Source organism: Hordeum vulgare, chromosome 2H (genome assembly GCF_904849725.1).
Source record: "Hordeum vulgare subsp. vulgare chromosome 2H, MorexV3_pseudomolecules_assembly, whole genome shotgun sequence".
NCBI lineage: Eukaryota > Viridiplantae > Streptophyta > Magnoliopsida > Poales > Poaceae > Hordeum > Hordeum vulgare.
In genome coordinates this window covers 240,177,356-241,330,788 of record NC_058519.1, presented here as the reverse complement: position 1 = coordinate 241,330,788, position 1,153,433 = coordinate 240,177,356, and the positions used below count along the sequence as shown (strand labels likewise).

General features: G+C 44.9%; 1 protein-coding gene across 1 annotated transcript; it reads right to left on the bottom strand.

Moving 5' to 3' along the window:
- Positions 1–312,370: 312,370 nt before the first annotated feature.
- LOC123426262 (multiple organellar RNA editing factor 2, chloroplastic-like) lies at positions 312,371–313,985 on the bottom strand. Its single transcript, XM_045110061.1, has 5 exons — positions 313,950–313,985; positions 313,123–313,292; positions 312,838–312,935; positions 312,664–312,729; positions 312,371–312,405 (listed from the first exon to the last, which is right to left on the bottom strand). Exons 1-5 carry the CDS (start codon positions 313,983–313,985, stop codon positions 312,371–312,373), a joined length of 405 nt encoding a protein of 134 aa, XP_044965996.1.
- Between the last annotated feature and the right edge of the window lie 839,448 nt (positions 313,986–1,153,433).

Here is a 1,153,433-nt window from a genome sequence, read left to right as displayed (position 1 = left end):
GAATCATATCACTGTCACATCCCTGACACCTTAAGCAAGTTAGTCTTGTGCTCATGTCTTCTTTGCATTTGCATCTAAGAATTTTCAACAAGAACAAGAAAGTGGCAAAGGAAAAAAACTAAAAACCCTAGCCACTACTTTAAATAAAGAACATCTCAAACTAGTTAAAATCAATGAACCCAAAATGGCCTCAAGAAATGTTCAAACTTTCTGATAAATCATGAAAGTAAATGAGCATTGGAGAAAACTATTTTCTTGACACTTTAAGCATTTTAAATTAATGCAAAAGCCACTTGTTTCAAACTTTAAAATTTGAAATCAGAAACTATAAACTTTCAAAAATGTTGAAAACTTTGGAAATGGTTGGGAATATTATAACAAATATTCAGGTGTGTTTAAAATAATTTTTTACCACCATTTTGGAGCTGAAATAAATAGCAAATCAATGTTAGAAATTAACACAGAAATAAAACAGAAGGAAATGAAAAAAAAGCTTACCTGTCGCCTAGCCTGGCCCGGCCCATGTCCCCGAGTCGTCCCCTCCCTCGCGCCACTAGGAGCAGGAGGTGGCCGCCGCCTCCTCCGGCGCGGTCACGCACCTGTGCGCCTGCCTGGCCGCCGCCTCGCGCTGGCAAGGCCGGGGATAAGCTCCCCGAGGCCTCCTCTATGCATTCCTAGCGATAGCTCTCTCCCTCCTCTCGGATCTTTTCCTCCACCTGCTGCCGCCATTACCACGAGCTCGAGCTTGAGCCGCAGCCCTTCTAGCCACGGGAACATTCCTCCGAGTAGTCTGTTAGCTCCGCCTTGTCGTTCTGGTCCTCTCTGTAGAAGCCAAAGCTTCCGCGAGCTCTGCATCGCCCCAACGCCATCGTCTTCCACCTCCGGCCGCCGGAACTCTCCCGTCGATTCGCTCCCTCCGGCGCACCCCCGAGCCCCTCAACAACACCATCGGAACCGCCGTGAGCTCGTCGTCGTTTCCCCTCTCGCCCCACGCTCTTACGTGCATCATAGCCCCGTTCCCCACCAAGGCCGAGAGCTCCTCGCCGCCGGTCATGTCGTCGCCGTCGCTGTGGTGTTTGATCCACGCGCTCGAGCTAGGGTTCGAGCTCCTGGAGCCTCCAGGAGCGTGATGAGCCCCTCAGCTGCCCTCCCCGTGCCCTAGAGCCATCGCTCCTAGAAGGCCGAGCTTCGGCCGCCGCTTCGGCTCGTCGCCGACGCCTCTTCCGGCGACCCTAGCCACCCCTGATGCCCCTGCCAGATCGGCCACTTCGCCAGTGTTCCGTGGCTGCAAACCGCGTTCGATTTGGTGCTGTGCAGCGCCGTTTAGGTCGTCTCCGGCGAGCCTTCCGCTGCGGGCTTGGTCGCCGGCGACCACCCTCCGGTGGGCGTCGACGTGGCCGACCATTAGGGCGTAATTGCCCTCCCCTCAGTCGCTGCCAGAGGGCCCCACGACTGGTCAAACCCCAATTAGGGGCTGGTCAGCGCGGGGTTAGCCCCTGGGTCACTGACCAGAGGGGCCCCCCTGTCAGGTTTGACCTGAACAGGTCGGCTGACCTGCTGACGTCAGTCTGATGCAATAAAAAGAATTTCCAGTATAGAAATAATTCCAGTAAATTGCTAAAACTTGTAAAAATCATAGAAATTAATCTGTAACTCCAATGAAAATAATTTATATATGAAAAAGTATCAGAAAAATTCAAGGATTCTGATTATGCTATTTTCAACCATGTTTGAAAAAGTTACAGAACCCTAAAATGTGGAATAAGGAATAATTCAATTCTTATAATTACTTTTTAAATGGAATTTGGAAAATTATTCAAATTTCATTATGAATGCAATGATCATACACTGTCCTAGTTACAAATCAGTACCCTAACATGACATCTCATGCATGCTAACTTCAAGTTGATCTGAGCATCAGGTCGAATCAATTAAAACGGTACCCGTGAATACCCCGTTTGAATTGATATTCGAATGTGATTCAAATCAACTCTAAACCTAATACATGTTGAAAATAATAACTTATCACTTTGCATTCTCATGCCATGCTCATGCATCATTTTGTTTGCATGTGATTGTTATTGAATGTTGCCATTCATTTCGGTAGGCTCCGCACCCTCGGATTCCACCTAATATCCGTTTGACGGATATCGTTCCTCCTCTGAGCAACAAGGCAAGCAACCCTTTTGATCACCCCGATAAATCCCATGTTCTTGCTCCTGCACCTATTTATTGCATTAAGATCAAATGCTTCAACTGCTTTTGCCACGATAGTTGAACCAACTTCGTTTGCATGACCTAACCTTGTCACAGTAAATAGCCGAACCTTGCAACCTAGCATACCTGATAGTTGCTTGAGCTATGATGTGCCTTATCCTGCTATGCATGCTATGCTTAGAGTTGTGTATGGTCTGTCACCTGGGAGATGAACAGAATTGTGAGAACGTGTTCGGTGAGCAAAGGTTGTGTGTTGAACTTGATTTGGTAAAGGTACCGGTGAAAGGCTGTGTAGGAGTACATGGCGGGTTGTTTCATTGGAACCGTCCATAGGAACTGAGTCCCGTGTATGTAATCCAAGACTAGATACTACCACATGCTGGGCCCTGAAATATGACCCCGCTCGGCCCATTAATCGCGTAGTACTCGGTCCAGGAGTTGCAAGTAGTTTCTGGTGTTTATAGTAATGCTGGAGGCCGTGCATGGAGCTGACCTGAGAGGTGGGCTGTGATGCGGTAGGCAGTGGCACGGTGTACCAAGTGGCACCCGGATGGTGGGCTTGGGAACCCTGCGCACATCGTTTGAGGCCGTGGCGGAAACCCCGGCCGGAATTCCGTACGGGTTACTCTCAGATAGGCGATAAACCTAGACTAGGTACTAGTGTGGTTAACGGTCGTGGCCGACTCCCTCGCTGGGCTTCCGCTTGAAGGTTGCCGAGGTGCATGCCGTGCACATGGCGATAAGTGGCGAGAGCGTGTGTGACGAAGTACACCCCTGCAGGGTTATGATCTATTCGAATAGCCGCGTCCGCGGATATGGACTACTTGGAGACATATGTTGTTCATAGATAACTTCAATGGCTACTCATAAAATTGCCAAGATAAGCGTGAGTGTCGTGGACAGCATTTCCGTACGGAGACAGAATGATTCCACGATAGTGTATTGTTGTGGTGTTAGTGGACTCGTGTGCGAGAAATCAATTTGTCAAAATTATTTAAAAATGCAAGTTGTCTAGCCACGAGTCAAATGCTGGCTTTCCGCATGAAACCCCACAATACCTTTTTGATACCTTGCATGAGTAGTTAGTTATCCTAAAGTCTTGTTGAGTACCTTCGTACTCATGTTTGCTTAATACATGTTGCAGAGGTTGCTAATGACCCTAATGGAGGGTTTTTCGTAGACATCGACGACGACGAGTAGCTGGTGTCCCAGCTACGATCTGGCCCTACGTTGGATCTGTAGTATAGTCAGGCCATGTGCCTTCTAGTTGCCCTATCTGTACTCAGACAGTTTAAACTCTTCCGCTGGCTTGTAACTGAATGACTGCTATTATGGGTCGTGAGACCCTTAATGTGTAATATTATGTGTGTGGCTCTTCCGAGCCTCCTAAATAAAGCTTGTATGTTTATGGTTATGTTGTGATGCCATCGATGTATCTTTACATATCGGTATGCCATGCGTACGTGTGTCGTACTTGATATGTATGGGGTTCGATTACCTAGTCGTGAACTTTAGTAGAACTCCTTACGAGGAAATGCCCCTTTGTGATCCAATGAGCCTTGGTAGTTCGCTACTGCTCGGGACACATTGGTTGACCGGCATGTGTCCTTCTTAGCTGCTGTGTCTGTCCTCTTTGGGGAAATGTCACGCGATGTAATGGAGTCCTTGTAGCTTGCTACGACTCGTCTACATTCGCTGATGACTGACACCTGCTTTGCTGGGTCATGTATGCATGTCCTTGTGCGGTACTACCACTTTGGTTTATGACTAGACATGTCGATCCGGGTTCTTTGACATGGGAATGCTAGCGACACTATTGCATACGTGAGTCAAAATACGCAAACGGTCCCGGCTAAGGTAAGGCTGCAGCCGAGGAGTTAACCGTGCGTGAGACCGCAAAGGGATGCGATGTGTTACAGGCTAGATTCCTATGGCTTAGGATCGGGGTCCCGACAGCATTGGTATCAGAGCCTGACTGACTGTAGGATTACTAAGCCAAACTGGTCGAAGTTGAGTCTAGAATTGCTTTAGTTATATATAAGGGAATTGTTTGTGAAAGGGAACGTAAGACTCTTGTTCTCTTCTCAAGTTATTCTATTCTGGTCATCCTCATCTCTCTGCGGGAATTAAGGACTAGGTTACTCATCTTCTTCTAGGCTCGTGTTCTGATCGGTAGATTATAGGACTACGGGTCAAGAGACATTGGGTTTCTTCTATTCCTACGAAAACGGAAGTAAGTTGATGATCAGAGAGTTGAACTTGATAGTTGAGTGGTTACGCAATTCCATTTTGGGTTGTCTCAAAATTTGTTTTTGAGCATTTACAGCCGTTATGCTGCCCAATTTTTCATTCAGAGCTCTAATGCTTTTGCATTACTCTCTATTTACAGATGCCTGGCCGTCCTTCTCGTCAGGTGGTACGTCTGACCAGGTGCATTGATGTGCCGGGTCATACGGCCACGCTGGTCAGGGTGATGTCCGTGTGCGGTTACCGCTGGTACCCCGAGTACACAGTAGAGGAACAGTACCGAGACTTCAACTAGAGCCGGTACTTTTGCACTGTTAGGGTATTTCCAGATTACCCTGGAGCTAAGAAGCCAATCCATTGGTCCTATGGGTTGGGGGTCAGCGTTGACATGGCAGTACAGGATGCTGCCTATTCAATGCTGACCATTATGAGAGCAAGACATGCACTGCTGCAGAATTCAGAGTTCTGCTATGTTCCGGCCTCTCAGCCTGGTGAAGAGGGATACCTCAGTGGAGTCTATTTTGATTCTTCTATGGAGGATCGACTACTGCAGTCCACTGTTGAGATGTTAGAGAACAGAGACAGGGATGCTCGTGCTCTCCGCATGGAGCTTTATGCTACCCGTGCCCGTCTGTGGACAGCTTTGACGCAGCTGGCACCGGTAGTCCAGACAGGGTATGGAGAGATGGAGATGTTGAACCCTGTTAGGACCCATCTTCCGGCCCACGTTGACTGGCCAGCTATAGGAGGAGTCACACCTCTTCGGGGACCCCTCTTACCACCAGTCAGGGGACCAAGGCTACATCCGTGTCCTTATGGATCCCAGGGATCTCAGGCTAGAGTGTTTCCTGATTCGCAGGTTGAGCTTCCAGGCCATGGAGGTAATCTCTATGAGATGTTCTATGCGGATGCCTGAGCTGTGAGCGGAAGGATAGTATGGTAGTAGCCGTACGTTCACAGTCTTGCGTGACTTGTGAAGTATGTATGTAATGTGAAATGAATTCCGGAGGCCTAGATAAATAATGTATAGGCAGCTTGTAAGCCTCTGATGAATAGTTTCACAATTTCAGTAGTTTGCTCTTCGGTTAAGGTTGTACTGAACTATGTAAGGGTGTGTATGAACCATGGTGTATATATAGCAGTTGCTTGTTACCATGCTGTTTGGATATTCATTTCCGCATTCCGTGTGTTCAGTACATTCTTAATCCATAGCTAGTATTGATATGATGTTGGTCTAAGCTATGAGTTTGTTTGTGAGGATGGTGTTCACCAGGTTGAACCGTGCCCCTGCTCACGAGCAAGGTGAGGGTAGTCAAGCGTCGCAGGAAGACCTGCCTCACCCACCTTCTCTGGTAGAAGTGATTCTTGAGGCAGAAAGAAACAAAAGGGAGACCAACCGACTGCTAGAGCGTATTGAGCAGAATACGGCTCGACAGCCTAGGAATGCTGAAGTGTCCCTCAATGACTTTGCGAAGCTGAATCCTCCAATGTTTCATCATTCCGTCGATCCCCTCGACGCTGATGACTGGCTGTGCAGCATCTCACGCAAGATTCGCTCTGCGAATGTGTCTGAGGCCGACAAGGTGACCTTTGCGGCGTATTTCCTGGAAGGACCCGCCAATCTGTGGTGGGAGAATTTTCAAGCTATGCGTCCCGCTGAACCAGTGGCCACATGGGCAGACTTCAGTGCAACTTTTCGTCTGCACCATATTCCAGAGGGCCTGATGGACAGAAAGAGAGAGGAGTTCTGTGCCTTCACTCAGGGCAAGTTGTCTGTGGATGCCTATAGCCGCGAGTTCGGTAACCTCACCTGCTATGCAACAGAGGAGGTGTCTACTGACGCCAAGAAGCAAGCAAGGTTTCGTAAGGGTCTGAGCCCTGAGCTCCGTCATGATCTGCGCCTCCATGAGTGTGCAAGTTTTCAAGCCCTAGTCAACAAAGCGATCAGTGCCGAGACTGGTCATACTGACTTCAAAGCCACAAGGAAGCATTCCCGTGACTTTGGCTCGTCTTCTGGTTCCGCGTTCCCGAAACGCAGGCTGTGGGTTCCAAACAGTTCTCTGCCACCAAGATACACTCCGAGGCCATCCTACATGGCGCCTCAAACGAATCAGGCCAACCCTCCAGCAAAAGCTTATGGTGGTCCAGCTAGCAATGCTGCACCACGTGCCAACCAGGTGATATGCTACAAGTGTGGAGAACCAGGGCACAATTCCCGTGAGTGTCCTCAGAATGTGGGTGCCAAGCAACCCGGAACGGGTAGGCCAAGTCGGGCAAATCTTTCTATGTGAAGCCAACTCCTGCACGTGGCCCTGTGAACTATGTGTCAGCAGAAGAAGCTGTAGAGGATCCCGACGTCATGCTGGGTATGCTTCTTGTTAATCATCACCCAGCGTCCGTTCTCTTTGACACTGGGTCTTCTCCTAACTTCATTTCAGAAAGTTATGCACAGTTGCATAACATGTCTTTTTGTGATATGCCAATCCCATTGGTTGTCCAAACCCCTGGTAGTAAATGGCAAACCTCTAGGATAACCTATGACAATGAAATTCTAGTAGATAGGCTAGTTTTTTTAGCCTCATTGATAGCATTGAAATCTTCGGATATTAATATCATCTTGGGCATGGACTGGATGTCAGCTCACTATGCCAGGATTGATACTCATTCTAGAAATGTCCAGCTTACCCATCCCTCGGGTGAGATAGTAAATGTCTCTACTCGAGTTGCCAAATGCCAACTTTATTCCCTAAATGCCAACCCTCTTCCGGAACTTGAAGACATTCCGGTAGTCCGTGACTTCCCGGATGTTTTTCCAGAGGAAGTGCCAGGAATTCCACCTGACAGAGATGTAGACTTTGTGATAGATCTTGTTTCAGGAATTGTCCCAATAGCCAGAAGACCATATAAGATGGCACCCCTGGAGCTGGCCGAACTTAAGAAGCAATTAGATGAGGCCTTGAACAAGGGTTTCATTCGTCCTAGCTCTTCTCCTTGGGCTTGCCCCGTCCTCTTCGTCAAGAAGAAAGACGGAACGGATCAGATGGTTGTAGATTACCGACCAGTTAATCTGGTCACCATAAAGAACAAGTATCTGCTCCCCAAGATCAATGATCTGTACGATCAGCTCGCTGGATCCTCAGTCTTCTCCAAAATGGATTTGAGGTTGGGATACCATCAAATCAAGATTAAGAACGGGGACATTCCAAAAACGACTTTTGTTACTCGTTATGGCCAATATGAGTACACCGTTATGTCCTTCGGTTTAACCAATGCCCCAGCCACCTTCTCTCGACTGATGAACTCAATCTTCATGGAGTATTTGGATAAATTCGTCGTGGTATACCTCGATGATATCCTCATCTACTCGAAGAATGAACAAGAACATGCCGTGCATCTAAGGCTGGTATTGATGAAACTTCGAGAGCATCGCCTTTATGCCAAATTTTCAAAATGTGAATTCTGGTTACCAGAAGTGACCTATCTAGGCCACGTAATCTCTGGTAAGGGTATTGCTGTCAATCCTGAGAGAGTTCAAGCTGTCCTTGATTGGACTCAACCTGAATCGGTTAAGCAAGTTAGGAGTTTTCTTGGTCTAGAGAGCTATTGTCGCCGCTTTGTCGAGAATTTCTCCAAGGTTGCAAAGCCTCTAACTGAACTCCTCAAGAAAGATAAAAAGTTCGAGTGGACACCACAGTGTGAGCATAGTTTTCAGGAACTGAAAAGTCGCCTGACTTCCGCACCTGTGTTGCTACCACCAGATTTTTCTAAGGACTTTATTATCTATTGCGACGCCTCGCGACAAGGATTAGGTTCCATTCTCATGCAAGATCATCATGTGATCGCATATGCATCTCGACAGTTGCGTCCACATGAGGATAATTATCCCACACATGACCTTGAGCTTGCAGCTGTGGTCCATGCACTAAAAACCTGGCGACATTACCTTCTGGGTAATCGTTGCGAAATATTCACTGATCACCAAAGTCTGAAATATATTTTCACCCAGCCGGATTTGAATCTTAGGCAAAGACGGTGGGTTGAGTTGATCTCGGATTACGACTTAGGGATAACTTACACCCCGGGGAAGGCCAATGTTATGGCCGATGCGCTAAGTCGTAAATCTTATTGTAACAATTTGATGCTACAACAAGGTCAACCACATCTCCATGTGGACTTTCGGAAGTTGAATCTTCATATTGTTCCTCAAGGATTCCTTTCTACCCTGGTGGCGAAGCCTACTCTAAAGGATCAAATTATAGCTGGCCAAAAGCGTGACAAGGGTATATCACGGATCAAGGAGAATATTTTCAGCGGAAACGCTAAAGAATTTTCCATGAACGATCAAGGTGTTGTGTTCTTCCAGAATCATTTAGTGGTTCCTAAGAACCCACATCTAAGGCAGTTAATCCTTAAGGAGGCTCATGATTCTCCTCTCACCATTCATCCCGGTAGTACTAAGATGTATCAGGACCTACGCCAAAGGTTCTGGTGGACTACGATGAAGAGAGAAATTGCTGAGTTCGTTGCTAACTGCGACGTTTGTCGTCGAGTTAAGGGAGAACATCAAAGGCCTGCTGGCACCCTTCAGCCTCTAGCTATTCCTGAATGGAAATGGGATAAAGTTAGCATGGATTTCATTACCGGATTTCCCAAGACCAAGAAAGGAAATAATGCTCTCTTTGTGGTCATTGACCGTCTCTCCAAAGTGGCTCATTTTCTTCGCGTTCGTGAGAGTATAACAGCTAGCCAGCTAGCAGAATTATATATCTCTCGAATAGTGTCTCTTCATGGTGTTCCCCTGGAGATTAACTCGGACCATGGAAGTATCTTTACTTCTCGCTTCTGGGAAAGTTTTCAGAATGCCATGGGGACTCACCTATCTGTTAGCACTGCTTTCCATCCCCAATCAAGTGGTCAAGTAGAAAGAGTGAATCAAATCCTAGAAGATATGCTCCGAGCTTGTGTTATTTTGTTCGGTATGAATTGGGAGAAGTGCCTTCCATTCGCCGAATTCGCTTATAACAATAGTTACCAATCAAGCTTGGGCAAAGCCCCTTTTGAAGTTCTCTATGGACGAAGATGTCGAACACCTCTAAATTGGTCAGAAACCGGAGAGAGGAAACTCTTTGGCCCGGATATGATCCAGGATGTAGAAGAGCAGGTTCGCATTATTCGTGAAAAGTTGAAAACAGCCCAGTCTCGTCAAAAGAGCCAACATGATCATCATCATAAGGCTGTGACCTTTGAAGTTGACGAGAAGGCTTACCTTCGGGTTACACCTTTGAAGGGTACCCATCGATTCGGTATCAAGGGAAAATTGGCTCCTCGTTACATTGGTCCTTTTCGCATTCTTGCCAAACAAGGAGAAGTTGCCTACCAGTTGGAACTTCCTCCGCATCTTTCCAAGGTTCATGATGTTTTCCACGTCTCGCAACTCAGGCTTTGCTTTTCGGATCCTATCTGTGAAGTGGACCACGAAACACTTGATCTCCAACATAACCTTTCATACCGAGAATACCCCGTGCGTATTCTTGATCAAGCTGAGCGTACCACTCGACGTCGAAACCTCAAGTTTCTTAAAGTTCAATGGTCAAATCATTCTGAAAAGGAGGAAAATTGGGAAAGAGAGGATCGTCTCTGACTTGAGTTTCCTGCGTTATTCCCGACGACTTCTAAATCTCGGGACAAGATTCTTTTGAGTGGGGGTGAGTTGTCACATCCCTGACACCTTAAGCAAGTTAGTCTTGTGCTCATGTCTTCTTTGAATTTGCATCTAAGAATTTTCAACAAGAACAAGAAAGTGGCAAAGGAAAAAAAACTCAAAACCCTAGCCACTACTTGAAATAAAGAAAATCTCAAACTAGTTAAAATCAATGAACCCAAAATGGCCTCAAGAAATGTTCAAACTTTCTGATAAATCATGAAAGTAAATGAGCATTGGAGAAAACTATTTTCTTGACACTTTAAGCATTTTAAATTAATGCAAAAGCCACTGGTTTCAAACTTTAAAATTTGAAATCAGAAACTATAAACTTTCAAAAATGTTGAAAACTTTGGAAATGGTTGGGAATATTATAACGAATATTCAGGTGTGTTTAAAATAATTTTTTGCCACCATTTTGGAGCTGAAATAAATAGCAAATCAATGTTAGAAATTAACACAGAAATAAAATAGAAGGAAATGAAAAAAAAGCTTACCTGTCGCCTAGCCTGGCCCGACCCATCTCCCCGAGTCGTCCCCTCCCTCGCGCCAGTAGGAGCAGGAGGTGACCGCCGCCTCCTCCGGCGCGGTCACGCACCTGTGCACCTGCCTGGCCGCCGCCTCGCGCTGGCAAGGCCGGGGATAAGCTCCCCGAGGCCTCCTCTATCCATTCCTAGCGATAGCTCTCTCCCTCCTCTCAGATCTTTTCCTCCTCCTGCTGCCGCCATTACCACGAGCTCGAGCTCGAGCCGCAGCGCTTCTAGCCACGGGAACATTCCTCCGAGTAGTCCGTTAGATCCGCCTCGTTGTTCTGGTCCTCTCTGCAGAAGCCGAAGCTTCCTCGAGCTCTGCATCGCCCCAACGCCATCGTCTTCCACCTCCGGCCGCCGGAACTCTCCCGTCGTTTCGCTCCCTCCGGCGCACCCCCGAGCCCCTCAACAACACCATCGGAACCGCCGTGAGCTCGTCGTCGTTTCCCCTCTCGCCCCACGCTCTTACGTGCATCGTAGCCCCGTTCCCCACCAAGGCCGAGAGCTCCTCGCCGCCGGTCATATCGTCGCCGTCGCTCTGGTGTTTGATCCACGCGCTCGAGCTAGGGTTCAAGCTCCTGGAGCCTCCAGGAGCGTGATGAGCCCCTCAGTTGCCCTCCCCGTGCCCTAGAGCCATCGCTCGTAGAAGGCCGAGCTTCGGCCGCCGCTTCGGCTCGTCGCCGGCGCCTCTTCCGGTGACCCTAGCCACCCCTGATGCCCCTGCCAGATCGGCCACTTCGCCAGCGTTCCGTGGCTGCAAACCGCGTTCGATTTGGTGCTGTGCAGCGCCGTTTAGGTCCTCTCCGACGAGCTCTCCGCCGCGGGCTTGGTCGCCGGCGACCACCCTTCGGTGGGCGTCGACGTGGCCGACCATTAGGGCGTAATTGCCCTCCCCTCAGTCGTTGCCACAGGGCCCCACGCCTGGTCAAACCCCAATTAGGGGCTGGTCAGCGCGGGGTTAGTCCCTGGGTCACTGACTAGAGGGGCCCCCCTGTCAGGTTTGACCTGAACAGGTCGGCTGACCTGCTGACGTCAGTCTGATGCAATAAAAAGAATTTCCAGTATAGAAATAATTCCAGTAAACTACTAAAACTTGTAAAAATCATAGAAATTAATCTGTAACTCCAATGAAAATAATTTATATATGAAAAAGTATCAGAAAAATTCAAGGATTCTGATTATGCTATTTTCAACCATGTTTGGAAAAGTTACAGAACCCTAAAATGTGGAATAAGGAATAATTCAATTCTTATAATTACTTTTTAAATGGAATTTGGAAAATTATTCAAATTTCATTATGAATGCAATGATCACACACTGTCCTAGTTACAAATCAGTACCCTAACATGACATCTCATGCATGCTAACTTCAAGTTGATCTGAGCATCAGGTCGAATCAATTAAAACGGTACCCGTGAATACCCCGTTTGAATTGATATTCGAATGTGATTCAAATCAACTCTAAACCTAATACATGTTGAAAATAATAACTTATCACTTTGCATTCTCATGCCATGCTCATGCATCATTTTGTTTGCATGTGATTGTTATTGAATGTTGCCATTCATTTCGGTAGGCTCCGCACCCTCGGATTCCACCGAATATCCGTCTGACGGATATCGTTCCTCCTCTGAGCAACAAGGCAAGCAACCCTTTTGATCATCCCGATAAATCCCATGTTCTTGCTCCTGCACCTATTTATTGCATTAAGATCAAATGCTTCAACTGCTTTTGCCACGATAGTTGAACCCACTTCCTTTGCATGACCTAACCTTGTCACAGTAAATAGCCGAACCTTGCAACCTAGCATACCTGATAGTTGCTTGAGCTATGATGTGCCTTATCCTGCTATGCATGCTATGCTTAGAGCTGTGTATGGTCTGTCATCTGGGAGATGAACAGAATTGTGAGAACGTGTTCGGTGAGCAAAGGTTGTGTGTTGAACTTGATTTGGTAAAGGTACCGGTGAAAGGCTGTGTAGGAGTACATGGCGGGTTGTTTCATTGGAACCGTCCATAGGAACTGGGTTCCGTGTATGTAATCGAAGACTAGATACTACCACATGCTGGGCCCTGAAATATGACCCCGCTCGGCCTATTAATCGTGTAGTACTCAGTCCAGGAGTTGCATGTAGTTTCTGGTGTTTATAGTAATGCTGGAGGCCGTGCATGGTGCTGACATGAGAGGTGGGCTGTGATGCGGTAGGCAGTGGCACGGTGTACCAAGTGGCACCCGGATGGTGGGCTTGGGAACCTTGCGCACATCGTTTGAGGCCGGGGTTACGGGTTACTCTCAGATAGGCGATAAACCTGGACTAGGTACTAGTGTGGTTAACGGTCGTGGCCGACTCCCTCGCTGGGCTTCTGCTTGAAGGTTGCCGAGGTGCATGACGTGCACATGGCGATAAGTGGAAAGAGCGTGTGTGACGAAGTACACCCCTGCAGGGTTATGATCTATTCGAATAGTCGCGTCCGCGGATATGGACTACTTGGAGACATATGTTGTTCATAGATAACTTCAATGGCTACTCATAAAATTGCCAAGATAAGCGTGAGTGTCGTGGACGGCATTTCCGTATGGAGACGGAATGATTCCACGATAGTGTATTGTTGTGGTGTTAGTGGACTCGTGTGCGAGAAATCAAGTTGCCAAAATTATTTGAAAATGCAAGTTGTCTACCACGAGTCAAATGCTGGCTTTCCGCATGAAACCCCACAATACCTTTTTGATACCTTGCATGAGTAGTTAGTTATCCTAAAGTCTTGCTGAGTACCTTCGTACTCATGTTTGCTTAATACATGTTGCAGAGGTTGCTAATGACCCTAATGGAGGGTTCTTCGTAGACATCGACGACGACGAGTAGCTGGTGTCCCAGCTACGATCTGGCCCTACGTTGGATCTGTAGTATAGTCAGGCCATGTGCCTTCTAGTTGCCCTATATGTACTCAGACAGTTTAAACTCTTCCGCTGGCTTGTAACTGAATGACTGCTATTATGGGTCGTGAGACCCTTAATGTGTAATATTATGTGTGTGGCTCTTCCAAGCCTCCTAAATAAAGCTTGTATGTTTATGGTTATGTTGTGATGCCATCGATGTATCTATACATATCGGTATGCCATGCGTACGTGTGTCGTACTTGATATGTATGGGGTTCGATTACCTAGTCGTGAACTTTAGTAGCACTCCTTACGAGGAAATGCCCCTTTGTGATCCAATGAGCCTTGGTAGTTCGCTATTGCTCCGGACACATTGGTTGACCGGCATGTGTCCTTCTTAGCTGCTGTGTCTGTCCTCTTTGGGGAAATGTCACGCGATGTAATGGAGTCCTTGTAGCTTGCTACGACTCATCTACATTCGCTGATGACCGACACCTGCTTTCTTGGGTCATGTATGCGTGTCCTTGTGCGGTACTGCCACTTTGGTTTATGACTAGACATGTCGATCCGGGTTCTTTGACATGGGAATGCTAGCGACACTATTGCATACGTGAGTCAAAAGACACAAACGGTCCCGGCTAAGGTAAGGCTGCAGCCGAGGAGTTAACCGTGCGTGAGACCGCAAAGGGATGCGATGTGTTACAGGCTAGATTCCTATGGCTTAGGATCGGGGTCCCGACAATCACTCCTCATTTCATGCCATGTTCATGCATCATGATTGTTGCATATGATTGCTATTAATTGTGGTTGTTAATTGGTAGGCCCCGCCCCTCCGGATACGACTGAATATCCGACTGATGGATATTACCCCTCTGCTGAGCACCAAGGCAAGCACCCTTTTGATCATCCCGATATCATCCCGTGTTCTTGCTCCTGCTCCCACTTATTGCATTAGGACAAAATATTTCAAATGCTTTACTTCGATAGAAAATCCTATTCCTTTGCATGACCTGTCATTGTCACAATAAATAGCCAAACCATGCAACCTAGCATACCTGGTATATGTTTGAGCTGTGATGTGTTTATACCTGCTATGCTTGTTATGCCTAGAAGTTGTGTCAGGTCTGTTTCATCTGGGTGATGAACAGGAATGGATGAATGTGTTCTAGTGACATAGTTTAAGTGTGGAACCTGATTTGGTAAAGGTACCGATGAAACGCTATGTAGGAGTACATGGCGGGTTGTTTCATTGGAACCGTCCTTAGGAACTGAGTTCCGCGTATGTAATCCAGGACTAGATACTACCACACATTGGCCTACTTAATTGACCCTCTTGACTTTTTAATCGCCTAGTACCCGGTCCAGGAGTTGCAAGTAGTTTATTGTGTTTGTTGGCACGTTGGAGGCTGTGCATAGTGCTGACCTTAGAGGTGGGCTATGATGCGGTAGGCAGTGGCACGGTGTACAAATTGGCACCCGGATGGTGGGCTTGGGAACCCTGCGCACATCGTTTGGGGCCGTGGTGGAAACCTCGGCTGGACTTCCGTGCGGGTCACTCTCATATAGGCGATAAACCTGGTCTAGGTATTAGCGTGGTTAACGGCCGTGGCCGACTCCCTCGCTGGGCTTCTGCTTGAAGGTTGCCGAGGTGCATGACATGCACATACCTATAAGTGGCGAGAGCGTGTGTGAAGAAGTACACCCCTGTAGGGTTATGATCTATTAGAATAGCGGCGTCCGCGGATATGGACTACCTGGAGACATATGTTGTTCATAGATAACTTTAATGGCTACTCATAAAAGTATCAAGTTAAGTGTGAGTGTCATGGATGACATCTCCGTAGGAAGACGGGAATGATTCCATGATGGTGTATTGTTGTGGAGTTAGTGGACTCGTGTGCGAGAAAACAAAGTTGTCAAAACTATTTAAAAATGTAGTTTTGTCTAGCCAAGAGTCACAGCTGGCTTGTTGCATGAAACACCACAACCCCCTTTATTGATACCTGAGCATGATTAGATATATCTGTTCTAAAGTCTTGCTGAGTACTTTTGTACTCATGTTTGCTTAATAATTGTTGAAAGGAAACCCACGAGCCAACAGGTGGGTTCATTCTAGACATCGATGATGATGAGTAGCTGGTGTCCCAGCTACGATCTGGCCCCTTTCAGAAGGGATCTGTAGATAGTCAGGCTTTTTGCCTTATCCTTTCATCTGTTTGTACTCAGACAGCTTTTATGATTCCGTTGGTTTGTATGACTTTGATTGTAAGACTTTGAGTGTCGGGTCGTGTGACCCCTGATTGTATGAACATATTATGCAAGACTCTTCCGAGTATTCTAAATAAATGTCGTGATGTTGTATGGTTATGTTGTGATGCCATTGTTGTATCTATACATATCTAGTATGTCATGCGTACGTGTGATGCACTGTGATATGTATGGGATTCAACACCTAGTCGTATGCCTTAGTAGCTCTCTATACAGAGAAATGCCCCTTTGTGATTCCACCGAGCCTTGGTAGTTCGCTACTGCTCCAGACACATTGGTTGACCGACATGTATCCTTCTTAGCTATTGTGTATGTCCCTTCGGGGAATTGTCACGCGGTGTAATGGAGTCCTTGTAGCTTGCTATGACAGGTCTACACTCGTTGTTGACCGACACCTGCTTTGCTGGGTTATGTATGCCTGTGTCTGTACAGTCGAGCCACTTGAGTTTATGACTAGATATGTCGACCCGGGTTCTTTGACATTGGAATGCTAGCGACACTAATGCATACATGAGTCAAAAGGCGCAAACGGTCCCGGCTAAGGTAAGGTGGCATCCGTGGGGATAACCGTGCGTGAGACCACAAAGGGATGCAATGTGTTACATGCTGGATTCCTATGGCTTAGGATCGGGGTCCCGAAAGCGTTGGTATCAGAGACTGACTAACTGTAGGATTACCAAGACAAACTGGTCGAAGTTGAGTCTGGAATTACTTTAGTTATATATAAGGGAATTGTTTGTGGAAGGGAACGTAAGATTCTTGCTTCTCTTCTCAAGTCATTCTATTCTGGTCATCCTTGTCTTTTCTGCGGGGATTAAGAACGAGGTTACTTATCTTTCTCTCAGGATCGTGTATTACTAATCGGTAGATTATAAGACAATGAGTCGAGAGTTACTCCGAGTTCCTTTTATTCCAAGGAAAATAAAGTAAGTGTTGATGACCATGGAATTGAACTTGATAGTTGAGTGGTTATGCTATCCTATCTTTTGTGGGTTGTCTCAAAATTGTTTTTGCGCATTTACAACCGTTATGCTGCCCAATTTTGTCTCAAGAGCACTAACGCCTTTGCATTACTCTTTATTTTCATATGCCTGGCCGTCCTTCTCGTTAGGTGGTCCATCTGACTAGGTGCATTAATGTGCCGGGTCACACGGCCATGCTGGTCAGGATGATGTCAGTAGCCTGTTACCGTTGGTACCCACAGTATACAGTGGAGGAGCAGTACATGGATTTGAACCAGAGTCAGTACATGTGCACTGTTAGGGTATTCCCAGATTACCCTCGAGCCGAGGAGCCGATCCATTGGTCTTATGGATTGGGGGTTACTGTTGACATGGCGGACAAGATGCTGCCTATTCAATGTTGACCATCATGAGAGCGAGACATGCACTTCTACAGAACTCAGAATTCTGCTATGTTCCCGCCTCTCATCCAGGAGAAGAAGGATACCTCAGTGGGGTCTACTTTGATTCCTTTATGGAGGATTGGCTGCTACAGTCCACCGCTGAGATGTTAGAGAATAGAGGCAGGGATGGTCATGCCCTTTGTATAGAGCTCTATGCTACACGTGCATGTCTGTGGACGGCTTTGACACAGCTGGCACCTATAGTCCAGACAGGGTATGGAGATATGGAGATGTGGAACCCTGTTAGGACCAATCTTCCAGCTCATGTTGACTGGCCTGCTATAGGAGGAGTCACCCCTCTTCGGGGACCTCTACTACCACCAGTCAGGAGACCAAGGCCACACCCGTGTCCTTACGGTTCTTCAGGGGTCTCAGGCTCGAGTTTTTCCTGATCCGCAGGTTGAGCTCCCAAGCCATGGAGGCAACCTTTATAAGATGTTTTATGCGGATGCTTGAACCGTGAGTGGAAGAGTAGTATGGTAGTAGTTGTACTTCCACAGTCCTGTGTGTCTTGTGGAGTATGATTATGTCGTAAGATGAGTTCTGGAGGCATAGATAAATAATGTATAGGATGCTTGGAAAGCCTCTGATGAGTAGTATCATCTTTTCAGTAGTTTTCTCTTCGGTTAAGGTTGTACTGAACTATGTAATGGTGTGTATGAACCATGGTGTATACATAGAAGTTGCTTGTTACCATGTTGTTCGTATGTTCATTTCCGCATTCCATGTGTTCAGTGCATTCTTAATCCATGGCTATTATTGATGTTGATATTAGTCTAAGTTGTGAGATTGTTTGTTAGGATGGTGTTCACCAAGCTGAACCGTGCCCCTGCCCATGAGCAGGGAGAAGGTAGTCCGGCATGGCAGGAGGAATTGCCTCACCCGCCTTCTCTGGCGGAAGTTATGCTTGAGGCAGAAAGAAACAAAAGAGAGACCAACCGTATGCTAGAGCGTATTGAGCAAAATACGGCTCGTCAGCCGAGGAATGATGCAGTGCCCTCAATGACTTCGTGAAGTTGAATCCCCCGAAGTTTCATCACTCCATCGATCCTCTCGATGCTGATGACTGGTTGTGCAGTATCACACGCAAGATTCGCTTTGCAAATGTTTCTGAGGCCGACAAGGTGACCTTTGCGGCGTACTTTCTGGAAGGACCCGCCAATCTGTTGTGGGAGAATTTTGAAGCTATGCGTCCTGCCGGACCAGCAGCTACATGGGCAGACTTCAGTGCAGCCTTTCGTCTGCACCACATTCTAGAAGGTCTGATGGACCGTAAGAGAGAGGAATTATGTGCCTTCACCCAGGGAAAATTGACCGTGGATGCTTATAGCCGCGAGTTCGGTAATCTCGCTCGCTATGCAACTAAAGAGGTGTCAACTGATGCCAAGAAGCAAGAAAGATTCCGCAAGGGTCTGAGCCCTGAACTGCGTCATGACCTGCTCCTCCACGAATGTACAAGCTTTCAAGCTCTTGTCAACAAGGCGATCAGTGCCGAGACTGGTCATACCGATTATGAAGCCACGAAGAAGCACTCCCGCGAGTCTAGCTCCTCATCTGGTCCCACGTTCCCAAAACGCATGCTGTGGGTTCTGAATAGCTCTCTGCCGCCAGGATATACCCCGAGGCCATCCTATGTGGTGCCTCAGGTGAATCCGACCAACCCTCCAGCAAAGACCTATGGTGGTCCAGCTAACAATGTTGCACCACGAGCCAATCTGGTGATCTGTTACAAGTGCGGAGAACCAGGGCACTACTCATGAGAGTGTCCTCAGAATATAGGTGCCACGCAACCTAGAAAGTCCGTTGGGAAAGGCAAGTCGAGAAAAGCTTACTATGTGAAGCCAACTCCTGCACGTGGCCGCGTGAATTATGTTTCAACAGAAGAAGCTGAAGAGGATCCTGGCGTCATATTGGGTACGCTCCTTGTTAATCATCACCCAACATCTGTCCTTTTTGACACTGGGTCATCTCATTCCTTCATTTCAGAGAGTTATGCACAGTTGCATAACATGTCCTTTTGTGATATGCCAATCCCATTGGTTGTCCAAACCCCTGGTAGTAAGTGTCAAACCTCCAGGATAACCTATGACACTGAAATCCTAGTAGACATGCTAGTTTTTCTAGCATCTTTGATAGCCCTGAAATCTTCGGATATCAATATCATCTTGGGTATGGCCTGGATGTCAGCTCAGTATGCTAAGACTGATACTCATTCTAGAAATGTTCAGCTTACCCATCCCTCGGGTGAGATAGTTAATGTCTCTACTCGAGTTGCCAAATGCCAGCTCTACTCCCTCAATGCCAATCCTCTTCCAGAACTTGAAGACATTCCGGTAGTCCGTGACTTCCCAGATGTTTTTCCAGAAGAACTGCCAGGAATTCCACCTGACAAGGATGTAGAGTTTGTGATAGACCTTGTTCCGGGAACTGTTCCAATAGCAAGAAGACCTTATAAGATGGCACCGCCGGAGCTAGCCGAACTTAAGAAGCAACTAGATGAGGCCTTGAATAAAGGTTTCATTCATCCTAGCTCTTCTTCTTGGGCTTGTCCTATCCTCTTCGTCAAGAAGAAAGATGGAACGGATCAGATGGTTGTAGATTATCGACCAGTTAACCTGGTCACCATAAAGAACAAGTGTCCGCTCCCCAGGATCAAGGATCTCTATGATCAGCTTGCTGGATCCTCAGTCTTCTCCAAAATGAATTTGAGGTTGGGTTACCATCAAATCAAGATCAAGAACGAGGACATTCCAAAAACGGCTTTTGTCACTCGTTATGGACAATACGAGTACACCGTCATGTCCTTCAGTTTAACCAATGCCCCAGCCACCTTCTCTCGCTTGATGAATTCAGTCTTCATGGAGTATTTGGATAAATTCGTCGTGGTATACCTCGATGATATTCTAACCTACTCGAAGAACGAACAAGAACATGCCAAGCATCTAAGTCTGGTATTCATGAAACTCGAGAGCATCCCCTTTATGCCAAGTTTTCAAAATGTGAATTTTGTTTACCAGAAGTGACCTATCTAGGCCACGTAATCTCTGGTAAGGGTATTGCTGTCAATCCCGAGAGAGTTCAAGCCATCCTTGATTGGACTCATCCTGAATCGGTTAAGCAAGTTAGGAGTTTTCTTGGTCTAGCAAGCTATTGTTGCCGCTTTGTCGAGAATTTCTCCAAGCTTGCAAAGCCTCTAACTGAACTCCTCAAGAGAGATAAAAAGTTCGAGTGGACACCACAGTGTGAGCATAGTTTTCAGGAACTGAAAAGACGCCTAACTTCCGCACGTGTGTTGCTACCACCAGATTTTTCTAAGGACTTTGTTATCTATTGCGACGCCTCACGACAAGTATTAGGTTGTATTCTCATGCAGGATCGTCATGTGATTGCATCCGCATCTCGACAGTTGCGTCCACATGAGGATAATTATCCCACACATGATCTTGAGCTTGCAGCTGTAGTCCATGCACTTAAAAACTGGCGACATTACCTTCTTGGTAATCGTTGCGAAATATTCACTGATCACCAAAGTCTGAAATATATCTTCACCCTGTCGGATTTGAATCTCAGGAAAGACGGTGGGTTGAGTTCATCCCAGATTACGACCTAGGGATAACTTACACCCCAGGGAAGGCCAATGTTATGGCTGATGCACTAAGTCGTAAGTATTATTGTAAAAATTTGATGCTACAACGAGGTCAACCACATCTCTATGAGGAATTTCGGAAGTTAAATCTTCACATTGGTCCTCAAGGAGTCCTTTCTAACCTGGTGGCGAAACCTACTCTTGGGGATCAAATCATAGCTGCGCAGACATATGATAAGGGTATATCCCGGATCAATGAGAATATTGCTAGCGGAAACGCTAGGGATTTCTCTATCAATGAGCAAGGTGTCGTGTTCTTTCAGAACCGTCTAGTGGTTCCTAAGAGCAAACATCTGCGACAGTTGACCCTCAAGGAGGCTCATGATTCTCCTCTCACCATTCATCCTGGTAGTACTAAGATGAATGAGGACCTACGCCAGAGATTTTGGTGGACTAGGATGAAGAGAGAAATTGCTGAGTTCGTTGCTAACTGCGACGTTTGTCGTCGAGTTAAGGCAGAACATCAAAGGCCTACTGGCACCCTTCAACCTTTAGCTATTCCTGAATGGAAATGGGATAAAGTCAGTATGGATTTCATCACTGGATTTCCCAAGACCAATAAAGGAAATAATGTTATCTTTGTATCATTGACCGTCTATCCAAAGTAGCTCATTTTCTTCCGGTTCGTGAGAGTATAACAGCTAGCCATCTAGGAGAGTTATACATCTCCTCGAATAGTGTCTCTTCATGGTGTTCCTCTGGAGATTAACTCTGGCCGTCGAAGTATTTTTACTTCTCGCTTCTGGGAAAGTTTTCAAAATGCCATGGGGACTCACCTATCTTTTAGCACTGCTTTCCATCCTCAATCAAGTGGTCAAGTAGAAAGAGTGAATGAAATCCTAGAAGATATGATCCGAGCATGTGTTATATCGTTCGACATGAATTGGGAGAAGTGCCTTCCATTCTCCGAATTTTCTTATAACAATAGTTATCAATCAAGCTTGGTCAAAGCTCCTTTTGAAGTTCTCTATGGACTAAGATGTCGAACACCTCTTAATTGGTCAGAAACCGGAGAGAGGCAACTCTTTGGTCTGGATAATATTCAGGAAGCAGAAACAGTAAGTTCGCATTATGCATGAAAAGTTGAAAACAGCCCAGTCTCGTCAAAAGAGCCAATATGATCGTCATCATAAGGTTGTGACCTTTGAAGTTGATGAGAAGGCTTACCTTCGGGTTACACCTCTGAAGGGTACCCATCGTTTCGGTATCAAGGGCAAGTTGGCTCCGCGTTACATCGGTGCTTTTCGCATCCTTGCCAAACGAGGCGAAGTTGCCTACCAGTTGGAACTTCCTCCGCATCTTGCCAAGGTTCATGATGTATTCCACGTCTCACAACTCAGGCATTGCTTTTCGGATCCTATCCGTGAAGTGGACCACGAAAAGCTTGACCTCCAAGATAACCTTTCATACCGAGAATACCATGTTCGTATTCTTGATCAAGCTGAGCGTACCACTCGACGTCGAAACCTCAAGTTTCTTAAAGTTCAATGGTCAAATCATTCTGAAACAGAGGCAACATGGGAAAGAGAGGATCGTCTTCGACTTGAGTATCCCATGCTATTCCCGACGACTTCCAAATCTTGGGACGAGATTCTTTTGAGTGGGGGTGATTTGTCACATCCTGAATCCCTAATAGAGTTTAGCGAGATTGTGCTCATGTCTTTTCCATTGCATCCAAGAAAATGAAATGAAATCAAAAGCAAAGAAATAAAAACAAAAGAAAACCCTAGCAACTCTATTTTCAACAACAATTCAAATTTGGTAGCAAATCAATGAACCCAAAATGGCCATCATAAAAGTTCATTTGTTCTGATAATTCTTGAAAACAAAATATCAAGGGTAAAATATTTTTTCAAAATCCTTTTGGGATTTTATTTTAAATTTGAAAGTGACTGAAATCAATTATATATTGATTTCAAATAATTCAAATTCTCATAAATTGTTAAAACTTCTATATGTGCTTGGAAATATTCCAAATAACACTCCAGCATTTATCAAACTATTTTAGAAATAGTTTGGAGCCAAAAATAAAATAAACTAAATCAGAAATGATAAAACAGGAAACTGTAAAAGAAAGAAAAAAATTAAAAGAGCTATACCTTGCTTACCTAGCCCAAGCCCACTCCCCTTCTGTCGTTTTCCTCCTTCGCCAGTCGAAGCAGCAGCTGGGCACCGCTTCTCCCGGTGCGCTCTCGCACCTATGTGCGTGCCTGGCTCGCCCCGATGAGATCGAGAGGGAGGATAAGCCTCCCCAGACTCGTTCCAATCCTCTCCCCCTCCTCACTCGCCCCCTGCGTCTCCCTCTTTCTCGGCCGCCATTGCTGCGAGCTCGAGCTCAAGCTAGCCATCGCTCCGGCCGTCCTCCCTCGCCTCTGAGTGCGTCGTTCGCTCCGCCTCGTCGAGCTGGTCGTCCCTGCCAAAGGAGAAGAGCCACCGAGCCCTGCATCACCCTCGTCACCGTCGTCTTCCACCTTCGGACGCCGACAAGCCGCCGTTGGTTAGTCCGATCCAATGGTCCCCGAGCAGCCTGAGCCTCCCCTCGACACCGCAGTGAGCTCCGGAGTGTTTCCCCCCATCTTCCCCTCTCTTTCTCGAGCTCTAGGACCAGTTTCACCAGAGCCCGACGAGGACTGCCGCTGTAGCTCGTCGCCGGTGACCCTACGGTGACCGGTTGGTCCACCCGAGGCCTGCAACAGTTCCAGCTCGTCGCGTAGATGCTCTAGGAGCCTAACCCCACGCGTTTTGCCCTCGATTTCGATGTCCTCAACGATGGCCGAGCTCCGGCAGCCATCGAGCTCGTCGCCGGCGTCGATTCCAGTCATCTCAGTCCCAGAGGCTTGCTCCATCTTGCACACGGTCGAGTGGCCGATCGTTTGAGCCCCTCGCCGCTCGTTTGGTCGCCAGAATCAGAATCTCGACGCCCTCCGCCATTCTGGTGGTCGTGGGAGCCTCGCCGCTGGAGGGTTTTGCCCCATCGCCGGTGGGGGTGACTCCCTTGAGTCACTGGCAAGTGGGGCCAGCCCCCTGACTAAGTGCGATTAGTAAAAATAAAAATGAAATTTATATTAAAATTTAATCAGACACTGACAGGTGGGTCCAGCTCTGTTAAATACCTAATTAAGTTTAAACTTAACTAATTTCTGGCCAGAGTCACTGACTAGTGGGTCCCACTGGTTAGGTTTGACTTTCAAACGGCCAGCTGACCTGCTGATGTCGTGCTGATGCAATAAATCCAATTCTGGGTTTGAAATAATTCCAGAATAATTGCAAACTTTGGAAATTCATAGAAACTTGATTATAACTCCAAATCAGACAAATCATATATGCAAATTGATCAGAAAAAATCAATGAACACAATGGTGCTACTTTCATGAATGAAAAACAAAGTTAGGAAACAGCATCACGTCAAATCAATTAAATGATTAAGATCAATATGCCATTTCAAATAGTATTTGAATTTGGGTTTCAAACCAGATGCAAACTAAGGTTTTACCAACCACATTGAATCATATCACTCCTCATTTCATGCCATGTTCATGCATCATGATTGTTGCATATGATTGCTATTAATTATGGTTGTTATTCGGTAGGCCCCGCCCCTTCGGATACGACTGAATATCCGACTGACGGATATTACCCCTCTGCTGAGCACCAAGGCAAGCACCCTTTTGATCATCCCGATATCATCCCGTGTTCTTGCTCCTGCTCCCACTTATTGCATTAGGTGAAAATATTTCAAATGCTTTACTTCGATAGCTGATCCTATTCCTTTGCATGACCTGCCATTGTCACAGTAAATAGCCAAACCATGCAACCTAGCATACCTGGTATATGTTTGAGCTGTGATGTGTTTATACCTGCTATGCTTGTTATGCGTAGAAGTTGTGTCAGGTCTGTTTCATCTGGGTGATGAACAAGAATGGATGAATGAGTTCTAGTGACATAGTTTAAGTGTGGAACCTGATTTGGTAAAGGTACCGATGAAACGCTATGTAGGAGTACATGGCGGGTTGTTTCATTGGAACCGTCCTTAGGAACTGAGTTTCGTGTATGTAATCCAAGACTAGATACTACCACACATTGGCATAATTAATTGACCCTCTTGACTTATTAATCGCCTAGTACCCGGTCCAGGAGTTGCAAGTAGTTTATGGTGTTTGTAGGCATGCTAGAGGCTGTGGATAGTGCTGACCTTAGAGGTGGGCTATGATGCGGTAGGTAGTGGCACGGTGTACCAAGTGGCACCCGGATGGTGGTCTTGGGAACCCTGCGCACATCGTTTGGGGCCGTGGCGGAAACCTCGGCCGGACTTCCGTGCGGGTTACTCTCAAATAGGCGATAAACCTGGTCTAGGTATTAGCGTGGTTAACGGTCGTGGCCGACTCCCTCGCGGGGCTTCCGCTTGAAGGTTGCGGAGGTGCATGACATGCACATACCTATAAGTGGCGAGAGTGTGTGTGAAGAAGTACACCCCTGCAGGGTTATGATCTATTAGAATAGCCGCGTCCGCGGATATGGACTACCTGGAGACATATGTTATTCATAGATAACTTTAATAGCTACTCATAAAAGTATCAAGTTAAGTGTGAGTGTCATGGATGACATCTCCGTAGGAAGACGGGAATGATTCCATGATGGTGTATTGTTGTGGAGTTAGTGGACTCGTGTGCGAGAAAACAAAGTTGTCAGAACTATTTAAAAATGTAGTTTTGTCCAGCCAAGTGTCACAGCTAGCTTGGTGCATGAAACACCACAACCCGCTTTATTGATACCTAAGCATGAGTAGATAGATCTGTTCTAAACTCTTGCTGAGTACTTTTGTACTCATGTTTGCTTAATAATTGTTGCAGAGGAAACCCACGAGCCAACAGGTGGGTTCTTTCTAGACATCAATGATGACGAGTAGCTGGTGTCCCAGGTACGATCTGGCCCCTTTCAGAAGGGATCTGTAGATAGTCAGGATTTATGCCTTATCCTTTCATCTGTCTGTACTCAGACAGCTTTTATGATTCCGTTGGTTTGTATGACTTTGAGTGTCGGGTCGTGTGACCCTGATTGTATGAACATATTATGCAAGACTCTTCCGAGTATTCTAAATAAATGCCGTGATTTTGTATGGTTATGTTGTGATGCCATTGTTGTATCTATACATATCTAGTATGTCATGTGTATGTGTGATGCACTTTGATATGTATGGGATTCAACACCTAGTCATATGCCTTAGTAGCTCTCTATACAGAGAAATGCCCCTTTGTGATTCCACCGAGCCTTGGTAGTTCGCTACTGCTCCAGACACATTGGTTGACCGGCATGTATCCTTCTTAGCTATTGTGTATGTCCCTTCGGGGAATTGTCACGCGGTGTAATGGAGTCCTTGTAGCTTGCTACGACTCGTCTACACTCGTTGTTGACCGACACCTGCTTTGCTTGGTTATGTATGCATGTCTCTGTACAGTCGAGCCACTTGAGTTTATGACTAGATATGTCGACCCGGGTTATTTGACATTGGAATGCTAGCGACTCTAATGCATACGTGAGTCAAAAGGCGCAAACGGTCCCGGCTAAGGTAAGGTGGTAGTCGCGGGGATAACCGTGCGTGAGACCGCAAAGGGATGCAATGTGTTACAGGCTGGATTCCTATGGCTTAGGATCGGGGTCCCGACAACGTAGGGTTTTACGCGTAAGCAGCCCGAGCCTGGGTAAAAAGGCTTGCCGGGTTCTGATCGTTAGATGTGCTCTTGACGTTGTCCTTCCCCGCCCTACGATCACAAGGGTATCAAGTTGATCCTCATAGGTGTCGACCTAGCATCGCGGACAACTCACCACACAAGGAAACTTCTCATTCATAATAGTGGGATAAAATTCAACGAAATAACTATCATGAGGTACTTGATTGACATAACCACTTTGAATATTAAAATCATGATAACAAGTTTCATGGTTAATATCGATCTTTATAGCATACATTTCATCGCAATAATCATCATACAGAGGAGGCATGCTATAATCATAATAGTTTTGCTCATCAAAACCTGGGGGACTAAAAATATCATATTCATCAAGCATAGCATCCCCAAGCTTGTGGCTTTGCATATCATTAGCATCATGAATATACAACGAATTCATACTAACTATATTTCTACCATGCTCATCACTCAAATATTTACTACAACATTTTAATAACTTCTTCTTCTAACACTTGAGCACAATTTTCCCTTCCATCATTTTCACGAAAGATATTAAAAAGATGAAGCATATGAGGCAACCTGAATTCCATTTTTTTGTAGTTTTGTTTTATAAAACCAGACTAGTGAAAAACAAAAAACTAAATGATTTATTTGCAAGATCTAAAGATATACCTTCAAACAGTCACCTCCCCGGCAACGGCGCCAGAAAAGAGCTTGATGGATGGGATGTGAGTGCCGCTTACCTAACCTCCCCGTCAACAGCGCCAGAAAAGAGCTTGATGTCTACTACACAACCTTCTTCTTGTAGACTCGTGTTGGGCCTCCAAGCACAGAGTTTTGTAAGAAAATATCAAGTTTCCATCAAGTGGATGACATAAGGTTTATCAATCTTTGGTAGGCATAGGATGAAGATGGTCTCTCTCAAGCAACCCTGCAATCAAATAGCAAAGAGTCTTTTGTGTCCCCAACACACCCAATACAATGTCAAATTGTATAGGTGCACTAGTTCAGTGAAGAGATGGTGATACAAGTGTAATATGGATGGTAGATATATGTTTCTGTAATCTGAAAAAATAAAAACAGCAAGGTAACAAATAGTAAACAGCGAGCAAAATGTTGTCTAAATGCTTGGAAACAAGGCTTAGGGTCCATACTTTCCCTAGTGCAAGTTCTCCCAACAATACTAACATAGTTGAATCATATATAAATCCCTCACATGCGACGAAGAGTTCACTCCAAAGTCAAAAATAGCAGAGAAGAAACGAAGAAATTATTGTAGGGTACGAAACCACCTCAAAGTTATCTTTTTCGATCAATCTTATGAGCTATCCCTGTAAGTGTCACGAACAACCCTAGAGTTCATACTAAAATAACACTGTAAGATACACATCAACCAAAACCCTAATATCACCTAGATACTCCAATGTCACCACAAGTACCCATCGGCTTGATTGTACAATGTCACACAATTTCAGACTCATCACGTTCAATCCAACACAAAGCACTTCAAAGGGTGCCCCAAAGTTTCTACCGGAGAGTCAAGACGATAACATGTGCCAACCCCTATGCATAGATTCCCAAGGTCACGGAACCCGCAAGTTGACCACCAAAACATACATCAAGTGGATCAATAGAACACCCCATTGTCACCACGGATATCCCATCACAAGACATACATCAAGTGTGCTCAAATCCTTAAAGACTCAGTCCGATAAGAAAACTTCAAAGGGAGAACTCAATTCATCAGAAAAAGATAGAGAGGGGAAAACTCCATATGATTCATCTATATTAATAAAGCTCGCATACATGAAGATCGTGCCATCTCAAGAACACGAGAGAGAGAGATCAAACATATAGCTACTAGTACATACCCTCATCCCCGAGGGTGAACTACTCCCTCCTCATCATGGAGACCACCGGGATTATGAAGATGGCCTCCGGTGATGGTTTCCACCTTCGGTAGGATGCCGGAACGGGCTCCCGATTGATTATTCGTGGCTCTAGAGGCTTGCGGCGGTGGAACTCCCGATCTAGGTTTCTTTTTGGGGTTTTGGGATTTATAGGAATTTTTGGCGTCGGCCTCACGTCAAGGGGACTCCCGAGGGACCCACGAGCCAGGGGGCGCGCCCCTAGGCTTGTGAGTGCATCGGAACTCCTCTCCGGTATCTTTTTTCTCTGGTATCTTTTCTAATTCCAAAAATAATCTCCGTAAATTTTCAGCCCATTCCAAGAACTTTTATTTCTGCACAAAAACAACGTACCACGGTAGTTTTGCAGAAAACAACGTCAGTACGGGTTAGTTCTTATAAAATCATACCAAAATCATATAAAATTATTGTAAACATGGCATGAATACTTCATAAATTATAGATACGTTGGAGACATATCAAATATTCGTGAGATTATATTAAGTTCCTTGATGGTCTTTCGTATATATGCATGATTATGATAGCTTTGTAATTCTCTCTCATCTATTTATATGGTTTGGCAAACTAGATTTATTTATCTTTAGTGGGAGAGGTGTGTTGTAGTGGGTTCAATCTTGCAGTGCTCAATGCCAGTGACATAAAGGGACATGAAATATATTGTATTACTTCCACTAATGGTAAAATGATGGGGTTCCTTCATATTAGTTGGATTTACTTTGTCTACACCATGTCATCATTCTCCTGAAATTACTCTGTTTTCACTTAATACTCTGGATGCATGCTGGATAGTGGTCGATGGGTGGAGTAATAGTAGTAGATCTAGGAAAGAGTAGGTCTACTTGTTTATGAACATGATGCCTATATGTAAAGATCATTGCCATGAATAAATATTGCATAACTATGCGCTTTTCTATCAATTGCTAATAGTAATTTATTTACCCACTCTATGCTTTCTATGAGAGAGAAGCCTATAGGGAAAACTATGGCCCCGGGTCTATTGACAAATATATTTACAAAAGCACAAAATACCTTGGTGTTCTTATTTACCTTTTATTTATTTTATATTTATATTTATCGAACTATCCAAATACACTACTTATTCCTTGTAAGTAACGAGTTCAAGGGGATTGAGAACCCCCTTGTCCGCGTTGGATGCAAGTGTGTGCTCTTTTGAGTGTAGGCGCTAAAGACGGGAAATTGTGTGGTCCTCCTATTGGTTTGATAACCTTGGTTCTCATTGAGGGAAATACGTGTCTATACTGTGCTGCATTATCCCCTCCTCTTCGGGGAGGAACCCAACGCACATCACAAGTATCAGGAATGATTTTTGGCGTCGTTGCCAGGGAGTATCCCCAAATTTATATCAAGTACCTTATAAAAAATTATCATTCACTTATTAAACTTTTTATTTGTTGTTATATTTTGTTTGCTATAAAAATCAAAAATACCAAAATATTTAACTATGCTAGTTTACTTGTTTGCTTGCTATACCTGATAGTCTACTTGTTCTCCTTGTTACTTTGTTTGTTTGTTCACCATGTCTCAAAACAACACTAAGTTGTGTGACTTCTTGAATTCTAATAAAAATGATTTTATTGGTAGTATTCTACTACCCACCACTAGTGCAGAGTTTTATGATATTAATGATGCATTGTTAAATCTTGTGATGAGAGAACAATTTTTGGGAGTCCTAATGAGGATCCCGCTTCACATATCAACACCTTTGTTGAATTATGTGATATGCAAAAGAAAAAAGATATGGATAATTATATTTTCAAATTAAAATTATTTTATTTTTTAGTACGAGAAAAAACTAAGTCTTGATTTTCATCTTTACCACGTAATAGTATTGTAACATTGGATAAATGTAAAGATGTTTTCATTACCAAGTACTTTCCTCGTGCGAAGATCATTTCACTTAGAAATCAAATTACAAATTTCAAGCAACATGATCAAGAACATTCTACACAAGATTTTGAGAGGATGAAATTCATAATTAAAAAATGCCCTACTCATGTGTGGGCACCCTGACTCATATGTCGTGGTCACCGAATGCACGTGTAAAGTGATCCCAGAGATCAATGCTCATTGAACACACAGAAGCTGAAATACAATAGTCTTACATCCTTACATACCGTCTGATACAAATAAAGACCATTACAGTAAAGTATTAGATAGATAGGGCCTTGAAGGCTGACACATCAAAGATAACTAGCATGGGAAATCTTGGTCAAAAGCGTGAACCCATGCCATCTACCTTAACCAACACGCATTCTGAGTGGGAAGCGTCCTGGATCGCATGTTCGTCACCGACGAAATCTTCTCCAAGTTCCCCGCCTTCCATGCTTGACCAACTAAATAACTAGTGGTACGCGAATGAGTACTTTGAATGTACTGGCAAGCAACCCATGATGTGGAACAAGGCAATAATGACATGATATAACACTAATAGGTAATTTGCGGAAAGAAAAATTTTCCCTAGTGCAATAACATGCTCAACTTCTCATGCGGACATGCATCATGAGGTAAGTGATAACCATGTGAACAAGTTACAAATATCAATATCAACTGAGGGCTGAATCACCCATGTTCACCCATCATGCCAAGTCGTTCGACTTAGCTTAAGTATCATATTACTCACATAACCACCTTTCTCACACGCGCACACTGTTTGGTAAAACATGGACGTAGCCGAAGGGCGGTCATCGAACTATACTAGACCATGGACACAACTATTTGAATAGTTTTACACTCTACAGAGGTTGCACACTTTACTCACAAGACCTAGGAAACTTCCGGGTCAAGACACGACTCACTATATTTCTCACACCCGAGGCAAGTACTCGAACATCACCTTTCACATGATCATACTAGAAAAGAGATCATACTAGCAAAGAGACCACTTGTTGGTGGCAATCCCTCGTGATACACATCTCAAGTATCATCCATGAGGGCCCGCAACGGTTTTCCCATTGTCTGTGAAAACGGCCCATGGTCGCACTATCTTGGCACGACCCCGTGTAAAGAGTGACCATGTCACTCCCGCCACTAGTAATGCGGGCTCCCTACTAGCACCAACCATAGAAATCAGGAAAGCCCCGTCCCATAAGGGGTATCGTGGTTGTACATGTAAGGTTGGAGTAACAGTCGCAACTTAAGCCAATCCGATATTGTAAACGACACACTCACTAGCCTCGGTACATCACTTCTTTCTCAAGTGGATACCTAGCTCACACCATCTCCCTCGGGCATTAGTGGCACCCAACGGGTTTTCGTAAAACCTTTGAAATCACTTTCCTTTTTTGCCGCATGAATGCTCCCATCCCAAACATAGCAACTACTAGCATCCTAACTACATTCCACCCGCACAACTGATAGGAACGTAGGGTCATTCTCAAGTGCAAGTGTCAATGAGAGGTCATCGGAAACTTCCCACTAAGGTAGTCACCGATTCAACATGATCTCATACATCATAACAAAGTGCTATATATGACATGCATGAAAATAATTTCTTAGACATGGTCAAGGGGCTTCTTGCCTTGCTCAACAAAGTCTTCGGGTTCTTCAAAGTCTTCTGGTCAAAGTCCCTCGTCAACAATGCAATCTATCATTGCGATAACAATGGGCAAAAATAAGAACTCAACCAAAAACAGAGAAATAATCTACTCAGAAAAATATAAACCATTTTTGTAAAATACTAGGGTGAACATAGGTACTACCAAAATTGGTGGGTTTTATTTTTGAAGTGTAAAAAGTTGTAAAAATCATTTTAACAAAGTGTTAAACTGCCATAAACAAGGTTTTAAACTAAAGCAGTGCATGCAACCTTCTATAGAAATTACACAAGCGACATCATAAAATATACTACACAAAATTACAAGATTTTAGGTGAAGGAATATTCTATTTGGAAAAATATTTGTCCCTCTGGGATGTTTGCAAAATGGAGCTAAAAAGAAAAAGAAAAAGGGTCGCAACACATGGGCCAGAGTCGGCCATCAGCTAGGCTGGCCCAGAGGCCAACCAGTCTAGGTTAGCGAGGCAACCGCGCGGCACCAGATTCAAACCTAACGGGTGGGGCCCGGGGGCGAGCGAGAGACAGAGAGAAGAGGGAGAGGCGAGGGAGGCTAACGGTTGGACCCCACCTGTCGGGTCCAACGTCAACCCCTCGCGAGAGGGCGGCGAGGCTAACCGACGGTGACAGGGGCCACGGCGAGGCAAGTTGACAATGTGAATGGATTCAGGGGCGAGTTGCCGATCTTGTGGAGGTGTAATGGGCCGCGGGATCATAGGTAGCAGCCGCCGAAGATATCCCACGGTGGAGCACCTTCGGGTGGTGGTCGCTGGGGCCATTTCCGGCAGAAAAATGGATGAGGGAGAGGGGGAAATGAATGAGATGTGCACGGGAGAGCCGAAGGAGTAAGAAGGAGGGCCAGAGTGGCTTCCTACCGCGAGATCAACGACAGGCCGAGGCGGCGGAGCTCCGGCTCGATCTTGAGCTCAAGGAGCTTTGGGGGTGAACTGGGGGTTTATGTGTGATTTGCTAGAATTTTCCTTGAATTTATTGATAATATTTCTTATGGAAACATTTGAAAAGCCTGAAATAGACAGAAAGGCTTTTGAGGGGGTTTGTCCAATATTTTTAACACAACCATGTGTTCAAACTCTTATGTATGGAAAATATATGCCCACTGAGTTTCCCTAAATTTTCTCAAATATTTTTGAAGTTATAAAATATTTTTTCCCTATGAAATACCATTTATTTCTCCAGAAAGATGTGTTTAAATAAAATACGAAAATAACTTTTAAAATAATTATTTTGTTGTTTTAGGAAACCTTTTTGATAATATGTTCCAAATAAAAACTTTGGGGTAAGACATCTCTCCTAAATTGGACTGCAAATATCAAATCAGGGGTTTAGAAAGCTTAAAAATAAATAAATGCCTTTTCCCGAAATAATAATTTATAAAAATAGGTTTCTGGTCCTATTCATATGGCATGATCATTGAGAAAGGGTTTGGGGTCAAGGAGGTGAGTTCTCAAGAGGAGGATAACTATAGTGATTCAAAACTCAATCAGGCACACAAGCAAGTAGCAACCAAATCAACCATCACAAACTTGCAAAAAGTTTTAATTGGCTCCAATTTTTCTAAAAACAACATGTGGAAAAAGTGGTACAAACACATGGTGTGACATACCTACCCCCTTACAAGAATCTCTTCCGCGAGATTCCTAGGTTAGTCGCTAAAAAGAGAATGAAACTCTGATATAAGGTAGTCTTCACGCTCCCATGTTGCTTCTGCTTCCGTGTCGTTGCTCCACTGGACCTTGAAGTACTTGATGGTGCGTCTTCTAGTGCAACGCTCGGCTTCATCCAAGATGCGGATTGGTCTCTCACGATAAGTGAGGTATGGCTGTAGATTGATGGCTTGATGATCGATATCCTTGTAGAGCTCAGGGTGATTGGGAACTTGGAGGCACTTCCGTAGCTGCGACACATGGAAGAAATTGTGCACATCCTAGAGCTTGGAAGGTAGCTCCATCTGATAAGCGACTTCTCCCCACCTGTCGGTGATCTTGAAGGGGCCGATGTATCTCGGTGGAAGCTTTCCCTTGACGTGGAAGCGCTTTGTTCCCTTGAGGGGCATAACCCGAAGATATACATAGTCCCCAACACGAAAACTCATGTCTCAGTGGCGGGAGTCAGTGTAGCTCTTTTGTATTGACTTGGCGGCCTCTAGACATTCTCTGACGAGTTGAACTTTCTCTTCTTCTTGATGGAGGACATCTGGTCTGAAGACCACCCCTTCTCCGGTTTCTGACCAGTTGAGGGGAGTGTGGCCACCTCGCCCATACAACACCTCAAATGGTGCCATCTGAAGGCTAGACTGATATCTGTTATTGTAGGAGAACTCGACAAAGGGAAAACAACATTCCCACTTGGCTCCCTATGCCAAGACACAAGCCTGGAGTATGTCCTCGAGTATATCATTTAGTCGTTCCGTCTGTCCGTCTGTCTGAGAGTGATAAGCGGTGCTGAAACATAGCTTGGTCCCCAAGGCCTCTTGGAATCTGTTCCAGAACCTCGTGGTAAACTAGGTACCTCGATCTGACATGATCTCCATAGGGACTCCATGGAGGCTTACAATCGGGTTGATGTAGATACTTTCCAACTGGTTCCGAGTGTAGGTTGTCTTGATGGGAATGTAGTGGGCCACCTTGCTCAGGTTATCGACACTGACCCAAATGGAATCATGTCCCTTGCTTGATCTGGGGAGACCAGGGGTGAAATCAATTCCGACCTTATCCCACTTCCATTCACACGCCTTGAGAGGTTACAGCAGTCCAGCGGGTCATTGATGCTCAGCTTTAACCCTTTGGCATACGTTACACTTAGCGACATAAGAACATATCTCTCTTCATTCCATGCCACCAGAATCTTGCGTGAGGTCTTGGTACATCTTAGTTCCTCTAGGATGGATGGAATATTGACTGTGATTTTCTTCTTGCAATACCAGGTTCTTGAGCTCCACTTTGTTGGGTACGCAAAGGCGATTCCCAAACCATACAACTCCTTGTTCATCCATGGTGAATCCTGGGGCCTTGCCATTCTTGATCTTCTTCTCGATACCTTCGATTCTCTCGTGTCCCTTGTGAGTTTCCTTGATGTCATCCACCAGCGTAGGCTCTTCTTCGACGTTGGCCGGAAATCCCGGTGCGACTAGCTCCAACCTGAAGCTCTCAAGTTGGTCATACAAGGCATGTACCCTTTCCTTGATCATAGCATTCAAGGAACAAGCCTTTCTGCTCAAGGAATTAGCTTCCACATTGGCCTTCCCAGGGTGGTATTGAATACTGAGGTCGTAATCTTTGGTCAAATCCAACCCTCTCCACTGCCTCATGTTCAATTCCTTCTGAGTGAAAATATACTTTAAACTGTTGTGGTAATTGTATACCTCACATCATCGTGGTGTAAGATGTGCACACAAACACCTATGGGACCTTTGTGCCCTTTGTGGTTTGGCAGGAAGGTCATATGGCACAAATAACAGATGCTACAAGGAAATAAGATGATGAGGCTCTGGGATTTCTACCCAGGTTCGTTCAGTTCTGAAGCATAAAACCATAAACCTACTTTGGTGGATTGATTGAGGAAGATGGAGTATGCACGTATCTCTACCCGGCATGTGTTGCCATGGAGAGCCATCATGTATGTACACTTACAATTGATTCTAATCCTTTCGGGACCTAATCTACCAAGTGTCAAATCTCCAAGTGTCCGGATCCTTTGCTAGGTTGCCTCGGGCCTCCTTTTATAGCTCAAGGGCGTCCACTGTGGCAAACAATCATGATCAGATAGCTAACAATGATATCATACCTAACTCTGGCACTTAATACAACGCGCCATAAATGCGGCCCTAGGTGGCGAGTGGAGGTGCGTTCCCGACAGGCTTCTACCACCTATGAGCTGGCCATGGCTTAGGGTATTGACACGCCTCTGGACTAGGGTCAACTGGTTGTAACCTGTCTTTTGGCGCGCCACCATGTATCCAGCGAGAGCTGCCTAGTCACCTGGGAGCTCGACACCACATTGAGAAGTGACTGGAGTAGCGATGAGGTGGAGCTGTGGCAAGTTGGCCCACACTTGCCGGGGAGGCGCCCTGCCGGGTCTTGTTGAGGATTCTTATGCCTTCTTCCCCGGTATGTGCCAGGGGTTCTTGGCATGTCTTGAGCTGTTGGTGTAGGTCTTACTCGCATCTGGTTCCGGCTTTTCTCTTTGGTTGGTGGTTGCTCGTGACGGTTTATGCTCTCAACGCCTTTGCAAAAGTCAAGGGCACTAGATACCCTATTACTAGTTCACTGACTGGAGCCCCTGGGCCTGGCCCAGACATGTTGGCCTAGCGGTGCTGGGTCGGGCGCAAAGTTTGTGCAAGGGCGTGAAATTCGCAAAGAGGTAACCGCAACCCACTGTTTCGCACTGTCCAACCACTTAAGGTCTTTTCTGCCATGCGCGCCGCGTGCTTTGCACGAATCTTGCTTCGGGTGCATGTGGCTTAAGGGCTTGGTTGTGGCAGGAGCTGCAGCATCATGGATTGGATTGATGGACAGCTACCAGTTTTCCCATGATAGCGGGAATGACATAGGTGGAGATGGGCGGCGACCCTTGGAGTGTAGGAGAGCCAACCGCCGCACCCTCCCTATAAAAGCGGGAGGGGTGCGGTAGACGATGCTCATCCGCCCTCCTCCTCTTCTCCAACCAAGGGTTGCCCGGTCTACTCTTATTTTCTATATCTTTGAGGTGGCTTCAGTCCTTGGCCATGGTGGGGAAGCGTGGGCATCCCCTATCCTCTGTGGAGGCAGCAAGAGCTTCCTGTTCGGATCATGCAGCCGGTTCAGTTGTGGTTCCGGAGTTTGAAAAACTGAATGGAGTGTGCCCCCGCATGTGCGGTGGCCTGAGGGTGGAGGCAGCGACAGTTCTCTAGTTATCACAGCAGGGTCCCCCGCCCACGGCGCCATGTTCTGCATGCGTGGGTAGGAGATTTTCTCCTGCGTGTTCTTCTCGAAGGTAGGGAGGAGTCCCCGCCCTTGGCCGCTAGGGATGACCATGCTCTCTCTGAGGGATTCAGAGAGCATGGCATCTCCTTCGACCGTGGCGGGGGATCCAACGGTGATGGAGGCATCTGCGCGAGTGACGGAGATGATGGAGGCCGTGATGGTGGCGACCTCTGGTGCTCCGGGGCCGGGGGAGGAGACTCCGACCCGTCGTGATCGCCGGCACCACCATCATAAACAACTGGCCTCGGCAGCACCATCATCTGCACTTGCCCACTTCTCCCTTAACGGCTTCGTACGCCCCTCCAGGGCATAGGGGTCTCTTGATCCTAGAGGGGAGGCATCCTTCTGGTCCTGGAGGGGAGTCACCGAATCCGAGTCGGGCGCACCTTTCGCTCGACTTCCCTTCATCATCCAATCTGTAAAGAAAAAGGGATAAGGAAGGCGTTATGGGGCACACATATTTTTATAAAGCAAAAGTTTGTAGTCTTTCGCTAAATTTTTACTAGTGGAAATGTAATCTATTTGATCCATTTCTCACTAAAGAAATGAATAAAATGATTCATATTCATCTTTCCCTAGTACTATCCCTTCGTCCTTCTATCCGCATTGTGTTGTATGTTTGTGCCGCACAGGGTTCCTCACCGGGTTGGAGCGAGGCCCAAGTGTCGAAGGAGGAGCAAGCCCCCCTGGTGATAGACGGTCATCATCCCCTACAAGGCCCCTTGTCGTTATCGGCGCGGTCCTCCCCCCGAGTCTAATAAGTGATGGGATACGAAGGATGGCTCGTCCCGACAAGGGTCCCTATCATGCAGAGAGTTCCATTGTACATAATAGAAAAAGGAGCGACAAGGATTTCCTAAAGAAAAGAATGGAACCACACTTAAGATAAGGTAGTTTTAAACTTATATCCTTGGGGGAAGCCCCCTTGAAGGTGTGATGGATAATCGTCCCTGCCTTTGCGATGTGTCCCGTTCACCAAGAGGCAAAACATACAGAGGAAAAGAGAGGCTCAATCCTCTCGAAGAGAGGGGAGACCCGATAACAAGGATCATAAGCCCATGAAGCACTCTTAATAACTAGTAAACTAGGGGAGTAGTAACAACACAACACAAGTAAATGTGTAACGCATGATGCATATGCAAATGGTGATATGATGTAGTACCTTGCTTTATTTATGAATAGGGTCTGCGCCTGGCTTTGTGAAAAGGGTTATATGCAACTTCGGGAAGGCTTGTACAAAAGGTGGTTGCCGAGGACTGGGCACAACAACCGCGCCTTACGGGTAGAACTTACGAAGATGCTCAATATTCCATGAGTTAAGCACTTTGATGGCATCTTCGCAGACCAGACGGACTGCGCTAGGTCTGGTGACTTGTACTACCCGGTAAGAGCCTTCCCACTTTGGTGTCGACTTGTTGGAACCCTTGGTGGACTAAACGTACCTAAGGACAAGGTCACCTTCCTCAAAGATCCGGGCATGGACCCTGCTGCTATGGTAGCCGCGCACGGCCTGCTCGTAGTGTGTAGCATGCGTAACAGCCCAGAGACAATCTTCCTCGAGGAGCGTGGCATCGACATGCCGCAGCTGCTGTTGCTAAACTTCATAGTAGGCTAGCATTAGAGGTGACCCGTATATGAGTTTCGTGTGGATAACTGCTTTTGCTCCATATACTAGGGAGAAAGGTGTGTGGCTGGTAGCTCGATTTGGTTTCATTCTGAGGGACCAAACAACCACCGGCAACTCATCAATCCAACGCTTGCCGCATCTTCGTACTGTATCGAAAGTTCTTATCCCGAGTCCCCACAATACTTCAGCATTCATCCTCCCTACTTTGTCGTTGCTCCTTGGGTGTGCAACAGAGGCGAAGGAGACCTTGCATCCAAGGCTTTGGATGCACTGTATGAATATGTGGCTTGTGAACTAGGTGTCGTTGTTAGTGATTATTCTGTTGGGTATTGCAAAGCGACACACCAGTCCCTTCAAGAACTTGATAGCTGACTGCATGGTCACCTTACTCACTGGCTCCACCTCAGGCCATTTCGTGAACTTCTCGATTGCTACGTGCAAGAACTCGAAACCTCTCACATCGCAGGGAAAGGGTCCCAAGATATCGAGCCCCTAGACCGAGAATTTCTAGGATAAAAGGATCGTCTGGAGGGCTTGCGCCGGCTGATGGATGTTCTTGGCATGGAACTGGCACGCTTCATACTTGGTGACTAGCTCATTTGCATATTGAAGGGATTCGGGCCAATAGAAATTCTGGCGAAAAGCTTTCCCACAAGGGCCCTTGATCCTATGTGCGACCCACACATGCCTCCGTGAATCTCTGTCGATGGCTTTAGTCCTTCACCCCGGCAGATGCACCTTAATTTCACATCTTTGGGTCTCCTTCTGTACCGAGTGTCCTCGACAAACTGGTACACACTAGACCGACGGGCTACTCTTTCGGCCTCTTCCTCCTCTTCGTGGAGTTCCCCTATTTGAAGGAATTCGACGATATGCTGCGCCCAAGACGGAGCGTGCGGCTCGATGGAAAGGACTAAAGGCATTTCTTCGTTTGTGGGAGCGCTTGCCTCTACCGCGAGAACTTGGGGTTCCGCGGGAGGGATCGTCTCACCACGCGAAACGGAACGGCCTCCGGCAACTTATGTATCGGGGGCTTCAGGGAGCTCTGTTGGGGAATGTATGTCCGAGTTTATTTTTCTTCTCTTTCTGGTCATCATTGAAAGGGATACAGACGGTTGAGTGAGGTGAACGACAAAAACCCCTGGTTCCACAGGGAGCTTTTGCGCATCACACTTTGACAGGTGATCGACAATACTATTTTCCGCACATGGTACATGTTCTGCCTGTAGCCCGTCAAAGCGTTCTTCTAACTTCCTCACTTCCTCCACGTAAGACTCCCTCAACGGACTCTGATAATATTTGTTAACCTTCTTCACCACAAGCCACGAGTCTCCTCTAATGATCAGCTTCTTGATTTCCAACTCCATCGTGATTCCGAGTCCCGCAAGGAGCCCTTCATATTCGGCAATATTGTTGGTAGCTTCTTCCCGGGGAAAATGAATTTGGACCACGTAATTGAGGTGCTCTCCGATGGGGGCGATAAGGAGCACACCTACCCCGTCACCATGGAGTGAGAAGGCACCATCAAAATACATGACCCATTCCTTGGGTGTTTCCATGTCGGGGAGAATGATTTCTTGGACTTCCACGTCTCGTGTGGGCATACATTCGGCAATGAACTCCACCATTGACCTGCTTTGGATAGTGGAAGTGCTTTTGTACTTTAACCCAAAACTTGACAGCTTCAGCGCCTGCTCGACTATTCTCCCTGTGGCTTCGGGGTTTCTCAGGATGTGTTGTAGTGGGAAATGGGTGACAGACGTGATCTCATGGGCTTCGAAGTAGTGGCGTAGCTTCCTCAAGGGCATGATGAGGCCAAAGATCAGCTTTTGCACTCCAGAGTACCTTGATCTAGCCCCCTCCAATAGGGAGCTGACAAAGTACACTAGCCGCTGCACCACCTTCTTCTTGGCCAATTCCTCGGAGCCTTCCTTGCTAGCGTGCGGGGTTTCCTCTAAGTCGGTGTTGGGCGTTGCTGCAGATACTTTGTCTTCATCCCTGATAGCATGTGTCACGATGGTTGCATCCTCATTCACCTCCTGCTGCGCCACCAATGCTACGCTAACCACTTGGTTTGTTGCTGCCAGATCTAGCAACAACAACTCTAGAGGCTTGGGAACGACCAAGGTGGGAGCGAAAGAGAGATATGTTTTCAGATCTTGCAGCGCCTTGTCTGCTTCCGAGGTCCACTTTATCAGGCCAGACTTCTTCAGGATTTTGAAGAACGACAAGGCCCGTTTAGCGGATTTGGAGATGAATTTCTCAATGCGGCAACGCATCCGGTTAGGCGTCTCACGTCCTTCACTGTCTTGGGTTCTTGTATCTATTCGATAGCTTTGATCTTGTCGGGACTGGATTCAATTATCGCCGAGACACAAAGTACCCAAGTAGCTTGCTGGACGGGACATCGAACACACACTTCTCTGGGTTGAGCTTCAGGTTGATCTTGCGCAGGTTCTCAAAGGTCTCTTCTAGGTCTTGCATGAGGGTAGCTTCGTCTCTCGTCTTGACCACTATGTCATGCATGTAAGCTACCACATTCGTATGCAGATGGAGTCCGAATACAATTTGCACAGCCTTGGCGAAGGTAGAACCAGTGCTCTTTAACCCGAAGGGCATTCGTACGAAGGAGTATGTGTCGCATGGAGTTATGAACATGGTCTTTTCCTCATCCTCTTTGTCCATGAATATCTGGTGGTACCCGGAGTATGCGTCCAAGAAGGAAAGCCGATTGCACCCGGAAGTGGCATAAACTATCTGATCAATGTGCTGCAAGGGAAACGGGTCCTTCGGGCATGCTTCATTTAAGTCCGTGAAATCAATGCAAAGCCTCCATTTCCCATTAGCATTGCGTAGCACTAATTGGTTAGCTAACCACATTGCATGCAATACTCCTCGGGCCAAACTAGCTGCTTCTAGCTTCTTGATTTCTTTGGCAATAAATTGTTGCCTCTCCAAGGCCTATTTTCTAGCCATCTGCGTGCCTGGCGTGGCATGATGGCAGACAACAAGTTGGTGCTCAATTACCTCTCCGGGAACACCGGGGATGTCAGAAGGTTGCCAAGAAAACACATCGACATTTGCCCACAGAAAGGCAACGTGTGCGATTTCCTATTTGTCACTAAGGGTGGCACTGATGGTGAATGTATCATCAGAGCCATCCTCCCATGTCGGGACCGTCTTTGTTGCAGGGTAAGAGACCTTGGATTTCCTGCTATTGGAACTCTCCAGAAGGTCATCGACGGGCGCAGCGCACTCCGCGAAGGCGCGCTTCCTGGAGTCATTTTTGCGGTTCCTGCTAGACTTCTTCTCCTTCTTCTGGCTTCCGGCAGAAGCGGGTCCTCCTGCGACTTCAGCCACCACTGTGTCTCGATACATCTGGTCTACGCAAATGATAGCGTCTTTTTTGTCGGACGAGATGGAGATCACTCCCATGGGGCCTGGCATCTTGAGAACATTGTAAGCATAGTGGGATGCTGCCATATATTTTACCATGGTTGGGCGACCAAGAATTCCATTGTATGGCAAGGAGATCTCAACCACATCAAATATGACCTTTTTGGTCCGGTAGTTGAGCTCTCCATGGAATGTAATCGGCAAGGTTATCATTCCCTTTGGTTGGCCTTTGGCGAGGTTAATCCCTTGGAATGAACCCGTAGACTTGAGCTCGCTGTCAGGTTTTTGTAGTCTCTTGACCACCTCAGGAGAAATCCGGTTCATCCCTGCCCCATCGTAAACTAACATCTTACTGACCTTGAGGTTGCGGTTGTCGGAGAAACCAAGAGTGGAAGGCACCCGACCACAATAACGCAGTTGGGGTGATCCTCTCCGTCAAACATGATAGGCGTGCGGGACCATTCGAGTGGTTTTCGAGACCCTGCCTCTAGCTCCATAGCATTAACTTCGTGCACCCACTGCTTGAGCTGGTGGCGAGAGGAATGCAATGATGCACCCCCGTCAACACACATGGCATCGGTTGCCTTTTGGAACTCACTGTCGCTGGAATCCTCTCCATCGTCTTCGTCATCACTTGCGTCGTCATCTTCTTTCCTCTCGCGGCCTATGGCAGGTTTTCTTTATGCGGTAGGGCCTTGCCGCGTCAGCCTCCTCTACCACCGCGGCCCTTCCCGGCAACACCGTCTTGGTACTTCTCCCTATTTCTAGAGATCATTGAATGGATGAAGAGGCGGAGCTCCAGTCCGATCTAAGAACACGGGCCTGCAAGGGTCCAATGGGTGGTACGAGCACTCAATTAGAAGGAGGAGGGGCCGATAGGGAAGTCAAGAGATGCTCAGGGTAGCATTTATAGGCGTATCATGAGCAGAGCTCACGGGTGTATGTGGAGATGGCCATGGTGGTCATGGGAGAGGTCTAACGCAGCTCTCTGGCATTCGTAGGGGTATTCCACTACCAGGAGAAGAGAGAGGGAGAGGACAGAGAGTGCGAGGCGGGCCAGAGGTGCAAGCGGTTACTGGAACACACGGGCGGCGCTCGTACATGCGTGACAGGGGTCACTCAAGAGAGGAAGAGGAGGAGGCCGACCGCCTAGCATGTCACGTATGCCGAGGCTCCTTGACTAGTTAAATGGAGGGGCTTGAGGTGGCCAAGGCCGAGAGGTCAACCCTTTGGAGCACGACAGCATGCTCTAGTGCACTACTTTGGCTAGTATGATGGCGCTTTTGGCGCGCCCTGATGTGGCCACTTATGTCCATGCATTGCAGGGAAAAGTAAAGAAATAGAAAGTGGCTTTGGATGCTCTTGAAAGGCCATGAGTGGGAGAGAGCAGAGAGAGAGAGAGAGAGAGGGAGTTGTACCTGTCCAGAGAGGAGGAGGTTTTTTTTCACCCATGCAATCATGGAATTTGTTGGGAAAGTTACTCGAGGTGGCTGGTGACCAGGAGGGAATGTGGTAAAACTTTCAGCCCAAGGAGAACTCTTGTGGTGCCTCAATTTCTGATCTTGGGATCCCACCAACAGGCATTTGATAGGTGTTTGGGCTAGCAAAAGGATTCCCCTTGATATGAAGCTTGACAAGTGTGAAACATAGGTTGAAATGAGGTTGATCACAAAGTTTGAGCTGGTTTGAAGAAAGTTGGCCATGTAGACTTGGAAAACCCTAGAAATCCACAAAATCTGGTTTCTGTAGATCTAGCTAAGAAATTCTATTCCTCCAAATGCACAACTTGGTGTGGAGGCATTATTTGGTTATTTGAGGACGCCTAAAAAGTTTGATATCAATTGGGAAAACTTGGCAATGCAGAGTTGCTCAAATTTGTTTCTCTCTCTCGAGAGGGTTTTGGAATATTTTGGTGGATCAAATATATCTGGATTGAGATGGAACTTGGAAATATCATCACGCATATCAGGTGTGACTTGCTAGAATTTCCCCGCAATTATTTGAGAATATTTCTTATAGAAATATTTCAAAACTTGAAATAGGCAAAAAGGGTTTTGGAGGGTTTTGTCCAATATTTTGAACATGACCATATGTTGAAACTCTTATATATGGAAAATATATGTTCACTGAATTTCCCTAATTTTTCACAAATATTTTGGAAGCATAAAAATATTTTACCCATACAAAAGTCAATTTCTTGCCTTAGCAAAAGGTATTTAATTAAAATAGGAAAATAACTTTAAAAATAGTTACTTTGTGGTTATCTAAAGTCCTTTTGATAATAGGATCCACAAATATAGTTGGGCAAAACAACTTTCCCAATTTGAGGACTTGTAGTGCAAACCGCAATTGATGGTTTTTTGAAAGTTTCAATTAAATCAAAGTTTTTTGGCCGAAGTAATATTTCACAAAAATAGTTATAGGTCCTATACATGTGGCATGATCATTCGGCAATGGTTTGGATCAAGGAAATGAGTCTTGAGAGAAGGAGAGTTTTTCTGATTTAAAAAACAAATAGGTAGACAAGCATATAGCAACCAATTCAATCATCACAAGCATACAAAAGATTTAAATTGTTCCATGTTTTATAAAAATCATAATCTGGCAAAGTGGTTCAAGCACATGGTGTGACAGGCCTACCCCCCTTACAAGAATCTCGTCCTCGAGATTCCTCGGCTAGGTGCTAAAGAGATAAGGGAACTCGAATCTAAGGTAGTCTTCACGCTCCCATGTTGCTTATGCTTCCGTCTGGTTGCTCAACTGGGCCTTGAAGTATTTGATGGTGCGGCTCCTGGTGCAACGCTCAGCTTCATCCAAGATGTGAATTGGCCTCTCACGATAAGTGAGGTCTGGCTGAAGATCGATGGCTTGATGATTGATGTCCTCGTAGTAATCCGGGCGGTTGGGAACTTGGAGGCACTTCCTGAGCTATGACACATGGAAAACATTGTGCACATTTGATAGCTCAGAAGGTATCTCTACCTGGTAGGCAACTTCTCCTTGCCTATCGGTGATCTTGAAGGGGCCGATATATCTCGGCGCTAGCTTTACCTTGACGTGGAAGCACTTTGTTCCCTAGAGAGGTGTGAATCGAAGATAGACATAGTCCCCAACACGGAAACTCATGTCTCGGTGATGTGAGTCAGTTTAGCTCTTCTGTCTTGACTTGGCGTCCTCCACACGTTCTCTAGCAATTTGAATTTCCTATTATGCTTCTCGAAGGATATCTAGTCCAAAGACTAATCCTTCTGACCAGTTGAGGGGAGTGAGGCACTTGTGTCCATACAACACCTCAAATGGTGCCGTCTGAAGACTAGACAGATAGTTGTAATTGTAGTAGATCTCGACAAAGGGTAAGCACTATTACCATTTGGCTCCATACACCAAAACACAAGCACGAAGCATGTCTTCAAGTATTTGGTTTACTCGTTTCGTCTGTCCGCCTGTGTGAGGGGGAAAAGTGGTGCTGAAGGATAGCTTGGTTCCTAAAGATTCTTCGAATCTGCTCTAAAACCTTAAGGTAAACTAGGTACCTCAATCTGACACGATTTCCTTGGGAACTCCATGGAGGCTCACGGTCCTGTTGATGTACAGGTTGGACAGTTGGTTCACATTGTAGGTCATAGTGATGGGGATGAATTGGGCTAACTTGGTCAGGTGATCGACAATGACCCAAATGGAATCGTGCCCTTTGCTAGACCTGGGCAATCCGATGATGAAGTTCATCCCAACTTTGTGCCACTTCCATTCAGGCACTTTGAGAGGTTGTAGCAATCCTGCGGGTCGCTAATGCTCAGCTTTTACTCTGTGGCATATGTTACACTTGGCGACATAAGTGGCTATTTTTCTCTTCATGCCATGCCACCAGAATCTTGCGTTGAGGTCTTTTTACATCTTGGTTCGTCTAGGATGGACGGAATACATAGTGTTGTGGGCTTCTTGCCAGATTTGACACTTGAGCTCAAACTTGCTGGGTACGGAGATGCGATTCTCAAACCATACGAGTCCTTGTTCATTCACTCGATATCCAAGGGCTATGCCTTTGTTGATCTTCTTCTTGATGCCTTCAATGCATTCATGTACCTTCTAAGCTTCCTTAATATCATCCATGAACGTACGCTTTCCTTCAAGGTTGGCTAGAAATTCTGTCGCAACTAGTTCCATTCCGAAGCTTTCAAGTTCCTCATACAAGGCGGGTAGCATTTCCTGAATTATAGCATTCAAGGAACAAGCATTTCTCCTGAAGGTATTTGCTCCCACATTGGACTTTCCGGGGTAGTATCGAACACTGAGGTCATAGTCTTTGATCAACGCCAACCATCTTTGCTGCCTTATGTTCAATTCCTTTTGAATGAAAATATACTTCAAACTCTTGTGGTGTGTGTATATCTCACATTGCGTTTCTAGAAGGTAGTGTCACCATATCTTCAAGGCATGAACCACAACTGCCAACTCAAGATCGGGAGTGGCGTAGTTCGCTTCATTAGGATGTAGCTGTTTGCGTAGATATGCTATGTGTAACGTCCAAGATGCGACACTTTCCTTATTTGGGGGCGAGGCCTCAAAAGGGGAAAGAGTCGCATCTAAGCGTTTTGCAAGCAGGATAAACATTGCATTACATAATAGATGGAATGGTAATAAGATTCAGCTTACACTCGCCACAAGCTAAATAACAGATCCACATAGTCATACATTAATCTGATAGAAAAGAGGGTCTGTCTACAGACAAGATAAACATCAAAAGCCAATGCTATCCCGCCTTTCTAGGCCCACGATCACGACCAATTGGCTCTAGTCCTTGGGATACGTCACGTACAACGTGCCACTGTCCTCGTCGAACTCCCACTTTAGCTGGGTATCCTCGGAAGCATGTGTATCTGGGGTACCTGTACCTGTGGGTGGTTGTAGTAATCTATGAGCCACATAGACTCAGTCATCTCATGACCATGGTATCGAATCTAACTAAGTCATTAGGTGAGGATGGCGTATGTGTTTGAGTTTGCAGCAACCTAAGCATTTATGGTCGCTGGCTTACGTTGAACAAGAAATAAAGATATCGTGGTCTACTCAAAACGTTCATTAACTAAGAATAATCACTAAGTGATCCTGAACACCTACTTACGTGATACCGCCATTGAATTCCTGGGGTTTTTCTACCCCAAATCCATATATCATACTGCTATACTTGCATGCATAAAAACACCACAAAACTAAAAAAGGAAATCTACCCCGAATCGTAAATCACTTATATCAAACAAAGGTTGACCTGCATATGCCAGATCTGGCATATTCCTCTTCTAGAATATTCCAGGTATGGGAAAATACACCACGAACAAAAAAAACACACAAATTAACAAGGAGCTCACTGGTCATAGGCACCACGGACCCCTGGTGTATGACATTTGGGCCCTCTGGCCCACTGTCAGTGACTAGCTACAGTACACAGAGGAAATCATACACACAGGAATAAAAAGGACGAGGGGTAGAATCGAACCAACAACCCCCTGGTGGGATTTACACCGCCCCATCACTAGGATACCGGAGTGGAGCTGGACTACCACAGAAGGAAATAACCTATCTAGCTATTCTGCCACGAGTTACAGAGGGGAAAATCCCAATATATAAAAGGGGCGTGCCAGGGCTTGAACCCTGGACCTCTTGCTCTCATTCTGGCTCTGGTGCCGCCGCGCTCGCTGCATGCATATTCTCTATTAGGGACAACACCCAAGACATACTAGACACAGCCAAGAGCACTATAGAGGGTAAACCAGAAATTAAAAAGGGTTTGCGCTGGGTTCGAACCCACGACCAACATGTCGCTGCGCACGCTTCGAACCAGTAGGCTAGGAGGGGGGAGTATGCTCTAGTGGGGAGGCTAATGTAGGTATAAAGGAAAAAGGGGTGTTGCGGCAACAAAAGTCCTTCCTTGGTGCTTGGAATTCTTCTTGTTACTTCTCTGGTTTGTGTCGGTTTTTCCCTTGAAGAGGAAAGGGTGATGCAGCACAGGAGCAGTAAGTATTTCCCTCAGTTTGAGAACAAAGGTATCGATCCAGAAGGAGAGCCTCGTCAAGTCCAGAGTACCTGCGCAAACACAAACAATCTTGCACCCAACGCTTCAAAGGGGTTGTCAATCCCTTCAAGATTGTTTGCAAAGTGAGATCTGAAGGCGGAAAGTGCAACGAAGTAAAAAGTGTAAGGCTGAAAATATGGTGTGGAGTAGACCCTGGGGGCCATATTGTTCACTAGAGGCTTCTCTCATAATAGCAAATATCACGGTGGGTGAACAAATTACTATCAAGCAATTGATAGAACCGCGCAAAGTCATGACGATATCTAAGGCAAAGATCATACATATAGGCATCACGTCCGAGACAAGTAGACCGATACTTTCCACATCTACTACTATTACTCCGCACATCGACCGCTATCCAGCATGCATCTAGTGTATTGAGTTCATGACGAACAGAGTAACGCCTTAAGCAAGATGACCTAATGTAGAGGGATAATCTAAAACCAATGATGAAAACCCCATCTTTTTACCCTTGATGGCAACAACATGATGCGTGCCTTGCTACGCCTTCTGTCACTGGGTGAGGTCACCGCACGGTATGAACCCGAAACCAAGCACTTCTCCCATTGCAAGAATCATAGATCTAGTTAGCCAAACAAAGCCCACAACTCGAGGAGAATTACAAGGATATGAAATCATGCATAAGAGAGATCAGAAGAAACTCAAATAAGATTCATAGATAATCTGATCATAAATCCACAATTCTTTAGATCTCGACAAACACACCGCAAAAGAAGATTACATCGGATAGATCTCCATGAAGATCATGGAGAACTTTGTATTGAAGATCCAAGAGAGAGAAGAAGCCATCTAGTTACTAGCTATGGACCCATAGGTTTATGGTGAACTACTCACGCATCATCGGAGAGGTCATGGTGTTGATGAAGAAGCCCTCCGTATCCAAATCCCCCCTCTAGCAGGGCATCAGAACGTGCCCCAGATGGGATCTTGCGGAGACAGAAGCTTGCGGCGGAGGAAAAGTGATTTCGATGATCTCCTGCTTTTTTTGGGCTTTTTAGGAAACTTATAGGCGCAACTCCTAGGTCACGGGCGCTCAGGGGGCCCAGAAGCCTGGGTGGCACGGACTACCGCCCTGGCCGCAGGGTGGGTGGCTTGTGGGGCCCCTGAGGCTCCCCTGCCTTGGCTCCCAAGCTTCCCGATCTTCTTCCGGTCCGAAAAAAATCTTTTCGGGGATTTTCTTCCGTTTGGACTCATTTCAAAATCTCTTCTGAAAGGGGTTAAAAACATGGAAAAAACAGGAACTGGCACTTGGCACTGAGTTAATAAGTTAGTCCCAAAAAATATATAAAAGGCATGCAAAACATCCAAAGTTTGACAGGATAATAGCATGAAACCATCAAAAAATATAGATACGTTGGAGACGTATCAAGCATCCCCAAGCTTAACTTCTGCTTGTCCTCGAGTAGGGAAGTGATAAAGAATGAATTTTTGATGTGGAATGCTACCTAGCATAGTTGTCCTTTGCAACTTATTTCACGTGACATGAATGTTCAGATCCGTAAGATTCAAAGCAATAGTTTGCTATTAACATGAAAGCAATAATACTTCAAGCAAACTAGCAAGGTAATCATGAACTTTCAAAATAACAAGGCCAAAGAAAGTTATCCCTACAAAATCATATAGTCTGGCCATGCTCCATCATCCTCACACAACTAATGTAAATCATGCAGAACCCCGGTATTGGCCAAGTGATTGTTTTCGCACTCTTACTTTCTCAAACTTTTTATAACTATCACGCAATACGTGAGCGCGAGCCATGGATATAGCACTATAGGTGGAATAGAGTGTGGTGGTGGCTGTGAGACAAAAAAGAGGAGATGGTCACATTGATTCGGCGTATCAACAGGCTATGGAGATGCCCATTAATAGATATCAATGTGAATGAGTAGGGATTGCCATGCAAAAGGATGCACTAGAGCTATAAGTATGTGAAAGCTCAAAGGGAGAACTAGTGGGTGTGCATCCAACTTACTTGCTCACCAAGACCTAGGGCAATTTTGAGGAAGCCCATCATTGGAATATACAAGCCAAGTTATATAATGAAGAATCCCACTAGCATATGGTGGTGACGAAGCAAGAAGCTCTCAATCATGAAGAACATGGTGCTATTATGAAGCACAAGTGTGGAAAAAATAGTAACATTGTCCCTTCTCTCTTTTTATCTCTTTTTTCATTTGGGCTCTTAGGCCTCTCTTTTTTTATTTTCTTTTTTCTTTTCTCCCCTTTTTTTCTTTTTGGGCTCTTTGGCCTATTTTTTTAATATTTTTATTTCCTCACATGGTACAATGCTCTAATAATGATGATCATCACACTTTTATTTACTCACAGCTCAAAGATCATAATCATGATGACTCCATAGGAAATGCCTTCGGCAGTGTAGCGGGATGTACAACGATCTAGCATGGTGTATGACGTTGAAACATCTCGCTAGCTATCTTATGATCATGCAATGGCAATGTGAGAGTGACGGCACAAGTCATGAGACGGAACGGTGGGAGTTGCATGGCAATATATCTCGGAATGGCTATGAAAATGCCATAGTAGGTAGATATGGTGGCTGTTTTGAGGAAGGAATTTGGTAGGTTTGTGCACCGGCGAGAATTGCGCAGAACTAGAGAGGCTAGCAATGGTGGAAGGTGAAAGTGCATATATACCACGGGCTCACATTAGTCGTGAAGAACTCACATACTTGTTGCGAAAGTTTTTATTAGTAATCGAAACAAAAGTGCTAAAAGCATACTTCGAGGGGAAGGGTTGGTAGGTGTTAACCATCGCGCGATCCCGACCTCAACACAAAGGATGACAATCAATAGATCAATTATGCTCTGACTTCCTAACATAGCTCTCACCATACGTGCATGCTACAGGAATCACTAACTTCAACACAAGTATCTCTAGAGTCACAACATCCTACTAACATAACTCTTAATATTACCAAATCCATGTCTCAAAACTATTTGAGAGGAATCGAAACTTCTCTTTCTACTCAATGCACATGAAGATGGAGGTGTTTGCATCCTCTTTAGGTATCTATCACTTTTGGGACTACTTTCATAGCATAAGCCAACTACCAAATAACGCACCGCCGTGCTCTAAAAGATATAAGTGAAGCACAAGAGCAAAAGTACCTAGCTCAAAAGATATAAGTGAAGCACTATGAGCATTCTAGCAAAATCACGATGATTGCATGTCTCTCTCTATCAAAAAGGTGTGCAGACAGGATGATTGTGACACAACAAAAAAATACTCCTACGATACAAGACGCTCCAAGCAAAACACATATGATGTGGTAAATAAAATAATAGCTCCAAGTAATGTTACCAATGGATTGAAGACGAAAGAGGGGATGCCTTCCCGGGGCATCCCCAAGCTTAGGATTTTTGGTGTACTTGAATTTTGCTTGGGATGCCTTGGGCATCCCCAAGCTTGAGCTCTTTCCACTCCTTATCTCATCGTCCATGAGAACATCACCCAAAACTTGAAAACTTCCCAACACAAAACTTAAACAGAAACTCGTGATAATGTTAGTACAAGAAAACAAACTACCACTTCTTTTGGTACTGTCGAAAACATGAATTCCATCTATATTGCTGTTGGGCTACTGTATTATCACTTTTCCATGGCTAGTACCCCCTGATACTAACCATAGATTCATCAAAACAAGCAACCAACTCAACAAAAACAGAATCTGTCAAAAACAGACCAGTGTGTAGCAATCTGTATACTTCGTATACTTATGGTACCTCAAAAAATGTGAAAAAATTCGAGTGCCCGGGAAAAAAGCATATCAACCAGCAGCAAAAAGAATCAACTCAAAAGCTCTTTCTGAATAAAACTGAAAAATAATCTCATGAGCAAAAGTTTCTGTCTTTTTCCAGCAGGATCAAACAACCATTACCAAGACTAGTCATAAAGGTTTTGCTTGGCTCAAACACAAAAAGAAACACAAAAACACAATCACAACAGAATTGTAATGGTGTAGACGCAACAAAACATAAAGAAAAAAGATAAATTCATTGGGTTGCTTCCCAACAAGCGCTATTGTTTAACGCCCTTAGCTAGGAACAAAAGCGATAGAATCACGTATCTTTGGTGCTCAAACCATAAGTGGCCCTCATCATGGATTCATAAGGCAATCTTATTTTCTTTCTAGGAAAGTGTTCCATGACCTTCCTTAAAGGAAATTGAAATCTAATATTCCCTTCCTTCACATCGATGATAGCACTGATAGTCCTTAGGAAAGGTCTACCAAGAATAATAGGGCAAGTAGGATTGCAATCAATGTCAAGCACAATGAAATCCATGGGTACATAGTTCCTATTTGCAACAATAAGAACATCATTGATACTTCCCATGGGTTCTTGACAATAGAATCAGCAAGATGGAAATTAAGAGAACACTCTTCAATCTCATTAAAACCCAGAACATCACATAAAGACTTTGGAATCGCAGAATCACTAGCACCTAAATCACACAAAGCATTGCATTCATAGTTTTTGTTTTTGATTTTGATGGTAGGTTCCCACTGATCATGAAGCTTCCTAGGGATAGAGACTTCCAATTCAAGTTTCTCTTCCAGAGATTTTATCATAGCTTCGACGATATGATCGGCAAAGGCCTTGTTTTGGCTATAAGCGTGTGGAGAGTTTAACATGGATTGCATCAAAGAAATGCATTCAATCAAGGAGCAACTATCATAATTGAATTCCTTGAAATCCTCGGTAGTAATTTCATTACTACTCAAAGTTTTAAAATCTTCTACTCCACTTTCAATTCTTTTAGCATCAAGATAGATGGACTCTGAATCATTGGGGCACTTTTCAACTAAAGTGGATTCATAGCCAGCCCCATAATCATTAGGTTTGACACAAGAAAACAAAGATTCAATGGGAGGCACACCAAGCACTTTAAGATCTTCGTGATTCTCATCACGAGAACACGCCTTTTTAAGCCATTCATATCTAGCACGAATTTTGGTGGTTCTTTCTTGGCTCTCAATCATGGAAACACGCATAGCTTTCAAAGTTTCATCCATGTTGATTTTGGGAGGAGCACATCTAACTAGACATTCTGTCAATGCTCTTAGCTAAATCATCAATTTTGAGTAGCTTTTCCTCTATGGACGCTTTGAAAATCTTTTGAGAGTTGATGAACTCTTTGATATTACTCTCTAAATCAGAGGGTAATCTATTGAAATTTCCATGGGTATTGTTGTTGGTGTTGCCAAAGTTATTAGAGGAGTTACCAGGAAAATGCCTAGGAGCATAGTTTCCTCTAATAGCATTGTTGTTGCCAAAGTTATTCCTACCAACAAAATTAACGTCCAAGCTAGCGTTGCTACTCCCAATCAAAGAAGACAAAGACATATCATTAGGATCCAAAGGAGCACTTCTATTAGCAACCAAATTCATTAACTCGTCCATCTTAGCACTCAACAAGTTAATTTCCTCTATAGCATGTACCTTCTTATTATTAGGTGACCTTTTAGTGTGCCACTGAGAGTAGTTCATCATGATGTTTTCTAAGAGATTTGTGGATTCTCCTAACGTGATTTCCGTGAACGTTCCACCTGAGGCGGAGTCCAAGATATTTCTAGAAGGGAAATTCAAGCCAGCGTAAAAGATTTGAATAATCATCCAAAGGCTCAAGCCATGAGCGGGACAATTTCTAATCATTAATTTCATTCTCTCCCAAGCTTGTGCAACATGTTCATGATCAAGTTGCTTGAAATTCATGATATCATCACGGAGAGAGATGATCTTAGACGGTGGAAAATACTTGGATATATAAGCATCTTTGCACTTATCCCAAGAATCGATACTATTTTTGGGCAAAGAAGAAAACCAAGTTTTTGCGCGATCTCGCAACGAGAAAGGAAAAAGCTTCAATTTAATCACGTCATTATCCACATATTTCTTCTTTTGCATATCGCAAAGCTCAATGAAGGTATTGAGATGGGATGCGGCATCTTCACTAGGAAGGCCAGAGAATTGCTCTTTCATAACAAGATTTAGCAAAGCAGCATTGATTTCGTAGGACTCCGCACTAGTGGTGGGAGCAATCGGAGTACAAATAATATTATCATTATTATTAGTATTCGAGAAGTCACAAAGTTTGTAGTTTTCGTTCATGGTGACTTCAGCAAGGAAGCAAGCACACGAGCAAACGAAAAGGCAAATTGGTGAAGTGGGGGGGGGAGGAAAACGAGAGGCAACTGGCAAACAAAGTAAATGCAAGAGATGAGTTTGCGACACCTACTTGGATGAGTTCTTGACTTTATCTTCCTCCCCGGCAACGGCGCCAGAAAGTCTTCTGCTGCGGCAACAAAAGTCCTTCCTTGGCGCTAGGAATTCTTCTTGTTACTTCTCTAGTTTGCGTTGGTTTTTCCCTTGAAGAGGAAAGGGTGATGCAGCACATGAGCAGTAAGTATTTCCCTCAGTTTGAGAACCAAGGTATCGATCGAGAAGGAGGGCCTCGTCAAGTATAGAATACCTGCGCAAACACAAACAAGCTTGAACCCAATGCTTCAAAGGGGTTGTCAATCCCTTCAAGATTGTTTGCAAAGTGAGATCTGAAGGCGGAAAGTGCAACAAAGTAAAAAGTGTAAGGCTGAAAATATGTTGTGGAGTAGACCCTAGGGGCCATAGTGTTCACCAGAGGCTTCTATCATAATAGAAAATATCACGGTGGGTGAACAAATTACAGTCGAGCAATTGATAGAACCGCGCAAAGTCATGACGATATCTAAGGCAATGATCATACATATAGGCATCACGTCCGAGACAAGTAGACCGATACTTTCTGCATGTACTACTATTACTCCACACATCGACCGCTATCCAGCATGCATCTAGTGTATTGAGTTCATGACGAACAGAGTAATGCCTTAAGCAAGATGACATCATGTAGAGGGATAATCTCAAACCAATGATGAAAACCCCATCTTTTTACCCTTGATGGCAACAACACGATGCGTGCCTCGCTACCCCTTCTGTCACTGGGTGAGGTCACCGCACGGTATGAACCCAAAACCAAGCACTAGTTGGACAAAAAAACCCACAACTCGAAGAGAATTACAAGGATATGAAATCATGCATAAGAGAGATTAGAAGAAACTCAAATAAGATTCATAGATAATCCGATCATAAATCCAAAATTCATCGGATCTCGACAAACACACCGCAAAATAAGATTACATCGGATAGATCTCCATGAAGATCATGGAGAACTTTGTATTTAAGATCCAAGAGAGATAAGAAGCCATCTAGTTACTAGTTATGGACCCGTAGGTCTATGGTGAACTACGCACGCATCATCGGAGAGGTCATGGTGTTGATGAAGAAGCCCTCCGTAACGGAATCCCCTCCTACAGCAGGGCACCAGAACATGCCCCATATGGGATCTTGCGGAGACAGAAGCTTGCGACGGCAGAAAAGTGATTTCGATGATCTCCTGATTTTTTTGGGATTTTTAGGGAATTTATAGGCGCAACCCCTAGGTCAGGGGGCGCTCAGGGGGCCCACAAGATTGGGTGGTGCGGCCTACCCCCCTAGCTGCGGGGTGGAGGCTTGTGGGGCCCCTGAGGCTCCCCTGCCTTGGCTCCCAAGCTTCCCGATATCCTTCTGTTCCGGAAAAAAATCTTTTCAGGGTTTTTCTTCCGTTTGGACTCCGTTTCAAAATCTCCTCTGAAAGGGGTCAAAAACATGGAAAAAATAGGAAATTGCACTTGGCACTGAGTTAAGAACTTAGTCCCAAAAAATATAAAAGGAATGCAAAACATCCAAAGTTTGACAAGATAATAGCATGAAACCATAAAAAATTATAGATACTTTGGAGACGTATCAAGGGGCAACTACCCCTATTTCACCGAATCACTGGCGACATCTCCTGGAGTACATGCACACGCACGCACATCATAGGGAAACTGCTAGCCTACGTATGAGGCACCTACACGCTATGCGAGCGGCAAGCTCCAGCAGGCGCCTATCATGGTGCGGAGGTGGATCTGGAGGTGGCCCTGACAGGACGAGGGGAGAAGGAGAGGGAGAAATGGAATGCGAGGGTTCAGAGGGCACGGGTGGAGCTTAATAGCTCGAGGGTCGCACCAGGAACCGTCTGATAGAGGTGGGAGGTCGATCTCGTGGTGGCTATGGAGTCGTACAGGGGATGACGCCGGGAGGAGGAAGAAAACGGTTGCCAGCGAGTCATGGGCCGATTGCTACAGGACATGGGCGTGATGCTCTCTCTCTCTGTGCGTTAAATGTTTTTCCAAATTATCATAACAGGGTTTTGGTTAAACCCTAGGGGTTAAAATGAAAAGGATTTTTGACAAAATATAATATCTTTGGTCTTCTAAAATGTTTCCACTATTTATAAAAATAAGTAGTGCATTTTAGAAGAACAAAATCAATTCCTTTTATTTAATATGGGGCTCTGTTTTAAAATAAAAACAAAAGGAAAGTTAACCCAAACCAGAGGTTGTTGCACACCACAAATAGTAAGAAATTTTTAGGAGTGGGGGAACATTTATTTGACCCAAAATAGAAACTTGAAACTTACCGACTAATTAAATTGGAAGAAAGGTTTTAAAAAAGGCTATGGTACAACAAGTGGTTTTGAGAGGAATCTTGTTGCACCCAAATCACAACAACAATCATAGTCACTTACACACATTGCACTCACACTTCATACCAAGGTGCAACACAAGACAGAACAAAAGGAATGATGCTATGCATGATGGCATGATGCACAAGAGATGAAACCAAACTTAAACTCTTTACTCAAATCCAACATGCCAACATAGGAAGGTTGCCATACAAGGAAAGATATTACAAGAGGGGGGAAGGAATGCATTGGGCCTGTTACAACTCTCCCAAACTACAAGTGGATCTCGACCCGAGATCTATGACCAGAAGAACTCTGGAAATTCAGAACGGAGGTGGTCCTCGCATTCCCAAGTGGCTTACTTGTCGGAATGATGTGACCATTGCACTTTGAGGAACTTGATTGATTTATAGCGGGTCTTGCGCTCAGTCTCTTCAAGAGTTGCTACAGGATGCTCATGGAAGGATAGGTCTGAATGGAGATCAATATCTTGGAGATCAACTATGCGCTCGGGAGTTTTGACGCATCTCCACAGCTGAGAGACGTGAAACACATCATGCACATTGGAGAAGTTGGATGGAAGCTCTAGTTGATATGCAAGATCGCCTCTCTTGCCAACAAATTTCAATTTACCAACAAAGCGAGGAGCAAGCTTGTCTTTGATGTCGAAGCACTGAGTGCCCTTCATGGGAGACACTTTGAGATACACAAAATCATCGAGCTGCTTTGAGATTATTCGGAATGACACATCACATTTCTTCTGCTTCAGCGATCATGTCATTCCCAAGAATTTGACACTCGTCAGTTTCTCACCAATTGAGCAGGGTACGACACTTCTTGCCAATACAGAATCTTGAATGGAGCCTTGCGTGGGCTCACTTGAAAGATGTTGTTGTATGACAACTCGGCAAACAGTAGGAAATCTTCCAACTTCATGCAAAAAGAAATCACACAGGCCCTAAGCATATCTTCAAGGATTTGATTGACTCTCGCAACTTGACCACTTGTGTGAGAATGGAAAGTTGTACTGAAACGAATCTTAGTACCCATCGCAGTCTGAAAGGAATCCTAGAACTTGTAAGTAAAGATGCTTCCATGATCTGAAGAAATGAGCATAGGAACACCATGCAAAGAGACTATCCTTGACGTATACAACTCTAGAAGCAGAGCTGCCGAGATAGATTCTTTAACCGGGATGAAATGAGAAACTTTGGTTAACTTGTCGAGGACGACGAAGATGGAATCTTTGGCCCTCTTGAGCTTCAAAAACCCAATGACAGAATCCATTTCCACATGATCGAATTTCTACTCTGGTATGGGCAAACGATGAAGGAGGCCTACTGGATGTTGATGCTCCGCCTTCACTCTGCGACACACATCACACTCGTTCATCAACTGAGCAATTTCACGTTTCATGCGAATCCACCAGAAGATCTACTTCCGTTTTTGATACATTTTGGAGCTACGTGGATGTATCGAGCGGAGGGAATTATGGGCTTCATCCATGATAACTTTCCTGACCTCTCCTTTCAGAACAACAAGGCGGCCCTCAAGGAACAAGGTATCTATGTCATCAACATGGAAGCACTTATATTTCAGAATGCTCTTTGCCAAGCCAATCCTCACTTTCTTCATCATCACATCAAGAAGTTGAGCTTGGCGGACTTGGTCTTCCAAGGTAGGATAAATCTGGAGATTAGCAAGAAATCCCTGAGGTACTATCTGAAGGTTGAGCTTCTTGAAAGATTCACAAAGATCAAGCTGGATACGTTTCAGAATGTGACTGTTGTAGTAAGCATTTCTTCTCAAAGCATCTGCAATGACATTTTCTTTCCGTGGAGTAAAGTCAATGCTTGGATTATAATCTTGGATCATTTCTACCCAAAGAGTTCTTCGAAGATTAAGACTAGGTTGGGTGAAGATGTATTTGAGACTCTTGTGATCGGTGTAGACTTCAACCCGTCTTCCCAACAAGAGGTGTCTCTAAGTCATACAAGCATGGACCACTGCCACCAACTCAAGATCGTGAGTGGGGTAGTTCTTCTCACTTGGCTACAAGTGCCTCGAGGTATAAGCTACCACTTTCTTCTCTTGCATCAGGACTGCACCTAGACCTTGGAGAGAGGCATCATAGAATACTTGATAATTCTTGGAATCATCAGGAGGAGTCAAGACCGGAATTGAGGCGAGCTTCTCTTTGAGTGTATCGAAAGACAATTGACACTCTAGAGACCAGACATACTTCATACTCTTCTGAAAAAGGTTGGATAGAGGCTTAGCAATCTTGGAGAAGTTGTCAACGAACCTTTGGCAATAGCTTGTAAGCCCGAGAAAGCTTTGAAGCTGCTTCACATTCTGAGCAGACGCCCACTCAACAATGGCCTGCACCTTTATAGGATCAACTTTGATACCCTCGACACAGATGATGTGCCCAAGGTACACAACTTCCTTCAACCAGAATTCACATTTGGAATACTTAGCATAGAACTTATGCTCTCTTAGCTTATCGAGCACAAGTCGGAGATGTTCTTCATGCTCTTCCTCAGTTTTAGAGAAGACCATAATTTCATCAAGATACACAAAGACAAATTCATTTTTGGAGGGCGAGAAGATATAATTCATGATCCGAGAGAAAGTCGGAGGAGCATTGAAGACACAAAAAGACATCAATGTGTACTCATAAGAACCAAAGTTTGTCCTGAGTGCAGTCTTGGGAATATATTCTTCGCGAATTTGGATATGATGATAGCCCATCCGGATATCAAGCTTAGAGAAAATCTTGTCCCCTTTCAATTGCTCGAACAATTCATTGATGTTGGGAAGTGGATACTTGTTCCTCATTGTCTTCTTATTCAATGGACGATAATCGATACAGAGTCGGTCCGTGCCATCCTTTTTCTTGACAAACAGAACACCACAACCCCAAGGAGATGAACTTGGTCTGATTAGACCGAGACGTGCTTGCTCATCAAGTTGCTTCTTCAATTCTTTCAGCTCTTCGGGACCAAGTTTATACAGACGCTTGCAAAACGGTTTCGTTCCACGTTCAAGTTCAATTACAAACTCAACTGGCCGGTGCGGACGCATTCCTGGCAACTCTTATGGAAAGACATCTCCATACTCATAGACCACTAGAACTTGAGAAATGGGAGAGATTTCACCCTTCTCATTGAGGGAAAAGAGACGGATCGTGTCATCGCAAGCAACGAAAATGATCACATCTTCCGAAGGATGAGTCAACTTGACTTCTTTGGCTTCACAATCAATAAATGCCATGTTCATTGCCAGAAAATCCATGCCAAGGATCAGAATACTATTCTACTTACCGAGGACAATTGGAGAAGCGAGAAAGCAATAGTTGCCCATCTTGACAGAGACATGTGGATTGACCACATTTGAACTCATCAACATACCCGGGGAAACCACATGGAAAGTTTTCTCCAAAGTTTTTGAAAGGAAATCATCCTGCCATGCAAACGGTCTAGACATGAATGAATGAGATGCACCAGAATCAAATAAAACTCTTGCAGGACTAGAATTAACCAAGAGATTGCCCATGATTACATCTCAGGAGATATCTGATTCATCTGCATTCACCCTTTTACCCTTTCTCACCTCGGGTTAAACATCACAATTGCATTGCTTGGAGGCCTGATTGGAGGAGGAGGCGGAAGACGCCGATGGTTGGTGCATTTGTTAGAATAATGACCCTTCTAACCACACTTGTGACAAGTAACCTCTAACAGAGGACGGAATTGCACTCGAGGATTCCCTTGCTTATGTTGCTGATACTTCTGCTAGAAAGCTGGGTTGGGTGGGTGGGAAGAACCACGACCACCAGACTGGGTGAACTGCTGAAGCTGCCGAGGAGGAGGAGAAACCTAGAATTTTTGTTGCTTCGCAACAATCTGAGTTGAGGAAGAGGAACTGGAGTCTCTGAAACTCTTCCTTGAGTTCTCAACTTTGAGCAAGGCCGACTCAGACCTGAGAGCCAAATTATAGAACTGGTCGAACTCACTGGGATCGTGCAAGGAAAGGGCTAGCTGCAAGTCTTCCTTCAGACCACCACAGAACTGATAAATCTTGGTCTTCTGATCTAGAATGTCTTGCTTAGCATAATGAGCCAGCTCCTAGACCTCGACATTGTAGTTGTACACAGACAAACTCCCTTGCTTCAAGCGCCTGAATTTCTTACGCATCTCTTCCACAAAACTTGCTGGAATATAGTGAGCCTTGAAAGCCCTACAGAAATCATCCCAGCTAATCACTCTATCGCCTCTGGAATCCTTCAATTGCTGCCACCGTTCTGATGCGTGCCCCTTGAGCTAGAATGTTGAAAACTTGACAAAGTCCTCTAGCATGACATTACTGCACTCAAAGTGTTTGCTCATTTCATGAATCCAGTCATCTGCATCAAATGGACGGTTACAACAGGTGAAGGACTTTGCCTGGTTTGCCAGGAATTGATTCAGGGATGCAAACTGCTGGCACCATTTTTTAAATTGCGCTGGTGCCCTTCGTTCCTCTATTGCAACAACTAGAGCAACATCTGAGTGTTTGCATTGGTTGAAGCAATCAAAGCTTACCATTTCTTTTGAGGAGGAGGTTGTGGCGGAGGGGGTGTTGGAGGGTTTGACTGATAAGTCTCATGACCCAGATTCTAGCGAGTTGGTGGCGCCATCCTCGAGAGGGACAACAACATTAGACCGGAGATGAAAATTCAAAGGTGAAGCTGATTCAATGGACAGAAATATCTGAATAAGAATTCTTAGCAACTGCACTCGAACTAAAGTTAGTAAGAATACTTGCACAAACTTACTATCGACAACATCTGATTCAAAGCCACTTGCAATTGTCATGTATGAGCTAGGATTGCTCGGAACAAATGTATATTCCCAACATACCTCTGATGAAAGAATTGCTAGGTTAGTAATGAAATTCCCACCAAAGTACTTCCGAAATATCTGGTCATGCAATCGGGTCCATGAATACAAGGACAAATTCATCACTCAACTCCTAGCATCTAACCCATCTAGTGTATCACATCCGTGAACACATAACCAGAATCTCGGAACCTCATCTATCTCAGACCCTCGTAATCGCATTGATACTAAGTATGGTGATACATCCGGACCTATCTGCACCAGTACTGGGGAAGCCAGACTCCTGTCGCCACTACTAGTATTGAAGAAATTTTGAGCATCCTTTGTCCTGAGATACTAAGAAATCTGAATGATAACGATGTGCTCAAGAATCCCCTGGAGCACAACTCCCTAGAAGAAATCAAGTCCGGCATGAGGCACCAAGACAGAACTCCGTCACATCGGCATCATATAGATTCCAAAATATCTGCGTGATCCTAAAATACATTTGAGCGAGAAGAGGAGTAGAATTAAAATTTCCTAAGTCACGAACCTCAATAGACCATAGAAGAGGGGAAAAAAGAAACCTACTCTCGGATATAACTAAGACTAAAAATAGTTTTCACTAGACTCGTCTCGGCAAAGTTCGATGAACCAAAGGGTACTATGGTCGTATGGTTGTGATTACCAAATTGTAATGTCCAAGATGCGGCACTTTCCTTATTTGGGGGCGAGGCCTCAAAAGGGGAAAGAGTTGCATCTAAAAGTTTCGCAAGGAGGATAAACATTGCATTATAGAATAGATGGAAGAGTAATAAGATTCGGCTTACACTCGCCACAAGATAAATTACAGATCCACACAGTCATACATTAATCAGATAGAAAACAGGGTCCGTCTATGGACAAGATAAATGATCAAAGCCAGTGCTATCCCGCCTTGCTAGGCCCACGATCACAACCAAGTGGCTCTAGTCCTTGGGATACATCACATATAGCCCGCCACTGTCCTCCTCGAACTCCCACTTCAACTGGGTATCCTCGGAAGCATTTGTATCTGGGGTACATGTACATGTGGGTGGTTGTAGTAATCTGTGAGCCACAGGGACTCAGCAATATCATGACCTTGGTATCGAATCTAACTAAGTCATTAGGTGAGGATGGGGTATGTGTTTGACTTTGGAGCAACCTAAGCATTTTTGGTGGCTATCTTACGTTGAGCAAGAAATAAAGATATGGTGGTCTACGCAAGACGATCGTTAACTAAGAATAATCACTAAGTGATCCTGAACACCTACTTACATCATTCATAACCCCATCGTGTTCCCGTTCAACGAATGAGCTCTCAAGGTAACAGTCCGGTAGCGCACACAGTTGGTAGGTTTTTTAATTAAGTTACTTTAAGTTTTCTAGAAACGGATGTTAACAAAGTATCCATGATTGCCACATAATCGGGGGCACAACTTTCCGAAAGATTTAATCCTGCAGGGGTGCTCCAACTAGTCCATCACAAATTACCACAAGCCTCATATAAATCCTCAATCAAGATACTTGCGACCTTGTTGGATTCTTTAGTGGAAAACCTCAACTCTGAGAAGGCCCAAAGTCTCACCGGAATCACAATGCACAAGATATATCGTTAAGGCAAGACAAGTCCAGCAAGACCACCCGACGTGGTGACGACCACGATAAGAGCCGCGTATCTCAGTCTCAGGACACATCCGATAAACTACACGTACGGTGGCCTGATAAAAATCACCCAAGTTGTCGTGGGTTGGCCCCGCACAGTGCTCTAGTTTGGACCAACAGTCATGAGGAGCACTGGCCCGGGTTGTTGATTAAGTCTTCTCGGGGTAGCTATTCCCTATGCTTTAATTATCAAGTTATTAGCAAATTTAACACAAAAGTTGGGTCTTGACAGACAAGCCTTAACGCTAAACGAATTACCAAGGGGGTTCCCATAACAACACCGAACGTGTTAGGAGCACTCAGTTATGGAATAGAACACCGGTAGCCGAAACTAAGGCGACAAAAGTGGAACAAATCACCTGACAAAAGGCCAGACCCTCCGCCTCTTACCAAGTATATGTGCATTAATTAAGTAGCATTTAGTAAGATGATCATCAAATTGCCCATGTTATCACATGGACCAGCTTGCACCTGCAACTAGCAACACTAATGAAATGGTTGAGCAAGCCTAACTTAGCCAAACAAGATTTGTTAGGAGGGGAAGTATTAGATGTTTGATGGCAATGTTTGATGGCCTATATATCAGGTGGTAGGCAGCAGGGAATAATGATGGCATGAATCAACTATGCATAACAAAGCTAGAAACACTGTCAAGGTCACGATCATCTTGCCTATGAAATCTTAAGAGTGGAACTGCTCCTGATCTTCTTGAATGAACTTACCGGACTCCTCAAACTCATTTCCCGCACCCGTTGCTACCCAAAAGAAACAATCACCCACTAAACACCAGCAAGTGATAAGGCAACAGACAATATGATGCATGTATGGAACACACTTCAAAGCACACACAAAAATAATCCTACTCAAATGACAAAGTTCCACCTCATCACAAAATGGCACTTTTACAGAACTACTCAAAACTGAAATCCAGTGCCACCATTGGATTCCTTGGGTTTTCTGCCTCAAATCCATATATCATAGTGCTATACTTGCATGCATAAAAACACCAAAACACTGAAAAAGGAAATGTACCCAGAATCATAAATCACTTATATCAAATAGAGGTTGAACCTCCATATGCTAGATCTGGCATATTCCTCTTATGGAATATTCTAGGTATGGGAAAATACACCACAAACAATAAAAAAACACAAATTAACAGGGGGGCCATTGGTGATAGGCACCAGGGACCCCTAGTGTATGACATTTGGGCCCTGTGGCCCACCTGTCATTGACTAGCTATAGCACACAAAGGAAATCATACATAGAGGAATAAAAAGGACTAGGGGTGTAATCGAACCCACAACCCCCTGGTGGGATTCACACCGCCACACCACTGGGCTAACCTAGTGGAGACACACTAATAGGGGAGGAAATAACCTATCTAGTTGTATTACCATGAGGTACACAGGGAAAAAAATCCCAAAATATAAAAGGGGTGTGCTAGGGCTCAATCCTTGGACCTCTTGTTCTCACTCTCGCTATGTTTCCACTATGCTGGCTGTGTGCGTTTTCTCTATTACGAACAACACTCAACACATACTACCCACATCTAAGAGCACTACACAGGGAAAATCGGAAATAAAAAAGGATTTGCGCTAGGTTCAAACCCATGACCAACATGTTGCTGAGCACGTTTCGAACCAGTGGGCTAGAAGGGGAAGTCTCCTCTAATGGGGAGGCTAACGTAGGTATAAAGGAAAAAGGGGCAACTTCCCCTGTTTCACCGAATCACCGGCGACGTCTCACCGGAGCACATGCACACGCACACACATCACAGGGAAACTGCTAGCCTGCGTGCGAGGCACCTATGCATTACACGGTCACTTCTACTGCTGCTACTGCAAGATGCTTCTGCTGCTGAAACTTTGAAGGCGCTGCTGCTACTGCTCTGTTATGCACTACGCAGCCACTGGTGCAACAATGCCAACATATGAAGCAGAGAAGGCATGGTGAAGAGGGAGGAGGTTTTGCGCTCATCCTAGTGCGGAGGAGAAGATCCCGACGATGGAGTGGAGGGAGGTCTACGCTGATATGCTTCGGGAAGCTCGCCGGAGGTGGAAGAAGAGGCTCGTCGACGGGGGCTGCTACTGCAACAAAAGACCTTCCAACGGCGCCAGAAACACGTGCTGACGGGAGACTATTCTTGTCTTGATTCTCCTCAGCAACGGCACTAGGAATCCTTCTACTACGCCTACGCCTTTAGGGTCTTGGAGCCTTGCGTTGGTGTTCCCTCGAAGCGGAAAGGGTGATGTAGCACAGCGGTGGTAAGTATTTCCCTTGGTTTTAAGAACCAAGGTATTGATCCATTTAAGGAGTATCACAAGTACCTGCACAAACACAAAAAGCTTGCTCCCAACGCTATGAAGGGGTTGTCAATCCCTTATATATTATTTGCCAAGTGAGAACTGAAAGCAACAAAGTAACAAAGCAAAGTAAGAGCGAAAGTGGAAACGATATGTGTGGATAGACCCGGGGGGCGTAGTGTTCACTAGTAGCTTCTCTCATGACAGCAAGGACACGATGGGTGAACAAATTACTGTCAAGAAATTGATAGAACCACACAAAGTCGTGACGTCATCTATGGCAATGATTATATCTATAGGCATCACGTCCAAAACAAGTAGACTGATACTTTCTGCATCTACTACTATTACTCCACACTCGTCCCCTATCCAGCATGCATCTAGTGTATTAAGTCCAAAAGAACAGAGTAACGCCTTAAGCAAGCTGACATGATGTAGATGGACAATCTCATATCTACGACAAAGCCCATCTTGTTACCCTTGATGGCAACTACACGATGTGTGCCTTGCTGCCCTTTCTATCACTCGGAAAGGTCACCACACGGCATGAACCCAAAACCAAGCACTTCTCCCATTGCAAGAATCATAGATCTAGTTGTCCCAATAAAACCCAAGACTCAGAGAGACTTACAAGGATATCAAGTCATGCATATAAGAAATCAGCAAAGACACAAATATATATCATAGATAATCTGATCACAAATCCACAATTCATCGGATCTCGACAAACACACCGCCAAAGAGGATTACATCGGATAGATCTCCATGAAGATCATGGAGAACTTTTTATTGAAGATCCAAGAGAGAGAAGAAGCCATCTAGATACTAACTACAGACCCGTAGGTCTGAAGTGAACTACTCACGAGTCATTGGAGGGGCGATGATGTTGATGTAGAAGCCCTCCAACTCCAAAGTCACCTCCGGCAGGGTACCGGGAAGGGTCTCCAGATGATATCTCGCAGAAACGGAAGCTTGTGGCGGCGGAAAAGTGTTTTCGTGGATTCCCTGATTTTTTTCTGTATTTTAGGGAATATATAGGTGATGGAGCTAGGTCAGGGGGCACCAGGGAGGCCACAAGCCTGCTAGCCGCCGCCCCCCTAGTGGCGGCTACCGGGCTTGTGGGCCCCTGTAGCTCTCCTACCTTGGCCTCAAGCCCCCTGATCTTCTTCCGTTCGGGAAAAAATTATTTCTGGGATTTTATTCCGTTTGGACTCCGTTCCAAAATCAGATCAGAAAAGAGCCAAAAACACAGAAAAAACAGGAACTAGGACTTGGCACTGAATTAATAAGTTACTCCCAAAAAATATATAAAAGGTACTTAAAACATCCAAAGATGACAAGATAAGAGCATGGAACCATCAAAAATTATAGATACGTTTGAGACGTATGAAGCATCCCCAAGCTTAACTCCTGCTCGTCCTCGAGTAGGGAAGTGATAAAGAATGAATTTTTGATGATTTCATGCTACCTAGCATAGATGTCCTTTGTAACTCCTCTTATGTGACGTGAATGTTCAGATCCATTAGATTCAAAACAATAGTTTTCTATTGACGTGGAAACCATAATAATTCAAGCAAACTAGCAAGGTAATCATGAACTTTCAAAATAACAAGGCCAAAAGAAAGTTATCCCTACAAAATCATATAGTCTGGCTACGCTCTATCGTCATTGCACAACGAATTTAAATCATGCACAACCCCGGTATTGGCCAAGTAATTGTTTTCACACCTTTACTTTCTCAAACCTTTTCAACTCTCACACAATACATGAGCGTGATCCATGGTTTTAGCACTATAAGTGGTGTGGAGTGTGGTGGAGGTTGCAAGACAAACAAGGGGAGGATGATAACATTAACTAGGCATATCAATGAGCTATGGAGATGCTCATCAATAGATATCAATGTGAATGTGTAGGGATTGCCATCCAAATGATGCACTAGAGCTAAGAGTATGTGAAAGCTCTTAAAGAAAACTAGTGGGTGTGCATCCAACTTGCTTGCTCACGAAGACCTAAGGCAAATTTGAGGAAGCCTATCATTGGAATATACAAGCCAAGTTATGTAATGAAAATTTCCCACTAGCTATATGGTGGTGACAGAACCAGAGACTCTCAATCATGAAGATCATGGTGCTTAATAAGCACAAGTGTGGAAGGATAGTAGTATTGTCCCTTCTCTCTTTTTCTCTTATTTTATTTTTGGATGGACCCTTTGGCCTCTTTTTTTAATTTTTGGTGGGCATATTTGGCCTCTTTTATATCCTCACATGGGACAATGCTCCATCAATGATGATCATCACACTTTCAACTCAAAACATAGAGCAACGATGACTCTATATGAAATGCCTTCGGTAGTCTACCGTGACAATTATCTACAATGATCTAGCATGGCATAGACATCAATGGAAACATCATGCTAGCTATCTTACGATCATGCAATGGCAATGTAGAAGTGGTGGCACATGTCATGGTGGTAGTTGCCTGGCAATATATCTCGGAATGACTTTGAAAAAGCCATAGTGGGTAGGTATGGTGGCTGTTTTGAGGGAGGCTAATGGTGGGTTTTGTGCACCGGCGAAAATTGCACGGCACTAAGAAGATAGTGATGGTGGAAGGTGAATGTGCATCTAAACCATGGAATCAACATTAGGCATGAAGAACTCATATACTTGTTGCAAAAGTTTTATTAGTAATCGAAACAAAGCATTCAACGCATACTCCTAGGGGAAGGGTTGGTAGGTATAAACCATCGCGCGATCCCGACCGCCACGCAAAGGATGACAATCAATAGACTAATCATGCTCAGATTTCATCACATAGTTGTTCACCATACGTGCATGCTACTGGAATCACTAACTTCAACACAAGTATTTCTAGATCCACAACACCTTACTAGAATAACTTCAATATTACCACAACCACAACTCAAAACTAATTGAGATGAATCAAACTTCTCTAACTATTCAATGCACATGAAGGTGGAAGTTTTCGTATCCCTTTGGATAACTACCCCTTTTGAGACTACTTTCATAGCATAGATCAACTACCAAGCCACGCACTGTTGTGCTCTAAAATATATAAGTGAAGCACACAGAGCAAAAGCATCTAGCTCAACAGATATAAGTGAAGCACATGTGAGCTGAATTGTCTACCAAAGGATATAAGTGAAGCTCGACAAAATCACGGTGAGTGCATGTCTCTCTCTAGGTGTGCAGCAAGGATGATTGTGACACAACAAAAATAAAGGACTCCTACAATCAAGACGCTCCAAGTAAAACACATAACATGTGGTGAATAAAAATATAGCCCCAAGTAACGTTACCGATGGATTGAAGACGAAAGAGGGGATGCCTTCCCGGGGCATCCCCAAGATTAGGATTTTACGGCATCCTTAAATCTGTTGGGGTGCCTTGGGCATCCCCAAGCTTGAGCTCTTGCCACTCTTTATCTTTTTTTCCATAAGAACTTCACCCAAAACTTGAAAACTTCACAACACGAAACTTAAACTGAAACTCGTGATAACATTAGTATAAGAAAGCAAACCACCACTTCCTCAGATACTATAGCAAAATTAAATTCTACTTATGTCGATGTTGGGTTACTGTATCTTCAATCTTCCATGGCTAATATCCCCTGATACTATCCGTAGTTTCATCAAAATAAGCAACCAACACAACAAAAACAGAATCTGTTAACAACAGACTAGTGTGTAGCAATCTGTATACTTCGTATACTTCTGGTACTTCAAATTTTTTGAAAAATGACGACAGTCTGAAGAATTTGTGTAGAAATCAGCAGCAAAAAAATCAACTCAAAAGCTCTTACAGAAAAAAAATGAAAATTCTTTTCGTGAGCAGAAAGTTTCTGTCTTTTCCAGCATGACCAAACGATCATCCCCAAGACTAATCATCACGGTTTTGCTTGGCACAAACGCAAAAAGAAACACAAAAAACTCAATCATAACAGAATTATGAAAGTGTGGAAAACACAAAACAGAAAGAAAAAGGATAGATTCGTTGGGTTGCCTCCCAACAAGTGCTATTGTTTAACGCCCTTAGCTAGGCATAAGGTGATGGAATCTAAGTATAACATACTTCCTATGCATAGGCATTTTATAGGAAAACAAATTGGCAAGACAACCAATAGTTACCAAATGCAAGGAAGAAGAAAGAGACAATAGCAATCTGAACATAACGAGAGGTAATTTGGTAACAAGAGAGTTTCTACCACAATATTTTCCTCTCTCATAGCAATTACATGTGGGATCGTATTCATATTCAACAATATAGCTATCCCATAGGAAATTATTTTCATGATCCACATGCATGCAAAGTTGACGCTCTTCAAAACTAGTGGGATTATCATCAACTAAAGTCATGACTTCTCCAAACCCACTTTCAGTATTATTGCAAATATCATATTCATCATGAGGTTTGAACAAATTTTCAAGATCATAAGAAAGATCATCACCCCAATCATGATTATTGCAACAAGTAGTGGACATAGCAAAACTAGCATCCCCAAGCTTAGGGTTTTGCATATACTTAGCATGATTCTCACTAATAGAATTTATAGTGAAACCATTGCAATCATGCTTTTCATCCAAGGAGCCCTCATGAATCACTTCATGAATTTCTTCATTACGATTTTCAGATTCACGCATCTCAAGCAAAACTCCATAAAGATCGTCAAGTGCACTCAACTCTCTAGAAATTGGATCAACATAATTGGATCTCTTAAAGAGATTAGCAAGTGGATGAGGATCCATATCACTAGACTTTTAGCAAGCGAAGATGCAAGCATATTGAAGGCACATAGCACACAAGCAAAGGAAAGGCAAACATGAAGTGGGGGAGAGGAAAACAAGAGGCAACTGGCAAAAAAGGTAAATGCAAGAGGTGAGTTTGTGACACCTACTTGGATAGATCTCCTCCTTCCCCGGCAATGGCGCCAGAACTACTTCTGCTACTGCAACAAAAGACCTTCCAACGGCGCCAGAAACACGTGCTGACGGGAGACTATTCTTGTCTTGATTCTCCTCAGCAATGGCACCAGGAATCCTTCTACTACGGCTACGCCTTTAGGGACTTACTAGGAAAACATGCAAAGGATTTCCCCCGTGGCCTTGGAGACTTGCGTTGGTGTTCCCTCAAAGCGGAAAGGGTGATGTAGCACATCGGTGTTAAGTATTTCCCTCGGTTTTGAGAACCAAGGTATCGATCCAGTGACGGAGTATCACAAGTACCTGCACAAACACAAAAAGCTTGCTCCCAATGCTATGAAGGGGTTGTCAATCCCTTATAGATTGTTTGCCAAGTGAGAACTAAAAGCAACAAAGTAACAAAGCAAAGTAAAAGCGAAATTGGAGTGTGAATAGACCTGGGGGCCGTAGTGTTCACTAGTAGCTTCTCTCATGAAAGCAAGTAGATGGTGGGTGAACAAATTATTGTCGAGCAATTGATAGAACATCGCAAAGTCGTGACGTCATCTATGGCAACGGTTATATCTATAGGCATCACATCCAAAACAAGTAGACCGATACTTTCTGCATCTACTACTATTACTCCACACGTGGACCGCTATCCAGCATGCATCTAGTGTATTAAATCCAAAAGAACAGAGTAACTCCTTAAGCAAGATGACATGATGTAGATGGACAATCTCTTATCTACAACAAAGCCCATCTTGTTACCCTTGATGGGAACTACACGATGTGTGCCTTCCTGCCCTTTCTGTCACTCGGAAAGGTCCCACAAGGTATGAACCCAGAACGAAGCACTTCTCCCATTGCAAGAATCATAGATCTAGTTGGCCAAACAAAACCCAACACTCGAAGAGACTTACAAGGATATCAAATCATGCATATAAGAAATCAGCAAAGACTCAAATATATATCATAGATAATCTAATCAAAAATCCAAAATTCATCGGATCTCGACAAACACACTGCCAAAGAGGATTACATCGGATAGATCTCCATGAAGATCATGGAGAACTTTGTATTGAAGATCCAAGAGAGAGAAGAAGCCATCTAGCTACTAACTACGGACCCGTAGGTCTAAAGTGAACTACTCACGAGTCATTGGAGGGGCGATGATGTTGATGTAGAAGCCCTCGAACTCCAAAGTCTCCTCCGACAGGGCACCGGGAAGGATCTCCAGATGAGATCTCGCGGAAACGGAAGCTTGCGGCGGCGGAAAAGTGTTTTCGTGGATTCCGTGATTTTTTTCTGTATTTTAGGGAATATATAGGCGAAAGAGCTAGGTCAGGGGGGCGCCAGGGAGGCCACAAGCCTGCTAGCCACCGCCCCCTGGTAGGGGCTACAGGGCTTGTGGGCCCCCTGTCGCTCTCCTGCCTTGGCCCTAAAGCCCCATGATATTCATCCGTTCGGGAAAAATTTATTTCGGGGATTTTATTCCGTTTGGACTCCGTTCCAAAATCAGATCTGAAAAGAGCCAAAAACAAAGAAAAAACAGGAACTGGCACTTGGTACTGAATTAATAAGTTAGTCCCAAAAAATATTTATAAGTTACATAAAACATCCAAAGATGACAAGATAACAACATGAAACCATCAAAAATTATAGATACCTTTGAGACGTATCAGGGGTGTCGTGGAGGAAGGAGACGTCCTCCTACACCGGTGACGAGATCGAGAAGGCGCCGGTCATGGCGCGGTGGTGGATCTGTAGGTGGCCCTGACAGCGCGAGGGGAGAAGGAGGGGGAGAAATGGAACGCTAGGGTTCAGAGGTCGCGAATGGAGCTTAATAGCTCGAGGCTCGCGCCTGGAACCGTTTGATAGAGGTGGGAGGTCGATATGGTGGTGGCTATGGAGTCGCAAAGGCGATGATATCGGGAGGAGGAAGAAAACAGTCGCCAGCCAGGCCTGGACCGATTGCTACAGGACTTGGGCCTCGTGCTCTCTCTCTGCGTTAAATGTTTTTTTCCAAATAATCATAACATGGTTTTGGTTAAGTCCGAGTGGTTAAAATGAAAAGACTTTTTAACCAAATAAAATATCTTTGGTCTTCTAAAATGTTTCCACTATTTATAAAAATAAGTAGGGCATTTTAGAAGAACAAAATAAATTCCTTTTATTTAACATGGAGCTATGTTTGAAAATAAAAACAAAAGGACAGTTAACCCAAACCAGAGGTTGTTGCACACCACAAATAGTAAGAAGATTTTTAGGAGTGGAGGAACATTTTATTTGTCCCAAAACACGAACTTGAAACTCAGCCACTAATTAAATTGGAAGAAGGTTTAAAAAAGGCTATGGTGCGACAAGTGGTTTTGAGAGGAATCTTGCTGCACCCAAATCACAACACCAATCATAGACACTTACACACATTGCACTCACAATTCATACCAATGTGCAACACAAGACAGAAAAAAGAAATGATGTTATGCATGATGCCATGATGCACAAGAGATGAAACCAAACTTTAAATCTTTACTCAAATCCAACATGCCAACATACGAAGGTTGCCATACAAGGAAAGATATTACAAGAAGGGGAAGCAATGCATTGGGGCTGTTACACTATGACCCTGCCTTCTTGCATCAGAACACCACCACGCCCGATTCTCGATCCATCACAATATATCACAAAATCCTTGTGAATTTAAGGGGTGGCCAAAACTGGGGTTGTCGCCAGCCTCTTCTTGAGATCTGGGAAGCTTTCTTCGCAGTTTGGTGTCCATTCGAACTTATTGTCCTTCGTGAGGAGGTGAGTCATAGGTCAGGCAATGCTTGAGAATCCTTCGACAAACTTGCGGTAATATCCTGTGAGTCTGAGTAAGCTTCAATGTTCCTTGACGTTTCTAGGAGATTACCATTCAGTCATGGCTTCAATCTTGAAAGGATCCACCAAGAATCCTTCTACCGTCAACACATGACGCAAGAATCCAACTTCATGCACCCATACTTCACACTTACTGAATTTGGCATAAAGCTGGTGCTCTCGAAGCTTATCCAGGATCATCCTCAAGTGTTGCTGATGCTCTTCTACACACTTGGAGAAGACGAGTATGTCGTCGACGAAGAAAACGACAAACTTGTCCAAATACTCCATGAAGGCTTTTTCATGAGGTACATGAAGTAGGCTGGGGGATTGGTTAACCCAAATGACATGACCGTGTATTCATACATGCCATACGTGGTCATAAATGCCGTCTTAGGAATTTGTTGGGCTCTGATCTTTAACTGGTAGTACCTAGACCTAAGATCCATCTTGGAAAACTCCTTGCCACCATTCAGTTGATCGAACAGGACTTCAATCTTGGGGAGTGGGTACTTATTCTTTATCTTGACCTCTTTGAGAGAACGACAATCAAAACCGAGACAGATAGTTCCGTCCCTCTTTGACACAAATAGAATATGAGATCCCCAACGAGAGGCACTAGGGCGAATAAATCCTTCTCTAAGCTTCTCAGCTAGTTGCTTCTTCAGTTCAGCCAACTCTTCAGATCCCATTCTATAGGTCTTATTATAGATGGGTCATGCTCCGGGCAGTAGCTCAATAATCAACTCAATGTCATGGTGAGGAAGCATTCCGGGCAGCTCATGAAGAAAGACATTCAGGTATTCACATACCACTAGCACTTGATCCAACTCAATTCCCGTCAAACAATTGCCGTGTGGGGCTTGAGAGGACATAGGGTTGGGAACATACTTCACTTGAACTCCCTGGCTATTGGTCTTGGTAACTGTCCGCTCGACACAGTCTAGCAAGCCTCCTTGCTTTGTCAACCAATCAATGCCAAGGATCACATCCAAGCCTAGCAACTTCAGGATGATAAGATCTTCTAGGAAGTCTACCCTATTGATGTTAATCCCAACTCCTTTACATCCTATCCTGGTCCTTATAACTAATCCCGGGATTTGTACCAATATATGACTACCTAGGTGTGTAGGCTTCATACCACTTCTAGCACAAACTTTTGGGTAACGAAAGAATGCAAAGCACCACAATCAAACAGAATGGTTGCTGGTGTTGAGTTGACTACGAACATACCTAGTATAACATCCGTGTCCTCTTGGGCTTCCTCAACGGTGACATGATTCACATGACCCTTTCCATTGTTGGGCTAGTTGCGGGGTGCTTTGTTCCTAGGTGGCATTCCACGGCTTTGTCCTTGGTTTGGCACATTAGTTAGCATCGTATCTGGTTCTTGTTGAGGCACTGCTTTGAGATGTGTCCAGGCTGACCGCACCCCAAGCACGTGACCTTCCACAAGTTGTTGGTATTGCCACGAGTGTTGTTATTGGGGTTGTTGTATGTTGTCCTGGGGTTGACATACTCTGGAGGCTGGTAGCTGAGATGAGGTGCACGAGTCGTGGCCTACTCTGGCTGATAGTTTGTCTTTCCTGGAGCTGGTTGCCACAAGCGAGGCTTCTGGTTGGTGGAACATCCCTTGATGATCATCTTGCACTTGTGAGTGTATTCCATGGCACGACGCTTGTGTTTGAGTGAGGGCCTTGTTCACAAGGTTGAAGAAAGTCCGACATTCGCAGACAACAAGATGATACTTCGAGGGTGCTGGAGTCCTTCCATGAAGCATTCTATCTTGGCTGCCTCAGTGCTGACATCTTCAGGTGCACACCTCGACAGGAGGTTGAACTTCTGCATGCACTCCTTGACAGAGCACTTCCTTGCTTCAGCGCTCAAATTTCCCGCTTCTTGATAGTCATAATATCAGAAGGAATGTGGGCCATGCGGAATCCTTCCTTAAAATCAGCCCAGGTGATCACACGGTCTCCTTGCATGACCTTGAATCTATCCCACCAAGCTCTCGTAGTACGTCCGAGGTAGTGAGGGGCATAGAGAACCTTCTCACGATCCTCATTACAGTTGACCAATGCAAGCAGGTCGTCGATGGTGCGGATCTAGTCATCGGCATCTAGTGGTTTACCACTCTCGGTGAAGGTTGGGGGCAAACTCCTCATGCACTCTCACAAAGTGGAGCGGCCATTGTTGTTCCTACCTTGCTGCTGGTTGTTCGGAAGGACTTGAGGCATTTGCTGGATAGCAGCTGAGTTGGCTTGGTGTTCCTCCTCGAGAACATGGAGAAACTGAGCTATATTCATGTTCTCCGGTGGAGGTGCACTAGTAGGAAAAACCTTATAGGTACGAGCCTAGTAGTAGCGCTGTAAAATAGCCAGCGCTGCTGCTACTTAGCAGTAGCGCTGGAAATATTAAGCGCTACTGCTAATGACCTTAGTAGTGCGCTCGAACTATTTACAGCGCTACTGCTAAAAGGGGCCCAACGAGGCTACCGACAGTAGCTGTAGTAGAAGCGCGCACTTGTGTAAAGCACTACTGCTAAGTGCCATAGTATTAGCGCTCCTCTAGAACTAGCATTACTGCTATTGCACCCACTTAGCAGTAGCGTTAGCTTGACAAAAAGCGCTACTGCTACACGTGGCTGTGGGCAGCTTTTCACCCACACACACCCCCTCTTCCCCTTCCTCCCCCTTTGCCCTCTCCCCTCCTTTCTCCTCTCCTCTCTCTAAGTTACTTCACCATTCTTTCCCTTCTTCTCTCTTCCTTCTACCTAACTTCACTCCCCATTAATGCACCCTCTACCCTAATTAATTCTCCTCCATAAATATGGCCTTCTCACTCTAGCTACCTTCCACACTTATTTGGTTCTCCCTCCTTCCATACATATAGATCTAGCTAGCTAGGTCATCTCTTTCCCTCTCCCCTAGTTAGCTAGAGTCGTCTCTCCTCACAACAACTAGATGGGAATATGTGTGTTATTTATTTAGCCATGCACAATCTCTCTCGGGATATATATAGGTGAGTAAAAAGTTGAGCATTTCAATAATGGGAATATGTGTGTTTGCGATATGAAGAGTCCGAACATGGCGGCGGCGAAGAGTCCGGATACAGCGGCGGGAAGAGTCCGGATATGTCGTCGGAGAAGATTCTGGACACGGCAAAGAAGCAGAGTCTGGACATGGCGGAGAAGAGGCGATGGACACGCCGCATATTTCAACGCTACTAAGTTTGGTCTTTAAGGACCCTCATGTTCGAGACCTCCTTCGCAAAAGTACGAATAGCAACAAAGTTGCTTCTAGAGAGAAGGCCAATCTGGCGCAACTTGAAGTAGAGTCGAAGACTCCATTATATGATGGTTGCGATCCCAAGGTTACCCGCTTGAGTTTCACGCTCGAACTTCTAAAGAAGCATATGTCAAAAGAAGAATCAAGACTACATTACCTAAGAAAGATCGTACTCCATGGTACCGGAAAAGAAGAATCAACAAAATGATCAAGAAAGGAAAGAAGCTCAATGTGAAACGTCTTCAACGCAGCTAAGAAACAATCATTTATATATATGTATGTATTTTGTGTATGAATAAACACATGGTTCTGGTAATATTCACGCAGTGTGACCGGGAGGGAGACGTTCTCGTCGTCGACTCCGTGCGAGGCTGTCAGGATAAAAACAACAAGGAGAAAGCAATACAAAATAAAAACAAAAGTAAATAGAAAAGGAAAGGAAAATAATAAATAGAAAAACTAATAAAGGAAAATAATAAAAAGAAAAGAAAAATAATAAATAGAAAAAAATAAAGAAAAATAATAATAAGGAAAAATAGTACAGTAAATAATGTTAGAAGTACCGTTGGATTTGTCCAAGCGCTGCTGCTAAGTTAGCAATAGCGCTGGTTCTGATCCAACGCTACTACTAACTACCCTAGGGCATTTATTAGTAGCGTTGGATCAGAACCAGTGCTACTTCTAACTTAGCAGTAGCGCTCGGACAAATCCAGCGCTAGTGCTACGTTTACTAAACCTGCCAAAAAAAATTCCTCTCCCTCCACTCCCTCCCACTAGTGCCTCCAACTCCCTCCTGCAGTCGCCGCTGCTACCGTCGGACGCCACCGCCCCTCGTGCAGTCACCATCGGTGCCGCCGAACGCTGCCGCCCCCTCCTGCAGTTGCCGTCGTTGCCGCCGGACGCCGACACCCCTCTCTTCCGCTCCAGGTAACCCTGCCCCTGTCCTACACTGCTGCTATAGAAGATGAGGAGAAGAAGAAGATGAGGAGAGGAAGAAGAGGAGGAGGAGAAGAGGAAGGAGAGGAATAGGAGGAGAGGAAGGAGAGGAAGAAAAGAAGAAGAAGGAGAAGAAGAAGAGGAAGATGACGAAGAAGAGGAGGAGGAAGGAGAGGGAATAATGTTTTTAAAAAATAAATAGATTAACTCTGTTTTTTTTGTTAGAATTATTAGGGTTAGTAATATTTAGAATTAGGTTTTAGGTTAATTATGTTTTAGAATTATTAGAAGAAGAGGAGGAGAGGAAAAAGAGGAGGAGGAGAAGAGGAGACGACAAGAAGAGGAGGAGGAGCAGAGGAGGAGGAGGAGAAGAAGAGGAGGAGAGGAAGAGGAGGAGAAGAAGAAGAGGAGGGGAGGGGATTTCCATTTTTTTATTTTTTGTCATTTAATTGCTATTGTTATTAGGTAATCCAATGTGCTCTATTTGTGCTGAGTTTGTGGCAAGTTTTGTCGGAATGTCCGAGTAGATTAAGTTTTGGCGGAATGTTGATTCATTTCCGTTCTGGCAAATTTCAGGCGCTCCATATGTCCACTTTTGAGCAAAGGTCATGTCAAAAATTTCCGTGAATTTCGGCATGACTACTGATGGAAACTAGGACATATGGAGTGCCCAGGTATTGTCGGAAATGGGAATGAATCAACATTCCGACCAAATATAGGTCCCTTTTTATTATTCATGTTATTCGTCCTAGAATTAAACTATTATACTTAAATACTCGTAGGAAATTAATATGTCTAGCCACGACGAAGCTGAGGGTTCTGGTCGGGCCGTATATGTATATTTTCAGGAAGCAGATGACTATTTTGATTACCTGGACCAATGCACGTTGGGGACACAGAGTGGCAGTGAGACCAACCCCGACACCGACGCTGGCACCGGCACCGACGATGGCACCGACACCGACAGTGGCATCGACACTAACACCGCCCCCAAGACCGCCAACGATGCCAACTTAGTTGGTGAAGGACCGAAGCCGAAGAGGGCAAGAAAAACAAACGAGCTCGGCATCAGACCAATCGTGGTCACGATGATGCACCCCACAAAATTAGAGCCAACGGAGCCACAGAAAGCGCACAAGTGCTACGACAGTCTACTTGGATGCATCCTTAGGGAAACCACCAACATCAACAATGAAAAGTTAAAGAAGATACCACATATGAAGCATCCGCTCCTAATGAAGTTGCACAATAGGTTCCTGTTCCTCGGGCAGACTGAAAGTGAAATTCCATGGGACAACGAACCCATGACAAGTGTAAATAGCAAGGCAATGATGACGTTCACCAACACATTGTCCTCCTGGAAAGTACGGGTGAAAAAAGCCATTCTGAAGAATGAACCGTGATCCAAGATTCATGCTAAAAATCTGTCAATAATGGAAGAGGACTTTGAAAAATTTAAAGAGACTTCCACTACAGAAGAAGCCCAACAAAAGTCAGAGAAAATGAAGGAGCTCCAAGTCAGGAACACACCTGCGCACCGCCTCGGAACCCGTGGTTACGAGGGGAAGAGGAGCACATGGGACAAGGAGGACGCCGAACGTGAAAGTCACGGAATCCCAGACCCCTAGGTGGAGTTCGCCGACCCGTGGGAGTGTGACTCGATCAGGGCCCGGCACCAGTGGGACCCCGTCAATAAGGTCTTTTACACGGACCCGAACACGAGGGAGTTCATGAGACTACTGGTAATTGTTCTATTACCACCTTATATTAATTAGCTTCCAATCAATTCGACAACAAGTTTTGTCACATTTATAAACCATCCACGTTCCTTTTGCAGAAAGAGCAGCACCAAAAGGCAACCGAAAGTGAGGAGTCGTCTAAGTCGTCAGCGAGGCCCAAATGGGACAACCCATTCAACCGGGCCATGAACATACTAAAAAATGTCGTGGTGGACAAACCTCCATCTTATGGAAGTGTGCACAGCGTCGGAGATGGCGCCTCGTGGATGAAGTGCTACCATGAGAAGCCAGAGGAAAGGAAGAAGAGACAGGAGCATACTCAACTGACCATCGATGAGCAGGTCGCGCGGGCGGTCGATCAGACCAAAGAAGAGTTGAATAAGGTAGTCTACGATAAGGTCAATGAAGTTGTGGCAGCTTCCTTGAGCCAATTGGTTCCGGCAGTTTTTGAGTATGTGCGGAGGAATCTAGAAAAAAGGCCATAGGACTTTCCACTTCTCAGCTTTGTTGTGAGCAATTCGGTGAACACGGCAGCATGAGCACTTGCTCACGCAACCGTAAATGCTCTTGTACCTGGTATTGCTCCGGTTCATAGCAGCCTGTCCTCCGTCTCTGGCGTGCTCGGCGGGGCTTCGTCTTTGGCTGAGCTCGACGCCATCACGGTAATTATGCGTCTTACACTCTTCACCAGCATATTTATATAGTCTTCCGTTTCAGTGGCCTTTCAGATGTCTGACATCGTAATCATGTCTTCGCAGGCCGACAAAATCCAGTGCACCCTACTATACAATATCAACGGCCAGAAGCTGGACGTGGGAAGGCAACGATCATCATGCCAAAGAACCGCATGCTCCACAACCGATAGATGCATCATGGTCTCTTCAAATTTTGCGTGGCCAGTGTTAAAGCGGGTTTCGAGGATTTGCCTCTTCCGGCACCAGCCGGTGATGACGAGACCCCTCAACAGATTGGCGCATGCAAGAGCTGGTTCTTGCCTTGGCCGGAGACGCACCTCCGTGTCGAGGCGCCCGGTAGCACACCACCAACAACTCCTCAACAAGGTATGAACACCACCCCACCTACCCAATTTCCTACACCTGGCGTGCGGGGAGATAGTGGACCACGCGGCGAGGGAGAGCCTCCATTAGTGTGGGATGACGTCGCCTCCGTCGAAGAAGCAAATGCTGATGATGTCATTGAGGAGGATGATGATGACAACCCTAACCAGTATTTCAATACCGGCGGTGACGATGCTCGGCACAATGACTCAGGCTATGAGCGTGTAGATGACTTGATGATGCCTGATTTGCTGCAGCCGGAACGTCTGACGGGTGATTGCAAAATGTCTCTCTTCATGCGATCCTTGCAGGAGACGCCTCTAGATGCCGCCTCTACCCAGCAAGAGCAAAATAGGGGTCGTCGACTGATAATTAGCCCGACGACGCTAGGGGTGGTGGTTAGCGAAGGTATGGCAGGCTCACTACCGCCACCCGCGAAGAAGCCAACGAGGAGACCAGACAAGAAAGGTTGTAAAGGCGCTAGAGCTTCTTTGAGCAGCGAGCCGAAGCCCCGGGAGGTAGACAAGATACCTGTCGTAGGTGCGGAGCGTTGGTGTGGAGCGTTTCAATGTCCCCGGCCACCGGATCCTACCTCAGAAAGCGGTAGAGAGGATAATGATCGATGATCCAAGGAGAGTTCATGATGATGTGCTACCATAGAGATGAGACTTCTTAGCTCGGAAAAACTAGGTTACCCGATTTACCCTGTTCAGGTTCCGGGTGCTAGTGAATACGTCGACACATGGCATGCGGACAAGTTCATCCTGTGATTTTACTACATCTACGAAATGTTCCACATGACCAAGCTGAATTTTCAGTTCATCCGCCTATATGCGTTGCATCTCAACTACATCATCAGGCACGAGAACATAGAATATATGTGTGTCGCGGACCCGTACTATATGCACGAGAGCATCTTGGCACAATACAAAGAGTACCGGGACTCTACGAGCAAGCAGGTCAGCGATTTCATGATCGATAATAAGGAAAAGGAAATTATTCTCCTGCCTTATCATCCCATGTTAGTTATCCGCGGATATCCTTGTAAGTTTTGATCATTCCTTTGCAACATGGAGTCTAATTTGAGGTGTGATTATTTTGCACAACGCGCGGGGGGGGGGGGGGTCCTCATCTGTCTGTACCCACAATACTCCTATGCTCTATACTTGGAATCATCGATGAACATCAAGAAGAAGGATTACACGCACATAAAGAGTGTTGTTCTCGATATTTCCATTTTCACCTACAACCTTACTAGTGGATATATCCAGTTGAAAAAGTACAGGAATAAAGCACCGACTTTCGGCCATAAGATCAACTTCTGGTGCATCCAGCAACCAAATGGTATTACGGCTGATGGATTCTACCTCATGCATCACATGATCGAGTTTAGAAGGGATAGACAACACCTTCGCATGTCATCTAATTCCGGCGACACTGATATTCTCAACTGGGCCACAAGCATAGGAACCACACCGGATCATCGAATCCGAGATAAATTTTAACACATCCAGTGTGAACTTGAACAGATGATCATGAAGCAGGTCGTCGAACAAGGAGGGATGTTATACCATGGGCTAGTGAGGCGGGAGACTGTCCGAGAGGTGCTACGGGCTGAGGGTTTGGACCTGAATCCTTTCAAGAAGCGCGGGTCCTTCATACCATATTATGAAGATTGGAGCTTCGACATGGAATAGTGATTGACGATGACAATTCGTGTGTTTAATTATAATTAATACTACTACTCTTTCTATGAACTACCATACAACGCTCTAGTTAATTAGTTTGTGTATGAGGAACGTCGTTATTTATGTTTACTGCTTGTATTCTGTTAACTATGCCTCTTTGTGTTTCTCAAGTACATTATGTTGCATATTATATATCGTTGAATTAATTAACTTATGATGCAGGTACATAGATCGGAGATGGCGAAGGACTGCTACGCCGTATTCATTGGGAGGGTTCTAGGAGTGTACGACCACTGGCCAGACGCTCAGGCCCAGGTGAACAGGTACCCGGGCGCTAGCCACAGAGGGTTCGACAGCAGAGCCGAAGTGGAAAAGAGTTACTTGAGGTGGATGCTACGGCAAGAGACAGAGCAAAACCGGTGCCTCAAGAAATACTACATAGTCACGCTCATGCTCATTTTGATCGCTCTTGTCTTCTATATGATGGTTTAGATAGGGATGATGAAACTTGTGGGTGTGCCATGACTGGTGTGTATCGCTATTTTCGAGATTTGATGATATTTGTGTTGGATAATGATGATGATGATGATGGTATGAATGACGAGACTACTTTATGTGTATGATGTGATGACAATAATGCATGTTTATTATGATATGATGAAACAACTGTATAGAGCATGCACAAATACGTAGGGCGGGCATAAATATGACGGGAATTAAATATTGGAAGCAGGAATATTAACAGTAGTGCTGGAATATTAGCAGTAGCGCTGGCTTAGCATTAGTGCTTTATTTATTCCAGCAATATTGCTAATGTGTATACTAGTAGCGCTTAATATCCAGCGATACAGCTAACAGGTTAGCTGTAGCACGTTAGCAGTAGCGTTAGCCCTAGTGCTACTAGTAAGGGTAAAACCAGCGCCACTGGTAGCCTTTCTCCTACTAGTGCTGGGGGGGGGGGAATGTCGCCTTGTGGCTTCTCCTGGTTAACTCCAGCCTGAGCGGACCCACCAGGCGACGACTGCTGGCTAGAGTTGCTGGCGATGGGGTTGCCAAAAGTGCTGATGCGGGTTGTAGTCACCATCTTGTTTGAAGCAGCCAAGTCAAACAACTAGAATAGGAAATAGGGAAAGTGACAAGAGGAGAATGAGCCTAAGGGTGTTGGTATATGATAACCCACAAGTGTAGGGGATCGTTTTTTGCCTTTTTCGATAAGTAAGAGAGTCGAACCCAACGAGGGGATAAAGGTAGAATTAATATTCTCTCAATTTCTATCGGCCACCTATACAACTCTACGCATGCTAACACTTACTTTAACTAGAACGAGTATGATACTACTTCATGGGAAAGAAACTAGAATTACTTAGTAGATGTAATAGTTAGTTTTGCAAGAAAATAAAGAGAAAGTATATGATAGTTAGGGGCTGTTTAGTACAAAGCTTTTTGTGTAACGCAAGAGAAAGATTGTCCGTAGGCAATTGAATATAACATGATAGATACTTATCATATGCAATGAGGGAGAGGCATATGCAAACACACTTTCCGTACTTGGATCATATGCACTTATGATTGGACCTCTAGCAAGCATCCGCAACCACTAGAAATCATTAAGGTAAACACAACCATAGCATTAAACATCAAGTCCTCTTTACTCCCATACGCACACAACTCCTTTACTCGGATGTAAGCTTCTATCTATAGCCACTCACTATAAGAGAATCATGAACATATAGAAAACTCTCCAACGTTAAGCCTTCATGCGTGTGCCTCACGGAAGGCACCTTAGAACAACACCATATCAACACACAACTCATATCAATAACATCATATCACAAATAAACCGTACGACAATAACATCATAGGATAGCCACACATCAATAGGTAATAAGATATAGAATTAAGAGCCATGTTCAAGTAGATATTACAGCGGGGAAGAGAGGTTTTACACTATTGCATAGAGGAGGAGAGAGTTGGTGGTGAGAGTGGCAAAGTTTTTGGTGTAGGTTGTCGTCATGATGGTTGCACCGGTGGCCCTCGGACGCCACCGGGAGAGAGGGGGAGAGAGTCCCCTCATTTTTCTTCTTCCTTGGCCTCCTCCCTAGGTGGGAGGAGGGTTTCTCCTCTGGTCCATGGCTGCCATGGCACCTGGAGAGCAGCAGCGCCTCCGGGATTGGATCTCTCTCTCTCTCTTTATTTCTCTCTTGTTTTGGCGACCTGTTTTCTGGCCCTTCACCATTTATTTAATATCCGTAGATCCTTAAGTACGATTAGGTTGCAATTTTGAGGGGATTTTTACCAGAAAATTATCTTTCTTGCGCCCAAAGGAGAGCTCCAACCGAATGAACGGGTGGGCACAAGCCATCAGGGCGTGACCCCCCACTTGGATCCCGTCCTGTTGGCCTGTGCCTCCCTTAGGCAACGTGTTGTGTTGATTCCAACTCCCAAAATTCAATATATTCCAAAAAAATATCCGTTAATTTTTATCGCGTTTGGACTCCGTTTGATATGGAATTTCTGCAAAAAACATACAAAAAACAGGAACTGGCATTCGGCACTGGATCAACAGGTTAGTTCTCAAAAATAATATAAACTGGTTAGTATTTAATAAAAATTATCATAGAATAATATAATAGCATGGAATAATCAAAAAATTATAAAAGCGTTGGAAACGTATCAAGCATCCCCAAGATTAATTCCTAGTCTTCCTCGAGTAGGTAAATTGGAAAAATATAATTTTTATGTGACATGCTACTCAATATCTAATCCTTTGCATGTATGCTCATTGAGAAACGATGAATTAACAAACGTTCAGATAGTAATACTTATAACCACAAGCAACAAAATCATCAATCTTTCATAGTATACGATCCTCAAATATTATTTACCCCCATTCGTCTTATTATATTAGCAAGGCATGGCTCCATCTTTACCACATTAAAACAAATGTCGAGCACCAGGGTTCCCAAGCGAGGCAATTGGATTGTACTTTTTCAATATGCATCAACTTTTTATTCTTCATGCAATACATGAGCGTGAACCATGGACATAACAAATAGGTGGAATAGAATGTGGTTGTTGGTTTCAATGGAGTTAAAGTGGAGAGGAAAGTATCGCATCAACTCGGTGTATCAACGGGCTATAGAGATGCCCATCAATTGATATCAATGCGAGGAGTAGGGATTTCCATGCAACATACACACTAGAGCTGTAAGTGTATGAAAGCTTGACTAAAGCTAAGTGGGCGTGCATCCAACTAACTTGCTCATGAAGACCTCGGGCATTTGAGGACGCCCATCATCGAAATATACAAGCCAAGTTCAATAATGAAAAATTCCCACTAGCATATGGAAGTGACAAAACAAGAGATTCTCTATATGAAGAACATGGTGCCAAGTGTGGTAAAGGATAGTATCGAAGTCCATTCACTCTTTCTCTCTCATTTATTTATTTATTTTCATGGTGGGATTTTTTCTTTTTTTGCCTCCCCCATTTTTTTATGGTGGTCTCATTTGGCCTCCCCCATTTTTATGTGCTCACTTGGACAATGCTCTAATAATGACGATCATCACACTTTTATTTACATACAAATCGATATGAAAAACTGATTAGAATATATGACTCTATATGAATGCATTTGGCAGTTTACCATGATGTGCATTGGTCTAGAATAGCAAAATATATTTAAAAAATGGAAAAGCCATGGAAATATCCTCTAGCTATCTTACGATCATACTAAGCAATATGACAATGGAAGTACAAGTCATATGAAGTGACAGTGGAAGTTGCATGGCAATATATCTCGTAATGGCTTTGCAAATACCATGGTACGTAGGTATGGTGGCTGTTTTGAGGAAGATATAATGATGCTTATGTGCAACAAAGTGTATCATGTTGGTATGTCTCTGTCGTATCTATAATTTTTGATTGTTTCATGCCAATATTCTACGACTTTCATATACTTTTGGCAACTTTTATCCTATTTTTAGTTTCACAGAAGATCCATATCAAATTAAGTACAAACGTGATAAGAACTTATGGAGATTGTTTTTGCAATATATGTGAATTTTTGGAAGTGGAATCAACACAAGGCGGTGCCCGATGGCCCTACAAGCCAGAGGGAACCCTCTTGGGGGGTATGGCGTGCCACGCTGTCTTGTAGACACCCCGTAAGGCGGTTGGTGCCCTTCTTTTGCGGCAACAAACCTAATATCCAGATTTAAATGTTGTTAAAATTTCATCCCAATCGGAGTTACGAATCTCCGGGAACATAAAAACCGTGAAATGCGAGAATCTGAAAGGCAGAAAAACGCAGAAACAGAAAGAAACAGAGAGATCCTATCTCGGAGGGGCTCTCGCCCCTCCACCGGCATGGAGGCCAAGGACCATAGGGGAATCCTCCTCCCATCTAGGGGGGAGGCCAAGGAAGAAGAAGAAGGAGGGGTCTCTCTCCCCCTCTCTCCCGGTGGCACCGTAATGCAGACGGGGCCATCATCGTGATGGCGATCTACACCAACAACTTCGCCACCGTCATCACCAACTCTCCCCCCTATGCAGCGGTGTAGCACCCCTTCTCCCTGTTGTAATCTCTACTCAAAGATGGTGCTCAACTCTATATATTATTATCCAATGATGTATGGATATCCTATGATGTTTGAGTAGATCCGTTTTGTCCTATGGGTTGATTGATGATCATGATTAGTTTGAGTTGCATGTTTTATTATTGCTTCTATCCAATGTTGCTCTCTGTGTCGTGCAAGCATGAGGGATCCCCGCTGTAGGGTGTTGCAATGTGTTCATGATTTGCCTATGGTGGGTTTCTTGAGTGACAAAAGCATAAACCCGAGTAGGTGGGTTGTTCTATATGGTAGTAAAAGAGGACTTCATACCTTATAATTCTATGGTTGGGTTTTACCTTAATGATCTTTAGTAGTTGCGGATGCTTGCTCGAGTTCCAATCATAAGTGCATATGATCCAAGTAGAGAAAGTATGGTAGCTTATGCCTCTCCCTCATATAAAATTGCAATAATGATTACCGGTCTAGTTATCGATTCCCTAGGGACAAATAAACTTCTTGTGACAAAAAGATCTCTACTAAGACTAACTTAGTTGTTTCTTTATCTAAGAAGCCCCTAGTTTTTATTTACGTGCTTTTTATTTTCTTGCAAAGCTATCCTATAACACCTACAAAGTACTTCAAGTTTCTTATTTGTTCTAGGTAAAGTGAACGTTACGCGTGCGTAGAGTTGTATCGATGGTCGATAGAACTTGATGCAATATTTGTTATACCTTTAGCTCCTCGCTGGGTTCGACACTCTTACTTATCGAGAAAGGCTACAAGTGATCCCCTATACTTGTGGGTTATCAAGACCTTTTCCTTGCGCCTTTGCCAGGGAACAATAGCGTGGGGTGAATATTCTCGTGTGTGCTTGTTTGCTTTATCACTAAGTAGATTTTATTTGGTGTTTAAGTTATTCTCTATCTTTTATTATGGATATGGAACACGAAATACCGAAACAATTAGGTGTACTTTCTACTCATGGAGATGGGGAACCTCTTAAAACCCTCGATGCTCATTATGTGGAAGGTATTATGCACTACTTTAATAATCCTGAGAAAACCCCATTCAATTATATAATGGGAGATGATATGTCTCCATCGTATCTATTTTCCAAACTCTTTTGCCCTTGTTTTGGACTCTAATTTGCATGATTTGAATGGAATTAACCCGGACTAACGCTGTTTTCAGCAGAATTGCCTTGGTGTTGTTTTTGTGCAGAAATCAAAGTTCTCCAAACGTCCTGAAAATTTACGGGGGACATTTTTGGAAAATATGAAAAATACCAGCGCAAAGATCCACCTGAGGGGGTGGGCCAGTGGGCCACAAGCCCTACCACCGCCACCCCCCTGGTGGCGGTGGGCAAGCTTGTGGGGCCCACACGGCTCTGCTGCCCCCAATCTCAGCTCTATAAGTTCACTTTCGTCCCAGAAAAAGAAAAAGAGAACATTTCGTCGCGTTTGCGGTACGGAGGCGCCGCCACATCCTGTTCTTCATCTAGAGGGTAGATCTGGAGTCCGTTTTGGGCTCTGGAGAGGGGAAATCGTCGCCATCGTCATCATCAACCTTCTTCCCTCTCCAATTCCATGAAGCTCTTCGTCGTTCGTGAGTAATCTATTCGTAGGCTCGCTGGGTGGTGATGAGTAGGATGAGATCTATCATGTAATCGAGTTAGTTTTGATGGTATTGATCCCTAGTATCCACTATGTTCTGAGATTGATGTTGCTACTACTTTGCCATGCTTAATGCTTGTCACTAGGGACCAAGTGCCATGATTTCATATCTGAAATTATTATGTTGTCACCAATATATGTGTGTTTTAGATCTGATCTTGCAAGCTGTACTTACCTACTACGTGTTATGATCCGGCAACCCCGGAGTTACAATAACCGGAACCACTCCCGGTGATGACCACAGCTTGAGGAGTTCATGTGTTCACCAAGTGCTAATGCGTTGGTCCGGTTCTTTATTAAAAGGAGAACCTTAATATCCCGTAGTTTCGTTTTGGACCCCGCTGCCATGGGAGGGATGGACAATAGATCTCATGCAAGTTCTTTTCCCTAAGCACGTATGACGACACACGGAATGCATGCCTACATCACATTGACGAACGGGAGCTAGCCACATATCTCTCCGTGTTATAACTGTTGCATGACGAATATCATCCAAACAAATCACCGACCCATTGCCTACAAGGTTGTCCTACTGTTGCTATTACTTGTCTTGGTCTGATGCTACTGTTTCTACTACTGTCGCTTGCTACTGTTGCTACTAGCTACTGCTGTCACTACTAATATTCCTTGCTGCTGCTATTACTCGTTACACTGCTGCTACCTGCTACAATTTTGATTCGCTCGGCGTTGATGGGAAAAGACCATTTCCGTCAACGGGCAACTTGGCGCCATTGATACAATCGTTAGGAATAGTCTGCCGTCAACAGATCGTTTCTGACACCGTTGTTATCATACTACTTTGCTTGCAGATATTAATCTTTCAGGTGTGGTTGAATCTGACACATTCAGCTGCTAATACTTGAGTGTATTCTCTCACCTCCTGATTGGCGATCAACAAATTTGGGTCGATTACACTACCATCGAAAACTGCTGCGAACCCACGCGCTGGTGGGCCATCAACAACATTCTTCTAGTTTCGTTGTCGGGGAGTGCTAGCAGCATTCTTCTGTGCCGTTGCAGGGGAAGGTTTGTTGTCACAGAATCAACATTCATCTAGCTATTGCCAGAGAGTGTCAGTCAACATTTTTCTGGCACCGTTGCCGGGGAGGTATTGCTATATTCTCTAAGTCACTTGGGATTTATATCTGCTGATCACTATGAAGAATTTGAAGGATCCGAAAACCAAAGTCTTGCCCTCAACTACGAGGGGAGGTAAGGAATTGCCATCTAGCCCTGCACTTGATTCACCTTCAGTTATGAGTAAGTTTGTGACATGACATCCTGCTAGAGATCTTGATATGTCGCATGTGCTTGATGATGCTTATGATGCTACTGCTAGAGATGCTATGCTTGATACTATGCCTGATACTACTTTGCCTGATATTACTAGAGATGCTATGCTTGATACTGCTTTGCATGATGATGCTAGAGATGCTATTTTGCCTGATGATGCTATGCTTGATACTGCTAGAGATGTTATGCCTGATGATGCTATGCTTGATACTACTAGAGATACTACTTTGCCTGATGTTCCACTAGGAGTATTCCTTGATGCTCATATTGCTAGAGTTACTGCCAATGCTCGTGATGCTTCTGAAACTGCCGATACTATTGAGATAGAACCTGCTTTTGCTCCTGCTAGATCTAGCTCTCCTAGATATGAATTGCCTGATATACCTGAGGGTTACGTTATGGAGGGAGAGATAGCTGAGGATTTTCTTGCGTGTAAGGATGCCTATGACGCTGAGAAATTACTTCTCAAGTGGAAGGAAAAAATCTCTGAAAGCTAGGATGAAATACGACCCGAAGTTTGCCACTTCACCTATCTTTATCACCGATAAGGATTATGAATTCTCTGTCGATCCTAAGATAATCTCTTTAGTCGAATCTGATCCTTTTCACGGTTATGAGTCTGAGACGGTCGCAGCCCATCTTGACAAACTACACGATATAGCCACCCTTTTCACTAATAAGGAGAAGATCCGCCACTACTATATCCTTAAGTTATTTCCTTTCTCTCTAAACGATGACGCTAAAGCCTGGTTCACCTCTCTTGCTCCTGGATGTGTGAGTAGTCCCCAGGATATGGTCTATTACTTCTCTGTGAAATATTTCCCTGCCCATAAGAAGCAAGCTGCCTTGCAGGAAATATACAACTTTGTTCAACTCCAAGAAGAGAGTCTCCCACAAGGTTGGGGGAGGCTCATTGAGCTACAGAATGCTTTGCCTGATCACCCTCTTAAGACGAATGAGATACTTGATATCCTCTGTAACGGACTTACCGATGCCTCTAGAGGCCACTTATATAGTTGTGCCGGTTGTGTTTTTAGGGAACGAATTGTATAACAAGCTTAGACCCTACTGAATAACATCTTGATCAACGATAATGCTTGTACTATTCCCGAACCACCTCCTAAGCCAACTCCTAAGAAAAGAGGTATTCTATTCCTCAGTCACGAAGATATGCAAGAAGCCAAGAAATCTATGCAAGAGAAAGGCATTAGATCTGAAGATGACAAAAATATACCACCTATCTAAGAGATCCATGGTCTCGATAACCCAATACAGGTAGTAGAAGTGAATTGTCTGCGTAAGTTTGATGAGAGTGATATTCCTTTTGACAAACCTGCTAGCCTATGCTTTGATGAATTTGACAGCTTTGTTGTCAAACAACAGCGTTTCAATGGTTATGTTAGCAGACACTTGGAACAAAGTACTCGTATGCTTAGCCATTTAAGTGCTCGTGTAGACACAAATGTCAATGATCTGAAGCTTCTGAGTAAACATGCCTCTATGATTACTACTCAGGTAGAACAAGTACTTAAAGCTCATAATGACTTGCTCAATGAATTAAATGACAACTCTGTCAGAGTCATCACTAGAGGAGGCAAAATGACTCAGGAACCTTTGTATCCTGAAGGTCATCCTAAGAGAATTGATCAAGATTCTCAAGGAATCAATGCTGATACACCCAGTCATCCTAAGGAGAAGAAGAAGGATGATAGAAACCTACATGCTAGTTCACCAAATACTATCACACCTGAAGAACCTAATGATATTTTTGCGTCTGATGCAGAAACACAATCTGGTGATGAACATGAACCTGGTGACAATATGGATAGTGATGTTCATAATAATGCTCAACCTAGCAATGATGAGGATGTGAAGATTGAACCTACGGTTAATCCTGATAATCCACAACCTAAGAGATATGAGAAGAATGACTTTACTGCTAGGAAGCATCGTAAAGAAAGGGAGCCATGGGTTCAGAGATCTATGCCCTTTCCTTCTAAGCCATCCAAGAAAAAGGATGATGAAGATTTTGAGCGCTTCGTTGAGATGATAAGACCCATCTTTCTGCAGATGTGGTTAACTGATATGCTCAAGATGTCTCCATATGCCAAGTACATGCAAGATATCGTGACTAATAAACGGAAGATACCAGATCTTGAGATCTCCACCATGCTTGCCAACTACACTTTCAAAGGTGGAACTCCTAAGAAACTTGGTGATCCCGGAGTGCCCACTATACCTTTCTCCATTAAAGGAAACTATGTAAGAACTGCCTTATGTGACCTTGGAGCCGGTGTTAGTGTTATGCCGCTCTCTATTTATCGTAGACTTGAGTTGGATAAGTTGACATCCACTGAAATTTCTCTGCAAATGGCCAACAAATCAACCGCTTTCCCCATCGGCATTTGCGAGGATGTGCCTGTTGTGGTTGCTAACACCACTATCTTAACAGACTTTGTTATCTTGCATATTCCCGAGGACGATGCCATGGTTGTCATCCTCGGAAGACCCTTTTTAAACACTTCAGGGGCTGTTATAGATTGCAACAAAGGTAATGTGTCACACCCTGTTTTTCATCACAAGTATTTTATGTTGCAAAAATCAGAGCTTGTTAAAACTTTTTCAAATAATGTTGTGAGTGCAATGTCAGCCCTTCTATGAGTGAATGCTTGCTTGCTTGATGACTCAAACCCATGAAAACCTTATTATTTTGCTCTCTTCAAAAACCCTTTTTCCTTTATATCAAGATCACCCTCATCATGTTGGGATACACTACTAGCTCATGTAGCCAAGTGGCACTTCGAACCAAAGTTGGTGATCTGATCCAAATATTATTTTCATTCATTAAAAACATTAATTGGTGATTTAAAATATTATTTTTCTATTTTATATTTATGTCTATTTCTAAAGCCAGGAAGGATATTCCCACATGGAAAATTGCTTTCCTGCCTTAGAAAGTTCTGAGTAAATTCATGGAAGCTAAAAAGGACATATATTTTCCATATATAAGATTTTCAACCCTATTTTATATTAGTATTATTTGAGTAAAACCCTGAAAACCATTTCTGTCTGTTTTAGGTTTTTGAGATGTTTCCAAAGGAAATGATCTCAATAAATTCCCATAAAATTACAGGAGCCCTCCCAAGCCATATTAGGTGCTCACATAAAATCTCACCTTGATCCAAGGTGGGGAAGTGCACCTAATGAGCCCAAAACCCTCTTGATCCAGAGAAGAGTTGGAACAACTCTACATTGCAAAGTTTCTGAAATCGAGCTGAAACTTTGCAGAGGTGTTTGACACCCCAAATGAGGACTCCACACCAAAGATGGGATTTGTGAGACTGTGATTGGCCACACTTCCTTTGTAAAGGACAGTACTGGTCATTTTGAAGCATTTTCTAGTTTACAAAGCTAAACCTGTTCAATGGAGCTCACATTTGGTGAAATCCCATGTTTTTACCCCAAGACCAAACCTGTTAAGTTTCAGTTCCAGTGGTGGAGTGGAAGCACACCAAATCACTGTCGAACACCTACTGACACGAAGGTAAAAACCCTGCTAGCCACTGTTTTACCAAATGTCAAAGCCCCAAACTTGGTGAGTTAGAGCCCCAGAACAACCTGAGCACCCAGTCAACCAGCCCCTCCCCAACTCCAAGCACTAGTGACAAGATCTTCAATTTGAGCCGCAGGCCAGTACTGGCAACACTGGGTTCCTTGCCTCCTTTGACCAGCTCGTGCTCCCACTAGCACACAACGGCTAGGCACACTCCCAGCAACACGCAGGACATGGAGGACACGTCCAAAGGGCCCCAGAGCACGCCAGCATGCCGTGGCATGCCAAAACCACGCTCTGGACGCGCTAGAGAGAACCTCCAGCAAGGGGACGTCGCCCCGGCCAGTTCCAACCCCCCAGTAATGTCCAAACGCTCCCCCAACACCCTCTCTGTGCAAACCTACCATCAGGGGGCCCCTCTCCTCGCGCAAGAGCTCACGCGACGCGTGCCCGCGTGCGCCCGATGCGGCCGAGCATGCACGATCGCTGCGGCTCGACCCCACTCGCTTTCCCTCTGCGGCCGATGCACCAGGAGGTCCTAAACCACGTCTCGAACCCGTGGTTTCGCGGCCAGCACCTCACTGTGCACGCACGCGCGCCACGGTGAGTCACCGGCGCGCCCGAGTCGGCTCACCGCCGCTGGCCTATAAATAGGTCCCCCGGCACCCCAGCACCCCCCAGGCAGCTTCAGCACAACCACTAGACTCCCGCTAGCCGCCCAATCGAGCTCGCAGAGGCCCGGTGCTCGATATCGACCGAGGCCCCTCCTGTGCCGCCCGACCCCCATTGCACTCCCCTTGACGCCAGGAACATTTCCCCCAACTTCCCCGAGCGAATCCGTGCCCCTAGCCACTAGCTCGACGCCAACCCAAAACCTTTCCGCCATGATCACCTCGTCGCCGGCGACCCAGACCACCTCCAGTGACGTCCCGACCACGAGCAGGTAGGCGGAGGAACGAGGGACCCATTCCCGCTCCTAGATTGGCCTGAGGGCAACGGTAGCCTCACCGGCGTCCATCTCCACCTCTCTGGCTGGAGGTAGGGGAAGGACCCGACAGGTGGACCCACCTATCGGTGTACTGGGGCAGTCAGCGCGCGCAGCCGCTGACACTGACCCCAGGGGCCCGCAGGTCAGGTTTGAACCTGGCCCGCCGCGCCTGGTGGCCGGTCTGCTGGCTGGGCCGACTGGGTCTCCCCCCTGGCCTTTTTCTTTTATTTTTTAACCTGCAACTTAAATGATTTTTATTAAAATATTTAGCTAGTAGAAAAATATGATTCTTCCACCAACAATTTTCTAAAAATGTGTAGTAACTGATTCTGTAGAGTTTGACATTTATCAAAAAGAGAATCTGTTTTGGTAAAATAAAATGATATTAAAAGCATTTGTTTGCTCGTGTTTGCTTTAAAATAAATATGCTTAGCTAATAAAAACCCTAGGAAACATTTTCCAAAATAATAAACTGAATTTATTCAAGCTTTGCAACATTTTTAAAAGCACCTTGTGATCTGTTTTGGTGTGAGCTATTATTTATTTATTCCTTTCTCGGCGGTAGAGTTACCGAGTGACGGAGGATCCGGAGCGGAATACCTCGAAGACCCCGGATACCTAGCTGACCAAGGCAAGCAGCCCTTTGACCATGACTTGAGCACAAACATTGTTGCATGATAGTATAGTTGGTATTTTCCCGTTCCATGTGATCACGATGCCGGTTCATCATTGTGGTGATGGCACTGGAGCCTTCTTCAAAGCCCTTGCATGTTGACGATGTTATTCATGTGGCTCCTCGGAGCACAAACATGATGAGCTTGACCCTACCACTTATGAGGATCATGCTACTGTCATGTTGACTAGTAGAGTAAGATCATTGCATTGAGCTTGAACCTACCCCTTGAGGGTCATGTTATACCATGATGACAAGTAAAGATAGAGCTTGTTATCATGAGCATGATGATGAGTTAAATAAAGAGTTTATGAAAACCCCATCGGGTGCCACTAATGCCCGAGGGTGATGATGAGTTGGTGGCCACTTTTGGAGAAGTGGAGCACCGGGTATTTTGCGTGTGTGGTTTCGGAAATGGGATTAGATTTATGATGTGTCGACCATCCCATCCTTACCAGTACGACCACGTTACCCCTTTATGGGACAGGGCTTTGTTGATTACTCTGGTCGGTACTAGCAAAGAGCCACATTATTAGTGGCGGGAGTGATCGGTGTCACTCTCGTGATGGGGTCGTGCCAGGTAGGACGACTATGCCATTATTATGAGTTGCAGGCACACCGTTGGTCCCCGCATGGTTGACACTATCCAGAGTCGGTGCTCGTAAGACGTACAACGTGTGGGCTGGGTACCAATCGAGTGGACCTCTTTGTCTAGTATCGTCAGGGGAAAGATGATGATCGGGTACTTACCTCAGGCATATGTGATATACCGCGATTCGTGGATGACACGGAAGTTTCCCGTTTCTCTTGGGTCCAGCGTACTACCTCTGAGGAGTGTAAACTATTCGAATAGCCGTGTCCACGGTCAAGGACAGTTGGGTGGTGCTGCTTAAACTACGTCCAGCGTTTCCGCATAAACCAAGTGTGAGTAAGTGTGTGTGGTGTTAAAAAGGTGTTGTTATGAGAGTAATAATATGACCAAGTTCGGTGACTTGGCATATAGGGTAAACCCAGATGGTTTAGCCCTCATTAATACATTGAGGTTATGACAAGTCCGATGACTTGGCATATAGGGTAAACCCGGATGGTTTAGCCCTCATTAATACATTGAGGTTATGACAAGTCCGATGACTTGGCATATAGGGTGAACCCGGTGTGTTCAACCCTTAGCAGATATGTTGATATCTGTAACCTGTTGTTCAGGAGTAGTTCTTAAACTTGTTGCATTTACCTGATCATTCCACCAAATTGTATTCCATCATGGATACATGTTACTATTATTCTTCACTATCAATGTTCATATCATGGGCTGTTTGCGAGTACATTCAAAGTACTCATTGGATTGCCACTCGTTATATTATTGACCAGACATGGAAGGACCGGAGTTTGGCGACGAGTATGCCGTCGGAGACGAACCTGCGATCTAGGACGCTTCCAAGTCAGAATGCCTGTCGGTGTAGGCTTGATGGCACGGACACCGCTTAGCCCTTACGAGTTTCCTCTACTCGATGTATCTGTTTAATTTTGCTTTAGGCCTCGCTCTTGAGCCTGACCTTCTGGTCGTTTGATGTAATAATTTCGGTACATGGATCGAAGACTCTATTATTCAGTATCTGTGTTTAGTGAACATTGATCCTTGGGGTCACTGGGCACGGCGAACTCGACTTGCTAGTCGGGGTCCCCACACAATGTCACTTCCCATGTCAACGGTAATGAGCACACAATGCACTTTCCGAAGAAACGATATCAAGTACATTGCATTAATGCTATCGAAAAGACTTCATCGATTCTTATTGGGAGCTTTGAATGCCCTATTCCTCGTGTCAAGATGAAGTATGATTTCCTTGTTGGGGAGATACATATCCCCATTGAGGTGAGTTAGTGGCTATTCAAAAATTCTCCGTTCTCTCTTGAGAATCAAGAAGGTTTTGTCATGAGGACTTGATCAACCCCATTGACGGATTTCTTTCGATGACCGTGAAATGGATGAATCAAAGAGTCACATACCTCTGTTTTGAGCTTTCATTTTCTTTTGCTTAGAAGAAAAATGATAGGTTTAGTTTAGCTTTCCCTATTTTCTGTTTTAGCGTCCCGAAGAAAAATACCTCGAAAATAAAAGTTCTCCGATGGTCCTGAAAATTTAGTATGATTTTTTCTGGAATTTTTGGGCCTGAGAGCTAGCCTGGGGGCCAGACCAGTGGGCCACAAGCCCTGCCACCGCCACCCCCTGGTGGCGGAGGGCAAGCTTGTGGGGCCCACAGGGACCCCCTCCACTCATTCCAGCTCCCAGCCTCTTCTTCCACCTCCAGAAAAAATTGTTTCGCAGCTCATACCCTTGTTCTTGCTCATTTGGCTGTGATTTTCTATCTCCTTGCTCAAAGCACCATTCTCCGAACCGTTTTGGGGAAATTACTCCTTGGTAAGTTACTCCTCCATTGGTCCAACTAGTTTTTGCTCTAGTGCTTTATCTTTCGCTTATTCTTGCTACCTTGGTGACCCTGTTCTCGAGCTACAAAGGTTGATTTTAGCTGGTCCCAAGTAGTTTTAGCGCGTGATACGGTCTCTAGCCACTAGTAGGAGTAGTTGCTACAAGTTGGGTTAATCTTTATTCATTTTTCTTTCGAAGTCTCTAGAGAAAGGAAAAGATGAAGAGGTTCTTGAGAGGCTCTTCAAGCCGTAACCCCAAGGAGGATGAGAAGAACCACCCCAAGTACGTAGTCCCTCGAGTCACAGAAGTTCGAGTGTGCGAGTGGCCAAGTGATGAATTTTCGTGCGCCGCTGGGCTTTATGAAGACTTTTATTACTTGGTGGAGAACGCAGGTCTTACAGCGTTCGTTGAAGATAAGTGCTCACAATACCTCCTCCTCACCAATATTTTCGTTCAAAGCTTCTTCTTTTATCCGAGGAAGAATCCTCCCATGGTTGAGTTCATGATAAACGACATCCCCCACTGCATGACACTACATGATTTTTGCAATGTATGCAAATTACCTTATGTTGGGGATATCTGTGACCCTCGTCCACGGGACTTGGAGGATTTCATTGGTTCTATTGCTGTTGGAGAGGAGAGAGGAGTGTCTCGCGCTAGAATTGCAAGCATACATTTTCCTGTGCTTCGGTACTTCTCATTATTTGTGGGAAAATGTTTGATTGGCCGTGGGGAGGCTGGATCACTTAGTTCTCCAGACCTCGTGGTTTTGCGCAAAGGCCTTTATAACGATAAGACTTACAACCTAGGTGCTATAGTGGCCCAGTGGTTGAACATCAACCGTTCCAAGGGTGTCGTCTATGGAGGTATCTATGCGACCCGTCTTGCCAGATACTTTGAGATACCCATTAGACTGGGAGAGGAAGGAGAAATACTTCTCCCCGAAAAATATCTGGATTATGAGAGCATGGTTTGCCATGATTTTCTGCATAGAGATGCTAGTAGACGGATGATTTATAACCTGGTATTTAGTCAGGGTACTCGAGAGACTATTCCTTTGCTTGCTCCTTCTTTGTTCGATCTTCATGCAGGCAGGTACACTATTATGCCCTCGGACATCTACGCATATTGGGGCTTGGCCCAACCACATGCGCCCATGCCCGAGCCGCCAATCGAGTACTAGACGCGAGTTTATCAGTGGGAGCCAGAGGAGCTCACACAGCAGTGGCATCCACAGTCTGCTTCGGAGTATCCTGGAGCTGGTGATTTCCCACCATGGGAGTAGAGCAAGCTAGGCAAAAAGCCTAAGCTTGGGGGAGTACGTGTTCTCACCGACTTTACATTCATGCTTATGCTTTCACTTTGTTAGCCGGTGTTCACACTTTGCCACTGTATTATCCATGCTAGTTTATTTTTGTTTTCTTGTTTTCTTGTTTTGTGTCCTTTTGAGAAAACCTAAAAAGATTTTTCTTTCTTCTTTTGCTTGTTGGGAGCTTTCCCGTGTAAATAGTTTTATTTTTCTTTGGGTCAAGGTAGAAGATATTGTTTACAATGTTTAGTGGCTCTTGCATGCATACCTGTTTAGCTTTCAAAGAGCCATATTACTTTGTCTTCTCCTTTGTGTTTGCTTGCACATTCATCTTAGTCCAATGCATGAGCACTCTTATTATTGTTCACAACGTTCGGTCGTGCAAATGGAAGGCAATAATGATGATATATGATGAAGTGACTGAGACTGAAAAGATGGTATGAACTCTATGTATTTTGTTTTTGGAAATATGACTAGCTTGTCGACCCAAATTCAGCTTTGTTGTGAGAGAACAATGTTTGCAATTACAACTTAGAGATCATAGTTTCTGATGCCATGCTTATTTAGCTAGGAGCTTATAATGGTTTGTCTTGAATGCAAACATTGATTTTTAGATGACTATGATGTAGTATGATAGGTTGGTATTCTCCTTTGAATGTTTCAAGTGGCTTGACTTGGCGCATGTTCATGCATGTAGTTGAAAAAAATCAACATAGCCTCTATGATGTACGTGTTCATGGTGATTTATATCCTGTTCATGCTTGCATTCAATGTTAGTCAAACTCATTGCATCTTGATGACTGTTGTCGCTCTCTAGTTGGTCGTTTCCCAGTCTTTTGCTAGCCTTCACTTGTATTAAGCGGAATACTACTTGTTCATCCACTTCCATAAACCCAAAAGTTTTCCATGAGAGTCCACCATACCTACCTCTTTGCGGTATCTACCTGCCGTTCCAAGTAAATTTGCATGTGCCACTCTCTAAACCTTCAAGAAATAATCTATTTTGCATGCCTGAACCACTCATTGAAATCTTCAAGGGCTATTGGTATCTTCCATGCTAGGAGTGTTATCCTCGACATGTGTTTATTCACTGTCATTCACGAAAGGGGCCGGTAATTGGAATGCCCAGTTCCATGCTTAAATCGAAAGCATAACTGTAAAACTAGACTCCCCCAGGTTGATGTTAGTATGGACGGTACCCGAAGATTCGGCTAGCCGTGGAGTGTGATTGATTGGTGGTGGGGGCGTTAAAACTTTACTTTTCTGTTTGGGAACCGCCTATAGCATGAGTAGCATGGAAGATATTGAGAACTCTTGGTCATTGCGTTGACAATGAAAGCATGCCACCCAAAGTTATTATCTCTGTTTTCAAAGCTTGAACTTTGGCGCCTCTGCAAATCAATCCTTCCCTCTATGAAGGGCCTGTTTATTTATTTTCCTGTCGAGTCTTCCTACTCTTTCACAAGCACCAATTAGAGAGCACTTCTGTCATTTTTATGATTTGCTTTTGATTGATATTGAGTATGACTATGACTGGATCTTCGTTGCTATGAATTACAATGTTTAGTCAGCCCTTGTTCTTTGAAAGTGCTCTACATTTATGTTTTGCGGTCTCAGAAAGAACTAACGAGATACCACCTATTCATATTGCTTCATGCTTGTTTTGATTGAAGTGTTGGTATTTCAAACTCATTATTATTTGCTCGTTAGCTGATTATGCCATTGCTATTAGTTTACCGTGTGACCTTTGTGTCATTTGCTTATGTGGTTAACTTGTGATCTTGCTGAAATTCTCGTTATGAGTTAGACATAGTTGCAACAACAAGATCAAATAGAGTTTTTCAAAGTTTTTCTTTCTCTCTCAGTTTGTCAACTGAGTTGCTTGAGGACAAGCAAGGTTTTAAGCTTGGGGGAGTTGATACGTCTCCATCGTATCTACTTTTCCAAACTCATTTGCCCTTGTTTTGGACTCTAATTTGCATGATTTGAATGGAACGAACCTCGACTAACGCTGTTTTCAGCACAATTGCCTTGGTATTGTTTTTGTGCAGAAATCAAAGTTCTCCAAACGTCCTGAAAATTTACGGGGATCATTTTTGGAAAGTATGAAAAATACTTGCGCAAAGATCCACCTAAGGGGTTGGGCCAGTGGGCCACAAGCTCTGCCGCCCCCAATCTCAGCTCTATAAGTTCACTTTCATCCCAGAAAAAATAAAAAGAGAAGATTTTGTCGCGTTTGCGATACGGAGGCGCCGCCACATCATGTTCTTCATCTGGAGGGCAGATCTGGAGTCCGTTTTGGGCTCTAGAGAGGGGAAATCGTCGCCATCGTTATCATCAACCTTCTACCCTCTCCAATTCCATGAAGCTCTTTGTCGTTCGTGAGTAATCTATTCGTAGGCTCGCTGGGGATGATGAGTAGGATGAGATCTATCATGTAATCGAGTTAGTTTTGATGGGGATTGATCCCTAGTATCCACTATGTTCTGAGATTGATGTTGCTACTACTTTGCCATGCTTAATGCTTGTCACTAGGGCCCGAGTGCCATGATTTCAGATGTGAAATTATTATGTTGTCACCAATATATGTGTGTTTTAGATCCGATCTTGCAAGTTGTAGTTACCTACTATGTATTATGATCCGGCAACCCCGGAGTGACAATAACCGGAACCACTCCCGGTGATAACCATAGTTTGAGGAGTTCATGTGTTCACCAAGTGCTAATGCGTTGGTCCGGTTCTTTATTAAAAGGAGAACCTTAATATCCCGTAGTTTCCTTTTGGACCCCGCTGCCACGGGAGGAATGGAAAATAGATGTCATGCAAGTTCTTTTCCCTAAGCACGTATGACGACACACGGAATGCATGCCTACATCACATTGACGAATGGGAGCTAGCCAAATATCTCTCCGTGTTATAACTGTTGCATGCCGAATATCATCCAAACGAATCACCGACCCATTGCCTACGAGGTTGTCTTACTGCTCATGTTACTTGTCTTGCTCAGCTGCTGTTACTTTTCTTGCTCTGCTGCTACTGTTGCTACTACTGTCGCTTGCTACTGTTGCTACTTGCTACTCCTATCACTACATCTATTCCTTGCCGCTGCTATTACTCGTTACACTGCTGCTACCTACTACAATTTTGATTCGCTCGGCGTTGACGGGAAAAGACCATTTCCATCAACGGGCAACTTGGCGCCATTGATACAATCGTTAGGACTAGTCTGCCGTCAACAGATCATTTCTGACACTGTTGTTATCATACCACTTTGCTGTTACTACTTTGCTTGCATATACTAATCTTTCAGGTGTGGTTGAATCTGACACTTTTAGATGCTAATACTCGAGAGTATTCTCTCACCTCCTGTTTGGCGATCAACAAATTTGGGTCGAATACTCTACCCTCGAAAACTGCTGCGAACCCACGCGCTGGTGGGCCATCGACAACATTCTTCTAGTTCCGTTGCCGGGGAGTGCTAGCAGCATTCTTCTGGTGCCGTTGTAGGGGAAGGTTTGTTGTCACAGAATCAACATTCATCTAGCTATTGCCAGAGAGTGCCAGTCAGGAGACACGTTGGTTCCACGTGAATACTTTAGGGATTATTGCTTGACTCAAAAAGGGAAACTGTTATGTGATCAAATTCATATGTTGAAATGGTATGCTTGGAATCTATGCTTGAGATATGATATTACTTGTTGCTCTAGGATGAAGGTTGAACACCTTCCCTTTTCATGTAAATTTAATGATAATGAAACCTTGGCTTGTTATGCTAATGATATATATGATTACTATGATGTGGAACAAATAGGAGAGATTGTTTCTTTTAAGGGTGCTTATGAAAATGAAGCTTTGTTTGAAAAGTAGGAAGATTATGATGATGTTGTTTACCGATCTCAAAATTTGGCTATGCTTCGTTATTGTTATGCCAATTATGAATATAATGCCCATATTGATTGATTCGTACAGAAAGTTTCCGCTATCCAAGAAGAGACTAATATTTTGCACGAATCTATGTAAGCAGAAATTGATGACACCGTGAGCTCATTGGATGAAAAAGATGAGGAGTAGAACAAAGAACAAAAGGAGGAAGAGCGGATTAGCTACCCGTGTCCACCTTCTAATGAGAGTAACTCTTCAGCTCATACATTGTTTAATTTCCCTTCGTGCTTACCGAAGGATGAATGCGATAACCCACAAGTATAGGGGATCACAACAGTTTTCAAGGGTAGAGTATTCAACCCAAATTTATTGATTCGACTCAAGGGGAAGCCAAAGAATATTCTCAAGTATTAGCAGTTCAGTTGTCAATTCAACCACACCTGAAAGATTTAGTATCTGCAGCAAAGTATCAGTAGCAAAGTAGTATGATAGCAGCAGTAGCAACAGTAACCAGTAGCAGCAAATTGACAGCAGTAGCAACAGAGTAATAGTAGCAGCAGTGACAGCAGTAGCAGCAAAGTAACGTAGCAAGGACCAATAGGAAAAGACTTGTAGGCATTGGATCGATGATGGATAATTATGTCGGATGCTATTCTTCATGTAACAGTTAAAACACGGAGAGATATGTAACTAGCTCCAGTTCGTCAATGTAATGTAGGCATGTATTTCGTATGTAGTCATACGTGCTTAGGGAAAAGAACTTGCATGACATCTATTGTCTATCCCTCCCATGGCAGCGGGGTCCTAATGGAAACAACGGGATATTAAGGTTCTCCTTTTAATAAAGAACCGGACCAACGCATTAACACTTAGTGAATACATGAACTCCTCATACTATGGTCATCTCTAGGAGTGGTTCCGGCTATTGTCACTCCAGGGTTGCCGGGTCATAACACATAGTAGGTGACTACAACTTGCAAGATAGGATCAAGAACACAAATATATTGGCGACAACATAATAGGTTCAGATCTGAAATCATGGCACTCGGGCCCTAGTAACAAGCATTAAGCATGGCAAAGTAGTAGCAACATCAATCTTAGAACATAGTGGATACTAGGGATCATTCCTCGTCAAAAGTAACTCGATTACATGATAGATCTCATCCAACCCATCACCGTCCAGCAAGCCTACAATGAGATTACTCACGAACGGTGAAGAGCATCATGGAATTGGCGATGAAGGAAGGTTGATGATGACGATGGCGACGATCTCCCCTGTCCAGAGCCCAGAATGAACTCCAGATCTGCCCTCCAGAGGAAGAACAGGAGGTGGCGGTGCCTCCGTATCGTAAAATGCAATGAACTCTTCTCCTTGATTTTTTCCGGACAAAACGGACTAAATAGAGCTGGATTTGGAGGCGGTGGAGCGTTGTGGGCCCCACAAGCCTGCGAGGCGCGGCCAGGGGGGGCCCACGCCTAGTGGGCTTGTGGGCTCACAGCTCCACTTCCTCCGCTGATTCTTGCGCCAATATTTTTCATATATTCCACGAAAATTCTCCGTAAATTTTCAGGTCATTCTGAGAACTTTTATTTCTGCGCAAAAACAACACCATGGCAATTCTCGTAAAAACAGCGTTAGTCCGGGTTAGTTCCATTCAAATCATGCAAATTAGAGTCCAAAACAAGGGAAAAAGTGTTCGGCAAAGTAGATACGACGAAGACGTATCAACTCCCCCGAGCTTAAAGCCTTGCTTGTCCTCAAGCAATTCAGTTGACAAACTAAAAGACACAAAAGAAAAACTTTTACAAACTGTGTTTGATCTTGTTGTTGCAACTATGTCTAACTCATAACCAGAATTTTATCAAGACCACCAGCAAACCACATAAGCAAATGACATCTAGGTCTCATGGTAAAGTCGTATCATTGGCATAATCAACTAGCGAGCAAATAATAATAAGTCTCAAACGTAAACACTTCAATCAAAACAACATGAAGCAATACGAACAGGTGGTATCTCGCTAGGTCTTTCTGAGACCGCAAAACATAAATGCAGAGGACCTTCAAAGACCAAGGGCTGACTAAACATTGTAATTCATGGCAAAGAAGATCCAGTCACAGTCATACTCAATAACAGTTAAAATCAAAGCATAAAAATGACAGAGGTGCTCTCTAATTGGTGTTTTTATAAGAAGAGGATGACTCAACAGGAACATAAATAGACAGGCCCTTTGCAGAGGGAAGCATTTATTTGCAGAGGTGCCAGAGCTCAAGCTTTGAAAACAGAGATAATAATTTTGGGTGGTATGCTTTCATTGTCAATGCAATGACTAAGAGTTCTCACCATCTTCCATGCTACACATGGTATAGGTGGTTCCCAAACAGAAAAGTAAAGTTTTGACTCCCCCATCACCAATCAATCGCACTCCACGACTAGCCGAATACTCCGGTGCCGTCCATACCAACATCAATCCAGGGGGAGTTTTGTTTGCATTTATCTTTTCGATTTTAGCATGGAACTGGGCATTCCAATTACCGGCCCCTTTCTCGTGAATGATAGTGAATAAACACATATCGAGGATAACACACCTAGCATGAAACCGATAGCCCCCTGTCACCACATGAGCGGTTCGGGCATGCAAAACAAATTATTTCTTGAAGGTATAGAGAGTGGCACATGCAAATTTACTTGGAACGGCAGGTAGATACCGCACATAGGTAGGTATGGTGGACTCATATGGAACAACTTTGGGTTTATGGAAGTGGATGCACAAGTAGTATTATCGCTTAGTACAAGTGAAGGCTAGCAAAAGACTAGGAAGCGACCAAGTAGAGAGCGACAATGGTCATCAAAATGCATTGAGATTAACTAACATTGAGTGCAAGCACGAGTAGGACATAAATAACTATGAACATGAATATCATAGAGGGTATGTTGATTTTGTTTCAACTACATGCATGAACATGCGCCAAGTCAAGCCATTTGAATAATTCAAAGGAGGATACCATCCTATCATAATACATCATAACCATCTCAAAATTAATGTTGGCATCCAAGACAAACCATTATAAGCTCCTAGATAATTAAGCATGCCATCAGAAACAATGATCTCTAAGTTGTCATTGCAAATATGTTTCTTTCACGACAAAGCTGAATCCTAAACGATGAGCTAGTCATATTTACAAAAACAAAATAGATCGAGTTCATACCAGATTTTCCAGGCTCCGTCACTTCATCATATATCATCATTATTGCCTTTCACTTGCACGACCAAATGATGTGAACAATAATAAGAGTGCTCGTGCATTGGACTACGCTGGAATCTGCAGGCAAACACGAAGGAGAAGACAAAGTAATATGACACTTTAACAAGTAAACAGATATGCATGCGAGAGCCACTAAACATTGTAACCATGGTCTTCTACCTTGACCCATGGAAAAAGAAAACTATTTACACGGGAAAGCTCCCAACAAGCCAAAGAAGAAAAAGAAAATCTTTTTGGGTTTTCTCAAACTAGACAGACACACGAAAGGAAAACGAGAAAAAGAAATAAACTAGCATGGATGATACAGTGGCAAAGTGTGAACACCGACAAACAAAGTGAAAGCATAATCAAGAATATAAAGTCAGTGAGAAACACGTACTCCCCCGAGCTTAAGCTTTTGGCCTAAGTTGGTCTACTCCCAAGGATGGTCCGAGTGATACCCAAAATCATAATGGGGGTTATAAGGGAGCGCTGCAGCCACTGCCTGAATAGCTGCCTCACGGAGACGAGCAGCCTTTGCCTCCCTATCATACTCCTCTACCTCTCCTCTGGTTATGTAATATCTTCGTTTTACCTAAAATTCAAATAAGGTAGGAGCAGGAAGCGTAAAATGGAAAACACACTACCGGTTAAATATTAAACGGTATAGGAGGGATTCATACTCCCTCTCAAGGAACTGGTAGCGTGTCAAAGCGACGTAGTCAAGGAAAGTTGTATGGAGCGGGGGTTCTCCTTCGCGGATGGGTACTCCAAGAAAATTTGCTATGCGAGTGGCATAGATCCCACCAAAGAAATCCCCTTCATTAGCATTATTATTCAGCCTCCTTGCTATTATAGCTCCCATGTTGAAACTTCTATCACCAGTTACTGCGCTCTTAAGAATACTAAGGTCAGGTGCTCAGAGGTGACAATGCTCAATCTTACCGTTAATGCATCTGCCTATGAAGAGGGCAAAGTAATACAAGGCAGGAAAATGAATGCTGCCCATGGTAGCCTGCGTAATATCTCTAGTTTCTCCAATAGTTATACCAGAGAAAAAAATCTCTAACCGAAGATTTAGGAGGATCATTGAGACTACCCCAAACATGTATCTTGCAAATTCTATTGAAATCCTCTAAATCCATGGTATACTATTTTTCATAGAGATTAAACAATACAGATGTATCGCAACCAACTGAAAATTTGAATCTACGAACAAAAGAGGCAGTGAGAGCAACATAATGTTCACATTTAACGGACATGAATTCTTTGAGTCCGACGTTGTGAACAAGAGTATCAAACTCGTCTTTGAAACCTGCCTCAATCATGAATTCATAAGAAGGCCATTCACATGGTTGTACGTGTGCGTTCCTTGGTTGGTAAGGATCGGGCTCCCGAATCGCGAGACGGGTGTCTCTCTTGCTTGAGGAACCACCATGATAGTTTCTCCTGAACATCTCCCTTTTTTGGAATTTTCAGTGACTCTAAGGAAAAGTGAACAAGGCTCAACTAAACTCGTAGAAACTACTCCAACAAGTGCCTAGAGGCCATATTACGCATCAAGACTACTTGGGACCAGCTAAAACTAGCATGCAAAGCTCAAGAATAGGGTCACCAAGGCAGCAAAGTTACGCGAAGTATAAGGCACTAGAGCAAAAACGAATTGGACCAATGGAGGAGTCACTTACCAAGGAGTAATTTCCCCAAAACAGTTTGGAGAATGGTGCTTTGAGTAAGGAGATCGAAAATCCCAGCAAGAAGAGAAAGAACACGGGTTTGAGCTGCGAAACGATTTTTTTTCTAGAGGTAGGAGAACCAGATGGGAGCTAGAATGAGTGGACGGGGTGCACGTGGACCCCACAAGCCTGGTAGGCATGGCCACGGGTGCCCGCGCCTCCAGGGCTTGTTGCGCACTGGTGCAGCCCCCAGACTAGCTCTTCGTCTCAGTATTTTTCAAAAATTCCAAAAAAAATCATACTTGATTTTCAGGACGTTCGGAGAACTTTTATTTTCAGGGTACTTTTCTACGGGACGCTAATACAGAAAACAGGGAAAACTAAACTAAACGTATCATTTTTCTTCTAAGCTACCGAAGGTGAAAGCTTGGAATAGAGGTTTGTGCCTCCTCGATTCATCCATCTCATGGTCATGAAAGAAATCCGTCAATGAGGTTGATCAAGTTTCCTCGACAAACCTTTTCAAATCGCAAAAGAAGACGGAGAATTTTCGAATAGTCACTAGGTTACCCCAATGGGGATGTGTATTTCCTCAACAAGCAAATGATACTTCATCTTAACAGGAGGTATAGGGCATTCAAAGCTCCCAATAAGAAACGATGAACTTTTTTCGATAGCATTGACGCAATTTACTCGATATTGTTTCTTCCGAAAATGCACCATATGCTCATTACCGTTGATATGGAAAGTAACATTGCCTTTGTTGCAATCTATAACAGCCCCTGCAGTGTTCAGAAAGGGTCGTCCAAGGCTGACCGCCATGGCATCATCCTCGGGAATATCCAGAATAACAAAGTCTGTTAAGATAGTGACATTCGCAACCACAACAGGCACATCCTCGCAATTGCCGATAGGGAAAGCAATTGATTTGTCGGCCATTTGCAGAGAGATTTCAGTGGGTGTCAACTTATCCAGTTCAAGTCTACGATAAAGAGAGACAGGCATAACACTAACACCGGCTCCACGGTCACATAAAGCAGTTCTAACGTAGTTGCCTTTAATGGAGCAAGGTATAGTGGGCACTCCGGGATCACCTAATTTCTTGGGAGTTCCACCCTTGAAGGTATAATTGGCAAGCATGGTGGAAACTCAACCTCAGGTATCCTCCTCTTATTAGTAACAATATTCTTCATATACTTAGTATACGGAGACCATTTGAGCATATCTGTCAAACGCATTTGCAGAAAGACATGTATAATCATTTCAACAAAGCACTCAAAATCCTCATTATCCTTTTTCTTGGATGGTTTGTGAGGAAAGGGCATGGGTTTCTGAACCCATGGTTCCCTTTCTTTACCATGCTTCCTAGCAGTGAAATCATTCTTATCGTATCTCTTATTCTTAGGCTATGGGTTATCAAGATCAACAGGTTCAATCTCCACATCCTTATCATTGCTAGATTGAGCATCTTCATGAACATCACTATTGATATTATCATTAGGCTCATGTTCATCACCAGATTGTGTTTCGGCATCAAAGGCAGAGACATCCATTGGACTCTCTGGTGTATCAGCAATAGGGTTACTGGCGTGCAAATCCCTATCATCTTTCTTCTTGTTTCTAGGATGACTAGGTGCATCAGTGCTAACTCCTTGAGAATCTTGTTCAATTCTATTAGGATGACCCTCAGGATACAATGGTTCGTGGGTCATTCTACCACCTCTAGTGACGACTCTGACAGAATTGTCATTCAACTCATTGAGCAAGTCATTCTGAGCCTTAAGTACTTGTTCTACCTGAGTAGTAACCATAAAAGCATGTTCACTCAAGAGCTTAAGATCATTGACGTTTCTGTCCACACAAGCACTTAAATGACTAAGCATACGAGCATTCTGTTCCAATTGTATGCTAACATAATCATTGAAACTTTGTTGTTTGGCAACAAAGTTAGCAAATTCATCTAGGCATAAGCTAGCAGGTTTATCAAAAGGAATATCACTCTCCTCAAGTTGTTTACTTCTACTACCTGTATCGGGTTATCAAGACCATGGATCTCTTCGATAGGTGGTAGATTTTTGACATCTTCAGATTTAATATCTTTCTCTCGCATAGATTTCTTAGCTTCTTGCATATCTTTAGGACTGAGGAATAGAATACCTCTTTTCTTCGGAGTTGGCTTAGGAGGTGGTTCGGGAATAGTCCAAGCATTCTCATTGCACAAAATGTTATTCAATAGGATGTCAGGTTGTTCTACAGTTCGTTCCATAAAAACACAACCGGCACAACTATCTAGGTGGTCTCTGGAAGCATCGGTAAGTCCATTATAGAAGATATCAAGTATTTAATTCTTCTCAAGAGGGTGATCAGGCAAAGCATTCAGTAGCTGGACGAGCCTCCCCCAAGCTTATGGGACACTCTCTTCTTCAGCTTGAGCAAAGTTGTATATTTCCTGCAAGGCAGCTTGCTTCTTATGGGCAGGGAAATATTTTTTAGAGAACTAGTAGACCATATCCTGGGGGCTACGCACACAACCAGGAGCAAGAGAAGTGAACCAAGTCTTACCATCATCCTTTAGCGAGAAAGGAAACAGCTTGAGGATATAGTAGTGGCGGATCTTTTCCTGACTAGTGAATAGGGTGGCTATATCGTGCAGTTTGGTAAGATAGGCTACAACCGTTTCAGACTCATAACCGTGAAAAGGATCAGATTCGACTAGAGTGATTAACTCAGGGTCGACAGAGAACTAATAATCCTTATTGGTCACAAAGATAGGCGAAGTAACAAACTTTGGGTCGTATTTCATCCTAGAGTTCAGAGATTTTTCTTTCCACTTGAGCAGTAATTTCTCAACATCATAGCTATCCTTACAAGCAAGAAAGTAATCGGCTATCTCTGCCTCAATAACATAACACTCACGCATATCAGGCAATTCATATCTAGGAGAGCTAGTTCTAGCAGGCAAAATAACAGGTTCTACTTCAATAGTATCAGCAGTTTCAAAATTATCATCACATCTAGCAGCAACTCTAGCAATTTGTGCATCAAGGAACGCACCTAGTGGCAAAGCAGTATCAAGCATAGCATCATCACAAGCATCATGGGCAGCAAAAGTAGCATTATCAAGCACAGGGACATATCAAGATTTCTAGCAGGAGGTGGTGTCGCAAACTTACTCATAACTCAAGGTGAATCAAGTGCAGATCTAGATGGCAGTTCCTTACCTGTCCTCGTAGTTGCGGGCAAGACTTTAGTTCTTGGATCTGTTGGATTCCTCATAGTGACCAGCAGATGTAAATCCCAAGTGACTCAGAGAATATAGTTGTGCTTCCCCTGCAATGACGCCATAAAAATGTCTTGATAACCCACAAGTATAGGGGATTGCAACAGTTTTCGAGGGTAGAGTATTCAACCCAAATTTATTGATTCGAATCCAGGGGAAGCCAAAGAATATTCTAAGTATTAGGAGTTGAGTTGTCAATTGAACCACACCTGAAAGATTTAGTATCTACAACAAAGTATCAGTAGAAAAGTCGTATGATAGCAGCAGTAGCAACAGTAACCAGTAGCAGCAAAGTGACAACAGTAGCAACAGAGTAACAGTAGCAGCAGTGACAGCAGTAGCAGCAAAGTAACATAGCAAGGACCAGTAGGAAATGACTAGTAGGCATTGGATCGGTGAAGGATAATAGTTATAACACGGAGAGATATGTAACTAGCTCCAGTTCGTCGATGTAATGTAGGCATGTATTCCGTATGTAGTCATACATGCTTAGGGAAAAGAACTTGCATGACATCTCTTGTCTATCCCTCCCGTGGCAGCGGGGTCCTAGTGGAAACTACGGGATATTAAGGTTCTCCTTTTAATAAAGAACCGGACCAACGCAATAACACTTATTGAATACATGAACTCTTCATACTATGGTCATCTCTGAAGTGGTTCCGGTTATTGTCACTCCGGGGTTGCCGGGTCATAACACGTAGTAGGTGACTACAACTTGCAAGATAGGATCAAGAACACACATATATTAGCGAAAACATAATAGGTTCAGATCTGAAATCATGGCACTCGGGCCCTAGTGAGAAGCATTAAGCATGCTATAGTAGTAGCAACATCAATCTAAGAACATAGTGGATACTAGGGATCAATCCCCGTCAAAACTAACTCGATTACATGATAGATCTCATCCAACCCATCACCGTCCAGCAAGCCTACGATGATCTTACTCTCGTACGGTGAAGAGCATCATGGAATTGGCGATGAAGGAAGGTTGATGATAACAATGGCGATGATCTCCCCTCTCTAGAGCCCAGAACAGACTCCAGATCTGCCCTCCAGAGGAAGGACAGGAGGTGGCGGCGCCTCCGTATCGTAAAACGTGATGAACTCTTCTCCTTGATTTTTTTATGGACGAGACGGACTAAATAGAGTTGTATTTGGAGGCGGTGGAGCGTTGTGGGCCCCACAAGCCAGCCAGGCGCGGCCAGGGGGGGCCCGCGCCTGGTGGGCTTGTGGGCTCACAGCTCCACTTCCTCCGCTGATTCTTGCGCCAGTATTTTTCATATATTCCACAAAATTTCTCCGTAAATTTTCAGGTCATTCTGAGAACTTCTATTTCTGCGCAAAAACAACACCATGGCAATTCTCCTGCTATGATAATTGCTAGGATCCCTTAGAATAATTTGAAATATCCCTTTTTAATGAACTTGATGCTTGCTATGCTTGTGGCCATGATGCCAATATGAATGATGATTATGAAGATGAACTTGCTATAGTTCCTTATGCTAAGAATGAATTTGTTGCTATTGCACCCACACTTGATAGTCCTATTGTCCTTTTGAATTCTCCCAACTATACTATATTGGAGATTATATAGATGGGTTGCCTTTTACTATTACACATGATGATTTTGATAGATATAATATGCATGAGCTTGCTGATCGTACTTGCAATTATTATGAGAGAGGAACTACATATCCACATCTCTATGTTTCCAATACGATAAAATTGCAAGAAATTGTTTGCACTATGCATTGGCCTTTACTTTGTGTGCATGAATTGTTCTTTTATGACATGTCGATGCATATGAAGAGAGTTAGACTTTGTTGTTGTGTGATATATGTTACATTGTTCTCACTACTAAATTACAAATCATTGTTAATTAAAATTGGCTTTCATATACCTTGGGATCCGGGTGGATCAATTACTTGAGCACTTTATGCCTAGCTTAATGGCTTTAAAGAAAGCGCTGCTAGGGAGACAAACCGGAAATTTTAGGGAATCATTTTATTCTATTGTGTGCGTTTATATTGTTTAAAAAAATAAAAATAAATAGGGGAACCTGAAACTTTAAAAAAAAGAAAAGTGAAAGTGAGAGAGACGAGCATTGTTAAAATGGGAGCATGCCTTGAACTTTGTTCATACCCATGGAAACCTTGCGAATCTTAATTACAGAAACTTTTCAATAAAAGTAATTATCCCCTTGTATAAATCCATTGTATTATAAAAATAATGTGCCAAGATTTTCCTTTAGGATGATCAGATTGCTTGTTTGGTCCTTGCAGTGCAAAAACACAAACTTTGGCTGTAGTGAGCGAATTTACATTTTTTACTGGAATGTCAAAGTTCCTGAAATTTTTACACAGTACTGCTATGAAAATTGTTTATTTCTTCCTAATGTTTTCGAATTTGAAGAGTTACAGAAGTATGGTGAATGTACGGATTACTACAGACTGTCCTATTTTTGATAGATTCTATTTTTGATGTATTGTTTAGCTCGTTTTCATGAAACTATCGATTGTATCGGTGGTATAAGCTATGGAAAAGTTATATTACAGTAGATACAATGAAAAAAATGAATTTTTTGGCAACAATAGTTAAAGTTGTAATTTTCTTTATCATTACTAAGGGATCTCATGAGTATTTCGTTAAGTTTTGTGCGGTTGAAGTTTTCTAGTTTTGGGCGAGATCACAATGAATGAAGGAATAAGGAGTGGAATGAGACTAAGCTTGGGGATTGCCGTGGCACCCCAAGGTAATATTCAAGGACTCCCAAGCCACTAAGCTTGGGGATGCCCCGGAAGGCATCCCCTCTTTCTTCTAACAACAATCGGTAATTTTACTTGGAGCTATATTTTTATTCGTCAGATGTTATGCGTAAATGTGTGGGGACCCCGACTTACAAGTTGAGGCCGCCGAATGCACGTGTACCGTGACCCCAGAGATCAATGCTCACTGAACACACAGATACTTAATAGCAAGAGTCTTAAATTTGAATGTAACGTTTGACACATTAAATGACCATCATGGTCAAGTCTTACATAGATAGGGCCTAAAAGGCCAATCACACCATCACAACTACTAGTAGAATACTTGGTAGTAAACGGGAAACCATGCCATCATCCTTCACCAACAGGCATTCTGACTGGGAAGCGTAATAGTTCGCGTGTCCGTCTCCGACGACGAATTCTTCTCCATACTCTAGTTCCTCCATGTCTGGTCAATAAATTAACCAGTGGCAAGTACTTTGAAGGTACTCGCAAACAGCCCATGATATGGATAATGCAGTTGGCACGGTAATAAAGTAATATGCAGCCTTTGCAGAAAGCATGTTTTACTTAAGAATAAGCATGGTAAATTACTTGTATGGATATGCATCATAAGCTAGATGGTAATCATAAGAATAGGTTGCAGACACCAACATATCTGACGAGGGCTGAATACCTAAGGTTCACCCTATATGCCAAGGCACCAAACTTCTCATATCGTCTTTCTCGGATAACTTCTTTAAACACACACTCACACACATACACACACTTGGTTTATGCGGAAAGGACTAGACATAGTTTAAGAAGGATTACCCAACTGTTCGTGACCGTGGACACGACTATTCAAATTGGTTTACACTCTCCAGAGGTTGTACGCTGTACCCACGAGATCCGGGAAACTTCCGTGTCATCCACGACTCGCGGTATATAACATACCCGAGGTAAGTACCCAATCATTGCCTTTCTCCTGGCGACACTAGATAAAGAGTCCAATCAATTGGTACCCAGCCCACATGATGTAGGGCTTACGAGCACCAACTCTAAACCGTATCATCCATGCGGGGACCAACGGTGTGCCCGGAACACGTAAAATGGCATAATCGACACACCTGGCATGACCCCATCACGAGAATAACCACATATCAGTCCCGCCACTAGTAATGCGGGATCTTTGCTAGCACTTCCCAAAGTAATCAACAAAGCCCCGTCCCATATAGGGGTATTGCTGTCGCACATGTCAGGTTGGGATGGTCGAAACATCATAAATCTAATCCCATTTCCGAAACCACTCACACAAAACCTTTCCGGTACACCACTTCTTTCACAAGTGGTCATCTGTCTCAACACCATCACCCTCGGGCATAAGTGGCACCCGACGGGGTTTTCGTAAAATCTTTGATATCAACTCCGTGTTACCATCGTCATGCATATGCTCATCCCATGCGTAGTACTACTGTCTAATTGTAAACATTTATCAGCGCGACCCTCATAGATGGTAGGGTTATGCTCAATGCAAGTGCTCCATAGGAGCAATCGGAAACTCCCTACCGAGGGGTTACCGACTAATTCATGATCATATGCATCGGAGTAAAGTTTTCAACATGGCATGCAATTTTTTTCTCAGACATGGTTAAAGGACTGCTTGCCTTGACGAGCTAGGTATCTGGGGTCTGCGGGGTCTTCGGGTCCAAATCCTTCGTCAAACGCGTGACCTATCGTCGTAATAAATATAATAGTAATAAGAAGCACCCTCAAAAACAGAGCACAAACTTATTTTGAAAATGTTAACCTATTCTTAGAAATCCTATCTATAGTTTTAAAAAGGTTTGTTTCTATTTTTGAAGTAAAAACATATTTCTAAAGTCTTTTAACACAAGCTAAAAGTAGTCAAACTAGGTATATAATTGAAGTTAAGCATAAAGTATTTGCAAAAATTTCCACAACAACACTAATAAATACTACACGTTTTTAGAAAAAAATAAAGTGGAAAAATATTTGATGTTAACTAAATATTTGTCCAGTGAAATTATTTAAAATCCAATGTTACATAAAATAGGAAAGGGCCTCAGCCCCTCGCCTAGCTGGGCCAGCAGCTGGGCCGGCCCAACTGGCCAACCGGCCAGCTAGCATACTGCCAGCCCAGGCGCGTGCGCCATGAGGTTTAAACCTGATGCGTGGGCCCCTGCGGTCAGTGGCAGAGAGGCGAGAGAGAGGGTGAGACAGGCCATCGAGAGGTGGGCATGTCTATCGGGGTCGTCTTCCACCTCTGGACACAAGGGAGGGGAGGCACCCCGGCGGCGGCTCCGAGACCCTCGTGGCCAGGGGAAGGTAGAAACGGCACCGTGGCATCACCGCCTACCTGGTGGGGGTTGAAAGACTAATGGGGAGGACTTGAGTCACCAGTGACGACGTGGCCGCGGTGGAGGTGCTTTCGATGGTGATGGAGATGGGTGCTACTGGCAGGGAAACGCTCGGGGAAGAGGTGGAGAAGATTCCAGAGCTCACTACAGTCACGAAGGAGGTGACAGGAGCGTGAGAGCTCGCTTGTAGCCCGTGATCAACTGAGCTCCGAAGCCGCAGCGCCTCGGCCGATCTCGAGCATCGAGGCTCTCCTTGCTCTAGTGAAGTGGCTAGGGCTTCGATTGATAGTTTGGAGGAAAGGCGTGAGGTGCTGGAGTGAAGGGGGAGGGTCTATTTATAGGCCAGCAATGGTGCATCGAGCGGCGGAGCACCGGTGGTTTCACCACGGCTGTAGGAGAGGGAGAGAGAACTCGGGGCTGAAACCACGATTTCGTGGACGTGGTTTGAGACTCCAGAGACTCAAGGGGAGGGAGCAGGGCCCTGTGCGTGCTTGTTGCGGGGCCGCGCCCAACTGACAGAATCGCGCGCGTGCGGGCACGCGTCGCCTAAGTCTGTAGAAAGGGGGAGAAGAGGCCCCAGAGGATGTCATGAGTCGTAAGGTTGTTGTGGACGTGGAGAGACATCGAGGGGAGGTGAGAATCAGCCGGGGTTGGCCTCCCTTGCCTCGGGTGCGCCCTGTAGCGTGCCGAGAGCGCAGCTTTGGCAAGCCATGACATGCTGGCATGCTCTAGCATGCTTTGGCCCTGTCTGGCACCTCTGAGGGGTGCTTAGATACCCCTCGGTTACTAGGAACCGAGAAGAGCAAGTTTGGTCAAAGGGAGAGGTTTAAAGAGATGCTGTCAACTTTGAACCAGAAAATAAATTGGTGATTTTGGCTTACTCACATCAAATTAAAGAGGGGCCACTCATCTGTAGTTGAGGAGTGGTGCCGGCAACCTGTGTTGGGAATTTGGAGAGAAGGGTGTGGGTGTAGAGAGTGCTAGATGCTATTTGACCAATCTGGATGAAGGTGTTTGATTTGGGTTTGGGGTAGCTAGCCTTTACCAATGATGTTGAAAATTAACAGGATTGGATTTTAGGCAATATTGGGATGCTCTACCAAATTTGAGCTCCATTGGACAAGTTTTAGAATGTAAACTTGAAAACACCCCCAAATGGACATTTGTGCCTTATTAAAATAGAATGTGAGCAAATAAATCCCCACAAATCCAATTCTTGGCAGGGTCTCATCATTTGAGGTATTGAGCACTCATGCAATGATTTAGGCCATTTGGACAAACTTTGCTATGTAGAGTTCCTTCAACTTGATTCTGGACAAGAAGGTCTTCAGGACTATTTGATGAAACAAACCACCTTGGAATGAGGTGAAACTTCACATGACCACCAAATATAGCTTGTGAAACATGCTAGAATTTTCTGGGAATTTATTGAGAATATTTCCTTTGGAAATATTTTAAAAGGTCAAAACAGACAGAATAGGTTTTCAAATGTTTGCTCAAATATTTTGACCATAAATAGGGGTTGGAAATCTTATGTTTGGAAAATATATGTCCTATGAGTATCTCCAAATTTTCTCAGATTTTTATAAGGTAGAAAAATAATTTTCCACCGAGAAATAACATTCCTGGCCTCACTAAAGGACATGCAAATAAAACGGAAAAATATTTTATAAAATAATTATCTTATGATTTTGGGAAGTTTTAATAGTGCTAAATCATAATACAATCTTTGGGTGAAGGCACCCCTTGAAATCAGGGACTTGTAGTGTAAACCCCAAAGGAAGGTTTTGAATTAACAAAAACGAGAAAAGGGATTGTCATGGAAATATTATGCTATAAAATTTTAATTTAGACCCAACACTCAAGCATACATACAATCAATGACAATCATGGCACTCATAGCATTTTCTTAAAAAGTTTTAATAACTCCAACTTTGAAAAGAATACAGTTGAGGCAAAGTGAAAACAGGGTGTGACAGACCTATCCCCCTTACAAGAATCTCGTCCACGAGATTCCTAATTAGCTAGTTGCTAAAAATGTACGGGAATTCGGATCAGATATAGTCTTCATGCTCCCTCGTTGCTTCTGCTTCGGTGTGGTTGCTCCGCTGAACCTTGAAGTACTTGATTGTGCGGCTTCTGGTACAGCGCTCGACTTCGTCCAGGATTCGGATCGGTCTCTCACGATAAGTGAGGTCAGGTTGAAGGTCAATGGCTTGATGGTCGACGTCCTTATAAAGACCTATACGGTTTGGCACTTGAAGGCACTTCTGAAGTTGTGACACGTGAAAGACGTTGTGCACACCCGAGAGTCCCGGAGGTAGCTCCAACGGGTAAGCAACTTCTACATGCCTTGTTGTGATCTTAAAAGGTCTAATGAACCTTGGAGCAAGTTTCCCCTTGACGTGGCAATGCTTAGTCCCCTTGATAGGTGTGACGCGGAGGTACACCTGGTCTCGAGGGTTGAACTCCACTTCTCTGCGGTGGGAATCCGCATAGTTTTTTTGTCGCGACTTGGCTGGCTTTAGGTGCTCCCTAACAAGTTGCACCTTCTCTTCACCTTCACGGAGAATGTTTGGCCCAAAAATCCACCCTTCACCAGTTTCGGACTAGTTGAGCGGAGTGCGGCACTTGCGTCCGTATAGCACTTTGAATGGGGCCATTTGGAGACTAGACTAATATCTGTTGTTGCAAGAGAACTCAGCGAACGAAGGACAGTCTTCCCATTTGGATCCATGTGGCATGACACAAGCGCGGAACATATCCTCAAGTATCTGATTCACTCGCTCCGTCTGTCTGCCCGTCTGTGGGTGAAAGGCGGTGCTGAAAGAGAGCTTGGTTTCGAGAGCTTCTCGTAACTTCTTCCAGAATCTTGAGGTGAATTGCATGCCCCGGTCGGATACAATTTCCTTGGGAACTGCATGGAGTCTAACAATACGCTAAATGTAGAGACTAGCCAGCTTGTCACCACCATAAGTGCTGCTGACACCATGAGTTCAACCTTGTTGGGTACGCATGAACGTTTCCCAATCCACACAACTCCTTGTTCATCCACTGAGAATCTTGGGGCCTTGACTTCCTTGATCTTCTTCTTTATGCCTTCAATGCTCTCGTGTCCCTTCTGGGCCTCTTTAATGTTGTCGGCCAGAGTGGTTTTGACTTCGAGGTTAGCGAGGAATCCTGGTTCAACCAGCTCTAACCCAAAGCTGTCCAGCTCTTCATACAGGGTGGGTAGCCATCATCATGGCATTCAAGGTGCAAGCCTTCCGGCTCAAGGCATCGGCCACCATGTTAGCCTTACCGGGGTGGTATTGAATGTTGAGGTCGTAGTCTTTGATCAGTTCCAACCATCTTCGTTGCCTCATATTCAACTCCCTTTGGGTAAACATATACTTCGGACTCTTGTGGTCAGTGTATATTTTCCACCGCTTCCCCAGAAGGTAATGTCACCATGTCTTCAAGGCATGCACTACAGCTGCCAACTCGAGGTCATGAGTGGCGCAGTTATCCTCATGCGGGCGCAGTTGCCGTGACAGATAAGACATGACCCTGTCGTCTTGCATCAGGACGCCACCGAGCCCGATTCTTGAGGCATCACAGTATATCAAAAACTCCTTGTTGACATCTAGAGTGGCTAGTACTGGGGCGGTGGTCAATCTCTTCTTTAGTTCCTGGAAGCTTTCTTCGCACTGCAGCGTCCATTTGAAATTTTTTCCCTTCTTCTTGAGTTGAGTCATTGGTCGGGCAATGTGGGAGAACCGTTCCACGAACTTGCGGTAGCATCCTCCGAGCCCGAGGAAGCTTCTAACTTCCTTCATGCGAATTGTGACTCCTACTTGATTGTTGTAGTAATCTTGGTGGGGTCGACCGCCAATCCATATGTCGTCATGGTAAGACCCAATAAGAAAACTTTTAGCACACATAATTTTCATTTGCTAAACTTGGCATAAAGTTGGTGCTCTCGAAGTTTTTCCAACACCAGCCTCAAGTGTTGCTCATGTTCTTCTTCGGATTTGGGGAAGATTAATATGTCATCGATGAAAATGACAACAATCTTATCCAGTTATTCCATGAAGACTTTGTTCATGAGGTACATGAAGGATGCTGGGGCATTGGTCAACCTAAAAGACATGACCATGCACTCATACAGACCGTACCTGGTCACGAACGCCATCTTAGGTATGGCCTCGGGCCGAATCTTCTGTTGGTAATACCCAGACCTGAGATCGACCTTGGAGAATACCTAGGCACCATTTAACTGGTTGAATAGGTCCTCAATCTTGGGGAGTGGATTCTTGTTCTTTATCGTGACTTCATTGAGGGAACGGTAATTGACGCAGAGCATGATAGTCCCATCCTTCTTGGACATAAATAGAACAGGTGAACCCGAAGGTGATGCACTTGGATGGATGAATCACTTCCTGAGTTGCTCATCCAACTTCTTCTTCAATTCTGCTAGTTCCTAGGATCCCATCCTATAGGGATTCTTATATATAGGCCTTGACCCGAGCATGAGCTCAATGATGAACTCCATGTCTCGGTTAGGAGGCATCCCAGGAAGTTCATCAGGAAAGACATCCGGGTATTCGCATACCAATGGTACTCGGTCCAACTCTTTTCCGAAAGGCAATTAACTTGAGGGACTAGAGCGGAGGTAGGCTTAGGGACATATTTGACTTTGACCCCTTGGTCACTTGTCATGCCAGTAGCCCTCTTGGCGCAGTCCAGTATGCTTTGGTGCCTGGCCAACCAATTCATACCAAGTATCACGTCCAAGCCTTGCGACATAAGGACGATGAGATCTGCTAAGAAGTCTATCCCATTAATGTTGATCCCAACTCCTCTACATCCTACGTTGGTCCTTTCCACAGCTCCCAAGGTATGTACTGCCATTTGCCCATTTAGGAGTAGGCTTTGAACCACACTTTGCGGAAAACGTTTGGGTGACAAAAGAATGAGAAGCACAACAATTATGTTGGAATTATGCCCTAGAGGCAATAATAAATGTATAGTTATTATTATAATTCCTGTATCAAGATAATAGTTTATTATCCATGCTATAATTGTATTGAATGAAGACTCATTTACATGTGTGGATACATAGACAAAACACCGTCCCTAGCATGCCTCTAGCTGGCTAGCCAGTTGATCGATGATGGTCAGTGTCTTCTGATTATGAACAAGGTGTTGTTGCTTGATAACGGGATCACGTCATTGGGAGAATCACGTGATGGACTAGACCCAAACTAATAAACGTAGCATGTTGATCGTGTCATTTTGTTGCTACTGTTTTCTGCGTGTCAAGTATTTATTCCTATGACCATGAGATCATATAACTCACTGACACCGGAGGAATGCTTTGTGTGTATCAAACGTCGCAACGTAACTGGGTGACTATAAAGATGCTCTACAGGTATCTCCGAAGGTGGTAGTTGAGTTAGTATGGATCAAGACTGGGATTTGTCACTCCGTGTGACGGAGAGGTATCTCAAGGCCCACTTGGTAATACAACATCACACACAAGCCTTGCAAGCAATGTAACTTAGTGTAAGTTGCGGGATCTTGTATTACGGAACGAGTAAAGAGACTTGCCGGTAAACGAGATTGAAATAGGTATGCAGATGCTGACGATCGAATCTCGGGCAAGTAACATACCGAAGGACAAAGGGAATGACATACGGGATTATACGAATCCTTGGCACTGAGGTTCAAACGATAAGATCTTCGTAGAATATGTAGGATCCAATATGGGCATCCAGGTCCCGCTATTGGATATTGACCGAGGAGTCTCTCGGGTCATGTCTACATAGTTCTCGAACCCGCAGGGTCTGCACACTTAAGGTTCGACGTTGTTTTATGCGTATTTGAGTTATATGGTTGGTTACCGAATGTTGTTCGGAGTCCCGGATGAGATCACGGACGTCACGAGGGTTTCCGGAATGGTCCGGAAACGAAGATTGATATATAGGATGACCTCATTTGATTACCGGAAGGTTTTTCGGAGTTACCGGGAATGTACCGGGAATGACGAATGGGTTCCGGGGGTTCACCGGAGGGGGGCAACCCACTCCGGGGAAGCCCATAGGTATTTGGTGGGTCACACCAGCCCTTAGTGGGCTGGTGGGACAGCCCACCAAACCCCTATGCGCCAAGGAAGAAAAAATCAAAAGGAAAGAAAAAAAAAGGGGGAAGTGGGAAAGGGGAAGGACTCCCTCCCACCAAACCAAGTAGGACTCGGTTTGGGGGGGGAGAGTCCTCCCCCCTGGATCGGCCGACCCCTTGGGGTTCCCTTGGACCCCAAGGCAAGGTCCCCCTCCCTCCTCCTATATATATGGGGCTTTTAGGGCAGATTTGAGACGACTTTCTCACGGCTGCCCGACCACATACCTCCATAGTTTTTCCTCTAGATCGTGTTTCTGCGGAGCTCGGGCGGAGCCCTGCTGAGACAAGATCATCACCAACCTCCGGAGCGCCGTCACGCTGCCGGAGAACTCTTCTACCTCTCCGTCTCTCTTGCTGGATCAAGAAGGCCGAGATCATCGTCGAGCTGTACGTGTGCTGAACGCGGAGGTGCCGTCCGTTCGGTACTAGATCGTGGGACTGATCGCGGGATTGTTCGCGGGGCGGATCGAGGGACGTGAGGACGTTCCACTACATCAACCGCGATCTCTAATCGCTTCTGCTGTACGATCTACAAGGGTACGTAGATCACTCATCCCCTCTCGTAGATGGACATCACCATTATAGGTCTTCGTACGCGTAGGAAATTTTTTGTTTCCCATGCGACGTTCCCCAACAGTGGCATCATGAGCTAGGTTCATGCGTAGATGTCTTCTCGAGTAGAACACAAAAGGTTTTGTGGGCAGTGATGTGCGTTTTGCTGCCCTCCTTAGTCTTTTCTTGATTCCGCGGTATTGTTGGATTGAAGCGGCTTGGACCGACATTACTCGTACGCTTACGAGAGACTGGTTTCATCGTTACGAGTAACCCCCTTTGCTCAAAGATGACTGGCAAGTGACGGTTTCTCCAACTTTAGTTGAATCGGATTTGACCAAGGAGGTCCTTGGATGAGGTTAAATAGCAACTCATATATCTCCGTTGTGGTGTTTGCGTAAGTAAGATGCGATCCTACTAGATACCCTTGGTCACCACGTAAAACATGCAACAACAAAATTAGAGGACGTCTAACTTGTTTTTGCAGGGTATGATTGTGATGTGATATGGCCAATGATGTGATGTGATATATTGGATGTATGAGATGATCATGTTGTAATAGAAATATCGACTTGCACGTCGATGGTACGGCAACCGGCAGGAGCCATAGGGTTGTCTTTATACTAACATATGTGCTTGCAGATGCGTTTACTATTTTTCTAGGATGTAGCTTTAGTAGTGATAGCATAAGTAGCACGACAACCCCGATGGCGACACATTGATGGAGATCATGATGATGGAGATCATGATGTGGCGCCGGTGACAAGAAGATCGTGCCGGTGCTTTGGTGATGGAGATCAAGAAGCACGTGATAATGGCCATATCATGCACTTATGAATTGCATGTGATGTTAATCCTTTTATGCACCTTATTTTGCTTAGAACGACGGTAGCATTATGAGGTGATCTCTCACTAAAATTTCAAGACGAAATTGTGTTCTCCCCGACTGTGCACCGTTGCTACAGTTCGTCGTTTCGAGACACCACGTGATGATCGGGTGTGATAGACTCAACGTTCACATACAACGGGTGCAAAACAGTTGCGCACGCGGAACACTCGGGTTAAGCTTGACGAGCCTAGCATGTGCAGACATGGCCTCGGAACACATGAGACCGAAAGGTCGATCATGAATCATATAGTTGATATGATTAGCATAGGGATGCTTACCACTGAAACTACTCTCGACTCACGTGATGATCGGACTTGGGATAGTGTAAGTGGATCATGAACCACTCAAATGACTAGAGAGATGTACTTTTTGAGTGGGAGTTCAGCATATAATTTGATTAAGTTGAACTCTAATTATCTTGAACATAGTCTATGTCCACTTTGAATATATTTGTGTTGTAGATCATGGCTAACGCAAATGTCATCCTCAATTTTAATACGTTCCTAGAGAAAGCTAAGTTGAAAGATGATGGAAGCAACTTTATAGACTGGGCTCGTAATCTTAAGCTAATCTTACAAGCTGGAAAGAAGGATTATGTCCTTAATGCTGCGCTAGGAGATGAACCACCCGCTACGGCTGATCAGGATGTTAAGAACGCTTGGCTAGCACGTAAGGAGGACTACTCAATAGTTCAATGTGCAAGTCTTGTATGGCTTAGAGCCGGGACTTCAACGTCGCTTTGAGCATCATGGAGCATTTGAGATGTTCTAGGAGTTGAAGTTTATCTTTCAGAAGAACGCCCGGATCGAGAGGTATGAGACCTCCGATAAATTCTATGCTTGCAAGATGGAGGAAAGCTCGTCTGTCAGTGAACATGTGCTCAAGATGTCTGGGTACTCAAACCGTCTAGCTGAACTAGGGATTGAACTCCCGCAAGAAGCTATCACTAACAGAATCCTCCAATCATTGCCGCCAAGCTATAAAGGCTTTGTGTTGAACTACAACATGCAAGGGATGAACAAGTCTCCCGGCGAGTTGTTTGCGATGCTGAAAGTCGCAGAGTCTGAACTCCGTAAAGAACATCAAGTGTTGATGGTGAGCAAGACCACTAGTTTCAAGAGAAACGGCAAAGGCAAGAAGGGCAATTCGAAGAAGAGCGGCAAGCCTGTTGCCAATCCGCCGAAGAAACCCAAGGCTGGACCTAAGCCTGAAACAGAGTGCTTCTATTGCAAGGGTATGGGTCACTGGAAGCGCAATTGCCCCAAGTATCTGGCAGATAAGAAGGCGGGCAAAGAAAAATCAGGTATATTTGATATACATGTTATTGATGTGTACTTAACCGGCTCTCGTATTAGTGCCTGGGTATTCGATACCGGTTCTGTTGCTCACATTTGCAACTCGAAACAGGAACTGCGGAATAGACGGAGGCTGGCGAAAGACGAAGTGACGATGCGCGTAGGAAACGGTTCCAAGGTTGATGCAATCGCCGTCGGCACCGTGTCACTTCAACTACCATCGGGATTAGTGATGAACTTAAATCATTGTTATTTAGTGCCTGCGTTGAGCATGAACATTATATCTGGATCTTGTTTATTGCGAGACGGTTACTCTTTTAAGTCTGAGAATAATGGTTGTTCTATTTCTATGAGTAACATCTTTTATGGTCATGCACCGAATGTGAGAGGATTGTTCATATTGAATCTTGATAGAGATACGCATATACATAACATTGAGGCCAAAAGAGTTAGAGTAAACAATGATAGCACCATATTTTTGTGGCACTGCCGCTTGGGTCATATTGGTGTAAAGCGCATGAAGAAACTCCATGCTGATGGACTTTTGGAGTCACTTGACTTTGATTCACTTGACACGTGCGAACCATGCCTCATGGGCAAGATGACCAAGACTCCGTTCTCCGGAACAATGGAGCGTGCAAGTGACTTGTTGGAAATCATACATACCGATGTGTGTGGTCCAATGAGCGTGGAGGCACGCGGCGGATATCGTTATTTTCTCACCTTCACTGACGATCTAAGTAGATATGGTTATGTCTACTTGATGAAGCACAAGTCTGAAACATTTGAAAAGTTCAAGCAATTTCAGAGTGAAGTGGAAAATCATCGTAACAAGAAGATCAAGTTCCTACGGTCTGATCGTGGGGGTGAGTATCTGAGTTTCGAGTTTGGTACTCACTTAACACAATGTGGAATTGTTTCGCAGTTAACACCGCCTGGAACACCACAGCGTAATGGTGTGTCCGAACGTCGTAATCGTACTTTATTAGAAATGGTGCGATCTATGATGTCTCTTACTGATTTGCCGTTATCGTTTTGGGGTTATGCATTAGAAACAGCTGCATTCACTTTAAATAGGGCACCATCGAAATCCGTTGAGACGACACCATACGAACTGTGGTGTGGCAAAAGGCCAAAGTTGTCATTTCTTAAAGTTTGGGGATGTGATGCTTATGTCAAAAAGCTTCAGCCTGAAAAGCTGGAACCCAATGCGGAAAAATGCGTCTTCATAGGTTACCCAAAAGAGACAGTTAGGTACACCTTCTATCTCAAATCCGAGGGCAAAGTGTTTGTTGCTAAGAACGGAACTTTTCTCGAGAAGGAGTTTCTCTCGAGAGAATTGAGTGGGAGGAAGATAGAACTTGACGAGGTTGTCGAACCTCTTATCCCTCTGGATGGTGGCGCAGGGCAAGGGGAAACCTCTGTCATTGCGACGCCGGTTGAGGAGGAAGTTAATGATGATGATCATGAAACTCCAGTTCAAGTTTCTGTTGAACCACGCAGGTCGACGAGATCACGCGCTGCTCCAGAGTGGTACGGTAATCCCGTCTTATCAATCATGTTGTTAGACAACAATGAACCTGCAAATTATGAAGAAGCAATGGTGGGCCCAGATTCCAACAAATGGCTAGAAGCCATGAAATTCGAGATAGGATCCATGTATGAGAACAAAGTGTGGACTTTGGAGATACTGCCTGAGGGCCGCAAGGCTATTCAGAACAAATGGATCTTTAAGAAGAAGACGGACGCTGACGGTAATGTGACCGTTTATAAAGCTCGACTTGTGGCAAAGGGTTTTTCACAAGTTCCAGGAATTGACTACGATGAGACTTTCTCTCCCGTAGCGATGCTTAAGTCCGTCAGAATCATGTTAGCAATAGCTGCATTTTTTCGATTATGAAATCTGGCAGATGGATGTCAAAACGGCGTTCCTTAACGGTTTCCTTAAGGAAGAGTTGTATATGATGCAACCCGAAGGTTTTGTCGATCCTAAAAATGCTGACAAAGTGTGTAAGCTCCAGCGATCCATTTATGGACTGGTGCAAGCATCTCGGAGTTGGAACAAATGCTTTGATGAGGTGATCAAAGCATTTGGGTTTATACAAGTGGTTGGAGAATCTTGTATTTACAAGAAAGTGAGTGGGAGCTCTGTGGCGTTTCTAATATTATATGTGGATGACATATTACTGATTGGAAACAACGTAGAGCTTTTGGAGAGCATACAAGGTTACTTGAATAAAAGTTTCTCTATGAAGGACCTAGGAGAAGCTGCTTACATTCTAGGCATTAAGATCTATAGGGATAGATCAAAACGCCTGATAGGACTTTCACAAAGCACATACCTTGATAAAGTTTTGAAGAGGTTCAAAATGGAACAGTCCAAGAAAGGGTTCTTGCCAGTGTTACAAGGTACGAGATTGAGTAAGACTCAGTGCCCAGCAACTGATGAAGATAGAGAGCATATGCGCTCCGTCCCCTATGCTTCAGACATAGGTTCTATCATGTATGCGATGCTGTGCACTAGACCGGATGTTAGCCTGGCCATAAGTATGGCAGGTAGGTTCCAGAGTAATCCAGGAGTGGATCACTAGACGGCGGTCAAGAATATCCTGAAGTACCTAAAAAGGACTAAGGAGATGTTTCTCGTGTATGGAGGTGACGAAGAGCTCGCCGTAAAAGGTTACGTCGATGCAAGCTTTGACACAGATCCGGACGACTCTAAGTCGCAAACCGGATACGTATTTATTCTTAATGGGGGTGCAGTAAGCTGGTGCAGTTCCAAGCAAAGCGTCGTAGCAGATTCTACATGTGAAGCAGAGTACATGGCTGCCTCGGAGGCGGCTAAGGAGGGTGTCTGGATGAAGCAGTTCATGACGGATCTTGGAGTGGTGCCAAGTGCACTGGATCCAATAACCTTGTTCTGTGACAACACTGGTGCCATTGCCCTGGCAAAGGAACCAAGGTTTCACAAGAAGACCAGACACATCAATCGACGCTTCAACCTCATCCGCGACTACGTCGAGGAGGAGGACGTAAATATATGCAAAGTGCACACAGATCTGAATGTAGCAGACCCGCTGACTAAACCTCTTCCACGGCCAAAACATGATCGACACCAGAACTGTATGGGTGTTAGATTTATTACAATGTAATTCACATGGTGATGTGAGGGCTAGATTATTGACTCTAGTGCAAGTGGGAGACTGTTGGAATTATGCCCTAGAGGCAATAATAAATGTATAGTTATTATTATAATTCCTGTATCAAGATAATAGTTTATTATCCATGCTATAATTGTATTGAATGAAGACTCATTTACATGTGTGGATACATAGACAAAACACCGTCCCTAGCATGCCTCTAGCTGGCTAGCCAGTTGATCGATGATGGTCTGTGTCTTCTGATTATGAACAAGGTGTTGTTGCTTGATAACTGGATCACGTCATTGGGAGAATCACGTGATGGACTAGACCCAAACTAATAGACGTAGCATGTTGATCGTGTCATTTTGTTGCTACTGTTTTCTGCGTGTCAAGTATTTATTCCTATGACCATGAGATCATATAACTCACTGACACCGGAGGAATGCTTTGTGTGTATCAAACGTCGCAACGTAACTGGGTGACTATAAAGATGCTCTACAGGTATCTCCGAAGGTGGTAGTTGAGTTAGTATGGATCAAGACTGGGATTTGTCACTCCGTGTGACGGAGAGGTATCTCAGGGCCCACTCGGTAATACAACATCACACACAAGCCTTGCAAGCAATGTAACTTAGTGTAAGTTGCGGGATCTTGTATTACGGAACGAGTAAAGAGACTTGCCGGTAAACGAGATTGAAATAGGTATGCGGATACTGACGATCGAATCTCGGGCAAGTAACATACCGAAGGACAAAGGGAATGACATACGGGATAATACGAATCCTTGGCACTGAGGTTCAAACGATAAGATCTTCGTAGAATATGTAGGATCCAATATGGGCATCCAGGTCCCGCTATTGGATATTGACCGAGGAGTCTCTCGGGTCATGTCTACATAGTTCTCGAACCCGCAGGGTCTGCACACTTAAGGTTCGACGTTGTTTTATACGTATTTGAGTTATATGGTTGGTTACCGAAAGTTGTTCGGAGTCCCGGATGAGATCACGGACGTCACGAGGGTTTTCGGAATGGTCCGGAAACGAAGATTGATATATAGGATGACCTCATTTGATTACCGGAAGGTTTTTCGGAGTTACCGGGAATGTACCGGGAATGACGAATGGGTTCCGGGGGTTCACCGGAGGGGGGCAACCTACTCCGGGGAAGCCCATAGGTATTTGGGGGGTCACACCAGCCCTTAGTGGGCTGGTGGGACAGCCCACCAAACCCCTATGCGCCAAGGAAGAAAAAATCAAAAGGAAAGAAAAAAAAAGGGGGAAGTGGGAAAGGGGAAGGACTCCCTCCCACCAAACCAAGTAGGACTCGGTTTGGGGGGGGAGAGTCCTCCCCCCTGGATCGGCCGACCCCTTGGGGTTCCCTTGGACCCCAAGGCAAGGTCCCCCTCCCTCCTCCTATATATATGGGGCTTTTAGGGCAGATTTGAGACGACTTTCTCACGGCTGCCCGACCACATACCTCCATAGTTTTTCCTCTAGATCGTGTTTCTGCGGAGCTCGGGCGGAGCCCTGCTGAGACAAGATCATCACCAACCTCCGGAGCGCCGTCACGCTGCCGGAGAACTCTTCTACCTCTCCGTCTCTCTTGCTAGATCAAGAAGGCCGAGATCATCGTCGAGCTGTACGTGTGCTGAACGCGGAGGTGCCGTCCGTTCGGTACTAGATCGTGGGACTGATCGCGGGATTGTTCGCGGGGCGGATCGAGGGACGTGAGGACGTTCCACTACATCAACCGCGATCTCTAATCGCTTCTGCTGTACGATCTACAAGGGTACGTAGATCACTCATCCCCTCTCGTAGATGGACATCACCATGATAGGTCTTCGTGCGCGTAGGAAATTTTTTGTTTCCCATGCGACGTTCCCCAACAAATTAATCAATATTCTTGCTGGAGTGGAGTTGACGAGGAACGTACCCAGAATGCAGTCCGGGTCCTCCTGGGCCTCCTCAGCGGAGATGTGATTCACACATCCCCTGTTGTGGTACTGCTGATTGCGGGGAGCCTGATTCCTTCTTGGCGCTCCATGACCTTGTCCTTGATTTGGCGCATTGGGGTGCGGTGTATCGGGCTTCTTGTTGGGGCATTGCCTGGAGTAGTGTCTAGTCTGACCACATCCAAAGCACGCGACCTACCCTGGGATGTTGGGATTGAACCCACTGTTGTTGGGCGGATTGATTGTTGTCTTGGGGTTGGCCTGCTGCTGAGGTTGATAGTTCGGGAAGAATGCACGAGCCTTGTACTGCTGCTGCTGATAGTTACGCCTTGCCGGGGCGGATTGCCACAGACGTGCCTTCTGGTTGTTGGAACCTCCATTCCCATCAGCTTATGCTTGCGAGTATCATCCATTGCACGACGCTTGTCTTCCAGCCGGAGAGCCTTGTTCACCAGATCACAGAAGGTCCGACAGTCACAAACAACAAGTTGATATTGTAGCGACTGCTGAAGCCCTTCCATGAAGCGTTCCACCTTAGCGGCTTTAGTGCTTATGTCTTATGGCACATACCTCGATAAGATGTTACACTTCTGCAGGTATTCCTTGACTGTTCTACTGCCTTGCTTTGTATCACAGAACTCCTGCTTCTTGACAGTCATCATTCCTGGGGGAATGTGTGCAGCGTGGAACCCATCGTTGAAGACAGCCCAAGTGATAGCCTTCGCGTCTCGCATAATCTGGAACCCATCCCACCAAGCCCTAGCAGTGCCTCCGAGATAGTGAGAAGCACAAAGGACTTTCTCGCGATCATCGGTGCACTTAACCAGCACGAGGATGTATTCAATGGTGCGGATCCAGTCATTGGCATCCAAGGGATCAGTTGTCTCAGTGAATATTGGGGGAATAGTCCTCATGAACCCAGACAGAGTGGAGCGACCATTGCCATTTCCGCCCTGTGGCGGGTTGTTCACTAGGGCCTGAGCTATCTGCCGGATGGTGGCATTGTTGGCTTGGCGTTCCTCTCGGAGAGCTTGAAGGAACTGAGCCTGAGTCACGTTCTCTCGAGGAGGCGATGGCGGGGGAATGTCACCTTGCTACTGCTCGGGGTGATCTCCAGCTTGGGCAAACCCACCGGCTGCTGGCTGCTGGCTAGAGGTGCCAGTGTTGGCGTTGCCAAAGGTGCTGGTGCGAGCAGAAATCATCATCCTGTTTGGAGCAGACAGGTCAATACTCCGAAGTGGTCAAGAGGAAAGCATGAAGGAATGGCGTGCCTATATAAGGGGGCATTGGTATAGTGTAAGTGTGTCAAACAAAAAAAGTTGAAGAACCCTATGCAAAACATTAATTAAGATAGGTGATGCAGTCACTTAGATGTTTCCTAAGGCAAAAGTCTGGCTTGCATCGAGACACAAACAGAAAGCACACACACAACAAACATGCATGGTTTCCTATGAACCATTACACAGACTAGACTTCGCATGGGGGACTCCTAACTTGTCCCGAGACATCCATCTAAGCGACGAATTGCTCGGTCTCGTACACAGGTCTTGAGGGTCTTCCTCTTCATCCTCATCTGTGCGGGTATCTTCTTCCTTCAGGGGTGTGGGGGAAGGAAGAGGTCCATTACGACGATGCTTCGTTGGTGAAGCGGTGAGGAACTCAGTGTATTCTTCTTGGTCAGACGACGACTTTGTATAGGAGTGGCCTTGAGTGGTGGTATTCCTCCTTGGAAGGCGATGGAAGATTGCCCTCCGAGTGCTCCTTCCTTCTTACCCTTGTGTTTCTTCATATTCTCTATGCGGAGTAGGTGCTTGACTTGGTGAAGTTCTTGGCGGAGTGTCACAGATTTCTTGATCAGAAGGTGAGCTAGAGTGTCGGCGGAGAGGCTGTAGTATGTCTGAAACCTGAGTGGCATTCCATCCTCTGTGGATGGGTTGAGTGTCCAGCTCCTATCAAGTTCTTCCTTAATAAAAGGCAGGTGAGGAGTAGCCGTCTCATTGGCCATCTGGGGAAGGAAGTCACGGAGATGCACGAGCGCCTCTCGTGCTGCTGTCTCCACTGCCAGCACCAGGGTTACCATCCGTGGTCCCTCAAAGAACCAACCAGCTGGGGAGTTGTTTTCCTTCACAATCACGTCCACGTGATATTCCTTGGTGTCGGCATTCACCCAGTGCTCGTGGTAGAGAATAATGGGCATACGACGTACTTGACACTTCTCCAACCTATCTCCCAAGAGTAGGGGAAAGCCAGTTTCCAGAAGCGTCTGAAGTACACGACCATCTACAAGGTTTTTAGGAGAGGGTTAGAAATTAGTGGGCGGTATGATGTAGAAAATCTCAAGTGTAAGGGATGAGAGTGTTATTCATCTCGACTATCGTACATTCTACCTAAGGATTCCTACAGTCAGGATGGCTCTGATACCATCTCTATGGGGACCCCCACTTATGAGTCGAGATCGCCGAATGCACGTGTACAGTGATCCCAGAGATGGATACTCACTGAACACACAAATACTGAAAAGCAAGAGTCTTTCATCCAAATGTAACGTCTGATACAATAAAGTACCATCATGGTCAAGGCTTACATAGATAGGGCCTAAAAGGCCAACCACACCATCACAACTACTAGTGGAGTAATTGGTAGTAAACGGAACCCATGCCATGAGCCTTAACAAACAGGCATTCTGACTGGGAAGCATCGTAGTTTGAGCGTCCGTCTCCGACAACAAATTATTCTCCATCCTCTGGTTCCTCCATGTCTGGTCAATAAAATAACGAGTGGCAAGACAATGAGTACTTTGAATGTGCTCAGAAACAGCCCATGATATGGATAATGATGTTGGTACGGTAATAAATTAATGTGGAGCCTTTCCGGAAAGCAAGTTTTACATAAGAATAGCATGGTCAATTACTTGTATGGATATGCATCATAAGCTAGATGGTAATCATAAGAACAGGTTGCAGACATCAGCATATCTGCTGAGGGCTGAACACAACAGGTTCACCCTATATGCCAAGTCACCAAACTTGTCATATCGTCTTTCTCAGATAACTTCTTTAAACACACACACACACACAAACAAACACACACACACACACACTTGGTTTATGCGAAAAAGACTGGACGTAGTTTAAGCAGGATTACCCAACTGTTCTTTACCGTGGACATTGCTATTCAAATAGTTTTACACTTTGTAGAGGTTGTACGATGCACCCAACAGATCCGGGAAACTTCCGTGTCATCCACTACTCGCGGTATATAACATACCTGAGGTAAGTACCCGATCATAGCCTTTCCTCTAACGACACTAGACAGAGAGTCCACTTGATTGGTACCCAACCCACATGATGTATGTCTTACGAGCATCAACTGTAGACCGTATCATCGATGCGGGGACCAACGGTGTGCCCGGAACACGTAAAAACGGGATAGTCGACCTAACTGGCACGACCCCATCACGACAGTGACCACATATCATTCATTCCACTAGTAATGCGTAGCACCGACCAAAGTAATCAACAAAGCCCCGTCCCATAAAGGGGTATCATGGTCGCACATGTAAGGTTGGGACGGTCGACACATCATAAATCTAATCCCATTTCCGAAACCACTCTCGCAAAACCTTTCCGGTACATCACTTCTTGCTCAAGTGGTCATCTGGCTCAACACCATCACCATCGGGCATAAGTGGCACCCGACGGGTTTTTTGTAAAACCTTTGATATCAACTATGTGTTACCATCGTCATGCACATGCTCATCCCATGCGTAGTACTATTGTCTACTTGTCAACTTTCAGCGCGATCCTCATAGATGGTAGGGTCATGCTCAATGCAAGTGCTCCCGAGGAGATATGAGGAACACCCTACCGAGGGGTTACTGACTAAATCATGATCATATGAATCGGAGTAAAGTATTGAACATGGCATGCATAAAAATGTTTTGTGAGACATGGTAAAAGGGCTGCTTGCCTTGATCAGCTAGGTATCTGGGGTCTTTGGGTCAAAATCCTTCGTCAAATGTGTGATCTGTCGTTGTAATACATATAATATTAATAACAAGCACACTCCAAAACAAAGCACAAACTTATTTTAAACAAGTTAACCTATTCTTAGAAATCCTATCTTTAGTTTTAAAAATGTTTGTTTTTGTTTTTGAAATAAAAAGGTATTTTTAAAGTCATTTTTGGAATTAAAAGGTATTTTTAAAGTCATTTTAACAGAAGCTAAAAATACTCAAACTATGTATTTAATTAAAGCCGAGCATAAAGTTTTGCAAAAATTTGCACAACAGCACTAATAAATTCTATACATTTTTAGAAAATTATGGTGGAAAATATTTGATTTTAACGAAATATTTTATAGAGTTAAAATTACTTAAAAATCCAGTTTAAAAGAAAATAAGAAAGGGCCTCAGCCTGTGGCCTGGCTTGGCCGGCCCAACTGGCCAACCTGCGAGCTAGCCAATCTCCAGCCCAGGCGCGCGCTACCGTCAGGTTTAAATGTGAGGTGTGGGCCGTCGATAGGTGGGGCATGCCTGTCGGGATCGTCTTCCACCTCTGAATAGATGGGAGGGGAGGCACGCGAGAGGCGGCTCCGACACCCTCGTGGCCACCCGAAGGCAGAAACAGCACTTTGGCATCACCGCCTACCTGGTGGGGGTGGAATGACCGACAGGGAGGACCTGAGTCACGGCGACGACGTGGCCGCATCGGAGTTGCTTCAGATGGTACTAGAGATGGGTGCTACGGGCAGTGATGTGCTCGGGGAAGATGTGGAGAAGCTTCTTGATTTCACTATGGTCACGGAGGAGGTGAGAGGAGCGCGAGAGCTGGTGTGTAGCCCGATATCAACTAAGCTCCAAAGCGGCGGCGCCTCGGTCGATCTCGAGCACCGGGGCTCTGCTTGCTTAAGTGGAGTGGCTAGGGGTTCGATTGAGAGTCTAGAGGAGAGGGGTGAGGTCCTGGAGTTAAGGGGGAGGGCCTATTTATAGGCCAGCAGCGGTGCACCGAGAGAGGGAGCGCCGGTGGTCTCACCACGGCTGCAGGAGAGGGAGAGAGAGAGCTCGAGTCTGAAACCACGGTTTCACGGACATGGTTTGAGACTCCAGAGACTCAAGGGGAGGGAGCGGGGCCTCTGTGCATGCATGCTGCGGGGCCGCACCCTACTGACCGAACCGGGCCCCCACGGGCACGCGTCGCATGAGTCAGTAGAGAGGGGGAGAAGGGGCCCCTGAGGCTGCCTTGAGTCGGATGGTTGTGGGGGACATGGAAAGAAACCGAGGGGAGGTGAGATTCGTCCGAAGTTAGCCTAACTTGCGTGAGGTGCGCCCTGTAGCGCGCCCAGAGCGCAGCTTTGGCATGCCACTCCATGCTGGCGCGGCCTGGCGTGCTTTGGCCCTGTCTGGCTTGTCGGAGGGGTGGCTTAGATACCCGTCGGTTACTAGGAACCGAGAATAGCAAGTTTGGTCAAATGGAGAGGCTTAAAGAGATGTTGTCAGCTTTGAACCAGAAACTAAATTGGTGATTTTGGCTTACTCACATCAAACTAAAGAGGGGCCACTCGTCTGCAGTTGAGGAGTGGTGCTGGAAACCTTTGCTGGGAGTTTGGAGAGAAGGGTGTGGGTGTAGAGAGTGCTAGATAATGTTTGACATCAAACTAAAGAGGGGCCACACATATGTAGTTGAGGACTCATGCTAGCAACCTGTGCTCGGAGTTTGGAGAGAAGGGTGTGGCTGTAGAGAGTGCTAGATGATGTCTCACTAGTGTGGCTGAAGGTGTTTGATCTGGTTTGGTCTAGCTAGCCTTTACTAATGATGCTAAAAATTAACATGATTTTATTTTAGGAAATATTAGGATGCTCTATCAAATTTGATCTCCATAGGACAAGTTTGACAATGTAAACTTGAAAACACCCCCAAATGGACAGCTCTGCCTTATAAAAAGAGAACGTGAGGAAATAAATCCCCACAAATCCAATTATTGACCGGATCTCCTCATTTGAGTTACTGAGCATTCCTACAAAGTTTTAGGCCATTTGGACAAACTTTGCTATGTAGAGTTGCTTCAACTTGTTTCTAGAGAGGAAGGGTTTTAGGACTATTTGGTGAACCAAACCACCATGTAATGAGGTGAAACTTGGCATGACCACCAAATATAGCTTGGGAAACATGCTAGAATTTTCTAGGCATTTATTGAGAATATGTGCTGTGGAAACATTGCAAAAGGTCAAAACAGACAAAATAGGTTTTCAAAGTATGCTAAAATATTTTGAACATAAATAGGGGTTTAAAATCTTATGTATGGAAAACATATGTCCTTTGAGTATCTCCAAATGATTTCATATTTTTCTAAGGTAGAATAATAATTTTCCACCCAGAAATATCATTTCTGGCTTGAGGAAAGGACACGCAAATAAAATGGAAAATATTTTAAAAAATAATTATTTTTTGATTTTGTAAATTTTTTATAGTGCTAAAATCAGAATACAATCTTTGGGTGAAGGCACTCCCTTGAAATTAGGGACTTGCATTGCAAACCCCAAAGCAAGGTTTTGAATTAACAAAAATGAGAAAAGGGATTTTCATGGAAGTATTAAGCTGTAAAAAATAATTTTATACCAAACACTCAAGCATACATAAAATCAATGACAATCATGGGACGCATAGTATTTCCTTAAAAAGTTATCATAACTCCAAGTTTGAAAAGGCTACACTTGAGGCAATGTGAAAATAAGGGGTGACAAAATCTTGGAGCATCGTGTTTTTTTAATGATGCACCATGCTGGTATGATAAAGTCCTTGGTTGATTTATAGAAGGCTCTTTGCACCTCACTTATATCTTTTGAGTATGGCTTTATAGAATGCTTCATGTGCTTCACTTATATCATTTGAAGTTTGGATTGCATGTTTCTCTACACATGGAAAACCTCCATTTGTAGAATGCTCTTTTGCTTCACTTATATTTGTTAGAGCGCGGGCATGTCTTTTGTAGAGAGAATTCAACTCTCATTCTTCACTTATATCTATTTAGAGAGTTAATTGGAGTTTGTCATTCACATGGTTAGTCATAAAATCCTACATAAAACTTGTAGATCACTGAATATGATATGTTTGATTCCTCGCAATAGTTTTGCGATATAAAGATGGTGATATTAGAGTTATGCTAGTTATTTATGGTGGATTGGTATAAATATTTGTGTTAAAGTTTGTGATTCCCGTAGAATGCACGGATGGTGGACCGTTATGTGAAGAAGTCAGAGCATGATTTATTTATTGATTATCATACTTTGTGTGGAGGTTGGGATCGTTCGATGGTTAATTACTACCAACCCTTCCTCTAGGAGCATGCATGTAGTACCTTGTTTCGATGACTAATAATTTTTTTCAATAAGTATGTGAGTTCTTTATGACTAATGTTGAGTCCAAGGTTTATACGCACTCTCACACTTCCACATTTCCTAGCCTCTCTAGTACCGCACAACTTTCGCCGGTGCATTAAACCCACCTTCCAAAAAACATCCACCATACCTACCTATTATGGCATTTCCATAGCCATTCCGAGATATATTTCCATGCAACTTCCACCATTCCGTTTATTATGACACGCACCATCATTGTCATGTTGCTTTGCATGATCGTAAGATAGCTAGCATGATGTTTTCATGGCTTGTCCGTTTTTGATATGATTGCTATGCTAGATCATTGCACATCCCGGAACACTTTCAGAGGCATTCATATAGGGTCATATTTTTCTCTACTATCGATTTGTAATTCTTGAGTTGCATGTAAATAAAAGTGTCATGATCATCATTATAGAGCATTGTCAGGAAAGGATGATGGAAGCTATGGTTGCCTCACAAGTTGGGATGAGTCTCTGGACTTTATGAAAAATAAAAGAGACCAAAGAAGCCCATATAAAAAAAGAGGCCAAAGAAGCCCACCAAAAAAAGGAGAAAATAAATATAAAAACAAAATGAGAGAAAAGAGAGAAGGGGCAATGCTACAATCCCTTTTTCCACACTTGTGCTTCTAAGTAGCACCGTGATCTTCATGATAGAGAGTCACCTATATTGTCACTTTCATGTACTAGTGGGAATTTTTCATTATAGAACTTGTCTTGTGTATTCCAATGATGGGCTTCCTCAAATTGCACTAGGTCTTCGTGAGAAAGCGAGTTAGATGCACACCCATTTCGTTTCTTTTTGAGCTTTCATACACTTATAGATCTAGTGCATCTATTGTATGGCAATCCCTACTCACTCACATTGATATTTATTGATGGGCATCTCCATAGCCCGTTGATATGCCTAGTTGATGTGAGACTATCTCTTTCTTTTTGCCTTCTCCACAACCTCCACCATATTCTATTACACCTATAGTGCTATACGAATGGCTCATGCACATGTATTGCGTGAAAGTTGAAAAAGTTTGAGAATACAAAAGTATGAAACAATTGCTTGTCTAAAACCGGGGTTGTGCATGATTTAATACTTTGTGTGATTTTGTAGGGATAACTTTCTTTTAGCCATGATATTTTGAGAAGACATGATTCGTTTCTTAGTATGCTTGAAGTATTATTCTCTTAATGTCAAATGATAGACTATTTCCTCGAATCACTCGTGCCTTAATATTCATGTCATGATTAGATTATATTATCAAGATTATGCTAGGTAGCATTCCACATCAAAAATTATTTTTTATCATTTAGCTACTCGAGGACGAGCAGGAATTAAGCTTGGGGATGATGATATTTCTCTATCGTATCTATATTTTTTATTGTTTCATGTCAATATTGTACAACTTTCATAAACTTTTGGCAACTTTTTATACTATTTTTGGGACTAACATATTGATCCAGTGCCCACTGCGAGTTCCTGTTTGTTGCATGTTTTTTGTTTCGTAGAAAATCCATATCAAATGAAGTCCAAACGGGATAAAATTTTGAGGATATTTTCTTTGGAATATATGTGAATTTTGGGAAGTGGAATCAACAAAAGGCAGTGACCGAGGGGCCCACAAGCCAGAGGGGCGCAACCTGGGGGTGGGGGGTTGGGTGCGCCAGGCTATCTTGTGGACACCCCGTAAGACGGTTGGTGCCCTTCTTTCGGCACAAGTAGTTAATATCCGGGAAAAAATGGTATTAAAATTTCAGCCAAATTGGAGTTACGAAACGCCAGAATCTGGAAGGCAGAAAAACGCAGAAACAGAAAGAAACAGAGAGCGAGATCCAATTTCGGAGGGGCTCTCGCTCCTCCGCCGCCATGGAGGCCAAGGATCAGAGGGGATACCCTCCTCCCATCTATGGGGGGTCCAAGGAAGAAGAAGAAGGAGTAGGGCTCTTCTCCCCTTTTCTGTTGGTGGCACCGAGACTCCGCTCGGGCCATCATCGTGACGACGATCTACACTAACAACTTCGCCGCCGTCATCACCAAATCTCTCCCCCACTATGCAGAGGTGTAAGACCCCTTATCCCCGCCATAATCTCTACTTAAACTTGGTGCTCAATGCTATATATTATTCCCCAATGATGTATGGCTATCCTTTGATGTTTGAGTAGATCTGTTTTGTCCTATGGGTTGATTGATGATCATGATTGGTTTGAGTTACATGTTCTATTATTGGTGTTGTCCTACGGTGCTCTCCATGTCGCGCAAGCGTGAGGGATCCTGTAAGTGCATCTAGTGCCCCTTAGTGATTTTGGTGGTTTGAAGACTTATAGGTTAAGTATCTAATGTGTTTATAAGTGTACACAGGATCTATAAGTCATTGAGGAGTTTGAGATATTTGAAGAATATTGACCTCTAAATATATATGTCTTCAATTGAAGAAATTGGCCTGAAGCTGAAGAAATGAATCACGAGAAATCTGCGATGAAATTGATATTCCTCATGAAGATATTGATATTGAGAAGACTGGTGGTTCCTGAAGAAAATCATTCTGAAAAAATTGAAGCGTGAAGATTTTCTTTTTCTATTTTACTTTCCTCGCATTTGATGAATAGGAACACCGTACTGTTAAAGGGGGTAAAAGTAACACTATGGAATGAATTTCCTCATGATGCTCAACCCAAGCCAAATCCTACCAAAAGCCTCAAATGAGGAATATGAGTGACATGAGGACTCTCACAGTTGAGGGTCCCGACCGTTCCGATAACCACGCCAAGTCACTGGTCTTATCCACTCCAACGGTCATATTATTTAAGGGCATTAGTGTCAAATCATGTCGGGATGCTCCCAGGCTATAAATAGCCGCCCCCCACAACCACTAGCTGGTTGGCTGCTCCGTTAGAAACTGACACTTGACATAAGAGCAACCCAAATTTCTCAGAGCCTTCGAGAGTAAATCATCAGTGAGGAAATACACCACACACCGAAACCACAAACCAAACCTAGTGATTGAGCATCACTGAAGAAGTTGTTCCTGTGTGGGACTGAAGCCTTTTACCTTTGAGGACTGTGCATCCTCCAGACGGTTAGGCGTCATGGTCTAGAGCAATCCATCAGTCAATTGTGGATCGCCGGGTGACCGAGTTTGTGAGGGTTTGGAAGTCTGCCCTGAAGACTTACCACGAGTGTTGGGCGAGGACTGTGTGTCCTTAGCTCAAGGAGAGTACGGTAGGGACTGTGTGTCCCGGGACTGGGTGTCCTTTGGTTTCAATACCAAGCCGCTCCAAACCAGATGTACAACTGTCACAGCAGTTGGAACTGGGTCATCAACAACAGTCTTCACCAAGAATCGCGTTCTAATTCCTCAACTCTTTACATTCTCTGTATTATGTGTTGATCACTTTCACTGTAACTGTTTGAAGAATTTGCTGAAGACTTTCTCTGAATTTCCTCAACCCCAAATTCTTCACTTGAGTTAATCATCATCTGTATTCTGCGTGCCTGCTTGCTGTGCAATCTGTTTTCATAATCTTCACTCTGTAATACTGCTGTTGTGAACGATTGCACAACTGATCCTTAACTGTTTCCGCTGTAAGTTAGTCATCAGTGAGGAATTTCCTCAAAAGGAATTTCCTCAGTGATGAAATTATAAAAATCTCCTATTCACCCCCCCTCTAGTCGATATAACGCACTTTCAATTGGTACCAGAGCAAGGTACTCCCTTGTTCTGTGTGATTTTGGTTTAACCACCTGGAGTTTTAGTTATGTCGACTGCAGGCATGTTTAAGGTGACTGCAGCATGTCCTACCTTCGAAGGAAAGAACTTTCCCTTCTGGAAGAACAAAATGGAAATGCATTTACAAGCTATTTATAATGATCTCTGGTATATTGTGGAAAATGGAGTCCCCATCATCTCTGCTAGTGTCACTGTAGCTGATGTGAAGAAATTCAAGCAACTCGATTCTCAAGCGAAGAACATCATCTCTGGTCATCTGAGCCCTGGCCAGTTTGGAAGAGTAAGTGCCTTGGGCTCTGCAACACTGATCTGGGAGAGACTTTGCAAGGTAAATGAAGGAGTATCAACCCAACGTGACTCTCGTGTTGATATTCTTCGCAATCTCTTCAATCGCTTCAAGAGACATGACAATGAAAGCTGCCAAGACACCTTTGATCGCCTCACTGACATATCAAATGAACTGCAAGCACTGGGAGCTCGAGACATCCCTGATCACGAAGTTGTGAAGAAACTGCTGAGATCCTTAGATTCTTCATTTGACACTCTAGTTTTGATGATTCAAGAAAGACCAGACTACAAGATGCTAGATCCAGCTGATATCCTCGAAAGGCTAAATACTCATGAATTCCAACTAGAAGAAAAGAGAGATCTATATGGACAAAGCTATTCGAGACCACGTGCACTGAAGGCAAGAGCAATTTCCTCATCTGAAGAAGAAGACACAGATGACAGCAGTTGTGACCCTGAAGAATTTGGTCAGGAGCTTGCAATGCTTCTGAGGAAATTCCAGAGATTTACACGACGAGGCCAGTTCGGTAAATCATCAAGAAGAGACATGAGGAAATCAGAATCTGCATCTGAGGACTACAAGAAACGGACCTGTCACAAGTGCAAGAAATCAGGTCATTACATTGCTGATTGTCCCCGCTGGGGAAAGGAATCAAAGAAGAAGAAATACAAGGATGACAGTTCTGATGACTCAAAGAAGAAGAAGAAATCTTCAAAATCCTCATCTTCAAAGTCCTCCTCACACAAGAAGACTAGCTTCAGAAAGGCTCGGGCACTTATTGGCAAGGAAATGGATTCCGAGGCAGAATCAGAGGAATGTGATGAAGAAGACGGCTCTGGAGAAGACTGAGAATCCGGACAGGCTAGTCTTGCACTAGCAACCAATTTCGTCAGCAAGTCAATCTTCAATCTTGAAGAAAATAATTGCACAATCCATACTGATGACTATGCTGATGACTTCGCTCCAACCTATTGCTTCATGGCAAAAGGTTCAAAGGTATCAAATAATGCCTCCTCCTCTGATTCAAGTGACTGTGAACATGATGATTACCAAAAACCCAGTTACAGTAAACTTGCCATCATTGCCACTAAACAACAAACCGATCTAGAAAAGCTTCAAAAACTGCTAGACAAAAGTGATGATCTGTTGAATGATGAAATGAATCTTAATCAAATCCTCGCTGATGACATGAAAAATCTTCAGTCTAGATTTGATAATCTTCAGGATCGTCATGATACACTCCACACTGATCATGAGAAGCTTTCCTACGAATTCCTTCAAAGAAAGCTTGATCTTGAGAAGCTGAGGATGTCTCATGATGATCTTCGTATGGAAAATGATTCATTACTAGCTCAACAGATTAGCGCTAGTCAAGTTGAATTTATTCCTCCATGTCTCAAATGCATTGAACGTGAAACTGCTAATTCCTCACCAGAATCATCAAATGCCACAAATTCTTCAACTGCACCTACTGTGTCTATTTCCTCACTTGAGGAAAACTCAAATGTTACTGATGAAAGTGTTGGGTTGAAGGAATTGTACGTGACAGACATGTACAAAATCCTCAAAGGACACCAAACCCTTTGTGATGTGCTCAAAAAGCAGATCTTGAACAGGAACCCGAGGAAAGAAAGAATTGCCTTTGAGAGGAAATTAAATGCTGATGGATCTTATTGGAAACCTGAGCAGTATCCCAAATCCTCATGGGTTGCTGCTACTGGGCCTCCTTTTGATCCATCTAATCTAACTGGCTTCTCATGTGAATTATCCTATTCCTCAGATGAGTCATTTGATTCCAACTATAAACTGTTCAAAAATCAATCTGGTGAAGTATTTGCTCGATATGTTGGAACTAAATGCAGGAATGGCCCTCCTCTGAGGAAAATCTGGGTTCCCAAAAGTTGTCTTGAAAATCTTCAAGTGAATGTCCTCATGGCATCACCTCTGAAGAATCTGAACCCCAGATCAAATTCCTCAGGAGGACCAAAGTCTTCAAGAGGATCAAAATCCTCAACTGGTCAAAACTATGCTCGTACCCGTGCTTATGCGTCTAACATGCAGGGAAACTACAAGGAATATGAATATGAGCTCTACTCCTCAAATAATTATGTTCATAAATCCTCAAACCAGTTCTCTGCATACTCATATGAGTAATTTAACCCCCCTACTGTTAAGAGAAGTGCATTAGCTTCAATGCCACCTTTCTCATATGGTGCTCGCAGGATGATGAACGCTTTGCCACCCCTTCAGATGTGGGTGGTGAAGAAATCAAACTGATCACTTCTGCAGGTCAGGTCTCTAGATGAAAATCATCATTTGAAGAATTTGCTGGAGACCTGAGGAAATGCTTGATAGGACGCAAGCTAATGATTGATGAAATAGAGATATTTCACACGTCCTTATATTTCTGTTATGATGAAATTCTGATCTGATGAAATTAATATCATATTCTTCAAATCTGAAGCATATGAGATGGTAAGCTGTACTAATTCATCTGCACGATGACAAACCCAAGAATACTGAGTGGGTTCTTGATAGTGGCTGCACACATCACATGACTGGTGATAAAAGCTTACTGATGAATATGCCATTAACTTCATCACCTCTGAAGCAAATCACATATGCTGACAAAGGTAAAAGCAAGGTATTGGGACTTGGCAAAGTGGCTAGTTCCAAGGATAGGCATATGGACAAAGTGATGCTTGTTGAATCCATTGGTTTTAACCTTATGTCAGTCTCAATGCTTTGTGATCTTGATATGATTGTTATATTTGGTAGATATAGATGTGTAGTCATCATGGAATCTGATAGATCCAAAGTCTTCGAAGGTGTAAGAATAGGGGATTTGTATATTGTTGATTTCTCTACAGGTCCTCAACCATCCACTTGCTTACTAGCAAAAACCTCAGAAGGATGGCTGTGGCACCGAAGACTAGGTCATGCAGGCATGAGGAATTTGCACACGCTCGCTAAGAAGAAGCATGTCATCGGCATCGAATCAGTCAAATTCCTCAAGGACCATCTCTGCGGTGCTTGTGAATCTGGGAAAATGACCAGATCCAAGCATACCTCTAAAACCATCATGACTACTACACGTCCATTCGAATGGGTTCATATGGATTTATTTGGACCTACTCACTATGCCACACTAACCAATGCAGCATCTCTATATGGCTTTGTCATAGTTGATGATTATTCCAGATACACTTGGGTGCATATTATAGTGTATAAAACTGAAGTGCAGGAAATCTTCAAACGATTTTCTTCAAGGGCCTCGACGAACTTCGGCATCAAGATCAAACATATCAGGAGTGATAATGGAACCGAGTTCAAAAACACTGGTCTTGATGATTATCTTGATGAACTTGGTATAACTCGCGAATTGTCTGCTCCTTATTCTCCTCAGCAGAATGGTGTCGTCGAAAGAAAGAACAGGACTCTCGTTGAAATGGCAAGAACTATGCTTGAAGAATATCAGACTCCTCGTCGCTTCTGGCCTGAAGCAATCAACACTGCATGTCATATCATCAACAGGGTATATCTTCACAAATTCCTCAAGAAAACCTCATATGAACTCCTCACTGACAAGAAACCCAATGTAAGTTATTTCAAAGTCTTCGGTGCAAAATGCTAGATCAGAGATCCTCATCATAGCTCAAAATTTGCACCTAAGGCACATGAAGGTTTTATGCTCGGTTATGGAAAGGACTCGAACACCTACAGAGTCTTCAACAACTATCACAACAAAGTTGTTGAAACTATAGATGTGCGGTTCGATGAAACTAATGGCTCGCAAAGAGAGCAATTGCCTTCTGATCCAGATAAGCTGTCTCCTGAGGAAGCAATAAAGCTTAAGCCTACTGAAGACATTGTCCCCACTGAGGAAATTGGTGAAGAAACGATCCCCATCGCTGATAAAAACCAAGAAGATGCTCCTAAGGAAATTGCAAGAGCACCACTTCCTCAGCCCAGACAAAATCCTCAACCAGCTCATCCGAGGATTGCAAATGAAGTAGAACTTGACAAAATCCTCAACGACATCAACGTGCCAGGTCCTCTCACTCGCTCAAAACCTTCACACTTAGTTAAATTTTGTGGGCATTTTTCCTTTGTATCCATCACAGAACCCTCAAAAGTAGCTGAGGCTTTTCTGGAACCGGAGTGGATCCAAGCCATGCAAGAAGAACTTCTTCAATTCAAGCTGAATGACGTATGGGAGCTCGTCAAACGACCAGATCCTCGTAAGCATAACATCATCGGCACCAAGTGGATTTTCCGAAACAAGCAAGATGAGGACGGTCAAGTGGTGAGGAACAAGGCACGACTTGTAGCCCAAGGCTACACCCAGGTTGAAGGAATAGATTTCGATGAAACTTTTGCACCTGTTGCTAGACTTGAAGCTATTCGAATTCTACTTGCTTATGCTAATCATCATAACATCACCTTATATCAAATGGATGTGAAAAGTGCATTCCTCAATGGTAAGCTTGAGGAAGAAGTATATGTTGCTCAGCCCCCAGGTTTTGAGGATCCAAAGAATCCAGACAAAGTCTTCAGACTCAAAAAGGCTCTGTATGGCCTCAAGCAAGCCCCTCGGGCATGGTATGATACATTGAAGGAATTCCTCATGAAGGAAGGCTTCAAACCTGGTTCACTCGATCCAACTCTTTTCACAAAATCCTATGATAATGAGCTGTTTGTATGTCAAATATATGTTGATGATATCATATTTGGCTGTACTGACAAAAGATACAGTGATGAATTTGCCTACATGATGAGTGAAGAATATCAGATGTCCATGATGGGGGAGCTGAAATTCTTCTTAGGTCTTCAAATTCGTCAACAAAGCAATGGAATCTTCATACCACAGGACAAATACCTCAAGGATGTTCTGAGGAAATTCGACATGCACGAATGCAAAGGTGCCAAGACTCCGATGCCTACCAACGGCCACCTCGGCACTGATGAAAATGGTAAAGATTTCGATCAGCATGTATACCGTTCTATGATTGGCTCTCTATTGTATCTATGTGCATCTAGGCCAGATATAATGCTTAGTGTTTGCATGTGTGCACGTTTTCAAGCAAAACCAAAGGAATCACACCATAAGGCTATGAAACATATTCTTCGATACTTAGCTCAGACACCAACACTAGGATTATGGTATCCCAAGGGCTCCAATCTTCTTCTGGTAGGGTATTCTGATTCAGACAATGCTGGTGACCGTGTGGATCACAAGTCAACATCTGGCACATGCAATTTCCTCGGAAGATCACTAGTTTGCTGGTCCTCAAAGAAGCAGAACTACGTATCACTCTCCACTGCCGAAGCTGAGTACATTGTTGCTGGTTCTTGCTGTGCTCAATTACTATGAACGAAGCAAACCCTCAAGGACTACGGCATCAACATGAAGAATGTGCCTCTCTACTGTGACAATGAGAGTGCTATCAAGATTGCATATAACCCAGTACAGCACTCGAAGACCAAGCACATCCAGATTCGTCATCATTTTCTTCGGGACCATGTCCTCAAGGGCAATATCCTCATCTACCATGTGAAGACTGATGATCAACTGGCTGATATCTTCACTAAGCCCTTGGATGAGAAAAGGTTTTGTAAGTTGCGGTGTGAGCTAAATATCATAGAGTCTTCAAATGTTTTGTAAAAACATGCACACATCCTAACACTTATGCAAAGTTGATGACTTAGATGTGCAACACATGATGAAACGATTTTCTTCAACTAATGAAGAAAGTCACTCTGAATGTGAAGAAATTAACGAAGAAATTGATTCTCAGGGCCCTACGACAATTGTACGCGGCGTCTGTAATCAACATTCTTATATGGTGGGTAACGCCACCGCCCAATGTGAAATTCCTCAAGTTGATTTTCTTCAAATGATCAATTTCCTCACAATGCATTTATTCCTCAAAATAGTTATTCTTCATTGTGATGATCTATTACAAAATCTTCAAAAACACTTGATGACTTTCATTTGCCTAGGTAGACTATGATTTCTAGTCCTCAACAGCATTCACTTGTTGCTATTTCTTCAAGTTGATGTTTCTGCTAAGTGAATGTGATCGGACCCTACTTTCCCTCTATGCTATACTTATCCAGTCTATTCAATTCTTCATATGCGTTCTACTTGAAACTATGTTCAAAATCCTCACTGCATCCTTGTCAGCTGATGATTTTGTAACAAAAATCCTCAAATCTTCAAAAATTGTTTTCTTCAAAGGAATAGTAACTGAACCCCCACTTCCCACGATCGGATAACCACGATCTCCACTATCTCCACCGCATCGTACGGGAGCTACACGTGTCCCGCGGAGATGTAGAGGCAGGGGCTATTCGGTCCGAAACTTTCGCGCCAAATAGTAACTTTCGGGCTATAAATAGATCCTTATCCCCCTTGGTATGCTCTTCTTTGCCTCATCACTGTTCTGCCATCGCACTCTCCATCGAACCCTAGCGCCACCGCTGGTAGTCTTGTCGCTTGTAAGGAAGAGCTTCACTGCTTCGACCTTTTCGTCGCCACGATCACGCCGGAGTCGGAACATCTACGTCCGACGCCGCCGTAGACGTCCTCTGCTACCAAGTTAGGGTGCATTGGACACTCGACCGAAGAGCCTCTCCAACACTACTTTATGTGTTCTTCGTTCGCACCTTCCAGGGTAAATATATCCCATTTTTACAGCAGATTAGATCTGAAATTTTACCCCTTCTATGAGAAATCTGTTTTTCCTCAAGATACGATGTGCATGTGATTCCTCAAACACTATCTATCACCACAATCATTGATGAACTAGCTAAGCATCTAAGATTTTCACGAGATTCCTCAATTGTGCAAATTTTCGGATCTGTACAACTCTGGAACCCAAGAAAAGTATGCTTAGGCAAATTCCTCAACCACTGGTTATATTCCTCAAACTGTCAAACTTTTTCATTTTCTTCAAATCTGAGAACGCATATGACCTCTCCAAATTCCTCGCAACTATACTCTGTTCACAGGTACACACATGTCAGCTGATGAATCTCTCGGTTCTCATCACATTAACTCATTTGCAGCATTTCTGGAAGAAACTCTTCAAGGCTCATCAGAATCCTCAAGAGTTCAAAATCATCAGCAAATTCCTCGTCTGAAGAAAATGGAGGAAGAAAGGAAACAAAAGGGAGGAAAGAAACTGGAGCAGAACACAGCTGTTGATATTCCTGAGGACGTATACTTGGACTATTGTACGCCTGGAGAAGAACCTGAGACAATGGCCAAGAGAAAGATTAGGCTGCAGAAGATCGAACGCAGATGGGCGAAGGAATGGAAGGAGTATAGGTTTGTGACTCCAAAATATGCGAAGGAATTCGCTTTGAAGCCTCCTGGCAGAAGGGCTCCACTTGAGGATCATCAAGTTGCTCATCCTTCAAGTCTTATGACACTTGATGACTACGAAGATGAAAAAGAAAGGCATCTGGCCAAGCTCAAGAAGCAAGCTGAAACTGCAGTGAAGAAATTTAATGAATCCTCAGCTGCTGCCTCCGGTGCTGCTCATTCCTCAGCAGCAGAAACTTCAGGCTCAGAGATTCCTCAAAAGCAGTCTGCGCCAACAAAGCCAAAGGCTTCAAAGCGTCAAGAGAAGTCTGCACACGCTTCTGTCACAAAACCCTCAGCTCCAAAACCCTCGGTTCCAAAACCGTCAACACCAAAACCATCACCGCCAAAACCCTCAGCACCCATCTCATCTACACCAAACTCCTCAGCTCCACCTCTAAAGCCAGTACAGAAGAATGTCCTAAAGCCTACGACCGCTAGCTCCAGCTCCTCACTCGCAGCTGCAACTAGCTCGGAGACAAAGTCTTCAACACCACTTGTGAAGACTTTGGCAACTACTGAACGTGCACCTCTGCCAAGCCCCAGCAAAATCATCACAATCCCGTCTGCATCAGAGGGAAGTGATGAGTATGATGATGAAACCCTGCAAGCCATCATCAGAAACAAGCAAGAACGGGTAGCACAAGCATCAGGCAGTGCTATTCCTCTGGCCATGGACCCCAAGGTCCTCCTCGACTTCATCAATGTATGGTATGAGGACCCAAACACACCCATTGATGATTTGAAACTTCCTCCTGGCATCAGCCACATGGTGGCCACCTTCATAAACGAAGCCAAGTGGAAGGAACAGAAGGCCAAGCAGGCAAAGATTACAAAGGCCAAAAAGGAGAAATTCCTCAGGCAAAATCTCCTCAAGCTGACTCCTGAAGCACTGGTGTCAACCCAGGCAGAGCTGCAAGTCTTGACTGACAAGTGTGACAAACTGTCAGACCGCAATGGCATCAAACGCAATTTCATCAAGCTAGCCACTAGTGTTGTTGATGACTACAACAAACGACACCCACCACCAGCACCAACTCCTCAGCCCCTGGTTGAGCAGCTAGAAGATGCATCTCCTGACAAGGAGGAAATTCCTCAAGCTGAGGAACTACACCAACAGCGCCGTGCTGATGAGCCGGCCATTGAAGAAATCATCACCAAGACCGCCACTAATGAAATTGCAACCCCTGATGCAACTGCTCCTGATCCAGCTACTTCATCAAAGCAGGCTGATGACTCTGTTCCAGCTGGTTCCTCTCTACCAGCTGAAGATTCTGCAGAAAGAACACCTTCACCAAAAGCTTCAAAGGTGAAGAAGACAATCCCATCTGCATCAGACGGGAAGAAGACAAGAGCTGCTGAGAAGGAAGCAAAGAAGAGAAAAGCTTCTTCAGCAGAAGAAAAGATAGAGGCAAAGCGCCTCAAGGAAACTGAAGAATCTGCCCCTCTGGACCCGATGCCTCTAAATGTTGCACCTTCATATGAAATGGTCGTCATTGGTGACCAAACTACAAGGGCAGATGAGGAAATGAAGGATGTTGCCTCTGAGGAACACACTGATGAGGAAATCCACATTGATGACAGTCCTGAACCTCATGTTCCTCAGACAGAGATTCCTCAAGCTTCAGCTGCAGCAGCTGATGAAAATGCCTCTGCCACAAAGCCAGTTGAAGAAAAACAAGCTGATGAAAATGTCCATCCTGAGCAGCCTCCTCATTTTGAAAATGCTGACCAAACTCCTCCAGCTGAGAAAGAAGCAGAAATTCCTCAGTCTGAAGCTCAGCCAGAGCAAGAAGTTCCAGCTGATGAAATTCCTCAACCTGAGGAAAATGCTGAAGAAAATGCTCCCGCCCCTGACAATGAATTCATTGTGCTCAACTCAGAGACTGCCATGGTTGTTTCCCCTCCCATTCCTCAGCACAATATCAAGCCAGTTCAGCGCCAGCCATTCTCGAAGCGGCCAAAGTTTCAGAAAGAAAATTTCTTTGAGGAACGCATGTATTTCATCGGAGAGAATCCTTATGATAAGCCTCAAATGAGGCATCTGAAGTTTTGGACAAGGACTCACATGAACTACTATGCTTCTGTGCTCTGTGGACGCAACAAGATATTCCAGCACAGGCACATTCCTCATGATGAGCTTGAAGCAATACCCTGCATGGAACCAGTCCTCAGTGTACTCCACGATGTAGGTTTGCTCCCTATGTGCTCAGATATAACAGACTGGAATAGTGAGCTTATTCTTCAATTCTATGCAACTCTGCACATCTATGGCAATGCCGATGACATCAACACCTGGGTGTTTGATTGGATGACCCAAAACACTCACTACAAGGCTCCTGCTTCTGAACTCCTCAGAGAACTGCCCGTACCAATTCCTTCAGATGGGGCAGTGAAGCTTTATGGTGAGCGTGAGCTGCCAAATGGAATGATGGAAGTCCTCATGAAGCCTTTGGCTGCAGGAAAACCCTCAAGAACCACATTCCTCGTCCATGAGCTCAAGTACACACCCCGGTCTGTCTACCGCATTCTCTGGAGTGTGCTCGCGCCAATCAAAGGCCATGACAATGAAGAAGATGTTGTCGGCCTCATGAAGAATATCCTCTTCAACATCATTCATGGTATTCCTATGAATATCCATGATTTCTTCTTGAGGACTTTGGCCGACAATGCCATGTGCCCCTTTGATCTCAAAATTTAGGCCCCATGGATCATGAGATTCATCAGGACAAGGACAGGCATCAACTTCCACGCTGATTTCCAAAACCATGTTGGTTATATGCCTCCTATCCGGGTCAACAAGAAGACTATAGAGCCCATTGAGGGAAAAGGAAAGTCTGTGATTGACGAAGGCAGCAAGCCCCTTGATGGCCAGTTTAAAGAACCAGACGCTTATTCTTCATGGGACGATACTGAGACTCGTCCACCCAGCCCTGTTCCTCCTCGCGTGCTAAACACCAGAGAGCTTCTCCTCAGTCTTCATCAGAAGGTGGATCACAACCACAAATGGGTCAAACGCCAGTTTGGTGCCATTGTGAAAACCCTCACTGAGACACAGAACTCTGTGAAACTTAATCATGACTATCTGCATGAGATTTTCGATCGCACCTGGGCTACTCTTGCACATCTGAAGACCCAGACTGAGCTTGAAGAAATGCACTTTGAGCAAGACTTTGAGTGGTCGTGGCCTCCCAAGAAGAAGTTCAGGCCCATTCCTGTGCCAGATCTTGAAGACAGCTCCTTCTCTTCATTCCGTACCGCTGAGTCTGATGAGGAACAACTCGACACTGCAATCGGCCCAAGGAAGAAGACTACACCAAAGAAGCGTCAAGGATCTTCATCAACCGCCAAGAAATGAAGTCTTCACGGGCGTTAGTCCTCCGTTTGTCCCTTTTTGTCACTTGATGACAAAGGGGGAGAAACTTGAGAGTTAGTCTTCAAACGGGATTCATTTTTGGGGCCTATGAACTATATTTAAGTTACAAACTCTTGGCTCTTCTGAAGTTTTTATGTAATGAGTCGTAACTTAAGACCGATGGTACTCTGACGCTTTTGAACGTTTTTCTTTGCATGCTTATTCCTCAAGTTTTAATGCACGCATGCTGGAATGCGTGAGATACCATTTGCCATCGTGCATTTTCATTTTCTTCATATGATATGCTATATGTATGCATGATTTACAAGATTCAGGGGGAGATCTCCATGATATAAATCATCAACGTGCATCTGCTATAAAAGCAGAATCCTCAAGGTATGCACATCTTCAGGGGGAGTCTATGTGAATCTTGTCTTCAAATTCCTCAATTGAGTATTTACACTCCACATTTTTATTCCCTGTTGAAGACTTAACCTAATTGTCATCAACCACCAAAAAGGGGGAGATTGTAAGTGCATCTAGTGCCCCTTAGTGATTTTGGTGGTTTGAAGACTTATAGGTTAAGTATCAAATGTCTTTATAAGTGTACACATGATTTATAAGTCATCGAAGGGTTTGAGATATTTGAAGAATATCGACCCCTAAAAATATGTCTTCAGTTGAAGAAATTGGTCTGAAGCTGAAGAAATGAATCACGAGAAATCTGCGATGAAATTGATATTCCTCATGAAGATATTGATATTGAGAAGACTGGTGGTTCCTCAAGAAAATCATTCTGAAGAAATTGAAGCATGCAGATTTTCGTTTTCTGTTTTACTTTCTTCGCATTTGATGAATAGGAACACCGTACTGTTAAAGGGGGTCAAAGTAACACTATGGAATGAATTTCCTCATGATGCTCAACCCAAGCCAAATCCTACCAAAAGCCTCAAGTGAGGAATATGAGTGACACGAGGACTCTCACAGTTGAGGGTCCCGACCGTTTCGATAACCACGCCAAGTCACTGGTCTTATCCACTCTAACGGTCATATTATTTAAGGGCATTAGTGTCAAATCATGTCGGGATGCTCCCAGGCTACAAATAGCCGCCCCCCACAACCACTAGCTGGTTGGCTGCTCCGTTAGAAACTGACACTTGACATAAGAGCAACCCAAATTCCTCAGAGCCTTCGAGAGTAAATCATCAGTGAGGAAATACACCACACACCGAAACCACAAACAAAACCTAGTGATTGAGCATCACTGAAGAAGTTGTTCCTGTGTGGGACTGAAGCCTTTTACCTTTGAGGACTGTGCATCCTCCAGACGGTTAGGCGTCATGGTCTAGAGCAATCCAGCAGTCAATTGTGGATCGCGAGGTGACCGAGTTTGTGAGGGATTGGAAGTCTGCCCTGAAGACTTACCACGAGTGTTGGGCGAGGACTGTGTGTCTTTAGCTCAAGGAGAATACGGTAGGGATTGTGTGTCCCGGGACTGGGTGTCCTTTGGTTTCAATACCAAGCCGCTCCAAACCAGATGTACAACTGTCACAGCAGTTGGAAATGGGTCATCAACAACAGTCTTCACCAAGAATCGGGTTCTAATTCCTCAACTCTTTACTTTCTCTGTATTATGTGTTGATGACTTTCACTGTGACTGTTTGAAGAATTTGGTGAAGACTTTCTCTGAATTTCCTCAACCCCAAATTCTTCACGTAAGTTAATCATCATCTGTATTCTGCGTGCCTGCTTACTATGCAATCTGTTTTCACAACCTTCACTCTGTAATACTGCTGTTGTGAACGTTTGCACATCTTATCCTTAACTGTTTCCGTTGTAAGTTAGTCATCAGTGAGGAATTTCCTCAAAAGGAATTTCCTCAGTGATGAAATTCTAAAAATCTCCTATTCACCCCCCTCTAGTCGATATAACGCACTTTCAGATCCCCGTTGTATGGTGTTGCAATGTGTTCATGATTTTCCTATGGTGGGTTGCTTGAGTATCAGAAGCATAAACCCAAGTAGGTGGGTTGTTGCATATTGGAGTAAAAGAGGACTTGATACCTTATAATTCTATGGTTGGGTTTCACCTTAATGATGTTTAGTAGTTGCCGATTCTTGCTAGAGTTCCAATCATAAGTGCATATGATCCAAGTAGTGAAAGTATGTTAGCTTATGCCTCTTCCTCATAAAAAATTGCAATAACGATTAGCGGTCTAGTTATCGATTGCCTAGGGAAAAATAACCATCTTGTGACAAAAAGATCTGTACTAAGACTAACTTAGTTGTTTCTTTATCTAAGCATCCCCTAGTTTTTATTTACATGTTCTTTATTTTCTTGCAAACCTATCCTATCACACCTACAAAGTACTTCTAGTTTCGTACTTGTTCTAGGTAAAGCGAACGTTAAGCGTGCGTAGAGTTGTATCAGTGGTCGATAGAACTTGAGGGAATATTTGTTCTACCTTTAGCCCCTCGTTGGGTTCGACACTCTTACTTATCGAGAAAGGCTACAATTGACCCCCTATACTTGTGGGTTATCACATGTCACGGGGTTTTGATGCACTGACGAAAGTTGCACCAATCCTTGAGGTGAGAATGGGAAATGCATGATACCAAAGAGGCTAGCAGATATGAGGAGGTGAGATTGCGTATGTCCATGTTGTCACATTATTCATAAAGAACTCATATACTTATTGCAAAGTTTTATTAGTTTCATCACAAATTCAAGTACTACTCAACTGCTCCGAGGGAGATGGTTGTGAGGAATTAACCATCACGCAACTCATACTTGAAACAACACTAGGATTTCAACGAGGAATGGAAGTGCTCACACACATCCTCACCATGCCTTTTTAACTTTTAGACAAACAAGAAGTTAACACCTCTTAATACGAACACTTCTACGAATCAACAATGATGCCCTCAAACCCTTTCACATTACCACATCAATATCATTAACCCATAATTTTTCTTTAATGTGCTACATGAAGGTTTTGTTTATCACTCCTTGAATAACTATTATTTTTGTACTAGTCTTATAACCCATGCAAATTACTCACTGTTTATTAACTCACAAACAAATATAAGTGAAGAATGCAATTTTAATTCATTCTAAAAAGACCACACTCTAATACATACAAGTGAAGCAAAAGAGCATTCTACAAATATCGGTTTTCTATATGTAGAGAAACATGCATCAAACTTGAAATTATATAAGTGAAGCACATCAAGCATTCTATCAATCCAAACTCAAAAGATATAAGTGAAGTGCAAAGAGCATTCTATAAATCAATAATCTAAAGATATAAGTGAAGTGCAAGCAACATGCTATAAGTCAACCATGGACTTTTCCATACCAGCATGGTGCATTTGTAAAAGTAAAATAAAAAGGCAAACGATGCTCCAAGAATTTATGCATATCGTTTTTGTTTTGTTCCATTTTTGTTTTGTTTAGATGATATGCATAAATTCTTTGAGCATCGTCCTGCTCACTTTCACTTTTCTTTTTTAAAAAGTTTTAGGTTCCCCAATTTACTTATTTTTTAGTTTTTATTATTTGAAAATCACAAAATATAAATAAATGACTCTAAAACTATTGGGTTGTCTCCTTGGCAACGCTTTCTTTAAAGCCATTAAGCTAGGCATAAAGTTCTCATGTAATTGTTCAACCCGGATCTCAAGGTATATCAAAGAAAAATTTAATTAACAATGATTTTTAATTTAGTAGTGAGCACAAAGTGATATATATCATGTGACAACAAAGTCTAACTCTCTTCCTATGCATTGGCATGTCATAGAAGAACAATTCATTCACACGAAGTAAAGGCCAATACATAGAATAAGTAGTTTCTTGCAATTTTATCGTATTGGAAACATAGAGGTGAAGATTTGGTTCCTCTCTCATAGTAATTGGAAGTAGGACAAACAAGAACATGCATATTATATTCATCAAAACCATCATGTGTAGTAGTAAAATGCAACCCATCGATAAAATATTTAACGAGTGCAAACTTCTCCGATATGGTGTAGTTGAGAGAATTCAGAAATATAATAGGACTACCATGTGCGGGTGCAATAGCAAAAATTTCATGCTTAACATAGCAAGTTCATCTCCATAAGCATAATTCATATTGGCATCATGGCCAGAAGGGATATATCAAACGAATCCATGGGATCATAGCATTCATCCTTCGGTAAGAACAAAGGGAAATTAAATAATTTATGAGTTGAAGAGCTACTCTCATTAGAAGGTGGGTACGGGTAGCTAATCCTCTCTTCCTCCTTTTGTACGTCGTTCTCCTCCTCATCTTTTTCATCTAATGAGCTTATAGTTTCAGCAATTTCTTCTTCCGTAGACTCCTACAAAATAATAGTCCCTTTGAAGGAAGTAGTCATTCTTTCAATAAATTCATCAATACCATCATTATATTCATAATTCTCATAGCAATATTTAAGTATGGAAAAAAATTCAGATTTCTAAGGAATTTCATCATGCTCACTACAAGGATTTCAGTCTATTGCAACGAAATCGTTCGTCGCAATACATGACGATTTGTGGCGATAAGTACCTATTGCCACAAAACGACATTCGTTGGTAGCCGTTGCGACTGGACGCATGGTAATAGGTTATTGCCACAAAAAATCAATCGTGGCAATAAATTTATCTATTGCAACATCCATTGTGGGAAGTTGCCACATGTTCCCCCGTCGCAATACTTACCTGATGCCATAATTTGATTTGTGGAGATAGCTTTAATGCAACATGCCACAAATCGTCGCGCCTGGTAGTTCGTGGCGATAGACATTTGTGGCAAGAACCTATAACAACGACAATCATTTCGTGGCGCATACTCTTTCGTGGCAATAGTAAATTGTGGCAACAAACTATGGCAACAATCCTTATTTTCGTGGCATTAGGAATTTTGCCACGAACCACTACACTTGTGGCATTAACGTATCCCAACAAATATTCCATTCGTCGTAACAGGAAATTGCAACAAAATCATGTTGGTGGTGATAAAAAGGTATCGCAACGGATGAAATGTTTGCAGCGATAAACTATTGCACCAATTTACACATTTCGTGGTGATACTGTATTTCAACAAAACTTAGTTTGGTGGCACCAAATAGTTATCGCAACGTCAACATGTCTGTAGCGAGAAGCTACCGCGACAATGTAAACTTTTCGTGGTGATACTCTATTTCAACAGAACTTGCTTTTGTCGCGCCACACAGTTATTGCATCATGGGGAAAAATTGTGGTGCCAAAGCTATTGCCACAATATAAAGGGCTCTATTGCAACACTATAATTTTCGTTGTGCAAACATGTGGCAACCAAAAGGGGGTCGTGGTAATAGCCTATTGCAACCATAAAAAAATATGGCATTCAATTACACTATTCAAAACCGTACATATAATAGATTCATAAAACTCATAATTCTCATAGCAAACCATCAAATGAAACTGGCCCAGTCATAGACTAAATTGTGCGTGGTCTCGAGTCTAGTCCAGGTAGTTTTTTGGATCCTCCGTCATCTCGAGTCCAGTCCAGCTAGTTATTTGGATCCTGCAATCAAGAAATCAAAAAAAACATCCAGTTAATGAGCCTAGTATAACATACCTTGAAAATCATATCGATGGTACTGCAATAATCCAAAAAACTCTTTTATAGAGACCTAGTACTAATAAGAAAGGACACATCATTTCGATGAGATATTTTCTAGGACTTAGTATGTGACTGCTAATATTTACTTTCCAAAGATCTGTGAAATCTTCTATCTATTATATACTTAAAACGATAGAAAACGAATGGCTAAGATGTAACAGTAAAAAAAAAGCTTGAAAGAACGATCAGGATTAGTTTTAAAGTACACGTATGCATGATTCCTGTTCACGTGCATGTCCACATCGTGAGCATTGTAAGACTGAGGGAAGGTGTCCAGGAGACATATGCTATACTCGAACTAATAAAGGATTCCTGAAGGCACACTTATATTGATTTTAAAACATCCGATCTTCACAAGGAAAATATTTCAGAAATATAATTAGGAAACAGAAAAAACAAGGAAAGAAAACACGTAATGTGAGCAATCAGATCTTTTCCTTTTTATGGTCAATAATGTTTACAATTTTAAGAATCTGACACGTGCAAGTTTTAACCATATTTACAAAGAAAAATTCCTATACATGTTGGTCTAGGATACGCGGCAGCTTTCTAAAAGAAGATACAAGGCACCTAATCAATCGGTTTACGATCGGCTGTACAGAACTTTTCTTAACACTTGCGGAAAAAACAGAACCGGCAAGGTTGATGTCATGTTACGGACAGCCATCCATGAAACCCGTACGTGCAGAATTCGTGTTTCTCACATAATGGGTGATGTCAACATCATCTAATTCTTTTTCTTAGCAATCAGCAATATATAATTAATCACATATTTTTCAAATGATAAAATATTTCTATCTTTGTTTTTGTTTACATGCTCTACGGATGAGACGGGATATTTTTTGAGGGGTAAATCAGACGCGATGTTGATTCTGAGTGTCACCATCGACGAAGTAACAGATTATTAAATATATTTTTATAATCAAATACCCAATCGACTGAGATAATTAACTTAATCTAAACCTTAGAGTTACCTTTCCCTAGACAATAAGCAATATACTATGCTTTCGGAATACTATGTAACATGTCCTGCAGAAGTACATGCATGCACACTTTTAATATATTAATGTAACATGTCATGATTTTTTATGTCAATAAATTCATATAAGATATCCAAGGCCTCATGGGTATTGCTACACTCCTTAATCCACGGTTTAAGATTCATATGCTGCATGTGTGCTTTGAAATGCTCCTTGGTGACGAGTCCATTATTGATGCTGAGAGTAAAGTTTGGGAAAAAAGCTGGGCTAATAGTCTTCACAAAAATATTTTTGGGCTTGTTGTCCCAGCTAACATGGCCAGCTATGTTATTCTTTTCTTTCCTAGTATTCGAATTCCAATCGGAACCAGCTGCACGTCAATCCCTTCGGAAAACAAACCCTTTTAAAAAAAACTGCAACGTCCCTTGTCCCCCTAAAAAAAATTAGCATCCCTAGTTTATAGTTTATACGTGTCCTTCTCCTATACACAAACCTGATTGCAAATTTCAATGTACAAACAAACACGACATACATGCATGTCCAAAAGAATATATGCATGCACCCATACATATCAGGACCATCATGCGGGCTTTAAAAGGTAATTTTTAAAGTAGGTATCCTAATTAATATCCATCGTTAAAATATCTATGGCTTTCATTGTTCAATCTTCACCGTTCCTTTTCTATTTTATTAATAATATAATAGATAGATAACATTGTAGGTGAAAATGAAGAGAAAGCAAAGTTGTGACTTACAATTCCTTTAAACATTCGATAATTTCTTGTTGAAGCATGTATGAGCGCATTTGAAGAAATAACAGTTGGCGTTGCACCTGCTGCCTTATTAGGACTAGGTCTGTGTAAAAGAGTTTTTTGGAAGTTTGGATTATTATTTTGTTTGTCAATCCTGTTCGTAAACACCTGTAAATAGAAGTGCACTTTTAACAATGCAAGTAATCAACATAAATCTTAAGCGGTTTGAAGCATATGCATGTAATCACGTATTGGGTTCCCATCTGTTTGCTGAATTCTGCTAACTTTGCCATCATGTTTTTTTCAAATTTCAATCTTGATGTTCGCTCCGCTTCCAACAATCTTTCTCTTTCAGCACGCTCTTCTTTTAACTACCCCTCAAGTTGTTCTCTCTCAGCGTGCTCCAAGTTAATAATCTCTTGTGTGTTTACACGCTCAGCTTGTAGTTGATCTTGTAAATCATTGACCTGGTGGCTGAGCTCAGAGTTTCGCTGCTGGAAGGCTACTGTAGCACGAGCTTGCTCTTCAATCTGGATACGAATCCTTTCAGAACCAGTTGATGGTTTGGCCATGTATCCGTACCCACGAGGCTGCGATGACTTGCATTGCAGAGTGCCTTTGTATGTGGTCTGGAAAATATTGTGTCTTTGCTCATCTGAAAGTGGACCTTGAGTTTCAGTCTCTTTGTTTTTAACCTCTACACATGCTTTGTCCTGAAAATGGAAAGAACAATTATAAATATGGTATTATTTTAACACTATAAAAGATGAAACAAGAATAACACGATCCAACGCATGAATAACCCTAGCTGATGATGAAGCATGTCGAATGCACATCATTGAATAACTATAGAATATCAAAAGTCAGTGTACTCACATAAACATCCTGTGACTCTATGTTAGACCATATTCCATTCTTCGTGTGGGTGAGTTCCCACAAAGTAATACAATCTGTCTCTTCTCCAGTTTCCGGGTTTCTCTGCAAGTGATATAACAATGAGAAGATTGAAACATGAAACCATGTTTAGCAGCGAGACATAAATAATTAGTTAGACACATACCTTCTCAAAACTAACTTGCGAGTAAGATTTTGATCCAATTCTGTGTTTTGTCTTCTGTTTCTTATGGTTATCGGTGTTCTTTTGGCTGCGTTCCTATCAATTCATTAAAAACCAAATATAACCAATCAAACAAGGCATTTCATCACAACACATAGTAGACAAACCGTGGTCTTAGAGATGACCTGGAATTTTGAATCTTTGCCAAAGTACTGAATCATCCATTCCCACTCTTCTGGTTGTATATAGATTAGCCAATCTAGCTGCATCGGTTTTGTATGCCTTGTAAGCGGAGCTTAGAGTTGATTGCCAACCTCTGTATCGTTCTTTCGCGATTTTGAGTACCTTCTCTTCTGTGTTTGGTGTATTCTCTAGGTCCCATCTATCCTGTAAAGCATAGAGCAAATGAACATACATATGCACTGCATTATCGATAGTAAAGTAAGATAACACATGTAGAAAAGATTGTACGCACTATAATATCTGCAACAATGAGTCGATGGATGGTAGGGTGAATGTCCGACCACCACCTTACTCCAATGAGTGGTAACTTTCTTTTCATTATGACTACCACGTCATCCTTGAATGAACGATAGTTCATTCCAACTGTACCACCCAATGTTTCAGAGAATGCAATATTTAGCTTTGTAGATCCATTGGCCAAACGCTTCTTAGATGCTTTGAAACCTTTTAGAACACCTCTCCCTTTCTTCTTCTGTCCACCAGCTTCTACAGCCCACATCATACAAGAACTATTGTATTACTGGGTATTATATTGTAAGAAATGATGACACAAATATAAACAAAAGAAAGTACCATCCTGTAGTTGCGCGCGGTTGCGGCGAGCATGGGATGGCCATTCATCCAGTGCACACATGCCATTAGAAGATACCGGAGTGTTAGATTGGTCTTGAGTTCCTGTATAATGTTTAATAGTTTTCAAGATTAAGCAATTCAGAATTTTCTGCATTATAGGAAATGTTAGAGATAGATTAAGATTGTGTTTGATAGCAAACTGTTATACAAACCAAAGTATCAAAAACTGCAGTACTTTTTCTGTTGGTATGAGATACAATGGTTTGTGTAGCCCACGTGCACTTGCTAGCACATGCAGCTGGCTTGACGACTATCTTTTAGATGGGCAGTGCGGTGCCAATATGGATGGGTAATTAACTTTAGGTTTACTAATTGCACAACTAGGGGACAAACTAAGGAACTGTAACTTTGCGCTAACGCTATTCATTTTGCTTTTGGAAGATGTGAAAAATATATTTCCTAGATCATTTGTAGGAGTACTATTTAGAATGGCAGTTTTAACATTAATCAGTCCAAGAACATACCATTAGTCAGTCCAAGAACTACTTTGCATTCTAGATTCAAATTTCTTTTTATAAGTCTATCCATGGAGTTACGTATCTCTCTGGACCTCTCGGTACCTCAAACATATACTGCACTCTTATAGTTACGGTGACATTAAACATGGCTTTGCACTTTCAATGATGTCTTGTGATACAGTGAGAGACATGCATAAGTTTATCTTCTTCCTCGTAGGCCATTATATATAACTATATATCAATTGGGCTACTTGCAATCACAACAATGTATTTTGCATATTGCTATAATGTATATATTAAGGGCCCCAGGTTTTACTTTCGCCTTGGGCCCCTGAAATTTCCGGACCGGCCCTGAGCTAGATGGCTAGCTAGCTTTAGTATACTATGCAAAGAATAAACCATAGTTTAGCTCATACTACAGTATTAAAATCATCATTGTTTGAGACAACCAAACACCTCCTTGTAATCAAAACTATGATAATCTGAAAAACTGCAGTATTCTCAGAATACGTTAAAAATGTTGAGCTACCAAACAGGGCCTAAATGTCATAAACTTTTTACCAGATCTCGGTTGTCGATGTTGGTTTTGGTAAGTTGTTATGCTTTCCAACCTTGTTACCAGAACAGATCCTTTCTTTACTGGACACAAAAAAATGAAGGGACTTAGCATTATCAATGTGCACATTCATATAAGTGATTAAGAATTAAGGACGTCGTGTATCTTATAGAAAGGAGTCATGTGCATCATCTCTTTCCTCTTGTGTTGAATTCATCATTGTGCCATTCTGTAGGTAATATCATAATTTAAAAAAATATCAAAAGAAACACAATACTTAAAGTAGGCATAAAAAATGACCGGAAAAATATCTATGATGGTCTTCTTTTGATACTGTGTGGTTGCTAAACTTTTCACAAAGCATCACCACCTACGGTGACTATAGTGTGAGGATGTGCTTGACTTAAACACATTAACACAGACGATAAAAAGTCTCACGGGCAAAAAATAGTAGACTAGAGCAAAGGTATGAGTATGAAAAGAGAACATAAGTATCCATTCAGTGGTGGCAAAGATAAATCCAATGATTCAGGCATAACATCTCACTAAACCTACCAATTGAAGTTTGCGATGTCAAATTTAAAATAATGTCATGTAAACCGATGCATTGACAAATACATCAGGATCCCGCTGCTTGGTATTCCACAGTTATAAAAATTGATGCATTGACAAAACAAAACACCTTCATCTGTAACTTTTGACACGAATGACACGCTTTGTTGCCTTGACTGTATGTCACTTTGTCAAGGCCCAAGCATAGGTGTGTTATCAAATTCCTAATGCACAATCTAAGAAGGCAGCAGCAGCGCCCTAAAACCAAGACAACACAGACGGAAGTAAGCGCATCCTGAAGGAAAAACATGGATAGAGTAGCGGCCCAAGCATCAGCCAATTTAGAATAATGATTCAGGCATAACATCTCACTGAACCTACCAATTGGTGGCGTTGATTTTTTTAGCAGAAAAATACCACACAACCCATCTTGCTCTGGAGAAGACTAATGTAGGGAATAGGGAATACCAAAAAGAATAAGACTAATGTACATGGCTGGCTATGGAGGTTCAGAACCGATGAACCTTGCTCTGCTTCTTCTCTGTTCTACAATGCTGCAGTGTGAGACCAAACTCGGAGGTTCAGGGATGCGGCGAGAAACCTCGACGTGGGCAGGCCAGCAGTTCGCTCGCGATGCAGGGAGAACTCCAAAACTACGCCGGCGCCGACGTTAGACCGCATCGCTGCCGCCGGCAGCATGGATAAGGACACGGAGACACAGTTCGCGTCGGCGGGCGCGAAGGAGAGGGAGGGCGATGACCCTGGAGTGCCGAGGCGGGTGAGCCCACTGCGTGCGGCGGCGCACACCACATCACACACAACCAGTGGCCGGCGGAGGAATCCAGACATGGCCGAGGACGCGAGGCCTCTCTGGCCGCAGCTGCGGGGTGGGTTTTTAAGGTAGCAGAGCCGACAATTGGATTGATGGATTTCTCTGCTACGGAGGAAATAGAAGGGAGGAGGATTGATGGATTTCTCTGCTGCCGGCCGTAGCTACTCCTCCAATCCATTCATATACTGCTGCTACTCCGTGCCCGTGGGGAGGAGGAGATGGGGGAATTTGGGGGATTTCTGATCTCTCCCTCACGCGGTGGGGGAGGCGGAGACAGAGGTGCATGCGGTGGCACAGGCGGAGGAGGAGAGGTGCGTGCGGTGGCGCTGGCGCAGACAGAGGTCAGTGCGGTGGTGCAGGCGGAGGAGGAGATCGGGGAAAAGAACAACCTCAGACGCGGTTCGCTGTGTTGACGCCGATGTCGTTCCCTGTGTTGTTTACGCCGTCATGACGCCGTCGGGAGGAGAGCTTAGATCCAATCGCCCGAAAAGACGCGGTTTAGAATAATAATCGGGGTTAAATATAGTCTTTTTTTGGAGGGAACGAAAGCACTAATTCAGGAACTTTTAGCAGGAGGCTAAATTTTTTTTGGCGCCAAAAAAAATAGTCCATGCGACCCTCTATTTGTTTACTCCCTAGGTACCATTTTTTTCATCATGGATCTATAATTATGTATATTTGTTTACTCCCTAGGTACCATTTTTTTAACTTAGGATATGTCAAATATTTGTGTTTTTTTGCATTGTTCGTCAAAGGAGCATAAATTTGATTAGTTTTGAATTATCGCTCGCACAAAACTCATGGGACTCGTCTCGCGGTGGACCACCAAGTATTGAGCGATTCCTTGCCATCAGGTGGGCGACAGGGAATCCTTAGCCAGGCCAGGGTTTCATGCCATACTTGTCGGGAGAATGGGCAGGGAAGGAGGAGGTGGTGCATAGTTTCCGGTTCTTGGTCGCAAAGGAGGCATCGTGGGTGGTGCTGCAGATCCCGGACGCCGAGGCCACCCAAGGAGATTGGCCGCGCAACGCGTTGCCAATTGACGTGGCAGTTACCTCCCTTGGCATTGGCGCGCCCCGCCCACAGGAATCCTCGCTGGATCTTTACCAGCGCTTGGATTGTCTTCTTCGGTGGAGCCAGCACGAGGAGCTGGTGGATGGGGATCGCGCTCAGGACGGCTTTGACGAATGCGAGGCGACCGGCCTTGTTCATGTGGGGTGCCTTCCAGCACGGGAGCATGCCGGTGGTTCTGTCGATGACGGGTTGTAGCTGGGCAGTAGTTAGGCGCCGCAGCGCCAGCGGGATGCCCAAGTAGGTGATGGGAAGATCCACGATGGGGCACCCCAGTAGGTCGACGACAGGCGTGGCTGTGGCGGGGTCGCAACGGATCAGCGTGGCTGTGCTCTTCAGGAAGTTGACCTGGAGTCCCGAGGCGCGGCCGAAGAGTTGCAGGATGCTCTTTATCGCCTCGATGTCCTTGTGCCAGGGGTGGCAGAAGACGATCACGTCGCCGGGGTGCATGTCGAGGGATGCGCACAGCAGCTCGGACACTTCTTCCGCGGAGACGGCGGGCCGCGTCCCGGTGATGGTTGCCACCATGGCTCGGCGTAGGATGCCTTCCGTTTCCTCCATCTGGATGGAGCGGGCGAGGATCACCCGCACCGGAGTGGACGAGGTCTCGGGGCGGTCCGGGGCCTCCATGGGGGTGGGCAGCGGCGGTGTGGTGGTCGCCAAGGTGCGCAGCGGCGCCGGCAGCGCGACCCTAATCGCAGGCGGCGCGGGCACCACCACTGGCCACCCCCATACTCGCCGAAATTTTTACATGTGATTGAACCAAAATTCATTTCTATACTCCTATATAGTATACTAGTTTTGAATCGAACTCAAAGCGTCCATCGGAACCGTTGATTTCCTAAATCTAGCGGCTGAGATGCTCAGGATTCATAGTGAACAGTGGCATCAGTTTAGTCCACGGTCCTCTAGAATCATCCTGAAAGAAGGGCCCCATGCATCGTGTGCTCGTGACCTGGTACGTACGAACCTCTTGATATAGTCTGAGAAGAAAACTGCAAGGAGATAGGAAAATAGTGGGGTACGTGGATATATCTTTCTATTTTTTTTTGTTCCGTTCTTAGTCATCAATTAATAAGTATTTATTTTAAATGACTCGGATTGATCGTCATGCTGGTCCATCGGAAATACAACAAACAAAATAAAATTTACATGAGCCAGAATGAGCCATTGACACGTTGTTTATCATCGTTTTCGTGTCACATCTAACTTAACCTTGTTGTTGATAACCGGGATGTCTTCATGCACGACTAACGCACGATAAAAAATTCTAATCTCGCCGTCCCAAGGAGTCCGTACAATTGTACGTCGGAGCTCCATCTAATCCATCTCTACAAACGAACTTGAGGACTACCGAATCCCGGAAAATAAACACGAAGATGAAGTGCCGCCCCTTATGAAGGTTAAAACCCTAATCTTTCTACTAGCTGCAGCTTTGTGCCAATATCACTTGCTAATTTTAAGTCGTACATTGCACATGTATTCATACTAGTATATATGGTTGCCAATTCAGACAAATTGTGTCACACTCACACCCATTCAGAAAAAAGAAATTCACTCTTGACAAATAGTAGTAATTATAGGGAACATCAAAGATATTAATTCCACACTCATTTAGGAATATCTTACCATGGTTTTGCTTGATCTAAACCTTCCTCCAGATGAAGATTCTGACGAGTCCAGTACTGTAGGACGAGGGAGAGAAGTAGGAATAGGTGGAGGAGATGGCAGAAAAGATGTCGGAGCATCCCGTGTCGCTGTCCACACGGTAAGTGGGGCGAGGAAGGTATGGTCTGACCGGGCATATGGTCGGGCCGTATCATGGTCTTCCAGGACGTCAGACTCTACGGCAGGTGGAGGTGGCCACTCGCACCGCCCCCTTGGACTCGTCGGTCGTGGGCGTGGCCAGTTCAACACGGGAGCTGGAAGCAGCATGTTTGAAGGAGAAGTTGGTCGCGTACATGGCCGATTCGTCCTCGCTGGGCGCAAGGCTATGATGCGTGTGGGCGACGCCTTCGTTGGCAGCGGGCGAGGTGCCGGCGGTGCATGCGGTGGCAACGGGCGAGGTGCAGGCGGCGCATTCGTTGGCGGCGGGCGAGGTGCAGGCAGCGCATTCGTTGGCTGCGGGCGAGGTGCCGCCGGCGCAGGCGGTTGCGGCGGGCGAGGTGCCGGCGGCGCGTTCGTTGGCGGCGGGCGAGGTGCCGGTGACGCATTCGTTGGCGGGCGAGGTGCCGGCGGTGCAGGCGGTGGCGCCGAGCGCGGTACCGGCTGTCTTAGAGCTACGGTGAACGACGAAGTAGATGCAGAGACGGACGTAGAGGCAGAGACGGAGGTGGACAAGCATGCGTCGGACGTAGAGGCAGACACTAAGGTGCATGCAGAGGCGGAGACAGACGCGCATGCAAACAGATCAGCCGACCATATTGACATGGACATCGACACACATATTGACACTCGCATAGATCTCAGTAAATACAGTTTGCTGCATGTGATCATAGGCTTTTTGCATGGTTTGCTGCATGTGATCATAGGCTTTGCATGTCTCGCATATTTTTTAAATGTTTGCATTATTTTGCATGTACATATCGTATTACTAACAAGAGAAAGAGGGGTTGGTACCTTCACGACGACAAGAGAAAAAATAGGGGCCGAGGCACGTTAGAGACAAAGGTCCTTCCTAAAGTTAACATGCAAGTTAATCGTGAATATCTCATCAACCATGTCTAGCCTGCGATCAAAGCGAAATGGCCAGCATAGGATTGTCATCAAACTATTTGGATCCAGCAAGACAATGCACCCAGTCATGTTCACATCGATGATGAACAAGTGATGAAGGCAGCATGTGAAGGAGGCTGGCACATCAGGCTCAAGTGTGAGCCACCGAACTCTCCTGATACAAACATTTTGGACCTTGGTTTTTTTGCTTCTCTTCAGGCTTTGTTCTACAAGGAGATGCCAAAAAACTTGCCACATATTGTAGCCAAAGTTCTACTGACATTTGAGAAGTATCCTGTTCAGCGGTCAAATAGGATTTTCCTACGTCACCAAGCATGCATGAGGGAGACACTCAAGGTCAAAGGCGCCATCAACCTGCGAGAGGAATTTAAGTGGCAGATGCATCGGTTAGCTCGTTTGGCCTTATATAGATGGAAAAATAAAATTTGAGGTTAGGCCTTATATAGATGGAAGGAGGGAGTCGGTTGCAAACTGGATCAAAAAAATACACGCATGCAGGACTCAACTTGACATAGGTTGCAAACTGGATGGGTCCGGTCCGTAACACATGTCATGTTGTGCTCAGGAGTTTGCACCGTGGCCCAACACGGATTAACAAATGGGCTGGGACAAACCACGGATCCTCAAAAGGAAATACACACAAGAAAATACTATCCCAGATCCTCAAAAGTACTACCCCAAATCCCGTGCTTCGCCGCCGTACGACCCGATCTGAGCGCTTGCCGCATCCAGCAGCCACACCATGGCTGCGCAACGAAGCAGCCCGTGCTGGCACCTCCCTGACGCTCCCCTCTCCCTCTAACCTTGATCCGGCACCCTTCGCTCGGCGCCTTCTGCCTTCGGCCTTCTCTTCCCTGGATCTCTGCTGCTTGATCCTGCCAGTGGGCGCATGGTTGGATGGCCTGATGTATGAACTCCGGCGCCAACCGGCTCTGGTCCGGCTCTTCCGCCATCCTGGTCGGCTGCCCGGGACTACCGTGCGCATGAGTGGAACGCCCTGCAGAAGCTCTCCCCTGGTCAGCCGTCCCTCTCCTGAGAGCAGCAAAGTGCAGCAAATTCAGAGTAAGCAAAGTGCAGCAAATTCAGAGTATTCCCCTCCCTGTTTTCCTCTGTACTATTTTTCATTGCATGTGCAGCAAAGTGCAGCAAATTTAGATTCCGGCTTCAACACTAGTGATTCAGGCTTCTACACTTGTGATTCAGGCTTCAACACTTGTGATTTAAAGCAGGCTATAATGTTATTGTCTTGTGTCCTTTGTCTTGTCTTGTGATGCAGCTAGTGATTCTATTGATTGTAGTGCAGGGACTAATGCAATTGCTATGTTTTTTTAACAGGACAGGCTTTACGGAGATAAGGCAAAATGACACGAGATAAGAGTTGGATGGATAAGGAAAGAGACTCTATTGAGTGGCAAACTGGCATGAAGAATTTCTTGAATTTTGCTTTCGATGGTCCTCATCCAAAATAAGCTATACCATGTCCATGTAGGAAATGTCTGAATAGTGCTCAAAGAAATAAAAAGGAGGTTCATACTCACTTGCTGTACTATGGGATGGATCAGAGCTACACTCACTAGATATACCATGGTGAACAACCTAATGTGGGCATCATGTATGAAGATTCTGATAATGAAGATGATGTAGATGATGGTGCTGGAATGTGTGACATGCTCCATACTCTCATAAGGGGCACGGGCATGGAAAGTAATGCAGATCATGATGAAGGTACAAGAGACATTCACATGGATGATTCCAGCGGTGATGGAAGAAACCAGGAGCCAAATGCAATAGCCAAGGTGTTCTTCGAACTATTGAAAGAGGCAAAAAAAGAGCTGTACCCAGGTTGCGAGGATGTCACAAAGCTATCTTTCATTGTGAAGCTTTACCAAATCAAGTGCGTGTCTGGGATGACCAACAGAGCATGTGATTTAGTTCTGCAGATGTTCGCGCAGGTGCTGCCAAAGGGTCACTGCATTCCTACTAATCTCGCAAAAGTAAGGAAGGTGACCCGAGATCTTGGATTGGATTACAAGAAGATACACGCGTGCGTTAATGATTGTGTGCTATTCCGTAATCATCATGCTGAGCCAAAGAATGCCCTGTCTGTCACGCGTCTCGATGGAAATCTACTCCTACCAGTGACGAAGACAATACATCAAGTCGTAAATCAAGGAAGCCAGTGCCACAGAAAGTTCTAAGGTATTTCCCACTCATTCAAAGACTGCAAAGGTTGTACATGACAGAAGTTATGTCATCACATATGAAATGGCATAAGGATGGTCGGGTGGATGATGGCGTAGTGAGGCATCCTGCAGATTCAAAGGCCTGGAAGCATTTTGATAAGAAAAATTCTAAGAAATTCTCAAAAGATGCTCACAGTGTTCGGCTTGGCCTTGCTTCAGATGGATTCAACCCTTTTGGGCTCATGAGTTTATCACACACTACATGGCTGTCATTCTTATCCCATATAACTTGCCACCTTGGATGTGCATGAAGCAACAAAATTGGATTATGTTAATGGTTATTCCAGGACCAAAGTCAGCAGGAAATAACATAGATGTATACTTGCAGCCCTTGATTGATGAACTGAATATTCTATGGAAGGATGGTGCTTACACATATGATGCTGCAACTAAAAGAAATTTCCAGATGTATGCATGCTTGTTATGGACCATCAATGACTACCCAGCTTATGCAATGCTGAGTGGTTGGAGCACAAAAGGGAAGCTAGCATGTCCATATTGCCACAAACATACAGATTTTTTATGGCTAAAGTATGGTCGAAAGCATTGCTACATGGGACACCGACGTTTTCTGCCAAGGACCCACAAATCGCGTTGAAACAAGTGCTTGTTCAACAACAAGACAGATAATAGAGAAGCTCCAGTGGCACTTACTGGTGAACAAGTTGTGCGGGAGCTTGATAGCATTCAACATGCACCGTTTGGATGGTCAAATAAGAGAAAACGACCGGAAACTAATTGCTGGCATAACTGGCGGAAGACAAGTGTATTTTTCTAGCTCCCATATTGGAAGCACTTGCTCGTTAGGCACAATTTGGATGTTATGCACATGGGGAAGAACATTTGTGAAAGCATTATGGGGACTTTGCTTGAGATGGATAAGAAATCAAAGGACGGTGTGAAGGCTCGTCTTGATTTGGAGGACTTGAAAATTAGGAAGGACCAGCATCCAAAGCCCGGTAAGCATAAGTATGAAATAAAGAAAGGTTGCTACACTTTAAATAAGGAAGCGAAGATAATGCTCCTCAAGTTTCTGCAGAGCATTAAGATGCCTGATGGCTATGCTTCACACATTAAGCAATGTGTGGTCCTCGATAAGTGCAAAATTAGTGGACTCAAAACTCAAGACTGCCATGTTATATTTCAGAAACTTCTTCCTATTGCGTTGCGCAAGCTTTTGCCAGAGAATGTTGTTAACCCATTGCTTCAGCTGAGTAAATTCTTTTTTGATTTATGCTCGAAAGAGTTAAGGGATGAAGATTTGGAGAAGTTGAGCCAAGCAATTCCAGAAAATCTATGTCAGCTCGAGATGATCTTTCCACCAGCATTCTTTGATATTATGATGCATCTTCCAATTCATCTTGCTGAAGAGGCCCGGTTGGGAGGGCCTGTCTTGTATAGATGGATGTATCCAATTGAGCGATACTTGCGTACGCTCAAATGATATGTGTGTAACAAGGCTCAACCAGAAGGTCCTATTGCAGAGGGGTACATACTTGAAGAGTGCATGACTTTTTGCAGTCGATTCCTTGATGGAATGCCTACCAAGCTAAGTCAGTCCGAACGTCATGAAGATGGAGGTACAGATCAACCACCAACAGGGATTAGCATAATGAGTACAGTTGATTACTCCAAGAAAGGTTTTGTTTGTGAATCATTCTCTTTGGCTGAGATTAATAGAATGAGGCATTTCATAATAACAAACTGTGAGGAAACTGCGCCATGGATGGAGTAAGCATACTTGTGTATTTATTTCACATCGTGATATGCATTAATAATTTGCTTTTGAACTAAAAATCATTTCTCTTTCAAGTGAACATCTTCAGGAGCTCACAAGTAACAATTCTCCTAATCCTCAAAAACGACACAAGGAAGAGTTTGTTGGATGGTTGGAGAGACGGGTAAGTTTCTTTCGTATTTTCACTAGTGTTCCTCATAATAATGTATCAACGCTGTACATTACACTCACACATATTCTATTCGATGAAACAGATCACAGAACTCCACAATGATGGCAAGGCCAGCAGTCTTATTTATGCACTAGCTAAAGGACCTGATCACCTAGCTCGTGTATACAACCGTACAATTTTGAATGGATCTTTTCTTCGGAATTCCTATATAGAGAAGGATTTGAGTACCCAAAATAGTGGCGTCATAGTTAAGGGTGATGCAACCACGGGCAATATTGATTATTACGGGGTGATCAAGAAAATCATATTTCTTGACTTTCCTCCTGATAAGGAGGTTGTTCTATTCCAGTGTGATTGGTTTGATGTGCCTCCTTCCAATAGAACTGAGAGTAAGGGGTATAAGAAGGACACCAAATATGGAATTATTGAACTCGACACTACTCTAGACAGATTCAAGGGGGACCCTTACATTCTAGGCTTCCAAGCTCAACAGGTTTTCTATGTGAGAGATGTGAAGAACCCTGATTGGGCAGCTGTTATTAAAATGAATCCACGCAATTTGTTTGCTCCTTCTGTTCTAAATGGTGTAGGCCTTGATGAAGCTGTTGAAGACGATGAAGGTGGTGAGGCAGATGTAATGGATGTCATAGATGTAGAAATTACAGTGCCAAATATTACACTACCTGAAGAGATCACTAGTTGGAGTAGATATGATGACGAAGGATCAAGCGTTGATGTTTCAGTCACAACAAATATAAAACCTGTTGAGTTTGAAGATGTTCAATTCGAATCTGATGATGATACAGATGATGATGAGGCTTATGTAAATGATGGCCACATTGCTCCTTTGGGAGAAGAAGAGTTGGATGATGATGAGGGGTTCTTTGTGTAGACTTAAATCTCTTGGTAAGGTGCTTTTCACATGTTTAAGCCATGAATATGAATTCCTGAACTTTTTTTATGGTTACCTACGAGTGCTACTCAAGAAACTATGCTGGTGTACCAACCATAAGTTTAGCCAGTCAGCTTCTATAGGGAATGCAAAACACTTATGAAACAAACAAAGAAATAAATCTATGTACCAAACCTAGAAATAAGTTTAGCCAGTCAGCTTCTATAGACAATGTTAGATCAACTGGCAGAAATAAATCTATAATGGCCCCCAACTCGCAGAAATAAGCAGCATGGGTCGGAATTCGACGCGCATTTCTGAAGATCCCGGTCCTTACTATTTCTGGCACCAAAATCTCCACAACTACTTCAGATTAGTAGCACTTTACTCTTTACTCTTATCTGATTTGCCATGTCATGTCATATCAAAAGCCATATAAATTTCTCACATATCTTACAGTAGGTCTTGTTGTAGGGACTTATAGTACGCGATTGATTCAACAAGAAGCAATCAAGTTGCCATGCCCTGTTACGATCGCCAAGAAATTCTTATGGCCGAAGCGAAATGAAATCTGCATCGGGGACGACGGCGGCCGGAGATTGGGAGAAGGACGTACCGTATCCGAGGAGCACGGAGTTGAGGGAGGCGAAGATGGAGCAGGCGAAGACGTATCGGGTGCTGCTCCGGCGCCGGCCGCCACGAATGCCTTTCTCCTCGTGCTCCGGCGGCTGCATATCTTACTGAACGATTTAACAGAAATGAGCTCGTTGCATTTAGGACACAGGGCTTACTGAATGAGACATAGGATCCCCTAAAACAAAAATTAAGATATCAATTATGGAAGCGCGTTTACTGAACTGTAAGGCTATGTTTGGTAGCAAAGTATTAATACCACAGTTTTCACTCATAGCCAAACAGCTCAAAGTAATTAAAACTATGGTATTTAAAAAAACTGTAGTATTCCTTGAATACTTCAAAAATATTTTGTTATCAAACAGTGCCTAAGTGAAAGCTTCTGCCAATTTCCTCTCCTGAAGGATAAACATTTTTCTCGGTCACACCGGAAAGAGCTAAAATTATCTTACAGTGAAATGCATTTACCTCTCACAGTTATAAGCAAGCGAAGCCTTTGCCAAACGGTTCTTCTCTACATCTGTACTTGTGATGCTTCCAGTTGTAAGAGCCGTAGCATCTCCATATGTACTTCTGATGCTTCCAGTTGTAAGAACTGATGCTCCCGAGGGGCGAGCATGCCTTCAGTTTAGCCACTGCCATGTAAATAAAAGCATGGAAAATGTGAAATTCCTCTAGTAATCATATCAGAAAGTTCAGCCCAGCAAAATCTTGGCCACTGGCGTCTACACTTCAGTTTGTATTGTGAAAATACAAAGAACACTCGACAGATTCATCATGTTTTTAATAACTGGATATGATACTAGCTGATGCAAACTAGATATGAACAATCCGATGTCGTATTCAAAACTCAGTACATGCGTCAAACAGAATTTAAATACATCCAATTCAAACGGCAATAGACATGGATATCCCTATAGTCAGGTAATACACAAGCAGGCTAAACTAATTACAATAGTCTATGAAGATCATATGCTATACATCAGTAGATTTTGATTGACATGAACCTTGCTAACGCTAAATATTGCCATCCTTTGTACAATAATCATGTATAAGCAGCACTTGAATAATATTTCAATCACATTCATGCTTTGATTTTGTGTGGACAAATTATGCAGCAGTACCTTTCCAACAGCCACACATGCAATACAAGCGAGTCCACAGTAACTGAAAAGCAGCCATATCAGGAAGCCCCATTTTTGTCCTTCCTGTGGCAACTGTATACGGAGTGAATGTGCGGTGAGTAACAATTCTCCATATATTTGCATCCACAATTAAAACAACTTACACAGCTCCTTGCACTGTTAAACCACAATGTTCCTATCACAGTCCAAACCCACAGAAAGGGGTAGAGAAGAAGTACAAGGACTAAGAGAACAACTATCCTCCCACAGAAATGAGTATATCTCTGTTGCCATCCAAGATCCCTGAAATTTGTTATAAGGAAGAGTCACTGATGTATAGAAAACTTTTGAGGATAACCTAGTTCTTTCCAGAAAGAAAGATAGAGAACTAGATATCTTAAAACACTGATATCTCTCCCGTGTCGAAAATTCTGTTGCCTACAGAAAAATCGAATCGAGCCGTAGGTCCTTCTCCCCCCTCCCACTCCCCTCCATGAACCCATTGGTACCAACTATGATTGCGATTTTGCCTCCCCACTCTCGATTTTCCCTCGATTTTGTTCCAATTTGCTCCCAAACCGAATCCACCTCCCCGTCATGCTCGTATTCCACAGAAACATGTAGGAGGGAGGGGGAAATGGCTAGCATCAGGTGGCCGGAGAAAAGCTGACCTGTGGTTTCCGTGGATGCGGCGGAGACGACTTGGATCTCCGTCGGCCCACATCCCCCGAGTGCAGAGCAAACTTCCTTGCTCCCCCCCCCCCCGGACGAGCGCGGCGCAGGGTCTGCCACGCCGATGCACTTGTTGCGCACCCCCAATTCCGCTCCCTCCCGTCGACGGTGGGCTCTCCTGTCAGTGGTGGGCTCTCCCGTCGGTTGTGGACTCTGCTGCTAGGGATTTGGCGGAAAGAGTGAGGGAGGGGAATGGGTAATGGGAAGTGAAGTGGAGTGCAGAGAGAGTGTGGGCATTGCCCTAGACATCAATTAGGAAAAAAACCTAAACTGTCCGTGTAGAAAAAAATTAAAGGGGGAATCTATTATGCGCATGCTACATTGTTGCTTTCTCATGCGGCGGCAGCACGCGCACGTCCGATTCCACACAGACGCTTGTGATTAAGAGCCTTATTTTTTCTCCCCCGCAGCACCGCTGACGTACAATGCACTGGCGCATTATACTGGGAGTTTGGGACATGATAAAGTAGTAAAATCGCATGTTTTTGCCAACACATCCTTGCATATGTATTGCTACATGTACAATTTATGAAACAAAACGTGTGATAATCTGCATGATTGAGCTGGATAAAAAGTAATCAGTTTGGCAGGTGGACACAAATTTTTTAAAACGGCTTATATGACAAATGCGCTTAGTACTGCCGGACAACTTGATAGCCACTAACTTTTGTGCATGAATCTCTATTGATCGAGAGTACATACACAATAACCAAATTTGAGAACCGTTTGGTAAACAAGTGACTATGTTTTTAAACAGCCTAAAAAATTGTCTAGAAATATCGAAAATTATTGTAAAGACAACATGATAGTCAGATAGAACAATCTGGCAATTGCTCACGAAAAAGGTTGGTAAGTGTATGAAAACAGCTTGGTAACTAAAATCAAGAAATTTGGCAATTGCTTTCAAACAACCCGGTAACCGTACCAGACCAATCTGGTACCTGCATAAAAAAATGACAATTTACTTTTGGAAAACTCGGTAGTTACATCAAAGAATTTGGCAGTTGCATGTGAAAATTGTAGTAACTATCAAAACAACGTGGTAGCTACGTCAAATAATTTGATCACTACCATAGAAAACTGGAAACTGTATCAAAACACACCAATGAAACTTTGGCAAGTCTACCACAAATATCTAACAAACCACAAACTGAAAATCTGACAATTGTACCTTAAATTTGTGGTAAATGCATCCCTAAAATATGGAATTATACATTTAAATCTCCGAGAAACTATTTTTCAAGTGATGTTTTTTCATGGACATCAAGCCAGCAACTATTTTTCAAGTGATACTTTTTCATGGACATCAAACCACTGCAAGTTGGCTAGCACATATAAAAATTCCAAGAGATGGGGTAGTGTGCGCCATCATCAAGCAAGTACACTAGCATTTAATACAAGTAGCATCTCTCTAGGACCCACCCTGCTTCAGATTTTTCTTTGAGAGACAATCCTACTGTAGATTTTCTTTTCAGCCCGTAGCAGATAATAGGTCGAGAGATTTGGAGATGCTGCCATGACTTTTTTCTCGCGCGGGTGTGTTGAACTGGGCGGTTAGCGAGCCGCCGCACTGGAAGTCGGCCGTGCGGCGCCGCTACGTAGTGCGCTCCAAAATTAGATTCCATCTCCTTGTACACATATCTCTTGAGTTGACTGGTTAATCTCCATCGTTACTTTTCTATTGTTTTTATAATAATATAATAGATAGATATGCATTCCTATCAGAAAAATAAAATTGATATTTTTAGCAGAAATTGTGTTATATCCATTTGTAAACTTTGTTCATTGTTTGTTTAATTAAAATTTATGCAATTAATAAATACTTTAATTCCTACTTAAAACTTGCAAAAAACTTCACTTAATATCTATAAATCCGAATATTAATTATATGTCTATAATTAAGACGAAAATGCAGAGATGTTCTATTGCTCCTTTTTTGCATCACTAGGGATTGTTGCAACATGTTGTAGATATTACCATGATTGCACAATTTGTCGCAATATATAATAGTTATTGCAACACAATGAAGGTGAGGCAAAAACATCATCCTATTACAACCAATAAATGTTTTGTCGCAATACAAAGCCATTTGTTTGCAACAATGTCTATGTCTAGTGCCTCACTTCGAAATTGCTGCAATATGCGCCAGAATATTACCACAAAGATTTACTTTGTTGCATTACCTAAGCCTCTATTGCAATAAAACGACTAATTCCCGCAACAAAACTTATTTTTTGCAATATCACTCCATATTACAACGGTGATCCAGTTTGTGGCAATACATGATTTCTATTGCAACAAAACGGAGTACTTTGAGCAACAAAACTGAAAAGTGGCAATATGTAGGGAATATTACCACGAACTGAAAGTTTGGGGTAATATAGCGTTTTATTGCCACGAAAGATTGTTGTAGAAATAAATTTTGTTGCAATAGACCGTATTCCTTGTAGTGACTTTTCAATCAAAGAAGCAATTTCATATGCACCCTTAAAAGCAACACATACTTCTATGTGTTCCACATCATAGTAATCATATATACCATTAGCATAAGAAGCCAAGGTTATATTATCAATGAATTCACATTGAAATGGAAGGTGGAGGCCGATACTCTTAGAGCAACACGTATAATCACTCCTCACGCATAAATCCCAAGAATACCAATGCAAAATTTTAATTTGATCCCATAAGTGTTTCCCTTTTTGAGACAATCATAATCCCTAAAGTACTCACGTTGATCCAACATGTCTCCCATTATCAAATTGAATGAGGATTTCTCAATATTATCAAAGAAGTTATTAGTGTGTTTGACATAACCAACATCAAGTGTTTTAAGAGGTTCCCCATCTCCATGAGTAGCAAGTACAACTAATTTTTTGGTGTTTCATGTTCCATATCCATAATTAAAGATATAAAACAACTGATAGCAGAAAATAAAATTACTTACTGATAGAGGAAACCAGCACACACGAGAATATCAACCTCTATGCTACTGCTCCCTCGCAACGGTGCCAGAAAAAGGTCTTGAGAACCCACAAGTGCAGGGATCGTTTGTAGCCTTTTTTGATAAGTAAGAGTGTCAAACCCAACATGGAGATAAAGGTAGAATTAATATTCTCTAAAGTTCTATCAACCATCGATACAAGTCTATGCACCCTACCGCTTACTATAACTAGAACAAGTAGGAAACTACTTTGCACGAAATAAACTAGAAGTACTTAGTAGGTGTAATAGATAGTTTTGCAAGAAAATAAAGAGCAAGTAAATAAAATTTAGGGGATGTTTAGTAGAAATCTTTTTGTGTAATGCAAGAGAAAGATTGTCCATAGGAAATTGAATATAACATGATCGATACATGTCATATGCAATGAGGGAGAGGCATACGCTAACACACTTTCCGTACTTGGATTATATGCACTTATGATTGGAACTCTAGCAAGAGTCCACAACTATTAGAAATCATTAAGGTAAACCCTACCATAACATTAAACATCAAGTCCTCTTTACTCCCATAAACGGAAAACTCCCTTACTTGGGTGTAAGCTTCTGTCACTCTAGACACCCACTACAAGTGAATCATGAACATATTCCAAACCCTCTAGCATTAATCCTTCACATGTGCACCTCACAGAAGACACCTTAGGAAAGCACCATATCAACACACAACTCATATCAATCACATTGTATCCCAATTAACCCGTAGGACAAAACAATTCTACTCCAACATCATAGGATAGCCACATATCATTGGGTAATAATATATAGCATTAAGCACCATGTTCAAGTATATATTACAACACAGAAGAGAGGTTTTACACCACTGCATAGAGGAGGAGAGAGTTGGTGGTGATGGCGGTGAAGTTTTTGGTGTAGATCATCGTCACGATGGTTGCCCCGTCGGCACTCCGGCGCCACCAGGAGAGAGGGGGAGAGAGCCCCCTCCTTCTTCTTCTTCCTTAGCCTTCTCCCTAGTGGCAACCGACGTATTTTTAGAAGTATTTGAAAACACCATAGCTTCTAACAGCATGCATAATCGCATCCCATTTGCGTAGAAACTACATAGCATCCGAACTACTTCCCACCCGCACAACCCTGATAGGAATGTTGGGTCATTCTTAGTGCAAGTATCAACGAGGAGTTATCGGAGACAACCCACCAAGGTGGTCACGGATTCAATATGATTTGAATGCAACGAAGTAAAATGCCTTATGACATGCATAAATAAAATTTCAAGTCATGGACAAGGGGACACTTGCCTGGCTCGACAAATTCTCTAGGGTCTTCAAAGTCTTCGGGTCCAACTCCTTTGTCAACAACACAATCTATCTTCGCGATAATAACATGGACAAATAATACCACGACAAAAGAGGAAAAATATAACACTCAGAAAAATATCAAACCATTTTTGTAAAATACTAGGGTGAATATTTGATTTGTGAAATTTATTAGTCTGTGGTTTTCAAATGCAAAAATTGGTGAAAAGCATTTTAAGAGAGAGTTAAATTATTTGAAACAATGTTTTAAATAATAAAAGTGTATAAAACCTTTTCCAATATTTTCAGGTGTGGCATAATGAAATAGGTTGTAATTTTACAAGATTTGTGGAGTTTGAATTACTAGATTTGGACAAATAATTAAAGATCTTGAATTTTTGTAAAATTGCCACAAAAGGAAAAGGAAAAATAGACTCAAGGGGTTGGGACAGAACAAGGCATAGTTGGCCCAGGCCGGAGTCTTAATAATCCACGGGTGAACTGGCCCGTGCGGCGCCCACGTTCGGACCTGACTCAGGGGCCCCGACTTCTAGTGACCCACAGAGGAGAGGACAGAGGGAAGAGTATGAGAAGCGCCCCCCGCATGTCATCTGTAACCCGACCACCAGGGAGGCCGGAGGAGCTCACCCACAACGATTTCGGCGATGGTGAGGTGAGCCCATAGCAGAAAAGGAGTCAGGGGGTCATCGCCTATTGGGTGGAGGTGGTGGTTGTCACCGGAGATGACGGGAACGACGATGTCGGATCTGAACGGCACACCTCTAGCCTGAGGTCGAATCACTTGCTCCGCACTATGATAGATACGTGGAAGATGAGGGAACACATCAAAGGTCAAGGGGAAACAAGGGAAAGGAAAAGAGCGTTGGGGGGGTATACCCACAGATTGCCAAACTGTCGAAGCGGCGAAGCACCTGTCTGATCCGGCCAAACGGGCCTTCGAGAGTCCAATGGGTCGTATGGGCGCTCGACTGGAAGGAGGAGGGGCCGCCAGGAAAGGAAAGGGAGGCTCAGGACGACCTTTGTAGGTGAGGCCACGACGCACCGTGAGGAGAACTCACGGGTATCCGCGGAGATGGCCATGGTGGTCACAGGAGGGTTCTAATGCTGCTCTCTGGCATTGGTAGGGGTAGTCCACAACTCGGAGAAGAGAGAGCGAGAGGAGAGAAAGTGCGTGGCGGGCCAAATGCACGGGCGGTTAGAAGTGCACACGGGCGGCACTCAGACACGGGTGATAGGGTATGCCGGAGAGAGAAACAGGAGGGGCCCAACCATTGGGCATGTCACCCACGCCGAGGCTCCTCGATTGGCACAAGCGAGGGGCTCAAGGTGGCCTTGGCCGAGAGGTCAACCCTGTGGAGCGGCAGCATGCTCCAGAGCGTGACTTTGGCCAACACGATGGCGCTTTTGGTGCGCTCTAGCGTGGTCACTTGTGTCGATGCACTGTTGGGGGGAGTAAACAAGTAGAAAGTGGCTTTGGATTCTCGAGAAAGGCCACGAGTGGGAGAGAGCAGAGAGAGAGAGGAGGGAAATGTGGTTGTCCACAGAGGGGGAGATTTTTCTTTCACCCATGCAATCATGGAGTTAGCTGTTGGGAAAGTTACTGGAGGTGGCTGGTGACCAGGACGGGCCAGCCCAAGTAGAACACTAGAGTGCCTCTATTATTGATCTTTGGATCCCACTAGAAGGTGTTTGATAAGTGTTTGGGCTAGCAAAAGGATTACGTAACCTTGCAATGAAACTTTAGAAGAGTGAAACATAGGTAGAAATGAGGTTTATCACAAAGTTTGAGCTTGTTTGAAGAAAGTTGGCCATGTAGACTTGGTAAACCATAGAATTCAAGAGAATTAGGTTTTTGTAGATCTAGCTAAGAAAATATATTCCTCCTAATCCACAACTTGGCCTTGAGGCATCATTTGGTTATTTGACCATGCCCAAAAATTGTGGGATCAATTGGGATAACATGGAAATGTAGAGTTTCTTAAATTTGGCTCTGGACATAGAGGGTGTTGGAATATTTTTGTGGATCAAATCAATTGGAATTTACATGAAACTTGGCAAGATCATTAAATATATCATGTGTGACTTGCTAGAATTTCCTTGGAATCATTTCAGAATATTTCTTATAGAAATATTTTAAATTCTTGAAATAGGCAGAAAGGGTTTTGGATGGTTTTGTCCAATATTTTGAACATGACCATTTGTTGAAACTCTTATATATGGAAAATATATGTCCACTGAGTTTCCCTATTTTTTTCAAATGTTTTGAAAGCATAAAATAATTCCCCCCTACAAAAGACCATTTATGGCCATAGAAAAAGATACTTGAATAAGATAGGGAAATAAATTTAAACATAATAATTTTGTAGTTTTGGTAAATCCTTTGCTAATAGTATCCAAATAAAATAGTTGGGGCAAAACAACTCTCCCAATTTAGGGACTTGTGCAAACCTCAATATAGGGGTTTTTGAAAGCTTGAATTAAATAAAAGATTTTTGGCAAAAATAATATTTCATAAAAATAGTTTTAGGTCCTATACACATGGTATGATCATTGGGAAAAGGTTTGGATCAAGGAAATGAGTCTTGAGAGAAGGAGAAATTTTGTGATTTAAAACACAAATAGGCAAACAAGCATATAACAACCAATTCAATCATCATAAGCACAGAAAAGTTTTAAAAGGTTCCAAATTTTATAAAAATCATATTGTGGCAAATTGGTACAAGCACACGGTGTGCCAGTACTGGAGCCCACAGTAACGTCCTTAAACTACCTCCAACTCTACAAATACTCTAAAATCCCAGAAACCCTAGAGGAGTCGACAATATACTTCTTTCGCCGCTGGAAGTAAAAAAACCACGAGATCAAATCTAGAGGTGTTTTATGGCACTCTGCCAAAGGGGGAAACGATCACGGAGGAGTTCTTCATCCTTGCTGCCCCTCCGATGATGCGTGAGTAGTTTACCATAGACCTATGGGTCGGTAGTTAGTAGCTAGATGGCTTCTCCTCTCTTTTTGGTCATGAATACAATGTTCTCCTCGATGTTCTTGGAGATCTATATGATGTAACTCTTTTTGCACTGTGTTTGTTGGGATCCTATGAATTGTGAGTTTATGATTTGATATATCGATGAACATTATTTGATTCATCTTTGAACTCTATTTTGCATGATTGTTATAGCCTTGTATTTCTTTTGTGATTTATTGGTTTTCTTTGGCCAACTAGATTGATTTATCTTGCACTTGAAGAGGTGCTTTGTGATGGGCTCAATCTCGGTGACAGAAAGAGACATGAAACGCATGTATCATTTCTATTTAGGGTAACAAGATGGGGTTTATCCGTACGTGAGTTTATCTTGTCTACATCATGTCATCATTCTTAATGCATTACTCCGTTTTCCATGAACTTAATACACTAGGCACATGTTGGATAGCGGTCGATGTATGGTAGGAGTCGGTCTACTAATCTTGGACATGATGCCTATATACATTATCATTAACTTGGATGTTGTCATGATTATTCCTTTTTCTATCAATTAGGCAATAGTAATTTTTTTACCCACTGTATGCTATTTTCTCGAGAGAAGCCTATAGTGAAGACTATGGCCCCTGAGTCTATTTTCTATCATATGTTAAAGTCAGAAATACCTTGCTGAAAATTTATTTTATTTATAATATTTTCTGCTTTAGTTTGATCTATTTATCAAATCCTATAAAATTGAATCTATCACAATACCATTGAGGAATTTACAACCCATCTACGCATTGGGTTGGAAGTATTTGTTGTTTGAGTGTAGGTGATATTTACATGGTGTTTCTTGGTTCTCATACTAGATTAATAACCTTGGTTTCATAACCAAGGGAAATGCTTATCTCTATTGTGCTGCATCATCCCATCCTCTTCTGGGAAATCCAAACACAGCTCACAAGTAGCGAATCACTAGACTCCAAATGTCCTAAAATTTCATGGGGATTTTTTTTGGAATATGTAAGAATTATTGGACTAAAAATATACCCCCTGACCATGCCCTGTTGCCACGTGGGGGCCTAACAGGTCACCCGACCCCCCTCTTCTCCTATGTCATGTGTTCTGACCTAGAAAAAAAATCATAAGCATTCTTTCGAAATGAACCACCGCCGTCTTGAGGCAGAAACGTGGGCAGAGGCCCTTTTGCTCTCCGGGAGAGAGATTCTGCCGGGGGAATTCCTCTCCGGGAGGGGGAGATCAAAGCCATCGTCACTACTAACCTTCCTCCTTCATGGGAAGACCAATGTTCATCAACATCTTCACGAACACCATCTCATCTCCAACCCTAGTTCATCTCTTGTATTCAATCTTTGTCTCAAAACCTCAGATTAGTACATGTGGGTTACTAGTATTGTTGATTACATGTCGTAGTTGATGCTTGTTGGATTACTTGGTGGAATATATTATATTCAGATCCTTGTTCACCATTAATAAACCTCTAATCCTGGACATGTTGATAATGTGTAAGAGGTTAATATTTTTCTCGAGGACATGGGAGAAATGTTGTTATAAGTAATCATGTGAAGTTGGTATTCATTCAATATTTTGATGATGTATACGTTGTTGCTTCTCTTAGTGGTGTCATGTGAACATCGACTACACGACACTTCACCATGTTATGGGCCTAAGGGAAGGCATTGTGGAGTAACAATTAGATGATGGTTTGCGAGAGTGACAGAAGTTAAACCAAAGTTTATGAGTTGCTTCATTAGGGGCTGATTTTTATCCACATATTTCATGCTATGGTTAGATTTATATTAATTCTTGTTTCATAGTTGTGGATGCTTGCAAGAGGGGAAATCATAAGTGGGTTTCTTGTTCAAGTGAGAACAACACCTTAGCACCGGTCCACCCACATATCAAATTATCAAAGTAACGAACGTGAATCAACTTAACATGATGAACATGACTAGATTGTAATTCCCATGTGTCCTCGGGAGCGTCTTATTTATATAAGAGTACTTTTAGGCATGTATTTTCTATAAAAATTTATTGGGATACCTTGATGCACACCTAATACTATTATTACTTGTCACTTGTTATGAATTATCTTGCTACAAAACTTGCAGAGAATACCTTGCTGAAAATTGCTTGTCATTTTCTTCTTCTCCTCGCGAGGTTCGACACTCTTAATTATCGAAAGGACTATATTGATCCCCTATATTTCTGGGTCATCAGTTTGTTGCACATAAGATACCTTATATCTTCCTCGAAATAAACACCATACCTACTTATGATGGCATTTCCATTGCCATTCCGAGTATATTGCCATGCAACTTCCACCGTTACATCACATCACTTGTGTGTTGATCATCATATTGCTTTGCATGATTGCAAGATAGTTAGCATGATATTTTCATGGCTTGTATATTTTTTGATATATTTTCTATGCTATATGATTGCACATACTAGTACAGTACCAGAGGCATTCATATAGGGTTAGTTCTTTCATCATCATTGAGTTTCTATATCGAGTTGTAAGTAGATACAAGTGTGATGTTGATCATTATTACATCAATGTATAACTGGGTAAAGAATGATGGAGAGTATGATTCCCAAACAAGTCGGGATGAGACTCCGACCAAAAAATTTAAATAAATAAAGAAAGAAAAAAATAAAGAAAAGGAAATACATGAGAGAAAATAGATACGGGACAATGCTACTACCTCTTTTTCCACACTTGTGCTTAGAGAAAGCACTTTTTTCATATAGAGAGTCCCATGGGTTTCCATTTTCATATGCTAGTAGGATTTTATCATTATAGAACTTGTCTTTCATATTCTGTTGTCAGGATTCCTCAAATTCCTAAGCTATTCATGAGAAAGCAAGTTGGATGCACACCCACCTATCTTCCATTGAGCTTTCATACACTTATAAATCTAGTGCATTTGTTGCATGACAATCCCCTTACTAATCACATTGATGTCAATTGATGGGCATCTCCATTAACGCATTGGTCCGCTTAGTTGATGCAAGACTATGTTCTCTACTTTTACTTCTTTGATACCTGCCACCATATTCCATTCCACCCATATGCCATGTCCATGGTCAATGCTAATGTATTGACTGAGGTTGGAAATGGTGAAGCGCGTTAAAAAGTACGATCCAATTGCCTCACTTAACACCATCATACTCAACATTTGTATTTATGTGGTGAAGATGGAAATATGAGAAAATGAATGGGGAGTAACATTATTTAAGGATCATATATTTTGAAAGTTAATGATTGTGTTACTTATGTTTATGGATATTACTATGTTGATGTTTATTGGTTTAACATTCCTCAATGGTCAGACCAGAATAAGATTACATGTTTAGTAGCTTGTCACAATTTTTTTTGTTTTTATCATTTACCTACTCGAGGACGAGCAGGAATTAAGATTGGGGATGGCGATACGTCTCCAACCTATCTATAATATTTTATTAATGCATGCTATTATATTGTCAATCTTGGATGCTTTATATGCAATTATATATAGTTTTATGTCACTTATGGGAACTAACCTATTAACATAATGCCTAGTGCCAAATACTATGTTCTGCCTTTTTTTGGATTTTCAGGAAAATAGTACCAAAAGAAGTCGAAATGGACCGAAACTTTTTGATGATTTTTTTCTGGACAAAAATAAGACCTCGAAGCTTTGGAGCGACACGAGAGGCCACACATGGAGGCGCCAATCTAACAGGGCACGCTTGGGAGGGTGTCGTGTCATGATGGCTTGGGACCATCTTCTGCAACCCCGTGACCTAATTGTGCCTCTTTAAATACAATAATATTGGGAAAACACTAGAGAGCCACCCAAAATACTTTTTCCGCCACTTCAAGTTTCTGTTATGCCGTGATCCCATGTGGAGCCCTATTTTGGTTCCCTGACGGAGGAGGGATCAATCATGGAGGGCCTCTACATCAACCTTTCTGCTCCCATGGTGATGTGTGTGTATTCTACCATAGACCTACATTTTCGTACTTAGTACCTAGATGGCTTCCATGCAGAGATCAACGTGTTTCCCGTGGTGATCTATCCTATGTAATACGCTCTGTGGCATGTTTGTTCGAATCCAATGAATTGTTCGAATCCTAGCAGGAGGAAAATATTTAGCAATAAAGGTATCCTTACACGTAGCAATAAAATTATGTTTACACTTATGTCAAGAATTGCCCTAAGCATTCTTGATGTGTGTTGTTTAACAAGAGTAACTCTTGTTCTACTGTTTGAATTAATACATTTTATTAGAATACGGAAAGCTTCTTAAGTTTTTACACAGTACTTTCCTACAAATTCATTATCATGTGCTAAATTTTCCTAATTTTTGGAGTTCCGGAAGTGCACGTTTGAAAAAGATTGCTACAGACTATTTTGTTTGGACAAATTGGTGTCATAGTTTTTGTATCTACCTGTCGTATAGTTTTCATAGTTTTTGTATCAAATTGATATACATATGAAGTGCATGTTTTTGATAGAATACAGTACCTAATATTTGAAACTTATTATGCAAGTTATCTTGGAAGTACATGAAGTGTTGATTTATTGTTAAGTGTACTAACCTATATCACGATTTCTTTTGAATTTCTATGTGAATGAAGTTTTTGAGACTTAGGAGAAACCGGGATATGAGCGGATTGACTGATACACAAAAATTCAAGCTTGAGGATGCCCAAGGCACCCCAAGTAAATATTACAAGAAGTCTCAAGCGTCTAAGTTTGGGGATGCTACACATCCCACCTCTCTTCCTCATCAAATATCTATTAGCCTATGTTGATCCTAAATTTTGATCCATTCACATGCTACGTTCTATTCTTGGACTGTATTTGGTTTTCTTTGCTATTTGAAATGAATCTCAGATCTGAAAATATTTATTAAGAGAGAGTCCTCAAACTTAGACCAATATTGATTGTTTGGCTACTGATTGTTCTTCACTTATATCTTTTGACACTAGTTTGATGTTCACTCTTATGCCCCAAGAGAAACTTGTGAATGAATGAAATATCATAAATATAAAATTATCAATGTGATATATTCTTAGTAACAGGTTCACATTAGGTTTAGAAAGTAAAATCTTTTAAAGTTTGACAATCACAATATTGGTCATACAAGCAATTCATGAATGATTAGTATAATAAAAAAGAACTTTCGCATACAAATATTATATATTGGACATCTTTTATGATTGTGAGTACCCATTAAGTAGTTTTAACCTTGATCAAATTGTTGAAGTTGGACAAGGAAGACAATATAATGGTTATGTTTGGGTATATTGCATAGAAGTTATATTGTTATGGATCATCCAACATGTGGTGCTTGTTCAAAACTTCATACTAAGTAGATATACTACTTGTGAATCTAAGTCAACCAAGTTTCTTCCGTGAGAGTCCACCATACCTACATATATATGGTATTTCACTGTCATTCCAAGTAAATTTGCGTGTGCCACCTCTAAAACCTTCAAATAAACATCCATGTTGTGTGCAAGTAACTCTCATGGAGCGATCGGAGTGGTCAATACCTTTGATGCCAAGCAGGTTATTCTCATGATGAGTGTTTATTCACTTGTCATTGCATGATAGAGGCTGGTAAAAAGGATGACCAGTGCTGCATAATACAAAAATAAAATAAACAAGAACCCCCACCTAGAAAGTTGATTGTCTGGAGGCCACCCGTCGATACGACTATCCATGAAATCTGTTTGAATGGTCGAGGTGGAGTAAAATTTTAATTCTGTTAGGGAACCGACAATAATGTGATTAGCATCGAACATTGAAATACATTGTCATAAAATCGATAGGAAAGGCACACTGTTGGGGATATTAACTATTGATAACCCGCCCTAGTTGGGCCGGGTCACCAAATCTGGCGATTCATCTAAGCATGGTTCGGGCCTTGGCCTGGCAAGACCGAAGGTTGTATGGCGGTTTACAACTTCCGGAAGGTTTCCAAGGTTTGGAAAGATGGCGACTTAGAGATCTTAAGAGTCACGGTTTGTAGAAAGGAAAGTACCCTTGTGAACCCTAGGGACTCGACCTGTATGTAAAGGCGAGTCCCAGGGAAGAAGAGGGTAGGTTAGAAATCATCGAGTGCTAGATCTGATGAGTTACGCCCTCCTTGTAATCGAAACTCCATCAATATAACTGAAAGCAGGATGTAGGCCTTTACCTCCTCACAAGGGGCCGAACCTGGGTAAATCGCGATCTCACTCCGATTCAACCCCTTTGAGTCGCCACCAAAGTGCGATGGCTCCAATACTAAGTCCTTTCACGAGGACATCTGCCGTGACAAAACCACGAGAGTTGGCGCCCACTGTGGGGACTGCGCACGGTGGAGTTGAGTTCTCAAAGGGAGCCCTACGAGGGTTTGGGAGCTATGCGACAGGGCTCATGACTCGGAGCCGCCGTGGGAAGTACTACATCAACAACCTGCAATGGGGGCCCGAGGCAGATTCGATCGAATCTGGTTACAGGGTCCCCTTGGGCAAGATCAACGTCTTCATCGGCATGATTGGATCATCCGTGCCTGAGCCGGGCATCTCCACTGACATCGTCGAGCGGGCCAGGTACGTCTGCCCAGTAACGACGCCAAATCTAACTCGCCCGGTCTTTGTTGTGTTCACACATGGATCGGAGGAACCAGAACAATCAGCGACTCAGGAAACCACACCAATCAACACTGATGCCGAATCATCCATGGGCGATTCAGATTCAATCCAGTCTCTACACGGGGATTGTCTTGGGGGCTTGCCGCTGGCCATGGACCTCGAAGTCCTTGACCGAACCCGCCGTCAGATCGCCATCTACATGGCTGGGGTGACTCAACCCTCGCCAAACCCAGCACGCGGGGATGGAACTGGCGAGACATCTAGAAGCCCGGCCGCTGTCTTGGTGGAATTAGCAGCGGAAATTACAAGGCTTATGACGACCCCCATCACACCGGAAAACCAGGAGGCAGTAAACACGGAATTGGCAAAACTAAGAAAAGAAGTGGCAAAGGCTCATCGGGATGCCGAGGTGGAGTCCGCCAGAATCGAGTCCCGGCAAGCTCAAATTACCGCCGAGATAACTCGCTTAAATACCGACAACTGGCGACACCAGCGCGCATCTGACGCCGTCCATTAGCGGAGGCACCAGGGTCGCCTGCCCCCTGATCTCAACCCGACCCACCTGTTCGATACTCCGCGAACTCCCGGGGCGGGAGCCGCCCCAGGGGGAGGACCGGGCCAACCGCCTAACCCGCCGGCTCAACCAATTGTGGATTGCATTCCCCGATTCCGTACACCTCAAGGTCACTTTTCCAACGCAGTGGACAACGTCCTCGCCGCAACTCGCCATTTGGAATCTCTTCCGATTCACAGCAATACTCCTGCCCAGATAGAAGCAAGGAACGCCATTGAGATGTTGAAGACGGTTGTGGTTCAAAACGACCAGTTCTCACATAGCCTAGATAGGCTGCATTCCACTCCCCAGGCGAGTCACACTAGGAGTCGGCCAGAGGACTAGCCCGCTGTAAACAGCGGACCGCGACTCATCCCCTAGGATAACCCGCCTGATCATCAAAACCTGCCGGGCTAGGATCTCGCGGACATCCAAGTCGCCCCAGCCCCTCTCGTCGGGAGGGGTGGACGAGTGGGGGTGCCGTGCTTGGCCCCCGTCCTTCGCAACGAACGAATGCCCAAGGATTTGAGCCTAACTATACCACGGACCTTGAGCCGGCGTCGTGGGTCGAGAGTTATGGAATCGCCAAGGACATGCTCAACGTAAACGAAGCAGTTTGTGCTAGATACTTCACGATGATGCTCGAAGGGACAGCGCGTAGTTGGTTAACAAACTTACCCCCCTACTCCATCCAGACATGGGCTGAATTGAAAGAGCACTTCATCGAAAACTTCCGAGGAACCTGCAAACGTCCAATGACGATTGTCGATCTGCAGCACTGCGTTCAGCGCCCCGATGAGTCGGCCCACCATTGGTCACGGGGGGTCGCAGAAATTATTCGTTCATCAGACGATATTACGGCGGCTCAGGTTGTGTTGATCCTCGAGCAGAATTGCCATTACGAACCTCTGGTGCAGAAGTTTGGGTGACTCAAGCAAAAGGTACAAGACATGTGGGAGCTAATGGATACCCTCACTAGATACGCTGAAGCGGACGACACCAAAGATCCCCGTGAGGACGGTAAAGCTAACTCGCCAAGGAAGGGCGAGTCATCCAAAAATCATACCCGGTTCCAGGGACTTAACCGCCACAATCAGGGAGCCAATGGCAAGAGAAGGCAGCAGGAGGAATCTTCGGATTTAGTCACCAATACCAACACCAACAATCGAACCAACGCCAGAAGAAAAACACGGGATACAGTGGTAAAAAGCCGCGTAACTATGAAGAGTTACTCAAGGGCCCTTGCCCGCACCATGCCATGGCAGACGGACCGACGACTCATTCCTGGGAGAACTGTTACGTGATGCGGGAGTTTCGGGCGGAGGTGATCAAAAAAGGGCAAAATGGTGACCCGGACCAACGGCAGGAGCAGTTTGTTGCACCCAACCAGCGTCAGAACCCCTTTGGCGGTTTTACCGAGCCGGGAGCTCAGGGGGGCTCGCACCCAAGCAATGCCCAGTATCCGGTGCATCACCAGCGGCGGTATAACCCGCCCAGAGTTTTTCAGCAACCGCCCCCACAAGGGGCTTCGCAGGGCCAGGATGACAACGGCGGCTTTCGCAACAACCCCAAACAGTTAAGCAATGGGCAGTACCACATTTTCACCACCAACGCTTGCAGGCGTGATAGAAAGGTGAGTCACCGGGCATACAGTGTGTCTGAGCCAGCACTTCCCGGGTACCTCCACTGGTCCGAGCAGACCATATCATGGAGTAGGGAGGATCATCCGCCAAGAGTTGACAATCCTGGCGACTTAGCGTTGGTCGTAGCTCCCCAAGTTGGGGGGTACACCCTGTCGAAAGTACTAATGGATGGTGGCACCAGCATTAATATCTTGTATTTTGACATTTTCCAAAGGATGAACCTATTGGAAAAGGATTTTATGCCTTCAGCCACGATATTCCACGGAATCGTCCGGGGCACGTCGGCGTACCCCATAGGCCGAGTCAGACTCACAGTTGCATTTGGAACAGCATATAACTACAGTAGTGAATCGCTGATGTTTGAGGTGGTCAAATTGAAAAGCCCCTACCATGCGCTATTTGGGCGGCCGGCTTACGCCCGGTTCATGGCTCGCCCATGCTATGTTTACCTTAAACTCAAGATGCCTGGTCCTAAGGGACCCATCACGGTTGACGGTGATAGAAGGATTGCAAAGGAATGTGAAGAAGGGGACGCGGCTTATGGGGAAGTCGCCTGCGCTGCAGAGGAGCTCGAATATCATCGGGCCAATGTTCATCCGGCTGACATGTCACCCTTAAAGAAGCCAACGACAGATGATGAGCCGCCCCTCAAGTTCAAACCAACGGATGACACTAAAATAGTTAATTTCGTTCCTAGCGATTCATCCAAGCAGTTCACCATTGGGACGGGTCTGGATCCCAAATAGGAAAGCGCGCTCATCGAATTCATCCGTGAGAATCGGGACATCTTCGCATGGAAACCTTCTGACATGCCTGGTGTGCCGAGAGAATTCGCTGAGCACCATCTTAATGTTGACCCAAAGGCAAAACCTATCCAGCAGTATCTTCGCAGGTTTAACGAGGAACGGCGCAAGGCAATCGGGGAAGAGGTTGTCCGTCTCTTAGCCGCCGGATTCATCGTAGAAGTTTTCCACCCCAAATGGTTGGCTAACCCGGTCTTGGTACTAAAAAAGAATGGTACTTTCCGTATGTGCATTGATTACACGGACCTCAACAGAGCTTGTCCAAAAGATCCTTTCGCTCTTCCCCGCATCGACCAGATTATTGACTCGGTGGCGGGATGCGAACGTTTGTGCTTTTTGGATGCCTACTCTGGATATCACCAAATCAAGATGGCCGTGGAGGATCAAGAGAAAACAGCTTTTATAACCCCCTTTGGGGCTTTTTGCTATGTGTCCATGCCGTTTGGACTCAAGAGTGCAGGGGCGACTTATCAGCGCTGCATCCAGAATTGCCTCCGCAGCCAAATCAGACGCAACGTCCACGCCTATGTTGATGACATTGTGGTTAAAACCCGCCACGGGGAGACACTACTGGAGGATCTCAAGGAAACTTTCGATAATCTGCGGGTGTATCAGATGAAGCTGAATCCCACCAAGTGCGTTTTTGGTGTTCCTGCAGGGAAATTGTTGGGCTTCCTGGTGTCTGAGCGTGGCATTGAAGCTAACCCGGACAAAATCGAAGAAGTTACGTCCGTTGGAAAACCGGCAAATGTTAACCAAGTCCAATGAATGGCGGGTCTCATTGCGGCTTTAAGTCGCTTCATATGCCACCTGGCAGAAAAGGCGATTCCCCTTTATCAATTACTAAAGAAATCTGACCATTTTGTTTGGACAGATGAAGCAGATGAAGCTTTCGAAGCCTTGAAACGGCAACTTGTCAACCCGCGGGTCTTGGCCGCCCCGGCTGAGAAAGAACCCATGCTTTTGTATATTGCGGCAAACTCTAAAGCAGTAAGTGTGGCGGTGGTCGTTGAAAGGAAGGAGGAAGGGAAGGAATACCCAGTGCAGCGCCCGGTGTATTTTGTCAGCAAAGTGCTAACTCTTTCCAAGCAATGGTACCCACATTGGCAGAAGTTACTGTATGGGGTGTTTATGGCGAGTCGGAAGCTTAAGCATTATTTTCAAGAACATCCCACCACGGTGGTTAGTTCCGCCCCCCTTGGGGACATCATCCGGAATCGGGAGGCAACAGGGCGGATTGCCAAGTGGGTGATTGTACTTGGCCCGCATCACGTACGATACACCCCTCGCACAACCATAAAATCTCAAGCCTTAGTTGATTTCGTCAATGATTGGATGGAGTTGCAAGCCCCGGAAGACAGGCCTGATCTTACATACTGGACTATTTATTTTGATGGATCCACACAGCTGGAAGGCTCGGCGGCTGGTGTGGTACTGGTGTCCCCTCAAGGAGATAAATTCTGTTATGTCCTCCCACTCATGTTTCCATGCACTAACAATGTTGCGGAATATGAAGCTTTGCTTCACGGCTTGCGACTCGCCAAGGAGATGGACCTTACGCGGGTCAGATGTTTTGGCGACTCTGATCTGGTGGCGCATCAATTTTCAGGCACTTGGGATTCTCGATACCCCATGATGGCGGATTACAGAAGAGCTGTGTCCAATGTGACGGGTCATTTCCATGGCTATTAGGTTGATCACATTGACCGGTGCCTTAACAAGGCAGCTGACGCCCTTTCACGTCTTGGTTCCCAGCGAAAGCCGGTTCCCCCCAATGTTTTTCTGGATATTTTGCATAATCCCTCCGTAAGTTTGCCGTCAGAGGAGCAGTTGGCGATACCAGATCCTGAGTCTCAATTCGTGGCGGCTCTCCACGTCATGCCGGATTGGGTTCTTCCCTATCTGGCCTATCTCGCCCGGGGCGAGTTACCAACAGACGAAGTTTCGGCCCGCCAAATTGTTCGGCGAAGCAAATCCATGGTGATCATCAATGGCGAATTATATAAGCGGAGTGCCTCTGGGGTTTTTCAACGATGTGTTTCCTCCGAAGAAGGATGCATAATCCTAAATGACATTCATTCCGGAGATTGTCGGCATCACGCCGGGTCACGCTCTTTGGTTTCAAAGGCATTCCGTCATGGTTTTTTTTGGTTGACGGCTCATGCAGATGCAGAAGAGATAGTTCGTCGATGCGAGGGATGCCAACATTATGGACGATAGGCTCATGTGCCGGCTCAAGAACTAAGAATGATTCCCATCACTTGGCCTTTCGCGGTCTGGGGGTTAGACATGGTTGGCCCTTTTAAAATGTCATCCAACAAGAAAACCCATTTGCTGGTGGCGGTTGATAAGTTCACCAAGTGGGTTGAGGCAGAGCCTGTTGGAACTTGCGATGCGGAGACGGCGGTCAAATTCTTGAAAAAGCTGATCTTCCGGTTCGGATATCCACAGAGTATCATTACTGATACTGGCACTAATTTGTCTCAAGGGGCAATGTAGGAGTTTTGCCGTCGAGAGCATATCCGGCTTGATGTTTCTGCGGCCGCTCACCCGCAATCTAATGGGCAGGCGGAACGGGCGAATCAGGAAGTTTTACGGGGAATCAAGCCCCGGCTCATGGTTCCCTTGGAAAAAACCCCGGATGTTGGGTTGAGGAGCTGCCTTCGGTGTTATGGAGCATCCCAACCACCCCGAACCGGTCCACGGGTTTTACCCCTTTCTTTCTGGTCCATGGAGCAGAAGTTGTTCTTCCACTGACATCAGGCATGACTCGCCCAGAGTCGCCGCTTATGTGGAACAGGACAACGAACTGGCGCGTCAAGACTCTTTGGACGCCTTAGAGGAGGCGTGTGACTTGGCTGCGGCCCGATCGGCCATTTATCAGCAGAATTTACAGCGTTATCACAAACCGCCGGGTCAAGAGGCAAACCTTTCAGGAAGGCGACTTAGTGCTTCGGTTGATACAGGATCGTGCTGGCATGCATAAGTTATCACCACCATGGGAAGGACCGTTCGTCGTCAGCAAAAATCTTCACAACGGCTCTTACTATCTGGTGGATCTCCGGCCTAACCGGCCAACCACGGAGGCTGAGTCGACTCGCCCCTGGAATATTGCCCACTTGCGGCCTTACTACACTTGAGCTTTTAAGCTCTGCATTTTGTAAGTTTTTCAGTTCTTGTTATAAAGCAATAAAATTAAAACGCCTCCCGACTTGGGGGCTTCCTCTCATTGAGATCAATTTTATTATCTATTTGGCCTCTGAAATTATTGTCTTGGGTGGCGCTTGAGTTTGTTTGACTCGCCCTATCGTGCCGCGATCTTATGAGCCGACGAAATCATTATCTTGGGTGGCCCTTGAGCTTGTTTGACTCGCCCTATCCTGTCGCGACCTTATGAGCTGACGAAATCATTATTTTGGGTGGCGCTTGAGCTTATTTGACTCGCCCCTATCCAGTCGCGACCTTATGAGCCGACGAAACTGCTATTTTGGGTGGCGCTTGAGGTTTTTTGACTTGCCCTATCCTGTCGCGACCTTATGAGCCGACGAAATCATTATTTTGGGTGGCGCTTGAGCTTTTTTGATTCGCCCTATCCTGTCGTGACCTTATGAGCCGACGAAACTGCTATTTTGGGTGGTGCTTGAGCTTTTTTGACTCGCCCTATCCTGTCGCGACCTTTTGAGCCGACGAAATTGCTATTTTGGGTGGCGCTTGAGCTTTTTTGACTCGCCCTATCCTGTCGCGACCTTATGAGCCGACGAAATTGTTATTTTTTACCTTCCCGGCACTGCCGCAAGGTTGTTCAGACTTTTTTCTGATTCGTCTCAAAATATTTTGGGGCGACTGCTATTTGTTATCACTTATTATTCATTGAGATGGTTTCATATATGTTTTTCAAGCTTAGAACAGGTTGATGATCAAAATCACTCTATCCATGGCGGATTAAGCATCATAAAAAGGCCTCAATGGTGGGTCAAGTATTATGATAAAAAAGCCTCAACTGGTGGATCAAGCATTTCAAAACGCCTTAAGGGCGACATAAGGATTTTTTAAAGGTGCCACAAAAGCAGTGTCGATTCCAAAAGGAGACCTATTACATGGCTCTCATGGCCAAATCAATGAAATTTTATTCTGCTGATGCCCTTGGATCAGCCTTCTGGGAGCTTTGCCAACCTCAATCTGCAAGTCGCCCAGTACCCAGTTACACTTGGATAGAGCGGCAAATTCATCTTCATCGGTCAGGATTGATGAGAGGTCCGCGTCCAAGTCAAAAGGATTCTTGGGTCGACGCGGAGTTAAGCTGGTAGTCACAAAGGTTGGCGGGTTGACATTCTTGTTCTTATTGTCATAGGCGGCTTGATATTTTGATAAGTCCAAGCTTGCAGCGAGTTGAGTTGCCGCCAGACGGGAGTCCTTGACAACACGCTGGTAGTCCTCTTCGGCGAATTGTGACCCATCATCCTTGAGTTGAGGAAAGCCCGCTGCTACTTCTTCTGGGTTTATCTCTGAAGCATATGCTAAGCATCGACTTAGTGTAGTCAGCACTCCTTTCCGGGCGGCTGACCGAGTTAACTCGCTAATTTAGAGAGGAAGCGTGGATAGGCAGCCAAGCATCTTCTTTATAGATGTTATAGGCTCCTTGGCGCCCATCACCGCTTTCACAGACAGTACGCTGCCGGTGTATAGCTGCTCCATCAGCGTGTAAATCGCCTTCAGCGTCAGGACGCAATCATCTTGAAGGTTGGCGGTTTCCGGACATGTATAAGGGGTAATGATAATGAGCGACTCAGATAAAAGTTATTTGTTTACAGAGGTCAAGAGTTAGTCTTTTACCAAAGAAGGCTTGCGCCATGTTTGAGATATGTCGTTTTAAGCCGGACAGCTCTTGTTGCACAGTAACCAGCTTGGCTTCAGCCTTTTCTACTTGCTTTGTTAAAACATCTTGGTCAGCTTGAGCCCTTTTTAAATCAGCTTTTAGCTTTTCCATCTCAGCTAAGACCAGTTGATACTTCTCCTCTGATTTGGCCCGGGCATCCTGCTGATCAGATAAGCTTTTCTTCAAGTCGCCAAGTGCTGATTCAGTCTGGATAAGAGATTCCTGTTGAAGCATATGGTTAAGGGGCAAGTTTCAGAACTATTGCAAGCAACATCCCTGACACTTGGGGGCTAATGTATAATTTTTTTCAGACAAAATTATACAGCATCAAGACCCGACTCATCTTTTTACTAATGACCCGGACCTTGGGGGTATCTGGTCGAAATTTTTTAAAGTCATCAAGACCCGGTTCATCTTTTTACTGATGACCCGACCCTTGGGGGTTACTGGTCGAAACTTTTTAAAGTCATCAAGACCCGGTTCATCTTTTTACTGATGACCCAACCCTTGGGTTTACTGGTCGAAATTTTTTAAAGTCATCAAGACCCGGCTCATATTTTTACTAATGACCCGGCCCTTGGGGGTTACTGGTCGAAATTTTTAAAGTCATGAAGACCCGGTTCATATTTTTACTGATGACCCACCCTTGGGGTTACTGGTCCAATGTTTTTCAAGTCATCTAGACCCGGCTCATCTTTTTACTGATGACCCGGCCCTTGGGGGTTACTCGTCGAAAGTTTTTTCAAATCATCAAGACCCGGCTCATCTTTTTACTGATGACCCGGCCCTTGGGGGTTAATGTGGATAATATAGTATACAACAAAACGTACCTCATGTTTGTTTTTCAGCATCCGAAGCAGGCTTTTCTCCATCTCATAACTCGCCTCCAGGCGACTTGCAAAACCAGAGCAAAGTTCTTTGAATTCCAGATGTTCATATTGAGAGAGCTTAGCCTTGGAGAGTTCATACTCAGGAACAGTTTGAGCTGATGATGATACATGCTTCGATAAAACCGCTGTGGCCGGTTTAGAGAAGCTAGTACCAGTGATAATTACAGTGTCCGGGTCTTCTGCTGTTGTCAATGGACTTGGCGGCTTGGGGGTATCCATTGTTTCCTTGGGAGAGCTAGGGAGATCCACTTGATCCTCAGGTTTGTCTTGTTCCGAGTTGTCTTGGATCGGCGCCGGCTTTTCGATAGGCTCCGAGATTATCATGGGAGGTGACCCGCCAGTTTTTCTTTTCTTCGCCTGTTCCCTGAAAGGAGAAGGGGGTGCATTTAAAGGACTGAAAACTTATGACCATCAGATTCAAAGTAAAAATTATCAAAAGATTTACCCAGGGACACGGATCATTGGCGGAAGTGCCGACATTACTGAGTCGCCAGATGTAGGAGGAGAACTCTGCAAGAATTGTACGTCGCAGATATAAGCAGGTTACAAATGCGATCCAAAAAGACATGAAGTGTTGTTAAAGGATACCTCATTTGGCCTTTTCTTGTTCCTTGTTGGTAAACCGGACACCAGATCGCCGGAATGACTTTGGGTCTTCCGATTTGAAGTGTGTTGTGCTTTCTTCAGAAGAAAATTTGGGTCCAAACAAGCATTTGGGTGTGAGAAGGGAACTTTCCCAAAAATTCGCCTGGCCGGCTTAGGTGGAGAAGGAGATGAATCGGAGGAAACAGAAATTACCTCTACGGAATCCTCTTGGCTTTCATTGTCTTCATTCTATTCAAGAGATGCAGATGCATAAATACAAAGTTATCAGTAATGAATGGCGAGTTAAGAAAGGATAGGTTTTTACCTCCGAAGGTGCGTCGCCGACTTGGGATTCATCGGCCTCGGATGGTTCAGTCACAACAGCTTTGCCCTTGCCCTTGGATTTCTTTTTTGGAGGCGGCCTAGCTTGCTTCATGGCTGACTTTTTTGTCCTCTTGGACCAAAATTTATCACCTTCCTGAAATGGCATATTCTATAAGAGGCCATAGTCCGAATGATATATAAGAAGTAAAAAACAAAAGGCGGGTTAAAGTTGTTTACCTTGGGTGCCGGATTAATCTTGCGGAAAGGTTTCAGACCTATTTGGCCGCATTTTCCCGTGGGCTCGCGAGTCAGCTTCTTGATGATGGTCACAATATCACTTTTCGTTAGAGCCGCGTGGAAGTAGCATTGAGGATGATCTAGAGTGCCGTCGAATTCACACATTAACCCGTCCCGGCGATTTAAAGGGAGGATGCGCCATTCGACCCAGCAGCGGATCAAGTCAACTCCAGTAAGGCCGTTGTTTGTCAAAGATCTTAACTCGGACAATACTAGGATAAAATCTGACTCTTCCTCTTCGGTGAGCTTGTCCGGGAGCTTGAAATTCGTTGGAAGGCGATCTTCCCTATAACCCAGAAGTTTGTTTTCACCTACAGGCGAGGTTTCTTGACAATAGAACCAACACTCGCCCCAGCCTTTGGGGTGGCTTGGCATGGAGTGTGACGGAAATGGGCTATCCCTGCGGCGCTGAACATTTACACCGCCGAGCTCCAAGCTGGGGCCATTGTGAAATTCTGTTTGGCGATTTAAGTGGAAGAAATACCAGAATAAGGGAACTTAGGGTTCCATCCGCAAGTAAGCCTCACAAAACACCTGGAACTGGCATAGGTTGCTTATCTAATTGGGCCCTAGATCTTGGAGGCGGACATTCATGAAAACCATGGCGTATCTGAGGAACTTCGATCCAGGTGGCTTAAAACCCCGCTCAAGGTGTTCAACGAAAACAACTATTTCCCCTTCTTTGGGATTGGGGATTTCTTCTCCGAACCCGGTACGCCAACCGATAACATCCTGGGGGTCCAAATTTCCCGTTTTCACATAATCCTCTAGTATGGCATCATTAACCTTGGTACGGAGCCAGTCACTTTTGAAGACGGCGACCATGCTACAAAGGGATAAAGTACGGGTGAATTGACACGCCAAAACATCTACTGTAAGAGGTGAAACGATTTTGTTTGACTTGCCAAGTAATTTGTCCGCTGGCTGAGGAAATTTTTTGATCCGCCAATGAAGGCCCGGGTCAGGTTGCTAGGGCGACTTACGAAACTTTGACTACTTAAGGGAGCGGTGTTTCAAGGCGTCAGAGGCATTTATCCAAAAATGGCGAAGTATGAAGACTACAAACAGTTTTCACATAACAAGCGGTAGATTATGGATCTACTGGATAGATGGAAATAAACGCGGAAAATGACCGGATACGGCAACCTACGACTAAGATGGGATAATACTGTTGATTTGGTGAAATACTACTCTAAGTGTGCAAATCGAGAGCGGACAGATCAAGGTATCAAAGTCATTGGTTTTCTCGTCATCGTCGCCATCAATTAATTTGGAACAAGTAACAACTGTTTGGGAAACTCCAAGAACAAGGCAGTGATGAACTTCAAAAGAGAACTGGGATCTGCTCTTGAATAATGGAAACCTAACCTGGTGGATTCGACTGGAGATGGTCGACGGTGATGAAGGCTTCTGGATGGGCTCGAAAACCTTGGGCGACGACGAAGTATTCGGCGGCGACGAAGTGTTCGGCGGCGACGAGGTGTTCGACGACGACGACGAGATAGTCGATAACGGCGGACTGCTCGGCCGCGGCGAAGTGCTTGGCAGCGAAAAGGTCCTCGGGCGGCGCCAAAGTTTTTGGACGACGGCGAGGACCACGGTTGGTGGCGGAGCTCTCGGAAGACGATCAGGGTTTTCGGTACGATAATGGGGAGAAGGGCGACAAGACTGGTAGGTGGAATGCGCCCAGTCCTCTCCCCCACCTATTTAACAGGGCAGGCGATGGAATCGAGGCGCCATAAGCGGGAACCACCAAAAGATAAAGATTCACCATGATGGCGCTCCGAAAATTTTGGGATAACGATACCGAATAATCCATTGGGATTACATCATTATCTTTTCCGGAAATCAAGGGATAAGAAGGTATCAACGAGAAATGGTTTGGCGACTTAAGTCTTTCCGCAACAGATGGCGGGTTAAGTTCATGGCGTATAGAAGAGGATGAAAAATGAATCGCCCTTAATTGAGTAAGAATATTGGCGTGAAGAAAATTCAATTCAATCTGGGGCCTAATGTTGGGGATATTAACTATTGATTACCCGCCCAAGTTGGGCCGGGTCACCAAATCTGGCGATTCATCTAAGCATGGTTCGGGCCTTGGCCTGGCAAGACCAAAGGTTGTATGGCGGTTTACAACTTCCGGAAGGTTTCCAAGCTTTGGAAGGATGGCGACTTAGAGATCGTAAGAGTCACGGTTTGTAGAAAGGAAAGTACCCTTGTGAACCCTAGGGACTCGACCTGTATATAAAGGCGAGTCCCAAGGAAGAAGAGGGCAGGTTAGAAATCATCGAGTGCTAGGTCTGGCGAGTTACGCCCTCCTTGTAATCGAAACTCCATCAATACAACTCAAAGCAGGACGTAGGCCTATACCTCCTCACGAGGGGCCGAACCTGGGTAAATCGCCGTCTCACTCCCGTTCAACCCCTTTGAGTCGCCACCAAAATGCGATGGCTCCAATACTAAGTCCTTTCACGAGGACATCAGTCGTGACAAAACCACGACACACACCACCCAAAATATATTATTATCTGTTTTAAACAATGAGCTTTGTCACCTCTTGACACCTTGCTTCCCTGTGCGAAGGGACAATCTACTTACTTTCATGTTATCTACTTTTCATGTTTTTTCAAATTATTATTTAACCTCAATATATTAGTTGGCAAGAATCATGTTGTGTGGATAGATCCAGGCATATATATCTAGTCAAATGTATTTGATCATGATTCATTGTTGTTGACAATTATCTTTATGGTAAGTGCGTTGGGAGGCGAAACATTAAGCCCATCTTTCTATGTGTTCGATGGAAGTTGTTTGTTCTAAAAATATGCTATGAGTATTAGCAATCATAGAAGTCAATATGATAATTGAAATAACCCAGAACATGGGTTTTTAAGTTTCAAGAGAATGCATTGTTTGAACCATAACATGTGTATTGATTGGTACTTTATCATGATGAGTTTTATGAGAAAGAGTTACTGGTTATGTTGCTAGAAAAGTGACTGAAGTTCTAATCAATCAAAATTATACACTATGCTAGCATTCACACTTCATAAATTACATCTTTTATCATTTAGCTACTCGAGGACGAGTAGGAATTAAACTTGGGGATGGTGATACATCTCCAACGTATCGATAATTTATGAAGCATCCATGCCATATTTACCCATGTTTACAATACTTCTATACGATATTGACGCAACTTATAAGATTTAATTGATCAAATCAGGACCGACGCTATTTTTAGCACAATTACCATGGTGTCGTTTTTGTGCAGAAAATAGAAGTTCTCGGAATTCCTCAAAACCTTTTGATGTTTTTTCTGGAACAAATAAGAAATACTGGAGCGAAGAACCACCAGACGGGGTCCACCAGGTGCCCCCAAGCTATCAGGGCGCGGCCACCCCCTAGGGTGTGCCCTGATGGTTTGGTACCACCTCGTGGCTCTATTTAGCATGATTCCAACACTGAAAAATCATATAAATATAGAAACCCTCATAAATAAACCAAGAATTTATGCTCCGCTGCCACAAGCCTTTGTTCCGAAGTGATGTCATCTGTATCCCTTGTTCCGGACCCTTTCGGAGGGGGAAATCATTGTCGGATACCATCTTCATCATCCCGATGGTCTTCATGATGAGGAGGGAGTAGTTCACCCTCGGGGCTGAGGGTATGTACTAGTAGGTATGTTTTTGATCTCTCTTTGTCTCTCTCTCTATTGGGAAATGGCTTATAGGTGAACCCTAATTAGTGGCGAGCATGTTGAGCTACCCGCCGCAGCTACAAGTGAAAGCAAGCAGCGGAGGCTAATACAGGCCACCTGCCATAGTTAGGATCTCAACTGTGGCTGCCAACTTGTGGGAACTGCCACTTTTAAAATCTCCCGCATGGTACTTATCTGCGCAACTAGTGTGTGATGGGCGACAACTGCTGCCTGCCACAAGTAGATGAACTATCATTGGCGACCAGTGCAAGCTATGTGCAACTACATATTTTTGCATGGTCTCCAAATTTAGCAGATTATAGCTGTGGCGGTGTAGGATCCGAAGTATGTCTAGCGGGGGGTGATTAGACTACTTGACCTAGTAAAAACTTAGGCTTTTCCCAATTTTTAGTTGTGGTGACTTTTAGCTGTTGTTGTAAGTCAAGCACACCGTACACATGCAAGTCTAAGAGTATAATAGAGGAAAGTAATGACATGCACATGTAAGTAGAGGGTAGGGATAGGAAGATCAAACGCGAAGGTTGATACAACGATTTTTGGTGCGGTTTCCATAGGTGTTTCTATCGTATGTCCATGTTGATGGAGACTTGAACCCACGGAGGGTAACGACCGCGTGAGTCCATGGACTGCTCAATCCACGGAGGGTCCACGGAGAAGCAACCTTGTTTATTACATCTGTGCTTACATCCACGAAGGATTAGCCTCACTCGGGGTAGATCTTCACGAAGTAGGCGATCTCCTTGCCCTACTTGGTTCAACTCCACAACAGGAAGTAGGAGGCTCCCAAGTGACACCTAACCAATCTAAGAGGTACGACCCTCCAAAAGGTGAGAGATGCGGTAGTATGATGAACTCCTTGCTCTTGTGCTTCAAAAGATAGTCTCCTCAACACTCAATCACTCTCTCATAGATTTTGCATGGGTAGAAGAGATTGATTTGGTGGAAAGAAACTTGGGGGGGCTAGAGATCAAGTTTCAAATGGATGGATTGGCATATCTTGATCTCAGCACATGAGTTGGTGCCTCTCTCCTAGAAAATGGATATGGAAAATGTATGTATGTTCTGAGTGCTTCCTCTGCGAATGGGAGGTAGTGGATGAGTATATATAGGCATCTCCAAAAATCCATCCGTTACAACATTATTGCCCAACTTGGTGTCACCGATTTGCACAAAACGTGGCAACTTTCGAGTTGTCGGTGAGACCAATATGGGTGACCTAGGGAAGTTTCCAAACCTCGGTGACACTAATTCCAAGACTTCTAATTTCCAATTCTTGGGAACGACATACCATAAACTTGGTGACTAGTTTTGGTGGCACCGAAAGGAATCTTGGTGGTGCCGAGACTCTAGGGTTTGGCAAATGTTCTGTCATGTGAAAGATCGGTACGCCCGAGTTGAAAATCTTGGAGGCACCGATTTTTCTGTTTAGGCTTTGGAGAAAGAACTTTTGTGGGAGAATGGATGAGTAGTTTTGGTCTATACACTTCTCCTCCATTGGCAACAAGTTACCAAAAAGTTCAAAGGTCTAGAACTATGCATCACTCTGGGATCAATCTCCTCCGGTAGCAGTTGATGGAGTCGAAAGGAGAGCGTGGGCGAAGGCTTCAGTAGATCTCCTATGAGGTGGAGGTGTAGACACTGGATGTGCAGGAGCTGGTAGAGCTGATGGTGCTGATGGTTAATCTGATGAAGATGGTTTGGCTTTCGGAACCGACACAATTGCAGATGTGGCTTGAGTACTTAACTGAGTGGTGGTGGGAAGAGACGTATCACCATCTTCATCACTATTGGAGCGAGGTGTGTGGACTACATCAACTTCATGCTATAGCTTCTCAACAGTTGTATCCAACTCTGTCACCTTGATATCGAGGTCAAGGAATTTAGTCTCCACAATCCTCTCAAGGTTCTTGTGGTTCAAATTTTTTTGAGATGATGTTGTCCATCCCTTGGATAGTGCTGAGAAGATAAGACATTTGTACCTCTATGGTCCTCAATTGTGGAGATGGAGTTTCTGTGATAGCCTCTGTCTCTGCTGCCGCCTCTCCTTGCTGACGAGCTGTAGGTGAGCTGAGACAGCTTGGGTCCATCACTACTTCGTCGTCTTTGAACTCTGGCTGAAGTGGCAGGTGTGGACGATCAACATGATATGCATGCTTCCAAGTCTTGTCATTGATGAGCATCTGAATGTACGGAGCATATCCACATGATATCTTCTGATCAACATTTGTCCTCCTGACTGTCTCAACTATCAGATACATCACTCTAATCCTTTTGTGAGAATCAACGTTGTGCAGCATATTGATGGAATACCCTCTAATCATCTTCTCATCTCCTGACTTGAGCAATAGGGTGTACCTCATAATGGTGGTAGTAGTGGGTATCCGAGCTTGCAAAAAGTAAAATGGGCCAAACTTGTGAGCCTTCACGTATTTGTGGGGAACATGATTGTACAAGCTAGCCATAGTGGTGTGATTCATTTTAGGATCAGAGTAGACATCCAAGTAACTCTCTTGGGATTTAGGAGCACCAATAATCGTAGCTCACTCCTCCATAGTTGATTCACACATGTGACCTTCAATAATCCATACGATCCTACCATGTGGATAAAAATGTGAAGTGGAGTAGAATTGCATGATCATCTCATCATTCGAGGAAGTCATCTCTTTGCCAAGAAAATCTTTATTGTCAATTGCCTTGAAATTCTCTATCACACGAGGAAAGAAATACTCATGTTCCTTGATGTAATCACAGTCAACATATCTCATGTCACTGACTGCAGGACTCTTGTCTAACAACACTGTCTCATAGAAATCTTGTTGCTCCTTGGTTTCAAAACGAGGATCAATAGTTGTTCTCCTCCTAACAACATAGGGATCTGCAGTTCTCTAATATCTCAGACCATGATCCCTTCTCTGCTTCATTTACTCAACAACTGGATGAGCATTATTGTCCAGTGGAAAATGAGCTCTCAACTTCCTCAGCACAAAAGCATCTTCTTCCTCCTGTGCAGCAACATCTCTCGATGCAGAGCCCTTGTTCTTCTCTCATGCAGGTATGTCCCTGGTAGTCTTCCTGGGAGCTACTCGCTCCTTGGACTTGTGAGCAGAAGGCTTTGTATTGGATGTAGACCTTCTTGCCATAGCATCTGCCATAAGCTCCTTATTCCTGGAAGGAGGTGGATTGGTAGTTTCCTCTTCCCCTTCTTCCTCATAGGCTCCTGCTAGATCTTCATACATGGAAGTTGGTCCTCCAACAACATGCACAACACTCTTCATGTCTCTCTTCCGCCCTAGCTTCTTAGACTGCTTGGAAGAGGGGTTCTCAAGGCTAAGTTTCATCCCTTTCTAAATTGTCCCCGGAGCTCTCATTGAATCAGTCCTGGCATACTCCTTTCTCATAGTTTTCCTCACTATGACTCTCTCCTTTTGCTTTTTCTGAATTAAGCTTCTTCCTGGACCTGGTAGCTGCCTTGGGCATATCATGGGAGCTTGGAGTACTTGGCTTAGGAGTTGTCTTCTTAGGGCTAGTGATTGAGTCCATTTCCACACTGGGCTCTCTTGGAACATTCCGGCTATCCGATGAACATGACATAATGACAAGCAACCAAGCAAACAAGCTGACCGTACAAATGGAAAGAGAAGAGCAGGAGTGGATGAGCATCACAAAATGCAGAAGTTTTGAAAATTTTGAACCAAAAAATCTTAAGTTTGACATTATGCAAAAGGGATTTCGGTTCCATCGAGTCAAATATTTTGTAACAACCAAGACAGACAACCTCCTTCATAGAAACATGGCACACTTTTTCAGTTTCACTGAAAAGAGTAACTCGGTTGCATCGAGATTGTTCTCAGCTGTCCAAAACTAAAATCAGTCAGACCAATTTTTCTCACTCGATGACACCGAGATTCCGTTTTGTGATGGTTAACCCTAAGAGTTCTTTGTTCTCCAATCTAATGGAATCTTGTACAAGACAGGACCATTGCAACCTTACCCTAATTTGGTGAAGGGCAACGATGGCGGATGAGATTCCCGTCAACAGCGAGGACTCCTGCAGTGAGGGGGCGTAGGAGATGAAGGCGATGTCTTGGGGACGATGCCTCAGCAGCGAGGAGGTACATAACGCGACGATTGAGGAAGTATTTCAAACATGAGGTCTCTAGAGTATATATACCCCATGGCTGTCGGTGATACCGAGTTGAAGATTTCGGTGCCACCGAGTTCCTTAACCGTCAGGTGATAGTGAAACTCGGTGAGGCCAAAAATATTCTATAGGTGGTACCGAGATGGAAAAACTAAATCAACCCTAGGCATCAGTGGGACCGAGATTTTGGAGTTGGTCTGACCGAAATGCACATGGGAGGTTTTGGAAGTCAACTCTTGTCAATAAGGATCTGACAGTGCTCCTCACATAGAGTGTCCCTAAAGTGCTTGCTCAAATTTTGTGATGTAGCATGAATAGAATTTGAGATGAGAAATCATAGATAGCTAGAGGCAGGTATTTCGGTATTCTTGTATATCCAATTGGCCAAATAAAAATAGAAAATCAAATAATAACAATTGGATATCCTCGAATGAAAAAAATATGCATACCAACATGCTCAAACAATAATATATCAAATAAAAAATGGCAAACATGCACAACCACTTCAGTACCTACTAAGAACTTTAGTGATGACAAAGTCATCTATATATGAGTATATTGACATAGGAGCCAAGCGAGAATACATGATCATAGGTGTCGGTGCACTAAAGATTGGGGTCTCCAGTGCTCCAGACTTGTGCGCTGACACCGGCACGCCCTCCGCAGCGGCAAGGCGCGTCGCTCGGGCTTAGGGCGAAAGCGAGACTCAGAAACCACCAAGTGCAGATTCCAAGCCCCGACAAGCACTCGCTTGCTGGGAAAGAAGAAGAGACCCCGGCAGGAGTTCGCTGCCGGTGAGATAGACAATGCCACGGTGGGGACCTCCCGACAAGGAAGAAGGACTGAGCCCTAGCAAGCCACCCTTGTCGGCAAGGTTAAAAAGGCCTCGGCAGGACATCACCTCCCTGACGAGAGGAACAAGAAGGCCCCGACAAGGTCACCCTGCCGGGAAGAAGAGAAAGGCCCGAGGAGAGGCGCGGGCCCAGGGCGCCCTCACGACCTGCGAACGCCTCCATCGATGAGCACGCCACCGACGATGCATGTGCCACACGTCCGCCCGCACGCGAGCGCAACACCCCGGAGTGTCCATGTGTGGGTACGTGTCCAACCCCCTTGACGAAGTCAGGGAAGTCAGTCGAAGCGTTTGTTGCACCTCTGACAAGGCAGTAATACTGTAACTTTCAGTCTGCACTGTTTCACCCGTGAACCCACCTTTCACCCACTAAGCCACTGTGGTGACCCCTTCTCCTATAAAACGAGGCCTAAGGCGTAGTAGTAGTGGATTTTTAGCAAATCGAAAGGCTGTAAAAAGGGACAGATCTACAGTAACCCAAAACGAATAACTAAGCGCATGTGGGACTAGGTTTTTATGCACCACGCGGCCCAAACCTGGGTAAAAAGATCTTGCCGGGCCCTGACTGTTGGTTCTGCTCTTGCCGCAACCCCTCTCCCCGCCAAACCAGCAAAAAGGGGACCGTTGAGGCCCCCAAAGGTGTCGATCCTTCACCGACATCCTTGGCGCGCCAGGTAGGGGGATCGCCGGAAGTAGGCCTGCGTCAACGCCACACCGATCCGACGAGCCGCTCGTCGGCTCCATGGATCCCAGTTCGCCGCTGCATCTTCCGTGAGTGGGAGGATGCAGTGGCTGCTCTGCCCGCGCAAGAGCTCATAGCACCTCCATAGGTGCTATGCGAGCGCGGGTGGAAGGAGCGGAAGCCCTGAGCTCCGCATCGCCCGGTCAACACACCTCCTTGGAACGCCGTGCTGCTGCCGAGGGCGTGACAGGGTGCTTCGTCTAGGCCTCCGACGCTTACTCCGATGGACGCACCTCTGCAGAGTGTTGCATGGTCGTCGAGGACGTGTCCGAGGCCTCGAACTGCCCATTCACGTGACCTTCGGCTCGCATTTCTCCTTGCAGCACTGTGACGCCATAAAGATGCGCCCAGGGGCCTCCCCAGCAAAACTCTTGCAAATTAGATAAGAAGGCATTACACCCCACCGTGCCTCTTTTCTCAAGAGTGTCCAAAGGCCACTGGTGAAAACCTCATCGGCAAGAAGGCCGCTGGACACAACGTCAGCTTGTTGGGGCTATGGATACTCTTCCCCGGCATCACCTTCAGACGCTGCGGCTAGGAATGCCACAACGTGGGAGATAAGTACAGAATCAAACTCCTTATGAGACTTTTGGTAGACTAGTTGTATCCTTTTGATGTATCGCCTTTTGTATGACAACCCCATGCGCAGATGGACCTTGCTAGGATTAGTGCACTCCGACTCCATTTCGAGATTGTTCAACGACTTGAGCGGCCACAGAGCGCCCTTATCTCGTTTGGAACTCGCTCAACGTTTCGGACGGCTATGTAGAACCTTATTTCGCCTCGAGCCGCGCTCAACGATTCAAATGGTTGCACTGTGTGCAGCAAGGAGTCTTGTTGGTGATGACCTCCTCTGTTGAGTTTTCTGAGGATCTGCTCCTCTAAGGGCTCGCGGCAGGATAAGTCAAGCCAACAAACTTCCGAAAAGTGCAAAGAAATAATCATACAAAATGAGAGTCGAATAAAGGATGCAACTATTCATTCATTTGTCTGGACACATTTGATACCACTTACAAAGCATTGTTGTCCTAACCTAAAGACTCTATCTTGTAACGAGGAGATACTTATGTGGAGGAATTGGAGTTCATGAAGACAAGACGTGGCAAGGTTCGCGGTACATCCATGATGGCTCCTCCGGGACGAGCACTCTACCGACGAGAGCAGGTTCGACCTCGTCAAGGCAAAGGAAGGGGCGAAGGATCTAGAGCCGGCGAGCGCGTCTCCTCCTGGCTACACAGCCAACCCCTGCCCCGGTGAGGTGACACAAGAAGGGGGGCTAGAGAAGTTAGAGCTTGCGGAGGTGCCTCCTTCTCGAACACGGGGCACCGGCGCCAGCTCCAGCTAGATAACCCCGCCAGGCGGGGGAGAGGCGTGAGAGGGCCTCGGCGGCAGGGCCGGCGGTCAGTCAAAACCCGGGGAATCGTACTCCGACCTGACCCCCTAGGATCCTGACCTGCCAAGGGCACCACTGCCGCCGCTGTCCTCCTTGTCACTTTCACTCGAGGAAGGACACTCGGCGCCGCTTGAGCTCTCTTTGTAGCAGCCGAGACACACACCTAAACGCCCGTAAAACTTGACGGATAGCATATCGTCCTTTGTTATCTTGAAACGGAGGGTATGCCCATCCTCAAGGCTATGGGCGCGAGCAAAAGCTTTCCAGCCCCGCCCAAGCACCATGGAGTGGCGCTTCGGGTACTCCACGCACACCGGCATAGCGCCGTGGGAGCAACCGTACGCCGGCAACCACAAAACAGGGGGCCTGGCAATCTCCATCGCCCTAGCAAAAGGGCGGGGGAGATGCAGTTGGCCCCGAAGAACGTCGTGCATCTCCACGACGAACTCCAGCGTTGTCCCGTCTGAGTACCCGCCAAGCCTCGGAGAAGGCGGAGACGCTGGGGTAGCACTCCGCCTCCCTCGTCCTTGACCCCGGCGTCCTCGACCCCTCGAGCCTCTCCCACCATGGTCGACGGGGCTACCGCTGGCTGCGGTTCCTGAAGCTGTGGCATGATCTGAACGGGATCCCCTTGCCGCCCTGGCGGCCGATGGAGGCCGGCCCCGTCCCCAAACAATGGTTAGGGGCTGGCACTACTGGCAAAGGTGAAAGAAACCAGAGAAGGCAAGGCGATAGACGTTGAAGGCTTAGAGAGTGAAATGGATGGGCGAAACCTCCGCACAAACACCATAATTTATAAGGCAAAGCTCGGAGGCCCACCCTCCTCGCTCCAGAAGCCACCGCTCCTCTCGCCCAACCGCCCTCGAGTCACGACCGGAACAGGGAACCTCCCTGCTGCACCAATGCATGCAGGGATGGGCCCATCCACGTCCGCCCATTTTGAGGCCACGATCTCCACTTGCCCGACCGCTGCTACGCATGTCCTTCATGTGGTAGAGGCGTTTTGAAGGGGTAAAGAGGCCACCACGTGCACACCGCGTACCCTCCTACTTCGCGCGTTCAATGCGCGCGGTGTGGAAAGAAAGCCTGTAACGGCTCGATTCCGATAAGCCCGGAGCCCGCGAGTCCGCGCACCACTTTGGGCCTTGCCCAACAACGCCTCACATGCATCTATGGCCCAGTCCCGAGGGCTCCTGTGGGTGCACTAAAGACTGGGGTCTCCAGTGCCACAGACATGTGCGCGGACACCGGCAGCCCCTCCGCAGCGCCAAGGTGCGTTGCTGGGGCTTAGGGAGAAAGCGCGACTTAGAAACCACCAATTGCAGATTGCAAGCCCTGGCAAGCACTCGCTTGCTAGGAAGGAAGAAGAGACCACGGCAGGAGTTCCCTGCCGAGGAGATAGACAATGCCACGACGAGACCCTCCCGCTGCAGAAGAAGGACTGAGCCCCGGCAAGCCACCCTTGATGGGAGGGCTGACAAGGCCTCGGCAGGACATCACCTCCCTGCCGAGAGGAATAGGAAGAGCCCCGACAAGGTAACCCTACCGGGAGGAAAGAGAAAGGCCCGAGGAAAGGCGTGGGCCCAGGGAGCCCTCATGACCCGCGAAACCCTCCACCGACGAGCACACCACCGACGATGCATGCGCCACGCGTCCACCCGCACGCGAGCGCAACGCCCCGGAGTTTCCACGTGTGGGTACGTGTCCAACCGCCCTGAGGAGGTCGGGGAAGTGTGTCGAAGCATTTATTGCACCTCTGAGAATGCAGTAACACTGTAACTTTCGGTCGGCATTGTTTCACCCGTGAACCCACCGTTCACTCTCTGAGCCACTGTGGTGACCCCTTTGCCTATAAAAGGAGGCCCGAGGCTTAGTAGAAGTGGCTTTTTGGCAAATAGAAAGGTTGTAAAAAGGGACAGATCTATAGTAACCCAAAACAAATAACTAAACACATACAGGAGTAAGGTTGTACGCACCACGCAGATCGAACCTGGGTAAAAAGATCTTGCCGGTCCATGACTGTTGGTTCTGCTCCTTGCCGCGACCCCTTGCTACCTCTTGAGCTTGCGTTGGGTTTTCCCTTGAAGAGGAAAGGGTGATGTAGCACAGTAGCGAAAAGTATTTCCCTCAGTTTGATAACCAAGGTATCAATCCAGTAGGAGTATCAAGATGAGGCACCGATGTACCTGCGCAAAAACAAACAAATTTGCACCCAACGCTATAAAGGGGTTGTCAATCCCTTCACGATTATTTGCAAAGTGAGATCTGAAGGTGAAAAGTGCAACAAAGTAATTTTGAAGATCTGGATATATGATGTGAACTAGACCCGGGGGCCATACTGTTCACTAGAGGCTTCTCTCATGATAGCAAGTATTACGGTGGGTAAACGAATTACTGTCGAGCAATTGATAAAATCGCGCAAAGTCATGATGATATCTAAGGCAATGATCATATATATAGGCATCACGTCCGAGACAAGTAGACCGATACTTTCTGCATCTACTAGTATTACTCCACACATCGACCGCTATACAACATGCATCTAGTGTATTGAGTTCATAACAAACAGAGTATCGCCTTAAGCCAGATGACATGATGTAGAGGGATAGATTCCTGCAATATGATATAAACCCCATCTTTTTACCCTTGATGGCAACAACATGATGCGTGCCTCGCTACCCCTTCTGTCACTAGGTGAGGACACCGCACGGTATGAACCCAAAACCAAGCACTTCTCCCATTGCAAGAATTATAGATCAAGTTGGCCAAACAAAACCCACAACTCGAAGAGAATTACAAAGATACGAAATCATGCATATAAGATATCAGAGGAGACTCAAATAATATTCATAGATAATGTAATCAAAAATCCATAATTCATCGGATCTCGACAAACACACCGCAAAAGAAGATTACATTGGATAGTTCTCCATCAAGATCATGGTCAACTTTATATTGAAGATCCAAGAGAGAGAAGAAGCCATCTAGCTACTAGCTATGGACCCAAAGGTCTGTGGTGAACTACTCACGCATCATCGGAGAGGCAATGGTGTTGATGAAGAAGCCCTCCGTGTCCGAATCCCCTTCCGGCAGGGCACCAGAATGGTCCCAAGATGGGATCTTGCGGAGACAGAAGTTTGCGGCGGTGCAAAAGTATTTTCTTGGCTCTCTAGTGGTATTGGATTTTTGGAGAATTTATAGGCGAAAAAGGTAGGGCAAAGGAGCCACGGGGGGCCCACGAGCCTGCCAGTCACGCCGCCCCAGGCCATGGCTAGGGGGCTTGTGACCTCCCCCGAGGTCCTTTTCCTTGGTTCTCAAGTCCCTCGCGTATCTTCTGTTATGGAAAAATCATCCCGTGGGTCTTATTCTGTTTGGACTCCGTTTAATATTCTTCTCTGAAAAAGGTCAAAACACGGAAAAAACAAAAACTGGCACTTGGCACTAAGTTTAAAGATTAGTCCCAAAAAATATATAAAATAGCATATTCATGCATACAAAACATCCGAAGTTGACAAGATAATAGCATGGAATCAACAAAAATTATAGATATGTTGGAGACGTATCAAGCATCCCCAAGCTTAACTCTTGCTCGTCCTCGAGTAGGGGAGTGATAAAGACTGAATTTTTGATGTGTAACTCCTTTCTTATGGCATGAATGTTCAGATCCGTAAGATTCAAAACAATAGTTTACTATTGACATGAAAACAATAATACTTCAAGCATACTAGCAAAGTGATCATGAACTTAATAACAAGACAAAAGAAAGTTATCCGTACAAAATCATATAGTCTGGCTATGCTCCATCATCCCCACACAACGAATTTAAATCATGCACAACCCCGGTATTGGCCAAGTAATTGTTTTCGCACCCTTACTTTCTCAAACTTTTTCAACTCTCACGCAATACATGAGCGTGAGCCATGGATATAGCACTATAGGTGGAATAGAGTGTGGTGGAGGTTCTGAGGCAAAAAGGAGGAGATGGTCACATTGACTCGGCGTATCAATGGGTTATGGAGATGCCCATCAATAGATATCAATGTGAATGAGTAGGGATTACCATGCAACGGATGCACTAGAGCTATAAGTGTGTGAAACCTCAAAAAGGAAAAGTAGTGGGTGTGCACCCAACTTGCTTGCTCACGAAGACCTAGGGAAATTTTGAGAAAGCCAATCATTGGAATATACAAGCCAAGTTATAAAATGAAAATTCCAACTAGTATATGAAAGTGACGAAACGAGAGACTCTCTATCATGAAGAACATGATGCTATTTTGAAGCACTTGAATATGGAAAATGTTATTATATCCTGTTTGGATGCCTATCATCTTTAGGACTACTTTCATAGCACACGCCAATTACCAAGTAACTTAGAGAGAGCACTCTCAAAAAGATATAAGTGAAGATCGAGAGTTTTTATTTCTTCAAAATATGACACCGCCGTGCTCTGAAAAGATCTAAGTGAAGCACTAGAGCAAAGTTATCTAGCTCAAAAGATATAAGTGAAGCACATGCGAGCTAAATTGCCTAACTCAAAAGATATAAGTGAAGCTCATTGAGTATTCTAGCAAATTCACGATTAGTGCATGTACCTCTCAAAAAGGTGTGAAGCAAGGATGATTGTGACAAAACAAATAGAAAAGACTCCTATAATACACGACGCTCCAGGCAAAACACATATCATGTGGTGAATAAAAATATAGCTCCAAGTAACGTTACCGATGGATTGAAGACGAAAGAGGGGATGCCTTCCCGGGGCATCCCCAAGCTTAGGCTTTTCGATGTCCTTGAATTTGGCTTGAGATGCCTTGGGCATCCCCAAGCTTAAGCTCTTTCCACTCTTTGTTCCGTTGTCCATGAGAACAACACCCAAAACTTGAAAACTTCACAACACAAAACTTAAACAGAAAACAAACCACCACTCTTTTTAGGTACTATAGTAAACTTTATTTCTATTTAGATTGATGTTATATTACTGTATTCTCACTTTTCCATGGCTAGTACCCCCGATACTATCCGTAGTTTCATCAAAATAAGCAATCAACACAACAAAAACAGAGTATGTCAAAAACAGACCAGTCTGTAGCTATCTGTATACTTCGTATACCTCTGGTATCTCAAAAATTCTGAACAATTACGACAATTACGGTAATTCACATATCAACCAGTAGCAAAACGAATAAACTGAAAACCTCTTTCTAGATAGGAATTAAAAATAATTTCTTGAGCACAAAGTTTCTGTCCTTTTCAGCATGATCAAACAACCATCACCAAAACTGATCATAAAGGTTCTACTTGGTACAAACACAAAAAGAAACATAAAAAAACACATTCATAACAGAATTATGATGGTGTGGACACAAAAAAACAGAAAGCAAAAAAGCAAAGATAAATTCATTGGGTTGCCTCCCAACAAGCACTATTGTTTAACGCCCTTAGCTAGGCATAAGGCGAAAGAATCAAGTATCATCGTCTTTGGTGCTGAAACCATAAGTAGCCCTCATCATGGATTAATAAGTCAATCTTATTTTCTTTCTAGGAAAGTGTTCCATGCCCTTCTTTAATGGAAATTGAAATCTAATATTGCCTTCCTTCATATCGATAACAACACCAATAGTCCTAAGGAAAGGTCTACAAAGAATGATGGGACATGTCGGATTGCAATCAATATCAAGCACAATGAAATCTACGGGTACATAGTTCCTATTTGCAATTATAAGAACATCATTGATCCTTCCCATAGGTTTCTTAACAGTAGAATCCGCAAGATGCAAATTAAGAGAGCACTCATCAATGTCATCGAAGCCTAGAACATCAGATAAAGACTTTGGAATAGCGGAAACACTAGAACCCAAATCACACAAAGAATTGCATTCATAGTTTTTAATCTTGATTTTGATAGTAGATTCCCACTCATCATGAATTTTTCTAGGAATAAATATCTCCAACTCAAGTTTCTCTTCAAGAGATTTCATCATAGCATCAACGATATGATCGGTAAAGGCCTTATTTTGGCTATAAGCATGTGGAGAGTTTAGCATGGATTGCATCAAGGAAATACATTCAATCAAAGAGGAACTATCATAATTGAATTCCTTGAAATCCAAAGTAGTAATTTCATCACTACTCAAAGTTTTGATATCCTCTACTCCACTTTCAGTGCTTCTAGCATCAAGACAATTAGACTCCGAATCATTGGGGCGTTTCTCAACCAAAGTGGATTCATATCCAGCCCCATCATCATTAGGATTGACATTAGAAAACAAGGATTCAATAGGAGTCACACCAAGCACTTTAAGATCTTCGTGATTCTCATCACGAGAGCATGCCTTTTTAAGCCATTCATGTCTAGCACGAATTTGGGCGGTTCTTTCTTTACTCCCATTCATGGAAACATGCATAGCTTTCAAGGTTTAATACATATTAATATTGGGAGGAGCACATCTCAATTTCAAAGATCAATATCAAGAGACATTCTATCAACGGTCCTAGCCAAGTCATCAATATTGAGCAATTTTTCTTCTATGGATGCATTGAAAATCTTTTGCGAGTTGATAAAATCTTCAATATTACTCTCAATATCAGAGGGTAGTTTGTTGTAATTTCCATGAGCATTGTTGTAGGAATTGCCAAAGTTATTAGAGGGATTACTAGGAAAACGCCTAGGAATAAAGTTACCTCTATAAGCATTGTTGTTCCAAATTTATTCCTACCAACAAAATTAACATCCAAGCTCTCATTGCTATTCTCAATGAAGGAAGACAAAGGCATATCATTTGGATCTAAAGGAGTACTTTTACTAGCAAAAAATTTCATTAACTTATCCATCTTAGCACTCAAAGAGTTAATTTCTGCTATAGCATGCACTTTTTTACTAGTAGGTGACCTTTCAGTGTGCCATTGGGAATAGTTTGTCATGATATTATCTAGGAGTTTTGTGGCTTCTCCTAGTGTGATTTCCATGAAAGTTCCACCGGAGGCGGAATCCAAGATATTTCTAGAAGCAAAATTCCAACCAGCATAGAAGATTTGTATAATCATACAAAGACTCGGGCCATGAGCGGGACAATTTCTAATCATCAATTTCATTCTCTCCCAAGATTGTGCAACATGTTCATGATCTAGTTGCTTAAAATTCATGATATCATTACGGAGAGAGATAATCTTAGCCGGTGGAAAATAATTGGAAATATAAGCATCTTTACACTGGTTCGAAAAATCAATACTATTTTTGGGAAAAGATGAAAACCAAGTTTTAGGTACCTGCGCAAAAACAAACAACTTGCACCCAACGCTATAAAGGGGTTGTCAATCCCTTCACGATTATTTGCAAAGTGAGTTCTGAAGCTGAAAAGTGCAACAAAGTAATTTTGTAGATCTGAAAATATGTTGTGAAGTAGACCTGGGGGCCATAGTGTTCACTAGAGGCTTCTCTCATGATAGCAAGTATTACGGTGGGTGAACGAATTACTGTCGAGCAATTGATAGAATCGCGCAAAGTCATGATGATATCTAAGGCCATGATCGTACATATAGGCATCACGTCCGACACAAGTAGACCGATACTTTATGCATCTACTACTATTACTCCACACATCGACCGCTATCCAGCATGCATCTAGTGTATTGAGTTCATAACAAACAGAGTAACGCCTTAAGCAAGTTGACCTTATGTAGAGGGATAGATTCATGCAATAAGATATAAAACCCATCTTTTTACCCTTGATGGAAACAACATGATGCGTGCCTCGCTACCCCTTCTGTCACTAGGTGAGGACACCGCACGGTATGAACCCAAAACCAAGCACTTCTCCCATTGCAAGAATTATAGATCAAGTTGGCCAAACAAAACCCACAACTCGAAGAGAATTACAAGGATACGAAATCATGCATATAAGAGATCAAAGGAGACTCAAATAATATTGATAGACAATCTGATCATAAATCCACAATTCATCGGATCTCGACAAACACACCGCAAAATAAGATTACATTGGATAGATATTGAAGATCCAAGAGAGAGAAGAAGCCATCTAGCTACTAGCTATGGACCCGACGGTCTGTGGTGAACTACTCACGCATCATCGGAGAGGCAATGCTGTTGATGAAGAAGCCCTCCGTGTCTGAATCCCCCTCCAGCACAGCACGAGAACGGTCCCCACATGGGATCTTGCAGAGACAGAAGCTTGCGGCGGCAGAAAAGTATTTTCGTGGCTCTCTCCGGTGGTTTTGGATTTTTAGAGAATTTATAGGCGAAAGAGGTAGGGCAAAGGAGCCATGAGGGGCCCACAAGCTTGCCAGGCGCCCCCCTCAGGCCGCGGCTAGGGGTCTTGTGACCTCCCCCGAGGTCCTTTGCCTTGGTTCTCAAGTCCCCTGCGTATCTTCTGTTATGGAAAAAATCATCCCGCAGGTTTTATTCCGTTTCGACTCTGTTTAATGTTCTTCTCTGAAAAAGGTCAAAAACAAGGAAAAAACAGAAACTGGCACTTGGCACTGAGTTAATAGGTTAGTCCCCAAAAAGATATAAAATAGCATATTCATGCATACAAAACATCCAAAGTTGACAGGATAATAGCATGGAACCATCAAAAATTATAGATACGTTGGAGACGTATCACCCCTCTCCCCGCCAAACCAGAAAAAAGGGGACCGTTGAGGCCTCCAAAGGTGTCGATCCTTCACCGACAATAGGTCATACTTATCGTTTAAGCATAGGTGGGGTTTCCACTTTTACTTAAAGCTTTCAACGTGTTCACACCTTAAGAGATGCTTATAATCAATTCTTAGAGTAAAGGTCCCCCTTGATGTGACATCCCCCCTAAGAGGGATAAACTAACCTTGGGTTTTCTCATAGAAGACTTCATGTATGTAGTAGTGGTGGATGCTCATTGTCGATGAAGATCATCTTGAGTTGGGAGCAATCCTTGTTATTTCTTACTCTTCTCACCTACATGGGTTTGTCTATGTACATGGAGTAAAGTACATGTAAGATGATGTTCAATGATACATTAATTACCTTGTCCCTTTCTTACCTTTCACGGAATGTGTGAGTCCTTGAACTAATGCGTAAGGTTGGAGTTGATTGCATATAGTGCTTGCCAAAATAAATAAGAGTGAATTTCATTGGCGGATTTATACCTTAAGAACTCGTCTAGTTCTTCTTCTTGGGGACCAACAACAACTTCATGGATAACCTTGGAGTTGTGGTAGCACTAGATGAAGTAGAGCTAGTAGTGGCCTTGGTAATTCACTTGACCATCACTTGGGGTTCTTCCTCAAATGAGTCAATCTCCTCTTGAATATTGTCCTTGCCCTTGTGGTCTTGTGATGGAAGGTCATCATGAGAGCTTGTTCCCATGGGGAGAGTAGGATCATACTTCTCCTTTTGGGGAACAAACTTTGGGATGGGGTATTGACCTGTTGGAAATATGCCCTAGAGGAAATAATAAATTAGTTATTATTATATTTATTTGTTCATGATAATCGTTTATTATACATTCTATAACTGTATTGATTGGAAACACAATACTTGTGTGGATACATAGACAAAACACTGCCCCTAGTAAGCGTCTAGTTGACTAGCTCGCTGATCAAAGATGGTCAAGGTTTCCTGACCATAGGCAAGTGTTGTTACTTGATAACGGGATCACATCATTCGGAGAATCATGAGATGGACTAGACCCAAACTAATGAACGTAGCATGTTGATCGTGTTATTTTATTGCTACTGTTTTTCTGCGTGTCAAGTATTTATGCCTATGACCATGAGATCATATAACTCATTGGCATCAGAGGAATGCCTTGTGTGTACCAAACGTCACAACGTAATTGGCTGACTATAAAGGTGCTCTACAGGTATCTCCGAAGGTGTCCGTTGAGTTAGTATGGATCAAGACTGGGATTTGTCACTCCGTGTGACGGAGAGGTATCTCGGGGCCCACTCGGTAATACAACATCACACACAAGCCTTGAACGCAATGTGACTTAGTGTATGTCAAGGGATCTTGTATTATGGAACGAGTAAATAGACTTGTTGGTTAACGAGATTGAAATAGGTATGCGGATATCGTCGATCGAATCTCGGGCAAGTAACATACTGAAGGACAAAGGGAATGACATACGGGATTATATGAGTCCTTGACACTGAGGTTCAACCGATAAGATCTTCGTAGAATGTGTAGGATCCAATATGGGCATCCAGGTCCCGCAATTGGATATTGACCGAGGAGTCTCTCGGGTCATGTCTACATAGTTCTCTAACCCGCAAGGTCTGCACACTTAAGGTTCGGCGTTGTTTTATGCGTATTTGAGTTATATGGTTGGTGAGCGAATGTTGTTCGGAGTCCCGGATGAGATCACCGACGTCACGAGGGTTTCCGGAATTGTCCGGAGACGAAGATTGATATACACGATGACCTCATTTGATTACCGGAATGTTTTCGGCATTACCGGGAATGTACCGGGAGTGGCGAATGGGTTCCAGATGTTCACCGGGGGGGGGGGGGGGGCAGCGCACCCCGGGGAAGCCCATAGGCCTTAGGGGTGCCGCACCAGCCCTTAGTGGGCTGGTGGGCAAGCCCAAGAAGGCCCCTACGCAGGAGATAAGAAAATCAAAGAGAAAAAAAAGGGGAAGTGGGAAGGAAGGGAAGGACTCCACCTTCCAATCCTAGTTGGACTAGGATTGGAGGAGGAATCCTTCTCCGCCCATCGGCCGAACCCCTTGTGGCCTCTTGAGCCCCAAGGCAAAGCCCCTCCCCTCCCACCTATATATGCTGAGGTTTTAGGGCTGATTTGAGACAACTTTTCCACGGCAGCCCGACCACATACCTCCACGGTTTTAGCTCTAGATCGCGTTTCTGCGGAGCTCGGGCGGAGCCCTGCTGAGATTAGATCACCACCAACCTCCGGAGAGCCGTCATGCTGCCGGAGAACTCATCTACCTCTCCGTCTCTCTTGCTGGATCAAGAAGGCCGAGATCATCGGCAAGCTGTACGTGTGCTGAACGTGGAGGTGCCGTCCGTTCGGCACTAGATCGGAGTGGATCGTGGGACGGATCGCGGGACGGTTCGTGGGACCGTTGCGGGGCGGATCGAGGGACGTGAGGACATTCCACTACATCAACCGTGTTTCTGAACGCTTCCTACTGTGCGATCTACAAAGGTACGTAGATCCAAATCCCCTCTCGTAGATGGACATCACCATGATAGGTCTTCGTGCGAGTAGGTCATTTTTAGTTTCCCATGCGAGGTTCGCCAACATGACCTTCTTCCCATTCAACTCCGTTAGCATTGAAGTAGCCAACACCTTGCTTCTTTCGGTGTCCTTGTTGCTCACATACATTTTCCTTGAATAGCTTACTTCCAGCAATACTCTTGAAGGCACGTCTCTCAATAATTTGTCTCAATATTATTTTCTTGATCAAGTGTAACATGGCTAAGAGAATCATTAGTGGAATCAAGAGAGCTACTAGCAACAACATCATTTTAATTAGCACTATAATTGTTGTTACTATTGGAATTATGCCCTAGAGGCAATGATAAATAAGTTATTATTATAATTCTTGTATCAAGATAATCGTTTATTATGCATGCTATAATTGTATTGAATGAAGACTTAGATACATGTGTGGATACATAGACAAAATACTGTCCCTAGCAAGCCTCTAGTTGGCTAGCCAGTTGATCAAGGATAGTCAGGGTCTTCTGACTATGTACAAGGTGTTGTTGCTAGATAACTGGATCACATCATTGGGAGAATCATGTGATGGACTAGACCCAAACTAATAGACGTAGCATGTTGATCGTGTCATTCTGTTGCTACTGTTTTCTGCGTGTCAAGTATTTATTCCTATGACCATGAGATCATATAATTCACTGACATCGGAGGAATGCTTTGTGTGTATCAAACGTCACAATGTAACTGGGTGGCTATAAAGATGCTCTACAGGTATCTCCGAAGGTGTCCGTTGAGTTAGTATGGATCAAGACTGGGATTTGTCAGTCCGTGTGACGGAGAGGTATCTCGGGGCCCACTCGGTAATACAACATCACACACAAGCCTTGCAAGCAATGTGACTTAGTGTAAGTTGCGGGATCTTGTAGTACGGAATGAGTAAAGAGACTTGCCGGTAAACGAGATTGAAATAGGTATGCGGATACTGACGATCGAATCTCGGGCAAGTAACATACCGAAGGACAAAGGGAATGACATACGGGATTATATGAATCCTTGGCACTGAGGTTCAAACGATAGGATCTTCGTAGAATATTTAGGATCCAATATGGGCATCCAGGTCCCGCTATTTGAAAGTGCGTTATATCGACTAGAGGGGGGGTGAATAGGAGATTTTTAGAATTTCATCACTGAGGAAATTCCTTTTGAGGAAATTCCTTACTGATGACTAACTTACAGCGGAAACAGTAAAGGATCAGATGTGCAAACGTTCACAACAATTTCAGAGTGAAGAATGTGAAAACAGATTGCACAGTAAGCAGGCATGCAGAATACAGATGATGATTAACTATCGTGAAGAATTTGGGGTTGAGGAAATTTAGAGAAAGTATTCGGCAAATTCTTCAAACAGTCACAGTGAAAGTCATCAACACACAATAAAAGGAAAGTAAAGAATTGAGGAATCAGAACCCGTTTCTCAGTGAAGACAGTTGTTGATGACCCAGTTCCAACTACTGTGACAGTTGTACATCTGGTTTGGAGCGGCTTGGTATTGAAACCAAAGGACACCCAGTCCCGGGACACACAGTCCCAACCGTATTCTCCTTGAGCTAAGGACACACAGTACTCGCCCAACACTCGTGGTAAGTCTTCAAGGCAGACTTCCAAACTCTCACAAACTTGGTCACCCGGCGATCCACAATTGACTACTGGATTGCTCTAGACCATGACGCCTAACCGTCTGGAGGATGCACAGTCCTCAAAGGTAAAAGCCTTCAGTCCCACACAGGAACAACTTCTTCAGTGATGCTCAATCACTAGGTTTGGTTTGTGGTTTCGGTGTATAGGGTATTTCCTCACTGATGAATTACTCTCGAAGGCTCTGAGGAATTTGGGTTGCTCTTATGACAAGTGTCAGTTTCTAACGGAGCAGCCAACCAGCTAGTGGTTGTGGGGGTGGCTATTTATAGCCTGGGAGCATCCCGATATTATTTGACACTAATGCCCTTAAATAATATGACCGTTGGAGTGGATAAGACCAGTGACTTGGCGTGGTTATCAAAACGGTCGGGACCCTCAACTGTGAGAGTCCTCATGTCACTCATATTCCACACTTGAGGCTTTTGGTAGGATTAGGCTTGGGTTGAGCATCATGAGGAAATCCATTCCATAGTGTTACTTTGACCCCCTTTAACAGTACGGTGTTCCTATTACTCAAATGCGAAGAAAGTAAAACAGAAAGTGTAAATCTTCACGCTTCAAATTCTTCAGAATGAATTTCTTCAGGAACCACCGGACATCTCAATATCAGTATCTTCATGAGGAATATCAATTTCATCGCAGATTCCTCGCGATTCATTAGTTCAGCTTCAGACCAATTTCTTCAACTGAGGACATGCATTTTTAGGGGTCGATATTCTTCAAATATCTCAAACTCCTCAATGACTTATAGATCCTGTGTACACTTATAAACACATTAGATACTTAACCTATAAGTATTCAAACCACCAAAATCACTAAGGGGCACTAGATGCACTTACACTATTGGATATTGACCGAGGAGTCCCTCGGGTCATGTCTACATAGTTCTCGAACCCGCAGGGTCTGCACACTTAAGGTTCGACATTGTTTTATGTGTATTTGAGTTATATGGTTGGTTACCGAATGTTGTTCGGAGTCCCGGATGAGAGCACGGACGTCACGAGGGTTTCCAGAATGGTCCAGAAATGAAGATTGATATATAGGATGACCTCATTTGATTACCGGAAGGTTTTTGGAATTACCGGGAATGTACCGGCAATGACGAATGGGTTCCGGATGTTCACCGGGGGGGGGGGGGCAGCCCACCCCGGGGAAGCCCATAGGCCTTAGGGGTGCCGCACTAGACCTTAGTGGGCTGGTGGGCAAACCTAGAGAGGCCCCTACGCAGGAGATAAGAAAATCAAAGAGAAAAAAAAGGGGAAGTGGGAAGGAAGGGAAGGACTCCACCTTCCAATCCTAGTTGGACTAGGATTGGAGGAGGAATCCTTCTCCGCCCATCGGCCGAACCCCTTGTGGCCTCTTGAGCCCCAAGGCAAAGCCCCTCCCCTCCCACCTATATATACTGAGGTTTTAGGGCTGATTTGAGACAACTTTTCCACGGCAGCCCGACCACATACCTCCACGGTTTTAGCTCTAGATTGCGTTTCTGCGGAGCTCGGGCGGAGCCCTGCTGAGATTAGATCACCACCAACCTCCGGAGAGCCGTCATGCTACCGGAGAACTCATCTACCTCTCCGTCTCTCTTGCTGGATCAAGAAGGCCGAGATCATCGGCAAGCTGTACGTGTGCTGAACGTGGAGGTGCCGTCCGTTCGGCACTAGATCGGAGTGGATCGTGGGACGGATCGTGGGACGGTTCGCGGGGCGGATCGAGGGACGTGGGGATGTTCCACTACATCAACCGCATTTATTAACACTTCTGCTGTGGGATCTACAAGGGTACGTAGATCTGAAATCCCCCTCGTAGATGAACATCACCATGATAGGTTTGCGTGCGCGTAGGAAAATTTGTGTTTCCCATGCGACGTTCCCCGACAGTGGCATCATGATCTAGGTTCATGCGTAGATGTATTCTCGAGTAGAACACAAAAGTTTTTTGTGGGCGGTGATGTGCGATTTGCTGCACTCCTTAGTCTTTAATTGATTCCGCGGTATTGTTGGATCAAAGCGGCTCGGACCGACATTACTCGTATGCTTACGAGAGACTGGTTTCATCGCTACGAGTAACTCCGTTGCTCAAAGATGACTGCCGAGTGTCGGTTTCTCCAACTTTAGTTGAATCGAATTTGACCGAGGAGGTCCTTGGATGAGGTTAAATAGCAATTCATATATCTCTGTTGGGGTGTTTGCGTAAGTAAGATGCGATCCTACTAGATACCCATGGTCACCACGTAAAACATGCAACAACCATTAGAGGATGTCTAACTTGTTTGCAGGGTATGCTTGTGATGTGATATGGCCAACGTTGTGATGTGATATATTGGATGTATGAGATGCTCATGTTGTAATAGTTAATAACGACTTGCACGTCGATGGTACGACAACCGGCAGGAGCCATAGGGTTTTCTTTAAACTAACATTTGTGCTTGGTGATGCGTTTACTATATTGCTAGGATGTAGCTTTAGTAGTAATAGCATGAGAAGCACGACAACCCCGATGGCGACACGTTGATGGAGATCATGGTGTGGCGTCGGTGACAAAGAAGATCGTGTCGGTGCTTTGGTGATGGAGATCAAGAAGCACGTGATGATGGCCATATCATGTCACTTATGAATTGCATGTGATGTTAATCCTTTTATGCACCTTATTTTCCTTAGAACAACGGTAGCATTATGATGTGATCTCTCACTAAAATTTCAAGACGAAATTGTGTTCTCCACGACTGTGCACCGTTGCTACAGTTCGTCGTGTCGAGACACCACGTGATGATCGGGTGTGATAGACTCAACTTTCACATACAATGGGTGCAAAACAGTTGCACACGTGGAACACTCGGGTTAAGCTTGATGAGCCTAGCATGTGCAGACATGGCCTCGGAACACATGAGACCGAAAGGTCGAACATGAATGATATAGTTGATATGATTAGAATAGGGATGCTTACCACTAAAACTATCCTCAACTCACGTGATGATCAGACTTGAGCTAGTGGAATTGGATCATGAACCACTCAAATGACTAGAGAGATGTACAATTTGAGTGGGAGTTTAACAAGTAATTTGATTAAGTTAAACTCTAATTATCTTGAACATAGTCTAAGTCCACTTTGAATATATTTGTGTTGTAGATCATGGCTCACGCGATAGTCACCTTGAATTTTAATATGTTCCTAGAGAAAGCTAAGTTGAAAGATGATGGAAGCAACTTTGTAGACTGGGCTCGTAATCTTAAGTTGATCCTACAAGCTGGGAAGATCGATTATGTCCTTGATGCTGCGCTAGGAGATGAACCACCCGCTACGGCTGACCAAGATGTTAAGAACGCTTGGTTATCATGTAAGGAGGATTACTCAGTAGTTCAATATGCAGTCTTATATGGCTTAGAACCGGGACTTCAACGTTGCTTTGAGCGCAATGGAGCATATGAGATGTTCCAGGAGTTGAAGTTTATCTTTCAGAAGAACGCCTGGATCGAGAGGTATAAGACCTCCGATAAATTCTATGCTTGCAAGATGGAGGAGAATTCGTCTGTCAGTGAACACGTGCTCAAAATGTCTGGGTACTCAAACCGTCTAGCTGAGCTGGGGATTGAACTCCCGCAAGAGGCTATCACTGACAGAATTCTTCAATCACTGCTGCCAAGCTATAAGGGCTTTGTGTTGAACTATAACGTGCAAGGGATGAACAAGTCACCCGGCGAGTTGTTCGCGATGCTGAAAGTCGCAGAGTCAGAACTCCGTAAAGAACATCAAGTGTTAATGGTGAATAAGACCACTAATTTCAAGAGAAACGGCAAAGGGAAGAAGGGTAATTCAAAGAAGAGTGGAAAACCTGTTGCCAATCCGATGAAGAAACCCAAAGCTGGACCTAAGCCTGAAATGGAGTGCTACTATTGCAAGGGTATGGGTCACTGGAAGCGCAACTACCCCAAGTATCTGGCTGATAAGAAGGCGGCCAAAGAAAAATCAGGTATATTTGATATACATGTTATTGATGTGTATTTAACCAGCTCTCGTAGTAGTGCCTGGGTATTCGATACCGGTTCTGTTGCTCATATTTGCAACTCGAAACAAGAACGGCGGAATAGGCGAAGGCTGGCGAAAGATGAAGTGACGATGCGCGTGGGAAATGGTTCCAAGGTTGATGCAATCGCCGTCGGTACAGTTTCACTTCAGTTACCATCTGGATTAGTTATGAACTTGAATAATTGTTATTTAGTGCCTGCGTTAAGCATGAACATTATATCTGGATCTTGTTTATTGCGAGACGGTTACTTGTTTAAGTTAGAGAATAATGGTTGTTCTATTTCTATGAGTAATATCTTTTATGGTCATGCACCCAATGTGAGAGGATTTTTCATATTGAATCTTCATAGTGATAATACACATATACATAACACTGAGACCAAAAGAGTTAGAGTTAACAATGATAGCACCATGTTTTTGTGGCACTGCCGCTTAGGTCATGTTGGTGTAAAGCGCATGAAGAAACTCCATACCGATGGACTTTTGGAGTCACTTGACTTTGATTCACTTGACACGTGCGAACCATGCCTCACGTGCAAGATGACTAAAACTCCGTTCTCCGGAACAATGGAGCGTGCAAGTGACTTGTTGGAAATCATACATACCGATTTGTGTGGTCCGATGAGCGTGGAGGCAAGCGGCGGATATCGTTATTTTCTCACCTTCACTGACGATTTGAGTAGATATGGTTATGTCTACTTAATGAAGCACAATTCTGAAACATTTGAAAAGTTCAGGCAATTTTGGACCGAAGTTGAAAATCATCGTAACAAGAAGATCAATTTCCTACAGTCTGATCGTGGGGGTGAATATCTGAGTTTCGAGTTTGCTGCTCACTTAAGACAATGTGGAATTGTTTCACAGTTGACACCGCCTGGAACACCACAACATAATGGTGTGTCTGAACGTCGTAATACTTTATTAGAGATGGTGCGATCTATGATGTCTCTTACTGATCCGCCGTTATCATTTTGGGGTTATGCATTAGAAACAACTGCATTCACTTTAAATAGGGCACCATCAGAATCCGTTGAGACGACACCATACGAACTGTGGTATGGCAAAATACCAAAGTTGTCGTTTCTTAAAGTTTGGGGATGTGATGCTTATGTCAAAAAGCTTCAGCCTGAAAGCTGGAACCCAAAGCGGAAAAGTGCATCTTCATAGGTTACCCGAAAGAGACAGTTGGGTACACCTTCTATCTCAAATCCGAGGGCAAAGTGTTTGTTGCTAAGAACGGAGCTTTTTCGAGAAGGAGTTTCTCTTGAGAGAATTGAGTGGGAGGAAGATAGAACTTGATGAGGTTGTCGAACCTCTGATCCTTCTGGATGGTGGCGCAGGGCAAGGGGAAACCCCTGTCGTTGCGATGCCGGTTGAGGAGGAAGTTAATGATGATGATCATGAAACTCCGGATCAAGTTCCTATCGAACCTCGCAGGTCAACGAGACCGCGTACTACTCCAGAGTGGTACGGTAATCCCGTCTTATCAATTATGTTGTTAGACAACAATGATCCTGCGAATTATGAAGAATCAATGGTGGGCCCGGATTCCAACAAATGGCTGGAGGCCATGAAGTCCGAGATAGGATCCATGTATGAAAACAAAGTGTGGACTTTGGAAGTACTACCTGAGGGCAGCAAGGCTATTCAGAACAAATGAATCTTTAAGAAGAAGACTGGCGCTGACGGTAATGTGATCGTTTATAAAGCTCGACTTGTGGCAAAGGGTATTTCACAAGTTCAAGGAGTTGACTACGATGCGACATTCTCACCCATAGCGATGCTTAAGTCAGTCAGAATCATGTTAGCAATAGCTGCATTTTTCAATTATGAAATATGGCAGATGGATGTCAAAACGGCGTTCCTTAACGGTTTTCTTAAGGAAGAGTTGTATATGATGCAACCCGAAGGTTTTGTCGATCCTAAAAATGCTAACAAAGTATGCAAGCTCCAGTGATCCATTTATGGACTGGTGCAAGCATCTCGAAGTTGGAATAAACGCTTTGATGAGGTCATGAAAGCATTTGAGTTTATACAAGTGGTTGGAGAATCTTGTATTTACAAGAAAGTGAGTGGGAGCTCTGTGGCGTTTCTAATATTATATGTGGATGAAATATTGCTGATTGGAAACAACGTGGAGTTTTTGGAGAGCATAAAGGATTACTTGAATAAAAGTTTCTCTATGAAGGACCTAGGAGAAGCTGCTTACATTCTAGGCATTAAGATCTATAGGGATAGATCAAAACGCCTGATAGGACTTTCACAAAGCAAATACCTTGAGAAAGTTTTGAAGAGGTTCAAAATGGAACAGTCCAAGAAGGGGTTCTTGCCAGTTTTACAAGGTACGAGATTGAGTATGACTCAGTGCCCAGCAACTGATAAAGATAGAGAGCATATGAGCACCGTCCCCTATGCTTCAGCCATAGGTTCTATCATGTATGCAATGTTGTGCACTAGACCGGACGTTAGCCTGGCCATAAGTATGGTAGGCAGGTTCCAGAGTAATCCAGGAGTGGGTCACTGGACGACGGTCAAGAATATCCTGAAGTACCTGAAAAGGACCAAGGAGATGTTTCTCGTGTATGGAGGTGACGAAGAGCTCGCCGTAAAAGGTTACGTCGATGCAAGCTTTGACACAGATCCGGACGACTCTAAGTCGCAGACCGGATACGTATTTATTCTTAATGGGGGTGCGGTAAGCTGGTGCAGCTCCAAGCAAAGCGTCGTAGCTGATTCTACATGTGAAGCGGAGTACATGGCTGCCTCGGAGGCGGCTAAGGAGGGTGTCTGGATGAAGCAGTTCATGACGGATCTTGGAGTGGTTCCATGTGCACTGAATCCAATAACCTTGTTCTGTGACAACACTGGTGCCATTGCCTTAGAAAAGGAACCACAGTTTCACAAGAAGACCAGACACATCAAACGAGGCTTCAACCTCATCTGCGACTACGTCAAAGGGGAGGACGTAAATATATGCAAAGTGCACACGGATCTGAATGTAGCAGACCCGCTGACTAAACCTATTCCACGGGCAAAGGATGATCAACACCAGAACTGTATGGGTGTTAGATTTATTACAATGTAATTCGCATGGTGATGTGAGGGCTAGATTATTGACTCTAGTGCAAGCGGGAGACTGTTGGAATTATGCCCTAGAGGCAATGATAAATAAGTTATTATTATAATTCTTTTATCAAGATAATCGTTTATTATCCATGATATAATTGTATTGAATGAAGACATAGATACATGTGTGGATACATAGACAATATACTATCCCTAGCAAGCCTCTAGTTGGCTAGCCAGTTGATCAAGGATAGTCAGGGTCTTCTGACTATGTACAAGGTGTTGTTGCTTGATAACTGGATCACATCATTGGGAGAATCATGTGATGGACTAGACCCAAACTAATAGACGTAGCATGTTGATCATGTCATTTTGTTGCTACTGTTTTCTGCGTGTCAAGTATTTATTCCTATGACCATGAGATCATATAACTCACTGACACGGAAGGAATGCTTTGTGTGTATCAAACGTCACAACGTAACTGGGTGGCTATAAATGTGCTCTACAGGTATCTCCGAATGTGTCCGTTGAGTTAGTATGGATCAAGACTGGGATTTGTCACTCCGTGTGACGGAGAGGTATCTCGGGGCCCACTCAGTAATACAACATCACACACAAGCCTTGCAAGCAATGTGACTTAGTGTAAGTTGCGAGATCTTGTATTACGGTACGAGTAAAGAGACTTGCCGGTAAACGAGATTGAAATAGGTATGCGGATACTGACGATCGAATCTCGGGCAAGTAACATACCGAAGGACAAAGGGAATGCCATACGGGATTATATGAATCCTTGGCACTAAGGTTCAAATGATAAGATCTTCGTAGAATATGTAGGATCCAATATGGGCATCCAGGTCCCGCTATTGGATATTGACCGAGGAGTCCCTCGGGTCATGTCTACATAGTTCTCAAACCCGTAGGGTCTACACACTTAAGGTTCGACGTTGTTTTATGCGTATTTGAGTTATATTGTTTGTTACCGAATGTTGTTCGGAGTCCCGGATGAGATCACGGACGTCACGAGGGTTTCCAAAATGGTCCGGAAATGAAGATCGATATAGAGGATGACCTCATTTGATTACCAGAAGGTTTTCGGAATTACCGGGAATGTACCGGGAATGACGAATGGGTTCCAGATGTTCACCGGGGGGGGCAGCCCACCCCGGGGAAGCTTATAGCCCTTAGGGGTGCCGCACCAGCCCTTAGCAGGCTGGTGGGAAAGCCCAGAGAGGCCCCTGTGCAAGAGATAAGAAACTCAAAGAGAAAAGAAAAAAAGGGGATCTGGGAAGGAAGGGAAGGACTCCACCTTCCAATCCTAGTTGGACTAGGATTGGGGGAGGAATCCTCCTCCACCCCATCGGCCGAACCCCTTGGGGCCTCTTGAGTCCCAAGGCAAGGACCCTCCCCTCCCACCTATGTATACGGAGGTTTTAGAGCTGATTTGGGACAACTTTTCCATGGCAGCCCGACCACATACGTCCACGATTTTTCCTCTAGATCGCGTTTCTACGGAGCACGGGCGGAGCCCTACTGAGATTAGATCACCACCAACCTCCGGACCTCCATAACGCTGCGGGAGAACTCATCTACCTCTCCGTCTCTCTTGCTGGATCAAGAAGGCCGAGGTCATCGTCGAGCTGTACGTGTGCTGAATGCGGAGGTGTCGTCCGTTCGGCACTAGATCGGAGCAGATCGTGGGACGGATCGCGGGACGATTCGTGGGACGGTTCGCGGGGCGGATCGAGGGATGTGAGGACGTTCCACTACATCAACCGTATTTATTAACGCTTCTGCTGTGCGATCTACAAGGGTACGTAGATCTGAAATCCCCCTCGTAGATGAACATCACCATGATAGGTTTGCGTGCGCGTAGGAAAATTTTTGTTTCGCATGCGATGTTCCCCAACAGTTACAATATTAAGGACCTTTCTTTCCTTTGTTACTGTTGTGCTTAGGTTTAACTTGTGGAATAAAGATAGACAAGAGTAATCATTTGGCTAACTAAGAAGAACTCTTTTGTCGAAGATCATCATTAATTGCTTTTAGAAACTCATGTTCTTGCCCTAAATTTAGCTTCTTGAAGCGTAACTTCTCATGCTTTCTTGCAAGCTCTCTATGATCTTCTAGAGTATATTCTTGAGCTAAATTAAGAATGTTTAATTCCTTAGTTAGTCGTTCAATATCTTTCTTATCATCATCATACGACTTCTCTTGACTAGCATGATTATCATCAAGTTCTTTTTATCATTGTCACTATTTTTATCAAAGAGCAAGCCATCTTGTCCTAACAAGTTATCCTCATCACTAGCAAAGTCAAAGTACTCGGGGTGTGATACCTTGGAGTCTATGTCCATGAAGCAGCTTCCAATCCCTTCATTTGGTGAATAAAATATGTCGTAGGACTTCGAGGATATGAGTGCAAGACCGGCAACACCTTCATCTTGACTATAGTCGGAGTTGGAGTGGTAGCTAGCTTCTCTCGGATTGGTTGTCAGACTTGGAGCCGGATACCCTTTCACCAATATGATCTTGATGTCTTCTTCTTGATTGGCTCTTGGTGTACTTGTTATTCTTCTCTGATTCCTTACTTCTGTGGGAGTGTCTTCGTTCATAGCGATCTTCTCTAGTCCTTATCTCTCTGCGAGGTGACTCTTATCTTGAGCTTCGTCTTCGAGGTGACTCTTCTATTCATTTGTGGAGAGCTGATCACTCATTGGAGTAGTGATCGACCTTGACACAATAGTAGCAGTTTCTGTCACGACTAGATGAACGCTTCTCTTCATATCTTGACCTAGAGCTTCTCTCTTTGCCTCTACTCTTGTAGAACTTGTTGAATTTGCTTAGCATGAGGATTATCTCTTCATTGATAACAAGGTTGTCATTTGAAGTAGTAGGAGAATCACTTGAAGCTTTATAAACACCGCTTCACTTGTTGTGTAGCTCTTCTTTGTCCTTGAGTGACATTTCATGAGCGACAATCCTTCCAATGACTTCTGTTGGCTTGAGATCCTTGTAGTTTGGCATCATTTGGATCAATGTGCACACGATGTCGTACTTCCCATCCGATGCACTAAGTATCTTCCTGATGATGAATTTGTGTGTCATATCTTCGCTTGCCAACCCAGCAATCTCATTTGTGATGAGAGCTAGCCTAGAAAACATCTGAACGACTCCTTCAACATCTTTCATCTTGAACTTGTCAAGCTCACTTTTTAGCACATCCAACTTAGACTCCCTGACGGATCCACTACCTTCGTGCATATCAATCAATGTATCCCAAATTTCTCGGGCATTCTCAAGGCGGATGATTTTATAGAATTCTTCGTGGCACAAGTATTTGAATAGAATATTGCATGCTTGATCATTGTATTGCAAGATATTCAATTCTTCTCCAGTCGCTTCGCGATCCGGTTCCTTGCTGTAACGCCCAGGATACGATTCTATCCTTAATTTGGCAGCAGGGCCTCAACAGGGATAGAGGTGCATCTTGTCATTTCACAGGAATGGATATCGTTACAAGTACATGTACAGAAGATATGAGTATACGGAATTGTCTTACACTCTCCACAAGCTACATCAACATCACATCAATACAACAACATGTTCAAACACCATGTAGAAGAGCAGGGTCCGACTACGGACGAAAATAGACGATAAAAGAATGACGTCCATCCTTGCTATCCCATATTGCCGGCCTGGAACCCATCTTAGATTGAAGAAGAAGAAGAATAATAATAAACTGCAAATAGCACAATCATCGCGCTCACGTCAAAATATCTCTTTACCTGTACCTGCAACTATTGTTGTAGTAATCTATGAGCCAAAGGGACTTAGCTACCTCATTTCCAAAGGTATCAAGACTAGCAAAGCTTAATGGGTGAGGTATGGTTTAGTGGTGAGGCAGCAACAAGTAACTAAGCATTCATTTGAGTGGCTAACTTACGAGTACAAGAGTAAGAGGGGGACTAATCTACTCATAAATGGACGTAACTAATGATGATCAAATGAATGATCCTGAACACCTACTTACGTCAAACATAACCCCACTATGTTCTTTTCCGGATGCAGAACCCCACAAGAAGAGACAGTCATGGTGACGCACTTAGTTGGCATGTTTTTATTAAATTTACTTCAAGTTATCTAGAAGCGGATGTTAAAAAAAGTTTCCAAGTTTGCCACATAACCGCAGGCACGGCTTTCCGAAAGATTTAACCCTCCAGGGATGCTCCAACTAGTCCATCACAAACTACCACACGCTGCATCGTAAACCTCAACTACGGAAAACGATTGATCTCCTTGGAATCCCTCGCACAAGACGCTCGATAAAGGTAAAACAAGTCCACCAAGGTCGCCCGACATGTAAATGATCCCGATAGGAGACGTGTATCTCGTTCTCAGGACATGAGGGATAAGCACAACATACATGGCCTGATAGACATCACCTCAGTTGCCCCGGATTGCCCTGTACACGACTCTGTTTAGGACCGGAACCATCAGCACTGGCCCTCTGTTTTATACTTATTGAACTTTTTGGTAACTTGTTGCCAAAGGGGGAGAAATGTACAGATCATAGACTTCGTGTGAGAGAGAGCTTTTGTTTCTATTTGCTCTAGTTTGTTTTCAAAACTTTGATCGTTTGGATGACCTTATCTTGTGTGTGACCGTACGCTTTATCCTGAGTGATGCTACTTTACTATCTTTTAGCTATCCATGAGATGATCACTCACTTATCTTGTTGGTGTCATGTGCTTACTATCCATTCTTAACTTGTTTACGCACCACCAAGATGTATGTGACATGGAAGAGTGACCCATGATCCTATATCATTGCGCATTTGCATTCAAATGCAAATTTTAAATAATGCACAAATTTAGGGGGAGCTCTTGCTTTTCACATACTTCTCAAAGTGTCGATGCTAATCATTGACTATATCTATTGTCGAAGCTTTGATCTATATCTTGTCATCAATTACCAAAAAGGGGGAGATTGAAAGCACAATTTCTACCTAGGGTGGTTTCGATAATTTATCACAACATATGCATCATTGGACTAACATGTTTTTCAAGTATATTTCAGAAAAGTTCAAAAGATTCTTTGGCGAACACTTTATGTGGAGATGCCCCTTGATGCAAGAAATAAATAATATTGGCTCAAGACTAAAGCTAGAAGACTCTTCATTTTTTATTTGTGATAAATCACATTTGAGTCTATAGGAAAGCCAATACTATTAAAAGGGGGTGAGGTAGTAAAATGAACTGATTGCTAAAGTGTTCTAAATTAGCCACCAAAATACCGAGTCATTTTTCCAACATAACCATTCTATCACAATCCACATACACAAATTCGGTGTCACCAACTTCCATATTTCAGACTCACCGAGATTGACCTCAAACAGAAAGAATAGCCACTGACACCAAATCGGTGCAACCGAATCCATATCGGTGCTACCGAGTTTGGGTGACCAACTTTCGGGTGCCTCGGTACACAAAATTGGAATTTCAGACTTTTAGTATCGGTGCCACCGAGTTTTTCCATCTAACGTTAGCCACCTGTTCGGTGCCACCAACCTTCATATATCGTTGTCACCGAGATTCAGAAGTTCACACCTTTGTGCTAATCAGTACCACCGAGTTTTCAACTTCGGTGTCACCGAGTTTGCCACTTTGTGTGTACCGGTTGGATTTTGGTTGCTACCTCTATATACCCTTTCACCCACCTCTCATTCGTCGGAGAAGCACTAAGAACACACAGTTCATATCCAGATCCTTGTTCTGAGAGAGAACCACCTAGTCTTGTGTTGAGACGAAGATATTCCACTCAGTTCATTTGAATCTTGATCTCTAGCCTCCCCAAACTGCTTTCTGCCAAATCAACCTCTCCTACCCATCCATATTTTGTGAGAGAGTGATTTTGTGTTGTGAGACTATCTTTAGAAGCACAAGAGCAAGGAGTTCATTGATCTACCACATCTATTACCTTTTGGAGGATGGTGCCTCCTAGATTGGTTAGGTGTCGCTTGGGAGCCTCATACTTCATGTGGTGGAGTTGAACCAAGATGTTTGTAAAGACAAGGAGATTTCCTACTTCATGAAGATCTACTGCGAGTAAGGCTAATCCATCGTGGATGGAAGCCGTGTTGGAATAGACAAGGCCGCTTATTTGTGGACCATTCGTGGGTAGAGCCAGCCGTGGACTCTTAGAGTCGTTACCGTCCGTGGGTTGAAGTCTCTACTAACATGGACGTACGATAGCCCCACCTATCGAAACCATGCCAAAAATTTCCATATCAACCTCATGCATTTGATCTCCCTACCTTAGTCCTTTAGATTACACTTGCGTGTTTTACTTTCCGTTGCTACACTCTTACAACTGCTTATGTAGGGTGTACTTCACTTGTTATAACTTCCATAGAGGCCTCCCAACTAAAATTGAGAAAAGGCAAAAAAATATCTTGTCAGGTAGTCTAATCACCTCCCTCTAGACATACTTTTGATCCTACAGGTAGGTAGCGAGACATAGCAAAAGAAATGATAAAACTAGCATGCCAATGTAGTAATTGTATCTAGGGAAATGGTCATCTTGCATGTGATCTTGCTTGGAAGAAGAACGAACCGTCAAGCAGACGAACCAACATAGTCGATCGGATCCTCACACTCTGAAGTGGTTCGGAACTCTATCGAGAACAAACAATTCGGAACAACAATTAACACATGATGACACCACAAATATTCATGACAAGGTGCACAAACACATATTATGCATGCCCGGTTTAATTATGCATGGCACGACAAAGCACAACAATTTATTACTACACATGAAATGAAGCTCAATATGGAACGAGTTGCATATCGACGAAACTCCATATTTGAATATTTAGTTCACTCCCATTTAGGTAAAAGACAATATTAAATGTTGTGAAGCATGGCAAGAGGTGAAGCATAAATAATCTACACTAGCTAGGCAATTTAAATGAGGTCGGAAACAACTTATAGTATCTCCGAAACGACCCACATGTTAATTTTGAAATTTGTCCAGATCTGAACTAAGCATATTTTATGTTTATTAAACAGAAAAATAAAGTGGAGCATGTGATTCTACACGTCATTCCAGTCAATTTCACATAGAGATCATTTGAAATGGAGATATGGTTTAAATGATATGACCAACACAAGATGATATGTGATGAATGCAGAATGCATGCAAATGGCAGCCACAACATGTTAATCATGGATGCAACAATATATTATGAAGCTACATGATATTTTACACAATTTTAAATGAGGCCGGAACAACACATAACAATTTCGTAAATTCCCCCATTTGTAATTTAGAATTTGCTACAAATCTGCCTAAACACAATTTTAGAGTTGTAAAACAGGAAAAATAAATGTCACCATGTTATTCTACACATTTTTCTAGCCAAGTTACATATATAAAACATTTTAATCGGAGCTACGGTTAAGTAGTTATGGAATAAATCATTTTAACATGGCATTAGGAAATTTTTCATGCAAACAACAAGTTAAACAGTTTCAACATGGTTGCAAGTTGGTTATTGAGAAACTACACAAAATTCTAAGCACTTCACATGTTGAAATCATTTTAATCAGGTGCACAGTTAATGAGAGAGGAATGAAATCATTTTAATATGGCATATATTCAAAATTAATTAAACAACACATTTAAATATTTTTAACATGCATGAAGGCATATTATTGCTCTACACAAAATTCTAGTCCTTTTTCATGTATAAATTATTTTCATCCGACGCACGGTTCTCAATGCCTGCGTTTAGGGGGTTTTCTGTAAAACTATAATTCACAGGATAAATCCTAAAATAGTCCAGAGTGGAAAAAACACATCCGGACCGAATCTAGTGGCTACACGGGCTGGCATGAGTGAGGGTTGAATATGTACTACACACAAGCACTGGATAGGGAGAGGAGGGGCAATCACCTTGTGGGACTTGGGGAGGTCGAGGTTGGACCAACTAGCATGGCCCAAGCGGGGAGGCTTGGGAATGGACCCGGACCGGCTGGATCTAGTGGCTGGCGAACTAGAACGGCGGCAGCCACGAACAGCAAGGTGTTGGCGGCCATACATGGGGAAAAAGAGGGAGGGAGAGAGGTTATTGGATAGAGAAAATATGAGAGGAGAGGAAGAAGGAAATAGGACGCAATGGCGTGGCTCACATGCTGGGGCCAGTCGCCGGTGCTGTGCCGACGAGCTGCTGATGCGGTGGTCCGGTGGGTGACGAGGGGCGTAGTGGGGGTGGGGGACCTATGACCATTGGGGCATGGGAGCTGTGGGGCTGCTAGCTCGGGGAGCGGCGACGGGATCCAGGCCCAAGGCCGGCCTCTGATCTGCTCGTCGGTCCCAGCGCGGCAAGAGGTTGTGGGTGGCGGGTGGGCTGATCTGGCGTGGGGCTCGAGATGGAATTACAACTTAGGTCAAAATAGGCACGGGAGGCTTCCTTTTTGTAACAAGCTATCTAGGGTTAGTTGTCTAGGGTTGGTGGGCTGTGTAGAGTGGAATGGGCCAAGAAGAAAGGGAAGTTGTGAGGCCCGTGACACGAGTATTAAAACCAAAAAACTTCCGACGAATAAAGCGATGTTGGTGCCGCTATGGTCGAGCATTCGGGTATCAAACGGACTTTGATTGCGACGAAATTTGGCAAGCGGCCTACCTACATTAAAATAAGACCGCACACCAAATTTAGACCCTATCCGAGAATTGTTTCACGCAGTTTTGAAAACAATATTTTAACAATGTCGCGGGCGCGTGCGTGTGTGGTTGGTTTCGAAATGGTCAGTGACAAAAACGGATAAAACCGACAACTAATAATGGATGCAAGTTTTGAAAAATGGCGGAAATGCGGATGATGCATATTATGCGATGATGAATGCGACAAACAATATAATCATACGACAACAATGGAATAAATAGGGAATCTTCTCGAGCGTGAGTTCCAGGATGTTACACTTGCCATCACCAAAGAAATCACCTTGCAATCCAAAAAGAACAATAGCCCAAACGGAGGGGTTATGACCAAGAATATGCATTTTCATCTTATGCTTCCAACTATCAAAGTTTGTACCATCAAAATATGAACCTCTATGGTGGTATTTTCCCTCACTAGATGCCATACTTTCCTTTCACAAGAAGCCAATGCAATGGAGACCAAAGCTTACATACCGCTTGTATGATCCGAAGTATGTGTAGAGGTGGGTGACTAGACTACTTGACCAAATAAAAACTTAGATGTTTACCAATTTTAGTTGTGGGCCACTTTTAGCAGTTGTAACAAGTCATGCACACCCTACACATGCATATCTAAGAGTATTGCAGCAGAAAGTAAAGACATGCAATTGTAAGTAGAGGGAAGGGATAGGAATATCAAACGCAAAGGTTGACATGGTGGTTTTTGGCGAGGTTCCGAAAGGTGGTTCTATCACACGTCCACGTTTGTGGAGACTTCAACCCATAGAGGGTAAGGACTGCGAATGTCCATGGAGGGCTACACCCACATGGGGTCCACAAAGAAGCGCCCTTGTCTATTCCGCTATGGCTTACGTCCACACAGGACTAGCCTCATTCGTGGTAGATCTTCATGAAGTAGGTGATCTCCTTGCCCTTCCAAACTTCTTGGTTCAACTCCACAACATGAAGAGGAGGCTCCCAAGCTCTTGTGCTTCAAAAGATAGTCTCCTCAACACTCAATCAGTCTCTCACATTTTTGGCATGGGTAGAAGAGATAGATTGGGTGGAAAGAAAGTTGGGGAGGTTGTAGATCAAGTTTCTAGTGGATGGATTGGAATCTTGATCTGAACACATGAGTAGGTGGCTCTCTCTCAGAAAAATGGATATGGAAAGTGCGTGTGTTTATGTGTGTTCAGAAGGCTTCCTCTATGAATGAGAAGTGGTGGAGGGGTATATATAGGTATCTCCAAAAATCCAACCATTAAATCATTATTTCCCAACTCGGTGACACTCACATGACTCTCGGTGGTAGCGAGTTGCACTAAATGTTGCAACTTTTGAATTCCCGCTGAGACCGATATAAGAATCTCGGTGGTACTTATATGGTGATACGTCTCCAATGTATCTATAATTTTTTTATTATTCTATGTTGTTATATTATCAATCTTGGATGTTTTAAAATCATTTTATAGCAACTTTATATCATTTTTTGGGACGAGATAGTGCCCTATGCCAGTTGCTATTTTTTCTTTTCGCTGAAAATCAATACTAGATGGAGTCCAAATACCACGAAACTCTTCGCAGATTTTTTTTGGACCATAAGGAAACTTGTGGACCAAGGATGCCAACTAGGGCAGGTCCATGCGACCAATTAGGCATCAGGGCACGCCCTAGTGGGTAGTAGGGGCCTCGGGCACCTCCTCCACCACCTATGACCTCTATAAATACCCCAATATTCCAAAAACCCTCGAGGGGAAGACGAAAAATCATTTTAGCTGCTGGAAGTTCCAGAAGCCAAGAGATCAAATCTAGAGCATGTTTCAGAGGGGAATAAGGTAATGGAGGGGTTCATCATCCTCATTGGGGCTCCTCCCATGATGCGTGAGTAGTTCATATCTGACCTACGGGTCTCTACGCAGTAGCTAGATGGCTTTCTCTCTTGTTTTGCTTCTCAATACAATCGTCTCATGGAGATGTATTTTATGTAACTCTATCTTCTGCGATGTGTTTGTTGGGATCCGATGAATTGTGAATTTATGATCAGATCTATGAAATTATATCCATGCTTGATTATTATAGCCACGTATTTATTCTCCGATATCTAGGTTTTGTTTGTCCAATATGATCTTTTTTTCTTGCAATGGGAAGAGATTCTTCGTGATGGGTTCGATATTACGGTGCTCAATCTCAGTGACAGAAATACACATGGCATGCATGTATCGTCGCTATTAAGGATAAAACAATGGGGTCTATTCTTACATGAAAAGTTCTTGTATACAACATGTCGTCATTCTTAAAGCATTACTCTATTTATGCATGGACAAGAACACTAGATGCATGCTCGATAGTGGCTGATGTGTGGAGTAATAGTAGTAGATTCACGCACGAGTCGATCATTGTCTTGGATGTGATGCCTACATACATGATCATTGTCTTGGATATCGTCATAATTATTCGCACTTCTATCAAGTGCTAAACAGTAATTTGTCTACCCATCGTTTGCTATTTTCTCGAGAGAAGGCACTAGTGAAACCTACGACCACTGGGTCTATTCTACATCATCTATTTGCAACATATATTTTTTATTCATGTTTCTAATTTATTTCCTCTCTTTTTTCAGATCTGTATTATCAAAAACCCAAAAATACCTTGTTGTGTCTCATTTACAATCACTTTATTTGCATCTATCTTTTTACCGCTTTATTTTACCTAGGAGGGATTGACAACCCCTACACATAAACTCTCATATCCTTGCAATTACATTATTTGCCAGTTGACTCTCATTTTCCACTCCCCCACTTCACAAAAAAATACCTTTTTATTTTCCTTCTTTCCATTTGTCGTTTTCTTCGCGGATCTTTTGTTTGTTTGCGTTCTTGTTTTGATAGTCACGATGACTCAAGAAAACACTAAGTTGTGTGATTTTCCAATACCAATAATAATAATTTTATTAACACTCCGATTGCTCCTCCAACCACTAGTGCGGAGTCTTATGATATTAATGCCACTTTGATGAATCTTGTTATTGTGCTAAATTATTTCCGTTCTCTTTGCGTGATCGTGCTCAAATTTAGTTTTCTTCTTTTCCATGCAATAGTATCGATTCTTGGAACAAGTGCAAAGATGCTTTTATCACAAATTATTTTCCTCCATCAAAAAATATTTCTCTTAGAGATGAGATTATGAATTTTAAACAACATGAGCATGAGCATGTTTCCCAATTTTGGGAAAGGATGAAATTGATGATAAGAAATTTCCCTACCCATGGTTTGAAGTTGTAGATGATCTTACAATTTTTTATGCGGGATTGAATTTTTATATAGACATCTTTTAAATTCCGCCATGGGTGGTACTCTTATGTAAATCACTTTGGGTGATGCTACTAAATTGCTTGATAATATTACGACTAATTATACACAATGGCACACTGAAAGAGCTCCTACTAGTAAAAAAGTTAATTCGATTGAAGAAATTGATTCTTTGAGTGATAAAGTTGATGCTTTTATGAAATTGATTGCTCGTAAACATGCTCATATTCATCCTGATGATGTCCCTTTGTCTACTTTGTCTCACGAAACAACTTTAATAATAACGCTTATAGGAGCAATTTTGATCCTAGGCTGTATCGTGGACGTTCTTCAAATAATTATGGTAATTCGTGTGGTAATTCTCATAATAGTAATACTAGGATGCCCTATTATCTTGAGAATAATATTTATGAATTTATCAATCTGTAAAAAGCTTTCAATACTACGATAGAACAAAAGTTGAATAAGATTCATGATTTGTCTAGAAACATTGATATAATTTCGCCTGATGTAGAAAGTCTCAGGAATAGTTTTTTCCCTAAGGTTGATATTAATTAATTAATTAAAGCTTTATATGTTTCCATATATGAAAGTATGAAAAGAACCGCTATGCTTCGAGCTAAAAGAGAATTTTGAGAAAGACCGTATCCCGATTGCTTTCATAAACATGATGAGGAAATTAAAAGGATTGGTGTTTCTTCTATTGATTCCTTGTTTTTTAATGTTAAAATTAATGATGAGGGAACTTAAAAAGAGTCAACTCTAGATTTAAGGCGTTCCAATGATTTGGAGGGTGAAAATCTTGTTGAAATAATTGATCAAAGTGAGAATGTAAGAGGTTAAAACTTTAACTAGTGATCCACCCACTATTTTGAATTACAAAGACTTCAGTTTTGATAAATGCTCTTTTATTGAGTGTATTTCTATGTTCCAATCTATGATAAATTCACCCAATGCCTATGAACAATATAAAGCTTTCACTACACATATTTTACAAGCGATAATAAAATCTTTGGTATAAAGTTGGAACTAGAGATTTCAATTCCTAGAAAATAATATGATGAATGGGAACCCACCATTAATATCAAGATTAAAAAATTTGAGTGCTATGTTTTATGTGATTTGGGTGCTTGCGTTTCCACAATTCTTAAATCACTTTGTGATGTGCTTGGTCTTACCAATATTGAAGAATGTTCTCCAATATGCACTTGGCGGATTCTACTATTAAAAATCCTATGGGAAGGATTAATGTTATTATTCTTGCAAATAGAAATTATGTGCCCATAGATTTTATTGTTCATGATATTGATTGCAAGTCGTCTTCTCCAATAATTCTTGGTAGACCGTTTTCTTGGTATACAGGCCATGATTAATATGAAAGAAGGGAATATTAAATTTCTGTTTCCACTAAGAAACAGTACACACCACTTCCCTAGAACTAAGTTAAAATTACCATATAATCAAATCTTGAAGGCAACCTATGGATCACTAAAGATAACAATACTTGAATAGATGCTTTATGCCTAGCTAGGGGCACAAAACGATAGCGGTTGTTGGGAGGCAACCCAATCAATAAAATTTATTTTTCACTTTTGCTTTCTGTTCTTGAGTGTTTTCAAAATTATGTAACTGTTATGATTGTGTTTTTTTATGTTTTAATTTGTGTTTGTGCCAAGCACACACTTTAGGATCATATTGGGTGATAGTTGCTTTTATCTTGTTGGAAAATAGAAACTTTTGCGTCGAGTAGAAGAAATTCTAAAATCACACAAGCGAGAAATTGTATGAAGGTTTTACACAAGGTTTATATATAAATTCCCTATGTTGTCTTAATTTTTCAGAAATTTTGCAGTTACAAAAGTATGACTAAAATTTGAGTATTTACAAACTGTTCTGTTTTTGAAAGGTTATTTCTTTGTGTTGTGTGCTTATTTTCATGATTCTATTGTTTGTATCGGGTGGTATAAGCCATGGTAAAGTTAGAATAGAGTAGGTATAATGAAAAAGAAAAATTGGAATGGGTTATCAACAGCACCTAAAGTAATGATTGGTTTTCTTTTACTAATAGATCTCACGAATGTTTTGTTGAGTTTTGTGTGATTGAAGTTATCATGCTCTGGGTTAGATTACGATGGATAAAAGAATAAGGAGTGATAAAATCCTAAGCGTGGGGGTGCCCCATGGCACCCCAAGGCAATATCCAAAGAGTATGAAGCAACTAAGCTTGGGGATGCCCCGGAAGGTATCCCCTCTTTCTTTTAAAAACCATCAATAATTTTACTTGGACCTATATTTTTATTCGTCACACAACATGAGTTTTGCTTGGAGTGTCTTGTGTTATACGAGTCCTTGTTTTCTTTGCTGGTTAATTTGTCCTAACAAACCTTGTTGGACAAACCTTTTTGAGAGATCCAAATTATGCTATGATTTGTTAGAGTCGCTCTTTATGCTTCACTTCAATTTTTTAGAGCCATGGAATTGCTCTAGTGCTTCACTAATATCTTTTTCAGCACAGTGGTGCTATTATTTTGAAGAATTTTTCTCTGATGCTTCACTTAGTTTATTTTTAGAGTTAGAAGAAATTTTAAAGAAATCCTCTCATGCTTCACTTAGATTATTTTGAGAGTTGAAATTTTGAAGAAACTTGTACTCTCGTTCTTCACTTATATTTGTTTGAGAGCTTGTAATTAGCAATGGCAATTTTCTTTAAATGAAATTGATCCCAAAGTCATATATATCTAGGGTAGATATAATAAAAACTTTCATGAAGATCATTCGTTGTTAAACTTTATTCTGTGCAATAGGTTTGCGATATGAAGATAGTGATATGTGAGTTATGTTGATGAGTAATTATGCTTTAGTAAGAATATTGGTGTTAAGGGTTGTGATTCCCTATGCATGCACATGAAGTCAATAATTATGCTATGAAATTACATCCTACTTGTGTTGCATTATTCGGTGTTAGTTATGTTTAATGTTCGCTTATGATGGTTTTCATTCCTTGGTTGTGTGTTTCTCAATCTATTTGCTAGCCTTCACTTGTTCTCAGCGGGAATACTGCTTGTGCATCGAAATCCTAAACCCAAAGTTGTGCCAAATGAGTCCACCATACCTACCTATATGTGGCATTTCAGCGCCGTTCTAAGTAAATTTGCCAGTGCCAACTCTAATGTTCAAAATAAATTTCTATTTTTTGTGCCCATACTGCTCATGAAACGGCAAGGGGTGGACGGTATCTTCCATGTTAAATAGGTTATTGTCAAGATGGGTGTTTATTCACTTGTCATTGCACAAGAGTATGGCGGTAATAGGGATGCCTAGTCCCGAAATGCAAAGAAAAATTATTTTATGTTATCAAATAATAAATTCCTTGGAAAGTGTTGGTATGGACGGTACATGTGGATGCGGCTAGCCGTGGAGTGTGAAAGAATGGTGGAAAAAGTAATAAACTTTATTTTCAGTTTAGGAACCACATATGATTTGTTTAGCATCGAAGATATTGGAAACTCTTAGTCGTTTTTGTTGACAGGAAAAGCATACCAGCCAAAATATTTTATCTCTAATTTTTTTCGCTTTGAGCTCTCGCACCGCTACATATCTTGGCTTCACTCAGGGAAGGGCCTATCTATTTACTTTATGCAATTTTATTTTGAATTTGAGTCTCCGTCTTCTCTTATAAAGCACCAGTCGAGGAACACTGTTACCATACTTGAGCATTGGATGTAGCTAATATCTAGGTGTGTTTCTTCAATGGATCAATGATGGAGCATAATGGGCAAGGGATAGCATTCTATAGCGTTGATATTTTGAAAGACTTGGTTGCTTGTTGATATTCTTGAGTACTGTAGTTTTCATGAAAAATTATATGTTGTTGCTTTGCATCATCTACAAGTACATATGTCCATGCTAAAAAGAAAAGAATATGATGAACATGTTAGACAACATTCCACATAAAAAATTCCATTGTTATCATTTTCCTACTCGAGAACGAGCAGGAACTAATCTTGGGCATGCGGATAGTCTCCAATGTATCTATAATTTTTGATTGTTCCATGAAGTTATAGTATCATTCTTGGATGTTTTATAATCATTTTATAGCAACTTTATATCATTTTTTGGGACTAACATATTGACATAGTGCCAAGTATGAGTTCCTGTTTTTTGCTTGTTTTTTCATTCGCATAAAATGAATACCAGAGGAAGTATAAATGCCACGAAACTTTTTGGAGATTTTTTCTAGACCAGAAGGAAACTTGAGGACCAAGGATGCCAACCAGGGGAGGGCCAGGCGGTCCACTAGGCACCAGGGTGCGCCCTGGGCCCTTGGGGCCCTAGTGGGTAGTGGGGGCCTCGGGCACCTCCTCCATCGACTGTGAGCTCTATAAATACCCTAGTATTCCAGAAACCCTAGAGGAGAAAACAAAAAACTGTTTCAGCCGCCGCAAGTTCGAAAAGCCACGAGATCCAATCTAGAGCCCGTTCTGGAGGGGAACACGGTCATGGAGGGGTTCATCATCCTCATTGGTGCCCCTCCGATGATGCGTGAGTAGTTCATATCACACCTACGGGTCTGTAGGCAGTAGCTAGATGGCTTTCTCTAATTTTTCTTCTCAATAAAATGGTCTTTTGGAGATTTATTTGATGTAACTCTACCTTTTGCTGTGTGTTTGTTGGAATTGGATGAACTGTGAGTTTATGATCAGATCTATGAAATTATGCCCATACTTGATTATTATAGCCTCGTATTTCTTCTTCGATATTAGGTTTTTGTTTGGCGAACTTGATCTTTTTATCTTGCAATGGGAAGAGGTGCTTTGTAATGGGTTCGTTCGATCTTGTTGTGCTCAATCTCAGTGATAGAAACAGACATGACACGCATGTGTCATTGCTATTAAGGATAAAACGACGGCTTCTATTCCTACATGAATAGATCTTCTCTACATCATGTCATCATTCACAAAGCACTACTCCATTTCTCCATGAACTTAATACATAGATACATGCTGGATAGCGGTCGATGTGTGCAGTAATAGTAGTAGATGCAGGCAGGAGTCGGTCTTCTTGTCTTGGAAGTGATGCCTATATACATGATCATTGTCTTGGATATTGTCATAGTTATTCTATCTTATATCAATTGCGCAAGAGTAATTTGTCTACCCACCGTTTGCTATTTTCTCGAGAGAAGGGACTAGTGATACCTATGGCTACATCATCTATTTGCAAGATCTATATTGCTATTCGCATTTCCAATTTATTTCCTCTTTTATTTTCAGATATATATTATCAACAACTCAAAAATACCTTGATGCATCTTATTTACCATCACTTTATTTGCATCTATCTTTTTACCGCTTTATTTTACCCATAAGGGATTGACAACCCCTACATGTGTTGTGTTGCGAGGATTTGTTGTTTGTGTGCAGGTACCACTTACATAGTCTCGTGGATCTTCCTACTGGATTGGTACCTAGGTTTCATAACTGAGGGAAATACTTGCCATCGTTGTGCTACATCACCCTTTAAGCTTGGAGGGAAACCAACGCAATCAGTGGGGAGTCATATGGTGAACTAGGGAAGTTTCCGAATCTCGGTGAGACCGATTTAAAAAATCTTAAATTCCGATTGTTGAAGTCGATAGACCAAAAAGTTGGTGACTGATTTTCGGTGGCACCGAAGTGATATTTTGTGGTACCGAGATTCTATGGTTTGGCATAGGATCTATCTCTGGAAAAATCCGTAGGGCCGAGTGGGAATTGGTTTTGGCACCAATTTTGATATTTAGTCTTTGGATAGAGACTTCTGTGGGAGAATGACTGAATATTTTTGGTGGCTATCTGATGACGAGTTGATGGATATACTTCTAGTCCCTCGTTGGTTACCCCAAGTGGAAGGTGGAGATGTAGTCAGCAACAGATTTCCCTTACAAGGGGACTGTAAGGTTTATCGAACCCGGAGGACTCCGAAGATCAACAAGTAGGTGTTCGCTACTTTGGCGCTAGCACAAGACATGGACGTGCACACAAAACAAATAACTTTGCTCCCAACGAGTTCAGAGAAGTTGTCAATCTCTCCGGTCTTGTAGTTTGCAAAGGATCAGAACACAAGCAGGAATTGTGATAGTGATTGCAACGGAAAAGTAAATAAAAACAGTAAATGGTGGATGTGTAAACAATGGTGGTAATATGGACCAGAGTCACATGATGTTCACTAGTGATGTCTCTCTCCCAAAAGATGATAAACAACTATGCTGGGTAAACAAATTACAGCTGGGCAATTGACAGAATTATAAATGCACCGCAATGCTAATCATGCTACTAGAAAGTTAGAGGCTAAAAAAGTAATGGACAGTACGCCAAGACAAGTAGATCGTTTATCCATCAACATCTACTCTCTAGTCATCCACCTTGAGATATCTATCTAAAAAACCTCGGTGGTATTAAGTTGCGAGCCCCACCCAAAGTGTAAACTCAAAGCAACGGACAACTGCATTAACGAAATTTGCGTAAGATAAACAATCCTTGCAACTATGGTCACAAGGACCGTTTTTTTCTCCCTCGTGGCAACAACACATCCCTAGTCTCATGTTTCTATCACTCAAGCTAGACATCAGGGGGCATGAACCCACAATCATGCATAACGCTCCCTTTTGGAGTTTCAATCTACTACTCGGCCAAAGCAATGAAAAGCAACAGAGAACATGCATGAATTACTCAAGAACATAATATAAAAGGAGAACCAAATGTATAACTCATCACAATCTGAATATAATCTCATAATCCATCGGATCCTAGCAAACCAACATAGCAATAACAGGAAAATTATATAGAAGCCTTGATCATGTAGGGTAGCTAACAAGGGCTATGCATTGAAGCACTAGATTGGAGAGAAAACATCACATAGCTACTGGTCATGGACTCATGGTCCAAGGAGGATTACTCTCGGCACGTCCGGGAAGAGTCCATGGTGGTGGCCAACATCCCGGAGGTGAATCCTCCCTCTGGCAGGGTGCCGGGAAGAGGTCTTCTGACGCTCCCGATCTCGGAAGCGCTGCGGCGGCGGAAGGATGGAGAAATTCGCTATTCTGGATATGTTCTAAGGGTTTCCTATAAGAGAGGTAAATATAGGACGAAGGAGGGCACTAGAGGGTGTGGGACTCACCCATGCACCCTGGTGGCACGACTAGGGGGTGACAGGCACAGGGAGGTCGCCTGGGCAAGCCCTGGCTCCCCTCTGGCCCACCTTGGTGCCTCGTGAAGCTTCCGTCACGCTGATTTTTATATATTTTTCTCGGGATTTTTTGGGCTCTGTAAATTGGGGTAAAAATCCCTGCAAAAAAAAAATCAGCCAACAGAAACTGGCACTGGGTGCACTGAGTTAGTAGGTTAGTCCAAATATGTGTAAACAAAAATAGTAGTGTAGAAAAACATGTAACAATGTCACCCAGAAGCCCATGGAACAAACATAAATTATAGATACGTTTGGGACGTATCAACATCCCCAAGCTTAATTCATGCTCATCCTCGAGTATGTAAATGATAACACAAATAATTTCTATGGTGACATGTTAACACACATATAAGAACTTCAAAGTAAAGCAAGTAAGATATTCAATTCAAGTCAAGACAATAACAAGCAAGAGTCTATATATAGTATTGAAATTACAAAAGTAAGAACATAAAGGTGCAAGAGCTCTTGCTGTCCGTGACTCGAATGTCTCCAAATGGTGTTTGCGTGCAAAAAGTGGTAGAAGGGTTTAGAGCATAAAAATGTTTTAGTTGTTTAATTGAGAACTCAATCTACTAAAACATCACACTTGGTCTCCTTCGGAATCTTGTTTTCACTCATCCCCCAGACCACTAGTCAGGCACAACTCAAAATGATCCTCTCCCTTTCGACTTTGAGCAGTCATGCAATGGATGAGCGCAAGCAAGCTATGTTGGCACTTAGGATGGCAAAGAGAATAATGATGGGGAAGGAAGACAAACAGTAGTGAAAGGCTCACATCAATGAGAACAATCATAGGCGAGATAAAGCCAAATGATATATATGATGTGAGGAGTAGGAATTGCCATGCAATGGATGCTCATCTGAGCTAAGGTATGCTCTCCAATGGAACTAGTGGGGGTGCATCCAACTTGCTTGCTCATGAAGACCTAGAGCTCATTTGAGGAGGCTCATCATTGGAATATACAAGCCAAGTTCTACAGTGTATAGGGTCCCCACATAGTTATGCATGAATTATATTCTCTATGGAGTACAAATATAACAATGGGGTACGAGTGTGGATATTTCAAATGGAATAGTAGTCCTTTTTTTTGTTTATTTTTTGTGGCCTCTTTAGCTCTTTCCATTTATCTCTAATTTTTCCACTTTGGGATATTTTAATTTGTCCTCTTTGGGATCTTTTAATTTTTCCTCTTTGGGATCTTTTCCTCACTTAAGGGCAACACTCTATATTCTACAAGAATAAAAAGATCTTCATACTTTATAAGAAGTACTCAACATAAAGATAAATGAAAACTATCATGATGTATGCAAATGTATGCCTCTGCTAGTGTAGCAGGATATGCAATGAAACTAGCGCGTCATGTAGCAATAATAAGGGCAAGGCCCAACTAGCATGCGGTTCCTCGATCATGAAAAAACATGTATGACATGAAGATCTAGTCATGAGATGGTGGATGTTGCATGGCAATGTATCTCGAAAAAGCTATGGAAATGCCTTAATAGGTACGTATGGTGGCTGTTTTGAGGAAGGATATAATGAGGCTTATGATGACAGAGCGTATCATGCCAAGGGTTTGGATGCACCGACGAAGTTTGCACCAACTCTCAAGATGAGAAAGGGCAATGCACGGTACCGAAGAGGCTAGCAAAATATGGATGGTGGAAGTGCCAACAATCGAATACTCGCATTAGTCCGAAGAACTCATGCACTTATTATTGGTAACTGTCTATCTAGTCAGGAATTCACAAAGAGAAAAGTACACCGGGAAGGAGTGTTTGGGGGGTTGGTTATGTTTGCGCATCCTCGACCCATGATAACGTGAGGGTACTCTATATATTCCAACCCCTCCACACGTTAGCGATCCATCTAGTAAGTAGAGTTCTCAACTATTTTTTTGTTTTTGAAAATACACACGTATTTCCAAAAATACGAAAGCTATCACTAATAGGCTCAAGATCTTGGCACCAATAGTCCAAACATTACTCAAATCAATACCTCAAAACTATTGCAAGTTACTACTATACTTAAATAGCAACCTCAATTACCTACTCATGCAAAACACACAACTCAGTGCAACAAGCCAACTCTCTAAACAAGATAAGCATGATAACTCAAGAAGTTCCAAAATAAATCTAAATAAAATCTCTTAAAAAGATAAAGCATGAAAACTAAGAGCTAAACATGACAGCAGCTATGAAAAGATAAAGAACACACAAAAAAGATAAGCATGGAAACCTATGTTGTGTTCTAGGGTGGAGTGGAGCGTGTTTCTCTCCCAAACAAAGAAGGCTAGGTCCCAACTTTTTATGAAAAGCAAGCAAAACTAAAACAAAGTAAAAGGTAAAGAGCGGGACGCTCCAAGCATAGCACATAACATATGAAGTGATAAAAATATAGCATGGAGAAGGACGAACTGATGATTGTTGATGGAGAAGGGGATGCATGGGGGATCCCCAAGCTTATATGCTTGTGTCTCCTTGAATATTTATTGGGGTTCATGTGGGCATCCCCAAGCTTGAGCGCATGACACTCCTGAATCTTCTTTCATCATCTTCCATCGCATACTTGAAAACTCCCTTCATACGAAACTCATGATAAGCTGATTAGAGTGGTTAGTGCCCATAATAAAATAATTTATTCTCTACTGGAAATACAGATTTTCATGAAGAGATACTTTTTCTCAAGATTTCCAAAAGGTCTTTGCAAAGAAACATCAAGCTTAAGATTTGCAAAACAATGAAAACGCAAAAAGGGGCATAATCTGTGAAAAACAGACCAACAGGTAGTAAATAATTTTTTTGGGGCACTTCTGCACTCAAATAAAAAAACTCAAAACAGACATGAGAAATACAATTATATAGAGCATACTTTCAAAACAATTCAGATCAAAAAGATGATCTGGTTATTTTTGGCGATTTTTTCCGTCAAGCAGACAAAATCTGTTTCTCGACACCATGTCACAACTTTTGAACTTTCTTGCAATCGGACGCTAAAACTTGGTAGAAAGCTTGAAAATAAAGATACGAAGATGTTGCTACAATAGTAAAAAGAATAAATACCACTAAAACTGAAAGTAAAAACAAATTGGTTGCCTCCCAACAAGCGCTTTCTTTTATGCCTTTGAGCTAGGCATGATGCAAATAGATTAAGTATTATCAACTCCAAAAGAGTAACTTGCCCGAGTAAAGAATTCATAAGCTAACTTAATCTTCTTTTGAGGGAAGTGTTCCATTCCCTTTTTAAGGGGAAATTGGAATCTAATGGTCCCTTCTTTCATGTCAATGATAGCACCAACGATGCGGTGAAAAGGACGTCCCAAAATAATTGGACATGAGGAATCACACTCAATGCCCATAATAAGAAAATCATCAGGAAAATAATTATCATTAACAACAATAAAAACATCAGCAATTCTCCCTAAAGGTTTCTTTATGGAAGAATCAACAAGACGAACACCAAAAGAACTTTGATAAAAAGGTTTTAAATCAAGCATATCATACATTCTTTTGGGCATAACGTAGGCACTAGCTCCAACATCACATAACGCGAAGCAAGATATATTATTAAATTAAATACTGACCATAGGATCCCAACCATCTTCTAGTTTTATAGGAATAAAAATCTATTGCTTGAGCTTCTCCTCCCTAGCTTTGATAATAGCATTGGTAATATGCTCAATGAAGGCAATATGGACTGTACTTGTGTGCGGGTCTTTAGCCATTCTTTGCAAAAAACTGATAACTTCGGAAAGACTACAATTATCAAAATTAATATCATCGCTATTAAGTAAAATTGTAGTGTCATCCTCTATATTTGATTTTCTCTTTATTATAAAAGTCTTTATGTCTTCCCAAGTTTGGGACATTTAGGAGCAACTTCAAACCAAAGATCCGGTTCCTTCCCGGGAGACCATGCCAAGGGCATAATTCTCCATTATAACTAACATAGTCACAAGGTCTATTACTTCTATAAATACCCACAGTGGCAATTGGAGAAATAGAAGTGAAGGTAAAGTCATTGTTGTTGTGACTAGTGGAGTCACACAACTTGGTGTTCTCAGTGGAACCCATAGCAACAGCAATAAGCAAAAACAAAGCAACTAATTTTTTTGTGGTTTTTGGTATAAGACTCTAAAGCAAAAAACTAGAAAGCAAACTAGCAAGACTAAAAATCAAAGGTAAAAGATAGTGTGCAACTCCCCTATCTTGAAGATTGGAGTCCCAGGCAACGGTGCCAGAAATTTGCTTGATGAAGAGTTGATGGATATACTTCTGGCCCCTTGTTGGTTACCGTAAGTGGAAGGTGGAGACGTAGTCAGCAGCATATTTCCCTTACACGGGGACAGTAAGGTTTATCAAACGAGGAGGACTCCGAGGGTCAACAAGAAGGTGTACGCTGCTCTGGCGCTAGCAGAAGACGTGGACCTACACACACAACAAATAACTTTGCTCCCAACGAGTTCAAAGAGGTTGTCAATCTCTCCGGCCTTGTAGTTTGTAAAGGATCAAAACACAAGTAGTGATTGCAACGGAAAAGTAAATAAAAACAGTAAACGGTGGAGTTGTAAACAATGGTGGTAATATGGACCAGAGTCACATGATATTCACTATTGATATCTCTCTCCCAAAAGACGATAAACAACTATGTTGAGTAAACAAATTACAGCTGGGCAACTAACATAATTATAAACGCACCGCAATGTTAATCATGCTACTAGAAAGTTAGAGGCTCAAAAGTAATGGGAAGTACGCCTAGACAAGTAGACCATTTATCCATCAGCATCTACTCTCTATCCATCCACATTGAGATATCTATCCTGAACATCTCGCTGGTATTAAGTTGCGAGCCCCATCCAAAGTGTAAACTCAAAGCAACGGACAACTACATTAACGAACTTTGTATAAGAAAAACAATCCTTGCAACCGTGGTCACAAGCACCGTTGTATTCTCCCTGGTGGCGACAACATATCCCCTAGTCTCATGTTTCTGTCACTCAAGCTAGACATCAAGGGGCATGAACCCACAATCATGCATAACTCTCCCTCTTGGAGATACAATCTACTACTCGGCCAAAGCAATGAAAAGCAACGGAGAACATGCATGAATTACTCAAGAACATATTATAAAAGGAGATCCAAATATATAACTCATCAGAATCTGAACATAATCTCATAATCCATCGGATCCCAGCAAACCAAGCATAGCAATAGCAGGAAAATTACATAGATGCCTTGATCATGTAGGAAAGCTTACAAGGGCTAAGCATTGAAGCACAAGGTTGGAGAGAAGACATCACATATCTACTGGTCATGGACTCATGGTCCAAGGAGGACTACTCACTTCACGTCCGGGAAGCGTCCATGGTGGTGGAGAAGCTCCCGGAGGTCAATCCTCCCTCCGGCAGGGTACATGGAAGAGGTCTTCTCACACTCCCGATCTCGGAAGCGCTGCGGCGGCGGAATGATGGAGAAATTCACGATTCTGGACTCAGGGTTTCCTATCAGAATGGTAAATATAGGCAGAATTAGGGCACCAAAGGGCGTGGGACCCACCAAGGCGACCTGGTGGCGCGACCAGGGGTGACCCGTGCAGGGAGGCCGCCTGGGTAAGCCCTGGCTCACCTTTGGCCCACCTTGGTGCCTCGTGAAGCTTCCATCACGGTGATTTTTTTATATTTTTCTTGGGATTTTTTGGGCTCTGAAAATTGGGGTAAAAGTCCCTGCAAAAAAGACATGAGCAGACAGAAACTGGAACTGGGTGCAGTGAGTTAGTAGGTTAGTCCAAATATGTGTAAAAAGATATAAAAGTGTAGCAAAACTTATAAAAATGCCACCCAAAAGAGCATGGAATAAACATAAATTATAGATGCATTTGGGACATATTACTATCTCTAAGCACTTGAGCAACCAATTGATCAAAGACACCTCACCCCCTTTTAATTGTATTAGCTTTCTTATGGACTCAAAAGTGATTTCTCACAAATATAAAATGTAGTGTCCTCTTGCTTAAAGCTTGGCCAATTCCAGTCCTTTGTTTTTATTAAGGGGCTTGTCCTCACAATCCTTTAGCCAATGCATCTTTGAACTTTTACGCAGTATACTTGGATAGAATCATTAGTTCAATGACACATATGTTGTTATTAATTACCAAAACCACCTTGAGTAGAAATTTTGCTTTCAGCACAGACTACCTGGAAGTCGACAAACCTTTGGGCATGCCCAAGGATAGACACATTGGCAGGCTCAAGGGCATAGGTCACAAGAAAAGAACAAAGAATTTGCATGTGATCTTTGATGATCCCAACAGGGTGTCCGGCTTCATTAGAGCCCACACTGTTGTGTTACAATACATGAAGTGTGTCAACCCATATCCTAGGAAGAACATGTTGAAGTTGAGAACTGAATATAGGAAACGTGGGATAAAATGCTCCGATGAGCAACTAACAAATGAGGACAACAAAAAATTTGCAGCTTGGTTCAAAACATATATGCAAAAAATACATTGTCAAAAAAATGAGAAAGTGGTACTGAGCGGTTATCCTTGGAATCGAGACCCACATTGAATGTGACCACCTACCAAGCCTATGACATCAATGGATACACTTTCAATATGGAGGAGAGATACAAGGTAAATGGTGTTTACCAGAATTCAGGGGTGACACTACATGCATACGCTGGTAAAGAAAAGAACAAACACTATGGGAGAATCAAAGAGATTTGGGAACTAAGTTATGTGGTTGGGCAAAACTAGTACTTCAAGAAAACAACCATTACATTACCATGGTTATACCACCATGAAATGAGTCCATGAGCATGCTTGCAATAAGTTCCTTAAATGAGCCATGGGACTATTTCACCAAGTCTAATACACATTTCAGTCGTCGAATGCCAGCGAGTAGCCTACTCGAGACAATTTTTCAAAACAGCCTCATAAACTATTGATTATGTGTTGAGACACACATGTTTTTCCTTTGAAACTTTTTATACTCAACTCTTTTACTTGAATATTAATCTTATTTATTACAGTGACGTTGTAATAATTAATGTACTGTATGATTGTTTGAATGATGAGATTACATTCTATATTTGTATTATGATGTAATCATTCAATATGAAATACCACTTAATTAAAATGTCGCCATGGCAGCAAAAAATGTTGCCGCGACAACATTTCATCTATATGCCTAGACCATTACCACTCGTGGGCGGGGAAATCAGTTGTGGTGGGCTCTACGCGCCACCACCACTTAGTCTAGTAGTGACACTAGCGGGCACACATATTAGTTGTGGCGAGTAAGGAACACCACCCACCACTTCAGTGCACCCACTAGTGGCGGCGGGCACCCTCCACTTATGCCATAATAGGAGGGACAAGAGGTCATTCGCAGGCAGCCATCGGAACCTTGCTCACCACTGTTGGCCTTTTCCCACCCGCCACCGCTTGGCATTCCTACAGCAGTGTCTCATGTTCTTGAGAGATCGCGATCTTGATGTATCATGGGCTTTGTTAATATAGTTGGATAATATGGTGTTTTTCTTTGCTAGATTGATGTGATTAATTGAATCTTTCCCTTGAGATTTTGTTATGTCAGACGAATTATTGGATTTGAGATCACTTGATGTATGTCTTGCATGTGGATACCCGTGGTGACAATGGGTGTTCTATTGATTCACTTGATGTATGTTTTGGGTACTCAACTTGCGGATTCCCGAGGTGACATTGGGGTAATCTATGCAAATGGGTTGATATGTGTTCTTGTCCTACTTTCTCCGACAGAAACCTTGGGGGTACTCTTTTTAGTTTTTTGTGTTCGATTGCATAAGATGAATCTGAAATTGTTTATTGCCTGTCGAATAATTGACCCACGGATACACAAGGTTGCATTGGAGTATCTAGGTAACATTAGAGTTAATTGATATGTACCATAGGTGTTATTTTAGTACGAACTCTAGGGCTGTTTGTGAAACTTGTAGGAATGGCTCAATAGATTGATAAGAAATATTAACTTTGTGGTGGTTTTTCTACCTACAACAATTTCATCTTATTTCTCTTCTAAATATAAACTTCGGAGTGATTCTTTGTCACATGTTAAAGGATCATCATATTATTATATTATGTTAGCATTGTTAATAGATTTCACTAGTTAAATTATGAACCCTAGGCTTTATTTCTAAGCTTTGAAATACTGTCCATGATCATGTTTAATTACTACTTGTTACCTTGCTGAACTAGTGCACCGTTACAATTTATCATTGTATTGGGTGTGTTGGGGACACAAGAGACTTCTTGTATTTGATTGCAGGGTTGTTTGAGAGAGACAATCTTAATCGTACATCTATCAGAGATTGATAAACCTTAGGTCATCCACTTGAGGGAAATTTGTTGTTGTCCTACAAAACTGTGTAAATGGAGCCCCAACAACGTTTACACGAATAAAGTTGTGTAGGAAACATGAAGCTCTTTTCTTGCGCCTTTGCCGGGGAGGTGAGTGATTTAAGGTATATCTTTAGATCTTGTAATTTAATATTATATTGTCTTGTATATCATTAGTTTGGTTCATAAAAATAAAAATACAAAAAATGGAATTGAGGTGGCCTCAAATGCTTCGTCTTTATATTGCCTTTCATGAAAATGATGGATCAGAAAAATGTGCCAAATTGTTAGAAGAAAAGTTCAATAAAATGTTTGGCATTAGATATTTGAATAATGAGCATGATAACAATGTTTTTAGTATGAATTCCATGAATATCCATGATGCTAATGATATGCATAGCCATAAGCTTGAGGATGCTATGTTTGATAAAGATGATATTTTTAGTCCCCAAAGTTTTGATAAAAAAATTATTATAATGATGGCATGCCTCCTCTCTAGGATGATTATGGTGATGAAATGTATGTTATAAAGAGTAATGATAACCATGAAACTTGTCTCATTATTTTAATATTCAAAGTGGTTACATCAATCAAGTGTCTCATTATAGTTATTTTGTTGAGTTTTCTCCCACTACTATGAATGTGAAGGAATAATTTATGTGATTGTTATATTATCGAATTCCTTCATTACGACACTCAAATTATTATGAGAGCAGAAGATATGGTTATTTGTAGTTCAACAATATTAAGTTTCCTCTCTATGTGTAAAGTTTTAAAGTCATGCTTGTTTTGCCTTCCTATGCAAGTTGATTCTTGCTACAATAAATTGTTGGCTTGAAAAATCCCTATGCATCGGAAGTAGGTTAGAATTAAATGTGCTTTTCATGCGATTTATGATGTTCTCTCGGATGTTCAATTACTATTCTGATGTGAGCATCAATGAAATCACCATGACTAGCTAAAAGGCATTAAAAATAGCTTGTTGGGAGACAACCCGATACGTATCCCTACTTTTTTTTTGTGTTGTCACATTATTAAGCTACTGTATTAATCATATTTTGTGTCTTTTATTTCAATAATGTGCCAAGTAAATCCTTTGGGATAGTGTGGATACTTGTTAGTTTGATTATATGCAAAAACAGAAACTTTTGTGTCTAGTCAAAACATTCTACGATTTCACCAGAGCTTAAACATATGCTGAAATTTTTACACATTTTTCTTGCAAATTTACTATGTGTTTCTAAAAACTAGATTTTTCAGAGATAGCTAAGTATGGTTTAGTTCAGATCTTTATAGACTGTTCTAGTTTTGACAGATTCTATTTTGCCTTCATAGTTTGCTTGTTTTTGTGTTTCCGTAGCTTATATTTGGTGATATAAATTATGGGAATGATATAATATAGTAACTATTATGGTACAACAATAATAAATCTTGTCTTGGCCGCACCTAAGTGAATGATCTATCTCTATTACACTACCCCATCTTATGAAGTTTTGTGTGATTGATCTTTTCATGGTTTGGGCAAGATATCAACATGAGGAGAATAAGGACTGGAAATACCCTAAGATTGGTCATTACCAAGTAACCCACAAGGTAATACGTAATACTCAAGTGAGACTCAAGCGTCTAAGCTTGGGGATGCCCCGGAAGGCACCCTCTCTTTCATCTTCAATACTATCGGCATATCTTACTTAGAGCTATATTTTTTATTTGTCACATAATTTGAGTTTTACTTGGGGAGACATTTTATATACGCTTAATGTTATTTATAATCATGTTTTTGAATTAAAATTATAAAAATTGCCTTGAGGATGCTTGAATTGCATGTTTGATATATGTTTTAAAAAAACTTTTGTTGCAATGTTTGAATTTATTTATTTTACTGAAAAGTGGAAATTTTCTCAAAAATTTTACATAGTAGTTTCATTTGCTAAATATTTACAATTTTTTGAGATATATAAGTGCACTTTTGAAATAGATTTCTACAGATTGTTATGTTTGGACAAATTGTTGTCATCATTTTATTTTCTACTTATCCTAGAGTTTTCATGGATTATATTGGTAGATATAAATTGTGGAAATGAAACTATACAATACCTAATTTTTGAAAATTATTATGGAACTATTCTTTGCAGTACATGAAGTGTTTATTTATTCTTATGTGCACTAACCTATCTCATGAGTTCTTTTCAAGTTTTATAGCGATTAAGTTTTTTAGACTTAGGTGAAACTGGCATTTGAGAGGATTGAACGTGATACGAATACTCAAGCTTATGTATGCCCAAGGCACTACAAGTAAAGATTACAAGATGTCACATCCCTATTTTTAGCATGCATTAGGGTTCATGGTTGTGATTGCATCATGTTTAATTTTTTCTTTAAACCTGAAATGGGGATCATCAAAAGCCCTAGCAGTATTGAATTCAAATAGGCTCACGTAAAATGATTTTCGATGAACCAGAATGGCTCTTTACAAATGTTTATCATCTCTCGAAAAATGTGGCAACATCGACCACATGTGACTTATATTTTTACATGCCATTTTTTCTCATTGAATTAAATGAATAACTATTTAAATTGGATTTACAAAAAAATATAAATAATATAATAGCTCCAATAAATATGAAACTTGGCCACGGCCTTTGGAATATTTCCGTTAGTGCCCAGAAAAGGTTTCGTATTTTTATAAATTGTTTTAGTATTTATTCTAACTCACAAACATATTTTAAATAATAGAAAAAAATAAAACAAATAAAAAAGGAAGAAGAACCTACCTGGGCTTACCTGGCAGAAGAGGCTCAACCCATGAGGGGCTAGACCGTCTTCTTCCTCGTACCAGTAGGCAAAGGAGATGCGTGGAGAGGCCACCGAGCTCCTCGGCCACCTCCTGCCTGCCTGCTCGCCGCTGGAGGTTGCAGAGAGCGCTAGCGCGACGCCCTCGCCTCATGCTCCTCTTCTTTTGCCCTCTGCCTCATCTCCTCGCAGCTCTCTCCATCTCTTTTTGGTTTGGTCCGCTCTCTCTCTATCGCCCGAGATCACCGTCGTGCGCTACCACAGCTACAGCCAGCTCCGAGGCCCTCCATCGTGTCCTAGCGCTGCACCTCGAGCTCCCCGTCCTCCAGCAGGAGGAATCGAGCCTAGAGACCCCGAGGCAACGCCATTTTCCCCCATCAATGTCGGCCATCGGAATTTGCCGCCATCGATTCACCCGTTACAGCTCGCCTCCGACCCCACCTTCAACGCCATCTGCTTCGAGGTGAGCCCCGGTTCCATTTCCCCCTTGCCACCGCCTTTTTCCTCTCCTCTAGGCCACTAGCCACCGGAGCCGAAAGCTCGTGCCGCCGGCGACATGGCCGAAGTGGCCAAAGCACCTCCCTTGCTCGTTTGAACACTCCGGCTTGTTCGTAGGGATCGGTAGAATCCTCCCCAACCACAAGCTCCTCCTCTCGTGTACCCTAGTATCGAGCTCCATTTGGCCGAGCTCCGGCCGCTGTCGCCGACGTTGCTGCCACCAACTCCGGCCACCCCATGCCTCCCCGCGAGTCCCACACGACATGGGCGACCTGGGGCTATGCTCTTGTGGCCTCAGCCGCCGCTCCCAGGGCCGGCAGCACGGACACCACCGCGACTAGAGGTCGCCGGCGATGAGCCGTTTTCTGAGCTACTGGCCGGTGGGTCCCATAGGCCAGAAGATTTAATAAGCGCTAACCCCCTGTTAATTAAACTTTGGGTCTTTCACAAAGGGCCTCACCTAATTATTAACGGAGGGTTGAATTTAAAATAAACCATGTTAACCCTGAACCAATGACACATGGGGCCGAGCCACAGGTTTGACCTGGGCTGGTGCCTTTGACCTGCTGATTTTACTTTGACATCAGGCTGACACAGTAATTACTTTGGGGGTTTAAAACAATTCCAGAAAGTGTTAAACTTGGGAAATTCATACAAATCCAATAGTAACTCCAAATAAAATATATTATATATGGAAAATTATCAGAAAAGTCCAAAGAATCCATCGGTACTATTTTCATGCGTGATAGAGCAACCTAAATAAGAGTATTTGGACATTTCGTTCAAATTGCAATATGTAACCTCACATATGGAGTTGAATTTGAACCTGGGGTTCAAACCTACTTCATTTAAATCTGTTGCTAGGTGCATTAGGCCAAACCACATCATATTGCCATGTCATATACATGCATCATATTGTTGCATCTGATGAGTAATGATTTGTTCCCCATTGTTGGTTGTTTCTTTGTGTTAGGTACAATTCCGGAGGGTACGGTTGAGTATCCATCCAAGGAGCAGTAACGTGTTGAACTTTTATCAGACAAGCAAACCCACTTGAGCATTCTCATACAATCCCACTCTCTCGCTCTTCCTCTCATTTATTGCATTAGGAAAACACGCTTCAACTGTTATCTGCTTTGGTAGTTGACCCATTCATGTGCATGACCTGTCGTTGTCACAGTAAATAGATGAACCAAGCAACCTAGCATACCTGGTAGATGCTTGAGCCAAGTTATGCCTTTTCCCTGGCATTCTTGCTATGTTGAGAGTTGTGTCAGGTCTCATCCATCTGGGTAATGGTTTTGAATGAATGTGATCATGTCCTAAGGATAAAAGCTAAGTGTGTGAACCCAATTTGGTCAAGGTAGCGATGAGAGGCCATGTAGGAGTACATGGCGGGTTGTCTCATTGGGACCATCCTTACGAATTTAGTCTTGTGTATGTTATCCAAGAAAAGCTACTAACACACATTGGGATCCTTAACTGACTCTCTCGACTTATTAATAACATAGATCGATGTCCAGGAGTTGCAACTAGTTTCTGGTCTTTGCAAGCCATGTTAGCAGTTTACCGAGTGGCACCCCGTACAAGTGGGATTCAGATAGACTAGGCATCATGTCCCGGTGTACCAAGCGTAGAACCATCCGTCGCGGTGGGCTTGGGAACCCTGTACACATCATTTGGGCCATAGAGAAAACTTCAATCAGACTTCCTTGCGGGTTCAGTCTCAAATAGGAGATAAACCTGGACTAGAGTCTTGAGTGGTTAGTCAGGTCATGGCCGACACCCACGCTAGTGCTTCCTCTTGAACGTTGCCGAGATGCATGATGTGCATATGGTGATAAGTGGTGAGAGCGTGTGTGAAGAAGTACACCCTACAGGGTAATTTAATCTATTCGAATAGCCGCTTCCACGGATATGGACTACTTGGAAACTTATATGGTCATAGACAACTTGAAGTGGATACTATAAAATGCGCAAGATAAGTGTGAGTGATATGGATAGCCTTCTCGTAGGGAGATGGGAGTGGATCCATGGTGGTGTATTGTTGTGGTGACTAGCTAGTGGACTCGTGTGTGCTTCCTCACATTATTAAACTCCTCGTAGTCGTAGTACATGATAGCCAATGAGTCAAAGCTGGCCTGCTGCATTAAAGCCCACAACCCCCTTGTTGATACTGATGCATATGTAGTTAGTTCTGATGTAAGTCTTGCTGAGTACCTCTCTACTCACTGTTTCTTAATTTATGTTTGTGTAGAGGAGTCTCCAGTCTCGCTAGTGATTTCGACGATAAGATCGATGTTGACCGAGTAGCTTGGGAATCCCAGACAAAGGTCTGATTCCTATGGAGGATCTTGTAGATAGATAGGCTCTCTCAGCCTTTTTACTTTCTAGATTTCTTTACCCATACATGTTAGGCTTCCGTTTGTTGCTTGTATGACTTGAGTGATCGGTCTTGTGACCCCTGCTTGTAATATCAAACTATGTTGACTATTATGAGTCTTCAATAAATACTTGATTTGTAGAGTTATGTTGTGATGCCATGTTGTATCTACACATATCGTACAATTGTGTGTATGTTTTAAATGCATTGTTATGCGTGGGATTCAACCCCTAGTTGTGTGCCTTTAGTAGAACTCTTTACAGGGAAATACCTCTTTATGATTCCACTGAGCCTTGGTAGCTTGCTACTGCTCCAGACACATCGATTGACCGGCATGTATCCTTTTTTCTATTGTGCCTATCCCCTGAGGGAAATGTCACGCGGTGTAATGGAGTCCCTGTACCCTGTCCCTTAGGTTTTACTTTTTTTCAAAGGAGTGAAACATTTTTTTTATTTTTTTATTTTCTTAAAAGCCTTTCCTTATTTTAAAATTTTTGTTTAGAAAAAAAAGGGTTTAAAAAAAACAAAATAGAGAGAGGAGGACCCCAGGCCAAGGCCCAGCCGGCCAAGGCCCAAGGCCTCCCCTCCCGTGCCCTAGCCACCGAGCCCCCGCCCCGTAGCGTTTCCCCTCGCCTCCTGTCTCCTCCTGTGCTCGTCGTCCTCCCCAACTCTCCTCCTGATCCTCTCCTCATCCCGCGGCGCCATGGCCTCGAGCAGCCCCGTCACCGGCCTTCGCATCCTCCTCCCGCGAGCCCCTGCCCGCGTGCTCTGCCCCGCGCCCCGCCGTGGTCGCCGAGACCGGCTCGCCCCCGTGCCCCGTTGTCTCCCCGCGCCCCTGCTGCCGCCGTCGCCGCGCCTCTGGCCGCACCTTGCCCGCCGTCGCGCGTCCTCCTCCCGAGCCGCGCCTCCCCGTCGCCATGGCCGCCTCCTTCCCCTCGAGCCGCCCCGTGCTCCTCCCTCGAGCTCGCCGTTTCGCCGCCTTGGCCGTCCCCTGCGCCTGCGCCGGTCGCCGCGCCCTACCGGCCCTGCTCGCCATGGCCTCTCCGGCCACCGCGCCCGCGTCCCGCTGTCGCCTCCCCGAGTCTCTGCGCCGCCGCCGCCAAGTTCCCGAGCTCGCCGCCATGGCATTCGCCCCTGGCCTCCCGAGCCGTTCCCCGCCGGCTGCTCTGTCCCGAGGCGCCGCGCTGCTGTTCTTCGCCGTCCCCGTGCGCGCCTGCCAGATGTGCCGATGCTGCTGCCTGGTGTGCTGCGCTGCTGCCTGCTGCCGTGTGCAGTTGCTGGTGCCAGTTGCTGTTGCTGCATTTTATTTTCCTGCCTGAGCTGTTGCTGTTGTTGCCGGCGTGCTGGCTAGCCGATGCGTGCCGTTGTCCTGTTGCTTGTGCTGCCACAGCTAGCTAGCTTAGATGCTGCTAGGTGTGCCTTCCGCCGCTAGGTAGTTGTTGTGCGTGCGTTTGCTGTTGCTTGTGCATGCTGTTGTAGCTTGCTCTGCTGCTGCTAGCTTGTGCCGGTGCTGACCGTTGCTGGTTGCTGTTGACTGTACCCTTGATGTGCTGTGCTATGCCGCGCTATTGCTTTCCCGCTGCTAGCTGCTTGCTGGCCTGAAGTTTGCCGTGGCCGTAGCTGCTATGCTTGCTGTTGCTTTTGCTATTAGATGCTAGGCTTGATTGCCGTGCTTCTTGCCGTTGTCTGCCGGTGCCGATGCATTTGCTGTGGTGCCGCGTGCGTCGCCGTGTGCGCCGTTCCCCTCCCCATGGAACCGACAAGATCGCCGAGTACAACAACGCCCCGACGACCCCCGGACATCCACGTATTCGTGAACGACTACCGACGCCGAAGACCGTCTGCCGACGCCGAGAGTACTATTACCGTCGACGAGACCGTGTACCACTACTTCAACTACCGACGCGTGTACGACTACTTCCACGACAACCACGACGTCCGCTTCGACCGATCCGCTCTGATATGCACGCGTCGAAGGTATACCGAGGGGACATGTCATGCACCGTATGCATGTGATGTATGTGTTGAACAAGTTGAATGCATGTATGCACCGTATGAATGCACCATTTATTTGTCGTGCACGTCGTCTTCCTTTTCGTCGAGCCCTCAACACATGGGAACCCGAGATACGGGATCACCCCATCTTTATTTACCGTTCCCGCACGTGTTCGTATACGTTGGCACCGGTTTCTCCTCGAGTTATCGGGACCGGAACGTTGTCGTGGCATCGTTTCTGGTTTGCCGCCATGGTTTCCTCTCGCTTGCCATGGCGACACCATGCTTATTTCCCTCCTTGATGTGATTTGTTTGAACTCTCATGCATGACGCATTCATGGCATATGATCGTGTGTTGCATGTCTCTCATGCTGTAGCTCCGTTCTATGCTCCGCGTGATAACCGACTAGGACTTGTAGGATCATCGCTACACCCTTGCCATGATAACCACAATGTAATATTGCCGTGATAATTAACGGGAGTGAATTAAATAATTAAACGTGGAGTATCGTTGATATGCAACCCGTTGCATATCGAGCTTCATTTAATGTGTAGTGTTTGCGTGAGGTGTTTTGCCATGCCATCCCTTGCATCATTGAACTGATCATGCATCATGTCTTGCTCTTGTTGTGGTGAATACTTGTGTTGATGTTTGTCTCCGGTTTGATCCGTCTCGATAGAGTTCCGCAAGCGTGTCGGAATGTGAGGACCCGTTCGACTACGTTGGTTTTCCGACTTCTCCGAGTTGTTCTTCTTCCAAACAGGATCTCAGGCAAGATGATCATTTCCCCAGATACCATTACTATCATTGCCATGCTAGTTATTTCGATGCTGTCGTTTATGTCTCGTTGCCTACCACTTGTTAAATATCAGCCTCTCAACAATGCCATGACAACCTTCAACCTGTCCGACCTAGCAAACCACTGATTGGCTATGTTACCGCTTGCTTATCCATGTTGTTAGCGTTGCTAGTTACAGGTACAGATGCTTCCATGTGAAGACATGAGTTCCTTGTTATATCACCATATGTAAATGCTATTTAATTTAATGCACCTATATACTTCGTAAAAGGTGGAAGGCTCGGCCTTTCTAGCCCAGTGTTTTGTTCCACCTTTGCCCCCCTTAGTTACCGGCTACCGGTGTTATTTTCCATAAACGAGCGCTCCTAACACGATCGGGGTCGTTATGGGGACCCCCTTGATAATTCGTTTTAGATTAGAGCTGGTCTGGCAAGGCCCAACTTTGGTACTACATTTGCCTAATAACTAATGAACTGCATAGGGAGTAATTAACCCGAGGAAAATTTAATCAACCCCCGGGCCAGTGCTCCTCATGAGTGTTGGTCCAAAATAGAGCAGCTTATTAACGCTACCCGGGGCAACTCGGCGTTTGGCGTGGTAACCATCGCTCATCCGTCGTGTCCTGAGAACGAGGTACGTGACTACTGTCGGGATCGTCGACACGTCGGGCGGCCTTGCTGGATTAGTTTTACCTTTGACGGAATATCTTGTGCATCGGGATTTCGGTGATGCTTTGGGTAATCTCAGAGTTGAGGTTTTCCACTAGGGAATCCGACGAGATCGCGAGCTTCGTGATTGAGGATTTCTATGCGGCTTGTGCTAATTTGTGATGGACTAGTTGGAGCACCCCTGCAGGGTTAAATCTTTCGGAAAGCCGTGCCCGCAGTTATGTGGCAACGTGGAAACTTTGTTTAACACTGGTTCTAGAAAACTTGAAGTTAATTTAATTAAAACTTGCCAACTGTGTGCGTAACCGTGACTGTCTCTTTCATGAGTTCTTTCTCCGATTTAGGACACGGTGGGGTTATGTCTGACGTAGGTAGGTGTTCAGGATCATTCTCTTGATCCACCGTAGTTCACGTCAATTATGCGTAGATCTTCCCCTCTTCATTTTCTTGTACTCGTAAGTTAGCCACCAAATAAATGCTAGCCGCTGTTGTAACCTCACCACTTAACCATGCCTCACCCATTAAGCTTTGCTAGTCTTGATACGTTTGGAAATGAGATTGTTGAGTCCCCTGTGGCTCACAGATTACTACAACACCAGTTGTAGGTACGGGTAAAGGTGACGTGATGCGAGCGCGTTGATTGTTCATTTGGAGTTGCTTCTTCTTCTTCTTCTTCTTCATCGATCTAGGATGGGTTCCAGGCCGGCAGCCTAGGATAGCAAGGATGGACGTCGTTCATCTTTTGTCGTTTGTTTTCGTCCGTAGTCGGACCCTGCTCTTACTCTTGATGATTATGTAATGTACTGATGTGACTCTGATGTAGCTTGTGGCAAGTGTAAGCCAACCCTTTATATATCTCTTCTTTTCAGTACATGTACTTGTAACGATATCCATTCTTGCGACACGACGAGATGCGCTTCTATCCCTGACGAGGCCTTCGGGCCAAATTGAGGATAGGGTCGCATCTTGGGCGTGACAATACCCCTTCGTTTCTCCTCTCTCATCCAATCAAATAGATCATTTCCACCCAATTTTCCATTCGTGAAGCTGAAGCTGGATAAAAGCCAAACATTCTCTTTATAAAAGCTACAACTTCTATATGAAACTGCTCCAAAGTGGATTTGATGTAACGGAGCTGTTTTTGATGGAGCAGAGCGGTCCCAAACAGGGCCTTAATTAGCGCTAACCCCTTGTCAATTAAACTTTTGGTCTCTAACGAAGGGGCCCACCTAACTAATTAGCAAAGAGTTAAATTTAAAATAAACCATGTTAACCCTGACCCAATGACACGTGGGTCCTAGCCACACATTTGACCTGCTGATGTCACTGCAAAGGCTGACGCAGTAATTACTTTCCGGGTTTAAAATAATTCGAGAATTTGCTAAAACTTGTAAAATTCATAGAAATTCAATAGTAACTCCATATAAAATATATTATATACGAAAAAATATCACAAATATCTAAAGAATCCATTTGTACTATTTTCATGCACGATAGAGCAACCTAAATAAGTGTATTTGGACATTTTGTTCAAATTGCAATATGTAACCTCACATACGGAGTTGAATTTGAACCTTGGGTTCAAACCTACTTCATTTAAATGTGGTTCTAGGTGCATTAGGCCAAACCATGTCATATTGCCATGTCATATACACGCATCATAGTGTTGCATCTGATGTGTAATGATTTGGTCGCCTTCGTTGGTTGTTTCTTCATGTTAGGTACTGTTCCGGAGGGTACATCGAGTATCCATCTGAGGAGCAGTAACATATTGACGTTTGATCACGCAAGCAAACCCCCTTGCGCATTTCGATACAATCTCACTCATTACCTCTTGATCTCATTTATTTCGTTAGGACAATACGCTTCAACTGTTATCTGCTTCAGTAGTTAACCCATTCCTATGCATGACGTGTTATTGTCACAGTAAATAGTTGAACCAAGCAACCTACCACACCTGGTATATGCTTGAGCCATGTTATGCCTTTCCCCTTCCAGGCTTGCTATGCTTAGAGTCGTGTGAGGTCTGATCCATCTGGGTGATGGTTTGGAATGAATGTGATCATGTTCTAATGATGAAAGCTAAGTGTGTGAACCGATTTTGGTAAAGGTAACAATGAGAGGCCATGATGGAGTACATGGTGAGTTGTCTCATTAGGACTGTCCCGTAGAACTGAGTCCTATGTATGTTATCCAAGACTAGATACTACCGCACATTGGGATCCTTAATTGTCTCTCTCAAGTTATTAATGACCTAGATCTTTGTCCAGGAGTTGCAACAAGTTTATGTTGTTTGTAGGTCATGATACTAGTCTACCAAGTGGCACCCCATACAGGAGGTCTTGGGACAGAGTAGCCATCATGGCCCGGTGTACCAAGCATAGAACCATTTGTCGATGTGGGCTTGGGAAACCTGTACACATCGTTTAGGGCCGTAGAGGAAACTTTGGATCGGACTTCCTTGGGGGTTCAGTCTCAAATAGGGCCGTAGAGGAGTCTTGAGTGGTTAGTCAGGTCGTGTCCAACGCCCACGCCAATGCTTCCGCTTGAAGGTTTATGGGATCGATGGCATGCATATGGTGATAAGTGATGAGAGCGTGTGTGAAGAAGTATAGCCCTACTGGGTAATTTATTCTATTCGAATAGCCGCGTCCACGGATATGTACTACTTGGAAACTTATATGGTCATAGACAACTTGAAGTGGATACTATAAAATGCGCAAAATAAGTGTGAGTGCTAAGATTGTCCTTCTCGTAGAGAGATGTGAGTGGATCCACACTTGTGTATTGTTGTGGTGACTAGCTCGTGGACTCTGTGTGCTTCCTCACATTATTCAACTTCTGGTAGTTGTAGTACATGATAGCCGATGAGTCAAAGCTGGCTTGCTGCATTAAACCCCACAACCCCCTTGTTGATACTGATGCATATGTAGTTAGTTCTGATGGAAGTCTTGCTGAGTACCGTTGTACTCACTCTTGCTTAATTTATGTTTTTGTAGAGGAGACTTCGGTCTCGTTAGTGATTTCGACGATAAGATCGATGTTGACCGAGTAGCTTGGGAATCCTAGATAAAGGCCGGGTTCCTATGGAGGATCTTGTAGATAGATAGGCTTTCTCAAACTTGTTACTTAATAGATGTGTGTATCCAGACATGATATGCTTCCATTTGTTTCTTGTATGACTTGAGTGATGGTTCTTGTGACCCCTGCTTGTAATATCACACTATGTTGACTCTTATGAGTCTATAATAAATACTTGAGTTGTAAAGTTATGTTGTGATGCCATGTTGTATCTACACATATCGTGCATATTGTGTGTATGTTTGAAATGATTTTGTATGTGTGGGATTCGAAACCTAGTTGTGTGCCTTTAGTAGTACTCTTTACGGGGAATGCCTCTTGGTGCCTCTACTGAGCCTTGGTAGCTTGCTACTGCTCCGGACACATTGATTGACCGACATGTATCCTTCTTTGCTGCTGTGTTTCTCCCCTCGAGGACATGTCACATGGTGTAATGGAGTCCCTGTAGCTTGCTACGACTCGTCTACACAAGCTGTGCTGGGTTATTTATGCATGTCCCTATACGGATGTGCCACTTGGGTTTATAACTAGTCATGTCGAACCGGGTTCTTTGTCGTTCAAATGCTAGAGCCACATTCATATACATGAGCCAAAAGACGCAAACGGTCCTAGTCAAGGTAAGGTTGCAGTCGTTGAGTTTCCGTGCGTGAGGCCATAAAATGATGTGATGTGTTATAGGCTTGGTTCTTATGACTTAGTATCGGGGTCCCGACACAAGAACTCTCAAGCATCTCATCTTTGGGATGCTTCGCATCCCACCTCTCTTCGTCAACAAATATAAGTTATCCTATGTTGATTCTAAGTTTTATTCGTCCACATGATATGTCATATTCTTGGAATGTATTTATTTTCTTTGTTTTTTCAAATAAATCTCAGATGTAAAAATAATAATAGAGAGAGAGTCCTCACGTATCTACTTGATTGTTTGACTAATTTGTTGTTCACTCATATCTTTTGAGAGTAGTTTGATGTTTACTCTTGTGCTTCACTTATATCCTATGAGTAAATTGTGAATGAGTGAAAAATAATAAATATGTTATTATAAATTTGCTATGTTCTTAATAGAAGCTTCACATTCGGTTTATAAAATAAAATCCTTTTAAGTTTTACAATCACAATATTGGTCATAAAAGCAATTCATGAATGGTTAGTATAAGAAAGAGAACTTTCACATATAAATATATTATCTTGGACATATTTTAGGATTGTGAGTACCCATTAAGTATATGAAACCTTCATCAAATTACTGAAGTTCGACAAGGAAGACAACGTAATGGTTATGTTTGGGTATATTTGTATAGAAGTTATATTGTTATGGATCCTCCAACATGTGGTGCTTGTTTAGAACCTTTTTCTAGCAAAAAATTTGTAATAAGTAGATATACTACTTGTGCATCTAAGTCCTTGAGGCAAGTTTCTTCCATGAGAGTCGACCATACGTACTAATATATAGTATGTCATTGCCATTCCAAGTAAATTTGCATGTGCAACATCTAAAACCATCAAATAAACATCTGTTTTGTTTTCCTGTATCATTCAAGGAGCGACCGGGGCGGTCAATATCTTCCATGCTAAGCTAGTTATTCTCATGATGATTGTTTACTCACTTGTCATTGCACGAGAGAGGCTCGTAAAAAGGATGCCTAGTCCTGAATAATACAAAAATAAAATAAACAAGAACTCCCCCTAAAAAGTTTTTTGTTTCGATGGCACCCGTGATACGGCTAGCCATGGAATGTGTTTGAATAGTCCAGGGGGGAGTAAAATTCCAACTCTCTTTAGGAACCGCCAATAATGTAATTAGCATGGAATATACTGAAATCCCTTGTCATAACATTGACATTAAAGGCACGCCACCCAAAATATATTCATCTCTATTTTAAACCATGAGTGTGGCAGCTCTGCAAATCCCTACTTCCATATGCGAAGGGACAATCTATTTACTTTCATGTTATTTATTTTTTGTGTTGAGTCAACTTCTTATTCCAACCTCAATCTATTAGTTGGCAAGCATCATGTGGTGTGGATAGATCTAGGCATATGTATCTAGTCTAATATATTTGATCATGATTCATTATTTTTGACATTTATCTTTATGATAAGTGCGTTGGGAGGAAAAACATTATGCCCCTATCTTCGTATGTGTTAGATGAATGTTGTTTGTTCTAAATATAAGCTTTTAGTATTACCTATCACTACTAGAAAAAGGGCTATTACCGGCGCACCTACTTTATCTATTAATGGCGCACTATAGGTGTGCCATTATTATCACGCCACTACTAATAAATAGTAATGGCGCACCCCTGGTGCGCCACTCTTAATATACATAACAGTGGCACACCACCTGGTGCGCCATTACTATCCAAGACACTAATGGCGCACCACCTGGTGCGCCATTACTATCCTAGATACTAATGGTGCACCTCCTAGTGCGCCACTAGAGTGCAACTTGGTGCACCACTACTATGAATATTAGGAATTTTTTTTCTGATATTTGTACAAGTTAAAATATACATTATTGCATAGAATATAAACAACACAACATATATATAAACAACAGATTTATCGAATACAATAGAAGATTAGTATCCAAATACAATTCATCATATTAGTCTCCGAATTCAAAATACCAAACAAAGTTAGAACATTATAAGTCTCGAGACCGGGAGTAGCGAGTTTGTCTTCACATTACAAGTCAATATCTAAAGTACCATCACATAGAAGAGTGTTGCGGTCATGATGAGCATCATCGCGATCAATCTAATCTTCATCCGGTTCCTCCTCCGCTCCCTCCTCTCTCCCGCTAGATAGCGCGCGTATCTAGCTTCCGCCTCCGCCATAGAGGTGTACCCTTTGTAACTATTATCGCTGAAATGGTGAACCTGTCTCCAACACCCCTCCCAGTCGTCATAGACCCAGGGAACCTCACCCTTGTACACAACATATGACGGCATCTCTATGCACTAGGCAAACAAAAGCAATTCATAGATAATATATAAGCAATCTATAAGTATGCAACAAAAGGATCGGAAGAGAAAAGAAACACATTAATAGCACGATTCATGGTCCTACTAATAAATAGCATTGACTACACATATAAGTTGAACGACTGTCCAAACTAAAGAGACATACAAGTTCATCAATGTTTAATTACAACATAGCATCTGTACTTTCGACTCGACTCATGGACCGGAGCGTGGATGAAGCCGCCGTCTTTCGTGATGGTCATGAATGTGCGGTCGTTGTCAGCCTGCATTTGTAGCGTTGTGTCAATATCACTGTTGGACGATGGACATTTTAGGTAGAACTGCCCCGATCTAGCAAGGACATCTTGATAGATGATTTCCGCGAACTCCAACTCGATGCGAAAGAATTCTTCTCTGATGTCCTCGTCCTGGATTGCCGACAAGCGTGCGGCCCAATATTTGAGCTCATTTGGTAGCATACGGTGATGTTGGTCCCGTACGATCGCCCGGATGTGATGGAGGGCGTAGTAGGCATCCTTCTGACTGCTAGGCGGCTGCTTGACGCAGGGGAACGTCGTTATGTGGGTGAACACGTGCTTGCCATAACTAAGAATTGGCCTCCTGAAGGTGCCTCCGGATTTGGCGTAGCCGGGGAGGACATCATCAAGAACTTTCTTGATATTTGTGTATCTCAAAAACCTATTGACGATGCCTTCGGTCATCGTGTGGACCATGGTCGCCTGCGGGGTAGAGCAAAACGATATGTTAGAACCAAATTTTTTTTGGCATGACATTGCCTAAAAATAAGACCAAAAAGAATGCATAGTGCCAAATTCTCGTCGAAACGGAAATGAATCAACATTCCGGCAAAATATTGGCAACTATCGGATTTCAAATACCGGTACCTGCAAACACAAACATATGCAACACAACAAAGATACGTAGATCTAGGCCATAAAAAGTGTGTACACGTGTTGGAGGGAGAAAAAAGTAGATCTAGAACATAAAGAAAGCTTCCCCTTACTTACCTATCAAAAAAAGGAAATTTAACCACTTAATTTGGGTGAATATATGGTGCAAATGAGGTGAGGAGGAGGAGGCAACCGAGACTTGTGAGTGTGAAGTGGTGGAGAGAATGAAGTGGCGGGAAAGTGAGTGTGCAGTGGGTTGTCAAAAATATCTACTGCTCCCAGTTTACCAATGGCGCACCCAGAAAGAATGTGCCATTAGTAACCAGGGTTACTAATGGCGTATTCTTGGTTACTAATGGCGCACCTGGTAAGAATACGCTATTAGTAGTTTTAAAAAAAACTGAAAAAATGTTAGTAGTGCCGCACCGTGGATGTGGTGCTTCATTAATAGTTAAAACTAGTAATGGCGCACTTTCCATGGTGCGCCACTGATAAGTGTAGGAAAGGGTGTGGGGCCAGGACAAAGATAGTAATGGCGCATGACACACAAGGTGCGCCACTGTTATATAGAACTGGTGCACCACATACATGGTGCGCCATTAATGTCCATATTAGCTATAGGTCTTTTTCTAGTAGTGTATCATAGAAGACTATATGATAATTTAGTACATGGAGCTCTTACTTAGACTTTGCTGAAAAATAATTTGCATCGAAATATTTTGGTTACTAAGAATTGGTTGTTAAGTTTCAAGAGAATGAATTTTTTGAACCATAACATGTGTATTGATTGCTACTTTATCATGGTGAGTTTCATGAGAAAGACTTGTTGGTTATGATGCTACAAAGGTGACTGATGTTCTGATTGGCCAAAATTATACACTATACTGGCATTCATACTTCATAAATTACATCTTTTATCATTTACATAATCGAGGACGAGTAGGAATTAAGCTTGGGGATGTTGATACATCTCCAAAATATCAATAAATTTATGAAGCATTCATGCAATATTTACCCATGTTTACAATACATTTATATGGTTTTGATACACTTCATAAGATTTAATTGGAAATAATCCACACTAACATGGTTTTTAGCAGAATTACCGTGGTGTTATTTTTGTGCAGAAAATAAAAACTCTGAGAATCGCCCAAAATTTTTTAATGCTTTCAGAGAACAAATAAGAAATACTGGAGTGAAGAACCACCCGACGGGGTCCACCAATGTCGGGACCTCGATCCTAAGTCATAAGAACCCACACTTGTAACAAATCACTTGGGTTGAATATGGAACCGTATTGATAGACGATCCACCATTAGGCTTGGGTGGAGCTTACAATGAAGCTGGGCGAGGCGCCACACAAGAGGGCGTCGATACATATCTGGCTGGGAGTGCTGAGTTAGAAACCCAAATCCGACGCTTCTGAGATCCAGAACCAGAAGAAGAACAATTGCCACGGGTGTGCTTACAAGTCTTTTCATAAGTTGTCTCAGTTGTCTCTACATTGATGTCCTTGTTCACCAGAACTTGGAAGGTAGCGCAATCACGTAAGTGAAGCTCACGACGCAACTTTGGGTTCAGACCCTTCCTGAACCTAGCCTTCTTGTTGGCATCAGTGGACACTTCTTCTATGGTGTAACGAGCAATGTTCCCAAACTCTAGACTATAAGCATCAATAGTCATCGTACCCTGGATGAGATTACAGAACTCTTCCGTCTGGCGATCAATAAGACCCTGAGTAATGTGGTGCTCCCAAAAAGCCTCAGAGAAATCTTTCCAATAAGTGATATGTCCAGATGCACGCATAGCCTCATTGTTTTCCCACCATAAGCTAGGAGTACCTTCTAGATGGTATGCATCAAGGGTGACCTTGTCAGCTTGGTCTACGCTAGCATAACGTACCTTACGTGTGATACTGCAGAGCCAGTCATCTACATCAATTGGCTCAATGGAGTGATGGTGGGTTGGTGGGTATAGCTTGATGAAGTCCTGGATGGTCATTGTCCCTTTACATTGATGTGCGGTGTTTTCCACAATACGTGCCAACAAACGGTTGGACTCTGATACGTCCATTTTGTATCATGTTTTCATGTTGATATTCATCGCTTCTTGGGCTGTTATTTCACTTCATGGTACAATTCTTATGCCTTTTCTCTCTTATTTTGCAAGGTTTACATGAAGAGGGAGAATACCGGCAACTCAAATTCTGGCCTAAAAGTGGAGCAAAGTTGAGATACCTATTACGCGCAACTCCAAACGCCGTGAAAATCAACGGGGATTTTTTTCCCAATTTATCAAAAATACTGGGCCGAAGAAGTGCCAGAGGGGCACCAGGGGGTTCCCATAAGCCTGCACGGCGCGGCCACCCCCCCAGGTCGCGCCATGGGGGCTTGTGGATAGCCCACTAACCCACCGGACCCCTCTTTTGCTATATGGAGGGTTTCGTTCAGGAAAAAAAATCAAGGAGGAGCTTTTTCGTGGTTTCGCCACCGCCATGAGGCGGAACTTTAGCAGAAGCAATCTAGAGCTCCGGCAGGACGATCCTGCCGGGGAAACTTCCCTCCCGAAGGGGAAATCATCGCCATCGTCATCACCAACACTCCTCTCATCAGAGGGGACTCGTCACCATCAACATCTTCATCAGCAGCATATCATCTCCAAACCCTAGTTCATCACTTGTAACCAATCTCCGTCTCGCGACTCCGATTGGTACTTGTAAGGTTGCTAGTAGTGTTGATTACTCTTTGTAGTTGATGCCAGTTGGATTACTTGGTGGAAGAGTTTATGTTCAGATCCTTGATGCTACTCATTACATCTCTGGTCATGAATATGATTATGCTATGTGAGTAGTTACTTTTGTTCCTGAGGACATGGGATAAGTCATGCTAATAGTAGTCATGTGAATTTGGTATTCGTTCGGTAATTTGATGTGTTGTATGTTGTTTTTCCTCTAGTGGTGTTATGTGAACGTCGACTACATAACACTTCACCATTATTTGGGTCTAGAGGAAGGCATTGGGAAGTAGTAAGTAGATGATGGGTTGTTAGAGTGACAGAAGCTTAAACCCTAGTTTATGTGTTGCCTCGTAAGGGGCTGATTTGGATCCACTAGTTTAATGCTATGGTTAGACTTTGTCTTAGTTCTTGTTTCGTAGTTGCGGATGCTTGCGAAAGGGGTTAATCATAAGTGGGATGCTTGTCCAATTAAGGCAAGTACGCAAGCGCAGGTCTACCCACATATCAAACTATCAAAGTAACGAACGCGAATCATATGGACATTATGAAACTAGCATGACAGAAATTCCCGTGTGTCCTCGGTAGCGTTTTTCCTCCTATAAGACTTTCTCCAGGCTTGTCCCTTGCTACAAAAGGGATTGGGCCACTTTGTTGCACCATTGCTACTTTTGTTACTTGTTTCTTGCTACGAATCATCTCACCACACAATCACTTATTACCGACAATTTAAGTGCCTGCAGATTTTTCCTTGCTGAAAACCACTTGTCAGATCCTTCTGCTCCTCGTATAGGTTCGACACTCTTACCTATCGAAAGGACTATGATTGATCCCCTATACTTGTGGGTCATCAAGACTCTTTTCTGGCGCCGTTGCCGGGGAGTGAAGCGCCTTTGGTAAGTGGAACTTGGTAAGGAACATTCATATAGTGTGCTGAAATTTATTGTCACTTGTCACTATGGATACTAATCCTTTGAGGGGCTTGTTCGGGGTATCTTCACCTCGAACGGAAGCACAAAGAGTTGATACTCAACTTGCTGCACCTACTGAAAATATTTGCTTTGAATTTCCGTCGGGTATGCTTGAGAAACTGCTGGCTAATCCTTTTACAATAGATGGAACATCACATCCAGACTTGCATCTAATGTATGCAGATGAAGTTTGTGGTTTATTTAAGCCTGCAGGTGTGCCCGAGGATGAGGTCAAGAAGAAGGTCTTTCCTTTATCTTTGAAGGATAACGCGTTGACATCGTACAGGCTATGTGATGATACTCGACCATGAGACTACAATCGGTTGAAATTGGAATTTCATCAAAAAAATTATCCTATGCATTTAGTACATCGTGATCGGAATTATATTTATAAGTTTTGGCCTCGTGATAGAGAAAGCATCGCTCAAGCTTGGGGAGGCTTAAATCAATGCTATATTCATGCCCCAATCATGAGCTCTTGAGAGAAATTATCATTCAGAACTTCTATGCTCGGCTTTCTCATGATGATCGCACCATGCTTGACACTTCTTGTACCGGTTCTTTTATGAAGAGAGATATTGACTGGAAATGGAATTTATTGGAGAGAATTAAACGCAACTCTGAAGATTGGGAGATTGAAGAAGGTAAGGAGTCAGGTATGAATTTCACGTTTGATTGCGTTAAATCCTCTGTTGAGACAAATACTTTTTGTGACTTTAGCCCTAAGTATGGACTAGACTCTGAGATAGTAGCTTCATTGTGTGAATCCTTTGCTGCTCATATTGATCTCCCCAAAGAGAAGTGGTTTAAATTTCATCCTCCTTTAGAAGTCAATGTAGTTAAACCCACTCCAGTTGAAGAGAAAGTCATTGCCTATAATGGTCATGTTGTTCCCAGTGCTTACATTGAGAAACCACCTTTCCCTGTTAGGACAAAGGATCATTCTAAAGCTTCAACTGTGATACGTAGAGGCTATATTAGCACACCTACACCCCCTGAGCAAATTAGTGTTGAACCTAGCATTGCTATTATCAAAGATCTTCTATCTGAAGAAGTTGAGGGACATAATATTCACTTCTGTGAAGATGCTGCTAGAATTGCTAAACCTCACGTTATAGACAAACATAGGCCTGTTGTTGGCATGCCTGTGGTTTCTGGTAAGATAGAAGATCATTGTTATCATGGTTTATGTGACATGGGTGCTACTGTTAGTGCAATACCTCAATCCTTATATGATGAAATCAAAGATGAGATTGCACCTGTTGAGATATAACCTATTGATGTCACTATTAAGCTTGCCAATAGAGATACTATCTGCCCTGTGGGAATTGTTAGGTATGTTGAAGTCTTGTGTGGTAAAACGAAGTATCCTGCTGATTTCCTCGTTCTTGCTACCGCACAAGATAGCTTTTGTCCCATCATATTTGGTAGACCTTTTCTCAATACTGTCAATGCTCATACTGATTGTGAGAAGCAAACTGTCACTGTTGGCTTTCAAGGTGTGTCACATGAGTTCAGTTTCTCTAAGTTTGGTAGACAACCTCATGAAAAGGAGTTTCCTAGTAGGGATGAAACTATTGCCTTAGCCTTTATTGCCATGCCTCCTACTGATCCCTTAGAGCAATACTTGCCTGAGCATGTAAATGATATGCATATGGATGAAAGGGATGAAATAGATAGAGTTGTCTTAGAACAATATCCTATCCTTACAAATAACTTGCCTGTTGACCTGCTTGGGGATCCACCCCCACCAAAGGGTGATCCTGTGTTCGAGCTTAAACAGTTTCCTCATACTCTTAAGTATGCCTATCTTGATGAAAAGGAGATATATCCTGTTATTATTAGTGCTAGCCTCTCGGAGCATGAAGAAAATAAGCTACTAAAAACTCTGAGGAAGCATCGTGCTGCTATTGGATATACTCTTGATGATCTTAAGGGAATTAGTCCCACTCTATGCCAGCACAAGATTAAAACTGATCCTGATTTCAAACCAGTCGCTGATCATCAAAGGAGATTGAATCCTAAGATGAAAGAAGTAGTAAGAAAAGAAATACTAAAGCTCCTGGAAGCGGGTATTAACTATCCTGTTGCTCATAGCGATTTGGTGAGTATGGTGCATTGCATCCCCAAGAAGGAGGCATTACCGTTGTCCTTAATGATAAGGATGAATTGATCCCACAGAATATTATTACTGGCTATAGGATGGTGATTGATTTTAGGAAATTGAATAGAGGCACTAGGAAAGATCACTACCCTTTGTCGTTTATCGACCAAATGCTAGAAAGGCTGTCTAAACACACACACTTCTGCTTTCTAGATGGTTATTCTGGTTTCTCCCAAATACCAGTTGCACAATCTGATCAGGAGAAAACCACTTTCACCTGTCCTTTCGGTACCTTTGCTTATAGATGTATGCCTTTTGGCTTATGTAATGCACGTGCCACCTTTCAAAGATGTATAATGGCTATATTCACTGACTTTTGTGAAAAGATTGTTGAGGTTTTCATGGATGACTTTTCCGTTTACGGGTCTTCCTTTGATGATTGCCTCAGCAACCTTGATCGAGTCTTGCAGAGATGTAAAGACACCAATCTTGTCTTGAATTGGGAGAAGTGCCACTTTATGGTTAATGAAGGCATCGTCTTAGGACATAAAATTTCCGAAAGAGGTATTGAAGTCGATAAGGTTAAGGTTGATGCAATCGAGAAAATGCCGTACCCCATAGATATCAAAGGTATAAGAAGTTTCCTTGGTCATGCTGGTTTCTATAGAAGGTTCATCAAAGACTTCTCTAAGATTTCTAGGCCTCTTACCAATCTCTTGCAAAAGGATATTCCTTTTGTTTTTGACGATGATTCTGAGGAAGCCTTCGAAATACTTAAGAGGGCTTTGATAACTGCACCTATTGTTTAACCACCTGATTGGAAGTTACCTTTTGAGATCATGTGTGATGCTAGTGATTATGCTGTTAGTGCCGTTCTAGGGCAAAGAGTTGATAAGAAGCTGAATGTTATTCCTACGCTAGTCAAACTCTAGACAGTGCCAAGAGAAACTATGCTACTACGGAGAAGGAATTTTTAGCAGTCGTGTTTGCATGTGAAAAGTTCAGGTCTTACATAGTTGATTCCAAAGTTATTATTCACACCGATCACGCTACTATAAAGTAACTCATGGAGAAGAAGGACACTAAACCTAGACTTATCAGATGGGTTCTCTTGCTACAAGAATTTGATTTGCACATTGTCGACAGAAAGGGTGCTGATAATCCAGTAGCAGATAGCTTGTCTAGGTTGGAGAACGTTCTTCATAACCTATTGATGATAGCTTTCCTGGTGAGCAATTGAATGTCATGAACGCTTCACGTAGTGTACCGTGGTATGCTGATTATGCAAACTATATCGTTGCCAAATACATACCACCTAGTTTCACGTACCGGCAAAAGAAGAAATTCTTCTTTGACTTGAAACATTACTTTTGGGATGATCCTCACCTTTATAAGGAAGGAGTAGATGGTGTTATTAGACGTTGTGTACTTGAACATGAACAGGCACAGATCCTACAGAAGTGTCACTCCGAAGCCTACGGAGGACACCATGCGGGAGATAGAAATGCACACAAGGTGTTGCAATCAGGTTTCTATTGGCCCACTATCTTCAAGGATGCCCGTAAGTTTGTCTTGTCTTGTGACGAATGTCAAAGAATAGGTAATATTAGCAAACATCAGGAAATGCCTATGAACTATTCACTTGGCATTGAACCATTTGATGTCTAAGGCTTTGATTATATGGGACCTTTTCCAAAATCCAACAGGTATACGCATATCTTAGTTGCTGTTGATTACGTCACTAAGTGGGTAGAAGCTGTCCCCACTAGTAGTGTTGATCACAACACCTCTATCAAGATGTTGAAAAAAGTTATCTTCCCTAGATTTGGAGTCCCTAGATATCTAATGAACGACGGTGGTTCACACTTCATTCATGGTGCTTTCCGTAAAACGCTTGCTAAGTACGATGTCAACCATAGAATTGCGTCTCCCTATCACCCTCAGTCCAGTGGTCAAGTAGAGCTAAGCAACAGAGAAATTAAACTAATTCTGCAAAAGACTGTCAACAAGTCTAGAAAGAATTGGTCTAAGAAGCTCGATGATGCACTGTGGGCTTATAGAACTGCCTATAAGAATCCCATGGGCATGTCTGCGTACAAAATGGTGTATGTAAAGCATGTCATATACCTCTTGAGCTAGAGCATAAAGCTTATTAGGCAATCAAAGAGCTCAACTTTGATTTCAAACTTGCTGGTGAGAAGAGGTTATTTAATCTTAGCTCATTTGACGAATGGAGAACTCAGGCATATCAAAATGCCAAGTTGTTAAGGAAAAGGTTAAGAGGTGGCATGATAAGAGGATACAAAAGCGTGAGTTTAATGTAGGTTATTATGTCTTGCTATATAACTCTCGTTTAAGATTCTTCGCACGCAAGCTTCTCTCTAAATGGGAAGGTCCCTATGTTGTTGAGGAAGTATATCGTTCCGGTGCTATCAAGATCAACAACACGGAAGGTAATTGTACGAGAGTTGTAAATGGGCAAAGAATCAAGCATTATATCTCAGGTACTCCCAGAAATGTTGAAAGCAATATCATCAATACCATAACTCCGGAAGAATACCTAAGGGACATTTATCAGCCTGTTTCAGACTCCGAAAATGAAGAGGTATGTGATTCGGTAAGAAAACAAAGTCATAAACTTTTCCAGTAGGAAATTTTCTCCGTTTTGGAATATTTGAAAAAATACAAAAATTGGAAGTAGTCCGGAAAGTGCGCGAGGAGGCGACAAGCCTGCACGGCGTGGACCCACCCCCTGGCCGCACCGTGAGGGCTTGTGGCCACCTCGTGCGCCTCCCGGACTCCGTTTTCATTTGGGGTACTCCTTCTGGTTTGAAAAAAATCATTATATATACTCCCGTTTGGTCTGACCCCTGCATCACGCAGATTTCCTCTGTTTTTTGTTTCGAGCCTGTTTCTGTTGCAGATCTAGATCGCCATGACTTTCCCAAAAGCTCCGAAGGACAAGATCTTCGAGAAGGTCATCAATCCCTACCTCGTGCGAGTGCTGCAACACCCTCAATCTATCAAGATGCATGAGGGGATGTTGCACATCCATGATGTTGAGGGGCCTAAGAAGATCGGAAGCATGGAGACGAGGCTCGAAGCAATGGAGCAACAAGTCTTCAAGTGCCAAGGGATGGTGGAGCGTGGAATCAACGCCAACCACATGATGATCATGGAGTTCACTAACAAGCACAGGATTGATGCCAATGACATTGGGAAGCATCTCTCCAGGCTCTATGACAGGATTGATCAACTCCAGGGCCCGATCTATGACCAGTAGAACCAAAACTGTGAGTATGAGTATAGATTTAAATCAATACGGTTGGCTGCAGATTTGAGCATTCCGGAGACTCGTTCATGTTTCCATTATGGAGCACCTATGCCATGGAAGACGGAGGATCAAACGCATGTTGCAATAACACCACCATCACCACCGAAGGAAGACAACCGAGCATTGGTATGGGCAACCCCCTTGGCTTTTGCCAAGCTTGGGGGAGTTGCCCCGGTATCATATCACCATCACATCTTTTGCCTTTACCTTTGTTTTAGTTTTGCTTTTCAGTTTTCTTTTTCTCTAGTAGTTTAAAAGTCTTAGTGTTTTAGTCTTGAGTTTTGCTTTGTGTCACCCCCAATGTATTCCTGCTCGTGAGCCATATAAAAAAGAGTGTCTTAGTTGAAGGGCTTTGCCTCTTGCCATGATAAAAAGAGTGAGAATAAAACAAAAGCATGAAAGATCATGTAATGATCTTATGGGAAGTGATGGCTTCACATATAAAAAGAATGAGGATTGAAACTTGTTGAGGGTAGGCAAACGTAGACCTTGGTCATTGTTGAAATTAATAGGAAGTGATAAAGAAGGAGAGGTTCACATATAAATATATCATCTCTGACACCATCGATGATTGTGAATACTCACTAAACTATTGCATGCCTAGAAGTAGATCTTGGACAAGGAAGACAACATAATGAATTGTGTTTGGTTGGCTCCGAACAATGTTATATGATTAGAGATCCCTTAGCATGTGACGATTGCTTCCACCTCATATTAGCCAAAACTCCCGCACCAAGTAGAGATACTACTTGTGCATCCATAAACCTTCAAACCAGTTTTGCCATGAGAGTCCACCATACCTACCTATGGATTGAATAAGATCCATCAAGTAAGTTGTCATCGGTGCAAGCAATAAAATTGCTCTCTAATATGTATGATCTATTAGTGTGTGGAAAATAAGCTTTGTACAAACCTGTGATGAGGAAGACATAAAAGCGACAGACTGCATAATAAAGTTCTTTATAACAGGGGGCAATACAAATTGACGTTCCTCCGCACTAAGAGGACACGCATCCAAACCTCAAAAGCGCACGACAACCTCTGCTTCCCTCTGCGAAGGGCCTATCTTGTACCTTTTTGCCCTTGAAAGAGTCATGGTGATCTTCACCAATTCCTTATTTTGCCTTTGTCTTGGCTACCGTCACATGCTTGGGAAAGATCTATATTCATATGTCAACTTGGAGGTAAGTATTCACGAATTATTATTGTTGACATTCCCTTGAGGTAAGCACTTGGGAGGCAAAACTGTAAGCCCCTATCTTTCTCTATGTCCAGCTGAAACTTTGATCTCATGAGTATCACGTGAGTTGTAGCAATTGTAGAGAACGAAAGAATGATTGAGTATGTGGATTTGCTTTACAAGCTCTTACTTGACTCTTTCTGATGTTGTGATAAATTGCAATTGCTTCAATGACTAAAGGCTATCCGTTGTTACTTCTCGGTAAGGTTCTTGATGGAATTATCACTTTAGCATGAGAGATTATATGTTGGTATTGTTGTTCTGATCTTGATCATGATGCATGCATGTTCGTATCTTGTTTTGTCGACACCTCCTAGAGGAAAACTATGAAGTAGAGGTTTAGGGTTGCACGTGGCAAAAGTTGTGTCACAAAACCCTAAAACCTCTAGTATATATAGGAGGAGGGGAGGGGCTAGCCTTGTGGCTCAAGAGAGCCCCAAGGGTGCTGGCCGAGAGAGCAAGAGGAGGACTCCAACTCCAATTTGGTTTGGAGGAGGAGGAGTCCCCTCCTTCCTTGCCACCTCCCTCTTTTTTTTCTTTAGTTTTTCATTCTCCTAGCTGACATAGCCCACTAAGGGCTGGTGCACCACGCTTGGGCTATTAGGCTCACTCCCGGGTGGGTGGGCCCCTCTCGGTAAAAACTCGAAACCCATTCGTCACTCCCGGTACACTGCCGGCAATGCCCGAAATCTTTTCGGAGACCAAATGAAACAACCCTATATATCAATCTTCGTTTCCGAACCATTACGGAAACCCTCGTGACATCCGTGATCTCATCTGGGACTCCGAACAAGCTTCGGTCAACAACACCTATAACTCAACTATACCGAAACGTCACCGAACCTTAAGTGTGCATACCCTGCGGGTCCGAGAACTATGCAAACATGACCTGAGACAGTCCCCGGTCAATATCCAACAGCGGACACCTGGATGTCCATATTGGATCCTACATATTCTACGAAGATCTTATCGGTTTAACCTCTATGCCAAGGATTCATATAATCTCGTATATCATTCCCTTTGTCCTTCAGTATGTTACTTGCCCGAAATTTGATCGTCGGTATCCCTATACCTATTTCAATCTCATTACGGGCAAGTCTCTTTACCTGTTCCGTAATACAAGATCCCGTGACTAACACTTGACTCACATTTCTTGCAAGGCTTATATGTGATGTTGTATTACCGAGTGGGCCCCGAGATACCTCTCCGTCACACGGAGTGACAAATCCCAGTCTTGATCCATGCTAACTCAACGACACCTTCGGAGATACCTGTAGAGCACCTTTATAGTCACCCAGTAACGTTGCGACCTTTGACACGCACAAGGTATTCCTCCGGTGTCAGTGAGCTACATGATCTCATGGTCATAGGAATGAATACTTGACACGCAGAAAACAATAGCAACAAAATGACACGATCACATGCTACCTTTATAGTTTGGGTCTTGTCCATCACATCATTCTCCTAATGATGTGATCCAGTTACCAAGTGACAACACTTGCAACTGTTTTGTCTATATATCCACACATGTATCTATGCTTTCATTCAATATAACTATAGCATGGATATTAAACGATTATCTTGAAACATGAAATATAATAATAACTATTTTATCATTGCCTCTAGGGCATATTTCCAACAGTTGCCACATTTTTCAAGAAATGATCAGCATTTTTAAAGAGCCATTCCTGTTCATTGAAAATCATTTTAGGTGAGCCTATTTGAATTCAATAGTGCTAGGGCTTTTGGTGATCCCAATTTCAAGTTTAAAAAAATTAAACATGATGCAATCACAACCATGAACCCTAATGCATGCTAAATGTAGGGATGTGACAACGAGGTTCCCCAAGCCAAAAGTGTGTGGCTACCGTCGTAGGGTGCGCCCTGATCGCTTGGGACCACCTCGTGGATCCGTTTAGCATGATTCCAACACTAAAAAATCCTATAAATATACAAACCCTCAATAATAAACCAACAACCAGCGATTGAGATTGTGGTGGATTCCGATCTATGTGCCGGATCACGGCACCTCCACGTTCAATACACGTGCAGCCCGGTGACGTCTCCAACACCTTGAACCAGCAAGGAGGAAGGAGAGGTTGAGGGTGAGAGCTCCGGCAGCACGAGAGCGTGGTGGTGGTGGAGCTACGTGCGATTCCGACAGGGCTTCGCGAAGCACCGCGGAGGACGAGGAAGGAGAGGGATAGAGCTCCGCCGAGAGAGAGAGAGAGTTCATGTCTCAAATTAGCCCCAATACCCCGGGTATATATAGGAGGAGAGGGAGGAGGGTGCGCCACCTCTCGGGTTCCCACCCTAGGAATGGTGGAAGCCCCATTCGCGCCACAAGGTGGTGGCCAGGGCAGGCAGAGGAGGGTGGCGCCCTCTGATGGGCCTAGGGCCCATCTGCGCTAGGGTTTTCCCCTTCCCTCTCTTGCTGCACCTTGGGCCTAGGTGGGAGGCGCACCAGCCCACTCTGGGTTGGTTTGTGTAACGCCCAAGATGCGATCATATCCTTATTTTGGCCCAAACGCATCTCGTCGTTTCACAAGAATGGATATCGTTACAAGTACATGTACTGAAGACAAGAGTATATGGAATTGGATTACACTCGCCACAAGCTACATTAGACTCATATTAGTAAAATACATAAATATCACGAGGAAGAGCAGGGTCCGACTACGGACGGAGATAAACGATAAAATAACGATGTCCATCCTTGCTATCCTAGGCTGCCGGCCTGGACCCATCCTAGATCGACAAAGAGGAAGAAGAAGAAACTCCAAATGAACAATCATCGTGCTCACGTCCTAATATCACTATACATGTACCTACAACTGGTGTTGTAGTAATCTGTGAGCCACAGGGGACTCAGCAATCTCATTTCGAAAGGTATCAAGACTAGCAAAGCTTTATGGGTGAGGCATGGTTAAGTGGTGAGGCTATAGCAAGCGACTAAGCATATATTTAGTGGTTAACTTACGAGTACAAGAATAAAGAGGGGGATGATCTACGCAAAACGGACGTGAACTACTGATGATCAAATGAATGATCCTGAACACCTATTTACGTCAAACATAATCCCACCGCGTCCTCGATCGGAGAAGGATCTCACGAAAGAGACAATCACGGTTACGTACTCAGTTGGCATATTTTAATTAATTTAAATTCAAGTTATCTAGAACCGTATGTTAAACAAAGCTTCCATGTTGCCACAAAACCGTGGGCACGGCTTTCCAAAAGATTTAACCCTGCATTGGTGCTCCAACTAGTCCATCACAAACTACCACACGCTGCGATGGAATCACCTCGATCAGGGAAACCCGTGATCTCCTTGGGTTCCTATTGGAAATCCTCTACCTCGAGTTATCTCAAAGCATCTTCGGAATCCCTCGCGCAAGACGCTCGAGAAAGGTAATACAAGTCCAGCAAGGCCGCCCAGCGTGTCGACAATCCCGATAGGAGCCGCGTATCTTGTTCTCAGGACACGACGGATAAGCACAGCATACGGTGGCCTAATAGACATCACACGAGTTGCCCCGGGTTGGCCGTGGAAACGGCTCTGTTTTGGACCAGCACCATCAACACTGGCCCTCCCTGTATTATGTTGAATTACTCCTAGGGTTCATGACGCCCTATGTTTTCCAGTATTAACATAATTATTATGTTGGGCTAATATAGTACCAATGTTGGGCCTTGCCAGACGAGCTTTATCCTGAAACGAGAATCTAGGGGGTCCCCATAACAACCGCAAGCATGTTAGGAGCGCTCATTTATGGAACAAAATACCAGGCTAGAAAGGCCGAGCCTTCCACCTTATACCAAGTATATAGGTGCATTAAATTATTTAGCAATAGTATGATCATATGACAAGGAACCCATGTTATCACAAGGAAGCAATTGCACCTACAACTAGCAATGCTAACACATGGTTAAGTAAGCGGTAACATAGCCAATCAGTGGTTTGCTAGGTGGTGAACAGGTTGAAGGTTTTCATGGCAATGTTGGGAAGCTGATATTTAACAGGTGGTAGGCAGCGAGAAATAACGATAGAAACGATAAAACTAGCATGTCAATGATTGTAATGGTATCTAGGGAAATGGTCATCTTTCCTGAGGTCCGGCTTGGAAGAAGAATGACTCCGTGAAGCAGACGAACCGATGTAGTCGAACGGATCCTCACTTTCCGACCCGATTGCAGAACTCTATCGAAACAAAGCAAACCGAAAACAAGCATCAACACATGATATTCACTAGACGATGCACAACAGATATAATGCATGAACGGCTATAGTTATGCAGGGTATGACATGGCAATTCACACAATCAAACACTACACATTAAGTGAAGTTCAATATGCAACGAGTTGCATATCGACGAAACTCCATCTTTAATTATTTAGTTCTATCCCGATTAGGTACATAGCAATATTAAATGTGGTTAAACATGGCAAGAGGTGAAGCATAATTAATCTATCTACCTAGGCATTTTAAATGAGGTCGGAAACGACTTATAGCATCTCCGAACTTACCTCATACGTTAATTTATAATTCTGTCCAGATCTGAACTAACACATTTTAATATTTGTTAAACAGCAAAAATAATAGTTTCACGTGAAACTACACATCGTTCTAGTCCATTTACATATATGAAACATCTCCAACGGAGCTACAGTTCAAAAGATATGATCACCGCAAGATATGATGGCATGAATGCAATATGTATGCAATGACAACAACAAGCATCCCAAAACATCCAAACAGGAAGATAATATGAACCTACACGAGATTCTAAGAAAGTTTCGTATAGGACACGATCAAAACGGAGCAACGGTTCAACAAATACAAGCAACACAAGAAATAGTCATAATCTGCCCAAAACAGCAACATGGCATTTTCTACACCCCAAAACAACAAGCTACATAAATTAAAATGCTCAAACAAGGCATGAGACAGTAGAGGACTATAAATATTGTAGCATCTCAAAATCAGCACTATTTTCTAGCATATTGACAACAAGCAAACAACACCTAAACATGGACTTCTATTGCAACCAAAATTACCAGGGGCTAGCCAACACATCCAAGAGCATATCTCTAGTTCACAACTCATTCATATCATGCACGGAATAAATCCTACAAATGGACAAGAGGGCAACATGGCAAAATATCATGCACACCAACTTGCTCGGAAGGCAAAACTAAATGCACAGTTAAATTCTATGGATTTTTCTACCCTGAAAACATATATAATTTGTGGGGTTCGAAAAGTAAAACAAACATCACACGTATATGTGAGAATATGTCCTAAACACGACAAAGCAAAACTATTCACGACACCTACATGCAAAATAGTGAGACACTATCTAAAATACATGGCAAAGGGTCCCGAACAACATGAACATTTTTTCTATGGGACTTGAACAATCCGGGCATGCACAAAAATAACTACGGGATATCTAACATATTAGGACAACATGCAAAACTAGGCAACTAGTGGGTCAAATCACTTGAAACAAACATGAAAGTTGCAAAATATGAATCTACGCGGAAAACTACACAAGATACATATATAATACGTCGCGATCCGATGCACGAATAAAAATCTACGGGCATTCTAAAATCAGTTGTTTTCCTGAAAATTAATAAATTCTGAGGGTGGGAAAAAATATGCTCGTGGGCCGAATCTGTGCATGCGCAATTTAATATGTAGCACCCAGGGCGCGGGATAGGGCGGCAGGGGCTAGCTCACCTCGTGGGCTTGGCCCGGTCGGATCTGCAGTCGGCTTGGGGCAGAGGCAGAGGTGGCCGGGGGCGAGCTAGGCTTGGAGGAGGAGGCGGCCTGGCTTGGGGGTGGATCTGGGCCTTGCATGGATGCTCGGCCGAGGGGCGCGCGGCCCACGGGGAGGCGGCTGGCGGGTGCGTCGTCCTCCTCCCATGCCTCCGAGGAGCACGAGATTTGGCAGAGCCGGCGGGACTTGGAGGTTGGCGGCGCTCCGGCGTCGCCCAGATCTGGCGAGGCGAGGGCGGCGGCTGACGGATCCGAGCGGCGGCAGCCTCGGATCTCGCCGGACTCGAGGGCTGCTGCGAGGAGGCTCGGCGACAGAGCAGGGCGGCTTGGACATGGATCCAGGGGCAGCATCGGACATGCGGCGATGGGAAGCCGGTGGCGTGGGTCGGCGCGATGAGGGGGAGGCAGCAGCGTGCGGCGGCACAGGCGACGGCCCGCGGCAGGGAGGTGCGCGGGAGGAGTGGGTCAAGAGCACGGCTCGAGGCAGCTCGGGCGGGCCCTATCTGGGCCCCGCGGGCCGACGACGTTGAGGAGGAGACAAGAGGTGGGAGGAGGAGGTTGGCTGTGCTAGGATTAGGGTTAGCACGGGTTTCGAGGAGGAGAGAGGATGGCTAACTATTTATAGACAAAGGGGCTAGGGTTATCCGAATCCGGTTCCGTTTTCGTCCATAGAATCACGATTGAACGGCCACGGACGCGGGAAGTGGCTAGATGGGCTTTGTAGGGTGGCTAGCCGGAGACGAGAGGAAAATCGAGCGACCGGGCAATGCGTTTTAAACCGACAAAACCATCCGACGAATAACTGAAGACGGTGCCGCTACGGTCGACCGTTCGGGTACCAGACGGACTCCGATTGCGACGAAAATTAGGAGGCGATCTACCTATATTATAATAATACCGCACGCCAAGTTTCATCCCAATCCAAGAATATTTTATACGCACTTTTATAAACAAGGTTTTGACGATGTTGCGGGCTTGTGCGAGTTTGGTTGGGCTCAAAACGGACAACGACGAAAAACGAAGAGAACTGACAACTAATAACGGATGCATGTTTTGAAAACTGGCGGCAACGGAGTGCCGATGCAATGCAGACGATGCGCATGATGCAAAAAATAAAATAATAACACGACGACAATGGAAAAGAGGGGAATCTTCTGCGGCGTCGGTCTCGGGCTATCACAACTCTCCTACACTACAAGACGATCTCGACGCAACATCCAAGAATGGAAGGGGAAGAGAAAGAGCAAGAGCAATAGGTTAAACTTAGTTACTTCTTTGGCAAATGAGTGAAAATAATAATTCTTGAACGTTGCAAAGAAATGACAAATGATATGAGAAACAAGCAAGAATAATCAAAATTTCGACAGCACTTCGGTAGGAAAAGAGGACAAAACTCGATACAATGGAAAGATCTTGAGAAGATTCCCAACAAACTAACTAAATTAACAAGGGTACAATATGATCTTGAAAAGAAAAAATGATAGATTGAGAGAGCAACATCACAAAGCCTCCGTTACAAGGAATAGAAACTAGATCTTGGCAACAAAAGAAGGAAGAAGAAAATGAGAACTACTACCACAAGAATCTTGAAGAGCACTTTGAGAATGAAGAGATCTTGAACCGCCTTACAGAAAACTGAACAAGGCACCGGAATAACTGAGAGACGAACGAAGAGACAACAATTGAGAAGAATTTGAGAACAAAAGTTGAAAGCTGAGAAAGAAGAAATCTTCGGAAATGATGGCCCTCGGAAGATCAAGAATGAAAACAACTCAGAAATGCACCGGATAGCTGAAAGCTGAAATGATGATGCCACAAAGCTGAAATGAAAATCTTCAAAAGAATGGAGCAAGATTTAAGAGAAACCTCGTTCGGTCTTCCAAGCTGAAAATGATGAGGAGAACACCACCAAGAATAACTGAGACACTCCGGAATAAGAATCTGAAAGGTTAACCAATGATGAGCATTAATTTGAATAGATCTTGAAGAAGGAATATGACTGATGGAAATCATTCTTATGTCACATTGAAAAAGAATTAGGATCTCCGGAAAGATTACAAGAGCCGGATAAGATCCTGGGAAAGAACATGTGGGTTATGGGCCACTCAAAAGAAACTGCCGTTGAAAATATTTCTTAGAAAGAGAGATATTACACCGGTAAAAAGAAAACTTGATGAGGTTAGCACCTCGAAATAATTGAAAGAATTGAAAACAAGGAACTTCTGAGATAACTTCAATGCTCCGGATAGAGTAGAGAGAAATGACCACAAGAAGACTTGATAAGAACTTTCAACATGGGAAAGCATTTAAAGGATGAAAAGGATATGATGAAGACGGATAACTAAATTGAATTCACCGAAAAAGGTAACAAGATTGAAGAAATGATGAGCTAGAAACTCCTGAGAATCTTCACAAGGAATCACCGGATAAGACAGAAAATAAAAAGATAACGGAAGACACAATTAAAAGAAGACACTTGGATGAAGATTGAGTAACTAAAGAAAAAGGGCGGGAGGGCGGGGAAAGACAAAGACAACTTGGGACCGATGAGATGAACTTTGGAAAGAAATGAGAGATTGATCTTGCAAATTGGAAAGATCGAATTCGCTTGAAGGAAGCACACCGGTTGAAAAGAATTGACACGATGACTCCGGTTGAAAAGGAATTGATATGACAGTTGATTAAGGAAAAAGATTATCACTCTCAAAAAAATATGAGAACACCACTTAGGAAAGATCTGAAATCACCACTTGACATGAAGCAACTCGAATTACCATACTCCAAAAAAACAAAGGATTAGGATTACGAGATAAGCCAGAACAAATTCATGAGAGAGATTTTGTCCGATATTTTCGTGGATGAGGCTCGCGCGGGCTCTATCCTATAGTAGCCATCATGTGCAAGGCAGTGCACATGACATACAAAGCGTTCCTGAGTCTCGTAGCAAGCTACAAGGGCTCTTTAAGACACAAGGAGGACCACTGTAAAACGACCGTGAACAAACGAATCCACTAGATGTCGAACCCCAACCTAACATCATGCATTTGTTGGAAGATTGTCCTATAAGTAACTACTTAAATTCCCACTTAAGAACTGCCGAAATTTTTGATCATGCAATCTGGTCCACGGATACAAGGAGTAATATATCAATCAACTCCTATACTAACCCGTCCAGTGTATCACATCCGTCCACACATAACCAGAATCTCGGAACTTCATCTATCTCAAACACTCGTAATCACAATGATACTAAGTATGGCAATAAATCTGGATCTATCTGCACCAGTACTGGGGAAGCCGGACTCCTCTCGCCACTACTAGTATTGAAGCAACTTAGAACATCCTTCGTCCTGAGATACTAAAAAATCTGAATGTTAGCGATGTGCTCAAGAATCCCCTGGAGCTCAACTCCCCGGAAGAAATCAAGTCAGACAGGAGGCACCAAGACAGAACTCCGTCACATCGACATCATATAGATTCCAAAAATATCCGTGTGATCCTAAAACAAAATTGAGTGAGAAGAGGAGTAGAATTAAATTATTACGTAAGAATTCTCACCAGAGCATAGAAGAGGAGAAAAAAGAGTCCTACTCTTCTATATATAACTAGACTCAAAGTAGTTTTTTCACTAGACTCAACTCGGCCAAGTTCGATCAATCAAGGGGGCTCCTAGGTCGGTACTTCTGTGATACCAACTTGTAACGCCAAAGATGCGATCATATCCTTCTTTTGGCGCGAAGGCCTCGACAGGGATAGAAACGCATCTCGTCGTTTCGCAAGAATGGATATCGTTACAAGTACATGTACTTAAGAGAAGAGTATATGGAATTGGCTTACACTCGCCAGAAGCTACATCAGAGTCATATCAGTATAATAGATAAATATCAAGAGGAAGAGCAGGGTCCGACTACGGACGAAAATAAATGATAAAAGAATGACTTTCATCCTTGCTATCCCAGGCTGTCGGCCTCGACCCATCCTATATAGATGAAGAGGAAGAATAAGAAACTCCAAATGAACGATCATCGTGCTCACGTCTTAATATCACTTTACCTATACCTTCAACTGGTGTTGTAGTAATCAATGAGTCACAGGGGATTCAGCAATCTCATTTCCAAAGGTATCAAGACTAGGAAAGCTTTATGTATGAGGCATGGTTAATAGGTGAGGCTGCAGCAAGCGACTAAGCATATATTTAGTGGCTAACTTATGAGTACAAGAATAAAGAGGGGGGTGATCTATGCATAATGGACGTGAACTATTGATGATCAAATGAATGATCCTCAACACCTACTTACGTCAAACATAACCCCACTGTGTCCTCCATCGGAGAAGGAGCTCACGAAAGAGACAGTCATGGTTACACACTCAGTTGGCATATTTTCATTAAATTAACTTCAAGTTATCTAGAACCGGATGTTAAACAAAGTTTCCACGTTGCCACATAATCGCGGGCATGACTTTCCGAAAGATTTAACCCTGCAGGGGTGCTCCAACTAGTCCATCACAAACTACCACACGCTGCGACGGAATGACCTCGATCAGGGAAACCCGTGATCTCCTCCGGTTCCTATTGGAAAACCTCAACCTCGAGTTAGCTCAAAGCATCCTCGGAGTCCCTCGCACAAGACGCTCGAGAAAGGTAAAACTAGTCCAACAATGCCGCCCGGCATGTCGACGATCCCGATAGGAGCCGCGTATCTCGTTCTTAGGACACGACGGATAAGCACAACGTACGGTGGCCTGATAGACATCACCTGAGTTGCCCCGGGTTGGCTCCGCAAACGACTCTATTTTGGACCAGCACCATCAGCACTGGCCCTCCCTGTATTCTGTTGAATTACTCCTCGGGTTCAAGACGCCCTATGTTTTCCAGTATTAACAAAATTATTATGTTGGGCAAATATAGTACCAATGTTGGGCTTGCCAGACGAGCTCCATCCTAAAACGAGAATCTAGGGGTCCCCATAACAACCCCAAGCATGTTAGGAGCGCTCATTTATGGAACATAACACCGATAGACGAAACTAAGGGAGCAAAGGTGGAACAAAACACCAGGCTAGAAAGGCCGAGCCTTCCACCTTTTACCAAGTATATAGGTGCATTAAATTATTTAGCAATAATATGATGATATTACAAGGAACCCATGTTATCACATGGAAGCAATTGCACCTACAACTTGCAACGCTAACACATGGTTAAGCAAGCGGTAACATAGCCAATCAGTGGTTTGCTAGGTGGTGAACTTGTTGAAGGTTTTCATGGCAATGTTGGGAGGCTGATATTTAACAGGTGGTAGGCAGCGAGAAATAATGATAGAAACGATAAAACTAGCTTGTAAATGGTCATCTTGCCTGAGATCCCGCTTTGAAGAAGAAAGACTCCGTGAAGCAGACGAATCGATGTAGTCGAACGGATCCTCACTTTCCGACACGCTTGCAGAACTCTATCGAGACGAAGAAAACCAGAAACAAGCATCAACACACGACATTCACCACATGATGCACAACACATATGATGCATGAACGGCTACAGTTATGAAGGGTATGACGTGGCAATTCACACAATCAAACACTACGCATTAAGTGAAGTTCAATATGCAACGAGTTGCATATCGACGAAACTCCATCTTTAATTATTTAGTTATATCCCGATTAGGTACATGGAAATATTAAATGTGGTTAAACATGGCAAGAATTGAAGCATAATTAATCTACCTACCTAGGCATTTTAAATAAGGTCGGAAACGACTTATAGCATCTCCCAACTGACCTCATACGTTAATCTATATTTCTGTCCAGATCTGAACTAACATGTTTTAATATTTGTTAAACAGAAAAAATAATAGGTTCACGTGAAACTACACATCGTTCTAGTCCATTTACATATATGGAACATCTCCAACGGAGCTACGGTTCAAAAGTTATGATGACCGCAAGATATGATGTCATGAATGCAATATGTATACAATGAAAGCCACAAGCATCCCAAAACATCCAAACAACAAGATAATATGAACCTACATGAGATTCTAAGAAAGTTTCAAATAGGACACGATCAAAACGGAGCAACGGTTCAACAAATACAAGCTACACAAGAACTAATCATAATCTGCTCAAAACAGCAACATGGCATTTTCTACACCTCAAAACAACAAGCTACGTAAATCTAAAATGCTCAAACAAGGCATGAGACAGTGGAGGACAATATGCACTACAACATACTATTAATAACATCTATCATGGCAGCATGGATCACTAGGGAAAGAACTCACAAAACTACATCTCGCTCACAATTTCAGATTCAGTGAAAATATCAGTTTTGACAGTGCAGTTTTCGATCTGAAGGCGTATTTAAAGCAGAAAAACTATATGCTACAGGGCTCCGGATGGCATGAAAATTTACAAATGCTAGAGAATCTGAAGGACTACAAATAACTCCATTGCACGAACCTCAAAAGAGCTATAGATCACTAGCAAAACTCATGGCAAGACAGCAACACAATATAACAGATTTTAGACTTAGAAATATTTCAGCAGCTCCAAATCAGCACTATTTTCTAGCATGTTGACAACAAGCAAACAACACCTAAACATGGACTTCTATTACAACCAAAATTACCAGGGGCTAGACTACACATCCAAGAGCATATCTCTAGTTCACAACTCATTCATATCATGCACGAAATAAATCCCACAAAATATACAAGAGGGCAACATGGCAAAATATCATGCACACCAACTTGCTCGGAAGGCAAAACTAAATGCACAGTTAAATTCTATGGATTTTTCTACCCCGAAAACATATATAATATGTGGGGTTTGAAAAATAAAACTAACGCCACACGTATATGCGAGAATATGTCCTAAACACGACAAAGCAAAACAATTGACGGCACCTACATGCAAAATAGCGAGACACTGTCTAAAATACATGGCAAAGGGTCCCGAACAACATGAACATTTTATCTACGGGACTTGAACAGTCCGTGCATGCACAAAAATAACTACGGGATATCTAACATATTAGGACATCACGCAAAACTAGGCAACAAGCGGGTCAAACCACTTCAAACATGCATGCAAGATGCAAAATATGAATCTACGCGAAAAACTACACAAGTTACATATATAATACGTCGCGATCCGATGCACGAATAAAAATCTACGGGCGTTCTAAAATCAGCTATTTTCCTGGGCCGAATATGTGCATGCGCTATTTAATATGTAGCGCCCAGGGCGTGGGATAGGGCGGCAGGGGCTAGCTCACTGCGTGGGCCTGGCCCGGTCGGATCTGCATTCGGCTTGGGGAAGAGGCATAGGTGGCCTGGGGCGAGATGGGCTTGGAAGACGAGGCGGCCTGGCTTGGGGGCGGATTTGGGCCTCGCCTGGCTGCAGTGTCGAGGGGCGCGCGACCCACGGGGAGGCGCGTGGCGCGTGCTTCATCCTCCTCTCGTGCCCCCGAGGAGCACGAGCTCTGGTGGCGCTGGTGGGACGTGGAGGCTCGCGGCGCTCCGGCGTCGCCCGAATCTGGCGAGGCGAGGGCGGCGGTTGACGGATCCGAGCGGCGCCAGCCTCGGATCTCGCCGGACCAGAGGGCAGCGGCGGGGAGGCTCGACGGTGGAGCAGGGCGGCTTGGACACGGATCCAAGCGGCAGCACAGGACACGCGGAGAGGGGAAGCCGACGGCGCGGGACGCGAGGTGGTGTGGGTGGCACGATGAGGGGGAGGTAGCAGCGTGCCGTGGCGCACGTGGAGGCGGGCGGCAGGGAGGCACGCAGGAGGAGCGGGACAAGAGCATGGCTTGGGGCAGCTCGGGGCCAGGGCGAGCAGGCGGCGGCCGATTCGGGCTCGGGCGGGCCCGATCTGGGACCCGCGGGCCGATCGCGCTGAGGAGTAGACAAGAGGTGGGAGGAGGAGGTTTGCTGCGCTAAGGTTAGGGTTAGCACGGGTTTCGAGGAGGAGAGAGGATGTCTAACTTTTTATAGAGAGAGGGGCCTGGGTTATCCGAATCCGGTTCCGTTTTCGACCACGGAATCACGATCGAACGGCCACGGACGCGGGAAGTGGCTAGATGGGCTGTGTAGGGTGGCTAACCGGAGGCGAGAGGGAAAACGAGCGACCCGGCAACGATTTTTAAACCGACAAAACCGTCCCACGAATAACCGAAGACGGTGCCGCTACGGTCGACCGTTCGGGTACCAGACGGACTCCGATTACGATGAAAATTGGGAGGCGATCTAGCTATATTAAAATAATACCGCTCGCCAAGTTTCATCCCAATCCAAGAATATTTTATACACACCTTTATAAACAAGGTTTTGACGGTTGAGCGGGCACATGCAAGTGTGATTGGGCTCAATACAGACAACGACGAAAAACGGAGAGAACCGGCAACTAATAACGGATGCAAGTTTTGAAAACTGGGGGCAACGGAGTGCCGATGCAATGCACATGATGCGCATGATGCGATGATGATACGACAAATAACATAATAACACGATGACAATGGAAAAGAGGGGAATCATCTAGGGTGTCGGTGTAGAGCTATCACAGTTCCCTTCCACCTTTTGGCCCTTTCTAGCCTTTGGGGCTGGTGGCCCCTTCCAGTGGACCCCCGGAACCCTTCCGATGTTCCCGGTACATTACCGTTGTTGCCTGAAACAATTCCGATGACCAAATCCTCAGTTCCTATATATAATTATTTTCTTCCGGACCATTCCGTAACTCCTCGTGACGTCCTAGATCTCACCCGGGACTCCAAACAACCTTCGGTAACCACGTACACTATTTCCCTATAACCCTGGCGTCATTGAACCTTAAGTTTGTAGACCGTACGGGATCGGAAAGCATGCAGACATGAACGAGACACCTCTCCGGCAATAACCAACAACGGGGTCTGGATATCCATGTTGTCTCCCACATGTTCCACGATGATCTCATCGGATGAACCACGATGTCAAGGATTTAATCAATCCTGTATGCAACTCCCTTTGTGTATCGGTATGATACTTTCCCGAGATTCAATAGTCGGTATCCCTATACCTATCATTACCAGCAAGTCTCATTACTTGTTCTGTAACACATCATCCCGTGGCTAACTCCTTAGTCACACTGAGCTCAATATGACGATGGATTACAGAGTGGGCCCAGAGATACCTCTTCATCACACGGAGTGACAAATCCCGGTCTCGATTCGTACAACTCAACAGACACTTTCGGAGATACCCGTAGTGCACCTTTATAATCACCGAGTTACGTTGTGACGTTTGGTACACCCAAAACACTCCTACGGTATCCAGGAGTTGCACAATCTCACGGTATAAGGAAATGATACTTGACATTGGAAAAGCTTTGGCAGACGAACAACACGATCTAGTGATATGCATAGGATTGGGTCTTGTCCATCACATCATTCCCCAATGATGTGATCCTGTTATCAATGACTTCCAATGTCCATGATCAAGAAACCATGATCGTCTATTGATCAACGATCTAGCCAACTAGAGGCTTACTAGGGACACATTGTGATCTATATATTCACACATGAATAATAGATAATTATCATGAACTAGGAAATATAATAATAACCAATTTATCATTGCCTCTAGGGCATATTTCCAACAGTCTCCCACTTGCACTAGAGTCAATAATCTAGTTCACATCACTATGTGATTACAATGAATCCAACACCCATACAATTTTGGGGTTTGATAATGTCTTTCTTGTGAGAGAGGCGTATTAGTAAACGGGTCTGAACCTTTCAGATCCGTGTCTGCTATACAAATCTCTATATATTCATATAGATATGCTACCATGCACCATTTGTAACTATTCCAAATGACTGCTCTACTATACGAATATGGTTTACTACTCATAGTCATCCGGATTAGTGACAAAGCTTGCATCGACGTAACCCCTTTACGACGAACTCTTTAATAACCTCCATAATCGAGAAAAATTCCTTAGTCTAGTAGTTACTAAGGATATATTTGAGCGTTGTCTAGTCATACATTCCTGGATCACTCTTGTAGCCCTTGACTGACTCATGGCAAGGCACACTTTAGGTGAAGTACACATCATATCATACTATAGAACCTATGGCTAAAGCATAGGGGACGACATTCGTCCTTTCTCTTTCTTCTGTCGTGGTCAGGATTTTGAGTCTTACTCAAATTCACACCTTATAACACAGCCAAGAACTCTTTCTTTTGCCGATCTATTTTGAACACTTTCAAAAAACTTGTCAAAGCATGCATTTTGTTGAAAGTTCTATTAAGTACTTTGATCTATATCCATAGATCTTGATGCTCAATGTTCAAGTAGCTCATCCAGGTTTCCTTTGAAAAACTCCTTTCAAACAACCCTTTATGCTTTCCAGAATTTCTATATTATTTCCGATCAACAATATGTCAACCCCATATATTCATCAGAAATTCTATAGTGCTCCCACTCACTTCTTTGGAAATAAAAGTTTCTCATAAACTTTGTATAAAACCAAAAACTTTGATCATCACATCAAAGTGTATATTCCAACTCCGAGATGCTAGCTCGAGTCCATAGAAGGAACGCTGCAGATTTTGCATACTTGTTAGCACCCTTTAGGATCCACAAAATATTCTGGTTGTATCACAAAAATGATGCAGCAACTACTAACATAATTCCAACAGACTTTCAGCATCGCTATGAGTGAGAAAGTCTCATTGTAGTCAACTCCTTGAACTTTGTCGGAAACACCTTTGCGACAAGTCAAGCTTTCTTAATGGTGACTTTTTACCATCATCGTATGTATTCCTTTTAAAGATCCATTCACAGTTAATAGTCTTATGACCATCAAGTGGTTCTTCCAAAGTCTATACTTTGTTTTCATACATGGATCCTCTCTCAGATTTCATGGCCTCCAGCCATTTGTTGGAATCTTGGCCCACCATCGCTTCTCCATATCTCGTAGGATCATTGTTGTCCAACAACATGACCTCTAAAACAGGATTACCGTACCACTCTTTAGTAGTACGCGTCATTGTCCACCTACGAGGTTTTGGCAGTGACTTGATCCGAAACTTCATGATCACTATCATAAGCTTCCACTTCAATTGGTGTAGGCGCCATAGGAACAACTTCCTGTGCCCTTCCATACACTGGTAAAAGTGATGGTTCAATAACCTCATCAAGTATCCACCATACTCCCACTCAACTCTTTTGAGTGAAACCTTTCCTCGAGAAAGGACCCATTTCTAGAAACCAACACCTTTGCTTCCAGATCTGAGATAGGAGGTATACCAGACTGTTTTGGGTGTCCTATGAAGATGCATTTATCTGCTTTGGGTTCGAGCTTATCAAGCTGAAACTCTTTCGCATAAGCATCACAACCCCAAACTTTTATAAAATGGCAGCTTAGGTTTCTCTAAACCACAGTTCATACGGTGTCATCTCAACGGAATTACGTGGTGCCCTATTTAAAGTGAATGGGGTTGTCTGTAATGCCTAACTGATAAACGATAGTGGTAATTTGATAAGAAATATCATAGTATGCACTATACATAATAGGGAACGACTATGACATACAGACACACCATAAGACTATGGTATTCCAGGTGGCATGAGTTGTGAAACATTTTTCACGTGAAACAATTTTCACATTGTCTTAAATGTTTACCAAACTCGTAACTCAGATATATATATATATGTTTACCTCCATGATCACAGTGTAGACCTTTCAATAATTCAGATTTATGTTTCGTCAAGTAAATACAATAGTTTCTACTCAAATCATATGTGAAGTAAGAACATAATGATATCCACTACATGCCTCGGTATTCATTGGACAGTACACATCAAAATGTATTACTTCCAACAAGTTACCTTCTTGTTCCATCTCACAGGAAAACGAGGTCTTCAGTCATCTTGCCCATGTGGTACGATTTCCATGTCTCAAGTGATTCAAAAATCAAGTGAGTCCAAACGATCCATCCGCATGGAGTTTCTTCATGCGTTTATACCAACAGGCATGGTTTGCATGTCTCAAACGTTTCAAAAATGAGTGAGTACAAAGATCCATCAGCATGGAGCTTCTTCATGCATTTTGTACAAATACGACTCAAGCAGTAGTTCCACAAGTAAGCGGTACTATCATTACTACTTTTTATCTTTTGGCAACAATATTATGAACATGTGTATCACAATGATCGAGATTCAATAAACCATTCATTCTAGGTGCAAGACCAGTGAAGGTACTATTCAAGTAAACAGAATAACCATTATTCTCTTTAGATGAATAATTGTATTGCCATTAACATAATCTAATCATGTCTATGATCAACGCAAACACCAAATAACAAATATTTTGGTTTAACACTATTTCTCGATGCTAGAGGGAGCGTGCAATGTTTGATCATATCAACCTTGGAAACACTTCCAACACACATCGTCACCTCGCCTTTGGCTAGTCTCCGTTTATACCATAGCTTTCATTTTGAGTTACTAACCCTTAGCAATCGAATCGGTATCTAATACCTTGGTGCTATTAGGAGTACTAGTAATGTACACACCAATATCATTTATATCCAATATTCTTCTGTTCACTTTGCCATCCTTCTTATCTACCAAGTATCTAGGGTAGTTCCTCTTCAGTGACTCTTCCCCTCATTACAGAAGCACTTAGTCTCGGGTTTGGGTTCAACCTTGGGTCTCTTCACTAGAGCAGCAATTGTTTTGTCGCTCAATGAAGTATCCCTTCATGCCCTTTCCCTTCTTGAAACTAGCGGTTTTTTACAAACCATCAACAATTGATGCTCCTTTTTGATTTCTACTTTCGCGGTGTCAAAGATCATGAATAGCTCAAGGATCATCATATCCATCCTTGATATTTTATAGTTCATCACGAAGCTCTAGTGGCTTGGTGTCAGTGATTTTGGAGAACTAACACTGTCTCATCTCGAAGGTCAACTCCCACTTGATTCAAGCGATTGTAGTACTCAGACCATCTGAACACATGCTCAACGATTGGGCTTTTCTCCTTTACTTTGTAGACAAATAATCTTGTCGGAGGTCTCATACCTCTCAACAAGGGCACGAGCATGAAATCCTAATTTTATCTCTTGGAACATCTCGTATGTCCCATGACATTCGAAGCGTCTTTACCGCCTCAATTCTAAGTCGTTTAAGCAATATGCAATGAACTATCATGCAGCTATCAAAAACATGTATGTCGGATGTTCGCAAGATCTATAGACCATGCTTGGGGTTCAACACACCGAGCGGTGCATTAAGGACATAATCCTTCTGCTTAGCAACGAGGACAATCCTTAGTTAACGGACCCAGTCTGCACCATTTCTACTTCTATCTTTCAACTAAGTTTTCTCTAGGAACATATCAAAACTCACGTGGAGCTATAGCGCAAGTTATAACATAATTTGCAAAGACCTTTTGACTATGTTCATGATAATTAAGTTCATCTAATCAAATTATTTAATGAACTCCCACTCAGATTGACATGCCTCTAGGCATCCAAGTGAAACATGATCAATGTCAACTAGCCCGTGTCCGATCATCATGTGAGACGGACTAGTCATCAATGGTGGGCATCTCCATGTTGATAGTATCAACCATACGACTCATGTTCAACCACTCAGTCTCCCATATTCGAGGCCATGTCTGTACATGCTAGGATCGTCGAGTCAACATAAGTGTTCTGCGTGTGTAAACTGGCTTACACCCATTGTATGCTAATGTTAGAATCTATCACACCCGATCATCACGTGGTGCTTCGAGACAACGATCCTTCGCAACGGTGCACACTTAGGGGAATACTTCCTCAAAATTTTCATGAGGGATCATCTTATCTTTGCTACTGTCGTTCTAAGCAATAAGATATAAAACATGATAAACATCACACGCAATCATATAGTGACATGATATGGCCATTATCATCTTGCTCCTTTGATCACCATCTTGGAGACACCATGATCATCATCGTCACCGGCATGACATGATGATCTCCATCATCATGATCTCGATCATTGTGTCTCCGTGAAGTCGTCACGCCAATCTATTACTTCTACTACTATAGCTAACGTTTAGCAATAAAGTAAAGTAGTCAACATGGCATTGCATCTCATACAATAAATTACGACAACTCCTATGGCTCCTGCCGGTTTTCATACTCATTGACATGCAAGTCGTGAATCCTATTACAAGAACATGATCAATCTCATACATCATATATGCCACATCACATCCTTTTGTCCATATCACATCACATATCATACCCTACAAAAACAAGTTAGATGTCCTCTAATTGTTGTTGCAAGTATTACATGGCTGATTTGGGTTTCTAGCAAGAACGTTTCTTACCTATGTGACAGCCACAAGGTTGATCTGCCAATGCTCTTTACCCTTCATAAGGACCGTCTTCATCTAATCCGATCTGACTAAAGTGGGAGTGACAGACACCCGCTAGCCACCTTATGCAACTTGTGCATGTCTGTCGGTGGAACCATTCTCAAGTAAGAGTACGTGTAAATTCGGTCTGGGCTGCTTCATCCCACGATGCCGCCAAATAAAGACAAGACTAGTAGCGACAAGAAATTGACATAAACAACGCCCAGAACTTTTGTGTTCTACTCCTGCATAGAATCTACGCATAGAACGTTGGCTCAGATGCCAGTGTTGGATAATGTAGTAAATTCGAAATGTTCCTACGCCATGCAAGGTTCTATCTATGGATAAACCAGCAAGAAGCAAGAGGGAAAATCATCGTCATACCTTTGAAGAGCACAAAGCGGAAGCGTTACTATGAACGCGGTTGATGGAGTCATACTCGCAGCGATTCAGACCGCAGTGGATTCCGATCTATGTGTCGAATCACCGCACCTCCGCGTTCAACACACGTGCAGCCCGGTGACGTCTCCAAAACCTAGAACCAGCAAGGAGGAAGGAGAGGTTGAGGGTGAGAGCTCCGGCAGCACGACGACGTGGTGGCGTTGGAGGTACGTGGGATTCCGACAGGGCTTCGCCAAGCACCGTGGAGGAAGAGGAAGGAGAGGGGTAGGACTGTGCTGAGAGAGAGAGAGAGAGAGTTCGTTTCTCAAATCAGCCCCAATACCCCGGGTATATATAGGAGGAGAGGGAGGCGGGTGCACCACCTCAAGGGTTCCCACCCTAGGGATGGCGGCAGCCCCAACTGCAGCAGGAGGTGGCGGCCAGGGCAGGGAAAGTAGGGTGGCGCCCTCTGATGGGCCTAGGGCCCATCTGCACTAGGGTTTGCCCCTTCCCTCTCTTGTTGCGCCTTGGGCTTAAGTGGGAGGCATGCCAGCCCACTCTGGGCTGGTTCCCTTCCACCTTTGGGCCCATGCTAGCAACTGGGGCTGGTGGTCCCGGTACATTACTGGTATCCGCCCGAAACAATTTCGGCGACCAATTCCTCATTTCCTATATATAATTCTTTACCTCCGGACCATTCCAGAACTCCTCGTGACGTTCGGGATCTCATCCGGGACGCCAAACAACCTTCGGTAACGACGTGCACTATTTCCGTGGTGTCATCCAACCTTAAGTGTGTAGACCCTACGGGTTCGGGAAGCATGCAGACATGACCGAGACACCTCTCCGACCAATAAACAACAGTGGGGCTGGATATCCATGTTGCCTCCCACATGTTCCACGATGATCTCATCGGTTGAACCACGATGTCAAGGATTTAATTAATCCCGTATGCAATTCCCTTTCTCTATCTATATGATACTTGCCTGAGATTCGATCGTCGGTATCCCTATACCTTGTTCAATCTCGTTACGGGAAGTCTCTTTACTCATTCCGTAACATATCATCCCATGGCTAACTCCTTAGTCACACTGAGCTCAATACGATGATGGATTACCGAGTGGGCCCAGAGATACCTCTCCATCACACGGAGTGACAAATCCCAGTCTCGATTCGTACAACTCAACAGACACTTTCGGAGATACCTGTAGTGCACCTTTATAATCACCCAATTACGTTGTGATGTTTGGTACACCCAAAACACTCCTACGGTATCCGGGAAATGCACAATCTCAGGGTCTAAGGAAATGATAATTGACATTAGAAAAGCTTTAGCAGACGAACAACAAGATCTAGTGTTATGGTTAGGATTGGGTCTTGTCCGTCACATCATTCCCCAATGATGTGATCCCGTTATCAATGACATCCAATGTCCGTGATCAAGAAACCATGATCATCTATTGATCAACGAGCTAGCTAACTAGAGGCTTACTAGGGACACATTGTGATCTATATATTCAACATGTATTACGGTTTCTTGTTAATACAATTATAGCATGAATAATAGACAATTATCATGAACTAGGAAATATAATATTAACCAATTTATTATTGCCTCTAAGGCATATTTCGAACAGTCATACGTGGAGGAAGTGAGGAAGTTGGAGGAGCGCTTTGATGGGTTGCACGCAAAACATGTGCCACGAGTAGAAAACATCATTGTCGATCACCTGTCAAAGTGTGATGCGCAGAAGCTTCTTGTGGAACTAGGGATTTGTTTCCTCCACCTCTCTCAGCCGTCTGTATCCACCTCAATGAGGATCAAGAAAATAAGAAATCTAAACTCAGGCAAACATTTCCCGGCAGAGCTTCCTGAAGCCCCCGGTAGAGAAGTTGATCGAGGCGGTTCTGTTTCGCCTGGTGAGCCGCTCTCTCCCGTGGACCCTCGGGTTCTCGCGGTAGAGGTAGGCACTCCCACGAACGAAGAGATGCCTTTAGTCGTTGCCCTCGGGCCACAGGCTCCAGCTTTGGCGCAACATATCGTCCGGTTCCTTCGAACAGGAGAACTTCCCAAAGAGCAAGAAGAGGCCAAAAAAGTATCCCGTCGATCTAGTATGTACCAGTTTGTCGACGACACTCTGTACAGAAGAAGACCTGACAGTGTGAAGTTAAAGTGTATCTACCGGGAAGAAGGAAGGAGGCTGTTGGTAGAGATTCACGGAGGCGTGTGTGGGCCACACATAAGATCAAGGGCCCTTGTCGGGAAAGCCTTCCGGGAGGGTTTCTATTGGCCCACAGCCCTCCAAGATGCAATTCAGCTAGTCACGAAGTGTGCAGCCTTCTAGTTCCATGCCAAGAATATCCATCGGCCAGTGCAAGCCCTCCAAATGATCCCTCTATCCTGGCCATTATTGGTCTCGGGGCTCGATATCTTAGGCCCATTTCCCTGCGCTGCCGGGGTTTTTGAGTTCTTGTATGTAGCAATCAACAAGTTCATGAAATGGCCTGAGGTGGCGCCAGTGAGAAAGGTGATTGCGCAGTTAGCTATCAAGTTCATGAAAGGGCTGGTGTGGCACTATCGAATACCCAACATAATAATCACTGACAACGACACCCAGTTCACAAGCCGCATATTCATCCAGTACGTCCAAAGCCTTGGAAGCATGGTCTCCTTGGCCTAAGTTGCTCGCCCAAGGAGCTACACGCTAGTTGAGGGGTTGAAAGCTGAAGTGTTGCAAGGGCTCGAAACAACAACTTTCCATAGAAGATGCGGCAAGCGCTGGATCGATGAGCTGTCGGTGGTTCTTTGTCCCTCAAAATGACACCGAATCAAGCTAACGGTGAGATACCATTCTGCCTAGTATATGGGGCAGAAGAAGTTATCCGCACGGTACTCATATACAGGTCACATCAAGTGTTTGCCTACGATGATGTAGGACAACAAAACCTGCGGCATGATAATGCCACGCTGAAGATCGTCTCTGGGCTGCTGTGTGTGTTGCACGCTACTAGGAGACCCTGCATCGCTACCATAGTTGCATGGTCCACTCCTGAAGCTTTGAGGAAGGTGACTTTGTCCTTAGTCGCGTTCAGTCCGCCAAGGGTTCCAACAAGTTGACGCCAAAGTGGGTAGACCCTTACCGGGTACTACAAGTCACCATACGTGGCACAGTCCGTCTAGAGACCGAAGATGTCATCAAGGTGCTTAACTCATGGAATATTGAGAATCTTCGTAAGTCCTACCCGTGAGGCGCGGTTGCCGGGCCTAGTCATCGGCAACCACTTTTTATACAAGCTCTGCCGCAGTTACGTGGAACCCTTTGTACAAAGCCACACACATAACCTATGCATAAATAAAACTAGGCATTGCATCATACCATCATTTGCATGTGCATTTACACATTACACATTTACTTGTGTTATGATGTCACTACTGCCCTAGTTTACCGGTTATTAAGAGTGCTTGATGGACTTGTGATCCTTGTTATCACGTATCCCCTCTCTTCAAGGGGACGGAGCATCTCTTTTGCTCCGTGTTGACCTCTAGGTAAACAGGAGGCAGCGGAAAGGCAAAGATGGCGAACCATTGCTCCTTTAAAGGGGCCTCCCCTAAAGAGATAAGTTTAACTACCTTATCTTAAGATCGGTTCCATTCTCTTCCTTTAGAGAATCCTTGTCGCTCCCTTTTATATTGTACAGTGGAAATCTCTACACAGCTGGGACCCTTGTCGGGATGACCCGTCCTTCATCTCTTGTCGCTTATTAGCCTTGGGAGGGACCACGCCGATACCGACAAGGGGCCTTGCCGGGGAACGGTGCCCGCCTGTTGTCAGGGGGCTCGCTCCCTTGCATCCTGCGCCAACCTGGCAAGGTACTGTACATGGTGAAAACGTACATACAACATGATGCAAATAAAAGGACAGAAGGACAGTACTCGAGAAGGATGGATGGCGTTCATTTTATTCATTCTTCAGTACAAAATGGATAAAATAGATTACATTTCCACTAGTAAAAATTTAGCAAAGTCCTACAACCTTTTGCTTTATAAAAAGATGAGTGCCCGTAACGCCTTCCTTGCCCCTCTTTCTTTAGAGATTGGATGATGGAGGGAAGCCGGGTGGAAGGAGAGCCCATCTGGGATTCGGCACCTCCCCGCCAGGACCGGAAGGACGCCTCCCCACCACGACCAGAAGACCCCTGCAACCGGGAAGGGTGGACGAAGCCGACAGGGAAGAAGCGGGCAGGTGCAGATGATGGCAATGCTGAGGTCAGTTGTTGATGATGGTGCTGCTAGCGATAATGACGAGTTGGAGTCACCTCCCTCGGCTCTGAAGCACCAAAGGTCACTACCATCATAGCCTCCATCATCTCCATCGCTGGCGTGGACGCCTCCGTCACCGCTGGATCCCTCGCCATGGCCTAGGGAGACGCCATGCTCTCTGGATCCTTCACATATAGCATGGTCGTCCCTAGTGGCCAAAGGAGGGGAATCCTCCCTATCTTTCAGAAGAACACAAAGTGGAAAATCTCCCACCAATGCTCGCCAAACATGGCGCCATGGGCGGGGGGGGGGGGGGGGGCTGTCCCTATAGCCAGAAAACCGCCGCTGCATCCACCAATAGACAACCCTGGGCGTGGATCCACACTCCCTACGGTTCGTCGACCTCCATCACCCTAGCAAAAGGATGGGAGAGGCATAAAGGACCGCTGGAAGGACCGTGCATCCTGACGACGAATTGCAATGTCGTGCCTTCGGTGTGTCCCAGCAAAGGCGGTGACGATGTCAGTAGAGGAGGGTCGGGTACAACACTACATCTGCCTCGACCACAAGCTCCTCAGCGACCCCGGTACCTTCTAGAGGCCCCGCCTCGACCACTGGTGCCGCCCTCCGTCACCATGACTGAAGTGGATGCATGATCCGAACGGGAGGCTCTTACTGCCCCCACAGAAGATGGGGGATGCCCGCGCTTCCCCTCCATAGCCGACAACCGAAGCCACCTGAAAAGACAAGAAGAGAAGAGCAAGCCGGATAACCTTAGTTTGGGGGAGAGGAGAAGGATGGATGAGCATCTCGTACCGCACCCCTCCCGCTTTTATAGGGAGGATGCAGGGGTATGGCTCTCCTACGATCCAGGGGCCACCGCCCTCCACCCATGTCGTTGCCCACTATCATGGGCGAATAGGTAACTGCCCCATCCACCCAATCCATGACACTGCGGCTTCTGCCACGACCAGACATTTAAGCCACACGCCATGAGATTCGCGCAATAAATGTGATGCGCGTGGCGGAAACGGCTTGAAGTGGTGGGACAACGCAGGACAGTGGATTGACGGTTACCCCTTTGCAGTTTCACTCCCGTGCATGAACTTTGGGCGTGACCCAATCGTGTTGGGCAAGCACGTATGGGCCAGGGCCGGTGTGATAGCCTGGCTTATTAGGGATGATAGACTACTCATATCAATAAGGAATTCCTTCTTTTCTGGGAGCCCATTCGAACAGAACTCTCAGGGTAACCATGCTCGGCTTGGAGTACTTCTAGGATGGGTCACCGGCCGGGAAGTTGATCCCAGGTGCACATGAGTGAGGAGAAAGTGCGCAGAAATACTAGTATTGATACGTGGGGCCAGTCTAGATCCCGCCAGGAGTAACGATCGTCGGCGGGTGTGTCCGGGGTGTTACAAGTTGGTATCAGAGCCGACCCTCACGGTTACACGGATGTTTGCGAACAGGTTTGCGATCATATTGTTCATGACATTTGTGACCCATCGTGGCACACGGCATGGCACATGTAATGGACATGATGAACCCGACGAGGATGTCGGTTCCTCGGAGTGGTTGTGTATGTGATAGCCTGGCTTATTAGGGATGATAGACTACTCATATCAATAAGGAATTCGTTCTTTTTTGGGAGCCCATTCGAATTGAACTCCTAGGTGACAAAGTGCGCAGAAAGACTAGTATTAATATGTTGGGCCAGTCTAGATCCCGCTAGGAGTAACGACCGCTGGTGGGTGTGTCCGGGGCGTTACACCCGGGGGCTCCTGTCAGTGTACTCGTAATGGGGTACCTAGTGCCCCTGACTTTTGCACACACGTAGGAGCATAACCTCTCAAGAGCAATCACCAACCCAATCAAAGAGCCAGATCCAGACGCCGGCAAGACCTAAACAAGCAACCCAGAGCGAGGACAAGATGTGCCAAGAATCCCTTGCAGCTGTCAGGGGCAGAGGGACATACATCCTCAACAAGCGTGAGTCAATCTGCTACATCTCCACCTCATCGCCATACGAGTCACTTATCGATGAGGTGTCAAGCCCTAGATGGATAATTGGCTCTCGCTAGATACATGGTGATGCGCTGGGAGACAGATTGCGAACAATTGATACCCATCCAGAGGCGTGACAAGACATCAAGCCAGGACCATCTAATACGTGGAAGGAGCTTGCCAGAAATGCACCCCCGCTCGCCACCTAAGGCCATATTTATGACGCTTCGTTCTAAGTGCCAGAGTTAGGTATGATAGCACCGTTGGCTATCTAATCATGTATGTTTGCCACTGTGGACGCCCCTTGAGCTATAAAATAGGCCCATGACAACCTAGCAAAATATTAAGACACTTGGGGATTCGACACTTGGTAGCTTCCGACCCCTAGGGGATTAGAACGAAGTGTATTTGTAGATACGTGATAGCTCTCCACAGCAACCCTCGCAGGGCAGAACTCCATGCGGAATTCGTCTTCCTCAATCAATCCACCAAAGAAGGAGTTGAGTTTTAATATTTTTTTATTTTTCTTCTGACATGTCTTTCCAAACAAATCTTAACAAGTAAGCTACAGTTTATACTTTTCTCTTATGGCTCACACCGTGGAATTGGCATCAGTGAGATAATTCACTACATCATGGAAACAAGTTAACATGAGCAACCTTCCACAAGGCCAAGAAAGGTGAAAATTCCATATGGAGAATAATTACCCAGTTGTAGTGACCATGGACTCTTTCCAATCAATATTCCATGCCTACATACACTCTAGCAACAACAGTTGTGTATTAATCGAATAAGAATTTGTATATGCCAGAGAAAATCAGAAGAAACGGATGGACAATTGACGACAATGCATTTATATGAGCCAAATGAATCAATAGATAAATATTATTCTACTTTGTTACCACAAACCAGGTGGATACTCATCTAATACTTGGTACATAATTATTACTTATCATATAAAATATATCAATACATTCTGAACTCTGGAAATGATACGAATGGTAACTCTGATGCACATACAGTGCATGTCTTGTATTTTGGTCATAAGAGACAGTGGTATTGAAGCTTACAAGGATTTATGGAACACACACTATTTAGTACTAGTAATGGTATATTTAGATAAGCATGAGCAGTACAATAGCTAACCAATTAGAAGAAAACTAAGATATATGCAAACCAAGCACAATCGAAGGTATGGTGAAAATGTGTTTCAACAGCCTCAAAATTTGGTGTTCATTTTCCAGCTATATGTTTGCATACATTACAATTTTCATTGGACAAGAAGTTCATGCTGACCAAATATACGATCGCTGGCAACTTTAGAGGAATATAACAAGGAAGGGTTCAAATATTTTTATTGACTTCCTTCTCTCAATCTAAATGACATGAATGCATCTCCAAATTAATTAATTAAGAGTGTTCTATGTATAAATCACATCTAGACTGCAGAAGAAGAAGGAAAATAAGTACATATACCTCTAAGTTCCGTCGAAGACACCAGTCAAGAGTGAACTATGTGAAATAAGCATTACAAAAAATATGCACGAGCATGGTATCTTGAAGTGTGTATCTACTGATAAAAATTGCAAAATCACCATTTCTTATTACTAACAACACAATGATTTTATTCATCTCATATCTTGAGGTGTAGGTAGTGAAGCTCGTGTGTTGCTTCCTATGCTCCTAGCACTGCGTGGCCGATATGTGCACATGTTCGTGGCTATGTGTGAGGGAATATACGTACTACAAATAGTAGTCCAATTTGATTTACTCCATTGGTTTAAGAAGTCGGGAAATAGCTCATGAACCTAAAGTGGAAGGATATACTCTTGTACTACAAGTACTGAAAATGGAATCATTTAAATGCTAGAACTAGACAATAGATATATTTTTGGTTGGAACAAAACAATAGATATACAATTGTACTACAAGTATATAAAATGGTTGTCGGTTTAAGCAGTCGTAATCCCAAAGAGAACACAATAGTCTAACTATCTTCCGTAGATGTCGTATCAAATCAACAGGAACGTGGCATTTTTCAAACATTCATGCAAAAAGTACCACAAAGGTTGTTGGATATGTATACTATGTCCAGAATTACCTGCATACTCCTTGTGTTCAGGGTCAACATAGGAATCTGGGAGCATAAAGAGAACACTAGGAATCCCTGCAGCACAACTACTAGATGTATTTAGACATCTTCCCATCGACGGAAAGGAGAAGGAGACATGTTAGCTCTGATAATTTTAGATGTAACAAGATAACAAAGAAGGACCTTCAAGATTGTTGGATATATCCTCGTTAACCTCACACCTAAACCCTAAGTTGCTCTCAAACGAGACATTATAAATCTTCTTTTTGGCCTCTTCGTCACTGCGGCACATTCAGAGATAGAACAATATCATACTATCAGGCTTACATGAACAATACTTCAAAGAAAGTAACACTAGGCTAGCCATCCAAACCAAACAAGACTCGAATTTGCAGTTTTTATCATTCATTTCTGAACAGTGAGACTGACTAGGACACTCTCACAATGGGATAAACACTGGACGGGTACCTTCCGAGGACCTTAGCGAGGGTACGGATGTAGCAACCGATCACCTGGTTCTCGGAGGGCCCCTCGCCAGTGGGCTTGTCTATGACGATCAGCCAGGGCATGTAGTCGCACCCGGGGAATAGCGGCGCCATCTCCGTGGGCGCTCGGTCCCCCACGCCGCCACTACTAACCTGCGAACGAGTAGGCGAATTTATCCCAAATAGTAGTGGCGTGAATTCTAGGTGGCTCTCCACTAATAATGATACAGCGGTGATGTACAAAATATGCGAACGCCACCACTATTTCAAAAAAATAGTGGTGACGTGCGTTAAAAATGAGGCGCCATCAAGTAAAGTTGTCGCTAGCTATTTCTTTACTAGTGATTAGTCCACCAATCGACCGTTATCCACCATGCATCTAGAGTATTAAGTGAAAATAGAGTAATGCTTGGAGAATGATGACATGATGTAGACAAAGTAAATCCAATTAATATGGTGTTAGCAATATAATATGTGTCATGTCCCTTTCATTCACTGGGATTGAGCACAAAAAGATTGAACCACTACAACACACCTCTCCCGATGAAGATAACTCAGTCAAGTTGGCCAAACCAAATCATGCATATATATGAAAGGACAGCAAGGAGCTCAATATAATCTCATGAATAATCTGAACATAAACCCACAATTCTTCAAATCCAAACAAATGCATCGCACAAGAGTGATTACATAAGATAGATCACTGCGGGAATCACGGCTATCTTGGCAATGAAGAACATAGAGAGAGTGATAACCGTCTAGGCACTAAATACGGACCTGTAGGTGTGTGGTGAACTACTCATACATGACCATGGGAGCAGCAACATTGATGTAAAGGCCCTCCATGCTGGATCCCCCCTTCGGCAGGCCACCAAAACACGGCTCTGGATTGGCACATGGTGCAACGAAGACTTGCAGCGGGGGGAAAGTGTTTTGATGGCTCCTTTGGGTTTTGGGGATTAATGTGAATTTATAGGACACACACGAGGGCCTGAGGCCAAGGGAGGTGGCCCCAAGGTATCAGGGTGTGAACAGCCCCTAGGTGCGCCCTATTTTCTTGGATCCACCGTGTGGGGCCTCCAATCTCCTTCCAAAGCTTCTAGGTCCTTATTTTGTCCAGAAAAAATAATCAAAAAAATTCGGGGTATTTCGATTTTGTTTGGTACAATATTCTTGAAAATAGGAACTGACACTTGGCACTTGGTTAATAGGTTAGTGATCAAAAATAATAAAAATCAGCAAGTAAATGCCTAAAAAGCATCCTAGAATGATAATATAATAGCATGGAACAATAAGAAATTATAGATACGTTGGATACGTATAAGGATCCCTAAGATTAATTCCTGCTTGTCCTCGAGTAGTTAAATGATAAAAATAGGACTTTTGATGTGACATGTTGTCCAACATGTGTTCCTTTGTAGGTATAAACATGAGAAATGATGAATTAACAAACATCAACATAGTGATATCCATGAACATAAGTAACATAATCATCAATTTTCAAAATATACGATCGTAATACATGATTACTCCCCATTCATTTTTATCATATTAGAACGGCTAATATTCGTCTTCACCACATCAATACAAATGTCAAGCACCACGGTGTTAAGATAGGAAATTGTCATACTTTTTAACTCGCTTCATCCTTTTATTCCTCACTCAGTACATGTGCGTGAACCATGGACATAGTATGTTGGTGGGATAGAATATGGTGGTAAATTTCAAAGGGGTAAAAGTGGAGAAGAATGTCTCGCATCAACTAGGTGCATGAATGGCCTGTGGATATGGCCATAAATAAATATCAATGCAAGGAGTAGGGATTGCCATGCAAGGGATGAACTAGAGCTATAAGAGTATGAAAGCTCAACTGAAGCTAAGTGGGTGTGCATCCAACTTGCTTGCTCATGAAAACCTAGCGCATTTGAGGAAGCCTATCATCGGAATATATAAGACACATTCTATAATGAAGAATGCCCACTAGCATATGAAAGTCAAAAACATGAGACTCTCTATATGAAAAACATGCTGCTACTTTGAAGCACAAGTATGGAAAAATAGATAGCTGCATTGTACCTTATCTCTTTTCTCTCATTTATTTTTCACTTCAATTTGTTTTTATTTAATTTTTCTCTCCCTTTGTTTTCTTTTTCTTTTTGTTTTTTGTTTTTGTTTTTTCTCTTATTTTTATTTCTATTTCTTCTTCTTTTTTTCATCCGGAGTTTCCTCGTGACTTGCGGGGGAATCATTGTCTCCATCATCCTTTCCTCACTAACACAATGCCCTAATAATGAAAAGCATCACACTTCTATTTACTTACAACTTGATATGAAAAACTACAAAATAATAAGATCCTATTTGAATGCCTCTTGAAGTGTATCAGGATGTGCAATGATCTAGCGTAACATGTATAACAATGATGAACGGTGGATTTGCCACACATACTGTGTAAGCTACATGATCATTCAAAGCAATACGACAATGAGTGTACTGGTCATATGATGTAATGGTGCTAGTTGCATGGCAATATATCTCGGAATGGCTATGAAAATGCCATGATAGGTAGGTATGGTGGCTTTTTAGAGGAATATATAAGGTGGCTTCTGTGCAACCGAGCGTATCATCTCACAGGGTTTGGATGCACCAACGAAGTTTGCACCGATCCTCGTTGTGAGAATGGGAAATGCACAGTACGAAAGAGGATAGAAAATATGAGGATGTGAGAATGCATACATCCATGGATTCATAATAGTCATAAAGAACTCACATTGTTATTGCAAGGTTTTATTAGCTCTCTTGAAGCAAAGTACTAGTCGCAAACCCCTAGGGAGGAGGTTGGTAGGATTTGACCATCGCGCGCGTCCGACCTAAACAACGCTATAATTTCAACAAGGAATAAAATGCTCACACATTTCAACAAGGAGTTAACCATCATGCTCCCCTGACCTAAAAAAACCCTTTAACTATCGATATATTTACTAACCAAAAAACATGCACTCATGCCCTTTCATATTACCACATCAATATCATTAACCCACAATTTCTCTTTTGTATGCTACATGCAGGCTTTGATTATGCACTCCTTGAATACCAATTATTTTTTGTACTATTCTTATAACCCATGCAAATTACCATCACTATTTGTTAACCCTTAGACAAATTTAAGTGAAGAACAAGAATGAAATTATTTCGATAAAATATATATGCCACCATGCTCCGAAAGATATAAATGAAGTACTAGATCAACTACTTAGCTCAAAAAATATAAGTGAAGCACAAAGAGTATTCTACCAAATCATTTTGAATTTTTGTTTCTCTCTAGTCCTTGCATTGATATCTATTAATGGAGATCCCATAGCCCGTTGATACGCCTAGTTGATGCAAGACTTTCTTCTCCACTATTACCCCTTTGATACCTACCACCATATTCTATTCCACCTATAAGTTATGTCCGTGGTTCATGCTCATGTGTTGAGTGAGTAATAAAAAGCTTAAGCACGTTAAAAACTATGACCCAATTGACTGGATTAACACCATGCGCTCATCTATTCTGTGACGCCGACAAAGTGTGGCTATATTGGAGGTGAATGTATGTCTGATCGGCGTCGACTGCGGCTCGGCGAGGCAACACAGTGGTCGCACGGTATGTGCCACCTGTCATGGCAACAAGTGTGACAGTAGAAGATAGGGGTACGTAAGGAGAGGGTAGAGTCCTAGCTACAGCGAGATTGTACACACGGATGTATGAGTTTCGGCCCCTCTCATAGAGGTAACACCCCTACGTCTCAGTGCTCAGGAGATTTTGTCATGTGAAATGTGTAGGTTACAAGGGATGCGAACCCTTGTGCTAGAGGGGAGGGGTCGCTTATATAGAGTGTGTTGCCCCTCATCAATCCCGGCAACCATAGGTTCGATCATGGTAATAAAGCTTAACATTACTAGTAACATACATAATAAATGCTACTTATGGCGACGAGTCGAATGCCTGACCATTGGCCTTCTTGGAGTGGCTTCTGATCTTCTGTGGTAGACTGGCTTCTGGTTCTTTCAAGTGAAAGGCAACTATCGAATGAGGAAGAAACCTCCGAGTGGCTCTAGTGTCCAGGGACACATGCGCCATGGTGATTCCAGTCGAAGTCTTCCCTGTAGTCTTGAAGTCCTCCAATGATGTGTCCTTAGGTAGGACATGTTGGCGAGGCCTATGATCCTACCTTAGGTACATAACCCCATCATTAGCCCCCAATTGGATCAGGGTTTGAGTGGAAAAAGGATCGATGCAAATTCTGATAGGACACACAGATCCCGAACGCATTTTAGGGCTTCATAGAAGTATGCGTCGATTGATGTATTTGTCATTCACCCTGATTGATTCTGTCTTGACATGCGTCCGAGTGAACTTGAGTATGGAATCTGGCTCGAGCGGTAAGAAGGGTCCCTTGATGCGATGGGTCGCTTCGTCATGTCCAGATTTCACGGGATTCAACAATTTGGTAAGCGCGCGTCGCGCGATGATGACGCAACAACCGTATTTAGCGCCACGTACTAAGCTTCCTGTGAAATCGGGATACACAGGGATCCCGCGGCCCCGCAGGTCATCAAATCACTCGGACAGTTATAAAGCGGGACGGCGCTAGGGGTGGAACAGTATTCCTACGCCATTCCCATCTTTTCCTCCGCCCTTCTCTACTCCACGCGTGCCGCTCAGCTCCGCCCTGACGACCGTTGTCGCGCTCATGAAGGGGAAGAGGAAGAAGGTCGTGTGCGCCAAGAAGGGAGTCAGGGGGAGAAAGTTGTCAGACGCCTAGTCTTCAGTGGCACCAGGGTGGATCCAAGGAGATTTCCTTCGGCCGACCGTCACGTCGTAGGACGTCAAGAATCTCGTGTTGAAGGGCTGATAGCTGACAAGTCATGGAGATTGCCGGAGGGATAGACCGAGATGGAGCCGCACGAAGGGGAACGTATCCTCCTCCTCTCCCACGTCGAGCGAGAATTTTCTCTGCCTCCCCATCTGTCCTTCCATGGGTTCTTGAATTTCTTCAGCGCACAACTTCATCATTTCCCTCCAAATGCAATTTGCATACCTCCCTGTGTTCATAACATTGTGTGAATGTTTCCTGGGCTGTTCACCTCACTGGGGTCTGTTCGAACACATCTTCACCATTCGATCTCAGTCGGTCAAAAAAGCCAAATCTAGTGACAGAAAGACCCATGTCACCCAGCTATGCGGTGGCTTGGGACTCCAAAAGAGGAGAAAAGCGTGTTTCCGGCAATGACTCTTCCTGAATCCGTTCAGGTTTGCAGTTGACTTGATTTTATTGTAAGGATGTTGCATCTCCCAATATGTCGACTGGCCTTCTTCCCTTCACATTGGAGTGCCCCACTACTCCCAGAATGTTGAACGTGGCTGAGGAAGAAAAAGTCCAGGTAGGAATTTTAGTGAATGTAGTAGTAAATTTGATCCGTGGCGGGGTGCGGGTATGGACCTACTAGAGGCATTCCTCAGCAGGCGAATCCAGGCACTTCAAGCGAGGGATCAGACTATGTGGCATTACTTGGGCGTCGAAGATACCACTCAGACACATCCGGAGGAAGTCTCGAAGGAGATTGTTGCGCAGCGGCTTAGAAGCATCACTGGAGCATGTGACAACCCTCTGGGAAACAAGCGAATCCTGCCCTTTTCCGCCACGAACCCGCCGCCAAACCTGGTGAGTTATATCTTTGTCGAATTCTTTCATATTTTGTCGAGTGATGGGATCTTCAGCCGACTGAATTTACTGTTTGTAACTTGCAGGAGTTATCGAACATGTACTCGCACGTACCAAACGGAGGACAGTCTGATGACGGAGAAGAAAGCAAGGGTGGCAGCCTAGACACTGACTATGACGATGTAAGTGAAGGTGGTGATGACGGCTTAGAGGAGAGCGAGGAAGATGTTTAGTGTCCTCCCCGCACCGAGAAAAGATGCAAGCAACACTAGGACCCAACAGCTTTCCCAACTAGAACCTTGGCATCGCACACCACGACTCTGAAGCGCGATCATGCCACAACCTCTGAGTCGACTGAAAAGGCTGCGAAGCATCATAAGTTTGTCCTGCCAAACCCTTGGGAGGCTCTGCCTCATATGAAGATCACCTTTCCTGTCGCCTCAACGTGAGTGTTCATTTTCGTTCTTCTGCTGTTGTGGAACTTCATGTTTTTACTGAACGAGTGAAATTTGCTTTCCATAGCTGCTACCTCGGCGATGTCACCTCTGCGAGACGAAGATGAGCACATGGAAGTGGAAACTTCTGACGTGGCCACTTCTCAACCAGGTATAACAAATCTTCACCCTGCTCTATTTTTTCAAAATGATTTGTCAATTGACTAAGTTAACGTTGTTGATTGGCAGCTACAGACGTCATCCACGTGGACGAGGACGAGGAGCCTCGCAGGTCGGCTGTTGCATTGTCTCAAGAGCTTGGCGACTCTTCTAGATATAAAGCTAGACCTGAGGTTCCGCTGTCGAGTGTCGCGCGAGCACATTCAACTCTTGTGGTTTCAGCGTTAATTCCACAACTTCAGACCACTCTTGTGACCTCAACTACAACACCAACTCACCCAACGCCCGTGTTCTCTCTGCACCCCGTCCCAGAGGACCAGACCGGAGCTGGTAAAGAAGCCATGATCCATGCTGAGCAAATGATGCTGCGAGTGAAGGAGGCCTACAAGACCAGCAAGTTGGCTTATGATGCCAGCTCAGCGCTTCGTGCCAATGTCCGAGTAAGTGCGATTGTAAGTACATTTCTGATTGAATTCCTATCCATATTGACTCTACACTCACTCGGTGTTTTCTTTAGGTGTATACTTTCTTGTTTTCTCCTCGAGTAAAATCATGTATTAGTCAAGTAGTTTCTAGTCCAGTGGGGGCACGCTGAGTGCACCCACTGGGTGTAGTCCCCAAGATCGTTGTCCAATGGAGATGACATCGACATGGGTCTTATATTTGTTTTTGATAGTCAGTTGGCACTCGACAAGTCGGACCTGGTCGAGTGATAGTAGGTCCTGTGAGGGCACGCTGAGTGCATCCACTGGGTGTAGTCCCCGAGACCACCAACGAGTGCTTGCATCAGCAGGGGTCTCAGAGAGACAATTTTGCATCGTTGCTCTCTCTCTCTTTTTATTACTCGGACAAGTCGGACCTGGTCGACTCGTGTTGTATCCAGTGGGGGCACGAAGACTGCAACCATTGGGTGTAGTCCCTGAGACTACCGTTGGTCGTTTATGATTAGCAGTGGTCTTATGAACTTTAACTCGGCGTCCTTTTTCATACTTGAAGAACGCTTGTCACTCGGTGTGTCGAGTCAGTTATTTTTCTTACTGTCTCCACCTCTGAAACCTTATCTTAGGGATGGAAAGGTCTGAATTAGCAAGACTTACCCTACAGGTTTCATAAACATCATTTCCATCGACCATGATATGATGCTTTGCAGGGTAGTGGGGTGGGGCGGCGGGCCGCCATCCAGTCGACTGAAGTTGCTCTTTTCCACTCGGGAGTGGATGATAAATACTAATGTTGACTTGAAAGTGCGTTATATCGACTAGAGGGGGTGAATAGGAGATTTTTAGAATTTCATCACTCAGGAAATTCCTCATTGATGACTAATTCACAGCGGAAACAGTAAAGGATCAGGAGTGCAAAGTTTCACTACACCAGTTTTTCAGTATGAGGAATGTGAAAACAGATTGCATAGTTAGCAGGCTCGTAGAAAACAGATGAGGATTAACTTGCGTGAAGAATTTGGGATTGAGGAATTTCAGAGAAAGTCTTCAGAAAATTCTTCAAACAGTGACAGTGAAAGTCATCAACACATAATCTGAGGAATATAAAGAGTTGAGGAATTAGAACCCGTTTCACAGCGAAGACAGTAGTTGATGACCCAGTTCCAACTGCTGTGACAGTTGTACATCTGGTTTGGAGCGGCCTGGTATTGAAACCAAAAGACACACAGTCCCGGGACACACAGTCCCTACCGTACTCTCCTTGGGCTAAGAACACACAGACCTCGCCCAACACTCGTGGTAAGTCTTCAGGGTAGACTTCCCAACCCTCACAAACTTGGTCACCCGGCAATCCACAATTGACTGCTGGATTGCTCTAGACCATGACGCCTAACCGTCTGGAGGATGGACAATCCTGGAAGGTAAAAGACTTCAGTCCCACATAGGAACAACTTCTTCAGTGATGCTCAATCACTTGGTTCTCCGCTTGTGGTTTGGTGTTTGGGGTATTTCCTCACTGATGAATTACTCTCGAAGACTCTGAGGAATTGGGTTGCTCTTAGGACAAGTGTCAGTATCTAACGGAGCAGCCAACCAGCTAATGGTTGTGGGGGCGGCTATTTATAGCCTGGGAGCATCCCCACGTGATTTGAAACTAATGCCCTTAAATAATATGACCGTTGGTGTGGATAAGACCAATGATGTGGCATGGCTATCGAAACGGTCGGAACCCTCAACTGTGAGAGTCCTCATGTCACTCATATTCCTCACTTGAGGTTTTGGTAGGATTAGGCTTGGGTTGAGCATCATGAGGAAATTCATTCCAAGGTCTTATTTCGACCCCCTTTAACAGTACGATGTTCCTATTACTCAAGTGTGAAGAAAACAAAAAAGAAAGAGTAAATCTTCATGCTTCAAAGTCTTCAGAATGATTTTCTTCAGGACACACCGAATTCCTCAATTTCAATATCTTCTTGAGGAATATCAATTTCATCGCAGATTCTTCGCGATTCAATTCTTCAGCTTCAGACCAATTTCTTCAACCGAAGATATACATTTTTAGGGGTCGGTATTCATCATATATTTCAAACTCCTCAGTGACTTATAGATCATGTGTACACTCATGAACACAATAGATACTTAACCTATAGAGGAACTCGTTGAAGAACAGAAGGTGGCGAGGGAGAAAACCGAGGCTGCTGAGAAGAAGCTTGCTGGAGCTAGTGAGTTGGAAGAAGAAAACACCAAACTCAAGCAAGAACGGGCCGATTGGATGAACAGGGCTGAACAAGTGACCCTGAGAAGGAGCGGTCTAGAGAACTACTTGGTGGACTTTGCGAAGAATATGTTCGGCATGCTTGAAGGTAACTTTTCTTCCGTCGAGTGAATTTCCTTAATTTCCTTAGAACAGTGGTGCGACTAACCTTTCATTTCCCCTTTTTGTAGAATTCTGCCACGACTTTGACAAGGAAACAGAAGATATCGAGCCAAAGCAGGATCCTACCAAGTCACCCGTCGGAGACGTTGTGGCCATGAACATGTTCCGCCTTGATGCTTGTATCAGAACTGTTCAAGGGTATGTCACATGACTGAAAGCTGTGCCGGTGAAGATCGACAAGAAACTGTGGCTAGAAGACACCCTCGAGACCGACCTTGAGTCGATGATAGTTGGCCTCAACGAGATTCCGAGCAAGCACTGGCATGGAAGAAATCTGCTGCTCGCTATGGAGCCGGCGTGGCACTTTCACTGATCAGGGTCCATTGCAAGGAGGTTCTCCAGGTGGCCAACATGAAGAAACTTCAATTTGAAAACTTCATGGAGACCTTCATCGAAGTAGCCACTCGGATAGATAACGGGGTTGATCTGGATACCTTCGTCGAGCCCGCGAGCCCCAGCGGTGCTTGAGAATTGTTTTACTTGGAGTTGAACCATTATTTGCCTCGGTATACCTAGAGATGGTGTAACCATTTAAAACTTCGTTCAGGCCTTAAGCCTGAGTACTTTCGCGCGCATGGACGACTTTTATCCGTGCTAAAGATCTTGGATTTATCTACATTTTGCTTTCCAATTCTTTGTTTGGCTAAGTCTATTTGGTTTCCGAATGATATTAATGCTCATTACTTGGAAATATTTTGAACTTACGTGAAGAATGATTCGCAACTAAGTTTTTGAGTTAAAGTGTTGCTTGTCACTCGACAGGGTTTTAAACTTAGGCGAAGACTGGTTCACAACTAAGCCGAGAGTGAAAAGAATGTTCGTCAATCAGAGTATTTTTTAAACTAAGGCGAAGACTGGTTCACACCTAAGCCCTCGAGTGAGAAGAATGTCCGTCAATCGGAGCATTTTTTAAACTTAGGCGAATACTGGTTCACAGCTAAGCCTACGAGCGATAGGAATGTTTGTCATGCGGAGTATTTTTCTAACTTAGGCGAAGACTGGTTCGCAGCTAAGCCCCCGAGTGAGAAGAATGTTCGTCACTTGGAGTATTTTTTAAACATAGATAAAGACTAATTCACAGCTAAGCCCCCGAGTGAGAAGAATATTCATCACTCGGAGTATTTTTTTAAAACTTAGGCGAAGATTGGTTCGCAGCTAAGCCCCCGAGTGAGAAGAATGTTCGTCACTTGGAGTATTTTGTTAACTTAGGCGAAGACTGGTTCACAGCTAAGCCCCCGTGTGAGAAGAATGTTCGTCACTCGGAGTATTTTTCAAACTTAGGCGAAGACTAGTTCGCAACTAAGCCCCCGAGAGAAAATAATGTTCGTCACTCGGAGTATTTTTTAAACTTATGCAAAGACTGGTTCGCAGCCAAGCTCCTGAGCGAGAAGAATGTTCGTCACTTGGAGTATTTTTTGAACTTAGGCGAAGAATGGTTCGCAGCTAAGCCCCCGAGTAAGAGGAATGTTCGTCACTTGGAGTATTTTTTAAACTTACGTTAAGACTGGTTCGCAGCTAAGCCTCTGAGTGAGAGGAATGTTTGTCACTCGGAGTGTTTTTTAAACTTAGTCGAAGACTGGTTCGCAGCTAAGCCCCCGAGTGAGAAGAATGTTTGTCACTCGGAGTATTTTTTAAACTTTGGCGAAGACTGGTTCGCAGCTAAGCCCCCGAGTGAGAAGAATGTTTGTCACTCGGAGTATTTTTTATACTTAGGCGAAGACTGGTTGGTAGCTAAGTCCCGAGTGAGAGGAATGTTCGTCACTTGCAGTATTTTTTAAACATAGGAGAAGACTTGTTCGCAGCTAAGCCCCCGAGTGAGAGGAATGTTCATCACTTAGAGTGTTCTTTGAATATGAGATTGTGCTGTAGAAATCGAAAACAGACCGCAGGAGTCATAACTTGATAAACAACATTGTCTAGAGTACACTTATTACATCAAACAACTCAATCGTCAAAGTAAATCTTCGTTCGAGGCACGTGGTTCCTAGATATTCTTCTTGAGCTTGAAGAGGTGGTAGGCTCCATTGTTCAGCACTTTGGTGACGACGAAAGGACCTTCCCATGCGGGGGAGAGCTTGTGAGGCCGCTACTGATCAACTCGAAGAACAAGATCACCTTCGTGAAACGACCGACTCCCTACGTGCCTTGCATGGAAGCGATGCAGATCTTGCTTGTACACAGTCGACCATATCAGAGCTATTTCACGTGCTTCTTCTAGGAAATCCACACCGTCCTGTCGAGCTTGTTCATCTTCAGCTTCTGAGTAAAGATCTACACTCGGAGAATTGTGAAGGAGATCACTCGGCAAAACGGCCTCGGCTCCATACACCATAAAGAAAGAAGTACACCCAGTCGACCGGTTAGGAGTCGTCCTCAAACCCCACAGAACATATGGCAATTCAGTAACTAAATCTCGAGCTGCATGATCAAGATCTCGCATGAGTCGAGGATTCAACCCCTGAAGGATAAGACCATTTGCTCACTCTACTTGAACATTAGTTTGGGGGTGTGCAACGGATGCGTAATCGACTAGAGTGCCTTGGGTGGAGCAAAAGTATGTGAACTCTTCCGAGTCAAAGTTTCAACCATTATCTGTGATGATACTGTGGGGGACTCCATAACGAAACATTATCTATTTTAGGAATTTGATAGTAGTGCGTGAATCTATCTTCTTTATGGGTTTAGCCCTAATCCACTTGGTGAACTTGTCAACTGCTACAAGCAGATTTGTCGGCGTTCTGGAAACGGGGGTACCCAGACCTGCTTGCGTGCAGCCTAGGGCTGGCCCACTTCGTTAACACAAGATTTGCAAGGAACAACACCACCTTAAACAAGGCCTCACGGGGAAGAGCAGCATCAAGACCCGCAGGGGGGCCTCGTCAGGACCCCTACGGAGCGGTGGATGATCTGAGGCAAGGCTGGGCCTCAGGAGTCATGGGTGACACCAGGAAAGGGCAGGCGATCAGAAGGTGGCGGGATAGGAGAGCTTTCCCTTTTGGTGCAAAGAAGGCGGGAGCAAATCAGGACTCGAAAGGCATCTTCTAAAGGTTTCCCTTTCGGTGCAACAAGACTGTGGTCGCCCGCCGGCAGGATGGACGTCATCCCCGCGCTCACCTCTATGGTGCTGGCAGTGGCTTTGCTGGCAAAGACCACTTTTGATAGAGAAGGCATGTCCCCTTGTTTCCCACCGAAACTGGCCGTTGTGGGATCCCTTCCCGCCTACGATAAGGGAAGAGGACCCTGTCCTCTGCTATAAATAGAGAGGGTAGGATATCTGAGAAATGGGGGGAGGATCAGAACCCCAGAGCAACATACCAAGACACTTGGCTTTCGGAGGCACAAAAGAACTGTACTATCTCGTTCGTCAACCTCCGTGAGAGAAAATCCACCAAAGCAGGAGTAGGGTTTTACGCTTTGCAGCGGCCCGAACCTGTGTAAACTTATGTGTTCTGTGTTGTCCTAACCTTCGATTGAGTTTTTTTGCCATTCCCATCGATTAAAGGCTACGCGAGGTGAAGCAGGGAGGACCCAATGCACACGCCCTTGTATTCGAATCCTTAGAGTTTTCCTGATCCCGAAATCCGACATTTGGCGCGCCAGGTAGGGGGCGTGTGAAGGTTTTCTTCCAGCTTCCTCTGTCCCAGAATGCTGCACCAATGCCCGGGGACCAACCGGTTTCCCCGGGCCTCGTCGAGCTGATCTCTGACCACCACGTCACAACGATGGAGGCTCGTATACCAGCGTCGCAGGACCACGCGACATGTACAAGGCCGTCAACATCATCTCTGCCGTCACGGCCACCCGTGCCACCCATGCGCATGGGGGCTGGGCGGTGGCCCGGGCACCTGCAGTGCGCCGCATCGACTCGAGGGACCTCAGTGCAGACGATGTGTTGCGGAAGGCAAGAGAGACGTTTGGGCGGACCACATCATGAAGCTAATCGCCATCGCCCAGAAGATCACCCAACCTGGTACATCTTCAAGGCCACAGGCGCCGGTCGCCGGGGGCTCGCACCGCATACCGGCCCCTGAACCTGCAAGCCTCGGGGCCCTTACCACTCTGGGCGAGCCAGGAGAGACGCGTTCTGCGCTGCCCTGCACCTCCTCCAGACCGTAGTGACCGACCCTCAAGCGCACCACACCGACAACCACCAGGGGCGCGAAGACAACTGCGGGATGATCGATGTGCATGCTGGCACACCTCACCGAGACCAGGTCGGCCCTGGACAGCCAGGGGTGGCCTGACAGGAGCGCTCAATCCGGTGCAGCCAGCAGAGGGCGAAGGCGACGATGCGAATGAACTACGACAGCGGAGGCGCGACAGGATATCTAGGCGGAAGTCAGCACCGGTTGGCGCCGCGACTAGCCGACGACGTCAGCAGGAACAAGCGACCCCACGCAGAGGCCTAACATAGGAAGATCTTCAAGCAACACGGCCGGGGGGATCCCCCTCCGCCACCAAGAGTGACAACCACCATTGCGTTGAAGTCCGGACACGGGGGACAGGCAAGCGCCTACGAGGAGCCATATATGCCAGAGCATGCGGCGCTACCTAGCCCTCCGGACGAGGAAGAGTTTCAGGCATCCCCCCGAGGCACCTACCCTCCTTAGGAGTAAGGAGCATTCGGGGGCTCCTCCCTGAGGCGGAACCAAGGGGCCCGGGCAGGAGGGCACCTTCAAACCGCGGGGCATGGCACTATCTACCTCTCCCCGCGGAAGAACTACGCGAGGCCAAACTCGCGGGCCGCAGGAGGACGAGTCGAATGCCGCGACAAGACGCTAACGGCATGGATCAGCCGCGACGACCAAGGTGCAGGCGTGGGCGTCGGAGGCCAGGCATCACACGGCGTCCCTGAAGTGCAAGGGGGCTTAAACTATTCGGTGAGGTATTTTTTTGGAATACCTACCTTAAGAAGTGTCTTCTTACCACAGGGACTCAAACTCCCTAGGGCATACTCCTTCAAGTCGCTCCCTTTACAATTTTCGTTACAACCACTTGGCACCCTAACACGCTACCAAGATTGCGTCCTTCGGCGACCCACCTTCTGTGCTTGGGAGCACCTGTCGCGATGCATCGCCTCAACAAGAGGATAAGGGAGCCCCCGCTACTCCCTAGGACCATGATCGGCAAGCACAAAATCAGAGTCACTTGAGCATCCAAGGGGGCTTAAGAGCATGGTGCTCCAGGAGACTTACCGGTCATAAGGCCACCTGCCGCCCTTGATATCGTCCTTGGCGATCCGGTCGTTATCATTGGAGGCAGGGCCTGACCCCGTGGCCAAGATCGTCTATTCCGTCCCACGCAGCGGCGGTTGGGAAATGTGCGGGACTAGGTCCTGGCGACGGAGAGCCACTCGAACATCAAAAAGGGGGCTCTGGAGCATGGCGCTCCAGGAGCCTTACCGGTCGTAAGACCACCTGCGGCCCTTGACAACGTCGTTCATCAAGCCATTGTCGGGGGAGGCAGGGCCTGACCTCGTGGCTACATCTGTTAACTCGGTCACATGTAATGGCGATCGGGAAATGACGGGACTGGATCCTAATGATGTAGAGCCGCTCGAACATTAAAGGGGGCTCCGGAGCAGTGCGCCTGAAGAGCCTTACCGGTCAGAAAGCCACTTGACCACCCTGGTGCTACCCAAGCTTGGTCGGCATCGGGGGTTGTCGTGGCCTTGCCTCGTGAGGCGCCTCACGACGGCAGGGATATGTGCGGGACTCGAACCTGTCAATGTAGAGTCATAAAAAAGAAATATAATAGGCCTCCCGGGAACGAGCGCAAGCATGCAAGACCCGCATTGACCCGTCGCACCTCTGCATCGTCCTTCAATCCTTCCGGAACCTACATCACCCCTTGACACTCTCACGTAATAACGAGCCGAGGTTATATACGCCCAGGGCCTCCCAAGGACGCGGAAGGGGTCTACCCCACGCCAAGTGGAAGACCTTAGCTCCGCGCTGGGTACAACATTGTCCCCAATGACTCCAGAAGTTCAGGACCCAATGCCTCGGGGGTAGGTACACTCGCGAGGCCAAAGAGTCCCCGCGAAATCCCATATACACCCCCACCGTGACACTCTCACGTAATAAGGAGCCGAGGCTGTATATGCCCAGGGCCCCCCGAGGACGCGGAAGGGGTCTGCCACATGCTTAGTGGAAGACCTTAGCTCCGTGTTGGTTACAGAGACAAAGGCAATCAGCATGGCCTGCCAATAACCATGCTCACAGCTGGCAACAAAACCCATATAGTCGGCACATGACTATGCCAGCTTTAAATACCGGACGCGAAACTTGCTTTCTTTTGGATTCACACTATTTTTAAACGAGTTTGAACTGGCTGATTTCTTAAATTGGCTTTCTTTTGTGTTATGCCTGATGTTTGAAAAATGAAAACAAGGAAAAAAACTCTCTCCGACATTTCTTATTTCACTGGATTTGAAACCTCCCGTACGGAAGATGTGTTTGGAGACAACTACCCCACGCCATCATAAACATCCTCGGGAGGCCTTAGGGCCTCTCCCGGGGCGATGACCAAAGGGACGAAGTGCGCAATCGCTCGGGCGCCAGAAAGGGGGTTCCTGGGCGTGCCTCAGGAGCCTACTGGTCATCAAGACTGGGGACTGACGATGCAGACCTGCTCGAGTGTCAAAGAGGGCTCCTCAGCAGCGCGCCTCATGAGCCTTACTAGTCGCAAAGCCACTCGGCTCCCCCAGGGTGCCAGGGGCTTGCCCCGTGAGGGACAGCCTTGATAACGGCTGGGTCTCAAGGAGGCGAGGAAATGTGCGGGACTGGGACCCACAGACATAGAGTGTCGAAAGGGTCTTCACCTCGTCCCGTTCGCGCAACAGGAGCTGCACCGGAGGAACTACGCGAGGAACCGACGCAAGCCCATAAGCTAAGCGCCTCACAGGCCCTGACCTGGACCCTCCCGCTCTACGATAAACTAACAATGAATCGAAATATGTGAAGTAAATAAGGATGCAGGACCTAAGGATTCGGCGGCAGCAAGGAGCGAACCCAGCGCCCAAGCACGCGGCGGCACGGGATGTGCCTCAGGAAGGGAGAACTCCTAGAAGGTCACGCCTCCCTCGTCAAACCCAAGCAACGGCAGCTGCAGTGACGGGACCTAAGCTTTGCAGCTCCGCTACAATAACCACCAGCACGCAAGCCATCGCCTCAAGAGCAAAAAAATATGAGAGCAGCAAAGGTATTATCAACAAAAACATAACACCCAGTCGGGCAGGATTTTCTCTAGCATCCAATGAATAGGCGGGCAAAATATGAAGGACACCTAGAAGGAGGGATCGCCGACCACACCCTTGATGACCACGTGCTTGGTGTCAGAGTCTTCGTTCTCACTTGAGATAGGCACCTGGGTGCACCACGCCTCCAGGGAGGCCACGTGAGGGCGAAATTCGCCCGAGGAGAGACGACGGGACCGTGTTGGGTTTGGCGCGACAACGCGTCGAAGGTCAAGTTCCAGAGCAAGGCGACGCAGGTTGGAAAAAACAAGCGTCAGGGCGAGGCCCAGAAGCTCGCTTGCATCAGCCGTGCTATCCTCCTCGGCGCAGGGAATGTCGGTCTCTAGCGACTCCACCACCCCCTCGAATAAGGTGAGGTAGCCCCCGTCGCTCGTCACATTGGGTAGCGCCGGGGCCACCACCACCAGTCGGTACGTCGCGTCGACCACTCGGCCAGCTACGCTGGTGAGACGCATGGCGCGCTGGTGGTCAATCGTTCGGGCGTTCGACGCCTCACAATCGGCAGCCAGGACGACGTTGGACGCCTCTTGGACCTGCTTCCGTAGTGACGCCAGCTCTACTATGACCTCTGCCTCCTCCCCACGAGCGGTCCAGAGGGCGGCTTCGGTGTTCGCAAGCTGGGACCGCAGCCCCTCTGCCTCCTCCTGAAGCCCTCCCAACTTCGGCTCCTCAGAGGTGGGCGCGTTGAAGAAGAAGAACAATCAACCCAAGGACAATGGAGAGGACAACATAGGAAACGCAACGAAGGACTTACTCGTCAGCCAGCACCTAGTGGGGGTGGAAGCGCGAAGGCCCCGAACGCTCTCCGCCACTGCCCCCCGGGGCGGACGAGGGTGCATGAGGCGCCACACGCTTTCCCCGGACATAGCCATCTCGGGGGGATACCATGAAGACGAAGAGCGAAGAAGGGGAAGAAGTATCCTCGCGGTGGATGGGTGAAGTATAGAAGGAGCCCAAGGCTTTGGTGCCTTCCCCCATAGGGACAGGGCGTACTTATGGGCGAGCCCTAGCCACCAACCGTCGTGGGAGCGTGGGCGTCGCACGCCTTGCGAGGGTCGCGAGGTGGGCCGACGGAAGTGCTGCCACTCACGTTGCCTCACCTGTCCATCGATCGGTCACATCCGCTAGGGCCGTTGGGCGTGGTCGCGCTCAATGGGCGAAATTATGGCCTGCACTAATCTTGGGAATCTCACCGTCGTGGCCTGGCTGTTGGGCAACATTGCATGGGAAACAAAAAAATTCCTACGCACACGAAGACCTATCATGGTGATGTTCATCTATGAGAGGAGATTAGATCCACATACCCTTGTAGATCGCTAAGCGGGAAGTGTTAAGAAACGCGGTTGATGTAGTAGTATAGCTTCGTGATTCAAATCACCGTCGTCCCACGATCCGTCCCATGAGTCCGTTCTGATCTAGCATCGAACGGACGGCACCTCCTCGTTCATCAGAGCTACAACTCGATAATGATCCTGGCCTTCTTTATCTAGCAAGAGAGACGAAGAAGTAGTTGAGTTCTCCGGCAACGTGACGGTGCGCCGGTGGTGGTGATCATCTACTCCTGTAGGGTTCCGCCCAAGCTCCGCAGAAATCCGATCTAGAGGAAGAACTACGTGTTATAGGTTTGAGTTGCACGTGGGAAAAGTTGTGTCTCAAAATCCCTAAAACCACCAATATATATAGGAGGAGGGGAGGGGCTAGCCTTGGGGATCAAGGGAGCCCCAAGGGTGTCGGCCGATGGGAGGAGGTGGACTCCCACCCCAATTCAGTTTGGGGGAAGGAGTCCACTCCTTCCTTCCAACTTCCCTCTTTCCTTGTTTTTTTTTCTTTTCCTTTGGTTTTTTCCACTTGTCGCACCATAGCCCTATTGGGCTGGGCTGGTGCACCACCCTAGGGTCACTCGGCTCACTCCCGGGTGGGTGGGCCCCTCCCGGAGAAAACCCGGAACCCATTCGTCACTCCCGGTACACTACCGGTAATGCCCGAAAACTTTCTAGTGACCAAATGAAACCATCCTATATAACAATCTTCATTTCCATACCATTCCGGAAACCCTCGTGATGTCTGTGATCTCATACGGGACTCCGAACAACCTTCCGTCACCAACACATACAATTCAACTATACTAAAACATCATCGAACCTTAAGTGTGCAGATCCCGCGGGTTCGAGAACTATGTAGACATGACCCGAGACACTCCTCGGTCAATATCCAATAGCGGGACCTGGATGTCCATATTGAATCCTACATATTATACGAAGATCTTATTAGTTGAACGTCTGTGCCAAGGATTCATATAATCCCGTATAACATTCCCTTTGTCCTTCAGTATGTTACTTGCCCGAGATTTGATCGTCGGTATCCGTATACTTATTTCAATCTCGTTACCAGCAAGTCTCTTTACTCGTTTCGTAATACAAGATCCCGTGACTTACACTTGAGATATCCGACGGTATCCGTAGAACAACGCTTGTATGTGATGTTGTATTACCAAGTGGGCCCGAGATACCTCTCCGTCACACGGAGTGACAAATCCCAGTCTTGATCCATGCGAAATCAATAGACACCTTCGGAGATACCTGTAGAGCACCATTATAGTCACCCAGTAACGTTGTGACGTTTGATACACACAACGTATTCCTCCGGTGTCAGTGAGTTACATGATCTCATGGTCATAGGAATGAATACCTCACACACATAAAACAATAGCAACAAAATGACACGGTCACATGCTACCTTCATAGTTTGGGTCTAGTCCATCACATGATTCTCCTAATGATGTGATCCAGTTATCAAGTGACAACACTTGCGTATGGTCAGAAAACCTTAACCATCCTTGATCAACTGGCTAGCCAACTAGAGGCTTCCTTGGGACATTGTTTTGTCTATATATCCACAAATGTATCTATGCTTTCATTCAATACAATTATAGCATGGATAACAAACGATTATCTTGAAACAGGAAATATAATAATAACTATTGTATCATTGCCTCTAGGGCATATTTCCAATAGTCTCCCACTTGCACTAGAGTCAATAATCTAGTCCTCACATCACTATGCGATTTATTGTAATGCATCTAACACCCATACAGTTCTGGTGTTGATCATGCTTCTCTCGTGGAAGAGGTTTATTCAGCGGATCTGCTATATTCAGATCCGTGTGCACTTTGCAAATATTTACGTCCTCTCCTTCGACGTAGTCGCGGATGAGGTTCAAACCTCGTTTGGTGTCACTACAAGAAATACGATCAATTTTGACCCTCAATTTTGGTCATTGAATCGTCATTGTTGTCTATTTATGACCTTTTTATGACCAAATTCGCAAGGTCAACAGTTGGCCATCAAGAACGATAAAGCATGACCTTCCTAAAATTTTGGTCATGGAAATTATGACCAAAACATCTTTGTCATGAAATCTTTGACGAAAATTTTGGTCATTACTCATACACGTAAACTACATGGAGGCTGACATGGCTAGCTGATGTGGCATCATTCATTTGGCAAATGTGATGATGTGGCAAACTTGATGACGTGGATGCCACAGAGAATCTGACCTTGCAGGATCCAAATTAAGCATCTAAATGGGCCAAGACCAATTTTCCAGCCAATATATTTCCTTTACGAACAGTTTTTTGCAGGCCAAATCTACATGTTAGGCGCATATCGCATGTTTATATTTTTCATCTAATCTGTTGGCATGTCCCATTTTATGTTGGGCAGACGCCTTGATTTGAAAAGTTTAGGTCCATGATCAGAATAAGCCCATCAGAATAGGTGTATCACAGATAATTCAAGCAAAAATTCAATATATTACAAATAAATAGTTATAGTATTTATGAAATAGACATCACAGAAAATACTTTATCCCTCAACTCCTCAGCAGGCCCAACAAATGCCAATAGAATACTTTTTCAATATTAACTTAAACAAAGGAGGAAATACTACTGCTTCATGGAAACAAAGAAAAGGAACACAAATTTCATATGTTCGCATGTATCAACAAATGAGGAACAGCGGATTGATTTGTCTTCCACTTCTTCTGAGTAGCCAGTTCTTTTGGATTGCAGAAGATCCTGACATTTACAAGGAGCAAACATGAGAAAAACATACAAACCACAAGGGAAAGAAAAAACATATTGCACCCCCTCTCTGCAGACTACCAAGAACATAAAGAACTCCTCGAGTGGATACCACTACAGGCACAAACAAACAAAACTAGACGTACAATTTTGCCCATTGTATATGAATTGGGGTTTGCTTCCAGTTCGCATTAGGTAAGAACCACAACAGTAATTCGTTTAATTTGGGTGTACCTGATGTATTACAATCAACTCATTATGCTTATAAATATATGGAGCAGTATAGAAAGTATCAGCAAACTAACTAATTAAAAGCAAGAAGGCCAAACACATAAATATAAGATACTCCCTCCGTCCCAAAATAACTACATGAACTACAGGAACTGAAGGATCTCTCACACTAGAACGAAAGGATTTGACCTGCAATGCTCGCATGTAGTTTTTCGAGTGGCAGTTGCTGGCATCAGCTAATCCACCTTCAATTCCTTCGCCTTGCCATGGTTTCCGATATCTGCGTTGAAGCTTCAGCCTAGAAGAGAAAATCAATAATATGATGCATATGTATATGAGTGACGTGGCATGCATCATATACCAAAATTACAAGGGCTGATGTTTAAGTATGGGAACAGATATTTATACATTGGAAAAATGATACGTTTTTTGCCACAATAGAATAAAATTCATATTAAACTGTCATGCAGTTAGTTGGAAAAACTGTATTTAATAATCACTTGTCTTAGTTATAATGACAAAAAGTTAACAAACTAAGAGAACTCATGGATTAACTAAGATAACTCATGATTTATTACAAATATATTACTCACAAATTTCTTACAAGGCATTATCCAAAACAGTATATGTTTTTCCTCCAAAATAGTATATGCTTTTACAAATATACTCCAAAATGCATACTCACAAAATAGTACATGCATTTACAAATATAATCACAAATTTCTTAAAAGGTTAGGATCAACCAAGATAGCTATAGACCTATTTAAAGTTAACAGTATATTCTTTTCCTCCAAAAGAGTATATGCTTTTACAAATATACTCCAAAATGCATACTCACAGAATAGTATATGCTATTACGAATATAATCACAAATTTATTAAAAGGCAGGGCTCAACCAAGATAGCTAAAGACTTACATAAAGTTGATAGTGTATTCAGTCCTAAATATAAAGAAGGGTTCTCGGTCAGCCTCAAATTTGGTAGAGAAGGAAGATGTATTATGTACAACTCTTACAGCAAAACACTAGCATCAAATTTGATAGAGAAGGAAGATGTATTATGTACCAGCAAGCAAAGTCAGTCTTGCTGAATTCACACATCTTGCTAGGGTCATAATTCCGCTGCAAATCTAAGTTGAATAAAATTATCAAAGTTGTTTCACTTAAATGTAAGTAAGAGAAGAAAGACGTACAATGTAGCAGAGACCAACAAATTAAAGACCATATATTAAACCAAAGCTCCTCATACTGAGTTGTCTTATCTGTTTGGGTAAATTTCACTAGTGAACAAGATCACCCCATAGCTCTGGTACTGGAGATAAAACAAAAAAAATGTGCTTTCCTTTGTACAACTCAAACTAATGTAGAGCTCAATCTGTAAACGTAAAAACAAGCATAGCCAACAACTTTCTAGTGGCCGACAAGGTAACAGGGCTGAGATATTAACACACGGCAAAAGCAATCTAATCATGTGATGGATGAGGAAAGGGAACAGGGACACACTGGCTACACCTAACTAACTATACATGAAAAGGGGAACAAATACAATGAGCCTATAGGACAACACTTTACAGCAGCCTTATAGACGTACAAGATCTTTTCTGATGCCCCAACAATGAATGCTTCAGATTTAGATTTATGGAGACCAACGCTCTCCCGGATCACCAAATGTCCATGTCACTGAGTCACCCTAACCCTAGGAAGATTCACCCAAGCTAACTCCTCGACTCAGACTTGACAATAGTTCATTGGTATGCAAGGGATTATGCAAAACAAAAATTAATGATGCATCATCGGTAACCCTAATTGAAACTGAAAGTGACAGTAGCATACGGGCGCGCAAAATCACGCTGAATATCATCGGTAAAACACAAAGCCTACACCACGAATCGTCATCAGTTGTGGGATAAAAATATTCATCTTGATTATTTGCATGTAGCTACCATCGTGGTGATGTTGGACCTAGGGTTGCGTCGACCAACGTTGCCGCAGAAGCGAGCGGCCGGCGCCGACTGCCAGACGGCGAGCCCAACAACATCAACAGATCGGAGCATCGCCATGGAGAAACTGTCTCGTGCGCTCGATGGATAGTTAGATGGAGACCGAATTTTGTGGAGTGCTATGATTTGGACATACAGAATATGTGGAAAAAATTCAGCTAATGATGGAGATGCATCTCCATCTCCATCTCCTCATTAGAAGAAATAATATGTGTTGGCAAGTGCTAAATCGGTCTATGCCTCCAGGCTGAGAGAGAGTGAGCAAACACGTGGCCTTGGTACTAGTACTCATAGGTGCACAAGGAACAGCAGTACTACTACTCTAAATTGACTCACTAATACATGTGCTTAGTACACAAATTAACATGTTTAAACCTCTATATTCTTACTGTTGGTACCCTGCTTTTTATATCTACTTGGTACACTGCAGTGTACAAGATATAGATGAAATTCAGAGAAAATTTAGTGTTAAAGATTCAGAGAGGAAGCACACACAAAACACAGCGGCTGGTGTACCAAAGCCCTCGGTAGAAGTGTCACATCCCTGAAACCCAAATCAAGTTAGCATTGTGCTCATATCTTCTTTGCATTGCATCCAAGAAAATTTCAACAAGAACAAAGCAAGTGGTGAAAGAAAACTCAAAAACCCTAACCACTTCTCAAATTCAAAGGAATTATAAACTTGCTCAAATCAATGAACCCAAAATGGCCTCAAGAAAAGTTGAAATTTGCTCATAAATCATGGAAGCAAATAAACAATGAAGAAAACCATTTTCATCACACTTTTGGCATTTTAAATAAATGCAAAAAGCTACTGGTTTCAAGTTTAAAATTTGAATTCAAAAACTTTAAGTTTTCAAAAATGTTGAAAACTCCAGGAATGGTTGGAAATATTCCAACAAATATTCTGGTGTGTTCAAAATACTTTTTACAAACGATTTTCGAGATGAAATAAATAGCAAATCAAATAGTTAGCAAAACGAAAACAAAACAAAAAATAAAATGAGAAAAGTCTTACCTGTCGCTCACCTGGCCCGGCCCATCTTCTTCCTGTCGTCTTCCTCCCCCGCCAGTGGGCAGCAGGAGGTGGCCGCCGCGTACTCCGGTGTGGCCATGCACGTGTGCGCCTGCATGGCCGCCGCTCTACACTGGCACGCGAGGGGATAACCCTCCCGAGGCATGCCCGAGCTCATCCTCTCCTCATTCTCCCCCTCTGCCTCGTTTCCTTCTGCCGCCATTGGAGCGCGAACAGAGCTCGAGCTCGCCGTCATTCTAGCCTACCCTTCTCGCTCCTGAGCGGCGCAATAGGTCCACTGCAACTCCCTGAAGCTTTCTAGCCACGAGCCCGAGGCCAAGACGCAGTGAAATGACGAGACGCAAGCGTCTTCTTCCTCGGGTCACTGAAGTTCGTCGCCGGCGTTCTTCCTCTCCAAGCTGTCCCCGAGCAAGCTAGCGCCACCACTACACTCCCCGTGAGCTTGCGCAGCTTTCCCCCAAGTTTCCCCCTTCGATCCCTTCCTCTAGCTATGATTTCACTGGAGCCCAACAAGATCCGCCGCAGGAGCTCGTCGCCGGTAGCCCTCCGATGATCAGCTTCAGGCCGTCGCGTAGATGTCGTAGGAGCTGAGTCCCGTGTGTAGCTCCCTCTGTTTCGATGACCCCAATGACGCCCGAACTTTGGCCGCCGCCAAGCTCGTCACCGGCGTCATCTCCGGCCAGATCAGCCCCGGCTAAGTGCAAAAATGAACCCACGGGAGACGTGTCGTTCCTCTGGTGCTCTCCGCACAGAGTTTGGCCCCCCTGTGCGCCGTTTCCGAGCCCCTCCGCCGTACTGGTGGTCGCCGGAGGCTCCCCGCCGGTGAGGACGACCTCGCCGCCGGTGGATCTCAGCTGGCTTGATTCACTGACGCGTGGGGCCAGCCTCTGGGAGTTTAGGATTAACAAAAATAAATTTAATTAATTTGATAAGTCACTGACATGTGGGTCCAGTGAGGTTAATTAGCTAATTAATATTAAAACCAATCTAAAAATGACCAGAGTCACTGACTAGTGGGTCCCACTGGTCAGGTTTGACTTTCAACGACCAGTTGGACCTGCTAATGTCATGCTGATGCAGTAAAGAGTTTTCTGATTTAAAAGAATTCCAGAAAAATGCCAAAACTTCTAAAAATCATAGAAATTAATCTGTAACTCCAATGAAAATAATTTATATATGAAGAAGTATGAGAAAAATCCAAGGAATCTGAATATGTCATTTTCAAACATGTTTGAAAATGTCACTGGACCAAACATATAGAATAATGAATAAGCTAAATTTTATAAATGCTTTGGAGATGGAATTTGAAAAACATTTGAATTCCACTTCAAATGTTATGATCAAACATTGTTCAAACACAACCAGAAACTTAGCATATCATTTCCATGCATGTTAAAAACAAGTTGATGTGAGCATCAGGTCGAATCAATTAAAATGGTATTCGAGACGACCTCGTTTGAAGGGATATTTGAATCTGATTCAAATCAACTTCAAACCTAATAAGTGTTAGCTATTTTAGAAAACCACCTTGCATCCTCATGCCACGCTCATGCATCATCTTGTTGCATATGATTGTTATTGATTGCTGTCATTTCTTTCGGTAGGCTCCGCTCCTCCGGATTCCACTGAATATCCGACTGACGGATATCGTCACTCCTTTGAGAAACAAGGCAAGAAACCATTTTGATCATCCCGATAAATCCCATGTTCTCGCTCCTGCACTTACTTATTGTATTAGGATCAAATTCTCAAATGCTTTTGCCACGTTAGTTGAACCCACTTCCTTTGCGTGACATGTCCTTGTCACAGTAAATAGCTGAACCTTGCAACCTAGCATACCTGGTAGTTGCTTGAGCCATGATGTGCCTTATCCTGCTATGCACGCTATGCTTAGAGTTGTGTATGGTCTGTCATGTGTGAGATGAAGAGAATTGTGAGAACGTGTTCGATAAGCAAAGGTTGTGTGTTGAACCTGATTTGGTAAAGGTACCGGTGAAAGGCTGTGTAGGAGTACATGGCGGGTTGTTTCATTGGAACCGTCCTTAGGACCTGAGTTCCATGTATGTAATCCAAGACTAGATACTACCACATGCTGGGCCCTGAAATATGACCCCGCTCGACTTATTAATCGCTTAGTAGTCGATCCAGGAGTTGCAAGTAGTTTCTGGTGTTTATAGTCATGCTGGAGGCCGTGCATAGTGCTGACCTGAGAGGTGGGCTGTGAGGCGGTAGGCAGTGGCACGGTGTACCAAGTGGCACCCGGATGGTGGGCTTGGGAACCCTGCGCACATCGTTTGGGGCCATGGCGGAAACCTCGGCCGAACTTCCGTGCGGGTTACCCTTAGATAGGCGATAGACCTGGACTAGGTACTAGTGTGGTTAACGGTCGTGGCCGACTCCCTCGCTGGGCTTCCGCTTGAAGGTTGCCGAGGTGCATGACGTGCACATGGCGAGAAGTGGCGAGAGCGTATGTGACGAAGTACACCCCTGCAGGGTTATGATCTATTCGAATAGCCGCGTCCGCGGATATGGACTACTTGGAGACATATGTTGTTCATAGATAATTTCAATGGCTACTCATAAAATTGTCAAGATAAGCGTGAGTGTCGTGGAAGGCATTTCCGTATGGAGACGGAATGATTCCACGATGGAGTATTGTTGTGCTGTTAGTGGACTCGTGTGCGGGAAATCAAGTTGTAAAAAGTTGTTGTAAAAATGTAAGTTGTCTAGCCACGAGTCAAATGCTGGCTTTCTGCATGAAACCCCACAATTCCTTATTGATCATTGCATGAGTAGATAGTTATCCTAAAGTCTTGTTGAGTACCTCCGTACTCATGTTTGTTTAATAATTGTTGCAGAGGTTGTTAATGACCCTAACGGAGGGCTCTTCCTAGACATCGACGACGACGAGTAGCTGGTGTCCCAGCTACAATCTGTCCCTAGGTTGGGTTTGTAGTATAGTCAGGCCATGTGCCTTCTAGTTTCACCTGTGTGTACTCAGACAGTTCTAAACACTTCCGCTGGCTTGTAACTGAATGATTGCTATGATGGGTCGTGAGACCCTTACCGTGTAATATTATGTGTGGCTCTTCCGAGCCTCTTAAATAAAGCTTGTATGTTTATGATTATGTTGTGATGCCATCGATGTATCTATACATATCGGTATGCCATGCGTACGTGTGTCATGCTTGATATGTATGGGGTTTGATTACCTAGACGTAAACGTTAGTAGCACTCCTAAGCCATCGTAGCTCGCTACTACTCCGGACACATTGGTTGACCGGCGTGTGTCCTTCTTAGCTGTTGTGTCTGTCCCCTTTGGGGAAATGTCACGCGATGTAATGGAGTCCTTGTAGCTTGCTATGACTCGTCTACATTCGTTGGTGACCGACACCTGCTTTGCTGGGTCATGTATGCCTGTCCCTGTGCGGAATTGCCACTTTGGTTTATGACTAGACATGTCGATCCGGGTTCTTTGTCATTGGATTGCTAGCGACACAATTGCATACGTGAGTCAAAAGGCGCAAACGTGGGGTTAACCGTGAGCGAGACCGCAAAGGGATGCGATGTGTTACAGGCTGGATTCCTATGGCTTAGGATCGGGGTCCAGACAACATTGGTATCAGAGCCTAACTGACTGTAGGACTACTAAGCCAAACTGGTCGAAGTTGAGTCTATAATTGCTTTAGTTATATATAAGGGAATTGTTTGTGGAAGGGAATGTAAGACTCTTGTTCTCTTCTTTGCGGGAATTAAGGACTAGGTTACTCATCTTCTTCTAGGCTAGTGTTTCTGATCGATAGATTATAAGACTACGGGTCGAGAGATATTTTGGGTTCCTTTTATCCCTAGGAAAAAGGAAGTAAGTTTGATGATCAGAGAATTGAACTTGATAGTTGAGTGGTTACGCTATTCCATTTTTGGGTTGTCTCAAAATTTGTTTTTGAGCATTTACATCCGTTATGCTGCCCAATTTTGCATTCAGAGCTCTAATGATTTTGCATTACTCTCTATTTTCATATGCCTGGTCGTCCTTCTCGTCAGGTGGTACGTCTGACCAGGTGCATTGATGTGCCGGGTCATACGGCCATGCTGGTCAGGGTGATGTCGGTGTGCGGTTACCGCTGGTACCCCGAGTACACAATGGAGGAACAGTACCGAGACTTCAACCAGAGTCAGTATATCTGCACTGTTAGGGTATTTCCAGACTACCCTCGAGCTGAGGAGCCAATCCATTGGTCCTATGGGTTGGGAGTCACTGTTGACATGGCAGTACAAGATGCTGCCTATTCAATGGTGACCGTTATGAGGGCGAGACATGCACTGCTGCAGAATTCAGAGTTCTGCTATGTTCCTACCTCTCAGCCAGGTGAAGAGGGATACCTCAGCGGGGTATATTTTGATTCCTCTATGGAGGATCTGCTATTACAGTCCACTGCTGAGATGCTAGAGAACAGAGACAGGGATGCTCGTGCTCTCCGCATGGAGCTTTATGCTACCCGTGCCCGTCTGTGGACGGCTTTGAAGCAGTTGGCACCGGTAGTCCAGACAAGGTACAGAGATATGGAGATGCTGAACCCTGTTAGGACCCATCTTCCGACCCACGTTGACTGGCCAGCTATATGAGGAGTCACCCCTCTTCGGGGACCCCTATTACCACGAGTCAGGGGACCGAGGCCACATCCGTCTTCTTATGGATCCCAGGGATCTCAGGCTAGAGTGTTTCCTGATCCGCAGGTTGAGCTTCCAGGCCATGGAGGCAATCTCTATGAGATTTTCTATGCGGATGCCTGAGCTGTGTGTGGAGGGATAGTGTGGTAGTAGCCGTACGTTCATGGTCCTGCGTGACTTGTGAAGTATGCCTATGATGTGAAATGAATTCCGGAGGCCTAGATAAATAATGTATAGGAAGCTTGCAAGCCTCTGATGATTAGTTTCATAATTTCAGTAGTTTGCTCTTCGATTAAGGTTGTACTGAACTATGAAAGGGTGTGTATGAACCATGGTGTATTTATAGCAGATGATTGTTACCATGTTGTTCGGATATTCATTTCCGCATTCCGTGTGTTCAATTCATTCTTAATCCATAGCTAGTATTGATATAATATTGGTCTAAGCTGTGAGTTTGTTTCCCAGGATGGTGTTCACCAGGTTGAACCGTGCCCCTGCTCATGAGCAAGGCGAGGGTAGTCAAGCGTCGCAGGAAGACCTGCCTCACCCGCCCTCTCTAGCGAAAGTTATGGTTGAGGCAGAGACGAACAAAAGAGAGACAAACCGACGGTTGCAGCGTATTGAGCAGAATACGGCTCGTCAGCCTAGGAATGCTGAAGTGTCTCTCAACGACTTTGTGAAGCTAAATACTCCAAAGTTCCATCACTCTGTCGATCCCCTCGACGCTGATGACTGGCCGTGCAGCATCTCACGCAAGATTCGCTCTGCGAATATTTCTTAGGCCGACAAGGTGACCTTTGCGGCATATTTTCTGGAAGGACCCGCCAATCTGTGGTGGGAAAACTTTGAAGCTATGCGTCCTGCTGACCCAGCAGCCACATGGGCAGATTTCAGTGCAGCCTTCCGCCTGCACCATATTCTAGAGGGCCTGATGGACAGAAAGAGAGAGGAGTTCTGTGCTTTCACCCAGTGCAAGTTGACCGTGGATCCCTATAGCCGCGAGTTCCGTAACCTTGCCCGCTATGCAACAGAGGAGGTGTCTACTGACGCCAAGAAGCAAGCAAGATTTCGTAAGGGTCTGAGCCTCGAACTTCGTCATGATCTGCGCCTCCACGAGTGTGCAAGTTTCCAAGCCCTGGTCAACAAGGCGATCAGTGCTGAGACTGTCCATACCGACTTTGAAGCCACAAGGAAGCACTCCCGTGACTTTGGCTCATCATCTGGTTCCGCATTTCTAAAACGTAGGCTGTGGGTTCCGAACAGTTCTCTACCGCCAAGATACTTTTCGAGGCCATCCTACGTGGCGCCTCAGACGAATCAGACCAACCCTCCAGCAAAAACTTATGGTGGTCCAGCTAGCAATGCTGCACCACGTGCCAACCAAGTGATATGCTACCAGTGTGGAGAACCAGGGCACTATTCCCGTGAGTGTCCTCAAAATGTGGGTGCCAAGCAACCCGGAAAGTCCGTCGGGCAAGGCAAGTCGGGCAAAGCTTACTATGTGAAGCCAACTCCTGCACGTGGCCGTGTGAACTATGTCTCAGCAGAAGAAGCTGCAGAGGATTCCGACGTCATTCTGGGTATGCTCCTTGTTAATCATCACCCAGCGTCTGTTCTCTTTGACACTAGGTCTTCTCATTCCTTCATTTCAGAAAGTAATGCACAGTTGCATAACATGTCTTTTTGTGATATGCCAATTCCATTGGTTGTCCAAACTCCTGATAGTAAATGGCAAACCTCTAGAATAACCTATGATAATGAAATTCTAGTAGACAGACTAGTTTTTCTAGCCTCATTAATAGCCTGGAAATCTTCGGATATTAATATCATCTTGGGTATGGACTGGATGTCAGCTCACTATTCCAAGATAGAATACTCATTCTAGAAATGTTCAGCTTGCCCATCCCTCGGGTCAGATAGTCAATGTCTCTACACGAGTTGCCAAATGCCAACTCTATTCACTAAATGGCAACCCTCTTCCAGAACTTGAAGACATCCCGATTATCCGTGACTTCCCGGATGTTTTTCCAGAGGAACTGCCAGGAATTCCACCTGACAGAGATGTAGAGTTCGTGATAGATCTTGTTCCGAGAACTGTCCCAATAGCCAGAAGACCCTATAAGATGGCACCCCTGGAGCTAGCCGAACTTAAGAAGCAACTAGATGAGGCCTTGAATAAAGGTTTCATTCGTCCTATCTCTTCTCCTTGGGCTTGCCCCGTCCTCTTTGTCAATAAGAAGGATGGAATGAATCGGATGGTTGTAGATTACCGACCAGTTAATCTGGTCACCATAAAGAACAAGTATCCGCTCCCCAGGATCAACGACCTGTACGATCAGCTCGCTGAATCCTCAGTCTTCTCAAAAATGGATTTGAGGTTGGGTTACCATCAAATCAAGGTCAAGAACGGGAACATTCCAAAAACGGCTTTTGTTACTCGTTATGGCCAATACGAGTACACCGTCATGTCCTTCGGTTTACCCAATGCCCCAGCCACTTTCTCTCGTCTGATGAATTCAATCTTCATGGAGTATTTGGATAAATTCGTCATGGTATACCTCGATGATATTCTCATCTACTCGAAGAACGAACAAGAACATGCCAAGCATCTAAGGCTGGTATTGATGAAACTTCGAGAGCATCGCCTTTATGCCAAGTTTTCAAAATGTGAATTTTGGTTACCAGAAGTGACCTATCTAGGTCACGTAATCTCTGGTAAGGGTATTGCTGTCAATCCCGAGCGAGTTCAAGCCGTCCTTGATTGGACTCAACCTGAATCGGTTAAGCAAGTTAGGAGTTTTCTTGGTCTAGCGAGCTATTGTCGCCGCTTTGTCGAGAATTTCTCCAAGGTTGCAAAGCCTCTAACTGAACTCCTCAAGAAGGATAAAAACTTCGAGTGGACACCACAGTGTGAGCATAATTTTCAGGAACTAAAAAGACGCCTGACTTCCGCACATGTGTTGCTAAAACCAGATTTTTCTAAGGACTTTGTTATCTATTGCGACGCCTCGCGACAAGGATTAGGTTGCATTCTCATGCAAGATCATCATGTGATCGCATACGCATCTCGACAGTTGCGTCCAGATGAGGATAATTATCCCACACATGACCTTGAGCTTGCAGCAGTGGTCCATGCACTAAAAACCTGGAGACATTACCTTCTAGGTAATCGTTGCAAAATATTCACTGATCACCAAAGTCTGAAATATATCTTCACCCAGCCGGATTTGAATCTCAGGTAAAGACGGTGGGTTGTGTTGATCTCGGATTACGACTTAGGGATAACTTACACGCCGGGGAAGGCCAATGTTATGGCTGATGCACTAAGTCGTAAATCTTATTGTAACAATTTGATGCTACAACAAGGTCAACCACATCTCTATGAGGAATTTCGGAAGTTAAATCTCCATATTGCTCCTCAAGGAATCCTTTCTACCCTGGTGGTGAAGCCTACCCTTATGGATCAAATCATAGCCGTGCAGGCTTATGATAAGGGTATATCCCGGATCAAGGAGAATATTGCTAGCGGTAACGCTAGGGATTTCTCCATTAATGAGAAAGGTGTTGTGTTCTTTCAGAACCGTTTTGTGGTTCCTAAGAGCAAACGTCTGCGGCAAATGATCCTTAAGGAGGCTGATGATTATCCTCTCACCATTCATCCCGGTAATACTAAGATGTAACAGGACCTACGCCAGAGGTTCTGGTGGACTAGGATGAAGAGAGAACTTGTTGAGTTCGTTGCTAACTGCGACGTTTGTCGTCGAGTTAAGGCAGAACATCAAAGGCCTGCTCGCACCCTTCAACCTTTAGCTATTCCTGAATGGAAATGGGCTAAAGTTGGTACGGATTTCATTACCGGATTTCCCAAGACCAAGAAAGGAAATAATGCTATCTTTGTGGTCATTGACCGTCTCTCCAAAGTAGCCCATTTTCTTCCAGTTCGTGAGAGTATAACAGCTAGCCAGCTAGCAGAGTTATATATCTCTTGGATAGTGTCTCTTCATGGTGTTCCCCTAGAGATTAACTCAAACCGTGGGAGTATTTTACTTCTCGCTTCTGGGAAAGTTTTCAGAATGCTATGGGGACTCACTTATCTTTTAGCACTGCTTTCCATCCTCAATCAATTGGTCAAGTAGAAAGACTGAATCAAATCCTGGAAGATATGCTCCGAGCTTGTGTTATATCGTTCGGTATGAATTGGGAGAAGTGCCTTCCATTCGCTGAATTTGCTTATAACAATAGTTATCAATCAAGCTTGGGCAAAGCTCCTTTTGAAGTTCTCTATGGACGAAGATGTCGAACACCTCTTAATTGGTCAGAAACCGGAGATAGGCAACTCTTTGGCCCGGATATGATCCAGGATGCAGAAGAGCAGGTTCACATTATTCGTGAAAAGTTGAAAAAAGCCTAGTCTCGTCAAAAGAGCCAATATGATCGTCATCATAAGGTTGTGACCTTTGAAGTTGACGAGCAGGCTTATATTCGGGTTACACCTTTGAAGGGTACCCATCGATTCGGTATGAAGGGCAAGTTGGCTCCTCGTTACATTGGTCCTTTTCGCATTCTTGCCAAACGAGGAGAAGTTGCCTACCAGTTGGAACTTCCTCCGCATCTTTCCAAGGTTCATGATGTCTTCCACGTCTCGCAACTCAGACGTTGCTTTTCGGATCCTAACTGTGAAGTGGACCACGAAACGCTTGATCTCCAAGATAACCTTTCGTACCGAGAATACCCTGTGCGTATTCTTGATCAAGCTGAGCGTACCACTCAACGTCGAAACCTCAAGTTTCTTAAAGTTCAATGGTCAAATCATTCTGAAAAGGAGGCAACATGGGAAAGAAATGATCGTCTCCGACTTGAGTATCCTGCGTTATTCCCGACAATTTCTAAATCTCGGGACGAGATTCTTTTGAGTGGGGGTGAGTTGTCACATCCCTGAAACCCAAATCAAGTTAGCATTGTGCTCATATCTTCTTTGTATTGCATCCAAGAAAATTTCAACAAGAACAAAGCAAGTGGTGAAGGAAAACTCAAAAACCCTAGCCACTTCTCAAATTCAAAGGAATTATAAACTTGTTCAAATCAATGAACCCAAAATGGCCTCAAGAAAAGTTCAACTTTTCTGATAAATCATGGAAGCAAATAAACAATGAAGAAAACCATTTTCATAACAATTTTCGCATTTTAAATAAATGCAAAAAGCTACTGGTTTCAAGTTTAAAATTTGAATTCAAAAACTTTAAGTTTTCAAAAATGTTGAAAACTCGAGGAATGGTTGGATATATTCCAACAAATATTCTGGTGTGTTCAAAATACTTTTTACAAACTATTTTGGATCTGAAATAAATAGCAAATCAAATAGTTAGCAAAACAGAAAAGAAAATGAGAAAAGTCTTACCTGTCGCTCACCTCGCCCGGCCCAGCTTCTTCCTGTCGTCTTCCTCCCCCGCCAGTGGGCACCAGGAGGTGGCCGCCGCGTACTCCGGCGCGGCCACGCACCTGTGTGCCTACCTGGCCGCTGCTCTACGCTGGCACGCGAGGGGATAACCCTCCGGAGGCGTGCCCGAGCTCATCCTCTCCTCATTCTCCCCCTCTGCCTCGTTTCCTTCTACCGCCATTGGAGCCCGAGGAGAGCTCGAGCTCGCCGTCATTCTAGCCTACCCTTCTCCCTCCTGAGCCTTGCAATAGGTCCGCCGCAACTTCTTGAAGCTTTCTAGCCATGAGCCCGACGCCGAGACGCAGTGAAACGACGAGACGCAGTCGTCTTCTTCCTCGGGTCACCGAAGTTCGTCCCCGGCGTCCTTCCTCTCCAGGCCGTCCCCGAGCAAGCTAGCGCCACCACTACACTCCCCGTGAGCTTGCGCAGCTTTCCCCCAAGTTTCCTCCTTCGATCCCTTCCTCTAGCCATGATTTCACTGGAGCCCGACGAGATCCTCCGCGGGAGCTCGTCGCCGGTAGCCCTCCGGTGATCAGCTCATCCTTCTGAGGCCACCAGCAGCTTCAGGCCGTCGCGTAGATGCCGTAGGAGCTGAGTCCCGTGCGTAGCTCCCTCTATTTCGATGACCCCAATGACGCCCGAACTTTGGCCGCCGCCAAGCTCGTCGCCGACGTCATGTCCGGCCAGATGAGCCCCGGCCCTAGTGCAAAAATGAACCCGCGGGAGACGTGTCGTTCCTCTGGTGCTCTCCGCGCAGAGTTTGACCCCTGTGCGCCGTTTCCGAGCCCCTCCGCTGTACTGGTGGTCGCCGGAGGTTCCCCGCCGGCGAGGACGACCTCGCCGCCGGTGGATCACAGCTGGCCTGAGCCACTGACGCATGGGGCCAGCCTCTGGGAGTTTAGGATTAACAAAAATAAATTTAATTAATTTGATAAGTCACTCACATGTGGGTCGAGTGAGGTTATATAGCTAATTAAGATTTAAACCAATCTAAAAATGACCGGAGTCACTGACCAGTGGGTCCCACTTGTCAGGTTTGACTTTCAACGGTCAGTTGGACCTGCTGATGTCATGCTGATGCAGTAAAGAGTTTTCTGATTTAAAAGAATTCCAGAAAAATGCCAAAACTTCTAAAAATCATAGAAATTAATCTGTAACTCCAATGGAAATAATTTATATATGAAAAAGTATCAGAAAAATCCAAGGAATCTAAATATGTCATTTTCAAACATGTTTGATAATGTCACTGGACCAAACATATAGAATAATGAATAAGCTAAATTTTATAAATGCTTTGCAGATGGAATTTGAAAATCATTTGAATTCCACTTCAAATGTTATGATCAAACATTGTTCAAACACAACCAGCAACTTAGCATATCATTTCCATGCATGTTAAAAACAAGTTGATCTGATTCAAGAATACCTCATTTGAAGTGATATTTGAATCAGGTCGAATCAATTAAAATGGTATTCGAGAATACCTCGTTTGAAGTGATATTTGAATCTGATTCAAATCAACTTCAAACCTAATAAGTGTTAGCTATTTTAGCAAACCACCTTGCATCCTCATGCCACGCTCATGCATCATCTTGTTGCATATGATTGTTATTGATTGCTGTCATTTCTTTTGGTAGGCTCCGCTCCTCCGGATTCCACCGAATATCTGACTCACAGATATTGTCACTCCTCTTAGCAACAAGGCAAGCAACCGTTTTGATCATCCCGATAAATCCCATGTTCTCGCTCCTGCACTTACTTATTGTATTAGGATCAAATGCTCAAATGCTTTTGCCACGTTAGTTGAACCCACTTCCTTTGCATGACCTGTCCTTGTCACAGTAAATAGCTGAACCTTGCAACCTAGCATACCTGGTAGTTGCTTGAGCCATGATGTGCCTTATCATGCTATGCATGCTATGCTTAGAGTTGTGTATGGTCTGTCATCTGGGAGAGGAACAAAATTGTGAGAATGTGTTCGGTAAGCAAAGGTTGTGTGTTGAACCTGATTTGGTAAAGGTACCGGTGAAAGGTTGTGTAGGAGTACATGGCGGGTTGTTTCATTGGAACCGTCCTTAGGACCTGAGTTCCGTGTATGTAATCCAAGACTAGATACTACCACATGCTGGGCCCTGAAATATGACCCCGCTAGACTTATTAATATCTTAGTACTCGGTCCAGGAGTTGCAAGTAGTTTCTGGTGTTTATAGTCATGCTGGAGGCCGTGCATAGTGCTGACCTGAGAGGTGGGCTGTGATGCGGTAGGCAGTGGCACGGTGTACCAAGTGGCACCCGGATGGTGGGCTTGGGAACCCTGCGCACATCGTTTGGGGACGTGGCGGAAACCTCGGCCGGACTTCCGTGCGGGTTAACTTCAGATAGGCGATAGACCTGGACTAGGTACTAGTGTGGTTAACGGTCGTGGCCGACTACCTCGCTGGGCTTCCGCTTGAAGGTTGCCCAGGTGCATGACGTGCACATGGCGATAAGTGGCGAGAGCGTGTGTGACGAAGTACACCCCTGCAGGGTTATGATCTATTCGAATAGTCGCGTCCGCGGATATGGACTACTTGGAGACATATGTTGTTCATAGATAATTTCAATGGCTACTCATACAATTGTCAAGATAAGCAAGACTGTCGTGGATGGCATTTCCGTATGGAGACTGAATCATTCCACGATGGAGTATTGTTGTGGGGTTAGTGGACTCGTGTGCGAGAAATCAAGTTGTAAAAAGTTGTTTTAAAAATGTAAGTTGTCTAGCCCCGAGTCAAATAGTTGCTTTCTCCATGAAACCCCACCATTCCTTATTGATACATTGCATGATTAGATAGTTATCCTAAAGTCTTGCTGACTACCTCCGTACGCATGTTTGTTTAATAATTGTTGCAGAGGTTGTTAATGACCCTAACGGAGGGTTCTTCCTAGACATCGACGACGACGAGTAGCTAGTGTCCCAGCTACGATCTGGCCCTAGGTTGGGTCTGTAGTATAGTCAGGCCATGTGCCTTCTAGTTTCACATGTCTGTATTCAGACAGTTCTAAAAACTTCCGCTGTCTTGTAACTGAATGACTGCTATGATGTGTCATGAGACCCTTAACGTGTAATATTATGTGTGGCTCTTCCGAGCCTCTTCAATAAAGCTTGTATGTTTATGGGTATGTTGTGATGCCATCGATGTATCTATACATATCGGTATGCCATGCGCACATGTGTCATGCTTGATATGTATGGGGTTCAATTACCTAGCCGTAAACATTAGTAGCACTCCTTACACAGAAATGCCCCTTTGTGATCCAACGAGCCATGGTAGCTCGCTACTGCTCCGGACACATTGGTTGAGTGGCGTGTGTCCTTCTTAGCTGCTGTGTCTGTCCCCTGTGGGGAAATGTCACAAGATGTAATGGAGTCCTTGTAGCTTGCTTCGACTCGTCTACATTCGCTAGTGATCGACAGCTGCTTTGCTGGGTCATGTATGCCTGTCCCTGTGCGGAATTGCCACTTTGGTTTATGACTAGACATGTCGATCCGGGTTCTTTGTCATTGCATACGTGAGTCAAAAGGCGCAAACGGTCCCAGCTATGGTAAGGCTGCAGCCGTGGGGTTAACCATGCGTGAGACCGCAAAGGGATGAGATGTGTTACAGGCTGGATTCCTATGGCTTAGGATCGGGGTCCCGAGAAGAAGCTGGCTCCACATTGTTTGCACGCACACACAACACACCGTTATAGATAGAGACGACAGTAGCCATGCTAGGAAATCAACATTGACAGTGTTAGACATTGTTATCAATCTATACAAGAACAGAGGTGAAGCGAGTGTCCAAATACGCGTGAGTCATTAAGTACTATTTATATAGGAAGAAACGGGATTAATAAATCGACTACACCAATAGGCACCAAGAATCTAATATTGGAAAGCATTATAGTATATAGCGATTGGGGAAAAAACTCATCAATATGATTATAACTTGGTATATCACTCATGACGTCCCTCTCTCAGGTACATCAGCGATTGAAAAGATGGCCATCAATTGGACAAGCCGACAACATACTCTAAAACCAAAGAGTACATACAGAGTAGTGGGTCAATCAAACTCAAGCACAAATTTGCTGTTGGAACTGTTGTCAAGACCGAGAGAATGAATTCATAAGGTTATTCACTACAAGCAAAATGGAAAATTACGTACAACTGCTAAGATTTCATCCTGTAACATACTGCTGATCGACAAGTTGGTCCTTGAATGCCAAGTACTCGAAAACAATTCACGAATTGTGAGGTTCTTGAACACTTCCTGCACGCACGCATCGCGGGATCAGACCAAATCACGGGAGGTAGGTTGGGGACCATCAGGGATGGGGTCATTGTGATCTTGGTCGGGCGGGGCACTAACCTTGGTAGAGAAAAAGGTGTCGCCGACGACGGCCAAATGTTGGTCGCATGCCGCTAGACATTGGACATCAACAGCTGCAAGGTGGGTGCGAGGGGGCAGTGTGTGGATGGAGGGGAGCTATCGGAGACCCGTTGTGTGGACGGAGAGGAGCTGCAGGAGATGTGCAGGGCTGGACACGATGCCGCGGCCGAAACCCTAGCCATCGCTAGTGGTCAAGGACGAGCACCGGGGAGGAATGAACGAGTGGGGGATGTGACCGATCTGGTAGTTGCCAGAGCTGCGAGGTGAGGGTAAGGGACGGGGAGAGCAAGCGGTGAGCTATGGGCAAAGGGACGCGAAGAGGTGGTGGGTGGCGGCGTGCTGTGGGAGACGATGGAGTGGGTTGTGGAGGGAGAGAGGAGGGGACGAGGAGGTGCATTTAGGATTAGCGTTTTATGCGGAAACAGTTACACGGGCTTGGGTGGGCTTTTAACGGGCTTGCGCGGCTATACCAGCCTCTCCATGACAGATTTTGAAGCTGTTGTCAGGAATCCGCCATAGATTAATAGACTTCTTGTAGTGATGCCAAGCTAGTACTTCCTTCCCAAAGCTTCTAGCGGAACAAAACTTTGGAAATTTGCTGAGGATGATTTAATAGGAAAATAGAGCTAAAAAAATTCATGAGGCAATGATTTGGGTAGGAAAGAGAGCACAAAAATATTGAGGGCAATCAATAAAATATAAATTCCGACCTGTCAATATAATTATACTTTGTGGCCTAGTCGACACCTATACAAGATATGTAGGCGAAATTGTCGAGCTTTCTGCCAAGTCACCTCTATTAAGCCTATGACCTTCTTAATTTTGTCATGGAGGACCTACAATGCGGGCATAAATAGAGGTACACATGCCAGTGACCATTTTGAGCAATGGGATTGTGACCTTCTTGATAGAGATGGTCAAATTTTCTATGGTTTGGACCCTCTTAGACACCTCATGACGTTTTTGTAAATTTGAGTCATAGATCTATGACCAATAAAACCGTCGTCATTATTTTTTGTCATAAACGAGCTTATTTCTTGTAGTGTGTGTCTAGTCTTCTTGTGAAACTCTGGTTCCTTTGGTAAAGCAATGCCACCAGTGTTGTCACAGAACAGAGTTACTGGATTAGTGCGCTCGACACAACTCCAAGATCCATCATGAACTGCGTCATCCAGACACCCTCCTTAGCTGCCTCCTAGGTAGCCATCTACTCCGCTTCATATGTAGAATCTGCTATGATGCTTTGCTTGGAACTGCACCAGCTTACTGCACCCCCATTAAGAATAAATATGTATCCGGTTTGACACTTAGATTCATCCGGATCAGTGTCAAAGCTTGCGTCGAGCTAACCCTTCACGATGAGATCTTTGTCACCTCCATAAACGAGAAACATTTCCTTAGTCCTTTTCAGGTACTTCAGAATATTCTTGACAGTCGTCCAGTGATCCACTCCTGGATTACTTTGAAACCTGTCTGCCATACTTATGGCCAGGCTGACGTCCGGTCTAGTGCACAATATTGCATACATGATAGACCCTATGGCTGAAGCATAGGGGACGGTACTCATCTTTTCTCTATCTTCCGCAGTTACTCGACAGAGTCTTACTCAACTTTATACCTTGTAATACTGGCAAGATACCCTTCTTGGACTGTTCCATTTTGAACTTCTTAAAAACTTTATCAAGGTATGTGCTTTGTGAAAGTCCTAACAGGCTCCTCGATCTATCCCTATAGATCTTAATGCCTAGACTGTAAGCAGCTTCTCCTAGGTCCTTCATAGAAAAACATTTGTTCAAGTAATCTTTTACGCTCTCTAAAAAATCCACATTGTTTCCAATCAGCAATATGGCATCTACATATAATATTTGAAACGCCACACAGCTCCCACTCACTTTCTTGTAAATACAAGATTCTCCAACAACTTGTATAAATCCAAATGTTTTGATCACCTCATCAAAGCGCTTATTCCAACTCCGAGATGCTTGCACCAGTCCATAAATGGATCACTGGAGCTTGCATACTTTGTTAGCATTCTTTGGATCGACAAAACACTCAGGTTGCATCATATACAACTCTTCCTTAAGAAACCCGTTAAGTAACGCCGTTTTGACATCCATCTGCCAGATTTCATAATCGAAAAATGCAGCTATTGCTAACATGATTCGGATGGGCTTAAGCATCGCTACCGGTGAGAATGTCTCATCGTAGTCAACTCCTTGAACTTGTGAAAAACCATTTGCCACAAGTCGAGATTTATAAACGGTTACATTACCGTCTGCGTCCATCTTCTTCTTAAAGATCCATTTTCTTCTGAATAGCCTTGCAGCCTTCAGGTAATACTTCCGAAGTCCACTCTTTGTTTTCATACATAGATCCTATCTCGGACTTCATCACATCCAACCATTTGTTAGAATCCGGGCCCACCATTGCTTCTTCATATTTTGCAGGTTCATTGTTGTCTAACAACATGATTGATAAGATAGGATTACCGTACCACTCAGGAGCAGTACGTCATCTTGTCGACCTGCGAGGTCCGATAGGAACTTGATCCGAAGCTTCATGATCATCAACATTAGCTTCCTCCTCAACCGGCGTCGTTTCGACAAGGGTTTCCCCCTGCCCTGTGCCACCATCTAGAGGGAGTAGATGTTCGACAACCTCCTCAAGTTCTATCTTCCTCCCACTCAATTATTTCGAGAGAAACTCCTTCTCAAGAAAAGCCCCGTTCTTAGCAACAAACACTTTGCCCTCGGATTTGAGATAGAAGGTGTACCCAACTGTCTCCTTTGGGTAACCTATGAAGACGCAATTTTTCGCTTTGGGTTCCAGCTTCTTAGGCTGAAGAATTTTGACATAAGCATCACATCCCCAAACATTAAGAAAATACAACTTTGGCCTCTTGCCATACCACAGCTCGTATGGTGTCGTCTCAACGGATTTTGATGGTGCCCTATTTAAAGTGAATGCAACTGTCTCTAATGCATAACCCCAAAATGATAACGCCAAATTGGTAAGAGACATCATAGATCGCACCATTTCTAACAAAGTACGATTACGACGTTCGGACACACAATTACGTTGTGGTGTTCCAGGCGGTGTTAACTGTGAAACGATTCCACATTGTCTCAAGTGAGCACCAAACTCGAAACTCAGATATTCACCCCCACGATCCGAATGTAGGAACTTAATCTTCTTGTTGCAATGATTTCAAACTTCACTCTGATATTGCTTGAACTTCTCAAACGTTTCAGACTTGTGCTTCATCAAGTAGATATATCCATACCTACTCAAATCGTCAGTGAAGGTGAGAAAATAATGATATCCGCCGCGTGCCTCCACACTCATTGGACCGCACCCATCGGTATATATGATCTCCAACAAGTCACTTGCACCCTCCATTGTCCCGGAGAACGGAGTCTTAGTCATCTTTCCCATGAGGAATGGAGTTTCTTCATGCACTTCACACCAATATGACCTAAGCGGCAGTGCCACAAAAACATGGCGCTATCATTGTTAACTCCACATCTTTTGGTCTCAATGTTATGTATATGTGTGTCATCACAATCAAGATTCAATATGAACAATCCTCTCACATTGGGTGCATGACCATAAAAGATATTACTCATAGAAATAGATCAACCATTATTCTCTGACTTAAACAAGTAACCGTCTCGCAATAAACAAGATCCAAATATAATGTTCATGCTTAACGCACGCACTAAATAACAATTATTTAAGTCCATAACTAATCCTGATGGTAACTGAAGTAAGACTGTGCCGACGGCGAATGCATCAACCTTGGAACCATTTCCCACGCCCATCGTCACTTCATCCTTCGCCAGCCTTCTTTTATTCCGCAGTTCCTGCTTAGAGTTGCAAATATGAGCAACAGAACCGGTATCAAATACCCAGCCACTACTACGAGAGTTCGTTAAGTACACATCAATAACATGTATATCACATATACCTGATTTTTCTTTGGCCGCCTTCTTATCAGCCATATACTTGGGGCAGTTGCGCTTCCAGTGACCCATCCCCTTGCAATAATAACACTCTGTTTCCGGCTTAGGTCCAGCCTTGGGTTTCTTCGTCGGATTGGCAACAGTCTTGCCGCTCTTCTTGGAATTACCCTTCTTGCCTTTGTCGTTTTTCTTGAAACCAGTGGTCTTATTGACCATCAACACTTGATGCTCTTTCCGGAGTTCTGACTCTGTGACTTTCAGCATCGCGAATAACTCGCCGGGTCAGTTGTTCATCCCTTGCATGGTATAGTTCAACACAAAGTTCTTATAGCTAGGTGGCAGTGATTGAACAATTCTGTCAGCGATAGCCTCTTGCGGGAGTTATATCCCCAGCTCAGCTAGACGGTTGGAGTACCCAGACATTTTGAGCACATGTTCACGAACAGACGAATTCTCCTCCATCTTGGAAGCATAGAATTTATCGGAGGTCTCACACCTCTCGATCCGGGCGTTCTTCTCAAAGATAAACTTAAACTCCTGGAGCATATCATATGCTCCATGACGCTCAAAGCGACTTTGAAGTCCCGGTTCCAAGCCATACAAGACTGCACATTGAACTACTAAGTAATCCTCCTTACGCGATAGCGTTCAAAACATCTTGGTCAGACGTAGGGGGTGGATCATCTACTAGCACAACATCAAGGACATAATTCTTTTTCCCAACTTGTAGGATGAGCCTAAGATTACGTGCCCAGTCTACAAAGTTGCTTCCATCATCTTTCAACTTAGCTTTCTCTAGGAACGTATTGAAATTCAGGGTTTCTACTGCATGAGCCATTGATCTACAACATAAAATATTGCAAAGTGGACTTAGACTATGTTCAAGATAATTAGAGTTTAACTAATCAAATTACTTAATAAACTCGCACTCAAAAAGTACATTCGTCTAGTCATTTGAGTGGTGCATGATCCAAATTCACTAACTCAAGTCCGATCATCACGTGAGTTGAGTATAGTTTTAGTGGTAAACATCTCTACGCTAATCATATCAACTATACGATTCATGCTCGTCCTTTCGGTATCTTGTGTTACGAGGCCATGTCCGCACACGCTAGGCTCGTCAAGTTTAATCCGAGTGTTCCGCGTGTGCAACTGTTTTGCACCCGTTGTATGTGAACGTTGAGTCTATCACACCAGATCATCACGTGGTGTCTCTAAACGACGAAATGTCGCAACGGTGCACAGTCGGGGAGAACACAATTTCATCTTGAAATTTTAGTGAGGGGTCACCTTATGATGCTACCATCGTTCTAAGAAAAATAAGGTGCATAAAAGGATTAACATCACATGCAATTCATATGTGACATGATATGGCCATGATCTTATGCTTCTTGATCTCCATCACCAAAGCACCGGCATGATCTTCTTGTCACTGGCGCCACACCATGATCTCCATCATTGTGACACCATCGAGGTTGTCGTGCTACCTATGCTATTACTACTAAACCTACAACCTAGCAATATTGTAAACGCATATGCAAACACAAACGTTAGATTAAAGACAACCCTATGGCTCCTGCCAGTTGTCGTACCATCGACGTGCAAGTCAATATTAACTATTACAACATGATCATCTCATCCATCCAATATATCACATCATGTCTTTGGCCATATCACATCACAAGCATACCCTGCAAAAACAAGTTAGACGTCCTCTAATTTCTTGTTGCATGTTTTACGTCGTTGCTATGGGTATCTAGTATGATCGCATCTTACTTACGGAAAAACCACAACGGAGATGTGCAAATTGCTATTTAACCTCTCTCCAAGGACCGCCACGGTCAAATCCAATTCAACTATAGTTGATGAAACCAACACCCGCCAGTCATCTTTATGCAACGAGTTGCATGTCACTCGATGAAACCAGTCTCTCGTAAGCGTACGAGTAATGTCGGTCCGGGCCGCATCAATCCAACAATACCGCCGAATCGAGAAAAGACTAAGGAGGGTAGCCAATCAAACATCAACACCCACAAAACCTTGTGTGTTCTACTCGAGATAACATCTACGCATAGACCTAGCTCATGATGCCACTCTTGGGGAATATTGCATGGGAAACAAAAAAATTCCTACGCACACGAAGACCTATCATGGTGATGTTCATCTATGAGAGGAGATTAGATCCACATACCCTAGTAGATCGCTAAGCGGGAAGCGTTAAGAAACACGGTTGATGTAGTGGTACAGCTTCGTGATTCAAATCACCGTCGTCCCATGATCCGTCCCATGAACCGTTCCTATCTAGCGCCGAACGAACGACACCTCATCGTTCGGCACATGTACAGCTCGATGACGATCTCGGCCTTCTTGATCCAGCAAGAGAGACGGATAAGTAGACGAGTTCTCCGGCAGCGTGACGACACGCCGGCGGTGGTGATGATCTACTCCTGCAGGGCTCCACCCGAGCTCTGCAGAAATCCGATCTAGAGGAAGAACTACTTGGTATAGGTTTGAGTTGCATGTGGCAAAAGTTGTGTCACAAAAGCCCTAAAACCACCAATATATATAGGAGGAGGGAAGGGGCTAGCCTTGGGGCTCAAGGGACCCCCAAGTGCTCCGGCCGATGGGAGGAGGTGGACTCCCACCCCAATTCGGTTTGGGGGAGGGAGTCCACTGCTTCCTTCCCACCTCCCCCTTTCCTTGTTTTTTTTCTTTTCCTTTGGTTTTTTCCACTTGTGGCGCCATAGCACTCTTGGGCTGGCGTCACCAGCCCACCAAGGGCTAGTGCTCCACCCTAGGGTCACCGGGCTCACTCCCGGGTGGGTGGGCCCCTCCCGGTGAATACCCGGAACCCATTCGTCACTCCCGGTAATGCCCGGAAACTTTCCGGTGGCCAAATGAAACCATCCTATATATCAATCTGCGTTTCTGGACCATTCCGTAAACCCTCGTGACGTTTGTGATCTCATAGGTGACTCAAAACAACCTTCGGTCACCAACACATATAAGTCAACTATACTAAAACATCATCGAATCTTAAGTGTGCAGACCCTGCGGGTTCAAAAACTATGTAGACATGACCCGAGACACTCCTCGGTCAATATCCAATAGCGGGACCTGGATGTCCATATTGGATCTTACATATTCTACGAAGATCTTATCGGTTTAACCTCTGTTCCAAGGCTGCATATAATCCCGTATAACATTCCCTTTGTCCTTCGGTATGTTACTTGCCCAAGATTTGATCGTCGGTATCCGTATACCTATTTCAATCTCATTACCGACAAGTCTCTTTACTCATTCGGTAATACAAGATCCCGTGACTTACATTTGAGTCACATTGCTTGCAAGGCTTCTATGTGATGTTTTATTACCGAGTGGGCCCCGAGATACCTCTCCGTCGCACGGAGTGACCAATCCCAGTCTTGATCCATGCTAACTCAACGGACACCTTCGGAGATACTTGTAGAGCACTTTTATAGTCACCCAGTAACGTTTTGACGTTTGGTACACACAAGGTATTCCTTCGATGTCAGTGAGTTACATGATCTCATGGTCATATGAATGAATACTTGCCACGCAGAAAACAATAGCAACAAAATGACACGATCACGTGCTACGTTCATAGTTTGGGTCTAGTCCATCACATGATTCTCCTAATGATGTGATTCAGTTATCAAGTGACAACACTTGCGTATGGTCAGAAAACCTTAACCATCCTTGATCAACTGGCTAGCCAACTAGAGGCTTCTAGGGACATTGTTTTGTCTATATATCCAGACATGTATCTATGCTTTCATTCAATACAATTATAGCTTGGATAATAGACGATTATCTTGAAACAGGAAATATAATAATCACTATTTTATCATTGCCTCTTGGGCATGTTGCCAACACTGCATCGTCGGGGCACCTCAAGGAGCGAGGGCGTCACTGCGTAGCTTCGAGACACGTGGGTCACCAGAACCGTAGGCAAATGGGGCCCCTGACGTTTCGGGCCGTCTTCAAGGCTTCGCCGGGAACCCAACCCAGGCGCGCCCTGGGTCCGGGGGCTATGGTCGGCATTCTGGGAACGGGGGTACCCAGACTTGCTTGCGTGTGGCCCAGTGTTGGCCCAGTTTGTCAACACAAGATCGGCAAGGACAAGGCCCACGCGAGGGGCCAAGCCTCACGGGGAAGAGCAGCATCAAGACCCATAGGGGGGCCTCCTGAGGACCCCTCCAGAGCGGCGGATGTTCCGAGGCAAGGCTCGGCCTCACGAGTGAAGGGTGACGCTAGGAAATGGCAGGCGATCAGAAGGTGGCAGGACAGGACAGCTTCCCCTTTTGGTGCAAAGAAGGCAGGAGGGAATCAGGACTCCAAAGCCATCTTCTAAAGGTTTCCCTTTCGGTGCAACAAGATCATGGTCGCCCACCGGCAAGACGGACGTCATCCCGGCGCTCACCTCTGTCGCTCTGCCAGTGGCTTTGCAGGCGAAGACCACTTTTGACAGAGAAGGCATGTCCCCTTGTTTCCCACCGAAACTGGCCGTTGTGGGATCCCTTCCCGCCTACGATAAGGGAAGAGGACCCTGGCCTCCGCTATAAATAGAGAGGGTAGGATATCTGAGAAAAGGGGGGAGGATCAGAACCCTAGACCAACACACCAAGAAACTTGGCCTCCAGAGGCACAAAAGCATTGTACTATCTCGTTCGTCAACCTCCATGAGAGGCAATCCACCAAAGCAGGAGTAGGTTTTTACGCTTCGCAGCGGCCCGAACCTGGGTAAAATATTGTGTTCTATGTTCTCCACACCTTCGAGTGAGTTTTTTCCCATTCCCATCGAGTAGATTCTAGGGGAGGCGAAGCAGGGAGGATCCTACGCACATGCCCCTATGTGCGAATCCTTAGGGTTTTGAGGAGCCCAAAATCCGACAAGATGTGTGAATCCACTCTGACCCGTTCGAAAAGGACCGACAATATCTAAACACCATACAGAGAACGGCCAGACGAGTTGAATAGTCTTTAGGGAGGATGCAGGCTTGTGACACAAGATTGCGTAAAGCTGACATCCTTCACAGCGTTCAACAATTTCCTCAGCTATTTCAGTGGCACGCAGCCAGAAGAAAACACCTCCGTATGCTTTGGCAACAATCGTCCGAAAGGATGCATGATGACCATAGTTCCTCGAGTGAATTTCTTCTTGAATCAGTCGACCTTCTTAAGGAGACTAGAATCAGTCGACCTTCTTCGGGAGAGATACAACCCTGAGTTACGCTGGTTACACTTTCTTTGTAAAGCTGTCCATCCATCACAGTAAAGGCCTTGGACCCGGGGACGATCTGTCGAGCTTCAACCTCGTCTTCTGGGAGTTCTTGCCTCAATATGTATGCAATATATGGCACATTCCAATCGGGCGTAATCACCAGAATCTCCATGACTAGATCTATGACTGATGGGACGTCAACATCAGTGGGACTGGAGGCAGTTATTTCTTGCGGGGGCTCTTTAGTGAAGGGAACTTCCTACACCGAAGGAGAATGTAGGTGTTCTAGAAACACATTGCTAGGTACTGGCCTACGAGTGGATCCGATCTTTGCTAGATCATCAGCTGCTTGATTCTTCACTCAGGGAATATGGTGGAGTTTCAAACCTTCAAATTTCTTCACAAGCTTCCTTACTGCATAGCAATATCTAGTCATGGTAGGATTCTTGACGTCCCACTCCTTCATCACCTGATTAACCACAAAATCTGAATCACCGTATATCATCAGGCGCCTGACACCGAGTGAGATGGCCATACGTAACCCGTAAAGGAGTGCCTCGTATTCCGCTTTGTTACTGGAGGAATCAAAGTGAATCTGGAGAACATAATTGAGCTTGTCACCCTTTGGAGATACCAATACCACGCCTGCACTTGACCCATTCAACATCTTAGAGCCATCAAAGAACATGGTCCAGTGTGCCGAGTGGATTTGAATTGGCTGTTGTTGTTCTATCCACATGGCCGTGAAGTTAACAAGCACTTGAGAATGGTTAACTTCTTTGCTTTGAACTAAATATCAATGTATATGAGCTCAATAGCACATTTGGCCACTCGACTAGTCACGTCTCGATTGTTGAGGATCTCACACAAAGGATCATCGCTGACGACTGAAACCGAGTGATCTTGGAAGTAGTGTGCCACATTCTTCGCTAAGAGATATATACCATATACGAGGTATTGATAATGAGGGTACCTTTGCTTGGAAGGAGTCAATACCTCAAATATATAGTAAACAAGACGCTGGACTTTATAAGCCTTGCCCTCTTCTTCTCTCTCGATAGTGAGAATCATACTAAGGAATTGATAGTGGCTGCAAGGATTCTTTGCTGTGTGGAGGAGCAAGCACTGGCTGGGCGGAAAGCACGGCTTTGAGCTCAACAAACACTGCTTCTGCCTCAGGATTCCACTCGAACATATCAGACTTCTTCATCAGTTGGTATAAAGGCAAAGCTTTCTCTCCGAGGCAAGAAATAAACCTACTCAAGGCCTCCAAGCAGCCTATGAGCTTCTGGACATCATGCACACGATCAGGGCGTTATATTTGGACAATGACATCGATCTTCTCAAGATTGACGTCGATTCCCCATTCGGAAACGAGAAAATCAAGTAACTTACCACTAGGAATTCCAAAAGTGCACTTGGTTGGATTTAATTTGATATCATATTTGCTCAAGTTGGCGAATGTTTGCGCCAAGTAAGTCAGCAGGTCGGAACCTTTGTGAGAGTTGACTACAATATCATCCATATAAGCCTCGACATTCCGACTGATTTGGTCGAGCAGGAATTTCTGAATCATACGCTTGAAAGTACTGGCAGCATTTTTCATACCAAAAGGCATGGTGATATAACAGGAACACCCGAAAGGGGTGATGAAGGCATTCTGTATTTCATCGGGACCAAACAGACGGATATGATGGTAACCATAGTATGCATCGAGAAAAGATAAATGCTCGCATCCCGCAGTTGAGTCGACAATCTGATCGATGCGGCGGAGCAGAAAATGATCTTTCGAGCAGGCCTAATTGATATGTTTAAAGTCAATACATATGCAGAGTGACTTGTCTTTCTTGGGTACCATGACGACGTTCGCGAGCCACTCGGGGTGGTAAACCTCGCATATGAACTTATCCTCCAAGAGTCGAGCCACCTCCTCACCGATTGATTTCCGGTTCTCAGCCGCCGACCGAGGCAAATGCTCTTTGACGGCCTTGGCCTTAGGGTCGAATCTCAATCGATGCTCAGCCATTTCCCTAGGTACACCCAGCATGTCAGAAGGCTTCCATGCAAAGATGTCCCAGCTCTCACAGCGCAACTGGATGAGTGCGGCTTGCTATTAGCTGTCGAGTGTGATTGAGATGTTAGTCGGGGCTGTGTTGGGATGTGTCGGGTGAATATTCACTTTCATCACGTCACCCACAGACTGAAAAGCAGACTCAGAAGCAGTCTTCTTGGAACGCAACAGATCAGCGGGATCAGTATTCTTCTTGTATTCTTCCAACTCAACAAAAGCCATTTGATGGTCGGCACTCTTGGAGCCTTGCCGAAGGCACTCCTCAGCCCTTTGTCGATTCCCTGTGACAGTGATAACACCCTTGCGCCCCAACATCTTCAACTTGAGGTACGCGTAACATGGACCGGCCATGAAAGGGACATAAGCCGATTGACCAAGGATGGTGTGATATGCGCTCTAGAAGTATACAACTTCAAACGTCAACTTTTCTTTGTGAAAATTTTTGTCGGTGCCGAACACCACATCCAACGCGATCTGACCGATTGATCTGGCCTTGTTCCGAGGGATGACTCCGTGGAATTGCAAGTTGCTCTCACTGAGTCGGGACACCAGAATACCCATCCCCTTAAGAGTATCTGCGTACTAGATGTTCAAACCACTCCCTCCTTCCATGAGAATTTTGCGGAGACGAGTGCCTCCCACAACAGGATCTACAACCAGGGCTTGCCGACCGGGAGTAGCGACATCAGATGGGTGATCCGACTGGTCAAAGGTTATCGGCGTCTTTGACCACTTGAGGTACATCGGGGTGGCAGGAACATCCATGTTGACTTCACTGTTTATAACTTTCAGTCGACTTTTGCTTTCTATATCGGCAAAAATCATCAATGTGGCATTGACCTCATGAAACTCCTCCTTATCCTCATCGTCCTCATTTGCAGAAGTTTTCTCACTTGAGTGCTTTTCCTTTAACTTCTCGATCAATAATCTGCATTGCCGGGTGGTGTGCTTGGGCAATATCAAAATTGCCTTCATCATCTTTCTTCGTGTGGATTGCACACGTCATATCTAGAACGTCTATTCCTGACTGATTCTTCAATTTCTTTGGGGTAAATTGTCCTTTGGATTTCCCCTTATTCTTCCCTTCTGCTGCCAGAGCAACTGCTTCTACCGGAGCAGAACCATCATTTTTGCGCTTTTGTTTCCAATTGGAATTGTCGTCGCCAGCATCATTGTCGACTGCTTTTCCTTTGCCGTTGCAGAGGCAGTCCTCCTCTTCGCCATTGGCGTATTGGGTGGCAATCTCCATCATCTTGCTCAAGGACATATCTCCTGTCCGACCGAACTTCAAGTAAAGTTCTCTGTACCCAACACCAGCCTTGAAGGCGCGAATGGCTTGGTGCTCGGAAACATTTTCCACCGTGCGATGGAGGGTGGTCCAATCCTGAATGTATTCCTTCAAAGTTTCATTTTGTTTCTGCACAAAGTGTTGCAGCTCAGATTAACCGGCGGGACGTTTGGACGTGCTCTCGAAAGTTCTCATGAACACTCGGACAAGGTCCTAGCTCCCAACAGTAGATGCTAGAAGGAGCCAACTGATTAAGCCATGCTCGAGTTGAACAGTCCCGCATCAAAGACAAATGCTTCATGGCTACATTGTCATTGCCTCCACCAATTTGCACCGCCACTCGGTAATCGTCTAACCATGTTTATGGCTTTGACTCACCAATGAACTTGCTTATTCCAGCCACCAACCTGAAGTTGGGGTGAATCTTAGTGGATCGAATAGCTCTGTTGAAACATTCAAGGCCGGAAACGACGGCACCAGTTCCACTCGGATGATCTCTATCATAGACAACTCTGTGAGCCATACCTCTGTAAATCCGCCTCTGGGCGAGTACATCCCTCGCATCGAACCCAGGATTCCGGTCATCGCCGAACGGGCGCCTATCATCATAGCGTCGAGGCACATATGTACCACTCCACGGAGGAGTAAGTGCTCGACGGCGGTCATCGCGGTGATAACGAGGAGAAAACTGATCTCTCCCCTAATCTCTATACTGATCTTCACGGCAACCTCCGCCTCTGTGATGCAAAGGTGACACCGGGCTCTGAGTCGATTGAACTGTGTCTTCCCTTGGTGACTCACTGTGTAACCTATTGTGCGACCGAGAAACAGCTGAATTCAGCTGTTGTCCTTATTGAAGCAATGCTCGGATCTGCTCCAAACCTCTGCAATCCTAGCAGCGACCGCAACATTTAGAACTGGAGTACGAAATACCTGGACGTTGTTCTGAGATCCACTCAGAAATAACTATCGCTGACGTCGACTGGAAACTGGTAGACGCTGGCGGGTGCACACGTTGAGAATATCCTCATCTCGGCGTTGTTGCGCGCTCGATGGTTTTCCAGCCTCGCGCCCGCTGCGGCCAAAATCAAGCGGGCTTTGATGTGAAGCCGCCATGAAAACCTCAGCTGCAGGATCACAGCTCTCCCACTCGGAAGGAATGGCGAATTGATCTGACGCTGAGTCGAATGCGCCGTGAAGTGATTCGGCAGGCTCGATGGCTACAACCTGTGGATATGATGCTTGGTGAGACGCCGCATGGTTCACCCAACGCCGGAGCCTCGAGCGACCTGATTGCTTGCGGTGAGAAACTACGGGGAGAGCAAATGATACCGCAGTCGTTAGTTGCCGAAGAAGAACGCCGCAGGAGCTTGCACGGAAGTGCGTCGCCCCGCGGATCGGGAGCACCTCTTGACGCTTCTTGAAGCCATGCCAAGTCATCCTCGACGAAGGTGAGCGCACCAAAATGGATCTCGTGGACCAGGAACAAACCGCCGCTGGAAGACATGATGAAGTTGAAAATTGCGCTAACTCGCCGGAAGTCGCTTAGTTTCCTGCCCCATGGTGGGCGCCAACTATCGTGGTAACAAGTCTGACAGTAGAAGTTAGGGGTACATAAGGAGAAAGCAAAGTCCTAGCTACGGCGAGATTGTACACACGAATGTATGAGTTCAGGCCCCTCTCGTAGAGGTAACAGCCATAAGTATCAGTGCTCACGAGCTTTTGTTGTGTGGAATGTGTAGGATACAAGGGGTGCAAACCATTGTGCCAGAGGGGAGGGGTGGCTTATATGGAGTGTGCTTCCCCTCATCAATCCCAGGCAACGAAGGGTTCGATCATGGTAATAAAGGTAATTGTTATTGGTAACATACGTAATAAATGCTACTTACACCGACCAGTCGAACGCCTGACCATTGGCCTTCCTGGAGTGGCTTGTGATCTTCTGCGCTAGACTAGCTTCTCGTTCTTCCGAGTGAAAGGCAACTATCGAATGGAAGGAGAAACCTCAAACTGGATGCAGTGTCGAGTGAGACATGCGTCATTGTGATTCCAGTCGGAGTGTTCCTTGTAGTCTTTAAGTCCTCCAATGTAGTGTCCTTAGGTAGGCCTTGTAGGCCAGTCCTATGACCCTACCCTAGGTACATATCCCCATCACCACCCCGTGGCGTCAACGACACGTGCCAATGGGGCGGCCAGTCGGTGGGCCCCCGCATCGACGGGAGCCAGCAACAGGCGGGCCCCATGACCAGCCAGGGAGGCTGCCAGTCGGGGCGCACTCCTAGTATACTCAAATATTGTAAGTCGGGGGGTTAGACTATGAAACACCCCGGTACTACCGCAGGGAGAGGGGCTCGACCACCTTGAGATATAGTCGTCCCCATAGTTGCACACTCACACGGGAGAGTGAGAGAGTGCCCGCCAGACCATCTCTTCCTCTTCCAAGGAACAATTCAAGGAGCATCATTGAAGTACTTGCTCATGACATACTAGATCAGACAGGACTAGAGTTGTTACCTCCCACGTAGGGCCTCGAACCTGGGTACATCGTGTGTCTCACACCATTTGTCCCCAATCACGCTTTTGCAGCCCGACAATACTCTCTCGACCCAACCAAACTGGATAAGCCACCCCATGGCATCCATTGTGACGAAACGACGACAGTTAGCACCCACCATGGGGCCAACTGCAACATCGGTTGGAGCCACACTCCGAACGGGGCTTTTCACCCACTCTGACGAGCGCATCGCACCCGGACTACTTTACATGATTGTGGCATCCATTTCCACGGGACATGGTGCTTCGCACGATGCCGGCTCCGCCTGCCCCACAGACGTGCTATCGCCCCCCTTGACGAGTCGTGCGGCCGTGACTTGCCCGTCAGCATAGACCGCCTGTGCGCCCACTTTAGCGACCTGTGCGTCACTGATGAACCCACCCCTATTGAGTATCCTGCCAAAGTGCAACCTGTCTTCGACCAGCTATGAACCGCCGGCGGCGTGGCACCCAGTGACATCGATGACCTCTACACTTGCTTCGGCGAACAGCCCATCAGCACTCCGCTATTTCCCGACGAGTACCACGAGGGGGTGCTTGACTCCGGTGACTCGATATCATCTGCATGCAGTAGCACTCTTGACAGTGCAGACGACCTTTGTGTCTGCGTTGAGTTGCTAACCACTACCTCAACCACGAACTCGGCGTGCGGCAGAGCACCGGCTGCGGTGACCGCAGCTATGTCTCATGCTGGCCAGTCCAACCCCTTGTGAAGCGCTCTGGAGGGCCTGCAAACTCCCATCGCACCGTCTGCTAACATGGCTGCTGCCATGCAAGAGCTTGAGGCAGGCTCGCAAAGCAGCATTTAGCGAAGGCCACTACACTCGCCACAACACTCGCAACACCGGTTAGAGTATGCAAGTCGTGAGTACAACATCGTCTACAACGTCAACCTAGCCGGCACCGAGCCTAGCTGACATGGCGAGCTGCGTTTGCATGGCCGCGTTGTCGCTGAAATTCTCGGCTGAAACATCAGCACCTACGACACACTGGTGGATAACATGAAGGATGTCGGCATAACCATGGCATACTTGGACAACCCGGAGGGCGAAGAACGCGTGTTGCAAGAGCAGCGCATCCACGAGCTCATCACCACCACCAACACGCTGCAGGCCCAGTTCGAGCCGACCTAGGTCGGCTCCGAGTTCCCCTATCTCCAAGGCGATGGCCACCTGCCGATGGATGGGCCTCGATAGACATAGAACACGTCCTCTCTTCCTGGCTACGAACTCCGAGCCCGAAAGGCCAAGACGATCTGCCACGGTGTCGCGACGACCAGCCAGCTGTCACCAACCAACTTAACGAACGACAGGAAATCGGCCTCCTCCGGACGGATGCCTGCGCCCCACCTTCGCATCGAGATCGGCCAGCCTTATTCGGGTCAACCGTACGACCCGAGCTTGCCGCCCGGCTGGGACCCTGTGTTCTCGAGGACGAGAACGAGGCTCATTGTCGCTCTGACTGGTTGGCCAAGTCCATCCTCTGGGAGGAGGAAGCATCGGTAGGGCCAGCGCATCTGCAATGAGCCATTCCCCACCAGCTTCAAGCTACCCCATGACACACCCAAGTAGAACAGCTCTACCAAGCCGGAGGATTGGCTGGTCGACTACACCACTACAGTCGGCATCGCTAGAGGCAACAATCGCATCATCGTGCGCTACATCCCACTCATGCTCCTCAGCTCAGCTTAGACGTGACGAACAACATGTCGGCTGGCGTCATCAATATCTGGACGAACTTCGAGGAAGCATTCGTGCAAAACTTCACCAGCACCTACATACGTCCCGGCCAACCCCGCGAATTGGCCATGTGCCTCCAAGAGCCGGACGAATCCCTCCACGACTAGCTCACACCCTAGATCGAGATGCACAACTCCTCTGAAGGGGTGCATGATACGCAGTTCATCTAGTATTTCTCCGAGGGCTGACGAAATGGCACCCTGCTCAAGCATAAGCTCATGTGCTCCAAGCTGTCTACGTTTGCGAAACTCATGGTCAAGGCGGACAAGTACGTTGCAGCCGACTCCATAATGCGTCTCAAGGTCAACTAAACCGGAAAGCGCATGTCGGCCCAGCCGTCCAACTTGAAGCCGGACGGCGACAACCGGCAGCAACAGAACAATGACTCTAGCAACAATAAGCGAATGGACGACCAGCCGGAATCTCTCTACAGCAGCTGGTAGGTCACGACCGTCCAGGATGAGCAGGAGGCCGCTCAAGGTGTCGACCAACGATAGCGTACCGGCAAGACCCCTTGGCAGCCCAAGCTCACCTTCAAACATATGCTTGATGCCCCATGCAAGATGCACAGCGATGCGAAGCCACCCACGCATACACTCCGGCAATGCAGCTTCTCCCAGCGATTGTCTTGTGGGGAGGGCCTTCCGGTGCCTCTTCTCCCGGCTTCACGAGCCCTCGCTCGGCTTCGGCTGACGACCTCCTCCTGGACCGCTTCCTCGAATGGGATGGACCATAAGTCGTGTTCTCCAGCGATGATGACGGAAAGCACAGCCAGCGCAAGCTCAGGCATGAGGTGAATGCCACCATCCGCCTGGTTCCTCAACTCGTGCATTGGTCAGAGAAGCTGATTGCTTGGAGCCGGGAGGACAAACCTACCGTGATACCGAACCCCGGCAGCTATTCCTTCATCGTCGACCGTACCTTTGCATCTGAAAGACTCACCGTATGGTTTTCTAGGGTGCTTGTCAACAGTGGCAACAACATCAACATACTCTACTACCACACCCTATTCTCGCTAGACCACACGGAGAGAGATTTGCAACCAACTCGGACGATTTTCCATCAAATTGTGTCGGGGTAATTCTGCTCCCCATCGGCAAGATCTGACTCGATGTTCTCTTCGACACCAAGAGCCACTTCTGCCCGCTAGCCGATTTGGTTGGAGGTGGTGGACCTGAGTAGCCCCTACCACGTGCTATTGGGTAGGCCTGCTTTGGTGAAATTCATGGTGATCCCCCACTACGCCTACCTCAAGATGAAGATGGTAGGCCCCAGGGGAATCATCACCATCGATGGGGACTACAAGAATTCCACCGAGTTGCCAAACTAGCAGCCAGCTGGCTGAGTCCCTGGTCATCACCGAAGAGAGGTATCAGCTCGACCGACTCGTAGCACTGGCCGGGGCGCATTTGACCATGTTGACGCAAATGAGGCGGCCATCACGCCATACAAGGACACCAAGCAGGTGCCACTCAACCCGGTCAAGCACAAACAATGTGTCACCATCGACACTAACCTCAGTAGTAAACAGGAAGGCAAGGACGTCGACTTCCTCCATGAGAATAGGGATGTATTTGCATAGTCCCTAAAGGACATGCCGGGTGTGCAGAGGAAGTACACTGAGATCAAATTCCATGTGCAGCCGGTCAAGCAACCCCTCTGCGGCTTCTTCAAGGAGAAGCGATGAACCATAGACGAAGAAATCGCTCGGCTGCTCGTAGCCGGGTTCATCATGGAAGTTTTCCACCCGAACTAGATGGCAAACCCAGGCTTGGTACTCAAGAAGAACAACACTTCGCGCATGTGCATCGTCTATACTAGCCTTAAGAAGTTATGCCCCAATGATCCTTTCGCTCTACCTCGGATCGATGATGTGATCGACTCCACTGCCGATTGCGTTTTGTTGTCCTTCCTAGACGCCTACTCCGGCTAAAACCAGATCAAGCTGCACCCGGCGGAGCGGCTCAAGACCTCCTTCATCACTCCTTTTGGAGCCTACTGCTAGATCATCATGTCGTTCCGCTTGAAGAATGTGTGCGCTACTTTCTAGCGCTGCATGCAGAAGTGTCTCCAGCCGCAGATCGGTGGACCATGCATGTCTATGTGGAGGACATTGGCGTCAAGAACAAGAAGCATTTCAGCCTCCTCGATGACCTCTGAGAAACCTTCGCCAACCTGGGCGAGTACAAGGTCCGGCTCAACCCGGAAAAATGCATGTTCGGTGTGCCAGCCGGTCATCTCCTCGGTTTCTTCGTTTCCGCCCGCGGAATCAAAGCCAACCCATAGAAGATCAAAGCCATCGATTGCATGGACAAGCCGGCCCGGCTGCACGGCGTCAAGAAGTTTTTCGGCGGCCTGGTCTCGCTTAGTCGGTTCCTTCAACCGGCTGGGCGAAAGGGTGTTGCCCTTGTACCAACTCATAAACAAGACAACACCATTTGAGTGATCAGACTAGGTGGATGAAGCCATCCGCGACCTCAAGAGCATGCACTCCACCATGCCCTTCTTGGCTGAACTCGCTGAGAAAGAAAACCATGCTCGCGTACATCACGGCGATCACGCATGTGGCCAGCGTCGTGCTAGTAGTGCAGCCATCGGAGGATGGTAGGGCGCTGTCGGTCCAGCGACCCGTCTACTATCGGAGCAAGGTCCTCTCCAATCGCAAGCAGAATACCCCCACTACGAGAAGATGTGCTACAGCTAGCACTTTGCCACCAAGAAGCTAAATCAATACTTCAAGGAGCACACCAATATCATTGTGAGGACGCCTCTGCTTTCACAGATCATGGGCAGCCGGGACGCCATCGGTCGGGTCACCAAGTGGCCATCGGCCTTGCCAACCAAGACATCCAGTATGAGCCCCCCACGGCCATCAAGTCCCAGACGGTAGACGATTTCCTCGTCCACTGGGCAGAGACCCAGTACGTACTGCCACCTCCCAACTCGACGCACAAATGCATCTACTTTGCCGACTCGAAGATGCACACCGGCTTGGGATCCGGCATCATCCCGTACTCCCCCTAGGGAGATTAGCTTAAGTACATGTTGCAAATCCACTTCGCCTCCTCCAACAACATGTCCGAGTACGAGGAACTCGTGCAGGACTCAAGCTTGCCTAGGAGATCAGCATCCTCGTGGTGCAGCAAGTCTCTGGCAAATGGGACACTAGAGATGCCAATATGGCAAGCTACGTGTTTCTCATCCAACAAATCACTGGATCCTTCGATGCTGGGAGTTCCACCACATCCCCTGAGTGGACAACGATGCGGCCAAGACACTGGCCAAGATAGGTTCCACCTGCGAGGCCATCCCGTCGGCGTGTCCCTCGAGCGGCCACTCAAGCAGTCAATCAAGCCTTCCCCCGAGTCGGAGTCACTCTTCCTTATGACTTGTCCAATTGCTCCTCCGCCTCCCCTCACAGCCTCCAGAACTTCCTTCTCGAGCCAGGTGATGCTGGATGTAGTCCTCCGGCTATCCTCGCGGTGGGAGAAATACTTCCGGTTGGCATGGACCCGGGGACTGCCTGCTCGGTCCCGGGGACAATTTTCCCAACACCAGACTCCAGTGGTGGAGCCAGGTCAAATTTATAGCGTGGGCAAGATATACATGATGCCAAGTTAATTAGATTTTTCCCAAAAAACTATGAAGTAAACCATGTTTCACTACAAGAGCTCCATTCACATGCCCCATGGGAGCCCGGGCAGCAGCCCCGACTCGCTGCGTGCTATCTCCGCCACTGCCGGACTCCTACAGCTCCGAAGTCGTGCCGGCTCCTATTGTAATTTCAACACTTTTATGGTCTCAACGCATCCTTGCGTTTATCTTAAACCACAACCTCCCGCATGAACAAGTCGCATCCTCGCAGTTGCAATGCCAGGCTCCTGCCTATACCATCATCAACCATGAGCTCGTAAAGCATAGCGCAACCAATGTCTTCCAGCGTTGCATCATGGTGGACAAAGGACAAGAAATCCTTCAGGACATCCACCAGGGCGAGTACGGGCACCTCCCAACCTCAAGAGCCCAGTGTCAAAGGCGTTCCGCCATGGTTTCTACTGATCGACGGTTTTGTATGACGCCAAGGTAATTGTGGGCAAGTGCGAGGGTTGCCAACACTTCAGTAGTTGAAGCACCTGCCGGTCGCGACTCTCCAAACCATTCAAATCTCATGGCCCTTTGCCGTCAAGGGGCTTGACATGGTGGCACAACTCTAAACTGTGTGACGAGGCATGACGTACCTTTCGGTATCCGTCCAAAAATTCAATAAGCAGATCAAAGCCAAGAACATCAAGAATTTGGATGGCTCGACGGCCATCACATTCATCAAAGGCATCATCGTCCAATACGGCATCCCGCACAACATCATCACTGATAATGGCACCAACTTCGCCAAGGGAGTGCTGGCTCGCTTCTACTCCGCCCAGGGCATCCGGCTCGACCTTTCATTGGTAGCCCACCCCTAGTCAAATGGCAAAGGAGAGAGGGCCAACAACATGATCGTAGTCGGCATCAAGCCCCGACTCATCGAGCCGCTCGTATGCTTGGCAGGATGCTGGATCAAGGAGTTTTCGGTTGTGCTATGGAGCCTCAAGACCGCACCCAACCGATCAACCAGTTTCAAACCCTTCTTCCTCATGTATGAGTCCGAGGCGGTCATCCCTATGGACATCGAGTTTTACTAGCCTTGCATCAAGCTTTACACGGAGCCAGAAGCCAAGGAGGCGCAAGAAAACGGTGTCGACCTGCTTGAGGAAGCACAAGAGTTGATTCTGAGCCGGTCATCCATTTACTAGCAGAAGTTGTGGCGCCACGCCGTAGGAAGTTCCGGTCCATTCCTTTCCGCGAGGCCGACCTAGTGCTCCGGCTGGTGCAGTGGATGACTGACCGACACAAGTTGGCTACCCCGTGGGAAGGCCCATTCATTGTTAGCAATCCGCTATGCAAGAAAGCGTACTATCTCATAGACGCATATAAGTCACAGAAGGGCAAGAGGGATGCCTCCAGCAAGGAGAAGAAGCGCCCTTGGAAGCGACACTCCTTCACCCTCCAGAATCTCGGGGGCTACCTTTTCACCATCTCTCTCGAGTATTCTCCGCCACCATTTTTCTCATGGCACCCGGTCCCGGGGGCTTGTCGGCTGGCCCGAGTTCCCTCCCCCCATGTCGGCTAAGTAAGGTGCACAACGCCTAGGTCCACCCTTCACCCAGGGACAAACTGGCTTGTCGATGTTTGGCTAGCAAGAGTCAAGGACCTAAGGCGCTACCACACAAAAAATGACAGGGAAGGGCGACCGACTCAGACTCCCCGACTATGCCAATATTGTTCTAACACCCACCGGCTGCCCCAGCAGGCCTGCCACATGCTCGTCCTAGGCGAAGTCCAGATCTTCAAGTACCATGCTACCTTATTCGAAGTCGACGCCTCGTCCAAGTCGTAGGACGGCTTCCGGCTACCTCGCTGGTGGGAGGGAAATCAGGGAGAAGAACGAGTGAGAAAATGGGGCCAGACCATGCATTTCGCTAAGAAAAAAACATGCATTCATACTTAAACATAAGCATGAAGTACACCCAAAGTGGGTGGAACCTTGCACTAACAAACTAGAGCTCAAATAAAAGGCGTAACTTGCAAAGAACAGGGAAGATAAACCCTTCGGCGACAAGCGGGCCGACATCCTGCTTCGGGTGCTGGCTGGCCTTCGTGGCAAGCCTAGAAGTCATGATGGTGTCCAGGCCGGCAATCGGCGGATCCACCACGGCGCATCCTCGTTGGAGTTGGTCCCTTTAGCATCATCCTCGAGGGGAACACCAAAGGAGTCCTTGGGGATTTTCTCTCCATCTTCGTCCAAACCTGGAATGTACGCATCAAGGTTGACATACGACGCCAACGCTCCGGCCCGGACCCCCATGGCCTTATCGCGATCCACGAGATGAGCCACCAAGCCGGCACGCATGGTCGCCAGTTGGCCCAGGTCCATGTCTAGGTACCAGGACAGGACAAAACTCAGGGCCATGCACGCTCCAGCCTGTGCCATGGAGGCCTTCCAAGCATCAATGCGTCCCCCGCCGTGCTCCAGCCACCTGGCCACCCGGACACTCGGGGATCGGTTTCGTCCGGACTATCGAAAAAGTGAATCCGCTCCATGCCGAAAGAGTGAATCCGCTCCATGAAGGCATTTTGATGGTTCAGCCGGGTCTTGATGGCGAGGCCAATCTCCCCGAGCGACCAGCATGCGGGTTCGTACTTCTCTTCCCCGAGTTGCGCTTGCCGATCCGAGACGGCCCGTTCCGCGTGGGCGTGCGTCTCAGGAAAATGTCCTCGGAAGAAAGGAAAAGAACAAGAAGAACAAGAAAAAATCAATACACAAAAGACCCAGAAAGCGAAACCAAAATGTCCAAAGAAGAGCGTCAACCTCGATGGAAAAGTTGAGCACCATCGACTACATCTTCGCTACCGATTTCTATGCCTGGACGCTGGCTGCCTCTTACTTCTGGAGCTCGTTTCCAAGCCGAGCCACATCATTCCGAAGATCCTTTTCCTGCCATCTTGTTTTGTCCAGCTACTTCAAAGCATCCTCCATCACCGCTGTCCATCTGCACAGTTGCGGTGAGGCGCTCTTGCACAGACTGGGTGTCAACAACTAGCTCACCCTGTAGGCCCCGCTCCCCCATCGAGGTCCTTCATCAGCGAGATCCCTCTCGCAGGCAACTTCATCCCACTTCAGTCGGACCTGGCCCAGGGTGGCGACCTCTTGTGCAAAGGACAAATGCCAGTAGTAAAACGCCCGGACACTACCAAAATATCCGGCCCAGTAGCCACGCAGCCATGTAACTCGTTTGAATATGGGGGACTACACCCAACGGGTGGGCTGGCGCACCCCACCGGAAAGGACATACCGCACGCCTTCTTCAGCTCCTTCTGGGTCTTATAATTGGCTTTTTTGCCAACGCGATACATAATGACGACCTCGTTGAAGAGCGCCTCCCACTTCGTGTTTTCAGCCTGCACCATACCGTGAAGCAAGGGTCAGGGCAAGAGTTGCCAAAACCCGGCTGCCATGCAGCCACACAGCCGACCTGAATCTTGGGGACTACACCCACTAGGTGCGTTAGGCTGCTCATAGTGGGGAGTAACATCTAGTAGTATAGTATCATAAACTAGTATCACATATGTTCTCATTTATTGACATGCATGACACATAGTACCATAGCATTTAACTTGATACGGTATCTACCTATGTTACTATAACCCTCTCTCTCTTCTTTAATTACTTTCCACATCACCATGTTTGCTAGTCCCAAGACTATGTTACTAGCTATGATAACCCCACTATGGCCAGCCTTAGCGCGCACCCATGGGAAAGGAAAGGAAAAGAAAACATGAAAGCAAGAGGAAGCCCACCTCGACACCCTCTTTGAGGCGCCAAAAGTTGCTCTCCATGCCCTCGGCGAACCGGGCGAGCCCCTCGCGATAGTAAGCCATGATGCGGGACAACTCGGCCAACACAAGAAGTTGCTCGCTCACCAGCTCATTTGGCACGGTCGGAGCACGGGTCAGCTCCACCATGTCCTTCACGATGTCTAAGAGCATGGTTAATAGTATAGCCAACTGCTAGCAATAAGCCATATTATAGCCCATCTTATAGTTAGCTTGTACAATAGTTAGCTGTAAAAAAGTACTACTTTTATCATATATGACCCACCTTTCATTCTCACAAAGCACCTAGGAGCACGTGCTAGAGCTAGCTCTTCATGAAGAGCCCGCTTCCCTTCTCTCTCCTCTTCTCTCTCCTCCAACTCAGCAAAAATATAGCATTTCAATCCTTACAGCCTGCTGACTATACCTTATTGTACTTGTTTCACCCTTTTATTTTTGGAATTAATTATAAATTTTCGAAAAAATGCAAAAGGAGCCTTGTTGGAGGACACCCAGACTTTCATGAAATCTATCCACAAACAATTTTGGAGATCGTCAGTTTGACTCCTGAAGAGGGCATCAAATGGAAAAAGCTAAACTAAGAAAGTGTTGGGACTTTTATGGTAATGATTCTGGACTAACAATTCGTTCAAAACAGAGTTCGTATGCGATCTGGAGACCCGTTGTACTGAAGGAAAATATGTGCTTACTGTATCACTAGAATTGTTGACGTGATTAAGTCTAACTCTTAACATATCTGATATATTCGTCCAATAAATGACTTTGGAGACTCATGAGGGCTGTGAGGAGCCCCTAGGAAGGTTCTAGAGGTGACCGAGAGCCATTGGCTCACGGGTCCATCTATCAAAGGACCATAGAGGACCACAAAGGCACATATAAGGAGAGAAAAACCCTAATTTTGGTAGAGCCACCAAGAGCCACGAATTTGCCTCTCCCTTAGCAGCCGCCAAGAAGGGGAGAGGCTCCCCCATTGCAGGACCAAGACCAAGGAAGAAGGAGGGGTAAGGGGCCGTCGCCCGTCGCCACCACCGCCGCCCATTGCCTGTGGCGTGGCCGCCGTCGCCTCCATCTCTTCGGGGCTGCACCTGTCAATCAACAAATCTCTCTTTCTCACCATGATAATGTGTGAGTGATCCTGCTCGGAGCTGAGGGTATGTACTAGTAGCTATGTGTTCAATCTGTTTCTCTCGTGTTCTTGAGATGGCACGATCTTAATGTATCGCGAGCTTTATTAATATAGATGAATCATATGGAGTTTTCCCCTCTCTATCTTCTTGTGAAGAATTGAATTTTCCCTTTGAAGTTTTACTATCGGATTGAGTCTTTAAGGATTTGAGAACACTTGATGTACGTCTTGCAATGGTATATCTGTAGTGACAATGGGATGTTCTTTTGATCCACTTGATGTATGTCTCGGTGATGAATTTGCGGTTTCCGTGACCTTGGTAACCTATGCATAGGGGTTGGCACATGTTTTCGTCTTGACTTTCCGATAGAAACTTTGGGGCACTCTTTTATGTTCTTTCTGTTGGATTGAACATGATGAATCTGAAATTATGTGATGCATATCATATAATCATGCCCAATGGTACTTGTGGTGACATTGGAGTATCTAGGTGACATTAGGGTTTTGGTTGATGTATATCTTAAGGTGTTATTTTAGTTCGAACTCTATGGCTATTCGTCACACTTATAGGATAGCTCATAGGATTGATTAGAAAATATAACTTTGAGGTGGTTCTGTACCCTACAATAATTTCTTCATTTGTTCTCCGCTATTTGTGACTTTGGAGTGAAGTTTGCTGTACTCTGATGGAATTGGGAATCAAGAATTTGATCGTCAGAGGAGACTCTCAACTCATCGTGAAGCATATCAGCAAAGATTATTAGAGCCCGTTGATGGAGTCATACATGGAGGAAGTGCGGACGTTGGAGGAGGCCTTTGACGGGTTGCAGGCAGAACATGTGCCACAAGCAGAAAACATCATTGTCGATCACGTGTCAAAGAGTGTTGCGTAGAAGCTTCCTTTGAAACTAGGGATTTTTGTCCTCCACCTCACTCAGCCGTCTGTATCCCCCTCAACGATGACCAAGAAAATAAGAAAACTGAACTCCGGCAAACATTTCTCAGCAGAGCTTCCTCAAGCCCCGGGTAGAGAAGTTGCCGGAGGCGGTTCTGTTTCGCCTGGTGAGCCGCTCTCTCCCGCGGACTCTCAGGTTCTCGCGGTAGAGGATAGCACTACCACAAACGAAGAGATGCATTTAGTCCTTGCCCTCGTGCCATAGGCTCTGGCGTTGGCTCAGCATATCGTCCGGTTCCTTCAAACAGGAGAACTTCCCAAAGAGCAAGAAGAGGCCCAAAAATTAGCCCGTCGATCTAGTATGTACCACTTTGTCGACGGCACTCTCTACAGAAGAAGACCTAATAGTGTGAAGTTGAAGTGTATCTACCAGGAAGAAGGACCGATGTTGTTGGTAGAGATTCACGGAGGCATGTGTGGGTCACACATAAGATCAATGGCCCTTGTCGGGAAAGCTTTACGGGAGGGTTTCTATTGGCCCACAGCCCTCCAAGATGCAAGTGAGTTAGTCACCAAGTGTGAAGTCTTCCAGTTCCATGCCAAGAATATCCATCAGCCGGCGCAAGCCCTCCAAATGATCCCTCTATCGTGGCCATCATTTGTTTGGGGGCTCGATATCTTAGGCCCCTTTCCCCGCGCTGTCGGGGTTATTGAGTTCTTGTACGTAGCAATCAACAAGTTCATGAAATGGCCTGAGGTGGAGCCACTAAAAAAGGTGATCGCGCAGTTAGCTATCAAGTTCATAAAAGGGCTGGTGTGCCACTTTCGAATACCCAATAGAATAATCACTGACAACGGCACCCAGTTCACAAGCCGCATATTCATGTAGTACGTCCAAAGCCTTCGAAGCAAGGTCTCCTTCGCCTTAGTTGCTCACCCAAGGAGCTACGGGCAAATCAAGGGGATGAATGCTGAAGTGTTGCGAGGGCTAGAAACAAGAACTTTCAATAGAAGATGCGGCAAGAGATGGATTGATGAGCTGTCGGTGGTTCTTTGGTCCCTCAAAAAGACACCTAATCAAGCTACCGGACAAATACCGTTCTCCCTAGTATATGGGGCAGAAGAAGTTATCCCCACGGTACTCATATACATGTCACCTCGAGTGTTTGCCTACGATGCAGTAGGGCAACAACACCTGGGGCATGATGATGCCATGTTGAAGATTGTCTCCGGGCTGGTCTGTGTGCTTCATGCTACCAGCAGGCTGTGCGCAGCTGCAATAGCTTTACGGTCCACGCCCAAAGCTTTGAGGAAGGTGACTTTGTCCTTAGTCGCGTTCAATCCGCCAAGGGTTCCAATAAGTTGACGCCAAAGTGGGAAGACCCTTACTGGGTAGTACAAGTCACCATACGTGACACAGTCCGTCTAGAGACCGAAGATGGCATCAACGTGCTTAACTCATGGAATATTGAGCATCTTCGTAAGTTCTACCCGTGAGGCGTGGTTCTCGAGCTCAGTCCCCAGCAACCACTTTTTGTGCAAGCTTTGCCACAGTTGCATGTAACCCTTTGTACAAAGCCAGGCACACAACCTATGCATAAATAAAACTAGCATTGCATCATACGATCATTTGCATGTGCATTTACGCATTACACATTTACTTGTGTTATGATGTCACTACTGCCTCGAGTTTACCAGTTATTAAGTGTGCTTGATGGACTTGTGATCCTTGTTATCACGTCTCCCCTCTCTTCAAGGGGACAGAGTATCTCTTTTGCTCTGTTGTTGACCTCTAGCTAAACAGGAGGCAGCGGAAAGGCAAGGATGGCGAACCATCGCTCCTTTAAAGGGGCCTCCCCTAAAGAGATAAGTTTAACTACCTTATCTTAAGCTCAGTTCCATTCTCTTCCTTTAGAGAATCCTTGTTGCTCCCTTTTCTATCGTGTACAAAGGAAATGTATGCACAGTTGGGACCCTTGTCGGGAAGACTCGTCCTTCATCTCTTATCTCTTATTAGCCTTGGGAGCAGCGACACCGATACGGACAAGGGGCCTTGCCGGGGAATGGTGCCCGCCTGTTGTGAGGGGGCACGCTCCCCCTTCGACACTTCTGTCCTGCGCTAACCCGACAATGTACTATAGACGGCGAGAACGTACATATAACATGATGCGAATAGAACGACAGAAGGACAGTACTCGAGAAAGATGGATGGCGGTCATTTTATTCATTCTTCAGTACAAAATGGATAAAATAGATTACATTTCCACTAGTAAAATTTTTACCAAGGGCCTACAAACTTTTGCTTTATAAAAAGATGAGTGCCCCGTAACACCTTCCTTGTCCCTCTTTCTTTAGAGATTGGATGATGGAGGTAAGTAGGGCGGAAGGAGCTCCCACCTGGGATTCAGCGCCTCCCCGCCAGGACTAGAAGACCCTACGCCCGGGAAGGGCGGACGAAGCGTGCAGGGAAGAAGCGGGCATGTGCATATGATGGCGCTGTCGAGGCGGGATGTTGATGATGGTGCTGCTAATGATAACGACGAGTCCGAGTCACCTCCCTTGGCCCTGGTGCACCAAAGGTCGCCACCATCATAGTCTCCATCATCTCCATCGCCTGTGAGGACGCCTCCGCCACCGCTGGATCCCTCGCCTTGGCCAAGGGAGACGCCATGATCTCCGGATCCTTCACATAGAGCATGGTCGTCCCTACTGGACAAAGGCGGGAATCCTCCCTATCTTCAAGAAGAACACATGATAAAATCTCCCACCCATGCGCGCCAAACGTGGCGCCATGGGCGGGGGGGGGGGCTACCGCTATATCCAGAAAACCGCCGCTGCATCCACAGACAGGCAACCGTGTGCGCGATCCACCGACAGGACGAGAGAGGCATAGAGGACCGCCTGGAGGACCGTGCAGCATGACGACTAACTCCAATGTCGTGCCTTCAGTTTGTCCCGGCAACGGCGGCACCGATGTCACTAGAGGAGGGTCGGGTACAACACTACATCCCCTTCGACCACGAGCTCCTTGGCGACCCCGGGACCTTCTAGCGGTCCCACCTCGACCACTCGTGCCTCCCTCCGTCGCCCCTGCTGAAGTGCCTGCATGATCCCAACGGGAGGCTTTTGCTGCCGCCACAGAAGATGGGGGACGCCCACGCATCCCCTCCATAGCCGACAACCAAAGCCACCTGAAAATACAAGAAGAGAAGAGCAAGCCGGGCAACCTTAGGTTGGAGGAGAGGAGAAGGATGGATGAGCATCGCCTAAAGCACCCCTCCCACTTTTATAGGGAGGATGCAGGGGGTTGTCTCTCCTACGATTCAGGGGCCACCGCCCATCTCCAACTATGTCGTTGCCCGCTATAATGGGCGAATAGGTAACCGCCCCATCCATCCAATCCACGACGTTGCGGCTTCTGTCATGACCATACCTTTAAGCTACGCGCACCCGCCGCGAGATTCGTGCAATACATGTGATGCGCGTGGCGGAAACGCCCTGAAGTGGTGAGACAACACAGTATAGGGGATTGACGGTTACCCCTTTGCAGTTTCACTCCCATGCATGAACTTTGGGCCTGACCCAGCCACGCTAGTCAGGACGGGTGACCGTCCGGGAAGTTGATCCCGGGTGTGCATGAGTGATGACAAAGTGCGCAAAAAGACTAGTATTGATATGTGGGGCAAGTCTAGAACCATCGAGGAGTAACAACCGCCAGCGGGTGTGTCCGGGGCATTACAAGTTGGTATCAGAGTCGACCGTCACGGTCACAAGGATGTTTGCGGACAGGTGTGTGGTCATGTTTTTCATGACGTTTGTGACTCATCGTGGCACACGACATGGCACATGTAATGGACATTATGCACAAACGTTTGTGCCAAGAAAAAACGCTCATGTGGCCCGATGAGGACGTCGATTCCTCTGAGTGGTGGTGTATGTGATAGACTGGCTTATTAGGGATGATAGACTACTTATATCAATAAGGAATTCCTTCTTTTCCGGGAGCCCATTCGATCCTAACTCCCAGGTTAAGCGTGCTTGGCTTGGAGTATTTCTAGGATGGGTGACCGATCGGGAAGTTGATTCCGGGTGCGCATGAGTGAGGACAAAGTGCGTAGAAAGACTAGTATTAATATGTGGGGCGAGTCTAGATCCCGCTAGGAGTAATGACCATCGGTGGGTGTGTCCGGGGCGTTATCCCCAGGGGCTTCTGCCGATGCACTCGTAATGGGGTACCTAGTGCCCCTGACTTTTGCACACGCGTAGGAGCATAAGCGCTCAAGAGAAAACACCAACCCAAGCAAAGAGCAAGATCCAGACGCCGGCAAACAGTTGACACCCGTCCAGAGGCGTGTCAAGACACCAAGCCAGGACCATCTAATACGTGGAAGGAGTTTGCCAGGAATGCACCCCCGCTCGCCACCTAAGGCCAAATTTATGACGCTTTGTTCTAAGTGCCAGATTTAGGTATGATAGCACCGTTGGCTATCTAATCATGTATGTTTTCCACTTTCGATGCCCCTTGAGTTATAAAAGAGGCCCAAGGCAACCTGGCAAAAGATTCGGACACTTGGGTATTCCACACTTGGTAGCTTCGGACCCCTAGGAGATTAGAACCAAGTGTATTTGTACGTACGTGATAGCTCTCCACGGCAACTCTTTCCAGGGATGAACTCTGTGCGAACTTTGTGTTCCTCAATCTATCCACCAAAGCAGGAGTAGGGTTTTAATCATTTTTATTTTTCTTCTCACATTTCATTCCAAACAAATCATAACAATTAAGCTATAGTTTATACTTTTCTCTTATGGCTCACACTGTGCAATTGGCATCGAGTGAGCTAATTCACTACATTATGGAAACAAGTTAACATGAGCAACTTTCCACAGGGCCCAGAAAGGTGAAAAAAAATCAATATGGAGAATAATTACCCACTCGTAGTGACCACAGACTCTTTCCAATCCATATTCCATGCCTACATACACTCCAGCAACAACAGTTGTGTATTAATCAAAGAAGAATTTGTATATGTCACAGAACATGAGAAGAAACAGATGGAAAATTGACGACAATGCATTTATATGAGCCAAATGAAACAATAGATAAACATTATTCTACTTCATAATTAGGCCGCCCCAGGGCTTCACCAAGAAGCCAGCCCAGGCGCGCCTTGGGCCCGGGGGCTACTGTCGGCGCTCTAGGAATGGGTGTACCCACAGCTGCCTGCGTGTGGCCCAGGGCTGGCCCACTTCATCAACCACAAACCAGCAGGCCTAGCACCGCTCAAGACAAGGCCGTCGCGAGGTACCAAGCCTCTGAAGGAGGAGCAGCATCAAGACCCGCAGGGGTCTCCTCCATACCCCTCCGGGGTGGTGCATATTCCGAGGCGAGGCGAGGCCTAAGGAGTCAAGGATGACGTAGGGGGAGGATAGGCGAACAACAGACAGCAGGACGGAGCAGTTTCCCCTTTAGTGCAAAGGGGCAAGGATGTACCAGGGTTCCGAGGGCATCTTCCAAAGGTTTCCCTTCTAGTGCAACAAGTCCATCACCGCTCGCTAGTAGGACAAGCGTCATCCCCGGGCCCGTCCCTGCACTGCGGGCAGCCACTTTGCAGGCGAACACCACCTTTGGGCAGGGGAGCATGTTCCCCTGTTCCCCTTCAAAATTGGCGGCTCTGGGATCCCTTCCCGCCAAACGATAAGGCAAGAGGACCGGGGCCGCCACTATAAATAGAGGATAGGTTCCTTCATAGAGGGGGATCTAATCCTTTCATTCACCCACTAGCATCACCCATAGCTACACACCCTATGGAGGCTCCCGAGCACTGTACTAGTTCATCACCCAACCTCCACGAGAGGCAATCCACCCCAAGCAGGAGTAGGGTATTACGCTTCCGAGCGGCCTGAACCTGGGTAAACTGCCATGTCTTGCGTCTTCCTCACCATCGAGTGAGTTCTCTGCCTTGTCCATCGAGTAGCGAGTCGGGTGAACCGAAGCTGCCAAGTGGTCTCCGAGCGTGCCCCTGGTTATGAATCTTTAGAGTTTTGCGGAGCCCGAAATCCGATAGTTTTTACCTCCCATTGAGGGCCCCTAACCTGGGTACATCGTGTGTCTCACACCATTTGTCCCCAATCACGCTTTCATAGCCCGACAATACCATCTCGACCCAACCACACTGGATAAGCCACCCCATGGCATCCATTGTGACGAAAAAACGACAGTTGGCGCCCACCATGGGCCGGCCACGGCATCGGTTGGAGCCACACTCTGAACGGGGCATGTCACCGACTCCGACGAGCGCATCGCACCCGTACTACTTTACATGATTCTGGCGTCCATTTCCGCGGGACACAGTGCTTCACACGATGTAGGCTCTGCCTGCCCCGCAGACGCGCTATCGCCCCCCTTGACGACTCGTGTGGCCGTGACTTGCCCATCAACATCAACTGCCTCTGTGCCTGCTTTAGCGAGCTGCTCGTCAGCGATGAACCCACCCCTGTTGAGTATGCTACCAAAGTGCTAAATGTCTTCGACGAGCTATGAGCAGCCGACAGCGTGGCACCCAGCGACATCGATGACCTCTACACTCGCTTCAGCGAATTGCGAATCAACATTGCGCTAGTTCCTAACGAGTACCACGAGGGGGTGCTCGACTATGCTGACCCGATGCCATCTGCTGGGAGCAGCACTCTTGACAATGCGGACGACCTTTGTGTCTGTTGAGTTGCTAACCACTAGCTGAGCCACCAACTCGGCATGCGGTAAAGCACATGCTAGGTGACCGCGGCTAAATCCCATGTTGGCCAGTCCAACCCCTTGTGCAGCGCCCTGGAGGGCATGCGAACTCCCATCGCACCATTAGCTAACATGGCTGCTGCCATGAAAGAGCTCGAGGCGGCTTGCAAGTAGCTTTTTGAGACGTTAGTACAATATCATCTACGGCCTCAACCTAGCTGGCACCAAGCCTAGCCGATGTGGCAAGCTGTGTTTGCATGGCCGTGTTGTCGCTGACATTCTCGGCAGAAACTTCAGCACCTATGACACACCAGTGGCTAACATGAAGGCTGTCAGCATAGCCATGGCATACTTGGACAACCTAGATGGCGAAGAGCGCGTGTTGCAAGAGCAGAGCATCCACGAGCTCATCACCACCACCAACGCGCTGCAGGCCCAGTTCGAGACGGCCCAGGTCGGCATCAAGATCCCCCATCTCCAGGGCGATGGCAACCTGCCGGCAGACGACCCTTGATAGACATAGGACATGTCCTCTCCTCCTGGCTCCAGACTCCGAGCCGGAAAGGCCAAGATGATCTCCCTAGGTGTCGTGACGACCAGCCAGCTGTCACCAGCCAACTTAACGAACGCCAGGATATCGGCCGCCTCAAGACGAATGCCAACGCCACACCTTCGCATCAAGACTAGTTCGCCTTATTCGGGTTGATCGTACAACCTGAGCTTGCCACTCGGCTGGGAACCTGTGTTCTCGAGGACGAGAACGACGCTCAGTGTCGCCTTGACCGGCTCGCCAAGTCCATCCTCTGGGAGGAGGAAGGATCGGTTAGGCCACCGTGCTTTTGCCCGCCCATCTGCAATGTTACCCCGTGATACCCCCAAGTAGAACAGCTCTACCAAGCCGGAGGATTGGCTGGTCGACTACACAACTACAGTCGGCATCGCCAAGGGCAATAATTGAATCATCGTGTGCTACATCCCACTCATGCTCCTCAGCTCAGCTCAGACGTGACCAACAGCATGTCGGCTGGCATCATCAATATCTACATACGTCCCGACCATCCCCGTGAACTCGCCATGTGCCTCCAAGGGCCGGACAAATCCCTCCACGACTACCTCACACCCTAGAGCAAACTGCACAACTCCTCTGAATGGGTGCACGATATGTAGTTCATCCAGTACTTCTCCGAGGGTTGCTGAAATGGAACCCTGCTCAAGCACAAGCTCATGTGCTCCAAGATGTCTACGTTGGCGGAAGTCATGGTCAAGGCGGACAAGTACGCTACAGCCCAATCCATAATGCGTGTCAAGGTTAACTGAACTGGAAAGGCCGCGTCAGCCCAGCCGTCCAACCTGAAGCCAGACGACGACAACCGGCAGCAGCAGAACAATGACTCTAGCAACAACAAGCGAATGGCTGACCAGTCTGACCCTCGCTACATCAGCTGGTACGTCACGACCATCCAGGATGAGTAGGAGGCCGCTCAAGGCTGAGACTAGCGGTAGCGTTCCGGCAAGACTCCTTGGCAGCCCAAGCTCACCTTTGAACATATGGTCGATGCCCCGTGTAAGATGCACAGCGGGGCGAAGCCATCCACGTATACACTCGGGCAATGCTGCTTCTCCCAGCGATTGTCTTGGGGGGAGGGCCTTCCGGTGCCTCTTCTCCCGGCTTCACGAGCGCCAGTTTCGGCTTCGGCAGATGACATCCTCTTGTACCGCTTCCTCGAATAGAATGGAGCATATGTCGTGTTCTCCAGCGATGATGACGGAAAGCACAACCTGCACAAGCTTAGGCATGAGGTGAATGCCACCATCCGCCTGGTTCCTCAATTCGTGCATTGGTTGGAGAGGCAGGTCAATTGGAGCCGGGAGGACCCGCCTATCGTGATACCGAACCCCGGCAGCTACTCCCTCATCCTCGACCCTAACTTTGCATTCGAAAGGCTGACCTTATGGTTTTCTCAGGTGCTTGTCAACGGTGGAAACAACATCAACGGACTCTACCACCACACCCTATTCTAGCTAGACCTCACGGAGATCCATTTGCAACCGTCTCAGAAGGTTTTCCATCAAATTTGGGTAGGGTAATCCTGGTACCCATCGGCAAGATCTGACTCGACGTTCTCTTCAGCACTAAGAGCCCCTTATGCCTGCTAGCCGATCTGGTTGGAGGTGGTGTACCTGAGTAGCCCCTACCACGTGCTATTGGGTAGGCCTACTCTGGCAAAATTCATGGTGCTCCCCCAGTACGCCTATCTCAGGATTAAGATGGTAGGCCCGAAGGGAATCATCACCATCGATGGGGACTACGAGAATTCAATCTAGTGTGCCCAAACTGGCTTCCAGCTGACCGAATCCCTGGTCATCACCAAAGAGATGTATTGTGGGGACCCCGACTGGTAAGTCGAGATCACCGTGCCCAGTGATCCCAAGGATCAATGCTCACTGAACACAGATACTGAATAATAGTGTCTTACATCCATATATACCATTTGATACAATAAATGACCACTTCGGTCGAGTCTTACATATATAGGGCCTTAAAGGCCAAAGCACCAAACTAGACCAATAGCGGAATTATTGGTTGAAAGCGTGAACCCATGCCATCAGTCTTAACCTACACGCATTCTGACTGGGAAGCGTCCTACCTCGCAAGAACGTCACCGAGTTAATCTTCACCGTATCCTGTCTTTCACACCTGGTCAATGAAATAACCAGTGGCAAGCCAATGAGTACTTTGAATGTACTCGCAAACAGTCCATGATACGAACAATGAAAGTGAAGGATAACAATATCATGCATCTTTAGTGTAACTCATCTGGGTGGAAAGATCAGGTATATGCAACAAGTTAAAGAGCTACTCTTAAGGAACAGTTACAGATATCAACATATCTGCAAAGGGTTGAACCATCCGGGTTCACCGTATATGCCAAGTCGTCGGACTCATCATAACCTCAATGTATTAATGAGGGCTAAACCATCCGGGTTTACCCTATATGCCAAGTCATCGGACTTGTCATAATCTCAATGTATCAATTGAGGGCTAAACCATCCGGGTTTACCCTATATGTCAAGTCACCGAACTTGATCATATTATAGTGATTATTATAACAAGACCTTTTTCACACCACACACACACACACACTTTTGGTTTATGCAGGAACACTGGACGTAGTTTAAGCAGCACCACCCTACTATCCTTGACCGTGGACATGGCTATTTGAATAGTTTACACTCTGCAGAGGTAGTACACTGGACCCACGAGAAACGGGAAACTTTCGTGTCATCCACGACTCGCGGTATATCACATATACCCGAGGTAAGTACCCGATCATCATATTTCCCCTGACGATACTAGACAAAGAGGTCCACTCGATTGGTACCAAGCCCACATGTTGTACGTCTTACGAGCACCGACTCTGGATTGTACCAACCATGCAGGGACCAACGGTGTGCCTGGAACTCATAATAATGGCATAGTCGTCCTACCTGGCACGACCCCATCACGAGAGTGACACCGATGACTCCCGCCACTAGTAATGTGGCTCTTTGCTAGTACCGAACAGAGTAATCAACAAAGCCCCGTCCCATAAAGGGGTATCGTGGTCGTACTAGTAAGGTTGGGACGGTCGACACATCATAAATCTAATCCCATTTCCGAAACCATACTCGCACAAAAACACCAGTGCATGACTTCACCAAAAGTGATCACCAACTCATCATCACCCTCGGGCATTAGTGGCACCCGACGGGGTTTTCATAAACTCTTTATTTAACTCATCATTATGCTTGTGATAGTATGCTCTATCATGACTTGTCAACATGGTATAATATGACCCTCACGGGGTAGGGTCAGGCTGAATGCAATTATCTTACTTTACTAGTCAACATGAGAGTAGCATGATCCTCGTAGATGGTAGGGTCATCTCATCATGTTTGTGCTCCGAGTAGCCATGTGAATATCATTACTATCAATGCAAGTGCTTCGAAGAAGCCTTCGGTACCATCACCACAATGATGAACCGGCATCACGATCACATGCAACGGGAAAATACTTGCTATACTGTCATGCATCATTTTATATACTTAAGTCATGGCAAAAGGGCTGCTTGCCTTGCTCACGTAAGTCTCGGGGTCTTCGAGGTCTTCCGCTCCGTCTACCGTCAACTATTGTCGGAAATAACCATAGTAAGCCACGCATCAAGCAGAAATAAAAGTGTTCTATAAATAGAAGTTTTATTTTTCATGGACCTTTCTGGTCATAAGAAAAATACTTGAAGCTTCTCAGAGGAGATTTAAATCATCAAGGATTTTTGAATAGGTGAAAGGAGAAATAGGGGGCCATTGAATAAGCCAACAGAAATCTTTCTCTTAAAAATGAGTGGAGGCACCCATTTAACAGAGAATGATTTTAGAAATATTTAGGAAGTGATTTCACTGGATCGGGAGATGGTATGAATATTCTAGAGATTTTACAAGGAGGAATAGATAGCAATAGAAGCTATTTATTTATTGCAACAGAAGTAAGTCACACAAAAATGTTGACCAAGGTTCTAAAAATGGATAATGATTTTAGAAGTCTCTGGAAGTTTGAATCACTCCATTTGGAGTTGAAATGAAGCCTATGGGATTTTTGAAAGTTGGGGTTAATAATATCCAGATGTGGATTTTAATTAACACACCACAGAAACATGACTTGGAAAAATGTGCAAAGCACATGAGTGGATACAGTTTGAATTTAGGAACCTGCAGAAATTTGAACCAAGTGATTTGGAGTTAGAATGATTTTACAATGGAATTAACAAATTTAAGTGAAAGGGAAAAGGAGAAAAAGAGCCCCCTTATCGGGCTAAGTATCGCACAGGGCGCTAGCAGGCAATGGGCCGGCCCAGTGGCTCGGCCACCAGCGAGGAAGGCTACACCAAAGGCGCACTCCACCTTTTACGCCTTCGGCGTTGGGGAAGCGTAGTTCTGAGGTGCGCTTCCACTTAAAACGAGGGGCCCCGCCCATCAGCTTCATCCCTAACCTCCCGCTCAAGATGGGAGAGAGGGGAGGCAGGACAGGGCCGAGAGCCAGCGCCGATCCCGGTGGCCCAGGCTGCTGCTGGCGCTGCTCCGGCCACTAGGGCACTCGGGGGAATGTGCCGCGTCGGCCTGGGGGGTCTTCTCTTGTAGGCAGAGCGAGGGCGAGCGGGGTCTAGGGGAGACCCCGGTGTTCTGGGTGACTGAAGAAGGCTCAAGGGAGAGGAGAGCGTCCTGGGGGAGCTCGGATTCGGGCGAGCCGAATCAGTAGCCTTGCGGCCATGGGAGGAGGAGGCAAACTAGGGAGCTCAAAGGGGAGTCTCTGAGGGTGGCTAGGAGCGAGGAGGGAGGAGGGACTCGGGGGAGATGATCTGAGGCTCTGGGCGCTCGGGGGGAGCCATATGGAGAGGGGGAAGAGGAGAGAGCTCAGGAGCTCTCTGGAACTCTGAGAGCACGGGGTTGACAAGCTTGCCAGAAGGGTTTTGGAGGCAAGCTGGCGTCGGGGAGTCGTTGGACTGGTCAAATGGAGGTATGTGGCATGCTGAGACATGTTGTAATGGCCACACACAGCCTGCAGTAGGAATACAAGGTTCAGAGCACCAGTACTACACGCTAGAGTGGTGGTCACCACCCCACCTGGTGTCCTGGGGCACCCCTTGGCCAGGCCAAGGTCTCTACCGTGCAAGGCATGCTTGCCACGATGCACTGGAGGAGTTTGGAAGCATCTGGGGCTGGTTTGAACCTGCTTTGACTGCTGTTAAGTTTCTAACAACAAACTTGGAGCTGATAAAAGTGGGTCTTAGGAGGGCAGCCTTGGGGAGAAATTATGTCTACCACACTGCAAAGTTTCAGCTCAAGAAAGCAAGTTTAGCTAGTACTTGCCGTTCAAAGCCTTGATTCAGCCAGAAATCTATTTGAAGAAGTGCTACTCATTTTCTCCACATGAGCATGCCATATCTTTGCTCTAAATGAAGCCTTGGCATATATTAGATGCTCTGGAAAGAGTTGGGAGTGATAGCTTAAGCAGAAGAATGGAAAGAGAGGTAAAACAGTGCTGCCAAGGGTAAAAATGAGAGAAAGCTACAAAGGGTCCGTCCCCAATAATTGACCAGTGGCCAGGGGAAAGTTACTGGAGGTAAAATATGACTATGAGAGGGTGTGGTAGAAAGTTGAGCTCAAGGGTAAAAGTAGAAGGGGCAATAGAAGCTAAATTAGTGAGTGCACACAAGGTGTTTGATCTGTCGTTAGGCTATCAGATGGATTCCAATGGCTATGAAACTTAACAGGATCCAATAATAGATGAAAATAGGCTTGCACACCAAATTTGGGATTTGCTGGATAAGTTTTCCAATGTAGACTTGGGAAACCATAGGAATGGGAAGAAATGGGTTTCTGCTTAGAACCCTATTCAAATAAATTCCCACAAATCCAATATTTGGTGAGGGGGCATTATTTGATAAATAAGGCATGCACAAAAAGTTTTAGGTCAATTGGACCAACTTTATAATGTAAAGTTTGTCAAAGTCAGAAATCAACAGAGAGGGTTTTGATGGTTTTAGGACAAGTTCCTCTATTCTCCTTGGTGTACCATTTGGTGTGGATGCCTCATTGGAGTACTGGAGCATGTCCACCAAATTTGAGCACAATTGGAGACACTTCACAATGTAGAGTTGCTCAAATTTGATTCTGGACAGATAGGGTTTTAGAGTGATTAGGGGAGCCAAATCAACTTGGACTGAAATGAAACTTGGCAAGATCATCAAGAATATCATAGATGACATGCTAGAATTTTACTGGAATTTATTGAGAATATTTCTTATAGAAATATTTCCAAAAGCTTGAAATAGGCAGGAATGGTTTTGGAGGGGTTTGCCCAATATTTTGAACATGACCATGTGTTGAAACTCATAAATATGGAATAAATATATCCACTGAGTTTCCCTAAATTTTCTGAAATATTTTGAAGGCAATAAAAATAACTTTCCTTCATAGGAGACCATTTCTAGCCTCAAAGAAGGGCTTTTAAATAAAATGATAAAATAACTTTTAAAATAATAATATCGTGGTTTTTGAAAGTCATTTTGATAATGGTTTTAAATAAAACAATTGGTGCAAAAAGAAACTCCCTAATTTGAGGACTTGTAGTGCAAACCTCATCTCAGGTGTTTGAAAGCTTAATTCAAAGAACAGCTTTTTGGTGAAAATAGTATTTGGTAAAAATAGATATTTGTTCTAAACACATGGCATGATCATTAGGCAGGACATCATGGAGTAACGAGGTGATTAGGAGAGTGACAAGATCCATTAGGTATCAAACACAATCATGCAACAAGCAAGGCAAACATTAGTCACTTCAAGCATCACAAACATTCACAAAAAATTTAATTGGTCCTAAGTTTTGAAATAAGTTAGTTAGTGAGGAAAGCCAAAATTGGGGTGTCACATGTATCAGCTAGACCGACTCATAGCGCTGGCTGGGGCGCATCCGACCATCTTGGTTTTGCCTATCCAATGGGCAAATGAGGCGGCCTTCATGCCATACAAGGACACCAAGCAGGTGCCACTCAACCCGGTCAACCCCAAACAGTGCGTCACCATCGGTGCGAACATCAGTAGTAAACAAGAAGGCAAGCTTGTCGACTTCCTCCATGTGAATAGGGACATATTTGCATGGTCCCAAAAGGACATGCCGGGTGTGCAGAGGAAGTACACCGAGAACAAACTCCATGTGCAGCCGGATGCCAAGCCGGTCAAGCAACCCCTCTTCCGCTTCTCCAAAGAGAAGCAGTGAACCATAGACAAAGAAATTGCTCGGGTGCTCGTAGCCGGGTTCATCATGGAAGTTTTCCACCCGAACTAGGTGGCAAACCTAGTCTTGGTACTGAAGAAGAACAACACTTGGCGCATGTGCATCGACTATACCAGCCTTAAGAAGGTATGCCCCAATGATCCTTTCGCTCTACCTCGGATTGACGACTTAATCGACTACACTGCCGGTTGCGATTCGCTGTCCTTCCTGGACGCCTACTCCTCCTACAACTAGATCAAGCCGGACCCGGCGGAGCGGCTCAGGACCTCCTTCGTCGTTCCTTTTGGAGCCTACTGCTACATCACGATGTCGTTCGGCTTGAAAAACGTCGGCGCCACTTTCCAGCGCAGCATGCAGAAGTGTCTCCTGCCATAGATCAGTGAAACATGCATGTCTATGTGGAGGACATTGGCGTCAAGACAAAGAAGCATTTCAGCCTCCTCGACGAGCTCCGAGAAACCTTCGCCAACCTGGGTGAGTACAAGGTCCAGCTCAACCCGGAAAAGAGCATGTTCGGTGTGCCAACCGGCCAGCCCCTCAGTTCCTTTGTTTCCGCCAGCGGAATCAAAGCCAACCCATAGAATATCAAAGCCGTCGATCGCATGGACAAGCCGGCCCGACTGCACGGCGTCAAGAAGTTTGTCGGTGGCCTGGTCTCGCTTAGTCGGTTCCTTCAACCAGCTGGGCGAAAGGGCGTTGCCTCTGTACCAACTCATAAACAAGACGACACCGTGTGAGTGATCGGACCAGGAGGATGAAGCCTTCCGCGTCCTCAAGAGCATGCTCTCCATCGTGTGTTTCTTGGCTGAACCCGCTGAGAAGGAAACCATGCTCGCGTACATCACGACGATCACGCATGTGGCCAGCATCGTGTTAGTATTGGAGTGGTCAGAGGACGGTACCGCGCTGACGGTCCACTGACCCATCTACTATTTGAGGGAGGTCCTCTCCAACTCCAAGCAGAACACCCCCAATACGAGAAGATGTGCTACAGCTTGCCCTTTGCCGCCAAGAGCTAAATAAATACTTCGAGGATGAGATATTATCATTGTGAGCACGACTCTGCTTTCACTGATCATGGGCAGCCGGGACACCATCGGTTGGGTCACCAAGTGGGCCATCGCCCTTGCCGACCAAGACATCCAGTATGAGCCCCGAATGACCATCAAGTCCCAAACGCTAGATGATTTCCTTGTCGACGGGGCAGAGACCCAATACGTACCACCACCTCCTGACTCAACCCACAAACACATGTACTTTGTCAACTCAAAGATGCACACCTGCTTGGGAGCCGGCATCATCCCGTACTCGGATACGGGAGATGAGCTTAAGTACGCGTTGCAAATCCACTTCGCCCCCTCCAACAAGATGTTCGAGTACAAGGCACTCGTGCAAGGCCTCCAGCTTGCCTAGGAGATCGGCATCAGGCGTATTCTCTATTTCGGTGACTTGGACCTCGTGGTGCAGCAAGTCTCTAGAAAATGGGACACTAGAGACGCCAATATGGCAAGCTACGTGTTCCTCATCCAACAAATCACCGGCTTCTTCGAGGCTGGGAGTTCCACCACGTCCCCTAAGTGGACAATGAGGCGGTCGAGACACTAGCCAAGATCGGTTCCACCTGCGAGGCCATCCTGTCAGCGTCTCCCTCGAGCGGATACTCAAGCTATCAATCAAACCCTCCCCCGAGTCAGAGTCATTCTTCCTTACGACTTATACAACTGCTCCCCCGGCTCCCCTCACGGCCTCCAGCCTTGCCTCGAGAACTGCTTTCTCAACGCAAGTGATGCTGGATCTAGTCCTCCGACTATCCTGGCAGTGGGAGAAGTGCTTCTAGTTGGCATGGACCCGGGGACTGCCGGTTCGGTCCCCCGTACAATTGGCCCGACACCGTACTCCGACGGCTCCGAAGTCATGTTGGCTCCTATGGTAATATCAACACCTTTGTGGGCTGAACGCATCCTCGCGTTTATCTTACACGGCAAGCTCCCGCGTCACCAAGTCGCATCCCCGCGGTTGCAATGCCAGGCTCCTGCCTATACCGTCATCAACCATGAGCTCATCAAGCGTAGCGCAACCAACCTCTTCCAGCGTTGCATCCAGGCCGACAAAGGACATGAAATCCTAAAGGACATCCACCAGGGCAAGTGAAGGCACCTCCCAACCTAAGGATCACTAGTGGCCAAGGCGTTCCTCCATAGTTTCTACTGATCGATGGTTTTGTATGACGCCAAGGTAATTGTGGGCAATTGCGAGGGTTGCCAACAGTTCAGTAGTCGAAGCACCTTCCGGCCGCGGCTCTCCAAACCTTTCCCATCTCATGGCCCTTTGCCGTCAAGCAGCTTGACATGGTGTGACAACTCAAAACCGTGTGAGGCGTCATGACGCACCTTTTGGTGTCCGTCGACACATTCAGTGGATCAAAGCCAAGGCCATCAAGAATTTGGACAGCTTGACGGTCGTCAGATTCATCAAAGCATCATCGTCCGCTATGGCATCCCGCACAACATCATCACCGATAATAGCACCAACTTCGCCAAGGGAATGCTGGCTCGCTTCTACTCCGCCCAGGGCATCCGGCTTGACCTTTCATTGGTAGCCCACCCCCAGTCAAATGGCCAAGGTGAGAGGGCCAACGGCATGATCGTAGGTGGAATCAAGCCCCGACTCGTCGAGCCGCTCGTATGCTTGGCAGGATGCTGGATCAAGCAGTTGTCGGTAGTGCTATGGAGCCTCAAGACCACACCCAACCGATCAACACGTTTCACACCCTTCTTCCTCATGTATGAATCTGAGGCGGTCATCCCTATGGACATCGAGTTTGACTAGCCCTGCATCAAGCTTTACACGGAGGCACAAGCCAAGGAGGCACGAGAAGACGGTGTTGACCTTCTCGAGGAGGCATGAGAGTTGGCTCTGAGTCGGTCATCGATTTACTAGCAGAAGTTGTGGCACTATCACCATCGGAAGATCCGGTCCCTTGCTTTCTACGAGGGCGACCTAGTGCTCCGGCTGGTGCAGTGGACGACCGACCGACACAAGTTGGCTACCCTGTGGGAAGGCCCATTCATTGTGAGCAATCCACTGTGCAAAAACGAGAACTATCTCATAGACGCGTATAAGTCACAGAAGTGCAAGAGGGATGCCTCCAGCGAGGAGAAGGAGCGCCCCTGGAAGCGACACTCCTTTTCCCGTGTTACACCTAATCCACCATATGTATGTATCCCCCGGGCTTCATGAATACATCAGATGCCTCAAGAATATCGGGGGCTACCTTTTCACCATCTCTCTCGAGTATTCTCTGCCACCATTTTTATCATGGCGCCCAGTCCCGGGGGCTTGTCGGCTGGCCCAAGTCCCCCCCCCCAAGTCGGCTAAGTAAGGTGCACAACGCCTAGGGCCACCCTTCGCCCAGGGACAGACTGGCTCCTGAATGTTTGGCTAGCAAGAGTCCAGGATCTAAGGCGCTACAACAAAAAAGATGACAGGCAAGGGCGACCGACTGGGACTCCCTGACTGTGCCAATCTTGTTCCAACACCCACCGGCTACCCCAGCAGGCCTGTCACCTGCTCGTCCTAGGCGAAGTCCAGGCCCTCAAGTAACACGCCACCATCTTCAAAGTCGATGCCTCATCCAAGTCGCAGGACGGCTCCCGGCTGCCTGGCTGGTGGGACGGAAACCAGGGACAAGAACGCGTGAGAAAATGGGCCAAAGAACAAGACGACGAGCGAGACCGCACATTTCACTCAAAAAACATGCATGCATACTTAAAAATAAGCATAAGTCCCACGACCATTGGTTCATTGCATTGAATACAATCAAAGTGGGTGGAACCATGCACTAACAAACTAGAGTTGAAAGAAAAGGCGTAACTTGCAAAGAACACGGAAGATAAAGCCCTAGGCGACACGCGGGACGGCATCCTGCTTCCCGTGCTTGCTGGCCTTCGTCGCTAGCCCAGACGTCATGATGGTGTCTAGGCTGGCAGTCGGTGGATCCACAGCATCGGATCCTCACTGGAGCTTGTCCGTTTAGCATCATCCTCCAGGGGAACACCAAAGGAGTCCTTGGGGATTGTCTCTCCATCTTCGTCCAAACCTAGAACATACGCATCAAGGTTGACCTACGACGGCAACGCTCCGGCCCGGACCCCGATGGCCTTATCGCGATCTGCGAGATGAGCCGCCAAGCTGGCACGCATGGTCGCCAACCGGTCCAGATCCATGTTTGGGTACCAGGACAAGGCAAAACTCACGGCCATGCGCGTGCCACCCCGTGTCACGGAGGCCTTCCAAGCATCAATGCGTCCCCCGCCGTGCTCCAGCCACCTGGCCCCCAGACACTGGGGATCAGTTCCATCCGGACTGTCGTGAGACCTCAACAACCTCCGTGTCAAAAGAGTGAATCTGCTCCATGAAGTACTTTTGATGGTTCAGTCAGGTCTCGATGGCGAGGACAATCTCATCCAGCGACCAGCCAGCGGGTTCGTTCATCTCTTTCCTAAGTTGCGCTTGCCGATCCGAGACGGCCCATTCCGCGTGGGCGTGCGTCTCAGGAAAACGGCCCCAGAAGAAAGGAAAATAAAAAGAAGAGCAAGAAAAAAAATCAAAACAACAAAGACCCAAAAAGAGAAACCAAAAGGGCCAAAGAACGACGTCAACCTCGATGGACAAGTTGAGCACCATCGACTACCTCTCCGCTACCTATTTCTATGCCTGGACGAGGGCCGCCTCTTACTTCTAGAGCTCGTTTCAAAGACGAGCCACATATTTTAGAAGATCCTTTGCCTGCCAGCTCGCTTTGGCCAGCTGCTTCATAGCATCCTCTATCACCACTCCCCATCTGCATGGTGGCGGCGAGGCGCTCTTGCATAGACTGGCCGTCAGCAACTAGCTGGACCAGCTGGTCCCGCTCATTCGTCACCACATCGAGGTCCTTCATCAGTGAGATCCCTCTCACTGGCAACCTCATCCCGCTTCAGTCGGACCTGGCCCAGGGTGGCGACCTCTTGTGCAAAGGACAACTGCCAGTAGTAAAACGCCTCGACGTCGCTAGAATATCCGGCCCGACAGCCACGCGGCTGTGTAGCTCATTGGAATTGGGGGCTACACCCAACGGGTGGGCTGGCACACCCCACCGGAAAGGATGTACCACATGCCTTATTCAACTCATTCTATCTCTTATAATAGGCTTTTTTCCCAAAACGATACATAATGACGGCCTTGTTGAAGAGTGCCTCCCACTTGGCGCTTTTAGCATGCACCATACCGTGAAGCAAGGGTCGGGGCACCAGTTCCCAAATCTCGGATGTCGTGCAGCCAAACAGTCGACGTGAATCTTGGGGACTAGACCCACTGGGTGCGCTAGCGTGCACCCATTGGAAAGGAAAGGAAAATCAAACGTGAAAGCAAGAGGAAGCCCACCTCGACCCCCTCTTCGAGGCGCCAAAAGTTGCTCTCCATGGGATCGGCGAACCGGGTGAGGCCCTCGTGATAGTTAGCAATGATGCGGGACAACTCAGCCGACACAAGACTTGCTTGCCCGCCAGATCATTTGGCACGGTCAGACCACGGGTCAGCTCCACCAACTCCTTCATGATGTCTAACATGCACTGCTTCATCGGGCCTGACCGGCTGCCCTTCGATCCCACCATGAAAGCACCAGCTGGCGCTGGGCTCGCCGTGACCACAAGGGATCGGAAATCGGCCCAGGACCCCCTCCCGCTTGCAATGCGAATAGCACGGCAGCCAACCGGCCTTCCTCGGTGCTGGCGACAAGTGACATTCCTCCTCCTCCAAACGCCGCCTCAGCGTGAGCAACAACGGTCCGAGCCAAGGTCTGTCTGGTCGCGACCGTCTCGCGGGGCCATTCGGACACGACTTCCTCAAGGACAGGTATATCCACGGCCGGCTCCACGACCTCCTCCAGCAACAGCACTCTCGCCGGCTCCTGCTCCGGCGCTTGGGGAGGGTCCATCTCTGATCTCGCGGCATGCTATGGCTCATGCCGCTTCTTGGAGCACCGCTTTGAGGGCGGCACCGAGTCTGCTACCACACCCTTCATCTCCACCCTTGCGGCCTTCGCGGTGGTAAGGCGCTTCTTCACCTACCGCTTCATGGCCGCGTGCTCCTGGGCAAGCAACCTGCCCGCATCTGTCACGCCTGAGTCACCAAGGGAAAGAAAAGGGGCATAATGTAAAATACTAGCTCTTCAACAGAGAAGAAAAATCTTGGAGCAAAAAGTGAACTTACCCAATGGTCGTGGGAATCTGGCATCAGGCCCAAGGTGGTCGCCGCATGCCCGGCACGGATGAGAGAAGAGAGTGTTTTCTTCCAGGTCGTTGGATGCGCTGACGGTTGCTTCGTACCTGCCATCTTCCCGCGTCGGGAGGCGTCAAGTCTCCTTCCTGACTGCAGGGGAGGCGCGTAGAAGGTCCGACGTCATCATCATGATCATCATCTTCGTCGGTCCAGTCCCTAACCGTAAGTTCGGGGTGGGACTCACCAGCCGCCTCGGACCCTCCGGCTCTGGGGCTGCCTAGCGCATCATCCGTGCCAAGTCTCCCGATGGGACCCAGACTCGTCGTCGTTCGGCTCCCCTGTCCAACTCCCTCGTCAGACTCCCCTTCCGTCCGGCTCCCCCATCTCAAGGTCCACCGCCACGGACTCCTTGCACTTTGCGGCAAAAAAATTTGGTTCCAGCCCGTCCGACGTCATATGCCTCACAAACAGATGTGGCCAGAGCCAGTGTAGCACATAAATACAAGAATAAGTGAAAGAAATCAAAATATGGGTCTCCGTGAAAAATACCGCTGGCACAGGATCAAACAGGTTATACGACACCTTGCCATAGTGCTAGGTAGCCGGGTCAAACTTGAAGTTGTGATGAGGTTCAGCCGGGTAGTTATCTGGGCCGGCGGTAGCTCGATGGTTGAAAGCCGGCTCGGATCCAACTAAGCCGCCATATTACACATTCTGTGTGGCCGCGCCTACAGCCACAACACCCGCAGTCCATAAATGTCGCTACCAGATCTGCGACAACAAGCCCCTCGCTGCTAATAAACTCTTGTAGTCAGCCCACCGTCCAGCTAAGCTCGTCGCTCTTCGTGTTCAACGTCCATAGGCACATCGACGAATTCTGGCTGCCGAATGTAATCCCAGGCCGGGTTGACGTTCGTCACGTAGAAGAACGACTTCTACCACATCCTGATTGAAACGATGAGCATGAGGTGGGGTAGATCCCCCACAGACGCACACCACCGCTCCCCCATAGGCATATGGAACGGCGCCGCTCTTTTGCCACTTGAGATGAAATAGTTTCCTTCAGAGCTCGGTGAAGGGAAGGAGGCTGAGGTGCGCCTCCCAGAAGGTCACGAAGCCCGAATTCTGCAAGATAGAGTTAGGCCCCAGATGGTGCGGCTGGATCCCAAAAGTTTCACGGAAGAGCCACAAGAACCTACTCCCAGGCAGGCTAAAGCCTCACCAAAAGTGTGAGGCAAAGACGATGAACTTCCCCTCCTTGGGCTGTGGTGTCAACTAGGAAACCAGGGCCTAGAAGGTGATGTGGTCCTCCACCAGGATTATCCAAGCGCAGCATAGGCTTTTGATGTCCTCTAGACAGACGGATGAACCCTCCAACCTGCTGGAGAGAGGCCCGGCCATCTTTGGGCCCATCAGACATAGCAAGGTGAGGACATCATGGAGATGGGAGCGATGGCTGCCAAGAAGGGGAGAGGCTCCTCCATTGCAGGACCAAGACCAGGAAAGAAGGAAGGGCAAGGGACGCCGCCCATCGCCATAGCCGCCGCCCATCTCGCCAGTGTCGTGGCCGCCATCGCCTCCATCTCTTCGGGGTTGCACCTCTCCATCAACAAATATTTCTTTCTCACCATGATAATGTGTGAGTAATCCTCCTCTCGGGGCTGAGGGTATGTACTATTAGCTATGTGTTCAATCTCTCTCTTGTGTTCTTGAGATGGCATGATCTTGATGTATCGCAAGCTTTATTAATACAGATGAATCATATGGAGTTTTCCCCTCTCTATCTTCTTGTGATGAATTGAGTTTTCCCTTATCGGATTGAGTTTTTGTGGATTTAAGAACACTTGATGTATGTCTTGCGATGGGATATCTATGGTGACAATGGGATGTTCTATTGTTCCACTTGATGTATGTTTTGGTGATCAACTTGCGGGTTCCGTGACCTTGGGAATCTATCCATAGGGGTTGGCACATGATTTTGTCTTGACTTTCCGGTAGAAACTTTGGGGCACTGTTTGAATTTCTTTGTGTTGGATTGAACATGATGAATCTGAAAGTATATGATGCATATCGTATAATCATGCCCAAGGGTACTTGTGGTGACATTGGAGTATCTAGGTGACATTAGGGTCTTGGTTGATGTATATCTTAAGGTGTAATTTGATGACCCATAAGTATAGGGGATCTATCGTAGTCATTTCGATAAGTAAGAGTGTTGAATCCAACGAGGAGTAGAAGGATCTGACAAGTGGTTTTCAGCAAGGTATTTTCTGCAAGCACTGAAATTATCGGTAACAAGTTGTTGTGTGGTGAGATGATTCGTAGCAAGTTGCAAGTAACAAAAGTAACAACCGTGCAGCAAAGTGGCCCAATACCTTTTGTAGCAAGGGACAAGCCTGGACAAAGTCTTATAGGAGGTAAAACGCTCCTGAGGACACATGGGAATTTCTGTCAAGCTAGTTTTCATCATGTTCATATGATTCACGTTCGCTACTTTGATAGTTTGATATGTGGGTGTGATACGTCTCCAACGTATCTATAATTTTTGATGGTTTCATGATATTATCTTGTCAAACTTTGTATGTTTGGTATGCCTTTTAAATATTTTTTGGGACTAACTTATTAACTCAGTGCCAAGTGCCAGTTCCTGTTTTTCCATGTTTTTGACCCCTTTCAGAGCAGATTTTGAAAGAGAGTCCAAACGGAAGAAAATACCCGAAAAGATTATTTTTGGAACGGAAGAAGATCGGGGAACTTGGGAGCCAAGGCAGGGGAGCCCCAGGGGCCCCATAAGCCCGCACCCCGTGGCCAAGGGGGGGCGCGCCATCCAGGCTTATGGGGCCCCTGGAGGTCCCCTGACCTAGGTCTTTCCCCTATATAATCCCATAAATTCCAGAAAAAATCAAGAGATCATCGCAGTTGCTTTTCCGCCGCCGCAAGCTTCTGTCTCCGCAAGATCCCATCTAGGGCACATCCTGGTGCCCTGCCGGAGGGGGGATTCGGACACGGAGGGCTTCTCCATCAACACCATGACCTCTTCGATGATGCATGAGTAGTTCACCATAGACCTGCGGGTCCATAGCTAGTAGCTAGATGGCTTCTTCTCTCTCTTGGATCTTAAATACAAAGTTCTCCATGATCTTCATGGAGATCTATCCGATGTAATCTTCTTTTGCGGTGTGTTTCGACATCCGATGAATTGTGGATTTATGATCAGATTATCTATGAATCTTATTTGAGTTTCTTCTGATCTCTCTTATGCATGATTTCATATCCTTGTAATTCTCTTCGAGTTTTGGGTTTTGTCTGGCCAACTAGATCTATGATTCTTGCAATGGGAGAAGTACTAGGTTTTGGGTTCATACCGTGCGGTGACCTCACCCAATGACACAAGGGGTAGCGAGGCATGCATCGTGTTGTTGCCATCAAGGGTAAAAAGATGGGGTTTTCATCATTGGTTTGAGATTATCCCTCTACATCATTTCATCTTACTTAAAGCGTTACCCTGTTCGTCATGAACTCAATAAACTAGATGCATGTTGGATAGCGGTCGATGTGTGGAGTAATAGTATTGGTCTACTTGTCTCGGACGTGATGCCTATATGCATGATCATTGCCTTAGATATCGTCATGACTTTGCGTTGTTCTATCAATTGCTCGACAGTAATTTGTTCACCCACCGTAATACTTGCTATTTTGAGAGAAGCCTCTAGTGAACACTATGGCCCCCAGGGTATACTCCACACCATATTTTCAGCCTTACCCTTTTACTTCGTTGCACTTTATGCCTTCGTATCTCACTTTGCAAACAATCTTGAAGGGATTGACAACCCCTTTAAAGTGTTGGGTGCAAGCTTGTTTGTGTTTGCGCAGGTACTCTGGACTTGACGAGACCCTCCTTCTGTATCGATTCCTTGGTTCTCAAACTGAAGGAAACACTTATTTCTCCTGTGCTGCATCACCGTTTCCTCTTCAAGGGAAGAACCAACGCAACCCCAGCCTCTGTCAACGTGTCAACTTCCGGCGTTGTTGTCTGTGGGATAGCAGGGTTGTCCGTCGCTTGGATACTGCCCTTACTTGGACAAGCATCCCACTTATGATGAACCCCTCTCGCAAGCATCTGCAACACCACTAGAGGATCTAAATCAGCCCCTTACGAAGCAACGCATAAACTAGGGTTTAAGCTTCTGTCACTCTAGCAACCCATCATCTACTTACTACTTCCCAATGCCTTCCTCTAGGCCCAAATAATGGTGAAGTGTTATGTAGTCGACGTTCACATAACACCACTAGAGGAAAAACAACATACAACACATCAAAATATCGAATGAATACCAAATTCACATGACTACTTATAGCATGACTTATCCCATCTCCTCAAGAACAGAAGTAACTACTCACAAAGCATAATCATATTCATGACCAGAGAGGTAATGAGTAGCATCAAAGATATGAACATATAATCTTCCACCAAATAATACAACTAACATCAACTACAAAGAGTAATTAACACTACTAGCAACCTTACAAGTACCAATCGGAGTCGCGAGACGGGGATTGGTTACAAGAGATTAACTAGGGTTTGGAGATGAGATGGTTCTGATGAAGATGTTGATGTTGATGAGTCCCCTCCGATGAGTGGAGTGTTGGTGATGACGATGACGACGATTTCCCCTCCGGGAGGGAAGTTTCCCCGGCAGGATCGTCGTGCCGGAACTCTAGATTGGTTCTGCTCAAGTTCCGCCTCGTGGCAGCGGCGAATCCTCTGAAAAGCCTCCTCCTAATTTTTTCTGGAACAAAACCCTTCTGGTAGCAAAATAGGGTGGCCAGAGTGCCAGCTGAGGGCCCACAAGCCCCCTAGGCGCGGCCAGGGGGAGGCCACGCCTAGCAGGCTTGTGGCCTCCTGCTAGCGCCCTTCTGGCACTTCTTCGGCCCAGTATTTTTTATAAATCCCCAAAAAAATCCTCGTTGATTTTCATGGTGTTTGGAGTTGCGCAGAATAGGTATCTCAAACTTGCTCCTTTTTTAGGCCAGAATTCCAGTTGCCGGCATTCTCCCTCTTCATGTAAACCTTGCAAAATAAGAGAGAAAAGGCATATGTATTGTACCTTGAAGTGTAATAAGAGCCCAAAAAGCGATAAATATCAACATGAAAGCATGATGCAAAATGGACGTATCAACTCCCCCAATCTTAGACCTCGCATGTCCTCAAGCGAAAGCCGAGATCAATAAACATGCCCACATGTTTAGAGAGAGAGAGATGTTGACAAAACAAAATATGAACATGCATGCATCATGATCATAGTCAGAACAACAATACCATCATATGAACTCTTATGCTCAAGTGATAATTCCTTCACAAAGTAAAGTATGGATCAAGAACTTAATAAGAATTAACAACTGATAGCCTTTAGCCATTGAAGCAACTGCAATTTATCATAACATCGGAAAGAGTCAAATAAGAGCTTGTAAAGAAAATCCACATACTCAATCATCCTTTTGTCTTTTACAATTGCTACAACTCATGTGGTACTCATGAGATCAAAGTTTCAATCGGACACAGAGAAAGATAGGGGCTTAAAGTTTCGCCTCCCAACTATTTACCTCAAGGGTAATGTCAACAATAATAGTTCATGAATACTTACTTCCAAGTTGACATATGAATATAGATCTTTCCCTAGCATATGACGTTACCAAGATAACGGCGAAATAAGGAATTGGTGTAGATCACCATGACTCTTTCAAGGGCAAAAAGTAAAGGTACAAGATAGGCCCTTCGCAAAGGGAAGCAGAGGTTGTCATGCGCTTTTGAGGTTTGGATGTGTGTCCTCTTAGTGTGAAGGAACGTCACTTTATATTGCCTCCTGTAATAAAGAACTTTATTATGCAGTCTATTGCTTTTATGTCTTCGTCATCATAGGTTCGTACAAAGCTTATTTTCCACATACTAATAGATCATACATATGAGGGACCAATTTTTATTGCTTACACCGATGAGAAGTTACTTGAGGGATCTTATTCAATCCATAGGTAGGTATGGTGGACTCTCATGGCAAAACTGGGTTGAAGGTTTATGGATGCACAAGTAGTATCTCTACTTGGTGCGGGAGGTTTGGCTAAAATGAGGTGGAAGCAATCGTCACATGCTAAGGGATCTCTAGTCATATGACATTGTTCGGAACCAAGCAAACACAATTCATCATGTTGTCTTCCTTGTCCAACATCTACTTCTAAGCATGCACTAGTTTAGTGAGTTTTCACAATCATAGATGGTGTTAAAGATGATATATTTATATGTGAACCTCTCCTTCTTTATAACTGCATATTAATTGCAACAATGACCAAGGTCTACGTTTGTCTACTCTCAATAAGTTTGAATCATCATTCTTTTTATATGTGAAGTCATCACTTCCCATAAGATCATTGCATGATCTTTCATGCTTTTGTTCTTTTCACATTCTCTTGATCATGGCATGATGCAAAGCCCTTAACTAAGACACCCTTTATTATATGGCTCACGAGCTCAAATACATCGGGGGTGACACAAAGCAAAACTCAATCCTAAAACACTAAGACCTTTAATCTACTAGAGAAAGATAAAACCGAAAAGAACGAACTAAGAAAAGGTAAAGGCAAAAGATGTGATGGTGATACGATAGCTGGGCAACTCCCCCAAGCTTGGCACAAGCCAAGGGTATTGCCTATACCCATGCTTAGTCGTCTTCCTTTCGAGGTGATGGTGGTGGAGTTGTTTTGTCCTTTGATTCCAAGAGAGCCATCAATCTTTGATTTATATCTTGGAGATCTGTGATATGTTTCTTGAGCAAAACAACTTCATGAGTGAGATAAGTATTGCGAGCACGAGTTGTTTTACAAAACCTCAAGAGTTCCATCAAGGATGGATATAATAGGTGGAGGTAGGGTTGGAGGAAATCCACTTCTTCAACTTCTTCCTTGTTAAACACAGATTGTACTTCGTCCCACGCCTGATTCTTCTCCTTATTTCTGTCCTTGGCTTCCGTGACTTCCACTCTTTTCAGATCAGCATCTACCTGTTCATAGACTTGAGGGAAATTGTTCTCCCCGACAGATTCCTGAGACGGCATCCTAGCTCTAAATCTGCGGCAAAAAACACGCTCGAAACGAAAACAGAGGAAATTTGCGTGATACGAGGGTCAGACATTTCGGGCGAATATATAATGATTTTTTTCCGACCAGAAGGAGTACTCCGCAAGAAAACGGAGTCCGGGAGGCACACGAGGTAGTCACAGGCCCCCCAGGCGTGGCCAGGGGGTGGCCCGCACCTGGCAGGCTTGTCGCCTCCTCGTGTGCTTTCCGGACTGCTTTAAATTTTCTATTTTTCCAAAAATTCCAAAATGGATAAAATTTACTACTAGAAAAGTTTTGGAGTTTGTTTACTTACCGAATCACATACCTCTTCATTTTTGGAGTCTGAAACAAGCTGATAAATATCCCTTAGGTACTCCTCCGGAGTTCTGGTATTGATAATATTGCTTTCAACATTTATGGGAGTACGTGAGATATAATGCTGGATTCTTTGCCCATTTACCACTCTCGGAAAATTACCTTCCGTGTTGTTGATCTTGATGGCACCGGAACGATATACTTCCTCGACAATGTAAGGACCTTCCCATTTAGAGAGAAGCTTTCCTGCAAAAAATCTTAAACGAGAATTATATTGCAAGACATAATCACCTACATTGAACTCATGCTTTTGTATCCTTTTATCATGCCACCTCTTAACCTTTTATTTGAACAACTTGGCATTCTCATATGCCTGAGTTCTCCATTCATCAAGAGAGCTAATATCAAATAACCTCTTCTCATCAGCAAGTATGAAATCAAAGTTGAGCTCTTTGATTGCCCAATAAGCCTTATGCTCTAGCTCAAGAGGTAAATGACATGCTTTACTGTACACCATTTAGTACGGAGACATGCCCATGGGATTCTTATAGGCAGTTCTATAAGCCCATAGTGCATCATCGAGCTTCTTAAACCAATTTTTCTAGACCTATTGATAGTCTTTTGCAGAATTAGTTTAATCTCTCTATTGTTTAGCTCTACTTGACCACTGGACTGAGGGTGATAGGGAGACGCCATTGTATGGTTGACATTGTACTTAGCAAGCGTTTTACGGAAAGCACCATGAATGAAATGTGAACCACCGTCGGTCATTAGATATCTAGGGACTCCAAATCTAGGGAAAATAACTTCTTTAAGCATCCTGATAGAGATGTTGTGATCAGCACTACTAGTGGGGATAGCTTCTACCCACTTAGTGACGTAATCAACATCAACTAGGATATGAGTATACCCGTTGGATTTTGGAAAAGGTCCCATATAATCAAAGCCCCAAACATCAAATGGTTCAATGACAAGTGAATAGTTCATAGGCATTTCCTGATGTTTACTGATATTACCGCTTCTTTGACATTCGTCACAAGACAAGACAAAACTACGGGAATCCTTGAAGAGAGTGGGCCAATAGAAACGTGATTGCAATACCTTGTGTGCAGTTCTATCTCCAGCATGGTGTCCTTCGCAGGCCTCAGAGTGAAACTTCCATAGGATCTGTCCCTATTCATGTTTCGGTACACAACGTCTAATAACACCATCTACTCCTTCCTTATAAAGGTGAGGATCATCCCAAAAGTAATGTCTCAAGTCAAAGAAGAATTTCTTCTTCTGCTGGTATGTAAAACTAGGTGGTATATATTTGGCAACAATATAGTTTGCATAATCAGCATACCACGGTGCACTACGTGAAGTATTGATGACATTCAATTGCTCATCTGGAAAGCTATCATCAATAGGTTGTGGGTGATCAAGAACATTCTCCAACCTAGACAAGTTATCTCCTACTGGGTTATCAACACCCTTTTTGTCGACAACATGCAAATGAAATTCTTGTAGCAAGAGAACCCATCTGATCAGTTTAGGTTTAGCTTCTTTCTTCTCCATGAGGTACTTAAGAGCAGCATGATCAGTGTGAATAGTGACATTGGAATCAACTATGTAAGACCTGAACTTTTCACATGCAAACACGACTGCTAAAAATTCCTTTTCCGTAGTAGCATAGTTTCTTTGGGCACTGTCTAGAGTTTTACTAGCATAGTGAATAACATTCAACTTCTTATCAACTCTTTTCCCTAGGACAGCACCAACAGCATAATCACTCGCATCACACATGATTTCAAAAGGTAAGTTCCAATCAGGTGGTTGAACAATAGGTGAAGTTAGCAAAGCCTTCTTAAGTATTTCGAAGGCTTCCTCACAATCATCGTCAAAAACAAAAGGAATAACCATTTGCAAGAGATTGCTAAGAGGCCTAGAAATCTTAGAGAAGTCTTTAATGAACCTTCTACAGAAACCATCATGACCAAGGAAACTTCTTATACCTTTGATATCTGTGGGGTATGGCATTTTCTCGATTGCATCAACCTTAGCCTTATCGACTTCAATACCTCTTTCAGAAATTTTATGTCCTAAGACGATGCCTTCATTAACCATAAAGTGGCACTTCTCCCAATTCAAGACAAGATTGGTATATTTACATCTCTGCAAGACTCGATCAAGGTTGTTGAGGCAATCATCAAAAGAAGACCCGTAAACGGGGAAGTCATCCATGAAAACCTCAACAATATTTTCACAAAAGTAAGAGAATATAGCCATCATACATCTTTGAAAGGTGGCAGGTGCACTACATAAGCCAAAAGGCATACGTCAATAAGCAAAGTTACCGAAAGGGCAGGTGAAAGTGGTTTTCTCCTGATCAACTTGTGCAACTGGTATTTGGGAGAAACGAGAATAACTGTCTAGAAAGAAGAAGTGTGTGTGTTTAGATAGTCTTTCTAGCCTTTGGTCGATAAAAGGCAAAGGGTAATGACTTTCCTAATGGCCTTATTCAATTTCCTAAAATCGATCACCATCCTATAGGCAGTAATAATCCTCTGTGGGATCAATTCATCATAATCATTAGGGACAATGGTAAGACCTCCCTTCTTAGGGACACAATGCACCAGACTCACCCAATCACTATGACCAACATAATAGATAATACCTGCTTCCAGGAGCTTTCGTATTTCTTTTCTTACTACCTCTTTCATATTAGGATTTAATCTCCTTTGATGATCGGCAACTTGTTTGAAATCAGGATCAGTTTTAATCTTGTGCTGGCATAGAGTGGGACTAATGCCCTTAAGATCATCAAGAGTATATCCAATAGCAGCACGATGCTTCCTCGGAGTTTTTAATAACTTCTTTTCTTCATGCTTTGAGAGGCTAGCACTAATAATAACAAGATATATCTCTTTTTCATCAAGATAAACATAATTAAGAGTATCAGGCAACTGTTTAAGCTCGAACACAGGATCACCCTTTGGTGGGGGTGGATCCCCAAGCAGTTCAATAGGCAGATTATTCTTAAGGATAGGATATTGTTCTAAGACAACTCTATCTATCTCATCCCTTTCATCCATATCCACATCATTTTCATGCTCAAGCAAGTTTTGCTCTAAGGGATCAGTAGGAGGCATGCCAATAGAAGCTAAGGCAATAGTTTCATCCTTACTAGGGAACTCTTTTTCATGAGGTTGTCTACCAAACTTGGAGAAATTGAACTCGTGTGACACACCTTCAAAGCCAACAGTGATAGTTTGCTTCTCACAGTCAATATGAGCATTGACAGTATTGAGAAAAGGTCTACCAAATATGATGGGACAAAAGCTATCTTGTGTGGTAGCAAGAACGAGGAAATCAGCAGGATATTTCGTTTTACCATACAAGACTTCAACATCCCTAACAATTCCCACACGGCAGATAGTATCTCTATTCGCAAGCTGAATAGTGACATCAGTAGGTTCTATTTCAACAGGTGCAATCTCGTCTTTGATTTCATCATATGAAGATTGAGGTATTGCACTAACACTAGCACCCACGTCACATAAACCATGATAACAATGATCTCCTATCTTAACAGAAACAACAGGCGTGCCAACAACAAGCCTATGTTTGTCTCTAGCATGTGGTTTAGCAATTCTAGCAGCATCTTCACGGAAGTGAATATCATGGCCATCAACATTGTCGGACAGGAGATCTTTGATAATAGCAATGCTAGGTTTATCTCTAATTTTCTCAAGGGGTGTAGGTGTTCTAATGTAGCCTCTACGTATCACAGCTGAAGCTTTATAATGATCCTTTATCCTAACAGGGAAAGGTGGTTTCTCAATGTAAGCACTGGGAACAACAGGATCATTATAGGCAATGACTCTCTCTTCAACTGGATTCGGTTTTACTACATTGACTTCTAAGGGAGGATGATATTTAAACCACTTCTCTTTGGGCTGATCAATATGAGCAGCAAAAGATTCACACAATGAAGCTACTATCTCAGAGTCAAGTCCATACTTAGCGCTAAAATCACAAAAAGTATTTGTTTCAACAAAGAATTGAACGCAATCAAACACAAAATTCATACCAAACTCCTTACCTTCGTCAAGCTCCCAATCTTTAGAGTTGCATTTAATTCTCTCTAGTAAATTCCATCTGAAGTCAATATCTCTCTTCATAAAAGAACCGGTACAAGAACTGTCAAGCATGGTGCGATCATCACGAGGAAGCCGAGCCTAGAAGTTCTGAATGATAATTTCTCTCGGGAGCTCATGGTTGGGGCATGAATATAACATTGATTTAAGCTTCCCCCAAGGTTGAGCGATGCTTTCTCTGTCACGAGGCCAAAATTATAAATATAATTCCGATCATGATGTACTAAATGCATCAGATAAAACTTTTGATGAAATTCCAATTTCAACCGATTGTAGTTCCATGATCCAGTATCATCACATAGCCTATAGCATGTCAACGCCTTATCCCTCAAAGATAAGGGAAAGAGCTTCTTCTTGACCTCATCCTCGGGCAAATCTGCAAGCTTAAATAAACCACAAACTTCATCTACATAGATTAGATGCAAGTCGGGATGTGATGTTCCATCTCTTGTAAAAGGATTAGCCAGCAGTTTCTCAAGCATACCCGAAGGAAATTCGTAGAAAATGTATTCAGTAGGTGCATCAGGTTGAGGAGCAACTCTTCGTGCTTACGTTCTAGGTGAAGATACCCCGAACAAGCCCTCAAAGGATTAGTTTCCATAGTGACAAGTGACAATAAATTTCAGCAAACTATATAAATGTTTCCTTACCAATTTACACTTACCAAAGGCGCTTCACTCCCCGGCAACGGCGCCACAAAGGAGTCCTGATGACCCACAAGTATAGGGGATCTATCGTAGTCCTTCCGATAAGTAAGAGTGTCGAACCCAACGAGGAGCAGAAGGATCTGACAAGTGGTTTTCAGCAAGGTATTTTCTGCAAGCACTGAAATTATCGGTAACAAGTAGTTGTGTGGTGAGATGATTCGTAGCAAGTAGCAAGTAACAAAAATAACAACAGTGCATCAAAGTGGCCCAATCCCTTTTGTAGCAAGGGACAAGCCTGGAAAAAGTCTTATAGGAGGTAAAACGCTCTCGAGGACACATGGGAATTTCTGTCAAGCTAGTTTCCATCATGTTCATATGATTCACGTTCGCTACTTTGATAGTTTGATATGTGGGTGGACCATCGCTTGTGTACTACCCTTACTTGGACAAGCATCCCACTTATGATTAACCCCTCTCGCAAGCATCCGCAACTACGAAAGAAGAATTAAGACAAAGTCTAACCATAGCATTAAACTAGTGGATCCAAATCAGCCCCTTACGAAGCAATGCATAAACTAGGGTTTAAGCTTCTGTCACTATAGCAACCCATTATCTACTTACTACTTCCCAATGCCTTCCTCTAGGCCCAAATAATGGTGAAGTGTTATGTAGTCGATGTTCACATAACACCACTAGAGGAAAAACAACATACAACACATGAAAATATCGAACGAATACCAAATTCACATGACTACTTATAGCATGACTTATCCCATGTCCTCAGGAACAAAAGTAACTAGTCACAAAGCATAATCATATTCATGACCAGAGAGGTAATGAGTAGCATCAAAGATCTGAACATATAATCTTCCACCAAGTAATCCAACTAGCATCAACTACAAAGAGTAATTAACACTACTAGCAACCTTACAAGTACCAATCTGAGTCGCGAGACGGAGATTGGTTACAAGAGATGAACTAGGGTTTGGAGATGAGATGGTGCTGATGAAGATGCTGATGGTTATGAGTCCCCTCCGATGAGAGGAGTGTTGGTGGTGATGATGGCGACGATTTCCCCCTCCGGGAGGGAAGTTTCCCCGGCAGGATCGTCCTGTCGGAGCTCTAGATTGGTTCTGCTCAAGTTCTACCTCGTCACGGCGGCGAATCCTCCGAAAAGCCTCCTCGTATTTTTTTATGGAACGAAACCCTTCTTGTAGCAGAAGAGGGGGGCCAGAGGGCCAGCTGGGGCCCACAAGCCCCCTAGGCACGGTCAGGGAGGATGTCGCGCCTAGCAGGCTTGTGGCCTCCTGCTGGCGCCCCTCTAGTACTTCTTCGGCCCAGTATTTTTTATAAATCCCAAAAAATCCTCGTTGATTTTCACGGCATTTGGAGTTGCGCAAAATAGGTATCTCAAACTTGCTCCTTTTTCAGGCCAGAATTCCAGCTGCCAACATTCTCCCTCTTCATGTAAACCTTGCAAAATAAGAGAGAAAAGGCATAAGTATTGTACCATGAAGTGTAATAACAGCCCAAAAAGCGATAAATATCAACATGAAAGCATGATGCAAAATGGATGTATCATTATTGTACTATGAACTCTATGGTTGTTCGTGACACTTATAGGATACCTCATAACATTGATCAGAAAAGATAACTTTGAGGTGGTTTCGTACCCTACAATAATTTCTTCATTTATTCTCCGCTATCCGTGACTTTGGAGTGAACTCGTTTTCGCACATGAGGGATTTATATATGATTCAACTATGTTAGTATTGTTGAGAGAACTTGCACTAGTGAAAGTATGGACCCTAGTCCTTGTTTCCACGCATTTATACAATGTTTTGCTCGCTGTTTACTATTTGTTACCTTGCTGTTTTTATATTTTCAGATTAGAAAAACCTATATCTACCATCCATATTACACTTGTATCACCATCTCTTCGTCGAACTAGTGCACCTATACAATTTACCATTGTATTGGGTGTGTTGGGGACACAAGAGACTCTTTGTTATTTGATCGCATGCTTGCTTGAGAGAGATCATCTTCATCCAACTCCTCCCACGTATTCATAAACCTTAGGTCATCCATTTGAGGGAAATTTGCTACTGTCCTACAAAACTCTGCGCTTGGAGGGCCAACATGAGTCTATAATAAGAAGGTTGTGTAGTAGACATCAAGCTCTTTTCTGGCGCTGTTGCTCGGGAGGTTAGGTAAGCGGCACTCACATCCCGTCAACAAATCTCTTTTCTGGCCCGGTTGCTTGGGAGGTGAGTGCTTGAAGGTATATCTTTAGATCTTGCAATTAAATCTTTTAGTTTCTTGTTTTTCACTAGTTTGGTTTTATGAAAGAGAAATAAAAAAATGGAATTGAGGTTGCCTCATATGCTTCATCTTTTCAATATATTTCATAAAAATGATGAAAAGGAAAATTGTGCTCAAGTGGTAGAAGTAGAAGTTATTAAAATGTGTGGCACAAAATCTTTGTATGATGAGCATGATTACAATGTTGTTAGTGTGAATTCCTTGAATATTCATGATGTTAATGATATGCAAAGCCACAAGCTTGGGGATGCGATGTTTGATGAAGATGATATGTTTAGTCCCCCAAGTTTGGATGAGAAAATTTATTATGATGAAAGCAAGCCTCCTATTTATAATGATTATTGTGATGAAATATATGGTATAAAGAATTAAGATAACCATGAAACTTGTCATCATGATTTTAATTTTCAATTGGATTATGCTTCCCATGATAGTTATTTTGTTGAGTTTGCTCCCACTACTATTGATGTGAATAAATTTCCTTATGTGGTGAGTAGTAAAATTTCTATGCTTGTAGATCATGAAAATAATGCTTTATGCGATGGTTATATTGTGGAATTCCTTCATGATTCTACTGGAAATTATTTTGAGGGAGGAACATATGCTTGTGGCAACATAATATCAAGTTTCCTCTCTCTGTGTTTAACGTTTTGAAGTTATGCTTGTTTTCCTTCCTATACTAGTTGATTCTTGCTCCCATTAATTGTTTGTTCACAAAATCCCTATGCATATGATGTGGGTTAGACTTAAATGTGCTTTTCATGAGATTCAGGATGCTCTTTTGCATGTTATAATTATTATTCCTATGTGAGCATCAGTGAAATCATCATGCCTAGCTAAAAGGCTTTAAAAAAGTGCTTGTTGGGAGACAACCCAACACTTTTAATTTATGTTTTTATATGTTAATATGATTAATCTACTCTAGTAATCATGTTTTATAGCTTTTGTTTCAATAAAGTGCCAAGTAAATCCTTTGGGATAGTGTGGATGATAGTTGAGTTGATTCTGTGCAAAAACATAAACTTTTGCTCCCAGTCCAGGAATTTCATAAATTCATTGGAACGTGCTTTTGATCTGAATCTTTGACACATGATTGGTACACAATTTTTCTGGATTGTTATAATTTTTCACAAATTTTAGAGACACGGAAGTATGATTACACTACAGATCTTCACACACTTTTCTGTTTTTGACGGATTCTGTTTTGCATGTATAGTTTGCTTATTTTAGTGTTCCCATAGCTTATATTAAGTGATATAAATTGTGGTAATAGTAGACTAAAATAAGTATCATGTGGGAACAATTATGAATCTTGCCTTGACAATACCTAATGAATGATCATTATTTATTATACTAACCCATCTCACGAAGTTCACTTAAGTTTTGTGTGATTGAAGTTTTCATGTTTTGGGTGAGACACCGATATGAGGAGAATAAGGAGTTACAAGAACGTAAGCTTGGGGATGCCCAAGGAACCCCCAAGTTAATATCCAAGGAAGACTCAAGCGCCTAAGCTTGGGGATGCCCCGGAAGGCATCCCCTCTATCGTCTTCAACATTATCGGTATATCTTACTTGGAGCTATATTTTTATTCGTCTTCAACATTATCGGTATATCTTACTTGGAGCTATATTTTTATTCTTGGAGCGTCATTTTATTTTGATTTTCTCTGTTAGGTGCTATTTATAATCTTGTTTTCAATAAAAAGTTCCAAGAATTTCATTAGGATGCTTTCATTGCATGCTTTCATTGGTGTTGTGTAAAAACATAACTGGTGCTGTAGTGTTTGAATTTTCATATTTTACTAGAACGTGAAAAGATTCTGAAATTTGTATACATTGTTGTCATATGAATTTTATAGCATGTCCTAAATTTTTATAATTGATTGAGTTACATAAGTACACTGTTTTCATAAATTTCTACAGACTGTTCTGTTTGGATAGATTGATGTCATAGTTTTGTTATCTACTTATCCTGTAGTTTCCATAGCCTATATCGATTGATATAAATTGTAGAAATGATAGTAAAGAGTAGATAATGTTTGCAATTATTATGCAACTAGTCTTGGCAGTACATAAAAGCCTGATTTATTATTATGTGCACTAACCTATCTCACGAGTTCTTTTCAAGTTTTGTGTGGATGAAGTTTTTGAGAATAGGTGAACCTGGGGTATGAGAGGATTGGAAAAAGATACAAAGGCTCAAGATTGGGAATGTCCAAGGCATCCCAAGTAAATATTTCAAGAATCTCAAGCATCTAAGCATGGGGATGGTACACATCCCACCTCTCGTTGTCAACTATCGGTTAGCCTATGTTGAGCCTAAATTTTTATTCGTTCATATGATGCGTCCTATTCTTGGAGTGATATTTTTCTCTTGATTGCTGTTTAAATAAAATGTTCAGATCTGAAAATAGTTTTTTAGGGAGAGAGAGTCCTCACATAGATCCTTAATTGTTTGACTGCTCATTGATCTTCACATATATCTTTTGTGAGTAGCTTGCCATTTCCTCTAATGCTTCACTTATAACTTTTTGAGGGATGAAATCTTTATGCTCTTGTGCTTCCTTTAAATTGGTTTGAGCATGTTAAAAAGGAATTAGAAATATATGAAACTAGTCCCAAAGTAATAGATATCCAAGAGGGATATAATAAAAACTTTCATGAAGATCATGGGACAAATTAAACTTGATTCTTTGTAATAGTTGCGAAACATGATGATATTAATATGTGAGTCATCTTACTGAGTAGTTATGCTTTAAGTAGGAATATTGGTGTTATGGTTTGTGATTCCCTATGCATGCACGAAAGTCAATAGTTATGCAATGAAGTTACATCCTACTTGTGGTGCATTATTCAGTGTTAGTTATGACGCAATGCTCACTTATGAGATTTTTTGTTCCTCGGTTTGGTTGCTTCCCAATCTATTTGCTAGACTTCATTTATACTAAGTAGAATTACTACTTGTGCCAAAATCCTTAAACCAAGTTTTGCCTCACGAGTCCACCATATCTACCTATATGTGGTATTTCCATGCCGTTCCAAGCAAATTTGTATGTGCCATCTCTAAATTTCCAAAACAAATTTTCTCTTTTGTGTACCCGTACCGCTCATGAAACGGTGGGGATTATCCAATATTTTTCCATGCTAGGTGGGTCATTCTCACGATATGTGTTGGTTCACTATCATTCACGAGAAAGTGGCTGGTATTCGGGATGCCCAGTGCCATGCTAAAAATCAAATCAAATATAATGAAACAAAAATCCCCTAGGAATGTTGTTGGTATGGATTGTACCCGTGGATTCGGCTCGCCGTGGAGTGTGATTGATGGGTAGAGGGGGAGTAAAACCTTTGCCATTATATTTGAGAACCGCCTATAATGAATCTAGCATGGAAAGTATTGTGAGCTAGTTTGTCGTTTTCGTTGACAGGAAAAGCATGCTACTCAAAATAATGTTTCTCTCTTAATTTAAACCTTGAGCTCTGACACCTCTACAAATCCCTACTTCCCTCTGCCAAGGGCCTATCTATTTACTTCATGCAATTTTTATTTTAGCTTTGAGTCTCCATCTTCTCTTATTAGCACCAACTAGGGAACACTATGATCGTACTTGAGCATTGGGCATAGCTAATATTTGAGTGTGTTTCATGAATGGATCAATGGTTGAGCATTACGGGCTAGGCTTAACTTCCTTTAGTGTTGATATTTTGAAAGGCATGGTTACTTGTTGACATGCTTGAGTATTGAAGTCATTATGTTAAAACTAGACTATTGCATCGAATCACTTACAAGTCCAAATGCTATACAATGAAGAAAAGAATTTGATGAACATGTTATACATCATTCCACATCAAAAAATCTGTTTTTATCAATTACCTACTCGAGGACGAGCATGAATTAAGATTGGGGATGCTGATACGTCTTCAACGTATCTATAATTTTTGCTTGTTTCATGGTGTTATATTATCATTCTTGGATGTTTTACAATCATTTTACTACAACTTAATATTATTTCATGGGACTAATCTATTAATGGTTGAAAAATTGCACAAGTTCTTGTTTCACACTTTGATTTATAGGAATTAATTAGAAATTGTCGAGAAAAATGCAAAATGAGCCTAGTTGGAGGAGTACTCTGAATTTCCTGAAATCTGTGCACAAACCATTTTTAGATATCGTCAGTTTTACCCCCGAAGATAGCATTAAATGGAAAAAGCTAAAGCTAGAAAGATGTGGGGACTTCTATGGCAATGATTCTGCAGTACATATTCGCCCAAGGCGGAGTTCCTATGCGATCTGGAGAGCCATTTTACTGAAGGAAAATATCTGATTACTGTATCACGAGAATTGTTAACGTGATTGAGTCCAACTCTTAACATATATGATATATTTGGCCAAGTCACAACTTTGGAGACTCATGAGGGCTGTGAGCAGCCCCTAGGAAGGTTCTAGGGGTGACCGAGAGCCATTGGATCAAGGGTCCATCCATCCGTGAGCCATAGAGGACCATAGAGGCACATATAAGGAGAGAAAAATACTAATTTTAGTAGAGCCACAAAGAGCCACGAATTTGCCTCTCCCTTGGCAGGCCCCAAGAAGGGGAGAGTCTCCTACATTGGAGCACCAAGATCAAGGAAGAAGGAGGGGCAAGGGGCCGCCGCCCGTCGACACCACCACCGCCATTGCCTCCATCTTCTCGGGGCTGCAGCTCTCCATCAACAAATCTCTCTTTCTCATCATGACAATGTGTGAGTAATCCTCCTAGCGGTTGAGGGTATGTACTAGTAGCTATGTGTTCAATATCTCTCTATCTCGTGTTCTTGAGACGACATGATCTTGGTGTAGTGCGAGCTTTATTAATATAGATGAATCATGTGGAGTTTTCCCCTCTCTATCTTCTTGTCATGATTTGAGTTTTTCCTTTGAAGTTTTCTTATCGGATTGAGTCTTTAAGGATTTGAGAACACTTGATGTATGTCTTGCGATGGGATATCTGTGGTGATAATTGGATGTTCTATTGATCCACTTGATGTATGTTTTGGTGATCAACTTGCGGGTTCCGTGACCTTGGGAATCTATGCATAGGGGTTGGCACATGTTTTCGTCTTGACTCTCCCTTAGAAACAGTGGGGCACTCTTTGAAGTTCTTTCTGTTGGATTGAACATGATGAATCTAAAATTATGTGATGCATATGGTATAATCATGCGCATGGGTACTTGTGGTGACATTTGAGTATCTAGGTGACATTAGGGTTTTGGTTCATGTGTATCTTAAGGTGTTACTTTAGTACAAACTCTATGTATGATCGTTACACTTATAGGGATAGCTCATAATATTGATCCGAAAAGATAAATTTGAGGTGGTTTCGTACCCTACAGTAGTTTCTTCGTTTATTCTCCGCTATTTGTGACTTTGGAGTGAACTCGTTGTCGCACATGAGGGATTTATAGATGATTCAACTATGTTAGTATTGTTGAGAGAACTTGCACTAGTGAAAGTATAGACCATAGGCCTTCTTTCGAAGCATTTATACAACATTTTTCTTGATGTTTACTATTTGTTACCTTGGTGTTTTTATATTTTCATATTACAAAAACCTAAATCTACCATCCATATTACACTTGTATCACCATCTCTTCGCCGAACTAGTGCACCTATGCAATTTACCATTCTATTGGGTGTGTTGGAGACACATGAGACTCTTTGTTATTTGATTGCAAGGTTGCTTGAGATAGATCATCTTCATCCTACGCCTCCCACGGATTGATAAACCTTAGCTCATCCACTTGAGTGAAATTTGCTACTGTCCTACAAAACTGTGTGACTGGAGGCCCAACAGGAGTGTACAAGAAGAAGGTTGTGTAGTAGACATCACAGCGCACGACGGCTACAGGACCAGCTCGCCCGATCAGGGTCAACGATACCCGTGGTTCTGTAGCTTCTACTTGGTCACGTCAGCAGGTCCTGTAGCCATCTTTGCTCTGTCAAGGATTCCTATATCCATACAGGTTTCATTCGGGAGGCAATGTCTTGTCATTGCACGCTTGGTACGGGCAAATGGGACGGGCGCTGACCCACCAACCGCAGCCATGGCCGGCTAGAGGAGGTGGACAACGACCAACCAGCCCATGGTCTGGCACACGCCCCGATGCCCCCCACGTCCCCACGTCCTCATCTGCCCGAGGCCCTGTAGCCGACCAGGGAGGTTGTGTAGCGAGGTGTTTTTCAGAAAATAATTTCCAGAAAATAGGTCTTTGTGTTCACTAGCCCGAGGACTACTGTTAGCTCATAGACACTCACTTGATACAGAATATCCATGAAAAATACAAAATCTAGGTTACATGACCATGGAGGTCAACTGGGTTGGACAAAAGTCTGAGGTTGACGGGGGAAGCATCTCGAGGAATTCTCCAGTGCCTACGGGGCTCCATTCCCACAGGAACAACTGACTTGGATAAATTCCCATCTCATAAGGCTGGTATCCTTGACTCCTAGGTTCCGGGGGTTGAGGGCATCGTGCTCCTCTCTGAACGTGATTTGGCCAAGACAATAGCCAGGGACAAGCCAGTGAGTAATTTGAATGTACTCGCAAACATCAGGAAAATAGAAAAGTTAAGCTGGTGAGATGCATGCAATTTCCACTAACAATTATATCATGCCATTAGAGTTTAACTCATGAATGCATTCATGGAGATAAGGAATTTTTCCACCAACGTTTTATAAACAAGCAAGGAAGCTAATAATGAAAAATATGCGTGCTGCAGTCGGGCGTCAGAGCTAAACCACAGAAGGGCTTAAAACAAATAACAGGCCAAAGTCGGGCGTCTTGGCGACACCACATAAAGGGCATAAGAAATAACAAAAAGCATGCCTCACTCGGGCGTCTGAGCAGCACCACGTAAAGGACTTATAAGAAATAATGATAAGCATGCCGCAGTCGGGCGTCGGAGCTACATCACAGAAAGGGCTTACAAGAAATAATAATAAGTGAAGACTATCCAGGACGTAGAACCATCCCTGGGATATTCAACAAACATCATCATAGGGGTTAGTCGAGAGTAATAATAATAATATGGTCATCCACCACATTTCTAGATTAGTCTCACGTTTTATTTAACTTCCTCTGAAGACCGACACTCAGACCGACACTTGACTAGTCAACCAGAAGTCCTTGACCGTGGACATGGCTACTCCAATATTTTTGACTCTGCAGAGGGGGTACTCTTTACCCACAACTCACGGGTTCTATTAGTCACTTGGACTAATCCCGCGTACGGTATTTTAGAAGCAGACGCTCAGAACCAGCACACACCAATTTCACCTCCATGAAGCCCGGCTTCACCCGGACTACGCTGCCAAGGTAAAACCACAAGATAGGGAGGTTCCGACCTCGACTAGCATGGGATAAAAATTTGTATCGCGCGCCAACGGGGAGTGCCCTCCCGTCCGGTCCCAGACCGGAAACACCCATGCCCCCTGACCGGATGATTGGATTTAGTCCAGGGCTCTAGATACATTCATCCCGGTGCTCTACTTGGTGTGTGACTAATAATAGGTCTACAACTGACTATACCGAATCCATTATCCAGGAAACTATGGTAGCACAAATGGTAAGGTGACACACAAACAAGACTCGATCTACGGTCGACTTAGGAGGTTGAATATTTTTCCAGCAAGGATTAGTACCAGACAATCTTGCTGAAGAGATTATTTCCGGGTTAATACCATCACACCCCGACATGCTATCACTGACCACTCTCGTCCCACGAGGCGTCATCCTATGGTCTCATTTCCACCAAACACACCTTAATTCGAGGTTCTCTAGACCAACGTAACATACGAAGTATGAGGCAGTCACCCCTAACCACTTACCTTCCACAAACTTGGCAACAACAATATCCATCACATGCTATCATGCAACGTATTGTTTCATGCGAGATTTTTATCAACATAACCTAAATTCATGCAATATTTGCACCACCACAATCATCACACACCTTTATGCAAATTTGGATTCAAGATGCTTGCCTTAGGGTTTGGGCGGGTGATGTGTATCCTAACATCTTGGAGCACGTATCCTTTCTTCAAAATCATGTTCTGAAAGTATTTGAATTAACACACACATTCAAAACAGCACATAACAATTGTTTGAATATTTTTGAAATAAACATGTACATAAACTAGAGTAAATTATAAACATGCAGGAAAAATAATCAATGGATTTGGAGTTTCCTATAAAAAGTTAGAGCCATTTTAAGTTTCTATTTAAATATATTTTGAAAAATTATTATAAAAAACACTTTGGCAGGAAATTTGTAAACGCGAGGGAGAGGTGTACTTGGCGGAAGGCGTCTCCACTCACGCGGGCGGCGGCTCGGTTGTGTCTCTGACGCGCCGGGCCCAGCGACAGGTCTGACGCTGGTCAAACCGCTCGTCTCACTCCTCTGGTCAAGGGGAGGTGAGGCCTCCGGCGATGCCCGCCGGCAACTAGGGCCACCATACGGGCACCCGGGGGTACTAGCGTTCTGAATGGCTCACGGCGGATCGGGGAAAGGTACAACACGACTTCCACGGGCTCAGGAGCTACAGCGACGACGAGGCCACCTAACGGCGGTGCGGCAAGCAATGGAAGTTCGCCCATGGTCTACCTACAGCTCACCAGAGAGAGGGAAAACGATCAGCACACTCATGCGGTTCCATTCCAAGGAAAAACGACGGTGGAAGGGTATGGCTGGTCAGTAATTTAGGTTGGCTTGGAGGCGGCCGAGGTCTGTCGGAACTGAAGAAGATCGCCGCTTCTGGTTAAATTGGGTGAAGGTGATGTTTCCTATGGCTCTGCTCAAGAGGTTGTTGAACCAAAACGAGCTCAAAAGGAGGGTTAAATAGGCGGCCCGAGGCGTTTCCCGGCCTCTTGCAGATAATCTCGTCAGAGATAACTTCCTGACAGGGCAGTAGGGAGAGCTAGTGGCGCAGTAGGGGCAGTAGAGGGGTCAGCAACAGGGGGAAGAGAGGCAGGGGAGGGACCGCGACCAGCTAGCGATCGGAGGAGGATTGGACGGCGTCGGCCACTACAGCAACAGAGAGGACGCCGGCTAGCCGCCATGGCAAATGCGCTGATACGGCACTGCGCGCACAGGAGTTGCGACAACCTGTCGGGGGAGAGGGAAGTTGACGCGGCCCTGCAGTTGATTCAGGGTGCAAGGACACGCAGTTGGTGGGACGCGGCGGCTCAGTTGCTCGCTTGCAAAATGTGTTCTCTAGACGTGCTCTGGACACGCACCCAGGGTGCTCGACAAATTGCCAAAGCGTCCAAAGGATCTCCAAGACCTATGAAACTACACACGACCAGGATGGAGACACAGAAGAGGCTAGTGGACAATGTTTTGGGTTAGAGGCGCAACTTCACAGTGCAGCTCAAAGCCCATGCCAAATCTGGCCATGCACCAAAGGTGCTCGATGAAATGCCAGAGGCTCTATATGATCTCCTATGCAATCCAAAAACTCCAGATCAGGGTCTCTCTAAAAGTTAGCCAAGATTATCATGTTAATTTGGCAAAAAGAGAAACTTGTTAATGTAGTTGTTAGAGAAATCCATTTCTGGTCAGACAGTTCGAGGTATAAAAACGTGGGCTAAAAATCTTCCAAAGGATCTCCTCTCTGTAACTTAAGAGTTTGGTAGGGAGAATTATTGTGAGTAAAAAATTTCAAGACCAATGGAGCAAGATAACACACAGCTGTATTTCAAACCACCAAACTGGACCAGAACAGAAAAATGATTGCCTTGCTAAAATTTTCCAAAGCACAAGGTTGCATTTTTGCATAAAAGTGAATCTCATGCATAACTTGACATCCCCAAATCTTTATAGAATTTTTGAAATGTTATTCCTAGGGGATGTAGTACAAACTCAAATCTGGACCAGATTTGCAAACAAGTTAATGATATCAAAATTTTCAAAACACTTGGGTAAGTTTTTGCATAAATGTGATCAAGGGACATCACAGGTCATCTTCAAATTTTTCTAGAATTAAAAAAATATATATAAGGGTTGTAGTGCAAAATAGGCCCTTGAATAAAAATATAGGTCATTTTGAATAAAGAAACCTTGGCAAAAATATTAAAATAAATTCTCCCATGAAATTGCGAGAAGAAAAGAAATGACTTTATGCAAGTACTCACGTTCCAACATAAACTTTCAAAAACATTTATTTAGGGAAGGCATATTTATAAAGGAGTGTTTCAAAGCTTAATTGAAATCCATAGATTCATGTTTTAAATAAACAAGTACAAAATAATATTTCCATCTAATTAAATAAAGAATTCAAAATGGTCTCAAGTAAGGGCTCAAGCACTAAATGATCCTTAAAAATGCCACTTGAAAGGAAAAGTTCTTTTTTGTAAAGAGGCTTTGAGAAGAGTTATGAAGCAAATTATTTCTAAAAACTTTTGTTCTAGGAAATCTTTTATTTCAGAAAAATATAATTAAATTTTTGTGGTGTGACAAACACTACCCCCCTTAAAAATAGATCTCTTCCCCGAGATTTGTTTAGGGAAAGAAAAAAATACACTCACGAAAACACGAAACATGGTCACTCGAGTGCACACGCAAACAAGGCAATCATATAGCAAACAATCATTCATATGCGGTGCAAACAATGCAATCAAATAGCACATCGCAACTCACCTAGCATCGGGAAAACATACTGCCGGACTAACTACACTCCGAGGACGGTTAACGGGATATGGGCAAGGGGTTCCCGAGAAAATACTCTCGGTCGAGGAAAACACATTTCGCTTCTCCTAGAAGGAGTTTTTGAGAACGTGTCCCTTTGGTGTGACAACAATTACCTAGCAATGGAAAAATCTGAAAAAATTTCCACTAGTCTGGGTGGGAATTACTCCACCCGTTGATGGGTCAACACCCTTGGTGATGACCTGAAGGGCAAGGGATGGGCAAACCAGGGCTCCTCTATACTGGGCTGCGAGGCAACACAGCTACCTATGTGGGTTTGTATCCAGAACTTCCGGATGAATCCCAGTGGTTACTCATGGGGATTACTGGCTTGGGGTAGCGCACTTGGTGATAAGTGCTAGGAGCGGTCATGGGTGGCCTCAAAGGTACCTGGTTTAGGGACACATAGTATGACACTGATGTGACCTGGTTCATCGGCGTAGAAACTCGGGTGTCAACTCCCAAGTGATACATCACTTGGGTAGCTGGCTTGGTGGCTAGGTGGTCACGCCCAAAAATTTAATCTAAGGCCATGCAGACTAGTCTACATAAATATATGCCTAACAACAAGGGCGTGCAGGCATCCTGCTATTTTATTTAAAACACGTCTATCATAAACACGCGGATACAACGTTACATGGTAACACGGTTACTAGGGCCTGACAGCTACTCTGACGGACTTGCTCTGCCTTCACTCGCCTCCGAGCTGTCGGGCTCAGTAACCAATAAGGCTCCTCCATTTGTCGAGGCTCCTTAGTCAATAGGGCCATGGAGTTGTGCTGCAGGGTTGCGGTGGCGACGACGTCTCGGACGATGCACTCTTGGCACAACTTCATTACAGAAGGCATCCAAACTACGGTGAAGTTCTGCCGGGGTCATGGTCGGTTGATGCAAACCTTAAGGATCCAATAGGTCTTCCAACCAAGATATGCTGCTTGATGGAGGCGGTTGCGGCTTCATGGCTTGCCTGGGTCCGGCGAGCAGTTGGCGTGCGGCTCATGACCAAGTCAGAGGTGATCTGATCGATGATTGCCTCATGTCCTCTCAAATAGCATACAACCTGCACCAAGGCAGGTCTGCCTCAAGGTCTTCGCTGGCAACTCGGGTTAGACTACCATAGCCTTCACAACTAGGATAGTAGCAGAACGGTCGGCTATTTATCCATGGCAACAGACGTCGCAACTGGACTATAGCCTCTCGGGCTGTAAGGTGACGGTCTTGGGCTTCGTTGGTGCTGCTCTACCACTAAAATAGTGAGGGCACTACAACAAAGGATCTCGTCCATAAATGTGCACCGAGGCCCAAAAGTAACGAATAGCATCACTCGTAGGCTCCTCATGTACAACATACACTAGAGATTCTTCTATACCAAAAACTTGACGGCTGAGGTCGGCGAGGATGACTATGAAGTCTCCACGCGCCGGCACGGGGATCTCGTTGCAAAGAATGCGGCCAGGCATCTTGCAAGTCAAGGGGGTTTACTAGGGTAGCGATCTGAAGGTTGCGGTTTGCTGGGTTGAGGCAAGGCCTTCCAATATAGGCTAAGGATTGTTTCATCGCACGCTAGAGGGTGCGACAACTATGATCTCAGTCATAGACACACAACTTAAAGGCTGGGCTGACAGGTTAGGCATCGACTGTCAAAAGGTGTCGGATGGCCACTGTGGTTGGCTATTGGGTAGGCTAGGCTGGGGTGTGGATATATAAATATCCGGTTTAGGGATAGCGACCGGGCTAAGATAGGTTTAGCCAATGGTCAACCTCGCTCTAATACCAAGGTTGTAGCGACTTGGTTTTCCGAAAATAATTGCCAGAAAAAAGGTCTTTTTGTTCACCAGCCCTAGGACTATTATTAGCTGGTAGACACTCACTTGATATAGAATATCCAAGCAAAATACAAAATCTGGGTTACAAGACCATGGAGGTCAACTGGGTTGGACAAAATTCTGAGGTTGACGGCGAAAGCGACTCAAGGAATTCTCCTGTGTCTATGGGGCTCCATTCCCACAAGAACAGCTGACCTTGATAAATTCCTATCTCACGACGCTTCTATACTTGACTCCTAGGTTCCGGGGGTTGACGACATCGTGCTCCTCTCCGAACGCAATCTGGCCAAGACAATAGCCAGGGACAAGCGAATGAGTACTTTGAATGTACTCACAAACATCAAGAAAACAGATAAGTTAAGCAGGTGAGATGCATGCAAATTCCACTAACAATCATATTATGCCATTAGAGTTTAACTCATCAATGCATTGATGCACATACGCAATTTTTCCACCAATGTTTTAGAAACCAGCAAGGAAGGTAATAATGAATAATATGTATGACACAGTCGGGCGTCGAAGCGACACCACAGAAGGGCTTAAAATAAATAATAGGCCACAGTCGGGCATCTTGGCGACACCACAGAAAGGGCATAAGAAATAACAATAAGCATGCCTCAGTCGAGTGTCTGAGCGGCACCACGGAAAGGGCTTATAAAAAAAATAAGCATGCCGTAGTCGGGCGTTGGAGCAACACCATGGAAAGGGCTTATAAGACAAAATATAAAGTGAAGAATATCCAGGAGGTAGAACCATCCCACGGATATTCAACAAACATATTCATAGGGGTTAGTCTAGAGTAATAATAATAATATTGTCATCCACCACATTTCCACATTAGTCTCACGATTTCTTTAACTTCCTCCTTAGAGCGGCACTTGACTAGTCAACCAGTCGTCCTTGACCGTGGACACGGCTACTCGAATATTTTTGACTCTGCAGAGGGAGTACTCTTTCCCATAGCTCACGGATTCCACTAATCACTCGAACTAATCTCGCATACGGTATTTTAGAAGCAGAGGCTCAGAACCAGCACACACCAATTTCACCTCCGTGAAGCCCGGCTTCACCCGGACTACGCTGCCAAGGTAAAACCATAATACTGGGAGGCTCAAACCTCGACTAAGATGGGATCAAAATTTAAATCGCGCGCCAACGGGGACTGACCTACCTTCCGGTCCCAGACCGGAAACACCCATGCCCCCTAACCGGATGCATGGATTTAGTCCAGGGCCCTAGATACCTTCATCCCAGCCCCTCTACTTGGTGTGTGACTGATAATAGGTCTACAACCGACTATAATGAATCCATTATCCAGAAAACTGTGGTAGCAAGAAGGGTAAGTTGACACACATACAAGACTTGATCTACGGTCGACTTAGGAGGTTTAATATTTTTCCTCCAAGGATTAGTACCACACCATCTTGCTGAAGAGATTATCTCTGGGTTACTACCATCACACACCGACATGCTATCACTGACCACTCTCGTCCCACGAGGCGTCACCCTATGGTCTCATTTCCACGAGACACACCTTACTCCAAGGTTGTCCAGACCAACGTAGCTTATGAAGTTTGAGGCAGTAACCACTCACCACTTGCCTTCCACAAACTTGCAACAACAATATCCATCACATGCTATTATGCAAGGTATTATTTCATGCGTGATTTTTATCAATATAACCTAAATTCACGCAATATATGCACCACCACAATCATTACACAACTTTATGAAAATTTGGATTCAAGATGCTTGCCTTAGGGTTTGAGGAGGGTGATGTGTACCCCAACATCTTGGAGTAGGTATCCTCTCTTCAAAATCCTATTTTGAAAGTATTTGAATTAACAAACACATACAAAACAGCATATAAAAGTTGTTTGAATATTTTTGAAATAAATATGTAAATAAACTAGAGGAAATTATAAAGATGTAGGAAAATAATCAATGGATTTAGAGATTCCTATAAAAAGTTAGAGCCATTTCCAGTTTCTCTTTAAATTTGTTTTGAAAAACCCTATCATAAAAGAAAACGCTTCGGCAGGAAAAGCATAAGCGTGAGGGAGAGGCGTACTTGGCGGAAGGAGTCTCCACTCATGCGGGCGACTGCTTGGTCTTGTCGCTGACGCGCTGGGCCCAGCGACAGGTCTGACGCTGGTTAAACCTGTCGTCTCCCTCCTCTGGTTGAGGGGAGGTGAGGCCTCCGGCGAAGCCCGCTAGTGACTGGGGCCACCATACGGGCACCCGGGGGTACCAGCATGCTCAAGGGCTCATGATGGCTCGGGGAAAGGTATAACATGACTTCCAGGGGCTCGGGAGCTCCATCATCGACGAGACCAGCGGATGGTGGTGCACCCAGCAAGGGAACTTCGCCCATGCTCTACCTAGAGCTCACCCGAGAGGGGGAAAACAATCACCACACTCATGCGGTTCCATTCCAAGGAAAAATGGTGGCGGAAGGGTATGGCTTGTCACTAATTTAGGTCGTCTTGGAGGCGGATAAGGTCTGCTGGAACTGAAGAAGATGGCGGCTTCTGGTCAAATTGGGTGGGGGTGAGGTTTCCTTTGGCTCTACTAAAGAGGTTGCTGAACCAAAACGATCTCAAAGGGACACTACTGGAAAAACATAATTTGCCGACAGCTTTCAGCTTTGCCGTCAGCAATTTCACGGGGCTGACGGCAAAGAGACTTTGCCCTCAGCCAAAATAAATGATGACGGCATAGGAGAGGCTGACGGCATAGATAATCTATGCCGCCCGCTTTATCTAAGCCGTTAGCCAGCTGACGGCAAAGGAGAAAAACAGTGACGGCATAGGGAGGCTGACGGTATAGGGAGCTAACCCGGTCCCATGTCCGACCAGTTCTTAACGAGGCACCGCTTTGCTGACAGCTAGCTGACGGCAAAGCCTAACGGCTGTCTTTGCCGACAGCCAGCTGAGGGCAAAGACTAACTGCTGTCCTTGCCGACAGCTAGCTAAGGGCAAAGCCGCGTGCCTTATCCATCCACACCTGATCGAGAGCATCTCTCCGTGCCCACCTTTCCCTCGCGACCTCACCTCTCGCAGAGCTGCTAGGATTCCCCACCGCCGCCGGCCTCCTCGGTCGCTGCCGCCAGCCTCCTCGGTCGCTGCCGCCGGCCTCCTCTGTCTTCGATGCTACCCTACCGGTGGTTTCCGCCCTCACTAGTCGTCGTCGTCGTCGGTCTCCGCTCCGTTCCCGCCCCACCGTGAGTGAGGAGACCGACCGGTTCGCGCCTCCCCGCCAGTCGCCATCCGCTGCCGCCCCTTCCCGTTCATTCACGCGGCAAGCTCATCTGCGAGAGGTCATCCGCCGCCCCTTCCCGTAAATTCAGTTTATGTCTTTGAATTTTGTATCTTGAGGTAATGATTTTGTTTGTGCTGTTAAACTCATTTTATTTGTGTTGTTGAACTTTATTTACAAATTCATTTTATTAACAAATTTATTTGCTAATGATTTTGCTTCAAGTAGCTAATGTCTTTGCCATTGTATTTTGTTCTATAGATTCAGGTTTTACTCATAAAACTGCACTCAACACAGTATAGATTCAGATAGATGTTTCCAAAATAATGAATTACCTACATGACAGGATAGAATAGAATTCACATGCACATCAACACATAGTGCTTCCCCTTCTTTTCACCATGCAACCTCCTTCCTGCTGCCCCAGCTAGAAACATGATTTAGACAAAAGAAACCTCAGCTAAAGAAAGCAATAAACAGGAAGGGGGGCAGGTATCACTTCTTAGGAATGTTGTCATCTCCAACTTCAACATCCATCTTTGGGAGCATCAGGCTCACTTTAACATAGGATCAGAAGAACTTAACATAGGATCGCAATATTTAGAGCACTCTGTTTCAAACTTGAATAATAAATTATTAATAATAGATGTTGGTATTAGTTAGCTTAATTACCGCGAGTGCGTATTTGTGCTGATTGAGTGCATTTAAATGTGCACTAGCTTCTCGCGAGGGTTTGGTTTTCGACGACCTCCCCTGCATTCGAAAGTGAGCACATTTGTTAGCTCCTCCTCCACCCCCTTTATTTTGCTCTATTCTGGCTTTCGTGCTGATGACACTATCTAGCTAGGTATTTTTAGTAGTAAAATGCAAAGTTGTTACGTAACCAATATGTGTCTCCTGTTCGAAAGGATTCCTGTTATAAATATGCATGCATTTGCATATTTATAACATTGATTCTTTCGAATTGTCCAACGTTATCCATGGACAGCCCGGGTATGTGTAGATTGGGTCGTTTCCGACGCTTTGCTCCGGATCCCATGCTGAGTTTCGACAGCTCCTCCTTGTTGTTCTCCGGGTACACATCCTCTCGGTTAGTTGTCGAGACGTGTCTCAGGAGAACAGCGGGGAGGTGCTGCCGAAATTTTGCGTTGGATCGGGAGCAGAGCATGGGGAAATGACCCAATCTACACATCCTCGGGTGGGATTAGAACCCATCCTTACCTAGTAGCTGGTAGGTGTGCATGCCATGCATCCCAATGTATTAACCTTTATTAAAAAATTACCATAATTAATTTAACATACTTGATGAACTGATAAGTTATATTGTTTATATGTGGATACTATGTAGCTAGTTTGCCAGAATGACTGATCGTGAATGGATGTACACCGGTCACCATAGTCAGAGAGATATGACCGATGAATGGTTGAGCAAAACCGATGAATTCGTGGAAACGACATTTTCTAAAGGCCAGCCAAAAACATGGTGCCCCTGCACTAAGTGCAAGAATTATTCGCGACAAACAAAGGATGTAATGGGTAAGCACCTGTAGATGCGTGGTTTTACTCCCGGCTATACCTTGTGGACATTTCATGGTGAGTCGGCCCAATGTAACAGAGACGAGGTGTTGCGTCGGCGCACCGATGATTATGGTATAGGGATTGAAGACATGGTGAATGACTTTGATGATGCTCGGAACAAGGACGAAGAGATGGAGGAATCCGCGAAAGCCTTCTATGTCATGTTGCAGTCTTCAAAACGTCCTCTTCACGAGCACACTAAGATTTCTCAGCTAGATGCCATCGCACAAGTAATGGCTCTGAAAGCCCAATTCAACATTGGAAGAGACCTCTTTAACTCAGTGATAACCCTATTTGTGCAGTTTCTACCCGAAGGTCATATTATGCCTTCAAACCTATGAGTCAGACAAAATCCTTAGTGCACTCAAGATTCCGTATGAGCAGATACATGCTTGTGAAAAAGGATGTGCCTTATTTAGGAAAGAGTATGCAGACGAAACATATTGTCCATTTTGCAAGTCCTCTAGATATGTTGAGGTAGAAAACGGTGAAGGTGAGAAGAAGCAGAGCAAAATCCCCGTGAGTGTCCTACGGTATCTGCCGATCCTACCAAGACTGCAATGACTTTATATGCTCGAAGAAATAGCAAAACAAATGACATGGCACAAACATGGAATTAGGAAAGAATAAGATGAACACGGAGTTCCGATGTTGGTACACCCTTCAGATGGTCACACATGGAAGGCATTCGATAGTATACATAAGGAAAAAGCTAAAGAACCAAGGAATTGTCGAATCGCCATCAGCCTCGATGGGTTCAATCCTTTTGCTATGACGGCTACCCAATATAGTTGTTGGCCTGTATTTGTCATTCCCCTAAGTCTTCCACCATCATCCATTATGCAAAGAAAGCACATATTTCTGACGTTGAAAGTTCCAGGGCCAAAATACCCGGGGAAGAATATGAGTGTGTACATGCAACCGCTGATGGATGACTTGAAAGAAGCTTGGGTGAATGGGGTCAACACATAAGACACAGCTAAGAAAGAGAACTTTCAAATGTATGTTTGGTACCAATACTCGTTGCATGATCTGCCGGCTTTTGCGCTTTTCGTTGCCTGGTGTGTGCATGGAAGGTTCCAATGCCCACAATGCAAGGCAGCTCTTAAGTTTCATTGGTTGCCGGCGGGTGGGAAGTATTCCTGCTTTGACTTGCATAGACAGTTCTTGCCTATGGACCATCCATTCAGAAAAGACAAGAAGAATTTCATGAAAGGTAAAGTTGTCAAACACTCGGCACCACCTGCGTTGACGGGGGCACAAAATGATGAACAGTTAAAATCTACGGAGCCTGATCCAAACCGTCCAGGGTATTTCTTGGGTTATAATGAGGAACACGCCTGGACCCATAGGCCATGCATATGGGATCTCCCCTACTTCGAAGACCTCTTACTTCCACACAACGTTGACATGATGCACACTGAAAAGAATATAGCCGAAGCCCTTCTTGGCACATTTTTCAGCACTGACAAGGGCAAAGATAATACAAAGGCTAGAGTTGACCAGGAAACTCTGTGTGATAGGCCATCACAAAACATGCGAGAACCGAAAGGAAGAAAAAATTGGTCCAAACCACCTGCTTGGTACAATCTTGAGAAGGGAGCAATAAGGGAATTCCTCTTGTGGGTCCAAAAAAAGTTGTTGTTCCCCGATGGGGATGCTGCGAATCTAGCGAGGGGAGCGAGCATTGAAAAAATGAAAATTTTTGGGCTCAAGAGTCATGATTAGCACATATGGCTTGAGCGGATAATGTCGGTGATGTTGCACGGCTATATCCCCGAGGCTGAATGGCTAGTATTGGCCGAGTTGAGATATTTCTTCCGTGTTCTTTGTCCTAAAGAGTTGTCGTGTGCCTTGATAGATGACATGGAAGAGTTGGCGCCTGAGTTGCTCTGCAAGTTAGAGAAGATTTTTCCACCGGGCTTCATTAATCCGATGCAACACATGATTTTGCATCTCCCAACCGAGGCAAGATTGGGTGGCCCTGTGCAAAATCGTTGGTGCTGCGCAACTGAAAGAATGCAGAAGACACTTCGAGGAAAATGTAAAAATAAACGTAGAATTGAAGCATCGATGGCCGAGGCGTTCATTACCGAGGAGGCGGCAAACTTCGTAACAGCACACTATGATGCCACTATGCACAACTTGCATAATCCAAAGCCTCGGTACAATCTGGGCGACCCCAAATGACGTGAATCCACTGTCAGCCTCTTCAAAGGGAAGCTCGCACCTTCTGGTGTGGGAAAACCAAAGTTGTTGTGCGTCGACGAGTGGCGCACACTAACGATGTATATATTGAACAACTTAACAGAAGTTCGGCCATACATCGAGTAAGTGCTCTGTACATTGTTTTGCAACTTTTAACAAGTTTTGTGTCTAACAACTATTATTAATTGATATATTCGATACGTCGAACAATTCACGAATGGTGTTGCAATCGAAAAAAAAATCCATTCTCGAGTATGAACTTCTTGAAAAGACAGGAGGCGGCTATCCCGGTTTCATCTCTTGGTTCAAAAAAGGTACCTCCCTTATATATAATAGGTGATTTCCTTTGTTGCTATTACTCATGAGTAACACACCAAATTCTATATTTTCCTAACTTCTAGGCTAATTCAGATGAGCAAGTCGATGATGAATTGAGACAAATAGCTAATGGTTTTGACTTTAAGGTCCGTACATTTCAGAAGTACGACATCAACGGGTATCGCTTTCGTACTGCTAGCAAAGAGCTTTCAATGCCCGGTCGAAAAACAAACAATTCCGGTGTCTCTGCTATAGGCGAGGGAGGTGTCGAGGATTATGGAGGACTTGAAGAAGTCTATGAACTTCATTATTATGGTGAAAATCCTCCGAACGTTGTTGTGTTCAACTGTCATTGGTTCGATCCTACTAAGACAAGACGGACTCATGAACATCTTGGGATTGTCGAAATTCGACAAGACAGGCAGTTAAGCGGGGCTGATGTCTATATTGTGGCTCAACATGCCACCCAAGTTTTCTATCTGCCATACTGTCGTCAAAGTGTTAAGAACCTGGAAGGTTGGTATGTTGTGTTCGATGTGCCGCCACATCTTAGACCACCTCTCCCAAATGAAGATGATTATGAACCTCAAATTGACCCAATAACATATGATGGAGAATTCTTCCAAGAATCACGTGGCGTGAGACATCGTACCCGAAACTGCTCTACGTCCACCCTGAACACGGAGGAACAAGAATCACATGATGATGAGGAAGAAGTGGAAGTAGAAGAGGTTACCAATGTGGATGAGCTATCAATGCTTGATCGATTACAAAAAGGCCTTCCACATGATGTCCCTGAACCCGATGACGAAATCAGTCATGACGACACGTGTGATACTGATGATGATTTTGCTTTAATTGACCATGGAGAAGAGACAGATGATCCCGTCTATTAGTACTTTGTATGCATCTAAACATTGTTGTTTAATTATTCAATTATTAGTTGAATTATTCATGTATTTATTATTTTTTGTTTAATTATTGTCCTTGAATTTGTACTAATTATTTAACTATTTATAGTTATAGGTGGTGAGACATGGCAGGCGGGGATAAGTTGAGGATAGCACCTGGGCAGCTACGGAGAACTTTGTTGCAGAGCTTTGCCGAGGAGCCCCGTGGGAGAGGCGGAGGAAAGAAGAGAGGTAGAGGACGTGGTCGTGGGAGAGGGAGGCTACCTTATAGGAGCCAGTCACCACCACCCTCGGCTACTTCTATCTCAGCCACTTCACCCTTGTAGAGAAGGGTGTCACCGGTGCGGGATCCTCCCGTCCAGGAGCAGACACCAATGCTGGGGGCTAAGGCAGAGGCTGAGGCGGAGGCTGAGGAGGAGGCTGAGGCGGAGGGGGCTGAGGCGGAGGCTCAGGCGGAGGGGCCTGAGGCGGAGGCTGAGGGGGCTGCCAGCAAGTCGGTCTACCAACGTGGTATGACACAAATTCCAGACCGATTGGAGTTGCAGCACAGGGCGTTCATTAAGCCAGATGGCGAGAAGTAAGTTGATATATATTGTGTACCTTATATCATTATATTTCACCAAGTAGCTAATGTCTTTGCCTTATCATTATGTACGGGTGGGATTACCCGAAGAATACCCGGAAACCAAACTGCCTCCTTGGTGCTTTACTTAGGGAGCACTTCCCCGGGATAGTGCAGTTGCCCGGTCAGGGTATGGTTCCCGAGCGAGGACTCAAGTGGGAGCACTACCAAGTCGCTCTGCTCCCGGAAAACACACATGTGAATGGTGTTGTTTGCGTGAGCGTAGCCGACAAGGTGTTGGCTGATTTTTGGGTAACTATTATTTTACCCAGTAAAAAATATACAATGTTACATATTGTTATTTCCTTCCAAATCATTTCACTATTCATCTGCCAACATCAAGCAGTACGCCAAAAAATGGGTATGTGTGCCTTGTTTTGTTTCATCAATAATTCATTCGTTCATGATTTTTGTTGTACTAATTCTTTGTCTTTTCGTGTAGGCCAAACACAATAACGAGCCCGAGCCTCAGGGATACACCGCGTTTAGCACGGCCCATAAGAGCTCGTACAAGATGGTGAAGGCATATTCTGAGGGGGACGGGCCGTCGGCGTACACAAGCATGTCCGCCTATAACAAGATGACGTCTTATTCTGAGGTGGTCAAACAGCTGTGTGGGCCTGACTTTGACCCGAGCCAGAATCCTATCGATCCGGAGGCGTTGATGATCTCTGGTGGGGTAAGAGTCATGACACGCTGGCCATGTGTGATGGCTTCGTCCCTATCACTGAGACTCTATCTCAGATCAAGGCGAGGAAAACGAGCTCTGCTCTTGTAAGACGGCAACGCGCGAAGCCAGTTGATCTTGCCATCGAGGTTAGTTTAGTTCATTATTTCTTTCGTTCATTTGTCCCTGGATGGATGATGAAAATTCCTTTTGAGGAGTGGTTGCAGGCCACACTTATGAAGGAGAGGGAGGGCACCAGGCTCTTGTTGGAGGAGAGGGACCGAAATACGCAGAGGTTGCTTGAGAAGGAGAGGGCACGCAATAATGCCCATGCGAAAGCCATGCACGACTTCGTTGCGGTAAGTTAGTTGTGTGAGAAGCAAGGCTATGTGTGAGACGCAACAAGGCTATTTCTTTGACTACTTGAAAACTAATTTGCAGGCTATGTGTGAGAAGCAAGGTTTTCCGCCCCCTCCGCCGATGCATTCTCCGGTGGGAATGGTGAGTTCCCTTTCAATGACCAACCTTGCACGGTCTTATACCATTGTCTGTCGCCGTGCTAACCACATATTTTAACTCTTGCCTTGTTACAACATCATTCCAGAGTTGAATCCCACTATCCCTTTACTTCTCCTGGTGAGAGCCCTAGCAACCCAGCGACCAACGGAGATGGAGCTTATTCTCTGTTTCTTGGCATTCGGTAAGTTATTCCTCTCCTTCTTATTCTTCTTCTTGTTTAGATCAACTTAGATTATGCCATGCTTTAGTTAGCTTAGTAAATTCTAGTTGATATTAGCCATGCTTTAGTTAGCTTAGTAAATTCTAGTTGATATTAGAGCTCAAAAATGACATAACTAGTTCAGCAATTTTTAAAAGAAACCATAAGAGAAGAACAAAGAAGATATGAAGAAATGAGAGACGAAGAAAGAGGAGAAAAAGATAACTTCTCTTGTTTCTTTTTCTCCATCTTCTTCTTCTTCTTCTTCTTGTTCTTCTTCTTCTTCTTCTTCTTCCACTTCTTCTTCTAATTGCTTAGCTTAATTTAGATAACTTCTTTCTTATTGTATTCTTCTTCTAACTTCTTTCTCATTATCCAGATTTTGATAAAGCAGCATGGCATATGGATGGATGCTCCAGGGACTTTGTAATGCACTTGTGTAGTCTTATATGAACTTTTAATACACTTGTATTTGCGGATGCACTTGTGATGCTCTGTAATACTTTGTGATTTTGTTTGCACTTAAATTACATATATTTGTGCTGTTTGCACTTTGTGATGCACTTGTGTTGTGCTGTTTGCACTTTGTGATGCACTTGTGGTGCTGTTTAGGGCATGGGCAAAAATATATATGTTGTTGTTTGTATCTATGTTTTGCAAATGCAGGGAATTAACAGAAAACAAATATGAAAAAAAGCAGAGAGGGTCTTTGCCTATAGCTTACTAATGGCAAAGGATTTGCCGTCGGTGGACTGACGGCAAAGAAGGACACGTGGCGACAACCTGTGTAACCTAGCAACTCTCGGAATACCAAATTTTCCGAGATTTTCGGATTTGCCGTCAGCTGTGCTTCGGCTGTCGGCAAAGAGGGGACAGAGGGGACCCAGGTTTTCGGCGTTGCCGTCAGCTTTGCTCCAGCTGTGGGCAAAGAGGGGACCCAGTGGACCCAGGGTTTCGGCTTTGCCGTCAACTTTGCTCCGGCTATGGGCATAGCCTGTCGTTAACCTTCTAACTGGGCTCGGCCTGCGCCGTTGCCACCATTGCTCTTTGCCATCAGCTCATGCCACAAAGCTGATGGAAAAGTCTTCGCCGTCGTGATTGCCGATAAAATCTTGGCCGGTTCCTTTGCCGACCGCACACTGACGGCAAAGCCTTTGCCGTCCGTTAAACTGTCTATTGCCGTTAGTTCTGGCTGTCGGCAAACCGGCAAATTCCAGTAGTGGGAGGGTTAAATAGGAGGCCCGAGGCGCTTCCCAGCCTCTTGCGTATAAGCTCATCAGAGATAGCTTCCTGGCAGGGTAGTAGGGCGAGCTAGCGGCGTAGCAGGAGCAGCCGAGGGGCTCAGCAGCAGGGGGAAGCGGGGCAGGGCAGGGACCGCGACCAGCTGGCAATCGGAGGAGGCTTGGGTGGCGCCGTCCACTACAGCAGCAGCAGAGAGGACGCCGGCTAGCCGCCACGGCAAATGCCCTCATACGGCACTGCGCGGACAGGAGCAGCGACAACCTATCGCGTGAGAGGGAATTTGATGCGGCCCTGTAGTTGATCCAGGGGCAAGGACACGCGGTTGGTGGGACGCGGCGGCTCGGTTGCTTGCATGCAAAATGCGTGCTCTGGACGCGCTCTCGACATGCACCCAAATTGCTTGACAAATTGCCAAAGCGTCCAAAGGAGCTCCAAGACCTAGAAACCACACATGACGAGGATGGAGACAGAGAATAGGCTAGTGGACAAGGTTTTGGGGTTAGAGGAGCAACTTCACAGTGCAGCTCAAAGCCCATGCCAAATCTGGCCATGCACCAAAGGTGCTCGATGAAATGCTAGAGGCTCTAAATGATCTCCTTTACAACCCAAAAACTCCAGATCAGGGATTCTCTAAGAGTTAGCCAAGACTATCAAGTTAGTTTGGCAAAAAGAGAAACTTCTTAATGTAGTTGTTAGAGAAATTCATTTCTAGTAAGAAAGTTGGAGATATAAAAACATGGGCTAAAAATCTTCCAAAGGGTCTCATCTCTAGAACTTAAGAGTTTGGTAGGGAGAAGTACTGTTAGTAACAATTTCTAGACCAATATAGCAAGATAACACAGAGTTGTAGTTCAAAGCACCAAACTGGTCCACAACAGAAAAATGTTTCCTTGCTAAATTTTTCCAAAGCACAAGGTTGGGTTTTTGCATAAAAGTGAATCTCATGCATAACTTGACATCCCCAAAATTTTATAGAATTTTAAGAAAATATATATAATGGGTTGTAGTGCAAAACATGCCCTTGAAGAAAAATATAAGTCATTTTGAATAAAAGAGACCTTGGCAAAAATACTAAAATAAATTCTCCCATGAAATTGTGAGAAGAAAAGAAATGTCTTTTTGCATGTACTCATGTTCCAACTTAAACTTTCAAAAACATTTATTTAGGGAAGACATCTTTATAAAGGAGTATTTCAAAGTTTAATTGAAATCCAGAGGTTCAGATTTTAAATAAAAAAGTACAAAATAATATTCCCATCTAATTAAATAAAGAATTCAAAATGGTCTCAAGTAAGGGGTCAAGCACTAGATGATCCTTAAAAATGCCACTTCAAAGGAAAAGTTTTTTTGTAAAGAGGCTTTGAGAAGTATTATGAAGCAAATTACTTCTCAAAAATTTTGTTCTAGGTAATATTTTATTTCAGAAAAATATTATTTAATTTTTGGGGTGTGACAGGCTGCCAGGTGGGGCCCTCTCGTGGCATACTTGAATATTGTAAACTCGGGGGTTGCCCTATAAAACCGCTCCATAGTCCCCCAAGTAGAGGGGCTCAACCACCTTGAGATGTAGGCTCCCCCATAGTTGCACACTCACCAGAGAGGCAAAGAGGTCCAGCCAGACCCTTTGTTCGTCCTCCAATCCACAACTCAATGAGCGCCATTATACTACTTTCTCATCACATACTAGATGAGACAGGACTAGGGTAGTTACCTCCCATGAAAGGCCCAAAACCTGGATACATAGTGTGTCTCACACTGCTTGTCCCCAATCCCACATGCGGAGCCCGACGACGCCCTCTGGCCGCATCCACACTCGATAAGCCAACCCATGGCATCTGTTTTGACGAAACAACGACATTACTTACGTTCATAGATATTACTGTGTTGATGTATGTTAATTCATCATTTCTCAATGATCGCACCAGCAAATAGATAACCAGTTTGGTAGCATGTAACATCAAAATTTATGTTTTTATCAATTACCTACTCAAGGACGACAAGGAATTAAGCTTGGGGATGCTAATACTTCTCCAACGTATCTATAGTTTTTTATTGTTCCATGCTATAATATTATCATTCTAGGATACCTTTTGGACATTTATTTACCAATTCACATTATTGTTTAGCACTACCCTATTAACCTAGTGCCAACGAGAAGTTGCTCTTTTGTGCATGATTTTTTCTTCTTCGGTGTACAGTACCAAACAGAGCCCAAATACCATGAATTGTTTTGAGATTTTTCTGGACCAAAAGAAGACGTGGAAGCTTCTGGAGAATACAGGAGGCCGCATGAGGGCACCACAAGTCAACAGGGCAGGCCCAGAGGGGGGGTAGTCGCGCTCTGTTAGCTTGTGGGCCGCCCTCGGCTCTCCTGACCTTGTTCTCTAGCTTATAAATTCTCATATATTCCAGAAACCCTAAGAGAGCTCCCAAAACACTTTTTCCACCACCTCAAGTCTATTTTCTGCCGTGTGCCCATCTGGAGCCCTATTCTGGTGCCTTGCCGGTGGGGGATTGATCATGGAGGGCTCTAAACCCTAAGGCAATTAAGTTAGCCTCGACATCATTGTGTAAGCTCTAAACTCTAAGGCTATTAAGTTGGCCTCTATGGATTAAACCTCTGAGCTTATAAATACACCCAGGGGGTAGGTTACATGTTTAGGTCGTATGGAGATATGCCGGACATAGAGACGTCCTTAGGGTACACGCCAAGTCTTCGAAGGTTCCCTTCTGCCATACGGGTGAACCTTAACTCTTCATCATTATCCATGAGGTTACTTAGCGGGCTCCCATATTAGTCCATAGGGGATGAACACCTTGGATTAGGACACCCTAATCTAGGACACCATGACCTCCATCGCAGATAAATTACTTCGAACGAGTACCGAGGCAAAAAACCATGGATTAAATTCATGAGATTATTTGTTCCAAAAGCAAGTGTGCTTAAGCTAATGAGTTTTCCCCTATATTTAGTGTGTGGAAATAAAGGGATTGATGATCAGCACATACATTGATTCCTCGATGAATAAGGCTCTCCAGAAGTTGAATTTTCTTTTGGAAATTCAGGTCAGAGATTATTTCGAAGTCATCCTGTCAAGCCCATTCATGATTTTTGAATGGATGATCCCATTGCAGAAATATTTAAATAGAGAAACTAAATATTAGTTTGAACCTTTTGAACTCTCATGTTCAGCTGACTAGTACAAGCGCCTACAGCTGTGTGATGAAGGTTCTGTAGAAGCTCAATTATAATTTCTAATATTAGTTTGAACCTTATAATATTTGAATTTGAGCCTTGTTATACTAAAATTTGAACCTTGTAATATTTACGATATTTGTGATACAATCATTAAAATGGAATTGTCTTCTTTTTTCTTTCAAATGCCTTGCTGCAATTTATACATATGGAGTAGTGTCCGACTACAGATGCAAGCGGATGGTGTCTGAATGACCTCCACCTCAACATTATCAAAAAGGCAAAGTTGTTCGTTTCTATGAGATGAACAACTTTCTTGTTGAAGACATTTTAGATTAAGGATATGTCGCCAACGTGTCTATAATTTTTTTGTTCCATGCTATAATATTATCATTCTAAGATACCTTTTGTGAATTTATTTGCCGACTCATCTTATTTCTGAGCATGAATCTATTAACCCAGTGTCAGGTGGCAGTTGTTGTTTTCTACATGTTTTTGGCTTTTCAGGTTTATAGTACCAAATGGAGTCCAAATACCACGTAATTTTGTGATGATTTTTTGGACCAAAAGAACACCTCGAGGCTTCGAGAGAAGATCAAAGGTCACACGAGGGCCCCACAAGCAAACACGGGGAGCCCTCGGGGTGGTCTCATCTTGTTAGCTTACGGGCCCCCTCATCTCTCCTGACCTCGTTCACTGGCTTAATTTCTACTATATTCCAAAACCCTAAGAGAGCTCCCAAAACACTTTTGTCCAATTTTCGTTTGTCCAATTGGAAATATTTGCTTTTGTTGATCTAGTAACATTAGCATTTGTCAACATTATAAGACTGACATTTGTCAAATTTTGCAGGAACAAAATCACTATTATAGTGCAATTTTGCAACTAAAGTTCACTAAACATAGATTAAGGAGTGGTCTCCGTGCAAAACAAGCCAACTCAACAGGTGAACCGAACAAACTTTTCCCCAATTGTTGCCAACCACACACTGAAATAGCTAGTTAACTATATATACTAGCTAATTTAAAGTATGGAGTATAGTTCAACCATATCTATAGTTAGATGAACTAAAACAATTGCCCCTAAATGCTACTATAGAGTAGCTTTGTACTAGTTCCAGCAGTATCTCCTGTGTCGAGCATGTTCAGTAAGAGGCAGAGGTGGAGGAGCCTACAGATGAGCTGGAGGAGCTGAATTCGTCGCCTACCGGTGTTGCCCTCCACTGCTCCATACATGCCTCCTTTAAGCGGCGAGACTCAACGTAGTTCTCCTCTTTCCACGCCACTGTCGCAGTATCTTCAGTGACCACGGCGGCGATGAGCCTCTTTGCGGGCTCGACCTGGAGCTCCTCCTCCTCATGTCGGAAGTAGATGTAGCACGTAAGGGCACTGAAACCAAAGTCGAGTAGTAAGTCTTTGGTGGCCTCCTCCTTCCACCTTCAGGTTGCGGTGGTGGAGTCGGTGATTTCCGTGGCGGGTGATGGTGGGGAGGCACCCATGGAAGATAATGGTGTGGTGGCCGCCAAGGCGATCGCTAGTGTGGTGAGGGCCAAGGAGACCGCTAGTGCGCTGGCGGCAATGGTTGTCGACGGTGGGGTCGAGACCACATCGGGGGCATGTAGTAGCTACCTTTGGGCAGTGATGTTGGGGCATATGGTTGGAGGCTTGTGCACACTCAACAAGGACACCTCATGCACTACATGCTTCTGGGGACTGCGTCGCCGATGCAGTGCAGCCTCCCAGGTAGAGTTGTCCCGTGGCTGAGTGGCGGAGCAATGACGACGGACTGATCCCATTGGTGATTGGGGGAGAAGAAATTAGAGAAAGTACGGGGATGGAGGGGATGCATGCGATGTTGAATCACCGTACATGAGGGTTTATAAAGCAGGCCGCCAGAACTAGGGGTTTGAGGATTTTGCTGAGTTCAGAGGGAAGCTGGCATGGGAACCTCTACAGTTGTGCGGGACCCCCTCGAGCTGATGCGTGGACAAAATACATGCATGTTGAGTGCTAACACAAATATTTAAGAATAATAAAATGTTTACATTTTATTACATAGCAAATGTCCATTCTATATGCACCGTCGTGAACTTCTCTACGCATGAGGTTGCTCGCAGTCGAGGCGGACGCGGCATGCTCTACTCGCGTTCCTCCGAGCACGCTCAGCCAATGTCCCTCCACGCGTGAATGATCACATTGTTTAGAGTGACATATGCATGTCATTGCATGGAACCTGGTGCCACCATGGTGTTATGAGCGCCACCATGCATTTAACCGTTGTAAAGACTACCATGTGTACGTGCAAAAATTCCAGGCCATACGGTGCCCACCCATTTATCTTATGGACATTTACCTTCATATCTTCAACATTCTAATCGCGCCGCACAACACAAGAAGCACACCCACGATGACAAATAGTGAGAGGATGCACATCTCTTCATCTCTTCAACCTTCCTGCACGGATCTAATGTCGGCGATCCCAATGAGTGTCGCTGCCGAGCGGTAGTTCACCATTCTTACCAAAGTCGAAACTCACATCAGGAAGACAGACCTCTCAGTGGTGTACACCAACATCTCGATCATGCTGGAGAACTCTAACAACACTATTGAGTAGCTGCTTGCTAAGGATGACAAGTACAAAGTGGCCGACTTTGACCTCGAGTACACGGGCGGTCATTCCGGGTACTATAAGAACGTTGTCGTCACCCAGTTGTGCATGTGCTATCACATCCTTGTCTAACACTACTACCTAGCCACAAGGCCTTTCGAGCGTTTCGCCCGGTTGTTTAACAGCCCTAACTACACATTCGCAATGTTGGACATGACCAACGATCTAAAGATGCTAAAGACCTTGGGCTTGGCCTGCCAAAAGCTTGTCGACATCCAAAGTTAGTACTGGGTCTATGGACGTGAGAAGAATAACCAAAAGGACTCCCTGGTTGACCTGTCCACGGCCATCATCGAACCCTATGATAGAGACATGAAGGCTTAGTGTGACAAGGATAAGTTTGTCTGGCACAAGGCCTGAGTGAACGAACTATATGAAGAACATATCAAGTAAGTGGCCAAGGATTCATACACAAGCTACAAGATGTATAGGAGGATAATTGATATGAGTTAGTGCCTCCTTCTTGCAGACAGCGAGGGATAGCCACAAGGAGAGCAATGACGGTTGTCGTTAGAAGAACAATATGATTTGACGATCATCTACTTCTTGTAAGTTTTTATTGAGGAATGTACATGTGTTGTGTAGTCACTTATGCAATTGGATGTTCAAGTTGGTTATTCAACTATGGTTTTGTTCTGTACTCGGAGCATAGATGTTGTGCAAACAGAGCAAATCACATCTCATATAATTATTTACCAGCAACCATCTACCCACAACCGACATAGCTTGCCAAGATCCATGATTGTTGAACTGTTTGTTGGGTATCACACACACCTTCTCATGCTAAATCATTTGTGTTCTCCTGGATCAACACAAACAGTTTATCCAATTCAAATGTATGCAATACTTCACACACATATGTATTCTTTCAACATTTGTGTTATGTTGTCTAATCACAAACAGTTCATGAGGCCCAACTATTTGCCACGCATCGCACATGCAACTCTAATCTGAATTGTTGCTATTGGGCCAGCCATTGGACACAGTTCGTGTTATTGGCGATGGAAGTATAACTATATCATTTTTTGATTGATGGATCAGACACATTTTGGTGGAAGGGTCTTAGATTCATGTGTTGTCTTAGGACCTTCCTGTAGTAGTGCCAGCTCCGCCTTGCACAATGCTTACATTAGGCAATGTTGTGGTCGAAGAATAAAATTTGTCTATGAAACATCCTAATCCAAACAACCTCGCATTTGATGATGGATGGCAACACCAGTCTACGAGGATCATCTCTTTTTCATCTGAGTCAACTCAAAGGTCATAATAACGAAAATATGGATGTCTTTGAGGACCAACAACAAGGAACAACTAATGCTGATCTACTTGTAAATTGATACTTCTTTCTTGAATAATATTGTGAATCAGCTGCCATGTGCAATCTTGATGGACCAATAGCCACTGATCATGTCGAAGCATTCTTCATGCCTCTCGCTGGACAAGAATGTGTTGTTCTTTAGGAGAAGAGACTATTCAGCGCTGACTTCACACCATGTTACTTCCCCAATGTATCTATAATTTTCGATTGTTCCATGCTATTATATTATGCATATTGGATGCTTTATATGCATATGTGTGCTATTTTATACATTGTTCAAGAATTCATCCGACTAATGAGTTAACTTATTAACCTAGTGCAAAGTGCTAGTTGTTGTTTTCTTCGTGTTCTTGGCTTTCCAGGAAACTAGTACCAAATGTAGTTCAAACGCTACGAAACGTTTTGATGATTTTTAAGAACGAAAATAAGTCCCTAAAGCTTTGAAGGGAGACATGATGACGCATGAGGAGACGGTAAGTCAACAAAGCGCTCCCATGGGGTTAGGAGTGCCCTCTTGCCTTGTGGGTTCCTCGTGGATCCGCCTGACCTTATTCCACCCCTATAGATTCTCATATATCGGGAAACCAAAAGAGAGCCACCTGAAACACTTTTTCCTCTACGGCGTGTCTTTGTTCTGATGGGAGGCCATCGGGAGACCTTTTCTGGTGCCCCACCAGAGTGTAAATCGATCATGGAGGCCATTTACATCAACCTTGATACGTCCATGATGTTTTGTGAGTAGTCCACCATAGACCTATGGCTCCATAGCTAGTACCTAGATGGCTTCTTCTCTCTCTTTGATCTTCAATACGAAGTTCAAGTGATTCCCGCGGTGATCTATTCGATGTAATCTTCTTTGCACTGTGTTTGTTGAGATCCATTGAATTGTGGGTTTATGATGAAATTACTCATGAATATTAATTGATTCATCTAAAATTCTTTTATGCATGATTATTATAGCTTCATATTTCTCTCTGATCTATCGGTTTGGTCTGGCTAACTCGACTGATTTATCTTTGGTGGGACTGGTCTGTTGTGATGGGTTCAGTCTTGTGATTCTCAATCCGAGTGACAAAAAGGGACATGACACATATTTGTATTTCTGCAGTTAAGGATAAAACTATGGGGTTTATTCATATTGCTTGAGTTTACTTTGTCTACATCATGTCATCTTAATCCAAGCATTAGTCCATTTCATACTTAATATTCTAGATGCATGGCGGATAGAGGTCGATAAGTGGAGTAATGTAGTAGATGCAGGCAGGAGTCGGTCTACTTATTTATGGACATGATGCCTATACATATGATTCATGAATAAAGTTTTCATAACTATGATATTTTCTATGTTTACCCACCGTATGATTTGTTCGAGAGAGAGGCCTCCAACAAAAACTATGGATCCCGAGTATACTCAAATTGTATTACTAAAACCACAAAAATATTTCTTCCATGAATTATGTGTTATTTAATTTTATGTTTATATCATCCACATATCACTATTTTTCTTTGCAAGTAACGAGTTCAAAGGGCTTGACAACCCTCTTGCACGTGTTGGGTGCAAGCGTTTGATTCTATTTGTACGTGCTAACAATGAGAGTTTTCATGATTCTCTTATTGGTTGGATAACCTTGGTTCTCACTGAGGGAAGTACTTATCTCTACTTTGTTGCATCTACTCTCTTCTTCAGGGAAAATCCCAACGCAATTTACAAGTAGGAGGAAGAATTTCTAGCGTTACGTTGCAGGGTAGTATCATCAAATTTTATCTGGTTCCTTCACACTAATTATCATTCACTTATTCTACTTTATTTGCATTTATACTTTTTTGGTTAAAAATATCAAAAACACACAAATCTTTATATTTGCTAGTTTACTTGCTTGCTTGTTACTATGGCTAGTTCTTCTCTTATTCCTTGCAGTCTCGAGAATGAGGTTCTTAATTTTAAACAAATGGAAAGAGAAAGTTTAAAAGATGCTTAGCATAGGATTCGCTATGCTCAAAATAGATCAACTCGTAGCCAATCAACCAACATTTTTCTTCATACTTTTTATGTGGGTATTACTACTTGGTATAGATTTGTCCTTGATACTATTACCTGTGGTATTTTCTTAATGAGTTGTACTTTGGATGCATTAATTGCGAGGGAAAATTTAGAGGGATCACCACCTAATAGTATTAAGGAAACAACATTCACTTTGGATCATGTTATGAAAATAATAGAATTTATTGAAAATAAAATGCCTTCCATAGAACACATTGAGGATTTAGATAAATATATTTATAACCATATTACACAAATTGTAACAAAGGTAGGGATTACTTTGAGAATACTAAAAGAGAAGGATACAATAATTAATGAGAGGGTGGAGTAAGGTCTCGTTAGTATAGATAAAATGGAGAAAGTCATTAATAAAATGGGTTCCCCTTGTACCTCCACTAAAACTAATGCTAGGACTCGTCTCAATAAAAATCCCAAAGTTATGGATGTTCTGAAGCATACAGGTGTCACACCTAGTAAAAGAAACGAAGATCTTAAATGATTAGTGTGCACCCCAATTTTATAAACATGATAAAGGAACATATCATCAAGTATCCTCTCTTTATTCCTAGGAAGCATGGTTGTGTGATTGAGGAGATGGATAAGGCGGATGACCACAGTTGAAACTATGTATTATGCCTAGCAAGGGGCATAAAATAATAGCACTTATTGGGAGGCAACCCAATAGTTATCTTTAATTTTTGTTTTACTTCCTGTTTTAGTGTATTGCCATGATTTTTATGATTTAATGATTGTATTTTCATATTATAATAAGTGTTTGTGCCAAGTAAAGCTTTTGGAATGATGTGGATGATAGTAGAATTGATTTTGTGCAAAATTTCTTTGATTTTACTAGAACATGCTTTTAATCTGATTTTTTACATAACATTGATACAAAAAATTCTCAGGTTGTCCTAATTGCTCAGAATTTGAGGAGTTGCAAAAGTATAATTTTAGTAATGATGACTACATATCGTTCTGTTTTAGACTAATTCTATTTTTACTTGCGTAGTTTGCTTGTTTGGATGACATAATAGATTATATCGGGGGTACAAGTCATGGAGATGTTAGAAAGCATTACCTTTTGCAATAATTAAATACGAATCAATTTATAAACGCACCTAAAGTTCATAATTAGCCTATTATACAAACGGATCTCACGAGCTTTCAGTTGAGTTTGGTGCGCGGAAGTTTTCAAGTTTTGGGTGAGATAACGATGGATGAAGGAATGAAGAGTTGCAAGACCCTAGGCTTTGGGATGCCCAAGGCACCCAAGGAATATTCTGGAAAGACCCAAGCATCTAAGCTTGGGGATGCCCCAAAAGACATTGGTACGTCACTAGGTGCAATATTTTTATTCATCACATGATATGTGTTTTCCTTGGAGCGATATGTATTGTAGTTTTCTTTTATTTCAGTTTGCCACAATTCTTGTTTGCTCGACGTGCCAATTTCAGAGAGGCACATATTCGTCATAATTTATTACAATACTTTATGAGCTTCACTTATATCTTTTGACCTGGGCAGTTGTTCTAGTGCTTCACTTATATCTTTTAGAGCATGGAGCATGTAAATTCTATATAAATAATTGTACTCTCATGCTTTACTTAAATATTTTTGAGAGTCGTTGGGATTGTAATGCCAATATGCATGGGTTATAGCAATAGTCCAAAAAGGATAGGTATTCTACGAGGATATAATAAAAACTTTCATGTAGTTCACTAAAAGAGAACTTTGGGTTAATTATATTATGTAGTAATATATAAGGACGTGAGTACATTATTATTTGTTAGTATAAATATCAGTACTAAATCATGTTATTAATTAGTCCTCTAAATATTGGTTATATCATGATGATGATGTGTGAGCGTTCGTATGTGTGAATAAAATCCTATGTGTTGTTTGGGTCAAAAGCGCGCAATGGTTAACTCCTACCAACCTTTTCCCTAGGGGTACGCTATATAATTCCCTTCGAGAGAGATCATAGGATTTGCAATAAGTATACGAGCTCTCTATGACTAATGTGAATCCATGGATATGCGCACCGTCACCTTTTCATATTTGCTAGCCTCTTTGGTACCGTGCATTTCCCGATATCACCTCAAGGATCGATGCAATCTTCATTGGTGCATCCAAAATCCGTGACATGATACGCTCTATCACACATAATCCAACCTATATCTTCATTAAAATAGGCACCATTGCTACCTATCATGGCATTCTATCGGAATGAGGGCTCCGGGGACCCAAAGAGGTTCAAACTCTTGGATGTGAAGGTTCTCCTGCCTTACTCTACCGCACAACCTCGCGACAACACTCCGGTGAGCTCTTGCTAAGGAAGAAGAATAGTGTACGTGGTAGTATTAACCAGGTTTAGGACACCTGGTAGTGTAAAACCATACTTCGTCTTGTTTGGATAGCTTGATGATGAGAGAGAGTACAAGGGAGAGTTCTATTTTCCTGTGGGGTCGATCCCCCTCTGCGGCCGCATTCCTGTCCTATCTTATACTGGCCGCCGTCCTTTTCCCCCAAAATAACAAGGCGATAAGGGTTGCCAAAACATCTAGTTTGAAGGGGGGACAAGACTGCATCTTATCCTGACAAAATTAGTCTTTGCGTCCAAAAAGCCTTCTCTCGTGACGCACTGGTGGGCTCGGGGGTCACTTCCGTCCTGGTGAGCCCCCAGCTTTGGTCTTCTTACACCAAATGGGAAACCTTTGGGGATTGCTTCAGGAATCGACGACCTGGCACGCTCCATTAGCACAAAATAGGAAAGCCACCTCATCCGTGCCTGCTGGCACAGGTCCTCACGCCACTCGGAATGGTGTGCATCACCCGTGTGGCAGCACAGTGCAGCGCGACCACTCTAAGACTCCCTTGACTAGTCCACCCTGCGAGGGTCTCAAGCTCAGCCTTGGGAGGCGACCCCATGGGAGAGGGGGGCTTCGGGTGACTCTTGACGATGCTTGCTGATGTGCGCCTTGGGAGGCGGGGGTCACTCGCGAGGGTCTTGCCCATGAAGTTCAATGATGGCCTGAGCTGGACCGATGGTATGCGTCGCTTCTTGGGCCGCATGCACACAGGCTGAGGTACCCCGAGTCCCACGGGCCTGACAGTAACCCCCGGCCTGCGGCATGCACAATTCCACCAACTAGAGAAGAGAAATGGTTCGGGCACCACCCGCGTGCAGGTCAGGCATGACATGTGGCACATGATGGGGCGCAGGGCAACCCCACTTCCCCACAATGCCTTAGGAACCATCAAGGTTGGCACAAAACTCGTGCGTGGTGCGGATCCATCATTGGTCTTCCTTGCTTTGCAACTATCCTTGTACATCTTCGTTCTCACACAATCATGCTTCCCTTTCGCTGGACTTCTGCCGCCTTCCATCCCGTCGTGCGATGGACAAGAGAAGCAATGCGACAACGGCGGCGAACGAACGGCCGGTGCTGGAGGTCGCCCTGGGCAGTTCCATGGTGCTCAACCTTGAAGGGCTTGAAAAAGTCTTCCCCATGGTTGTAGGTGCTACCCCTTGAGCTTGCGTTGGTTTTTCCCTTGAAGAGGAAAGGGTGATGCAGCACAGTAGCAGTAAGTATTTCCCTCAGTTTGAAAACCAAGGTATCAATCCAGTAGGAGTATCAAGAGAAGTTTCCAAAGTACCTGCGCAAAAACAAGCAAACTTGCACCAAACGCTATAAAGGGGTTGTCAATCCCTTCACGATTAAATGCAAGGTGAGATCTGAAGGTGGAAAGTGCAACAAAGTAAAAGTGTAGAGCTAAAAATATGATGTGAAGTAGACCTGGGGGCCATAGTGTTCACTAGAGGCTTCTCTCATGATAGCAAGTATTACAGTGGGTGAACGAATTACTGTCGAGCAATTGATAGAACCTCGCAAAGTCATGATGATATTTAAGGCAATGATCATACGTATAGGCATCACGTCCGAGACAAGTAGACCGATACTTTCTGCATCTACTACTATTACTCCACACATCGACCGCTATCCAGCATGCATCTAGTGTATTGAGTTCATAACAAACAGAGTAACGCCTTAAGCAAGATGACATGATGTAGAGAGATAAATTCATGCAAGAGATATAAACCCCATCTTTTTACCCTTGATGGAAACAACACGATGCGTGCCTTGCTACCCCTTCTGTCACTGTGTGAGGAGACCGCACGGTATGAACCCAAAACCAAGCACTTCTCCCATTGCAAGAATTGTAGATCAAGTTGGCCAAACGAAACCCACAAATCGAAGAGAATTACAAGGATACGAAATCATGCACATAAGAGATCAGAGGAGACTCAAATAATAATCAGAGATAATCTGATAATAAATCCACAATTCATCGGATCTTGACAAATACACCGCAAAAGAAGATTACATCGGATAGATCTCCATGAAGATCATGGAGAACTTTGTATTGAAGATCCAAGAGAGAGAAGAAGCTATGTGGCTACTAGCTATGGCCCCGAAGGTATGTGCTGAACTACTCACGCATCATCGGAGAGGCAATGGTGTTGATGAAGAAGCCCTCTGTGTCCGAATCCTCCCTCCGACAGGGCACCAGAACGTGCCCCAGATGGGATCTTGCGGAGACAGAAGCTTGCGGCGGCGGAAAAGTATTTTCGTGGCTCTCTCTCGTGGTTTCATATTTTTAGGAATTTATAGGCGGAAGAAGTAGGGCAAAGGAGCCACCGGGGGGCACAATCCTGCTAGGCGCCCCTCCCCAGGCCGCGGCTAGGGGGATTGTGGCCTCCCCCGGCATCCTTTGCCTAGATCTCAGGTTCCCTGCGTATCTTCTATTCCGGAAAAAAATCTTTCTGGAGGTTGTATTTTGTTTGGACTCCGTTTAATATTCTTCTCTGAAAAGGGTCAAAAACACGAAAAAAACAGGAACTGGCACTTGGCACTGAGTTAATAGGTTAGTCCCAAAAAATATATAAAATGCATACAAAACATCCAAAGTTGACAAGATAATAGCATGAAACCATCAAAAATTATAGATACGTTGGAGACGTATCCGCAGGCGACACAAACGAGTGGGGACCGACGAAGATATGGTCAGCCTCATGACCCTTTGTTGAGTTCGATGCCACCACGACCACCATTTACCTTCACGTGCTCTTCTTTGGCTTGCTATCCCCGATTTTGGACTTGTTCAACACCTTTCTCTTGCATTACCAGGTCCATGCGTTGCACTTCTCTTTCCTCAGCAAGGCCATCCTGGGCATAGCCCCCTCGATGGCGCTGCTTCGGCATTTCTTCTGCCTCCGATTAACCGCAGCCAACTAATGCTCTAGGTGCATGTCGTTCCATGTTGTGGGTGCGACGGCGGGTGAATGCATTGACATGGAGATTTCCCACGAGGTGGAGGGCTTCAGGCGATAGTGGGTGTACATGGATGCGGCTCAGTACAGACCCCTGCTGTCAATCCTGTTATCCCCGACGGTCCCAAGCTCCGGATGGGGGCACGAGAGGCTCAATGACCTGAGGCAATGGCATGTGCTGAGGATATTGGCCGAACTAAGGGCGGCGGGGTGATAGTGGTGATGAAGGGATTCCTGAGGTGGAGGATACCCCCTTCAACGCAATTTGCGCGTGACGTGGGCTTTCGCTGGTTCGGCGGATGCCATGCGGCCCCGTGCAGCCCCCTGCCACCAGACCTGCTAGGTGGGGTGCTCAAAATTCTGACTGGCAAAGAGGCTGGCATACTTTCCCGAGGGGGGATGTACGACTACATGAACAGTGAGGCCTTCGTCGCGGGGATACCCCATTTCAATCAATGTGGGCTGCCCCCGGAAGGCCACGAGGGGCCTCGGGACAAATCAGTAGGGGCTCGAGCCTCCAATTGAAACCACGGGAGGCGGAGAGTGCCCTTCTCAGCTAGCCAGCCACCAACTAACCTCGGCACCCGCGGGCGCCAACGATGCCAACACGCTCGAGGGTCTGGTTGCCTCTCCTCTCGCGACGAGCGGCACGAAGTGCTCCGGGACGAATGTCTCTGGACCCCCCTCCCCCGTCAAAGAGGGCGCCACGAGTGCACCCCATCATCCTCCCACGAGGGGAGCGGGGTCTGGCTTGGAGGCCACGCGATCACCTGCCGAGGCCGGCCGCACGGGAAAGCCCCGGCTAGAGGTCGATCCAATGTACTCCCAAGAGTGTTAAAGAAGAGAAAATGGACCTCCAAGGACGAGTAAGCCTCACACATTCGCCCTATCCATCCCAGAGTGCTTGAGGTGTCTAATCCTTTCACCATGCAGGCTTTCTTCGAGAAAAAAATGTTGTGGAGCATTGACGCGTGGCGCATTCTCCCCTGACGCTTGTCGTGGCCAGGGGGCACGGGGAAGGCGTGTCCAGCCAAGGCACAAAGAGCATGACGGGCAAGAGGTTGTCCTGCCACCGTATGTCGGGAACGTGGGGCGTGGGAAGACCACTCACCCTTCGGCCCTAGAGGGAGGCCCGACTCATGGGAGTGTGCCGGCGGACCATCTGGACACACCCTCGGGGATCCATTCCCCGGCTTCCAGGGTGCGTGCTTCGAGCAACGAAAACGGAGTCCTCGGCTGCCATAACTACTCAGCCCAACACTGCGGGCAGCCTCGGGAACACTACCATCTCAAAAGTGGCAGAACGGGCGTAGGCGAGCCCCAAGCCTTCGTCGGGCGACGCCGAAGCTCCCAGGGCCTCAACAGTGGACACAGGCCTGGGATCCAAACCAAACAAGGCTCTGGCGCTTGTGAGCTCCTGTACCACGATCCAGCACGTCCTTTTGCAGAATGTGACGGGCGTGCTGAGCCAATTCAGGACGGAGCTCCAGGACATCAAAGCACACTTCTCCAAGGAGTGGCTGCACTTGGCTCATGGGTGGCATCAACTTGATGTCGCCGTCAAGCTAAGCCACCGCCAGCATGAAGCAGCATTCTTCATGGGTCAAAAGACCACTTCTGAGGTGGAGGAGACACTGCAGCTAGCCCTCCAGGAGGCTGCGGAGACAAACCGGCATTGTGAAGCAGCACAAGCCTGTGAGCGGGAGCTCCTGGCCTCGAGCGCCCTCCTGGAGCAGCAACTATAGGAATGGAAGAATTCCCTCTCCTCCTACGATGAGGAGCTAGTAGTGCGCGAAGCGAACCTCTGGGCCATAGAACAGGAACTCACCCAGATATCGTCGGAGCAAAGCTTGGAGCGCGAGGAGAGGTTGCAGCACAAGATAGACGGCCTTAGGAAAGCGTTGTCCAAGGCAGAGGGGAGATAGGAGGCCGCACTAAAAGCCCAAGTTGCTGCCAAGGCCAAACTGACGTTGCTCCACGAGCAGGTAGGTGGCGTCGTGTCCCTCGTGGAACGGGCGATGAACCACATGAACCGGGCTTGGGGGCGGCATCACACATTCTCCAAGATGTTCCAAAGACTTGAGCGACGGGCTCAGCATGGCCTAAGTTCCATCTGCAAGAAGGGCATCTCCATCCCTCTCCTACCCAATGATGCTAGCTACCCCGACATTTTCACCAGTGTAAGGGAGTAGCTCGAAGTAAGCACTAAGAAGGTGGGCACAATCGTTGAGGAGGAGTGATGCAATCTTCTTGCCCAGGAATTAACATGCGTCTTCAGCCACCGTCATTCACGCCGACCCCCACTTCGAATTCGAGGCCGTGATGGCCCGTGTACCTGAGGCGATTCCAGGTGCCCGAGCGGAAGTGATTGAGTACCATGTGGATGGACTGAGCGTGTAGTTCGCCCCTAAGGGTCATGAGGTACATGGGGGAGAAGAGGAGCATGAAGACGATGATGGCGATGGAAACAGCGCATCTCCCTCTCCCTAGATTGCCTTTTTGTCCTTCTGTAATCACTTTTGTACTGGGTACTTGTGCTCCCTTGGATATTCCTCTGATGCTTGTTTTTCGTTCACACTCGCTTCCATACCTCGCATTCTTAGGACGTACCTTAAACGTGAGTCTCAGTCGTCGCTAGCAAGCCAGGTCATGGTGCCTGAGCAATAACCAGGAGGTGCGGGATCTTGAGGAAGAATGCCCGATAGGCCACCCTTAGATTGAAAACAGCCCGTGTGTGCACGGGCCATGTGCACAGGGTTCCACCTCGGGGGAACAACACACTCTCACCGGCTCGCTCATGAGTGTCCGCGAGGAGAGTATACCCAAGGCCTTGGTGAGGTGGTGCACATGGGATCAGGCCCTCGGCCTAGGGTCAATGCTGTTGGGGCTAATTCGAGCGTTGGCGTCGTGGCCAGCCCCCACTTGTGTGAGGCTTAAGAGGGAGACATTGAGCATGGGCAACTCTCAAACAAGAAATTCAAAAAAATGCCACAAGACTCAAAAAACTTAAGCTTTTAATTAAGGGCAAGGACAAATTTGTTTACACGCAAAAATAGGCGTGACTGTCGCATCAGACGCGGGTCGGCCTGAGGTTCGTGCGGCCCGTGTGGCACCCTCGTTGATTGTTCCGCCAGCGTGGGCATGGTTTTGATTCAACCATTCTACCAGTGCGGAGCATAGGACTTCCACTTTGGATTGGGCATAAACGTTGTTTGACCTTTCCGCCAGTGTGGAGCTGGCTTCCACTTGGGCGTTGGCGGAGTCTTCCCGAAGCCAACGGGTGGCGTACCATGATGCTCCGGGGTGCGTACAGGGCCACCGCATTCTTACATCAGATGGTCATGGTAGAACTTGCAGAGGCTCTGGATCTTCTAGGCGTTGGGCATGGATACACCACCCTCCGTCTCGACGTGTGCCCCGCCGGGCGTGGAGACATGGGCGATCCTAAAAGGGCCTTCCACATGGGCGAGAGCTTCTAGAGGCCCTCACTAGAGAGGATCCGCTATAGGACAAGATCCCCAACCTCGAGGATACAAGGGCGGATGTTGCAAATGTGGTAGCAGTGCAAGGCATGATAGTACCTCGCGGCGCGAAGGGCGACCTGGCGGTGGGCCTCCTCGAGCAGCAAAAGATCTGTGCCCCGTGAGTCGCCCTGACGTGCCTCGTCGAATGCCAAGACCAACGGGGATCCATGCTTTAGCTTCGAGGGTAGGACAAGTGGATGAGGAAGAAGGGGGCTTTGCCTGTGGGCTTAGACGCAGTGGTGCGAATAGACCAGAACACAGACTGCAGGTCATCCAACTAACCCTTCCTGCATTCCTCCATCTTCTTCTTGAAGCTTTTGGTCTTGAGGACCTTGGCGTTGGCAAGCTCGGCCTGGTAGTTACTTCCCGTGTGCGCCACGAAAGCGTAGCATATGTGCATACCAAGGTTAGCACAGTATGACCTAAAGAGGCCACTTGTAAATTGGGAACCGTTGTCGATGATGGTGTAGTTGGGGACGTCGAATCGACATATGAGGCCGTTGATGAACTTGATGACCGAGATAGCCAGGATGGTGCACACGGGCTCAACCTTCGCTCACATGGTCAATTTGTCGACGGTGACGTAGAGGTAGCAGTATTCGCAGGCCGCACAGGGGAAAGGACCCAGTATGTCCAGCCTCCATAATGCAATGGGCCACTAGAGCAGAATCGTGTGTAGCCCTTGCGCGGTCTGATGGATCTGCTTGGAAAGGAACTGACAGGCCTCGAAAGATTGGACCAATTCTGCGGCGTGGTGCAGCGCAATAGGCAAATAAAAGTGGTTGTGGAATACCTTACGAACAAGGGTACACGATAAGGAGTGATGCCCGCAATCCCCTCCATGGGTGTCAGCGAGCAACTCGCACGCCTCTTCCTCGGAGAGGCACCACATCAGGGTGTCATTGGGCCTCCTAGGGTACAACTCACCGTCCCACAGGGTAGTAAGCGGTGGCTTGCTAGGCAACATGTTTTGCTTTCGCCTCCTTCCCAGGGTGGTTGTCGTAAAGCAAGTAAGTCTTCAGCTCCATGGCCCAACTGCCCACTTGTGGTTCCAAAACAAATAGCACACGGTATCCCGAGAGCGGTCCACAGTCCAGCGCGCCTGTTGGTGGTGTGGGATGTACCTCCTCATGCAGCAGCATTGTGCTGATGTGGAGCGGCACAACTGATGGCTGGCGGAACATTTCTTTAATTATGCAGGGGCTTTGGGACTAGTGGCAATATGGCCACTTGGCGATGTCATTGGCTTCTTTATTGGCTCCACGGGGATGTGCTGCAACTCCAGGCCAAGGAAACATTTCTCAAGTTTCCATACCTCCTCCGTGTAGGCTACCATATGCTCATCCTTGGGTTTGTAGATTTTGTTGTAGAAGTTGACATGGAGTTTGACGACGAGGAACTTGATTCCGAGGGTGGAGGCAGCTTTGAGGTCAGCGATGAGTCCCTCATATTTTGCGATGTTGTTGGAGACCTTCTTGTTGTGCCTGAAACGCAGCTAGATCGCGTAGTAAAGCTTATCTCCCGTTGGTGAAGTGAGTACGATGCCAGGCCCTGTGCCCAGCCTAGAGAAGGCTCCATCTAAGCATATGGCCCATCCGCAATGCGCCTCGTCCCAAGGTAGTAGGGATTTATCTTCGCAAGGCTCCTCCTCGCATGAGTCCATCCATTCTTCCCCAAAGTCATCTAGGGAAGTGCTTCTAATGACTCTGGTGTTATATAAGTCCTGCTGGAACACCTGCGACTCAATGTTCCATTCGATAACTCTGCCAACGGTGTTGGTACTGTGCAATATTTCCTCCAAGTGGTAGGTGGAAATAAACTTAATAGGATGGCCTTGGAAGTAGTGGTGCAATTTCATGGAGGAAACGAGGAGCGCGAGGAGGATCTTCTTCTGCATCGAGTAGCGCTCGAGTGCATCCCTCACCATGGTGCTGCTAAAGTAAACATGATGCTCGACGTGGTGTGTGACTGTGGTGTCCAAGTTGTCCTCATTAAAAGAATCGGTAGTCGGGGCCGCGGGGGTAATCGTAGGCATGACGTCATGGGCGTTGAGGACCTCCGGAAGCATGGTGCAATGGGCCTTGGGGACGCCAGGCTTTCCCTTGGCGCGTGCATGCTCTTCCCGCTCCACCACAAGGGTCGCGCTCGCTGTCTGGGGGTGGTTGCCAGGTACAGCACTAAGCGCTCGTTGTGCTGTGACGCAAGCATGATGGGGGGTCTTGAGGTATCTCTTGAGATCCTCGAAGGTCGTGTCCATCTCACGGGTCCATTCAAAGTGCTAAACCATTTCAGAAGTTTGAAGAACGACAACACCCGCTCGCTGAACTTGGAGATGAAGCGGCCGAGGGAGGCCATGCAACCTGCCAATTTCTTCATCTCCTCGAGGGTTTGATGGGGAGCATTTCCTCGATGGCCCTAACCTTCTCCAGGTTGTCTTCAATTCTTCGGTGAGATATAACGAATCTTAGGATCTTGACCGAGGGGACTCCGAAAACGCACTTGTCAGGGTTGAGCTTCGAGTTAACCTTGCGCAGATTGGCGAACGTCTCCTCTAGATCTTGGATGAGCGTGCTAGCTTCACGTGGCTTGACCACGATGACATCGATGTAATACTCTGTATTCCTTCCCAGTTGGGGCCCTAGCGTGTTGCACATCAACCTCTCGAAGGTGGCGCCTATGCTCTTCAAGCCGAAGGGCATGCACACATAGCAGAACACCCCGCAAGGAGATATGAACATTGTCTTCTTCATGTCCTTTGCCGCCATCTTGACGAAGTAGGCGGTATCCTTGCCCTTACAAACTTCTTGGTTCAACTCCACAACATGAAGTAGGAGGCTCCCAAGCAACACATAACCAATTTAGGAGACACCACTCTCTGAACGGTAACAAATGCGGTAGTATGATGATATCCTTGCTCTTTTGCTTCAAAAGATAGTCTTCTCAACACTCAATCACTCTCTCACAGATTTGGCTTGGGTAGAAGAGATTTATTGGGTGGAAAGCAACTTGGGGAGTCTAGAAATCAAGATTCAAATGGCAGGATTGGAATATCTTGATCTCAACTCTCCGTCTCTCAGAAAAATGGAAATTGTAAGTGGTGAGCCATTCTGAGTGCTTCCACTGTGAATGAGAGGTGGTGGAGGGGTTCAATAGGCATCTCCAAAAATCCAAGAATTACAACATTATTCCCCAACTCGGTGAAAGTGAAATGAAATTCGGTGGCACCGGCTAGTGAAAAATGTGGCAACTTCTCTCTATTCGGTGAGACCAAGATATGAATCTTGGTGGTACCAATTTTGGCTCGCCTAGTGAGTTTCCACAACTTGGTGATACCGATTCTCAAAAGTCAGGAATTCCAATTTAAATAAGTTGGTTACCCACACCGGGGGTGCTAATTTCGGTTGTAGTGAAATAGCACTTGGAGGTACCGAGCTCCTAGGGTTTGGCATGGGATCTGTTTGAGGTAAAACTCGGTAGGGCCGAATAGAAAAAGTTGGTGGCACCATATTTTAGACTTTGTGGATTTGGATAGAATATTTGTGGAAGAATTTCAAGAGTATTTTTGGTGGTTATCTTTAAGCACTAGAGCAACCAGATCATCATCGTCTCCTCATCCCCTTTTAATATTATTGGCTTTCCAATGGACGCAAATGTGATTTCTCACAAAATATAATATGTAGAGTCTTCAAGCTTGTTCCTAATAGATTTTCCTTGCATTTAGGGGTTCCCCTCACAATCCTTAACCAATGCATCATTGAACTTTTCCAGAAATATACTAGATGGAATCATTAGATCAATGACACATATGTTATTAATTACAAAAACCTCCTTAGGGAGAAGTTGTGCTTTCAATCTCCCATTTTTTGGTAATTGATGAGAACATATAGATCAAAGCTTCAACATAATATATAATAAATGAATAGCATCATCTCTTTGAGAAGTATGTGATAAGAAAGAGCCCCCCTTAAATTTGTCTATTATTTTAAATTTGTGCTTGAATGCAAATGAACAATCGATTAGGATCATGGGTCATTCTTCCGTGTCACATACAACTTGGTGGTGCACATAAATGATATAAATGAAAAGTAATAGACATAACACCAAACAAATGAGCGAATGATCATCTTATAAATAGCTCAAAGGTATGAAATAGTAGCATCAACAATCGAAGCGTATGATCAAACACGATGAGGTTTAAGATATCCAAGAGAATCAACTTTATTAGAAAACTAAAGATAGTAACAAAAACAACACACACTATCTCTCGAAGCCCTCTTGATCTATATACTTCTCCCCCTTTGGCAACAATTTACCAAAAAGTTCAAAGTTCTATAACTATGCGTTGCTCTGGGCTTGATCTCCTCCGACAGCAGTTCATGGAGTCAAGAGGAGAGAGTTGGTGAAGGATTCAGAAGATGTCCTATGAGTTTGTGTAGTCGACACTGGAGGTTCGGGAGCTAGTGGAGATGATGGAGGTGATGCTTGGGACGCTGTAGAAGGTCTGTACTCCGGAACTGTCACAGTTGCAGATCTGGCATGGGTCCGAAACTGAGTGGTACTTGGGATATATGTATCATCATCATCACCATTGCTCGAGCTGGGAGTTTGCACTTCATCAACTTCAAGCTTCAAGGAATTAACAGTGGTTGTCAGCTCTCTCACCTTGATATCTAGGTCACGGAATTTGGATTCCACGATCCCCTGAGAATCTTATGATTTAGCAAGATACCTGTGATGTTCTTCTCCATCCCTTGTATAGTTCCGATGAGAAACGACATTTAATCCTCTTTGGATCTCATCTGTGGAACTCTAGCTCCTCTGGCTGCCTTTGCCTCTGCCTCAGCACATATCTCTGCTTGTGTTGTAGCTGAAGTAGGATGACTAGGATCCATCACCACTTCATTATCTTCAAAATCTGGTTCGAGTGGAAGGTGTTGACAATCAAGAAGGTTGTCATTCTTCCATATATTGGAATTGATCACCATCTCGATTTATGATGCATATCCGCAAGATCTCTTCTGATCTGTAGAAGTCCTTCTGATTGTCTCTGACACAATCAGGTCCATAACCCTAATCCTGGTGTGGGTGTCTACGTGGTGCAACATGTTTATGGAATACCCCCTGATCATCTTATCATCACCTGATTTAGGCATCAAGGTGTATCTCTTATGGTGTTGCTGGTGGGTAATCCTGCTTGCAGGAAGTAGACAGAGCCAAGCTTATGGGTGTTCAGGTATTACTTTGGCACTGGGTTATACATGTTGTCCATAGAATTGTGGTTCATCTTAGTCTGAGTATAAACATACAAGGCACTCTCTTGTACCTATGGGATCCTAAGATGGTAGACCACTCTTCCACTATGGATTGGTACCTGTTGCCTTCAGTCACACATACAATTCTACCATGAGGATAAAATTGATATGTGGAGTAGAATTGCATGATCATTTCGTCATTCTAAGCTACCATGTTTTTGCCAAGAAATCTTCAATGTCAATGGCTCTGAAGTTTTCTTGCACATGAGGGAAGTAATCCTAATTTTCCTTGATGTACTCCAAGTCTGCATATTTCATATCGCTGAGAGCTGCACTCTTGTCCAAAAGCATTGACTCACAAAAATCCCGTTGCTCCTTTGTATAGAAGCGAGCATCGATGGCAGTCCTCCTCCTGATAGCATATGGATAAGTTGCTCTCCACTTTCTCATCCCTTGATACTTCCTCTCCTTCACATTCTCTGCAACACGGTATTCAGAGTAGTGCTAAGAAAGGTGAGGTCTCATCTTCCTCAATATAGCAATATCTTCCTCCTCTGAAACAACATCTCTTGATGCAGAATCCTTGTTCTTCTCTACCGCATGTATATATCTTGTAGTCCACTTAGATTTAGGAGCTACATGCTTATTACGCTTCAGAGAAGATGTCCTAGCCTTAGTTGCAGGCTTTCTGGGCATAGCATCTCCATTAACTTCTTCATCTTAGAAGGAGGTGGATTAGTAGGTACCTCTTCCTCTTCTTCCTTAGCTTCTACTGCATATTCATAAATGGATGTTGGCCTTCCAACAAAATGCACAATACTCTTCCTGGCTTTATTTTGTCCTAGCTACTTGGCTTGCTTGGAGGTTTTAGCAGCCACTAGAGTGTTAGCTCCTCTAGCTGTGTTAGGAGATCTCAATGCATCAGGATTGACATACTCCTTTCTCATAGTATTCTTGACAAGGACTTTCTCCTTCTCTTGTGAGAAGTGCCTTCATGAGGGACGAAATCAGCATCTTCTTCATCTGAGTTGACACTCTTCCTTCTCCTGGTTGTTGTCTTGGGCAGATCTAGAGAACTAGGAGTTCTAGGATCAGAATCACTCCTCCGAGGACTAGTGCCTGAGTCCACTTCCAAACTCTACTCTGTGTAAGCATTCTGGCTACCCTCAGACTCTGACATACTAACAAGCTAACAAGATGACCATGCGATTAGATATAGAAGAGTAGGAATGGATGAGCATCACAAAACACAAATGTTTTCAAAAACTTCAACTCAAAATTTTAGTTTTAAGTTTCAGCTATCTGTGTTTCTGTTCCACTGAGTTAAGAAAATCAGAGCCTCCAAGACTGACTATCGCATTAACAGTAACTTGGCCACTCTTTTCGATTTCACCTAAAAGAGAGACACGGTCTCACCGATACAGTCCTGAGAAGCTCAAATCGAGGAATTGGTGACTCTAATCCAATACGACTAGGTGACTCCGAGACACAAAGCGGAGACCTAACCCTAAATTTTTTCGTTCGTGTAATCTATGGGATTCATTTTGTGGTTGGATATATCCCAGTCTATGGAACGATTAACAATAGTTCCTAATGCGCAAGATTTGATAAGGAGGAGCATTATAGGGGTGACATATTTACCCTAACTAGGTAAAGATCCCCTACGGTAGCGACGACAGGGTTGATTGCGGACAATAGCGAGGACTCCGGTGGCGTGGGCGCACGAAGATGAGTCGAAGACATTCGTAGACATGAGTGTGGCAGCATGGTTTTGCGGGAGGACGACGTTTGAAGGGTAATTTCACAAGTCGGGTCCGCTGCATATATATATCCCCAAGCTGTTGGTGAAACCGATTCGAAAATTTTGGTGCCACCGAGTTTTTTAACTGTCTAGGGCGGAGAAACTAGCTGAGGTCAAGATTTCAAAATCGGTTGTACCAAGGTTCAAAAACTAGATCAACCCTAGTCCTTCGGTGGGATCGAGTTTGTGGAGTTGGTCACACCGAGTGGCACATGGGAGGTTTTGGAAGTTATCTCTTTGTTGAGAAGGAACTCCGAGTGCACCCCACACAAAGTGTGTGAAAAGTGCTTGCTCAAATTTTGTGATGAAGCATGAATAGAATTTGAGACGAAATAGCATAAATATCTAGATAGGGGTACTTTGTCATTCTTGTATATCCAATTTCCCAAAGAAATAAAAAGCCAAATAAAAACAATTAGATATCCTCGAATGAATAAAAAATATGCATACCAACATCCTCACACAATAAGATGTCCAATAAAACATGGCAAACATGCACAACCACTCTAGTATCTACCAATCACTTTGGTGATGAAGAAGTCATTATGAGTATATTGACTTAGGAGCCAAGTAATACTACTTGATCATAGGTCATACTCATCGTTTAAGCAACGTGGGTTTGCCACTTTAACATAAACTTTCAATGTGTTCACATCGTAAGAGATGCTTTAACTAAAGTCTTTGAGTAAAGCTCTGCCTTGATGTGACATCCCTCCTAACAGGGATAAACTAACCTCGGGTTTTGTCATAGAAGACTTCATGTAGGTGTAGTAGTGGTGGATGCTCATTGTTGATGAAGATCATCTTGAGTTGGGATCTATCCTTGATGTTTCATATTCTTCTTACCTACATGGGTTAGTCCCATACAAATAACAAATACAAGGATATCTATGGACATGAAGTGAAGTACATATGATGTCCATTGATACATTAATTACCATGTCCCTTGCTTACCTATGAGGGAATATGTGACTCCTTGAACTAATGCATAGGGTTGAAGTTGATTGCAAATAGTTCTTGCCAAAATGAATAATAGTGAACTTCATAGCGGAGTCACCCCTCAAGAACTTCTCTAGTTCTTCTTCTTAGGAACCCACATCAACTTGATGGGGATCCTTGGAGTTGAGGTAGAGCTTGATGAAATAGAGGTAGTGGTGGCCCTAGGAATCCACTAGACCATGGCTTGGGATTCTTCTACAAATGTGTCAATCTGCTATTGAAGCTTGCCCTTGCCCTTGAGCTTCTGGTCTTATGATGGAATTCCATATTTAGCATTTGCTCCTTTGGGGAGAGTAGGATCATACTTCTCCTTTTGGGGAACAAACTTCGGGTTGGGGTATTGACATTCTTTCCATAGAACTCCATTGGCACTGAAGTAGCCAATACCTTGTTTCTTCTGATGTACTCCATTCCTGTGTACAGTCTCCTCGAATTGCTTACTTCCGGCATGAATCTTGAATACACCTCTCTCTTTAATTACTTTAAATAAAACATTTTCTTTCTCAAATATAACTTGACTAAGAAAATCATTAGTGGAATCAAGATAGATACTAGCAACAACATTATTAGATTAAGCATTAGTGTTGTTGTTACCAGATGAAGAAACTTTCTTGCCTTTGTTACTAGTTTGCTTAGATTTAACTTGTGGAACAAATGTAGACAAGAATAATAGTTTGGTGAGATGAGAAGAACTCTTCTTTGGATGATCATCATTGATTGCTTTTAGAAACTCATCCTCTTTCTCTAAATTTAGCTTCTCGAAGCGTAGCTTCTCATGATTCTTGCAAGCTCTAGATGATCTTGTAGAGTAGATTCATGGGCTAAATTAAGAGTGTTTAATTCTTTAGTTAGACGCTCAATCTCCATCTTATCATCATCACACAACTTATCTTGACTAGCATGATTATCACCAAGTTGATTTTCATTGTTATCACTAGTTTTAACAAATAACAAGTCATCATTTCCTAGTAAGTCATCCTCATCACTATTAAAGTCAAAGTACTTGGGGTGTCATACCTTCGGGCCTTTAGCCATGAAGCAGTAACCAATCCCTTCATTTGGTGAATTAAACATATCATAGGGGTTAGAGGATATGAGTGCAATATAGACAACATCTTCATCTTCACTATAGTCGAAGTTGGAGTGTTAGCTTCTATCCGGATTGGTTGTCCGATTCTGAGCCGGATACTCAGTCACCAACATGCGCCTCATGTATTCCTCTGGTATTGCACTTGGTGTAATTGTCCTTCTTCTCCGATTCCTTTCTTCTCTAGGAGGGTCTTTGTTCGTAATGATCTTTTCTACTCCTTCTCTCTCTCTGAGGTAACTCATCTCTTGAGCTTTGCCTTCTAGGTGACTCTTCTCTTCTTTTGTGGGGGGGGGGGGGGGCAAGCACTCATTGGAGTAGTGTCCGGGCCTTCCACAATTGTAGAAGTATTGGTCACGACTAGATGGACGCTTCTCTTCATATATTGAGTTGGAGCTTCTCTCTTTGCCTCTACTCTTGTAGAAATAGTTTAATTTGCTGACCATGAGGCTTATCTCTTCATTGGTGACAAGGTTGTCATTCGAAGTATTGGGAGTGTCTATTGAAGCTTTGTATGCACCGCTTGACTTGTTATGAAGCCCTTATTTATTCTTGAGTGACATCTCATGAGCAACAGTCCTTCCAATGAATTCCGTTGGCTTGCGATCTTTGTAGTTTGGCATCATTAGGATCAATGTGCACATGGCGTCGTACTTTCCATTAAAGGCTCTAATGATCTTCTTGATGATGCATTTGTTGGTTATCTCTTTGTGTCCTAAGACGGAAATCTCATTTGTGATGAGAGCAAGCCTAGAGTACATTTTAGTGACTCCTTCACCATCCTTCATCTTGAACTTGTCAACCCGACTTTGTAGCACATCCAACTTAGATTCTATGAAGGATTCGGTACCTTCGTGCATATCAACCAAAGTACCCAAAATTTCCTTTGCATTCTCAAGACGACTAATCTTTATAAACTCTTGGGGCATAGGTAGTTGAATAGAATGTTGCATGCTTGAGCGTTGTATTGCAACATCTTCAATTCATCCTTAGTCGCTTCTCGATCTGGTTCCTTTCCATTACCAAATAATTGACATTGCAAACCAACACAAACAACAACCCAAATGGCGGGATTATGACCAAGAATATGCATTTTCATATTATGCTTCCAACTAGCAAAGTTTGTACCTTCAAATTATGGATCTCTATGGTGGTAATTTCCCTCACTAGACACCATACTCTCCTAGGTTGTGAAACCAATGCAATGGAGAACAAGGCTCTCATACCAGTTGTAGGATCCGGAATATGTTTAGGGGGGTGATTAGACTAATTGACCAAATAAACTCAAACTTTTCCCAATTTTAGTTGTGGGTAAGTTTTAGAAATTGTAGCAAGTCAAGCACACCCTACACATGCAAGTCTAAGAGTATAGTAGCGGAAAGTAAAAACATGCTTATGTAAATAGAGGGTAGGGATAGGAAGATCAAACGCAAAGATTGACATAATGAATTTTTCATGGTTCGGTTTGATGGTTCTATCGTAAATCCACGTTGATGGAGACTTCAATCCACGGAGGGTAACGACCGTGTGAGTCCATGGAGGGATCAATCCACGGAGAAGCAACATTGTCTATTCCATCATGGCTTATGTCCATGAAGGAATAGTCTCACTCGGGGTAGATCTTCACGAAGTAGGCGATCTCCTTGCCCTTACAAACTTTTTGGCTAATCTCCACAACATGAAGTAGAAGGCTCCCAAGCGACACCTAACCAATCTAGGAGACACCACTCTACAAAAGGTAATAGATGCGGTAGTATGATGAACTCCTTGCTCTTGTGCTTCAAAATATAGTCTCCTAAACACTCAATCACTCTCTCACGGATTTGGATTGTGTAGAAGAGATTGATTGGGTGCAAAGCAACTTGGTGAGGCTAGAAATCAAGATTCAAATGGTAGGTGTGACAGCCCGAGACCGACGCATCACAAGATTCCCCATTTATTCCGTTGCCGCCGTGTTATTATTTTGTTTGCTGCATTCATCATCGCATCATTCGCATCATCCGCATTGCATCGGCATCTCGATGACGCCAGTTTTCTAAACTGCATCTGTTATTAGTTGTCGGTTCTCTCCGTTCCCGTCGTTGCCCGTTTAGAGACCTACCACACTCGCACGCGTCCGCGGCATCGTCAAATTGTTGTTTTTTAAAGTGTGTACAAAATATCCTCTGATTGGGTTGAAACATGGCGTGCGTACTTGTTTTAATATAGGTAGGTCACCTGCCAAATTTCATCGCAATCGGAGTCCGTCTGGTACTCGAATGGTCGTCTGTAGTGGCACCGTCTTCGGTTTATTCGTCAGACATTTTTCAGTATTCTAAAACGCATGTCACCGGTCACACCATTTCCATCTCATCCCCACCTAGCCACTCTTCCCAGCCACCTAGACCGTCCCCGCGTGCGAGTCCATTCGATTCCGATCGCACGGTTGAAACCAGGGCGAAAAACCTGCTAACCCTAGCCCTGTTTTCCTTATTTATAGAAAACATAGTTTCCCCACCTCCCTCAGCCGCCAGGCCCATCCAAGCCCAGATCCGGCCCGCCCGGGCCCTGATTGCCCCGCCGCCGCCATCGCAGCAGCCTCCCACACTTCCTACCGCCTCGCGCCATCCCTTGCGTCGGTCGCTCACGCACCCGCGCCTCCCTGCTCCCGCACGTGTCCACTCCGTCGCCGGATGTTGCATCCTCTCCACGCCACCACGGAAGCCACAACGAACCTCCCGAGCTCACCGCCGCCCTTGCTGCCTCGCCGCCGGCCCTTCCACCGCCAGGAATGGGCCCCTCGAACCAGGATCCCCCCGGATCTGCCAGCCTCCCAGCCCCTCAGCGCCGCCCTCATGCCCCTCACCGGTCCCTGCCGGGAGCTGCTGCCGCCATCAAACCCTTTACTCGCGGGAGGAGAACGACGAGCAGAGCGAGCTGGTCACTAGTGCCCGCATGGGCCACGAGGAGCCGACCCAACTCCAGGTCGTCGGCCTTCACAGCCCCACCTCTGCCCCGGCCTGCTCCACCTCTCCACCAACCCGACCCATCTCAGGGACGCCCAACGTGAGAACACCCCGCCGTCAGCCGCTCTATTTTGCGCCCGAGCGCGTGTTTGCTATCCAGCGCCACCAGATTTCGAACAATTTAGTTTATTTTAGGTTTTTCTGGGGTTTAATAATTTCAGGACATATAGATATTTAAAACGTTCGTATCTTTTTTTCTCGTGCATCGAATCGTGGCGAGTTATAAATGTAACTTGTGTAGTTTTTGCGTAGATTCGTAGTTTGCAACTTTCATGCATGTTTGAACTTGTTTGACTTGTCTTTGCCTAGATTTACGTGTTGTCCTATTAGGTTAACATTGCCGTAGCTATTTTTGAGGGCGTCCGGATTGTTCAAATCCCGTAGATAAAATGTTCACGTTGTTTGTAACCCCTTGCCATGTATTTTAGAAATAGTTGTCCTTTCATTTTCATGTAGGTGGCATCAATAGTTTGCAATGTCGTGTCTAGGACATGTCCTCGCATATATGTGTGACGTTAGTTTTATTTTTCAACCCCACATATTATATATGTTTTCAGGATAGAAAAATCCATTGAATTTAACTGTGCATTTAGTTTTGCCTTCCGAGTAAGTTTGCGTGCATGACATTTTGCCATGTTGACCTCTTGTCTATTTTGTGTTATTTATTTCGTGCATATTATGAATTACTTGTGAACATGAGATATGCCCTTGGATATGTATGCTAGCCCCTGGTAATTTTGGTTGCTTTAGAAATCCATGTTTAGGTGTTGTTTTCTTTTTGCCAAGATGCTAGAAAATAGTGTTGGTTTGGAGATGCTGAAATATTTCTAAGTCTGAGATCTATTATATTTTGTTGTTGTCTTGCCATAAGATTTGTTAGTGATCTACAACTCCTTTCGGGTTGGTGCAATGCAGTTATTTGTAGTCCTTAAGATTCTCTAGCATGATGTAATTTTGATGCCATTCGGTGCCCCGTAGCATATAGTTATACTTCTGTCAATATGCCTTCTGGTTGAAAAAAGCACTGTCAAAATTGTTATTTTCTCTAAGTCTGAAACTGTGTGCGAGATGCCATTTTGTGAGTTCTTTTCCTAGTGTTCGTGTCACATCCCTACTTTTAGCATCCACTAGGATCCATGTCTATGTTTGCATCATGTTTAACTTTTCCTTAACCTGAATTGGGGTTGATCGAAGCACTATCATTATAAAATTCAAATAGGACCAACTGAGAATATTTTTCAATCTACAAGAAGGGCTCTTTAAATATGTTCATATCTATGGAAAAATGTGGTAACGCCAACGAGAGGTGACCTATGCTTAATCAATAACTAATTGATTTGAAGATACAAAAATTATGGAAATAAGGTTATAGGTCCAATAAATATGAAACTTTGATCGGGCCTTTGGACTTTTTATGTTAGTGCCCAGACAAACTTTTCATATTTTTATAATCTGTTTTCATATTTTTACTAACTCAGAAACACTTTTGCAAATAATAAAAAAACAGAAACACAAAAATGAAGAAATATAAGCTTACCTGGCGCCACTTGGCCGGCCCAGCACACCAGGGGCTAGGAGGTCATATTCCTCCTCTGCCAACAGGACGTGCAGAGCCGTGGCGAGCTTGCCGTCGTGCCTTGCCACCTCCTGCTTCCAGCAAGACGTCAGGAGCTCGCTAAGGACGCCACACACCCCCCTGACCTCTCTCTCCTGCTCATTCCTTCCCTGGACCCTCCTCTCTTGCTTGTTCTCTCCATGCTCGAGACCAACGAAGGCCGCCGGAAGTCGTCATCGATTCGCCGGCCACATGTCGTCCCCGAGCCAGCCGTCTAGTTCCCTCAATCCGCCGTGAGGTCTTCCTCCTTTTTCCCCTATTTTCGGTGAGCCTCCCCTCCTCTAGCTTCCTCACGTCGTGGAGCCCGAGCTCCAACCGCCGGCCATGGCGCCGCCGTGGCAATTGCCCCCGAGAGCCGCTGTTGAGCACATCAGAGTGCTCAAGGAGCTCGCAGGAGCCCGAAGCCACCCCTGGCTCTTCCTCCCTCATCACCTCGCCACGACCCCATCTTGGCCGAGCACCGGACGCCGCTCCATCGCTGCCGCCGCCGTCTCCGGCGACCCCCACGCCCCCAAAACCGCAGGAATGGATGCAACCTAGCGTGGGCTACCTCCTGGTGGTCTCCGCGCGTCAAACCATCGCCGTTCACGCGATCCCATGTATGGGTTATGTATGGATGTCCATGTATGGATGTACACTTTGGGTTTATAACTAGTCATGTCGACCCAGGTTCTTTGTCGTTTGAACGCTAGCGACACATTCATATACGTGAGCCAAAAGACACAAACGGTCCTGGCCAAGGTAAGGTGGTAGCCGTGGAGTTTACCGTGCGTGAGGCCGCAAAGTGATGTGATGTGTTACAGGCTGGGTTCTTATGATTTAGGATTAGGGTCCCGACAGCGTTGGTATCAGAGCTTGACTGCATGTAGGATAACCAAGCCAAACTTGTCGATGTTGAGTCTAGCAACGCTTTAGTTAAATAAGGGAATTGTTTGTGGAAGGGAATGTAAGGCTCATTTTACTCCTTTCCTCGTGTCATTCTTATTCTATTTCACCCTCTTCTTTATTCTACGGGGTTTAAAGAATTAGGCTTTCTCATCTATCTATTAGGATGACGGGTTACTATGCTGGAGACTTATAGAAAGTTGTTGTCTTCGTTGATCGATGTCGCCATCGGAATTCATTGTTATGTTGTCAGTTTTCATGCAGGTTGCCTCATATTTCATGCCTGCACAGCCGTTATGCTGTCCAATTTTCCCTAGGATTTCTTTGAAGATCTAATGCTTTTGCATTCTCTTCTATCTATCTGGAATGTCACCCTGATCAATCCTAGTTTCTGATCATCAGGATGTCACGTAGTATCCAAGCTTCCATTGGTCGCAAGAAGGGCCAGAGACATGGAACCAAACATGATGAAGTTCTTTCTGATTCACCCTCGTTGGCACAGTTTATGCTAGACGCTGATAGGAACAAGCGTCAGTCCAACCGCCTGTTGACACGTATTGAGGAGAACACCACACATCAACGTAATGGGTCAGTGACCATCCGTGACTTCATCAAGCTATGCCCACCAACCGACCATCACTCCACTGAGCCACTCGATGCAGATGACTGGCTCTGTAGTATCACACGTAAGCTAGGTTCTGCTAGCGTAGCCGAAGCTGACAAGGTCACCTTTGCTGCATACCATCTAGAAGGTCCTGCTAACTTATGTGTCCAACTGGACCGGTCACCTCTTGGAAAGATTTCTGTTAGGCTTTTCGGGAGCACCACAATCCCAGGGTCTTATTGATCGCAAGACGGAGGAGTTCTCTAATCTCAACCAGGGCACAATGAGTGTTGATGCTTACAGTCGAGATTTTGGGAACCTTGCTCGTTATGCCATGGAACAAGTGTCCATCGTTGCCAAGAAGCCGGCTAGGTACAGGAAGGGTCTCAACCCAAAGTTGTGTCGTGAGCTTCACTTACACGATTGCGCTACCTTCCAAGTTTTGGTGAACAAGGCCATCAATGCAGAGACAGCTCAGACAACTTATGGAAAGTCTCGTAAGCACACTCGTGACAATGGTTCTTCCACGTTTCTGGATCTCAAGAGCGTCAGATTTGGGTTTCTAACTCAGCACTTCCACCTAGATATGTATCGAAGCCCTCTAGTGCGGCGCCTCGCCCAGCTTCATCGTATGTTCCTCCCAAGCCTAATGGTAGACCGTCTGTCAATATGGTTCCACGTTCAACCCAAGTGATTTGTTACAAGTGTGGAGAGCCAGGACATGTTGCTCGAAACTGCACTCAGTCTGGGAAGTCTATTGGTCATGACAAGCCATCAGTCAAGACAACCCATGTCAAGCAAGCCATCAGTAAATATGGATGCATGAATCACGTCTCAGCCAAAAAAGCACATGATGACCCAGATGTCGTCCTTGGAACACTTCTTCTCAATTGTCATCCAACATCAGTTCTGTTCGATGCTGGTTCATCATATTCTTTCATCTCGGAAAACTATGCCCGGTTGCATGACATGTCATATTGTGATATGCCAACTACTCTTGAAATTCAAACTCTAGGGTCTAGATGGCAAAGCACAAGAATAATCCATGGAAATGAAATCCTTGTTGATATACTGGTATTCCTTGCCTCGTTGATATCTCTGAAACCTTCATATATTAACATCATCTTGGGTATGGATTGGATGACATCCACCAGGTCAGTTCAGCTTACACACCCGTCTGGCAAAATAGTCAATGTTTCAACACAAGTTGCAGAGCGATAACTTTATTCACTAAATGCCAACCCTCTTCTTGATCTTGAAGATATTGCGGTAGTCCAGATTTTCCGGATGTCTTTCCAGAAGAACTGCCACGCATTTCTCCTGATGGGGATGTAGAGTTTGTGATAGACCTCATCCGAGGAACTGTTCCAATTTCCAGAAAAACTTATAAGATGGCACCCTTGGAGTTAGCCGAGCTTAAGAAACAACTTTATGAGTCCTTGCAAAAGGGTTTCATCCGTCCCAGCTCCTCTCCTTGGGCTTGTCCTCTTCTCTTTGTCAAGAAGAAGGATGGAACAGATCGGATGGTTGTAGATTACCGGCCTATCAATCTGGTCACAATAAAGAATAAGTATCCGCTTCCCAGGATCAACGACCTGTATGATCAACTTGCTGGATCCTCGGTCTTTTCCAAAATGGACTTGAGGTTAGGCTACCATCAAATCGAAATCAAGAATGGAGACATTCCCAAGACAGCTTTTGTTACTCGTTACGGACAATATGAGTACACGGTCATGTCCTTTGGTCTAACCACTTCTCCAGCCACATTCTCTCGTCTGATGAACTCAATCTTCATGGAGTACCTTGATAAGTTTGCCGTGGTTTACCTTGATGATATACTGATTTACTCAAAGAATGAAACAGAGCATGCTGAGCATCTCAGACTTGTGCTAGAAAAACTCAGAGAGCACCGTATTTACGCCAATTTTTCCAAGTGTGAATTTTTGTTACCGGAAGTGAACTATCTGGGCCATTTGATTTTTGGAAAGGGCATTGCAGTCAATCCCGTGAGAGTTCAAGCCATCCTTGACTGGACTCCACCTAAAACAGTTAAGCAAGTTAGGAGTTTCCTTGGTTTAGCAAGTTATTGCTCCCGTTTCGTCGAGAATTTTTCCAAAGTTGCCAAGCCTCTGACGAAACTTGTCATGAAGGATAAGAATTTCGAGTGGACGCCACAATGTGAGCATAGTTTCCAGAAATTGAAAAGATGTCTCACATCAGCTCCCGTTCTTGTGCCACCTGATTTCTCCAAAGACTTTGTCATCTATTGCGATGCCTCAGGACAAGGACTGGGATGTGTTCTTATACAAGATCGATAGGTGATCGCCTATGCATCCCGACAATTGCATCCACATGAAGAAAATTATCCAATGCATGATTTGGAGCTTGCATTAGTAGTCCATGCACTGAAGACATGGCGACGTTACCTTCTTGGTAATCATTGTGAGATTTACACCGATCAACAAAGCCTGAAATACATCTGCACTCAGCCAGATCTAAATCTCAGACAAAGGCGATGGTTAGAGCTGATTACGGATTACGACTTAGGAATTACTTACACCCCACGCAAGGCCAATGTCATGGCTGATGCGTTAAGTCGTAAGTCCTATTGCAACAATCTTATGCTGCGACAAGGTCAACCACTTCTTCATGAGGAATTCTGCAAGCTTAATCTTCACATTGTTCCATGCAGATCCCTTTCTACCTTGGTGTCGAAACCTACCCTGGAGGATCAGAATATAGCTAGCCAACAGTATGATACGGGTATTACCCGGATCAAGGAAAATATTGCAAAATGAGTTGTTGGAAGTTTCTCCACGGATAATAGAGGTGCAGTATGTTTTGGAAACAATTTGGTAGTTTCGAAGAAGCAACAACTTCGAGAGTTGATTCTCAAAGAGGCTCATGAATCTCCTGTCACAATCCACCCCGGCAGCACTAAGATGTATCAGGATCTATGCCAAAGATTCCGGTGGACCAGAATGAAGAGAGAAATCGCTGAGTTCATTGCTAATTGCGACGTTTGTCATCGTGTCAAGGTGGAGCATCAAAGGCCCGCTGGCATCCTTCAGCCTTTAGCTATTCCTGAGTGTAAATGGGATAAAGTTGAAATGGATTTCATCACTAGATTTCCCAGGACCAAGAAAAAAATTAATGTTATCTTTGTGGTTATTGATCGCCTTTCCAGAGTGGCTCATTTCCTTCCTACCCGAGAGAGTATCACTGCTAGTCAGTTGGCTAATTTGTATATTTCTCACATAGTGTCCCTGCATGGTGTTCCATTGGAAATAAATTCAGACCGTGGAAGCCTTTTACCCCTCGATTTTGGGTAAGTTTCCAGAATGCTATGGGAACTCATCTTTCTTTAACACTGCTTTTCACCCTCAGTCTACTGGTCAAGTCGAAACAGTCAATCAAATTTTGGAAGACATGCTCAGAGCTTGTGTTATCTCATTTGGAATGGATTGGGAGAAGAGCCTTCCCTTTGTGGAATTTTCTTACAACAATAGCTACCAATCCAGTTTGGGCAAAGCTCCTTTTTAAGTTCTTTATGGACGAAGATGTGGAACACCTTTGAATTGGTTAGAAACAGGTGAAAGATAATTCTTTGGGCCAGATATGATCCAAGAGGTAGAAGAGCAAGTTCGCATTATTCGTGAGAATCTTAAGACAGCTCAGTCTTGTCAGAAGAGCCAGTATTATCGCCATCATAAAGAACTAACTGATGAGGTTGATGAAAAAGCTTACCTTGGGGTTACTCCTTTGAAGGGTACCCATCGTTTCGGTATCAAAGGCAAGTTGGCTCCTCGTTACACTGGTCCTTTCCACATTCTTGCTAAATGAGGAGAAGTTGCCTACCAATTAGAATTGCACCCTCAGCTTTCCAGAGTTCATGATGTTTTCCACGTCTCGCAACTCAGGTGTTGCTTCTCGGATCCTATCCGTGAAGTAGACCACGAAACGCTTGATCTCCAAGAAAACCTTTCATATAGAGAATATCCTATTCTAATTCTTGACCAAGCTTAGCGTGTCACCCGACGTAGGAACATCAAGTTTCTCAAGGTTCAGTGGTCTCATCATTCCGAGAATGAAGCTACGTGGGAGTGAGAAGATCGTCTTCGACTTGAGTACCCCGCCCTTTTCCCGATGACTTATGAATCTCGGGGCGATGTTCTTTTAAGTGGGGGTGAGTTGTCACATCCCTATTTTTAGCATGCACTAGGATCCATGTCTATGTTTGCATCATGTTTATCTTTTCCTTAACCTGAATTGGGGTTGATCAAATCCCTAGCATTATATAATTCAAATAGTACCAACTGAGAATATTTTTCAATGTACAAGAAGGGCTCTTTAAAAATGTTCGTCGTATATGGAAAAATGTGGTAACACCAACCAGAGGTGACTTATATTTTTACATGCCATTTTTTTATTGAACTAATCAATAACTAATTGATTTGAGGATATAAAAATTATGGAAATAAGGTTATAGCCCCAACAAATATGAAACTTGGCCACGGCCTTTGGAATTTTTATGTTAGTGCCCAGAAAAAGGTTTCATATTTTATAATCTGTTTTAGTATTTTTAGTAACTCAGAAACAATTTTGCAAATATTAGAAAAAAAAGAAAAAAAGAGAAGAAAGTTAAGCTTACCTGGCGCCACTTGGCCGGCCCAGCCCACCAGGGGCGAGGAGGTCATCTTCCTCCTTTGCCAGGAGGACGGGCACAACCGTGGCGAGCTCGCCGTCGTGCCTTGCCACCTCCTGCTTCCAGCACGACGTTGGGAGCTGGCTAAGGACGCCACACGCCGCCTGACCTCTCTCTCCTCCTCATTCCTTCCGTGGACCCTCCTCTCTCGCTTGTTCTCTCCATGCCTAAGATCACCAAAGGCCGCCGGAAGACGACGTCGATTCACCGGCCGCAGGTCGTCCCCGAGCCAGCCGTCTATTTCCCTGGATCCACCGTGAGCTCTTCCTCCTTTCCCTTTCTTTCTGTCGAGCCTCCCCTCCCCTAGCTTCCTCCTACCGTGGAGCCCGGGCTCCTGCCACCGGCCATGGGGCCGCCGTGTCTAGCGCCCCCGAGAGCCGCTGCTGAGCACATCAGCATGCTTAGGGAGCTCGCATGAGCCCATAGCCACGCCAGCTCTTCCTCCCACATCCCCTGGCCCCGACGCAGTCTTGCCCGAGCACCGGCTGCCGCTCCATCATTGATGTCGCCGTCTCTGGCGACCCCCACGCCCCCAAAACCACAGTAATGGATGCGGCCCAGCATGGGCTACCTCCTGGTGCTCTCCATGCGTCAAACCATCGCCATTCACGCAATTCCGGCACGAAGCCGCAATCAGATTGGTCGTCGCCGGCGAAGCTCCGGCGACGTATGACGTGGCTATCGTTAGCACTAACCCTGTGCCTAATTAGCCTAATGGGACACTGACATGGGGCCCCACGTGCTTAATTAGTAAGTTTTAAAACTAAAACAAAATCAGGAAACCAGAGTCACTGACATGTGGGTCCCAGCCACTAGGTTTGACCTGGGCTGGCATTTTGACCTGCTGATGTCACTATGACATTAGGCTGATGCAATAACTCCTTTTCTGGATTTTAGGTAATTCCAAAAAAATTCTAAAACTTGCAAAAATCATAGAAATTCAATAGTAACTCCAAATGAAATAAATTATATATGAAAAATTATCAAAAAAATGCAAAGAATCCATTGGTACTAATTTCATGCATGATAGAGCAACCTAAATAGGATTATTTGGACATTTTGTTCAAATTACATTATGTAACCTCATATGTGGAGTTGACTCCAAACCTAGAGTTCAAACCTACTTCATTTAAATATGTTGCTAGGTGCATTAGGCAAAACCACATCATATTGTCGTGTCATATTGATGCATCATACTATCGCATTTGATGAGTATTGATTTGTTCCCCTTCGCTGGTTGTTCTTCGTGTTAGGCACTGTTCTGGAGGGTATGGTCGAGTATCCATCTAAGGAGCAGTAATGCATCGACGTTTATCAGGCATGAAAAAACCCCTTGAACATTATGATCAAATCTCTGGTTCTCGCTCATGCTCTCATTTATTGCATTAGGACACATCGCTTCAAATGTTTTACTTCGATAGTTGAACCCATTCCTTTCCATGGCTTGTCCTTGTCACAGTAAATAGCTAAACCTTGCATCCTAGCATACCTAGTAGTTGCTTGTGCCATGATGTGCTTTACCCTTTTATGCTTGCTATGCGTAGAGTTGTGTCCGGCCTGTTTCATCTGGGTGATGAACTGGAGTGGATGAATGTGTTCTAGTGACAAAAGGATAACTGTTGAATCTGATTTGGTAATGGTGCCGATGAGAGGCTATGTAGGAGTACATGGCGAGTTGTCTCATTGGGATCATCCTTAAGAACTGAGTCATGTGTATTTATCCAATACTAGCTACTACCGCACATTGGGATCCTTAATTGACTCTGTCGACTTAATAATTACCTAGATCTATGTCCAGGAGTAGCAACTCGTTTCTGGTGTTTGTAGGACATGCTAGTAGTCTACCGAGTGGCACCATGTACAGGTGGGCTTGTGACAGACTAGGCCTCGTGGCCCGGTGTACCAAGCGTAGTACCATCCATCAAGGTGTGCTTGGGAACCCTATACACATCGTTTGAGGTCGTAGAGGAAACTTCGGCGGGACTTCCTTGCGGGTTCAGTCTCAAATAGGCTATCAACCTGGACTAGAGTCTTGTGTGGTCAGTTAGGTCATGGCCGACGCCGACGCCAGTGCTTCCTCTTGAAGGTTGCCGAGATGTATGACGTGCATATGGTGATAAGTGGTGAGAGCGTGTATGAAGAAGTACACCCCTGCAGGGTAATCTAATCTATTCGAATAGCCGCGTCCTCGGATATGGACTACTTGGAAACTTATATGGTCATAGACAACTTGAATGGATACTAGAAAATATTCAAGACAAGTGTGAGTGCTATGGATGGCTCTCTCGTAGGGAGACGGGAGTGGACCAATAGTGGTGTATTGTTGAGGGGACTAGCTAGTGGACTCGTGTGTGCTTTCTCACATTATTAAACTACTCGTAGTCGTAATACATGATAGCCACAGAGTCCAAGCTGGCTTGCTGCATTAAAGCCCACCATCCCTTTTTGACATTGATGCATATGTAGTTAGTTCTGATGTAAGTCTTGCTGAGTACCTCTATACTCACTGTTAGTTATCCACCTTAAAGGATGGACGTCGTTCTTTTATCGTTTTGTTTCGTCCGTAGTCGGACACTGCTCTTCTTCATGATGATTGTATGTATTGTACTGATGTGACTCTGACGTAGCTTGTGAGGAGTGTAAGCCAATTCCATATACTCATCTTTTGAGTACATGTACTTGTAACGATATCCATTCTTGCAAAACGACGAGATGCGCTTCTATCCCTGTCGAGGCCCTCGCGCCAAAATAAGGATAGGACCGCATCTTGGGCGTTACAAGTTGGTATTAGAGCAGTACCGACCTAGGAGCCTCCTTGATTGATCGAACTTGGCCGAGTCGAGTCTTGTGAAAAACCGTTTTGACTCTAGTTATATATCGGGGAGTAGGATTTTTTTTTCTCCTCTTCTTTGCTCTGGTGAGGAATCTTGACGTAATAATTTTAATTCTAATCCTCTTCTCACTAAAAAAAATAAGATCACGCGGATATTTTTGGAATCTATATGATGTCGATGTGACGGAGTTTTGTCTTGGTGCCTCATGTTTGTCTTGATTTCTTCCGGGGAGTTGAGCTCCAGGGAATTCTTGAGCGCATCGTTATCATTCAGATTCCTTAGTATCTCAGGAAGAAGGATGTTCGAAACTGCTTCAATACTAGTAGGGGTGAGAGGAGTTCGGCTTCCCCAGTACTGGTGCAGATAGGTACGGATGTATCGCCACACTTAGTATTACGAGGATCTGAGATAGATGGGTTTCCCAGATCTGTGGTTATGTGTTGACGGATGTGATACACGGGGGGGGGGGGGGGGGGGTTAGTATAGGAGTTGAGTGATATATTACTCCTTGTATTCGTGGACCAGATTGCATGACCTGAAATTTCGGGAGATCTTAGGTGGGAATTCAAGTAGCTACTTATAGGACAATCTTCCAACAGATGCATGATGTCAGGTTGGGGTTTGTCACTAGTGGCTTCATTTGTTCACGGTCGTCTTGCAGTGGTTCTCGTTGTGTTTTAAAGAGTCCTTGTAGCTTGTTATGACTCGGGGAAGCTTAGTATGTCGTGTGCACTCCCTTGTACATGATGTCTACTGTAGGATAGAGCCCGTGCGAGCCTCGTCCATGAAAATATCGGACGGAGACTTTCTCATGAATTTGCTCTGGCTAATTTGCAACCCGCATCCTTTGTTTTGTCAGAGTATGGTAATTCGAGTTGCTTCGATGTCAATGGTGATTTCATATCGTTCCTAAGTTGTGTTCTCATATTTTTATGAGCGTGCTAATCCTTTTTCTCAATCAAATTGTCCTATCAATTATTTTCAACCGGAGTCATCATATCAGTTCCTTTCTACCGGCGTGCTTCTCCAAGATTTGCACGACCAAAATCTTTTTTTTCGTTCCAAAGTTTTCCCTTCTGTCCCACGTTGTCTTTGTTTTTTCCCGCCCTCCCACCCTTTTCTTCAGTGATTCATTTATAATGGAAGTTTCTTCTTTTCTTTGTCACTTCCACTATCTTTCTTCCGTGTTCTATCCGGTGATTCTTTGTGAAGATTCTCAGGAGTGCAGAGTTCATCATCTCTTCAGTCTTTTTTTTCTCCGGTGGATTCAATTTAAGCTTTCGGTGTTATCATATCCTTTTTCATCCTTTCATGATTCATGTGTTGGAATTCTTATCAAGTCTATCTTGTTTTTTCATCTCTCCTTAGCCTATCCGGTGTGTTGAAGATATCTTGGAAGTTTCTTGTTTTCAATCCTTTCACTTATTTCGAGGTTCTCAATCTCATCAAGTTTTCATTTGTACTGTTGCAATATCTCTCTTTCTGAGAAATTTGTTCAACGTTGTTTCTTTTTAGTGGGCCCATAACCCAAAGGCTTTTCCCAGGATCTTATCTGGCTCTTGTAATCTTTCTAGAGTTCTCTAAATCTTTTCAACTATGACGTAAGTATGAATTTCATCAGTCATATTCCTTCTCCAAGCTATATTTGAATTCATTCTCTTCATTGGATCAACTTTTCATATTCTTATTCCGGAGTGTCTCACTAATTCTTGGTGGTGTTTGATACGTCTCAAACGTATCTATAATTTTTGATGGTTTCGCGTTGTTATCTTGTCAACTTCGGATGTTTTATATTAATTTTATATCTTTTTTGGGACTAACTTATTAATTCAGTGCCAAGTGCCAGTTCAAGTTTTTTCTGTGTTTTTGACTCTTTTCAGATCTGATTTTGGAATGGAGTCCAAACGGAATAAAATCCCCGATATCATTTTTTCCAGAACAGAAGAAGATCGGGGGACATGAGGGCCAAGGCAGGGGGCCCATAGGGAGCCCACAACCCTGTTGCCGCGGCCAGGGGGGGCCCGCGGCAACCAGGCTTGTGGCCTCCCTGGCGCTCCCCTGCCCTAGCTCTTTGGCATATAAATTCCCTAAAATCGCAGAGAAAATTAGGGCATCAACGAAAACACTTTTCCGCCGCCGCAAGCTTCCGTTTTCGTGAGATCTCATCTGGAGACCCTTCCCGGTGCCCTGCCGGAGGGGACTTTGGAGTTGGACGGCTTCTACATCAACATCATCGCCTCTCCAATGACTCGTGAGTAGTCCACTTCAGACCTACCGGTCCGTAGTTAGTAGCTAGATGGCTTCTTCTCTCTCTTGGATCTTCAATACAAAGTTCTCCATGATCTTGATGAAGATCTATCCGATGTAATCCTCTTTGGCGGTGTGTTTGTTGAGGTCTGATGAATTGTGGATTTGTGATCAGATTATCTATGAATTATATTTGAGTCTTTGCTGATTTCTTATATGCATGATTTGATATCCTTGTAAGTCTCTCCGAGTCTTGGGTTTTGTTTTGCCAACTAGATCTATGATTCTTGCAATGGGAGAAGTGCTTGGTTTTGGGTTCATACCGTGTGGTGACCTTTCCTAGTGAGAGAAGGGGCAGCAAGGCATGCATCGTGTTGTTGCCATCAAGGGTAACAAGATGGGCTTTCATCATTGATTTGAGATTGTTCATCTACATCATGTCATCTTGCTTAAGGCGTTACTCTGGTCCTTTGAACTTAACACACTAGATGCATGCTCGATAGCGGTCGACGTGTGGAGTAATAGTAGTAGATGCAGTAAGTATCGGTCCACTTGTTTTGGGCATGATGCCTATAGATATAATCATAGCCTTCGATAACTTCACGACTTTGCCCGGTTCTATCAATTGCTCGACAGTAATTCGTTCACCCACCGTCTACTTGCTTTCCTGAGAGAAGCCACTAGTGAACACTACGACCCACGGGTCTATTCACAACTATCGTTTCCACTTTCACTTTTACTTTGCTTTGTTTAGTTTTCGCTTTCGGTTCTCACTTTGCAAACAATCTATAAGGGATTGACAACCCCTTCATAGCGTTGGGTGCAAGCTCTTTGTGTTTGTGCACGTACTTGTGACTTGAACGCTCCTCCTACTGGATTGATACCTTGGTTCTCAAACTGAGGGAAATACTTACCGCCGCTGTGCTACATCACCCTTTCCTCTTCAAGGGAACACCAACGCAACGCTCCAAGGCCACGGGGAAATCCTTTGCATATTTGCCAAGGAAGTCCCTATAGGCGTAGCCGTAGCAGCAGGATTCCTGGCGCCGTTGCCAGGGAAGGTCTGTTGTCGCAGTAGTAGTGTTCTCCGCGTCATTTTAAGCTTGGAAGACCGAAGGAGTGTTTCTCTCAAATCTTGGTCCATTCTCTTGAAGTCACCATTTCAGCCTTGTGGCATCATCTTGAAATGTTCCCAATAACGAGAATCCCTTTCTTGCTATCCGGTGCATTTCTGAGTTGTTTTCATTCTTGATCCACCAAAGGCCATCATTTCAAAAGATTTCTTCATTCTCAGCTTTCATCTTTCGTTCTCAAATTCTTCTCAATTGTTGTCTCTTCGTCAATTATTCCAGTGCCTCATTCAATTTTCTGTTAGGCGGCTCAAGATCTCTTCATTCTCAAGGTGCTCTTCAAGATTGTTGTGGTAGTAGTTCTCATTTTCTTCTTCGTTCTTTCTTGTGAAGAGATAGTTACTATTCTTTCTAACCGAGGCTTTATGATGTTGCTCTCTTCAATCTATAATTTTTCTTTCCAAGATCATATTGTTCCATTGCTTATCAATTTAGTGGGATTGTTGTGAATCTTTTCAAGTTCTACCAATCTTATCAATTTTGTCCTCGTTTGCTATCGAAGTGCTTCCGAAATTTTGTTTGAATTCTTGCTTGTTCTCATATCATTCTCATCTCTTTGCAACCTCCAAAAGTCATTGGTTTCACTCGTTTGTCGAGAAGCAACTAAGTTTACCTATTGTTATTCCTCTTTCTCTTAAATTTTCATTCTTGGATCTCGGGTCGAGATCCTCTTGTAGTATAGGAGAGTTGTGACAGCCCGAGGCTGACGCTCTAGAAGATTCCCCTTTCATTATGTTGTTGTCATGTTATTTTTTTGCTGCTTTAATCATCGCATCATTCGCATCATCTGCATTGCATCGGCATCCCGTAGCCGCCAGTTTCCAAACCTCCATCCGTTATAAGTTGTCGATTCTCTCCATTCCTGTTGTTGCCCGTTTTGAGACCTACCACACTCGCACGCGCCCGCAGCATCGTCAAATCCTTGTTTTTAAAAGTATGTACAAAATATTCTCTTATTTGTTGAAACTTGGCGTGCGGTCTTGCTTTATTATAATAGGCCGGCTGCCGAATTTCGTCGCAATCGGAGTCCGTATGGTTCCCGAATGCTCGTTCGTAGCAGCACCGTCTTCGGTTTATTCATGAGACGTTTTCCGGTATTTTAAAATGCGGGTCACGGGACGCACCATTTCCCTGTCATCCCCACGTAGCCACTCTTCGCAGCCACCGAGACCGTCCCAGCGTGCGAGTCCATTCGATTCCGATCGCACGGCTGAAACCGGGGCGAAAAACCTACTAACCCTAGCCTGTTTTCCCTATTAATAGAAACCCTAGCTTCCCCACCTCAAATTTCGTGCACAGCCCCACTCCCACACGACCTCTCTCCTCCCTCAACCGCCAGGCCCATCCAGGCCCAGATACGACCCGCCCGGGCCCGGATCACCCCGCCACCGCCGTCGCAGCAGCCTCTAACGCTCCCTGCATCCTCGCGCCGCCCCTAGCCCCAGCCGCTCCCGCACCCTCGCCTCCCTGCTCCCGCACCTGTCCACTCCGTCGCCGGATCCCCGCCGGCCAGCCGGATCCAGTCCGTCGCCGCGTGTTGCGTCCTCTACACGCCGCCACTGAATCCATAGCTGAGCTCCCGAGCTTGCCACCGCCTTGCCGCCTCGCCGCCGGCCCTTCCACCGCCGAGAACGGGCCCCTCGACCTGGATCCCCCCGGATCTGCCGGCCTCGTAGCCCCTCGGTGCCGCCCTCCTGCCCCTCGTTGGTCCCTGCCAGGAGCTACTTCCGCCGTCAACCCCCTTTGCTCGCGGGAGGAGAACGGCGAGCAGAGCGAGCTGCTCGCTCATGCCCGCGTGGGCCACGAGGAGCCCCGCCTCTGCCCCGGCCAGCTCCACCTCTCCACCGACCCAGCTCAGCTCAAGGTGGTCCAAGGTGAGAACCCCCCGGGAGCCTCTCTATTTTGCGCCTGAGCGCGTGTTTGCTATCCAGCACCCCCAGATTTCAGCCCGTTTAGTTTATTTTAGGTTTTTCTGCGGTTTAATAATTTCAAGAGATATAGATATTTAAAACGTTCGTATATTTTTACTCATGCGTCGGATCACTGCAAATTATATATGTAACTTGTGTAGTTTTTGTGTAGATTCATATTTAGCGGCTTGCATGCATGTTTGAAGTGGTTTGACCAACCGTTCGCCTAGATTTGCATGTTGTTCTATTAGGTTAATATTGTCGTTGCTATTTTTGAGCGCATCCGGATTGTTCAAATCTGGTAGATAAAATGTTCACATTGTTTGTAACCCCTTGCCATGGATTTTAGAAATAGATGTCCTGTCATTTTTATGTAGGTGGCATCAATAGTTTTCTATGTCATGTTTAGGACATGTCCTCACATATATGTGTGGCGTTAGTTTTATTTTTCAACCCCACATATTATATATGCTCTCGGGGTAGAAAAATCCAAAGAAATCCATTTTTAAATCTGCATTTAGTTTTGCCTTCCAAGTAAGTTTGCATGCATTACATTTTGCCATGTTGCCCTCTTGTCTTTTTGTGTGAATTACTCCGTGCATGTTATAAATTACTTGTGAACATGAGATATGCCCTTGGATGTGTATGCTAGACCATGGTAATTTTGATTGCTTTCGAAATCCATGTTTATGTGTTGTTTGCTTGTTGCCAAGATGCTAGAAAATAGTGCTGGTGTGGAGATGCTGAAATATTTCTAAGTCTGAGATCTGTTATATTTTGTTGTTGTCTTGCCATCAGATTTGCTAGTGATCTACAACGCCTTTGGGGTTGGTGCAATGGAGTTATTTGTAGTCCTTAAGATTCTCTAGCATGCTGTAATTTTCATGCCACTCGTTGGCTTGTAGCATATATTTGTACTACTGTCAATATGCCTTCTGGTTGAAAACTACACTGTCAAAATTGTTATTTTCTCTATGTCTGAAACTGTGTGCGAGATGCCATTTTGTGAGTTCTTTTCCTAGTGTTCCATGCTTCCATGCTAGTTGTATTTTGTAGGGTATTGTTGTGCATCTTGACCACTACTGCATCATGTCTTGTTTGAGCATTTTAGAAATACGTAGCTCGTTGTTTTAGGGTGTAGAATATGCCATGTTGCTGTTTTTTGTAGATTGTAGCTATTTCTTGTTTTGCTTGTAATTGTTGAGCCTTAGCTCCGTTTGGAACGTGTCATATATGAAAATTGCTTAGTATGTCGTGTATTTTCATAATATGTTGCTGCCTTCTTGGTTTGGAATGTTTGTGGCTGTTACTCGCATACATATTGCATTCATGGCGTCATATCTTGCGGTGATCATATCTTTTGAACCGTAGCTCCATTTGCAATGATCTCTACATGTAAATTGATTGGAACGATGCATAGAATCACATCAGCCACTTTATTTTGCTGTTTAACAAGTATCAAAACATGTTAGTTCAGATCTGGTCATAATTCTAATTTAACGCGTGGGGTCGTTTCAGAGATGCTATAAGTCATTTCTGCCCTCATTTAAAATGCCTAGATATGTAGTTTAATTACGCTTCACCTCTTTCCATGTTTAACCAACATTTAATATGGCCATGAAAAATAAATGGGAGTGAACAAAATAATTAAATGTGGAGCTTTGTCGATATGCAACTCGTTGTATATTGAACTTCACTTAATGTGTAGTGTTTGATTGTGTGAAGTGCCATGTCACACCATGCATAGTTGATACCGTTCATGCATCATATGTGTTGTACATCATGTGGTGAATATCGTGCGATGTTTCTTGTTTCCGGTTCGCTTTGTCTCGATAGATTTCCACAAGCATGTCGGAATGTCAGGACCCCTTCGACTACGTCGGTTCATCTGCTTCATGGAGTCGTTCTTCTTCTCAGCGGGATCTCAGGCAAGATGATCATTTCCCTAGACACCATTAGTATCATTGCCATGCTAGTTGTCTCATTTCTTTCATTATTTCTCGTTGCCTACCACCTGTTAAATATCAGCCTCCCAACGTTGCCATGATAACCTTCAACCTGATCACAACCTAGCAAACCATTGCTTGGCTATGTTACCGCTTGCTTAACCATGTGTTAGAATTGCTAGTCAAAGGTGCAGTTGCTTCCATGTGAAAACATGGGTTCCTTTTTTATATCACCATATTAATGCTATTTCAATCTATGCACCTATATACTTGGTAAAAGGTGGAAGGCTCGGCCTTTCTAGCCTGGTGTTTTGTTCCACCTTTTCCGCCTTAGTTTCGGCTACCAGTGTTATATTCCATAATTGAGCGCTCCTAACACGATTGGGGTTTTTATGGGGACCCCCTTGATAATTCGTTTCAGATTAAGACTGGTCTGGCAAGGCCCAACTTTGGTACTACATTTGCCTAATAACTTAATTAAATTGCATAGGGACTTTCCAGACCCCGTGGATAATTAATCAACCCCCGTGCGAGTGCTCTGCATGAGTTATGGTCCAAACTGGCAGACTACGGGGCCACCACGGGGCAACCCGAGGTTTGGTTTTACTCCTAGTGTGACCCATCTGCCGTGTCCTGAGAACGAGATACGCGACTCCAATCGGGATCATCGACAGTCGGGCGGCCTTGCTGGATTAGTTTTACCTTTTACGAAATATCTCATGCATCGGGATTCTGGTGATGCTTTGGGATTTCTCAGAGTTGAGGTTTTCCACAAAGGAATCCGACGAAGTCATGTGTTTCATGATCGAGGTTTTCTATGCGGCTTGTGGTAATTTATGATGGACTAGTTGGAGCACCCCTACAGGGTTAAATCTTTTGGAAAGTCGTGCCCACGGTTATGTAGCAACATGGAAACTTCGTTTAACATCCGGTTCTAGATAACTTTAAGTAAGCTTATTTAAAATATGCCAACTGAGTGCATAACCGTGACTGTCTCTTTTTTGAGCTCCTTCTCCGATCGAGGACACGGTGGGGTTATGTCTGACGTAAGTAGGTGTTCAGGATCATTCAGTTGATCATTAGTAGCTCACGTCCTCTATGCGTAGATCACCCCCCCTTTTATTCTTGTAATCGTAAGTTAGCCACCTTAAATACATGCTAAAAGCTTGGTGCAGACTCACCACTTAACCATAGCTCACCCATTAAGCTTTGCTAGTCTTGATACCTTTGGAAATGAGATTGTTGAGTCTCTTGGCTCACAGATTACTACAACACCAGTTGCAGGTACACGTAATGTAATACTAAGGCGTGAGCGCGATGATTATTCATTTGGAGTTCTTCTTCTTCGTTGTCGTCGATCTAGGATGGGTTCGAGGTTGGCAGCCTGGGATGCCTAGGATAGACGTCATTCTTTTATCGTTTGATTTTGTTCATAGTCGGACCCTCCTCTTCTTCATGATGATTCTATGTATTGTACTGATGTGAATCTGATGTAGCTTGTGGCGAGTGTAAGACAATTCCATATACTCATCTTTTCAGTACATGTACTTGTAACGATATCCATTCTTGTAAAACAACGAGATGCGCTTCTATCCCTGTCGAGGCCCTCGCGCCCAAATAAAAATAGGATCGCATCTTGGGAACTACAGTTTGATTGGTATATCTTGATCTCAACACATGACTAGGTGTCTCTCTCTTAGAAAAATGGCTATGGCAAGTGTTGGGTCGTTCTTATTGCATCCATTTCGAATGAGAAGTGGTGGAAGGGTATATATAGGCATATCCAAAAATCCAACCGTTAAAACATTATTACCCAACTCGGTGAAACCGAAGTAAAACTCGGTGGCATCGACTAGTGCAAAATGTGGCGAGTTTTGTCTTTTCACTGAGACCGATATATGAATCTCGATGATACCGATTTCGACTGGCCTAGTTAGTTTTCACAACTCGGTAAGAGCGATTCCCAAAACTCGGTAAAATTCCAATTTTAAGAAGTTGGTTACCTGAGTCGAGGGCATTGCTTTCTGTTGCACCGAAATGGCACTTGATGGTACCAAGAGTCTAGGTTTTGGCATGGGATATGTGTGAAGTAAAGCATAGTAGGGCCGAATGGAAAAGTTGGTGGCATCGAGTTTTGGACTTTGTGGATTTTGACAGAATATTTGTGGGAGAATTTCATGAGTATTTTTGGTGGCTATCTCTAAGCACTTGAGCAACCAGATCATCATAATCACCTCATCCCCTTTTAATAGTATTGTCTTTCCTATGGACTCAAATGTGATTTCTCACAAAATATAAAGTGTAGAGTCTTCACGCTTGTTGCCAATAGATATTCCTTGCATCTAGGGGTTCTCCTCACAATCCTTAGACAGTGCATCATTGAACTTTTCCTGAAATATACTAGATGGAATCATTAGATCAATGACACATATGTTATTATTTATTACCAAAACCACCTTAGGGAGAACTAATGCTTTCAATCGCCTTGTCTCCAGCAGCCGGGAGTGTAATCGCGGCAGCTTTGTATGTACGTTTGAGGGAGCTGATCGCATCCCTTTCGTCCCATTTGACGGTAATGATATCGTGGCAACCAGGCATCTTGACGATATTGTAGCCCATGGGAGTTGCCGCAATGAACTTGGCAAGCGTCGGGTAGCCCAAGATGGCATTGTACGGGAGGGCGATGTGTGCCACGTCAAAGTCGATGAGCTCGGTGAGGTAATTACGATGGTTACCGAAGGTGGAAGGGAGGCGTATCTGGGGCAGTGACCCCATCTGCCACCCCAGAGAAGGGCTTGGTGGGCTTCAGCTGGTTGTAGGGCATCTGGAACGCCTCAAAGGTTGTGACAAAGATGACGTGGAGTCCGGCAACCCCATCTATGCATGCCTTTGTGACCAAGATGTTGCAATGGTGGGGTGCAGAACATGGGGAGTGCGCTCGCGGTGGAAGCTGACCCCGGGATGGTCCACGACATCGAAGGTGAAGTCGTGTTGCACCCAGCCTAGCAGTAGCGCAGGCCGGCACTCCCTGAGGGCGACGTTCACCCCGTGAAAGGACGGCTTGAAGTGACGTTCGTTGGTGGGGGCTTGGGCCCCGCCGAGGATGCATGCCACCATGCATGGATCCTATTGTGCCCCTCCGGCAGTGATGAGCTCAACGATGCGACCGATCCAAGCGTCACGACCATTGTCCGTCGGATGGTAGCAAAGCAGCTTGCGTGCCACTAGCAGTGCAGCCTGCACCTCCCCGCTCCCAAGGCGGGTGTGAGAGGAGGATTCTAGGGCAATGCGGCCATCCCGCTACAAGGAAAGGGGTGAGAAGGAGGCTTGTTGCCCGTGGGCAGTAGGGTTGGGGGCGGCGGCATCTCCGGCGGTGGTGGCGGGCGTTGCGGCCGGTAGCCGCGGCATGAGGCACACGGGACTCCCGACGCTCGTCACACGCACGACAAGCATCAGCCATTGGGTTGGCGAAGCTGGAGCTAGAACGAAGCCGGAGAACAACGGCGCACCCCTAACTCGTGCACCAAATGTCGGAATCTAGGTTCCACGTGCCCAAAGAGGTTCAAACTCTCGGGTGCGCAGGTTCTCCCATCCTACACTACCGTGCAACCTCACGGCAACACTACAACAGGCTCGAGCTAAGGAAGAATAATAGTGGAGAAGGCAGTATTACCCACGTTTAGGACACCTTGCGGTGTAAAACCATTCTCCTGCTTGTGTGTATTGCTTGAGGAAGAGATATAGTACAAGGGACAGTTCTAGTTTGCTCTCGGGTCGATCCCGCTCTATGGCTGCAGCCCAGTCCTATCTTATACTAGCTAAGGTCCTCTTCCCCGAAAACACAAAGAGGGAAGGGTTTCCAGCATGGCCAGTTTGAAGGGGACACGACTACAGCTTATACTGACAAAAGTAGTCTTTGCATGCAAAAAGCCTCCTGTCATGACGCACTGGTGGGCTCGAGGATGACCTCCGTCCTAGCAAGCCCTGAGCTTTGGTCTTCTTGCACCAAACGGGAAACCTTTATGGATTTCTTCGGGAACCAGCGAGCTGGCCCCGCTCCCTTAGCACAAAATGGGAAAGCCTCCTCATATGTGTGTGTTGGCACGGCTCCTGGCGCCGCTCGGCATAGCGCGTGTCACCCGCATGGCGGCTCAGGGCAGCGCGGCCTCGCTAGGACTTCCTTGACTAGTCTGTCCCATGAGGGCCTCGAGCACAGCCTCGGGAGGCGACCCCGTAGGGGCTTCGTGTGACTCGTGACGATGCTTGCCAACGTGTGCCTCACGAGGGTATTGCCCATGAAGCCTGATGGTGAGCGTTGCGTATTGGGCCACACGTAGACGGGCCGAGGTACCCCCAGTCACACGGGCACACACATTTCCGTTGCCATTTCAATATATATTGTCATGCAAATTCCACCATTCCATCACATGATTTTGTGTGTTCATCATTATATTGCTCTGCTTGATCATGTCGCTGAAATAGAATTTGTGGCAAAGCCACTATTCATCATTACATGTTATGGTAGATCATCACTGGTACACTGCTAGAGGCTTTATATAGAGTCATCTTGTATAGTAGTTTTTCATATTGAATTTTAAGTAACTAAAAGTCTGATGATCATCATCATTAGAGCATTGTCCCGATGAGGAAAGGATGATGGAGACTATAATTTCCCCACAAGTCGGTATGAGACTCCGGGCGGAAAATAAATGGAAAAAATAAAGAAAAAAAGAGAAGAAAGAAAAAAGAGAAAAAATAAATACATACAGGGGCAATGCTACTATCTTTTTTGACACTTGTCCTTAGAGGGAGCACCATGTTCTACATATATAGAGTCTCATTAGTTGTCTTTTTCATATACTAGTGGGAATGTTTCATTATAGAACTTGCCTTGTATATTCGGATGACGGGCTTCGTCAAATGCCCAAGGTCTTCATGAGCAAGAAAGTTGGATGCACAGCCACTTAGCTTCCATTGTGCTTTCATACACTTATAGCTCTAGTGCATCCGTTCATAGCAATCCCTACTCCTCATATCAATATCGATTGATGGGCATCTCCATAGCCCATTGGTACGCCTATTTGATGTGATACTTCCTTTCCACTTTGACTCCTTTTTATCCCTACCAAAATATTATATTTAAGCCATATGTCATATCCATGGTTAAGGCCCATGTATTAAGTGAGGTTGAAAATGCTCAGAGTGCTAGAAGTACGATCCAGTTACCTAACATGACACCGAGATGATCAAGATTTATAATTATGTGGCAAGGACGGAGTCATGCCATGCAAATATTCTATATCTAAATAGCTATCCCCCACTAACTACTTCTCTCAACAAGCAAGAATGCCAAATCATCCCACAACAAGCATGAAAAAAGGGCCCACCCCACTATCATATGTTTCTCAACGTGCAAGCATAACACTTCAGCATTAAAGATGCATGAAAGAAAGACGCATCTCAACATGCAAACACACATAATAATTTTAATTTTATTATCCTACTCATATTTAGTAAACATTTTACAACTATATAGTAATCGAACATAATAACTTATACGTATTTTCACTTTTAGCTTTTATATTATTTCTTCAGATATTCGTATTTCATATAATGAACCATATTGAAAAAAAAATATTCCTCCAACAACGTGTGGGGCATCATCTAGTATTATAAAGTGAATAGGGAATAAGATTCTTTTAGGATAATACATTTTGAATATGAATAATTATGGTGTTTATGTTTATGGATATTATTATGTTGACATAATTTAGTTCATCGTTTCTCAAGATCATACCTTAAAGAGATTACATGTTGGGTAGCATGTCGCGTAAAAAATCTATTTTTATCATTTACCTACTTGAGGACGAGCAGGAATTAAGCTTGGGGATGTTGATACATCTCCGGTGTATCAATAATTTTTATTGTTCCATGTTATTATATTATAGATCTTGGATGCTTTATATGAATTTATATGTTATTTTATATTATTTTTGGGAACTAACCTATTAACCCAGTGCCAATTGCTATTTTCTATGTGTTTTCGGCTTTTTAGAAAACCATTACCAAACGGATTGCAAATGCTACAAAACCTTTTGATGATTTTTTCTAGACCAAACTAAGACCTGGAAGCTTTGGAGGGAGGCAATACGACACACAGGTAGACGACAAGTCAAAAGGGAGCGCCTAGGGGAGTAGGCGCGCCCTCTTGCCTTGTGGGGCCTCTAGTGGCTCCGTATAACCTAATTCCATCCATATAAATTCTCATATATCAAAAAACCAATAGAGAGCCACCCGAAACACAATTACCACCGCTGCAAGTCGCTATTTCGACGAGAGGCCATCTGGTGACATTTCCTGGTGCCTTGCAGGAGGGAGAATCAATCACGGAGGCCATCTACATCAACCTTGCTGCCTTCGTGATGTTGTGTTAGTAGTCCACCATAGATCTACGAGTCCATAGCTAGTACCTAGATAGCTTCTTCTATCTCTCTGATCTTTAATACAAAGTTCACCGCGATTCCCGTGGTGATCTATTTGATCTAAAGTTCTTTGTGGTGTGTCTGTTTAGATCTGATGAATTGTTTGTTTATGATCCGATTATTCATAAAAATTAATTGAATCATCTATGAATTCTTTTATGTATGATTATTATAGCTTCATATTGCTTGAGTTTACTTTGTCTACATCATGTCATTTTGGTCCAACCATTACTCTGTGTCACACTTTAATACTCTAGATGCAACCTGGATAGCGGTCGATGAGTGGAGTAATAGTAGTAGATGCGGGTAGGAGTCGATCTACTTTTTTATGGACGCGATGCCTATATACATGATCATTGCCCTGAATAAGATCGCATAACTATGCACTACTTTGTCAATTGCCCAACAGTAATTTGTCTTCCCGCCGTATGCTATTTTGAAGATAGAAGCCTATAGCAAAAACTATGGCCACCGGATCTACTCAAATTATATTGCTAAAACAACAATAACATTTCTGCCACATATTTTATATTATTTACTTTTCTATTTATATTATCGATTTATCTGTATTTGATCTTTGCAAGTAATGAGTTCATGTGGCTTGAGAACCCTCTTGCCCGTGTTGGGTGCAAGCGTTTGATTTTTTGTGTGTAGGTGTTGACGATAAGAGTTTGCGTCATTCTCCTATCGGTTCGATAAACTTGGTTCTCACAAAGGTAAATACTTATCTCTATTGTGTTGTGATACGTCTCCATCATATCTACTATTCCTAATGCTTTGCTGTTGTTTTGGACTCTAATTTGCATGATTTGAATGAAACTAACGCGGACTCATGTTATTTTCAGTAGAACTACCATGGTGTTGTTTTTGTGGAGAAATAATAGTTCTCAAAATGGAATGAATCTTTTTGCAGCAGAATAAAAAATAATTTCTGGAACCAAGATCCATTGGAGGGGAGGCCATAGGTGCCCACTAGAGATCACGGCGCGACAGGGCCCCTCGCGCGGCTTGGTGTCTAGTGGGGCCCACGTGGCTCTGCTAACCCAGATTCTAGCGCTATAAAATCTTGTTTTCCAAGAAAAAATAGGAGAGGATGTTTAATCGTGCTTCACGATATGGAGCCGTCACAACCTCCTGTTCTACATTGGGAGGCCTAATGTGGAATATGCTTGGGGCTCCGGAGAGCGGAATATTTGTTCTTCATCATCCCCAACCCTCCTCCATTGCCAACTCCATGATGGTATAGACCGAGACTGGGTAATGCCTTCATAGGATTGCTGGTCAGTGAAGAGCTGCATGAGATTCATCATGTAATCGAGTTAGTTTTGTTAGGGCTTGATCCCTAGTATCCACTATGTTCGGAGATAGATGTTGCTATGACTTTGTTATGCTTAATGCTTGTCACTAGGGACTGAGTGCCATGACTTTAGATATGAACCGTTTACATTTTCACCATCACCTATATGTTCTTGATCCAATCATGCAAGTTATATGACCCTATTACGTATTAGGATTCGCATACCTGAAAGTGACAATAATTGGGATTCTGTCTGGTGATTACCGTAGTATGAGGAATTCATGTATTCACTATGTGTTAATGCTTTGTTCTGGTTCTCTATTAAAAGGAGGCCTTAATATCCCTTAGTTTCCTTATGCAACCCGCTGCCACGGGAGGATAGGACAAAATATGTCGTGCAAGTTATTTTCCATAAGCACGTATGAGTATTTATGAAATACATGCCTAAATTATATCTATGAATGGGAGCTAGTTCTGTGTCGCCCTACGTTGTGACTGTTATATGATGAATATTATCCAGCAATATCGTTGATTCAGTGCCTACGAGTCTTCCACGTATTGTACTTGCTAAGTTACTATTGTTGCTCCTGCTATTACAACTGCTACAAAACTGCTATGACTGTTACCGCTACTCGTGCTACTATTACCATTATTGCTGCTATTGTTACCACTGCTATCAAAACTATCATATTACTATGCTAGTGATCACGCTGATGTTGATACTAAATCTCCAAGTGTGGTTGAATTTACAACTCAACTAATAATACGTGCAAATATTCTTTGGCTCCCCTTGCGTCGAATCTATAAATTTGTGTTGAATACTCTACCCTCCAAAATATTGCGATCCCATATACTTGTTAGCTATCAAGAACATTTTCTGGCGCCATTGCTGGGGAGCATAGCTTTATTTGCGAAGTCACTTGGGATATCTTTTTGTTGATCACTATGAAGAATCTGAAAGATCCAAGAACCAAGATTGTTCCCTCCAAGATGAGGGGAGGTAAGATACTGCTATCTAGCTTTGCAATTGATTCATCCTATGTTTTGAATAGACTCGCAACATCACCACCACATATTGTTAATCCTGATATGTCATGAGTAATTGATGATGCTACCTCTGCTATGAAACGATCCTTATGATGATGCTAGTACCTTCCTTGATGATATTGTGCCACTAGGTGAATTTCTTGATGAACAACTTCCGAGAGCTAAAGAAATTGAGCATGCTCACATTGATGATACTATTGAAACTGATGAAGTCTTTGGTACTGAAAATATTGAAATACCTTTTAGACATGACTATCCTAGAACTGAGATGCGTGAAATACCTGAAGGTTATGTTATGGATGAAGAGATTGCTAGAGACTTTCTTGCTTGTGAGGATAGAGAAGATCTTAAGAAATTACTATGCAAGTTGAAAGAAAAATCCTTGAATGCTATAATGATATATGATCCTAAGTTTTCTACTTCACCTGTCGGTCCAGAGGTAATTACTTTAGTTGAATCTGATCCTTTTCATTGCTATGAAACTGAAACTATTGTGGCACATATCACTCAGCTAAATGATATAGCCACCCTATTTACTAATGATGAGAAAAATTGCTACTACTATATTCTCAAATTATTTCCGTTCTCATTAAAGGGTGATGCTAAGATTTGGTACAACACTCTTGCTCCTCGTTGTGTGCTTAGTCCCCATGATATGATTTACTACATCTTAAAAATATTTTCCTGCTAATAAGAAACAAGCTGCCTTACAGGAAATATTTAACTTTGTGCAAATTGAAGAGGAGAGTCTCCCAAAAAATTGGGGGAGGCTTCTATAATTAATTAATGCTTTGCAGAATCATCCTCTTTAGAAAAATGAAATACTTGATATATTTTATAATGGACTAACCGATGCTTCTAAGGACCACCTTAATAGTTGTATTGGTTGTGTTTTCAGGGAACGAATTATCAAACAAGATGAGGAATTATTGACTAATATATTGAAGAATTATGATGAATGGACACTTATTGAACTACCGCCTAAGCCTACTCCAAATAAGAGAGGTATCTTATTCCTTAGTCCTGAAACTAGGCAAGAGGCAAAGAATTGTATGATACAAAAAAGGCATTAAAGCTGAAGATGTTAAGAATTTACCCCAATCGAAGAAATACATGGTCTGCAAACACCAGCATGGGTGGTGGAGGTAAATTCTCTTTTAAAGTTTGATGAAGGTGACACCCCTTACAATAAACGTCTTAGTCAATGCTTATATGAGTTTGATAATTATATTATAAAGAAATATCATTTGAATTCCTATGTCGTGAAACAATTGAAACAAAACTCGGATATGATTGCTCGCTTAAGTGACTTGTTATTTAGAATCACCAATGATGTAAGAGGTGTAGGAAAACATGATTATCTGGTTCAAAGCCAACTACAATGGGTTGCTAAATCCCAAAGTGAGCTACTTCTTGAAATGACTAATAATATGAATGATCATGTTGTTAGAGTAACATCTAGAGGAGGGACAATGACTCAAGATCCATTATATCCATAAGGTCACCTTAAAAGAACGGAACAAGACTAACAAAGAATTGATTTTGATGCTCCTAGTCCTTCTAGGAAGAAAAAGAAAAAGAAAATGATAGGACCTTGCATACTTCTAGTGAACCTGAATTAGAGGAACCTTCTGCTAATGCTAATGATATCTCTATCTCTGATGCTGAAACTCAATATGGTAGTGATCATTCACCTAGTGAAAATGATAATGATAATGATGATGCTCATGTATATGTTCAACCTGACAATGATAAAGAACGAGATAATGTTGTTGTGATAGAACTTGTTGTTGATCTTGATAACCCACAACCTAAGAATAAATGTTATGATAAAAGAGATTTTTTTGCTAGAAATCATGGAAAAGAAAGAGACCCATGGGTTGAAAAACCCATGCCGTATCCACCCAAACCTACTAAAAATAAAGATGATGAAGAATTTTAGAGCTTTGCTGCAATGCTTAGTGTTAGAGCATATATCTCCATATGTGGTTTTGGTAATTGATGACAATTCCTATGGACTAATGGTTGCCTTAAGTTATATTTATAGGATTTGTCCATAGGCACTTCTTGAAGTCCATCTGTTGGGTTCAAGGAGTTTATATGATGACCAAGGTGGTATTCAAGGTATTATCCAAAGAATGGTCATAGAGACACATGGTTGATCAAGATCTCAGACAAAGAGTAAATCAAGATGATCAACACACAAAGCGTACAAGATGTACCGAGAGGGATCAAGTGATCCCATGGTATGGTAAGCATTGTCCATTACGTGTTTGTGTACTAACCCATGGTCTTCGTGAGAGTTCTATGTGGGGGTTAGGTGTGTTTCCATGGGCTTGCGTCAAAGGGAAGATCTCATACAACCCATGAAGTATGACGTCAAGTTGTGATCGTATTATCCAAAGAATGGTCATAGAGACACATGGTTGATCAAGATCTTAGACAAAGAGTAAATCAAGATGATCAACACAAAAAGCATACAAGATGTACCGAGAGGGATCAAGTGATCCCATGGTATGGTAAGCATTGTCCATTACGTGTTTGTGTACTAACCCATGGTCTTCGTGAGAGTTCTATGTGGGGGTTAGGTGTGTTTCCATGGGCTTGCGTCAAAGGGAAGATATCATACAACCCATGAAGTATGACGTCAAGTTGTGATCGTCATCAAGATTGCGATGTGCAAGTTCAAGTGGATCAGCACGAAGATATCATGCTTGAAGCTTGCCGTCCATCGTGGTGGCAATGGACTTGTGAAGATATGCTGAAGAGTGGCTCACCCATAGTGAGTATGGGGGAGCAATCAATTAGTCTTCATCAAGCCAACGCAATCAAGAAAGGTGGTCCATCTTGAGGAAGCCAAGATCATCATCATCTAGCTCAAGAGGACGAGGTGCAAGGTATAGGTTTGCCCTTGATAGGTTTTCTGTTTAGGATAGATTGCCATACTATCAAGGGGGGCTCTCAAGTGAGTAGCTTGATCGTATCGTTCGTTGAGAGCTCAAACCATTTGCATCCTTGCATCATACTTATTGGTTCGTGTTTGGTATTTCTCTTTGTGAGTTTTAGAGCTTATGGTCATCTTCGTGACAAGCTCGAGTTCATCGAAGCGGAGTCCATGTGCATCTACTATGATGTTTTTGATGTTGGAGTTTTTGCCAGTTCTTCATTCATAGAGGACTCACATCTCTATATCATTGGCATTTTCATATCTGCATGCTCGCTGTTTGGATAGCTCTTGTCGTCCTGAATCCAACAAGCTTGGGTTTGCTCGATTCGGAGCTCGTATGCGAAAGTTATGGTTGTTTCAGTGGCGAGCGATAGTACCGCTGGACCTAGCGGTAGTACCTCTAGAGTTGGCGGTAGTACCGCGGGCCCTAGCGGTAGTACCGCTGGCTGGCGGTAGTACCGCCCCTCGTCAGCGGTAGTACCTCTCCAGGAGCTTAGTACCGCATGCCTACCGCCTTTGCACTACCAGGGGCCCAACGGTAGTACCGCTGGGGCCAGCGGTAGTACCGCTGGAGTGCCAGCGGTAGTACCGCTAGCTGGCGGTAGTACCGCTAGCTGGCGGTAGTACCGCTGCAGTCAGGGGTAGTACCGCTGCAGCCAGCGGTAGTACCGCTGGAGCTCGGGCAGAGAGTGGGGGTAACGGTCTGATTCCTTCCCGCACTATATAAAGGGGGTCTTCTTCCCCCTTGGCTTTATCCATCCGTTGAGCTCTTGTTCTACCTCCATTGTTGACATTCTTAGAGCTTGCTTACTCTCAATCCCTCCAATGATTCTTGCTTGTTCTTGAGGGAAAAGAGAGAGGAGATCTAGATCCACATCTCCACCAATCACTTTCTCCTCTATGTGAGGGGAACCCCTTGGATCTTGATCTTGGAGTTCTTTGTGAGCTCCTTGTTCTTCCTCTCATATTTCTCCATAGCTTTCGTTGTTGTGGAGGGATTTGAGTGTGAGGGACTTGACCACTTCGTGTGTTCTTGCCATTGCATTAGTTGCATCGGTTTGAGTTCTCCACGGTGATACATGGAAGTGAAGTTTGAGAAGCTTATTACCTTTGGTACTTAGTACCCTAGATATTGTTCTTCGTGGATGCTTTGGCGTCCTAGAATCTTGGTGGTGTCTCGGAGCTCAATCATTGTGGTGTGAAGCTCCGGGCAAGCATCGGGGTCTCCAATTAGGTTTTGGAGATTGCCCCGAGAAATTTGTACGGGTACCGGTAACCGCCCCCAAGGATTGCCACGTGTACGGGTTCGGTGACCGCCCCCAAGGATTGCCATTTGTACGGGTTCGGTGACCGCCCTCAAGGGTCCCTTAGTGGAATCACGACATCTTGCATTGTGCGAGTGCGTGAGGAGATTACGGTGGCCTTAGTGGCATCTTGGAGAGCATTGTGCCTCCACACCGCTCTAACGGAGATTAGCATCCGCAAGGGTGTGAACTTCGGGATACATCATCGTCTCCCGTGCCTCGGTTATCTCTTACCCGAACCCTTTACTTATGCACTTTACTTTGTGATAGACATATTGTTTGTTGTAATATATCTTGCTATCACTTAGTTGTTTATCTTGCTTAGCATAAGTTGTTGGTGCACATAGGTGAGCCTAGTTGTTTGTTGGTTTTGTGCTTGACATATTAAACGTTAGTTTTATTCCGCATTTGTTCAAGCCTAAATCTTAATTATTTTAAAGCGCCTATTCACCCCCCCCCTCTAGGCGACATCCACGTCCTTTCACTTAGGCCAGTCTTTTTGTGTACTCATTTAAACGATCTTTTAAAGATGGCCCCTTATGCCAAGTACATGAAAGACATCGTCACTAATAAAATAAAAATACCTGAAGCAGAAATCTCTACCAAGCTTTCTAATTATACCTTTAAGGATGGAGTACCTAAAAAACTAGGAGATCCAGGAATACCAAATGTACCATGTTCCATCAAAAATAACTATGTAAAAATGTCGGGACCCCGATCCTAAGCAATAGGGATCCAGCCTTTAACACATCGCATCTCTTTGCGGTCTCACGCTCGGTTATCCCCACGGCTGCAGCCTTACCTTAGCCGGGACCGTTTGCGTCTTTTGACTCGCGTATGCAATTGTGTCACTAGAAATCCAATGTCAAAGAACCCGGATTGACATGTCTAGTCATAAACTCAAGCGGCAGTTCCGTACGGGGACATGCATACATGACCCAGCAAAGCAGGTGTCGGTCATCAGTGAATGTAGATGAGTCGTAGCAAGCTACAAGGACTCCGTTACATACGCGTGACATTTCCCAAAGGGACAGACATAGCACCTAAGAAGGACACATGCGGGTCAACCAATCTGTCCAGAGCAGTAGCGAACTACCATGGCTCGATGGAATCACAAAGGGGCATTTCAACGTAAGGAGTGCTAATAAGGCATACGACTAGGTATTCGAACCCCATACATATCAAGTACAACACACGTACGCATGGCATACCGATATGTATAGATACATCGATGGCATCACAACATAACCATAAACATACAAACTTTATTTAGCAGGCTCGGAAGAGCCTCACACATAATAATACACAGATGGGGGTCTCACGACCCATCATCACAAGCCAGCGGAAGATTAAAACTGTCTGAGTACAGACAGATGGAAAGATAAAGGCACATGGCTCGACTATCTACAGGCCCAACCTAGGGCCAGATCGTAGCTGGGACGCCAGCTACTCATCGTCACCAACGTCTAGGTAGAACCCTCCATTAGGGTCATTAACAACCTCTGCAACAATTTATTAAGAAAATGTGAGTACAAAAGTACTCAGCAAGACTTTAGGATAATCTATCTACTCATGCAATGTATCAACAAGGAGTTGTGGGGTTTCATGCGGAAAGCCAGCATTTGACTCTTGGCTAGACAACTTACATTTTCAAATAACTTTGACAACTTCGATTTCTCGCACACGAGTCCACTAACACCACAACAATACTCCATCATGCAAACATTCCGTCACCCTACGGAAATGCCGTCCATGACACTCACACTTATCTTGACGATTTTATGAGTAACAATTATAGTTATCAATGAACAACATATGTTTCCAAGTAGTCCATATCCGCGGATGCGGCAATTCGAATAGATCATATCCCTGCAGGGGTGTACTTCTTCACACACGCTCTCGCCACTTATCGCCATGTGCACGTCATGCACCTCGGCAACCTTCAAGAGGAAGCCCAGCGAGGGAGTCGGCCACGACCGTTAAGCACGCTAATACTTATTCCAGGTTTATCGCCTATCTCAGGGTAACCCGCATGGAAGTCCGGCCGAGGTTTCCACCACGTCCCCAAACGATGTGCGCAGGGTTCCCAAGCCCACCATCCAGGTGCCACTTGGTACACCGTGCCACTGCCTACCGCATCATAGCCCACCTCTAAGGTCAGCACCATGCACGGCCTCCACAATGACTATAAACACGAGAAACTACTTCCAACTCCTGGACCGAGTACTAAGCGGTTAATAAGTCGAGCGGGGTCATATTTCCGGGCCCAGCATGTGGTAGTATCTTGTCTTGGATTACATACACGGAACTCAGTTCCTAAGGACGGTTCTAATGAAACAACCCGCCATGTACTCCTACATAGCCTTTCACCGGTACCTTTACCAAATCGGGTTCAACACACAACCTTTACTAACTCAACACATTCTCACGATCCTGTTCATCACCCAGATGACAGACCATACACAACTCTAAGCATAGCATGCATAGCAGGATAAGGCACATCGTGGATCAAGCAACTACCAGGTATGCTAGGTTGCAAGGTTCAGCTATTTACTGTGACAAGGAGAGGTCATGCAAAGGAAGTGGGTTCAACTAACGTTGTAAAGCATTGAAAGCATTTTGACCTAATGCAATAATTAAGAGCAGGAGCGAGAACATGGGATTTATCGGGATGATCAAAATTGTTGTTTGCCTTGTTGCTCAGCAGAGAGGTGATATCCTTCAGTGAGATAATCAGATGTATCCGGAGGGGCGGAGCCTACCGGAATAACAACAATCAATCAATATCAAACGTATGCAACAAAATGATGCATGAAATGCAATGTAGCACGGTTTAAGATGACTAGCACAACCCTTTGTGTTGATCTTGATTCGAAATCATAATTCAAATATCATTTGAATTATAATTTATCAAAGTCTTTTAATTGATTTGACCTGATGCTGTTTCATAACTTTATTTTTCATGCATGAAATTAGCACCACTGGATTCCATGATTTTTTTTTATCCTTTTACACATATTGTTTGTCAAATTTGGAGTTATATTCAATTTTCTATGAATTTCCAAAGTTTTGAAATAATTCTGGAATTATTTTTAAACAGAAAATGAGTTATTGCATCAGCATGACATCAGCAGGTCAATTTGGCCGTTGAAAGTCAAACCTGACCATTGGGACCCACTGGTTAGTGACTCTGGCCAGGTTTTAGTTAAATTTAAACTTAATTAGCTAATTAACAGGGTTGGACCCACATGTCAGTGTCTGTTTAAGTTAACTAAATAAGTTATTTTTAGTTTTACTAAACTTAATTAGCCACGGGCTGGCCCCACCTGTCATAGGCTCAGGGGGGTTGAACCCAGCGGCGACGAGGTCGATCTCGCCGGTGGTGAGCCTCGGGCAGCAACAGAGACGGCGGAGGGCATCGGAAACACGTCTCCGATGACCAAATGCACGGTAGACACCACAGGAAGAACGGCCACTTGACGGCGCGCACGATGGAGCAAACCCCAGGGGCTGGGGTGGCCGGAATCGACGCCGGCAATGAGCTTGGCGGCGGCCAAAGCTCGGCCATCGTCGAGGTCATCGAAACAGAGGGCATTTCGTGCGGGGCTCGGCTCCTAGAGCATCTACGTGATGAGCTGGAACCATTGCAGGCCTCGGATGGACCAACCGGTCACCGTAGGGCCACCGGCGACGAGCTACCGCGGCGGTCCTCGTCAGGCTCCGGTGAAACTAGGCCTAGAGCTCGGAATCGAGAGGGAAAACAAGGGGGAAAGGACCCTGAGCTCATCGGGGTGAAGCAGGCGTGCACGTAGGTACGTGGGCGCGCCGGGAGGAGCGACCGCCACCTCCTGCTCCAAACTATTCCTAAAATAGTTTGGATGATACAGGCGTCGGGGTGGGCTGGGCCTCAGGTGAGCGACAGGTAAGTTTCTTTCATTATTTTCCATTTCTGTTTCTGTTATTTACTTACTGACTTTGTTTTGTTTTATTTTTGGCTCCAAACTATTCCTAAAATAGTTTGGATGATACTGGAGTGTTAGTTGGAATATTTCTAACCACATATAAAGTTTTCAACATTTTTGGAGACTTTGAAATATTTGAAATGAAATATATAATTGATTTCAGTAGCTTTTAACTTAAATTTAAAATGCCAAAAGTATTTTGAAAATATGTTTCATCTCTCATATCTTTTTTTCAACATATATCCGAAATATTGAACTTTTATGAAGGCCATTTTGGGTTCATTGATTTGGCACTACTTTGGTTTTCTTTTGAATATAGAGTTTGTTGACGTTTTGCTTTTATTTCATTTCCTTCCTTGAGTGCAATTCAAATTCTTAAGATGCAATGGAAGAAAACATGACCTCAAACTTGCTAAACCCTAATGGGGATCAGGGATGTGACAAAAAACTGCTTTATATGATCTAGGAGCTAGTGTTAGTGTTATGCATTTCTCTTTATACAAAAGACTTTACTTGAATAAACTCACACTTACTGAAATTTCATTGTAAATGGCTGAAAAATCAACTGCCATACCTATTGGTATTTGTGAGGATGTACCCGTTGTTGTTGCAAATGTTACTATCTTGATAGACTTTATTATGCTTGATAGACCTTTCTTGAATACTGCATGGGCTGTTATTGGTTGCAACAAAAGGAAGGTTGCTTTTCATGTCAATGGTAAAGAACATATGGTGCATTTTTCGAGAAAGCAATTTCAAGTGAATGGTGTTAATGTTATTGAGAAATCTCCGACTACCATCAGCGAAAGTTTCCAACTACCTCTACCTACTGCCAAAAATAAATATGAGATGCTTATTGTTGGGGTATGCACATCCCCATTAAGGTAACTTAGTGTTTTACGAAAATTATTCGGGATCTTGCTCATTGAAAGGGTTGTTAATAAGACTTGATTGACCTTGTTAATGAATCATTTTCAAGAGGCATGAGGTCGATGAATTCAGTAGGCACAACTCTATGTATTCATTTTACTTTCCGTGTTATTTTTATTTTAATGCAATAAAAGTCATGATTATTGTGTTTCCTAATTTTCCCGTGCAATAAAAAAGTGCCCAAAAATAAAATTTCCCCAAATGATCTGAAATTTTTACACGAATGTTTTCCCAATATTTGAGAATTTCAAGCACTACAAAATTACAAGGGGTGTCCTAGGTGACCACTAGACACTAGGGCACACGAGCCCCCTGGCACGGCCAAGTGCCTAGTGGACCCCTCGGGTGTCCCCTCACTTGTTCCTTCATCCCACTTCATCACTCACCTCCAGAAAAAAAAATCCCTTTAGGTCTCTCTCTCTCTCTCATGTTCTTACTCTCAAACCCGTCGGTTTTGATATCTTTGCTCGAAACTCCGTTTCTGAAACTGTTTTGGGGGATTGCTCCTTGGTATATAACACCCCCACTCCTCTAGTTAGTTTTTGCTCTAGTGTTTTATCTTAGGAGTAATTTGCTACTCCAGGAGCTGTTGTAGATGAGCTTGCATGTTGAATTCTTGAATTTCCAAGTAGTTTGAATGCTTGTTTTAGGCTTTAGGCATCCCTGTGGGTAGTTGTTACCATTCTTATGAAGTTTTGTTAACTTTAATTTTTGACCCAAAAACTTTCAAAAAATTGTTCTTGGAAAAATGAACCTCTAGAGGAGGAGTTCATCCAAGAAGAATGCCAAGGGGGTTGTTGGTGAATCATCTGCCGCTGGACTCACCACCCCGCGATTGACGGAGGTTCGGCTGTGCGAATGGCCACACACTCTTTCATGGAACAAGCCGGATTGCACCATGAGTTTGTGCAATTCGTGTAAAATGTCGAGTTGAACAACTTCATCGCAGATGAGTGTGACCAATACCATACCCTCACTAATTCATTCGTTCAAAATTTCTATTTCCTAAATAAGCATGATCCACATTTAGTACATTTTAAATTATATGCTGAGACCCACCAAATACAGCTTACTGAATTTCGTGAGATATGTTTAATTCCCTCTCACGGGGAGTTAGGAAAACCCAAACAGGTTGAGTTTGAGGATTTCCTTCCCACCTTAACAGTCGGTGAAACGAGAGGCGTGTCAAAAGCCACAGCCCCGAGCCTATGGTTTCCTTCAGTAGCATCATTAGCGCTCCTGACCTTGCCATTTTGCGCCGATCACTCCGTAATGATCACACCTTTAATTTGGGATCTATTATTGCTCGACAATTACACAATAACGGATCTAAGGGTAAAACCCACGATGGTATTTATGTCACTCGCTTAGCGAAATGCTTTAATGTCCCTTTTCATCATGATGACTATCCTTTACCACAAGCTTATCTAGATTGCCACCCTATGGTTGATCACCAATTTATTGACAATGATAATTCTCGGGGTAACCTCCCGTATAAATTAGTCTTAGTGAGGTTATCTCAGATATTATCCATTGCATGCACCTTCTTTGTTTGATTCTATTGCCATGAACGGATACATGATCATGCATAAGGACATTATTCCCTACTAGAATGCCCATGCAGCATCCAAGCAGGAGCCCAGGAGTGGGACTCTCTGGCGCCGCCACCCAAACACTTCAAAATGAGGCCATGAAGTGACATAAGTTCATAAAGGTCACCGCTACTGATTATAACTACAAACTAATATTTAATAAGAAATCTATTGTGCCTATTATTTTCCCTTCAGCTTCCCTCTTTGATTATCAAGAAAAAATAAGATATCATGTCTATGAGAGGGAGGCACACGAGTACAACGCGGCAGTGGAGGCTACCCGTCAAGCCGTAGAGGCTGCACCAATGGCTTCCATGAGTTACCACACAAACTATTACCTAGGCTACTACGGGTGGTGATTACCAAGCTAAGACAAAACCTAAGCTTGGGGGAATATGTGTTTCCATCGACTTTACATTCATGCTTGCATATTCTTAAGGTCGGTGTTCAAAATCTTGCATGGTTCTATCCTTGTTAGATTTATTTTCTTGCCTTCTTGTGTGTTTTAAAAACTTGCAGAATATCTAAAAATATTTCTCACTTCTTTTCGGTTTTTCTTTCTAGCATAATTTAGTTATAGTATTAAAATAAAACCCAAAAATATTTCCCTTTTCTTCATTTACTTGTTGGGAGCTATCCCTTCTAAATAGTTTTTCTCGTTTTAGTATTCCCTTTTTTAATTTGTTATCTTCTTGAAAAACTGAAAACTCCAAAAATATTTTAGCACGTTTCTCTGAATTGCTTTTCCGTTCACTGAGTTGTACCCAAGGGGAATACCACGTTGAAAATATTGAGTGGATCTCATATGCATTGTTATTGATCTAATGAAGAGCCATATTACTTTGTCTTCAACTTTTGAATGAAATGTTGCAGATTCCAGCTTAGTCCACGCCACTCTTGCACTATTATTATTTTCTTATCATTCGGTCATGCAAGTGAAAGGCAATAATGACGATATTTGTTGAAGTGACTGCGCTAAAAAAAAGCGGGTATGAACTCAACTTGTTTTCGTTTTTCTAAATATGTTTAGACCAGTATCCATGATTCAGCATATTATGATCAAACATGTTGGAATCAAAATTAGAGATTATAGTTGCTCATGCCATACTTAAGTAGCTAGGAGTGGATAATGATTTATCTTGGAGGTCAACATGCATTAAAATGGTTGTGATGTAGTATCATGATATGGTATCCTCCTCTGATTGTTCGAGTGGCTTAACTTGGCACATGCTGAGGCATGTAGTTTATTCAAAACCAACATAGCCTCGACGATATTTATGTTCATGGTGTTTATATCCTACTCATGCTAGTGTGCAACAATGATTGTTCATAAAGCATGTGCATGACCGTCTTTGCTCTCTAGTTGGTCGCTTCCCAACCTATTTGCTAGACTTAGCCTATACTAAGCGGGAATACTGCTTGTGCATCGAAATCCATGAAACAAAGTTATACCAGACGAGTCCACCATACCTACCTATATGTGGTATTACCCTGTTGTTACAAGTAAATTTGGATCTGCCACCTCTAATATTTCAAATGAATTTCTGTTTTGTGTGTCTGGACCACTCATGTAGTGACACAGGTCGGTCAGTATCTTCCATGCTAAGCGGGTTATTCTCATGATGTGTGTTTATTCACAAGTCCTTGAATGAGAGGGGCTGGTAAAATGGGACTCCCAATCCTGAATCATAAATCACAAATAATTAAACAAAATTCCCCAAGAGTTTGTATTATTCGTGGAGGGGGAGTAAACCTTTATTTTTACCGCTTCGGAAGCGTCGCTGATTTGTTTAGCATGGAAGATAACGATAACTCTTGGTCGCAAATTTGACAGGAAGGGTGCACCTCCCAAAATATTTTGTCTCTTACTTTGACTATGAGCTCTCACACCTCTGCAAATACATTCTTTTCTCTACGAAGGGACTTTCTCTTTACTTTCATGTTATTTTATTTTTACTTTGAGTCATCACCTTCTCAAATAAGCACAAGACCTGAGAGAACTGTTGTAATCCTCATGATTTGTGTCTAGTTAATCATTGTTTCCAGCATGACTGGATCTCTTTTACCAAGAATTACAATGTGTAGTCGCTGCCAGAACTTTAGAGGTGCTCTGCATTTATGTTTTCCAGTCTCACAAAGGGCTAGCTAGATACCATTGTTGTGATATTATATCATGATTGTTTTGACAGAGTGTTGATGTTTGAGCTATCTTATTATTGCTCGCTAGTTGATTATGCCATTGATATGAGCTAATATAGTTTCTAAGGGTTATTTTTTATAAGATTACTTATGATTTATGCTGAAAGCATGGGTGCTCCCTGATGTCCCACAAGTATAGGGGATCGTGTGTAGCCTTTTCGATAAGTAAGAGTGTCGAAGCCAATGAGGAGCTAAAGGTATGATAAATATTCTCTCAAGTTCTATCAACCACTAATACAACTCTACACATACTAAACGTTTACTTCATCAAGGAGATAAAACTAGAGTGACAATACGGGTATGGGAGAAAGCTTTGCAAGATAATAAATACAAGAAAGTAAATGTTTGTGCTATAGCGATAAAATATACTAAGTAACCATAAGCTAACAGTACCATGAGTGTGGAAAAGTGGTGGTAATTGTGATGGATTTGTCCATGATCAAATAGTCAAATACAAGGTTGATATTCCTCTTTTATGTGGGAGAGGCAAAGTTAACAAGCTCTTACTATCCAATGATTGCAAGTACTTATTATTGGAACTCTAGCAAACATCTGTAAATACTAGAAGATACGTTAAGGTAAAAATACCCAACCATAAAATTAAGATTAAAAGGTCCTCTTTATCACATATGCTTTGATCACTAGATTGGGTCAAATGTTTGTCACTCAACAAGCCCACCATCTAGCTTTCTCCACATACTACAAACCCTATGATGTGATCCATGCGCGCATAAACATATGATGGGCACCATAGGACTTTAACAAATTCAATATATAGTTCAAATCATCCATGGAGATTCAACAATCAATCATATGACAAAAGGGAACTATACAAACATGACATAGATGCAATAGATCATCTGCAAATAATTTATAACATCAAGCACAATGTTTACATAGGTGATTACAGAGGTTTGTGGGAGAATGGAACGTTGTAGCTATGGAGGAGATCATGATGGAGGTGTTGGTGAAGGCGGCATCATGACGGAGAGGATGGAGAAGGGACAGCACATGAGGTGTAGGGCGGCGCTGGGGGCTCCTCCTGCGTCGGTCGGCCATCATGGTGGAGCGCCGCACCTTAGCCCATTTCCTCCACGAATTCTTGGTGTTGTAGATGAGCCCTCCACCATGGATATGAGGGCATGGGGGAGGCAAAATTCGTGGCTTTTGGTGGATATCCAGAAATCAGGGTTTTCCTCTCCTTATATGAGCTGGGACGATTATCCTTGGCCCTCTGATGGATGCCCCATTGATCCATGGGCTGTTGGGAACCTCTAGAACCTTCCTAGGGACCGCTCTCAGCCATAATGAGGTCCAAAAGTCGTGGCTTGACCGAATCCATCAAATAAGGTAAGAGTTGGACTCAATCACGTCACCGATTCCCATAATCCCGTAATCAGATATTTGTCCTCCGGTAAAATGAGCTTTCCTGGAGTGTCCGGAATCCAAATGGGCCTACTTTTATGTCTAGAATTATAAGCATAAACTTACCCACACTTTTGTCTTATGTGAGATTTCCGTTTGAGGCCGTATTCGACCCGTAAGGTGGCAATCTTTAAAAGGTGTTTTCAGACAGATTTTAGGAAAGTCCCAATTCGAATCCAACAAGGTTTCCTCTTCTATTTTTTGATAGTTCCTACAAATAACAGTGTAAAACAAGAACATTGTGCACTTTTACAACTATTAATAGGTTAGTCCAAATAAATCATAAACTTAATATAAAACAATTATCAAAAGCATAAAAGTAGCATGAAACCATCAAAAATTATAGGTACATTTTGGACGTATCAACATGCCCAAGCTTAGTTCCTACTCTTCCTCGAGTAGGTGAAACGATAAAAACAAAAACAAATTGAGGTGATGTAGTACCAACATAATCTTGATCATCATATTTGTAAAACCATCTGTAAGCTGAGATCATAGCACTCTAAACATAGGCATGATAGATATAATTCTAACAATGAAACTTAGCAACCATGTTGCAACATGAAAGGTAGCACAAACAAAAGATCATGAATAATAATGCACTTGAAAGTTATGCATTTGTTTCGAGGATAAAGAAACCATAGCAAAGTGGTATTTCGGTTGTCCTTAAGAGTGGGGCAAAACATAAATGCCAGGAGACCTTAAAAGTTCAAGGTCATGACTAGAACAAATAATTTGAGAGCAAGTAATAACACATCATGAATCAATCAATAATAAATTTTGGGACTAAGCACAGTATACTCAGAATGAAAACTATGCTCTATTAGTTGGTGCATAAAGTTAGAAGATGAACACTCAACATAAAAGTAAAAGAAAGGCCCTTCACAGAGGGAAGCAGGGATTACTCATGTGCTAGAGCTTTAAGAGATTTTTGAAATGAATAAGATTGTCAAACAAGCTTTTGGGAGGTGCATAATTCGTCAATGAGTGCTAGCAGATAGCCCAATACTTCTCATGTTGGACAAGTTTTGGGGAACGGCTCCCAAATTGGGGACGATCGCATCCCCTTAGTCTCCTTTGTTTATCACTATTCTGATTTCTCATGAACAAAGCGTGAAGGAGGTTTTCTTTGTTGCTATTATCTTTTACGAGCTGGGCGCACTCATGCCAATCCCTCCTCGTATTAGGGGTTCGCAGGTTAGACATGCAACCCAAGATAAAGCTTGTCGAGCATGAGAAGATCATGAATTATCTACTACTTCCTCATCAGCTAAAACAGAGGCACAAAACAGAAATAATTTTGAAAGTTTTAAAGGTAGCACATGAGAAATTTACTTGGAGTGGCGGTTAAATACCACATGTAGGTAGGTATGATGGACACATTTGGTGAACTTTGGTTTTTGGGAGTTGGATGCACGAGTAGAGCTCATACTCAGTACAGGTCGCGACTAGAAAAGGACTGAGAGCGACAAACTAAGAGAGCAATAATTTTCATAATCATGCATAGCGACAAAAACATTATTAATCAAAGCATAAATGGTATTACAAGTCAAAAACTAAATGATCATAGAGGCTATAAGTGACTGGTTTGTAGTCATAACATGGTGGGAGCATGCGCCAAGTCAACCCAAATGAAGTAGTAAAGGAGAATACCACAATATTATGCTTCGATATGATAAAAACGACACATGATTCTTTCAATGGCACATTAAGAACTCTCAGATATTTGAGACAAGTCATTCTACATCAATAACTACTAATCATATATTTAACATAATATCTAACATGACTTGTTAAAGTCTAAGCCACAGTCTAAACAAGCTTCCTATTGCACCACTATAAGCATGAAATATTTTACTCTTCTTCATCACCAGTCAACTTTCTTGAAAGAACTCTCATAGATAATATTAATTAAAGACTAGAGAGATAATCATATATAACTGAAGCAAACTAACAAGCTCTAAACAAAATATGAGTGGAAAACAAGAGCTAAACGCAGTACTAGCAAAAATTGAACACTCACAAAACAATAAGAGTGACAACTCGAGTGTTCTAAGCAATTAAAACGGAGCGTGTCTCTATCCAAACTAATATGCTGGGATCCAACCATTTATGACAACAAAGAAAAATAAACAAACTGAGAAGTAAAGAGCGGGACGCTCTAACCATAGCACATAACATATGAAGTGATAAAAATATAGCATGGAGAAGGACGAACTGATGATTGATGATGGAGAAGGGGATGCATGGGGGCATACCCAAGCTTAGACGCTTGAGTCTCCTTGAATATTTCTTGGGGGTGCATGGTGGCATCCCAAGTCTGAGTGATCGAAACTCCTCGATCTTCTTTCATCATCTTCCATCGCATACTTGAAAACTCCCTTCATACGAAACTCATCATAAGCTGATTAGAGTGGTTAGTGCCCATAATAAAAGAATTTATTCTCTACTATAAATAATGATTTTCAGGAAGAGCTACTGTTTCTCAAGATTGCCAAAAGGGTTTTGCAAAGAAAAAGCAAGATTAATATCTGCAAAATAATGAAAACACAAAACAAGGCAGAATCTGAGAAAACAGACCAACAGGTAGTCAATGATTTTTTCGGGGCACTTCTGCAACTCAAATAAAAAACCTCAGAACAAACGCCAGAAATTCAGTTATATAGAGCATACGTCCAAAAATATTCAGATCAAAAAGATGATTTGGTGATTTTTGATGAATCTTTCCGTCAAGCAGACAGAATCTGTTTCTAGACAGCATGTCACAACTTTTGAACTTTCTTGCAATCGGAGGCTAAAACTTGGCACAAAAGAAAAAAAAGGATAAGGAGAGGTTGATAGAGAGGTTACAACTTCGAAGACTCAAAGAAAACAACGTGAAAACATAAGGAAAACATAAGGAAAAATAGTGGGTTGCCTCCCACAAGCGCTTTACTTTAACGCCTTATAGCTAGGCATGGAAAAAGGAGGGATGCCTTGGGAGTCCCCAAGCTTTGATGATTGAATATTCTTGAATACTTCATTGAGGTGCACTTGGGATTCCTCAAGACTGAGATTTTCTCTTGTCATTTATCTCGTATCACCATCTCCATTGATTCTTAAATACTAGATTCACATAAAACTTGACGAAAACTCATTAGTAGGGTTAGTACTCATTAAATAAAATCCACTCATGTTCAAGCATTGACAAGTTTCATAATATTCACTCAACATTAGCCACTGTATATACTAAGGTGTTCATGATTTCCGTTGTCCGTCGAAAAACTAATGAAACTAATAACGCCAAGTACAATATTGAATAAACTAAGAAATTTGTCAAAACTGAACAATCTCTAAAGATGACACTCAACAAGATAGTTAGGTAGCTCAAATCTAAAAACTCAAAACTAATGAGAGACATATCATAATCTCAGGTTTATGCACAAAACATTTCAGATCAAAATACTACACTGGGATTTATCACGATTTTTTACAGTGAAGCACATGAAATATGTCTAAAAAGAATAGTCAGTAAAGATCGAATTATTAGACCTATCTACACACCTCAAATCAGAAAACTCAAAGATAATGAAAGTAATGTAATAAACAGTACTTTGGACTCAAGAAATTTCAGATCAAGATCATGTTCTGGTGATTTTTCAAATTTCTACGGTGGAGCACGGAAATCTGTTTCTAGACAGCAAAGTGGCAAACTTGCATCATAAACAAACTAGAAGTTATCTAGACATTTTACTTTTATGGTATAGAGGAATATGTACAATATATACAAGTTTATAACTGAAAATCTTCCATGGAAAAATATTTTTTTGTTTGATAGGCATGAACACAAGTGTTTAAGGTCGACCCCCACTTAACCATTACTCATCTTTCCAATCACTTTCCTTTTTGAAAACGTTTTTAGATAACAAGTACAACTTTTTTTATTCGCATTCCCTATCCATATAAAGGTAGAGAACAACTTAAAACTTAAAGTAAAACTACTTAGAGATAAAGCAAACAAGTGCACACCAGAACATTCACCCCACGCTATTGCTCCCCGACAACGGTGCGAGAAATGGTTTTGATATCCCACAAGTATAGGGGATCGTGTGTAGACTTTTCGATAAGTAAGAGTGTTGAATCCAACGAGGAGCTAAAGGTAGGATAAATATTCTCTCAAGTTCTATCAACCAGTGATACAACTCTACGCATACTAGATGTTTACTTCATCTAGGAGATAAAACTAGAGTGACAATACGGGTATGAGAGAAAGCTTTGCAAGATAATAAATACAAGAAAGTAAATGGTTGTGCTCCAGCGATAAAATATACTAAGTAACCATAAACTAATAGTACCATGAGTGTGGAAAAGTGGTGGTACTTGTGATGGATTTGTCCATGATCAAATAGTAAAATGCAAGGTTGATATTCCTCTTTTATGTGGGAGACGCAAAGCTAACAAGCTCACACTATCCAATGATTGCAAGTACTTATGATTGAAACTCTAGCAAACATCCGTAAATACAAGAAGATACATTAAGGTAAAATACCCAACCATAGCATTAAGATCAAAAGGTCCTCTTTATCCCATATACTTTGATCTTTAGATTGGGGCTCATGTTTCTGTAACTCAAGCAACCCACCCTCTAGCTTTCTCCACGTACTACAAACCCTATGATGTGATCCATGCGCGCATAAACATATGATGAGCATCATAGGACTGTAACAAATTCAATATATAGCTCAAACCATCCATGGGGTTTCAACAATCAATCATATGACAAAAGGGAACTACACAAATATGACATAGATGCAATAGATCATCTGCAAATAATTTATAACATCAAACACCATGTTTACATAGGGGATTACAGAGGTTTGTGGGAGAGTGGACCGCTGTAGCTATGGAGGAGATGATGATGGAGTTGTTGATGAAGTCGGCATCATGGCGGAGAGGATGGAGAAGGGGTAGCAAGTGAGGTGCAGGGCGGAGCCAGCGGCCATCGTCGGCACAGGGGGCTCCTCCTGCGCCGGCCGTACATCATGGGGGAGCGACGCCCCTTAGCCCCCTTCCTCCATGGCTTCTTGGTGCTGTAGATGAGCCCTCCCCCATGGATATGAGGTCCTGGGGGAGGCAAAATTCGTGGCTTTTGGTGGCTGCCCAAAAATCAGGGTCTTCCTCTCCTTATATGAGCTGGGACGATGATCCTTGGCCCTCCGATGGATGCCCCTTTGATCCAAGTGCTCTTGGGCACCTCTAGAACCTTCCTAGGGACCCCTCTCAGCCCTAAGGAGGTTCCAAAGTCGTGGCATGGCCGAATCCATCAAATATGGTAAGATTTGGACTCAATCACGTCACTCATTCCCGTAATCCCGTAATCAGATATTTGTCCTCCAGTAAAACGGGCTTTACTGGAGCGTCCAAACTCCAAATGGGCAGACGTTTATGTCTAGAATTATAAGCACAAACTTACCCACACTTTTGTCTTGTGTGAGATTTCTGTTTGAGTCTGTCTTCGACCCGTAACATGGCAATCGTTAAAAAGAGTTTTCACACAGATTTCAGGAAAGTCCCAATTCGAGTCCAACAAGGTTTCCTCTTCTATTTTTGATAGTTCCTACACATAAAAGCGTAAAACAAGAACATTGTGCACTTTTGTAAATATTAATAGGTTAGTCCAAATAAATCATAAACTTAATATAAAAACAATTATCAAAACATAAAATTAGGATGAAACCATCAAAAATTATAGATACGTTTTGGATGTATCACTCTCTAAGCATGTATATGTAAAAAAGAACAAAAGAGTTCGTAAAAGTTTTTCTTTATCACTTCCAGTTTGTCAACTAAATTGCTTGAGGACATGCAATGGGTTAAACTTAGGGGAGTTGATACGTCTCCATCGTATCTACTTTTCCTCACGCTTTTCCTCTTGTTTTGGACTCTAATTTGCATGATTTCATTCAAACTAACCCGGACTCACGTTGTTTTCAGCAGAACTACCATGGTGTTGTTTTTTTGCACAAATAAAAGTTCTCGAAACGCAACAAAACATTTTGGAGATTTTTTATGGAATAAAAGTGTATTTCTGGAACCAAGATCCACCAGAGGAGAGGCCACAAGCGCCCACTAGACATTAGGGCGTACTAGTGCCCCTGGCGTGGCCTGGTGTCTAGTGGGGACCACGTGGCTCCACTGACCCTAATTTGAGCGCTATAAAATCCTATATTCCGATAAACAAATAGGAGAGGAAGTTTCATCGCATTTCACGATATGAAGCTGCCACTACCTCCTATTCTTCATGAGGAGGCCTAATCTGGAGATTGTTTGGAGCTCCGGAGAGGGGAATCTTTTGTGTTCGTCATCACTAACCATCCTCCATCGCGAATTCCATGATGATCTATAATTTGTTTTGTTCCATGCTATTATATTATCGATCTTGGATGCTTTATATGCATTTATATGTTATTTTATATTATTTTTGGGGACTACCTATTAACCAGTGCCAATTGCGAGTTGTTATTTTCTACGTGTTTTGGTTTTTCAGAAAACTAGTATCAAAAGGATTGCTAATGCTGCAAAACCTTTTGATGATTTTTTCTGGAGAAAAATACGACCTGTAAGCTTTGGAGGGAGACAAGAAGATGCACGAGGAGACGACAAGTCAAAAGGGCGCGCCTAGGGGAGTAGGCCCGCCCTCTTGTCTTGTGGGGCCCCTTGTGGCTCCGTCTAACCTAATTCAACCCATATAAATTCTCATATATCACAAAACTAACAGAGAGCCACCCGAAACAAATTTACCACCGCCGCAAGTCGCTGTTCTGACGAGAGGCCATCTGGTGACATTTCCTGGTGCCTTGCCAGAGGGAGAATCGATCACAGAAGCCATCTAATCAACCTTTCTGCCTTCATGATGTTGTGTTAGTAGTCCACCATAGACCTACGAGTCCATAGCTAGTACCTAGATAGCTTCTTCTATCTCTCTGATCTTTAATACAAAGTTCACCGTGATTCCCGTAGTGATCTATTTGATGTAAACTTCTTTGCGGTGTGTGTGTTTGGATCCGATTAATTGTTGGTTTACGATCAGATTATTCATTAAAATTAATTGAATCATCTATGAATTCTTTTATGTATGATTATTATAGCTTCGTATTTCTCTTTGATTTATCGGTTTGGTTTGGCAAACTAGATTGATTTATCTTCAGCGAGAGTGGTGTGTTGTGATTGGTTCATTCTTGCGGTGCTCAATCCCAATGACAGAAAGGAATATGACACATATTTATGTTGCTGCCATTAAGGATAAAAAGATAAGGTTTATTCATATTGCTAAAGTTTAGTTCGTCTACATCATGTCATCTTGGTCCAAGCATTACTCTGTGTCATACTTAATACTCTAGATGCAACCTGGATAGCGGTCGATGAGTGGAGTAATAGTAGTAGATTTGGGAAGGAGTCGTTCTACTTGTTTATGGATGTGATGCCTATATACATGGTCATTTCCTTGAATAAGAAGTCATAACTATGCACTACTCTCTCAATTTCCAAACAGTAATTTGCCTTCCCACCATATGTTAGTTTCAAGAGAGAAGCCTACAGCGAAAACTATTTCCACCGGATCTACTGAAATTATAATGCTAAACACAAATATTTCTGGCATTTATTTTATATTATTTACTTCTCTATTTATATTATCGATCTATCAGTATTTAAACTTTGCAAGTAACGAGTTCAACGGCCTTGACAACCCTCTTGCCCGCGTTGGATGCAAGTGTTTGATTCTGTGTGTGTAGGTGTTGGCGACAAGAGTTTTCGTGATTCTCCTATCGGTCGACAACCTTGGTTATCACTGAAGGAAATACTTATCTATATTGTGTTGTAGTACATCTTCATCGTATCTACTTTTCCTAACGCTTTTGCTCTTGTTTGGACTCTAATTTTCATGATTTGAATGAAACTAACCTGGACTGACGATGTTTTCAGCGGAACTACCATGGTCTTGTTTTTGTGCAGAAATATTAGTTCTCAGAATGGAACGAAAATTTTTGCAGATTTTTCATGGAATTAAAGATAATTTCTGGAACAAAAATCCACAGGAGGGGAGTGCACAAGAGCCCACTAGACATCACGGCGCTCCAAGGCCTCCTAGCGCGGCCTAGTATCTAGTGGGGCCCACGTGGCTCCGCTAACCCTAATTCTAGCGCTATAAAATCATATTTTCCAGGAAAAAATTAGGAGAGGAAGTTTCATCATGCTTCACGATACGGAGTCGCCGCCACCTCCTGTTCGTCATCACGAGGCCTAATCTGGAGTGTGTTTGGGGATCCGGAATGGGGAATCTTCGGTCTTCATCATCACCAACCCTCCTCCATCGCCAATTCCATGATTATCTCCAACTCCAACGGGAGTGAGTAATCCCTTCGTAGACTTGCTGGTCGGTGAAGAGCTGGATGAGATTCATCATGTCACCGAGTTACTTTTATTTGGGCTTGATCCCTATTATCCATAATGTTCGGAGATAGATGTTGCTATGACTTTGCTATGCTTAATGCTTGTCACTATGGACCGAGAGCCATGATTTCAGATCTGAACCATTTATATTTTCACCTTCATATCTATGTTCTTGCTCCAATCTTGCAACTTATATGCACCTATTACGTGTTAGGATCCGCATATCCTAAAGTGACAATAATTGGGATTCTTTCCTGTGATTACCGTAGTATGAGGAGTTCATGTATTCGCTATGTGTTAATGATTTGTTCCAGTTCTCTATCAAAAGGAGGTTGTAATATCCTGTAGTTTGCTTATGGACCCCGCTGCCACAGGTTGGTAGGACAAAAGATGTCATGCAAGTTCTTTTCCATAAGCACGTATGACTATTTACGGAATACATGCCTACATTATATCGATGAATGGGAGTTAGATCTCTGTCGCCCTATGTTGTGACTATTATATAATGAATATTATTATCCAGCAATATCGTTGATCCAGTGCCGACGAGTTTTCCGCATAGTGTGCTTGCTAAGTTACTTTTGTTGCTACTGCAACTACAACTGCTACAAAACTGCTATCACTGTTACCTCTACTGCTGCTACTGTTACCATTATTGTTGCTACTATTATGAGTGATATCAAACGATCATATTACTGTGCTACCGAACACTGTACTGTAGATACTAAATCTCCAAGTATGGTTGAATTGACAACTCAGCTGCTAATACATGCAAATATTCTTTGGCTCCCCTTGTGTCGAACCTAGAAATTTGGGTCGAATACTCTATCCTCGAAAACTTTCGCGATCCCATATACTTGTGGGTTATCATGTTGCATCCTCTTTGTGGAAAATACCAACTTAGTTTACAACTATCATGCCACCAGACAAACGAGTGACACCGGCCAGGGGAGCGTTGATGAGTCCAAACACACTCAGTGTGAGAGTCGAAAAGCTTTGTCACGCAATATAGCCATGCTAACCCGACAGGCAAGAAGAGAAGGCGATCGGGTAAGAAGGGTATTCCGAGCCAGTTGGTTCAGAATAATAAACATGTTCGTCGTATTGCGTAGTGGGGTTACCATTCGACTACCGAAGGCTCTCAGCGATGTTCTGCTCACATAATTGAGGCTTCTACATGGAAATAGATTTCGCCCAATTTTTCAGTGATTATGCCACCAAATCTTTGATAGTGCCACAATTTTCCTCTAGACAAATTGAGGCTTTGGATATACGAGTGTCCTTTCGACTATCTTGTGAACATGTGCGGAGCCACATGACATGATTGAACTCGACGTCGACGTCCCCTATATAGTTTGAGAAGTGTTGAAGCATGCTCCGACTCCCAGCCGAGTCAGCATCAAGGCCAAGAATCCCGTGGTGCACGAGGCCACCTCGGCTAGGACGTCACTTGGACTGTACCCACTGACCACTTCGTTGTCTGTCCCCAAGGATCGCAACATCTTCCAGCTCCACCATACCCCGGAGAACCTGGAGGGGGCGCGCAAGGAAGCCTTGGATCGGCTGGACGTGATAGTTGGGCGATTGAAGGAGGCGTACGACGGGAGTGAAGTCGTGGAAAAGAACATTTGGGTAAGTCCTTTACGTACACATTTGTTTCTGAATCTGTTCCCTAGTAGGAATCCCGACTGGGCAGTCCAGAGGCAACCCAGTGGGTGTTTGCCTTCAGTGGGAGCGCGATGAGTGCACCCACTGGGTGAAGTCCCCGAGACTACCAACGACTGGGCAGTCGGCGGTAGTCTTATTTTCTTTGTATGTTCGACAGAGTCCAGTAGGGTGTGGAGCCCTTTTCTCTCTTCCATCTTTCTAGTGGGGGCGCGCTGAGTGCATTCACTCCGTGTAGTCCCCGAGGCTACTGTTGAATGGAGCAGTCGGCAGTAGTCTCAGTTTCTTTGTTTTGATTGATAGAGGTCGGTCGGGTGTGGATCTCTTATACTCTATCATTCTATTGCGGGCGTGCTGAGCGCACACACTAGGGGTAGTCCCCGAGGCTATCGTCGACTATGGAAGTCGATGGTAGTCTTAGAGCTGTGATATTATGTTATGCCTTACTTGCATTTGTTGATGGTGCAGTGCTTATGGGACCGTGGGCCGCGATGATGCCATGGAGAAAGAGTTGCAGGAACTCCGATTGAGCCTCGATGCAGAAAAATCCAAGAACAAGAGATTGGAGTAGGAAAAGCGAACAGTTGAAGGTATGTTCTCGCCATCCGACTAATTCTCCCTTAGGTTATCTTTTCTTATCTGACTGAAGTTGTCTTGTGAGATCTCCTTTCTAAGAGACTGATTGTGATAGCCTGGCTTATTAGGGAAGTTGATCCTGGGTGCGCATGAGTGAGGACAAAGTGTGTAGAAAAGACTAGTATTGATATGCGGGGCCAGTCTAGATCCTGCCAGGAGTAACGACCGTCGGCAGGTGTGTCCGGGGCGTTACAAGTTGGTATCAGAGCTGACCCTCATGATTACACGGATGTTTGCGGACAGGTGTGCGGTCATGTTGTTGATGACATTTGTGACCCCTTGTGGCATACGGCATGTCACATGTACTGGACTTGATGCGCAGACGTTTGTGCCAAGATGGAACGCTCATGTGGCCCGACGAGGACGTCGGTTCCTCTAAGTGGTGGTGTATGTGATAGCCTGGCTTATTAGGGGTGATAGACTACTCATATCAATAAGGAATTCCTTCTTCTCCGGGAGCCCATTCGAACAGAACTCCCAAGTTAAGCGTGCTTGGCTTGGAGTAGTTATAGGATGGGTGATCGACCGGGAAGTTGATCCCAGGTGCACATGAGTGAGGACAAAGTTCGTAGAAAAGACTAGTATTGATATGTGGGGCCAGTCTAGATCCCGCCAGGAGTGATGACCGTCGGCGGGTGTGTCCGGGGTGTTACGCTGATGAATTCCATTTCTCTAGTTACCATGAAGGATGCCCTGGAGAAGAGGGATGAAGAACTCGCATCCCCTTGGAAGGATGCGAAGCAGAAGACCTAGGTAGTTGAGGCCTAGCTCAAGACGGTTGGTACTTTGGAAGAAGAGAATCGGCTTCTAAAAGCCGGTGTGCAGAAGACTGCGGCGGAGCTTGCCGAGATGAAGAAGCACTATGCCGAGTGCGAAACCAACCCCGAGAAGTTCACTGCCAAGAAAGTTGAGCTCAAGAAGTTCGTCGAGGACTTCAGCGTGGAACTCTGTGAGAAGCTTAAAGGTATGTCAAGCGTGTGAATGCTAACCCATGATCACTTTGAAATTTCCGAGTGACGTATCTCATCCTCTATTTTCCGTTGAGTGTAGCCTTTGTCGCCAATGTTCAAGAAGAGATGATGTGAATAGAGAAAGAGCTTGATCCCAAGAGAGGGCTTTTGAAGGACAACGCTGCTTTGTCTCTCCTAAGGTTGGAGGATCGCGTTGATTATGTACTCGCTTGTTTCAAGTTGCTTCAGTCAGCTGTTGGGGAGATTGATCAGGAGAAAGGCCCTGATAATGCTCCAGTGAAGGATGCCCATACAGTAGTGAACCGTGTGAAGGAGATTCCCAATAAACTCAAGTCATGGAAGAAGTCATCGGCAAGGGCCGGAGCTGACATTGCCATTTTTCTCGTTCGCATCCATTGCAAGGGGGTGGATGAATAGAAACTGAAGAATCTTTGGGTCATCAACAGCAAAAGGGCCAAATTTGAAGACTTCATCGAGATGTTCATGGCGGTTGCCACACTCATCGCATAGGGAATCGATCTTGACACCTTTGTGGAAGCGGTGGAATCTTCGGCCTCCGAGTGATGCTTGGAGGAAAAACACTTACGCTTTAATTTGCCTCGGGATGCCGATTGATTTTATGTAACCCCAAACTTTGAGTCGGCTCTAGGCCCTCTCTTTTGCGTACCTTTAGAGTAACATAATCCCATTTATCCGTATTTGAGTTTTGGATCTTACTTGCTTGGCCGTCTTTATTTGGGGTCACTTTTATTTGTCCAAAAACGGGTTTGCGTCCGAGTCCCAGAGCATGGAAGTTGTCCACACTCGGGATTATTTTTGACTTAGGCGACAGCTTGTTCCCAGCAATGTTCCCGAGTGAGGAGGTTGTCCTCACTCGGGAATGTTCGTGACTTAGGAGAAAGCTGGTTCGCATCTAAGCCCCCAAGTGAGGAGGTTGTCCTAACTGGGGATCATTTCTCCCTAGGCGAAAGTGGAATCGCTGTTTGGGATAATTGTCTTGTTCATCTTGGTGTCTGAATGAAGATCTTGCCTTCATTTAGAACCGCTTTAAGTTAGGGGAAGGCTATTTCGCAGCTAAGCCCCCGAGTGTGGATGATGTCCACACTCGGGGAGTGGTTTACCTTAGGCGAAACGGGTTCGCTACAGAAAAATGTTTGTTTTGTTCATCTTGGTGTCCAATTGAAGATGGTTCCTTCATTCTGAACCGCTTTAACTTAGGCGAAGGCTGGTTCGCAGCTAAGCCCACGAGTGTGGAGCTTGTCCACACTCGGGGAAGGATTTTACCTTAGGCGAAACGGATTCGCTACCAAGAAAAGTTTTTTTTGTTCACCATGGCGTCCGAATGAAGATCTTGTATTCATTCTTAACCGCTTTAACTTAGGCGAAGGCTGGTTCACAGCTAAGCTCCCGAGTGTGGAGGCTTCCAAGAACACTCGGGGAAGGGTTTACCTTAGGCGAAACAGGTTCGCAACCAAGATGGTTTTGTTCTTGCAAACATGTTGATGGTATGTCCATCTTGGTGTCCGGAATAAGATGTTGTCTTCATTCAGAACCATTTTAGCTTAGGCGAAAGTTGGTTCGCAGCTAATCCCCCGAGTGAGGATATTGTCCACACTCGAGGCAGGTTTTACCTTAAGCGAAAACAGGTTCGCAGTTATGGATTTTCCACCAACTAGGTGTTACACCCATTGGGTGTAGTCCGTGAGTGAGGAGATTATCCGCACTCGAGGCAGGTTTTACCTCATGCGGAAACAGGTTCGCAGTTAAGGATTTTCCACCCATTGGGGGTGTGTTTCACCGGAGTGAAGTGTCTATGGGCACTTGAAGAAAGTAAGCAGTTTATTCTTCTAATCATTCGGATTCATTACAGGAATGAAAAAGGAAAGTTCTATGTGTAGAACTTGCGGAGCAGGTCCGCGTTCCAGGTTCTGGGTTCCTCCACGTCGTTATCAATGTTGTACAGTCGACAAGCTCCATTATGCAGGACTTTGGACATGGCGAATGGCCCTTGCCACAGGGGTGCCACCTTGTGGGATTTATGTTGGTCCAGTCGGAGGACCACATCTCCCTCTTTTTTGACAAGCTACTGTAGGGAAACACCCCACAGCTTTTATTATTCCATTAAGAGATTATATGTACATGAGAGGGTTAGGATATACAAATAGGGAGGGGGTGGAGAGATACAAACCTAAAGGATGTAAAAAATATATCCACTTAAGTAAATCATCCCTAAATCTAGCCTTAACCCTGTGAGCTAAAAGGGATATATCATGAGTAAAACCACACTTCCATTTCCAGAATCTAGGGCGCTCATTGTTGAAAATCCTAGCATTTTGGACTGTCTAAATATTCCAGCAGGCAGTAAACACTACTTCAGAGAAAAAATGATGATGATAATCCTTTCTGGCTGATGATGACCCACAAGTGTAGGGGATCTATCGTAGTCCTTTCGATAAGTAAGAGTGTCGAACCCAAAGAGGAGCAGAAGGAACTCACAAGTGGTTTTCAGCAAGGTATTCTCTGCAAGCACTAAAATTATCGGTAACAGATAGTTGAGTGATAAGATAATTCGTAGCAAGCGGCAAGTAACAATAGTAACAAAGGTGCAGCAAAGTGGCCCAATCCCTTTTGTAGCAAGGGACAAGCCTCGACAAACTCTTATATGAGGTAAAGCGCTCCCGAGGACACATGGGAATCTCTGTCAAGCTAGTTTTCATGATGTTCATATGATTCGCGTTCGCTACTTTGATAGTTTGATATGTGGGTGGACCGGTGCTTGGGTGCTACCCTTACTTGGACAAACATCCCACTTATGATTAACCCCTCTCGCAAGCATCCGCAACTACAAAATAAGAATTAAGACTAAGTCTAACCATAGCATTAAACTAGTGGATCCAAATCATCCCCTTACGAAGCAACGCATAAACTAGGGTTTAAGCTTCCGTCACTCTAGCAACCTATTATCTACTTATTACTTCCCAATGCCTTCCTCTAGGCCCAAATAATGGTGAAGTGTTATGTAGTCGACGTTCACATAACACCACTAGAGGAAAGACAACATACAACGCATCAAAATATCGAACGAATACCAAATTCACATGACTACTTATAGCAAGACTTATCCCATGTCCTCGGGAACAAAAGTGACTACTCACAAAGCATAATTATGTTCATGACCAGAGAGGTATTGAATAGCATTAGAGATCTGAATGTATGATCTTCCACCGAGTAATCCAACTAGCATCAACTAAAAAGAGTAATTAACACTACTAGCAACCTTACAAGTACCAATCGGAGTCGCGAGATGGAGATTGGTTACAAGAGATGAATTAGGGTTTGGATATGAAATGGTGCTGATGAAGATGTTGGTGGTGATGAGCCCCCTCCGATGAGAGGGGTGTTGGTGATGACGATGGAGACAATTTCCCCCTCCGGGAGGGAAGTTTCCCTAGCAGGACGACCCTGTCGGAGCTCTAGATTGGTTCTGCTCAAGTTCCTCCTCGTGGCGGCGGCGATTCCTCCCAAAAGCATCCTCCTAATTTTTTCTAGAACGAAACCCTCCTTATAGCAGAAGATGGGAGCCAGAGGGGCAACAGGAGGCCCACAAGCCACCTAGGCGCGGCCAAGGGGGTAGGCCGCGCCTGGCAGGCTTGTGGCCTCCTGGTACTTCTTCTGCCCAGTATTTTTTATAAAATTCAAAATAATTCCTCGTTGATTTTCACGGCTTTTGGAGTTGCGTAGAATAGGCATCTCAAACTTGCTCCTTTTTCAGACCAGAGTTCCAGTTGCCGGCATTCTCCCTCTTCATGTAAACCTTATAAAATAAGAGAGAAAAGGCATAAGTATTGTTCCGTGAAGTGTAATAACAGCCCATAAAGCCATAAATATCAACATAAAAGCATGATGCAAAATGGACGTATCAACTCCCCTAAGCTTAGACCTCGCTTGTCCTCAAGCGAAAGCCGAGATCAATAAATATGCCCACATGTTTAGAGATAGAGGTGTCGATAAAACGAAATATGGACATGCAGGCATCATGATCATAATTAGGACAGCAATATCGTCATATAATCTCTTATGCTAAAGTGACAATTCTTTCACAAAGTAAAGTATGGATCAAGAACCTTATTGAGAATTAACAACCAATAGACTTTAGTCATTGAAGAAATTGCAATTTATCATAACATCGGAAAGAGTCAAATAAGAGCTTGTAAAGAAAATCCACATCTTCAATCATCCTTTCATCTTCTACAATTGCTAAAACTCAAGTGGTACTCATGAGATCAAAGTTTCAGTTGGACACAGAGAAAGATAGGGGCTTATAGTTTCGCCTCCCAACTACTTACCTCAAGGGTAAAGTCAACAATAATAATTCATGATTACTTACTTCCAGGTTGATATATGAATATAGATCTTTCCCTAGCACATGACGTTAGCCAAGATAAAGGCGAAATAAGGAATTGGTGTCGATCACCATGACTCTTTTCAGGACAAAAAGTAAAGGTACAACATAGGCCCTTCGCAGGAACGTCACGTTATATTGCCTCCTTTGAGTTTTGGATGCGTGACCTCTTAGTGCGAAGGAACGTCACGTTATATTGCCTCCTTTGATATAACGCTTTTGAGAGGTTGTCATGCGCTTTTGAGTTTTGGATGTGTGACCTCTTAGTGCGAAGGAACGTCACGTTATATTGCCTCCTTTGATAAAGAACTTTATTATGCAGTCTGTCGCTTTTATGTCTTTCTCATCACAGGTTCGTACAAAGCTTATTTTCCACACACTAATATATCATACATATATAGGGAGCAATTTTTATTGCTTGCACCAATGACAACTTACTTGAGGGATCTTCTTCAATCCATAGGTAGGTATGGTGGACACTCGTGGCAAAACTGGGTTGAAGGTTTATGGATGCACAAGTAGTATCTCTACTTAGTGCGGAAGTTTTGGCTGATATGAGGTGGAAGCAAGCGTCACATGCTAAGGGATCTCTAGTAGTATAACATTGTTCGGAACCAGGCAAACATAATTCATTATGTTGTCTTCCTTGTCCAACATCTACTCCTAAGCATGTAATAGTTTAATGAGTGTTCACAATCATAGATGGTGTCAAAGATGATATATTTATATGTGAACCTCTCTTTCTTTATTACTTCCTATTAATTGCAACAATGACCAAGGTCTATGCTTGTCCACCCACAACAAGTTTCAATCATCATTCTTTTTATATCTGAAGCCATCACTTCCCATAAGATCATTACATGATCTTTCATGCTTTTGTTCTTTTATAATTCTTTTCTTTAGATCATGGCATGAGGCAAGGCCCTTAAGTAAAACACTCTTTATTATGTGACTGACGAGCTTCGAATACATTAGGGGTGACACAAAGCAAAACTCAAGCCTAGAACATACTAAGAACTTTATTCTACTAGAGAAAGATAAAACCAAAAAGGTAAAGGAAAAAGATGTGATGGTGATACGATGCCGAGGCAACTCCCCCAATCTTGGCACAAGCCAAGGGGAGTGCCCATACCCGTGCTTAGTTGTCTTCTTTCGAAGGTGATGGTGGTGGAGTTGTTGCAATATGGGGTTGATTCTCCGTCTTCCAAGGCATAGGTGCTCTATCATGGAAAGATGATCGAGTCTCCGGAATCCTCAAATCTGCAGCCAACTCTACTGATTTAAATCTATACTCATACTCACAGTTTCGGTTCTGCAGGTCGTAGATATGGGCTTGGAGGTGATCAATTATGTCATAGAGCCTAGAGAGGTGCTTCCCGATGTCATTGGCATCGATCTTGTGATTGTTGGTGAATTTCGTGATCATCATGTGGTTGGCGTTGAGTCCGCATTCCACCATCCCTTGTCACTTGAAGACTTGATGCTCCATTGCTTCGAGCCTCGCCTCCATGCTTCCGGTCTTCTTGGGCCCCTCAACATCAAGGATGTGCAGCACCCCCTCATGCATCTCGGTAGATTGAGGTTGTTGCAGCACGCCCGCGAGGTAGGGATTGATGACCTTCTCGAAGAACTTGTCCTTCAGAACTTTAGGGGACACCATAGGGATCTAGATCTGTCTGCACATTAGCTCGAAACGAAAACAGAGGATATTTGCGCGATACGAGGGTCAGACCTTCCAGGAGAATATATAATGAATTTTTCCCGACCAAAAGGAGTACTCCGCAAGAAAATGGAGTCCGGGAGGAACACGAGGTGCCCACAAGCCAGCCAGGTGCGGCCAGGGGGGCAGGTCGCGCCTGGCAGGCTTGTCGCCTCCTCGTGCACTTTCCGGACTACTTTAAATTTAATATTTTTCTAAAAATTCCAAAACGAAGAAAAATTGCTACTGGAAAATTTTGGAGTCGGTTTACTTACCGAATCACATACCTCTTCGTTTTTGGAGTCTGAAACAGGCTCATAAATATCCCTTATGTACTCCTCCGGAGTTATGGTACTAATAATATTGCTTTCAACATTTATGGGAATACCTGAGATATAATGCTTGATTCTTTGCCCATTTACCACTCTTGGAAAATTAGCTTCCGTGTTGTTGATCTTGATGGCACCGGAAGGATATACTTCCTCAATAATGTAAGGACCTTCCATTTAGAGAGAAGCTTGCATGCAAAAAATCTTAAACGAGAATTGTATAGCAAGACATAATCACCTACATTGAACTCACGTTTTTGTATCCTTTTATCATGCCACCTCTTAACTTTTTCTTTAAACAACTTGGCATTTTCATATGCGTGAGTTATCCATTCATCAAGTGAGCTAATATCAAATAACCTCTTCTCACCAGGAAGTTTGAAATCAAAGTTAAGCTCTTTGATTGCCCAATAAGCCTTATGCTCTAGCTCAAGAGGTAAATGACATGCTTTACCATAAACCATTTTGTATGGAGACATGCCCATGGGATTCTTATAAGCAGTTCTATAAGCCCACAGTGCATCATCAAGCTTCTTAGACCAATTCTTTCTAGACCTATTAACGGTCTTTTGCAGAATTAGTTTAATTTCTCTATTACTTAGCTCTACTTGACCAGAGGACTGAGGATGATAGGGAGATGCAATTCTATGGTTGACATCATACTTAGCAAGCATTTTATGGAAAGCACCATGAATAAAATGTGAACCACCATCAATCATTAAATATCTAGGGAGTCAAAATCTAGGGAAAATAACTTCTTTAAGCATCCTACTAGACGTGTTATGATCAGCACTACTAGTTGGGATAGCTTGTACCCACTTAGTAACATAATCAAGGGCAACTAGGATATGAGTATACCCGTTGGACTTTGGAAAAGGTTGCATATAATCAAAACCCCAAACATCAAATGGTTCAATGACAAGTGAATAATTCATAGGCATTTCCTGACGTTTACTGATATTACCTATTCTTTGACATTCATCACAAGACAAGACAAACTTACGGGCATCCTTGAAGAGAGTAGGCCAATAGAAACCGAATTGCAATACCTTGTGTGCAGTTCTATCTCCCGCATGGTGTCCTCCGTAAGCCTCGGAGTGACACTTCTGTGGGATCTGTCCCTGTTCATGCTCAGGTACACAACGTCTAATAAAACCATCTACTCCTTCCTTATAAAGGTGAGGGTCATTAGTAATGTCTCAAATCAAAGAAGAATTTCTTCTTTTGCTGGTATGTGAAACTAGGTGGTATGTATTTGGCAACGTATTAATTTGCAAAATCAGCATACCACGGTGTACTACGTGAAGCATTGATGACATTCAATTTCTCATCAGTAAAGCTATCATCAATAGGTTGTGGGTCATCAAGAACATTCTCCAACCTAGACAAGTTATCCGCTACGGGGTTCTCAGCACCCTTCCTATCAACAACATGCAAATCAAATTCTTGTAGCAAGAGAACCCATCTAATAAGTCTAGGTTTAGCATCTTTCTTTTCCATGAGATACTTAATAGGAGCATGATCAGTGTGAATAGTAACCTTGGAATCAACAATGTAAGATCTGAATTTTTCACATGCCAAAACGACTGCTAAAAATTCCTTTTCAGTAGTTGTCGTTGGTATAACCCTGACAGTAGATGTGTAGGGTACGAAAAGGATGGGCAGAGCCTTAGCTACGGCGAGGTTGTATGAGTTCAGGCCCCTCTACGGTGGAGGTAATAGCCCTACGTCTCAGTGCTCAGGGAGCTTGTTGTCGAGTGGAAATATGGAATACAATGAGTTGCTAAGCCCTCTACCAGCGGGGGAGGGTGGCTTATAAAGAGTGCGCTACCCTCCACAACGGTTCCGGTACAGGGGTGGAGTAGCGGCGATTGAACGCATACGTTACAGGTAACGTCTGCCCTAAATGCTAATAAATGCACCTGGAAACATACGACCGTTTCCCTCCAGGGAGGTTGCGATGTACCGAGTGGTAACCAGTCGGTCAGCTTGATATCCTCCGAATGCTAGTCTCCGACTGGATAGCTGAGGACCTGTTACTGACTGGATGATGGGGAGTCCTTAATTCAGTCGGAGCTGACTAAGGGCCTTGTCCTTTGTGAAGGGTAGTCCTTGGGTAGGACCTACAGGGCAGGCCTATGACCCTACCCTAGGACTATAACCCCATCATTAGTCCCCGAATGGATTGGGGTTGGAACGACGAAGCGATGCTTGAAGTTTGGATCTGACTGGAGCGGGCTTGGCTTGGGCGTTGCTTGCCTCAATCCATTTTATCTTTTCTGACCAACGATCCGAGTGGAAGTACTCGTGAAACAGACTGTCGGAAGTCGAGTGCTTCTCCGGCATCTTTTGACGCGACCGGTCAACTGACAGCGGCGGATTTTTCGGGATCTCAAATTTCGGGTCTCGCGCGCTCAGCGGGGATGACGCCATCGCGCTCGAGTAGCGCCTGACGCCTCGATTCTCGCGCCTTCAACCTCTCCACTAATATCGCCGCGGTGGGTCGGGGGATAAGGTTTCGGGCCCACCTGCCAGCGACCCAGTCGGAACCCTACTTAAATCTCGGCGGCGAGGGTTCTTCGTTACGCTCGCCGAATCTCTTGCCATCGCCTGCTCCGTCTCTCTCGCCACCTCCAGCACCTCTACACTCCTCCCTCCTCCTTCCTCCCGCGGGTTAGCAGTTGCCGCCATGACCAAGCGTCAGACCAGCAAGATGGAGGCGAGGAAGAAGAAGGGGAAGGCGGCGTCTCCTGCTCAGCGGCGGCAGGGGCCGCTGCCGACGGGGTGGATTCAAGGCGACTTCCTCCCCTCCATGGTGACGAAGGGGGATCTGCTGCAGCTGGTTGAGCACGGGATGATCGTGCACAAGTCTTGGAGGCTGCCGGCGGAGAACGAGGTCGAGTCGGCGCCCCGGGAGGGGGAGCGCGTCTTGCAGGTCAGCCACGTCTATTGAGGTTTCTCCTTGACCCCGCATCCTTTCTTCAAGGGCATCATGAATCACTTCGGGGCACAACTTCACCACTTTCCCCCGAACGCCATTGCCCATCTCTCCGCTTTTATAGTTCTGTGCGAGTGTTTTATTGGCTGTCCTCCCCATTGGGGGCTGTTCAAGCACATATTTTCTGCTAGATCCCAAACCATCAAACGACTCAGCCAGTCAGATGATAAAACACATCTTCTCCAGCTGTGCAGGGGCCTAGGTTTCCAGGAAAAGAGTCAGAGCAGTTATCCTGCCCTCCAGCTAAGTGAGTCGGTCAGGAACTGGCAGTCGACGTGGTTCTACTGCTAGGATATCGCCTGTCTGAATGCTTCGAGAGGGCTGCCTCCCTTTAGCTTAGATCGGCCCGCCCCACCTAAGAAACTCGCGCTCACGAGGGCGGAGAAGAACGACATCCAGCCTCTGGTCGGGGTGCTTGTAGATGTCGTCAGGAGGGGGTTCACTGGCATAGACTTGCTGGAGGTCTTCCTCGGTCGGCGTATCCGACCCCTGCAGGCTCGCGACCACGCCATGGGGCATTATACGGGGCCCGAGGATTCCACTCGGACCAATGTTGTGGGCGTGACTGAGGAAAAGGTGACCTCGTGGGTGCTCCAGATCACAGGCCCCTGCGAGAATCCCAAAGGATCCCGGCGAGTGAAGCCTTTCTGTGCGGATAGTCCTCCTCCGAATCAGGTGAGTGGCACTTGTGGAGTGCTCCTAACTGTCTTAATCTTATCGTTTGCTTGAATCTCTGTGTGACGTCTGATGTCGCCGACTGAATTTTATGCAGGAGTGGACCAACTGGTTTTCTCCCGTCTCGAACGGGAACCCGGCCGAGGAGGAGGAAGGCAGCGTGGAGAGCGCCGAATATGTCTCCGACAGCGGGTTGTCGGAGGAAGAGACTAGCGAGGAAGAGGAGGAAGACGAAGAGCAGGACTCGCCGCCTCCGCAAACAGAGCATCAGACCAAGCGCCGACAAGAGCCTGCCGTTCCCTCGGCCCCTCCAGCATCTTCGAGTGCTCCGCCCACTGCCCTGGTGGTCCCGAGTGCTCGGAGCACCAAGAGGGTCAGGGATGCTGCCGCTGAGCCTGTGGGTCAGCCTTCCAAGGCGGCCAAACCGAGTGGGTCCAAACCTCGGAAGGCTCTGCCGCGGATGAGGGTTGTTGTCCTAGTCACCTCCACGTAAGTGTATCGATCTTCTAATTTCTTGTGATATCCGAGTGAATTCCTGTTCATTGGTCGAATGGATTTCACTCGACAGAGTCGCTACTTCTGCCACCTCTCCGGCGCGCCAGGAGGATGACCCCATGGACACGGACAACGTCATCTCGTCCCAGCCAGGTGCGTTGTAGTGACTTCGAGTATTTTATTCTATCATAGGTTCTGCCTCTTTCTTTTTCTGAGATCTTGCGTCGTTCAGTCTATCAGGGGCGATTTGCATGGACGAGGGCGATCAGGGGAGAGCTGAACAGGCTGCGGAGCCCGTTCTTGAGGCTGCTCCGCCTGTTGCTGCTTTCGCCGCCGACGTGCCGCCGACTGAGGCGCTGCGGCCGACTGAACCGGCGCTGGTGGTTGAGGTGCCAACTGGAGCGGACCTTGGGATGCCTCAGGAACTTCTGACGAGCCAGGCTCGTCGAATGTCGAGTTCAACATCCAGCGTCTCCCGGAGGAGCAGGTGGGAGCAGCCAAGGGAGCCATGGTGCAGGCGGAGCTGATGGCTGGAGAAGCCAAGAGGGCCTACGACTCCGTCGCGTCCTTGTACCAGCGGAGCTTGGAGCTGCGGGATGATATCCGAGTAAGTGGGCTAGTAAGTATTTACTTTTCTCTTGTAACCCACTGGGTGTTTTTGGAGAGCATGTGTTGTTTGCAATGGGTTCAGTCTGAGTGAACCCAGTGGGTGTAGACCCCGAGACTTCTGTCGAGTGCTTGCACCGACAATTGTCTTTATACATAATGTCTTTGCTTTGATCGGATCTGTAAACAATATGACCGACTGCGAGCAGTTGTGGCACTCGGAGTGCACTTACTGTAAGAGTCCCCGAGAGTAATTTGTACACAGGTCGGGTAGAATTGGCCTCATAGGCGTAGGTGGTAACATGCATCTCAATAGGGCGGGCCTGCTTGAGTTGCGTGCCAGTGGGGTCACTCTCGGTGAACCCACTGGGTATAGTCCTGGAGACCGCTCTCGACTACTTGCGTTAGCAAGGGTCTGAAGAACTTAGACCTTTATTGTGGAATTTTCTGATTGTCTGTTGGTGTTTGCTGGCAGAAAACTTGTGAAATGGGAACAGCCTATGAGACTCTCAGGGCGGAGAAAAATTAGTTAGCTGGTGAGCTTGATGCGGCACTGCTTGCAATGGCTGGCATGAAGGATGCTCTGGCGGGACGAGAGAAGTCATTGCAGGAGGCTCGCGAAGAAAACAGGGTGTTGACTGAGGAAGTTGAAAAGATGGGGAAACAAAGGACTGCTCTGATGGGACAAATGGACGTGCTGAACAGACGGTGCAGAGCACAGGAGAAATACGTCAGCGACTGGGCTCGGCAGATGATGACGTGTCTGGCTGGTAAGTCCTGCTCTCTCCGAGTGGTTGTGTTATGCGCGTCACACTCGGCGCTTATTGTCTGCTTGTCGTGTTGTCGCAGATTTTTGCTTTGACGCTGAAGCTGAAGCGGCTGATGTGGAGCGGTCGATTCTCGAGAACGTTCCACTCGGCGAGGATGCCAATCGGGATCTGCTCTGTGCGCACATCCGCGTGGGCAAAGTTGGTCCTTTCATCGGTCGACTGAGAGAAGTCGTCGGCCGAATCGACAAGGAGCTTTGGCCAGAAGATGAGTCGCGGCAGGAGATGGAGAACCTGATGACCCGACTGGAAGAGATTCTGAACCGAGTGCAGTCGTGGAAGAAATCTGCAGCTCGTTGTGGTGCAGATGTTGCTCTGTCCCTGGTCCGAGTCCATTGCAAGGAGGTGCGCGAGGAGAAACTGAAGACGTTGAAGGTCGCCAACACGAAGAAACTTCGATTCGAAGACTTCATGGAAACCTTCCTTGAAAGTGCCACCCGCATCGCCGACGGTATTGATCTAGACACGTTCGTAGAGCCCTCCAGTCCTGGTGTTAATCCAGATGATGCGTAAGAACACTTTTATCCTCGGTATGCCGAGTGTTTATCTGTAAGAAACTTTTGGCCACTGCTGTTGGCCGTCACATTCTTGTTTCGGTGTGGGTAAGCTTGATCCACACCGAGCCACTATCTTTGGTTGAACTTTGAATCGAATCTTTTGCTCTTCTGTTGCAATTTTGACTCGAGTTTTGGTTTGGCGTTTCTTGGTGAAGCCAAAGGGAAACATTCGGAACATGTCAATTGTCTTGACATCTGCATGAGCCTCATTGAGGGTCCGTGGAATTTCCGATTGGATCTGTATTATCACCGAGTTGTATTTTTGGATCGCAGCTATGTCCCCGAGTGTGACGTTCAGTGCACACTCAGAGAAAGTTAATACTTAGGCAATTCTGGATCGCAACGAAGTCCCCGAGTGTGACGTTAAGTTCACACTCAGAGAAAGTTAAAACTTAGGCGATTCTGGATCGCAGCTAAGCCTCCGAGTGTGACGTGAAGTGCACACTCGGAGAAGGTTAATACTTAGGTGATTCTGGATCGCAGCTAAGCCCCCGAATGTGACGTTAAGTGCACACTCGGAGAAGGTTAATACTTAGGCGATTCTGGATAGCAGCTAAGTCCCCGAGTGTGATGTTAAGTTCACACTCGGAGAAAGTTAAAACTTAGGCGATTCTGGATCGCAGCTAAGTCCCCGAGTATGACGTTAAGTTGACACTCGGAGAAAGTTAAAACTTAGGCGATTCTGGATCGCAGCTAAGCCTCCGAGTGTGATGTGAAGTGCACACTCGGAGAAGGTTAATACTTAGGCGCTTCTGGATCGCAGCTAAGCCCCCGAGTGTGACGTTAAGTGCACACTCGGAGAAGGTTAATACTTAGGCGATTCTGGATCGCAGCTAAGTCCCCGAGTGTGACGTGAAGTGCACACTCGGAGAAGGTTAATACTTAGGCGATTCTGGATCGCAGCTAAGTCCCCGAGTGTGACGTTAAGTTCACACTCGGAGAAAGTTAAAACTTAGGCGATTCTGGATCGCAGCTAAGCCTCCGAGTGTGACGTGAAGTGCACACTCGGAAAAGGTTAATACTTAGGCGATTCTGGATCGCAGCTAAGCCCCCGAGTGTGACGTTATTTGCACACTCGGAGAAGGTTAATACTTAGGCAATTCTGGATCGCAGCTAAGTCCCCGAGTGTGACGTTAAGTGCACACTCGGAGAAGGTTAATACTTAGGCAATTCTGGATCGCAGCTAAGTCCCCGAGTGTGACGTTAAGTTCACACTCGGAGAAAGTTAAAACTTAGGCGATTCTGGATCGCAGCTAAGCCTCCGAGTGTGACGTGAAGTGCACACTCGGAGAAGGTTAATACTTAGGCAATTCTGGATCGCAGCTAAGCCCCCGAGTGTGAGGTGAAGTGCACACTCGGAGAAGGTTAATACTTAGGCGATTCTGGATCCAGCTAAGCCCCCGAGTGTGACGTGAAGTGCATACTCGGAGAAGGTTAATACTTAGGCGATTCTGGATCGCAGCTAAGCCCCCGAGTGTGACGTGAAGTGCACACTCGGAGAAGGTTAATACTTAGGCGATTCTGGATCGCAGCTAAGCCCCCGAGTGTGACGTGAAGTGCACACTCGGAGAAGGTTAATACTTAGGCGATTCTAGATCACGGCTAAGTTTTTTTTTTTGAGACCGGAGTCTGCGAACGCGAAAGAACTTTGAACCTGCAAAAAACTCAATCTGCTTTATATTATTTCATCAATACTTGTTCTTTACATTGCTTCAGTCGACGGTCACGTGTAAAATCGCTTGAGGAGATCTCCGTGCCATGCTCGCGGCTCGTCTGTCTCCCTGTCGACGTTGTAGAGTCTGTATGCCCCATTGTTCAGCACCTTGGAGATGATGAAGGGTCCTTCCCAGGCAGGAGCCAACTTATGAGGTCTTTGCTGATCCACTCGGAGCACCAGGTCGCCTGCTTGGAACGTACGACTCCTGACGTGTCGCGCGTGAAAACGCCGCAGATCTTGTTGATAAATGATTGAGCGAGTCAGTGTCATCTCGCGCTCCTCCTCTAAAAGATCCACTCCGTCTTGCCTTGCTTGTTCTGCTTCAGCTTCGGAGAAGAGTTCAACTCGTGGCACATTGTGAAGCAAGTCACTCGGAAGGACCGCTTCTGCTCCATAAACGAGGAAGAACGGTGATCGCCCTGTAGATCTGTTCGGGGTTGTGCGAAGTCCCCACAGCACTGAAGGTAGCTCGGTAACCCAAGCGCCAGCAGCATGTCCTATCTCTCACACGAGTCGGGGCTTCAGACCTTGCAAGATAAGTCCGTTCGCCCGCTCTGCTTGTCCATTGGACTGCGGGTGCGCCACGGAAGCAAAGTCCACTCGGATACCTTGGCTTGCACAGAACCCTTTGAATCTGTCCGAATCAAAGTTTGTCCCATTGTCCGTGATTATGCTGTGAGGTACACCGAATCTAAAGATGATGTCCGTGACAAACTTGACGGCTGTTGAGGCGTCGAGCTTCTTGATGGGCTTGGCTTCGATCCATTTCGTGAACTTGTCGACTGCCACCAACAGATGTGTGTATCCACCTTGGCCTGTCTTGAATGGGCCGACTGTATCTAATCCCCACACTGCAAACGGCCACACAAGAGGGATCGTCTTCAATGCAGACGTCGGCTTGTGGGACTTGTTGGAGTAGAACTGGCAGCCCTCACATCGGTTAACCATATCTTTAGCCATATCGTTAGCTTGCAGCCAGAAGAAACCAGCCCTGAATGCCTTGGCGACGATTGCTCTCGAAGAAGCATGATGACCGCACCCGAGTGAATATCCTCCAGAATCAGCTGCCCCTCCTCTGGGGAGACACATCGTTGAAGAATGCCTGAGATACTTTCTTTGTACAATTGGCCATCAATGACAATGAATGACTTCGACCTGCGGACTATTTGCCTAGCCTGGACTTCGTCTTCTGGTAGTTCCTGCCTCAAGATATATGCAATGATCGGCACAGTCCAATCGGGGATGACAGAAAGAATCTCCATGACCAAATCAACCACAGCAGGTACATCGACTTCAGTCGGATCCATTGAACTCTTCGGTTGTACCGGCTCCTCTGTAAAAGGATCTTCTTTGACTGAGGGAAGGTGGAGGTGCTCGAGGCAGACGTCACTCGGGACTGGTCTCCGAGTGGATCCGAGTTTTGCCAACTCATCCGCTGCTTGGTTCTTCAGTCTCGGAACATGGTGAAGTTCTAGACCTTCAAACTTCTTCTCAAGCTTCCTCACTGCATTGCAGTATGTAGTCATGGTGGGGTTCCTGACGTCCCACTCTTTCATCACTTGATTGACCACCAAATCCGAATCGCCGTAGACCATCAGGCGACGGACGCCGAGTGAGATGGCCATACGCAACCCGTAGAGGAGAGCTTCATACTCTGCCTCGTTGTTGGAGGAATCGAAGTGTATCTATAGCACGTACTTGAGCTTGTCCCCCTTTGGCGATATGATCACAACGCCAGCGCTGGAGCCATTCAACATCTTGGACCCATCGAAGAACATTGTCCAATGAGCCGAGTAGATGTGGGTCGGTTGCTGTTGTTCTACCCATTCTGCTATGAAGTCAGCCAGGGCTTGAGACTTAATAGCTTTCTTGGCCTCGAACTTGATATCACAGTACAGCATCTCCATCGCCCACTTCGCCACTCAGCCTGACGCGTGTAGATTGTGGAGAATTTCCGACAATGGAGCATCAGAAACGACAGACACCGAGTGGTCTTGGAAATAATGGGCCACCTTCTTCGCAGTCATGTAAATCCCGTAGATAAGTTTTTGATAGTGGGGATACCTCTGCTTGGAAGGAGTCAGGACCTCGGAGACGTAGTACACTGGCCGCTGAACTTTGTATGCTTTGCCTTCTTCTTCTCATTCGACTGTAAGAACAGTACTGACGACTTGATTTGTAGCCGCGATATACAGAAGAAGGGGCTCTTTACTGAGCGAAGCAGTAAGAACCGGCTGGGTGGAAAGTAGGACTTTGATGTCGTCGAACGCGACTTGGGCTTCGTCTGTCCACTCGAAGGTATCTGATTTCTTCATGAGTCGATACAGAGGAAGCGCTATCTCGCCGAGTCGACTGATGAACCTGCTCAAAGCCGCTAGGCAACCTGTGAGCCGTTGAACGTCGTGTATTCTGACTGGCCTCTCCATTCGGACGATGGTCCCGATCTTTTCGGGGTTGACATCGATCCCTCGTTCGGAAATGAAGAAACCGAGTAACTTTCCGCTGGGAACGCCGAATGAACATTTGGCGGGGTTGAGCTTGATATCGTACCTACGAAGGTTGGCGAATGTTTCTGCCAAGTCAGTCAGCAGGTCGGAACCTTTGCGTGACTTGACTACGATATCATCCATATACGCCTCCACATTCCGACCGATCTGGTCGAGGAGACATTTTTGGATCATGCACATAAAGGTAGCTCCTGCATTCTTCAAACCGGATGGCATAGTGATGTAGCAGAAGCACCCGAATGGGGTGATGAAGGCTGTTTTTAACTCATCGGGACCATACAGACGGATCCGATGATAGCCCGAGTAGGCATCAAGAAATGACAGACGCTCGCAACCCGCAGTCGAATCGACAATTTGATCTATGCGGGGGAGCGGAAAATGGTCTTTCGGGAAGACCTTATTGAGATGCTTGAAGTCGATGCACATTCGGAGCGACTTGTCCTTCTTGGGCACCATGACAACATTGGCGAGCCACTCGGAGTGGTGAACCTCGCGAATGAAGTTGGCCGCCAACAGCTTGGCCACCTCTTCCCCGATTGCCTTCCTCTTGTGCGCGGCGGACCGGCGCAGGCGCTCTCGGACAGGCCGAGCAGTGGAATCCACGTGCAGTCGGTGCTCAGCCAACTCCCTGGGTACACCCGGCATGTCAGAGGGCTTCCATGCGAAGATGTCCTAGTTCTCACGGAGGAATTGAGTGAGCTCGGCTTCCTATTTAGGATCGAGGGTGGTGGAGATGTTCGTCGGGGCAGCAGTGGCATCCGTCGGGTGGATGCTGACCTTCTTCGTCTCTCCCGCCGACTGGAATGCAGACTCTGAAGTTGGCTTCTTCGAGCGCATCAGGTCGGCAGGGTCGACTGTTTTCTTGTACTCGTCGAGCTCGAGGACGGCCATCTGCTGGTCGGCGATTCTTGATCCCTGCCGCAGGCACTCTTCGGCCCCCTGCCGATTGCCTGTGATGGTGATCACACCCTTCGGGCCTGGCATCTTCAGCTTCAGGTATACGTAACATGGACGGGCCATGAAACGCGCATACGCTGGGCGACCCAGAATCGCGTGATAAGCGCTCTGGAAGTCGACCACTTCGAACGTCAGCTTTTCCTTGCGGAAGTTCTTGTCGGAGCCGAAAACGACGTCCAACGCGATCTGGCCGAGTGACTTGGCCTTCCGTCCAGGGACGATTCCGTGGAACTGCATGCTGCTCTCGCTGAGTTTGGATATCGGGATGCCCATCCCCTTGAGTGTGTCGGCGTACATGATGTTCAAGCCGCTGCCGCCATCCATGAGGGCTTTGCGTAGTCGGACTCCTTCTACCACCGGGTCGACGACCAGGGCCTGTCTTCCCGGGGTGGGTACATGTGCTGGATGATCCGACTGGTCAAAGGTGATCGCAGTCTGAGACCATTTGAGGAACTTGGGGCTAGCAGGTGTGGCCATGTTCACCTCTCTGTTCACCAGCTTCAGTCGACTCTTGCTCTCGACGTCAGCAAAAATCATCAGGGTTGCATGGACTTGGGGGAACGGATCCTCCTTATCCTCCTCATCCTGTTCATGGTCCTTCTCACTCGGTTGCCCTTCGCTGAACCCCTGGATCAGGAGGCGACACTGTCGAGTGGTATGCTTCGCATATATGGGGTTGCCCTCTTCGTCCATCTTCGTATGAACCAGACGTGGCTGGTCCAGGATGGGGTTATTGAACTGCTTCTTCTTGGGGGTGAACTGAGCCTTCCCTTTGCCCTTGAACTTGGCATTGGTTACGGCTGCAGCTTCTGCTTGCGGAGCGGTCGGAGCTTTCTGCTTCTGCTTCCGAGTGTTGCTCCCGTCTCCTTCAGCGACTGTTTTGTGCTTGCCGCTTCGGATGCGGTCCTCTTCTTCGCCATTTGCATAGCGTGTCGCTATCTCCATCATCTTGCTCATGGAGATGTCGCCTGTTCGGCCAAACTTAAGGTACAGATCCCTGTACCGCACGCCTGCCTTGAAGGCGCAGACTGCTTGATGCTCGGTGACGTTCTCCACCGTGTGGTAGAGAGTTGTCCAACGCTGGATGAAGTCGCGCAGGGGCTCATTCTGCTTCTGGACGCAGTGCTAGAGCTCCACGAGGCCAGCAGGGCGCTTGCACGTCCCTTCGAAGCTCCTGATGAACACCCGGGCCAGATCTGCCCAGTTGTAGATGGTTGAGGGGGCCAACTCGTTCAGCCACGCTCGCGCCGAGCGGTCGAGCATCAGAGGGAGGTACTTCATGGCGACATGGTCGTCTCCTCCTCCGATCTGGACTGCCACTCGGTAATCAACTAGCCACGTTTCTGGCTTGGACTCCCCTGTAAATTTGTTAATGCCCGTCGCCAATCGGAAGTTGGGAGGGATATCAACCGAACGGATGGCTCGACTGAAATACTCGGGACCAGAAACGATGGCCCTGCTTCCACTCGGACGGTCAATATCGCGACCATCGCAGTGGGCCCGGCCCCTGTGGACCCTCCGTTGGGCGATATGCCCTCTTGCGTCGGGCCTTGGGTCGTAGGTGTCACCGACTGAACGCCGATCATCATGATGTCGAGGCCCGTAGGGCCCACCCCGCGGAGGGGTGCGTGAACGGCGGCGATCTTCGTGATTTATGGAACGGTTGCCTCCTCTGTGCGCTGATGGGAACCTGGGCTGTGAACCGACCGATGCGTATTCGCATGAACAGAACTATTATAGATCTTGTTGTGCGACTGGGAGACCGCCGAATTCTGTTGCTGCGCCGTGTGCAACAGGGCTTGGGTCTACTCGATCCCTCTACCAGCCTCTGAATCAGTCGGCTGGAGGGAATCGGCTATCTTGGCAGCTGCAGCCAAGTTGAGGAGAGGTGTGCGGAACAGCTCCACGTTGTTCCGCCGAGTGTGCCGACTGGCAGAACGGCGAGGTGGACGGCACGCGCCGGACGCTTCGCCGATCTCGTGCTCGTTCTGGCCAGCTTGACGGGGGTCTTCATGGGAATTGGCCATGTGTACTTCTGCTGCAGGCCCGCGACCCGCGTACTCGGAAGGAAACTCAGTGGGAACCGAGCCCGAGCGCTGGGACGGCGGGGCAACCACAACTAACTCTAGAACCGCCACTTGTGAAGATGCGTTCTGGCGCGCCTGGGCGTGTTGCACCCAACGCTGGAGCTGCGGACGGCGGGACCGCTTGACGCGGCGCGTGACGGCGGTGTAGGTCGACACCGGAACCGACTGCTGGAGAAGAAGAATGCCGCGGGCGCCAGCACGGAAGTGCGTAGCCCCGCGACGGGGAAGCGCCTCGACGTCGAGGGGAGCATCCCGAAGCCACGCCGAATCGTCGACGATGAAGGAGAGAGCGCTGAAGAAGATCTGGTGACCCATGCTCGAATCCCCACCGGACGACATCACGAAAGGAAGTAGTCGCAAACTCGCCGGAAGTCGCTTAGATGCCTGCCCCAAGGTGGGCGCCAACTGTCGTGGGTATAAGCCTGACAGTAGATGTCTAGGGTACGAAAAGGATGGGCAGAGCCTTAGCTACGGCGAGGTTGTATGAGTTCAGGCCCCTCTACGGTGGAGGTAATAGCCCTACGTCTCAGTGCTCAGGGAGCTTGTTGTCGAGTGGAAATATGGAATACAATGAGTTGCTAACCCCTCTACCAGTGGGGGAGGGTGGCTTATAAAGAGTGCGCTACCCTCCACAACGGTTCCGTTACAGGGGTGGAGTAGCGGCGATTGAATGCATACGTTACAGGTAACGTATGCCCTCAATGCTAATAAATGCACCTGGAAACGTTCGACCGTTTCCCTCCAGGGAGGTTACGATGTACCGAGTGGTAACCAGTCGGTTAGCTTGATATCCTCCGAATGCTAGTCTCCGACTGGATAGCTGAGGACCTGTTACCGACTGGATGATGGGGAGTCCTTAATTCAGTTGGAGCTGACTAAGGGCCTTGTCCTTTGTGAAGGGTAGTCCTTGGGTAGGACCTACAGGGCAGGCCTATGACCCTACCCTAGGACTATAACCCCATCAGTAGTAGCATAGTTTCTTTGGGCACTGTCTAGAGTTTTACTAGAATAATGAATAACATTCAATTTCTTATCAACTCTTTGTCCTAGAACAGCACCAACAGCATAATCACTAGCATCACACATAATTTGAAAAGGTAAGTTCCAATCAGGTGGTTGAACAATAGGTACAGTTATCAAGGCCTTCTTAAGTATTTCAAAGGCTTCCTCACAATCATCGTCAAAAACAAAAGGAAAATCCTTTTGCAAGAGATTGGTAAGAGGCCTAGAAATCTTAGAGAAGTCCTTAATGAACCTTCTATAGAAACCAGCATGACCAAGGAAACTTCTTATACCTTTAATGTCTGTAGGACATGGCATTTTCTTGATCGCATGGACCTTAGCCTTATCGACTACAATACCTCTTTTAGAAATTTTATGTCCTCAGACGATGCCTTCATTAACCATAAAGTGGCACTTCTCCCAATTCAAAACAAGGTTGGTATCTTTACATGTCTGCAAAACTCGATCAAGGTTGTTGAGGCAATCATCAAAAGAAGACCCGTAAACGGAGAAGTCATCCATGAAAGCCTCAACAATCTTTTCACAAAAGTCAGAGAATATAGCCATCATACATCTTTGAAAGGTAGCAGGTGCATTACATAAGCCAAAAGGCATACGTGTGTAAGCAAAGGTACCGAATAGGCAGGTAAAAGTGGTTTTCTCCTGATCAGATTGTGCAACAGGTATTTGGGAGAAACCAGAATAACCATCTAGAAAGCAGAAGTGTGTGTGTTTAGACAATCTTTCTAGCATTTGGTCAATAAAAGGCAAGGTGTAATGATCTTTCCTGGTGGCTTTATTCAATTTCCTAAAATCAATTACCATCCTATAGCCAGTAATAATCCTCTATGGGATCAATTCATCTTTATCATTAGGGACAACAGTAATACCTCCCTTCTTAGGGACGCAATGCACCGGACTTACCCAATCACTATGAGCAACAGGATGGATAATACCTGCTTCCATGAGCTTTAGTATTTCTTTTCTTACTACCCCTTTCATCTTAGGATTTAATCTCTGTTGATGATCAGCAACTGGTTTGGAATCAGGATCGGTTTTAATTTTGTGCTGGCATAGAGTGGGACTAATGCCCTTAAGGTCATCAAGAGTATATCCAATAGCAGCATGGTGCTTCCTCAGAGTTTTCAATAATTTCTTTTCTTCATGCTCTGAAAGGCTAGCACTAATAATAACAGGATATATCTATTTTTCATCAATATAAGCATACTTAAGAGTATCAGGTAACTGTTTAAGCTCGAACACATGATCACGCTTTGGTGGGGGTGGATCTCCAAGCAGTTCAACAGGCAAATTATTCTGAAGGATAGGTTGTTGTTCAAAGATAACTCTATCTATCTCATTCCTTTCATCCATATGCATATCATATTCATGCTCAAGCAAGTATTGCTCTAAAGGATCGGTAGGAGGCACATCAATAGAAGCTATCGCAATAATTTCATCCTTACTAGACAATTCTTTTTCATGAGGTTGTGTACCAAATTTGGAGAAATTGAATTCATGTGACACACCTTCAAAGCCAATAGTGATAGTTTGCTTCTCAAAGTCGATATGAGCATTGACAGTATTGAGGAAAGGTCTGCCAAATATGATGGGACAAAAGCTATCTTGTGTGGTAGCAAGGACGAGAAAATCAGCAGGATACTTATTTTTACCACACAAGACTTCAACATCTCTAACAATTCCCAAAGGGCAGATAGTATCTCTATTGGCAAGCTGAATAGTGACATCAATAGGTTCCATATCTAAAGGTGCAATCTCGTCTTTAATTTCATCATATAAAGATTGAGGTATTGCACTAACACTAGCACCCACGTCACATAAAGCATGATTACAATGGTCTCCTATCTTAACAGAAACAACAGGCGTGCCAACAACAGGCCTATGTTTGTCTCTATCATGAGGTTTAGCAATTCTAGCAGCATCTTCACAGAAGTGAATATCATGGCCATCAACATTGTCGGACATGAGATCTTTGATAATAGCAATGCTAGGTTCAACTCTAATTTTCTCAGGGGGTGTAGGTGTTGTAATGTAGCCCCTACGTATCACAGTTGAAGCTTTAGAATTATCCTTTGTTCTAACAGGAAAAGGTGGTTTCTCAATGTAAGCACTGGGAACAATAGGATCGTTATAAGCAATGACTTTCTCTTCAACTGGATATTTAAACCACTTCTCTTTTGGGAGGTTAATATGAGCAGCAAATGATTCACGTAACGAAGATACTATCTCAGAGTCAAGTCCATGATTAGCGCTAAAATCACAAAAAGTATTTGTTTCAACGAAGGATTTAACGCAATCGAACTTAAGATTCATACCTAACTCCTTACCTTCATCAAACTCCCAATCTTCAGAGTTGCATTTAATTCTTTCCAATAAATTCCATTTGAAGTCAATATCTCTCTTCATAAAAGAACCGGTACAAGAAGTGTCAAGCATGGTGCGATTATCATGAGAAAGCCGAGCATAAAAGTTCTGAATAATAATTTCTCTCGAGAGCTCATGGTTGGGGCATGAATATAACATTTACTTAAGCCTCCCCCAAGCTTGAGCGATACTTTCTCTATCACGAGGCCAAAAATTATAGATATAATTCCGATCACGATATACCAAATGCATATGATAAATTTTTTGATGAAATTCCAATTTCAGTCGGTTGTAGTTCCATGATCGAGTATCATCACATAGCCTATACCATGTCAATGCTTTATCCCTCAAAGATAAGGGAAAGACCTTCTTCTTGACCTCATCCTCGGGAAAAACTGCAAGCTTAAATAAACCACAAACTTCATCTACATAGATTAGATGCAAGTCGGGATGTGACGGTCCATCTCCTGTAAAGGGATTAGACAACAGTTTCTCTAGCATACCCGAAGGAATTTCATAACAAATATTTTCAGTAGGTGCAGCAGGTTGAGGAGCAACTCCTTGTGCTTCAGTTCGAGGTGAAGATACCCCGAACAAGCTCCTCAAAGGATTAGTTTCCATAGTGACAAGTGACAATAAATTTCAGCACACTATATAAATGTTTCCTTACCAAATTCCACTTACCAAAGGCGCTTCACTCCCTGGCAACAGCGCGAGAAAAGAGTCTTGATGACCCACAAGTGTAGGGGATCTATCGTAGTACTTTCGATAAGTAAGAGTGTCGAACCCAACGAGGAGCAGAAGGAACTGACAAGTGGTTTTCAACAAGGTATTCTCTGCAAGCACTGAAATTATCGGTAACAGATAGTTGAGTGATAAGATAATTCGTGGCGAGTAGCAAGTAACAATAGTAACAAAGGTGAGAAAAATGGCCCAATCCCTTTTGTAGCAAGGGACAAGCCTGGACAAACTCTTATATGTGGTAAAGCGCTCCCGAGGACACATGGGAATTTCTGTCAACCTAGTTTTCATCATGTTCATATGATTCGCGTTCGCTACTTTGATAGTTTGATATGTGGGTGGATTGGTGCGTGGGTGTTGCCGTTACTTGGACAAACATCCCTCTTATGATTAAATCCTCTCGCAAGCATCCACAACTACAAAATAAGAATTAAGACTAAGTCTAACCATAGCATTAAACTCGTGGATCCAAATCACCCCCTTACGAAGAAACACATAAACTAGGGTTTAAGCTTCCGTCACTCTAGCAACACATCATCTACTTATTACTTCCCAATTCCTTCCTCTAGGCCCAAATAATGGTGAAGTGTTATGTAGTCGATGTTCACATAACACCACTAGAGGAAAGACAACATACAACGCATCAATATATCGAACGAATATCAAATTCACATGACTACTTATAGCAAGACTTATCCCATGTCCTCGGGAACGAAAGTGACTACTCACAAAGCATAATTATGTTCTTGACCAGAGAGGTATTGAATAGCATTAGAGATCTGAACATATTATCTTCCACCGAGTAATCCAACTAGCATCAACTAAAAAGAGTAATTAACACTACTAGCAACCTTACAAGTACCAATCGGAGTCGCGAGACGGAGATTGGTTACAAGAGATGAACTAGGGTTTGGAGATGAGATGGTGGTGATGAAGATGTTGATGGTGATGAGTCCCCTCTGATGATAAGGGTGTTGGTGATATCGATGGCGATGATTTCCCCCTCCGGGAGGGAAGTTTCCCCGGCAGGACGGCCCTACCGGAGCTCTAGATTGGTTCTTCTCAAGATCCGCCTCGTGGCGGCGGCGATTCCTCCCGAAAGCCTCCTCCTGATTTTTTCTGGAACGAAACCCTCCTTATAGCAAAAGATGGGAGACAGAGGGGCAACAGGGGGCCCACAAGCCACCTAGGCGCGGCCAGGGGAGTAGGTCGTGCCTGGCAGGCTTGTGGCCTCCTGGTGGCTCCCCTCTGGTACTTCTTCCGCCCAGTATTTTTTATAAAATCCAAAATAATTCCTCATTGATTTTCACGGATTTTGGAGTTGCACGGAATAGGTATCTCAAACTTGTTCCTTTTCCAGACCAGAATTCCAGTTGCCGGCATTCTCCCTCTTCATGTAAACCTTATAAAATAAGAGAGAAAAGGCATAAGTATTGTACCGTGAAGTGTAATAACAGCCCATAAAGCGATAAATATCAACATAAAAGCATGAGGCAAAATGGACGTATCAACTGACAAAGAAGTGGTCCACATAGAAGTACCCTGCGAGAAGATGTGAAGGTAATTCCATACCCTCCTGTTGAAGAGGCAGTTAAAAAAGAGATGATCTCTATCCTCTTTGACCCTAGCATGAAAAAGAACACAAAGATTTGACTCAGACACCTTCCAGTGCCTTCTTTCCAGCATATTGTGTGTGTTAAGTCTGTCCATGATGAGCATCCAAGCAAACATCTTGATTTTCATAGTGCAACAACTTTTCTATATCCAACCAAGTAGGTGGTTGGGAATAATGGGTAGATGAACTTGGATGTAGTATTTCTTGGCAGTATAAGTTTTACAATCACTACTCCACAGCCAAATATCATTGCAGGTTGGATCATTATCAAGATTCTGAAGCAAGGAGGTGGTTGATTCCAACTGTTGATGGGCCCTGTCATATAGAGGCAGGTGAAACATGTTGAGCAAACTGTCAGCTTGATGAGCCTAGAACACTTCTTCAGCAGTGCAGAAAGTGTCAATGACAAAGGAGAACAATCTTTGGAAACGAAGAGCTAGAGGAATTGTAGAATATCCTACTGCCCAGGAATCTGACCAAAAAAGAAAAGTGTCTCCCCTGTTGGGCTGGACATATGTGAGAGCTCTGTAATTATCCATTTTTTGCAGATATCTTTCCACCAAAAGGAGCCACGGAGGTAGGTACCCTGAGAAACTGTAGTATGGTAATAGGTTTTCCAGATTAAATGCACCCAGGGTATATCAGCCTTGTTTAAGAACTTATCCACATGTTTAAGCAAGAGGGCCTCATTCTGGACAGACAGATTCATAATGCCCAAACCCCCTTCATTTTTGGTCTGCATACTAAATCCCAAGCAGCAAGAGAAGGGGCATGGTCTTGTCCATTTTTTCTCCACAAACATTGTCTCTGTATACTTTCCAACTATTTAAGAATCCTAGGTGGTATATCCAAACTGAAGAGGAAAAAGATGGGAATAGAGGACAAGGCAGAATTGAGGTATTGCAAGTGCCCCCCTGAGCCAGGAAAGGAGGACCTAGCAGAAAGTCTTCTTTCCATACTGTCAACCAAGGGTATTAGGTCAATAATTCTTGGTCTGGTTGTCCCAACAGGGAAACCAAGATAGGTGAAAGATAGTGATCCAACCTTACAACCAATAGAGGCAGCAAGTGTCTCATGTTCTCCCTGAACAATGTTGATGGGCAACAGAGCAGACTTGTCATAGTTGACTTGGAGACCTATGGATTGGGAGAAAAGGAGGAGCATCTTTTTGAATTCTTGCAGCTGAGACTCCACAGCAGGCATTATGATAAGTGTGCCATCTTCATATTGGACAATTGGAAAGTCTTTTTCATGACAGGGTATTCGTAGCTGGATGAGGCCATCCTGCAACAACTGATTGACCAATGTTTGAAGAAAATCAGCAGCAATGACAAAAAGGAGAGGGGACATGGGATCCCCCTGCCTGACCCCTTTTTTGCACATATTTTTTTTACCCGGAACTCCATTGAGAAGAACAGAGGAGGAGCCAGAACTGAGCAACTGGTGTACCCATAAAATCGACTTAGCATTGAAACCTTTGTGCTTGAGAATCTGAAAGATGAATTCCTGTTCCACAGAGTCAAAAGACTTTTCAAAATCAAGCTTGAGGATGACAATTGGTTGTTTGGAATGGTGACATTGATGTAAATATTCCAGTGTCCATCCAACACAATCTTGTTTTGTTCTGGACTTGATGAAACCATAATGATTTTTATGAATGCATTTCATGATATGCAACTGTAGCCTATTGGCAATCATCTTGGAGAGGAATTTAAGACCCATACGAGTAAGTGAGATAGGTCTGAAATCACCAACTTGTTTAGCGTAGCTGGTTAAGTCACGCCCTCGCAAACCCCTCCAACATGAGGGGCACATGCTTCATAGCAACGTAATCATCATCGCCGCCTATCTAGATGGCCATTCGGTAGTCCTCCAGCCAGGTCTGTGGCTTCGACTCGCCATTGAACTTTTCGATCCCCGTGGCCAACCGGTAGTTGGAGGGGATTTTTGTCTCTCCGATGTGTGAGGCAAAGCACTTGAGGCCGGACACTCCCCATCCAGCTTGCAATCAATCAACCACGTGTTGCATAATTATAGATTGTGCGCTGAACTCGGGGGGCCGATAGTCGTCGTCCCATTACCCCAATGGCGATTGGGGCTTGGCCTGCGGTCATGGGGACGGCGTCTGTGTGAGCCTCTCCCCGACGGAGGTGACCTGCTTTAGTCTCGCTGCCCTTGCCTCCAGTCCTCGTACGGGCCTCTCGGAAGAGGAGAGACCTTTGGCGCCTTCCTTGTATGTGTAGGCTATGAGCCGACTGCATGGTGTCCGCTTGGACGGACTTGTTGTGAATGCGATGCAGCGACTACAACACTGGAATTCTACTGCATGGCAGTCTTCAACACAGGTTGGATCTGTCGAATGCCCTCCCCGGTCGCACTGTCACTCGCGTGAATGGAATCAGCAATCTGAGTGGCCGCGGCCAGGTTCAACAAAGGTGTCTGCATCACCTTGATGTGATGTTGGCGGTCGTTCATGAACAACTGTCGGCGAGTGCGGGAGGATCTCGGCTGGTCCCTCGCGGCCCGAGCTTCGAGCGACTACTGGAGTCGCTCAAGTTGCTCGCGCTCGGCCAGATTGGCAAGGTGCGCGTTCTCCAGTATGATCTCCTCCGGGGTGTTCTCGGTGATGGGGGTGCGGAGAGCTTGATCGCTCCTCCACCGAAGTTCCTCCCGTTGCTGCTCGGTGAGCGGCTACGGAATGTGGTGCTTGCCATCGTCATGACCACCCTCTCCGCCATCGCGCACGGGAGAATTCTCCGCAACGAAACCTGTATTGCCTCCCCTGTTCGTGTCGGCCATCAAGACCTCCATGACACCCCTGCTGCTTTAACAGTCGAAGTCGCAGAGTGACTCCTCGCTTGATGACGGATAGAGGCTGACAGTGGGCTCATCGGAGCTAAGCATAGCCACCTTCCCAGAAATGGCCTGATTGGCCATGGCGTGTTTGATCCACTACTACATCCACGAGCACCCGGAGCGCTTGGGACGAACAGCGAGGCGCGAGGGCGCCGAGTGATACCACACCGACGGCTCTCGCATGAGGGCTTCATGCGCGACTACGTTAAAATGTGACGTACCTCGAGCAGGGAGGGCGTCGGTGTCCAGTGGCGCATCCTGTAGCCACGCCGAGTCATCGACGACAAAGCTGAGGGAACCGAAGAGGATCTCTCCACCGATTGTCATCATGTTGACAAAAAGTGCAATAAACCTCCAACTGCACTGGATTTGCTAGATGCGCAACGCCACAGTGGGCGCCAACTGTCGCGGGAATGACCACGAAAATAGTACCTAGGGGTAACAACGGAGGGGCGAAGTCTAACTAGGTGCAGCGGATACACTCGGATGTATGAGTTCAGGCCCCACTCGGAAGTGGTAGTAGTCCTGCGTCTCGAGCCATGAGGCTGATGTTTTCTTATGGGGCATGAAAGATTACAAGATGCTGAACCCTTGAGCTCGAGCCAAGAAGTGGCTTATATAGTGTACGCCACGACTGGTCGAGCTTCATTACAAGGTGAGTTAATGCTAATAAATAGGAAAGTTACTAGAAACGACATCTATAACTCTTGGTGTTACTGGTAACGTAGGTCTTCACTGCACTTCATGTGATGGATTAAGTACTTAGTCGTTGCAGCCTCTTCGGTACCTTCACCTTGATGTGGTCCGAGTGCGAGGATGCATCCGACTGATACAAGGAGATCGGAGTGACTTCAGGCAGGCCGAGCGAAGGTATGCTGTACTGAGTGAGGTCGAGACTACACCTGTCACTTTAAGGAAACTCATGTCCGTAAGGGGTCCTAGGTGGGCCTAGGGAAACAGGTCCGTAGGCCTACCCTAATGTACAACCCCATCACCTACATTATCAAACGTGACCCCTACCACATGCAGGAGGCCAACCTCTGGTCACCGTCAAACCATGAAGAGGTACCTTACAGACTTCATGATTGCCAACATGGACAAATATTGCCTTCTCATGCACTACTTTGCAAAGTAAGTCATTCGCTATCGAGTATAATTTCTTACAATTTTGTTTTGCTCGCACGTAACTCGCAGATAGTGGGTCTTTTCTATTTTTGTGCAGGGAACATTGTGTCCTCATCATTAGTACCGGGAAATTTGCCGATACTTGTTTCTTGGATTCAACGTGGAAAGTCAAGAAAGACTATAAAGGCATCAAGGAGGTTCTGGATGAAGCACTCGTCGAGTATATCACCAAAGAAGGAATAATCACACAGGGATGTCGCATGTTTGACAAATTTAAAGTGCTACTCTTTTGCCATGAAACTTGTGTCATGCAGCAACCGAAAAAGAGTGATTCGGATAGCTACTATGTCGTCCACTATATGAAGGAGTACATGAACGAGGGAGAACACGTGAAAAGTCACTTTGACGTCACAACATGGATCAAACTAGTCCGGAAGATCGCAGAGATGACTTCAGAGACAGGGAGGCGAAGTTTTCTAACATCCTTAATAAGGATGTCATCAGTCATAGGACGGGGTTTCGATAACGACGAACCTACCGGCCCGAAGGAGATACAAACCCACATCCAAGCTTGATGGGTCGCCAGACACATCATTAAGCAGGATGCACGATGAAGCCAACGTCAACAGTGTCAAAACACAACCTCAGAAGCGAGGCGGAAAACCAAGGTGTCAAAGTAGGTCGAGGAGAAAGTCCGACTGCACCGAATTAAAAAAAAATCAAGTTTGAAGAGCGTTGAACGAAACTTCTAAAAAGTTATTGCTGAATAGATAGATCTGCTTCGTGTGATCCTTTTTCTATAAAGGTTGTTTTTTTCTTTTCCTTTTGTGAATGGAGTGGTAGTGCTCATACGAAACAAAATCTCAAACGAGACGTCAACGGCTGCACACTGTCCAAAGCTGCACCGATGGAACCATTGAAGGGCGCCATGATTGCAGTGACTCGCTTTGTACACAATTTATGGGCGTACTGTACATGGGAGAGATGCGAGACCTGGAGTTTAAAAACTTTAATTTGCATTGGTCGGTACATCTCTGCCGGTTGCACACAATGCATACACCCGTCATTGCACCTGCTGCGCCTGATGCGGCGCTTTCTGAGGCTGGTCGTAATGATAGTATTATATGTATGCATGTTAATTATATAATTTTGATAAGGTGGTATAGAATTAAAAGACAAAAGAGAGGGTTGTTGAGTATCATATTTGATACCGTATCGTATTAAATGTTGTGCTACTATGTGTCATGCATGGTAATAAATGATACTTCCTCCGTTTCTAAATATAAGACCTTTTAAAGATTGTACTATAAATTACATACAGATGTACATAGACATATTTTAGAGTATAGATTCACTCATTTTGTTCCGTATGTAGTTTTTTAATGAAACACCTAAAAGGTCTTATATTGTGGAACGAAGGGAGTATATCTTATGATATTAATATATGATACTATGCATTACGAGTATAACATCATGCACTAATATCATATGCATGATACAACTATATAATACTACTCGTTATAACCAGCCTCAAGTGGAAGAGTAAAGTCAAAGGGATCAAGGCAACAAAAACAAGAGATCATGGACGGCGGAGTCATCACCACACGAGATGATGGCATCGACCTTTCGCTATATGAGGCTACTCATAGTAGTATCATGTATATATAATATTATTACTATATGATACTATCTTCATAACACATACTTCCTTTATCACAGTATATTGAACATATCTCACATGGCTTTTGGACCTAGATGTTTTTCTATTGATAGGAAAAACCGAGCCGACGAGCTGTAAAAGGGTCTAATTAATCGCAAAACTGACGCATTAGTAACCCCCATCCACTAAACGAGCGACTTCCTCGCATGCATTGACGGAGACGGTTTATAAAACCATCCAACTAATAGGCTAATTAATGTCATGCGTCTTATTTCCTTCTAATTACGAAAAATTATCGTTTTGAAGATACGTCCAATATACTGTGGTGGAGAGATTAGTATTATAAGTTACTAGGAGTAGTATCATAGATGACCTCATTTATTAACATACATGACATATAGTAGCATATCATTTGATACGGTATTTATTTATCTTACTCTAATCTCTTTTTAATTGTCTATCACATTAACATGTTTGCTAATTACAAATAAATAATACTACCAAAATTAATCCCATTATAGCCAGCCTCAATAGCTCGATCGTGTTAGTTTCTGCTAGCACGGGCCACCGGAACCGAGGGAGCACAGTAGGTGGATCGCTACGTTTTGTCAACGGTTGGAGGAGGCGGCATAGCGAGCTGTTGTAGAGCCCGCAAATCTTTCTGCGCAGTGCTGTCCGTTCCGTGGATATACTATTGTCAGATTTTGCGTCTGCCGAGGGAACCACACGGGCCTACCTCGCAAGCTTACGGGGCCTCACGTTGAACATGGTTGGTTGCGTGCATTAATTTTAGCTCGCTTGGAGTATCTATAATCGATCCCTCAAACGCTTCGCAAACGCTCGGATAGGCCATTCGGTCACTGTCACGTCATAAAAATTTGATCCAGACGGGCCTTTCAAAACGGTCTCAAACACTCGGGCTGACAGGCACCCGACATATCTAGCCCACATATGGGGCGCACATGGGAGCCCGACCGCGTGACAGGTCTGGCCCACCGTTGACCCACCGCCGTGTCAGTCCGTCCACCACGGACCCACTAAATACCCCAATCTGGAAACCTTAGACATCCGGCAGTTCACTCTCCATCCATTCAATTTTCAATCCCCCACCCTCCGATCCAATGGCCGACGACGGAAGGAGCTCCGACGGATCGACCGTCGATCTGGAGGAGGTGAGCCTCCGCATCGCGTTGCGCCGGTTGCTGCAGGACCAAGGCGGCCTCGACGACGGTGGATTTGCATCCTCCGTGCCGTTGCACGTCGACGGAGTGCCGACTACGATGGATTTGCATACTCCATACCCGTTGCACGCCGACGGAGTGCCGACGGCGGTGGATGTGCATCCTCCGGGCCCGTCGCGCGCCGACGCTGCACCGGCGACGTCGCAGGAACTTCCCGAGAGGTGCAGAGCTCCGGTCGCTCCCGCTTCGGCCGGCCCGCTCCATGTCAGGTACGCCGCCCACCTCCACCACCTTCTGCTTCAGAAGCGGTGCCCGGCCACCATTGGGTCCTCGTGCTCGCGCCAGGGATGGGGCGCACAAGAACGCTTCCACCTCCGGCTCGGATGACGGCGACGACGTTCCACAACACGCCGACGCCGACACGGAGGATGGGCACAACACCGTGGACGAACGAAAGGGGAAGGGGCAGCGAGGAAATGGCGATTTCCTCCGCCCTTCCCCGTGTTGTGTACATTTTAATTATGCTTAAGTAGTTTGTAGTATGAATTTGCCGACAAAATTCCGATGAACTATGATCCTTTTGTTCGGCGAAGCAATCCGATCGGACGGAAGATGTTGCTCTCTTGTTTTACGTAGAGTTGCATGCGTTTGTATGGATAGGAGGGTTCGGATATGAGGGATGCGGATGTGGAAGGCAAACATCCATTTGAAACTTGATCTCTAGCCTCCCCAAATTGCTTTCCACCCAATCAATCTCTTCTACCCATGCCAAATCTTCGAATGAGTGATTGAGTCTTGAGGAGACCATCTTTTGAAGCACAAGAGCAAGGAGTTAATCATACTACCGCATCTATTACCTTTTGGAGGGTGGTGCCTCCTAGAATGGTTACGTGTCGCTTGGGAGCCTCCTACTTCGTGTTGTGGAGTTGAACCAAGAAGTTTGTACATGCAAGGAGATCGCCTAATTCGTGAAGATCTACCCCGAGTGAGGATAGTGTTGTGTGGACGTAAGCCATGGTGGAATAGACAAGTCCGCTTCTTCGTGAATCCCTTGTGAGTGGAGCCCTCCGTGGAATCTCATAGTTGTTACCCTTCGTGGGCTGAAGTCTCCACCAACGTGGACGTACAATAGCACCACTTATCGAAACCATGCCAAAAATCGTCGTGTCCATCTTTGTGTTTGATCTTCCTAAACTCTAATCCTTACCTTACATGTGCAAGTTCACCCCAGGGTCATAGGGACGGGGGCCACCGAGAGTATCAACATCAAGACCAGGGTCGGAACCAGTTTCCCCCTAGTTATCATCGCGATGACTACCGTCGAGTGTATTCTCCTCCACGGAGCGGCTCGTATGTGTCCCGGCACTATGATGACCGGTGCCCGTTCGGTGAGGAGCGGAACCCCGGATTTGATGTAAGAGATGTACTTGCACAAATAAGGATCGACAGAGGCAGAGCCTATCGGGATATCTACCGAGTGGAAGTGGAACCCCAGTTTCCGATTCCGAGTGTTTCCGTAGGGCAATCCGCTCTGATGATATTCCTCCCAACTTCAGGTTGGCGGATGGAGTTAGTAAGTTCACAGGCGAGTCCAAACCCGAATCTTGGTTGGATGACTATCGAGTTGCAGTACAGATTGGTGGCGGTAACGACAACGTTGCGATGAAGCACTTGCCTGTGATGCTGGACGGTTCGGCCCGCGCATGGCTGAATCAACTCGCGCCGTCAAGTATATATTGTTGGGCAGATCTAACTCGAGTGTTCATCAAGACCTTCGACGGCACTTGCAAGCATCATGCTGGCCTTTCTGAGTTACAACACTGCGTGCAAAAGCCGAGTGAGTCCTTGCACGATTATATTCAGTGCTGGACCACTCTTCACCACACAGTGGAGAATGTTACTGAGCACAAGGCGGTCTGCACCTTCAAGGCAGGGGTCAGGTATCGGGAGTTGTATTTGAACTTTGGTCGCTCGGGCGACATGTCAATGAGTAAAATGATGGAGATAGCTACCCGTCATGCAAACGGGGAAGAAGAAGACCACCTTCGTAGCGGCAAGGGTAATGCAGTCGACAACAATGACGCTAATTCCAATCGGAAGCACAAGCGGAAGGTTGAGAATGCAAACCCAGTAGAAGTTTCCGCTCTGGCGGCAGGAAAGTTTAAGGGAAAGGCCAAGGCACCATTCCCTCCCAAGAAGTCCAAGATGCAGTCTGATGTTTTGGATCAGCCGTGTGTTTTGCACACAAAGAAAGATAATGAAGGCAACCTGATATTGCCAAAGCATACCACTCGATAGTGCCAACTTTTGGTCCAAGAGTTCAAGGTCCAGTTGGGTGGAAAAAACGTGAAGAAGAAGATAATGAATATAAGGATGACTTCCCCAAGGTCAATGCAACTCTGATGATTTTTGGTGATGTAGAGAGACAAAATCGATTGAAAGTCATCAATAGGGAGGTCAACATGGCAGTACCTACCACCCCAACATACCTGAAGTGGTCGCAAACTCCCATCACATTTGATCAGTCAGACCATCCAGCTATTGTTTCGACTCCAGGTCGCTAGGCTCTGGTGGTCGACCCAGTTGTCGAAGGTGTTCAGCTTCCAAAAGTCTTGATGGATGAATTGAGTGGACTCAATATCTTATACACAGAAACTCTCAAGGGCATGGGCATTCCAATGTCCCGTCTCAGCAAGAGCAACATTTTCTTTCATGGAGTTATCATAGGGAAGAAGGCCAAGTCACTCGGCCAGATCGTACTGGACGTTGTTTTCGGCTCTGACAGAAATTTTCGCAAAGAGAAGCTAACATTTAAGGTGGTGGACTTCTAGAGTGCATACCATGCTATTCTGGGTGGTCCTGCTTATGCACGTTTCATAGCCCAACCATGTTATGTGTACCTGAAGATGAAGATGCCAGGCCCTAAAGGGGTCATCACTGTTTCCGGCAATCGGTAGAGAGCTGAAGAGTGTTTGCAACAAGGTTCGAAGATTGCAGATTAGCAGATGGTCATGGTGGAATTGGAAGAGTACCGGAGGACTGCTGACCCAGATGACCTAATGCGCTCTAAGAATCCTGCTTCTAATTCCGCTTTTCAGTCGGTAGGAGAGTTCAAACGTCCATCCGACTGATCCCAATGCCGCTCCAACCAACATATCCACGACACTCGATAGAAAATAGGAAGCCGAGCTCATCCAGTTCCTCCATGAGAACTGGGACATCTTCGCATGGAAGCCTGCTGACATGCAGGGTCTACCCAGGGAGCTGGCTGAGCCACATTTGCAAGTGGATCCAAAGACGAAGCCAGTCACAGAGCGCGTGCGATGATCTGCATCAGAGAAGAGTAAAGCAATCGGCAAGGAGGTAGCGGAATTCTTGGAAGCCAAATTCATTCGCGAGATTTACCGCTCTGAGTGGCTCTCGAATGTTGTCATGGTTCCCAAGAAGTACAATTCCCTTCGCATATGTATCGACTTCAAAAACATTAATAAGGTCTATCTGAAAGACCACTTCCCGCTCCCGCGCATTCAACAGATTGTCGATTCAACTGCGGGATGCAAGCGTTTGTCTTTTTTGGATGCTTACTCGGGTTACCATCAGAACCGTCTATTTGGCCCAGATGAAATAAAAACAGCCTTCATCACCCCTTTCGGGTGTTACTGTTACATCACTATGCCTTTTGGTCTGAAGAATGCTGGTGCAACCTTCATGCGCATGATCTAGAAGTGTCTGCTCAACCAGATCGGTCGGAATATTGAAGCATACATGGATGATATTGTTGTCAAGTCACACAAAGGTTCCGACCTACTGACTGACTTGGCAGAAACATTTGCTAATTTGAGGAAATACGACATCAAGCTAAATCCAACTAAGTGCACTTTTAGCGTTCCTGGGGGCAAGTTACTCGGTTTTCTCGTTTCCGAACGAGGGATCGACGTTAACCCCGAGAAGATTGGCACCATCATCCGAATGCAGAGCCCTGTGCGAGTGCATGACGTATAGAAACTTACAGGATGTCTGGCAGCATTGAGTCGGTTTATATCTCGTCTCGGTGAGAAGGCACTGCCTTTATACCGACTGATGAAGAAGTCGGATGTATTCGAGTGGAATGATGAAGCAGAAGCAGCGTTTGTAGAGCTCAAAACTCCGCTTTCCACCCAGCCGGTGCTTGCTGCTCCGCACAACAAAGAACCACTACTCCTAGACATCAGAGCCACCAATCAAGTCGTCAGTACAATCCTGATTGTCGAGAGAGAAGAAGAAGGTAAATCCTACAAGGTTCAGCGTCTAGTCTATTATATTTCAGAAGTGTTGACTCCTTCGAAGCAAAGGTATCCCCATTACCAGAACCTTCTTTATGGAATATATTCTACAGCAAAGGAAGTGGCACATTACTTTCAGGATCACTCCATAGCAATCGTTAGTGATGCTCCCCTATCAGAGATCCTTCACAATCGGGTTGCAATGGACCGAGTGGCCAAATGGGCTATGGAGGTGTTGTATTTGGATATCAAGTTTGAAGCAAACAAAGCCATCAAATCTCAGGCCCTGGCTGATTTTATGGCCGAGTGGGTGGAACAGGAACAGCCAACCCAGATTCACTCTGCGTATTGGACTATGTTCTTTGATGTATCCAAAATGTCAAATGGGTCTCGTGCTGGTGAAGTACTGGTGTCTTCAAAAGGCGACAAGCTTAACTATGTCCTTTAGATCCACTTTGACTTATCCAACAATGAAGCTCAGTATGAAGCTCTCCTTTACGGGTTGCATATGACCATCTCACTGCGCGTCCGACGCATGCTGGTCTATGGCGACTCAGACTTAGTGGTCAATCACGTGATGAAGGAGTGGGACATCAGGAACCCTTCGATGATAGGTTACTGCAATGCAGTGAGGATGCTGGAGAACAAGTTTGAAGGCTTAGAACTCCATCATGTACCCCAACTGAAGAACGAGACAACTGATGAATTGCTAAGATCGGATCTACTCGGAAGCCTATACCCAGCAATATATGTTTGGAACACTCGCACACTCCATCTGTGCAAGAGGATCCTCTCACTGAAGAGCCCCCATAGCCAACAAGTACATCCGATCCGACTGAAGTTGATGTTCCAGCAATCGTCGATCTGATCATGGAAATTTTGGTGATTACGCCCGACTGGACATTGTCGTCTATTGCATACATCTTAAGGTGAGAGCTTCCAGAGGACGAAGACGAAGCCCGACAGATTGTCCGCAGGTCAAAGGCCTTCACAGTAATGGGTGGTCAGCTCTACAGGGAGAGCGTGACCGGCGTAGCTCAACGATGCATCTCCCCTGAGGAGGGCCAACTGATTCTGGAACAAATCCACTCGGGGACCTGTGGCCATCATGCGTCCTCTCGGACCATTGTTGCCAAAGCATACCGATCTGGATTCTTGTGGCCACGCGCGAATGAAATGGCCAAAGATCTGGTTAACCGTTGTGAAGGCTGTCAGTTCTACTCTAACCTGTCTCACAAACCTACATCTGCCCTGAAGACAATCCTTCTCATTTGGTCATTTGCTGTCTGGGGCTTAGGTATGGTCGGGCCTTTCCGGACAGGTCAGAGTGGGTTCACGCACTTGCTCGTTGCAGTCGACAAGTTCACCGAATGGATCGAAGCTAAGGCAATCAAGAAGCTGGATACCCTCAGAACCATCAAGTTTGTGAAGGAAATTACATTCCGGTATGGAGTCCCACATAGCATCATCACAGACAATGGGTCAAACTTCGACTCGGATGAGTTCAGAAGTTTCTGCACTAATCAAGGGACCCGAGTGGATTATGCATCCGTTTCCCATCCGCAGACCAATGGCCAAGCAGAGCGAGCGAACGGTCTTATCCTACAAGGATTAAAGCCTCGACTCATGCGAGACATTGAGTATGCCACATGCGCTTGGGTGACTGAACTACCTTCTGTTCTCTGGGGTCTGAGGACAACACCGAACCGGTCGACTGGGCGAACTCCTTTCTTCCTGGTCTATGGAGCCGAAGCCGTTCTACCAAGTGACTTGCTTCATAGTTCCCCCCGAGTGGATATCTATTCAGAAGCTCAAGCCGAGCAAGCACGTCAAGATGGAGTGGATCTTTTAGAGGAGGAACGCGAGATGGCGCTGATTCGGTCCACAGTTTATCAACATGACCTATGGCGTTTTCATTCAAGGCATGTGAGGAGTCGGGCGTTTCATGAAGGTGATATGGTACTCAGAGTGGATCAACAACGACCTCATAAGCTAGCTCCTGCTTGGGAAGGGCCTTTCATCGTCACCAAGGTGTTAAACAATGGAGCCTACCGACTCTACAATCTCCAGAAGAGGACTGATGAACCACGCACATGGAATGCGGATTTGCTCAAACATTTTTATGCTTGATCACTGGAGTTTGCTGAATAAAGTTTCTTGTCAAAGTAATAACCTCTTCATTTTTTGTCTATTCCGGTCGAGTGGCTACATGCTCGAATCCTACTCCGAGTGGAGGGCAATCCTCACACTCGGGGGCTTAGTTGCGAACAAGATTCGGCTAAGTTAACAAACTCTTCCGGGTGGATAAAAAGTATTCACTCGGATGCTTAGCTGTGAACCAGTCTTTGCCTAAGTACAAAATGTACTCCGAGTGGAGAGCGATTCTCACACTCTGGGGCTTAGCTGCGAACAAGATTCGCCTAAGTTAACAAACTCTTCCGAGTGGATAAAAACTATTCACTCGAATGCATAGCTGCGAACCAGTTTTCGCCTAAGTACAAAATGTACTCTGAGTGGAGGGCGATCCGCACACTCGAGGGCTTAGTTGCGAACAAGATTCGCCTAAGTTAACAAACTTTTCTGGGTGGATAAAAACTATTCACTCGGATGTTTAGCTGCGAACCAGTCTTCGCCTAAGTGCAAAATGTACTCCGAGTGGAGAGCCATCCTCACACTCGGATGCTTAGCTGCGAACCAGTCTTCGCCTAAGTGCAAAATGTACTCCGAGTGGAGAGCCATCCTCGCACTTGGATGCTTAGCTGTGAACCAGTCTTCGCCTAAGTACAAAATGTTTAGCTGAACACGATTCACCTAAGTAAAAATATAGTACGGGTGGAAAAAAGAATTCACACTCGGAAACTTAGTTGCGAGCAAATCGCAAGAGTAACATCAGATGTGCACCGAGCAGCGGATTTCTTCCACGCTTGGACTCTCTCAGGAACCCGACCCAAGCGCTCCACCAAAGCTTCCAAATCGATGAGGAACGTATCTTCATGCCACAACTCTTTGTCGATTCCCCATAGCAGCTCGCAGTCGAGTGAGATATCCTTGAACTTTCACGAGACGACAGTTGAAGAGATACATATTTATGGCCAAGTGATCAGGCACACCAAACTTGATGGGATCCAAGTATGGCTCCACCTTGAAGGTCTCTTTCTCGAAGTCCTGACAGAATTCAGTGGAAGAAGAACAATGAAGCATCGGCTGCATTTCATTCGGCAAAAAGTGTAAAGATTCACTCGACAAAGAGAACATACCAATGAGGAACGCAAGCATCTTTGCCAGGAAATCTTTTACAAAACATTCTGTAGTGTTTCCCCTCTTTGCCATAGAATGAAGTTGTGATGGATGACACTCATCTAAGATCAGCTACAGCTAGAGAGGCTGCAGAGGCAGCTCCTGTAGAGGCCGCTAAGAATGCTCCAGCTCCACCACCCTAGCTTAAAACGAGAGAGGAACAAATGTCGTTCTTGTTCAGCACCATCCCAGGGATGTAGAAGAATATTTCTAAGATTACACTAAACCAAAAGAGCCTAGAGAGAATCGTGGAAACAAAGTTCCATGACCTCTATGTGAAGGTTACGGAGTTGACCACTATAGTTAAGCAGCTTCAGCATGAAGTTGACTCAGTGTAGATTCCACGCTTTGATGACGATGATGATGATGATTCACCTCTTTGTACTACCACACGTTTCTCGACCCAGATTAGGCCAGCATCCATGCCAGTACCAGAAGATATACCGTCTTCATCAGCTCAAGCTTTAGCTCCTGCTCCACCACCTCAAGTGTCTACACCTCTAGCTCCTGCTCCAGCGACATCACCCGAAGCCTTCGCCGATGCTCTCTTGTCTACTCCAACATCTGCTACTGGAGGAGATAATGCCCAGAGAGGCAATTAGATTAGGCATTTGAACTTTTTGGTACTTGTTGCCAAAGGGGGAGAAGTGTATAGATCAATAGGGCTTCGAGAAAGGGAGAGATTTTGACTTAGATCTTTTTACTTATTTGCTCTCATTTGGTTTTTGAAACTTTACTTGGTCTTTTGGATGACATTATCTTCTTAGATGTGTGTTTGATCATACGCTTTGGTTGTTTGATGCTAGTACATTATTACCTTTGAGCTATCGACATCATGATCATTCACTTGTTTTTGGTGCTATGTGCATTGATATTCATTCCTATCTGTTATGCGCACCACCAAGTTGTATGTGACATGGAAGTGTATCCCATATTCCTAATCGATTGTGCATTTGCATTGAAACACAAATTTAGAATAATGCACAAATTTAGGGGGAGCTTTTGTTTTTCACATACTTCTCAAAGCATCGATGCTAATCATTAATCATATCTTTTGTCAAAGCTTTGGCATTTATATTGTCATCAATTGCCAAAAGGGAGGAGATTGAAAGCACAATTGCTCCCTAAGGTGGTTTTGGTAACTCATCACAACATATGCATCATTGGAATAATTAGTTTAGTCAAGTACTTTTTAAAAAAGTTCAAAGATGCTTTGGCTATAGGATTGAGTAGAGATGCCCATTTGATGAAGGAAGGAATAGGATTGGCTAAAGCTTCAAGCAAGAAGACTCTTCATTTTACACTCTGTGCGAAATCACATTTGAGTCCATAGGAAAGTGAATAATATTAAAAGGGAATGAGGTGTTATGATGAATTGGTTACTCAAGTGCTTAGAGATAGCCTCTAAAAATACTCAGCCACTCTTCTACAAAATATATATGTCCCAAGACAAATATCGAAAATCAGTGCCACCAACATTTATCACTCGGCCATACTGATTTTAGACAAAGACAGATCCCAGCCAAACCCTACCTCTTTGGTGCAACCGAAGCTTAATCGATGCTACTGACTTTAGGTGAACAACCTTCTGTCGCCTCGGTACACAAAATCAGAATTTACAAGTTTTTGTATCGGTGTCACCGAGTTCTCATATGTGACCGTTAGTCAGCTTTTCGGTTCTACCGAGTTGTGTACATCGGTTCCATCGAGATTCAAAGTTACTACCTTTTGAGCAAGTCGGTACCATCGACTTTATAACTTCGGTGTCAATGAGTTGGTCAATGATGATGTAACGATTAGATTTTGGAGGTTGCCTATTTATACTCCTCCACCTACCTCTCATTCATAGAGGAAGCACTCAGAACACACTTACACTTGCCAGATCCATTTTTCTGTGAGAGAGCCACCTACTCATGTGTTGAGATCAAGAGATTCCATTCCAACCATTTGAACCTTGATATCTAGCCTCCCCAAGTTTCTTTCCACAAGATCAATCTCTCCTACCCCTGCCAAATCTGAGAGAGAGTGATTGAGTGTTGAGGAGACTATCTTTAGAAGCACAAGAGCAAGGAGTTCATCCATCTACGACATCTCACTACTGAAATTCAGAAATTTGCCGTCTGCCAAGGCGGACGGCAAAGGGGGCAACCACGGACGGCAAAGGCTTTGCCGTCTGCCCCCTCATGGCAAAGTAGACGGTAAAAAAAAATTCGGTGAAGAGGCTCTTTGCCGTCTGCTTTAACAAAGCGGACGGCAAAGAATCTTTGCCATGAGGGGGCGGACGGCAAAATAAGTGGGACGGCATATATTGCAACGTCCCCGTTAAGTGTTAACGGCAGGCCTCCTCTCTTTGCCGTCTGCCTCCACCCCTTTACCATGTGGGGGCAGACGGCAAAGAGGGGAGAGAGAGGGGGACAGATTCTCTCTTTGCCGTCTGCCTCCCCCCCTTTGCCATGTGGGGGCAGACGGCAAAGAGGGGAGAGAGGGGGCAGATTCTCTCTTTGCCATCTGCCTCCCCCCCTTTGCCATGTGGGGGCAGACGGCAAAGAGGGGAGAGAGAGGGGGCAGATTCCCTCTTTGCCGTCTGCCTCCCCCCCTTTGCCATGTGTTGGCAGACGGCAAAGAGGGGAGAGAGAGGGGGCAGATTCCCCCTTTGCCATGTGCCTCCACCCCTTTGCCATGTGTTGGCAGACGGCAAAGAGGTGAACCAGCCCCTTTTTTTTTGTTATATCCAACATTTTTAACAATAATCAGGATATATATATATATTTGACATAAATAAATTTCTTTCCATACTCATAACCATATTAAAATAACTCTCATCCATAGTGCATACATATTATGGAAGTTACATCCGTACCAAACCATATATTACACCAGTTTCATCCACGTGCATACAAAGTTTCATATATTCATATACTACAATAGTTTCAATACAACCCATGGTACAAGAAATCATCTTCAAGCAATCCATCAACCAAGCTTCCCGTGAAGTGAAGGTAATCTGCAAAATGACAAATAAGAAAGTTAGAAAAATAATACTAGATGAAGTAGTGTATATATAGGTTATTTCGGAGAGAAATTAGCTAAGTATAGACCATTTAGGAGCTAACTAAGCTAATTATGTCATTTCGTAGGATAATTAGCCAATTTAGCCTTTCTTGGATAAGTCTAAGCTACGTAGAAGAAGAGATAGAGAAGAAGAAGTAAAATAAGGAGGAGGAGGAGGAGGAGGAGAAGAAGAAGGAAGAGGAGAAGAAGAAGAAAAGAAGAAGGAGAAGGAGAAGAAGAAGGAGAAGGAGAAGGAGGAAGAAGGAGGAAGAAGAAGGGGAAGGAGGAGCTCCTTCTCCTTCTCCTCCTTTTCTCCTTCTTCTTCTCCTCCTCCCTCTCCTCCTTCTTCTCCTCATTTTTCCTCTTCCTTCCTTTCATTTTCCTCTTTTTCTCTTCTTGTCCCCTTCTTCGGGCTAAATTGGCTAAGAATGCCTTTTTGGAGCTAATTATGTCATTTCGAGGATAATTAGCTAAGTATAGGTCATTTTTTATTAAATAGGCCATTTTGGAGCTAACTAAGCTAATTATGTCATTTCGTAGGATAATTAGCCAATTTAGCCTTTCTTGGATAAGTCTAAGCTACGTAGAAGAAGAGATAGAGAAGAAGAAGTAAAATAAGGAGGAGGAGGAGGAGGAGGAGAAGAAGAAGGAAGAGGAGAAGAAGAAGAAAAGAAGAAGGAGAAGGAGAAGAAGAAGGAGAAGGAGAAGGAGGAAGAAGGAGGAAGAAGAAGGGGAAGGAGGAGCTCCTTCTCCTTCTCCTCCTTCTTCTCCTTCTTCTTCTCCTCCTCCCTCTCCTCCTTCATCTCCTCATTTTTCCTCTTCCTTCCTTTCATTTTCCTCTTTTTCTCTTCTTGTCCCCTTCTTCGGGCTAAATTGGCTAAGAATGCCTTTTTGGAGCTAATTATGTCATTTCGAGGATAATTAGCTAAGTATAGGTCATTTTTTATTAAATAGGCCATTTTGGAGCTAACTAAGCTAATTATGTCATTTCGTAGGATAATTAGCCAATTTAGCCTTTCTTGGATAAGTCTAAGCTACGTAGAAGAAGAGATAGAGAAGAAGAAGTAAAATAAGGAGGAGGAGGAGGAGGAGGAGGAGAAGAAGAAGGAAGAGGACAAGAAGTAAAATAAGGAGGAGGAGGAGGAGGAGGAGGAGAAGAAGGAAGAAGATAAGAAGAAGAAGGGGAAGGAGAAGAAGAAGAAGAAGAAGAAGAAGAAGAAAAGGGGAAGGAGAAGAAGAAGAAGTAAAATAAGGAGGAGGAGGAGGAGGAGGAGGAGAAGAAGGAAGAGGAGAAGAAGATGAAAAGGAGAAGGAGAAGGAGAAGAAGAAGGAGAAGGAGGAAGAAGGAGTAGGAGGAGCTCCTTCTCCTCCTACTCCTTCTTCCTCCTTCTCCTTCTTCTTCTCCTCATTTTTCCTCTTCCCTCCTTTCATTTTTCCTCTTTTTCTCTTCTTGTCCCCTTCTTCGGGCTAAATTGGCTAAGAATGCCTTTTTGGAGCTAATTATGTCATTTCGAGGATAATTAGCTAAGTATAGGTCATTTTTTATTAAATAGGCCATTTTGGAGCTAACTAAGCTAATTATGTCATTAGATGGAAGTCTAGCTATTTTGAAGCTAACTAAGCTAATTATGTCATTAGATGGAAGTCTAGCTATTTTTTATTAAAACACCAGAAATAACATACCTAAGTTAGGGTGAAGCACGGTGGCTCTGGCTTGTTTCACCTGGAGAAGGCTGCCCTGGAGAAGGCTCGACTGTAGAAGGGTCGTGCGATGCGTTTCGGGACATATTCTGCACCAAACATCGTTTGCAATGTGTAGTTAGCATGAGGACACTCTTAAGATCACTCCACTGAAATGAAACTCACCGTTCCCGCCACGTTAATGACTGGCATCGGCGGAGGGACTTGGCCGTTCTTCTCGCACATAGACTGTACATTTGGTTTCGACAAGTCAAACTTTTTATTTATTAATGAAACGGACATTCAAATGCAAGATTTGAAATAACATGAAGAATAAACTTACCACGAAGAGCTCGTATATGGCCCTGGTAGATGCTTCATTCTGTGCCCTCTCCGCCTCCACCAATGCAGTTGTCCTCTCCTCCAGCTCCCTAATTTCCTTATCCTTCTCCGCCATAGCCGCCTGCATTGCCGCTCTCTCTTTCTGAATAGCAGCCTGCAACACAACTCATTGTTAGCAATGTAATCATATTGGTTCCAACGCACAACATAATGCGGAAAGATAGTTGAGTCCATTAAACTAACCTCGATGGCGAGCTCGACTGGCCGTGGACGACGTGTTATCTTCGGACAAGAGCTCGTTTGGCGTGCCTTTATCTGCCGGAGAGTGCTAGGACAACGTATAAGGCCGTCTCCAATGGCGATCGAGCCATGGGGCCTCCCCTTTGCTCGCCTTCCCGTGATCTCTGTACTTCACGAGCTTGTCGTGGGAGGAGATGTTGGTGAGGTTTTCGGGATGCTTGAGGTCAGACTCAGAGAATGCCTTGACCTTCTTGTACGAGGCAGTATGGGCCATCGCATACAGGTCGTACATCTGTGGCGCCTCCGTCTTATTGTGACGCGCCTAAAAGAGAGAGAGCAGAAAATTGTATTGGTAAAGGGCTCAAGATAGCATTAAGAATGAATTGCATGAGGCATGAAGCAAACAACATACCCAGTTCTCGCCAAATTGGATTAAGTTGACGCTCCCTTGATGGTGTGGCACGCTAACCATTTTGCCACGCCTCTCTTTGGCGTTGTTGTGGCTGGTCTCCCACGTTTCGGAGCACCACTGGTCCACCAAGGCCTCCCAACAATCCATCTTATCCACACACCATCTCGGGGGCACCTAAGTTAATAAAGAGAAATTTTAGTGCGTAAGAACCAAATCAAGGAAACTAACTACAAAGCCTTAATAATATGTAATTACCTTCATGTAATGCTCCTTCTCCATCTTAGCATCACGGCACTTCGCCTTATCAATCCTAATACGCCGCGTGGCATAGTAGTCTCGAACAGCCTGCACCCGAGCCTCGTGCCGAAAGTTTTGAAGTAGGCGGCGACATTCGGTTTCGATAACCTTTGCCGCGTCATCCTCGTATCCCTCCTCACACCTGTAGAAGGTCTGCAAACGAGACAACACCGATTAGTACAATAAATAGCTATGGTTAATTTATAATTGTGTGAAAGAGAAATTACCCAGAACTTTCGGATCACCATGTCCGCCCTCGTGTCACACAAAACACCGTCGATCTCCACCTTCGGCGGGGCCGGGGCACCCAAGTAGTGCTCCCAGGTCATCCCTACCTCTCGCTCCCGACCGGGCAACGTAACAAACCCTGGGAAGTTTTGACGGCAAAGAACACCGAGGACGCTGTTGGGCTTGCGGACACCCCTGGCAACAATCCAACCCCTACAGTATGACAAATTAAAGCCAAAACATTAGATATTTGAGAAAACGTGAAGGCAAAAGGTTAAATAATAGTAAATTAACTTACTTGTCCCCATTTGGCCTAATCGAGCACCTCTGCTCGGGGGTCGCTGGCACGAGCGGGAGCCCCGAACTACCACGCTGGTAGACGGTATCCCCCTCACCCAGCTCCTCGTCGCTACCAGCATGGCCATTGGCTCTGGCCAGGGATCCCACTGGGTCTCTTGGGACGTACCCTCATCCCTGCTGTGCTCCGCAGTCGTCTGGAAGGAAGCCTCTGGGACACGAGTCTCGTGGGTCAAAGGCTCGTCGACCTGAGGCTCGTCGACCCGAGGCTCGTGAACCGGAGACCATGTAGCCTCCACCTTAGACGAATCCACCCTAGAAGTCCTCCTGTGCTCAGGTGAATCAGCTTGGGGTGGTGGCGGAGACCGTGTAGCCCTACCTCTCCCGCGGCCACGTGTACCTTTAGTACAACATAAATACCAACATGAGTAATAAAATGTATATAAATACCAATATGCATACAACATGAGTACAACATAAATACCAACATGAATACAACGTGTACCTTTAGTGCCTCTCGGCTTCACGGGTGGTCGACCTCCTCTCACGGGGGCCGCTCCTTGCATAGTAGAGAGCAACACTCTCCGAAGAGGCGAGGCAGGAATGGAAGTACCCATCCCATCACCCGCCGATGAAGAAGCAGCCGCGGCGTGCTTTCGACCCTTTCCCACCATCTTTCAACACCTGTCATGACAAAGAATAAATGAAATTAGTACAACATAAATACCAACATGACTAATAAAAATTGAATACCTAACATGAACTCAAAATTTATATATAGTATAATAGTTGAATACCTGACATGAACTAATAACAATCGTCCTCGTCTATATATGCTTCGGGGTCAATAAATGCATCATGATCATCACTATCATCAATAAATGCATCATCATCATCACTATCTAGAAGAACATGTGGAAGGCCACCATTATGTAATCGGTCAAGAAGTGACAGGTCATCCGCAGCAGTAACCTCTTCTTCTTCCAGCTCTTCCTGTTCGGGCTCAGGGGTTAAGATGGATTCACTGTCGCTGTCTACTTCAATGTTCTGGGGTGAAGTAGAGCGGTTCTTGAAACGTTTCTTGGACATACGTGTTTCTTGGAAGAATTCTCCTTCATATGTGTCTGGGTTAATGTGAGGTTCGTAATCCTCTTCATTGAGGGTAGGTGGTCTAAAATGTGGTGGCACTTCATAAACGACATCCCAACCTTTGAGATTTGGATCAGTTTGGCAGGCCCACGGTAGATAGAAAACTTGTGTCGCCTGTTGAGCCGTAATATAGACATCGGGAACATCTAAGTGGGTGTTTTGGTTGATTTCGACTAGTCCTATATGTTCATGAGTCCTTCTAGTCTCCCTCGGCTCAAACCAATAACATTTGAAGACTACGACGGTCGGTGGGTTTTCACCATAGAATAGAAGTTCATAAATTGCTTCAACCCTTCCATAATACTCGGTGTCTCCTTCGCTGATAGCAGAGACAGAACAATTTGTAGTCTTTAGCTCGGGCATAGATAGCTCTTTGCCAAAGGTACGAAAGTGATACCCGTTGATGTTGTATTTGTCAAATGAACGAACCTTATAGTCAAAACCATTAGCCACTTGTCTCAACTCGGCGTCCATAGACTCTGCATCAGCCTACAAGTTTAATACGAAAGAATGGATGCATTAGCCGCAAATTAGACCAATAAATCAAATGGGCCCTTAATGGTAATTAATTACCCTTTGTTTGAACCAAGGGATGAGACCAGGATAGTCGCCTCCATGCTTTGCGAGAAGCTCATACTCTTCGACGGAATCCTTTTCGATGACCGCTCCATCCGAGAATTCGGCGACGTATCTACTATATCAAATATCCGGGAATAAGAGTAGTTCAAAGCAATTAGAAGTTGCGGAACAATAAATTACCGAGAACTTACTCGATATACGGCCGCACTTCTGTTAGGGTGGTGAAGATATACAATGAAATGGTCCGCCATTCTTCGACATCCAACGATTTCCCTTTCGAAGCACCGGATGGTGCGAGCTTACCTTTGAATAGGCTGAGGTTGGATCAAGCTTTTTCTCGATCGCCATTATTGTACCGAGGCTTCGGGTTATGCAAATGATGATTTTTGGCTTCGTAGTGTGCTGTCACGAAGTTTGCCGCCTCCTCAGTAATGAATGCCTCGGCCATCGATGCTTCAATTCTACGTTTATTTTTACACTTAGCTCGAAGCGTCTTCTGCATCCTCTCAGTTGAGTAGCACCATCGATTTTGAACGGGCCCCCCATTCTTGCCTCGGTCGGGAGATGCAAAATCAAATGTTGCATTGGATTAAAGAAGCCCGGTGGAAAGATCTTTTCTAATTTGCAGATCAACTCCGGCGCCAACTCTTCCATTTCATCTAGCACGCCAGGCGATAGTTCTTTCGCACAAAGAGAACGGAAGAAATAGCTCAGCTCTGCCAGTACTAGCCATTCATCCTCACGGATAAAGCCACGCAACATCACCGGCATTACCCGCTCAATCCATATGTGCCAATCATGACTCTTGAGCCCAAATATTTTCAATTTCTCAAGACTCGCTCCCCTCTTTAGATTCGCAGCATACCCATCGGGGAACATCAACCGCATTTTTACCCACAATAGCATTTCCCTCATAGCTTGCCTTTCAAGATTGAACCATGCTTTTGGCTTCGCTATGCTTTGCTTTCCTTTCCGTTGTCGCAAGTTTTGCAATGGTCTATCACATAGAGCCTCCAGGTCGATTCTAGCCTTAGGATTATCTTTTGACTTCCCCTCTATGCCGAACAATGTACCAAAAATGGCCTCCGCAATATTCTTTTCAGTGTGCATCACGTCAATGTTGTGTGGGCAAAGGAGGTCTTTGAAGTAAGGGAGATCCCATAAGCATGACTTGTGAGTCCAGGTGTGTTCCGTATTATACCCTTTGAAGTATCCTGGACGCAAAGGATCAGGCTCAAGAGCGTTTAACTGATCAAGGGTCTGTTGGCCTGTCAACGCAGCTGGTGCAGTGTTTTTGACAACTCTACCTTTGATGAAATTCTTCTTGTCTTTTCTGAACTTATGGTCAGGATCCAGGAATTGTCTATGCATGTCGAAGAAAGAATACTTGCGACCAGCCCGCAGCCAACAGAACTGAAGAGCTGCCTTGCATGTGGTGCACGGGAACCTTCCATGCACACACCAGCCAGGGAATAGCGCAAACGCCGGATAATGATGCGTCGAGTACATGTAGCACACATGCATTTTGAAATTTGTTTTGGTAGCCGCGTCGTAGGTCTTGATCCCATTATCCCAGGCTTCTTGCAACTCATCCTTAAGCGGCTGCATGTACACATTCATATTCTTCCCCGGATAGTTGGGCCCTGGAATTATCAACGTCAGGAAAATGTTCTTTCTTTTCATAATCTCTCCGGGTGGAAAATTTAGTGGAATGACAAATACAGGCCAACAACTGTATTGTGCTGCCGTCATACCATACACATTGAACCCATCCGTGCTGATGGCAACTCTAGGTTGCCTTGGATCTTCCGATTTATCCTTATGTAATACATCGAAGTGCCTCCACGCAAAACCATCTGAAGTGTGTACCAGCATCTTCTTCCCATCCGCATCTAGTTCGGTTCTTTTGCCCAATTTGTGCCATGTCATCTGTCTGGCCGTCTCTTCGACCATGAAAAGACGTTGAAGTCTTGGTACGATTGGCAGATATCGAAGAACACTAATGGGGATTTTGGTCTGATTCTTCTCACCCATGCCGTTGTCTACCACAATATACCTTGAAGAATTGCAAATGGGGCAATAGTTCAAGGCCGCATACTCAAGCCTAAATAAGGCACATCCATTCTCACAGGCATGTATCTTCTCATAGGGCATCTTAAGTACACGGAGGATTTTCTCTGACTGGTACAGGTTTGCAGGCAGTACATGGCCTTTGGGTAGAAAGCGTCCAAATATCGTCATCATCGCGTCGTAGCATTCTCTGCCTAGGTTGAATTGAGCCTTCAGAGCCATTACTTGTGCGATGGCATCCAGCTGACAAAGCTCAGTCTGCTCGTGGAGAGGACGTTTTGAAGACTCCAACATTTCATAGAAGGCTTTGCAGATTCCTCCATCTCATCGTCCGAATCACGAGCATCATCAAAGTCTTGCACCATGTCTTCAATCCCGGTAGCATGCTCGTTGGTGCGACGACGAATCACCTCAGCTCTAGCACGTTGGTCAGACTCACCATGAAAAGTCCACACCGTATAATTAGGCGTAAAACCCCACTTCTGCAGGTGTTTACCCATTTCAAACTCTGTCTGCTTTTTCCAGTTGTCGTAGTTGGGACAGGGGCACCATGTTTTATGCTGGCCATTTGCAAATGCGGCTCTCACAAACCCCCTGGTTTTTGTTAACCATTCATGGGTCATGTCTTTCTGACTAGGGTGACCAGTGTACATCCAAGCACGATCACTCATGTTGCCTAGCTACCTATGGGGCACAAGAAATAAATATATAATTCATTATCTATATTCATACGCTAATCAAGTTTGTCAGTTTTATTACTTCCATGCAACCTACACGCTAATAGTTAAAGATAGGTCCTAATCCCACCCGAGTATGTGTAGACTGGGTTCGTTTTCCCATGCTCTGCTCCAGATGCGACGCAGAATTTCGGCAGCACCTCCCCGCTGTTCTCCTGATACACGTCTCGGCAATAAGCAGAGAGGATGTGTACCCGGAGAACAACAGGGGAGGCAGTGACGAAATTTCGCATCAGATCTGGAGCACAACATACGTGAAAACAAACCCAATCTACACATACTCGGGCTGTCCATGGATAATGTTGGACAATTCGAAAGGATGGCGGTTATAAATATGCAAAGAAATGCATATTTATAGATGTCGCCCTTTCGAATGGGAGCCGCATACTGGTCACGCATACTCTTGATTGAAGAAACCTATAGCTAGCAAGTTTCATCGGCACGAAGACCGGGACAGAGCAAATTAAGGGGGTAGGAGGAGAAGTCATTTGTGCTCACCAACAACGCAAGGGCGGAGCTCGTCCAACGCACGTGGAGGTCGTCGAACAACTGCACATTGAAATTCACCCGATCAACACAAATATGATGTTTTTATAATTAACATAACTATATGACCTAACTCATAACTATGTGGGTCAGTGTCATCGGGGGTCGAAGGTCACTGGCGTCGGGGATTGGGGTCTTTTCGGTCAACAAGAGGCCGAAGAGGTGTCGGGGCTCGGGGGTTGGGGGTCAGTGGCGTCGGGGATCGGGGTAGGGGGTCGGGGGTCGAGGGTGAGTGTTGTCGGGGGTCGGGGGTCGGGGGTCGAGGGTCAGTGGCGTCGGGCGTCAGGGGTCGGGGGTCAGTGGCGTCGGGGGTCGGGGTAGGGGGTCGGGGGTCGAGGGTGAGTGTTGTCGGGGGTCGGGGGTCGAGGGTCAGTGGCGTCGGGCGTCGGGGGTCGGGGGTCAGTGGCGTCGGGGGTCGGGGTATGGGTCGGGGGTCGAGGGTGAGTGTTGTCGGGGGTCGAGGGTCGGGGGTCGAGGGTCAGTGGCGTCGGGCGTCGGGGATCGGGGGTCAGTGGCGTCGGGGGTCGGGGTCGGGGGTCGGGGGTCGAGGGTGAGTGTTGTCGGGGGTTGAGGGTCACTAGCGTCGGGGGTTGGGGTCTTTTCGGTCAACAAGAGGCCAAAGAGGGGTCCGGGCTCGGGAGTTGGGGGTCATTGGCGTCATGGTCGGGGTAGGGGGTCGGGGGTCAAGGGTTAGTGGCGTCGGGGGTCAGGGGTCAGTGGTGTCAGGGGTCGGGGGTTCGCGTACTACGGCATCTCCTCCAACTTCATCAGCTACCTGACCGGCCCGCTCGGGGAGAGCACGGCCGCCGCCTCCGCCGTCAACGCCTGGTCCGGCGCCGCGTCCATGTTTCAAAATTTCATTGTTTTGTCCGGTGGAAGCACACACACCACAACATAGTGCTTCCCACGTCGCTGTGCTCATGAATCAGCTGGACCGGGTCGATCTTTTTTTTGGGAGGGTACCGGGTCGATCTTCGAAGATAGAATAATGTGCTCAACCCTAAACCTTTTTCTTTTCTAATGACACCACTTTTTTCTTGAAACACATCATCAGGGGCATGATAGTAATCCACATGCGAAATCACGTTTTAGCTCCCGTGCACCTGCGACACAATTCTCTAGGCCTTCTCATGGACAACAGCGGCATGTATGTGCCAGATGCATCGGCTTTTCTCTTCCAGAAAAAAAATAAGGGGCGAGATGACATGCAAGCTCACGCATATAAAGGGTCGCAAAAGTCCAAAACGAGGAGCATGCATTGCATGTTAGAGCTAGGTAGAGTCGGCAGCCAAGTTCTTGTCAAGTTAATTATTGCATGATTGGTTGTATTATTGTACTTGTCAAATTAAAAATATTTAGTTTCCAAATTATAAAGTGATTAGTTGCCACATACATAAATACTAATTGGCTGCTAGCTAAACGTATTAGTCACCAGATTATAAAGTGCTTAGTTGCCAAAAAAATTAAACATGTTAAGTTGCATTAAATGTTCTCAGTACAGGATTGGCATGATTAAGCAAGTGTAATTGTCAGATTTAAGTGCATACGGTTGTCACATATTTACACATGGTTATCAGTTTAAATAGATGTAGTTCTCGGACTTAAGCGATCGTAGTTGTCAGATTTAAGCAACAAATCAGTGTAGTGACCTGTTGAAGAAAGTTGTAGTTATCAAATTATTATCTCAGTAATAAAATGTTTTCAGATTAATTATCATAATTTTTTGTCAGCTACTAAACTTTTCTCGGCTAGGTTCCAATAGCGAGTACTGATTAGACAAGCCAACTGTAGTTATAAAAAGAAGCAAGCCACTGTAGCAGCTGTTACTGTAGCCATGAGGTAATACGCGCTGGAGCCAGTAATGATGTTGTGGGCCCACAAAAAGAGAGATTTTTTTATCTAAAGCCACACTGCTGCGCTACAGCTGCATGTACCCATAAATATTTAAGATAATTGCACCGCCGCACGGGAAGGAAGCAATGCGCACGCCTCCACTTAGATTTTCCCCAAACTAATTACCACAAACTAATTACCATGAACCTAAAAATGAAAAAAGAGAAAGAAAACAAAAAAACAGAAATAAATTTACCTATCTTGGAAGGGCGGTGCAGGGAGGAGGGGCGGCGCAGGGAGGAGGCGCAGGGAGGAGGGGTGCCGCAGGGAGGAGGGGCAGCGCAGGAGGGGCGGTGTGGGAGGGGCGGCGCCGGGAGGGGCAGGCGACAGGGGAGTGGGCGGCGCACGGAGGAGGGGCGGCGCGGGGCAGGCGGCGGCGCGGGGCAGGGAGGAGGAGCGGCACGGGGCAGGCGGCGGCGCAGGGCAGGGAGGAGGAGCGGCGCGGGGCAGGCGGCGGGGCGGGGCAGGCGGCGGCGCGGGGCAGGCGGCAGCAGGCGGCGGCGCGGGGCAGGCGGCGGCGCGGTGCAGGCGGCGGCGCGGGGCAGCGGCGGCGCAGGGCAGCGGCGGCGCGGGACGTCGGTAGGCGGCGGGAGTTGGAGGGGGGCTACGTGGGAACGGTTGGAAGGGGGGCGGGGGTGCGCGTGGACGTGGCTAGGCTGCCGGCCCTTTGCCGTCCGCCGCGCTCCTAGGCTGACGGCAAAGGCAGCCAAGGCCGACGGCAAAGGTCCCTGGGGGGGGGGGGGAGGGCACCGGGTGGGTGGTTGGGTTGGTGGGCGCCGACACCTTTGCCGTCCGCCGCGCTCCTAGGCTGACGGCAAAGGCAGCCAAGGCCGACGACAAAGGTCCCGGGGGGGGGGAGGGCACCGGGTGGGTGGTTGGGTTGGTGGGCGCCGACACCTTTGCCGTCCGCCGCCCTCCCAGGCGGACGACAAAGGGCCCCAAGCAGACGGCAAAGGGAGGGGAGTGTGGGGTGACGTTTCGGCCGTTGTGTGGCGGGGCTTTGCCGTCCGCCTCCCTTTGCCATCCGCTTAGGGCTTCTTTGCAGTCGGCCAGCGGACGGCAAAGAAGTGGCAGACGGCAAAATAATCTTTTTCCATCTGCCACCTCTTTGCCGTCAGCACTGTGGCAGCTGACGGCAAAGAGTACCTTTGCCATGTGTGAGCTGACGGCAAAGGCCAAGCAGACGGCAAATTTCTGGATTCCAGTAGTGTCTATTACCTTTTGGAGGGTGGTGCCTCCTAGATTGGTTAGGTGTCGCTTGGGAGCCTCCTACTTCGTGTTGTGTAGTTGAACCAATATGTTTGTAAGGGCAAGGAGATCGCCTAATTCGTGAAGATCTACCCTGAGTGAGGCTAGTCCTTTCTGGACGGAAGCCGTGGTGGAATAGACAAGGCCGCTTCATTTTGGGCCCTTGTGGGTGGAGCCCTCCGTGGACTCTTGCAGCCGTTACCCTCTGTAGTTTGAAGTCTCCACTAACATGGACATACGACAGCGCCACCTATCGGAACCAGGCCCAAAATTGCAGTGTCAACATCTTGCATTTGGTCTCCCTACCCTACCTTACTTTACACTTCCATGTTTTACTTCCCGCTTTTATATTCTTAGATGTGCATGTGTACGGTGTACTTGACTAGTCATAGTTGCTAAAACTGGCCCACGCTAAAAATTGGGAAAAGGCTATGTTTTTATCTTGTCAAGTAGTCTAACCACCCCCTATACATACTTTTGATCCTAAAAATGGGATCAAGCTTTCAAGTAAAGAAGTTGTTGAAGAGCAGAATAAACACAATCCTGAGGGCACGAATTGTAGCAAAGCTACAATGAAGACGCGAAGGACTGGGGGCAGCAAGAAAATCCAAAGATCGATGCGAGCACAACCAAAGAAAGCAAAAGCCGAGGCAATCATAAAGGTAAAAAGCCGAAAGTCACTTTCGCCCAGCTATTGGAAAAATATCAAAAGATAAGTAAGGATAAGAATGCTTGTCAGCCAAGAAATTCAAAAGCATCAAGATTACCCCCTAGGCGCAAATCTGAAGATTGGTATTGGCAAGGGGAAAATTTCAATGCTTTATTCATATCCATAGTTTGGGCCGCAATGCCAATGCCATGGATAACCCCCATGCTAATGTCGATCCATATCTATCATGGGACAGATATGATACAAGGGAACGTTCTCCATCTTATGTAAAACCATCTCACCAATATTATGCAGCCCCAAGAAGATCAACATTTGAACAATGACATGCCAAAGACTGTTTCGATCATAACAAATGGGTTTGGCGCTCTGGAAATAAGAAAGAGGTGGTGAAGCAGGTATATCGAGTGAAGAAAGATGGTCGCAAGTGTAGTTCATATTTGGTTTCAAGTGTAAAGGAGAAAATTGAGATGTTGACATTAACTTCTTAAAGAAAAGTGATGCAACAAACAATTTTTGGAAGTCAATGTGCCAAATCGGAAGAAAAGATGTTAAGAGTGCCCTCGGCCAAAAAAGAATTGACATTGGTTGAAACAAAATCAAAGCCGAGGTGCCCAATCGGCTTATTGTATTGGCAAAATAAGGAATTACAAAAACTTAGTGCGCAAGAATTATGAAAGAAGAACATCGCATTGGTTCCCAAGAGGAGCAGTCAAAATAGAAATTATTTTCAGCCTTCAATTGCAACAATTGTTACAAAAGTAAAGAAAGAGAAGGATGGGAGCAACAAAAAATTAAGCCGAAGATTTGCATCACAACATCAAAATGTTCGTTTAGCACACCATACATATTTTTTGACCATGCCATTGATGCCTTTGCCATGGAATTCATCCCTAAGTATGATCAATTACCCTCCATGGATTTATGTTGATCCATGGATGCAACATAATTCTCTACATCACGAGAAGGCATTACCAAATCACTATAAATTTGATTAGCTACGAGTTTCTTTCTGGTCCAAAGAGCTGAAATACTTGATTTGTTATTTCATTTGTTTATTTTGGCTATACATGATTTTTGTGGATGGAGTTTACATGGACTTTATGATTATAGCCAATATGGATGTATCGCCGTGAGAATATATCTAAATGTGGATGATGTAATATTCTTGCATCGTCCGTAGTCCTATTGGAAACTGAGACATTACCTAGTGCCGGGTGCTTTCATAGTAGCTTGTCAAACTGATGTCATTAAGTACATGTTGCATAGACCAATTCTTAGTGGTAGAATTGGCAAATTGGCTTATGCTCTGGTTGAATATGATTTGGCCTATGAATCCCTGAAATCCATGAAAGGCCAAATGGTTGCTAGTTTCATTGTTGAGCATCAGATTAATAACAAACACAATGTTGATATAAACATTGTCTGAGTAGTACCGTGCTGAATATATTTTGATGGTTCAGTTTGTAGCAATGGCCAATGAGTTGGTATTGTTTATATATCTCCTCATGGTACTATTTTTGAAGCCTCGTATCGCTTAGAATATTTTTGTACAAATAATAAAGACGAATATTAAGCATTGTTATTCGGCCTAGAGATATTGCTGGCTATAGGCGCTACACATGTCGATGCTTTTGGTGATCCGTTATTAGTAGTACAACAAATATACATAGTTTTTCAATGTTTTGACAAATCACTTAATATTTATCTTGATAAATATCTAGATATAATTTCTACTTTGGATTGTTTTAGCATTGCTCATATATCTAGACATGAAAATTTAAGAGCAAATGATTTGGCACAACAAGCATCCGACAATTATGTTGATCATGGCATGTTTCATATTTCCCAAAAGCCAATGTCTAGACTTGCCAGTATGGGAGAGGCCGAACCGGAACCCTCCACTTCGGGTGCTCACAAAGAGTCTAGTACAGGTGAAAATATAGACTAGAGGAGAGTAAAAGGGTGGATGGGGCTGTTCGGCGCATGGCTTCCAAATATATGATGAGAGATGATGAACTTCATCGCTGAACAATTGATGGTCTTCTTTTAAAGTCCCTCAGCAAAGATCAAGCTAGAGTTGCTATGGGAGAGCTGTTGGGTAACGTAGCATAAATTCAAAAAATTTCCTACGCTTATTCAGATCTTCCTATGGAGAGACCAGCAACGAGAGAGGGTTAAGAGCATCTTCGTACCTTTGAAGATCGCTAAGCGGAAGCGTTGCTAGAACGCGGTTGATGGAGTCGTACTCGCAGCGATTCCGATCTAGTGCCGAACGACGGCACCTCTGCGTTCAACACACGTGCAGCCCGGTGACGTCTCCCTCACCTCGATCCAGCAAGGAGGAGGGAGAGGTTGGGGAAGAAGTCCAGCAACACGACGGCATGGTGTCGGTGGAGAGACGAGGTCTCCCGGCAGGGCTTCGCCAAGCGCCGGCAGAGAGGAGGAGGGAGAGGAGCAGGGCTGCGCCGAGAGAGAGAGATTCAACCGTGTCCTCCAAAGGCCAAAAGTGCCCACTATATATAGGGGAAGGGGAGAGGGGGTGCCACCCCTAGGGTTCCCCCCCTAGGGGGTGCGGCAGCCATCCCAGATGGGGTTTGTGGCGGCCAGGGCAAGGAGGAGGGGTGGCGCACCCCTCTGGTGGGCCTAAGGCCCACCTAAGTTAGGGTTCCCCCCCCTTCCCCTTTTTTCTGGTGCACATGGGCTGGGTGGGGGGCGCACCAGCCCACTTTGGGGCTGGTTCCCTTCCCCACTTAGCCCATCTAGCCTCCCGGGGTCGTCACCCCCCTTCGGTGGTCCCCCGGGACCACCTCCGATGGTCCCGGTGGTCCCGGTACGTTACCGGTGATGCCCGAAACACTTCCGGTGTCCGAAACCATCCGTCCTATATATCAATCTTTACCTACGGACCATTCCGGAGCTCCTCGTGACGTCCGGGATCTCATCGAGGACTCCGAACAACTTTTGGTAATCTCGTACAACAATTCCCTATAACCCTAGCGTCATCGAACCTTAAGTGTGTAGACCCTACGGGTTCGGGAGACAGGCAGACATGACCGAGACACCTCTCTGGCCAATAACCATCAGCGGAGTCTGGATACCCATGGTGGCTCCCACTAGCTCCATGATGATATCATCGAATGAACAACGATGTCAAGGATTCAATCAATCCCGTATACGATTCCCTTTGTCTGTCGGTATAGAACATGCCCGAGATTCGATCGTCGGTATACCTATACCTTGTTCAATCTCGTTACCGGTAAGTCTCTTTACTCGTTTCATAGCACGTCATCATGTGACTAACTCCTTAGTCACATTGAGCTCATGATGATGTTCTACCGAGTGGGCCCAGAGATACCCCTCTGTCACACGGAGTGACAAATCCCGATCTCGATTCGTGCCAACCCAACAGACACTTTCGGAGGTACCCGTAGTGCACCTTTATAGTCACCCAGTTACGTTGTGACGTTTGATACACCCAAAGCACTCCTACGGTATCCGGGAGTTGCACAATCTCACGGTCGAAGGAAAATATACTTGACATTAGAAAAGCATTAGCATACGAACAATACGATCTAGTGCTAGGCTTAGGATTGGGTCTTGTCCACCACATCATTCTCACAATGATGTGATCCCGTTATCAATGACATCTAATGCCCATGATCAGGAAACCATGATCATCTATTGACTAACGAGCTAGCCAACTAGAGGCTTGCTAAGGACACATTGTGATCTATTCATTCACACATGTATTACTGTTTCCTGTTAATACAATTATAGCATGAACGATAGACGATTATCATGAAGAAGGAAATATGATAATAACCATTTTATTATTGCCTCTAGGGCATATTTCCAACAGTCTCCCACTTGCACTAGAGTCAATAATCTAGTTACATTGTGATGTATCGAACACCCATAGCATCATGGTGTTGATCATGTTTTGCTCGTGGAAGAGGTTTAGTCAACGGGTCTGCAATATTTAGATCCGTGTGTACTTTACAAATATCTATCACTCCACTCTGGACATGGTCCTCGATGGAGTTGTAGCGGCGCTTGATGTGCTTCGTCTTCCGGTGAAACCTGGGCTCCTTGGCTATGGAAATGGCTTCAGTGTTATCACAGAAGAGTGTCATAGGACCCGACGCGCTTGGAACCACTCCAAGGTCGGTGATGAGCTCCTTCATCCAAATTCCTTCATGAGCTGCTTCTGAAGCAGCTATGTACTCCGCTTCACATGTAGATGCTGCCACGACTGCTTGCTTGCTGCTGCACCAGCTCAATGCCCCACCATTCAACACATATACGTATCCGGTTTGTGACTTAGAGTCATCCGGATCTGTGTCGAAGCTAGCGTCGACGTAACCCTTTACGACGAGCTCTTCGTCACCTCCATAAACGAGAAACATTTCCTTAGTCCTTTTGAGGTACTTAAGGATATTCTTGACCGCTGTCCAGTGTTCCGCACCGGGATTACTTTGGTACCTCCCTACCAAGCTTATCGCAAGGTTTATATCAGGTGTGGTACACAACATGGCATACATTAGAGAGCCCACGGCTGAAGCGTAGGGGACAGAACTCATCTTCTCTCTATCTGCTGCCGTGGTCGGCGACTGAGTCTTACTCAATCTCATACCTTGCAAAACTGGCAAGAACCCTTTCTTTGAGTTTTCCATATTGAACTTCTTCAATATCTTGTCACGGTATGTACTTTGCGAAAGACCTATGAGGCGTCTCGATCTATCTCTATAGATCTTGATGCCTAATATGTATGCAGCTTCTCCAAGGTCCTTCATTGAAAAACTCTTGTTCAAATAGGACTTTATGCTCTCCAACATCTCTATATCATTCCCCATCAATAATATGTCATCCACATATAGTATGAGGAAAGCTACAGAGCTCCCACTCACTTTCTTGTACAGATAGGCTTCTCCGTAAACCTGTATGAACCCAAACGCTTTAATCACCTCATTAAAGCGAATGTTCCAACTCCGAGATGCTTGCACCAGCCCATAGATGGAGGGTTGGATCTTGCACACTTTGTTAGCACCTTTAGGATCGACAAAACCTTCTGGTTGCATCATATACAACTCTTCCTTAAGATTCCCGTTAAGGAACGTTGTTTTTTTGTCCATTTGCCAAATTTGATAATCATAAAAGGCGGCAATTGCTAACATGATTCGGACTGATTTCAGCTTCGCTACGGGAGAGAAAGTCTCTTCGTAGTCAACTCCTTGAATCTGTCGAAAACCCTTTGCGACAAGTCGAGCTTTGTAAACGGTTACATTTCTGTTTGCATCAGTCTTCTTCTTGAAGATCCATTTATTTTCTATGGCTCGCCGGTCATCGGGAAAATCCACCAAAGTCCATACTTTGTTCTCATACATGGATCCTATCTCGGATTTCATGGCCTCAAGCCATTTGTTGGAATCCGGGCCCGCCATCGCTTCTTCATAGTTCGAAGGTTCACCGTTGTCTAACAACATGATTTCGATCACAGGGTTGCCGTACCACTCTGGCGCGGAGCGTACCCTTGTGGACCTTCGCGGTTCAGTAGTAACTTGATCCGAAGCTTCATGATCATCATCATTAACTTCCTCTTCGGTCGATGTAGGCACCACAACAACAACTTCTTGCGCTGCGCTACTTTCCTGTTCGAGAGGGGGTGTAATTACCTCATCAAGTTCTACCTTCCTCCCACTTACTTCTTTCGAGAGAAACTCTTTCTCTAGAAAGGATCCGTTCTTGGCAACAAAGGTTTTACCTTCGGATCTAAGATAGAAGGTATACCCAATAGTTTCCTTAGGGTATCCTACGAATACGCATTTCCCCGCTTTGGGTTCGAGCTTTTCTGGTTGAAGTTTCTTCACATAAGCATCGCAGCCCCAAACTTTAAGAAATGACAACTTAGGTTTCTTGCCAAACCACAGTTCATACGGTGTCGTCTCAACGGATTTAGACGGTGCCCTATTTAAAGTGAATGCTGCAGTTTCTAATGCGTATCCCCAAAGTGATAGCGGTAAGTCGGTGAGAGACATCATAGATCGTGCCATATCTAATAAAGTGCGATTACGACGTTCAGACACTCCGTTGCGCTGCGGTGTGCCAGGCGGCGTCAGTTGTGAAACGATTCCACACTTCCTTAGGTGTGTGCCAAACTCGTGACTCAAATATTCTCCTCCACGATCAGATCGTAGACATTTAATTTTTCTGTCACGTTGATTCTCAACCTCACTCTGAAATTCTTTGAACTTTTCAAACGTCTCAGATTTGTGCTTCATCAAGTAGATATACCCATACCTACTCAAATCATCGGTGAGAGTGAGAACATAACGATAACCACCGCGAGCTTCAACGTTCATTGGACCACACACATCAGTATGTATTATTTCCAATAAGTCGGTTGCTCTCTCCATTATTCCTGAGAATGGAGTCTTAGTCATCTTGCCCATGAGGCACGGTTCGCATGTGTCAAATGATTCAAAGTCAAGAGACTCTAATAGTCCATCAGTATGGAGCTTCTTCATGCGTTTAACGCCGATATGACCAAGGCGGCAGTGCCACAAGTACGTGGGACTATCATTATCAACTTTGCATCTTTTGGTACCCACGCTATGAATATGTGTAACATCACGATCGAGATTCATCAAGAATAAACCATTCACCAGCGGAGCATGACCATAAAACATATCACTCATATAAATAGAATAACCATTATTCTCTGACTTAAATGAGTAGCCGTCTCGCATTAAGCAAGACCCTGATACAATGTTCATGCTTAAAGCTGGTACTAAATAAAAATTATTAAGGTTTAAAACTAATCCCGACGGTAGATGTAGAGGTAGCGTGCCGACGGCGATCACATCGACCTTTGAACCATTCCCGACGTGCATGGTCACCTCGTCCTTGGCTAGTCTCCGCTTATTCCGCAGTTCCTGTTTTGAGTTGCAAATGTGAGCAACAGCACCGGTATCAAATACCCAGGAGCTACTACGAGCGCTGGTAAGGTACACATCAATAACATGTATATCAAATATACCTTTAACGTTGCCGGCCTTCTTGTCCGCTAAGTATTTGGGGCAGTTCCGCTTCCAGTGACCTTTTCCCTTGCAGTAGAAGCACTCAGTATCAGGCTTGGGTCCGTTCTTTTTCTTCTTCCCGGCATCTGGCTTACCGGGCGCGGCAACAGCTTTGCCGTATTTCTTGAAGTTCTTCTTACCCCTGCCTTTCTTGAAACTAGTGGTCTTGTTGACCATCAACACTTGATGCTCCTTCTTGATTTCTACTTCTGCAGACTTGAGCATCGAGTACAACTCGGGAATGGTTTTCTCCACCCCTTGCATGTTGTAGTTAAGCACAAAGCCTTTGTAGCTTGGTGGGAGAGACTGGAGGATTCTATCAATGATAGCATCATCCGGAAGTTCGACTCCAAGTGAAGTCAGACGACCGTGTAACCCAGACATTTTGAGTATGTGCTCACTGACAGAACTGTTCTCCTCCATCTTACAGCTGAAGAACTTGTCGGAGACTTCATATCTCTCGACACGGGCATGAGCTTGAAAAACTAGCTTCAGCTCTTGGAACATCTTATATGCCCCGTGTTGCTCAAAACGCCTTTGGAGCCCCGTTTCTAAACTGTATAACATGCCACACCTGACTAGAGAGTAGTCATCACTTCGCGCTTGCCAAACGTTTAGAACGTCCTGGGCTGCTATGGGAGCGGGAGGGTCACCTAGCGGCGCATTAAGGACATAAGCCTTTTTAGCTGCTTGAAGGATGAGCTTCAGGTTGCGAACCCAGTCCGCATAGTTGCTACCATCATCTTTCAGCTTGTTTTTCTCTAGGAATGCGTTGAAGTTGAGGTTGACGTTGGACATCTACAATTTTTATAAAGACAACTTTTAGACTAATTTCATGACAATTAAGTTCATTTAATCAAATTAAGTATGAGCTCCCACTTAAATCGACATCCCTCTAGTCATCTAAGTGATACATGATCCATGTTGACTAACCCGTGTCCGATCATCACGTGAGACGGACTAGTCACCATGGTGAGAAACTTCATGCTGATCGTATTCAACCATAGGACTCATGTTCGACCTTTCGGTCTCTTGTATTCGAGGTCATGTCTGTACATGCTAAGCTCGTCGAGTCAACCTAAGTGTTTCGCGTGTGTAAATCTGGCTTACACCCGTTGTATGCGAACGTTACAAGCTATCACACCCGATCATCACGTGGTGCTTCGAGACAACGAACCTTCGCAATGGTGCACACTTAGGGGAATACGTTCTCGAAATTTTAAGAGGGATCATCTTATTATGCTACCGTCGTTTTAAGCAATAAGATGTAAAACATGATAAACATCACAATGCAATCATATAGTGACATGATATGGCCATTATCATCTTTGCTCATTCGATCTCCATCTTCAGGCATCGCGTGATCATCATCGTCACTGGCATGACACCATGATCTCGATCATCATGATCTCCATCATCGTGTCTTCGTGAAGTCGTCACGCCAACTACTACTATCACTACTACTATGGCTAACCGTTAGCAATGAAGTAAAATAGTAAGCACATGGCGTTGCATCTCATACAATAAATTAAGAAAACTCCTATGGCTCCTGCCGGTTGTCATACTCATCGACATGCAAGTCGTGAAACCTATTACAATAACATGATCATCTCATACATCATACATGCAACATCACAACTTTGGCGATATCACATCACATGTCAAACCCTACAAAAACAAGTTAGACGTCCTCTAATTGTTGTTGCAAGTTTTACGTGGCTGATTTGGGTTTCTAGCAAGAACGCCTTCTTACCTACGTGACAGCCCCAATAATGATATGCCAAAGCTATTTACCCTTCATAAGGACTCTTTTCATCAAATCCAATCCGACTAGAGTAGGAGAGACAGACACCCGCTAGCCACCTTTATGCACGATGTGCAAGTCTGTCGGTGGAACCAGTCTCACGTAAGCGTACGTGTAAGGTCGGTCCGGGCCGCTTCATCCCACAATACCGCCGGCAAAGAAGAAGACTAGTAAAAGCAAGCAAATTGACAAACCATCGCCCACAACTTTTCTGTTCTACTCGTGCATAGAATCTACGCATAGAAAACCTGGCTCGGATGCCACTGTTGGGTAACGTAGCATAAATTCAAAAAATTTCCTACGCTTATTCAGATATTCCTATGGAGAGACCAGCAACGAGAGAGGGTTAAGAGCATCTTCGTACCTTTGAAGATCGCTAAGCGGAAGCGTTGCTAGAACGCGGTTGATGGAGTCATACTCGCAGCGATTCCGATCTAGTGCCGAACGACGGCACCTCTGCGTTCAACACACGTGCAGCCCGGTGACGTCTCCCGCACCTCGATCCAGCAAGGAGGAGGGAGAGGTTGGGGAAGAAGTCCAGCAACACGACGGCGTGGTGTCGGTGGAGAGACGAGGTCTCCCGGCAGGGCTTCGCCAAGCGCCGGCAGAGAGGAGGAGGGAGAGGAGCAGGGCTGCGCCGAGAGAGAGAGATTCAACCGTGTCCTCCAAAGGCCAAAAGTGCCCACTATATATAGTGGAAGGGGAGAGGGGGTGCCACCCCTAGGGTTCCCCCCCTAGGGGGTGCGGCAGCCATCCCAGATGGGGTTTGTGGCGGCCAGGGCAAGGAGGAGGGGTGGCGCACCCCTCTGGTGGGCCTAAGGCCCACCTAAGTTAGGGTTCCCCCCCTTCCCCTTTTTTCTGGTGCACATGGGCTGGGTGGGGGGCGCACCAGCCCACTTTGGGGCTGGTTCCCTTCCCCACTTAGCCCATCTAGCCTCCCGGGGTCGTCACCCCCCTTCGGTGGTCCCGGTGGTCCCGGTACGTTACCGGTGATGCCCGAAACACTTCCGGTGTCCGAAACCATCCGTCCTATATATCAATCTTTACCTCCGGACCATTCCGGAGCTCCTCGTGACGTCCGGGATCTCATCCGGGACTCCGAAAAACTTTCGGTAATCTCGTATAACAATTCCCTATAACCCTAGCGTCATCGAACCTTAAGTGTGTAGACCCTACGGGTTCGGGAGACAGGCAGACATGACCGAGACACCTCTCTGGCCAATAACCATCAGCGGGGTCTGGATACCCATGGTGGCTCCCACTAGCTCCACGATGATCTCATCGGATGAACCACGATGTCAAGGATTCAATCAATCCCGTATATGATTCCCTTTGTCTGTCGGTATAGAACTTGCCCGAGATTCGATCGTCGGTATACCTATACCTTGTTCAATCTCGTTACCGGTAAGTCTCTTTACTCGTTCTGTAGCACGTCATCGTGTGACTAACTCCTTAGTCACATTGAGCTCATGATGATGTTCTACCGAGTGGGCCCAGAGATACCTCTCCGTCACACGGAGTGACAAATCCCGATCTCGATTCGTGCCAACCCAACAGACACTTTCGGAGGTACCCGTAGTGCACCTTTATAGTCACCTAGTTACGTTGTGACGTTTGATACACCCAAAGCACTCCTACGGTATCCAGGAGTTGCACAATCTCACGGTCGAAGGAAAATATACTTGACATTAGAAAAGCATTAGCATACGAACAATACGATCTAGTGCTAGGCTTAGGATTGGGTCTTGTCCACCACATCATTCTCCCAATGATGTGATCCCCTTATCAATGACATCTAATGCACATGATCAGGAAACCAAGATCATCTATTGACTAACGAGCTAGCCAACTAGAGGCTTGCTAGGGACACATTGTGATCTATTCATTCACACATGTATTACTGTTTCCTGTTAATACAATTATAGCAGGAACGATAGACGATTATCATGAACAAGGAAATATGATAATAACCATTTTATTATTGCCTCTAGGGCATATTTCCGACAAGAGCTCCATGAAGGTATTTGTGGAACTCATCAGTTGGCTGCCAAGATGAAGTGGGTATTGTGACGTGTTGGGTTTTATTTGCCGACGATGATTCATGATTGCTTCGAATATTATAAAGGATGTGAAGCTTCTGAAAAGTTTGGTGATATTCAATTGGCTCCTGCTATCATGTTACATCCTATTATCAAACTGTGGCCTTTTAGAGGGTGAGGTTTAGACTTCATTGGAGAAATCCATGCGTCTTGAGTAAAGGGGTATCGGTTGGTATTAGTGGTAACTAATTATATCACTAAATAGTCCGAAGCCGTACCTCTCAAGAACATGTAACATGCGGAGGTAATTCAATTCATAACCGAGCCCATTATTCATAGATTCGGCATTCCTCAAACTTTAACTACAGATCAAGGTTCATCTTTCATGTCGCATCAAGTTAGAGAAATGGCCGACTTTTATAAGATAAAGTTGCTCAATTCCTCTCCTATTATGCCCAAGCTAATGTACAAGCTGAGTCTAGCAATAAAATATTAATCAAGCTCATCAAGAAGAATATTGAGGATAATCCAAGAAAATGGCATTAGTTGTTGTGTGAAGCTTTGTGAACACATAGAATCTCAAAGCACGGTGCTACAAAAGTAACCCCTTATGAGCTAGTATATGGTCAAGAGGCTGTTTTGCTAGTAGAAGTGAATTTGAGTGCTTTCAGAATAGCCAAACAAAATGATTTATCGATAGTGGACTTTTATAATTTGATGATGGACAATATTGATGAGGTTACTTTAAAGGTCATAGAGAGAGAAAAGTTGAGAGTGGTAAGAGCTTATAATAAAAAGGTCAAGTTGAAGAATTTTCAAGTTGGCGATCTCGGGTGGAAAGTGATCATGCCGATTGGTTCAAGAGATAGAAAATTTGGGAAGTGGTCTCCAAACTGGGTAGGTCCTTATAAAATTACAAGAGTAGTTCCTAGAAACTCATATTTGATGGGATCCATTCAAGGGACAATGTTACCTCCAGCTCTTAATGGCAAATATCTGAAAAATACCATCCTTGTGTGTGGCAAGAACCCTAAGTGAGCAATGGCCGATATACGATTGTCACCTTAGTACAAATATGTTCGATACATTATTATCGCCCTGAGAAGTATAAATGGCCCATGGAGTGTTGACATCGTCCTTAGAATAAATACATTGCTGATTATTTCTTCACATACAAATTTACCGAAAAACAGGGGGGGCATGTGTTGACACTAGATTTTGGCATGGAATAAATCAAGATTAAGATGGCTTCAAATAAAGCAGTGCTCCACATGAATTTTTTTGTGGTGTTGACATGAACATTTTTGAAGTTTGTTCGTAGTATTAAGATTTCACATTTAGAGTACTATTCAGCCGATTAAGCCCACAAGATATCCTCATATGGAAAAATGTTCAACACGAATTGTTTTCATCTCGTCGAAACGATCGATTTTGATATAAAAATCATGTCGGTCGGGGATCGTATACAAAATTTAGAGCCATCACAGCGCGTCCCTACCACAATGTGAAATATGGCGCGAGGGATCACACAACCGTGTGATGGATGGCGCGAGGGATCACACAAGTGTCTCATGGGTCTTGAGAGGGATGAGACAGCTGTCTGACGGGTCGCGTGAGCTGTTCGGCCCTCTATGAAGTGATTTTCTATATTTTTCTTGTAATGAAAGCCTAGATGAGTCCCTTGGTTGTACGGGAAGTCCAGCCGCCTCCTATATATGGTGGAGGTGATGGCCGATTGAAACAACACACAATCGAACAAATCAATCTACTACTTTTTCTGTTCATCTACTTTCGTTTGCTACCCTTGTATCTTCTTCCTCGTTCTTTGTTCGTTCTTCTCTTGGAGGACAGCGAGCCACGAGGCACTAGAGGTTGTCAGGCTGACCTAGGGCAGCCAATAGTTTCCGCGTGCCCTGGCGGGGTCCCTCTCGAGTGTGTGGGGTTTCGGATGTAGAAAAGCACCCTTCAGATTTCTTGCATACCGCGCTTCCGGACGGTGTCCTTCGACGTGAGCTGCAGTGCATCAGCCTCGACATTGGAGGTACACGGTGACGTGTTCGTGTGTGAACAATATGTTGTATTGAGATGTTCATGATTAGTTTGTGGCGAGTGTAAGTTGATTCCATATACTCATATCTTCTTTATATGTACTTGTAAAGATATCCATTCTTGTGAAATGACGAGATGCGCTTGTATCCCTGATGAGGCCCTCGTGCCAAATTAAGGATAGGATCACATCTTGGACGTTAGAGAAGACGTGGGGGCATGGAGATTAACTACGCTCACGACCCATCATGGCCCGTGATGTGCGTGCATATATGAACATGGCAAGTATCATCCCCAACTGTCGGACCTCGCCCGGAGAGGATTCCGCTCATGGGCCAAGGCAGAATGGGCTAGGCCTTTGGTGGCATCCTATCACACACGTGGCGGCGAGATCCGCCCCATCATGGGATGTGTGTCACGCGCCTAGGCTAGTGAGAGAACCGAGGCGATTCCGTGACACCCCAAGAACCGGCCGACATTGGTGATCCCCCAGCCGTAGCCGGCCTGTCCTCCTCTCCCACAAAGCACATGTTTCGGAGAGGTACAAGGCGCTGACTCTCTTTCTTCAGGAAACTCAAAACCCCATCGGATTTAGGTTCTACGATTGGGGATATGACCCCGAGTATACCAAAGCAGGGGAACATGGCTTCCAAAACATTGAGGCTGACTAGCCCCCTCCATGTCGTCTAATCGTCCGACCGACTGCCAATGACGTCTAGCCCCCAGTCCACGGGCCGGCTGCTCGGCGTCCGACTCCTCTGGTCGATCATTGTTGCACCCGGCAGGTCAGAGCCCGTCCCATCCAGTCTTACCAACATGCAGTGACAAGATAAGACCTCCCATAGTCAGGCCTGTATGGCTACATGGGCGCTTCACATAGCACGGATGGCTTCAATATCCGCTGACGCAACCAAGGCAAAGCAATACTGCTGCGGGTATCGTGGACCCCAACCAAGCGGGCGAGTCCTGTAGCCGGTGTGCGCCCACCCACTCCATGACGTTAGCAAGGCGTGGCTATAGTGGAGGGGACCGTACTACTGACCGGCGCCAACGGTGGCCTGGCGAAGCCGCGCAGTGACCACATAGTAGGTGCCACATCATGGCATCAACGACACACACCAACAGCAACTGTTAACCGACACGGCCCCACATCAACAGGACCCTGTAGACGAAAGGTGAAAGCACATATGCTCCCTTGGATGTTTTGATAAACCATGACAACATACATTGTCTCTTGGACTATCACTTTTACCTAGTATATTTCAGGTATAGTCCACAAAGAGCCTTGGCTATAGGATTGTGAGCAGAAGCCCCTTGATGCAAGGAAGGAATAGGATTGACTCAAGCTTCAAGATAGAAGACTACATTTTACATTTGTGAGAAATCACTTTGAGTCCATAGGAAAGACAATACTATTAAAAGGGGATGAGGTATTATGATAAATTGGCTTCTCATGTTCTTAGAGGTAGCCAGCAAAACTATTCACCCATTCTCCCACAAAAAATCTATGTCCAAAGCCAAACCTGAAAAGTCGATGCCACCAACTATTCCATTAGTCCCTACTGATTTTACACATGACAAATCCTATACCAAACCGTACCATCGAGGTACCACCAAATTTCACATCGGTGCCACCGAGATTCATTGACCAACTTTCTGTTGAGAAGATTTCAAGAATCAGAATTTCCGAGTTTGAAATCGGTCTCATCGAGAGTTTGAAACCGGTCTAGGTCATCGTATTGGAACCACCGATATTCCTATATCGGTATCACCAATAATTCAAAAGTTGCCACATTTAGTGCAACTCGGTACCACCGAGATTCATTTTGGTGTCACCAAGTTGGGCAATGATGTTGTAACGGTTGAATTTTGGGGGATGCCTATATATACCCCTCCACCTAACTTTCATCTGCAGAGGAAGCACTCAGAACACACTTCCACTTGCCATATCCATTTTCAAACAGAGATCCACCTACTCATGTGTTTAGATCAAGACATTCCAATCCGACCATTTGAAACTTGATATCTAGCATCCCCAAGTTGCTTTCCACAAGATTAATCTCTCCTACCCCTGCCAAATGTGAGAGACAGTGATTGAGTGTTGAGGAGACTATCATTTGAAGCACAAGAGAAAGGAGCTCATCGTTCTACTGTATCTATTACCTTTTGAAGGGTGGTGATGGGGTCCTAGTCCTAGGGTAGGGTCATAGGACTGCCCTACATGTCCTACCCAAGGACTACCCCACACAAGGGACATGACCTTAAGTATGCCCCGACTGAATTAAGGTGCCCCCATCATCCAGTCGGTAACAGGCCCAGAATCATCCAGTCGGAGACTAACATTCGGAGAGCACCGGGTCTACCGACTGGATACACTCGGTACGTCGCGACCTCTCGGAGGGAAACTGCTGTACGTTTCCGGGTGCATTTACTAGCATTTAGAGCATACGTAACGTATGCATTCAATCGCCACTACTCCACCCTTGAATCAGAACCGTTGTGGAGGGCAGTGCACTCTATATAAGCCGCCCTCCCCCACTGGTAAAGGGGTTAGCAAAATCTTTGTACTCCATATCACACTCGGTAACAAGCTCCGAGAGCACTGAGACGTAGGGCTGTTACCTCCACCGCAGAGGGGCCTGAACTCATACAACCTCGCCGTAGCTAGGACTCTGTCCATCTCATTCGTACCCTACACATCTACTGTCAGGCTTATACCCACGACAGTTGGCGCCCACCGTGGGGCAGGCGTCTAAGTGACTTCCGGCGAGTTTGCGACTACTTCCTTTCGTCATGTCGTCCGGTGGAGGTTCGAGCATGGGTCACCAGATCCTCTTCGGCGCTCTCTCCTTCGTCGTCGACGATTCGGCGTGGCTTCGGGAGGCACCTCTCGACGTCGAGGCGCTTCCCCGTCGCGGGGCCACGCACTTCCGTGCCGGTGCTCGCGACGTTCTTCTTCTCCAACAATCGGCTCCATTGTCGGCTTGCACCTTCGTCACGCGCCGCAGCAAGCGATCTCGCAGTCCGCGTCTACAACGTTGGGTGCAGCATGCCCGAGCGCGTCAGTTCGCGTCCTCTCAAGTGGCGGTTCTGGAGTCTGTTGTGGTTGCCCCGCGTCCCCAGTGCTCGAGCTCAGTTCCGACTGAGCTCCCTTCCGAGTACGTGGGCCACGGGCCTGCAGCAGAAGTTCACATGGCCAACACCCATGAAGATCCCCATCAGGCCGGCCGGAACGAGCGCAAAGTCGGTGAAGCATCCGGTGCACGCCGTCCGCCTCGCCGTTCTGCCAGTCGGCACACCCGGCAGAGCAACGTAGAGTTGTTCCGCACACCTCTCCTCAACTTGGCTGCAGCAGCCAAGATCGCCGATTCCCTCCAGCCGACTGATTCAGAGGCAGGAAGAGGAATCGAGCAGATCCGTGCTCTGTTGCACACGGCGCAGCAGTAGAATTCGGCAGTCTCCCAGTCGCACAATCGGATCCACAATAGTTCCGTCCATGCAAACACGCATCGGTCGGTTCACAGCCCCGGCTCCTATCAGCACCACAGGGGAGGCAGTCGTTCCATGGTCCGTTTAGATCGCCGCCGTTCGCGCACCCCTCCGCGGGGTGGTCCCTATGGGTCCCGACATCATGATGATCGGCGTTCAGTCGGCGACACTTACGACCCGAGACCGGGCGCAAGAGGGCGAATCGCCCAGCAAAGAGTCAACAGGGGTCGAGCCCACCGCGATGGCCACGATTTGGATCGTCCGAATGGCAGCAGGACAATCGTGTCCGGCCCCGAGTGTTTTAGTCGAGCCATCCGCTCAACTAACATCCCGCCCAACTTCCGATTGGCAGCGGGAATCGGTAAATTTATGGGAGAATCCAAGCCTGAAACATGGCTAGACGACTACCGAGTGGCAGTCCAGATCGGAGGAGGGGACGACCATGTCGCTATGAAGCACCTCCCTCTGATGCTCGACGGCTCGGCGCGAGCTTGGCTGAACCAGTTAGCCCCCTCAAGCATTTACAGTTGGGCAGATCTGGCCCGAGTGTTCATCAAGACCTTCGAAGGGACGTGCAAACGCCCTGCAGGCCTTGTGGAGCTTCAACACTGTGACTAGAAGCCGAATGAGCCCTTGCGCGACTTCATCCAGCGATGGACAACAGTCTACCACACGGTGGAGAACGTCACCGAGCATCAAGCAGTCTGCGCATTCAAGGCATGCGTACGATACAGAGAGTTGTACCTAAAGTTTGGCCGGACAGGCGACATCTCCATGAGCAAGATGATGGAGATAGCAGCTCGTTATGCAAATGGCGAGGAAGAAGACCGCATCCGGAGCGGCAAACACAAGACAGTCGGCGATGCCGACGGAGGTAACACTCGGAAGCAGAAACAGAAAGTTCCACACACACCGCAGGCAGAAGCTGCAGCTGTGACCAGCGCCAAGTTCAAGGGCAAAGGGAAAGCGCAGTCTGCCCCCAAGAAGAAGCCGTTCAACAATCCCATCCTGGATCAGCCTTGTCCAATTCACACGAAGATGGACGAAGAAGGCAATCCCATATACGCGAAGCATACCACTCGGCAGTGTCGTCTCCTGATCCAGGGGTTCAGCGAAGGACAACCGAGTGAGAAGAATACTGAACAAGATGAGGAGGATAAGGAGGATCCGTTCCCCCAAGTCCATGCAACCCTCATGATTTTGCTGACGTCGAAAGCAAGAGTCGACTGAAGCTAGTGAACAGAGAGGTTAACATGGCCGTTCCGACTGCTCCCAAGTTCCTTAGATGGTCTCAGCCTGCGATAACCTTTGATCAGTCGGACCATCCAACGCATGTCCCCACTCCAGGAAGACAGGCTCTGGTCATCCACCCGGTGGTGGAAGGAGTCCGTCTGCGCAAGGTCCTCATGGACGGCGGTAGCGGACTGAACATCATGTACGCCAACACCCTCAAGGGAATGGGCTTTCCGATGTCCAGACTCAGCGAGAGCAATATGCAGTTCCACGGAGTCGTCCCCGAGCGGAAGGCCAAGTCACTCGACCAGATTGCGTTGGACGTCACTTTCGGCTCCGACAAAAACTTTCGCAAGGAGAAGCTCACATTTGAGATGGTGGATTTCCAGAGCGCTTACCATGCAATTCTAGGCCGCCCAGCGTACGTGAGTTTCATGGAACGCCCGTGCTATGTGTACTTGAAGTTGAAGATGCCAGGTCCAAAAGGCGTTATCGCCATCACCGGCAACCGTCAGTGAGCCGAGGAATGTCTGCAAGAGGGATCAAGGATCGCCGACCAGCAGATGGCTGTACTCGAGCTCGAAGAATACAAGAAGACAATCGACCCTGCCGACTTAATGCGCTCAAAGAAGCCAGCTTCTGAGTCCGCGTTCCAGTCGGCGGGAGAGACTAAGAAGGTCAGCATCCACCCGACGGACGAGTCTGCCACACCGACAAACATCTCCACCACCCTCGATCCTAAATAGGAAGCCGAGCTCACCCAATTCCTCCGTGAGAACTGGGACATCTTCGCATGGATACCTTTTGACATGCCGGGTGTACCCAGGGAGTTGGCTGAGCACCGACTGCATGTGGATCCCGTTGCTCGGCCCGTCCAAGAGCGCCTGCGTCGGTCCGCCGCGCACAAGAGGAAGGCAATAGGAGAAGAGGTGGACAAGCTGCTGGCTGCCAACTTCATTCGCGAGGTTCACCACTCCGAGTGGCTCGCCAATGTCTTCATGGTGCCCAAGAAGGACAAGTCACTCCGAATGTGCATTGACTTCAAGCACCTCAATAAGGTCTGCCCGAAAGACCATTTTCCGCTCCCCCGCATAGATCAAATTGTCGATTCAACTGCGGGATGCGAGCGTTTGTCATTCCTTGATGCCTACTCGGGTAATCATCAGATCCGTCTGTATGGTCCCGATGTGTTGAAAACAGCCTTCATCACCCCGTTTGGGTGCTTCTGCTACATCACTATGCCTTTCGGTCTGAGGAATGCAGGAGCTACCTTTATGCTCATGATCCAAAAATGTCTCCTCGACCAGATCGGTCACAATGTGGAGGCATACATGGATGATATCGTAGTCAAGTCACGCAAAGGTTCCGACCTGCTGACTGACTTGGCAGAAACATTCGCCAACCTTCATAGGTACGATATCAAGCTAAACCCAGCCAAATGTTCATTCGGTGTTCCCAGCGGAAAGTTACTCGGTTTCTACGTTTCCGAACGAGGGATCGATGTTAACCCCGAAAATATCGGGACCATCGTCCGAATGGATAGGCCGGTCAGAATACACGATGTTCAACGGCTCACAGGTTGCCTAGCGGCTTTGAGCAGGTTCATCAGTCGACTCGGCGAAAAAGCACTTCCTCTGTACCGACTCATGAAGAAGTGAGATAACTTCGAGTGGACAGACGAAGCCCAAGTCGCATTCGACGACCTCAAAGTCCTACTTTCCACCCAGCCGGTTCTTACTGCTCCGCTCAGTAAAGAGCCCCTTCTTCTAAATATGGCGGCTACAAATCAGGTCGTCAGTACTGTTCTTACAGTCGAGCGAGAAGAAGAAGGCAAAGCATACAAAGTTCAGCGGCCAGTGTACTACGTCTCCGAAGTCCTGACCCCTTCCAAGCAGAGGTATCCCCATTATCAGAAGCTTATCTATGGGATCTATATGACTGCGAAGAAGGTGGCCCATTATTTCCAAGACCACTCGGTATCTGTCGTTTCTAATGCTCCTTTGTCGGAAACTCTCCACAATCGAGACGCGTCAGGCCGAGTGGCGAAGTGGGCAATGGAGATGCTGTACTGTGACATCAAATTCGAGGCCAAGAAAGCTATTAAGTCTCATGCCCTGGCTGACTTTATAGCAGAATGGTAGAACAACAGCAACCGACTCACCTCTACTCGGCTCATTGGACAATGTTCTTCGATGGGTCTAAGATGTTGAATGGATCCGGCGCTGGTGTTGTGATCATATCACCCAAAGGCGAGAAGCTCAAGTACGTGCTCTAGATACACTTTGATTCCTCCAACAACGAGGCGGAGTATGAAGCTCTCCTCTACGGATTGCGCATGGCCATCTCACTCATCGTCCGTCGCCTGATGGTCTACGGCGATTCGGACTTGGTGGTCAACCAAGTGCTGAAAGAGTGGGACGTAAGGAATCCCACTATGACAACATATTGCAATGTAGTCAGGAAGCTGGAGAAGAAGTTTGAAGGTCTAGAACTTCATCATGTTCCAAGACTGAAGAACCAAGCAGCTGACGAGTTGGCGAAACTCGGATCCACTCGGAGACCAGTCCCGAGTGATGTCTGCCTTGAGCACCTCCATCTTCCTTCAGTTAAAGAAGATCCCTTCACGGAAGAACCAGTACAACCCAAGAGCGCAACAGATCCGACTGAAGTCGATGTGCCTGCTGTGGTTGATCTGGTCACAGAGATTCTGGTAGTCGTTCCCGATTGGACTGTGCCGATCATGGCATTTATCTTGAGACAAGAACTTCCAGAAGATGAAGTCCAAGCCCGGCAAATAGTTCGCAGGTCGAAGGCATTCACTGTCATTGACGGTCAATTGTACAAGGAGAGTGTTTCAAGCGTCCTCCAACGTTGCATTTCCCCATAGGAAGGACAGTTGATCCTAGAGGATATCCACTCGGGAACCTGCGGCCATCACGCTTCTTCGAGAGCAATCGTCGCCAAGGCGTTCAGAGCTGGATTCTTCTGGCTGCAGGCTAACGAGATGGCCAAAGCTATGGTCGACCGATGTGAAGGCTGTCAGTTCTACTCCAACAAGTCCCACAAGCCAACATCTGCACTAAAGACAATCCCACTCGTGTGGCCATTTGCTGTTTGGGGATTAGACACAGTCGGACCATTCAAGACAGGCCTAGGAGGCTACACACATCTGTTGGTGGCAGTCGACAAGTTTACAAAATGGATAGAAGCCAAGCCCATCAAGAAACTCGACGCCTCCACAGCCGTTAAGTTTGTCAGGGACATCATCTCCAGATTCGGAGTGCCTCACAGCATAATCACGGACAATGGGACAAACTTCGACTCGGACAGATTCAAAGGCTTCTGTGCGAGTCAGGGTATCCGAGTGGATTTTGCTTCCGTAGCACATCCGCAATCCAATGGACAAGCTGAGCGTGCGAGTGGACTTATCCTTCAAGGTTTGAAGCCTCGACTCTTGCAAGAGGTAGGACATGCTGCTGGTGCATGGGTCACCGAGTTACCTTCAGTACTTTGGGGCCTCCGCACCACTCCAAACCGATTAACGGGGCGATCGCTGTTCTTCCTCGTCTATGGAGCAGAAGCGGTCCTTCCGAGTGACCTGCTTCACAATGCCCCGCGAGTCGAACTCTTCTCCAAAGCCGAAGCGGAACAAGCAAGGAAAGATGGAGTCGATCTTCTAGAGGAGGAACGCGAGATGGCACTCACTCGTTCAACGATTTACCAACAAGATATGCGACGCTTTCATGCACGTCATGTCAGGAGCCGCACGTTCCAAGCAGGCGATTTAGTGCTCCGAGTGGATCAGCAAAGACCCCACAAGTTGGCTCCGGCCTGGGAAGGGCCTTTCATCATTTCCAAGGTGCTGAACAACGGAGCATACAGACTATACAACATTCAGAGGGAGACACACGAGCCGCGTGCATGGAACGGAGATCTCCTCAAGCGTTTTTGTACGTGATCGTCGACTGAAGCAGTGTAACGAACAAGTTTGAAGAAATAATATATTCAGCAGATTCAGTTTTGTGCAGATTTAGAGTTCTCACACACAAAAAAAAAACTTAGCTGCGGTCGTGCATCGCCTAAGTACTCACCTCCTCCGAGTGTGCACTATGCGTCGCACTCGGAGACTTAGCCGCGATCCTGCATCGCCTAAGTACTCACTTCCTCCGAGTGTGCACTATACGTCACACTCGAGGACTTAGCTGCGATCCTGAATTGCCTAAGTACTAAACTCCTCCGAGTGTGCACTATACGTCACACTCGGGGACTTAGCTGCGATCCTGAATCGCCTAAGTACTAACCTCCTCCGAGTGTGCACTATACGTCGCACTCGGGGACTTAGCTGTGATCAAGAATCACCTAAGTACGCACTTCCTCCGAGTGTGCACTATACGTCGCACTCGGAGACTTACCTGCGATCCCGAATCGCCTAAGTACTAACCTCCTCCGAGTGTGCACTATACGTCGCACTCGGGGACTTAGCCGCGATCCTGCATCGCCTAAGTACTCACTTCCTCCGAGTGTGCACTATACGTCGCACTCGGGGACTTAGCCGCGATCCTGCATCGCCTAAGTACTCACTTCCTCCGAGTGTGCACTATACGTCACACTCGGGGACTTAGCTGCGATCCTGAATCGCCTAAGTACTAACCTCCTCCGAGTGTGCACTATACGTCACACTCGGGGACTTAGCTGCGATCCTGAATCGCCTAAGTACTAACCTCCTCCGAGTGTGCACTATACGTCGCACTCGGGGACTTAGCTGTGATCAAGAATCACCTAAGTACGTACTTCCTCCGAGTGTGCACTGTACGTCACACTCGGGGACTTAGCTGCGATCCTGAATCGCCTAAGTACTAACTGCCTCCGAGTGTGCACTATACATCGCACTCGGGGACTTAGATGTGATCAAGAATCCCCTAAGTACGCACTTCCTCCGAGTGTGCACTTTACGTCGCACTCGGAGACTTAGCTGTGATCAAGAATCACCTAAGTACTAACTTCCTTCGAATGTGCAGTATACGTCGCATTCGGGGACTTAGCTGTGATCACAAATCACCTAAGTAATAACTCCCTCCGAGTGTGCACTATACGTCGCACTCGGGGACTTAACTGCGATCCTGAATCGCCTAAGTATTAACCTCCTCCGAATGTGCACTATACGTTGCACTCGGAGACTTAGTTATGATCAAGAATCACCTAAGTAATAACTTCCTCCGAGTGTGAACTATACGTCACATTCGGGGACTTAGCTGCGATCCTGAATCACGTAAGTCTTAATCTCCTCCGAGTGTGCACTACAAGTCGCACTCGGGGACTTAGACGTGACCAAGAATCACCTAAGTCTTAATCTTCTCCGAGTACGCACTAAGTGTTGCACTCGGAACAACATTTCAACAAAACACTAAATGTTTTCATTCCGACAACATAAGTTCATAAACTATAGCTGACTCAGTGCGGATCAAGATTACCCGCACCGATTTAAAAGTATGACGGCCAACAGTAGTGGCCAGAGTATCTTACAGGTAAACACTCGGTATACCGAGGATAAAGTTTGATCACGCGTCAGCTGGGCCGGCCTCAGGACTAGAGGGCTCCACAAAAGTGTCCAAGTCCATTCCATCAGCGATGCGGGTAGCAGTCTCAAGGAACGTCTCCATGAAGTCTTCGAATCGAAGCTTCTTCGTGTTGGCGACCTTCAATGCATTCAGCTTATCTTCCCGCACCTCCTTGCAATGGACTCGGACCAAGGACAGCGCAACGTCAGCACCGCAACGCGCTGTCGATTTCTTCCAGGATTGCACTCGGTCCGGAATCTCCTCCAGTCGCCCCAACAGAGTCTCCATCTCCTGCCGCGACTCGTCTTCCGGCCAAAGCTCCTTGTCAATGCGGCCGATGACTTCTTTCAGTCGGCTGATGAAAGGACCCACTTTGCCTACTGGGATATGTGCCCGGAGCAGATCCCGGTTGGCGTCCTAGCCGAGTGGCACATTGTCCTTCATGGACCGCTCCACAGCCGCCGCTTCGGCTTCGGCGTCACCACAAAAGTCTGAACCAAACGAGCAAACAGATAGTAAAAACCGAGTGTTCGTCACACGGTACAACCACTCGACAAAGCATAAGACTTACCAGCCACACGAGTCATCATCTGGACAGCCCAGTCGTTGACATACTTCTCCTGAGCTGTCCATCGTTTGTTCCGAACAGCCATTTGATTGTGCAGTTCAGTCCTCTGTTTCTTCAGTCTCTCCACCTCCGCCACCAACACCGTGTTTGCCTCCAGCGCCTCCTCCAAGGACTTCTCTCGAACTTCCAGCGCGTCCTTCATGCCGGCCATGGCGAGCATTGCAGCTTCCAGTTCACCAGCATACTGGTTCCTCTTCGCTCTCAAGGCTTCATAAGCAGTTCCCATTTCACAAGTTTTCTGCACCGAGAAACAAAGGGTAATCAACAAGTTTATTAGTTCACAGGCTAAGTTCTTCAGACCCCTGCCGACGCAAGCAGTCGACAACGGTCTCGGGGACTATACCCAGTGGGTTCACTAAGAGTGACCCCACTGGCATGCACCTCAAGCAGGCCAGCCCTATTGAGATGCATGTTTTCACCTACGCCTCAGGGGCTAATACTACTCCACCTGCGTGCAACTTACTCTCGGAGACTCTTACCGCAAGAGCGCTCCGACTGCAATAAGTACTCGCGCTCAGAAATCTTGTCTACGGACACAACCAAACTAAAGACCAAATGTATAAAGACAACTGTCGGTGCAAGCACTCGACAGAAGTCTCGGGGACTACACCCACTGGGTTCACTCGGAGTGAACCCATTGCAAACAGCAGACAACACCCAGTGGGTTACAGAAGAAAAGTAAGTACTTACTAGACTACTTACTCGGATGTCATCGCGCAGCTCCAAGCTCCGCTGGTACAAAGCCGCAACGGAGTCATAACCCTCTTGGCTTCTCCGGCCATCAGCTCCGCCTGGATCATGGCCCCCTTGGCCGCTCCCACCTGCTCCTCTGGGACACACCGAATGCTGAATTCAGCATTCGACGAACCAGGAATCGTGGGAAGTTCCTGGGGCATCCCAAGATTCGCCCTAGTAGGTTCCTCACCCATCGGTACTGGTTCAGTCGGTGGAGGCACTTCGGTCGGTGGAGCGTCGGCGACAGGGGCGGCAGCAGGAGGAGCAGCCTCAGGGACAGGCTCCACGACAGGCTCCATGGCTGGGTCGGCTCTCCCCTGGTCGTCCCCGTCCAGACAAGTCGCCCCTGACAAGCCGAATAACGCGGCGCCTCAGAAAAAGTAAAGGATGGCGCAGTCTACAGGAATAAAATACCCGACTCTCCCACAATATACCTAGCTGGGACGAAACGACGTTGTCCGTGTCCATGGGGCCGTCCCCTTGGCGGGCTGGCGAGGTCGCAGAAGTGGCAACCCTGTCGAGTGAAGTCCAATCGACTTGTAAAGCAGGAGTTCACTCGGTCAACAGAAAGAGCCGAAAGTTAGATTCACTTAAGTGAAGGTGACGGGGATGGCCATCCTCATCCGCGGCAGAGCCTTTTGAGGTTTGGGCCCACTCGGCTTGGGCGCCCTGGAGGACTGGCCTGCAAGTTCAACGGCTGCGTCCCTGGCCCTCTTGGTGCCTCGAACACTCGGCACCGCCGGGGCAGCAGGCGGAGCACTCGACGACGCAGGAGGAGCTGAAGGGACGGCAGGCTTATGCCGGCGCTTGCTCCGATGCTCTGGCCGCAGAGGTGGCGAGTCTGGCTCTTCGTCCTCTTCTTCTTCCTCGCTGTGTTCCTCCTCCGACTCCCCGCTGTTGGAGACGTATTCGGCGCTCTCCACGCTCCCCTCCTGGCTGTCGTCTTCCTCCTCCTCCTCCGGATTCCCGTTCGAGACGGGGGAGGACCAGTTGGTCCACTCCTGCATGAGGTTCGGTCGGAAACGTGATATAAATAAACGACTGGAATCAAGACAGTTCAATGCACTCGGCTAATGCTACTCACCTGATTCGGTGGAGGGTTCTTCGCGCTGTAAGGCGTCACTCGGCGGGCTCCTTTGGGGTTCTCACAGGGACCCGTGATTTGGAGCACCCACGAGGTCACCTTCTCCTCGAGTATGCCCTCCACGTTGGTCCGAGTGGAATCCTCGGGCCCTGTGTAGTGCCACATAGCGTGGTCGCAGGCCTGCAGAGGCTGGATTCGCCGACCGATGAAGACTTCCAGCAGGTCAATACCGGTGACACCCCTCCTGACAACATCCACGAGCGCCTCGACCAAAGGCTGGATGTCGTTCTTCTCGGCTTTCGAGAGGCGAGTTGCTTGGGTGGAGCAGGACGGTCTAGACTAAACGGAGGCAGCCCAGTCGACGCATTCGGACAGGCTATGTCCTGGCAGTAGAACCACGTCGACTGCCAGTTCCTAACCGACTCGCTCAACTGGAGAGCAGGGTATCTGCTCCGACTCTTCTTCTATAACCCTAAACCCCCGCAGAGCTGGAGGAGATGCGTCTTGTCATCCGACTGACTAAGAAGTTTGATGGTTTGAGAGCGGGCGGAGAATATATGTTTGAATAAACCCCAATGGGGGGGCAACCGATAAAGCACTCGCACAAAACAATGAAGGCAGAAAGGTGGGCGATGGCATTCGGAGGGAAGTGATGGAGTTGAGCACCAAAATGATTCATGATGCCTTTGAAGAAGGGATGCGGGGGCAGAGACAAACCTGTGTGAACATGGCTGAGGAGCAAGACGCGCTCCCCCTCCCGTGGCGCTGACTCGACCTCGTCGTCCGCAGGCAGCCTCTAGGACTTATGCACGAGCAGGCCATGCTCTACCAGCTCCAGCAGGTCCCCCTCCATCACCGTGTAGGGGAGAAAGTCTCCCTGGATCCACCCCGCCGGCAACGGCCGCTGCCGCCGCTGAGCAGCCGCCGCCTTGTTCTTCTTCTTCCTCGCCTCCATCTTGCTGGTCTGACCTCTGGTCATGGCGGCGACGGTGAGCTCTCGAGAAGGAGGGGAAGAGAAGGGTGTATGAGCGCAGGAGGTGGCGAGGAAGACGGAGCAGGCAAGAGCAAAGGATTCGGCGAGCGTAACCGAAGGGTCTCGTCGCCCAGAGTTAAATAGAGCACCGACTGGGTCGCTGGCGAGCGGGCCCGGAATCTTATCTTCCCAACCAGCCGCGGTGATATCAGTGGAGGAGTTGAAGGCGCAAGGATCGAGGAGTCAGGCGCTACTCGAGCGCGCTCACGTCGTCCCCGCTAAGCGTGCGGAACCCGAAATTTGAGGTCCCGGAAAATCCACCGCTGTCAGTTGACCAGTCGCATCAAAAGATGCCGCGAAAGCACTCGGTTCCTGACAGTCTGTTTTGCAAAACACCTCCACTCGGATCATTGGTTAGGAGAGATAAAATGGATAGAGGCAAGCAACGCCCAAGCCGAACCTAGTCCAGTCGGATCTGAACCTCGAGCACTGCTTCGACGTTTCAACCCCAATCCATTCGGGGACTAATGATGGGGTCCTAGTCCTAGGGTAGGGTCATAGGCCTGCCCTACATGTCCTACCCAAGGACTACCCCACACAAGGGACAGGACCATAAGTATGCCCCGACTGAATTAAGGTGCCCCCATCATCCAGTCGGTAAGAGGCCCAGAATCATCCAGTCGGAGACTAACATTCGGAGAGCACCGGGTCTACCAACTGGATACACTCGGTACGTCGTAACCTCTCTAGAGGGAAACTGCTGTACGTTTCCGGGTGCATTTACTAGCATTTAGAGCATACGTTACCTGTAACGTATGCATTCAATCGCCACTACTCCACCCTTGAATCAGAACCGTTGTGGAGGGCAGCGCACTCTATATAAGCCGCCCTCCCCCACTGGTAAAGGGGTTAGAAAATCTTTGTACTCCATATCACACTCGGTAACAAGCTCCGAGAGCACTGAGACGTAGGGTTGTTACCTCCACCGCAGAGGGGCCTGAACTCATACAACCTCGCCGTAGCTAGGACTCTGCCCATCTCATTCGTACCCTACACATCTACTGTCAGGCTTATACCCACGACAGGTGGTGCCTCCTAGATTGGTTAGATGTCGCTTGATAGCTTCCTACTTTGTATTGTAGAGTTGAACCAAGAAGTTTGTACGGCAAGGAGATCGCCTACTTCATGAAGATCTACCGTGAGTGAGGCTAGTCCTGTGTGGACAGAAGTCGTGGTGGAATAAACAAGGCCGCTTCTTCGTGGACCCCTTGTGGGTGGAGCCCTCCGTGTACTCTCGCATCCATTACCCTCCGTGGGTTGAAATCTCCACTAACATGGACGTACGATAACACTATCTATTGGAACCATGCCAAAAATTGCCATGTCAACTTCTTCGCGTTTGATCTTCCTAAACTCTACTCCTTACTACATGTGCACAGTCATTACTTTCCAATTCCATATTTGTTGAGTAGCATGTGTAGGGTGCACTACACTTGTTAGAATCGCTAAAATCTGTCAACCACTAAAATTGGGAAAAGTCTAGGATTTTAATTTATGCAAGTAGTCTATTCACCCCCCTCTAGACACCTCTTCTATCGATCCCACAATTGGTATCAGAGCAAGGTCTTGATAACCTTGGTTTAATCACCATTGGAGGAAGATGGATGTGCCTAGTTTGGGTAATACTAGTTGTAGAGTGCCTATTCTTGATGGTGAATATCATAGACAATGGAAACACGAAATGCTTGATATATTTGTTGAATTTCATCTGGGCAAGTATATTGAATATCCATATGAGCCTCTCATTGATCCTTACATCCTTCTCATGATGAAGAACTTGATATGCTTGGTCATCTAAAAATTGTAAATCAAATTATTAGAGGACTGCTAAGAAATGTGCTTAATCAACTGCAAAATTTCGAGTCTGCTCATACCTTGTGGAAAAACTTAGAGAAATGATATCCCGACTATTCACGAAAAAATCTTGAGATCATTTTCTGTAAATGCATTGCCTTTCATAAAATGAAGCCAACTGATCCTAATGTTGATAAATGTTGTTTTGAGATTCGTGACCTCATGCGTGTTGAAGGAGATGTCATTACCATTAACAATGTCATTATTGAAGCCATTTTTATTCATAAATACGAAAATTGTCATAGTCAAAACTCCGATGAAATTCTTGTTTCTTATGATGATGATATTTTGCCCGACGATGACAAGGTAGAGCATTGGTACTACGATGAAGATGAGGAGTTTTACATCGAGTATGAGAAGACCATGAAGAACCTTAGTCTTATGGTGAAGCTTAGAGACTACATGGCTGGAGGAAAGGAGTGGATACTTGATAGTGGATGCACCGATCACATGACCGGAGATAAATACATGTTCCATGAGATCACGCCAAACCGTGGACCTCAAAGATATGTGACCTTTGGAGACAACTCCAAGGACAAGGTAATTGGTCTTGGTAAGGTGGCCTTATCTAATGATAGTTCTATTCAAAATGTCATGCTTGTTGAATCCCTTGGCTACAATCTTCTTTCCATATCTAGACTAGCGGACTTTGGTTTCAATGTGCTATTTACGAAGGTTGATGGCCATGAGTTTCGTCATGATTATAATACCATGGTCTTTATTGGTTTTCGCAAAGGTTATTTATACATTGTAGGTTTCACTACAAAATCGAAAACCCGTACATGTCGTATTGCAAAATCTTCTAAAGGTTAGTTATGCCATAGAAGGTTAGGACATGTAGGTATGTGTAACCTTGACATACTTATCAAATGTGATTGTATTCTTGGTGTTAGAGATGTTATTTTGACAAAGATAGACTTTGTAGTGCTTGTCAAGCAGGAAAGAAAGTCGGTGGAAGTCATCCCGCAAAGAACATCATGAGTACAAGAAGGCCACTCGAGCTGCTACACATGGATCTTTTTGGTCCCAATGCTTACGTGAGACTCGGTGGAAATTCTTTTGGTATAGTCATTGTTGATGAGCTTTCCAGATTTACGTGGGTATTCTTTCTTGATGGCAAGTCACAGGTACAAATGATCTTCAAGAACATCGCTTGAAAAGCTCAAAATCTGTTCGAAGTGAAGATCAAGAAAGTTTGAGCGATAACAGAACAGAGTTCAAGAACACAAATGTGGATACTTTTGTCGATGAAGAAGGTATCTCACATGAGTTCTCAGTGGTGTACACAGCTCAACAAAATGGAGTTGTTGAGAGGAAGAACTAGACTCTCATAGAGATGGCCGGAACAATGGTTGAAGAATATAAGATGCCAAGACACTTTTGGGCAGAAGTCGTGGAAACAACTTGCCATGCCATAAACCGACTCTCCTTGCACAAGCTTCTCGGTAAAATGGCATACGAGATACCTACGAGTAACAAACCCCAAGTTGTATACTTTCTAGTATTCGGCTTAAAGTGCTACATTCTTGATAAGCATCATCGCACTAAATTTGCTCCTAAATCTCATGAAGGTTTCCTACTTGGTTATGGATCAAACACTCACACTTACCGTGGCTACAATAGCTTCACTCGAAAATTTGAAGAGATGGTAGATGTGAAGTTTGATGAATCTAATGGTTCGGAAGTCAAACAAATGCCAAATGATGTAGGAGATAAGTAACCTTCGGAAGCCATCAAAGATCAACCTATCGGATATATTTGTACCATGGAGGTGAAGGAAAGTACTTCATTAATCCAAGTGGAAGCTCCTACTTCGCGTCAAGGCGAACCACAAAACAACATGGAGGCATCCACAAGCGGTACATGACATGATGAACAAGAGCAAGAAGTACATCGTGATGATCCACCTCAACATTCCTAACCACCACCTCAAGGAGATTGCACCATTAACGAAACATGAAAGATGATGAGGATGATGAATCTCCACCATCCAACAAGAATAATCTATCACGAGTTCGAGCAAGAGTGGACAAAGATCATCCACTAAATCAAATCTTTGGTGACATACAAACTTGAAGAATCACTCGCTCTAAATCTCATTTAGCTAACTTTTGCAAGCATTATTCATTTATCTCTAGCATTGAGACTTTCAAGGTTGACGAAGCCCTTCAAGACCCGGATTGGGTGAATTCCATGCACGAAGAGCTACACAAATTCGAAAGGAATCAAGTGTGGGTACTTGTTGATAAGCCCAAAGACGAGCACAACTTGATTAGTACAAGATGGGTGTTTCGCGACAAGCAAGATGAAGATGTACAAGTTTTATGCAACAAGGTGCGACTCGTAGCCCAAGGATACACGCAAGTCGAAGGTCTGGGCTACAATGATACCTATTCCCCCATTGGTAGATTTGAAGCTATTTGCATTCCTGTCGCTTATGCCAATCACCATGGTATTACTCTTTACCAAATGGATATCAAAAGTACTTTTTAAATGGTTAAATTGAGGAGGAGGTTTATGTCAAACAACCTCCCGACTTTGAGAACCCCAAGAAACCAAATCTTGTTTACAAACTTCGTAAAGCTTTATATGGTGTGAAACAAGCCGCTAGAGCTTGGTGGAAATGCCTAACAAAGTTTCTTATAGAAAAGGGTTTCGATATTGGTAAAATTGATGCAACCTTATTCACAAGAATATTTAATGGAGAACTATTCGTCTGCCAAATATATGTTGATATATTAGTTTTGGTTATACTAACCCACATTTTAGTGAAAAAATTGGAAGGTTGATGTGAGAGAAATATGAGATGTCTATGATGTGCAAGATGAAATTCTTCCTTGGATTGCAAATCAAACAATCGAGAGAAGGTATGTTTATCTCTCAAACCAAGTACACCAAGGACTTAATTAGGAAGTTCAATATGCAAGAGTTCAAAGGTATGAGAACCCGCATGCCTACTAGTGGACATATTGACCTTAATAAGGAGCACAACCCGGTTGATGGGGTTATAGTCCTAGGGTAGGGTCATAGGCCTGTCATCTAGGTCCTACCCAAGGACTACCCCTCACAAAGGACAAGACCCTTAGTCACTTCCGACTGAATTAAGGAGTCCCCATCATCCAGTCGGTAACAGGTCCTCGACCATCCAGTCGGAGATTAACATTCGGAGGATATCAAGCTAACCGACTGGATACCACTCGGTACATCCCAACCCCCCTGGAGGGAAACGGTCGTACGTTTCCAGGTGCATTTATTGGCATTTAGGGCGTACTTTACCTGTAACGTACGCATTCAATCCCGACTACTCCACCCCTGTACCGGAACCGTTGTGGAGGGCAGCGCACTCTATATAAGCCACCCTCCCCCACTGGTAGAGGGGTTGGCAACTCATTGTATTCCATATTTCCACTCGACAACAAGCTCCCTGAGCACTGATACATAGGGCTATTACCTCCACCGCAGAGGGGCCTGAACTCATACAACCTCGCCGTAGCTAAGGCTCTGCCCATCCTTTTCATACCCTACACATCTACTGTCAGGCTTATACCCACGACAGTTGGCGCCCACCGTCGGGCAGGCGTCTAAGCCACTTCCGGCGAGTTTGCGACTACTTCCTTTCGTCATGTCGTCCGGTGGAGATTCGAGCATGGGTCACCAGATCTTCTTCGGCACTCTCTCCTTCATCGTCGACGATTCGGCGTGGCTTCGGGATGCGCCCCTCGACGTCGAGGCGCTTCCCCGTCGCGGGGCTACGCACTTCCGTGCCGGCGCCCGCGGCATTCTTCTTCTCCAGCAGTTGGCTCCGGTGTCGACCTACACCGCCGTAACGCGCCGCATCAAGCGGTCCCGCCGTCCACAGCTCCAGCGTTGGGTGCAACACGTCCAGGCGCGCCAGAACGCGTCTTCCCAAGTGGCGGTTCTAGAGTCAGTTGTGGTTGCCCCGCCGTCCCAGCGCTCGGGCTCGGTTCCGACTGAGTTTCCTTCCGAGTACGCGGGTCGCGGGCGTGCAGCCGTAGTACACATGGCCAATTCCCATGAAGACCCCCCGTCAAGCTGGCCGGAACGAGCACGAGATCGGCAAAGCGTCCGGCGCGCGTCGTCCACCTCGCCGTTCTGCCAGTCGGCACACTCGGCGGAGCAACGTGGAGCTGTTCCGCACACCGCTCCTCAACTTGGCTGCGGGTGCCAAGATAGCCGATTCCCTCCAGCTGACTGATTCAGAGGCTGGTAGAGGGATCGAGCAGATCCGAGCCCTATTGCACACGGCGCAGCAGCAGAATTCGGCGGTCTCCCAGTCGCACAACAGGATCTATAATAGTTCTGTTCATGCGAATACGCATTGGTCAGTTCACAGCCCAGGTTCCCATCAGCGGCACAGAGGAGGCAGCCGTTCCATAAATCACGAAGATCGCCGCCGTTCACGCACCCCTCCGCGGGGTGGGCCCTACGGGCCTCGACATCATGATGATCGGCGTTCAGTCGGTGACACTTACGACCCAAGGCCCGACGCAAGAGGTCTTATCGCCCAACGGAGGGTCGACAGGGGCCGAGCCCACCACGATGGTCACGATATTGACCATCCGAGTGGAAGCAGGACCATCGTTTCTGGTCCCGAGTGTTTCAGTCGAGCCATCCGTTCGGCTGACATCCCTCCCAACTTCCGATTGGCGACGGGAATTAGCAAGTTTACAGGAGAGTCCAAGCCAGAAACATGGCTGGATGACTACCGAGTGGCAGTCCAGATCGAAGGAGGAGACGACCATGTCGCCATGAAGCACCTCCCTCTGATGCTCGACGGCTCGGCGCGAGCGTGGCTGAACCAGTTGGCCCCCTCAAGCATCTACAGCTGGGCAGATCTGGCCCCGGTGTTCATTAGGACCTTCGAAGGGACGTGCAAGTGCCCTACTGGCCTCGTGGAGCTCCAGCACTGCGTCCAGAAGCAGAATGAGCCCCTGCGCAACTTCATCCAGCGTTGGACAACTCTCTACCACACGGTGGAGAACGTCACCGTGCATCAAGCAGTCTGCGCCTTCAAGGCAGGCGTGCGGTACAGGGATCTGTACCTAAAGTTCGGCCGAACAGACAACATCTCCCTGAGCAAGATGATGGAGATATCAACAGGCTATGCAAATGGCGAAGAAGAGGACCGCATCCAAAGCGGCAAGCACAAAACAGTCGCTGATGGAGATGGGGGCAACACTCGGAAGCAGAAGCAGAAAGCTTCGACCGCTCCGCAAGCAGAAGCTGCAACCGTGACCAATGCCAAGTTCAAGGGCAAAGGGAAGGCTCACTTCACCCCCAAGAAGAAGCAGTTCAATAACCCCATCCTGGACCAGCCATGTCCGGTTCATACGAAGATGGATGAAGAGGGAAACCCCATATATGCGAAGCATACCACTCGACAGTGTCGCGTCCTAATCCAGGGGTTCAGCGAAGGGCAACCGAGTGAGAAGGACCATGAACAGGATAAGGAGGATAAGGAGGATCCGTTCCCCCAAGTCCATGCATCCCTCATGATTTTCGCTGACGTCGAGAGCAAGAGCCGACTGAAGCTGGTGAATAGAGAGGTGAACATGGCCACCCCTACCAACCCCAAGTTCCTCAAATGGTCTCAGACTGCGATCACCTTTGACCAGTCTGACCATCCGGCACATGTACCCACCCCGGGGAGGCAGGCTCTCGTCGTCGACCCAGTGGTAGAAGGAGTCCGACTGCGCAAAGTCCTCATGGATGGCGGCAGCGGCTTGAACATCATGTACGCCGACACACTTAAGGGGATGGGCATCCCGATGTCCAAACTCAGCGAGAGCAGCATGTAGTTCCATGGAGTCGTCCCTGGACGGAAGGCCAGGTCACTCGGCCAGATCGCGTTGGACATCGTTTCCGGCTCTGACAAGAACTTCCGCAAGGAAAGCTGACGTTCGAAGTGGTCGACTTCCGGAGCACTTATCATGCAATTCAGGGTCGCCCAGCGTATGCGCTTTTCATGGCCCGTCCATGTTACGTATACCTGAAGCTGAAGATGCCAGGCCCGAAGGGTGTGATCACCATCACAGGCAATCGGAAGCGGCTGAAGAGTGTCTGCAGCAGGGATCAAGTATCGCCGACCAGTAGATGGCCGTCCTCGAGCTGGACGAGTACAAAAAACAGTCGACCCCGTCGACCTGATGCACTCGAAGAAGCCAGCTTCAGAGTCTGCATTTCAGTCGGCGGGAGAGACGAAGAAGGTCAGCATCCACCCGACAGACGCCACTGCTGCCCCGACGAACATCTCCACCACCCTCGATCCTAAATAGGAAGCCGAGCTCACCCAATTCCTCCGTGAGAACTGGGACATCCTCGCATGGAAACCCTCTGACATGCCAGGTGTACCTAGGGAGTTGGCTGAGCACCGACTGCACGTGGATTCCACCGCTCGGCCCGTCTGAGAGCGCCTGCGCCGGTCCGCCGCGCACAAGAGGAAGGCAATCGGGGAAGAGGTGGCCAAGCTGCTGGCGGCCAACTTCATTCGCGAGGTTCACCACTCCGAGTGGCTCGCCAATGTTGTCATGGTGCCCAAGAAGGACAAGTCGCTCCGAATGTGCATCGACTTCAAGCATCTCAATAAGGTCTGCCCGAAAGACCATTTCCCGCTCCCCCGCATAGATCAAATTGTCGATTCGACTGCGGGTTGCGAGAGTTTGTCATTTCTTGATGCCTACTCGGGCTATCATCAGATCCGTCTGTATGGTCCCGACGAGTTAAAAACAGCCTTCATCACCCCATTCGGGTGCTTCTGCTACATCACTATGCCATTCGGTTTGAAGAATGCAGGAGCTACCTTTATGCGCATGATCCAAAAGTGCCTCCTCGACCAGATCGGTCGGAATGTGGAGGCGTATATGGATGATATCATAGTCAAGTCACGCAAAGATTCCGACCTGCTGACTGACTTGGCAGAAACATTCGCCAACCTTCGTAGGTACGATATCAAGCTCAACCCCGCCAAATGTTCATTCGGCGTTCCCAGCGGAAAGTTACTCGGTTTCTTCATTTCGAAACGAGGGATCGATGTCAACCCCGAAAAGATCGGGACCATCATCCGAATGGAGAGGCCGGTCAGAATACACGACGTTCAACGGATCACAGGTTGCCTAGCGGCTTTGAGCAGGTTCATCAGTCGACTCGGCGAGAAAGCGCTTCCTCTGTACCGACTCATGAAGAAATCAGATACCTTCGAGTGGACAGACAAAGCCCAAGTCGCATTCGACGACCTCAAAGTCCTACTTTCCACCTAGCCGGTTCATACTGCTCCGCTCAGTAAAGAGCCCCTTCTTCTGTATATCGCGGCTACAAATCAAGTCGTCAGTACTGTTCTTACAGTCGAACGAGAAGAAGAAGGCAAAGTATACAAAGTTCAGCGGCCAGTGTACTACGTGTGTGAGGTCCTGACTCCTTCCAAGCAGAGGTATCCCCACTATCAAAAACTTATCTACGGGATTTACATGACTGCGAAGAAGGTAGCCCATTATTTCCAAGACCACTCGGTGTCTGTCGTTTCTGATGCTCCATTGTCGGAAATTCTCCACAATCGAGACGCGTCAGGCCGAGTGGCGAAGTGGGCGATGGAGATGATGTACTGTGATATCAAGTTCGAGGCCAAGAAAGCTATTAAGTCTCAAGCTCTGGCTGACTTCATAGCAGAATGGGTAGAACAACAGCAACCGACCCACATCTACTCGGCCCATTGGACAATGTTCTTCGATGGGTCCAAGATGTTGAATGGCTCCGACGCTGGCGTTGTGATCATATCGCCAAAGGGTGACAAGCTCAAGTACGTGGTACAGATACACTTCAATTCCTCCCGCAACGAAGCGGAGTATGAAGCTCTCCTCTACGGGTTACGTATGGCCATCTCACTCGGCGTCCGTCGCCTGATGGTCTATGGCGATTCGGATTTGGTGGTCAATCAAGTGATGAAAGAGTGGGACATCAGGAACCCCACCATGACTACATACTGCAATGCAGTGAGGAAGCTTGAGAAGAAGTTTGAAGGTCTAGAACTTCACCATGTTCCAAGACTGAAGAACCAAGCAGCTGATGAGTTGGCAAAACTCGGATCCACTCGGAGACCAGTCCCGAGTGACGTCTGCCTCGAGCACCTCCAAATTCCCTCAGTCAAAGAAGATATTTTCGCAGAGGAGCGGGTACAACCAAAGAGTTCAACGGATCCGACTGAAGTCGATGTACCTTCTGTGGTTGACCTGGTCATGGAGATCCTTGCCGTCATCCCCGATTGGATTGTGCTGATCATTGCATATATCCTGAGGTAGGAACTACCAGAAGACGAAGTCTAGGCCAGGCAGATAGTCCGCAGGTCGAAGTCGTTCACCGTCATTGATGGCGAATTGTACAAGGAGAGCGTTTCAGGCATTCTCCAACGATGCATCTCCCCAGAGGAGGGACAACTGTTCCTGGAAGATATTCACTCGGGAACCTGCGGTCATCACGCTTCTTCGAGAGCAATCATCGCCAAGGCGTTCAAGGCTGGTTTTTTCTGGCTGCAGGCATACGAGATGGCTAAAGATATGGTCAGCCGATGTGAGGGCTGTCGGTTCTACTCCAACAAGTCCCACAAGCCGACATCTGCGTTGAAGACAATCCCTGTTGTGTGGCCGTTTGCTATTTGGGGATTAGATACAGTCGGACCATTCAAGACAGGCCAAGGGGGATACACACATCTGTTGGTGGCAGTCGACAAGTTCACGAAATGGATCGAAGCCAAGCCCATCAAGAAGCTCGACGCCTCAACAACAGTCAAATTTGTCACAGACATCATCTCCAGATTCGGTGTACCTCACAGCATAATCACGGATAACGGGACAAACTTTGACTCGGACAGATTCAAAGGTTTCTGTACAAGCCAAGGCATCCGAGTGGATTTTGCTTCTGTGGTGCATCCTCAATCCAATGGACAAGCAGAGCGGGCAAACGGACTTATTTTGCAAGGTTTGAAGCCCCGACTTCTGCAAGAGGTGGGACATGCCGCTGGCGCATGGGTCACCGAGCTACCTTCAGTGCTTTGGGGTCTTCGCACAACCCCAAACAGATCAATAGGGCGATCACCATTCTTCCTCGTCTACGGAGCAGAAGCAGTCCTTCCGAGTGATTTACTTCACAATGCTCCACGAGTCGAACTCTTCTCCGAAAGGAGAACTAGCAAGGCAAGACGGAGTGGACCTTCTTGAGGAGGAGCGCGAGATGGCACTGACTCGCTCAACCATTTATCAACAAGATCTGCGCCGTTTTCACGCGCGACACGTCAGGAGTCATACGTTCCAAGCAGGCGACCAGGTGCTCTGAGTGGATCAGCAAAGACCTCACAAATTGGCTCCTGCCTGGGAAGGACCCTTCATCATCTCAAAGGTGCTGAACAATGGAGCATACAGACTCTACAACGTCGACACGGAGATAGACAAACCGCGAGCATGGAACGGAGACCTCCTGAAGCGCTTCTACACGTGATCGTCGACTGAAGCAATGTAAAGAACAAGTATTGGTGAAATAATATAAAGCAGATTGAGTTTTTTGCAGGTTCAAAGTTCTTCTGAGGTCACAGACTCTCGTCTCAAAAAAAAAATCTTAGCTGCGATCCAGAATCGCATAAGTATAAACTTTCTCCGAGTGTGCACTTAATGTCACATCGGGGGCTTAGCTGCGATCCAGAATCACCTAAGTATAAACTTTCTCCGAGTGTGCACTTCACGTCACACTCGGGGGCTTAGCTGCGATCCAGAATCGCCTAAGTACTAACCTTCTCCGAGTGTGCACTTCACGTCACACTCGGGGGCTTAGCTGCGATCCAGAATCGCCTAAGTACTAACCTTCTCCGAGGGTGCACTTCACGTCACACTCGGGAACTTAGCTGGGATCCAGAATCGCCTAAGTATTAACCTTCTCCGAGTGTGCACTTCACGTCACACTCGGGGGCTTAGCTACGATCCAGAATCGCCTAAGTACTAACTTTCTCCGAGTGTGCACTTAACGTCACACTCGGGAGCTTAGCTGCGATCCAGAATCGCCTAAGTATAAACTTTCTCCGAGTGTGCACTTAACATCACACTCGGGGCCTTAGCTACGATCCAGAATCGCCTAAGTATAAACTTTCTCCGAGTGTGCACTTAACGTCACACTCGGGGACTTAGCTGCGATCCAGAATCGCCTAAGTATAAACTTTCTCCGAGTGTGCACTTAACGTCAGACTCGGGAACTTAGCTGCGATCCAGAATCGCCTAAGTATTAACCTTCTCCGAGTGTGCACTTCACGTCACACTCGGGCGCTTAGCTGCGATCCAAAATAGCCTAAGTACTAACTTTCTCCGAGTGTGCACTTAACGTCACACTCGGGAACTTAGCTGTGATCCAGAATCGCCTAAGTATAAACTTTGTCCGAGTGTGCACTTAATGTCACACTCGGGGACTTAGCTGCGATCCAGAATCGCCTAAGTATAAACTTTCTCCTAGTGTGCACTTAATGTCACACTCGGGGACTTAGCTGCGATCCAGAATCGCCTAAGTATTAACCTTCTCCGAGTGTGCACTTCACGCCACACTCGGGGGCTTAGCTGTGATCCAGAATCGCCTAAGTATAAACTTTCTCCGAGTGTGCACTTCACGTCACACTCGGAGGCCTAGCTGCAATCCAGAATCGCCTAAGTATTAACTTTCTCCGAGTGTGCACTTAACGTCACACTCGGGGACTTAGCTGCGATCCAGAATCGCCTAAGTATTAACATTCTCTGAGTGTGCACTTAACGTCACACTCGGGGACTTAGCTGCGATCCAGAATCGCCTAAGTATTAACCTTCTCCGAGTGTGCACTTAACATCACACTCGGGGACTTAGCTGCGATCCAGAATCGCATAAGTATTAACCTTCTCCGAATGTACACTTAACGTCACACTCGAGGACTTAGCTGCGATCCAGAATCGCCTAAGTATTAATCTTCTCCGAATGTGCACTTAACGTCACACTCGGGGACTTTGCTACGACCCAGAATCGCCTAAGTATTAACTTTCTCCGAGTGTGCACTTAACGTCACACTCGGGGGCTTAGCTGCGATGCAGAATTGCCTAAGCACCCACATGCGTTCGACTGTATCCTACAGGTACACTCGGGTAATCGGAAATTCCATGGACCCTCAATGAGGCTCATGCAGATGTCAAGACAATTGACATGTTCCGAATGTTTGCCTTTGTCTTCACCAAGAAACGCCAAACAAAAACTCGAGTCAAAATTGCAACAGAAGAGCAAAAGATTCGATTCAAAGTTCAACCAAAGATAGTGGCTCGGTGTGGATCAAGCTTACCCACACCGAAACAAGAATGTGACGGCCAACAGGAGTGACCAAAGTTTCTTACAGATCAACACTCGGCATACCGAGGATAAAAGTGTTCTTACGCATCATATGGATTAACACCAGGACTGGAGGGCTCTACGAACGTGTCCAGATCAATACCGTCGGCGATGCGGGTGGCACTTTCAAGGAAGGTTTCCATGAAGTCTTTGAATCAAAGTTTCTTCGTGTTGGCTACCTTCAACGTCTTCAACTTCTCCTCGCGCACCTCCTTACAATGGACTCGGACCAAGGATAGAGCAACATCTGCACCACAACGAGCTGCAGATTTCTTCCACGACTGCACTCGGTTCGGAATCTCCTCCAGTCGAGTCATCAGGTTCTCCATCTCCGGCCGCGACTCATCTTCTGGCCAAAGCTCCTTGTCGATTCGGCCGACGACTTCTCTCAGTCAACCGATGAAAGGACCAACTTTGCCCACACGGATGTGCGCACGGAGCAGATCCCGATTGGCGTCCTCGCCGAGTGGAACGTTCTCGAGAATCGACCGCTCCACATCAGCTGCTTCAGCTTCAGCGTCAAAGCAAAAATCTGCGACAACAGGACAAGCAAACAATAAGCGCCGAGTGTGACGCGCATAACACAAGCACTCGGAAAAAGCAGGACTTTCCAGCCAGACGCGTCATCATCTGTCGAGCCCAGTCGCTGACGTATTTCTCCTGTGCTCTGCACCGTTTGTTCACCACGTCCATTTGTCCCATCAGAGCAGTCCTTTGTTTCCCCATCTTTTCAACTTCTTCAGTCAACACCTTGTTCGCTTCATGCGCCTGCTCCAATGACTTCTCTCGTCCCGCAAGAGCATCCTTCATGCCAGCTATTGCAAGCAGCGCCGCATCAAGCTCACCAGCTAACTGATTCTTCTCCGCCCTAAGAGTCTCATAGGCTGTTCCCATTTCACAACTTTTCTGCCAGCAAACACCAAGGGACAATCAGAAAATCCAACAACAAAAGTATAAGTTCTTCAGACCCCTGCCGACGCAAGCAGTCGACAGCGGCCTCGGGGACTACACCCAGTGGGTTCACTAAGAGTGACCCCACTGGCATGCAACTCAAGCAGGCCCGCCCTATTGAGATGCATGTTACCACCTACGCCTACGAGGCCAATACTACCCGACCTGAGTACAAATTACTCTCGAGGACTCTTACAGTAAGTGCACTCCGAGTGCCACAACTACTCGCACTCGGTCATGTTATTTACAGACCTGACCAAAGCAAAGACAATATGTATAAAGACAACTGCCGGTGCAAGCACTCGACAGAAGTCTCGGGGACTACACCCACTGGGTTCACTCAGAGTGAACCCATTGCAAACAACAGATGCTATCCAAAAACACCCACTGGGTTACAAGAGAAAAGTAAATACTTACTAGCCCACTTACTCGGATATCATCCCGCAGCTCCAAGCTCCGCTGGTACAAGGAAGCGACGGAGTCGTAGGCCCTCTTGGCTTCTCCAGCCATTAGCTCCGCCTACACCATGGCTCCCTTGGCCGCTCCCACCTGCTCCTCCGGGAGACGCTGGATGTTGAACTCGACATTCGACGAGCCTGGCATCGTCGGAAGTTCCTGAGGCATCCCAAGGTCCGCTCCAGTCGGCACCTCAACCACCAGCGCCGGTTTAGTCGGCGGGAGCGCCTCAGTCGGCGGCACGTCGGCGGCGAGAGCAGCAACAGGCGGAGCAGCCTCAAGAACGGGCTCCGCAGCCTGTTCAGCTCTCCCCTAATCGCCCTCGTCCATGCAAATCGCCCCTGATAGACCGAACGACGCAAGATCTCAGAAAAAGAAAGAGGCAGAACCTATGATAGAATAAAACACTCGAAGTCACTACAACGCACCTGGCTGGGACGAGACGAAGTTGTCCATGTCCATGGGGTCATCCTCCTAGCGCGCCGGAGAGGTGGTAGAAGTAGCGACTCTGTCGAGTGAAATCCATTCGACCAATGAACAGGAATTCACTCGGATATCAGAAGAAATTAGAAGATCGATACACTTACGTGGAGGTGACGGGGACAACAACCCTCATCCGCGGCAGAGCCTTCCGAGGTTTGGACCCACTCAGTTTGGCCGCCTTGGAAGGCTGACCCGCAGGCTCAGCGGCAACATCCCTGACCCTCTTGGTGCTCCGAGCACTCGGGACCACCGGGGCAGTGGGCGGAGAACTCGAAGATGCTGGAGGGGCCGAGGGAACGGCGGGCTCGTGTCGGCGCTTGGTCCGATGCTCTGTTTGCGGAGGCGGCGAGTCCTGCTCTTCGTCTTCCTCCTCTTCCTCGCTAGTCTCTTCCTCCGACTCCCCGCTGTCGGAGACATATTCGGCGCTCTCCACGCTGCCTTCCTGGCTGCCTTCCTCCTCCTCGGCCGGGTTCCCGTTCGAGACGGGAGAAAACCAGTTGGTCCACTCCTACATAAAATTCAGTCGGCGACATCAGACGTCACACAGAGATTCAAGCAAACGATAAGATTAAGACAGTTAGGAGCACTCGACAAGTGACACTCGCCTGATTCGGAGGAGGACTATCCGCACAGAAAGGCTTCACTCGCCGAGATCCTTTGGGATTCTCGCAGGGGCCTGTGAGCTGGAGCACCCACGAGGTCACCTTCTCCTCAGTCACGCCCACAACATTGGTCTGAGTGGAATCCTCGGGCCCCGTATAATGCCACATGGCGTGGTCGCGAGCCTGCAGGGGTCGGATACGCCGACCGAGGAAGACCTCCAGCAAGTCTATGCCAGTGACCCCCCTCCTGACGACATCTACAAGCGCCCCGACCAGAGGCTGGATGTCGTTCTTCTCCACCCTCGTGAGCGCGAGTTGCTTAGGTGGGGCGGGCCGATCTAAGCTAAAGGGAGGCAGCCCTCTCGAAGCATTCAGACAGGCGATATCCTGGCAGTAGAACCACGTCGACTGCCAGTTCCTGACCGACTCACTTAGCTGGAGGGCAGGATAACTGCTCCGACTCTTTTTCTGGAAACCTAGGCCCCCGCAGAGCTGGAGAAGATGTGTTTTATCATCCGACTGGCTGAGTCGTTTGATAGTTTGGGATCTAGCAGAAAATATGTGCTTGAACAGCCCCCAATGGGGAGGACAGCGAATGAAACACTCGCACAGAACTATAAAAGCAGAGAGATGGGCAATGGCGTTCGGGGGAAAGTGGTGAAGTTGTGCCCCGAAGTGATGCCCTTGAAGAAAGGATGCGGGGGCAAGGAGAAACCTCGATAGACGTGGCTGAGCAGCAAGACGCGCTCCCCCTCCCGGGGCGCCGACTCGACCTCGTTCTCTGCCAGCAGCCTCCAAGACTTGTGCACGATCATCCCGTGCTCAACCAGCTGCAACAGATCCCCCTCCGTCACTGTGGAGGGGAGGAAGTCGCCTTGAATCCACCCCGCCGGCAGCGGCCGCTGCCGCCGCTGAGCAGGAGCCGCCGCCTTCCCCTTCTTCTTCCTCGCCTCCATCTTGCTGGTCGGACCCTTGGTCATGGCGGAAACTGCGAACCCGCGGGAGGAAGGAGGAGGGAGGAGTGTAGAGGCGCTGGAGGTGGCGAGAGAGACGGAGCAGGAGAAGGCAAGAGATTCGGCGAGGGGTAACGAAGAACTCTCGCCGCCGAGATTTAAGTAGGGTTCCGACTGGGTCGCTGGCAGGTGGGCCCGAAACCTTATCCCCCGACCCACCGCGTCGATATTAGTGGAGAGGTTGAAGGTGCGAGAATCGAGGCGTCAGGCGCTACTCGAGCGCGATGGCGTCATACCCGCTGAGTGCGCGGAACCCGAAATTTGAGATCCCAGAAAATCCGTCGCTATCAATTGACCGGTCGCGTCAAAAGATGCCGCAGAAGCACTCGGCTTCCGACAGTCTGTTTAGCGAGTACTTCCACTCCGATCGTTGGTCAGAAAAGATAAAATGGATTGAGGCAAGCAACGCCCAAGCCAGGCCCGCTCCAGTCGGATCCAAACTTCAAGCATCGCTTCGTTGTTTCAACCCCAATCCATCCGGGGACAAATGATGGGGTTATAGTCCTAGGGTAGGGTCATAGGCCTGTCATGTAGGTCCTACCCAAGGAATACCCCTCACAAAGGACAAGACCCTTAGTCAGTTCCGACTGAATTAAGGAATCCCCGTCATCCAGTCAGTAACAGGTCCTCGACCATCCAGTCGGAGATTAACATTCGGAGGATATCAAGCTAACCGACTGGATACCACTCGGTACATCGCAACCCCCCTAGAGGGAAACGGTCGTACGTTTCCACGTGCATTTATTGACATTTAGGGCGTACGTTACCTGTAACGTACGCATTCAATCCCCACTACTCCACCCCTGTACCGGAACCGTTGTGGAGGGCAGCGCACTCTATATAAGCCACCCTCCCCCACTGGTAGAGGGGTTAGCAACTCATTGTATTCCATATTTCCACTCGACAACAAGCTCCCTGAGCACTGAGACGTAGGGCTATTACCTCCACCGCAGAGGGGCCTGAACTCATACAACCTCGCCGTAGCTAAGGCTCTGCCCATCCTTTTCGTACCCTACACATCTACTGTCAGGCTTGTACCCACGACACCGGTTGATCAAAGAGTTTATCCATCAATGATTGGTTTATTGCTATATCTATGTGCCTCCCGTCCTGATATCATGTTGAGTGTTTGCATGTGTGCCCGATATCAAGCAGCACCTAAATAGTGTCATCGATTGGCTATGAAAAGAATCATGAGATACGTGATACATACACCAAACGTTGGTATATGGTACCCCAAGGGATCTTCTTTTAATATTGTTGGCTATTCCGACTCGGACTATGTCGGAGACAAGGTTGATAGAAAATCCACCTCGAGTACATGTAAATTTCTTGGGAGATCTCTTGTTTATTGGTCATCCGAGAAACAAAACTCTATATCTTTATCTACTCTCGAAGCTGAATATATAGCCAGCGGAACATGCTGTGCACAATTACTATGGATGACTCAAAATCTTCATCATTATGGCATTCTTATTTAAAATGTTCCATTGTAGTGTGACAATGAAAGTGATATTAAAATTTCCTATAATCGTGTGCAACATTCTCGAACAAAACATATTCAAGTGTGACATCATTTCATTCGTGATAATGTTGGTAAACGAGATATAGATCTTAAACATGTTCGTACTGACAAACAATTAGTTTTTATCTTTACCAAATCACTCGATGAAAAAGTGTTTTGTCATTTGAGGAGTGAGTTTAACATCATTGATACTTCAAAATTGAGGTAGACTCACTCAGATGCATGCAAGGGCATGAGCTTGATTGTCTATTCCTTGATGCTATTGATATGATACTGTCTTAGATCGTGGAAAACTATGCTCCCTTGTATTGCATCTAACCCTTTTGTAGGTACTTGGAAGAGATACACTCCATAAGATTGCCATCAACTCACATCAAAAGCAATCTTGACCTAGCCAAGTATCAACAACCCCTTCTTCGGAGATGGAGGAAGAAGACAACAAAATCTTATCCTTGACAATTATATGATAATGAAATTCACTCATGTCATTTGGATATATTATGTTCTTCCTTGCATGACTAGCCAATGTAGGTGAAAAGTGAACCAAAATGACAAGGATATCTCCCAATTCAATATGATCATCATCAACTTTGAGCATCCACGACAAGTTCACCTACATGCCACGTCATCAACATCATTCGAAAGTATGTACTCATATCCTTGATAAAGCTTTGCACCATGTCATGATGTAAAACAACTCAAGCAATATGAAGACATTAAAAGCTTAAACGAATAATGGTAACCCCGTTATGCGCTTAACAATGAGTATGCCCTATGATCAAGCATTCTTGCTTGACTTCTCAAGTCAATATACTCTAATATAGGTGAACTAGTCACCGCCCTACATCTAGATGGAGATTCTTGTATGGTTCACATTTTCCTTGAATGATTTCTTGGAAGCATCCAACTCCCATCTACATGTATGCATATATTAAAAAAACAAAAATGGTTTCTCTTATTTCCTTTTTAATATTTTGATATTTCCTTTTTCAAAATTTGTGGATATTTTGTGTCTATTTAAGTTAAGAAGTGAATTTTCATTGCAACTCGGTCTCACAGATATGGGAAACTTAGTCTAACCGATTTCTCCCAGAGTCCTGCTATCATTCTTGGTTGTATCGAACCATATTGCCTCGGTGACTCCGAAAATTATCACTGCCTAGGATTTTTAGATCTTTCTGAACTTTTGCCTTAGGGGGAGAAAGTTTGTCAATGATTCCAAATTTTATTACCTCCTAATATCTTATTGAAAATTTCCATTTTTGCCGAAGGAGGATATATTCTGGTTTCCCATAGTTTTCGAGGGGCAGAAAACTTCTCTATGAGGGGCAAACCCTAGTGATCCCATAGAACATAAGAGGTAGAAACATCCAGGATCCCTAACATAGGGGGAGATTGTTCAAGGAACCCTTATCTATTCTTAAGGGGGAGAAAATTTAAATTCAAGGAACCCTTATCAAAGAGAGACGAATAAAGGATCCCTTTCTCTCATTGAGCCCTTACCCTCTTACCTTTTTGGAAATTGATGCCAAAGGGGGAGAAATATCAAAGCTTCCAATAAGCTTGCATAAGGAGGAGAAATATCAAAAGGGAGTGAAATATGTTCCTAAACGAAGGTCTACCTAAGGGGAGATCTACCAAAGGGGGATATATAAAACCCTACATATTCATGGGGAGAAATATCAATAAGTGGGAGAGAGATAAAATTGTTTAAGATAGCAGTAAAACAAATGTCTGCATACTATCACTACCTTTGGATTGAACTTGTCTTACCGTACCTACTTCCAATATCTACATTGAATGATTCAGGGGGAGAGGAAGTTCTTACATATTCATTCTTAGGGGAGAAAGTTCTAGAATTCTCTTCGATACATATATATCATCAAATACTATTCTTCAATATGTCTTCAGTATCTTGGTACTTTTGAAGATCTTTGCATCTTTACAATAGAGTACTCTTGTGTTATCTAACATTTGTTTTCCCAATTGTAATCCTACTTCTAAGACGCTCAATGTAAGTGCATCTAGTGCCCCTTAGGGATTTTGGTGGTTTGAAGACTTATAGGTTAAGTATCTAATGTGTTTGTGAGTGTACACAGGATCAGTTGAAGAAATTGGTCTGAAGCTGAAGAAATGAATCGCAAGGAATCTGCGATGAAATTGATATTCCTCATGAAGATACTGATATTGAGAAGTCCGGTGGTTCTTGAAGAAAATCATTCTGAAGAATTTGAAGCATGAAGATTTACACTTTCTGTTTTACTTTCTTCGCATTTGAGTAATAGGAACACCGTACTGTTAAAGGGGGTCGAAGTTACACTATGGAATGAATTTCCTCGTGATGCTCAACCCAAGCCTAATCCTACCAAAAGCCTCAAGTGAGGAATATGAGTGACATGAGGACTCTCACAGTTGAGGGTTCCGACCGTTTCGATAATCACGCCAAGTCACTGGTCTTATCCACTCCAACGGTCATATTATTTAAGGGCATTAGTGTCAAATCATGTCGGGATGCTCCCAGGCTATAAATAGCCACCCCCACAACCACTAGCTGGTCGGCTGCTCTGTTAGAAATTGACACTTGTCATAAGAGCAACCCCAATTCCTCAGAGCCTTCGAGAGTAATTCATAAGTGAGGAAATACCCCATACACAAAAACCACAAACCAAACCTAGTGATTGAGCATCACTGAAGAAGTTGTTCCTGTGTGGGACTGAAGCCTTTTACCTTTGAGGACTGTGCATCCTCCAGACGGTTAGGCGTCATGGTCTAGAGCAATCCAGTAGTCAATTGTGGATCGTCGGGTGACCAAGTTTGTGAGGGTTTGGAAGTCTTCCCTGAAGACTTACCACGAGTGTTGGGTGAGGACTGTGTGTCCTTAGCTCAAGGAGAATACGGTAGGGACTATATGTCCCGGGACTAGGTGTCCTTTGATTTCAATACCAAGCCGCTCCCAACCAGATGTACAATTTTCACAACAGTTGGAACTGGGTCATCAACAACTGTCTTCACTGAGAAACGGGTTCTAATTCCTCAACTCTTTACTTTCCTTGTATTGTGTGTTGATGACTTTCACTGTGACTGTTTGAAGAATTTGCTGAAGACTTTCTCTGAATTTCCTCAACCCCAAATTCTTCACGATAGTTAATCATCATCTGTATTCTGTGTGCCTGCTTACTGTGCAATCTGTTTTCACATTCTTCACTCTGAAATACTGCTATTGTGAACGTTTGCATTCCTGATCCTTTACTATTTCCGCTCTAAGTTAGTCATCAGTGAGGAATTTCCTCAAACAGAATTTCCTCAGTGATGAAATTCTAAAAATCTCCTATTCACCCCCCTCTAGTCGATATAACGCACTTTCAATTGGTATCAGAGCAAGGTACTCCCTTGTTCTGTGTGATTTTGGTTTAACCACCTGGAGTTTTAGTAATGTCGACTGCAGGCATGTTTAAGGTGACTCCAGCATGTCCTACCTACGAAGGAAAGAACTTTCCCTTCTGGAAGAACAAAATGCAAATGCATTTACAAGCTATTGATAATGATCTCTGGTATATTGTGGAAAATGGTGTCCCCATTATCTCTGCCAGTGTCACTGCTGCTGATGTGAAGAAATTCAAGCAACTCGATTCTCAAGCGAAGAACATCATCTGTGGCCATCTGAGCCCAGGCCAGTTTGGAAGAGTAAGTGCTTTGGGCTCTGCAACAATGATCTGGGAGAGACTGTGCAAGGTAAATGAAGGAGTATCAACCCAGCGTGACTCTCGTGTTGATATTCTTCACAATCTCTTCAATCTCTTGAAGAGACATGACAATGAAAGCTGCCAAGACACCTTTGATCGCCTCACTGACATATCAAATGAACTGCAAGCACTGGGAGCTCGAGCCATCATTGATCACGAAGTTCTGAAGAAACTGCTGAGATCTCTGGATTCTTCATTTGATACTTTAGTTCGGATGATTCAAGAAAGACCAGATTACAAGATGCTTGATCCAGCTGATATACTAGAAAGGCTAAATACTCATGAATTCCAGCTAGAACAAAAGAGAGATCCATATGGACCAAGCTATTCCAGACCACGTGCACTGAAGGCTAGAGAAATTTCCTCATCTGAAGACGAAGACACAGATGACATCATTTGTGACCCTGAAGAATTTGGACAGGAGCTTGCAATGCTCGTGAGGAAATTCCAGAGATTTACACAACGTGGCCAGTTTGGTAAATCTTCAAGAAGAGACATGAGGAAATCAGAATCTTCATCTGAGGACTACAAGAAACGAACTTGTCACAAGTGCAAGAAATCAGGTCATTACATTGCTGATTGTCCTCGTTGGGGAAAGGAATCAAAGAAGAAGAAATACAAGGATGACAGGTCTGATGTCTCGAAGAAAAAGAAGAAATCGTCAAAATCCTCATCTTCAAAGCCCTCATCGCACAAGAAGACTAGTTTCAGAAAGGCTCGGGCACTTATTGGCAAGGAAATGGACTCCGAGGCAGAATCAGAGGAATGTGATGAAGAAGAGGGTTCTGATGAAGATTCAGAATCCGGACAGGCTAGTCTTGCACTGGCAACCACTTTTGTCAGCAAGTCAATCTTCAATCTTGAAGAAAATGATTGCACCATCCATACTGATGACTATGCTGATGACTTCGCTCCAACCTATTGCTTCATGGCAAAGGGTTCAAAGGTATCAAATAATGCCTCCTCCTCTGATTCAAGTGACTGTGAATCTAATCATTATAAGAAACCCAGTTACAGTAAACTTGCTATCATTGCCACTAAACAACAAACTGCTCTTGAAAAGCTTTAGAAACTGCTAGGCAAAAGTGATGATCTGTTCAATGACGAAATGAACCTTACCCAAATCCTCACTGATGACATGAAAAGTCTTCAGTCTAGATTTGATAATCTTCAGTATCGTTATGATACACTCCTCACTGATCATGAGAAGCTTTCCTATGAATTTCTTCAAAGGAAGCTTGATCTTGAGAAGCTGAGGATGTCTCATGATGATCTTCGTATGGAAAATGATTCATTACTAGCTCAACAGAACAACGCTAGTCAAGTTGAATTTATTCCTCCATGTCTTAAATGCATTGAACGCGAAACTGCTAATTCCTCACGAGAATCATCAAATGCTACCATTGCTACAAATTCTTCAACTGCACCTGTTGTGTCTATTTCCCCACTTGAGGAAAACACAAATGTTACTGATGAAAATGCAGGGTTGAAGGAATTGTACGTGACAGGCATGTACAAAAGCCTCAAAGGACATCAAACCCTTTGTGATGTGCTCAAAAAGAAGATCTTGAACAGGAACCCGAGGAAAGAAGGAATTGCCTTTGAGAGGAAATTAAATGCTGATGGATCTTATTGGAAACCTGAGCAGTATCCCAAAACCTCATGGGTTGCTGATACTGGGCCTCCTTTTGATCCATCTAATCTAACTGGATTTTCATGTGAATTATCCTATTCCTCGGATGAGTCATTTGATTCCAACTATAAACTGTTCAAAAATCAATTTGGTGAAGCATTTGCTCGATATGTTGGAACTACCTGCAGGAATGGCCCTCCTCTGAGGAAAATCTGGGTTCCCAAAAGCTGTCTTGAAAATCTTCAGGTGAATGTCCTCATGACACCACCACTGAAGAATCTGAACCCCAGATCAAATTCCTCAGGAGGACCAAAGTCTTAAAGAGGATCAAAATCCTACACTGGTCAAAACTATGCTCGTACCCGTGCTTATGCGTCTAACATGCAGGGAAACTACAAGGAATATGAATATGAGCGTTACTCCTCAAATCATTATGTTCATAAATCCTCAAACCAATTCTGTGCATATTCATATGAGTACTTTAATCCCCCTACTGTTAAGAGAAGTGCATTAGCTTCAATTCCACCTTTCTCATATGGTGCTCGCAGGATGATGAACGCTTTGCCACCCCTTCAGATGTGGGTGGTGAAGAAATCAAACTAATCACTTCTGCAGGTCAGGTCTCCAGATGAATATCATCATCTGAAGAATTTGCTGATAGGACACAAGCTAATGATTGATGAAATAGAAACATTTCACACGTCCTTACATTTCTGTTATGATGAAATTACTGATGTGATGAAATTAGTATCATATTCTTCAAATATGAAGCATATGAGATGGTAAGCTGTACTAATTCATCTGCAGGATGACAAACCCAAGAATACTGAGTGGGTTCTTGATAGTGGCTGCACACATCACATGACTGGTGATAAAATCTTACTGATGAATATGCCACTAACTCCATCACCTCTGAAGCAAATCACATATGCTGACAAAGGTAAAAGCAAAGTATTGGGACTTTGCAAAGTGGCTATTTCCAAGGATAGGCACATGGACAAAGTGATGCTTGTTGAATCCCTTGGTTTTAACCTCATGTCAGTCTCGATGCTTTGTGATCTTGATATGATTGTCATCTTTGGTAGATATAGATGTGTAGTCATCATGGAATCTGACAGATCCAAAGTCTTCGAAGGTGTAAGAAGAGGGGATTTGTACATTGTTGATTTTTCTACAGGTCCTCAACCAGCCACTTGCTTACTAGCAAAAACCTCAGAAGGATGGTTGTGGCACCGAAGACTAGGTCATGCATGCATGAGGAATTTGCACACGCTCGCGAAGAAGAAGCATGTCATCAACATCGAATGAGTAAAATTCCTCAAGGATCATCTCTGCGGTGCTTGTGAATCTGGGAAAATGACCAGATCCAAGCAGCCCTCCAAAACCATCATGACCACTACACGTCCATTCGAATTGCTTCATATGAATTTATTTGGACCTACTCACTATGCCACACTAACCAATGCAACATCTTTATATGGCCTCGTCATAGTTGATGATTATTCCAGATATACTTGGGTGCATATCATAGTGTATAAAACTGAAGTGCAGGAAATCTTCAAACGATTTTCTTCAAGGGCCTCGACGAACTTTGGCATCAAGATCAAACATATCAGGAGTGATAATGGAACCCAGTTCAAAAACACTGGTCTTGATGATTATCTTGATGAACTTGGTATTACTCACGAATTGTCTGCTCCTTATACTCCTCAGCAGAATGGTGTCGTCGAAAGGAAGAACAAGACTCTAGTTGAAATGGCTAGAACTATCCTTGAAGAATATCAGACTCCTCGTTGCTTTTGGCCTGAAGCAATCAACACTGCATGTCATATCATCAATAGGGTATATCTTCACAAATTCCTCAAGAAAACCTCATATGAACTCCTCACTGACAAGAAACCCAATGTAAGTTATTTCAAAGTATTCGGTGCAAAATGCTGGATTAGAGATCCTCACCATAGCTCAAAATTTGCACCTAAGGCACATGAAGGTTTTATGCTCGGTTATGGAAAGGACTCCCACACTTACAGAGTCTTCAACAACTATCACAACAAAGTTGTTGAGACTGTAGATGTGCGGTTCGATGAAACTAATGGCTCACAAAGAGAGCAATTGCCTTCTGATCCAGATAAGTTGTCTCCTGAGGAAGCAATAAAGCTTAAGCCTACTGAAGACATTGTCCCCACTGAGGAAATTGGTGAAGAATTGATCCCCATCGCTGATAAAAACCAAGAAGATGCTCCTGAGGAAATTGCACCAGCACCACTTCCTCAGCCCAGACAAAATCGTCAACCAGCTCATCCAAGGATTGCAAACGAAGTAGAACTTGGACAAAATCCTCAACGACATCAACGCGCCAGGTCCTCTCACTCGCTCAAAAGCTTCACACTTAGTTAACTTTTGTGGGCACTTTTCCTTTGTATCCATCACAGAACCCTCAAAAGTTGCTGAGGCTTTTCTGGAACCGGAGTGGATCCAAGCTATGCAAGACGAACTTCTTCTATTCAAGCTGAATGACGTATGGGAGCTCGTCAAATGACCAGATCCTTGCAAGCACAACATCATCAGCACTAAGTGGATCTTTTGAAACAAGCAAGATCAGGACGGTCAAGTGGTGAGGAACAAGGCACGACTTGTAGCCCAAGGCTACACCCAGGTTGAAGGAATAGATTTCGATGAAACTTTTGCACCTGTTGCTAGACTTGAAGGTATTCGAATATTACATGCTTATGCTAATCATCATAATATCACCTTATATCAAATGGATGTGAAAAGGGCATTCCTCAATGGTAAGCTTGAGGAAGAAGTATATGTTGCTCAGCCTCCAGGTTTTGAGGATCCAAAGAATCCAGACAAAGTCTTCAGACTCAAAAAGGCTCTGTATGGCCTCAAGCAAGCCCCTCGGGGATGGTATGATACATTGAAGGAATTCCTCATGAAGAAAGGCTTCAAACCTGGTTCACTCGATCCAACTCTTTTCACAAAATCCTATGATAATGAGTTGTTTGTATGTCAAATATACGTCGATGATATCATTTTTGGCTGTACTGACAAAAGATACAGTGATGAATTTGCCTACATGATGAGTGAAGAATATCAGATGTCCATGATGGGGGAGCTAAAATTCTTCTTAGGTCTTCAAATTCGTCAACAAAGCAATGGAATCTTCAGATCACAGGAGAAATACCTCAAGGATGTTCTGAGGAAATTCGACATGCACGAATGCAAAGGTGCCAAGACTCCAACGCCTACCAACGCCCACCTCGGCACTGATGAAAATGGTAAAGATTACGATCAGCAGGTATATCGTTCTATGATTGCCTCTTTATTGTATCTATGTGCATCTAGGTCAGATATAATGCTTAGTGTTTGCATGTGTGCACGTTTTCAAGCAAAATCGAAGGAATCACACCATAAGGCTGTGAAACATATTCTTCGATACTTAGCTCACACACCAACACTAGGATTATGGTATCCCAAGGGCTCAAATCTTCATCTGGTAGGGTATTCTGAGTCTGACTATGCTAGTGACCGTGTGGATCGCAAGTCAATGTCTGGCACATGCCATTTCCTCGAAAGATCACTAGTTTGCTCGTCCTCAAAGAAGCAGAACTGCGTATCACTTTCCAGTGCCGAAGCTGAGTACATTACTACTGGTTCTTGTTGTGCTCAATTGCTATGGATGAAGCAAACCCTCAAAGACTACGGCATCAACATGAAGAATGTGCCTCTCTACTATGACAATGAGAGTGCTATCAAGATTGCATACAACCCAGTACAGCACTCGAAGACCAAGCACATCCAGATTCGTCACCATTTTCTTCGGGACCATGTCATCAAGGGCAATATCCTCATCGACCATGTGAAGACTGATGATCAACTGGCAGATATCTTCACTAAGCCCTTGGAGGAGAAAAGGTTTTGCAAGTTGCGGTGTGAGCTAAATATCTTAGAATCTTCAAATGTTTTGTAAAAACATGCACACATCCTAACACTTATGCAAAGTTGATGACTTAGATGTGCAACACATGATGAATCGATTTTCTTCAACTGATGAAGAATGTCACTCTGAATGTGAAGAAATTAACGAAGAAATTGATTCTCAGGGCCCTACGACAATTGTACGCGGCGTCTGTAATCAACATTGTTATATGGTGGGTAATGCCACCGCCCAATGTGAAAATCCTCAAGTTGATTTTCTTCAAATGATCAATTTGCTCACATTGTGTTTTTCTTCAAAACAGTTGTTCTTCATTGTGATGATTTATTACAAAAATCTTCAAAGACACTTGATGACTTTCTTTTGACTAGATAGACTGTGATTTCTAGTCCTCAACAACATTCACTTATTGCTATTTCTTCAAGTTGATGTTTCTGCCAAGTGAATGTGATCGGACCCTACTTTCCCTCTATGCTATACTTATCCAGTCTATTCAATTCTTCATATGCGTTCTAATTGAAACTTTGTTCAAAATCCTCACTGCATCCTTGTTAGCTGATGATTTTGTAACAAAAATCCTCAAATCTTCAAAAATTGTTTTCTTTAAAGGCACAGTAACTAAACCCCAACTTCCCACGATCGGATAACCACGATCTCCACTATCTCCACCGCATCGTACGGGAGCTACACGTGTCCTGCGGAGACGTAGAGGCAGGGGCTATTTGGTCCGACATTTTCGCGCCAACAGTAACTTTTGGCTATAAATATTTCCTTATCCCCCTCGGCATCCTCTTCTTCGCCTCATCACTCTCCTGCCACAGCGCACTCCACCGAACCCTAGCGCCACCGCTGGTAGTCTCATCGCCGGTGAGGAAGAGCTTCACTGCCTCAACTTCTCCGTCAACAGAACCACGCCGGAGTCAGACCATCTTCATCCGCCGCCGCTGTAGACGTCCTTTGTCGCCGAGTTAGGGTGCATTGCACACTCGAACGAAGAGCCTTTCCACACACAACTTTCTGTGTTCTTCGTGCGCACCTTCCAGGGTAAATATATCCCATTTTTACAGCAAGTTAGATCTAAAATTTTACATCCTCTATGTGAAATCTGTTTCTCCTCAAGATACGATGCGCACTTGATTCCTCAAACACTACCTATCACCACAATCATTAATGAACTATACTAAGCATCTAAGATTATCACGAGATTCCTCAATTGTGCGAATTTTCGGATCTGTACAACTCTGGAACCCAAGAACAGTATGCTTAGGCAAATTCCTCAATCACTGCTTATATTCCTCAAACTGTCAAACTTTTCCATTTTCTTCAAATCTGAGAACGCATATGACCTCTCCAAATTCCTCGCAACCATACTCTGTTCACGGGTACACACATGTCAGCTGATGAATCTCTCGGTTCGCATCACATTAACTCATTTGCAGCATTTCTGGAAGAAACTCTTCAAGGCTCATCGGAATCCTCAAGAGTTCAAAATCATCAGCAAAATCCTCAACTGAGGAAAATGGAGAAAGAAAGAAAACAGAAGGGAGGAAAGAAACTTGAGCAAAACACAACTGCTGATATCCCTGAGGACAGTTACTTGGACTATTGTACGCCTGATGAAAATGAGATAATGGCCAAAGAAAGATACGGCTGCAGAAGATTGAATGCCGATGGGCGAAGGAATGGAAGGAGTACAGGTTTATGACTCCCAAATATGCGAAGAAAATCGCTTTGAAGCCTCCTGGCAGAAGGGCCCCACTTGAGGATCATCAAGTAGCACATCCCTCAAGCCTCAAGACCATTGGTGACTATCCAGATGAAAAGGAAAAGCATCTGGCCAAGCTCAAGAGGCAGGCAGAAGCTGCAGTGAGGAAATTTAATGAATCCTCAGCTGCTGCCTCCGGTGCTGCTAATTCCTCAGCTGCAGAAACCTCAGGCTCAGAAATTCCTCAAATGCAGTCTGTGCCATCAAAGCCAAGGGCTCCAAAGCCTCACGAGAAGTCTGCTCAGGATTCTGTCACAAAACCCTCAGCACCAAAACCCTCATTACCAAAACCTTCAACACCAAAACCATCATCGCGAAAACCCTCAGTACCAATCTCCTCAGCATCAAAAAGCTCAGCTCCACCTCCAAAGCCTCAAGAGAAATCAGTACAGAAGCAAGTCGTGAAGCCTACGATCGCCAGCTCCAGATCCTCACTCCCAGCTGCAACTAGCTCGGAGACAATGTCTTCAACACCTCCTGTGAAGACTTTGGCAACTGCTGAACGTGCACCTCTGCCCAGCCCCAGCAAAATCATCGCAGTCTCTTCTGCATCAAAGGGAAGTGATGAATATGATGATGAAACCCTGCAAGCCATCATCAGAAACAAGCAAGAAAGAGTAGCTCAAGCATCAGGCAGTGCTATTCCTCTGGCCATGGACCCCAAGGTCCTCCTTGACTACATCAATATCTGGTATGAGGACCCAAACACTCCTATTGATGATTTGAAACTTCCCGCTGGCATCAGCCACATGGTGGCCACTTTCATAAATGAAGCCAAGTGGAAAGAACAGTAGCCAGGTAGGCAAAGGTTGCAAAGATCAAAAAGGAGAAATTCCTCAGGCAGAATCTCCTCAAACTGACTCCTGATGCACTGGTGACAACACAGGCAGAGCTGTAGAAATTGACTGACAAGTACGCCAAGCTATCAGATCGCAAAAGCATCAAGAGCAATTTCATCAAGCTGGACACTAGTGCTGTTGATGACTACAACAAGAGAACCGCACCCCCAGCACCAACTCCTCAGCCCTTGGTTGAGGAGCCAGCAGATGCAACTCCTCATGAGGAGGAAACTCCTCAAGCTGAGGAAGTACACCAAGAGCGCCGTGTTGATGAACCGGCCATTGAAGAAATCATCATGGAAACTCCAACTGATGAAATTGCTGCCGCTGATAAGACTGCTCCTGATCCAGCTGCTTCATCAAAGCAGGCTGATGACTCTGTTCCATCTGGTTCCTCACTACCAGCTGAAGAAACTGAAGAGAGAACACCTTCACCAAAAGCTTCAAAGGTGAAGAAGATAATTCCGTCTGCATCAGACGTGAAGAAAACAAGGGCTGCTGAAAAGGAAGCCAAGAAGAGAAAAGCCTCCTCAGCAGTAGAAGAGACAGAGGCAAAGCGCCTCAAAGAAATTGAAGAAACTGCCCCTCTGGACCCGGTGCCTCTCAATGTCGCCCCTTCCTATGAGATGGTCGTCATTGATGACCCAGCTACGAAGGCAGATGAGGAAATGAAGGATGTCGCCCCTGAGGAACACACTGATGAGGAAATTCAGATTGACGACAGTCCTCAACCTCTTATTCCTCAGACAGAAACTGCTCAAGCATCAGCTGCACCAGCTGATGAAACTGCTTCTGCCACAATGCCAGTTAAGGAAAAACAAGCTGAAAATCCTCATGCCGACGAAATTCAACATTCTGAGAAGACTCCTCAAGATGAGGAACAGGCTGACCCAACTCCTCCAACTGAGAAAGAAGCAGAAATTCCTCAGCCTGAAGCTCAGCCACAGCAAGCATCATCTCCTCACCATGAAGTACCAGCTGATGAAATCCCTCACCCTGAGGAAAATGCTGAAGAAAATGCACCCGCCCAAGACAATGCATTCATTGTGCTTAACCCAGAGACTGCTATGGTTGTCTCCCCCCCTATTCCTCAGCAAAATCTTCAGCCAGTTCAGCGTCAGCAACTCTCCAAGCGTCCAAAGTTTCAGAAAGAAATTTTTTTGAAGAACACATGTACTTCATCGGAGAGAACCCTTATGACAAGCCTCAAATGAGGCATCTAAAGTTTTGGACAAGGACTCAGATGAACTACTATGCCTGTGTGCTGTGTGGACGAAACAAGATATTCCAGCACAGGCATATTCCTCATGTTGAGCTTGAAGCAATAACTTGCATGGAGCCAGTCCTCAGTGTACTCCACGATGCAGGTTTGCTCCAAATGTGATCAGACATATCAGACTGGAACAGCCAGCTTATTCTTCAGTTCTATGCCACTCTTCACATATCTGGCAACCCTGAAGACATCAACACTTGGGTGTTTGACTGGATGTCACAAAACACTCACTACAAGGCTCCTGCTTCTGAACTCCTCAGAGAACTGCCCGTACCAATTCCCTCATATGGGGCAGTGAAGCTTTATGGTGAGCGTGAGCTGCCAAATGGAATGATGGAAGTCCTCATGAAGCCTTTGGCTGCAGTCAAATCTTCAAGAACAACCTTCCTCGTCCACGAGCTGAAGTACACACCTCGGTCTGTCTACAGAATCCTCTGCAGCGTGCTCGCACCGATCAAAGGCCATGACGATGAAGAAGATGTTGTAGGCCTCATGAAGAATATCCTCTTCAACATCATTCACGGTATTCCTATCAATATCCATGATTTCTTCTTGAGGACTTTGGCCGACAATGCCATGTGCCCCTTTCATCACAAGATATATGCCCCGTGGATCCTGAGATTCATCAGGACAAGGACATGCATCACCTTTCACGCTGATTGTCAAAACCATGTTGGTTATATGCCTCCTATCCGGGTCAACAAGAAGACTTTCGAGCCAATTGAAGGAAAAGGAAAATCAGTGATTGAAGAAGGCAGTAGGCCCCTTGATGGCCAATTCAGAGAGCCAGAAGCTCATTCTTCATGGGACGATACTGAGACTCGTCCAGCAAGCCCAGTTCCTCCTCGCGTGCTGAATACCAGAGAGCTCCTCCTCAGTCTTCACCAGAAGGTGGATCGCAACCACAAATGGGTCAAATGCCAGTTTGGTGCCATTGTGAAAACCCTCACTGAAACACAGAACTCTGTGAAGATTAACCATCACTATCTGCATGAGGTTTTCGATCGCACCTGGGCTACACTTGCACATCTGAAGACTCAGACTAAGCTTGAAGAAATGAACTTTGAGCGAGACTTTGACTGGTCGTGGCCTCCCAAGATGAAGTTCTGGCCCATTCCAGTGCCAGACCTTGAAGACAGCTCCTTTTCTTCATTCCGCACTGCTGAATATGATGAAGAACAGCTCGACACTGCAACCGGCCCAAGGAAGAAGACTACTCCCGAGAAGCATCACGGCTCTTCCTCAACCGCCAAGAAATGAAGTCTTCACGGGCCTTAGTCCTCAGTTTGTCCCTTTTTGTCACTTGATGACAAAGGGGCAGAAACTCAAGAGTTAGTCTTCAAGCGGGATATTTTTGGGGCTTATGAACTATATTCAAGTTAGAAACTCTCGTCTCTTCTGAAGTTTTTATGTAATGAGTTGTAACTTAAGCCCGATGGTACTCTGACGCTTTTCAACGTTTTTTTGCATGCTTATTCTTCAAGTTTTAATGCACGCATGCTGAAATTCATCAGATACCACTTGTCATCATGCATCTTCATTTTCTTCATATGATATGTTACATATATGCATGATTTACAAGACTCAGGGGGAGATCTCCATGATATAAATCATCAATGTGCATTTGCTATAAAAGCAAAATCCTCAAGGTATGCACATCTTCAGGGGGAGTCTCTCGGAATCTTGTTTTCAAATTCCTCAAATGAGTATTTACACTTCATACTTTTGATCCCTATTGAAGACTTAACCTAATTGTCATCAACCACCAAAAAAGGGGGAGATTGAAAGTGCATCTAGTGCCCCTTAGTGATTTTGATGGTTTGAAGACTTATAGGTTAAGTATCTAATGTGTTTGTGAGTGTACGCATGATCTATAAGTCAATGAGGAGTTTGAGATATTTGAAGAATATCGACCCCTAAAAATATATGTCTTCAATTGAAGAAATTTGTCTGAAGCTGAAGAAATGAATCGCGAGGAATCTGCGATGAAATTGATATTCCTCATGAAGATACTGATATTGAGAAGTCCGGTGGTTTGTGAAGAAAATCATTCTGAAGAATTTGAAGCATGAAGATTTACACTTTCTGTTTTACTTTCTTCGCATTTGAGTAATAGGAACACCGTACTGTTAAAGGGGGTCGAAGTTACACTATGGAATGAATTTCCTCATGATGCTCAACCCAAGCCTAATCCTACCAAAAGCCTCAAGTGAGGAATATGAGTGACATGAGGACTCTCACAGTTGAGGGTTCCGATCGTTTCGATAACCACGCCAAGTCACTGGTCTTATCCACTCCAACGGTCCTATTATTTAAGGGCATTAGTGTCAAATCATGTCGGGATGCTCCCAGGCTATAAATAGCCACCCCCCACAACCACTAGCTGGTCGGCTGCTCCGTTGGAAATTGACACTTGTCATAAGAGCAACCCAAATTCCTCAGAGCCTTCGAGAGTAATTCATCAGTGAGGACATACCCCATACACCAAAACCACAAACCAAACCTTGTGATTGAGCATCACTGAAGAAGTTGTTCCTGTGTGGGACTGAAGCCTTTTACCTTTGAGGACTGTGCATCCTCCAGATGGTTAGGCGTCATGGTCTAGAGCAATCCAGTAATCAATAGTGGATCGCCGGGTGACCTAGTTTGTGAGGGTTTGGAAGTCTACCCTGAAGACTTACCACGAGTGTTGGGCGAGGACTGTGTGTCCTTAGCTCAAGGAGAATACGGTAGGGACTGTGTGTCCCGGGTATGGGTGTATTTTGGTTTCAATACCAAGCTGCTCCAAACCAGATGTACAACTGTCACATCAATTGGAACTGGGTCATCAACAACTGTCTTCACTGAGAAACGGGTTCTAATTCCTCAACTCTTTACTTTCCTTGTATTGTGTGTTGATGACTTTCACTGTGACTGTTTGAAGAATTTGCTGAAGACTATCTCTAAATTTCCTCAACCCCAAATTCTTCATGATAGTTAATCATCATCTGTATTCTGCGTGCCTGCTTACTGTGCAATCTATTTTCACATTCTTCACTCTGAAATACTGATGTTGTGAACGTTTGCACGTCTGATCCTTTACTGTTTCCGCTGTAAGTTAGTCATCAGTGAGGAATTTCCTCAAACGTGATGAAATTCTAAAAATCTCCTATTCACCCCCTCTAGTCGATATAACGCACTTTCACTCAAGAACCTCAAGGGAAGTTTATGCATCATATCCTTGTTTATGATCATCTCTTGTCTCTTGCACACATTGTTTGCAAGAGTGAGTCTTGAACATGGAAATTCTTCATTCACATATGTTTGATTCATATAGCTAAGATTTATGTGACCCGTCTTGTCCTTCTACCACGTGTGTGTCCTTATGCAACTATACTTTAAAAAAAGGGATTGCACACATTTAGGGGGAGCTTGTACTACACATCATCTTGAAAAGCTATCATATTCTAATGCCTATCTTTATTTGAAGCTTTCTTTGTATGTTTTTATCAATCACCAAAAAGTGGGACATTGAAAGCACATATGCTCCCTTGGTGGTTTTGATAATTCATGAAAATATATATTGTCTCTTGGACTAACACTTTTGCCTACTATATATCAGGTATAGTCCACCTAGAGCCTTGACTATAGGATTGTGAGGAGAAGCCCCTTTATGCAAGGAAGGAATAGGATTGGCTCAAGCTTCAAGCAAGAAGACTCTACATTTTACATTCATGAGAAATCACTTTGAGTTCATAGGAAAGCCAATACTATTAAAATGGGATGAGGTATTATGATAATTGGTTGCTCAAGTGCTTAGAGGTAGCCACCGAAAATACTCAGCCATTCTCCCACAAAATATCTTTGTCCAAAGCCCAACCTGCCAAATCGGTGCCATCAACTATTTCCAGTCAAGCCTACCGATTTTACACTTGACACATACTATACCAAACCCAACCATGTCGGTGCCACCAACCTTCACATTGGTGCCACCGAGATTCATGACGAACTTTCTATTGAGAAGATTTCATGAACTGGAATTTCCGAGTTTGAAATATGTCTCACCGAGATTTGGAAACTGGTCTAGGTCATCGTATCAATACAACCGAGATTCCTATATCGGTCTCATCGAGAATATAAAAGTTGCCACATTTAGTGCAACTCGGTACCACCGAGATTCATTTTGGTGTCACCGAGTTGGGCAATAATGTTGCAACAGTTGGATTTTGGGGGATGCCTATATATACCCCTCCACTTACCTCTCATTCGTAGAGGAAGCACTCAGAACACAATTACACTTGGTAGATCCATTTTTCTAAGAGAGAGCGACCTACTCATGTGTTGAGAACGAGATATTCCAATCCAGCCATTTGAAACTTGATCACTAGCCTCCCCAAGTTGCTTTCCACAAGATAAATCTCTTCTACCCCAACCAAATCTGAGAGAGAATGATTGAGTGTTGAGGAGACTATCTTTAGAAGCACAAGAGGGAGGAGGTCGTCGTTCTAGCATATCTATTATGTTTTGGAGGGTGGTGCCTCCTATATTGGTTAGGTGTAACTTGGGAACCTCCTACTTCATGTTGTGGAGTTGAACCAAGAAGTTTGTACGGGCAAGTAGATCGCCTACTTCGTGAAGATCCAACGTGAGTGAGGCTAGTCCTGTGTGGATGAAAGCCGTGGTGGAATAGACAAGTCCGCTTCTTTGTGGACCCCTTGTGGGTGGAGCCCTACGTGGACTCTCGCAGCTGTTACCCTCCATGGGTTGAAGTCTCCGCTAACATAAACGTAAGATAGAACCACCTATCTGAACCCTGCCAAAAAATGTCGTGTCAACTTCTTCACATTTGGTTGTCCTAAACTCTAATCCTTACTACATGTGCAAAATCTTTACTTTACAATGCCATACTTGTTGACTAGTATGTGTAGGGTGCACTAGACTTGTTAGAATTGCTAAAATCTGCCAACCACTAAAATTGGGAAAAGGTTAGATTTTTAATTTATGCAAGTAGTCTATTCACCCCATGTAGACTCCTCTTCTATCGCTCCCACAATTGGTATCAGAGAAAGGTCTCTATAATCTTGGTTTAATCACCATTGGTGGAAGATGGATGTGCCTATTTTGGGGAATACAAGTTGTAGACTGCCTATTCTTGATGGCGAATATTATAGAAAATGGAAAGATAAATTGCTTGACATAGTTGATGAATTCCATTCGCGTAGGTATATTGAATATCCCTACGAGCTTCTCATTAATCCCTTACATCCTTCTCATGATGAAGAACTTAATATGCTTGGTAATCTTAAAACTGTAAATCTGATCATTAGAGGACTGCCAAGAAATGTGCTTACTCAACTACAAAATTCTGAGTGTGCTCATACCTTGTGGAAAAACTTAGAGAAAAGATATCCCGACTATTCACTGAGAAATATTGAGATCATTTTCCATAAATGCATTGCCTATTTTGAATTGAGATCTCGTTATCTTGGATTGATTGTTTTGGTTTGAGAACACTTGAAGTATACCTTGTATGTGGATACCCATAGACATTGGGCTATTCAAGTGGCTCACTTGATATATGTTATGGTATCAACTTGAAGATGCCGATGACCTTGGGGATCTGTGAATAGGTGTTGATTGCACTATTTCAAACTATGTTCTCCTATGGAAATCTTGGGGTGCTCCTTGAAGTTCTTTGTGGTGGACTGAATATGAAGAATCTAGAATTGTTTGATGCATGTGGTATAATTAGCCCACGGATACTTGAGGTGACATTGGGTTTCATTGATATGTATCATGGGTATTATTCTAGTACGAACTATAGGGTTGTTTGTGACACTTATAGGAATAGCTCAAAAGATTGATTTGAAAGAATAACTTTGAGGTGGTTCTACTATCTACAACAATTTCATGTTATTGTTCTCCGCTAGATAGGAACTTCACAGTGATTCTTTGTTGCACGTTGAGGGATGATCATATGATTCTATTATGTTAGCATTGTTGAGAGATTGCACTAGTGAAAGTATGAACCCTAGGCCTTATTGCAAAGCATTTATACAACGCTTTGCTCGCGGTTTTACACTTGTATATCCATACTACACTTGTATCACCATCTCTTTGCTGAAATATTTCACCTATACAATTTTCCATTGTATTGGGTGTGTTGGGGATAGAAGATATTTTTTGTATTTGATTGCAGGGTTTTTTAAGAGATACCATCTTCATCCTACACCTCCCACAAATTGATAAACCTTAAGTCATCCACTTGATGGAAAATTGCTAATGTCCCACAAAGCTCTGCGCTTGGAGGCCCAACATAGTCTACAAGAATAAATTTGTGTAGTAGACATAAAGGTCATTCCTGGCGTCGTTGCGAGGGTGGTGAGTGCTTGACGGTATATCTTTAGTGAAAATGATGGTTCAGAAAATTGCTAGAGGAATAATTTATGAAAATTCTAAATGTGAAGTCCTTGAATGATGAGCATGATAGCAAAATTGTTGGTATGAATTCTCTGAATATCCGTGATGCTAATGATATTCAAAGCCACAAGCTTGGGGATGCTATGTTCGATGAAGATGCTATTTTTAGTCCCCCAAGTTTTCATGAGCAAATTTATTATGATGAAATCATGCCTCCTATCTATGATGATTGTTGTGATGAAATTTATTCGATGAAGATTAAGGATAACCATGAAATTTATACCAATCAAGTATCTCAAGATAGTTATTTTGTTGAGTTTCCTCCCACTACTATGAATGATGATAATTTTGTTTGTGTGGTTAGTAATAAAAATTCTATGCATGTGCATCATGAAAACAATTCTTTATGTGATACTTATTTTTCCATTCCTTCAAGATGCTACTGAAAAATATTATGAGGGAGGAACATATGCTTGTAGCAATTGCAATAATACGAAGTTTCCTCCCTATGTGTTAAAAGTTTTGAAGTCATCCTTTGGTTTGTCTTCCAATGCAAGTTGATTATTGCTACAATAAATTGTTCGCATGCAAACCCCAATGCATAGGGATTGGGTTATAGTTAATTGCTCTTGTCATGATGCTCTCTTGGATGCCACAGTTACTAGTTTTTATACAAGCATCATTGGAATCATCATGCCTAGCTAAAAGGCATTATAGAAAAGTGCTTGTCGGGAGACAACCCTACACTTTAATTTCTATTTTTGTGTGTTCACATGATTAAGCTACTGTGGTAATCATGTGTTATAGCTTTTATTTCAATAAAGTGCCAAGTAAAGCCTTTGGGATAGTGTGGATACTTGTTTGTTTGGTTCTGTGCAAAAACAGAAACTTTTACATCTGATGCAGAATTTCTATATTTTTAGTCGAGAGTCAAAAGTTTCGTAAAGTTCTATTCGGTTTTCATTTGCAATTTTTTTACCTTGTTGTAATTTTTAAAAAATAGAGATAGGGAAATATGAATTTAATGCACATCTTCACAAACTGTTCTATTTTTGACGGATTCTGTTTTCCATGCATATGTTGCTTCTTTTAATGTTTCAATATCTTATATATGGTAATATAAATTATCGAAATGATAGAATACATTAGGTATTATGTGAGAACAATTATGAATCTTGTCTTGACGGTACTTAAGTGAATGATCTATCTTTATTACACTAACGCCTCTCACGAAGTACCGTTGAGTTTCATGTGATTCAAGTTTTCAAGTTTTGGGTGAGATACCAATATGGGGAGAATAAGGAGCAGAAAGAACCTAAGATTGGGAATTCCCAAGGCACCCCAAAGGAATACTCAAGCGTCTAAGTTTGGGGATGCCCGGAAGGCATCCCCTCTTTTGTCTCCAACATTATCGGTATATCTTACTTGGAGCTATATTTTTATTTAGCACATGATATGTGTTTTGCTTGGAGCATCATTTTATTTTTTTGTTCTCTCTTAAATGTTATTTATAACCTGGTTTTTTAATAAAAAATTTGAAGAATTTCCTTTAGAATGCATGAATTGCATGTGCGATGTGTGACGTACAAAATCAGAAACTTTTGTTGTAGTATTTGAATTATTATAATTTACGGAAACGTGCAATGCTACTGAATTTTACGATTAGTAGTTTACTACAAATTATTTATCATGTCCTAAATTTTCAGAATTTTTTGAGTTACAGAAATAAACTTTTAAAATGAATTGGAACAGACTGTCCTATTTGGACAGATTGTTGTCATAGTTTTGTTATCCACTTATCCTATAGTTTCCATAGCCTATATTGGTAGATATAAAATGTGGAAATGATAGTATACAGTACCTGATCTTGGAATATTATGATGCAACTTGTCTTGGCAGTACATGAATTGTTGATTTATTCTTATGTGTACTAACCTATCTTACGAGTTCTTTTAAATTTTTATGTTGATAAAGTGTTTGAGACTTAGGTGAAACTGGGATATGAGAGGATTGAACGAGATATAAAAGCTCAAGCTTGTCTATGCCCAAGTTACCCCAAGTAAATATCACAAGAAGTCTCAAGCATCTAAGCTTGTGGATGCTATGCATCCCACCTCTCTTAGTCAACAACTATCGGTTAGCCTATGTTGATCCTAAGTTCTTATTTGTGCACATGATATGTGCTATTCTTGGAGTGCATTTTTATTTAGTTTTCTGTTTGAATAAAATACTCAGATCTAAAAAAATTTATTGAGAGATATTCCTCACATGGCTACTTAATTGTTTGACTACTCATTGATCTTCACTTATATCTTTTGAGAATAGTTGATTGTTTACTCTTGTGCTTCACTTATATCCTAAGAGTAAATTGTGAATGAATGAAATATCATAAATATGAAAATTTTAATGTGCTTTATGTCTTGTATTAGTTTCACATTTGGATTAGAAAGTAAAATCTATTGAAGTTTTATAATCACTATATTGGACATATGAGCAATTCACGGAAGATTAGTAGAAGAAAGAGAACTTTCACATACAAATATATTATCTTGGACATATTTTATTATTGTGAATACCCATTAATTATTTTCAAACTTGAACATATAGTTGAAGTTGGACAAGGAAGACAACATAATAATTATGTTCGGGTATATTTGCATAGAAGTTATATTGCGGTACTTGTTTAGAACCTTTTGCTAGCCAAAACTTCGTACTAAATAGAAATACTACTTGTGCATCCATATACTTGATCCAAGTTTCTTCCATGAGAGTCCATCATACCTACCAATATATGGTATTCCACCTCCATTCCAATTAAATTTGCTTGTGCCACCTCCAAACATTCAAATAAACATCTGTTTTGTGTTTATTCACTTATCATTGCATGAGAGAGGTTGGTTCAAAGGATTCCCAGTCCTGCATAATACAAAAATAAATAAATAAGAACTCCCCTATAAAGTTGATTGTTTGGAGGGCACCGTGGATACGGCTAGCCATGGAATGTGTTTGAATGGTGGAGGCGGGGGTGAAATTTCAATTCTATTTGGGAACAACCAATAATGTGATTAGCATGGAAGATATTAAAAACTGAGATGTGACATTTACATGAAAATCACACCATCCAAAATTATATATTCATCTCTACTTTAAAACAATGAGTTATGGCACCTATGTGAATCCCTGCTTCCCTCTGCGAAGGGACAATCTATTACTTTCACGTTGCGTCAACCTCTTATTCCAACCTATGTCTATTAGTTGGCAAGCATCATGTGGTGGTAAAGATCCAAACATATATATACACTGAAATATATTTGATCATGATTCATTATTGTTGACAATTATCTTTATGATAAATATGTTGGGAGGTGAAACATTAAGCCCCGATCTTTCTCTGTGTTCGATGGATGTTATTTGTTCTAAAAATATGCTTTGAGTATTAGCAATCATAAAAGACTATATGATAATAGAGCATGTGGAGATCTTACTTAGATTTTATGATACATTTAAATTGATTGATTACGAAGAAAAAATGTTGTTAAGTTTCAAGAGAATGCATTGTTTGAACCATGACATGTGAATTGATTGCTACTGAACTATGATGATTTTTATAATAAGTTGCTGGTTATGATAATAGAAAAAGTTATTAGAATATCATTGATCAAACTTATATTTTATGCTAGCATTCACACCTCCAAAATTATCTTTTGTTATCACTTACCTACTCGCGGACGAGTAGGAGTTATGCTTCGGGATGCTGATACGTGCCAAACGTATCTATAATTTTTTACGCTTCATGCTTGTTTTCTACCATTTGTCCTATGTTTTTTCTATGGTTTTATGATTTATTGGGACTAACCTGTTAATAATTGCAAAAATTCACAAGTTCTTGTTTTACACTTTGATGTTTATAAATAATTGGAAATTGACAAAAAACACAAAAGGAGACTTGTTGGGGGAGAACTCTCACTTTCGTGAAACCCGTCCACCAACAGTTTTTGGTGATCGTCTGTTTTACCCCTAAATACAGCATCAAATGGACAAAACTAAAACTGTAGACATGTGGGGAATTTTATGACATCCATTCTGGACTATCAATTTATCCAAAACGGAGTTCGGATGCCATCTCTAGACCCATTTTACTGGAGGAAAACATCTGATTACATGATTACCAGAATTGATGACGTGATTGGGTCCAACTCTTACCATATTTGATATATTCAGATGAGCCATGACTTTGGAAACTCATGGGGCTGTGAAGAGTACCTAGAAAGGTTCTAGAGGTGTCCAAGAGCGATTGGATCAAGGGTCCATCCATCGGAGGGCCATAGAGCACCGCACAGACACATATAAGGAGAGGAAAACCCTAATTTCGGGGCAGCCATCAAAGCCACGAATTTTCCTCTCCCTTGGCAGCCGCCAAGAGGGAGAGAGTCTACTCCATTGCAGCACCAGTATCAAGGAAGAAAGTGGCCAAGGGGCCGCCGCCCGTCGCCAGCACCATGGCTGCTACCGCCACCGCCTGTCTTCGACGTCGTGGCCGCCATCGCCTCCATCTCTTCGGGGCTGCACCCACTAGTAGAAAAAGGGTCTTTCGGCCGAGGACCGAAAGACCATTAGTCCTGGTTCAAACAAAAACCGGGACCAATGCCAAGCATTGATCCCGGTTCGGTTTGCCGGGGCATTGGTGCATGTTCGGTTCACCTCATTAGTCCCGGTTCGGGGCAAAAAGCGGGACTAAAGATCCAGCGACTGCCACGTAGCATGCCGCGGAGCATTAGTCCCGGTTTGTGGCAAGAACTGGGACAAAAGGGTAGGCTGTTAGTCCCGGTTTTAGACAAAACCCGGGACTAAAGTGATGCCTATATACACTCTCGCCCCTGCCCACCCTCTCCTCTGTTTTTTGGCTGTTGAAGTGTGGCCATGCCATGCTCTTGCCACTCTAGTTCATGCACATGACGTGTTCGATGAAATGCCCGAGCCACACTACTTAAGCTTTATCCTCTCCAAGCTCGACCTCCAAGCTCAATTTTTCTCAATATTTGTCTAGGTTTGGCCGTGAACCAACTGCACAAGTGTTTTAAAATGTTAGCAACTTCATCCTTTCATCTGTCACTCCTAGTTTAGCTCATTTCAAATGCTCAAATTAACTTCTTAGAGTCTGCACATGTGTAGGGTGTCGTCCCGTGCCCGTCCTCACCGTTGTCGATCGCCCCGCGCCGATCTCGTCGCGAGCACCACCATGGTGAGACTCTTGTTCTTATCTTCTTTTTAAAAGAAAAAATCTTACTTGTATGATTAAGATACATACTTGTATAAATTACTTACTTCCATTATTTTTTGTTATTATATAGTGCGATGGTTTTGGTATCCGCCTCCGTCGGCCCTCGTCCTATCTATGATTCGGATGTGGTATATATTATCTTTTATAACTATTTGTTTTATTTATTGTTTATGACAATTATGAAGACCAACGTGACATATATTTTTTAATCTAGGAGGTATGTGAACTAGAAATTCCAACCCATATAGAAATTCTTGTCGAGAAACTAAATTTGGTTGAAAAATAAAACAAATACTTGAAGGAAAAATTGTAAATAATTGAGGATAAGAATATGGAACTGGAGTTGCATGTCGCCGATGTCATCGATGATCGCAAGATGAAGATCGATGCGATGCGGTTCAAGATGGATGCAATGCACTTGAAGATAGATGAATTGCGCTTGAAGATTACGAATATTAGGAAATATGCCATTGATAAATAGGCTTGGTATCATTATGCCGTTGGGTCAATTGTTACCTTAGTTGCGATTTTGATCGCATTTGTTGTTGCATTTAAATGTTTTACATAGTTGTATGTTGTTTTATGAGAGAACTTTATGTATTTATTTTTTGCAATTATAACATTTGATCACTAATGTGCTTTGGTTTTAATATGATGATGAACTTGTATTAATTTGGTCATATGTTCTGCAATCGTTTTTTGATATACTTAATTTCATAATAGAGATGAACCGCCAAGGGATGTATAGTGACCGACGAACTTCGGAGTACATTACGAACCGGGAATAATTCCCGAGTCACACTTAAGTTCACACAAAATGGTATCCTCGACCGATGTTAGCAACCTTATCCTTTTCACCTGTAATTGATACAAAAATATTGCATGTGTCAATGTACGGTGGTCATTTTACTATTCATGTATGATGCCGGATCGATGCACGAAAGCGATGGATGTACGGTGAACGACGCGGTTCCGTATTTATAAAAGGCTTGTATAAATTTATTAATCTGGCTGAGGCAAACAAAGTGGATAATTTTATGCCTTGTCCATGTGTTGTCTGTCAAAACGTGAAGCAGTACTCTAGATCAAAAAACATTCATCTCCACTTGCTTCAGAGAGGTTTCATACCCACATATTATTGTTGGACCATGCATGGAAAAGAGGGGTTAGGATGGAAGACAATGAAGAAGAAGAAGAAGATGATAACTACAATGAAGACAATGAAAAAGAGGGGTTAGGTTCACTGAAGAATACGTTGATACTACAATGGAAGACAATGAAGAAGAAGGAGGTGAAGAACAACCGGTATCAGATGAGCCCGCTGATGGTCTTGGTCGGGTCATTTCTGATGGAAAGAGAGAATGCGATATAGAAAAGGAGAAGCTGAAATTGGAGGCCATGCTAAAGGATCATAAAAAGTTGTTGTACCCAAATTGGAAAGATGGCAGCACAAAGCTCGGTACCACACTGGAACTGTTGAAATGGAAGGCAGAAACTGGTTTATCTGACAAGGGATTTGAGAAGTTACTGAAAATATTGAAGTCGAAGCTTCCAAAGGATAAAGAATTGTCGGAGTCTACGTACGAAGCAAAGAAGGCTATCTACCTTCTTGGATTAGATGTGCAGAAGATACATGCATGCATTAATGACTTCATCCTGTACCACGGTGAGAAGTACGAGAATATGGATAAATGGCTGGTATGCACTGCATGCCGGTACAAGATCAGACAGGATGACCCTGGTGATGTTGAGGGCGATGACGAGCCCCCCAGGAAGAAGGTTCCTGCTAAGGTTATGTGGTATGCTCCTATAATACCACGGTTGAAACGTCTGTTCAGAAACAATGAGCATGCCAAGTTGATGCGATGGCACAAAGATGAGCGTAAGAAAGACGGAAAAAGTTGAGACACCTCGCAGATGGGTCGCAGTGGAGGAAAATCGAGAGGGAGTGGTCGTACTTTGCAGATGACACAAGGAAATTATGGCTTGGTCTAAGTACAGATGGCATGAATCCTTTTGGGGAGCAGAGGTGTAGTCACAACACCTTGCCTGTGACTCTATGTATCTACAACCTTCCTCCTCGGTTGTGCATGAAGCAGAAGTTCATTATGATGCCAGTGCTCATGCAAGGACCAAAGCAACTCGGCAACGACATTGATGTGTACCTAAGGCCATTAGTTGTTGAACTTTTGCACTTGTGGGCCAAACTAGGTGTACGTGTGTGGGATGAGCACAAACAGCAACAATTTGACCTATGAGCATTGTTGTTCGTAACCATCAATGATTGGTCTGCTCTTAGTAACATTTCAGGACAGACTAACAAGGGATACAATGCATGCACGCATTGTTTAGATAAGACTAAAGGTACATTTTTGGAAAAATCTAAGAAGGTTTTCTACCTGGGGTGTCGTCAATTTCTTCTGACCAATCATCACGTAAGGAAGAAAGCAAGCATTTCAATGGTGTGGCAGATCAACGGAAGAATCCTAACCTGCCAACTGGTGATGAGTTATTGGCTATGGTCAAGGATTTGGATCAAATAGTAATCTTTGGAAAGGATCCTGGCAGTCAATCTGTTCTGAAAGAAGATGTTACTAGACACGTGCCCATGTGGAAAAAGAAATCTTTATTTTGGGAGCTATCCTACTGGAAACACCTAGAGGTCCAGGCTTCAATCGACGTGATGCACGTGGCGAAGAATCTTTGCGTGAACATGCTAGGCTTCCTGGCAGTGCATGGAAAGAGAAAAGATACAACATAAGCACAGGAGGAGGAGCAACGTATGAAAGACACATAGGACAAGAAGACTGATAAAGCACGTCAATATTTAAGCAGCTACGCTCTTACCAAAGCAGAGAAGGAAATCTTTTTTTAATGCCTTAGCAGTATGAAGGTCCCCGCTGTCTTCTCGTCTAATATAAAGGGAGTAATAGAAAGGTGTCTGGGGCGGTCAATGTATCCTAGCCCCAGTTAGTAGCCGTGCGCACCTTTTTTTGTTTTAAGAATCATAAAATGAGTCCGTCCTGTCAGCGTCGTATAGTTGAAAAACATGATTAACAATAAGTACATCAAAACAAAAGAATTTGCAACACATATTTGGCGAATAATTTTTACAATTCTCGGCCCCACGGCCACTGTGTCCAGAAAACTATCAACATTAACCAACACCAACCCTGTAGCCGTTTTGCGAGAGACTTGACGTACATCTGGCTTTTTGGCTGCGCTAAGTTGAAACAATAGGGGAAGGGAGATTTTTACTTAAAAGGTTGTTGAAGATGGCACACGGGCTTTCCACCGAGGAGCTGTGAGAAGCTGCCGATGAAATATAGCTGACGCTTGGGAGGGCCTTTACGGTATCCCTTATTTATCGAGGAGCAATTTGGTACCGTAGGTTGGCCTAGCCGGGCATAAGGTGTTTGTTCGGGTCTCCCACAGTACCACATAGTATTTGGAGAACGAAAATTGTGTAAACGAGAGACATACCTTGAAGGTGCTTGGGGGATGTTGTGGGAGAGGTGCCCTTATGCATGTTGGGCCGAGGAGTTCTCCGTGGGACCTGATTGAGCTCGGGATCGCTTGCCTACTTGTCTTGGCTTGACCTGCTTGTGACTTTCACCTCCGTGCTCGCCTTCCGCTGCCAAAGCCACGGTGTGTTCTTCGGTCCCGAGAGATCGTTCTGTGTTGCCATTGATGGTTATGACTCCTTGTGGTCCGGGCATCTTCAGATTGAGATAAGCATAGTGGGGTACCGCGTTAAATCGGGCAAAGGTGGTGTGGCGGAGTAGTGTGTGGTACCCGTTGCAAAAGGGGACAATGTCGAAGATCAAATATTTCCTGCGGAAGTTTTCAGCGAGCCGAACATGACTTCCAGAATTATGGTTCCAGAGCAGCGGGCCTCGATGCCTGGAATTACTCCTTTAAAGGTAATGTTGCCTGGTTTTTTTCTTGATGGGTCAATGCCCATATTTTTCACCGTATCTGTGTAGATCAGATTAAGTCAACTTCTACCGTTCATAAGAACTCTGGTGAGGTGGTACCCATCTATAATGGGGTCAAGGACGAGGGCGACCGACCCTCCATGACGGATACTGCTCGGATGGCCCGTGCGGTCGAATGTGATCGGGAAAGCCGACCATGGGTTGTACTTTGCTGCTATAGGATCTACGGCATAGACTTCTCTGAGTGCTTGCTTCCACTCCTTCTTGGGTGTGTGGGTCACATAAATAATGTTTACGGTGTTTACCTCGGGAGGGAACTATTTTTCGCCCCCGTTGTTCACGCCACGAGGCTCCTTATCGTATTTCCTTCGAGGGCTCCGACCTTGTTCCTCAGTTGCTACTTTGCCGGCCTGCTTGAATACCCAATAGTCACGGTTTGTGTGGATGGCTGGCTTATCTTGGGTGCCATGGATTTGACAGGGTCGTTCCATAATTTTTTCCCATTGGGTTGGCCCATCTTTGTTCCATTTAATGGGTTTCTTCCGCTGTGCTGGCTTAGAGCTGCGGAACCCAGCATTGACTGCCATGTCATCGGCATAGCTTATGCGGAGGAGGCGCTTGTTCTTGTTTTTCCTAGGCTTTCGATTCTCGTCCTGAACTTCGGAGGTTCCAGGATCTTCGAAGTTGTGGTTGTGCCGAACTAGCCAATTGTCTTCACCCGCGAAAAAGCAGGCCATGAGAGAATTGAGGGCGGACATTGTTCTTGGCCTGTCCTGTCCGAGCTAACAGGCCAACCACTCGTCTCGGATGTTCTACCTAAAATAGGCTATTGCCTCGGCGTGTGGGCAATCCATGATTTTGTTTTCCTTTGTTAAGAATTGGTTCCAGAACTGTCTGCCCGACTCGCCCGTCTTCTGAAGGATGTTACTGAGATCGGAGGAATTTGGGGGCCGGACACAGGTCCCCTCCAACTTAGACAGGAAGGCTTCTTCAAGTTCTTCCCAGCTTCCGATCGAGTCTTCACGCAAGCTGTTTAACCAGTGCCATCCTGGCCCTTTCAACTTACGGGGCAAATATTTGATGGTGTGGAGATCATCTCCTCTCCCCATGGGAATGTGGAGAAGTAAGTCTTCTTTCGACAATGCAGGATCCATAGTTCCGTCATACAGTTCTATGTTAACGGGTTTGAGTCCCTCCGGGAACCAATGCTGCATTACTTCGTCACCGAATCATAGTGGGTGTGCGACGCCTCTAGCCCGGACTAACTTGTGTTGAAGATAGGATTTGGGTTGAGCTTGGTATGAATACCGATCTCTAGTGTAGTACGGGACCCAAGGAGGCTCTCCGTCCCATCCAGTGGGGGAGTACTTTCTTGACCCATAAATGGATCTTGTCACACCCTATTTTTACTACCACTTGTGTGTAATGCAAAAATCCGAGATTTTTAAAACTTTTTCAAAACTAATGATGTGAGTGCCATGATTGTCATTGTATGCCTGTGTGTTTGATCATGTGATGATTAAAACCGCATTTCACAATATTGATTTATTTCCAAAAACCTTTAATTGTTTCTCATCAAGGTAAAACCCTACTTTGAGTTGCACTACATGTACTTGATGGCAAGAATTGTTTCTACCCAAAGTTGGTGATCTGATTTTAATTTTAGTGCTTCAAAACCACAAAATAAATATTTTTAGAATTAAATTACATGTCCATTTCTGAGGCGAGAATTGGTATTCCTACTTGGAAAAATTCTTTTCTGCCTTAGCAAAATCGGATTAAATTTGGAGATGATCGGAAGGACATATATTTTCCATACATAAGATTTTAAACCCCTATTTATATTACAATTATTTGAGTAAAACCCTGAAAACCATTTCTTTCTGTTTTGACCTTTTGAAATATTTCCAAAGGAAATATTCTCAATAAAATCCTAGAAAATTCCAGTGGTATCCCTAAGCCATATTTGGTGTCCACATAAAGTTTCACCTTGATCCAAGGTGATTAAGAACCCCAAATAACCCTAAAACCCCTTTTGTCCAGATTGGAGTTAGAGCAACTCTACATAACAAAGTTTGTCCTTTGATGCTGAAACTTTGCAGGAGTGCTTAATACCTCAAATGAGGGTTCCACACCAAAAATGGGTTTGTGGGACATAGTTTGCCCACACTCTCTTTGGAAGGGACAGATGTGGTCAAATGGTGGTGTTTTCAAGTTTACAAATCTAAACTTTTCCAATGGAGCTCAAACTTGGTGAAACCCCATGTTTTAGCACCAAACCCAAACCTGTTAAGTTGCAGCACCCGTGGTGGCATTTAACTGTCCCAAACCACTGTCGAACACCTTCTCACAAATGGGTAAAAGCCCCTTTAACCCATAGCTAAACCCAAACCCTTTGCTCCAAACTCTCAGATTAGGTGGATAGTATCAATGTGCAACCCCAGTCAACAGTCCCCTCACTGGGTCAAAGTGGAAATGACAAAAACCCCAATCTAAGCTTTAGTTTAAAGCTGACAGCACCAGTATTCCTTGTGTCCCTTGACCAGCTGAAGCTCCCACGGGACCCCAACGGCTAGCCTAACTCCCAGCCAGTGCCAGGACATAGTAGACACATCCAAAGTACCTCAGAATGCAGCAGCATGTCGTGGCATGGCAAAACTGTGTTCTGGGCGCACTACAGGAAGCCACCAAGGTGGGGGCGATGCCCTCACCCAGTTCTAGTCTCCCCCGAGGTGTCCAACTTCTTCGCCGACAACCCCTCTACATCGAGCAACTATCAGGGCCCCTCCTCTCCCCCGCTAGAGCTCGTGCGACGCATGCCCGCACGCACCAGAACTGGCACGATTGCGCGGCCACTGATGCTCGACTCCTCTCTCCCCCTCTGTTGCAGATGGTTCTGGCTGTCCAAAACCACGTCCTGAGACCCTGGTTTCGACCCCAGCCCCTCTCTGCACCCCCATGCGCGCCGCGGTGAGTCACCGGTGCTCCCGAATCGGCTCACTGTCGCGGGCCTATAAATAGCCCTCCCCCTCGCTCCTGCAGCCCTCGGATAGCTTCGCCACGACCACTAGCACCTCCCTAGCCACCCCAGCAAGCCAGCAGAGCCCCGAGGCTCGAGATCGACCGAGGCCCCTCCGCCTCGGAGCTCCGGTCGATCTCCGGCTACACGACGGCTCCTGCGACCCTCGACCCACCAAACTGACCCCCTCGACCTCAGGAAGCTTTCCCCCAACTTTCCCGAGCATTTTCGTGCCCCTAGCTACCTTCTCGACCATCTCCCGAAACTCCTCCGCCACGGCCTCCTCATCACCGGCAAACACATGCCTCTCTGTCGTTGTTCCGACCACCAGCAGGTAGGCGGCGACGAGCTGAACCCATTTCTGTCCTCGTTGGGGCTCGAGAACGTCGACAGCCTTGCCGTCGTTCTCCTCCTCCTCTTTGTCCAGAGGTAGGAGACGGCCCCGACATGTCTGCCCCACCTGTCGGTGGCCCAGCTCTATCCCCCTCGCTGCACGCAACCCCTGACCGCACGGCCCCGCACGTCAGGTTCAAACCTGGCGGCGCGCGCGCCTAGGCATTCTGTCGACTAGCCTTGGGCCGGCCCAGTTCCAGGACGAGCCAGGCCAGGGACTTAGCCCATTTTTCTTCTGTTTTTAAAATCTGATTTCAAAGATTTTTACAATAATATTTAACCAGTGTAAAAATATAATTTTTCCACTTATATTCTTCTAAAAATATGTAGTATTTAATAAGACCTTGGGATGAATTTTTTAGTAACTATTTTGTTTTACAATAATAAAAAGGACTAAATTGGAATAGTTTTTCTTCTGCTTAGTTGGTTTTAAAAATGTTCCTTGATTGGAATCAAAGGCATATATTTTTCAAAATAGCCACTTAGATTTATCAGTAATAAAGAACATTTTTAAAATGGCTTTGTGATCTGTTTTTGAGTGAGCTATTTCTTATTTATTCTTTTGACGACGATAGAAAATCCGTGCGATGAGGGAATCGGAGTGGAAGACCTCGAAGACCCCGGATACCCAGCTAACCAAGGCAAGAAGCCCTTTGACCATGACTGAGCATATGTTATGTTGCATGTTAAGATAGCATGTATTTCCGTTCCATATGATCATAAGTGTTGGTAGATGACTAAGGTGATGTTACCGATGGCTCCTCCAGAGCACATGCATTGAGCTTGATCTATCCCCTTGAGGATCATGCTAGTATCATGTTGACAAGTAATGCTAGAGTAAATAGCATGAGCATGTTGTTGGTATAAAATAAAGATTTACGAAAACCCCGTCGGGTGCCACTAATGTCGGAGGGTGATGATGAGTTAGGTTGCCACTTTTGGTGAAGTGGTGCACCGTGTATTTTGAGTGAGTATGGTTTAGGAAACGAGATTAGATTTATGATGTGTCGACCATCCCAACCTTACCTGTATGACCATGTTACACCTTTATGGGATGGGGCTATGTTGATTACTCTGGTCGCTGCTAGAGAAGAGCCACATTACTAGTGGCGGGAGTGATGTGTGGTCACTCTCATGATGGGGTCGTGCCAGGTAGGACCACTATGCCATTTTTATGAGTTCCAGGCACACCATTGGTCCCCGCATGGTTGATACTATCTAGAGTCGATGCTCGTAAGACGTACAACATGTGGGATGGGTACCAATCGAGTAGACCTCTTTGTCTAGTATTGTCAGGGGAAAGGAATTGATTGGGTACTTACCTCGGGTATGTTATATACCACGATTCGTGGATGACATGAAAGTTCCACGGATCTCGTGGGTCCAGCGTACTACCTCTGTAGAGTGTAAACCTATTCGAATAGCCGTGTCCACGGTCAAGGACAGTTGGGTAATCCTGCTTAAACTACGTCCAGTCGTTTCCGCATAAACCAAGTGTGTGTGAGTTGTGATCAGAAGGATTTATTATCAATGTGACGATATGACCAAGTTCGGTGACTTGGCATATAGGTTGAACCCGGATGGTTCAACCCTCAATAGATATATGGATATCTGTAACCTATTCTTCAAAAGTAATTCGTTATGCATAATCATGATCATTCCACCAAGATGAATTCCACCCAAGATGCATGTTCTTATTATTCTTAACTTTCATTGTTCATATCATGCTGTTTGCGAGTACATTAAAAAGTACGCATTGGCTTGCCACTAGTTATATTATTGACCAGACATGGAAGGACCAGAGTTTGGAGATGAGTACCTCTTCGGAGACGCCCCTGCGAACTAGGACGCTTCCGAGTCAGAATGCGTGTCGGTGTAGGCTTGATGGCATGGGCACCCGCTTAGCCCCTATGATTTCCGCTATTAGTTGTATAAGTATGATTTGGCCTTAGGCCCAACCTTGTGAACTTGACCATTCGGTCATGTGATGTAATAATTCGGTACTTGGATGTAAGACTCTTTTATTCGGTATCTCTGTTTTCAGCGAGTGCTACTGCAACAAAACACTTTCCAACGGCGCCAGAAACAAGCGTGCTGACGGGAGACTGTTCTTGTCTTGATACTCCTCAGCAACGGCACCAGGAATCCTTCTGCTACGGCTACACGTTTAGGGACTTCCTAGGCAAATATGCAAAGGATTCCTCCGTGGCCTTGGAGCCTTGCGTTGGTGTTCCCTCAAAGCGGAAAGGGTGATGCAGCATAGCGGCGGTAAGTATTTCCCTTAGTTTTGAGAACCAAGGTATCAATCAAGTGAAGGAATATCACAAGTACCTGCACAAACACAAAGAGCTTGCTCCCAACGCTATGAAGGGGTTGTCAATCCCTTATAGATTGTTTGCCAAGTGAGAACTGAAAGCAACGAAGAAACAAAGCAAAGTAAAAGCAAAAGTGGAAACGATAGGTGTGAATAGACCCGGGGGCCGTAGTGTTCACTAGTGGCTTCACTCATGAAAGCAAGTAAACGGTGGGTGAACATATTATTGTCGAGCAATTGATAGAACCGCACAAAGTTGTGACGTTATCTATGGAAATGATTATATCTATAGGCATCACGTCCAAAACAAGTAGACCGATACTTTCTGCATCTACTACTATTACTCCACACGTCGACCGCTATCCAGCATGCATCTAGTGTATTAAGTTCATGAGAATAGAGTAATGCCTTAAGCAAGATGATATGATGTAGATGGACACTCTCATATCTACGATAAAATGCCATCTTGTTACCCTTGATGGCAACAACACAATGCGTGCCTTGCTGCCCCTTCTGTCACTGGGAAAGGTCACCACACGGTATGAACCCAAAACCAAGCACTTCTCCCATTGCAAGAATCATAGATCTAGTTGGCGAAAGAAAACCCAAGACTCGGAGAGACTTACAAGGATATCAAATCATGCATATAAGAAATCAGCAAAGACTCAAATATATATCACAGATAATCTGATCACAAATCCACAATTCATCGGATCTCGACAAACACACCGCCAAAGAGGATTACATCGGATAGATCTCCATGAAGATCATGGAGAACTTTGTATTGAAGATCCAAGAGATAGAAGAAGCCATCTAGCTACTAACAACGGACCCGTAGATCTGAAGTGAACTACTCACGAGTCATTGGAGGGGCGATGATGTTGATGAAGAAGCCCTCCAACTCTAAAGCCCCCTCCGGCAGGGTACCGGGAAGGGTCTCCAGATGAGATCTCGCGGAAACAGAAGCTTGCGGCGGCGGAAAAGTGTTTTCGTGGACGCCCTGATTTTTTCTGGATTTTTAGGGAATTTATAGGCCAAAGACCTTGGGCAGGGGAGCGCTAGGGGGGCACAAGCTTGGTTGTCGCGGCCTCCCCCCTGGACGCGGCAACAGGGCTTGTGGGCCCCTTGTGGGCCAACTTGCTTGGCCCCCAAGCCTCCCTATCTTCTTCCGTTCTGGAAAAATTCATTTCGGGGATTTTATTCCGTTTGGACTCCGTTCCAAAATCAGATCCGAAAAGAGTCAAAAACACAGAAAAAAATAGGAACTGACACTTGGCACTGAGTTAATCAGTTAGTCCCAAAAGGATATAAAAGGTAAACAGAACATCCAAAGTTTACAAGATAACAGCGTGAAACCATAAAAAATTATAGATACTTTTGAGACGTATCAGTGAGCATTGATCTCTGGGATCACTTAGCAAGTTCATTCGGCGATCTCGACTCGAAGTCGGTGTCCCCACAGAACTGGTATCAGAGCCATCCTGACTATAGGAAGCCTTAGGTAGAATGGACGATAGCCGAGACGACTAGTGCACTTAGACCTTAACCTGAGATTTTGCACCCACTAAAAACTTTCTAACCCTCTCCCCTACACCTTGTAGACGGACGCCGTACCTGAGATGCTTTTGCAGACGGGCTTTCCTCTACTTTTGAGTGATAGCCTTGAGAAGTGCCAAGTACACCGCACAACCATATTCCTCTACCACGAGCGTTGGGTCAATGCTGACACCAAAGAATATCACGTGAACGTGATAGTGAAGCCTAATGACTCCCCGACAAGCTGGTTCTTCTAAGGACCACAGATGGAGGATTTGTTGTTGGCAGTGGAGACAGCAGTACGAGAAGCGCTCGTGCGACTCCACGACATCCTTCCCGAGATGGACGATGAGCCAGCTACTGGTCACCTACCCGTTGTTAAGGATGGTATAGACGGCAGTTGGACACTCAACCCATCTTCCGAGGACGGGACGCCACTGAGGTTCCTCACCTACTTCAGTCTCTCCTCCGAAACTTTGACGCACCTTTTGATCAAAGTGTCAAAAAGATTCGCCAACAGCTGCACCAAGTCCAGGATCTACTTCACATGGAGAAGATGAAGAAACCGCAAGGTGAAGAAGGAAGGAGCACCCAAAGGAACACCTGGCATCGCTTTCCAAGGAGGAATACCACCACTTCAGGCCACTCCTCTTCAGAGTCGTCGCCTCACTCCGGAAGAGTACACCGAACTCTTCGCTACCTCGCCAACCAGGAGACGCCACGATGGACCGCTTCCTTCCCCTACTCCGTCCAAGAAGGGAAGCACTAATGAAGATGAAGACAAAGTTTCCGCAGAATCTTCCTATGGGACCACGCAGTCTGCCGCTTAGTATTATCAAAGTAGTAAAGTAGGAGTTACTCCTCGAGCGTAGGAGTTCATGTATCAGCTCAGTGAACCATGAGTGTTGTGTAAGTATGTTGGATGCAAGTCGCATTCTGCCTTAGGCAGCTTGTCAGCGACTACATCGCTTGTTTTAATCTAATGCATTAGCTCTTTCAAAAACCTTTTGGCTTAAAAAATTCACACCAGCACAGCACCACACCCCCTCTTTAATAGAGCATCATCCCTCATGATTTCGACTGGTTCGGCAAATTCACCTGTCTAATCCCCTGACAGGATGGTGAATGCTACTCACAACAGCACCTTCGGCAACCCCGGGTCTGCCTCTTCAGGTCAGCAGTAGGGAACCGGAGGGGAAGCTCAAGCTGGAAATCACCACGAGCAGCAACACGATGTTCCACCGCCACCGCCTCCTCTCGAAAGCTTGACTATGTCTCAGTTCCTTGAAGCTCTTAGACAGGAATATCAAGCCAACAATGCCGCTATTCAGCAACTGACTCAAACCTTGGTGAACAACCCTTCGCAGAACGGAAATGGCAATGGTCGCTCTACTCTCTATGAGTTCATGCGTTCTACGCCACCCATATTCACGGAGACGACTAAACCTTTGGATGCCGATGATTGGATCCGTACTATCGAAGACCTCCTCGCGCTGGTCAAATGCACTGATGATCATGAGACGGTCCTCAATGCTTCTCACTGTCTCAGAGGCGCAGCCAGAGCTTGGTGGGATGGACTTCAGATCATGCGAGCAGGACAAGGACATATATTTTCCATACATCAGATTTTAAACCCCTATTTATATTATAATTATTTGAGTAAAACCCTGAAAACCATTTTTGTCTGTTTTCCCTTTGAAATATTTCCAAAGGAAATATTCTCTATAAAATCCTAGAAAATTCCAGTGGTATCCCTAAGTCAAATTTGGTGTCCACATAAAGTTTCACCTTGATCCAAGGTGATTAAGGACCCCAAATAACCGTAAAACCCCTTTTGTCCAGATTGGAGTTAGAGCAACTCTACATAGCAAAGTTTGTCCTTTGATGATGAAACTTTGCAGGAGTGCCTAATACCTCAAATGAGGGTTCCACACCAAAAATGGGATTTGTGGGACTTAGTTTGCCCACACTCTCTTTGGAAGGGACAAATATGGTCAAATGGTGGTGTTTTCAAGTTTACAAAGCTAAACTTGTCCAATGGAGTTCAAACTTGGTGAAACCCCATGTTTTAGCACTAAACCCAAACCTATTAAGTTGCAACACCAGTGGTGGGGTGCAACTGCCCCAAACCATAGTCGAAGACCTTCTGACAGATGGGTAAAATCCCCTTTAGCCCATAGCTAAACCCAAACCCTTTGCTCCAAACTCTCAGATTAGGTGGCCAGTATCAATGCCCAACCCAAATCAACTGGACCCTCACTGGTTCAAAGTGGAAATGGCAAAAACCCCAATCTAAGCTTTAGTTCAAAGCTGACACCACCACTATTCCTTCTCTCCCTTGACCAGCGGAAGCTCCCACGGGACCCAAACGGCTTGCCTCACTCCCAGCCAGTGCCAGGACATGCTAGACATGTCCAAAGTGCCTCAGAGCGCACCAGCATGCCATGCCATGCCAAAACTACGCTCTGGGCGCGCTACAGTATGCCACCAAGGTGGGGGAGACGCCCTCGGCCAGTTCCAACCTCCCCTGAGGTGTCCAACCTCTTCCCCGACAACTCCTCTGCATCGAGCGACCATCATGGCCCCTCCTCTCACGTGCTAGAGCTCGTGCGACGCGTGCCCGCGCGCACCAGAACTGGCCAAGGTTGCGCGGCCACTGATGCTCGACTCCTCTCTCTCCCCCTCTGTTGTAGATGGTTCTCGCAGCCCAAAACCACGTCCTGAGACTGTGGTTTCGACCTCAGCCCCTCTCTGCACCCCCATGCACGCCACAGTGAGTCACCGGCGCTCCCGAATCGGCTCATCGTCGCGGGCCTAAAAATAGCCCTTCCCCTCGCTCCTGTACCCCTCAGACAGCTTCGCGCGACCACTAGCACCTCCCTAGCCACGCTGGCAAGGCAGTAGAGCCCTGGTGCTGGAGAACGACCGAGGCCCCTCTGCCTCGGAGCTCTGGTTGATCTCCATCTACATGACGGCTCCTGTGACCCTCGACCCACCAAACTGATCCCCTCGACCTTAGGAAGCTTTCCCCCAACTTTCCAGAGCATTTCCGTGCCCGTAGCTATATTTCTCGACCACCTCCCGAAACTCCTCCGCCCCGGTCTCCTCGTCGCCGGCGAACCCGTGCCTCTCCGTCATTGTTTCGACCACCAGCAGGTAGGCGGCTACGAGACGAACCCATTTCTATCCTCGTTGGGGCTTGAGAACGTAGGCAGCCTCGCCGGCGTGCTCCTCCTCCTCTCTGGCCAGAGGTAGGAGACGACCCCGACACGTGTGCCCCACCTGTCGGTGGCCCAGCTCTCTCGCCCTCGCTGCCCGCAGCCGCAGACCGCAGGGCCACGCACGTCAGGCTCAAACCTGATGGCGCGCGCGCCTGGGCAGGCTGTCGGCTGGCCTTGGGCCGGCCCAGTTCCAGGACGAGCCACGCGAGGGACTTAGCTCATTTTTCTTTTGTTTTTAAAATCTGATTTCAAAGATTTTTATAAAAATATTTAACCAGTGTAAAAATATAATTTTTCCACTGATATTCTTCTAAAAATATGTAGTATTTAATAAGTCCTTGGGATGAATTTTTCAGCAACTATTTTGTTTTACAATAATAAAAAGGACTAAATTGGAATAGTTTTGCTTTGTTTGGTTGATTTTAAAAATGTTCTTCATTGCAATCAGAGGGATTTTTTTTTCAAAATAGCCACTTAGATTTATCAGTAATAAAGAACACTTTTAAAATGACTTTGTGATCTGTTTTTGAATAAGCTATTTCTTATTTATTCTTTTGACGACGATAGAAAATCCGTGTGACGAGGGAATCAGAGCGGAAGACCTCGAAGACCCCGGATACCTAGCTGACCAAGGCAAGAAGCCCTTTGACCATGACTGAGCATATGTTATGTTGCATGTTAAGATAGCAAGTATTTATGTTGCATATGATCATACGTGTTGGTAAATCACTAAAGTGATGTTACTGATGGCTTCACTGGAGCACATGCATTGAGCTTTATCCTACCCCCTTGAGGATCATGCTAGTATCATGTTGACAAGTAATGCTAGAGTAAATAGCATGAGCATGTTGTAGGTATAAAACAAAGATTTACAAAAACCCCGTCGGGTGCCACTAATGCCCGAGGGTGATGATGAGTTAGGTGGCCACTTTTGGTGAAGTGGTGCACCGGGTATTTTGAGTCAGTATGGTTTTGGAAATGGGATTAGATTTATGATGTGTCGACCATCCCAACCTTACCTGTACGAAAATGTTACCCCTTTATGGGAAGGGGCTATGTTGATTACTGTGGTCGGTGGTAGCAAAGAGACACATTACTAGTGGTGGGAGTGATGTGTGGTCACTCTCATGATGGGGTCATGCCAGGTAGGACAACTATGCCATTTTTATGAGTTCCAGGCACACAGTTGGTCCCTGCATGGTTGATACTGTCCAGAGTCGGTGCTCGTAAGACGTACAACATGTGGGCTGGGTACCAATCGAGTGGACCTGTTTGTCTAGTATCGTCAGGGGAAAGGAATTGATTGGGTACTTACCTCATGTATGTTATATACCGCGAGTCGTGGATGACACGGAAGTTTCCTGGATCTCGTGGGTCCAGCGAACTACCTGTGTAGTGTGTAAAACTATTGGAATAGTCGTGTCCACGGTCAAGGACAGTTGGGTAATCCTACTTAAACTACGTCCAGCCGTTTCCGCATAAACCAAGTGTGTGTGAGTTGTGATGAAAGGGAGTTATTATGAAAGTAACGATATGACCAAGTTCGGTGACTTGGCATATAGGGTGAACCCGGATGGTTCTACCCTCAACAGATATATGGATATCTGTAACCTGATCTTCAAAAGTAATTCGTTAACTTGATGCATATTCATGATCATTCCACCAAGATGAATTCCACCCAAGATGCATGTTATTGTTATTCTTCACTTTCATTCTTCATATCACGGGCTATTTGTGAGTACATTCAAAAGTACTCACTGGCTAGCCACTGGTTATATTGTTGGCCATACATGGAAGGACCGAAGTTTGGAGATGAGTACGTCTTCGGAGACGCCTCTGCGAAGTAGGACGCTTTCGTGTGAGAATGCTTGTCGGTGTAGGATTGATGGCATGGGCACCTGCTTAGCCCCTACGATTTCCGTTGTTAGTTCTATCAGTATGATTTGGCCTTAGGCCCAACCTTGTGAACTTGACCATTCGGTCATGTGATGTAATAATTCCGTACTTTGATGTAAGACTCTTTTATTCGGTATCTGTGTGTTCGGTGAGCATTGATCTCTGGGATCACTAAGCACGTTCATTCAGCGATCTCGACTCGTAAGCCGGGTTCCCCACAGATCTGTTGCGGCATGTCTTCTTATCCAGGTTGTATCGTAGGTCATTTCTTCCATGACGGTGTGCTTTCTCCTTCACCTTTCCACGGGGTGGCCCGGGGTAATGTTCGGCGTCCGACGCCACCCTGTCGCGCCGTTGAGGCGGGCGTTCAGGCTGGTCATAATCTGTTCGCTTGGGGGATGCGGGCCTTGGGGCCTCTCCATCGAATTGTGGAAACAGTCAGTGACGTGGGTAAGTTTTCTTCTGATCCAACCATCCACCCCCGTGCTCTTCCTCGATGGCCAGTACCTTGGTCCATCTGCTGTTTATAGTGTCTTGTTCGGCCTGGAATTGACGCTCCCTTGCCTTTAAAATTCGAGCGGTAGCTAGAAGTAGCTGCCAAAATTCATCGTGGCCTTCAAGGTCATCGGGTATCACAAGGTCTTTGTTCTCCGGGTAGTCGTCGGGAGGAAGATAATCATTGTCGTCCGACCTGTTGATGTCGTCGGGATCAACCTGCTCCTCGGGTTGGTCCACATCCTCGAGCGGGTGCTCTGGCATACCGAAGTTGTCGTGGTCTTCTAGGGTTTTATTTTACCCAGTGCCTTATGCAGGGACTTCTCCTTTATTGGCCTTAGCATGCTTACGCTGCTTTCGGCGCTTTGAATTCTCCTCCCCGGATTTGTCATCGTTCGGCTAGGGGGAAGGTCACCGTTGTTACCGGGCATGTCCACCATGTAGACGTCATAAGTGGACGTTGAGGTCCATCGCCTTGTGTTTGTGGGAGTGGGTTCCTCGGCCTCCTCGTCCATGCCCTCAACCTCCTCAGAGTCGTAGTCTAACGCATCAGTTAAATCTTTGATGGTTTGTACTAAGTGGGTGGTGGGTGGGCCGTAAAATTCCCCATATTCCGAGCCGTACTGAGAGTGGTTCGGGATGTTTGAGATGTGCAACGATTGGATCACGCAGAGCATCTCTCTTAATACCGAGGTCTCATCCTGATGCATCATCGGATGATTTTCAGAGTTAACCTCCATGTCCACCATTAGGGAGGCATGTTCAGTATAAGACTTTGTTGCGATCCCGTCGTTCGGGTTAAGTCTGATCTAGGGGCTGATTCTTCGAAAGTAACGGATCCGAGGACGTGGTCGGATGCGGGGCCCAAAGTTAAAGCTTCTGGGTTTCCACTCTCCCCGGCCGAGGCCGGGATCCTTGTGAGGACCATATTGGTTTGTGGACGGGTTGGGGGTTCGAACCTTCTGATCTGGCCAAGACGTCTGGTTGAGTTTGCGCGCAACGTTATGCTGCCGAACGATAGAACCTGTCCGGGGACAAAGATGTCACCATTGCTTATTCTGCCAATGATGATTAAGCGAGCCATCAAAACTTTTGGTGATCCTACAATAGAACTCTCAATGAAAGCACCAATGTCGGTGTCAAAACTGGCAGATCTGGGGTAGGGGATCCCAAACTGTGGACCTTGGATCGATGGGTTGCAGGAAGAGAGGGGAGACATCACTTTACCCGGGTTCAGGCCCTCCCGTGGAGGTAATACCCTACGTCCTACTTGATTGTATTAACGAAAATTATTACAGAATAGGTCTACCTCAAGATCGTATTTGCTAAACCCTAGATGATTCAGCCTCCTCTATACTGATAGGCCTCCCTGGTTTATATAGACACCAGGGCCCCTTGGCTTTACAAGATACCGACTATAATCGGGAATAGATGAGCTGACCTAGTCTTTTAAGCTTGGAGTACACGCCGATCTTCGGGATATTCCTTCCAGGGGAGAGGTCCTCATCAAGCCCGGTCTTCTCCAGCGCAGCCCAATGGGCTCATCCAATATTGACTAACCGGACACCCGAGGACCCTAGAATCCCGGACTCCTCAAGGGAGACCAAGGAAGAAGGAGGGGGCTCTCTTCCCCTCTCTCCCGATGACACCGGAATGCCACCTAGGCACCTATCCTGACATCGATCTGCACCAACAACTTTACCGTCGTCACCAACAACACTCTCCCCCTCTATGCGGTGGTCTAACTCGTCTTTTCCTTACTGTAATATCTACTTAAACATGATGCTTAATGCTATATAGTATTACCCAATGACGTGTGTAGATCCTATGATGTTTGAGTAGATTTGTTTTGTCCTGTGGGTTGAGTGATGATCGTGATTGGTTTGCATTGTATGTTTTATTTTGGTGCTGTTCTTTGGTGCCCATCATATGAGAGCGTGAGTGGATCACACCATAGGGTTAGTTGTATTTTGATAGGACTATGCATTGGAGGGCAACAGTGACAGAAGCTTCTTCCTAACATAGAGATTGATTCATATGGGATTGAAGCAGGGCCAATATATCTTATGCTATGGTTGGGTTTTATCTTAATGAACGTTAGTAGATCGACATTCTTGCTAGTAGTTCCAATTATTAGTGCGGAGAAGTCCAAGTAAGGGATGACATGCTAGCACTGGCCTCTACTTTATATAAAACCGCTATAATGATTACCTATCTAGTTATTGATTGCCTAGGGACAAATCTGTTGGAAATATACCCTAGAGGCAATGATAAAATAGTTATTATTATATTTCCTGTTTCAAGATAACGTTTATTATCCATGCTATAATTGTATTGAATGAAAGCATAGATACATGTGTGGATGTATAGACAAAACAATGTCCCTAGTAAGTCATAACCCACAAGTGTAGGGGATCGCAACAGTTTTCGAGGGTAAACTATTCAACCCAAATTTATTGATTTGACTCAAGGGGAAGCGAAAGAATATTCTCAAGTATTAGCAGCTGAGTTGTCAATTCAACCACACCTGAAAGATTAGTGTCTGCAAGAAAAGTATCAGTAGCAAAGTGGTATGATAGCAACGATGCCAGAAAGTTGTCTGTTGACGGCAGACTATTCCTAACTTCTTGTATCAGTGGCGCCAGAAAAGTGTTGCAGCAGGTAACAGGAAAGTAGCAGGTAACAGCAGTAGTGACAGCAGTAGCAAGGAACAACAGTAGTGACAGCAGTAGCAAGTAACAGTAGTAGTGACAGCAGCAGCAAGTAACAGCAGTAGCGACAACAGTAGCAGCAAAGCAACATAGCGAGGACCAGTAGTAAAAGACTCGTAGGCAGTGGATCGGTGATGTATGATTATGCTGGATGTGATTCATCATCTAACAGCTATAACACGGAGAGATAAGTAACTAGCACCCGTTCGTCACTCTAATGTAGGCATGTACTCCGTATGTAGTCATACGTGCTTAGGGAAAAGAACTTGCATGACATCGATTGTCCATCCCTCCCGTGGCAGCGAGGTCCTAATGGAAACTACGGGATATTAAGGTTCTCCTTTTAATAAAGAACTAGACCAACGCATTAACACGTGGTGAATACATGAACTCCTCATACTATGGTCATCTCCGGGAGTGGTTCCGGCTATTGTCACTCCGAGGTTGTCGGGTCATAACACATAGTAGGTGACTACAACTTGCAACATAGGATCTAAAACACACATATATTGGCGACAACATAATAGGTTCAGACCTGAAATCATGGCACTCAGGTCCTAGTGACAAGCATTAAGCATGGCAAAGTAGTAGCAACATCAATCACAGAACATAGTGGATACTAGGAATCAATCCCCGCAAAACTAACTCGATTACATGATAGATCTCATCCAACTCATCACCGTCGAGCAAGCCTACGATGAGATTACTCACGAACAGTGAAGAGCATCATGGAATTGGCGATGGAAAAAGGTTGATGATCACGATGGCGACGATTTCCCCTCTCTGGAGCCCAGAACGGACTCCAGATCTGCCCTCTAGATGAAGAACAGGAGGTGGCGGCGCCTCCGTATCGTAAAACGCGATGAATCCTTCTCTCTGATTTTTTCCGGGCGAAACGGAATATATAGAGCTGAGTTTGGAGGCGGTGGAGCCTCGTGGGCCCCACAAGCCCTCACGGTGCGGCCAGGGGGGTGGCCGCGGCCCCTGGTCTTGTGGCCCACTGGCTCACCTCCTCCGGTGGATCTTTGCGCAGGTATTTTTCATTAATTCCAGAAAAATTCTCCGTAAATTTTTAGGTCATTCCGAGAACTTTTATTTATGAACAAAAACAACACCATGGCAATTCTGCTGAAAACAACGTTAGTACGGGTGAGTTCCATTCAAATCATGCAAATTAGAGTCCAAAACAAGGGCAAAAGAGTTCGGAAAAGTAGATACGACGGAGGCGTATCAGTAAGCCTCTAGTTGACTAGACAGTTGATCAAGGATGGTTACGGTTTTCTGACCATATGCAAGTGTTTTCACTTGATGACTGGATTACATCATTAGGAGAATGATGTGATGGACAAGACCCAAACTATGAACGTAGCACGTGATCATGTCATTTTGTTGCTATTGTTTTCGGCGTGTCAAGTATTCATTCCTTTGACCATGAAATCATGTAACTCACTAACACCGGAGGAAAACCTTGTGTGTATCAAACATCACAACGTTACTAGGTGACTATAAAGGTGCTCTACAGGTATCTCCGAAGGTGCCATTAAGTTAGCATGGATCAAGACAGGGATTTGCGACTCCGTGTGACGAAGAGGTATCTCGGGGACCACTAGGTAATACAACATCACATATAAGCCTTGCAAGCAATGTGACTCAAGTGTTAGTCACGGGATCTTGTATTACAGAACGAGTAAAGAGACTTGCCGGTAACGAGATTGAAATAGGTATAGAGATACCGACGATCAAATCTCGGGCAAGTAACATACTAAAGGAGAAAGGGAATGTTATACGAGATTATATGAATCCTTGGCACAGAGGTTCAACCGATAAGATCTTCGTAGAATATGTAGGATCCAATATGGAAATCTAGGTCCTGCTATTGGATATTGGCCGGGGAGTGTCTCAGGTCATGTCTACATAGTTCTCGAACCCGTAGGGTATGCACACTTGAGGTTCGGTGACGTTTCGGTATAGTTCAATTAAAGGTGTTGGTGACCGAAGGTTGTTAGGATTCCCGGATGGGATTACGGACATCACGAGGGTTTCCAGAATGGTATGTAAACAAATATTGCTATATATAGGATGGTTTCATTTGGTCTCCGGAAAGATTTCGGGCATTACCGGAAGTGTACCGGGAGTGACGAATGGGTTCCGGGTTTTCACCGGGAGGGGCCCACCCACCCGGGAGTGAGCCCAATACACCTAGGGTGGCGCACCAGCCCTTAGTGGGCTGGTGAGGCCAGCCCAAGTGGGCTATGGCGCTAGAAGAAGAAAACCAAAAGAAAAGAAAAAAAAAGCGGGAGGTGGGAAGGGAGAGGAGGACTCCTCCTTCCCCAAACCGAATTGGAGTTGGAGTCCTCCTCTCCACTTCGGTCGGCGCTCTAGGGGCTCCCTTGAGACCCAAGGCTAGCCCCTCCCATCCTCCTATATATACTAGAGGTTTTAGGGTTTTTTAGACACAACTTTGCACGTGCAACTCAAACCTATACCTCATAGTTATTCCTCTAGATCGGATTTCTGCGAAGTTCGGGCGGAGCCCTGCAGGAATAGATCATCACCATCACTGGCCCGCAGTCACGGTGCCAGAGAACTCATCTACTTCCCCGTCTCTCTTGCTGGATCAAGAAGGCGGAGATCGTCATCGAGCTGTACGTGTGCTGAACGCAGAGGTGCCGTCCGTTCGGTGCTAGATCGGACGGATCGTGGGACGGATCGTGGGACGATCGTGATTTGAATCACGAAGCGGTACCACTACATCAACCGCGTATCTTAACGCTTCCCGCTTAGATATCTACAAGGGTATGTGGATCTGATCTCCCTCTCGTGGATGAACATCACCATCATAGGTCTTCGTGTGCGTAGCAAAATTTTGGTTTCCCATGCAACGTTCCCCAATAGTCGCATCATGAGCTAGGTTCATGCGCAGATGTAATATCGAGTAGAACACAAAATTTTTTGTGGGTGTTGATGCTCGATTTGCTTCCCTCCTTAGTATTTTCTCGATTCGGCGGTATTGTTGGATTGAAGCGGCCCGAACCAACATTACTCGTACACTTACGAGAGACCGGTTTCATCGACAAACATGCAACTCGTTGCATAAAGATGACTGGCGGCTGTCGGTTTCTTTTAATTTAGTTGAATTGGATTTGACCTAGGTGGTCCTTGGAGAGAGGTTAAATAGCAATTTGCACATCTCCGTTGTGGTTTTTGCGTAAAGTAAGATGCGATCATACTAGATACCCATAGCAGCCACGTAAAACGTGCAACAACAAATTAGAGGACGTCTAACTTGTCTTTGCAGGTTATGCTTGTGATGTGATATGGACAAAGATATGATGTGATATATTGTATGTATGAGATGATCATGTTGTAATAGTTAATATCAACTTGCACGTCGATGCTACGGCAACCGACAGGAGCCATAGGGCTGTCTTTAAACTAACGTTTGTGTTTGCAGATGTGTTTACTATATTGCTAGGTTGTAGCTTTAGTAGTAATAGCATAGATAGAATGACAACCTCGATGGCGGCACGATGATGGAGATCATGGTGTGGCGCTGGTGAAAATGAAAATCATGTCGGTGCTTTGGTGATGCAGATCAAGAAGCACAAGATCATGGCCATATCATGTCACTTATGAATTGCATGTGATGTTAATCCTTTTTATGCACTTTATCTTTCTTAGAATGACGGTAGCATTATAAGGTGATCCCTCACTAAAATTTCAAGATAAAATTGTGGTCTCCGCGACTATGCACTGTTGCAATAGTTCGTCGTTTTGAGACACCACGTGATGATCGGGTGTGATAGACTCAACGTTCACATATAATGGGTGCAAAACAATTGCACACGCGGAACACTCGGGTTAAACTTGATGAGCCTAGCATGTGCAGACATGGCTTCAGAACACAAGAAACCGAAAGGTCGAGCGTGAATCGTATAGTTGATATGATTAGCATAGAGATGTTTACCACTGAAACTATACTCAACTCACGTGATGATCGGATTTGAGTTAGTGAATTTGGATCATGGCACACTCAAGTAACTAGAGGGATGTCTATTTGAGTGGGAGTTTCTTAGTAATTTGATTAGTTAAACTCTAATTATCCTGAACATTTTCTAAAGTCCACTTTGCAATATTTTATGTTGTAGATCAATGGCTCACGCAGTAGCAACCCTGAATTTCAATACGTTCCTAGAGAAAGCTAAGCTAAAATATGATGGTAGCAACTTTGTACACTGGCTTGTAATCTTAGGCTCGTCCTACAAGCTGGGAAAAAGAATTATGTCCTTGATGCTGCGCTAGGGTATGAACCACCCGCTACGTCTGACCAAGACATATGGAGGACTACTTAGTAGTTCAATGTGTAGTCTTGTATGGCTTGGAACCGGGACTTCAACGACGCTTTGAACGTCATGGCGCATATGAGATGTTCCATGAGTTGAAGTTTATCTTTCAGAAGAATGCCCGGATCGAGAGGTATGATACCTCCCAGAAATTCTATGCATGCAAGATGGAGGAGAATTCGTCTCTCAGTGAACATGTGCTCAAAATGTCTGGGTACTCAAATCGTCTAGCTGAGCTAGGGATTGAACTCCCGGAAGAGGCTATCACTGAGATAATTCTTCAATCACTGCCACCTAGCTACAAGATATTTGTGTTGAACTATAACATGCAAGGGATGAACAAGTCACCCGGCGAGTTATTCGCGATGCTGAAAGTCGCGGAGTCAGAACTCCGAAAAGAGCATCAAGTGTTGATGGTCAATAAGACCACTGGTTTCAAGAGAAACGGCAAAGGCAAGAATGGTAACTCCAAGAAGAGCGGCAAAACGGTTGCCAATCCGACGAAGAAACCCAATGCTGGACCTAAGCCGGAAACAGAGTGCTATTATTGCAAGGGGATGGGTTACTGGGAGCGCAATTGCCCCAAGTTTTTGGCTGATAAGAAGGCGGCCAATGCCAAACCAGGTATATGTGATATACATGTTATTGATGTGTACATAACCAACTCTCGTAGTAGTGCCTGGGTATTTGATACCGGTTTTGTTGCTCATATTTGCAACTCGAAGCAGGGACTACGGAATAAACTAAGGCTGGCGAAGGATGTAGTGATGACGCGCGTGGGAAATTGTTCCAAGGTTGATGCAATCGCCGTCAGCCCAGCCTCACTTCCATTACCATCCGGATTAGTTACGAACTTAAATAATTGTTATTTAGTGCCTGCGTTAAGCATGAACATTATATATGGATCTTGTTTATTGCGAGATGGTTACTCATTTAAGTCAAAGAATAATGGTTGTTCTATTTTTATTAGTAATATATTTTATGGTCATGCAACCAATGTGAGGGGTTTGTTTATATTGAATCTTGATTGTGATGACACACATATACATAACATTGAGACCAAAAGATGTAGAGTTAACAATGATAGCACCACATTTTTGTGGCACTGTCGCTTAGGTCATATTGGAGTAAAGTGCATGAAGAAACTCCATACCTATGGGATTTTGGAGTCACTTGATTTTGAATCACTTGACACGTGCGAACCATGCCACATGGGCAAGGTGACTAAGACTCCGTTCTCCAAAACAATGGAGCGTGCAAGTGACTTGTTGGAGATCATACATACTGATGTGTGCGGTCCAATGAGTGTGGAGGCGCGCGGTGGATATCGTTATTTTCTCACCTTCACTGAGGATTTGAGTAGGCATGGATATATCTATTTGATGAAGGACAAGTCTGAAACGTTTGAAAAGTTCAAGCAATTTTAGAGTGAAGTTGAAAATCATTGTAACAAGAAGATCAAGTTACTACGATCTGCTCGAGGGGGCGAATATCTGAGTTTCAAGTTTGGTGCTCAATTAAGACAATGTGGGATCATTTCATAGTTGACACCACCTGGAACACCACAACGTAATGGTGTGTCCGAACGTCGTAATCGTACTTTGTTAGATATGTTGCGATCTATGATGTCTCTTTCCGATTTACCGTTATCGTTTTGGTGTTATGCATTAGAGACAGTTGCATTCACTTTAAATAGGGCACCGTCAAGATCCAATTAGACGACACCGTATGAGCTATGGCATGGCAAGAGGACAAAGTTGTCATTTCTTAAAGTTTGGGGATGCGGTGCTTATGTCAAAAAGCTTTAGCCTGAAAAGCTGGAACCTTAACCAGAAAAGTGTGTCTTCATAGGTTACCCAAAGGAGCAGTTGGGTACACCTTCTATCTCAGATCCAAGGGCAAAGTGTTTGTTGCTAAGAATTGAGCTTTTCTTGAGAAGGAGTTTCTCTCGAAAGAATTTAGTGGGAGAAAGATAGAACTTGATGAGGTTGTGGAACCTCTGCTCCCTCTAGATGGTGGCGCAGGGCAGGGGGAAACCTCTGTCGAGGCAACACCGTTTGAGGAGCAAGCTAATGATGATGATCATGAAGCTTCGGATCAAGTTACTATCGGAGCTCGCAGGTCAACAAGATCACGTCTTGCTCCCGAGTGGTATGGTAATCCTGTCTTATCTATCATGTTGTTGGAGAACAATGAACGTGCGAATTATGAAGAAGCAATGGTGGGACCGGATTCCAACAAATGGCTGGAGGCCATGAAGTCCGAGATAGGATCTATGTATGAAAACAAAGTGTGGACTTTGGAAGTATTACCTGAAGGTCGAAAGGCTATTCAGAACAGACGGACGCGGACGGTAATGTGTCTGTTTATAAATCTCGACTTGTGGCAAAGAGTTTTTCACAAGTTCAAGGAGTTGACTACGATGAGACATTCTCACCGGTAGCGATGCTTAAGTACGTCCGAATCTTGTTAGCAATAGCTGCATTTTTCGATTATGAAATCTGGCAGATGGATGTCAAAACGGCGTTCCTTAAAGGTTTTCTTAAGGAAGAGTTGTATATAATGCAACCCGAAGGTTTTGTCGATCTAAAGAATGCTAACAAAGTATGCAAGCTCCGGTGACCCATCTATGGACTCGTGCAAACATCTCGGAGTTGGAATAAGCGCTCTGATGAGGTGATCAAAGCATATGGGTTTATACAAGTTGTTGGAGACTCTTGTATTTACAAGAAAGTGAGTGGGAGCTCTGCGGCGTTTCTAATGTTGTATGTGGATGACATATTTCTGATTGGAAACAATGTGGAGTTTTTAGAGAGCGTAAAAGATTACTTGAACAAATGTTTTTCAATGAAGGACCTAGGAGAAGTTGCGTACATATTAGGCATTAAGATCTATAGGGATAGATCGAGGCGGCTAATAGGACTTTCACAAAGTACACACCTTGATAAAGTTTTGAAGAAGTTCAAAATGGAGCAGTCCAAGAAGGGGTTCTGGCCAGTATTACAAGGTATAAAGTTGAGTAAGACTTTGTGTCCAGTAACTGCGTAAGATAGAGAAAAGATGAGTACCGTCCCCTATGCTTCAGCCATAGGGTCTATCATGTATGCAATGATGTGCACAAGACCGGACGTCAGCCTGGGCATAAGTATGGCAGGCATGTTTCAAAGTAATCCAGGAGTAGTTCACTGGACGACGGTCAAGAATATTCTAAAGTACCTGAAAAGGACTAAGGAAATGTTTCTCGTTTATGAAGGTGACGAAGAGCTCGTCGTAAAGGGTTACGTCGATGCAAGCTTTGACACTGATCCGGATGACTCTAAGTCTCAAACCGGATACGTATTTATTCTTAATGGGGGTGCGGTAAAGTAGTGGAGTTCCAAGCAAAGCGTCATAGCAGATTCTACATGTGAAGCGGAGTACATGGCTGCCTCGGAGGCAGCTAAGGAGGGTGTCTGGATGAAGCAGTTCATGACAGATCTTGGAGTTGTGCCAAGGGCACTATATCCAATAACTCTGTTCTGTGACAACACTGGTGCCATTTCTTTAGCAAAGGAACCAAGGTTTCACAAGAAGACGAGACACATCAAACGATGCTTCAACCTCATCCACGACTACGTCGAAGGAGAGGACGTAAATATTTGCAAAGTGCACACAAATCTGAATGTTGCAGATTCGCTAAGTAAACCTCTTCCACGAGCGAAGCATGATCAACACCAGAACTGTATGGGTTTTAGATTCATTCCATGTAAATCGCATAGCAATGTGAGACTAGATTATTGACTCTAGTGCAAGTGGGAGACTGTTGGAAATATGCCCTAGAGGCAATGATAAAATAGTAATTATTATATTAACTGTTTTAAGATAATCACTTATTATCCATGCTATAATTGTATTGAATGAAAGCATAGTTACATGTGTGGATGTATAAACAAAACAATGTCCCTAGTAAGCCTCTAGTTGACTAGCCAGTTGATCAAGGATGGTTAAGGTTTTCTGACCATATGCAAGTGTTGTCACTTGATGACTGGACCACATCATTAGGAGAATGATGTGATGGACAAGACCCAAACTATAAACGTAGCATGTGATCGTGTCATTTTGTTGCTATTGTTTTGTGCGTGTCAAGTATTCATTCCTATGACCATGAGATCATGTAACTCACTAACACTAGAGGAATACCTTGTGTGTATCAAACGTCACAACATTGTTGGGTGACTATAAAGGTGCTCTACATGTATCTTCGAAGGTGTCCCTTGAGTTAGCATGGATCAAGAGTGGGATTTGTCACTCCGTGTGACGGAGAGGTATCTCGGGGCCCACTCGGTAATACAACATCACATATAAGCCATGCAAGCAATGTGACTCAAGTGTTAGTCATGGGATCTTGTATTATGGAACAAGTAAAGAGACTTGTCCGTAAGGAGATTGAAATAGGTATAGAGATACCGATGATCAAATCTCGGGGAAGTAACATACCGAAGGACAAAGGGAATGTTATACGGGATTATACAAATCCTTGGCATAGAGGTTCAACCGATAAGATCTTCGTAGAATATGTAGGATCCAATATGGACATCCAGGTCCCCCTATTGGATATTGGCTGGGGAGTGTCTCATGTCATGTCTACATAGTTCTCGAACCCGCACGGTCTGCATAGTTAAGGTTCGGTGACGTTTCGGTATAGTTGAGTTATAGGTGTTGGTGACCGAAGGTTGTTCGGAGTCCCGGATGAGATTACGGACATCATGAGGGTTTCCGGAATGGTCTGGAAACAAGGATTGATATATAGGATGGTCTCATTTGGTCTGTGAAAAGATTTCGGGCATTACCGGTAGTGTACCGGGAGTGACCACTACTAGGGAAAACCCTAGTACTAGCGCTGGTTTTACCCTTACTAGTAGCGATGGGGCCAGCGCTACTGCTAACGTGCTACAGATAACTCTTAGCAGTAGTGCTGAATTGAAAGCGCTACTGGTATCTACGTTAGCAGTACCGCTGGAATAAATAGAGCGCTACTGCTAAGCCAGCGCTACTGTTAATATTCCAGCTCTACTACTAATATTCCTGCTTTTAATATTTAATTCACATCGTATTTATGTCCCCCTACATATTTGTGCATGCTCTATACAGTGGTTTCATCATATCATAATAAAGATGCATAATTTGCATCACATCATACACATAAAGTACTCCCTCCGTCCCAAAATTCTTGTCTTATATTTGTTTAGATACGAATGTATCTAGTCAAATTTAGTATTTAGATACATCCATTTCTAGACAAAGCTAAGACAAGAATTTTGGGACGGAGGGAGTATCATGTCATAGAACTCATCATCATCTTACGTACTCGTCTAACAACTCATCATCATCTTAATCATATACCAAGTTATCATATGATACACATAAAGTAAAACAGAAAAACATCATAATAGTCATCATATGCATGCATCCTAATCGATCATGTCAAGTTAATATAAACCAGAATAACTTGTCTCTCATAAGACCTAGTCCTCGCTCCTAGGAATAATGTCATAAAACATAATAACACCAATGTCTCCATGATGAAGCACAGAGATCCAACGGTCTCCAACTTGTGGCTTGCGATCCTTCTTTATTTCTCTCCATGCTTCAATTTGGAGCCTTTTTTATTTTGATTTGCGGTTACTCGTGTATGGAGCATCGAACTCAGCCCTCGACGGGCTTTTAATTTTCATATGACCTTCTGGGTGCATCAACAGAGGCACTACATCATGTGGCAGTTGTTGTTGAAGAACATAATAATAACCTAGTTAGCAATGTAATCAACACCATTTATGCAATAGTAGAGCGTACTTGATTAGGAAACTCTTACCAAGATATTTCGGCGAATGTCTTCCGGCCTCAACCTATGCACTAGTGGCATGTAAAATGTATAATTTTGGCCAATTCCCAAATTATACAGGAAGTTATCCCTAGAAACCAGAACACCAACAAGAAAGTAGAGAAGAACATCCTTCTCCTCCCAAGTTAGATGTGATCCACATGTGTAGTGTGTCGTGTCAATTAATTTCCGTAATTCACTCGAAGAAACGAAATAAGCTGTAAATTATAATTTCACAAATTTAATATATGGATGAACACCAATTATATCTAAATATAGAATGCAAATTACTTGACAAATATGGTTGAGGAACTCACATGGAGGTAAAACAGGAAGCATATCGACAACCACCCAAATGTCGATGTTGCCTCGCCTATAATCTTCAGGACGAAGATCGAAGGTTATTTCCATACCCTCCTGAAATCCATATGCCTTGCAAAGATCTTCCCAATTTGGGAACCCAAATTCTGTGTGAAAAACTGAATTAAATACTTTGATAACAAATGTGTGACCATGTATACTCCTCAGGTTAGCGCTCCTCGTCTCCATTCTCTCGTGGTCGTCGAAACCGAGTATCTCCAACATATATCTTCTTTCATGGCAAGGGAGCAACATATCTCCATTCTCGTCAAGCTTCATGCTAAAGAACCTATCGTCTCCCAGGTGAGGCGTGTCGCACATACCCCGACAGTCGTCGCAGTATTCACACTCCCAATATTCATCGTCACACATTTCCTATTTTAATGTGGTAAATGTGTAAACAACAACCATGACACTATATTGAAAGAATCGAACATATATATATATATAAACAGAAGCATGAATTAGAAAAAGGGACCTATATTTGGTTTGAATGTTGATTCATTACCCTTTCCGGCAATTCCCAAGCACTCCATATGTCCGAGTTTCTAGCACTAGTCATGACGAAATTCATGGAAATTTTCGGCATGACCTTTGCTAAATAGTGGACATATGGAGGGCCTGAAATTTGCCGGAACGGAAATGAATCAACGTTGCGGCAAAACATAGGCCACTCGGACATCCGGCAAAACTTAGTACAACTTAGCAAGCAAAAGTGAGAAACGCATTACTATTTTATGCATTAACACCGACAAAAGGATGATATTTGTAGGTTGGTGAAATACATATATGCCCTTTTTCCTCTCCAAAGTTTAAATAAGTTGTTTGAAACCTTTGATTGTCTAATTCAAACCTAATGTGCTTACTTAGATGAAATTTACAAACATGAATGATTTATTTCACATTCTTTACATAATATTCAAGTGTGAATCATAAGATTTTTTCCTTCTTTCTAGTTAGCCCATCAAAAGATCTTCAAGAAACATATCTTGATTTTCTTATTAAAATGCATCTCAAGATGACATCTTGAACCAATGGCCCTAAAATCAAAATGGCAGCAGCCTTGGGCTTAAAATCAAAATGGCAGCAGCCTTGGGGTGCCAAGAGCGGGAGGGGAGGGGGCGGCGACGCCTGGAGGGGGGTGGGGGGCTTACCGGAGCGGGATGGGGAGGGGGCTTACCGGAGCCAGAGGGGAAGGGGGCTTACCAAAGCGGGAGGGGATGGGGGCTGTGGCAACATCGAGGGAGGCGGTAGCGACGACGACGACGACGGCGAGGGAGGTGGCAGCTACGACGACAATGACGACGGCAAGGGAGGCAACAATGGCTTGAGATCGAGGAGAGAGGGGGGGTGGGGGAGTGAGGGAGAGTTAGGAAATTTTTAGGCACGGCGTGGGTTAACTCAACATAGTAGTAGTGGTGGTTTCGGAGGAGCGCTACTGCAATTGTATTTAGCAATATCGCTTTTACCAGGCCGGCGCTGTTACTACAGCTACTGTCGATACCTCGTTGGGCCCCTTTTAACAGTAGCGCTGGATGCAACGCAGCGCTACTGCTATGGACCTTAGCAGTAGCGCTAGATTAGGAACGACACTGCTACTATAGCTACTTCGGGTGGCCTCGTTGGTCCATGTTTATCAGTAGCGCAGAATATAAGGCCAGCGCTACTGCTAAGGACATGAGCAATAGCACTGCATTGCGTCCAGCGCTACTGCTAAGTGGCAGCAGTGCTTTCTACTTTCTAGTGCTACTAATAGGCTCCTACATATAAGGTTTTTTCTAGTAGTGGACGAATGGGTTCCGGGTTTTCACCGGGAGGGGCGCACCCACCCGGCAGTGAGCCCAATAATCCTAGGGTGGCGCACCAGCCCTTAGTGGGCTGGTGAGGCCAGCCCAAGTAGGCTATGGCGCTAGAAGAAGAAAACCAAAAGAAAAGAAAAAAAGAGGGAGGTGGGAAGGGAGAGAAGGACTCCTCCTTCCCCAACCCAAATTGGAGTTGGATTCCTCCTCTCCACTTCGGCTGGCGCCCTAGGGGCTCCCTTGAGCCCCTAGGCTAGCCCCTCTCCTCCTCCTATATATACTAGAGGTTTTAGGGTTTTTGAGACACAACTTTGCAACGTGCAACTCAAAACTATACCTCGTAGTTCTTCCTCTAGATTGGATTTCTGCGGATCTCGGGCGGAGCCCTGCAGGAATAGATCATCACCATCACCAGCGCGCCGTCACGCTGTCGGAGAACTCATTTACTTCACCCTCTCTCTTGCTGGATCAAGGAGGCGGAGATCATCATCGAGCTATACGTGTGCTGAATGCGGAGGTGACGTTCGTTCGGTGCTAGATCGGGACGGATCGTGGGACGACGGTGATTTGAATCACGAAGCTGTACCACTACATCAATCGTGTTTCTTAACGCTTCCCGCTTAGTGATCTACAAGGGTATGTGGAGCCGATCTCCCTCTCGTAGATGAACCTCACCATGATAGGTCTTCGTGTGTGTAGGAAATTTTTTGTTTCCCACGCAACGTTTCCCAACAAAATCTTTCTCTTATGTTACAAAAATCATTCTACTAAACAACTAACTTAATTAATCTATATTTGAACATCCCCTAACTTTTAAGTTGTTCTTTATTGAAAGTGCGTTATATCGACTAGAGGGGGGTGAATAGGAGATTTTTAGAATTTCATCACTGAGGACATTCCTTTTGAGGAAATTCCTCACTGATGACTAACTTGCAGCGGAAACAGCAAAGGATCGGGAGTGCAAAGTATCACTACAGCGGTTTTCAAGGTGAAGAATATGAAAAGCAGTTTGCATAGTATGCAGGCACAGAGAACACATGTGAAGAATAACTTGCGTGAAAAATTAGGGGTTGAGGAATTTCAGAGAAAGACTTCAGCAAAATCTTCAACATACCATGTGAGAAATTGAAAGAGTTGAATAAATAGAACCCGTTTCACAGTGAAGACAGTGGTTGATGACCCAGTTCCAGCTGCTGTGACAGTTGTACATCTGGTTTGGAGCGGCTTGGTATTGAAACCAAAAGACACACAGTCCCGGGACACACAGTCCCTACCGTATTCTCCTTGAGCTAAGAACACACCGTCCTCGCCCAACACTCGTGGTAAGTCTTCAGGGCAGACTTCCAAACCCTCACAAATTTGGTCACATGGTGATCCACAATTGTCTGCTGGATTGCTCTAGACCATGACGCCTAACCGTCTGGAGGATGCACGGTCCTCAAAGGTAAAAGGCTTCAGTTCCACACACGAACAACTTCTTCAGTGATGCTTAATCACTTGGTTTTGGTTTGTGGTTTGGTGTTTGGGGTATTTCCTCACTGATGAATTACTCTCGAAGACTCTGAGGAATTTGGGTCGCTCTTATGACAAGTGTCAGTTTCCAACAGAGCAGCCAACCAGCTAATGGTTGTGGGGGGGCTATTTATAGCCTGGGAGCATCCCGACATGATTTGACATTAATGCCCTTAAATAATATGACTGTTGGTGTGGATAAGATCAGTGATGTGGCGCGACTTGCGGTAACGGTCGGGACCCTCAACTGTGAGAGTCCTCATGTCTCTCATATTCCTCACTTGAGGCTTTTAGTAGGATTAGGATTGGGTTGAGCATCATAAGAAAATTCATTCCGACATGTTACTTTGACCCCCTTTAACAGTACGGTGTTCCTATGAAACAAAAGTGAAGAAACTAAAACAGACAGAATAAATCTTCATGCTTCGAAGTCTTCAAATTGATTTCCTTCAGGACACCCGGAATTCCTCATTTTCAATATCTTCATGAGGAATATCAATTCATCACAATTTCTTCGCGATTCAGTTCTCCAGCTTCAGACCAATTTCTTCAGCCGAAGATGTACACTTTTAGGGGTCGATATTCATTGAATATTTCAAACTCCTCAGCGACTTATAGATCCTGTGTACACTCATGAATACATTAGATACTTAACCTATAAGTCTTCAATCCACCAAAATCACTAAGGGGCACTAGATGCACTTACAATCTCCCCCTTTCTGGTGGTTGATGACAATTAGGTTAAGTCTTCAACGGGATAAAAAAATGAAGTGTAAACACTCATTTGAGGAATTTGAAATCAAGATTCAGAGAGACTCCCCCTGAATATGTGCATATCTTGAGGATTTTGCTTTTCATGGCAAATGCACTTTGGTGATTTATATCATGGAGATCTCCCCCCGAGTCTTGTAAATCATGCATATATATGACATATAGTATGAAGAAATTGAGAATGCGTGATGAGAAATGGTATCTGACGAATTCCAGCATGCGTGCATTAATATTTTGAGGAATAAGCATGCGAAGAAAAACATTCAAAAACGTCAGAGTACCATCGGGGTTAAGTTACAACTCATTACATAAAACACTTCAGAAGAGCCAAGAGTTTGTAACTTAAATAAAGTTCATAAGCCCCCAGAATATATCCCGCGTGATGACTAACTCTCAAATTTCTCCCCCTTTGTCATCAAGTGACGAAAAGGGACAAAACTGAGGACTAACGCCCCGTGAAGACTTTCACTTCTTGGCAGTTGAGGAAGACGCGTGAGGACTCTTGGGAGCAGGCTTCCTCCTTGGACCAGTGGCAGTGTCTTGTTGGTCTTCATCTGATTCTGTAGTGCGGAATGAAGAAAAAGAACTGTCCTCAAGGTCTGGAACTGGAATTGGACGGAATTTCTTCTTTGGTGGCCATGACCAGTCGAAGTCATGTGTAAACTCCAATTCTTCAAGTTCCGCTGGAGTCTTGAAATGAGCCTGTGTGGCCCAGGTGCGATCAAAAACCTCATGAAGATAATGATGATTAAGCTGCACTGCATTCTGAGTTTCATTCAGGGTTTTCACAAGGTCGCCGAATTGGCATTTGACCCACTTGTGATTTCGATCAACCTATTGATGAAGACTGAGGAGAAGCTCTCTCGTATTCATCACCCTTAGAGCAACAGGACTTGGCGGCTAGGTTTCAGTATCATCCGATGAAGAATATGCATCTGGCTCTCGGAACTGGCGATCAAGGGGCCGACTGCCTTCATCGATCACAGACTTGCCTTTTCCTTCAACTGGCTCGAAAGTCTTCTTGTTGACCCTGATTTGAGGCATATATCCAATGTGATTGTTGAAATCAGCATGATAGTTGATGTCTGACCTGCGTCTGATGAATCTCATGATCCATGGAGCGTTAATCTTCAGGTCAAAAGGGGACATAGCATTTTCCGCTAGAGTCCTCAAGAAGAAATCGTGAATGTTTATGGGAAGGCCATGGATGATGTTGAAGAGGATATTCTTCATGATGCCTACGACATCTTCTTCATCATCATGGCCCTTGATTGGCGCAAGAACACTGTAGAGGATTCTATAAATAGTCCTGGGTTCATACTTCAGCTCATGGACTAGGAAGGTCATTCTTGGTGGTTGCCCCTTGGCCAAAGGCTTCATGAGGACTTCCAACAGCTTATTGGGAAGCTCCCGTTCATCATACATCTTCATAGCCTGTTCTAAAGGAATTGACACAGGAAGTTCTCATATCAGCTTATTTAAACAGGCCTTGAAGTGTGTGTGGTGCGTCATCCAATCCAGCACCCAAGTGTTGATATCTGTGGGATCTCTAGAGATATGCAGAGTTGCATAGAATTGAAGAGCGATGTCGATGTTCCAATCGCAGATATCAGAGCATAGAGGGAGCAGTCCTGCTTCATGAAGAACGTTGAGGACTGGGCAAAGCAAGGAATTTCTTCAAGCTCAACATGAGGAATATGCCTGTGGTGAAATTTTTTGTTTCTACCACAAAGCTTAGATGCATAATAGTTGAGGTGAGTTCTTGTCCAAAACATCATGTGCCTAGTGCGAGGCTTGTCGTAAGGATTTTCTCCGATGAAATACATGCATTCTTCAAAGAACGCTTCCTTCTGAAACTTTGGTCGCTTGGAGAAGGGTTGACGCTGCATGGGCTGAAGGTTTTGCTTCTTCCCTTGAGGAGAGATAATCATTGCAGTTTCTGGATTGATAACTACAAGAGCATTCTCTGTATTAGGCGCAGGGGCATTATCTTCAGCATGTTCCTCACGATGAGGAATTTCATCTTCCTGTGCCTCGGGCTGAGGATCTTGCTCTGGGCGAGGAATTTCATCAGCCTGAGCCTCTGGTTGAGGGTTTTTCTCCAGAGGAGGAATCTCTTCATCCTGAGCCGCTGGTTAAGGATTTTGCTCAGGATTTGGAATTTCTTTAGGCTGAAGATCTTCTCCTTGGTTTTCCTCAGCTTGCGGAGCTTTCTTGGTGGAGGAGCCAAATTCTTCAGCTGGTGCACCTGATCCTTGAGCAGGTTCTTCAGGGGAATGAATGTTTGAGGACTGTCATCAATTTGTATTTCCTCATCAGTGTGTTCCTCAGACTCAGCATTCTTCGTTTCCTCATCAGTCACATGCTCCTTGTCTTCGCTTTCAAAGGGAGTCATTTCATAGGAAGGAGCAATATTGAGAGGCACAGGATCCGACGGAGCATTTTCATCAAGAGATTTGAGCCGCTTGGCCTCAGTTGATTCTTCTGTTGAGGAAGTTTTTCTTTCCTTAGCTTCCTTTTCTACGGCCCTGGTTTTCTTCACGTCTGATACAGACGAAGTCATTTTCTTCACCTTCGAACATTTTGGTGAAGGCATTTTCTCTTCAGGAGGCGGAGTCGTATCCGTCCTGACAGTTTCCTCAGCTGAAGCAGTTTCTTCAGCTGGAGCAGAGTCATCAGCTTACTTAGAAGCATCAGCTGGAGAAGTTTCATCAGCTGGCTTAGAACCATCAGCTGGAATTTCCTTGGTTATTTCCTCAATAGCCGGTTCATCAGCACGGCTTTCTTGAGGTATTTCCTCAGCAGGGGCAGGTTGTTCTTCATCAATCTCAGGCTGCTAATGTGTTGCCGGAGGGGCAGCCTTTTTGTTGTAATCATCAACTGCATTGGTAGCAAACTTGATGAAATTGTTCTTGAGACTTTGACGATCAGATAGCTTGGTGTACTTGTGTGTCAAAGTCTTCAACTCTGCCTGAGTGGACACAAGTGCATCAGGCGTCAAGCTAAGGAGATTTTGTGTGAGGAACTTCTCCTTTTTCAGCTTCGCAGCCTTTGCTTGTCTGCCGTGCGTCTCGTTCCACTTGGCCTCGTTGATGAAAGTGGCCACCATGTGGCTGATGCCTGGGGGAAGCTTCAAGTCATCAATAGGTGTGTTTGGGTCATCATACCATACATTGATGTAGTCCAAAAGGACTTTTGTGTCCATGGCCAGAGGAATGGCGCTGCCTGAAGCTTGTGATACCCTGTCCTGCTTGTTGCTGATGATTGCCTGCAGAGTCTCATCATCATATTCATCACTGTCTTCTGATGCAGAAGGGACTTTGATGATTTTGCCTGGGCTTGGTCTGGTTCCTCTCCCAGCAGTCACCTTAGTCTTCATTGGAGTTGGTGAAGACTTTGTCTGTGAGCTCGTTGCAGAAGGAACGGAGGTGCTGGAAAGAGTCAGTAGTTGATTCACAATCTGCTTGTGTTCAGGCTTTGAAGCCTTTGGTGGTGTTGAGGGTTTTGTTGTGGATGCAGGTGCAGCCTTCTAAAGCAATTTCTCCTGAGGCTTTGAAGCCTTTGGTTTCGGTGGCACAGACTTCACTTGAGGAATGCCCATGCCAGAAGTTTCAGCTGCACAGGAGGTGGCTGCAGTAGCAGCAGCAGCAGATTCTTCAATAAATTTCCTCACGGCAGCTTCTGCCTGCTTTTGAAGCTTTGACAAGTGTTTTGTCTTTTCCTCAGGATAGTCATCAATCGTCTTGAGGCTTGAAGGATGTGCATCCTGATAATCCTCGAGAGGAGGTCGTTTGCCAGGAGGCTTAAGAGTGAATTTCTTCACGTACTTTGGAATGACGAATCTGTATTCTTTCCACTTGTTAGCCCATCGGCGTTATATCTTCTGAAGCCTTATCTTCCTCTTGGGCATTGTTTCTTGCTCATATGGTGTGCAGTATTCTAGGTATCTATCATTAGGAATATAGACATCAATGTTCTGTTCAAGCTTCTTTCCACCTTTTGCTTCCTTTCATCTTCCATTTTCTTCAGCTGAGGCTTTTGCTAAGGAAATTGAACTCTTGAGGATTCTAATGACACTTGAAGATTTTCTTCAAGAAACGCTGCAAATGAGTTAAGTTGATGTGAACCTAGAGATTCATCACCTGGCATTTTTGTACCTGTGAACAGAGTATAGGTGCGAGGAATTTGGAGATGTCATATGCATTCTCATATTTGACGAAATTAAAAAATTTAAAGTTGAGGAATTTGACTAGTGGGTTGAGGAATTTGTCTAAGCATTCTGATCTTGGGTTCCAGAGTTGTATAGATTCGAAAATTTGCACAATTGAGGAATCTCGTGAAGACTTTTAGATGCTTATTGAAATTCATCAACAGTTGAGGAATAAGCAGTGTTTGAGGAATAGAGACTGATAGACACTTGAGGAAAAACAGATTTCATGAATCTACGGTAAAATAGTAGATCGAAAGGGGCTGTAAAAATAGGGTTTTATTTACCTTATATAGCGCGCACGAAGAACAGAGGAAGAAGCAATAGTAGATGATGTTCGGTGCGAGTCCACTGCGCCCTAACTTGGCAACAGAGGACAGCTACGGCGGCGGCGGACGAAGACGTTCCAGTTCCGGCATGATTTCGGCGACGGAGAGGTCGAGGCAGTGAAGCTGTTCCTCGCCGGTGACAAAACTTCCAGCGGTGGCGCTAGGGCTTTGCTGTAGCGGAGAGGAGGTCGAGAGAGAGAACGAAGAGTTTTGACCGGAAGGGGTAAGGACATATTTATAGCCCAGGTGACAACTATCTGGCCGATTCTTTCAGACCGAACTACCCCTGCCCTCTCGTCTCCGCAGGACACGTGTAACAACTGTTTAAAGCGGTGGAGATCGTGCTTATCTGATCGTAGGAAGTGGGGTTCAGTTACTATGTAACAATATAAAAATCATTTTTGAAGATTTGAGGATTTTGTTACAAAATCATCAGCTGACAAGGACGAAGTGAAGATTTTGAGCAAAGTTTCAAGTAGAACGCATATGAAGAATTAAATAGACTGGATGAGAGTAGCATAGAGGGGAAGTAGGGTCCGATCACATTCACTTAGAGGAAATATCAGGTTGAAGAAATAGTTATAAGTGAATGTTGTTGAGGACTTTGAAATCACAGCCTATATATACATCTAGGCAAATGAAAATCTTCAAGTGTTTTTGAAGATTTTGATTAACTTGAGGATTTTGTGACAAAGCGTTATGTTGATGAATTTCAGCTTTGAAGAAAGACAAGTACGAAGAACAACAACTTTGAAGAAATTCAGCTTTGAAGAAGTTTGGTGGTGGCGTGACCCACCATATAAGAATGTTGTTTTCACACGCCGCGTACAATTGTCGTAGGGACCTGAGAATCAATTTCTTCGTTGATTTCCTCACATTAAGAGTGATATTCTTCATTGGTTGAAGAAAATCGATTCTTCGTGTGTTGCACATCTAAGTCATCAATTTTGCATAAGTGTTAGGATGTGTGCATGTTTTTACAAAACATTTGAAGATTCTAAGATATTTAGCTCACACCGCAACTTGCAAAACCTTTTCTCATCCAAGGGCTTAGTGAATATATCTGCTAGGTGATCGTCAGTCTTCACATGGTCGATGAGGATATTTCCCTTGTGGACATGGTCCCGAAGAAAATGATGACGAATCTGGATGTGCTTAGTCTTCGAGTGTTGTACTGGGTTGTATGCAATCTTGGTCGCACTCTCATTGTCATAGTAGAGTGGCACATTCTTCATGTTGACGCCATAGTACTTGAGGGTTTGCTTCATCCATAGCAATTGAGCACAGCATGAACCAGCAGCAATGTACTCAGCTTCAGCAGTGGAGAGTGAAACGCAGTTCTGCTTCTTTGAGGACCAGCAGACTAATGATCTTCTGAGGAAATGACATCAGCCAGAGATTGACTTGCGTTCCACACGGTCACCAGCATAGTCTGAATCAGAATATCCCACATGATGAAGATTTAAGCCCTTGGGGTACCATAATCCTAGTGTTGGTGTGTGAGCTAAGTATCGAAGAATATGCTTCACAGCCTTATGGTGTGATTCCATCGGTTTTGCTTGAAAACGTGCACACATGCAAACACTAAGCATTATATCTGGCCTAGGTACACATAAATACAGTAAAGAGACAATCATGGAGCGATATACCTGCTGATCGAAATCTTTACCAATTTCGTTAGTGCAGAGGTGGCCGTTGGTCGGCATTTGAGTCTTGGCACCTTTGCATTCATGCATGTCGAATTTACTCATAACATCCTTCAGGTATTCCTCTTGTGATATGAAGATTCCATTGCGTTGTTGACGAATTTGAAGACCTAAGAAGAAGTTCAGCTCCCCCATCAAAGACATATGATATTCTTCACTCATCATGTAAGCAAGCTTGTAACACATCACATCACTTTGCGGCCTCATGCATGGTAAACTCCACGGCTGCCACCTTACCTTGGCCGAGACTGTTTGCGTCTTTTGGCTCAAGTATATGAATGTGTCGCTAGCATTCAAACAACCAGAACCCGGGTCGACATGGCTAGTTATAAACCCAAGTGGTACATCCGTGCAGGGACAGGCATACATAACCCAGCAAGTCAGGTGTCGGTCATCAGCGTGTCTAGACGAGTCGTAGCAAGCTACAAGGACTCCATTACACCGCGTGACATTTCCCCGAAGGGACAGACACAACAGCAAAGAAGGATACATTCCGGTCAATCAATGTGTCCGGAGCAGCAGCAAGCTACCAAGGCCCGGTGGAAACACAAAAAGGCATTTCCCCGTAAAGAGTACTACTAAAGGCACACAACTAGGTGTCAAATCCCACACATATAATGCATTTCATAACATACACACAATATGCACGATATGTGTAGATACAACATGGCATCACAACATAACTCTATGACTCAAGCTTTTATTAAGGACTCATAAAAGTCAACATAGTATGATATTACAAAAAGGGGTCTCGTGAACCATCACTCAAGTCATACAAACATCAAGCGGAAGCACAACATGTCTGGGTACAGACATCTACTAAAAGTGGCTGGAAGAGCCTGAAAAGCTACCACGACCCTACCAAAGGAGCCAGACCTTTGTCTGGGATTCCCAAGCTAGTCTGGTCAACATCGAACACATCGCGTAGAACCTTTTAAAGAGACTAAAACTTCTCTGCAAAACATAAATAAAGCAACCGTGAGTACAAAGGTACTCAGCAAGACTTACATCAGAACTATCTACATATGATTCATGTTTCAATGAAAGGAGTGTGGGGTTTGATTGCAGCAAGTCAGCTTTGACTCTTGGCTAACCTATACTACGACTGCAAGTTCTTTCTTTGAGGTGGGATAGCGCACACGAGTTCACATGTTCACCAATCAACACACCACCATGGATCCACTCTCGTCTTCCTACGAGAAGCCATCCATAGCACTCACACTTATCTTGCATGTTTTAGAGTATCCATTTAAATTGTTTATGTACCACGTAATGCTTCCAAGTAGTCCATATCCGAGGACGCGGCTATTCGAACAGATTGATTCACCCTAGAGGGGTATACTTCTTCACACACGCTCTCACCACTTAGCACCGTATGCACATCATGCATCTCGGCAACCTTCAAGCGGAAGCACTGGCGTGGGTGTCGGCCACGACCGTTAACCACACAAGACCCTAGTCCAGGTTTATCGCCTATTTGAGATTGAACCCGCAAGGAAGTCCGGCCGAGGTTTCCTCTACAGCCCCAAAGGATGTGCGCAGGGTTCCCAAGCCCACCATCCGGGTGCCACTTGGTACACCGTGCCACTGTGTATCTACCGCAGAGAAGCCTACCCCGTCGGGCAGAGCTAAACATGGCCACCAACACTTTTCCTACAAACACCAGAAACTAATTGCAACTCCTAGACAGAGATCTAGGCAATTAATAAGCCAAGCGGGGTCATATTTCAGGGCCCAATGCATGGTAGTATCTTGTCTTGGATAACATACACAGAACTCGGTTCTTAAGGACGGTCCCAATGAGACAACCCACCATGTACTCCTACAGGGCCTCTCATCGCTACCTTTACCAAATCGGATTCACACAATTACTCTCACACGGTAGAACATGAACACCACCATTACGATTCATAACCCAGATGGATCAGATCAGACACAACTTTAAGCATAGTAGGCATAGTAAACAAGCATGGATGAGTACGCACAACAAGGCTCAAGAAGTTGCTACTCATGCTAAGTGGTTTTAACTATTTACTGTGGCAAAATTAGGTCATGCAGAGGAATAGGTTCAACTACCGAGAACATGTAACAGTTGAATCATGTTTGTCCTAATGCAATAAGAGAGATCAGGAGCGAGAGGGTGGGTTTATATCGGTATGCTCAAGGGGCTTTGCTTGCCTGACACGTCTGAAGATAGAAATGAGTCTTCATCAATGTCAATGATCACATCGTCGGAACCATAGTCTACCGAGAGGGAACAACATCGGCAAACAAGAAAGGAACAACAATTACTTCACGGAAATGCAACACTATGATGCATGATCATGAAATGGAAATGAAATGTGGCAGGGCCAATATATCTACCATTTCTTAGGTTGACGCTGGATTTGAATTTGAGTCCAAAAATCACTTCAACAAGGTATTTTTCCAAATACCCTTTTAATTGATTCGACCTGATGCTCAGGTAAACTTGTTTTAACATGCATGAAGATGGAATTTTGGGGTGCTGAGTTTCCTAGATCATTGTTTGGTCATAGTAATTGAAGTGGAATTCAAATAGGAATCAAATTCCAACTCCAAACTATTTATTAAATTTACCCTAATCATCATTTTTCCTATTTGGTGATGTTAGCTTTCTCAAACCAGCATGAAAATGCCATAATCAGATTCTTTGGATTTTTCAGATCATTTTTCATATATAAATTATTTTCATTGGACTTACAGATTATTTTCTATGCTTTTTAGAAGTTTTAGCAATTTTCTGGAATTATAATAAATCAGAAAAAGCTATTACTGCGTCAGCAGGTCAACGAGCCGTTCTAGGTCAAACCTGACTAGTGGGTTCCACCGGTCAGTGACCCAGAAGCTAAACCCGCGCTGACCAGCCCCTAATTGCGGTTTGACAAAGCGTGGGGCCCTCTGTTAGTGGGTGTGGGAGATGTGGTTAGGCGCTAATGACTTTCCACGTCGACGGCTACCGGAGAGTGGTGGCCGGCAACTGAGCCTCGGCGAAGGGCTCGCCGCAGTTGTGCTAATTCGCGCTACACGGGTCCAAATCGAGCGTGGTTTGCAGCTACGGGACGCTGGCAAAGCCCCCGATCTGGCAGGGGCATCAAGAGAAGCTAGGGTGGCCGGAAAAGGTGCCGGCGACGAGCGTGCGCGGTGGCCGGAAGTCAGGCTCGGCGGGGAGGAGCTCAGGGGGAAGCTATCGCGCGGGGGAGAGAGGGGAAAGGAGCAGGGGCTCACTGCAGCTCCATTTTTGGCATCGGGAAGACCGGAGAGGGTCGCTGGCCGGTGAATCGAAGCGAGGAGCTCTGGCGACCGGAGGAGGAAGAAGGTGGCGATGGCTACGCTGCGGTGGCTTGGGTGCTCGGGGAGGTTGACGTAGAGGAGCGACTCGTCGAGGCAGAGCTGATCAGCCGATCAGGGGGGCGAGGGGTTGCCGGAGAAGCTCTGGAGATGAGCTCGAGTATATCGGCAATGGCGGCGAGATGAGCAACAAACAGAGGAAGAGAGGAGGGGAATGGACCGGGGAGGAGATAAGGAGGGGCTCGACGTCGCACTGGCGAGAGAGAGCAAGGGGGAGGCGACACGGCAAAGCAGGAGGTGGCTCCTCGGGCTACCGCCGTGCCCAACTTCTCCCTTGCCTTCTGGCAGGAGGAGGGAGACGACAGGGAACCCCCCCCCCTGGTGGGCTGGGCCAGGAGGTGAGCACAAGGTAAGGTCTTCCCTGTGTTTTTCCTATTTTTGTTTTATTTCTTTCTAACATTTAGGTTTTGGTTTTTAAATAAATTGTTTAACCAATTTATAAAATCCTAAAATAGTGTTATGTGACAGTGATAAAAATAACCAATGCCACATTATAGTTTCAACATTTTTGAAACTTTTAATTTATAAAAATAAAAATAACTCCATTCCAAAGAGTTATTTGATCAAATCAAAAATCCATTTCAAAATTTTCCTGTGACCTAAAATTTTGGTTTCACAAATTTATTTCATGTCACTCTTTTCTGAAATATTAGGAACATCTTCCTCGTTCATTTTAAGGTAATATTTTTATTGCCTTTTTGTCAAGTTTCAACTCATTGGGGTTGATCACTTCCCATTTTCAGATTCAATGCAATTTGAATGCATGCATGAAAATGCAATGGCAAGCAAGGCAAACTTGGGCTGTGACACAGAGTTGGATCGAGTGAACCAGGTTTGAAGCCTTTCTTCATGAGGAATTCCTTCAAGTTATCGTACCACGCCCGAGGGGCTTGCTTGAGACCATACATCGACTTTTTGAATCTGAAGACTTTGTGCTTATTCCTCATCACTTGACCATCCTCATCTTGCTTGTTTTGGAAAATCCACTTGGTGCTGATGATATTGTGCTTGTGAGGATCTGGTCATTTGACGAGCTCCCATACGTCATTCAGCTTGAATTGAAGAAGTTCGTCTTGCATGGCTTGGATCCACTCCGGTTCCATGAAAGCCTCAACAACTTTTGAAGGTTCCATGATAGACACAAAGGAAAAATGCCCACAAAAGTTAACTAAGTGTGAAGCTTTTGAGCGAGTGAGAGGACCTGGCGCGTTGATGTCATCAAGGATTTTGTCAAGTTCTACTTCATTAGCAAACCTCGGATGAGTTGGTTGAGGATTTCCTCTGGGCTAAGGAATTTGTTCTGGAGCAATTTCCTCACGAGCATCTTCTTGATTTTCATTAGTGCTGGGAATGATCGCTTCATCAATTTCCTCAGTGGGAACAATGTCTTCGGTACCTTTGAGCTTTATTGCTTCCTCGGGAGACAACTTATCTGGATCAGGAGGCAATTGTTCTCTTTGTGAGCCATTAGTTTCATCGAACCGCACATCTACAGTTTCAACAACCTTGTTGTGATAGGCGTTGAAGACACTGTAGGTGTGCAAGTCCTTTCCATAACCGAGCATAAAACCCTCATGTGCCTTAGGTGCAAATTTTGAGCTATGTGAGGATCTCTAATCCAGCATTCTGCACTGAAGACTTTGAAATAACTTACATAGGGTTTCTTGTCAATCAGGAGTTCATATGAGGTTTTCTTGAGGAATTTGTGAAGATATACCGAGTTGATGATATGGCAGGCAATGTTGATTGGTTTAGGCCAGAAGCAACGAGGAGTCTGATATTCTTCAAACATGGTTCTTGCCATCTCAACCAGAGTCATGTTCTTTCTTTCGACGACACCATTCTGTTGAGGAGTATAAGGAGCAGACAATTCGTGAGTAATACCAAGTTCATCAAGATAATTATCAAGACCAGTGTTTTTGAACTCTGTTCCATTATCACTCCTGATGTGTTTGATCTTGACGCCGAACTTCGTCGAGGCCCTTGAGGAAAAACATTTGAAGACTTCCGGCACTTCAGGTTTATACAAAATGATATGCACCCATGTGTATCTAGAATAATCATCAACTATGACAAAGCCATATAAAGATGCTACATTAGTTAGTGTGGCATAATGAGTAGGTCCAAATAGATCCATGTGAAGCAATTCAAATGGACGAGTAGTGGTCATGATGGTCTTCGAGGGGTGCTTGGATCTGGTCATTTTCCCAAACTCACAAGCACCGCAGAGGTGGTCCTTGAGGAATTTGACTGATTCGATGCCGCTGACATGCTTCTTCTTCGCGAGCGTGTGCAAATTCCTCATGCCTGCATGACCAAGTCTTCGATGCCACAGCCACCCTTCTGAGGTTTTTCCTAGTAAGCAAGTGGCTGGTTGAGCACCTGTAGAGAAATCAACAATGTACAAATCCCCTCTTCTAACACCTTCGAAGACTTTGGATCCGTCAGATTCCATGATGACAACACATCTATATCTTCCAAAGATAACAATCATATCAAGATCACAAAGCATTGAGACTGACATGAGGTTAAATCCAAGGGATTCAACAAGCATCACTTTGTCCATGTGCCTATCCTTGGAAATAGCCACTTTGTCAAGTCCCAATACCTTGCTTTTACCTCTGTCAGCATATGTGATTTTCTTCAGGGGTGATGGAGTTAGTGGCAGATTCATCAGCAAGCTTTTGTCACCAGTCATGTGATGTGTGCAGCCACTATCAAGAACCCACTCGGTACTCTTGGGTTTGTTATCCTGCAGATGAATTAGTACATCTTACCATCTCATATGCTTCAGACTTGAAGAATATGATATCAATTTCATCAGATAGGAATTTCATCATAAACAGTATTATAAAGACGTGTGAAATAGTTTCATTTCATCAATATTAGCTTGCGTCCTATCAAGCATTTTCCTCAGGTCTCCAGCAAATTCTTCAGATGATGATTTTCATCTGGAGACCTCACCTGCAGAAGTGATTAGTTCAATTTCTTCACCACCCACATCTGAAGGGGTGGTAAAGCATTCATCATCCTGCGAGCACCATATGAGAAAGGGGCTATTGAAGCTAATGCACTTCTCTTAACAGTAGGGGGGTTGAAGTATTCAAATGAATATGCAGAGAATTTATTTGAGGATTTATGAACATAATGATTTGAAGAATAACTCTCATATTCATGTTCCTTGTAATTTCCCTGCATGTTGGAAGCATTAGCACGGGTATGAGCATAGTTTTGACTAGTTGAGGATTTTGATCCTCTTGAAGACTTTGGTCCTCCTGAGGAATTTGATCTGGGTTTCAAGTTCTTCATAGGTGGTGTCATGAGGACATTCACCTGAAGATTTTCAAGGCAACTATTAGGAACCTAGATTTTCCTCAGGGGAGGCCCATTCCTACAGTTAGTTCCAACATGTCGAGAAAATACTTCACGAGATTTGTTTTTGAACAGTTTATAGTTGGAGTCAAATGACTCATCTGAGGAATAGGATAATTCACATGCAAAGCCTGTTAGATTGGATGGATCAAAAGGAGGCCCTTTAGCAGCAACCCATGAGGTTTTGGGATACTGCTCAGGTTTCCAGTATGATCCATCAGCATTCAGTTTCCTCTCAAAGGCAAATCCTTCTTTCCTCGGGTTCCTGTTCAGGAACTGCTTTTTGAGCACATCACAAAGCGTTTGGTGTCCTTTGAGACTTTTGTATATGCATGTCACATACAATTCCTTCAGCCGTGCATTTTCATCAGTGACATTTTTGGTTTCCTCAAGTGAGGAATTTGACACTACAGGAGCAGTTCAAAGAGTTGTAGAAATAGAATCATTTGATGATTCTGGTGAAGAATTAGCAGTTTCACGTTCGATGCATTTAAGACATGGAGAAATAAATACAGCCTGAGCAGCACTGACCTGTTGAGCTAGTAATGAATCATTTTCCATACGAAGATCATCATGAGAAATCCTCAGCTTCTCAAGATCAAGTTTCCTTTGAAGACATTCATAGGAAAGTTTCTCATGATCAGCGAGGAGTGTAACATGATGATCTTGAAGATTATCAAATCTGGACTGAAGACTTTTCATATCTTCAGTGAGGATTTGGGTAAGATTCATTTCATCATTCAACAGATCATCGCTTCTATCTAGCAGTTTCTGAAGCTTTTCTAGGGCAGTTTGTTGTTTAGTAGCAATGATAGCAAGTTTACTGTAACTGGGTTTTTTATACTCATCAGGTTCACAGTCACTCAAATCAGACGAGGAAGCATCATTCGGTACCTTTGAACCTTTTGCCATGAAGCAATAGGTTGGAGCGAAGTCATCAGCATAGTCATCACTGTGGATGGTGTTATCATTTTCTTCAAGGTTGAAGATTGACTTGCTGACGAATGTGGTTGCAAGTGCAAGGCTAGCCTGTCCACATTCTGAGTCTTCATCAGAACCCTCCTCTTCATCACATTCCTCGGATTCTGCCTCAGAATCCATTTCCTTACCAATAAGTGCCCGAGCCTTTCTGAAACTAGTCTTCTTGTGCGATGAGGACTTTGAGGATGAGGATTTTGAAGATTTCTTGTTTTTCTTCGAGTCATCAGAACTTTCATCCTTGTATTTCTTTTTCTTCGAGTCATCAGAACTTTCATCCATTTCCTTACCAATAAGTGACATGATTTCTTGCATTTGTGGCAGGTTCTTTTCTTGTAGTCCTCAGATGAAGATTCTGATTTCCTCATATCTCTTCTGGAAGATTTACCAAACTGGCCACTTCTTGTAAACTTCTGGAATTTCCTCACAAGCATTGCAAGATCCTGTCCAAATTCTTCAGGATCACCAATGCTACCATCTGAGTCTTCTTGTTCAGATGAGGAAATTACTTTGGCCTTCAGTGCAAGAGGTCTAGAATAGCTTGGTCCATATAGATCTCTCTTTTCTTCTTGTTGGAATTCATGAGTATTGAGTCTTTCGAGTATATCAACAGGATCAAGCATCTTGTAGTCTGGTCTTTCTTGAATCATCAGAACTAAAGTATCAAATGAAGAATCCAAAGATCTTAGCAGTTTCTTCACAACTTCATGATCCGTAACATCTCGAGCTCCCAGTGCTTGCAGTTCATTTGATATGTCAGTGAGGCGATCAAAGGTATCTTGGCAGCTTTCATTGTCAAGCCTCTTGAAGTGATTGAAGAGATTGCGAAGAACATCAACACGAGAATCACGCTGGGTTGATACTCCTTCATTAACTTTGGACAACCTTTCCCAGATAAGTTTTGCTGAGCCCAAAGCACTCACTCTGCCATACTGACCCTTGCTCAGATGGCCACAGATGATATTCTTTGCTTGAGAATCAAGTTGCTTCAATTTCTTCACATCAGCGGCAGAGACAGTAACAGTGACGATAGGGACACCATGTTCCACAATATACCAGAGATCATTGTCAATAGCTTGTAGATGCATCTGCATCTTTCTCTTCCAGAAAGGAAAGTCCTTTCCTTCTAAAGTAGGACATCTTGCAGTAACCTTGATCATGCCTGCAGTCGACATAACTAAAACTCCAGGTTGTTAAACCAAAATCACACAAAACAAGAGAGTACCTTACCAATAAGTGCCCGAGCCTTTCAAAGTGCGTTATATCGACTAGAGGGGGGTGAATAAGAGATTTTTAGAATTTAATCACTGAGGACATTCCTTTTGAGGGAATTCCTCACTCATGACTAACTTGCAGCGGAAACAGCAAAGGATTGGGAGTGCAAAGTATCACTACAGCGGTTTTCAAGGTGAATAATATGAAAAGAAGTTTGCAAAGTATGCAGGCACAGAGAACACAGGTGAAGAATAACTTGCGTGAAGAATTTGGGGTTGAGGAATTTTAGAGAAAGTCTTCGGCAAATTCTTCAAACAGTAACAATGAAAATCTTCAACATACAATGTGAGGAATTGATGATTTGAAGAAATAGAACCCGTTTCACAGTGAAGACAGTGGTTGATGACCCAGTTCCAACTGCTGTGACAGTTGTACATCTTGTTTGGAGCATCTTGGTATTGAAACCAAAAGACACAGAGTCCCGGGACACACAGTCCCTATTGTATTCTCCTTGAGCTAAGAACACACAGTCCTCGCCCAACACTCGTGGTAAGTCTTCAGGGCAGACTTCCAAACCCTCACAAAGTTAATCACCTGGCGATCCACAATTGACTGCTGGATTGCTCTAGACCATGACGCCTAACCGTCTGGAGGATGCACAGTCCTCAAAGGTAAAAGGCTTCAGTTCCACACAGGAACAACTTCTTCAGTCATGATTCACTTGGTTTTCGTTTGTGGTTGGGTGTTTGGGGTATTTCCTCACTTATGAATTACTCTTGAAGTCTCTGAGGAATTTGGGTTGCTCTTATGAAAAGTGTCAGTTTCCAACGGAGCATCCAACCAGCTAATGGTTGTGGGGGCCAGCTATTTATAGCCTGGGAGCATCCCAACATGATTTGACATTAATGCCCTTAAATAATATGATCGTTGGTGTGGATAAGATCAGTGATGTGGCGCGACTTGCGGTAACGGTCGGGACCCTCAACTCTGAGAGTCCTCATGTCTCTCATAGTCCTCACTTGAGGCTTTTAGTAGGATTAGGATTGGGTTGAGCATCATGAGGAAATTCATTCCGACGTGTTACTTTGACTCCCTTTAACAGTACGGTGTTCCTATGACACAAAAGTGAAGAAAATAAAACAGGCAAAATAAATCTTCATGCTTCACAGTCTTCAAATAGCTTTCCTTCACGACACACCAAATTCCTCATTTTCAATATCTTTATGAGGAATATCAATTTCATCGCAATTTCTTCGCGATTCAGTTCTTCAGCTTCAGACCAATTTCTTCAGCCGAAGATATACATTTTTAGGGGTCGATATTCATCGAATATTTCAAACTCCTGAGCGACTTAGAGATCCTGTGTACACTCATGAACACATTAGATACTTAACCTATAAGTCTTAAAACCACCAAAATCACTAAGGGGCACTAGATGCACTTACATTTATTTTCTTGCAAAACTATCCATTACTCGTACTAAGTACTTCTAGTTTTATGCCCGCAAACTAGTTTATTTCTTGTACTAGGTATAGTGAATATCGTTGCGCAATGAGTTTTATCGGTCGTTGATATAATTTAGGAGAATATTAATTCGTCCTTTAGCTTCTCTTTATTTTCAAAACTCTTACTTTTTGGAAAAAGGCTAAAAATAACCCCCTACACTTTTGAGTTATCAGGGCACCACCCTTGGCTTGTTTCAAGATTGGGGGAGGTGCCCGGTATCGTATCATCATTACTTTTACCATCATTACCTACTCCACCTAGATCCTTAGTTATTTTATGATAAATTTTTAGTATGATTTAGTTTTGAATGCTTTAAATATATCTTTATAATCATTGTGATAGTTAGATAATAAAGAGTAGTTTGTGCTTGGTTGCTTTACCCTTGTGTTTGTATATTAATAAAAGGTAATATAAATATCATACACTAATCCCATGAGGAGTAATGACTTCACATAAAAGAAGTATAATTCAAAAAAAATATTGGAAGTTGACAAACATTGCCTTGGTGATTGATGCAATTCATGAAAAAGTAATAATGGAAGATAGGTTTTACATATAGATGTACTTGTTGGGGAACATCGCATGGGAAATAATTTTTTTCCTACGCACACATAAGATCTATCCATGGTGATCACCATCTACGAGAGGAGAGATTGGATCCACATACCCTTGTAGATCGCTAAGCGGAAGCGTATATAACACGGTTGATGTAGGGGAACATCTTCGCGATGCAAATCGCAACCCGTCCCACGATATCATCATGATCCGTCCCGCAATCCCATCACGATCCATCCCCATCCAATGTCGAACGAACGACACCTCCAAGTTCAGCACAAGTACATCTCGATGACGATCACCACCTTCTTGATCCAGCAAGAGGGGCGGAGAGGTAAATGAGTTCGCCAGCACGACGACGTGGTGGTGGTGGTGAACTAATTCGGCAGGGCTTCACCAAGCTCGACTGAACTAATCTAGAGGAGAAAAGGACCTAGAGAGAGAGAGATGGCAACACGTGGCTTATTAGGGTTAGGGCTGCCCCAAATCCTCTAGTATATATAGGAGGGACGGAGGGGACGAGGCAGCCTCAAAACTCTCAAAGGGTACGGCCGAAGTGGAGGAGGTGGAACAGTCCACCTCCAATCCTACTCCTAGTAGGATTCCACCCTTCCCCACTTGGGTTTTTTTCCTTCTTTTGCACCTTGGACGAAATAGACTTATTCGGATGGCCGCACCATCACACTAGGGGCTGGTGCACCACCTTTAGGCCTACTAGATTCTCTCCCGGGTGGGTGGCCCATCCCGATAAAACCCCGGAACCCATTCGTCACTCCCGGTACTTTACGGGTAATGCCTGAAATCTTTTCGGAAGCCAAATGCAACTTTCCTATATATCAATCTTTAACTCTGGATCATTCTGGAGCCCCTCTTCATGTCCGTGCTCTCATCCGGGAATCCAAACAACTTTCGGTTACCAACACACATAACTCAATAATACCGAAACGTCACCGAACCTTAAGTGTGCAGACCCTGCGGGTTCGAGAACTATGTAGACATGACCTGAGACACTGTACGGTCTATAACCAATAGAGGGACCTAGATGCCCATATTGGCTCCTGCATATTCTAAGAAGATTTTTATTGGTTGAACCTCTATGCCAAGGATTCAGTTAATCCCGTATGATGTTCCCTTTTTCCATTGTATGTTACTTGCCTGAGATTCGATCGTCGGTATCTCTATACCTAGTTCAATCTCAATACTGCCAAGTCTCTTTACTTGTTCTGTAATACAAAATACCGTAACTAACTCCTTAGTCACATTGCTTGCAAGGCTTGTCGCGATGTTGTATTACCGAGTGGGCTCCGAGATACATCTCCATCACAGGTAGTGACAAATCCCGGTCTTGATCCATGCCAACCCAACACACACCTTCGGAGATACCTATAGAGCACCTTTATAGTCACCCAGTTATGTTGCGACGTTTGATACACACAAGGTATTACTCCGGTGTCCGGGAGTTGCATGATCTCATGGTCATAGGAACAGAGACATTGACATGCAGAAAACAGTAGGAATAAACTTACACGATCATACGCTACGTTCATAGTTTAGGTCTTGTCCATCACATCATTCTCCAAATGATGTGATCCTGTTATCAAACGACATCTGATGTCTATGGTCAAGAAACATTGACCATCTTTGATCAATGAGCTAGTCCTTCAAAGGCTCGCTAGGGATAGTGTGTTGTCTATGTATCCACACAAGTATTTGAGTTTCCAATCAATACAATTCAATCATGGATAATAAACGATCATCATGAACAAGGAAATATAATAATAACTAATTTACTATTGCCTCTAGGGTATATTTCCAAAAATACTATCTTGGACATCTTTTATGATTGTGAGCCCCTATTAAATATTCTCTGATTGATCAACTAGTTGATGTTGGACAAGGCATACAACACAATAGGTCATATATTCTTATATTCACATAGAATTTATATTTCATGGATCCTCTAACATGTGGTGCTTTCTCATAATATTTTTCTATCCAAACTTTGCACTAAGTAGAAATACTAGTTGTGCATCCATAAACCTGTAAAGCCAGTTTCTTGCCATGAGAATCCACCATATCTACCTACAGATTGATTAAGATCCTTCAAGTCAGTTGTCATTAGTTTAAAAGCAATAAAAATTGCTCCTAAAGATGTAAGGTAAAGTAAAATAAGCTTTGATAGATCTTGTTATCGGAAAGAGATAAAACGAAACAGCTCGTAATAAAGGTTGCTATCACAAGGGGAAATACAAAGTGGCACTCCTTTCCATTAAGAGCATGCACGTCCAAATGAAAAAGCACATGAGAACCTCTCCTTCTCTTTGAGGAAGACATATGTTTTAATTTTTTGACCTTAAATATATGCAAGAGTCAATAATATTTATTCATATTGCACTTTCATTTATTCTGGAAATCAACATACGGTTGGGAAAGATATAGGCATATATATCGAGTTGGATGTAGGTAATCATGAGTTATTATTGTTGACATTATCCCCAAGATAAATAAGTTGGGAGGTGGTAACTATATAAACCCCCATCTTCCTATGTGTTTGACTGCCACTTCTTTCCCCATAAATATAATTTGAGTGTTAGAAATCATGGAAGAATAAATGATAGTTGACTATGTGAACTCTCTAAATAATTTTTTTTGCGTAGACTCTTGTTGAAAACATGATGGATTGTAATTGTTTCAATGACTTAGGTCATAGTTTGTCAGTTTTGAAAAAATGTTTATGGTTTATACTTTCGTTTGGGAATAAATTCTCACTTGTTCACGAGAAGATTTATGTTTAGATATTGAAGCAATGATAATCATCATGATTCTTTGAAGTCTGTATATTTTGTTATCGATACCTCTTGCTCTAAACATGTGGTCATGATTATCGAGTTCAGCTTTCGCTTGAGGACAAGCGCGGTCAAAGCTTGTGGGAGTTGATACGTCCATTTTGCATAATGTTTAACCATTGGTATGTATTCTGTATTGGATCATTATTTCATTTTATGATGCAGTGCTAATGCCTTTTCTCTCTTATTTTGCAAGTTTCATATGAAGGGGGAGATTGCCGACAGCTGGAACTTTGGACTATAAAAGGCTATGGTAGAGTTGGATATTCTATGGAACTACAAAATACATGAAAACTTCCATAGAATTATTTTTGAATATATAAAAAATACTGCAGAAAGAATTACCATTAGGGATTCACGAGCCCATGTGGTGGGCCCTTCCCCACGGCACGCCATGGAGGCTTGTGGCCCACCTTGCCGACCCCAAGTCCCACTTTCTCCTATACGGTGCTATTTGACCTAGAAAAAATAGAAGAAGACTTTCGAAACAAAGTGCCATCATCTCAAAGCGGAACCTGGGTAGGAGCACTTTCGCTCTTCCGCGGAGTGATTCCGTTGGGGAAACTTATGTCCATGAGGGGGAAATTGTGGAGATCCCAACTTACCGCGTCGAGATCGCCGAATGCACGTGTAAAGTGATCCCAGAGATCAATGCTCACTGAACACACAGATACTAAATAACAAGAGTCTTACATCCGAATTAAACGTTTGATACAACCAAGTACCCTCATGGTCAAGTCTTACATAGATAGGGCCTAGAAGTCCAATCACATCATCACAACTACTACCGAAATAATTGGTAGTAAACGGGAACCCATGCCATCAGCCTTAACCAACAGGCATTCTGACTGGGAAGCATCCTAGTTCACGTGTCCGTCTCCGATGATGAATTCTTATCCATGCTCTGGTTCCTCCATGTCTGGTGAATAAAATAACCAGTGGAAAGCCAATGAGTACTTTGAATGTACTTGCAAACAGCCCATGATATGGATAATGAAGTTGGTACGATAATAAAGTAATATGCAGCCTTTGCGTAAAGCAAGTTTTTACTTAATAATAAGCATGGTCAATTACTTGTATGGATATGCATCATAAGGTAGATGGTATTCATCAGAACAGGTTATAGATATCAGTATATCTGTTGAGGGCTGAACACAACAGGTTCACCCTATATACCAAGTCACCGGACTTGACAATATCATCTTTCTTAACCACACACACACGCACACACTTTGTTTATGGGGAAATGACTGGACGTAGTTTAAGAAGGATTACACAACTGTCCTTGATCTTGGACACGACTATTTTAATAGTTTTACACTCTACAGAGGTTGTACGTTGTACCCACGAGATCTGAGAAACTTCTGTGTCATCCACGACTCGCGGTATATAACATACCCAAGGTATGTACCCGATCATTGCCTTTCCCCTGACGACACTGGACAAAGAGTCCACTCAACTAGTACCGAGCCCACATGATGTACGTCTTACGAGCACCAACTTTGGACCGTATCATCCATGCGGGGACCAATGGTGTGCCCGGAACACGTAAAAACAGCATAGTCGACCTATCTGGTACGACCGCGTCATGAGAGTGACCACATCACTCCCGCCACTAGTAATGCGGGCTCTTTGCTAGCACCGACCAAAGTAATCAACAAAGCACCGTCCCATAAAGGGGTATCGTGGTCGCACATGTAAGGTTGGGATGGTCGACACATCATAAATCTAATCCCATTTTCTAAACCACTCACACAAAACCTTTCTGGTACGCCACTTCTTTGTCAAGTGGTCATCCATCTCAACACCATCACCCTCGGGCATTAGTGGCACCCCATCGGGTTTTCGTAAAACCTTTGATATCAACTCTGGGTTAAAATCATCATGCATATTCTCATCCTATGCGTAGAACTAATGTCTGCTTGTCAACATTTATCAGCATGACCCTCATAGACGGTAAGGTCATGCTCAATGCAAGTGCTCCGGAGGAGCCATCGGTAACACCATGCCGGGGTGTACCGGTTAGTCTTAACTACATGCATCGGAATAAAATACGCAACATGTCATGCATAAAACATTTTCTCAAACATGGTCAAAGGGCTGCTTGCTTTGATTAGCTAGGTATCTAGGGTCTTCAGGATCTTCGAGTCCAAATCCTTCGTCAAACACGTGATCTATCATCGTGATAATAATAATAAGAAACACACTGAAAAAAGAGCACAAACTCATTTAAAAAACATTAACCTATTCTTAGAAATCCTATCTTTTGTTTTAAAAATGTTTGTTTCTGTTTTTTAAGTAAAAAGATATTTTAAAGTCATTTTACAGAAGCTAAAAATACTCATAATAGGTATCTAATTAAAGCTATGCATAAAAGACTTTGCAACCTGGCCTGGCTCGGCCCCTCATTAATACCTAATAATTAAAGAATAAATAAAAGGGCTCAGCCCCTGGCCTTGTATTAATTAAAGACTACCTAATAATACTAGGTATTTAATTAAAGCTAGGCATAAAACTCAGATTAAAGAATAAATAAAAGGGCTCAGCCCCTGGCCTGGCTTGGCCAGCAGCTGGGCCAACCCAACTGGCCAATCGGAAAGTTAGCCAACCCGCCAGCCCAGGCGAGCGTGCGCCGTCAGGTTTTAAACCTGACGTGTGGGCCCCTACGGTCAGCGGCAGAGAGGGGAGAGAGGGGGTGAGACAGGCCGCCGACAGGTGGGGCCTATTTGTCGGGGTCATCTTCCACCTCTCGACAGAGGGGAGGGGAGGCATGCCGGCAGCGGCTCCAACGCCCTCGTGGCCAGGTGAAGGCAGAAACGACACCAAGGCATCACCGCCTACCTAGTGGGCATCGAAGGACCGACGGGGAGGACCTGAGTTAGCGATGACGACGTGGCCGCGACGAAGGTGTTTCACGTGGCGGTGGAGATGGATGCTGCGCACAGGGAGAAGCTCGGGGAAGAGGTGGAGAAGCTTCATGAGCTCACTACGGTCACAGATGAGGTGAGAGGAGCGCGAGAGATGGCATGTAGTCCAAATCGACTAAGCTCCACAACGGCGGTACCTCGGTCGATCTCGAGCACCAGGGCTCTCCTTGATCAAGTGGAGTGTCTAGGGGCTTGATCGAGAGTCTCGAGGAGAGGGTTGAGGTGCTGGAGTGAAGTGGGAGGGCCTATTTATAGGCCAGCAGCGGTGCACTGAGCGGGGAAGCGCTAGTGGTTTCACCACATCTGTAGGAGAGGGAGAGAAAGCTTGGGGCCGAAACCACGGTTTCACGAACGTGGTTTGAGACTCCAGAGACTCAACGGGAGGGAGTGGGGCCTCTGTGCACGCTTGCCGCGGGGCCGCGCCCTACTCACCAAATCGGGCACGCGTGGGCACACGTCGCCTGAGTTAGTAGAGAGGGGGAGAAGGGGGCCCTAAGGATGCCCCAGGTCGGGTGGTTGACGGGGACGCGGAGAGACATCGAGGGGAAGTGAGAACCGTCCTGGGTTAGCCTCCCTTTCCTCGGGTGCGCCTTGTAGTGCGCCCAGAGCGCAACTTTGGCATGCTGGCCCGCTCTGGCGTTCTTTGGCCCTGTCTGGCTTGTCTGAGGGTTGGCAATGCTTGAGACTCCAGATGCCCCTCAGTTACTAGGAACCGAGAGAAGCAATGTTGGTCAAAGGGAGGGGTCTAAAGAGGTGCTGTCAGCTTTGAACCAGAAACTAAATTGGTGATTTTGGCTTACTCACATCAAACGAAGGAGGGGCCACTCATCTGCAGTGGAGGAGTGGTGTTGGCAACCTGTGCTGGGAGTTTGGAGAGAAGGGTGTGGGTGTAGAGAGTGCTAGATGGTGTTTGACCAATCTGGCTGAAGGTGTTTGATCTGAGTTTGGGGCAGCTAATCATCACCGATGACGCTAAAAGTTAACAGGTTTGTCTTTTAGGAAAGATTAGGACCCTCTCCCAAATTTGAGCTTCATTGGACAAGTTTGACAGTGTAAACTTGAAAACACCCCAAGATGGACAGTTCTGCCATATTAAATAAAAATGTGAGTAAGTAAATTCCCACAAATCCAATTCGTGGCACGGTCTCCACATTTGGGGTATTGAGCACTCCTGCAAAGTTATAGGCCATTTGGACAAACTTTGCTATGCACAGTTGCTTCAACTTGATTCTGACGAGGGAGCATTTAGGACTATTTGGTGAACCAAACCACTTGAATGAGGTGAAACTTGGCATGATCACCAAATATAGCTTGGGAAACATGCTAGAATTTTCTGGGAACTTATTGAGAATGTTTCCTTTGGAAAAATTTTAAAAGGTATAAATAAATAGAATAGGTTTTCAAAGGTTTGCTCAAATATTTTTAACATAAATACGGGTTGAAAATCTTATGTATGGAAAATATATGACCTATGAGTATCTCCAAAGTTTCTTAGATTTTTCAAAGGTAGAAAAATAATTTCCCACGCAGAAATATCATTTCTGGCCTCACGAAAGGACATGCAAATAAAATGGAAAAATATTTATAAAATAATTATTTTTGGATTTTTGGAAATTTATAATAGCGCTAAAACAGAATACAATCTTTGGGTGAAGGAACCCCCTTGAAATCAGGGACTTGTAGTGCAAACCCCAAAGCAAGGTTTTGAATTAACAAAAATGAGAAAAATGATTTATGGAAATATTATGTTATAAAAATTATTTTTAGATCCACACACTCAAGCATACACACAATCAATGACAATCATGGCACTCATAGCATTTGCTTATAAAGTTTTAATTAACTCCAAATTTGAAAAGACTACACTTGAGACAAAGTGAAAACACGGTGTGACAGAAATTGAAGACATCATCATCACCTACGTGCCCTCTTTTGTGTGAGGGTCAATCTTGATCAACATACTCATGAGCACCATCTCATCTAAAACCATATTTGATCTCTTTTCTTCACTCTTTTCCTAAAAACCTCAGATTGGTACATGGGGTTGCTAGTAGTGTAGATTACATCTTGTAGTTGAATCCAGTTGGTTTATTTAGCGGAAGGTCATATGTCAGATCCTTAAGCATATTCAATACACCTATGATCTTGAAAATGAATTTGATTTGTGAGTAGTTACTTATGTTACTGAGGACATGGGAGAAGTCTTGTTATAAGTAGTCATGCCATGTTGGTATTTGTTTATTATTTTGATGATATATATTGCTCTTCTCTTAGTGGTGCCATATGAACATCAACAACATGAAACTACACAAATCTCGGGCCTAAGGGCAAGCGTTTGGGAGTGATAAGTAGATGATGCGTTGCGATAGTGACAAAAAACGTAAACCTTAGTTTATGCATTATTATGTAAGGGGCTGATTTCGATCCATATGTTTCATGTTGTGGTTGGATTTATCTTAATTGTTCATTCGTTCTTGCAGATGCTTGCACGAGGGGTTAATCGTAAGAGTGTTGTTTGTTCAAGTAAGAATAGTGATGGGATATGTACCTACGGTAGGGTCACAGGCCTGACCTAAATGTCCTACCTAAGGGTACCGCATTATCAGCTGGAAGGTCACAAAGAAGATTCCGACTGGATGGCCATAGCATCTAAAAGTCCCTCGATAAGAAGTCACTCGGAAGATACTTCACTTCACTCGACAACCAACTTCCACTCGGAAGACACCAGTCGACACAGAAGACCAGAAGCCACCTCCAGGGAGGCCAACGGGCGAGCGTTCGGCTAGTGTTCATGAATAACATTAATTACATATATAAGTTATGAGTAACGTACACCTTTAAACCCTATTGATCGAACCCTTAGATGTTGGGGCCTTGATGAGGGGTAGCGCACTCTATATAAGCCACCCCTCCCCTCTGGCACAAGGGTTCACACCCCCTGTTACACACATTCCATACTGCAAGAGCTCCTAAGTACTAAGACATAGGGTTGTTACCTCTACGAGAGGGGCTTGAACTCACACATCTTGCATACAAGCTTGCTATAGCTAGGACTCTGCCCTCTTCATTCGTACCCTACACCTCTACTGCCAGGTTCATTCCCACGACAGTTGGCGCCCACTGCAGGGCAGGTGTCTAAGCGACTGTCGGCAAGTTTGCAATCTTTACTCTCCCTCATGTCTTCCGGCTGCGGTTCGTTCTTGGGTGGCGAGATCCGTTTCGGCGTGCTCATCTTGGTCGCCGATGACTCGCCTTGGCTTCAGTAGGCGCCTCTCGACATTGAGGCTCTCCCGATCCGCGGAGAAACGCACTTCCGTGCAACCTCCTTCAACGCACTCATTCGGCAGCCATCGACTCCGTTGTCGAACGTTCACTCCGCTGTTCGTCGTCACAAGCGATCCGGTCGCTAACGACTCCAACGATTGGTGAAGCACGTAGTGGCTCGCCAGGCATCATATCCATCTTCTCCGCAGGTTGCTGCCATCGAGCCTACTGAACCTCTTCAGAACCCGATCCACTCGGCGTCAGTTCAGTCTGATGTTCCTTTCGAGTGTGAGATCTGCAATCCAACAGCAAAGGTCTTCATGGCGGATTCTACGGAGAGCCCACCTGGGTTCGGTCGTGGCGAGCACAAGGTCGGCGAACCGTCGACTGGACACAGCCGTCATCGTCATCCAACTTCGAGTCGGCTTCAGCGACAACTATTCTCGAGTGGACGGCAGGACAACATTGAGGTATATCATACTCCGATACTAAATGTTGCAGCCGCCGCAACAGATTCTATTTAGCCACCAGATTCAGAGGCTGGTAAAGGCTTAGAGAAGATTTGCACTTTGCTTCAAGCACCGCAATAATAAAACTAAGCTCTATCGCAGTCGCTCAATAGGTTGCATAACAATTCACCCAGAGCAGATACAGTCCATTCAGTTTATAGTCCAGGGTCACCTCAGCGTCGCAGAGGCGAGGGTTACCGAGAGAGTCAACACAGAGACCAGGGGTGAAACAAGTTCATTCCCAGTTATCACCGTGATGACCACCGTCTGGTGCATTCTCCTCCAAGGAATGATACGTATGTGTCCTAGCACAACGACGACAGGCGCCCGTTCGGTTATGAGCGGAATCCAGGATTTGATGCGAGAAATGTACTTGCCCAGAGGAGGATTGACACGGGCAGAGCTCACAGAGCTGGTTTCGACAGAGATCGTCCGAGTGGTAGTGGTACTGCAGTTTCTGGTCACGAGTGCTTGAGTAGAGCAATTCGTTCTGCTGACATTCCCCCCAACTTCAGGTTGGCGGCTGGAATTAGTAAGTTCACACAGGAATCCAAGCCTGAAACATGGCTTGACGACTACCGAGTGGCTGTGCAGATTGGCGGAGGCAATGACAGCATCGCGATGAAGCATTTGCCTCTGATGTTGGATGGTTCGGCCAGGGCGTGGCTGAATAAGTTGGCTCCTTTTAGGATCTACTGCTGGGAGGATCTCGCCCGAGTGTTCATCAAGACATTCAAAGGCACATGCAAGCGTACGGACCGTCTATACGAGCTGAGCTCTATGCAGAAGTCAAATGAGTCTTTGACAGATTACATTCAGCGGTGGACCACCCTTCATCACACAATGGAGAATGTTTTTGAGCACCTGGTAGTCTGTGCCTTTAAAGCTGGCGTCATATACAAAGAGTTGTACTTGAAGTTCATTCGTACATGCAACATGTCCATGAGTAAGATGATGGATATTGTCGCCTGATACGCCAACAACGAAGAAGAAGACCGCATCCTCAACGGGAAAGGGAAAGCAGTAGACAACAATGCCGGCGGCAATTCCAATCGGAAGCAGAAGCGCAAGGCTGATGGTTCCACTCTAGCAGAAGCAGCCTCCCTGGCGGAACAAGGAAAATTCAAGGGAAAGTACAAAGGACTGTTTCCCCCAAGAAGTCCAAGGGTCAGTCGGATGTTCTGGATCACCCGTGTGTACTCCACACGAAGAAAGATGAAGATGGCAATCTGATATTGCCTAAGCACACCATTCGTCAGTGTAAGCTGTTGATCCAACAGTTTAAAGAGGACCAGTCGAGTGAAAAAGGATCCTGAAAAGGATAACTATGAAGAGAAACATGATTTCCCAAATGTTTAAGGAACCGTGATGATTTTTGCTAACATTAAGAGGAGGAGTCGATTGAAGGTCATCAACAGAGAAGTCAATATGGCTATGCCCTCCACCCCCACATACCTCAAGTGGATCACCCACCTCTTGTCGCTACCCCGGGTCGATAGGCTTTGGTGGTCAAACCAGTTGTGGAGGGCGTCCGGGTTCGCACGGTCCTGATTGATGGAGGGAGCGGTCTGAATATTTTGTATGCATAAAGTCTTAAGGGGACGGGCATTCCGATGTCCCGACTCAGTGAGAGCACAATTCAGTTCCATGGAGTCATTCCCGGAAGGAAGGCCAAGTCACTCGGCCAGATTACTTTGGATGTCGTTTTTGGCTCCGACAAGAACTTTCGCACGGAGAAGTTGACATTTGAGGTGGTAGATTTCTAGAGTGCATACCATGCCATCCTTGGCCATCCGGCCTATGCTCATTTCATGGCCCGACCATGTTACATATACTTGAAGATGAAGATGCCAGGACACAAGGGAGTCATTACAGTCACACGCAATCGACAGAGAGCCGAAGAGTGCTTGCAACAGGGCTCTAAAATTGCTGATGAATAGATGGTTGTGATTGAACTCGAGGAATATCGGAAGAATGCTGATCCTGCCGACCAGAGCGCTCCAAGAAACCCGCTTCTGAGTCTGGTTTCCAATCGGCGAGTGAAGTCAAACCGGTGAGTATCCACCCATAATACCCAAATGTTGCTCCGACCAACATCTCCACAACACTCGACAACAAATAGGAAGTCGAGCTCATCCAGTTCCTCCGTGAGAACTGGAACATCTTTGAATGGAAGCCTACTAACATGCCAGGTGTACCTAGGTAACTTGCTGAGCACTGACTCAGAGTGGATCCGAAGGCAAGGCCTGTCAAGGAGCATTTGCGACGGTCCGCAACAGAAAAGAGAAAAGCAATCGGCAAAGAGGTGGTGCGACTCTTGGAGGCAAAGTTCATACGCGAGGTCTACCACTCCGAGTGGCTCGCGAATGTCGTCATGGTCCCTAAGAAGGACAAATCCCTTCGTATTTGTATCGACTTCAACAACATTAATAAGGTCCGCCCGAAAGATCATTTCCCACTCCCCCGCATTGATCAAATTGTTGATTCGACTGAGGGGTGTGAGCGTTTATCTTTTCTTGATGCTTATTCTGGCTACCATCAGATCCGTCTGTTTGGTCCAGATGAAATAAAAATGGCCTTCATCACCCTTTCAAGTGTTTTTGTTATATCACCATGCCTTTTGGTCTGAAGAATGCTGGTGCAACTTTCACGCGTATGATCCATAAGTGCCTGCTTGATCAGATCAGTCGGAACGTTGAAGCATACATGGATGATATTGTGGTCAAGTCTCGCAAGTGTTCCGACCTGTTGACTGACCTAGCAGAAACTTTCGCTCAATTGAGGAAGTATGACATCAGACTGAACCCAGCTAAGTGAAATTTCGGAGTCCCTGGAAGTAAGTTACTCAGTTTCCTCGTTTCCGAACATGGGATCGATGTCAAACCTGAGAAGATTGGTGCCATCGTTCGAATGCAAAGCCCCGTGCGGGTGCACGATGTCCAAAGGCTCACAGGCTGTCTGGCAGCGTTGAGTTGGTTCATTTCTCGTCTCAGTGACAAGGCATTTTCTTTATACCGACTGATGAAAAAGCTGATGTGTTCGAGTGAATGACGAGGAAGAAGCAGCGTTTGTCGAGCTCAAAGCCTGCTTTCCACCCAGCAAGTGCTTGTTGCTCCGCACAGCAAAGAACCACTACTCTTATACATCGCAGCTACCAACCAAGTAGTCAGCACGGTTCTGACCATCGAGAGAGAAGAAGGCAAATCCTACAAGGTCCAGTGACCAGTCTTTTACATTTCTGAAGTATTGACCCCTTCGAACCAAAGGTATCCCCATTACCAAAAGCTCCTTTATGGAATATATTTATCAGTGAAGAAGGTGGTGCATTACTTTCAAGCTCATTCTATATCAGTCATCAGCGATGCTCCACTATCAGAGATTCTTCACAATCGAGACACATCGGGTCGTGTGGCTAAATGGGCCATTAAGCTGTTATATTTTGACATCAAATTTGAGGCAAAGAAAGCTATCAAGTCTCAGGGCCTTGCTGATTTCATGGTTGAGTGGGTGGAACAACAGCAATCAACTCAAGTTCACTCGGCACACTGGACTATGTTCTGCGATGGCTCCAAAATGTTAAATGGGTCTGGTGCTCGTGTGGTATTGGTGTCTCCAAAAGGCGACAAGCTCAATTATGTTCTCCAGGTTCATTTTGATTCCTCCAAAATGAGGGTGAATATGAAGCCCTCCTCTACGGGTTGCGTATGGCCATCTCACTCAGCGTTTGACGTCTGATGGTATATACGGCGACTCGGATTTGGTGGTCAATCAAGTGATGAAGGAATGGGATGTCAGGAACCCCGCCATGACTGGATGCTGCAATGCAGTAACGAAACTTGAATAGAAGTTTGAAGGTCTAGAGCTCCACCATGTTCCTCGACTAAAAAACTAAGCAGCTGATGAACTGGCCAAGATTGGATCCACTTGGAAACGTTTCCCCAACAATGTGTTCCTGGAGCATTTGCGTACTTCTTCGGTGCAAGAGGATCCTTTCATTGAAGAGCCCCCACAACCGATGAGCACCTCCAATCCGAGTGAGATTGACATCCGAGCAGTGGTTGATTTAGTTATGGAAATCCTAGTGATCACACCCGAGTAGACAGTACCATACATTGCATACATCCTGAGAAGAGAACTCCCTGAAGATGAATTTAAAGCTAAGCACATTGTTCGCAGATCGAAGGCTTTTACTGTGATGGGCGATCAGGTGTACAGAGAAAGTGTGACCGGCGTGGCTCAACGGTGCATCTCCCATGAGGAGGGCCGTCTGATCCTAGAAGAAATCCACTCGGGGACCACTGGCCATCATGCGTCCTCTCAGACTATTGTTGCCAAAGCATACCGAGTTGGGTTCTTCTGGCCGCGTGCAAATGATATGGACAAAGATATCGTTGATCACTGCGAAGTTTGCCAATTCTATTCTAACTTGTCTCGCAAGCCTGCGTCTGCCTTGAAGACCATTCCGCTCGTCCGGCCATTTACTGTTTGGAGTTTGGATATGGTCGGCCCCTTCCGAACAGGTCAGAGTGGATTTACGCACTTGCTTGTTGCAGTCGATAAGTTTACGAAATTGATTGAAGCCAAGCCAATAAAGAAGATGGACTCACGCACAACCATAAAGTTCATGAGAGATATAACATTTTGGTATAGAGTTCCCGACAATATCATAACAGACAATGGCTCCAACTTTGCTTCAGAAGAGTTCACGCGCTTTTGCTCTGCTCAAGGCACTCGTGTGGATTATGCGTCTGTCGAACACGCCCAAACTAATGGACAAGCTGAGGGAGCAAACGGCCTTATCCTTCAAGGGCAGAAACCACGAATCCTTCGGGACTTGGAACATGGAGCTGGAGCTAGGTAACTGAACTGCCATTTGTCCTGTGGAGCTTGAGAAAAACTCCTAACCGGTCAACTGTACGCACAACCTTCTTTCTTGTGTACGGAGCTGAAGTTGTGTTGTTGAGTGATATGCGTCATAATTCTCCCCGTGTGGATTTGTACTCGGAGGCTGAAGCTGAACAGGCGCAGCAAGACAGAGTGGATATCTTGGACGAAGAGCATGAGATGGCCTTAGTACGGTCTGCAGCGTATAAACTGGATCTTCAGCGCTTTCATGCAAGACATGTCAGGAGTCGGGCGTTCCACGAAGGCGATTTGGTACTCCGAGTGGATCAACAGAGACCTCACAAGTTAGCCCCCACAAGGTAAGGACCATTCATCGTCACCAAGGTACTGAAAATGGAGCTTATCATCTCGACAACCTCAAGAAGAGAGCCGATGAACCCCGAGCTTGGAATGCAGATCTACTCGGACGCTTTTATGCTTCACAACCAGTTGGACTGATGTAATAAGAGAGTTTACTGAACAATGTTGCTTGTTGAAATCATAATTTATTCAATTTGTGTCGATTCCAGTCGAGCAGTTTTACACACCAAAACATAATCCGAGTGAAGAGCAATCCTCTCACTCGGGGGGGGGGGGGCTTAGCTGTGAACCTGTTTCGCCGAAGTTAAAAAACCCTTCCAAGAGAATAACAATCTATTCACTCGGATGCTTAGCTGTGAACCAGTCTTCGTCTAAGTATAGAAACTACTCCGAGTGAAGAGGAATCCTCTCACTCGGGGGCTTAGCTGCGAACATGTTTCGCCTAAGTTAAAAAAACCTTCCAAGTGAATAACAATCTATTCACTCAGATGCTTAGTTGCGAACCAGTCTTCACCTATGTATAGAAACTACTCCGAGCGAAGAGCAATCCTCTCTCTCGGTGGCTTAGCTGCGAACATGTTTTGCCTAAGTATAGAAACTACTCTGAGTGAAGAGCAATCCTCTCACTCGGGGACTTAGCTGCGAACATGTTTCCCCTAAGTTAAAAAACCATTCCGAGTGAATAACAATCTATTCACTCAGATGCTTAGCTACAAACCAGTCTTTGCTTAAGTATAGAAACTACTCCAAGTGAAGAGCAATCCTCTCTCTCGCGGGCTTAGCTGCGAACATGTTTTCGCCTAACTGAAAAACCCTTCCGAGTGAATAACAATGCATTCACTTGGACGCTTAGCTGGGAACTAGTATTCACCTAAGTACAGAAACTACTCCAAATGAAGAGCGATCCTCTCACTCGGGGGCTTAGCCGCGAACATATTTTTCCTAAGTTAAAAACTCTTCCGAGTGAATAGCAACCTATTCACTCTGATGCTTAGCTGCGAATCAATCTTCGCCTAAGTATAGAAATTTCTCCAAGTGAAGGTCAATCCTTTCACTGGGGGCTTAGCCGTGAATCAACCGTTTAAGTTAAAAACTTTTCCGAATGAATAGCAACCTATTCACTCGAGAACATTCAAAAATCAATGAAACTCCAAATGCAGATAAATTGAAAGGACTCCATCACGGATTAAAGTCATCCATGTAGACGGAAAGTACTCGGGTTCCACACCCGAACGAAGTTGTAATGATACAGTAACACTCGGCATACCGAGGCTAATTAAAGTTTGGCAGTGATCATAGTTTCATCTAAAAACTCACCAGGATTTGCAAGCTCAACAAAGGTATCAAGGTCGATCCCATCAGCAATGTGAGTCGCAACGTTGATGAAGTTCTCCATGAAATCTTCAAAATGGAGCTTCTTCGTATTCACCACATGGAGTGCCTTCAGCTTGTCTTCTCTAGCTTCCTTACAATGGACTCTGACGAATGAAAGGGTCACATCGGCTCCGCATCACGCAGCAAACTTCTTCCACGCATGCACTTTGTCGGGAATCTGACCCACGCGGCTCATCATAGATTCTAGATCAGTCTAGAAAGTATCTTCAGGCCACAACTCCTTGTCAATCTTCCCCACAACAACTCGCAGTCGAGCAATATACCCTTGGACCTTCAAGAGGCGAGCCTTGAGGCGGAACATGTTGATAGTCCATTTTGCATCATGTTTTCTTGTTGATATTTATCGCTTCTTGGGCTGTTATTTCACTTCACAGTACAATTCTTATGCCTTTTCTCTCTTATTTTGCAAGGTTTACATGAAGAGGGAGAATACCGACAGCTGGAATTCTGGCCTGAAAGTGGAGCAAAGTTGAGATACCTATTCTGCGCAACTCCAAACGCCGTAAAAATCAACAAGGATTTTTTTCCGAATTTATAAAAAATACTGGGCTGAAGAAGTGCCAGAGGGGCGCCAGCGGGTGGACACAAGCCTGCATGGCGCGGCCACCCCCCAGGCCGCACCATGGGGGCTTGTGGGCACCCTGCTGGCCCACTTGCCCCCCCCCCTCTTTTGCTATATGACAAGTTTCGTCCAGGAAAAAATCAAGGAGGATCTTCTTCGTGGTTTCGCCGCCGCCACGAGGCGGAACTTAAGCAAAACCAATCCAGAGCTCCGGCAGGACGGTCCTGCCGGGGAAACTTCCCTCCCGGAGGGGGAAATCGTCGCCATCCTCATCACTAACACTCCTCTCATCGGAGGGGAATCGTCACCATCAACATCTTCATCAGCACCATCTCATCTCCAAACCCTAGTTCATCTCTTGTAATCAATATCTGTCTCGCGACTCCGATTGGTACTTGTAAGGTTGCTAGTAGTGTTGATTACTCTTTGTAGTTGATGCTAGTTGGATTATTTGGTGGAAGAGTTTATGTTCAGATCCTTGATGCTACTCATTACCTCTCTGGTCATGAATATGATTATGCTTTGTGAGTAGTTACTTTTGTTCCTGAGGACATGGGATAAGTCATGCTAATAGTAGTCATGTGAATTTGGTATTCGTTCGGTTATTTGATATGTTGTATGTTGTTTTTCCTCTAGTGGTGTTATGTGAACATCGACTACATAACACTTCACCATTATTTGGGCCTAGAGGAAGGCATTGGGAAGTAGTAAGTAGATGATGGGTTGCTAGAGTGACAGAAGCTTAAACCCTAGTTTATGCGTTGCTTCGTAAGGGGCTGATTTGGATCCACTAGTTTAATGCTATGGTTAGACTTTGTCTTAATTCTTCTTTCGTAGTCGCGGATGCTTGCAGTGGGGTTAATCATAAGTGGGATGCTTGTCCAAGTAAGGGCAGTACCCAAGCTCCGGTCCACCCACATATCAAACTATCAAAGTAACGAACGTGAATGATATGAACATGATGAAAACTAGCATGACAGAAATTCCCGTGTGTCCTCAGGAGCGTTTATCCTCCTATAAGACTTTGTCCAGGCTTGTCCCTTGCTACAAAAGGGGATTGGGCCACTTTGCTGCACCGTTGCTACTTTTGTTACTTGTTGCTTGCTACGAATCATCTCACCACACAATTACTTGTTACCAACAATTTCAGTGCCTGCAGATTTTACCTTGCTGAAAACCACTTGTTAGATCCTTCTACTCCTCGTTGGGTTCGACACTCTTACTTATTGAAAGGACTACGATTGATCCCCTATACTTGTGGGTCATAAAGACTCTTTTCTGGCGCCGTTGCCGGGGAGTGAAGCGCATTTGGTAAGTCGAACTTGGTAAGTGTTGGGAATTTTACATGTGGGTAACCCGCCCTTAATGGGCCGGGTCACCAAAGGGGCGACTCATCTTTGGCCATGCGTCCCATGGCCCAGGAGTTATGGGGCGGTTCAAGAAGATCATGCGGATGGTGGAACGTCAAGGAAGCTCCTGGTCGTGGGGAGCACGGCGACTTAGAGATAAGGAAAACTACCAAGTGTAGGATAGCAGGACTTTGTAAACCCTAGGGCCTCGACCTGTATATAAAGGCGAGTCCTAGGGAAAGGTCAGGCGAGTTAGAGAGAATCGAGAGCTAGGTTAGGCGAGTTACGCCCTGCTTGTAATCGAAACCACCATTAATCTACATAAAGCAGGACGTAGTCTTTTACCTCCTCACGAGGGGCCGAACCTGGGTAAATCTGAGTCCCGCTTTCGCTCACCCCCTTTGAGTCGCCACCAAGGTGCGATGGCTACATCTTTAAGTCCTTTCACGAGGACATCTGCCGTGACAAAACCACGATAGTTGGCGCCCACCATGGGGCTAGCGCACGGTGGATTTGAGTTCTCAAAGGGAGCCCTATCAGGGCTAGAAATCTATGCGATCGACATCATGACCAAGAGTCGCCACGGGAAGTACTACATCGACAACTCACTATGGGAATCGGAGGCCAATTCCGTTGAATCTGGCTACCGAGTCCCCTTCGGCAAGATCAACATCTTCATTGGCATGATCAGGATGCCTGTTCCTGACCCGGACACCTCCACCGACATCGTCGAGCCGGCCAGGTACATCCTCCCCGTCACACGGCGGAACAAGAGACGCCGGGTTTTCGTCGGCTTTACGCAGGGAGGCGACTCGCAAGACGAAGAGGCGGGCCAGGACGTCACCCCCGTCAATTCCGATGGCGAGTCATCCATGGGCGAGACGGCGTCGATCCTCCCCCTTGAGGAAGGGCAGCTCGGGGGGCTATCGCTGGCGATGGATCCCGAAGTCCTCGAGAGGTCTCGCCGGCAAATCGCCATCTACATGGCGGGATCAGCACAGCCTCCTCAGAACCCGACTGGCAACAACGAGACCGGAGGGACGTCCAAGCCTCCGGCGCAAACCATGACGGAACTAGCAGCGGAGATAGCCAGCCTTATGTAAACCCTGGTTACATGTGAAAATCAGGAGTCGGTCAATGCCGAGCTAACCAAACTGCGGGAGGCAATGGCCAAAGCATAGCGCGACATGGAAGCAGAAGCCGCCACGATCGAGACACAGCGGGCTGCGGTCGCCGCAGAAACCGATCGGCTGAGCACCGAAGGATGGCGGCTCGGGATACAACAACGCGCGTCCGACACCGTCCACCAAAGAAGACACGGCGGGCGCGTCTCGGCCGACTTACACCCAACTCGCCTCTTTGACACTCCACGCACCCCTGGGGCGGGTCCTGATCGGCCTCTCCAAGCCGCCCCGATGGGAGGAATGATTCCACCACCCAATCTGCCGCCGGATCAGCCCATGGACGCTCATGCGACTCGATTCCAGACACCGCGATGTCACTTCTCAAACCCCGTCGACAACGTGCTGGTTTCAACCCGCCACCTGGAGTCTCTTCCGATTTACAGAAACACCCCGGCCGAGATAGAAGCTAGAAACGCCATTGAGATGCTGAAAACGGACGTGGTTTATCACGCGCAGTATTCCCATAGCCTTGATCGGCTCCACTCTACACCTCAGGCGAGTCACACCAGAAGTCGCCACGAGGATTTCCCCGCAGTGACCAGCGGGCCGCGGCGGCTCCCCCAACATGATCTACTTGGGATGCCTGACACACGAGCCCAGGATATTGTGGACGCAGCACGGGCCGCGCGGCACATGGAGCCAACAGCCATGGCGGGTCAGGTATATCCGGCCTATGTACCACCGTCGCCCGCGCCCCAGGAAGGTTCCCAACTACTCGCCGGATCTCGAGCCCGGGTCATGGATTGAGAGCTATGAACTCACGATGGATATGCTGGACGTTAGCGAGGCGGTTTGCGCGAAATACTTCACCATGATGCTCGAAGGGACAGCACACACTTGGTTGAAAAACTGTCGCCCAACTCTTTCAACACTTGGGCGGAACTGAAGGAGCGCTTCATCAAGAACTTCAGAGGGACCTGCAAACACCCGATGACCATCATCGACTAACAGCACTGCATTCAGCGGCCGGATGAGTCGGCTCATCACTGGACCCAGCGAGTTGCGGAAGTCATTCATTCATTGAAAGGTATTTCAGCGGCTCAGGAGGTGTTAATCCCGGAGAAAAAATGCCACTACGTGCCTGTGGTGCTGAAACTAGGGAGACTTAAGCAAAAGGTACAGGACATGGGCAAGCTAATGGACGCCCTTACCAGATATGCTGAGTCGGATGACACTAAGGACCCCGGGGAGGGCGACGATAAAACTGTAGCTATCCACAAGGGCGAGTTACAAAAGGGCCAATCCCAGTTCCACAACCAGGGAAATAACCACCATGGCGGGCATGGCAAGAAACGGCAGCAGGAGGGTCCTATGGAATTTGTAGCTAATACTAATACTAGCAACGCGAACCCGCGTCAGAAGAAACGGGTCTTATGTGGGAAGAAACCGCGTAACTACCATGAAATGCTTAAGGGCCCGTGCCCGCAGCACGCCACAGCTGATGGACCGGCGACTCACTCATGGGAGGATTGCTATGTGATGCAAGAGTTCCGGGCCGAGGCGCTCAAAAGGAGTCAAGGCGGCGAGCAGGGCCAGCGGAAGGAGCAACCCGGCCCATCCGGGTCACGACAGGTCACATTCGGGGGCTTCCCCAACAAAGGACCACAGGGCGGGTTGCAGCATAATGCCGGTCAATACCAAGTTCATAACCAGCAATATCACCCACCGGGAATATTCCAACAACCTCCCCCGCAAGGAGACCCCCAGCAACAGGAGGACCGGGGCGGGTTCCAAAACAACCCCAAGCAGTTGAACAGCGGGAAGTACCACGTGTTCACCACTAACACCTGTAAACGGGACCGCAAGGTAAAGCACATAACTTTCATAGCTGAGTCGGCGCTTCCTCGATACCTTCACTGGTCAGAGCAACCCATAACGTGGAGCTGGGAAGACCATCCACCCCGAGTCGACAACCCTGGCGACTTAGCTCTGGTCGTGGCTCCTCAAGTCGGAGGATACACCCTCTCCAAAGTCCTTATGGACGGGGGCAGCACCATCAACATCTTATACTTCGACACTTTCTGGCGGATGAACCTCCTCGAGAAGGACCTGATGCCATCGTCGACGGTTTTCCAAGGTATTGTGCCTGGTAAGTCGGCATACCCCATTGGGCGGATCAAACTTAATGTGGCTTTTGGCACGGAATCAAACTACACGAGTGAGTCTGTCTTGTTCAAGGTAGTCAAGATCAAGAGCCCCTACCATGCGTTGTTTGGATGACCGGCTTACGCCAAGTTCATGGCCCGCCCATGCTATGTTTATCTCAAGCTCAAGATACCTCGACCCAAGGGTCCCATCACCGTCCACGGCGACAGGAAAATATCCCAGGAATGCGAGGAAGGAGATGCCGCCTATGCCGAGTCAGCTTGCGCGACCGAGGAGCTTAAATTTCACCAATCCCGCATCGACCCGGCACACATGACGCCGCTCAAAAAGCCGACTATTGATTCTGAGCCGCCCCTCAAGTTCAAACCAGCATACGACACCAAGGTCATTGATTTTACGCCGGGCGACTCCACCAAGCAGTTCACTATTGAGGCGGGACTTGACCCCAAATAGGAAAGCGCGCTCATCGAATTTATCCGTGAGAATCGGGACATCTTTGCATGGAAACCTTCTGACATGTCGGGTGTGCCCAGAGAATTCGCTGAGCACCATCTCAATACTGACCCCAAGGTTAAGCCGGTACGGCAGTACCTCCGCCGGTTTAACAAAGAGCGTCGTAAGGCAATTGGAGAAGAAGTGGCCCGGCTCCTTGCCGCCGAGTTCATCATCGAGGTTTTTCACCCGGAGTGGCTGGCTAACCCGGTCTTGGTACTAAAGAAAAACGGCACTTTCCGCGTGTGCATCGATTATACGGACCTTAATAGAGCCTGCCCAAAGGATCCATTCGCCCTTCCTCGCATTGATCAAATCATTAACTCGACGGCGGTTTGCGAACGTATGTGTTTCTTGGACGCTTACTCAGGATACCACCAGATAAAAATGGCCATGCCGGATCAGGAAAAGACATCCTTCATAACCCCTTTCGGAGCTTTCTGTTATGTGTCCATGCCATTTGGGCTTAAGAGCGCCGGGGCGACTTACCAGCGCTGCATCCAAAACTACCGGGGCTTAAGATAGGCCGTAACGTCCACGCTTACGTGGACGACTTTGTGGTTAGATCTAACCGCAAGGAGACGCTGTTGGAGGATCTCAAAGAAACATTTGACAACCTGCGTGTCTACCAGATGAGGCTTAATGCCACCAAGTGCGTATTTGGTGTCCCCGCGAGGAATCTATTGGGTTTCTTGGTGTCAGAACAAGGAATCGAGGCCAACCCAGAAAAGATTGCAGCGATTACTTCGCTTGGGAAACCAGCCAACGTTAACCAAGTACAGCACATGGCAGGTCGAATCGCGGCCTTGAGCCGTTTCATAAGTCGCCTGGGGTAGAAGGCCATCCCTCTCTATCAGCTGCTCAAGAAGACCGATCGTTTCGTATGGACAGATGAGGCCAACGATGCTTTCGAAGCCTTGAAGCAGCAATTAGCTAACCCGCCGGTGCTAGCGGCTCCGGCAGACAAAGAGCCTATGCTTCTGTACATTGCGGCCAATTCCAGAGCAGTCAGCATGGCAATAGTTGTCGAGCAAAAGGAGGAAGGGAAGGAATACCCCGTCCAAAGGCCGGTGTATTTCATCAGCGAGGTCCTTACCCTCTCCAAGCAACGTTACCCGCATTGGCGAAAATTGGTTTTGGGGGTATTCATGGTGAGTCGAAAGTTGAAGCACTACTTTCTCGAACACCTGGTCACGATTGTCAGCTCCGCTCCCCTCGGTGATATCATACCTAACCGAGAGGCCACTGGACGGATTGCTAAATGGGCCATTGAGCTGGGTCCTCATCAGATTCGGTATACACCTCGGACAACTATCAAGTCTCAAGTGCTCGTGGAATTCATCAACAAATGGACCGAGTTATAAATCCCTGAGGAAAGACCAGATCTCACATATTGGACCGTCTACCTTGACGAGTCCAGACAGTTGGAAGGCTCGGGGGCTGGTGTGGTGATAACTTCACCTCATGGTCACACGTTTTGCTATGTCCTCCGACTCATGTTTCCATGTACTAACAATGCAGCAGAATACGAAGCTCTGCTTCATGGTTTGCGACTCGCCAAGGAGATGAACCTCACGAGAGTGAGATGCTTGGGCGATCCCGATCTGGTGGTGCAGCAGGTTTCTGGCACTTGGGATTCACAAGACCCTTTGATGGCAGCTTACAGACGGGCTTTGTCGGATGTGGCTGGTCATTTCAGTGGCTATCAAGTGGATCACATCGATCGACGGCTTAACGAAGCAGCGGGTGCTCTTTCCCGCCTTGGTTCGCAGCGTAAGCCAGTTCCCCCCCCCAATGTCTTTTTGGATATATTATATAACCCGTCAGTAAAACTGCCTTCGGAAGAGACCTGGCGGTACCAGACCCCGAATCTCATCTGGTGGCGGCTCTTCACGATACTTCGGATCGGGCGATTCCCTGCATGGCGTATCTCACCACAGGCGAATTACCTGCCGACGAGCTGCTAGCTCGCCAAGTTGTCCGCTGGTGCAAATCTATGGTCATACATAATGGCGAGTTACATAAGCGAAGCACCTCAGAAGTATTTCAAAGATGTGTTTCTTCTGAGGAAGGATGTATGATCCTCAACGAGATTCATGCGAGCGATTGTGGTCATAATTCTGGATCCCGATCCTTGGTTTCTAAAGCCTTCAGGCATGGGTTTTATTGGTTGACGGCTCACGCAGACGCGGAGGAAATCGTTCGCCGATGTGATGGATGCCAAAAGTTTGGGCGTCAGACGCATGTGTCGGCTCAGGAATTGCGGATGATACCAATCACTTGGTCGTTAGCAGTCTGGGGGCTCGATATGGTCGGCCCTTTCAAAATGTCGTCTAATGAAAAGACCCATTTGTTGGTGGCGGTTGACAAATTCACCAAATGGATGGAAGCAGAACCTGTTAGCAGTTGTGACGCCGAGACGGCTGTCAAATTCTTGAAGAAGCTAATTTTCCGGTTCGGATATCCACATAGTATCATTACAGACAATGGTACCAATCTTTCCAAAGGTGCAATGCAAGAGTTCTGCTCACGAGAGCATATCTGACTTGCTGTTTCCGTGGTGGCGCACCCCCAGTCTAATGGACAGGCAGAGAGGGTGAATCATGAGATATTACGAGGGATCAAGCCCCGACTCATGGTGCCCTTGGAACGCACGCCAGGATGTTGGGTTGAGGAATTGCCATCAGTTCTGTGGAGTATTAGGACGACTCCAAACCGCTCCACGGGTTTTACTCCCTTCTTTCTGGTCTACAGGGCGGAGGCGGTGTTACCAAGCGACATCAAACATGATTCTCCGTGAGTCGCCGCATACGTGGAGCAGGACAACGAGTCAGCACGGCAAGACTCGTTGGACGCGTTGGAGGAGGAACGTGACTTGGCCGCTTCACGATCGGCGATTTACCAACAGGATTTACGTCGTTATCATAGTCGTCGGGTCAAGAGCCGAGCTTTCCAAGAAGGCGACTTAGTGCTCAATTTGATTTAAGACCATACTGGTATGCACAAGTTCTCACCTCCATGGGAGGGACCGTTTGTCGTCAGCAAGAATCTTCGGAACGTCTCCTACTATTTGATGGATCTTCGTCCAGATCGGCCAACTACGGAGGTTGAGACAACTCGCCCATGGAACATAGCTCACCTGCGGCCATACTATACATAGAGCCATGAGCTCCCTTTCTCTCCTTTATCATTTTTTTTGTAATCCATGAATTATGAAAGCAATAAAGCCGGCACCCACGAATTTCGGGGTCCTTTGTCGTTTCAGCTTTTGAAAGCATGAGTCTTTATTGTTCTATAAGTCGCCCAAACATGGACGCTATCGGCATCAGAGAGCATAAGTCGCCATGCTGCACTTATTTCAAAACTGGATGTTGGTAAGCCAAAGAGGACCAAAAGTTGCCATGTCGCATGGTTCAAACATAGGCACCTTATATGGTTTTGAGAAGTGAACCGGCTTACTTAGGGGGCTACAAGTCCCCAAGTCGTTTTTCAGTAAGAGCGTATACGCTTCTGTAATCCTATGCCTGGTTTCTTCCTCAACCATAAGTCATTTGGGGGCTTCCACTCATTGAGTTCAGCCTAAACACCCTCTTGGCTAGCGAAAAATTACCGCATTACAAATGGTTATGCTGGACTATGTGTTGAACAAGTCGCCACAAGGACATATGTACTCGAGGCGAGTCAATCCATTATTTGGAGCTTGAACTCGCCTTGGTTAAAACAAAAAAGGTACCGGCCAGAGTCACATATGGAAAATAGAGAAACCATTGGTTCATTGAACCTGCTTCACAGAAGCTTGACTCGCGCCTGATCAGCCGGTGTAAAATAACAAGGCTTTTTTGAAAAGCTTCCTAAGAGTTACACTAGAGTTATGCAGACACGTCTTATCCTATCAAAACTCATTGAGTCGAAAAAAATTTCCTTTGAACTGGTCTTGATTATAACTCGCCCTGGTTCATGCTTTTCCCTAACCCGGGGGCTGATTTATCTCTCGCCATGATTCAGGGGGCTGGTTTATTCCTGGACATACACTTTCTGAAATAAAGTTACTGTTTTCCTAACATACCAGGACAAATTTGGAGCCATTGCTTGGTTCATGAAAAAGTTGCAGGCGAGTCATGAAAAGGTTCAGGGACTACAAATGGTTCCATCCAAAAGACAATATGGCATGCTTGGTGTTTCACACACACTAGCAAGACAATTATATGGCTCTCATGGCCAAAATGTGTATCATTCCCCAGCGAAGGAAGAATCCATGGGCGAGTCAAGCCGCCGCCGAGTCGCCTTGCCTTGAGCTTTCTCCGCCTTCAATTCGTAAGTCGCCCAGTTTCCAGTTACACTTGGACAAGGCGATGAACTCATCTTCCTCAGCCAGGAAGTGAGACAGGTCCAAGTCAAGATTAAAAGGATTCCTGGGGTGGCTGGGAACCAAGCTAGCAATTTGATATGAAGGAGGCGTCACTTTCTTTTTGTTTTCATCATAGGTGGCTTGATACTTCTTCAGGTCCAAACTTGCCGCCTGTTGAGTCGCTGCATAGCGAGATTCTATGATAGTCCGCTGATAATCCACTTCGGCGAATTCTGACCCATCAACCTTCAGCTCAGGGTACCCGGCGACTATTTCCTCGTTTTTGAGATCCAGGGCGTACGCAAGGAACCTACTTAGGGTGTTCAACACACCTGTTCGGGCAGCTGATCTCTTTAATTCTTCTACTTTAGGAGGCAACATGGACAAGAAGCCGAGCATTTGCTTGATGGTCATTGTTGGTCCCTTACTGCCCATCACTGCCTTGATTGATAACAAGCCTCCCGTGTACAGCTGCTCAGCAAAGGTGTATATGGCTCTCAATTTAGTCATACAGTCGTCTGGTAGCTTGACGGCTCGGGCACCTGCAATAGGGAAATAAGTATTTGGAGATTTTTGAATCCCAACCTGGTTAGTCAAAAGAGTTCAACGATCAAGCTTACCAAACATGGCGACTGTCATATTGGATACATGCTTTTTCAAGCCAGCCAGCTCCTGTTGGGCGGCTGCCGGTTTCTCTTCTGCTTGTTCAGCACGCTTCAAGATGGCGGCTTGGTTGGCATTGGCTTTCTTCTCAAATTTCTCCTGGCCAGCCTTCATTTTTTCCAACTCGGCCTGCAGCAAGCGGAATTTAGCCTCCAGCCCAGAGTAAGCATCCTGTTGACCAGTGAAATACTTCTTTAAGTCGGCTACCGCCGCCTCACTCTGGTCCATAGACTCCTACACATAATATTTGGGGAGACAAGTCTCAGAATTTTTGCAAGCAATACTCCTGACACTTGGGGGCTAATGTATGATTTTTTATCAAACAAGTCATACGACATACAAGACCCGGCTCATCTTCTCAAAAGATGACCCGGCCCTTGGGGGCTACAGGTTGAAGTTTTCTATTACAAGACCCGTCTCATCTTCTAAAAAAGATGACCCGGCCCTTGGGGGCTACAGGTTGAAGTTTTCTAATACAAGACCCGGCTCATCTTCAAAAAAGATGACCCGGCCCATGGGGGCTATAGGTTGAAGTTTTCTATTACAAGACCCGACTCATCTTCTAAAAAAGATGACCCGGCCCTTGGGGGCTACAGGTTGAATTTTTCTAATGCAAAGATCCGGCTCATCTTCAAAAAAGATGACCCGGCCCTTGGAAGGATAATGAGTATAGGAACATATATCCGCATACCTCGTGTTTGGTCCTCATAAGGCGGAGCAGGCTTTTGTTCAGCTCAAAATCCTTCTCCAGGTGAGTTGTGAAGCCGGAGCATAGCTTGTCGAATTCCAGCTTCTCGTATTGAGGAAGTTTGAGGTGTTCTGAGTCGCCATCAGGGGAAAGGCGACTTGCCGGAGAGCGCGGCAGTTGAGGGAGTAGAGTAGCCAAAGCCGGTAACCACGACGTCTGGGTCGTCGGTCACCTTGAGAGGGCTTGGCGGGTTACTCTTGCCAGCGGTCTCTTTCAAAATGATGGGCGGGTCATCCCGAGCGTCAGGAATATCGCCTACAGGAATATCGCAAGCCGCTTTTTGCTCCCCTTCAGCTTCAGGAACGGATATACCCGTGCCTAAGGCATCAGATGTTTGTTGTGCAGAAGGAGAGTCGCCGGTTTTCCTCTTCTTTGCTTGTGCCCTGCGATAAAGCGCCAAGGTTAAAAGCACATGTTATTGTTTAGGAAGCTTGTGTTAACAATGAAGACTTACCCTTGCACACGAACCATCGGTGGAAGAGGAGAGATGGCCTAGCCGCCAGATGTGGGAGGAGAAGTCTGACAGGACAAAGACTTGAAGGTCACAAAAATGGCGGGTTATATTTCACACGGCAAAAGATATAACAAGACAAAATTGTACCTCACTGGTCCGTTTCCGACCGGTCGTCTTCTCGGGCAGTCCAGTGACCAAGTCGCTAGAGCGACAGTGGGTCTTGCGAGAGGGGGTGAATTTTGCTTTCTTCAAAAGGAAATCAGGGTCCACATAAGCATAAGTATGAGATATGGGCACTTTTCCGCAGATCCCCCTGGCTGGTCTAGGGGAAGAATAAGGTGAGTCGGAAGAAATGGAAAGTACCTCGACTGCATCATTCTTTCTCTCATCGTCATCGCCCTACATGTAAAGATAACATGGTATAAGCTTAAGTAGGAACATATAGAGAAGGGACGAGGAAAAAGCCTTACCTCAGAATTTGCCTCGTCTGCGTGAGAGTCACCAACAAAAGATGAATCTTTTGTGGCGGTTTTCTTCCTGCTCACCGTCTTCTTCTTCTTACTTGGCACCTTGGTGGACTTTGGGGGACGGTTTTGGGATCCCTCCGCCAAAACACATCGGTTTTCTGATAAACAGAGGCAGGTCTTTAACCACGAAGGATTGCTAAGTATAAACAAGACAAATGGCGGCTTAGATTCTTACTGGTGGCACCGGGTTGGCACGACAGAAGCCTTTAAGGCCGATCTTGGCGCATTCTTCTAGAGACTCGCCGGTCAGCTTCTTAATGACTCCGACGATCTCGCTCTCTGAGAGTTGGCGGCGACTGGCGCGCTGTGGATGGTCTAAAGTACCATCATACTCGTACATCAACCCGTCGCGGCGACTTAGGGGAAGAATATTTCATTCTATCCAGCAGCGGAACAGGTCGATTCCGATGAGCCCATTGTTGTTCAGGAATTTCAGATCTGAAAAAAGCGGGATGAACTCCCACTCTTCTTCTTCAGTAAGCTTGTCAAGGAATTTGAAATCCATAGGAAAGCGGTCTGCCCTGAAACCCGGAAGAGGGTTCTTGCGTGATGGAGTAGTGTTTTGGCAGTAGAACCATGACTCGGCCCATCCTTTGGGGGTGGCTGGGCAAAATAACTGCCGGGAATCCACGCTCGCGGTGTCTCTGAACGTTGACTCCTCCAAGCTCATGGTTGGGACCGTTGGAGAACTCGGTCTGGTGGTTTAAGTGGAAGAAGCTCCATAACAATGGGATCGAGGGTTCTTTCTGTAAGTACACTTCACAGGATACCTGTAACTGGCATAGATTGGTGATGGAATTGGGTCCTAGGTCTTGAGGATGGAGGTTGAGGAAGTGCAGGACGTCTCGCAAAAACTTTGACCCAGGCGGCTTGAATCCACGCTCGAGGTAGTCGGTGAAGATCACCACTTCTCCTGGAGCAGGGTTTGGAATCAACTCGCCCGGGGCGGTTCTCCAACCAATAGTTTCCTTACTGTCAAGGAGACCTGCCTCGACGTATTTCTCGAGTGTGGCATCGTCGACTTTGGTTGGCAACCAATCACACTTCGTGATGGTCATGACTACAAAAAAAACCGGAGTGCGAGGCGACTCAGCAAAAGATTAGAAAGTATTCTAACCCGCTGGTACGGGTCTATGGTGTTCACAAAAGGGTTTGGTAACTCGCCCAACAGTTAACGTGCATCAAAGCCCATTATCCGGGCGATCTACGAATATACCTTCGGGCGTTGTTCTAACTTGCGCTCCAGACTGAAAGAAAGGGCGTCCTGACTACAGTAATAAAACTGAGTCGCCATGAAGGCTGAAGTTAAAAGGCGACTCTCGGAAACGTTCTTTTCCTTAGAGATATTCTCAATCGGTGAAAAACATGTTTCTATGGACAGGCGGTAAGCTATGGATCTACGGACAGATAAAAATAAGAAAATATCGTCTGAAGTAATGACGATGAACTGCGCATATAGTACGACTATAGTGTTGGTCAACAGAACGTGAGTTTGAACTAGCGGGAGGCCGTGATTAAAATGGTCGATGCATGTTGCAATCTAAAGCTAATCGCTGCAATGGGGAACAAATCTAATATAGGTGAGCTAGACCATAAAGCTTATTGGGCAATCAAAGAGCTGAACTTTGATTTCAAACTTGCCGGTGAGAAGAGGTTATTTGATATTAGCTCGCTTGATGAGTGGAGAACTCATGCATATGAGAATGCCAAGCTGTTCAAAGAGAAGGTTAAGAGGTGGCATGATAAGAGGATACAAAAGCGTGAGTTCAATGTAGGTGATTATGTCTTGCTATATAACTCTCGTTTAAGATTCTTTGCAGGCAAGCCTCTCTCTAAATGGGAAGGTCCCTATGTTGTTGAGGAAGTATATCGTTCCGGCGCTATCAAGATCAACAACACGGAAGGTAATTGCCCGAGAGTGGTAAATGGGTAGACAATCAAGTTTTATATCTCAAGTACTCCCATAAATGTTGAAAGCAATATTATCAATACCATAACTCCAGAAGAATACCTAAGGGATATTTATCAGCCTGTTTCAGACTCCGAAAACAAAGAGGTATTTGATTCGGTAAGAAAACAGAGTCCAAAACTTTTCCAGGAGGAAATTTTCTCCGTTTTCGAATATTTGAAAAAATACAAAAATTGGAAGTAGTCCGGAAAGTGCGTGAGGAGGCGACAAGCCTGCACGGTGCGGGCCCACCCCTGGCCGCGCCGTGAGGGCTTGTGGCCACCTAGTGCGCCTCTGAGACTCCGTTTTCATGCATGGTACTCCTTCTGGTCTGGAAAAAATCATTTTATATAACCCCGTTTGGTCTGACCCCTGCATCACGCAGATTTCCTCTGTTTTTCATTCCGAGCCTGTTTTCTACCGCAGATCTAGGTCAAGTTGTCTTCTCAGGATTCAGAGGGGGAGAGCTATGTGGCTGATTAGCTTGCTAACCCCAAGGTCTATGTGGACTTTGATCCATATGGCTGGACCACTGATGAGGAAGAAGACTATGATCCCAAGGGGAAGGAACAAACAAGTTCCGATGAAGACGAGGCTCCTCTACCTCAACCTGGACACACACATGTGGAGTTCAAGAAGTCGAGCCTCCCTGACTCAAGGAAGAGGCCTAGGGCTTTGTTTATCCCTTCTCGTTTCTTGCAGGAGAGTAAGCAGGAATTATGCAAAAGGGTGTTGAAGCTTGAAGAGCAAAACGATGATCTGAGGGAGCAGAATTTTATGCTAAAGTGGAAATTAAACAAGCTCAAGACCTCTTCAACAACTCCTCCACCTTCACCACCAAAGGAAGACAACTGAGCATTGGTATGGGCAATCCCCTTGGCTTGTGCCAAGCTTGGGGGAGTTGCCCCGGTATCGTATCACCATCACATCTTTTGCCTTTACCTTTGTTTTTGTTTTCCTTTTCAGTTTTCTCTTTCTCTAGTAGATTAAAAGTATTAGTGTTTTAGTCTTGAGTTTTGCTTTGAGTCACCCCCGATGTATTCAAGCTCGTGAGCCATATAATAAATAGTGTCTTAGTTGAAGGCTTTGCCTCTTGCCATGATCAAAAGAGTGAGAATAGAACAAAAGCATGAAAGATCATGTAACGATCTTATCGGAAGTGATGGCTTCACATATAAAAAGAATGAGGATTGAAACTTGTTGAGAGTAGGCAAACGTAGACCTTGGTCATTGTTTAAATTAATAGGAAGTGATAAACAAGGAGAGGTTCACATATAAATACATCATCTCTGACACCATCTATGATTGTGAACACTCACTAAACTATTGCATGCCTAGAAGTAGATGTTGGACAAGGAAGACAACATAATGAATTGTGTTTCCTTGGCTCCGAACAATGTTATATGATTAGAGATCCCTTAGCATGTGACGATTTCTTCCACCTCATATTAGCCAAAACTCCCGCACCAAGTAGAGATACTACTTGTGCATCCATAAACCAACAACCCAGTTTTGCCATGAGTGTCCACCATACCTACCTATGGATTGAATAAGATCCCTCAAGTAAGTTGTCATCGGTGCAAGCAATAAAAATTTCTCTCTAATACGTATGATCTATTAGTGTGTGGACAATAAGCTTTATACGAACCTGTGATGAGGAAGACATAAAAGCGACAAACTGCATAATAAAGTTCTTTATCACAGGAGGCAATATAAAGTGATGTCCTCCGCACTAAGAGGACACACATCCAAACCTCAAAAGCGCATGACAACCTCTGCTTCCCTCTGTGAAGGGCCTATCTTGTACCTTTACTTTTTGCCCTTGAAAGAGTCATGGTGATCTTCACCAATTCCGTATCTCGCCTTTATCTTGGCTAACGTCATATGCTTGGGAAAGATCTATATTCATATGTCAACTTGGAAGTAAGTATTCATGATTTATTATTGTTGACATTACCCTTGAGGTAAGCAGTTGGGAGGCAAAACTATAAGCCCCTATCTTTCTCTGTGTCCAGCTGAAGCTTTCATCTCATGAGTACCACGTGAGTTGTAGCAATTGTAGAGAATGAAAGAATGATTGAGTATGTGGATTTGCTTTACAAGCTCTTATTTGACTCTTTCTGATGTTGTGATAAATTGCAATTGCTTCAATGACTAAAGGCTATCGGTTGTTACTTCTCGGTAAGGTTCTTGATCCATGCTTTACTTTGTGAAGGAATTATCACTTTAGCATGAGAGATTATATGTTGGTATTGTTGTTCTGATCATGATCATGATGCATGCATGTTCGTATCTTGTTTTTTCGACACCTTGCTCCCTAAACATCTGGACATATTTATTGAGCTAGGCTTTCCCTTGAGGACAAGCGAGGTCTAAGCTTGGGGGAGTTGATACGTCCATTTTGCATCATGTTTTCATGTTGATATGTATCGCTTCTTGGGCTGTTATTTCACTTCACGGTACAATTCTTATGCATTTTCTCTCTTATTTTGCAAGGTTTACATGAAGAGGGAGAATACCGACAGCTGGAATTCTGGCCTGAAAGTGGAGCAAAGTTGAGATACCTATTCTGCGCAACTCCAAACACCGTAAAAATCAACGAAGATTTTTTCCCGGATTTATAAAAAATACTGGACCGAATAAGTGCCACAGGGGCGCCAGGGGTGGCCACAAGCCTGCACGGCGCGGCCACCCCCCTAGGCCGTGCCATGGGGGCTTGTGGGCACCCTGCTGACCCACTTGCCCCCCTCTTTTGCTATATGAAGGGTTTCGTCCAGGAAAAAATCCAGGAGGAGATTTTTTGTGGTTTCTCCGCTGCCACGAGGCGGAACATGAGCAGAACCAATCTAGAGCTCTGGCAGGACGATCCTGCCGGGGAAACTTCCCTCCCGGAGGGGGAAATCGTCGCCATCGTCATCACCAACACTCCTCTCATCGGAGGGGACTGTCACCATCAACATATTCATCAGCACCATCTCATCTCCAAATCCTAGTTCATCTCTTGTAACCAATCTCTGTCTCGCGACTCCGATTGGTACTTGAAATGTTGCTAGTAGTGTTGATTACTCTTTGTAGTTGATGCTAGTTGGATTATTTGGTGGAAGAGTTTATGTTCAGATCCTGGATGCTACTCATTACCTCTCTGGTCATGAATATGATTATGCTTTGTGAGTAGTTACTTTTGTTCCTGAGGACATGGGATAAGTCATGCTAATAGTAGTCATGTGAATTTGGTATTCATTCGATAATTTGATATGTTGTATGTTGTTTTTCCTCTAGTGGTGTTATATGAACGTTGTATACATAACACTTCACCATTATTTGGGCCTAGAGGAAGGCATTGGGAAGTGGTAAATAGATGATCGGTTGCTAGAGTGATAGAAGCTTAAACCCTAGTTTATGCGTTGCTTCGTAAGGGGCTGATTTGGATCCAGTAGTTTAATGCTATGGTTAGACTTTATCTTAATTCTTCTTTCGTAGTTGCGGATGCTTGCGAGAGGGGTTAATCATAAGTGGAATGCTTGTCCAAGTAAGGGCAGTACCCAAGCTCCGCTCCACCCACATATCAAACTATCAAAGTAACGAACGCGAATCATATGAACATGATGCAAACTAGCATGACAGAAATTCTTGTGTGTCCTCGGGAGCGTTTTTCCTCCTATAACACTTTGTCCAGGCTTGTCCCTTTCTACAAAAGGGATTGGGCCACTTTTCTGCACCGTTGCTACTTTTGTTACTTGTTGCTTGCTACGAATCATCTCACCACACAATCACTTGTTACCGACAATTTCATTGCGTGCAGATTTTACCTTGAAGAAAACCACTTGTCAGATCCTTCTGCTCCTCGTTGGGTTCGACACTCTTACTTATCGAAAGGACTACGATTGATCCCCTATACTTGTGGGTCATCACATGTCTACAGCCATAGCATCTGGAACAGGTGACTTGGTGGGATCCAGATACGGCTCCACCTCTTCAGTCTCCTTGTCAAAGTCCAGGAAGAACTTTGTGCAAGGGGAAAAGTGAAAAATCAGTCTCAGTTCATTCGGTAAAGTTCGTAAATTTTCACTTGGTGAAGGAGGCATACGACTAACCGTCGCGAGCATCTTGGTCAGGAAGTCCTTTAGAAACTTTTCCATGGCGTTTCCCGTGTTCGCCATTTGATTGAGCTATTTTCCCCATTTGACTCGTTCTTTCTTCAACTTCGTGTTTTCTTCTTCCAACTTCCAAACGTCCAAGAGCTTATTCTGAGCAGCTTCAGACCTTTCCTTTACCTCTACAAGGACCTTGTCCTTGTCTTTGACTGTCTTCTTCAAGGCATCAAAGTCATTGGTCTTCACCTCCAAATCCAACTGAAGATGGTTCTTCTCCGATTCCACCTTGGCGTACTTAGATCCAATATCACATGCTTTCTAAAAAACATCAAGGGAATAATTCAGTCGACACTAGTATTTTTTCTACTTCCGAGTGGATAAATACAGTTCATTCAACCAAATGGCCTTTGTAAACGATCGACATTAGTCTCGGGGATTACACCCACTGGGTGCACTTAGCGTTCCCCAGTAGATATGAAACCACTCGAACAGGTCCGTCCTAGCCGAGTCACAAAAAAGAAATGGAGCGTGTTTTCCAATTAGACCCCTGCCGAGGCAAGCCCTCAACATCGGTCTCGGGGACTACACCTAGTGGGTGCACTGAGCGTACCACCACTGGATACATAACAACCCGACCAGGTCCGTCCTGGCCGAGTCAAAAACGGAAAATAACTTTTCAATTAGACCCCTGCTGATACAAGCATTCGACAGTTGTCTCGGGTACTACACCTAGTGGGTTCAATCAGCTTGCCCCCACTGGAATAAAGACAAACAACCACACAACATACCTCAGTGGGTGTAAAAGCAAAATTGACAAGACTCAATCAGAAAGCAAGATTGACAAGACTCAATTGGAAAGAAAGATTGACAAGACTCAATCAAAGAGCAAGATTGACAAGACTCAATCGGAAAGCAAGATTGAAAAGATTCAATCAGAAATTAACTTACAATTGCACTTACTCGGATGTTCGCTTGAAGCACCGAACCAACATTATATGCCAACTTACTAGCCTCGTACGCCTCTCTGGTCCACTACATCATTAGTCCGGCTTGAATCATAGCTTATTTCGCGGCTCCATTTTGATCCTCCGGGACATGTTCATAGAATAAGCAACAAAATCGATCAAGGTGAATGACGAAGATTTTAGTCGACACGAAGTTCTTTCAAACCCACAAGTATGGTCAAGATCAGTATGGCTCAACAGAATCAGCATCGACCCCTTCCTCACTCGAACCCCGATCCATTCGGGGGCTAATGATGGGGATATGTACCTACGGCATGGGTCACAGGCTTGACCTAAGTGTCCTACCTAAGGGTACCTCATTATTAGCTGGAAGGTCACAAAGAAGATTCCGACTGGATGGCCATGGCATCTAAGAGTCACTCAAAAAGAGGTCACTTGGAAGATATTTCCCTTCACTCGACAACCAACTTCCACTCGGAAGACACTAGTCGACACAGAAGACCAGAAGCCACCTTCAGGGAGGCCAACGGGCGAGCGTTCGGCTAATGTTCATGAATAGCAACAATTACATACATATGTTATCAGTAACGTACACCTTTAAACCCTATTGATCAAACCCTTAGATGTCGGGGCCTTGATGAGGGGTAGCGCACTTTATATAAGCCACCCCTCTCCTCTGGCACAAGCGTTTGCACCCCATGTAACACACATTCCACAGTGCAAGATCTCCCGAGCACTGAGACGTAGGGTTATTACCTCTACGAGAAGGGCCTGAACTCATACATCTTGCGTACAAGCTTGTTGTAGCTAAGACTCTGCCCTCTCCATTCGTACCCTACACCTCTACTGTTAGGTTCATTCCTACGACAAATAGCACCCTAGCACCGGCCCTCCCACATATTAAATTATCAAACTAACAAATGTAAATCAATTAAACATGATGAACGTGACTAGATGAAAATTCCCATGTTCCCTCAGGAACTCTTTGCATCCTATAAGAGAACTTTCTAGCTTGTCATTTGCTGTAAAAAGGATTGCGCCACCTTGCTGCACGTTTGCTACTATTGTTACTTGTTACTTATTATGAATTACCTTGCTACAAAACTATCTATGACTGCGACTTTCAGTACTTGAAGTGAAGGCCTTCCTGAAAACCACTTATCATTTGTTTTTGCTCCTTGTTGGGTTCGCATTCTTTTCGAAAGGACTACTATTCATCCCCTATACTTTTGGGTCATCTTATCTTCACTGGATCTTTGTATTTTCTAATGCGTCTATGTTGAAACCATCTTCTACCTTTTGTTATTCTCCTATGAGTGGCTATTCGGTGAGTGTGCCATCTTTCATTCGGCCTCTTATGATTGAAGGTCACATGTCATCTACCATCTGCCAGTTGTGCACGAATTTCTGCGCTATCATATGTCAGTACTCCCGTAGCATTCTGGGTTGTGCCATCTCTTAATTACTTGGGGTTTCTCAGGTTAAGACTATTTGCACCGGCTTCCATCTCCTTCGTAGGTGAATCCCAATAATAACACCGTCTGTTATAACATTGATATGATTCATTGGAAAATTCCAATGATGGTTCCGATGATCGTTGATCCTTCTTCTTTCGAACCATGGATCACAAAATTCCATACCATGGATCACAAAATTCCATACCACGGACAACAAAATTCCATAGCATGGCATGGTCCTCTGATATATCGATCCTTCTTGTTTTTTCGGTCGGCTCTTTTCTCACCCTTTGACCTACGTATGTCAATGAATGTTTCTTACAGGGTTGCATTCTATTCCCTCTAAGTGTTTGGCTTATGTAACTTCTCGTCTATAGTTGTGTCTCTCAAGACTTTCTGCTCCTCACAGTGTGGCTAAAAATAAGAATAGGCATCATGGCGATGAACTCATGGCATACACAAAGCATTATCAACCATGTGGTTTGGAAAATCTTCATAATCTAACACTCGGTCTTCCTCACAAGTATTTCTTGAAGTACTTCTAATTCCATTCTCCAATCTGTACTTTCGAAGATCCTCCAGTCTAGCATTAACGATGTCTATTATCACCTTACAACTCTCAAGGGAAAAATATTCCTAAGGCGTTGTCTATGACATAGTTGCTTCCTCACGTGTCTAGTTTCTGACATAGCAAACTCAGTTCTCGTCCTCCAAATTGCTAGTTGTATCTGATACTCACATTATCTTGCTTTCTAACAATCTGCTACCTCCACATGGGTTCTGGCGTTTTCGTATATCGTTATAGTCCTTTCCTTACTGTTCCATTTAGTCTTACTTATTCGGGATTTGGGTTTCCAGTGTGTTTTATTCATGTCCTTTTCCGCTTTTGGGAAAAAATAAAATTTTGTACCCCTTACTTGTAGCGACCCGACTCAAGACAAGTTAAGCTTGTGCGCTTTCTATGCCATCCTCGGATCGGTATGATGGCACACACATTACTTTGATGAAATACCATAACATGACAGGTCAAATAAATATCATAAATCCATAGTATTCCTTTTACCACAGCAGAAAGAAAGGATGAAGGGTGTGGATTCACATCAACACCAATTAGAAGTTGAGTGTAGACGATAACCCTCAATTGTAACTCTTACTCATCATAGAAATCCTGGCAAGATCACAAAATAGAAAGCAGAGGATACGTTGCAGCCGTGTAGTTCAGTACATTGAATGTACCGACAAGATCACAAAAGAGAAAGCAGATGAAAAAACTATTCTATATGCAATATGGCTTTATGGTTGTGTGTCTAATTTTTGCATAAAAGCTGGTTTTATTTTCTTTCTCCTAGAAGAAAGGAATATCATGAGTTTTCACTATAGAGTTCTCTAGTATGACATGGTTTCGCCAACCGATCTCTCATAGCCCACAAGTATCGTAAGCTGCCCACAATTAGTTATCAATCCGGTGTTGAGAGTTCAAATATAGATCCAAGTCGAGAGGCTCAAATTGTCCATAACCGGGGACACGACTAATCGATTAGGTTTTATGCAGAGTATTGTGCACTTTACCCACAAGAATCATTCCCTCCATGCAAGTCCTCACACTTCTAGGTGTTTGACAAGAGGACGAATGAAACATGCACTACTAGGGAAAACCCTACTAGTAGTGCTGGATATATGAGTAGTAGTAGCGCTGGTGCAAGCGCTACTGCTATCGCGCTACAGCTAAAAACTAGTAGTAGTGTCGATACCGGCATCGCTACTGGTAAGTTTAGTAGTAGCGCTTACTCATAGAAACCGCTGCTGCGAAGCAGCGCTTCTGCTAATATGTTCCAGCGCTACTTCTAACTTTTACTATCAGAATGCATCATCATCATCAACAATATTAGCAGTATTCAGAATATTCACAATGCATCATCATCGACAATATTAGCAGTATTCAGAATATTCAGAATATTTTCAAGCTCTACGTATCTAGCATCATCATCATCATCATCGACAATATTTGCATCATCATGATCTATATCAACAACACGGGGATCGGATTATCAGTAGCTCATACTCATTTAACTCATATAACGCATACTCATTTAACAACTCATATAACTCATATTCATATAAATCATAATCATACAACTCATACTCATATAGCTCATACTCATATAGCTCATACTCATATAACTCATACTCATAGAACTCATATTCATATAACTCATACTCATATAACTCATACTCATATAGCTCATACTCATATAACTCATACTCATATAACTCATACTCATATAACAATACCACTAACAATAATCCAGTTGACGCCTCACGGTGCAGGCGGTGGCAACCCAAAGATAAGGAACCACCACCGGATCATAGCTCGGGTGATGTCCCTAGAGAACCTGCCAGGTATTGGAGATGCCGCATCCAACGCAGCCTTGTAGCGATAGACGTGCTCGTCCTCCTCCCTGACACGACGACGTACCACCTCCGTGGGGGAAGGCTCCCTCGTCACCTATAATGGCCCACGCGACCGCCACCAAAGAAGCTCTGGGTCAACGATGAGACCCGGATTCCGCACCAAGGTGCGCCCCCCCGGAAGGTAGCATCTCCCAGTGCCAGCCCGGCGGAGCCCAATCCTGCACATGCTGGCGCCTATCAAGCAGGTGGTCGCCACCGATTCGACGACGAGGATGCAGGATGGACATCATCGACGTTGAGACAAATTCCTTTGAGAATTTTTTCTTATTGTTTAATGTTTCAACCAAATATTACATGGCAACATCATATGACAAATTAACCAAATATTACATAGGTTATATCAAGAGAACATGTCAATATCATATGAAAAATTAACCAAGTTCATATGACAAAAACTAATTAGCTCATGTTCAAGGGATCAACGCTCATGGCAACGTCATATGACAAATTAACCAGATATGATTGTGCATGTTTGCAAGTTTGAGGTAGTATGAACTAGAGGGGAGCGAGAGCATGGTAGTACCGTCTGGGGGCAGGGTCGGAGGTGGCCTGGGGCGACGTAGGAGGTGGCCGGTGGCGACGTCGGAGGTGGCCGGAGGCGGCGGCGCTAACCCTAGGAGAATGAGAATCGCCGAGAGGGGATGAAAATAAGTTGTCAATTGAAATTAGTTGTCAAATATTTTCAAATAAACGACATAAATTACTTAATAAATATGGTTGAGGAACTTAAATAAACTACATATGATGGACACTCTTCTCTCATGTATGGTGGACACTCCCTCACCGATTTTTCGACCGTCGATGATGGTCGCTACTCCTACTTCCCCTAGTGCGTAACAAATATCTAGCACAAGGAGAAGGAGGAGAAGCGACCCCCACGACAATAGTCGGCATTCTTCTTCGCTCATATATGGTGGACACTCCCTCACCAATTTTTCGACCATCGATGATGGTCTCTACTCCTACTTCCCCTAGTGCATAACAAATATCTAGCACAAGGAGAAGTAGGAGAAGCGACCCCCACGACAACAGTCGGCATTCTTCTTCTCTCATATATGGTGGACACTCCCTCACCGATTAAACTATTTCTATTAAACACTTACTAAATAAACTATTTCTAATGAACACTTACTAAAAACAGTAGAAAAACTACATTATACTTATATTGAAATATAATGTAGCACAAGGAAATAAACGAAGAAATTAGTGATTTTCCCACTATAAGACTACTGTTGTGATCCTCATTATACTTATATTTCTATTATACTTATATATTCTTAGTGATTTTCCTTTCCTTCTAATTTTTCTGTATAATTATAAAAAAGAAATTGTTGTATATTTATATGCTACAAGTTCATATCAATAGCATATCTAATAGGATTAAGTTCCACCTCATATAAAATATATCATCTTTTAAGCCTAACCCTAACTACTAGGAAAAACCTTAACTACTAGGATTAAGTTCATATACCTAGAATATCTAATAGGATTAAGTTCATATACCTAGGGTCATATCAATATGCTACATGTTCATATCAATAGCATATCTAATATGATTAAGTTCATATACCTAGGGGCAGCACAAAAGTGAAGCATATTTCCCATACAAAAAGTTGAAAGGAAAAAGATACTGATTTCACATATACAAGAACGACATTGATGAACTTGAACGGGAGGAGGTAGGAGAGAGGAGTAGGAGGGAGGAGGGAGGAGGAGAACCAGGAGCGGCGGCGGCGGGCGGCGGGCGACGGGAAAGGCGGCGCCGGCGGACGACGGACGACGGGAAGGGCGGCGGCGGCGGTGGACAACGGGCGGCGGCGACGGATGACGGGCGAGGTGCACAGAAGGGGGGAGATTGAATTGGAGTGGAGAGAGGAGTAGGTATATAAGGTGGATAAGATATATGTATCAGCAGCATTCGTTTAAGGAAAGCTCTACTGCTATTCAACTTATCTGTAGCGCTTTACACAAGCGCGCGTTGCTACTAACGCTACCGTCTGTGCACCTCGTTGGGCCTCCTTTAATAGTAGTGCTGGATATATAACCAGCGCTACTGCTAAGGTGTTAGTAGTAGCGCTTAGAAGGAGAAGCGCTACTGCTAATTAGCAACAACGTTTTATGTTTTCCAGCGCTACTACTGAGGTCTTGTCTATAAGGGTTTTCCTAGTAGTGATGGTCTTTCAAAGAGTTCCTCTGACCACCATCTGGTGCCCATCCAAACATACCATTCATCTACATCTTCTAGCACTGTCCCATCTAGAGCCACATCTAAGGTCAACCAAGCCACAACCCATATTGACTTGTGGCTGCACATGTAATCTTCCGGGCATGAATTATTCTTCTGTCTCTTGGAGTCTGGGTGAAGCTTTCCACAAGATGTCTTGGCACTTCCCCATGCATCCAGGGTCATCTACTGGCATCTCTAGGTTGCCCCTCAAAACCATCCTTCAACCAATAGTGTATATTGAAATCTTGTCACGAGTCTCGTATCTTGAGGTCTTCAAAATGCTGGCCTTGAAGATGCCATCAGGAAGTTGCTGTCATAGACGTAGAATCCACCTTCTAACACCACTCCCGAACACTCATACCAACCCCATCTACTATAGGATATCATTAAAATAAATATTGTCACGGGCTTGATAACAGGGTGGTGGGTTCCTATCTCATGACATCTACTGACTTCAAGATTCAACATCACTACTGGAGGAAATGGTGAAATGGTGACACTAAATGCAATAAAATCATAGGTATTAAAAGCATCGTATGTTGATGAAGATAATATCGCTCTAAGAAAATCTAGATAATCAAACATAGTATTCACATGAGCAAACAATTATAGCAATCAATACTAAAAATTCAATAAGCAATAGCAAGTACTAAATACACTAGTGTTGAGATGAAGGAAATACTTAAAACAAAAGTTAAAACAACAAAACTTTGTCAAAGCAACCACGAATAACATTCCCTACGAATAACCTATTCTCAACATCGAAAAAACATCAAAAACAAATAACTAACAAAAAGTTTTTAAGTAAATATCTTACTAGCAAAAAGTATTACTTTTGAAAAACAACTAAGGAAATTATAAAGAATGACTCCCTAAGCAATACAAATTTTTGTCCTAACCAAACACTAAAAATAATAATTTAATAGAAGAGAAAATATAAAACAACTAAGTTAACAGAAAATGTTTTTCATGAAATTTTATTAGCAAAAAGAAGTAATTGAAAAGCTTTTATTAAACACTACTCATGATCAAAACCAGGTCAACCTTGACATAAACCAAAAACAATTTCAACTTTAATACAAATTGTTTCTAATTTAAACTAAAGTTAGCAGAAAATAAAACTTACAAAGCCATTTATTGACACTATTTTATAATAGTAATAAATTCAGCAATGGAATCAATATTAAATTATTATTAAACTAGAATTGACTACATGAAATAAAGCTTAAAACAACAACAAATAAATAAATAAAATAATTTTCTTGAGAGGATACTATTAACTAACAAAAAACTAGGTAAAACTTGGCAATAAAATACAAAAAAGATAATTTGAAAAAATGAAAATAAGAGAAACAGGGCTAAACCTAAAAAGAACTAAAAATACAATTGTATTTAAAACCAAAATTAAATTAATCCTAAAAATATCCAAATTACACATACTAATAAAAGAAACTAATATAGAAGAGTAGTAAAAAGAATCACTCAAAAATCTATTTTAAACTAAAGATATTCACAAAATAGTGATTCAAGCAATTTTCATTGAATTCAAATTTAAACTACTAAAATTTAGAAATTACCGGAACGAACAGAGACTTTATAAAACTATGAACAAATGCAAAACAAATTACCTAAAAGCATTAATATTCTAAAATATATTCAACCTAAAAACATAAACTATTTTGTCAAAAGAAATCTAACGCAACTGACAATGGGCTACGTGGTAGCTTCCTATTGGGCGAGGGGTGTGCGCGCGAGGAGAAATAGAGTAGATGGACAAGCGCTATAAGAAAATGTTTCAGCAATTAAACGTCATTAAAATGATCTAATATCATAGATAAGCTCGGGATCTAATGGTGGAGTGGGAATGCCGATGCTTACAGAGGGAAAGAGAGCTCCGGCGAGGTGGCGACGTCAACGACCAATGGCACCGGTCGATGAAGTCGAGGGCGATACTACCTCTTGTGGCATCAGCGAGGCTCAAAGGTGACTAGGACGATGACGAAAATCTAATGTCGAGTGGCGGCAGAGTGCAGCGACAGAGAGGGATTGTGGCACATGTGGAGCATCGGCGGGAGTCTTTTGGGGGGAAGAAGTGCGGGGCGTCGGTCTTTTATAGCCTGCGGATCAGGGTTCCTAAAATAAAATGAACTGTAGCCTTTAATCGGATCCGACAAAGCTACGACGAAAGGAAGGGATCAAGCACGGAAAAGGAAAGTTGCGATGCGTGCGAACGAGCGGTCGGGGTAGGGCTAGGCTGTCACCAATGGATAGAGAGGGTCGTTGTGTCGATTGCGCGATTCGATCGAGATTCGTACCGAGTGGAGGGGATTTGGGCTAGCTTGCTGAGTCGCTTGAGCGTTTTCCCTAACAAAGAGTATTTTTCTTCGTTTTATTTAAAAGCAGAAACAAAATTTCTAAAAAGGAAAATGAAAACAATTCCAAATATAAAAGTTTTATATATTAAAATTATCAAACAAAAGAGAGTAAACAGATTAACACTTTTCCAAGACCAAATAACATATTTTTTTTAAACAATTTTTCTGAAAATGCTCAAAATGAGTTTCAATTGGAATTTGAGTATTTTTCCAAAGTAATTTCCATTTTATAAATACTATGTAATCATAGAATGTTCTCTGATGTGGAGGGTCTTGCGCTCCCCTCATTATTTTTGAAATTGGTGAGGGCATTTGAAACGAAAAGGGATCCAAAATTCAATTATAAAATAATTCCAAATGGCCACAAAATTCACATAGTTTTCAAATCTCATTTTTCATTCTTTATTTGAAGAAGTATTATCATCTACTCTCTAGGATTTGAATACGATGGATTTGAATTCAAAAGGAAAGGGGAAGTCATTTTATCTCATTCAAATTCTTTCCTCGAGATTCCAATGTCTTTCTCGAGATTCAATTAGGCTAGAAATAAAAGGTAGGGTTGGGGTCTACTTGCAGATCCATTGGTCTTCACAAAAGGCATGGATGTCTTCTTCAATATACGATCATCACAAATGTTCGGGCTTCTACCACACTTAGAATCAGAGTTACTGGTCCCTCGAAGTCTTGCCATTCCTGTGGGGTCTTTGAATATCTGTCTATTCACATTTTTCACAGTAACTCCTTCGTTGATGCTCTTTTGTTATAGTCATAACATTCATTCAAAATATTGTGTTCTTTCGCCAATATAATGTTCTTCCGATAATGGGTCTTCTTAACTAATAGGTCTATCGCCAATACTAAACAACTATCGATGATCTCATTGTGGTCATCAGCTAAACGTTATCCTGCAGTGAAATAGGTCTTGGCTTCATGCTCAGCATAAAAATTTCTACGTTTGGCAACAACTACCATGTATAAGGTTTCATCATCATACCCCTATAAGGCTTAAAAAAGGTTTCAATGATCGTCTTCACTTTACTATGGGTAAGTCACTCAGATTTACCATTCTAAAGAACAAGACCGGATGACAAAAGTAAGCCCTCATGGTGATCAATCCATTTCACACACAAATTAGTACCCTGTATAAGGTTTAGCCAATCTCGTATCTAATACTTGGGCATCCTCACAAGCACTGCATAATTTCTCTTGTGTACAAACGAAGTTAAGATAAATCCAATAATTTTACAAGCTGAGCAAAACATTTATTGTTTCTCCACAACTCTCGGGTTTTTCTATGCTCCTAAGAAACGTCTACTCATCATAGCTTCTTCCAAGTTTCTTCCTTCATCAAGGTAGTGCTTGATCTTTCTTAATCCTAATATTTATGCATTGTAGGCCTACTTCAACACTTGTACGATTTTAACTTGTCCCTGGAGTTACTTACGTTAAATATTTCAACACTACACTACCTTTCTATCCAATAGTTCTTCATTCCATCGTATTCTTGGGGTAATCATCATATTAAAATAATTCTCAAACTTAATTTTGTCCACACTTTACTCGGCGGCATACATTTTCCTTTCCACTGGTGTATTTACCCTTAAAAGGTATTGGTTCATCTATAATCATATTCATTTCATATGCCATCCTTTTACATCTTTAATCTCTTTTAAAAACTCCAATTTCAAAAGTAATTTATTACAAATGATTTCGTCCACATAGTATGATATGGTCCAACATTACTTTCATCTATATTCATTTGTCGTGACTCCTTAGCATGAAAGGTACATTCTTTTTTCCTTGGTTGCTCGAGCAGCCCAGAACAGACGTTCCAGAAGATTCCCCTTTTATTCCGTTGTGGCTGTGCGAGTATTTTGTTTGTCGCATTCATCATCGCATCATTCGCATCATTCGCATCATCTGCATAGCATCGACACTCCATTGTCGTTTGTTTTCAAAACTTGCATCCGTTATTAGTTGTCGGTTCTCTCCACTTTTCCATTGACCGTCTTGAGACCAACCACATACGCATGCACCGCGGCATCATTTAAATATTATTTTTAAAAGTGTGTATAAAATACTCTCAGATTGGGTGAAACTTGACGTGCGGTCTTATTCTGATGTAGGTAGGCCGCCTATCAAATTTCATCGCAATCAGAGTTCGTTTCATACCCGAGCCGTTTAATATATAGCGGACCTAGAAGGCGCTTAAATTCCCGGACGTTTCGATGTTTTAAAAATCTTGTCATGGGTTGCCACCTTCCCTCTCAGCCCCACATAGCCCAACCACTCCACACAGCCCAACCTAGCCCACCTAGCCAATTCCGCAGCCAGAGCCGTCACAGAGAAAATGCCCCAAAACCCTAGCCACTGGCTATATGTAGTCCACCCCCTAATTCAGTTTTCGGACAACCCTAAAATTTAGGCACCTTGTCCCATCCTCGCTCGTGCCAATGCCATCCCCTCCCTCAGAATCAGCCTGATCCAACCAACCTGCAGCCGCATGCTTCGCGAGGAGAGCCCGAGTGCTCAATCCCCGAGCTCGAGATTGACCACAGGGCCCGAAGGCGCTCGCCCTGGAGCTGCCTCACGCCATGGCGCCTGAGCACGGGTCTCCCCCAGCTCAAGCGGGAGCCGCATCCTCCTGCAACCCTTGCTAGCTCTCCCCGCGCATCACCACCACGACGAGCTTGCAGGAGCTCCGTCGGAGTACCACTCGCCGATGCCCTGCAGGATCAGGGAACCCCTTCTTCCATCCTCCTTATCTCTCCCTCCCTCTGATTCTCACCCTCTCTCTCTCTCTCCCTTTTCCTAGTGCAGGAGACCAACCATGGCCATCTCCTTGAGCTTCGTGTGCCTCAGATCCAGCCTCTTGTCCCTGGAGAATGCGTCCCCAAGCCGGATCGAGCTCCTCCCTGACCAACCTTGTCGTAGACCAGCTCGAGCTCCGGATCCGCGTGCCCCACGCCTCGCCGGAGCGTCACCCTACCGGTGGCAGCGAGCACCGCTAGCACCTGCAACCCCGACCTAGCAATATAACTGCTCTGTCTTTGTTTTTTAGTTCCGTCAGATTCGCGCCAAGGTATATTTCATATAGAGAAGAACCCACGTTTTGTCGCAATTCCTTCGTAGTGTGACTGGTCAGCGCGATTGTGTGGAACCAGGAGATCCATGGATCTAGTCCGCAGGGATCCATATTTTTCATGCATTTTGTCATTTTGCACTTGAAGTGCATCAAATTTATCTTAGGTTTCCTATATGCTAGTCTTGATGTTTTTCAGACAAGCGAGCACAGACCAGCTCGCTAGCACATTCACTCCAAATCGCACGGGTGTGGGGATCAAATCTGAGGAGTCCCTATTTTGTTTTTGTGGATTGTTGTTATATTTTCTAGTGAGGTCGCACGTGCTATTGGTTAAGTTATCTGTGCCCTGCCCTTTAACACAAAGTCACTTGTGTTCTACTGGTTATCGTAGCATGACGGTAGCCAATAGGTTTGTTTTGGGTTCGAGTCCCAGCCACATAATACTTTTGCATGCATTTTGGCATCCATGTCATATGATCTTGTGTTGATCGTATCTTTTAGACCGTAATTTCGTTGGAGATGATATATATATGTAATTTGGAAGAATAACGTGTACAATCACATGTTCCACTATATTTTGCCGTTCAACAAACATAAAATGTGTTTACGACAAATCTGGACAGATTTTGAAGTTAAGCTGTGGGGTCGTTTCGGAAATGCTATATGTTGTTTCCAACCTCATTTAAAATGCCTAGATAGGTAGTTTATTTATGCTTCATCTTTATATATGTATAACAACATTGAATTTTTCGTATCCCTAAACGGGAATGAACTAAATAATTAAAACATAGAGTTTTGTATATATGCAATTCGTTATGCAACTCGTTGCATATTCAGCTTCACCTAATGTGTTTTGTTTGATTGTTGTAAATCGTCATGCCGTGTCTTGCATAATTTAACTGGACATGCATCATATGTGTTGTGCATCATGTCATGTATATGTTCTCGTGTTTTGTGTGTTGATTGTTGTTCTGGATTGTTTCTTCTTGATAGAGTTTCGAATCGCTTCGTCGTGTGAGGATCTGTTCGACTACGTCGGTTTGTCAGTTTCATGGATTAAATCTTCTACCAAGCGGGATCACATGTAAGATGATCATTTTCCTAGATACTATTACTATCATTGCCATGCTAATTGCCTAATTTCTTTTGCGATGCCTCGCTACCTATCACTTAAATGTCAGCCATCCAACATTGCCATGAAAAGCCTCTAGCGTTTTCCACAACCCACCAAACCACTGTTTGGCTATGTTACCGCTTTCTCAGCCTTCTTATAGATTGCTAGTTGCAGGTGTAGTTGCTTCCATATGAAAACATGGGTTCCTTGTTATATCATCATATTAATGCTATTTAACTTAATGCACATATATACTTGGTAAAAGGTGAAAGGTTTGACCTTCTAGCCTGGTGTTTTGTTCCATCTTTACTGCCTTAGTTTTTGGATACCGGTGTTATATTCCATAACTAAGCGCTCCTAACACGCTCGGGGTTGTTATGGGGACTCCTTGATAATTCGTCGTAATTAAAACTTGTTTGGAAAGGCCCAACATTGGTACCATATTTGCCTAATAACCAAATAAAATTGCATAGCGACTTTCCGGACCCCACGGATAATTAATCAACCCTCGGGCCAGTGCGTCTCAAGAGTGTTGGTCCAACCTGTCAACCGTCGGTGGCTACCAGGGGCAACTCTGTGACTGGCCTACCGGAAGTTTGTACAATCCTTCGTGTTCCGAGAACGAGATACGCGGCTCCTGTCAGGGTCGTCGACTCGTGGGCAGGCTTGCTGGATTGTTTTTTACCTTTTACGAAATATCTTGTGCATTGGGATTTCGTTGACTCTAGGCTCTCTTAGAATTGAGGTTTTACCCTAAGGAATCCGAGGAGATCACAATTTTCAGGATCGAGGCTTTTTATGTAGCTTGTTGTAATTTTTGATGAACGGAGCACCCTTGTACGGTTAAATCTTTCGGAAAGTCGTGCTCGCGGTTATGTGGTAAACTTGGAAACTTTGTTTAACATCCATTTCTAGATAACTTGAAGTAAACATAATTAATATGCCAACTGTGTGCATAACCGTGACTGTCTCTTCTCGCGAGTTCTGTATCCACAAGAGGACACGGTGATGTTATGTCTGACGTAAGTAGGTGTTCAGGATCATTCGTTTGATCATCATTTGTCACGTCCGTTTATGCGTAGATCACCCCCTCCTTATTCTTGTACTCGTAAGTTAGCCATCTCAAGTAAATGCTTAGTCGCTTGCTGCAGCCTCATCACTTAACCAAACCTCACACATTAAGCTTTGTTAGTCTTATACCTTTGCAAAAGAGATTTATGAGTTCCTGTAGCTCACTGATTACTGCAACAATAGTTGCAGGTACAGGTAAAGTGATGCATTGACTTGAGCGCGATGATTGTTCTATTTGGAGTTTCTTCTTCTTCATGATCGATCTAGGATGGGTTCTAGCCCGACAGCCTAGGATAGTAAGGATGGACTTCGTTCTTTTATCATTTGTTTTCGTCCTTAGTCGGACCCTACTCTTTTACATGGCGATTGAATATGTTAATGTACTGATGTGATCTTGATGTAGCTTGTGGGGAGTGTACGCCAACTCCATATACTCATCTCTTCTGTACATGTGCTTGTAACGATAACCATTCTTGTGAAACGACGAGTTGGACTTCTATCCCTGTCGAGGCCATCGTGCCAAAAATAAGGATAGGATCGCATCTTGGGTGTTATAGTTCTTATGGTTTCACCGATTACTACCACACTTAAAATGAACTATACAAATGTATGCATAGACCATTTTTTTTTATATCCTCGAAGATTGTGCGAGATTTTGTTTGTAGAGTAATAACTCAAAGGAAATCATGACACATTAATTTTTATTTATTCATGTACAATCCTTGAGACGTTCATTACATAATCAACTCCATAACCTGATGAAAACAAGAGTGCCTATTCTTATACTTATTTCCATTCATCAAAATCTTAACTACTCAGTTTAAGCTTTCTTGTTGTCCAGACATTTATTAGCATAATGTCGTGCTTCCTTGCAATGAAAGCAAATGACTTCCGACAAGTTTCGAGGCTTCTTGGTGATGGTGTTTGCTCCTTGGGTTCTCTACTTCTCTTCTCGGCATTGGTCAGAGTAGTGACCTGATTTCTTACACCTAAAACACATGATATGACTCCGATCCTAATCTGTAGAAATTGGGATATTCATGGAATGTCTTCGGTTTCTTTTCCTGGACTTCCTTGTTCTGGTCAATTCCTCTATTTCACGTGGATCGAGCTCCACTTTTCCTGTAGGGAAGTCTCGCAGATACTCTTGGCTTTCCTTCATGCATTCTTGTGAAAGGTTTCCTTCTTCTCCACATGAGTAGCATGCATTGGAGAAAAATATGGTTAGGTCTTGTCCATAAGGGTCTTCAACATATTCTTCATCACACGTTTTTCTAAAATCTCATTGAAGGTTTCCTTCATTGCTCATTTCTGCTGCTTGACAACTAGTTGCACCTTGGGGTAAATGTGGCACTGAGCTGGGTAGTGGTAGTTCCTTCACACAAGAAACGGGCCACCTAACTAGTTGGGCATTCCTTAGGTGGGTGATTTTCTTCACAATGAGGGCATCCATCCTTGTGTTCTTCATGGATGTGTCCTATTTCTCCATAGATCTTGCATGGACAAGGCTTGTCCATGTGGTTATCACAGTGCTTCCGGATGAGACGAGATCTTAACAGAGTCTTCTTGAACTCCTCCCAAGTTTTTGCTTGATTACATCCTTGTATGGCTTGCTGCATTTTCCACCAGGTTGTAGCACTTCCTGGAAAGTACTGAAGGGCATATTGAACCTCATACTTCCTTGCAATCAAGCAGTTCCCAAAGTTATTCTCCGTGTTCTAAATCCATAGTTCTGCCTCCGTTGAGTCATTGGTCCAGAAAATAGACGTCCATCCACATTCATCATCTATTGGGTCCAAGGGTTTTGGGGTGAGATATGAGAGAGGGATAGAGGGATACACATAATACAAACAAATTTTTTGAAATTAGGTTTTATTTTTTTGTTGTCAACGATTTTTTTCACACAATGACAACTCACAAATCATCGTATCTAACGCGAGTAGACAATATAGGTTTTGGTCTTCTTGGTTTCATGGAAATGTTTGAATTCTTGAGGGTCTTAAAATTCTTCAAGTCCTTGGATTCTTCAGTCGTTACAGCTTGACTCTTCAAGTGCCTAGTCAAATCCTGAAGTGGACATCTGTTGTCCGATATCTTGTCCTTTTGAGTGTTTTCTCAGTTGCTCCTCTGTGTAGTCCAAGGGGAAGATCATTGTCTAATTATTTGGAGTAAACGGGAATATTTGATAAAGCTAAGAAGGATGAGGGTTAAAGAATCCTTTTGAAAATATATTTTTAGAGATATCCTTTCCTAAGGCTTTCCAGTTTTGTAAGGTCATGTCACTAATAGAAAATGACCCATTTGTCCAGGTCAGATGCCCATTAGCCAAGGTTATTGAACCGGGACTAAATGGTCGGGACTAAAGCCCAAAACCTATAGTCCCGGTTCGCTTAGGAACGGGGACCGAATGGTCTCCACGTGGCCGCTGCGGCGAGCCCGTGTAGGAGGTTCTTTAGTCCCATTTGGTCACACCAACCAGGACAACATGGCATCCACGCGTCAGCATCTAGCCGGAGCTGGGTTTTTTGTTTTTTTAACGCGGGGGGGGGGGGGGGGGGGTGGAGGGTTAATTTAGTGGTTCCATATTGTGTTAGCTAGCTAACAGAGAGAAGTGCCCTCTCTTCCTCCATTCTTGATCGACTCTAGCTACTATACATATAGAGAGAACATGACGCTAGCTAATAAGAAAATGAAGGAAACCATTTACAATACTTAACATCTTTTGCAATATAACATATTTTACAATGCCTAACATAACCTACCTAAGATCCAATCACAAATATCTCACATGGTATTCTCCGTCACTAGGTATAACGTGGTCAAAAAAGAATCCCGCCAATTCCTCTTTAATTGCTCGTATGCCATCATCTCATAGGGGTTCATCTCGCTTCTTCCAGATCTAATTTAAAGAAGGGGGTCAATACATGCATATATATGAATAAAACTCAACACAATTGATGGTAATATATAAAATAAAATTGTGAATATTATTTACGTACTTCAAATTGTTTCTCAGAGATGCCCCGCCCAGAGGTCAAGAGGCGAATGAACTCGCATCCGTAGTATGCACATTTTTCAGTCCCAACTACCTCATACAAGCACTTTACGATAATAGACATAGTTCAATAAAACTAATAAGAAAGCATAGTAATGATATATTGATGAAAATTTTAATCAATTAGAGATGCGCGGAACTAGGTAGTACTACTTACTGGGGGTGCGTAAATTGCAACTCTTTGGGTATACCGCGAACCTTATTCGTGAACTTCTTCGAAATCCTGACAGGCAAAGAAAATGATTACTTGATATCAGGAAATTAACGAAAGTTGCATGCCGGTATGGTCCCGGTATTGAGTGAAATTATTTCTTGAGCATTGCAGTCATGTCCACATAATCCTCGGGATCTTTACGTCTCGAGTCTAAGACACTTACTTTTGCCGCGTCAAGCTTAATGGATAGCAGAATCCAGTGGCAACTGCGCACGCATATATAACTCATCAATTGCATTTACTAATTAACCTCGAGTAAGCGAAACCGTGTATACAGAGAAGACAGCAACACTCACTTGAAGTTGTAAGGAAAGAGTATTTCCCTTTTGTTTTGATTTACAAGCAACGAATTTAGCAACTTAATCTTAGTCTCTTTGGTTTCATTTAGTACCGACAATACATTTACCGTTTCTGGGCTAATAAACCCAACGTTGAAGGTTCCTGCTTTTTTTAATTCGACGATCTTCAATCTGCATAATATATATAGTGAGGATAATTATAGATACATGCAATGAACGAGCTGAGCTAGAGACTTACAAACAGTAGGAAGTCAGCAGTTGTTTGTGGAGGGCCAGATCATTGTATAACTGAAATTACTCCCCAAATTCAACAAGCAGCACTACAGCTCCAATGAATTCGTGATCTTTTTTCACTCTCATATACACACACGTTTTCTCCCTGAAGATGTTCATGTACCACTCTTGCAATCCGTGCATCCTCGTGTTAGAGGAGGATGACCAGGTTTGACGAGAGGCTTCCCGAGCATGTATTTATATTTTTCTTCCTGTGTTACCTCAGCCATCTCAAAAATTACTGAATCGTTCATGTAATCACAAGGATTGGTACCGGGAAGCAACCCGGAATCATTAGCGACGACGATATCGCTAGACACCTTGAGCAGGGGGCATGTTTGCTTCTTTTGTTGGCCGAGTTGGGGAATTATTTTCCCACTTCTTGGTTTTGCTAACATTGCATCACTGCTAGCCACCAGAGCGGCGGCAGAGTTTGTCTTCCGCTTGAGAGAAGGAGGAGGATGCAGCATCTTTCTTACTTGTGTAATTTTCGGCGGAGCGGAGATGACGGCTGTCTTCCGTTGTTGCGGAGGAGGCGGACTGCTCCGACGTGCCTGACGATGAGCCGAAGGAGGAGGACTGCTCCGATGCGCTGGAGGAGGAGCCTAAGAAGGAGGCGGAGTGCTCCGACGCGCCGGAGGAGGAGCCGAAGAAGGAGGTAGACTGCTCCGACGTGCTGGAGGAGGAGCCGAAGAAGGAGGTGGAGTGCTCCGACGCGCCGGAGGAGGAGCCGAAGGAGGAGGACTGCTCCGATGCGCTGGAGACGGAGCCGAAAAAGGAGGCGGAGTGCTCCGACGCGCCGGAGGAGGAGCCGAAGAAGGAGGCGGACTGCTCCGACGCGCCGGAGGAGGAGTCGAAGAAGGAGGCAGAGTGCCCTCACGTGCCGGAGGAGGAGCCGAAGAAGGAGGCGGACTGCTCCGACGCGCCGGAGGAGGAGTCGAAGAAGGAGGCAGAGTGCCCTCACGTGCCGGAGGAGGAGCCGAAAAAGAAGGCAGAGTGCCCTCACGCGTCGGAGGAGGTGGAGTGCCCTGATCTTTCGCCGAAGGAGTATGAGGAGTGCCCTGAGTAGTCGCCGGAGGAGGATGAGGAGTGCCCTGATCACTGGCCGGAGGAGGAGGAGGCGTTGAGTTTGGAAGATTGATGTACTCCTTTGGCCATAGACATGTACTCCTCAAAGCATGAACCAACTTATTCTCATCTTCACCTATAGGGTGGTCAAGCTCGAGCCACTCAAAATCTTTCTTTACTTCATCCACCATCACAAGAGCATAGCCACGTGGAATCGGACGACAGTGAAAAGTTCTGTTCGATTGAGAGGTGCAACAATGCCGATAGCAGCCTTGAAAGTGAGGTTCCAGCATTTCGTCAAAAGCTCGCAAGGTTGAGACTCCGTGATAGTATCCACGGGGTAGCTAGGAGCCATGAAGTCAGGCTTAACAAGCTCCGTGGAAGCCACGCTGCTACTCCGTTGAGATGGCGGGGTAAATTCTGGGGTAGTTTCGTGCTGCTGAGATGGTTGGTCGACATGTCACTAGCTCTGAAGTTCCTCTAGAATTTGTAGTCTTGCATTGATCTTCTGCATGTCGCTCAGCTCCGCTTTCCTCTTTCTCGCTTGGCTTCTATAACCGGTTGCGTCGGGAAACCCAACCTTCCACGGAACGAAGCCTGGTGTGCCTCGTGTTCATCCAGGGTGCTCAGCATTCCCTAGGGCCTCAGTCAGCTCGTACTTCTCTATTTCGGGAAAGAACACCCCTTCCTGCGCTGCGGTGATACACCGCTGAATCTTGTTGATGGGTCTCGCAAGTTGCTCGTCCACCCAACGACACTCCCCTATTTCAGGGTCCAAAGTTCCCCCAACTCCGAAGAACCAATTCATTGAAAGGCCGGGCTAGTTCAATGTCTGTGGTTTGACCCCTTTAGCAATCAGATGATTCTCACCTTTGTTCCACAACGAACGGCCTTTGAGGTAGCCACCTGACCCCGTGTGATGGTGATACTGCTTCTTTGAAGCATTGTTCTTGTTTCTCTCTGATATTTCCTTACTCTTGTCCGATGACTTGTAGGCGACAAATGCGGGCCAGTGATCTCTAATCTTCTCAAATTGGCCAACGAATTCTGGAGTCTTCCCTTTGGTCGACATAGATTTCAACTCTTTCTTCCACCTCCTGAATAGTTCTGCCATCTTTTTAAGAGCACACGCCTTGACCAGTGGCTCTATAACTGGCTTATTCGGATCCTCCTCTGGCGGTAGGGTAAAATTTTCCTTCAACGCGGTCCAAAGATCATCTTTCAGCCTATTAGTGACATAATCACCTTCAGGGACGTTGTCGCCCTTAGGCTTATTCCATGGCTTGATGCTGATCGGGATGTTGTCCGTGACAATAGCTCCGCACTGAGCAGAAAATGTGTCCCTGGTCCGCTTGGGTTCAATCGGTTGGCTATTGTTCGACAGTTCTGTGATCGTGAACTTTTGATCCTTTCCCAACCTTCTCGTCGGGCCTCGTCTCGTTACCGAAGTTTAGCTCGTTTCTGATTTTTCAATAGCTCCCTCCTCCATTCGGTCACCGGAGCCGTCATCATGGTCTCCTTCCTCCGGGATTCGGTAGTCACCAAAGCCGTCATGATAATGTCCTTCCTCCTTCATTGTTGGCTCACCGAAGCCATCATGATAATGTCCTTCATCCGGGATTCGGTAGTCACCGATGTCGCTCAGCAAAAATTCGACATTACTACCGTCGTCGTGGCTTATATCCCCCAAAATTTCTTCTTTTTCCATGTCTCTTGGAATATCCATTGTTTCTGCAAATATTACAAAGTGGGGAAAACCCTTTATACATAATCCCAAATATTAACATAAAAACTTAATTTGTAACTTAACCTAATCTAAATATTTTTATAATTTTTATAACTTTATTTGCTATTGAAACTGAATCTAATCTAAATATTTTATAATTTGTATAACTTGTGTCACATTGGGGAGTTCAAAAATGTACCCAACATATTCTAATATGGATGTAATACACACACATGGATTCGCAATTAGACTACGTCTTCTCACACACATGGATTCGCAAATAGGGAGATGGAGAGATGGATGGACGTGCTACCGGTGTGTCGACGGGCGACGAAGGCGGGCTTCAGAATGACGAAGGGCGACGGGCGACAACGACGACGGTGATGGGCTCGGGGGCTATGGCAATGACGGCAACGGGCGACGACGACGACGGCGATGGGCTCGGGGGCGACGACGGCGACAACGATGGTCTCAGGGACGACGATGGGCTCAGGGACGACGGCGATGACGATGGGCTTGGGGATGACGGCGACGGCGACGGTGACGATGACGGGCTTGGGAGCGACGTCGACGGCGATGGGCTCAGGGCGACGACGGGCTCGGTAGCAATGGCGACGGCGGCGACGGGCTCGTGGAGGAGGCACGGGCCGGTGACGACGATCTCGAGTTCGATGGCGATAAAGAGAGAAAGGGGGGGAGTGGAAGTTGGTGGAAATTTTGACAACTCCCGCAATATACGAACACCTTTGTTCCGGTTTGTGGCTCAAACCGGGACCAAAGCACACCTTTAGTCCCGGGTTTTTACACCAACCGAGACTAAAGGTCAATTTCGACAACTCCCGCACTATATGCGAAACCTTTGTTTTCGGTTTGTGGCACCAACCGGGACCAAAGCCACACTTCCACTGGCCCAAAAGGGCAGGAAGAAGAGTACTTCCGTACCGGTTGGTTGCTAGAACCGGGACAAAAGGTCCGTCGTCCAATTTTATATTTTTCATACATTTACTGATTTTTGTTTTGAGCTAAATGACCCTTAAATTGAAAAGTACTACAAATGAACTCTAAAAATGTTAAAAGTTGGCATGGTATAATCATTTCACGCACATAGCATGTGATAAGTTGAGAGGGTTGCGGCAAAAACTGGACGCACATCGTGTACAAAACAAACAATCTCTTTCGAAGTATTAGGGTTTCATACGAAAACTCATCTGTTACAAAGGGATTTCATTTTTATGAAGTTATTTGAACTCCAGACTTTTTTTGTGTTCAAAATGCACCATTCAAAGACACATCATCAATTTTCAACTATTTCTGTCTTCGTTTGGTATTTTTCATGCATTTACTGATTTTTTGAGCTAAATGACCCTTAAATTGAAAAGCAGTACAAAAGAACTCTGAAAATGTTGAAATTTGGCATGGTATCATCATTTCACCCACATAGCATGTGCTAAAAAGTCGAGAGGGTTGCGGCAAAAACTGGATGCACTTCGTGTACAAAACGGATAATCTCTTTCGAAGTATCAAGGTTTCATACGAAACTCATCTGTTACAAAGGGATTTCATTTTTTTGAACTTATTTGAACTCCAGACTTTTTGTGTGTTCAAAATGCATCATTCAAAGACACATCATCAATTTTTAACTATTTATGACTTCATTTGGTATTTTTCATGCATTTACTGATTTTTTTGAACTAAATGACCCTTAAATTGAGAATCACTACAAATGAACTCTGAAAAGGTTGAAAGTTGGCATGGTATGATCATTTCACCCAAATAGCATGTTGTAAAAAGTTGAGAGGGTTGCGGCCAAAATTGGATGCACTTCGTGAATAAAACGGACAATCTCTATCGAAGTATCAGGGTTTCATACGAAAACTCATCTGTTACAGAGGGATTTGATTTTTTTGAACTTATTTGAACTCCGGACTTTTTGTGTGTTCAAAATGCACCATTCAAAGACACATCATCAATTTTTAACTATTTATGACTTCATTTGGTATTTTTCATGCATTTGGTGATTTTTTTGAGCTAAATGACACTTAAATTGAAAATCACTACAAATGAACTCTCAAAAGGTTGAGAATTGGCATGGTATCATCATTTCACCCACATAACATGTGCTAAAAGGTTGAGAGGGTTGCGGCAAAAAACTGGATGCACTTCGTGTACAAAACGGACAATCTCTTTCGAAGTATGATCATTTCATATGAAAACTCATCTGTTACAAAGAGCATTTCATTTCTTCACCTTTTCTTCGCTTGTGTTCCTCGCTTATTGCACCGTGACCATGGATAATATTCATCATTTAATAGGGTGCCCTCCAATCCCATGATGTCTCTTTTTCCTGAAAGAACTATGTGGCGCTTTGTCTCATTGTATGATGTATTCACTTCCTTATATTTTCTTTTTCTTGGTTTGGTAGACATGTCCTTCATATAGAAAACATGTGCCACATCATTGGCTAGGACGAATGGTTCCTCTGCGTGCGCAAGATTGTTCAGATCCATTGTTGTCATTCCGTACTATGGGTCTATCTGTGCCCCGCCTCCTGACAGATTGACCCATTTGCAATGAAACAAAGGGACCTTCAAACCATGTCCATAGTCAAGTTCCCATATGTCCACTATGTAACCATAATATGTGTCGTTTCCCCTCTCGGTTGCTGCATCAAAGCTGTCACCACTGTTTTGGTTGGTGCTCTTTTGATCTTGGGTGATCGTGTAAAATGTATTCCCATTTAGCTCGTACCCTTGATAAGTCAATACAGTCGAAGATGGTCCCCTGGCCAACGAGTACACCTCATCAGAATTAGTGTTGTCACACATGAGATGTTTTTGCAACCAACTGGTGAAAATCCTGATGTGTTCAAATGTAATCGAGTCGTCACACTGCTCCGGGTGTATGGAGCTCAGAATATTCTTATGTTCATCGACATACGGGGTCACCAAGGTAGAATTCTGTAGAACTGTGTAGTGTGCTTGAGACAAAAAATGCCCGTCCGTACACATTATTGAATCCGCTCCTAGTGTGCCTTTTCCAGTCAGTCTCCCCTCATACCGCGATTGAGGGAGACCAATCTTCTTAAGGTCAGGCATGAAGTCAACACAAAATCCAATGACATCCTTAGTCCGATGGCCCATGGAGATGCTTCCTTCTAGCTTAGTGCGGTTATGAACATATTTCTTTAAGACTCCCATGAACCACTCAAAGGGGAACATATTTCATGAAGACTCCCATGAACCTCTCGGCGTTCTTTTTGTTTCTGAACAGACGTTTCAACCGTCGTATTATAGGAGCATACCACATCACCTTGGCAGGAACCATCTTCTCGGTGCGCTGGCCCTCAACATCACCAGGGTCATCTCTTCTGATCTTATACCACAATGCTTCTCATACCGGGCATGCGTTCAAATCCTCATACGCACCGCGGTAGAGGATGCAGTCATTAGGGCATGCATGAATCTTCTGCACCTCCAATCCTAGAGGGAATAGAACCTTCTTCACTTCGTACGTACTGTCGGGCAATTCGTTATCCTTTGGAAGCTTCTTCTTCATTAATATCAGTAGCGAACTAAATGCCTTGTCAGATACACCATTGTTTGCCTTCCATTGCAGCAATTCCAGTGTGGTACCGAGCTTTGTGTTGTCATCTTCGCAATTTGGATACAACCCTTTTTTGTGATCCTCTAATATGCGATCGAACTTCAACTTCTCCCTTTCACTTTCGCATTCTCTATGTGCATCAACAATGACCAGACGAAGATCATCATCGGGCACATCGTCTGGTTCCTCTTGATCCTCAGCTTCCCCCATTGCAGCATCACCGTATTCAGGGGCGGGTAGTTGTCATCATCCTCTTCTTCTACGTTGTCTTCCATCAAAACCTCTCTTTCTCTATGCTTGGTCCAAACATTATAGTGTGGCATAAAACCCTTGTGAAGCAGGTGGAAGTGAATGGTTTTATAGCCGGAAAATTCCTTCGTATTCCCACAGACAGTACATGGACAATGCATAAAACCATTCCGCATTGATGGGTCATCTGCGTGCGTTATATAACAAAGTGTATTAAAAACTACACAAATCTTGATGAAAATGGAGCTTGGACAAGGAGATTCTAAAGGATAAAGCTTAAGTGTGGCTCGGGAAGTTCATCGAACACCTCATGTGCATAGGAGGTGAGCTAGACCACCACAAATCTCTCCCACTCCCGGCCGAAAAAACAGAGCAGTGCACTGCTCTGCTCGCGGGGGTATATGTAGGCCAACCGTTGGTCCCGGTTTGTGGCTGGACCCGAGATCAAAGGACAACCTGTGGTCCCGGTTCGAGCCACAAACCGGGACTACTGGTTGTGGGCCAGGAGCGAGGCACATTGGTCCCGGTTCGTGTCTGGAACCAGGACAGAAGGTGACAAACGAACTGGGACAAATGGCCCACGAGGCCCGGACGACGCCCTGGCCTCATAAACTGGGACCTATGCCCACATGGGTCCCAGTTCGTGAGTGAACCGGGACTAATGGGATTTCAGCAAGTGGAAGAAAGCCCTCTTTTCTACTAGTGTTTCTTATAGTCAACATGTCCTCTGATACCATATCTGTAGTGACCTCACTCAAGACAAGTCAAGCCTCTATGCTTTATGTACCATCCCTGGATGAGTATGCTAGCACACATAGTACTTCATTGAAATACGATGACATCACATGTAAAATAAATACCATAGATACATATTATACCTTAAATCACAATGGAAACAAAGCATTAAGGGTGTGTAGTCCCATCAACGCCAACGACAAGTTGAGTGTAGACTGTGACCCTAAATCGCAACTCTTACTCATCGTAGAAACGTGCAACATGATATGTTTTAGCTGTGTAGGTTAGTACATTGAATGTACCGACAAGATCACAATAGACAAAGTAGATGATAAAACTATTATATATGTAATATGGCTTTATGGCTCTTTGTACGAGTTTTTGCATAAAAGATGGTATTATTTTCTTTCTCCTACAACAAAGGAATATCGAGAGTTTTCGATATAGTGTTCTCTAATATGACATGATTCTGCCAACCGATGTCTCATAGCCCACAAGTATCATAAGTTGCACATTATCAATCCAACGTTGAGAGTTTAGAGATACATCCAAGTCTAGAGGCTCAAATTTTCAGTATCTGGGGACATGGCTAACCAATTAGGTTTTAAATCTCTAGAGAGTTGTGCACTTTACCCACAAGAATCATTCTCTCCTTGTAAGTCCTCACATTGCGAGGTGTTTGAGAATAGGACGACCAAAATGTGGTCTTTCAAAGAGTTCTTATGACCACTGTCTGGTACCCATTCAACCCCATCATTCGTCTGCATCTACTAGCACCATCACAGCCAGAGTCACAACTATGGTCAACCAAGCGAGAGCCCATATTGACTTGTTAATGCACAGGTAAGCTTCCGGGCATGAAGTATTCTTCTCTATTTTTGAGTCTGGGTGAAGCTTTCCGCAATATGTCATGGCTCTTCTCCATGCATCCTGGGTCATCCACTAGCTTCTCGAGGGTGCCCATCAAAACCATCCTACACCCAGTATTGTGTATTGAAATCTTATCGCTTTCCGCAATATGTCATGGCGCTTCTCCTTGCATCACGGGTCATCCCTTGCTTCTCTAGGGTGCCCATCAAAACCATCCTACACCCAGTAGTGTGTATTGAAATCTTTTCTCGAGTCTCGAAGTCTTGAGGTCTTCAAGATGGAGGCCTTGAAGAAGACATCATGAAGTTGTCGTCATTGACATAGAGTCCCCCCGCTCACACCACTCCCAAACACTCATGCCAACAACATCTACTATAGTGTAGCATTAAAATAAATATCATCCCGGGGCTTGATAACAATGTGGTGGGTTCCTACCTCATGCATTCTACTCACAACAAGATTCAACATCATTACTAGAGGAAATGGTGAAATGGTGACACTAAATTCAATAAAATCATTGGTATGTAAAGCATGGTCAAAGTGAACTTGCGTGGTAAGTTAACGAAGATAATATCACTCGTAGAATAATATCCTGATAGAACTACTCGTCACTCATAGAAACTCTATATAATCAAACATAGTATTCACATAAGGAAACAATTCTAGCTATCAATACTAACAATTCAATAAGCAACAACAAGTATTAAACACACCAGTGTTGAGTTGAAGGAAATACTAAAACAAAAGTTAAAACAACAAAACTTTGTCAAAGCAACCATGAATAACTTCCCCTATGAATAACATATTATTAACAACAACAAAATATAAAAAAAATACCTATTATAAAGTATTTTAGTAAATATTTTACTATAAAAAAGAATTTCTGTTGAAGAACAACTAAAGAAACTATAAATAGTGACTCCCTAGGCAATACAAGTGTTTGTCCTAATCAAACTTAACAGCAAAGAAAACACAAAATATAATAAATTAACATAAGAGAAAATATAAAACAAGAAAATAAAAAACAACTAAGTTAACAAACAGTATTTTTCATGAAATTTTATTAGCAAAAAGAAGTAATTGACAAGCTTTTATTAAACACTACTTATGATCAAAACACGACTAACCTTGAAATAAACCAATAGCAATTATAACTTTAATACCAATTGTGTTTGATCTAAATTAAAGTTAACATAAAATAAAACTTATAAAACCATTTATAGAAAGCACTTTACAATAGGAATTAATTTAGCAATGGAATCAATTGCAAGTTATTATTAAGGGACAATTAATTTGATCCCCTATTTGTGTCACCAGTTTGATTTGCCCCTAAATTCAAAAAACCCTAGTTTCAGTCCAAGCTCGTTTGCTCGTCTTATGCTTTTGCCCTTTGATCGTTTAACCATCACTTTGGAAACTTCATAACGGATTCATACTCTCTTAGAATAATTCAAATAAGGTATCAAAATGTTCGGAAAAATATCACCTATATTTGCATGTCATTTTAATTCATGACAAAAGTGTTGGAATGTCACCATCTCAATTTGAGCTCATATGATGTCACCATGAATAGTACAATTTTAAAAAATTCTAAAAAATAAAAAAATTCTAAATTTTTTTAGTGGCAAACATTGTAAAATGTTTTGGGTTACTATAGAGTTTCATCACAAAATGACATTCATGGAGATCATGAAAAAAACAAAATTGATGCTCCAAGACAAAAGCATTGTGGAGTCTTGAACTTTTTTTTCACGACTTCCACAAATGTCATTCCCTAATGACACTTTACAATCTCTCAAAAGATTTGTCCATGTTTGGTACTAAAAAATTAATTTTTTTGCATTTATGCTCAATTTATTTGGGTTTTACTATATTAAACCGTGTGTTTTGACTCTCGTGGCTAAACTAGCAAGGCTCAAAAATCAGGTCGAGTTAATTTTTTTTGTAAGTGCATGTGATGCTTAATGTGGTGGTTGTCTCCTTGTTTGTTTGTTGTGCCTCAAAACATAAAACTTCCCTTACTCTCTTAACTCATCTCCTTGCGCTAAGTCTTTGCCCTATGACTATACCATGTGTATGTGACCTAAAAATAATTTTACTAAATACTATTTTGACCAAAAAGCATTTATTTAATTTAGGCTTTCAAAAAACCCTGAATTTGGATTTGTACTACAAGTCCTCAAATTAGGGAAGTATTTTTCACCTGAATTTTTTATTTCAATCCCATTATCAAAAAGACTTCCCAAAACCACAAAATTATTATTTGAAAAGTTATTTTTCTATTTTATTAAATACCTTTTTCTAAGGCAAGAAATGGTCTCTTACAGAGGAAAAATATTTTTCTTGCTTTCAAAATATTTAAGAAAATTTTGGGAAAATCAGTGGATATATATATTCCATAGATAAGAGTTTCACCACATGGTCATGTTCAAAGTATTGGGCAAAACCCTTCAAAACCCTTTCCGCCTATTTCAATGTTTTGAAAATTTTCTGCAAGATATATTCTCAATAAATTCGAAGAAAATTATAGAAAGTCACACATAATATATGTGATGACCTTGAAAAGTTCCATCTCAATCCAAGTTAATTTGGTTCACCTAAATACTCCAAAACCTTATCTGTCCAGAACCAAATTTGAGCAACTCTACATTGCCAACTGTCTCCAATTGTGCTCACATTTTGTGGACATGTTCTGATACTTTAATAATGCATCCACACCAAGTTGTGCATCAAGGAGAATAGATGAACTTGTCCTAAAACCTCAAATCCTTCTCTACTGATTTCTAGAATTGGGGAACTTTACATTGTGAAGTTTCTCCAATTGATCCCAAACATTTTGGGCACACTTTAGTACTAAAATTATGCCACCACACCAAGTGGTGCATTAGTCGGAATTAATTTGCATGGTTTTATCTATAGAAATAAATTCCTGCCCATTTCTTAGGGTTTTTCAAGTCTACATTGGAAACTTTCTCCACCAAATCCCTAATTTGTGTACAAGCTCATTTTGACCTAACATGTGATCCTTTTAAGTTTCATAGCAAGTGGACTCCTTATGCTAGCCCTATCACCCATCAAACACATTCTGCTTACTTATCAAACTTGCTTCTCTGCCCCCTTATGCTAATCCCCTTACCTCAAATTTTTACCACAAATTGTTCTATCCCTCTATCACCTCGAGTAACTTTGCCATGGCCCCCTGGTCAATTATTGTATGGTGACTCTCCATCTCTCTACCTCTCATTTTTACCATAGCAACACCTATTTTACCCCTCTTTCAATATTTCCATTCAAGCCAATGCTCCCACATCTTTTCAAAACACCTCTAGAGCGCTAATGGAGATATGGCATGCTCATGCGGAAAATATGAGTAGCCCTTCAAAAACTTGATTTTTGGCACAAATGAAGCCTTGAACTACAAGTGCTTGATATTATCATCTCCCTCACCTCAAACTTACTACACTTGTAGTTCTTCCATGCCTAAGACTAGTAGACAATGTTTAATTTCAAATTCCTCCAACTAAAAACACTTTATGCCAGCCCAAAGTTTGTTGTTGTAAAATTAAACAGGGAGGAAGCCCCACCTACATTGCCCCATATGAGACCAAACTTCTCCATCACTCCTCTGCACGCATGCGTTGCATGCCAGAGACCTTTGACTGACCAAAATGCCACTGTGGACATGAATGCAGATGGTGATCAAATCCATGGCATGCAAAGACGATGCTCTATGCCTTGTCCTCATCCCGCATCCCATGTCTGGCATGGACAACATGTCCCAGCGCGCCATAGGATTCCCCTTGACCGCCCATGCCTGTGTACAAAGCTAGCAAGACTCCAAGGAGGCTCCGACACATGTGTTGGCCGCGCCAGAGCACACCCGAGGCGGACCCGAGCACCCCTCGTTAATCCCCCTTGTTTTTATTGTTGTCTCGAGCCACAGAGCGCTCGAGTCCGTTCTTGCCACTCACAGAATCCTCCGTGCCTGAGCCGCTAGGTCCCTCAAGCTGAAGAAAGCTGCCCCATGGCCGCCATAGCGCCAATTCGGCTGCCGCGCATTCAAGCCAACCGACTCTCCCTCGCCTCAAATCTCCCCTCTAAGAAAAACCCATCGGTGCCCCCATCCTCCTGCACATGCTAAGGGCCACTCCCCGAGGCCGTATGGTGCTCCTCCACAGCGGACAATGTCGTAAGCCACCCCGCCCGGCGAGCCGCTCGCTCTGGGCCGTCCCCACGGCAGCCAAAGCCACGACCGGGCACGTCAGGGAGCGGGACAACCGCCCATGCCCTCGGCTCGGTGGCTGGTCCAGTAGTACGGCCAAAGCCATGGCGGTCGGCGTCCCCTTTGCCCCTAGAGGGAGGAGGAAGAAAGGGGAGCAGAGAGATAATGGGGCCGGCGGGCCCAGCCTGTCGGCTAGGAGACGAGGAACTCACAGGTGGCCCCTCGCCAAACAAGTGGAGGCGCTCTCCACCGAAGGCGCCTCCATCCAGTGAAGGCATAGTATAGCGAATACGCCTTCTGTGTGGGCCTTGGCTGGCGTAGTAGTGCTAATGGGCCGGCCCCGTCTTTATCCCATGCCCGTGCGTTGTGTTGATCAGTGGGTTGGCCCATCTAGGTGATCATCGTTTCCTTTTCTTTTTACTAGAGGAATTAGAAATCCATATTAAATTCGAATTAACTCCAAATCCATTGATTCAAATTCCTAAAGACTCCTAAAATTAAAACCTGTCCAAATATGTGCATTGCACATTTTTCCAAGGAACTTTTTTGTAGTATTAATATTAAAATACAAATTTAAATGTTTGAAAAATCACCCTGCAAATTCCAAGAGACCTCAAATCAAATCTAAATGGAGTGATTCCAATCTCCAGCGACTTAAAAATCATGCTCTAATTTGATAGCCTTAGTCAACATTTTCTCTCTCGCATTGTGTGTGCTAGGACAAACAAATAGCACCTATGTCCATTTATTCCATGTTAGAAAATCCATGCATACCAACTCCAAATCTAATTAGACCACTTCCAAAGTCTTCTAAAATCATGCCCTATCAGATGGATGCATCCACTCATTTTTATGAAAATGTTTTTCGTAGACTTCTTATAGGATCACCTATTCCTCCTTTTCCACCATTCAAATTCTTTGGTGATCCAAATCTCTTAGAATAAGCTTTAAGGAATTTTATTATGACCACAGATGTCCAAGAAAAATAAATATCCTATTTATAGAGCACTTTTGTTTTCTGCTTGTTGTGTGGCTTAGTGTGGTTGTTTCCGACAATAGTTAACAAAGTAGACGAAGCACTCACAGACAGACGAGAAGCATGAGAAGACCTCGAAGACTTTGTTGAACCAGGCAAGCAACCCTTGACCATGTCTAAGAAAATTTTATTTGCATGTCACATAGCACCTTACTTATGCATGTATTCATGTTGGATCGGAGACACCCTTGTTGGGTTGTCCCCGAAGAACACCTCGCTAAAACCTATAGTTGGGCATGACCATACCACCTATGAGGGTTGTGCATCCTGGATGTAGTTAGTTGCTAGTAGTTTCTATTTAAAAAGGGATGGGAATATGCATGGTCACGATGAATGAAATGTTTTCAAAGGATTTTCAAAAACCCCTTCGGGTGCCATTAATGCCCAAGGGTGATGGTGTTGAGATGGGCGACCTCTTGAGAAAGAAGTGGTGTATGAAGAAAGGTTTTGTGTGTGTGGTTTCAGAAATAGGATTATATTTAAGATTTATCTACCGTCCCAACCTTACATGTGCGAACACGATACCCCTTATGGGACGAGGCTTTGTTGATTACCTTGGTCGATGCTAGAAGAGAGCCCACGTTACTAATGGAGAGTGTGGAGTGGTCACTCTCGAGACGGGATCGTGCGAGGTAGGGCGACCATGAGCTGTTTTTACAAGCACAGGGCACACCGTTGGTCCCTGCACGGAGGATACGATCTAGAGCAAGGCTCGTATGATGTACAACATGTGGCATGTGTACCAATCGAGTGGACTCTTTGTTTAGTGTCGTTGGGAGAAAGGCATTTTTCGAGTTCTTGTCTCGGGTATGTAATATACCGCGAGTCGTGGATGACACGAAAGTTCCCCGAGTCTTGTGGGTGCAACGCGCAACCTCTACAGAGTGTAAAACTATTCGTATAACCGTGTCCACGGTCAAGGACAGTTGGGTAATCTTGCTTAAACTATGTCTAGTTTTTTCCGCATAAACCAGGTGTGTGTGAGAGAGTATGAGGAAAAGATGGTGATTTGAGAAACATGATGCTTGAGCTCAGTCAGGTGACTTGGCATGATGGGTGAACCAAAGTCATTCAACCCTTGGTTGATATTGATATCCGTAACCTGTTCACTGGGTTACCGCTATGCCTTGTCATGCATGTTGCACGGGAATTTGATCATGTTATTGTACTAGGCAAAAATCAACTTTCCATAAAAATAGCATACCAGTGTTATATCATGTTTCATTATTGCCTTGCTCCATAACATGGGTTGCTTGCGAGTACATTCAAAGTACTCATTGGCCGTCCACTAGTTGTTTCATTGACCGGGTAAGAGAGGACAAGAGATTGTGAAGAGTACCTTGGTGACGTTCCTGCGAGCTAGGACGCATGCCAGTTAGAATGCATGTATGGTTAAGGCAGATGGCATGGGTTCGCGCTATCCTTGAAGATTTCTGTTGCATTGTATACGAAGAATTGTCCATAGTGGCCATATCTGAGCTAAATGGTATGTAAGGATGTAAGACTGTTGTTATTCAGTTTCTGTGTTCAGTGAGCATTGATCTATGGGATCACTGTACACGTGCATTCGGCGATCCCGACCTACAAGTCGGCGTCCCCACAGAACTGGTAAAAAAGCCATTATGGCTGTAAGAAGCCCTTAGTTAGCATAGACGTTAGTTAGGACAAAACTTAATTTCTAGGCCCTTCAAATCATTTGCACAACCTGAATATTTCTCACCTCTCCTAAATCTTCAAAGGAAGCAAAGGTTTTACCATAGCACTTCCACCCTTATTCCTTCAACTCTCCTCCTCTACTTTTCAAAACTTGCAAACGGTCGCTAGCACCTATATGCCCTAACCACGAGTTACCTTGAAACCTTGGTGGTTAACTGAAAGGAAATGACCTTGCTGAACAATCACCCACTTGTTTGGAAGACAACATTTGCAACGCTACAACCAGATGACACCAACAAAAGCTACCTTCTTTAGGAATGAGAACATCGAGATGGTGACACCCTCGACCCTGTCCCAGAGTGAGGCAACCTTGGCCTATGATGATCAGGACATAGGATATGCAAGATCATGATATGCATCGCTAATAGAGCGACCCTTTCATTATCGATGTTCTGTCAACCACCACCGGTGGATGAGAACCTCGCCATTTGTCCCGCCTCACCTTAGTGAGCAGGAAAACGGTTCTCTTCATCCCCCGCTCTTGGTGTCGATATTGTCATCAACATAACTGACAGTTCGGAACTCTATCATGCCGTGTTGAAGACATGGCATACAGGATTGTACACCTAGAACACTCTATGCCTCGGAAGGCAAGAAGACATTGACAGGATGACGAGACCAACAGAAGACCATGTCGATGACAGCCATGGGGAACCACCTTCGCCGACATCTCACCATATGAGAAGTCGTCAAGAACTCATTCCAGCTCAACCCTAGTCATATCGAAAAAACAACAAGAGACATTGCAAGACCATAAGAAGACCTAGAAGACTAAGTGGACTGCTCTCCAAAGCACGAAGCAAGCACGACTATTGTGTCGAAGGACCCCTAGGGTAGGATCAGTCGTGAACCCCCCCTATGCGAAGTCGAGTCCGTGAAATGGTTCGAATGGAACCATATTGTGTGTTGCTTGTTTTACTTGTCTATGCATTCATATACATCACACTTTTGTCCTAGACAATGAGTACACGACTATATAACCTGCCTCCTTTGATTTTTGTGTTTGGCCTTTCAGCACTTGTTTAATTGCACTTGCACTATACTACCCCCTTAGACACTCCCCTCTATGCCACTTCTCTCTCTCCCTTCCCTTCCTCAACAAAAGAACACCAGCAGGACAAGAAGCACCAAGGATCCCATCGACGGACTACTAGCACTAAGACTCTGGCTGCAACGTGTTCAACCACACACAACCCCATAGAGTTATGTTTTCACTCGAGATTGGGAACCCTCCCCGGACCTCACCAGTTGTCCCAGCTCAAACCTCTGGTAACGTGTTTAACACACGGAATTGCCAGAGCACCTATTGAGCTTAACTAAGCCTTTCTTAGCACTTGGTTCATTATGGAATGAGTGATCACAGCGAACAAGTTCCACCATTCTTGAGCTAGCCCAGGGTCTCGATGCCATAGGAAGGATTGTTCTAAGGGTATACGACTCGTAGCCTATGATTTGAGGTGAGTACAGTAAGTGTCTCGCGGATGTAGCTAGAATCTCTTAGCGGATTATAAGACCCTTTAGTTGGTAGGTGAACTTGGTGGAATAAGCTGATATAGTGGCATAACCTACATGTTCCTGGAGTAAGTTGCGTTTAGTAGGGCGATTACGACTATGAGCTAGAACTCTTGGTGGTATAATATATTGACTTTCTCAAGTACCAATCATGGGTTAAGAATGACATTGGATCGTTCAGTTTGGAGGAATTGGTAGGACTACCGGCACCCAAGAAAGTGCGCTCAAGGATAAGGTAACGGATGCTCACTCACATCCTAAGTTCCTTAAAACCCCGAAGCTTCCCTAGCCATAAAATGGCCATGTTGTGACCGCAGGTTTCGGCTCTAAGGCGTTAGGCTATAGCCAATACTCCTCCTCAACCACCATTAAACCTCCATGGGCAAGTGACCACCCAGGACAAGTACCTGCCCCTCTCACACATTCCCTAAGCATGATGCTTGTGTGATGAATGGAGAAATATGGTGTTGTCCTAATGGATGTCAATCTTCTTTATCCAAGAAAAGTGAGAAGCACATTATTACTGTTTGGATAATCCCTCAGAAACCCGATCGCCGTGGTGCTCGCAGGAGAATCCGCGAGCAGTGCCAACACGGCACTAGGACGCGAGGTGAGTGAACGCTGCGCCGTAGCTAGCACGCCGTGCACTACCGCAGTACGGCCCTAGGTTCCCTATGCGCTAGGTATGGCAAGTGGAGAAAGCACAGGGATCCCACAAAGATAAGAAGGAAGAGGAGAGCCGAAGGAAGGGACAAGAGACTAACAGTGGGCCCTAGGCCCACCTGTCATCCACACAGAGCATTGTGCACTCGGGAAAGACAAGCACAATTTGGAATTTGTAAATTTTTCTCTTTCACAAATTGTTGTAGCCCTCGACAGCAACGTCTCAATTTCCCAACCATAGATTTTATTCACGGCAGCAGAATCGCACCTAGCTGGAGCAATCATCGGCACTTTTACGGTAACCACGTCGGACCGCCTGTTTTAATATATTTCATTTCGCATTATTCAGCACAACATAGTAGGAGTATGCTTTTGCACCCACCTTATCAAGTCTCGAGGTAGAGACTTTTCTTAAGGGGGTAAGATCTGTGACACACTGTGTTTTGACTCTCCTAGCTAAACTAACATGACTCAAAAATCAGGTCTAGTTAAAATATTTTGTGAGTGCATGGATGCTTAATGTGGCAGTTGTCTACTTTTTTGCTTGGTGTGCCTCAAAACATAAAAATTCCCCTACTCTCTTAACTCATATCCTTGCCCTAAGTCTTTGCCCTTTGACTATACCATGTGGATAGGACCTAAAAAATATTTTTACTAAATACTAGTTTGACGAGAAAGCATTTATTTAATTTAGGCTTTCAAAAACCCCCCAATTGGGAGTCATACTATAATCCCTCAAATTAGGGAAGTTATTTTTCCCTGAATATTTTATTTAAATCCCATTATCATAAATACTTCCCAAAACCAAAAAATATTATTTTAAAAGTTATTTTACTATATTATTAAATACCTTTTTTATGGCCAGAAATGGTCTCTTACAAAGGAAAAATATTTTTCTTTCTTTCAAAATATTTTAGAAAATTTAGGGAAACTCAATGAATATATATATTCCATATATAAGAGTTTCACCACATGGTCATGTCCAAAGTATTGGACAAAACTCTTCAAAACCCTTTCTGCCTATTTCAATCTATTGAAATATTTCTGCGAGATATCTTCTCAATAAATTCCGAGAACATTATAGCAAGTCCCACAACATATATTTGATGACCTTGCAAAGTTCAATCTCAATCCAAGTGGATTTAGTTCACCTAAATATTCCAAAACCCTATCTGTCCAGAACCAAATTTGAGCACCTCTATATTGCCAACTGTCTCCAATTGTGCTAAAATTTTGTGGACATGTTTTGATACTCCAATAACGGATCCACACTAAGTGGTGCATCAAGGAGAATAGATTAACTTGTCCAAACCCCTCAAAACCTTCTCTGCTGATTTCGAGAATTGGGAAACTTTACATTGTGAAGTTTCTCCAATGGATCCAAAACTTTTTGGGCATGCTTTAATACTCAAATAATGCCACCACAAGAAGTGGTGCATTAGTGGGAATGAATTTGCATGGTTTTATGTCCAGAAAGCTATTTCTATGCATTTCTTGGATTTTTCAAGTCTACATTGGAAACTCTCTCCACGAAATCCCCAATTTTGTGTATAAGCTCATTTTGACCTAACATGTGATCGTGTTAAGTTTCATAGCAGGTGGACTCCTTATGCTATCCCAATCACCCATCAAACATCTTCTGCTCACTTACCAAACTTGCTTCTTTGGCCCCTTCTACTATTCTCCATGAGCTCAAATTTTTACCACAACTTCTGCTATCCCTCTATCACCTGTAGTAACTTTTCCATGGCCCCTGGTCAATTATTGTAGGGTGACTCCATCTCTCTACCTCTCCATTTTACCATGGCAGCACCTCTTTTAACCCTCTTTCAATATTTCTATTCAAGCCAATGCTCCCACATCTTTTCGAAACACCTTTAGGTTGCCAATACACCATTTCATGCAAAGATATGGCATGCTCATGTGGAAAATATGAGCAGCCCTTCTAAAACTTCATTTTTGGCAGAAATCAAGCCTTGAACTACAAGTGCTAGCTATTTTCATCTCCCACACCTCAAACTTAGTACACTTGTAGTCCTTCCATGCCTAAGACTTCAAGACAAGGTTTAATTTCAAATTCCTCCCAGTAAAAACACTTTATGCTAGCCCAAAGTTAGCTATTACGAACTTAAACAAAGACGAAGCCCCACCTGCATTGCCCCATATGAGACCAAACATCTCCATCACTCTTGTGCATGCATGCCTTCCATTCGAGACACCTTTGACTGACAAAATGCTAGTGGGGACATGAATGCATGTGGTGACCACACCCCTCGCATGAAGAAACGGTGCTCTGCGCCTTGTCCTCATCATGTAGCCCATGTATCGTAGTGGGACCATGTCCTAGCACGCCATAGGGTTCCCCTCGACCGCCCATGCCCCTCTGCAACACTAGCAAGACTCCAAGGTGGCTCCGACGTGTTTGCTGGCCGCGCTAGAGCCTACCCAAGGCGGACCCGAGCTCCCCTCATCACTCCGCCCTTGGTTTTCTTTTACTTTCGAGCCCCTAGAGCGCTTGAGTCCATTCCTCCCACTGCCAGAAGCCTCCTTGCCCGAGCTGTTGCGCCCCTCGAGCTCAATAAGCCACCCCATGGCCGCCATGGTGCTGCTTCGGCCGCACTTGCATTCAAGCCAGTCGGCTCTCCCTCGCCTCAACTCACCCCTCCAGAAGAAACCCCTCGACGCCCCCATCCTCATAGACATGCTAAGTGCCCCTCCCCGAGGCCTTATCATGCTCCTCCGTAGTGGCTGGCGTCGTCAGCTGCCCCTCCCGGCGAGCCGCTCACCCCCGGCCATCCCCGTGGCTGCCAAAGCCACCATCGGGCTGGTCCAGAGGTACGGCCAGAGCCATGGCGACCGACGTCCCCTCTGCCCCTGGCGAGAGGAGGAAGAAACGGGAAGAGAGAGAAAGGGGCCGGCGGGCATTGCCTGTCGGCCAGGAGCCGAGGCACCGACGGTTGGCCCATCTAGGTGAATATCTTTTCCTTTTTTTTACCAGAGGGATTAGAAATCCATGTTAAATTCAAATTAACTCGAAATCCATTGATTCAAATTCCTACAGAGTCCTAAAAGTATAACCTATTCAAATATGTGCATTGCACATTTTTCCAAGGGACTTTTCTGTAGTATTAATGTTCAAATATAAATTTGAATTTTGAAACTCAGCCTTGGAAAATTCCTAGAGAGCTCAAATGAACTCCAAATGGAGTGATTCCAATTTACAAAGACTTATAAAATCATGCTCAAATGTCACATCCCTGATCCCCATTAGGGTTTAGCAAGTTTGAGCTCATGTTTTCTTCCATTGCATCTTAAGAATTTGAATTGCACTCAAGGAAGGAAATGAAATCCAAAGCAAAGTAAAGAAAACCAAAGCAAAACCCGAGCCACCCCTTATTCAAAAACAATTCAACAAGTGCCAAATCAATGAACCCAAAATGGCCATTAGAAAAGTTCATCTTTTCTGATAATTGTTGAAAACAAGATATCAGAGATGAAACATATTTTCAAAATACTCTTGGCATTTTAAATTTAAGTTAAAAGCTACTGAAATCAATTATATATTTGATTCCAAATATTTCAAAGTTTCCAAAAATGTTGAAAATTTTATATGTGGTTGGAAATATTCCAACTAACACTCCAGTATCATTCAAACTATTTTAGGAATAGTTTGGAGCCAAAAATAAAACAAAACAAAGTCAGTAAGTAAATAACAGAAACAGAAAAGAAAGAAGTAAAAAAACCTATCTGACGCTTACCTGAGGCCCAGCCCACCTCGACGCGTGTCATCTTCCTTGTGCCAGTCGGCACCAGGAGGTGGCCGCCGCTCTCTCCGGCGCGGCCACGCACCTGCGTGCCTGCGTGGCCGCCGCATCGCGCTCGCGTGAAGGGGACAACGTCCCCGAAGGCCTCCCCGTGCTCATCCCCTCGCCATTCTCCCCCAGCTCCTCCCCCCTCTCGGCCGCCATTAGAGCCCGAGTTGAGCTCGAGATCGTCGTCGCTCCAGACCTTCTCCCTCTCACCTGAGCTGCCCATTAGCTCCGCCTTGTCCCCTTGAAGCTCTCCAACGAGTCACTCGACGCCGAGAACCCCTGAGACGACGTGACACCATCGTCTTCAACCTCGGATCCCCGGAGTTCGCCGTCGTCATTCTTCCTCCTCAGACCATCCCCGAGCCTGTTCTCGCCGCCTCTGCACTCCCTGTGAGCTCAGGGTTCTTTCCCCCTCGTTTCCCCCTTCGATTCTGAGCTCTAGGCCCTGATTCCACCGGAGCCCGACGAGATCCGCCGCAGGACCTCGTCGCCAGCAGCCCTCCGGTGATCGTCTGGTCCATCTGAGGCCACCAATGGCTTCAGTGCGTTGCGTACGTGCTGTAGGAGCCTAGCCCCGCGCGTGTTGAGCCCCGTAGCAGTGACCCCGATGATGCCCGAGGTCCAGCAGCCGCCGAGCTCGGCGCCGGCGTCATCTCCGGCCATTTCACCCCCTGCTGCGTGCAAAAATGGAACCGCGGGTGAAGTGTCGTTCTTCTGGTGCCCTCCGCATGAAGTTTGGTCACCGGAATGGAAATCCCGAGCCCCTCCGCCGTCTCTGTGGTCGCCGGAGGCTCATCGTCGGTGAGATCCACCTCACCCCGGTGGATCTGACTCTCGTGAGTCAGTGGCAAGTGAGGCCAGCCCCCAGGCTAATTAGGATTAGAAAAATAAAAAGAAAGATTATTTTAAAACCTAATCAGACACTGACATGTGGGTCCAACCCTGTTAATAAGCAAATTAAGATAAACTTAAACTAAAAACAGGCCAGAGTCACTGACTAGTGGGTCCCATTGGTCAGGTTTGACTCTCAACGGCCAGATTGACCTGCTGATGTCATGCTGATGCAATAAGACCTTTTTTGTTTACAAATTATTCCAAAATAAGTTCAAAACTTTGGAAATTCATAGACAATTGAATATAACTCCAAATTTGACAAATAATATATGTAAAATGATCAGAAAAATTCAGGAAATCTAATGGTGCTATTTTCATGCATGAAAAACAAAGTTATGAAACAGCATCAGGTCAAATCAATTAAAAGAACTTGCTAAATTATAATTCAAATAATATTTGAATTATGATTTAAAATCAAGATCACCCAAAAGGTCCTGCTAACATCTCAAACCATGCTACATTGCATTTCATGCATCATTTTGTTGCATATGTTTGATATTGATTGATTGTTGTTATTCCGGTAGGCTCCGCCCCTCCGGATACGACTGATTATCCGACTGATGAATATCACCCCTCTGGTGAGCAACAAGGCAAGCAACCATTTTGATCATCCTGATAAATCCCATGTTCTCGCTCCTGCTCTTACTTATTGCATTAGGTAAAAATGCTTTCAATGCTTTTACCACGTTAGTTGAACCCACGTCCTTTGCATGACCTATCCTTGTCACAGTAAATAGTTGAAGCTTGCAACCTAGCATACTTGGTAGATGCTTGAGCCCTGATGTGCCTTATCCTGCTATGCATGCTATGCTTAGAGTTGTGTATGGTCTGTTATCTGGATGATGAACAGAATCGTGGGAATGTGTTCAATCAGTAAATGTTGTGTGATGAACTTGATTTGGTAAAGGTACCGGTGAAAGGCTATGTAGGAGTACATGGCGGGTTATTTCATTGGAACCGTCCTTAGGAACTGAGTTCCGTGTATGTAATCCAAGTCAAGATACTACCACATGCTGGGCCCTGAAATATGACCCCGCTCGACTTATTATTCTCCTAGTACTCGGTCCAGGAGTTGCAAGTAGTTTCTAGTGTTTATAGTCATGCTGGAGGCCGTGCGTAGCACTGACCTTAGAGGTGGGCTATGATGTGGTAGGCAGTGGCACGGTGTACCAAGTGGCACCCGGATGGTGGGCTTGGGAACCCTGCGCACATCGTTTGGGGCCGTGGCGGAAACCTCGGCCGGACTTTTGTGCGGGTTACCCTGAGATAGGCGATAGACCTGGACTAACTATTAGCGTGGTTAACAGTCGTGGCCGACTCCCTCGCTTGGCTTCCGCTTGAAGGTTGCCGAGGTGCATGACGTGCACATAGCGACAAGTGGTGAGAGCGTGTGTGAAGAAGTACACCCCTGCAGGGTTATGATCTATTCGAATAGCCTCGTCCGCGGATATGGACCACTTGGAGACATATGTTTTTCATAGATAACTATAACGACTACTCATAAAATTGTCAAGATAAGTGTGTGTGTCGTGAATGGCATTTTCGTAGGGAGACAGAATGATTCCACGATGGAGTACTGTTGTGGTGTTAGTGGACTCGTGTGTGAGAAAACATAGTTGTCAAAACTATTTAAAAATGCAAGTTGTCTAGCCAAGAGTCAAATGTTGGCTTTCTGCATGAAACCCCACAACTCCTTGTTGATACATTGCATGAGTAGATAGATTATCCTAAAGTCTTGCTGAGTACTTTTGTACTCACGTTTGCTTAATAAATTGTTGTAGAGGTTGTTAATGACCCTAATGGAGGGTTCTACCTAGACATTGACGACTACAAGTAGCTCGTATCCCAGCTACGATCTGGCCCTAGGTTGGGTCTGAAGATAGTCAGGCCATGTGCCTTTATCTTTCTATCTGTTTGTACTCAGACAGTTTTATTCTTCCGCTGGCTTGTAAGACTTGTGTGTATGACTTGTGATGATGGGTCGTGAGACCCCTATTTGTGTAATATTATGTGTGAGGCTCTTTCGAGCCTTCTAAATAAAGTTTGTATGTTTATGGTTATGTTGTGATGCCATTGATGTATCTATGTATATCGGTATGCCATGCGTACGTGTGTTGTACTTGATATGTCTGGGGTTCGAATACCTAGTCCTATGCCTTAGTAGCACTCCTTACGGGGAAATGCCCCTTTGTGATTCCATCGAGCCATGGTAGTCCGCTACTGCTCCGGACACATTGGTTGACCAGCATGTGTCCTTCTTAGCTGTTGTGTCTGTCCCTTTGGGAAATGTCACGCGTTGTAATGGAGTCCTTGTAGCTTGCTACGACTCGTCTACATTCGCTGATGACCGACACCTGCTTTGCTGGTTCATGTATGCCTGTCCCTGTATGGAACTGCCGCTTGAGTTTATGACTAGACATGTCGATCCGGGTTCTTTGACATTGGATTGCTAGCGACTCAATTGCATACGCGAGTCAAAAGGTGCAAACGGTCCCGACTAAGGTAAGGCTGCAGCCGTGGGGATAACCATGCCTGAGACCGCAAAGAGATGTGATGTGTTACAGGCTGGATTCCTATGTCTTAGGATCGGGGTCCCGACAGCGTTGGTATCAGAGCCTGACTGACTGTAGGATTACTAAGCCAAACTGGTCGAAGTTGAGTCTAGAATTTCTTTAGTTATACATAAGGGAATTGTTTATGGAAGGGAACGTAATACTCTTGCTTCTCTTCTTAAATTATTCTATTCTGGTCATGCTCGTCTTTTCTGCGGGGATTAAGGACTAGGTTACTTATCTTTCTCTCAGGCTCGTGTTTTTCTGATCGGTAGATTATAGGACAACGAGTCGAGACTTACTCCGGGTTTCTTTTATTCCAAGGAAAAGAAAGTATGTTTTGATGACCATGGAATTGAACTTGATAGTTGAGTGGTTATGCTATCCTATCTTTGTGGGATGTCTCAAAATTGTTTTTGAGCATTTACAACCGTTATGCTGCCCAAATTTTGTCTTGAGAGCTCTAATGCTTTTGCATTACTCTCTATTTTCAGATGCCTAGACGTCCTTCTCGTCAGGTGGTCAGTCTGACTAGGTGCATTGATGTGCCGGGTCACACGGCCATGCTAGTCCGGATGATGTCAGTAGCCGGTCACCGCTGGTACCCGGAGTACACAATGGAGGAGCAGTACCGGGATTTCAATCGAAATCAGTTTCTGTGCACTATTAGGGTATTCCCAGATTACCCTGGAGCTGAGGAGCCGATCCATTGGTCTTATAGATTGGGGATTACTGTTGACATGGCAGTACAAGATGTTGCCTATTTAATGCTTACCATTATGAGGGCTAGACATGCACTATTGCAGAATTCAGAGTTCTGCTATGTTCCTGCCTCTCAGCCAGGAGAAGAAGGATACTTCAATGAGGTCTACTTTGATTCCTCTATGGAGGATCCGCTGCTGCAGTCCACCGCTGAGATGCTAGAGAATAGAGACAGGGATGCTCGTGCTCTTCGTATGGAGCTCTATGCTACACGTGCCCGTCTATGGACGACTTTGACGCAGCTGGCACCCGTAGTCCAGACAGGGCATGGAGATATGGAGATGCTGAACCCTGTTAGGACCCATCTTCCGGCTCATGTTGACTTGCCTACTATAGGAGGAGTGACCCCTCTTCGGGGACCTCTACTACCACCAGTCAGGGGACCAAGGCCACATCCGTGTCCTTACGGTTCCCAGGGTACTCAGGCTCGAGTATTTCCTGATCCTCAGGTTGAGCTTCCAGGCCATGGAGCCAACCTTTATGAGTTGTTCTATGCGGATGCCTGAACCCGTGAGTGGAAGGATAGTATGGTAGTAGTTATACTTCCACAGTCCTATGTGTCTTGTGGAGTATGCTTATGTCGTGGGATGAATTTCGGAGGCATAGATAAATAATGTATAGGAAGCTTGGAAAGCCTCTGATGAATTGTGCCATCTTTTCAGTAGTTTGCTCTCCGGTTAAGGTTGTTCTAAACTATGTAATGGTGTGTATGAACCATGGTGTATATATAGCAGTTGGTTGTTACCATGTTGTTCGGATGTTCATTTCCGCATTCCATGTGTTCATTCTATTCTTAATCCATTGTTAGTATTGATGTTGATATTGGTCTAAGCTGTGAGTTTTTTTCAGGATGGTGTTCACCAGGTTGAGCAAGGAGAGGGTAGTCAAGCATCGCAGCAGGAACTTCCTCACCCGCTGTCGTGTGTATAGGTCTGACAGTAGATGTATAGGGTACGAAAGGATGGGCAGAGCCTTAGCTACAACGAGGTTGTATGAGTTCAGGCCCCCCTACAGTGGAGGTAAAAGCCCTACGTCTCAGTGCTCTTGGGAGCTTGATGTCGAGTGGAATATGGATTACAGTGAATTGCTAACCCTTGCACCAGTGGGGAAGTGCGACTTATATAGAGTGCGCTGCCCTTCACAACGGTTCGGTGCACAGGGGTGGTGTAGTGGCGATTAAATGTCTACGTTACAGGTAACGTAAGCCTTAAATGCTAATAAAGGTACATGAAAACGTATGACCGTTGCCCTCCAGGGGGGTTACGATGTACAGAGTGGAATCCAGTCGGTAAGTTTGATACGCTCCGAATGCTCATCTCCGACTGGATGATGGAGGAATCGTCACCGACTGGATGATGGGAAGTCCTTAATTCAGTCGGAACTGACTAAGGGCCTTGTCCCTTATGAAGGGTAGTCCTTGGGTAGGACCTATAGGGCAGGCCTATGACCCTACCCTAGGACTATAACCCCATCATTAGTCCCCGAACGGATCGGGGTTGGAATGACGAAGCGATGCTTGGAGTACGGATCCGACTGGTATGGATACGACTTTGGCGTTGTTTGCCTCGAACCATTTTATCCTCTTGACCAGTGATCCGAGTGGATATATCTGTGAAACGAACCGTCAGAGACTGAGTGCTTCCGTGTAATCTTTTGACGTGACCGGTCAACTGACAGCGGCGGATTTTCTGGGATCCTCAAATTTCGGTTGCCGCGCGCTCAGCGGGGATGACAACATCGTCATCGAGTAGTATCTACCGCCTTGATTTCCGCGCCTTCATCTCCTCCACTAATATCGCAGCAACCGGTCGGTGGATAAGATTTCGGGGCCACCTGCTAGTGACCCAGTCGGAACCTTATTTAAATCTCTCCAGTGAGGGTTTCTCGTTGCACTCGCCTGATAACACGCACTCGCCCCGCTTCTCCCGTGGCTTCCTTGCGCACCCCAAGCTCCTTCCTTCTTCTCCTCCTCTGCGGATCTGTAGCCTCCACCATGACGAAGGGGCAGACGAGCAAGCTCGAGGCGCGGAAGAAGAAGAAGACGACGGCTCCTGCCCAACGGCGACAGCGGGCACTGCCGATGGGTTGTATTCAGGGGGATTTCCTCCCCTGCACGGTGACGAAGAGCGACATGCTGGAGCTGGTGGAGCAAGGCCTGATCGAGAACAAGATGTGGAGGCTGCCGGCGGAGGGCGAGACGGAGCCGGCGCCCCAGGAGGGGGAGCGTGTCTTGCTGCTCAGTCATGTGTACCGAGGCTTCTCTCTACCTCCTCATCCCTTCTTCAGAGGTATAAGGAATCACTTCGGGGCGCAGCTCCACCATTTCCCCCCAACGCAATAGCTCATCTCTCTGCCTTCATCGTGCTTTGCGAGTGTTTTATCGGTTGTCCTCCTCATTGGGGGCTCTTTAAGCACATCTTCTCCGCTAGATCCCAAACCATCAAAAGACTTAGCCAGTCGGACAACAAAACTCATCTCCTCCAGATCTGCGGAGGCTTAGGTTTCCAGAAGAAAAGCAAAAGTAGCTATCCCGCTCTTGAGTTGTCTGAATCCGTTAGGAACTGGCAGCCGACATGGTTCTACTGCCAGGACGTCGCTTGTCCGAATGCCGCAACTGGACTGCCACCTTTTAGCCTAGACCGACCGGCTCCGCCTAGGCAGCTTGCGCTCATGAAGATGGAAAAGATGCAGATTCAGCCTCTTGTCGACGCGCTCGTAGATGTCGTCCACAAGGGAGTCACCGGCATAGATTTGATGGAGATTTTTATGGGTCGGCGTATCCAGCCTTTGCAAGCTCGACACCATGCCATGTGGCATTACACGGGGCCTGAGGACTCCACTCGGACTCACCCTGTGTGCGTGACCGAGGAGATTGTGACGGCGTGGGTCTGGAGCATCGCAGGCGCCTGCGATAACCCCAGAAGAGCCCGGCGAGTGAAGCCCTTCCGCGCGGACAACCCTCCTCCGAATGAGGTGAGTATAACTTGTCGAGTGCTCACAATTGTCTTAGATTTATCGCTTTTTCTTGTATCACTGTCTGACGTCTGATGTTGTCGACTGTATCTCGTGCATGCGTGGACCAACTGGTTTTCTCCCGTCTCGAACGGGAATTCGGCTGAGGAAGAGGAAGGCAACCAGGAGGGCAGCGTGGAGAGCGTCGAGTACGTCTCCGACAGTGGGGAGACGGAGGATGAGTCCGAAGAGGAAGAGGGGGAAGATGAGGAACAAAACTTGCCACTCCCACCACCAGAGCCTCGAACTAAGCGCCATCACGAACCCGTGACCCCGTCGGCTCCTCCAGCGGCCCCGAGTGCCCCGCCAGCTCCTCCTGTGGTTCCGAGTGCCTTGCCAGCTACTCCCGTGGTTCCGAGTGCTCGGAGCACAAAGAGGACCAGGGACTCTGCTGCTGAGCCCGCGGGCCAGCCTTCTAAGGTGGTCAAACCGAGTGGATCCAAGCCTCGGAAGGCTTTGCCGCGGATGAGGATCGCCGTTCCCGTTGCCTCAGCGTGAGTGTATTGTTCTCCTATCTTCTTCTAGTATCTGATTGAACTCATGCTTATTGGTCGAGTGAATTTTACATGACAGAGCTGCCACCTTCGCCACTTCTTTGCCACGCCAGGAAGACGATCCCATGGATACGGACAATGTTGCCACATCCCAGCAAGGTACGTCGTGGCGACTCCGAGAGCTTACATTATTGTTTCACGAATTCTGTCTTTGATCTTGCCCTTTTTCCTGTGGTCTCACGTCGTTCGGTCGGGCTTCCTTCAGAGGTGATTCATGTGGAGGAGGACGACCAGAAGAGGTTCGAGCAAGTTGCGGTGCCTGACCTTCAGGCTGTTCCATCTCCTACTACTCCCGCCATGGTCGCGCCGCCAACCGAGACGATGCCGTCGACTGAAACGACGCTCATCACTGCTGAACTGACTGGAGCAGGACTTGGGATGCCCAAGGAGTCTCTTGTGGTGCCAGGTCCATCGACCGTCCAGTACGACGCTCAACGCCTCCCGGAAGATCAGGTGGGAGCTGCCAAGGGGGCCATGGTGCAGGTGTAGTTGATGGCGGGTGATGCCAAGAGTGCGTACGACTCCATCGCGTCTGTGTACAAGCGAAGCTTGGAACTCCGGGACGATATCCGAGTAAGTGGGCTAGTAAGTATTTACTTTCCTCTTGTAACCTAGTGGGTGTTTAAGCAATATACTCGGATGCAGTATGATTATTTTGCAGTGGGTTCACTCTTAGTGAACCCAGTGGGTGTAGTCCCCGAGACTTCTGTCGAGTGCTTGCACCGACAGTTGTCTTTATATACATTTTCTTTAACTTGATCAGATCAAAAATAATATGTTCGAATGTTATCGGTGGGGGCACTCCGAGTGCACCTACTGAAATTAGTCCCCGAGAGTAATTTTACTCAGGTCGGGTAGTAGTAGCCTCATAGGCTTGTTTTTGTTATTTAGCTCAATAGGGTGGACCTGTTTGAGCTTCATGGCAGTGGAGTCACTCTTAGTGAACCCACCGGGTGTAGTCCCCGAGGCCGCTGTCGGCCGCTTGCGTCGGCAGGGGTCTGAAGAACTTCGAGCTGATGGGACAGATGAAGGTGATGAACAGGCGGTGCATATCATAGGAGAAGTACGTCAGTGACTGGGCAAGGAAGATGATTGCGCTTCTCGGTGGTAAGTTCTGTTTTTCCGAGTGCTTCTTTACTTTGTGTTTCATGATGCGCTTACTGTCTGTTCATCTTGGCTTTGCAGATTTTTGTATAGACGCTGAGGCTGAAGTAGCTGACATTGAGCGGTCGGTTATTCCGAACGTTCCACTCGGCGACGACGCCAATCGAGACATGCTCCGAGCGCACATTCGCCTAGGCAAAGTGGGACCTTTCGTCGGTCGCCTGAGAGAGGTCGTCGGCCGAATCGACAAGGAGCTGTGGACCAAAGACGAGTCCCGGCGGGAGATGGAAGGGTTGATGACTCGGTTGGAGGACGTCCCGAACCGAGTGCAGGCGTGGAAGAAGTCTGCTGCTCGCTGTGGTGCGGACGTGGTGCTGTCGCTGGTTCGAGTGCACTGCAAGGAGGCTCACGAGGAGAAGCTGAAGGCACTGCAGGTCGCCAACACCAAGAAAGCTTCGATTCGAAGATTTCATGGAGACCTTCCTTGAGAGCGCCACTCGCATCGCAGACGGGATCGACCTCGACACTTTCGTGGAGCCTGCCAGTCCCAGTGCCAGTCCTGACGACGCTTGAAAAAACATTACCTCGGTATGCCGAGTGGTAGTTGTATCAAACTTTGGCCACTGCTGTTGGCCGTCATGCTCGTGGTTCGGTGTGGATAAGCTTGATCTACACCTAACCGACTATCTTTAAACTAACTTTGAATTTGAATCTAATATTTTGCTCTTCCTTTGCCAAATAATTGTTGACACGATTTTGGCTCGTGGTTTTTGTTTGGCGTTTCATGGTGAAGCCAGTGGAAAACATGCGGAGCATGTAGTTGTCAGTTGTCTTGACATCTGCATGAGCCTGAATGAGGGTCTGCTAAGTCTCCGAGTGTCTCTCTAGGATACACTCGAAGGCAATTGTTTACTTAGGCGATTCGTGATCGCAGCTAAGTCTTCAAGCGCGACTGTAAGGTCGTACTGGAGTGAGTTACTACTCATGTAATTGTCAGTTGTCTTGACATCTACATGAGCCTCGATGAGGGTCTGCTACTCATGTAATTGTCAGTTGTCCTGACATCCACATGAGCCCCAATGAGGGTAGTTGCTAACCTCCGAGTGGATCTCTAAGATACACTCGAAGGACGCTTTTTACTTAGGCGATTCTTGATCTCAAACAAGTGCCCAAGTGTGACGGTTAGAGCGCACTCGGAGAAAGTTGTTGTTTAGGCGATTCTGGATCGCAACTAAGTCCCCGAGTGCGACGTGTAGTGCACACTCGGAGAAAGTTGGTACTTAGGCGATTCTTGATCGCAACTAAGTCCCCGACGACGGTGAGTGCACACTCGGAGAAAGTTTGTACTTAGGCGATTCTTGATCGCAGCTAAGTCCCCGAGTGCGACGTGTAGTGCACACTCGGAGAAAGTTGGTTCTTAGGCGATTCTTGATCGCAGCTAAGTCCCCGAGTGCGACGTGTAGTGCACACTCGGAGAAAGTTGGTACTTAGGCGATCCTTGATCGCAGCTAAGTCCCCGAGCGCGACGGTTAGTGCACACTCGGAGAAAGTTTGTACTTAGGCGATTCTTGATTGCAGCTAAGTCCCCGAGTGCGACGTTTAGTGCGCACTCGGAGAAAGTTTGTACTTAGGCGATTCTGGATCGCAGCTAAGTTCCCGAGTGCGACGTTTAGTGCACACTCGGAGAAGGTTTGTATTTAGGCGATTCTGGATCGCAGCTAAGTCCCCGAGTGCGACGTGTGGTGCACACTCGGAGAAAGTTGGTACTTAGGAGATTCTTGATCGCAGCTAAGTCCCCGAGCGCGACGGTTAGTGCACACTCGGAGAAAGTTTGTACTTAGGCGATTCTTGATCGCAGCTAAGTCCCCGAGTGCGACGTTTAGTGCACACTCGGAGAAAGTTTGTACTTAGGCGATTCTAGATCGCAGCTACGTCCCCGAGTGCGAAGTTTAGTGCACACTCGGAGAAAGTTTGTACTTAGGCGATTCTGGATCGCAGCTAAGTCCCCGAGTGCGACGTTTAGTGCACACTCGGAGAAGGTTTGTACTTAGGCGATTCTGGATCGCAGCTAAGTCCCCGAGTGCGACGTGTAGTGCACACTCGGAGAAAGTTGGTACTTAGGCGATTCTTGATCGCAGCTAAGTCCCCGAGCGCGACGGTTAGTGCACACTCGGAGAAAGTTTGTACTTAGGCGATTCTTGATCGCAGCTAAGTCCCCGAGTGCGACGTTTAGTGCACACTCAGAGAAAGTTTGTACTTAGGCGATTCTGGATCGCAGCTAAGTCCCCGAGTGCGATGTTTAGTGCACACTCTTTTTTTTGAGACCGGAGTCTGCGAATCGCGGAAGAATTTTGCATCTGCAAAAACTCAATCTGCTTTGTATTACTTCAACGATACTTGTTCTTTACATTACTTCAGTCGACGGTCACGTGTAGAAGCACTTCAGGAGATCTCCGTTCCATGCTCTCGGCTCTACCGTTTCCCTGTCGAGGTTGTAGAGTCGATATGATCTGTTGTTGAGCACCTTGGGGATGATGAAGGGTAATTCCTAGGCCGGAGCCAACTTGTGAGGTCTCTGCTGATCCACTCGGAGCACCAGGTCGCCTGCTTGGAATGTACGACTCCTGACGTGTCGCGCGTGAAAGCGCTGCAGATCTTGTTGATAAATGGTTGAGCGATTCAGTGCCATCTCGCACTCTCCTCTAGAAGATCCACTCCGTCTTGCCTTGCTTGCTCTGCTTCAGCTTCGGAGAAGAGTTCAACTCGTGGAGCATTGTGAAGCAAGTCACTCGGAAGGACTGCCTCTGCTCCGTAAACGAGGAAGAACATGGATCGCCCTGTAGATCTATTTGGGGTTGTGCGGAGACCCCACAGCACCGAAGGCAGCTCGGTGACCCATGCGCCGGCAGCATGTCCCACTTCTCGCAGGAGTCGAGGTTTCAAACCTTGCAGAATAAGTCCATTCGCCCGCTCTGCTTGCCTGTTTGTTTGGGGATGCGCCACAAATGCAAAATTGACTCGGATACCTTGGCCTGTACAGAAACCTTTGAATCTGTCCGAGTTAAAGTTTGTGCCATTGTCAGTGATTATGCTGTGCGGTACCCCGAATCTGGAGATGATGTCCCTGACAAACTTGATGGCTGTAAGGGTTGAATCTGTCCGAGTTAAAGTTTGTGCCATTGTCAGTGATTATGCTGTGCGGTACCCCGAATCTGGAGATGATGTCCCTGACAAACTTGATGGCTGTAAGGGCGTCGAGCTTCTTGATGGGCTTGGCTTCAATCCACTTTGTGAACTTTCCGACCGCCACCAACAGATGTGTGAATCCCCCTTGGCCTGTCCTAAATGGACCGACTGTATCTAATCCCCACACTACAAACGGCCAAACAAGAGGGATTCTCTTCAACGAAGATGTTGGCTTCTGGGACTTGTTAGAGTAGAACTGCAGCCTTTGCATCGGTCGACCATATCCTTTGCCATTTCATTCGCCTGCAACCAGAAGAAGCCAGCTCTGAATGCTTTGGCGACGATTTCCCTTGAGGAGGCGTGATGACCGCAGGTTCCCGAGTGAATTTCTTCCAGGATTAACTGTCCCTCCTCAGGGGAGATGCATCGTTGAAGGACGCCTGAAACGCTTTCTTTGTACAACTGGCCATCAATGACAGTGAATGACTTTGACCTGCGGACAAACTGTCTGGCTTGGACTTCGTCTTCTGGCAATTCTTGCCTCAGGATGTATGAAATGAACGACATAGTCCAATCGGGGATGATAGCAAGAATTTCCATGATCAAATCAACCACAGCAGGGACTTCGACTTCACTCGGATCTGTCGAGCTCTTTGGTTGTACTGGTTCCTTTGTGAAAGGATCTTCTTTAACTGAGGGAAGGTGAAGGTGCTCGAGGCAGACGTCACTCTGGACTGGTCTCCGAGTGGATCCAAGTTTCGCCAATTCATCAGCTGCTTGGTTTTTTCAGTCGCGGAACATGGTGGAGTTCCAGACCTTCAAACTTTTTCTCGAGCTTCCTCACTGCATTGCAGTATGTGGTCAAGGTGGGGTTCCTTACGTCCCACTCCTTCATTACTTAATTAACTACCAAATCTGAATCGCCGTAGACCATCAGGCGACGGACGCCGAGTGCGATGGCCATGCGCAATCCATAAAGGAGAGCCTCATACTCTGCCTCATTGTTGGAGGAATCGAAGTGTATCTGCAACACATACTTGAGTTTGTCACCCTTTGGCGATATGATCACAACGCCAGCACCGGAGCCATTCAACATCTTGGACCCATCGAAGAACATTGTTCAATGAGCCGAGTAGATGTGGGTCGGTTGCTGTTGTTCTACCCATTCTGCTATGAAGTCAGCCAGAGCTTGAGACTTTATAGCTTTCTTGGCCTCGAACTTGGTGTCGCAGTATAACATCTCCATTGCCCACTTTGCCGCTCGGCCCGATGCGTCCCGATTGTGGAGTATTTCCGACAACGGAGCATCAGAAACGACAGACACCGAGTGGTCTTGGAAATAATGAGCCACCTTCTTCGCGGTCATGTAAATCCTGTAGATAAGTTTTTGATAACGGGGATACCTCTGTTTGGAAGGAGTCAGGACTTCGGAGACATAATACACTGGCCGCTGAACCTTGTATGCTTTGCCTTCTTCTTCACGTTCGACTGTGAGAACAGTGCTGACGACTTGATTTGTAGCCGCGATGTACAGAAGAAGGGGTTCTTTACTGAGCGGAGCAATAAGAACCGGCTGGGTGGAAAGTAGGACTTTGAGGTCGTCGAATGCGATTTGGGCTTCGTGTGTCCACTCGAAAGTATCTGATTTCTTCATGAGTCGGTACAGAGGAAGTGCCTTCTCGCCGAGTCGACTGATAAACCAGCTCAAAGCCGCTAGGCAACCTGTGAGCCTTTGAACATCGTGTATTCTGACCGGCCGCTCCATTCGGACGATGGTCCCGATCTTTTCGGGGTTGACATCGATCCCTCGTTCGGAAACGAAGAAAGCGAGTAACTTTCCGCTGGGAACACCGTATGAACACTTGGCTGGGTTGAGCTTGATATCGTTCCTACGAAGGTTGGCGAATGTTTCTGCCAAGTCAGTCAGCAGGTCGGAACCTTTGCGTGACTTGACTACGATATCATCCATATATGCCTCCACATTTCGACCGATCTGGTCAAGGAGGCATTTTTGGATCATGCGCATAAAGGTTGCTCCTGCATTCTTCAAACCAAATGGCATAGTGATGTAGCAGAAGCACCCGAATGGGGTGATGAAGGCTGTTTTTAATTCATTGGGGCCATACAGATGGATCTGATGATAGCCCGAGTAGGCATCAAGGAATGACAAACGCTCGCAACCCGCAGTCCAATCGACAATTTGATCGATGCGGGGAGCGGGAAATGGTCTTTCGGGCAGACCTTATTGAGATGCTTGAAGTCGATGCACATTCGGAGAGACTTGTCCTTCTTGGGCACCATGACAACATTGGCAAGCCACTCGGAGTGGTGTACCTCGCGAATGAAGTTGGCTGCCAAAAGCTTAGCCACCTCTTCTCCGATTGCCTTCCTCTTATGCGCGGCGGACCAACGCAGGCATTCTCGGACAGGCCGAGCAGCAGGATCCACATGTAGTTGGTGCTCAGCCAACTCCCTGGGTACACCTGGCATGTCAGCGGGCTTCCATGCGAAAATGTCCCAGTTCTCACGGAGGAATTGGATGAGCTCGGCTTCCTATTTAGGATCGAGGGTGGTGGAGATGTTCGTCGGGGCAGCGACGTCGTTTGTCGGGTGGATGCTGACCTTCCTCGTTTCTCCCGCCGACTGGAATGCGGATTCCGAAGCTGGCTTCTTCGAACGCATCAAGTGAGCGAGGTCTACTATCTTCTTGGACTCGTCAAGCTCGAGGACAGCCATCTACTGATCGGCGATCCTCGATCCCTGCTGCAGACACTCCTCGGCCCGCTGCCGATTGCCTGTGATAGTGATCACACCTTTTGGGCCTAGCATCTTCATCTTTAGGTACACGTAACATGGACGGGCCATGAAACGCGCATACGCTGGGCGGCCCAGAATCGCGTGGTACACACTCTGGAAGTCCACCACCTCGAACGTCAGTTTTTCCTTGCGGAAGTTCTTGTAAGAGCCGAAGACGACGTCCAACGCAATGTGGCCGAGTGACTTGGCCTTTCGTCCAGGGACGACTCCATGGAACTGCATGCTGCTCTCGCTAAGTTTGGACATCGGAATGCCCATCCCCTTGAGAGTGTCAGCGTACATGATGTTCAAGCCGCTGCCGCCGTCCATGAGGACTTTGCGCAGTCGGACTCCTTCCACCACCGGGTCGACGACCAGGGCCTGCCTCCCTGGGGTGGGTACGTGTGCTGGATGATCCGACTGGTCAAAGGTGATCACAGTCCGAGACCATTTGAGGAACGCGGGGTTGGTCGGGGTGGCCACGTTCACCTCCCTGTTCACCAACTTCAGTCGACTCTTGCTTTCAACGTCAGCAAAAATCATTAGTGTGGCATGGACTTGGGGGAACGGATCCTCCTTGTCCTCCTCATCCTGTTCATTGTCCTTTTCACTCGGTTGCCCTTCGCCAAACCCCTGGATCAGGAGGCGACATTGCCGAGTGGTATGCTTCGGAAATATGGTGTTGCCCTCTTCATCCATCTTCGTGTGGATTGGACATGGCTGGTCCAGGATGTGGTTTCCGAACTGCTTCTTCTTGGGGGTGAACTGAGCCATCCCCTTGCCCTTGAACTTGGCATTGGTAACAGATGCGGCCTCTGCCTCCGGAGTGGACGGAGCTTTCTGCTTCTGGTTCCGAGTGCTATTCCCATCTCCGTCGGTGACTGCCTTGTGCTTACCGCTGCGAATGCGGTCCTCTTCTTCGCCATTTGCATAGCGTGCCGCTATCTCCATCATCTTGCTCATGGAGATGTCGCCTGTTCGACCGAACTTCAGGTACAGATCTCTGTACTGCACGCCTGCCTTGAAGGCGCAGACTGCTTGGTGCTCTGTGACGTTCTCCACCGTGTGTTAGAGGGTTGTCCAACGTTGGATGAAATCGCGCGGGGGATCATTCTGCTTCTGGACACAGTGCTGGAGCTCCACGAGACCAGCAGGGCGTTTGCACGTCCCCTCGAAGGTCCTGATGAAGACTCGGGCCAAATCTGCCCAACTGTAGATGCTTGAAGGAGCCAACTGGTTCAGCCACGCTCGTGCCGAGCCATCAAGCATCAGGGGGAGATGTTTCTAGGCGACATGGTCGTCTCCACCTCCGATCTGGACTGCCACTTGGTTGTCGTCCAACCACGTTTCTGGCTTGGATTCTCCTGTAAACTTGCTGATCCCCGTCGCCAATCGGAAGTTAGGAGGGATGTCAGCTGAACGGATGGCCCGACTGAAACACTCGGGGCCAGAGACGATGGTCCTGCTTCCACTCGGATGGTCTCCATCGTGACCATCATGGTGGGCTCGGCCCGTGTCGACCCTCCTCTGGGTGATGTATCCTCTTGCGTCGGGCCTTGGATCATAAGTGTCACCGACCGAACGCCGATCATCATGATGTCGGGGCCCGTAGGGCCCAGCCCGCGGAGGGGTGCGTGAATGGCGACGATCTTTGGGATTCATGGAACGGCTGCCTCCCCAGTGTCGCTGATGAGAACCGGGGCTGTGAACTGACCGATGCGTGTTCGCGCGAAAAGAACTATTGTGGATCATGTTGTGCGACTCGGAAACCGCCGAATTTTGCTGCTGCGCCGTGTGCAGCAGGGCACGGATCTGCTCGATCCCTCTGCCAGCCTCTGAATTAGTCGGCTAGAGGGAATCGGCTATCGTGGCGGCGGCAGCCAGGTTGAGGACGGGTGTGCGGAACACCTCCACGTTGCTCTGACGAGTGCGCCGACTGGCAGAACGGCGGGGCTGACGACGAGCGCCGGATGTTTCACCGACCTCGTGCTCGTTTTGGCCGGTTTGGCGGGGACTTTCATGGGAGTTGGCCATGTGCACTTCGGCTGCAGGCCCGCGACCCAAGTACTCCGAAGGAAACTCAGTCGAAACTGAGTCCGAGCGTTGGGACGTCGGCGCAACTACAACCGACTCGAGGACCGCCACTTGTGAAGACACGCTCTGGCGCACCTGGGCGTGTTGCACCCAATGCTGGAGCCGCGAACGGCGAGACCGCTTGTTGCGACGCGTGACGGGGGTGAAGGTCGACACCGGAGCCGACTGCTGGAGAAGAAGGATGCCGCGGACACCGGCACAGAAGTGCGTAACCCCGCGACTGGGGAGCTCCTCGACGTCGTGAGGAGCATCCCGAAGCCATGCCGAATCATCGACGATGAAGGAGAGAGCGCCGAAGAGAATCTCATGACCCACGCACAAATCTCCACCGGACGACATGATGAAAAGATGTAGTCGCAAACTCGCCGAAAGTCGCTTAGACGCCTGCCCCACGGTGGGCGCCAACTGTCGTGGGTATAAGTCTGACAGTAGATGTATAGGGTACGAAAGGATGGGCAGAGCCTTAGCTACGACGAGGTTGTATGAGTTCAGGCCCCTCTACGGTGGAGGTAAAAGCCCTACGTCTCAGTGCTCTTGGGAGCTTGATGTCGAGTGGAATATGGATTACAGTGAATTGCTAACCCCTGCACCAGTGGGGAAGTGCGACTTATATAGTGTGCGCTGCCCTTCACAACGGTTCGGTGCACAGGGGTGGTGTAGTGGCGATTAAATGTCTACGTTACAGGTAATGTAAGCCTTAAATGCTAATAAAGGTACATGAAAACGTATGACCGTTGCCCTCCAGGGGGGTTACGATGTACAGAGTGGAATCCAGTCGGTAAGTTTGATACACTCCGAATGCTCATCTCCGACTGGATAATGGAGGAATCGTCACCGACTGGATGATGGGAAGTCCTTAATTCAGTCGGAACTGACTAAGGGCCTTGTCCCTTATGAAGGGTAGTCCTTGGGTAGGACCTATAGGGCAGGCCTATGACCCTACCGTAGGACTATAACCCCATCACCCGCCCTCTCTGGCGGAAGTTATGCTTGAGGCAGAAAGAAACAAAAGGGAGACCAACCGTTTGCTAGAGCGTATTGAGCAAAATACGGCTCGTCAGCCGAGGAATGAAGCAGTGTCGCTCAATGACTTTGTGAAGCTGAATCATCCGAAGTTCCATCACTCCGTCGACCCCATCGACGCTGATGACTCGTTGTGCAGTATATCGCGCAAGATTCGCTCTACAAATGTTTCTGAGGCCGACAAAGTGACTTTGCGGTGTACTTTCTGGAAGGACCTGCCAATCTGTGGTGGGAGAACTTTGAAGCTATGCGTCCTGCCGGACCAGTAGCCACATGGGAAGACTTTAGTGCAACCTTCCGTCTGCACCATATTCCAGAGGGTCTGATGGACAGAAAGAGAGAGGAGTTCTGTGCATTCACCCAGGGAAAATTGACCGTGGATGCCTATAGCCGCGAGTTCGGTAACCTCACCCGCTATGCAACTGAAGAGGTGTCAACTGATGCCAAGAAGCAAGCAAGATTCCGCAAGGGTCTCAGCCCTGAACTTCGTCATGATTTGCGCCTCCATGAATGTACAAGCTTTCAAGCTCTTGTCAACAAGGCGATCAGTGCCGAGACTGGTCATACCGACTATGAAGCCACAAGGAAGCACTCCCGTGACTCTGGCTCATCATCTGGTTCCGTGTTCCCAAAACGAAGGTTGTGGGTTCCAAATAGTTCTCTGCCGGCAAGATATGCCCCGAGGCCATCCTATGTGGCGCCTTAGGCGAATCAGACCAACCCTCCAGCAAAAACCTATGGTGGTCCAGCTAGCAATGATGCACCATGTGCCAATCAGGTGATTTGTTCCAAGTGTGGAGAACCACGACACTATTCCGGAGAGTGTCCTTAGAATATGGGTGCTAAGCAACCCGGAAAGTCCGTTGGGCAAGGCAAGTCGGGCAAAGCTTGCTATGTGAAGCCAACTCCTGCACGTGGCCGTGTGAACTATGTTTCAGCAGAAGAAGCTGCAGAGGATCCCGACGTTATACTGGGTACGCTCCTTGTTAATCATCATCGAGCATCTGTTCTTTTTGACATTGGGTCATCTCATTCCTTCATTTCAGTTATGCACAGTTGCATAACATGTCTTTCAGTGATATGTCAATCCCATTGGTTGTCCAAACCCCTGGTAGTAAGTGGCAAACCTCCAGGATAACCTATGACAATGAAATTCTAGTAGACAGTTTAGTTTTCCTAGCATCTTTGATAGCCCTGAAATCTTCGGATATCAATATCATCTTGGGTATGGACTGGATGTCAGCTCATTATGCCAAGATTGATACTCATTCTAGAAATGCTCAGCTTACCCATCCCTCGGGTGAGATAGTCAATGTCTCTACTCGAGTTGCCAAATGCCAACTCTATTCCCTCAATACCAACCCTCTTCCAGAACTTGAAGACATTCCGGTAGTCTGTGACTTTCCGGATGTTTTTCCAGAAGAACTGCCAGGAATTCCACCTGACAGGGATGTGGAGTTTGTGATAGACCTTGTTCCGAGAACCGTTCTAATAGCCAGAAGACCTTATAAGATGGCACCCCTGGAGCTAGCCGAACTTAAGAAGCAATTAGATGAGACCTTAAATAAAGGTTTCATTCGTCCTAGCTCTTCTCCTTGGGCTTGGCCCGTCCTGTTCGTCAAGAAGAAAGACGGAACGGATCGGATGGTTGTAGATTATCGACCAGTTAACCTGGTCACCATAAAGAACAAGTATCTGCTCCCCAGGATCAACGATCTGTATGATCAGCTTGCTGGATCCTCAGTCTTCTCCAAAATGGATTTGAGGTTGGGTTACCATCAAATCAAGATCAAGAACGGGGACATCCCAAAAACTGCTTTTGTCACTCGTTATGACCAATACGAGTACACCGTCATGTCCTTCGGTGTAACCAATGCCCCAGCCACCTTCTCTCGCTTGATGAATTCAATCTTCATGGAGTATTTGGATAAATTCGTTGTAGTATACCTTGATGATATTCTCATCTACTGGAAGAACGAACAAGAACTTGCCGAGCATCTAAGGCTGGTATTGATGAAACTTCGAGAGCATCGCCTTTATGCCAAGTTTTCAAAATGTGAATTTTGGTTACCATAAGTGACCTATCTAGGACGCGTAATCTCTGGTAAGGGTATTGCTGTTAATCCCGAGAGAGTTCAAGCCATCCTTGATTGGACTCAACCTGAATCGGTTAAGTAAGTTAGGAGTTTTCTTGGTCTAGCGAGCTATGGTCGCCGCTTTGTCGAGAATTTATCCAAGGTTGCAAAGCCTCTAACTGAACACCTCAAGAAAGATAAAAAGTTTGAGTGGACACCACAGTGTGAGCATAGCTTTCAGGAACTGAAAAGACGCCCGACCTCTACACGTGTGTTGCTACCACCAGATTTCTCTAAGGACTTTGTTATCTACTGCGACGCCTCGCGACAAGGATTAGGTTGCATTCTCATGCAGGATTGTCATGTGATTGCATACGCATCTCGACAGTTGCGTCCACAAGAGGATAATTATCCCACACATGATCTTGAGCTTGCAGCTATAGTCCATGCACTTAAAACCTGGCTACATTACCTTCTTGGTAATCGTTGCGAAATATTCACTGATCACCAAAGTCTGAAATATATCTTCACCCAGCCGGATTTGAATCTCAGGCAAAGACGGTGGGTTGAGTTGATCACGGATTACGACTTAGGGATAACTTAAACCCCGAGGAAGGCCAATGTTATGGCTGATGCACTAAGTCGTAAGTCTTATTGTAACAACTTGATGCTACAACGAGGTCAACCACATCTCTATGAGGAATTTCGGAAGTTAAATCTTCACATTGTTCCTCAAGGATTCCTTTCTAACCTGGTGGCGAAGCCTACTCTTAAGGATCAAATCATAGCTGGCCAGCAGCGTGATAAGGGTATATCACGGATCAAGGGGAATATTATTAGCGGAAACGCTAAGAAATTCTCCATGGGTGATCAAGATGTTGTGTTCTGGCAGAATCATCTAGTGGTTCCTAAGAATCCACATCTAAGGCAGTTAATCCTTAAGGAGGCTCATGATTCTCCTCTCACCATTCATCCTGGTAGTACTAAGATGTATCAGGACCTACGCCAGAGGTTTTGGTGGACTAGGATGAAGAGAGAAATTGCTGAGTTCGTTGCTAACTGCGATGTTTGTCGTCGAGTTAAGGCAGAACATCAGAGGCCTGCTGGCACCCTTCAACCTTTAGCTATTCCTGAATGGAAATGGTATAAAGTCAGTATGGATTTCATCACCGGATTTCCCAAGATCAAGAAAGGAAATAATGCTATCTTTGTCGTCATTGACCATCTTTCCAAAGTAGCTCATTTTCTTCCAGTTCGTGAGAGTATAACAGCTAGCCAGCTAGCAGAGTTATATGTCTCTCGAATAGTGTCTCTTCATGGTGTTCCTTTGGAGATTAACTCAGACCGTGGAAGTATCTTTACTTCTTGCTTCTGGGAGAGTTTACAGAATGCCATGGGGACTCACTTATCCTTTAGCACTGCTTTCCATCCTCAATCAAGTGGTCAAGTAGAAAGAGTGAATCAAGTCCTAGAAGATATGCTCCGAGCTTGTGTTATATCGTTCGGTATGAATTGGGAGAAGTGCCTTTCATTCGCCGAATTTGCCTATAACAATAGTTATCAATCAAGCTTGGGCGAAGATCCTTTTGAAGTTCTCTATGGACGAAGATGTCGAACACCTCTTAATTGGTCAGAAACCGGAGAGAGGCAACTCTTTGGTCCGGATATGATCCAGGATGCAGAAGAGCAAGTTCGCATTATTCGTGAAAAGTTGAAAACAGCCCAGTCTCATTAAAAGAGCCAACATGATCGTCATCATAAGGCTGTGAACTTTGAAGTTGACGAGAAGGCTTACCTTCGGGTTACACCTTTGAAGGGTACCCATCGATTCGGTATCAAGGGCAAGTTGGCGCCTCGTTACATTGGTCCTTTCCGCATTCTTGCCAAACGAGGAGAAGTTGCCTACCAATTGGAACTTCCTCCGCATCTTTCCAAGGGTCATGATGTATTCCACGTCTCGCAACTCAGGCGTTGCTTTTCGGATCCTATCCGCGAAGTGGACCACGAAACGCTTGATCTTCAAGATAACCTTTCATACCAGGAATACCCTGTGCGTATTCTTGATCAAGCTGAGCGTACCACTCGACGTCGAAACCTCAAGTTTCTTAGAGTTCAATGGTCAAATCATTCTGAAAAAGAAGCAACATGGGAAAGAGAGGATCGTCTCCGACTTAAGTATCCCGGGACTTCCAAATCTCGGGACGAGATTCTTTTGAGTGGGGGTGAGTTGTCACATCCCTGATCCCCATTAGGGTTTAGCAAGTTTGAGCTCATGTTTTCTTCCATTGCATCTTAAGAATTTGAATTGCACTCAAGGAAGGAAATGAAATCCAAAGCAAAGTAAAGAAAACCAAAGCAAAACCCGAGCCACCCCTTATTCAAAAACAATTCAACAAGTGCCAAATCAATGAACCCAAAATGGCCATTAGAAAAGTTCATCTTTTCTGATAATTGTTGAAAACAAGATATCAGAGATGAAACATATTTTCAAAATACTCTTGGCATTTTAAATTTAAGTTAAAAGCTACTGAAATCAATTATATATTTGATTTCAAATATTTCAAAGTTTCCAATAATGTTGAAAATTTTATATGTGGTTGGAAATATTCCAACTAACACTCCAGAATCATTCAAACTATTTTAGGAATAGTTTGGAGCCAAAAATAAAACAAAACAAAGTCAGTAAGTAAATAATAGAAACAGAAAAGAAATAAATATAAAAATCTATCTAACGCTTACCTCAGGCCCAGCCCACCTCGAGGCATGTCGTCTTCCTTGTGCCAGTCGGCACCACGAGGTGGCCGGCGCTCCCACCGGCGCGGCCACGCACCTGCGTGCCTGCCTGGCCGCCGCATCGCGCTGGCGTGAAGGGGATAAGCTCCCCGAAAGCATCCCCGTGCTCATCCCCTCGCCATTCGCCCCCAGCTCCTCCCCCCTCTCGGCCGCCATTAGAGCCCGAGCTGAGCTCGAGCTCGCTGTCGCTCCAGACCTTCTCCCTCTCACCTGAGCTGCCCATTAGCTCCGCCTTGGTCCCGTGAAGCTCTCCAACCGGTCCCTCGACGTCGAGAACCCCTGAGACGCCGTGACGCCATGGTCTTTAACCTCGGATCCCCGGAGTTCGCCATCGTCGTTCTTCCTCCTTAGACCATCCCCGAGCCTGTTCTCGCCGCCTCTGCACTCCCTGTGAGCTCAGGGTTCTTTCCCCCTCATTTCCCCCTTCGATTTCGAGCTCTAGGCCCCGATTCCACCAGAGCCTGACGAGATCTGCCGCGGTACCTCGTTGCCGGTAGCCCTCCGGTGATCGGCTGGTCCATCTGAGGCCACCAATGGCTTAAGTGCGTTGCATAGGTGCTGTAGGAGCCTAGCCCCATGCGTGTTGAGCCGTGTAGTAGTGACCCCGACGATGCCCGAGCTCCGGCAGTCGCCGAGCTCGTCGCCGGCGTCATCTCCGACCATTTCACCCCCTGCTGCGTGCAAAAATGGAACCACGGGTTTAGGGGTCATCACGGGAATAGAAATCCCGAGCCCCTCCGCCGTCTCTGTGGTTGCGGGAGGCTCATCGCCAGTGAGATTCACCTCGTCGCCGGTGGATTTGACTCCCGTGAGTCACTGGCAAGTGGGGCCAGCCCCCAGGCTAATTAGGATTAGAAAAATAAAAAGAAAGATTATTTTAAAACCTAATCAGACACTGACATGTGCGTCCAACCCTGTTAATTAGCTAATTAAGTTAAACTTAAACTAAAAATAGGCCAGAGTCACTGACCAGTGGGTCCCACTGGTCAGGTTTTACTTTCAACGGCCAGATTGACCTGCTGATGTCATGCTGATGCAATAAAACTTTTTCTGTTTAAACATAATTCCAGAATAAGTTCAAAACTTTGGAAATTCATAGAAAATTGAATATAACTCCAAATTTGACAAATAATATATGTAAAATGATCAGAAAAATTCAAGGAATCTAATGGTGCAATTTGCATCCATGAAAAACAAAGTTATGAAACAGCATCAGGTCAAATCAATTAAAAGAACTTGCTAAATTACAATTCAAATGATATTTGAATTATGATTTCAAATCAAGATCACCCAAAAGGTCTTGCTAGTCATCTCAAACCATGCTACATTGCATTTCATGCATCATTTTGTTGCATATGTTTGATATTGATTGATTGTTGTTATTCCTGTAGGCTCCGCCCCTCCGGATACGACTGATTATCTGACTGACGGATATCACCCCTCTGCTGAGCAACACGACAAGCAACCATTTTGATCATCCCGATAAATCCCATGTTCTCGCTCCTACTCTTACTTATTGTATGAGGTTTAAATGCTTTCAATGCTTTTACCACGTTAGTTGAACCCACTTCCTTTGCATGACCTGTCCTTGTCACAGTAAATAGCTGAACCTTGCAACCTAGTATACCAGGTAGATGCTTGAGCCCTCATGTGCCTTATCCTGCTATGCATGCTATGCTTAGAGTTGTGTATGGTCTGTCATCCGGATGATGAACAAAATCGTGGGAATGTGTTCCGTCAGTAAAGGTTGTGCGATGAACTTGATTTGGTAAAGGTACCGGTGAAAGGCTATGTAGGAGTACATGGCGGGTTGTTTCATTGGAACCGTCCTTAGGAACTGAGTTCCGTGTATGTAATCCATGTCAAGATACTACCACATGCTGGGCCCTGAAATATGACCCCTCTCGACTTATTATTTGCCTAGTACTCGGTCCAGGAGTTGCAAGTAGTTTCTGGTGTTCATAGTCATGCTGGAGGTCGTGCGTAGCGCTGACCTTAGAGGTGGGCTATGATGCGGTAGGAAGTGGCACGGTGTACCAAGTGGCACCCGGATGGTGGGCTTGGGAACCCTGCGCACATCGTTTGGGGCCGTGGCGTAAACCTCGGCCGGACTTCCGTGCGGGTTACCCTCAGATAGGCGATAGACCTCGACTAAGTATTAGCGTGGTTAACGGTCGTGGCCGACTCCCTCGCTGGGCTTCCGCTTGAAGGTTGCCGAGGTGCATGACGTGCACATAGCGATAAGTGGCGAGAGCGTGTGTGAAGAAGTACACCCCTGCAGGGTTATGATCTATTCGAATAGCCGCGTCCGCGGCTATGGACCACTTGGAGACATATGTTGTTCATAGATAACTATAATGACTACTCGTAAAATTGTCAAGATAAGTGTGAGTGTCGTGGATGCAATTTCCGTAGGGAGATGGAATGATTCCACGATGGAGTATTGTTGTGGTGTTAGTGGACTCGTGTGCGAGAAAACATAGTTGTCAAAACTATTTAAAAATGCAAGTTGTCTAGCCAAGAGTCAAATGTTGGCTTTTTGCATGAAACCCCACAACTCCTTGTTGATACATTGCATGAGTAGATAGATTATCCTAAAGTCTTGCTGAGTACTTTTGTACTCATGTTTGCTTAATAAATTGTTGCATAGGTTGTTAATGAACCTAACGGAGGGTTCTACCTAGACGTTGACGATGACGAGTAGCTGGTATCCCAGCTACTATCTGTCCTAGATTGGGTGTGTAGATAGTCAGGCCATGTGCCTTGATCTTTCCATCTGTCTGTACTCAGACAGTTTTATTCTTCCGCTGGCTTGTAAGACTTGTGTGTATGACTTGTGATGATGGGTCTTGAGACCCCTATCTGTGTAATATTATGTGTGAGGATCTTCCGAGCCTTCTAAATAACTTTGTATGTTTATGGTTATCTTGTGATGCCATTGATGTATCTATGCATATCGGTATGCCATGCGTACGTGTGTTGTACTTGATATGTATGGGGTTCGAATACCTAGTCGTATGCCTTAGTAGCACTCCTTACGGGGAAATGCCCCTTTGTGATTCTATCGAGCCATGGTAGTCAACTAATAAAAAATAGTGATTCAACTAAAAAAAATAGTGATTCAAACCTAAATTTAATTCAAACCAATATTGTTTTGCTTAAAACCTAAATTTAATTCAACTAATAAAAAATAGTGATTCAAACAAAATTCATTGAATTCAAACAAATAAATAACCAAATTGAACCTACTGATAAAACAAACTAATAAAAAATAGTAGCAAAAAGAATCACGCAAAAACCTATTTTTAAACTAAAGATATTCAAAAAATATTGATTCAAACAAATTTCATTGAATTCAAATTTAAACTACTCATATTCTAAAACTATTGGAACTAACAAAACTTGATGAAATTTGTGACCTAAAGCAAAAATAATTATCTTAAATTTTTAGATATTCTAAAAGATATTCAATTTCTAAAAACAAAAACTATTCTGTAAAAAAACACATCTAACAAAACACACACTAGGCTACGTTGCAACTTCCTATTGGCCTAGGGGTGTGCATGGGAGGAGAAATAGAGCGGATGGCCGAGTGCTAGAAGATTGTTTTTGGCAATAAAACGGGATTAAAATGATATAATCTCGTGTGTACACTCTAGATCTAATGGTGGAGAGGAATTGCGTGCGCTTACAAAGGGAACGAGAGCTCCAGTGAGGTGGCAACATCAATGGCGGCTCGGTGGTGGTGAGGGGCGATTCTCCAGGGGTCTCCGGGGATGGCGAGTGGCTCGAGTCAATGATGTCAAGGGAGGTACGTCCTCTAGTGGCGTGAGCAAGGGTTGGGGGTGACTAGGACGACGACGGTGAGCTAATGGCAAGCGGAGGTAGAGCGGAGCAACAGTGCGTGGGAGGGAGGATTTTGGGGGGGGAGTGCAGGGTGTCGACATATTATAGCTAGGGGCTCGGGATTGCTCAAACGGAAGTAAACCAAGGCATAGAATCATATCCGGCTAGGCTCCAACGAAAGGAAGGGACGGGCGTGGGGAAGGAAAGTGGTGATGCGCGCGATCGAGTGGTCGTCGTGGGGCCAGGGTGTCATCGACGGGGAGAGAGGGGCGATGCATGGGTTGCCTGGTTAAATCTAGATTCAGGATAAGTGGAGGGGATTTGGGGTAGATCCGCTAGTGGGCTCTGTCGGCGTTTTTCCTATTAAGGAGTGTTTTTCCTGTTACTTAAAAGTAGAAACAATATTGCTAAAAAGGAAAATGAAAACAATTCCAAATATAAAAGTGTTATATATTAAAATGATCACACAAAATATAGCAAAAATATTAACACTTTTACAAGACCAAATAAATGATTTTTATTTTTTTTCTTCTAAAAATGCTCAAAATGATTTTGAAATGGAATTTGAGTATTTTTCCAATATAGTTTGTGTTTTATATATACTATTTCATCACAAAATGTCCTCTCATGTGGAGGGTCATGTTGCTCCCCTCATTATTTTTGAAATTTATTAGGGCATCTGAAATGAAAAAGGATCCAAAATCCAATTATAAAATAATTCCATATGGCCAAGAAATTCAAATAGGTTTCAAATCCCATTTTCCATTCTTTATTTGAAGAAGTCATGTCATTGATACTTGGGATCTGCATTGGGATTTCCGTGAAGAGTAACGTGTTATCGCAGCACAATGTGGGTAAGTATTTCCCTTTGTAATGAAACCAAGGTTTATCGAACCAATAAGAATATCAACTACAACCGTCTTCAACGGCTGCAAACAAAAGAACAAGCACCCAACGCGAGCAAGAGGGTTATCAATCCCCTTGGTATCGTTATTTGCAAGCGAATGAGGTGTGTAGATAAATATGAAATGCAAAATAAAATAAAAGCAAATAAATGGCAGCAAGGTATTGGATATTTTACCAATATGTTGTGAATAGATCTAGGGGCCATAGTTTTCCCTAATGGCATCTCTCATGAAAATAGCACATGATGGGTAAACAAATTACTATTGGGCAATTTATGAAATAAAGGATAGTTATGCGATTTTCATGGCAATGATCATGTAAATACAGGCATCATGTCCATAAACAAATAGGCCGACTCCTGCATGCAGCTATTACTATTACTTCACTTCAAGAGGACTTCTATTCTTGTATCTCGACGTATTAAATTCATGACAAACAAAGTAATGCTTGAAGTAATATGACAAGATGTAGACAAAGTAAACTCAACCAATATGAATAAACCCACCGATTTCCCCTTAGTAACAGCAACACAAAGACGCAACTTGTCCCCTTCTGTCACTGGGATATAGAAACTCGCCAAGTCGAACCTACTACAATGCACCTGTATCACCTAACAAATGTCAATCTAGTTGGCTAAACTATTTCAATAGATCAGAGAGAATTACAAAGCTATCATAATCATCACATAAGAATCATATTATATATCACAGGAGATTCAAATATTTATCATGAATATTATGAACATAAACCCACAATTCATCAAATCCCAACAAACACACCGCACAAAATAGTTACATCATATGGATCAATGGGAAGATGCGATGAGTATTGTATTGCAGATCAAAGAGAACAAGATTGCTAACTAGGTACTTGATATGGCCCCGTAGGTGTGTGGTGGACTACTCACACATCATCATGAGAGCAACAAGGTTGATGAAGAATCCCTTCGTGATCGACCCCCCTTCGGCAGAGTGCCGGAACGAAGCTCTAGATGGCCTCCCGTTGGAATATAGACCTGAGGTGGCGTAAAAAGTGTTTTGCGATCTCCCTCTATGTTTTAGGGTAGATGGGAATTTATAGGTCATAGAATGGATTTGGGAGAGCCACGAGGGGTCACAAACCATCAGGGCGCCCCTAGGCCTGACATTGTTGGCTTGTGGGGCCCTCATGCATGCTCGTGCCTCCTTCCAATGCTCCACGGTCTTGCACTGGACTAATAGGTTAGTGCTCAAAAATAATATAAATTGGTAGATAATTACATAAAAAGTGTTCTAAAATGATAACATAATAGCATGGTACAATAACAAATTAGATACATTGTAGATGTTTGAGTCATCTTCTCTCTAGGCTGTGAATTGGATGGGTTTGAATTCAAAATCAAAGGGGAAAATTATTTTATCTCATTCAAAAGTTTCAGTTTTCACTCAATTTCAATCAATTATTCAAACAAGAAATCATATATTAATTATTATAACATTCCAAAATTTATTATGTTACATTATCGCCTGGTGCCATCCATAATTGAACTTTTATATTCCCTATTATATTTTCCAATCTTCTTTCCATTCGGTTCACTTCACCGTTTGGTGCTTACGCTGTGTCAGATCCATTTAGTGTGTCCTATGATTTGCTAGTCTCTTGGTTTTGCTCTTCTCTCAACTGAGGTGTCGAGTTTGGCCTATGTTTTTCCTTTCTTGCTACCCAAGGTGTATCCTTCAGTCCTTCCTTTTCCTTTCTTGCTACCCAATTCTGTTTCGTAGGTCTAGTTGATTCCTGATCTTGTTCCAAACATTTCCTTGCACACAATTGTGGATGTTGGTCTCTCTATGCATTTTCGAGATGATGTTGGCTCTCCTTCGGTACATTTTAAGGGTGTTGTTCTTTCATTTGTTTGAAAAACCCTTTGCAAAGGCTTATGTATGTCCATGGTTTGACCTTCTTCTTGTTTCTCTCCCATTCTTCGAGTATTATGTTCATCTCTTCTTGGACAAGTTCTATAGTCTCACATTCATATAAGTATCTCCGCTTCCTATTGCATCTCTTGAATAATGATGTGTGTCCTCCATAGAGTTCATGATCACAATGTGGCTCTCCTTCTTCTGCTGGTTACACAAGATCTTTCCCTTTGTTTTGGTCTTGCTCTTTGGGTGTTGCCGCTATTTCTCCTTCTTCGAGTTCTTCTTGTGGCTTCTTATCTTCCAATTCAGACTCCTTTGACTTCATTCTAGTTTCAAAGCTTCTTCCATGTTCTTCCTCCAACATTGTACCACCAGTAATACATCAAGGTACATTTCGCAATGCGATAGAACGTGGTCTATTCCTTCACACAGGAAATATGTGACTTCCATTATCTCGCGTTCTCCTTTTGCATGGTCCTCTTCACAACAAGGGCATCTGCTCTCATGTTCGTTCTGGGTATTTCTAGGTTCTCCACACATAACACGGACATCAAACTTCCTTTGTTCCACTTATGACATTCGGTGTGTTAGTGTGATAAGATGGGATCTTAGTAAAACTCCTCCAAATTCCTTCCACGTAAGGTACTTCTGATTCTCATCAATATTTGATGCATCTTCCACCATGTTGCGGTTCCTTCTGTTACGTGGATCGCCGAGTAACATACCATATCTTTTTATTAATTGCACTCATAGCCATGTGTCCTTCCATATTTCAATCCATTTTCTGCCTCGGTTTGGTTGATATTTCTAGCAAATATAAGGCTCTGAAAATCTCCTTCAGGTTTTAGCTTCTGTTCCAACTTCACAAGTCCAATTGTTGTTCTGACCTCCTTCAAATATCCCCATGTAAACGGTACTCATGTCTTGATTGTTATTTCACGCTTTATGTACTAGTTGAGTGTGTTTCCTTCTAGATACGACTGGGCATAAATAATCGTCCTTATGTATGCAATTCTGTGATTACGCATTTTCTTCTCAATGACTATGATCCAATTGCTCATCTCCACTATTGTCACTGGTTTGGATAAAATCAGTCAATCAGGGTCCATGGTTCTGGGGTTTCAAGTGGTTTGGGTTGGGTTCGAGAGAATTGACGAGAGATATAGATACACATATACCCATAGTACTATATATAGGTTTGTGGCATCTTATGGTTGTTTGTACAACACACACAATTTATGTTTACACCTAAGGTCTGTTCATATGGTATGGCCATATGTTGTCTCTTATTCTGTAGTTCTTTTGTTTCCATCACCCTTATCTTAACTCCTTCAGTGACGTTCCATTGACTTCCATCTAATGGGGCGGTTCTTCTAAATACGTAATGATAGTTCACACTTCAAAAAAATAAAATAAAAGGTTTCATTCATCAAACATAATAGTTATTTCAGAAAAACGATCCTAAGTAAGGTCGTAGTGTATCCAGTACGATCTTGTCAACTATGGTACCTCAGCATGTCAAATTGGCATAATAGTGGTGAGCGCAAAATGTTTTACTTTATATTTACATAGTAGTGGTGGTCAAGTCAAAGCTTCAAAACAACTTCGGCCATTTGGATCCTTGATCCATGCGGTTGAACCTTATCTTTCAACTTGCTTCCTTCTAGTATAACTATTGCTTTGTTCCTTGGCAAGTTCAGTTTTGACTATCTTCAACCCATTATCCAGCTTGGGTGCATGCTCTTCAGTGTAGTACAATCTGACTCGAAGTCTCACTCCTATCTTCTTGATTGCTTCCCATGCAAGATCCCTTGTAGCGTCGAAGAATGTAGCTTGGAGCATTGGGTTGGTGATTACATTAAGTCCTTAGATCTCATGGTTATCCTATGGATGGGCATACATGTGAAGTTGCACTAGCCAACCGTTTCTTCCTACATGCCAAATCGGAAATCCTTTGTACACTGCTTCTCTATACAATCCCATTCTTAGCATGATGTCTTTCAGTGCTCTTTGCAATTCCAAATCTCCTTTGAGTGTCATACTCAGATTGGCTTCCACTCCTCTGGCTCCATGAAGGTGGTCATCTATGTTTAGAAAATAGGAGTATTAGAAAAATAGTAAGGTGAGAATATATGAGGAATCTTTTAAAATAGGTTTTTTCCTATGGGATTTCCATTTTCCTAGTTTCACGCCCTATGTAGACAACATCTGCTCTAATACCATCTATCGTGACCCAGTCCCATGAGAGGGTCCCAAATATCTGCACTTACTCTGTTAGTCCCTGGATCTATAGGTGGTAGTTCCATAGAGTATCTACTTTTCCAAAAGCTTTTGGTGTGTTTTTGGCCTCTAACTTGCATGATATGAGGTAAGCTGAACCAGATTGACGTTGTTTTTGACATAACTACCTTGGTGTTATTTTTGTGCAGAAATAAAAGTTCTCGAAATCGAACTAAACTTTTTGTGAATTATTTATGGCATTTATAATGATTTATGGAGCAAAGACCTGCATGAGAAACACTCCGAGGGGCCAAAAGCCAATAGAGCGCGCCCCCTGGGCAAGCTTTGATGGCTTGAGGGGCCCACGTGGCTCCTCCGACTTTAATTCGGGTCCTATAAAATGGCATCTTCGGATATAAAATAAGAGAGAAGTTTTCATCATGTTTCACGAGACGGAGCTGTAGCCACCTCTCGTTTTTCCTCCAAAGGGCTGATTTGGAGCCCGTTTGGGGCTCCGGAGAGGGGAATTTGTCGCCGTCGTCATCACCAACCCTTCTTCATCAACAACAACATGATGGTCACCACCGGGAGTGAGTAATTCCTTTGTAGGCTCGCTGGACAGTGGTGGTAGTGGATGAACTTGATCACGAAATTGAGTTAAGTTTGATAAGGCTTGATTTTAGATCTGAACATATTATGTTTTCATGAATATGAGAGTGATTTGGATCCTATATTGCAAGTTTTAGTTACCTATTACGTGTCTTGATCCGCATACCCCAAGGCGACAATAATTGGTATTCTTTGTGGTGATTGTCGTAGTTTGAGGAGTTCATGTATTCACCATTGTTTAATGCTTTGTTCCGGTTCTATTAAAAGGAGGCCTTAATTTCCTTTAGATTCCAATCGGACCCCACTTCCATGGGAGGGTAGGACAAAATATGTCATGCAAGTTCTTATCGCAAGCACATATGACTATATACATAATACATGCCTACATTATATTGCTAAATTGGAGCTAGTTCTGTGTCGCCCTAGTGTGTGACTATTACAAGAACACTTCAATAAGTATGTTAATAATAAACTGAAAAATAATGCCATAATGATAGACTGCTTAAGTGACTTGATGTTTAGAATTGCTAATGATGTGAAAGGTCTAGGTAAACATTCCTCTATGATTCACACCCAACTAGATCAAGTAGCTAAGTCACAAAATAATTTGCTCACTGAGATGAATAATATTAATTATCATGTTGTTAGATCGGTAACTAGTGGAGGTAGAGTGAATTAGGAACCTCTTTATCCTGAAGGTCATCCTAAAAGAATAGAACATGATTCTCAGAGAATTAAATATGATACTCCTAGTCCGACTAAAAGAAAAATGATTGGAATTTGCATGCCCTTAGTGAACGTGATATTGAAAAACCTACTAAGAACCATAATGATGTTTCTATTTTTTATGCTGAGACACAATATCGCAGTTAACATGAACATAATGATAATAATAATGTTTATGTAGAAGATCCACCAGGTAGTAATAAGGAACCTGATAATGATGTTGAGATAGAACCTGGTGAGGGTCTTGATAATCCACCTCCTAAAAACAAAAGTTATGATAAGAGAGACTTTCTTGCTAGAAACATGGAATGGAAAGAGAGCTATTGGTTCAAAAATCCATGGCATTCCCTTAAAAGTCTTCTAAAAGTCGGGACGACGAAGATTTTGAATGCTTTGCTGAAATGATTAGACCTGTCTTTTTGCACACTCACTTGACTGATATATTGAAAATGCCTCCGTATGCTAAGTAAATGAAGGATACTATTACCAATAAAATAAAATACCTAAAACTGAAATTGCTACTATGCTTGCTAATTACTCTTTTGATGATGGAATACCTAAAAAGTTTGGAGACACGGGTATACCCACAATACCTTGCTCTATTAAAAGAAATTATGTTAAAACTGCTCTATGTGATTTAGGAGCTGGTGTTTGTGTTATGCCTTTCTCCCTTTATAAAAGACTTGAATTCGATAAGCTTACACCCAGTGAGATATCATTGCAAATGGCTAATAAATCAGCTGCCTTACCTATTGGAATTTGCGAGCGAGGATGTCCCTGTTGTGGCTGCAAATGTTACTATCTTAACGGACTTTGTTATTCTTGGTATGCCCGAGGACGACAATATGTTGATCATCCTTGGTAGACCTTTTCTAAATACCGCACGGGCTCTTATTGATTCCAACAGTAGCAAGTCACTTTTCATGTTAATGGCAAGCAACACATGGTGCATTTTGTGAAGAAGCAAACTCTGGTTAACAATATTAATGTCATTGAGACTATTTCCATGGTCATCATTGGAAATTTTACAACCCCTCTACCTATTGTCGAGAAAAGTAAATACGATAATCTTATTGTAGGGGAGATGCAAATCCCCATTGAGGTAACCTAGTGATGTACAAAAATTCTTTTGTTTCATGTTAATCGTAAACAATTATTAACAAGACTTGATCAACCTTATTAATGGATCGTGTTCAAAATACATGTGATTGATGAATTGAGTATTCACAACTCTTTGTACCCCAAGTTTATTCTTTGTTCTCTCAGCTATAGAAAAATAAAATGGCATGATTACCTTGTTTTCAAAGTTTTCCATACCATAGAAAACTGACACAAAAATAAAGTCTCCGAATGCCGTAAAATGTTAACATGATTTTTCTGCAATAAATGAGAATTGTTTGCATAAATGTAACAGCAGGGGGATGCACTTATGGGCCACAAGATAAAAGGGCGCCCCCTGGTCGTGCCCTGATACTTTGTGGGATCCAGAGGGCCCCTATCCCTTATCCCTTTAGCTCACATCATCTTCTACCTCCACAAAAAATTTCCTATCTTTCTCTCTCTCCCATGTTCTTCCTCAAGTAACTGAAATTTTGGATCTCTTTGCTCGGACACCCGTTTTCGAAACTGTTTTGAGGAAGTTGCTCCTTGGTATGGTACTCCTTTGTCCCTCCAATTCGTTTTTGTCTTACAGTTTTATATTTGGCAAAACTTGCGGCACTTGGCGGTACATAAAATGAGCTTGCATGTTAAAATCTCTTAGTCCCGAGTAGCAAGAATGCTTGATATTGCTTCTAAATACCCATATGAATAGTTGCTATCATCCTTATAAAGTTTTATTGAAATATTTTTGTGGTCCAAATATTTAAGAAATTTGTGCTTAGGGAGATGAGTTTCTTGACAAGGAGTTCCTCGAGAAATCTTATTTTGGGTGAATCATCGAGCGAAGGCTCAATACATTAAGCCTACATCGACCGTTGGGACAATCTGATAGTCATGGCTAATGACAAATCCTACCGATGGCCAAGCGAAGAGTTCATGAGGAATGCAGGTATCAAGGAGGAATATGATCATTTCATTCATAACACTGGCCTCACCGACTTCCTTGCAGATAAGTGTGTTCAACATTATAACCTTACCCGTATATTCACGCATGGATTCCGTTATATCTCTAGTACTTCCAGAGTTTTATTTAAGATTTAGGAAAACGACTTTAGCATGAGCCTAGAAGAATTTTCTATCACATGCAAGCTCGCACTTTGGGGTTCACCTGAGAAACCATCAAAAACTGATTATAATTTGTTCCTCGAAAGCCTCCGTGTTGGAGAAAATGGAGGGTGATGTAGGCTAGAATTAAAGGCATTCAGTTTCCCTCTATTCGTTACTTTGTGCTATTTAATGGGAAATGCATCGTAGGAAAACAATATTGTAGTGCATTATGTGCACCTGATTTGAGCCTTATTCACACCACGGTGGCTTGTGGACGACACTATAGCGTTGTAGCAATTGTTGCCCGAAGGATGCATTCCAACTCTAGCAATGGAGAATTGTATGGAGGAATTTATGCCTCCCGTATAGCTGCACAATTAGGAGTGTCACCTCAACCTAATGACCCTATTTTGCTCGATAGATAGTTAGATTATGAAGCAATGCATTCTCATAAGTTTATTGTAAATCGGGCTAGAGGATATGAGTATAACTTAATTTTTGCGAAATACACGTCATTGTCTGTTATTTTACCTGCCCGTGCCCTCATTAATTTTCAGGCTCGCGAGGGATACTACACTCTTGAGAACAAAGTGCGAGAATACAATTCCACATTACTGGTTGCTCGCCTGGAGGAAGAGGCAGCCAGAAATGCCCCAACAAGCTACCATCTCAACCACTTCCCAGACTACCAGTGGTGATTACTAAGCTAGGAAAAAGGCTAAGCTTGGGGAGTACGTATTTCTAATGGACATTACATTCATGCTCACACACTTCATATAAATTGTCGATGTTCACCATCTTTCATTGTATATTCATGATTACTTTATTTTTTCCGCTTTCTTCTCGTGTGTTTGAAAAACTTTAGAAAATCCAAAATTATTTCTCGCATGTTTTTGGTTTTTTCCGTTCAATTAGTGGTAGCATTAAACGAGAACCAAAAAAGATTTCCTTTTACTTGTGGGAGCTTACCCGTGTAAATAGGTTTTCTCATTCTTGTTTTCCCTTAGTTTATTTTGCTTGCTTAAGAAAAGCAGAAAGTCCAAAAATCATTAAGTGTGTTTCTCTGTATTTATTTTCCTTCTTGTTCAGTTGTGAAATGGGAAATCCTCAATGAAAATAATGAGTGTCTCTCATGTGCTATGTTGTTGATCTATCGAAGAACCAATACCATGCTCCCCCTTCGTTTAATTATGCCTTGCAGATTCCAGCTTAGTCGACGACACCACTCCACTTTTTAATTATTATCACATAATTCGGTCATGCAAGTGAAAGACAATAATGATGATATTTGATAAAGTCATCGTGGCAAAGGAAACATGTATGCACTCTTCTTGTTTTTCGTTTTTGTAAATATCACTACTGGAATCGGAGAACTTGCCATCAGCCTGTTCTTTGCCGTATGGTGGCTGATGGCAAAGACCATCTTTGCCGTCAGCTGCCAAAAACCAAACGACAAAGATCAGACTGATGGCGAAGATGCACTTTGCCATTAGTGAGCATTTTTCCATCTGCCAGCTGACGGCAAAGAGATGAACGACAAATGACAAATAAACTAACCGCTGGCTGATATTTCATTTAACATCACTAAGTTCTTTGTCGTCTGCGAGCTGATGGCATCAGACAAGCAGGCAGATGGCAAAGCTCACGGGGTGCCCTACCCCACAACTCCTCTCTCCACCACAACGGTCTCACTCTCTTTGCCGTCTGCCTTATATCTTTCTGCCGTCGGGGGGCACACCACAAAGAGCCAAAGAGCCCTAACAGACGTCGGCACCCACCCACACCATTCTCTCCCCCATAACGGTCTCCCCCCGCACCCCCGAAACCCTCCGTGCCACCGGAGCTCACCCTCCCCTCCTCCCCGCAAACCGCTGCCGAAGCTCACCCTCCGCTCCTCCCCGTGACCCGCTGCCGGAGCTCCCCCTCCCCGCGGCCCTCCTGCACCATCGCCCCCTCCTCCACCACCGCCCCCTCCTCCACTACCGCCCTCCTCCACCCCGGGACCTCCTCCTCCCTGCGACCCCCTCCTCCACCACCCCGGGACCTCCTCCACCCCGGGCACCCCTCCTCCGTGCGACCCCCTCCTCCACCACCGCCCCTCCTCTACATGCCACCCTCCGACACCACCGCCCCGCCCCTGCTCCCCGCGACCCCCTCTTCCACCACCGTGCCACGCCTCCTCCACCACTGCCCCCTCCTCCCCGCGGACCCCCTCCTCCCTACGCCCCTCCTCCTCTATGCGCGGCCTCCCTGCACCGTCCTCATCGCCCGACCGCCCCCTCCCGTGAATCCCTCTTTTTCCTTTTTTCTTTTAATTCGTTAATTAGCTTAGTTAGGTTAATTAGCTATTGTTAATTAGCTTAGTTAGGTTAGTTGTTAATTAGCGACTATTAATTAGCTTAGTTAGGTTAGTACATAATTGGCTACTGTTAATTAGCTTAGTTAGGTTAGTTGTTAATGAGCTTAGTTAGAGGAGAAGAAAAGAAGAAGAAGAAGAAGAAGAAGAAGAAGAAGAAGAAGAAGAAGAAGAAGAAGAAGAGAGATGAGAAGAAGAAAGAAGAGGAAAAGGAAAAGAAGGAAGAAGAAGAAGAAGAAGAGGAAAAAGGAAAAGAAGGAAGAAGAAGAAGAAGAAGAAAAAGAAAACGAAGAAAAGGAAGAAGAGGAAGAAGAACAAAAGGAAGAAGAGGAAATAAGAAGAGCAGGAAGAAGAAAAATACACCCTGACACCCTGACACGATGCCCCGACACACCAACACGACACCCTGACACCCCGAGGCAACGCCCCGACACAACGCCCCGACCCGGCATCCCGACACTCCCGCACGAAACTCTGCGCAAGTGTTAATACGCCGCCCCCGACGACACTTACTCCAAACCCCCGACACCTCTTCGTCCTCGTGTTGACCGATAAAGTGTTCTTCGGCCTTCCAGAGGAGAGGAGAGGCAGAGAGGAGAGATCTCCGGAACCGGAAGAGATGACGTGCTGACCATTCGACCATGCACCGCCATACCTGAGGGTGCTAGGCACGACCGAGTTAGGGCGTTCCTTGGCGTCGATGGAACCCTAAATGACATCTATATAGGTTAGGGGTGCCTTGACGTCGATGGTGTTGTAAATATGCCCTAGAGGCAATAATAAAATAGTTATTATTATATTTCCTGTTTCAAGATAATCGTTCATTATCCATGCTATAATTGTATTGAATGGAAACATAAATGCATGTGTGGATATATAGACAAAACAATGTCCCTAGTAAGTCTCTAGTTGACTAGCCTGTTGATCAAGGATGGTTAAGGTTTCCTAGCCATAGACAAGTGTTGTCACTTGATGATGGGATCACATCATTAGGAGAATGATGTGATGGATAAGACCCATACTATAAACATAGCATATGATCGTGTCATTTTGTTGCTATTGTTTTCTGCATGTCAAGTATACATTCCTATGACCATGAGATCATGTAACTCAGTTACACCGGAGGAATGCCTTGCGTGTATCAAACATCGCAACGTTACTATGTGACTATAAAGGTACTCTACAATTATCTCTGAAGTTGTCCGTTGAGTTAGCATGGCTCAAGACTGGGATTTGTCACTCCATGTGATGGAGAGGTATCTCGGGGCCCACTCGATAATACAACATCACAGACCAGCCTTGCAAGAAATGTGACTAAAGAGTTAGTCACAGGGTCTTGTATTACAGAACAAGTAAAGAGACTTGTCGGTAATGAGATTGAAATAGGTATGGAGATACCGACGATTGAATCCCGGGCAGGTAACATACCGAAGGACAAAGGGAAAGATATAAGGGATTGTGTGAATCCTTGACATAGAGGTTCAACCGATAAGATCTTCGTAGAATATGTAGGATCCAATATGGACGTTCAGGTCCCGCTATTTTGTATTGGAAAGAGAGTGTCTCGGTCATGTCTACATAATCTCGAACCCGCAGTGTTGGGGATATTACCTGTTAATAACCCGCCCTAATTGGGCCAGGTCACTAAATCAGGCGATTTACCTGAGCGTGGTTTGGGCCTTGGCCTGGCAAGACCAAAGGTTGTGTGGCGGTTTATAATTTCCGGAAGGTCTCCAAGCTTTAGAGGATGGTGACTTAGAGACCTTAGAGGTCATGATTTGTAGGAAGGAAAGTACCCTTGTAAAACCTAGGGGTTCGACCTGTATATAAAGGAGGGTCCCAGGGAAGAAGAGGGCAGGTTAGAAATCATCGAGTGCTAGGTTTGGTGAGTTACGCCCTCCTTGGAATCGAAACTACATCAATACAACTTAGAGCATGACGTAGGCCTTTACCTCCTTACGAGGGGCCGAACCTGGGTAAATCCCCGTGTCTCTCCTGCTCAACCCCTTTGAGTCGCCACCAAGGTGCGATGGCTCCAGTACTAAGTCCTTTCACAAGGACATCTGCCGTGACAAAACCACGACAGTTGGCGCCCACCGTGGGGCCTACGCACGGTGGAGTTGAGTTCTCAAAGGGAGCCCTACTAGGGTTTGGGAGTTACGCAACGGGGCTCATGACCCGGAGCCGCTGCGGGAAGATCTACATCGACAACCAGCAATGGGGGCCCGAAGCGGACTCGATCGAATCTGGTTAAAGGGTCCCCTTCGGCAAGATCAACATCTTCATCGGCATGATCGGATCATCCGTGCCTGAGCCGGACATCTCCACCGACATCGTCGAGCCGGCCAGGTACGTTCGCCTAGTGGTGACACCAAATCTGACTCGCCCGGTTTTTGTTGGGTTCACGCAGGGATCAGAGGAGCCAGAACGTTCGGCGACCCAGGAAACTACACCAGTTAACTCTGATGACGAATCATCCGTGGGCGATTCAGATTCAATCCGGTCTCTACATGGGGATTGTCTTGGGGGCTTGTCGCTAGCCATGGACCGCGATGTCCTTGACCGAACCCGCCGCCAGATCGCCATTTATATGGCGGGGGCGACTCAGCCTTCGCAAAACCGTACGGGAGGCGATGGAACCGGCGAGACGTCTAGAAGCCCGGCCGTTGTCCTGGTGGAATTAGCGGCGGAGATCACAAGGCTGATGGCGACTCCCCTTACACCAGAAAACCAGGAGGGGATAAACGTGGAGCTGGCAAAACTCAGAGAGGCAGTGGCAAAGGCTCATCGGGATGCCGAGGTGGAGTCCGCCAGGATCGAGACTCGGCAAGCTCAAATTGCGGCCGAAAGGATGCGCTTAAATACTGACAACTGGCGACTCGAAAGACACCAGCGTGCATTCGACACCGTCCATCAACGAAGACAACAGGGTCACCTGCCCCATGATCTCAAACCGACCCGCCTGTTCGACACTCCACGAACCCCCGGGGCGGGAGCCGTCCCAGGGGGAGGGCCCGGTCAACCGCCTAAGCCGCCGGTTCAGACGGCTGAGGATCGCATTCCCCGATTCCGGATGCCTCAAGGCCACTTTTCCAACCCGGTCGACAATGTCCTTGCTGCAACTCGCCATCTGGAGTCTCTCCCGATTCACGGCAACACCCCTGCCGAGATAGAGGCAAGGAACGCCATCGAGATGTTGAAGACGGCGGTGGTTCAAAACGCCCAGTTCTCACATAGCCTAGATAGGTTGCATTCCACCCCCCGGGCGAGTTACACCAGGAGTCAGCTAGAGGACCAGCCCGCCGTGAACAGTGGGCCACGACCCGCCCCTCAGGACAACCCGCCTGATCATCAGAATCCGCCGGGCCAGGATCTCCCGAACACCCAAGTCGCCCCGGCCCCTCTCGTCGAGAGCGGTGGGCGAGTGGGGGTACCATGCTTGGCCCCCGCCCTTCGTAACGAAAGGATGCCCAAAGATTTTAAGGGACCAAGAAAGGTGCCTAACTACACCCTGGACCTTGAGCCGGCATCGTGGGTCGAGAGTTATGAAATCGCCAAGGACATGCTTGACGTAAACGAGGCAGTTTGCGCTAGGTACTTCATGATGATGCTCGAGGGTCAGCACGTACTTGGTTGAAAAACTTACCCCCCAACTCCATCCAGACCTGGGCCGAGTTGAAAGAGCAATTCATCAAGAACTTCCGAGGAACTTGCAAACGTCCGATGACGATCGTCGACCTGCAGCATTGTGTTCAGCGCCCTGATGAGTCGGCCCACCATTGGTCACGGCGGGTTGCGGAAATTATCCATTCGTCAGACGGTATTACGGCGGCTCAGGCTGTGTTGATCCTCGAGCAGAATTGCCATTATGAACCCTTGGTGCAAAAATTGGGGCGACTCAAGGGAAAGGTACAAGACATGGGAGAACTGATGGACACCCTCACTAGGTACGCTGAAGTGGATGACACCAAAGATCCTGGCGAGGACGGTAAGGCTAATTCGCCCAAGAAGGGCGAGTCATCCAAAAATCATGCCCGGTTCCAGGGACGTAATCGCCACAATCAAGGAGACAATGGCAAGAGAGGACCGCAAGAGGAGCCCTCGGATTTAGTTGCCAACACCAATGCCAACAGTGGCAACCAACGCCAGAAGAAAAACAAGGGCTTTAGCGGGAAGAGGCCGCGTAACTATGAAGAGCTACTCAAAGGCCCTTGCCCGCACCATGCCATGGCAGACGGTCCGGCGACTCACTCCTGGGAGAACTGCTTCGTGATGCGGGAGTTTCGGGCGGAGGCAATCAAGAAAAGCCAAAGCGATGACCCGAACCAACGCCAGGAGCAGTTTGCCGACCCAACCAACGACAGAACCCCTTCGGTGGTTTTCCCGAATAGGGGCCTCAGGGAGGCCCACAGCCAAGCAGCGGCCAGTATCCGGTACGCCATCAGCGGCGGTATAACCCGCCAGGAGCCTTTCAGCAGCCGCCCCCACAGGGGGCTCCGCAGGGTCAGGATGACAACGGAGGTTTCCTCAGCAATCCCAAATAGTTAAGCAATGGGCAGTATCACGTTTTCACCACCAATGCTTGCAGATGTGATAAGAAGGTGAGTCACCGGGCGTACAGTGTGTCTGAGCCGGCCCTTCCCAGGTACCTCCACTGGTCTGAACAGACCATATCGTGGAGTAGGGAGGATCACCCGCCAAGAGTTGACAATCCGGGCGATTTAGCGTTGGTCGTGGCTCCCCAAGTTGGGGGCTACACCCTGTCCAAAGTGCTAATGGATGGTGGCAGCAGCATTAATATCTTATATTTTGACACTTTCCAAAGGATGAACCTATTGGAAAGGAACCTAATGCCTTCAACCACGGTTTTCCACGGAATTGTCCCGGGCAAGTCGGCCTACCCCATAGGCTGAGTCAGACTCACAGTAGCGTTTGGAACGGCGCAGAATTACAGGTCCGAGTCACTGATATTCGAGGTGGTCAAATTGAAAAGCCCCTACCATGCGTTATTTGGGCGGCCGGCTTACGCCCGCTTCATGGCTCGCCCGTGCTATGTTTACCTTAAGCTCAAGATGCCCGGTCCCAAGGGGCCCATCACGGTCGAAGGGGATAGATGGATTGCAAAGGAATGTGAAGAAGGGGACGCGGCTTACGCGGAAGTCGCCTGTGCTGCGGAGGAGCTCAAACACCATCGGGCCAATGTTCACCCGGCAGACATGTCACCCCTGAAGAAGCCAACGACAGATGCTGAGTCGCCCCTCAAGTTCAAACCAATGGATGACACTAAAATAATCGATTTCGTTCCCGGCGACTCATCCAAGCAGTTCACCATCGAGACAGATCTGGACCCCAAATAGGAAAGCGCGCTCATCGAATTCATCCGTGAGAATCGGGACATCTTCGCATGGAAACCCTCTGACATGCCTGGTGTGCCAAGAGAATTCGCTGAGCACCATCTTAATGTTGACCCAAAGGCAAAACCTATTCAGCAGTATCTTCGCAGGTTTAACAAGGAACGACGCAAGGCGATCGGGGAAGAAGTCGCCCGTCTCTTAGCCGCCAGATTCATCGTGGAAGTTTTTCACCCCAAATGGTTGGCTAACCTGGTTTTGGTGCTCAAGAAGAACGGTACCTTCCGTATGTGCATTGATTACACGGACTTCAACAGGGCTTGTCCGAAAGACCCCTTCGTTCTTCCCCGCATCGACCAGATCATTGACTCGGTGGCGGGATGCGAACGATTGTGCTTTTTGGACGCCTACTCAGGATATCACCAGATCAAGATGGCCATGGAGGATCAAGAGAAAATAGCTTTTATAACCCCCTTTGGGGCCTTTTGCTATGTGTCCATGCCTTTTGGACTCAAGAGTGCGGGGGCGACTTATCAGCGCTGCATCCAGAATTGCCTTTGAAGCCAAATCGGTCGCAACGTCCATGCCTATGTCGACGATATTGTGATCAAAACACGCCAGGGGGAGACGCTGCTGGAGGATCTTAAAGAAACTTTTGATAATTTGCCGGTATATCAGATGAAGCTGAATCCCACCAAGTGTGTTTTTGGTGTTCCTGCAGGCAAATTGTTGGGCTTCCTGGTGTCGGAGCGTGGCATTGAAGCTAACCCGGACAAAATCGAAGGAGTTACATCCCTTGGAAAGCCGGCAAACGTTAATCAAGTTCAACGACTGGCGGGTCGCATTGCGGCTCTGAGTCACTTTGTAAGTCGCCTGGGTGAAAAGGCGATTCCTCTTTATCAGTTACTAAAGAAATCTGACCGTTTCGTTTGGACAAACGAGGCAGATGAGGCGCTCGAAGCTTTGAAACGGCAATTGGTTAACCCGCCGGTCCTGGCCGCCCCGACTGAAAAGGAGCCCATGCTTCTGTATATTGCGGCGAATTCGAAAGCAGTAAGTGTGGCAGTGGTTGTTGAAAGAAAGGAGGAAGGGAAGGAGTACCTAGTGCAACGCCCGGTGTATTTTATCAGCGAGGTGCTAACCCTTTCCAAGCAACGTTACCCACACTGGTAGAAGTTAGTGTATGGGGCGTTTATGGCGAGTCGGAAACTTAAGTATTATTTGCAAGAACACCGTATGACAGTGGTTAGCTCTGCTCCCCTTGCGGACATCATCCAGAATCGGGAGGCGACATGGCGGATTTCCAAGTGGGCGATTGAGCTTGGGCCGCATCACGTGCAGTACACCCCCCGCACAGCCATCAAGTCTCAGGCTTTAGTTGATTTCGTCAATGACTGGACGGAGTGGCAGGCTCCGGAAGACACGCCTGATCTTACTTACTGGACTATTTATTTTGATGGACCTAGACAGCTGGAAGGCTCGGGGGCTGGTGTGGTATTGGTATCCCCACTGGGAGATAAATTCTGTTATGTTCTCCGACTCATGTTTCCATGCACTAACAATGCTGCAGAACACGAAGCCTTGCTTCACGGCTTGCGACTCGCCAAGGAGATGAATCTAACGCGAGTCAGGTGTTTTGGCGACTCTGATTTGGTGGCGCAGCAAGTGTCGGGTGCGTGGGATTCTCGGTACCCCATGATGGTGGCTTACAGAAGAGCTGTGTCCGACGTGGCGGGTCATTTTCATGGTTATCAGGTGGACCACATTGATCGGCGCCTCAACGAGGCGGCTGACGCCCTCTCACGACTTGGTTCCCAGCGAAAGCCAGTTCCTCCCAATGTTTTTCTGGACATTTTGCATAAACCATCCGTGATTTTACCATCGGAGGAGGAGTTGGCAATACCGAATCCTGAGTCTTAGCTCGTGGCGGCTCTCCACGCCACGCCGGATTGGGTTGTTCCCTATCTGGCTTATCTCGCCCGAGGCGAGTTACCAACAGACGAAGTTTCGGCTCGTCAAATTGTTCGGCACAGCAAATCCATGGTGATCATCAATGGCGAGTTATATAAACGAAGCGCCTCTGGAGTCTTTCAACGAAGCGTTTCCTCCGAAGAAGGATGCATAATCTTAAATGACATTCATTCCGGAGACTGTGGGCATCATGCCGGGTCACGCTCTCTGGTGTCAAAAGCTTTCCGTCATGGTTTCTTCTGGCTGACGGCTCATGCAGATGCAGAGGATATAGTTCGTCGGTGCGAGGGATGCCAGCGTTATGGATGATAGGTTCATGTGCCGGCTCAAGAATTAAGAATGATTCCAATCACTTGGCCTTTTGCGGTCTGGGGGTTAGACATGGTCGGCCCCTTTAAAATGTCATCCAATAAGAAAACCCATCATTTAGGGTGTATGCTTGAGCTTTCTGACTCGGCCCATCCTGTCGCGACCTTATGAGCCGACGAAATTGCTATTTTTTGTTCTCCTTCATGGCATTGCCACGAGGTTTTCCAAACCTTTTTCCCGACTCATCTTGAAAATATTTGTTATCATTTATTTGGTTTCACATATGTTTTTTCAAGCTTAAAACAGGCTGATGATCAAAATCACTTCATCCATGTCGGATTAAGCATTATAAAGGATTTTCAAATGGCGGATCCAATATTTCAAATCGCCTTAACGGCGATATGAGGATTCTTTCGAAAGTATCACAAAAGTAGTACCGACTCATGAAAAGGACCTATTACATGGCTCTCAGGCCAAATCGATGAAGTTTATTCTGCTGGCGCCCTTCGATCTTTTTGCTGCGAGCTTTGGCCGACCTCAATTTGGAAGTCGCCCAGTACCCAGTTACACTTGGCCAGAGCCGCGAAATCATCTTCATCGGTCAGGATCGATGCAAGATCTGCGTCCAAGTCAAAAGGGTTCTTGGGTCGCCGTGGAGTTAAGCTGGTTGTCACAAAGGTTGGCGGGTTGACCTTCTTGTTCTTGCTGTCATAAGCCGCCTGATACTTTGATAAGTCCAAACTTGCAGCAAGTTGAGTCGCCGCCAGCCGGGAGTCCTTGACGACACGCTGATAGTCCTCTTCAACGAATTCTAACCCGTCATCTTTGAGTTGAGGAAAGCCTGCCGCTACCTCTTCCGGGTTGATCTCTGGAGCATACGCCAAGCAGCGACTTAAGGTAGTTAGTACTCCCTTCCGGGCGGCTGACCGATTCAACTCGCCAATCTGAGGGGGAAGCGTGGATAGGCAGCCAAGCATCTTCTTTATGGAAGTTATAGGCTCCTTGGCGCCCATCACAGCTTTAGCAGTTAATACACTGCCGGTATACAGCTGCTCTGTCAGCGTGTAAATCGCCTTTAACATCAGCACTCAATCATCCTGAAGGTTGGCGGCTCTCGAACCTGTGCAAGGGGTCACGATAATCAGCGACTCACGATGAGAATTATTGGTAAAAAAAAGAGATCAAAAGTTTGAGTATTTTACCAAAGACGGCTTGCGCCATGTTTGAGATATGACGCTTCAAACCGGACATTTCTTGTTGCACAGTAGCCAGCCTGGCTTCAGCCTTCTGTGCACTCTTTGTTGCAGCATCTTGGTCAGCTTGAGCACTTTTTAAATCGGCTTTGAGTTTTTCCATCTCAGCTAGGACCAATTGATACTTCTCCTCCGACTTAGTTCGGGCATCTTTCTGATCAGATAAGTTTTTCTTTAAATCGCCAAGCGCCGATTCAGTCTGAATAAGAGTTTCCTGTTGAAAGTGCATGATAAGGGGCAAGTCTCAGAACTATTGCAAGCAATATCCCTGACACTTGGGGGCTAATGTATAATTTTTTCTGATAAAATTATACAACATGAAAGACCTGGCTCATCTTTTTACTAATGACCCGGCCCTTGGGGGTTACTGGTCGAAAGTTTTTCTAAGTTATCAAGACCCGGCTCATCTTTTTACTGATGACCCGGTCCTTGGGGGTTACTGGTCGAAAGTTTTTCTAAGTTATCAAGACCCGACTCATCTTTTTACTGATGACCCGGCCCTTGGGTGTTACTGGTCGAAAGTTTTTCTAAGTTATCAAGACCCGGCTCATCCTTTTACTGATGACCCGGCCCTTGGGGGTTACTGGTCGAATGTTTTTCTAAGTTATCAAGACCCGGCTCATCTTTTTACTGATGGCCCGGCCCTTGGGGGTTAATGGGAGTAATATAATATATAACAAGGTTTACCTCATTTTTATTTTTTAGCATCCAGAGCAGGCTATTCTCCATCTCATAACTCGCCTCCAGGCGACTCGCAAAACCAGAGAAGAGTTCTTGGAATTCCAGATGTTCATATTCAGAAAGCTTAGCCTTGGAGAGTCCAAATTCAGGAATGGTTTGAGAGGATCATGGCGCATGTTTTGATAAAACCGTTGTGGCCGGTTTAGAGAAGCTGGCGCTAGTGATAACCACAGCATCCGGGTCTTCTGCTGTTGTCAATGGACTTGGTGGCTTAGGGGCATCCGTTGTGTCCTTGGGCGAGCTAGGAAGATCCACTTGATCCTCAGGCTCGTCTTGATCTAGGTTATCTTGGATTGGCACTGATTCTTTGATGGGCTTTGAAGTTATGATAGGAGTTGACCCGCTGTTCTTCCTCTTCTTCGCCTGTGCCCTAAAAAAGGGGAACGACGCATTAAAAAACTGGTAATTCATTATCCTCAGATTCAAAGTAAAATTGTCAAAGGACTTACCCAGGGACTCGAATCATTGGCGGAAGTGTCGACATTACTGAGTCCCCAGATGTGGGAGGAGAATTCTGCAAGAACTATATGTCAAAGATATAGGCGGATTACAGATGCAATCCAAAGAAACATGAGGAAGTATTGTTCATGGGTACCTCATTTGGTTTCCTCTTGTTCTTTGCTGGTAAGCCGGACACCAGATCACCGGAGTGACTTCGGGTCTTCCGATTTGAAGTATGTTGTGCTTTCTTCAATAGAAAATTAGGGTCCATACAAGCATTTGGATGTGAGAAGGGAACTTTCCCACAAATTCGCCTGGCCAGCTTAGGTGGAGAAGGAGATGAATCAGAGGAAACAGAAATTACCTCTACAGAATTCTCCTGGCTTTCGTTGTCTTCATTCTATTCAAGAGAGGCAGAGGCATAAATACAAAGTTAACAGTAGAGGTTGGCGAGTGAAAAGAGCATAGGTTTTTACCTCTGAAGGTGCGTTGCCGACTTGAGATTCATCGGCTTCGGATGGCTCGGCCACAACAGCTTTGCCCTTGCCCTTGGTTTTCTTTTGGGTTTCTTGGACAAAAATTTATCACCTTTCTGGAATGGCATATGTCATAAAAGGCCACAACTTGAATGAAACATAAGAAATAGAGACAAAGGACGGGTTAAAATTGCTTACCTTGGGCGCCGGATTAATTTTGCAGAAGGGTTTGAGGCCGATTTGGCCGCATTTTCCCGCAGGCTCGCCGGTCAGCTTCTTGATGATGGTGACAATATCCTTTTCCGTTAAAGCCGTATGGAAATAACATTGAGGATTATCTAATGTGCCATCAAACTCGCACATCTAATCCGCCATTCGACCGAGCGGCGAATCAAGTCGACCCCAGTAAGGACGTTGTTCGTCAAAGATCTTAACTCGGACAATACTGGGATAAAATCCATTTCATCCTCTGTGGTGAGCTTGTCCGGAAGTTTGAATTTTGTTGGAAGGCAGTCTTTCCTATAGCCCAGAAGCTTGTTTTCTCCTGCGTGTGAGGTCTCTTGACAGTAGAACCAAGACTGGCCCCAGCCTTTGGGATGGCTTGGCATGGCGAGTGAGGGAAACGAGCTATCCCTGCGGCGCTGAATATTTACACCGCCAAGTTCCAGGCTGGGACCATTGTGAAATTTCGTCTGGCGATTTAAGTGGAAAAAGTACCAGAATAAGGGAACTGAGGGTTCGATCCGCAGATAAGCCTCACAGAACACTTGGATCTGGCATAGGTTACTTATCGAGTTAGGTCCCAGATTCTGGAGGCGGACGTTCATGAAAGACATGGCGTCTCTAAGAAACTATGATCCGGGCGGCTTAAAACCTCGCTCAAGGTGTTCAACGGAAACGACTATCTCCCCTTCTTTGGGGTTGGGGAGATCCTCTCCGAACCCGGTACGCCAGCCGATAACATTCTGAGGGTCCAAGTTTCCCGTTTTCACATAATCTGCTAGTATGGTGTCATCGACTTTGGTAGGGAGCCAGTCACTTTTGAAGATGGTGCCCATGCTACAAAGGAGTAAAGTACGGGTGAATTTACACGCCTTGAACATCTACTGTAAGGGGTGAAATAAGTTCATTTGACTCACCAAGTAATTTGTTCACGGACTAAGGGAAAATCTTGACCCGCCATAAAGATCCGGGTTGGGTTGCTATGGCGACTTACGAAGTTTGGCTATTCACAAGAGTTATGTTTTAAAGGTGTCGGAGACAATTGTTCGAAACGGTGAAGTGTGAAGAATACAAACAGCTTTTACGCAATGAGCAGGTAAACTATGGATCTACTGGACAGTCGAAAAAACATGAGAAAAATGACTGGATGCAACAATTTACTACCAGGATAAGGTGATATCGTTCGTGTGACGAAATACTATTATAAACATGCAAGTCAAGGGCAGATAAATGAAGGTAACAGATATTCATGAGGGCATCAAGAACTTGGCGATGTTGAAGCTTCGAACAGGGATATGATCTCTTCTTAAAAGAGCGGTGACCTAACCTGATGGTTTCGGTCGGAAGTGGTCGACGGCTGTTGGAGGAGCACGAAAGTCTTGGTCGAGCACAGAGATCTTCGGCGGGGACGGAGTGCTTAGCAAGCAGCGAGGTGGTCGACGGCGACGCGGTGGTCGATGGCGGCGAGCAGCTTGGCCACGGTACAGAGCTTGACGACGGCAAAGATCTGTGGGCGGCGCCGAAGGTTTCGGGCGGCGACAGGGACTGCGGTCGGCGGCGGAGCCCTCGGAAGGCAAAAAGGTTTCCTTGCTCTGATAATGGGGAGGAGATTGATGAGACTGGTAGGTGGGAAGCGCGAGTCCTATCCCCCCACCTATTTAACAGGGCGGGCGCTGGAATCGAGGAGCCGTGAGCGGGAACCGCCGGAGGATAAAAAGATCCGCTATAATGGCGCTCCGAAAATTTTGGGATAACGATACCAAAGGATCCGTTGGGATTACGTCAGTCTTCCCGGAATTCAAGGGATAAGAAGATGCCAACGAGAAATGGTTTGGCAATTTAAAGATTTTCAGCGCCAGATGGCGGGTTAAAGTTTCTGACGTATGGAGAAGGATGAAGAATGAATCTCCTTTAACCGAGCAGAAATATTGGCGTGAAAAGAGTTCAAGTCAATCTGGGGCCTAATGTTGGGGATATTACCTGTTAATAACCCACCCTAATTGGGTCGGGTCACTAAATCAGGCGATTCACCTAAGCATGGTTTGGGCCTTGGCCTGGCAGGACCAAAGGTTGTATGGCGGTTATAATTTCCGGAAGGTCTCCAAGCTTTAGAGGATGGTGACTTAGAGACCTTAGAGGTCACGATTTGTAGGAAGGAAAGTACCCTTGTAAAACCTAGGGGTTCGACCTGTATATAAAGGCGGGTCTGAGGGAAGAATAGGGCAGGTTAGAAATCATCGAGTGCTAGGTTTGGCGAGTTACGCCCTCCTTGTAATCGAAACTACATCAATACAACTTAGAGCAGGACGTAGGCCTTTACCTCCTTACGAGGGGCCGAACCTGGGTAAATCGCCGTGTCTCTCCCACTCAACCCCTTTGAGTCGCCACCAAGGTGCGATGGCTCCAGTACTAAGTCCTTTCACGAGGACATCTGCCGTGAAAAAACCACGACACTCAGGGTCTACACACTTATGGTTCGATGACGTTTTCGGTATAGTTGAATTATTGATGTTGGTAATCGAATATTATTCGGAGTCCTGGATGAGATTCCGGACGTTACGAGTGTCTGCGGAATGGTCCGGAAATGAATATTGATATATAGGATTGTTGCATTTGGCCTCCAGAAAGATTTCGGGCATTACCGGTAAAGTACCACGAGTGACGAATGGTTCTGGGGTTTTACCGGGAGGGGCCACCCACCCGGGAGAGAACGTAATACGACCATGGGTGGCACACCAGCCCTTACTGGGCTGGTGTGGCCAGCCTAATAGGTCTATTTCGGCCAAGACAACAATAGAGGAAAAAGAAAGGAAAAAAAGAGAGGAGGTGGGAAAGAAGGAAAGGAGTCCTCCTCCAAACCGAATTGGAGGAGGATTCCTTCTTCCTTGGCTCGGCCGACCCCTCCTACTAAGAGTAGGAGGCAAGGCCACCACCCCTTCGTTCCTCCTATATATAGTGTAGGGTTTTAGGGTTTTTGCACCTCAAGTTTTTGTGCAAAAAGAAGATCTTATGGAAACTCCCATCTCCCACCTCCCGCATTGGCGACTCCATGGCGATCTGGATTTCTAGATGGCGTGCACCTCTCTCGCCCCGCGCATCATCTTAGGTGCACGCCCACGATCCCGTACGTGCTTTTTCATGGCCTACATGGGTGGCTCTACGTTGGAGCTAGATTTCTCCCCTGGTGCAACTTTTGCGGATGAGGTTTTCTATCACTATGGCTTCTCTGTTAACCCGATGCATCATCGTCGACCTTTCATCATGGTGGTATCTTTTGGTCGTCTTGCTTTCCGTCTCACAGAGGATTCAATGGTTGCGGCGCTGGAGTCTGCCATTGGAGGTTCCGCCATTGATCTTATGGTTACTAAGATCACAGACTCGGTTTTTTCCTTCATGGTTTCTTGCAAACAAGTTGGTTTTCATATACTGGATTTACGTTCTTACAAGTGTTCCAGTTTTAAGTGTTTCTTTCATCTATGGGGTAATGGTGGCCCGAATTGGCATCGGGAATTTTCTCTATGGAAGAAACAATGTGATGCTGAATGGGTATTGGTGAGCCCCTCTCAGCGAAGAGGTGCACCAGGTCTGATGTCAATGCATTCCAGGCCCATGTTTTAAATCTGGATCATCTACACGAAAGAAGCTTTCTTTTGCAACCCTCCAGCAAACAAGGTTTGCAAAGGTTATCGGCGCCCTGTCACGCAGGATGAACTATTGACGCTACAAACTGCTGGTTATTCTCTTCCACTGCAGGAGCTTTTCATTATCAATGCACCACCGCCAGTTGAACTCCGGTGGACGACGGCAGCATTGCATATTACTTTCGGCACAGTTTGTCAGCCGATGTCATCTCCTGTGTTGTCTGACACTAAAATTAATATCACCGCGATTGACGGGGTTTCTTCCTCTCATTGAGTTGATTCGGTGTCACCCTCCTCTTTGAGCGGGATTTCAAAATCATTGGATTTGTCGATGATGGAAGGCTTCGAGTGCAGGCCTCCCCCTGTTCAACCTATTGGGACATCGGTGACCTCTTCTTTGATGGGTCCGGATATTCCTTCCTCGCAAGAAGCCCATTAGCATTTTGACGATTTTATCAACGGCATGGTTCAGGAAATATTTTCCTGCACGATCTGCTCTGAACGTGGGCATCTAGCTCCCAACTACATGTCGCTGATATGATCCTCCTACGGTAGGGTGGGCCATTCCAAATCTAACTGTGCTTCTTTTATGCGTGATAATTGTCTTACTTGGAAACGTAAGAGCCCCACCACCTCCCATGTCGCCGATTTCTCGGGAACCTCTGTTATTCTTGGGGAAGCCGCACAGCCTGCCGAACAGTTCCTCCCTGTCCTATCGCACTCATCACCTCCCAGGACTCCCTCAGAGCCATCGCCATTGACGCCTCCTCCTCATGCAACTCTCCATGACATGGCCAACTTCAAGCTAGACCCCGAGCGGTATGTGCCTCCGGGCCGTAACATCATCAACGGTGGCCCAGACCGCCTCCCATGGACGTTCATCATGCCGGGAATCCCCATTGACCGCAGGCATGAACAGTATGTCATCGCGGAGGTGATGCCTGCCCCGCCTGCTGATCAAGTTGCTCAGGTACGGCAGGAGGTTGTTGATCTTCTGCACAACCTGGGCTTTCATGTCCGCTCTGCTCAGCCTTGGATTGAGGGGGTAGGATTACTGGAGCTTAGGGATGCTGGTGTAAGCTTTGCTGCCGTTCGGATGGTTCCCTAGGATTTGGGGAATGATACTTTTGTCAGATGCATGCGACACAATGAGGGAGTAGGATTTAGAGGTGTTGTTGGTTTTCGCCAGGGCTGTCTGATGTTTTTAGGTGTACCTTTGGATTTCTGCAACACTAATGATCTTCGGGCTGCGGTTAACACTTTTGGTGAAATCCACCATTGGGTCAGTGATTATGTGTACCTAGTTCGCTCCAATGTTTTTGCATCTTTCCCAAATGATATTCTGGTTCCCGGTAGTGTCACTTTTTCGGAGTATGCTGCTTGGGGTGGAGCAAGGGTTTCTTGCTTTGCACCTCTGTTCATCTTGGGTGCACGATTTGCTGAATAGATGCCGAATGATGAGGATCACATGCCCCTCAATGGCAACCCCCATCCGTTGCTAGGACAGTTGGAGCAGGATAATCTGCTCTTTGCTCTTCCGCCATATCCAGCTCTGGGATGGAACGTTGTGCTGCCACCACCACCACCTCCAATGCCAGAGCCTCCGATTCAGCACGATGATGGCGGTTGGGGCTGGCAACGTGAAGCTCCTGCTGATGAACCCGCTACCCCGAAACAAGACCAGGAGTCCATGGTCATCGATCAGCCAACTTCTTTTGACTCTGTTTAGGAGATTGTGGTGGTTGATCCTCAGCCGGATGATGCTGAAGATGCTGCTGCAGATGACCAAGATGACGAGGCATCTGAAGATGATGCTGCTGATGCTCCTGTTCCTCCTAATGGGGACAATGCTGCTAGGGAGGAAGCTGTTGATGACGTGGCCCCTGAAGATTTCAATCCCCTGGCGATTGTTCCTTACCAGCAGCCCCTGGTACGGCCTGATCAGCTGATGATTGGAGTGGTTCGGGTTGCCTATGGACCTCCGCTCCCACCGGTCGTATCCTGTACATGGTCCTTTGAAGTGCTCATGGGGGTTTTCACCTCCACGGATGTCCCTCGTCACATTCAGATGCCTGCGGCCATGCCAATTGTGCTACCGAAGCGCTCCTGGTCATTGGCTTTTGATGAAGCCAGTGCTGAACCTCGCATCATCTACCAGGACAGCACTCCTGCACGTGCGGCCTAGGTAATTCCTTCATCTGATAGCATCTCTGCACCAACACGGGATTTGTGTTCCTTCGAGTCTCCGGCTGCCCCGAAGAGGGGGTCTCGCAAGAAGGCCACACTAATTGTGGACTCCTTGGTACGCCGCTGTACCAGGGGATCGATCAAGAGGGATGGTTTCAAGTCGGTGCTACAGGAACACCCGATGCATGTGCCCAAGAAGAGGAAGCCAAGAGCTAAACCCCTGGACGCCCCGGAGGTTCTGGCAGCGCCATCTTCGACTCAGGAAGAGTCTGCCCCACCTGCAACTCTTGTGCGAGTGATTCAGGTGGTGGGCCAAAGCCTTGGCATTGCACCTGAGAAGTTGTCAGAGGATCGACTTATGGAAGATCATGATGTCTCCAAGCCTTCACCTGCTGATGATTAAACAACTATCTATGTACCTATGTTCTTATTGTTGTTCATTTTTGTCTTGCTACTTCTGGCTGTGTGTCACAGCTTTCAGAACTTTGGATGCGTGGGTTATTATGTAACTCCTTTTTTACTACTTTACATCCTTGCTATGGATAGTCGACCTATGAGAAGCTGGTTTAAATTCTGATTCATGACAAAGAGCGGTTCGAAGCAAAATTGATGAAAGCTTTCCTAGGGTTTTTTGCCTTTCGGAAACTAAAACACACCATATTGATTTTCGGACTGTTAGGAGTTTTTGCCCCAAAAGATTTGATCAATTTTCTTATATTCCATCGCGTGGCGCCTCTAGTGGATTGATCACGCTATGGAACTCCTCTATTTTAACTCGCACTTTGGTTGAAACACAGACTTTTGGTTTAATTGTGTCATTCACCTCCAATCACTCCTCTGAGGCTTGGACTCTCGTTAATGTCTATGCCCTTGTCAGGGAGAGGCTAGAGACCAATTTGTTAGCTGGCTATGCCATCTTAATATCCGTGCAAATGATGATTGGCTGCTGCTTGGAGATTTCAACTTTATTTGCCCCCCTTCTAATAGAAATCTCCCTGGTGCTGATGTGAATGACATGTTCATTTTTAATGAGATCATTGGTCACCTGGGTCTTTTGGAATTGCCTCTCAAAGGTAGGTCTTTCACTTGGTCCAATATGCAAGACTCACCCCTTCTGGAGCAACTAGATTAGTTCTTCACTTTTGCCAATTGGATATCATCCTATCCCCTGACTCATGTTCTGCCTTTAGCCAAGTCTGCATTCTATCATGTTCCCTGTGTGGTGACAGTAAACACCTCCATCCCTAAATGTAACCTTTTTCAGTTTGAAAATTATTGGGTGGAGATGAATGGTTTCCTGGAATGTGTGCAACACTCTTGGAAGACCCCTTCCAGGAAAGGTCACATCTCTTCCATCATCATGGATAAGTTTAAGCATCTAAGACAGGCCCTGAAGAGATGGCAGACTAGTCTTTCAAAGGTTAAAACACTCGTTGATAAGTGTAATCAAGTGGTACTATGTCTGGATGATCTAGAGGAGGTCAGACCCCTTTTCAGACCTGAAGCTAATTTCAGGCTGATTGTCAAACTTCATTTAGATCACCTGCTGCATCTGCAGTTTCTATACTGGAAAAAGAGGGCTACCATCAGATCCATCAAGGTGGGGGAGGAAAATACTAAATTTTGCTTGCCATGCCTACTAAAACATACAGAAGAAACTCCATCTCATCTCTTAAATTGGCAGATGGATCTGTTATCACTAATCATGAGCAGATTGCATGATGTTTTTGGTCTTCCTTCAAAAACGGGATGGGTTCCTCTCACGGAATCAACTTGGCATTTGATCTCCAATCTCTTATTCACCGAGTGGAAGGGCTTGATGTTTTGACACTGCCTTTTACCAAAGAGGAAATGGATAGGACTGCCAAAGAAATGCCTATTGATAAGGCTCCTGGTCCAGATGGTTTCAATGACCTTTTCTTCAAGCAATTCTAGCATATTATTTGTTCTAAATTCTACCAGCTTGGAGCTGACTTTGATGCAGGGATTGCTTAGTTGGAAAATATAAACTCCTCTTATATCACTTTGGTGCCCAAAAAGAGTTCTCCTGAGTAAGTTGATGACTTCAGACCTATCTCAATTACTGGTACGGGACTTAAATTCCTCTCCAAGATGATTGCCAATAGGCTGCATTTGCATATCATGAAATGCATTCATAAAAATCAGTATGGCTTCATCAAGTCCGGAACCATACAAGATTGTGTTGGATGGACACTAGAATATTTGCATCAATGTCACCAATCCAAACAACCAATTGTCATCCTCAAGCTTGATTTTGAAAAGGCTTTTGACTCTGTGGAACATCAATTCATTTATCAGATTCTCAAGCACAAAGATTTCAATGCTAAGTGGATTTTATCGGTTCAGCAGTTTCTCAGTTCTGGTTCCTCTTATATTCTTCTCAATGGAGTTCCTGGTAAAAAATTATGTGCAAGAAGGGGGTCAAGCTGGGGGATCCCATGTCCCCTCTCCTTTTTGCCATTGCTGCTGATTTTCTCCAGACCTTGGTAAACCAATTGTTGCAGGATGGCCTCATCCAGCTGCCAATACCCTGTCATGACAAAGACTTTCCAATTGTCCAATATAAAGATGACACTCTTATCATTTTGCCTGGTGTGGAGTCTCAGCTGCTAGAATTCAAAAAGATGCTTCTACTTTTTCCCAATACAAAGGTCTCCAAGTAAACTATCACAATTCTGCTCTGCTGCCTATCAACATTAATCAGGGAGAACTTCAGACACTTGCTGCCTCTATTGGTTGTAAGGTTGGATCATTACCTTTCATCTATCTTGGTTTGCCTATTGGGACAACCTGACCAAGGATTATCGATATAATGCCCTTGGTAAACAGTATGGAAAGGAGACTTTGTGCTAGCTCCTCCTTTCTGGCACAGGGGTGACGCTTGCAATATCTCAATTCTGCCTTGTCCTTTGTTCCCATTTTTTCCTCTGCAGTTTGGATATACCACCAGGGGTACTTAAATAGTTGGAAAGGATACAAATACAATGTTTGTGGAGAAAGAATGGACAAGACCATGCCCCCCTTGCAGCCTGGGATTTAGTATGCAGGCCAAAAATGAAGGGGGGCTTGGGCATTTTGAATCTGTATGTTCAAAATGAGGCCCTGTTGCTTAGGCATGTGGATAAGTTCTTAAACAAGGTTGATGTACCCTGGGTGAATTTAATCTGGAACACCTATTACCATACTACAGTTCCTCAGGGTACCTCCCTTTGTGGCTCTTTTTGGTGGAAAGATATCTGCAAGAAAATGGACAATTACAGAGCTGTCACATATGTCCAGCCCAACAGGGGAGACACTTTTCTATTTTGGTCTTATTCCTGGGCAGTAGGAGATTCTACCATGCCTCGAGCTCTTCGTTTCCAAAGATTGGTCTCCTTTGTTATTGGCACTTTCTATACTGCTGAAGAAGTGTTCCAGGCTCATCAGACTGCAGTTTGATTAACATGTTTCACCTACCTCTATCTGACAAGGCCCATCAAGAGTTGGAATCAGTCACCTCCTTCCTTCAGAATCTTGATAATGATCCATCTTGCAATGACATTTGGCTGTGGAGTAGTGATTCTAAAACTGATACTGCTAAGAAATACTACATCCATGTGCATCTACCCATTATTCCCATCCCATTGCCTGGTTGGATTTGTAAAAGTTGTTGTACCATGAAAATCAAGATGTTTTCCTAGATGCTCATCATGGATAGACTTAACACACATGATATGCTAGAAAGAAGGCACTTGAAGGTGTCTGAGTCAAACCTTTGTGTTCTTTGTCATGCTAGGGTCAAACAGGACACAGATCATCTCTTCTTTAATTGTCTCTTCAGCAGCACGGTATGGAACTACCTTCAGATCTCCTAGCAGGGTACTTCTAAGTGGACCACTTCTTTGTCAGCCAGAAAGGATTTTCACCATCCTTTTTTCTCTGAAGTAGTTTTCACTGCCTGCTGGAATATTTGGAAAGTCCGAAATGCCATGATTTTCAACAATGAGCATCCTAGATTCAGCAAAAGGAAGTCTAGTTCTACTCCTGATATCTCACTTATAGCTCACAAGAATAAGGCTAGATTTAGGGATGATCTAATTAAGTGGATCTATTTTCAACCTCCTTGAGGTTCGTATCTCTTCACCCCCACCCCATTTATATATCCTAACACTCTCATGTACATATAATCTCTTACTGGAATAAATGAGAAGCTGTGGGGTGTTTCCCTACAATAGCTTGTCAAAAAAATAAGTTTTTGTGCAAACTTCTCTCCGTCCACTACTTCGTGACATATCGTAGCTAGATCGGTACAACACGGCGAAGCCCTGTCAGAGTAGCTCCACCATCATCACTGCCACGCGATCGTGCTGCCGGAGAATTCAGCTACCTCTTCGTCTCTCTTGCTCGATCAAGAAGGCGGACATCGTCATTGAGCTATACATGTGCTGAACGTGGAGGTGTCATCCGTTTGGTACTAGATCGGTACAGATCGTGGGACGGCGGCGATTTTGATTGCGGAGACGTTCCACTACATCAACCGTGTTTCTTAATGCTTCCCGCTTAGCGATCTACAAGTGTATGTAGATCCGATCTCCCTCTCGTAGATGATCATCACCATGATAGATCTTCGTGTGCGTAGGAAATTTCTTGTTTCCCATGCAACTTTCCCCATAGTGGTATCAAATCTAGGTTCATGCGTAGATGAAATATCGAGTAGAACACAAAAGAGTTTGTGCGCGTTGATGTACAATTTGCAGCCCTCCTTAGTATTTTCTTGATTCGGCGGTATTGTTGGATTGAAGCGGCCAGGACCAACCTATGGGGACCCCGACTTACGAGTCGAGATCGCCGTGCTCAGTGATCCCAGAGATCAATGTTCACAGAACACAGATACCGAATAAAAGAGTCTTACATCCATACATACCGCTTGATAAAATAAATGACCACCTCGGTCGAGTCTTACATATATAGGGCCTTAAAGGCCTACACTCCAAACTGGACCAATAGCGGAACTATTGGTTGAAAGCGTGAACCCATGCCATCAGCCTTAACCTACAGGCAATCTGACAGGGAAGCGTCCTAGCTCGCAAGAACGTCACCGAGTTAATCTTCACCATATCATATTCTTTCACAGTTGGGTAATGAAATAACCAGTGGCAAGCCAATGAGTACTTTGAATGTACTCGCAAACAGCCCATGATATGAACAATGAAAGTGAAGGATAACAATATCATGCATCTTTGGTATAAGTCATCTAGGTGGAATGATCATGAATATGCATCAAGATAAAGAATTACCTTATAAGAACAGGTTACATATATCAATATATCTGTCGAGGGCTGAACCATCCGGGTTCACCCTATATGCCAAGTCACCGAACTTAGTCATATCATTACTTTCATTGCAACTCCTTTTTCAACACCACACACACTCACACTTGGTTTATGCAGAAATAATTGGACGTAGTTTAAGAAGGATTACCCAACTGTCCTTGACCGTGGACATGGCTATTCGAATAGTTTACACTCTACAGAGGTAGTACGCTGGACCCACAAGATCCGGGAAACTTCCGTGTCATCCACGACTCGCGGTATATCACATACCCGAGGTAAATACCCGATTAATGTCTTTCCCCTGACGTTACTAGACAAAGAGGTCCACTCGATTTGTACCCGGCCCACATGTTGTATGTCTTACGAGCACCAACTCTGGACAGTACCAACCATGCGGGGACCAACGATGTGACTGGAACTCATAAAAATGGCATAGTCGCCCTACCTGGCACGACCCGATCACGAGAGTGACCACACATCACTCCCGCCACTAGTAATGTGGCTCTTTGCTAGCACGAACTAGAGTAATTAACATAGCCCCGTCCCACATGGGGTAACATTGTCGTACTGGTAAGGTTCGGACGGTCAACATATCATAAATCTAATCCCATTTCCGAAACCATACTCACACAAATACTGGGTGCATCACTTCACCAAAAGTAACCACCTAACTCATCATCACCCTCGGGCATTAGTGGCACCTGACGGGGTTTTAGTAAACTCTTGCTTTATGTCAACAACATGCTCATGATAATACTACGTCTATCTTTACTTGTCAACATGGTATTAGCATGACCCTCAAGGGGTAGGGTCATGCTCAATGCATGTGCTCCGGGGGAGCCTTCGGTAAAATCATATCAAATGATTACCGGCACTTAGGATCATATGCAATGGGAATACTTGCTATTATAACATGCAAAGTAACAAATGCTTAGTAATGGTCAAAGGGCTGCTTGCCTTGCTCACGTAAGTCCTCGGGGTCTTCGAGGTCTTCCGCTCCATCTCCGAATACTCCGTCTACCCATCAACTGAATCTTTGCCAAGGAGGTTTGGACCATTAGGGGTGTTCGAATGGAGGAAGGGAGGAATAGGTGATTATTGAAGAAGCCCACATAAATCATTCTCTTAAAAATGAGTGGAGGCACTCAATAAACAGAGCATGATTTAGAAATATTTAGGAAGTTGATTCACTGGATTTGGAGTTTATATGAATATTCTAGGAGTTTTCTAATATGGAATAAATAGCAATAGGAAGCTATTTATTTATTGCAATAGAAGTAAGTCACACAAAAATGTTGCCCAAGGCTTCAAAAATAGGGCTTGATTTTAGAAGGCTCTGGGAATTGGAATCACTCTATTTGGAGTTGATTTGGAACCTATAGGAATTTTGAAAGGTGGGACAATTATATCCAACTTTGGATTTGAGTAATAACACTCCAAAAGTATTCTTGAAAAAATGTGAAAATCACATACGTGGATAGATCTTGAATTTAGGAACCTGTAGAAATTTGAATCAATTAAATTGGAGTCATAATGAATTTATGGTGGAATTTATGAAGTTTTACAAAAATGAAAAAGGAGAAAAGTGCTTATCCTTCGAGCTAACTAGTGCCGAGGGCACTAGATAGGCGAATGGGTCGGCCCAACTGCCCTCGCCACTAGCAGTCTGGCCATGCAGGAGGCGCACCGGCCTAGTGCGCCTTCGGCGAGGGGAAAGCGCGAAGCGCTTGGGGCGCCTTCACTTAGACGGACAGCCAGCTCCTGGCTCGCTGACGCAGGGGTCTCGCTGGCCAGGTTGTCTTCAACCTCCCGCCATGGGAAGGCAGGGGAGATCCAACGAGGCCCCGGCGCCACAGGGCCCCTTCCTTGCTGGCTCGGCCACCGGAGTGCTTGGGGAAACCCGCCGCACCCGCCTGGGATCCCATTCCCACCTGGAAGCCACCGAGGCAAGCGGGGCCTTGGCCGCGGCACAGCCGGCTTCGGCCGCAAGGTAGACGGCGCTCCCAGGCCATCAGGGAGGAAGAAGGAAAAGAGGGAAGGAGCGGCGCCGGCTCGGGGGGTCCCAGGGGCTTAGAGGCGAGGGTAAAAGCCCCTGGTTGACCCGGCTCGAGAGGAGGCCCCCGGTGGGGCTTCGGCCATGGTAGAAGGAGGAGGGGAGGAGGCTTAGGAGAGAATGGGGAGCTCGAGGGGGGTTCCGGGGAGAGAGGGAGAGGTCCTGGAGGCTTAGGGCACTCGGGGGAAAGCCATATGGAGAGGGTGGCCGAAGGTGAGCTCAAGAGCTCCCGGAGCTCTCTGCCATGCAAGAAGACATGCGTCCCAGAGGCGTCTTGGAGGCTAGCCAGCGTCGGGAGGAGCTTGGACCACTCAAAGGAGATGCCCTGGTGCTCTGACACACGAAGAAACGGCTGGATACGCCCTGGAGAAAGAAGACAAGGTGCAGAGCACCGTTTCTGCATGCTAGGGAGGTGGTCAACACCCCACTTGGTGTCCTGGGCCACCCCTTGGCCAGGCCAAGGTGTCAAACATGCCAGGCATGCGTGCCATGAAGCACTGGTGGAGTTTGAACCCAAGAGGACCAGTTATGGCCGGGGTTTGACTGCTGTTAAGTTTGCAATAGCAAACTTAGAGTTAAGGAGAGTGGGTCTCAAATGGAGAGTCTTGGGAAAACATTATGTCTGGCAGTGTTATCTATGAGAGGACTACAATACTGCCAATTTTGAGATCAAGAAGAGGAGGGTAGCTAGTACTTGTTGTACAAAGCTATGTTTCAGCCAGAAATGAAGTTGTAGATGTGCTGCTCATTTTCTCCACGTGAGCATGCCATCTCTTGGCTTGAAACAATGCACCGGGGAGCTAGGCACCCGCTGGAAAGAGATGGGGGCTTTGGCATAAACAGAAGTGAGGCAAGAGGGGTAAAAATAGTGATTCCAAGGGTAAAATGAGAGATAGTTACATAGAGTCTTTCCCCAATAATTGACCAGTGGCCATGGGATTGTTACTGGGGGTAAAATGTAACTATCTGAGACTGTGGTAAAAAGTTGAGCTCAAGGGTAAAAGTGGAAGGGATCAAAGAAGCCAATTTAGTGAGTGCACACAAGGTGTTTGATCTCTGGTTAGGCCATCAGATGAATTCCAATGGCTATGAAACTTAACAGGATCAAATAATAGATGAAAATAAGCTTGCATACCAAATTTGGGATTTGCTGGAGAAGTTTTCCAATGTTGACTTGGAAAACCCCTAAAATGGGCAGAAATGTCTTTCTTATTACAACCCTATTCAAATCAATTCCCACAAATCCAATATTTTGTGTAGGGGCATTATTTGAGCATTAAGGCATGCACAAAAAGTTTGAGGTCAATTGGAGAAACTTTATAATGTAAAGTTTACCAAAGTCAGAAATCAACATAGAGGGTTTTGAGGGTCTTAGGACAAGTTCTTATATTCTCCCTGATGTACCACTTGGTTTGGATGCCTTACTGGAGTATTAGAACATGTCCATCAAATTTGAGCACAATTGGAGACACTTCACAATGTAGAGTTTCTCAAATTTTAATCTTGACACATAGGGTTTTAGAATAATTAGGGAGTCAAGTCAACTTGGATTGAGTTGAAACTTGGAAAGATCATCAATAATATTATAGATGACATGCTAGAATGTTTTTGGAATTTATTGGGAATATTTCTAATAGAAATATTTCAAAAGCTTGAAATAGACAGGAATGGGTTTGGAGGGTTTTGCCCAATATTTTGAACATGACCATGTGTTGAAACTCATATATATGGGATAAATATATCCACTTAGTTTCCCTAAATTTTCTTAAATATTTTGAAAGAAATAAAAATAACTTTCCTACATAAGAGACCATTTCTGGCCTCACAGAAAGGCATTTAAATATAACAATAAAATAACTTTTAAAATAATAATATGATGGTTTTTGGAAGACATTTTCATAATAGGTTCTAAATAAAATAATTGCTGCAAAATAAATTCCCTAATTTGAGGACTTGTAGTACAAGTCTCATCTCAGGGGTTTGAAATTTTAATTCAAAGAAATTGTTTTTGGTGAAAATAATATTTGGTAAAAATAGATATTTGTCCTAAACAAATGGCATGATTATTAGGCAGGAGAACATGGGATGAGCAGGTGAGTTGGAGAATAGCAAGAATCATTGGGGATCAACGCAAGCATACTAGCAAGCACGCAACCAATAGTCAGTTCAAGCATCACAAGCATTCACAAAAAAATTAATTGGTCCTAATGTTTAAGATAAGTTAATTAGTCAGGAAAGCCAAACACAGGCTGTTACACAACCTTACTCGTACGCTTACGACAGACCAGTTCAATGAACTGACATGCAACTTGTTGCATAAAGATGACTGGCGGGTTTCAGTTTCTTCAACTTTAGTTGAATCGGATTTGACCGAGGCGGTCCTTGGAAAAGGTTAAATAGCCATTTGCGTATCACCATTGTGGCTTTGCGTAAGTAAGATGCAATCATACTAGATACCCATAGCAGCCACGTAAAACATGCAACAACAAATTAGAGGATGCCTAACTTGTTTTTGTAGGGTATGCATGTGATGTGATATGGCCAATGACATGATATTATATATTGGATGTATGAGATGCTCATGTTGTAATAGTTAAATATCGTATTGCACGTCGATGCTACGACAACTGGCAGGAGCCATAGGGTTGTCTTTAAACTAACCTTTGTGCTTGCAGATGCGTTTAATATATTGGTAGGTAGTAGCTTTAGTAGTAATATCATAGATAGCACGACAACCTCGATGATGGCACAATGATGGAGATCATGGTGTGGCGCCGGTGACGATGAAGATCATGCTGACGCTTTGGTGATGGAGATCAAGAAGCACAAGATCATGGCCATATCATGTCACTTATGATTTTCATGTGATGTTAATCCTTTGATGCACCTTATTTTGCTTAGAACAACGGTAGCATTATAAGGTGATCCCTCACTAAAATTTCAAGATAAAATTGTGTTCTCCCTGACTGTGCACCATTGCAACAGTTCGTCATTTTGAGACACCACGTGATGATCGGCTGTGATAGACTGAATGTTCACATACAACACGTGCAAAACAGTTTCCCACGTGGAACACTCCGGTTAAACTTGACGAGGCTAGCATGTATAGACATGGCCTCGGAACACAAGAGACCGAAAGGTCGAGCATGAATCATATAGTTGATATGATTAACATGGAGATGTTCACCACTGAAACTATACTCAACTCACGTGATGATCGGAGTTGAGTTAATGAATTTGGATCATGCGACACTCGAATGACTAGAGGGATATCTATTTGAGTGGGAGTTTATTAGTAATATTATTAGCTAAACTCAATTGTCTTGAACATAGTCTAAGTAATCTTTGCCAAATTTTATGTTGTAGATCAATGGCTCGCACAGTAGCAACCCTTAATTTCAATAAATTCCTAGAGAAAGCTAAGGTGAAAGATGATGGCAGCAACTTTGTAGACTGGGCTATAAATCTGAGGCTTATTGTCACATCCCTAGCTACCCTTTGAAGTCTAGAAAGATTTTGCTCATGTTTATTATTGCATTAAAAGTGAAAATAGAAATCCAAGAGAAAAACCCTAGCAACTTTATATTCAATCCAATTCAAAACTTGTGACAAATCAATGAACTCAAAATGGCCTTCATAAAAGTTCATCATTTTTGACAAATATTGGAAACAACAATTCAGGGGTGGATTTGTTTAAAAAAATACTTTTGGAATTTTATTTAAAACACAAAAGCCACTGAAATCAACTATATATGTGATTTCAAATATTTCAGAATTTCATAAAATGTTGAATTCTTTAATTGGGTTTGGAAATATTCCAAATAACACCCCAACATTATTTTCACTATTTCAGAAATAGTCTGGAGCCAAAATTAAAATCAAACAAATGTCAGAATTGTTTTAACAGAAACAGAAAAGAAAGAAAAATGGAAAAATGCTACCTTGTCCCAGCACATCTCCCTCGGTGTCATCTTCCTCGCGCTAGTAGGCAGCAGGAGGTGGCCGCCGCTGTCTCCAGCATGGCCACGCACCCGAGTGCCTGCCTGGCATCCCCGTCGCGCTAGCCGCGAAGGGATAAGCCCCCACGACCCATTCCAGCTCTCTCCCTCTCCCCATTCGCCCTCGTGTGCCTCTCTCTCTCGGCCGCCACTAGAGTCGAGCCTGAGCTCGAGCTTGCCGTCGTCCCTGGCCACCTCAAGCCTCCGTGAGCGTGTCGTTCGCTCTGCCTCGTCGAGCACGTCGTCCCTGCCAAAGGAAGCAAGCCCTCGAGCCCTGCATCGCCCTGACGACATCGTCTTCCTCCTCGGATCACCGAAGCTCGCCGCCGTCGTTCTCCCTCTCCAAGTCGTCCCCGAGCCATCTCTCGTCGTCTCTGCAACCCCTGTGAGCTCAGGATGGTTTCCCCTTCTTTTCCCCATTAACCCCGTGCCCTAGCGCCTGATTCCACCGGAGCCCGATGAGATCCACCGCGGGAGCTCGTCGTCGGTAATGTTCTGATGATGGGTTGGTCCGTCTGAGACCACCATCGGCTTCAGTGCGTCTTGTAGATGCTGTAGGAGCCAATCCCCGGCCCTATTACCCTCTGTTTAGTTGATCTCGATGATGCCCGAGCTTCGGCCGCCGCCAAGCTCATCGCCGACGTCATCCCCGGTCGTTTCACCCCCTGTGACTTGCAAAAATGGACGCATGGATGAGTGGTCGTTCCTCTGGTGCCATCCGCCACTCATTTGGTCGCCGGAGGTGCATTTCTGATGCCCTCCGTTGTCCATGGAGCCACCGGCGGCTCAACACCGGTGGGTTTGACCCCCATCACGGATGGGTTGACTCCCGTGAGCCTATGACAGGTGGGGACAACCCCTGGTTAGATAAAACTAACTTAAAAGGAATTAAAGAAAATGTTAATTACTAAATAGTCACTAACATGTGGGCCAGCCCCTCTTTACTAACTATTTAACTTAAAGTTTAATTAAAATCTGGCCAGAGTCACTGACGAGTGGGTCCCACTGGTCAGGTTTGACTTTCAACGGCTAGATTGACCTGCTGATGTCATGCTGATGCAATAATACTAATTTAGTTTTATATTAATTCCGGAATAAGTTCAAAATTTTGGAAATTCATAGGAAATTGAATATAACTCCAAATTTGACAAATAATATATGCAAATTCATCAGAAAAATTCAACGAATACAATGGTTCTACTTTCATGCATGAAAAACAAAGTTATGAAACAACGTAAGGTCAAATCAATTAATTGAATATGATAAATATACAATTTCAACTAATATTTGAATTTGAATTCAAATCAGCACCAACCCGAAGGTTTGATATCCACACTAACTGATGCTACATTTCATTTCATGCCATGGTCGTGCATCATATTGTTGCATATTAATATTATTGATTGTCGTTATTGTTTCGGTAGGCTCTGCCCTTCCAGATATGTCAGAATATCCGACTGACGGATTTAATCCTTTTGATCATCCGGATATAATCCCATTTTCCTGCTCCTGCCCCCACTTATTGCATTAGGACAAAATATTTCAAATACTTTACTTCAGTAGCTGAACCTATTCTTTGCATGACATGTCATTGTCACACTGAATAGCCAAACCTTGCAACCTAGCATACTTGGTAGTTGCTTGAGCTATGATGTGTTTTATCCTGCTATGTTTGCTATGCCTAGAGTTGTGTCAGGTCTGTTTCATCTGGGTGATGAACCGGAATAGTTGAATGTGTTCTGGTGACAAAGAATAAGTGTGGAACCTGATTTGGTAAAGGTACCAATGAAAGGCTATGTAGGAGTACATGGCGGGTTGTTTCATTGGAACCATCCCTAGGAACTAAGTTCCTTGTATGTAATCCAAGACTAGTTACTACCACATGCTGGGCCCTGAAATATGGCCCCGCTCGACTTATTAATCGCCTAGTACTCGGTCCACAAGTTGCAAGTAGTTTCTGGTGTTTATAGTCATGCTGGAGGCCGTGCATACTGCTGACCTTAGAGGTGGGCTATGATGCGGTAGACAGTGGCACGGTGTACCAAGTGGCACCCAAATGGTGGGCTTGGGATCCTTGCGCACATCATTTGGGGCCGTGGCGAAAACCTCATCCGGACTTCCGTGCGGGTTCACTGTCAAATAGGCGATAAACCTGGACTAAGTATTAGTGTGGTTAACAGTCGTGTCCGACTCCCTCGCAGGGCTTCCGCTTGAAGGTTGCCGAGGTGCAAGACGTGCACATGGCGATAAGTGGCGAGAGCGTGTGTGAAAAAGTACACCCCTGCAGGGTTATGATCTATTCGAATAGCCGCGTCCGCGGATATGTTCTACTTGGAGACATATGTTGTTCATAGATAATTTTAATGGCTACTCATAAAAGTATCAAGATAAGTGTGAGTATCATGTATGGCATTTCCGTAGGGAGACGGAAAGGATTCCATGATAGTGTATTGTTGTGGTGGTAGTGGACTCGTATACGATTTATCAAAGTTGTTTAAACTATTTAAAATTATAGTTTAGTCTAGCCAAAAGTCAAAGCTGGCTTGCTGCATGTTACCCACAACCCCCTTTATTGATACCTGTGCATGAGTAGATAGATCTGTTTTAAAGTCTTGCTGAGTACTTTTGTACTAATGTTTGCTTAATAAATGTTGCAGAGGTTACCCACGAGCCAAGAGGTGAATTTTATCTAGACCTAGATGATGACGAGTAGCTGGTGTCCCAGCTATGACCTGGTCCCTTTCAGAAGGGATCTATGGATAGTTAGGCTTTATGCCTTTTCCTTTCAACTGTTTGTACTCAGACAACTTTTATGCTTCCGCTTGGTTTGTATGACTCTCCTTGTATGACTTGAGTGTCGGGTCATGTGACCCCTCCCCATATGAACATATTATGCAAGACTCTTCCGAGTCTTCTAAATAAATGTTGTGATGTTGTAGGGTTATGTTGTGATGCCATTGTTGTATCTATGCATATCGAGTATGTCATGCGTACATTTGATGCACTGTGATATGTATGGGATTCGACACCTAGCCGTATGCCCTTAGTAGCTCTCTATACAGAGAAATGCCCCTTTGTGTTTCCGTCGATCCTTGGTAGTTCGCTACTGCTCCGGACACATTGGTTGACCGACATGTATCCTTCTTAGTTGCTGCTTATGTCCCTACGGGGAAATGTAACGCGATGTAATGGAGTCCTTGTAGCTTGCAATGAATCGTCTACGCTCGCTGATGACCCACACTTGCTTTGCTCAGTTATGTATGCTTGTCTCTGTACACTTGAGCCACTTGAGTTTATGACTAGTTATGTCGACACGGGTTCTTTGACATTGGAATGCTAGCGACACAAATGCATACGTGAGTCAAAAGGCGCAAACGGTCCCGGCTAAGGCAAGGTGGCAGCCATGGGGTTAACCGTGCGTGAGACCGCAAAGGCATGCGATGTGTTACAGGCTTGATTCCTATGGCCTAGGATCGCGGTCCCGACAGCGTTGGTATCAGAGCCTGACTGACTGTAGGATTACCAAGCCAAACTCGTCGAAGTTGAGTCTAGAAATGCTTTAGTTATATATAAGGGAATTTTTTGTGGAAGGGAACGTAAGTTTCTTGATTCTCTTCTCAAGTCATTCTATTCTGGTTATTCTCCTCTTTTCTATGGGGATTAAGAACTAGGCTACTTATCTATCTCCCAGGATCGCGTGTTACTATTCAGTAGATTGTAGGGAAACGATTCGAGAGTTACTCCAAGTTTTTCTTTTGTTTTAAAGAGAAGAAAATAAGTAGTTGATGACCATGGAATTTAACTTGATAGTTGAGTAGTTATTCTATCCTATCTTTTGTGGGTTGTCTCAAAATTGTCTTTGAGCATTTACAGTCGTTATGCCGCCCAATTTTATCTCCAGAGCTCTAATGCCTTTTGCATTATTCTCTATTTCAGATGCCTGGCCGTCCTTCTCGTCACGTGGTCCGTCTGACTAGGTGCATTGATGTGCCGGGTCACACGGCCATGCTGGTCAGGATGATGTCATCGGCGAGTTACCGTTGGTACCTAGAGGATACAATGGAGGAGCAGTACCGAGATTTCAATGAGAGTCGGTACCTATGCACTGTTAGGGTATTCCCAGATTACCCTGGAGCCGAGGAGCCGATCCACTGGTCTTATGGATTGGGGGTTACTGTTGACATGGCGGTACGAGATGCCGCGTATTCAATGTTGACCATCATGAGAGCGAGACATGCACTACTGCAGAATTCAAAGTTGTGCTATGTTCCCGCTTCTGAGCCAGGAGAAGAATGATACATCAGTGGGGTCTACTTTGATTCCTCTTTGGAGGATCCGCTGCTGCAGTCTACCACTGAGATGTTAGAGAATAGAGACAGACATGCTCGTGCCCTTCGTATGGACCTCTATGCTACTCGTGCCTGTTTGTAGATAGCCTTGACACAGCTGGCACCTATAGTACACACATGGTATGGGGATATGGAGATGTTGAACCCCGTTAGGACTCATCTTCCAGCTCATGTTGACTGGCCTGCTATAGGAGGTGTCACCCCTCTTCGGGGACCTCTACTACCACAGGTCAGGGGACCAAGGTCACACCCGTGTCCATACAGTTCCCAAGGATCTCAGGCTCAAGTATTTCCTGATACGTAGGTTGAGCTCCCAAGCCATGGAGGCAACCTTTATGAGATGTTTTATGCGGATGCCTGAACCCGTGAGTGGAAGAGTAGTATGGTAGTAGTTGTACTTCCATAGTCCTGTGTGTCTTGTGGAGTATGACTATGTTGTGAGATGAGTTCCGGAGGCATAGATAAATAATGTATAGACAGCTTGGAAAGCCTCTGATGAGTAGTATCATCTTTTCAGTAGTTTGCTCTTCAGTTTGAGATTGTACTGAACTATGTAATGGTGTGTATGAACCATGGTGTTTATATAGCAGTTTGCTTGTTACCATGTTGTTCGGATATTCTTTTCCTCATTCCATGTGTTCAGTGCATTCTAAATCCATAGTTAGTATAGATGTTGATCTAGTCTAAGCTGTGAGTTTGTTTGCCATGATGGTGTTTACCAGGCAGAACCGTGCCCCTAGCCATGAGCAGGGAGAAGGTAATTAGGCAGCACAGGAGGAACTGCCTCACCCGCCTTCTCTGGCAGAGGTTATGCTCCAGGCGGAAATAAACAAGCGTAAGACCAACCGTTTGCTAGAATGTATTGAGGAAAATACGGTTCGTCAGCCATGAAATAATGCAGTGTCCCTCAATGACTTTGTGAAGCTGAATCCCCCGAAGTTCCATCACTCCGTCGATCCTATCGACGATGATGACTGGTTGTGCAGTATATCGTGCAAGATACACTCTGCCAATGTTTCTGAGGCCGACAAGGTGACCTTTGCTGCGTCTTTTCTGGAAGGCCCCACCAATCCGTGGTGGGAGAATTTTGAAGCTATGCGTCCTGCCGGACCAGCAGCCACATGGGTAGATTTCAGTGCAGCCTTCCGTCTGCACCACATTCCAGAGGGTCTGATGGACCGTAAGAGAAAGGAATTATGTGCCTTCACCAAGGTAAAGTTCATGGTGGATGCTTATAGCCACGAGTTCGGTAATCTCGGTCGCTACGCAACTGAAGAGGTGTCCACTTACGCCAAGAAGCAAGCAGGACTCCGCAAGGGTCTGAGCCCCGAAGTTCGTCGTGACCTACGCCTTCATGAATTTACAAGTTTTCAAGCTCTTGTTAACAAGGCGATCAGTGCCGAGGCTGGTCATACCGACTATGAAGCCACAAAGAAGCACTCTCGCGATTCGGGCTCGTCATTTGGTTCCTGTTTCCAAAGCGTCGGTTGTGGGTCCCATATAGCTCTCTGCCGCCAAGATATACCCCGAGGCCATCCTATGTGGTGCCTCATGCGAACCAGACCAACCCTCCAGCAAAGACCTATGGTGGTCCAGCTAGCAATGCTGCACCACGTGCCAATCAGGTGACCTGTTACAAGTGTGGAGGACTAGGACACTATTCACGACAGTGTCCTCAGAATATAGCTGCTAAGGAACCTGTCAGGTGTGTTGGGCAAGGCAAGTCGGGCAAAGCATATTATGTGAAGCCAACTTCTGCGCATGGCCGCGTGAATTAAGTTTCAGCAAAAGAAGCTGCAGAAGATCCCGACGTCATTTTGGGTACGCTCCTTGTCAATCATCACCTAGCGTCTGTTCTTTTTGACACTGGGTCATCCCATTCCTTCATGCCCGAAAGTTATGCGCAGTTGCATAACATGTCCTTTGTGATATGCCAATTCCATTAGTTGTCCAAACCCCTGGTAGTAAATGGCAAACTTCTAGGATAAGTTATGACAATGAAATCCTAGTAGACAGGCTAGTTTTTCTAGCATCATTGATAGCCCTGAAATCCTCAGATATCAATATCATCTTGGGTCTGGACTGGATGTTAGCTCATTATGCCAAGATTGATACCCATACTAGAAATGTTCAGCTTACCCATCCTTCGGGTGAGATAGTTAATGTCTCCACTCGAGTTGCCAAATGCCAACTCTATTCCCTCAATGCTAGTCCTCTTCCAGAACATGAAGGCATTCCGGTAGTCCGTGACTTCCTGGATGTTTTTCCAGAAGAACTATCATGAATTCCACCTGACAGCGATGTAGAGTTTGTGATAGATCTTGTTCTAGGAACTGTCCCAATAGCCAGAAGACCCTATAAGATGGCACCCTAAGAGCTAGCCGAACTTAAGAAACAACTAGATGAGGCCTTTAATAAAGGTTTCATTCGTCCTAGCTCTTCCCCTTGGGCTTGTCCCGTCCTCTTCGTTAAGAAGGATGGAACGGGTCGGATGGTTGTAGATTATCGACCAGTTAATCTGGTTACCATAAAGAACAAGTATCCGCTCCCCAGGATCAACGATCTATGTGATCAGCTCGCAGGATCCGCAGTCTTCTCCAAAATGGATTTGAGGTTGGGTTACCATCAAATCAAGATCAAGAACGGGGACATTCCAAAAACGGCCTTCGTCACTCGTTATGGCCAATACGAGGACACCGTCATGTCCTTCGGTATAACCAATGCCCCAGCCACCTTCTCTCGCTTGATGAATTCAATCTTCATGGAGTATTTGGATAAATTTGTCGTGGTATACCTCGATGATATTCTCATCTACTCGAAGAACAAATAAGAACATGCCGAGCATCTAAGGCTGGTATTGATGAAACTTCGAGAGCATCGCCTTTATGCCAAGTTTTCAAAATGTTAATTTTGGTTACCAGAAGTGACCTATCTAGGCCCCGTCATCTCTGGTAAGGGTATTGTTGTCAATCCCGAGAGAGTTCAAGCTGTCCTTGATTGGACTCAACGTGAATCGGTTAAGCAAGTTAGGAGTTTTCTTGGACTAGCGATCTATTGTCGCCGCTTTATCGATAACTTATCCAAGGTTGCAAAGCCTCTAACTGAACTCCTCAAGAAAGATAAAAAGTTTGTGTGGACACTACAGTGTGAGCATAGCTTTCAAGAAATGAAAAGACGCCTGACTTCCGCACCTGTGCTGCTACCACTAGATTTATCTAAGGACTTTGTTATCTATTGTGACGCCTTGCGACAAGGATTAGGTTGCATTCTCATGCAGGGTCGTCATGTGATTGCACACGCATCTCGACAGTTGCGTCCACACGAGGATAATTATCCCACATATGATCTTGAGCTTGCAGTTGTAGTCCATGCACTAAAAACCTGGCGACATTACCTTCTTGGTAATCGTTGCGAAATATTCACTAATCACCAAAGTCTGAAATATATCTTCACCCAGCTGGATTTGAATCTCAGGCAAAGACGATGGGTTGAGTTGATCTCAGATTACGACTTAGGGATAACATACACCTCGGGGAAGGCCAATGTTATGGCTGATGCACTAAGTCGTAAGTCTTGTTGTAACAATCTGATGCTACAACGTGGTCAACCACGTTTCTATGAGGAATTTCGGAAGTTCAACCTTCACATTGTTCCTCAAGGATTACTTTCTAAACTGGTGGCAAAACCTACTCTTAGGGATCAAATCATAGCTGGCCAAACGCGCGATATGGGTATATCACGGATCAAGGAGAATATTATTAGCGGAAACGCTAAGGAATTCTCCATGAATGATCAAGATGTTGTGTTTGTCCAGAACCGTCTAGTGGTTCCTAAGAATCCACATCTGAGGCAGTTGATCCTTAAGGAGGCTCATGATTCTCCTCTCACCATTCATCCTGGTAGTACTAAGATGTATCAGAACCTACGCCAGAGGTTTTGGTGGACTAGGATGAAGAGAGAAATTACTGAGTTCGTTGCTAACTACGACGTTTGTCGTCGAGTTAAGGCAGAACATCAAAGGCCTGCTGAAAGGAAATGGGATAAATTTAGTATGGATTTCATCACTGGTTTTCCCAGGACCAAAAAGGGAATAATGCTATCTTTGTGGTCATTGACCGTCTTTCCAAAGTAGCTCATTTTCTTCCAGTTCGTGAGAGTATAACAGCTAGCCAGCTAGCAGAGTTATATATCTCTCGAATAGTGTCTCTTCATGGTGTCCCTCTGGAGATTAACTCACATCGTGGAAGTATTTTTACTTCTCGCTTCTGGGAAAGTTCTCAGAATGCATGGGGACTCACCTATCTTTTAGAACTGCTTTCCATCCTCAATCAAGTGGTCAAGTAGATAGAGTCAATCAGATCCTAGAGGATATGCTTTGAGCTTGTGTTATATCGTTCGGTATGAATTGGGAGAAGTGTCTTCCATTCACCAAATTTTTTTATAACAATAGTTATCAATCAAGCTTGGGCAAAGCCCCTTTTGAAGTTCACTATGGACGAAGATGTCGAACACCTCTTAATTGGTCAGAAACCGGAGAGAGGCAACTCTTTGGTCCGGATATGATCCAGGAAGCGGAAGAGCAAGTTCGCGTTATTCGTAAAAAGTTGAAAACAACCCAATCTCGTCAAAAGAGCCAATATGATCGTCATAATAAGGTCGTGACCTTTGAAGTTGACGAGAAGGCTTACCTTCGGGTTACACCTTTGAAGGGTACCCATCGCTTTGGTATCAAAGGCAAATTGGCTCCACGTTACATTGCTCCTTTTCGCATTCTTGCCAAATGAGGAGAAGTTGCCTACCAGTTGGAACTTCCTCCGCATCTTTCCAAGGTTCAAGATATCTTCCAGGTCTCGTAACTGAGGCGTTGCTTCTCGGATCCTGTCCTTGGAGTGGACCAGGAAATGCTCGATCTCCAAGATAATCTTTCCTACCGAGAATACCCTATTCATATTCTTGATCAAGCTGAGCATACCACTCGACGTCGAAACCTCAAGTTTCTTATAGTTCAATGGTCAAATCATTCTGAAAAAGAGGCAACATGGGAAAGAGAGGACCGTCTCCGACTTGAGTATCCCGCGCTATTCCGGACGACTTCCAAATCTCGGGACGAGATTCTTTTGAGTGGGGGTGAGTTGTCACATCGCTAGCTACCCTTTGAAGTCTAGCAAGATTTTCTCATGTTTATTATTGCATTAAAAGTGAAAATATAAATTGAATAGAAAAACCCTAGCAACTTCATATTGAATCCAATTCAAAACTTGTGACAAATCAATGAACTCAAAATGGCCTTCATAAAAGTTCATCATTTTTGAAAAATATTGGAAACATCAATTGAGGGGTGGATTTCTTTTTAAAAATACTTTTGGCATTTTATTTAAAACACAAAAGCCACTGAAATCAATTATATATGTGATTTCAAATATTTCAGAATTTCATAAAATGTTGAATTCTTTAATTGGGTTTGGAAATATTCCAAATAACACCCCAACATTATTTTCACTATTTTAGAAATAGTTTGGAGCCAAAAATAAAATCAAACAAATGTCAGAATTGTTTTAACAGAAACAGAAAAGAAAGAAAAATGAAAAAATGCTATCTAGCGCTTACCTTGGTCCAGCCCATCTCGCTCGCTCTCGTCTTCCTCGCGCGAGTAGGCAGTAGGAGGTGGTCGCCGCTCTCTCCGGCGCGGCCACGCACCTGAGTGCCTCCCTGGCCTCCCCGCCGCGCTGGCCGCGAAGGGATAAGACCCTGCGACGCATTCCAGCTCTCTCCCTCTCCCCATTCGCCCTCCTGTGCCTCTCTCTCTCTCGGCCGCCATTAGAGCCGAGCCTCAGCTCGAGCTCGCCGTCGTCCCTGGCCACCTCAAGCCTCCCTGAGCATGTCGTTCGCTCCGCCTCGTTGAGCACGTCATCCATGACAAAGGAAGCAAGCCCTCGAGCCCTGCATCGCCCTGACGCCATCATCTTCCTCCTCAGATCACTGAAGCTCGCTGCCGTCATTCTCCCTCTCCAGGCCATCCCCGAGCCCGCTCTCGTCGTCTTTGCAACCCTTGTGAGCTCAGGATGGTTTCCCCCTTCTTTTCCCAATCGATACCATGCCCTAGCATCTGATTCACGAGAGCCCGATGAGATACGTCGCAGGAGCTCGTCGCCTGTGATGTTCCGATGATGGGTTGGTCCATCTGCGACCACCATCGGCTTCATTTCGTTTTGTAGATGCTCTAGGAGCCAATCCCGGGCCCTTTTGCCCTTTGTTTAGTTGATCTCGATGATGCCCAAGCTTCGTCCGCTGCAAAGCTCGTTGTCGGCGTCATCCCTGGTCGTTTCACCCCCTATGACTTGCAAAAATGGACGCGTGGATGAGTGGTCATTCCTTTGGTGCCATCTGCCGCTCATTTGGTCGCCGAAGGTGCATTTCCGATGCCCTCCACCGTCCATGGAGCCACCGGCGGCTCAACGCCGGTGGGTTTGACCCCCAGCGCCGGTGGGTTGACTCCCCTGAGCCTATGACAGGTGGGGCCAGCCCCTGGTTAAATAAAACTAACTAATAAAGAATTAAAGAAGATGTTAATTACTAAACAGTCACTGACATGTGGGCCAACCCTTGTTAACTAACTAATTAACTTAAAGTTTAATTAAAATCTGGCCAGAGTCACTGACCAGTGGGTCCCATTGGTTAGGTTTGACTTTCAATGGCCAAATTGACCTGCTGATGTCATGCTGATGCAATAATACTAATTCTGTTTTTTATTAATTCCAGAATAAGTGCAAAAGTTTGGAAATTCATAGGAAATTGAATATAACTCCAAAGTTGACAAATAATAGATGCAAATTGATCAGAGAAATTCAATGAACACAGTGGTGCTACTCTCATGCATGACAAACAAAGTTGTGAAACAACATCAGGTCAAATCCATTAATTGAATTCAAATCAGCACCAACCCAAAGGTTTGATAGCCACACTAAATCATGCTACATTTCATTTCATGCTATCATCATGCATCATATTGTTGCATATGAATGTTATTGATTGTCGTTATTGTTTCGCCAGGCTCTGCCCTTCTGGATACGTCCGAATATCCGACTGACGGATTTAATCCTACTGTTGAGCAACAAGGCAAGCACCCTTTTGATCATCCCGATATAATCCCATGTTCCTGCTTCTGCTCCTACTTATTGCATTAGGATGAAATATTTCAAATGCTTTACTTCGGTAGCTGAACCTATTCCTTTGCATGACCTATCATTGTCACAGTAAATAGCCAAATCTTGCAACCTAGCATACCAGGTAGTTGCTTCAGCTATGATGTGTTTTATCCTGCTATGCTTGCTATGCTAGAGTTGTGTCAGGTCTGTTTCATCTGGGTGATGAACTGGAATAGTTGAATGTGTTCTGGTGAGAAAGAATAAGTGTGGAACCTGATTTAATAAAGGTACCGACGAAAGGCTATGTAGGAGTACATGGCGGGTTGTTTCATTGGAACCGTCCCTAGGAACTGAGTTTCGTGTACGTAATCCAAGACTAGTTACTACCACATGCTGGGCCCTGAAATATGACCCTGCTCGACTTATTAATCGCCTAGTACTCGCTCCAGGAGTTACAAGTAGATTCTGGTGTTTATAGTCATGCTAGAGGCCGTGCATAGTGCTAACCTTAGAGGTGGGCTATGATGCGGTAGGCAGTGACACGGTGTACCAAGTGGCACCCGGATGGTGGGCTTGAGATCCTTGATCACATTGTTTGGGGCCGTGGCGAAAACCTCGACCGGACTTCCGCGCGGGTTCACACTCAAATAGGCGATAAACCTGGACTAAGTATTAGTGTGGTTAACGGTCGTGGCCGACTCCCTCGCTCGGCTTCCGCTTGAAGGTTGCCGAGGTGCAAGATGTGCACATGGCGATAAGTGGCGAGAGCGTGTGTGAAGAAGTACACCCCTGCAGGGTTATGATCGATTCGAATAGCCGCGTCTATGAATATGGACTACTTGGAGACATATGTTGTTCATAGATAAATTTAATGGCTACTCATAAAAGTATCAAGATAAGTGTGAGTATCATGTATGGAATTTACGTAGGGAGACGGAATGGAGTCCATGATCGTGTATTGTTGTGGTGGTAGTGGACTCGTGTACGACTTATCAAAGTTGTTTAAACTATTGAAAATTATAGTTTAGTCTAGCCAAGAGTCAAAGCTGGCTTGCTGTATGTAACCCACAACCCCCTTTATTGATACCTGTGCATGAGTAGATAGATTTTTTCTAAAGCCTTGTTGAGTACTTTTGTACTCAAGTTTGCTTAATAAATGTTGTAGAGGATACCCATGAGCCAACAGGTGGGTTTTATCTAGACGTCGATGATGACGAGTAGCTGGTGTCCCAGCTAGAACCTGGCCCCTTTCAGAAGGGATCTGTAGATAGTCAGGCTTTATGCCTTTTCCTTTCAACTGTCTATACTCACACAACTTTTATGCTCCCGCTTGGTTTGTATGACTCTGCTTGTATGACTTGAGTGTCGGGTCATGTGACCCCTGCCTGTATGAACATATTATGCAAGACTCTTCCGAGTCTTCTAAATAAATGATGTGATGTTGTATGGTTATGTTGTGATGCCATTGTTGTATCTATGCATATCGAGTATGTCATGCGTACGTGTGATGCACTGTGATATGTATGGGATTCGACACCTAGTCGTATGCCCTTAGTAGCTCTCTATACAGAGAAATGCCCATTTGTGTTTCCACCGAGCCTTGGTAGTTCGCTACTGCTCCGGACACATTGGTTGACCGGCATGTATCCTTCTTAGTTGTTGTGTCTGTCCCTACAGGGAAATGTCACACAATTTAATGGAGTCCTTGTAGCTTCCTACGACTCGTCTACACTCGGTGATGACCGACACCTGCTTTGTTGGGTTATGTGTGCCTGTCTCTGTACACTTGAGCCACTTGAGTTTACGACTAGTTATGTCGACCTGGGTTCTTTGACATTGGAATGCTAGCGACACAAATGCATATGTGAGTCAAAAGGCGCAAATGGTCCCGGCTAAGGTATGGTGGCAGCCGTGGGGTTAACCGTGCATGAGAGCGCAAAGGGATGCGATGTGTTACACGCTGGATTCCTATGGCTTAGGATCGGGGTCCCGACACTTATCCTCCAAGCTGGGCAAAATAATTATGTCCTTGATGCAGTGCTAGGAGAAGAATGCTACCTCTTGAGCTTGTGTTGGATTTTTCCCTTGAAGAGGAAAGGGTGATGCAACACAGTAGCAGTAAGTATTTCCCTCAGTTTTGAGAACCAAGGTATCAATCCAGTAGGAGTATCAAGATGAAGCACCGATGTACCTGTGCAAAAATAAACAAACTTGCACCCAACGCTACAAAGGGTTTGTAAATCCCTTCACGATTGATTGCAAGGTGAGATCTGAAGGCGGAAAGTGCAACGAAGTAAAAGTGCAAGGCGGAAAATATGATGTGAAGTATACCCGGGGGCCATAGTGTTCACTAGAGGCTTCTCTCATGATAGAAAATATTACGGTGGGTGAGCAATTGATAGAATCGCGCAAAGTCATGATGATATCTAAGGCAATGATCATACATATAGGCATCACGTCCGATACAAGTAGACCGATACTTTCTGCATCTACTACTATTACTCCACACATCGACCGCTATCCAGCATGCATCTAGTGTATTGAGTTCATGACGAACAGAGTAACGCCTTAAGCAAGATGACATGCTGTAGAGGGATAAATTCATGCAATAGATATAAACCCCATCGTTTTACCCTTGATGGCAACAACACGATGCGTGCCTCGCTACCCCTTCTGTCACTGCGTGAGGTCACCGCACGGTATGAACCCAAAACCAAGCACTTATCCCATTGCAGGAATCATAGATCAAGTTGGCCAAACAAAACCCACAAATCGAAGAGAATTACAAGGATATGAAATCATGCATATAAGATATCAGAAGAAACTGAAATAAGATTCATAGATAATTTGATCATAAATCCACAATTCATCGGATCTCTACAAACACACCGTAAAAGAAGATTACATCGGATAGACCTCTATGAAGATCATGGAGAACTATGTATTTAAGATCCAAGAGAGAGAAGAAGCCATCTAGCTACTAGCTATGGACCCAAAGGTCTATGGTGAACTACTCACGCATCATCGGACAGGCAATGGTGTTGATGAACAAGCCCTCCGTATCGGAATCCCCCCACCGACAGGGCACCAGAACATGCCCCAGATGGAATCTTGCGGAGACAGAAGCTTGCAGGAGCGGAAAAGTATTTTCATGGATCTCTCCCGTGGTTTTCGATTTTGTGGGGATTTATAGGCGGAAGAAGTAGGGCAGGCGAGCCACAGGGGGCCCACAAGCCTGCTAGGAGGGGCCCCCCTGGCCGCACCTAGGGGGCTTGTGGCCTCCGCTGGTGGCCTCTGCCTTGGTTCTCACGCTCCCTGCGAATCTTCGGTTCCGGAAAAATCTTTTCGGAGGTTTTATTCCGTTTGGACTCCGTTTAATATTCTCCTCTGAAATGGGTCAAAAACACGGAAGAAACAGGAAGTGGCACTTGGCACTGAGTTAATAAGTTAGTCTCAAAAAAGATATAAAAGGCATACAAAACATCCAAAGTTTGACAAGATAAAAGCATGGAACCATAAAAAATTATAGATACGTTGGAGACGTATCAAGCATCCCCAAGCTTAACTCCTGCTCGTCCTCGAGTAGGGAAGTGATAAAGACTGAATTTTTGATGTGGAATGCTACCTAGCTTATTTGTCCTTTGTAACTTCTTTCATGTGACAGGAATGTTCAGATCCGTAAGATTCAAAACAATAGTTTGCTATTGACATGAAAACAATAATACTTCAAGCAAACTAGCAAGGTAATCATGAACTTTCGAAATAACAAGGCCAAATAAAATTATCCCTACAAAATCATACAGCCATGGATATAGCATTATAGGTGGAATAGAGTGTGGTGGAGGTTGTGAGACAAAAAGGAGGAGATGGTCACATCGACTCGTCGTATCAAAGGGCTATGGAGATGCCCCTCAATAGATATCAATGTGAAAGAGTAGGGATTACCATGCAATGGATGCACTTAGAGCTATAAGTATGTGAAAGCTCAAAAGGAGAACTAGTGGGTCTGCATCCAACTTGCTTGCTCACGAAGACCTAGGGCAATTTTGAGGAAGCCCATCATTGGAATATACAAGCCAAGTTATATAATGAAGATTCCCACTAGCATATGGTGGTGAAAAAACAAGAGACTCTCAATCATGAAGAACATCGTGCTATTATGAAGCACAAGTGTGGAAAAGATAGTAGCATTGTCCCTTCTTTCTTTTTCTCTCTCTTTTTTTTTTGGGCTCTTTGGCCTCTTTCCATATCCCTCTTTCTTTTGTGGGCAACTTTGGCCTCTTGTTTTTATTTCCTCACATGGGACAATGCTCTAATAATGATGATCATCACACTTTAATTTACTCATAGCTCAATGCTTAGAACGATGATGACTCTATAGGAAATGCCTCCGGCAGTGTACCAGGATGTGCAACGATCTAGCTTAGCGTATGATGTTGAAACATATCGCTAGCTATCTTACGATCATGCAATGGCAATATGAAAGTGATGGCACAAGTCATGAGATGGAACGGTGGGAGTTGCATGACAATATATCTCGGAATGGCTATGAAAATGCCATAGTAGGTAGATATGGTGGGTGTTTTGAGGAAGGCATATGGTGGGTTTGTGCACCGGCGAAAGTTGCACAACACTAGAGAGGCTAGCAATGGTGGAAGGTGAAAGTGCATCTATATCATGGACTCACATTATTCATGAAGAACTCACATAATTATTGCGAAAGTTCTTATTAGTAATCGAAACAAAGTGCTAAACGCATACTCCTAGGAGAAGGGTTGGTAGGTGTTAACCATCGTGCGATCCCGACCGCAACACAAAGGATGACAATATATAAATCAATTATGCTCCAACTTCCTAACATAGCGGTTCACCATACGTGCATGTTACGGGAATCACTAACTTCAACACAAGTATTTCTAGATTCACAACACCCTACTAACATAACTCTTAATATTACCAAATCCATGTCTCAAAAACCATTTGAGAGGAATGAAACTTCTCTTTCTAATCAATGCACATGAAGATGGAAGTTTTATTGTATCCTCTTTGGGCGTCTATCATCTTTGGGACTACTTTCATAGCACAAGCCAACTACCAAGTTACTCAGAGAGAGCACTCTCAAAAAGATATAAGTGAAGACCGAGAGTTCTTATTTCTCCAAAATATATGACACCGCCGTTCTCTAAAAGATCTAAGTGAAGCACTTAGAGCAATGTTATCTAGCTCAAAAGATATAAGTGAAGCACAATGAGCTAAATTGCCTAACTCAAAAGATATAAGCGAAGCTCAACGAGTATTCTAGCAAATTCACAATGAGTGCATGCCTCTCTCAAAAGGTGTGAAGCAAGGATGATTGTGACACAACAAAAAGAAAAGACTCCTACGATACAAGACACTCCAAGAAAAACACATTTCATGTGGTGAATAAAAATATAGCTCCAAGTAATGTTACCGATGGATTGGAGACGAAAGAGGGGATGCCTTCCCGGGGCATCCCCAAGCTTAGGCTTTTTGGTGTCCTTGAATTTGGCTTGGGATGCCTTGGGAATCCCCAAGCTTGAGCTCTTTCCACTCTTTATTCCTTTGTCCATGAGAACATCACCCAAAACTTGAAAACTTCACAACACAAAACTTAAACAGAAACTCATGATATCATTAGCACTAGAAAACAAACTACCACCTCTTGAGGTACTGTAGAAAACTTGATTTCTATTTATATTGGTGGTAGATTACTGTATTATCACTTTTCCATGGCTAGTACCCCCCGATACTATCCATATTTTCATCAAAATAAGCAATCAACACAACAAAAACAGAATTTGTCAAAAACAGACCAGTCTGTAGCAATCTGTATACTTCGTATACTTCTGGTATCTTAAAAATTCTGAAAAATTACGACAGTTTGGGAAATTGGCATATATACTAGAAGCAAAAATAATCAAATCAAAAGCTCTTTCTGGATAAAAATGAAAAGTAATTTTGTGAGAGAAAAGTTTCTGTCTTTTTCCAGCAGGATCAAACAACCATCACCAAACTAGTCATAACGGATTTACTTGGATCAAACACAAAAAGAAACACAAAAGACACAATCATAACAGAATTATGATGGTGTGGACGCAACAAAACAGAAAGCAAAAGGCAAAGATAAATTCATTGGGTTGCCTCCCAACAAGCGCTATTGTTTAACACCCTTAGCTAGGCATAAGGCGATAGAATCACGTATTGTCGTCTTTGGTACTCAAACCATAAGTAGGGTGAACACTCATCATCTTAAGGTCTTTATCTCTTTTACGAGATGGTTCACCACTATTTTTAGGAACAAAAACAGGCTTGGTGGCCTTATTGTGGGAACAATTTGGAGTGTTCTGCACAGCGACAAAAGTGGAACCCAAGTTGGTTATAACATCCTCTAGTTTGCCAATTCTGGAGGAATCATGACCTAGTTTTTCGTTAACTGTGGGTTCCCTCTCCTTTAAATTTTTCAAAGTCATTCCCACCTAGGATCCGTACTGAGTGATTTGATTGTGGATCTTTTTATCCAAAATTCTCAATGAGTTCAATCGTAGCAACTTTATTTTCAATGATATCCAGCCTACGCATCACATGTTCCAGAGTTAAGGTGGTTCCATTAACCATGAGTGGGGGTGAGCCTACCAAATTTATTAAAGCACCATAAGAATCAACGGTATGGCTACCCAATAAATTTCCGCCTACGATGGTGTCAAGAACATAACTATTCCAATGGGAAATACCCACATAAAAGCTGCGAAGCAGGACGATAGTAGATTGCTTACGAGTAGATCTACTCTGAGCATTGCAAATCCTATACCAAGCGTCCTTTAAGTTTTCTGCCTCATTTTGTTTGAAATTGAGAACTTCTCTCCCGGGAGTATTGTTCGAAGCGGTAGGTCTAGCCATGGGGACAGGTAGACTATCCCACACAAGCAGACACACAAGCACACAAGCAAACAAAAAGCAAGGGAAAGAAAAGGGCGAACGAAAAAGGGAAATATTTTTGTAAATTTTTGTTCAGAAGTTGGGGAGAGGAAAACGAGAGGCAAAAAAAGTAAATGCAAGAAATGAGTTTGCGACACTTACTTGGATAAGCTTCACTTGATGCTCCCCGGCAACGGCGCCAGAAATTGGCACGTTGACGGGAGACTATTCTTGACTTGATCCTCCCCGGCAACGGCGCCAGAAATTCTTCTTGCTACCTCTTGAGCTTGCGTTGGATTTTTCACTTGAAGAGGAATGGTTGATGCAGCACAGTAGTAGTAAGTATTTCCCTCAGTTTTGAGAACTAAGGTATCAATCGAGTAGGAGTATCAAGATGAAGCACCGATGTACCTACGCAAAAACAGAAAACTTGCACCCAACGCTACAAAGGGGTTGTCAACCCCTTCACGATTGATTGCAAGGTGAGATCTGAAGGCGGAATGTGCAACAAAGTAAAAGTGTAAGGAGGAAAATATGATGTGAAGTAGACCCGGGGGCTATATTGTTCACTAGAGGCTTCTCTCAAGATAGCAAATATTACGGTGGGTGAACAAATTACTGTCGAGCAATTGATAGAACGGTGCAAAGTCATGACGATATCTAAGGCAATGATCATACATATAGGCATCACGTCTGAGACAAGTAGATCGATACTTTCTGCATCTACTACTATTACTCCACACATCGACCGCTATCCAGCATGCATCTAGTGTATTGAGTTGATGACGAAGAGAGTAACGCCTTAAGCAAGATGACATGATGTAGAGGGATAAATTCATGCAATAGATATAAACCCCATCTTTTTACCCTTGATGGCAACAACATGATGCGTGCCTTGCTACCCCTTCTGTCACTGGGTGAGGTCACCGCATGGTATGAACCCAAAACCAAGCACTTCTCCCATTGCAAGAATCATAGATCAAGTTGGCCTAACAAAAACCACAACTCGAAGAGAATTACAAGGATATGAAATCATGCATATAAGAGATCAGAAGAAACTCAAATAAGATTCATAGATAATCTGATCATAAATCCACAATTCATCGGATCTCGACAAACACACTGCAAAAGAAGATTACATCGGATAGATCTCCATAAAAATCGTGGAGAACTTTGTATTGAAGATCCAATAGAGAGAAGAAGCCATCTAGCTACTAGCCATGGACCCGAAGGTCTATGGTGAACTACTCACGCATCATCGGAGAGGCAATGGTGTTGATGAAGAAGCCCTCCGTATCCGAATCCCCCCTCCGACAGGGCACCAAAACGTGCCCAAGATGGGATCTTGTGGAGACAGAAGCTTGCGACGGCGGAGAAGTATTTTCGTGGATCTCTCCCGTGGTTTTGGATTTTTCAGGAATTTATAGGAGGAAGAAGTAGGGAAGACGAGCCACAGGGGGCCCACAAGCCTGCTAGGCGCGGGCCCCCTGGTCGCGCCTAGGGGGCTTATGGCCTCCCCTCGTGGCCTCTGCCTTGGTTCTCACGCTCCGTGCGTATCTTCTGTTCCGGAAAAAACCTTTTAGGAGGTTTTATTCCGTTTGGACTCCATGTAATATTCTCCTCTAAAAAGGGTCCAAAACACATAAAAAGGCATACAAAACATCCAAAGTTTTCCAAGATAATAGCATGGAACCATCAAAAATTATAGATACGTTGGAGACATATCAAAGAACCACTCGCTACGGCTGACCAAGACATTTTGAACGCTTGTTAAGCACGTAAGGATGACTACTCACTTGTTCAATGTGCCGTTTTTTATGTCTTAGAACCGGGACTTCAAAGACGTTTTAAACGTCATGGAGCATATGAGATGTTCGAGGAGTTGAAGTTGATCATTGAGAAGAATTCCCGGATCGAGAGGTATGAGACCTTTGATAAATTCTATGCTTGCAAAATGGAGGAGAATTCGTCTGTCAGTGAACATGCGCTCAAAATGTCTAGGTACTCAAACCGTCTAGCTGAGCTGGGGATCGCTCTCCCGCAAGAAGCTATCACTGACATAATTATTTAGTCACAGTCACCTAGCTACAAGAGCTTCGTGTTGAACTATAACATGCAATGGATGAACAAGTCACCCAACGAGTTATTTGCGATGCTGAAAGTCGCTAAGTCAGAAATCCAAAAAGAACATCAAGTATTGATGGTCAATAAGACCACTAGTTTCAATAAAAATGGCAAAGGCAAGAAGGGTAACTCCAAGAAGAGTGTAAAATCTGTTGCCTTTTGAAAAAGAAACCCAAGGTTGGACCTAAGCCAGAAACTGAGTGCTATTATTGCAAGGGGACTGGTCACTGGAAGCGCAACTGCCCCATGTATCTAGCCGATAACAAGGCGGCCAACGCCAAACAAGGTATATATGATATACATGTTATTGATGTGTACCTCACCAACTCTCGTAGTAGTGTCTGGGTATTTGATATCAGTTCAGGTGCTCACATATGCAACTCAAAATAGGAACTACGAAATAAATGAAGGTTGGCGAAGGATGAAGTGACGATGCGCGTGGGAAATGGTTCCAAGGTTGATGCGATCGCCGTCGGCACGGTCTCACTTCAGTTGCCATCGGTATTTGTTATGAACTTAAATAATTTTTATTTAGTGCCTGGGTTGAGCATGAACATAATATCTGGATCTTGTTTGTTGCGAGACGGTTACTCGTTTAAGTCAGAGAATAATGGTTGTTCTATTTATAGGAGTAATATCTTTTATGGTCATGCACCCAATGTGACGGGTTTGTTCATAATGAATCACAATTGTGATGACACTCATATCCATAACGTTGAGACCAAAATATGTAGAGTTAACATTGATAGTGCCACTTTCTTGTGGCACTGCCGCTTAGGTCATATTGGTGTTAAGCGCATGAAGAAACTCCATGCTGATGGACTTTTGGAGTCACTTGATTTTGAGTAACTTGACACATGCGAACCATGCCTCATGGGAAAGATTACTAAGACTCGGTTCTCTGGAACAATGGAGAGTGCGAGTGACTTATTAGAGATCAGACATACTGATGTGTGCGGACCAATGAGCATAGAAGTATGCGACGGATATCATTATTTTCTCACCTTCACTGACGATTTGACTAGGTATGGCTATATCTACTTGATGAAGCACAAGTCTGAAACGTTTGAAAAGTTTAAACAATTTTAGAGTGAAGTTGAAAATCATCATAGCAAGAAGATCAAATTCCTACAATCAGATCGAGGAGGATAATGTCTGAGTTATGAGTTTGGTGCTCACTTAAGACAATGTAGAATTGTTTCACAGTTGACACCGCATGGAACACCACAGCGTAATGGTGTGTCCGAACGTCGTAATCGTACTTTGTTAGATATGGTGCGATCTATGATGTCTCTTACCAATTTGCCATTATCGTTTTGGGGCTATGCATTAGAGACAGCTGCATTCACTTTAAATAGAGCATCATAAAAATCTGTTGAGACGACACCATATGAGCTATGGTATGGCAAGAAGGCAAAGTTGTCATTTCTTAAAGTTTGGGTATGTGATGCTTATGTCAACAAGCTTCAGCATGAAAAGCTGGAATCCAAAGAGGAAAAGTGCGTCTTTATAGGTTACCCACAAGAGATAGTTGGGTATACCTTCTATCTCAGATCCGAGGGCAAAATGTTTGTCGCTAAGAATGAAGCTTTTCTTGAGAAAGAGTTTCTCTTGAAAGAATTGAGTGGGAGGAAGATAGAACTTGATGAGGTTATGGAACCTCTGCTTCAACAAGATGGTGGAGTAGGTAGGAAAGAAATTTGTATCAAGGCTAAACCAGTTGAAGAGAAAGCTAACGATGATGATCATGAAGCTTCACTTCAAGTTACCGTCGGACCTACAGGTCGACAAGAGCATGTACTGCTCCTGAGTGGTACGGGAATAATGTCTTGTCTATCATGCTGTTGGACAACAATGAGCCTGCAAATTATGGAGAAGCATTGGTGGGCTCATATTACAACAGATGGTTAGAATCCATGAAATCCGAGATAGGATCTACGTATGAAAAAAAGTATGGACTTTGGAAGTATTACCTGAAGGTCGCAAGGCTATTCACAACGAATGGATCTTTAAGAAGAAGACGGACGCAGATGGTAATGTGACCGTTTATAAAGATCAACTTGTGGCAAAGTGTTTTTCACAAGTTCAAGGAGTTGACTACGATGAGACATTCTCACCCGTAGCGATGCTTAAGTCCGTCCGGATCATGTGAGCAATAGCTGCATTTTTAAATTATGAAATCTCGCAGGTGGATATAAAATCGGCGTTCCTTAACATGATTCTTAAGGAAGAGTTATATATGATGCAACGCGAAGGTTCTGTTGATCCAGAGAATGCTGACAAGGTGTGCAAGATCCAGCGATCCATTTATGGACTAGTGCAAACATCTCAGAGTTGGAATCAGCGCTTTGATGAGGTGATCAAGGCGTTTGGGTTTATACAAATTTTTGGAGAAGCTTTTATTACAAGAAAGTGAGTGGGAGCTCTATAGCATTTCTATAGAGATAGGTCGAGACGCCTAATAGCTCTTTCACAAAGCACACACCTTGATAAATTTGGAGAAGTTCTAAATGGAACAATCCAAGAAGGGGTTCTTGCGTGTGTTACAAGGTATAAAGTTGAGTAAGTCTCAATGTCCAGTAACTGTAGAAGATAGAGAAAAGATGAGTGTCATCCCCTATGCTTCAGCCATAGGGTCTATCATGCATGCAATGTTGTGCACAAGACCGGATCTCAGCCTAGCCATAAGTATGGCAGGCAGGTTTCAAAGTGATCCAGGAGTGGAACACTGGGCGGTGGTCAAGATTATTCTGAAGTACGTGAAGAGATCTAAGGAAATGTTTCTTGTTTGTGGAGGTGACGAAGAGCTCGTCGTAAAGTGTTACGTCGATGCAAGTTTTGACATTGATCCGGATGACTATAAGTCGCAAACCGGATACATATTAATTCTTAACGGGGGTGCGGTAAGCTGGTGCAGTTCCAAGCAAAGCGTCGTAGCTGATTCTACATGTGAAGGGGAGTACATAACTGCCTCACAGGTGGCCAAGGAGGGTGTCTGGATGAATCTGTTCATGTCAGATCTTGGAGTACTGCCAAGTGCACTGGTTCTAATGAATATGTTGTGGGGACCTCGACTTACGAGTCGAGATCGCCGTGCTCAGTGATCCCAGAGATCAATGCTCACCGAACAAAGATACCGAATAATAGATTCTTACATCCAAATACCGATTATTACAACACAAGACCGAATGGTCAGGTTCACAAAGCAGGGCCTAAGGCCAAGTCACTCAAATACAACTAAAAGCGGAATTCTTAGGGCTAAGCGGGTGCCCATGCCATCAAGCCTACATCGACGGGCATTCTGACTTGGAGGCGTCCTAATTCACCGGGACGTCTCCGAAGACATACTCATCTCCAAACTCCGGTCCTTCCATGTCTGGTCAATAACATAACCAGTCGCAAGCCAATGAGTACATCGAATGTACTCGCAAACAGCCCATGATATGAACAATGAAAGTGAAGGATAACAATATATGCATCTTTGGTGGAACTTCTCTCCGTGGAATGATCATGAATATGCATTAAATTAAAGAATTACTTTTGAAGAACAGGTTACAGATAACTATATATCTGTCGAGGGCTGAACCATCCGGGTTCACCCTGTATGCCAAGTCACCAAACTTGGTCATACCGTACTTTCGTAATAACTCCTTTTTTATCACCACTCACACACACTTCGTTTATGCGGAAATATCTGGACGTAGTTTAAGCAGGATTACCCAACCGTCCTTGACCGTGGACACGACTATTCGAATAGTTTTACACTCTGCAGAGATAGTACACTAGCCCACGAGATTCGGGAAACTTCCGTTTTCATCCACGACTCGCGGTATATAACATACCCGAGGTAAGTACCCGATCAATGCATTTACCATCACGATACTAGACAAAGAGGTCCACTCGATTGGTGCCCAGCCCACATGTTGTACGTCTTACGAGCACTGACTCTGGACAGTACCAACCATACGGGGACCAACGGTGTGCGTGGAACTCATAAAAATGGCATAGTCGTCCTACCTGGCACGACCCCATCACGAGAGTGACCACACATCACTCCCGCCACTAGTAATGTGGCTCTTTGGTAGCACCGACCAGAGTAATTAACATAGCCCTGTCCCAAAAGGGGTAACGTGGTCATACTGGTAAGATTGGGACGGTCAAGACATCATAAATCTAATCCCATTTCCGAAACCATACTCACTCAAAATACCTGGTGCACCACTTTACCAAAAGTGGCCACCTAACTCATCATCACCCTCGGGCATTAGTGGCACCCGACGGGGTTTTATAAACTCTTTGAATTTATACCAACAACATGCTCATGCTATTTACTCTAACATTACTTGTCAACATGATACTAGCATGACCCTCAAGAAGGGGTAGGATAAAGCTCAATGCATGTTCTCCGGAGGAGCCATCGGTAACACCATATCAAATGATTTACCGGAAGTTATGATCTTATGCAACGAAAATACTTGCCATCTTAACATGCAATATAATACATGCTCAATCATGGTCAAAGGGCTGCTTGCCTTGGTCAGCTAGGTATCCGGGGTCTTCGAGGTCTTCCCCTCCGATTCCCTCGTCACACGGATTTTCTATTGTCGATAAAATAATAAATAAGAAACAGCCCATAGAGAAACAGATCACAAAGTTATTTTAATTTTTTTACTGATAAATCTAAGTTGTTATTTTGAAAAATATTTGCCTCAAATTCTCTTGAAGGAACATTTTTAAATTAACCAAACAGAAGAAAAACTATTCCAATTTAGTCCTTTTTTATTGTAATTAGAATGGTTGTAGAAAAATTTACCCAATCATTTTTTTAAATACTACATATTTTAGAAGAATAATAGTGGAAAATTTATATTTTTATACTGGGTAAATGATTTTATAAAAATCTTAGAAATTAGGTTTTTAATATAAAAGAAAAACAGGCTAAGTCCCTGGCCTAGCTTGGCCTCGAACTAGGCTGGCCCAAGGCCAGCCGACAGCCTGCCCAGGCGCGCGTGCCGTCAGGTTTTAACCTTACGTGCAGGGCCCTGCGGTCAGTGGCTGTGGACAGCGCGGGGGAGGAGGCTGGGCCACGAACATGTGGGGCACACTTGTGAGGGTCGTCTCCTACCTCTAGCCAGAGAGGAGGAGGAGGAGCACGCCGGCGAGGCTGTCGACGCTCTCAAGCCTCAACAAGGACTGGAATGGGTTCGCGTTGACGTCGCCTACCTGCTAGTGGTCGGAACAACGTCGTAGACGCAGTGGTTTTCTGGCAACGAGGAGGCCACGACAGAGGAGTTTGGGGAGGTGGTCACAAGCACGGAAATGCACGAGCGAGTTGGGGGAAAGCTTCCTGGGGTTGTGGTGGTTAGTTTGGTGGGTCGAGGGCCACACGAGCCGACGTGTAACCGGAGATAGATCGGAGCTCCATGGCGGAGGGGCCTCGGTCGATCTCGAGCACCGGGGCTCTGCTAGTTTGCTCGGGTGGCTAGGGAGGTGCTAGTGGTCGTGGTGAAGCTATCTGTGGGGTGCTCGAGCGAGGGGGAGGGCTATTTGTAGGCCCGCGACGGTGAGCCGATTCGGGAGCGCCGGTGACTCACCGTGGCGCGCATGAGGGTGCAGGGAGGAGCTGGGGTCGAAACCACTGTCTTAGGACATGGTTTTGGACTGCCAGAACCATCTGCTATAGAGGGAGGGAGGGAGGAGTCGAGCATCCGTGGTTGCGCATCCTTGGCCGGTTCTGGTGCGCGCGGGCACGCGTTGCACGAGCTCTAGCGCAAGGAAGGAGGGGCCTTGAGGGTTGCTCGATGTAGGGGGGGTGTTGGGGAAGAGGTTGGACACCTCGGGGGAGGATGGAACTGGCCGAGAGCGTCGCCCCCACCTTGGTGGCTTCCTGTAGCACGCCCAGAGTGCACTTTTGGCATGTCACGGCATGCTGGTGCGCTCTAAGGCACTTTGGCCATGTCTAGCATCTCCTGGCACTAGCTGGGAGTGTGGCTAGCCATTTGGGTCTCGAGGGAGCTTCAGTTGGTCAAGGGAGACAGGAAATACTGGTGCTGTCAGCCTTGAACTGAAGCCTAAATTGGAGTTTTTGGCCTTTCCACTTTGAACCAGTGAGGGGCCAGTTACTGGGGTTAGATAGAGATACTGGCCAACAAATCTATGAGTTTGGAGCAAAGGGGTCGGGTCTAGCTATGGCTAGATGGGTTTTTCCCATCTGTCAAAAGGTGCTCGAAAGTGGTTTGAGGGGGTTGCACCCCACCACTGGTGCTGCAACTTAACAAGTTTGGATTTGGTGCTAAAACATGGGATTTCAGGTAGTTTGAGCTCCATTGGGCAAGTTTAGCTTTGTAAACTTGAAAACTCTTCAATTTTACTAGATCTGTTCCTTCCAAAGGGAGTGTGGGCAAACTAAGTCCCACAAATCTCATTTTTGGTGTGGAACCCTCATTTGAGGTATTAGGCACTCCTGCAAAGTTTAAGCATTATTCGATAAACTTTGCTATGTAGAGTTTCTCTAACTTCAATCTAGAAACAAGGGGTTTGAGGGTTATTTGGGGTCCTTAATCAGCTTGGTTGAAGGTGAAACATTAGGTGGACACCAAATATGGCTTAGGGGATACCACTGGAATTTTTTAGGATTTTATTGAGAATATTTCCTTTGGAAATATTTCAAGAGGTCAAAACAGATAGAAATGGCTTTAAAGGTTTTACTCAGATAATTATAATATAAATAGGGTTTTAAAATTTTATGTATGGAAAATATATGTCCTTCTGATCATCTCCAAATTTAATCAGATATTTCTAAGGGAGAAAAGTATTTTTCCATGTAGGAATACCAATTTTGGCATTAGAATGGACATGCATTTAAATTAGGGAAATAATTATAAAATAATTGTTTTGTGGTTTCTGGAATATAAAGACAAGTTAAAATCAGATCACTCACTTTGAGTAGAAGCACTTCTTGCCATCAAGGGCATGTAGTGCAACTCAAGGTAGGATTTTACCTTGATCAGAAACAAGTAAAGGTTTTTGGAAATAAATCAATATTGTGAAATAGGGTTTTTATCGTCACATGATCAAACACACAAGCATACAATGACAATCATGGCACTCACAGCATTAGTCTTGAAAAAGTTTTAACAAGCTCAGATTCTCACAATACAAAGATGTGGTAGTAAAAATAGGGTGTGACAGACCTATCCCCTTACAAGAATCTTGTCCCCGAGATTCCTATGCAAGTTGCTAAAAAGGTCCGGAAACTCAGATCGGAGATAGTCTTCACACTCCCATGTTGCTTCGGCTTCGGTATGGTTGCTCCATTGAACCTTGAAATACTTGATGGTGCGGCTTCTGGTGCAATGCTCAGCTTCATCCAGAATGCGGATCGGCTTCTCGCGGTAGGTGAGATGAGGCTGAAGGTCAAGGGCCTGATGGTCAATGTCCTTGTAAAGATCGGGACGATTTGGCGCTTGAAGACACTTCCGAAGTTGTGACACTTCCGAGGTAGCTCCAACTGATAAGCAACCTCTCCACGCCTTGCCATGATCTTAAAAGGTCCAGTGAACCTTGGAGCGAGTTTCCCTTTAACGTGGAAACGCTTGGTTCCCTTGAGAGGTGTGACACGAAGGTACACCAGGTCTCCGGGACAGAACTCCACATCCCTGCGGCGAGAATCCGCATAGCTCTTCTGCCGCGACTTGGCTGCCTTTAGATTCTCTCGAACAAGTTGCACCTTCTCTTCTGCTCTGTGCAAAACTTCCGGCCCGAAAATCAGTCCTTCTCCAGTTTCAGACTAGTTGAGCGGGGTATGGCTACAACACTTCGAACGGGGCCATCTGGAGATTGGACTTGTAGCTGTTGTTGTATGAAAACTCAGCGAACGGAAGACAGTCTTCCCATTTGGCTCCATGTTCCAAGACGCATGCGCGGAGCATATCTTCGAGTATCTGATTCACTCTTTCCGTTTGTCTGCCCGTTTGCGGGTGGAAAGCGGTACTGAAAGAGAGCTTGGTTCCGAGGGCTTATTGGAACTTTTTTCAAAATCTTGAGGTGAACTGCGTCCCTCGGTCAGATACTATCTCCTTGGGAACTCCATGGAGGCTTACAATATGCTAAATATAGAGACTAGCCAACTTGTTCCCATCATAAGTGGTGTTGACAGGAATGAAATGGGCCACTTTGCTCAAATGGTCGACAATAACGCATATAGAGTCATGGCCTCTCCTAGACTTTGGTAAGCCGGTAACAAAGTCCATGCCTATCTTGTCCCACTTCCATTCTGGCACTTTGAGAGGTTGTAGTAGTCCTCCAGGTCACTGATGCTCATCCTTGACTTGTTGGCACAAGTCGCACTTGGCAACATATGACGCTATTTCCCTCTTCATGCCATGCCACCAGAATCTTTCTCGGAGGTCTTGATACATCTTGGTACCACCGGGGTGAATAGAGTAGGGTGTATCATGTGCTTCCTCTAGGAACAAGTCCTTGAGTTCAGCCTTGTTGCGCACGCATAAACGTTTCCCAAACCACACCACTCCTTGTTCATCCACCGAGAATCCCGGGGCCTTGCCTTGTTGAATCTTCTTCCTGATGCCTTCAATGCTCTTATGACCCTTCTGGGCCTCCTTGATATCATCAACTAGCGTTGGTTTGACTTCGAGGTTATCTAGGCATCCTGATTCCACTAGTTACAACCCGAAGTTCTCCAATTTTTCATATAAGGTGGGTTGCCTTTCCTTGAGCATGACATTCAAGGTGTTGGTCTTCCGGCTTAAGGCATCAGCCACTACATTGGCCTTACCGGGGTGATATAGAATGCTGAGGTCATACTCTTTGATTACCTATAACCATCTTCGTTGCCTCATATTCAATTCCCTTTGGGTGAAGATATACTTTAGACTTTTGTGGTCAGTGTATATTTCACACCGCTTTCCCAGAATGTAATGTCGCCATGTATTCAGGGCATGCACTACTTCTGCCAGTTCAAGGTCATGGGTGGCATAGTTCTCCTCATGCGAGCGCAGTTGCCGTGACAGATACGCCAGGACTCTGCTATCCTGCATTAGAACCCCACCGAGTCCGGTCCTGGAGGCATCACAATATATCACAAACTCCTTGTTGATATCTGGAGTGGCCAATACCGGGGCGGTGGTTAATCTCTTCTTCAATTCTTGGAAGCTCGCTTCACACTCCGGCGTCCATTCGAACTTCTTGCCTTTCTTCAAGAGCCGAGACATGGGTCGAGCGATGCGGGAGAATCTTTCTACAAACATACGGTAATATCCCGGGAATCCGAGGAAGCTCCTGACTTCCTTCACATCAATTGGCGATTCCCAGTTGGTTACCGTAGTAATCTTGGAGGGATCAACTGCCAATCCACTTGCTGTCATGGTATGACCCAAGAATCCAACTTCGTTCAGCCAAGATTGGCACTTGCTCAACTTGGCATAAAGTTGGTGCTCTCGAAGCTTCTCCAATACTAACCTCAAGTGTTTCTCATGCTCTTCTTCGTACATGGAAAAGATTAGTATGTCATCAATGAATATGACGACAAACTTATCCAGATATTCCATGAAGACCTTGTTCATGAGGTACATGAAGTAAGCTGTGGCATTAGTCAACCCAAAAGACATGACAGTGTATTCATACAGACCGTACTGGGTCACGAACGCAGTCTTGGGTATGTCCTCGGGTCGGATCTTCAGGTGGTAATATCCAGATCGGAGGTCGATCTTGGAAAATACCTTAGCTCCACTTAGCTGATCGAACAAGTCTTCAATCTTGGGGAGTGGGTACTTGTTCTTAATCGTGATTTCATTGAGAGAACGGTAATCAACGCAGAGTGTGATAGTTCCGTCCTTCTTGGACACGAAAAGAACAGGTGATCCCCAAGGTGACGCACTCGGACGAATAAACCTTTTCCTGGGTTGCTCATCTAGCTGTTTCTTCAATTCCGCTAGCTCTTCGGATCCCATCATCTAAGGCTTCTTATAGATGGGCCTTGATTCGGGCATGAGCTCAATGATGAACTCGATGTATCGGTCGGGAGGCATCCCTGGTAGCTCACCAGGAAAGACGTCTGGGTATTCAAATACTATTGGCACTCGATCGAGTTCTTCCTCTGACACGTTGTTAACCCGTGGTACTCGAGCAGTTACGGCTCAGAGACATACTTGACTTTGCCCCTTGGTCGCTTGTCATGGTAATGGCACTGTTGGCACAGTCCAGGATGCTTTGATGCTTGGCCAACCAATCCATGCCGAGAATTACTTCTAGGCCTTGCAACTTAAGCACAATGACATCCGCTCATAAGCTCGTCCCATTGATAACTATCCCGACCTTCCTACACCCTAGGTTGGTCCTCAATACTGCTCCGAGGGTTTGAATTTCCATATGTCCGCGAAGCAAGGTGCGTTCTAGACCACATTTTTCTGCAAACCTTTGCGTAACAAAAGAATGTGAAGCACCACTATCAAACAATACTGTTGTTGGGGTAGAGTTGACGAGGAACGTACCCAGAATGCAGTCTGGGTCCTCCTGTGCCTCTTCTGCGGAAATATGATTAATCCACCCCTTGTTGTGATACTACTGATTGCGGGGAGCCTGATTCCTGCCAGGTGCTCCTTGGCCTGGATTTGGCGCATTGGGGCGCGAAGCATCGGGTTTCTTGTTGGGGCACTGCCTGGAATAGTGCCATGTTTGTCCACATCCGAAACAGGTAACTTGTGCTGGAAGATTGGTCTTGATTCCACCGTTGTTTGGCGGATTGCTTGTTGGCTTGGTGTTGACTTGCTGCTGAGGCTGGTAGTTCTGGCGAAATGTTGGATGCTTGTAGTGTTGCTGCTGATAGTTGGGCCTTCCTGGAGCCGCCTTCCATGGTCGTGGCTTCGTGTTACTCGGTCCTCCATTACCCATTAGCTTGCGCTTACGAGTGTCATCCATAGCAGGACGCTTGTCTTCCAACATAAGGGCCTTATTAACTAGATTGCTGAAGGTCTGGCATTCACAAACAACCAGCTGATCCTGGAGTTACTGATGCAGTCCTTCCATAAAGCGTTCCACTTTGGCGGCCTCAGTGTTGACGTCTTCAAGCGCGTACCTTGATTGGAGGTTGAACTTCTGCAAATATTCCTTGACGGATCCACTGCCTTGCCTTAAGGCTCGGAATTCCTGCTTCTTAATGGTCATCATTCTGGGAGGAATGTGAGCGGCGCGGAATCCATCTTTGAACAGAACCCAAGTGATGACTTGCCCTGCTCGCATGATCTGAAATCCATCCCACCAAGCTCTAGCCGTGCCTCCGATACAGTGAGAAGCATAGCGAAATTTCTCGCGGTCATTAGTGCATTTGACCAGCGTGAGGAGGTCTTCGATAGTATGGATCCAGTCATCGACATCCAATGGTTCAGTCGTCTCCGTTAATATGGGTGGCGTAGTTCGCATGAACTCTGAGAGAGTAGAGCGACCATTGCCATTCCTGTTCCGCGGCGGGTTGTTCACCAAGGTTTGAGCCAGATGTTGAATAGCGGCATTATTGGCTTGACGCTTTTCTCGAAGAGCTTGAAGGAACTGAGCCATAGTCAAGCTTTCAGGAGGAGGTGGTGGCGGTGGAACATCATCTTTCTGCTCGTGGTGATCTCCAGCTTGAGCTTCCCCTCTGGTTCCCTGCTGCTGACCCGAAGAGATAGAGCCGGGGTTGCCAAAGGTGCTATTGCAAGTTGCATTCACCATCCTGTCAGGGGAGTAGACAAGTCAATTTTCCGAACTGGCTGAAATCATAAGGGATGATGCTCTAGTGAACAGGGGGTCTGGTGTTGTGCTAGTGTGAAAATTTCAAGCCAATGGTTTTGAAAGAGCTAATGCATTAGGTTAAAACAGGCGATGTAGTCGCTCACAGGCTGCCTAATGCAAAATGCGACTTGCATCCAATCATGTTACACAACACTCGCGGATCATACAAACCGATACAAGACCTCCTACGCTCGGGGTACATCTTAATTTCTTACACTCCTAAGGCTAAGCGGCCAACTGCCGGTCTTATAAGCGGGTTCTATGGGATCTTTGTCTTCGTCTTCATCTTCATCTTCATCTTCATTAGTGCTTCCCTCCTCGGAAGGAGTAGGAGAAGGAAGCGGACCATCATGACGCCTCTTGGTTGGCGAGGTAGCGAAGAGTTCGGTGTACTCTTCCGCGGTCAGGCGACGACTCTGAAGAGGAGTGGCCTGAAGCGGTGGTATTCCTCCTCGGAAAGCAAAACCAGGTGGTCCTACGGGTGCTCCCTGCTTCTTCACCTTGTAGTTCTTCATCTTCTCCGTGCGAAGCAGGTCCTTGACTTGGTGCATCTCTTGGCGAATCCTAGTTGACTCCTTGATCAAAAGGTGCGTCAGAGTGTGCGAGGAGAGACAGAAGTAGGTTTGAAACCTCAGTGGCGTCCTATCCTCAGCAGATGTGTTGAGTGTCCAACTCCCGTCTACCCCATCCTTAACAAAGGGTAGGTGATGAGTAGCTGGCTTGTCAGCCATCTCAGGAAGGATGTCGCGAAGTCGCACGAGCGCCTCTCGTGCTGCGGTCTCCACTACCAACATCAGATCATCCATCTATGGTCCTTCAAAGAACCAGCTAGTCGGGGAGTCGTTAGCCTTCACTATCACGTCCACGTGATATTCCTTGGTGTCGACGTTGACTCAGTGTTCGTGGTAGAGGAAGACGGGCATGCAGCGTACTTGATAATTCTTGAGGCTACCAATCAAAAGAAGAGGAAAGCCCGTCTCCAAAAGCATCTCAGGTACGGCAGCCATCTACAAGATGTAGAGGAGAGGGTTAAAAAGTTTTTGGTAGGGGCAGAATCTCAGGTTAAGGTCTATGTGCACGAGTGGTATCAGCTATCGTCCATGCTACCTAAGGCTTCCTACAGTTAGGATGGCTATGATACCATCTCTGTGGGGACCCCGAATTACAAGTCGAGATCGCCGTGCTTAGTGATCCCAGAGATCAACGCTCACCGAACACAGATATCAAATAATAGAGTCTTACATCCAAATACCGATTATTACAACACAAGACCGAATGGTCACGTTCACAAAGCAAGGCCTAAGGCCAAGTCGCTCAAATAAAACTAAAAGCGGAATTCTCAGGGCTAAGCGGGTGCCCATGCGATCAAGCCTACACCGACATGCATTCTGACTTGGAACCGTCCTAGTTCGCAGGGGCGTCTCCGAAGACATAATCATCTCCAAACTCCGGTCCTTCCATGTCTGGTCAATAACATAACCAGTGGAAAGCCAATAAGTACTTCGAATGTACTCGCAAACAGCCCATGATATGAACAATGAAAGTGAAGGATAACAATACATGCATCTTTGGTGGAACTTCTCTCCGTGGAATGATCATGAATATATCTGTCGAGGGCTGAACAATCCGGGTTCACCCTGTATGCCAAGTCACCAAACTTGGTCATACCATACTTTTGTAATAACTCCTTTTTATCACCACTCACACACACTTGGTTTATGCGGAAATAACTGGACGTAGTTTAAGCAGGATTACCCAACTGTACTTGATCGTGGGCACGGCTATTCGAATAGTTTTACACTCTGCAGAGGTGGTACGCTCGACCCACGAGATCCGGGAAACTTTCGTGTCATCCACCACTCGCGGTATATAACATACCCGAGGTACCTACCCGATCAATGTGTTTCCCCTGACGATACTAGACAAATAGGTCCACTTGATTAGTACCTTGCCCACATGTTGTACGTCTTACGAGAACCGACTTTGGACAATATCAACCATGCGGGGACCAACGGTATGCCTGGAACTCATAAAAATGGCATAGTCGTCCTACCTGGCACGACCCCATCACGATAGTGACCACACATCACTCCCGCCACTAGTAATGTGGCTCTTTGCTAGCACCGACCAGAGTAATTAACATAGCCCAGTCCCATAAGGGGTAACGTGGTCGTACTGGTAAGGTTGGGACGGTCGACACGTCATAAATCCAATCCCATTTCCGAAACCATACTCACTCAAAATACTCCGTGCACCACTTCAACAAAAGTGGCCACCTAATTCATCATCACCCTCGGGCATTAGTGGCACCCGACGGGGTTTTATAAACTCTTTGAATTTATACCAACAACATGCTCATGCTATTTACTCTAATATTACTTGTAAACATGATACTAGCATGACCCTCAAGAAGGGGTAGGATCAAGCTCAATGCATGTGCTCCGAAGGAGCCATCGGTAACACCATATCAAATGATTTACCGACACTTATGGTCTTATGCAACGAAAATACTTGCCATCTTAACATGCAATATAATATATGCTCAATCACTGTCAAAGGAATGCTTGCCTTGGTCAGCTAGGTATCTGGGGTCTTCGAGGTCTTCCGCTCCGATTCCCTCGTCACACGGATTTTCTATCGTCGATAAAACAATAAATAAGAAACAGCCCACGTAGAAATAGATCACTAAGTTATTTTAAAAATGTTCTTTATTACTGATAAATCTAAGTTGTTATTAAAAAAATATTTGCCTCAAATTCTTTTGAAGGAACATTTTTAAAATTAACCAAACAGAAGCAAAACTATTGAAATTTAGTCCTTTTTATTATTTTAAAAGAGAATGGTTGTAGAAAAATTTACCCAATCATTTTATAATACTACATATTTTTAGAAGAATAAAAGTCGAAAAATTATATTTTTATACTGGGTAAATGTTTTTATAAAAATCTTAGAAATCATGTTTTTAAAATAAAAGAAAAACGGGCTTAGTCCCCGGCTTGGCTTGGCCTGGAACTGGGTTGCCCCATGGCCAGCCGACAGCCTGCCCAGGCGCGCGTGCCGTGAAGTTTGAACCTGATGTGCGAGGCCCTGTGGTCAGTGGCTGTGGACAGCGCGGGGGAGGAGGCTGGGCCACCAACAGGTGCGGCACACTTGTCGGGGTCGTCTCCTACCTCTGGCCAAAGAGGAGGAGCACGCCGGCGAGGCTGCCGACGCTCTCAAGCCCCAACAAGGACTGGAATGGGTTTGCCTTGACGTCTCCTACCTACTGGTGGCAGAACAACGTCGGAGAGGCAGGGGTTGGCCGGCGATGAGGAGGCCGCGGCGGAGGAGTTTCGGGAGGTGGTCGAGGAGGTGGCTAGAGGCACGAAAATGCTCGGGCGAGTTCGGGGAAAGTTTGGTCGGTCGAGGGGCGCAGGAGCCGACCTGTAGCCGGAGATCGACCGGAGCTCCGAGATGGAGGGGCCTCGGTCGATCTCGAGCACCGGGGCTATGCTGGTTTGCTCGGGTGGCTAGGGAGGTGCTAGTGGTCGTGGTAAAGCTATCTGTGGGGTGCTGGGGCGAGGGGGAGGGCTATTTATAGGCCCTCGACGGTGAGCCGATTCGGGAGGGCGAGTGACTCTCCATGGTGCGCATGGGGGTGCAAGGAGGAGCTGGGGTCGAAACCACGGTCTTAGGACATGCTTTTGGACTGCTAGAACCATCTGCTGTAGAGGGAGAGAGGGAGGAGTCGAGCATCTGTGGCTGCATATCCTTGGTCGGTCCTGGTGCGCGCGGGCACGCATCGCATGAGCTCAAGCGCGGGGAAGGAGGGGCCCTGAGGGTTGCTCGACGTAGAGGGGTTGTCGGGGAAGGGTTTGGACACCTCAAGGGAGGCTGGAACTAGTCGAGAGCGTCGCCGCCACCTTGGTGGCTTCCTGTAGCTCGCCCAGATCGCAGTTTTGGAATGCCACGGCATCCTGGTGCGCTCTGAGGCACTTTGGCCATGTCTAGCATGTCCTGGCACTAGCTGGGAGTGTGGCTAGCCATTTGGGTCTCGAGGGAGCTTCAGCTGGTCAAGGGAGACAGGAAATACTGGTGCTGTCAGCCTTGAACTGAAGCCTAAATTGGAGTTTTTGGCCTTTCCACTTTGAACCAGTGAGGGGCCAGTTGACTGGGGTTAGATACAGATACTGGCCACCTAACCTATGAGTTTGGAGCAAAGGGGTTGGGTTATCTGTGGCTAAGATGGCTTTTCCCCATCTGTCAGAAGGTGCTCGACAGTGGTTTGAGGGGGTTGCACCGCACCACTGGTGCTGCAACTTAACAGGTTTGGGTTTGGTGCTAAAACATGGGATTTCACCAAGTTTGAGCTCCATTGGGCAAGTTTATCTTTCTAAACTTGAAAACTCTTCAATTTGACCAGATATGTTCCTTCCAAAGGGAGTGTGGGCAAACTAAGTCCCACAAATCTCATTTTTGGTGTGGAACCCTCATTTGAGGTATTACGCACTCCTGCAAAGTTTGAGCATTATTGGATATACATTGCTATTAGAGTTTCTCTAACTTCAATCTGGACAGAAGGGATTTTAGGATTATTTGGGGTCCTTAGTCACCTTGGATCAAGGTGAAACTTTAGGTGGACACCAAATATGGCTTAGGGGATACCACTGTAATTTTATAGGATTTTATTGAGAATATTTCCTTTGGAAATATTTCAAAAGGTCAAAACTGACAAAAATGGCTTTCAGGGTTTTACTCAGATAATTATAATATAAATAGAGTTTTAAAATCTTATGTATGGAAAATATATGTCCTTCTCATCATCTCCAAATTTAATCAGATTTTTCTAAGGCAGAAAAGTATTTTTCCATGTAGGAATACCAATTCTGGACTTAGAATGGACATGCATTTAAATTAGGGAAATAATTGTAACAATAATTGTTTTGTGGTTTTTGGAATATAAGGACAAGCTAAAATCATATCACCCACTTCGAGTAGAAGCACTTCTTGCCATGAAGGGCATGTAGTGCAACTCAAGGTAGGGTTTTACCTTGATCAGAAACAAGTAAAGGTTTTTGGAAATAAATCAATATTGTGAAATAGGGTTTTTATCATCACATGATCAAACACACAAGCATACAATGAAAATCATGGCACTCACAACATTAGTCTTGAAAAAGTTTTAACAAGCTCAGATTTTCACAATATAGAGAAGTGGTAGTAAAAACAGGGTGTGACATCTGTTATGTGACAATACTCGTGCCATTGCTCTAGGCAAGGATCCAAGGTTTCACAAGAGGACCAGACACATAAAGCGATGCTTCAACGCCATCCGCACTTACATCAAGTAAGAAGACATAAATATTTGCAAAGTGCACACGGATCTGAATGTTGCAGATCCGCTGACAAAACCTCTTTCCATTAGCAAAGCATGAACAACACCAGAACTGTATGGGTGTTAGATTCATTACATTGTAAATCACATGAAGATGTGAGGCTAGATTATTGACTCTAGTGATATTGGGAGACTGCTGGCAATATGCCCTAGAGGCAATAATAAAATAGTTATTATTACATTTCATGTTACAAGATAATCGTTTATTATCCATGTTCTAACTGTATTGAATGGAAACATAAATGCATGTGTGGATATATAGACAAGGCAATGTCCCTTTTAAGTGTCTAGATGACTAGCCTGTTGATCAAGGATGGTTAAGGTTTCCTAGCCATAGACAAGTGTTGTCACTTGATGACGCGGTCACATCGTTAGGAGAATGATGTGATGGATAAGACCCAAACTATAAATGTAGCATATGATCGTGTCATTTTGTTGCTATTATTTTCTGCATGTCAAGTATTCATTCCTATGACCATGAGATCATGTAACTCACTCACACTGGAGGAATGCCTTGTGTGTATCAAACGTTGCAACGTTACCGGGTGAGTATAAATGTACTCTACGGGCATCTCCAAAAGTGTCCGTTGAGTTAGCATGGATCAAGACTGGGATTTGTTACTCCATGTGACAGAGAGGTATCTTGGTGCCCACTCGGTAATACAACCTGACAAACAAGCCTTGCAACCAATGTGACTAAAGAGTTAGTCACGAGGTCTTGTATTACGGAACGAGTAAAGAGACTTGCCAGTAACGAGATTGAAATAGGTATGGAGATACCGACGATCGAAACTCGGGTAGGTAACATACCGAAGGACAAAGGGAATGATATACGCGATAGTGTGAATCCTTGACATAGAGGTTCAACCGATAAGATCTTTGTAGTATATGTAGGATCCAATATGGACGTCCAGGTCCCGCTATTGGATATTGGCAAGAGAGTGTCTCGGTCATGTCTACATAGTTCTCGAACCCGAAGGGTCTGCACACTTAACGTTCGGTGACGTTTTCTGTATAGTTGAATTATTGATGTTGGTAACGAATGTTGTTCGGAGTCCTGGATGAGATCCCGGATGTCACGAGTGTCTACAGAATGGTCCGGAAACGAAGATTGATATATAGGATTGTTGCATTTGGCCTCCGAAAATATTTCGGGCATTATCGGTAAAGTACCGGGAGTGACGAATGGGTTCCGGGATTTTACCGGGAGGGGGCACCCACCCGGGAGGGAACCTAATAGGCCCCTGGGTGGCACACCAACCCTTAGTGGGCTGGTGAGGCCAGCCCAATAGGGCTAATTCGGCCAGGACAACAATAAAGGAAAAATAAAGGAAAAAATAGAGGAGGTGGGAAAGAAGGAAAGGACTCCGCCTCCAAACCGAATTGGAGGAGGATTCCTTCCTCCTTGGCTCGACCGACCCCTCCTACTTGGAGTAGGAGGCAAGGCCACCACCCCTTGGTTACTCCTATATATAGTGGAGGGTTTTAGGGTTTTTGCACCTCAAGTTTTTCTGCAAACCTCTCTCCCTCCACTACTTCGTGACATATTGTATCTAGATCGGTACGGCAGGGCGAAGCCCTGCCAGAGTAGCTCCACCACCATCACCGCCACGCTGTTGTGCTAGCGGAGAATTCAGCTACCTCTTCGTCTCTCTTGCTGGATCAAGAAGGCGGAGATCGTCATTGAGTTGTACGTGTGCTGAATGCGGAGGTGCCGTCTGTTCGGTACTAGATCGGGACGGATCGTGGGACGGCAGCGATTTGGATCGCGAAGACGTTCCACTACATCAACCTAGTTTCTTAACACTTCCCGCTTAGCGATCTACAACGGTATGTGGATCCGATCTCCCTCTCATAGATGATCATCACCATGATAGGTCTTCGTGTGCGTAGGAAATTTTTTGTTTCCCATGCAACATTCCCCATAGATGGAACCCTCAATGACATATATTTCGGGTAGGAGTGCCTGATATATTTACAAAGCCACTTGATGAAAAAGTGTTGGTAAAGGAAGTATTAATCTCAAGCATGTACATACCGACACACAAGCTGAGGTGGTGTAGTGCGAGTTGTTTTTTAGAACTTGGCGGTGGCATTCTGTTGTAAACTATTTAGTTAGGTTGATGGAAAAAATAATAATGTTACTCATCTTTGGATTTAAATGTGAAGTTGTTTTCGTCGCTGCGAGGGTTTGGTGTTCGGCGAGTTCCGCCCCTGCGTTCGACTAGGCAAGATGAGTGATCGTGCGTGGATGTACACCGGTCACCCTAGTGAGAAAGAGATGACCAAAGAATGGTTTCTAAAATCCAAGGAGTGTGTGAAAGCCGCGTTTGCAAATGGCCAGGAAACAAACTGGTACTCCTGTCTTGGGTGCGACAACTATAAAAAGAAGACAGAGGCTGAAATGATTAAACACTTGTAGAGGAGGGGTTTTAAGCCTAATTATACGATGTGGCCATTTCAAAGTGAGTCTATACAACACACCAGAGCTGAGGTGGTTCTTCATCAAACCGACGAGCATGGTACTAGATCGAAGACATGGTGCAAGAATTTGATGGAGCGGTGATCTAAAATGATTTCGTCGAAGAGTGTGAGTTTCTGGGAAAGCATGGAGGTGAATATCCTAGTTTCATCTCTTGGTTCAAACAAATGGTAATTATCAACAATGGACCATTTAGTTTCTTGATCTAACTTGCGGCTAATGCAGAAATTGTTTCGTATTAACTTGTAGGGTAATACAGAGTCTATGGACGCCGAATTGAGACAAGCCGCTAATGGTTTTGACTATAAGGTCCGTTCATTTGAGAAATACAACATCAATGGGTATCACTTTCGTACCTCTAGTAAAGAGCTATCTATGTCGGCCTGGAAATCTAGAAATTGTTGTGTCTCTGCTATCAGCGAAGGTGGTATCTAGTATTATGGAAGAGTTGAAGCAATTTATGAACTCAAATTCTATTGTAAAAACCCACCGAACGTCATAGTCTTCCAATGTTATTGTTTCCTTTAGAAGAAGATTAGAAGGACTCATGAACATATAGGGCTAGTAGAAATCAATCCAAGCACCCATTTAGATGTTCCCGATGTCTATATTACGGCTCAATAGGCGACCCAAGTTTTCTATCTACCGTGGGCATGCCAAATTGATAAGAATCCGAGTGGTTGGTATGTTGTTTATGCAGTGCGGCCATGTGTTAGACCACCTCCCCGAGATGAATAGGATTATGAACCTCACATTAACCCAGACACATATGACAGAGAATTCTTCCAAGAAACCCGTCTTTCCAATAAATGTTTCAAGAACCGTCGTGCTTCACCCCAGAACATGTAAGTAGACAGCGACAGTGAATCTTACTTCATCTCTGAGCAGAAACTAGCAGAGCCGGAACTAGAAGAGGTTACTGTTGCGGATGACCTATCAATGCTTCATCGGTTACAGAAAGTCCTTCCACAAGTTCATGTCGTTGAACCCGATGAGCACGTCATTCATGAAGACACATGTGAAGTGATGATGATGATGCATTTATTGATCCAGCCTATTATTAATTTTTATGCATCCCAACTTAAATTATATATGTACATATTATTATTCATGTCAGGTATTCAATTTTTTTATGTTGTACTAAGGTTTTTACTCTTTATCTTGGCAGGTGTTTAAAGATGGTGGGCGCGGGTCCAGATCGCTCGGTGGGTTCTTCTTCGACGGCGGACCGCGCGAGGGGTCGTACTTCCATTCGACCCTATCTCTCCGTAGAGCCTTGGTGGACAGTCTGACGGCACCACCTGTGGGTGCTTCTTCGTCGGCTGTGTTGCCCACTGGGAGAGGAGGTCGGGCAAGGAAGAAGGGGAAAGGTACACGACATGGCCGCGAGAGAAGTAGGCGGACTGCTACGCCGTCCTCGACACCACCACCAGCTCATTCACCCAAGCACAGGACTACTATGGTGGACCCGTTTGCGGTGGATTCTATGGGGACTCCAGTCCAGGAGCCTCGGGTCGACGAGCATTCGGCCCATGAGACTCCGGTACAGGAGCCTCGGATCGACGGGCATTCGGCCCATGAGACTACGGTTCCTGAGGCTAGATCCCAGGAGACTCCCGCCACAGAGGCTTCTGCTAACATGGAGATGTACGGATGGGGTGCCTGGCCGGATCGGACCGAGGGGCCGGGTGGCCATTCTGTTCGTGGCGGGTATGAGTCTACGAATAGTGAGGGCGACGTGCATACCGGCGACCCTCTAGCAGAGGCCAGTGATTAAGCCTGAAGGGGAGAGGTAAGTGCATTTACTCTTTTTTTACCTTTTGCCTTCAAGTTTTCTCAAATATGTAATGCGTTGAGCTTTTCATACTACAGGGGTTGGAAACACCCCTTGGAGTCCGCAAGCCGGACACTATCCTTGGTGTGCTTTGCCGGACAAATTTCCCGGGGTTTGTCACGTTGCCTCGTGAGGGTCAGGTTCCTACACTAGATTTACCTGGGAGCACTACGAGGTTGCGCAGGTCTAGCCAGAGGAGATTATAGATGGTATCTTGTGCCACATGAGGGTCGATATGGTGATCAACACCTTTTGAGTAAATTGTCCTTTTACACAATCTAAAATTAACAATATAGCTAATTATTGTACTAATCGGTGTTGTCTCGTTTGATTGCAGACCTTCTACAGGTGTGAGGAGGGATATGAGGAGGCAGCGGCCAATGTTCTCGAGGCCGAGTGCGGGCGGCTATTACAGAACTTGCGCCACGAGTCTCGGCCGCAGGCTATTCGAGACTACTACGCCACGTGTGGTGTGAAGATGCAGAAGGAGTGCCGCAGAAAGTATCTGAAGAAGGAGTAGTACATGAAGGTAATTACCTATTCTTAAGGCCTTGTTCGTAGTTTTCTTGATTTGATTCATAGACGTAGCGCTCAAAATTCGTTTTACTAACTTATAGTTGCCTCGAGATGGTGTGCGGATAAGATGGATTGTTGGGAGGCGTTGGTGGATTAGTGGTGCATAGGCAACTCGTGAGCCGTCCACGACAATGCGAAGGATCAACATGCCCAGATGGTTGGTATGCCACACCATCATGCCAGGGCCAACTTAATTCTATTCGGACGGAAATGGGTATGTGGTTTGCTTCCTTATTCATGCAATTGATTCTTCATGCTAGCTTGAGCCCTTTACTAATACTTTGTTCCTCTCTTTTAGGCGCATCACAATAAGACGGAGGTGCCATAGTGGTACGACCTTTATGGCATGGCCCATACTACCTCCTACAAGAAGGCCAAGGCATTCTCTAAGTCTGACTTGGGTCATCCAGAGAAGTTCACCAACGTCTCCTCCCACCACAAGCTCATGAATTATAGGGACGTGGGGAAGGCTAGGAAAGTGGAGGACTTTAATCCTAGCTAGGAAGCTTTGGTTCCAGAGTTGGTGATGATATATCGTGGCGGGAGGCCCCATGGCTCGATAGCCATTGGAGATGGGATAATATGTTGTCCACTCACTCCCCCGGAGATCAAGGCACGCCACTCGTGCTCCTGTCCTAAGATAACGCCTCGTTCGCGGCTAGTCGATCTCGCCATCGAGATTAGTTGTATGGACTCAGAAAACTTTCATCCATTTCGTTGTGTGTGTGGCCATCGCTCATTAAAGTGGTAACGAGGAGTGGTGTTGGAGGCCGCTCTTCCGAAAGAGAGAGCGGCAAACTAGGCTACTCTTGAGAAAGAGAGAGTGTCAAACCAGGCTGCTCTTCAGGTGATTTTGCCGGAGAGGGACCAAACCACGGCTCGGTTGCTTGAGGTGGAGAGGGCCCGAAATGATGCGGGTCACCTGGCCATGTACGATCTTATTGTGGTAAGTTTATTTTTCACATTAGCCAAATCATGTGTGTAATGTCTGTTTCACTACTAACTAATACAACCGACTCTTCAAAACCAAATGTGCAGTCTATGTGCAAGAAGACCTTTCAGCCCCCTCCGCCGATGTCGGTCTTTTCTGCGATTGGCACAGTGTGTTTCATTTCAATGGTCATTGTAAACTAGTATTAACATTTGATTGGCATCATGCTAACGAGACATTGAAAAATATCTTTTCTGCAGAATAACAGCCGAGCGGCATCGCACGACCCTTCTCCAGGGCAACCATCTCTGAACGGACCCGGCCCGAGCAAGTGTGGTGCTTCTCCTTGATGACCACAATGGTAAGTTTTCTCTACTTCATTTATCACATAGGTACCTTATTTAGTTCATTTATGAAATAATTAGCTAATTTAGTTCATTTATGACATAATTAGCTTAGTTAGGCAAAAAACATCACAAGAACCTCGGTTAGCTCATAACTTAGCGTATATTCCTCCTAAATGACATAATAAGCTCACAATAAGAAAAGTATTGTAATCGTCCTCTTCCTCTCCTTCTCCTTCTTCTTGTTCTTCTTATTCTTGTAATCCTCCTCCTCCTCCTTGTTCTGCTCCTCCTTCTTCTTCTCATTCTTCTTCTCGTTCTTGTTCTCCTCTTTCTTCTCCTCTTTCTTCTTCTCCTTAGCTTATTTCCCCCCAGAAAGACATACTTAGCTAATTATCCGCCACAATGACATAATTAGCTAATTTAGTTCATTTATAACATAATTAGCTTAGTTAGTTCAAAAGCATCACAAGAACCTTGGTTAGCTCATAACTTAGCGTATCTTCCTCCTAAATGACATAATAAGCTCAGAATAAGGAAAGTTATGTAATCATCCTCTTCCTCTCCTTCTCCTTCTTCTTCTTATTCTTGTAATCATCATCTTCTCCTTCTTGTTCTTCTTCTTCTCCTTCTTGTTCTTCTTCTTCTTATTCTTCTTCTTCTTATCCTTCTTCTTCTTCTTCTCCTCTTTCTTCTTCTCCTTAGCTTATTTCCCCCAGGAAAGACATACTTAGCTAATTATCCTTCAAAATGACATAATAAGCTAATTGAGTTTATGTATGACATGATTAGCTTAGTTAGGTAAAAACATCACAACAACCTTGGTTAGCTCATAACTTTGCGTATCTTCCTCCTAAATAACGTAATAAGTTCAAAATAATAAAAGTATTGTAATAATCATCTTCCTCTTCTTCTTCTTCTCCTTCTTCTTCTTCTCCTCATCCTCCTTCTTCTCCTTCTTCTTCTTCTTATTATTCTCCTCCTCCTCCTTCGTGTTCTTCTTCTTCTCCTCCTTCTTCTTCTCCTCTTTCTTCTTCTGCTTATCTTATTTTCCCCAAGAAAGACATACTTAGCTAATTATCCTTCAAAATGACATAATTAGCTAATTCAGTTCATTTATGACATAATTATCTTAGTTAGGTAAAAACTCACAAGAACCTTGGTTAGCTCATAACCTAGCGTATCTTCCTCCTAAATGACATAATAAGCTCAACATAAGAAAATTATTGTAATCATCATGTTCCTCTCCTTCTCCTTGTTCTTCTTCTCCTTCATATTCTTGTAATCATCCTCTTCTTCTTCTTTTCCTCCTCCCCCTCCTTCTTCTCCTCCTCCTCCTTCTTCTCATCCTCCTCCTCCTCCTCCTCCTCCTTCTTCTCCTTCTCCTTCTTCTTCTTCTTATTCTCATTCTTCTCCTACTTCTTCTCCTTCTCCTCCTTCTTCTTCTTCTTCTTCTTCTTCTTCTTCTTCTCCTTCTTCTCCTTCTCCTCCTTCTTCTTCTTTTTCTCCTTCTTCTTCTTATTCTTGTAGTTTTATTCTTCTTGTAGTTTTATTCTTCTTATTCTAACTTTCTTATTCTCATTTTGCAGATATCTTTCACTCATGGAAGCTGCCATTCATGGAAGGCGGTATTCATGGACTATTACTGTTTCATTTTTGTTTTGATTTGTTTTGATGAACAGTATGAAACAATGTGTATGTATGGATGTTTGAAACTATATGTTGTTAGAAACTATATGTGTATGTATGAACAGTATTCAACTATGTGTATGCATGGAAGCCGCTTATTTGATGTTTGAATGTATATGTGGATGTTTAAAACTATATGTTGTTAGAAACTATATGTGAAACTATATGTATTTAAAAATTGCAGGGAAATCAATAAAAGCTAACAAAACAGTGACAATATGTTCTCTTTGCCATATGTTGGCTAATGGCAATGACCTTTGTCGTCTGTGCACATACGACAAAGGGGACACGTGGCGCCCACCTGTGCATCCTCGGGCAGTAGCGGCTGACCCATATGGTTACTCTGTCATCTACTTACCTAGCTAGCAGACGACAAAGGGCCGCCGTGGCAAACGGCAAAGAGCCGCCACATGGCGGCAGTGGGGGGCTTCCCATGTTGACGTATGGTAGACGACAAAGCCCACCAAATAGAGCACACGGCAAATACTCCATTAGCACCTAATGGAGTAGTTGCCTGTCGGCTGCCGACAAAGGGGATTTGCCGTCTGCTGGCTACGGAGGCTGACGACAAAGCACTTTACTGTCCGCTTTCACCAGGTAGATGGCAAAGAAGGGATTTTGCTGATGAAAGTAGTCATAGAAGTTTTGCCAACAGGAGGTTGACAACAAATTCCTTTGCCCTCCGTCATCTACGCCTTTGCCGTCCGTTATGGCAGACGACAAAGGAGCTGATTCCTGTCATTCGATCTTTAGTCAGTATATCATGAGTAAACATGTTTGTGATTACAATTAGAGATCACATCTTTTCATGCATGCTTAAATATCTAGGAGTTGATAATGATTTACCTAGTGTGTCAACACGCGTTAAAATGGTTATGATGTGATATGGTAGTATGGTATTTTCCTTTGAGTGATTCAAGTGGTTTGAGTTGGCCGATGTGCAAACATGAAGTTGATTCAAAACCAATGCAGCCTTCATGATATTTAATTTTATAATGTTTATATCCTACTTGTGCTTTGTCCAAAGTTGATTATTTTAAATGCATGTTCATGACCGTTCTTGCTCTCTAGCTGGTCGCTTCCTAATAGTTTGCTAGCCTCCACCTATACTAAGCGGGAATGCTTCTTATGCATCCAATATCCTTAAAAGCAAGTTATTCCACATAATTCCACCATATCTACCAATACGCGGTATTACCCAGTCGTTCCAAGCAAATTTGCATGCGTCACCTCTAAATATTCAAAAAAACATCTGTTTTGTGCACTCGTACCACTCATGGAGCAACGGGGCAATTGGTATCTTCCATGCTAAGTAAGTTACTGTGACGACGTGCGTTTATTTGCCATCATCACATGAGAGTGGTTGGTAACAATGATGCCCAAACCTGCTTAATCACAATTAAATTAAAACAAAACTCCTTCTGGAAGTTGATATGTTGGAGGGCACCCGCGAATTCGACTAGCCATGGTGGTGTATGGATGGTGGATGGGAGTAAAACTTTACAATTGTGTTTGGGAACCACCAATAATGATTTTAGCATGGAAGATACTTAAAACCTTTTTCTTAGAATTGACAGTAAAGAACACCACTCAAAATTATATTTTCAATGCTACTTTAAAAACATGAGCTCGGGCACCTCCGCTAATCAATGCTTCCCTCTGCAAAGGGCCTATCTATCTACTTTTATGTTGAACCGTCACCCTCTTACAACACCAGGCTGGAGATCACTATTGTAATTTTTACGCATTGAGTCTAGCCAATGTGGGATATGTGTATGACTAGGATCTTTTGTATTCTGAATTATAATATTTAGTCACTGGTTGAATCTCATAGGTGTTGTGCATTTATGTGTTACGGTCTCACAAAGGGCTAACGAGATACCATGTCACCATATTATATCATGATTGCTTTGACAAATTGTTGGCATGTTAGATATATTATTATTTCTTCCTAGTTGGTTATTGTAGGATCCAAAGTATGTCTAGAGCGGGTGATTAGACTACTTGACCAAATAAAAACTTGGCCTTTTCCCAATTCAGTTGTGGACCAGTTTTAGCAGTTGTAGTTGTTGGGAAACGTCGCATGGGAAAACATTTCCTACGTGCACATAAGATCTATCCATGGTGATGACCATCTACGAGAGGGGATAGTGCATCTACATACCCTTGTAGATTGCTAAGCGGAACCGTATGTAACATGGTTGATGTAGTGGAACATCTTCGCAATGCAAACACAGTCCGTCCCGCGATCCCATCATGATCCATCTAGATCTAGTGCCGAACGGACGGCACCTCCGCGTTCAGCACACTTGCAGCTCGATGATGATCTCCTCCTTCTTGATCGAGCAAGAGAGACAAAGAGGTAGCTGAATTCTTCGGCATCACGACGGCGTGGCGGTGATGGTGGTGGAGGTACTCTGGTAGGGCTTCGTCATACCGTACCAAACTAGCTACGGGGTGTCACCAAGTGGTGGAGGGAGAGAGGGCTACGCCTTGGCTTGAGGTGCCAAAAGCCTCTCTCACCTCCACTACATATAGGAGGGAATGGAGGGGTGGCGCCCTAGGGCAAGGCCCTCCTCCAATACAACTTGGAAGCAGGAGTCCTCCTTCCCCTATTCGGTATGGCCCACCCTCATTTTCTTTTCTCCATTGGCCAAAATAGGCCTCCTTTGGGCCAGCCAACAACCCACTAAGAGCTGGTGCGGCACCCTTGGGCCTCTTGGCTTCTCTCCCGGGTGGATGGCCCCTCCCGGTGGAACTCCGGAACCCATTCGTCAGTCCCGGTACTTTACCGGTAATACCCATAAACCTTCTGGAAGCCAAATGGATAATTCCTATATATCAATCTTTGTCTCTGGACCATTCCCGAAACCCTCGCGACATTCGGGACTCCGAACAACCTTCGGCTACCAACATCAATAATTCAATTATACCAAAACGTCAACGAACCTTAAGTGCGCAGACACTATGGGTTCGAGAACTATGCAGACATGACCTAAGACACTCTCTGGTCAATAACCAATAGCAGGACCTGGATGCCCATATTGGATCCTACATATTCTATGAAGATCTTCATCGGTTGAACCTCTATGTGAAGCATTCAGTTAATCTCGTATGCTATTCCCTTTGTCCATCGATACGTTACTTCCTGAGATTCGATCGTCGGTATCCCCATACCTAGTTCAATGTCATTACCGGCAAGCATCTTTACTCGTTCCGTAATACAAGATCCCGTGACTAACTCCTTAGTCATATTGCTTGCAAGGCTTACCGCGATGTTGTATTACCGAGTGGGCCTCGAGATACGTCTTCGTCACACGGAGTGACAAATCCCAGTCTAGATTCACGCCAACCCAACATACACCTTCGGAGATACATGTAGAGCACCTTTAAAGTCACCCAATTACGTTGTGAGTTTTCCTCTAGTGTCCGGGAGTTGCATGATCTCATGGTCATAGGAACAGATACATTGACATGCAGAAAACACTAGCAATAAACTGACACGATCATATGCTAGCTTCATAGTTTAGCTCTTGTCCATCACATCATTCTCCTAATGATGTGATCCCGTTATCAAGTAACAACACTTGTCTATGGCCAGGAAACCTTGACCATCTTTGATCAACGAGCTAATCAACTAGAGGTTCACTAGGGACCGTGTGTTGTCTATGTATCCAAACATGTATTTGAGTTTCCAATCAATACAATTCTAGCATGGAAAATAAACGATTATCATGAACAATGAAATATAATAATAGCCAATTTATTATTGCCTCTAGGGCATATTTCCAACACTCTCCCACTTGGACTAGAGTCAATAATCTAGTTCACATCACTATGTGATTGTAATGAATCTAACACCCATGGGGTTTGATCATATCTTGCTTGTGAGAGAGGTTTTTAGTCAACGGGTCTGACTCTTTCAAATCCGTGTGTGCTTTACAAATCTCTATGTCATCCTGTCGATGCTGCAACCATGGGCCATTTGGACCTATTCCAAATGACTGCTCCACTATACGAATCCGGTTTACTACTCAGAGTTATTCGTATTAGTGTCAAAGCTTGCATCAACGTAACCCTTTACGACGAACTATTTTATCACCTCCAGAATTGAGACAAAATTCCTTAGTCCACTAGTTACTAAGGATAACTTTTGACTGCTATCCAGCAATCCATTCCTGGACCACTTTTGTACCCCTTGAAAGATTCATGGCAAGGCACACATCAGGTGCAGTACACAACATAGCATACTATAGAGCCTACGTCTAATGCGTAGGGGAAGACCTTCGTCCTTTCTCTTTCTTCTGTCGTGGTCGGGTTTTGAATAATTACTCAATACTCACACATTATAACACAACCACGAACTCTTTCTTTGTCTGATCTATTTTTAACTCCTTCGAAATCTTGTCACGGTATGTATTTGTTCGGAAGTTCTATTAAGCGTTTTGATCTATCTCTATAGATCTTAATGCTCAATGTTCAAGTAGCTCAACCCAGGTTTTCCTTTGAAAAACTCCTTTAAAACAACCCCTTATGCTTTCCAGAAATTCTACATTATTTTCGATCAAAAATATGTGTCACACCCTCTTTTTCATCACAAGTATTTTATGTTGCAAAAATCAGAGCTTGTTAAAACTTTTTCAAATAATGTTGTGAGTGCAATGTCAGCCCTTGTATGAGTGAATGCTTGCTTGCTTGATGGCTCAAACCCATGAAAAACGTATTATTTTGCTCTCTTCAAAAACCCTTTTTCCTTTATATCAAGATCACCTTCATCATGTTGGGATACACTACTAGCTCATGAAGCCAAGTGGCACTTCCAACCAAAGTTGGTGATCTGATCCAGATATTATTTTCATTCATTAAAAACATTAATTGGTGATTTAAAATATTATTTTCCTATTTTATATTTATGTCTGTTTCTAAGGCCAGGAATGATATTCCCACAAGGAAAATTGCTTTCCTGCCTTAGAAAATTCTGAGTAAATTCATGGAAGCTCAGAAGGACATATATTTTCCATATATAAGATTTTCAATCCTATTTTATATTAATACTATTTGAGTAAAACCCTGAAAACCATTTCTGTCTGTTTTAGATTTTTGAGATGTTTCCAAAGGAAATAATCTCAATAAATTCCCATAAAATTACAGGAGCCCTCCCAAGCCATATTAGGTGCTCACATAAAATCTCACCTAGATCCAAGGTGGGGAAGTGCACGTAATGAGCCCAAAACCCTCTCTGTCCAGAGAAGAGTTGGAACAACTCTACATTGCAAAGTTTCTCCAATGGAGCTGAAACTTTGCAGAGGTGTTTATCACCCCAAATGAGGACTCCACACCAAAGATGGGATTTGTGAGACTCTGATTGGCCACACTTCCTTTGTAAAGGACAATACTGGTCATTTTGAGGCATTTTCAAGTTTACAAAGCTAAACTTGTTCAATGGAGCTCAAATTTGGTGAAACCCCATGTTTTTACCCCAAGACCAATCCTGTTAAGTTTCAGTTCCAGTGGTGGAGTGGAAGCACCCCAAACCAGTGTCGAACACCTACCGACAGGAAGGTAAAAACCCTCCTAGCCACTGTTTTACCCAATGCCAAAGCCCCAAACTTGGTGAGTTAGAGCTCCAGAACACCCTGAGCACCCAGTCAATCAGCCCCTCCCCAACTCCAAGCACTAGTGACAAGATCTTCAATTTGAGCAACAGGCCAGTACTGGCAACACTGGTTTCCTTGCCTCCTTTGACTAGCTCGTGCTCCCACTAGCACACAACGGCTAGGCACACTCCTAGCAACACTCAGGACATGGAGCACACGTCCAGAGGGCCCCAGAGCGCGCCAGCATGCCGTGGCATGCCAAAACCGCGCTCTGGACGCGCTACAAAGAACCTCCAGCAAGGGGACGTCGCCCCGGCCAGTTCCAACCCCCCCAGTAATGTCCAAACACTCCCCCGACACCCACTCTGTGCAAAGCTACCATCAGGGGCCTCCTCTCCTCGCGCAAGAGCTCAGGCGACGCGTGCCCGCGCGCGCCCGATGCGGCCGAGCATGCACGGTTGCTGCGGCTCGACCCCACTCGCTTTCCCTCTGCAGCCGATGCACCAGGAGGTCCTAAACCACGTCCCGAACCCGTGGTTTCGCGGCCAGCACCTCACTGTGCTCGCACGCGCACCACGGTGAGTCACCGGCACGCCCGAGTCGGCTCACCGCCGCTGGCCTATAAATAGGTCCCCCTGGCTCCCCAGCACCATCCACGCAGCTTCAGCACAACCACTAGACTCCCCCTTGCCGCCCAATCGACCTCGCAGAGCCCCGGTGCTCGAGATCGACCGAGGCCCCTCTGCCTCGGAGCTCCGGTCGATCTCCGGCTAAACGTCGGCTCCTGCGTCGCCCGACTTCCCATTGCACTCCCCTTGACGCCAGGATCATTTCCCCCAACTCCCCCGAGCGAATCCGTGCCCCTAGACACTAGCTCGACGCCAACCCGAAACCTTTCCGCCACAATCACCTCGTCACCGGCGACCCAGACCACCTCCGGTGACGTCCCGACCACGAGAAGATAGGCGGAGGAACGAGGGACCCATTCCCGCTCCTAGATTGGCCTAAGGGCAACGGTAGGCTCGCCGGCGTCCGTCTCCACCTCTCTGGATGGAAGTAGGAGTAGGACCCGACACGTGGAGCCCACCTGTCGGTGTCCTAGGGCAGCCAGCGCGCGCAGCCACTGACACTGACCCCAGGGGCCCGCAGGTCAGGTTTGAACCTGGCCCGCGCGCGCCTGGTGGCCGGTCTGCTGGCTGGGCCGACTGGGTCTTCCCCCTGGCCTTTTTCTTTTATTTTTAACCTGCAACTTAAATGTTTTTTATAAAAATATTTAGCCAGTAGAAAAATATGATTCTTCCACCAACAATTTTCTAGAAATGTGTAGTAATTGATTCTCTAGAGTTTGACATTTATCAAAAACAGAATCTGTTTTGGTATAATAAAATGATATTAAAAGCATTTGTTTGCTCATGTTTGCTTTTAAATAAATATGCTTAGCTAATAAAAACCATAGGAAACATTTTCCAAAATAATAAACTGAATTTATTCAAGCTTTGCAACATTTTTAAAAGCACCTTGTGATCTGTTTTGGTGTGAGCTATTATTTATTTATTCCTTTCTCGACGGTAGAGTTACCGAGTGATGGAGGATCCGGAGCGGAAGACCTCGAAGACCCCGGATACCTAGCTGACCAAGGCAAGCAGCCCTTTGACCATGACTTGAGCACAAACATTGTTGCACGCTAGTATAGTTGGTATTTTCCCGTTACATGTGATCATGATGCCGGTTCATCATTGTGGTGATGGCACCGGAGGCTTCTTCAAAGCCCTTGGATGTTGATGATGTTATTCATATGGCTCCTCGGAGCACAAGCATGATGAGCTTGACCCTACCATCTATGAGGATCATGCTACTGTCATGTTGACTAGTAGAGTAAGATCATTGCATTGAGCTTGACCCTACCCCTTGAGGGTCATGTTATGCCATCTTGACAAGTAAAGATAGAGCTAGTTATCATGAGCATGATGATGAGTTAAATAAAGAGTTTATGATAACCCCGTCGGGTGCCACTAATGCCCGAGGGTGATGATGAGTTGGTGACCACTTTTGGTGAAGTGATGCACCGGTGTTTTTGTGTGAGTATGGTTTCGGAAATGGGATTAGATTTCTGATGTGTCGACCGTCCCAACCTTACCAGTACGACCACGATACCCCTTTATGGGACGGGGCTTTGTTGATTACTCTGGTCGGTACTAGCAAAGAGCCACATTATTAGTGGCGGGAGTGATCGGTGTCACTCTCGTGATGGGGTCATGCCAGGTAGGATGACTATGCCATTATTATGAGTTCCAGGCACACCGTTGGTCCCTGCATGGTTGATAATTTCCAGAGTCGGTGCTCGTAAGACGTACAACATGTGGGCTAGGTACCAATCGAGTGGACCACTTTGTCTAGTATCGTCAGGGGAAAGATGATGATCGGGTACTTACCTCGGGTATATGTGATATACCGCGAGTCGTGGATGACACGGAAGTTTCCCGTTTCTCGTGGGTCCAGCGTACTACCTCTGCAGAGTGTAAACTATTCGAATAGCCGTGTCCACGGTCAAGGACAGTTGGGTGGTGCTGCTTAAACTAGGTCCAGCGTTTCCGCATAAACCAAGTGTGAGTAAGTGTGTGTGTGTGTGGTGTTAAAAAGGTGTTGTTATAAAGATAATAATATGACCAAGTTCGGTGACTTGGCATATAGGGTAAACCCGGATGGTTTAGCCCTCATGAATACATTGAGGTTATGACAAGTCCGATGACTTGGCATATAGGGTGAGCCCGGACGGTTCAACCCTTAGCAGATATGTTGATATCTGTAACCTGTTCTTCAAGAGTAGTTCTTTAACTTGTTGCATATACCTGATCATTCCACCAAATTGCATTCCATCATAGATACATGTTACAATTATTTTTCGCTATCAATGTTCATATCATGGGCTGTTTGCGAGTACATTCAAAGTACTCATTGGCTTTCCACTGGTTATATTATTGACCAAGCATGGAAGGACCGGAGTTTGGCGACGAGAACGCCGTCGGAGACGAACCTGCGATCTAGGACGCTTCCAAGTCAGAATGCCTGTCGGCGTAGGCTTGATAGCATGGGCACCGCTTAGCCCTTACGAGTTTCCGCTACTCGATGTATCTGTTTAATTTGGCTTTAGGCCTCGCTCTTGAACCCGACCTTCTGGTCGTTTGATGTAATAATTTCGGTACTTGGATGTAAGACTCTATTATTCAGTATTTGTGTTCAGTGAACATTGATCCTTGGGGTCACTTGGCACGGCGAACTCGACTTGCTAGTCGGGGTCCCCACAATATGTCAACCACATATACTTATCAGAAATTCTATAGTGCCCCCACTCACTTTCTTGGAAATACAAGTTTCTCAAAAACTTTGTATAAACCCAAAAGAATTGATCATCTCATCAAAGCACATATTCCAACTCTGAGATGCTTACTCTAGTCCTTAGAAGGATTTCTGGAGCTTGCATACTTGTTAGCATCCTTAGGATCGACAAAATCTTCTGGTTGTATCACATACAACCTTCCCTCAAGTAAACCGTCGTGGAAACAATGTTTTGACATCCTATCTGCAAGTTTTCATAAATAATGCAGCAATTGCTAATATAATTCCAACTGAATTTCAGCATCGCTACGAGTGAGAAAGTCTCATCATAGCCAACTCTTTGAACTTGTGGTAAACATCATCGGGACAACTCGAGCTTTCTTAATGGTGACATTTACCATCATCGTCCGTCTTCCTTTTAAAGATCCACGTGTACCTAACAGCCTTACGACCATCAAGTAGTTCTTCCAAAGTCTACAATTTGTTTTCGTACATGGATCCTACCACGGATTTCATGGCGTCCAACCATTCGTCGGAAACAAAGCCCACCATCGCTTCTCCATAGCCCGTAGGTTCGTTGTTGTCTAGCAACATGGCCTCCAAGACAGGATTACTGTACCACTCTAATGCGACACATTTCCTTGTCGACGTACGAGGTTTGTAGTAACTTGATCTGAAGCTTCATGATCACTATCATCAGCTTCCACTTCAATTGGTGTAGGCGGCACAAGAACAACTTCCTGCGCCCTGCTACACACTAGTTGAAGTGACGTTTCAGTAACCTCATAAAGTTCCACCATCCTCCTACTCAATTCTTTCAAGAGGAACTTTTTCTCAAGAGATGACCCATTTTTAGAAACAAACACTTTGCTTCCATATCTGAGATAGGAGGTATATCCAACTGTTTTGGGTGTCCTATGAAGATGCATTTATCCGCTTTGGGTTCGAGCTTATCTGGCTAAAACTTTTTCACATAAGCGTCGCAGCCCCAAACATTTAAGAAACGACAGCTTAGGTTTCTCTAAAACATAGTTCATATGGTGTCATCTTAACGGAATTACGTGGTGCCCTATTTAAAGTGAATGCGGTTGTCTCTAATGCCTAACCCAAAAACGATAGTGGTAATTTGATAAGAGATATCATAGTATGCACCATATGCAATAGGGCGCGACTTTGACATTCGGACACAGGATTACACTATTATGTTCCACGTGGCATGAGTTATGAAACAATTTTCACATTGTCTTAAATGTATACCAAAATCGCAACTCAGATTTACATTTACCTGCACGATCACATCGTAGACATATTATCCTCCTGTCACGACGATCTTCAACTTCAATCTGAAATTACTTGAACATTTCAATATTTCAGACTGGTGATTCATCAAGCAAATACACATGTATCTACTTAAATCACCAGTGAAGTAATAATATAACGATATCCACTACGTGCCTCAACATTCATTGAACTGCATACACCAAAAATGCATTATTTCCAACAAGTCACTTGCAAGTTCCATCTCACTGGAAAAACGTGGCCTTCAGTCATCTTGCCCATGTGGCATGATATGCATGTCTCAAGTTATTCAAATCAAGTGAGTCCAAACAATCCATCTGCATGGAGTTTCTTCATGTGATTACACCAATAGGCATGGTTCACATGTTTCAAACGATTCAAAAACGAGTGAGTCCAAAGATCCATCAGCATGGAGGTTCTTCATGCATTTCATACCTATATGACTGAAGCGGCAGTGCCACAGGTAAGTGGTACTATCATTATTGCTTTGTATCTTTGGGCACCAAATATAATGAAGATGTGTAATACTACGAGCAAGATTCAATAAACCATTCATATTAGATGCATGACCATTGAAGGTATTATTCAAGTAAACAGAATAACCGTTATTCTCTTTAAATGAATAATTGTATTGCAATAAACATAATCTAATCATGTTCATGCTCAACGCAAACAACAAACAACAATTAGGTTCAACACTAATCTTGAAAGTAGAGGGAGTGTGCGATGGTGATCACATCAACCTTGGAAACACTTCCAACATACATCGTCACCTTGCCTTTAGCTAGTCTCCATTTATTCCATAGCTTTTATTTTGAGTTACTAACACTTAGCAACCGAACCGGTATCTAATACCCCAGTGCTACTAGGAGTACTAGTAAGGTACACATCAATATCATGTATATCCAATATACTTTCGGCTACTTTGCCAACCTTCTCATCAAACAAGTATCAAGGGTAGTGCTGCTTCAGTGACTGTTCCCTTCATATTAGATGCATTTAGTCTCGGGTTCGGGTTCAACCTTACGTTTCTTCACTAGAGCGGCAACTGGTTTGCCATTCATGAAATATCCCTTCTTGCCCTTGCCCTTTTCGAAACTAGTGGTTTCACTAACCATCAAGAATTGATGCTCCTACTTGATTTCTACTTTCGTGGTGTCAAACATCGCGAATAACTCAAGGCTCATCATTTCTATTCCTAACATGTTATAGTTCATCCCGAAGCTCAGTAGCTTGGTGGCAGTGACTTTGGAGAACCATGTCAACCACTATCTTATCTGGAAGATCAACTCCCACTTGATTCAAGGGATTGTAGTACCCAGACAATCTGAGCACATGCTCAATGATTGAGCTTTTCCGACACAGAATCTTGTCTGAGGTCTTATACCTCTCAACACAGGCACGAGTCTGAAATCCCAATTTCATCTCTTGGAACATCTTATATGTCGTCTGACTTTAGAAACGTCTTCGACGCGTCAATTCTAAGTTGTTTAAGCATTATTCTACTGAACTATCATGTAGTCATCAAAAACGTGTATGTTAGATGTTCGCAACATCTACAGATGACGCTCGGGGTTTAGCGCAGTGAGGGTGCATTAAGGACATAAGCCTTCTGTGCAGCAATGAGGACGATCCTCGGTTTGCGGACCCAGTCCGCATAATTGCTACTATCATCTTTCAACTAAGTTTTCTCTTCGAACATATCAAAAACAGTAGAGCTCAGCGCAAGCTACAACATAATTTGTGAAGTCATTTTGACTATGTTCACGATAATGAGTTCAATTAATCATATTACTTAGGAACTCCCACTCAAATTGACATCCATTTGATTATTCGAGTGGTACATGATCCAAATTCACTAACTCAAGTTTGATCATCACATGAGTTGAGTTTAGCTTCAATGGTGACCATCTCCATGTTGATCATATCTACTATATGACTCATCCTCGACCTTTCGGTCTCTTTTGTTCCGAAGCCATGTCAGTACATGCTAGGCTCGTCAAGTTTAACCCGAGTGTTCCGCGTGTGCAACTGTTTTGCACCCATTGTATGTGAACATAGAGTCTATCACACCCGATCATCACGCGGTGTCTCGAAACGACAAAATTTTGCAATGGCGCACAGTCGGGGAGAACACAATTTTATGTTGAAATTTTAGTGAGGGTCGCCTTATAATACTACCGTTGTGCAAAGCAAAACAAGGTGCATAAAAGGATTAAAATCACATGCAAATCGTAAGTGACATGATATGGCCATGAACTTGTGCTTCTTGATCTTCATCGCCAAAGCACCGGCATGATCTCCATCGTCACCGGAGCCACACCATTATCTGCATCATCATGATCTCCATCATTGTACTGCCATCGAGGTTGTCGCGCTAACTATGTTGTTACTACTAAAGCTATTACTAGCGATAAAGCAAAGCATCACCAAGCGCAAAATAATTAAAGACAACCCTATGGCTCCTGTCGGTTGCCGTAGCATTGACGTGCAAGTCGATATTTAACTATTACAACATGATCATCTCATACATCCAATATATCATATCATGTCTCTGGCCGTATCACATCACATGCATACCTTGCAAAAACAAGTTAGACGTCCTCTAATTTGTTGTTGCAAATTTTACGTGGCTGCTATGGGTATCTAGTATGATCGCATCTTACTTACGCAAAGCCACAACGGTGACATGAAAATTGCTATTTAACCTTCTCCACAGACCGCCTCGGTCAAATCCGATTCAACTAAAGTTGAAGAAACATAAACACGCCAGTCATCTTTATGCAACAAGTTGCATGTTAGTCTATGAAATTGGTCTCTCGTAATTGTACGAGTAATGTTGGTCCGGGCCGCTTCAATCCAACAATACCACCAAATCAAGAAAAGACTAAGGAGTGCAGAAAATTGAACATCAACACCCACAAACTCTTATGTGTTCTACTCAAGATATCATCAACGCATAGACCTAGCTCATGATGCCACTATTGGGGAGAACACATGGGAAACAAAAAATTTCCTACGCGCACATATGTTCTATCAATCGTGATGAGCATCTACGAGAGGGGAGAGTGCATCTACATACCCTTGTAGATTGCTAAGCAGAAGCATATGTAACGCGGTTGATGTAGTGGAACATCTTCGTGATGAAAATCGCAGTCCGTCCCGTGACCCCATCACGAACCGTCCCACAATCCCATCACGATCCATCCCAATCTAGTGCCGAACGGACGACACCTCCACGTTCAACACACATGCAGCTCGATGACGATCTCCGCCTTCTTGATCCATCAAGAGAGACAAAGAGGTAGCTGAATTCTTTGACACCACGACGTCCTGGTAGCGATGGTGGTGGAGCTACTCCGGCAGGGCTTCGCCGTACTGTACCGAACTAGCTATAGGGTGCCACTGAAAAGGATCGAGATGGACCTAGAGGGGGGGGGTGAATAGGTACAAATCCAAATTTTAATAATTACTTAGCAATTTTAGGCTAAAGTGCGGAATATAAGTGTAAGCCTAATAATTGCTATGACAAAGAGTAAGCTATTAGGAGTGAAGCAAGGCAAGCGGTAAACAATAAGCAAATACAAGTATGTAATAAGGATTAACACAAGTAGAGAGTTAGGGTTAGGAATAACCGAAACTCCGAGAGAGACAAGGATGTATCCCGATGTTCACTTCCTTGGAGGGAAGCTACGTCACCGTTAGAGGGGCGGATGTTACCACGAAGGCACACCAACGCCACGAAGGCTCACCCTATTCTCCCTTTGAGATAACTCCACGAAGGCGTTTCTCAACCACTAGTGGTAAGCCTTGAGGTGGCTTCCAAACCTTCACAAACTTTCCGGGGGATATCACAATGGTTTGATACCTCTCCGAAGACTCCTACCACCTAGGAGTCTCCAACCTCCAAGAGTAACAAGATCACGGGGATTGCTCAAAACTTGCTCAAATCACAAATCACTTTGGTGGGAAGGAGGAGAGGGAGACGATCTATCTTTTGATTGGAACAACACTCAAAAGGACTCACAAATGCTCTTGGGATCTAGGATTTGGTGTAGATAAGAGTGAGTGAGAGGAAAGGTGTTCTTGGATGTGTCTTAGGTGTGTTGAAAACCCTTTCACGAGGTGGGAGAAGAGTATTTATAGTGTGGAGTGAAATCCAGCCGTTGGAGGTGCAATAAGTCACACAGGGTCCGGACCTCCGACACTTGTCAGAAGTCCGGGCGTCCGTGATGGTCCGGACGTCCGACAGGGGTCGGTCGTCCGAGACCTGTAGCCATGACTGGAACTCTTCTGAATTCATCAGCGGCCGGACGTCCGACAGTGGTCGGTCGTCCGAGGCCTGTAGGTGTGCCTGAACATATTTGAATTCATCAGCATACGGACGTCCGGAGTGGCCCGGAAGTCCGTGTTATACAGCACAAGTTCTACTGGTGGTGGCTTCCGGATTTCCGATGTGTGTCGGACATCCGGCGCTCGGGCATCCGGACGGAGCCGGATTTCCGAGATATAGTGCACACATTCTACTGGTGTTGACTTCCGGATTTTCGGAGCTTGGCCGGACGTCCGGCCCTCGGATGTCCGAAGGAGCCGGATTTCCGAGATATAAGCCTTACATACTACTGGTGTCTGGCTGCGGATTACCGAAGCCAGCCGGACGTCCGGCCCTCGGACGTCCGGAGGGAGCCGGATGTTCGAGGTAATTGGACATATATTGAATTGTAGACAGTGGACAGTATGTGGTGTTTGATATGTTTGTAGAGATGTGGTATGAGAAAGTTTATTGCGAAGCCTGTGATCCCCTCTTAATAGTGCGAGATCCCTATACTCAATATCAGTAAACTCAAAAGACTATTCTACATCATCTCTTCTTAATCCCGAGTCTTCTCGAAATATACATCACCAATCTTTTCAGGCAACCTTTGGCACATAAATCTTAATCTACTAAAGTACTTGCCGTCCTGAGATACACTCAACAAATAGGATTAGTTTCCTATGTATGTGTTGTCATTAACACCAAAAGACAAAAAGGGCATAGCATGCACTTTCAATCTCCCCCTTTTTGGTAGTTGATGACAACATATACATAGGTCTCAAAAAATATTAAAACATACATTATAGTCTAGGAGATATTTAGTACGGAGCTCCCCGTCAAGATATGCATGATAAAGAAATCGAAGCTCCAAATGGAACAACATGGAAGGATAATAGATCATCATAGAAATAAAGGAGCAAGACATAATAGTCTATGATGATATCATAGCAAGTCACAGCCATTCATAAGTAGCCATACATGAGTTTTATCCATTACATTAAATCTCCAAAGACTAAAAAAATGACGATAACTACGATACATTACTCCCCCTTTGGCACCAAGTACCAAAAAGGGAGCCATCAACAGCACCAACCAAGCTCAAGGCGCATCACCATCATCATCAGCATCATCAGCCAAACCACTGCCCCCAGCCTCGTCAAAGAAGTCAGACCACTCAGGACCAGAAGGGAAGCCAAAACCAATGGAAGGAGCAGCAGGAGGGGCCTCATCATCACTCACAGTAAGATCGCCCGAGGCTCTCAGACGAGCCTTGAGGGCATTCTGAGAGGAAACTAAGCGGGAAACCACATCATGGGTTTGACCACACTGAAAGGAGACAACCTTCATCAAAGAAGAGTGAGCTTTGCCAAGGAATTTGGCAATGCGACCGAGAGAAGCGGAGCTAGATGAAGGGGTGGCGGCCCATGCACGAGTGCGGCGAGTGGTAGTAGAGGAAGAAGGGGCGTTCTTGGGAGCAAAGTCATCCGCCATGTGAGCGGGAATGGACCACTTGCGGTGGATGTGAGTGGTAGCCACAGAGAAATCAGCAACGTGGTTAATAAGTGCCTGAATGAAAGGAGCGTGAGGAAAGGCTCGCTTGTACTGAAAGCTAGCAAGCCGAATCTCATGCCATAGGAAATGGGGCACATTGATTTTGCTCTTGGGGTTCTCGAACAAGTGGTACATGATGTCGATACAATAGCCACTGCAAGAACCCTTATCACCCATCTTGGGATAGATGGTGCGGATGACACACTGAAAGGTAATGAAGTAAGGTGAGCGCCAGATGGATACCTGGTTAAGGTCCTTCAGGCGCTCATCCGCATCAACCTCACGTAGTGGTTTGATTAGGTGTCCACACACGTCAATAGTCTTAGGCGCATGGTTAGGATCATCCTTATGTATTTTATAACCAAAATGGGGAAAACCTAGTGCGGCAACAAAAGTAGCATAAGTGGCTTTGAGGCAAACGTCAGAGGTGATCCAGGTGACAGTGTTGTCGGAGCCAAAATGACATGTGGCATAGAACTGGTGAATGGCAGCAGCATTATAGTCGCAATGAAAAGCAAACGGGACGGCAAGCCCCGATGACTCAATAAGCTCAATGGCACCCGGATATTTCGCCAGGTGCATGCGAATGCGCTCAACATCAATGTAAAGATGATTAGATAACCCCTTAGGAACTATGACGGTGGAAAAGATGTCCGCCTGGACGTTTGTGCGGAAACGTGAATCCGTAGAATCACTGCCGACTTCATACTGATTTACGTCGCGACGGAAAGTAAGATAGGAAGCAGCCCCAAGTGTGGTGAAGTTTGTGATACTACGACCTAACGTGGCAGGAGGCTCTAAGGAGATGCGGCGAGCTTCACCTTCAGGCTGGGAAGGAGGCGGTTGTGGCATGTAGGACGCCCTGCGAGAACCGAGCTTGGACCTTCGAGCGACGGGTTGAGGAAGTTCCTCGACGGCAAGCTCCTCCTCGAAGTCGGGGTCAACATCATCAGACGGCGAGGGAGACGGAGACCGCCGGGGCGGAGAACGCCGGGCAGCCCGTTTGAAGGGACGGTGTGGCTCATCCGATTCCGACCCCGTGTTCATAGGGATGCGAGAGGATGAGCCGGCCACGGTCTTCCGAGCGGTGTGCTTGGTCTTCCCCATGGAGCCCTACACGGATGAAGAATCCTCAAATGAGGAACGAACCAAGAAGAGACATGGGGGAAATTAAATCCAACGCGAGAAAAGACGGAGGACCAACCTGAGATGGATCCCGTGAAGAGTACGTACGGAGGAGTAGGGGATCCGCGGAGGAGATCGGCTCGATCTCGTGGGTGGCGGCGCTGGGGAGGTGCTCCTCGAGCAGCTCCCAGGGCTGGCGGCGGCGGCTGGGGGAAAATGGGGCGCTGGGGATTAGGGCAAAAGGCCCAGCCCCGCGCCCAGCTTTATATAGGGGCCCCGAGGCGTCGGACGTCCGAGAGGCGTCGGACGTCCGAGACGTGTCGGACATCCGAGATGAGCCGGACGTCCGAGAGATAGAGGGGGGAGTGTTTTGATGATGATGACTTGCATGGTATATATATATATATAAGACAAACTATGAGCACTGTTTTCCTAGAAGCATTACATGCATGAAATGATCTGTGCGTACGTTGTAAGCTTAAAATCACATAGAATTACTATGCACTCCCCCTAAATATATGCGCACATCAAGACACAACCATAATGTGAGTGTATGTATGTGTGCAAGATTTCAAGATATATTGTCAAGCTCCAAGATACCAAGTTCACGCCTAAGTTGACAGAACCTAGCTACGCTAAGTGGCTTGGTGAAAATGTCGGCTAATTGCATGTCGGTACCCACATGGGTAATATCAATGTCACCCTTTTGCACATGGTCTCTCAAGAAATGATACCTAATATCAATATGTTTTGTGCGAGGGTGATCAATGAGGGTTTACGGAGATCTTTATGGCGCTTTCATTATCACAGAGAAGAGGAACGTGTCGATACATGATACCATAATCCTTCAGTGTTTGCCTCATCCATAGTAATTGAGTAGCACAGCTTGCGGCTGCAATATATTCGGCCTCGGCTGTGGAGAGAGAAACACAATTCTGCTTCTTCGAGGACCAACTTACCAACGAGCGCCCAAGAAACTGACATGCACCGGAAGTGGATTTCCGTCCCACTTTATCACCGGCCCAATCCGCATCAGAATACCCAATAAGATCAAGCTTTGCATCCTTTGGGTACCATAAGCCTAACTTTGGGGTGTGAACAAGGTATCTAAGAATGTGCTTAACCGCCGTGTGATGGCTTTCCATAGGGGAAGCTTGAAATCTAGCACTTATTCCTACACTTAACATGATGTCCGGTCTAGATGCGCAAAGGTAAAGCAGCGAACCAATCATGGAGCGATAAGTAGATGGGTCAAAAGGAATACCGTTTGAGTCTTCATTTAGAACTACGTCGGTGGCCATGGGTGTCTTCATTGGTTTAGCATTTGTCCTATCAAATTTATCAAGAATGTCCTTGAGATACTTAGATTGAGACAAGAAAATCCCTTCTTGAAATTGTTGTATTTGAAAACCAAGAAACAACTTCAAGTCCGTGTTGAGTGACATCTCAAAGGTCTTGGTCATGGAGGCCGCAAACTTCTTGCACAAATGGATGTTAGGAGAACCAAAAATGATGTCATCTACATAGATTTGGCATAAGATCAAATCACCATTTTCCCTCTTAGTAAAAAGAGTGGGATCGATCACCCCCACCACAAAGCCATCATCGAGTAGGAACTTCTTAAGATGATCGTACCAAGCACGGGGTGCTTGTTTAAGACCATAAAGTGCCTTGTGAAGTTTATATACATGGTCTTTGTGATGAGGGTCAACAAACCCAAGTGGTTGTGATACATATATCTCTTCTTGTAGAGGACCGTTAAGAAAAGCACTTTTCACATCCATTTGATGCAAGGTAAAACCATTGAAAGCAGCATAGGCCAATAAAATGCGAATGGACTCAAGACGAGCAACAGGGGTGAAAGTTTCACCAAAGTCCAAACCTTCAACTTGGGAGTACCCCTGTGCTACTAACCTTGCCTTGTTGCGTAGAACAGTCCCGTTCTCATCTTCCTTGTTCTTGAAAATCCATTTAGTTCCAATAACATTATGTTCCTCAGTTGGTCGTTCTACCAATGACCATACTTCATTGCGTGTGAAACTGTTTACCTCTTCTTGCATAGCAAGTAGCCAGTCATTGTCACATAGTGCATCCTGAGCCCTGTGTGGCACGGTACTAGAGACAAACGAAAAGTGAGAACAAAAGTTTGTTAATTGTTTATGAGTCACTCTACCTTCCGATACGCCTGTGAGGATTTGATCAATATCAACACGACCGGCCACACGTGGCATGATGGAGGTCAAGGTTTCACGAGGTTCAACTTCGTTTCCATCATCAATGTCCTCAACATATGGATCATTTATGTGCGGAGGAAGATATTCCTCTTCGCGTTGCAGCTGTTGAGGTTCATCATCAAGCATACCCATACTTTGGTCTACCTCTTGAAGATCAACTTGTTCTTGAGTGTCATCTCCCACTTGATCCTCAAAAACTGGCATGATGGGTGTGCTAATATCTTGTGGAGGTACGGGTAGTGAACTGTCTTGAGGATGCAAGATGTTCTCATCATCTTCATCATCATCATGGGGTCTTTGTTCCATAGGCAGAAGTGCACCTACACCCATGCTTAAGATATCTTGTGGAGAGTCTTCTTCACCTGCCTCATATAGATCAACTTGCTCCTCATGGGAGCGGTTAAATTCATCAAACGTCACGTCACAGGTTTCTATAACACATCCAGTGGATTTGTTGTAGACTCTGTAGGCGTGAGAGTTTGACCCATAGCCAACAAAAATCCCCTCAGTTGTTTTGGATTGAAATTTCCCTAACCGTTCTCGTTTGTTGAGGATGAAGCATTTGCATCCAAACACACGAAAGTACTTAACATTGGGCTTGTTCCCAGTTAGGAGCTCATATGGAGTTTTCTCCAATATTGATCGGAGGAAGAGTCGGTTTGATGCATGACATGCTGGGTTGACGGCCTCAGCCCAAAAGCTATGTGGTGACTTGTATTCATCTAACATGGACCTTGCCATTTCCCCAAGTGTCCGGTTCTTTCTCTCTGCCACACCATTTTGTTGGGGGGTGTAAGGTGCGGAGTACTGATGTTCAATCCCCTCATCACTAAGAAATTCTTCCAGGGTGTAGTTCTTGAACTCAGAGCCATTATCACTTCTTACTGCCTTGATGTCCTTGTCAAACTTCCGCTGGGCTTGTTTGGCAAAGTCAATGAAAGTGACCTTCGTCTCGTCCTTGGACTTGAGAAAGAACACCCATGTATATATTGAGTAATCATCAACAATGACTAGGACATACTTTTTCCCTCCAAGACTTGCCCATGAAGGAGGCCCAAATAGATCAACATGAAGGAGCTCTAACGGCCTCAGAGTGGATACAACGTTCTTGGGTGGATGTCTTGATTGATGTTGCTACCCAGCTATGCATGCACTGCACACACGATCTTTCTTAAAAGACACATTTGTTAGTCCAAGGATGTGATTACCGTTTAAGAGATTTTGAAGATTTTTCATGCCAACATGGGCGAGCAGGCGATGCCACAACCATCCCATGTCGGCCTTGGCCATTAGAGAAGTTGTATGGAAAGTGCTCTCTTTCAAGAAATCAACCGTGTAAAGGTTGCCATCCAACTCTCCAACAAAAGCCAGTTCAAGAGTGTCTCTCTTAAAAACTTTCACATCCGTTAGTCCAAATAGTGTGTTATAACCGACGGAAGCCAATTGACGAACTGAAAGTAAATGATATTGAAGAGATTGGACAAGCATGACATTTGCAATAGACATGTCATTAGTGATTGCCACCTTGCCCAACCCAATTACCTGCCCTTTCGACCCTCCACCAAATACAATGCTCATGTATGGTCGAATGGCTTGCATGAAGTCATAGAGCAAGTTACTATCTCCGGTCATATGATTGGTGCATCCACTATCGATCACCCATTTTGCTCCACCGGAGAAAACAGCCTGTAACGAATTAAGACTTGGTTTGAGGTACCCATTTTGTCATGGGGCCTTTCACATTAGTTACAAGAGTCTTAGGGACCCAAATGGCATAGAATCGAAATGCATTACGGGGACCAACGAATTTAGCATAAACTTCTCCTTCCTTTGATTTGCGTAGTACATAGGATGGAGGCATGAATTCGGTTGTCTTGTTGTGAGTAGACGGACCCCTAGTGACCGATCCACTCACAACCTTACCTTTCTCCGTGTGTCCCTCTGGTACAAATATTTCCTTAAGAGGAGTGGTACACTTCAGAGGAGATGCACTTTTCTTGGCCGTGCTTGGGTTCAACCCAAGCCCTTTCTTGGCGACACCTCCATTGTGTCGACTTAAGATCTCATTGAGAGTCTTTTGTCCTTGTGAACATGTCATGAGACCTCTGTCTAGCTGTGCCCTTAGCGTACAGTTTTCCACAAGGATAGATGTCAGTTCACTACTAGGGTTAGTAGTGCAAGTATCAACATTGATAATAGGTGAGGAGTAGGCCTTAGGTAGAGTGTCAAGATAAGTGACCTTAAGTGCCTCAAAGCTCTTTGTAAGAACAGTGAGTTTCTCTTCCTTGTCTTTGAGAGACAAGGATAGACGCTCACAGTCCTTAGAAAGAGAAGCATGAGAGTTCACAAGTCGGTCTTTATCATTTAGTAATTCTCTGCACATATTTTCAGCCTTTTTCAAGGAGGCAAGATCATTAGCATGTTTATCAAGGTTTTCACCTACTTTTGAACATAATGCATCATTTTGTGCTTCCTCATAAAGGACTTTCTGCTCAAGGAGTTCATTTCTCTCCTTCTCCTCAGTGAGGAGGGTTTCGAGTTCCTTGATGGTATTGGTGGGCTTACTCACCATTTCCATAAGTATGCGAAACATAGTGAGCTTCTTTCCTTTAAGAGAGCACATAAATTTGTTCATTTTAGCAAACATGGGATGATCTAAATCATCATCCTCATAATGATCTTCCGCATCAAGATACTCATCAGAGTGGGTAGAAACTAGACTGAAAGAGTTTAACCGTGGGGTTACCTTAACCTTATCATGGGAGCTTTGGTCTTCCCCATCTCCCATGGCAGTCTTTGCCATCAAACACTTGTGAGCGTTGCCCTTGAAGTCCTTCATATAGTTGTAGTGAACAACATCACCACTTTTGTTGACTAGCCTCAAGGTACTCTGTGTATCTTGAGCTACTCCGGCAACTCCACCAACATCTTCTGGATCTGATTCTTCTTGTGCAACCATTGCTCTTCCATCTGTCCTCTTGGACTTGGAGTTCATAGGGTTTGGTAACTTCTTCTTTACAAAGGTCTTTGGAAACCTTGGTTTGTCTTCTCTCTTCTCATAAGGGCAGTAGTTGGAGAAGTGGTTGGTTTCCTCACAGTTATAGCATTTCCTTACCTTCTTCTTTGGAAATCTTCCCTTGAACTTCCCTGCACTGAACTTCTTCACAAAGAGAGCAATGTCCTCAAACGATGGGCTTTCATCACAGTCAACATCATCACCATCTTGACAGTCATCATCACCTTCTTCTTCTTCACTTTCTTCTTCGTCATACTCATGCTTGGCTTTCAAAGCAAGATTGATCTTTGATGTTGAAGTGCCATGCATGGCTAGGTGCTTTGTTGCATTTGCCTTTGACTCTTCAAATAATTGGAAAGTGGATATGATGTCATCCGGAGTCATTTCTTTGAAAGCATGACGTTGTTTCATGTCCCATACCATTTGATGGTGATATGGAGCAAGAGCGTGAAGTAACTTGTCCACAAGGAATCTCTTGGCCAGATTGAAACCATCTTGCGTCTTGTCACAGTCACATGACTCAATGTCTGCGGCGAGAGTCATGAGCCGTTCTAGTAGCTGCTTGGGAGATTCACCCTTTCCCATACAGAAATTCTGTAATTGCCCCTTGGCAATTTCATATTGGGCAAGCCGAAGAGTGAGTGGAGGTACCGGTCTTGGTCCTTATGATGCTGTCCCACAATTCCTTGGCACTTGTGATGTGAATGTAAGGTCTTCGTTGCTTGTCATTCATTCCCTTTCTTATGCACATGATCGCAGTGTCATTGAGATGCTTGTCATAAGTTTCTCTAGGCATGAGGCATCTTGGATCAATAGGATTGTACCCATGCTCGAGGATATCCAGCATCTCATCATTGGCGTACCTAAGATGATCCTGCATACCAACTCTCCAAAAAGCAAAATCGGAATTGTCATCAAGCAAGGGAGGTTTTCCTCCAGGATTGTACTTAGGTTTCTCAATTTGAGACTTAGCATAAAGCCATGGAACACTGGTTTGGTTCCTCTCCAGAGGAGGTTGGCCAAATGAAGTACCATGTACGTGGGGCCCTGAGGCCCTCGGGGACGTGGTTGTCCCCGTGGTTAGTGCTGCTAGTCTCATTTGAATTATGGACTCAAGAGAAGCATGATGCTCCTCTTTTTTCTTGGCAAGGGCCCGTTCCATGTCCTCAGAGGTGAAAGACTTGACTTCCGCGGAAGTCCCATCCCTCAGCACTGGAGCTACTGCACCTGGATCCACGTCCATCTCGCTCTAGGGCGGTTAAGCCACACAAATAGAGCACGAGGCTCTGATACCAATTGAAAAGGATCGAGATGGACCTAGAGGGAGGGTGAATAGGTACAAATCCAAATTTTAATAATTATTTAGCAATTTTAGGCTAAAGTGCGGAATATAAGTGTAAGCCTAATAATTGCTATGACAAAGAGTAAGCTATTAGGAGTGAAGCAAGGCAAGCGGTAAACAATAAGCAAATACAAGTATGTAATAAGGATTAACACAAGTAGAGAGTTAGGGTTAGGAATAACCGAAACTCCGAGAGAGACAAGGATGTATCCCGATGTTTACTTCCTTGGAGGGAAGCTACGTCACCGTTAGAGGGGCGGATGTTACCACAAAGGCACACCAACGCCACGAAGGCTCACCCTATTCTCCCTTTGAGATAACTCCACGAAGGCGTTTCTCAACCACTAGTGGTAAGCCTTGAGGTGGCTTCCAAACCTTCACAAACTTTCCGGGGGATATCACAATGGTTTGATACCTCTCCGAAGACTCCTACCGCCTAGGAGTCTCCAACATCCAAGAGTAACAAGATCACGGGGATTGCTCAAAACTTGCTCAAATCACAAATCACTTTGGTGGGAAGGAGGAGAGGGAGACGATCTATCTTTTGATTGGAACAACACTCAAAAGGACTCACAAATGCTCTTGGGATCTAGGATTTCGTGTAGACAAGAGTGAGTGAGAGGAAAGGTGTTCTTGGATGTGTCTTAGTTGTGTTGAACTCCCTTTCATGAGGTGGGAGAAGAGTATTTATAGTGTGGAGTGAAATCCAGCCGTTGGAGGTGCAATAAGTCCACGGTCCGGACGTCCGACACTTGTCGGAAGTCCGTGCGTCCGTGAGGGTCCTGACGTCTGACAGGGGTCGGTCGTCCGAGACCTGTAGGCATGACTGGAACTCTTCTGAATTCATCAGCGGTCGGACGTCCGACAGTGGTCGGTCGTCCAAGGCCTGTAGGTGTGCCTGAACATATTTGAATTCATCAGCATACGGACGTCCGGAATGGCCCGGAAGTCCGTCTTATACAACACAAGTTCTACTAATGGTGGCTTCCAGATTTCCGATGTGTGTCAGACATTCAGTGCTCGGGCATCCGGAGGGAGCCGGATTTCCAAGATATAGTGCACACATTCTACTGGTGTTGACTTCCGGATTTCCGGAGCTTGGCCGGACGTCCGGCCCTCGGACGTCCGGAGGGAGCCGGATTTCCGAGATATAAGCCTTACAGACTACTGGTGTCTGGCTGCGGATTACCGAAGCCAGCCGGACGTCCGGCCCTCGGACCTCTGGAGGGAGCCGGATGTCTGAGGTAATTGGACATATATTGAATTGTAGACAGTGGACAGTATGTGGTTTTTGATATGTTTGTAGAGATGTGGTATGAGCAAGTTTATCGAGAAGCCTGTGATCCCCTCTTAATAGTGCGGGATCCCTATACTCAATATCAGTAAACTCAAAAGACTATTCTACATCATCTCTTCTTAATCCCGAGTCTTCTCGAAATATACCTCACCAATCTTTTCAGGCAACCTTTGGCACATAAATCTTAATCTACTAAAGTACTTGCCGTCCTGAGATACACTCAACAAATAGGATTAGTTTCCTATGTATGTGTTGTCATTAACACCAAAAGACAATTAGGGGCATAGCATGCACTTTCAGCCACGAAGTGGTGGAAGGAGAGAGGGCTGCGCCATGACTTGAGGTGCCAAAAGCCTCTCTCACCTCCACTATATATAGGAGGGAGGGGAGGGGTGGTGCCCTAGGACAAGGCCCTAGGGTTCGGCCGAACCCAAAGGAGGAGGAGGAGTCCTCCTCCAATACAACATGGAAGGAGGAGTCCTCCTTCCCCAATTCGGTTTTGGCCCACCCTCCTTTCCTTTTCTCCCTTGGCCGAAATAGGCCTCTTTTGTGCTGGCCATCAGCCCACTAAGAGCTGGTGCGCCACCCTTGGGCCTCTTTGGTTCTCTCCCGGGTGCGTGCCCCGTCCTGGTGGAACTCCGGAACCCATTCGTCACATTGATCCGTAATACAAGATCCCATGACTAACTCCTTAGTCATATTTCTTGCAAGGCTTATCCTGATGTTGTATTACTGAGTGGGCCCCAAGATACCTCTCCGTCATACGGAGTGACAAATCCCAGTCTCGATCCACGCCAACCCAACAAACACCGTTGGAGATACCTGTAGAGTACCTTTATAGTCACCCAGTTACGTTGCGATGTTTCATACACACAAGGAATTCCTCCGGTGTCCAGGAGTTGCATGATCTCATAGTCATAGGAACACATACATTGACATGCACAAAACAGTAGCAATAAACTGACACGATCATATGTTGCGTTCATAGTTTGGGTCTTGTCCATCACATCATTGTCCTAATGATGTGATCCCATGATCAAGTGACAACACTTGTCTATGGCCAGGAAACTTTGACAATCTTTGATGAACGAGCTAGTCAACTAGAGGATCACTAGGGAGAGTGTGTTGTCTATGTATCCACACATGTATTTGAGTTTCCAATCAATGCAATTCTAGCACAGATAACACACGATTATCATGAACAAGGAAATATAATAATTACCAATTTATTATTGCCTCTACAGCATATTTCCAATAGTAGCAAGTCAAGCACACCCTAAACATGCATATCTAAGAATATTGTAGCAGAAAGTAAATACATGCATATGTAAGTAGAGGGAAGTGATAGGAAGATCAAACGCAAAGGTTGACACGGCGATTTTTGTCGTTGTTCCGATAGGTGGTTCTATCGTATGTCCACATCAGTGGGACTTCAACCCACGAAGGGTAACAGCTGCGAGAGTCCATGGAAAGCTCCACCCACAAGGGGTACACGAATAAGCGACCTTGTCTATTCCACCATGGCTTGTGTCCACACAGGACTAGCCTCACTCGGGGTAGATCTTCACAAAGTACGTGATCTCCTTGCCCTTATAATCTTCTTGGTTCAACTCCAGAACACGAAGTAGGAGGCTCCAAAGCCACACCTAACCAATCTAGGAGGCACCACCTTCCAAAAGGTAATAGATGCGGTAGAACGGTGAACTCGTTGCTCTTGTGGTTCAAAAGATAGTCTCCTGAACACTCAATCACCCTCTCATAGATTTTCATGAGTACAAAAGATTGATTGGGTGGAATGCAACTTGGGGAATCTAGAGATCAAGTTTTGAGTGGATGGATTGGAGTATCTTGGTCTCGACATATGAGTAGGTGGCTCACTCTCACAAAAATGAACTCTGGAAAGTGTATGTGTGTTCTGCTTGCTTCCTCTGCGAATTAGAGGTGGTGGAGGCCTATATATAGGCATCTCCAAATATCCAACTGATACAAGATTATTGCCCAACTCGGTCACACCGACATGAATCTTGGTGGTACCTAGTTGCACTAAATGAAGCAAGTTATGAATTCTCGATGAGACCGATACAGGAATCTCGGTGGTACTGATATGGTGACCTAGGATAGTTTCCAAATCTCGATGAGACCGATTTCAAAACTTGCAAATTTTGATTCTTGAAATCGACAGACTAGAAAGTTGGTCACTGAATTTTGGTGGCACCGAATTGGAAGTAGTTGGTACCGATATTCTAGGGTTTGGCATAGGTTCTGTCTTTGGACAAATCGGTAGGGTCGAGTGGAAATTGTTGGTGGCACATATTTTGATGTTTAGGCTTTGGACACAGAATTTTGTGAGATAAAGGCTAAGTATTTTTGGTGGCTATCTCTAAGCACTTGAGCAACCAACTCACTATAGGTATCTCACCCCCTTCTAATTGTATTGGCTTTCCTATGGACTCAAATGTGATTTTTCACAAATATAAAGTGTAGAGTCTTGTAGCTTTAAGTATGGCCAATCCTATTCCTTTCCTTGCATTATGGGATTCTCCTCACAATCCTTTAGCCAATGCATCTTTCAACCTTTCTGAAATATACTGGGATAGAATCATTAGTTCAATAACACATATGTTGTTATTAATTACCAAAACCACCTTAGGGAGAAATTAATAGAATCATTGGGTAATGCATATAGCACCAAACAAATAAGTGAATGATCATCATGTAGATAGGACAAAGATATAACATAGTAGCATCAACAATCAAATGTATGATCAAACACAACGAATAAAGACGTTTAAGAAATCCAAAAGACCATTTTTTTTTAAAAACCAAAAGATAGCAATAAAAGCAATACTCTCTCTCTCTCAGCCCTAATGATCTATACACTTCTCGCCATTTGGCAACAAGTTACCAAAAAGTTCAAAGGTCTAAAGCTAAGCGTCACTATGGGCTTGATCTCCTCCGATAGCCATGAGAGTGTCGGGGAAGAATTCAACGGATGTCCACTGAGGTGGTGGTGTTGGCACTCAATATACATGAGCTGGTGGAGTTGAAGGAGCTGAAGGCGTTGATGCTTGGGCTAATGAAGTTCGTCTAGCTTTTGGAACTAGCATAGCTGCACACCTAGTCTGAGTGTTGAATTGGATAGTTGTAGGAAGAGACGTATCATCATCATCACTGCTCGAACGAGGTGTGTGCATTGCATCCGCTTCATGCTTGAGCTATTCAACTGTGGTAGTCAACTCTGTTACTTTGATATCTAGTTCATGGAATTTAGTCTCCATGATCCTCTCAAGGCTCTTCTAGTTCAGTAGAATCTCAGAAATATTCTTCTCCATACCTTGGACGATGCTGACAAGAAATGACGTCTCCTCCTCTCTAGATCTTAGATGTGTTTCTTGAGCAGCTCTCGCTGCTTGTGCCTCTGCTGCTACCTCTGCCTGCTGACAAGCTATAGCTGAGTTGGGATGGCTTGGGTCAATCACTACCTCATTGTCTTTGAACTCTGGCTAAAGTGGCAGGTGTGGATGACCAATTTTATATGCGTGCTTCCCAATCTTGGCATTGATGAGCATCTGAATGTACGAAGCATATCCACATGATCTATTCTGATCAGCAGGTGTCCTCCAGACTGTCTCAACTATCAGATCCAGCACTCTCATCCTTGTGTGTGAATCAACGTGGTGTAGCCTATTGATGGAATACCCTCTTCTCGTCTTCCTATATCCTGACTTGGGCATCAGGGTGTATCTCATAATGGTGTTGGTAGTGGGTATCCCTGCTTCTAGAAAGTACACGAAGCCAAACTTGTGAGTCTTCAAGTACTTGTGGGGCACTCGATTGTACATGCTAGCCATAGTGTTGTGATTCATCTTTGGCTCAAAGTACACATCCAAGTCACCCTCTTGGGCCTTTGGGGCACCAATGATCATAGCCCACTCCTCCATAGTTGACTCATACCGGTGACCAACAGTCATCCATACAGTCCTACCATCTGGATAAAAGTGTGCACTAGAGTATAATTGCATGATTAACTCATCATTCCAAGAAGTCATCTATTTCCAACAAAATCTTCAATGTCTATTGCCCTGAAATTCTCTCTCAGATGAGGGAAGAAAACCTCATGTTCGTTGATGTAATCCCAGTCCACATATCTCGTGTCACTGACTACAGGACTCTTGTCCAATAACACTGTCTCGTAGAAATCTTGTTGCTCCTTGGTGTGAAAACGAGGATAAACAACTATTCTCCTCCTAATAGCATTGGAATCTGCAGTTCTCCACTGTCTCAGACCGTGATCCCTTCTCTTCTTTATGTCCTCAGCCACTGGATGATCATCATTGTGAAGTGGAAAATGAGCTCTCAACTTCCTCAACACAGGGAGATCTTCTTCCTCCTGTATAGTAGCATCTCTGGATGCAAAGCCCTTGTTCTTCTCTGCAGCAAGTATATCCCTAGTACTCTTCTTGGGAGCTACTGGCTTCTTAGACTTAGGACTAGAAAGCTTTGTCTTGGGTGCAGACCTGCTTGGCATAATAGCTGCCATAAGCTTCTTTTTCTTGGAAGGTTGTGGATTGGGAGTTTCTTCTTCCTCTTCTTCCTCGGCGGCTTCTACTGGATCTTCATACATGGAAGTTGGCCTTCCAACAACATGCATCTCTCTCTTCCTAGCTCTCTTCTACCCTAGCTTCTTAGCCTGCTTGGAAGAGGGGTTCTCAAGGGTGCGTTTCGTTCCTTCGAGACCTGTCCTTGGAGCTCCCATAGAATCAGACCTGGCATACTCCTTTCTCACATTTTTGTTGACTATAACACCCTCCTTTTTCCTTTGGGGAATGCTTTCATCATGATTAAGCTTCTTCCTCGACCTGGTAGCTGCCTTGGGCATATCATGGGAGCTTGGAGTACCTATGTTAGAAGTTGTCCTCTCAGGGCTAGTGCCCGAGTCCATTTCCACACTAGGCTCCCTAGAAACATTCTGGGTATACTTTGAACGTGACATACTAACAAGCAACGAAGAAAACAAGCTAACATCGGTAATAGAAGTAGAAGAGCAGGAGTGGATGAGCATCACAAAACATAGAAGTTTACAAAAAATGAACTTAACATCTTAAGTTTAACTTTGAGAAAAAAGGATTTCGGTTCCAAGGATTCAAAAAATTTGGAACCACCAAGACATACAACCTCCTTAATAGAAATTTTGCAACATTTTTGGTTTTACCGAAAAGAGCAACTTGATTTCACCGAGGTTGTTCTCTATTGCCATAAAAAATAAATCGGTACGACCGATTTGTCTAAATCGGTGACACCGAGATTGAAGTTGCGGATGGCTAAACCTAAAAACTTCTCAATCTGTAATCTAATGGAGATTTCTTCTAGGTACGAACATAGCAATCATGGATTGTAGATGGACTAAACCTATTTGCGCAAGATTCGGATACGCGCAAAGCGGTGTGAGGTATTTACCCTACTTTCGGTGAAAAACTCCTATGGCTGCGGCGGCGGGAGAGATTGCCGATGACAACGAGGACTCCTGCGGCGAGAGCGCACAAGAGAAGAATGACAATGTTATCTAGACGAGATCATGGTTGCAAGGGGGTTGCAGAAGAGATGATTGACGATTGAATTTCAAAAGTCAGGGCCGATGGATATTTATATCCTTTGTTTTCGATGACACAGAGTTGGAAATATCGGTATCACGGAGTTCCATAACTGTGTGGTGACAGCGAAACTCGGTGAGGTCGAGAATTTCCTATCCGTGGTTAGAAGATTATGAAACCTGATCAACCCTAGTGCTTCGGTGGGACCGAGATTTGGAGTTGGTCCCACCGAGTGGCACAAGGGAGGTTTTGGAATTCAGGTCTTGTCGAGACGAATCTCCGAGTGCTCCTCACATAGAGTATCCCTAAAATGCTTTCTCAAATTTTGTTATGTAGCATGAATACAATTTGAGATGAGAAAGCATAGATAGCTAGAGAGGGATACTTAGGCATTCTTTTATATCCAATTGGCCAAATAAAATAGAAAGCCAAATAACAACAATTGGATATCCTAGAATGAGAAAGAATATGCATACCAACATGCTCACACAATAAGATGCCAAATAAAACATGGAAAACATGCACACGCACTCTAGTATCTACCAATCACTTTGGTTGTGACAAAGGTAAACAACAAGAAATATGCTAACTTGCAACCCCCAATATTGGTCACTGGATGGTCATTGTTTTTCATTTGCAAACTTTTTGCGACCGAACAGTTGGTCAAAAGCTGATCGTCTTTAATGAAACTTAACGACCTTATTTGTGATATGGTCGTAGAAGGTTACGACCAAAATAAAAGTCTACGATGAAACTTAACAACCTTGTTTTGGTTGTTGGTTGTCTCCCAGGCCACGTTGGATCCAACATGGCAAGCTGAAGTGGAAAAATTGAGACCAATTGAATTGATCATTGATAAGAATCAGCCCGGTCCAATTCGGTGCCTATATGCGCCGAGCCAACTAATTCAGCCTTTTTAATATATATTTTCCTATTAATTTTCGCTAGCTACATGGGCCTAGCCCAGTAATTCAGCATTTTATTTTCTAGGATGTAGCCTTGTAGACTCTACTGATTTTCTATTTTTAGCCATTTTATTTTGCATCTGGTCCCACCAGTCAAATTAGTCCCACTTGTCATGCTTATCTCAAAATTAGTCCCACACATCCGAAATTTGGAAATTTGTCAAACAACCGTTATAACTTGGATCCCCTTGTCAGGTTTTCCTTTCAAGGGTATTCAAATCACATACACAGTCATTATTTTGAAAAATCCAGAGAGCAAATGAAATTCGTCCAAAACAACACTACAATATTCTATTACAATCATTACAATATACTACATCCCAGATAAGCCTACCACTGCCTACAATTACAACACATAATATGCTACTCTTTGCTGATATGCTTCATAGCTTCGGACTTGGATTTGCACTTGAGAAATGCAAAAAGTAAGAATGAACATTTAAGAATAAGAATGTGTACAGAACATCAAATAGTGGCCAATGAGGGATCCAGTAACTTATAAGCAAGAATTGGCACCAAATGAAATGTATATAAATTGTTTGACTAACACTAACTAGTATGTGTTTATTGAGTGACTAAAATGTTCTCACTAGCTAGGATTTTTTCGGGGTACAATATATTGACATGTGCAACTCTAATTAAATTGATCATAAAAATGAAAAGAATTCGAAGAGCAAGTTCATTCAGAATCCATGCATGTCAAATTTTAAGCACCAGCGGAACAGATCTAACAAACCAGGCCATGATCATCATGCATCAAGATTTATGGTTCTATAAAAACAGTAAAGAGATGGAGATACAAACATCAAGCATACGAGCTACTACAATAAGAGGTCCACATGCATGCATGAGCACTTCTTAATATTTATATTGATCATCACAGCAACCTATTACCACCTATGATCATTGTTAAAAATATATGTATAATTAAAATATAAACCTATCTATTTGAAACCAGAATGGAATTCTCACTCAAATCTGAATTCATTGGTTTATCCTCCAAACAATTGAAATCTCAGGCCTCTAATTCGGTAGTTTCCTAGGAAACAAACATCATTGCAAATTTGATGAAATGCATAGCTCCAGCCGATGACTACACAACAACAACTACTTCAGTCATTGGCTGAACAAATGCTCATCATTTATTTTCTTTGTAAAAGAAATTTTGAGATAAGTAATAGCACTAGTTACTAACTACACATGTACCACCAGAATTATCAAACAAGAATATAAAATCTCCAAAACAAAAAAGATGAGACTAAAAAAATTGCTCGAACTAGCTTGTTATTTAATGCGACTGTGCAAATGTAAGTTGGCAACAGACAAACACTCACTCACTCATACACTACAGGTGCTTGTTTTATCACGTTAATAAGGAGTAGCACAAAACACAACTTTACTCGACACAGACACAGACACACACATGACCTGTCTAGGCTATATGGGTAAGAAACAGAACCACAACTTCACTAAGTGGAAGCAAGGTAACACCAATAAAATGAATAGAACAATAATGGGGACAACTCTAGGTTACACACAAATCTCTATCCATAGTACCATCTATGGATAAAATGATGCACACCCCAACAGGACTAAGTCACACAGTATAATTCTGACTGTAATATAACCAAAGAACTAAAGATTCTATGTACTTAGAACTCAACTAATAAGTGAAAATGATCTGATTGTATGCAAACAATCTGTTTTTATTTGGTTATGTGAAGAAGTATGCTTCCTTCTTCAGTTAGTATTAATTCTTACATGATAATAAACCGTGTGCGTGTGCTTGATCATGGTCTGGAGATTACACGCACAGAGGAATAAAATCCTAAACACAATAGCATCAAATAGCGGTGGGTCCTCAACCTGTTTACCATACACAAGCAACACTTAAACCATAGCATGTGCATATATAACTAGTGTCACATTAAGGGGTTCCGAATGTACTCAATATATTCTAATAAAAGGATTGGGAGCAGAGGGATAGGGAAGTGGAGATAGACGTGCTACCTACCGCTGAGATGGTGCCTCTTGGTGGCCGTGCTTGAGTTCCTCCTCCGGATGCTACTCACTAACCTGTACGACAAACAAGAACATGGGTGATCTGCATCATCGACACATTCAAAAAGTGAAGTTATCGAGAAGAACATTGCCTAGTATTCTTACAATAAAACAGTCACATACTCATAGCAAGATCTTTGAAGCATTGCCACTGGATCTCAGTTTATCTCACATTAGCAGGGGCTCAAACAGAAGGCTGTGAATCAAGATTTGCATGGAGATTTTCAAATCATGATGATGCACGAAATATGAAATTATGGCAACAAAATATCATCAAACTAAAATTCTTCAGAATGTATGAGAACTATACCTAGCAATTTCCACACTCCTATGATCATTCTATCCCTCTCTATTATTAAGTACAAGTAAAAAGATGATTTATCAACTGTGCTTGCAAAAGCCTAAAGACTAAATAACGCAGTTGATTTTTATGCAAATTCCAAGCAACTAATTATCAATCGATCAAGGTGAAGTCACATGCCCACAAAGAAGCTGTAAGAGAAGAAATATCTATACCAAAATTTAAATATGGGACCAAATTCCGCATAAACAAGGAGTGCCCATTTTCCCACATATAACATATTGCACATATAATATATTTTGACCAAACAAAGTACACATGGATGAATCATGAATAACTGACAATTCTATTTAGAAAAATGTGCATCACGTAACAACACATTCTGGAGCTGATGCTTGGATGTTTAATAGAAAACCAACAATCAATGGATTCCATTCTTTTGATGTTGCTCGGGTACATGAAGACCCTGACCTTTTTCCCCTGATCAAAGCAAACACAACAAGACAAGATAGTACATCAAAGAGCAGCAACCATTGCCACCGGAACAGAAAACCGGAGAAATTGGACCCAACGTCTTAGCATTGCCTTGGCGGGTAGGTTGGAGGTGGACTTGGTGTGGACGATGCCGGTGTTGTCATAGGGGCAGGAGACCTTGCGCCAGATGCAACGGTAGTGGGTGTCGTAACTCCTCGTCTTGGCCTTGTAGACGTAGGATATCCTCTTATAGTTGCAGGCAAATGAGCACAGCTGCACGCAAATACATCTATTGGGTTTAGTCGTTGTAATGAATTAGCATCAAAGAGATGAAAGTATCCAGGGAAAGTAACTGCATGGATGGCGCCAATCCGTTGGTCTGGCCGGCCCCTGGGTTGGCACGGAGTAGGACCTCCTCAAGACCGAGGACAAAGAAGCCCTAGTCGACCATGGCGAACCTGGGCGCGCCATGGCTTCCACCACTCGTGCTCGCTAGTGACCTCCATCCCTCTTGTATTCTCTTGTGATGAGGGCATGAGGGAGGAGGGGAGGGGAGAGGGTGAGCGGTGAGGTACGAGGGAGCGAGGTTGGGCGGTGGGTGGCGGCGTTAATGTGGGGAAGGGGTTGGATCAAGGAGCAGACTGGTTTCAGTGGGGCGAGGTTCCTCACGGAGGAAGAAGCACTTGTTGGCCCCCATTTGGGAGGGGTCAGGGAGGACGGGGCTGAATTCGATGATGGGCGGGAAGGGGATTGGCGGAGGAGGGTGGGGGGCATGTGCGGCGTGGTGAGATCAGGAGTATGGAGCACGTGAGCACGGGAGGATGGGAGGAAGGAGAAGGGAGGAAGGGGTGGATGTAAAATGTCACGAGGACGAAGCTAGGGTTTTGTCTAGACAGGTGAGGGTCTACCGTTGGATCCGGGATCATCCAGCGGCCTTTGATGCATGATCCGCGTGAGATCCCCATGGACCAATCAAAATACAGTAAACACTATGAAGACACTATGCCCATCTAAATTGGTCGTAATTGATTGAAAATAAGTTCTTTTTGACAAGAAAAATATTTTGAATTTTGGGTGACAAAGATGGCTTTTTTGTGAAGGACCTTGTTGACACCTGATTTTGGCACGAAGGAAAACATAATTAAGATGGATTCAAATGAAGAAGTGCTCTACATGAAAAAGTTTTGTAGCGTTGACATGAACATCTTTGAAGTTTGGGTCATCACTATCAGATTTTATCTCGAGCGCCGATCCACAAGACCCTACGGTCGATCAATCGATATAGGGCCACACATAGCCATGTCGCGCCCCGTCAGGGTCCCTCTTGGGCGTGTGAGGTCTCGGATCATCAAAACCACCCGTAAGACTGCTTGCGTACCGTGGTTCTGGTCGGGTCTCCTTCGGCGTGAGCTGCAGTGCATCACCCTTGACATCGAGGTTACACATGACATCTTCGTGTGGTCTAATGTTTTCTAAAAATAATAACCAAATGGTTGCGTGTAAAAATCTTTTGACCACCTCTCATTGAAAACACAAATTCCTACCGATTCACCAGGAAGCGAGTCAAGTTTGAACTACACATGTCTCATAGTTTGCTCAAGATTTTTTGGAAAAATAATTTCTAGTTACTAAAGCATCTATTTAATCACACAAACACCAAAAATTTTTTCCAAAATTCAACCACTAGCTAGGAACAGTCATGCCCGCCGTTTTGACCGCATTTTGAAATGGGCATGAAAAATGTAAAAAATAATCAAAAAATTGGAAAACAGTCATATTGTGTCATTATAGGTGACCAAGTTATGAGGAAAATAATAAGATTGTAATACAAAAATAATTTTAAAAAAGTGTGCACAAGCACTACAGGAATCATGGGTTTCAAGCCAAATGATCTTAGAAATGAGCTATCATGTGTGAAGATTCATAGGTTTCAAGCCAAATGATCAATCTTATTGACATATTCATTGCATAATTTGCTCAAATGATCTCATAGTGTGCACAAGCACTACAGGAATCAACTTCTTTGCTGTTTGCCATAGCGTATGGCAAAGGACTAGTCCATGGGCGGCAAAGACCTTTGCCGTCCGCCGGGGGACGACAAAATTTCCGCCATAGATACGCACGGTAAAGACCTTCTTTGCCGTCTGCAGGCTTGCAGCGGACGGCAAAGATCTTTGTCGTCGGTCTGCCTTGGCCAGTACATGGAAAAGGAGCTAGACGGCAGCCGATAGGAATCTACTCAGTTAAGTGGCTAACATAGCGTGTACCGTGTGACATTGGCATCACCTTTGCCATCTGCGAGCCGCGTCACCTTTGTCGTTTGGCAGGGGCGTCCCCTTTGCCGTCTTCCTTTGTCGTCTTCTAGGGGCGTCCCATTTTCCGTCTGCCTTTGCCGTCTGCGAGGGGGCGTCCCTTTATCATGTGCCTTTTCCTTCTGCCATGGGTATCCCCTTTTCATGTGTCTTCGTCGTGTGCCTTTACCGCCTACCTTTGTCGTCTGCCATGGGCGTCCCGTTTATCGTCTACCCTGGGCCTTTGTTGACGGAAAAGTGACCATATAGGTCTGTCGTGCTACTCCGAGGATGCACAGGTAGCTGCCATGTGGCACCTTTGCCATCAACTGGCAGATGATAAAGGCCTTTGTCGTCTACTGACAGATGGCAAAAAACATGTATTGTCACTTTTTTATTTGTTTTCAGCTATTTCCCTGTATTTTCAGAATACTTCTCTGACAAATATATTTTTCAAATATCATATGTAGATTCAGACATCATAGAATAAGCACAGTCCATGTATCCAACATCATCGTGAAAATATTGAGCGAGACAACAAATATTTCACATAGTTCATCCGTATATACACATAGTTTCAAACATCACACTGTTCATCCATAGAAATTGAAACAAACAGGAAACAATAGCAGCCCATCAATGCCACCTTCCATGAAGTGAACCAAATCTGCAAAAGAAAAATAAGGAAGTTATAAGGAGGAGAAGAAGAAAACTACAAGAAGAAGAAGAAGAAGAAGAAGAAAGAGAAGGAAAATAATAAGAAGAAAGAAAGAAGAAACTCATTCTTCTTCATATATTTTTCTTTTCCTTGTCTTTCCTCTTCTATTCTTTATTTTCCTTTTTATGCCATTTTTAAGCTTATTATGTCATTTTGGAGGACACATAAGCTAAGTATATGACATTTAGGAGGTAACCAAGGTTTTTATACTATTTTGACCTAACTAAGCTAATTATGTCACATATGAACTAAATAAGCAAATTATGTCATTTTGGAGAATAATTTGCTAAGAAGAAGAAGAAGATGAAGGAGCGGGATAAGAAGCATGAGAAGAAGAAGAATGAGGAGAATATGAAGAAGAAGAAGGAGAAGAAGTAGAAGAAGGAGAAGAAGGAGAAGAATAAGGAGGAGGAGAAGAAGAAGAAGAAGAATAAGAAGAAGGAGAATAAGAAGAAGGAGAAGAAGAAGAAGAAGAAGAAGAAGAAGAAGAAGAAGAAGAAGAAGGATGAGAAGCAGAAGAAGAAGGAGAAGAAGAAGAAGAAGGAGGAGGAGAAGGAGAAGAAGAAGGAGGAGGAGAAGAATAAGAAGAAGAAGGAGAAGGAGAAAAAGAAGGAGAAGAAGAAGAAGGAGAAGAAGAAGAAGAAGAAGAAGAAGAAGAAGGAGAAGAATGAGAATAAGGAGAAGAATAAAAAGGATAAGGAGAAGAAGAAATGGAGAAGGAGAAGAAGGAGAAGAAGAAGAAGAAGAAGAAGAAGAAGAAGAAGAAGAAGAAGAAGGAGAAGAAGGAGAAGAAGAAGAAGAAGGAGAAACAGAAAGAGAAGGAAAATAATAATAAGAAATAAAGAAGAAGCTCATTCTACTTCTAATATTCTTTTTTAATTCTATCGCCTATTCTATTCTTTCATTTTTTTTATTATATGTTTTAGTTTACTATGTCATTTTGGTGGAAGATAAGCTAATTATATGACATTTATGAGCTAACCATTGTTCTTATGCTAGTTTTGACCTAACTAAGATCAGTATGTCATAAATGAACTAAATAAGCTAATTATGTCATTTTGGAGAATAATTAGCTAAGTATGTATTTCTTGGGGAAAATAAGATAAGTATGGGGCATAATAGTGCTACCTAGCATGTACGAAGCTAATTATGCATTTGTTAAACAGAACACTAGAGAAAAATTACCGTCGTCGTCATCAAGGATGTGAATCACCGTGGTTGCTTGGGGCGGGTTCACCTGGAGAAGGTTGCCGTGGAGAAATGTTATGCGATGCGGCTCGGGAGTTATTCTGCACCGAAGATATTTTGCAATGTCTCGTTAGCATGGTGACACTGCAATGTTAATACTAGTAACTAATGACCATTCAAATGAAACTCACCGTTCCAACCAGAAAAATGTATCGCATCGGCGGAGGGGTTTGACCGGTCTTCTCACACATAGACTGCATAGTTGTTTTGTATACTAGTCATATTAGTTAGTAATGAGACAGGCATTATATGCATGATTTGGCTAATGTGAAAAAGAAACCTACCATAAGGAGCTCGTGCATGGCATGGTGAGCCGCCTCATTCCGTTCCCTCTCCTCCTCCAACAACCGAGTCGTCTTATCCTTCGCGGTCCGAGTCGTCTCCGCTGCCACCCGGTCCCTCTCCTATAGAAGCTCCTGAATAGCAGCCTCGGTTGTCACTCTCTCTCTCTCTCTCTCTCTAAAGAGCAGCCCGGGATACCACTCCTTGTTAGCATTGTAATCATCGGTGGCCATACACACTATGTAATGGACGAAAGTTTTCTGAGTACGTACAACTAACGTCGATGGTGAGATCGACTTGCCGTGGATGATGATTGGGTTATAGCCTTAGGGTAGGATCATAGGCCTGACCTATAAGTCCTACCCAAGGGCACCTCATTATTAGCTTAAGGATCACAAGATACTTACCGACTGGATTAAGGCAACCTCTGATCGACTCGATAAAGAACCACTCGGAAGGTTACCTAATAATCGATGACTGGATTCCACTATGTAAATACCAGAAGCCAGTCGACATAGAAGACCATAAGCCACTCCAGCGAGGCTAACGGTCAGACATTAGATTATTGTAGTTAATGTCCTTTATGGCATAGATTACCTGTAACGTATGCATTTAGTCCCACTTATTACACCCTTGAAAGCTTGACACTTATGAGGGGCAGTGCACTCCATTTAAGCCACCCCTCGCCTCTGACACAAGGGTTCACATTCTGTAACATTCATATTCCACTCGACACCAAAGCTCCAAGAGCACTGAGACGTAGGGCTGTTACCACCACCGTAGAGGGGCCTAAACTCATAAAACCTTGTTGTAGCTAGGACTATGCCCTCTAACTTCGTACCCTACACATCTACTGTCAGGCTTATATCCACGATAGTTGGCACCCACCATGGGGCAGGCGTCTTGGCGACTTCCGGCAAGTTTTCAATTTTTCCTGTTCACCATGACTTCCAGCGGTGATTTGTGTCTTGGTCACGAGATCGTGTTCGGCACACTTGTCTTCATCGTCGACGATTCGACATGGCTTCAGGAGGTGCCTCTCGACGTTGAGGCGCTTCCAGTCCACGGGGCGACGTTCTTCCGTGCTAGTTCCTACGGAGTCCTTCTACACCAACCGTCGACTCTGTCGTCGACTGTGATCCCCATCGCACGTCACAACAAGCGATCCGATCGCTCACGGCTCCAGCGCTGGGTGCATCATGCACTCGCTCGTCAAGCATCTTCGTCGTAGGTGGCAGCCATCGAACCTGCTACACCTGCGTGTGCTGCATCTCACTCGGTGACAGATCCGTCTGGCCCTCCTTCTGAGTGTGAGAACGGCAGCCCTGCGATAGAGGTTTTCATGGCCGGCTCACACGAGATCCCTCCAAGGACCAATCGGGACAAGTGGGAAACCGGAGAGACTTCGGGTGCGCATCATCATCCACGCCCTCCAGCATCCGGTCGACGTTCTCATCACGACAACTTCGAGGTATTCTGCACGCTTATCCTCAACTTGGCTATGGCCGCAAGGATTGCACACTCCATCCATCCGTTGAATTCATCAGCGGGCAGAGGAGTGCAGCAGATCTATGCCCTGCTGCAGGCGGCACAGCAGTAGAATTCCGCTGTCTGTCAGTCTCACAACAAACTGCACAACAATTCCGTCCGAGCGGACATAGTTCGGTCGGTTTACAGCCCAGGTTCTCCTCAGCGTTGCAGAGGAGGAGATCACTGAGAAGATCAGTACAGAGACCGGGGGCGGAATCCGCTTCCCCTGGTTCAATCATGAAGATCGCCATCGCTCGCGCTCTCCTCCGCGGAGTGGTTCGTATGCGCCCCGGCGCCACGAAGAAAGGCGATCGGTGGGCGACGGCCGTGACCAGAGGCGTGATCAGAAGAGAGTTGATAGAGGTCGAGCCCATGGTGACGGATACGACGGTGATTGTCTGACACGGAGTGGCTCTGTCATCTCTGGGCCTGAGTGTTTCAGTCGAGCAATCCGCTCCCTTGAAATCCCCCCAACTTCAGGTTGGCTGCCAGAATAAGCAAGTTCACCGGAGAGTCCAAGCCAGAGACATGGCTAGATGATTACCGAGTGGCAGTTCAGATCGGCGGTGGCAATGACAACGTCACAATGAAGCACTTGCCCGTGATGCTGGATGGTTCGGCCCATGCGTGGCTGAATCAACTAGCTCCATCAAGCATATACAGTTGGGCAGATTTGGCCCGAGTGTTCATGAAGACCTTCGAGGGCACTTGCAAGATCCATGCTATTCTCTCAGAGCTACATCATTGTATCCAGAAGCCGAGTGAGTCTTTGCGCGATTATATCCAGCGCTGAACCACCCTTCACCACACTGTGGAGAACGTCACCGAGCATCAAGCAGTCTGTGCTTTCAAGGCAGGCGTCAGGTACCGCGAGTTGTACTTGAAGTTCCGTCGGACAGGAGATATGTCTATGAGCAGGATGATGGAGATAGCAACCCTCCATGCTAATGGAGATTAAGAAGACCGCCTCCGCAGCGGAAAAGGCAAAACAATCGATGGAGATGCCAACCGAAAGCAGAAGCAGAAGGTAGAACGCACTCCTCCAGCAGAAGCAGCCGTTGTGGGAGCGGGAAAGTTCAATGGAAAGGGCAAGAGCCAATTCCCCCTAAACAAATTCAAGAAGCAGTTGGGACCAGATGTCCGTGATCAGCCGTGTGCAATTCACATGAAGATAGATGAAGAAGGCAAGAACATCGTGCCTAAACATACCACTCGGCAGTGTGGACTGTTGATCCAGAGATTTGGAGAGGATCGGTCGAGTGAGAAAGACCAAGAGAAAGAGTACGAAGAACAAGAAGACCACTTCCCAAAGGTCCATGCCACTCTGATGATCTTCGCTATTGTCGAAAGCAAGAGTCGACTAAAAGTGGTCAACCGAGAGGTCAACATGGCAGCTCCTTCCACCCCGAAGTATCTCAAGTGGTCGCAGACTGCCAACACCTTCGACCAGTCGGATCACCCAACACATGTCCCCACTCCGGGACGTCAAGCTCTTGTTGTCGACCCGGTGGTAGAAGGAGTTCGACTCCGCAAGGTGCTGATGGATGGAGGGAGCGGCTTGAACATCATCTACGCCGACACTCTCAAAGGGATGGGCATTCCGATGTCCAAGCTCAGCGACAGCAATATGCAGTTTCATGGAGTGATCCCAGGGAAGAAGGCTGTTTCACTCGGTCAGATCGCGTTGGATGTCGTCTGCGGCTCGGACAAGAACTTCCGCAAGGAGAAACTCACGTTCGTGGTGGTGGACTTCCAGAGTGCCTACCACGCCATACTTGGGCGACCAACGTATGTACGTTTCATGGCCCGACCATGTTACATTTATTTGAAGATGAAGATGCCAGGACCGAAGGGAGTCATCACCATCACTGGCGATCGGCAGACAACAGAAGAATGTTTGCAGCAGGGCTCCAAGATCGCCGACCAGCAGATGGAAATGGCAGAGGTCGATGAGTACCGGCAGACAACAGATCTCACCGAACTGATGCGCGCGAAGAAGCCAGCTTTTGAGTCTGCATTCCAGTAGGCATACGAAATCAAGAAGGTCAGCATCCACCCGACGGATCCTACTGCTGCCCCGACCAACATCTCAACAACCCTTGACCCTAAATAGGAAGACGAGCTCATCCAGTTACTCCGTGAGAACTGGGACATCTTCGCAAGGAAGCCCGCTAACATGCCTGGTGTACCCAGGGAACTGGCTGAGCACCAAATGAGGGTCGACCCCAAAGCTCGACCAGTCAAGGAACATCTGCGTCGGTATGCCATGCAGAAAAGGAAAGCAATCGGTGAGGAGGTGGCTAAGATCCTAGAGGCCAAGTTCATTCGCGAGGTTTACCACTCCGAGTGGCTCGCGAATGTTGTCTTGGTGCGTAAGAAGGAGAAGTCACTCCGAATGTGCATCGACTTCAAGCATATCAATCGGGTCTGGCTGAAAGACCACTTCCCACTCCCCCGCATAGATCAGATTGTCGACTTGACTGCGGGATGTGAGCGATCGTCTTTTTCAAATGCTTACTCTGGGTACCACCAGATCCGTCTGTATGGCCCAGATGAAATAAAAACAGCCTTCACCACCCCTTTTCGGTGCTTCCGCTACATCACTATGCCATTCGGTCTCAAAAATGTAGGAGCCACTTTTATGCGCATGATTCAGAAATGCCTCCTCGACCAGATCAGTCAGAACATGGAGGCATAGATGGACGATATCGTAGTCAAGTGACGCAAAGGTTCCGACCTGCTGATTGACTTGGCTGAAATGTTCGCCAACCTTCAAAGGTACGATATCAAGCTCAACCCAGCCAAGTGCACATTCGGAGTCCTGAACGGCAAGTTACTCGGTTTTCTCGTTTCTGAACGAGGAATCAATGTTAACCCCAAAAATATCGGGGCAATCGTCCGAATGAAAAGCCTTGTGCGAGTGCACGACGTCTAGAAGCTTACAGGATGTTTGGCAACATTAAGCATATTCATATCTCGACTCAAAGAGAAAGCCTTACGATTATACTGACTCGTGAAGAAGTCAGATACCTTCGAGTAGACTCCCGAAGCAGAAGCTGCATTCGTCGAGTTAAAGACTCTGCTATCCACCCAGCCGGTTCTTGTTGCTCCATACAATAAAGAGCCACTCCTCTTATACAGAGCGGCTACAAATCAAGTTGTCAGCACAGTCCTGACAGTCAAACGAGAGGAGGAAGGCAAGGCTTACAAGATTCAGCGCCCAGTATATTATGTTTCTAAGGTATTGACTCCTTCCAAGCAGAGATATCCCCACTACCAGAAGCTCCTTTATGGGATTTATATGACTGCGAAGAAGGTAGCTCATTATTTTCAAGATCACTCGGTGTCTGTGGACAGTGATGCCCCATTGTCAGAAATCCTTCACAATCGTGATGCATCAGGCCGAGTGGCAAAATGGGCAATGGAGCTATTATATTGTCAAATAAAGTTCGAAGCCAAGAAAGCCATCAAATCCCGAGCTCTGACGGATTTCATGACCGTATGGGTGGAACAACAACAACCATCTCCAAGTCACTCGGCACATTGGACCATGTTCCTTGACGGTTCGAAGATGTTGAGTGGTTCTGGTGCAGGCATCGATGTTATATCCCTGAAGGGTGACAAGCTCAGTTATGTATTCCAGATCCACTTCAATTCCTCTAACAATGAAGCAGAGTATGAAGCTCTCCTTTATGGGTTGCGTATGGCTATTTCACTCGGTGTCCGTCGCTTAATGGTACAGGGTGACTCGGATCTAGTGGTTAATCAAGTAATGAAAGAATGGGATGTGAGAAACCCTGTCATGACTAGATACTGCAATGCAGTCAGAAAACTTGAGAAAATGTTTGAAGGTTTGGAACTTCATCACGTTCCTCGATTGAAGAATAAAGCTGCTGGTGAGTTGGCAAAAATCAGATCCACTTGGAAAATTGTGCACAGTGATCTCTGTTTGGAGCACATACACACCCCTTCAGTCCAAGAAGATCCATTCACTGAAGAAACTCCTCAGCTTACAAGTGCAGTTGATCTGACTGAAGTTGAAATCCCGGCATTTGTCGACCTAGTCATGGAGATTCGAGTAGTCACGCCCGATTAGACAATCCGGTATATTGCATATATCCCGAGGCAAGAACTGCCCGGAGACGAAGATGAAGCTAGACAGATTGTTCGCAGATCCAAAGCTTTCATAGTCACGGGAGATCAGATTTATAAGGAAAGTGTGTCTGGCGTAGCTCAACGGTGCATTTCCCGTGAGGAAGGCCGACTGATTTTGGTGGAGATTCATTCGGCAACCTTTGGTCATCATGCATCCTCCAAAGCCATTGTCATTATGGCGTTCCGAGATGGATTCTTCTGGCCACGTGCAGGCGAAATGGCTAAAGAGCTTGTGGACCGCTGTGAAGGATGTATTCTACTCCAACAAATCACATAAGCCATCATCTGCTCTGAAGACAATCCCCATTGTATGGCCTTTTGTCGTATGGGCCTTGGACATGGTTGGACCCTTTCGTACAGGGCAAGGCAGACTTACTCATTTGCTAGTTGCAGTCGACAAATTCACTAAGTGGATAGAAGCCAAGACAATCAAAAAGCTCGATGCTCGCACTGCAATCAAATTCATGAGAGAAATCATTGTCAGATTTGGAGTCCCACACAACATCATCACTAACAATAAATCAATCTTCGACTCAGATGAATTCAAGAGTTTGTGTTCCAGCCAAGGAACCCGAGTGGATTATGCATCCGTTGCTCATCTCCAAACAAATGTTCAGGCTAAACGAGCGAATGGACTCCTACTTCAGGGGTTAAAACTTCGTCTCATGAGGGAGATTGGACACGCTGCAGGTTCTTGGGTCACCGAGTTACCCTCTGTGCTCTCAGGGCTCAGAACGACCCCGAACAAGTCGACTGGGCGGTCTCCATTCTTTCTCATGTACGGTGCAGAAGTCGTTCTTTCGAGTGATTTGCTTCACAATTCCCCCAGAGTTGAGCTCTCTCATAAGCCGAAGCTGAACAAGCCCGGCAGGATGGAGTTCATCTCTTGGAGGAGGAATGCATGATGGCTTTGATTCGGTCAACGATCTTCCAGCAAGACTTGTGACGGTTCCATTCCAGACACGTTAGGAGTCGGACGTTTCAAGCAGGCGATTTGGTGCTCCGAGTGCGTCAGCACAGACCACACAAGTTGGCACCTGCCTGGGAAGGACCCTTCATCATCTCCAAGGTGTTGAACAATGGAGCATACATACTCTACAATTTGGACAAGCGGATCGACGAGCCGCGAGCATGGAACGAAGACTTACTCAAGCGTTTTTATGCCTGATTTACGACTATTTTAATGTAACAAACAAGATTCCTTAGAGCAATTTACTTGCCAGAAGTTTTGTTTGGCACAATATATCTGTCGACTCCGGTCCAGAGAACTTCTCCGGGTGAAGAGCTACCCTCTCACTCGGGGGCTTAGCCGCGAACCAGATTTGCCTAAGTTGAAAAACTTCTCCGAGTGAAGAGCTACCCTCTCACTCGGGGGCTTAGCCGCGAACCAGATTCGCCTAAGTTAGAGAACTTCTCCGAGTAAAGAGCTACCCTATCACTCGTGGGCTAAGCCGCGAACCAGATTCGCCTAAGTTAAAAAACTTCTCCGAGTGAAGAGCTACCCTCTCATTCGGGGGCTTAGCCCCGAACCAGATTTGCCTAAGTTGAAAAACTTCTCCGAGTGAAGAACTACCCTCTCACTCGGGGGCTTAGCCGTGAACCAGATTCACCTAAGTTAGAGAACTTCTCCGAGTAAAGAGCTACCCTATCACTCGTGGGCTTAGCCGTGAACCAGATTCGCCTAAGTTAAAAAACTTCTCCGAGTGAAGAGCTACCCTCTCACACAGGGGCTTAGCGGCGAACCAGATTCGCCTAAGTTAGAGAACTTCTTCGAGTGAAGAGCTACCCTCTCACTCGGGGACTTAACCGTGAATTAGATTCGCCTAAGTTAAAAAACTTATCCGAGTGAAGAACTACCCTTTCACTCAGGGGCTTAGCCGCAAACAAGATTCGCCTAAGTTAAAAAAAACTTTTCCGAGTTAAGAGCTACCCTCTCACTCGGGGGCTTAGCCACGAACCAGATTCACCTAAGTTAAAAAACTTCTCCAAGTGAAGAACTACCTTCTCACTCGGGGGGCTTAGCCGCGAACCAGTTTTGCCTAAGTTAAAAAACTTCTCCGAGTGAAGAACTACCCTCTCACTCCAGGGCTTAGCCGCGAATCAGATTCGCCTAAGGTAAAAAACTTCTCCGAGTGAGGAGCTACCCTCTCACTCGGACGCTTAGCCGCAAACGAGATTCGCCTATGTTTAAAAACATCTCCGAGTGCGGAGCTACCCTCTCACTCGGGGGCTTAGCCGCGAACTAGATTCGCCTAAGTTTAAAAAGTTCTCTCAGTGCAGAGCTGCCCTCTCACTTGGGGGCTTAGCGGCGAACCAGATTCGCTTAAGTTTAAAAACTTTTCAGAGTGAAGAGCTACCCTCTCACTCGGGGGCTTAGCCGCGAACTAGATTCGCCTAAGTTTAATTTTTTTTCCGAGTGAAGAGCTACCTTCTCAGTGAGGGGCTTAGCCGTGAACCAGATTCGCCTAAGTTTAACAACTTCTCTGAGTGAAGAGTTGCCCTCTCCCTCGGGACTTAGCCGCAAACTAGATTCGCCTAAATTTAAGAAACTTCTCCGAGTGAAGAGCTACCCTCTCACTCGGGGACTTAGCCGCGAACCAGATTTGCCTAAGTTTAAAAACTTCTCCAAGTGAAGAGCTACCCTATCACTCGAGGACTTAGCCGTGAACCAGACTCGCCTAAGTTTAAAAACTTCTCCGAGTGAAGAGTTAACATCTCACTTAGGGGCTTAGCCGCGAACTAGATTCGCCTAAGTAACGAAATCCCGCCCAAATCCCTACCCAATCACGAATCAAGCTTCGCTTAGCTGGGATGACTTGGTGTATGCCAAGAGCATCACTCAGAATAAAAAGTTCATTCGACAAAGATAAAATTACATTCAGTCGAAGTGAGCAAATAGATAATACCCGACGCAGATCAAGGTTATCCGCACAGGACAAAAGTACTCGGCTTATTACCCGAACAAAGTTTTAAGCGTTTACAAGAACCAGTCGGCATACCGAGGCAAATAATTGTTTTTCTCACGAGGGATCAACTTCATCACGACTCCCGTGGACAGGCTGGCTCCCAAAGGTATCGAGGTCGATGACATCGGCGATGCAAGTTGCAGCATCAATGAAAGTCTCACTGAAGTCTTCAAAATGAAGCTTCTTCATGTTCGCAACCTGCAATGCCTTCAGCTTCTCCTCCCGAGTCTCCTTGTAATGCACCCTGACGAGTGACAAAGCTTCGTCTGCCCCACACCGAGCAGCAGACTTCTTCCATGCATGGACTCTTTCTGGAACACGACCCAGGCGCTCCATCACAGCATCCAGACCGACGAGGAACGTGTCTTGAGGCCATAGCTCTTTGTCGATTCTTTCCACAGTGGCTCGCAGACGACTAAAGTACCCTTGGACTTTAACAAGACGACAGTTGAGGCGATACATGTTCACGACCAAGTCATTAGGAACAGGAAAGTTGATGGGATCCAAGTATGGCTCCACCTCCAATGTCTCTTTTTGGAAATCAGGACAGAACTCTGTAGCAGCTGCACGTTAGTGGACGAAAAATTCTAAGACTCACTCGGTAAAGGGAACTTACCAATGACAGAGTCAAGCATCTTTGCCAGGAAGTCTTTTACAAAACTTTCCAATGCATTTCCTCTTTTCGACACGGAGTGGACTCTCTTAGCCCATTCATCTCTTTCCTTCTTCATCTGCTCATTTTCTACCTTCAACTTCTCAAGGTCCGCAAGCTTCAATTCATGAGTGATACATCCATTTTGCATCATGCTTTCATGTTGATATTTATCATTTTTTGGGCTGTTATTACACTTCACGGTACAATACTTATGCCTTTTCTCTCTTATTTTGCAAGGTTTACATAAAGAGGGAGAATGCCGGCAGCTGGAATTCTGGCCTGAAAAAGGAGCATGTTTGAGATGCCTATTCTGCGCAACTCCAAAAGGCGTAAAAATCAACGTGGAATGTTTTTGGGATTTATAAAAAATACTAGGCCGAAGAAGTGCCAGAGGGCGCCAGCAGGTGGCCACAAGCCTGCTAGGCACGGCCACCCCCCTGGCCGCGCCTAGGGGGCTTGTGAGCTCCCTGCTGGCCCACTTGTCCCCCTCTTTTGCTACAAGAAGGGTTTCGGTCTGGAAAAAAATCAAGAGGAAGCTTTTTGTAGGATTCGCCGTCGCCACGAGGCGGAACTTGAGCAATAGAAACACGTATGCCTTTTGGCTTATGTAATGCACCTGCCACCTTTCAAAGATGTATGATGGCTATATTCTCTGACTTTTGTGAATACATTGTCGAGGTTTTCATGGATGACTTCTCCATTTACAGGTCTTCTTTTTATGATTGCCTCAGCAACCTTGATCGAGTCTTGCAGAGATGTAAAGATACCGATCTTGTCTTGAATTGGGAGAAGTGCCACCTTATTGTCAATGAAGGCATCGTCTTAGGACATAAAATTTCTGAAATAGGTATTGAAGTCGATAAGGCTAAGGTTGATGCAATCGAGAAAATGCCATACCCCATAGATATCGAAGGTATAAGAAGTTTCCTTGGTCATGCTGGTTTCTATAGGAGGGTCATTAAAGACTTCTCTAAGATTTCTAGGCCTCTTACCAATCTCTTGCAAAAGGATATTCCTTTTGTTTTTCATGATTATTGTGAGGAAGCCTTCGAAATACTTAAAAAGGCCTCGATAACTGCACCTATTGTTCAACCACCTGATTGGAACTTACCTTTTGAAATCATGTGTGATGCTAGTGATTATGTTGTTGGTGTTGTTCTAGGACAAAGAGTTGATAAGAAGTTGAATGTTATTCACTATGCTAGTAAAACTCTAGACAGTGCCCAAAGAAACTATGCTACTACGGAAAAGGAATTTTTAGCAGTCGTGTTCGCATGTGAAAATTCACGTCTTACATAGTTGATTCCAAAGTCACTATTCACACTGATCATGATGCTATTAAGTACTTAATGGAGAAGAAAGACGCTAAACCTAGACTTATCAGATGGGTTCTCTTGCTACAAGAATTTGATTTGCATGTTGTCGATAGGAAGGGTGCTGATAACCCCGTAGAAGATAACTTGTCTAGGTTGGAGAATGTTCTTGATGATCCACAACCTATTGATGATAGCTTTCCTGATGAGCAACTGAATGTCATCAATACTTCACGTAGTGCACCGTGGTATGCTCATTATGCAAACTGTATCGTTGCCAAATATATACCACCTAGTTTCACATACCAGCAAAAGAACAAATTCTTCTTTGACTTGAGACCTCACCTTTATAAGGAAGGAGTAGATGGTGTTATTATATGTTGTGTACCTCAACATGAACAGGGACAAATCCTATAGAAGTGTCACTCCGAGGCCTACGGAGGGCACCATGTGGGAGATAGAACTGCACACAAGGTATTGCAATCAGGTTTCTATTGGCCCACTCTCTTCAAGGATGCCCGTAAGTTTGTCTTGTCTTGTGACGAATGTCAAAGAATAGGTAATATTGGTAAACGTTAGGAAATGCCTATGAATTATTCACTTGTCATTGAACCATTTGATGTCTGGGGCTTTGATTATATGGGACCTTTTCCAAAATCAACGGGTATACTCATATCCTAGTTGCTGTTGATTACATCACTAAGTGGGTAGAAGCTATCCCCACTAGTAGTGCTGATCACAACACCTCTATCAGGATGCTTAAAGAAGTTATTTTCCCTAGATTTGGAGTCCCTAGATATCTAATGACCGATGGTGGTTCACATTTCATTCATGGTGATTTCCGTAAAACGCTTGCTAAGTACGATGTCAACCATAGAATTGCGTCTCCCTATCACCCTCAGTCCAGTGGTCAAGTAGAGCTAAGAAATAGAGAGATTAAACTAATTCTGCAAAAGACTGTCAACAGGTCTAGAAAGAATTGGTCTAAGAAGCTTGATGATGCAATGTGGGCTTATAGAACTGCCTATAAGAATCCCATGGGCATGTCTCCATACAAAATGGTGTACGATAAAGCATGTCATTTACCTCTTGAGCTAGAGCATAAAGCTTATTGGGCAATCAAAGAGCTCAACTTTGATTTCAAACTTGCTGGTGAGTATAGGTTATTTGACATTAGCTTGCTTTATGAATGGAGAACTCAGGCATATGGAAATGCCAAGTTGTTCAAAGAAAAGGTTAAGAGGTGGCATGATAAAAGGATACAAAAGCGTGAGTTCAATGTAGGTGATTATGTCTTGCTATATAATTCTCGTTTAAGATTTTTTGCACGCGAGCTTCTCTCTAAATGGGAAGGTCCCTATATTGTTGAGGAAGTATATCGTTCCGGTGCTATCAAGATCAACAACACGGAAAGTAATTGTCCGAGAGTGGTAAATGGGCAGAGAATCAAGCATTATTTATGAGGTACTCCCATAAATGTTGAAAGCAATATTATCAATACCATAACTCCGGAAGAATACCTAAGGGATATTTATCAGCCTGTTTCAGACTCCGAAAATGAAGAGGTATGTGATTCGGTAAGAAAACAGACTCCAAAACTTTTTCACTAGGAATTTTTCTCCGTTTCAGAATATTCGAAAAAAATAGAAAAATTTGAAGTAGTCCTGAAAGCACACGAGGAGGCGACAAGCCTGCCAGGCGCGGGCCACCCCCCTGGCCGCGCCTGGGGGCTTGTGGCCACCTCGTGTGCCTCCCGGACTCCGTTTTCGTGCGGAGTATTCCTTCTGGTCTGAAAAAAATCATTATATATTCTCCCGAAAGGTCTGACCCTTGTATCATGCAAATTTCATCTGTTTTCGTTTCAAGCGTGTTTCTATTGCAGATCTAGATCGCTATGACGTCCCCAAAAGCCCCCAAGGACAAGATCTTCGAGAAGGTCATCAATCCCTACCTCTCAGGAGTGCTGCAACACGCTCAATCTATTGAGATGCGTGAGGGGATGTTGCACATCCGTGATGTTGAGGGGCCCAAGAAGACCGGGAGCGTGGAGACGAGCCTCGAAGCAATGGAACAACAGGTCTTCAAGTCCCAAGGGATGGTGGAGCGTGGACTCAACGCCAACCACATGATGATCACAGAGTTCACCAGCAAGCACATGATCGATGCCAATGACATTGGGAAGCACCTCTCCAGGCTCTATGACATGATTGATCACCTCCAGGCCGAGATCTATGAATTGCAGAACCAAAACTTTGAGTATGAGTATAGATTTAAATCAATGTGGTTGGCTGCAGATTTGAGGATTCCAGAGACTCGTTCATCTTTCCATGATGGATCACCTATGCCTTGGAAGACGGAGGATCAAACCCATGTTGGAACAACTCCACCACCATCACCTCCAAGGAGGACAACTAAGCTTTGGGGAGTTGCACCGGTATCGTATCACCATCACATCTTTTGCCTTTACCTTTGTTTTAGTTTGTTCCTTTTCAGTTTTCTCTCTCTAGTAGAATAAAGGTCTTAGTGTTTTAGGCTTGAGTTTTGCTTTGTGTCACGCCTCATGTATTCGAGCTCGTGAGCCATATAATAAAGAGTGTCTTAGTTGAAGGGTCTTGCCTCATGCCATGATCAAAATATTGAGAAAAGAACAAAAGCATGAAAGATCATGTAATGATCTTATGGGAAGTGATGGCTTCACATACAAAAAGAATGATGATCGAAACTTGTTGAGGGTGGACAAACGTAGATCTTGGTCATGGTTGCAATTAATAGGAAGTGATAAAGAAGGAGAGGTTCACATATAAACATATCATCTTTGACACCATCTATGATAGTGAACACTCACTAAACTATTACATGCTTAGAAGTAGATGTTGGATAAGGAAGACAACATAATGAATTGTGTTTTCTTGGTTCCGAACAATGTTATATGATTAGAGATCCCTTAGCATGTGACGATTGCTTCCATCTCATACTAGGCAAAACTCCTGCACCAAGTAGAGATACGACTTGTGCATCCACATACCTTCAACCCAGTTTTGCCATGAGAGTCCACCATACCTACCTATGGATTGAATAAGATCCCTCAAGTCAGTTGTCATCGGTGCAAGCAATAAAATTGCTCCCTAATATGTATGATCTATTAGTGTGTGGAAAATAAGCTTTGTACGAACCTGTGATGAGGAAGACATAAAAGCGACAGACTGCATAATAAAGTTCTTTACCATAGGAGGCAATATAAAGTGTCGTTCCTCCGCACTAAGAGGACACGCATCCAAACCTCAAAAGCGCATGACAACCTCTGCTTCCCTCTGCGAAGGGCCTTTCTTGTACCTTCACTTTTTTCCCTTGAAAGAGTCATGGTGATCTTCACCAATTCCTTGTTTCGCCTTTATCTTGGCTAACGTCATATGCTTGGGAAAGATCTATATTCATACGTCAACTTGGAGGTAAGTATTCATGAATTATTATTGTTGACATTACCCTTGAGGTAAGCATTTGGAAGGCGAAACTATAAGCCCCTATGTTTCTCTGCGTCCAGCTGAAACTTTGATCTCATGAGTACCACGTGAGTTTTAGCAATTGTAGAGAACGAAAAGATGATTGAGTGTGTGGATTTGCTTTACAAGCTCTTATTTGACTCTTTCCGATGTTGTGATAAACTGCAATTGCTTCAATGACTAAAAGCTATCGGTTGTTAATTCTCGGTAAGGATCTTGATCCATGCTTCACTTTGTGAAGGAATTATCACTTTAGCATGAGAATTGATATGATGATATTGTTGTTCTAATCATGATCATGATGCCTGCATGTTTGTATCTTGTTTTGTCGACACCTCTCTCTCTAAACATGTGGGCATATTTACTGATCTCGGCTTTCTCTTGAGGACAAGCGAGGTCTAAGCTTGGGGGAGTTGATACGTCCATTTTGCATCATGCTTTTATGTTGATATTTATCGCTTTTTGGGCTGTTATTACACTTCACGGTATAATACTTATGCCTTTTCTCTCTTATTTTGCAAGGTTTACATAAAGAGGGAGAATGCCGGCAGCTGGAATTCTGGCCTGAAAAAGGAGCAAGTTTGAGATGCCTATTCTGCGCAACTCCAAAAGCCGTAAAAATCAACGTGGAATGTTTTTGGGATTTATAAAAAATACTAGGCCGAAGAAGTGCCAGAGGGGCGCCAGCAGGGGGGCACAAGCCTACTAGGCGCGGCCACCCCTTGGCTGCCCCTAGGGGGCTTGTGAGCTCCCTGCTGGCCCATTGGCCCCCCTCTTTTGCTACAAGAAGGGTTTCGGTCTGGAAAAATAAAGAGGAGGATTTTTAGAGGATTCGCTGCCGCCACAAGGCGGAACTTGAGCAGAACCATTCTATAGCGCCGGCAGGACGATCCTACCGGGGAAACTTCCCTCCCGGAGGGGGAAATCGTCGCCATCGTCATCACCAACACTCCTCTCAGCGGAGGGGACTCATCACCATCAACATCTTCATCATCACCATGTCATCTCCAAACCCTAGTTCATCACTTGTAACCAATCACCGTCTCGCGACATTGATTGGTACTTCTAAGGTTGCTAGTAGTGTTAATTACTCCTTGTAGTTGATGCTAGTTGGATCACTTGGTGGAAGAGTTTATGTTCAGATCTTTGATGCTACTCATTACCTCTATGGTCATGAATATGATTATGCTTTGTGAGTAGTTACTTTTGTTCCTGAGGACATGGGATAATTCATGCTATAAGTAGTCATGTGAATTTGGTATTCGTTCGATATTTTGATGTGTTGTATGTTGTTTTTCCACTAGTGGTGTTATGTGAACGTCGATTACATAACACTTCACCATTATTTGGGCCTAGAGGAAGGCATTGGGAAGTAGTAAGTAGATGATGGGTTGCTAGAGTGACAGAAGCTTAAACCCTAGTTTATGCGTTGCTTTTTAAGGGGTTGATTTGGATCCACTAGTTTAATGCTATGGTTGGACTTTGTCTTAATTCTTCTTTCGTAGTTGTGGATGCTTGCGAGAGGGGTTAATCATAAGTGGGATGCTTGTCCAAGTAAGGGCAGTACCCAAGCGCCGGTCCACCCACATATCAAACTATCAAAGTAACGAACGCGAATCATATGAACATGATGAAAACTAGCATGACAGAAATTCCCGTGTGTCCTCGGGAGCGTTTTTCCTCCTATAAGACTTTGTCCAGGCTTGTCCCTTGCTACAAAAGGGATTGGGCCACTTTGCTGCACCGTTGTTAGTTTTGTTACTTGCTACTTGCTACGAATCATCTCACCACACAACTACTTATTACCAATACTTTCAGTGCTTGCAGATTTTACCTTGCTAAAAACCACTTGTCAGATCCTTCTGCTCCTCGTTGGGTTCGACACTCTTATCGAAAGGACTACGATAGATCCACTATACTTGTGGGTCATCAATCAGCTTCGGACTGCTTCTTCAAAATCTACCACTAAACTACCTACTAAATCTACTAATTAACTAACTAAATCTACCAACTAACTAAACTACCACTAAATCTACTAATTAACTAACCTACCAACTAAACTATATATGCCACTAAATCTGTTAATTAGCAAAAAAATAAGAAGAAACGACTCACCGAAGGGGGGCGGCCGGGGAGGAGGAGGGCGCGGCGGTGGAGGAGAGGCCGGTGGTGGCGGAGGGGGTGGTGGTGGAGAAGGGGCGAGCTCTCATGGCGGTGGTGGAGGAGCAGGTCCCGGGAGGAGGAGGGGGCATGGTGGAGGAGGGGCGCAGGGAGGCCAGAGGAGGGCGCAGGGAGGACGGAGGAGGAGGGGGCGGCGGCGCAGGGAGGCCGGAGGAGGAGGGGTCGCAGGAAGGCCGGAGGAGGAGGGGGCGCAGGGAGGCCGGAGGAGGAGGGGGCGCAGGGAGGCCGGAGGAGGAGGGGCGCAGGGAGGCAGGAGGAGGAGGGGCGGCGACGCAGGGAGGTCGGAGGAGGGCGCGGCGGCGGTGGTGGTGTCGGGGGGTGAGAGAGAGGGGTGTGGGGTGGCCGTTAGGGGTGAGAGAGAGGCGCGTGGGGGTGAGGCTAACGGCCTCTAGGGAGCACCCTCTTTGCCGTCTGCCTCCAGACGGCACAGAGGAGAAAAGCGGACGACAAAGAGAGAGGTCGTTAGGGGGGAGAGAGGGGGTGCGGGGTGGGCCAGCCGAGCTCTTTGCCGTGTGGTTGAGTGATGTTTGCCGTGAGCCAGCTGACAGCAAAGAGCTGGCTGATGGCAAATAGTACCTTTGCCATCAGCCTTCTCTTTGCCGTCTGGTTTCTGGTAGCTAATGTCAAAGAGGGTCTTTGCCATCATCCAGTAAACGGCAAAGAAGTAGCAGATGGCAAAATCTCTGATTCCAGTAGTGGTGCGACTCTCTAAACCTTCAAGAAATAATCTGTTTTGCATGCCCGAACCACTCATGTGGTGACAGGGGGCTATCAGTATCTTCCATGCTAGGCGTGTTATCCTCGATATGTGTGTATTCACTATCATTCACGAGAAAGGGGCCGGTAATTGGAATTCCCAGTTCCATGCTCAACTCGAAAAGATAATTGCAAACAAAACTCCCCCAGGATTGCTGTTGGTATGGACGGTACCCGAGGATTCGGCTAGCCGTGGAGTGAGATTGATTGGTGTTGGGGGAGTCAAAACTTTACTTTTCTGTTTGGGAACCGCCTATAGTATGTGTAGCGTGGAACATGTTGAGAACTCTTAGTCATTGCGTAGACAATGAAAGCATGCCACCCAAAATTATTATCTCAGTTTTCAAAGCTTGAGCTCTGGCACCTCTGCAAATCAATGCTTCCCTCTGCGAAGGGCCTGTCTATTTATGTTCGTGTTGAGTCATCCTCCTCTTATAAAAGCACCAATTAGAGAGCACCTCTTTCATTTTTATGCTTTGCTTTTTAACCTTGTTGAGTATGACTATGACTGGATCTTCGTTACCTTGAATTACAATGTTAGTCAGCCCTTGTTCTTTCAAGGTGCTCTGCATTTATGTTTTGTGGTCTCAGAAAGAGCTAGCGAGATACCATCTATTCGCACTGCTTCATATTGTTTTGATTGAAGTGTTGACATTTGAGGCTTATTATTATTTTCTCGGTAGTTTATTATGCCATTGATATGAGTTTACCGTGAGACCTAGATGTCATTTGCTTATGTGGTTTGATTGCGATCTTGCTGAAACTCTGGTTATGAGTTAGACATAGTTGCAACAACAAGATCAAACAGAGTTCGTCAAAGTTTTTCTTTTGTCTCTTCCAGTTTGTCAACTGAATTGCTTGAGGACAAGCAAGGCTTTAAGCTTAGGGGAGTTGATACGTCTCCGTCATATCTACATTTCTGAACTCTTTTGCCCTTGTTTTGGACTCTAATTTGCATGATTTCAGTGGAACTAACGCGGACTGACGTTGTTTTCAGCAGAATTGCCATGGTGTTGTTTTTGTGCAGAAATAAAAGTTCTCGGAATGTCCTGAAAATTTACGGAGATTTTTTCTGGAATATAAGAAAAATACCTGCGCAAAGATCCACCGGAGGGGCGTGCGAGTGGGCCACAAGCCCACAGGCCACGACCACCCCCTAGGCCGCGCCGTGCAGGCTTGTGGGGCCCACGTGGCACCACCGCCCCCAAACTCAGCTCTATATCTTCCGTCTCGCCCGTAAAAAAATCAGAGAGAAGGTTTCATCGCGTTTTGCGATACGGAGGCGCCGCCACATCCTGTTCTTCATCTGGAGGGCAGATCTGGAGTCCGTTTCGGGCTCCGGAGAGGGGAAATCGTCGCCATCGTCATCATCAAACTTTCTCCATCATTCGTGAGTAATCTCATCGCAGACTTGTTGGACGGTAATGAGTTGGATGAGATCTATCATGTAATCGAGTTAGTTCTTGACGGGGATTGATCCCTAGTATCCACTATGTTCTAGATTGATGTCGCTACTACTTGGCTATGCTTAATGCTTGTCACTAGGGCCCGAGTGCCATGATTTCAGATCTGAACCTATTATGTTGTCGCAAATATATGTGTGTTCTAGATCCTATCTTGCAAGTTGTAGTCACCTACTATATGTTATGACCCGGCAACCGCGGAGTGACAATAGCCGGAACCACTCCCGGAGATGACCATAGTATGAGGTGTTCATGTATTCACCGCGTGTTAATGCGTTGGTCCGGTTCTTTATTAAAAGGAGAACCTTAATATCCCGTAGTTTCCATTAGGACCAAGCTTCCACGGGAGGGATGGACATTAGATGTCATGCAAGTTCTTTTCCCTAAGCACGTATGACTACATACGGAATACATGCCTACATTAGATTGACGAACGGGAGCTAGTTACTTATCTCTCCGTGTTATAGCTGTTACATGATGAATCACATCCGTCATACTCATCCATCACCGATCCACTGCCTATGAGTCTTTTACTACTGGTTCTCGCTACGTTACTTTGTTTAGGCTTGTCCCTTGCTACAAAAGGGATTGGGCCATTTTGCTGCTCCTACTGCTGTTACTTATTACTCTGCTGCTGCTAAACCTGAGAATGGTTTCATACTTGAACCATATTTGGACCATACAAATACATTTATCTCTCAAAACCATACTTGAACCATACCCATTTAGTGTCATTTTTAGCCCAACCAAAACCAAACCCACTATTTTTTCCACCCAAACCAACTTAAACCCAAAACATAACCATGGGTTTAAACCCAATACATAAGCATGAGTTTGCTTTAATGTACATATGATTGCACAAATTGACATGTTAAGAAACAAGTAAGATAGAAAAGGCATAAGTGCATCTACAACAGTTTAGAAAGAAAGTAATCCTTGAGATACAGTCAACACACAGTAAGAGGCAAAAAGAACATGTACATGGCTGATAAGCTCACTAACAAGTGTATTGAAACCATATTGCTTAGCGAAAGCACAAGAAAACACTTTCGATTTCATCTGTTGTTTCCCCATAATACATAATTACATAGTGCATTACAACATATACGCGGGTCAAAGATACTCGTTCTCGGTCGTAGTTGATTATTGCATATAACCAATGCCTAGAAACCGGTTTGGACCATAGTTTATAACCGCTAATAACCAAACCATTTAAACACGTAACCAACTATACCCAAACTGGTTTCTCCACATACCCAAACCAAAACCAAACTAAAAAAATCTCAGCCCAATAAAACATGAACCAATCAAACCCAAAGTAAGAACCGAACCGTTACACCCGGTTTTTTAATAACCATTCCCATGTTTAGCTGCTGCTACTGTTGTTCCTTGCTACTTCTCTGTCACTTGTTGCAAGACTTTTCTGGCGCCGTAGCCGGGGAAGCATTCTTCTCAAGAATAATCCCCCGTCAACGTGCTGGCGCCATTGATACAACAGTTAGGAATAGTTTGTCGTGTCAACAGATCGTTTCTGGCAACGTTGTTATCATACTACTTTGCTACTGATACTTTGCTTGAAGACACTAATCTTTCAGGTGTGGTTGAATCTGACACATTCAGCTGCTAATACTTGAGAATATTCTTTCGCTTCCGGTCGTGCGAACCAACAATATTGGGTTGAATACTCTACCCTCGAAAACTGTTGTGATCCCATACACTTGTGGGACATCAGCGCCAAAGATTTACTTGGAGTGCTTGCAGGGTCGTGACGCTGCTTGGTCCGAGGCTCAGGGCGAGAAGGAGACGAATATTCCTCCTCACTCTCCTCCGACTCCTCATCCTCCGTCTCTTTGTTGTCGTTGACGTAGTCCTCACTGTCTGCACTGTCCTCCATGCTCCCCTCGTCAAGGTCGAGTGTGTTGTCATTCAGGACCGGAGAATCTAGGTTCGTCCACTCCTGCAAGATACAATTCACAAACTCAGTCGACAAAAAAATTGCAAGCACTCGGTTAGAATGCAACAGTGTTCAACAAAGCAGAGCTAACCTTGTTCGTCGGTAGATTGTCGGCTGAGAAGGGCAGGACCCTTTTTGCCCCATCGGGTTGTCACAAGGACCTACTATTCCGCGGATCCACTTTGCTACCGTGGCTTCACTCACTTCCTCGAGATGAGATCGAGTGGATTCTTTGGGACCGGTGTAATGCCACATGGTGTGATCTCGAGCCTGGAGAGGCTGGATACGCCTGCCTAGGAAGGTCTCTAATAGATCCATTCCTGTCACTCTGTTGCAGACCAGACCAATAAGTGCTTTGACCAAGGGATCAACCAGAGTCTTCTCCTCCTTCGTCATCGCTAACGTCCTCGGAGCACTCGGCCGCTCTAGAGTAAAGGGAGGGAGTCCACTTGACATGTTCAGGAAAGCTACATCGTTACAATAAAACCAAGTAGACTGCCAGTTGCGAACCAACTCGGGAAAGGTCGTGACAGGATAGCTACTTTTGGTGTTTTTTTGAAGCCCTAAACCCCCACACAACTGGATGACATTGGTCTTGTCATTAGTCGGATTAACTTTCTTCACCGACTAAGATCGCATGGTGAAGATGGATTTGAAGAGTCCCAAGTGAGGAGGACACCCCAAGAAGCATTCACCCAAGGTGATAAAACAAGATAGGTGCACCATAACATTCGACAGAAGATGATGCAACTGCGCCCCAAAAAAGTTTAGAAAACCCCGAATAAAAGGATAGGATGGTAGAGAGAAACCTCTTTCTACATGAGTCAGGAGGAGAACCTGCTCCCCCTCTCGCGGTTGTGGCTCAGCCTCATCACCAGGAAGACGCCAATATTTGTCCATCAGCATGTCGTGCTCGACGAGATCGAGGAGATCCTCATTCCGCGCAGTGGAAGGGAGGAAATCCCCTGGATCTAGCTCGGCGGTAGAGCTTGCTTCTTCGACTTGGCGACGCCCTTCTTCTTTGCTTTCTCAAGCTTGCCAGTCTGCCCTTTCTTCATGGTGACAACGACAAGATTGGTCGCTTCTGTGCGTGATGGTGGCTAAGGAGGAGGAAGAGGAGAGGAGAGGAAGGAGATGATGTCGTTCCAAACCATAGTGCCGAAAGCTTTTATAACCCGCCGACTAAGTCTCTGGTAGGTGGACCCTTGACCTATCTCTTCGTGATCCACCGCAAGATACGTGGCGAAGATTGAGGTGCAAGAATTGAGGCGACTGGATCCACGTGATAGCGATGACGTCACCACCGCGTCACGTACGGCAACTGAAATTTTCAAATCCCAGAAAATCCGGAACTAACAGAGCGATTGGTCACTGATACGTCTCCAACATATCTATAATTTTTTATGGTTTCATGCTATTATCTTGTAAAACTTTGGATGTTTTGCATGCCTTTTGTATATTTTTTGGAACTAACTTATTAACTCAGGGCCAAGTGCCAGTTCCTGTTTTTTCCATGTTTTTGACCCCTTTCATAGGAGATTTTGAAAACGGAGTCCAAATGGAAGAAAATCCTCGAAAAGATTTTTTCTGGAACGGAAGAAGATCGGGGAGCTTGGGAGCCAAGGTAGGGGAGCCCCAGGGGCCCCACAAGCCCCCACCCCGTGGCCAGGGGGAGGCCGCACCATCGAGTCTTGTGGGCCCCCTGAGCGAACCCTGACCTCAGGGTTGCGCCTATAAATTCCCTAAAAATACCAAAAAAATCAGGAGATCATCACAATCACTTTTCCGCCGCCGCAAGCTTCTGTCTCCGCAAGATCCCATTTGGGGCATGTTCTCGTGCCCTGCCGGAGGGGACATTCGGACATGGAAGGCTTCTTCATCTACACCATGACCTCTCCGATGATGCGTGAGTAGTTCACCATAGACCTACGGGTCAATAGCTAGTAACTAGATGGCTCCTTCTCTCTCTTGGATCGATACCTTGAAGCGTTGGGTGCAAGCTTGTTTGTGTTTGCGCAGGTACTTTGGACTTGACGAGGCCCTCCTTCTGGATCGATACCTTGGTTCTCAAACTGAGGGAAATACTTACTGCTCCTATGTTGCATCACCCTTTCCTCTTGAAGGGAAAAACCGACGCAAACCAGAGAAGTAACAAGGAGAATTCCTAAGCGCCAGGGAAGGACTTTTGTTCCGCGGTAGAAGAATTTCATGCGCCACTTCCAGGGAGGAAGATCAAGTCAAGAACTCATCCAAGTAGGTGTCGCAAACTCCTCTCTTGCATTTAGTTTGTTTGCCAATTGCCTCTCGTTTTCCTCTCCCCCACTTCACCAATTTGCCTTTTTCGTTTTCCTTTTTCGTTCGCCTTTTCGTTCGCCCTTTTTCTCGCCCGCTCTTTGTCGCTTGTTTGCTTGCTTGCTTGCTGAAGTCACCATGAATGAAAACACCAAACTTTGTGACTTCTTGAATAGTAATAATAATGATTTTATTAGTACTCCGATTGCTCCCGCCACTAGTGCGGAGTCATACAAAATCAATGCCGATTTGCTGAATCTTGTTATGAAAGAGAAATTCTCTGGCCTTCCTAGTGAAGATGTCGCATCCCTTCTCAATACCTTCATTGGGCTTTGCGATATGCAAAGTAAAAAAGATGTGGATAATGACGTGAGTAAATTGAAGCTTTTTCCTTTCTCGTTGCGAGATCGCGCAAAAACTTGGTTTTCTTCTTTGCCCAAAAATAGTATCGGTTCTTGGGATAAGTGCAAAGATGCTTATATATCCAAGTATTTTCCACCGGCTAAGATCATCTCCCTCCTTAATGATATCATGAACTTCAAGCAACTTGATCATGAACAAGTTGCACAACCTTGGGAGAGCATCAAATTAATGATTAGAAATTGTCCCGCTCATGGCTTGACCCTTTGGATGATTATTCAAATCTTTTACGCTGGCTTGAATTTCGCTTCTACAAATATCTTGGACTCCGCCTCAGGTGGAACGTTCATGGAAATCACGTTAGGGGAAGCCACAAAACCCTTAGACAACATCATGACAAACTACTCTCAGTGGCACACTGAAAGGTCACCTACTAATATGAAGGTACACGCTATAGAAGAAATTAACTCGTTAAGTGCTAAGATGGACGAGTTAATGAAATTTGGTTGCTAGTAGAAGTGCTCGTTTGGATCCTAATGATATACCGTTGTCCTCTTTGATTGAGAGTAGCAACGCTACCTTGGACGTTAACTTTGTTGGTAGGAATAACTTTGGCAACAACAATGATTTTAGAGGAAACTATGTTCCTAGGCCTTTTCCTAGTAAATGTTCCAAGGCCTTTTCCTAGTAACTCCTCTAATAACTTTGGCAACTCCTACAACAATACTCATGGAAATTACAATAGATTACCCTCTGATCTAGAGAGTAATATCAAAGAGTTCATCAACTCTCAAAAGATTTTCAATGCGTCCATAGAGGAAAAACAACTCAAAATTGACGATTTGGCTAAGAGCATTGATAGAATTTCTTGTGATGTTGATGCTTTGAAAGTTAGATGTGCTCCTCCCAAAATCAACATGCATGAAACTTTGAAAGCTATGTGTGTTTCCATGATTGAGAGCTAAGAAAGAATCGCCCAAATTCATGCTAGACATGAATGGCTTAAAAAGGCGTGTTCTCGTGATGAGAATCACGAAGATCTTAAAGTGCTTGGTGTGACTGCCATTGAATCTTTGTTTTCTTGTGTCAAACCTAATGATTATGGGGCTGGATATGAATCCACTTTGGTTGAAAAGTGCCCCAATGATTCAGAGTCCATCTATCTTGATGCTAAAAGCATTGAAAGTGGAGTAGGAGATGTTAAAACTTTGAGTAGTAATGAAATTTCTACCGTGGATTTCAAGGAATTCAATTATGATAGTTTCTCCTTGCTTGAATGCATTTCTTTGATGCAATCCATGTTGAACTCTCCACACGCTTATAGCCAAAACAAGGCCTTTACCGATCATATCGTCGAAGCTATGATAAAATCTCTTGAAGAGAAACTTGAATTGGAAGTTTATATCCCTAGAAAGATTCATGATGAGTGGGAACCTACCATCAAAATAAAAATCAAAAACTATGAGTGCAATGCTTTGTGTGATTTGGGTGCTAGTGTTTCTGCGATTCCAAAGTCTTTATGTGATGTTCTGGGTTTTAATGAGATTGAAGAGTGTTCTCTTAATTTGCATCTTGCTGATTCTACTGTCAAGAAACCCATGGGAAGGATCAATGATGTTCTTATTATTGCAAATAGGAACTATGTACCCATGTATTTCATTGTACTTGACATTGATTGCAATCCTACATGCCCCATTATTCTTGGTAGACCTTTCCTAAGGACTATCGGTGCTATCATCGATATGAAGGTAGGGAATATTAGATTTCAATTTCCTTTAAGGAAGGGCATGGAACACTTTCCTAGAAAGAAAATAAGATTGCCTTATGAATCAATGATGAGGGCCACTTATGGTTTGAGCACCAAAGACGATGATACGTGATTATATCGCTTCTATGCTTAGCTAAGGGCGTTAAACAATAGCGCTTGTTGGGAGGCATCCCAATGAATTTATCTTTTTCTTTCTGTTTTGTTGCGTCTACACCATCACCATTCTGTTGTGATTGTGTTTTTTGTGTTTCTTTTTGTGTTTGAGCCAAGCAAAACCTTTATGACTAGTCTTGGTAATGGTTGTTTGATCCTGCTGGAAAAAGAAAGAAACTTTTCGCTCACGAAATGATTTTTCATTTTTATTCAGAAAGAGATTTTGAGTTGATTCTTTTTGTTGATGATTGATAAGATTTTTCCCAGGCCTTCGTAATTTTTCAGATTTTTTGAGGTACCAGAAGTATATGAAGTATACAGATTGCTACAGACTGGTCTGTTTTTGACAGATTCTGTTTTTGTTGAGTTGGTTGCTTGTTTTGATCAAAGTATGGTTAGTATAGGGGGGTACAAGCCATGGAAAAGTGAGAATACAGTACCCAACACCAATATAGATTGAATTCAAGTTTTCTACAGTACCAAAAGAAGTGGTAGTTTGTTTTCTTGTACTAATGTTATCACAAGTTTCTGTTTAAGTTTTGTGTTGTGAAGTTTTCATGTTCTGGGTGATGTTCTCATGGACAAAGAGGTAAGGAGTGGAAAGAGCTAAAGATTGGGGATGCCCAAGGCATCCCAAGGCAAATTCAAGGACACCAAAAAGCCTAAGCTTGGGGATGCCCCGGGAAGGCATCCCGTCTTTCATCTTCAATCCATCGGTAACATTACTTGGATCTATATTTTTATTCACCACATGATATGTGTTTTGCTTGGAGCGTCTTATATCATAGGAGTATTTTCCTTTTGTTGTGTCACAATCATCCTTGCTGCACACCTTTTTGAGAGAGAGATACATGCACTCATCGTGATTTTTGCTAGAATGCTCATAGTGCTTCACTTATATATTTTGAGCTAGATACTTTTGCTCTATGTGCTTCACTTATATCTTTTAGAGCACGGCGGTGCGTGATTTGGTAGTTGGATTATGCTATGAAAGTAGTCCCAAATGTGATAGGTACCCAAAGAGGATGCAAAAAAACCTCCATCTTCATGAGCATTGAGTAGAAAGAGAAGTTTCGATTCCTCTCAATTAGTTTTGAGACGTGGATTCGGTAATATTGAGAGTTGTGTTAGTAGGGTGTTGTGAATCTAGAGATAACTGTGTTGGAGTTAGTGATTCCCGTAGCATGCACGTATGGTGAACCGCTATATTAGGAAGTCGGAGCATAATTGATCTATTGATTGTCATCCTTTGTGTTGAGGTCGGGATCGTGCGATGGTTTACACCTACCAACCCTCCCCTCAGAGTATGCGTTTAGCACTTTGTATCGATTATTAATAAAAACTTTCGCAACAAGTATGTGAGTTCGTCATGACTAATGTGAGCCCATGGTATAGATGCACTTTCACCTTCCACCATTGCTAGCCTCTCTAGTGCCGCGCAATTCTCGCGGGTACACAAACCCACCAAATTCCTTCCTCAAAACAGCCACCATATCTACCTACTATGGCATTTTCATAGCCATTCCGAGATATATTGCCATGCAACTCCCACCATTCCGTCTCATGACTTGTATCATCACTCTCATATTTCCATTGCATGATCGTAAGATAGCTAGCGAGATTTTCCAACGTCATACGCCATGCTAGATCATTGCACATCCCGGTACACTGCCGGAGGCATTTCCTATGGAGTCATCATTGTAATCTTTGAGCTGTGAGTAAATAAAAGTGTGATGATCATCATTATTTGAGCATTGACCCATGTGAGGAAATTAAAAAAAGAGAGAGAGGACAAAGAGACCAAAAACAAAACAAAATAAAAAGAGAGAAAAAAGAGAGGCCTAAGAGCCTAAATGAAAAAAAAGAGAGAAAAAGAGAGAAGGGACAATGCTACTATCTTTTTCCATACTTGTGCTTCATGATAGCACCATGTTCTTCATGATTGAGAGCTTCTTGCTTTGTCCTTACCATATGCTAGTAGGAATCTTCATTATATAACTTGGCTTGTATATTCCAATGATGGGCTTCCTCAAAATTGCCCTAGGTCTTCGTGAGCAAGCAGCTTGGATGCACACCCACTAGTTTTCCTTTTGAGCTTTCACATACTTATAGCTCTAGTGCATCTCTTGTATGGCAATCCCTACTCTTTCACATTGATATCTATTAATGGGCATCTCCATAGCCTATTTATACGCCGAGTCAGTGTGACCATCTCCTTCTTTTTGTATCACAACCACCACCACACTCTATTCCACCTATAGTGCTATATACATGGCTCGCGCTCATGTATTGCGTGATAGTTATAAAAAGTTTCAGAAAGTAAGAGTGCGAAAACAATTACTTTGCCAATACCGGGGTTGTGCATGATTTACATTAGTTGTGTGAGGATGATGGAGCACATTCAGACTATATGATTTTGTAGGGATAACTTTCTTTGGCCTTGTTATTTTGAAAGTTCATGATTACTTTACTAGTTTGCTTGAAGTGTTATTGTTTTCATGTCAATAGCAAACTATTGTTTTGAATCTTACGGATCTGAACATTCATGCCACATGAAAGAAGTTGCAAAGGACAACTATGCTAGGTAGCATTCCACATAAAAAATTCATTCTTTATCACTTCCCTACTCGAGGACGAGCATGAGTTAAGCTTGGGGATGCTTGATACGTCTCCAACATATCTATAATTCTTTATGGTTTCATGCTATTATCTTGTCAAACTTTGGATGTTTTGCATGCCTTTTATATATTTTTTGGAACTAACTTATTAACTCAGTGCCAAGTGCCAGTTCCTGTTTTTTCCATTTTTTTGACCCCTTTCACAGGAGATTTTGAAACGGAGTCCAAATGGAAGAAAATCCCCGAAAATATTTTTTCTGGAACGGAAGAAGATCGGGAGCTTGGGAGCCAAGGCAGGCAAGCCCCAGGGGCCCCACAAGCCCCCACCCCACGACCAGGGGGGAGGCCGCGCCATCCAGGCTTGTGGGCCCCCTGAGCGTCCCCTGACCTAGGGGTTGCACCTATAAATTCCCTAAAAATCCCAAAAAATAGGAGATCATCGCAATCAATTTTCCGCCGCCGCAAGATTCTGTCTCCGCAAGATCCCATCTGGGGCACGTTCTGGTGCCCTGCCGGAGGGGAGATTCGGACACGGAAGGCTTCTTCATCAATACCATGACCTCTCCGATGAAGCGTCAGTAGCTCACCATAGACCTACGGGTCCATAGCTAGTAACTAGATGGCTTGTTCTCTCTCTTGGATCTTCAATACAAAATTCTCCATGATCTTCATGGAGATCTATCCGATGTAATCTTCTTTTGTGGTGTGTTTGTCTAGATCCGATGAATTGTGGATTTCTGATCAGATTATCTATGAATCTTATTTGAGTTTCTTCTGATCTCTCTTATGCATGATTTCATATCCTTGTAATTCTCTTCGAGTTGTGGTTTTTGTCTGGCCAACTAGATCTATGATTCATGCAATGGGAGAAGTGCTTGGTTTTGGGTTCATACCGTAGGGTGACCTCACCCAGTGACAGAAGGGGTAGCGAGGAACGCATCATGTTGTTGCCATCAAGGGTAAAAGACGGGGTTTTCATCATTGGTTTGAGATTATCCCTCTACATCATGTCATCTTGCTTAAGGCGTTACTTTGTTCGTCATGAACTCAATATACTAGATGCATCCTGGATAGGAGTCGATGTGTGGAGTAATAGTAGTAGATTTAGAAAGTATCAGTCTACTTGTCTCGGACGTGATGCCTATATGTATGATCATTGTCTTAGATATCGTCATGACTTTGCGTGGTTCTATCAATTGCTCGACAGTAATTTGTTCACCCACCGTGATATTTGCTATTATGAGAGAAGCTTCTAGTGAACGCTATGGCCCCCATGGTCTACTCCACACCATATTTTCAGCCTTACACTTTTTACTTCGTTGCACTTTCCGCCGTCAGATCTCACTTTGCAAACAATCTTGAAGGGATTGACAACCCCTTTGAAGAGTTGGGTGCAAGCTTGTTTGTGTTTGTGCAGGTACTTTGGACTTGATGAGGCCCTCCTTCTGGATCGATACCTTGGTTCTCAAACTGAGGGAAATACTTACTGCTCCTGTGCTGCATCACCCTTTCCTCTTCAAGGGAAAAACCGACGCAAACCAGAGAAGTAACAAGAAGAATTCCTAAGCGCCAGGGAAGGACTTTTGTTGTCGCAGCAGTCACATCAAAAGATCCTGTCAAACACGCAATTTCATTTGCTCACTCACGTCCTTGAATCCACTCAGATATTTTATGCCAAGCAAAATTGATCAAGGCGAATGATGAAGATTGCAATCGACATCCAATTCGGCGAAACATTGAAGAACATCTAAATTCATACTGCTATATCAAGATTTGCAGTTGCACCTTCACCACTCTAACCTCGATCAATTTGGGGGCTAATGATGGGGTTACAACCTTAGGGTAGGGTCATAGGCTTGACCTATAAGTCCTACCCAAGGGCACCACTTATTAGCTTAAGGATCAGAAGATACTTACCGATTGGATTAAGACAACCTCTGATCCACTCGGTAAAGAAACACTCAGAAGGTTACCTAATACTCGACGACTAGATTCCACTCGGTAAATACGAGAATCTAGTCGACATAGAAGACCAGAAGCCACTCCAGCGAGGCTAACGGTTAGACGTTATACTACTGTAGTTAATGTCCTTTATGGCATACGTTACTTGTAACGTATGCATTCAATCCCACTTATTACACCCTTGAAAGATAAACACTTATGAGGGGCAATGCACTCCATATAAGCCACCCCTCCCCTCTGGCACAAGGGTTCGCATTCTGTAACATTCATATTCCAATGGACACCAAAGCTCCAAGAGCAGTAAGATGTAGGGCTGTTACCTCCACCATAGAGGGGCCTGAACTCATAAAACCTTACCGTAGCTACAACTTTTGTACCCTACACATCTATTGTCGGGCTTATATCTACGACAGACGAGGCCTTATCTCAAGATAGGAGCTCGTCTCGTCTTCCTTGATCTCTGATACAGTGAGAGGACAACCTATCACTCTATCTTCAATGGCTATCGAGCCATGGTGCCTCCCACAACCAGATATCTTCACCAACTCTCGATCCAAAGGTTCCTAGCTTGGGTTAAAGTCCATCCCTTTCCTGGCCTTCCCCTCCTCCTTGTATCTCACTAGATTGTTGTGGGAGAAGATGTTGGTGAACTTCTCTGGATGATCGAGCTCAGACTCAGAGAATGCCTTCACCATCTTGTGGGAGCCAGTATGGGTCATGGCATAGAGGTCGTACACCTCTGGCACCTCTGTGTTATTATGGTGCGGCTAAAAGAGAGAACAAAGTAATAGTAAAGGGCTCAAGCTCACATGAAGAATGAATTGCATGAATCATGAAGCAAACCACATACCCAGTTCCGTCCAAATTGAAATAAGTTGGAGCTGCTTTGATGGTATGGCACACCAACCATTTGGGCATGCCGGTCCTTCCCATTGTCTTGGATGGCTCGCCATTGGCCTGTGCACCACTCATCCACCAACGCCTCCCAACTATCCATCTTATCCGCACACCATCTCTAGGGAACCTATAAGTTAGTAAAGAGAAATTTGAGCGCTACGCCTATGAATCAAATCAAGAAAATTAAGTAGAAGGCCTTAAGAATAGGTAATTACCTTCATCTACTGCTCCTTCTTCAGAAACTTCCAACACCACTCCGACTAGTCCTTCTTAATACTACACGATGTCTAGAAGTCTCGAATAGCCTGTAGCTGACCCTCGTGTCGTAAGTTCGGTAATAGCTGCTTGCACTCGGCCTCGATAACCTTGGTTGCCACCTCCTCATATCTTTCCTCACACCTATAGAAGGTCTGCAATCAAACGAGACAACATTGATTTGTACAACAACTAACTATATTGTTAATTTTAGATTGTGTAAATAGAGAAATTACCCAAAAGTTGTTGATCACCATCTCGGCCCTCGTGTGGCACAAGACACCATCGATCATCTCCTCTAGCAGCGCCTGGGCATTCTTGTAGTGCTCCCAGCTAAATCCTAGTGTTGGAACCTCACCCTCATGGGGCAACGTGACAAACCCCAGGAAATTTTGCCGGCAACGCACACCAAGGACGGTGTTTCTCCTGCGAACTCCAAGGGGGTGATGCCAACCCCTACAGTATGACAAGGTCAATGCATTAGATATTTGAAAAAACTTGAAGGCAAAAGGTACAAAAAGTGTAGATGCACTTACTTCTCTCCTTCAGGCCTAATCACCGGCCTCTCCTCGCGGATTGCCGGCATGGCCGTGAGACGTGTACTACCACGCTGGTACACGTTGACCCCCTCAACCACCTCGCCCTCACTATTAGTACACTCATCCCCGCCACCATCAGCATGGCCACTCGGCCCCTCGGTTCGATCCGGCCAGGTACGCCATCCGGACGTCTCCTCGTTGGCCGAAGCCTCTAGGGCGGGACCCTCTTGGGATGTAGCCCCTAGTACAGGAGACTTGTGGGCCGAAGCTTGTGGGACCGGAGTCTCGTAGGCCTAAGGACTGTCGACCCGAGGCTCCTGGTCCGGATTCCCCATATCCTCCAGCTGAAACGGGTCCATGCTAGTAGTTCTGTGCTCGGACAATTGAGATTGAGGTGGCGGCGAGGACAGCGTAGCTGTCCGTCTAAATCTCCCGCGACCATGTCCTATACCCTTCTCCTTCTTCCCTACTCGACCTCCTCTCCCGGTGGGAAACGACGCCGATGAAGAAGCACCCGCGGGTGTCCCCAGACAGTTTGCCAACACTATACAAAGAGATTGCGGTGGAATGGAAGGACCCCTCTAACGGGCCGCCGACGAAGAAGTACCAGCCGAGCGAGCTAGACTCGTGCCCATCATATTTCAACACCTACCATGACAAAGAGTAAAATAAATTAGTACAATACCTTACATGGATAATAATATGTACATATATAATTTAAGTAAGGATGCATACAAACTAATAATAGTCTAGATGGTCTATATATGCTCCGGGATCAATAAATGCATCATCATCATCACTATCACACATGTCCTCATGAATGGCACGCTCATCGGGTTCACTGGCATCAACATGTGGAAGGCCTTTCTGTAATCGGTCAAGTATTGACAGGTGATCCACAACAGTAACCTCTTGTAGTGTCAGCTCTGCTGGGGATGAATTCAGATTCACTTTTGCTGTCTACTTCCATGTTCTGGGGTGAAGTAGAGCGGTTCTTGAAACATTTCTTGGAAAGACGTGTTTCTTGGAACAATTCTCAACCATATGTGTCTGGATTAATGAGAGGTTTATAATCCTATTCATTGGGGGAGGTGGTCAAGCATGTGGCAGCACTTCATAAACAACATCCCAACCATTCAGATTCTCATCACTTTGGCTAGCCCACGGTATATAGAAAACTTGGGTCGCTAGTTGAGCCGTAATATAGACATCGGGAACATCTAAATGGGTGCTTTGATTGATTTCGACTAGCCCTCTATGTTCACGAGTCCTTCTAGTCTCGTGTGGTTGGAACAAATAATATTTGAAGACTACGACGTTCGGTGTGTTTTCACCATAGAATTGAAGTCCATAAATTGCTTCAACTCTTCCATAATAGTCGGTACCTCCTTCGCCGATAGCAGGGACACCACAATTTTTAGATTTCCGGCTAGGCATAGATAGCTGTTTGCCAAAGGTACGAAAGGGATACCCGTTAATGTTGTATTTCTCAAATGAACGGACCTTATAGAAAAAACCATTAGGGGCTTGTCTCAATTCAGCATCCATAGACTCTCAATTAGTCTACAAGTTTAATATGAAATGATTGTTGCATTAGCAGCAAAGTAGATCAAGAAATTAAATGGTACATTATTGATATTTACTGTTTGTGTGAACCAAGAGATGAAACCGGGATAGCCGCCTCCATGCTTTGCCAGAAGCTCATACTCTTCGACGGAATCATTCTGGATAACAGCTCCATCCAAGAATTTGGTGGTATATCGACTGTATCAAATATCCGGGAATAAGAGCAGTTCAATGGAAATAGAAGTGCCGGAAACATGTACCAAGAAGTTACTTGATGTACGGCCGCACTTTTGTTAGGTTGTTGTAGATATACAACGAAATGGTCCTCCATTCTTCGACATCCAATGTTATTTGTTTTGAAGCACCAGTTAATGCGAGCTTCCCTTTGAATAGGCTAAGGTTGGATCCGCCTTTTTTAGGGTCGTCATCATTGTACCGAGGCTTCGGATTATGCAAATGATGAATTCTGGCTTTGTAGTGTGCTATCAATAAATTTGTCATCTCCTGGGTAATGAATGCACCGGCCATCAATGCCTCAATTCTACATTTATTTTTACATTTTTCTCGAAGCATCTTCTGCATGTTCTCAGTTGCAAAGCAGCAACAATTTTGCACGGGCCCAACCAATCTTGCCTCGGCCGGAAGATGTAAAATCAAATGCTACATTGGATTAAAGAAGCCCGATGGAAAGATCTTATCTAACTTGCAGAGCAACTCCGGCGCCAACTCCTCCACGTCATCTACCATGCCATGCAAGAGTTCTTTCATACAAAGAACACGGAAGAAATAGCTCGGCTCTCTGAGTACTAACCATACATCCTCGGGAATAAAGCTACGCAACATCACCACCTTTACCCGCTCAAGCGATATGTGCCAATCATGACTCCTGAGATCAAATGTTTCCATTTTTTGAAGACTCGCTCCCCTCTTTATATTCACTGCATACCCATCGGGGAACATCAAGTGCATTTTGACCCACAGGATAATTTCCCTCGTAGCTGGCCTTTCAAGATTGAACTAGGCCTTTGGCTTCGACCAGTTCTCCTTTCCTTTCGATTTCTGCAAGTTTTGTAACGCTCTATGACATAGTGTCTCTTGATCGACTCTAGCCTTAGGATTATCCTTTGACTTCCCCTCTATGCGAAACAATGTACCAAACATGCCCTATCCGATATTATTTTCGGTATGCATCATGTCGATGTTTTCTGGAAGAAGGAGGTCTTCGAAGTAAGGCAGATCACACAGGCATGTCTTGCTACTCTAGGCGTATTCTGAATTATACCCCTTGAAATACCCTGGACGCTATGGATCAGGCCCGAGAGCGTTTAGCTGATCCAAGATTTGTTGGCATGTCAACGCAGGTGGTGCCAAGTTTTTGACAACTTTAGCATTGATAAAGTCCTTCTTGTCTTTTTTGAACAGATGGCGAGGATCCAGGAACTGTCTATGCAAGTCAACGAAAGAATACTTCTGACCCGCCTACAGCCAATGAAACGGAAGAGTTGCCTTGCATGTGGGGCACGGGAACCTTCCATGCACACACCAGCCAGAGAATAGCGCATATGCCGGCAAGTCATGCATCAAGTACATGTACCAGGCATGCACTTAAGCGGCTGCATGTACACATTCATATTCTTCCCCGGATAGTTTGGCCCTGGAATTATCAATATCAAAAATTTGTTCTTTCTTTGCATAATCCGGGGGGAGATTGAGTGGAATGAAAAATATAGGACAACTACTATATCGGGTTGCCGTCATACCAAAGGGTTTGAACCCATGTGTGGCAACGCACACTCGAGGATGCCTTGGATTTGCCTGTTTATCCAGCTATAATGCCTCGAAGTGCTTCCACACTTCCGCGTCTGATGTGTGTACCGACATCTTATTCCCATCTTCATCTAGTTCAGTTCTTTTGCCCAATTTGTGCCATGCCATGTGTTTGGCCATCTCTTCGACCATGAAAAGACGTTGAAGCCTTGATATGATTGGAATATACCAAAGAACATTACGTGGGATTTTGGTCTGGCTCTTCTCACGCATACCATTGTCTAACACAACATACATGGAAGACTTGCAAATGGGACAATAGTTCAAGTCTGCATACTCAAGCCTAAATAAGGCAGATCCTTTCTCACATGCATGTATCTTCTCATAGGGCATCTTAAGTACATGGAGTATTTTGTCCGACTGGTACAGGTTTGCAGGCATGTCACGGCCTTTGGGTAGAAAGTTTCCAAATAGTGACATCATCGTGTCGTTGTATTCTCTTCTCAAGTTCAACTGAGCCTTCAGAGCCACTACTTGCGTAATGGCATCCAGCTGACAAAGCTTCGTGTGCTCATGGAGAATACGTTTCGAAGATTCCAACATTTCATAGAAGGCCTTTGCAGATTCCTCCGTCTCATCGTCCGAATCCTGAGCATCATCAAAGTCTGGCACCATGTCTTCGATCCCAGTACCATGCTCGTCGGTGCAATGATGAACCACCTCAGCTGTGGCGCGTTGGGCAGCCTCAGCATGAAATCTCCACACTGTCTAATCAGACGTAAAACCCCTCCTCTGCATGTGTTTACCCATTTCATCACGTGTCCTCTTATAACCCACAAGTAGAGGGGATCAATTCTAGCCTTTCTCGATAAGTAAGAGTGTCGAACCCAATGAGGAGCTAAAGGTAGGACAAATATTCCCTCAAGTTCTATCAACCACCGATACAACTCTACGCACACTTTACGTTCGCTTTACCTAGAACAAGTATGAAACTAGAAGTACTTTGTAGGAGTGATAGGATAGTCTTGCAAGAAAGTAAAGAACACGTAAAAACTAGGGGCTGGTTAGATAAAGAAACAACTACGAGTGTCTAACGAGTGTGGAAAAGTGGTGGTAGGAGTTGCGGAATAGTCCCTAAGCAATTGACTATGTTACTAGATCAATAGCAAGTATTATGTGGGAGAGGCCTCTGCTAGCATGTCATCCCTTACTTGGAATTCTATGCACTTATGATTGGAACTATTAGCAAGCGTCCGCAACTACTAACGTTCATTAAGGTAAAACCCAACCATAGCAATAAGATATATTGGTCCCCCTTCAATCCCATATGCATCAATTTCTATGCTAGGTTTGAAGGTTATGTCACTCTAGCCTGCCAATACATAGTCCTATCAACATACAACTAACCCTATGGTGTGATCCACGCGCACGATCATATGATGGGCACCAAAGGACAGCAACATAACCACAAGCAAATTAAACCAATCATAGCAATTCATCAATCACCGATAGGACAACGATAATCTACTCAGACATCATAGGATAGCAACACATCATTGGATAATAATATGTAGCATAAAGCACCATGTTCAAGTAGAGGGTACAGCGGGTTCTGGGAGAGTGAACCGCTGAATATAGATGGGGGAAGATGATGGAGATGTTGGTGAAGATGACGGAGGTGTTGGTGTAGATCGCCGTCACACGATGATGTCCCGGGCGGCGTTCCGGCGCCGCCGGGAGAGAGGGGGAGAGAGCACCCCTCCTTCTTCTTCTTCCTTGACCTCCTCCCTAGATGGGAGAAGGGTTTCCCCTCTAGTCCATGGTCTCCATGGCGGTGGAGGGCGAGAGCCCCTCCGAGATTGGATCTCTCTCTCCGTGTCCTTCTGTTTCTGCGCTCCTAGATTCTGCGTTTCACCGTTTCTTAAATTCCCGGAGATCCGTAACTCCGATTGGGCTGAAATTTTAACACGATTTTCTTCCAGATATTATATCTCTTATGGAGAAAGAAGGGCTCCAACCGCCTGAAGGGGTGGCCACAAGCCTGCCTGCCGCGGGCCAACCCCCTGGCCGCGGCGACAGGGCTTGTGAGCACTCCGTGCATCGCCTCGCGTTGACTCTTCTTCCCAAAAATCATAAATATTCCAGAAAAAATCCTCGTAAGTTTTTGTTACGTTTGGACTTCGTTTGGTATGGATATTCTGCGAAACAAAAAAACATGCAACAAACAGGAATTGGTACTGGGCACTGGATCAATATGTTAGTCCCAAAAATAGTATAAAAAGTTGCCAAAAGTATATGAAAGTTGTAGAATATTGGCATGAAACAATCAAAAATTATAGATACGATGGAGACGTATCACACTCTTTTTAAAGTTGTTGCACGCAGGATAGGGGCACCAGGATGTTGTGTGGCCATTTGCGAATGCGGCTTTCACAAACTCCTTGGTTTTTGTAAACCATACTTTGGTCATCTTTTTCTCACTAGTGTGATCGGTGTAGATACACACAATATCACTCATCTTTCCTAGCTACTAAACACACAATAAATAAATATATATATATATAATTCAACATATATATTCATCAGTTAATCAAGTTTGTCAGTTTTATTATGTCCGTGCAACCTACACGCTAATAAGTAAAGATAGGTCCTAATCCCACCCGAGTATGTGTAGATTGGGTTTGTTTTCCCATGATCTCCTCCGAATCTGACGCGAAATTTTGGCACCACCTGCACGATGTTCTCCTGATACATGCCTCGTTAATAAGCAAAGAGGATGTGGACCCGGAGAACAACAAGGAGGCACTGACAAAATTATGCATCGGATCTGGAGTAGACAATATGGGAAAACAAACTCAATCTACACATACTAAGGCTCTCCATGGATAACGTTCAACAATTCAGAAGAATCATGGTTATAAATATATGCAAATGCATGTATATTTATAACTGTAACCCTTTTGAACGGGATACGCATACTGGTCACGCATACTGATGATTTAATGTACCTATATCTAGCAAGTTTCATAGGCACAAAGATCGGAACAAAGCAAATGAAGGGGGATGAGGAGATGTCATTTGTGCTCACCCATGAACGCAAGGGCAGAGCTCATCGAATGCATGTGGTGGTCGTGGAACACCAGACCCTCATAGCAACGAAACAGCTGCACATGTAAATCCACCCAATCAATACAAATATTTTGTTTTTTATAACAAAATCAGAAAATATATGATCTAACTCATAATTTATGAAACTATGACCCCGTCGGCATCTGGAAGGCAGAAGAGGAACTTTTTGGTCAACAGGAACTTTTTGGTCAACATATCAGATTCACACCTTTACTCTCACACTGTAGGACATGAACACAACCACTCCGATTCATCATCCAGACAGATCAGACCCGACACGACTCTAAGCATAGCAGGCATTGTAAACAAGCATGGATGAGTAAGCACATCAAGGCTCAAGCAGTTGCTACTCATGCTAAGTGGTTTCAACTATTTACTGTGACAAAATCAAGTCATGCAGACGAATGGGTTCAACTACCGATAACATGTACAGTTGAATCGTGTTTGTCCTGATGCAATAAAAGAGAGCAGGAGTGAGAGAGTGGGTTTATATCAATATGCTCAAGGGGGGTTTGCTTGCCTGACACATCTGAAGATAGCAATGAGTCTTCATCAATGTCAACGATCACATCGTCGGAAACATCATTTACCGAGAGGGAACAACACCGGCAAACAAGAAAGAACAACAATTACTTCACGGAAATGCAACACTATGATGCATGCTCCAGACATGAAATGAAAGGTGACAGGGCTAATGTGGCTATCATTTCTTAAGTTGAAGTTGGTTTGAATTAGGATTCAAACATCACTTCAAGCCGGGTATCTTTCCAAGTACCCATATAATTGATTCGACCTGATGCTCATAAAAAAAATTTCAACATGTATGGACTTAGTATTTTGAGGTACTGATTTGCATTGACCAATGTTTGAGCATAGTAATTGAAGTGGAATTCAAATAAGTATCAATTTCCAACTCCAAACTATTTATTAAATTTACCCTATTCATCATTTTACCTATTTGGTGTTGTTAACTTTTTCAAACATGCATGAAAATGCTATAATCAGATTCCTTGGATTTTTCTGATACTTCTTCATATATAAATTATTTCCATCTGAGTTATATTTTAATTTCTATGATTTTTACAAGTTTTAGGCATTTTCTGGAATTAATTAAAATCAGAAAAGCTTTATTGCGTCACTACGACGTCAGACTGGCGTCATCAGTCAACAGCAGTCGTCCGAGGTCAAACCTGACCAATGGGGTCCACTGGTCAGTGACCCAGGGCTTAATCCCGCGTTGACCCACCCTAATGGAGGTCTGACTCACCCGTGGGGCCCTATGTCAGCGTCTCTCGGGAGGGGGGTTAATGGTTAATGGGTGGCCACGTCGACCCCACCGGAGGGTGGTCGCCGGCGACCATAGCCGCGGCGGAGGCTCGCCGGAGTTGGCCAAAAACGCGGTATACGGCTCGGATTCGAGGGCCGAGAGCACTGGGGCATAGCCCAGGCTCGGCCTCGTCCGCCAGACCCATCCAGGGCCAGGGAAGGTGGCCGGAGCAGGGTCGGCGACGTGCTCTCGCGGTGGCTGGAGCTCGGCCGATGCGGGGAGTGGGCTACAGGGCACGACAGAGTGAGGGAGGAGAGGGAAAAAGGTTCAGGGGCTCACGAGGAACCCATTTGCGGCGACGGAGAGGTCGGGGTCGTTCCCTAGCCGGCGGATCGACGCCGGGAAGCTCCGATGGCCGACGAAGAAAACGGCGGTGGCGGCGGCGACAGGGGGGCTCCAGGCTTGATTCCGTCGGCGAGGACGAGCAGGGCATCGAGGCGGTCCTTATGGTCTTCACAGAGAGGCGAGGGGTGGCCAGAGACCAGAGAGGCGAGCTCGAGCTCTAGCTCGGCAATGGAGGCAACGAGGGAAAGCAGAGAGAGAGAAGGGGGAACTGGAGAGAGGAGAGGAGGAGATCGGGACGACTCTCTCGAGCCTATCCCACTCACGAGGGCGGCAGGGAGCCAGGCAGGCAGGTGGCGTGGCGCTCTCACGAGCTCGCCGTCCCCTACTTCTCCTCTGCCTTCTGGCAAGAGGTAGAAGATAGGGGTGCCCCTGGTGGGCTGGGCCAGCAGGTGAGCACAGGATAGCTCTCTCTCTCTCTCTCTCTTCCTTATTTTTGTTTTATTTTCTTTCTGGCATTTAGATTTAGGATTTTAATAAAACATTTAATCATTTTATAAAATCCTAGAATAGTATTATGTGACAGTAGTAAAAATAATCAATGCCACAAAATAGTTTCAACATTTTATAAAACTAGGAAGTATTTGAAATCAATTAATTAATTGATTTTAGTGGATTTTGAGTTTAAAATAAAATGCTAGAAGTATTTTGAAAAAATATATCACCCCTGATATTTTCTTTCCCACATTTATAAAAAATGATGGACTTTTATGAAAACCATTTTGGTTCATTGATTTGTCACCACTTTTGAATTGTTTTGCATATAGAGTTGCTAGGGTTTTGTTTTGAAAATAGAGTAGCTAGGATTTTTCTCTTGTTGAACCTATTTGGGTGTTGTTTGGTGTTAGAGTTTAGTCATCCCCATTTGTAGAACATCCAAATTTCAATTAAATTGATTTGAATGCATTCGTGAATGCTTACTGTTGCAACTAACTACAATCTATATTTTAGGGCTGTGACAACTCACCCCCACTAAACAAGAATCTCGTCCCGAGATTCAAGCGTAGTCGGGAAGAGGAAGAGGGGACACTAAACTATCACAATCTTCATGATCCATTTGCTCCTCTCGAGGACGTTGATTCATCGCACCATGTTGATCTTGACATCTTTGTCCTTGAGGTCTTCATCTAGCTTGACGTCAAAAGAACAGGGAGACTACACAAGATTCGATCTCCTCGAAGATCGAGCAACTCAAGATCAACTCATAGGATGAGACATAGGAACGCCCCTTGAGCTGAGACACAACACACCTAACATGGACGAGGAAATGAGACATATGACAGAGGTTCAATTGGTAGGCAACAAATCCAGGCTTAAAACAGATGCTGACGAGGTTTCAAAGTAGCGAGGATTAAGTTGCCCTTCATACCACAACGGGGCACCTTAGGAAGGTGACTCTTAGAGTTTTTCCCTTAAGTGGCAAAAGAATTACTTTTGATCCTAAGATCATTGAAACTCTTCATACTAGAGTAAGGCAATTCACAATTAATTGTTGGAGGAATTTTGAAAGAATGGCATACTCAGGTTGGAAAGAAACTAGAGTTATAGAACAACTCGGCGAACGGAAGGCACATTCCAAGTATTACCGAGGATATAACCTCGTGTCTGAGCGTGCTCTCAAGAACTTGAGCATTTCCATATTCATCAAGGTTTACCAACATCCATGCCAAGGATCCTGGGGACACAACATACTACCATGACGAACAGTGATGGAGGTTGCAGACGCAAAGGAAGACAACACTTCCTCAGATTTCACCTTAGTTGTGCCAAGGGAACGAAATCTGGTTGATCGACCGAGAGACATTTAGCACTCCGCTTCTAATGTTCTCCTTGATGTACTAGCACAACCCAATTATAAATCATGCTTTATATCTAGCACATCAAGTATAGGTCAGACTTCTGGACCAAAGGGGATCCATGAGGAATAACTTATAAAATAGGTCATATAAAACCTCACGGGGAGATGGCTAAGATTGCTGATACAAGATATTATAATATCAAGTCTTCCGGCTAGATGTGTTAGCCATTACATCACTTTACCGGGTTACATAGAGACCAATATTATAATTCTTGGGGAAAGTTCCAACCATTATAACTGCCTGAGATTCAGCTCCGGCTGGTGACACGATGCTTCAGACTCAGCATGTCCGAAAAGAAAGTTTGCAACACAAATCGACGAGATAACGTTGCACGATTCTCAGGAAATGAACTACGGAAGACAACTCCAAAACATGAGTTGGATCTCAAGACCCACGTGAACACACTGCCCAAGACAACTGTGAACACATGAAAAATCTTACAACAAAACACTACCGAGTTCTGGATGGGAACCATCATTGCGGATAACGAAGCCATGTGCAAGTCCGTTCGGGCCCTTCGGGAATGACGCCTAACTTCTTTTCCTTGAACAAATCAATAAGTGGTTTGGTGTGCTAGGGGATACATATGGAATGGAGGTAGCTAATCTCTCAGACCATAGAATACTTCGCACATGCATGACTGACTTGAGATGATTCCGAAGAAAACAAATTAACTTTTCTCGAATTCACTGCAACAACTTGCATCAAATGCACATGAATTAGAGGAATTCACTTCTTACACCTAACATATACCTCGTGCACGAGACACGAAGACAATGTCTACAAAGTTTCCAGCACTAGCTTGATGTCCAACATAGATCATGGAACAAATGAGAACGTTGCCAATGGGCTCAACAACAATTCATCAAGATACCCATATAAATGGATTTCCACAACTATGTGAGCAAGATAATAGCATTGGTCAGATCAAAGAGTATAATGGTGTATGCTCAGAGAAATCCATGAGTAAAGCACCGCTACGAAAATCTTTGGTTCTGAGTTTGATTTGACAATAGCCCATGCTCAAATCAAAATTGAACAAGATAATATATGCAACCGTTGATCACATGAATCAACCGATGAAAATATCATATTTCTTCAGACTCACACAACAGAAAGATATCCCTTTTAAATGAGTTGAGTTTAGGCGAAGCTTTTATCTTCCAACTCTCCAAGTTGTTGTTTAACTTAACCAACTAGCTCGGGGTATCCAATACAGATTCTTGGAGAAGGGGTTGGTTTATAGAAAAACCAACTTGATCATGAGCTCTGTCATAACAGTCAGGAAACAACCTGGTAATACTTCCGAGAAGATATTTGAAAAATCACGAACCACCGATATATTATTAAGCTCGGGAACAATCTCGCTCCTTAGGGCAAGATGATGTGATCAATAGAGCGAGGGATTGACACAATCCTAACCCATCGATCGAAAAGGTGCACCATGAAACATGGACTAGGTACCACACTCAATCTTAGGATGACGATTCAATCACCATCACCATAAGAGTGAAATTATTGCCCATTAGCTACCAAGAAATAACATTGCTAGGAGTATTGATTTCACACATCATGGTTCACTTGTCGATATTCCGGTTACAACCAACACGAAAACCGAGGAATGAACAATGATAGAGAAAAGTATCACTACATCAAGAGCTCATAAGAGATGGTGCAATTCTCATAATACTCCAAGATAGAACAGAGCAAAAGCTGGTTTAGCATTTCGATCTGCGAAATACAACTACTTTGACCCAATCCAAGAGATGGATGTGGTACTAGAGTTTGCTTCTCCCAGTCATTCGAGAATAGAACAACTTGATAGACTAAAAGAATAATAGGCATCGATGACATGGATGCACAACTACTCTTAACTATCCTCTCATAGATGAAGGTCAGAATCCAACTAAGGAGGGGCAACTCAAAGGCACATGATTTTCAGAGTTGTAGATGCATAGAGTAGCATGTCGAACGAGTTCAACATAATTCTTCCAGATAACCCATGCAGAAAGGAGTTGACAGAGTCACAATATGGAGTGGGGGACTCATCACGAGCACTCTTATTATGATCTTTAGTTCACGAAGAACTTTTGACACAGATGGTCCATGGTATTGGAAGAATGATATACCACGCACCTTCAGGACTACAACAAGGTTACTAATCATCCTAGAGGAACTAGCAACACTATCAACAGAGATTAGCAGAATGATCCTTGGATTCAAGAACCCAGAAATAGAGTACCTACAAGCTATTTAACATCACGAGATGTTTTTCGAAAATGATGGCCAGAGTTATCACATTGAAAACCAAAACACATCTACACTATTGGGTAGTTTTCCGAGTAACATGTTTTCCTAATACTTCAACAAAACATCGAGGTAATAAAGTACCTCAACACAATTATTAGTGTGCTTTGTCCGGCCAAAAGACATTAGCTCAGGAGGAGGGAATTTGCAATTGCATAAGACAATTTGGGAACTTTGGAAAACTCGGACAGCATAACGGCTGTACGGGCATGAAATATGAGGCAACCTGCAAGAAAACTAACAACATAACAATTGAATTCTTATGGAGACACTGATCTAGGAAGACAACAACTTCTTTTTAAGTCTCCAACATAGTAACTTGTCATCCTAATGAATAGATGAGAAAGCCTAATTCTTAAACCCCGTAGAATAAAGAAGAGGCTGACTCAGAATAAGAATGACACAAGGAAAGGAGTAAAAAGAGACTTACGTTCCCTTCCACAAACAATTCCCTTATATAACTAAAGAGTTTCTAGACTCAACATCGACCAGTTTGGCTAGGTTATCCTACAGGCAGTCAAGCTCTGATACCAAAGCTGTCGGGACCCCGATCCTAGGTCATAAGAACCCAGTCTGTAACACATCACATCACTTTGCGGCCTCACGCACAGTAAACTCCACGGCTGCCACCTTACCTTGGCCGGGACCGTTTGCGTCTTTTGGCTCACGTATATGAATATGTTGCTAGCGTTCAAACGACAAAGAACCCGGGTCGACATGACTAGTTATAAACCCAAGCGGTACATCCGGACAGGGACAGGCATACATAACCCAGCAAAGCAGGTGTCGGTCATCAGCGTGTGTAGATGAGTCGTACAAAGCTACAAGGACTCCATTACACCGTGTGACATTTCCCCGAGGGGACAGATACAGCAGCAAAGAAGGATACATGTCGGTCAATCAATGTGTTTCGAGCAGTAGCAAGCTACCAAGGCCCGATGGAAACACAAAGAGGCATTTCCCTGTAAAGAGTACTACTAAAGGCAAACAACTAGGTGTCGAATCCCACACATATAATGCATTTCAATCATACACACATTATGCACGATATGTGTAGATACAACATGGCATCACAACATAACGCTATGACTCAAGCATTTATTAATGACTCATAAGAGTCAACATAGTATGATATTACAAACAGGGGTCTCGTGACCCGACACTCAAGTCATACAAACAACAAACGGAAGCAGATCATGTCTGGGTACAGACATCTACTAAAAGTGGCTGGAAGAGCCTGAAAAGCTACTACGACCCTACCAAAGGAGCCAGACCTCTGTCTGGGATTCCCAAGCTATTCAAGTCAACATCGAACACATCGCGTAGAACCTTTTAATGAGTCTAAGTCTTCTCTGCAAAAACATAAATAAAGCAACCGTGAGTACAAAGGTACTCAGCAAGTCTTATATCAGAACTATCTACATATGCATCATGTTTCAATGAAAGGATTGTGGGGTTTGATTGCAGCAAGCCAGCTTTGACTCTTGGCTAACCTGTACTACGACTACAAGTTCTTTCTTTGAGGTGGGATAACGCACACGAGTCCACATATTCACCAATGCAATACACCACTATGGATCCACTCTCGTCTCCCTACGAGAAGGCCTTCCATAGCACTCACACTTATCTTGCATGTTTTAAAGTATCCATTTAAATTGTCTATGTACCACGTAATGTTTCCAAGTAGTCCATAACCGAGGACGCGGCTCTTCGAACAGATTGAATCACCCTGCAGGGGTATACTTCTTCACACATGCTCCCACCACTTAGCACCATATGCACGTCATGCATCTCGGCAACCTTCAAGCGGAAGCACTGGCGTGGGTGTCGGCCACGACCTTAACCACACAAGACCCTAGTCCAGGTTTATCGCCTATTTGAGACTGAACCCGCAAGGAAGTCCGGCCGAGGTTTCCTCTACGGCCCCAAACGATGCGCGCAGGGTTCCCAAGCCCACCATTCGGGTGCCACTTGGTACACCGTGCCACTGTGTATCTACCGTAGTGAAGCCTACCCCATCGGGCAGAGCTAAACACGGCTGCCAACACTTTTCCTACAAACACCAGAAACTAATTGCAACTCCTGGACAGAGATCTAGGCGATTAATAAGACGAGAGGGTCAATTAAGTATCCCAATGTGTGGTAGTATCTTGTCTTGGATAACACACACAAAACTCAGTTCTCAAGGGCGGTCCCAATGAGACAACCCACCATGTACTCCTCCATAGCCTCTCATCGCTACCTTTACCAAATCAGATTCACACCTTTACTCTCACACTGTAGGACATGAACACAACCACTCCGATTCATCATCCAGACATATCAGACCCGACACGACTCTAAGCATAGCAGACATTGCAAACAAGCATGGATGAGTAAGCACATCAAGGCTCAAGCAGTTGCTACTCATGCTAAGTGGTTTCAACTATTTACTGTGACAAAATCAGGTCATGCAAAGGAATGGGTTCAACTACCGATAACATGTACAGTTGAATCGTGTTTGTCCTGATGCAGTAAAAGAGAGTGGGTTTATATAATTATGCTCAAGGGGGGTTTGCTTGCCTGACACGTCTGAAGATAGCAATGAGTCTTCATCAATGTCAACGATCACATCGTCGGAAACATCGTTTACCGAGAGGGAACAACACCGGCAAACAAGAAAGAACAGCAATTACTTCACGGAAATGCAACACTATGATGCATGCTCAAGACATGAAATGAAAGATGGCAGGGCTAATGTGGCTATCATTTCTTAAGTTGAAGTTGGTTTGAATTAGGATTCAAACATCACTTCAAGCCGGGTATCTTTCCAAGCACCCATATAATTTATTCAACCTGATGCTCATACCAAATTGTTTCAACATGTATGGAGTTAGTATTTTGAGGTACTGATTTGCATTGACCAATGTTTGAGCATAGTAATTGAAGTGGAATTCAAATAAGTATAAATTTCCAACTCCAAACTATTTACTAAATTTACCCTATTCATCATTTTGCCTATTTGGTGTTGTTAACTTTTTCAAACATGCATGAAAATGCCATAGTCAGATTTCTTGGATTTTTCTGATACTTTTTCATATATAAATTATTTCCATCTGAGTTATATTTTAATTTCTATGGTTTTTACAAGTTTTAGGCATTTTCTGGAATTAATTAAAATCAGAAAAGCTTTATAGCGTCACTACGACGTCAGACTGGCGTCATCAGTCAACAGCAGCCGTCCGAGGTCAAACCTGACGAGTGGGGTCCACTGGTCAGTGACCCAGGGCTTAATCCCGCGTTGACCCACCCTAATGGTGGTTTGACTCACCCGTGGGGCCCTATGTCAGCGTCTCTCGGGAGGGGGGTTAATGGTTAATGGCTGGCCACGTCAACCCCCACCGGAGGGTGGTCCCCGGCGACCATAGCCGCGGCGGAGGCTCGCCGGAGTTGGCCAAAAACGCGCTATACGGCTCGGATTCGAGGGCCGAGAGCACTGGCGCGTAGCCCACGCTCGGCCTCGTCCGCCAGACCCATCCAGGGCCAGGGAAGGTGGCCGGAGCAGGGCCGGCAACGTGCTCTCGCGGTGGCCGGAGCTCGGCCGATGCGGGGAGTGGGCTACAGGGCACGGCAGAGCGAGGGGGGAGAGGGAAAAAGGTTCAGGTGCTCACGAGGAACCCATTTGCGGCGACGGAGAGGTCGGGGTCGTTCCCTAGCCGACGGATCGACGCCGGGAAGCTCCGATGGCCGATGAAGAAAACGGCGGTGGCGGCGGCGAAAGGGGGGCTCCAGGCTTGATTCCGTCGTCTAGGACGAGCAGGGCATCGAGGCGGTCCTTCTGGGCTTCACGGAGAGGCGAGGGGTGGCCGGGGACCAGAGAGGCGAGCTCGAGCTCTAGCTTGGCAATGGAGGCAACGAGGGAAAGCAGAGAGAGAGAAGGGGGAACTGGAGAGAGGAGAGGAGGAGATCGGGACGGCTCTCCCGAGCCTATCCCACTCACCAGGGCGTCGGGGAGCCAGGCAGGCAGGTGGCGTGTTGCTCTCACGAGCTCGCCGTCCCCTGCTTCTCCTCTGCCTTCTGGCAAGAGGTAGAAGACACGGGTGCCCCTGGTGGGCTGGGCCAGCAGGTGAGCACAGGATAGCTCTCTCTCTCTCTCTTCCTTATTTTTGTTTTATTTTCTTTCTAGCATTTAGATTTAGGATTTTAATAAAACATTTAATCATTTTATAAAATCCTAGAATAGTATTATGTGACAGTAGTAAAAATAATCAATGCCACAAAATAGTTTCAACATTTTATAAAACTAGGAAGTATTTGAAATCAATTAATTAATTGATTTCAGTGGCTTTTGAGTTTAAAATAAAATGCCAGAAGTATTTTGAAAATATATATCACCCCTGATATTTTCTTTCCAACATTTATCAAAAATGATGGACTTTTATGAAAACCATTTTGGTTCATTGATTTGTCACCACTTTTGAATTGTTTTGCATATAGAGTTGCTAGGGTTTTGTTTTGAATATAGAGTAGCTAGGATTTTTCTCTTGTTGAACCTATTTGGATGTTGTTTGGTGTTAGAGTTTAGTCATCCCCATTTGTAGAACATCCAAATTTCAATTAAATTGATTTGAATGCATTCATGAATGCTTACTGATGCAACTAACTACAATATATATTCTAGGGCTGTGACAGCCGGGGAGAGGCACACGACAAAGAGAGCAGCTGGGGGCGTGTGGAGATGAGGCTCGCCAGCGGTTCTGTGGTCGTCCCCTTTGCCGTCTTCCGGGGGCTCGAGCTGACGGAAAAGAGGGGGAGGAATATGGCAAAGATGGCTACGGCAGATGGCACAGAAGCACGTGACGGCAACCATGTCGCCCACTTAACCCATTGTGCAGTGGGGCATGCCTGGTCTCTTTGTCATCTGCCTGGTCCATCTTTTTCATCCGCGAGGACACCGCAAAGAATGCACTGATGGCAAACAACATCTTTGCCATCAGCCAATTCTTTGTCGTCTGTTTGTTGGCAGATGATGGCAAAGAGTATCTTTGCCATCAGCCAGCAGACGGCAAAAACCACGCACATAGCAAATTCCTTGATTGCAGTCGGGAAGGATGCATATTGGAATGACAAACAATGTTGCCTACGGAATTTTTTATTTTCTTTGAATGCAAAATTGGACCCTGCCATATATTTGTTACAAAATTGGACCAATTTTTTTAGAAAAAATAGCAGGGCATCTTTAATGTACAACTGACCAAATGGTTGTGTGTGAAAGCTTTTATCCACCACTCGTGGAAAAGACAAATTCCTACCAATTCAGCATGAAGCGGGTCAAGTTTGAACTACACATGCCTCATAGTTTGCTCGTGATTTTTTGAAACAATAATTTCTAGGTACAAAAGTATCTATTTTGTGACATAAACACCAAAAGTTTCCAATATTCAACCACTAGCTAGGAACGGTCACGTTTGCCGTTTTGAGCGCATTTTGAAATGGGCACGAAAAAAATAAAAATATATCAAGAAATTGGAAAACATTTGCATTGTGTCACTATATGTGAGCAAGTTAAAAGAAAAATAATAAAATTGTAATACGACAATTATTTAAAAAAAAGTGTTCTAAGAAATGAACTATCATGCGTGAACATTCATGGCTTTCAAGCGAAATAATCAATGTTATGGCCACATACATGGCATAGTTTGCTCAAATGATCTCATATTGTGAACAAGGTGCATATTGGAATGACAAAAAATGTTGCCTAAGGAAGTTTTCATTTTCTTTGGACGAGATATTTATTTCCATTTTTCGAGTGCCCAAAATGAGTTTTTTTGTGAAGGACCTTCAATATATTTGTTGCAAACTTGGGACGAATCAATTTTGCAAAATATTAGGCGAAAATTTATGTACAATTGACTAAATGGTTGTGTGTCAAAAGCTTGGGGCCACCTCTCGTGAAGAAGACAAATTTCTGCTGATTCAATAGGAAGCGGGTCAAATTTGAACTACAGTTGCCGTATAGTTTGCTCATGATTTGGTGGTGAGACATCGAGGTTTGGACAGTGGATGATAGCCCCAGCTCTAGAGCGCGCAAATTGGCATGCCAACCGCGTGGTCACCGCTTGACCTTGGCGTTACCATGCGTTCTGCGTGGCCTGGGCATGTTTAATGGGTTGGGTACTCCCCAGATAAGTGTTAGGAATAAGAATGCAACAGAAGAATCTCACGAGGAGACTGAACTAATCTCAAACATGAATTAGCAGCTAAGTGTTTGATTGGCGGTGGGGGAAATGAACATGGACAATTGGCTCGAGTTTTGGTTGAGGATGTTCATCTACTCAATAGACCGTCATGTCAAATTTTCACCTCAAATGGAAGAGCCTATGTGGCACTTGCTTTGCAATGTACCACGTTGGAGAGAAATATAAACATTGAAGGTGGGCTCAAATGAATGAATGGATTGAGCTGCAATTTGGTGGAGGATTGTAATTGGGTCGCATGAAGGCACTGAACAAATTTGATACCATTTCGACATGCCGAAGTGGTACTTCCTTCATATTGCTCTTTTGTGGACAGAAAATAACAAATGATGATAGGCCCACATAAATGATTGAATTGAGCTGCAATTTGGAGATGATCATAATCTGGACATATAAAGGATCTGTACAAATTTCATACCATTTGGATAAATAAAAACGGTACTTCCTTCATAATGCTCTCCACTGAATAGAAAATTGGAAACATATTCGGGGAAATTATCTAGGTTAAAATCAAATATAATTTGTTGTAGGGAGGTTCTATGGGTAGGGTCATGTCCTGGTAAGTGTTTAGCAATTATAAAGCAATATAAAATATAGTTTCTTCACAAATTGAAAATATTACCAAAAATAAAGATTGGATGGTGAGCTCACATGAATTGTTAGATGGGGAACCAATTTTGTGGAGAGATCTGATTTGGGCATATAGATTATGTAGAAAAATTTAGCTCACTAGGAGATGCCTGGCTAGTAATTACTTCACAAAGCTTCTAGCTGAACAAAAACTTTGGAAATTTGCTGAGGAAGATTTAATAGGCAAATGTAGCTGAATTTTGTCATGGGGCAATGATTTGGATAGAAAAGTGTGCCCAAAATTTTTGAGGGCAATCCAAAAAAATATAAATAGAACTTCCTTCACAAAGTGTTGTTCTAAACAAAACAGGAAAATAGATATTACTGAATTATTTCTGAACTAGGCAAGGAAGGGTGTTGACATATTTGAGGAAGATATGATCCAAAGAATTTACGAGAAGTTTTCGTAAATTTTAGAAATTACAGAAATGTAGGCTCCTTCATAACCGAGGGCAAAAAAATTGACACAAGGACATGACACATAAGCAAAACTGATGAGGTGGCGCCTAGTCATAGAAATGCACCACAATTTACAAGCCTATGACCATCTTGGATGTGATCAGCTAGAAATAAGGCAACACACGAGTGTTGTCTGCTTTACGACTATTTCGTGTAAGGAAATTACGACCTTTCTCACCAAAATTCTTGTTATAGTTTAGCGTTTGGAGCCCCTTGAATAGCATAGGACCAATTGATCTCAAATGGTCGTAGATTTACATCCATTTCTGCGAGGGTCACTGTCATAAGGTCAAAAGTTGACATATTTCTTGTAGTGTCATCTATATATGAGTATATTGACTTAGGAGCCAAGCAAGAATACTTGGTCATAGGTCGTACTCATCGTTTGAGCACAAGTGGGTTGCCAATTTTACATAAAGCTTTCAATGTGTTCACATCTTAAGAGACACTTATACTAAAGTCCAAGAGTAAAGCTCCCCCTTGATGTGAAATCCCCCTAAGAGGGATAAACTAACCTTGGGTTTTGTGGTAGAACACTTCATGTAGTTGTAGAAGTGGTGGATGCTCATTGTTAATGAAGATCATCTCGAGTTGGGAGCAATCCTTGTTATTTCTTAGTCTTCTCACCTACATGGGTTAGTCCAAAAACATAAGAAACGAATACAACGATATCTGTGAACATGGAGTGAAGTATATGTGAGATGATGTGCAACGACACATTAATTACCTTATCCCTTGCTTACCCTTGAGGGTATGTGTGACTCTTTGAACTAATGCATATGGTTGGAGTTGATTGCATATAGTTCTTGCCAAAATGAATAAGAGTGAATTTCACTGACGGTATTTCTTGGGGACCCACATCAACTTGATGGGGATCCTAGGAGTTGTGATAGTACTAGATGAAGTAGAGATAGTAGTGTCCTTGGGAATCCACTTGACCTTGGCTTGGGGTTCTTCCTCAAATGAGTCAATCTCCTCTTGAAGCTTGTCCTTTCCCTTTTGATCTTGTGGTGGAAGGTCATCCTGATATCTTGTTCCCTTGGGGAGAGTAGTATCACACTTCTCCTTTTGGGGAACAGACTTCGGGATGGGGTATTGACCTTCTTTCCATTCAACTCTATTTGCATTGAAGTATCCAACACCTTGCTTCTTCTGGTGTCCTCCTTGCTTGCGTACAATTTCCTAGAATTTCTTACTTCCATCAAGACTATTGAAGACACCTCTCTCAATAATTCCTTTCAATAAATCATTTTCTTGCTCAAGTATAACTTGGCTAAGAGGATCATTACTGAATCAAGAGCTACTAGTAACAACATCATTTGATTTAGCATTAGAATTGTTGTTACTAAATGAAGAGCCTTTCTTACCTTTTTTACTTGTGTGCTTATGTTTGACTGGTGGAACAAAGGTAGAAAAGAGTAATCATTTGGATAGATAAGAAGAACTCGTCTTTCGAAGATCATCATTGATTGCTTTTAGAAACTCATGTTCTTGCTCTACATTTAGCTTCTCGAAGTGTAACTTCTCATGATTTCTTGCAAGTTCTCTATGGTCTTCTAGACTATATTCATGGGCTAACTTAAGAGTCTTTAATTTTGTACCTAGTCATTCAATCTTTTTCTTATCATCATCATACGACTTCTCTTGACTAGCATGATTGTCATCAACTTCATTTTCATCATTATCACTAGTTTTATCAAAGAGCAAGTCATCTTCTCCTAACAAGTCATCCTCATCACTATTATAGTCAAAGTACTCGGGGTGTGATACCTTTGGGCCTGTAGCCATGAAGCAGTTTCCAATCCCTTCCTTTGGTGAATCAAATAGGTCATAGGAGTTGAAGGATATGAGTGCAAGACCGACAACACCTTCATATTGACTATAATTAATGTTGAAGGGGTAGCTTCTCTCGAATTGGTTATCATACTCGGAGCCAGATACCCATTCACTAACATGAGCTTGATGTTTTATTCTTGAATGGCTCTTGGCGTACTTGTCCTTCTTTCTCTGATTCCTTACTTCTCCGCGAGGGTTTTCTTTCATAACGATCTTCTCTACTCTTCCTCTCTTTATGAGGTGAATCTTCTCTTGAGCTTGTCTTCTAGGTGACTCTTCTCTTTGTTTGTGGGGAGCCGAGCACTCATTGGAGTAGTGACTGGGCTTTCCACAATTATAGTAGTTTCTGTTACGGCTAGATGAACGGTTCTCTTCATACCATGAGGTAGAGCTTCACTCTTTGCATCTACTCTTGAAGAACTTGTTGAATTTCCTGACCATGAGACTTTTCCCTTCATTAGTGACAAGGTTGTCATTTTAATTAGCGGGAGGATCACTTGAAGCTTCATAAGCACCGCTTGACTTCTTGTGCAGCTCTTCTTTGTCCTTGCAAGACATTTCATGAGCGACAATCCTTCCAATGACTACCATTGGTTTGAGATCCTTGGAGTTTGGCATAATTTGGATCAATGTGCACATGGTGTCGTACTTCCCATCCAAGGATCTATGTATCTTCTTGATGATGAATTTGTCGATCATCTCTTTTCTTCCAAAGTCGACAATCTCATTTGTCATGAGAGCTAGCCTAGAGTAGATCTCAGCGACTCCTTCACCATGCTTAATCTTCCACTTGTCAAGCTCACTTTGTGGCACATCCAACTTAGATTCCCTGACTGATTCTGTACCTTCATTCATATCAATCAAAGTGTCCCAAATTTCCTTGGCATTCACAAGGCGGCTAAATTTGTTGAATTCTTCGGGGCACACGTAGTTGAATAGAATGTCACATGCTTGAGCGTTGTATTGCAGCATCTTTAATTCTTCCATTGTCGCTTCGTGATCCGGTTCCTTTGCATCACCAAAGAAATCACCTTGTAATACAACACGAATAATAGCCCAAACGACGGTGTTATGACCAAGAATATGCATTTTCATCTTATGCTTCCAACTAGCAAAATTTGTATTATCAAAATAAGGACATCTATGGTGGTAATTTCCCTTACTAGACACCATACACTCCTAGGTTTTGAAATCAATGCAATGCAGACCAATGATCTTGTACGGCTTGTAGGATGTGAAGTATGTCTAGAGGTGGTGATTAAACTACTTGACCAAATAAAAACTTTGCCTTTTCCCAACTTTAGTGGTGTGCCAGTTTTAGCAGTTGTAGCAAGTCAAGCACACCCTACAAATGCATATCTAAGAGTATTGCAGTGAAAAGTAAATACATGCAAATTTAAGTAGAGGGAAGGGATAGGAAGATCAAACAGAAAGGTTGACACATCAATTTTTGGCATGGTTCCGATAGGTGTTGTTATCGTACGTCCACATTAGTGTAGACTTCACCCCACGGAGGGTAACGAGTGTGAGAGTCCACGGAGGGCTCCAGGCACAAGGGTTCCACGAAGAAGCGACCTTTTCTATTCCACCATTGCTTACGTCCACATATGACTAGCCTCACTCGGGGTAGATCTTCACGAAGTAGGTGATCTCCTTGCCCGTACAAACTTCTTGGTTCAACACCACAACACGAAGTAGGAGGCTCCCAAACGACACCTAACCAATCAAGGAGGCACCGACCTCCAAAAGGTAATAGATGTGGTAGAATGATGAACTCCTTTCTCTTGTGCTACAAAAGATAGTCTCCTCAATACTCAATCAGTCTCTCACATATTTGGCATGGGTAGAAGAGATTAATTTGGTGGAAAGAAAGTTGGGGAGCCTAGAGATCAAGTTTCCAATGGATGTACTGGAATATCTTGATCTCAACACATGAGTAGATGGCTCTTTCTAAAAAATGAATCTGGCAAGTGTTTGTGTATTCTGAGTGCTTCCTCTATGAATGAGAGGTGGTGGAGGGGTATATATAGGAATCTACAAAAATCCAACCGTTACAAGATTATTGCCAAACTCGGTGACACAGACATGAATCTCGGTGTTACCGAGTTGCACTAAATGTGCCAACTTTTGGATTCTCGGTGAGACCGATACATGAATCTCTATGGTACCGATATGGTGACCTAGGGCAGTTTTCGAATCTGAGTGAGACAGATTTTAGGACTCAGAAATTCCGATTCTTGAAATTGACAAACCAGAAAGTCGGTCACTGATTTTTGGTGGCATCGAAGTGGAAGTTGGTGGTACGAGATTCTAGGGTTGGGAATAATTTTGTCTCAAGAATTTTGTGGGAGAATGGTTTAGTATTTTTTGTGTCTATGTGTAAACACTTGAGCAACCAATTCATCACAGTTACCTCACCCCTTTTAATTGTATTGGCCTCCCTATGGACCCAAATGTAATTTATCACAAATATAAAATGTAGAGTTTTGTAGATCGAAGCTTGGACAATCCTATTCCTTTCCTTGAATCAAGGGGATTCTCCTCACAGTCCTCTAGACATTGAATGTTTGAAATTTTCTGAAATAAACTTGGATAGAATCATTAGTTCAATGACACATATGTTGCTATTAATTACCAAAACCACCTTAGGGAGGAATTGTGCTTTCAGTTATGTATTGCCATGATTGGATATCATGCTTAAATTATTATCATGGATGTGTTTATTTATGATTTATACTGAAAACCTCAACACTAGCTAAGCATATGTATAAAAACAAGAACAAAATAGTTTGTAAAAGTTTTCTTTATCACTTACAGTTTATCAACTGAATTGATTGAGGACAAGCAATGACTTAAACTTGGGGGAGTTGATACATCTCCAACGTATCTACTTCTCCAAACACTTTTGCTCTAGTTTTGGCCTCTAACTTGCATGATTTGAGTGAAACTAACCCTGATTAATGTTGTTTTCAGCACAACTACTTTGGTCTTATTTTTGTGCAGAAATAAAAGTTCACAGAATCGAGTGAAACTTTTTGTGAATTATTTCTGGCATTTATAAGGATTTATGGAGCGAACATCTACCAAAGAAACGGTGCTAGGGGGCCACAAGCCAACTAGGCGACCCCCTGGCCATGCCGTGATGGCTTGTGGGGCCCACGTGGCTCCTCCGACCCTAAATCCAGTCCTATAAAATCACATCTTCGGAGAAAAAAATAAGAGAGAAGTTTTCATCGCGTTTCACAATATGTAGCCGCCGCCACCTCCTGTTCTTCCTCCGGAGGGCTGATCTGGAGCCCATTTGGGGCTCCAGAGAGAGGGATTCGTCGTCGTCATCATCACTAACCCTTCTTCATCAACACCACCATGATGGCCATCACTTGGTGTGAGTAATTCATTTTTAGGCTTGCTAGACAGCAGTAGTATTGGATGAGATTGATCATGTAATCGTGTTAAGTTTGATAGGGCTTGATCCCTAGTGTCCACTGTGTGCTGAGATTGATGTTACTATGACTTTGTCATGCTTAATGCTTGTCATTAGGGCCCGAGTGCCATGATTTCAGATCTGAACCTATTTTGATTTCATTAATATGAGAGTGATTTGGATCCTACCTTGCAAGTTGTAGTTACCTATTACGTGTCTTGATCTGCATACCCCAAGGTGACAATAATTGGGATTCTTTACGGGGATTGTCATAGTTTGAGGAGTTGATGTATTCACCATGTGTTACTGCTTCATTCAGGCTCTCTATTAATTAAAAGGAAGACTTAATATCCCTTAGTTTATAATAGCACCCTGCTGCCATGGGAGGGTAGGACAAAAGATGGCATGCAAGTTCTTATCACAAGCACGTATGACTATATACGGAATACATGCTTACATTATATTGATGAATTTGAGCTAGTTTTGTGTTGCCCTAGTGTGTAACTTCTACTGATCAATGTCATCTAAATTATTATCCATCACCGATCCATGTGCCTACACTTTGTTGGGGAACGTTGCATGGGAAACAAAAAAGTTCCTACGCACATGAATACCTATCATGGTGATGTCTATCTACGAGAGGAGATTTGGATCTACGTACCCTTGTAGATCGCAGAGCAAGAAGCGTTAAGAATCGCGGTTGATGTAGTGGAACGTCTTCACGTCCCTCGAACCATCCCGCTATCCGTCCCACGATCCGTTTCGATCTAGCGCCAAACGGACGTCACCTCCGCGTTCAGCCCACGTACAGCTCGACGATGATCTCGACCTTCTTGATCCAGCAAGCAAGACGGAGAAGTAGATGAGTTCTCCTACAGCGTGACGGCGCTCCGGTGGTGGTGATGATCAACTCCTGCAGGGCTCTGCCCGAGCTCCGCATAAATCCGATCTACAGGTAAAACTACGTGGTATAGGTTTGAGATGCACGTGGCAAAGTTGTGTCTCAAATCAGCCCTAAACCAGCAATATATATAGGAGGCGGGGGGAGGGCTAGCCTTGAGGCACAAGGCCTCAAGGTGCGCCTGCCAAGGGAGGTTGAGGATTCCTCCTCCAATTCGATTTGGGAAGGAGGAGTCCTCCTCTTCCTTCCCACCTCCCTCTTTCATTTTTCCTTTTATTTTCTTTTGGTATTTTCTTATGTGGCGCCATGGGACCCTTGGGCTGACTCCACCAGCCCACTAAGAGCTTCTGGCGCTACCCTAGTGCCTTGGGCTCACTCCCGGGTGGGTGGGCCCCTCCCGGTGAACTCCCGGAAACCATCCGTCACTCCCGCTACACTACCGGAATTGCCCAAAACTTTCCGGTGACCAAATGAAACCATCCTATATATCAATCTTCGTTTCTGGACCATTCCAGAAACCCTCGTGACGTCCGTGATCTCATCCGGGACTCCAAACAGTATTTGGTAACCACACGTATAACTCAACTATACTTAAACATCATCGAACCATAAGTGTGCTGACCCTGCGGGTTCGAGAACTATGTAGATTGGTTAGGTCTCCCTTGGGAGCCTCCTACTTGTTGTTGTGGAGTTGAACCAAGATGTTTGTAAGGGAAAGTAGATCGCCTAATTTGTGAAGATCTACCGTGAGTAAGGCTAGTCCTCCATGGACGGAAGCCGTGGTGGAATAGACACGACCGCTTCTTCATGGACCCTTCGTTGGTGGAGCCCTTCATGGACTCTCGCAGTCGTTACCCTCCATGGGTTGAAATCTCCACTAACATGGACGTACGATAGCGCCACCTGTCGGAACCATGCCAAAAATCGTCGTGTCAACCTCATGCGTTTGATCTCCCTACCTTACTCCTTCACATTACACTTGCATGTTTTACTTTCCGCTGCCACACTCTTAGAAATGCATGTGTAGGGTGTAGTTGACTTCCCATAATTGCCATAGCTGCCTCTCAACTAAAATTGGTAAAAGTCAAAATATGTATCTTGTCATGTAGTCTAATCACCCACCCTCTAGACATACTTTCGATACTACAAGTTGTATTAGAGCTTAGGTCAACATTGCACTGGTTTCACGACCTAGGAGAGTATGGCATCCAGTTAGGGAAATTATCACTTTAGAGGTCCATATTACGATGGCACTAATTTTGCTAGTTGGGAGCATAAGATGAAAATGCATATACTTGGCTTTAATACTCATGTTTGGGTTGTTATTCGTGTTTGTTTGCAAGGTGATTTCTTCAGAGAAGGCCGTGAACTAGATCGTGATGCGAGACCTGATGAACTGAAGATGTTGCAACTTAATGCACAAGCCTATGACATCATCTTCAACTATCTCTCCCCCGTAGAATTAAAAAAATCAGTCGCCCTGAGAACGCAAAAGAAATTTGGGATGATTTGATCGATATGCACGACGGTACTGACTCTGTCGGAGAATCTAAGTTGGATGTGCTTCAAAGTTAGCTTGACAAGTTCAAGATGAAGGATGGCGAAGGTGTCTCTGAAATGTACTCTAGGCTAGCTCTCATCACTAATGAGATTACCGGTTTAGGAAGCAAAGAGATGACCGACAAATTCATCATCAAGAAGATACTTAGAGCTCTTGATGGAAAGTATGACACAGTGTGCACATTGATTCAAATGATGCCAAACTACAAAGATCTCAAGCCAACTAAAGTCATTGGTAGGATTGTCTCTCATGAGATGTCACTCAAGGACTAAGATGATCTGCACAACAAGTCAAGCAGTGCTTACAAAGCTTCATGTGATGCTCCTGCTACTTCAAAGGACAATCTTGTCAATGATGAAGAGATAAGCCTCATCGTCAGAAAAATCAACAAGTTCTAGAAGAGTAGAGGCAAAAAGAAGATCTCAAGCTCAATACATGATCAGAAGCGTTCGTCCAGTCATGACTGAAACTGCTACAATTGTGGAAAGCCTCGACACTACTCTAATGAGTGCTCAGCTCCCTACAAACGAAGGGAAGAGTCACCTCAGGGAAGAAGCTCAAGAGATGAGTCAACTCGCAGAGAGGGAAGGGGTAGAGAAGATTGTTATGAACGAAGACACTCACGGAGAGGCAATGAATCAGAGAAGAAGGAAAAATACACCAAGAGCAGCTCAAGAACAAGACATCAAGCTCATGTTGGTGAATGGGTTTCTGGCTCCGAGTCTGATCACCACTCCGAGAGAAGCTATCACTCCAACTCCGATTATAGTCATGATGAAGGTGTTGCCGGTATTCCACTTGTTTCCTCCAACTCCTATGGCTTATTTGATTCACCAAATGAGGGAGTTGGAAACTGCTTCATGGCTAAAGGCCCCAAGGTATCACACACCGAGTATCTTGATTTTAATAGTGATGAGGATGACTTGTTAGGAGAAGATGACTTGCTCTTTGGCAAAACTAGTGATTGCACTGAAAATGAACTTGCTAATCATCATGCTAGTCGAGAGAAATCGAATGATGACGATAAGAAAGAGACTGAACGACTAACTCAAGAATTAATCACTCTTAAGTTAGCTCATGAATCTACTCTAGAAGATCATAGAGAGCTTGCAAGAACCCATGAGAAGCTACGCATCGAGAAGCTCAATTTGGAGGAAGAGCATGAGTTCCTAAAAGCAATCAACGATGATCTTCTGAATAAGAGTTCTTCTTATCTAGCCAAACGATTACTCTTGTCTACTTTTGTTCCACAGGTTAAACCCAAGAACACTAGTAACAAAGGCAAGAAAGTTTCTTCATCTAGTAACAATAATGCTAAAGGTAAAACTAATATTGTTGCTAGTAGCTGTCTTGATTCCACTAATGATTCTCTTAGCCAAGTTACAATTGAGCAAGAAAATGATCTATTGAAAACGATTGTAGAGAGAGGTGTCTTCAAGAGTCTTGCCGGAAGTAAACAATTTGGGGAAATCGTATGCAAGCAAGGAGGACATCAGAAGAAACAAGGTGTTGGCTACTTCAACGTCAACGGAGATGATTGGGAAGAAGGTCCATATCCGATTCCTAAGTTTATTCCTCAAGAAGAGAAGTATGATCCTACTCCTCCGAATGGAACAAGCTCACAAGATAACCTTCCACCACAAGACCACAAGGGCAAGGTAAAGCTTCAAGATGACATTGACCTTTATGAAGAAGAATCCCAAGTCAAGGCCAGGTGTATTCCCAAAGACACTTCTAGCACTACCTCATCTAGTGCTACCACAACTCCAAGGATCCCCATCAAGTCCATGTGGATTCCTAAGAGGAAGAACTAGAGAGTTCTTGAGGGGTGACTCTGCCAATGTAATTCACTCTTATTCATTTTGGCAAGAACTATATGCACTCAACCTCAATGATATGCATTAGTACAAGGAATCAGACATTCCCTCAAAGGTAAGCAAAGGAGAAGGTAATTAATGCATCTTTGGACATCATCACATTTGTGTTTCACTCCATGTCCATAGATATTCTTGCATATGTTCCTTTTGCTTTGGGACTAACCCATGTAGGTGATAAGAGTAAGAAACAACAAGGATTGCTCCAAACTCAAGATGACATTCATCAACATTGAGCATCCACTACTACTTCACCTACTTGAAGTCTTCTACGACATAACCGAAGGTTAGTTTGTCCCTCTTAAGGGGGAATGTCATATCAAGGGGAGCTTTACTATAAAATGTTGACTACACGCATCTCCTAAGGATATGGACACATTAATGCTTATGAAAAATCGGTAACCCCACTTGGGCTTAACGATGAGTATGACCTATGATCAAGTATTCTTACTTGGCTCCCATGTGAATATACTCATATATAGATGACTTTGTCATCGCCCATGTGCTTGATAGCTGCTAGGATGTTTGTGCATGTTCACCATATTTTATCTATCATTCTTATTGTGTGAGCATGTTGGTGTGCATGTGTTTGCTCATTCAAGGACATCCAATTGTTGTTATTTGGCTTTTGATTTATCTTTTTCCAATTGGATGGACAAGAATGCCTAGTACCCTTATCTAGCTGTCTATGCTATCTCATATCAAGTTCTATTCATGCTTCATCACAAAACTTGAAAAAGCACTTGTCGATCCCTGTGTGTGAAGGAGCACTCGGAGTTCTGTATCGTCAATGGCTGACTTCCAAAACATCTCTGAGAATGAACTCGGTGAAACCAACTTCACAAACTCGGTTCCACCAATTCCCAGAGTTGATCTAGGATTTCATCTCGGTACCACCAACATCACAAACTCGGCTACACCGAATTTTCCTGTCAACTTACAGTAGAGGAACTCGGTGACACCGATTTGGTAACCTCGGTGACACCGACATCAAAAGGTTATAAGTTCCAGCGGACCGAATCTTTGATCTTAGTTTGTCAAAGTCGTTTCGTCCCAAAACCCTACGCTTCCTAGACCCGAGGTCCTCGCCCTTCACTCCCCGTGCATCTCCGCCGGGGATTCGCCGTCGTCGACGGATTCATCACCACCATCGCCGCTGTATCCTGACCACCGCCGATTTAGGGTATGGTTCGGATCCTCCTCTGCATTCCTCCATCTAATTCCCACGCATTGGAAAGTTTTATCTATGTTCCACCATGTACAAACCTCCCCATCCACCAGAAAATCCCGTAGATTAGCGGACGTGGAAGTTTTTAGGGTTAGCTGTCCGCAGACCCCATCTCGATTCCTCCAAGTTGCAAAACGCAGTGCTACTGATTTTGGACCTAGGGTTGCTGAGAATGATCTCGGTTAAACCGATTGTCATTTTTGGTGCCACCGAAAATGATGACCATGTTTGTGTTAAAGAGTTCATATATCTGGGAGACTTCGAAAATTCAAACTCGGTGCCATCGAAATGTCTTCTAAAGAAAGTTAAAACTAAGGATTTCTATGTTCAAATTTTTTTAAAACATCTAAATTTTGTGATGGTCAATACTTTTGTATTTCCTATATCTTCTTCACAGGTTTTTGTTGCTTGCTGCTGAGGTTCTGCTTGTTTGTCAGAGTTGTCTGGTTTAGATGACAGTCAGAATGATTTGAGAGAACAGAGTGTTGAGATGGACTCAGGCACTAGTCTAGAGAAGTCTGCCTCTGACCCAAGTTCTCCCAAGTCCCATGGTTTGCCCAAGGCAGCCACCAGGCAGAGGAAGAAGCTGAGTTCTGATGAAGAGGACTCATATTTTATGCCTGAGGAAACTTCAGCTCCTCCTAAGGCTCCTCCAATGGAAGTTTCAATAAGATATATGCTAGTGCTGCTAATCTGAGAGCACGTGACTATGTGCATAAAAACACTGCACCTTCCACTAATGATTCCCCTAAGAAGGCTAGTACTAAGAGAGCAAGGAAGAGGGTAGTTCGTGTTGTTGGAAGACCAACTTCCATGTTTGAGGACCCTGAAGAAGTTGCTGAAGAACAAGATGATATTCCAGCTCCTCCCAAGAAGAAGCTTATGGCTGATGCTATGATGTCTGCTCCAAAGCCTCCTAAGTACAAGAAGTTTGTAGCCACCGGAAGACTACAAATGACATTCCTACAGCTCCTAAGAAGAAAGGCCCTGCTTCGAGTGCCCGTGCTGCAGAGGTAGAGGATGATGATGATGCAACCATTTTCTGGAAGCTCAGACCACATCTGCCTATTGTTAATGATGCTCATCCTATAGCTGAAGATATGAAGAAGAGAAAGGATGCATGTCTAAGGAAGTGGAGAGTTGTTGACCAATATGCTGTTAGAAGAAGAACTACTGTTGATCCAAGGTTTCACACCAAGGAACAACAAGATTTTTATGAGACTGTCCTGTGTGACAAGAGTCCAGTTGTCGGTGATATGAGGTATGTTGACTGGGCATATATCAAGGAGAATGAGAATTTCTTTCCCCAGGTCCAAGAAAATTTCAGGCTAGTGGACATTGAGAAGTTTGTTGGAAAACAGACAACCCCATGGAATGATGAGTTGATCATGCAATTTTATGCAACTGTTCATTTCTATGGAGATGGTTCTTTGGTCTAGATGACTGATGGTCACAAGTACGAATCTACAATTGATGAGTGGGCCATTATCATTGGTGCCCCTAAGCAAAAAGAGAGTGATGTTGATGTGTATTCTAAAGCAAAGAAGAGTCAAAACTCCATGGCCAATAAGTACAAGACAATTCCTCATGATTATTTGGCTAGTCACAAGATGGGCTCAGTTTACTTCTTGCAAGTAGGACTACCCACAACTAACACTATTCTGAGATACACCTTGATGCCTAAATCAGGTGATGAGAAGATGATCAGAGGACACTCCATCAACTTGCTGCACCACTTGGACAGTCACACCAGATTCAGAGTGATGGATTTTATAGTAGAGACTATCCGAAGGACTGCTACTGATCAAAAGAGATCATGTGGATATGCCCCATGCATTCAGATGCTTATCAATGCCAAGCTAGGCAAGCATGTATATCTACTTGATAGTCCCCATCTACCTCTTCAACCAGAGTTTGAAGATAATGAAGTGGTGAGGATGGCAGCAAAAGCTGAGGCTGCTAGAAATAAGCAACCACCAGTTCCATAGCTCAAGACTCAAGCTGAGAAAATGGCATTTCTAGTTAGCTCTATCCAAGGCATGGAGAAGAATATTCATGAGCTTCTGCAAAATGAGACGAGCCTTGAGAGAGTTATGGAGACAAAATTTCATGACATGGATGAGAAGGTCACAGAGTTGAACACTATAGTCAAACCACTTCAACTTGAAATTGACTCAGTGCAAGTTCCTCACTCAGATGACAATGATGACAGTGACGATGATGATGAAGAGTCACCTCCTCGCACTGCCACTCAGTTCAGCACCAAGCCCAGATCTGTTGTTGTACCTGCTCCGGAGACACGACGGACTTCATCAGCTCAAGCATCTGCACCTTCAGCTCCACCTCCAGCCTCAACTCAGGCACCTCCAGTTTCCACTCCTCCATCTCCAGAACATCTACAGAAGTCTTCGCGGACACTCTACTATCAACCCCATCATCAACTACCCAAATAGACGAGTAGTTCTATACCTTATGAAATTTTTGGTAACTTGTTGCCAAAGGGGGAGAAATGTATAGATCATAGACTTCGCATGAGTGAGAGATTGAAATTTATTTGCTCTCGTTTGCTTTGAAAACTTTGATATTTTGGATGACTTTATCTTGTGTGTGATCATACGCTTTATCTTGTGGGATCCTACATTTTTATCTTTTAGTTATCCTTGTGATGATCACTCACTTATCTTGCTGGTGTCATGTGCTTACTATTCATTCTTACCTTGTTTACGCACCACCAAGATGTATGTGACATGGAAGAGTGACCCATGATCCTAATTGATTGTGCATTTGCATTCAATCACAAATTTTAAATAATGCACAAATTTAGGGGGAGCTCTTTCTTTTCACATACTTCTCAAAGCATTGATGCTAATCATTCATTTATCTTTTGTCGAAGCTTTGATCTATATGTTGTCATCAATTACCAAAAAAGGGGAGATTGAAAGCATAATGGCTCCCTGGGGTGGTTTTGATAATTGATCACAACATATGCATCATTGGACTAATATGTTTTCCAAGTATATTTCGGAAAAGTTCAAAAGATGTTATGGCTAAAGGTTTATGTGGAGATTCCCCTTGATGCAAGAAAGGAATAATATTGGCTCAAGCTTCAAGCTAGAAGACTCTTCATTTTCTATTTGTGAGAAATCACATTTGAGTCCATAGGAAAGCCAATACTATTAAAAGGGAGTGAGGTAGTAAAAGGAACTAAGTGTCCAAAGTGCTCTAAGTTAGCCACCAAAATACTCAATCATTTTTCCCACAAAACCATTCTGCCAAATTCCACATACATAAATTCGGTGTCACCAACTTTCATATGTCGGACCCACCGAGTTTAATATCAGACATAAACACTAGCCATTTCCACCAAATCGATGCAACCTAATCCAAATTGGTGCTACCGACTTTGGGTAACCAACTTTCGGGTGCCTCGATACACAAAATTGGAATTTCCGAGTTTGAGTATCGGTGCCACCGAGTTTTGCCATCTAACCGTTAGCCACCTTTTCGGTGCCACCGAGTTTCATATATTGCTCTCAGCGAGATTCAGAAGTTCACACCTTTGAGCTAATCAGTACCACCGAGTTTTCAACATTGGTGTCACCGAGTTTTCCACTTTGTGTGTAACAGTTGGATTTTGGCTACTGCCTATATATAACCCTTCACCTACCTCTCATTCGTGAGAGAAGCACTCATAACACACACTTCATATCCAGATCCATTTTCTGATAAAGAGCCACATACTCATGTGTTGAGACCAAGATATTCCACTCAAATCATTTGAATCTTGATCTCTAGCCTCCCCAAACTGCTTTCCACCAAATCAACCTCTCCTACCCATTCATATTTTGTGAGAGAGTGATTTTGTGTTGAGGAGACTATCTTTAGAAGCAGAAGAGCAAGGAGTTCATTGATCTACCACATCTATTATCTTTTGGAGGGTGGTGCATTCGAGATTTGTTAGGTGTCACTTGGCAGCCTCCTACTTTGTGTTGTGGAGTTGAACCAAGATGTTTGTAAGGGCAAGTAGATCACCTACTTCATGAAGATCTACCATGAGTAAGGCTAGTCCTCCGTGGACGGAAGACGTGGTGGAATAGACAAGGCCGCTTCTTCGTGGAACCTTCGTGGGTGGATCCCTCCGTGGACTCTCGCAGTCGTTACCCTCCGTGGGTTGAAGTCTCCACTAACATGGACGTACGATAGCGCCACCTATGAGAACGATGCCAAAAATCGCCATGTCAACCTCACGCATTTGATCTCCCAACATTACTCCTTTATGTTACACTTGCATGTGTAGGGTGTACTTGACTTGCTTTAACTACCATAGCTGCCTCTCAACTAAAATTGGGAAAAAGCAAAAAAAATCTTGTCAAGTAGTCTAATCACCCCCCTCTAGACATACTTTCGATCCTACAATCATCCACAGCTGCATCTCATAGGCTAGCATTGTACACCTTGATCCTATTCATGGATTTCATTTGTTGTATGGTGAATTGAGAAGCACAACAGGCAACTCTCTTCTGTAATCGTCGATGTAGGCCTGCATGGGAGGATATGTTAGTATCATTATGTACTTTTAAATAATTGGCAGGAACATAGGTGTTATTGTATGTACTTTGTCATACTGCACTGTCAAATTGTCTCCCTTAAATATTTGTGATAATTAATTTCATGCCCTTAGTTCCATCACACTTGGCAGGTTTGCCCCTAGTTTTTGAGAACCATCGGTTTTGTCCAACTCCATTTGCAACTCTTATGGTTTTGCCCTTGTGTCATGTTTCTGCCTGGTTAGTGTCGTTTGACCATTTGTTGACCATCCATAGAATTTTGTTGGACCATTTTACTCGTGCCTCTTCAATTTCTTGAGATACAATGATAAGTGGGACCCATCACCCCCTTGCAACCTTCTATTTCTCTCCCATTGGTCAAAACCTAGCCTTGATCCCCTCCATCCTCTCTCTCAAATCTTGCCGATGTTGTCTCGTCTCCATGGCCAGTGAAGGGAGGCATGTAGAGGTCCCATCGGTGGTGGAGCTCGAGACCCCCGTCTGGGTTGGGCTCAAGCGCACATAGGAGGAAATCCACCCCAACCCCCCTCGTCTCCGCGCCTGAGATACGTCTAATCTCCGTGGATATCCGTCGGGTTTGTGCACGAGCGCCGCCCTGTCCGTTCTCCTTCCACTCCTTCTTCCCTGTCCCTTTATCTCTCAATTCTCTTTGTCTTTCTCACCCTCCCCTTTTCTCTTCCCCGACGGGAGAAGGGAGCAACACCAAAGCTACCAGGCCGTCGCCCATGGAGGTCATTCTCTTGATCTAGATCCACAATGCCTCAACAGAAGCTAGTGGGTCGGTCAATGGTGGAGCCATAGATCTCATTGGTGGATAATGTAGGCGGCGACCGAGGACACATGGTGGGGAGATATGGTGGAGGACGGTGGTGTGCGCCTCTGATGTCTACGCACTCTTCAGACTATGTTGGGCCTCCAATCGCAGAGGTTTGTAGGACAACAACAATTTTACTCAAGTGGATGACCTAAGGTTTATCGAACTCTGGGAAGTTGAGGTTGAAGATGGTCTCTCTCAAGCAACCCTGCAATTAAGAAACACGAAGTCTCTTGTGTACCAAACACACCTAACTCAATGGTAAATTGTATAGGTGCACTAGTTCGGCGAAGAGATGGTAAAACATGGGTGATAGGTGTGGCAAAGCGAGGTAATATAAATTGTAATAAAAATGGCAGCAAGGTAGCAAGTGACAAAGGTGACCGTAAACGGTGTAACAATGGTGAGATACAAGGCCTAGGCTTCATACTTTCACTAGTGGCAACTCCCAACAACATTAACATAATCTAATCACATGATGTTTCCACTAAAACATGCAATGGACACGTACTTGGAGGTCATTCCTTTGTGATCAAGAGAGGACGAGAATTATGTAGCGCTACAAAAGCACACCTCAGAGTTCATAGTTGTAATCTATGGATTTCCCAATGTCACTGTGGCCATCCAAAGAGAGTACCACAATCACCATGACATATCTCAAGGATAGTCAAAGACAAGCACCAAGAGACTCTCAATCTTCAATCAATTCACAAAAGAGGAAATCACTCATGAAAATATGCTTCTAATCCATGTCCAATAGACCGCTGTCACCATGGTCTGGGGCATTATACTAGATAAGATCAAGTAAGTACATAAATCCAATACATAGAAGAAGAGGAAACATCATGGGATCACCCTAGATTAAATAGCGTATGATCACAATCAAGATCACATCATGGGAGAGAGAGAGATGACCACATAGCTACGGCAGAAGGCCTCAGCCCCGAGGAGGAACTACTCCCACTTCATGGAGGGAGGAAGCAACGTTGATGGAGATGAATCCAAGGGCACTTCCCCGTCTCGGTAGGGTGCCGGCACAAGAATTGTGTCCCCTGAAACTTGTGTGCGATGGCGGCGGAGATCGGAATTGCTTCTGGAGAAAAGGGTTTCGAAATCAGCGTTTCCTCCACAGGGGTAAAAATAGGAGCTAAAGTAGGGCACCACAGGAGGTGGGGCCCGCCCAGGCGGCCTACTGGCGCAACCAGGGGGTAGGCCGCGCTAGGAGGTCGCCTAGACGAACCCTGGCCCGCCTGTGTCCCATCTTCGGTGATCTGGAACTTCCGGCACACCGATTTTTATATATTTTCTCGGGATTTTTGGCGCTTCGGAAAATTGGGTAAAAGCCCCTGCAAAAAAGACATCAACAGACAGAAACTGGCATTGGGTGCACTAAGTTAGCAGGTTAGTCCAAATATGTGTAAAATGATATAAAAGTGTAGCAAAACATATAACAATGTCACCCAAAAGATCATGGAACAAGCAGAAATGATAGATACGTTTGGGACGTATCAACATCCCCAAGCTTAATTCCTGCTCGTCGTCGAGTAGGTAAATGATAACACAATAATTTCTGTGGTGACATGCTAATACACATATAAGAACTTCAAAGTAAAGCAAGTGAGATATGCAATTCAAGTCAAGACAATAAAAAGCAAGAGTCTATATCTAGTGTTGAATTTAGCAAATTAAGAACGTAAAGGTGCAAGAGCTCTCGCTATCCGTGACTCGAATGTCTCCAAATGGTGTTTGCGTGCAAGAATTAGGAGATGGGTTGAGATCATAAAATATCTTTTTAATTGAGAACTCAATCTACTAAAGCTCACACTTAGTCTCCTTCAGAATCTTATTTTGACTCATCCCAGACCACTAGTGAGGCACAAGTAATAACTCTCTAAACAAGATAAGCATGATAACTTAAGACAGTTCCAGAAGCAACCTAAGTAACAGCTCTTAAAAATATAAGCATGAAAACTTAGAGCTAAGCATGACAGTAGCTACGAAAAGATCAAGAACACACAAAAAGATAAGCATGAAAACCTATGTTGTGTTCTAGAGTGGAATGGAGCGTGTCTCTCTCCCAAACAAGGTAGGCTTGGTTCCGACTTGTTATGAATAGCAAGAAAAACTAAAACAAACTAAAAAGTAAAGAGTGAGACGCTCCAAGCATAGCACATATGATATGAAGTGATAAAAATATAGCATGGAGATGGACGAACTGATGATTGTTGATAGAGAAGGGGATGCACGGGGGCATCCCCAAGCTTAGACACTTGAGTATCCTTGAATATTTCGTGGGGTGCATGGGGACATCCCCAAGCTTGAGCGCATGACACTCCTGTATCTTCTTTCATCATCTCTCCCATCGCATACTTGAAAACCCCCTTCATACTAAACTCATCATAAGCTGATTAGAGTGGTTAGTACCCTTAATAAAATAATTCATTACCTGCTGGAAATAAAGATTTTCATGAAAAGGTACTGCTTCTCATGATTTCCAAAAGATTTTTGCAAATGAAAAAACAAGCTTAGGATTCACAAAACAATGGAAACACAAAAGATGGCGGAATCATTGAAAAACAGAACAACAGGTAGTAAAAAAATCTGGGCACTTCTGCAACTCAAATAAAAAAACTAAGAACATACGCCAGAAAGACAATTATATAGATCATACTGTCAAATAAATTCAGATAAAAAAGATGATCTGGTGATTTTTGGCAATTTTTTCGGTCAAGCAGACACAATCTATTTCTGGCCAACATGTCACAACTTTTGAACTTTCTTGCAATCAGAGGCTAAAACTTGGCACGAAGCTTGAAAATAAAGATAAAATTATGTTGCTACAGTAGTAACAAACATCAAGACCACTAAAACTGAAAGTAAAAACAATTTGGGTTGCCTCCCTAGAGCTCTTTCTTTATAGCTCCCGTAGGAATAAGAGTTGTAGAACAAAAGAGAGCATCAAGAAGCAAAAAAACCAAACACATTTAAGTCTAACATGCTTCCTATGCATAGGAATACTGCAATAGAATAATTTATTGAAGCACAAAGCCATAAGCATAGGAAGGCAAAACAAGTGCAGCTTCAAAACCTTCAACATAAATAGAGGGAACTTCATATTATTGAGATATCTATAAGCAGATGTTCCCTTCTCATAATAATTTTCATTGGGATCATGAATAAACTCAACAATTTAAGTTTCACATAAAGCATTGTTACCATGATCCACATGCAAAAAGGTACTCTTACTCTCCACATAAGCATAATCTTTCTCATTGGTAATAGTGGGAGCATAACTATCATAAACAACCTGAACAATATAGATTAATTGTGTATTGGGAAGATGGTGTTCATCACGGGAGTAATTCCCTCCATGATTATGACATGTTTCATATGGATAATTTCTCCTTATGTAATAGGTATCTTTACAATCACTATAGATAGTAGTTATAACATCATCATGGAAGAGAAGAGCATTCTTATTGCTATCAACTATATTTGTAAACATGTTGTCTTTATTCTTACTAGAAAATGAATTATCAATTATCACATCACTAATGGGTAAAGAACTTGAAATCCGATTATCCCCAAGCTTAGAGCTTTCCATATCATCATTTTCAAAGTTTGTACCAAAAAGATTTTCAAGATCATAAGTAGCATTATCATCATCTTCCCAATCACAATAAGTAACATGTATACCATAATCAAAATCATCTTCAATAGTACCTACGGACTTGTCATCAAGATAATAACAATCAAGCTCACCATCCTCCATAAATTTATATTGTTACGATAAAAGTTGATGTGAGGAATATGTTGAGGCCATGTTGATACCCATTCTTCTTCCTTATTGTTCCTCTTACTCCTCTTATTTTTCTTCTTCTTCACCTTAGGAGGGAGTGGTTGGAGAGGAAGCTTCTCCAAATATTCTAGTTTATAATTAGAAACAATAGGGGAAACTTGGGAGAAACTCTCCTTTTCAATAGTGGAAACATAAGAGACATTTTTATGCTTTGGTAAAGTTCCCTACTTTCTAATCTTACTTATGTAATCATTTTCATGGCAATTAACAACACAATAGAGATGACATTTTTGCAAAGTGTTGTTTATTCCTAAGGCATTATCATCTAGCCAAGAAGTTTTTTTGATAACTCTTCACACATAAAAAATAACATAAGTTCATCATAAGGATCAAAAGTGATCATGTTCTCACACAACTGGTTAACAGTTATGTTTTGAAAGTTCATGCATTGAAAATTAAAGTGGCCCTATATACCACAAAGTTCACAAGTAAAAGGATAAAGGTCACACAATTCTCTAGCAATTGCATTTAAATCTCTAACCCAAGTGATTGTTTTTTCATGCTTATGTTGCTTACAATACTTCTCTTCTTCAATCATTGGCGTTTCACAAGGTCTATCCACTCCACACAAATTAAAATGCTTATATAAAACTTCATTTTCAGTAATTGGATCATGCATGTTTTTTTGAAGGAAAACTGTAACGGAAACCCCCCACAGCGAGTTCTTTTTGAAATAATAAGAACCCAAATTCGCGCCCGTGGGGACTTGAACTTGGGTGGCTGGGTTGTACATCCACTGCACTAGCCAAGTGAGCTAGGCTCAATTCCTTTGGATCATGCATGTTGCAATCATCATTAACAATTGCATCTTCTTTGCAAATCTCTTTAAAAGGTTCATGATGCTTGATCCAATTCTCTTTAGGAATTAAGATGTGAAGCAAAAGATTTGAGGAAATCAACAAGGAGTTGAGAATCAAGCCCAAACTTAGCACTAAACTTATTAAAACATGTAGTTCCAACAAAGGTCTTCATGCAATCATACTCATAATTTATACCTGACTCTTTACCTTTGTCGATCTCCCAATCTTCAATATTGCGTTGAATTCTTTCAAGGAGTTCCCATTTAGCAACAATCCTTTCGTTTGTGAAAGAACCCATATAGGAAGCATCGAGAAAGTTTTATCCTACCCAGAGAGCCTAGCATAGAAATTAGTAATAATCATATCTTTGGGGAGCCCATGGTTAGGAAATTTTAGCATTAAAGTTTTCAGTCTCCCCCAAGCTTAAGATATGATCTCTCCATCATAAGGATAGAAATTATAAACATAATTCTATTCTCATGGACTTCATGAAGAGGATAAAACTTGGAGTAAAAGAGAGACTCGATCTCTTCCCAATCCCGTAGGTGAGAATCATCTAGTAGCCTATACCATTCCAATGATTTTACTTTCAGTGACAAGGCAAATAATTTCCTCATGACTCCATCTCTTGTCAAACCTGAAATCTTCAACAACTCACAAAGTTCTGTAAGTTTCAACAAATGATCACTAGGATGGACTGTTCCATCATAACAATCCTTCCTAATTATTTCAATTATCCCAAATGGTATTTTGAATGGGATACATTCAGTAGATGGAGGAGACTTCTCTACCACGGGTGTGGTAAAGCGGCCTTCCCCCAAGCAGCGAACTAAGAGTACAGTTTTCCATAAGCATAACTAGTGAAAATAAAAACAAGAAATGAAAAGATTTAATTGCAAGATTTAAAGATATACCTTCAAGCACTCACCTCCCTGGCAACGGCGCCAGAAATAGCTTGATGTCTACGCACGCATCTATTCTTGTAGATTATGTTGGGCCTCCAAGCGCAGTGGTGTATAGAACAGCAGAAATTTCCCTCAAGTGGATGATCTAAGGTTTATCGAACTCGGGGAAGTAGGGTGTGACATCCTCTACTTTTGCTACAGTGATGATTGTAATTAAGCGACAGTGATCCCGTGCTTATGATGCCACGTCACCGTGGATTATATCAAGGATCTTGTGTAAGTTGAAACCGAATCAAGATTCGAAACTTAAAATTTAAAGTCAGACGAGAAAGGTTTTATATTGTTGAAATAAAACGTCGGGGAGTTATAAAAATTCCCTAGCGGATTATAATATCAAAACATGCACTTTAGGAGTTATGGGTAACCCCTATATATTTAAAAGTGGATCTTTAAATCAAATAAATAAAAGAAATATAGTAAATGAAAATAAATAATTAAAAGAAAGAACTAAAAGTATATATAATAAACTATAAAATAAAGTAAATAAAATTAGATAATAAAAGAATTAGAAATAATAAAAAAACTAACATAAGAAAACCCCGTGGCCCAACTGGGCCTAGTGGCCGAGCTGGCCAGGCCACCAACCCCCGCACGGGCAAACCATAGCGACCGAGCCCCCGCTCCCTCGCTCCCCCTGCCGCCGCCAGCTCCCACCCGAGAGGCCCCCCTCCCTAGCGCACCAACCCCCCCCCCCCCCCCCCGCTAGCCTCACCCACCACCCTCTCCCCCACCTACCACCGAGCCCACCTACCCCACGACCCCCCACGACCGAGACTCCCCTCGGTCTCTCCTCCCACCCCCACCTCTCGGCAGCACCCCATCCCACCGACACTTCCTCCCACCCATCGGTCCCTCCTCTCGTCCTCCCTGGGGACCGAGAGCCCCAGTCCCCTCGATCTCCCTCCCCCGTCGACCTCCCAGCCCCTCACTCTCCCGCAGCCGGCCGACCCCCTGCACCTCCTCTCCCCCAGATCCCCCCATCGCCTCGCCCGACTCCCGGTTCCCCCATCGGCCGAGGCCCCCTCTGGTCACCCCTTCTCGCCGGCTGGGCCCCTCCCGTCGGCCTCCCCTGCAACCCCCGCGCCGACCGAGCCACTCCGGCGGCTCCATCCCCCGAGGGGGGGGCTCCTCACCGGGGCCCCTCTCAGCTCCCCTCGCCGGCACGTCCTCACCGGAACCGCGCCATCACAATCACCGCCTCGTCATCCTCCTCGCCGTCACCTCCGCCTCCCGAGAACTCCGGCTTCACCGGGCCCTCTCGTCAACGTCGGTGAGCCCCTCCTCGGGCTCCTCCCACCATTTCCTTCCTCACGCCGTCCCGGTGCAGTTCCGGCAAACCACGCTCCGATCCGACGTCGTTAGGTTCGTGTAGGTGATGTTGGTGATATCTCTCTGTGTGTGTGATGTTGAGCTCTGTGTTAAACACAGAGGTTGGAGAGAGAGAGTCTTTGAAAGAAATAAAAATAAATGATGTATTGCGTATGTATGTATGTATAAATGTCGTACGTATTTTGTATGTATGAGAGGGACGATGTATGTATTTATGTATGTAGGTATATGAAGAATACGTGTATGTAGAAAAATGTGTATGTGGCCTAAGCCACTTACCGGTTGGGCCAACTCACCCCCGCTGTCTATGACAGGGAGGCCCCACACCTTCTCTTTAAGAAAAGAAAAATTAAAATATAAAAATAAAAATAATGTTTTTAATAAATAAATGAATAAATATATTATTTAATTAATTAATTGGGTAATTAGAATAATAAGAGTATGACACGTGGGTCCCCCACTAAATTAATCTGATTAATTACTATTTAATCTTAATTAAAAACTTGTGTCTATGACGTTCGGGTCCCACTGGTGAGTTGACCAGTCAACTGTTGATGTCAGCATGACATCATGCTGATGTCATAATTGCTTTTAATTAAAATAATTAAATCTATTTTTAATTCCTAATTATTTAATAAAACTTTAAAAATTAATATAAAATAATCTATAAGTCACATCAAAATATTTTCAACATGAAAGTTGATGAGCAGATCGAGACCAACCCGGATACACGGTCCATTTGTGTGTCACGCGTCCCTATCATCGCAAACATGGAACATTTCCTTCATTTCTAGTCTGACCGGTAGTAGCCACAAACCCGGAAAATATCGTCAAATATTCTTCCGACCCGTCTATGACGGATGTTGCTGCGTTAGCTCATGTCTAGCGTGCATCTTGCCATGTCATGCATTGTGTTGCACCATTGCTATTATTTATTGTTTCTTCCCCCTCTTCTTACCGGTAGACCCCGGGACTGACGCTGCTCCCGGGTACATCTACGACCCTGCTGATCAGTCATTGGCCATAGAGAAGCAAGGCAAGCATACCCCCTTGATCATTTCTATATCGCCTATATCTTTCTTCCTACTTCTTGCATTAGTATTTGTGCTACTGTTGTAGTTAGCTCCTATATCTGATGCATAGCCTATTTTTTATGAACTGCTACTTTCAGTCCTGTACTTTAAAATTGTTTAGTATAGGTGGAGCATTCATCCCTTCTGACCCTGTAGTGGCGCGCGCTCGAGTTGTCCCGAGATGCATCGCACTTGTGATTAAGGGATGCTAGGACTGACGTCGACCGCCCTCGCATCATGCAGGAGCGCGGAGGGGAACTGGGCCCATGAACCGTTTGCGCTTAGGATTTAGACCGGCGGGCTGGCCTCTCTTATTAGTCTTAGGTGGGGCTGTGACGTGTCGATATTCCGAGGCCGGGCATGACCCAGAAAAGTGTGTCCAGCCAGAGTGTTATCGAGCGTGACGGGACATGTGGTGCACCCCTGCAGGGATTAAAATTAACTATTCGAATAGCCGTGTCCACGGTTACAGGACGACTTGGAGTTGTGCCCTAATCTTATACAACTACAATTGTTACTTAACTCGAATCGGTTGCCTCGGGATTGCTTCCTCGCACGGAGTCGAGGGAGGATCTCTAGGCGTGACCTCACTTTAATAATGCTGCAACAATATGACTATTAATTTTTGTGTTACCCCTGTTCTACTCTCGTCTAATGCTGCAAGCCCCTGAACATGCTAGTATTCGATAGGACTAGGCCTTCTCCCTCTATTCTCGCATTGCTGCAGTCAGTCCACATATAAACCCCGCCCCTTCTTTGATATTGATGCATATTTAGATTAGTTCTGATGTAAGACTTGCGAGTACTTTGGATGAGTACTCACCGCTGCTTTGCTTCCCCCTATCCCCTTGATCCGTTTCCTGTGACCAGATGATGGAGCCGAGGAGATGGAGGTCCCCACCGACGAATACTGCTACCCCGCCGGTGCCTACTACTACGTGGAGGCCGCTGATGATCAGGAGTAGTTTAGGAGGTTCACAGGCAGTAGGCCTCGCCTCGTTCGATCGTTGTATCTTTTGTGCTAGCCTTCTCTAAGGAACCCCATGTTTTATGTCTGTACTCAGATATTGTTGCTTCCGCTGATTCGTGTGTTTATCGAGCTTCCGTATTCTAGCCCTCGAGGCCCCTGGCTTGTAATATGAAGTTGTTGTTGTTTTATTTGTGTCTAGAGTTGTGTTGTGATATCTTCCCGTGAGTCCTTGGGTTTGATCGTACGCGTTTGCGTGTATGATTAGCGTACGATTAAACCGGGGGCGTCACATAGAGGTTGAAGATGGTCTCTCTCAAGCAACCCTGCAATTAAGAAACAGGAAGTCTCTTGTGTCCCCAACACACCTAATACAATGGTAAATTGTATAGGTGCACTAGTTCAGCGAAGAGATGGTAAAACATGGGTCATACGTGTGGCAAAGCAAGGTAATATAAATCTGTAATAAAAATGGCAGCATGGTAGCAAGTGACAAAAGTGACCATAAACGGTGTAACAATGGTGAGAAACAAGGCCTAGGCTTCATACTTTCACTAGTGGAAACTCCCAACAACATTAACATAATCTAATCACATGAGATCTCCACTAAAACATGCAATGGCGACGTACTTGGAGGTCATTCCTTTGTGCTCAAGAGAGGACGAGAATTATGTAGGGCTACAAAAGCACACCTCAGAGTTCATAGTTCTCATTTATGGATTTCCCAATGTCACCGCGGCTATCCAAAGAGATTACCACAATCACCACAACATATCTCAAGGATAGTCAAAGACAAGCACCAAGAGACTCTCAATCTTCAATCAATCCACAAAAGAGGAAATCACTCATGAAAATATTCGTCTAATCCATGTCCAATAGACCGCTGTCACCATGGTCTCGGGGATTATACTAGATAAGATCAAGTAACTACATCAATCCAATATGTAGAAGAAGAGGAAACATCACGGGATCACCCTAGATTAACTTAGCGTATGATCACAATCAAGGTCACATCATGGGAGAGAGAGATGACCACATAGCTACGGTAGAAGGCCTCAGCCCCGAGGAGGAACTACTCCCAATTCATGGAGGGAGGAAGAAACGTTGATGGAGATAAATCCGGGGGCACTTCCCGGTCCCGGCAGGGTGTCGGCACAGGAATTCTGTCCCCCGAAACTTGTCGGCGATGGCCGCGGAGATCGGATTTGCTAGTTGAGAAAAGGGTTCTAGAATCAGTGTTTCCTCGATGGGGGTAAAAATAGGAGCCAAAGTAGGGCACCAGATGAGGTGGGGCCCACCTAGGCAGCCTGCTCACGCGGCCAGGGGGTAGGCCCCGCCAGGAGGTTGCCTGGACGACCCCTGGCCCCCTTCCGGCCCATCTCCGGTCATCTGGAAGCTTCCGGTACGCTGATTTTTATATATTTTTCTCGGGATTTTTGGGGCTTCGGAAAATTGGGTACAAGCCCCTCCAAAAAAGACATCAGCAGAAAGAAACTGGCACTGGGTGCACTGAGTTAGTAGGTTAGTACAAATATGTGTAAAATGATATAAAAGTGTAGCAAAACATATAACAATGTCACCCAAAAGATCATGGAACAAGCAAAAATTATAGATACGTTTGGGACGTATCAGCCTCCCTCGGGCCTTCTTCCATACCACTGCGATGGTGGCCAGGATCGAGCTCTGCTCTACTGCAGTACCTATATGCCCCATCTCCATTTTGTAGTGGATCCGGCAAGATCTACCATGGAATCGTCAACAATGGCGTCGACGAGCTCATCCTCTTTCCCTATTGTGATGAGGTGGATTTTGTGAGCTCCGGCAAGCTCATCCTCCCTCTCTCCTCCGACGAGGTCGATTTGGTGAGCTCCAAAAAGCTCATCCTCGTACTATAGAGGGCATCCTATAATCAATTATGCATTGTAATTCTTTCAACACTAGACCCAATGTAATTAGCTAGTATATTTAACTAGCAACTCTGTACTAATGTTTAGTTATATTCGAGATGATAATGATCTTAAGTACTGATTTGTGTTACTACTGTTTTAATTAGTTTATGGTGTGTTCATTATTGCATGAAAACATATGCAAAATTACTGTGATGTGTAAAACATGGCATATTTGGTCGGTTGAGGGTCCCACATGATAGTTGGAAAGAGAGGGATGGTTTTGTGAGTGATGGTTCCCACTTAGCGGTGTCCCTCAAGAGATTGAGGAAGCAAGGGCAAAATGGTCTACCAAAGTGTCCACAGATGGTCAACACATGATCAAACGACACTAATTGGACGAAAATGTGACCGTAGGGAAAAACATAAGAGAAGTAGATGGACTTTTGCAAAACCATAAGAGAAGCAAATGGAATTGGGCAAAACATAGGTTTTTTTTGAAAATTAGGGGCAAACCTGCCGAGTGGCACACAACTAGGGGTATAAAATCAATTTTCCGTAAATATTTTGATTTTCTTCAGCATGTAGAGTGGACAAGAAGAGCTGCAACAATTTATTTTGTTAGCTGCATTTCACGCATCAACAATGAATGACAAAAACAAGAGCTAATATAGTTGATTGACGTGTCATCTTGTTTTGGCACATGAACAATCTTTAGTGTCCATTGGATCACACAAATGTCTTTCCATGCATGGCTTTGTGGTCCCATAAGGTGCAATGATACTCTCAGATCTGCTTCCAGCCCATGTATCTTCAAGTCCATGGAATGAGAAGTTGGTCACAATTCATAGTTTGGTATGATGTTAAATCTTCTGTTTTATGCAAACACTTTTAAATTCTTAGTATGTAATTTACTTGTGTGCGTACTCTGTAGCCGAAAAGTGAACCGATAATCTGATTCACCCTCCTTCTGGGGTTTATGACCACAAGGAACCAGTGGGTGTTTGCCATGTTTGTAGGTAGGAGAACATGGAAAGTTCACACAATTACACTACAAAAAATGACACCTCTGTGACATGATGGACCAAATGAAAACTATTTTTGTCATTTATGTGACACTTCCATGGTGATAATTGTGACAAAAACACGTATGATTACACATGTGGCGGGCTCCCACTTCTATGACAAAAAATTATCATGGAAAATGGGCTTTTCATCCTGGGCGGGCTGGAGACGCACATGCATGGCATTCTTTGGGCCATCCATGACATAAAAAATCATGATAAAAGTGAGGGATGATACGTCTCCATCGTATTTTTAAATTTTTATTGTTTCACGCCATTATCTTACAACTTCCATATACATTTGAATAATTTATATGATTTTCATGGGCTAACATATTGACCCACTGCCATGTGCCAGTTCATGTTTGTTGCATGTTTTTTGTTTCATGGAAAATCTGTATCAAACAAAGTCCAAACACGATAAAACATTACGTAGATATATTTAGGAATATATGTGATTTTTGAGAAAAATAATCAAGGCAAGAGAATGTTCAAGGGCGCCACAAGCTCACAGGGCACGCCCCATGGGGTTAAGCGCATCCCTTGATATCATGGGCCCATTAGAGGCAGTTGGTGGTGACCAATAGCCTCAAGGAAGCTAATATCCAGGTAAAAATCCCATGAAAATTTCATCCCAATTACATTTACTGATCTCCGTATATTTAAGAAACGACAATATGTCAGAAAATAAAACATAAAACAGTTTAGAAACAGAGAGAGAGAGATCCAATCTCGTAGTGGCTCCTAACTCCGGAAGCCATTGAAGCCATGGACGAGAGGGGAAACCATCTTCCCGTCGGAGGGGGGGGCCATGCAAGTAGAAGAATGGGGGGCTCTCGCCCCCTCTCTTCCGATGGCGCCGGAGCACCGTTGGGGGAACCATCATGAGGACGATCTACACCAACAACTTTGCCATCGCCACGACCAACTCCCCCCTCCGTGGAAACCTCTTTTTCCTACTCTAATATCTAATTAAACATGGTGCTTAATGCTATATATTATTACCCAATTATGTGTGGTTATCCTATTATGTTTTTGTAGATCCCTTTTATCCTATTGGTTAATTGTGGTATGGTGTGATTGATATTTTAACCTGGTACTCTCCTATGATCCCCTCAGTGTCACGCAATTGTGCAGCATTACCACTCTAGGGTGTTGCAATACGTCCATGATTTTCTTATAGTGGGTGGAGTGAGAGAGAGAGAGAAAGAAAGTTACACCCTAGTAAGGGTGTTTTTACGTATGGGAGTAAAGTTGACTTGTTAAGTAATGCTATGGTTGTGTTTTACCTTGATGATTTTTAGTAGTTTCGGATACTTTATAGAGTTTCAGTCATAAGTGAAATTGATCAAAGTACGGAAAGTGTGATAGCGTATGCCTCTCCCTCATTGCATATGATAAGTATCTATTGTGTTATATTCAATTTCCTATGTGCAATCTTTCTGATCGTTCTACAAAAAGGTTTCTACTAAACGACTAACTAAATTAATATTTATCTAAAAAGACCCTAACTTTTATTTTCTTGTTTTTTATTATCTTGTAAACCTATCCTATCACACCTAATAAGGACTTCTAGGTTTATCCCCGCAAAGTAGTTTTATTCTTGTTCTAGGTAAAGTAAGCATTAGCGTGCATAGAGTTGAATCAATGTTGATATAATTTGAGAGAATATTAATTCTACCTTTAGCTCCTCATTGGTTTCAACAGTCTTACTTATCTAAAAAGGCTACAAAAAGTCCCTCATACTCGTGGGTTCGCAAGGGTGAGGAAATTTTCGGGGATTTCCTGGTTACCAAGGGCAATCATAAGGTGGTCGGGCCGAGCGGTGTAGTGTCTTTTGGACGTTTCTCTCATACACGCATGTGTGCTAGGCGTTTGCTAGCATATGGAACCAGAGCGATTGATTGATCGATCCCATAGTAGCTACATACTGAACACGAGTGGTCGATCCCTCGCACTACGTACTGAACCCAAGTGATCCCTTAGCTGCTAGTTGAACCCGAGCGATTCCTTGGCTTCTTAATGAACCCAGCGATCCCCCGTGCGAGATAGAGACGTAAGTTGAGCCGGTTTTGCTGGTGCCTCTCAATGAACAGTTCCCCTTGATCCCGCACGCGTGATATGTGTAGTAGAATAATCGAACCCGCGAGATACGGTGAGTTGAGTTGGTTGGCTATGGATGAACAGTTCCCATTGCTGCCACCTCCTCGTATACCCCCACCCAGTTGTTGGGCATTGGCGCTAGATGAACAAGACCCCGCAGTAGCGGTAGCCGGTGTTGGGGTGGATGAATAGGATCCCCATCGATCAAGGAGTCTGTGTTGCAGTATGTCGCACCCCATCCGGTATTGGGTGCATGAACAGGACCCCAGGTAGGCTGGAGGAACTCGATGCTGGATGAACATGACCCCTTGGAGTCCCATTTTGCGAAATGCCACACCCCTAGACCATGTTTCTTCCATCGTAGCTGGTCTATTTCCTCCATTTTGCGATATGCCACACCCCTGGACCCCATTTCGACCATAGGCGATTAAACCGAAGTCCGTTTTGTGGTACGACACACCTATGGACCCTGTTTTAGTCGTAGGTGGTTGAACATAAGTCGCTTTTTGGGACGCCCGAGCACTGGCATCGTTTGGACCGTAAATGGTTGAACAGAAGTCTGTTTCCTCCATTTGTGGGACACAACACCCCAACCGAGTTGCTTGGATCCTTCGTTCCGACCTAGTGGGTTATGTGTCGATGAACATGATGCCATTGTTGCCGCCATTGACTCTGCCACATTGCCTCCCCTTGTACATGAGCCTTCGCCCCACTCGTATCTACGTATTTGGTTATATTTACTTTCTTTTAGCATGGTTGTACGTATGTGTACATGATTTAGACAGGACTGCCTCAACTGCTACATCGGGGGCTCTACTACGACACTTCCTGCTCCTTATTCGTCCATGGTTCATTGCACAGAGACCGATCGACCAGTATATACATACACATTCTTGTCCGTATAGAGAACACCACATATGCCTCGACTTGTTGGGTCCTAGCTCTGGGTTGGGGGGTATAAGGTGGCACTTCCCTGTGTGCGAAGATGTAGCCGGTGGGTCCCAACTATTAGGGAGAGGATTCATTTTTCACATAATAAGGAGGCACATCCTTGCATGTGAAGATGTAGTGGGTGGGTCCCAAGTGTCAGGGGGAGTAATCGTTTATTGCTTTGTACGTAATAAGGAGGCAGTTGCATGCATGCATCCATAGATCTGGTGTTTCCCCACTGTCAGCATCACCACATACAATCCTCTTCCAATGACTCCCGTTTGTTGACCACATTGACCACATTGCATCGAGCGCACCAAGGTGACGGACGACAGTGAGGCCCCGAATGGGAATGAACGGAGATGGGGCGAATGCAGTAGTGGAGTCACGAATATGGAGAAATAGAAATGTTGACTAGTTTGGATGCGGTATTGGTCTGTGTTCAGCATAGAATAAGAGGAGGGGTGGAGGGGTGGAGGGATGTCCTGGCTGGCGGTGGGGAAACGCTTCGCACCGAGGTGTATGTCGGGACCCCGATCCTAAGTCATAAGAACCCAGCCGGTAACACATCACATCACTTTGCGGCCTCACGCACGGTAAACTCCACGGTTGCCACCTTACCTTGGCCGGGACCGTTTGCGTCTTTTGGCTCACGTATATGAATGTATCGCTAGCGTTCAAACGACAAAGAACCTGGGTCAACATGACTAGTTATATACCCAAGTGGTACATCCGTACAGGGACAAGCATACATAACCCAGCAAAGCAGGTGTCAGTCATCAGCGTGTCTAGATGAGTCGTGGCAAGCTACAAGGAATCCATTACACCGCGTGAAATTTCCCTGAAGGGACAGACACAGCAGAAAAGAAGGATACATGCCGGTCAATCAATGTGTCCGGAGCAGTAGCAAGCAACCAAAGCTCGATGGAAGCACAAAGAAGCATTTCCCCGTAAAGAGTACTACTAAAGGCACACAAGTAGGTGTCGAATCCCACACATATAATGCATCCCATAAGATACACACAATATGCACGATATGTGTAGATACAACATGGCATCACAACATAACTCTATGACTCAAGCTTTTATTAAAGACTCATAAGAATCAACATAGTATGATATTACAAACACGGGTCTCGTGACCCGACACTCAAGTCATACAAACATCAAGTGGAAGCAAAACATGTCTGAGTACAGACATCTACTAAAAATGGCTGGAAGAGCGTGAAAAGCTATAATGATCCTACCAAAGGAACCAGACCTCTGTCTGGGATTCCCAAGCTATTTCGATCAACATCGAACATATCGCGCAGAAACCTTTTAATGGGACTAAATCTTTTCGGCAAAACATAAATAAAGAAACCGTGAGTACAAAGGTACTCAACAAGACTTACATCAGAACTATCTACATATGCATAAGCATCAATGAAAGGATTGTGGGGTTTGATTTCAGCAAGCCAGCTTTGAATCTTGGCTAACCTGTACTACGACTACAAGTTCTTTCTTTGAGGTGGGATAGTGCACACGAGTCCACATATTCACCAATCAATACACCACCATGGATTCACTCTCGTCTCCCTACAAGAAGGCCATCCATAGCACTCGCACTTATCTTGCATGTTTTAGAGTATCCATTTAAATTGTCTATGTACCACGTAATGTTTCCAAGTAGTCCATATCCAAGGACGCGGCTATTCGAACAGATTAAATCACCCTGCAGGGGTATACTTCTTCACACATGCTCTCGCCACTTTGCACCATATGCACGTCATGCAACTCGGCAACCTTCAAGCGGAAGCACTGGCGTGAGTGTCGGCCACGACCGTTAACCACACAAGACCCTAGTCCATGTTTATCGCCTATTTGAGACTAAACCCGCAAGGAAGTCCGGCCGAGGTTTCCTGTACGGCCCCAAACGATGTGCGCAGGGTTCCCAAGCCCACCCTCCGGTTGCCACTTGGTACACTGTTACACTGTCTATCTACCACAGAGAAGCCTACCCCATCGGGCAGAGCTAAGCACAGCCGCCAACACTTTTCCTACAAACACCAAAAACTAATTGCAACTCCTGGACACAGATCTAGGCAATTAATAAGCGGAGCGGGGTCATATTTCAGGGCCCAATGCATGATAGTATCTAGTCTTGGATAACATACACAGAACTCAGTTCTTAAGGATGCTCCCAATGAAATAACCCACCATGTACTCCTACATGGACTCTCATCGCTACCTTTACCAAATCGGATTCACACCTTTACTCCCACACTGTGGGACATGGACACAACCATTCCGATGCATCATCCAGATGGATCAGACCCGACAAGACTATAAGCATAGCAGGCACAATAAGCAAGCATGGATGAGTAAGCACAACAGGGCTCAAGCAGTTGCTACTCATGCTAAGTGGTTTCAACTATTTACTATGGAAAAATCATGGCATGCAGAGGAATGGGTTCAACTACCGATAACATGTAACAATTGAATCGTGTTTTTCTTAATGCAATAAAAGAGAGCAGGAGCGAGAGAGTGGGTTTATATCAGCATGCTTAAGGGGGTTTGCTTGCCTGACACGTCTGAAGATAGCAATGAGTCTTCATCAATGTCGACGATCACATCGTCGGAGCCATCGTCTACCGAGAGGGAACAACACCGGCAAACAAGAAAGGACAATAATTACTTCACGAAAATGCAACACTATGATGCCTAATCATGATATGAAATTGAAATGTGGCATGGCTAATGTAGCTACCATTTCTTAAGTTGAAGCTGCTTTGAGTCAAAATTCAAATATCACTTCAACAAGGTATTTTTCAAATACCATTTTAACTGATTCGACCTGATGCTCAGGCATAACTTCTTTTGCCATGCACGAAGATGGCATATTAATGTACTAAGTTTCCTAGCTCAATGTTTGGTCTTATTCATTGAAGTGGAATTCTAATATATACCAAATTCCAACTCCAAACTATTTATTAAATTTACCCTAATCATCATTTTTCCTATTTGGTGATGTTAATTTTTCAAACATGCATAAAAATGCCATAATCAGATTTCTTGAGTTTTATAATCATTTTTCATATATAAATTATTTTCATCTGATTAATATTTTATTTTCTATGAATTTTTGAAGTTTTTCTATTATTCTGGAATTATCTAAAATCAGAAATTGCATTATTGCGTCAACTCTGCGTGAGCAAGTAAACTGGCCTGGATCAGGTCAAACCTGACCTGTGGGGGCCACACGTGAGTGACTCAGTCTAATCCCCGCACTGACCAGCTATAACCAGGGCTTTGACCAGCCCTGGGGCCCGCTGTTAGTGGCTCTGGTGGGGGTGGTTAGTGGCTAACCACCGTCCACATCAGGGGCTGCCGGAGCCTGGCCGGCGGCGACCAAATCCATGACGGAGGGTCGCCGGAGTTGGCCAAAATGCGCCACACGGCTCAGATTCGAGGGTCGAGAGCACTGGGGCATAGCGCAGGCTCGGCCTCGTCTGCCAGACCCATCCACGGCCAGGGAGGTGGCCGGAGCAGGGCTGGCGGCGTGCTCTCACGGTGGCGGGAGCTCGGCTAGGTCGGGCTCAAGGGCAGGGGCAACGAGAGGGGGAGCTGGAGGCGGCTACGGCTTCCTGCGAGCGCGACGAGTGTGGAGAGGTGCTTGGCTGAGGTCCTAGGTCGCTCTAGCCATGGCGGCGCCATGGCCGGCGGCAACAGCCTTCGGGCTCCGGCGGCTAGCGAGGTTGGAGGAGGGGAAACTCGACGAGGATAGGGGGAACGACTCCGGCGGCTCACAGGGGTTCGATTGGCGCACATGTTGTGGTCGGGGGTGCTCCGGTTGCTGCGAATTGATGTCAGAGAGGTTCGACTGCCGGCGATGAAAATGGCGACAAGGACGGCGATGGGAAGCTTCTGGGCTTGATTCCTTGGTCACGGAGATGAGGGGGTGCACGGTCGGCCTTCTAGACAAGGAAAAACGGCGAGGGGGCGACGATGGACACGGCTACAACGACGGTGCTCTCCGGTGGGTCTCGGTGATCCTAGAGATCGAGAGGGGGAGAGGTCCAGGGCGAGCAGAGAGAGGTGGAGAAGAGAGAGGGGGCTCTGGGGCATCTCCACGCGAGGAGATGAGGACGGGGACGAGCAGCTCCGTGGCAAGCAGGAGCTGTCCGTCGGGTGTGCGCGCTGGCGACACGCCCTCGTCCTCCTGGCAAGGAGGAAGATGACCTCCTCGCCCCTGGTGAGCTGGGCCGGTCAGGTGAGCGCCAGGTAAGCAGGTAAGGCTCTTCTATCTTTTTTTATTCTTTCTGTTTGATATTTATGACATTTCTTTTATTTTGTTTTGGCTTCAGTCCTAAGTAAAAAATATTGAATTCATTTTTAGGGTTTGTTTTGGGTTGTTTCCTGGCCCCACAAAAAGATTCATCATTTTTGAAAAGACTAAAATATTTATAGTACTTTAGTTATCATTTTGATATGCATTTATGATTAACTTAAAATGACAAAAGAGTTGTTAAAAAGTTTATCACCTCTGGTGTGTTGTTTCCAACATTTACCAAAAAGGGTGAACATTTTTGAAGACCAACTGAATTCATTAAAAATAATCCTTGTTGAACCTATTTGGATTTTATTTGGTGCTAGGGTTTGGTCATCCCCGTTTCAATTAAATTTATTTGAATAGATGCATGAATTCTCACCGATGCAACTAACTACTAGCTATAATCTAGGGCTGTGACAACTCACCCCCACTAAACGGGAATCTCGTCCCGAGATTCGGGCATAGTCGGGAAGAGGAAGAGGGGACACTAAACAATCGCAATCTTCACGATCCAATTGCCCTGCTCGAAGATGTTGATTCGTTGCATCAGGTTGATCTTGGCATCTTTGTCTTTCAGGTCTTCATCTACACGACGACAAGAACAGGAAGACTCTACAAGATTCGATCCCCTCAAGATTGAGCAACTCAAGATCAACTCATATGATGAGACGTAGGAACGTCCCTTGAGCTGAGACACAAAACTCACATGACAGAAACCAGGAAATGAGGCATACAGTAGAGGTTCAATTGGTAGGCAACAAATCCACGGTTAAAATAGATGGAGACGAGGTTTCAAAGTAGCGAGGAGTTAAGTTGCCCTTCATACCATAACGGGGCACCTTAGGAAGGTGACTCGTAGAGTTATTCCCTTAACTGGCAAAAAGAATTACTTTTGATATAAGATCATTAAAACTCTTCATACCATGGTAAGGCAATTCACAATTGATCGTTTAAAGGAATTTGAAAAAAAATGGCATACTCAGCTTGGAAAGAAACTAGGGTTATAGAGCAACTCGGCAAACGGAAGGCACATTCCAATTGATCCCGAGGATATAACCTAGTGTCTGAGCGTGCTCTCAAGAACTTGAGAAATTCCATATTCATCAAAGTTTTACCAATATCCGTGCCAAGATCTTGGTGACACATCATCCTACCATGATGAACAGTGATGGAGGATGCAGATGCAAAGGAAGACAACACTTTCTCAGATTTCTCCTTAGCTATGCCAAGGGGACGAAATCTGGTTAATCGACCGAGAGACATTTACCACCCTGCTTCTAATGTTATCCTTGATGTACTAGCACAACCCAATTATAGGTCATGCTTGATATTTAGCACAACAAGTATAGGTGGACTTCGGGGCTAAAAAGGGTCCATGAAGAACAATTTCGAAAATAAGTCATACAAGGTCCTCACAGGGAGATGGCTAAGATTGCTGATGCAAGATATTATAACATTAAGTCTTCCGGCTAGGTGTGTTAGCCATTACATCACATTAGCGGGTTACAAAGAGACCAATATTATAATTCTTGAGAAAAGTTCCAACCATTATAACTGCCTGAGATTTAGCTCCGATTGGTGACACGATGCTTCAGACTTAGCATGTCTGAAAATAAAGTTTGCAGCACAAATCGACGAGATAACGTTGCGAGATTCTTAGGAAATGAACTATGGGAGACAACTCCAAAACATGAGCTGGATTGCAAGACCCACGTGAACACACTGCCTAAGGCAATTATGAGCACATGAGAAGTCCTACAACAAAACACTATCGAGTTCTGGGTGGGAATCATCATTGCAGGTAACGAAGCCATGTGCAAATCCGTCTGGTACCTTCAGGAATGGCACTTAACTTCTTTTCCTTGAACAAATCAATCAGTGGCTTGGTGTGCTAGGAAATACATATGGAATGGAGGTAGCTAATCTCTTAGACCATAGAATACTTCGCACGTGTGTGACTGACTTGGGGATGATTCTAAAGAAAACAAATTAATATTTCTCGAATTCACGACAGCAACTTGCATCAAATGCACGTGAATTAGAGGAAGTCACTTCTTACACCTAACATACACCTCGTGCACACGAAACGAAGACAATGTCTACAAAGTTTCCAACACTAACTTAATGTCCAATATAGATCATGGAGCAAATGAAAATGTTGTCTATGGGCTCAACAAAAATTCATCGAGATATCCATATAAATGGATTTCCACAACTATGTAAGCAAGATAATAGCATTGGTCAGATCAAAGAATATAATGGTGTATGCTCAAGGAAAACCACGAGTAAGACACCGTTACGAAAATCTTTGGTTCTGAGTTTGATTTGACAATAGCCCATACTCAAAACAAAATTGGACAAGATAATATATGCAGCAATTGATCACACAAATCAACCGATGACAATATCATCTTTCTTCAAGACTCACACAACAGGAAAGATATCTCTTTAAAATGAGCTAAGTTTAGGCAAAGCTTTTATCTTCCAACTCTCCAAGTTGTTGTTTAGCTTAACCAACTAGCTCAGGGTATCCAACACGGATTCTTGGAGAAGGGTGGCTTATAGGCAAACCAACTTGATCACGAGCTCTATCATAACAGTCAGGAAACAACCTGATAATAATTTCGAGAAGATATTCGGAAAACCATGAACCACCAATATGTTATTAAGCTCGGGAACAATATCGCTTTTCAGGGCAAGATGGTATGATCAAAAATAGAAGGATTGGCACAATCCTAACTCATTGATCGAAAAGGTGCACCTTGAAACATGGACTAGGTAGCGCGATCAATCTTAGGATGACGATTCAATCACCATCACCATAAGAGTGAAATTATTGTCCATTAGCTACCAAGCAATAACATTGCTAGGAGTATTGATTTCACACATCATGGTTCACTTGTTGATATTCCGATTACAACCAACACGGAAACTGAGGGATGAATAATGATGTCAAGAAGTATCACTACATCAAGAGCTCATAAGAGAGCGTGCAATTCTCACGACATTCTTGACAAAAAGAGGGTAATACTCCAAGATAGAACAGAACAAAAGCCAGATTGGCATTTTGATGTGCGGAATACAACTACTTTGAACCAATCCAAGAAATGGATGAGGTACTGGAGTTTGTTTCTCCCAGTCATTCGAAAATAGAACAACTTGACACACCACAGGAATAAAAGACATCGATGACACGAATGCACAACTACTCTTGACTATCCTCTCATAAATGAAGGTCGGAAACAATTGAAGTCGGCCAACTCAAGAGCACATGATTTTTCTGAGTTGTGGATGCATAGATTAGCATGTCGAATAACTTCAATACAATTCTTCCAGATAACCCAGGCAGAAGGGCGGAGTTGGTAGAATCACCATATGGAATAGAGAACTCATCACGAGCACTCCTATTATGATCTTTAGTTCATGAAGAACTTCTGCCAGTAATGGTCCATGGTGTTTGAATAATGATATACCACGAACCTTGGGAACTACAACAAGGTTAATAATCATTCTAAAGGAACTAGCAACACTATCAACAGAAGTGAGCAGAATGATCCTTGGGTTAAAGAGCCCAGAAATAGAATACCTACCAACCAAACAACATCACGGGATGTTTTTCGAAAACGATGGCCAGAATTATCACACTGGGAACCAAAACACATCTAGACTATTGGGTGGTTTTCGAAGTAACATGTTTTCCTAATACTTCAACAAAACATCGAGGTAATAGAGTGCCTCAACACAATGATTAGTGTGCTTTGTCTCACCAAAAAGACATTAGAAATAAGAGGAAGGAATTTGCAATCGCATCAGATTGTTTAAAAACCTTGGAAAACTCGGACAACATAACGGTTGTACGGGCATGAAATATGAGGCAACCTGCAAGAAAACTAACAACATAACAATAGAATTCTTATGGAAACATTGATCCTTGAAGATAACAACTTTCCTATAGGTCTCCAGCATAGTAACTCGTCATCCTAATGAATAGATGAGAAAGCCTAATTCTTACACCCCTTAGAATAAAGAAGATGTTGACTCAGAATAAGAATAACACAAGGAAAGGAGTAAAAACAGCCTTACGTTCCCTTCCACAAGCAGTTCCCTTATATAACTAAAGAGTTGCTAGACTCAACATCGACCAGTTTGGCTTGGTTATCCTACAGGCAGTCAAGCTTTGATACCAAAGTTGTCGGGACCCTGATCCTAAGTCATAAGAACCCAGCCTGTAACACATCACATCACGTTGCGGCCTTACGCACGGTAAACTCCACGGCTGCCACCTTACCTTGGCCGGGACCGTTTGCGTCTTTTGGCTCACGTATATGAATGTGTAGCTAGAGTTCAAACGACAAAGAACCCGGGTCGACATGACTAGTTATATACCCAAGTGGTACATCCGTACAGGGACAGACATACATAGCCCAGCAAAGCAGGTGTCGGTCATCAGCGTGTGTAGACGTGTCGTAGCAAGCTACGAGGACTCCATTACACAGCGTGACATTTCCCTGAAGGGACAGACACAGCAGCAAAGAAAGATACATGTCGGTCAATCAATGTGTCTCGAGCAGTAGCAAGCTACCAAAGCTCGGTGGAAGCACAAAGAGGCATTTCCCCGTAAAGAGTACCACTAAAGGCACACAACTAGGTGTCGAATCCCACACATATAATGCATTCCATAACATACACACAATATGCACGATATGTGTAGATACAACATGCCATCACAACATAACTCTATGACTCAAGCTTTTATTAAAGACTCATAAGAATCAACGTAGTATGATATTATAAACAGGGGTCTCATGACCCGACACTCAAGTCATACAAACGTCAAGCGGAAGCAAAACATGTCTGAGTTCAGACATCTACTAAAAATGGCTGGAAGAGCGTGAAAAGCTATAACGACCCTTGATAACCCACAAGTGTAGGGGATCGCAACAGTTTTTGAGGGTAGAGTATTCAACCAAAATTTATTGGTTCGCCAAAGGGGAAGCGAAAGAATATTCTCAAGTATTAGCAGCTGAGTTTGTCAGATTCAACCACACCTGAAAGATTAGTGTCTGCAAGCAAAGTATCAGTAGCAAAGTAGTATGATAGCAACGGTGTTAGAAACAGAACTGTTGACGGCAGACTATTCCTAACTGTTGTATCAATGGCGCCAGTGTTGCACATGGACGGGGAACTAATCGTCCCCGCCAAGGGAGACCAAAAAGGATCTTGCGACAATTAGCAGCGAAGTAGCAAGGAACAGCAGTAGCAGTAGAGTAAAAGCAGTAGCAACAGAGTAACAGCAGCAGCAGCAAAGTGGCTCAATCCCTTTTGTAGCAAGGGACAAGCCTGGACAAAGTAACGTAGCAAGGACCAGTACTAAAAGACTCGTAGGCAGTGGATCGGTGATGGATGAGTATAACGGATGTGATTCATCATGTAACAGCTATAACACGAAGAGATAAGTAACTAGCTCCCGTTCGTCAATCTAATGTAGACCTGTATTCCGTATGTAGTCATACGTGCTTAGGGAAAAGAACTTGCATGACATCTATTGTCCATCCCTCCCGTGGCAGCGGGGTCCTAATGGAAACTATGGGATATTAAGGTTCTCCTTTTAATAAAGAACTGGACCAACGCATTAAGACGTGGTGAATACATGAACTCCTCATACTATAGTCATCTCCGGGAGTGGTTCCGGCTATTGTCACTCTGGGGTTGCCGGGTCATAACACATAGTAGGTGACTATAACTTGCAAGATAGGATCTAAACACACACATATTGGCGACAACATAATAGGTTCAGATCTAAAATCATCGCACTCGGTCCCTAGTGACAAGCATTAAGTATAGCCAAGTAGTAGCAACATCAATCTAGAACATAGTGGATACTAGGGATCAATCCCCATCAAAACTAACTTGATTACATGATAGATCTCATCCAACTCATCACCGTCCAGCAAGCCTACGATGAGATTACTCACGAACGATGAAGAGCATCATGGAATTGTCAATGGAGGAAGGTTGATGATGACGATGGCGACGATTTGCCCTCTCCGGAGCCCGAAACGGACTCCAGATCTGCTCTCCAGATGAAGAACAGGAGGTGGCGGCGCCTCCGTATCGTAAAACGCAATGAAACCTTCTCTCTGATTTTTTTTCGGGTGAGACGGAAGATATAGAGCTGAGTTTGGGGGCAGTGGTGCCACGTGGGCCCCACAAGCCCTCACGGCGTGGCCTAGGGGGGTGGCCGCAGCATGTGGGCTTGTGGCCCACTAGCACGCCCCCTCCGGTGGATCTTTGCGCAAATATTTTTCTTTTATTCCAGAAAAAATCTCCGTAAATTTTCAGGACATTCCGAGAACTTTTATTTCTGCACAAAAACAACACCATGGCAATTCTGCTGAAAACAGCGTTAGTCCGTGTTAGTTCCATTCAAATCATGCAAGTTAGAGTCAAAAACAAGGGCAAAAAGAGTTCAGAAAAGTAGATACGATGGAGACGTATCAACTCCACCAAGCTTAAAGCCTTGCTTGTCCTTAAGCAACTCAGTTAACAAACTGAGAGAGACAAAAGAAAAGCTTTGACGAACTCTGTTTGATCTTGTTGTTGCAACTATGTCGAACTCATTACCAGAATTTCTGCAAGATCACAAGCAAACCACATAAGCAAATGACATCTAGGTCTCACGGTAAACTCATATCAATGGCCTAATCAACTAGCGAGCAAATAATAGCAAGCCTCAAATGTCAATAATTCAATCAAAACAACATGAAGCAGTATGAACAGGTGGTATCTCTCTAGCTCTTTCTAAGACCGCAAAACATAAATGCAGAGCACCTTCAAAGACCAAGGACTGACTAAACATTATAATTCATGGCAATGAAGATCCAGTCACAGTCATACTCAACACAGTTAAAAGCAAAGCATAAAAATGACAGAGGTGATTTCTAATTGGTGCTTTTGTAAGAGGAGGATGACTCAACAGGAACATAAATAGACAGGCCCTTCGCAGAGGGAAGCATTGATTTACAGAGGTGCCAGAGCTCAAGCTTTGAAAACATAGATAATAATTTTGGGTGGCATGTTTTCATTGTCAACGCAATGACTAAGAGTTCTCAACATCTTCCACGCTACACATGCTACAGGCGGTTCCCAAACAGAAAAGTAAAGTTTTGACTCCCCCATCACCAATCAATCACACTCCACGGCTAGCCAAATCCTCGGGTACCGTGCATACCAACATCAATCCTGGGGGAGTTTTGTTTGCAATTATCTTTTTGATTTGAGCATGGAACTGGGAATTCCAATTACCGGCCCCTTTCTAGTGAATGATAGTGAATAAACACATATCGAGGATAACACGCCTAGCATGGAAGATACCAATAGCCCCCTGTCACCACATGAGTGGTTCGGGCATGCAAAACAGATTATTTCCTGAAGGTTTAGAGAGTGGCACATGCAAATTTACTTGGAACGGCAGGTAGATACCGCACATAGGTAGGTATGGTGGACTCATATGGAACAACTTTGGATTTATGGAAGTGGATGCACAAGCAGTATTCCCGCTTAGTACAAGTGAAGGCTAGGAAAAGACTGGGAAGCGACCAACTAGAGAGCGACAACGGTCATCAAAATGCATTGAGATTAACTAACATTGAATGCAAGCATGAGTAGGACATAAATCACCATGAGCATGGATATCATAGAGGCTATGTTGATTTTGTTTCAACTACATGCGTGAACATGCGCAAAGTCAAGCCACTTGAATCATTCAAAGGAGGATACCATTCTATCATACTACATCATAGTCATCTCAAAATTCATGTGGACAACCAAGACAAACCATTATAAACTCCTAGCTAAGTAAGCATGGCATAAGAAACTATTATCCCTAAGTTGTCATTGCAAACATGTTTCTCTCACAAAAAGCTGAATCAGGCATGATGAGCTAGTCATATTTACAAAAACAAAATAGATCGAGTTCATACCAGCTTTTCCAGGCTCAGTCATTTCATCATATATCGTCATTATTGCCTTTCACTTGCACGACTGAACGATGTGAACAATAATAAGAGTGCTCGTGCATTGGACTATGCTCGAATCTGCAGGCAAACACAAAGGAGAAGACAAAGTAATATGGCTCTTTGAAAGCTAAATAGGTATGCATGCGAGAGCCACTAAACATTGTAACCAATATCTTCTACCTTGACCCAAAGAAAAAGAAAACTATTTACACGGGAAAGCTCCCAACAAGCAAAAGAAGAAAAAGAAAATATTTTTGGTTTTTTCTCAAACTAGACAGACACACGAAATGAAAACGAGAAAAAGAAAATAAACTAGCATGGATGATAAGCATAAGCAAGAATGTAAAGTCTGTGAGAAAACATACTCCCCCAAGCTTAGGCTTTTGGCCTAAGTTGGTCTACTCCCAAGGAGGGAAATAACGAGCTCCGGGATACTCCGGAGTGGACTGACGATGCCACTCCGGTGTGAGCTCCTCTGGCTCCCACTGATAAACCGACGTCTGGTACTCAACTGGTGGCTCAGGCACGGGCGCCTATGGTTGGGCTAAGCCCCAATATGCATAGATGTCCGAGGGCATAATAATGTACCTGCCTGCATGAAGATTTAACAAAGAAGGAGCAGGCAAAGTAATAGTCTCACGAGTACCTTGACTAAACACCAGGTTATAAATGATCCTTCTACTTATATCTCTATCAAGAAAGTCATGGCGAACCATGCTATCGTAATCTAGATATCTCTCGGGAAGAAGAACCTCTTCTTCTTCCTCCAGTCTAATGGGTATCTCAAAGTCTCTGGCAAGATGGGTAGCATAGATACCTCCATGGACAACACCTTTAGAACGGTTGAGGTTCAACCGTTGAGCTACTATAGCGCCCAAGCTATAAGTTTTATCGTTATAAAGGGATTCGCGCAAGACCGCAAGATCTAGGGAAGTAAGTGACCCAGCTTTCCCACAGCCAATCAAACATTTTCCCACAAAAAGTGAGAAGTACCAAAGCACGGGAAAATGAATGCTAGCAGCTCTAGCGCAAGACACTCCTCTCTCCTCTCCTACAACAATTGTACCGATGTCTCACGGCGAGCTGAAAATTTGAATCTACGAACAAAAGATGTAGTGAGAGCAACATACTGTTCACATTTATCAGAGATGAACTCTTCGAGTCCGACAATGTGAACAAGTGCATCAAACTCATATTTGAAACCTGCCTCAATCATAAATTCATCAGAAGGCCATTCACATGGTTGTACCTGCGCGTCCCTTGGTTGGTAAGGATCAGGCTCCCGAATCGCAAGACGGGGACCTTTCTTGCTTGGGGAACCACCATGAAAGTTTCTCCTGAACATCTTCCTTTTCTGAAATTTTTATCGATTCTAAGGAAAGGTGAACAAGACTCAACGAAACTCGTAGCAACTACTCCCACAAGTGCCTAGAGACCATATTACGCATCAAAACTTCTTGGGACCAGCTAGAATCAGCATGCAAAGCTCAAGAACATGGTCACCAAGGCAGCAAAAATACGCGGAGTATAAGGCACTAGAGAAAAAACTAATTGTACCAATGGAGGAGTCACTTACCAAGGAGTAATTTCCCCAAAACAGTTTGGAGAATGGTGATTTGAGCAAAGAGATCGAAAATGCCAGCAAGAGGAGCAAGACCACGGGTTTGAGCTGCGAAACGATTTTTTCTGGAGGTAGGAGAACTAGACGAGAGCAATAATGAGTGGAGGGCGTGCCTGTGGGCCCCACAAGCCTGGGTGGCACGGCCAGGGGGAGTGCCCGTGACCCAAGGGCTTGTGGCTCACTCGTGTGGCCCCCAGACAAGCTCTTTGTCTCAGAATTTTTCAAAAAATCCAGAAAAAATCATACTTGATTTTCAGGACGTTCGGAGAACTTTTATTTTTGGGGTACTTTTTCACCGGACGCTAAAACAAAAAATAGGGAAAACTAAAATAAACCTATCATTTTTCTTCTAAGCAATCTAAAGAGGTTTGTGACTCCTCGATTCATCCATCTCATGGTCATCGAAAGAAATCCGTCAGTGAGGTTGATCAAGTCTCATTGACAAACTTTTTCGAATCGCAAAAAGAGAACGGAGAATTCTCGAATAGTCACTAGGTCACCTCAATGGGGATGTGTATTTCCCCAACAAGAAAATCATACTTCATCTTGACACGAGGAATGGGGCATTCAGAGCTCCCAATAAGAATCAATGAAGTTTTTTCGATAGCATTGATGCAATGTACTCGATATTGTTTCTTCGGAAAGTGCACCGTATGCTCATTACCGTTGACATGGAAAGTGACATTGCCTTTGTTGCAATCTATAACAGCCCCTACAGTGTTTAAAAAGGGTCTTCCGAGGATGACCGCCATGGCATCGTCCTCAGGAATATCCAATATAACAAAGTCTGTTAAGATAGTGACATTAGCAAGCACGACACGCACATACTCGCAAATGCCGACAGGGAAAGCAGTTGATTTGTCGGCCATTAGCAGAGATATTTCAGTGGGTGTCAACTTATCCACTTCAAGTCTAGGATGAAGAGAGAGAGGCATAACACTAACACCAACTCCAAGGTCGCATAAAGTACTTCTCACGTAGTTACCCTTAATGGAGCAAGGTATAGTGGGCACACCAGGATCACCTAGTTTCTTAGGAGTTCCACCCTTGAAGGTATAATTAGCAAGCATGGTGGAAATCTCAACCTCAGGTATCCTCCTCTTATTAGTCACAATATCTGTCCTGTACTTAGCATACGGAGACATTTTGAGCATATCTGTCAAACGCATTTGCAGAAAGATAGGTCTGATCATTTCAACGAATCGCTCAAAATCATCATCATATTTTTTCTTGGATGGCTTGGGAGGAATGGGCATGGGTTTCTGAACCCATGGTTCCCTTTATTTACCATGCTTCCTAGCAGCGAAGTCATTCTTATCGTATATTCTATTCTTACGTTGTGGGTTATCAAGATCAACAGGTTCAATCTCCACATCCTTATCATCGCTAGGTTGAGCACCAACATGAACATCACTATTGATATTATCATTAGGCTCATGTTCATCACCAGATTGTGTTTCAGCATCATAAACAGAGGCATCGTTTGGACTCTCAGGTGTAGCAGCAACAAGGTTGCTAGCGTGCAGATTTCTATCATCTTTCTTCTTCCTTCTAGGATGACTAGGTGCATCAGTGCTAACTCCTTGAGAATCTTGTTCAATTCTCTTCGAATGACCCTCAGGATACAAAGGTTCCTGGGTCATTCTACCGCCTCTAGTAACGACTCGGACGGAATTGTCATTCAACTCATTGAGCAAGTCATTTTGAGCTTTAAGTACTTGTTCTACTTGAGTAGTAACCATAGAGGCATGTTTACTCAGAAGCTTAAGATCATTGACATTTCTGTCCACACAAGCACTTAAATGACTAAGCATACGAGCATTCTTTTCCAATTGTCTGCTAACATAATCATTGAAACTTTGTTGTTTGGCAACGAAGTTATCAAATTCATCCATGCATAAGCTAGCAGGTTTATCAAAAGGAATATCACTCTCATCAAACCTACGCAGAGAGTTTACTTCTACTACCTGTATCGGGTTATCGAGACCATGGATCTCTTCAATAGGTGTTAGATTTTTGACATCTTCAGATTTAATGCCTTCCTCTTGCATAGATTTCTTGGCTTCTTGCATATCTTCAGGACTAAGGAATATAATACCTCTTTTCTTCGGAGTTGGATTAGGAGGTGGTTCGGGAATAGTCCAAGCATTCTCATTGCACGAGATGTTATTCAATAGGATCTCAGCTTGTTCTACGGTTCGTTCCCTAAAAGCACAACCAGCACAACTATCTAGGTGGTCTTTGGAAGCATCGGCAAGTCCATTATAGAAGATATCAAGTATTTCATTCTTCTCAAGAGGGTGATCAGGCAAAGCATTCAACAGCTGGATGAGCCTCACCCAAGCTTGTGGGAGACTCTCTTCTTTAGCTTGAGCAAAGTTGTATATTTCCTGCAAGGCAGCTTGCTTCTTATGGGCAGGAAAATATTTTTCAGAGATGTACTAGACCATATCCTGGGGTCTATGCACACAACCAGGAGCAAGAGAAGTGAACCAGGTCTTAGCATCATCCTTTAGCGAGAAAGGAAATATCTTGAGCATGTAGTAGCGAGAAACGAATAGGGTGGCTATATCGTGCAATTTGGTAAGATGGGCTACAACCGTTTCAGACTCATAACCGGGAAAAGGATCAGATTTGACTAGAGTGATTAACTCAGGGTCGACATAGAATTCATAATCCTTATCGGTCACAAAGATAGGCGAAGTGGCAAACTTCGGGTCGTATTTCATCCTAGCGTTCAGAGATTTTTTTTTCCACTTGCACAGTAGTTTCTCAACATCATAGCTATCCTTACATGCAAGAAAATCCTCAGCTATCTCGCCCTCCATAACATAGCGTGTATCAGGCATAACAAGCAATTCAGGCATAGTAGCAGGTTCTACTTCAATAGTATCAGCAGTTTCAGAAGTATCCTCACGTCTAGCAGCAACTCTAGCAATTTTGCATCACGAAATGCACCTAGTGGCAAAGCAGTATCAAGCATAGCATCATCAGGCATAGTATCAAGAATAGCATCATCAGGCATAGTATCAAGCATAGCATCATCAGGCATAGTATCAAGCATACCATCATCAGGCATAGAATCAAGCATAGCATCATCAGGCATAGTATCAAGCATAGCATCATCATAAGCATCATGGGCAGCATAAGTAGCATCATCAACCACATGCGACATATCAAGATTTCTAGCAGGAGGTGATGTCGCAAACTTACTCAAAACTGAAGGTGAATCAAGTGCAGAGCTAGATGGCAGTTCCTTACCTCTCCTTGTAGTGGAATGCAATATTTTATTTCTTGGATCTTTCGGATCATAGTGATCAGCAGATGTCAATCCCAAGTGACTTAGAGAATATAGCTGTGCCTCACCGGCAACGGCGCCAGAAAAAGGTCTTGATAACCCACAAGTGTAGGGGATCACAACAGTTTTCGAGGGTAGAGTATTCAACCCAGATTTGTTGGTTCACCAAAGGGGAAGCGAAAGAATATTCTCAAGTATTAGCAGCTGAGTTTGTCAGATTCAACAACACCTGAAAGATTAGTGTCTGCAAGCAAAGTATTAGTAGCAAAGTAGTATGATAGCAACGGTGTCAGAAACAGAACTGTTGACGGCAGACTGTTCCTCACTGTTGTATCAATGGCGCCAGTGTTGCACGTCGACGGGTAACTAATCTTCCCCGCCAATGGAGACGAAAAATAATCTTGCGACAAGTAGCAGCGAAGTAGTAAGGAACAACAGTAGCAGCAGAGTAATAGCAGTAGCAACAAAGTAACAGCAGCAACAACAAAGTGGCCCAATCACTTTTGTAGCAAGGGACAAGCCTGGACAATGTAACGTAGCAAGGAACAGTAGTAAAAGACTCGTAGGCAGTGGATCGGTGATGGATGAGTATAAGGATGTGATTCATCATGTAACAACTATAACACGGAGATATAAGTAACTAGCTCCCGTTCGTCAATCTAATGTAGGCATGTATTCCGTATGTAGTCATACGTGCTTAGGGAAAAGAACTTGCATGACATCTATTGTCCATCCCTCCCATGGCAGCCGGGTCCTAATGGAAACTACGGGATATTAAAGTTCTCCTTTTAATAAAGAACCGGACCAACGCATTAACACGTGGTGAATACATGAACTCCTCATACTATGGTCATCTCCGGCAGTGGTTCCGGCTATTGTCACTCCGGGGTTGCCGGGTCATAACACATAGTAGGTGACTTCAACTCACCTATATTGGCAACAACATAATAGGTTCAGATCTGAAATCATGGCACTCGGGCCCTAGTGACAAGCATTAAGCATAGCCAAGTAGTAGCAACATCAATCTAGAACATAGTGAATACTAGGGATCAATCCCCGTCAAAACTAACTCGATTACATGATAGATCTCATCCAACCTATCACCGTCCAGCAAGCCTACGATGAGATTACTCACGAACGATGAAGAGTATCATGGAATTGTCGATGGAGGAAGGTTGATGATGACGATGGCGATGATTTCTCCTCTCCGGAGCCCGAAACGGACTCCAGATCTGCCCTCCAGATGAAGAACAGGAGGTGGCGGCGCCTCCATATCGTAAAACACGATGAAACCTTCTCTCTGATTTTTTTTTCGGGTTAGATGGAAGATATAGAGCTGAGTTTGGGGGTGGTGGTGCCACGTGGGCCACACAAGCCCTCACAGCGCGGCCTAGGGGGGAGGCCGCGGCCTGTGGGCTTGTGGCTCACTGGCATGCCCCCTCCGGTGGATCTTTGCGCATGCATTTTTCTTTTATTTCAGAAAAAATCTCCGTAAATTCTCAGGACATTCCGAGAACTTTTATTTCTGCACAAAAACAAGACCATGGCAATTATGCTGAAAACAACATTAGTCCGGGTTAGTTCCATTCAAATCATGCAAGTTAGAGTCCAAAACAAGGGCAAAAGAGTTCGGAAAAGTAGATACGACGGAGAGGTATAAACCCTACCAAAGGAACCAGACCTCTGTCCGGTCAACATAGAACATATTGCGTAGAATCCCTTTAATGGGACTAAATCTTCTCTGCAAAACATAAATAAAGCAACCGTGAGTACAAAGGTACTCAACAAAGACTTACATCAGAACTATCTACATATGCATTAGTATCAATGAAAGGATTGTGGGGTTTGATTGCAGCAAGCCAGCTTTGACTCTTGGCTAACCTGTACTATGACTACAAGTTCTTTCTTTGAGGTGGGATAATGCACACGAGTCCACATATTCACCAATCAATACATCACCATGGATTCACTCTCGTCTCCCTACGAGAAGGGCATCCATAGCACTCGCACTTATCTTGCATGTTTTAGAGTATCCATTTAAATTGTCGATGTACCACGTAATGTTTCCAAGTAGTCCATATCCGAGGACGCGGCTATTCAAACGGATTAAATCACCCTACAGGGGTATACTTCTTCACACATGCTCTCACCACTTAGCACCATATGCACGTCATGCATCTCGGCAACCTTCAAGCGGAAGCACTGGCGTGGGTGTCGGCCACGACCGTTAACCACACAAGACCCCTAGTCCATGTTTATCGCCTATTTGAGATTGAACCCGCAAGGAAGTCCGGCTGAGGTTTCCTCTACGGCCCCAAACGATGTGCGCAGGGTTCCAAAGCCCACCATCCGGGTGCCACTTGGTACATCGTGCCACTGTGTATCTACCGCAGAGAAGCCTACCCCGTCGGGTAGAGCTAAACACGGCCGCCAACACCTTTCCTACAAACACCAAAAATTAATTGCAACTCCTCGACAAAGATCTAGGCAATTAATAAGCCGAGCGGGGTCATATTTCAGGGCCCAATACATGGTAGTATCTAGTCTTGGATAACATACACAGAACACAATTCTTAATGACGGTCCCAATGAGACAACCCACCATGTACTCCTACATGGCCTCTCATCGCTACCTTCAACAAATCGGATTCACACCTTTACTCTCACACTGTAGGACATGAAGACAACCATTCCGATTCATCATCCAGATGGATCAGCCCCGACACAACTCTAAGCATAGCAGGCACAGTAAGCAAGCATGGATGAGTAAGCACAACAGGGCTCAAGCAGTTGCTACTCATGCTAAGTGGTTTCAGCTATTTACTGTGGCAAAATCAGGTCATGCAGAGGAATGGGTTCAACTACCGAGAACATGTAACAATTGAATTGTGTTTGTCCAAATGCAATAAAAGAGAGAAGGAGCGAGAGAGTGGGTTTATATAAGCATGCTCAAGGGGGTTTGCTTGCCGGACAGGTGTGAAGATAGCAATGAGTCTTCATCAATGTCGACGATCACATCGTCGGAGCCATCGTCTACCGAGAGGGAACAACATCGGCAAACAAGAAAGGACAATAATTACTTCACGGAAATGCAACACTATGATGCCTAATCATGGTATGAAATTGAAATGTGGCATGGCTAATGTAGCTACCATTTCTTAAGTTGAAGCTGCTTTGAGTCAAAATTCAAATATCACTTCAACAAGGTATTTTTCAAATACCCTTGTAATTGACTCGACCTTATGCTCAGGCATAACTTCTTTTATCATGCATGAATATGGCATATTAATGTACTGAGTTTCCTTGCTCAATGTTTGGTCTTATTCATTGAAGTGGAATTCAAATATATACCAAATTCCAACTCCAAACTATTTATTAAATTTACCCTAATCATCATTTTTCCTATTTGGTGATGTTAACTTTCTCAAACATGCATGAAACTACCATAATCAGATTCCTTGATTTTTTTCTGATCATTTTTCATATATAAATTATTTTCATCTTATTTTTATTTTATTTTATATGAATTTTTAAAGTTTTGCTATTATTTTGGAATTATCTAAAATCCGAAATTGCATTATTGCGTCAGCTCTGTGTCACCAAGTGAACTGGCCTGGTCAGGTCAAACCTGACGTGTGGGGGCCACACGTCAGTGACTCAGTCTAATCCCCGCGCTGACTAGCCTTAACCAGGGCTTTAACCAGCCCCGGGGACCACTGTTAGTGGCTCTGGTGGGGGTGGTTAGTGGCTAATAACCGTCCACGTTAGGGGCTGCCAGAGCCTGGCCGGCGGCGACCAAATCCACGACGGAGGGTCGCCGTAGTTGGCCAAAACGCGCCACACGGTTCGGATTCAAGGGCCGAGAGCACTGGGGCGTAGCCCAGGCTCGGTCTCGTCCGCCAGACCCATGCACAGTCAGGGAGGTGGCCGGCGCAGGGCCGACGACATGCTCGCGCAGTGGCCGGAGCTCGACTAGGCCGGGGTCGAGGGCAGGGGCAACGAAAGGGGGAGCTGGAGGCGGCTACGGCTTCCTGCGAGCGCGGCGAGTGCGGAGAGGTGATCGGCTACGGCCCTAGGTGGCTCTAGCCACGGTGGCAACAGCCTTCGCGCTCTGGCGGCTAGCGAGGTTGGAGGAGGGGAAACTCGATGAGGAGAGGGGGAACGAGTCCGGCGGCTCACAGGGGTTCGATTGGCGCACACGTAGAGGTTGGGGGAGCTCCGGTTGCTGCGAATCGACGCCGAAGAGGTTCGGCGGCCGACGATGAAAACGGCGATGATGACGGTGATGGAAAGCTTCTGGGCTTGATTCCTTGGGCGGGGAGATGAGGGGGTGCACGGTCGGTCTTCTAGACAAGGAAAATGGCGAGGGGGCGATGCTGGACACAGCTGCAACGGCGGTGCTCTCCGGTGGGTCCCGGTGATCCAAGAGATCAAGAGGGGGAGAGGTCCAGGGCGAGCAGAGAGGGGTGGAGAAGAGAGAGGGGCTCTGGGGCATCTCCAAGCGAGGAGATGAGGACAGGGACGAGCAGCTCCGTGGCAAGCAGGAGCTGGTCGTCGGGTGCGCGTGCTGGCGACACGCCCTCGTCCTCTTGGCAAGGAGGAAGAAGACCTCCTCACCCCTGGTAGGCTGGGCCGGTCAGGCGAGGGCCAGGTAAGCAGGTAAGGCCCTTTTCTCTCTTTTTTTTATTCTTTTTGTTTGATATTTCTGACATTTCTATTATTTTGTTTTGGCTTCAGGCCTAAGTCAAAAATATTGAATTCATTTTTAGGGTTTGTTTTGGGTTGTTTCCTGGCTCCACAAAAAGATTCGTCATTTTTGAAAAGACTAAAATATTTATAGCACTTTAGTTATCATTTTCAGATCCATTTATGATTAACTTAAAATGACAAAAGAGTTGTTAAAAAGTTTATCACCTCTGGTATGTTGTTTCCAACATTTACCAAAAAGGGTGAACATTTTTAAGACCAATTGAGTTCATTAAAAACAATCATTGTTGAACCTATTCGGATTTTATTTGGTGCTAGGGTTTGGTTATCCCCATTTCAATTAAATTGATTTGAATGCATGCATGAATTCTCACTGATGCAACTAACTACTAGCTATAATCTAGGGTTGTGACAGTGTACTAAGCAATGCCACTAGTTGCCGGAGGCGGGAGCACGCGGCCCCCGCTGGCGCTAGAGGAAGAAGACGAGATATTTAAAAGGCTGCCGGTGATTGGATTACATCGAACAGCTATGTATGCCAGAATAATTTGTTAACTAAGTTGACAACGCCTTACATAGGTTTCGACCTATTGGCCCACATGTCAGCATCCCAAAATGTGGCTGATATTCAACCTTTTTTACAGTTTGAAGTCCATATGCTGGACTGGGTGAACAAATAACGTAGCGCCTATGTAACCCATTTACTTTTTTCTTAGAAATTACATCCCATTCGCACTTTGCGAAAATATACGAATTTGTTCGGCAGTTTGAAAATATAATGTTGGGTTGGACGGAGGAGTGTTATAAAAAATAAACCGTGCCTGAGCATTTTATTATAATAAAAGTAGATAATTAGTGCGTCATTATTAGATTGATCCTTAAACATTAGCACACTTTTGTACAAAATCACAATGATTTTCCATGCGAGCTTATTGTTAAAAAAAATATTTTTATAAATTAATAAGAAGTGATATATTTTTCTAGGCTAAACGTGGGCCAACCGAGTTGGTTCTAGGAAAGAACCATTGGAGAAAAATAGATGGGAGGAATAAAATCCTAAACTAAAGCAGCGGGAACATCAATAGGAACGTTGGACGAAGAAAAGGTGAAAAAAGAACTTTTTATTTTTAACACACACACACACATAATATATACATACTAACGTAGATATATAATTTGTAGTTAGAAGGGAAAACATAAGTTGGACCTGGCATTCTTATTGTTATTATAGAAAAATAGAACATAGCTCTCAGTTTTCTTCACACATAAAAAACCTAAGTTGGGCACTAAGTGTTTAAGAGAAAATAAAACCTAGGTCGGGGGTCCCATACGATAATAGATAGATGTTGGACCTCAAAAAAAGTTGAAACTAATGTATGTCCCATAGGCCTAGGAAACTGATTTATGTTATTGACTATGTTCACAATGACCCCTAAAAATGCTATGTTGACAATCCTATGGACCCCAGACTCTAGTATACCATCGGGATAAAGCTTTTTAGTTTAAGGAGACCCTTGCTCAACTTTGTATGTCCCAATTGTCAGCCTCTCCATGTACAATCCTTTACAAGTTCATCTCATTTGTTGACTATGTTGACAACGACATACGGTGGCGTTGCGGTGAGCGCACAAACGCAGAGGACAACGTCGAGGCCTCACACGGGAATGAACCGGATTGGGGAAGATGCGGTAGTCTAGCGACACGCATAAGGCACGATGATGGTTGAATGGATTGGGTACAGGGATGTCCCTGGTGAGCGCCATATAGGATAGGTCATCGTGGTGTCCATGGCAGCGCCACCATCTACTGTAGGTTGTCCTTGTTACGTCTCCAACGCATGTATAATTTTTGATAGTTTCATGCTATTGTATTATCATTCTAGAATACTTTATGTGCATTTGTATGTTGATTTGCATCATTTTTGGGAACTAAACTATTAACCAAGTGCCTAGAGCCAGTGGTTGTGTTTTGCGTGCTTTTGGATTTTTAGGGATTCAGTACCAAACGAAGTCCAAACGGTACGAATTTGTTTGACAATTTTTCCTAGACAACAATAAGAGCTGGAAGCTTCAGAGGGAGTTCGGACGCCACACGAGGTAGCGCCAAGGAAATAGGGCGCGCCTAGGGGGGTAGGGTGCGCCTTACTACCTTAGGACCACATCGTGGATCCGTTTGACCTATGTCCGCCTCTAAAAATTCTCTGAAATTGGTAAAACACGATAGTGCCACTCGAAACACTTTTTGTGCCACCACAAACTTTGTTCCGCTGTGATCCCATCTGGAGCCATGTTTCGATGCCTTGCCGGAGGGGGGCTTCAATCATGAAGGGCCTCTACATCAACCTTGCTGCTCTCATGATGTTGTGTGAGTAGTGTACCATAGACATGAGGTGCAAAAACAAAAAGTTTTATGTATAGTGCAGAATTTTATTGATTTTTTCTAGAAATTTGTATGATCGGACTTACAGTAATATGGTTTTAGTGCAGATCATTATAGATTGTTTTGTTTTAGACATATTATGTTTTTGCTTCCATGGTTTGGTTATTTTGTTGATGCTATAGACTAATCGACGAGTATAAGTCATGGAGAAGTTAGAATACAGTACTTACGCAATAATTAAAAATGAATCAATTTATGATAGTACCTAAAGTTTGCGATTTACCTACTATACTAACGGATCGCACGACATTTCTATTGAGTTTTGTGTGCTGAAGTTTCGCAATTTTGGGTGTGATCACGATGGATGAAGGAATAAGGAGCAGCAAGGCCCTAATCTTGAGGATGCCCAAGGCACCCCAAGGTTCTAGGAAGACTCAAGCGTCTAAGCTTGGGGATGCCCGAGAAGGCATCCCCTCTTTCGTCTCCATTCCATCGATATGTTAATCGTAGCTATATTTTTATTCAGCATATGATATGTGTTTTGCTTCGAGAGAGCAAATAGTCTTTGCAATAAGTATATGACTTATTTAGGACTAATGTGAATCCGTGGATATGTGCACTTTCACCTTTCCATATTTGCTAGCCTCTTCGGTATCGTGTATTGCCCATTCCCACCTCGACAATCGTTGCAACCTTCATCAGTACATCCAAATCCCGTGTTATGATACACTGTGTCACACATAAGCCGCCTTATATCTTCCTCAAAATATCCACCATACCTACATATTATGGAATTTCCATAGGCATTCCTAGATATATTTCCATCCAACTTCCACCGTTTCATCACATGACTTGTGTGTTCATCGTCATATTGCTTTGCATGATCATGTAGCTGACGTAGTATTCGTGCAAGGACACCATTCATCATTATTTACAAGTTATGCTAGATCATTGCACATCCTGGTACACTGCTAGAGGTAGTCATATAGACTCATTTCTTTTGTATCATAATTGAGTTGATATATTGAGTTGTTAGTAAATTAAAGTGTGATGATCATCATTATTAGAGCACTATCCCGGTGAGGAAAGAATGATGGAGACTATGATTCCCCCACAAGTCGGGATAATACTCAGGACAAAAAATTTAAAAAGTAAAAAAGAGAAAAAAGATAAATAAAAAAAGAAAAAGAAAAAAAGAAAAAGAAAAAAGAAGAAAAATAATAATGAGAAAAGATAGAAGGGGCGGTGCTACTATTTGTTTTGCCACACTTGTATTTAGAGGGAGCACAATGTTCTTCATATAGAGAGTCTCTTGATTTGTAATTTTCATATGCTAGTGGGAATTTTCATTATAGAACTTGGCTTGTATATTTCGATGACGAGCTTCTTCAAATGCGCGAGGTCTTCATGAGCAAGCAAGTTGGATGCACATTCACTTCGCTTCCGTCGAGCTTTCATACAGTTATATCTCTAGTGCATCTAGTGCATGGTAATCCGTACTCTTCACATTGATATCAATTGTTGGGCATCTCCATAGCCGCTGGTCCGCCTAGTTGAGCGAGACTTCCTTTCTACTTTGACTCCTTTTGATCCATGATCGTATCCAATGTGTCTAGAAATTTTGATTGTTCCATGCTATTATATTACCATTCTAGGATGTTTTTAGGCATTTATTTGTTGTTTTATATTATTTTTGAGAACTAACCTATTAACCCTGTGCCAAGTGCCAGTTGTTATTTTTTGCATGTTTTCTGGGTTTTCAGAATCACTGTACCAAACGTAGTCCAAATCCCCCAAAACGTTTTGACCATTTTTTCTGGACAAATTAAGGACCTAGAAGCTTCGGAAAGAGGTCGGAGGCCCCACGGGGTGGCGCCAAGCCAATAGGACGTGCCTAATGGGTGGTCGGGCCTTGATGGCTTGGTGCCTCCTCCCTTCACCTCTGGCGTTTCTCTCTGTCCTACAAATTATCATTAATCCCAAACACCCTAAGGAGCCTCCCGAAAGACTTTTTCCGCCACTTCAAGTCTCTTTTCCGCTGTGTGCTCATCTGGAGCCCTTTACTGGTGCCCTGCCGAAGGGGGGGGTCGATCAAGAAGGGCCTCTACATCAACCCTCCTACTGCCACGTGATATGGGTGTAGTTCACCATAGACCTATGTGTCCCTAGTCAGTACATAGATGGCTATCTCTCTCTATGTTCTTCATTTCCATGATCACCGCGATTCTTGCAGTGATCTATCTTATATAATCACTTTGAGCGGTGCATTTGTTGGGAAACAATGAATTGTGGATTTTGTGTAGATTATTCATTAAATACATTTGATTCCCTACTGACTTCTTATATGCATGATTGTGATAGCTTCGTAATTCTCTCCCATATATTGCTTTGGTTTGGCTAACTAGATTGATCTATCTTTAGTTTGAGAGGTGCGTTGGAGTGGGTTCAATCTTGCGGTGCTCTATATCATAATAACAAAGTAGGGGACAAGACACGTATTTGTATTTCTACCACAAGGATAAAACGATAGGGTTGATTCATATTTATTGTATTTTCTTTGTTTACATCATATCATTGTTCTCCAAGCATTACTCTGTTTTACTTAATACTCTAGATGCATGCTCGAGAGTGGTGCATGGGTGGAGTAATAGTAGTAGGTGCCGGCAGGAGTCGGTCTTGCTTACGGATGTGATGTCTATATGTAATGATCATTGCCATGAATAAATATTGCATAACTATGCACATTTTTATTAATTTCCCAACACTAATTTGTTTACACACCATATGCTTGCAACGAGAGCGAATCCTCTAGTGAAAACTATGACCCTCGGGTCTATTCACAAATATATTTATAAAAACTCTAAATACCTTGCTGCCTTTTACTATTTGTATTTCATTTTTATATTTCAACTATCTATCTATCACTACTTGTCGCTTACAAGTAACAACTTCAAGGGGATTGACAACCCTCTTGTCTCCGTTGGGTGCAAGTGTGTGCTCTTTTGTGCTGTAACGCCCAAGATGCAGTATTATCCTCATTCTGGCTCGAGGGCCTTGATAGGGATAGAAGTGCATCTCATTGTTTCAGAAGAATGGATATCGTTACAAGTACATGTATGGAGGAGATGAGTATACAGAAGTGGCTTACACTCGCCACAAGCTAAATCATGATCATCTCAAATGCAATCATCCACATCAATCAACATACATAAAAGCAGGGTCCAGCTATGGGCGAAATCAAACGATAAAAGAGACATCCATCTTTCTGATCCCAAGATTCCGGCCTAGAACCTATCCTATGATCGACGGAGAAGAACTCCAAATCAAACAAGCATCACTCTCACGTCAAAGCATCGCATTACCTATACCTACAACTGTTGTTGTAGTAACCTGTGAGTCACTGGGACTCTCCAATCTCATTTCGGAGGGTATGAAGACTAGCAAAGCTTAATCGGAGACGTCTGTTTAAGTGGTGAGGTTGCAGCAAGAACTATGCATTTGATATCTGGCTAACTTACGAGTACAAGATTAAGAAGAGTGATCTACGCATAAAGGTATGTGAACTAGTAATGACCAAGAAATGATCCTGAACACCTCCTTACGAGTCAATCATAACAACACCATGTTCCCCTCTAGGTTCAAACCTGACAAGAAGAGACAATCACGGTTACGCACACGGATGGTGTATTTTAACTTAGTTTACTTCAAGTTTGCTATGATCAGATGTTAAGAAATTTCCAAGTGCCAACATAACCGCATGCATGGCTCTCAGAAAGATTTAACCCTACAGGGGTGGTCTAACCCATTCACCGCAAACTAGCCACAAGTTGCGGTGGAAAACCTGAACCTCGAGATAGGCCAAAGTACCCTCAGAATCCCGGTGCACAAGTTATTCAAGAAAGGTAAAACAAATCCAGCAAGGCCTCCCGACGTGTCGACAAACCTGATAGGAGTTGTGTATATCGTTCTCAAGAGACGACAGATAAGCGATGCATATGGTATCCAGATAGAAATCCCCCGAGTTGCCCCAGGGTGGGCCCGCACAGTGCTCTATTATGGACCAACACCCATGAGGAGTAGTGGCCCGTGTTGTTGATTAACTATCCACGGGTTAATTACTCTCTATGCATGTTTCTAATTTATGAGAAAAATGTAATACCAAGTTGGGCCTTGCGAGAGGAGTTTTATTCCAAAACGAATAATCAAGGGGGTCCCCATAAGAACTCCAAGGATGTTAGGAGCTTCCAATATGGAACATAATTTGGTACACAAGTAACTAGGACGGTAAAGGTAGAACAAAACACCGATCAAAAGGCCAAGCCTTCCACCTTTTACCAAGTATATATGTGTATTAAATTAAATAGCAATGATATTGTGATATCCCAAAGATATCCATGTTATCACATGGAACAACCTACATCTGCAACTAGCAATGGTCTAAGAAGGGCTAAGCAAGCGGTAACATAGCAAAACAACAGTTTGCTGGGAAGGTGGAGGTTGGAGGCTTATCATTGCATTTGGGAGGCTTGAAAACACGGGGTAGGAAACGAGACATAGCGATAGAAACAAGACAACTGGCATGTCAATGATAGTAGTGGTATCCAGGGAAATGATCATCTTGCGTGAGATCCTGCTTGGAAGAAGAACAAATCCATGAAGTAGACGAACATGCATAATCGAATGAATCCTCACACTTCGAAATGCTTTCAGAACTCCATCAAGAAGAAGCAATCCAGAAACAAGAAAATGACACGGCAAACACCACAACATATTCATGACATGATGCGCAAACAAGTATGATGCATGTTCGATTTAAATAGGCACGGCTTGGCAAGGTGCGACAATCAAACACTAGAAATTAAGTGAAGTTCAATATGCAATGAGTTGCATATTGATGAAACTCCACATTTAAATTATTTAGTTCATTCTCATTTATTTAATCGACAAGTTTAAATGTTACTAAACATGACAAGACATAAAGCACAAGGAGACTACATATTTAGGCAAGTTTAAATGAAGCCTGCACAATGAATAACAATTCAGAAAAGTACCCATATGTAGTTTTCGAATTTGCTACTACTCTGCCCTAAGCACAAATTTATTGTTGTTAAATAGGAAAAGTAATGCCAAAATGTTAGTCTACACATTTTGCAAGTCAAGTTGCATATGCGGATCAGTTTAATCCGCGCTGCGGTTATTTAGATATGAAATAAATTATTTTAGCATGGCGTTTATGCAAATTAATGCAAACTACTCGTTTAAACATTTTAAACATGGATGAAAGTTGGATATTATTAATATACACAAAGTTCTCACCATTTTTAATATATAAATTATTTTAATACGATGCAAGATTCTTGAGTTATTATATGCATGATCAATAGGTATATTTTTCAGTAAAACTATAAATACCGGCATAATTAGGAAATTAATGGGGACATAAAAACATGGACATGCTGAATCTGACGTGCCCAACAGTGGCACATGGGAGACACATACTATAATGTGCCTACGGGCGAGGATTAGCATGCGACTCTAACCATCATCTCAGAGGCTAGGCCTTGGCGGTTCGGCAGAGCAGGCGCGGCTTACCTTGGGCCGACCCATGTGACGCTGGCGCAGGGCCACGAGAGGCCGGTGGATCTAGGACCCTACGCTGGTCCATACGGAGGCAAGCAGGTGGGGCCGGCTGGCTCGTCATCGCTGGGCCCTTGCGATTGAGACGACGAGCGTCGTGGTCCACGATGGCGCTGGATGCCCCGGCGGGTGGTGGATCATCCAGGACCATGCGAGGAGATCAATGGGGGCATGGGATCGAGCTACGCCCGCGGACTCAGGGACAACCGTGGTGGCATGACGACAAACTCCACCCGGGTCTCACCAGATCCGACAGGAACAGGGCAAGGCAAGGCGGATCTAGATGGATCCAGCCATGGCGGATCCATTCCCGACAGTGATGGTGTAAATCAGCGCCGGCGGTGGCTGTGTTAAGCAAGGGACAGAGAGAGCCATAAGAGGAGAGAGAGAAATTGGGATGATGGGAGCAGGGAAGCGACGGGGCTCCGACCTAGGCTGTGGCACGAGGATCTCCAGCGGTGAGGTTTGGAAGGCCTGCAAGGTCTGCGAAGCATGCGCGCGGGAGACTCAGGAGATGCAAGCACGCGGCAGCGCTGCTCTGGATCACGAGCTCCTCCCCTGATTTGGAGCGGTCGGGCGCGCCAACTATGGTTTGGGCCGCCGAGAGGCTTTAGTTAGGCTCTACGGGCCCGTGCGATGAGGTGGGAGAAGGTTGGCTGGGAGAAAGGTGACGGATGCAGGTTTGAGGCGCACGGAAAATGAGGGTGGCTAGGGTTTAGGGAAAAATGGGCAGGGGTAGTGTGCTTAAATAGAAAAGGTGGTCTAGGGTTAGGTTTTTTTGTCCATTTCTGCACCATTTTATCTTGATCGGACAGTCCAAAACGGTTGGGTAAGTTAGGTAGGTCTAGTTGGTTGTGTAGATGGGTTAGGCTGAGATGAGAGAGGGTTTTGTGGCCCGACAACGGAGTTTTTATATACTCAAACCGTGTGACGTTTTTCCAACTATAGGTTGAATGGTTCAGGTATCTAAGGGACTTCGACCGTGATGAAATTTGACAGGCGGTCTACCTACACTATATTAAGACCGCACACCAACTTTCAACCCATTCCGATAATATTTTGTACGTACTTTAAAAACAATATTTTTATGATGCGGAAGGCTTGTGCATGTGTGTTTGGTCACGAAATGGTCAATGGCGAGAATGAAAAGAACCGACAAATATGAACGGATGCAAGTTTTTAAAAAATGACGGCAATGGAGTGGCAATACTATGAAGATTATGCGAATGATGCAATGATGAATGCGGCAACAAAATAAATAACACGACAAAACACAAAATGATTAGAAGGCATGTGGGCATCGGTCTCGGGCTATTACATGTGTGTAGGCACTAAAGACGGGAAATTGTGTGGTTCTCCTATTGGATAGATAACTTTGTTCGCACTGAGGGAAATATTTATCTATATTGTGCTGCATCTTCCCCTCCTCTTTAGGAAAAAACGAAATGCATATCACAACTATCAAGAAGGATTTATGGCACCGTTGCCGGGGGTGTCATCAATTTCCTATCAAGTACCTTCACACAAATTGTCATTCATTTGTTCTACTTCCTACTTGACTAGTATGTTATCCTTACATTTTTCACATAAAACATAACATAAAACAAAAAGTTTAAGATAAATGGCACTACTAGGGAAAACCCTACTAGTAGCGCTGGAAATATGAGTAGCAGTAGCGCTGGGTCGAGCGCTACTGCTATTGCGCTATAGCTAAATCCTAGTAGTAGCGCAGGTATGGGCAGCGCTACTGGTAAGTAGTGTTAGCAGTAGCGCTTGCCTGCCCAGTGCTACTGCTAACTATAGTAGTAGTGTTTGCCCATAGTAAGCGCTGCTGCTAAGCAGCGCTACTGGTAAGTATTTACCAGCACTACTGCTAAATTTTGTTGCTTTCATAGCTTTGCACCCTCTACGTATTTGTGATGTATTTATACAGATTCTATACAATAGTTTCAACACATCATATTAAACATACACCACTCTCACATATCGTAGACATACAATAGTCTCGTCATACCATAATCATCATTATTCAACACAAAATATCATCACATAATCTCGAAAATAGCGATACATAAGTGCGATCATGTCATGTCTCGAATAAGTGCAACTGCATGATCATGGCACACCCACAAGTTTCATCATCTCTATCTATAACATGATGTACAAGAGAAGAGCGATCAACATGAGGAAGAGCGAGACTATGTAGTACCGACGGTCCCGCCCCTGCTCATGCTGGAGTGTCCACCTGAAGTAACTACTTTCTCCTTTGGCTCTGGTCTCGAACCGTCTGTGGGTAGCACCCGGGTACCTGTGCACCTGGGCCTGAGCGGCTAGCTAGTGGTCGTAGACTCCTGGAACCCTCCCAACGTACACGACGTAGTATTGCTTTGCCATCTCTATTCTAGGTACCTGCATCGTGAGTTGTTGATTTGAACGATAATATGCAACATAATGTACTTAAGAAAACAAAGAGGCATGATTAGCAAAATAAAAGCAACCAATAGTAAACATAAATGACGAAGTTCCTCATACCCAAACTAATTATCTAGAACGATCTATGCTAGTCCAGGACCACGGTTTAGTTACATCACATTGTCATTGACAATCAGTCGTTCAGGTCCTCGTCCCAATGTTCATAGTCAGCGAGGACGCACCCGAGCTTCATGAAAGGGTTCATGTCCAGACGTTGAGCAACTAGCAGTGCTCGGACAACAACCCGCGTGATTGCCCCATTGTAGAACATCCCCATTGGTTCGAGGACTGTCTTCATGATCACTAGGGCTAGTTCACACTGTACGTGATAAAAATCAGCTCGGATTCGATGATCCGGTGTCATTCCTATGCTTGTGGCCTAGCTGAAATCTCGGCATCTTCGGTAGTAGCTGACATGCGAAGGCGTTGATTATCCCTTCTGAACTCCGCTAGGTGATGCATGAGGTAGAATCCATCAGCCGTACTGTTGTTCGGTTGCTGGATGCAGCACAAGTCGGTCCTATGGCCGAAAGTCGGTGCTTTATTCCTGGTCTTTTTCACCTTGATATATCCACCAGTCAGGCTGAAGGTCCACAAGGTAGAGTCGAGAACACTCTTTACGTGCGTGTAATCCTTTTTCTTGAGGTTCTTCGATGAGTCCAAGTAGATAACATGGGAGTATTCCGGGTACAGAACGATGAGGACGGCGCCGCCCCCGCTACGCAAATTAAGTACACCTCAAATTAGCCTCCATGCTTGCAAAGTAATGAAACATGTACGAAAGGATATGCGCGGATGACTTATGAGGGATGATAAGGCAGGGAATCGCTTCCTTGTCCTTATTAGAGATCATGAAATCGTCGAGGTACTTGCTCGCATAGTCACGGTGCTCTTTGCAAACTCCCAAGAAGTCCTCGTGCATATAATATGGGTCCGCGACGCAGATATATTTGATGCTCTCCATATTGATGATGGAGTTGAGATACAACGCATACATGCGGATGAATTGGAAATCCAGCTTGGTCATGTGGAACATGTTGTAGATGTAGTCAAATCGCAGGAGGAACTGATTCGCGGGCTAGGTATCGACGTACATCTTCCCACCCGGCACATGAGCCGCGTAAAGCGGGTATCCTGGATGTTTCGCGGTGAGAAGGTTTTTCTCTCTGGCCAGCACATCTTCATGGAGTCTCTTTAGATCATTCTTCAGTATGTGATCTAGCGCTTTGGCAGGTAGGATTGGCTCGCCAGCGATTTGGACACGCGGCTTACCTTCGACAGGTATTCTTCCTACCACTAGGGGTTTCAGAGGCGGCTGGCTGCTTGAAGCACCTATGGTGCCTTTAGGTCTCTTGGTCGGTCTCTTCCTTTGCTTCTTGGGGGTGGCGGTAGTGAGCCCACCATACCTTCCCTAACAACCACCCCAAGTGTCCTCGGGCTAAACAGTGGACGGGCCTCGGGGGGTTGCTGGGTAGAGGCGGCATCTGCAGGCGTCTCCTACGAGGATGGCTTGAAGAGAGACTTTTTGCATTCCGCCTTAGGACGTTCCGGCTCCGACAAATCAGGAAGCATCAAGTCATCATCTCCATGGTCATAGCCTGAGTCTTCTGCGTCATGAGCCATCAATCCATCATAGGCGGTATTGAAATACCGGCTCGGGTCCTCATCATCATCCTCCGTGTCATCATCAATATTTGCTTCTTCCACAGCGGGGGCGACATGATCTGGCACTAATGGAGGCTCTCCCTCGCGTCGTATGCTACCATCATCCTCCACAACAGGTGCAGGTAATTTGGTAGGTGGGGTGGTATTCATACCTTCTTGAGAACTTGGCGTTGGCGTGATACTGGGCTCCTCGAGACAAATAAGAGACTTCAGCCAAGTCAAGAACCAGTTCTTGCATCCGCCAATAAGCGTAGGGGTCTCGTCGTCACCAACTGGTATGGGAGGAGGAAAATCCTCGAAGCCCGCTAAGACACTGGCCACGTTAACCCTGAAGACGCCATCGGGCAACTATCAGTTGTGGAACATGCGGTCCTTCGGCTTCACGATGGTTGCCTTTCCCACAACCACCTTCTGGCCCTTGATGTTGTCGAGTAAGGTGCACGGGGTGTCGTCGGCCTACGAAGGAGACATGTCTGCGACATCAAACATCTGAAAGGCAACTAAAACGGAATACTATAGACATGCTGGTGAAAAGGGTATGACGCGTAATTACCGTGAGGGTGTTGAGCTCAGCCAGCGAGGAAGGCCCGCCGAGCATGCCAGAGACGGAGGGGGGCTGCTATGAACAGGAACGGGACCTTTCGCGGTTGCTTGGGCAGGTGTTGGTGTTGTGGTGTTCGCCGAGTCGCTCGTGCCAAAGCTGGGAATTGGGTAGTCCTCCGGCCGTGCATTTGGATTGCTCTTTGACCAATTGAAAATTGTCGGAATCAAGCTGGCCACCGCGTCAGTGACCAACACACTTCCTACGTCGACCAACTCTTCTTTGGTCTCAGCTTTGGTCTTATTGACCGCAATCGTGACCTTCTTGTCGATGCCCTCCTGAGTGACGACCAACTGTCTCTTCCTTCTATCCTCTGGCCCCTCGGGGTAGCACGTGTTCCACGAGGCTCCATCTCCGACGCTGTGCACACGTCCATAGGACGGCGGCTTGTCCACCGGGACATTTTTCAGTATGTTCAGGGCCCGGTTTAATGGGGTGTCCCACTTGGGCCTCGCCGACAACTGTGACGACTTGTCGCTTTCGGCTGCCTTTTGGTGCTGCTCTTTCTGCAAAAGAAACGTGGATAGTTTACTAATGTGACAAAACTTGCAGTCAAATTGATTGGAAGCTAATATGATAATGTGGTAATATAACAATTATCAGAAGTCTCATGAACTCCCTCGTGTTCGGGTTCGTGTAAAAGATCTTTTTGACTTTGTCCAACTTGTACCGGGCCCTGATCCAATCATGCTCCAGCGGGTCGGTGAACTCCGCCAAGGGGTTTGGGATCCCGAGACTTTCACGTTCGGCGTCCTCCTTGGCCCATATGTGCTTCTTCCCCTCGTAACCACGGCTTCTGAGGCGGTGGGGAGGCGTGTTCGTGTCCTGGAGCGCCTTCATTTTTCCGACTTTGCGTTGACCTCTTCTATTTCGCAATTCAAAAGAAATTTTGCAAAGTTCTCTACCGTTAATGTCGGATTATCAGCATGAATCTTGGACCACGGTTCACTCTTCCCAACCGCTTTTTGACCCAAACTTTCTAGGAGGACAAGTCGTTGGTGAACGTCACCATCGCCTTCTCGTTTATCTTTGTCATGACGGGGTTGCCCATGGCTCTTTTATATTCCTTTTCATTCCGGCCGGGGAACATGAACCTATTGTGCAACTTCTTTAGGAGCATGTGCTCCATATGTGGTATCGGATTCAACCTCTCGTCGTTGATGTTGGCGGTTTCTCTGAGGATGCATCCAAGTTGATTACCCCAGCACTTGCACGCTTCCTGTGGCGTCGTTGGCTCTAACTTCAAGGGGATGAATCTCCGTGACCACAATTTGTCCGATGCCAAGCTCGTTTTGTTTTCGTGTCCTCTTCTTCTTCGGTGCTTTACCGGCTACGACATTATCGTTGCCGGTCTCGGGGGCGGTGTCGGTGCTGGTGTCGGTGTTGGCGCCGGGGTCGGGGTTTGGACCACTGCCGCCACCATGCAACCCCATATGGTGTTCATCCAGGTAATCGAAATAGTGATTTGCTGCCACCATGGGGTCTGCGGAGTGAGTAGAACCACCCATGACTTCGGCGTCGGCAGACATGTTTCCTATGCAATAATTGTAAGTAAAAGATATAATGAAGAGAAAAAAGGGGCCTATATTAGGTTGGAATGTTGATTCATTCCCCTTCCGGCAAATCCCCGGTACTCCATATGTCTTAGTTTCTAGCACAAGTCATGCCGAAAATTTTGGCATGACCTTTGCTAAAAAGTTGACATATGGAGCGCCTAAAATTTGCCGGAATAGAAATGAATGAACATTTCGGCAAAACATAGGCCACTCGGATACCATGTGGATAATAAATGGGATTCTCTTGACACCATCACAAGATTAACTATACAAATATAAACAGAAAATAATAAATGGAATTCTCTTGACACCATCACAAGTACTGGCAAAGGGATGCAATGACCTATGCCAAATCTGAGAACGGCAAATTGTTTCACTAGGGAAAAATATTTTCTTGCCACATTTTCTGCCCACTAGTTGAAAACATCAAAATTTCTGCCCACTAGTTCAAAATTAGTGTATCAAACTACGGTTTTTATCAAAATGCATACCAAAGCCCGCTGCCGAAGAGCACCTTGCCGGGGGGGAGGGGGGTCGAGTACCTGCTATCGAAGAGGACTGTCACAGAGAGAGGGAGAGAGAGAGAAAGGTGGGGGGGGGTCGTCGTGTACCTGCCGGGGCCTCACCTCAACCCTAGCCGATAGGGAGGGGCGGCGGCGCCGATCGGAGAGCTCGGGGCGGCGACGGCGACGCTGGGTGGAGTTAGGGGCGGCGCGGGGAGGAGTGAGGGCGGCGCGGGGAGGAGTCAGGGCGGCACTGGGGGTGACGGCGACGCTGGGTGGACACGGGCGGCGAGGGGAGGAATTAGGGAAGAGACATGGGCGACGGGGAGGAATTGGGGACTTAGCGTGCGCGGTGGTTAACTCAAACCAGCAGTAGCGCTTTTTTAGTTCCAACGCTACTGCTATAGCAGTTAGCCGTAGCGCTGGTTTAGTACCAGCGCTACTGCTAAGTAGCAGTAGCGCTTGTACGGACCGAGCGCTACTGCTAACTTTCTTTCCTTTATTTTCTTTATTACTTTCTTTTTATTATGTTTTTTATTACTTTCTTTTTATTATATTTGTTTTCTTTTTATTATTTCTTTCCTTTTCTCTTTAATTTTTTTTATTATTTGTTTTTCTCCCGACGACGAGGGTGTCTCCCTCTCCCCCAATGCGCGAATATCACCGGAACTTTCACAATGAGCTTTAACGGTTACTTAAGTGCCTACACAAAATAGATACAAATATATAAATGTAGGTTTCTGATCAGTTGCGTCGACGACGTTTCACATTGAGCTTCTTCCCTTTCATGTTTGTTGCCGAGTAATTGAGCCTCTCCTTGTGACTTTTCCGGAGCCATGGAGTACGATCTTTCCGCCACCATGTAGTCTTGATTCTTCTTTTCACATATGCTTCAGCGTCATCGTCATCTTCCCTCATCGGGTTGCCGTATTGGTCGTAGTCTTCCTCGTTAGCGACTCCATCCATTCTGACGATGCTCCTTTTGGATCTCCTCACGACAACACAGCTGGGATTGGCGCGGTCGGTTATGAAGAAGCATTGTGTCACGTGCTTAGCGTGCACCCATGGCTCATTTTTTGTGATGACGTTAACGTTCACGGGAGTGCTCTTCACGTCGGGTATATACATGCTGGTGAAATACTTGTTTTCTCTTATGATGTCCTTGGCCCATCTGACACGGAACATTGTCGCATCGTGCATTCCCGCATAGTCAAGCTCCCAGATCTCTTCGACCCTTCCGTAGAATCTTTCAGTTGTGCCGTTGGCGTCGGTCACACATTGAATTTTTACCCGGGAGTTCTGGTAATGACTGTCCATGTCTTTGGCCTCCGTGTAGAACGTGTACCCATTTGTATCGTAGGACTGATAGGTCGCGAGCTTGGGCACAGGGCCATGTGCTAAGGCGTGTATGAGCAATCCGTCCGAACTGCCCTCTTCGGGGGGATTTTCAAGAACTTGATCTTTGAACCAACGCAAGAAAGTAGTGTTGTGCTCTACAGTAACTTCGTTATCCGTCTTGAGCATCCCCTTATCACGGTACTTCTTTGCGATGCTTTCTTTGTGTCGTGCCACATAATCGTCTACCACATCTAGGTGTTGTAGCACTACTAAGTTAGCCATGTCAAAGTCGTTCGGTCGATCCGAGTAGTCCACGTGCAATTACCTCCGGCCGTTCTTGTGACCATCTCCTTCGAGCTTCCCATCGTGCTTCTTGACGGGCAAACCAACAACAGGGTCTCCGACGCTTATATAACTCTCGCAAAACAAGATGCACTCATGCATCAGATACCCCTGGACGATGCTCCCTTCAGGACGGGACTTGTTACGAACGAATCCTTTGATGACCCCATTCATCCTCTGAAATGGCATCATGCTGTGAAGGAATGTCGGCCCGAGGTCGATGATGTCGTCCACGATGTGGACACACAGATGCACCATGACGTCAAAGAACGCGGGCGGGAAGTACATCTCAAGCTCACATAGTATGACAACGATCTCTTCCTGTAGCCTTCACAGATGCTTCACACTTATGGAGTTTCGAGAGATAACGTCAAAGAAGTTAAAGAGACCAATAAGCGTGTCACAGACGTGCTTGTCCATTATCCCTCTAATGGCAACCAGGAGTATCTGCGTCATCATTACGTGACAGTCATGAGACTTCATCCCGCTGAACCTTTTCTTCTTGGGGTCTAGAAATCTGCTTATCTTCCCACAGTAACCGGAACTGACTTTGATTCCCATAAGGCACTTGATGAATTGATCGATCTCCTTCGGACTTAAGGTGAAGCAAGAAGGGGGGCAATAATTCTCCTCCTTCTTGTTGACTTTTCTGCCCCTTTCCCCTCCTGTGTCTCGGTCTCCGTCTCCTCCATCAACTTTTTACGGTGGATGTTTTTCCTGATCTTCAAATCTTCCAAGTCTTTCCTTGCCTTCAGCCCATCCTTGGTCTTCTCCGGCATGTTCATCAGTGTGCCAAGCAAGCTCTCGAGGACATTCTTTGTGATATGCATTTGAGCAAGGCAATGAGGCGTGTTGTGATTGGGCCAATACTCCAAGTCCCAGAAAAAATACCTCGTTTTCCATACCTTAAGCACCGGCTCTGGCGCCTTTTTGATCTTTCCCGGCGCGGGGCATTGTTCCCAGTTTCTCAACAGCTCTTCGATGTCAGCGCTGCTCCTCTTATGTGGAGTTCCTCAAAGCTCAGCCAACCCATCGAATATATCTCCATGCTTTCTCCATTGGTCATCCTTCTCGAGCCATCTACGATGCCCCATGTACACGATTTTCTCAGACCCGCCATCTCTCGTTGACATAAGCTACTGAGACGTTATATCATCCATGAACCTCGTGCATCCGCAGTATTCGTGGCACACCTGGCCTGAGGTGTACCCGTAACTGAGATAGTCGTGCACCGTCGTCATCAGCGCGACTCTCATATGGAAAGACTCTCCTTTGCTGGCCTCCCTTGTCCATGCTGGTGATTTCCATAACGTGTCTAGCTCCTCTTGCAGAAGCCCCAGATACAGGTTAATACTATTTCTCGGTTGTTTTGACCCTTGAATCAGCATGCACATGTGTATGTACTTTGTCTTCATGCACTTCCATGGGGGGAGGTTGTACATCCATACAAACACGGGCCATGTGTTGTGGTTGGTGTTCTGTTTTCCAAATAGATTCATGCCATCAGTACTCGCACCAAGCACGATGTTCCTTGGATCTTGTTTAGCAAATCCATATACGGTGTTGAATTCTCTCCACTGGCTACCATCTACGAGGTGTCTCAGCCTCGGATCATCTCCATCGTCGGTCTTCTTCCTCTCCGCATGCTAGTGCATGAGCTTTGCTTCCTTAGGATCTACGAAATACCGCTGCAGACGGGGAGTGATCGGAAAGTACCATACAACTTTCTGAGGAGCTTTCTTGCCTACCTTCTTGTATCGAGAAGCATTGCACACTGGACAGTTGGTTTTTTCCGCGTGCTCCCCCCGATAAATGATGCAATCGTTGATGCATGCATGGTACCTAATGTGCGGCAAATCAAAAGGGCAAACGATTTTCTTGGCCTCCTCGGCACTACTAGGACACAGGTTCCCCGCGGGAAGAACTTTATTATGTAGATACTTCAAATGCTCATCGAGGCTTTTGTCTATCCATTTGTTTTTGGCGTTCATCTTTAGAAGTTCGAGTGTGAAACTCAAGCGGGTCACCTCGGGATCACAACCTTCATACAATGGAGTCCTCGAGTCCACTTCAAGTTGAGCCAGCTTGGCCTCCTCTCTAGAAGCAGCTCTCTCGCTAGTCGTACTCTTGCGAAGGAGGTCTTGAACACGAGGGTCTTCCACGTCTGCACTTAGTAGCGTCGAAGACTACGACGTGACCAGCGCCTCTTCTCCACCATGTCCGGACTCTTCTTCGCTGTGTCCCAAATCTTCTCCGTCGCCGTCATTTCCGGAATCTTCCCCACCACCATGTTCATCACCATCGTCTTCGTCTCGATCGATCATCTCTTCGTCTTGCTCCATGTCGTTATTCCCTGCCATTTGGATATCCTCATGATCATCATCTTCTTAACTTATCCACCGAGTATAGCCATCCACGAAACCATTCATCAGTAGGTGTGCCTTCAAAGTGCCACGATCAAAATTGTCAAAAAGGACTCCTTCCTTGCATCTTGCACACGGACATCTAATCCTAGTCCAATTATTTGCATGCATGTCCATCACCCTGGATTGCATGTACCGCTCCACCTTCCGTCTAGTCACCTTCATGACCGACTGCACGGTATAACAAGCAAAAGGGTTATAAAATAAATAATGCATGATGCTTCAAAGTCATATAAAATTTTGGCATGACCTTGCCTAAAAATAGGACATATTGAGTTTGCTCGAATTCACCGAAAAGGAAATAAATCGACCTTTTGGCAAAACATAAGCAACTCGATTGGAGGGCATGTCACACTCGCACAAATCTCTCCATATATATATATATATATATATATATATCCCAAACACACATATTCTTATTCACACACATATTCCCATTCTTTAAGTTAACAACTTTTTACTCACCTATATATCTCTGACCAATCGAGTGAGATGATGAGAGAGATCGATCGAAAGAGCACGCGTGGATGGCTAAATAGCTAGCTAGATCTAGTTGTTGGGGAGGAGAGGTGAATCTAGCTATCTAACTAATGGAGAGGGAGTTATGGTGGAGGCGGGAATTAATATAATGGGGAGAGGAAGAGAGGTGGGACAAAGAGAGATGTGAGAGAAGTCATTTATGAAGGAGAGTTATGGTGGAGGGGTACATTAATGAGGAGAGAAGAGAGGTAGGAGGAAGAGAGAAGAAGAGCAACAATGGTGTGGAGAATGTGGAGACGGGAGAGGAAGGGGAGAGGTGAAAGTGGGGAGGGGAGGGGGGGGGTGGGGTAAAAAGGTGGCAGCCGTAACTAGCAGTAGCGCTAGATAAGAGGGAGCGCTCCTGCTATTTTATTAGTAGTAGCGATGCATACCAGCGAGCGCTACTAATAAGTGGGGCTAACTAGCAGCAGCGTTGCTGCAAAACAACGCGCTATCGCTAAACATAGTAGTAGTGCTGGATTTTTGGCGACACTGCTACTACAGCTACCATCGGTGGCATCGTCTGGTTCCACATAGTAGTAGCGCCTTTTCAATTAGTAGCGCTACTACTAAGGTGTCATTAACAGCGCTTTACTGGCTCAGCGATGCTGCTAATTATCAGCACCATTTTTTTATTCTAGCGCTACTACTCAGGTCCTGCCTATAAGGTTTTTCCTAGTAGTGGATCCTCATCCACTTGCTAATCTTTTCAAAAGACCCGAGTATTTTGAACCAATTGGTAGTGAGTTGAGTGCATAAGATTATCTTTATGAGGTCTTGCTTGAAAATGAATCTGAAAATTGTGATGAAGTGTTAAAAGAAATTTATTAAGTGATTCAGTATAGTTCCTTGAATTAAAAGCATGATTGCAATGTTGTTAGTATAAATTCTATGAATGTTAGTTATGCTAATGATCATGATTGGGGTGATAATCATGATATTTCTTGCAATTTTGACTATTCTAAGCTTCATGATGAATCTATTATTGATGATGATATTTGCAATACTAATAAAAGTGGGTTTCGAAGAGTGTCAACTTTAGGTAATAATAATCACACTAGTTTGCAGAATGATCAATCTTATGAAATAATCGATAAAAGTGGGTTTGGAGAGGTCATGAATTTACTTGATGTTAATCCCACTACCTTCAAAGATTATAAGACTTGTATGCTTATGGATGATAAAAATATTGTTTTACATGATATTTATATTGTTGATTTTGATTATGATCGTACATGTAGTTATTATGAGAGAGGAAAATATTGTTTTTGGAATTTGCATGTTACTCAATTATCTCTATTTGAGTTGAAATTATTAATGCTTCACACCTCCTATTTCCATATGCTAGATATAACTCGTCTTGATGATTTATTTTCCTATAAAATGCCTATGCACAGGAAGTATGTTAGACTTAGATATGTTTTTCACGTGATTTATGATTCTCTTCATCTGAGTCCGGGATCTGCGTCTAATAAACACTCTCAAGAACTAGGGTTCAAACACTGGGGCCTGGCTTGGCATCGTGCAAAACAACGACAACTACGGCAAGCCCGACCACGAGCTCACTCAATATGAGCGGGCATGAAGGGGACCGTGAGCTACCCAGGTTCGGGCCACCATGTTGTTTAATACCCTACTCTAACCTGTGCTAGATTGCTCTATAATGGAGAGTTGTGCTCGAGGTCCACGAGGTGTGGGGGAGAGGACGACTCGATCCCCTTAAATGGAACTCGCATGTCCCCTCTTGTAGTGCCTTGATCCTCTTCCCTAAAAATATGAGTGGGAAAGGGTTGCCAGAGGGAGGCAAATCAAAGGGGACACACACATAGGCTAATCCTGTCAAAAGGAAGCATTCGCCTGATAACGTGGTCATCCTAACGCTCCGGTGGGCTCGGTGATGACCATCGTCCTAGCGCGCCATGTTAGCGTGGTCTTCTTTGACAGAAATAACCAGATTTGGGAAACTGTTTTTGGGGGAGTGAGGGAGTCCGTGGGTAGATCAACTCTGTAATCCTCATACTCCATCAATATAATCAAGGAGGGCGTAGGGTTTTACCTCCTCAAGAGGGCCCGAACCTGGGTAAAACATTGTCCTCATTGTCTCCTACAACCAATTGATCAAAGGTCCATAGTTCGGGACCCCCAACTCGAGATCCGTCCGGACAATGTCTGTTCTCACTTCCCCCATGACCCACTTTTGCACAAGAGAGGACAATTGGCTAGGTCGGCATAGCCATAATGCAGACGATCCGGGAACCTCCAAGGTTCGTGATGGGAACGGCAAGCCATGGCAAAACAAAAGAAAACGTAGTCACTATAGCGGTGACGCCGATGACACAGCCGTCAATGCCGGCTTCCGCAGTACGAAATCCGGAGAAAGGAAGAAACCCTTCAAAGGGAACAAGGATGGGCGAATCCATTAGATAAAATTATGGAGAGGCCCTGCCAGATCCACGACACCCAAGACAAGCCTGCCACCAACACCAACTGCATTTGTTGGGTGTTTAAGCAGGCCGGCAAGCTATCAGCCGAAGAACAAAGCAAAGGCCAGCGAAGCGAGGATGATGAAGAGGCTCGCGATCCGAACACTGAGGGCCAGAAATAGTCCCCCCAGAAGTGAAATCCTTGAACATGATATATTTCACTCACATACGAAAGAAGGAAAGGAAGCTAGCCCTTCGGGAGGTCTACGACTACGACGTAGAGCCCATAGCCCCAAAGTGCAACCCATGGTCAGCTTGCCTCATTACCTTTGATCGAAGGGATCACCGAACGAGCATCCATCACGGAGGGTCAACCATCCTTGTCCTAGATGCCATGATAGTTGGGTATCACCTCACTAGAGTCCTTATGGACGGAGGAAGTAGCCTCAATCTGATTTACTTAGATACTATGAAAAACATGGGCATAGACCCATCACGAATCAAACCTAGCAACACTACCTTTAAAGGAGTGATCCCGCGTGTCGAGCCCGATGCTCGGACACGGTGAAACTGGTGGTTGTGTTCGGTCACCTAAGAACTTCCACAGCGAGGACTTAATCTTCGACATCGTCCCTTTCTGTAGCGGGTACCACACTCTACTTGACCGCACAACATTCACCCACTTCAATGTTGTACCACATTAGGCTTATCTAAATCTCAACATGTCCGGACCTAGAGGTGTTATCACCATCGATGGAAATAAAGTGCAATCTCTCCCAACTGAGGAGCACACAATAGCCTTGGCAGCCGAATGCCAATACAACTCCAAAGCATCAAGCAGCAAACCGGCCATTGAGGCGAGGCAAGTAGGCAAGCGAGCCCGAGCTCAACCAGAAACTCCAGAAGTGTCTCTAGCCCAAAACAAATAGGTATACACTCCCCACGGCATAGCCCGGTCACCAGTCAGGTATGTGCCTCGTAGACACAATTTTATTCTCAAGATACCATGGTAGCTATAGGGATCCACAACCAAGGAGCATATGTTCGGCTCGACCAAACTATGGATGACATGTCTTTACAGACAAGCACAAGATGTCGTTAAGGATCTCTCGAGTGTAAAGCTCACCAATAGATATGCATTCTTGCTCATCGGCGCCGAGAGATAGAGTTGTTTAATCAGTATCGAGTGTGATCAGTTAATAGACCGGGGCTTGGATAAATACCACCCCGAGCACCATCCCATCACTACCCTTTTTCTAGTGTTCGGTTTCTTGGATATTGTAATGCCCAAGATGCGATCATATCCTTATGTTGGTGCGAGGGCCTCGACGGGGATAGAAACGCATCTCGTCGTTTCGCAAGAATGGATATCGTTACAAGTACATGTACTGAAAAGATGAGTATAAGGAATTGGCTTACACTCACCACAAGCTGAATCAATATCACATCAATAAAGCAATATACAATCATCATGAAGAAGAGGAGGGTCCGACTACAGACGAACACAAACGATAAAAGAACGACGTCCATCCTTGCTATCCCAGGTTGCCGGCCTGGAACCCATCCTAGATCGATGAAGAAGAAGAAACACTAAAAAGCACAAACATCGTGCTCACGTCTTAATATCACTTTACCAGTACCTGCAACTGGTGTTGTAGTAATCTGTGAGCCAGAAGGGACTCAACTATCTCATTTCCAAAGGTATCATGACTAGCAAAGCTTCTGCAGCAAGCGACTAAGCATTTATTTGAGGTGGCTAACATACGAGCACAAGAATAAGAGGGGGTTGACCTACGCATAACAGATGGGAATTAATGATGATCAAATGAATGATCTTGAATACCTACTTACGGCAGACATAACCCCACCGTGTCCTCAGTCAAAGTAAGAAACTCATGAGAGAGACAGTCACGGTTACGCACACAGTTGGCACATTTTAATTAAGCTTACTTCAAGTTATCTAGAACCGGATGTTAAACAAAGTTTCCACGTTGCCACATAACCGCAGGCACGACTTTCTAAAAGATTTAAACCTACAGGGGTGCTCCAACTAGTCCATCACAAATTACCACAAACCGCATAGAAAGCCTCGATCAAGAAACTCGTGATCTCCTCGGATTCCTTAGTGGAAAACCTCAACTCTGAGATAACCCAAAGCATCACCGGAATCCCAATGCACAAGATATTTCGTAAAAGGTAAAACTAATCTAGCAAGGCCTCCCAACATGTCGACGAACCCGATAGGAGCTGTGTATCTCGTTCTCAGGACATGCCGGATGAGTACTACGTACGGTGGCCGGATAGACATCCCCGAGTTGCCCCAGGTGGCCCCGCAACTGGCTCTGTTTTGGACCAACACTCATGAGGAGCACTGTCCCGAGGGTTGATTAATTATCCACGGGGTGATCAAACCCTATGCATATTTTGTTAGTTATTTAGGCAAATATAGTACCCAAGTTGGGCCCTGCCAGACCAGTTTTAACCTAAGACGAATTATCAAGGGGGTCCCCATAAAGACCCCGATCGTGTTAGGAGCTGTCAATTATGGAATATAACACCGTAGCCAAAACTAAGGCGGCAAAGGTGGAACAAAATAGCAGGCTAGAAAGGCCGAGCCTTCCACCTTTTACCAAGTATATAGGTGCATTAAATTAAATAGCATTAATATGGTGATATATCAAGGAACCCATGTTTGTACATGGAAGCAACTGCACGTGCAGCTAGCAACGCTATCACATGGTTAAGCAAGCGTTAACATAGCCAAACAATGGTTTGCTAGGTTGTGGAAAGGTTACAGTTTTCATTGCAATGTTGGGAGGCTGACAGTTAACATGTGATAGGCAACGAGACATAACGAAAGAAACGAGACATCTAGCATGGCATTGATAGTAATGGTATCTAGGGAAATGGTCATCTTTCCTATGATCCTGCTTGGAAGAAGAACGAATCCGTGAAAGAGAGGAACCTACGTAGTCGAACGGATCCTCACACTCCGAAGCTGTTCGGAACTCTATCGAGACGAAGCAAACCGGAAACAAGAATCAACACACGATATTCACCATGGCACATGCAGATATGATGCACACCCTAATATGATGCATGTCCATTTCAATTATGTAAGGCATGGCATGGCAATTCACAACAATCAAACACTACACATTAAGTGAAGCTCAATAAGTGAGGAGTTGCATATTGACGAAACCTCACATTTGAATTACTTAGTTCATTCCCGTTTAGGTACACGTCAATATTAAATGTTGTTAAACATGGCATGAGGTGAATCATAATTAAACAACCTATCTAGGCATTTTAAATGAGGTCGGAAACAACATATAACATCTCTGAAATGACCCCATACATTAATTTCGAAATCTCCCTAGATCAGAACTAACTTTAATTTAATATTTGTTAAACAGCGGAATAAAACTGTTCACATGATTCTACACGCCACTCTAGTCCATTTACATATATGGATCATTGCAAACGGAGCTACGGTTCAAAAGATATGACCACCGCAAGATATGATGCCATGAATGCAATATGTATGCAAATGATAGCCACAAACATTCCAAACCAAGAAGGCAGCAGCATATAACGAAACTACATGAGATACTAAGCAAGTTTCATATATGACATGTTCAAAACGGAGCAATGTTTCAACAACTACAAGCAAAACAAGAAATAGCTACAATCTGCCAAAAATAGCAACATGGCATTTTCTACACCCCAAAACAACAAGCTACATAATTCTAAAATGCTCAAACAAGACATGTGGCAGTACTAGGATAGATGCACATCAACACCCTACTAAATACAACTAGCATGGAAGCATGAATAACTAGTAACTGAGCTCACAAAATGGCATGTTGCACACAGTTTCAGACTTGGTGAAAATAACAGTCTGGACAGTGCAGTTTTCAACCAGAAGGCATATTGGCAGCTGCAAAACTATATGCTACTGGGCATATAATGGCATGAAAATTTACAGCATGCTAGAGAATCTTAGGCACTACAAATAACTCCATTGCACCAACCCCAAAGAGGTTGTATATCACCAGAAAAACACATGGCGAGACAGCAACAAATATTACAGAATTCAGATTTAGAAATATTTCAGCATCTCAAGACAACACTATTTTCTAGCATGTTGGCAACAAGAAAACAACACCTAAACATGGATTTCTATTGCAACCAAAAATACCAGAGACTAACACACATGTCCAAGGCCGTATCTCGTGTTCACAACTAATTCATATCATCCACGAAATAATTCATACAAAAATAAACAAAAGGGCATCGTGGAAAAATAGCATGGACGCTAACTTTCTCAAAAGATAAAACTAAATGCACAGATAAATCCTATGGATTTTCTACCCCGAAAACATATATAATATGTTGGTTTTGAAATAAAACTAATGCCACAACATATATGCGAGAAATAGGACATAAACAAACTTAACGAATTATCTATGCCAACCACTTGACAACAACAAGGTAAAAATCTCTAATATGCATGGCAAGAGGTAGCAAACAACATCAACATTTTTCAAATCGGGTTTGGCTACTTTGGATACATGCTAAAAATAATTATGCGCGATGCAAAATATGACAAATATGCAAACTAACATAAAATAGAATGTTCAACATTTTAAACAAATCCAAAAACATGATATTGCGATTCTACACGAGATTCTACACGTTTTACATATATAACATGCCTCAATCCGACGCACGGTTTAATAGTTACAGACGTTTTAAAATCAATGGGTTTTTGTGAAATTAGCAAATTCGCAGGCGGAAAAAAAGAGCATGGGCCGAATCTAGCTAACAGGCCAAACTTTCAGACGGCCCAATATAGTAGTACATAGCACGGGGTAAAGGATAACACGGCTGGGCGCTGGGCTGCTCACCTTTGTGGGCCTCTTGGGTCGGCAGATCTGGAGAGGAGGGCAACGGCTCGGCTTGCTTAGGCTACGGAGTTGGGTCGGCCCACCTGGTCGCTTCATCGTCTCCCTCCGGGACGAGCGACAGAAGGAGGCAGGCCAGGCGGGGCCGGGAGATGGGATCGTTGGTGATGGCTGCTGGGGACAGGGCGAGGCGAGCTTGGCGACAAGGGAGGCCGAGGGGCGGCAGATCCCTGTGGCGGGGGGCACCGGTGGCCGGCGGTGAGGCGGGCACAGGAGGCATACTCCATGGTGGCGGGATCCGGCGAGCTCGAGCCGCAGCTGCGTGGCTTTGGCCGGCGAGGGCGGCGTCTGACTAGTGCTGCAGGTGGTGAGGCGGCGGGTGTCGGCGTTCTCGGAATGGGGGTACCCAGACCTGCCTGCGTGCGGCTCAGGGCTGGCCCACTTCATCAACGCAAGATCGGCAAGGAACATCACCACCCTGAGGGGCCAAGGCTCCCGAGGAAGATCTACGTCAAGACTCGCGTGGGGCCTCGTCAGGACCCCTCCAGAGCGGCGGATATTTCAAGGCAAGCCGGGCCTCAGGAGTCAAGGGTGACGCCATGGAAGGACAGGCGAGCAGCAGACGGCAGGACGAGGCAGTTTCCCCTTTAGTGCAAAAGAGCAAGGAACGTATCAAGGTCCCAAAGGCATCTTCCAAAGGTTTCCCTTCGACTGCAACAAGACCACGGCCGCCCGCCGGCAGTTGAGCGTCATCCCGGCGCCCACCTTTGCGGCGCTGGCAGCTGCTTTGCAGGCGAGGACCACTTTTAATAGGGGAAGCATGTTCCCTTGTCCCCCACCGAAGCTGGCCGTTGTGGGATCCTTTCCCGCCTACAATAAGGGAAGAGGACCTGGGCCTCCACTATAAATAGAGAGGGTAGGATAATTGGCAAGGGGGCGGATCATGGAAACCTAGAGCAACACGCCTAGCCACTTCGCCTCCGGAGGCTCGAGAACACTGTACTAGTTCATTCACCATCCTCCGAGAGAGGCAATCCACCAAAAGCAGGAGTAGGTTTTTACACTTTGCAGCGGTCCGAACCTGGGTAAACTGTTGTGTCCTGTATTCCCCTCACCATCGAGCGAGTCCTTCGTCGTTTCCATTGATTAGTGGGCTAGGTAAGGTTGAGCCGAGAGAGATCGCCGAACACGCTCCTATGTTCGAATCCTTAGGGTTTCGCGGAGCCCGTAATCCGACGTTTGGCACGCCAGGTAGGCGGCTGTGAAGGTTTTCCCCTAGCTTCCTCCTTCCCAGGCCGCTGCAACGATGGCCGGCGACCAACCAGCTTCTTTGAGCCTCGTCAAGCTGGTCTCCGACCGCCACGTCACACCGGTTGGAAGCTCGCATGCCGGCGTCGCGGGACCAGGCGGCTCGTACTACACCATCAACATCGTCTCCACGGTGACGACCACCCGTGCCACCCAGGCGCATGGGGGTTGGGCGGCGGCCCAAGCACCCGCAGTGCGCCGCATCAACTTGGGAGACCTCAGTGCACACGACACATTGCAGATGGCAAGAGAGATGCTCCGCCAACGACCGACACCTGGGGGCTTCGACGCCTGGGTGCACCACATCATGGAGCTGATCACCATCGCCTAGAAGACCATCCAACCAGGTGCATCCTCAAGGCCACAGGCGCCGGGAGCCAATGGCTCACACCGCGTGCCGCTCCCCAGACCTACGAGCTTTGGGGCCCTAACCGCCCTGGGCGGGGCTGAGAGAGACGCGCTTCGTGCTGCCCTCCACCTTCTCCAGACCCCAGCGACCGGCCCCGAAGTGCACCATGCCGACAGCCACCAGGGACGCGAGGAGAACGGCGGGACGGCCGATGCACACGCTAGCGCGCATCACTGATACGTCTCCAACGTATCTATAATTTTTGATGGTTTCATGCTATTATATTGTCAAACTTTGGATGTTTTGCATGCCTTTTATATATTTTTTGGGACTAACTTATTAACTCAGTGCCAAGTGCCTGTTCCTGTTTTTTCCATGTTTTTGACCCCTTTCAGAGGAGATTTTGAAACGGAGTCCAAACGGAAGAAAATCCCCGAAAAGATTTTTTCCGGAACGGAAGAAGATTGGGAAGCTTGAGAGCCAAGGCAGGGGAGCCTCAGGTGCCCCACAAGCCCCCACCCCGCGGCCAGGGGGTAGGCCGCGCCACCCAGGCTTGTGGGCCCCCTGAGTGCCCCCCTGACCTAGGGGTTGCGCCTATAAATTCCCTAAAAATCCCAAAAAATCAGGAGATCATCGAAATCACTTTTCCGCCGCCGCAAGCTTCTGTCTCCGCAAGATCCCATCTGGAGCATGTTCTGGTGCCCTATCGGAGGGGGATTCAGATATGGAGGGCTTCTTCATCAACACCATGACCTCTCCAATGATGCGCGAGTAGTTCACCATAGACCTACGGGTCCATAGCTAGTAACTAGATGGCTTCTTCTCTCTCTTGGATCTTCAATACAAAGTTCTACACGATCTTCATGGAGATCTATCCGATGTAATCTTCTTTTGCGGTGTGTTTGTCGAGATCCGATGAATTGTGGTTTTATGATCAGATTACCTATGAATCTTATTTGAGTTTCTTCTCATGTCTCTTATGCATGATTTCATATCCTTGTAATTCTCTTCGAGTTGTGGGTTTTGTTTGGCCAACTAGATCTATGATTCTTGCAATGGGAGAAGTGCTTCATTTCGGGTTCATACCATGTGGTGACCTCGCCAGTGACAGAAGGGGTAGCGAGGCTCACATCGTGTTGTTTCCATCAACGGTAAAAAGATGGGGTTTTCATCACTGGTTTGAGATTATCCCTCTACATCATGTCATCTTGCTTAAGGCGTTACTCTGTTCGTCATGAACTCAATACACTAGATGCATGCTGGATAGCGGTCGATGTGTGGAGTAATAGTAGTAGATGCAGAAAGTATCGGTCTACTTGTCTCGGACGTGATGCCTATATGTATGATCATTGCCTTAGATATCGTCATGACTTTGCGCGGTTCTATCAATTGCTCGATAGTAATTTGCTCACTCACCGTGATATTTGCTATTATGACAGAAGCCTCTAGTGAACACTATGGCCCCCAGGGTCTACTCCACACCATATTTTCAGCCTTACACTTTTTACTTCGTTGCACTTTCCGCCTTCAGATCTCACTTTGCAAACAATCTTGAAGGGATTGACAACCCCTTTGAAGCGTTGGGTGCAAGCTTGTTTGTGTTTCCGCAAGTACTCTGGACTTGACGAGGCCCTCCTTCTGGATCGATACCTTGGTTCTCAAACTGAGGGAAATACTTACTGCTCCTGTGCTGCATCACCCTTTCCTCTTCAAGGGAAAAACCGACGCAAACCAGAGAATTAACAAGAAGAATTCCTAGCTCCAAGGAAGGACTTTTGTTGCCGCAGCAATCACCAAGACCAAGTCGCCCCTCGACAGCCTGGGGTGGCTTGACATGAGCGGTCCATCTGGTGCAGCCAACAAAGGGCGGAGACGATGGCACGGACGAACTGCGACATCGCAGACATGGCAGGACACCAAGGAGGGAGCCAGCACCGGGCGGTGCCAGGACCAGCCAGCGGCAGCAACAGGAACAAGCAACTTCGCGTGGAGGCTTAACGCACGAAGATCTTCGAGCATCACGGCCGGGGGGATCACCCTCTGCCGCCGAGAGGGACCGCCACCATCGCGCTACTGAACGGCTACGGGGGACGGTCGAGCGACTACATGGAGCCGTACGTGCCGGAGTATGCAGCATTACCTGATCCTCCCGACGACGAGGAGCTTCGGGCGTCCCCCCCGGGCGCCTATCCTCCTAAGGAGTGAGGGACATTCGGGGGCTCCTCCTGGAGCCAGGCCTGAGGGGCGCCGGCAAGGAGGCACCCTCAAGACGCGGTGCATGGCGCTTGCCGCCCTCCCCGTAGAAGGACTACACAAGGCCAAACCCAGGGATCTGAGGAGGAGGAGCCAAATGCCGCGGCAAAACACAAGTGGCACATATCTCCCGCGCCGACCACGATGCAGGCGTGGGCGTCGTGGGACTGGCCTCGCGAGGCATTCCTCACGCGCATGGGTGCTTCAACTATTATGCGAGGTAATGTTTTAGATTTACTGCCTTAAGGAGTGTCTGCTGACCGCATGAACTTCAACTACTTTGGGCATACTTCTGCAAGTGTATCCTTTACAATTTCCATTACATCCACTTGGCAACCTGACACACTTCCCTGATTGCATCCTTCAGCGATCCACCTTCCTCGCTCGGGGGCACCGGCTGCTATGCATCGCCCCAACGTGGAGATGGGGGAGCCCCGCGGCTCCTCAGGACCACAATCGACAGGATAAAATCAGAGTCGCCTTAGCATCAAAGGGGGCTCCGGAGCATGGCGCTCCACGGGTCTTACCGGTCACAAGGCTACCTACCGCCCTTGAGATCGCCTTCGGTGATCCGAACATTATCAGGGGCGGCGCGGACTGACCCCGTAGCTAAGATCGTTCATTCGGCCGCAAGTAATAGCGGTCGGGAAATGTGCGGGACCGGGTCCTGGCGACGCAGAGCCGCTTGAACGTCAAAAGGGTGCTCCGGAGGATGGTGTCTCAGGAGCTTTACCGGTCACAAGGCCACCTATCGCCCCCGACAGCGTCCTTGGTGATCCGGTCGTTGTCGGGGGAGGCAGGGCATGTCCCCGTGGCTACATCCGTTCACTCGGTCCCATGCAACGGCGGTCGGGAAATATGCGGGACTGGATCCTGGTGACGTAGAGCCGCTCAAACATTAGAGGGGGTTTCCTGAGCATCGTGCCTCAGGGACCTTACCAGTCACAAGGCCACCTACCTCCCTTAACAACATCCTTGAACCATTCAATGTTAGGAGAGGCAGGGCCCGACCCCGTAGCTACGACCGTTCACTCGGTCCCGCGCAACGGCGGTTTGGAAATTTGAGGGACTAGGGCCTGTCAACCTAGAGTCATAAAAAGCCCTCAATTAGCCTCCTGGGAGGGAGCATGTAAGACATGCATCAACCCGTCGCACCTCTGCATCGTCCTTCAATCCTTCCAGAACCTACTTCATCCTGTGAAACTCTCACGTAATAACGAGCCGAGGCTGTATACGACCAGGGCCCCCGTAGGACGTGGAAGGGGTCCACCCCATGCCTAGTGGAAGATCTATGCTCCGTGCTGGGTACAACACAGCCCACCAATGATTCTAGAAGCTCATGCCCCAATGCCTCGGGGGTAGGGACACTCGCGAGGCCTAAGCGTCCTCGTGACCTTGCATATACACCCCCACCGTGACACTCTCACGTAATAACGAGCCGAGGCTGTATACGCCTAGCCCCCCCCCGCCCCAGGACGCGGAAGGGGTCCACCCCAAGCCAAGTGGAAGACCTTAGCTCCGCGCTGGGTAAACGACGGAGGCAATTAGCATGGACCGCCAATGACCATGCTTGCAGCTAGGAGGGAAACCGATATAGTCCACCAATGACCATGCTTGCAGCTAGGAGGGAAACCGATATAGTCCGCCAATGACTATGCCAGCTTTAATGCCGGACGCAGCACTTGCTTGCTTTCTCTTGGATTTGAACTAACTTCTGCTGAGTTTGAACTGGCCGATTTCAAAAGTTGTTTTTTTCCGGTCTCAATGCCCGACGTTTGAAAAATAAAAAGTGAGGGAAAACTTTCTGTGGCATTTCTTATTTCACTGGCTTCGAAACCTCCCGTCCGGAGCACGTGTTTGGAGACAACCACTCCGCGCCACCCCTAGGAGTCAAGGAGCATGAATGCAAGGGCTTGCCATCTCAGGGGCAACTTTTTTCAGTGGTCAACACCCGCTCGGGTGTCCGGACCAAAACTTGATACCACCACAAAGAGTCTCGAGAGGCCTCAGAGCCCCTTGGGGCGATGACCTAAGGAACGAAGTGCGGAATCGCTCGGGCACCAGAAAGGTGGGTTCCTGGGCGCGCCTCAGGAGCCTTACTAGCTGTCAAGGCTGGGGCCTGACAACGCAGAGCGGCTTGAGTGTCAAAGGAGGCTCCTGAGTAGTGCGCCTCAGGAGCCTTGCTGGTCGTAAAGCCACTCGGCCCCCAAGGTGCCGGGGCTTTGCCCCATAAGGAGCGGCCTTGGTAACGGGTTGAACCTCCCGGCGGAAGGGAAATGTGCGGGACCGGGACCTGCAAACATAGAGGGCCAAAAGGGTCTTCACCTCGTCCCGCTTACGAAATAGGAGCTGCACCGGAGGAACTATGCAAGGGACTGACACAAACCCATGAGGGCCTAAGGATTCGACGGCAGCAGGAAGCGAGTCCAACATCCAAGCACGCAGCGGCATAAGAGGTGCCTCGGGAGGGCAGAACTTCCAGAAGGTCGTGCTACCCTCGTCGCCCCAAGCCACGGAGGTGTAGCAGCGGGCCCTAAGTGTCGCAGCCCGGCTACAATGACCACTAACATGCAAGCCATCACCTTAGGAGCAAAATAAAAGAGGAGAGCAGCAAAGGTAATAACGACAAAAGCTTAACGCCCGCCAGGGTAGAATTCTTGTTCCACTGATTACAGGAGCAGGCAAACAGAAGCTTGGGGCACTAAGGGGAGGGGTTGCTGACATCACCCATGGCGCCAGCTGAACCGGCGTCCGGACCACCCTCCTTGCTTGAGGCGGGCGCCTGGACGTACCGCCCAACCAGGGCGTCCACATGCGGGTGGAACTCATCCCGGAGAAGACGACGGGACTCAACAGGTGCCGGTTCGACGACGCGCCGAAGGTCGAGCTCCGGAGCGAGGCGGCGCAAGTTGGAGAAGACAATCGTCAGGGCAAGCCCCAGAAGCTCGTGCGCGCTGGACACGCTGTCCCCCTCCACGCGGTGGACGCTAGCCTCCAGCGGCTCCATGACCTCCTAGAAGAAGACGAGGTAGCCCCCGTCGCACCTCACGTTTGGCAGCGCCGGGGCCCTCCCCGCAAACCGGCGCGTCACGGTGGTTGCTCGATCGGCGATGACCGCGAACTGCAGGGCGCGCTAGGACGCCATTAGCCGGGCGTACGACACCTCGTCCTGAGCGACCTGCACGGCGTCTGTCGCCTCCCGGACGTGCTGCTGCAACGATGCTAGCTCCTCCTTGGCATCCGCCTCGCCTTGGCGAGCGACATTGAGGGCGGCCGGTGTGCTCTCAAGCCGGGCTCGAAGCTCTTCCACCTCCTCTTTGAGCTCGCCGAGTTGTGGCTTCTTGGAGGAGGGTGCGCTGTAGAAGAAGGAAGATCAACCGTGGGACGACAGATGAAACAACAAGCAAAGATACGCGATGAAAGGCTTACTCATTGGCCATAACCCAGCGATGGCAAACGCGCAAGGGCCCCGAGGGCCCTCCGTTGCTGCCAACGGGGGTGGACGAAGGCGCAGGAGGCGCCACACACTTTCCCCAGCCAGAGCCGCCTCCAGGGGACGCGATGAAGATGAAGGGCAAGGGGGAGAAGAGGTTTTCTCGCGACGGACGGCTGAAGCAGAGAAGAAGCTCGAGGTTGTGGTGCCCCCGAAGGGGGCTGGGCGAACTTATAGGCGATCCCTGGCCACCAACCGTTGCGGGAGCATGGTAATCGCATGACCCAGGAGAGCCGCGAGTTGGGCCAATGGAAGTGTTGCCGCCCACGTCGCCTCACCTGTCCGCCGATTGGTCAAATCCGCGAGGGCCGTTGGGTGTGGTTGCATTCAATGACCAACATGATGGCCTGCGCGACTCTTGGGAGTCGCATCGTCGTGGCCGGCATCACCTAGGAGCCTCAAGGAGCGAGAGCGTCGCCGCGTAGCTTCGAGACACGTGGGTCGCCTCACCCACAGGCAAATGGGCCCCGCGACATTTCGGTCCGTATTCAAGGCTTCGCGAAATCCGATAGCGGGGCACCAACGCCTGGCTCGGCCAGATCTCGCAACGGCAGGCGGGAGTGCGCAGAGGGCGCTCGGGAGGAGCTGCAGGGGCTTTGTTCTCCCGGACATGTCCGGTTTCACCGTGGACATGTCCGGCAGGTGGGGATTTGGGCGATCTAATCCCTAGATTTGAGATCTGAGGGCTGGAAATGGCTAGGGCGGCTAGGCTGTCGGATTTGGAGGGTGTGGGCTTGCAGGTGGGGTTTTCTATGGGGGTGGACGCAAATTTGGCTAGGGGAAACCCTAGTGGAGTGAGAGAGCTCTCTCCATGGGGGTGGTTCTTATATAGGGTTTCATCTAGGGGGATGGACCTCGTCCGTCCGATTGCAATCCGACAACCACGAACGGAGGGAGTGGCGAGGTGGGTCTAGTGGGCTGTGTAGTTGGGCTATGTAGGGACGAGAGGGAAATGGTGCAGCCCGGCAATGAGATTTTCAACACCAAAACGTCCGACAAATAAAGCAAAGGCGGTGCCGCTACGATCGACCGTTCGAGTATGAAACGGACTCCGATTGCGACAAAATTTGGCAAGCGGCCTACCTACATTTAAACAAGACAACACACCAAGTTTCAACCCAATTCGAGAATTTTTTATACACACCTTCAAAAATAATATTTTAATGATGCCGCAGGCGCGTGCGTGTGTGGCTGGTCTGAGAAGGCCAACGATGAAAACAGAGAGAACCGACAACTAATAACGGATGCAAGTTTTTAAAACTGGCGGCAACGGAGTGCCGATGTAATGCAAATGATGCGTATGATGTGATGATGAATGCGACAAACGAATAATTAACACGGTGACAACAGAATAAAAGGCAAAACTTCTGGAGCGTCGGTTTCGGGATGTTACGACTCTCCTACACTAACAAGAGATCTCGCCCCAAGATCTAAGAATGAAAGGGGAAGAGGAAGAGAAAGTAAGCTGTAAAACTTCATGGCTTCTTTGACAAACGTGTGAAACCAACGATCCTTGAAGGTTGCAAAGATATGAAGAATGATATGAGAAACAAGCAAGAATTCACTCAAAATTTCGACAACACTTCGGTAGGAAATTGATGACAAAAATTTGATAAGATGGAAAGATCTTGACAAGATTCACAACAAACCAACTAAATTGATATCCAAGTAAAGAGCATGAAAGAAGACACAACACTCTGGTTAAATGGACAAGAAAGCAAGAACATGATCTTGCTGAGACGAGATGGTAGATTCAAAGAGAGCAACACCACAACAACTCTGGATAAAGAGAATAGAAACTAGATCATTGGGAAGAAGGAATGGAGAAGAACATAAAAACTACTACCACAATTTAATTTGGCAAGCATCCTTACAAGAAGAATTGAACGGAGTAGTTGGAGAACCAACAACGAAAAGAACAAGCTTGTAGTGGACTTATGAAAACCATCCGAAAATAATGAGGTGACAACCAGCCACTAAGAGAAACAGGGATTGATTGGATGCAACAAGAAAGGGAAAAACTCTTACACCGAGAGGATATATTGAGAACTTGGATCAATGATAATCACCATAATAGACGCAATCCTTAAAAAACCTTTACGTGAAATCTAATCCAACATAACTCAATAATAAACCATGGTTTGAAAACTCATGATTGTAGAATTGGTGGGTGTAATATCTCATTATTGAAACAAATTCTCTTCGAGCCTCCTCCACTAACAAGAATGTTATAACACCACCTCAAAAGATAAAGGAGGAAGAATTTCTCTTTGAAATGCAAGAGAAAGAATACTTGAGGTTTCCAACAAGAATCTTGAAGAACACCTTGAGAATGAAGAGATCTTGAGCAGCCTAACAAAAAACTTGAATGAGGCACCAGAATAATTGAGAGACGAACGAAGAGACAACAATTGAGAAGAATTTGAGAATGAAAGCTGAAAGCTGAGAACGAAGAAATCTTCTAAAATGATGGCCTTTGGAGGATCAAGAAATGAAAACAACTCTGAAATACACCGGTTAGATATGGAAGGAATACTCATGATAAAAAAACAAATGAGAGGATAACTCGAAGCTGAGATGACTATCTTCACAAGAATGGACCAAGATTTAAGAGGAACCACTTCTTCCATTTTCAATGCAAAGAATGATATCAAGAAGCACCATCACGAATTACTGAGACACTCCAGAATAATGAAGAATGAATGGTTGACCCAATGATGAAAATAAATTCGAATATATCTTTGAGAATGAACATGAGTGATGGAATCCATACTTATGTCACACTTGAAAAGATTTAGAGATCTCTGAGAAAGATTACAAGAGCTAGATAAGATCCTAGGAAAGAACCTGTGGGTTATGGGCCCACTCAAAAGAAACACCGTTGAAAAGATTGCTCAGAAAGAGAGATATTGCACCAGTACAAATGAAAACTTGATGAGGTTGAGCACCTCGAAAAAATTGAAAGGATTAAGACAAGGAAACTCTGAGATGTCTTGAACACTCCGGATAAAATGGAGAGAGATGAAAAAAGAAAGACTTGAATAAGAATTTCCAACACGGGAATCATTGAAGAAATAAAAGGATATCTTGAAAACCGAGAGTTTGAATTGAATCCACCGGAATAGAGAACAAGAATGTAAAATGATGAACTTAGAACTCCTGAGAATTTTCACCATGAAACATCGGATACCATACAAAAGAGAAGATATCGGAAGCAACACTGAAAAGAAGACAGTTGGATGAGAAATGAATCACTAAAGAAAAGGGCGGGAGGGCAGAAAAAACAAAGAAAACTTGGGGCAGATGAGATGAACTCTGGAAAGAAGTGAGAGATTGATCTTGCAAAAAATAGGAGACGATTGAATTCACTTGAAGAGAAGCACACCGTTTGAAAAGAATTGACAAGACGACTCCGGTTTGAAGAGAATTGATGAGCAAAAGAATTAGCACTCCCATACAAATATGAGAACAACTCTTGGAAAGATATGAATTCACTACTTGACATCGAAGCAACTCGACTTACCATACTCCAACAACACAAAGGATGAGGCTTGCAGATTAGCCAGAACAAACATATAACACAGATTCCGCTCAATATTTTCGTGGATAGGATCACACGGGCTAGATCGTACATTGAATTGTCATATTGAAATGATGCTTGAGTATGCTACCTAGGCGTAGTGAACTACAAGGCTTGTCTAAGCATACTGGTGACATATATAGACTGCCCTCTGTAAAAGCGACCGTGAACAAACGAATCCACTAGATGTCGAACCCCAACCTCACATCATGCATATGTTGGAATGTTGTCCTATAGGTAACTACTTGAATTCCCACCTAAGGACTCCCGAAATTTTCTGGTCATGCAGTAGGGTCCACGGATACAAGGTGTTAAATCCACCACTCAACTCGTAGAAATAACACTAACCCATCCAGTGTATCACATCCGTTACACATAACCAGAGATCTCAAAAACTCATCTACCTCAAATCCTCGAATCACAATGATACTAAGTATGGCGATGCATCTGGACCTATCTGCACCAGTACTGGGGAAGCCAGGATACTCTCGCCACTACTAGTATTGAAGAGATTTCAAAAATCCTTCGTCCTAAGATACTAAGAAATCTGAATGATAACGATGTGCTCAAGAATCCCATCGAGCTCAACTCCCTGGAAGAAATCTAGTCTGATAAGAGGCACCAAGACAGAACTCCATCACATCGACATCATATAGATTCCAAAAATATCCACGTGATCCTAAAAGAAATTGAGTGAGAAGAGGGGTAGAATTAAAATTATTACATCAAGATTCCTCACCGGAGCATAGAAGAAGAGAAAAAAGAATCCTACTCTTCGATATATAACTAGACTCGACTCGGCCAAGTTTGATCAATCAAGGGGGCTCCTAGGTCGGTAGTGCTCTGATACCAACTTATAATGCCCGAGATGCGATCCTATCCTTATTTTGGTGCAAGGGCCTCGATGGAAATAGAAATGCATCTTGTCATTTCACAAGAATGGATATCGTTACAAGTACATGTACTGAAAAGATGAGTATAAGGAATTGGCTTACACTCGCCACAAGCTACATGGATATCACATCAATACAACACTATACAGTCATCATGAAGAAGAGCAGGGTCCGACTGCGGACGAACACAAACTGTAAAAGAATGACGTCCATCTTTGCTATCCCAGGTTGCCAACCTGGAACCCATCCTAGATCGATGATGAAGAAGAAGAAACTCCAAATAGCACAAACATTGCGCTCACGTCTTAATATCCCTTCACCTATACCTGCAACTGGTGTTGTAGTAATCTGTGAGCCACACGGGACTCAGAATCTGTTTTCCAAATGTATCAAGACTAGCAAAGCTTAATGGGTGAGTTATGGTTAAGTGGTGAGGCTGCAACAAGCGACTAAGCATTAATTTGAGGTGGCTAACATACGAGTACAAGAATAAGAGGGGTTGACCTACGCATAACGAACGTGAATTAATGATGATCAAATGAATGATCCTGAACACCTACTTACATCAGACATAACCCCACTGTGTCCTGATACGTCTCCAACGTATCTATAATTTTTTATGGTTCCATGCTATTATCTTGTCAAACTTTGGATGTTTTGTATGCCTTTTATATCTTTTTTGGGACTAACTTATTAACTCAGTGCCAAGTGCCAGTTCTTGTTTTTACGTGTTTTTGACCCTTTTCAGAGGAGAATATTAAATGGAGTCCAAACAAAATAAAACCTCCGAAAAGATTTTTTCCGGAGCAAAAGATACGCAGGAAGCTTGAGAACCAAGGCAGAGGGCACCTGGGAGGCCACAAGCCCCCTAGCCGTGGCCTGGGGGGGGGGCGCCTAGCAGGCTTGTGGGCCCCCTGTGGCTCCTCTTCCCTACTTCTTCCGCCTATAAATCCCCGAAAAATCCAAAACCACGGGAGAGAGCCACGAAAATCCTTTTCCGCCGCTGCAAGGTTCTGTCTCCGCAAGATCCCATCTGGGGCATGTTCTGGTGCCCTGCCGGAGGGGGTATTCGGATACGGAGGGCTTCTTCATCAACACCATTGCCTCTCCGATGATGCGTGAGTAGTTCACCATATACCTTCGGGTCCATAGCTAGTAGCTAGATGGCTTCTTATCTCTCTTGGATCTTCAATACAAAGTTCTCCATGATCTTCATGGAGACCTATCCGATGTAATCTTCTTTTGCGGTGTGTTTGTCGAGGTCCGACTAATTGTGGATTTATGATCAGATTATCTATTAATCCTATTTGAGTTTTCTTCTGATCTCTTATATGCATGATTTCATATCCTTGTAATTCTCTTCGAGTTGTGGGTTTTGTTTGGCCAACTTGATCTATGATTCTGGCAACGGGAGAAGTGCTTGGTTTTGGGTTCATACCGTGCGGTGACCTCACCCAGTGAGAGAAGGGGTAGCGAGGCACACATCGTGTTGTTGCCATCAAGGGTAAAAAGATGGGGTTTATATCTATTGCATGAATTTATCCCTCTACATCATGTCATCTTGCTTCAGGCGTTAATCTATTTGTCATGAACTCAATACACTAGATGCATGCTGGATAGCGGTCGATGTGTGGAGTAATAGTAGTAGATGCAGAAAGTATCGGTCTACTTGTCTCGGACGTGATGCCTATATGTATGATCATTGCCTTAGATATCGTCATGACTTTGCGCATTTCTATCAATTGCTCGACCATAATTCGTTCACGCACCATAATATTTGCTATCATGAGAGAAGCCTCTAGTGAACACTATGGCCCCCCGGGTCTACTTCACGTCATATTTTCAGCCCTACACTTTTACTTTGTGGCACTTTCCGCCTTCAGATCTCACCTTGCAATCAATCGTGAAGGGATTGACAGCCCTTTGGTAGCGTTGGGTGCAAGTTTCCTATTTTTGCGCAGGTACGGTGGAGACTTGGCTCGATACTCCTACTGGATTGATACCTTGGTTCTCAAACTGAGGGAAATACTTACTGCTACTGTGCTGCATCACCCTTTCCTCTTCAAGGGAAAAACCAACGCAAGCTCAAGAGGTAGCATGTCCTCAGCCATAGAAAGGAACTCACGAGAGTTACGCACAAAGTTGGCACATTTTAATTTAGCTTACTTCAAGTTATCTAGAACCGGATGTGAAACAATGTTTCCACGTTGCCACATAACCGCAGGCACAACTTTCCGAAAGATTTAACCCTGCAGGGGTGGTCCAACTAGTCCATCACAAATTACCACAAATCGCATAGAAAGGCTCGACCACGAAACTCGTGATCTCCTCGGATTCCTTAGTGGAAAACCTCAACTCTAAGATAACCCAAAGCATCACCGGAATCCTAATGCACAAGATATTTTGTAAAAGGTAAAACTAATCCATCAAGGCTGCCCGATGTGTCAACGAACCTGATAGGAGCCGTGTATCTCCTTCTCACGACACGAGCGAATGAGCACTACATACGGTGGTCGGATAGACATCCCCTGAGTTGCCCCGGATGGCCCCGCAAGCGGCTCTTTTTATTATCAACACTAATGAGGAGCACTGGACCGGGTGTTGATTAATTATCCACGGGCTGATCAAACCCTATGCATATTTTATTAGTTATTTAGGGAAATATAGTACCAAAGTTGGGCCATGTCAGACCAGTTTTAACCTAAGACAAATTATCAAGGGGTCCCCATAACAACCTGGATCGTGTTAGGAGCGCTCAATTATGGAATATAACACCGATACCCTAAACTAAGGCGGCTAAGGTGGAACAAAACATGAGGCTAGAAAGGCTGAGCCTTCCACCTTTTACCAAGTATATATGTGCATTAAATTAAATATCATTAATATGGTGATATATCCAGGAACCCATGTTTGTACATTGAAGCAACTGCACCTACAACTAGCAATTCTATCAAATGATTAAGCAAGCAGTAACATATCCAAACAGTGGTTTGCTAGATTGTGGAAAGGTTACAAGTTTTGATGGCAATGTTGGGAGGCTGACATTTAACAGGTGGTAGGCAATGAGACATAACAAAGGAAACGACACAAACACCATGACGCTGATAGTAATGGTATCTAGGGAAATGGTCATCTCGCCTATGATCCTGCTTGGAAGAAGAACAAATCCGTGAAGCAGATGAACCGACGTAGTCGGACGGATCCTCACACTCCGAAGCGGTTCGGAACTCTATCGAGGTGAAGCAAACCGGAAACAAGAATCAACACACGATATTCACCATGGAACATGCATGATATGATGCACACCCTAATATGATGCATGTCCATTTCAGTTATGCAAGGCATGGCATGGCATTTCAAAACAATCAAACACCACACATTAAGTGAAGCTCAATATGCGACGAGTTGCATATTGACGAAACTCCACATTTGAATTACTTAGTTCACTCTCGTGTAGGTACACGTCAATATTAAATGTTGTTAAACATTGCATGAGGTGAAGCATGATTAAACTAACTATCTAGGCATTTTATATGAGATCGGAAACAACATATAGAATCTCCGAAATGACCCAATATGTTAATTTCGAAATCTGTCCAGATCTGAACTAACATGATTTAATATTTGTTAAACAACAAAATAAATTGGTTCACGTGATTCTACACGTCATTCTAGTCCATTTACATATATGGATCATTGCAAACGGAGCTACGGTTCAAAAGATATGATCACCGCAAGATACGATGACATGAATGCAATATGTATGCAAATGACAGCCACAAGCATTCCAAACAAAGAAGGAAGCAACATATAATGAAGCTGCACAATATTATAAGCAAGTTTCATATATGACACATTTAAAACGGAGCAACGGTTCAACAATTACAAGCAAAACAAGAAATAGCTACAATGTGCCAAAGACATCAACATGGCATTTTCTACACGCCAAAACAACAAGCTACATAATTCTAAAATGCTCAAACAACACATGTGGCAGTAGTGGGCAGGATGCACAACAACACCCTATTAAATACAACTAGCATGGAAGCATCAATCACTAGTAACTGAGCTCACAAAATGGCATGTTGCACACAGTTTCAAACTTGGTGAAAATAACTGTTTGGACAGTGCAGTTTTCAACCCGAAGGCATATTGGCAGCAGTAAAACTATATGCTATAGGGCATATAATGGCATGAAAATCTCTACAGCATGCTAGATAATCTTAAGCACTACAAATAACTCCATTGCACCAACCCCACAGGGGCTATAGATCACCAACAAAACACATGGCAGGACAACAACAAAATATTACACAATTCAGACCTGGAAATATTTCAGCATCTCAAAACAACACTATTTCTACCACGTTGGTAACAAGAAAACAACACCTCAACTTGGATTTCTATTGCAACAAAAAATACCACAGGCTAGCACACATGTCCAAGCTCGTATCTCATGTTCACAACTAATTCATGTCATGCACGAAATAATTCAGACAAAAATAAACAAAAAGGCATCATGGCAAAATATCATGCACGCTAACTTGCTCAAAAGATAAAACTAAATGCACAGATAAATCCTATGGATTTTCTACCCGGAAACATATATAATTTGTGGTTTTTGAAATAAAACTAATGCCACAACATATATGCAAGAAATATGACATAAACAAACTTAGCGAATTATCTATGCCAACCACTTGAAGACAACAAGGTAAAAATCTCTAATATGCATGGCAAGGGATAGCAAACAACATCAACATTTTTCCTATCTGGTCTGGCTACTTCGGATACACGCTAAAAATAATTATGCGCGATGCAAAATATGGAAGATATGCAAACTAACAGAAATAGCATGTTTGACATTTTAAACAAATGCGAAAACATGATATTTGGATTCTACACGAGATTCTACACGTTTTACGTATATAACATGCCTCGATCGGACGCACAGTTTAGAAGTTACAGACGTTTTAAAATCAATGGGTTTTCGTCAAATTAGGAAATTCGCACGCGAGAAAAAAAAAGGGCATGTGCCGAATCTAGCTAACATGCCTCTCGCGAGGAGCTACAGGGGCTTTGGTCGCTTGGACATGTCCGGTTTCACCGCGGACATGTCCGGTAGGTGGGGATGTGGGCGAATCTGAGCCCCAAATCTGAGATCTGAGGGCTGGAAATGGCTAGGGAGGCGAGGGCTGCGGGATTTGAAGGGTGTGGGCTTGTAGGTGGGGTTTTCTAGGGGGTGGCTGCAAATTCGGCTAGAGGGAAACCCTAGTGGAGTGAGAGAGCTCTCTCCATGGGGGTGGTTCTTATATAGGGTTTGGTCTAGGGGGGATGGACCTCGTGCGTCCGATAGCGATCCGACGACCACGAACAGAGGAGGTGGCTAGGTGGGTCTAGTGGGATGTGTAGTTGGGCTATGTAGGGATGAGAGGGAAATGGTGCAGCCTGGCAACGGGATTTTATACACCAAAATGCCCGACAAATGAACCGACGATGGTGCCGCTATGATCGACCGTTCGGTTATCAAACAGACTCCGATTGCGACGAAATTTGGCAGGCGGCCTACCTACATTAAAATAAGACCACAGGCCAAGTTTCCACCCAATTCGAGAATATTTTATACACGCCTTTAAAAATAAGATTTTAATGATGCCGTAGGCGCGTGCGTGTGTTGTTGGTCTCAAAACGGTCAACGACAAAAATGGAGAGAACCGACAACTAATAACGGATGCAAGTTTTTAAAACTGGCGGCAACAGTGTGCCGATGCAATGCAGATGATACGCATGATGCGATGATGAATGCAACAAACAAATAATTAACCCGGTGTCAACGGAATAAAAGGGGAAACTTCTGGAGCGTCGGTCTCGGGTTGTTACGGATATTACTTTATATGCATCAGTTCTGAATTATGTCTTGGGTCAATAGTTGGGTTTCCCCGCTCCCTCGCTTACCCCCTTATGTTCCGCTAGTTCCTCTAAAGAGGTAAAGGGAGAACCACTGCGATTGTATTCCCAGCTGGCTTGGCTAAAAATACCTTGGTGGAGAAAGCTGAAAATTGACTGTCATAATAAGCGAGAACCGGTCTGCAATCCGAGTTAAAAAAAGGACCCATGGAGGTTTTATTCCGTATTATACACAGATGTTTGTACCTTTACTAAACCTGGTGTTAGCCATTTCAAAATTTTGGTTCGTCCGACTACCACACAAAACTGGGGGCTATCCCTCACAGTCATGCTCTTATGGCTAAGTGAAAGCACTAAAGCCGAATAGTTTGATTGCCTCGTTTCCTTCATGCACTACCGCCTTCGGGCACCGTTATATTGGCTAAGGGTTATAGTGCGGAGGTTGAAACACCCGTTGTAGCCACTACAAGGGGGCTGAAGCTGACGACTGGAAACTTTCAGATTAAACGACAAAAACAGGAGTCAAAAATTAATTCAAAGTACATTACATCGGACACGTTTTCATTATAAAAAGATTGTTCCAAGGTAGGATACAACATCCCTACTCATAAATTACATCTTCAGGGCATTGGGTTTCTATCACCCGAGCACCCTCTGTCGCGGCAAAGAAATAGAGCTTTGGCCGCCTATGCTCTTTTCCAGGAGGTGTAGGCGTGGTTGCCATTGTCAGGGGCTTCACTCTTGGCTAGTGTATCATTGTCCTCGCAAAGGCTGTCCGAGCTCCTTCTATGCAGGCAGAGCGCTTCAAGACTTAGAGGCGAGGCACAATGTCACACAATTTCTGCACTAAGTCGAAGTAACTACCCGGCAGAGGCTCAGTAGGCCAAAGCCGGACGCAGAGAGCCTTCATGGCCAGCCCCGCCATCCTGTCCAGCTCCATAAGCTATCTCATTTGATTGACAAGTAGGGGTTGGCTTCGGGAGCTTCAAACTGCACCTAGAAAAGCCTCTGCTCGACGTCCCCGTCGTGGACCGTGTAGTGCTTGGTCGCGTCTACCGCACTCCACGAAAGGTCCATAATGGCACCTCAGGAACACCATCGCCGTGTAACAAAGGCAAACCTATTTCCACCAAAGGCACTTTGCAGTAAGTATGGCTTACCATCCACAATCTTCTTGACCTGGTGCTCTTCTTCCTCGAAGAAGCGCCTCTCCACCCGCTCCGATTTAAGCGTGGAAGACAGCTTGGAGAGCTTGGACGCCTGTTCCTCGAACTTTTGTTCTAAGGCCTCATTCTTAGTGCTCACATCCTGCAGTTCTTGGTGGATTTCGACCACTCTAGCCTGGTACCTGCTGCTCTCAACCTTCAGCAAGTTCAGCTTGGTGGCGGTTTCTCCACCACCGTCTTCTAAGCGGCAGCATCCTGCTTGGCATTCTCCAATTCGGCCCGAAGTTTCTCTAACTCCAGGTTCATGGCTACTGACATAGTCTGAATCATGATGTCATGTATAAACACTATACAGTACCAAATCATTCAAGTACTATAAAATTATCAGTGGCATGCCTCAGCTTACCTTGCTTTTCGTCTAGCCGACTATTAGGTTGACTAAGCTCCTCATCGAAAACCTGGAGTTTCCGGTTCAGCTCGATCAGTTGTAGGGCGTTGGTAGCCACATCCATGGACGAGGCGTGCAAAAATCAGATAAGGCTTTATAAGATTCCTTGTCAATGGGACTAGGTTATTTGGCTGAAGTACCCTACCGAGCTATAATAGTTCATGGGTCCCCCAAAATGATTTTGCCCAAAGTTGGTAAATTGTCTCGAGCCACACGCAAGCTTGTCAACTCACCCATGGCTCGGGGGGCTAGCGTACCTATATGTCATATAAAAACCTTATAAATAAAAATAAAACTAGTCATTTTACCTCAAAGCCTGTTAGCAATTTACTAAAGGCTCCCATCAGTCCGCTATCAATGGACTGAATGCTTTGCAGAATCGCACCCATAAGGGTGTGATGTTCATCGGTGATGGACGCGCCGATGAGGGCCTTCACCATCCTTGTGGGATATTCGATAGCAGCCTGTCTTGGCACATGCGGAGTCGAAGGTAATGATGAAGATGTCGGTGGAGGAGAACTCCTTGGAGCTATATCCGTAATAGGTCTGGACGAGCCCAAGTCCCCCTTTTCCCTCATTAAGGGGGATCAACTTCCTAGGTCCTGGTAACCGAGGCATGAACCTCGGTGGGGACCTTTGGGTCCACGTTGACCGAGGCATGAACCTCGATCAGGGCCTCATGATCTCTGGTGGCCGAAGGGTCTACTTCGGCCATCACCACCTCATCCCCCGTGTTCGGAGGGGCCTTGCGAAACATCACCTATGCAACCTAGTACGATGGAGGGAGAGTAGTGCGTGATGCATTCCCTCTCTTTGCCAGTTCGACTGGTAGTGAACCTCCTGAGACTTGATCCGTCGGGAAGTCTCAGGCAGGGATGCGTTGGAAAAAGGAGCATGTATGGTTAACAAATAAAGGTCAGCGTAATTCATCAAATACAAACTGGATTCCGTACCTTTGGGTCGGGTTCTTGATCCGGGGGGTCCTCCTGGGATCCCTCTCAAAGGCCTCAGAGTCCTCTTCAGAATCTGGGTTGTCGTCGGGGTAGAACTAGCTTGCGTGTGCAAGGTTTCTTCGGGCTGGGGGAGGCAAGCCCTCCTTCGTGTGCTCTCACGCCTACCTTTTTCTGGTTTGGAGGGAATCTTTTTCCCCTCCATCCACTTCTTCATACACCTCGTAGATGGCGGAGGCATGGGTCTCTCCGGAATTATTATCTGGAGGACCCCTTGAACGGAGACCCCCGCGGGTCTCCTCCTTCTTCTTCTCATTTTTATCCGGCGCCGTGTACGACGCCACCACCAGCATCGAGGTCAGCAATTGCGACCTGGGCTCCTCGGGCAAGGCGGCTAGGCCATCTATTCCCTTGGCCCTTTCCAGCGAGCCCTGCAGAGATGATGGGGGAATAAAATGAGGTCTGTGGTAAAGTGAAAAGTTGTAATAACAAGAGGATTGATCATACCTCCAAAAGGGGGTTAGCGGTGTTCGAGCCGATGTCTTGTTCCTTGGCTCACCACTCTTGTTGGGGTTTGAATCACACCTTCCACAACTTCTCAAGGGCGATGTGCTAGAACTGTTTTACAACGCCGGGGTTGTCGGGCTTGTGGGACCACATTGGAGTGTCCCGATGCTGGCAGGTAAGGATGCATCAACAAAGCATAACTTGCACAACATCAGTCAGCTCGACGTTCTGCTTCACCATCTGCTTGACGCGCTTCTGCAACGCTTCTACCTCCGGGGCTGACCCCCAATCGAGTCCCCTTTTCACCCACGAGGTTTGCCTGTCGGGGATTATGGTTCTAAACTCGCCGTGAGCCAACCAGCTCTCTTCCTGAGGCTTGGTGATATAGAACCATTCCTTCTGCCATGCTTCAATGGTGTCGACGAAGGTGCCCTCCGGCCATTCTACTCGGGGAAGCTTGCTGCTCACGGCTCCGCCGCAGTCAGCGTGCTAGCTGCTGGCTAATTTTAGCTTGACATTAAAGGTCTTAAGCCGTAAATCTAAGTGCGGGTGAACCCGCAGGAAGGCCTCGCACACGATGATAAAAGAGGAAATGTGCATGAAGGAGTTCGGGGGAAGATCATGAAAATCTAACGCGTAGTAGAAAATTAGACCCCTGACGAAGTGATGGGGTGGGAAACCAAGTCCCCGTATGAAGTGGGGAACAAACACCACTCTTTCACTCGACCTTGCGGTGGGCACCACCCGACCTTCCTTCGACGCACGGTGAGAACTATCCGGCGACAGATAGACAACCTCCTTCAGCTCCCGGATGTCCTTGTCGGAGATGCATGAGACCTCCCATTTGATGTGGGAACCTTCCGGCCATGGATGGGATTGGGGGAGGATGGATGGGGGTGGATGGAAAGCAAAACAGATATGAGCTCTTAGAAGCTAGGATGGGAGAAGGTCGAGTCAAGAATGCTTGTGGCTGCTCTTTAATGGGGAGCACTCGGCTAAGGGTTCCCGTTTATTGTGCCGCAGGCTCGGCCACTTCGTGAAATGACCCCGCCGGTGAATGCGCGTGGGATTACCAAGACCATTACCCGTATCCCCTTAAATGTGGGGCATGATCCCCATGATTGATAAGATGTTTGTGTGAGAAAATGGTATCGAACAACAAATCGAGTTTTTGTCATAACTTTCTATTGCGACCTTTCATCAGAAAGACTGTCAGTTGAGGGAGTGTTCACACTAGGACCTTTTTGGCCTTCTAATTAATCAGAGCATGTTTAAAAGGCATGATATCACCGAAGAATCAAGTTTGAAACCAACCAAACATGAGGGGAACTCTCCTCGCAAGACGATTAATCTGGAGTTGCTGAAGACCATTTAGTTTGGCATTGGATGCTAGTTCGGGGGATACCGAAGGAGTTCGGGATTAAGGGGTCCTCACGTGGTCGGACTTTTATTTGTGTGCTGACCTAATGGGCCACATTGATGAAGAGCAGACTACATGACAATCTCGTAGACAAGTAGGAAAGCTCTAAAGGCTGGCGTGTCATCCAAGTTGTGTAGGCTAGATTGGCATGTTTACCCCTGGTTGAGATCGGTTGTGTAAGGACCGGTTTCCAAATAAATAAATTTATTGGAAATCATCCATGAATGTCACGAGTGTAGAAATCATTCACACTGATAGACCAACTTGATATAGAAAACCAGTAGTACTTAAAATTAAACAGGGTAGAGCGAAGGTCGCTCTACAGTTTATTAAAACACACCCATACATAGCATAAGAGCGGATATATCGGAGTGGTCATGGGGTAGACCTAGTGCTCGCATAAATAGGTAGTCATGTCACATCAGAGTGACGTGACATAGCTTAAGTACTACGGCATGCCAAGTGTCAGAGTGAGGCTTGACTATTTATTCGTTGTGGCGGAAGCGATAAAATGATACGACGGCAGACTCCTAGATCGCAAGACTCATTGGGACTCCTTGATACGTCTCCAACGTATCTATAATTTTTGATTGTTCCATGCTATTATATTCAATGTTTTGGATGTTTTATATGCATTTATATGATTTTTATATTATTTTTGGGACTAACCTATTAATCTAGAGCCTAGTGCCAATTTTTGTTTTTTCCACGTTTTTTAATATTGCAGATATGGAATATTAAACGGAGTACAAACGGAATAAAATCTTCGAAACGATTTTTCTTGGACCAGAAGACAAGCAACAAACTTGGAGTAGGGGGCAAGGCAATTGTCGGGAAACCACAAGCCTCTAGGGCGCGCCCTGGGGGGTGGCCCCCGCCCTTGGCTTGTGGCCTCCCTGCAGGTCTCCTAATCCTAATTCTTGGCCTATAAATTCCCAAATAATCCTATATCGCCAAAAGGAGCCACACAAATACTTTTGCGCCACCGGGAGCGTGTGTTCCTGAGAGATCCAATCTGGAAGCCTTTTCCCATAATCAACGGGAGAGGGAATTGATCACGGAGGGCATCTACATCAACTGCATTGCCCCTCCGATGATGTGTGAGTAGTTTGCCACAGACCTACGGGTCTGTAGCTAGTAGCTAGATTGCTTCTTCTCTCTCTTTGATCTTCAATACCATGTTCTTCCTGATCTTCATGAAGATCTATCATATGTAATACTCTTTTGCAGTGTGTTTGTCGAGATCCGATGAATTGTGAGTTTATGTTCAAATTATCCATGAATATTATTTGAGTCTCTTCTGAATTCTTATATGCATGATTTCATATCTTTGCAAGTTTCTCCGAATTTGGTTTGGCCAACTAGATTGGTAATTCTTGCAATGTGGGAAGTTCTTAGTTTTGGGTTCAATCTTGCGTTGTCCTCACCCAGTGATAGTAGGGGTAACGAGGCACATATTCTATTGTTGCCATCAAGGGTAAAAAGATGGGGTTTTCATCATGTTGCTTGAGTTTATCCCTCTATATCATGTCATCTTACTTATTGCGTCACTCTTTTCTTCATGAACTTAATACTCTAGATGCAGGCAGGAGTCAGTCGATGTGTGGAGTAATAGTAGTAGATGCAGAATGTTTTTGTTCTACTTGACACGGACGTGATGCCTATATGCATAATCATTGCCTTGGATATTTCATAATTATTTGCTTTTCTATCAATTGCTCGACACTAATTTGTTCACCCACCGTATTATTTTCCTTTATGAGAGAAGCCTCTAGTGAAACCTATGGCCCGTGGGTCTATTTTCCATATTATATTTTCTGATCTATAAACAAAAATACCAAAAATACTTTGTTGTAATTTATTTACTTTAGTTTTATGTTCAGATCTATCAATATTTTGTACCTATCTCTATCAGATCTCATCCTTGCAAATAACTCTGAAGGGATTGACAACCCCTTTATAGCGTTGGGTGCAAGTGTTTGATTATTTGTGTAGGTCCTACTATTGGAGCCTTGCTTGTTCCTCCTATTGGATTGATACCTTGGTTCTCAACAAACTGATGGGAATACTTATCTACTTTGTTGCATCACCCTTTCCTCTTCAAGGGAAAACCAACGCAAGCTCAAGAGGTAGCACTCCACTAGGCATCAGACTCCCTATCCTACTATTCGTCTATGAGGTCTCCTTAATCTAAATCTGGCTGCATCAACAAGCCAGTGAATAATTTGAAAGTTCTCGCAAGACAGTTTACACAAAAGATAAGATAAACGCAAGAATTTTATAGGCACGGTTAAGTTAGAGTAGATAAGTCTGGGGGTAGTCCTCCCGAAATATCCAAGAAAATAAAAGTGCACCGATCAGGTGTCTGAAGTAACACCTCGAAAGGTTAACAGGTAAAAATCAACAACCAACGTTGGGCTTCTAAGAGAAACCACATACAGGGTATAATCATAAATTAACAGGCCACAGTGGGGCGTCTATGCGACACCGCGAAAAGGGCATGAAAGTAAATGCTCGCCTCAGTCGGGTGTCTTAGTGACACCGCAGAAAGGACATAAAATTAAATGCTCGCCTCAGTCAGGCGTCTTAGCAACATGTTAGTTCCATCATCATAGTCAGATGTCAACATTTAGCACTTTCCTAAACAAACTCGTTCTCGAGAGACCGACAGTTAGACAAACACTTGACTTGTTAACCGACCGTCCTTGACCATGGACACGGCTACTCGAATAGTTTTGACTCTACAGAGGGTGTACTCTTTACCCACAGCCAACGGGTTTCCATAGTCACTAAGACTAATCCCGTGTACGGTATTTCATAAGTAATCACTCAGAACTAGCACACACCCATTTTTACCCAGCGAGGTCGGGCATCACCTGGGAAATGTTTCCAGGGGGGAAACTATAAGACGGGGAGGCCAACATCCTCAAATAGCATGGGATCAAATTTCTACCGCGCGCTACAAGGGGGTGCCCCTAATCGGTCCCACACCGGAAACACCCATGCCCCCTGACCAGATGAAAGGCTTCATTCGAGTGCCTTAGAGACCTTCATCCCGACCCCTTTATTTGGTGCGTAGATGATAATAGGTTTACAACCTACTATGATGTATTCCCTTCCGGAAAGACCTGTGGTAGTACGCAAGGTAAGGTGTGATGTCTACTACGCAACCTTCTCCTTTTAGACGTTGTTGGGCCTCCTAGTGCAGAGGTTTGTAGGACAGTAGCAATTTTCCCTTAAGTGGGTGGCCTAAGGTTTATCAATCCGTGGGAGGCGTAGGATGAAGATGGTCTCTCTCAAGCAACCCTGCAACCAAATAACGAAGAGTCTCTTGTGTCCCCAACACACCCAATACAATGGTAAATTGTATAGGTGCACTAGTTCGGCGAAGAGATGGTGATACAAGTGCAATATGGATAGTAGATATAGGTTTTTGTAATATGAAATTATAAAAACAGCAAGGTAATTAATAATAGAAGTGAGCACGAACGGTATTGCAATGCGTGGAAACAAGGCCTATGGTTCATACTTTCACTAGTGAAGTTCTCTCAACAATGATAACATAATTGGATCATATAACTAGCCCTCAACATGCAACAAAGAGTCACTCCAAAGTCACTAATAGTGGAGACCAAACGAAGAGATTATTGTCGGGTATGAAACCACCACAAAGTTATTCTTTCTGATCGATCTACTCAAGAGTTCGTACTATAATAACACCTTAAGACACACATCAACCAAGACCCTAATGTCACCTAGATACTCCATCGTCACCTCAAGTATCCGTGGGCATGATTATACGATATGCATCACACAATCTCAGAATCATCTATTCAACCAACACATAGAACTTCAAAGAGTGCCCCAAAAATTCTACCGGAGAGTCAAAACGTGTGCCAACCCATATGCATAGGTCCCCGATGTCACGAAACCCGCAAGTTGATCACCAAAACATAAATCAAGTACTCACATGAATATCCCATTATCACCATAGATAGACACGTGCAAGACATACATCAAGTGTTCTTAAAGACTCAATCCGATAAGACAACTTCAAAGGGGAAACTCAATTCATTACAAGAAGGGAGAGGGGGAAGGACATCATAGGATCCAACTATAGTAGCAAAGCCCGCGGTACATCGAGATCATGACATCTCAAGAACACGAGAGAGAGAGAGATCAAACACATAGATACAGGTACATACCCTCAGCCCCGAGGGAGAACTACTCCCTCCTCGTCATGGAGATCGCCGGGATGATGAAGATGTCCACCGGAGATGGATTCCTCCTCCGGCACGGTGCCAGAACGGGCTCCTGATTGGTTTTTGGTGGCTACAGAGGCTTGCGGTGGCGGAACTCCCGATCTAGGTTTATTTTTGGAGGTTTCTGTATTTATAAGATCAGATGGCATCGAGAACAAGTCAGGGGGACCCACGAGGGAGTCACGGGTGGGCGCGCCTCCCTGGCTCGTGGCTTCCTCGGGACTCCTCTCCGGTATCTTTTTCTTCTGGTATTTTTTATATTTTCCATAAAAAATCACGGCGAAAGTTTTATTCCGTTTGGACTCCGTTTGATATTCCTATCTGAAAAAAGTCAAAAACAAGGAAAAAACAGGAACTGGCACTGGGCTCTAGGTCAATAGCTTAGTCCCAAAAATAATATAAAATAGCAAATTCATGCATATAAAACATCCAAAGTTGATAATATAATAACATGGAACGATAAAAAATTATAGATACGTTGGAGACGTATCAAGGTGATGCACTGACAAGACTCGGTTTATGCTGACATTGGAGTTATTAAAACTATCCACACGGTATCATGCAACTGGCATGATCAGGCGACAACCTATCACGTCCCATGTGACCAGGTTGTCCACGACCACTCATCATCACCATGATGATCAACTTTGTTAGGCAAGAAATCATATCATATGGAAGTATTATTAAGAAGCAGTTCATCATATGCAAGTGTTCTTTTGAAGTAGTTCACTACTGTTGTATGAGCAAACATCACATCAATTTATTAAACAACTTGCCTGGTTCGACGAAGTCGGGATCGAGCTCGGTGAAGTTGACGGCAGCGTCTCCCCATTCGGTATCTTCGTCACACACATCGGTTCTATCGTAAATACCAGAGTCCAAAATATTGTCTCAAATCTTTTTTTGAATAAATATAGAAAAAACTAGATAGCAAAAGAATTTATTTTGCAAAAAGAATCAAATTAAAATCCATTGTAGTTTGAAAGTTATAAAGGAATTGAGTTTAGGGGCTAATTTGTAAAAACAGAAAGTAGCCCAGGGGGTTGACCGGTAAAACAAAACGCTCCCCGCTGAAACTGTGTGAGCCAGAGGGGAAAGCGTACTCTCGGAGAATACGTTTTATAAAAATGATCGATAGAAACAGGTCCCTGAAATTGGGCCTCCACTTTAAGGTTTAAAATTACCTTGCCGGTGGCACAAGCTCACAGTGTTGCCGGCGGCATCGTGCGGCAAACCAGAGGGGGGAAAGGACACATGCAAACTCAAAAGATTATTCCACAGCTGATGGAGGTGGAGGCAGTCACCGGGGAGCACCACGTCGACGACACCTCCAACTCCGGCAGGCGGTGCTTTCGGGTGCAGGTGGATTTCATCGGAGATGCGTGGAAACTCCGAATTTAAGTGCGAGTTAGAAGGACGGGTGCCCGAGGAGCACGCTGGCAAGGTTTGGGCTGCGGGGACGCGCTCACCTGCTCAAAGGACATATACCCCATGACCACTTTGATATATCCGCCCTTATCCTGTCGGGACCCCGATCCTAAGCCATACAACTCCAGCATGTACACATCATATCACTTTGTGTCCTCACGCACGGTAATCACCCCGGTTGCCACCTTACCTTGCCGGGACCGTTTGCGTCTTTTGGCTCACGTATGTGACTATGTTGCCAGCAATCATATGTCAAAGAACCCGGGTCGACATGGCTAGTCATGAACCCAAGTGGCACATTCGTACAGGGACAAGCATACATAACCCAGCAAGGCAGGTGTCGGTCATCAGCGAGTGTAGACGAGTCGTAGCAAGCTACAGGGACTCCATTACACCGCGTGACATTTCCCCGTGGGGACAGACACAACAACCAAGAAGGATACATGCCGGTCAATCAATGTGTCCGGAGCAGTAGCAAGCTACCAAGGCTCGGTGGAAGCACAAAGAGGCATTTCCCAGTATGGAGTACTACTCAAGGCACACAACTAGGTGTCGAATCCCACACATATCAACGCATTGCAAGCATACACACAATATGCACGATATGTGTAGATACAACATGGCATCACAACATAACTCTACAACACATCATTTATTTAATAGACTCCGAAGAGCCAACATAGTTTAATGTTACAAACAGAAGGGGTCACATGACCCAACATTCAGAGCATACAAGCATCAAGCGGAAGTTACATGTCTGGGTACAGACATCTACTAAAAGCGGCTGGAAGAGCCTAAAAGCTACAACGACCCTACCATAGGAGCCAGATCACTGTCTGGGTTCCCAAGCTAAATCATCGAGGTTAACCTCAAGAGATAACGTAGAGAGAGCGGCGTCTATTCTGCAAAAATGTAAATAAGCAACAGTGAGTACGAAGGTACTCAGCGAGTCTTACATCAGTGCTAACTACATATGCATCAAGTATCAATGAAGGGATTTGTGGGGTTTATTGCAGAGAAGCCAGCTTTGACCTTTGGCTAACCTATTCTATAACAAAGATTTATTATCTCTCTCGTCTCCTTACGAGAGAGCGCACACGAGTCCACATAACCACCACATCAATACACCACCATGAATCCTCTCTCGTCGTCCTACCAGAAGGCCATCCATAGCACTCACACTTATCTGGACCATTTTAGAGTAACCATTAAAGTTATCTATGAACCATGTAAGTATCCAAGCAGTCCATAACCGAGGACGCGGCTATTCGAATAGATAGATACCATGCAGGGGTGTACTTCGTCACACATGCTTCCGCCACTTATCGCCAACTGCACATAAAACCAGCACCTCGGCAAACTTCAAGCGGAAGCCCAGCGAGGGAGCTGGCCACGGACGTTAACCTACTAAGACTCACGCCCAAGACAGTCGCCTATCTGAGTTGGAACCCATATTGGAAGTCCGGCCGAGGTTTCCAACATGGCCTCAAACGATGTGAGCAGGGCCCCAAGCCGGTCCCGACTGGGCCGTTCATCAACTTAGGAGGCAGTGCCACAACCTATGAACGTTTCGAACTACGGCGACGTCTGGACTGAGAACAGAGTAGTTAATAGGCCGAGAGGGGTCGAGTTACCGGAACCCAATGTGCGGTAGTAGCTAGTCTTGGAACACCAACACAAGATCTCAGGTCCTAAATGCGGCGGTAATGAGACAACCCACCATGTACTCCTACATGGCCTCTCATCTCTACCTTTACCAAAACCGTTTCACATCTTTAACTCTCATCAATAGGACATGATCATTCCAATACATCATTCCGATGCTCGGACCAAACTCAACCTAAGCTTAGCAAGCATAACAGGGTAAAGCACATATGACTCAAGCATCAACCAGGTATGCTAGGTTGCATTGGTTTAGCTATTTACTGTGATCAAAATCAGGTCATGCAAAGGAATAGGTGCAGCTATCGTAATAGAACTATCAACTGAATCATTTTGTCCTAATGCATAGAAATGAGAGTAGGAGCGAGAGAATAGGATTTTGTCGGAATGTTCAAAGGGGTTTTGCTTGCCTGTTGATCGGAAGAACTCAGCTATTCTTCGATGCCGGTGATAACTACACCTCGCAAGGTCTATTGACAGATCAAACGAAAGAAATTAATCACGGCAAATGCTTCACAATGATGCACGAGCATGGCAAGTTATCATGATGCTGATTTCATCTAATACAAGTGATCACAGGTTGAAAGAAGTTTATTCAATCTATATAAATCATTTTCAAAATCCAATTATATCCTTTATAAGCCTATTGTCAATTTGTCATATTCAGCAAGGTTAAAATGTCCAAACATGTGTATACATGCCACCAATGGATTCCTTGCATTTTTCTCATGCTTTTTCATATATAAATTATTTTCATCAGAGTTAAATTTTAATTTCTATGATTTTTACAAGTTTTAGCAATTTTATGGAATTAAATTAAATCAGAAAACTATTACTGTGTCTGGCTGATGTCATCCCTGCGTCAGCAGGTCAACCAGCCGGGTCCAAGCCAACCTGACAAGGTGGGGTCCACTGGTCAGTGACCCAGAGGCTAACCCCGCGCTGACCAGCCCCTAATTGGGGTTTGACCAGGCGTGGGGCCCTCTGGCAGTGACTGGAGGGAGGGGTTAATTAGCGCTAAGGGTCGGCCACGTCGACAGTTACCGGAGAGTGGTCGCAGGCGACTGAGCCGCGGTGGAGGGCTCACCGGAGTTGTGCTATTTTGCGCTACAGAGGTCCAAATCGAACGCGGTTGACGGCTACGGGACACTGGCGAAGCGCCCAATCTGGCAAGGGCACTAAGAGAGGCTAGGGTGGCCGGGAGAGGTGCCGGCGACGAGCGGAGCGGTCACCGGAGTTCGGCCACGATGGGGGAACGGGCTACGGGGCACGGTAGAGCAAGGGAGGAGAGGGGAAAGAGTCAGCGGCTCATGGGGGTTTCATTCCTGGCATCGGCGAGGTTGGAGGGGCTCTCTAGCCGACGATTCGACGGCGGCGAGATCCGGTGGCCGGAGGAAGAAACGGCGACGATGGCGACGCTACGGGGGCTCGGGTGCTCGGAGGAGTTGATGGAGGGATGCAGCTCGTCGAGGCGGAGGAGTAGAGCTCATCAGGGAGGTGAGGGGAGGCCGGGGTCGAGCTTGCGACGAGCTCGGGCAGACCGGCAATGGCGGCGAGATGAGCAGGGGACAAAGAAGAGAGGAGGGAATGGTCCAGGGGGAGGAGAGGATAAGGGAGGGACGGCCTCGTGCGCTGGCGCGGTGGAGGCAGGAGGGGGCTCCATGTGAGCAGGAGCTGGCGAGGGGCGTCGTGCCTTCCTTTTCCTGTGTCTTCTGGCACGAGGAGGAAGACGACAGGGAGACCCCCCTCTGGTGGGCTGGGCCAGGAGGTGCGATAGGTAAGGTTCTTTCTGGTTTTTTTATTTCTCTTTTATTTCTTTCTGGTATTTACTTTTAGGATTTAAAATAAATAGTTTGACCAAATATAAAACCCAAAAATGTTATTTTGTGACACAGACAATAATGCCCAATGCCACATAAAAGTTTCAACATTTTTGAAACTTTAAAATAGAAGGAATCAAAATAATTGCATTCCAAATAGCTATTTAGTCAACTCAAAAATCCTTTTCAAAAAGTTCCTCTGACCTAGAATTTTGGTTTGACAAATTTACCTTATGTCACTAATTTGCCAAGAATTTGGAACATTTTCCTGGTTCCTTTTAAGGTATTAAATTTTTATTGCCTTCTTGTCAATTGATCCAAACATTTGGGGTTTTGATCACTTCCTATTAAAACATCAAAGTTTTTATAATGCATGCATGAATGCTTGGCAAACAAAGAAAGCTAGGGCTGTGACAACTCACCCCCACTAAACAAGAATCTCGTCCCGAGCTTTAGGCGTAGTCGGGAAGAGTTTGGGGTATTCAAGCCGAAGGCGATCTTCGCGCTCCCAGGTTGCTTCATTCTCGGAATGATGAGACCACTGAACCTTGAGAAACTTGATGGTGCGATGTAGGGTGCTGCGCTCGGTTTCGTCCAGAATACGAACAGGATATTCTCGATATGATAGGTCATCTTGGAGATCAAGCGTTTCGTGGTCTACTTCGCAGACAGGGTCCTTGAAGCAACGCCTGAGTTGAGAAACGTGGAACACATCATGAACTTTGGAAAGCTGAGGAGGCAGCTCTAACTGGTAGGCAACCTCTCCTCGTTTAGCGAGAATACGGAAAGGACCAATGTAACGAGGAGCTAATTTGCCTTTGATTCCGAAACGATGGGTACCTTTGAGAGGTGAAACCCGAAGGTAAGCCTTCTCGTCAACTTCATAACTTACTTCCTTATGACGGCGGTCATATTGACTCTTTTGACGAGATTGGGCAGTTTTTAAATTCTCACGAATAATGCGAACTTGCTCTTCTGCATCCTGGATCATATCCGGTCCAAAGAACTGTCTTTCACCGGTTTCTGACCAGTTTAATGGTGTTCGGCATCTTCGTCCATACAGAACTTCGAAAGGAGCTTTGCCCAGACTAGACTGGAAACTGTTGTTATAACCAAATTCGGCGAATGGAAGACACTTCTCCCAATTCATTCCAAATGAGATAACACAGGCTCTGAGCATATCTTCAAGAATTTGGTTGACTCTTTCTACTTGACCACTTGACTGAGGGTGATAAGAAGTGCTAAACGAAAGATGAGTTCCCATAGCATTTTGGAAATTTCCCAAAATCGAGAAGTGAAAAGACTTCCACGATCTGAATTGATTTCTAGAGGAACACCATGAAGAGAAACTATTCGAGAAATATATAGGTCTGCTAGCTGACTAGCTGTTATACTTTCTCGGACTGGAAGGAACTGAGCAACTTTCGAAAGGCGATCAATGACGACAAAGATGGCATCATTCCCTTTCTTGGTCTTTGGAAAACCAGTGATAAAATCCATACTAACCTTGTCCCACTTCCACTCGGGAATAGCCAGGGGTTGAAGGGTGCGAGCAGGCCTTTGATGCTCTGCCTTAACGCGATGACAAACGTCACAATTAGCAATGAATTGAGCGATTTCTCTCTTCATCCGGGTCCACCAGAACCTCTGGCGTAGGTCCTGATACATTTTAGTGCTACCGGGATGAATCGTGAGAGGCGATTCATGAGCTTCCTTAAGAATCAAATCACGAAGTTGTTGCTTCTTAGGAACCACGAAATGATTATCAAAGAATACAACACCTTTATCATTTACCAAGAAACGACCAGCAACTCCTTTGGCGATGTTTCTCTTGATCCGGGAAATTCCCGTATCATGTTTCTGGGCTGCTATGATCTGATCCTCAATAGTCGGTTTCGACACCAAGGTAGAAAGGAATCCTTGAGGAACAAGGTGAAGATTAAGCTTACGAAATTCCTCATGGAGAAGTGGTTGATTTTGTAGCAACATGAGGTTGTTACAATAGGATTTACGACTTAGTGCATCAGCCATGACATTGGCTTTGCCTGGGGTGTAAGATATTCCTAAATCGTAATCCGTAATCAACTCAACCCACCGTCTTTGCCCGAGATTCAAATCCGGTTGGGTGAATATATACTTGAGACTCTGGTGATCAGTGTATATTTCGCAACGATTACCCAGGAGGTAATGTCACCAGGTTAACAGTGCATAGACTACAGCGGCATGTTCCAGATCATGTGTTGGATAATTCTCCTCATATGGACGCAACTGTCGAGATGCGTATGCAATCACATGACGATCTTGCATAAGAATGCATCCAAGTCCTTGCCGCGAGGCATCACAGTAGATAATAAAGTCCTTTGAGAAATCTGGGGGCACAAGTACTGGGGCAGTAGTCAGTCGTCCTTTCAACTCCTGAAAACTATCCTGGCACCGTGGGGTCCATTCGAACTTCCTATCTTTCTTGAGAAGTTCAGTTAGAGGTTTGGCAATTTTGGAGAAATTCTCGACGAAGCGGCGGCAATAGCTTGCTAAGCCAAGGAAACTCCTAACTTGCTTCACCGATTCAGGTGGAGTCCAATCAAGAACGGCCTGAACTCTCTCGGGATTGACAGCAATACCTTTTGCCGAGATTACGTGACCTAGATAGGTCACTTCTGGTAACCAGAATTCACACTTGGAGAATTTAGCGTAAAGGCGGTGCTCTCAAAGTTTCATCAATACCAGCCTAAGATGCTCAGCATGTTCTTCTTCGTTCTTCGAGTAAATCAGAATATCATCGAGGTAAACCACGACGAATTTATCCAAGTACTCCATGAAGATCGAATTCATTATGCGGGAGAAAGTGGCTGGGGCATTGGTTAGACCGAAGGACATGACGGTGTACTCGTATTGGCCATAACGAGTGACAAAGGCCGTCTTAGGAATGTCCCGGTTCCTAATTTTGATTTGATGATAACCTAATCTCAAATCCATCTTTGAAAAGACTGCAGATCCAGCGAGCTGATCATAAAGATCGTTGATCCTCGGGAGCGGATATTTGTTCTTTATCGTGACCAGATTAATCGGTCGGTAATCTACAACCATCCGTTCTGTACCATCCTTCTTCTTGACGAAGAGGATAGGGCAAGCCCAAGGGGAAGAGCTAGGACGGATGAAACCTTTCTTCAAGGATTCATCAAGTTGGGTTTTAAGCTCAGCTAATTCTTGAGGAGACATCTTATAGGGTCTTCTAGCAATTGGAGCAGTTCCTGGGACAAGTTCTATGACAAACTCTAGTTCTCTGTCAGGTTGGACACCTGGCAGTTCCTCTGGAAAGACATCCGGAAAATCACGGACTACTGGGATGTTTTGAAGGTCTGGAAGAGGATTGGCATTGAGGGCATATATCTGGTGTTTTGTAACCCCAGATGAGACATTTACTAACTGGCCATAGGTATGGGTGAGCTGAACAGATCTAGAGAAACAATCAATTTTGGCATGATGAGCTGTCAACGAGTCCATCCCTAAAATGATATTGATGTCTGAAGTCTTGAGAGGTATCAAGGAAGCAAGGAATACTAGACCGTCAATAAGGATTTGGTTCCGATGACTTACTGCATTAGTTTGCCATTTGGAACCTGGAGCCTGAATTACTAATGGGGTGGGCATATCTACGAAAGCAATGTTATGCAAGGAGGCATAACGTTCGGAGATGAAGGAGTGAGATGCTCCAGAGACAAAAAGAACTGAAGCTGGATGAGAATTAACAAGGAGCGTCTTAAGCACGACATCATCATCATCTTGAGATTCTTCTGCAGATACATGGTGGACACATCCACAAGTTAGAGCAACTGACTTTTCCTTGAACTTCTTGGTTGGTGGCTTGCAACGAACAACACCTATTCCGGAAGGAGGTGGAACAAAACCACACAAAGGACAATCCCTTGAATAATGCCCTGGCTTGCTACACTTGAAGCACGATCCAAAAATAGGACGGGGGTCTGGGTTGAATGCTTGATTGATGAGATTATCCCGGGGGACACTTGGCATCGGCAGACGAGGCGCCACATAGGTTGGCCTTGGTGCATATCTCGGAGTGATAATAGCATTCGGGATCCATATCCTACGCTTCTGGGATATATAAGTTGAAGATGATCCAACATCACGGTTGTGCTTGCGAGATTCCTCGTAAGTCATTCTGCTTGTTTCTGCTTGGATAGCTTTGTTCACAAGGACCTCAAAACTGATGAACTCATGCAAACTGAGATCATGACGAAGCTTTGGGTTAAGACCTTTCCTGAACCTAGCTTGCTTCTTCGCATCTGTGGAATCTTTTTCTGGTGCATAACGCCCAAGGCGTCCAAATTCACGACTATAAGCATTTACATCCAACTTGTCTTGAGTCAAATTGCAAAACTCTTCTTGCTTACGATCTATCAAGGCCTGTGGAATATGATGTTCACGAAAAGCTTCACATAACTCCTTCCATGAAGTAACTTGGCCTGAAGGACGTATAGCCTCAAAGTTCTCCCACCATAGACTAGCAGAACCTTCGAGGTGATATGTGGCATAGGTAACCTTGTCTCCTTCAGCCACGTTTGCATAACGCAACTTGTTATTGATACTTCGGAGCCAATCATCTGCATCTAGTGGCTCAATGGAATGATGGAAGGTGGGTGGATTCAATTTGATGAAATCTCTGATGGATACTAGCTCATTGCACTGATGGGCTGTATTCCGCTCAATGTGGTCCAACAGACGGTTGGTGGCATGCTTGTTCCTCTCAATTTCTAGCATAACCTCTGTCAACAAAGGCGGATTAAGAGAATCTTCTCCATCCCTACCATCTCCATGGTTCTGATCATGGCCAGCAGAACTCCGGGTCACTCGCGACATCATGTTGAAACAATCCAGGGTTCAGAGACAAAGAACACTAAACACCGCAATCCTAAAGAAAATTAGACAGCATAACGGCTGTATAGGCATGAAATATGAGGCATCCTTCAAGAGATCTGGGCAACATAACTACTCAACATTATGGATTCGAGGTGCAGCAAGAACAAAGGCATCTCTTCTCACAATTCTGTTGAAAGCAGGAATGACACACATAAACCATTCTATAAGTCCATGGTTCAGTAACTCGTCCTCCTAGTAGACAGATAAGAAAACCTAGTCCTTAATCCCCGTAGAAAAGAAAAGGTGACTCAGAATAGAGTGACTCGAGGAAATGAGTAAAAAGAGCCTTACGTTCCCTTCCACAATCAATTCCCTTATATATAACTATAGATTTTCTAGACTCAACATCGACCATTTTGGCTTGGTAATCCTACAGGCAGTCAAGCTCTGATACCAACGCTGTCGGGACCCCGATCCTAAGCCATACAACTCCAGCATGTACACATCATATCACTTTGTGGCCTCACGCACGGTAATCACCCCGGTTGCCACCTTACCTTGGCCGGGACCGTTTGCATCTTTTGGCTCACGTATATGACTATGTTGCCAGCAATCATATGTCAAAGAACCTGGGTCGACATGGCTAGTTATGAACCCAAGTGGCACATCCGTACAGGGACAGGCATACATAACCCAGCAAGGCAGGTGTCGGTCATCAGCGAGTGTAGACGAGTCGTAGCAAGCTACAGGGACTCCATTACACTGCGTGACATTTCCCTGTGGGGACAAACACAACAACCAAGAAGGATACATGCCGGTCAATCAATGTGTCCGGAGCAGTAGCAAGCTACCAAGGCTTGGTGGAAGCACAAAGAGGCATTTCCCAGTATGGAGTACTACTCAAGGCACACAACTAGGTGTCGAATCCCGCACATATCAATGCATTGCAAGCATACACACAATATGCACAATATGTGTAGATACAACATGGCATCACAACATAACTCGACAACACATCATTTATTTAATAGACTCCGAAGAGCCAACATAGTTTAATGTTACAAACAGAAGGGGTCACATGACCCAACATTCAGAGCATACAAGCATCAAGCGGAAGTTACATGTCTGGGTACAGACATATACTAAAAGCGGCTGGAAGAACCTAAAAGCTACAACGACCCTACCATAGGAGCCAGGTCACTGTCTGGGTTCCCAAGCTAAACCATCGATGTTAACGTCAAGAGATAACGTAGAGAGAGCGGCGTCTATTCTGCAAAAATGTAAATAAGCATCAGTGAGTACGAAGGTACTCAGCAAGTCTTACATCAGTGCTAACTACATATGCATCAAGTATCAATGAAGGGATTTGTGGGGTTTATTGCAGAGAAGCCAGCTTTGACCTTTGGCGAACCTATTCTACAACAAAGTTTTGTTATCTCTCTTGTCTCCTTACGAGAGAGCGCACACGAGTCCACATAACCACCACATCAATACACCACCATGAATCCTCTCTCGTCGTCCTATGAGAAGGCCATCCATAGCACTCACACTTATCTGGACCATTTTAGAGTAACCATTAAAGTTATCTATGAACCATGTAAGTATCCAAGCAGTCCATAACCGAGGACGCGGCTATTCGAATAGATAGATACCCTGCAGGGGTGTACTTCGTCACACATGCTTCAGCCACTTATCGCCAAGTGCACATAAAACCAGCACCTCGGCAACCTTCAAGCGGAAGCCCGGCGAGGGAGTTGGCCACGGACGTTAACCTACTAAGACTCACGCCCAATACATTCGCCTATCTGAGTTGGAACCCATATTGGAAGTCCGGCCGAGGTTTCCAACATGGCCTCAAACGATGTGAGCAGGGCCCCAAGCCAGTCCCGACTGGGCCGTTCATCCACTTAGCAGGCTGTGACACAACCTATGAACGTTTCGAACTACTGCGACTTCTGGACTGAGAACAGAGTAGTTAATAAGCCGAGAGGGGTCGAGTTACCGGAACCCAATGTGCGGTAGTAGCTAGTCTTGGAACACCAACACAAGATCTCAGGTCCTAAATGCGGCGGTAATGAGACAACCCACCATGTACTCCTACATGGCCTCTCATCGCTACCTTTACCAAAACAGTTTCACATCTTTAACTCTCATCAATAGGACATGATCATTCCAATACATCATTCTGATGCTCGGACCAAACTCAACCTAAGCTTAGCAAGCATAACAGGGTAAAGCACATATGACTCAAGAATCTACCAGGTATACTAGGTTGCATTGGTTTAGCTATTTACTGTGATCAAAATCAGGTCATGCAAAGGAATAGGTGCAGCTATCGTAATACAACTATCAACTGAATCATTTTGTCCTAATGCATAGAAATGAGAGTAGGAGCGAGAGAATAGGATTTTGTCGGAATGTTCAAAGGGGTTTTGCTTGCCTGTTGACCGGAAGAACTCAACTATTCTTCGATGCCGGTGATAACTACATCTCGCAAGGTCTATTGACAGATCAAACGAAAGAAATTAATCACGGCAAATGCTTCACAATGATGCCCGAGCATGGCAAGTTATCATGATGCTGATTTCATCTAAGACAAGTGATCACAGGTTGAAAGAAGTTTATTCGATCTATATAAATCATTTTCAAAATCCAATTATATCCTTTATAAGCCTATTATGAATTTTTCATATTCAGCAAGGTTAAGATGTCCAAACATGTGTATAAATGCCACCAATGGATTCCCTGCATTTTTCTGATGCTTTTTCATATATAAATTATTTTCATCAGAGTTAAATTTTAATTTCTATGATTTTTACAAGTTTTAGCAATTTTCTGGAATTAAATTAAATCAGAAAACTATTACTACGTCAGGTTGATGTCATCCCTCCGTGAGCAGGTCAACCAGCGGGGTCCAAGTCAACCTGAGCAGTGGGGTCCACAGGTCAGTGACCCAGAGGCTAACCCCGCGCTGACCAGCCCCTAATTGGAGTTTGACCAGGCATGGGGCCCTCTGGCAGTGACTGGAGGGAGGGGTTAATTAGCGCTAAGGGTCGGCCACGTCGACAGCTACCGGAGAGTGGTCGCCGGCGACTGAGCCGCGGTGGAGGGCTCGCCGGAGTTGTGCTATTTTGCGCTACAGAGGTCCAAATCGAACGCGGTTGACGGCTACGGGACGCTGGCGAAGCGCCCAATCTGGAAAGGGCACTGAGAGAGGCTAGGGTGGCCGGGAGAGGTGCCGGCGACGAGCGGAGCGGTCACCGGAGTTCCGCCACGGTGGGGGAACGGGCTACGGGGCACGGTAGAGAAAGGGAGGAGAGGGGAAAGAGTCAGCGGCTCACGGGAGTTCCATTCCTGGCATCAGCAAGGTTGGAGGGGCTCTCTGGCCGACGATTCGACGACGGCGAGATCCGGTGGCCGGAGGAAGAAACGGCGACGATGGCGACGCTACGGGAGCTCGGGTGCTCGGAGGAGTTGATGGAGGGATACAGCTCGTCGAGGCGGAGGAGTAGATCTCTTCAGGGAGGCGAGGGGAGGCCGGGGTCGAGCTTGCGACGAGCTCGGGCAGACCGGCAATGGCGGCGAGATGAGTAGGGGACAGAGAAGAGAGGAGGGAATGGTCCAGGGGGAGGAGCGGATAAGGGAGGGACGGCCTCGTGCGCTGGCGCGGTGGAGGTAGGAGGGGGCTCCATGTGAGCAGGAGCTGGCGAGGGGCGTCGTGCCTTCCTTCTCCTCTGTCTTCTGGCACGACGAGGAAGACGACAGGGAGACCCCCCTCTAGTGGGCTGGGCGAGGAGGTGCGATAGGTAAGGTTCTTTCTGGTTTTTTTATTTCTGTTTTATTTCTTTTTGGTATTTACTTTTAGGATTTAAAATAAATAGTTTGACCAAATATAAAACCCAAAAATGTTATTTTGTGACACAGACAATAATGTCCAATGCCACATAAAAGTTTCAACATTTTTGAAACTTTAAAATAGAAGGAATCAAAATAATTCCATTCCAAATAGCTATTTAGTCAACTCAAAAATCCTTTTCAAAAAGTTCCTCTAACCTATAATTTTGGTTTGACAAATTTACCTTATGTCACTATTTTGCCAAGAATATGGAATATTTTCGTGGTTCCTTTTATGGTATTAAATTTGTATTGCCTTCTTGTCAATTGATCTAAACATTTGGGGTTTTGATCACTTCCTATTAAAACATCAAAGTTTTTATACTACATGCATGAATGCTTGGCAAACAAAGAAAGCTAGGGCTGTGACATATCCTAAGTATGGGTGTGTTGTAATAAACTATAGAGCGACCTTCTCTCTACCCTGTTTAATATTAACTACTACTGGTTTTATATATCAAGTTGGTCTATTTGTGTGAATGATTTTCTACACTGGTGACATTCATGGCTCATTTTCAATCAATTTATTTATTTGGAAACTGGTCTTGACAACCTTGGTATTAGAGCCAGGCTGGCTGTAGGAAACCACTAGGTGCGATCGCTAACCGGATTAACAAATTTTAATTGAGTTTCTACATGTTGTAGAGATTTTTTTGTTAGTCAACATATATTTATGTTATGACTATCTGGAATTTTTTTCTACTGTGTAGGTGGCTGGCAACGGTTGTCCGTCAGAGGTTTTCTCCAACGAACCAGCAGGATTTTTGCAACTCCTCTCCGTCATTTCCAGGATCGCTATTGGACCGACGGCTCGCCCCGTGTACACGTTCTATAGCAACCGAATCAGCAACGCTCTGACTATGCATCAAGCGTCGGTGCATTTTACTGGTGGGCGCGTCCATACTCGTCGCCTTCGCTTCAAGGGAGAGCCATGCCTACAGAGAGGCAGGCTATTCATATGGCTGTGAGGGAGACGATTGCCCATCTCCGGAACACCCTTCCAGTAATGAAGACTCGTCCTTATCACTACCTCCCGTGTCACGTCTTGTACACTAGTCACTATACTTTTGCCTGCCCCAGAGGAGAGGATGATGAGGCCATTGGGATGCTCGTGCAGTACCTCATGGCCCTGGAGTGAGCCTTCGACGACTTAGTGGATGACTTGGTGGCTGCTCGTATGGAAGCTCAAGCATGTCCTCCAACAGGACTGAGCTTCTCCGTCCCGTGCCACCCTGGTCATGTTGTTCCTCCTCCTCTTCATGTGCACCGTCAGCCAAGCCAGTTAGCCGCCAGCTGCCTACGCTTCAGGAGTTCAATCAAGTTATTGCTCCTACCCATATTAGAGCTGCCCCACCTGCTAGCCCTGTGCGTGCTATGCCACCTCGTGCCGTCCTCCTAGAGCCCGTGCAGGAAGAGACTGAGTCTCCAACACCTTGTGTGGGACTTACCCTAGGTGAGCCGATCCAAGTTCCCTCCACCTCCACCTAGGAATGGTGTACAAGTGCGTTAGGACGCTTGTATGATATGTATGGTTGTGTGCTCTTAGGCCGAAGAGAAGTAGTCGTGTTGCATCATGTAGGATCAAGAGAAGTGCACTAGCTAAATAACATGTCAGGTATGTGTGAGCACGACTTGAGTGATGTGTTGTATAACTATGCTCGATGTCAGATATGTATTATAGTCCTTATCCAAACACGACAAATGTTTTATGAAAAATATTTGGTGTTTCTCTTGGCCGTAAAAACTTTTAGTTCACCTTATACTTGGATTTCTTATTTGGTTTTAAAACATTGACCCAGAGTTGAGAAATACATCATCCGTGGACACGCTCCATGTCGTGTCCGCATGAAGTGAATCATTTCACTCAGATAAGTAACAACTTTACTCAAGGGCAGTCAAGTCAGCAAGACAATGACTCAGCGTTCTCGACAAGTTTGTCGCGTGTATGAGCAAAGTCAACAGCAGCACCAAGAAATGATGAGTCGGCTTATGAATATGGAGGATCATCATGGACCTCACCAGCAGCGCTCCCAATTGACTAAATTACAGAAGACCCGTCCACTGGTTTTCTCACATATCGATAAACCAATGGAAGCCGATGACTGGTAGCATGATATTGAAAGGAATATTATTATTGCCGAGTGCTCCGACTACGGGATGGTGATATACGCGCCTCATTATTTGACTGGAGTAGCAGCCTCATGGAGGGAAAATTTCCTACCCGTGCACCCAAATGAAAACAACATCACCTTGGCCGAGTTCAAGGAAAGCTTTCGTGGGGCAGATATTCCCAACAATGTCATGAAAATAAAGAAGAGGGAGTTCGAAGACCTCAAACAACGGAGTTCAACTGTGATGGAATATCTGGACCAATTCAACCAACTATCTCACTATGCTAGTGACGATTATAAAACAGAAGAGAAGAAAATGGAAAAGTTCCTTGATGGACTCGCTCCCGCATTGAAGAGTCAACTAGTGGTTCACACATTTCCAGATTTCAAGACCCTCATGGACAAAGCCATTATGCTCGAGATAGAATGTCGCAGCCTGGACGACATTCACAAGTGTCATCATAATAATTCAGTGCAATGCGGCAACAACAGACAGAAGAAAGTGAACTCAAAGAATTCAATGCATCATGCTCCAACACCAACCAACAACTCCAACACCCACTTTTATCCCAGGAACAAGGATTTCAATCCCCATGCATGCAACTACTATTTTGCTTGCGGAGAAGCAGGACACTACGCTAGACAGTTGCCAAAGATAGGAAATGTTGCACAGAAGTCAAAGAACCCCAATAACAACCCAGCACCAAGACGCAACAATATCAGCCCCAACAATAACAACAGTAAAGGTCACGTGAATCATGTGGCCAAGGAAGAAGCTATGAACACGCCACAAATAGTGCTTAGTAAGTTTCCTGTCAACAAAATTCCCGCCACTGTTTTGTTTGATTCCTGAGCTTCCCATTCATTCATTTTGGAAAAGATTGCCTTGAAACACAATTTTTCAATCCTCCCCTTGCAAAATTCAATGACCATCTAGTCCCCAGGAGTACAACAAGTTACCCAAAAGCACTGCAAGAATATTACTATTGAGATCAAAGGTTTTGCGTTCTGGGCAAATCTAATTGTGATAGAGAGCAACAATCTCAATGTTATTTTGGGAATGGATTGGTTGAACACAGACAAATGATTTATTGACTGCCTCAACCAAAGTGTGAAACTCGCCCATCATCACGGAGAAAGAGTAAGTGTTGCAGCCTCGGAGAGAACCAAACCAACTCAAGCTGGACTGAATAAAATGGGCATCTCTGAGTTAAAGGAGGACCTGGTAGTGTGTGAATTTCTGGACGTGTTTCTAGAAGAATTGCTAGGTATGCTACCAGACCGAGAGTTAGAGTTCGTCATTGAACTCGCACCCGGTACACTCCAATATGCAAGAAGCCTTATCATATGGCACCTACCGAATTGGTTGAGTTGAAGAAAAAAATAAAGGAATTATTGGACAAAGGGTACATCAGACCCAGCTCCTCACCATGGGGATCGCCAGTGCTATTTTACAAGAAGAGAGATGGAACATTAAGACTAAGCATCGATTATCAGGCTCTCAATATGGCCACCATCAAGAACAAGTATCCCCTGCCTCGAATAAATGATTTATTCGACCAACTGGCACAAGCAAATGTTTTCTCGAAGATTGACTTACGGTCGGTGTATCATCAGCTAAAGATATGCCTGGAAGATATTCCCAAAATAGATTTTACTTCCCGATACGGACTGTACGAGTTTACAGTGATGTCATTCGGACTAACGTGTGCCCCGACGTATTTTGTGCATCTGATGAACAAGGTCTTCATGAAGTACATGGACAAGTTTGTCGTGGTATTCATCAATGACATACTGGTCTACTCCAATACACCCGAAAAATAGACACAACACCTAAGGATTGTATTAGGTGAGCTGCGTAAACATCAGTTATACGCCAAATTTAGTGAATGTGAATTTTGGCTAAAGGAAGTTCGATTTTTGGGCCACGTAATGACCCAAGAAGGCATAGACGTGCATCCCAAGAAGGTAAAATCCATAAATGGATGGCAACAACCAGCAAATATGACAGATGTATAGTGTTTCCTCAGAATGGCGAGATACTACCGAAGATTTATTGAAGGTTTTTCCAAAATTTCCAAACCAATGACCCTGTTGCTCAAGAAGAATAAGAAGTTCGAGTGGACCGAGGCATGCGAAAATAGTTTCAAAGAATTGAAGAAGAGGATAACCACCGCACCGGTTTTGATCGTTCCCGATCCGCACAAAGACTTTGAAGTATATTGTGACGCTTCAAGGAAAGGTCTAGGATGTGTACTCATGCAAGAAGGTAAATTGGTGTCTTACGCCTCAAGATAGTTGCGGCGGCATGAAGAAAACCATCCCACTCATGATCTAGAATTGGCCGCCGTAATACACACTCTCAAGGAATGGAGGCATTTCTTGCTTGGGTATCACTGCGAGATATGCACGGACCACAAGAGCCTGAAGTATATTTTCACCCAGCCAGAGATAAGTCTAAGGCTACACCGTTGGTTAGATTTAATCAAGGACGATGATGTGGGGATACATTATCACCCTTGCAAGGAAAACATGATAGTTGATGCTCTCAGCAGAAATCCAACCCCGGACAACAGCCCTACTCCAAATATAAAGCATGAGTTTATTCAATAGTTCGCCAAAATCAACATGATCCTTGTCCCTCAAGGAACCATTGCATGCCTGGAGATACAACCCACACTGGACGAGAAAATCAAGGAAGTTCAGAATGGACATCCTAGTATTGAAGGAATAAAGAGGAAGGTGAGTCTAGGCAAGGCTTCGGAATTATGTGTTGACGAGCAAGGGATATTATGGTACGACGGCCTACTATGTGTACCTGACCAAGAGGAACTCAAGGTGAAAATTTTAGAATAAGCCCACACTGTGCCATATCCGATCCATTTCGGAGGCACAAAAATGTACAAGGACATCCAAACAAAATGTTGGTGGCATAGAAGGAAGAGAGATATTGCCTATTTTATTGCATGCCATGATTCTTGCCAACGAATCAAAGCCGAACACCAGAAACCAGCAAGCCTACTACAACCTATGAAGGTACCCGAGTGGAAGTGGGACGATATTGGCATGGATTTTATTGTCGAACTACTCCAGTTCCAACTGATTTACTCACAATGGTCGCCCATTTTATTCCAATGAAGACCACCTACTCCACCCAGAAGTTGGCCAGGTTGTTCCTCGCTCGCATTGTCTTCTTACACGGGGTTCCGAAGAATATAGTATCCGATCCAGGCACTCAGTTTACCTCAAGATTTTGGGACTACTTACATCAAGCTTTGGGAACACAGTTAGTATTCAGTACATCATATCACCCATAGACCGGAGGATAGACCGAACGTGTACACCAGATTCTAGAGGACATGCTCAGGGCATGTGTACTAACATATGGGAACACTTGGGAGGATAGTTTGCCATACACCGAATTTTATTACAACAATAGTGTAACGCCCAAGATGTGATCCTATCCTTATTTAGGCACGAGGGCCTCGGTAGGGATAGAAGCGCTTCTTGTCGTTTCACAAGAATGGATATCGTTACAAGTACATGTATCGAAGAGAAGAGTATATGGAATTGGCTTACACTCGCCACAAGCTACATCAGAGTCACATTAGTACAATACATAAATATCATGAAGAAGAGCAGGGTCCAACTACGGACGAAAACAAATGATGAAAGAAAATGACATCCATCCTTGCTATCCCAGGAATCCAGCCTGGAACCCATCCTAGATCGATGAGGAAGAAGAAAAAACTCCAAATGAACAATCAATGCGCTCGTGTCAAATAACCTTTACATGTACCCGCAACTTGTGTTGTAGTAATCTGTGAGCCACAGGGGACTCAGCAATCTCATTTCCAAAGGTATCAAGACTAGCAAAGCTTAATAGGTGAGGTATGGTTAAGTGGTGAGGCTGCAGCAAGCGACTAAGCATTATATGAGGTGGCTAACTTACGAGTACAAGAATAAAGAGGGGGAAGATCTACGCATAGCGGACGTGAACTACTGATGATCAAAAGAATGATCCTGAACACCTACTTACATCAAACATAACCCCAACGTGTCCTCGATCGGAGAAGGAGCTCGCGAAAGAGACACTCATGGTTACGCACTCAGTTGGCATATTTTAATTAAGTTAACTTCAAGTTATCTAGAACCAGTGTTAAACAAAGTTTCCACGTTGCCACATAACCGCGGGCACGGCTTTCCGAAAGATTTAACTCTGCAGGGGTGCTCCAACTAGTCCATCACAAATTACCACAAGCCGCGTAGAAATCCTCGATCACGAAAATCCCGATCTCGTCGGACTCCTTAGTGGAAAACCTCAACTCTGAGATTACCCAAAGCATCACCGGAATCCCGATTTACAAGACATTCGTCAAATGTAAAACTAATACAGCAAGGCCGCACGACGTGTCGACGATTCCGATAGGAGTCGTGTATCTCGTTCTCAGGACACGACGGATAAGCAAAGCTTACGGTGGCCTGATAGACATCACCCGAGTTGCCCCGGGTTGGCCCCGCACGGTGCTCTGTTTTGGACCAGCACCATCAGCACTAGCCCTCCTTGTGTTATGGAGAATTACTCCTTGGGTTCATGATGCCCTATGCTTTTCAGTATTAACAGAATTATTTTGTTGGGCAAATATAGTACCAATGTTGGGCCTTGCCAGACCAGCTTTAATCTAAAACGAATTATCAAGGGGGTCCCCATAAAAACCCCGATTGTGTTAGGAGCGCTCAATTATGGAACATAGCACTAGTAACCGAAACTAAGGGGGCAAAGGTGGAACAAAACACCAGGCTAGAAAAGGCCGAGCCTTCCACATTTTACCAAGTATATAGGTGAATTAAGTTAAATAGCATTTAATAGGGTGATATAACAAGGAACCCATGTTATCACATGGAAACAACTGCACCTGCAACTAGCAATGCTAACACATGGTTAAGAAAGCGGTAACATAGCCAATCAGTGGTTTGCTAGGATGTGAACAGGTTGAAGGTTTTCATGGCAATGACGGGAGGCTGATATTTAACAGGTGGTAGGCAGCGGGACATAACGATAGAAATGGTAAAACTAGCATGACAATGATAGTAATGCTACCTGGGGAAATGGTCATCTTGCCTGATATCCCACTTGGAAGAAGAGTGACTCCGTGAACCACGAACCGACGTAGTCGAACGGATCCTCACTTTCCAACACGCATTGCGGAACTCTATCGAGACGAAGAAAATCAGAAACAAGAATCAACACACGATACTCACCACGGCACATGCACGACAAGATGCAATCCACATATGATGCATGATCAGTTGAATATTTGCAAGACATGGCATGGCAATTCACAACAACCAAACACTACACATTAAGTGAAGTTAAATATGCAAGGAGTTGCATATTGATGAAACTCCACATACGAATTATTTAGTTCTATCCCGATTAGGTATACGACAATATTAAATGTGGTTAAACATGGCAAGAGGTGAAGCATAACTAAGCTAACTATCTATGCATTTTAAATGATGTCGGAACGACATATACCATCTCCGAGATGACCTCATACGGTAATTTATAATTCTGTCCAGATCTGAACTAACACTTTTAAACATTTGTTAAACAGCAAAATAAATAGGTTCACGTGGTTCTATGCATCGTTCCAATCAATTTACACATAAAGAAAATCTCCAACGGAGCTACGGTTCAAAAGATACAAACACCGCAAGATATGATGGCATGAATGTAATATGTGTGCAACGACAGTCACGAGCATCCCAAAACATAAAACCAGCAAGAAAATATGAAACAACACGAGATTCTAAGCAAGTTTCAGATAGGACACAATGAAAACGGAGCAACGGTTCAACAACTACAAGCTAAACAAGAAATAGACATAATCTGCCAAAATCAGCCACATAGCATTTTCTACGCCCTCGAACAACTAGCTACACAAATCCAAAATGCTCAATCAAGGCATGAGACAGTAGAGGGCAAGATGCACTACAACATACTACCAATATCATTTAGCATGGAAGCATGGATCACTAGAAAAAGAACTCACAAAATGGCATCTCACACAGAGTTTCAGACTTGGTGAAAATATCAGTTTATGAAAGTGCAGTTTTCGATCTGAAGACATATTGACAGCAGCAAAACTATATGCTACAGGACTCCAAATGACATAAAAATGAACAGCATGCTAGACAATTTTAAGGACTACAACTAACTCCATTGCACCAACCCCAAAAGAGCTATAGTTCACCAGATAAACTCATGGAAAGACAACAACAAAATATAACAGATTTCAGACTTAGAAATATTTCAGCATGTCCAAATAAGCACTATCTTCTAGCATGTTGAGAGCAAGCAAACAACACCTAAACATGGATTTCTATTGCAACCAAAATTACCTGGGGCTAGTCTACACACCCAAGGGCATATCTCATGTTCAAAACTAATTCATATCATGGATGGAATAAATCCCACAAAATAAACAAAAGGGCAACATGGCAAAATATCACGCACACTTACTTGCTCAAGAGATAAAACTAAATGCACAGTTAAATTCTATGGATTTTTCTACCCCGAAAACATGTATAATATGTGGGGTTGCAAAATAAAAATAGCGCCACACGTATATGCGAGAATATGTCCAAAACACGATATAACAAACCAGCGACGGAACATACATGCCAAAATGCAAACAACTACTCTATAATACATGGAAAAAGGTCCCTAAAAACATGAGCATTTAAACTACTGGATTTGAGCAATCCGGACACGCGCAAAATTATATACGGGACAATTCCCTATTAGGACAGCACGCAAAACTAGGTGAACAGCGGGTCAAACCACTTCAAACATGCATGCAACTTGCAAAATATTAATCTACATGGAGAACTAATCAAGTTTCATATTTAAATCGTTGCGATCCGACGCACGGTTTCAAATCTACGCGCATTTTAATATTTAGCAAAATTCCTGAAATATATTAAATCGCAAATTATTAGAGGACCCTACTCGGGCCGAAATTAGGGCACAAGATAACACCCAATCGCTTAGGCGCGGAATAGAGAGGCGGAAGGGGCTCTCACCTCGGCCTCTTGGGCCGGCTGGAGGAGAGGGCGGAGCTGGGCCGAGGAGCTCCTGGGCCGAAGGGGAGGTGGCACGGGGTGGAGGCCGATGGTCCCTGGGGCGCTCCTAGCTCAGGTGCTCGCGACGGGCGCTCGGGGTTCGTCTCCCGAATAGGGTGCAGGCGACAGGGTCCTCGGCGCCCATGGCGGCGGCTCGTCGGACCGGTAAGGAGGGGTAGCTTCCACGGGAGCTGCTACTGGATCTGCGATGGGGATGCCCAGATCTGCCCATTCCTCGTGCTGGGAGGCAGCAGGGACGGAGATCGGGGCGGCGCCATGGGGGCTCTACCTGCATGGAAAGAGGTGAGAGAGAGAGGGGAGATGAAGGAGAGGAGAAGAGAGAGGAGGTGGTCCAATGACCTGCAAGGGGGCGGCGCTCCGGTGGCTTGCCGGCGGCGGATCCGGCGGGGTCGAGGGAGGCTGCGCGCGGCAGCGCACGTGATGCGGCCTGGAGCGGGAGGCGCAGGGTGCAGGGAGCGGGGATCGTGGGCGGCAGCGCGCTCGGGCCCGGGCGGGCCGACAATGGGCTTGGCGGGCCTGGCGCTGGAAGGAGGAGGCAGGGCACCAGGTGGCTGTGGGAGAGATGTGGGAGGCGGCTGGCGGCGGTGCGGATCCCTAGGCATCTAAGGTTTGGCTAAAAATGGCATGGAGGGCATCTATATATAGGAAGGGGCTAGGGTTAGGGGGTTAGGTTTAGCAGTTTTTCACCCCGGTTCCAACCGCGCGATCTAAATCGGACGGTTTCAAACAGGGGAAAGGCTAAGTGGCTGTGTAGAGTAGGCTAGCCGGAGATGAGACGGAAACGGGCACCCGACAACGTGATTTTTAAAACACCAAAAAACGTCCGACGATAGACCGAATACGGTGCCGCTACGGTCGACCGTTCGGGTATCAGAGGGACTCCGATTGCGACAAAAATTGGCAGGAAGCCTACCTATATCTAACTAAGACCGCACGCTAAGTTTCAACCCAACCAGAGAAAGTTTTATACACACTTTTAAAAACAAGGATTTGACAATGCCGCGGGCGCATGCGAGTGTGGTCGGGCTCAACACGGTCAACGACGAACACAGAGAGAATCGACAACTAATAACGGATGCAAGTTTTGAAAACTGGCGGCAACGGGATGCCGATGCAATGCGGATGATGCGCATGATGCGATGATGATGCGACAAATGAAAATAAGCACACGAGAAAACGGAATAAAAGGGGAATCTTCTGGGGCGTCGGTCTCGGGCTGTCACAAACAGCTACCAGGAAAGTCTACAAATGTCGCCTTTTAAAGCCTTGTACAGACGAAGGTGTCGTACACCACTAAATTGGTCAAAGACCGGAGATAGCCCTATCTTCGGCCCATATATGTTCCAAAAGGTCGAAGACAAAGTTAAGTTCATCAGGGACAGAATCAAGACAGCTCAAAGCCATTAGAAGAGCTATTACGATCAAAGGCACCTTGACGTCAGTTTTTAGCCAAACGATTATGCGTACCTCGGAGTATCACCAATGAGGGGTTTGTAAAGATTCAAGGTCAAGGGAAAGCTGGCACCTCGGTTGATTAGACCATTCCGAATAATCGCACGGAGAGGCAAGGTTGCTTACCAGCTAGACCTACCAGCAGAGTTGTCAGACGTGCATGACGTCTTTCACATTTCCCAGCTTAGAAAATGTGTGAGCAATCCAGACCAACAAATATCACACGACATCATAGATGTGCAACCACATCTCACTTACCATGAACATGCTGTAAGGATACTAGAGGAAGTAGAAAGGAGGACACGTCAGAAGGTCACAAAGTTATACAGGGTACAGTGGAGTAATCACTCACACGATGAAGCCACTTGGGAAAGAGAAGAGTTTCTACAGAAAGAGCAACCGCACTTGCTTGAGGAATGGCTAAAATCTCGGGGATGAGATTTTTCTTAAGGGGGTAGGTGTTGCAGCACCTCAAGTTTTCAGTTTGGGATTTTCTGATTTTAATTGTATTTAAAGTGAATTTACAAAACTTTGACAACAACATCTTTTGGGAATCTTCTTGAAAATCTTACTTTGAGAAAAATTCTTTTGAGTTTTCCTTGGAAACAATTCTGGTTTGGAAAGAGCTTTTCTTAACTTCGCTTCTTGAGCAAGGTTTTCACTTGAGGATCCCTCTCTCCTTCTTTCAAAAATTCACTAGTAGTTCTGTCAAATATTTTACTAACTAAGTTTGGCCGTAAAACTTTTCCCTCTTCCTCTCTCGCTAATTTCTTGACCATGCCTTCCCTCTAACATCAGGACATCTTTTAAAAATAAATTCTCAAAGTTTTGGGGTAGTTTAACTAGCTTTCCTATTTTAAAATGACCAAAAACTATTTCTATAATCAGTTTTGACCCCCAAAATTTTTAAAAGAAACTTATAGATTCCTTTGGCTTTTCACCCCAAGCTTTTGATTCATTGTGTCCCTAGGTACCCTTAACCCATTTCCCCAAAACCTTTTTTGTTTCTGGTTTGAAATTTTCAAATTCTGTTTGACCCAATTTTGGACCAGATTTTCCGTTTCTACTAAAAACCCTCCCTAACCTATTACAAAAATTATGAAAATTTGCATGCAGATTCTAGAGTCAAAGAGAGGCCACCCCAAACTTTTTCAAAAGCTAACTCGTTTTCCTTGTGCCACTTTCATTTCGTTGAGCAGGTGGTGGGCACTGCTTCGAGGAAGAAGAACGAGAGTGCCAATTCACCAGTGCCAGGCCTGGCGGCTTACACCTTGTGCCCCATGCTTATAAACTGCATTGCACGGTCCTTTGGCCGGCTATGAGCATCGGTGGTGAGCTAGCCTGAGCTCCCCCAGCCCTCGCAGCGGTGCCAGTGACGGCTGGCACGACCTCTAGTGTAGCAATGTTGCAAAGCCACACCACCCGGCACTGCCCTTTCATCCTCGGAGCTCCGCGTGCCCGTCCCCCACCCCTGCGCACGTTGATCATCATCGCCACACTCTGGGAAGCATAGAGCACGCTCTCTGCAACCGACGCGCCCATCACGAGTCGCTCCGTCGAGTTGTGATCCCTGCGCGTAATAACTCATGTTCATTTGTAAAACGGAAGCGTCGTAGTCTGTTGTAGCTAGTACAGCCTGTAATCGCCTGCAAAACCCTCCGGTTGCCGTAATTGGTGCCGGAATTAGCCCTGATGCAGCACCCCACTTGTCATCCCATAAATAGGACCCCCGAACCGTGTTGAAACCTTACCTCCTCCTCCACATCACTAGAGCCACGCCTCAGCCACTCGGATGGTTTCGGGAAGGTCATCTACCCCGCCTCATGCCGCCTGATTTAGCTTCAAAGTGAAATGACACAGCTTAAGTACTACTACATGCCAAGCGTCAGAGTGAGGCTTGACTATTTATTCATGGTGGCGAAAGCGGTGAAATGATACAACGGCATACTCCAAGACTGCAAGATTGATTGGGACTCCTCCAGGCATCATGCTCGTTATCATACTCTTCGTCCAAATCTGGCCATATCACCAAGCCAGTGAGTACTTTGAAAGTACTCGCAAGCCAGTTCGCACAAAAGATAAGATTAATGCAACAATTTTATATGCAGGGTTAATTATCACAATTATCATGGTAGAAAAATTAATAGTAGTTAAGTTAGAGAAGATAAGTCAGGCGGTAGTCCTCCCAAAATATCTGAGAAAATAAAAGTGCACCGATCAGGTGTGTGAAGCGAGGCCTCGAAAGATTAACAGGTTAAAATAAACAACCACCATCGGGCATGTAAGCGACAATGCATACATGGTATAATAATAAATTAACACGCCACTTTTGGGCGTCTATGCGACACAACGAAAAGGGCATGAGAGTAAATGCTCGCCTCAATAGGGCATTTTAGCATCACTGCAGAAAGGGCATAAAAGTAAATGCTCACCTCAATCGGGCGTCTTAGCAACACCGTTGAAAGGGCATAAAAGTAAATGCTTGCCTCAGTCTGCGTCTTAGCTGCACCACATAAAGGGCATAAAAGTAAATGAATATCCGGGTGGTACAACCAACTTTTGGGGTATTTAAAACAACTAAGTTTCATCACGTTAGTTCCATCATCACAGTGAGATGTCAACATTTAGCTCTTTCATAAACAAAGTCGTTCTCCATAGACCGACACTTGACGTGTCATCTAGCTGTCCTTGACCATGGACATGACTACTCCAATAGTTTTGACTCTGCAATGGGTGTACTCTTTACCCATAGCCAACATGTTTCCATAGTCACTAAGACTAATCATGTGTACAGTATTTCAGACGTAATCACTGAGAACCAGCATACACCCATTTTTACCCAGCGAGGCCCAACATCACCCAGGTCACGCTTCCAGGGGGAAAACTATAATACGGGGAGGCTAACATCCTCGAATAGCATGGGATCAAATTTCTACCGCGCGCTACAAGGAGGTGCCCCTCCTCTCGTTCCTGGTCCAGAAACACCCATACCGCTAGACCGGAGGACTAGATTTATTCCAGGGCCATGGAGACTTTTATCCCGGTCCCTCTACTTGGTGTGTACATCATAATAGGTTTACAACCTACTACGCCATATTCCCTTCTGGAAAGACCTGTGGTTGTACAGAAGGTAAGGCGATGCATTGGCAAGACTCGATCAATGCCGACACTGGAGTTATCAAAATTATCCACACGGTATCATGCAACTGGCATGATTAGACCACAACCTATCACGTCCCACATGACCAGGTTGTCCACGACCTCTCATCATCGGCTTGATGATCAACTTTGTTAGGAAAGAAATCATATCGTATGCAGATGTTATTAAGAATCAGTTCATCATATGCAAGTGTTCTTATGAAGTAGTTCAATACTGTTCCATTAACAAACATCACATCAATTGATTAAGCAGCTTTCCTAGTTCGACGAAGTCGGGAACGAGCTCGGTGTAGTTGATGGCAGCGTCTCCCCCTTCGGTATCTAGGTCACGCACATCGGTTCTATCGTAAATACCACAATCCAAAATATTTTCTCAGAAATATTTTTGAATAAATATAAAAAACTAGATACAAAAGATTTTTTTGGAAAAAAGAAGCAACCCAAAATCCCTTGTAGTTTAAAGTTATAAAGGAATTGAGTTTAGGGGCTAATCTATAAAAAACTAGCCGAGAGGGTTGACTGGTAAAATACAAAGCACCCGAGTGAAAGTACGCGAGCCAGAGGGAATGCATACTCTTGGAGAATACGTCTTAGAAAAACGGTTTCATAAAAATAGATGCGTGAGAGTGGGCCTCCACTTTGAGGTTTGAAATCACCTTGCCGGCGATAGAGGCTCGTGGTGTCACCAGCGGCGTCCTGCAGCAAACAAGAAGGGGGAAAGGACACGGGCGCACTCACAGGATTATTCCGTTGCTGATGGAGGCGGAGACACTCACCGGAGAGCACCACGTTGATGATAGCTCCAACTCTGGCAAGCGGCGGTTTCGGCTACAGGTGGATTTTGAAGATGCTTGCAAACTCCAAATTTAAGCGCGAGTTAGAAGGGCTGGTGCCCGGGGAGCATGCTAGCAAGGTTTGGGCTACGGAGATGTGCTCACCTAGTCAAATTTAACCAAAATCCGAAGCAAACCAAGCCGCCGGAGGCGGGGAAGATGACCTTCCCGAAGCCCTCCGAGTGGCTCAAGCATGGCTCTGGTGAGTTGGAGGAGGATGGATGGCTTAAACAAGGTTCAACGGTCCATTACGGCAAGCAGAGGGTTCAGCACACGATTACGGGGTTGGACTAGCTATAACAGACTATGTCGGTTCCGTTTTACCAATGAACCCGAGCTATTATGCGCAGAGATCACGACTCTACGTAGCGGCTTATCACGAGCTCATCGGTTGCACATAGCATGCTCTACCTGCCGAGAGAGTGGCAAGAAGCATCAGCGTGCGCATGGGTGGCGGACGACCAGGCGGAGCTCCGAGGGTGAAAGGGCGGTGTCGGGCGGCGCGGCCTCGCAACATTGCTGCACTAGCGGTCGTGGCAGCCGTCACTGGTGCTGCCTCCAGAGCTGGGGAAGCTCAGGCCAGGTCACTACCGACGCTCACAACTGACCAAAGGACCATGCAACACGGTGGATAAGCGTGGGCACCGTGCACAAGCCGCCGGGGCTGGCACCGGTGAGATTGGCGCCGTAGTTCTCCTTCCTCTAAGAAGTTTCCACCACGTGCTCGATGAAATGAAAATGGCACAATGAAAAAGAGTTAGCTTCTGAAAAAATTTCGGGTGGTCTCTCTTTGACTCTAGAAGCTGCCTGCACCAGAAAGTTTTTGGGGCAATGGGTTGAGTGTACCTAGGGCCATAATGGATAGGAAGCTTGGGGTCAAAAGCCAAAGGAATTTATAAGTTCCTCAAAACTAATAATAGAACGAGTTTTTGGTCATTTTAAAATAGGAAAGGTAGTTAAGCTACCCCAAAACTTTGAGAATTTATTTTTAAAAGATGCCCTGATGTTAGAGGGAAGTCATGGGCAAGATATGAGTAAGAGAGGAAGAGGGAAAAGTTTTTGGGCAAAACTTAGTTAGTAAAATATTTGACACAACTACTAATGAATTTCTAAAAGGAGAGAGATCGTCAAGTGAAAACCTTGGTCAGGAAGGGAAGTTAAGCAAATCTCTTTCCAAAGAAGAATTGTTGCCAAGGAAAACTCAAAAGATTTTTTCTCAAAGTAAGATTTTCAAGAAGATTCCCAAAAGATGTTTTTGTCAAAGATTTGGAAATTCACTTTAAAAACAATTAAAATTTTAAAATCTGAAACTGAAAAATTGAGGGTGTTACAGGTTGCATGTAACCCTAGGGACTCCTGGTGTCTATATAAACAAGGGGTTTTCATCAGTATAGGCAAGTTAATTCATCTATGGTTTAGCTCAGACGATCTCGAGGTGGATCAACTTTGTAATCCTCGTACTCCATTAATATAATCAAGCAGGACGTAGGGTTTAACCTCCTCAAGAGGGCCCGAACCTGAGTAAAACACTATCCCCGTTGTCTCCTGCAACCCATCGATCCAAGATCCACAGTTCAGGCCGCCTATGCTCTTTTCCAGGAGGCGGAGGCGCGGTTTCCATTGTGAGGTGCTTTACTCCTAGACAGTGCATCATTGTCCTCGCAAATGACATCCAAGCTCCTTCTATGCAGACACCGCACTTCAGGACTTCGATACGAGGCGCGGTGTCATAAAATTTCTGCACTAAGCCAAAGTAACTACCCGATAGAAGCTCAGCAGGCCACAGCCGGACGCAGATATTCTTCATGGTCGTCACCGCCTTCTTGTGCAGCTCCATAAGCTACTTCTTTTGATTGACAAGGAGGGGATGGCTTAGGGAGCTTCAAACTATTCCCAAAAAAGCCTCTGCTCGGCGTCCCCGTCATGGACCGCGTAGTGCTTGGCCGCGTCTATCACACTCTGCGGGAGGAACGTAATGGCACCTGGGGAACACCATAGCCGTGTAAGAAAGGCAAACTTGTTTCCACAGAAGGCACTTTGAAGTAAGTATGGATTACCATCCGCAATATTCTTGACCTAGCACACTTCTTACTTGAAGAAGCGCCTCTCCACCTGCTCTGATTTAATCGTGGAAGACAACTTGGAGAGGTGGGATGCCTATTCCTTCAACTTTTGTTCTAAGGCCTCATTCTCAGCACTCGCGTCGTGCATCTATTGCTGGACTTCGGCCACTCTAGCCTGGTGCCTGCCGCCCTCAAACTTCAGCAAGTTCAGCTCGGTGGCGGTTTTCTCCGCCACCATTTTCTGAGCGGCGACCTCCTGCTTGGCCTTCTCCAGTTCGGCCCGGAGTTTCTACAACTCTAGGTCCATGGTTGCTGACATAATCAGAATCATGATGTCATGTATATACGAAAGAATGTACCAAATCATTCAAGTACTATAAAAGTATGAGTGGCATGCGTCAGCTTTCCTTGCTTCTCGTCTAGTCGACTATTAAGTCAACCATGCTCCTCATCGGAAACCTGGAGTTTCCAGTTCAGCTCGGCTAGTTCTATGGCATTGTTAGCCATAGCGGAGGACGAGGCCTCCGAAAATCATATAAGGCTTTATAAGCTTCTATGTCAATGGGACTAGGTTATTTGGCCAAAGTACCCTACCGAGCTATAATATTTCAGGGGTCCCCCGAAACGATTTTGCCCAAAGTTGGAAAATTGTCTCGAGCCACGGGCAATCTTGTCAACTCACCCATGGCTCGGGGGGCTATCATACCTATAAGGCATATAAAACCTTATAAATAAAAATAAATACTAATCACTTTACCTCGAAGTCTATCAGCAAACTACTGAAGGCTCCCTTGAGTACGCTATCAACGGACTGAATGCTTTACAGAATCACACGAATAAGGGTGCGATTCATCGGTGATGGACGTGCTAGTTAAGGCCTCCGCCATCCTTGTGGGCGATTCGGCCACATCTTGTCTTGGCACAGGCTGTGTCGAAGGCTACGGTGAAGACGTCGGGGGAGAATTCCTTGGAGCTATATCCGGAATAAGTACGGACGAGCCCAAGTCCCCTTTTCCCCTCATTAAAGGGGTATCAATTTCCTAGGCCCCAACAACCGAAGCATGAACCTCGGCATGGACCTCTTGGTCCTTGGTGACCGAGGCACAAACCTCGGCCAGGGCCTCGTGATCTTCGGCGGACGAAGGGTCTACTTCGTCCATCGCCACCTCATCCCTTGTGTTCGGAGGGGCTTGGCGGGACATCACCTCCGCAGGCTCCTACAATGAAGGAACGGTAGTGCGGGATGCAATCCCACTATCTGCCAGTTCGGCTAGTAGTGAACCCCCCGAGACTTGATCTGTCACGAAGTCTCAGGCAGGACCGCGTCAAAAAAAACATGTATGGTTAACAAATAAAGCTCAGTGTAATTCATCAAATACAAACCGTATTCCATACCTTTGGGTCGGGTGCTTGATCTTGGGGGTCTTCCGGGGAACCCTCTCAAAGGCATGTGAGTCCTCTTCAGAATCCGGGATGTCAGAGGGCAGAACTACCTTCTTCTGTAAGGCATTTACGGGGCCTCGTGAGGCAAGCCCTCCTTGGTATCCTCTAGCGCTGACCTTTTTCTGGTTTGGAGCGTATCTTTTTCCCCTCTATCCTCTTCTTCGTCATCCTCATAGACGGAGGAGGCAGGGGTCACTCCGGACGTAATATCCACAGGACCCCTTGAACGGAGACCCTGCGGGTCTCCTTCTTCTTCTCCTCCTTTTTTGGCACCGTGTACAGCGCCACCACTAGCATCGCGGTCAGCAATTATGACTTGGGCTCCTCAGGCAAGGGGGTGGGCCATATCTTCGCTTGGCCCATTCCAGCCAGCCCTGCAGAGACGATGGGGGAAGAAAATGACGTCTCTAGTAAAGTGAAAAGTTGTAATAACAAGAGGATTGATCATACCTCGAAAGGAGGGTTAGCGGCATCCGAACCAATATATTCTTCCTCGGCTGGCCACTCTTGGTGTGGTTTGAATAACACCTTCCACAACTTTTCAACTGTTTTACAACGCTGGGGTCACCGGGCTTGTTGGACCACATTGGAGTGTCCTGGAGTGTCACAATATGTTTTTACCTCACTTCAATTGTAGTTTCAAAATCTGAGTTTATTAAAAAAATTGAAAACCAATGATGTGAGTGCCATGATTGTCACTGTTTGTTTGTATGCTTGAGTGAGTGGATTCAAAAAAACCATATTTTTATAACATGATTATTCCCAAAGATTCTTTTTCTTATTTTTGACTATTTCAAATCCTTGCTTTGGGTTTGCACTACAAGTCCTTGATGACAAGGGAGTGCCTCTATCCAAAGATGGTAATTTGGTTTCAGAACTATTTTAACTCTCCAATATCATAATATAATTATTTTACTATTTTATGTGCATGTCCATTTCTGAGGCCAGGAATGATATATCTATATGCAAAATTACATTTCTGCCTTAGAAAAATCTGAGAAAAATTGGAGATACTAAGAGGAAATATATTTACCATACATAAGATTTTCAAGCCATATTTATATTCAAAATATCTGAGCAAACCCTTGAAAACCAACTCTCTCTGTTTGAACTTTTGAAATATTTCCAAAGAAATATTTCAATAAATTCCTGGAAAATTCAAGCAACCTTCCCAAGCTATATTGATGGCCACACCAAGTTTCACCTCATTCCGAGGTGGTTTGGTTCACTAAATAATCCTAAAACCCTCTCTGTCTAGAATCAAGTTGAAACATCTCTACATTGCAAAATTTATCCAAATGGTTTGAAACTTTGCAAGAGTGTTCAACACCCCAAATGAGGATTCTCGGCCAAAAATGGGATTTGCAGGGGGTAATCAACCCACATTCACTTTGGAAGGGACATATCTACCCATTTGGGGGTGATTTCAAGTTTGCATTGCCAGACTTGTCCAATGAAGCTCAAATTTGGTGGAGTATCCTATTTTTGCATCAAACTTAATCCTGTTAACTTTCATCACACTGGTGAAGTGTAGCTACCCCAATCACCTGTCGAACACCTTGTGCCAGATTAGTAAAACAACTCCTACCTCACTCCACACCTATACACTTTCCTCCAAACTCATAGACCAAACAACCAGCACCACTCCCCAACTTCACGTGAGTGGCCCCTCCTTGAATCCAAGCAAAAGATTCAAAAACCCCATTCTAATTTCTGGTTCAAGTCTGGCAGTACCCCTTTAATCACTTCCCTTGACCAGCAGGGAGTCTCTCAGCTCTCAAATGGCTAAGTATCTTCCAACCCAGCCCCAGGACACACAACACACGGCCAAGGCACCCCAGAGTGCGCTAGCATGCCGTGGCATGCCAAAACTGCGCTCTGGGCACGATGTAGGGCGCACCCAAGGCAAAGGTGGCCAGCCCCGGCCGGTTCAAGCCTCCGCCAGTTGCCGGTTCGCGTCCCCGACAAGACTTCTGCATCAGGGCAGCCTTAGGGCCCCTCCTTCCTCGCTCTATTGACCGGAGCATCGCGTTCCCGCGCGCGCCATATTCGGCCAAAAGACTGCGGCCATGCATGCATGCTCCTGCTTGCTCTCTCTCCCTCTCATTGAGTCACAGGGGTCCTAAACCACGTCCGTAGTACCGTGGTTTCGACCCCGAGCTCTCACTGCCCCTCCTGCGAGCCACGGTGAAACCACCGGAGCTTCCTGCTCGATGCACCGTCAAGGGCCTATAAATAGGCCTTCCCCCTCGCTCCAGCACCCTCATCCCACTCCTCTAGAGCCTTTATTGATCCCCTAGCGACTCCATTGGAGCACAGCGAACTCCGGTGCTCGAGATCGACCGAGGCCCCGCCGCTTCGGAGTTCCGTTGATCTCGGGCTACAAGCTAGCTCCGATGCTCCTTTCTCCTCTTTCGTGATCATAGTGAGCTCAGGAGGCTTTCCCATCACTTCCCCAAGGTAATCCCAACCCGTAGCACCCATTACATCCACCTCCCGAATCGGCTCCACCGCAGACACCTCGTCGCCGGTGAGCCAGGGCCTCCCGTCGTCCCCTCAACCACCAGCAGGTAGGCGATGATGTGCTGGTTCCATTCATTCCATCAGTTGGGCTCAAGGGCGTCGGTATCGCTGCCGGCGTGCCTCCCTACCCCTCTGTCCATAGGTGGAAGACGACCCCGACATGTGTGTCGCACTTGTCGGTGGCTCTTATCTCTCCCCCTCTCTCCTCTCTACCGCGGAACGCACGGGCCTGCACGTCAGGTTTGAACTTGGCGGTGCGGGCTCCTGGGCGAGCTTGCTGGCTGGCTAGCTGGGCCGGCCCAAGCGACAGGCGAGCCAGGCCTGGGTTAAAAACCCTTTTTCTTTTCTATTTAATCATATTTTCAAAGATTTGTTTAGAATTTTTATCCAATATATCTTAATTATTTTTCCACCACAATTCTTCTAAAAATGAGTAGAATTTAATAGAGCCATTGCACAAATTTTCAAGACAACTTTTCTCTGTAGTAATAATTAAAAAGGCTATTTTGAATACTTTAGCTTCTGTTAAAATGATTTTAAAAATAATAATATTTTCATCAAAACCAGAGACAAATGCTTTCAAAATAGTAATGTAGATTTATCAGAATATGGCAACATTTTTAAAGTGAGTTCTGCTCTGTTTTTGAGTGAGCTACTTATTATTTTATTATTTACTACGACGATAGATACCACGTTTGACGAAGGAGTTGGACTCGAAGACCTCGAAGACCCCGGATACTTAGCTGACCAAGGCAAGCAGCCCTTTGACCATGTTTGAGCAAAATAATATTTGCATGCTAGTAAAGCAATTATTCCCGTTGCACATGATCTTGAATATTCGGCAAAACATCGATATGATGTTTCCGATGGATCCTCTGGAGCACTTGCATTCTAAGCACAATCCTACCACCTATGAGGGCCACGCTAATATCATGTTGACAAGTAGAGCTAAGCATAGTAGAAGCATGAGCATGATGATGGTAAATAGTTTATGAAAACCCCGTCGGGTGCCACTAATGCCCGATGGTGATGATGAGTTAGGTGGCCACTTGTGAAGAAGTGGTGCACCGGGTATATTTTGGTGTGAGCGGTTTCGAAAATGGAATTAGATTTATGATGTGTCGACCGTCCCAACCTTACACATGCGACCACATTACCCCTTTATGGGACGGGGCTTTGTTGATTACTTTGGTCGGTGCTAGCAAAGAGCCACATTACTAGTGGCGGGAGTGATTATGTGGTCACTCTCTTGACGGGGTCATACCAGGTAGGTCGACTCTGCTGTTTTTACGTGTTCCAGGCACATCGTTTGTCCCCGCATGGATGGTACTGTCTAGAGTTGGTGCTCGTAAGACGTACATCATGTGGGCTGGGTACCAATCGAGTGGAACTCTTTGTATAGTATCGTCAAGCGAAAAGCATTGATCGGGTACTTACCTCGGGGTTGTTATATACCGTGAGTCATGGATAACACCGAAGTTTCTCGGATCTCGTGGGTACAGCGTACAACCTCTGCACAGTGTAAAACTATTCGAACAGCCGTGTCCACGGTCGAGGACAGTTTGGTGGTGCTCCTTAAACTGCGTCCATTCGTTTCCGCATAAACCAAGTGTGTGTGTGTGTGTGTTTAATGGTGTTATCTGAAAGAGTTGATATGATCATGTTTGGAGACTTTGCATATCGGGTGAACCCGAATTGTTCATCCCAAGTGGATATGTTGATATCTGTAACCTGTTCTGCCAAAAATACCATCTAGCTTATGTTGCACATCAATCTATGATCATGTTTATTACAATTAAGGTGCTATCCACCAATGCTGCATATTACTTGTTAGCATACATACTACATTATCCATATCATGGGTTGTTTGCGAGTACATTCAAAGTACTCACTGGCTTGCCAATGGTTATGTTATTGACCAGACATGGAAGGACCAGAGTTTGGAGAAGAATATGTCATCAGAGACGGACTTGCGAAGTAGGACGCTTCCCAGTCAGAATGCTTGTTAGTGTAGGCTAATGGCATGGGCACCCGCTTAGCCCCAAGATTTCTGCTAGTAGATGTATCGGTGTGATTTGGCCTTATAGGCCCTACCTATGAGAACTTGACCTTGTTGGTCACTTGTTGTAACATTTCCGTATGTTGGATGTAAGACTCTTAATATTCAGTATTTGTGTGTCCGGTGAGCATTGATCTCTGGGATCCCTCAGCACGTTCATTCGGTGATCTCAACTCGTAAATCGAGGTCACCACAAAGATGGTATCAGAGCCATCCTCATTGTAGGAAGCCTTAGGTAGCTTGGACAATAGACGAGACGAGTAGTGCACTCAACCCTTACACTTGAGAGTTTCAACACACACAAAATTTCTAACCCTCTCCTACAACCTTGTAGTTGGCCGTCGTACCTGAGATGCTTCTGGAGACGGGCTTTCCCCTACTCTTGGGAGATAGCCTCTAGAAGTGTCAAGTACGCCGCACGCCCATTTTACTCTACCACGAGCACTAGCTCAACGCCGACACAAAAGAATATCATGTGGACGTGATAGTGAAGGCTAACGACTCCCCAACTAGTTGGTTCTTTGAAGGACCACAGATGGAGAATCTGATGTTGGCAGTGGAGAGAGCCGCACGAGAGGCGCTCGTGCGTCTCCACGACCTCCTTCCCGAGATGGCTAATGAGCCGGCTACTCGTCACATGCCTTTTATTAAGGACGGGATTGACGGGAGCTGGACGCTCAACCCATCCTCGAAGGACGGGGCGCCACTTAGGTTTCACACCTACTTCAGCCTATCCGCCGACACCTTGGCTCACCTTCTGATCTAGGAGTCCATGACACTTCGCCAAGAACTACACCAAGTCAAGGACCTACTTCACCTGGAAAAGATGAAGACCTGCAAGGTCAAGAAGGAAGGAGCACCCGGAGGGCCAGCCATTACCTTCCGAGGAGGGATACCACCGCTCCAGGCCACTCCTATTCAGAGTAGTCGTCTGACCGCGGAAGAATATACTGAGCTCCTCACCGCTTCACCAACAAAGAGACGCCTTGATGGACCGCTCCCCTCTCCCACACCTCTAAAGGAGGAAGGTAGCAATGCGGATGAAGACGAAGATCCTGCTAAGCCTGCATACGAGACCGAGCAGTCCGCCGCTTAGAGGAACGTCTTAGGCAATTAGGAGTCTCCCCATGCAGAGTTGAGTCCGTGTATCGGTTCATGAGAACCATGAGTGTTGTGTGATCATGTATGATGCAACCCGCATTTATGCCTTAGGCAGATTGTAAGTGACTACATCACTTGTTTTAATTCAATGCAGCAGATTTCCCAAAAACCTTTGTTTAACTCGCACACTGGCATAGTACCAAAAAACCCTTATTTAGGAACTCCATCCCTTATGATTCCACGACCAATTCAGCATATTGACCTATCAGCTCCCCTGGCAGGATGGTAATTTCAACACGCACTAGCACCTTCGGTAACCCCACTGTGCCACCTCTCGCGAGCAGCAGGGAACCGATGGGAACACTCAAGCTGGAGATCACCTCGAGCAGCAGCAAGGCGATATTCCTCCGCCACCGCCTCCTCCGGAGAGCCTAACTGTGGCTCAGTTCCTCCAAGCTCTCCGAGAGGAATGTCAAGCCAACAATGCCGCCATCCAGCAGCTGGCTCAAGTCTTGGTGAACAATCCACCGCAAAAAGGAAATGGCAATAGTCGCTCTACTTTGTCTGAGTTTATGCGGACTACGCCTCCTATATTCACGGAGACAACTGAACCATTGGATGTCAATGACTCGATCCGCACCATCGAAGACCTCCTCGCGCTAGTCAAGTGCACCGATGATCGCGAGAAAGTCCTTTATGCTTCTCACTATCTCAGAGGCATGGCCAGAGGTTGGTGGGACAGGTTCCAGATCATGTGAGAAGCGCAAGCTATCACTTGGGCAGTATTCAAGGAAGGATTCCGCACTGCTCACATTCCCCCTAGAATGATGACCATTAAGAAGAGGGAATTTCGAGCCTTGAGGCAAGGCAGTGGAACCGTCAAGGAGTATATGCAGAATTTTAACCTCCTGTCAAGATATGCACCAGAAGACGTCAACATTGAAGCCGCAAAGGTGGAACGCTTTATGTAAGGACTGCAACAGTGGCTCCAATATGAGCTGGTTGTCTGTGAATGCCGGACCTTCTGCGATCTGTTGAACAAGGCCTTCATGCTGGAGGATAAGCGTCGTGTAATGGATGATACCCGCAAGCGCAAGCTTATGGGTAATGGAGGACCCAATAACCCGAAGCCACGCCCATGGCAATCAGCCCCAGCAAGACCCAACTATCAGCAACAGTAGTACAAGGCACCAACGTTCCGCTAGAACTACCAGCCCCAGCAGCAAGTCAACACCAAGCCAGCAATCAACCCGCCCAATAACAGCGGAGTCAAGCCCAACATCCCAGGGAAGGTGACCTGCTTTGGATGTGGTCAGATTGGGCACTACTCCAGGCAGTGCCCCAACAAGAAGCCCGATGTACCATGCCCCAATGCGCCTAATCAAGGACCAGGTCAAGGAGCGATAGGCAGGAACCAAGCTCCCCACAATCAACAGTACCACAACAGGGGACGTATTAATCACATATGTGCAGTAAAAGCACAGGAAGACCTGGATTGCATTCTGGGTACGTTCCTCGTCAACTCCACCCCAGCAACAGTATTGTTTGATTGTGGTGCTTCACATTCTTTTGTTACTCAGAAGTTGTGGAAAAAATGTGGTTTGAAGCCTACCCTACTTAATGGGCAAATGGCAGTACATACCCCAGGAGAAGTGCTAAGGACCAACCTAGGATGTAGAGGAGTCAGGATCAATATTAATGGGATAAGCTTCATAGCGGATCTCATCGTCATTAAGTCGCAAGTCTTGGAAGTGATCCTTCGAATGGATTGGTTAGCTAAACACTAGAGCATCTTGAACTGTGCCAACAGGACTATTACCATGACAAGCGACCACGGGGTCAAAGTCAAGTATGTCCCTGAGCCTACATCCACTCAAGTCCCTCGGGTAAATTGCCTATCGGGGGAAGAGTTGGACCAAGTGCTAATAGTCTGTGAGTACCCGGACGTCTTTCCTAGTTAGCTGCCAGGGATGCCTCCTGACCGATACATCGAGTTCATCATTGAGCTCATGCCCGGATCAAGGCCTATCTATAAGAAGCCTTATAGGATGGGATCCAAAGAGCTAGCAGAGTTGAAGAAGCAGTTGGATGAACAACTCAGGAAGGGATTCATCCATCCGAGTGCATCACCTTGGGGATCACCTGTTCTGTTCGTGTCTAAGAAGGATGGGACTATCAGACTCTGTGTCAGTTACCGTTCTCTCAATGAAGTCATGATCAAGAACAAGTACCCACTCCCCAAGATTGAAGACATATTTGACTAGTGAAATGGAGCCAAGGTATTTTCCAAGATCGATCTCTGATCTGGATATTACCAATTGAAGATCCGACCCGAAGACATACCTAAGACTGCATTCGTGACCCGGTACGGTCTATACGGGTGCATCGTCATGTCATTTGGGTTGACCAATGCCCCAGCATACTTCATGTACCTCATGAACAAAGTCTTCATGGAATACCTGGATAAGTTTGTCGTCGTCTTCATTGATGACATATTAATCTTCTCCAAGTCCGAAGAAGAGCATGAGCAACACTTGAGGTTAGTATTAGAAAAGCTTCGAGAGCACCAGCTTTATTCCAAGTTTAGCAAATGCAAATTCTGGCTACACGAAGTTGGATTCTTGGGTCATACCATGACAGCAAATGCATTGGCGGTCGATCCCTCCAAGATTACCAGAGTAACCAACTGGGAATCGCCAATCGATGTGAAGGAAGTCAGAAACTTCCTCGGACTCGCGGGATACTACCGGAAGTTCATAGAAGGATTCTCCCGCATTACTCGACCAATGACTCAGCTCTTAAAGAAAGGCAAGAAGTTTGAGTGGATGCCGGAATGCGGATAAAGCTTCCAGGAGTTGAAGAAGAGATTGACCACTGGCCCGGTATTGGCTACTCCAGATATCAACAAGGAGTTTGTGATATATTGTGATGCCTCCAGAACCGGGCTCGGTGGAGTCCTAATGCAAGGCGGCAGGGTCGTGGCTTACCTGTCATGGCAACTACGCCCGCATGAGGAAAACTACGCCACACATGATCTTGAGTTGGCAGCCGTAGTGCATGACCTGAAGACATGGCGACATTACCTTATGGGGAAGCGATGTGAAGTATACACCGACCATAAGAGTCTAAAGTATATCTTTACTCAAAGGGAATTGAATATGAGGCAGAAAAGATGGTTGGAGCTAATAAAAGACTACGACCTCACCATTCAATACCACCCCGGTAAGGCCAATGTGGTGGCTGATGCCTTAAGCCGGAAGGCCTAGACTTGAATGTTATGCTCAAGGAAAGGCTACCCGCCTTATATGAAGAGATGGAATGCTTCGGGTTGGAGCTAGTTGAACCAGGATTCCTAGCTAACTTTGAAGTCAAACACATGCTGGCACATGATATCAAGGAAGCCCAGAAGGGGCACAAGAGCATCGAAGGCATCAAGAAGAAGATCCAAGAAGGCAAGGCCCCGAAATTCTCAGTGGATGAACAAGGAGTAGTGTGGTTTGGGAAACTTTTGTGCGTACCCAACAAGGCAGAACTCAAGGACTTGATCCTCCAGGAATCTCATGACACACTCTACTCTATTCGCCCCGGTGGCACCAAGATGTACCCTGTGGGGACACCGACTTATGAGTCGAGATCTCCGAATAAACGTGCTTGGTGATACCAGAGATCAATGCTCACCGAACACATATAAACTGCATAACAAGAGTCTTACATCCATACATACCATTTGATACAATAATTGACCTTTGAGGTCAAATCTTACATATATAGGGCCTTGAAAGCCAACACACCAAACTTGACCAATAGCAGAAATATCATTCGAAAGCGTGAACCCATGCCATCAGCCTTAACCTACAGGCATTCTAACTGGGAAGCATCCTAGCTCATAGGAATGTCCCAAAGTTACTCTTCACCATAGCATGTGCTCTCATACCTGGTCAACGAAATAACCAGTGGCAAGCCAATGAGTACTTTGAATCTACTCGCTAACAACCCATGATATGGATAATGCAACATGTATGATAACCAGTAATATGTAGTATTGGAGGATAGCAACTTGGTTGTAACTAAACATGATCACAGATGGATGTGCAACATAAGCTAGATGGTATTTAGAAGAACAGGTCATAGATATCAACATATCTGTTACGGGTTGAACACTCTGGTTCACCCAATATGCCAATTCACCAAACTTGGTCATATCAACTCTTACTCAGATAACACCTTTGAGCACACACACACACTCACACTTTGTCTATGCGGAAACGACTGGACGTAGTTTAAGCATGATTACCCAATTGTCCTTGACCGTGGACATGACTATTCGAATAGTTTTACACTCTGCAGAGGTTGTACGTTGTACCCACGAGATCCGGGAAACTTCCATGTCATCCACGACTCGCGGTATATAACATACCCGAGGTAAGTACCTGATCAATGCCATTCCCCTTACGATACTAGACAAAGAGGTGCACTCGATTGGTACCTGATATGTCTCCAACGTATCTATAATTTTGTATTGTTCCATGCTATTATATTATCAACTTGGGATGTCTTATATGCATTTATATGCCATTTTATATCATTTTTGGGACTAACCTATTAACTCAGTGCCTAGTGCCAGTTTCTGTTTTTCCGTGTTTTTGACCTTTTTCAGAAAAGAATATTAAACGGAGTCCAAAGGGAATAAAACATGCGGGGTGATTTTTTCCATAACAGAAGATACGCACAGGACTTGAGAACGAAGGCAGGAGATCTCCGGGGAGGTCACGCGCCCCCTAGGAGCTCCCTAGGGGGGCGCCTAGTAGGCTCGTGGGCCCCCGTGGCTCCTTTGCCCTACCTCTTTCGCCTATAAATTCCCAAAAACTCCGAAACCTCCAGCGGGAGGCACGAAAATACTTTTCCGCCGCCGCAAGCTTCTGTCTCCGCGAGATCCCATCTCGGGACCGTTCTGGTGCCCCCCCGGAGGGGGATTCGGACACACAGGGCTTCTTCATCAACACCATTGTCTCTCCGATAATGCGTGAGTAGTTCACCATGGACCTACGGGTCCATAGCTAGTAGCTAGATGGCTTCTTCTCTCTCTTGGATCTTCAATACAAAGTTCTCCATGATCTTCATGGAGATCTATCCGATGTAACTTTCTTTTGCGGCGTGTTTGTCGAGATCCGATGAATTGTGGAGTTATGATCAGATTATCTATGAATATTATTTGAGTCTCCTCTGATTTCTTATATGCATGATTTCGTATCCTTGTAATTCTCTTCGAGTTATGGGTTTCGTTTGGCCAACTTGATCTATAATTCTTGCAATGGGAGAAGTGCTTGGTTTTGGGTTCATACCGTGCGGTGTCCTCAGCAAGTGACAGAAAGGGTAGCGAGGCACGCGTCATGTTGTTGCCATCAAGGGTAAAAAGATGGGGTTTATATCATGTTGCATGAATTTATTCCTCTACATCATGTCATCTTGCTTAAGGCGTTACTCCGTTTGTTATGAATTTAATACACTAGGTGCATGCTGGATAGCGGTCGATGTGTGGTGTAATAGTAGTAGATGCTGACAGTATCGGTCTACTTGTCTCAGACGTGATGCCTATATGTATGATCATTACCTTAGATATCGTCTATCAATAGTTCGACAGTAATTCGTTCACCCACCGTAATACTTGCTATCATGAGAGAAGCCTCTAGTGAACACTATGGCCCCCTGGTCTATTTTACACATCATATATTGAGATCTACATACAAAAACACCAAAAATACCTTGCTGCACTTTTATCCATTTACCTTTAATCTCTGTCAGATCTCACCTTGCAAGTAATCGTGAAGGGATTGACAACCCCTTTATCGCGTTGGGTGCAAGTTTGTTTGTTTTTGCGCAGGTGCATTGGTGCCTCATCTTGATACTCCTACTAGATTGATACCTTGGTTCTCAAACTGAGGGAAATACTTATCGCTACTTTGATGCATCACCCTTTTCTCTTCAAGGGAAAAACAAACGCAAGCTCGAGAAGTAGCAGTACCCAACCCACATGATATACATCTTACGAGCACCAACTCCGGACAGGATCATCCACGCGTGGACCAACGGGGTGCCCGGAACACGTAAAAACGGCATAGTCGCCCTACCTGGCATGACCCTATCACGAGTGTGACCATATATCACTCCCGCCACTAGTAATGTGGCTCTTTGCTAGCACCGACCAGAGTAATCAACAAAGCCCCATCCCATAAAGGGGTAACGTGGTCGCACATGTAAGGTTGGGACTGTCAACACATCATAAATCTATTCCCATTTCCGGAACCACTCACACCAAAATACCCGGTGCACCACTTCTCCAAAAGTGGCCACCTAACTCATCATCACCCTCGGGCATCAGTGGCGCCCGACGGGGTTTTCATAAACCTTTGATTTTTACCATCATCATGCTCATGCTTCTACTATGCTTAGCTCTATTTGTCAACATGATATTAGCGTGATCCTCATAGGTGGTAGGATCATGCTCAAAATGCAAATGCTCTGGAGGAGCCATCGGTAACATCATATCGATGATTTACCGAATACTTAGGATCACATGCAACAGAAATATTTGCTCTACTAGCATGCAATATAAAATATGCTCAGACATGGTCAAAGGGCTGCTTTCCTTTGCTCTCATAAGTTCTCGGGGTCTTCGAGGTCTTTTGGTCCAACTCTGAGTATCCAGTCTACTCCGTCAACTATCGTTGGAAACAAACACAATAAGCCACACAGCAAGCAGAAACAGAAGTGCTACATAAATAGGAGTTATATTTTTCTTAGACCTCTCTGGTCATAAGACAAATACGTGAAGCTTGCCATAGGAGGTTTGGATCATCAAAGAATTTTGAATGGATGAAAGGAGGAATAGGTGATCTTAAAGGAAGTATATAGAAAGTATCATGATAAAAATGAGTGGAGACACTCATTTAATAGAGCATAGTTTTAGAAATATTTAGAAAGTTGTTTCACTTGATTTGGAGCTGATATGAATATACTAGGTATTTCCTAATATTGGATAAATAGAAAAAGGGAGCTATTTATTTATTGCAACAGAAATAAGTCATACAAAAATGTTGACCAAGGCTTCAAAAATAGGATATGATATTAGAAGGCTTCGAATTTGGAATCACTCCATTTGAAGTTGATTTGAATGCTATAGGAATTTACAAATTGGGGTTTGAATAAATCAAATTCATGATTGGGTTTATTCTCTACAGAAAATGTCTCTGGAAAACTGTGCAAGGCACTGATCTGAGTAGGCCTTGATTTTAAAAACCTGTAGAAATTTGAACCAATCAATTTGGACCAAGAATGCATTTACTAAGGATTCTGGAATTTCCTGATAAAAGAAAAAGGAAAGGAGAGGGATTAACCAGAACATGCACTGGGCAGAAGATAGTGGCTGGGTGCCATGGGTCGGCCCAGCAACCTCTGTGGGTGCCTAAGAAAGCCACATCGATTGTGCACTCGGCCGAATACGCTTTTGGTGCTGGGAAACGCAACGCCAGCGGGGCGCTTCCACTTAACGGGTGGGGCCGACCGATAGGGGCTTACAGGGGGGCCTACCCATCAGGTTCACCACCTACGTCCCGCCCGTATAGGGGAGAAGCAGGGGAGGCCAATCCAGCAAGGTCGACGCCTGCCCCCGGGGCTTCGGGCACTTCCGACGACGGCCTGGCCACCGACGGCTGTGGGGCCAAGGCCGCACCCCTCTGGGGGAGGCTAGCTTGGCCGGGGAGCACCATGGGGAGAGGGCCACCACCATGGCAGCAGCTGCGGGAGGTTGGACGCTACTAGGGAATTCCGGCTACCGAGGAGAGGAAAGGAGCATGGGGAAAACGATCTCGCGGAGGAGCTGAGGCGCTCTAGAGGTGCTAGGGAGAGAGAAGGAGGCCGGGAGGTGCGTGGAACTAGAGGCCATGGCAGCGGCCATGCCGGCCGAAGGGGAAGGAGGAGAGAAGGCTCGGAAGGAGCTTAGGGCTGGTCCAGGAAGTTTCTAGGAGAGAGGGAAGTGGATCAGAGGGCTCAGGGTGCTCGAGGAGGCCATATGGAGAGGGGAAGACGAGAAAGATCTCGTATGCTCCCTGGTGCTCTCTGAGCACGGTGGCCACGGGTGCCTGAGACACCTTGGCTGCATCCTGGTGTCGGGAGGGTTTGAACCGATCAAGGGGAGTGCCATTACGCGTCGGGACACGCGGCCATTGATGGACGCGAGCTGGAGCAAGAGCTCAAGGTGCAGAGCACCGTTTCAACATTCCACAGAGGTGGTCACCGCGGCCACCTGTGTCTACAGGGCCTTTACGACCAGCCAAACATGTCACATGCGTAAGGCACACATACAAGAAGGATATTGGGGAGTTTGGAATCATCTGGGGATGGTTATGGGGTTTTGACTAAGGTTAAGTTTGCAACAACAAACTTAGATCTAACAAAAGTGAGTCTCAAATGGGGAGTATTGGGGAAGATCAATGTCTGCCAGAGTTAGCTAAGCAAGGACTACAACACTGCCAAGTTTGGGCTCAAGCCAGGAAGGGTAGCTAGTACTTGCTGTACAAAGCTACAATTTAGCCAGAAATCAACTTGTAGATGTGCTCCTCACTTTTCCTACATGAGCATGCCATCTCTTGGTTTGAAATGATGCATTGACATAATAGAGATGCCATGGAAGAAGGTGGGGGCTTTGGGATAAGAAGAAATTGGGCAAGAGGGGTAAAAATGGTGCTGCCATGGTGAAAATGAAGGGTGGTTACAAGGATTCTCCCTCCAATAATTGACCAGTGTCCATGACAAAGCTACTGGAGTAAAAAGGTAACTAGGGAATACTATGGCAAAAGTTTAAGCTCAAGGGTAAATGTGGAAGGGGCCAAAGTAGCCATTTTGGTGAATGCACACAAGGTGTTTGATGAGTGTCAGGGAAACCACATGAACTTAAATTGATATGAAACTTAACGGGATCCAATAATAGGTGAAAATAAGCTTGGACACCAAATTTGGGATTTGGTGGACAAGGTTTCCAATGTAGACTTGGAAAACCCATGAAATGGACATAAATGGATTTCTTCTTACAAAGCTATTCAAATCAATTCCCACAAATCCAATATTTGGTGTGGGGGCATTATTTGAGCATTTAAGCATGCCCAAAAAGTTTGGGGTCAATTAGAGAAACTTTATAATGTAAAGTTTCCCAAAGTCAGAAATCAACAAAGAGGTTTTGAGGCGACTAGGACAAGTTCTTCTATTCTCCTTGATGCACCACTTGGTGTGGACGCATTATTGGACAAGTCTACCAAATTTGAGCATAATTGGAGACACTTCGCAATGTAGAGCTGCTCAAATTTGGAACTAGACAGATAAGGTCTTAGAATAATTAGGGGAATCAAATCAACTTGGACTGAGATGAAACTTGGCAAGATCATCACATATATCATATGTGGCATGCTAGAATTTTACAAGAATTTATTGAGAATATTTCTTATAGAAATATTCCAAAAGCTTGAAATAAGCACGAAGGGTTTTGAAGAAGTTTGCCCAATATTTTGAACATGTCCATGTGTTGAAACTCATATATATGAAATATATATGTCCACTTAGTTTCCCTGAATTTTCTCAAAATTTTGAAAGCAATAAAAATAACCTTCCTTCATAAGAGACCATTTCAGGCCTCACAGGAAGGCATTAAAATAAAATAGTAAAATAACTTTTAAAATAATAATAGTGTGGTTTCGAGAAGCCATTTTGATAATGGGTTTTAAATAAAATAATTGGTGCAAAATAAATTCCCTAATTTGAGTACTTGTAGTACAAACCCCATCTGAGGGGTTTTGAAAGCTTAATTCAAAGAAATGCTTTTTGGTTAAAAAATAATATTTGGTAAAAATAGTTTTTGGTCCTAAACACATGGAATGATCATTAGGCAGGAGTTTTGGGCTGAGGAGGTGAGTCTGGAGAGTAACAAGAATTATTGAGAATCAAACACAAGCATACAAGCAAGCAAGCAATCAATAGTCACTTCAAGCATCACAAGGATTCACAAAAAAATTAATTGGTCCTAATTTTTGGGAAAAGTAAAAAAGTCAAGAGAGTTAAAAACAGGGTGTTACATACCACGACCTCCGGGAAAGATTCTGGTGGCATGGCATGAAGAGGGAAATAGCTTCCTATATCACCAAGCGACGTATGCCAAAGGGTCAAGGATGACCATCAATGACCTCCTGGATTGCTACAACCTCTCCAAGTGCCCGAATGGAAGTGGGACAAAGTCGGCATGGACTTCATCACCGGTCTGCCCAGATCAAGCAAAGGGCACAATTCCATATGGGTCATTGTCGGCCACCTAACTAAGGTGGCCCATTTTATTCCAGTCAGCACCACTTATGATGGTAGCTAATTGGCTAGCCTATTTATCCATCGTATTGTGAGCCTCCACAGAGTCCCCAAAGAAATAGTATATGACCGAGGCATGCAGTTCACCTCAAGATTTTGGAAGAAGTTCCAAGAAGCTCTCGGAACCAAGCTCTCTTTCAGCACCGGCTTCCACCCACAGACGGGCGGACAGACGGAGAGAGTGAATCAAATACTCGAAGATATGCTCCGCGTTTGTGTCTTGGCACATGGGACCAAATGGGAAGATTGTCTTTTGTTCGTTGAGTTCTCATAAAACAACAACTACCAGGCAGTCTCCATATGGCCCCATTTGAAGTGCTATACGGACGAAAATGACAAAACCCCGCTCAACTCGTCCGAAACCGGTGAAGGATTGATTTTCGGGCCGGAAGTTCTGCGAGAAGCAGAAGACAAAGTGCAACTTGTCCCGAAGAACTTGAAAGCAGCCAAGTCACGACAAAAGAGCTATGCGGACTCTCACCGCAGAGAAGTGGAGTTCATTCCCGGAGACCAGGTGTACCTCCGCGTCACACCTCTCAAGGGAACCAAGAGTTTCCACGTCAAGGGGAAACTTGCTCCAAGGTTCATTCGACCTTTTAAGATCAATTCAAGGCGTGGAGAAGTTGCTTACCAGTTGGAGCTACCTCCGGAACTTTCGCGTGTGCACAACATCTTCCACGTGTCACAACTCCGGAAGTATGTGCAATCGCCGAACCATTCAGATCTTTATAAGGACATTGACCATCAAGCCATCAACCTCCAACCAGATCTCACTTATCTTGAGAGGCACCAGGAGCCGCACCATCAATTCAAGTACTTCAAGGTTCAATGGAGCAACCACACCGAGGCCGAAGCAACATCGGAGCGTGAAAACTATCTCCGATCCAAATATCCGCACCTTTTTACCACCTAGCTTAGGAATCTCGGGGACGAGATTCTTGTGAGGATAGGTCTGTCACACCCTGTTTTTACCTCACTTCAATTGTAGTTTCGAAATCTAAGTTTATTAAAAAAAATCAAAAACCAATGTTGTGAGTGCCATGATTGTCAGTGTGTGTTTGTATGCTTGAGTGAGTGGATTCAAAAAAAACATATTTTTATAACATGATTATTCCAAAAGATTATTTTTCTTATTTTCGACTATTTCAAAACCTTGCTTTGGATTTGCACTACAAGTACTTGATGACAAGGGAGTGCCTCTATCCAAAGATGGTAATATGGTTTTAGAACTACTTTAACTCTCCAATATCATAAAATAATTATTTTTCCAATTATTTTCCTATTTTATATGCATGTCCATTTCTGAGGCCAGGAATGATATTTCTATATGAAAAATTACATTTCTGCATGAGAGAAATCTGAGAAATTTTGGAGATACTGAGAGGACATATATTTTCCGAACATAAGATTTCCAACCCCTATTTATATTCAGAATATCAGAGCAAACCCTTGAAAACCAACTCTGTATGTTTTGACCTTTTGAAATATTTCCAATAAATTCCTAGAAAATTTTAGCAACCTTCCCAAGCTATATTTAGTGGCCACACCAAGTTTCACCGCATTCCAAGGTGGTTTGGTTCACTAAATAATCCTAAAACCCTCTTTGTCTAGAATCAAGTTGAAACATCTCTACATTGCAAAGTTTATCCAAATTGTTCGAAACTTTGCAGGAGTGTTCAACACCCCAAATGAGGAGTCTCTACCAAAAATGGGATTTGCATGGGGTAATCTAGCCAAATTCTCTGTGGAAGGGACAATTCTGCCCATTTGGGGGTGATTTCAAGTTTGCATTGCCAAACTTGTCCAATGAAGCTCAAATTTGGTGGAGTATCCTATTTTTGCATCAAACTTAATCTTGTTAACTTTCATCACCAGTGGTGAGGTGTAGCTACCCCAATCACCTCTCGAACACCTTTTGCCAGATTAGTAAAAGAGCTCCTACCTGACTCCACACCCATACACTTTCCTCCAAACTCAGAGACCAAACAGCCAACACCACTCCCCAACTGCAAGTGAGTGGCCCCTCCTTGATTCCAAGCCGAAGAGCCAAAACCCCAATCTAAATTCTGGTTCAAGTCTAACATTGCCCCTTTAATCACTTCCCTTGACCAACACAGAATCTCTCGGCTCTCAAATGGCTAAGTATCTTCCAGCCCAGCCCCAGGACATGACAGACACGACCCAGGCACCCCAGAGCGCGCCAGCATGCCGTGGCATGCCAAAACTATGCTTTGGGCACGCCGTAGGGTGCACCCGAGGCAAAGGTGGCCAGCCCCGGCCGGTTCAAGATTCTCGTCATTGCCCATTCGCGTCTCCGACAATCCTTCTGCATTAGGGCAGCCTTAGGGCCCCTCCTTCCTTGCTTTGTTGACCGGAGCGACACGTGCCCGCGTGCGCCAGATTCGGCCAGAAGATCGCGGCCACGCATGCACGCTCCTCCTCGCTCTCTCACCCTCTCAGTGAGTCAGAGGGGTCGCAAACCACGTCCGCAATACCGTGGTTTCGACCCCAAGCTCTCACTTCCCCTCTTGCTTGCCACGGGGAAATCACCGGCGCTTCCCGCTTGGTGAACCATCGGGGGCCTATAAATAGGCCTCCCCTCGCTCCAGCACCCTCATCCCACTCCTACAGAGCCTATATTGAGCCCCTAGCCACTCCATTTGAGCATAGCGAGCTCCAGTGCTTGAGATCGACCGAGGCCCCGCCGCTTCGGAGCTCCATCGATCTCGGGCTACAGGACAGCTCCGACGCTCCTTTCTCCTCCTCCGTGACCGTTGTGAGCTTAGGAGGCTTTCCCCCCACTTCCCCAAGCTAATCCCTGCTCGTAGCACCTATTCCGCCCACCTCCTGAATCGGCTCCGCCGCAGCCACCTCGTCGCTGGTGAGCCAGGGCCTCCCCGTCGTCCCCTCGACCACCAGCAGGTAGGCGACGGTGTGTTGGTTCCATTCCTGCCATCGGTTGGGATCGATGGTGTCGGTTAAAATGATTTTAAAAAACTAATCTTTTCATCACAACCAGAGACAAATGATTTCCAACTAGTAATGTAGATTTATCAGAATATGGCAACATTTTTAAAGTGAGTTGTGCTTTGTTTTTGAGTGAACTACTTACTATTTTAATATTTACTACGACGATATATACCACGTTTGACGAAGGAGTTGGACTCGAAGACCTCAAAGACCCCGGATACTTAGCTGACCAAGGCAAGCAGCCCTTTGACCCCAGATACTAGTAGAGCTATTATTCCCATTGCATATGATCATGAATATTTGGTAAAACATCGATATGATATTTCCGATGGCTCCTCCGGAGCACTTGCATTCTAAGCACGATCCTACCACCTATGAGGGCCACGCTAATATCATGTTGACAAGTAGACCTAAGCACAGTAGAAGCACACGATGATGGTAAATATCAAAGGTTTATGAAAACCCCGTCGGGTGCCACTAATGACCGAGGTTGATGATGAGTTAGGAGGCCACGTGTGAAGAAGTGGTGCACCGAGTATATTTTGGTGTGAGTGGTTTCGGAAATGGGATTAGATTTATGATGTGTCAACCGTCACAACCTTACATGTGCGACCATGTTTCCCCTTTATGGGGCGGGGCTTTGTTGATTACTTTGGTCGGTGCTAGCAAAGAGCCACATTACTAGTGGTGGGAGTGATATGTGGTCACTCTCGTGATGGGGTCATACCAGGTAGGTCGACTATGCCGGTTTTACGTGTTCCAGGAACACCGTAGGTCCCCGCATGGATGGTACTGTCCAGAGTTGGTGCTCGTAAGACGTACATCATGTGGGATGGGTACAATCGAATGGAACTCTTTGTATAGTATCGTCAAGGGAAAGGCATTGATCGGGTACTTACCTCGGGTATGTTATATATCGCGAGTCGTGGATGACACAAAAGTTTCCCGGATATCGTGGGTACAATGGACAACCTCTGCAGAGTGTAAAACTATTCGAATAGCCGTGTCCACAGTTAAGGACAGTTGGGTGGTGCTGCTTGAACTACGTCCAGTCGTTTCCACATAAACCAAGTGTGTGTGAGTTTAATGGTGTTATCTGAAAGAGTTGATATGACCATGTTTGGAGACTTAGCATATCGGGTGAACCCGAAGTGTTCAGCCCCAGCAGATATGTTTATATCTGTAACCTTTTCTTCTAAATACCATCTAGCTTATGTTGCACATCCATCTATGATCATGTTTATTATAGTTAAGCTGCTATCCACCAATGCTCCATATTACTTGTTATCATACATACTGCATTAGCCATATCATGGGCTGTTTGTGAGTACATTCAAAGTACTCACTGACTTGCCACTGGTTATGTTATTGACTAAGCATGGAAGGATCAGAGTTTGGAGAGGAATACATCATCGGAGACGGACTTGCGAACTAGGACGCTTCCCAGTCAGAATGCATGTTGGTGTAGGCTGATGGCATGGGCACCCGCTTAGCCCCAAGATTTTCGCTAGTAGATGTATCGATGTGATTTGGCCTTATAGGCCCTACCTATGAAAACTTGAACTTGTTGGTCACTTGTTGTAACATTTCGATATGTTGGATGTTAGACTCTTAATATTCAGTATCTGTGTGTTCGGTGAGCATTGATATCTGGGATCACTTAGCACGTTCATTCAGCAATCTCGACTCGTAAGTCCGGGTTCCCACACGAGGCTGGTAGGGAAGGATGCGGCGATGGAGCATAACTTGCACCACGTTTGTCAGCTTGACGTTCTGCTTCCCCAACTGCTTGACGGGCTTCTGCAATGCTTCCACCTCCGGGGTTAACCCCCAATCGAGGCCTTTTTTCACCCACGAGGTTAGGCTCTCATAGGGTCCGGATCTAAACTCGGCGGGATCCACCCAGCTTGCTTTCCAAGGCTCGATGATATAGAACCATTCCTTCTGCCATGCTTTGATGGTGTCGATGAAGGTGTGATGTCTACTACACAACCTTCTTCTTGTAGATCGTGTTGGGCCTCCAAGCGCAGAGTTTTGTAGAACAATAGCAAGTTTCCCTCAAGTGGATGACCTAAGGTTTAGGACTCCGTGGAAGGCGTAGGATGAAGATGGTCTTTCTCAAGCAATCCTGCAATCAAATACAAGAAATTTCTTGTGTCCCAACACACCCAATACAACGGAAAATTGTATAGGTGCACTAGTTCGGGGAAGAGATGGTGATACAAGTGTAATATGGATGGTAGATATAGGTTTTTTTAATATGAAAATACAAAAACAACAAGGTAACAAATAGTAAACAACAAGAAAAACGTTGTATAAATGCTTGGAAACAAGGCCTAGTGTCCATACTTTCACTAGTGCAAGTTCTCCCAACAATACTAACATAGTTGATTCATATATAAATCCCTCACGTACGACAAAGAGTTCACTCCAAAGTCATAAATAGCAGAGAAAAAATGAAGAAATTGTTGTAGGGTACAAAACCACCTCAAAGTTATCTTTTCCGATCAATCTTATGAGCTATCCCTATAACTGTCACGAACAGCCCTAGAATTTGTACTAAAATAACACCTTAAGATACACATCAAGCAAAACCCTAATGTCACCTAGATACTCCAATGTCACCACAAGTACCCATGGGCTTGATTATACGATATGCATCACACAATTTCAGATTTATCATGTTCAATCCAACTCAAAGAACTTAAAAGAGTGCCCAAAGTTTCTACTGGAGAGTCAAGACGACAACATTTGCCAACCCCTATGCATAGATTCCCAAGGTCACGGAACCCGCAAGTTGACCACCAAAATATACATCAAGTGGATCAATAAAACACCCCATTGCCACCACGGATATCCCATCACAATACATACATCAAGTGATCTCAAATCCTTAAAGACTCAATCCGATAAGAAATCTTCAAAGGGAAAACTCAATTCATCACAAGAAGATAGAGAGGGGAAAACTCCATATGATTCATCTATATTAATAAATCTCACGATACATCAAGATCCTTCCATCTCAAGAACACAAGAGAGAGAGATCAAACACATAGCTACTGGTACATACCCTCAGCCCCGAGGGTGAACTATTCCCTCCTCGTCATGGAGACTGCCGGGATGATGAAGATGGCCTCCGGTGATGGTTTCCCCCTCCGGCAGGGTGCCAGAACGGGCTCTCGATTGGTTTTTTGTGGCTGTGGAGGCTTGCAGCGGAGTAACTACCGATCTACGTTTCTTTTCGGAGGTTTGGGTATTAATAGGAGTACTTAGCGTTGGAATCATCACGACGGTTCCCGAGGAGGTCACAAACCACAGGGCCGCGACCACGGGGGCGGCCGCACCTGGCAGGCTTGTGACCTCCTGGTCCACTTACTGGCCCAGCTCTTCACTCTAGTATTTTTTGTATTTTCCAAAAATATTCTCCATAAATTTTCAGGCCATTCCGAGAACTTTTATTTCTGCACAAAAACAACACCACGGTAGTTCTGTTGAAAAAGCGTTTGTCCGGGTTAGTTCTAATAAAATCATACCAAAATCATATAAAGTTATTGTAAACATGGCATGAATACTTCATAAATTATAGATACGTTGAAGACGTATCCGCATCCCCAAGCTTAATTCCTGCTCGTCCTCGAGTAGGTAAATGATAAAAGAAATAATTTATGAAGTGTGAATGCTAGCAAGTGCACAAGTTTGATCAATGAAAAATTCACTCACTTTTTTCTAGCATCATTATATATCATAAACAGTAACTCATCTCATAAAACTTCTCATGATGAAGTAACAAGCTATTCACATGTTAAAGTATAGACCATAAAGTTTCTTGATGAAGTAACAAGCTATTCACATGTTAAAGTATAGACCATAAAGTTTCTTGAAAACTAACAAACTATGCTTTCAGTCACCAAACAATTGCAATTCATCTTATTTTCAGGAAGGGTCTATGTAAGAGATTTTGATTTAGCAAATTCCACATACTCAACTATCATATAGTCTTCTCATAACAAGCACATTTAAGTCTAACCCACTTCCTATGCATAGGGATTTTGTGAGAAAACAATTTATGGGAGCAAGAATCAACTAGCATAGGAAGGCAAAATAAGCACAACTTCAAAACTTTGAACACATAGGGAGGAAACTTAATATTATTGCAATTCATACAGGCATATGTTCCTCCCTCATAATAGTTTTTAGTAGCATCATGAAGGAATTTAACAATATAACTATCACATACAACATTATTTTAATGATCTACAAGCATAGAATTTTTTTCACTCTCCACATAAGAAAACTTCTTCTGATTTATAATAGTGGGAGCAAACTCAACAAAATAACTATCATGAGGTACTTGATTGACATAACCACTTTGAATATTAGAATCATGGTAACAAGTTTCATGATTACTATCATTCTTTATAGCATACATGTCATCGCAATAATCATCATACATAGGAGGCATGCTATCATCATAATAGTTTTGCTCATCAAAACTTGGGGGACAAAAATATCATATTCATCGAACATAGCATCCCCAAGCTTGTGGCTTTGCATAGCATTAGCATCATGAATATTCAGAGAATGCATACTAATAATATTGCTATCATGCTCATCACTCAAAGATTTAGTGCCAAATATTTTAATAACTTCTTCTTCTAACACTTGAGCACAATTTCCCTTCCATTATTTTCATGAAAGCTATTAAAAAGATGAAGCATATGAGGAAACCTCAATTCCATTTTTTTGTAGTTTTGTATTATAAAACAAAACTAGTGAAAACAAGAAACTAAAAGATTTAATTGTAAGATCTAAAGATACACCTTCAAGCACTCACCTCCCCGGCAACGGCGCCAGAAAAGAGCTTCGTTGACAGGATGTGAGTGCCGCTTATCTAACCTCCCCGACAACGGCGCGAGAAAAGAGCTTGATGTGTACTACACAACCTTCTTCTTGTAGACTCGTGTGGGGCGTCCAACCGCAGATTTTTGTAGGAAAATAGGAAGTTTCCCTCAAGTGGATGCCCTAAGGTTTATCAATCCATGGGAGGCATAGGATGAAGATGGTCTCTTTCAAGAAACCCTGCAATCAAATACAAGAAATCTATTGTGTCCCCAACAGACCCAATACAATGGGAAATTGTATAGGTGCACTAGTTCGGCGAAGAGATGGTGATACAAGTGTAATATGGATGGTAGATGTAAGTGGGGACCCCGACTTACAAGTCAAGATCGCCGAATAAACGTGCTCAGTGATCCCAGAAATTAATGCTCACCGAACACACAGAAACTACACAACAAGAGTCTTACATCCATACAAACCGTTTGACACAATAATTGACCTTTGCGCTCAAATCTTACTTATATAGGGCCTTGAAGTCTAAGACACCAAACTTGACCAATAGCGGAAATATTGGTCGAAAATTTGAACCCATGCTATCAACATTAACCTACACGCATTCTGACTGGGAAGCGTCCTAGCTCGCAGGAACGTCACCAAGTTACTCTTCACCATAGCCTATGCTCTCATACCTGGTCAATGAAATAACCAGTGGCAAGCCAATGAGAACTTCGAATGTACTTGCAAACAACCCATGATATGGATAATGCAGTTGGTATGTAAACATGTAATATGCAGTATTGGTGGATATCAGCTTAACTGTAAGTAAAATGATCATGGATGTGCAACATACACTAGATGGTATTTAGAAGAACATGTTACATATATCAACATATCTGTCATGGGCTGAACACTCCGGGTTCACCCGATATGCCAAGTCTCCAAACATGGTCATATCAACTCTTTCTCATATAACTCCTTCAAACACACACACACACACTCACTCACTCTTGGTTTATGCGGAAACGACTAGAGGTGGTTTAAGCAGGATTACCCAACTGTCTTTGACCGTGGACACGGCTATTCGAATAGTTTTACACTCTACAAAGGTTGTACGCTGTACCCACGAGATCCGGGAAACTTCTGTGTCATCCATGACTCGTGGTATATAACATACCCGAGGTAAGTACCCGATCAATGCCTTTCCCCTGACGATACTAGACAAAGAGGTCCACTCGATTGGTACCCAACCCACATGATGTACGTCTTACGAGCACCGACTCTGGATAGGATCATCCATGCGGGGACCAACTGTGTGCCCGGAACACGTAAAAATGGCATAGTCGCCATACCTGGCACAACACCGTCACGAGAGTGACCACACATAACTCCCGCCACTAGTAATGTGGCTCTTTGCTAGCACGGACCAGAGTAATCAACAAAGCCCCGTACATAATGGTGTAACGTGGTCGCACATGTAAGGTTGGGAAGGTCGACACATCATAAATCTATTCCCATTTCTGAAACCACTCACACCAAAATACCCGGTGCACCACTTCACCAAAAGTGGGCACCTAACTCATCATCACCCTCGGGCAGTAGTGGCACCCGACGGGGTTTTCATAAACCTTTGATATTACCATCATCATGCTCATGCTTCTACTATGCTCAGTTCTACTTGTCAACATGATACTAGCGTGATCCTCATAGGTGGTAGGATCATGCTCAAAATGCAAGTGCTCTGGAGGAGCCATCGGTAACATCACTTTAATGATCATGCTCAAAATCAGTATCATCCACCGGTGCAACTCTGAATACTCCATCTACTCCGTCAACTATCATCGGAACAAACACAGTAAGCCACACAACAAGCAGAAATAGAAGTGCTATAAAAATGGAAGTTATATATTTCTTGGACCTCTCTGGTCATAAGAAAAATACCTGAAGCTTGCTAGAGGAGAGTTGGAACATCAGGGATTTTTGAATGGATGAAAGGGGGAATAGGTGGTCCTTGAAGAAGCCTACATAAAATATCATGATAAAAATGAGTGGAGGCACTCATTTAATAGAGCATAATTTGATAAATATTTAGGAAGTTGTTTCACTAGATTTGGAGTTGGTATGAATATTCTATGGATTTTCTAATATGGGATAAATAGCAAAAGGGGGCTATTTATTTATTGCAACAAAAATATGCCATACAAAAATGTTGACCAAGGCTCTAAAAATAGAGTATGATGTTAGAAGGTTCTGAAAATCGGAATCACTCCATTTGGAGTTGATTTGAACCCTATAGGATTTTTGAAAGGTGGGCTAAATATATTCAAATCTCCATTTGAATAGTAATACCACAGAAAGTTGCTCTGGAAAAATGTGTAATGCACATATGTGGATAGAACTTGAATTTAGGAACCTGTAGAAATTTGAATCATTAGAATTGGAGTCCAAATGAATTTATAAGGGATTTTTTAAGTTACATAGAAAAAGAAAAAGGCAACATAAGGTTACCAGAGGGGGTTATATTGTGCTCGGGCGCTAGATAGACAGTGGGCCGGCCCAACTGTGCTAGCTGGCCAACGAAGCAGCACGCCGAAGGCGCACGGCGCCTTTATGCTTCCAGCGCGAGGAAGCACACGTGGAGGAGCCCGCCTCCACTTAACGCATCGGGCCCAGCCACTGAGCCGCTTACAGGCGGGGATCGCTCGCTAGATTCTTCCCCTACCTCCGTTCGACCTGGGGCACGCACGTTGGCATGGCCAGCCGATGCACGGGTCGGCTCCGGCCGCTCCCCGGTGGCGCTCCGGACAGCAGGGGCTCAGGGAAGGGAGCCTCCCATGCCTGAGAAGGAGCTAGCTCCGCAAGGGGAGCCTCGGGGCGAGGAAGCTCTCTGCCATGGCGGAGGCCGACGGCAGCCACTGCGGTGAGGCATCGTCTCGGCCATTTAAAGGAAGAAATGGGCACGGGGAAACTGCAGAGAGGAGGGAGGCCTCTCGGCGCAGCCTCACGGAGGGAAGAGCTCAGGGGAGCCTGAGTTGAAGAAGGGGGCACCGGTGGCTTCGGTCATTAGAGGAGGAGGAGAGCCCAGGGCTCGAAGGGATAGGTGGGGAGGTCCAGGAGGTTGCAGGAGAAAGGAGGGAGTGAGGGAGAGCCAGAGAGAGCTTGGGGTGAGGAGATAAGAGAGGGGAAGTAGAGAGAGAGCTCGGGAGCTCTCTGGAGCTTCCTGGTGCATGGATGCCACGCACCCCAGACGGGACTTGGAAGCTAGCTCATGGCTAGAAGCGCTTGGAACGGTCAAAAGGATGGGCTGAGACATGCTGAGACATGGAGTGGCTACCTGATTCGAGCCGTGGGGAAAGGTTGATGTGCAGAGCACCAGTTTTGCATGCCAAGGTGGTGGTCACCATGGCCACCTATGTCTACACGAGCTGCTTGACCAGTCAAAGGTGTCTAGGATGTGGGGCATGTTATCTGGAGGGTGAGTGAAGATTTTGGTCTCTAGTGGAGTTAGTTTGAATGATCTTTGACTGAGGTTAAGTTTGTACCAGCAAACTTAGAGCTAATAAAAGTGGGTATCAAATGGAGAGTCCTGGGAAAAACAATGTCTGGCAGTGTTAGCTATGCAAGGACTACAACACTGCCAAGTTTGAGCTCAAGAAGAGGAGGGTAGGTAGTACTTGTTGTACAAAGTTACATTTCAGCCAGAAATCTAGTTGCAGATGTGCTGCTCATTTTCTCCACATGAGCATGCCATATCATGGTTTTAAATGATTCCTTGGGATGCTAGGGACCCTCTGGAAAGAGGTGGGGGCTTTGGATTAAGCAGAAGTATAAGAATAGAAGTAAAAAGGGTGATCCAAGGGTAAATTGAGAAGTAGTTACATGGAACCTCTCTCCAATAATTGACAAGAGGTCATGAAAATGTTATTGGAGGTAAAATGTAACTATATGGAGTTGTGGTAGAAAGTTGAGGTCAAGGGTAAAAGTGGAAAGGGTCAAAGGAGCCAATTTGGTGAGTGCACACAAGGTGTTTGATGAGTGTTAGGGCAACCAGATGGACTTCAATGGATATGAAACTTAACAGAATCAAATAATAGATGAAAATAAGCTTGGACACGAAATTTGGGATTTGGTGGAGATGGTTTCCAATGTAGACTTGGAAACCCCATGAAATGGGCAGAAATGGCTTTCTGCTTACAAAACTATTCAAATCAATTCCCACAAATCCAATATTTGGTTTGGGGGCATTATTTGAGCATTAAAGCATGCCCAAATAGTTTGGGGTCAATTTGAGAAGGTTTATAATGTAAAGTTTCCCAAAGTCAGAAATCAACAGAGATGGTTTTGAGCGGCTTGGGACAAGTTCTTCTATTCTCCTTGGTACACCACTTGGTGTGGATGCATTATCGTAGTATAAGAACATGTCCACCAAATTTGAGCACAATTGGAGACATTTGACAATGCAGGGTTTCTCAAATTTGGATCTGGACACATAGGGTTTTAGAATAATTAGGGGAATCAAATCAACTTGGATTAAGATTGAACTTGGCAGGATCATCACATATATCATCTATGACATGCTAGAATTTTATAGCAATTTATTGAGAATATTTCTTATAGAAACATTCCAAAAGCTTGAAATAGGCAGGAAGGGTTTTGAAGAGGTTTGCCCAATATTTTGAACATGACCATGTGTTGAAACTCATACATATATATGGAATATATATGTCCACTCAGTTTCCCTAAATTTTCTCAAATATTTTGATCGCAATAAAAATAACTTTCCTTCATAAGAGACCATTTCTCGCCTCACAGGAAGGTATTTAAATAAAATAGTAAAATAACTTTTAAAATAATAATATTCTGGTTTTGGGAAGCCATTTTGATAATGGGTTTTAAATAAAATAATTTGTGCAAAACAAATTCCCTAATTTGAGGACTTGTTGTACAAATCCCATCTCGGGGGTTTTGAAAGCTTAGTTCAAAGAAATGCTTTTTGGTGAAAATAATATGTGGTAAAAATAGTTTCTGGTCCTAACACATGGCATGATCATTAGGTAGGAGTTTTGGGCTAAGGAGGAGAGTCTGGGGAGTAACAGGAATTATTGAGAACCAAACACAAGCATACAAGCAAGCAAGCAATCAATAGTCACTTCAAGCATCATAATCATTCGCAAAAATTTTAATTGGTCCTATTTTTGAGAAAAGTCAAATCAGTCAGAAGCGTTAAAAGCAGGGTGTTACAGACCTTACCCCCTTAAGAAAATCTCGTCCCCGAGATTTCTATGCTAGGGTTGGAGAGAAACAAAATCTTGAGTCGGAGGTGGTCTTCATGTCCTCATGTTGTTGTTGTGGGTCTTGAGGTGCTTGATGATACAGCTTCGAATGCTCCGCACATCCTTGCTTGACCGTGAGCGGGTTCTGGCAATAAGTTAGGCTTGACCGAGGGTCAAGGGCGTGGTGCACCATGTCCGTGCAAGGTTCTTGCTTGCAATTGCATTCCAAGGTCGGAATCCATGGCACGACAATGTGTCTGGGTTTTGGTCCCGGGGCTGCTTGTGCTGGTTAGTGACATCTAGATGTCTCGCGTTAGAACGTACGATCAAGGTCCTCGCGTAGCTCCCTGCTCACAGGGAAGTCCTTGACTCCCTTAAGGCAGGGAAGCTATGGTCGCTGGCGTTCTTCATCCTCGAGGGTGTGGCAGTGGTCTTCGAAGGCTTCTCGCGAAAGGGTCAGGCTTGGGTATCGTCCATGATCCTAAGCTCGTAGACTCAAAGCCTAGAACACGTCCTACCATCTCGGATGGTTCGCGAGGGGTTCTGGATGAGTTGGCTACCCATGAATATAGACCAGTCATCCACACCTAAGGTCTGCAGCTTGGCAAGCGGGTGAATCACCTTTAGCAGGTTTTCACCTGATCCAATTAAAATCTCGTCCTTGGTTTGGACCAAAAAGAGGCTCTCGGATTTCCCTCGCTGTCCAAAGACTTCATCATCTTGAATCGTCGAGGCTTCTTGACGCCATTGATGTAGTTGGTTCTGGATTGGTGGTTGAATTCTATTGCTTCTCTTCTTTGTTGTGGTTTTCGCAATCATGGCGGTTCTTCCTCTTGTCTTGGGTAGGGTAGACTTCTGTTGTCTTGAGGTTGCTTCGAGAAGCCCACCTTCTCGAGATAACACCTCACTCTCGAGGGGCATGGCATTCCAGGGGCTCGCCCAAACAAGACTAAGGTGTTCATCCTCTTATTAGGCGAATAAGTATGTCAAACGCCAGGATAACAACATATTTTCCCAAGCATCACATTAGCATAGTACTTATGAGACATGTGAGGAGAATGGGGACTTTCTATGGGTGGTCACTGGCCGAGGGGTTTGTGGTCCAACATGACCTAGTCCTACATGCCCATGTTCGTCATAGACACTATTGGTGGTGGTCAGGCGGAGTACTGGCCATATTCCAACGACTTAGAGTCGTTTTCTATGGTCATAATCCAACCACCTTATGGCTGGGTGAAGCTTTAGGGTCTCAAAGAACTTAGGATGTGAGTGAATAGTTATCATCTTATCTCTAAGCACATCCCTTAGATGCCAATAGTCCGACCTCTAACTCGGGACAACATCACCCTACCTCATCAAAGATACCATCTCACATGAGTCAACTCCGCACCACCATGCCAATTAACACGAGGGTTGAGGGAAGAACTAAACCCAAACACTACAAGTATCATACAACATATATTGCACACGTCTCCCTATGCGGAAACCTCGGGGAAGCATACAAGCTGCTAAGCTTGAACTATGATGCTACAATCCAAATGTCCAGCTAGATCAGTCAATGGACAAGGTACTGCATTTCTATATTAAGGGAACACTTAGTATACCAATCCAATATCTTGTTTCCTTCCTACGAATCCGATCAAGTGGTCCATCAATCCGATTGATCACCACTGGACCCATCACTCCTACAAATCCAATATTAATGGGGTTCAACATAATCACTTAGAGTCCTCATAATTCACATATTATTGCCACAACTACGTCGTAGTGTATCCACCAACTTTCAATATCACGGCCAACTAATCTCCGAAGTCAATACACATAGGTTCGTAAATGAATTTGACAACTCCAAGTATTCGCACTCGTTATCCACCGGGAAATATGGTATCATGATCGAGATCATCGGGCTAAATCCAATTTACTCAGAACTATGTGGCCTCATACATCATTAATACCCTATTGGGATTACCTATTTAAATCCAAAACCCAAGTCCAATAAGAACTCTTACTCGATACTCCAAGTCATTATGGTAAAAACATCAAACCACGTCAACTACTTGTTAAAGTCAATTATACCACCAAGAATTATTTCTCGCGATCATAATCGTGCTACTGAATCCAAGTTACTCCAGGAATATGTAGGTTATGCTATTATGTCAATTTGTTCCACCAAATTCACCTACCTTCATAAGGGTCTTATGATCCACCAGGATAGTCTAACTATATCCACAAGATACACATCATCACCACAACAAACCATAGTCTAGTATTCTTAAATCCGAGGACGGTCCTACTTATGGCATCAAGGTTATGGTGCTAGCTTAAGAATGAGGGATACTTGTTCACCGTGATCACTTGTTTCATAAAGAACCCAGTGCTAAACGGGGTTTTATCGGGGCTCGACGGGTGTTCTGGTAAATCCGTATATTAGACACGTCACCAGAAATTTGAGCCGAAAAGGGTGGTGAGCGTTAGGCTGGGCTAGGGAGTGCTTTCTAATCTTGAGGGAAATCATCACTTCTATCTGTAACGTCTGGTGGTGCACATCATAGTTTGCGTCTTCAACGTCGGTTGTCCACCAAAGTGGATCCCTGGTGCATCTTTTCTTGCTGGTCTTCAGTTGTTGAGAAGGACGAGAGTGATAGAGAGAGAGAGCAGCACAGAGGAGAGTGCCTAAGGGTTAAATAGTACAAGTGCAATGAAACAAGTGTTGAAAAGTCAACTCAAACATCAAGGTGAGGCAGGTGATATATCCGCACGCTTGTTTCCTAGAGCAAAAGCGTGACTTATATCAAAGCACAAACAACAAAAACAAGCAACACACAACATGGTTCCATCTAAACCAATTCACGGACTCGACTTCGCATAAGGAATTTACGTGTCATCCTACCCTAGAGGTTCTCGGACTCGATAGTCGTGCATGCTTCGTGTCCTGAAGAGGAGTCTGCTATGTCTTCTGGACTTCTAATGGTGTTTCCACATCTCTTGTTGTTGCTTGCCAAAACGACTCAGGTTGAGTTGAAAGAATCCTTGATGACTTCCTCTTTGGAGAGTTGCTGATGAAGGTGGTTCCTCATGGCTGTCGTTGACAGTGTCTTCTGTTGTCTTTATAATCTTGCCATTGTCTTCTTGTCTTCCAAGGCTTCGAGAGTTCAAGTGGACGACCTTTATGCAACGACATCAGCAGGGCATGATAGAGTTTTGACCTGTTAGTCACGTTGATCACAATATTGACACCTAGAGCGGGGGATGAAGAGAACCGTTTTCCTGCTCACTAGGGTGAGGCAAACCAAATGGCGAGGTTCTCATCCATCGGTGGTGGTTGACACAACCTTAATGTTAAGAGGGTCGCTTTATTAGCGATGTAGATCATGGTCTTGCATATAATACGTCCTGCTCATCGTACTTGAAGGTGGCATTACCCCGTAATAGTGTCGAGGGTGTCGCCATCTTCTGGGCCTCGATGTCCTTGTTACTCATGGAGGTACTTCTGTTCGTGTCGTCTGGTCATAGCTTGTCATCCTTGTCCTTCAGTACATGGGTGGTTCCTTGGAATGATTGCTCCCTTCAAAGTTGCCCAAGAGGATTTTAGGTAATCTCGTGGTCAGCCATAAGGGTGTTAGCGGCCGTTTGTAGGTTTTGAAAAAGTAGATGAGGAGTGTCAAGAAAATTTAAGAGTGGGAGTGCTAAGGCAAAAACCTTGCTTCCTTTGAAAATTTAGGAGAGGTGAGAAAGACAGAGGTTTTGCTAGTACTTTTGAAGGGTCTGGAAAGTAGTTTCATCCTAACTAACATCCATGCTAACTAAGGGCTTCCTACAGTCAGGATGGCTCTGATACCAGCTCTGTGGGGACCCCGAATTATGAGTCAAGATCGCCGAATGAACGTGCTCAGTGATCCCAGAGACCTATGCTCTCCGAATACACAGAAACTGCATAACAAGAGTCCTACATCCATACATACTGTTTGATACAATAATTGACCTTTGCGGTCAAATCTTACATATATACGGTCTTGAAGGCCAACACACAAAACTTGACCAATAGCGGAAATATTGGTCGTAAGCGTGAACGTATGCCATCAGCCTTAACCTGCAGGCATTCTGTCTGGGAAGCGTCCTAGCTCACAGGAACGTCACCAAGTTACTCTTCACCATAGCCTGTGCTCTCATACCTGGTCAATGAAATAACCAGTGGCAAGCCAACGAGTACTTTGAATGTACTCGCAAACAGCCCATGATATGGATAATGCAGTTGGTATGATAACAAGTAATATGCAGTATTGGTGGATAGGAGGTTAACTGTAAATAAACATGACCATGGATGTGCAACATAAGCTCGATGGTATTTAGAAGAACAGGTTAAAGATATCAACATATCTGTCATGGGCTGAACACTCCGGGGTTCACCCGATATTCCAAGTCACCAAACTTGGACATATCAACTCTTTCTCAGATAACTCCTTTAAACACACACACACACACTCACACTTGGTTTATGTGGAAATGAATGGACGTAGTTTAAGCAGGATTACCCAACTGTCCTTGACCGTGGACACGGCTATTCGAATAGTTTTACACTCTGCAAAGGTTGTACGCTGTACCCACGAGATACGGGAAACTTCCGTGTAATCCACGACTCGCGGTATATAACATACCCGAGGTAAGTACCCGATCAATGTCTTTTCCCTGACGATACTAGATAAAGAGGTCCACTCGATTGGTACCCAACCCACAAGATGTACGTCTTATGAGCACCGACTCTAGAGAGTATCGTCCATGCGGGGACCAACGGTGTGCTCGGAACACGTAAAAATGGCATAGTCGCCCTACCTGGCACGACCCCGTCACGAGAGTGACCACACATCACTCCCGCCACTAGTAATGTGGCTCTTTGCGAGCACCGACTAGAGTAATCAACAAAGCCCCGTCCCATAATGGGGTAACGTGGTCGCACATTAAGGTTGGGACGGTCGACACATCATAAATCTATTCTTATTTCCGAAACCACTTACACCAAAATACCCGGTGCACTACTTGACCAAAAGTGGCCACCTAACTCATCATCACCCTTGGGCATTAGTGGCACCCAAAAGGGTTTTCATAAACCTTTGATATTACCATCATTGTGCTCATGCTTCTACTATGCTTTGTTCTACTTGTCAACATGATACTAGCGTGATCCTCATAGGTGGTAGGATCATGCTCAAAATGTAAGTGCTCTGGAGGAGCCATCGGTAACATCACTTCAATGATTTACCAAATACTTATGATCACATGCAACGAAAATATTTTCTATACTAGCATGCAATATAACATATGCTCAGACATGGTCAAAGGGCTGCTTTCCTTTTCTCACATAAGTCCTCGGGGTCTTCGCGGTCTTCCGGTCCAACTCCGAGTACTCCATCTACTCCGTCAACTATCGTCGGAACAAACACAGTAAGCCACACAACAAGCAGAAATAGAAGTGCTATAAAAGTGGAAGTTATATTTTTCTTGGACCTCTCTGGTCATAAGAAAAATACCTGAAGCTTGCTAGAGGAGAGTTGGACCATCAGGGATTTATGAATGGATGAATGGGGGAATAGGTGGTCCTTGAAGAAGCCAACAGAAAAGATCATGATAAAAATGAGTGGAGACACTCATTTAATAGATCATAATTTTAGAAATATTTAGGAAGTTGTTTCACTGGATTTGGAATTGGTATGAATATTCTATGGATTTTCTAATATGGGATAAATAGCAAAAGGGAGAAATTTATTTATTGCAACAGAAATACGCCATACAAAAATATTGACCAAGGCTCTAAAAATAGGGTATGATGTTAGAAGGTTCTGAAAATTGGAATCACTCCATTTGGAGTTGATTTGAACCCTATAGGATTTTTGAAAGGTGGGCTAAATATATTCGAATCTGCATTTGAATAGTAACACCACAGAAAGTTGCTATGGAAAAATGTGTCATGCACATATGTGGATAGAGTTGAATTTAGGAACATGTAGAAATTTGAATCATTAGAATTGGAGTTCAAATGAATTTGTAAGGGATTTTTGAAGTTACACAAAAAGAAAAAGGCAACATAAGGCTACCAGAGGGGGTTATATTATGCTCGGGCGCTGATAGACGGTGGGCCGGCCTAGCTGCGCTAGCTGGCCAGCGAAGCGTCCACGCCGATGGCGCATGGCCCCTTTACAATTGCAGCGCGGGGAAGCACACGTGGAGGAGAACGCCTCCACTTAACGCACCGGGCCCAGCCACTAAGCCGCTTACAGGCGGGGCCCGTTTGCCAGGGTCTTCCACTATCTTCGTTCGATCTGGGGCATGCACGGATGCACGACAAGCCGATGCAGGGGCCGACTCCGGCGGCTCCTACCGCTCCTCGGCGGCGCTCCGTATAGCAGGGGCTCAGGGAGGGGAGCCTCCCGCGCCTGAGAAGGAGCCAGGTCCGCAAGGGCAGCCTCGGGGCGAGGAAGCTCTCTGCCATGGCGGAGGCCAATGGCAACCACTACGGTGGGGCGTCGGCTCGGCCATTTAAAGGAAGAAATGGGCACGGGGCAACTTCAGAGGGGAGCTCGGGGGAGCCCGAGTTCAAGAAGGGGGCGCCGGTGGCTTCGGCCATTAGAGAAGGAGGAGAGCCCAGGGCTGGAAGGGATAGGTGGGGAGGTCCAGGAGGTTGCAGGAGAAAGGAGGGAGTGAGGAAAAGCCATAGAGCTCTTGGGGTGAGGATATAAGATAGGGGAAATAGAGAGAGAGAGCTCGGGAGCTCTGTGGAGTTTCTTGGTGCATGGATGCCACGCACCCCAGAAGGGGCTTGGAAGCTAGCTGGTGGCTAGAAGCGCTTGGAACGGACAAAAGGAAGGGCTGAGACATGCTGAGACATGGAGTGGTTGCCTGATTCGAGTTGTGGGGAAAGGTTGAGGTGCAGAGCACCAGTTTTGCATGCCAGGGTGATGGTCACCATGGCCACATGTGTCTACACCAGCAGCTTGACCAATCAAAGGTGTGTGGGATGTGGGGCATGTTATCTGGAGGGTGAGTGAGGAGTTTGGTCTCTAGTGGAGATAGTTTGAATGGTCTTTGACTGAGGTTAAGTTTGTAACAACAAACTTAGAGCTAATAAAAGTGGGTCTCAAATGGAGAGTTCTGGGGAAAACCAATGTCTGGCAGTGTTAGCTATGCAAGGACTACAACACTGCCAAGTTTGAGCTCAAGAAGAGGAGGGTAGGTAATACTTGTTGTACAAAGCTACATTTCAGCGAGAAATCTAGTTGCAGATGTGTTGCTCATTTTCTCCACATGAGCATGCCATATCTTGGTTTGAAATGATACCTTGGGATGCTAGGGGCCATCTGGAAATAACTGGGGGCTTTGGATTAAGCAGATGTATAGGAAGAGAGGTAAAAATGGTGATCCAAGGGTAAAATGAGAAGTAGTTAAATGGAGCCTCTCTCCAATAATTTTCCAGAGGTCATGAAAATGTTACTAGAGGTAAAATGTAACTATATGGAGTTGTGGTAGAAAGTTTAGCTCAAGGGTAAAAGTGGAAAGGGTCAAAGAGCCAATTTGGTGAGTGCACACAAGGTGTTTGATGAGTGTTAGGGCAACCAGATGTACTTCAATGGATATGAAACTTAGCAGGATCAAATAATAGATGAAAACAAGCTTGGACACCAAATTTGGGATTTGGTGGAGAAGGTTTCCAATGTAGACTTGGGAAACACATGAAATGGGCGGAAATGGCTTTCTGCTTACGAAACTATTCAAATCAAATCACACAAATCAAATATTTGGTTTGGGGGCATTATTTCAGCATTAAATCATGCCCCAAAAAGTTTGTGGTCAATTGGAGAATTTTATAATGTAAAGTTTCCCAAAGTCAGAAATCAACAAAGAGGGTTTTGAGGGGCTTGGGACAAGTTCTTCTATTCTCCTTGATACACCACTTGGTGTGGATGCATTATTGGAGTATAAGAACATTTCCACCAAATTTGAGCACAATTGGAGACACTTGACAATGTAGAGTTGCTCAAATTTGGATCTGGACAGATAGGGTTTTAGAATAATTAGGGGAACCAAATCAACTTGGATTAAGATGAAACTTGGCAGGATCATCACATATATCATATGTGACATGCTAGAAGTTTACACGAATTTATTGAGAATATTTATTATAGAAATATTCCAAAAGCTTGAAATAGGCAGGAGGGGTTTTGAAGAGGTTTGCCTAATATTTTGAACATGACCATGTGTTGAAACTCATATATATGGAAAATATATGTCTAGTGAGTTTCCCTAAAGTTTCTCAAATATTTGGAAAGCAAACGATATAACTTTCCTTCATAAGAGACCATTTCTGGCCTTACAGGAAGGCATTTAAATAAAATAGTAAAATAACTTTGAAAATAATAATATTGTGGATTTGGGAAGACATTTTGATAATGAGTTTTAAATAAAATAATTTATGCAAAATAAAATCTCTAATTTGAGGACTTGTTGTACAAATCCCATGTGAGGGGTTTTGAAAACTTAATTCAAAGAAATGCTTTTTGGTGAAAATAATATTTGGTAAAAATAGTTCCTGGTCCTAACACATGGCATGATCATTAGGCAGGAGTTTTGGGTTAAGGAGGAGGGTCTGGGGAGTGACATGTATTATTGAGAATCAAACACAAGCATAAAAGCAAGCAAGCAATCACTAGTCACTTAAAGCATCATAATCATTCACAAAAAATTTAATTGGTCCTAATTTGTGAGAAAAGTCAAATCAGTGAGCACGGTTAAAAAGAGGGTGTTACAATATAGGTTTTTTTAGTCTGAAAATATAAAAACAGCAAGGTAACAAATAGTAAACAACGAGCAAAACATTGTATAAATGCTCCGAAACAAGGCCTAGGGTCCATAATTTCACTAGTGAGAGTTCTCCCTATAATACTAATATAGTGGAATCATATATAAATCCCTCACGTGCGACATAGTGTTCACTCCAAAGTCATAACTAGCGGAGAACAAACGAAGAAATTATTATAGGGTACGAAACCACCTCAAAGTTATTTCTTCCGATTAATCTTATGAGATATCCCTATAAGTGTCACGAATAGCCCTAGAATTCGTACTAAAATAACACCTTAAGATACACATCAACCAAAACCCTAATGTCACCTAGATACTCCAATGTCACCATAAGTACCCATGGGCTTGATTATACGATATGCATCACACAATTTCAGATTCATCATGTTCAATCCAACACAAAGAACTTCAAAGAGTGCCCCAAAGTTTCTATCGGAGAGTCAAGACGACAACATGTGCAAACTCCTATGCATAGATTCCCAAGTCACGGAACCCACAAGTTGACCACCAAAACATACATCAAGTGGTTCAATAGGACACCCCGTTGTCACCACTGATATCTCATCGCAAGACATACATCAAGTGTTCTAAAATCCTTAAAGACTCAACCCAATAAGAAAACTTCAATGGGAAAACTCAATTCATCACAAGAAGATAGAGAGGGGAAAACTCCATATGATTCATGTATATTAATAAAGCTCGCGACACATCAAGATCGTGCCATCTCAAGAACACGAGAGAGAGAGAGAGATCAAACACATAGATACTCGTACATACCCTCAGCCCCGAGGCTGAACTAGTCCCTAGTCGTCATGGAGACCCTCGGGATGATGAAGATGGCCTCCGGTGATGGTTTCGCCCTCCCGCAGGGTGCCAGAACGGGCTCCCGATTGGTTTTCCGTGGCTGTGGAGGCTTGCGGCAGCGGAACTCTTGATCTAGGTTTATTTTCGAAGGTTTGGGTATTTATAGGACTACTTAGCGTTGGAGTCACGTCAGGAAGGTTCCCGAAGAGGTAACAAGCCACAGGGCCGCGGCCAGGGGGTGGCCGTGCCTGGCGGGCTTGTGATCTCCTAGTCCACTTCCTGGCCCAACACTTCTCTCTAGTATTTTTATATTTTGCAAAAATATTCTTCGTAAATTTTCACTTCATTCTGAGAACTTTTATTTGTGCACAAAAAACATCACGGTAGTTTTGCTGAAAACAACGTCAGTCCGGGTTAGTTCCAATAAAATCATACCAAAATCATATAAAACTATTGTAAACATGCCATGAATACTTCATAAATTATAGATACGTTGGAGACGTATCAAGGTGCCCTACGACCCTTCTACTCGAGGAAGCTTGTTGATCATGGTTCCGCCGTAGTCAGCGTGTTGGCCGCTGACAGATTTTGGCTTGACTTTGAAGGTCTTAAGCCATAAACCAAAGTGCGGGTGAACCCACAGGAAGGCCACGCACACGATGATAATAGATGAAATGTGCACGAAGGAGTTCGAGGGAACATCTTGAAAATCTAAACCATAGTAGAACATTAGTGTTGGGGAACGTTGCATGGGAAACAAAAAATTTGCTACGCACATGAAGACCTATCATGGTGATGTTCATCTACAAGAGGGATATCGGATCCACATACCCTTGTAGATCGCTAAGCGGTAAGCGTTAAGAAACGCAGTTGATGCAGTGGTACAGCTTCGTGATTGAAATGACCGTCGTCCCACGATCCGTCCCGATCTAGCACCAAACGGACGGCACCTCTGCGTTCAGCACACGTACAGCTCGATGACGTTCTCCGCCTTCTTGATCCAGCAAGAGAGACGGGGAAGGATATGAGTTCTCCAGCAGCGTGACGACGCGCCGGTGATGGTGATGATCTATTCCTGCAGGGCTCCGCCCGAGCTCCGCAGAAATCCGATCTATAGGAAGAACTATAGGTATAGGTTTGAGTTGCACATGGCAACGTTGTGTCTCAAAAACCCTAAAACCTCTAGTATATATAGGAGGAGGGGAGGGGCTAGCCTTGGGGTCAATAGAGCCCCAAGGGCGCCGGCCGAAGGAGGAGATGGACTCCCACTCCAATTCGGTTTGGAGGAGGAGGAGTCCACTCCTTCCTTCCCACCCACCTCTCTTTTTTCCCTTTTCTTTAGGTTTTTCTTACCTTGGCGCCATAGTCCACTTGGGCTGGCCTCACCAGCCCACTAAGGGCTGGTGTGCCACCCTAGGACTATTGGGCTCACTCCCGGGTGGGTGGGGCCCTCCAGGTGAATACCCGGAACCAATTCCTTACTCCCGGTACACTACCGGTAATGCCCGAAATATTTCCGGTGACCAAATGAAACCATCCTATATATCAATCTTCGTTTTTGGACCATTTCATAAACCCTCGTCGCGTCCGTGATCTCATCCGGGAATCCGAACATCCTTCGGTCACCAACACCTATAACTCAACTATAATAAAACGTCATCGAACCTTAAGTGTGCAGACTCCGCGGGTTCGAGAACTATGCAGACATGACCCCAGACACTCCCTGGTCAATATCCAATAGCGGCACCTGGATGTCCATATTGGACCATACATATTCTATGAAAATCTTATCGGTTGAACCTCTATGCCAAGGATTCATATAATTTCGTATAACATTCCCTTTGTCCTTCGGTATATTACTTGCCCGAGATTTGATCGTCGGTATCTCTATACCTATTTCAATATCGTTACCGGCAAGTCTCTTTACTCGTTCCGTAATAAAAGATCCCGTGACTTACACTTGAGTCACATTTATTTCAAGGCTTGTATGTGATGTTGTATTATCGAGTGGGCCCCGAGATACCTCTCCGTCACACGGAGTGACAAATCCCAGCCTTGATCCATGCTAACTCAACGGACACCTTCGGAGATACCTGTAGAGCACCTTTATAGTCACCTAGTAACATTGTGACGTTTGATACACACAAGGTATTCTTCCGGTGTCAGTGAGTTACATGATCTCATGGTCATAGGAATGAATACTTGACACACAGAAAACAATAGCAACAAATTGACACGATCACATGCTACGTTTATAATTTTGATCTTGTCCATCACATCATTCTCCTAATGATGTGATCCAGTTATCAAGTGACAACACTTGCATATGGTCAGAACACCTTAACCATCCTTGATCAACTGGCTAGCCAACTAAAGGCTTACTAGGGACATTGTTTTGTCTATATATCCACACATGTATCTATGCTTTCATTCAATACAATTATAGCATGGATATTAAACGATTATCTTGAAATAGGAAATATAATAATAACTATTTTATCATTGCCTCTAGGGCATATTTCCAACAATTAGACCCCTCACGAAGGGGTGGAGTGAGAAACCAAGTCCCCACATGAAGTGGGGAAGAAACACCACTCTTTTACCCGGCCTTGGGGTGGGCACCACCTGACCTTCCTCCGGCATACGGTGAGCGATATACAACAATAGATAGCCGGCCTCCTTTAGCTCCCGGATGTCCATGTCGGAGATGCACGATACCTCCCATTTGCCGTGGTAACCTGATCTGGACATGGCTAGGATTGGTTGCGGACGGAGGGTAGAGGACGAAAAACGAAACAGATCTGATCTCTTGGAAGCTAGGATGGGAGAATCTCAAGTCGGGAATGCCCGTGGCTCCTCTATTCTTTTTCCCATTTATGGGGAGCACTGGGCTAAGGGTTCCCGTTTATTGCGCTGCAGGCTATGCCACTTCCCGAAGCGACCGTGTTGGTGAACACGCGTGGGATTACCCATACCATTACCCCTATCCCCTTAAATGTGGTGCATGATCCCCACATTTGATAAGATGTGCCTATGAGAAAACGGTCACGAACTACGAATCAAGTGTTTTTCATAACTGACTATTGCGACCTTTCGTCACAAAGATTATCAGTTGAGGGACTGTTCACACTCGGGCCTTTTTGGCCTTCTTATTAATCAGAGCCTATTTCAAAGGCATAATATCTCCGAAGAATCAAGTTTGAAACCAGCCGAACATGAGGGGAACTCACCTCGCAAACCGATTACTCTGGAGTTGCCAAAGACTATTTACATCGGCATTGGATGCTAGTTCGGGGGCTACTAAGGCAGTCCGAGATTAAGGGCTCCTTAGCTGGTCGGATTGTTGTTCATGGGACAACCTAATGTGCCAAATTGATGAAGACCGGACCGCATGACGATCTCGTAGACAAGTAGGAAAGCTCTAAAAGCTGGTGTGTCATCCAAGTTGTGTAGCCTAGATTGGCATGTTTACCCCTAGCTGAGGTCGGTTGCATGTAACCGTAGGGACCCCTGGTGTCTATATAAACGAGCGTTTTTTATCCTCATAGGAAGCTTGATTCATCTAGGGCTTAGCTCATACGATCTCGTGCTAGATCAACTATGTAATCCTCATACTCCATCAATATAATCAAGCAAGACATAGGGTTTTAACAACTCGAGAGGCCTCAAAACTGGGTAAAACATTGTCCCCATTGTCTCCTGCAACCCATCGATCCAAGGTCCGCGGTTCGGGGCCCCCTACCCGAGATTTGTTGGTCTTGACACCGACAGGGAGGTAGCGGGTGTTGTCCTTTAATCGCCA

Bases quoted from the DNA above. Each gene is read 5' to 3' on its own strand.
- LOC123426262 (XM_045110061.1), bottom strand. From the start codon at position 313,985: ATGGAGGGCCTTTACATCAATGTTGCTGCTCCCATG. The intron at 313,293-313,949 runs GTCATGTATGAG...ACTCGTTCGCAG, and splicing joins TCAATGTTGCTGCTCCCATG to GTTAGTAGTGGCGGCGTGGG. The intron at 312,730-312,837 runs GTCCTTCTTTGT...GTTGTGCTGCAG, and splicing joins TATATCCAACAATCTTGAAG to GGATTCCTAGTGTTCTCTTT.